Consider the following 1,153,433-nt stretch of genomic DNA (forward strand, 5'->3'; position numbering starts at 1 on the left):
AGCTCTGCTGCCTGTTTAGTACTTGTTAGTTTTATAGAACATAAGCCTGCCTGTTTAATATCTGTTAGCTTTATAGTAATTCAGCCTGCCAACATATCTGGTAATTAGAGATTGTCTGTTTTAGTTGAACGTCCACCTGCCAACTGATTTGTTTATAATAACCAATCATTATTATTTTACTTCCTTCCTTGCCTTTTGTAAATCGATAAATATATCTTTTGATTTGATTTTTAAAACATCTGGTGCCTAATATGCTCTTGACTATACTAATGACAGGATTTTAGCCTGGGTACTGGGTGAAGGTGACAGAAAAATTTACAGTGGTCCCTTCTCCCAAGCCTGGTTCCTCACAACAACATGCTTAAAACTTGGGACAAATACAGAAAAATCTTAGGTCCAAGTACTGTATTTATCCACCTCATGCCTAAAGTAATCCTTAAAATGCATATGTGTATAGAAGATTTTCTACTCAGAATGATATATTATTCGCCTCTACAAATATTAAATGGTTTTATTTTAAAAGTGAAATAACATCTGGTTGAAAATTGGTGCAAGTAACAATAAGGCAGTAAAGGAGGTAAAGGGAAAAAAATACACAAATGCAACTAGCCATAAGTCCCTGTTTCTCTGAGTGCCTTCCCTCGCTAATTCACCCCTTCTGAGTGAGAGAACTTTTCTGTCCCCAGCAGCTTTTCTTGACTTTGCTCCCTGAGAAAAGAACACCTCCCCTTCTGGGTAAAGCCTCTTTCCTCCATTGGGCCAGTTTTACCTCTAAAACTACTGTTATTGAAAAATTTGCACAAATTAAAACCAGGCAATGTTAAATAAGTTTTAGTATACTAGCATTAAATTTGTTTTACTTTAATTTCATCAGTATTTTCTTAAAATATAATACATGTGCTTGGGGGGGGGGCGGTTTAAGGGGTTCAATACTGGACTAGTGAAAGGGACTCAAGGAGTGCTAATGGTCCACAGGCTAGGGGGTGCAATATTTGCCTTGCCCAAGGCACTGGCAACCCACACTACACTACTGGTTCCCTCCATCTAAAGTGACATCTAAAGGATTAATAGTGTTAATATTTATGGCAGCCCATCAGATAATAGCAAAAAGTTGGAAATCTGCAGAATTTTCAACATTATATTTTTGGTACTTTGAGCTATGGCAAATGGCAAGGTGGAAAAACTGACATATCAACTTAGAGTAATCAAAGGTAAAAGCAAAATGTCAGACTTTTTCAAAACATGACGTGATTTTATCCTATATACAAATCAAAGAAGCACTCAACACCTATCCAAGCCCTTCCTCAAATTATGGGGGAAAAATGAAATATGAAGTACATAAAGAATAATTAATAGGGAGAAGAACTCCAGGAGATGAAACGGGAGCTTAAATGACTTGAGCGAGTTTGGTGTGGTATTCAATGAAACTTCAAGAGCATCTTATAAGATGCTTATGAAATCCTATGAGGTGGCAGTCAGCCTCCATCTTGTCTGCTAGCTCACACCCAGCACGACTATTTAGAACAGAGCTTTCCAAACTTTTCATGTTGGTAACACACTTTTTATACATGCATCATGTGGTGACACGGTAATTCAGTTTTACTAGCAAACTCAGTTTAAACTAACTTGTTATAAAAGATACGGACATACATTGTAACAACAAAATATATGGGGACACAACATATATCATGAAACCTTTTCATTTATTTTCATGTATTTTTATTTTATCATAATTATAACCCACCCTCCCCTGACAAATATATGATTTATAAGATAATAACATATATTGTCGAATAACACCAATGATTTCTTTTCATTTTAATGGGATGTATGAGCTTGATGGGGTGAACACTGACATATCAACTTAGAGTAATCAAAGGTAAAAGCAAAATGTCAGACTTTTTCAAAACATGTATTTTGAATATTTGGTGGAATATTAGACAAGGACACTCGCATTTCATCATCAAGCATTTTTAAGCTTCCACGTTTCAGTTTCTTTAAGTTTGCCCTTGTTAAAAAGGAAACTTCACAAATGTATGTAGTAGAAAATTGCAGAAGAATTTTAATGCTTTTAAAGCTATATTTGGATGTCTTTTTAAAATGTCTTTTCAGACAACCAAGAAGGCTGTAAGGATCTGTTCTAAAATGAATTTTGAGCCAGAATTTAAACACTGTGATCCAGGCTTTTGTCTCCACCAAAGACTTCAGAACAGAGAGCAATGTAGGACACACATTTTGGCATACCAAGAATTGTCTAAAGAATGAGGCTTGAATGTCCTCCACTTTCCTAGTATATGCTGAGATCCATATAGGCTTATTAGCCTGAGCAATGAGGATACACTCCCCAGTTTTTTGCTCTTGACCTTTAATTAAAGACTTCTTGTGGGACAAGGAGGCTTTGATACTGTGTGAGTGGGAAAGTTCAGGTGGATTTTAAAAAATTATGCAATGCAACTAACAGTGTCACATACACATCACGGAGATGAGCGGGCAGGGAAGGAGGAGTGAGGCTATCTAGACACCCATTGCAACTTGGTGTGAAATTATAAATTTTAATTATGATTTTTATGCAAGTCATAGAACATTATAGTACCAGTATCTTCAAAAAGAAATCATGCTATTAATAGGCATTATGTATGTTATTTACCAATAAGGATTTAATGAGAACAGTATGGTCGTAATTAGCAAGAATCAAAATACTGTAAAGTTACTGTAAAGTTACTTTGTAGCCAGGAGTGCTGCCTACACTATGGGAGCACCCCAATAAGCAGTGGGATCCCCTAGGATTGACCTGAACCTGAGCCCCTGCAGAAACAGGCCAAGAGAAAGACAGCTCAGCCTGCAAATTGGGTCTCTGTCGAAAGGTCAGAAACAGGCATCCTCCAGGCTAATTCCTGTTTCTCTCCCCACCCCCCTCTCCAGCTATGTTTAATATGATTTCTTCAGGTAAAGTATTTCTTATTTCTTAATCTCTGGCTAGCAACTGCTAGATAGTCTCTTCTGCCTTCACACTTCGTGTTACCTTATGCTAATGTGCCAACCATAGCACAAACCCCTCTTTCTTCCTGCCCCCACCCCCAAAGTTTCGAGGTAAAATTAGCTCCAAATATTAAATCAGTATGGCTCTTCCTAACAACCATTAAGAGCAATTAGCACCTTTTGTCTCAGACGGGGAATCCCCATCAACGGGTCTCCACCCCTCCAAATAGTATATAAACTGAGAGCAAACCACATGACTGTGCATTCTGTGAGTGCCAAATACAGTTTGTACCCCTGCTACTCTATGTAATTGGGCCGCTTGGGCTTGTCAGGTTGGTTATGCATGTCTCCACCTCCATTTTTCTCTACAGAGACTTCTGCACATCTGGACAGGTAATATCACCTCCGTAACAATCCTCACCCCTATAGTATATTATGGTTGTGTTTGTTGATTGCTTATGTGTGATTGTATTCCTACACATTTTTCTGAGTACTTTAAATCCGTCTTCTTTCTGATACTGGACCTCCGCATTATTGGTGACAGAACCCTGCTCCAAAATAGCTCTATTTACATCTACCTCTTGCTAATTCCCCCATAAAAGTGGAATTCCCCCAGCATTTCTGGTAACAATGTGGCAACGTTTATTTTATGTTGAAAAACTGTGTAGAATGTTTGAACACTGGGAGATTTTCTGTGTGAGGGGGAGGGCTTATCATCATCATAATTTTTTCTTTTGAAATTTTGTGCCCCTAAGATTTTTGCACCTGGGGTGACCACCCCTGTGTCACCCCAAGCTACGCCAGCGTATGGGGAGTAAGTGGTCCTTTAGGTATCTTAGCCCCAAGCTGTACAGGCCTTTAAAGGTCCATACCAGTACCATGAATTGAGACTGGAAGCAAACTGGGAGCCAGTACAAATGGAACAGGACTGTAGTGTGTGGTCTTTACAACCCACCCCAGTCAGTATTCTGTTTGCAAGATTCTGTATCAACTGTATCTTCCAGACAGTTTTCAAGGGCAGCCCCATGTAGAGAGCATTGCAGCAATCTAATCTATGTTACTAGGGCATGCACCATAGTGGCAAGATCTTTCATTCCCAGGGACAGATGCAGCGGGCTCACCAGCCAAAGCTGGTGAAAGGTGCTCCTGGCCACCTGATTATCCCACAGGAGACCTGGGTCCAGCAGAACCCCCAAGCTACAAACTTGCTCCTTTGAGGGGGAATGCAAATACTATAGTGGTTACTAGGATCTAGGAGACCTAGCCCAGAACTGAAGTTTGCTGAGTGATGTTAGCCTTATCAAACTCACAGAATTTGTAATGAGGGTGAAATGGTGGAGAGGAGACTGATGTATGCTTCCCGGAGTTCCTTGAAGGAAGGGCAGGATAAAAGCATAGTAGATTAAAAAAATGCCTTTGGCATATGGAATTATTGGATGCAGAAGATCAGAAAGAGGAAATAGCCATTAAAGGATACTCCCCAATTGTCTTTCTTTAACTGGGCAGACATATCTATTTATTGCCACAGTTCCTGGTAAACTGTTGTTGCTTATTATGGCTTTGGGGACTTGGCTTTTAAAATTTTTTGTTAGTGTGAGGTAGACTATAAGAGGCAGGCTATTGGTTCATGTAGTCCAGCATCCTGTTTCTAACAGTGGGCAGTTAGATGCCACAGGGAAGCCCAGAGACACTAGCCCTCATGTACTCACTGCTCCCCAGTAGTTGACAATCACAGGCGTTCTGCCTCTGACCGCGTTGTTCCCATTTGACTGTCCTGGCTAACAACCAGCAACAGACTTGGCCTCCACAACTCCTTTTAAATACACCTAAGCCAATGACTGCATTTCATGGCAGTGAGTTTCAAACATCAGTTGCTGCAGGAGTCATTCTTCAGCATTTGCCTCTATCCCCCAGGATCTCTGGCAGCTAAATCTCTTATTGGGTAGGTGGCTGTATCTTGTCTCTACACATGAAATCTAAGGCTGAGGCTCATTTTGAAAACTGTTTGTAAGACAACTGTGTCATTGTAGCAAATCAGGTTTAGCCTAAAGAGCAAACGAACACCACCTTGGCTTCTAGAACAGTGTAGGGCAAACCACTGTTGCAGAGTGCCCTGTACAACATTGAAGAGATAGAAAACAGCCTTTAGCAGTGTTGTGTTGCTGTCTTAAAAGAATGTCCGTGTTTTCATTTGTGAAATATTGGGAGGCTATGCAAAAGCAATTTGCTGCTGAATTGTATACAGAACAAATATGCTCTTCCAATGGGGTAAGGGGCCTCGAAATCCCACCAACTGGCCCTTATTAGAAAATAAATAGAGATATAGGCTCCCTTAAAACCCAGCCACGTTTCAAGAAACCATTTTTCACATTACAGGAGGAGAAAATGTATTTAAGTTGGGGAAAAAACTTGATTCCTGAAATTCCAAATAAAATAACACAGAATGAGAGAAGAAAAACAGCATCCAAACACTTTTTGGTTCTGCCAGAAGCTGCACCACCCTGCTCACTACTGACTGTGAATTAATTATGCTTGTTACCACCACCACCACCACCACCCCCCCACACACACTGCTGTTTGCTCTGAGAACATCTTGATTAACCATCATTATGTTATTGTACTGAAGAATGAAAGGCTATTGTTCATGGACAACAATGGTATGGCCCTATGCTGCTGCTCAGAGAGATTGTGGCAGAGGCGAAGTGCAATAGGAAAATGCATCTCTATCATCCTTCCAAATGGTGCACTACTTTTTGGGACCAATGTCCACCTAGTAATTCCACAGGAGTCTAATCACAGTGGAGTTTGATAATTCTACAGCTTGTTTCTGCATGGTCTGTGGAGTGCATATGCTGCCATATGTGGTTTGACCTTTCAGAGTCCCACCTACGTGCTTATTACTCCCTGGATATGTCCTGACATACCTCTTATTAATTTTTCCATATTAGCCTCTTCAAACAATTGAGTCTTTTATGTCTGCATTTATAAAACCTTTGTACTTCTATTTTCCTGCCTATAATTTTAGCCTGCATCTATAGCTCCATTTTACATCCAACCGCCCATTAAAGCATACTCATGCTGAAGTCATGCAGTGGTTAGAAGGGTACATTTTAGAACAGAAAGCTCAGCTGTTCATGGAACATAATGCCCAATTTTCCTGGGCTAACATTACATTTCATTAATATATTTGAATTACCAAAAATAAAGTGAGAATTCCTCTCTCCTTGTAGGTTCCTTGGAATTTAATGCTTCAAAACCTGTTTGCACCAATATAATATACCACAGGTGATTGAATAGTAGTATTAAGAAAGGATATATGTTTTTATAAATGCTAACTTTTTTTCTTGATCATGACTAAGAATCTAAAGATTACATCTGTTTTACAAGCTTGGCTAGAAATGCTCTAGCTCCACAAAACACATTGTCAATGTATATCTACAGTATGTCACAGAACTGAGTACACCCCATCACATTTTGTAAATATTTAAGTATATCTTTTCATGTGACAGGGGGCCCCGTGGCACAGAGTGGTAAAGCAGCAGTACTGCAGTACTGTGGTCTGAACTCTCTGCTCACGACCTGAGTTCGATTCTGGCAGAAGCTGGATTCAGGTAGCCAGCCCAAGGTTGACTCAGCCTTCCATCCTTCCGAGGTCGGTAAAATGAATACCCAGCTTGCTGGGGGGAAAGTGTAAAAGACTGGGGAAGGCAATGGCAAACTACCCTGTAAAAAAGTCTGCCGTGAAACTACCCCAGAGTCAGAAATGACATGCTTGCACAGGGGATCTTTCCTTTTCCTTTCATGTGACAACGCTGAAGAAATGACACTTGGCTACAATGTAAAGTAGTGAGTCTGCAGCTTGTTTAACAGTGTAAATGTGCTGTCCCCTCAAAATTACGCAACGCACAGCCATTAATGTCTAAACTGCTGGCAACAAAAGTGAGTACACCCCTAAGTGATAATGTCCAAATGGGAAGTTTCACATTGCGCCTCATGGCAATGAACTCTCTGAGGATCTGAAAAAGTGAATTGTTGCTCTACATAAAGATGGCCTAGGCTATAAGAAGATTGCCAAGACCCTGAAACTGAGCTGCAGCATGGTGGCCAAGACCATACAGTGGTTTAACAGGACAGGTTCCACTCAGAACAGGCCTCGCCATGGTCGACCAAGGAAGTTGAGTGCCCGTGCTCAGCATCATATCCAGAGGTTGGCTTTGGGAAACAGACGTATGAGTGCTGCCAGCATTGCTACAGAGGTTGAAGTGGGGGGGAGGTTCAACCATACACCACTCGCTGCATCAAATTGGTCTGCAGGGCTGTTGTCCCAGAAGGAAGCCTCTTCTAAAGATGATGTGCAAGAAAGCCCGCAAACGGTTTGCTGCAGACAAGCAGACTAAGGACATGGATTTCTGGAACCTGTCCTGTGGTCTGAAGAGACCAAGATAAACTTATTTGGTTCAGATGATGTCAAGCATGAGTGGCGGCAACCAGGTGAGGAGCTCCTGCTGGGCCTGTTTGCCCCGGACTGCCAAACGCCACAAATGCTTTCACTGAGGTTGTTGAGGTGGTCCATCTTCCTGGCGGGGTATCAGTATGACCTTAAGTACCGCCCAGGGAAAGCAACGGGTCATGCTGACGCTCTGAGCCACCTGCCGCTGCCCTCCACAGACCCAGATCCAGCCCCGGCATTCCAGATTATGTTGCTAGAGTCCCTCCTGGGCCGCCCAGTGCATGCCAAGGACATTGCCCGCCACTCCGCTAAGGACAAAACCATCTCCCGGATTCTGGACTGGGTGTGGAGGGGGTGGCCAGAGGGACAGGTGGGCTCGGAATTCTCGGTGTTTGCGCCCCGCCGGGACAAACTGTCTGTTCACAAAGAGTGTCTATTGTGGGGAAGTAGGGTGGTGGTGCCCCCAGTACTGCTGCAGCGAGTCCTAACGGCACTGCATGAAACCCATCCGGGGATTGTACGCATGAAGGTGCTGGCCCACAGCTATGTATGGTGGCCAGGGATTGATGACACCATTGAGTCCTGGGTGGCCCGATGTCAGCCATGCCAGGAGACCCGTCTGGCGCCGCCCCACGCCCCAGCCCAACAATGGGAGTCCACTCGCAACCCCTGGTCCCGCCAGCATCTCGACTTCACAGGGCCTTTCCAGGAGCAGATATTCTTTCTTATTGCAGACTCCTACTCCAAATGGCTGGAGATAGTACTAGTAGGATCCACATCCTCCTGGGCGGCATTAGGGGCACTCCGCAGGGTTTTCGCGACACATGGCCTCCCAGACATGTTGGTATCGGATAATGGGACGGCCTTCACCTCAGCTGAGTTTCAGGATTTCTGTGGCCGAAACTTAATTAAGCACATAAGGTTGGCCCCCTTTCACCCAGCCACCAATGGCCAAGCGGAAAGGATGGTGCGGGCTACGAAGGAAACGCTCCACCACATCATATATGGGAAGTGGGAAGCCCGCCTCACCGAGTGCCTCCTGGCACAACATTTCACCCCCAGTACTGTCACCAGCCACAGCTCAGCTGAGCTTCTCATGGGCCAGCAGCTGACAACCTTGCTTGACCGCATACACCTGGACCGCGCCCCAGACCTACAAGAGGTGCCAGAGGTGGTCCAGGCTCCCCAGGGGTTCGATACAGAGAACTTAGTGTTCGCCAAAAACTTGGGGGGGGGGGGGCAACGTGGATACCAGCACATGTATTCCAGGTATTAGGTGCCATCATGTACAAGGTTACCTCCGAGGGTGGGGTTCACAATGAGGCGACACATTGACCAATTACAGGCACGTGAGGCGCCCAGAGGGGAAGAAGGTGAGAGCTCCGTAACCCTGGCAACAGCACCAGGCACAACGACCCCCGAGCCAGAGGAAGCAGAGAGGCAGGCAGCAACACCCCCGCCAGAACCCACAGATCAGACGGGATCACCATCCGCGCAAGAGACCTCTGGGGAACCGGTCCAGCCGGCTGAGCTCCCCTCGACACCTGGGCCTCCGTCTGTCACGCCTGAAGCAGCAACCATGTCGCCGCCCACCCCAGCACTCAGGCGGTCAACGCGAGAGCACCGCAAGCCTGCATACCTAAAAGACTATGTCCACTAGGGGCTTGCGAACTATGGGAGAAGGGATGTTATGTATGTGGACTCAAGGGAAGACTTTGGAGCCATACAGACTGAGCTTGGGGACTAGAGAACAAAGGACTGCAGGATCCAAATCTCTGCAGCCCTAGACCAATCACAAGCCCCACCAGTTTGAATGACCCAATAACATGCTTGTGCAGGAACTCAGAGACGTATATAAGTTTGGCCCATTGGCCCCAGCCCCAGCCATGTAATGTAGCCTTATACTATGCCACGTCTATTAAAGAGCTTGTTATCACTCAACTGGCGACTCCTCCATGCATAGAACCCTCTATATAATAGTTTCATTACACTTCAGTGAGGGAAGTCATTCAAACTGGTTATATGCACAGGCTATAACCTGGGTGGGGTCCACATTTTTATTTATTCTGTTTAACCCATATACTGCACCTTTTAACCAGATGAAGCTTTTGCAGATTTCAACTGGTCCCACCTATAGTGTCTCAAAAGATAAAGATAGTCCTCTGTGCAAGCACCAGTCATTTCTGACTCTGGGGTGACGTTGCATCATGACAGATTTTTTAATGGGGTGGTTCGTCATTGCCTTCCCCAGTCATCTACACTTTACCCCCAGCAAGCTGGGTACTCATTTTACCAACCTCAGAAGGACGGAAGGCTGAGTCAACCTTGAGCCGGCTACCTGAACCCAGCTTCTGCCAGGATCGAACTTGGGTTGTGAGCAAAGCTTGGACTGCAATACTGCAGCTTACCACTCTGCACCATGGGGCTCATACAGGTATAAAAGTAGGACTCTACAGCTCTACAGATTTCTTCCACTGGAATGCTAGAGAAAAGGTCACTAATGTTGCTGCAGTTCTGGTGGAGTGAGCTGTACCATCCTTTGGAGGTCTCAAGCCTTGCATTTCACATCCTTTCAGACACATGAGTTGAGACCTGTCTGCCTACAATTGTGAGACATGGACAGAAAATCCTTCAGCCTAAACTGTGCCATCCTATTCAAGCAGACACATGGAGCCTTGCAAATGTCTAGTTCAGAAGTGGCCAATGGTAGCTCTCCAGATGTTTTTTGCCTACAACTCCCATCAGCCCCAGCCAGCATGGCCAATGGCTGGGGCTGATGGGAGTTGTAGGCAAAAAAATCATCTGGAGAGCTACCATTGGCCACCCCTGGTCTAGTTTGTGCCAGACTTTTTTTTGGAGGGGAAATTGGTGTAGGACACAAGAATGACAGCATAAACTCTTGGATAACCTAAGGGAAAAATATTTTTGGCACAAAGGAAGGATCCCTCCTGAGGACCACCAGGACCTAGTGAAATATACAGATATACAGAAATATTAAGTGAAATATATAAATATTCCTGGCCAATAAAGCCCAGATTCAGAAATCCTTCTGGCAGAAGTCATCTCCAAAAGAAAAAAAAAAGACATCTTTTGAGAAGAAAACTTCAGATTATTCTGATTATTTGAAAAGATTAACTGGAGGTTTGCGCAAGACCTGTAACACTTTAGAAAGGTTCCCTGTTGGCAACCTCTGCCTAATGGGAAGTGCCAACTGTATGGTTCCTTTGAGGAAAGTCCTAATGTACCCATGACAAGAAACATTCAGGTAGTTTCTTGTGGTCCTAGATAGCAGCCAGTGCTGCCACTTGCCTAATAAATTATCCAGTCTTAGAACTCGATTCCAATCCTTTGCGTAGAAAGGGAACAATGTTTTTGTAATTAGGTTTCAGTGGATCCAGCTTTCTGTCTGCCATGTAAGATCACAGAGGTGACTAGACACAGGTTTTCTGCACTGTACCATGATGTGAGCTATTTAATTTGGAAGGCCTAATCCTTCTAAATCTGCCAGTCCAATCTCTAAAATGTCAGTTGGAGTCAAATAAGGTCTGGGTGGTGAACTGATTCTTATATAAGGAAAACCCATCTGCTTGGCAATTTCCACAGTGGAGATATTGATGTCTTCGTTCCATCTGCCTTGGACAATCTGATCCTTGCAGAATGTTCCCTGACCCTTTCTGCTAATAGCCATAAGGTAAGGAGGTTGGAGAAAATTGACTCCCCTAAGCAGATTTGGTTGTGAAGACTACTAGCATTGTGACTTCTTTGACATATCTTGACTTACTTGTGCTCTCTTTTATTGTGTGTATCCTTCTGACTACATCCTCAGCTCCAGTCCTGTCAACCAGTGTATAAGGTCCACCAACCTTTGTCGGGTTTCTTTCATCCCTTCCAAAAATTTTTAGACCCTAAGTTATTTCCCGCTAACACCCTTCCAACAAGAGCCAAAGACTTACTTTTTAAAAGTGAAAGCTGGGAATTCAGAGAACCTGCTTAAACTATTATTACTGCATGACATTTGCAGTCATTTTTTTTTTAAAAATAAAACCACATATTTAAGAGGGAACAAGAAAGGGGAGTGGTTTAACAATAATTGAAAAGTGGGCTGGAAGTGAGTGGGGCAAAGAAAACCTATACAAACATAATGCACAGGGAAAAAGCCATCTCAAAATTAACTTCTAGAAAAAGATACCTTATATCGCAGATGCATTTCACAGCAGGGCACAATGAACACTTCTTAATTGTAAGCTAAGAAGTGCTACAGAATGTTAACAGCATCTTTGCAGGCTCTGCGATTAGGCATTTTTTTTTCCAAAGTGGTGTTGTGTGTTTTAACACCTATTATGTTTTGGTTATGATCCTCTTGATATTTGGTTTTAATGAGATTGCAATAATTAAAAATGGCCTCACAAATGACTTCTTAATCTGGTGAAGTAAGCAGAGGTTGAAAAACTTCCTGCTGTCATCTCTGAGTGGCAGGAAAAAAATACCAATAAGGAAAAACAAATCACTGCTTGGTTCACACATCATCAGCTGCCTAACAACTTGCAACCAGTTAATTACATAGCCTTAACAGACATGTGTAAGGAAAAGTGATTCAGAACTAAGCTCTTTTAATGAGATGTAGAGGATAAGGATAAAACTCCTTCTAAATTATGTGGCCTCCAACCCTTGAAGTGCTGTTGGAAAAGAGTTGCTTTCTTCCTATGCCACTGGATCCTAGCAATGTATTTAATTGTCATTATTATTACAGTCAGTGACAAGATGCGACTGACGCTAGCAATGTGTGTATTAAATTTTTCAGGCATATGAAAACCAATATGGACTGGGATCGTAGCATATGGCTGAAGCCTTTCCCACAAGCTATTTTCCAACCTGAAATGGCTCCAGGGAACTGTTATTCGCCTACTGTGGAAAACAGCACGCAGCCCATCAATATATCTAAATTTTCCTAATGGGACATTCAGCAGCTCCTCAGGGCAGTTACATATCAGGAAAATAATAGGGGTGGAAGGCTTAAGGCCCCTCTCCCTGTGTTAGAGAAATTTAGTTCATTATTAACTGGTTGGGGTAGAAGTCCAATATTTTCTCCTCATTTTTAGCTCAGCATGAGATAGACTGATGATATTAAGATAACTAGTTTCTTACAGTCATATATTCTCATATTTCATTGTTAATGACCTTTCTTTTAACCCTTATCCCTAATATATTCATTAATCTCATGACCTTTCGGTTTCTAGGATGTGACTATACAATGGAGATATGAGTATCTCATCTAAAGTTTATGTCATCCAAAGTGTTCTGTATGCAAGGGTCAGGAAAAAAAAGTTATGTCTAACACTAGAATTAAGACTCCTCTGAGTTTTTAGAGCCCAAGTTATTTTCCCCTAACACCCTGCATGCCAGTTTCAGTCGGGAATGCCCGGTATGTGTCTGCTTGACAAGTTCTGGGAACAGTGTCTTGCATTGTTAGGACCTCAGTTCTGGCTTGACAAAGGGTGCTGCCTGTCAGGCAATCTAGCTTTTCCTGAAATAAAATGCTTAGCCTAATAGCTGCCATATTGAACTGCTGTTACTAACCATGAGAAAGACCTTGTATATCAAAGTAGAATGCTGTAGATTGTTACCAGTGCTTGATGTGAACCCCTCTCTCCCTAATACTAACAAAAGCAAGAATTCCCCTTTGAAGAGCCTCCAGGGATGAGCCTTTTGGCCATCCCAGGAAGACAAACCGTAGAAATGAGATGAGAGAGGGACTGTGTGAACCGTCACACCTCAGCTCAGCAATGTTTAGAATTGTGGCTTTTGTTAAGAAACCTTTGATGTAGCTCTCTTAAGTATGCGTTGCACTGTTACATGGTATCAGTCCCAATTTCTTCATTCTAATGCATATGGAGTATCAAATAAAGCCTAACTTTGTATCAATTCAAGGTCTGGTTGATTTGAAACCTTATTGCCTGACACTGCCTGATGTTGTCACCCCATACCACTTTCCTCTCAGTGTTAACACTTAGACAACTAATACTACTTCCTCTCCATTTGACTCAGTTGTTTACTTGGGGCTCATTGAAGAATCCTGTGAGAGTTCATAAAACTTTACTGGCCATGTGCTGCTTGCTTCATGTTTGTATTTTAAGCCATCTGGGAAAGGGTGGGAAGGAATTTCTTCAGCGCTCCAGAAGGGTTGGAGGAGGCAAAGGCAGGGGCTGCTGCTCCCCAAAAAGCATCACCCAAGGCTACCTCCTTGCCCCATGACAGAGTGGCCCTCAGGATTCCGTGAAGGACCCAGATCCACACATGGACCTGTTACAAACGAGATTTTTTTTCTTTTAGTGATGCCAGCCTAGCCTCGACAGGTGGGGGGTGTCTGAGATTTCTAACAGGCTAATAGTCAACTCTAAGCTCTTGCTCACTCTGCAAAACAAAACAAAACCTTCTGCACTTAGTTAAAAACAAAATATATCATGTATTTTTAAAAAAGTATAAAAGTACCGTAATTATTTTTAGACCGCCAGCTATAGCTACTTTCTGTAGTTCTAGGAATCCAGATGCCTTTTGTGGAATCCTCTCTTTTGTTAAACACACGCTGCTGCTGCTGCAACCCTGGTGGAAACTAGTTTGCGCCTCGGTGACCAATATTTCATTCAGTTGGAGGCTGTGAAAAGTATGGCATGAGTCACAAATGTCCCTTGTTCCTTTGGAAGCCATTCACTGGCGGCTTCTACTTCGCGCACCCGGCTTTCACGAAGAGGTCCCTCTTGTTTGCTTTTGCTGCAAACAATCCATCCCTCTTGAAATGAGAGGAAAGAAGTTTCCTGCCAAGTTAAGCAAGTGCCCTATCACCGTTTCGTTCTCATACGTTTTCGCCTCGAGGACTGTAAAAAGCAAGCCGATTGGTGACACTGTCTGTATCGGCGCCCACCGGGCTAACGAGAAACTGGGAGGAATAGATGTGCGTGTGCGCGCAGGCGCGCGTTCTCCCCTTTCAGTCCCCAACCTCTTCCTCTTCCGTGAAAAGGGACGAGTGCGCGCACGCTTCTCTCTCGCCCTGCCTAACGTAGAGAAAGACGTCGAGAGCCCCCGCCTTCTCTTTCCCTCCCCTCGGCGTGTGTCATTGCAGAAAAGCGGTGAGTCGAGTCGTCACAGTAGCGGGGGGAGGGGAGGGGAGGGAAAGAAGCTGGAGCTATGACGAAGGCCGGCGAGGGTCAATCGCAGCCGGCCGGTGCGCGGGAGGGTGATGCTGGAAGGGGACTTTTTGTCACGTGGCGGCTTGGCGGGGACCGGAGAAAATGGGAGTTTTGTACAAGACAGAGGGCGTTAGAGTGAAAGTCCAGCCCTTCTATCAGGCGCTTTGTACTGTTTGGTTGGTTTATCTCGTAAAATAATGGTGAGAGGGCATGCAGATAACAAGTTAATGCACGCAAGATCTCACGGTTTACTAATTTTGAGTCCTGCGGCACCTTTGAGACCAAAAAAGTGTATTCAAGGGACGAGCTTTCATGCGTAGGCACGCTTCCTAAGATACTAAATTACAGGTCTGGGTAAAAGTCGTATCTACACGGATCTTCATGAATTCATATGACTTTTACATTGAAATGAAATAAAACCAGTATTATTGTGTAGATCCTGTCTTCGACTATAGGCAGGACTACGAAAATCATGCCTCCACGAATTCGTGGCGCCTCAGCAGTGCAAAAACAGGGTTCCAAAGCACGGATCCTCATGAATTCATATGATTTTTATGGTGAAATGAAATCAAACCACCATCATGTTGTAGATCCTTTCTTAGACTATAGGCAGCACCAGAAAAATCATGCCTCCACAAATTTGTGGCTCCACAGCACTGAAAAAACATGTTTCCAAACCATGGATCCTCATGATTTTTGCTTTGGGCCACTCCCAAGATCACCAGCCAATCACATATCATGTCCATGGGCAGATTTTGCACCACAGAAATCATCGATCCACGGCTTTGTGGCTCCGCCAAGGACCAAAAACATGGTTAGGAAACACAGATCCTCATGGATCCCCATGATTTCTGCTGTGGATCCCCCCAACTCTTTCATCCAATCACATATGTCCACGGGTAGAACTTGCACCACAGAAATCAGATCCATGACTTCTTGCCAGCACCAGAGACCAAAAACTCGGTTTTGAACCACGGATCCTCATGGATCCTCATGATTTTTGCTTTAGATCCCCACAAGCTCATCATCCAATCACATATCATGTCCATGGGGAGAGTTTGCATCGCAGAAATAGTGGATCCACGGCTTCGTTGCAGCGCCAGGGACCAAAAACTTGGTTTTGAACCACGGATCATCATAGATCCCCATGATTTCTGCTTCGGATCCCTCGAAGCTCAGCATCCAATCACATATCATCTCCATGGGCAGAGTTTGCACCACAGAAATCATGGATCCACAGCTTCGTGGCAGCGCCAGAGACCAAAAACTTGGTTTTGAACCACGGATCATCATGGATCCTCATGATTTCTGCTTCGGATCCCTCGAAACTCACCATCCAATCACATATCATCTCCATGGGCAGAGTTTGCACCACAGAAATCATGGATCCATGGCTTCGTGGCAGTGCCAGGGACCAAAAACCTGGTTTCAGATCACGGATCTTAATAGATCTTTATGTTCTTGCTTCGGATCACCCCAAGCTCTCCCTGGAGTCATATATTATGTCAACGCCAGTTTGGTGTAGTGGTTAAGTGTGTGGACTCTTATCTGGGAGAACCGGGTTTGATTCCCCACTCCTCCACTTGCACCTGCTGGAATGGCCTTGGGTCAGCCATAGCTCTGGCAGAGGTTGTCCTTGAAAGGGCAGCTGCTGTGAGAGCCCTCTCCAGCCCCACCCACCTCACAGGGTGTCTGTTGTGGGGGAGGAAGGTAAAGGAGATTGTGAGCCGCTCTGAGACTCTTCGGAGTGGAGGGCAGGATATAAATCCAATATCATCTTCTTCTTCAATGGCCAACAAACCAGGGGCTGTTCATGACCTTCATGATAATGATTACAAAAATTCATGTGGGTAGCTGTATTGGTCTGAAGTAGCAGAACAAAGTTTGAATCTAGTTGCACCTTTAAGACCAGTGAAATTTTATTCAAAGTATAAGCTTTTGTGTGCAAGCACACTTCTTCAGATACAGTGAAACAGAATTTCCTCAATCATTACATATAGAGAGAATGGTTGTGGGTGTTAGGGTTGCCAGGTCCTAAATATCTGGAGACTTTGAGGATGGAGCCAGGAGCAAGGTTGTGATAAGCATGACTGAACTCCAAATGGAGTTCTGGCCATCACATTTAAAGGGACTGCACTCCCTTGAAATGCCTTTTCTTCATTGGGAAATAATTGAGGATGCGGACACCTTTTGGGGGGCTCATAGAATCGGACCCCCTGGTCCAATCTTTTTGAAACTTGGCAGGCTTTTTGAGGAGAGGCACCAGATACTATGCTGAACATTTGGTACCTCTACCTCAAAAACAGCCCCCACCAGAGCCCCAGATTGATTCTCCATTATACCCTATGGGGACCAGTCTCCATATGGTATAATGGAGTGCCCATTGGGAAGCAGACATATGGAACTGAAGCCCCCCAGGCAGCCACCTTTCTAAGATTGCACCAGGGCCAGCCCTAGACTATCTGGCACCCTAGGCAAGGCAAACTTCTGGTGTTAAACCCCATCCCCCCAGTGATAACCAGTTTTCAAAAACAGATGAATTGTGGGAAAGATGAAAAGCACAAAATTTTTGTTATTATTCGTTTATTTATATTCTGCCCATTCCCCCATTGGGGGCTCAGAGCGGAGCACATAATAAATAGTAATAAAATCACAATAACAATAAAATCACAAAAACTTGAAATTGCTCCCTGACCTGGATAGCTCAGGCAAGCCTGATCTTGTCAGATCTCTGAAGCTGAGCAGGGCCAACTCTGGCAAGTATTTGGATGGGAGACCTCCTTGAAATAACAAAGTTAGGAGGGGAGGCTCTATCTAGCCACCTCTTTGAATATCCTCCAGGCTTATGCTGTCAGGTTCTGTGCAGCTCTCATCAAATCAGCCTCTTTGATTTGAATCAAATAAGGACTTTATTGAGAAGATACATATTCACAGCAAGATGTTTCTTGTTTGCACTGACCTCATAGGATGCGACCAGGCACTTATACTCTAGGTATGGCATTTAATGGCATCAGCAACCCAGGCATTCAAAAGTGGCAGTAAAGAGTTTGAATTATTTGTGCTCAGTTCTCCCCCGCACCGCATAGTCACTTAGTGTCCTTTTTTGAAAATAAAACTCCAAACTGTACTTTCTAGCAGCTCAGATAAACACCTGCATTTCACAGCCAAGTGGAAAGGGAGGCTGTGGCTTGCCTGTGAGTCCATTGCATATTCCAGTCCACTCTAAGATTACATGGACTAAATAATGAACAAAGCAAAACAGAGTTAATTGGTAAATGTATTAGAAAAGATAAAATTTGGAAAAAAAATGAAATACATATATCCCGATTTAACATTCACAGTATTAGTAATCAACATTGGCAATTGGCTGACATAAAATCATTGGCAAGAAGCTTTTTCTTGACACATGCAGAGGCAGGCGGGGGTCATGGGTGTGGCGGAATTTATTTTGGGTTTGCCCTCTTTATGATCCTAACCATATTCTTTATGGTCTTAAACATACTCTTTATGAAATTGGCAACAAGAGTCCTAAATTTTTCAGCAATATTAAGCATTCATATTTCTCTATACAGCAATAATTGCTCTCAGCAGCTCTAAGCTGTTGATCTTGGATGCAGTTATAGAATTTGGCCACTGGAGGTCTCGGTCTTTCAGCCTCATGGAGCCTCTATAGAGGGCCAGATGGGATAATTAAGTGAAAGTTCAATCTGCCTCTTCTATGCAGGGCAAGAAACAAGATGGTCGAAGGCAGCCATTTGCAAAGACCCAGAAACTGGGTAAAAGGTTGATGTGAGCTAAGGACGCTCTCGACCATGATTGTTTTTTGTTAGCTCTGGTTGTTGATAGTTGGCCGTGAAAATGTTTACACCTGAGTGACACAAGTAGATGTGTGTATGAGGTCACTAGGGCCTATATAAGCTGTGGATTTTTTTCACTCACACTGCTGATCTGGACCAGAGTGTAGCTAGAGTGTGCCTGTGTCAGATTATGCCACACTAATCAGTGGGGGTCTAAAAATGAGGGGTAGGCTAAGGTCGCAGCAGTGCTGCCCTTTCTGCCAGCCCAGGATCTAGGTGGGCGAAAGGGGCGGCGAGACTGCTCTACTTTGCCGCAAGGCTGCCTCCCTGCCTTGGAGTGAGGCTGCACTGCCTCTTTCATCCGCCCAGGTCCCAGGCAGGAGGGGGCATTGCAGCACCTCTGCATCGCTCCATAGCCCAGTTGCTAGCAGTCTATGGACCAGTACTGGTCCACGGACCAGTGGTTGGAGACCCCTGCCCTAATGGACCAATAAAATGTAGGATGAAATGTTAATCCTAACTGGCTGCGAAACACATTTTTCAGATCCACATGTTCTGCTTTGAGTTTGTAATTGTTCTGTGCCTGCAAAAACAGTAAAGGAGACAGTAATTAGAACATTGTGACCAACAGACTGTCCCAAGCTCTCTAAAGAGAAGTTAGACTGTTTCCAGCCTTCAAGAAATATATCCTGTTGGAAAGTTAGTCTTCTTGACAGAGCAGACAGACATGTCATTCTGAAGTGGCACTTGGAGTAATTTGTTTTTGGGCACAGAATGCATGTCTCTTCCAGCACCTTTCCAAGGTATGTCTGTCCTCACTACAGCTCAGTTACTGCTACTTATTTTGTCTGCAGTCTTAGATACTGGGGAGCTTCTAGTCAGTGGCCTCTTTGATGCAGAAGGTGCCCCAGGATCCTTACAACCAGACAGAGCAAAAAAAAATTAAGCACCCCATCTCTGCAAGGAGAAAATCGCCATTGGTGTCCAGTGGTCTCTCCCTCCTTTGTAATCTCCTGAAGTTCCTCACATTGTCGAGGGATGCAAGAAATACACAAAGCACCACGACCCCACCCCACCCTCCACCGTGCAGCACAAAAACAGCTTTCTGTTTTCCAACCAAGCATGAGGAAAAAACTTCCCCTCCTGCTTCTAGTCCTGTTATCCTAAGTGCCTCCCCTATCACTTGTTTAGCCCAACAGCAAAGCCTCATCCTCTCATGGGGGGGGGGGCAGGCACAGGCCAGGTGGGATGGGTACCAATGCCAATACAAAGCCTAAGTGCCCCTCAACAACACACACTCTCTTTCTCTCACACACACGCACCCAACCGTACCTGTGAGTCACTGTAACTAGGGATCAAGAACTGCCTGTTCCCTGCCTTGGCATTACAAATGGAGGCAGATCCTCCAGATCGAGGTCTCAAAGCACCAGCACTTGAGGATCAGGGAGTGGAGCTGCCACTGCCTGGGGCCAGACAGGTGACAACAAGTGCCCTCTTTCCGTCCCCACTGTCGTCTGGAGACAGTTGGTGGCTGTGCAGCTTTTGGGCTTCTTCTCTTACCTGCCTTTCTATCCTTTCCCATGTCTCTCTTTCCAGATTGTAAAGCCCAGCCGGGCAAGAAGCCAGATCCACTGAAGGAGGAGGAAAATTGCTGTTGCAAAGAGGAGCCAAGGAGGCAGTTGCACCAATCACTGGTGACCATGTGCGCTGCTGGCTCTCTCTGCTGTTGGCGCAGGCGCAGTCCATCACTATTCAGCTTAGGGGGAAGCCAGGGATGGAAGTGGACCAGCGGCAGCGCATCACATGATGTTGTGTGACATCACTGATGTCATGTTTCGCATCACTAGACCGGTGCCCTAGTTTGCCTAGTGGCAGCGTTGGTCCTGGATTGCACAAAAAAGCACGAGAGACAGTTGTGGCACAAGGCTTGATGGGGGCAGTGAGTGATGCATGAGGATTAATTTGAAAGTTGGAACTGATGGGGGTGTTGGGGGGCTGTGATTGGGAAGGCATTGGAGGTAAAGTGGTGGGGCTGGGACCCTGGGGCCTCATCATAGCTATAGGCCAGCTGGGGGGTGTAGTTTCTAGAAAGGGCCAATTAGAGTCATGACAGAGACAGAAACAAAATTGGAAATTACTAGTCCATACATATAGGTATTACTAGTCCATACATATAGGTAGGTGAGCAGTAAATTATCATACAGCGTAATGAACATGTTTAACAGATTCAAGAACAGATTCAAATAAGAACACTAAGCTTCATTTATATGGTAACCATTCGTTTGGGTTCAGTTCTGGGGCAAAAACTGTGAAGGAAATAAATATATGAAAATTGGAGATTAATTGTAGAATGCTGAGAGAATTGTAAAGGTTGCTGATGCTGTATGAAACATAGGAGCATTTGGGAGTGGGGCTATATAGGTTTTAAATAATATCCAACCATGTGGCCAAAACACAGTGACCTTTGTTTGCAAGGGGTAGGTGACAGTCTAAAATACAGATGAGACCTGCTTGATGCCAGGACTTTGTTTTCAGTTCATATTCTGAAGAAAAAGAACTCTGAGCTTCTACTACCTTTGCCATGGAGAGACAGGAGTTAATGCTTTCTTTTCCTCCATCGTCAAATTAAGGAGCTAGTCTACATGTCCAAGGCAGAGAGTACTCAGATGCTCAGAACTGTAGCTGCCAAATATTATGTTTCCCCAGTATTTTCAATGTATTTGAATAGAAGATACTAGTATAATTTTTCAGTATTCAAAATGTTGTTAATAGTAAATAGTTGCATTTCCTATTTATTAATCAGGATTATCACTATTTAAAAACCATCGTCTAATACCTGACTGATTCAGAAAACTAGTAGATGATTTTTCCCAATGGAAATTATAGAGGATTATTAAAAAGAAACTCACAAACCCCTTGTCTGTAAATTAAACAAGTAAGATGATTCTCTACTTGGGATTCAAGTTTTAATTAATTTTTTTTTTTAAAATGTTTCTATCCTATCTCCCCCTCTCCACCATGTGAGGTCCAAAATGTCACTAGTTTGGTTTGTGCAATCATTAACACTTATTAAAATTGCCACATACCCATTAGTGAAACCATGGAACAAAATCACCCTTGTACATTCTCTTTACGTGCCTCTGAATGTATTAATGAAAAAGTTGATTCAAGTTACTCATACATTCTCTTTGAATAATTTCTTCTTCTGTATTTACCGAAGTTAATGTCCACAATTTTAGCAGCTGATCCTAAGCATGTTCTGCAAGAGTGGGGGGAAATTTAATTTTTTGCCACTTAAGGTGTTTAAAGAATGACGGCTTTCCTCCCACTTCTTCAAGGCATGCTTAAAGATATGTAATGTAATAATTATATAATTCTAGTAGCTGCCTAGCCAGTGGTAGGTTACATAATATTTTCTGCTTTATAGTAGACACATCATTTTTGGGCAACTCTTGTTTGTAACCATATTGTAACTGAAACTCATTCCCTCCCCTAGCTTGCTAATTAAATATATTCTGTGGATTCTGTGTCACAGCAATAATAGTACTTCTCTAGCTATTGTAGTGCCAAACCTCAGTGTTAGGAAGTACCTTTCCTTTGGAGGAGTTGCAACCTGAAAGTGTCATAATTGACACCAGAGGAACAGAAGTTGTCTGCGGTCCTAGAGAGTAATTGGGAGAAGAGAGAAATCTTTGCTGGAATGCATCCCAGGGGAACTCTGCTACTAGGGTTGCCAAGTCCAATTTAAGAAATATCTGGGGACTTTGGGGGTGGAGCCAGGAGACTTTGGGGGTGGAGCCAGGAGACACTGGGGCGGAGCCAAGATCAAGGCTGTGACAAGCATCATGAACTCCAAAGGGAGTTCTGGCCATCACATTTAAAGGGACAGCACACCTTTTCAATTCCTTCCTCCTATAGGAAGTAATGAAGGATAGGGGCACCTTCTTTTGGGGCTCATAGAATTGGACCCCCTGGTCCAATCGTTTTGAAACTTGGGGGGTATTTTGGGGAGAGGCACTAGATGCTGTACTGAACATTTGGTGCCTCTACCTCAAAAAACAGCCCCCCCAGAGCCCCAGATACCCCCGGATCAATTCTCCATTATTTTCTATGGGAATACATCTCCATAGGGAATAATAAAGTTCCCAGCAGACATTCCCCTCCCTTCCCCCCCGCTTGCTGATGACCCTGAAGTGGGGGGAGGGCCTCCAAACCAGGGGATCCCCTGCCCCCACCTGGGGATTGGCAACCTTACAGCGGGAGGAGGAGGGCCCAGACCCCCCTCGGGCGACCCCCACCCCCCAGGCAGGGCGAGGAGGGGATACCTTGCTCGCTGGGGATGTCATAGTCTTCCTCCAAGATGAGCTGGTCCCCGATCCGGATGGTGGCGGCGGCAGGACCAGCCATGGCAGCAGCCCACCCACCAGCGGCTCCCCCCTCGCCCCAAGTGGACACAGGGGGCAGGCAAGGAGCCACCCCCACCCACCCTCCCTGGGAGCCACGCTCCCACCCCCCAGGAGGCCAAGCCAGCAGCTGCCGGGTGGCGGGCGAGCGAGCCTCTGCTTGGCGTTGCCCCGGAGACCGAGCAGGAAGGGGAGGCACTTCTGCGCGCAGCCTGGAGCGGCCCTCTCGCTTTTCCTCCCCCCCCTCCCAGGAGGCCGCGCCAGAAGGCGGCGGGCGGGCAGCTAAGGCGTCTGACTTGGGTTGCCCAAGTAGGAAGAGGAGGAGGCGCTTCCCAGCGCAGCCTAGAGAGGCACACTCTCTCTCCCACCCCACCCCTCCCGCCACGCTCCTGGCCCGCCCCCCCACTCCACCTCAGAGGCGGAGTGGGCGATGCCGCTGCGCCGCCGCCACCCCCTCCCCACCCCATCCCAGCTGCTCCTCCGAGATGGGCCCAGCCTGAGCCCATCTTGGAGGAGCAGCCATGGTGAAGCGGAGAAGGGGCGACTCGCCACGCTCCTTCGCGCCGTTTCTTCCCCCGCTTCTGTTTTTTGGGGGAGCGGGGGAAGAGGCTGGAAAACCTGGGGTCCCCCGCTAGAGCGGGAGGATTGGGACCCCTATCTTCTCCCCTGCTCCTAAATACATACATGGGATTTACTTTAAACTAACCTTAGTGGATTTCACTTCTAATTAACTTTCCTTACAATCACACCCTTATTTTTCCTCCTTGTTACTTTGAAGGCTATGGAGAACTGTTGCTAGTTTTCAGGTAGCCTGCTTTTTTGACTAGTTGTGTGGTTGGGCAGCAGTTACTATATGCATTACTCCATAGCCTAGGACTCAAATCTTTAAAATGATTCAACTCTGTGATATGTTTTGAGGTCACACTCCAAAGACTGTCTTGTTTCAGGTGCATGAATATAACAAGCTTGATTTGTGCATGTTTGTTGCTGGTGTATAGAATTGTTTTATTTTTAATGATTGTCTGCAGAGACTTTAATCAAGTCTCTTATGCTGTTACTGTTTTTGAATATTGAAGGCAGAAATGGGGCTGGGGAGACCAGGGTCAAAGGCCAAATTATGGCACAGTCTTCCTTTCTGTTAGCTGCAGTTTTTTCTGTAAGACATGTGTAGCACCTGAATAGCAACGTCTAGCACTGAATGTAGCGGACCAAATGGGCAACAATTACCCAGTTGCTATAAGCAGGACGAAAAGGGTAAGGACAAAGGTTGCTTGCTATATATAGCAAACAGCACTTTTCCTGAGTCAAAAAGCAATGAATATGTTTATTCATAACACAATATAATTAAGCTATATGGTAGCTAATTACTGTATCTATTGGTTGTCTGCAGTATCTTCATTTAAATTGCAATGGAGGAGCAGTCAAATGAGTTGAGTGGATGCTGCAGAGAAGGGACACCCAGGCCCATAGCTACAGTGGGGTCTACAGGGTCCTGGCCCTACCACTTGCCACTCTGATTTCCACTGTACCCAAGGGGGAGAGAGGAAGAAGGACAGGGGTATTGAACAGTCCTGCCTCCCTCCAGTGGCCATGGTGAATGCTCAGGCTGAGGGGGGAAGGATGGGCAGTCTCTCTCTCATCTCCTCCCCCTGACGCTTCCCTCAGGCCTGAGGTTGTGCATGGCCTGCTGTTCCTTCCCCTGCCTGCCATCCAGGCTCTCTCCTTGGGCTACTGGCTGCCAGCCCTGTTCCCAACCACAGGATTGGTACAGTGGGGCTCCCAAGAGGTGAGGTACAATTCTCATGGGGGTGGCAAGGCTGCAGCAGCTTGAACTGAGGTGTGCTGAGCTGGGGCTCATTGTGAGCCACGTTAAAAGACGCCAGCTCAATCCACAGTGGCTTTGCTATTGCTGGAGTGTCCTGCCTGTGGGCTCCCTCCCTACCTCTAGTTGCAACTTGCCTGGACTACCTCCCTGCCTTTCAGTGCTGAGAGTAGGGTTGCCAAGTCCAATTTAAGAAATATCTGGGGACTTTGAGGGTGGAGCCAGGAGACTTTGGGGGTGGAGCCAAGATCAAGGCTGTGACAAGCATAATTGAACTCCAAAGGGAGTTCTGGCCATCACATTTAAAGGGACGGCACACCTTTTCAATGCCTTCCTTCCATAGGAAATAATGAAGGATAGGGGCACCTTCTTTTGGGGCTCATAGAATTGGACCACCTGGTCCAATCATTTTGAAAATTGGGGGGGTATTTTGGGGGGAGGCACTAGATGCTGTATGGAAAATTTGGTGCCTCTACCCCCAAAAAACAGCCCCCCCCAGAGCCCCAGATACCCACGGATCAATTCTCCATGATTTTCTATGGGAATAAATCTCCATAGGGAATAACAGAGTTCCCAGCAGACATTTCCCTCCCCTCCCCCCGCTTTCTGACGACCCTGAAGCGGGGGGAGGGCCTCCATACCGGGGGATCTCCTGCCCCCATCTGGGGATTGGCAACCCTAGCTGAGAGCCTGGCAAGTGCCACTAAACCTGTGCCCCCCCCACCCAAGCAAAAGAAATCCTGGTTATGTGCCTCGCCCAAATTGAATTCCTGACTATGGCCATGGGGACTCCTTACCCGGTAGAAAAATGGAGAGTTGGAGTGACTTTGTGACTTTCTCCAAACTCTAAAAATTTGGAATATCTCTGGAAGTAGAAAGCACTGCAGGGAATGAAAGGCTGGAAAGTTGAAGTTTGTAAAGGCTGTAAAGAAAGCAAGCTGCTCCTGTTTATTGTTTTTGTTAACTTTAACCTGTCTCCTCCCTTATATTGCCATGGGCCTCCATTCCTAAGATTGCTACCTCCTGGCTGTTCCAACACTCGTAAGGGAGCCCAGCCAGGGATCTACAGTATAAACTGTGGATATCTTTTGGAGGGAAGGGTGGTTATTTGTGGTTTTATTTTGTTGGTTTTAAATAGTGATATTTTAATCTTAATTTGTAAGCCACCTTGAGCTGCAAGGAAAGATGTGATATGAAATATTTTAATAAATATAAATTTAAACTTTTTATTTTTCCTTTTTTGATAAGGGAGCCAAGATGGGTGCCCAAAACTTGCTCAAGATCCATGATGACTTTTGGGGAAAAGGGGATCCGTGTGTGGGCTGATTGACAACTCCCTGTTAGCCCCAAACCCTTTATAGGAGTTTGGGATGCTTGAATATCTAGAAAACAGAGCTTAATCTTATTCGTATAAAGGTCCTTTATAAGCTGCTTACCTTTTGCTGTTGGGGTGGTGGAGTCAACGGATGCATTTACTTTTCCCCAGGGAATCCCATTAGTATACCATATTACTGTATTTGCATCACTGGACACCCCTATCTCACGAAGGGAGCGTTGACTCTCCAGAGCTCATACCCTGAAAATCTTCTTGGTCTCTAGGGTGCTTTCGGTCACAAGTCTAGCTGGACGTCTCTAGAAATGTGTAAACACACACCTGTAAACCATGTTCTCTAGTCCTATTTTCATCTTCTACTGTTAAAAGGCAAGGTATAACCAGGGCTTTTAATGCAGAAAAAGCCCAGGAGGAACTCATTTGCATATTAAGTCACATCCCCTGATGTCACCGTTGTTTCACATAGGGCTTTTTAAACAGAAAAAACTCAGCAGGAACTCATTTGCATATTAGGCCACACCTCTGGCACCAAGCCAGCCGGAACTGTGTTCCTGCTCCCAAAAGAGCCCTGGATATAACTATTTTAATAAGTATTCAGTCCTGGCCATGTGACCTGTCGAGAGAGAAACCATTTGTTTCCTGAGATTTGAGTAGAGTTATCCTTATAGCAATAGCAGTCTTTGTTTTGTGTTTTAGTTTTTGGTAAAAACAAAACAAAGCAAAACCTTGGCATCTCTTACCACCAATGCTCCCTCTAAGATGTGGAGTCTTGTCTTGTGAGCAAAAATTTGGTTTCATGAGCTACTGGCATTAAAGTTGTGAGCGAGCAATTTGGCTACTGCATAAATTAGTTTGCTATGGGGCCATCCTTCCTGAGCTAAGACAAAAATGTGTGAGCTGAAGACTAAAAAACTGTGAGCTAGGTCACACTAACTCAGTTGAGAGGGAACACTGCTTACCACTATTTTTGTCAAGACATTATTTCTACTGTAATTGTAATGTTGCTTTCAAATATGAATATATCTCTCCCCACCTTTTTTGTTTTTGCTTGAAGTTTTTCTCATACTTAGGGTTCTTATGGTGGCAGTGTTATAATAAAGTTTTGAAAAATGCTTATGTAAACTTGATTTTATATAATTTGGTATTCAGCAACTCCATATACATTTGGATTCAAAACTATAAACACTGTCATTTTTGGGAAAAAATACTTAAGAGGCTGTAGATGAAAACAAATAGATAAAATGAATCTGTGGCCAGAAGACAAAGCTAAAATATTTCATCTGAAATTAAGGTTGAGTCTGTTCAGTGTTGGTGCTGCTTTTTGAAAGTGTAGTTTTTTTCTAAAAGCTGGCTGTAGTTCTGGAATGACTACATTACATATCAGTGCCATACCAAAGGATTTTTAAAGTGATTTTTAAACTGCGCATTCTAATTTAATTCAAATTGTAATAAAGTGTCAAAGAACAAGGCAACAATGCTTTGAGGTTACGCTGAGATCACTGTGAGGGCATTTGGAGTACACTTCAAAGTACTTCCACATGAGTAGAACAGGTGCCTCAAAGAAAAGGAATAACAATATTTCTTTCTGCTTTGAAACACTAAAAAACCAATTTTCCTCATGCTGCCTTTAGAATGCTAATATTAAGCACAGTAATGTGATGTTCCAGCTAGAAGGACTCTAGTGAGTCATGGACTCTAGGGAGCCTGGGGAGGGACAGTGGCTCCTTGGTAGAGTATCTGCTTGGGATGCAGAAGGCCCCAGGTTCAATCCCTGGCATCTCCAAAAAAGGGTCCAGGCAAATAGGTGTGAAAAACCTCTGCTTGAGACCCTGGAGAGCTGCTGCCAGTCTGAGAAGACAATACTGACTTTGATGGACCAAAGGTCTGATTCAGTATAAGGCAGCTTCATATGTTCATGTTCAATGCCCTTTAGATGTACTGTCATGATCATAGGCCTAATGAGGCCTACAGGCGCCAGGGGAGCTTGTGTTGGAGTTGCTAGTGGGCCTACATCTCCCAGGATCCCTTTTGTCCCTCTGAATGGGTAGCAGAGTATTTAGAAGGAAAACTAGCCCAGAGGCGTGGAACTTGGGAGGAAAGTAATAAAACGCCCAGCTAGAAAGGGAAGTGTTCTCTCTAGAAAAGGCTGCAGGAGAGAAGGTAGCAGGGGAGATCCCTCACCCAAAGGGTGTGATGAGTCTTTGGAATTATAGCAAGGGAACATCTAGTCAGACGCTTTAGGGCTTTTATGTATTTACATGAACTTTTAGTATTTTCTATATTCATTGTGCACTAAATGTTTTTACAACCCACTTATTGTTTTGAGCGCTTACAATAAACCTGTTATTGTTAGACTGCCTGGCCCTCACATCTCTTTGGTCATGGTTAAAAGGTTTTGCTAATAAGCAGGGCTTTTTTTGTAGAAAAAGCCCAGCAGGAACTCATTTGCATATTAGGCCACTCCCCCTGGTGCCAAGCCAGCAGGAACTGTGTTTCTGTGTGTTCCTGCTCAAAAAAAGCCCTTCTAATAAGGATGATACAGGGGTGGTTGGGTGCTCTGGACCCTCCCATACATACCCTCACCAGAATGGTAGCAGCCAATAGAAGGACCCTTCCTGGTCCCCTGCTGTGTTACAAGTACTATTGATACTGAGAACTGAATTTTCAAAGAAAAATCCCCCAGGTCCATAAAAGAGCCACATGTGGGCCATAAGCATTTAAAGCTCTCCTGGAGAATGTGTCTTACTTACCAGCAAGATGCTCCACCCTGTATCTGCGAAAAGTCACCTTAGTGCTGATGATTTTATCTTTAGGACTTAGGTTAATTGTGATCCAAGAAAGCTATATAAGGAAGTTGTCACACTCAGCCTGAATTGCACATTCGACCTTTTTCATGACTTTTGCAACTGCTTTACAACTGCTCCCTCATTCCACTCACTTCCTGCATCCACTACCCTCTCCCCATATCATCTATATATCTCTGGCCAGTTTCTACATACCCTCTGTGCATCTGACAAAGAGAGCTGTGTTTAAAAGCTTGTGCTGCAATAATTGTTAGCCTTAAAGGTGCTACAGGACTCCTTACTATTTGCAGCAACAGACTAACACGGCTAACTCCTCTAGATCTATAACTCTGGATAGTGTTCATAGAGTATAAATTTAGAGAAGAACTAACATTTTTAGAAACAAATATGAAGAATTCAGGAATTATATGTTCCTCGGCATCTTGCAGAATGCTCATTTAGCTATCATGTTGGATTTAGAGTTCATATAAAAGAATAGCTTGTTTGGGTTTGAATGGGTGCTTTGTCCACTTTGCAGTTTTAGTTTTGGCTTTGCACAGTGGTGATGTAACATAACAGAAACCATTTCTACTTTGTTGAGTAAAATAGTGAAGCTATTGCTTTGCACTGTGCAGCACTTGTTTCTACTTGAGAGCCAGAGTTGTGTAATGGTTGGAATGTTGAATCAAAACTTAGGAAGCCAGGTTCAAATCCACACTCAGCCATGAAGCTCTCTGGATGACCTGACCAGTTATTGTCTCCCTCAGCCTAATATACTGGCCAGGGTAGTTATAAGGATAGGAGTGAGCAGAACCCATGTATGCTGTCCTGAGTTTCTTGGAAGATAAAAACATATAGATAGATGACAGTGCCAAGTTTGAAGCAGATGTAATGGTGTGGTTGGTGGTAGTGGGGAACTCTATCAGATGCCACTTTAATAGAAGGCATTCTGAATCTGAACCAATTGATTCTGTGGGGTTTCCTCCCTCATTTTGTTGAGGGTGGAGGAAGGATTGTTAACAATGGAACTTATTTTAAAAGTATGCTATTTTAACTGATGCTTTTGCTCCTTTCTTCTGGGCAAACTGTATGATCTTCAAAAATAATCTTGTGCTACTTGAAGAATGTGTACAATGGTTAGTCTCCGAGCATTTCCCGATTTTGTCCTGCAATCTCCTCTTTCCTTTTTGGTTACTTTTCTCAAAGTAAGATTGATTTGGTTGAGTTTTCTCTAAGAGGTTGTTGTAATCAAGGACATGAAATCTGTAGGGTTGCTTTGGAAATAGCCTCAGAAACTGTTTGTTTTTTTGATTACTAACAAATTTTAAACCTTTGTGTTTTCAATGGAGCCTTATTATTAAAACATATGTCCAGAGCTTGCATGTTAGTTTTATAAGTTATAAAATGCCAAATGGTTACTAGTTATTTATTATCTCTTATGCCAAATGGTTACTAGTTATTTTAAGCAACGTTTGTTAGGAAATTAATAATGTTCGTTTGAATGTTCATTTATTCAATCATGGTCTCTGACATTTGTTCAATCATTTATTCAACATAAGATGAGACTTAGAAGAAGCCAAGCCCCCCACGCTCTCCCCAACACCTGTCTGACAGCAGAATTATTTTCGAATTGCTGGTTTCCTGGTGTGGCTTTGTGGTGAGCTGCTTCCTGTTGAAGACTTATCAACAACCCATTAGAATAGAGCATAAAACAAGCACTTAATTAAGTTCTGAGTGTTTTTCTCTGGTACTAGCTTCCTGCATTCTTCGAAGTGGCTTGGTGGTGGTTAGCCTGTTTCCTGTTGAAGCTTTTCAAAAGCTTGCTAGTATTGCCACTCCCCCCTCCCTGCTAGTTTTCCTATATATCAGTCTCTTAAGCCTGCAAAAGTAAAATGCTTCTTTCTTTTTATATATGCTAACAAGACAACTGTTATAAGTATAGTGATTTATAATATTTAGCATAAATAGTGAGTAGAGTGCACAACAAAGAATTAATCAATCATAAGGGCAAAATTGGTTTCATAAGAGATGTCAAAACTGGAAATTTCAAAGAAGCATCTGCAGATGTTTGTGAGTGGTTATCTGTCACCTTTTAGTGGTTAGTGGTTGTTTGAAATGCAGAATCACAGGGTTAATGAAGTTCACAAATATGGAGTCTGTTGTGCTAACTACCATTATAGCTAAGCATATAGATAAAGAAGTTACAAGTTCTGACAAGAGGAAGTTGCTGGGCGGAGATATTTATAACTTTTACCTTATAGGGCTAAGCCCTCAGCCTAAATCGGCCGGTTAAGGTAGACTGTGAGCTCTGACCAATGGCAAACAGCCACAGGGCAAGAGAGGGATGTGACGTCCGGGAGGTTTTATAAGGCAAGGGGCTTGGCTGATTCAGGTAGAGAGGCGGTCTCATAGCTGGCCTCTCTCCACTTTCTGCAGAAGTGAAAATAAAATGGTTTTCTCTGAACAACATGTCTCTGCCCGTAATTGGTATCTGGAAGAAGGGGCAATGCCCCCCAAAACCGGTTGACAATTTTCTGGTGTCAGAAGTGGGATAAATATAGGCCCCTTTTGGGGTTGGGCCTCTGGTCCATTGGAGAGCAGGGCGAACACTCCTCTCCTGTGATTTTGGAGGGCGCCCCAGCTAAGTTCAGCTGCCAACTCACTGTTTGAGGCGTGGCACTCTGCTCCCCAAGAACCCACAACGAGACGTTCAGTTGAAAACAGCCCACCGGAGGAGTCTGCTGTGTGGAACCGGTGAGTAGAAAATATAATTGGGTAGAAGAAATTAAAATTAGTTTTGGGTATTGAAAGTGTTTGTTGGTGTGAATGGTGTGTGTGAATGGGATGGACAATAAGACGTCAAAGGTGAAAAAGGTACCAAGGTAGGGGGAAATTCCGTTGGGGACGCCCAGATCACTGGAAAGGAATGGCCAGGGTCAGGAATTTCCGGAGACTGCCGATGGAAAGGCTGATCTCCCACTAGGATGGGGTCTCTACAGGGTATGAGACAAAGGAGCAGGAGCCCAGTGGGGGTTCCTGAGAAACTCCGCCAGATGTATGATAGAGATATTGCCTGCATCAGGAGCAGGAGCCCAGCCCTGTAGTGGGCAAGGGGGCACTTTACATTTTGTTATGGGTGTACTTCATAGGGAAGAGAACTGATATTCCCCCCATTTAAAGGCAGTTAGACAAAAAGAAACCTATGAGAAGTATACCCGTAGAGGACAGAATGTCTGTCCACTCTTGGTCCTCTATGCTGTGTCATTTTCACTGCTCCCCCCCCCCTTACCAACCTGGCCAAACTGGGGAAGGTCAGGTGCGAGAGGGTCAGAGGGACCCGTCGCCCCTGGTACTACCTGACCGACCTGGGGAGGGTCAGGTGCGAGAGGGTCAGAGGGACCCGTCGCCCCTGGAAAAAGGAAGGAATGGGGAGAGCAGTGAGGAGGACATAGAGGAGGATTCACAGAAGGTACTTCCCTCCAGCAAATTGGAGAGAGAGGTGAATAGACTAAACACAACACTTAAAAATTGGACCCCCCCCCTTCGCTCTCCTGTGGGCGAGATAGTGGCCGCCTTAAGTGGAGAAAGGCAGAGTCATCGCCTCTCTTACAAAGAGGCGGAGACTGAAAAGAGTTGAAAATTATTTTTTTACAAAAGGAGAGAAAGCCCCGGCAATCATTGAAGCCGGAGGAAAAAAAAAAATATTAAGAATTAAAGGCCCCCTTGGGTAAGTGCCTATGGGAGAAATCTGGAGGGAGAGAGAGATCAATAGAACAGCGGCAGAGGCAGAAGCCGCTTTCCCAGATGCAACACCGGCTGACTGGGATTTACAAACACCCCAGGGAGGGAAGGGTGTGAAACTTTCCCGTAGTTTATGTTGCAGAGGTTTGAGTGGAGAATCATCTTTAGGAATGTAAACACTTAAAGGGTTTTTGAGTATGGTAAGAGAAAGACAAGGGAGAGGTAGAGAAAGATAAGAAAGAAATTAGTGAAGAAAAATCAGAAGTTAAGCAGAAGACTGATAGTGGTGTAGAAACTGCAAGTCAGGAGGAAGAGGGGGTGTGTGTGAAAAGACAGCCCTCTTACAGCTTGCAGTTTGTAAACGGTGGGTGTGAGAGTACATTCAGGAATGCAAATGCTATCTTGGCATAAAAATCTGACTGGAGATAGATTAAAAAAAAAAAAAAGGCTGCAAGAATTATTACTTTATATAGAGGTAATTTTTTATTGACATTAGTGGTTGCTTAAAAGGATTAGACAAAATTTGGGAGGATAATTATACTTATGGCTTGAATTCAGTGCAGAATTTCAGCTGCACTGGGTCTCTGTGTCATTTTATTGATTACATTGGTTTCCACTGTGTAATCTTAAGAAAGATGAACTTAAATATATATATATTAGTAGTTATTGAGTCATGCTTGTGGCATCCTCACTTGAGTTTTTGATTGCACAGGGTCTTGTACAATCAATTTCTGGTTATTGTAATTATGTGCTTTGCTGGATCAAAGCCAAGGTTTGTTGGGTTTAGTTAATAGGTAGATTTCTATTGTGTATTAGAAGCATCTGTTTGACCAGTGTTGGAGAGCAGATGCCCGAATACACCAACTCTCTTGCCATTAAATAATGTTATTAAAAACTAAAGCTGACACTTTTAGTGTCTGAAAGGGGTTTTGATATGAGGAGGTTTAGATATGTGTCAGAGTTTGATATGAAGGGCTTTTGAATGTAGTCATGAGACAGGGGTTACAAAACCCAGGTTTGCAGAGATAAAATGAGAGAAGAGAGAGGGGTGAATCGTGAAGAGGGGAGCAAGGACGGAGTTGAAACAGAAGAATTGGTGAGGCAGGCAAGGTGTTATGAGGATTTGGCATGGAGGGGGTTCAGAGTTGTCTGGTATTTAGCCCCCCCCCTCCCTTAATTGAGCCTGTGTTAACCTTAAGGATGGGCGAGTTAGGTATAGATGTGGAATTTTTGGTGGATTCAGGAGTAAGGAGTGGAGAATGTATAAGGAATGTTGGGGGCAGGGAAATTTGAAACTCTGGAAAATTGTGTGGGAAGGCATTGTAAAATTGTGAAAATAGAAAATTGTGAGGGCTCAGTGCCCATTTTAAAACCCCTTCAAGTTTAATGTAAGGGGAGGGCAGGTGTGTGGAGCTGCGTGGTTCCTTTGAATGTCTAATACAGGCATTTGCCTGTTAGGAGTTAAAGATGTAATGTGCAAATTGGGTCTGTGCAGTCAGGATGGCTGTGCTGAAAGAAGTGCATGAAACATAAAAAAATTGACCCCAAGGTTTGGGCGTGCCCAGACAATTTAGGACTGTTACAGAAGTCCCCCAGTAAAATAAGTGTATATTGTAATTGATTTGAAACTTTTTTTTTGTGTTCCCCTGGCCAGTGAGTGGCCTTATACTGACACTGGCCATTTGACCAGGTTTCAATGGAAAGTACTGCCCCAGGGGTACACAGAATCCCCCACAATTTTGGAGAAAGCATTGGCTTTTGTATTACAAGAATAAAAAAATGTAGATGACTTGTTGATAAGTGGGGTTGTACATGTGTTTGGGGAACTATGGTGTGAAAAAGGTCTGCTAACATCCCAGGGAAAGAACCTTGGCCACCATAATCTAGTTAAGAAGACCCTGCAGACCCTGTAATTGCCTACACAGGTTGCTGTCATACATGTACCAGGGCATCAGAAAAAAAAAAAAGGGGGGGTTGTTCCCCTGGGCATAGGGCTCTCCCCTCCATTTACTTATCAGAAAAAGGAAATGAAAATAGCAAAAAGCAGGGGGGCAGACTTAAAACAGGGAGTGTTAATTCTGCTAGACGGCTGGCAATGCTTGCCAGAAGGATTTGTCAGAGAGGTTTTTAAAGCTTTGTATGAGGAAAAGCATTGGGAAGCATGAATTTTGGTCCAGAATTTTTAGAAAAATTTGTGGGACTATGGGTGTGGTCCCAGGCCAATGCTCTGGTGGCCAGATGTACTCCTTGCCAGCGGGCAAACAAAACATTACTTTTAGAAAATTGAGATGGGTGGGAGACAGTTGGCAGTGCATCCCTTTGAATGTCATTAATTTGCCTCAGGTGGGAAGGGTTAAACACTGCCTGGTCCTCACTGACTAATTGACTGGGTGAGTAGAAGCTTTCCCCACAACCAGAGCAACTTTTAATGTGGTGACTAAAATATTATTGGAACAGATTATCCCACGTGTTGGTCTTTTTTTTAAAAAAATTTTAAATTCTGGTAGTGGCTCTCCATTCTCCCAGAAGGTTCTGCACCAAGTTATGGAGGCTCTGAGAGTAAAATGGAAGCTCCAACCCCCTGGCAACCCCAGAGTTCAGGAAAGACCAAATGTATGAACCAGAGTGTGAAATGTTATCTTTAGTATTATTTGATATCCAGACAAGGCCTCATCAGTTTACTGGCCTTTCACCATTTGAGTGTTTGTATGGCATGGAAGTTTGGGACGTGATCCCTGGAAATCCCAACTTGCACCTTCTTAAGGATGCCTATTTAAGAAAACATTTGCTGGCACCGTTTCTCATTCTCTCTTGCAACAGGGAGGCTGGCGTGACCGTTCAGAGGGCACCACTTGAGACCCCGGTCCATTCCTATCTGCCAGGCCAATGGGCATACATCAAGGCGTGGAAGAGTCCCTGGTTCCGCCAAATCCTTCTAATTATGGAGACAGCAATCCGGACGAAAGAAGCAGGGTGGAACTCAGTACACCAGGGCAAAGCACGCGGTTTCCCCAGAGGCTGAGTGGGAATCAAATCCAGTACCTGGAAAAGACTTAAAAATTACTTTCAAACGGCGAGCAGATAAATAAATGCCCGGACAAGTATTTGTTTTGTAAACCTGTGGGTGGACCGGGTCCTGTGGAAGATCATTGGCAGTTTAAACTTGTGTACTTTCCTACAGAAAAGAAGGGTGAGAAGGAAAGGTGGGAGGTTTGGGTAAATTTAATTGAAATAACGCTGTGGAAAGGAAAGTGGTGTGCACCTTTAGATTTACTTTTTATTGGACAGGCATCCCCAGAACCATTTACTGCAGGATTTAAGGATTTCATAGCTGGTGTTTTATGAATAAGAAACCCTATCTTGAAGAAGTATAAAAAGAAGGTCCAATTTGTAAAAGGGGTCGCTAGAGGAGAAACCACAAGACTGGAAGGAGTGGGAGGCCAGTAAGTGGGACCCAGAGAGAACATTGGACATAGATTCAGAAGTATACTACAAAGAAATGGCCCAATAAGGTTTTTTTATTATTTATTTGATGCCTGTAAAGCAATTAATGCCAAAGGAAATAGATGTGGGGGATGTAAATGGAAGAATGAGAAACTTGGCCTATATTCCTGTTCAGAAATGGAAAAGAATTCTAGATTTTGGGGAAATGGTTGGGAGGTGTGTTTTTCTTAAATGGAAGCAAAGTTTGTTCTTCCTGGGGATACTACTACTGGATATTGATAACACTCCCTTGCATAATACCACTTATCAGAGGGCTAGTAAATTCTGCAGTGCAGGCTGCATTTCCTTCTAGTAAGATGACAGTGAGGTTAATAGACTACCAACCACTAACAGATTACTACCCTAAATATAAAATAATACACACGACCCGAGTGTAGAGGAATGAGGTGTGAATAAATGAAGAGTATATAAAATAAAAGGGGGGATTGTTAGGAAATTAATAATGTTCGTTTGAATGTTCATTTATTCAATCATGGTCTCTGACATTTGTTCAATCATTTATTCAACATAAGATGAGACTTAGAAGAAGCCAAGCCCCCCACGCTCTCCCCAACACCTGTCTGACAGCAGAATTATTTTCGAATTGCTGGTTTCCTGGTGTGGCTTTGTGGTGAGCTGCTTCCTGTTGAAGACTTATCAACAACCCATTAGAATAGAGCATAAAACAAGCACTTAATTAAGTTCTGAGTGTTTTTCTCTGGTACTAGCTTCCTGCATTCTTCGAAGTGGCTTGGTGGTGGTTAGCCTGTTTCCTGTTGAAGCTTTTCAAAAGCTTGCTAGTATTGCCACTCCCCCCTCCCTGCTAGTTTTCCTATATATCAGTCTCTTAAGCCTGCAAAAGTAAAATGCTTCTTTCTTTTTATATATGCTAACAAGACAACTGTTATAAGTATAGTGATTTATAATATTTAGCATAAATAGTGAGTAGAGTGCACAACAAAGAATTAATCAATCATAAGGGCAAAATTGGTTTCATAAGAGATGTCAAAACTGGAAATTTCAAAGAAGCATCTGCAGATGTTTGTGAGTGGTTATCTGTCACCTTTTAGTGGTTAGTGGTTGTTTGAAATGCAGAATCACAGGGTTAATGAAGTTCACAAATATGGAGTCTGTTGTGCTAACTACCATTATAGCTAAGCATATAGATAAAGAAGTTACAAGTTCTGACAAGAGGAAGTTGCTGGGCGGAGATATTTATAACTTTTACCTTATAGGGCTAAGCCCTCAGCCTAAATCGGCCGGTTAAGGTAGACTGTGAGCTCTGACCAATGGCAAACAGCCACAGGGCAAGAGAGGGATGTGACGTCCGGGAGGTTTTATAAGGCAAGGGGCTTGGCTGATTCAGGTAGAGAGGCGGTCTCATAGCTGGCCTCTCTCCACTTTCTGCAGAAGTGAAAATAAAATGGTTTTCTCTGAACAACATGTCTCTGCCCGTAATTGGTATCTGGAAGAAGGGGCAATGCCCCCCAAAACCGGTTGACACGTTTATAGGAACTTTGCTGGCAAAATTTGCTGCAGATGATTCTGCAGACCATGGTTTTACAGTAGGGTTGCCAACTTCCAATTCAAGAAATATCTGGGGACTTCGGGGGTGGAGCCAGGAGACATTAGGGGTGGAGCCAAGATCAAGGCTGTGACAAGCATAATTGAACTCCAAAGGGAGTTCTGGCCATCACATTTAAAGGGACGGCACACCTTTTCAATTTCTTCCTTCCATAGGAAATAATGAAGGATAGGGGCACCTTCTTTTGGGGCTCATAGAATTGGACCCCCTAGTCCAATCTTTTTGAAACTTGGGGGGTGTTTTGGGGAGAGGCACTAGATGCTATACTGAAAATGTGGTGCCTCTACCTCCAAAAACATTCCCCCCAGAGCCCCAGATACCCACAGATCAATTCTCCATGATTTTCTTTGAAAATAAATCTCCATAGGGAATAACAGAGTTCCCAGCAGACATTTCCTTTTCCTCCCCCCGCTTTCTGATGACCCTGAAGTGGGGGGGAGGGCCTCCAAACCGGGGGATCCCCTGCCCCCACCTGGGGATTGGCAACCCTATTTTAGAGGGTTTTGAATGAAAATTAGGCTCACCTCTGTTCTCATATGTAATTTTACTTTCAGTTAGTTATTTAGCACAGATAATAGTTTCCCTTGTTATCTGAACTGTGGTTCATGTTTGCCTTCCAAACCAGTATATGAAGTTATGGTTTGAACTGTATTTCCAATGTTGACATCAAGGTAATCAATAAAAGGGAAATAAAGTCCTCAAAGATAAGGAGAAAGCTGTGGGCTCCTAACCCCTCCTCTCCCTTCCTCCTTATCTTCAAAGTTTTGATTTGGAGTATCATGCAAACTGAACTTCTTCAGTCTACTTCTGGATAAACACGTGCCAGATGATATATAATGAATGAATTTATTAAGGTTGTTAGACTTTCGTGAAGCACTTCCCCGCCACTGGCCAGCTGGCTGGCAAGGGAAAATCCTGCCCCCAACTGGTCCAAAAGGTGATGTGATAATGTCACCTGGAAGTGACATCTTCATGTCACTGATGTGTGGTGGTACTCTAATTTTGGGGCAAAACTCTGTGGTAAAATCAGCTTCAAAGCATAGACTTTTGTTAAAAAACTAGAGTGTCACCCCCTAACTTCGGTGACATGATGACATCACTTCAGGGTGACATTGTAGTGCACAGCAGAAGATCCCATAAAGGATCCACGTTTCCCCCACTGGCTGCAACGTAGGATCTGGCAACCTTAGAATTTATTGAGCTGATCACATAACAAATTTTTATTGTTTGGTACAGATCTTTCATTGCCAGCCTCCTTGGATTAAGAAGATAAGAATATAAGAGAAGCCATGTTGGATCAGGCCAATGACCCATCCAGTTCAACACAGTGGCCAAAAAACCTCAAGTGCCATCAGGAGGTCCACCAGTGGGGCCAGGACACTAGAAGCCCTCCCATTCTGCCCCCTCAGCACCAAGAATACAGAGCATCACTGCCCCAGACAGAGAGTTCCAAAGATAAGCTGTGGCTAATAGCCACTGTTGGACCTCTGCTCCATATGCTTATCCAACCCCCTCTTGAAGCTGTTTATGCTTGTAGCCGCCGCCACCTCCTGTGGCAGTGAATTCCATGTGTTAATCACCCTTTGGGTGAAGAAGTACTTCCTTTTATTAGTTCTAACCCAACTGCTCATTCATTTCATTGAATTTTCACGAGTTCTCGTATTGGGAGAAAGGGAGAAAAGTACTTCTTTCTCTGCCTTCTCTATTCCATGTATAATCTTGTAAACCTCTATTATTTCATCCCCAGTCGACATTTTTCCAAGCTAAGGAGCCCCAAGCGTTTTAACCTTTCTTCATAGGGAATGTGTTCCAACCCCTTAATCATTCTAGTTGCCCTTTTCTGGACTTTTTCCAATGCTATAATATCCTTTTTGAGGTGCGGTGACCAGAACTGCACACAGTACTCCAAATGAGACCGCACCATCGATTTATACAGGGGCATTATGATACTGGCTGATTTGTTTTCAATTCCCTTCCTAATAATTCCTAGCATGGCGTTGGCCTTTTTTATTGCAATCGCACACTGTCTCGGCATTTTCAGTGAGTTATCTACCACGACCTCAAGATCTCTCTCTCTTGGTCAGTCTCTGCCAGTTCACCCCCATCAACTTGTATTTATAGTTAGGATTTTTGGCCCCAATGTGCATTACTTTGCACTTGGCCACGTTGAACCTCATTTGCCACTTTGACACCCGCTCACCCAGCCTTGACACATCCCTTTGGAGTGCCTCACAATCCTCTTTGGTTCTCACCACCCTGAACAATTTAGTGTCATCCACAAACTTAGCCACATCACTGCTTACTCCCAACTCCAAATCTTTAATGAAGAAGTTAAACAGCTTCAGACCCAGTACTGAACCCTGTGGCACCCCACTGCGAAAATTGCCCATTTATACTCATTTTCTGTTTCCTATTAATTAGCCATTTTTTGATCCATAAGAGGACTTGTCCTTTTACAGTTGGTGCAGAATGCTTCAGCCAGGCTACTAATAGGGCTTCCCCATCAGGAGCACATTCAGCCTGTGCTGAGAGCGCTGCACTGGCTGCCTGTTGCATACCGAATCCCTTTCAAGGTCCTGGTATTAACCTTCAAAGCCCTATATGGCCTAGGACATACCTATCTGCAGGACCGCCTTGCCCCACGTATTCCCCAGAGAGCACTGCGATCAAGCTCTCAAAATGTTTTGGCTGTCCCTGGGCTAAAGGAGGCTAGGCTCAACTCCACCAGAGCAAGAGCCTTCTCGGTTGCGGCCCCAATACTTTGGAACACCCTCCCAGAAGCCATCAGGGCCCTGCGGGATTTATCGCAGTTCTGCAGGGCTCGCAAGACTGAACTGTTTCGGATGGCATATAACATCTAATGGGAGAGGGCTCCCACCACATCTGGATCCATCGCACTTTTATTACTAACTGCGAGGATCTGTGTATGTAAGAAAAAAAATATTACATGATCCACCTGAAGTAGCACCATTGACATTTATCTGATTATTTTAATATTGCTTTTGCTTACTGCCTATTTTATGTTGTTAGCTGCCTTGAGTCTGTACAGAATGGGTGGGATATAAATATAACATAAATAAATAAATACCCCATGACTCTCGAGCTTTCTAAGGAGCCTTTGATGAGGAACTTTATCAAAAGCTTTCTGGAAGTCAGGATAAACAACATCTATTGAGTCCCCTTTGTCCACATGTTTGTTCACCCGCTCAAAGAACAGGCTAATGAGACAAGATCTTCCCTTACAGAACCCATGCTGAGTCTTCCTCAGTATTATTAACTTTTAGGTAGTTGTTGATGATCTGTTTTGATTCTTCTTCCTCCAATTCATCCTTTTAGGAAAATTTCCTTGTTTATAAGAATTTACATCTGGCTTCTCCCTTTCAAGTTGTTAGTAAACTATTTGGAGAAATTGATTTATGAAAATTGTTTCTAACATTACAATTGTATAGCTAAAAAAATAAATAAATGGCAGCTGGAAGATAATGTTCAGCTTCATCCCTGAACATTTATTGAAGAACCATTATTATTTCTGCTATTTAAGATTTCTTTCTGTTGAGCAAAGTTCTTTTTTACAAGTGGATGATGAGGATCATTGACAATTTATACTGCATTGCCACATGGTGCCACTTTTCTTGGATTCTGTGATGTTCTGAACAGTTATTTTTACAATTATTTCATTTTTCCCCCCAGATAATGGCGCAGATGCAAGGCTTTGGGAGAAGGTATATTAAAGCTTTTTTGAAAGGATTCTTCGTTGCTGTTCCTGTGACAGTAACTTTTCTCGACAGAGTGGCTTGCATAGCAAGAGTCGAAGGTGTTTCAATGCAGGTAACAAAGCAACTTTCTTCCTTGTTCATTTTCACCTGTGCAAACTCATGCATTACTAATTTTCTTTTTATTATTGTATTAATAATGGGATTTCTATCCCATCCATCCCGCTAAGGCAAGCTCAGGGCAATTTACAAACATGATATAACATCTCATTAAAAACATAAAAAAAAATTTCTCAATTAAACAGTGTGCAATATGTAGTTATTAGAACGACAAGATGGCAGTATTTGCCTAAGTCTGCTCATTAACATTTTGAGGTTCTATTCAGTTCGTTACAACTCATGTGAGCAGCCAAAAGCAGATCTGGGCTGATCTTGCTCTGGATGTTCGCCTCTTTTTGTGGCTTGCCACCCCATCCCCATTCCTTTGCACTTCCCCGCTCTGACCCCCTCACTTGCCCTTGCTTGTTGGGTTGGTCACGTGAGGGCAGCAATAGGTGACATTGCTGAAGTGATGATGTCACTTTCCGGGTGATATCGTCACCTTAGGGATATCCTGCCCACGCATGGAACGCTCCCAAAATCTGTCTGCGAGCACGATGAGGGGACCTGACAACCCTACACATGTGGAGCTAATCTGTGAGATCCAACCTAAAACTTCTGTCATTTAGTAAGAAGGTTCTATCAGTAAGAGAGGTCAACAAATTGTAGCTTTGTGCAGAAATCATTTCGTTTTCTGGAGGAATAATATGTTTGGATTGCATTTGAATCTTTGCTATATAAGCCAAGGCCCACTCGTGCAAATTCCCATTTAAAATCATGTTTACAAAAAACAGATGTCCATTACCATTCTACCTGTTTTGTTATGAAGTACCCTCCAAGATTGTGGTTGCTCTTTGGCTTCTATTATTTTGCTTGTTGAACTACATAACTTTTCATATAAACATCTGACTTAGCTTTGTTTCAAGAGCCCCATGGTACAGAGTGTTAAAGCTGCAGCACTGGAGTCCTAAGCTCTGCTCACAACCTGAGTTCAATCCCCATCAGAAGCTGGGTTTTCAGGTAGCTGGCTCGAGGTTGACTCAGTCTTCCATCCTTCTGAGCTTGCTAAAATGAGTACCCAGCTTGCTGGGGGGAAAGTGTAGATGTCTGGGGAAACCACCCCATAAAAAGTCTGCCATGAAAACGTTGTGAAAGCAACGTCACCACAGAGTCAGAAATGACTGGTGCTTGTACAGGGGACCTTTCCTTTCCTAGCTTTGTTTGCTTTCCTAGTTGGGTTTCTTTGCCATTCTCTGAATCCAAAAATACAAATGATTCAGCAAGGGTGAAGTTTCTTCATTTACAATAACATCCAGCTTTTTACATACTTTGTAGGCTTGTGCACCAAATAATTTCTTTTGGCTTTAAATGTGTTTATTCACGATTACAGCTTTGTATTCTCATTTTATGTATTTGTCAATTGCTGTCAGCAGGGGAAAACATTTCTGGCTGCATCTTTTTTTTTGTTTCCTGCCCAGTTGTAATGGCATTCTCAGGGTTGTACCTATCACCCAAGGGATCATCCCTGCCAAATATCATGCAAATAGGTGAAGCACTGAAGTGTTTATAAGAATAAAAGTTCACAGTGGTCAGAGGCACGGACGTCTTAAATTCACCTTCTAAAGTAAATCCTGCCCCTCCCACATCTTATTTTGCTCTGCTCTGGTTCCAAAAGTATATGTTTTAGCCTGCCTTTTCAAATAATTTTGCTGAGAAAACAGTGTAGCAAGCAAACAGGATCCACTCTGCCTGTATAAAACCAAATCAAAGCCTTCCTTCTAAACCAGTTAATAGTATAAACACCACCAAGAGGGAAGAAAATGGTGTCCAACCCTGGAAGTGATATCATGTTTCAGTGACATTGCAATAATCTCTTCCCAATCTCTATTTTTCTTTTACCATAGAGACTTGAGGAGGTTCCTAGGCTGGAGGAGGTTCCCTGGAAGTGTTGTTACTTCCAGGGTCAAGTGCAGCCGTGCCCTCAAAATCCCCCAAGGGCTGCAGGCACAGGCTTGTCAACAGTTGTGCTTGGTTTTCCAGATGAAAGCTGAAAGCAGTAGCAGTGGCAAATATGTGCAACTTTAATCAATGATGCTTCCTCCGTTTTAAAATTAGGCATAACCACTCATGATGTTTGAATGCATCAAGAATTGCCTTTTGTTTTAAATGTTAGTAGAACTCAATAATAAGGATATATTAAATATCAGGCTGAAAGTGCTTCTGTTTTCTTTCTCATCTTGTTTAGTTTGCAGCAGGAAAATGGAACAAATTCATCTCCATTTCTTTATCTTGCACTCCGGAGAATGAATTATGTTCTATGTGTTTGAAAGCTATACAATGTGGTGGGAAGTGAAGTTTTGTCAGCATGCTTCCTTATACTCATCAATAACACAATTGCATCGGATATATGATTGTTTTGACTTGAAGCTTCCACCATATGATCCACAAGAATTGCCTTTGTAATAGACCTTTTAGACTCCTAGCTGGTTTGCACTTATTATCCTGGTTCATGCTGAGACTGAAATTAAAAGTCTTTTAAAAAAACTAAGACTATGACTTACTCGTCTTCTCTTCTCTTTATTTCTTTCCTTTTTCTTTTTGAACTAAGGCATATAAAGTGCTGCTTTGCAGCAGCTATGAATATTACTGCATTAAAAGAGCAGGAACCTAATTATTTACAGTTGCTTAAAACATTGCACTGGTTTGTTTAATACTGATGTTTTGTACTACAAGGACCCAATTGAAATACGCTTTGTGCTAAATGCCTAGACAAATCAGTATGTTTTCATGTGATGCCTGACATTCAGTAGGCTCAGTACAAGCCAAGTTGCTGAGGAATTTGTCTTCCACATCTGGAACCTCATAACAACAAAGTCCCTTCTATTAATGGTAACCCATCTAACCTCAGAGAATGTGGGAAGACAGAAAATATTCTAAATTAACGCATAGGTACATTCAGGATGCCCGGGTCAAATGGCACTCAATTAGCTACTGAGGAAGAGCAAGAACAAGTGTGAATAATAATATTCTTAATGATGCCGCTGGATTAAAGCCAAAAGGATGTTCAGTTGTTGGTGTGAGTGGATGCAAGAATAAAGTTTTAAGAACATAAGAGCACTACTGGATCAGACCAGTGGTCCATCTGGCCCAACTTTCTGCCTTATGCACTGGCCAGCAAGTTCCTCTGGAGGGCCAAGAACAAGACATAGAGACTGAAGGCTTCCCTTGATATTGTTTCCTGGCACTGGGATTCAGAGGTTTACTGCCTTTGAACATGGAGGTTCACGTTAGTCACCATGGCTAGTAGCCACTGATAGAACTATCCTCCAGGAATCTGCCTAATCCCTTTATAAAGCCATCACAACATCCTCTAGCAATGAATTCCACATTTCAATCACTCATTGTATAAATAAATATTTTCTTATGTCCATTCTGAATCTACTACCCATCAGCTTCATTGGATGATCTCAAATTCTAGAATTTTGGGGAAAAAGTTCTCTTTGTGAACTCTCTTTACCCCATGCATAATTTTTTGAACCTCTATCATGTCTTCCCCTTAGTCATCTCTTTTCTAAACTGAAAAGTTCCAGAATCTTCAACCTTTCCTCATAGGGAGGTGCTTCAACCTCCCAAGTCATGTTGGTTGCCCTTTTCTGTACTTTCTTCAGCTCTGCCATGTCCTTTTTGAGATATGGTGACCAGAGCTGTACACAGTATTCCAAATGAGACCACACCATAGATCTATACGGGGGCAGTTGCCAGAGGACATTGGTTGTTTTGTTTTCAGTCTGTTTCCTAATAATCCCTTCCCTAACATAGAGTTTGCCTTTTTCACTTCTGCAGCACACTGGGTTGACTTTGACTAAACTATCTACTACAAGGGCCCTGTGGGATCTTTCTCAATTCCGCAGGGCCTGCAAGACTGAATTATTTCGACAGGCCTTCAACACCTAAGCCAGGAGAGGACTGCCACCCTACACTGCTGAGGAACTATGATCATTATAGGATCACTGCCAGAAAAAAGGAACATCCTGCCTATCTTGAAATTGAGGAAATGACAGAAAAGATACTCTCCGTATTTACAAAACAATATCAAAATATAATTACAATACTTTCCATTCACAACACAGTATTACAATGTAAATTTCAGTAACAAATTCAGTAACAAATACCATCCAAAGCACACAACTTCACTACTATCCATAAGATGATATGGATGATACAGTCTGACATGCAAAACCGGTCTGTTCTCGTTTCGGATCCTTATGATCCTTCATCTGGGACCATCTTATTAATTTTGAATGCAGTAGTCTGATGGTGCCTTATTTCTTTATTATACACAGTTTTCTGTGAACAAATGTTACATTGTTGTCGTGCCCCTGGCGCCCCCTGGGGTTCCTCAATGTGGCCGTATCCCCTCTGACTGCGACCGCCCCTTTTAGGTCTCTCCCTGATGTCTCTTGGGGGAGAGAGCCGGGTTACTGCACCTAAGGTTCCCTGTCCCCTCCGGCTGTACTTGGGCTCCTATCTCTCTCTGTTGGCAGACCCTCTGCAGCAACAGCCAGCCTCCTCCCTGACCTCTTGGCCCTCGGGCCATTTATCCCTCCTGGAGTTCCCTCCCCTCTTCCCAGGTCTCACCCCCGGTTGGCTCTGCCCCCGTTGATAAGCCTGGACACCGAGGAGAGGCGTTCTGGGGCTTGACCTCTCTGGGGCTGCTCCGCTTGCCACCCTAGAGGTATGTTGGGGCTCGGCTATGGGTGCTGCCCGCATCGCCCTGGGTAGCCCCCCGGTTGCCTGTGGGTGGGGAGGGGGACTAGCAGGAGCAAGGGGGGGCTCCCCGTGGAGTCCCGGCCCGGACTGGCCAGGACAATTGTAAAGCACCGACTGAGCTTCTCTAAACCTTCTCAAGGTTTTATTCTTAACAAGTTTAATTTTTACAAAATTGCAAACTTACCCAGGCTTTCTCTAATTTATTTCATTACTAAAATGCTACTGTTCTTCCTCCATCTTTCAGCCTTTAATTGCGTTCAATTTCCCTTTCACAAGCCCTGGATAAATAAGCCTAATAACACTGCACACTTGTGCTGCCTGCAATTTAAAGACACATTACCTATTTCTTAATGTATTACAATACAGTTACAATTCATTTCATTAACATTTATACAATAAAATAATTGTTATTCAGTTTATTGATTTAAAAATACAATCCCGATAATACATGATTCCCATCTGTCTACATAATATAGAAATTATAAAAAACAAGACAAGTCAAAATCTTGGTTCAGACCCCTAGGTTCCAATGACTGGTATCTATATATCAATTTGGCCTCTTGTTACAATAAGATCTTTTGAACATCTTACCTAGAATAGGGACTAGATTGATATTTGTACATGATGCTGAATCTTAAATCTTCTGCATCATGTGCCATTGTACTAAAATGGCTGACCAATGAGGCATCTTGGACTAAAAGACGAATGTGCGATTTATGTTCCATAATTCGCACCTTTATTGGTCTAATGGAATACCCAAAATACAGTAAATTGCATGGGCATACTACAACATAGCATGTATTTCTTGTTGAACAATTTCCAAAAAAGTTAAAAGAAATAGTGCCTCCTACTGGATGAGAAAACTCCTTACTTTCTAAAGTGTTAGCACAGACAGCACATCCATGACAGCGATAAAAACCTTTGGTAGTATTTTCTGTCTTAATCCTAGATAACCTGTCAGCTCTCACTAGTTGATCCTTTAAGTTAGGAGCTCTTCTATGGGCTAAAAGAGGTCTTTCTGTATGTCCTGGGATGTCAGTTAATAGTTGCCAGTGTTGGAGTTCTATATCTCTAATTGCTGAAGCTCTATTCAAGTATTGCAAGTTTAATACTGTCCTTTTAAAATTTCCTCCATTACTCTTATCCTTAATTAGTTCCTGTCTGTCTGATCTTATAGCTCTCCCTCTGCTCTTTCTCAAAATCTCCTGTGGATAGCCTCTTTGCAGAAATTGATTATCTAGCATATCCATTTCACTGACATAATCTTGTATGGTTGATGAATTTCGTCTCATTCTCAAGTATTGCCCATAAGGTAAATTCTGTCTGAGCGCTCTTGGATGAAATGATTGAAAGCGTAAGTAACTATTTCTCTCTATAGGTTTTTTAAATGTTCTAAAAGCCAAAGTATTACGTGTAGATTTATAAATCACTGTGTCTAGGAAGGGTATTGCCTTTTCATCGCTCTGAGTGAACTTTATATGAGTATGTATCTGGCTTATCCATTCAACAAATGCTGGTAACATATTCTTGTCAGACATCACGATGATCAAATCATCAATAAAACACTTCAATTTAATTATATAAGGGTAGAAAGGGTTCTCCAATTCATTTAAAATGGTGGTCTCTTCTAAATTAATCATAAATTGGTTAGCGATGGACAGAGCCACTGGGCTTCCCATCACTGTACCTTCCCATCACTGTACCTGAAGAAAAAACTGATCTTTATATCTGAAATAATTAGAATCCAAAATCATATCACAAATGTCCATTAGGAAGAATGTAGGTACTGTTGGGTCTGTCTCTTTAATAATACTCTTTCCACTGTCTCCCTGGCTTCTGAATGAGGTATGTTGGTATATAGGGACTCCACGTCCATAGTTATTAAAATGGCTGTTTCTGGAACTGGCATATTCTCAAGTTGTTTAATAAGATCCTTGGTGTCTTTTATATAAGACTCTGCTGTTGGAATAAAGGGCAATAAAAACTGATCAAGATACTTGGCCAGAGGTTCTAATAGAGAACCACAGCCTGATATTATAGGACACCCTGGAGGAGGTCTCTGTCTTTTATGAATCTTAGGGACAGTATAAAATATTGACACCCTAGGATGTTCTTCATAAAAGAATCTATATATAGACTCAGTGATAAAATCATTAGCTAGAGCATCCTGCAGCATAATTTTAATTACCCTTTTAATTTTTTCAGTTGGGTCATTTCCAATAGATTTATAATAGGACTCATTTTCAAGTTGTCTATAATTTTCATCATCATATTCATTGGTATCCATAACCACCAATGCTCCCCCTTTGTCTGACTTTTTAATAACAATGTCTGGGTCTGTTGATAAGTTTTTCAAAATGGAATGTTGTTCAGATGTTAAGTTCTCCTGCACATTCATAAACTTATTTTTCATCTGTTCCACATCTCTCAAAACCATTTGTTCAAACTGCTGGATTTGTTACTGGTGGTAAAAAGGACGATTTGGGTCTTAAAGCATTTCTATCATACATTCTGTCTTCCCCCTCCCCCCCAACGCTCTTAATTTAATCAGTCTGAAAAACTTATATAGGTCTACTCTGGTTTGAAATTTGTCATAGTGCCACATCGGAACGAAATTTAAACCTAAGTTCAAAACCTCAAGTTCTTTCTGTCTCGATTGCTTTGTAGACAAATTTACCACTAGGTTTTCTGAGATGTCCACTTCTGTGGCCGAAAAGAATAATTCTGTTCTCTGTGGGGCAAAATTCCTTGGTTTATTTTGTTGGGGTCTGGCGCCAGCACCTCTGTGAGCGCCTGCGCCGTCCCTCATCTCTCCATCACTATTGTCAATATCAGACCCGGAAATGGATGATTCGTCCCATGTAACTCTCTTCCTATTTCTTAACGTTTTCGAATTCCAAATGTATATTCTAGACTGTGAGTAATCTTTAGCATCTCTATCAAACTTTTTCATTTTTGCCTCTCTGATTTTTAGCTCTAATTCCTTTACTGTATTCTCTAACTCTGCCCATTTAAGGTTGTATTCCTTCAAGTCTATTTCCGTCTTGATCTTCTTCTGGCTAGTCTCTATTTCTACATCTAATTGTTCTATTTCTGTGTTAGTGGTGTCTATAATAAGCAACATAAGGTCTAGTGAACACTTGTTCATAATAGCCATTATGAACTAGGAAAGTTTGAGAGTGCAGGGGGTGTTGGGAAGTAATTTGGTTGATAGCTTCCTGCAGGCCTAAATTCCAGGCCTTAGTCAGCATTATCCCTTCTGCAGCGGGAACTGCGCTGGCCACTGCTCCCTGGTTGTTTGCTTTATAAGGTTTGTAAATGGATGGTGTAAACCTTGTTGTGTTATACCATTCTTAATGTCTTTGGAGTCATGTTTAGAGACACAGTTCTAGAAATTAATTTTTATTCCTTCAAGGGGTGATTGTAGGATGCATTGAACAATACATAATTCATTGACCTTGCTGAAAGTCACCAAGTCTGTGTTTGGTCAGTTTCCTGAATGGGAAACTTTGTTGTCATATGCACAAGTTTCCCTACAGGGGAAAACAGGGTATACAGTGAATATAAAAATAAAGTTAAATATTCTGTTCAGGTCATAACTGATACAATTTGTTGTAGTTTCTGTTCTTCACTGGGCTGCTGTCCTGATCTGTTTAACTTGTAATGTCCGTTAATGACAAATATTTGTAGCTAAAGGGTAGGGTACCTCTTTTGTTAATCTAATATTCGTGATGGGTCTGGAGGCAGCCTTTTATTTCTTTTTAGTTTGTAATCAGAAATGGGTGGTGGAAAGGTGTGTTTTTATTTTTAGCTCTTCATTTTCAGCTGAAGACCACCCTTCCCTTTTGAGTTGAACTGTTTTGTGAGGAACTCTTTAGTGGGGCGCATAGGTAATGGCATTAGATTGAGGGCATTTTAAAAGTTATTGTCAATAAATCTAGAACTTAAACATAATGCTATTATAAATAAACAGTTTGAATGGATCTTAGATACTGAAGTAAGTTTATTTTACCCTTGAGGAAACAGTAATGATATGCTACTGAACTAATAGCAAAGAACCAAAGAATTCCCTGGCAAGTTAGGAGTCTCTACATATTCAGACTCCTGAAGACTAGGTTTGTGGAGAATACAACCTTGTATATGGATTAAAATAAAAGAAGGCAGCAATCTAGGGCTGACAGTCCTCTGGTCCTGGCGGGGATTCCCCTGGTTTTGAGGGCAGCATTGCCACCATGATGACATCACTCAGAAGTGACATCATCACATCAGGAATGTTGTGTGGTGATGCTCTGGTTTGAAGGCAAAACTCTATTGTTTGAAGCTGGTTTTACCATAGCTTTTCTCAAAAACCAGAATGTCACTGACATAATGACATCACTTCTGTGTGATGTCCTAGAACACCCCCCAGATTCCTGTGTGCAGGTGCAATGAGCACATTTAAGCTCACCTGGGGGGACTTATGGATCCAATTGGTTTCAGAATGCTCTACTGGCTTTGTCTGTACATGATGGCAGTTTTCTTGATAAGCTGACTAAGGCCTGGAATTTAGGCCTGCAGGAAGCTATCAACCAAATTTCTTCCCAGCACCCTCTGCACTCTTGAACTTTCCTGGTCCCTGTTATATCGCGTCATGCAAAGAGAGTGGCTACATGACTAGAGTGATGCTGGTGCCAGATCTGTGACAAAGCATTGAGGACACTTTATAGAGCCCATTTGAAGGCCTTTGAAGATTATTATTCTTTCTTTCTCATTCATGTGCGAACAACTAATACAGCCCAACCCAGAATGTATTAAAAGAGACTATGGGTAAAAATGTGAAGGGCCTGGGAGCCCAGATTGTGTTTTTGTCAGTTCTTCCTGTCGAAGACTGGCTTAGGAAGGGAAAGAAGAATACTGCAAATAAATAATTGGCTGCATAGGTGTTGTCATCAGGAAAGGTTTGGTTTTTTGGGCCATGGCTTACACTTTTGCAATGAAGCTCTTCTATCAGGAGATAGAAAAAATGTATTTAGCCTCGCAAATCTAATAAGGAAGGCTTTAAACTAAATCCTTTGGGAGAGCGAGACAAAAATTCAAAGCCCAGTATGATGCCAATAACTTGAGATAAGAACACCAAAGATTTGTGAGGAGTGGCACATATACTAGGTAACATTATTTCACTGGAAAGTATAGTAATGAAAACCTCAGGGAACATAAACAATTGATTCTGATGTCTCTAGACTAACTCACAGAGTATAGGGAACAAGCAGGAGGAACCTGAATTCCTAATATTGTTGTGGGGGTCTGCTACAGACCATCACGCCAGGCAGAAGACTCGAATGAGACACTCCTAGAACAGATCACAAAGTTCTCAAAGAGGCAGGACCCAGTGGTCATGGAAAATGTGAGTTACCTGAGTATCTGTTGGAAATCCAGCTCTGCTGAAAATGAAAGGTCAAATAAATTCCTCACATCTTGCAGACAGCTTCATTTACCAGAAAGTGAAGAGGGAAACAAGGGGATCAGCTATCTTGGATTTGATTCTCTCTTAATAGGGAAGAACTGGTTGACAAGGTGAAAGTAGTGGGAACCCTGGGTATGATTTTGGAATTTTGAGTCTCTCTACACTAAAATCATTGAATCATAAACTCAGAGCTGGTTTCTATGATTCCATGATTCAAGTGCAAGAACATGGTAGACCCATTGTTTGGACAGGAAAGTGAAATTGTAACAGGTGATGAAGAAAGATGCTTAATTCCTACTTTCCCTCAGTCTTCTCTTGTGCGGGAAATGGTGAAAACAATGCATGATGAAAAGGGAGTTATAGCCTAGGGTTAGTATAGCGGTTTTACATAAATGCCTAGTTTCTTCAAATGAAACTAAGTCCCCAGGCTAGATGAACTGCATCCAAAGGTACTAAAAGAATTTGTGGATGTAATTTCTATGCCTCTGTTCATTATTTTTGAGATTTCTTGGAGAACAGATGAGGTGCCAGAAGATTGAAAGTGAGCAAATATTGTCCCCATCTTCAAGAAGGGAAAAAAGGATGATCTGGGTAACTACCAACCCATCAACTTGACATCTATACCTGGAATTTTTTTAAAACAGATCATCAAGTAGTCATTCCTTGAGCAATTAGAAAGTATGTCTGTGTTTACTAAGTGGCAGCATGAGTTTCTCAAGAACAAGTAATGTCAGACTAACATTATCTCTCTTAGTTTAAAAGAAAGCTACTACCTAGCTGAATCAGGGAAATGCTGTAGACATATTTGATTTTGATTTCAGTAAGGCTTTTGATAAGGTTCCACATAGTATTCTTGTTGGCAACTTGGTAAAATGTGGTGTGGATCCTGTTACTGTTTGGTGGATCTGTAGCTGGTTGACAGATTGCACCTGACAAGTGCTTGTGAATGGTTCCTCATCCTATTGGAGAGGAGTGACAAGTGGAGTGCCTCAAGGAACTTTCCTGGGACCTGTTTTGTTCAACATCTTCATAAATGATTTGGGATGAAGGAAAAGATGGAATGCTTAGTAAATGTGCAGATAATACTAAAATGGGAGGGGTACAAATAGAGTAGAAGACAGATACAGGATGATCTTGACAGGCTGCAAAACTTGGCTAAAACAAATAAAATGAATTCTAATGGGGATAAATATGAAGTTCTTCATTTAGGTAGTAAAAATCTAATGCAGCATTATAGGATGGGGGAAACTTGTCTTGGCAGTAGTATGTGTAAAAAGGATCTAGGGTTTTAATAGACTATACATTGAACATGAATCAGTAAATGCAATTTTGGTTGGTATCAACAGAGGTATAGTGTCCAGATCACGTGAAGTGATGGCATCACTTTGTTCTGGCTAGACTTCACTGATATTGTGTTCAGTTTTGGGCACCACAATTTAAGAAGGTATAGACATGCTGGAACCATGTCCATAGGGGAGCAACAACGATGGTGAGGGGTTTGGAGACCGAGTCCTATGAGGCAAGGATGAAGGAGTTGGGTATGTTTAGCCTGGAGAGGAGACGACTGAGAGGTGATATGATCACCATCTTCAAGTATTTGATGGGCAATCATATAGAGGATGGTGCAGAATTTGGATCCAAGTGGGACCTGTGGTCTGTGTAGATAGTTGCTGGGAGGCCAGGTTGGTTCCTAGAAGAATTTGCCACCATTAGTTCAGAGGGGTAAGGTGAGTCAACTACAGGATAGTTAGCTGTTAATTGAACTGTATCTAGATGTTAACTAGACTATATCCTTTATTGGTCCATAGGTGCTGTAAATATTCCAGTGTGCGGCTAATGAGATTGAACTGAGAATTTGATGGCATTTCTATAAATGCAGGAAAGTTAATTTTATTCTGTTCTTCAACTAATTGGAATGCCTTATAGTTAAGCGGTGTGTGTGTATGTGTGTGTAGTTTTACTATAATAAGGATTCCAAGGATGACAAGAGAGAGAGAGATGCCTTGATTTTAATAGCTTTCCTCACAATTATATAGAATACAATAGCTGTTGGTGGTTTATCCAAAAGAAAAACTCCAATTTTTCATTTTAAAATGTGATGCTTATTGAGAAACAGGGTGTTGGGGAAGATATTAAAAATCACTGTGTTCTTGACAAGCATTCAGGCACATGCCTTCCATTCCTGGCAATCTGAGTGATTTTTTTAAAAATGTCAATATAATATATCCCTTTTTTAAATTATGTTTTTCAAAGGCCAAAAGAAATCTGATTTAGCCCTCTGTTTAAATCTGATTTTGAGCAACTATGTAAAAGCATTATAAATTAATCCTTGATTTATAAAAAAAACCCAAAAGCCTAAATAGTAGTTAGATGTGGATGGAATAATAAGTGAAATATCACAATTTACTGAGCAAGACTGGTATCCAGTTATGAATGACTATTTCTACCATAATGCCCAACATAATTCATAACCATATACTTTGCACATAGATTCTGTCTCAATCTATCTAAGTTAAATAGCTGGTCAGAATTCTTGCAAAGCTTGAATTTCAAAAACGAAATGTCTTGGTATCAATCAGAAAACATTCTGGTTTGTTCTTAGATGCTGTCAGTGACTTAAACAGTTCACAGCTGGTGGAAATGAAGCTTCTTTAGTAATGCTCTGGAAATGAGAACTGTCAGCAGGAACAATAACAATTCTTCCCTCTAATTGACAGATGCTCATGTTGATATGCTTCTAGATGTTTCTAGAGATTGTTAAAGCAGTGCCACATTCTGACTCCCAGCCCCAAGTCTCATATAAAATATATGTCTTTATTAACATCTAAATACTAGTTAATTACCCTACATACTACTATGATAAATTTATTTAAATCTCCAAGACCAGTTGATGCTGGTTTATTATATTAAGTCTGCGAAGCACTGGCTGTTGAAACTTTTACTGCATACCCACATTTACAGAAGAGTATTAGAACTTTTTATTAAAAAAGAACCTGTGGTTTTGAAATCCTTCTAAAATAACCTGCAGATGTGCACAGGTTGCAGAGGGAAAAGAAGCTGTGCAGGCATAAACAAAGGTAGAACTGAATAAGGAGAGGGAGGAAAAACAACTGGGAGGGCTGTACAGGAAACTCAGTGACGGGTGGGTTGGGGAGGAAGGAGGAAGTACTTGTTTGAGAAGATTGGAGGAGGGAGGAAAAACTCAGTGATTGGGAAGATTGATGTGTATTTGGAATGGGGGATGGAAAATCATAAGAGAAAGGATGTGGAGGCCAGTGGGAGGGGGCTGGGATTTCTCCTATTGCAGTGGTGGCCAACGGTAGCTCTCCAGATGTTTTTTGCCTACAACTCCCATCACCCCAGCCAGCATGACCAATGGCTGGGGCTGATGGGAGTTGTAGGCAAAAAACATCTGAAGAGCTACCGTTGGCCACCCCTGTTCTGTTGCATATGAACTGTGTATAAGCATGCATGAATAGTTTATCTCCGTCCTAGACCCACACCATTCCGGTTTTCGCCCAGTTCATGGGACGGAGACAGTGCTGGTCGCCCTGGTAGATGATCTTCAATGGCAGCTGGATGGAGGAGGGTCGGCAGTGCTGATGTTGTTGGACCTATTGGTGGCGTTCGACACAGTCGACCATCAGTTGCTGGTCCACTGCCTTGCCAACACAGGGATTCAGGGGTTGGCCTTGCAATGGCTCGCCTCTTTTCTCCTTGGTCAGGGACAAAGGGTAGCGATTGGGGGACAATCGTTCCAGAGACATCCACTTAATTGTGGGGTGCCTCAGGGGGCAGTGCTCTCCCCGATGTTGTTCAATATCTATATGCGCCCCCTTGCCCAGATTGTCCAGAGATTTGGGCTGCTCCTGTGAGGAGCTGGGTCACAGGTTATAAGGACTACCTTGAGCCCTTAGGGGATGGGAGGTACAGGGGCAGATGACAGTGGTCAGCTGGTACATGACCTCAGAAAAAGGGGAGGCCCTGCAATAACCATAAGGGCTGGACTTATGCAGTAGCCAATAGCCAGTTATTTATTTATTTATTTATTATTTATTACGTTAAGCTTATATCCTGCCCTCTCTGCAAGCGGACTCAGGGCGGCTCACAACATCACATCACTTCCATTAAAAACCAATAAAACATAATTACATATTTAAATTATTTAAAACATTTCATGGTGCTGTATTAATACAGTACAGTATAGCGGTTCTGAAAGTTTGATGGTGACCATCGGTACTCTGCATGGTGCTTTATATGATGTCCAGTGGCAGCTCTCTCTCGGTTAAATGTCGAAGGCCTGTCAGAACAATTCGGTCTTACAGGCCCTGCGGAATGTAGACAAATCCCGCAGGGCCCTTATGGCCTCCGGGAGAGCGTTGATTGACGGTTAATTGATGGTCCGTGATTGGGTGCTCATAGCTAGCCAATGAGCAGACTTGGCCTTAGTTACCTGATTGGACTTCCAGGTAACAATGGGCAAGGGGGAGGCTCCAGGATGACCATTAAGGAAAAGAATGGGGAAAATTATTAAGGTGGGGGGTACTTAAGTCTATCAAGCTTATCTAAAAAGGTGACAATAGATGGCCAAATCGCTACCTAGGTAACACCCCGTCTATACAAAGAAACTTGGCTCTGGGTGAAGATGTTCTTCCTCCTCTTCGATCTTCCATTGGCACCAGTCTTTGTTTTGAGTTCCGTAGGACAAAGGCTTAGGCGGTCTAGCAGGATCCACACCTAGATAAGCTTGATGGCTTTATGCATAGGTGACATCTGTTGAGTATGTGAGCCTCCCGCTTCGCTGTGATGGAGTCTGGCACTGCAGGAAGATAGCTCCTGGTGGTGTTAGCCTCCCAAGATGGATTCTATGGTTGAGGTTGGAAATCGCTTGCCTGGACAGTTCCTGGCGGTGCACCTTCCTTCCGCTAAAAGGCTGAGATGGGGATCGCACGGAGCTACTGGAAACCATCTGTTCTCCTGGCTAGCCCTCCTCAAGAGACACAGAGTGCTGCTGCAACGTTGTGGCTTTCAGTACTCATAAGTCCCTTCCAGTTTGGTAGACAAAACCCACGTTTTCTTCTTCTTCTTCATCATCATCATCATCATCATCATCATCATCATCATCATCATCATCATCATCATTTTATTTGTATCCCGCCCTCCCCGCCGAAGCAGGCTCAGGGCGGCTAACAACATTAAATCAATACATTAAATTATACAATGATATTCGAAACAATAACTAATTATCAATTTAATTAAAATTCTAAAATTAATAAAATTAATAAAATTAACATCCTGGTGTTTTCCTGGCAGATTTGTGTGAATTGAGTCTCCAGGCACCGTGGCCACCAAGCGGGTGACTACGATGTTCTGGAAATAGGGGTATTATTCTCACAATTACTGCATTTCCCTTATATAAATGTAATTTGTATTTAGCTAATTTAGTCAGTCCTAAGGGAAATCAACCCAGACTGTTCACTGGAAGGTCAGATGCTGAAGCTGAAGCTCAAATACTTTGGCCACCAAATGAGAAGGGAGCACTCTCTGGAGAAGATCCTGATGCTAGGAAAGACAGAAGGCAAAAGAAGAAGGGACGGCAAAAGATGAGATGGCTGGACAGTGTTACTGATGTAACGAACATGAATTTGGGCAGACTTTGGAGGATGGTGGAAGACAGGAGGGCCTGGCGTGACTTTGTCCAGGGTTGCAAAGAGTTGGACTCGACTGTGCGACTGAACAACAACAACAAAATTTGTTTTAATTAGTGTTGTATGCATTTTATTGTTGTACATTGCCTAGAGCCCAGCATGAGCTGGGATGAGGTGATAAATGAAAATGATGATGATGTTCCTTGTGACCTTAAGCATAAGTGTCATGGATAGTCCAGAAGTATGTATATGCAGCAAAGCAGCTATTCTTGAGCCCTTCTTACCAATAGCTCTCCTAGACGAAGAACAAAACTGTGGTTTTGACATCCTGAGTTTAGGGACTTGGAACTGTTGTAGAACTGCAGGTTAAGAAGTTCAGTTAAAGATAGTGGTGTTGCACGTCTACTCAAATCAGTTTCTCAGTTGGTAGGTCTTCTATCTTATTCATAAACTACTCTTTAATGATAGGGAAGCATAAATCACAATCTAGTAGGAACTGCAGATCAGTAATAATTTCTACACCATACTAATGCATTTTGTCATAATTCACTGTGAGTTGATTTTAATTCTTTATTTTCTCTCCACCTCAGCCTTCTTTGAATCCTGGAGGAAAACAGGTATCTGATGTTGTCCTTTTAAACCACTGGATCATTAGAAATTATGAAGTACAACGTGGAGACATAGTTTCACTGGTGTAAGTGACTTTAAATGAATCACAATATGTATTTTGTTATTTTTTTCATTTATAATGCCATATTGAAACTTGTTTACAGTTATGAATTTGATGGCCAATTTATTTCATAAGTTTAAAAAAGGACAATTATTATGGTTGTATCCTCATTTGACTAAGAAGCCTGTTTGCTCTTCTGTTATTTAATTACTCTGTTACCTGGATTTTAATATAACTTTAGATGTCCGCAAATATATAGCTTCTGCAATTAAACATCATTTCTTTTAAATGAATATTGAACAGCAATAACTTTTTATTATATTTCTGCTTTTTTGTGGCCGAACAGCCTATTTGTTTTAAGACCTAGATGGGATAGGATGGGGAATATCCTCAGGTATTCCAAAGTTTTATCAGTATGTATTAGAAAGCATTTACGATATGTTCGTTTGTTGAATAAGTAATGCAAGTAACAGGCTGTACTGTGGTATTGATAATAATAATTCTATAAATGTTGAATCTATAGTAATAATGTTGGAAATGTCATAACGTATCTTGTGGATTGAATTGCTAGAATTAAGCTTTAGGTGTCTAAGCTATTCCTTGTATAGTGGAAAATGGTTGATCTATTTTGATGTTGTGTCCTTGGATATGAGAAAACCAGAGGGGGGGGGGGAAGGTGTGTCTGGAGATGGTTGGCCAGAGGGGGGGAAAGGTGTGTCTGGAGATGAAAAAACTTTTGGATTATATTGTGGACTGAGTAGCCATAAGGTGGCACTGTTTCTCTGCTTAATCCTTTCCCAGAATCCAAATCATACAAAGCCTTTCTGTCTTAATGAAAAGTAGCAATGGAATGTGGAAACGTGCATAACAGGCACAATGACATTAAGCAAATTGATAGTACATGCTCTGAAAAAAAGTAGAGTTTAAAAAAAAGCTTTATAATTAAAGTGCACATTACATAAAATGCTGCAAGAGTTGACTTTGATTCTCCTTGCAGGAAACTGTCCACATTAGAAAGTTAGTGAAAGTATATTATTGTTGTTAGTGAAAGTATATTATTATGTATGTGAGTTTGAAACTCTGCAAACAGGGTCTTCTTGTTTTTAGTCATAAATGGTGTGTGTGTGTGAGGGAAGTGTTGCTCATAATGATTCTTGGCAATCATTTTTCATCGTTGGTCTGTGTGACACTCATTCTAGTGAGTTCATTACGTACATGGCTGCTGCATGTCAAACAAGCCTCAAACATTTTGGTCCAAAAATTAGATGCAGTGAGTCTGCTTGTAAGAGGTGTTAATTCACAAAGATCCCTTTGCAATGCGCTTGTGGTGAAAAACAATGGTTATATTGTTGAGATGTAGAAAAACAAAGACAGTGAGGTGCAAGCACTATCCAGCAAAATAATCCTTATCCTCTTTTTTCTTGATTGGTTCCTAATGTTCCACATACTGCAACAGAACCTGACATGTTTATAGTAAAAATTGGATCTAGTTTTCTTTGCTGTCTGTATTCATCAATTGAAAATTTACTGCTACTTTGTAGATAGATAGCTGAAAAGTTCCTGTTGCATTTCCCAAACATCTGGTTATTAAGAATAGTTTTCATGCTGCCAGTGGTAGGCTAGCTGAAGCTGAATGACTGTGACATACATCAATCACAGGGTGAAACCATTAAAGTAACATTATGGGGAATATCAAACTGAATGTAAGAGTTCTTGACTGCTTTGTTTTGCATTAAATGTAATTGATTTAATGTCACACATTTAAGGATGGAATGTCTTGCCCCTCCTCTCACCTTTTTTTGTATTTGTTTTTCGATTTATGTATTGTGATGTCTGACTTAATAAACTGCAGCCAGTAACAATCTACAATCTTATACATATATTCAGGAATAATAACTAACACAGACAGATAAAACTTCATATGTATAAAAAAACAAACGAATGCCCCTCTCCCAGCGTCAGGCAGTTACAAATGCAAGATAGTAAACTAAAGTTATTGATGCTTTGAGGGAAAACTACATTTGCTGCCAGAGCATCCATAAATGACAGCCTATTACTAAATTATTGTCTGCAAGTATTGGTGTTAAAAAATGTCTGCATATGACTTTTAAAAATTGAAATACAACAGACTAACTTCAGCTGCTCTTTCCTAGGACTTTAAAATGCATATTTACTGGAGTTGTTCTGGTGGGTTTTGTGGGTTTCCCTTTCTCCCTTCCTCTCTTCATAGCCTTATGTATTGATTTGTTCGTACCTTGGATATAATAAATATTTCAGTAGAAGGAATGTAAAACTGCTGGAGACATTAAACCATAAAGCTTTATTTTCTGGGTCCCATCAGTAGTTGCAATTCGGCTTTTATCTTGTGCAATATTGTTTCTTTGCTTGGATCAATAGGTAGTGTGGCTCAGGGATATGGTTAATGGGCACAGGATACAACCCCTGTTCTGAAGCTAAGTATGGCTGATGGAAGACATCCTGGATTTCCTGCATTTTCATTGCTTTAAATTTTATGGTGAAAGAAATATGGGATATAAATGCAGTAAATAAATATGAAGAGTAATGGCTCTGTTGAATTAGACAGACACTGGAATAATGATTGTTTCATGTTTAAGCAGCCGCCTTCTGATTTTCACTCACCATTTTAAAAACTGATATTATTTTCAACCAACCAAGTAGCTTTGTGTTCTTCCATTGAAGTAGGTCTCTCTTGTTATTCTGCCATCAAAGATCATAGAACAGGATTCAAATCCCTGATTCTTGACATTTTGCAGAGTCTACATATGAACCTTTTCCCCAAAATTTTACAAACTGTTGAAGCAAGCTGCATGTATGTTTTATCAGTTGGATCTGGCCGTGGACTGTAATAAAACTGAATCTGAGTCAGAAGTTTTCTTTGAGACTATATATAATGTATAAAATTGAGGCCATTAATTACACATGGGCAGCAGAAGGGTTTTTAATGGATTAGGCCATAGGCTAGTTTCTTCAGTCTAAAAGTAATGGTTTTTGTCAATGCATATTCTCAACATAAATTACAGAGAAACGGAGTTTCAGATTTTCCAGTGCTGATTACTTCCTACATCTAACCGATTTTTCCTACTAAGTACTCTACTGGGTATTAGTTTTTAAAAAGAACGTAGACTCTTCAACATATGAAAAAAGGAAATATTTTGCCTACTCCTTTTAAGAGGGAATCCATTCCTGATAGGCTTGCCAGGCTGCAGGTCCAGGAGGTGGATCCCCCACTTTTTCAGGCTCCTCCCCACCACCAGCCAGCTGGCCTGTGGGGAGAAGCCCTGCCCCAATAGCCACCATGTGCCTTCAAACCTTGGCAAGTATAGAAGAGGCTTGCAACTGTTTGTGTTTCTCCATATGTGTGTTCCTTTAAAACTCAGCAGGAAAGCTGCAGGGGGGAGGGGCGAGCAGACAGAGCCAAGAAAGTAACAGGAATATAGAACAATTCATTATGAACAATTAAAAAATTTAAAACAGCCACAATTCATTAAAGGGACTAGAATAAAAAGCTAAGTAAGTCTCATCAAACAAAAAAATTAATTATGGAAGGCACTGTAACCCTTGAATCCCCCTCCCACTCACCCTCAAACTCCCACCCACACACCCACTCACTTCTATGCATAGAGCAAATCCAAACACACCAACACATATACCCATACTTTCATCCCGACAGATAACATACTCTAACCCCCCACACACACTCTCATCAATAGATACACCCTCATGTCTGAATAAAAAAACGGATCCAGATCCACTCAGACTCACCCATGCACACTCCCATCCCGACGTAAAACACACAGAAGGCACCAAAAACAAAACCAAATCAAACAAAACCACAAGAAAAAAAACACATTTTAAAAAACAAGATCAACAGTAAGCGCTTTTGAAAGAGTAGAGTGCAGAAAAAGCTCTAAGTTAAAACATAGCAGAGCATACTGGAACGCTGGGAAACATGAAAACTTGTAACGTCTTTAAGCAGCATTCAAGCAAAACTTCAAAAAGTATTTAAAAAACAGTGACCAGAGTCTAAACCTAGTATTAAACCTATGACACTCATTCACCCACCTGCAATGGGGAGTCTTCTGCTGGTGGATTAGCGTTCTGTAGTTCATCTTCTTTGGCAGGAGATAATTCCAGAGAGAGAGAGTTTAGCAAAGCCCTGCCCAACTTTATATCTGAAGCTTTATGAAGGTAGCCATTTCTATAAACCATAATGTTCAACGACAGACTCCACCGAAATCTAATATTCGCCATGTGCAGCTTCGTTACTAATGGCTTCAGCTCCTTTCTTTTTTCTAGGACATCAGGAGAGAGATCTAGAAGGGTTAAAATCTTCTTGCCTTTATAAGTCAGTGCACCATTCAATATCGCCTCCTTCAGAAACAAGTCACGGGTTCTTGGAAAGATGAAATGTACAAGAATGTCTCTTGGTCTCCCTTTTCGTGTTGCCACCGTAGAACCCAAACATTGCACTTTAGAAACAGCCAGTGCTTTCCCCTCCTCAAGCCAGTTTGGTGTAGTGGTTAAGTGTGTGGACTCTCATCTGGGAGAACCGGGTTTGATTCCCCACTTCTCCACTTACAGCTGCTGGAATGGCCTTGGGTTAGCCATAGCTATCGCAGGAATTGTCCTTGAAAGGGCAGCTCCTGTGAGAGCCCTTTCAGCCCCACCCACCTCACAGGGTGTCTGTTGTAGGGGCAGAAGATATAGGAGACTGAGTCTCTGATTCAGAGAGAAGGGCGGGGTATAAATCTGCAGTCGTCGTCTTTAAAGATTTAGCAAGCCAGTTAGTAATAAAAGAAGCCAGATCTCTTGACCCTTCCTCACCCTCCTCAAAACCTCTGAATTTTAGGTTGGAAGCCCGATTACAATTTTCTGGGGGTGTAAGCTGATTATTCAGAGAAGCTTCAGATGCCTTAATTGACAATATCCTTCTGAAGAGATAAGGTAGCTTCGGCTGATTTATCTGCCATTTTAACAGTTATATTAAGCTCCTCCGAGAGCTCTTGTACCCTTGAATAGATCGATTTAAGAAAGTCATCAATGGACTCCTTGAAATAACAATGGATGCCTAATTTAAGGAAGTCCTTCTTACAGAGAGGAGCATTATCATTCTCATCACTGGGGTGACAGGGGTTGGTATTGCCAGCAGCCATGTTGGAAGCCAAGCGGGTAGAGGGGCCACTGACCTGTGTTAAGCTGTCCAACTTAAAAAATGCTGCAACTGACGCGTTTTCTTTTTGGGTGTCTTGGTCCTAAGTGATTTTCTCATTGAAGGACGAAATATCCTCGGAGTCTGAAGACTTAATAAAAGGCGAGTTGGGGGTAATGATCAAGAGACTCTTCAAAGTATGTCCGCCATCTTAGAGCGACGGTCTGCCCCCCCCAGGGAACTATTTTTCTCTGGGGAGATATGACCCTTCATGGCAATAAGGTTGCCAAGTCAAATTCAAGTAATATCTTTGGACTTTGGTGGTGCAGCCAGTAGACTTTGGGGGTAGAGCCAGGAGACATTGGGGTGGAGCCAGAAGCAAGGTTGTGACAAGCATAATTGAACTCCAAAGGGAGTTCTGGCCATCATATTTGAAGGGACCACACACTTTTTAGATGCCTTCCCTTCTTTGGAAATAATGGATAGGGGTACCTTCTTTTGAAACTCATAAAATTGGACCCCCTGGAGGATATTTTGGGGAGAGGCACTGGATGGTCTGCTAAGAATTTGGTGCCTCTATCTCAAAATACAGCCACCCCAGAGCCTCAGATACCTGTGGATCAACTTTCTATTATCCCTTATGGGAATCAGTTTCCATAGAGAATAACGGAGTGCCCAGCAGACATTTCCCTCCCCTCCATGCTTTCTAATGACCCTGAAGTGGGGGAAGGGCCTCCAAACTGGGGGATCCCCTGCCCCCACCTGGGATTGGAACCCTAGCAATAAAGCTACAATGTAATTTCTTGCCTGTTGCTGAGGTTGAATGAAGGAGTAGCTGTTTGGATTTTGTCACTAGTTTGATGCAGTAGGTTTTACCAGTATATAAACAACAGATAGCTGAACACAAGCATTATAAAGTAGTTTGTGTTATACTGAAGAAAAAAGGATGAAAACATCAATGAATTTCATGCCACTTAACTAACCTAGTTAGGCCTGCTGGTTTCTGGACTCAATTCAACATGCTAATTTTTGCCCTTTTAAGGTCCAAAATGCCTACAATCAGAATGTGAAAGACCACGTTATCTCATACAAGTCACTGGTGTCCTGCTGTTTGAAGAATTGTAGATGGCTTGAGGACAGGGTCTTCTCAATTAATGCACCTAGACTGTGAAATTCACTTTTGGCTCAGGTGTCAAGTAAATAACACAGTTTTTCAAGAGGGCATTTGAAGCCAGTGCTAGTTATTTTTGGTTTGGTAAAATGTTGTAGGCTATTGTTGTGTTATGATCTTTGTTATTAAAGTGATTATTGTCATGAATAGAAGGGTATCAATCTCATTCCCTCCCCACTTCCTCCAGGGTGCTCAGGATACTGTACTTGGTTTAATTGTGTTTCATCTTGTAAGATGGTAGGCTGAAAGTGACTGACTCATCATAGTTAATGGTCTTTTCCTTATTTTTAATTTACTTTAAGTATAAGGTCTTTTTTTATGACGATTCTTAAAATGTCAAATTACCTTTTATATTCTTTAGTCCTTTAAGTAAAATGCACCAGAGGAGGTCACGAAAAGGGGGGGGGGGGAGGGAGGTAGAAAATATAATGCAATGTATTGGTATTAAACATTTAATAATAGTTGAATATTATAAAATGTTGCAGAATAATAAAAATTGTTTTAAACAGTGAAAGTGACTGACTCACCATGAAGCTCAGTGGGAATTCAAAGCTTTGTGTTTCTGGTCCTGACTCCTGATCACACTCACTGCACCACTCTAGCACTCCTAAAAGTTCTAAATAATACATTTTCTTTCTTTTTTAAGCCACAGAACAAAAAGTGCCTATAGACGAAGTAAAATACTGGTTTAAAATTAGTTTGATTTTTGGTTTGTTGAGCTACAAGGCCCTGATTTCACAGCAGTTCATTAAAACATACAAAAATAGCTAGGTAAAAATATGGAGGATTTGAGTAATTAATTTCAATTTATTTTTTAAAAAATGCTTTTAATGTTTAGCAGCTGAGCATTTTGAAATGGAAGAAAGTATGCACTAATTTAAATGTTTTTAAAAAGGAATCCTTTCATTGTCAGTATCCTCTAGCACAGAATCATAGAATCATAGAGTTGGAAGGGACCTCCAAGGTCATCTAGTCCAACCCCCTGAACAATACAGGACACTCACAAATACCTCCCCCTAAATTCACAGGATCTTCATTGCTGTCAGATGGCCTTCTGGGCTCTGATTAAAAACCTCCAAGGAAGGAGAGCCTACCACCTCCCGAGAAAGCCTGTTTCACTGAGGAATCACTCTAACTGTCAGGACGTTCTTCCTAATGTTGAGCCAGAAACTCTTTTGATTTAATTTCAACCCATTGGTTCTGGTCCTACCTTCTGGGGCCACAGAAAACAATTCCACACCATCCTCTATATGATAGCCCTTCAAGTACTTGAAAATGGTGATCATATCACCTCTCAGCTGCCTCCTCTCCAGGCTAAATATGCCCAGCTCCTTCAACTTTTCTTCATAGGACTTGGTCTCCAGACCCCACACCATTTCGTCGCTCTCCTCTGGTCCTGTTCCAGCTTGTCTATATCCTTCTTAAAATGTGGTGCCCAAAACTGAACACAGTACTCCAGGTGAGGTCTTACCAGAGCAGAGTAAAGTGATACCATCACTTCATGTGATCTGGATGCTATACTTCAGTTGATACAGCCCAAAATTGCATTTGCCTTTTTAGCCACCGCATCACACTGTTGACTCATGTTCAACATATGATCCACTAAGACCCCTAGATCCTTTTCTCACATACTACTGTGAAGACAAGTGTCCCCCATCCTATAACCACGCATTGGATTTTTCCTACCTAAATGCAGAACTTTACATTTAAAATTCATTTTATTGGTTTTAGCCCAGTTTTCCAGCCTGTCAAGGTCATCCTGTATCCTGTTTCTGTCTTCTAATGTATTTAGTATCATCTGCAAATTTAATAAGCATTCCCTCTATTCCTTCATCCAAATCATTTATGAAGATGTTGAAGAAAACAGGTCCCAGGGCAGATCCTTGAGGCACTCCACTTGTCACTCCTCTCCAAGAGGATGAGAAGCCATTCACATGCACTCTTTGGGTACAATCTGTCAACCAGTTACAGATCCACTTAATGGTAATAGGATCCAAACCACATTTTACCAACTTGTCAACAAGGATAGTATGTGGAACCTTATCAAAAGCCTTACTGCAATCAAGATAAACAATGTCTACAGCATTCCCCTGATCCAGCAAGATAGTCACTTTCTCAAAAAAAAAGAGATCAGGTTAGTCTGACATGACTTGTTCTTGAGAAACCCATACTGGCTCTTAGGGCCATATATTTGACAGAAGTGTCCACAGGACACATCAGGCCCGCTCAGGCTTTTAATATGGCTGGTGGGTAGAATACACCCCCCCCCCGCAATATCCCCCCATTAAAGATTTACTGCTTATTAAATCATGCTTCCTATTGGAGTTGGCAGTGCGATTGGTGGCTCCATGTGACCTTCTCAGCTTTTTCTGGTGGTCTGATCAGCTGTTTCCTCTCTGCTCTGCCTTGGTGTGTTGTGTTTACAAAAGTTCAAAGAGGCATCTCACTGTTCTGAGCTGCATCTGAGTACAGAGAGCCGTTTGCAGGGCTGCCTCTGAGTGCAGAGTGGGTGGGGCTGCCTCGGAGAACTAGAAGCAGAGGGTAGGGCTGCCAAACTTCCCAGCCACCCTCCCAGTTTTTCTCACTGGTAAGTACTGTGTGTGTGTTTTTTTTAATTTTAAAAACTGTATTGCAAAATCCCACCATTTCCCCACTCCAATTTAGGCAGGCACCTTTTAAGGACAGGGGAGAAGTTTGGGACAAGCAACAGTTTGGGACAAGCAAATATAGCATTATGTGAACTCTAGGAACTCCATTTTTGCAGAGGAGCATTAGTTTTAACACACACACCTTGGTTATGTGGGGCTCCAATGAAATAATAGCAGAACAAGTGCTGAAGAGGAGTGGGGAGAAGCTTACAATGCTCAGCCATTTCATGTTTTTTCTCCTGGGCCCTAGGCTCAGACCATTTATATTTTCAGTTTATATTTTTAAGGGCAGGGGGAGGAAAGATTTGGGGCCCACCACAATAAAACACAGAGTTCAACAAACTCAAGGAACTCCAGTTTTGCAGAGAAATATTAGTTTTAACACACAGCCCTTGTAATGTAGGGCTCCAATGGAATAGCTGCTATAATAGCTTTGTATTTGCCTGTGTCCTTTATAAAGTTTGTATCTCCACTACCTGGCATGACATTTTATGATACACATAGCCTGACCCGACAAAGTCCAATTTATATCTGGTCCGTCCCTCATAACAAATGAGTTTGACACCCTGTTCTAGCACTACGGCGGACTGAGCACAAGATCTTGCATTTTGAATACGTTTGTATGGCATCTCAGCTCTAAGGTCACATCCAAGGTCAAGCTAAAAATAGACCATGTTAAGCTTAAAGGGGATCTTAAGCAGTCACAAACAATGCAAACGGGTCTTCTGAGTATACAAGGTGCCATTACTGTTGAGAAAGAGAAAATATATTGCTGGCAAGCAAAGTTCACGCTCCTCTCAATCTGGCTTTCATAGCTGTTGAAACAGCCAAGGCAGTTTATAAGCACAATTAATTTGTTGCTGGAAGAAACCAGTAAATGTGAGTTGAGAATTATGCTTACAATTTATTGTTTTGGTAGATATGGTTTTAGCAGTGTCCACTTGGAAGTTCTAAAGTACACAGAGCACAATAATGAACCTGTTTCTAGGGAGTAGTCCCATTGACCTCTATGGTACTTACTTTTGGTGTATGCATGCTTACGATTGCGTTCTGAGCCACGTGTCTGAAAGAGCTATGCATACTTTAGCCATATATCTATCACTTCTTTCTACATGCATTAAGGAATAAAGTCAGGACAATTTAAAATGAGAAAGCAAGGCATTTCAACATCTGTCTTCATTAGCCTTTAATCTGAGCTGCAGCAAGACATAATAAAGGACATAGATCGTTACTAATAACATTTCATTATTACACATCATAATTAAGGTTAAGAAATGTTTAAATAAGGTCAGGGCGTAGAAGTATAACATTTCAAATTATTATTCCCTCTCATATTAATAGCTCCATGCATAGCTCTTGTAATTTTTGCAAAGCCATGTTTCATGTGTAAAACGAGGGAAGAGTCTTTTCAGCTATTTAAAGGTATGCAGCAGTTTTACTAACCTAGTGCAAAAAAATCAGCTATAGTGTATTTGTGATGTTTTTCTTTCTTTTTGCTGTAATTTAATAATCAGGCATTCTTCTCCCCTCCAACTTCGTGTTTTATTTATGTTTGTATTTATGTACTTACCAGTAGGGTGAGGGACATCAGTTCCACTAGGATGATTGATGATTGTAGTAATTGTGTGTGTAACAAAATGGGCTTTGACAAAAAGTTTTGGCTCTAGTGGCCAGCTCAAAAATTTAGTACCGCTCATTGGGCTTGCCAGTCCCCAGGTCCCCATGAGGGATACCCCAGTTTTGCAGGCTCTTCCCTGCTACTGGCCAGTGGGGGGGAAAGCCCTGCCCCAACAGACATCATGTGCCTTTAAATTGTGACCAGTTTCGCACTATACCTTTAATCTTGGTTTAGCTCCGTCCCTAAGCTGACATTCTACACTAAAAACATAGAATCATAGAGTCATAGAATTGGTTTATCTGATTCTATTATTCTAGCGTAGAATGTCAGTTTGGAGACAGGGCTAAACCAGGATTAAAAGTCTACTGCGAAATTGACATGTGGCAAGCTTAGAAGATGCTTGTAACTGTTTGTGTTTTGGAATGTGTGTGTGCCTTTAATTCTCAGCAGTAGGGAAGCGGGGGTGGGGCAAGAGCCATGAGTGTGTGAAGCTGTGAAAAAGGCAGAGAAAAGAGTCCCTCTGTTTTGCATTCATTTCAGAAGTCATTTCTATAGTAAAATGGATAGGAAAGAGTTAGCTAGAACCTGATTATAGGATGGAGAAAAACTCCACCCCCTAGGCTGCTTTCCTTTCCTGTTCTTGTCTGAAAAAGCTGGTTGAAATATAGCAGATTGTTATATTTGGCAACTCCCATGAGTAAATTGCCCCAGTGAGATCACAAAAGTGTGTACTTGCAAACTCAGTTTATTTTGGCTGCTTTGTGAGTGTGTGTGTGCCATGCTTGGAAATACTTCCAAAGGCTAACAAGGGGACTTATGGGGGTATAACAAATTTCACTTTCATTTAGTGGAAGTGCAGCTGCCGGAGTAGGCAAAAAAAAAAAAGAGGATAAGGAAATGAAGTCTGTATTCAGGGGAACTGCCCTGCTGCATTTTTATTTATTTAGGGAATGGGAAAGTCTCCTGGCTCCACCCCAAAGTCTTCTGGCTCCATCCCCAGAGTCCCCAGATATTTCCTGAGTCGGACCTGGCAACCCTACCTCTCATATTTCACCTTGCAGTGTTATGTATGACCACATCTTCTAATTATTACTATCACAATAAATACTATGTGCTACAAAGAAATTTCTAGGCACTATGGCTACCCAGCACATGGAATTTGTTGAACCCTGTAATAAAATAGAAACCTAAAACAGCAATAAAAAGATAAGTATAAAAACAACATTTGACCATTTTAAAATACTGCCAGATATTTTAGCCAAAGCTAGACACAATTCTTGGAGACATTATACATGCTTGATGGAAACAAGAAGTTTGGAGGTACAGAGTGAGGACTGGATAGCTATAATTCCTTAGTAGTATCATATTTAGGCCTAATTTATGGAGGATCGTGGGTGACTACAATATCATGATCCAAGGCAGGCCTTTTTTTTTTTAGCAGGGACGCACAGGAATGCAGTTCTGGCTGGCTTGATGTCAGGGTGTGTGGCCTGTATGCAAATGAATTCCTGCTGGGCTTTTTCTACAAAAAGAGCCCTGATGCAAGGTAGAATATTCTGTAGTTCTCTTCTGAATCTGCTGCACTAATGTAGTGAATCAATGTTTGATTCACTGGGTCTGTGCAAAACAGTAAACTAATGTCTCACTTTTATTGTTTTTGGAGGTGAGGTATAGTACTGAATTTTGACAAGCTTAATTCCAATGTGCTTGCTTCTGATGTCCTTTTCATATAGGGTTGCCAAGTCTAACTCAGAAAATATCTGGGGACTTTGGGAGTGGAGCCAGGAGACTTTCACATTTCCTAAAATAAATAAGTAAAAATACAGCAGTGCAGTTCCCCTGAATACAGTCTTCATTTCCTCATTCCCAAGCAGCTGCACATTCTGTGTTTGTTCTCTCTCTCTCTCTCTCTCTCTCTCACACACACACACACATCCTTTCTTACAGCTTCATAGATCATTGCGAGCAGCCATGTTGTTCTGCCAGCTCACCCCACCCTCATTCAGCCTGGCTCCTAGATTTAAAGGCACAGATACACTGTCTAAAAAGCAAGCCTTTCCAAGCATCTTCTTAAGCCTTCTGAAGTGGAAAGGCACATGGTGGCTGTTGGGGTGGGGCTCCCCACCACTAGCCATCTGATTGGGGTCAGGAAAGAGCCTGCAAAACCAGAAGATCCCCTGCTGTGGCGTGGGGATTGGCAAACTTATTTTCATAATACATTTGAGTGATATTTTTCATATTTAGTATACATTTATACTCTAACAATATATAGAAAGTTGTGTACATTTTACCTACTTCACTAGATTTTTATTTGATTGAAAACAGGCCTTGTTGCCTCTTGAAATATTTAATTAAAAAAAAATCTACTGCAACATAAGTCAGTTTAGCTTATGCGACTTTGTTGCAGTTTTTTTTTTTCACCTATTAAATTGCACTTCTGGCTATATGGTTTTAAAAATTTCCTGGAAAAAAAATAAAGCATCTTGGGGATTTCTCATTTAACAACTAGTTGTGCTTTGCCTGTTTTTCTTTTCTGCATTTCTCTGTCCCACTTAATAGCTGTGATGTTACCAGCCAGCATCTACTTCTCAAGGATCTCAGGTCACAGTTAGCAAAATGGATGGGTAAATAAAAATGACTCTGCCTATTATGTGATACTAAGATGACTGGGGACCATTTAATGGCTAAGGAAAGAACACTTCAGAGACATGTTTCTAAGCCTTACCTCAGATAGCTGGTCCCCATGGTTTAGAACGTGGAGGCACCAAGAGACGGGCATAGCAAATGACTTGGGTAGATATGTATCAGAGTAGACAGTCCTTTATGTATCCCAGTCCTAGTTCATTTAAAGCTTTAAACATAATGATCAGGCCGGAAGCAAACAGGTAGCTTGTGTAATTCTTTAAGTAGCAGAAATTTATGAACTTAATTAATTTTCATTTGCTCCATTCTAAACCAACTAAAAGATGAAGGAAGTCTATTGAGAAATATTGAGTGAGAAGAACTGAAGGAAGTCTATTGAGATTATCTGCTTCCTAGTTCTGTATCATTTTATGTTCAGGCTGTAGTTCAGAATGAAAGATGCTTAGTTTATTTTTTGTTTGTTTCTTTGTTTATTATATTAAACTTATGAACCCCTCAATCCCTGCTATTGCAGGGCTCTGAGTGATATGCACCATGATAACATTAAAAAGCTAAGAGCAAGTACATAAACATTTCTGTAGCAGTCTAACATCAAGTGATGAATCCAAGTGGGCAGCCGTGTTGGTCTGAAGCAGTAGAACAAAGAAGGCGTAGCCAGGAGGCACTGCCTGCCTCTAGGGGTACCCCACTCGAGCCAAGGGGACCCCAAGCTATACAAAATGGAGTCTGACCAGAAACAGGCCACGAAATACTTCATTCAAAATGGAGTAAAGTGGAGAGCTTATTCTAGTCCCACCTAAAGGCTCCCTCTGTACATGGCCTTCTCCCCTGCTCAAACGGAGTGCATAATAACAATGGGGATTGCTAGTAAGTATTGCTCATGCCCTAATCCTCAACTACTGATTAATCAGCCATCTCCCTGGCTCTTTGCTGCAACTCAACTTCTAATGCCATGGACAAATTCTTTATTCTCTATGCTTGCCTCTCCTCAGGAGTATCTTAGTTAAACTGCCCAAACAATTAACACATATCTTGACCTTTTGTAACCTATTGGGCGGACATTACTAAACCAGGACTATCATCCATTCAGGTGACCAGAGTCAGGTCTCCTCATTGGCTTGAGGTGGGCACCCAATCAGGTATCCAGAAAAGACTAATCACCGCCCACTACAAGCCAGCCCTTTTTCTGGGAGGACCTCTTCTTTTCCAAAAGATTATAACAAGAGAGAAAGCTTCATCTCTCTCTCTCAGTCTGCGCACATGACACCAGATTGGTGCCCCCCCCATTACTCTAAGTAAGGGGTCCCTCAGACATGGCACATGGCAGTACATGTCTATATCTTCTGGTTGTAACTGGACCTCGCCACATCTGGACCAGGCAATATTGCTTGCCCTCCTCAAGACCCCCCAATTCCTCTTTCGATAACCTCTACCCTTCCTAGCTTCTTGATTGCCTGTATTATATATTTGTGTGTGTGAATGTATTCTTTCTACATATTTTAAGTAAACATTATATATTTGCCTGGAGTATTCTTGCCTGAAAACCCAACTTCTGTATTATTGAAGAAAAGATCCTTTGCTCCTAATTCGCTCTACCTAGTCTCCATATTGCTAATTTCCCCATTTTTAAAAGGAGACATAGTCATTTCCCCTAACATAAGAGTCAAGTTGCGCTTTTAAGACCAACAAAGTTTTATTCAGAATGTAAGCGTTCGTGTCTGAATAAAACTTTGTTGGTCTTAAGGGTGCAACTTGACTCCTATCAAGTGATGAAGATAATGATAACAGCATTATTCCTTAATTCCGGACACCATCATTGATGTAGAGGGGTGGGGGAACAGTCTGAAGGAATCAAGAACATGAAGGGTACCAGCCAGAATGGAAACTGTTTAATGAACAAAAGGCAGAAATCTAGTGTTACTATGATAATCTAGACAAAAATTCGTTAACAGGTTGATTGGCACTCTTAGCATGCTTTAAAAAAAAACCTGCATGGGTTTGATCAGTAATATATACAGTGTGGTCCTATCACACAATAATGGACTATCAACAGATGTTAAATGGAAAATTGGTGAAACACCATTTATAGGTCTTTTATAACTGAAACATGATGTTCACATATACTTACTGATACCATATACAAAACTATACTGTCTTGAGAATATAACGTAACAATGTTCTGGTATTCTATTATTTCTAGAACTAGAGAAGCACTTGATAAAGGAAGCGGGAAGAATATGTTTATAGAAAAATGTTTTCGTTTTTTTGCCCATGTACATTCCGATCAAAGTGCATTTTGTAAATTACCGGACAAATACATAGATATTGCTTTTTATTAGACATGTACTATGTATATCATATACAAAACAGGATGGCTTATGGTTTAGTTATTGTTAATATTATCGTTATAGTTGATGTTTGTAAAATTGTGTTTATCATTAATTAATAAAAAATTTAAACTGGGGGGAAAAAAAGATGATCATATACTAACCTTGTATACGGTTTACTGTTTTTTGTTATTACATATACAACGTGGTTTACTATTCTTACATAGTAAGAATACCCAGTAAGTATTACATACTATTACATATCTTTACTATTTTTGCAGCATATTCTTGAGCTGAGAAGGCATTGCAGTAAAAAAAAAATCCGCATTTACCATTGTCACATAGGACCCAGTGTTGATCTCTCATGGTTTTTGTGTTAATTCCTGTGTGGAAGCGGTGCGTTCTTTTGCAATATAAACACTTGTATACAGAAACACACATGTAAAAAAATATTGGAACATCACTTAAGAACGTTATTTTTCTTTCAGTTGCATCATTTAGGTTTTAAATACTTTTGATATGTATAGAGAATGTACATGCTTGGCTTAAGTATGTCCTGTTGAAGGGCTACTAGAAGAAACATCCTGAAATTTCATTTCATAATTACTCATAATATAGCTAAGCTGACCTATGGGAAATGTCTTACAATGTTGAAAGTTATGAGGTCGACTGTAACTGACCGTGATAGTGGTTAAGTCATTTGTAGAAGAATGAATTGGGCAAGCAAATATCTTATACAGCAAACTATCCAGTCAGGGCTTCTCTCATGGCTAAGAGAATAATCCTGTGATTGAAATATTATTTTAACTATATCACTATTCCTTGGAATTTTTGAGAAGTTGTTTAATGTAGAAGACTGCAAAAGCTGTTTTGAGCTCATTATAAGTGCAGAAGATGCCCAGTGTTTTTATATGTTGTTCAAAAGCTCATGATTCATTCTTTAAGTTGATTACTCTGTTAGGTTCCCAGGTTCAGCATCAGCCAAAGTATTAGAGGACTGTTTTGAAGACCATGTAATAAACTTGTTTTTAAAAGTACTGCTCCTGCCACCCCCTCTTAAGTGAGGTAGAGAGAAAGGAGGGTTGGTTTTGCCAGAGATGTGCAGCTGTCTAGCATCAGCATGTGGAGATGCTCTGTATGGGTAGGAAGGGGCTATTTAAATAGCTGTTGGCTTTCCTCGCCTCTCTTTCGATCCAGGCCTCTCAAATATTCTCCCCTTACTTTTTCATCGCGTTAATAGTATTTTTTTTATATCTTCCAGTGTAGTTGAACATTCTGAAAGGAATTATGGGTTTCTGTAGACATGATCAAGCCTTGCTTTCCGCAAAGGAATATTTATCATACAGCTAAATTCTAGAAGCCCTTATACCTTGAGTAAGTTAACAGTGACATTTTGTAATTTAGCCAGCTTAAAATGATTTTAAACCTCATAAGCAATGAACTGTATAATAAAAATCATGGATGTTTGGCATCCATTGCACATTACACTGAAATGTGACAATGAAGTGTAGTTCTATCAGACTTTTTATAGTTTTTGATAAAACACAAAGTCCCCTAGTAAGTCCTCACTATAGCAAACTAATAAAATATTTTTAATAGGGGGTCACCATAATCCAAGATGGCATACAGGTCAGATGAGGTAATTCATCAGGGTTTCATCAACAACCAAGTCAGCTGGAAATTCAGATGCTTGCTGTCATTTAAGTTGAAAATATTAGCAGAATTTTGCAATCTGGTATTGTATGCTGCCCAGCTCTTCATTCATGTAACAGTCTATCAAAGCTGTTACCACTGCTGCTTGGTTCCCTTCAGTGGCATTGCATAAGAGCTGTTGGGGATATAAGGTAGAAGTTTAGAGAGAATACAAATTCATTACAGAAACATCAGAGCTAGCATTTGCATTTTTTATTTGGTGGACTCACAAGGGGCAAAATAAAACTCTCTAAATAATGCAGACTTTCCCCAGTTATACTGTTCTAATTTACATCATTTTGCTAAAAGTGACTGCACCAAAAGCTGTGTACTAGGAAACAGTATTAGAATTTTTTAGATTTTTGATCAGAACTAAAATGTGTCAGTTTTTTTTCCTTGTATATTCTCCGAGATGCTAATACGTTATATTCTAATAGCAAAATCAGGATTATCATTGGATACTTAGATCTGGTGACTGGAACTCTGAACAGGTAAAGCAGGTCTTTCTACAGACCTGAAAAGCTTTGCAGGAAAATTGGGAATATATATTAAAAATAATAAAAGGAAGTGCCTGTAGCTTTAAAAAACCCTGATTCCCTCTGTGATTGTTGCTAGGCAACCACAGTATTCTAAGTAAAAAGCAGAAGGAGAAGGCAGGACCCTTTCCAGGCCTATTTATGCATTTGAGTGAGGGATCCTTGGAGCCAGGCTTTGCTAGGATTGCCAGCTCCAGGTTGGGAAATTCCTAGAGATTTTGTGGTGGAGGCTGAAGAGCGCAGGGTTCGAGGAGGGAAGGGACCTCAGTTGGATATAATGTCACAAAGCCTGCATATAATGCCATCCAAAGCAGTTGTTTTCTCCAGGGAAACAGATCTCTGTTGTCTAGACTAGAGTTCAGTTGCAATTTTGGAGGTTCTCCAGGTCCCCCCTGGGGATTAGCAACCCTAGCACAGCAGAACCCTCTGGGTGACTTGCCACCCCCTGACTGCAACTAAACCTGGCTGCCTCTTCTGTAGGTGTCTGTGGGTTCCCACATGTTTGTTTTTGGCAGATCTCTGCTCTTTTGTGTCTGTTAAATGTTCTAGTGGAAAAGGTATTAAAATGGGCTCCCAGATGTGTTTGAGTGGATTTTAAAGGCATTTTGTTTGTATGAAATGTATTTTAGCCAAGTGGAAATAGATGGTGTAATGATATGCAAAGCAACTCAGCAGCGTTTTCAGTTCACAGGTTTTGCTAATACAGCAACAGTTAACCACCGTGGGAAATTTAAAATTGAAGGGACTCTTCATCTCACGATTTATAAAAGGCCTCCTGGGGTAGTGTTCCAGAAATTTCTTCCAGCAACCATTTGTATTGCAGTGCAATGTTTTGTTGTCAACTTCAGGTGCTATATTTCTGCAGCATATAATTTGTGGAAGCCCTTTGGGTGCTGTGTCTTGTTCTGAAAGTGCCACAGCTGACTTATATATATAAGCTAGTAGTAGTCATCAAAACAAACAGGGTTAATTTAGCTTAATCTATTAGCTTTAGTCATACTCAACATGACATTTTATTTTAAATGTAGCTGTTTCTGAGCAAAAAAAAAAAAATACTGCTGTGCAGTGCCAGAATCATCATACCCTGAGGTGGGGCAGCTGCAAGGGCCCAGGGCTTCTAGCTGGACCCACTGTCAGTGACTCCCTGCACATATACTTGCCTTGTTTCTCATCAGTGCCCCCTTCCCCCATCCACTTATCCACATTCTGCAACCCATTCTCTGAACTCCATGTGCTTCCCAGTTCTGCTGGGAAGATTGTACAGAGGGTGTGTGGTGATGGTGCTTTACGAGTGCCACACTTGTGGCACTCCTAGTCATGCACTTCCTGATGGGAATAGGGATTGTGGGCAGATGTGAGCGCACTCACTTTCTTCCCAGGGCCCTCAAAATCTGAAACCAGCCTTCTACTATGTCACAGCTGAATTCAATCAGTGATACTCATACACATATGAGTACACATACTCATACACATACGAGTACACATACTCATACACATATGAGATTGTCAGCTGACCTCCACTTCAAGAGACCATTTCATCAATTTAAGAAAAGTTACTTGATTGGGACATGACTGTAAATAAGTAGTTCCCCCTATCACATTTGTGAACGCTTGAAGCCATCTCTCTAATGTGTCTATGCCACAGACAAGTGTTGCATGTAAACTGGAGATTACTGATGGTATGCTGTAGTTGATACAATATCCAAGATGTTCCTAGAGGAATTCTAAGCAGTTGGCGTCATTTGAAGGGCGTAACTCTTTTTAAAATTGTACTGTTAGTCCCGTTCCATGATCTCCAACAACTTCCATTTATTCACACACAAACAAACTCTACATGGCCTGGACAACTTGCATGAGTGACTGAAATTGTGATCATGAGCTGTGTGTGTGTCTTTGGCTTAATTGATGAAGCCCTACAAATACTGTGATTTGCTTTGACCCAATGCGTCTTATTACATGCGTCTTATTATTCTCTCCTATTTTATCAAAAAAATTCTCATAAGGTTAGGCTGAAAGTGACTGGTGGAGGTTTCCCAGCAGGCTTCCATGATAGAGTGGAGATTTAATCCTGGATCTCCCAGGTCCTAGTTGGGTATTCTAACACAGCGCTGCCTATGGTATTTGGTTTGGGTTGAAATGATACTAGGGAGGGCAGAGGGAAGCTTTGTCATGAATGAAGTATCATGTTAATTGTCAAGCCAGTATTAGTGCTTCATCTTCTGATATCTATGTTCAGCTGTAGCATCTGTTTCTAAATAATCCCAAACTTACTTATTAAATAAAATTATGGATTGGGTTATACGGTATGAGAGTATTTCTGCTACATGTAGTTTAATGAATAAATGGTCTGTATGGTTGAATGCTGTACCTACTTACCCAGCTCCTCTCAATTATCAAACAAAACCCAAAATCTTTACCTTTTTCATTAATCTATACAAATATTCTACATTTATTATCTGAACATAACCTGACTGTGTTAACTGTTTAATTTATTCAACCTTAGTTACTGTAAATCTGTACAATATGTTGAAACCTTACTTGAATCAACCATTTAATTTGAGGAAAAAGATATCTGTTTATCAGATTAGTTGATTAGGCTTTTTATTTTTGCTAAGGTTTTAGGAACTCCATAATTTTAAAGGTTTGGTATTTAAAGTGTTAACTGTTAAAACTCCACATCATTTATCCAGACAAATGCTGACTATTTTGGGGTTGATGCTTTGGAGAGGGTCTTAAGATCCACTTTAAAATTTTGGTTTGTGCACTGTATATGGTCTAACTGATAGGTGACAAACATGCATCCCGGGAGCTGAATCACGCCTCTGGAGGGCTCCTATCAGGCCCTCGAGCAACTGGCTGTCATCTACTTCCTTCTCCCTCTCTCTTGCTTCCTTCTACATAACAGCTTGCTTTGCAAGGCTTGCTCAATTGCACAGGAGCTACAGAGCAAAACCTCTATTTTCTCCATTGGCTGAGGCTCCTCTCTGGGGGAGGAAGGGGGAAGGCATATCCAGACTTTCTCTATTGCACAGGGGAGCTATTGAGCCAACTCTGTCATTCTTCTATTGACTGAGGCTCCTCCCCCTAGTCCCCTGGGGAAGGAAGAAAAGAGCCAGAGCTTCCTTTGCCCCGTTCCCTCCCTGTATCCCATGGGAGAAATACAAAGAAAGCACCTTTAAGACCAACGAGTGCTAGCATTTTAAGCATGTCGTAAGTTTTTTTTTTAAAAAAAATATTTAATTGTGTTTGTCTGTGTCCTTTATAAAGTTATATCTCTGCTAGCTAATCTTAAATAGATACAGACATGGTCCGGCCCAACATGGCCTGGCTCAACAAGGTCTCATTTGTGTCAGGTCCGGCCCTCATAACAAATGAGTTTGACACCCCTGGTCTAACTGATCAGTCTAAATATATTTAAGACAAAGTTACCTACCAAGTCCTTTGCATTCATGCAGGAAAGTTTTGAGAGCATACTTTGGCACGAACAGTCCGCCTTAATTGGAGATTATGACAATGATTTGTATTCTAGGGGGAGTGCACATGTTGGAAAAAATTAATCAATCACCATCTTTAAAATCTGAGACATAAATGGATAATTCTAAGTGGGGGGGGGGGGAGATACCTTTTTGTATAGGTATCAAAGCTTGGTTTTGCAATAATGTGGCTTGCATGTATATGACATGAAGTAATACATGTTTATGATCCTTGTGAAAAAGGTCCAGTAGGGAATTCTTTTCAGTTTTATGAGCCAAATATATACTGGCATAAATTTTGGTTTGCCTGAAATCACTGAGGCTGTGCTGAATTACTTCAGCTGGTGACCTTCCCCTTAAAGTTCTGAATTCATTCCGCTGTAGCCTTGCCTTTTGTATAATGTGTGGCATCTCACATAACAGTTTAGTGATATAGAGCTTGTCACAAAATCCATCCTCGTAGGGAATAAAACTATGGGTGGTAGCAAATGTGCAACATTAGAACCAAGAGAACTTGATCCAATGAATTGGAAAGGGCAATCTGCGCGTAGTAGCTTCTGTTGTCTTTTCTCAAATTGCATTATCAAAATAATCTGCTTTATTTTGTGCCGTTTAAAAAGGGGAAATGCCCTGATATATTAATGCCAACACTTACAAAAAATTTTGTATCATATGCCTATTTTTGTAAATCAGCTTGTGATCAGTGAGGATTCCTTGGACAAGGAGCTGGCTGTCGCTGGTCCTGAGCCAACAGATAAGCAACAGGAGACTGAGTCACTGACTGATCATCTCACAGCCCACAGCTGTGACTGAGCCAACACCTTGCAGCTCTGAATCCGTAAACAAGCCTTTAGAGGCATGTTATGTATGTGATCGGTAATGTGTCTATTATATGGAGTTTTTGCTTGGCTCATTGGAGCCGGTAGGACTAAGCTTGGCAACTCGGGAACAATGGGCAGTAGGAACCAAATCTCTGCTGCTCTGCTCCAATCCCCCTGCTGGTTTGAATGGTCCAATAGGATGCCAGCACGGGAACCTGGAATGTATATGTAGTTGGCCCTGCTGGCCCAGTGGTTAGTATTTGAGTGCAGCCCCATATGATGCTGTATTGAATAAAGAGCTATGTTCACTACCACCTCGCCTCTTCCATGCGTTGAACCCACTGTATTATAAGGCAGCTTCCAGTTCACCTGGCTCCCATACCCATGCAGTGATGCACTATCAGCAGTAGGGTTGCCAGATCTCAACTGCTCCCCAGTGAGGGGATTTGGGAGGGCATTCTGGGAGGCAGTGGGGCTGTCCTTAATGAGATGATGTCAAGCAGAATGACATCATCATGCCTGGGATGCGGCACCACGTGCCCCCTCACTTTCCCCGACCATTTAAAGGCATTTTCCCTTTCAGTGGTGTGTGCGTGGGGAGGCATTACTATGTGCTCCTGCCCTGCAAGCCCAGAGATTTGATACTGTCTCTTTAAAACTTGCTTCTCTGCTTGAAGCACCCGTGTTGCATTGTATCTATAGGAAGTGTGCGGGGGCAACTTTCATTGAGAGCTACTAGCCCAGCAGGAAGTATGTACCATTGAGCCATGAATGTTACAGAGGCTGTAAAGCTCCAGAGATAAGAAGCATTAAAGTAATATATTGTGAACTTGATACATAGTTTTGAGAGCCTCATTGTAAAGGCTTAAGTAAGTATGGTTTTTGCAGCACACATTTACTTCTAACCATTGCGGTGGTGTTGTATTTTTAGCTGGATAGTGATGCTTCTACCTATGTTTATTTATTTTTATATTCTTAGGTTGTTTATATTTGCAACTCTTGATAAAGATATTTATGAAAACAGGAAGTATAATGATCAAAATTCCATTGAGAACCTACTTTATGCATATTTGGAGAATTTACATTCATACTACTCTTGAGTATTGAACATTCTTTACATACTCCTTGGAAGCCTGGAACTGTATTGTAACTTGGTGGTTTGGTTCTTTGTTAATCTGACCATTGTATTTATTGGCAACAGTGTGCGTGTTATAACATTTTGACTTTTTCTCATAAGTATTACTATTGTTTTGTGTTTCTTTCATGTGTTTGTGTAATTAAGTACATTGTTTTCATTGAACAAGGGAGATATCTGGTGTTCTTTGGTTGCTTTGGTTGTAGAGCCATCTCTCTCTTTCTCTCTCTCCCTCTCCCCTCCCCTCCTCGCTCCCCCCTCTCTTGATTTTGCACACTGGGCTGCAGCAGACTTGCGTAGTTTGAGGGGTGAACTCCTGGAGACATCCCTTTTCTGGTTTAATTGGCTGCAGTGACGCTGCTGATGAGGGGCATGCCAGCCAGCCAGGGTCGACTTCACAAAGCCATTGAGGGGGGCATTTCACTTCACCTGGAGGCCCTATTTCTACTGGATGGAGTTCACTTATCCCATTGGAGAATGGATATCTGGCAGCATGGTATTGAGGATTGCCTACCCATCTTGTTACAGTTGTAGGTGTGTTGGCAAGAGCTGGGGTCCTGCTCTTATGGTGGAATCAGCATGGGGCCGGATCCTTTCTCAGGAAAGCCAGCCTGTGTGCTCAGTTTCCTGAGAATGGGGATGCCCTTGGTATGAGGGTTGAGTGGTGAGCCCAGCCTGGGGTCATGACCAGGGATTTCCCTCATGCTCAGGTGGCAGGAGAGGCCACCTTGGGATGACCACCCTTGTGGGATCCAGAGACAAGTCATCTCAGGGTTTCCAGCAGAGCATTGACTATCAGGCGGATTAGTCAACGAATAGGATCTGGTACCGCATGCTGTGCAAAGCATACTACAGCTGTCATCAGGGCTTTCTTTGTAGAAAAAGACCAGCAGGAACTCATTGGCATATTAGGCCACACCCCCTGACATCACCATTGTTTCACATAGGGCTTTTTGTATAAAAAGCTCAGCAGGACTTCATTTGCATATTAGGCCACACTCCCTGGCACCAAGCCAACTGGAACGGCATTCCTGCTCAAACCCCCCCCCCCCTGTTTGTCACCTGTAAAGTTGTGGCCAATTTTATTCCACATTTTCAGAAGAAACTGTGTGTGAGTGCACATGTGTTATTCCAAACTGGGCTGTAATGGGTTAGTAGTTAGCATTTAGGCATGGTCTGTAATGGGTTAGCAGTTGGGATGGGAGGAACCCCTCACCTTTGGCGCCTGCCTTTCCGCTCAGCACTGGGGCCAAAAGAGGTTAATCTTTAAATTCAGCTTTTGGCCAGTAATATAAACTAAGCAATGTATTAGTTCTTGTAACAGAAATACATGTTCAAATGCCATATTGCTTTTTGATGTTTATGGTGGAAACAAAACTCTGAATGTAAGGAACTTATAGATGTTTTCCAGTTTCTTTCTTTTATGTGAAAGAAATTCATTTTACCAGAAATCATAGACATTGTAGTATTTTAATGTATGTATTTGCTGACAATAGCGTAAAAACTGAAAGGGTATACAGGTTAAATTTAGTTTTAAACTCCAAAATTATTTTAAAATGAAAATTATATTGTAGATAAAATTGGTGTATTTCATGGTATATTTTGTTCTTTACTTTTAAAGAACTATTCCTTGTAGAATAAAGTCCATTTGGGATATCATGTTGTAACAAGCAGTACCATGGTTGGTTTGGATTTTACATCTGGTTGGTAGCAAATAATAATTGTCCAGAAAGCCTAACCAAAAATTGTAGGTTCCTATCTGCACTGTTCATTCATGTTGATTTCGGATGGGGGGCTATTAATTTACTTAATTTATAATCCACTTTTCTCACTGAGAATAATCAGAGCAGTTAAATGCATAGTGCAATAAAATGGGATTAAAATTAGGGAGTAGTACACTAAAATATAGTAATTTGATGAAACAGCTTTACATGCAATAAAATTAAACTAGATGACAAAATGGGAAAAAATACAACTATCAGGGGTGGGAGGAGGGAGGTAGAGGTGGAAAGAAAGCAACTTTAAATGCGTCCTCCAAACTGGCGGTTGGCTTGGCTTAGAGAAGTGATTTTTAAAGAGAGAAATGCCTTCTCCAAGCTGGCCGATGGGGTGGTAGGAGCTTCAAGAGCCACACAATATCTGTGTAAGAGCCACCTGTGGCTCCTGAGCCTCAGTTTGGCCACTCCTGATCTATACAATGAACAAAGCAATGAAAACTATTCAAAATTTCACTGTGGCCCTGTTTCCTTTATAAAAAGGCCATCCTAAACAACAATGTTACACATTTTGTGGAATGGTAAAAGTGTGGGGTCTTCTTGACCTCTCAGGTCAGCCATTCTACTAGATGGTAGCCACAACGGAGAATGCTCAGGTATGGGCAACTGTTGATGTTACCCATTTGCATAATGGCACCTTCAAAAGGCTTTGCAGATGAGTGAAGCTGTCACATCAGACTATACAGGGAGAGGATGTCCTGCAAATAGGCAGGTTCTGGGCCAAAAAGAACTTTGTAGTGATGACCAGTGCTTTGGATTGACCCTGGAATCAGGGCCAGCGCTTGGAGTTCTGCTACCCCAGGCAAGGCCACCCTGCCCCCAACTTCCAACCACGCTGCCCGCACGGTGCACCCTCCCTCTTCCCCATGCACACACAGCCAGGGCTTTGCTGGACTCAAACTTTGTTATTTGGTCTATTCAGTACAGTCTTGAGGTTTTGATTAAACCCTGTTCACCTTCTTGTCTTACCGGGTTACTTTTAAAAGGTGCTACTGGCCTCAAACGTTGTTTTGAAATGCTGTTTGTGATCCCTGCCCTTCTGTCTTTGGTCAGGAGTAAAAGTAACGAGCGTTCCATGTTGGAAAAGAGATTTGGTTGGTTTTAGAATCTTGGTCTTCCTTGGAGTCTATTTGGTAACCAAGGGAGCAACGCAGAATAGGAGAAATAGGCATATGTCACCTGGCTCCTGATTGTAATTAAGCTGCAGCATTCTACCAGCTGGAATTTACAAGCTGACTTCAAGAGCAGACCATTGTAAAACACATCACAGTACTCTAGTCTTGAGGTTATTGTGGCATGGATCCATATGGCTAATTTGGCTAGGTAAACATAGGAAGCCATTTTCCAGTCTAAATAAAATGGTGGGTGGAAGCATTTTTGCAGCTGAATTAACTTGCTTCCCAACAGTAATGCCGGATCTAATGTAATTCCTAGGTGGTTGAACCAGTGAGGGTAAGTTGTATGACTTCAGTTCCATCACATTTTCCATGTGTTTGTGAATTAGTCTATTTTGTATTTCTTGAAAATATTCTAGCAAGTTTCCCCCCATTTCTGTACATTTTCCTTACACACTTGTGCCAATAAAGCACCATCTGAGGCTGATGTATTAGTGAGAGCTTGTTAATTCCATTAAAGCGGGAATATTAATATGCAATATGGGCAATAAATTGTTTTACAGATCAAAGCTTTTAATGAACAGTTGGTGTGTATTGCTTTTCAAAGTCTGCTTTCATTTGTTTAGTTCAGTCATTTTCTCATTTCAAACACAATTATCTATGGACAAGGCTAGTAGAACGTCAATGCAACATGCTATGTGTAGAAAGTATATTATACAATCTGTGTGAACCCCCTCCCGCATAACACCCTCTAGCAGAAGAATTGATAGGAAAAACAACACATGCAATAATGCTCATAAAAATGGTGAAGTTAATGAAGATAACGGAGTGATCTTATCACATAAAAGTATCATGAGTGGATGAGGCAGTGATGGGTGTAAAGGGTGTGCTTTAGTATTAATTTTACAAAAATGGAAATTAATGGGCTTAATTGAAAAAAAAATTACTACAGCAAATTTTGGAGGATTACACCTGGTTGCATCAGCAGACACACAAAATTGGATGTTGTATTTAAATTCTGGCTTTCTATTTGCATGTTTATGGCTGCTACAGCACATTCTTAATCAGTTACACCCTTCTAAATCCATTGAAGTCACTGGTGTAACTGTGCTTAGGAATGCACTGTTGATCACCATATTTTCCATTGACAGGATCATTTGAACTGAACCATGCGGAGTTAGGCTGATAAACATTTTCCTTCTTGTCTTGCCAGCTGCGGAAATAAGAGACTGCTTAAAGATGACAATCTCCCTTTATTGGCATTTGTGCATTGCTTTTAAAATAGTCTGTAGATGTCTTTAAAAATATTTTAATTTTTTGGCTGTAATTTTCATACTTCTAATAAGTAGCAGATGATTTCTCACTGTCATGCTATTGGTGTCCAGGTCAGAAATTCTTCCTAAAGCAGCTGTTTTTGTTATTAATGACACTTGACAGGTGAAGTTCCTTTTCTCCTGTTTTAAGTTGAGTTCGCTTCTCCCAATCATTCATTATATCTTTGGATGCTTCTAGAAGGGTTTTTCTCTGTGCTGTTAAGAAGTAACTTTGCTGACAGATGGGATATCTGGGAGAGAATTTAATGCTGCCACATGTCTTTCAACTGATAACTCATGATAACTCACTCGTTTAATGACTTGGACTTGGGATGGGTATGGAACATGAAAATGGTGGTTCATTTTGTTGCATGGTTCATTGGGTTGCCTGAATCAGCAGCTCATATCATTTCATTTTTTTTTTCAATTTCTAAAACAATTCATGGTTTGTTGGTTCATTCATTTTGGGAAGGTGTAGAACAACCTCTGAGTGGGCTAGAGATGCCAGATTTGTGGTGAACTCTTCAGCAGACTCTCCTCTACTCACTTTCCGAATTTGGTGCAAATTGGATTTCAGGGGGGCTGAGCTATATGCCCCCTCCAAGCAGGTGATCCCAGTAAACTGCTTTCCTAGGAGCTGGAGAAAGAAAGGGAAGCTGCCCTGAAGCTTCTGGTTGGTTTCATCCTCAAGAAGCTTGGAAACTGACTAGATGCTGCAGCTCCACTCTCCCAGGTCTTGCACTTCTGTTCAGTTTCCTGTGAAACTGACTAGAAGCCATAGGGGGCTGGGGAAAGCACAGCTGTGGCATCTAGTCAGTTTCACTGGAAACTGACTAGAAACACAGGCCATTGGGAGAGCAACTGTCATGATAACTCACTGGTTTAATGGTTTGGACTAGGGATGGGCTCAGAATGTGAAAATTGTGATTTGATTCATTTAATGGCTCATTGGGTTGAGTTACCTGAATCCATTATCACATTCCGTGCCCATCCCTAGTCCAGGTCATTAAACCAGTGTGTGCTTCTGGTCTGTTTCCGCTAAAACTGACTAGATGCCACAGCTCTGCTCTCCCCCACCCCCTGCACTTCTAATCAGTTTCCAGTGAAACTGACTAGATGCTGCAGCTCCGTTCTCCTGGCCTCTGCACTTCTAGTCTGTTTAAATTTGAGCAACACAAAGTGCACATGCTAGCACCAGGCTGTCTGGAAAAACAAAGCAAACACAAATCAAATGACATGCCAAGTGGAAAAACCCCCCATTTTATTACGTCTTTGGGTGCACTGAAATCAGCTGAACCCAGGGCTTTTTTTGTAGCAGGAACTCCTTTGCATATTCGGCCACACCTCCCTGATGTAACCAGTCCTTCGAGCTTACAGGGCTCTTAGCATGGGGCTTATTGTAAGCTCTTGGATGATTGGCTACATCATGGGTGTGTGGCCTAATACACAAAGGAGTTCCAATCGGCCATTTTTAGCATGAATCATGATTTGTGGATCGGTTCGGGCCCATCACTAACTTGGACTTGTACAATACTTGGGTATTCTTGTCTCCTCTGTGAGATTTTGCATTTAGTGGTAGTGGCATTAGCAAGCTGCTTTGGGGAGAGTGGATGATGGGAAATCATAACTGTGAAAACTGTTGAAGACAAGATGGTGACAAAATGAAACCTTCACATTTAAAGTTGTGTTTAAAGCTTGCCATTATGGTGCTAACCAGAGCCTCTTAAAATCATACAAGAGAGCCTTACTTGTTATGTTGCTAAGCTGTGACTTTTTCACAGCTTTATTGTAAGCATGATAAAATTTATGGTTGGCATTTACAGTATTAAGTTGACAGAATTAAAGTCACTGTTTATTGATACAGTTCAGTAACTTAATTTAATTAGTTTCCCATAGCACTTGCAGAAGGAATATACAACAGTGTTTTTGTATAAGGCATTTTAAAGGGAAAGTGCTGTTTTTATTTTGAGAGGTATTTTTTTTCCCCTAAAGGACATTTGTTTCTTTAATGAAGTCCTAGAACAAAGTTTGAGTCTAGTGGCACCTTTAAGACCATCAAAGTTTAATTCTGGGTGTGAGCTTTTGTGTGCCTGGACACTGCTTCCTGAACACTGTGAATTAATAGATACAATATAAATTATTGCTGCGATGGTAGCTTGTATCCTACCAGTGCTCAGTAATGTTTGAATCTTTCAGATTTCCCCAAAGGAAGCTGGGCCTCCAAAGAGGACTGGAGCAGGAAAAGATAGTCCTGTAATAATGTTGGCCCCAACCCATATAGGGCTTTGAAGGACAATGTCAGCACTTTGAACTGGTCCCAGAAGCAAATTGGGGAACCATTGTAGATGGAACAAGACTGGAATGATATCGTCCCTACAGTCCACTCCAGTCATTCTGGCTATAGCTTTCTGTGCCAAGTGTAATTTCTTGACAGTGTTCAAGGGCAGCTCCGCATAGAGTGCATTGCGCTAATCTAATCTAGATGTTACCAGGGCATGTACCAAGAAGGGCTGCTACTAGGTTACCAGTCAAAGATGGTAAAAGACACCTTGGTCCCTGCTGCTACCTTTTTATCCAATAGGAGTCCCACATCCAATAGCACCTCCAAGCTACAAACCTAGTCTTAGATAGCAGTTGATAGGGAGCAATAGGAATGGGGAGGGTTTCATGCATTACTAATGTGCTTCCAGGAAGCACCTGGCTGCTCACTGATGAAATGGGATGCGTCACTAGAATAATCTTTTTATCTGATAATCCATAAACATTCCTCTTATGTTCTTCTATAGTTTTAATTTTGAGTTTACTTAGAGGAGTTAGCAAAAACAAATTAGCCATAATCTCAGAAAGGTAGCAGGTGTACGAATGCCAGATACTAAGCAGGGACAAGTACAAGACAATGGGCTATTTATAAAGCACTCCAGTCCTTGTTATTTACTTTCAATGAGGACAATTTAAGCATTTGCCACAGCTCTATTAATAGTCTCTGACAAACTGATTCTCTATGAATTTCAGTTCTTTCATTGGCCTGTTATATATTATTTAAATTTGTAACCTGTTAATTTTAGTTGGCCTCTCCTTTCTTCCTATTAGTGAAGAAGATGGCATAGCATGAAGAAGTGGAATCTTTGTCCAAGAACTTCATATAGGCTGCCAGGTCAAAGATAAACAACTACCTAGGCAGCTCCTGAAAACTTTGGCTTGTCTACCAAGAGGACAAAGTAACTGTAATGCTCTTGGGAAGATTTTTGTTACATTGCATCTGGATTTATATATGCTGCTCCAGCAGCGTTGACAATTCCATGTGGGAAATTTCCAGAATGCTTTTCTTTATACAGCAGGTGCAGATTTTCTTTATACAGCAGGTGCAGATTTTCTTTATACAGCAGGTGCAGATTTTCTCTGTGCATATTTTTTTTTAAAGTTCAGTAAGGAGATCTTAAACATTAATATGGAGAAAAGTTTATTTGACAAAAATCCCTGTAGAGTTTGCCTTTAAATTGGCCCTTAGCCCCACAGAGCTAGGACTTGACAGGAGGAGTCTCCTTGTCCAGATCAGATGGAGAATAGAGAGCTGAGATGGATCTGTTTAAGGAATAGGGGTGGTTTGGGCTGGGGTGATGGTCAAACATATTATGTAGCTAATGTGACATCCTGAGCATGGTGAGTTTGAAGTAATTTTATGTATCGTTCGTTCGTTCGTTCATTCATTCATTCTTCACCTTTCTCCTCAATGGGGACCCAAAGCAGCTCATGTTGATTTCCTCTCCTCCATTTTATCCTTACAACAACCCTCTGAGGCACATGTGACTGGCCCAAGGACACCAAGTAACCTTCCATGACAGAGCACGGCTTCAACCTGGGGTCTTCCAGGAGCTAGTCCAGCACACTAACCAGTATACCGTACTGGCTCTTTGCCTAATGAAGATGCTACCTAATGAAGGACAGAAGAAAAAACTGCAGTACAAAAGAAATTCTGCACACTCTGAAGAATATTATGCAGCTGGTAAGTGAAATATGTTGCTGTGGTATATCCGTAAGAATGGAAGATCTGAAAGTTAGGTAAGACAACTGAAGAAAGAAAGTTTCATGATTTTATGTGGTTACTGTATAACTTTAGGAAGGTTCTGATGTTGACAATGCAAGTGTTCCATTTATTTATTTATTTATTTATTGCCATTTATACCCGCATCTTTCTCCCCAGCGGAGACTCAAAGTTATGTACATTGCCTTCTTTTTTATCATTGCAACCATTTTGTGAGGTAAGTTAGTGTGAGTGTGGTGACTGGCCCAAGGTTACCCAACAAGCTTCCTGGATCACCAATCCTAATTCATTGCTTTAGCCAGTACACTGATGATGGCTATGTGGGAAAGTTAAACTTCTTGACAGAAATTTTCCTTGACATAATGGCCCTGTCAGGAAACACTGGCCTCTTTTAATAGAGGAAGCCTCACTTTGCCTCATTATATAGTACTGAGATGACAAACTGAAGGTCAAGATACAGAGCAGATGAAATGTCAAAATGGCCTAATCAAGAATCTTATATTGGCTGAGTAGTAAGTTCAAACTAAATGAAATAAAAAAATGGTGCCCTGTTGGTCTGAATCCATAAAAGAAAAATGCTAATGGCAATAGAACTGGTCATGTTCTCTGAGGATTCTTATGGGGGGGAAACCCTTTGTATTTGGAAGTTAAACAGAGCTAGGAATCAAGGGGAAATTTGGCTTAAGCAAAGACATGAGCAGGTAGAAAGGGATCTCCCCCCCCCCACTTGGGAATATAAGCAGCCACTTGTTTCTCTCATATGAGGGATCATTTGCATTGTGAGCCAGTCTATGTATTGAATGTGTTTATGGAACCTTGTGTTAATATATATGGACATATATATGGAACTTTATGTGGACTTCGTGTTGAAGTTGGGAGTTAGTTCTGGCCTTCCACGCTCATCATTCCAGACATTGCACAGCTGCTTCAGGAACCCATTCCGGTTGTGCCAACCCCCGCATCTCAGCACTCGACATGAGAACAATACAACCCTGTGCACCTCCAGGGCTATGTATGTAAGGGCTTGTGGACTGAGGGGAGGGATGTTGTGTATGTGGACTTCGTGTTGAAGTTGGGAGTTCGTCCCCACCTGACTCATTGGAACTTTTAGGACTGAGCTTGGGGGACATGGAAAAATGGGAAGCAGGATCCAAAACTCTGCTTCCTCGGACCAATCACTGGCCCCCTGCTGGTTCGAATGACCCAATGACGTTCTAGCATGGGAACTTTGGAGTGTATAGTTGGCCCTGTTAGCCCAGTTCCCCAGTCTTAGCCTTCCTGTCACCATGCTGTAAAGATGTTTTGATCACTGCAACCATAGCCTCTCCATGTATCAAACCCACTATTCAAAAGGAAGATTTATAATGTGCTTTGTGTCCAGATCATAAGCCCTGAGAAGTTTATTTAAAAGGATATAACAGGGCTGAAATCAAAACAGTAGCATATACTTTTTATTGTGAACTTTTTGGGACTCTGTTTGTCCTTCATATGGCAAGGAGCGAACATTCCAACTTCCCTAACATCGGTGTTGTTTGTTAGATGGATTTTTCTGTTTACAGTACTTTATTCAAACTAAATTCTGTACTAAATTATGTGAAATGATGAGTTTTAGTTTTAACAGTTGTTTCGGTATCTGTTGAAATTGCCTTCTGTGCAGTTTTTAGCCATATGTCCCAATAAAGAATGGTACTATCAAAAAGTGAATCATACATCTTTTGTGTGCGACTTTTTGGCATATTTGTTAGACTTCATATTGTGTCAAGCTGTTCTTAATAACAAAAAGAACAGCTCTCTGATACTGACTGATACTTCTAGAGGTTAATTTATGTGGAAATATTAAATATGTAAGTTTTGGAAGGTGCACTTTTGCAAACACACATTAAGCCATAGTTCAGTTTAATGTGGTTATCTGAAACACGTTTTATAGAAACAACAGTCGACCATAAGGACATTTGCAATTAATTCTTGTTTCTCACTTTTATTTTGGATAATAGGTTTGACTAGATTTACATGCAATTGTGGCTACTAGCCATGGTGACTGAGGGGAATCTCCACATTTAGAGTAGGGTTGCCAGATCTGAATCAGGAAATATCTGGGGTCTTCAGGGGTGGAGCCAGGATCAAAGTTGTGATAAGCACGATTGAACTCCAAAGGGAGTTCTGGCCATCACACTTAAAGGGACAACAATTTGTGAGCGAGAACCCCCTATTTTTGTTTAATCATGATCATGATCACTGGTTTGGTTGCCATGGTGCCTGGCATTTCAACTTGCACACATCTGCGCAAACACTTGGGTTTTGGCCTTCCATTTCCTAACAGACTTATATGAATACTATAGGCCTCGTCTTTACAGCAACACTCTCTTTCTGAATGGATGCTAGCCAGAAGAAAAGCAACCTCCCAGCCTCCCTAAGCGTACACAATCCTGGCTGTTGCAGTGGAAGAAGTTGCACCGCCATGAGCTGTCCAGTCAAGCGGTTTTCAGCCCTTTTCGATGGAAGCCATTGCCAAGGCTAACACCACCAGTGACCATCTTTATGCATTTCCAGACTCTATGAGGGAGAAGCAAGAGCCCCATGTATCCAGCGGTTGCCTCAGACGTCTGTATAAGGCCCTTATGCTTATCTTAGGTGTGTATCCCGCCAGACTGCCCAAGCCTTTGTCAAACGGAACGTTCGACAAAAGACAATGCCAGCCAGAAGAGGAAGACCAGTCTTAATCCAGAGCCAGCGCTATTGTGTAAATTGAGTGTCACCTTAGATATTAATTCGGCCCTCTATTGTCCTTTTAGATAAGTTTGTGTAGCTTGTTTTAAACCCCTCAACCCATGCCAAGCCCAGCTGTCACTTTGGAGCCTCTTTTTCTGAGGTCATGTACCACATGTCACAGCATCATGACCCATCTGACCCCGTGTCACAGGTCCTTGGACCTCCCTCCCCCTAAAGGCTGAAGGTAGTCTTTAAAAGCTCCAACCCAACGTCCCCCAGGGGTGCATCTGACAGTACCCCTACCCTGCTGTTTAGATATGCCCCCAATACTTAATCAGTTGAGAGTCCTTTCCCCCATCCCCTTTGGCCCATGGGTTGCACTGGAAAAGATCTAGACTATTCCCTGCTACCAGTCGCCATTGGAGCCTCCCTGGAAGACTATGATAGGTAATTGTATTGCCCTGTTTGTCCATCCTTTGTGTTACCCCTGTATATTTCATGCTGTTTTCTTAGGCCTGTATGTATGTTGAATGATTTTATACCCTTGTATGCTTATCTCTATTTTATAATAAATACCATTGATTATTAGACAACATCTCCTCATTATTGGGTGACTTCCAAAGGAGACATCTTCTGTATACATAGATCCTGATCTCGCTAGAGCCTAGTTGCCCACCAAACTAATTCCCCAGTCCTCTTTTGAGTGCATTTTGGCTTACAAATTTTTGAAAATGCCTTCCCTTCATTAGAAATAATGGAGGATGGGGGCACATTCTTTGGGGGTTCATAGAATTGGACCCCCTGGGACAGTCTTTCTGAAACCTGGGGTTTGTTTTGAGGCGAGGCACCAGATGCTATGCTGAAAATTTGGTGACTCTAGCAAAAAAACAGCCCCCCCCAGTTCCCTGGATACCCATGGATTGATTCTCCATATGGACCAGTCCCCATAGGATATAATGGAGTGCCCAGCTGACATTCAAACCCCCATGCTTTCTGATAGCCCTGAAGCAGGGGGAGGGCCTCCAAACCAGGGAATCCCCTGTCCCCAACTGAGGATTGGCAACTCTAATTCAGAGGCATTAAACCTCTGAATCTCAGAGCCAGGAGACAACATCAGGGGAGAAGATCTTAGCCTCTATTCTCTATTGTTGGCCCCCCCCCCCAGAGAAACTGGTTGGCCACTGTGTGAAACAGGATGCTGGACTAGATGGACAGCTGGTCTAGGCATCCCAATCCTCCTGCCCTGGCGGGAGTCTTCTGGATTTCCAGCTCCTTCCCCCGCCCCCCCCCAAATGGAAGCGGGAGGAGGGGGAAGGGGGGCGATCTGCAAGTCCGGTTGCTTTTGAGCCCATCTACACTGAAGTGGAGAAGAGGCTGCAGCGCAGCGGCGTCGCCCGCTCTGCCTCTGAAGTCAAATGAGATAAGGGGATGGTGGAGGCAAAGGGAAAAGTGAGCCACAGAACTGGACGTCCCACAACGCTCCTTGCTTCCCGCTGCTGTGATCCACCGACGCACCAGCCTCCCGGCCTAATCACCTCCCCGTTCAGAAACAGCATGCAAGCACGCTCCCTGCAGCCCAAACACGCTGAGAGGACTGCCGAGACGGGGAGCGGAGGCTTCAATACAAGCGTTGAAGCCCCGCCCCCTCCAGACGCGGCCGAAAGCGAGCCGAAGAGTCTGCTCTCAACACATACATTGGATCCCTCCTTCTTCCATTGGATTTCTTTGCAGAATACGGCAGGTAGTCTTTGCTTTCCCTCTTGATCTGTCCCTCTCTTATTTTCCAAACCACATGTACACCTTTAGCCCAAAGAGTATCCCTTGTTCCACTTTGGAGCAGTTCTGCTATTTGTTGCTATATTTAATAAGATAACGAATGTGTCTGTGTTTTTGATTTAGTACTTCTAGTATTTGCTTAAGGTTATTTCCCCCTGCACACACACACACACACACACACACACACACACTACCGTACCAACTCTCTGAATAAATTTTGTATCCCTTTTAAAATCAGATCTCTGCCATCCTTTTCCAACTGAAAACTTGCTCCTCACTGTTGCCACTTGAGGTAAAAGATCTTGGTTTTCTTTGCTTTGTACAAACATGCAAAGCTAATTCTCCTTGTTGATCTGAACATAATATTCATGTGTTTGTTGTGTGGGCATGGTAACATTTGCATAGATATAAGTAATAACAACACCATATAATGTGAAGAATAAGGTGGTATGATCAGCCGTGTCTCTGGGCAGTGAGCTACTTAACCAAGGGTAAACACCAGTGAGTATATTTTTTATAATATTAGTGCCATTATTTTCAGCAAATATTGGCTACTTACAAATATCAAAATCTAGTTCAAAAATTAAAATCCATAAAACACAGTGTGTTAAGAATGCCTGTCTTTTTTAACATGCTGTTTTGGGAGGAGGCTTTGCATTATAAGAACATAAGAGAAGCCATGTTGGATCAGGCCAATGGCCCATCCAGTCCAACACTCTGTGTCACTTAGTGGCCAAAAAAAATTGTCCTGTGGCAGTGAATTCCACATGTTAATCACCCTTTGGGTGAAGATGTACCTCCTTTTATCCGTTCTAACCCGACTGCTCAGCAATTTCATTGAATGCCCACGAGTTCTTGTATTGTGAGAAAGGGAGAAAAGGACTTCTTTCTCTACCTTCTCCATCCCATGCATAATCTTGTAAACCTCTATCATGTCACCCCACAGTCGACATTTCTCCAAGATAAAGAGCCCCAAGTGTTTTAACCTTTCTTCATAGGGAAAGTGTTCAAAACCTTTAATCATTCTAGTTGCCCTTTTCTGCACTTTTTCCAATGCTATAATATCCTTTTTGAGGTGCGGTGACCAGAATTGCACACAGTATTCCAAATGAGACTGCACCATTGATTTATACAGGGGCATTATGATACTGGCTGATTTGTTTTCAATTCCCTTCCTAATAATTCCCAGCATGGAATTTGGGCACAAGTAGATTTTTCTTGAAAAGAGGTGGAAATGAAGCTTTGGAGCTCAAATCTGATACTGCTGAGGGAATGATGCTTCATATTGCAGTAAGAGAGAAACGGCAAGCGAGTTTAAACAAATGCTAAGAGTAAAAGACTATTTGACTTTTGCAGTGGTATGATGAAGAGCTACTTCTAGAATATCCATATGACAAATCTTTATTTTGGTTAACAACAAAGCACCATTCTTTAAAACTCAGATTTCATGCTTTTTTTTCTTTTTTCTTTGCACTGGCAAAACACAACATTGTAGGTTCTTTTAGAGTGCAGGAACCTGAGCCACCATCAACACTTGACTGTAGAGTAGGGTTGCCAATCCCCAGGTGGAGGCGGGGGATCCCCCAGTTTGGAGGCCTTCTCCCCACTTCAGGGCCATCAGAAAGCAGGGGAAGGGGAGGGAAATTTCTTCTGAGAACTCTATTATTCCCTAGGGAGAGTTATTCCCATAGAAAATCATGGAGAATTGATCCGTGGGTATCTGGGGCTCTGGGGGGAGGCTGTTTTTTGGGATAGAGGCATCAAATTTTCAGTATAGCATCTAGTGCCTCTCCCCAAAATACACCCCAAGTTTCAAAAAGATTGGACCAGGGGGTCCAATTCTATGAGCCCCAAAAGAAGGTGCCCCTATCCTTCATCATTTCCTATGGAAGGAATTGAAAAGGTGTGCTGTCCCTTTAAATGTGATGGCCAGAACTCCCTTTGGAGTTCAATTATGCTTGTCACAGCCTTGATCTTGGCTCCACCCCAATGTCTCCTGGCTCCACCCCCAAAGTCTCCTGGCTCCACCCCCAAAGTCCCCAGATATTTCTTGAATTGGACTTGGCAACCCTAAGCTGGTCTGATCCAATGGGGCCATTCTTACGTGAATCTCACAAAAATTGAATTAACTTACTTAACTGATGAAATTGTACATTTAAAGAAATATTATCCACCTAGAGATAGGGAAGAGACGCAGGATTGATCTTACCAATTCTTAACAAGCTTTAGGGCAGGGGAGTCAAACATGCAATTTGGGGGCCGAATCAGGCCCTCGGTGGGCTCCTATCAGGCCCCCAAGCAACTGGCTGTCATCTACTTCCTTCTCCCTATATCTTGCTTCCTTCTGTATAACAAGGCTTGCTCAATTGCGCAGGAGCTACAGAGCAAAACCTCTATTTTCTCCATTGGCTGAGGTTCCTTGGGCAAGAAGGGAGGAGGAATAGCTTGCTTTGCCAGACTCTCTCAATTGTACAGCAGAGCTACTGAGCCAAGTCTCTCTTCCTTTTATTGGCTGAGGCTCCCCCCCCCCCCCCAGTTCCCTGGGGAAGGAAAGAAAGAGCCAGAGCTTCCTTTGCCCAGTTCCCTGGATCCCATGGGAGAAATACAAAGAAAGCATCTAAAACCAATGAGTGCTAACTTTTTAAACATATTTTAAGTTTTTTTAAAAAAAATTGTGTTTGTGTCCTTTATAAAGTTTATATCTCTGCTACCTAATCTTAAATAGGTACACACATGGCCTGGCCTGGCATGTCTAGGCACAACCTGACATGGCCCAACCCAACAAGGTCTCATTTATAATAATAACAAGAAAAAGATATTGGATTTATATCCCGCCCTCCACTCCGAAGAGTCTCAGAGCAGCTCACAATCTCCTTTACCTTCCTCCCCTACAACAGACACCCTGTGAGGTGGGTGGGGCTGGAGAGGGCTCTCACAGCAGCTGCCCTTTCAAGGACAACCTCTTCCAGAGCTATGGCTGACCCAAGGCCATGCTAGCAGGTGCAAGTGGAGGAGTGGGGAATCAAACCCGGTTCTCCCAGATAAGAGTCCGCACACTTAACCACTACACCAAACCGGCTCTCCATTTATGTCAGATCCGGCCCTCATAACAAATGAGTTTGGCACCCCTGCTTTAGGGAGCTGGGTATAGTACACATTTAATTGTGAAGAGTTTCAAAATGTAAGAAACGATGGTACTCCATCTCAAATATCAGGGGAAATTGTACATTGGTTTATTTATTTAAAATATTAATATATTATTTTCTGGCAGCATTCAAAAGTACTGCACTGATCTAACACCCATAGCTATTAGTAGTACTAGAAGCACAGAGTTACTGATCTGAAGACTAAGGAAGTGACAAAGACTAAAGAAGCTGAAAGTGAAAATATTCTTGTGCATGACTTCCTAAGGTTGTATTGAAGCTATATTTAAGCTCAGTCTTGATCTTTAATTTGGCTCTTGGTTTTCATACAGGATATTGCATTGCTTCAACTGTAACTATTGTAAGATAAAGTGGTTGGTCTTCAAGATGGGATAGGTACTCTATCTATCATCTGTCTATCTATAATATTATATATTATATATTTATGTGTCTCAGAGGCTTAAATAATCATATTTGCAGAAACAAAAACTCATGTGTTTGCAAGCACAAACCCCCACCCTATCCTGTATTAAATTCTTTTAATCCACTTCAAGAACTATCTATACTAGAATTTTACCAACTTTATTGGGTATCAACATTGTTGCTGGTGTTCGCCGGTATATAGAAAGCTGATATTAGAACGCTGTTAGTTTAACACATCCTGCTTACACAAATAAGTATAACTAGCTAAGAAAAAAAAATTATTTCAAAACTGTCTCAACACCAATTTTATCTAATTTGACTTGAGCCTGTTATAAGCATAAATTAGTATGTTGGTTTAGCAAAATCCTTATTAAAACAAGCATATAAATAATTTATTTATCCTTAGCAAATTACATAAAATACAACTAAATAATTTGTCTATCTCAGTCTAAACCATTTCTCCTAATAACATATTAAAAACAAATCTGCCAAATTACCAAGTCTACCAAATTACACAGCAGTTATGCTGTCTACCTTTTCAACCTTTAATCCTACTCTTACATCATTATAGACAATCTCACTAAATAGGCATACTGTAAATACATCTACTATATAAAGACATCTGGTATCTGCCACTCATTAACATTACTTCTTCAAAATCTCTCTTATTCTTTTAAAATCTAACATCTGTTCATTATTAATGGTTACATGTTTATTTATTCACAAGGGGGAAAAAAAGAAAAAAAGAACCTTGATTCCAGAGTCCTTCCCAGAGATTAAAAACTTTTAAATTCCTTTGATTTCTGCACCCATATTGCATACGAGGCAGCCCATTTATTCATAGTTTGCCTTTTGATATCACATTTCACTTAGTCAGAGTTCCTTGTCCAGCCATTCACCAAAGTAGAGAAAAAAAGATTCAAAGTCCTTTTTCCGAAAGGCTTTCCACATCTTGATTTGTTGATTGGAGTGCAGCTTTTCTCTTCTCAATATGGCCTGCCCCCTCAACAACAGGGGGAAGAATTCATCACCATTTTCCCCTCTCAGCCTAATTTCACTGCACCTTAATTTCCGGTCTAGTTTTGAAACTGCGACACAGGAGACCATCTTACTTTTCTTTTGTTTATTTCGAAAAGTATCACTTTCCCCTTCCGATTTCACAGCCGTCAGTACACTCTCTTGAGCACTCAACCCCTGTAGGTTTACAGTTTCATTAACTGTCAGCATAAAACAATTCATTTGGTCTTTAAGGAGCTCCATAAATGAGATAAGTTAATGTTGAGGTAACAGATTGTAATTTTAACCAGTGTATTCTAGTTAATATTTTTTCTGGAGCTGTATAATTTTTAATTTTTTTTATTATATGTACTATATTTATTAAGCTAGAAGATGTTTGACCACTACTGTATTATTTGTCATATCTCATTATTCATACTAATGCCCTATATTTTATTTTCACATTTATTTTTTAAATATCTTACGTTTCACCTATTTAGGTCCATCGTGATTTTTACAATTTTTATGTGGTTGTTGTTGGCCTGCATTGTGCTGTGTATTTGGTCATGGACTGTAATAAAGCAAACTGAAACTGAGATAAGATCTTTGTGCAGAGAAATGAGATTTGAACAAATATCTTTTCCATGTGACATTTTATTAAGCAGTGCCATTTCTGATATCAAAACTCAGTCTCTTAGATCAGATTATAAATTTGCTTCAAGCTCCTGTTAATCCCTGTTCCACAACAGCTCCAGCTGAAGTTTTAGAAACCATTCTTTCAAATACAGTCAGGTGATAGAGACAAATCTCTTTGCAGTATATCTCCTTTGTGTTCAGATCGTATTGCAACTTCTTAGTAATCTTTTTGATATATATCCAATTATAGTCCGGGTCAATTTTAGTAATTATATTCAATCCAATTTAATTAGTTAAGACTGCTCATGACATTCTGAGGCCTCTTCATTACAAACCCACATAACAATACAACGTTCCAATAATACTAATATCATCAATTATTTGTAAACGGGGACTCCAGTACAAAGCTTAAACAGGCACCGCCTTCTGACATTCATATTACTGATAGCATCCCTTCCCATTGCTTGATACTGCCCTCCTTCAAGTACCAGTAGATTTACTGTTCAGTTAATTAATTACAGCTGTTACAATTATTTTAAAGGTACATAGAAAAATATTCACAAAACAATTTAAAAAGAATAATAATCGTATAAGTAATTTATATTTAAAGTAAATATGTTTGCAATTCACAACAAGAATAATTTATCCATTCATTTACAGTTCACAAAAATACAGACCAGTCTAAACTCTGGTTTAGTCCCATTGGCGCCATAGTTTTTAATGTATGTATCCAGTAACATTCACGTTTTAAATGGTGTTTTTGTATGTCCATTCTTACATAAAGATGTGGATCAAATTTTTCAAGTACAACAAAAGAGAAATCAGTGGGGGAGTGGCCCGCATCAAAAAAATGCTGGCAGAATGGAGCATCAATTTTATGCATCTTTAAACGTGATTTATGTTCACAAATCCTGGCCCTCACAGTTCTTATAGAGGACCCGACATATAGCTTGGAAGAGGCACATTTTTAATGTATATTATTCTTTTACTGCCACAAGATGTCCAGTTTGTTAATTTCTTTCTAAAATAAGAAAGAATAATCTCATCCGTGCGCCAAACTAAATCTCATACTGAGCAGTGCCTGCAAGGGAAGTGACCTGTAAGTCCCGCATCATCCTTTTCACTATAAGTAGCTTCCATACCAAAGATCTCTTCAAGAACTGTTTCAAACAATGACAAACTCACAATTATTTTTGGGCTAATGCATCGAAATCACAGTACCATATGGAGATAACACACAGGGTCTTAAAACGTGTCAGCAAACTGAAAAGAGGAAGAAACTTGTATGGGATGTTACTCACCCTAGAATTCATTCAGCACTTAAATGTGAATTTGCAGAACTGTTAACAGAAGTATGCTACATCACTAAAATCTGCCTCTATAATAGATAACTGGAAAGTGGCCAATCTAATCCAGTATTCCAAAGAGGACCTTAGGGCTCTCTAGGAAACTAAATATATTAATGTAAGGTCTTTCTCTGGTAACTTGGTTGAAAGCATAATTTAAGGATGACAACATTAACCTCATGGGCTGCATTCCTTATTTAAGAAAGATAGAATACCTTCTGACAATCATTCTTTACCAGGCTATAAAGCGTATGCCAACAAATACGTGCACATGTATTTGGATTTCAAAACAACACCTTTAAAACAATTCCTGGAACAAATCCTAAACAGTTATTGAAAGAGGGACTGTGTCAGAGTGGAGAACTCAAATCCACCAAGAATGATCAGTGTGCATTTCTTGACAAAAACATCAGAAGTCATTATTAAATTTGGCGTCATCTTAATCTAATATGACCTCAGAAATCATCTTCATTTAATATGAATGTTAAAGAGACCTGTTAATGGAAAACCTCATAACTGAAACATACAGGGGTACACGTGTTATTATCTGACAATATTGGATATCAGCTTTCTTATGACAGCAGGGAAAAAAGTGAGCATAATGTGTTAAATTTACCAATTATTTACTTTCATGAATGAAAAAAAACAACCAGACCTTGATTAAAATATTTTCTTTTTTCTCCTTCACCAATGCCCAGATATCATGACAGATGTAATTTGATGGAAATTATTGTTGGGTAAACATGTTCAGAATTGAGATGAAAATAGGCTTATTTTGGGCCAAGGCCTGCTCAGGGTTTCGTTCTGAATCACATTAAGTTATAAATATAAGAATCTTTAGTAACTTCTGCAAAGCAGCACTAGGAGGCAACTTTAGGGGAAATGTCCTCCAGAATAACTGATTCAGCACTGTGAGACAGGATAGTGGATTAAATGCATTTCCAGCTTGATCCAACAGGACTCTTCTTATGTCCTTAAAATCTGTAAATCTGGGGAAAGAAGACAGAACGTTTAAGCTGGAAAGCTCAAATTTGACACTGATAGCAGTTCTGATGCCTCAGTTTGATTTTAGAGAGTGAGCATTATTTACTTAGATGTAGTAGTGTATCAGTTTCTTTAAAATAATTAGGCTTTGTGATATATGTTAGGGATGTGCATTTGGTTCAGTTGAAACAAATACACCCCTGAAAAACAGCTAATTCAGCTGTATTAAAGCAGTATAGAGCTGAATTAGATTCTCTGATCTGATTCGGGAGCCGTATACTGCAGCCATGAATTGCCGCCGAAATTCAGCAGCCATTCGGCCCCATTATACCCTATGGGCCTTTGAAATCACTGGCAAAATAGGGTATAATGAAATGCGGCTGGGGGGGGCAGGAGGTTTGAGGTAGAGGCTCCAAATTTTCAGGGAAGCTTCAGGAGATTCTCTCCTACATAACCCCCAAGTCTCAAAAAGATTGGACCAGCGGTTCCCATTTTAGGGGCACCCAAAAAGGCCCATTTCTCCCAATGTTGGAGAAAAAGCAATCAGTCCGTTTTTCCACTGTAATAACAGTGCAAAAACTGATTCTGGGGAGCAGAAGGTTTGAGGGAGAGCCCCCAAATCCGCAGAGGCATCTCCCCCACAGGCAGTGCCATGTCCCCGAGCAGCACCAGTGCTACCATGCTACTGCCATTGGCACAAACAGTACATTAGATCAAACTAGAGACTCTCTCTCACTCAAAAATTGAGGTGCAGGCTCTCTGCAAGGACTGCTGCACAGAACCAGTGCATTGAATGCACTACTGCCATGCAGCAGAGATGGGGCATGAACTTCCTGTATGTCAAGCATCTGTCCACTGAACCACAGCCCCACAGAAGAAATATCTGTGTGGAATCCCTCAACACTCCACTTGTTGCTGGTCACTAAAACTGGGGCACTGAAACTGGGGCCTCTACCTCAAACCCCCTTCCCCGCAACTTCATTATACCCTATTTTGCCATTTATTTCAGTAGCCCATAGGGTATAATGGAGCTGTATATTTGGGAATAGCCGTATATCTCCCGAATCAGATTCGACTCCCGAATCTATTCGTAGATATTTTTTAGTCCCAAATACCCCCAAATCTGAATTTTTCCATTTTTTTTTCTTTTGCACACCCCTAGTATATGTGTGTGTGTGTGTGTGTGGCACCTTTAACACCAACAAAGTGGTGTCTATAGCCCCTTCACAGTGCCTTCTTACTTTTTGATATTTTTTCAGACACTAGCATTTCTGGGGTTACACACACACACATACACAACAATATTTCTCTGACATGAGGCATAAATTTTTTTTGCTAGGGGGTAGGATGGGGTATAAATTGAGATGAAGAGGAGGATATTATTATTGGATTTATATCCCGCCCTATACTCTGAATCTCAGAGTGGTCACAATCTCCTTTACTCCCCCCCACAACAGACACCCTGTGAGGTAGCGGGGGCTAAGAGAGCTATTACAGCAGCTGCCCTTTCAAGGACAAGTCCTATGAAAGCGATTACTGACCCAAGGCCATTCCAGAAGCTGCAAGTCGAGGAGTGGGGAATCAAACCCGGTTCTCCCAGGTAGCAGTCCGTGCACTTAACTACTGCACCAAACTGGCTGTCACCAACTACATGTTGGATTCAGCTTATGCAGCAGTTTATCAGGGAAGCTTTTGAAACCTAAATCATTCAGTTTTCCCTTATACTCAGGTATCAAACTTTCAATTCATTTCATGTATTCAATACATCCTGCCCTACCTACAAAATGGGCTCAGGATGGCTCACATCATAAAACCAACAGCATCAAAACAATAAATACGATCAATGATTAATATAAAAAAAGGCTCATATCAGATAAAATAAGTGTATGTGTAATCTAAATGAAACAGTGTACATGCACATAAAAGCTGATGCCCAGAATAAAACCTGGTTGGTTCTTAAAGGTGCCACTGACCTCAAATTTTGTTCTGCTGTTTCAGACCAACATAGCTACCCTACCTGAATCCATTAGGAAATTTTTAAAGGCCTCTGATCCTCATGTCCACCCACACTCAATCTGACTTTCCCCCAAAATGTAAATTGAAACCAAGCAAGTATGTTGAATCCACCAAAGAGAGCCTGCAGTCTGACTGTTGGTGCATTAAAAGTGGGTGTAGCTAGCCAGCCAGCCAGACACCAAACTTATAAGGATTGATATGTAATTAATCCAGAGAACCCAAAGATACAACTGAAAACTTTTGCAGATCTCAATTACCTTACAATAACAAGCGTCCTTCAACACTCTAGATCGGCTGGATGGATGAAAAAAATAGTCATCTTTCCTAGATCTCAGAGAGGTCTGTATCTCATGTGTGCAGCAAGAGCTATGCCAGGAAAGAAAGTTACCAGATCTCCCCACCCCCTTGACCCAAATCTGCCAATGTATTGATTTACTCAATTGGAGCTTACCAGCACTAGTTAATATGCATATTGACACCTAGCCTTTGGCGGGAGAAGGTTCTCCATCCCTCTATCTAATCCATTTGTGTCTGTTTTAGCTCAATTAACATTTTTAAGAAACTGAGGTTGTAAAGTCATTACACCACTGACTTTGCAGCTCAGAGGGAAAAATCACACATAGACTTTATCACCCCATTCATGCCTTTGAAGCCCCAAGACCTGTGTTGGTTGCCTGGAGGGGGCTCAGTCCCCGCTGGAAAAATCAAGGGGGGGGTGCTTGAGCCCCCATGTAGTTTACGCCTATGAACATGGAGCAAGCATTAAGCCAAACTGTAGTGAGAAGTCCAGAATCATAAATCGGGAAATTCCCTTAATGTTACATCAGAATGATGAGTCTATGGAATCTACTAATCCTTGATAAAATACTAGAAATAAGGTCCATTGTGGATAGAAATACAATGAGGTCTAGAAAGAGGTTGTGTGCGAGTGCCCTTGTCTGGGGGCGGGGTCTGCAGAGGGAAGGGAAAGAGAGAGGGAGGCAAGGCATGTTGTGATGGCAGCTGTTTAGAAGGGAAAGGAAGAAAGTAGGGAAATGTGACATAGATTATCAGAGAAGGTAGGGTAGACTGAGAAAGAAGAGAGGAGGCAAAATAGATGGAGTAGAGTGACAGATAAGGGGAGAAAGAGGGAATATTGTTATTGTGTATTGCAACATCCTTCCTTCTTCCTCTGAACTGCCCCCACACCCTTGGCAATCCACCCCCTCCTCACTGTCTTACCACCCCCCAGCTGTAGGTATTCAGTCCCCCCACCCCAACAGAGTAACTATCTTTCCACCCCTTAACCCTCGGCATTTGGTTCTCCCCATCCTTGCTGTGGTCTCAGCATTTTTCATCCCCACCCTTGCAGTATTCCCACCTTGGACCAACCTTTGATATTCAGTTCTGCTTCCCATCCTAGGTGTCTTGCCACCCCTTTACCTCTTGGCCATTAAGACCCGCTATCCTTATTGCCTTCCCACCCACCCCCAATCTTTGGCATTAACCCCACCTGCTGTCTTCCCACCCATACCACCCTTTGTGTCTTCTAACCCCATCCCCTGTCAACCCTTGCCATTCAAACACCCCCCCCCCCATCCTGGCTGTCTTTCCACCCACCCCAGCCTGTTAAAACACTAGAGACACCATGTAAGTAATTTAAATAAATGCTAAGCAAGCTAAGCAAGCAATTCCCAAGTGTGGTCTCTAATTTTTAGCACTATATTATTGTGGTCACTGGGGAACAAGACATTTAAAGGTAAAGGTAAAGTATGCAATTCGCAAAATTTAACAAAACTGAAATTATACAAAAGCCATTAAATCCAATTAAGCATTTCACCCAGATGGTGTAACTGTCTGAAATTTATGAATAAAGAAGGCTTCCTTCTGTAAAAGGATTTGATGGACATCCTATGCATTATAAGAAGTCCGGCCATCCTTAATGAGGCCAAGATCTTTTCAGTTTTGGCCCTGACCTGGTGGAATGCTCTGCCGGAAGACACCAGGGCCCTGCAAGATCTTTTTCAATTTTGCAGGGCCTGTAAAGCAAAGATGTTCCACCAGGCTTTTGCTTGAGGACAATGACAGATGCTGAGCTAGAGGGATTTCAGAATGTCAAGGATTGGAGGGAGGTGGGAAGATGGCATGGGTGGGTGGGGCATGGATGCCAGGCCTGGGGGGGGGGGAGACAGCCAAGATGATGCTCCCCCAGGGGGAAATGTAGCATACTTCTGTTAACAGTTGTAAGTTCACATTACGGGGACCCTTTGGAGACACCTTTGCCTATTCTCCCAGCCTGGTGGTGAACACAGAGGGAGCCTACTGCAGCTCTGCCTGCCCTGTTAGCTCTCATTTTGCCTGGCCTCTCAGAGAGGAGTGATTTTTAAAAGCTCAAAGGAAAAAAGCTATAGCACTACAGAAGGCTTTTACATATCAGGGGTTCCATAAATAAAAAGACACTTCCATCAAAACTCATGGTTTAATTTTTAGAAGCCATTGGATTTTAGAAATATTGTGTGCAGATTTCACATGGAAGGTATAAAAATCCTTTAGGCCATTGAGAATTTACAAGGAGACTTGTGATTTCATTCATTACGCTCATGATATGTACGGCATTATTAAGAATTGATTGGATTTAAAACTGGTGAGCAGACGCTGTTGCAATAGCGCTTCCCATAGTGCATGGTGAATTACGAGAGTCACTTCTGGTTATACGTTACCCAGGAGGGCTGTTTAATGTGTTCAGTTATACAGATCTGCAAACTTTTAGCTGTGGGCTGATATCCATATTAAACTGTAAATCTGCTGGCAAATTATTTTCTAAGAAAACATCTTAACACAGATCAAATTAAGGGCAGGAATTGATTTCCAAATTTAGAGTTGAGGCAGGCTGATGTGAGATGCATTATATATATGAAAACAGATAAATACATTATAAGCCTAGGTTTGAGATATATCCCTTTCCTACCTCTTGTCTATAAAGATGCATAGACCATATACAGAGAAATCTGAGTGATGGGAAACAAGTTTGGAGGCAAGGCCAGGAGGAAGACCAAATAAAAATGTAATTTTCTCAGCTTGCAGTATATGACTTACTCAGCAACTCTGCTCAGCATCATTTATAAGGGCAGTACAAAACGTCTGTCAATGTAGGAAGAATATGCCAACTTCTAAGGCTTTCTCCCATTATCTTGTGATATTCTTTCTGATTTCTTTCTGATATATTTCTGATATTCAGAAACAAAATTATTTCCATGTGTTCCTTCCTTGGGGGGAAACATATCTGAGAATGGGTCGGTTTTCATTTTGCTCTTACCCATACTCTGGATATCCTGAGAATAAAGATGGAAACCTTCCTTTCACCATTTTAGCCTGATTGGCTAAAGGGGAGGTGGAGGGTCTAGGCCTTGGAATATTTCCAGATAAGAGAAGTGAAGGGTTGAGGTGTGTTGGAGGCAGTCTTGGTTACCTCAATAAACTGGGGATTCTGGAGGAACTTACAGCTATTCCAAATTAGATCACTGTGAATAGAGAACCTTTTAGCAAGAAATACTAATACGGCTTTTAGGGATTTTTTTGTTTGTTTCTCACTAATGCTTTTTCTCCCAGAATCACAACTATGTGTAATTATGCCTAATTCTGCCCTCTCTGTGCTGGCTGTCTTGGAGATGACCTAAAGCTCATCTTCAGTGCTTCAAAGAGAAGCTAATTCACTTGCAAAGATGGAGAAGGGGAGAGAATGGCCAACAAAATAGAGGATTGTTGACCATAGTTTACAAAAGCAGCAAGTCCTGGATTTTTAAAAAAAGTTTGCTTAATAAGTCAGTGAAAATGCCGGAGGAGAGTGTTATGGCTGAGAGTGTTTTGTTTTGTTTTTGTTATAGTTATATAGTTGCTCCCAACTATAGAAGATACCGTGATTGTGTGTGTGTGAAATATTCCCAGAATTTAAAGTTGGAGCAGTGGTCAAAAATATATTTCAAAAGATGAAAGAATGGTCTCTTGTCTGACATCTTAAAGTGCTATGTGACCCTTTTGTGTGAACCCTTGTTTGGCAGATAGTCCAAGATGATTCATGGAACACAAAGGAAACAACACGAGATATATTTTCTTTACTCTCAGTAACTCATATGTTACAGATCTTTTCTGTGGTTTTACTTAAGGATTCTGCTGAAATAATTATCTTGTGTACCATTATACTCTGAGAGCTTAAAGTTTAGTTTAATTTAGTTTATTGGATTTATATCCTGCCCTCCATGCTGAAGGAGACTCGGGGCAGCTCATGGTAAATAGTAGAATGCAATAAAATATTTACATTAAAACATTAAATTAAGACAATTTAAAAATAAGTTGGTGCTAATTTTCAATACAGTTTAAAGAGGATTGTGTACTTTGACTTTTTCCATGTTGTACTATAATGAAATAGTGATAAACTTAAGGTCTTACTAGTGAAGTATATGTTTTTTTTGTTATCCTTTAAAAATACAGATACAACAATAACAAAAAGAAGGCTATGACATCATAAACAACAAACAGTTTTATTATGATGTATTTATGACCTAAATCCTAGAAGGCTGTTCAAATCAAATTTGCACAAGAACCCACTTCATAAAATACCTGAAGTAATTCACTTCAGGCATCCAGACAGGCAAGAAAGCTTCTAATAAATCTATTCCTCTTTTATGATTCAGCAAGGCCATCCCTCTGGAACTTGCTCCAATAATGGATACAATTTAGCTGTCCTGACGGAACAAATATAATCTAAAAATAAAGCTCAAACAAACTAACTCAGACATGTTTAACTCTCTGTCTTGCTTATAGGCTCTAAATATGGCGGCCATAACTGTTGTTCCAAACATACCTCCCCCAAACACATCTAAGCTGCTGTATGTTGTATGTACAATCAGTCCATCTCTTTTCTGTCATGTGCAATATTTAGGGGACAGTCACTTATATTGTTCTCATCAGACAGTATGTTCTAGAAGTGAAGTAGCAATGTAGTATGTGCAAACCCAAAGTTGTTCTTTATTCCAATATATGTGTAGAGATTGCATGTCAAGTATGAACTTGGCCTTTGTGATCTAAGTAGAACATTTCTTGCTTCCCAGAGATCTAAGCAATCAGTGTGACTCAGAGGTCTAGACTAGACTTGAAAATGTGATATTCAGGGCCAGCCATGTGATGGACTGTCAAGGGTTAATGCCTCACAGACTCAGAGAACCTTTGATTGACAGGCTGTTCAAATGGAACTCTGTGGAGAGTGTCAGTTAATAAATGACAACTGGGAATTGACAGTTGAAGAAGAGACAATTTAATATTGACTTACAACTGTGAAGGAGGCAAAAGACGAGGAGTGGGGGGATCATGGGGGACTCCCATTCAAGGCGGAAAAGGGACAGAGCTCCTAGTCTAGAGAAGTAAAAGAGTGAAAGAGATTTCTCTTAAAAGAGGAGAAATCCCTGATCTGTGAATAGAGAAGGATTTTGGGAACTCGATTATGTGGCCCTGCCTTCTAAAACTTGAAAATCAATGAAACTCAGAAACTTATGTTTGTTTGTTTAAGCAGACACTGAAAAGAAAGCCTCTCTCCTCAGAATTTCAAAGACCTTGTTAAAAAACAAAAATATCTACCTGTCAACAAATTTTCTTGAATTTAGTGTGATTACAAAGTTACCTCAGTTATTATTGCTTCATATATCCACCCATGGCTTTTTTTGTAAAAAAAGCCTAGGAAAAGCTTATGTTGGGGTGAGGCCACACCCCCTGATGTCCCTGGAAACCGAGCCCCAGGAAACCATGGCTCAGCTCTGCAGCAGCATGGCTCAGCTCTGCAAGCCCAGCCAGTGAGCTGGGCTCCAAGAAGCTGTCTCCACAGCACAGCTTGCTGCAGCACATGCACATGGCTGCCACCTTCTGCCAGAGCCCAGCGGGAGCTGTGCTCTGGTGTGTTCTGGCTCAAAAAAGCCCTGTATCCAGCCCTTGATTCCACCTGACCTTTCCCTCTCCAAGTTAAATAAAATATTTTGTTTATTTTGAACTTTCAAAAGCCTCCTGTGTGCTATTTCACATACAGAAGTTATGAAGGTGATTTTGTCTCTTCCCTCAGTTCTGTGAGCTGGGCCAGTATTTAAATATATAATAACATGTCTGGATGTTACAGCTCTGTAGACCAACAAAAAAAGAAGAAAATAGATATAGGGGCTGCTCAGCAAAAAAGGTAGAAGCAAAGGGAAAATCCTATGTATGAGGGAGTGAAGAGGGCAAGATCACCATAGACAGCCTACAATCTTATGTTTTGATAACAAGAGAAAAAGAAGAGAAGAGATTGGATTTATACCCCACCCTTCACTACCTGAAGGAGTCCCTGAGTGGCTTACAATCTCCTTCCCCTTCCTACAACAGACGCTCTGTGAGGTAGGTGGAACTGAGAGAGCTCTGACAGAAACTGCTCTTGAGAGGAACAGCTCTGCAAGGTCACATCAGCAGGTGCATGTGGAGGAATGGGAAATCAAACCTGGTTCTCCCAGATAAGAGTCCGTGCACTTAACCACCACACCAATCTGGCTGTCTGACTTCTGCCACTTCATTACTGGCAGGAATGCTTTTGTTGTAAGCATTCAGTGTTTTAACAAAAAGCAGTCATTTTTTACAGCATCTCTAGACTTAGGGGTTTTGGGGGGGGCGGGGGGTTATCACAACTGAAGTTCATCTCTCTTGCCCTGCAAATATCCAGAGTGCGTAACAGCTGTTACATGAAACGTGAATTATTTATTTATTGGATGAAGATGTGCAGTTTCCATTGAAAGTGATGCTGCATTGTGGACTCTCATTGATCCTTATGCTACAGAGGGGATTCTTAAGAATGTGCATGTAAAGTTCTGTGCATATCTATTTAGACTGTAGCCGGGATGAAAAGTTATATGATGTATTTCTCTGAAAACCAATGCACTTTTCTTCTTTTAGGAAAATTTTGCAGTATCTTGGGACAGTCGTGCCGAATAAATGGTCACTCCAGCTAATTGCTTCTTTCGTCATGTTATGAATGCTGTTAGACATGGTGGAATGTTAACCCAGGGGGGAGGAGTGTGGGATAATTGAATGTTAAGCCCTTCCCAATTGGCCATTTCTATCCCTAAAGACCTGTTCCAAGTGAATAAAAGAGTTGTTACAGTTGCCAGTTTTCTAAACATAACTGTGCAGGCACAAATAAGACACAATAAACCTTGCTTTCAAAAAACTCCCCAAAACTGTAAAATTGCGACAAGCTTTAAATTTCTCATCAGGTCAGTATGGCAGCTGTTTGAGCATATATTATCTGGAGGGCTTTCTTCCTCCTGGTTCTTGAATTCTAACTAAGTCAAGAGCTGTTCTCTGTCCTAATATCATTCTTTCATTTTTCGTATAGTGCAGGCAGCCCTTTCAGTGCATGATACTTATCAAGCTGGCGGAAGCAGCTTAAGTATTCTTTTGTTTGCCTTTATAAAGCACTGGAACTCAAAATGAATTCTGAACTTCTGCTGCCTGCTAACAAATACTGTGCATAAGAAACTCATATTATTGTAGGTCACTGAATTCATTTTTAAAATGCCAATTGACATCATTACTTCAGAGACTTGTAAAATTGTAGCCTCATATCAGAACTCTGCAGAAATGTGGAAAATGAGGGAGTTGGAAGGGCTCACAGTGCATCCTGGGAAAGAAGCTTCCATGATGCTTTTCCAAGATGTGAATCTGCCTAAGTGAATTTTGCTGGCTTGTGGGATATTTCCACTGTGGCTTTCTATTTAACATGTAGTAGAAAATTGGCATAATTTCTCCTATCCTTGGCATGGAACTTGATGACTCCAGTTGATGCATAGTTTATTTTTTTGCCTTTGCAGAAATTGATACTGTATCATCAATAATGGCCCCAGCTGCTTAGTTGAAAATGAAAATAGGAAGGCTGAATGTATGAAGAGAAATAACCACAGACAGGCTATCTAGAACTCCAGATTTGTGTTTAAAAAAACTGATCGTGTTTTTAAAAAAAACTGATTAGAAGGAGCTGTAGACACCATTACTATTCATTATATCTTGCTGACATGTTGCAAACATCTAATTTCTGTCAAGTAGTCAAATGTAGCACCTCCTTCCTATCATTAAGCAATAAGATTTGCTTTTCACTTCATTAAAGGGGAGCCCAGTAATATTATTAACATTAAGAATCTGTCAAGTGTCCTATTGCAGCTCTCATTCCAGAGTCCATTTTTAATTGCAAAGCCTAAAACTTCATAATCAACTCCTCATCCTTGTCAAAAGGTTCCTTTCTGTATGGCATTCAGCCACCTCACATGATCCTTGACTGCCGCTTTCTCCTCCAAACTGAAAGATAAACAAGATAGGGGTGGGGTGTTTTCACCTGTCACTGAAAGAACTGAAATGGTTGGCTAAATGTTAATCAACAGGACTAATGCTGTGAACCCCTGTGCAGCCTGACCTACCTTTCTGCTGGTATGGGGTCTACGTAATTTAACACAATGGCTGTTCTCCCCCCACCTCCAAGAGTTCCCATTTTTTCAATGATTGCTGCTGCAAATCCAGGGACATTGACAGAGAGACAGAAGGTCCACGCTGAGGGATAATTTATGGTATTTGCTTGCCTGCCATTTTCCCTTTGGCTTCAGAGTTATAGATACTATAGTAATGTGTGTACTACCAAACAGCCAGCATAAATAATTTGGTAGTGGGGAGGGAGAGGGTGTGGCAGGTGCTAGGAGAAACCCAGGGAAGATGGCACTGTGTATGGGCAGAAAAGTACAGAAATCTACACTTTTCCATCCACACTGGGAGGCAAACCTACTTTGACTCCAGTCTCTGTGGAATGGTCAAACCAAACAGGTTTGGGGAACAATGGAAGAAGCAGAAATCATGGAAGATGAACAACTGGAGGAGAGCATCGTGTGGATGCTTAAAAAAAAAAAGCCTGAGAGCATCATGTGGATGCTTAAAAAAAACCCTGCTCCATTTTAAGAGCCAGGATGGAGAAAATCCTCCATGTTGAAACAGCCACAATAACGAAGTATCAGTTGATGTGGATGAATGAGACTAAACTCCAGGATTTTCCCTGCAATAGCTGTTACAAATGAATAAAAGGAAGTTTCTGAAAACATTTAATTCCACTACTTGTTCATCTTCTCTTTGTGGTAGAGAATCACAATGACAGCTGCTTCACTCAGTTCAGTTTTATTCCATTGAGAGTAGATTTTGTCTAAAGGCGCACAGTGTGGCAGTCCTGACTGCGGCCTATGTACTGGTGTTTTCCTTTGCTTTCACTGTCAATGTCTATTGGGTTTTCTTGGTCATTCTATATTCTCATCACTTTCACCATGCATGCCCATTGAGGTTTCCCCCCACGTTGCATTGTTTTTCCTTCCTTCAGATCTCAGTTATTTGAGAATGGGCTTGTGGCAATCTTTCCCCTTGCTTTGCTTCCAAGCTGAAGGTAATTCAAAAACATGCGCATTCCTTCCGATTTCCTCCTGCCCCTTTTCCTGCCCCCCAAGAGGTCACTCCTCTTCCCCCATTGAGATTCTTCCTCCCACTCCTTATTGGCCAGTTTAACGCTGGGCATGTATATTGAAATAGGAGATTCTTCAGCCTGTATCTACTCTTGAGTAGCCATTTTAGCAAAACATTAGTGAACAAGCTCTACAGCTGTTTACTTTTCCCATCCAACATGCAAACCAAATAAAGGTGTGCTGGGAGGGCAGTGCGGAATGAAATTGACAATACATGTAAAGAGAGACAGATGCTAGGATGGGAAGTCTAGAACTTTTAAATTATTTTTTCCTTTAATGAATTTTTTTTTCTTTCAATGAACAATATTTTTGGGGAGAGCATTTTGGCAGTCTCTGGAAGCAAGCCTGAGATTACAAAGTCACATTGTTCTACATTTTTAAATTTTTAAAATTAAGTGGCATAACTCTAACAAAAGGAGACTTTTGCTAGATTAATGCCACTTGTAAAAAATAATAGATACAAGACGTGCTTCTCCGGCTGCAGTGAACAATGTTATCAGCTACTGTTTCCATTTTTCACAGTTGCTGATAACACAACAGAGAATCCAGTACATCCAGTGCATCTTGGTAAAAAGAAAAGTGAGCTTCGCAGCAGCTGTTCCCACTCCCCACCTTGCCTCCCCTATGGTGCTACTACAGCAAGAAATGGGCTGTTCTGAGTGCCTCACATGGGAGGAAAGGGGTGAAAACTGAGCCCTGCTCCATACTCACAGGAGCTGCTCAGGAGCTCCAGTCCCACAGTGACCCTTTCTCACCCAGCTAGGAACCTGCAGCTTCGAAGGGCTCTGCATTACATCCATACTGCCGCCGTCCTCGCACCAGCTTGGCTAAGTCTGGGGTATGGTTGCCAAGTCCAATTCAAGAAATATCTGGGGACTTTGGGGGTGGAGCCAGGAGACTTTGGGGGTGGAGCCAGGAGACATTAGGGGTAGAGCCAAGATCAAAGCTGTGACAAGCATAATTGAACTCCAAAGGGAGTTCTGGCCATCACATTTAAAGGGACGGCACACCTTTTCAATTCCTTCCTTCCATAGGAAATAATGAAGGATAGGGGCACTTTCTTTTGGGGCTCATAGAATTGGACCCCCTGGTCCAATCCTTTTGAAACTTGGGGGGTATTTTGGGGAAAGGCTCTAGATGCTATACTGAAAATTTGGTGCCTCTACCCCAAAAAACAGCCCCCCCAGAGCCCCAGATACCTGTGGATCAATTCTCCATGATTTTCTATGGGAATAAATCTCCATAGGGAATAACAGAGTTCCCAGAAGACATTTCCCTCCCCTCCCCCCGCTTTCTGATGACCCAGAAACGGGGGGAGGGCCTCCAAACCGGGGGATCCCCTGCCCCCACCTGGGGATTGGCAACCCTAGTCTGGGGGTGCATGGCAGTGATATTATTGTGATGTCATTGGGTGTGCACACATGCTTTGCATGTGCAAAATTGATACGGAGGGGGAGGATAGGCCTTCGGCCTAGGGGCGCAGGCACCCCTAGCCCTGGGCCTGTCCGTCTCTAGCTGAAAATGTATGCCTCTCAAATACATCTTGAGCTTATTTAACCCCCATACTACTCCTAGGACTTCCCATACTATATTTCTGCTCTCTAGGCAATAGCTTACAACTCGGACATACTATTGGATGACAGTTATCTTGCCCTTTCTGCAGTAACACTATCCCTAGGCTGTACTGGCTAGCATCAGTGCTCACTATGAACTTTTGGGAGTAGTCTGGAAGTATGAGGATTAGAGCCTCTGTGAGCCTCTTCTTTAGTGTGTCAAAAGCTCTCTGACACTTAACTGTCTAAGGCACTTTCCTGGCTATCCTTTTTTTGCATAGCCTGGTAAGTGGCACTGCATGATGTGAAATGTTTGGAATAAATCGCCTATAGAATCTACTTTTGCCATGTGTAGTGTGATCTTACCTCTCCCTATTTGATGGCCCAAGTACACAACTGAGCTATTGGCAATTTGACATTTTGAGGGCTTAATAGATAACCCCGCCTCTTGAATTCTCTGCAATACAATTTTAAGGTGGTCTAGGTGTGGCCAGGATGAGCTGGTTATTGCGATGTCATCCTGATAGCTCCCTGCAAAGTCCAATCCCTGCAACACTTTGTCCATTAATCTCTGGAGCACTTTACTAGCTGAATTGATTCCAAAAGGGAACATATTAAAATGGAATTGCCCCATGAAGCAAGAAAAAGATGTTCTGTCCTTAGCTCTTTCTGTTAATGGTAACTACCAAAACCCAGAAGTGAGGTCCAAGGTGGTGTTATATTCAGCATTAGCAATCCTTTCCAGGACCTCCTCTATATTTGGTGCCGGGTATTGATTGATTTTACATAACTGATTTAACTTTCTTTAATCTACACATAGCCGATATTCTGGGGAGGGGGGTGTCTCCCTAGCCGATATTCTGGGGAGGGGGGTGTCTCCCTTGTGCAGCTTCTTTTTAGGGACTATTATAAGATTGCTACTCCATTCAGAAGTTCTGGGTTCTATTACTCCCATCTGCAGCATCTTTTGTATTTCCTGCCTCACTACCCCCTCATTGGCCCTCTAATGGCGTATGGGTTGCATTTGATTGGTGGATGTTCCCCCGTGTCGAAGTCATGAATGATCAGGTCAGTTCTCCCTGCGTGATTCATAAACAGGGCTGCAAAATCCTGCAGCACCTCCCACAATTGCCTTTGCTGTTCCGCTGTCAGGGCCTCGTTAATTGGAATCTCTCTCAGCCCTTCCTTCCTGCCTGCCTCCATCACTAGATCAGGGATATCAAAATCTTCCTCAGGTCAGCTTTCCACTGATAATTGCTGTACCTCACACTTGATAAATTTTTTCAGCCGGTTAATATGAACCAACAGGGTTCCTCTTTCTGGATCCTCTGCTTGATAGTTTCCATTGCCACAACTTTTCAGTATTTTGAATGGCCCAGTACATCTCAGATCTAACTTCCCTACCCCTTCTGATGTTAGCAGCGGAGCCAGATCTCCCTCCTGTAGCTACTTGGCCCTGGTTGATTATCAAAATAGTGTTTCTGCTTTTGTCTAGCTTCTGTTATTGCCTCATGGGCTGTTTGTCTTAAACTCTGCAGAACCCTTTGCAGGTTTTTTAAATAGTCTGCAGCGTGCCGGGGTAGCTCTGGGGCCCAGACCCCTTCCCGATTCCCTTTTAGCAGCTCTAGGACTCCAGGCAGCTTCCTTCCTAATACTAACTCATTCAGAGACTAACCTCCCAGTGAGATATGCACCTTTGCATGATAGGAGGCATGCCCAACCCTTTGACAGATTTCACAACTGGCAACATATCTTTTCACATTCTTATGTATGCCCAGCCAGTAAAAAACTGAACTAATTTTGCCCAGTGCCCTCTTAAACCTGAGATGACCTGTCAGCGGTTGATCATGCCCAACTCTTAGAATTTCCTCTCTAAATTTTTTTGGAACCACAAGCTGTTTTCCAGGTCACAAGTCACATCTTATTTTCTTGGGCATGAACTCTCTATACAATAGTTCATTTATCCAAAGGAATCTAATATCTCCTGGCATATTCAATGTAGTCTCATTCTCCCTTACTGCTTCTCTGCATTCTTTAAGGGACGGGCATTCCTTTACTTCCTGTTTATATATTTCTGAATCTGTACTTACAGGAAAAATTATGTCCCTTTGGCTCAACTGTTCATCTTCCGTCTCCCCCGCCCCTCACCTTCCCTCTCTCCTTTCCTCCCAGTTGTTCTCTAGCAATCTCTTGTAATTACTGGAAGCTGAGACACTATCTGTTTTGCTCTCTATACTTTGTATTGGATATCCATGCATATGAGGAACTGCGGATCCCACCCCTTATGCACCAGAAGAGGGATGGTATCACTCCAATCCCCCACTCCTGCTTTCAGAAATGTGACAGGCAGTTCTTTGGGTCTAGAGTCATGGGATCATATTTCTATTTTGCCATCTGCCTGCAGTCCTAACCTATGGCAAATATCCTCTGCTACACTTGACAAGTCTGCCCCACTATTCCATATTGCCTGAAGATCAATACAATCCCGTAGCCTCACTTGCATAGCCCTTTTTTGAGCACACCAGTGTGCTTGCTCTGGACTGATATAAGAAACTGGTTTCTTTGGTAGGGTAGCTAACTCAATATAATTTTTTCCCCTTCTGGTGAATTATAACTGGCTGCTTTAAATTTCCCCCCCACACACACGCATCGAGAGTAAACAAGAGGAAGGAGCGCTCTCCGCCTACTCTAGTTAAAGCAAGCCATGTATGCACTTCTGAAGATCATGGGAGATTTCGAGGAGAGTGTTGACTCCTTTTAAAAAATGAGGTTTTGGGTACATTTATAATGTAAGCATAACTCTCTGATACCAGAGAGTGGTGGGACTGTTGTAAGTGTCTGGGTATGTTCTCACAAGGTATAATCAGCCCATGGAAGGTGGAGTCTTGTTCTCCTCCAGTCCTTCATTTTAAGGTCTCCAAGGGCTGAGCTATATTATATTATTTGCATAATAACTTAGCTCTAATTTGATTTGAAATATATGATGTAAAGCTAATATAATGAGCTAAGATTAACTAGTGAATGTTATAAGTCTTATTATTTAATCTTTGAGAGAAGAACGAAGGAAGAAAATGAAGATGAAGAAAACATGAAGATATAATGTTTAAGTGATATTAAGTTTGTATAGTGTAAAAGATTTTGTTGGAGTTGTTAATTTTTAAATTCTTCCTTTAATAAAGAAAGAACATGCAAAAAACCCCCCTCAATATAATTAATTTTCATATGTTCCCTTGATTGTTGTGTCTGGCCTTGGGGAACTCTCTGCTTATGCTCTATTTTCTGTATCTGCCCTCCAAAGTCCTGGGGATCCACCTTACCCCCTTTGTCCATCTGTGTCCTTTCAAACAAGTCACCCATTTCTGAGTGATCATGAATGTTCTCTGGCTGTTGTTCCACCTCGGCACTTAAATGGGCTTGGGAACCACTCAAATCCCTTTGTGCCTTCAGTAAACGTCTGCCACCCCTAGCCAGCAATTTGGAACCCTGAGTTTTTATACGTCCTTGTGATCTACAGTGGTGGAAGATCACCCTGGCTGAGATTATATTTCTCAACCCCTTTTCATTCTTGGCTCTAAACTGAGTTTGCTGCCGGTGAGCCACGCTGAACTCCTGTTGTTCTTTTCTGTGGTGCTCAGAGGGAAGTATACATTTTTCTCCTGGCATTCCTTCCGCTTCTTGCCATTTGAGGGCTAGATAGTCCACTGCAGCTATTTCGTCCAAGACTGTTGCCAACTCTTGGGTGCATTGATTTGCTTGAAGAGACTTGTATTGTTGTGGTGTTCATACCCTTGTATCTGAAATGGATTTTTGAAGCTTGAAGAAGCAATAGTTAAACAAGGCATTAGTACATCCTTGTTGCAATGACTGGACTGCTGGCTGCCTTATGAATTATGAATTTATTAAAGTTGGACTAAACATGACATCAGTCTTCATTAATTTTCTCAGGATATCATCAGACTTTTTGGCTAAGAATACAGCATTGGACTGCTCTAAAGTTGGACTTTAATTTTATGGTTGTTTGGTGATGTTCCAATTTGTATAATTTTTTTTGCATTGATTTTGCTTATAGTCTGGTTCACAATATAGTAGTTTTGATAATATTGTTATTTGTGGCATTTGTTTGAGGCTGGTAATCACGGAAACTTTGTGCTTATTTCTTTGCTAACTCTTGGGTGGTGCCAGGCCTTTATGCATGTGGTAATGCCGCATGTTTTGGTAGAATGACTTGATGAACATGCTCCTGGGCTATCCGTTCATAGAATGCGTGCACTTGGGCTGACTCAGTCCAATGTAGGCATTCTCTCTAAAGTCTGCTGATGAAAGTAGTGTAGGCTTCCTTCGGATTTGGGGTTGACTGGCGGAATTTTTGTCGAAGTTGTTCTGTTGAGAGTCCAAACTGCCGAAAAGTTAGCCTTTTAAAATATAGATAATCTTTTAAAATATAGATAATGCTTGCTGAGAGGTGAGTTGTGCAAGTAGCTCTGCAACCTCCCCATGCAAGCATCTACACAAAGCTCCCATGTATTCAGTGTCCGGGAGGTGAAACAGATTTTAGCTGCACTTAATTCATATCTTCATTCTGTGACATGAAAAAATAAGAATTTAGAGATTCTGGACTAGGATATAGCTAATTAAATGGAGTAATTTTTCTCTCTCAGACCTGGGAAACTGAAATATGTATGTAAGTGTGGGTGTGGGTGTGTAAAAAAGGCCAAAACAATCAATAGTTTGAGAAGCTGAGTAAGTCCCACAAAGCCTAATTGGGTCTGTTCATTCCATATCAACTTATTGCTTATTTTTAAGAGAGTCACAGGAATAGCTGTGAGTAGAAGGTATTGATTACTCTCCCACTCCTAACAAATGTTTCATCATGTTGTAGGATAGCACTTCGTGGAAATTTTTATTCAGATATAAAGGGTTAAAAAACCCTCTCTCTCTCTCTCCCTCCCTCCCTCTCTGTCTCTCTTTTTTTTTTTGCAAAAGTTCAAGTTGTAGTCTTGCTATGTGTGGAATACCACGTCATCAGTTTTTCAAGAGCTAAAAGTAGTGTGAGGTCACCCTCTTAAATATGTTTGCAATTTAATTGCAGTGTACATAAACCCGTCTAGAGCTAAACATGACAGCGAAAAAAAATATGCATGTATTTGTAATAATTTTGCTGAAAAGGAAGCAATTTATACACAATTGCTGGGGGACAAGAAACCGGAAGACAGGGAACATGTATTATTCCAATGCAAATTATATCAGTGTATTAGGGCCGACTATATACTCCTGATCTGTTCCAGTGTCCCTGGGAGGAATATTAGACATCAGCTAGACAAATTATTGGCGGATAGGAATAAAAGAACCACTTTATGTGTGGCAAAATTTGCTTCGCGAGCTATGAGTCTCCGGAAGCAATTCCTAAGGGAAATATCCAACTGAATGCCTTGGCCATGGAACCTAACTACTGTTCTGGAGGGAAATTATATCATACTGTGTATGTTTTATTCTGATTATTGTTTTACCTGATTGTATTTTATTAAGTTATTTGCATCTAATTTGACTGGTCTATGACTGTTTTAAACTTGATTTGACTGTTAAGCTTTCATCCAAATTTTAAATGAATTTTATGGATGTTTTTATCCGATTTCTTTGTAATAGTCATAGGCACCCAATTTTATGAATGCTACTGTTGGTTTTATTCTGTTTTGATGCAAAAAGTTTTATGTGATTCGATTGTACAAGCTGGTCACTGACTGTAACAATAAATTTGAATTTGAATTTACACAATTGCTGTGTGATGCCTGAGTCCTAGCTTCAAATTTGGACTCTTTGTTTTTTCAAAAGAAATTGTACATTGCTTATTTATTTTGCAGATGAGCCATGAGTGTTGTAGACTCTAACCAGATTGTTTGTGGCACTTTGAGAATCTCTTTGTTTTCCCTTCATAAAGCAAGAACTTCCATATACATATTAGCAAAAATAGGCAGCTGCATATTCACTTCTTTGCTAATGTTCTGGATATATTCTGGAGTATTGTTTTGCTGATTTTTTTAATACACTTCAGCTTTTAGAAGGTCACTCCCAGGGCTTCTTTTGAGCAGGAATGCACATGGACACAGTTCCAACTTGCTTGGCCAAGGCTCCAGCTCAAAAAAAGGTCTCCGACAGAGAAAAGACACTAGGCAGCCATGTGCTCCCAAACCAAGCACTCCATCCTCCCTGCACTTCCAACGGGCTTGCAAAGAGAGTGAGAGACGCGGAGCCACCAATGAGTGACCCCTCCCCGGAGAAGCTGGGCTTGCTGATGCCTGCTCCACCACACATGGCTCTCTTTCTTTGTGTTTACATTTTTTGGGGTGGGGGGTGGGGACAAGGTCTCTCATTGAGATGTGTGAGAATACACATCCATGAAATGCAGCTGATGGCGCTGTACTGTTCTGTATCAGTATGCGGAAAATAACTACTGAATGGATAACGAAACTTCTGGTGACATCAGGGGTGTGGCCTAATATGCAAATGAATTTCACTCCATTACGCTGCCATCCCTTTTAAAGAACTCAAGTCTGTAAACATGGTAGTCTGAATACATTGGACTGCACCTATGATACAAAAGTGGAAGGGGGGCAGTATTGTAGCCTCATGGATAACAAGTGGCATAGAAATAAGATTTAGGACTTTGTATTGCTGATTCAGAAATATTGATTGTTGCTTATATCCAGTTTTTATATACATACATGAGGTACAGAATTTTAGACCCAGATTCCAGTGCAGAGTTTACAGTAAATCAAGTTCTGTTCACTAAAATGTATGAGCCTCTCTTTGAACACCACTTGTATGGCACTGTGTGATCTCTGTCTGACTTACCTGTAGCCATGTGTGACAGATTATGGAGAGTGGTAGAGTCTGTGAGTAGAGGGTCACATGTACCTTAGCTTGTTTGTTTGGAATGATGTTTTGCACTGTGGCACCAGGACAGCTCTTCAAACATGATTTTTACTAGCTAAAGAGAAGTTATGGATGAGGTCTATCCCTGTTCAGTTCATAATTAGCCTCAGCAAATTCAAGTTTATTCTGAACTGGTTACAAGCCCAGTAACACTATTGGGAATATTATTGCCTGAAAGAATGTCTAAAAGATGCTAAGTATCCACAGAACAGTAAGGATAGCGTGAAAGAACATGAATTAGCAGGTTTAGCATACAACTTGCAAAAAAAAAAAGTGAAAGATCAAAAGCATTATCTAGACTCCACCATATGTCTTTCCTTCTGGGGAACCCCAACCATAAAGCTCCCCCAAAGAGAGTACTAAATGCAACAGCCAGTGTTTATTGAGAGTGACTGAAAAAAAGGAAACATTTATATAAGTTCTAGGGCTCTTTGTGTCTGGGATAGAGTTATGGGGGGAAATTGGCATTTTTCAGGTTCGGGTGTACTAAACCCCCCAGATATTGGCATTCTCTGATATTCCTGAATCCCAGTATCAGTATGATATTGGGATTCAGAAAATAATCAGGATTATTGAATTTATTCAGTTTCGTAATAGGGTATAATGAAGAACAGGGTGGGTGAACTTATGCCACTTTGAGATCACTCACACAAGGCATCACTGGCAAAAGCCATTTAAAGGAAAAGTTCCCTTAAAATTTTCTCTTTAAATGGCTTTTACAAGCCGAGCCACACGCAAGCGAACTTGAAGTGGCGTGAGTTCCCTTTCTGTGCTGGGTAGTCCACCATCAGAAAGGAGGGAAGCAAGATCTTAGATCTTCCCTGCCTTCTTTTCTGCTGGCCTTGGGTAGAGTTTTCTCCACAGGACTGGAGAGTTCTGGGAGAGTTCTGTTGGGCAATCTGGCTGGAACTGGGCAGCCCAGCAGAGCTCCTGCAGAACCTTTGGGGAGAGTTCTCCCTGCAGCACTGGCTCCTTTCCAAGCTCTGCTGAGCAGTCCAGTTTGAACCAGGCTGCCCTTGCTAAGGCTGCAGGGAGAGTTCTTTTCATAGGATCAGCTCCTTTGCAGGCTCTAGTTTAACCCAAGGTTTTCAACCAAGCTGCAGGAGGAGCCAGCCAGTTCCAACTAAGGTGGTGTGGAGTTGTCAGCTCCTTGCCACCCCGGCTGATCCTCTCTTTCAGCTTGGTTCTGCAAACGAAGATCAGCTGGGGTGGCATGGAGCTGACAGCTCCATGCTGCTTCAACTGGGGCTGGCTCGTTTGAATAAAAGCAAAAAAAGTTGGCCTTTCAGGCTGAGTCATACCAGTAACCAAATACTGATTTTGGCTTAATAAATTTATTCTGTTCAGTTTCTACCAAACACCACCACCCCTAGTCTGAGATGCTGCTCTAGCAGTTGCCCAAGATAGAATAAAAAGGTAAGAGAGAGAGAGACTTTTCACTCTGCCAAAACAGCTGGTTGGATGAATGCATTGGAGAGAATTCACTGGCTTGGCTTACAATCTGAGGAGAGATAAACCTCTCTTTCACAGTATTCAAATTGGACTGGAAGGAGGCACTGATAATTGTTAATATCTGTGTAACAGTTGCTGCTTTTGTTCTAATTTCAATATGATTTTTTCAAATATGTCAACTTGGATATCAATTATTTTGTTAGGAGATAATTGGAGGAATGGAAGGAATGGGTTCAGGAGGAATGGGTATGTCAATTTTAGGAATTGAAATTTATGTGAAACTTGACAGATGGCATCTTGTTTGTTCTTTATTTCTCTTTTGGTCTCAAAACAGCTGAATTTATATTCTTTAAGTTGTCACTTGCCCAAGCTTGTTTGCCTGAAGCAGTAGTAAGAAATGACACACCAAATTACAAACAAATCAAGACTTGTAGCATGTGAGGCACTGTTAGATGTGTGACTGGACAAACCTTGGGAGAAATATATATCCTTGGGAGAAATATATATGTGCATCTCTTACTTAACTTCAGAATATTTTATGTTGAACATGGGAGATTACTTTTATCCCTTGGCAACACCCTCATTAAAATGTTTTTCATATCCTGATGTATCATGTTCTGAACTTGGCACACAGCTTTGATTACACTTAAATATGAAACAATTACTTCTGTATTGTCTGTACATTTTGGTTTCTGGTTATTAAATATTTTCAAATTGTGGCAAATAATTTCTTCTTATCTGTATGTAAATAGTACATGGATAAAAATGCCCATTACAATCAGTGGCTCTTCTTGAGAGCCACAGCAGCATAGTTGGTGTCCAGTAAATAACATTAGAAGACTGTGGTCATGAACATAAGAAGAGTCCTGCTGGATCAGACCAGTAGTCCATCTAGTCCAGCATCCCGTCTCACATAGTGGCCAATTATACTGAAATTAGTGGCTGACAATAGGGCATAAAAAGGAACTGGTTGGCCACTGTGTGAGACAGGATGCTGGACTAGATGGACCATTGATCTGATCTAGCAGGGCTTTTCTTATGTTATGAAGGAGGAATCCATGCTGATTCTCTTTCTCATGTGTTGTTTCTCTTAAAACTTGGAGCACTGCAGCCACTGGCATGAAATAGCAGTGCAGAGAGGTGATATGATCACCATCTTCAAGTACTTGAAGTTCTGTCATATAGAAGATGGTGTGGAATTGTTTTCTGTGGCCCTGGAAGGTAGGACCAGAACCAATGGGTTGAAATTAAACCAGAAGAGTTTCCGGCTCAACATTAGGAAGAACATCCTGACCGTTAGAGTGATTCCTCAGTGGGACAGGCTTCCTTGGGAGGTGGTGAGCTCTCCTTCCTAGGAGGTTTTTAAAGAGGCTAGATGGCCATCTGATAGTGAGGAAGATCCTGTGAATTTGGGGTAGGTATTTGTGGCTTTTCTGCATTGTGCGGGGGGGGGGGGGGGTTGGACTAGATGACCCTGGAGGTCCCTTCCAACTTTATGATTCTAGGAGACCACTTTGTTTGGATGTCAGCCAAAGCTTGTTGCTTGTTTAGCAATGGGTGCTTATTCACTTGATGGACAGGCTGTAACCTGTTGTTCTAATTGCCTGGGTCCAGATTAAGCAGTACAGGGACCTGTTGGCTCTACTTTTTCCAGGGGTCTTTTGAGATCCCTGTCCTCCCATGGAACGATCTGCAGCACAGATTTCTACAAGATCTCAGACCCCTGACATTCTCAAGTGGCATAGGAAGGAACCTTGCTTCAATAGCCTCTGGGCCACTAAAGAAGGTTATTTCTGCTGCCCACAGTTTTAAAAAGTCATTATTTAGACCATGATTTAGACAAAGTTAAGTGCTTACAGTACATTAATTTTCATTACAAGACTTGATTGCATGGTTAATTCTTCCATTTTCCATAGGATTTGAAAATGCTTAATTTGAGCTTAAATTTTTCTCTCATTTTATGTAATATTCTGACTATTTCTTTGTTGTAAGATGCATATTATGGCACAACTTTTTGTGCTTCTGATCTTAGCATAGCAGTCTTCCTCAATACAACACAACTAGTTTTATGACTTGCAGCACATTCCTAGGCAAAATTATACTTTTCTAATTCAGTTGAAGCCAGTGGGCTTGAGAGGGTGCAACTATGTTACAGATTGCTCTTTTTTAATTTTTCAAAATACCTACAGCTATCCTTTGTCAGGATTCAGTTTATCATACCATCAACAAAAATGCAATTCTGACTATAACCTCTAGCTGAAAATGTTCAGGTTGTCAGGTACTCAAACAGCCATGGTTATTACCGCTGAAAAATGACTTCTGGCTGTCTCTGACACTAGCTATTTTTTACTCTCACTGGGAAAAAATAGATTCCAAAGAACTGTTATGAATATATTACACAGTAAGTACACCAATCATAATGGTGCACAGTCAGAAAGTCATGCAAAATATGTGTCCGAGCTTCAGTTGAATTCACTGTGTATTTTATTTTTGAAGTTTCACATGTTGCATTACATTTGGGTTTAAACATAGAAGTCTATAGAATATTTTTGTAAAACACAATTTTATTGATAACATATGGTAACAATATCTATTTATATCACTACTATCCCTGCCCCATATGATATTTTCTAATCCCCCCTCCCTCTGTTACTAGACTCCCGCTGAAGTTATATACTTAAAGTTCACTTATAAAGGTGCCTTTAACTATAACAATCCAAATTCATATTCTACCTTTTTCTAATACTCATTATCAAAAAATTGTCCGAAGTCTATAGAATATTTTGAACCTTCCATGCAGCTTTGAGACATTCATGTGGTTCATGTCATGCCGGCAGTAGGTCATGGAGAGGGCAATTAAAGAGACCACTCCACCGACTCAGCTGGTTCACTTGTGAGTCACACTGTGGCAGCAGCACAGCTTGTAAAAACCGTTTAAAGAGAACCCTTTTGCAAGCCGTACCTCATCGTGAACCATAAACCTTGAATCGGTTGATTAAACAGAAAGGTTCATGGTTTGTGGGGACTCACAAACCATGAACCTTCACAAACTTCCATTTTCTTGGTTCATGCCCATCCCTGCTCATTTTACTTCTCATTTTCATTTCATATCTAAAATGCTTTCTGTAATCCTTGTAATACTTTATTTCAAAGTGTACCTTAACATCCTCTGCATTAGCTTAATTTTTATCTGATCTTATTGGTTGTTTCATGTAATAAGACTAATTAGAGTTGTGTTCTGGACAGTCTTAACACTTTTTCCACTTAGGATCATTTTCTTTGTTTTTCTTTTCATGGTTTTTAGGATGATTCAACATCTGATTATTAACTGTAAAAAGTGGGGCATAAGTGAACTAAATAAATAATAAATAAGGCTAAATACTGGGAGAAAGGGAAGGCTGGTGGGTGCAGAGATGGAAGCAAGGAAAGAGGAAGATACAGGGGCTGCTAGGATGAGAGAAAAAAGAAATAGTGTGGGGAGGGGGGTAAGGGTAAAATTAACTGCTTGAGGTTTCCCACCTTGTAATTTATTAGTAATATAATTTTGATGACAACTCTAATATGTAGTAGGATATGTTTCACTGTACCTTGTATGCAGGATCCAGTATATTGCAGTCGTTAGGGTGTTGTACTAGGCCCAATGAAATCCAGGTTTCAGATCCATGCTTTCCATGAAAACTCAGCTGGTGACTTTTGACTAATCATTGTTTCTCAACCTAATCTTTCTGACAGGGCTAATAAGAGAATAACATGGAATAACTGTGTACACTACCTAGAGCTCCCAAAGGAAGGGTAGAGTAAAGACTGAACAAATAAAAATAAGCTGGATCAATTACTCTGGTTAGGGCAGTGAGTGAAAGAGTTATACTTAAGCAGTTCTTTGTACTCTCCTCCCAGGTATGTTCCTTGAAAGTAATGAGTTTTTCATATTTTTATGTTTTCATATCTAAAGCCATTATACAAATTTGACACAGCTCTTGCATTCACTCTCAGTCCCTCTATCAGCATATTGCTGTGGAACTTCTGACCTGAGACACTGGTAGAAGCATCTTCTTTGTCATAGGATGATGTTGGTCAATCCCTGGTTATAGTATAGAAACAGCAATGGATCAGAAAGAGCAGGCTAGGTGACACCACAGCATTTGTCAGACACGAGCTAGCCCGTGAAAACATTTATGTAGATTGGTAAATTCTGACACAATGAAAGAATTGCTGCTTTATTTCATTTTCACCCAAAACAAGTATCTGCAAATGGGTAATGTCAGAGTGGTAAAGCTGCAGTACTGCAGTCCAAACTCTCTGCTCATGACCTGAGTTCGATCCCGGTGGAAGTTGGGTTCAGGTAGCCGGCTCAAGGTTGACTCAGCCTTCCATCCTTCCGGGGTTGGTAAAATGAGTACCCAGCTTGCTGAGAGGAAAGTGTAGATGGCTGGGGAAGGCAATGGCAAACCACCTCATAAAAAGTCTGCCATGAAAACGTTGTGATGCGACATCACCCCAGAGTCAGAAACGACTGGTGCTTGCACAGGGGACTACGTTTTATGGGGTTTTTAAAGGTCAGTGGCTTCCTGTATCTGAGTACTTGCCTCCTCCTGGTGGTATAAACTATCTGATAAGGTACTTATGCTAGTATTTATTTTGATATTTATACTCCCTGTATCTCTCCAATGAAGTTCCAAAGTAGTTTAAAACACTGGGGAGAGGTACTGGATGCTATGCTGCAAATCTGGTGCCTCAACCTCAAAAAACAGCCCCCCCCAGAGCCCCAGATATCCACGGATCAATTCTCCATTATTTCCTATGAGAATAAGTCTCCATAGGGAATAATAGAGTTCCCTTCCCCTGTTTTCTCTCACACACTCACACACACGCTTAACTGTCTCTGGTGCAAGTGGGCAGCCTGTTGGTCTGAAGCAGTAGAACAAAGCAGGAGTCTCTGGTGCCTCCACAACCAGGTCTGGAAAGTACAGGGGCTAGCTATGCTGCTCTTTTACACACACACTCGTCCGAAAGGAAAGCAAAACAAACAGAGGGGCTGCACTCTCACGAGGTCTGCTGTTGCTAACCCTTCCCCATGAAGTACTTCCTGCTCCAATTTAAAGGCACACACATTTTAAAACTGTACCTGTTTGCAGGTCCTGCCCAAGATCTAGCCGGCCAGCTGGCTGGGGAAAGCCTGTAAAACCCGGGAATCCCCCGCTGGGACCTGGGGATTGGGAAGCCTAAGGGGAAGGGAAGGGGCAAAGAGAAGCTGCTGCGATGGGGCTGGGTGGGAGGGGAAGGGAAGGGGCGAGGAGAAGCTGCTGCGATTGGGGCTGGCTGGGAGGGGAAGGGGAAAGGAGATGCTGCTGCAATGGAGCTGACTGGCTAGGGAAGGGGCGAGGAGAAGCTGCTGCGATGGGACTGGGTGGGAAGGGAAGGGAAGGGAAGGGAAGGGGTGAGAAGAAGCTGCTGCTATTGGGGCTGGGTGGGAGGGGAAGGGAAGGGGTGAGGAAAAGCTGCTGTGATTGGGGCTGGCTGGGAGGGGAAGGGAAAAGGGGCGAGGAGAAGCTGCTGTCATCGGGGCTGGGTGGGAAGGGAAGGGCCGCCATCTTCCCCATGCTTTCGGATTTTTGGCGAGTGGGGGAGGAGGCTCCAAATTGGGGGGTCCCCCATCCGGGGCAGGGGATTGTGAAGCCTACTGGTTATCCCGGCTTAAATGATGTCTGCCTAGCCTCCAACAGGACTAGCACTTTCTCAGCCCTGCCTCTGGCCTGGTAGAATCAGCTTCCACTGGAAGTCAGGGCCCTCCGGGACCTTTTATCATTCTGCAGGGCCTGTAAAATGGAGCTGTTCTGCCAGGTCTTTGGGTGAGGTGGCAGACATACACCTCAGATTGGCCTCCCTGTTTCAGTTCCCAATTTACTGAAGTACCACTGATTCCATTTATGTGCCCTTAATAGGTTTCTTTTAACTGCTACTACCTTGAATTTTACTGTTTTAATGTTTTTAATTAATTCATTCACTCAGCGTGATACGCCCAGATTTCAGATGCTACATTGGGAGTGGGGGAACCCTCGAAAAGGGTACTGAGGACAGAGGTGCCAGCTCGGCAACTATCCCTGTCCTTAGGTGTAAAAGCCTGTAATTTATTGTAATGAGTCTTTGACTCTGCTTGCTGGAATCCACGGTGAGCCCATCTGGGGAGGTGGAATAAAAATCCAACAAACAAACAAACAAACAATTAAATCTTAGTACGGCACTGCACGGACTGACTTTCATTCCATAAAATGTATAAAAACTGTGATTGGGATACTGCTTTAGTTTTTAATATTTGCTGGATAATTATTACTGTTTTTTTGCTGTATTGTTTTTAATATTAGTAATTTGTCTCGAGTCCTTGTAAGAAAGGTGGACTGCAAATTAAGTAATAAATATACAAGTGCAGAAATCTGATTTCAGATATGTGCGTAAGCTGAGAACAGACACTGCTTGCCTTTTCTTACATGTGGAGCACTCAACTTCTCATGGGGTAGAGTTGACTTATGTATTTAAAAATCTGAAATGAGGAAGAGGTTTGAAACATAAAACAACATAATGACACCAAGTCTCTCAAGAAAATCTTGACACCTGCTGATGTCTCAGAGGGATGTATAAATAAAGCAGATGAGTTTCTTTAAGTGGCTACAAGCAGCAATAGAGGGATAAACAAAATGTCAACAATGACAGCGATATAAATTGGACATTTACTATTATTGCTATTTTCTACTGGAATTTGTTTACGGTAGATTAATCAGAATGGAATTTGTAGCCTGAAGGGAAAATGAAATTGCATTGTTCATGTCAGTGGAAAGCACTTCTATAGATTTAATTACAGTATTGATTGAAGCTGAGTTATTAAAACACACACACACACACCCCAATTAAAAACACAGCTGTAGAAGAACTTATCATTAACTGTAGGTAATTTTGTAAGAGCAGTACATGTAGATAAAACAGGTTAATTCAGCTGACACTCTATGAAGTTTAAAAACAACCAATCAGCATCTGAGCTGAACGCATTTGAGATTGTAAATGTAGCAATTAAACATGGCTAGAAGCTGCACAAATTAACAGCATTTATAGTCATCTTAATGTGACATGGATGAATTAATTTTAGTCACTTGTGTACAGTTAATTTTGCCTTATTGCTCTTCCTTGAATGCAATGTTTTCTGTACCAATATGGAAGCAAGATTTTTTTAAAAAATCAGAAAACAACCACCTTGAAGCCTGTACTTCCCACTATCAAATTCCAATAACCTGCTATCTGCCAAAAACCCCATTGTTCACTTCAGTCTAATTTCTGTTACTGTTCTTAAAATAATCATGAAAATAATCATACTGATCTAAGTCTGGAAGCCCACAGATGTAGACTGTCCAAAAGGCCTCTTTGGTCAACCTCTGCTGTAGCTCTTTGCCTTGGTTGATCAAAGGTTTTCTGAATTTGTTAATTTTACTATTCTGCTATTGGTTTTTAACTTTGTACCACTTGGCATTCCAAACCCCACCAGCTATATGTGGTTCTGCTTACTGTACCTCATTCCTCGTCTGAAGAAGTGTGCATGCACACGAAAGCTTACATGCTGAATAAAACTAAGTTGGTCTTAAAGGTGCAATTGACTCCTATTTTGTTCTAATACAGGGTAACAAATACTTTAATAATCATTTAATTAGAAAATCTCTTTTAACAATCTGGGATAAAGTAAAGAATGTGACTTATAGTAAGCTACCAAGATGGGTATCTCCAATAGAAGCATTTGCACAGCCACATTTATTGAGATCAAATAAAATAATTAGATATCAGGACCTTCTAACAGAAGAGGGTACATTGAAAGAAAATTCAGAACTAGTAAGACAAAATGTGGTGTTGGACTGGTGGACATCCATCCAGCTAAAATCTAGATTCAACAAAGATAACGGGGTTTTGCTCCTAAAAGTGTTTGTTTGAAAATTATTGTTGGAATCAGATGATAAGATTATTTTAAAAAATGTATAATTATCTATTGCAATTGAAGCTAGAAGATGAGACTGTTAAGGAAACTATGATTAAATGGTCGCAAAACTTAGGTGGTAATATTGACATAGAAAAGTGGTCACAGTTGTGGAAAATAAGTTATAAAATATCAAAATCTGTAACTCTTAAAGAAAATTTGTGCAAGATGTTCCACCGTTGGTATTTGACACTGAGTAGATAAGCTAAAATCTACCCTAAAATCTCTAAAATGTGTTGGAAATGCCAAGAAAAACCAGGTAGTTTCTTCCACCTATGGTGGCTTTGTAAAAGGGCTAGAGGTTTTTTTTGGAAAATACATGAATTACTTCAAAAGACATTGAAAATGATACCATTTGCTCCTGAACTGTTTTTATTAAGTATGGTACAGCAAGTGACTGAAAAAGAGAATCAACATTTAGTGATACATATGACTACTGCTGCCAGAATTCTTTATGCAACACAACGGAAGGAAATGAAGACACCTACAATGGACGAAATAGATACAGCTGAATTAGATGTATTAATGGCTTTAATGGGAAATCTAGACAAGAAGCCTCCCAGAAATGGAACAAGTTATATATAGGCTTCCTCGGGAGGTGGTGGGCTCTCCTTCCTTGGAGGTTTTTAAACGGAGCCATCTGACAGCAATGAAGATCCTGTGAATTTAGGGGGAGGTATTTGTGAGTTTCCTGCATTGTGCAGGGGGTTGGACTAGATGACCCTGGAGATCCCTTCCAACTCTGTGATTCTATGATTGGTTTCAGTTGAACTAAATGAGAACATAATTAAATGTACTGTTGCAATATTGGGATCAAATGATTGAATGTAAGGGAGATAAAAGTGAAAATTCACAGATTAAGTTAACCATGGAATTCGGTCACCTCTTTCCTCTGAATGTATACATGTTTAAGTATGTAATCACATATGGTTTATGAATATTTGTTTAATTTGTTATTTTTGTCCTGTTTGTATTTAAACAACTACCGTATTTTTCGTACCATAAGACGCACTTCCCCCCCCAAAAAAAGTGGGGGGAAAGTGTGTGCATCTTATGGAGCAAAGGTACCGTACGTACCTTCCTCCGGGGGGGGGGGCGATCCGCTGCCTCCGTCCCGGCGCTTCCCCGCGCCTGCCTGCCTGGCTCCAGCTCTGACGCTTACAGCAAGCACCAGGATCGCTCCCTCCACCCTCCGATCCCGGCGCTTGCTTTAAGTATCAGTGCTGAAGCCATGCAAACAGGCAGGGGGAAAGCACGCCGCCCCCTCCACAGCCAGCGCTCACCAAGTGCTGGGTTTGCGGAGGGGGTGGGTGCTTCCTCTGTGCCTGTCTGCCTGGCTTCAGCTGCTGCTTATAGCAAGCGCTGGGATTGGAAGGTGGAGGGAGCGATCCTGGCGCTTGCTGTAAGCATGAGCTGAAGCCAGGCAGGCAACCAAGCCTCCGATCCCAGCGCTTGCTATAAGCAGCAGCTGAAGCCAGGCACAGAGGAAGCACCCGCCCCCTCTGCAAACCCAGCGCTTCGCGAGTGCCGGCTGTGGAGGGGGCGGCGTGCTTTTTCCGTGCCTGCATGCCTGGCTGGGAGACAAGCGTCGAGATAGCAAGTGCTGGGATCGGAGGGTGGAGGGAGCGATCCTGGCGCTTGCTGTAAGCATCAGCTGAAGCCAGGCAGACAGGAATGGAGGAAGCACCAACAATGAGTTCTTCCAACAATGACATTCCTACAAGGACTGGCAGATTCTTTTGGATTGGGGCAGGGGAGTTTCGAGCTCGCACACAAACAGAGTTGCCCCCAAACTCCCAGTCTGCTTCTCAACTTTATCACACTACCAAGGTTTCACAAGAGAAAGGAGAAAGGCTTTACAAGAGAAATGAGATTACAGGAGAAATATTTCCTCTGAGCAGGAAAAAGGGGGCTTGCCAGACATGAGACTACATCAGGGTGGGTTTTTTTGCTCAGATTTCCCAAGGAGGAGAAACAGAATGGCTATTTCCTTGTACCCACCCCCAAAAGCTTTGACTTACTTAGGAGAAGACCCAGAGCCATAGGCCAGATTAAAGCCCTGGATGGTCCAGTTCCACCCCACAAACTGAAAGTCTGACACCCCTGGTTACCCAGGACTTGAAATGGTGACACAGGATAAATGGACTATAAAGCAGTGCTTGAGGTTTGTGGTTATGGTCTTTACAATGCTCTAGAAACCTGCTTTGTAAAAAGAATGTGCAGAGGTTCTGTGGATTATTTTGTATTAATCACTGCTTCATGAATACAGTTGCACTGGAATCACTGTGACACACCTTAAACCTACCAAGCCTATAAAGACTGTTTTAAGAAACTATTTTATTTGGCGTTCCAGTGTATGCATCATATTTCTGTTTGCTATTCCAGAGTCAGTGCAGACACATCTTATAGGTTTACTTTAAGAGCTAGTATTGCCTGATTTAGAAAAACGGAAAATATATTGTAACTGCAAAGCGAGGTTTTTATATTTGGTATGTAAACAACTTCAGAAGTATCTTGATATACTATTAATATATCAAGGAAAGGGTTAACTAATCTTATGAAATAATTTCATGGTAAAACTGCAGTTGTGTGTTCATATATTATGCTTATGTTGATTAATCATAGTTGAAAGATTTGGATATTGTTTTACTTGGAATAAGAAGAAAGCTTAGGGTTGTGAACGTTAGCATGAGATGTTTCTGGAGATTTTGAGATGGTTCCCAAGGAGAGTGGAGTTTGGGGAGGAGAGAAAGCTCAGCATGGATGTGATACCTTAGAGTCCTCTTTCTGATATTGTCATTTTTTTCCAGGGGAACAGATTCTCTATCTTCCTCTCCCTCTCTCCCCAAGAGAACTAGACTGCAAGACTATTAAATATGTTCCTATAGCCAGTGTAAGGAAACTGTCATATCGATATCCATTCTGTTGAAATGAAATGGATGTTAAAGTAGTTGGAACATCATTTCATTTGGTTGTGGCAGGCTAATCATATTCTGTTTTGTTAATAAATCAAATAGGATATCCTGACGGGTAAAGTCATGCATACCTTGAAATGTGATTCGCCTCTGAAGTGTAAAACACTATGTAATGGATATGTGATGTAGCACTGACAAAATGTAGATGTGTCTGTCACTCATTGTGGTTCTTAAAATGAGAACATGATCCTCTAACACAACGCAGAAGGAATTAGTGATTGGTAAGGGTTTACAGTTGCAGTCACTCACCTAGACAGTCTTGCAGAGCTCATATGAATTTACAAGTAGCAAGATTTATTTGGAAGGGTTTGTGGAAGAAAAGAACATTACTTCAATCATACTTGACATGGTGCCATTTGGAAAAACCTCAAGTGTTCTTATATATTTGTATATTCAGTGATGTGATATGTTATCAGGCACACATTCTGTACTATAGTCTAAAATACATATTTTTAAAGAACCACTTTATTTGAAATTAGCCAGATTCTCTTTCTGAAGTTGATGGTTATAGTGATCTGTACAAATATTTCCATCGTAACAGAAACTGTGGAACTTGTATATACAAGAAAGCTGGAGCATAATACAATGTAGAATCAGCTGGGGGAGGGGGAGCTGATGAATATATTGGGTTCTTCAAAGGCTGTTGCTGAGCAAGGTCAAAAGGAGGAGTAAGAGATAGCTGGATTTTTAGACTGATCTATGTTTTGAAATAGTGGAATTAATTCCCTCTGCTACATAATCGCAAAACCAGGTAGTCAGCTCTGATGTGGGCCAATGTGGAAGGTGCTGTTTCCGGTATAACTGCACACTGATTTCCCCCCAGCTGCGTGGATCTTTTCTTTTATGTGGCAGTTTTGAATGTTCCCCATATTAATATATTCATGAAGTAAAACTTGAGAGTTATGGCTTTTTTCTTTCTTTCTGGTGAGCTCATTTAGCATTTGCAGGAAGAGTTGTTTTCTAAACAAGAGGAGCATTCACAAATATTACAACACAATGGGGGGGGGGGGCTGCAAAAACTCATGGAGGAGCCTCATCTCCCCAGCTGATCTTCCTAGCCAAGCTATCTCCATTTCCAGTCCCCTCATCATCCTAGCACCCACAGCTTCACTCTTTTTCATGGCTCCTTACCTTCCTCCTACCTGTCTCATCCTGCCATTTGCCACTTTCCCTCTTTTTGCAGATTTTCCTGGCTCTTTGCAAATTTTCTGTTTTTCCTGCTTTCTTTTGCTCCATTTCCCCTTCCTCTTAGCCACAGCCCTCTTCCTTCTTGCCTGCCCGCCCTCTCATTCTTCGCTACAATTCACTGCCAGGGTTGAACTGAAGCTGTTTTACAGTTGAAGATTTTTCTACAAATCTGGAATTTTTCCAAGTTTGTGGAAAGATCTCCCTCTTCTGTACTTGGTCCTAGTCTGCAGATTTAATTATTATATCCAGGGGCATATTCAGAATTGGATATGAAAACAAGTACATTCTGAAATAGTAAGATCCAGAAATTACTGTATCTACTTGGATAATATGTAGAATGGACCTGGAACAGTAATGCAGCGAGATAAAGTTGACTTCATACTCTAACCAGCTAAATAATTTCTGTGCAATCCTATAGGCAGGGGGTTTTTTTGGTAGAAAAAGCCCAGCAGGAACTCATTAGCATATTAGACCACACCCATATTCGCATATTAGCTCATTAGCAGGCCACATACTCTAGCATATTAGGCCACACCAGCTGGGATAATCAAGTGCAAGTGGAACTGGTGGTAGCTGGCTCTCGCTCCCACCTGCCACCTCTCCCTCCCTCCCTTCGTGCAGAAGCTGCAGGTGCTCCCACCAGACCTTTAAAGTCACCCAGGTACCCCAGCAGCAGGCCTTCAGAAGACAATGCCCACCACTGAGGAAAGGAAAAGAGGAAGGGAAGGAGGGAAATAGATGGGGGAGGGAGAAGGGAGGGAGAAGTGAAAAGAAAGCAACTAACTTTAAATGCATTCTCCAAGCCAGGCAATGGGTTTGGAGAGCCACATAATATATGTGAGATAACCAAGCCACAGTTTGGACACCCCTGGTCTAAAAGGTGCCACTGGACTCAAAATCCATATTAGGCTAACTTCCACAGAAGCCTTTTCACCTACTGACATAACCTCCATCTTATTTGGTGTGAGTTTCTCCTTATTGGCCCTTGTCTAATCAGTGACAGAATCAGATACTTGTTCAGAATGTCCATAACCTCATACTAATATAGATGCAAAAGAGAAACAGATCCGGGTCTTGTCAGCATACAAATGATACATCATTTGTATGCTGATCAGGGGTGTCAAACTCATTTGTTAGGAGGGCCAGATCTGACATAAATGGGACTTTGTGGGGCCGAGCCATGTGTGTCCTAAAATGTAATGCCAGGTAGAGGAGATATAGACTTTATAAAGGACACAGGCAAACACAATTAAAGATATTATTTTTAAACTTAAAATACAAACATGCTTAAAACTCTTGCACAGGGTTTTTTTTTTTTAAGCAGGAATGCACAGGAACTCAGTTCCGGCTGCTTCGCTACAAGGGGGCTAATATGCTAATGAGTTCCTGCTGGGCTTTTTCCACCCAAAAAGCCTCGTGTGAAACAATGGTGATGTCAGGGGGTGTGGCCTAATATACAAATGAGTTCCTGCTGGGCTTTTTCTACGAAAAAAGCCCTGCTCTTGCAATATTTTGTTTAGGAAAGGTAGGAGAATAGTGAGATTTTGCAATGCAATTTTTAAAATAAAACATCAAGAAAAAACACAAGGATCACACAGCAGAAGACTAAAAATATAAAATGCTCTCAGCCTGGGAAAACATGGAATGGCAGCCTTGGAAAACATGGAATAGAAGGGCATTTCAGCCTTCTCCCCCCTCCACTCCCGCCACCCCAGGTCTACTCAGATTAGCCATAGCTCTCCAGTATAATATCCCCCTTTGGCTGTGGGTTCCCAAGTTAGAGTACTCAGTAGGCACTAGTCCTTATGCCCATTAAGAGACAAAGCTGACTCAGAGCATCAATGCTCGATTTGCAAGGACACAATTCCAGGAAGATTTATGCCTCTGCATGTGCTTTAGCTGAAGCCAAAATGTACATTAGGAAACTATAATATAGTGGGTTCGATGCATAGAAGAGATGCGGTTGCAGTGATTATAGCTCTCTTTATTAAGTTGCAGCATGGTGAACTAGAAGAATGGCCAACGGGGCCAACTATATATAGCCCTGGGTTCCCACGCTAGAACGCCATTGGGTCATTTGAACCAGCAAGGGGCCTTTGATTGGACCGAGGCAGCAGGGATTTGAATCTTACTGCCCATTGTTCCTGAGTCCCCAAGCTCTGTCCTCACAACTCCAATGAGCTAGGCAGGAACACTGGTAAATGAAACCTTGGGGCTGCTCAGACGCACAGTATAATCAGTTGTCGCTGCTGTTTCATACTGGATTAAAAGGGGCTGATCAGACAGCAACATCTGCCTCCCGGTATTAACTCGTAGTAGCCCCTCTCCAATCCTTCTCGGAATTGGAGTATTTTGTTACCTGCTTCTTTGTGGTGTTTTTTGAGTTCTCCGGTTTCACCTCGTAGTTTACCCGGCTGGATAGTTCTCTTGAGTCCCAATACACAACAGAAACTTTATTCTGGTCTGGATATTTTTAAAAAAAAAAAAACTGAAGAGAAACTTTGCCTTCCTATTCAGTCATGACCAAACTTCCGCAAATACTCCCTTTACAAGCCTAGGCTCTAGCCTTGCAAACACTGCTGGTGTGTTGTTGGCTTAAATAAAACAACTACTGCTGGAGTCAGTTGGAAATTCTCTCACCAAAATGGAGAAGTAAAAGTAAAGAAAGTAAAGCCTGCCTTCACCTAGTCACTATGCAATAATTTCAAGCTTTCACTAAGTCTTATATACCCCAAATTTTGGGCAGATTCCAATACTATAGGATATGGTAATAGTTTATTCCCTGAAACTGGCAAAGCTGAAGTTGCATTTGGCTGTACTTTCCCAGATTTTTTCACAGCTTTTTCTATGGGAGCTCTTAAATGTGCACAATAATTTTAGTTTATTCTGCAAAATATATAGCTCTGTGTTACTCCTCGATAAGTCTGTGTTCTCCACATTGTTGCATCCTGATTCTGGTTCCTCACATTGTGGCAAATAGCTACAGCACTGAAATCTCACTGGATAATCAATGAAAACCAGATTCAGTCACCTGTGAAGGTGAGCCCGAGGCACTTACCTTTGCAGCCGTAAAGGACAGCAGCTTGCTTTAAAAAAAGAAAAGGCCATCCACAGGGAAAAAGACTGACTGACAGAAAGAGAGAGAGAGAGAGAAGGAGGGAGGGGGAGAGAGTTGGAAACAAATAGTCAAAGAAAAAAGAAATAAAGAGAAAGGAAATAGGAAGGAAGGAAAAGGGAGGGAAGGAGTGAAAGAAAAAAGGGGGAAAGGAAGAAAGAAAGAGAGAAAAAGAAAGAAATGGAAAGGGGATGGGAGCAACTCACCTTTAAAACTGCTGACTCTCAGGAAGCCCGTCGTGCAGCGCAGCTTGGCCCCCTGAGCCCTGCTGGCCAGTGGTATGTCGGGAGGCCACTTGACAAACGTGGCTTGCCCCCTGAGCTCTGCTAGCCAACCGGGAAGCTGCCTGGGCCAAGCCAGAATGCTGGCTTAGGCAGCCAGAACGCTGCCCACGCCAGCCGGAATGGCGTTCCTGTGCATTCCGGCTCAACAAAAGGCCTGTCTGTAGGGAAATGTTGTTATTTACCATATTTGGGTGTGCACTACACACTTTCATTTCCAGAACTAATCGTGCTGTATCTTTGAAGAAAGCAAAATGGAGCAATAATATTAAAATGAAGAAGACTGCAGATTTATACCCCACCCCTCTCTCTGAATCAGAGACTCAGAGAGGCTTACAATCTCCTATATCTTCTCCTCCCATAACAGACACCCTGTTAGCAGTGTTCCGTCTAAACTGAGTTAGCGTGAGCTAGCTCACAGATTTTTACCCTCCAGCTCACAGATTTTTGTCTTGGCTCAGGAAGGATGACCCCAGAAAGCACTAATTTATACAACAGCTCACAACTTTAATGCCAGTAACTCACAAAGTAGAATTTTTGCTCACAAGACTCTGCAGCTTAGAGGGAACATTGCCTGTGAGGTGGGTGGGGTTGAGAGGGCTCTCACAGCAGCTGCCCTTTCAAGGACAACTCCTGCTATAGCTATGCCTAACCCAACAGCTGTAGGTGGAGGAGTGGGGAATCAAACCTGGTTCTCTCAGATAAGAGTCTGCATACTTAACCACTACACCAAACTGGCTCTCCTTATTATACTTATATTAAGTATAATAAACGGATAGAATTATAGATGGTTTGGGAATTTGAGGCAAAGTTCAGCTGTGTATAAATCCATATGTATGAATGTATTTTTGTGTCTATGCAACTATTTATTATAATTATCATGTATTCTACCACAGTGTTATATTTGGTCATTATGAGCAAATGCCTTGGAAACTCCAGAAGCCCACTACTCACACAAGACATAATTAAACAGCTGTTTATTGCAGAGCAGCAGACCACAGAATATGCCTCCAGTGTCCAGACATAAAATGAACCTTTGGAAGTTGAAAACAAGCTCTGGTCTTTGCTTCCTTTTATCTGATGTGAAGCCAAAACATTTTTGTCGGCACTACTATTGTACACCTGAAGTTAATTATATTATCTATGGAATAATGCCAGCCATGCATTGGAAATAATTAAATTCCAGCTTATTTATTACTTATTGTGACCACTTATCAGCTATACAGCTATCTGATTTTTGATGAGGGAAAATAGGAGTTTGAAGAATGGATTAAGAGACAATCCTATGCCAGTTATGAATAGGTTACCATGGAAGCAAACAGTAATATGAGAAGCATAGAGGCATATATAGAAATAATAGCAGAACAATGTATTTGGGACTGTAGTACAGTCAAAGCCTATAAATATCCCAGTTTCTGTACATGAAAAAGAGAAGCAGTTTAGTTTATCATTTGACTCTTAGATTTAATCTTTGGTTCTTAATTCAATTTATGACACCCTGCAGAATGATATCATCATGCTGGGGACATAGTGCTGTGTGTGCACAGCCCTCACTTTCCCCAATCATATGAAGGGACCTCTCCATTAAATGGTGGGGGGGCGTAGACGCCACGTGCTCCTGTTGGGCAAGCCCAGAGATCTGGACTTGCAAGGCAAAAGAGGCAGCTTCTGTCTTGGAAAGGATGAGCACTGTGTACTCCTGCCCTGCAAGCCCAGAGACCCAGGCTTTCAAGGCAAGAGAGGCACTCCCCAGTCGGAAAGAGTGGGCACACTACCGCCCTGCAAGCTCGGAGACCTGGGCTTGCAAGGCAAGAGAGACAGCCCCCTGCTCAGAAAGAGTGACTGCCACATCCATGGCACCCATGGGGCTATGGAGGACTGTTGGGAGCAAGGCTTCCCCCTGCCTGCCAACTGGCTGGTATCAGGGGAAACCCCTCAAACTGAAGGATCCCCCACCCCATGGGGACTGGCATCCCTAGTAATCCACCTTCCTAGAAACAAAACAAATCTTTACCTGTGATATCTGTGCATGCAAGGATGTTTCAGAAACCAAAATGTTCAACTTTGAGTTGCAGTAACCCAAAATGACATGCAAAAATTGTTGATTGCCATTAACAATGGTGGAAAGTGGTGCCAAATCACAGCCAATTTATGGCAATCCAGTATGGTTTTCAAGGCAAGAGATGAAACAGAGGTGGTTTGCCTTTGCCTCCATCTACATAGCAAAACCCAGGATTTCACTGGTTCTCTCCCATTGAAGTACTAACCTATGCTGACTCTGTTTGGCGTCTGAGATCAAGATCAAGCTAGCTTAAGCCACCCAGGTCTGTGGCCATTAGTACCACATGATATTGCAGTTTGTCAAAATGTAATGCATGACTAGTTTATAACTGGGGAGGCGCCACAACTCAGTAACACAGCACATTCATTGCATAAGAACATAAGAACATAAGAGAAGCCATGTTGGATCAGGCCAACGGCCCATCAAGTCCAACACTCTGTGTCACACAGTGGCAAAAATATATATATATATATACACACATACACTGTGGCTAATAGCCACTGATGGACCTGTGCTCCATATTTTTATCTAAACCCCTCTTGAAGGTGGCTATACTTGTGGCTGCCACCACCTCCTGTGGCAGTGAATTCCACATGTTAATCACCCTTTGGGTGAAGAAGTACTTCCTTTTATCCATTTTAACCTTTCTGCTCAGCAATTTCATCGAATGCCCACGAGTTCTTGTATTGTGAGAAAGGGAGAAAAGTACTTCTTTCTCTACTTTCTCCATCCCATGCATTATCTTGTAAACCTCTATCATGTCACCCCACAGTCGACGTTTCTCCAAGCTAAAGAGTCCCAAGCGTTTCAACCTTTCTTCATAGGGAAAGTGCTCCAGCCCTTTAATCATTCTAGTTGCCCTTCTCTGGACTTTCTCCAATGCTATAATATCCTTTTTGAGGTGCGGCGACCAGAACTGCACGCAGTACTCCAAATGAGACCGCACCATTGATTTATACAGGGGCATTATGATACTGGCTGATTTGTTTTCAATTCCCTTCCTAATAATTCCCAGCATGGCGTTGGCCTTTTTTATTGCAGACGCACACTGTCTTGACATTTTCAGTGAGTTATCTACCACGACCCCAAGATCTGTCTCTTGGTCAGTCTCTGCCAGTTCACACCCCATCAACTTGTATTTGTAGCTGGGATTCTTGACCCCAATGTGCATTACTTTGCGCTTGGCCACATTGAACACATCATCTTCCACGTTGACACCCACTCACCCAGCCTCAACAGATTCCTTTGGAGTGCCTCACAATCCTCTCTGGTTCTCACCACCCTGAACAATTTAGTGTTATCTGCAAACTTGGCCACTTCACTGCTTACTCCCAGCTCCAGGTCATTAATGAACAAGTTAAAGAGCATGGGACCCAGTACTGAGCCCTGCGGCACCCCACTGCTTACCGTCCTCCACGGTGAAAACTGCTCATTTATACTCACTCTCTGCTTCCTATTAATTAGCCAGTTTTTGATCCACAAGAGGACCTGTCCTTTTACTCCATGACTTTCGAGCTTACTAAGGAGCCTTTGATGAGGAACTTTATCAAAAGCTTTCTGAAAGTCAAGGTAAACAACATCTATCGGGTCGCCTTTGTCCACATGTTTGTTCACCCCCTCAAAGAAATGTAACAGGGTATGCAGGGTAACCTCAAATTCAGTCACTGGCACCGCCAGTTAAAAAGATCTCACTGGTATCTCTTCACTCTGAGAGCCTATAAGAGTGGCTGCCCATCAGTATTGATAGTACTGAGCAAAACAGGGTAAGGCAGCTTCATATGTTCATATAATGCAAAATTCAATAAAAACTTCATTCTCTCTGGAATGGCATCTGAAAAATTCATAAAGTTAGATATTATATCAATGAATCCAACTGAATGAAATAACATCCCAGACCAGCACTGTAATTCATGTATTTCCTTTAGAAAAAAACAGCAACACCAAAACGATGAACTTCTACAACTTGTATTTGATAAAACACAGCAGAATGTCAAACAACAAGCATGGGCAGCTGGGTATGATTTATCTTCTCTTCCAACAGATCCTCATTTGTGCTGAAGCATTTTAGCCTACATTATTAATGTCTGACAATTTCCTTGTACCTTACAGCCCTAAGGCAGAATGTTTTTGTTTGTATACACTGGGTTTTACCAGCAAATTGTTTTTATTTCTTCACATTATGTCAATAGAGAGGAAAACTGGATGTATGGGCAAAATAACCGAAGCAATATCATCAACCTGTCCAAAGATATATGCAGCAAACATAAAGAATACACAATAATCCTCCTGCGTGCAAAACCAGCTGCTGTGGTCTTAGTATGTGATGATCCCGAGGCTTTTTCCCAACATCTTTGACTGAAAGAGCATTTCCAAAATGCAGATTCTAGCAACAAGTTATCACCTCTTAATGAGAAACCAAAAAGATTTGAACAACTTGACAGAAAAAATTCTGATCTATTATACTTGTACGTAAAATGCCTTGGTACTTATAAACAAATACAAATCATGAAAGAGAAATATCCCCATACATACGTCACAGGAACATAGGTCTGTCTTTTCCCCAAGTGGCTTGTCTATGGATTTTTTTTTTGTCTTTTCAGGGCTTTTTTTGTAGGAATATTAGGCCACACCCCCAATGTCACTGGAAGTGACAGCACCTGTCTAGTAGGTTACTTTCTGCATATTGACACAGAATAGTACAGTGCCTTCAGCTGCATTTCATGGATGTGCGCTCTCACACAACCCAATGAGAGACCTTGTTTCACCCCCCTCCAAACATGGTTGGAGAGAGAGATCCACATGCAGAAAAGCGGGTAGTGGCAGGCCAAGCTTCTTCAGGGAAGGGGCACTCGTGGGCAGCTTCGTGTCTCTCGCTCTCGTCACAAGCCCAGTGGAGGCTGGAGGCAACAGAGAGGACAGAGCACACAGTCTGGGAGCATGTGGCTGCCTAATGCCTTACCTCTGCCGGAGACCTTTTTTTTGAGCCAGAGCCTTGGCCAAGCGAGCCAGAACTGTGTTCCTGTGTGTTCCTTGTCAAAAAATGCCCTGGTCTTTCTCAGCAGAAAAAAAAATTGGTGTGCTTGGAAGGGTTTAAGTTCTCCTTTTCCTTTACTAGTCTTCTTTCAAATGACATCCTCAACTTTATTATCTGACATAATAAAGAGAGCCCTTGTTGTGGAGTGGTACACTAGGATACGAAAGACCAAATTTTGAATCCCACTCTGCCAGGGAAACTTGTTGGGTGAACTTCGACCAGTTATTCTCTGCCAGCTTAACCTACCTCACAGAGTTATTTTTGGTGATGAAAACTGAGGAGAGGAAAAAACCTCTGAAGATTTGGGGATGGAGCCTGGGGAGGAAAGAGACCTCAGTGGAGTACAATGCCATAGAGTCCACCCTCCAAAGCATCCATTTTCTCCAGCGGAACTGATCTCTGTAGTCTGGATGAGAAGTGTAATTCTGGGGGATCCCCAGTCCCACATGGAGGCTGGTATCCCTAGCAGTGGAACAATTAAAATTCATTTGAACAGAAAGTAAGGCAGTGTTTTTATGAAAGATATAGCAAAGAAAGTTGTTAACCTTAATGATTTCCTCTTAGTTATTTGTAACCCTAGAGGTTAGAACAACAGAAACAAAGAGATCTATATCATTTTGTAGAGCCCATGGTAAATAAGTAAATAAAACTGAATTTGAGGCTGAGAAAGGAGGAGAACAATCTGAGACTCCAAGTGATGGAGGGGTATAAATCCAATATCTTCTCTTCTCTTCTCTTCTCTTCTCTTCTCTTCTCTTCTCTTCTCTTCTCTTCTCTTCTCTTCTCTTCTCTTCTCTTCTCTTCTCTTCTCTCTGAATTAGTAAAATATTGTCTTTTAAAATCTCCAATCATTCCAGAAGGGAAGTTTTCTTTTGCTGGTTGTTTAACTGTATTTGTGTTATTTTTTTGGTAAGATGATTTGGGAGAAAGTGTAGATGTGTATATATAAGAAATATGAGCTAACGCCCTTTCTCTGCGTGTATATATATGTGTGTGTGTGTGTGTGGCATGTGCCTAATGCTTCCACTTGAAATCTATTAGTGGAATTTAAATCTTTGTTGAACTATATCCAAACAAACTAGATTTCATCAGCAGTTTTTGGACTGAGCATGCATAAATATCCACAGCTCTGCTATGTTAGGAAATAAGCTTTCAAAAATCATTATACTGAACAGGCAGAGATCAGCTGCATTCTTTGCCAAGATAATGGAGAAAACTGCAAAGACTATGGAATGCTTGCTCTAATAACATGAAGTAGGAAAAAAGGAAAGTGCATGATGAATAATTGCTAATTATGCTGATGATTTTATTGATGACAGCTACATGGAGTGAGTGCTGTGTCATAGCAGGCAGTCATTGTGTGCAGTATCAAAACTGATTTCACACACGTATGCCGATTGTTGCAAAATTATATCTTGAGAATTCTTTATTGTTCTGTAAGTGAGCAATGAAACTACCAGGTGAATGCAGCTAAAAAATGTTTTTGTTTCTGATCTGTATTGTTCGTGATTGTATTATGATATGGATTCTTGTTGGATAAGTAGCACAGTTACCATCTCTGGCTTTGTTATTGTCTGAACTTCCTTCCCTATAATCTCTTCCCTCTCCCCCCCCCCCTCATTTATGCTTAAATGCAAGACAATAAATGCACGAGCTCATTTTATATTTTATGGTGGGCTGGTGCTGTGACTTCTCAGACTTACGAAAGCATGGCAGCTGGAAAAAGTGTGGCAGGGAAAGAGATGAGATTTTTCGGATAACTGGGAGTTTGTGGGTGTTGTACTCATATAGTAATTGTCCAGTTCCTTCAGTGCAGAGATAGAGTCTGGAGCTGTAGCACCTTCTAGGATTCGCATCTTCACAGACCCAGCTTTTCATTCTCCCTCCAGTCTGGAAGGGCAGGCCCTAGACTGTCTGCCACCCTAGGCAAGGCTAACTACTGCTCCTCACCCCCACACTGATAATCAGCTTTCAAAAACAGATGCTCTTCTGTGAGAAGAGAATTTCAGGTAATCAAACCTGCTTTTAGAATGCTTATTCTAATATGAACCCACCTAGAGTTCACGGGTTTATCGGATGCAGCGCTGTTGTGCATGCCTACAGAAGCTAGAGATGTGGAAATGTGATATAGCTCTCCCACTGTGAGGCATGCTTGGCCCTTTCTGGTTTTTTGGTGGTGATGGTGGGGCTAGTAAACATCTCATTTACAGGAAGCATTTGGCCGAGCTGATAGTTGGGGAACTGTGATTAAGCTGGCAGGGGGGTATTTCAATTGTATTTTCATGTTATTTGAACCCAGTTGGTTTTATTGTTTGGCTTTTAGTATGGTTGCATGTGAGGGGATTGCCTTGACTTTGTAAGTAGCTTTGGGGGAACTGCAGAATTATTTGAGGAAATAGCTGTTATTGGATGGGACCCAAAGGAGCTGTTCCACTAGCATAATGATACTTAATGGTAATGGAACAACATTTCTGTTGGAGGAGATGGGGAAAATTTTGACAATTCCTTTATCACACTGCAGATTCAACTTTCCGTGATACACACAGTAATGAGAGCTCCTAGACCTACAAGAACAGCAAGCCTAACTTTGCTTGTCTTTATTAAGCCTATCTTTGCTTGTCTTTGTTTATTAATGTCCTGTGTCTTTGTTTATTAATGTCCTGTGACTTTCAGGAGAATGATGTAAATAATTGAAACAGTAATTCTATGGTACCATAATATCAAAATTTAGCTAAAAGTAACCAGCAATCCCAATCTCTTGCTCCTGGCTCCACCTCCAGTCTCCTGGCTCCACCCCCAATGTCCCCAGATATTTCTCAACTTGGACCTGGCAATCCTGATTGAAAGTGCATTATTTAGTGTGTGTGATTGCAGCCAGAATGAAATAAAAAGACAGAATGACAGAGATATAGAGAAAGAATGAGAAGAACAGAAGGGAGGTAGGAAAAAAAGGGGGGAAAGGAGTGAGAGAAAGAAAAATGAGAAGGAAGACAGAAAGAAAAAGACAAAGACAGACAGAGATTAAGAATGAGAGGAATAAATTAAGTGAGAGTTATGTAAAGGTTTGTGAAAAAGGAATAAAATAAAGGGGAAGGAAGGAAGGGAGACAGAGAAGTGACAGGCAAGCAGGCAGGAAGGTAGGCAGCCATTAGAAGCCCGCCTTTCACTCCCTCCCACTTGCAGGTGGTATTTGGGCTCATTTAATGAAAGGGAGCCCTCATATGGCTTCCTGTCTCTTAAAGCAAGCAGCCCATTGTAGCCTAATTTGAATTGAAAGAGAGAAGACTATTTGCAGGTGGAAAGAGGGCTTGACACAGAGTCAGTTTTTCTGCTGCTGCTGAACTTCCCTCTCCCCCTGTTGTGATGGAACATTCCTTTTCTGTCAGTTGAAGAGATTTAATTGTTTTCTGTCAGAGTTTGCTTCAATGTATATAGTTATTAAACAATGTTCAATGTTACTTAAGCAAGTATGTGCTGCACATGTTATTGGTTCACACTGGATTCAACTATGGACTGTTCTGTAAATAAAGAGGTGGAATATTGTCCAATAAGAAGAATTTTCTGGCATATTTATAAATAGGATATATGTGTGTGTGAGTATACCTCACCTCCCTAACAGTAAGGATGGGGGGGTACTGGGCGAGTGCAATTTTGGTGGGGAGTGTTAGTTGGAGTTGGCAAAATGATGGCAGTGTTGTTTTTTGGGGTGGGAGATGGACTGAGGAGAGGCAGTAGTGATCAGTAAGGCTCCAGGAGAACATCTCAGCAGAGAACTGTCTCCCGCAGAGATCAGAGGCTGACTGGGTGGGTTTTGGCCTGACAGGGCCAGCAGTAGGCGGGTCAAAGAGAGGCTACCCAATGACGGGGGGAATGGTGACAGAGCGCAAGGCCATTCCTGTGCTTGCCACATCTTCCAATAAAAATTGAGGGATGAGCCAATGCATTGGGCTTTTATTATATCTATGATAGAGGAACTATATTGACTATTGAATAACAATCTTTATTGCCTGGTGTTTTCATTTCTTTGCCTTGAACTAGCCTGGCTACTCTTGGAAATAGGGAAAACATGTAGACAGACTGGTGGTCTGGACACAGAGTCACATATCAGTTGCAGAAGAATGAAGTTCTTAATGATTTTGGGTACTACCTCAGTTTTTTCTCGGATGCAAAATTTGTCTACCATTTGAAAGTACCCAACAAGAAAGCATCAAGAAATGAATCACACCAATAAAATCTTTTTCTGGCCTACATATGTAAAAGTCTATTTCTGAGTCCTCTGCAAAATTCTCATTCATTTCACCTTTGTCACAATATCACATAATATGAACATAAAGTTTAAGGAGCCAGAAAGTATTATATAGCAATCATGTTTTATCCCAGTGTAATTGTATTTAATGAACTGCTCTCTACCCATACTTATTTTCTTTTGCTTGATTTACCTGACGGCATGTGCAGAATTGCACACAAAAATGGACACCTGATACCAAATCTGAAAACTACTGTAGAATCTTGAAATCCTTTGTTATCAGCAGCTGCTGCTGTGTTTTCTTTTTTTCTTTAATTAAAAGAATCATATTTTTAAATCTGGGATCTTACTGCACATTCTTAATTTCTGCATATCTGCTTAAATTGCAGATGGATGGCCAAATGGTATTTTCTTGAGTTAGTTGTGTAGTGTATCTTTAGAAAGATGATGAATCAGATTGTAAGTAAAAATATAGAGCTGGTATGTGAAATAGCAGCTCCTGTATTTCTATGTTGCGTGTTCGTCAGACGGTAGGTTATCTAGGGACTATAAATCATGATTTTACCATGTGAGCCAGGTTTCCTGGTTCAGATTTTGACTCTGACCCAGGATACCAAATATGACATGCTTGACAGTCAAACTTACTGTGATTGTCAGACAAGAGCCATTCATCAGATTTATTCACTTCACCAAACAATTCAGGCATCTGTCAAACAGCTTTGCTTTGTTTTTCAAAATTGCACATGCTGAAAATGCTGTCAGTACAAACAGATAAGAACATAAAAAGAGCCTGCTGGATCAGAACAGTGGTCTATCTAGCTCAGCATTCTATTTCACACAGTGGCCAGCCAGTTCCTCTGGAGGGCCAACAACAGAGCGTAGAGTCCAAGACTTTCCTCAATGTTACCTCCTGGCTCTGGGATTCAGATGTTTAGCATTTCTGAACGTGGAAGTTTCCCTCTGTCACCATGGCTAATAGCCACTGATAAACCTATCCTCCATGAACCTGTCTAATCCCCTTTGAAAGGTGTTTATTTCTGTAGCCATCATTTCATCCTCTGGCAGTGAATTCCACATTTTAATCACTCTCTGTGTAAAGAAGTATTTCCTTTTGTTCTTCCTGAATCTCCTGCCCATCAGCTTCGTTGGAAACTCTCAAATTCTAGTATTTTGGGAGAGGGAGAAAAATTTCTGTCAACTCCTTCCATCTGTAATTTTATAAACTTCTATCATATCTTCCTTTGGTCATCTTTTTTCTAAACTGAAAAGTCCCAAACGCTTTAGCCTTCAACCCCCTCCTCCAACCTTCTAATCATCTTGCATTCCCTCTTCTGTACATTTGCTATGGTTTTGTGGTTATTTTTTTTTAGCTATGGTCACCAGAACTGAATACAGTATTCCAAATAAGGCTGCACCGTAGATCTATACAAGGGCATTATATTATTGTGCTTTTTTAGGTTCAAGCCTTTCCTAATGATCCCTAACACAGAGTTTGCCTTTTTCACTGCTGCAGTACACTGGGCTAACAGTTTCATTGAACTATCCACTATAACCCAAGGTCTGTTTCCCTCTCAGTCTCAGCAGCTTCAGACTCATTAGCCTATACTTCAAGTTTGAGATTTTTTTTATCCCAACGTGCATCACTTTACACTTATCAACACTGAACTTCATTTGCCACATTGTTAACCACTCACCCAGTTTGTGGAGATCATCTTGGAGCTCTTCACAGTCAGCCTTGGTTTTCAACATCCTGAATAATTTTAGGTGATGTGCAACTACACTACACTACTCACCGCTAGTTCTAGATCATTGAAGAATAAATAAAATAGTACCTGCCCCAAAACCGAGCCTGGTGAGACCCCACTATTTACTTCCCCCCCATTGTGATAACTGTCCATTTATTCCTACTCTTTGCTTCCTGTCATTTTAACAGTTTTTAATCCTATTTTTAGTCCTATTTTCACATGACTGCTAAGGTTACTCAGGAATCTTTGCTGAGGACCTTGTTAATAGCCTTTTGAAAGTCTTCAGTATATAATGTCTACTGGGTCACCATTGTCTACATGTTTGTTCAGTCTCTCAAAGAACTCCAAAAATTTGGCAAGGCAGGATTCTCCTTCAGTGAAGGAAGTCAAACAAACTTGTTAGGTCATGCCTCCTCTTGCTCCCAGCAGGGCTATGCAGATCTTTGTATGACTGACCTGGAATGAGATCACCTCTCGTTTGGATAGCCCTGCAGTCCCAAGCAGGGCATATCAGCTTAGGTTCTGCACCTTGGTAATGTAGTGAAGTAATTTAGTGAAGTTCAGAAGAAGAATGGAAGAAGAAAAGACCTCCAAGAAGGCTACCTTGGGGGCAGGGGGCTAAGAAGAGGAAGGGTGCAGGGTCTACAGCAAAGCCCCTCCAGCTAAAAGTTCTGGGTGTGGGAGAGGAACTGGAGAGGGACCCAGCACCAGCATCTGCTGCCTAGGACAGGGCAGGACAAGCTGAAGATTCAGACTGCACCCTCATTGACTCATTTCTGCCTGATGCCGCATGGAGGCAGATCTCAATGGCCCATGTAGATCAGGCCACAGCAGAAATCACTCCACAAAATCTGAAAGCTGTGGGGTCAGGGAGTTGCATGCAAGTTGGAGAAGGAGGTGAACATCACAAGCTGAAGGTGAGTGGGGCAATGGTGGAGGCCTGGAGCAGCTCACACCAGGAAAGCACAGACCTTCCTGGGTCCACCAGCAAGCATGGGAAGCCCCAATATGGCAGCTGTGTCATTTTCCTCATGTTGTTTAACCCATCCTCAATGGAATGGTATTTGCAGGCCTGGATATCAGTGCAGATGACCCACTTTCAACTACCCTTTCACCATTGGAGCTCCGTGGCATCCAGCCACCCTGGGCAGGGGATGGCATGGAACTGGTGGAAGGGTAGAAGCAGATGGCCAAGGATCATTCCCAGAGATACTGGGAGCACAGAAGGAATTCCCTATCACCCTCCCAGAGATCTTCCTCATTGGAGGAAGCCCTCCCACAGGTAAAAGGCACCCTAGGAAAAGCAGGCACCACAGACATGCGGAGTGGGTGGCTGATGAAGGGGATGGATTGTCAGGTATCACAGTGGTGGCAGGCAGTGCTTCCTTTAAGTTGAGTTAGCGTAAGCTGGCTCACAGATTTTTAGCCTCCAGCTCACACATTTTTGTCTTAGGAAAGATGATCCCAGAGCACACTAATTTATGCAGTAGTTCACAACTTTAATTCCAGTAGCTCACAAAGTAAAATTTTTGCTCACACGACTCTGTAGCTTAGAGGGAACATTGGTGGCAGGGCGGCATTCAATCCATGCCTTTTGCAAATAAAGGCACTAGTTCCAAAACTAAGGAGACTCAGGCTCTAAATCTGAGGTCGAGGAGTGCCACTCAGCAAGTATTTCTGTAGCACTCAGCTCAGTGAAGGAAGAAAACAAGTGGTCAGGGTAGGACTCCAATACTCAGGACAGTTCATCGTCACTGTTCCAAGCTGAGCACTTTCAGAGGCTGCTAAAGAAAGTTATTTCCATTCTAAATTACCAGAAGGACAGCCGTGAAAAACCAAGATCATCTGCATTGGCCCAGCTTGATGGGAGAGGGTTTAAGAGACCATCTAAGGCAACATCAGTCTGTCCATTCCCAGATAGTTTTTTGATGAACTCTTGAGGGCAGAGTGGGCTGTCTCAAGGTATGGCTCTTCACTAACAAGCATTGACAAGAAATTATATGACTTTCAAGATGCATCTCAAGTAGTGTTTCCTCAAAGCTGAGTTAGTGTGAGCTAACTTACAGCTTTTTAGCCTCTGGCTCACACATTTCTGTCTTAGCTCAAGAAGGATGGCCCCAGAGCAAACTAATTTATGCAGTAGCCAAATCGCTCGCTCACAACTTTAATGGCAGTAGCTCATGATATACAATTTTTGCTCACAAGATTCCACAGCTTAGAGGGAGCATTGCTCTCAAGGTTCTAATGGATGCTCTAGTAGATGCCATCCATTTGGATGTTCTCCTCTCTGAAAATAGGGACAGTGCCCTTAAAGACTTGGTGAATAGGAAAAATGAGATGGCACTCAAGAAATCACACAAGGCATTCTTCCTCATAATCAGGGCTTCAGCAGTCCAATTTCTGCAGAGCTATAGTTATCTGACCCAACAATCTACTTCAGGAAATGAAACCTAATCCCCTCACACTTAAGAGATCGTTTTTAAAGATTAAGAGGTTGGCAAAATTTCCTGCGGATGCATCTCAGGATACCATGCAGCTCTGTGGAGATTTCTTCTGACTACAATGTTTGCTGCCCACCAGGAACTCATTTGCATATTAGACCACACCCCAACATCAAGCCAGCCTTAACTCTGTTCGTGTGCGTTCCTGCTAAAAAAAAAGCCCTGTATATATTATTTTGGAAAATGAAGAGATAATATAAAGAAAATATGGAAAACGGGGAGGGTGTGTGTGTATGTATGTATGTGTGTATATATATATATATATATAAATATATTAGGGGCACCGTCTTTAAAATACAATAAAACTTCTGTTGGATACAACTATTTTCAACATTTTACATTTCCACTTTCATAACTAATTTGTTTTTCAGCTAACATTAATTTCACCATTGCTGCATGTTTTCTCCAACATATTCACCATTACTTATGGCATGTGGGTGATCTAACAAAAATACAAAAGGAAGTCTATTATGTAGAGACGATGGAATAAACATTCAATGGTTGTTATATCATCAATCAACTTCAAAACTAAAGATAATTTCATTGAAGATGGAGCCCTAAGAGATGCGACTAAGTTCAAACAACTGACTATAAAACAAAAGTGCACTTTCTATGATGGATATATGTTACTACTTCAGCTAGAAAAGGAAGACAAATAAGTGAAAAAAAGTATGATTAAATAGATGCAACACCTCAAAGAACAGATATCTGCGCATCAATGGGAACAGGTATGGGGAAAAGATATCCAATTTACAGCCAGTCAGGCATTAAGAGAAAATTGGTTGGCTTAAACCCTGAATTTGCATGATTGCTCAGCTTTCTAATACTTATACCAGCTTTAAATTCAATCTAATTCATATAGTTCTATTTACAATTTGTGTGTATTTTTTAAATTTTCTTCACATTGGCTCAATGAATGTAAGAAGGTGGGGTAAAAATCTTGTTAACAGTAGTAATAATATAATTTCATAGTCATGTCTTGGACTAGAGAAGTCATTATTCAAATGTTCAAATAGCCACAAACTTACTGAATGACCACAGGCTAGTCATATCCTTGGCCTAACTTCCTCACTGGATTGTTGTGATGGTAAAAACAGAAAGAGCTACATATACAACTGTGAATACCTTAGGTTATGTAAAAAACATAATAAAATAACAACAACAACAAAAACCCACCCCATTTTCTTGTGTCACCAGAAGTTCTGTTTTGGTAAATTATAGTATTTTGTGTCCTGTTCTGTAGCTGTAAATCTGAAACTGGGTCCGCTATTTTTTGGAAATATACATAGTTGATAGTGAAAATGCTAGCTTGCCATCTCTACCTCCCCCTCAAAAAACCCTCCCCCAAATTCCAAAGCATGCCAAGAGGGTCCATTGTGATTATTTTTTAAAAAAACCTGTTGATTTTCTGTTTTTAGGATATCACACGTGTGCAAGTAAATGTTTTGCAGAAGTAAGATATCATAAGCAGGTTGGAAGGGATTAAATAATCCATATTGTGGAGGAGACTTTAAAAAACTATGGATAGATAAGAGGAGGGAGTAGTGTGACAGAGTAAAAGCGGAAACGTCCTTCAGGGCCACTCTGGTCAGACCAGCCTCAGCTGTTGTTCTAAGAAGACACTCACAAGACAGCCAGTTCAACAGAGTTGTATTGGGGTTTAGGCATATATCATAGTCACGTCACAGTCCAAGAGTCATTCACTTACAATCAGTCCAGGCAAAGGTACAGGTAAACACAGTCCAAGTAGAATAGTCATGTCACAGTCCTTTACATCAATCCTTCAACAGCATACCACTCTCTATCCGTCCAATCTCCTCCACACCAGATAGACAATGGGCTACTGCTCTTATATCCCCATCAACCAATCACATTGCTTATTGATTAATGGTCTACACATGTTACTCACATGCTTCTACCTTAACACCTGTATCGCAAGAGTTACACAATCATGTTTGCAGCTCCAATAAGCCTTAAAGCTATGGGATACTGTCATAGTGAACAAATTATTAAATATATATATATATATATATATATATATATATATATATATATATATTCTTTAAAAATAACCTTTGGGACTGGCATAATGCCAAACAATACAGTCCTGACACTGCTAAATGCATTTACATTCCAGCTGTGCTGTTACACGCTCCTGTTGTGCAGACAACTTGCTGATCGTAGGTCTGTTTAGGAATGCACTGTTAATTTCTCCTATTAAAAAATAAATCCTAAGCGTGTTTACCAGTAATGTGTAGTACAATGAAATATTTAATAACATAGATACAGAGAGTTCACATTTAGAAGTAGGGCTGCCAGCCTTTCAGGTGGGGGCTGGAGATCTTCTGAAATGACAGCTGATCTCCTGACTACATAAATTATTATTATTTGTTTATTTAAAATGTTTGTTTGAACTTTTCCCAGACAAAATGCCTGTTTAGGAACTGGACTGCATCACAAACCCTACCGATCTCCCTTCCCTCTACTCCCTAAATCCCACTCTCCCGGACTCCACCATCAAATCTCCATGTGTTTCTGAACACAGAGTTGGCAACCCTATTAAGAGGCAAAGTAATAGAAGAAATATGAACAGGTATGTTGTTACAAAATTAAATAGTGAGGAATTTAAAACTTAATCTGTTTAAAAAAGCAGATTCTATATTACAATAATTAAAGGTCAGGACACAACATTGCAAGGAAAACTGGCAGATAAAACAAGATATTTATCCCCCACCCCCCAAAAACAAAACAAAAACCTAAAGCAAAGGGATTTTCACTTTCCAATCGATATCTATCTGTAAGACTCAGGAATTGTGAAAAGCCAATTAGAGCCAGGGAGGGCATGAAGGACATTATCATTGGACTTCATATTCTGCCTGGTTTTACAATAGAATTCCAGGAAGAATAGAATTTCTGCCAGACTTCTCTTTGAGAAAATGTTACCAGTTCTTTCAGTTGTTGTCAAGGTGACAGACGCAGTTACTCTTCCACTTGGGCTGACAACTTGTTGGCTGTTTGTCTAAATGGAGCCCATACTTTTTTCAAACAAGCATATGGGTTTACCACAGATTCCAATTTCCAACTCATGTCAGTTTGCAGAGTAAGGTAGTAGGGGCATGTGTAGGGGAAGATCTTGCCTCACTAACCTGTTACATTTCTTTGAGGGGGTGAACAAACATGTGGACAAAGGAGACCCGATAGATGTTGTTTACCTTGACTTCCAGAAAGCTTTTGATAAAGTTCCTCATCAAAGGCTCCTTAGAAAGCTTGAGAGTCATGGAGTAAAAGGACAGGTCCTCTTGTGGATTAAAAACTGGCTGAGTAATAGGAAGCAGAGAGTGAGTATAAATGGGCAGTCTTCGCAGTGGAGGACGGTAAGCAGTGGGGTGCTGCAGGGCTCGGTACTGGGTCCCATGCTCTTTAACTTGTTCATAAATGATTTAGAGTTGGGAGTGAGCATTGAAGTGGCCAAATTTGCGGATGACACTAAATTGTTCAGGGTGGTGAGAACCAGAGAGGATTGTGAGGAACTCCAAAGGGATCTGTTGAGGCTGGGTGAGTGGGCGTCAACGTGGCAGATGCGGTTCAATGTGGCCAAGTGCAAAGTAATGCACATTGGGGCCAAGAATCCCAGCTACAAATACAAGTTGATGGGGTGTGAACTGGCAGAGACTGACCATGAGAGAGATCTTGGGGTCGTGGTAGATAATTCACTGAAAATGTCAAGACAGTGTGCGTCTGCAATAAAAAAGGCCAACGCCATGCTGGGAATTATTAGGAAGGGAATTGAAAACAAATCAGCCAGTATCATAATGCCCCTGTATAAATTGATGGTGCGGTCTCATTTGGAGTACTGTGTGCAGTTCTGGTCGCCCGACCTCAAAAAGGATATTATAGCATTGGAGAAAGTTCAGAAAAGGGCAACTAAAATGATTAAAGGGCTGGAACACCTTCCCTATGAAGAAAGGTTGAAACGCTTAGGGCTCTTTAGCTTGGAGAAACGTCGACTGAGGGGTGACATGATAGAGGTTTACAAGATAATGCATGGGATGGAGAAAGCAGAGAAAGAAGTACTTTTCTCCGTTTCTCACAATACAAGAACTCGTGGGCATTCGATGAAATTGCTGAGCAGACAGGTTAAAACGGATAAAAGGAAGTACTTCTTCACCCAAAGGGTGATTAACATGTGGAATTCACTGCCACAGGAGGTGGTGGCGGCCACAAGCATGGCCACCTTCAAGAGGGGGTTAGATAAAAATATGGAGCAGAGGTCCATCAGTGGCTATTAGCCACAGTGTGTGTGTGTGTATATATATGGCCGCTGTGTGACACAGAATGTTGGACTGGATGGGCCATTGGCCTGATCTAACATGGCTTCTCTTATGTTCTTATGTTCTTAAATGGGTGGTCAGCAGTCATCATTCACTTCAGCAATCCTACAGTAGAATTAGACACGTTCTCACAACTTGTAGAGCAAGAATGACAATAAAAAAGCATCAATTTACTCTTCAACATTTTCTTATATGTTTTGCCTTAATGAATTTAGATCAAAATATTATTTTGTTTGATCCTTACTCTATTTCCACTTTTACAAGAAAATGTCTGAGGTGGTTCACAGCAGTCAAAGCAACTGCAACACATAGAAAACTGACAACTGTACAGTATCTTTAGATTATGCAATCAAAAGTTTGCCTCAAAATGCCTTTAAAATTCATCTAAAGATCAGATATAATCAGGGCTTTTTTTCCAGGAAGAGGGAAGTGAAGGAGAAACACACAGGGGCCACCCATGAACTTTTAAACATTTTTTTTTAGAATTTTGTTTACACAAAGATATTCCAGAACTCTGTTCCATCACATTCCCCCAGGAAAAAAAGGCCCTGGATATAACTGAAACTCTCTTAGCAGCTTAGCCAAGTTTCATCTACCGTCCAAGGGTGGTTGCACTTCTACTGCCCGCAAGTGAACTTTTCTCTTGTCTCCGGCCTCATTGCTGTCACTTTGTCGGTTCCACAGTAGTAGTAGAAGATATTGGATTTATACCCCGCCCTATACCCTGAATCTCAGAGCGGTCATAATCTCCTTTACCTTAACACCCCCCCTCCAAAAAACTGACACCCTGTGAGGTAGGTGGGGCTCAGAGAGTTCTTGCAGCAGCTGTCCTTTCAAGGACCACTCCAACGAGAGCCATGGCTGACCCAAGGCCATTCCAGCAGGTGCATGCGGAGGAGTGGGGAATCAAACCCGGTTCTCCCAGATAAGAGTCTGCACACTTAACCACTTCACCTAACTGGCTTTCAAGTAGTGCTTAATTCTAGGGTTGTCAGCTTCCAGGTGAGGCCTGGAGATTTCCTGCTTTTACAAATGATCTCCAGTTGGCAGAGATCAGCTACCCTGGAAAAAACAGCTGCATCAAAGGGTGGACTCTGTGGCATTGTACCATGCTGAGTCCTCTCCTCTCCTCTCCCCTCCCCTCCCCAAATCCCACCCTCTTCCAGATCCACACCCAAAGTCTCCAGGTATTTTCCAACACAGATCTGGCAACCCTAATTCTGTCTTGTCACTGGATGGAATCCCTGTCCACATACAATGTACTCAGACTTTTGGCAAACGTTTCTTTTTTGTTAGAATCATAGAGCTGGAAGGGATCTCTAGGGTCATCTAGTCCAGCCCCCTCCACAGTGCAGGAAACTCACAAACACCTCCCCCTAAATTCACAGGAACTTAATTGCTGTCAGATGGCCATCTAGCCTCTGTTTAAAAACCTCCAAGGAAGGAGAGCCCACCACCTCCCGAGGAAGTCTGTTCCACTGAGGAATCGCTCTAATGGTCAGGAAGTTCTTCCTAATGTTGAGCCGGAAACTCTTTTGATTTAATTTCAACCCATTGGTTCTGGTCCTGGGGCCACAGAAAACAATTCCACACCATCCTCTAGATGACAGCGCTTCAAATACTTGAAGTTGGTGATCATATCACCTCTCAGGCACCTCCTCTCCAGGCTAAACATCCCCAGCTCCTTCAACCTTTCCTCGTAGGACTTGGTCTCCAGACCCCTCACCATCTTTATCGCCCTCCTCTGGACCCATTCCAGCTTGTCTATATCCTTCTTAAAATGTGGTGCCCAAAACTGAACATAATACCTTCCACTTTGCCCCCCCAAGCACCAAGAATACAGAGCATCACTGCCCCAGACAGTTCCAGTAATATGCGGTGACTAATAGCCACTGATGGACCTCTGCTCCATATATTTATCCAATCCCCTCTTGAAGCTGGCTAAGCTTGTAGCCGCCACCACCTCCTGTGGCAGTGAATTCCACATGTTAATCACCCTTTGGGTGAAGAAGTACTTCCTTTTATCCGTTCAAACCCGACTGCTCAGCAATTTCATTGAATGCCCACGAGTTCTTGTATTGTGAGAAAGGGAGAAAAGGACTTCTTTCTCTATTTTCTCCATCCCATGCATAATCGTGTAAACTTCTATCATGTCACCCTGCAGTCGACGTTTCTCCAAGCTAAAGAGTCCCAAGCGTTTTAACCTTTCTTCATAGGGAAAGTGTTTTAGTCTAATCATTCTAGTTGCCCTTTTCTGGACTTTTTCCAATGCTATAATATCCTTTTTGAGGACCAGTGACCAGAATTTTACACAGTATTCCAAATGATACCGCACCATCGATTTATATAGGGGCATTATGATACTGGCTGATTTGTTTTCAATTCCCTTCGTAATAATTCCCAGCATGGTGTGGGCCTTATTTTATTGCAATCGCACACTGTCTTGACATTTTCAGTGAGTTATCTACCACAACCCCAAGATCCCTCTCTTGGTCAGTCTCTGCCAGTTCACACCCCATCAACTTGTATTTGTAGCTGGGATTTTTGACTGCAATGTGCATTACTTTGCACTTGGCCACGTTGAACCTCATCTGCCACATTGACGCTTACTCACCCAGCCTCAACAGATCCCTTTGGTTCTCACAATCCTCTCTGGTTCTCACCACCATGAACAATTTAGTGTCATCTGCAAACTTAGCCACTTCACTGCTTACTCCCAACTCCAAATCATTAATGAATAAGTTGAAGAGCATGGGACCCAGTACTGAGCCCTGCGGCACCCCACTGCTTACTGTCTTCCACTGCGAAGATTGCCCATTTATACTCACTCCCTGTTTCCTATTAATTAGCCAGTTTTTGATCCACAAGAGGACTTGTCCATTTGCTCCATGACTCTCGAGCTTACTAAGGAGCCTTTGTTGAGGAACTTTATCAAAAGCTTTCTGGAAGTCATAGTAAACAACATCTATTGGTAATTTGTAATTCAGCGATTTCTCTCTCCGTTCTGTTCTTGAAGTTCCTTTGCAGTAAAACAACTATTTTGAGGTCAGCCACTGAATGCTCATGAAGGTTAAAGTGTTCTCCAACAGGTTTCTCAGTTCTGTAAATTCCTGATGTCAGATTTGTGTCCATTTATCCTTTGGCGTAGGGTTTGTCCTGTTCGCCCTATGTAGAGAACTGAAGGGCATTGTTGGCATTTAATGCCATATATCAGAGGTGGCCAATGGTAGCTCTCCAGATGTTTTTTGCCTACAACTCCCATCAGCCCCATCCAGCATTGCCAATGGCTGGGGCTGATGGGAGTTGTAGGCAAAAAACATCTGAAGAGCTACCGTTGGCCACCCCTGGCATATATAATGTTGGAAGATGAACAAGTGAATGAACCTGAGATGGTATAGTTAATGCTGTTAGGTCCAGTGACTGTGTTGTCTGGGTGTATGTGGCAGCAAAGTTGGCACTTGGGTGTTGGAATGAACCACACAACACTCATGTTGAGGAGAGAATGCTTAGCTTGCAAAGGCAAACTTCTTTTATTATATAGGGTTCAGGTATCTGAAAATATCTCAGCTTAAGACATAGCAACACAAAGATTCTCACAGGAAGCATGTAAAATATTCTGCTTAGTATGCACAAAATCTACAGTAGCTTAGCAAGTTCCCAAAATACCACTGACTCAATGTGATCGATTTGAGAGCGTCTATGTTTCCAGACATTACAGAATCTGGGTAACTGGGTGCGTGACCCTCCCACGCCTTTAGGGGTTACAATAGCAAGCAGACACCATTCCAGCTGCATGGTCCTACACTTGGGTTTACTGCAAGCTCTGGTACCGGTGTTCCTGCTCAGATGCGATGTTGTATTGTTGTGGATGAGGAGTTGTTTGAGATTGGGGGGCTGTCTGTGTGCAAGGAAAGGTTTACCCCCAGCACTTTTGAAAGAACACTTTAACCTTCCTGAACATTCAATGGGTGACCTCAAAGTAGCTGTTTTACTGCAAAGGAACTTCGAGAACAGAATGGAGAAAGAAATTGCTGAATTACAAATTATCATTAAACTTGAAATGAACACCTCCCCAGGACTGAACAGGGACATTACATATGCTAAACCAACTCTCACTGAGTATAGCTGTTCATCCACAGTGTTCCAATGTATTTCTCTTTTAGAACAGTGTATCAGAATAAAGTTTTTTCTTTTGTGTTGACATGCTCAAATGAGGGATGTGGGCTGTTTGTCTCATTACATATACTAACCCATCTTCCACTATTCTTTAATGCACCCTGTTTTTTCTAATGGCATATTATTTCCCTTTTAGAACAGTGTATCAGAATATTTGAGTTTTTTGTTTTTGTTTTATGTTTTTTTTGTATTGACATACTCAAATGGGGGATATTGGCTGTTTGTCTTATTGCATATACCCATCCTCCACTGTATTTTAATGTCTTCCTTTTTTCTAATGGCAAACTATAATGAATGTTATAACCTCTTGAGAAATCATGCCCTCTATTTAAACTAACGAATGTTACCTAGATTTATGGCACTTTGCACCTACAACAGCAGTCTTCTTTTTATCACCCTTCAGTGTTGTTTCAGCCCTGCTTTGTTCTACTTTGTTCTAACACTAACAGACACAGATCCTATTTGTGATTCTTTTAATCTGCTAAAAACATTCCCATGATTCCACATACCAACTCACTGCCTACTTATATTAAAAATTGCTGCTTGCCATTCCTATTTTGTCTGATGAAGTCTGCTTAAGAGCATACGAAAGCTTACATTCTGGATAAAACTTAGTTGGTTTTAAAGGTGCACTTGTCTACTGCTTTGTTTTAAAGCATATGTGTGTGAGTTGAAACTCCAGGCACCCTGGCAACCAAACTGGTGATCACGATGTCCATATATAAGCAAAAATAGGGGGCTCTCGCTCACATCACTACCAGTGGAGGTAGTGATGGCAAGAATCACAGATGGCTTGAAAGGGAAATTGATTCATGGAGAACATGTCCCTCAATGGCTATTGGCCATAGTGAGTAAAGGGAACTGCCATATACAAAGGCAGCAGCATCATGGGAAGCCTGTTTGTTGGTCCTTCAAGGCAACTGGTGTCTGCTGTGTGAAACAATTTGCTGTACCAGATGGACCCCACTGATCCAGCAGAGCTCATTTATATGACAGATAACCATAGGAGTCTTCTCCTGTGACACTGGGGAAGTTTGACTTTTGCATTTACTTTCTTCACAGATGTGTTTGAAGACTGTTTTGCTTTTAGTGCCCTTCAGCTGTCCAAAATGCGGAGAGTACTAAATCCCTATTACTTGCCAACAGTCTCCACTGGTACCTCAAGCAAGAGAATTGTTTGCTAGGTTGTAACAGCAATTGCTTGTCCTATGAAAGGCTTTTCACTCCTTTGCTTCAGATAATACAGTCATCCTGTATAAATCTTTCAAATTACGTAGGGCTGTTCAAATACAAGGGCATGGGATGAAACTGTATTTGAATAGACTGAAGCCAGTGTGGAGCTAATGATTTTAGTGCAGGTTCTGTCAAGTATGAAGGTGACTACTTCATGTTAAATTGTGAACTGTTCCATAACAAAATGAACATATTGCATTGGTTATTGTCCAAAAGTAGACTATCCATGGAATCCTAGGCACAGTTACACCCTTCCAAGAACATTGAAGTCAATAGTTTTACAATCTGTGTAGGATTGCTCCGTATATTGCAGTTACTGTGTTTTCTTGTTGACTTAATGATGAATGTTAGAAATTCATGTTACCATCACATTCAGGCACATAATTACATTATTTTAAATGACAGGACTGTATAAAAGATAGGAAATGATAGTGGTTGTTGAATTGTTTGCAACAGACTCAGATGGAAAGAGATGAGAGCAACATTATGGTCCCTGCCAGGTACTTCAGATCTCCAGCTGATTCTCTGGACAAGGCAATGTTTGTCAGTTTGGCCACCTGAGTAGTAGCCAGCTGGTCAATGACATATGCAAATTGTTTTGGAGGCCTTGCGGTACCTAAGAGACCATTGTCGACAACAAAATATCCAGTCGGCATTGAAATGAATTTAAGTGAAAAAAAATTCTGCTGAAAACTTAATAGTAAGTAAATGTAACATGACATATCTTCTTACAGTTGGACATGGAGTTTTCGCAACCAAACAAATAAACTGGAATGTCAGAACTGTTCATACTTCTACTGCCAATACTGGATTTGCTTCATTTTTCAGTGCTACATGTATAACAAATCAAAGCTAGGGAAATCCTGTTGGTTTGTATGTGTGTGTGTGTGTGTGTGTGCATGTGCACAGTGGAGTTTCTGTTTCAGAATAAGCTCATTTTAATATCTAGTATTAAAAGTAGGCTGACACAAATGGAGAAATTTAGCATCTTTGTTATTAGCACCTGCTGAAGTATTCTGCAGCTTGTTTTGAGATACTGCTGCAGCTGCCACTGTTTTGAAACAATTTTAATACTAATCTAATACTAATTTTAATACTAATCTAATCTAATACTATTTTTTTACAAGTTTTTTACAAGATCGTATCTAACTGATCTAAGAATCTTTTCTGCCCCCACAGAGCACAGATCTGTTTTGCCACATGGCTGCTTCTTGAACAGGCACTGCCTAACAAATTATTCCCTTTTCCCAAGTAACATTTAGAGATCCACATGGATTGTGCCACTATTTTGCAAGTTTCCGTGCCAGAAACATAGTAAGAAGACTTTTGATAGCTTCAGTCCATTGTTGCTTGCTATTTTGATGATAAAAGGAATGCACAATCCATTTGTAATTCGGCCTAATCTAATAATGCATTTGGTTTCAGGTATGAAGAAATTTGTTTCTGATGTTTGTTGTGGTACTTAAGTTTATGTTTATATAAGTATGGAGGGTTTTTTTCTCCTGCAGAATAAGACTCTTGTTAAGGTTGCTGGAGTTTTGATCCAAATGGGAGAGATCCATCTGTGCATGTTATTTTCCATGTTTATACTTGGTTTTATGTGTGTGACTTTACCAACAAGTTGCGGCCAGCTCATGGTAACCCCATATGGGGTTCTCAAGGCAAGAGAGGAGCAGAGGTTATTTTCCATTGCCTTCCTCTACATAGCAACCTCAGTCTTGGTGCTCAACATCCAAACACTAACTATAGCTAACACTGCCTAGCTTCCCAGCTCTGATAAACCTGGGCTATTCAGGTTGCTCTACTTGGTTTTGAGTTGATGTATATTGGGGCATGAAGCATTTTGAATATTTTAGAGCAGCTGATCACAGCTTCCTGCTTCCCCACTTTTTCTCCCCTACCTTTCACATCATCCAACACTGCCTATCTGACTCAAGGATGAATTAAAGAGCTTCTCTTTCCTTCTGTGCTCATTGCAGCTGCTGTCTGAAAGTTAGACAAAGTGGGAATGGGAACTATAGGAACATCATCTAACAATTTCCCTCCAATCCTTGTCAGAAAAAGATTTGCAGCTCTGGGACAATTATAGATGTGGACATTAAGAGATGTAGGGAAGATGGGGGTGACTGTTGTTAACAAGTAGGGATGTGCATTCAACTGTAACCAAGTTCGAAAAATACAGATCAGAATGTATATCACCTAGCCATTCCCAGATAATCCCAAAAGAATTTGGAATTATCTAGGAAGTTATTATCTTGCTGGATTGGGGAATGCTGTAGACATAGTTTATCTTGATTTCTGCAAGTCTTTTGATAAGGTGCCACATACTGTTTTTGTTGACCAATTGGCAAAATGTGGTTTGGATCCTATTACTGTTAGGTGGATTGGTAACTGACTGACATATTGCACCCAAAGAGTGCATGTTAATGGTTTCCCATCCTCTTGAAAAAGATTGACAAGTGGAGTGCCTCAAGGATTTGTCCTGGAACCTGTTTTATTAAATATCTTTATTTATTTCTGGATGGGAGAAAAGTCAGTGGCAGCGGGGCTGCCCTTTCAGGACGCTGGTCCTGACAGACTGTGAGCGAGGCCCCGTGGCATGGTTTTACTCGCCAAGCGAGTGATTGGCAAGGGGGTGGTTTAGATAACTGGAACATGGCGCTAGAGCTGGTTCCAGCATTGAAATCAACATGGGGTGGGGAAGGGAGGGGGAGGAGGAGAAGGTGTGGCAGGGAGGGGAGGAGGTGTGGGGGTGCGGAGCCATGGGGGGGGTGCCAGGCAGTGAGTCTGCCTAGGGCACCATGGGGCATCAGGTCGCCCCTGGTCAGGATACAGGATGATCTTGACAGGCTGGAAAACAGGGCTAAAACAAAATGAATTTTAACAGGGATAAATCTAAATGTAAAGTTCTGCATTTAGGTAGGAAAGTCAAATGCATAATTATAGGATGGGGGGAATTTGTCTCGACAGTTGTATGTGTGCAAAGGACTAGGGGTCTTACTAGACCATACACTGAACATGAGTCAGCAGTATGATGTGGTAGCTAAAAAAGGCAAATTCAATTTTGGGCTGTATCCACAGAAGTATAGTGTCCAGATCATGCAAAGTGATGGTAATACTTTACTCTGCTCTGGTTAGACTTCATCTAGAGTATTGTGTTCAGTCTTGGGCACCAAAATTTAAGAAGGATGTGGACAAGCTGGACAGTGAGGCAATGGAGATGGTGAGGGGTCTAGAGACCATGTCCTATGAGGAAAAGTTGAAGGAGTTGGATATGTTTAGCCTGGACAGGAGACAACTGAGATGTGATATGGTCACCATTTTCTAGTACTTGAAGGGCTATCATATAAAGGATGGTGCAAAGTTGTTTTCTGTTGTCCCAGAAGGTTGGACAAGGAGTTTTCGACTGAACATTAGGAAGAACTTCCTGACAGCATTTCCTCAGTGGAACAGGCTTCCTTGGGAAGTGGCAGGCTCTCCTTCTTTGGGGGTTTTTAAACAGAGGCTAGATGGCCACCTGACAGCAATGCTGATTCTGTAAACTTAGGCAGATCATGAGAAGGAGGGCAGGATAGGTTGCATCAGTACTTAGTGTGTGGCCTTTTCTTACATGCCCAGGGGAATGCTGATTGCCACTTGGTGATCAGGCAACAATTTGCCAGTTTTTCCAGGGATCCTGGAGGATTAAACCCGCCCCCCCCCCCCATCTTCCTGGTGTGGAGCAGGTGTCATTTGGGGTGATAGTGGAGGAAGGTATTTGTGAGTTTCCTGCATTGTGCAGGGGGTTGGACTAGATGACCCTGGAGGTCCATTCCCACTCTATGATTTTAGGAATACCGGATAGCCACAGTTAAAAGGCATTTAAAGGGCAGCAGACCAGCTGTGCAAGGCCAAGGAAGGTTAATGTAGAGAACTTAATGTTAGATAACAGTCAGAATTAGCAGGCAACAACATTCAGATCAACAAGAGGCAGAGAGTCCAGAAAGCAGTTTTTCAAGGATTAGTCCAGGAGTCAGAGTTATCAAGGAGCCATCCAGAAAGTAGCAGCAACTTTACTGTTTAGCAGGGGTGGAGAGAGTGGCAAACAACCAGGCACTAGATGACCAAGGAGGTCCCTTCCAATTTTCTGATTCTATGAACCATTTTTTAAAAAATGAATTGCTTTTATAACTATTTAAATTATAAACTTGAATGTTAGTTAAAATATCAACCCTTCTGGCACATTTAAAAACTGAAATATTTCTAGATATGATTTGCCTAGTATCAAAGATAATCTTTTGCTTGCTGTACTAATTATGCAGGTTATATTATAGTGACTTGAATTAATTCTTCTTGTGAATAAATTTATTTTTATTATCAAAACTGCACAGACACTCCTGTTTGAATTTTACTATATTATTGTCAATCGAACAGTTTGTTGTACCTTATTTCCTTGAGATGGATATGAACAGATGGCAAGGTGAGCATCACAGCAGTATCTAAAATATGATTTATAGTTTGAAGGTCTTATTCCAGCAAAGGACAAAAATGATAGCTATATAAATACGACACAAAATGCAGTTGTGTGCAGGTCTTAGAGCTTTATAAAAGTGTAAAAGAAAAATCTTGTTTTAAACAGCTGTTTGAAGCCTTTCCTCTGAAGTGGAAAGTAGCTGAATTTGCAGAATATTCTCAAAAGCAAAAATATTAAATTTATTGTAAATGGAAAACACTAATTTTGAATTACCAACTATTTACCCAGGTCTATTATTATGTAACAGTTTAATAAGAATAAGTGAAGCCTTCATTGTATATGATCAGGTATTGAAATATTTTTGATACTGAGGAAAAATAACCTTTTAAAAAGTTTTATCAAAAGTTATTGCCATTTTATTTAACACTTTGTTAAACATTTAAAATGCCATTTTAATAAAAGAATGGCAGACAGTGTAGCTGGTGTAACCATTCTGTTTACGAGTGGGCCTGTCATGGACTCTGTGGGTTGTTGCCTAACACTGCCACCACTCTGGATTTATGGTCCCTTGGGAAGGCTCAGAGTACCCTCCCAAGCCCAACCAAAAATGCCCCTTTTAGCTGAGAAACAGGCGTGATGACCAGGCAGAGAACATTAAAAAAGATAAAGGTTTATTAATACAGGGATGGGTATTTAAACAAGGCAAGGTGCTTAATAAATATAACAGTGGATAAAGGAAAATGAAAATAAACCCTAACGTAGCTACCTGTATCCCCCCTAGCCTGTTAGTCGTCAGGGGCCAGAACCCTTTTCCCCAGGCCAACAGCCTGTGACTCACTCTACCTTCTGAGTGAGGGATCCTTCTCTCAGCCACAGACTGTCCTCCCAGCCTGACTCTGTGATAGGGTTGCCAAGTCCAATTCAAGAAATATCTGGGGACTTTGGGGGTGGAGCCAGGAGACTTTGGGGGTGGAGCCAGGAGACATTAGGGGTGGAGCCAAGATCAAGGCTGTGACAAGCAGAATTGAATTCCAAAGGGAGTTCTGGCCATCACATTTAAAGTGACAGCACACCTTTTCAATTCCTTCCTTCCATAGGAAATAATGAAGGATAGGGGCACCTTCTTTTGGGGCTCATAGAATTGGACCCCCTGGTCCAACCTGCTGTTTTTATACCTTACTTCACATTCAAAATGGCAAAAATAGCTATTAAAATAGTTTCTAGCAATCTTGTGACACTCTATAAAGGAAAAGCTCCTCTACTGTGAATGTGAAACAAGAACTCTGAGGGCACAAAATAGGGCACAGACTATTTTCATATAACTCTTCATTTACATATATGTCAAGCTAAAGTTGCTTATTGCCTATTCTAATGTTAACCCCCCCCCCGCCCAAATATTAACCAGCAGCTGGCAGAAAACAAACAGCCCTAATCATGCCAGAAAGAAAACATGTTTCCAAATCTAAAACTTAAAATAGCCCTTGGCCTACTATATACAGAAGGAAATATAGGAAGAGAGGCATAGTTAAATTTTAAAAGGCATTGTAGCTTCCAAACAGATCACTATCGTGTAGCACACAGAAAAAACCATAAGAGCTCTGTGTGTGTGTGTGTGTTGTTGCTCTCTTCACATACCCCCATCTAATTTCATCAAGAGACAGGCATCTGTGTTCATGGCTGACAGTCACAGATCCCAGGGACGACTGATTCCACGCTGAGGTGCCGTGGCGAGGGCGACGACTGCGCCGAGGAAGGCGTGGGGAGCCCGGTGGAGGCGAGGAGGGGAAACTTAGGGAGCGGAGGGCGGCGCAGGGAGAGCCACCGCTGAGGAAGCCAGGGAGGCAGGTCATAGCCCCGGGGACTCTGGAACGTCCTGCGGGCGCCGGAGCCGCCACAGACCGAGGCCAGGCAGCCGCGAGCTGGCCGACCCGCCTTCCCTCAGCCTGTGCCTCAACGGCATGGTGCGCTCTCTCGAACAGAGCCTCAGCCACTGCGCATGCGACAGAAACCTGCGCGTGCCGCTTCACACACACACGCACGCACACCTCTTCCTCAGAACTTCCTTCTGCAGAGTCAGATTCGTTTCTGAATCTGCAGAAGGCGCCGTTTCCCTCCCCTCCCCTCCCCCCGCTGCTGTTTTTGGGGGGAGCGGGGGAAGAGACTGGAAAACCTGGCGTCTCCCGCCAGAGCGGGAGGATTGGGACCCCTACTCTGTGAGAGAAGAGAACACAGTTCCACAATCCACAAAGTTTATGTATCATCCCCTCACACAATCCCTGGACACTGATTGGTTACAGTGGGTGCCAAGCATTGTAGAGATTGTAGGCTGTGTCTGCTTTCTACTCCCACAATGGTCTTTAAACCCAGGCCTCTGTAGGCCTTGTCTCCCAGTCCTGCACAGATCATGACAGGTCCAAGATTACCTCAAGATAAGGAGCTTGTGTGTGTAAAGTGCTATCAAATAACTGAATTAATTACCTCTAAAACATTCTATTATTGACAGTCTTGCTCAGGTCTTGCAAACTGAGAACTGTGACTTCCTTGCTTAAGAGTCAATCCATTGCATGTTGTGTCTTCCTCTTTTCCTGCTGCCTTCAACTTTTCCTAGTATCATTGTCCTGTATTCTCATCATATAACCAAAGTACAATAGCCTCAGTTTAGTCATTTTAGCTTCTAGGGAGAGTTCAAACTTTATCTGATCTAGAACCCATTAATTTGTTTTTGTTTGTTGGTCCATGGTATCCATAAAACTCTCCTCCAACTTACCACAACTGTCGGAAGAGGCTCAAAGGATCCTCTCAGCTCCCCTAAGATTGGATGAGGTAACGGCTGCATTAGAATCACTTCGACATGGTTCAGCCCCGGGGCCAGATGGGTACTCTCCGGTCTGGTATTTCCGATTCAGGGATATCTTAGCTCCTAAGTTGCTGAAGACATATCAAGCAATTTTTGACAAAGGTATGCCTTCAAAAGAATTTAATGCGGCTTGGATTACACTGATTCTTAAACCGGGGAAGCCCGCATATCTCTGTTCAAGCTATCGCCCAATATCCTTGTTAAATGTTGACAACAAGATACTGACGGCTATATTAGCACAACGCCTTCAATCAGTAATAGCTTCGGTGGTGAACAGAGCTCAAGCAGGCTTTATCAGAGGTCGCTCGGGAGCTGATAATGTTCGGTTAATTACTGACTTAATAGCCACTTATAATGAGAAGCCGGAATCTGCGTTTCTAATCTCTATTGATGCTGAGAAGGCATTTGATCGTGTGGACAGAGGGTTCCTGAGGAAGACGATGACATACCTGGGCTTTCCGGAAGAATTCCTTCGGTGGACCCAGTTGATATATCAGAATGCGACCTCGAGAATTAGAGTCAATGGAGAGCAGTCTGGAGTAGTCGATCTGGCATGCGGCACAAGACAGGGGTGTCCGCTTTCCCCACTCCTGTTCAACATCTGCATTGAGCCTCTCGCCCAGGCGGTGCGCCAAAGGACGAACATATATGGTATGAAGCACGGTCTCAGCGAATTTAAAATTCTGTTATATGCAGACGATGCCCTTTTGATGGTGACTGAGCCAGAGTCCTCTTTTCCAGCAATTATTAAGCTTACTGAAGAATTCGGCCAACTTGCAGGCTACAAAGTGAATTGGGGGAAAACTGAGGTACTCCAAGTGGGCGGTAAGAAGATTCCTGAGGCAGTTGGAAGGCGGTTTAGACTTCAGGAGGACTCGATTCAATACTTAGGAATACAAATTCCCAATCGAAGTCAAAACTTAGTGGGGATGAATTTTAGAAAGCTCCTGGAGAAAACACAAGCTGACTTCACCCGATGGAAACCCATCCCATTGTCATTGTGGGGTAAAGTGAATGCCCTTAAGATGGTTACATTCCCCCGCTTCTTTTATGTTCTCCGAGGTCTCCATCAGTATATTCCGCAGAAGTGGTTTAAAAGAGTCAATACTCTAATAACAAACTTCTTGTGGGAAGGGAAAAGGCCACGACTTTCCTTGGCTAGGCTCCAGCTCCCAATTGATCAAGGTGGCTTTGGTATGCCAGACTTAAGTGTATACCATAGGGCCTATATGTTGGCAAGTGTTAGTAAGTGGAGGCAAGATGTAGGGAAGGAATCTCCAGACTGGGTGGCCCTCGAGGCTTCAACAGTGGCCCCTCTTTCTACGCTAGAGGTTTTGGGTTCGAAGCACTACCAAGGGGAAGTATTGCTTCCAGCAATTCAGGCCACCAGGCGATTATGGCAGCTAATAGGGTCCAGGCAAGGCTTTAACGCCTTCTTACATGGATCAATGACTCTTTGGGGAAACCCAGAATTGAGGATCGGAGGGTGCCAAGTGGTTTGGAAGGGTTGGATTGAAAAAGGGATAACAACTCTTGATCATCTACGAGACCCAAACAGAGAAGAATTCTGGACATTTAAGGAGCTTCAAGACAAGTATAATCTTGAATCTAACCAATGGCTACATTATTACCAAATAAAGATGGCGCTGACGCAGCTGCTGGGTCCGGATGCCTTGGCTGCCCCTGATCCACCATCCCTTTTAGCTGTATTAAGGCGGACATGGCAGCAAGATAATCCAGTGCAAGCCCTGTACACGTACTTTCGATATGGGACGCAACAACAACAGTTAATTGAAGAATTACGGGTAAAATGGGCAGATGAACTGAACCTTAGTATTCTACCATTCCAATGGTTCACAATCAACAGGGCGATCCGAAAAGTTTCTAAAGATCAACGCTTGATATTAATTCAGCAAAAAATTCATTTCCGTATTTACTGGACACCTGTTCGACTACACAAATTTAACCTCTTGACTTCACCAGCATGTTGGCGATGCCAGGGAGGTGAAGCGGGGCTAAGCCACATGATTTGGTCATGCCCGGTGCTGCTTGATTTCTGGGGCGATATACTCAGGTGGATAAACCGCGTATTGGGAGGTCAGCACAGATTCACAGCCATGCAAGTTCTTTTAAACTACTTCCCGTCAGCATGGGTGTTGTCTCGCCCACAGCGATATTGGGGATTTCGGGCACTGATGACGGCAAAGAGGATAATCATGCAGATGTGGAGAACGGAATTTTCAGGAACCGTAGCGCAATGGCTGGAGGACATGCTGCGATTGGCGGTGGATGAAAGGCTGGTCTACCGACGAATGATGCAACAACAACAATTCGAGGACATTTGGGCACCGTTTTTGGCGGCTGTCAATAATTTACAGGGTCCGGGATGTGAATTTGAACATAGTTCCCTCTAGGCTGTGGGGGCCAAGGTGGTCCAGAGAGCTATATCAAGTATTAGGCATACAATAGGCAGAGATAGATAAGTATGGGCAACAAGGGTGACGGGTCACAGGGTGCTGGATGAGTGGATAATTGTGAACTACGTAATTTTTTGTTCGTTTAATTGTTAAATATTTATTATTACTATGGATCTGTTACATATACTAATTTCAATAAATGATGAATATATAAGGAAAAAAAAAAACTCTCCTCCAACATGACATTTTGAAAGAATCTACTTTCTTCCTTTCATTTTTCTTCATTGCCCAACTTTCACACCCATCCATAGTAATGGGAAACACTGTGTTATGAATTAACTTGATCTTGGTAGCCACTGACTCATCCTTACACTTGATAATCTTTTCTAGTTTCTTTATGGCTGCCCTTACCCAGTCTCAGTCTCCTTCAGATTTCTTGATTGCAATCTCCCCTTTGGTTGATGATGCAGCTGAGGATAGAAAAGCTTTAACAATTTCAACATATTTTAACTTGAAAAGTTTTTATTCCTTATGATCACATTATTTTCTAAGTACTACCAAATGCAGGAGAAGCTGTAAGAAATCAATTTCTTGATCATTAACCTTGAAGATCTGTAATTCCCCAGATAAGGTTTCCAGTCCCCAGATGGGAGTGGGGGATCCTCCAATTTTATGGGCTGCTGCTTCTCAGTGGCCACCTGGCTGGTGGGGGAAGCCCCACTTCCAACAACCACAATCTTGTGCAATATCTCCAACATGATGATGTAACATTATGCCAAGGATGTGATATGATGATGCTCTGTTTTGGGGCAAAACTCTATGGGCTTGAGCCCAATTTTACCAAAGAGTTTGCCCCCAAACCAGATCATTGTTGCGTGATGTCCCCAGGGTGATCACATCACTTTCACATGGCATTATAATGGTGGGGCATTGTGTGCAGTGACATTGCCCAACCACCCCCCACTCCTGGAAAGCTCCCTCCCACCCCCAACTAGCGCAAGGTAAGGACCTTGCGACCCTATCCCCAGTAGTCATTACTTTTGTCTTCTTGATGTTTAGCTGTAATCCTGTTTGTCACCATTTTCTGCCACTAATGTGACGTCTTCTGTATATGTAAATTTGTTAATGTTCCTTACACCAATTTTCACATCATTTCCCTCTAAATCTAATTCAGTTTTCCTTATAATATGTTCTGCATATAGGCTGAAGAGATAGCAAAAGAAAATACATCCTTCTCTGATACCTTTGCCAATTGGAAACCATTATGTTTCTCTGTATTCTGTCTTAACAGTAGCTCTTGTCCATATTACAGGTTGTGCATCAAAACAATCAGATGTCATGGCTCACACATTTCTTTTAAAACCAGACATATCTTTTCATGATCCACACAGCCAAAAGCTTTGCAGTAATCTGTGAAACACAAACTGATTTTTTTCTGAAATTCTCTCATATGCTCCAGTAACCACTGAAAATTTGCAATATGATCTTGAGTGCCTCTTCTGTTTCTGGAACCAGCTTGAATATCTGGCATTTCTCATTCCATATATGTACCAGGTTTTGTTGCAAGATTATGAGCATTAATTTACTCACGTGAAAAAGGAATGCCATGGTCTGATAGTTGCTGCAGTCTTTGTCATCTTCTTCTTCTTCTTTTTGGAACTGGAATATACACCGAGCATTTCCAGTCTGTGGGCTATTGTTTTGTTTTCCATATTTTGGCATATTATTATTAAGATTTCAATACTTTGTAGCCTGGTGTAGCTCTATTCATATCTAGGCTTCCCAAACCTCCCGCTCTGGCGGGAGACTTCTGGGTTCACAGCCTCATCTCCCGCTCTTCAAAACTCTGGAAGCGGGGGTGGGGGGTGGAGGGGGGGGGAGAACATACCTTTAGGCTTCATGTTGTAGAGCTCCTGAGCCGTTTGCAAAATGTCTGGGCAGGAAGCAAGAAGCAGAAAGGGCTTCTGAGAACGGCCCCTTCCTTTCTTTTGCTTTCGTTTTCACAGGAAGTAGAGTTGTCGGGAGGAAGATCTGGTAAGTGTGTGTGTGTGTGAGAGGGAGGGGGCAGGGGATTCCCTAGTTTGGAGGCCCTTCCCCCCTTTAGAAAGCGTGGGAGGGGGAGGGAAATGTCTACTAGGCACTCTATTATTCCCTATGGAGAACGATTCCCATAGGGAATAATAGGAAATTGATCCGTGGGTATTGGGGGCTCTGGGGGGGCTATTTTTTGAGGTAGAGGCACCAAATTTTTATTATAGCATCTAGTGCCTCTCCCCAAAATACCCCCCAAGTTTCAAAACGATTGGACCAGAGGGTCTAATTGTATGAGCCCCAAAATATGGTGCCCCTATCCTTAATTATTTCTTATGGAAGAAAGGCATTTTAAAAGGTGTGCTGTCTCTTTAAATGTGATGGCAAGAACTCCCTTGGAGTTCAATTATGCTTGTCACGTCCTTGTTCTTGGCTCCACCCCCAATGTCTCCTGGCTCCACCCCCAAAGTCTCCTGGCTCCACCCCCAAAGTCTCCAGATTTTTCTTTAATTGGACTTGGCAACCCTATTCATATCCCATATACTCCTGGTGATTTGTTTCTCCCAGTTGCTCTCCGTACAGATTTCACTTCACTTTCTAAAGCTGTAGGGTCTTCTTAAAAAAAAAATTATTGGAAGGAATCTGTCATCTTTTCATTTCTTATTTATAGTTCTTCAATGTGTTGTTTCCATCTTTAATTTTGTCCTATTCAGTTAACATTTGTGTCTTTCAGCATGTGCAACCATGCTTTAAATGTACCTTTCACGTAGATCTTCTGGAGCAGATCTCTTGTTCTTCCTTTTTTATTATTCTGTTTCTTTGCACTGTTTTTGTAATAGTGCTCTTTGACTCTAACTACCACTCACTGGAATGCTGCATTTAGACTTACAATTCTATTTTTATCATCTTTTGCTTCTTGTCTGTCTTTAGCAATTTTAAGAGATTCATCAGTCATCCATTGAGGCCTTTCATTTCTTTTGGAATGGTCTTTCCACATTGTTCCTTGATAATATATCTGGTTTTAACCCATAGTTCTTCTTATTCACATTCATTTGAACTTAGTATTGCAAATCTGTTGTTTACATGACCTTTAAACTCTTCAGGAATATTTTTATATTGTATTTTGGCATTAAAGTCTTAAGTATTTCTGACCATGGGATTTTACCCAGCATGGTTCTAAGTTAATCAAAGTTTGCCTTTCTGAAGTCCAGTCTATAGATCTGACTACATACAGCTTTCCCCTTCGCTAAGACTGTAAATTCCAAAATCACATGGTCACTACTGCCCAGGGTGCCCACTATTTCCACCTCATCAACCTGTTCTTCCTTGTTGGTGAGAATCAAATCCAAGATAGCAGGATCCCCTTGTTTCCTTCTCCACTTTCTGGAAAAGGAAGTTGTCAGCAAGACATGTCAGAAATTTATTTGGCCCTTCATTTTTAGTGGAGTTGTACTTCCAACAGATGTCTGGGTGGTTGAAATCTCCCATGACCACTGTGTCCCTTCTCTTCGAGAACTTGGCTGTCTGTTATAGGAGTATATCATCCAAGTCTTCTGCCTGGCTTGGTAGTTTATAGCACACTCCCACCATAATGTCACTGTTGTTACTCCTTTTATTTTACCCAGAGATTCTCAACTGAGCTGCCATGCTTGATTCACATATTTCCTCACAAATATATACCTCCTTCACATGTACTGTTATGCTTCCATCCTTTCTTATTTATCTGTCCCTTTTAAATAAGCTGTGTCCCTGAATTAGGGTTGCCAAGTCTCCTGCGGCCTCCGGTAGGGGACAGTTTTTGCACATGTAAAGCACGCACGGCACAGTACTTGGATGGGAGACCACCAAGGAAGGCCAGGGTTGCTACACAGAGTAACCCTGGCAAACCATCACTGTTCATGTCTTCCCTTGAAAACCCTATAGGGTGGTCATCAGTTAGCTGAAACTTGAAAATACTTTCCACCACACTAGGGTTGCCAAGCTCCCTGGCCGGGTGGGGGTTCTCCCACTTGGGAGGTCCCCAACCCACCGGCCCACATTGGGCTGGCAGGGGGATCCTCCCCTGATGTCGACGGTGTGATGCTATCACTAGTAAGTGTTGTCATCGTGCCGGCGATGTCGTGTGCCAGCTGCTCTAGGAGCTTCCGGGAAAACTCTATGGTTTCCCCCAGATGCTCTAGCTATGAGTTTTCCTTCCAAATGGCTGAAGCATCCAGGAAAACCATAGAGTTTTCCTGGAAGCTCCTAGAGTGGCCGGCACACAATGTCACCAGTGTGATGATGTCAAGTGCGAGTGATATCATCGCACTGGTGACATCGGGGGAGGATGGATAGGTTGGGAACCTCCAGGGTGGCAAAACCCCTGTCTGTCCCAGGAACCTGGCAGCCCTACCCTGAATCCTAATATTTCAATTGTGAGTGTCACCCCACCAAGTTTCAGTAAGGCCTATTAGGTCTTAGTTTCCTTCCTCTGTTACAGGGGTGTCAAACTCATTTGTTATGAGAGCCAAATCTGACATAAATGAGACCTTGTCAGGCCAGGCCATGTTGAGCTGGCCCATGTATGTACCTATTCAAGATTAGGTAGCAGAGATATAAACTGTATAAAGGACATAGACAAATACAATTAAAGATTTTTTTAAAAAACCCTTCACACATGCTTAAAAGATTAATACTTGTTGCTCTTAAAAGTGCTTTCTTTGTATCTCTCCCATGAGATCCAGGAAACTGGGCAAAGGAATCTCTGACTCTTTCCTTCCTTCCCCAGGGAACCAGGAGGGGAAAGAAGCCTCAGCCAATAGAAGGAAGGGAGGCTTGGCTCAGTAGCTGTGCTGGGTGATTGAGAGAACCTGGCAAAGCAATCTCCCTCCCCCCTTCCTCCCCAAGGGAGGAACCTCAGCCAATAGAGAAAATAGGGGTTTTGCTTGGTAGCTCCTGTGTGATTGAGCAAGCCTTTCAAAGCAAGTAGTTATGCAGAAGGAAGCAAGAGAGAAGGAGAAGGAAGTAGATGGCAGCCAGTTGCTTGGGGGCCTAATAGGAGCCCCCCCAGGGGCCTGATTTGGCCCCTGGGCTGCATGTTTGACACTCCTCCTTTATTAGGACCTCCAGTTCCTCCTGCCTGTTTTCCATACTGTGTGCATTAGTGTAGAGGCCTTGGAAGCCATGTTTTATGAGTCCTGAGAGTTTTATTTCCATATGTACCTGCAAGTTAATGTTACCTAATGTATGCACCACTCTCTGCAAACCTTTAGCATTCTTATCTTCAGTTATTGGCATCACTCTAGGCTTTGAATTATTGTCTTGCTCCCCCATACAATGTAGTTTATTAGGTTAGCAAAGCTCTTACCGAACACCCTTTTCCCTCCCTTTGTAAGGTGCAAGCAATCTCCCAATAGAAGACCACCATCTCGAAAGCATAAACCATGGTCCAGAATTTCAAATCTTTCCTGATGGCACCATTGACGTAGCCAGTTGTTTATTTGAAGTATTGTCCTAAGCCATGGCCTTCACCAGGAAGAACTGACATAAACATAACCTGCGCTCCCAGCTTCTGACCCAGAGCCACATAGTCTCTGTTAATATGGTTAGGGCTGTGCTGGGCAGTGCCATTTGTTCCTGAGCTTTATCATTTGTTGTATCATTCAGTCTTCCACCTGCCGTTTCGCCCCTTGCCCATCGCTGCAGGACTTGGTGTGTTGTGGGTTGTGGATGTGGATATGCCTTTCAGGCCTGCGCAGAGGAATTTTTAGGTGAAGCACACAGTGTGCGCAGTACTGGCTCCACCCTTTCACCTTGGGGTCATCTGCCATGGCACAGTAAGGCGGGAAGCCGGCAGCGAGTCCTCCAGGTGGTAGGTGTTACATTAACGAGCTCTATCTGCCCGGGTTTGATGTTAGAGTTTTCCTTCTCTTAGCTGGCGAGGTTGGTGGGCCCAGCCTGCCCATCCGGTTATACCGCCGGACATTCGGTCGCACCATGACGTGGCAAACTCTGTGAGAAACGGGGGGGGGGGGAACCAGCGGGAAGGTGTTGCCACGTATGCAGTAATGCAGGAGAGGCCATTGCAGTGACCATCTGCCAGGCATAGCCGGACAGTGACCACGCGGCGTTCACTACACCGGGAAGGAGAGGCTATGTATTGCGCATACACTTTCCCTGGGGGGGGGCGGGATACCCAAGAGGGAGCCCACCCCTCCCCCCCTCCCTCCCTGTTCTGCAGGGAACAGAACAAGGTTCTATATGTGACTTTTGTCGACCTTACCAAAGCTTTCGATACTGTTAGCAGGAAAGGCCTGTGGCAAATCTTGGAACGTTTAGGATGTCCCCCAAGGTTCCTCAGCATGATCATCCAGCTACATGAAGACCAGCGAGGCCAAGTCAGACACTGCAACGACCTCTCGGAGCCCTTCCCAATAGGCACAGGTGTAAAGCAAGGCTGCACTCTCGCGCCAACTCTCTTTACGATCTTCTTTAGCATGATGCTTCAAAGAGCCGCAGTAGATCTAGATGATGACGATGGTGTCTACATCCGCTATCGCACTGATGGCAGCCTGTTCAGCCTGAGGCGACTAAAGGCTCACTCCAAGACAATGGAAAAACTCATCCGAGAGCTACTATTTGCTGATGATGCTGCACTCGTCTCCCACTCGGTATCAGCTCTGCAGCATATGACGTCCTGCTTTGCAGAGGCTGCCAAGCTATTTGGCCTAGAAGTTAGTCTGAAGAAGACAGAAGTTCTCCACCAGCCTGCACCCCAGGAAGATTATCACCCTCCCTGCATCACTGTGGGTGAATCAGTTCTGAAGACAGTCCAGCAGTTCAGCTACCTAGGGTGCATCATCTCCTCAGATGCCAAGATCGACAAGGAGATTGACAACAGGCTGGCAAAGGCAAATCTTGCATTTGGCCGACTGCACAAAAGAGTGTGGAGCAACAAGCATCTGAAAAAAGGCACAAAGATCAATGTTTACAAAGCGGTTGTGATGACAACCCTCATCTACGGCTCCGAATCGTGGGTTTTATACCGTCATCACCTGCGACTCCTTGAGCGCTTCCATCAGCGCTGCCTTCGCACCATCCTCAACATCCACTGGAGTGACTTTGTGACCAACACTGAAGTCCTCAAGAGGGAGGATGTTAGAAGCATCGAAGCACTGCTGTTGAAGATGCAGCTGCGCTGGGCAGGGCATATTTCTAGGATGGAAAACCACCGCCTTCCCAAGATTGCTCTGTATGGCGAACTTTCCACCGGCCATCGAAATAGAGGGGCACCAAAGAAGAGGTACAAGGACTCCTTGAAGAAATCCCTTGGCACCTGTCGCATCAACCATCACCAGTGGTCTGACCTAGCCTCAGATCGCAAAGCATGGAGGCACACCATCCACCAGGCTGTCTCTTGCTTTGAGAACGCACGCATAGCTGGTCTTGAGGACAAAAGGAGATTGAGGAAGAATCGCACTGCTACAGCACCAACCCCAAATCAGACTTTTCCCTGCAGCCACTGTGGCCGGATCTGCCTGTCCCGCATTGGTCTTGTCAGCCACCAGCGAGCCTGCAGCAGACGTGGACTACTGCACCCTTCTTAAATCTTCGTTCGCAAAGTCAAGCCGAGAGATCATTCAGTCAGACTTTGCATTATATGCAGAGCAGGGAAGAACCATGTATGCCTTAGAACAAGTGTGAGATAGAAACCTGAGTAATGGTTTTGTTGTTAGCACACTTTTTAAAAATTAATTGAAATGGACTATGGGAAACTCCCTAAAATAAGTGGAGCTGGGGTGAAATGGTTTTGATATGCTGAGTGTTCTTAGTTTTTGTCTGGATTTCAAAAAGTATCTTGGTATATTGTAAGATCCATTAGTGTAATGCCAATGCTTCTTTAATTTTGCAATTATCTAGGCTTCATTTGTTATGCAGGCTTTCACACTTGTCATCTTCATGGCCTAAGAGATATTGGTGAATACATCAAATAATGTCAACACTTCCTTGAAATATCCTAAGTTTTGCATATATTTTTAAATCTTTATGCAACTGTTCTGGTGGGGAGAATAATTATTGACGCTCTGCATTTTGTCTTTGTAACATAAGCAATACTTCAAACAAATTAGTGTTATTCCGTGAGGGGCAAGGACTAGATTTAATTCCAGTCAACATTCTGGGTCACTTTCCTGCTTTTTTAATTCTGTATTTGTAAATTTCAACCAGCCACTGTTGCAATAATCAAAGGTCTCCAGGGATCAGCTGCCTGGGAGAAAATGGCTTCTTTGAAAGGTGGTCTCTCTCTATGGCAATTGTACCTTGCTGAGGCCCCTCCCTTCCTGAAACCCCAGCTTCTCCTAGATCACCCCCAAAGTCTCCAGGTATTTTCCAACACAGACCTGGCAACCCTCATTTGAACTTGCTGTTACGTTCAATTTACAGAATCCTTATTTATTTACTTACTTTTACTTCATAAAATCATATATTTTTCATTAACAGCTACAAATCAGAAATTGTATATTAGCAATCATATACAATATCACAAAAGTTAAAGTTAATTATCATTATAACATCTTTTAAATAAAATATCATAGATACTGTGTCATTAAACTTTATCAGTAGAAAGAAAACTTAAGTTTTTTTTGTTTGGGAATCTCATTGCTATTAACATATTCAAAAAAGGAATACCACCTTTCCATAAACTCATTCTTTCTTGTTGGAACTTCCGCAGCATAAATTTGAGTAGCTAGTTTGTCTAGTGCTGCAATTTCCCGTACTTTTTCACACCATTGTTGAGTTGTAGGTACTGAGTTTTGTCTCCAGTGCCTTGCTATTACTGTTTTTGCAGCTAATATTTATAGTAACGCTAATTCTTTCTTGAGTTGCGGAAGCTTTAGATCTGCCCAATGGTTTAAAAGGATTGATTCAGGAATATAAGGCAACAAACAATTTAAAATATTATTTGTGATGCGAATAATAGCTTTCTAAAAAAGTCTGGATTTTTAGACAATCCCACCAGCAGTGTTTAAATGTGTCTACCTGGGAACATCCTTTCCAACAATTGGGGTTTTGTTTTGTTTTTGCTAGATACAGTTTTTGTGGTGTCATGTACCACCTGGAGAACATCTTATAGTTTTGTATTTTAATACAGTTTAATATAGTTTTGTGTTTTATACCGTTTAATATAGTTTTGTGTTTTATACAGGGGTGAGGACCATATTGAATTCCATTGATCTAAGTTTAAGGTTTGTCCAGTATCCTTATGCCAAGCTTTCTGTTGGGTTGAAACATCTTCCCATGTCTTTTGGTTAAGAAGCTTGTAAATAATTGTTATAGCTCCTCTTAGTTTCAGTGTTTTCTTTTGTAAGAACTTCTCAAAAGCTGTTAGTGGGCAATGCATTTGAGTTAAAACATTAGAGCTATGGATTGCATAATATATTTGGTGATATACAGTCTAGGGGATCTGGATGGAGTATTTAAATTCAAGTTGAATTCTAGAAAGTATGGAATTGTTGGCAATAATGTCACCCAGCTTTTACAATCCAGTCTTCCTCCAAGCCTGAAAATGATTTATGTCTCTTCCTGGTGGGAACCAATGCTGCTCCAGAAAACTAGCTTCAGGAGATATTCCTGGTGCCAAGACATGCCTATGTTTGTCCCATAAACGTAAGTAAAATTTAAAAAGGGTTGGAAGTTGCTTTAAAGCACCTATCCCTGTGTTTATTCCACAAGGCTTCCTGCAAGAGGTCATCATTCAGGTATGAAGCTTCAATTTTAACCCAGGCTTTTTCCACCTCTGGTTTGGCATATAAAACAATTTGTCTCAGATTACTGCTCTGAAGTATTTTTTTTAAAAAATATCTTTTGGTACTTTGGACAGAGGTACTATAAATGTAACACTAGAAATACAACAGGCATGGCTTTGATAATAAGGATTTTGTTTTTGAATGTTGACCACGTGATTATGTATTTAGAAACACAATTGCTATTGGGCATAACCGGATCTCATCTATATAACTTTTTGATACAGTTATTGTAGTGTATTAAAAGGTTTTGACTAATCCTCTGGTTAATCAAATAAGGATTGTTTGTTCTTTCTTATTGGCGGAAGTTTGAGTAAACACTTTTCATTGCATCCTGTAGAGGAACTGAGCATTTACTGTTCATTTGTTTCTTCAGTTATATAGCATAATCTAAGCAAAAAGGGTTAATGAGCATGCATAATCAGATTTCATGGTAATTGTTTCATAGGCTGATATCTGTTTCCAGTTCTGCTCTATAAATCTGGAGAGGAGAAGATGACACCATACCACTTCATTATATTTTCCATCCTGCTGAGTGATTCCATATTCTGTAAGAATTTTTAGTGACTAACTGGGATTTCTGAATGTGACAAATAGCATATGCATTTGGTCCCTGGAAATCTTGCATCATATTTTGCTGTTATATTTGGATCTGTCTGACAAGGGATGCATTCTGTTGACATGACTAATGATTCTGCTTAGGCAGAGCTATATTTTAGAAGATTGTGGAAATTATGCCTACACTGCAGAGCAGAGCAACAAAATAAACTCTGAATAATATGTATCGGGGGGGGGGTCAAAGGTCCCTGGGCTATAGGGTCTAGTAACCTACCTCCATGTACAAGATTACTACTTGCCTCAGATGAGTTGCTGTTGGCAAAGATTAACTGTATATGCATGGTTTTTCGCAGTGTGAGTATGCTCCTATAGATTGTTTTTAAAACAATGTGGGTAATCTGTTTCCCATGAAAGAGGATGTGGGATATGAATAGGCTCTTATATGGGGTTTTTTTTTGGGGGGGGGGAGAAGTTGGAAGTAGAAAAATTACATAATTCAATATTGCTCTTTCATTATGCACTAAACCCAAAATGTGAGGACATCTACAGTTCTTGGGGTACAGTACGGTGAAGTGATTCCCTGTTTTGGTGTGCTTCTCCTTTTGAGATCTGAAAAGCCCAATTTTGAGTATTTCCTGAAAGAAATTGAATACCTCTTAAAAAGGTAAAGGTAGTCCCCTGTGCAAGCACTGAGTCGTTAATGACCCATGGGGTGACATCACATCATGATGTTTTCATGACTTTTTGTGGGGTGGTTTGCCATTGCCTTCCTCAGTCATCTACACTTTACCCCCAGCAACCTGGGTACTGATTTTACTGACCTCAGAAGGATGGAAGGCTGAGTCAACCTTGGGTTGGCTACCTGAGCCCAGCTTCTGTCGGGATTGAACTCAAGTTGTGAGAAGAGCTTGGACTGCAGTACTGCAGCTTAGCACTCTGTGCCATGGGGCTCCTAGTTTTAATACCTTTTACTCAGGTGAATATTTTTGACTTACAATACTTAAGTGTTGATGCTTTCTTATATCTTGCATCTGGGATTGTTTTCAAGTTGAAAAGAAGCTGCATAAACCACATCTGCCAAACTTACCACGGATAAGTCATTGAAAGAGAGCAGAGTTGCAAGAGTGGATCTGTGCATGGAATTGCTCACTTTGTTGCTTTGTCTAAAGAAGCCCCAGCTTTAATGTTGGCATATTCAGTTCTGAAGCTCATTAGAGCCTAAGGATTGTGCCAATAGGTTCACACTTCCTGATGGTTTAAAATCAGTCAGTACTGAGTAATCAGTTCCGGATGTAACAGCTTGGCTTCCTGGTAGGCAAACTTGCCTTTACATTTATACTTCCTTCTTGTCTTCCACTGAGACTTGTGACTGACTGGAGTTATGCTTTCCTAGTGTCCTCTGTTTTTCACATTGGATCCTGTTTGGTCTAGCTAGCAGCCTTTTGTGACTTTAACCAATTTTGCACTCACCCTACACCGCTCTGACGTTCCTCTTTTCAGCGTGGCGTCCTCCCAATTTCCCATTATCTGCTGTGGGGCTTCAGCCTGCGTCGCCATTTTTGTGTGGCAAAGAGAAACTGTTTTTAAGCGGTTTCTCTTTGCCACACAAAATTGGCAATGCAGGCTGAAGCCCCATGGCAGATAGTGGGAAACTGGAAGGGTGCTGCGCTGAAAGGAGGAACGCCAGAGCAGCATAGGGTGAGTGCAAAATCGGTCTCACTTACTATTCAAAATTGCAAATGCAAATAAACTCAAGTTTCCAATGGTTTAGATGTCATATATGTTAATTTCAGTAAACTGAAGCCAGGCTCCCATGCAGGTTAGTCACAATAGTCTGTGCACTTTACCTTCATCAAGATTAGTTTGGGGTGTGTTCTCCCCAGGCTTGTATTCCACTTCTGCCTCCGTTTCTATTCTTACAGTTCTCCTCTATTAAAAGGGGTTGGCACTTAATAAGGGTGGGGCTTCCCTTGTACTTTAGAAAAATCCTATCTGGTCTAGCCTAAGTTACTCAAAATTCAGACTCGCAGATCTCTGTGGAAAACACAAGCAGTGCAATTGCTGGTCATGTTTAGAACTTGTGCATGCTAACTTCAGTAAGTCAAAGCCAGGCCTCTGGCAGTTCTGATCTCAGAGGACAAATGCTGGGGAGCTGTTCATAGATCAAATAATAATAGCTAGCTCTGTTCTTTCTTCTTTTGCTGAATTCCTAATACTTTGGCAAATTGGTAAAACTACATTTTGAACTTTTCCCATGTTTTGTACTTTGTTTGAATCCTTTGTTTACATTTTTTGACCGTGGAAAATAATTTAGTTTTTGTTTATTTTTTTTATTTATTTAGCAGATTTATAGTCCACCCTTTCCCATATGGGCTCAGGGTGGACTACAGGCATAAAAACAGTTAAAATACAACAATAAATTAATAGTGTACAATTAAACAATACAGCTCAATAAAAAAATAATACAGGTGGGACGGGTGCATTTTGCAGATTAAAACATAGTTAATGGCCTGAATATAATAGTTCAGATGGTAAGTCATTGTGGGGGAAAGACAATAAGAAGGGAGGACGCCTGCTTGCCTCAACCGAAGGCCTGGCGGAACAGCTCCATCTTACAGGCCCTGTGGAATGGTAACAACTCCAGTAGGGCCCAGATCTCCATGGGGAGCTGATTCCACCAGGTTAGGGCCAGGGTTAAAAAAGCCCTTGCCCTGGTCAAGGCAAGTTGGATGTCCTTTGGGCCAGGGATGGCCAAAAGATGTCTATTAGCAGATCACAACAGTCTTCAGGGCTCATATGGGAAGAGGCGGTCCCGCAGGTATGTCAGTCTGAGGCCGCGTAAGACTTTGAATGTCAGTACTAGATCATTATCCTTGCTGCTGCATGCATTCAGAGGGAAATTGGATGAAATAAGTGTATCTGTTCTATTAATGGTTAATATCAGTTATTTTACTTTAATTTTATGCTTTTACTGTCAGTCAGTCAGTTTATTGCGGCTCTAGGCCAATCAACAACAACAACTCATCAATAACAGTACAACACAACACCAAGCCAAAATATAACACAACAATATAAAACTATGTACAACCATTAAAATAGTAATAAAATTATCTGACGTAGGCAACACTTAACTAAGGGCACCTTCTTTCAAATACAAACAGCATTAAGTTTCTTCCTGTCAAGGTCGGCAACATATAGAAACTTAGCAAGATCCAGAGAAAGTTGATCACTCCCATCCCCTAAGAGGAAGTAAATGACTTGGGCCTGATTCAAAGATTTAGCTAGCATTAGATGGTTCCGCAGAAGTCTGTACCTTGCCTCTGTGTGGAAAAGACAGTTCAGAATGAGATGGGGAACCGTATCGACCTCCTCCAGGCCGCACGGACAGATCCTGTCTTCTAACGGGATCTTGTGGAAACGGCCTCTCAGTACTGCTGTGTCAAGAATGTTCAGGCGTGCCAAGGACAGCATCCGCCTGATCTTGATTGGCTGTATCTTTTCAAGATACCTGGCACATTTAAGATCACTTGTAAAAAAGGTTGGGATATACGTCCCCCCAACTTTGGCCAGAGATTGTTTTAACTCCAATTCCAGTAATCGGTCTCTGATAATTACTTTTGCCCCGTTCTTGAACATGAGGGCTAGGGAATCAATATTCAGATCACATTCCTCTAGTTTGGAATTTAATTTCCTCAACCAATTGCTAACAAATGAGTCATAGAAGATTTGATGTACAATGTCATCCGGATTCGCCAGCACCCTTAGAAGGAGACTCAAACCTCTATTCCACATTACTGTGGAGAGGCTTGGAAGCCCCGTTTCCAGCCTATTTGCAATAGATGAGGCATATTTTGGCACCTGAAGGATACATCGTACAAACTTCGATTGAACCATCTCCAATTTAGTTATTTTATTATACAAGAAAATCTCAGCTCCGTACATTAATTGGGGTATATATGCTTTTACTGGGTAGATGGCTGCCAGATTTTTTTTTTTGATGGAGCATGTGTGTATATAGTAAATTAAAGTGGAACAATCTCAAATGTTAAGATTAGGATATTTCTATAAATGAAGGGACAGAGTTGTGCCATTGTGGGGAACGTGGCAGGGATACCACCTATGTAGACAATAGAGCATAGAATGCTTTACTGCCTGATGGGGAAACATTTTTGTCTTTTTATGCCTGTGCAATGTTAATGTTTCAAACCCTTTATAATTTTACCCTTTCAATGAGAAACTGGTCATGAAAAACTGTTTCTTGCTCTTAAGAGATATCTTTCACCTGTTTGCTTGAAAAGTGGTCATTAAAATCAGGTTTGCAAAACTGAATTAAGAAAACAAACACAGCCGTGTATGTGAACATCCTCTTCTCTGCTTTCTGGGAATTAAGTACATTAATGATTTATTTCTATTTCGTTAATTGCCATAACAGCTATTTTAATTTGGGATGCTTGTTAGTAACAGTTCAACAGTCCTCTGAGGGACAATAGATAACCTTTTGTGTCTTTTTGGGGGGATTGGGAAGTGCTATTTGGGGATTTTTGTTATTTTGAAGTAAATGAACCTAAGAGCAGCCTACCAAAAATGCCAGGACAGGGTAGGGATTTAGACAAGAAGCTTTTGCTGTATTTGAATTAGCAGCAATAAAGCTTCTAATTATTCAAGAAATAAAGCACAAATACTTAAAAATACCTAACATGCTGTCTGTGATTCTGTCTCTATCACAGTTTATATATAAGATTTGACAGCCTGTATTAGATAGGATCCAGATGAAATTGGCAGTTTCCACTGATTGTCTTCCCACCGCAGATCTCCCCTTATGTAATTTCCCAGGGGCCCCTAGGCTTGCCAACTTCCATGTGGTACAATATTAATGAGAGAAGTCACATGAAGTCTATATCCAAGAGAAAAAAAAAACTTTGGGTGGTTTCACACAGGAGATTTGCCCTGACCTGGCCCTGTCTCCCATTCAGATTAAAAGTGCATGATCACACAAGCACATCTGTCCTCCGAGCCCCATCCATACTAAACTTTTAATGGCATAACTGTTGCAAATAAAAATGCACAGAATATAAAATTTAGACATTGGAGGTAAAATCAAAATGAAACCGAGATTACAGATGCATTCATACATGGTCAGATTTAAATTTAAGGATGTCAGCCAAAAATTTTGCCACAGCCTCGCTAACCTCCCACTCAGTATTGTTCAATAAATAATAACAGGGTGGCAGAATAGACAAATCTGGGGAGAAAGAAAGCTTGCAAAATAAATCTTTACGGAGGTTATGATAAATGGAACAATCAAGCAATATATGCTGAATTGAGTCGGGAATATTTGCTCCACAGGAACAGAGTTTGTTGCTTAAAGGGACTCGATAATATCTCCCTTGTAGAACTTTGGAGGGAAATGCATTTAGTCTAGCCAACATAAATGCCTTGTGATGACTTGGAATGGTTAAGCCTGATAGATAATGGGGCATTTTGCCACAGAAAGCATAAAGACCTAAGGATGCTGGAGAGCAAATATAAGGGTCTGTTGGACGTAGTTTCATTTCTTCCAACTCCAACAATCTCAATTTAATACATCTTTGAACACTTTAATTGCTGCCGGAACTAATTGGTTGCCCCTTGCAAAGAAAAAATGTTTAATTTGAGCAACCGAGCATTTAGCCAAGTTGAGCATTTAGCCAGCTTAATTTATGATTAAAAGTGATCCCCAAGTATTTAAAAAACTTTTGTTTGCTCAATTGTTGAGTTGCCAATAAACCATCTCTGTGGGTGCCAGCAATCTGAAAAGACAACTACTTTAGATTTGACATAATTGATAGAGCAGAAGCCCAACTGTTCAGAACCTAGAATTTTTTCCTGCAACATCCAGAGACTGAGCTTGACTAATAGATGTTTGGAGTAAAGCTTGCCAATGAGGGAGAGTAGGCTAATCGGCCTGTAATTGGCAGGGTTAGTGTGATCACCTTTTTTGTATAGCGGGACCACTATTGCATTCAACCATGCCAAGGGAATTATGCCAGTTCGATCTACAATTGTAAACAGAGATGCAAAGGGAGAAGCCCACCAGTCTGGGTCTAATTTTAAGATTTCGAAGGAAATGGCATCCAGGCCAGGAGCCTTTTCTAATTTCAGTTGTGTAATTAATTCTTTTATTTCCTCTGGAGGGATAGGAGGCCAGTCAGGTAAATCAGCTAGAGGAAAATGAGATGGTTCAGCACAAGTTAGATCTTGATGGAACAGAACTGAGAAGTGCTGAAACCAAACATAAGAGGAAATGGCAGATACAGATGGGTCATCGGCCCGGAATGCACCTGAGACTATGGACCAGAACTTATTAGAATTTTTTAAGGCCGTAGCATGGTATAGCTCTTCCCATTGAGTTTTAATATAATTGTGCCTCTTTTTTGTGATAAGGTGGTGCAACTGAGTCTTAAGCACAAATTATTGTGCTTACTATAGGAGTATATTGGTGGGTAAAATACTGTAGCACTCATTGTGTGTGAGCCCCGGTGCAGGCCAGTAGCATCATGAAGGAACCACGTCCTGAAAGGGTGCCGCCACTGCTTCCTCCTCCCCACTTCTTGGATGGTAAGGAAGTGGGGAGGAGGGAGCAGCGCCCTTTCAGGACGCAGTTACTTCGCGCTGCTGCTGACCTGCCCCAGGGCTCACACACAGTGAGCACCATGGGGTTTAACCCACCGATCAACCGATCAGCAGGGGTGCCTTTAGATCGCCTGGGAGCGTGGCGCTCAACCACCCTTCCGGGCATTGAAGGAGACCTGGGGTGGGGAAGGGAGAGAGGAGGAAGCTGAGGAATGGGCAAACTAGGTGTTTGCCTAGGGGGAAGGAGGGGAGCCTGAATTCGGCACCCCAGGCAACTGCCTATTTGGTGAGCCAGCCCTGTTGACACCCCTGCATTACTGTTTTTCGACAGCATCTCATTTGTCATAGAAAAATTGCTCCTGATTTGAAAGTTCTTTTTTTAGATATCATAGCTAAAGACCATTGAATATGAGGCTGACATTTCTGTAATTTCCGTGAATTTCTGTAATTTCTGTAAATTCCGTGTTACTGTTAGAAATGTGGAGTAATGAGTACAGCTAAAAATCAAAATTACCTAAAGAATAAGCTTCAGGAGCTTTATGCTTTTGTTTTGTGGCTAAAGATGTTATGACGGCCCTCCTTCAGAGGCAAGATTTTCTCTCTGTTTTTCTTGCTCTTTTGTGACTGAGCCTCCCTACTTATGTTTTCTTCTTTCCTGAAGAATTCCGAATGCCCCACCTTGTCACACTCTTTCCAGTATCCAAACCCCTTCTTTTGAAACACTGGTGCTTTTCTTGAGTTTTTCTTTTAAGATTTCACAAAGCAGTTTCTAACCCACTGGACCAAGGATCTCTGCACTCTTCAGATCTAACTTCCTGTTTAACTGGGTAGGGAAATTCTCCTCTCATTAGAACATTATCTCCTTTATTTGGCCCGAATAGATGGGGCTGTTGAGGACAAAATTTTTAAGTTAAAAAATGGAACAATTTTTGATTATCCAAAAGATGGCAGTTTCTTCCTATGAAAGGAAACAATCAGTAGAGAAGGTGAATTTTCTTTTCAACATTTACAAATCAGTTAACACAATATGGACCAGTTTTTAATTGAGAAATTAGAGAATTTATTGGGCCTTAAAATGCATTTTGAGCCAATATTTAAAGCTAGGTAACCAGATTTTTGTTTCTATAAGATGTTGGCCCAGTTCACTGCAAAGTGCCAAATATGGAATGCATTAAGAGCACCTAGGAGTTGTTTAAAGAAATTGGATTGAATACTTTCAAGGTCATTATTAAACGTCTTTAACCAAACTGGGCCACCATATAATTACTGTGCTAGAATTTTGACATCAAAGATCTTTATTACTGATGAGATATATTGATTAATTTTGGTATAAAAGAATCATTTAAAGATAATTCATTTGGCTGTCGATATGGTTCGAGCTCTATGTATTGTCCAGCTTAGGTTATATTGAAATGTTATTCCTAAGTTTTTTTCCCCTGAGCTATTTCAGTGTAACCTATTGTCCATTTTTGTGGCTTCCATCTTTTTGAAAAAACCAATACTTTGGATTTTGAGTAGTTGATAGTTAATGCATTGTCTTGGCAAAATTTATGGAAGGCATATAAATATCTTAGAAGACCAATTCTAGTATAAGAAAGAATAGTAGTATTATCAGCATTGAATAAGAGATACTGCTTGTAACCCCAGCGGGGGTGGGGGGTGGGAATGGCCATTAACAGGTTCCAGATACAGGACTAAATAATTTAAAATAGGTTTAGGAGGTGGGGAGCAAGGATTCAGGCCATTTGGGTTGGAATGCAGGATCAGCTTTCAACACAAGCAACTGAGGCAATTGCATGGGGTGCTAGTTGTTGGCTGTGGGGCATAAGCAAAGAGCATAGTTTATGCCTTTTATTGCCTCCCTAATCTGTACAGCTAGCAGCCAAGACTGAGGGAGCCCCTGAGTCAGGGGAGAGCTGCTGCCATTTAGAATATGCATGGTGGGGTGGATCCTACCACTATTTTACCACCCCACTGAGCAAACTTTGAAGCTTTCCTCCAGCCCAAGGAGTGCTTCTCTAACTGGTGACTGTTCTGTTGAAGGAAGAGCCACTTAAGTTGGAAGGTTCCCTGGATGATAGTTGAATCCTTGATAGTCTATATCAGGGGTGGCCAACGGTAGCTCTCCAGATGTTTTTTGCCTACAACTCCCATCAGCTCCAGCCAGCATGGCCAATGGCTGGGGCTGATGGGAGTTGTAGGCAAAAAACATCAGGAGAGCTACCGTTGGCCACCCCTGGTCTGTATGAAACAGCTTCATGTTCAAGAAAAATGCTTGCAGTGCCCTATGGAACTTGGCTTGCTCTCAGTGTGTCTGATCCACTGTGATCCTTGTCCCACACTTCCGTTGCTGGCATACCAGCACCTTCACAGTTTACTGTGGCTTTTTCCGCATTGTCCCCCCCCCCCCCCCCCAAAAAAAGCTGGTAGTTCAAAATGGCCCTGAAAAACGATTCCTTCTCTCAGTAGTAATAAGAGAAGGAGCAAAGTATGGACAACAGTGGCTCCTGCCTGCCCATCTTGCTCAAAGTGAGAACTGCAAGTTTGAGGCTGTTGTTCCTGCATATCTTGTTTTGGGCCACCCTAAAGCTAGGATGGTCTGTCAGGGGATTGCCTCCCCCCCCCAGGTCAGCAGCCCACTAGGACATTTCCTGGAAGACTTAATGGCCAATGAACTCCTGCTCCTGCACTTGTGTATATGTCTTTCTCAATTGCTGTGTTCTGTGACACAGTGTTCTGTGGCAAGTCCCCAGATATTTTCTTAGTTGGACCTGGCAACCCTAGTGGAGTAATCTCTCAAGCACTCTTTTAATACAAGACACATGCATGTCTTGTTGTTATAGGGCTACCAAGTCTGGGTTTGGAAGTTCTTGGAGATTTTGCTGCAGAGCCTGGGAAGGGAGGTAACGCAATAGAATCTGCCCTTCAACACTTCCATTTGTTCAAGGTGAAGTTAGTGTTATTATCTGTAATTCTGAGAAACTCTTAAGCCCTACCTGGAGGTTTGTGACCCTAGCTGGTAGAAACGGAAGATTACAGCAGCAAAGCTTTGACAGATTGTAAATATTGTTAATATTATCAGTATAGTTACACAAATTCAAATGCTCTTGAAAATGTGACACTGCTGTGTTTCTGCTAGTTAGGCATAACAAAGAGAGATATAGCATTTTGTGCTTCATAAAGGTGGGCCAGTTATCACTCTTTTCAAAATTAAAATGTTAGTGATTTTGCATGATTTTATAATAGTATAAATATTAGTATTAGTATTAATACTAGTATTAGTATTAGTATAATATTAGTATTAGTATAAAAATATTTTTGGAAGTTGGCATGCAGAAATGTTTTATGGGCCATATGCTGAAATGGAGACATCAGTCCAGTAGTGGGGTTCATCAGAAGTGGAGCTGTAAGTGTTCAAGGGCATATTCTGGTGTACTAGAGCAATCAGATGGCTGGTGAAGCCGTAGATGATAGAGGTAGAAAAGACTGGCAATGTAAAGTTTCTGGGAACTAAGACTATAAAGGAGGGACATTTTCAGAATGAAAAAAAATGTGGGGGATTGTAATATGTTCAATATTTTATTAACTATAAACTTATGTAACATTTTAAAACCACAGTATGCAGCATTTAACTTAGCGTAAACAGTTGTACTATGTCTAACGTATGAAATTTGAAAGGATATATGACTTCATTTTGACCATTTTTACGAAGCAAAATTACAAATATTATAAATATATACAATATTAGAGAAAGTGGAGACAGTTTCAAAATTGCTGCATGGTACACTTCATTCCTCCCCCCCCCTTTTTTCCGCCATGAGATCTAGGAAATAAATAAAAGCTGAAGACACAAATTTTGTAGTAACATAAGAGATCATGTGTGCAGGAACAGCCTCATACAGTTACAACAGGGCCAGCAGGATATTTGGATATTGGAATAAAACTGAAAATGTGGAAATCTTCAAATATATTATCATCAAATAGGTAATAGCATATTAATTATGACCAAAATTAGTTTCTTTAAGGAATAAACATTTTTTTGGTGAATTGTTAACTAATGCTGTAGATTGTATGACATATGCTGCAGACTGTTTAACTTAAGAAAAATCTTTGTACTGGACGTTTTGAGTAAGTAAGACTGTTATGTATGTGGACTCAAGGGAAGACTTTGGGTGTTCCTGCCTGGCTCATTGGAGCCATATGGACTGAGCTTGGGGACTAGAGAACAAAAGGCTGCAGAATCCAAATCTCTGCAGCCCTAGACCAATCACAAGCCCCACCGGTTTGAATGACCCAATAATGTGCTTGCGCAGGAGCCCAGAGATGTATATAAGTTTGGCTCGTTGGCCCCAGCCCCAGTCTGGTAATGTAGCCTTATACTATGCCATGTCTATTAAAGAGCTTGTTATCACTCAACTGGCAACTCCTCCATACATAGAACCCACTATATAATAAAAACCATATCTTGAAAAGCACATTATTCATTTCAAAAGATCTGTTTGGTGTCTTTTTCAGCACTTCCCAAAGTTTCCAATTATCCAGCTAAAAATAATTGTAAGAAAGGGCATGGGGGGTGGGTGGGATGAGGACGCTTTTCCAGAATGTTTCTGATTTTTCCCCACAGGTTTTCATATCCCAGGTAAAAACTGTGGATAACTCACATGGCAGAAACTTTTTTTAAAAAAAAATTAGATTATGAACAAGTTTACAAATTTTTTAAAGTTACATATAATCTCTCTTGACTAATAAGTTGTGGTTGTTTGTGCACTGGAATAACAGTCTTTGGCCACATGTTATCCCAGAGCTCTGAAAGCAGTTTTTGGTTACAGTCGCCAGAATCTTTCCTTGAGGCCGCAAATATCAGGAACTTATATCCTACAGATATCCATTGGGCATCCCTTATACACACACACACACACACACACACTTTATCTAGTGCAGAAGATAAAGTGGTTGAAATAAATTGGATGAAATATACAGCTGTTTAAATGTGAAACTGTAAGATCATATGCTTGCAGAAAATACCATGATTTTTGTTGTAGTTTAAATGGAATACAGTGGCCGGTCATCTAACTAGTGTTTAAGTGGAATAGAAATCTAGCATCTCTTCACCCTAAATTTTGTTCTGCTATGCCATTAAGGTGGAGAAAGTCATCCCACATTTCTTGACAAAACCTTACATTTTTGTTCTGTTTGGTGAAAGACAGAATGATGGAGAGCCAATTGGTGAACTCACACAGACCAATCATCTGTAACAACTAGGTAATAGAATAACAGTGTTGATAAAGCATGCTGGCTATTTTTGTTAGGTGATATTTACCTCAGGAAAGGATTTGTTATAAAAAACTAAGCACTGGAATTTTTTTTTGTCCATATTCAGATATGTGAAATGAATTCCTATAATTGGATTTAGAAGACATTGGATTTATATTCCGCCCTCCACTCAGAGTCTCAGAGTGGCTCACAATCTCCTTTATCTTCCTCCCCCACAACAGACACCCTGTGAGGTAGGTGGGGCTGAGAGGACTCTCACAGCAGCTGCCCTTTCAAGGACAACCTCTGCTAGAGCTATGGCTGACCCAAGGCCATTCCAGCAGGTGCAAGTGGAGGAGTGGGGAATCAAACCTGGTTTTCCCAGATAATAGTTCATGCACTTAACCACTACACCAAACTGGCTCTTTAATAATAAGCTTTTGGATTTATGCTTTGTAATGTGTTTATGAATTCAAAAACATTTTACTAATAAAAAGTCTTCTAAAAACTCTGTTCCTCCCCCCAAAAGAAAAGGCCATTCAAAATTTAGGAGACACATAGGAAGTTAAAAACTTTTCATTAGGATAGGGCTAGCCAGTTTCCAACAATGAGTTGGAAACTGGTTCAAGTTGTTCCTAACGTGTCTTGCTACTATAGCATTTGATAGAAAGGTGTATTCTGGTAATTTATCAAAGAGACAATTATATTTTACTTTGAAATCATCAAGAAGCTTTTGTACCCATTCTTGATTCAGAGGATTTCATTGTCGCTGAAACAATTTTTTTCAAGAATTCTTCCATTTTTCTTCAAAATGGCAAACAAACCCTGATAGTATAGTTTGCTCTCACTTTGCATTAAGAAGAAAATCAAATGATTTAAAACACTTTAGGTTGTGTGTTAATCTGAATCATTCATATTTTAATAGTCTTATGCAGGTTTTTCCCCCCTGGAAAAAGAGGTGCTGGAACTCTTAAGAAGGAAATGAAGAGAAACACTTCCCTGACTTTCCAGGGAACAGTCTGAGTTGATTTCCCTTAGGACTGACTGATTTGATCATCTTGCAGTTCAAGGGACTCTCAAGATTCTCCTCCAGCTCCACAGCTCAAAAGCATCTATTCTTCTGCACTCGGCCTTCCTTATGGTCAAGCTCTCACAGTCATACATTACTACCGGGAATACCATTGCTTTGACTATACAGATTTTTGTTGGCAGGGTGATGTCTACTTTTTATTATACTGCCCAGATTCACCATAGCTGTCCTCCCTAGGAGCAAACATCTTTTAATTTCACAGCTACAGTCACCATCTGCAGTGATCTTGGATCCCAGAAATATGAAGTCTGTCACTACTTCCATGTCTTCCCCTTCTATTTGCCATGGTGTGATGGGGCCGGATGCCATGATCTTAGTTTTTTTTGATGTTGAGTTTCAAGCCTACTTTTGTGCTCTCCTCTTTCACCCTCAACAAGAGGTTCTTTTATTATTCGTCACTTTCTGCCATTAGAGTGGTGTCATCTGCATATCTGAGGTTGTTGATGTTTTTCCCAGCAATCTTAATTCCGGCTTGCACTTCATCCAGGCCAGCATTCCGCATGATGTACTCTGCATAGGACCAGAACCAATGGGCTGAAATTAAATCAAAAGAGTTTCTGGCTCAACATTAGGAAGAACTTCCTGATCGTTGGAGCGATTTGTCAGTGGAACAGGCTTCCTCGAGAAGTGGTGGGTTCTCCTTCCTTTGCTCCTTGGGAGGACAGCTATGGTGAACCTGGGGGTTGGACTAGATGACCCTGAAGGTCCCTTCCAACTCTATGATTCTATGTCGATGTTAAGTCTTGCCATGTCTTGTTTGACTACATCCAACTTACCTTGATTCATAGATCTTACATTCCACATTCCAATGCAGTATTGTTCTTTGCAGCGTCGGACTGCTCTTTCACCATCAGACACATCCACAGCTGAGTGTCCTTTCAGCTTTGGCCCCACCACTTCACTCTTTCTGTGGTTAGTTGGACTTGCCATCCACTCTTCTCCAGTAGCATATTGGGCACCTTCTGACCTGAGGGGCTCATCTTCCAGTGCCATATCTTTTAGCCTTTTGTTACAGCCCATGGGGTTTTCTTGGCAAGGGTATTGGAGTGGGTTGCCATTTCCTTTCCCAGTGGATCACATTTTCTCTGGGTTCTCAGCTATGGCCCGTCCATCTTGGGTGGCCCTGCATGGCATAGCCCACAGCCTCACTGAACCGCGCAAGCTCTCTCGCCATGTCAAGGCAGCAATCCATGAGAGAGCATGAATGGCATACTAATGTATATGTGGAAGGTAGATGAATGGCATACTAATGAGTACTGTACAGTAATCTTAACAGAATTGTATAAAGGAATTCTTGAATGACAGTGTCAGTGCAAATGTTGGCTTCAGAGGAAGGGCTATGAGTGCCCCCAGAAGGATCCCAGGTTCAACCCCCAACTTCTCCAGTTAAGTACCAGCTGATGCCTGAGACCCTGCACAGCTGTGGCTGGTGTGAGTAGGCAGTATAGATTGTGGTAGATCAGTTATCTGATTCAATACAGGGTGTAAAAGCCATTTGTTACAAGGACCGGATCTGACATAAAGGGACTTTGTTGGGCTGAGCCATGCATGCTATAAAATGTAATGCCATGTAGTGGAGATATAAACTTTATAAAGGATACAGACACACAAAATTAAATATAGTTTTAAAAATCAAAATGCAAACATGTTTAAAACCTTTGTGATATTTAATTTAACAGTCTGATAACTGACATCTCCCAAACATTTGCCCTGCTCTTAAAAGATTTCTGCCTAAAATGGAAAGGTAGGGGAATAGTGGGATTTGGTAATGTAATTTTTAAATTAAACATAAAGAAAAAGCACAAGGATCACTAATAGGCCTCCCAATCCCCAGGTCCCAGTGGGGGAGGCCCCGGTTTTCCAGGCTTCCCCCCTCCCCCAGCCAGCTGGCAGACGGAGGAAGCCCCGCCCCCACAGCCATCATGCACCTCCTGAACGATTCCCATAGGGAATGATGGGGAATTGATCCATGGGTATCGGTGGCTCTGGGAGAGCTGTTTTTTTTAGGTAGAGGTGCCAAATTTTCAGTATAGCATCTAGTACCTCTCCCCAAAATACCACCCAAGTTTCAAAAGGATTGGACCAGGGGGTCCAATTCTATGAGCCCCAAAAGAAGGTGCCCTTATCCTTCATTATTTCCTATGGAAGGAGGCATTTTAAAAGGTGTGCTGTCCCTTTAAATGTATTGGCCAGAACTCCCTTGGAGTTCAATTATGCTTGTCACACCCTTGCTCCTGGCTCCACCCCCAATGTCTCCTGGCTCCACCCCCAAAGTCTCCTGGCTCCACATCCAAAGTCCCCAGATATTTCTTGAATTGGACTTGGCAACTCTAATCACTAAAAATACAAAATGCTCTTAGCCTAGGAAAACATGAAATAGCTGGACATTGCAAGCTTCTCTTCTCACCCAAGTCTGCCACATTTGCTATGGGTTTACAGGCTAGAGTACTCACTCAGGCAGCTGTTCTCAGGTTCATTCAACAGAGACGAGCTGGCTCAAAACATCAGCCATTTATTTGCAAGGAGACAGTTCCAGCTAGCATGCAAACACTGGAAAGTGAAACTACTTTATCTCAATTCCATTGAAATACATTGCAATAGAAAGTTGCAATAGAAAATGCAAAAAGGATTTTCCATTAAGATCTCTGGCCCAGATAGACTACTCTTAGATTGGAATGACAGCCCCCAGAGTAGAATGATGGTCTCTGTCAGTAGAAATGGAATGAGGGCCGAGTGGAATCCTACTGCTGCTCTCAGCAGCTGTCATTTTACTCTGCGCCCTGTCATGCCAGTTCCAGAGCACTCTTTTTCTAGAAACAGTCCTAGAGTAGTCTGTCTGGACCTAGAGACCTTAATGGAAAATCCATTCTGTTGTGGGTTTTTTTTGTGGGGGAGAGGTAACTTTGCTAGCCCAGAAGAGCTTCCCGCAGAAGCAGATAAAGACAAGGCAGAGGGAATTGAAATGGAATATTATGGCAATTTGGAATATCCCTAAGGCATATTTCCATCTGTGCTACAACACAACCACTTGAGAGACGCAGAGACGTGCTTATTTAGGGGTACAGGATAAAGGATTCCCAAAGTGACATTGTCCAAGTGAAACTGAGGATTGACTAGGTGGCCTTTGGAAATGCACTAGCTCTCAGCATCAATCCATCATCTAAAGGATTGATCCTAAACCATCTAAACTGTGCTCTACCTTAGTGCTCTTACATGATTTTTAAAAAAAATAAATACTAAGTAGCATCTGTTTCCTATTTCTGATCTTGATCAATGGATAACAGAGGGTGGATAATGCAGGGATTGTGCAGGAAAGAGAAAAGTATATCTGTGCAAATGTAATTTGAAAGGTTGAATCAGGTTTGCGGGACTGATTTTTCTCTCTCACTTAGGCCTCATCTTTATCTGTCCATCTGGCTGGCAGGGGTGGAGGAGAAATAGAGTTGCCATGTTTTACCCAGCTGCTGGTAGGGGATGGAGCTCCTCCTCCCTGGGATTGTTATTATAGAGTTTCTCCCCAAAATGCTAGAGCATCCTCTGTGCGATGTGCCCAGTGCAATGCTGTCGCTTCCAGGTGACATCGCAGTGTGCATGTTGAGCACACTGGTGCCCTTTGGGGACAAGGCTCCCCTGTCGGCCAGTTCCATGGCAGTGGGTTGGAGAAGGCCCCAAAATTGATGAAACCTCCACCCCGAGTGGGGGAATGGGAACCCTAAGGAGAAAAGAGTCAGGAATTCATGTGGTTCTGTTTCTTTTTCCCATAGTCTTTCCTAACGCTTCCTATTTGTTTATTCTTTATAGGAGGTGAATGTTTGTGGTGTATATAAATGCCCAAGAAACTTTATGTGCATGGAAATGTACAGACAAGTGTATGTTGGGCTGAAAAGATCAGGGGTATATCCATCTCATACTACGTAGGACACCAAAAGTTCAGAAGTGAGAGGCTGATCATGTGCCCGTCATAAATCTGTATGTTGTTATATAAATATAGCTGACGCATTGGACAAAAGAATTGTGCTGTAATGTCATAACATCATTTACAAATGAAGCAGAAATGGGATCTTTTACACTCCAAAGTTATTTTATATTGTGGGATCATAGCATTTCTGCTATGTACGATAGTCAAGAATTACTAGCTACTTATTGTTAAACCTTTTTTTTTCTTTTAGCATTTTTTACATTTTCATTTGTTTGATAGTTTCATAGTCTTGTGATGAAGTTGTCATGTCATATTGTGGTGCACCACTGACCCAACTTATATTGAAATCATTTTCTCAATATAATCTAACATTATAATGGTACAAGGGTAATAGACCTACAGAGAAATTGCTTTTCTATTGTTGTTCACTGTGAAAGAATTGGAATTTTCCAATCACAGTGGCATTGTAATACTTCAGGGAGCAGCTCTTGTTTGAAGTTATTTTCCTGTTGCAGTTTTAAAGTTATGGCAGTATAATTTCATAGTGATATCCATATCTCTGCAAGGACAATATTTAGCAATATGGAACATGCTTGCTGTTTCATTACAATTGACCATAGTTCATGCTACAGTAAATAATTAAAACACAAAAACAAATTTCAACTTACATATGTGCAGGGCTTTTTTTGTAGAAAAAGCCCAGCAGGAATTCATTTACATATTAGGCCACACCCCTGCCACCAAACCAGCCGGAACTGCATTTCTGTGCGTTCCTGCTCAGAAAAAGCCCTGCATATGTGTATGTTTTAACAATTATGTAAGGAAATATATTTTTTGTGTTTTAATTATTTACGGTAGAATGAACATGGTCAGTTAATGGAACAGAGCAAGCATGTTTTGTATTGCTGGATATTTTTCTTGTGGAGATATGAATATCACTATCACAATGAAATTATAGTGCCAAAGTTTAAAATTTAGGTTTAAATTGCAAAGAGACTTCTAATTCAAGTATTATTATTATTATTCAATACATCCTCAACACAAGAAGCTTTGGGGATGATGAAAAATTGTTGGGAATCTTTGAAAAGAGTTTCCTTACCACAAAGAAAATATGATTTTTTTTACATGTAGATATATGTTAAACGTCTGTATATTGCACTATCACGTAAACCTAACCTATAAATCTGATCATAAATCCAAAAATTAGTATGTATCAAGTATTGTTAATATTCTTCCAAAGACAAGCAATAATAATTTCCATATGTTGCAGCATGTGTTACAAACCACTTACTTCAAATTGATGTATCTTTGGGCTTAGTTTAAAGCAGGGGTCCTCAAACTACGGCCCGTGGGCCAGATGCGACCCACTGAGGACATTTATGCGGCCCGCCGGGTTATGGCAAAATCAGACCAGAAGTGACGTTCGACCTAAACTCGCGTTAGCAACGCACACTTCCGGCACTGGACTGAGGCGGCGGAGACAGAGTGTGAGGTGATACCAAGGTGAGGTGAGTTCCCAGGCCGGGGTGTGTGGTGTGGGGAAGGGAGAGAAATGCAGAAGACGGAGAACTGACAGCCCGCGGCCTTGTACAGTAACGGCAGTCTGGCCCTCCAACAGTCTGAGGGACAGTGAACTGGCCCCCTATTTAAAAAGTTTGAGGACCCCTGGTTTAAAGTGTTCAAACATCCATATTTGCCCACAAAAATTTGTCTGTCATCCTACCCTTATGCTGACACCTGTGTAAGCCAAATTGCCCCCAATGAGAGGCTGGGGAATTAAGGTGGTGGGCAAGTATGGCTCAGCAGGATACAAGACCTATGTATACAGGAGATGGCCTCCAAACTTCCCTCCGAAGAACGAGGAGAATCTTTGGTAAAATATAAATGGTTTTTATTATAAAATCAGTCAAGCATACAAGGAAATAAATTCATTCAACACTCATACAAACCTAAGAAAAATAGAGATGAAATTGATAGGGGTAACACAAAGGTAAAACACAGACAAGGTGATACTTTACCTATTGTAGTCCTATGGAAGTTCCAATAGCGACGAAAAAGGGAATGGAGAGCAAGACATGGCCCACGTATCTTACTACTGGGGACTCGAAACTGATCGGGTTTTGGAGGTGAATCTATACAGCAGGGTAGGTAGACTGTCAGATGCACACCTGAGGAACTATGGGTCAGACCCTTTAACCCTCAGGGGATTGAGGTTAGATGACCTGTGACACAGGGGTCAGGTGGGCTATGATGCCAGGGCAGGTGGTATGTGACCTCAGAAAAGGGGAGGCTCCATGGTGACATTTGGAAAGTAACAGGGGATAATGGGCTTAGCATAACCTAACAAACTTATCTAATGTGACAGTATAGGGCTAAATTGTTATCTAAGGTGGCACCCAACCTACACAATGAAGTTGGTCTTTAGGTCTGGCTTGGTCTTTGATTCTGACTCATCTTGGCTGGCACAGTCTTTTGTGAGATGTTCCGCTTAGAATGGCTGGCAGGATGCATATGGAGATAAGCTTGATAGCTTTATGGAAATGTCCAGATTGCAGATTGAGTATGTGAGGCTTCCGCTTCATTCTCATGTCTTCCGAAGATGCATGAAGATAATCGCTGATGTTGTTAGCCCTTGTAATGGCTTCCATCGGGAGGGCTGAAAACCACATAGCTGGACAGCTCATCTCTTGTTTTGCAGAGCCGGGAACTTGCACACGATAGCAGGCTGGGAGTCCTTCTTACCGTGTTAGGGCCCATCTGTAGGATTATTGCCTTAAGGACTGAGACCCAAACAACTCACTGGAAGTCTAGGCATCACTGGAAGTCTAGGCATCCTGGCAGCTAGACCAGAAAACATGATGTCCATATAGAATTAACAGGGGACTCTGGCTCACACATGAGGAAAGCAGGTTGTAGAGAAGCTCTTACAAGAACCAAACAGGAGTTTTCTTCTTCCATGTTGTTGTTGGCATTCAGTTTATTATCAAAGTCCCCTTCCCTGCTATTAATTGATTTAATATGTTTCCAGATTCCAGAAACTGTTTTAACAAAGTACACACCATGTGCAGGGATGTGGAAACGTTAAAATGCCAACACATTTTAGGAATAACAGTTTACACATCAGAATGAATGTGATATCACCATAGCATTGCAGTGAGAACACATATAGTAATCTAAAGGCTGGTGTTTACAGTATTGCTGCCACATATCTCCATGGATCCTACATCATATTGCGAGATGTTTACAATGACTCATTGTGAGGATATAGTGGTTTTCTTCATGCAGTAGCCTGAAGACATTTACTCAGTTTGCTAAATGAGAGAAGGCATGGGAACAGCTCTCTGCAAGAAGTGGCTTGAGGTGTCTTCTGTGTGGTGTTTTACACATATTCCTGATCACATGACTATTATCTTAAGAACATATAGTTTGAAATAACTGTGATGAAATCATTATGATGTCCTCTATGTATATATCAAAGGTGGCCAAACTGTGGCTTGGGAGCCACATGTGGCTCTTTCATACATATTATGTGGCTCTTGAAACCCCCCCCCCCCACCACCACCACTCCACATCAGCCAGCTTGGAGAAGGCATTTGCCTCTTTAAATCACTTAGCCAAGCCAAGCCAGCCGGTGGCTTGGAGGATGCATTTGAAGTTAAAGTTGCTTTCATTCTACCTCTCCCTTCTTCCCCATCTATTCCTCCCTCCCTCCCTAACATTTATGTCTTGCAGCTTCAAACATCTGATTTTATTCTATGTGGCTCCTACATTAAGCAAGTTTGGCCATCCCTGGTATATATTGTCATGATAGGGGTAGCTTTAGCAATTGAAAGATCTTAGAGAGGAGGGGCGGCCAAACTTGCTTAATGTAGAATAAATGTCAAATGTTTGAGAGCAGCAAGACATGAACATCAGATGTTTGAGAGCTACAAGACAGGAAGGAGAATCTTTCCCTATATAATTATTGTAGGCTTCGGCTACTGATGAATGTTTGTGGTGATTTCAATATAAGACACAAGTAAATAAGATTGTGAGCTCCTCGGAGTCTGATTCGGTCCCATTCCAAAAGTGATAACAAGTAGCAAACAAGATTGTAAGCTTTCTGGATTCAATTTATTCATCCTTGAACCTGAGGAAGACTTCAAACGGTGTTTTGGGTCAACCTACCATAGTCCATATTTTATAATCAGAATATCAATGTACATCTTGGATGCAATGATTGTAAAATGTATGGAAATTATTTTATTGTATATCCGGTTTTAAAAATTTATGTTTGTTTTAATTGTTGTGAGCCGCCCTGAGCCCTTTAGGAGGGGACGGGATATAAATTTGAAAAAATAAAATAAATATTTGGGATTTGTATGTTGTAATATTAACTTGTACACAAATGACTGGCAATTACTAATTTGTGTGTGTGTGTGTGTGTGTGTGTGTGTGTGGAGTGGTATATTTTTTATTTGTAATATCAGGGAGGAGGAATACGAATGGACACTTTCTCCCCAGACAGAGACCATGCTCATGAGTTGCTGATGGGGGCAACATGTTTGAGCTGCTATCTCTTGCTGCCTGTTCATTCAATGCGTGGACAGGTTGTGAAGGCTAGAAAGCAGAAGCAAAGATAAAGGAACCCAAACCATCATTCATCATGCTTCTAAACTGGTCCTTCTTTTTGAGATTATCAGTACCTCTGTCACTTCTATTGCACCAGCAGTGCTGCAGAATCTGCAACCTGAGGAACTTATTCTGTTGGGACATACCAGTCAGCAACCTGAGATCATCACCTTTCTAGCCCCAAAGCTTTATTTTTTTGCCTTTCTGTGGTTTTGGGGTGTCTTGCCTGAAGAGGAACAGTGATCACCTTTTTTGGTTGCTGTCTGTGCATAGATAAAGCAATTTTTTTAAAAAAACACACAGATAACGCAGATTGAAAAACAACAACAACCCTGCAATTCCACTTTCAACCACTGCTTCCCAGGTTCCCTTTTGATATGCTGCCTTCAGTGTGTTCTGTATTTTTTGTTGAATTTCCTGTTTATGAGTCTCATTGCACTCTGGAATCCAGACAGGAAACCTGGATAAAAAGGTAAGAAAATGTGTTCTTTGTTCTCGCTCCCCCCCCTTCCTCCACAGGGAACGAAGAGGGGGAGGAGCCTCAGCCAATAGAAGGAAGAGGGGTTTGGCTCAGTAGCTCTGCTGCGCTACTGAGCCTGGCAAAGCAAACTCCTCCTTTCCCCCTCCTCCCCAAGGGAGGAGCCTCAGCCAATGGAGGAAACAGAGGCTTTGCAATATAGCTCCTGTGTGATTGAGCAAGCCTGGCAAAGCAAGCTGTGATACAGAAGGAAGCTAGAAAGAGGGAGAAGGAAGCAGACAACAGCCAGTTGCTTGAGGACCTGATAGGAGTCCACCAGGGGTCTAATTCGGCCACTGGGCCACATGTTTGACACCTCTGTAACTGCATAAAATAGACTACATTTTAAAGGGAGATCTGCAATTGTGTGTGCTTGGCTCACCATTACAAACGTCCATAAAATATTTTATCCTTCTGGTAAATACATGAATAATTGCTAAATTGTAAATGATATTGTGAGGCATGCATATTCTGAAGTCCCAAGAAGTTGCTTAATACAGTATCTCATGACACTGCAGTGTGAAATGCTGGTTAATGAAGCATTGCTAATAATAAGACAATATGGTAGATAAGGCTTGATAAATTGCTCTTTCCAGCACCACTGTAGCTCTGCTTCCAAATAACTGCTTTATCCAGTCATTTCTCTAAGTGAGTTTCCAGATTGGAGGATAAATGAAGTGTTATGTCTGTTCTCCCTCTTGTTTTCTTTTATACGTTGAGCTGCGTCCATGAAAGGTAGATTCATTTATTGTTTAGTTGAAATAGAATGACTGCAATCCTACAAACAAATTGGGACTCGGTTAGGTGTGCTTGTCATAAATAATCACCAAGGAGATTGGATTTCTCTCCTTGCCGATGTACTTCAGCTGTACATTAAGCTCACAGCATCTAGAAGGGGCTGAATCATTGCTCACTTGAATGATCACTGAACAACTCACACCTGTCCTTGTTCTGCTGTGCTGTTGCCATCTCTATTTCCCTAAAGCATATTCAGCAGAACTTTTACAGTGAAGAAAACTACAGCTCCATTTTTTTTTAAGTTCCGATTTTAAAAAAAGCTTTCCTCACCTTTTTTCATACAAAGTTCTGCAAAGCACATCTTTTAGAACATAATTCTTCATGATCAGGGGATGGGACGGAGGACATCATGTCATGTATTGGTTCTTGTCATTTCCATAGTAAGGTCAGTACATACCTATAATTTATGTTCTGCCTTAGGTAACTGGGAAATGTGAAAGCATATGTTTTCTTGCTATCAAAAGTACTGTGTCTGCAGTTTCCTTTCTTAGAATACTTGCTTTGCTTTGTATATATGGTTAGATTTTATTTGCAAATATAAACACAGGACCTAGTCTGCATCCACACAGTGAGGATTCTGTTTTCCTGAAATTGCTGCCATGAATGCAGAGACATCTGTGCTGGCAACTGTGTCTACATGGGAATTTTGTGTGTACTTTTTAAGTAGCTATTTTTCCTTCATTTTCCTCCTGCTGTGCTGCCTGAGGGCTTGTTGTGGGCTTTTCAAAAATCAATAATTGCTGTTGTATATATTTTGTATATTGCTATTGGTCTATAGTTACGTTTGCAGGTGATAATAAATTGGGAGGGGTAGCAAATAAAGGATAAGGCAGGGTCAGGATACAGGATGACAAACTGGAAAACTGGGCTAAAAGAAATAAAATGAATTTTAACAGGGATAAATGCAGGGCCTTTTTTGAGCAGGAATGCACAGGAATGCAGTACTGGCTGGCTTGGCATCAGGGGATGTGGCCTAGTATGTAAATGAGTTCCTGTTGGGTTTTTTCTACAAAAAACCCCTGTGCAAAACAATGGTTATGTCAGGGGTGTGGCCTAATATGCAAATGGTTCCTGCTGGGCTTTTTCTACAAAAAAAGCCTTGGATAAATGTAAAATTCTGCATTTACGTAGGGAAAATAAAATGCATAATTATGGGATGGGGGAGACTTGTCTTGGCGGTAGTGTGTGCAAAAAGGATCTTAGGGGTCTTAGTGGATTATACATTGAACATGAATCAGCAGTGTGATGCAATAGCTAAAAGCCAATGAGATTTTGGACTGTATCAACAGAAGTATAGTGTCCAAATCATGTGAAGTGATGGTATTGCTTTACTGAACCCTGGTTAGACCTCACATGTAGTCAGGGCTTTCTTTCTGGGGGAGCACGGTGGAACGGAGTTTTGGAATCTTTGTGGAAACAAAATTCTTTTAAAATGTTTTAAAAGTTCCTGAGGGATACTCATTTGTTTCTCCTTCATTTCCCTCTTGAGAATTCCAGCACCTCTTTTTCCAGGGGTAAGCAAAAGCCCTACTTGTAATATTGTGTTCAGTTTTGGGCACCACCATTTAAAAAGGATATAGACAGGGTTTTTTTTTCTGGAAAAAGAGGTGCTAGATCTCTCAAGAGGGAAATGAAGGAGAAACAAATGAGTGTCCCTCATGAACTTTAAAAACATTTTCAAATAATTTTGTTTCCACAAAGGTTTCAAAACTGTGTTCGACTGCATTCCCCCAGGAAAACAACCCTGGATATAGACAATCTGGAATGTGTCCAGAGGAGGGCAATGAAGATGGTGAGGGGTCTGGAGACCAAGTCCAATGAGGAAAGACTGAAGAAGCTGGATGTGTTTAGCCTGGAGAGTAGATGGCTGAGAGGTGATATGATAACCATCCTCAAGTACTTGAAGGGCTGTCATATAGAAGACTAGCTGGAAACCTATGCTTCACTATGGTATTGAACTACCTTTAATCCAGTTATAATATTGAATTCTGAGTGCTCTCCAGCCCTCACCTGGAGATAGGCAACAGTGGTTCCCCAAGAGGAAATGGTTGGTTTGGAGGTTGGAGTGTATGGCATTGTACTTTCTGAGATCCCATCCCTCCTCAAACCCCACCCTCTCCAGGTTCCACCCCTCAAACCTCCAGGAATTTCCCAACCTGGAGTTGGCAACTCTGTCGTCTTCCCAGCAGCAGTAACAGTGTTATTATACAGATGACAGAAGTTCCCTGAAGACCAAGTTCCCTAAAATCCTTTAAGTGATTTTTACCTCAGAACACAGAGGAGCATAGCTGACCAATCAAAGAGAGGGGGGTACAAGCAGGCAGTAGCCTGCAAGGCACACAGCAAAGCTTTAACCCTTAGGGAAAACACATTTTACGTATTTTCACCCCCTTATGGGTCAAATTTATATTTTAAAAAATCTTCTTGGTGTGTGCTTATATCATGGAAATAACACCCCACATTTTGGGTTTTTAGATCCAGAGATTTGGGCTGCATTTTTATGAGTAAGTCAGGACACTTTTATATATATATATATATATATATATATATATATATATATATATATATATATATATATATATATATATATATATATATATATATATATATATATATATATATATATATATATATGGTGTGTTGTTGTTTTCTGTTGACCCAGAAGGTTGGACTAGAACCAAGGGGTTGAAATTAAATCAAAAGACTTTTTACAGCTAAACATTAGGAAGATCTTCCTGGCAGTTAGTGTGGTACCTCAGTGGAATAGCCTTCCTCTTGAGGTGGTAGGCTCTCCTTCTTTGGAGGTTTTCAAACAAAGGCTAGATCAGGGATGGGGAACAGTGGCTCTCCGGATGTTTTCTGCCTACGGCTTCCATCAGCCCCAGCCAGCATGGCCAATGGCTGAGGCTGATGTGAGTTGTAGGCAAAAAACATCTGCAGAGCCATTGTTCCCCACCCCTGGGCTAGATGGTCATCTGACAGCAATGCTGATTTGGTGAAATTAGGCAGATCATGAGGAGGGCAAGAAGGGTTGCATCAGTGCTTAGTTCTTGTAGCCCTTTCTTACACACTCAGGGGAATGCTGTTCGCCACTTTGTGGTCAGGCAGCTATTATTCTTGTCATGATCCTGGGCCTAGTGAGGCCTGCAGGCCCCAGGGAAGTCTGCCTAGGAGTACTGGGGAAAGCCTACATTTCCCAGGATCCCCTCTGATTGCGTGGCAAGGTTTTGGAGGGAGCCTCAGAGAGGGGTGAGGCCTGGGAGGAGAACATAAAAAGGCCAAGCCCAAGCAGGGTGTGCTCTTTTCCTGAAAGGCTGAGCTGGAGGCAGGCTGTAGCCTAGAGAGCTTGCTGCAAGGAAAAGGTCCCTCACCCAAGGGAAGTGGTGATTTCTGGTTAGTAGAGTAGGGGCTGTATAGTTAAATGCGTTAGGGCATTTGTTTATTTTCCCTTCACCCCTTTTACTGTTTAATGCACCTTGTTTTTTATATTGTACTGACTGATCTTTTAAATAAACCTATTTTTTTCCCTGTTCACTCTGCCTAGTCCTCATGCCTATTATTTGGCCTAAGCTAAAGGAGGCCTGAAGGGCTTGGGAGGGAACTTTGAGCCTTCTCAAAGGGAACCCTTAAGCCAGAGTGGTGCCAGCAATTGGTAATACCCCCCTGAGTCGTGACAGTTCTCCAGGCCAGTTTTGCCAGGGATCCTGGAGGGTTGGGGGGTTTTTTTGTTTTGTTTTTTACCATCTTCTGGGCATCACTGAAGGTGTCACTGTGGAGGGATTTCCTCCATTGTGCAAGGGGTTGAACTGGATTACCCTGGAGATCCCTTCCAACCCTATAATTCTATCTGAGCTATTGCCACAATCTACTTGTTTGTCTGAATTCTCAGCTTTCATTTTTATGTCTTTCATCCTTGTGTTGTGGAAATACAAGGGAAATTCTTAAAAATTAATGAACATAGGAGGTCAGATGAACTAGTAGAGTGTAGCAGTTGATCATTGTAATGCTATAGTGATACAGCAATACAGAATTTTCAAGAGCATGGAAAATGGCATCCAGTGGCCCGGGAAAGAGGTAGAAATGGTCTCTCAGGGTGGGCTGAAACAATTGTGGTGATATGGATGGTGTTACAGATTCCTAACACTGGCCACTATGCCTCTGAAATGGATCCCAGCACTTCCCACCAGTATTAGGAATTGTACCCCAAACCTAGGGACCATGGTCTCCTTCTGCTACCACTTCTTGGAGATATTTATAATTCATATCAGTATTAGACAAATTGATATTGGACAAATAGTAAAACTGGACAGGCATCTCCAAGCAACAAAAAACTTCCATCTCAAAAATATGGTTAATCATATTCACTTTATGTGTGTCGATAGCACTGAATGAACAAGAACTAAATCTGGATTTTTTTCCCCATATATGCTGTCCATCTTAATAGCTTATATTATTGATGGCATTTTTTTGAAATGTAAATATAGAACAATGAGCATGTAATCTGGAGCACTGAGAGAGCTGTCTATTTTAATGTATAAGCACAAACACTTGGAATTTATTCTGTGTCTGTCTATTCTGGATATCAGAAACCAGATCAGATAATCTGTTTGAAGGGTAGCATATACATGATCTCGCTGCATTGTCTTTTCTTTATCTTGAACATATCAAATGAGTACATTGTTGATTCATGGACCATCAAAGCTTTTTCTTGGAAAAAATGCTATCTTCAGTCCTTTTATTCTCCCAGATGACCAGTTTATGAATCACCACATGGAGGCAGTATGAGGCTGCATGGTCTGGGGATAAATAACTCTGGGAAGACACCCATGTCTAAAAATGCTACTGTGTGTCTTTTCAGCTTCAAGTTATCAGTAATAAGAATATGAAATTTTGAGTTTTTGTTTGCTCATTTCAACAAAATAACTTAGTAAGCAATTTCTAAAAACAACTTATGTTTAAAGGTGTTTTTAGCTCTATAAATGTTGCTTAACCTTTTAACAGTAGTGAAAACCCTTTAACAGTACTGAAAACAGGTATGAACTGGGGAGTTCAAGGTTCCAAATCCACCTTCAAACACATTCATATTGGGCTGAGTCCAACCAGCTTTTCAGTTGGTAAAAAAAGTAAGTAGTGGGGAAGAATTGCCTTTGACCCTACCCCCTAATGCGACTTAACATTTACAAAAGCTATGTAGGTCAGACACTGCAGTAACAAGGGGACCAGAGCAGGGTTTAATGAAAAAGCTGGCTGGAACCAACCCATCATTAATATACAAAAGAGAGCTTTCTTGTGGAGAAGTGGCTCTCTTTCTTTTGAAATGTCTCCCAAATAAGGTGGACATTGTCAAACTGCAATGGGCTCCTGTTACGGGAAATACTGGGGGACTTCTCTTTAAATGGGGAAAGTAGCAAGAGGGAGACTTAGGTAGAGCCAATTAGAGCAGAGATCTTGTCCAATTATATGAAGCTCTGGTTTCAAAAGGAAAAACTCCAGGATAAATATATTTCAAAATGTTTCCTATAAAAATATGTAAGGAATACAATCATACACACAAGCAATACAAAACGCACAAGAGCTAGGAAAAATAGAGAGGGTCGATAGGGATTTTTAGGGGTTGTTGAAGAGGGCGATATTACCTGTTCCAGATGTTCAGACATCTGTGTAGCAGGAAAAATGGAGATAAGAGCATGCATGTCCAGTGTAACACACCCAAAGAGACCCAATTACAGAGCGTAACCAGGGCACAAACTGTAGGTGGTGCCTTACAGAATGCATGAGGTAGTGGAATTTGGACTCAGTTTATATAAGGTTTGGAGGGGTGGAGGCCCTCCTAGAGTCATGATGGCTCTTGATGGGCGATGATGTGTCTTTCCTGGGTGCCTGAATAGATTCCCAGTTCAAGATAATAGGGGAAGGTGACTCTTGATGTTTGCCGGGATGGGCCATGATGAACTTAATGGTTGAATTAATTTAGTCTTGATTCTCTGAGGAGGAGTCAGGGTGAATTTGTGCAACATGTCTTGCATTAGTATAGAAGAAAACAAAAAAAAAAAGCTGAATTGTAGCAAGGTAGGCAGGCAGATGGACCATTAAAAGCTAGCCAGGGATTAAGAGGTGACCAATACTTTACTTGTGAACCCTTTTGTTCCATACATTCCGTTGGGAGGGGGGAGAGGAGACAGCCAGGAGGATAACTGAACAAGCCCAGATATATTTCTCTGGCCCTTTTCACAGAGTGGCTTCACTTGGCCTGTTTCTGACAAGCAGCATCCATTTTGATTCCAGGCTGGGGACCCCACTACTCTTGTAGGGTACTCCCATAGAGGCAGGCAGAACCTCCTGGCCACATTCCCATGGACAAGTAAAAGTATAATCTATTTTTAGTGCCCTGGACTGGTGTTATTTTTCAGTGTTTAAATTAATGCTGTGATTTTAAAGCAATATTTTATACATTTATTTAGAATTTCCTAGACATTTGTGTAAATCAGGATTTAAAAATTATGGAGGGGAATTTTAAAGGTTTTTGTATGCCGTTAAAATACAACACGTTGCCCCTCAACATATCTGATTTGAAGAAGGTTTTGCTAGATTCAAGGAAACCATATTCCATGAGGAGTCTGAGAAAGGGCAAGGCAACTGGAGAGAACTGGTATCTCCTGCTTTTTTAGGTAGTCCAGCTGTCTGGAGAAGGATTTTTACAATACTCAAAGAACAGCTTGACAGGCAAAATAGGAAAATCAGATTGTACTGAACTGTTAAAAGGGAAAGCTGGGGTATTACAGAGTCCTTACCTTCTGCACAGCACAAAATATATCCATAGGTTTCTGGTTCCAAGGAAATGTTCTTAGTTTAATTCTATCTGAATGTAAAAAAGAACAATAGAGTTGTTGTTTTTTTAAAGGAAACTGATTTCAGGTAAAGAAGTGTTTTATCCGGAGGGACAAATAGCTATTTACACTGTGATTTTTGGAGTCAGTCTGTGATTTTTGGCTTGTCAGGAATTGACAAGTAGATTTTTAAATTATAATCATAGAAATGATAGCTGAATCTATTACACTGGATCTAATTTCCCCAAAATAAAGAATAAAAATGAGAGAACAAAAGCACAAAAGCTCTTATGCATCTCTGTCATATCAGTTATTTTCTTTCATCTTTGTGACAGTTGTCTCCCTATCTATTTCTTTCCTTGGGTAATGTTTACATCCAAGGGTTTGAACATTGCCAGAGCAGCTGATGGGGACTTAATTCATTTTAATTCTTATTCATTCTCCCGCTTCCCAATGACTGAGTTTTGAATGCTGAGGGGAAGGGGGAAAATAGGCATTTGTCTATAATACACTTAAAAATCCTTAAAATGGTGAAAATGTACTGAAATTTGCTGACCATTCTGTTAATATTGGTGCCAAATTATTGAACTAGATCTTCTGCCTGAATAGACTACAGTGATGGATGGCTTCCCGTCATAAAATAAGTGCATAAAATAAGAACAACTACTATTCATTTTGTTAATATACTATACTTGGAATACATAGAGAATTAATTTGCTAGTGTGAACCTTTAAGGAGGTGTTGAGTGGACAGATCTGTGGTGCAAGCTCAGATTGTAGTTTGTGTTTTTTAACCACATTGTTATTCCACTTGTAGAAATCTTATTTTCCCCACAGAAATCCCTCACAAACGTACATTTCAGGAGTTCTCCAAGAAGAGGAAATCAAACCACTTTGGTTCAGTTTTGTATGTGTGGATAATACCCCAAGTACAGCATATAAACCTTGGCATATACTTTAAAAAAATTAGTGCTGGGATGTGTTTAATGTTGAAAACACATACGCGCACATTTGTGATAACGGATAACTGATTTTATTTTATTGTGATTGCTCTGTTATTTATATTGATGTAATCTTTTCTGATGTACTCCGCCCTGAGCCCCCATGGGAGAATAGGTGGAATATAAATAAACAAATAACAAGAACAACAACAACAACTGCAAGACAGTTCTCAAAGTAGCATTTCCGGTCAACAGGAGATGCAATCCTAGGCAGAGTTACACTCTTCTGCGTCCTTTGAGGTCAATGGGCTTAGAAGGGTATAACTCTGTTCAGGAATTACACTGTTAGTCTGGTTGTATTTTATTGGTTGTGAACCGCCCTGAGCCTGCTTCGGCGGGGAGGGAGGGATATAAATCTAATAAAACTAAATCTAAATCTGTATAGAAATAAAATGTTCCCTTTCCAACTTAGATGAACAAGTGTATAGTATGTCTATAAATGAAATTACTTCCTTGTGATGCTGTGATGTTTATTTAGTGTTGCTTATTCTCTAAACTAAGAAAGCAACTGAAGACGGGAAGGAGAAATTTCCTCTCCTCCCTTTTGGATGTAGTGATATGGTGTTTCTTTATTCATGAGGGGAAAACCTTCCCATTACAATGCAATCATGTTTATTGGGGGGACTGCATGAGAACTTTGGATAGGACGTGCAATGGAAATTTTGGGCCTCCTAGTTCCCAGCCTTTTTTCTGCTTGTGACCCTGGTACAGGAAAGAAATGGCTTCAGCCTCCCCTTTATTATTTTCATATTCTCAAACTGTCCTATGGAGCCCCTATTGGCTCCACTGTGAAAATTGTTCAGTCGCAAAATTACATGTAGCCAAGTAAGCAATGGGATTTGTGCAATGGAGCCAACAGCAGCTCCATGTGTCACTCTGAGGATATGAAGATGTTGCAGGGGGAGGGGCTGAAGCTGCTTCTCCCCATGTGCTGCAGTCATGAGGAGAAGAGGTCTGGCATGAATCTGGGAGGCACAAAATTCCCATCACAGTTCTGGTATTAACAGTGCAATCCTAAAAGAAGTTATTCCAGTCTAAAACAATTAAAATGAATGAGTTTAGGCTGGAGTAACTCTTTAGGATTACACTGTGGTCGTTTCCGCACTCACCTTAATCAGCAGCGACGACCCTCTTCACCGCGCAGGATCTGCGCGGATTTCGCACTAATTGCCGCGGAGCACCCAGAAGAGCCGGAAAGTCCCGGCGCTTTTGCGGCGCAAACAGAAACCGCCAAAAACCAGTTTCTGTTTGCGCCGCAAAAGCGCCGGGACTTTCCGGCTCTTCTGGGTGCTCCGCGGCAATTAGTGCAAAATCTGCGCAGATCCTGCGCGGTGAAGAGGGTCGTCGCTGCTGATTAAGGTGAGTGCGAAAACGACCTGTGAGTCCTTATGTCATCCACCAGGAAGAATGAGGGATTTATGGTATCATTATACAGTTTTGACTTACAAAAATTGAATAGTTCATGCTGAAAGCAAGGAGGATACAATTAATGGTTATCTGAATGTCCATGAATTTGACTAGACTTTATCTTGAGTGGGGGGGCAAGAAAAGGTACGTGAAACCTACAACCAGAAACTGATAACTAAATGTAAAGAACAGCATTGGTCCAGATCATTGTGTCCATATTCTTGTTTACCTGGCACCTGCAGAGCCAAGCTGAATTCAATTTCTTTGCTGATTTTTTTAACCTAATGATGATATCTGTATTTACCAGAGCTACTACTACTGTTGTGGAATTATTTCCAAAATAGCATACTTGCAAGAAAACAAACAAAAACCCTCTGCTTGTTGCAGATGTTTATAGATAGGATAGATTATTTTAAGATGATGCCTTTTGGGTGTTACAGCATGAACTGACTGTATATCATTGAATGCTGCAGATACTCACCAGCTGTATAGATTGATGATAGTGGGAAAGCTGTCTTTAAAAGAAGCTTGTTTGCAGTTACTTCTCAATTAATTAATGGTACAATCCTAACAAGCAGAGTTGCAGTCTTCAAAGTCTGTTAACTTCATTGGGTGACTTGGCTTCAGAATGCACAGTAAGATCCCCAGGAATCTACGTTTCACTGGATCCCAGTTTGAAAACAGTTGCTTTACGTCAGGGGTAGGGAACCTTTTATCTGCCAAGGGCCATATGGACATTTATAACATCATTCGCAGACCGTAAAAAATTATCAACTTAAAAAACAGTGCTCCGCTGAGGAAGAATGATTCAGGCCAGCAAAATTAATGCAAATAATTGTTTTTCTATTTGCAGTCATGTGGGGAGAGCCTAATCTGGCATGCACACACACACACACCCAGCCTGCCGCCCTAGGCAAATACATAGGTCCAGGGCTTTTTTGTAGAAAAAAACCAGCAGGAACTCAGTAGCATATTATACCACATCCCCTAATGTTAGCATATTAGGTCACATACTAATTAGCATATTAGGCCACACCATCTGGGATAATCAAGTGCAAACTGAACTGTGACAGTAACTTTTCGAGGCCCTGCAGCAATTCTGGCCTTTCAGCCAGGCCCCAGGGGGGCTGCCGCACAGTACATCTGGGCCCTGTGATCCCTGCCTGGCCCTGGGGAGGCTGCTGCACAGCACGACTGGGCCCCATGATCCTTGCTGGCCAGCCAGGCCCCAGGGAGGCTGCCACATGGTTTGGTTCGGTCCAGCAATCCCCGAGGGCCACATCAAGGGACCTCGAGGGCCGTATATGGCCCTTGGGACAGAGGTTCCCCACCCCTGCTTTATGTAATATGGAAGGGTGATTGTTAATTTCTGCAGCTGTCCCAAATGGCAAGGCTTTTTAAAATCTTCATCTCATTCAGACCATTAAAAAGAAAACATGTCAGGCAAATGGTCATTAATTGGGATAACAAAGAAGTAGGTCCCATGTTTTTCAAGTGGTTCTGTGGATTGGAAAACAACTGTCTAAGGCATTCTTCATATTTAGTGACACACAAATTACCATGTTATTAGAATGTTCTGTACATTCTATGGATCAGTAATATGCCTTAGTTGCAAGGTATTTGCATAAAAACAGACAACTAGTATTTGATGTTTTTCAAGAAATCGTTGTCCCCATTTGTTTTTTGAGAGTTCTGTTTCTTTTTGAATGAAATTTAAACACAAATTGGTATCCTTGTATTATGGTGATTTCACACTAAATGAATTGCGTTGCAATTCATTGTCTGTCTTCCCCTTGACTGTTCTTTCAAATATGTGCTTGAAAAAGCATTTCATTTTCCTGTTGCTATGGAAACAAGGCACCATATTACACACTGAAGCATATGCCTTCATGTCAAGATGAGAGATGCTGTGTGGAACAGGATGATCCTAAGTGCCCCAGGTTCAGTTGCTGTACAAGCACCGTTCCTTTCAATGAGGCTTTCTATGGGAAGTCCACAAAACTGGACATAAAGATGGGTTGTTTTTAATTGAGAAGAGAGGAAAATGTTCAATAATTGAAGCAAAATCCCTTCACTTATGTTAGCTCCATATATGTGTGTCCAACATGAAGCCCATTCTGATGATTCCTGAGTAGTGTGAAAGTGCCACACTGTCACACACACACACTAAACAATGCACTTTTCAATCCACTTTCAATGCACTTTCCAACTGGATTTTACTGCGTGAACTGGCATAACCCAGTTGGAAAATGCATCGAAAGTGGATTGAAAGTGCATTATTTAGTGTGTGTGACCACAGCCTGTGTCTCCTTCCCTTGACATATGGGTAAAGTATGAGTTCTGAACTAAATTATTACAAGGAAGCATAGAGTTGGCACAACAAACTGTATGTGCTGAAAATGCTTCTTTTTCTGGTAAAATCTTTGTGGGATTCCAAATGTTACCAGTTTGGTGTAGTGGTTAAGTGTGTGGACTCTTATCTGGGAGAACCGGGTTTGATTCCCCACTCCTCCACTTGCAGCTGCTGGAATGGCCTTGGGTCAGCCGTAGCTCTGGCAGAGGTTGTCCTTGAAAGGGCAGCTGCTGTGAGAGCCCTCTCCAGCCCCACGCACCTCACAGGGTGTCTGTTGTGGGGGAGGAAGGTAAGGGAGATTGTGAGCCACTCTGAGACTCTTTGGAGTGGAGGGCGGGATATAAATCCAATATCTTCTTCTTCTTCTTCTTCTTCTACCTTTCAGTTGTTACACATTTTTATGATTTCTTTTGTATGGGCATTGGGGAACTGGAGAAGGTGTGAATGTCTTCATGTTCATCAATGAAACCAATGTTGTGTAGTGTTTAGTGTGTCAGGCTAGGATCTGGAAGACCCAGGTTCAAATATCCACCCTCCCATAGAAGCTTGTTGGGTGTCCTCGGCAAGTCACATGCTCTCAGTCTAACCTACCTCACAGTGTTGTTGTGCAGATAAAATAGAGAAGAGCAGAATTACATAAGCCATTTTTGGTTCTCATTGGGAAGAAAGGCATGGTATAAATAAAGTGAAATAAAATATAAAATAAAAATATTTAATGGGTTCCTATTTTCAGCTCTCTTTTCATGATTATCACTAAAATCCCACTAAAAATGGGAAGCTTTGTTGCTAAGCAAAGCCTGCATAACATACGTGACCAGTGTTTGAGGTCCCAGGAATAAATCATCTCAAAGTGTGCATACTTTCCTCCACCATCTAGGAGACCATTGTTTTGTCATTGCAAATATTTGCCTCACAGGTCCCAAAAAGAGCAAATCAATCTTGACTCAGCAGTATGGAAGCTCATCGGTACAGATGTGAGCACTTCCAAAGATAGGTGGGCATACCTCAGTCTGAAAGGGTAGATGCCTACCTGTGTTGTCACTGGACCCTATCACAGTATCTAAGAACTGCATGTTACATAACTTTTGGAATGTTAGTACAAGTGTATTAATTGAATTTGTCTGATCATAGCAGATTGTATTAGATAGGTGGTACAGTATCTCAACAACTATTTTCCATTTTAACAAGCAAGCATGTTTTAAAAACAGAAAGGGGAGATTTGTATCTTGGTAATGTAATCACAGGACAGATTCCTTTTATTACGGCCCCCCTACTGAATATTTGTAGGAAAATGAGCTTGTGCTGACATTAATGCCATTCTTGAGTTTACTTAGTTGCGTAAAACATTTATGGATGCGGTGCTAAATAGTATTATCAGTGGCACTTTTATGTTGTGTAAATAATTTTCTAATGTTCAGTGATGTACATTCTTTAATGCAATATGGATTTGGGCCTAGATTTCAGAATGAGTCTCCATCCAGTAAAATTCAGATATATGAAAATAGCGTACAGCAATGTTTGGAGCATCTGAGAACATATGCGGAATTAAACATATTAACTGCTTCTAAGATACAGATTTATATCCCATTCTTCTTCAGGTCAGTATATGTGACAATGCATTTAATATATGCAAAAATTTTAAAAAGTGAAATATATAAAGCTGATCTTCTAATTAACTCACTGTACAACAGTCAGAGGAAATACTTGCTTTAACAGCAGGGAAGTAACTGGCCTTTGCTTGTTTGTATATTTCCATGGATTTAATTTTAATCAAATTTTTAACAAGTCATTGATTAAGATTAAAAAAAGGATGCTTGAAGGCAAGCATTCTAATCGGATCAGTCAAAATTGTAACAGATGGCAACTTTAATAAGAGCTCAAACAAAAAGGTCTCATGTTGCTGCTTGGAGGAGTTTCAGTCTCTGGAAGAAGTCCAAGGGGAAGGGCTTTCCAAAAATTAGAAAGCAAAGTGTCCCTAGCTAAAGGCAGCATGTTTCGTGACAATGTCTGACAGGGTGGGCCCTACTGTGTCCAAAACTTGCATAGGTTGCCCACTATTCTCTTTCTGCAACCTTTTGCCATGTCCAGGGATCTGTTGAGAATGGTACAGCTGGCCAAAGTTGGGCAGTTCCTACTATGTCTTTCTAGGCCCAATACTTTATCAGACTTCATAGAGCTCTGCCCAAGTCCGTGGAAACTACACTTGCTGTCTACAAAAGCTTGTTTCCCTCTAAGCTTTGTTTGAAACATACAAAAAGCCAGCAAACCACCCCAGTCATGACCAATACCTCTGAGCCTGGTTCTTAAGAGGTATGTAAAGTCTGTTTTCCATACCTGTATATTAGATCTCCCTCAGTTCTAAATAAAGTTGCCAGGTCCTGTCACCTGTCTGACGAGGAATTTTTGGGGCATTACAGGGGTGGGTGGGGATGTTGCATGATATCTCCAATGTGATAACATCACCCAAAAGTGATGTCATCGCAGTGAGGACGTTGCATGGACACTGGTTTTGGGACAAACTCTATGGTTAAATTGAGCTTAAACCATTGCGTTTGCCCCAAAACCAGAGTGTCCCACCTGCATGACATCCTCAGTGTGATGACATCACTTTCAGGTGACATCATTGCATTGAGGATGTCACATAGCAACTGTTTAGGGGATGGGTTTTTCCTGCTAGGCATCTGGTTTGCAGCAGAGAGAGCCCCCCAAAACTGGGGGATCTCCTGCTGGAACCTGTGGGTTGGCAAACCTAGTTATAAAGAACATATGTTTCTGTAAATCACAATAGTTTATCTTCAGAATAGATGCCCAAGGCAAAAAGGACATAACATGAATATTTTTTTAAAGACGGGACATTGATTTGTACACATGTGTTTGCCACAACTGACATAACACAAAAAAGGTCTCTTGAGAAACATCCCTCAATAATTTAATCTTGAACCTCTGTTCCAGTTTACCTTTTTCACCGTCCCGCCAGTTCAGCAGTCCTTCCCTCAGTTATTTCCTTCAGGATTTTTTGCCTGAGAAAAACCTGATTAATCTTCTCCAGAACATTTCTACTGATGATAATTACCTCTGCAAAGACTTACAGAGAGTTCTAAGCCTGTCACAATCCTCCCTTCCAGGAAAACATTTCCACCATATGATTGTATTGCTAGGGAGTTAAATTTGAGAGTCATCTTTAAGTAACTCAGTTTCCTTTATTCCATTGATTAGTTTCAGAAAAGTATTGGTGTTTAAATTTAACCCAAAAGATCTGATCCTCTGCATTTTCATTTACAATTAAGCCATTTAGTTTCAAAGCAAAATAAACAGCATTTCAGCCATAGAAACACATAATTACTCATGGTGCTCTACAGCTTATTTGACTCATTTTATCTAATTTGAACAATGTGTGCTCATCCTGATTTAAAAAATGCAATACTATTAGGGTTCCCAGGTCCAACTCAGGAAATACCTGGGGACTTTTGGGGAGGAGATAGAAGACTTTCCCATTCCCTAAAAATGAATTAATAAAAATACAGCAATGAAATTTCCCTGAATACAGTCTTCATCTCCTACTCCTTCTCTCTCTCTTATTTTATTCAAATGGTTCCACAGCAGCTGCACTTCCACAAAATGAAAGTGAACTCACAGGGTACATTCACACTACACAATGTGTTTTGCAACTGGATTTTTGCTATTCTTACACAGTAAAAATCCAGTTGCAAAACACATTATTTTGCATAGTGTGAATGCATCTACACACACACACACTCACAAGCAGCCAAAATAAACAGTTTGCATACCCACACTTTTGTGATCTCCCTGGGGCAATGGTATAGCCCAGGGGTGTAAAATATGCAGCCTGGGGGCTGAATCATGTCCCCAGAGGGTTCCTATCAGGCCCCCGAGCAACTGACTGTTGTTTGCTTCCTTCTTCCTCTCTCTTGCTTCCTTCTGCAAAATAGCATGCTTTGCAAAGCTTGCTCAATCGCACAGGAGCTACAGAACAAAATCTCTATTTTTTCCATTGACAGAGGCTCCTCCCTTGGGGAGGAAGGGCAGGAGGGGGAGCTTGCTTTGCCAGGCTCTCTCATTCGCACAGCAGAACTACTGAGTCAAGCCTCTCTTCCTTCTACTGACTGAGTCTCCTCCCGCTCCTGGTCCCCTGGGGAAGGAAGGAAAGAGCCAGAGCTTCTTTTGCTTAGTTCCCTGGATCCCATGGGAGACATACAAAGAAAGCACCTTTAAGACCAATGAGTGCTAATGTTTTAAGAATGTTTTGTTTAAATATTTTTTTTTTAAAAAACCCTTTAATTGTGTTTGTCTGTGTCTTTTCTAAAGTTTATATCTCTGCTACCTGGCATTACATTTTATGACACACATGGCCCGCCCTGACAAGGTCTCATTTATGTCATATCTGGCCCTCATAACAAATGAGTTTGACACCCCTGATATAGACAGCTTTATTCATTGGAATTATTGAAGCACAGTGCTGGTGTTAGGGAAATTGCTGTGGATCTCCTCTTTAGATGGGGGAATTAGCAGAGGAAATTCCTGGCAGAGCTTAGGTGAGATTTTTTTGCCTATTTTCGGAGGTGCAGTTTCAGACAGAAAACTCCAACAGTAAAATAGTTTAAAATAAAAGTTTACTTAGAAAAATGTATATAAAAATACAATCACACAATCACACATAAACGCATAAAAAAACAGGAACTAGGAAAAATAGAGATGAAACATATAGAGACATTTAGGAACATTACAGGGATGTGTGTGATACAACCTGGTCCATGGATCCTTGAAGCAGAAGGCATGAAGGTGGAGAGTGGCCCAAACAGAGTTTGGGGGTGCAAGTCTGTGATAGGGTAAGACAGGACATACTGAACTGACTATGAGCTGGCCTTATATAACCTGATTTGTGCCCTCAGGTAATGAGGTCATGTGGGGTGTGATCAGTAGGTCAGGTGACCTGTGACACTGTGGTGACATCAGAATATGTGACTCCTATGTCACAAAAAAGGGGCGGACAGGGAGCGGCTCCCAGGGGCTTGATAGGATTAGTGGGCCTTGATAGGCTCAACCACTGAAAACTACCTTAAACAAAGAAAAGGAACTGGTCAGTTTAGAGCCATGTTGTTAATTTACTGTAACACCAGAGCAAACACGACGAAGTTGTTCAGCATGATGGGCTTAAAACCTTAGCAACAGTCACTTCCTTGGGCTTCTCCTTTGTGTCCTGCAGTCTTCTCAACAGTTGACAGGAACAATCCTTTGTCATGTGCAGATGTGGTAGTAAAGCCTTTTGTTCAGCTGTAGGCAACTCTATTTACATATGCATTGACCCACCCTGAGTATGTGCTGCTGTAGTTGTAGCTTCATGGCTATTCAAAAACAAGATGGATTCAGAATTCCTCAATCATGGCTTCTAGTTGAGGGCTGCTCTTAGATGCTGTCTTCCTTGAACAGAAGTGCAGTTGCATGGCTTGGCAGCTCCTTAGGGAAGCCTGATCTGAAATCCTTCTATGCAGGAGGAATGCACAGTTACAGCAATGGCATGAACAAGCAGAAGGTCTCTTAACCACTACACCAAACTGGAGAGCCAGTTTGGTGTAGTGGTTAAGTGTGCGGACTCTTATCTGGGAGAACCGGGTTTGATTCCCCACTCCTCCACTTGCACCTGCTAGCATGGCCTTGGGTCAGCCATAGCTCTGGCAGAAGTTGTCCTTGAAAGGGCAGCTGCTGTGAGAGCCCTCTCCAGCCCCACCCACCTCACAGGGTGTCTGTTGTGGGGGAGGAAGGTAAAGGAGATTGTGAGCCGCTCTGAGACTCTTCGGAGTGGAGGGCAGGATATAAATCCAATATCTTCTTCTTCTTCTTAGCTGAGCTGGGGTGCTTGTTGCTTGGCCCCACAGAGTAAAATGTCCATATTGAAGCTGGCACAATTGCCAAATGCTTAGAATCACACAGGATCCACTGCCTATAGACAGTAGGCAAGTGGGTAGTTGTCATTAATGTCCACAGAAGAAGTTTGCCTGTGTTCACACAATATAAGTTCATAACAACAAGAGTCCTGTATCTCTGACACTAGGCCAGAGTAAACATAGTCCATTAAAAGATGGAGGAGAAGGGCTTGGTCCTAACCATCACGCCCCCCTCGAGATCGTGACAATAGCTAATTACATCATGATGCTGTCATTAGTAGCAATATCTGGTGTTGACAGGTGAAGATCTTGATGAACTCAAAGTGAGAGCTAAGGTGTTACATCCTATGAGAATAGTACCAGGGAGCCATTAAACTAACTAATCAAAAATAGAAATTTGAAAAAAAAAACCCGGTCCAATAGGCTCCTGTTTGTCCTTTAAATATTATGAGGATACCATGAACATTTGTGGCTATTATTATAATGCATGCATGTGTGTGAAAGATTGTACAGATCTGGAAAGGTATAACTTTGCAATACCCATGTTTAGTTCAAGACTACTAAAATAAATCTTGAAAAGATTCTTTTTAACTTATTTCCTTAGCAATGAAGCATTACTTACTAGGATACACTTAAAACAAAAAAACCCTTCTCAAAATTCCGAAAACATATAACAATGAGGGAAATATGCAGTAACAATTATAGACAATAATAAATAGAATGTGCAATATGAGACATATGCAAGCAAGTTAGACTATGAAATGAATTAACTCATGTGCCTTTATGGCAAGCAGCTTATTGTAGCATGGATGATCAAGATAAAACATTCATGCATAGTTAAGTATTGCCAGAGATGGGCAGTCCACATTGTTTACCTTAGAAAAACCATTTCCCTGTTCACTTCGCCTCCTAGCTAACAGAGAAATCTGTTCTTATTGCAGCCAAAAGGAATTCTTCCTGCAAACACAACTTGGAATTGGCAACGGTGCTTTCCAGCCTTTATCCACTATGGGCTATGAACAGCTCTAGTGAGTAAGGGGAAAGAGACAGAAAAGAACAAAAACATTCACCTATAACCACTCGAGGGATGATTCTTTACCACAGAAGTGGGCAGCCTGCAGGGACCTTCTTAAAAGCCTCTTTTAAGAAGTTGCAGAGGAGAGGCATAGAGAGGCAAACCTGGCAACAACGTACCAAGCAAGTTGGGCAAAGACCAGCTCAGTTGCTGGCTGCACATGCAGGCTGGGAGGGCTGCAAGCAGGGAGAAAGCCAGGGGGGGAGCCGACCCGGGGCCCCTAAAGGTGTGGGGGCCCATAGCCAGTACTTGGCCTAATTGTTAATCTGGCTCTGCTGAAGCATGTAGCAATCGGCTATATTTCAACCAATTTATGGAGAGAGAGGTCAAGGGGTGGAGTTTATCCCATAGTTAACTCTTTACTATCCCTTTTACTATGCAAATAGATTCTGAAAGGAATGCAAAAGGAACAGAGGGATTGGGCTCTTTGGGTTCCTCTCTCTCTCACACACACACATACTTGGGTATTCCTGCTTGCCCCTCCCCCAGTTTCAGTCTTGGTAAGGCTCACGCACACACACACACCCCTTCCAAAACAAAAGTAGCTGCAAGTTTCTGAAGCAGCCTGAGATCTAAAGGCACATTGTGGCTGTTGGGGTGGTGGGGAGGAGCCTGTAAAACCAGGGGATCCCCCACCCAGATCTGGGAACTGGCAAGCCTTAGTACTAAATCATGACACCGTTTTAGAAAAGTGGTCTTCCACTTAAGGTTATTGTGATACAAAGGCCTTATTGTTTTAAAGCAAAAGTTATATAATGCTGCATCCATCCTACTGGACCAAATCCTCTCTTCATATAGTTTTAAATTAATGTTTGTACTACAGAAACTGCTTTTAAATCATTTTATTGAACTTGATTATTCAAGCTGAGATAATCAAACAATGAGGCATAATGGAATTTTAATTAAGAAAGAAACATGATCAACGGTCAGGTTGCAGGCCTGGTAGGTGGTGTTTGTGGAAAGAAATATACCTGCCTGGGCATATGAGTAAAAAGTATGCATGGGGAGGACAGTAAGTAAGAAATAGCTACTGCAAGCATTTTATAGCCACAGGAGGTGGTGGCGTCCACAAGCATAGCCACCTTCAAGAAGGGGTTAGATAAAAATATGGAGCAGAGGTCCATCAGTGGCTATTAGCCACAGTGTGTGTGTGTATATATATATATATATATATATATATTTGGCCGCTGTGTGACACAGAATGTTGGACTGGATGGGCCATTGGCCTGATCTAACATGGCTTCTCTTATGTTCTTATGTTCTTATATACCCCAGTGCACAATGGGCTCTTCTGAAACAGTTTGGAGGGGGTGGGGTGCTTAGAATCCTTCAAGTTTCCTTGGTAGCCACTAAGTAGCCTGTTGCAAGTTACAGTCAGTAATAAAGGCAGACTGTAAATGAACTAAACAAATAAACTGTTTGCTGGTCCAAGATCATCTGAAAATTATCAAGCACAGCTCCCAGTTTTTCTTAATCCTTGATAATTGAGCCATCAACAAATGATAAATTAATTGACACCATGAGACTTTACCCTGATTTGGGTTCCATGAAGCTAACTTGGATACTACCGGTTGTGTCTCTGGTTGAGTTGTGAGTAAAACAACAACACTGAAACCAGGAAATTGTGAGACAAAGCTGTGTCTGGCAATTGGGAAAAGGGACTTATTTTTCAGTATTGTGCTACTGTCATGACTTCACTTCTGGCTCAAGCCTGAAATGACATCATCAACCCAGGGCAATGTTTTGTGTGAATACTGGTGTCACTGTCTCTTCCTTTGAGAACACACGCATAGCTGGTCTTGAGGACAAAAGGAGATTGAGGAAGAATCGCACTGCTACAGGACCAACCCTAAATCAGACTTTTCCCTGCAGCCGCTGTGGCCGGACCTGCCTGTCCCACATTGGTCTTGTCAGCCACCAGCGAGCCTGCAGCAAACGTGGACTATTGCACCCTTCTTAAATCTTCGTTCGCGAAGCCAAGCCGAGAGAGAGGGTGTCACCCAATACAATGATAAAAACATTGTGTCACACAGTGGCCAAAAAAACCCAGGTGCCATCAGGAGGTCCACCAGTGGAGCCAGGACACTAGAAGCCCTCCCACTGTGTCTCCCCACAAACACCAAGAATACAGAGCATCACTGCCCCTGACAGAGAGTTCCAACAATAGGCTGTAGCTAGCAGCCACTGATGGACCTCTGCTCCATATGCTTATCCAATCACCTCTTGAAGCTGTCTATGCTTGTAGCCGCCACCACCTCCTGTGGCATTGAATTCCACGTGTTAATCACCCTTTGGGTGAAGAAGTACTTCCTTTTATCCGTTCTAACCTGACTGTTCAGCACACCACCAATTGCCCCTCATTTGTCCTAGCATTTTTCCTGCAGTGCCTAGCTGAGTGGCATCAGAAGGAGTGGACAGAGGTTGGCGTTTCCCTAGTACTGATCCATTCCTGGTTTAATGTTTGCTATAAACCATGCTAATGTGTTGTGTGTGAACCAGGCCAGTGTGATCCCACTCCCCCCCTCCCCCGCCTGGGAAGCAATGTGTATTTCTGTGACCATCTGTATACTTGGTAGCTTCCCCTTTCAACTCTTCTAATTTTATAAACTTCCCCTTGGTAGCTTCCCCTTTCAACTCTTCTAATTTTATAAATTTCCCCTTGGTAGCTTCCCCTTTCAACTCTTCTAATTTGATAAACTTAATAGGGTGGTAGGGGTTTTTTTTTAAGCATTCACTGAATATTGAATATCTTCCATTCATTGAATATCTTCCATGTAAACTTTAAAAATAGTATCCCCTTCTTTAGAAGACCTGTGTATATTTTTAGCATTTATGGATAATTATAGAGGTGGATGAAGAATTCACAATGAATAATGTATTCTGTGAATTTAGCTCTCTTTTGTGAATTATTTAGAATCATTAATTTTTTTGGAAATGTATTATTCATAGTATTTTTGCAATTCTAAAAATGTACTGCTAACGAGATTATAAACTCCTATTATTCTGACTTTCAGTTATCTAAATTGCCTGATTTATGTACACACACTCTGACTTCTTCTTTGTAGCTTCCTAGCAATCTGACAAGATAGAAAGAACAGTCCTTTTAGCTAGACTCCGTTGTCTGGATATTATAGTCCATATGTACAAATAAGGCTGCAATATACTTGGAACAAATAAAATATATTTATTGAAGAGTTGCACCTTGCAAATTCAGTATTAGGTCCAGTCACACCTTGTTGGGTTCAGAGTCCACTCTTTGGAGAATTCAAGTAAGGGCAGAGTTGTTAACTTCCCAACTTGAAAAGGAAACACTGCTGGACCCATAGGATTCATATATTAGGGTCATATATTAGTTTGGTGTAGTGGTTAAGTGTGTGGACTCTTATCTGGGAGAACCGGGTTTGATTCCCCACTCCTCCACTTGCACCTGCTGGAATTGTCCTTGAAAGGGCAGCTGCTGTAAGAGCTCTCTTAGCCCCACCCACCTCACAGGGTGTCTGTTGTGGGGGAGGAAGGTAGAGGAGACTGTGAGCCGCTCTGAGACTCTTCGGAGTGGAGGGCGGGATATAAATCCAATATCTTCATCTTCTTCTTCTTCTTAAGACCTACGGTTAATCAACATGTAATATAGAGTTCATGCTGCTAGTCAGTGAAACCTTATTGTACTACCTCATGTAAGAAGCTCTGCTAGCCCTGAAACAGTGGAGTATATATCTGGTCACCTACTTTGTGGAAACACAAACCCATAACATTTAGTACACCCTGGCTACTATTATTGACAACCACATCCATCAAACAAAGTAGACTCATCAGCAACTTGTTCTCAGTTGCTGTATCTTGCTGATCTCAATGGGGGCCAAACTCTATATGAAGTCTTATATGATGATATTAACAATCTGTGCCAGTGCAAGATGACGCATGCCTCCTCAAGTGCTATCATCTACAACACATTCTCCAGTGCCACTTTCCATTTACCCCTGGATTAGGGTAGACAGGGGGGGTTTTGGTAGAAAAAGCCCAGCAGGAACTCATTTGCATATTAGGCCACACCTTCTGACATCACAGATGTTTCACATGTTTCTACAAAAAGCCCAGCATGAACTTATTTGCACATTAGGCCACACACCTGACACCAAGCCAGCCGGAACTGCATTCCTGCTTAAAAACAAACAAACCCTGAGGGTAGGTGTTTGAGTCTCATATTGTGGATCCTTATGTCTCCCTAGGAACTTTTCAGTATACCCTTCTGCATGTGACCATGTGTTTCATAGCATCAAGAACTTATATGAGGTAGCCCTTGTTAAAAGGGCTCTACTTGATTCTAGAGGCAGATCCTGCTATTATTTGCTGATGTCAGATTTCTTGTCAGCAGGGTATGACCTTGTCAGAGTATGCCATAGTTTTTTCTGTATAAAATCTGAAATGTACTCTGTTTTCAGTTTTTACTACTTCCTTGTTTGGCTATGCTTGTGTCTTGTCTGCAGAAAAATTGATGGGTCTTGCAAAAGGTTCCATTAATAATAAGGTTGCTTGTATCATAAAAACATTAAGATGCATTACAAGCAAAATATATTTTTTAAAAAATATATTGTTCTCTGATTTATGAGATCACTGTTTTCACCAATTAAAATTATATATGGTGTTCTGTTTGATCCCCAGAAAGTTGTGTCAAAAGGCATATGCACCCTCCTCTTTTATTGCTCCTTTCATGCTTTCTCATCAGATCCCTAAAAAAGTTGTAAAAGGTAACCTGAGTAATCTATTACCCCACTTTTCTGTCACTCTGCTGCCACCCCATTTTTTATTTATTTATGATTTATATCCCGCCCTTCCCACAAGTGGCTCAGGGCGGCTCCCAACAAATAGTCATACATAAAATTAAACAAGTATTTAAATATATAAACAATTAAAACATTTAAAACAGCTAAAACCTTAAAACCATTAAACATTACAAAAATATGTATAACAGGAATCTGGCAAAGCTACATTTAGTTTCTCATCTCAGCTAGGTGTAGGCTAGCCGGAAGAGGGTTGTCTTACAGGCCCTGTGGAACTGAACAAGGTTCCGCAGGGCCCTCACCTCCTCCGGCAGCTGATTCCACCATGTAGGGGCCATAACAGAGAAGGCCCTGTCCCTAGTGGATTTTAGGTGGGCTTCTTTTGGCCCAGGGATAGCAAGAAGATTTTGGGTTCCCGATCTCAGTACTCTCTGGGGAACGTGTGGGGAGAGACGATCCTTCAGGTAGGCAGGTCCCAGGCCATATAGGGCGTTAAAGGTAATGACCAGCACCTTGCACCGAACTCGGTACATCACTGGAAGCCAGTGCAGAGTCCAAAGACCCGGCCGAATGTGTCCCCATCTTGGGAGGCCCAATAGCAGCCAGGCCGCGGCATTCTGCACCAGCTGCAATTTCCGAGTTCGGCACAGGGGCAGCCCCATGTAGAGGGCATTGCAGTAGTCCAACCTCGAGGTGACCGTAGCATGGATCACTGTTGCTAGGTCGTCGCGATCCAGGAAGGGGGCCAGCTGCCTTGCCTGCCTAAGATGAAAAAACGCGGACTTGGCAGTGGCTGCTATCTGAGCCTCCATCTTTAAGGAAGGCTCCAATAGTACCCCCAGGCTCTTGACCCTGTCCGCGCCATCAGCGGCGCACCGTCAAAAACTGGCAGGGGGATTCCCCCCCCGGTCCCCGACGACCCAAGCAAAGGACCTCTGTCTTCGCAGGATTTAGTCTCAATCCACTCAGTCTGAGCCACTCAGCCACGGCCTGTAATGCCCGATCCAGATTTTCCGGGGCGCAGGCCGGTCGGTCGTCCATAAGCAGATAGAGCTGGGTGTCATCAGCATACTGGTGACACCCCAGCCCATACCTTCGGGCAATCTGGGCAAGGGGTCGCATATAGATGTTGAATAACATCGGGGAGAGAACCGCCCCTTGGGGCACACCACAGTCGAGTGTGCGCCTCCGGGATAGCTCCCCCCCAATCGCGACCCTTTGTCCTCGATATTCAAGGGGACCTTTGTTCCCGACCCCATTGACTCATATGTATCTTAACTCATGTCAGTGCCCCCAGATGCTGTCATTTTTCACACAGTTGGCAGTAATCTGTGCAGATTGTACAGCTGTACAATTGGGTTCTTATATAGGCCCCAGGCATGGGCTAGGAATGATGTGGCCCTGGAGCAAGTCAAGCTGAGTGGCCTTGTGGTGGGAAAAACTGCTCAACACAGTGGGACCAAAATAAACAACAGCTCATCCATCACTCCTTTTTGGGATGTGGCAGTCGTGCAGATAGAAGCAGTTGATGAGCTAATATTGATTATCAATGGAGGGTTGGAGCCAAGTGACTCCTAAGTTACTTGCTGATGCTTGGCTTGCTCCTGTTCACCAGTGGTCCTCTAAGGCAGTAGCCCACCAGGAAATTTCCCTGTCAGCTAAATGGCCAACACACCTCTGATAGGCTTCTGATGATGGTCACTTCTGATTTGATGGGTGGAAATCACTTCTCAACCATCTTTGGTGCTGTCACTTTTAAAATATTCATGGATTTTCATTTGGGCTGTTGGTTTATATTTTATTTTGCCTTTGAAACCTGGATTATTGTTTCTTTATTGGGGATAGCTGTTAGCCAGTAACCAGGACTCTGCCTATGGGGCTACAGCTGCTTGATTTCTCCAAACAGAATTTTGTTTCCAGAGCAGAAGAATGTGCACTGAATAGACATTTATGCTGGTACTATAAATCTACTTTCCTCTTGTTCCTCAGCCCTAACGTACCCCACAGGGTGCCTGTTGTGGGGAGAGGAAGGGAAGGCAATTGTAAGCCACTCTGGGTGGTGAAAAGCAGGTTATAAAGACTCCTCCTTCTCATTATGATTATGATGACTATTATTATTATTATCTGTGTCTTTTCCCTTAAATATTGAAATACCAAACTTAAAATCCAAGGCAAGGTTGGTGGATTAGCTTTGGTGGTTCCATGACCTATGATGACCGACTGAAAACAGCTAGAAAGCAATAAGCTATTGTTATTATAGATAAAATGCAGGGGTTTTATGGTACTTTAAAACTATTGAACAGATCCATAAGACCTTCATGGGTATTTTGTTTTGCATTAGACTTGGTAAATGTAGCTTTTGTATCTGCGGAGAGAAGTCAATTCATATCTGTGATGTTCAAGACTTTGGCTAGGAATCAATTGCAGCAGATTTCTATCTGTCCACTTGCCCTTGCCCTGTCAAGAAAACCCAAATGATAGTATAATCTATCAGGGGAACATTAGTGATAGTTGTCATTGTTCACTTGGCATGAACGGCTGTTTGTAAGTAGCAGCAGCATTCAGAATAAACTTCAAGAATGGGATGTCACTTTACACAGTTTAGGAAAAATGTTGGACTGTTTAGAATTCTGCCTTGGGGTTAAAGCTAAAGTTCTTCCTAATGTTGAGCTGGAAACTCTTTTGACTTAATTTCAACCCATTGGTTCTGGTCCTACCTTCCGGGCCACAGAAAACAATTTCACACCATCCTCTAGATGACAGCCCTTCAAGTACTTGAAGATGGTGAACATATCACCTCTCAGCCGCCTCCTCTCCAGGCTAAACATTCCCAGCTCCTTCAACCTTTCCTCATAGGACTTGGTCTCCAGTCCCCTCACCATCTTCGTCGCCCTCCTCTGGGCCTGTTCCAGCTTGTCTATATCCTTCTTAAAATGTGATGCCCAAAACTGAACACAATACTCCAGGTGAGGTCTTACCAGACCAGAGTGAAGCAATACCATTACATCACATGATCTGGCCATTATACTTCTGTTGATACAGCCCAAAATTGCATTTGCCTTTTTAGCCACCGCATCACACTGTTGACTCATGTTCAGCATATTATCCACTAAGACTCCTAGATCCTTTTCGCACATACTACTACTAAGACAAATCTCCCCCATCCTATAACCATGCATTGGATTTTTGTCTTCTACTGTATTTGCAACCTCTCTCAATTTAGTATAATCTGCAATTGTAATAAGCATTTCCTCTATTCCTTCATCCAAATCATTTACAAATATGTTGAATGAAACAGGTCCCAAGACAGATCCTTGAGGCACTCCACTTGTCACTCCTCCCCAAGAGGATGAGGAACCATTCACAAGCACTCTTCGGGTGCAATCTGTCAACCAGTTACAGATCCACCTAACGATAACAGGATCCAAACCACATTTTACCAACTTGTCAACAAGGATAATATGTGGAACTTTATCAAAAGTCTTACTGAAATCAAGATAAACGATGTCTACAGCATTCCCTTGATCCATCAAAGTAGTCACTTTCTCAAAAAAAGAGATCAGGTTAGTCTGGCATGACTTGTTCTTGAGAAACCCATGCTGGCTCTTAGTAATCACATCCATTCTTTCTAAATGTTCCAGGACCGACTGTTTGATGATTTGTCCTAAAACTTTTCCAGGTATAGACGTCAAGCTGACGGGTCGGTAGTTACCCAGATCGTCTTTTTCCCCCTTCTTGGAGAGAAAGGGCAGCCCACTTCCTCCAAAAAGTGTAAAAGAGGAAAGCCCTCAGTTCTCTTCCCGGGAACTGACCTGATTTGTGGGGAAATCTCTAGGAAAGACCCAGATATAGAATCCCCTGTCCCCTCCAACAAAAGACTCCCACTCACCCAGTAGCCCAGGATGGCTGGGGAACTCTCCTGTGCCCCCCCCCACCTGAAAGGTGAAAGATCTCCTCTGATATGTCTGCTTGCTTGGCAAGGTGTAGGCTGAAGGCACCCTCCCACACACACACACACAATGCTGCCTCTGCCAATGCCCGCTTGTCAAGGCAGGCCTCAGCCTTTTCCTGCTGTGGTGGCCCAATGCACTTGTTTCAGCAGAGGAGCACTCCTCTCCTGAGGGCAAGTGCACCCAGCCAAGGCAAGCCAGGCCAGGCCTGCAATGAAGGCCAGAGATAACCTCCCCACTGCCCTTCCCTCGAGAGCAAGTGCACCCAGCTGAGCCAGGTCTGCAATGGAGACCAGCTATCACACACACACCACTGCTGCCCTTCCCTTGACGGCAAGTGTGCCCAGCCGAGCAAGGCAAGGAAGGCCAGGCCTGCAATGGAGGCCAGAGATAACACACACACACCCCCCCCCCCCGCTGTCCTTTCCTCAAGGGCAAGTTACCCAGCTGAGCAAGGCAAGGAAGGCCAGGCCTGCAATGGAGGCCAGAGAACACTCCCCCCCTTGCTGCCTTTTCCTTGAGGGCAAATGCGCCCAGCCGAGCAAAGCAAGGAAGGCAAGGCTTGCAATGGAGGCCAGAGAACACACACACCCCGCCGCTGCCCTCCCTCAAGGGCAAGTGCGCCCAGCCAAGGAAGGCAAGGCCTGTAATGGAGGCCAGAGAACACACCCCGCTGCTGCCCTTCCCTCGAGGGCAAGTGCGCCCAGCCGAGCAAGGCAAGGATGGCCAGGCCTGCAATAGAGGCCAGAGATTACCCGCTGCCGCCCTTCTCGTGAGGGCAAGTGCGCCCAGCCAAGGAAGGCAAGGCCTGTAATGGAGGCCAGAGAACACATCCCGCTGCTGCCCTTCCCTCGAGGGCAAGTGCGCCCAGCCAAGGAAGGCAAGACCTGTAATGGAGGCCAGAGAACACATCCCGCTGCTGCCCTTCCCTCGAGGGCAAGTGCGCCCAGCCGAGCAAGGCAAGGATGGCCAGGCCTGCAATAGAGGCCAGAGATCACATACACCCTGCCACTGCCGCCCTTCCCTCAAGGGCCAGTATGCCCAGCCAAGCAAAGCAAGGAAGGCTAGGCCTGCAATGAAGGCCAGAGATTACCCGCCGCCGCCCTTCTCGTGAGGGCAAGTGCGCCCAGCTGAGCAAGGCAAGGAAGGCAAGGCCTGCAATGGAGGCCAGAGAACACACACACACCACTGCTACCCTCCCTCAAGGGCAAGTGCGCCCAGCCGAGCAAGGCAAGGCCTGCAATGGAGGCCAGAGAACACACACACACCACTGCTGTCCCTCCCTCAAGGGCAAGTGCGCCCAGACGAGCAAGGCAAGGCCTGCAATGGAGGCCAGAGAACACCCCCCCCACTGCTGCCCCTCCCTCAAGGGCAAGCCGAACAAGGCAAGGAAGGCCTACTGCCATGCATCATTTTTAGCTGGCACTGTGGTTGTTGGGTCATATAGCCTCTACTACAGCTGTTCCACCACTCACCAGGTTGCACATTTGGCCCCTACAATGTGGTTCCTAGCCCATTTTAGGGCATCCTGGCATTTGCTGTGGTTTAGATTTTTTCCATCCCGAGGCCAGTGTTTAAACACCTCTCTTGGTGGAGTTTGTCTGAGAACTTATTGACTGAGATCCCCTTTGGTTTGCCCCGGGCCAACATAATACCTCTGAAGCCTCATTTGTGGGCTTGGGAGCTTATTACAATGATTTATCAGTGTGGGGTAGCTGGCCACCTGAGAACATCCCATTAATTTCCCGGAACTCTGTGGAGTACATTATTCCCTTCTCAGATATTCTATTAAACCATTTTGTTCTGCTCCAGATGGACAACACACTGGTTATGTTCTGTGTGAACAAACAGGGTGGCATGGGGTAACTCATCCCTTCAGGCCATTCATATACCAAGGGTAAGCAAAACAGCCAGCGCTTCTCACAGTTGGTCTCTGAATCCGACCTATTTGATGCCTGTTTTTGCCCTATGGGGTGTCCCTGAAGTGAACTTGTTTGCTACACAGCACAATGTGAAGGTGAGATGTTTCTCTTCCCATCTGGGAAAGTGGCTGGGCTCTCTCAGTGACACTTTTCAGCTCCTTTGGGTGTGGGGCCCTGTTTTATGCCTTCCCCCTGATTTTGTTATTAATTAGAGTCCTGGAAAAGGCCAGACAAAAGTGTTCACAGATGATCTTCTGCCACACCAGATTTCATTTTGGAGTCTCCTTGATCTTTCCCAGGGGCACTGTCTCCCCTACCCAGCATTGGAGGGGTATCCCACCATGATCTAGACCACCTCAAGCTGACTGCTTGGAGGTTTAGGACAGGGACCTACTTTTCTCACAGGAGGTTAATGTGATTTTACAGAATCCATACAAACCGACAATGAGAAAACCCTACAGCTTGAAATGGAAACGCTTTGTGATGGCAACTCTTCAGAATGTATTTGAATATGTTATAAGTTTAAAGAATAAAGTAAAAGAATATAAGTAATATAAGTAAAAGAATAAAGGATTGGTGTTTTCCTCACTAAAGGTACACCTCACAGCAATTTCTTGCTTCCATGCTGGAATTGATGGCAGTTCTATTTTTTCCTCATTACTTAATGAAACAATTTCTCAAGGGTCTCACCAACCATTGCCCCTCTAGGGAACCCATAGTTCTTCAATGGCCTTTATCACTAGTCTTATCGCAATTGATAAACAAACCCTTTGAGTCCTTAGCCATGTGTCCTGAATCATTGCTTTCAATGAAAGTCTGCTTCCTAATAGTGGTCACATCTGCCAGACAGGTTAGCGAATTGGCAGCATTATGAGTGGAGCAACCATTCCTAAAATTTTGGCAGAAAGGGTAGTGCTCCGCCTCAGCCTCAAATTTCAGCCCAAGGTAATTTCAAGGTTTCATTTGTCACAGGAAGTCATTCTGTCTTTTTTCCCTTGCCAAACTCAGAGGCAGAGAGGTGCTTACACTCCTTGGATGTTAGGAGGCACTGTTAAATTATTTGAAATGGACAGCCAGGTTCCATAGGGAGGGCACAGTATTTGTTTGCTTGTCGGGATCACACAAGGACATGGAAGCATCACAGACCCTTTTTGGTGACTAGTATCTACCATTAAACTCTGCTACAAACTGGCTGAGTGTCCTTTCCCTTTAGAGGTTCATGCATGTTCCACTAGGGCTATTCCCTCATCTGCAGTGTTTCGTAGTGGTGTTTCACTGACTTAGATCTGCCAGGCTGCCACATGGTCTTTGACTGACAACTTCATTTGTCATTATGCCTTGGACTTGCAGCCTAGGAGAGAGGACCTACTGGAAATGATTTCCTCAGTCCTTATTTAAATAGCCGAGCATATCCCACCTCCTATCTTTAGCTTGCTAGAATTCCCATGTGGGACTGCACAGAAGACTGGCAATGAAAACAGGGTTGCTCTTACCTGTAAGTGTTGTTCATTGAGTATCTTCTGTGCAGGCACACATACCCTCTCTCCTGCCTTGCTACATGGTTTCTTTGGCAGCGTAAGAGATACTGAGATATGGGGTACTGTAAATCAGGAGTATGTGTGGTGGGTGGAGACAAATCTCTGACTCCAGTGCACAGCACCTCCTGGAGACTCTTAGCTGTAAAAACCTACAGACAGGCAGGCCTGTGCATGTTCAGTCCCCATGTGTGCTTGCACAGAAGATACTCAATGAACCACAGTTACAGATAAGAGCAACCCTGTCTTCCTTGGGCTGCTCTTCTTGCGGATTTTGAGTCTGAGTCCATGGCAGCCCAGGAGGTGTCATGACATGTCTTAAGTCTTAAGATGATAGCTACCATGCACACGGAAATGTCTTTAAATATAATGCATAGGTGCTATACAACACCAGTATATCTACATTATGCTCTAGTTCTTTCTTCCCCTTATTGCTGAAGAAACTACTGATTGCAGACATCATCGTATATGGTGGCTAATTATATACTCAGTGGCTATTAGCCACTGTGTGTGTGTATGTGTGTGTGTGTGTGTGTGTGTGTGTATATATATATATATATATATATATATATATATATATATATATATATATATATATATATATACGCACACACACACATATATATATAAAGAGAAGAGATGTGGAAATGGAAAACATCATGAAACCTTTGTGTTGAATCCAAGCACAAGATGATGTGGGATGGGGTGGTGGCAGAAGTTAATTTTTCATTTACAGTGTCTGAAAGCTTACTCAAAGTTTGTTAAATTCACTGAACAGTGGTTAATGTTATTGTTCTATGTTAATGAAAGTCCTGATAATGTTAGACCTACATCAAAAATTACATTCTTTGTGGGCAGATGCTGTCACTGGTTAATTAGAAATGTCAAGTACTAAGTTTTCATGTTCCATATTTTAAATTTAGATTATTGCTTATTTTGTGTGTGTTTTAGCTAACAGTGCTTTAATGTTTTTTGCTAATTGGTTTGTGTGCATAACTTCATTTGTGAAAAACTATTATTCAAATTGTGTTTCATGAAGTTTGTGTTTACTCTTTGTCTTAGCGGGAAATATTCACAGAGAGACTTACAAAAGATATTCCCATATAAACTCTATGTGTGTATGACCTGTCCATGTGATTTGGGAAGGCAGGGACTCTCAGCTGCAGGCATGGACCTATGCAGGTATGGACCTATGGCATATAAGCTTAGTGTATGTTGAATGCATATAAGAAGAGGCTGTCTTTAGCAGGCAGAATCTTGTTTTCTCCCTGTCTAGGTAATATTAACTTGCAGGTATATATGGAAACTAAACCTTCAGGATGCATAAAACATGGATTCTGATGTCTCTACACTAATGCACAGAGTATGGGAAACAAACAGGAGGAACTGGAAGTCCTAATATAGGAAGGAGACTATGACATAATATGCCTTACTGAAACTTGGTGGGATGACACTCACAACTGGAATATTAGGATTCAGGGGTACAACTTATTTAAAAAGGACAGACAAATGAGAAAGGGCGGAGGCATAGCAGTATATGTGAAGGAGGTATATACTTGTGAGGAAATGTGAATCTGAGCATGACAGCTCAGTTGAGAGTCTCTGGATAAAAATAAAAGGAGTAAGAAATAACTGATATTATGGTGGGGGTCTGCTATAGACCAAAAAGCCAGGCAGAGGACTTGGATGAGATACTCCTACAACAGATTGCAAAGTTCTCAGAGAGAAGGGACACAGTGATCATGGGAGAATTCGATTACCTGGACATCTGTTAGAAGTCCAACTATGCTAAAAATGAAGGGTCAAATAGATTCCTGTCTTGCTGACAACTTCCTTTTCAGAAAGTGAAAAGGGAAACAAGAGGATCTGCTATCTTGGACTTGATTCTCACCAACAAGGAAGAATTGAATGAAGAAGTGGAAATAGTGGGCACGCTGGGCAGTAGTGACCATATGATTTTGGAATTTACAGTCTTAGGGAAGAGAAAAGCTATACGTGGTCAGACTTAAAGTTGGGCTCAGGGCCGACCCTGCCACTAGGCAAACCAGGTGGTTGCCTAGGGCACCGGGAGGTAGGGGGCACCAAATCGGTTTTCTCCCCCCTCCTTCCCTTGGCAAACGCCTAGTTTGCCTCTTCCCTCCCTTCCCTCCTTGGTCAATTTCAGTGCTGGGGAACTGATGCACAAGTGCCGCACTCCCTGGCGAGCCATCTAAAGCCACCCCCCTCCCGGCCGAACACTGATAAAAACTCAAACACTCACTCAAAGTCAGTGCTGCAGGGCCAGCCGGCTGGCTGGCCTCAGTGGGAAGGAAAGGGTGCGCGCCACCACCACCTCCCACTTCCTGGATGGGAAGGAAGTGGGAGGAGGGAGTGGCGGCGTGCGCTCTTTCCTTTCCGCTGTGACCGGCCAGCCAACCAACCCCGCAGTGCTAACTTTGAGTGAATGTTTGAGTCTTTATCAGGTGTTCGCCCGGGGGGGGGGGGTCGGCTTTAGATGGTCCGCCGGAGAGTGCGGCGCTCAAGCGCCAGTTCCCTGGCACTGAAATTGACCAGGAAGGGAAGGAAGAGAGGAGAAGGCATTGCCACGGGGGGGGGGGGGGAGAGCTGGGGGGAGGCGGGGTGTGGTGGCCGCACGAAGGGGGGCACTGTGGAGGGGGGGGGCTGGGAGTTTGCCTAGGGCACCATTTGCCCTCAGGCCATCTCTGGTTGGGCTTCAGATAGACAAACTTCAACAAACTTAGAAGTATGCTGGGTAAAATCCCATGGTCAGAAATACTTAGGAAGAAGGGGGTTCAAGAGGCGTGGGAATTTCTTAAAAGCGAAATACTGAAAGCTCAATTACAGACAATTCCAATGTGAAGAAAAAATGGAACAAGCCTAAAGAAGCTGAGGTAGCTCCATAAACAACTCTCTAAAGACTTGAGAAATAATAAAGTCTCCTTTAGAAATTGGAAGGTGGGCCTTATAACCAAGGATGAATATAAACAAATCTCCAATGCTTGTAGAGAAAAAATTAGGAAAACTAAAGCTCAGTATGAACTTAGACTGGCCAAAGATGTTAAAAACAAAAAAATGGTTCTTTTCTTATGTTCAGAGTAAGAAAAAGAGCAAGGACATGGTAGGTCCATTACAAGGGCAAGAAAGTGAAATTGTAACAGGTAATGAGAGGGCGGAACTGCTCAATTCCTACTTTCCCACAGTCTTCTCTTCTGAGGGAAAAAGTGCTCAACATGGCAAAAACACAACCTATATTGAGAGTATGGAGTTCCAACCTGGGATCAACATAGGGGTAGTACATAAACACCTGATTTCTTTAAATCAAACCAAGTCCTCAGGGCCAGATGAACTGTATCCAAGAGTTCTAAAAAAGCTTGCAGATGTAATTTCTGCGCCTCTGGCTATTATTTTTGAGAATTCTTGGAGAACAGGAGAGGTGCTGGACGATTGGAGGCGGGTGAATGTTGTCCTCATCTTCACAAGGGGGGAAAAGGAGGATCCAGGTAACTACTGACTGTCAGCTTGACATCTATACCTGGAAAAGGTACAAATCATCAGTCAGTCCTGGAACCTTTAGAAACAATGTCTATGATTACTAAGAGCTAGCATGGGTTTCCCAAGAACCAGTCATGTCAGACTAACTTGATCTCTTTTTTTGAGAAAGTGACTACCTTGCTGGATCGGGGGAATGCTGTAGACATAGTTTATCTTTATTTCAGTAAGGCTTCTGATAAGGTTCCACATACTATCCTTGTTGTCAAGTTGGTAAAATGCAGCTTGGATCCTGTTACCGTTAGGTGGATCTGTAACTGGTTGATATATCGCACCCAAAGAGTTCCTCGTCCTCTTGGAGAGGAGTGACAAGTGGAGTGCCTCAAGGATCTGTCTTAGGACCTGTTTCATTCAACATATTTGTAAATGATTTGGATGAAGGAATAGAGGGAATGCTTAATAAAATTGCAGATTATACTAAATTGAGAGAGGTTGCAAATACAGTAGATGACAAAAATCCAATGCATGGTTATAGGATGGGGGAGACTTGTCTTAGTAGTAGTATGTGCGAAAAGGATCTAGGAGTCTTAGTGGATCATACACTGAACATGAGTCAACAGTGTGTTGTGGTGGCTAAAAAGGCAAATGCAATTTTGGGCTGCATCAACAGAAGTATAGTGTCCAGATCACGTGAAGTGATCGTATCGCTTTACTCTGCTCTGGTAAGACCTCACTTGGAGTATTGTGTTCAGTTTTGGGCACCACATTTTAAGAAGGATATAGACAAGCTGGAACGGATCCAGAAGATAGCAATGAAGATGGTGAGGGTTGTGGAGACCAAGTCCTTCAAAGAAAGGTTGAAGCAGCTAGGGATGTTTAGCCTGGCGAGTAGGGGCCTGAGAGGTGATATAACCACCATCTTCAAGTACTTGAAGGGCTGTCATATAGAGGATGGTGTGGAATTGTTTTCTGTGGCCCCAGAAGGTAGGAAATTAAATCAAAAGAGTTTCTGGCTCAACATTAGGAAGAACTTCCTGACTGTTAGAACGGTTCCTCAGTGGAACAGGCTTCCTCAGAAGGTGGTGGGCTCTCCTTCTTTGGAGGTTTTTAAACAGAGGCTAGATGGCCATCTGACAGCAATGAAGATCCTGTGAATTTAGGGGGAGGTGTTTGTGAGTTTCCTTTATTGTGCATGGGGTGGACTAGATGACCCTGGGGGTCCCTTCCAGCTCTATGATTCTATCGACATTGCCTGAGCTCAGACATTGTGCCATGTATCTGGAGAGAAGGCAAACCCTGCTGTAAAAATATAATGATCTGCCCAGTGTTGGCCTTAAATGGTTTACTTGATGAAGGGAAGACCAGAAAGAAGCAGTGCTTATGATTCAGATTATACTTAAATGCATTTGAACCTTCAATGCTCATTATGTGATATGGATTGATTGAATACCAAGGGAAATCATGTAGTCTTCACTGCAAACTAGCACAATCATGCTGTTTTTCAGGAGCAGTTTTATGTATGAGTGGTGCATGTGGTTATAAGTTCAGTTTTTGTGAAGTGTATAATTTATCACTGTGTTGACATGTGTTTGGGTATTTTTTTCTATCATTGTATAAATACTTGTCGTTTACTAATATCTGTAAGAGTTTTGTACAAGAACTTTACATAGTTCTGGTTTTTCATATCTGTATATGAAATATACTAATATGCTAATTTAGAGCCCAGTATACTAATTTAGAGACGTTATCCTGCAGATATTAATTTTGATGTAATTTTGAGATATATATATATATTAAATTGTATTGTTATAGAATCTGTTTATATTTTCATTACAGATTGTTACACATATTCAGTTTTCCCCACCCAACCAATTTGATTTACCTGATACAGATTTATTCTCCTAAAGACACTTTCCTGGGAGTAAGCACCACTGAATACTATGGGAGATACATCTGAGCAGATGTACGGGAGATGTATCTGAGCAGACCTTTTTAGGATTGCCCCCACAATCTCTCAGATAGTGAGGCTATAGCCAGTACAACATTGGTAGCAAGTTCTATTGGTAGTAAATGAATTCATATAATAGAGTGAACTTTTTTCTGATTCAATTAAAAACGTGTGAAGTAGAGAAAACCGATTCCATTATTTTGTTTGATATCTGTTGAATCCAAATATGTACACAGCTACTTCAAGTACTAATATGGATGGTGTAGGTGAGTTCTTAGGTCTATCTATTGTTCATATTTTCTTGGTTCAGGTGGGCAGCTGTGTTGGTCTGAAGCAATAGAACAAAGTTGGAGTCCAGTAGCATTAAGTTCAAGATTAACAAAGTTTTATTGAGAATGTAAGCTTTCATGTGCTAAAAGCACACTTCATCAGACAATAGTATGGGATGGAATTAGCAGTCCTACATATATAGAGAGGAGTGAATTAGTATGCAAAATAGTGAAAATGTTTTTATTGGCAGCTCTCTTTCACAAATACTGGGTGGGGGGCAAACCTTTTCTTATACATAGACACCCCCCCCCCCAATTTCAAACAACTACTCATCTGTGATAATACAATATCTAATTTGAGCATGGAAACTGGTACCAGAGCTTCCAGTAAATCAAAATGGCAATTTTGCTGCCACATACACCCAGAAAACACAATCACTGGACCTAGCAACATTAACTACGCCATCTCAGGCTCATTCACTTGCTCATCTTTCAGCATTATATATATGCTATTAAATGCCAACAGTGCCCTTCAGTTCTCTACATAGGACAAATGGGGCAAAGTTTATGCCAAAAGATAAATGGACACAAATCTGACACCATGAATTACAAAACTGAGAAACCTGTAGGAGAACACTTCAGCCTTTCAGGACATTCAATAGGTGATCTCAAAGTGTTTTATATATACAGGCCAGAATAGAATGAAATGGGAACTTGCTGAATTACAAGTTATTATGAAACTTGGAACAAACACCTCCTCAGGACTGAACATGGATATAGGTTTCTTATCTCATTACATATACTAAATCCATTATCACCAAGTAGATCTATACATCCACTGTGTATTTCTCTTTTAGAATAGTGTATCAGAATAATGTCTGTGATACTATGCAATATAACAGAGTAGAAATCTCTCTGACAGAACTATTCTTAGAAAAGAATGTTGTTAGTTCAACCATACTTGAGAGGCATACATCCACCGTATTCTAATGTATTTTTGTATTAGTATTTGAACAGAGTAGACGCCAGTGTCATTTAAAAAAAATGTTGTTATTATTTCAATTTGCTAAAACATTTTCACCGTTTTGCACACTAATTCACTGCCCATTCTTTACATATTTAGGACTGCTGATTTCATCCCACACTATTGCTTGATGAAGCACACAAAAGCTTACATTCATATTTTCTTGATCACTATTGGGACCTATCTGCTGTGCAGAAATGATCATCGGAGTGTGATGTTAATTACCAAAAAGAGGTAAAAAGAGTTACTAGGGTACCTTGAGTGACTTCCAGGCCTCGAATACCAATCTTGGGTTGGAAAATGTCTGCTTGAATTTATACTCTTACTCAAACAGAAATGCAAGCAAAAGACCATGGTAATAACTATGCCAGACTACTTGGACTACTTGAGCAAATTGCACCAAAAATCAGAAGAGCTGTTGGTGCTTTTCCTTTAAATAACCCTCAACTTTCAAGTTAATTAGACCGAAAGGTCCTGTTCTATGGGTCTCTGAACAAGGTGCTCCCAACCACCCTCCCATGTTTCCTATGGGGGAGGTGATCTCATGCTTTCTCTAGGGCAGAGAATAGCCAAAGGCACAAGAACAAGCCAAGCAAACTCTAGCAAAAAGTCTCTCAAAGCAGACAGAACTAACAAACCAATGTAGAACTAGGGAATTCCTGCAGAAGTGAGGGACAATGTGGCAAGCCTAACACAATAAATGTACAACCTGAGAATCCAAACCAATGTGAAACCATAAAATCCTCCAAGCCAAACAGAATAGGAACTTGTTGCAAGCCCAACAAATTTAAAACCAGAGAATCAACAGCAATGTACAACTCAAAAGTCCAAGGTAATGTCAAAACAGCGCTGACCACAAACTAACTTGTACAAAGAACACAATATGGCCGAGGACCTACCTACCTAAGGGACCGTCTCTCCCCATATGAGCCCCAGAGGGCACTGAGGTCATCTGGGAAAAACCAGCTGAATATCCCTGGGCCAAGGGAGGCCAGACTGAAAGCCACCCGGGACCGGGCCTTCTCTATTACTGCTCCACTACTGTGGAACCAACTCCCTGAGGAGGTGAGGGCCATACGATGTTTAGAGGGATTCCGTAGGGCCTGTAAGACCCACCTTTTCAAGATGGCCTTCAACTAGCGAAAAAATTAGTGAAAAAACTTGTGACAAAACTAGATATGCTGCTAGAAATGCTTTTATTCTTGAAATGTTTTTACTTCTGAAATTTATTGAAACTTGTTTATAACGCCATACTGTTATGTGAATTTTAATACTTTGTAATTGTTTTAACCGTGTTTTATAATTATAACTGATGTAATGTGTGTTTTATGTTGTGAGCCGCCCTGGGCCTGCTCCGGTGGGGAGGGCGGGATAGAAATAAAAAAATATTATTATTATTATTATTATGTTGTGAGACCCACAGAACAAATTTCAAAGGACAGAATCTAAGCCAAATCAATCTAGCAAGCTGAAACCAAATCCTGAAAAGAAGACACTGACAGAGACACACAGCAAAGTTCAACAGGGGAAAAGTCTTTGGAGTCTTAAAATGCTGGCTTCTGACATTCCTGGGTACTCCCAACTATTTATGGGATTTTTCAGGATCCATTTCTCAATATTCTAGATACTGAGATACAGGGATCACCAGTAAATTGTTCTCAGCAAAGCATAATGGGAACATACCAGAAGAGGCAGTGCCAAAGATATGCAGATTATTATTAACAAGTTTTATTTATAAGAACTACAACTTTAATAAGCATTATCCAAAACTGGGGTTGCAGAAATACTTCAGGGGCCACATGTTCCAAATAACAGACAATTACCAAAATTAGTCCAAAGAATATTTTTAAAGTGCATGTACAATTTTGTCCCTGAAGCTAACTGCAGCTAGAATCTGAAGTCCACTTTCCTGCAAGCAAGCCCCACTAAGTAACATGAAATTTACTTCTGAGAAGAGCTGTTTAGAGTTACTCCCTGTGTGAATGGATGAAGCAATGGAGAAGTGGGGGGAGAGGAACTGCAGACAATCTGCTATACCAGTTCAACAATCTGTAGTAATCTGTAATTTCAAGGATGATACTCGTAGGCAGATAAATCACTACAAATTCATTTTGATTTAGTTACTTGCTTTTTAAAAATCTCCTTATCTTAAAAGAAAGTGTTGTTTAAGATAAATATAATGTTCTATACTCTTTTAGAAGAGTATATTATTATTAATCATGCGTAGACTGGCAAAAATTGTGAATACTAGTGAATTGATTCTTTTTTTGTTACCTCTTTGAGCAATGCACAGTTGGAAAATGTTTTGCTTCTGTTTAATGGATTAGTCGGTAAAAGAGATCAAGGAATTTGAAATATGCATATGCTTCTGGGATGCTTTGGCCAAAGTTTGCTGCTTCTTATAAAACAGCAGACATTATTAAGCTGAAATTTTTTTACAGTGATACTCTTAAGGTAAAATATATTGTAGAGCTTCTGATTTCCAACTAGCTAACATTACTTCTGACTGATTTCCATTGATGCAATGAGGTGATTTATGAATGACTAACCTCTTTTCATTTAATTAGTACTTAGTTCAGGTTTAAATATTCTCTTTAGCTATTCATTTAATACACAGGTAAGTAAAAAGGTGCAAGATAGCAAATCGCTATGTAAAACTTAAAAACAATCGCATTATTTATTGACTTGTTGCAGTATAAAACCTATCTTTATATACATTTTTATTTTGAGAATCACTTATCTGGCCTTGTTGCTTGATGCAACATTTGTTTTATTTTGTTTTCCATTAGCTATGCACTGAAATAAGATTCCTAAGCAGTAATAAATCAAAACATGTTAAAATATATCAAAGTTTTCACAAATGATATTGAATGGTTACAACTGTATTTCGTTTAAAAGCCACACAAAAACATTGCTTCTAATTTCTTAAAAGAATAATAGTATATGAGCAACTGTAAAATGTCAGAAGAAATAAAATCAGGTATGTGCAGGGTTTACAGAAAGCCTCAGTGGTTGCTAGTTTTAATTTATTTAATGTTTCATATAACACTTTTCTGCACTTGAAAATGATTTCTTTAATTATTAATCATTAATTATAAAGCATCCCAGGAGTGCTTGGTGGGGTACTCTGACAACTCTAGACATACATAAAACAAATGTATTGATGGATGCAATTACATAAGGATGTGGATTCCAATATACATCCCACTTGAAAATAGTGCAGTACTGTTAGATCACATCCACAGATGGTATTTCCATCGAACATTTGAATTTACATTTGACTTATTTATATCCAGTCTTTCTTTTTTTAAAAAATAATACTTAAACTGCCTAAGAAATATTAACCATACATGCAAGCACCAATGGAAGAGCCTATCTTACTCTCTTGCGCTCTTCTGCAGAATAGCTGGCCTGTATAAATAACTGAGGAGTGGGCTGTGTCTGGTGACAGCTGGCCAGGAAGGGTAATGGGAAGGGTTTTGTTCTCCCCCTCCCCACAGAAGAAGGGGGGGTCTTGGTAGTTGGTGATTTGATCCTTAGGCAAGTAGATAGCTGGGTGGCAAAACCGCGTACTGATCGTATGGTGACTTGCCTGCCTGGTGCGAAGGTAGCGGACATTATGCGTGTAGTAGATAGACTGATAGACAGTGCTGGGAGGAGCTAGTGGTCATGGTGCATGTTGGCATCAATGATGTGGAGAAATGCAGTCGTGAGGTCCTGGAAGGAAAATTTAGGCTGCTGGGCGGGAGACTTAAGGCCAGGACATCCAAGGTAGCCTTCTCAGAAGTGCTACCTGTTCCACATGCAGGGCTGGAGCGACAGGCACAAATTAGAAGTCTCAATGTGTGGATGAGACAATGGTATAGAGAGGAAGGGTTTAACTTTGTTAGGCACTGGGATGCTTTCTGGAACAAGTGGGAGCTGTACAAAAGAGATGTTCTCCACTTGTCCCCAGATAGAACCAAGCTGCTGGAGCTTAAAATCAAAAAGGTGGCAGAGCAGTTTTTAAACTAAATCTTGGGGGAAGGCTGATAGGAGATGAAATGTCTCTGTTTCGGGAGGACTCATCTCATAGAGATGAAGGGTTAGCTGTTACTTTTCTAACGGGTAATGGATCAGAATTGTCCACTGAGATGGTGACAAACAGTATGGAGTGTCTGCCAAAGTCTCGAGGCAGCAGGAGGAAGGTTGTGGGCCTAACTTGCCTGGGAAATTATAGATATTTGTATACAAATGCTAGAAGTGTTTGAAGTAAAATTGGTGAGTTGGAATGTTTAGTGTTGGGGGAAAACAGACATTGTGGGAATTTCAGAAACTTGGTGGAATGAGGAGAATCAGTGGGACACGGTGATTCCTGAATGTAAGTTATATCGAAAGGATAGGGAGGGAAGGCTCTGTACGTCAGAGAGGGTATACAGTCCAGTAAGTCTGAGGTCAAAGAATTAGATTCTCTTCTAGAAATGCTTTGGGTTGAAATAGAGGGCCCAAAAGGAAATTTAACTATGGCAGTTTGTTATCGCCCACCAAATCAAAAGATAGAGGACGATTATAATATGATGGAAGGATTAACGATAGTGGCTAAACATAAAAACTGTGTTGTAATAGGTGATTTAAATTACCCGCAGATTGATTGGGTCAATATGTGTTCAGGTCGAGAGAAAGAGATTGAGTTTCTAGATGCTCTCAATGACTGTGCTATGGAGCAGATGGTCACAGAACCTACCATGGGTGGGGCAATCCTGGATTTGGCCCTAAGTAATGCCCAAGACTTGGTGAGAGATGTAAAAGTGATCGCACCGCTTGGGAGCAGTGACCATAATGTTATTGATTTCACCATTTGTATAAATAGCGAGTTGCCCCAAAAGACCAGCACAACCATGTTTAACTTTAAAAGGGGTAAATTCTCTGAGATAAGGAGGCATGTGAAGAGGAAACTGAAAGGAAACATAAATGCAGTCAAAACCCTTGGGGAAGCTTGGAGGTTATTTGAAACTACAATCCTAGAAGCTCAGATAAAATATATACCACAAGTTAGGAAAGGCACAAACAGGTATAAGAAAAGGCCTGCGTGGTTAACAAACAAAGTAATGGAAGCTGTAAAAGGTAAGAAGGACTCCTTTAAGCGGTGGAAAGCTAGTCCAAGTGAGATTAATAAAAGGGAACACAGGCTGTGGCAAATCAAATGCAAGACTGTGATCAGGCAGGCAAAAAGGGACTATGAGGAGCATATTGCAAAAAACATAAAGACCAACAATAATTTTTTTTCAAATATATTAGAAGCAGGAAACCAGCCAGGGAGGCAGTGGGACCCTTGGATGACCAAGGGGTAAAAGGATTACTGAAGGAGGATAGGGAAATGGCTGAGAAGCTGAATGCATTTTTCCCTCCGTCTTCACTGTGGAAGACGAGAAGTGTTTGCCTGCTCCAGAACTGCTAATTTTGGAAGGGGTGTTATGGGCATATGAAGCTGCCTTATACTGAATCAGACCCTTAGTCCGTCAAAGTCAATATTGTCTACTCAGACTGGCAGCGGCTCTCCAGGGTCTCAAGCTGAGGTTTTTCACACCTATTTGCCTGAACCCTTTTTTGGAAATGCCAGGGATTGAACCTGGGACCTTCTGCTTACCAAGCAGATGCTCTACCACTGAGCCACCATCCCTCCCCAAGGGATGTTTCTGCCCAGGTATTGAAAGACCTGAGTCAGATTGAAGTGACAAGAGAGGAGGGTCCTACAAATGATTGACGAATTAAAAACTAATAAGTCACCAGGTCCGGATGGCATACATCAAAGAGTTCTGAAAGAACTCAAAGTTGAACTTGTGGATCTTGTGGAGACCCGGGAAATTACAGGCCAGTCAGGCTGACTTCAATACCAGGAAAGTTGGTAGAAAGCATTATCAAGGACAGAATGAGTATGCACATTGATGAACACAAGTTATTGAGGAATACTCAGTATGGGTTCTGTAAGGGAAGATCTTGCCTCACTAACCTGTTACAGTTCTTTGAGGGGGTGAACAAACATGTGGATAAAGGGGACCCAATAGATGTTGTTTACCTTGACTTCCAGAAAGCTTTTGATAAAGTTCCTCATTAAAGGCTCCTTAGTACGCTCGAGAGTCATGGAGTAAAAGGACAGGTTCTCTTGTGGATCAAAAACTGGCTAATTACTAGGAAACAGAGAGTGAGTATTAATGGGCAGTCTTCACAGGACGGTAAGCAGTGGGGTGCCGCAGGGCTCAGTACTGGGTCCCATGCTCTTTAACTTGTTCATTAATGATCTGGAGTTGGGAGTAAGCAGTGAAGTGGCCAAATTTGCAGATGACACTAAATTGTTCAGGGTGGTGAGAACGAGAGAGGATTGTGAGGCACTCCAAAGGGATCTGTTGAGGCTGGGTGAGTGGGTGTCAACGTGGCAGATGAGGTTCAATGTGGCCAAGTGCAAAGTAATGCACATTGGGGCCAAGAATCCCAGCTACAAATACAAGTTGATGGGTTGTGAACTGGCAGAGACTGACCAAGAGAGAGATATTGGGGTTGTGGTAGATAACTCACTGAAAATGTCAAGACAGTGTGCGATTGCAATTAAAAAAGGCCAACACCATACTGGGAATTATTAGGAAGGGAATTGAAAACAAATCAGCTAGTATCATAATGCCCCTGTATAAATCGATGGTGCGGTCTCATTTGGAATATTGTGTACAATTCTGGTCACTGCACCTCAAAAAGGATATTATAGCATTGGAAAAAGTGCAGAAAAGGGCAACTAGAATGATTAAAGGTTTGGAACACTTTCCTTATGAAGAAAGGTTAAAACACTTGGGGCCTTTTAGCTTGGAGAAATGTCGACTGCGGGGTGACATGATAGAGGTTTACAACATTACACATGGGATGGAGAAAGTAGAGAAAGAAGTCCTTTTCTTCCTTTCTCACAATACAAGAACTTGTGGGCATTCAATGAATTTGCTGAGCAATCAGGTTAAAACGGATAAAAGGAAGTACTTCTTCACCCAAAGGGTGATTAACATGTGGAATTAACTGCCACAGGAGGTGGTGGTGGCTACAAGCATAATCAGCTTTATGAGGGGATTGGATAAAAACATGGAGCAGAGGTCCATCAGTGGCTTTAAGAGGGGTTTGGATAAAATGTATATATATATATGTGTGTGTGTGTGTGTGTGTGTGTGTTTGTGTTTGTATGTGTGTGTATGTGTGAATGATGTAAGCTGCTTTGGTCCCCCCTCTCACTGTGGAGAAAGACTGTCCTTTTCTTACGTAGAGGCTGCAGGGAAAGGGAAGGCAATGATCAACTGAAGTCAGAGGGGAAAATAAATGGGAGGAGATAGGGTTGCCAACTCCAGGTTAGGAAATCTCTGGAGATTTAAGGAGTGGGGACTGGAGAGGGTCAGGTTTGAGGAGGAGTGGGACCTTGGACAGGTACAATGCCATGTTGTCATGGGGAACTATCCTTGCCAATCTCCAGGTGTGGGCTGGAGATCACTCAGAATTACAACTGCTCTCCAGATGGCAGAGATCAGCTCCTCTAGAGAAGATGGCCACTTTGTAAGGTGGATTCTGTGTCATAACCTGCTGAGGTTGCTTCCCTCCTGCTTTCGTCTTCACTGTGGAGGACTGTCCTTTTCCTAGGTGGAGGCTGCAGGGAGGGAGAAGGGAATGGAAAGCTGAGGTCAGATCAGTTCCCCTACAGAAAACAGCCACCTTGGGGTGCATACTCTATGGTATACCATAACACAACCAAATCACACAAAAAAACCCAAGCTCAAACTGATGCTAAATGCTACAAGGCTGAATATGACAGGAAAAGGCCATGAAAAATCACTGCAAACTAAAAGAATGCTGAGCTTCAGTGCCTATGTGATTTTTATCATGCCCCTCACACCCCTAATTATTCTTCCTTATCTCCATTCTGGGCCTCTTTCAAGGGTTTGAACCACCACAGACACAGGGACACACATACACACACACACGTGCGGGGGTGAGGAAGCCAGCATCGGTTTCAGTTGTGGGGTAGGTGGGAAGACAGCAAAGGGGGGTGGGGTGGAATGAATGTCATGGGGGGGAGTTGGAAGACAGAAAGGGTGCAGATGACTGAATGTTATGGGTGGGGGTAGTTGAAAGGAAGAAGAGGTGGTTGGGGTGGGTGGGTGGTATTAGGATGAGGAGTAGTGGTGGGAAGTTGGGGGTGGGAAGATACCAAGGGGGGGAGTGAATGCCTTGATGGGGGGGGGGGAGACAGCAAGGGTGTGGGGGACACTCACCCAGATCCTCTTTCTAGAGTCTATTGTATGTACCATAGACCTTTATTGGCATTAAAAGAGTCCATTGTATTTTCCTTCACAATCGGCCTTATTCCTAGTACTTAATAAAGCTGCTTGTCATTTTGTTTCTCAAACTGCATCTCAGTTCTTTGCCAAGGTGTTATAAATACTTCAGTTGTGAAGTGTGCTTAAAGATACATGGTTTCACAAGCTATAGGATTCTTCAGACAGGTTTCCATACATTGGTCACTATACACACTGGGAGCCAATAGTCCATCTAATCAAACATCTTTTCCTTCATACTGGCATCCAGATGTATATGTATCTGAAGATCCTGCCTGAGAAACCTATCTTCCATGAATTTCTTTAAATCTCCTTGGAGAACCATCTGGGTGGTAGCCATCTGTACACCCTGTAGCAGTTAATTTTACCAGTTAAGTATGTGTTGTGTAAAGGAGTCCTTGGGATGTGGAATGGTATGATATAAACTCATCTCATCAGATCTCATAAGCTAAGAAAGGTTGGTACTTATGGGAGACTGCCAAGGAAGACTCTGCAGAGGAAGTTAATGGCAAACCACGTTTGCTTTTCACTTGCCTTGAAAGCCCCTTATTGGGGTCACCTAAGTAGGTCATGATTTGACAGCACATACATACATAATGTAGTACTTCCTTTGTCAGTATTGAATGTACTGCCAATCAATTTAATTGCCTCCAAGCAAATGCATTATTTGGTAATACTCTAGACCTTAGTCCTCTTTTTCCTAAATTAAATATCTCCAAACTCTAGTTTTACCAAATAATGAAGAAGATTCAACTCCTTGAGTATTATGTTTGCTCTTTTATATACCTTTCCCATCTTTATAATATACTTTTATGAATAATGCAAACACAATTGTATGGGATGTTTCAAATGCAGCCACACCATAGTACTCTAAAATGACATCAGGGTGTTTTTCATTTACAGTTCTTTTCAGCTGTCACATACCTGTATCTGGCGCTGATTTTTCCCAGTTTGATTTTCATACTTGAAAAGTGTTTCCTGAAACCTCCTTGGTAAATCTGTACAGATTGCCTCATTTAATTATAACCCACTTGTTAAGATGCAACAATTCAGAAACCTCTGTACTTAAATGACATTGAATGTGTTTGTTCTAATTGATGTTCTTTGAATGAACTCATTAGCTATAACATTAAGATCAATTTCCTGAGAGATCTGTTTATGACCATGAAGAAGAGCCATGTGATTGAGTCTTGCCTATTTCATGCTTCATCATAGAAAGGAAGAAACAGGCAGCCTGTACTGTTAATTATGCAGTTATGAAATAGGTTGCATTTATCCAATATCTACTAGTCATCTTGATGCTACATTTTGAACTATTTGTAGTTTCTGAACCATATTAAAAAGCAGCTTTGTGAAACATGGTGTCAAACGTGTGGCCTGGGGGCCAGATCAAGCTCCTGGAGGGCTTCTATCAGGCCCGTGAGCAACTCACTGTCATCTGCTTCCTTCTCACTCTCTTGCTTCCTTCTGCATCACAGCTTGCTTTTCCAGGCTTGCTCAATCACACAGGAGCTACAGAGCAAAGTCTCTATTTTTTTCAGTTGGCTGACCAGCACATGAAGCAACTTATGTCCAAAAGCTCATAATAACCAGCCATTTCATGTTTTCCCCTGAGTCATAGACTCAAAGCACTGACCATGAGATTTCTGTAATGAATGTCAATAAACCAACAGTAGGTTTGCAGCTTACACACCTGAACAGTATACTCAAGATTGCTACAGCACAGACATTATCCCAGATGTTTATGCAATAATTCAGAGCAAGAGGTCTCAGTCAGAAACTGTTAGATAAACAAAATATTGCAAGAGTGCTAAACTTTTACGTATACTTTATTTTTTCAGGGTTTTTTTAAAATCTTTGTTTGTCTGTGTCCTTTATAAAGTTTATATCTCTGCTACCTAGCATTACATTTTATGACACACGTGGCCCGGCCTGACAAGATCTCATTTATGCCAGATCCTCATAACAAATGAGTATGACACCACTGGTGTAAAATATACTGCAGTAATTTAACCTAAAAGTGACCATATTGTGGAGAACTGTGGCCAGAAAAGGCTTTTCAGGAATGGTTGTCGCTGCTGAAAATGGTACATGTTTCAAATGAGATTACAACATCCATTTGCAGTTTTGCACCATGACTAACAGCTTTATACCACCTCAGCCTTACCCAGACTAAAATTCAATTTGTTAGTCTTCCAGGCAGGTCTGTGTCAGTTTTGAAATGAACCAATCTATGAACTGAACTCAGTATCAGCAGCCAGGCCTTCATAAATGTTTGAGTAGATTAAAGCATGTTAAAATTATTTAAACTAAGAATTTAAAATTATTTTTGGAGCATATTGTTAAGGAATTTGAAATAACCTAGTTTGCTTTCTGCTGTGAAACCAGCATAGCAAGAATCCAAGTTTTATTAATATCTGAGTGTATTATATAACCCAATATGGCCACAGATAACCATTGTGACATTATGTGTTCTGTAACGATAATATTGAATGAATCAGACTAGAACAGATTTTAATCTTCTGTTCATTCTGTGATGTTCTAAATTCTCATTCTTCATGTTTCTGTGAAAGGAACTTCTTGCCATTATTAAAACCTCAATATCTGCATTTATATTTGTAATGCTGGAAACACAAAATTGAAACCTTGTATGCTTGTAGGAACAAAAAGTCACTTTTTAATAGAAGAGCTAAATTGCTCCTTCCAAGAGCCAATAAAATGGAAAAGCATTCATTATAATTGTAATAAAAACTTATGAGTCCCATTTTATTAAAACTAATACCCCAAGTTTCTGGTGGGGTTGGATTGCTTATGGGAGAGGCTAGTGACACTTTATTACTATACACTTTATGTATAGTAATGCTGTTTATGTCTGATGTGAGATCCACAGAAATGAGACTGATTATTTTAATACAATTTCTTATGGACTGTTCTGGAGTTTTATTATTATAGTTACCTGTTTAAGTTTAGACTAGAGCAGATTTTTGACCAGGTAGACAAATAGGATGTGTTCTCCCCCCTCAAAAAAAAAATTAACAACTTCAGTGTATAGTAGCAGTTCTCCACCTGTGCTCTGGGGACCCCTGGGATTTTTTTGAAACTTACTAAAGTTCCCCTTATGAAAGAACAAATAACTGCTAAAAAGTTTTCCTGAAAATCAGCTTCCAGTGTGGATCCACACGACCTGAAGTGGTGCATTCTAGATCACAGATATGTTATAGGGAATGTATCTCACCAGTTACAGTCCATCAGCTTGCTTTTGGGTACTTCTCCCCATGCTGTTATCAGGTCTGGAAAGAAAAAGATGAGCTCCTCCCTCTACTTGTCTTTATTATTTTCCTAGTGTCTTCTATGGCAGCACTGGGACTTCAAAGTTGTATCAGACCCCATACATCAATCAGGCCACATCCTGGATTTGATCTTCATGATGGGGATGGTGTCAAACAGGTTGAGGGGTGTTGGGCTATGTCCCCTCAAACCCTGGAGGGGAAAGGAAGGAGCGAACAGAATATAACTTACAATTTGAAACTTTTGCCTTAAGGGTTCTTATAATCTGGGGGGCTTTAAATGGTTACCAGTCTGCAGGACACTGCAGGTTTTACAAAATTATAAATGATTTTATTTACAGAAGGTAAGGGATAAAACATAAAAGGACATAAAACAAATACAAGATTTAACAGTGTACAAAGAAAAACACACAGAAACAAAGACTATTGGCAGCTAGCCAAACTAACTCCCAAACTTAACCTTATAGATCTCCTGGCTGCTTACCCTCAGCTCGTTTGATTCTCCCTGGCCAGACACACTTTTACGGAGTCATACATAGCTCTATCTCATCATCAAGATGAACGAGAAGTCCTTTCTTTGTGTAGCTTCTGACCTGATTATATTCTGGTTGTTGCCATTAACAAGCTTAATTTGGCATCCAATCCCGAATAGGATCTAATTAGGGCTGTCAGATCATTCACTTCTAGATGACCAGTTGTCAAAGCTTAGGTCTAGATCAGGGGTGTCAAACTCATTTGTTATGAGGGCCGGATCTGACATAAATGAGACCTTGTTGGGTTGGGCCAAGCCATGCCAGGCCAGGCCATGTGTGTACCTATTTAAGATTAGGTAACAGAGATATAAATTTTATAAAGAACACAGACAAACATAAATATATATTTTTAAAAACTTAAAACATGCTTAAAATGTTAGCACTCATTGGTCTTAAAGATGCTTTCTTTGTATTTCTCCCATGAGATCCAGGGAACTGGGCAAAGGAAGCTCTGGCTCTTTCCTTCCTTCCCCAGAGGACTGGGGGTGGAGCCTCAGCCAATAGAAGAAAGAGAGGCTTGGCTCAGTAGCTCTGCTGTACAATTGACAGAGCATGGCAAAGCAAGCTATTCCTCCCCCCTTCCTCACCATGGGAGGAGCCTCAGCCAATGGAAAAAATAGAGGTTTTGCTCTGTAGCTCCTGTGCGATTGATCAAGCCTTGCAAAGCAAGCTGTTATGCAGAAGGAAGCAAGATATAGGAGAAGGAAGCAGATGACAGCAAGTTGCTTGGGGGCCTGATAGCAGCCCTCTGAGGGCCTGATTGGCCCCCGAACTGCATGTTTGACATCCCTGGTCTAGATGATCTACTGCATTGTGGTTAATTATACAGGTTAGGCTACTTATCTTTATAACTAACTAGATAAGTGGATTCTGGCAAGACATACTTAAAGGATAAAACCCTTACACTGCTTAGGACATATCTGCAAGGAGACAACCCCAGCAAGCAACAGCTTCAGCTGGCCATACAAATGCTGGAAAGTGAAACTACTTGAGCTTCACTTCATTGAAAGACACTGCAGCACAGACAGTTGCAAGGAAAATGGGGAATGGATTTCCCATTAATGTCTATTATCACTCCCAGAGTAGTTGATCTAGGCTCAGAGGCCTTAATGGAAAATCCACTAACACTTAATTGGCAGCTTTGCAAGCCCAGAAGAGCTTCCTGCTGAAGCAGGCAAAGGCAAGGCAGAAGGAGCTGGGAATGTTGTCAGCAGCCTCAGAGCTTCAAAGGGTGAGGATGGGGGAGGGCTGGTTGCGACCCGTGGGCTGTAAGTTTGTCACCCCTGTCCTAGATCTATGTCCATTATGGCTGTTGAAAACCAGCGGTGATGGCACACGGGTCACCCTGGCAAATATTATAAATCTATCCCTGAGTTCAGGGACATTCCCAGGGGCGTCGTCATCTTCATCATCATCATCATCGTTGTTGTCATCATTGTCATCATCATCATCAATTGTATTTATAAATTGCCCAGTCCCTGTTACTGTTGGGCTCTGGGTGATGTAAAGCATACATAAAACCACAAGACAACAGAGCTAATCAAAACCAGCTTACAGAGCGTTTTAACAATCCGATGGCAGTAAACAGTCCCAGTTCTGACTGCCAGGCTATATTCACAGGTAGGGGGGAAGAAGGCAAAATAGGTGTAATCAGTACAGGAGGGTTTCAGTCAGATGGAAACTGCCGCTGTCCTCAACCAAAAGCCTGTCAGATCATCTCTGCCTTGCAAACCCTGTGGAATTGGAACAAATCCCGCAGGGCCCAGATGGTATTTGGCAGAGTTCCACTAGGTTGGGATCAGACCCAAAAAGACAGCTGGATTTCTTAAAGGAAGCAGCGGTGAGGCCACTCTTAAAGAAACCATCTTGGAATCCTGCTGATTCATCCAACTGCCACCCCGTTTTGAATCTTTCATTCCTGGGCAAAGTAGTTGAGAAAGTGGCAGCTGAACAGCTCCAAACATTTCTGGGATGACACCTGGGTTCTTGATCTCTTCCAATCCAGCTTTTGCTGGATACTGTCCATGGAATGGAAATGGCTTTAGTCACCCTCAGATGACCTCTGTAGACATCTGGATCAAGGCGGGTCAATGCTGCTGTTCTTGCTAGACTTTCCAGGAGCATTTGACATGGTCAATTATGACTTAATGACCCACTGCCTGGCCGACATGGGGTTTCGTGGGACAGCCTTGAAATGGTTTGTTTCATTTTTCCATGGTTGGGAACAGAGGGTGGCACTTCGAGAGAAGGTTTCAGTGCAACACCCTCTTGTGTCATGAGTCCTAGGGAACAGTCCTCTCCCCAACGTTATTTAACATCTATATGCATCCTCTTGCTCAGCTGATATGGAACTTTGAGCTGTATACTGATAACACTCAGCCAAATGCTGCCCTACACGGGGCTACCCTTGAGACTGACCCAGAAACTCCAAGAGGCTCACAATGCAGCTGTGCATGTGCTTACAAGCAATCCATGAAGAGCCCACATACAACTGGTGCTCTACCAGCTGCACTGGCTCCAAATTGAATACCAGATCAGATTCAAGGTTTTGGTTTTAACTTTCAAAATCCTACACAGTGTGAGACCAACATATCTTTGGGGCCATCTATTCTGGTATGCCTTCCAGAGAGCATTGCGGTTTATGAACAACAACCTTCTGGCAGTCCCCAGTCAAAAGAGTATTTGTCTTGCCTTAACCCAGGCAAGAGCCCTCTTGGGTCTGGCCACAGCCTGATGGAATGCTCTTCCAGATGAGATCTGGGCCCTGAAGAACCTGATGCAGTCCTTACAGAGCCTGTAAAACAGAAATGTTCCATCAGGGATATGGTCGAGGCAGCAAAGTTTCCATCTAATTTGGTCTCCCCCAGTCCCCTCCCCCCAATCCTGTCATTCATTGCATTGTGTTCTAGCTCTTTTACAAACACACAGCCTGCACAACTTCTTCTGGATAAATTGTATCAGTGTTTTTATTTTGACTGTGATTATATTAAATTGTTTAAATAATTAATTATGATACTGTTTTTAACCTGTTGTTACCCACCCTGAGCATTGTCATGCAGGGGAGAGTAAACTAGAAGTCTAACAAAATAAATAATGAAATATCAGGATACACTATTTTGTTTGGTGGAACCAGGGAAGGATAAAATGTTCAACACATTTCACTCTCTGCATCTGTTACTAAAAGATGCTGTTGGCATTTGCTAAATCTCCCTGCATTTTCTCTGCTTGGCCCTCACTTAGTATTGGGCAATGTAAAGCCCCCCGGATTAACATGCACACACATACCAATCTGCCTTGGGGTACTCTATTTAGGTACAAAGCTGGCAAATACATGTTTTAAATAAATAGATCACACCCCATAATGCTCTGCAACACACTTTGTTTTCTGAAGGTAGCCCCACAGATGAAACTGTTTTAAAATAAACTGAAATATTTTTTTAAAAAAAATAAGTTTATTTAAGCAACACATAAACTTTCCATAACCTATGTATTATCTTGAACATAGGAAACCCATCTTCAAACTAAGTCAGCATCTCTTGATTCTTCAGGACTCTTTCTGCTGCCTGCATAACATTAATAACATTGTTGACCTTTCGATAATGATGTGTTTTCGTTCATCCATCCAAGAAGTGTTCTTTTCCTTCAAAGACTCTGATTAGATAGACAGGCAGACAGACGGACAGAGAGATGGATGATACAGGGCTTTTTTGAGCAGAAATGCACAGGAACACAGTTCTGTCTGGCTTGGTGTCAAGGGGTGTGGCCTAATATGATAGATTCATGCAGAGTTTTAGAGGTCTTATATTTGCTTTTATATGCATTTCTATCTGTTGGTTTTGGTTTTGAAAAACTTTTAAGAGCCATCAATGCTGGCATTAAATCAAAGCATGTGAAATCTGATGTCTAGTCAAATCACACCTGATGTCAATCAAATCAGCTCTAAAAGTAGCATGTTCTAGTTCAAGAAAGCATAGGAGAAGTGCAGGTGGCGACATGTTGTGTTACATCTGTGCAGAAGGGAAAGCCTTTGCAGTTCTTGCTGATGAAGCCAATATTAACTGGACTTCACACTGATTGTTTTTAGTTCTGTGGCAGTTGTAGCCTTTTTTATAAAACAGTTCTCTGGCTTCCTGAAGTGTCAAACACAATCTTCTGGTGCCCATTAATCATAAGAAGCAGAAAAGACAGATGGGTAGCATTACATAAGAATGTGGATCGAGTAGCATGTGTTGGAATTTACATGTAATTAGGCTACGTAGTGGAATTCTGCATAATATTTAGGGGTACCACAAACTTTGTAGCAAACTCAATTGAGAAGCAAACATACTGTGCTTAATAGCTGTGATCAGCCTGAACTGAACAATCCGATCTGTTTGAATGGCTTTTGAACATCTTTTCAGCTAAACAGTAATTATGTTTGTGAAGTTTCATTTCATTGCCATATGTCAGCTTCTGCACCTGTGCAGTAGGTGAGTGATTCTACCCAGGGTCATGGATGGATAGGTCAGGCAATTAAATGGCTTAGGGTGAGATTCATGTTTCCTATAACTCTCCTAAAATGTGCATGTATGAAATAATGTAACAACACTGATTTAAATCCTAAGATTTCTTTAGAAATTCAGTGTTTCCTTATTTTTCTGGCTGGCTGATTGATTTTCTCACTGTTGATTTATGTGATTGGTTTCTGAGTAGCATGCAGTTATAGCAGGCCTCTGCAGGAGGGGAAAAGTAGGGTTCCCTTTGGGTTGATAACACATGTATGTGAAATACTACCAAATGGTACTGTACTATACTATTTGAATACATGAAAAGTAACCTAGCAAAGAGGTCCAAACTGTTCATTAACAGTCAGGCTGTTGAGTGAAAAATCAGCTGCCCTGATCATTAACTGAACAGGTTATGACCTGAACCAGCGGGTATTTGAGCATTTATATTTGTTTCACTGTTACTGCCTGCAGGGCTGGCACATGGGAGTAGGCCAAGTAGGCAGCTGCCTCAGGTGCCACTTGGCCTAGGGGCACCATGAGGTGCGCCCTCTCCCTGCACCCACTGCCCTCCATCTCCTTGCACCCGCTGCCGTCCATCTTCCCCCGCTGCCATCTGTCTCCCTGCACACACTGCCGTCTATCTTCCCCTGCTGCCATCTGTCTTCCCCTGCTGCCGTCCGTCTCCCTGCCCCCACCTCCCTAGAAATGTGAAGGCCCGGAAAAAAGCTGGAAAAATTCAGAAAAAAATCCAGGTTTTTTTCCCGTTTTTTTTCCTGAAGCCTTTTTTTGTTTTTTTCCCAAAAAATTGGAAAAATTGCGAAAAGGGAAAACATTGTTTATGGAACGTTTTATTTTAACATGATGAATAAAATATTTTAAGACAAAGTGTTCAAATATTTTCCAAATCATTTCTAAAAAATATGTATGGTATCAGATTATTCTGTGCAGAGGACAAACTGGTCTTAGGTCATACCCATTCATTGAATCTTAGTCCTACACTCCCTTCTATACACTTCACCCCTCTTCAATTCTTTTTATGAGAATGAGTTCTTTATTTTTATTTAATACTGTGGAGAGGAAATATAAATAATCGTTACTTCTGGATTTTTAAAAATTGTTTTGTGGAGTTTTTTTGTATGTTCCACATAAACTAGTAAACAGTTCAGAAGTTTGTTGCTCCATTTGTTACAACTACAAATAAATATTATTTTAAAAGTACATTCTGTTTGTAATAATTGGTTGGATACACTATATTTTTAATATGCTAGTTGTGACAATTTAATGCCAAGTAAAATTGTCCATAGTCATATTTTATGTTCCTAAAGTAAGAATGACCTTCAATCTGGAAAAGAAAAAAGAAGTGCTGATGTAGCATTTTTCAATTTTTTCCAAAAATTTGTTTTTTTTCTGGAAAAAAATAGGGAAAAATCTGGGTTTTTTTCTGAGCTTCACAATTTCCAGAAATTTTATATCTTTATGCCTCCCCCCACCTCCCTAAGCCCACCTCCCCATGCCCGAAGATGCTTCCCGTGCTCAGGCTGGCCCGCCCCTGCTTCAAAGGAGCTGGCTTCAAAGGGGAGGGCCAGACTGAGCACTTGTGCTCGAGCGCATAGTCCAATGACCACTTCCGGTGACATCATTGGGCTGCACACGCAAAGCGTGCATGGCAAGAGACTGGGAGGGTGGGGGGACAGGCCTCAGCCTAGGGGCACCAGAACCCCTAGCACTGGGCCTGACTGCCTGTCTAATGCATGTGTGGATTGCTTGCATAAAACCAGGGCTTTTTTTGAGCATGAACACACAGGAACGCAGTTCTGGCTAGCTTGGTGTCAGGGTGTGTGGCCTAATATGCAAATGACTTCCTGCTGGACTTTTTATACCAAAAAAGCCCTGCATAAAACTGCCCCATGTACAGGTTTCTCTGCAAGTGACTTTATCTTACATGCAAAATTATAGTAGATTACTTTTTGAAATATAGGAAATTCATTGGAGACAACAAGAAAGCTTGATGCTTCTGCCTACCAAGCACATTCCAGAAAATCAGGATTTAAAGCACCAGTATATCAGAAGGGGGTAGAAAATGGACATTTAAAATTGAAAGTATGGTTCCATCTCTTTATTTGCTGGTGATAGGGATGCCAGCCTCCAGATGTGACCTGGTGATCTCCTGGAATTACAGCTCTACTCCAGACAACAAAGATCAGGTCCCCTGGTGAAAAATGGATGTTTTGGAGGGTGGACTTTTTGGCATTGTGCCCCACTGAGGTCCTTATTCTCCCCAGGCTCCAGCCCCAAATCTCCAGAAATTTCCCAACCTGGTGCTGGCAACACTACCTCCTGTCCCTTCTGGAGGCCAGGGTGGCGGCTGGCAACGTTATATGGGAAAGTCATCATAATGAGAATTTTTCCTAGCTTCTTTCAGTTGGTGAATATTACTAGGGACTGATGGCTTATTGACCATGGATGGAATAAAAACCATGAGTACAAATAGGCACTTTTACTGTAGGGGACTTCACCTGCAAACTCAATTATATAGGAAATTATTTGCTTATTGGATATTAGTTAAGGTTGCCATGTTTCATCAGTGTTTTCATTACCATTTAGGTTTCTGGGTCATGCAAAATATTGTTGTGTCAAACCCAAAATTCTCTAGTGGAGGGATCCAAAAAAGTTCTGTGTCCAGGAGAGTTAAACTCCAGGAGAGCCAGTTTGGTGTAGTGGTTAAGTGTGCGGACTCTTATCTGGGAGAACCGGGTTTGATTCCCCACTCCTCCGCTTGCACCTGCTGGAATGGCCTTGGGTCAGCCATAGCTCTGGCAGAGGTTGTCCTTGAAAGGGCAGCTGCTGTGAGAGCCCTCTCAGCCCCACCCACCTCACAGGGTGTTTGTTGTGGGGGAGGAAGGTAAAGGACATTGTGAGCCGCTCTGAGACTCTTCGGAGTGGAGGGCGGGATGTAAATCCAATATCTTCTTCATCTTCTTCTTAAATAATGGTAAAATAATGATACTTTCCTCATCCCTCACTACAATTTTAGCCTAGATTCTTCATCAATAATTGACAACTCTTATTAGCTCACTAGTTGCTTCTCCTGCACTGTTTATTGCTAATGTGGAATTATTTAGTATAATATTACGCCATATTATCTTCATTCTTTGTTCTTAAAAAAAGCACCATTTGTGGCTGTGTATTCTCTCTGATCATCACTGTGATTCGCCATTACTGTTTTTATGTTTTTCTTGGATTTGTCACTGACAATCAAGATGCTTACTTCAGTTGTACATTATACCAAGCTATTTGGGTTACATACTTCATTCATATGGAGGGCCCAGTGCCATTTGTTATGGTGACCCAGTGCTAACACTGGAACAGAAGCCATAGATCAGTCACCTTGAGTCAGAATGTTTCAGCAACAGAGCAGAGTATTTTGGGGGGGGGCAGCATGAAGGCAGAGGCAGGGAGAGGTCATATAACACATTACAGTTGGCAAGACAACAGAGAGCTATCAGAGAAGCAGGTGAGGTAAGAGTAGATGCCAGTTGTATTTTACTTCAATTTGCAATAAATTAAGATCATGCAGTTTTTCTGGATATTAATTTTATCCATGATGCATTTATTTGGGAGATATTATGGAAATGTTATTGGCAATATAATTACTTCCTTACATTAGCTTCTTTGCAAAGTCATGGTTGGGAAGGACTGGCCATTTGTCTTACGGGGAGATTCCCTGTTGGCCACCTCCCTAGAGAGCTTCTGGTGACAAGAAACCAAATCCAAGCAATTTTGTCAACACCTAAGTGCTGCTTGGCCTAGATCCTTCATCAACAATTGACAACTCTTATTAGCTCACTAGTTGCTTCTCCTGCACTGTTGCCAGTTTTGGTGAGAAAGCAATGTATGAGCGGACTAACCCAGAAGAGCTGGCTTTTAGCACCATGTGGGGCCACTCAATGAGATTTACTTATTTTCACTTCCCAGTACACTCCTGGGCAAGGGAATCCTTATAGAGAAAAGAGCAACAAGAAGATGGAAATATTTGTTTGACAAACGTTGGGTTTTTGGAGGGGTTTATGGGAGATGAAACAGTATGGGTGGAGTGAGTGAACATTCTATTGGTTCTGTAAGCAGGGGGAAAGAATTAAGAACTAGAATGTTCATAGAGGAAAAATCAAGATGAACTTGCCGGAGCTGATTACCATTGCCTGGCACAGAGTTAATTGACCCCCTAACTATTCTGAGCATGCAGGACCATAAATAGATAAGGGGAAAGTTTAATTGATCTTAATTGCTCTTGATTGTTTCTCAAGGAATAGTAGAGATGCTCTTTTTTGGAGGAAAAGCCAATCTGTATAGCAGCTATTTTATGTATGTGAAACTATAGCTATATTTATGTGGCAGCAGATAAGAGTAAAGAAGGAACAGTTAGTAAGAAACTTTATTGTAGCACAAAAGGTGTTAGTTTCACAGTCTTGGAAGCAATTTAAGGAACTGTGGTTATGAAAGATATGGTTTCCCATGTATTTGAAATAGGGTTGCCAAGTCCCCCGCAGCCTCCGGTAGGGGACTTCTCCCCTATATCTATTGTACCATAGAGTTTCCTCTCCCAAATTGCTAGAGCGTCTGGGAAACCATAGATTTTCCCCAGAAACACCTAGAGCGGCTGGTAGAACAAAGGAACATAGGTTTGCCAGCCTTCAAGTGTGGCATGAAGTTCTCCCAGAATTACAGCTGATCTCCAGACTACAGAAATCAGTCTCCCTAAAGAAGATAGCAGTTTTGGAAGGCAGATTCTATGGTATACCATAGATTTTAAGTGAAATCCTTCCCAGATTTCTCCTTTTACAGGCACCATCTCCAAATGTCTGAAATTCACTTTATAATTTAAAAGTTAGTGTAAATGACAATTAAAACAGCCTAGGTAGCATACATGAAGTGTGAATTATGACAGTGGTGAATTAAGAATCAGAATAGCGTGATTTAGGGTTGCCAGGACCAACCTTTTTCCCATCCCGGGGCGGGGGATCTTTGAATGTGATGATGTCACCCAAAAGTGATGACATCATGCCACTGATGTTGTGTGGCAATGCTCTAGTTTTATGGCAAAACTCTATGATTTGAGTCCAAATTTACTATAGAGTTTTGCCCCAAAACTAGAGCTTTGGTAGTGTGATAACTTCACTTCTGGGTGATGTCATTACACTGCATTTCAGGGCATTTTGGGGCACGGTTTGCATTTATAAATGCAGGGAAACCCCCACCCAGACCAGGGGGCTGGCAACCATAGCACAGCTGGTGACTTTAAGCCTCTTAGTTGGAAGTTCAGGCCAGAAAGAGTGGTATTATATATTTTTTCTTTGGCTATGAAGAGCTATAAAGTGCCTTCCAACTCACGTTTTCCCATCCCTTCCTTTCAGTTGGGGTTCTCTAGCAACATTGTTTGCTAGTCTTCTTTCTTCAGCCTTTACTCTTGAGTATGCCTCTTTTACGACCAATGGGAAAATTACCCACTTGCTGTTCTCCTGTAGTTCTCAATTCTTCTCGACCTTTTACCTTCTCCCACCCTTTCTGCATCTGGGGGATTCAACAAGATTGGACTGCTTTTAAAAGTGCCACAACACATTAGAGGTAAAAGTTCAGCAGACTCTTGCTTTCAGTGTTGGTCGCTCCTCCAGTTTGCTGTTCACTCTAAGACAAACTGACAGTAAGGTTATAAAAGAGAAGGTAGTACTGTACAACGTATACAGCCCTGGAACTAATAATAGGCAAGTGGTCTGAACCTGAAGAGATTCATTCTCTCCTCTGTTTATTCTTTGACCCTGTTCAGACACACGGTATAATCAGATGTCGCTGCTGTTTCCTTCCGAATTTAAAGTGGCTGATCAGACAGCAACATCTGCCTCCCAGTATTAACTCATGGTAGCGCCCCCCCCCCAAATCCTTCTCGGAATAGGATTATTTTGTTACCTGCTCCTTTGCAGTATTTTTTGAGTTCTCTGGTTTCACCTCGTAGTTTTCTCCATCTGGATAGTTCTGCTGCAATACTAACCAACTTCCGGATGTCTGAAGGCTGTCCCAGAGCAAAAAGAGCCTCAGACATCCGGTTTATGGTCGCCTGAATGTGAAGTTCTATAGCTGTGCAAAAAACAGCAGGCTGCCACTTTCACAGTAAAACTTAATCATTTATATGGTTCCTTTTCTTTGCAATGAGATGTAAGCATTTTTTTTACTACTTAGCGATATGTGCATAACTGCATAACCACATAATGCTTTAACCTATGTGCATGTGTGCATAATGCATGCATACACATAGTAAGCACATGCGCATAATGCACACATGTGCATAATAGTGGAGAAAAAAAGAACCGCATGGTGCCATCGTGTGGACAGCAGAAGACCGTTTCACTGCAGAGTGATTCGAATTGCAGTATGGCAGTCTGATGGATAATATCCGGAACAAGGATATTCGGAACAGAACTGGGTCAGTTTAACACGGACTCAACATGCTGTGTGAACAGGGCCTTTGAGTGGTATTCAAGGACATGCACATTTAAAGAAACAGAGTGAGGTTTGGCCCTAGATTTGTGACTTACCATATGTTTTATTCAGGTGTGTGTGTTGCATTTTATATTTTGCATGATTTTAGGGTAAGTGCCCAATAGTGGATATGTGTGGATACTTGTGAATTTCATCAGGCCCAGACTAAAGATCATCCCTCTAAAGATCTATAAAGTTATGTAATGGAAGCCCTTAACCCCACCCTGCTCCAACATTCCACAGCCAGTTAAAGTGTAGGCAGTGCCACAGACCATAGCATGGCACCTTCAGTCCTCCTGATCCCCCTTCACCCCTCCAGAAGAGACACTGCAGTCTTAATGGCAAACAGCATTTTGGCATTCCTTTTGGAGTCTGTTTTGGTTAAGTACCATATTTGGGGATTTTTTAATGAGAATTTTATTTACATGGTGATTGGTCAATTAAAAAATCTAGTAAAATTGAATCCCCAGTATACAACCCCAAATTTTATAGAAAAGGATAGGAATTCAGTGCTTAGGGCCAGGAGATGAGATGCTGAAGAAGTATTTGAAAAAAATGTTCCTTGCTGATCATTTAATTTTTTTCATTGTTTTATACTCCTGGAACATTACACATAAGCATGTTCTCAAGGGTCTGCTTTTGTCAAGACAAATCCCTAATCTGATTGAGTGAGGCAGATCTTGTTTCTTCATGATGATGCTTTGTAGGATCTGTATATACAGTTACCAGTGGAAGCGTGATTTTTGCAGGTCTCTCTCTCTCTCTGCCACTTAAGCCCTGAATGTGAAGTTCTATAGCTGTGCAAAAAACAGCAGGCTGCCACTTTCACAGTAAAACTTAATCATTTATATGGTTCCTTTCCTTCGTGATGAGATGTAAGCTATACGTTGACTGATGTTTCTGAATATAATTTTGTTATAGTGTTGTTGTTTTTTCTCTTCGCTTGCCTGATAGGAATCGAACATATTTTAACACAGTCCTAAAAACGCTTTCCTGGGAGTAAGTCCCACGGAATAAAATAGGACTTACTTCAGTGTAAATTTGCTTTAGATTGCTTCTATAGCAGACATTTATACTTGGGGTACTTTGTTATTTCTTACATAACCTTCAGCTTCAAACAATATTGAATTAAAGAATTCTAGACCACTCTTGGTTTATTTGAACAAAGACAAATAGGGAAGTGGTTTGCCATTGCCTTCCTCTGCAGAGACTTCCTTGGTGGTCCTCCATCTAAGTACTGACCCAGCGTAGCTTCTGAGAGCTTCCTAGACCAGGCTATATTATACCATTACACATCCCCTCCTTTTTATCCCAACAGAAAAGCTGGTTGAATCCACACATTGTGACAACTGTGTGCAGGGGTTTTTTTTCCCGTTTTTTTTTTTTGGGGGGGGAGGCAGGTAGCTTTAATAAAGTGCTTTTGACTTTTCTATTTTTATGGGAAATGTGGGTTAAGCTGATGCACTGCTAACAGCATTTGCTGAGACCTAAAGATTAACAGACAGAACTTTGTTTCAATGGACCTACCTTTCTCACTTTGCATAAGGTATTCCATAAGATCAGAAACCCTTTTCTGATTATAGGGTCACTGAGTTTCCCCATTTTTAGGTTCTCAAAATCCTGGACTGGCACTGAGTTGATTTTTCTGCTTGACGAAATTTAAGAGGGTGGTTTTAAGCTAACCAGAATGAAATTACAACTTGTGATGTCTTGAAAATCCCCCTTCAAAGTTTTCATTTATGAAACTTGTTTAAATTTGCAAAGCTCATGGAACTATGACTAAGAGGCACCTTAACCAAATATTACTGCCCTTCCTTGGGCCATCTATGACTGCAAGCTTATGTAACACCTTGAAGAGAGTGCTTATTATGTTTCACACAGTTTCTTCCACTGCTTCAGATCCTGGCTTTCCTATTAATCAGTGCTATCCCTTTTGCTAGAAGGCACAGAATGTAAGTATTTTAGTGACTCAGACATGTCTGTCACTTCATCCAGCAAAATAACTTTACAATTATCCACATTATATTTCTTCTGCTGCTGAAATAGAAAAAATATGCCAAGACATATGTTTCCTATTGCAACATGCCAGTGACTGTTTTCTGATTTGTTCAAAATCTGAATGAAAGCCATGGTCTGTCTATCAAAGAAACGTTCACTTTAGGCTGCTGTTTATGAGGCAAAACATGTTACCTACAAACTCAACTTGGGTTCAGCCATATAAGTATAAAATGGAGGTGTGATCACAGTTGAAAGTGTCTCAATCAGACAAATGGAAGTTAACCAATATAGTTATTTCTTTATTTACAAAGTTTATATTCCACCTTCCTGCCCTCACAAGGGCTACGAAGGCAGCTAACAATTTAAAACATAGACAATACAATCACATTTTATAACCATTAAAACAAACTCCCTCAGTCAATCAAATATCATGACCATGACCATGTTGTTGTTGTTCTTATTATTATTACTTTTTTTCACCAGCATTAGAGTTTCTCCTGACCATAACTTTTGCTGCCTTAGGTGAAAAAAGGTGTGGGGAAAATGTAGAAACAATGAGAAGAACATTGATGTGGGAACAGTCTGACTCAAGCTTAAGATGAATGACAGTGAACAGCCTGTGGCAGGTCAGATCATTCCACCATTACAAAGATGTGATTCAGGTTCCATTTTCTCACTGCTTCCTAACAGAAGTTTTTCACTGAAAATAGGGAAATGTAATGTCAGATAGAATGTTTCATTTCCTCATTAGAGTAAATAATTTACAAAAGAGCAGGCTAAAGACAGATGAATATTAATAATGTCTGAGTTGGTGTGATGGAAGGAATACGTCTCCCCATGTGCAGACACATTTGTTGATGTTTCCTTTCTACAGATTGCTTTTCTTCATCATTACCCTACATTTTACTTCCTCCCGTTACTTAAAGAAGTATTGCTTGTCATCCTTACAAGTTGGCACTTTAGTACAAAAAACCCCAACAACAACCATAAGGCTTGGCAGATTGCATTTCATCCTATGCTGAAAGAGGATGAACACTTGACATATAAAGAATAAATAGCGCACTGGGTTCAGCGCAGAAGTACAGCTGGATCTAAACCCTGTGAGTAGTAGATAGGGGTACCCTATCATCATCAAGCCGCATTCCAAAGTGACAGCTGCCCCTCCCACACACACAACTTATGCTCTTTAACTCGTTCATGGGACCAGAATTGTACAAACTTGGCCACTTCGTTGCTTACTCCCAACTCCAGATCATTAATGAATGAGTTAAAGAGCATAAGTTGTATCAACACACAACCTGATGCAACCTGCTGTTAAAGGGACATGTTACACATATAAGGCTAGCCATGTTAAGTTTTAAAGCCATCATCTTATCCATTGGGTATGTCTCCTCTCCAAACTATGTCCGCTTAGAACTGTTGCATCTCCACAATTCTCTAAATAATTTCTGTGTTGCAAAACATGCTTTCCCCAAACAATATGAAGCCTGCTACACCAGAAGCATAGGCTAACCCCCCTTTTTCCCCCTTAGGAAACATCTGGCATTCCTTGGGTGGGTGGATCCCTAGTCTCCCCTCAGGGACTGTTGCCTCACTCCCCCATAGGAAAACATACAGCATTCATTTTTGGGTGCGCGGGTGTGTGTGAGAGGGGCAGCTGTCACTTTGGAATGCGGCTTGATGATGCTAGGGTACCCCTGTCTACTACTCCTGTGGTTGGTACAAGGAGTTGAGATGTGATTTGAAAAAGAAGCATAGGAAAGTAATCAGGGATAAATTTGCTTTTAGAACATCAAATTCAGCAAAATACTACTCAAAGGTTAACATACTGTGTCAAAGAAAAAAAATGATTACCACCCCCCCTCCGTTTCCCCAAGGTCATGGCTTATATTTTCTCCAGAGTATAAGATTAGCATATGTTCAACTTTTAGAATTCCAAAAGAGCTGGTAAATAATAGCACCATGTTTACATCTGAAGCAAAATAAAATTCAAACATGATAATTAGCTCTATGGAAGTGTCTGAAGTAGGAAATATGTTCTTATTCTTTAGTGGTGGCAGATAGCATTTTTCTCTTAAGTTAACTAAAGCCTGAAAAAGACACCATACATGGAAAATTTGAGAGAGGTAATACTCAGCAAGTTTCCCATAAAAAGCAACAAGGATATAACAGCTTGTGCCAAGTAGCTCAGAGAGCTGTGTTCCTAGCCACTGGCCAAATATTTAATTTAGCATGAAAACTGTGAAATTGTGTTTCAGAACATAAAATCTATAAGAAAATACAGTGTGATTGTTTGTTCTGACACTGAAAATTGGCAATTTTGTGTAATTTCACACAGCGGTAAGATATTAAGAATTATCCATTGACTTATCAACAAAGCCTGACAGTAAGTGGTGTTCTGTAAATACTTTCTAATCACATGTATATACAAGTTGTCACACAAAACCTAATAAATGATAGCAGTTAATTTCTGTGCAAGCAGTTGGAAAGGCTACAACCTTTAATCTCAAAAGATAATTATTCCAATACCTTTCAGGCATCTCAGAGCTCACTAAGGCGATGTCTAATATTAGTTCACTCCAGGCATTAAGTGATTTGGAATGTTAGAGGCAAACATCCTGAATTTTTATAGGCCAGGGAGCTGTGATTCACATATGGAGCTTTTTTTCCTGTGAAATCTTCTGCAGTTTACTTTAATGGATGAGCTAGTGTGGCTTGTTGGTTGGAAGGTTGGTCATGCATTGGGGAGATATGGGGTTCAGTGCCCACTTTGGCCAACTGGGTAAAGCTAGGGCATTCTACATCAGCCTAAGCTATCTGACAGGATTGTTTTAAGGAAAATGATGGGGCCATCCCATTTCTGTACACCATCAAGAGCTCCTTGAAGGATGGAATAAAATCGTGAGGAATTATTAGACCAACTTGCTGATGAGGAGTTGCCTCCTCATTATAGATGGACATGGAATAACAACAGCAGACAATAGTAGTGGGGACAATCAAAGACCAACTTTATGTATTTCATCAGGAAGATAAGGAACCACAAGGGCAGAATTTACTCCATTCTTAATTACAGTGCAGGCAGCAGATGGGATGCAGTACCTAGAGGGGATCAAATAGGCTGGTTGTTTGTGATGGTGCTTTATGTAGCCTCCTATAATGCCACCTCCTATGTTATGTGTGCACCCTCCCAGGCACACCAACATCCATAGGTGTTCATCTGTGGTCTACCAGCAACCCCCCCCCTCTTTCCCTCACCCTTTGCAGGGGAAGTAATTGAACACCAAGTCCTGGTCAGGCCCATGGTGTGGTGCTCTTCCCCCTTACTTCATATATTACAGCTGGGACAGTACCATAACAACTGAGACAGTACCCCCACAGCTCTTTTGGTGCTTGCAAGGTGCTCAAAGGAGGGGTCTGAGCTCCATGCCACTGGCCCAATCAGGATCAGGTCCTCAAGGCATTTAAAAAACACTTTAAAATGGTTGGAAAAGACAATGACTAGTGTACATAGAAGAAAAGAGAACCCTGAAGGGGACAGCAAGAAGACAAGATGATATAATTTGGTCAGCACCTTCTCTCCTTTTAAATGTCATTCCTTTTCTGTCTCCAGATTGCTATTCTTAGGGCAATTTTCTCTTTCGTCTTGGAAGTTACACTTAGCCTCTCTCTAAGCTAAAGATATAGCTAAGAACCTCTCTCTGTCTCTCCTTTTTACAATCAAGTATGTTAGTTCCTAAATAAACCTTTTTCTGCTCTTTAATCAGGTTGTGCACCATTGCTGTGTTAATTACTTTGCTAATATAAACTGAAGAATACTGTGCATCTAAACATTAAAGAAATATAATGAATCATTATTTTATACACAATTGTTTCCATGAAGTTCTTGAAATTTCTAAGCTTCTAGCATCAAATTACTCCTTTTTCATAAGCAAGCTTTTTACTCACATACATCCAAGTCACAGAAATGGATACAAGCATTCATTACCACACACAAGCAGATACTATGGTAAAGTCCAACAATATTTACTGTGAAAAAAGTCCACAACATTTCTGTGTGCCTTTGATTATCACTGTAATCAATTGTGTGCCACAAGAGACCGCCGATGAGACACCTAGGTCCATTTCTTGTTGCAGAAGTCCATGAATGCATATCCACTCCAATAGCACATCAGCAGTTTAACTGGAACCAGCATATACTGTATGTAATCATCATATCTAACCCATACATACTCCTTATCAAGACCTTCTATAACAGGGGTTGCCAAACTTGCTTAATGTAAGAGCCGCATAGAATAAACATCTGGCATTTGAGAGCCACAAGACATGAATGTCAGATGTTTGAGAGCTGCAAGAAGTGGGAGGGAGGGAGGAAGGAAGGAAGGAAGGAAAATAGATGAAGGGAGGGAGTGGACTGACCCCAGTTCTATTAACTACTGACTATTGATAAACATATGAATAACTGGCAACCCCATTCTCCATGAATGCTGGATCACAAAGCTGTTACTGTACGTCAAAAATATTTTCCTCATTCTTTGCTCACTATCTCTGCTGGTTGCTGTACTTTTCCCATTCATATTTTTTCTAGATCAAGGGTATCAAACATGCAGCCCAGGGGCCAAATCAGGTTCCTGAAGGGTTCCTATCAGCCCCCCAAGCAACTGGCTGTTGTCTGCTTCCTTCTCTTTCTCTCGTGCTTCCTTCTGTATAATAGCTTGCTTTGCAAGGTTTGCTTAATTGCACAGGAGCTACAGAGCAAAACCTCTATTTTCTCCATTGGTTGAGACTGTTCCCTTGGGGAGGAAGGGGGGGGAGAGCTTTCTTTGGCAGGCTCTCAATCGCACAACAGAGCTACTGAGCCAAGTCTCTCTTCCTTCTATTGGCTGAGGCTCCTCTCCCTCCTGGTCCCTTGGGGAAGGAAGGAAAGAGCCAGAACTTCCTTTGCCTAGTTCTCTGGATTACATGGGAGAGACACAAAGAAAGCACCTTTAAGACCAAGTGCTAATGTTTTAAGCATGTTTTGTTTTAAGTTTTTTTAAAAAAACTTTAGTTATGTTTGTGTCCTTTATAGTTTTTATCTTTGCTAGCTGACATTACATTTTATGACACATAGCTCAGCCTGACAAGATCTCATTTATGTTGGATCTCGCCCTCATAACAAATGAGTTTGACACCACTGTTCTAGATGGTTACTAAAAGTGTTAAAACACCAAACAGGGACAGTGAAGTATTTTCTGCATGGAAAGAAGAAAGACTTTCATTTTAAGTATTTTATCCTTTTCTCGTATCAGTTTTTCCAGTGATGTTCAAGGTGATGACCATTATAGCTCTCTCTTGCAGCTATAGAATTTCTGTGGTTGCCCACATGCTTTATTTAAGTTGCAACAGGGTAGATCTCTGCCATCTAATTGGGGATAATTAATTGTAAGAACTGAACAGTGAGCTAGTTGCCATGGGAAATAATGAAATGACAGAAGGCCTAGAACCATACATACCTATTTGAAACCTCTTAAAGGTAAAGGTAATCCTCTGTGCAAGCACCAGTCATTTCCGACTCTGGGGTGGCGTTGCTTTCACAATGTTTTCATGGCAGACCTTCTACGGAACGGTTTGCCATTGCCTTCCCCAGTCATTTACACTTTACCCCCAGCAAGCTGGGTACTCATTTTACCGACCTCAGAAGGATGGAAGAAACCTCTTAGGATTCATTTAAGTCATAAGGTAACTTCATACTGGTGTATTCAGGTGGGCAGCGGCATTGGTCTGAAGAAACAGAACAAAATTGAAGTCCAGTAGACTTTTTTGGTCTTAAAGGTGCTACTGGACTCCAATTTTGTTCAAATTGGTTTAGTATACCTGACCACACCTTTAATATTTGAACCCAGGGAAAAAAGGAGCCTTTAGCTCAATCAGGTTCTTTCAACAATATTTTCTTTACTAGTTTAAATATGGTATAGCTGACCTATACAAAAATTTGGTGAATGCCTACAAAGATGAACTTTTGAACTAAAGAATTTAAGAAAATAATTATTTACTGTAAAATTATCTTATCTACACTGCCCTATGTTAAGAACATAAGAACATAAGAGAAGCCATGTTGGATCAGGCCAACGGCCCATCAAGTCCAACACTCTGTGTCACACAGTGGCAAAAAATGTTATATACACACATACACTGTGGCTAATAGCCACTGATGGACCTGTGCTCCATACACTGTGGCTAATAGCCACTGATGGACCTGTGCTCCATACACTGTGGCTAATAGCCACTGATGGACCTGTGCTCCATATTTTTATCTAAACCCCTCTTGAAGGTGGCTATACTTGTGGCCGCCACCACCTCCTGTGGCAGTGAATTCCACATGTTAATCACCCTTTGGGTGAAGAAGTACTTCCTTTTATCCGTCTTAACCTGTCTGCTCAGCAATTTCATCGAATGCCCACGAGTTCTTGTATTGTGAGAAAGGGAGAAAAGTACTTCTTTCTCTACTTTCTCCATTCCATGCATTATCTTGTAAACCTCTATCATGTCACCCCGCAGTCGACGTTTCTCCAAGCTAAAGAGTCCCAAGTGTTTCAACCTTTCTTCATAGGGAAAGTGCTCCAGCCCTTTAATCATTCTAGTTGCCCTTCTCTGCACCTTCTCTAAAGCTATAATATCCTTTTTGAGGTGCGGCGACCAGAACTGCACACAGTACTCCAAATGAGACCGCACCATCGATTTATACAGGGGCATTATGATACTGGCTGATTTGTTTTCAATTCCCTTCCTAATAATTCCCAGCATGGCATTGGCCTTTTTTATTGCAAACGCACACTGTCTTGACACTTTCAGTGAGTTATCTATCATGACCCCAAGATCTCTCTCTTGATCAGTCTCTGCCAGTTCACACCCCATCAACTTGTATTTGTAGCTGGGATTCTTAGCCCCAATGTGCATTACTTTGCACTTGGCCACATTGAACCGCATCTGCCACGTTGACGCCCACTCACCCAGCCTCAACAGATCCCTTTGGAGTTCCTCACAATCCTCTCTGGTTCTCACCACCCTGAACAATTTAGTGTCATCCGCAAACTTGGCCACTTCACTGCTCACTCCGAACTCTAAATCATTTATGAACAAGTTAAAAAGCATGGGACCCAGTACCGAGCCCTGCGGCACCCCACTGCTTACTGTCCTCCACTGCGAAGACTGCCCATTTATACTCACTCTCTGCTTCCTATTACTCAGCCAGTTTTTGATCCACAAGAGGACCTGTCCTTTTACTCCATGATTCTCAAGCTTTCTAAGGAGCCTTTGATGAGGAACTTTATCAAAAGCTTTCTGGAAGTCAAGGTAAACAACATCTATCGGGTCTCCTTTGTCCACATGTTTGTTCACCCCCTCAAAGAAATGCAACAGGTTAGTGAGGCAAGATCTTCCCTTGCAGAACCCATGCTGAGTCTTCCTCAATAACCCGTGTTCATCAATGTGCCTACTCATTCTGTCCTTGATAATGGTTTCTACCAACTTTCCCGGTATTGAAGTCAGACTGACTGGCCTGTAGTTTCCCGGATCTCCTCTGGAACCTTTTTTAAAGATGGGGGTGACATTTGCTACCTTCCAGTCCTCAGGAATGGAGGCAGATTTCAATGAAAGATTACAGATTTTTGTTAGAAGATCCACAAGTTCAACTTTGAGTTCCTTCAGAACTCTCGGATGTATGCCATCCGGACCCGGTGACTTATTAGTTTTTAATTTGTCTATCAGTTGTAGGACCTCCTCATTTGTCACCTCAATCTGACTCAGGTCTTTCAACACCCCTTCCAAAATTAGTGGTTCTGGGGCGGGCAAAAAGTTCTCGTCTTCTACAGTGAAGACGGAGGCAAAAAATTCATTTAGCTTTTCAGCCATTTCCCTATCCTCCTTCAGTAATCCTTTTACCCCATGGTCATCCAAGGGCCCCACTGCCTCCCTGGCTGGTTTCCTACTTCTAATATATTTGAAGAAAGTTTTATTGTTGGTCTTTATGTTTTTTGCAATATGCTCCTCATAGTCCCTTTTTGCCTGCCTGATCACAGTCTTGCATTTGATTTGCCACAGCCTGTGTTCCCTTTTACTAATCTCACTTGGACTGGTTTTCCACCGCTTAAAGGAGTCCTTCTTACCTTTTACAGCTTCCATTACTTTATTTGTTAACCACGCAGGCCTTTTCTTATGCCTGTTTGTGCCTTTCCTAACTTGTGGTATGTATTTTATCTGAGCTTCTAGGATTATAGTTTTAAATAGCGTCCAAGCTTTCTCAAGGGTTTTGACCATATGTACCTTTCCTTTCAGTTTCTTCCTCACATGCCTCCTCATCTCAGTGTATTTACCCCTTTTAAAGTTAAACGTGGTTGTGGTGGTCTTTTTGGACAACTCCCTATTTATACAAACGGTGAAATCAATAACATTATGGTCACTGCTCCCAAGCGGCGCAATCACTTTTACATCTCTCACCAAGTCTTGGGCATTACTTAGGACCAAATCCAGGATCGCCCCACCCCTGGTAGGTTCTGAGACCATCTGCTCCATAGCACAGTCATTGAGAGCATCAAGAAACTCAATCTCTTTCTCTCGACCAGAACACATATTGACCCAATCAATCTGCGGGTAGTTAAAATCACCTATTACAACACAGTTTTTACGTTTAGCCGCTATCTTTAAGCCTTCCATCATATTATAATCGTCCTCTCTCTTTTGATTTGGTGGGCGATAACAAACTCCCATAGTTAAATTTCCTTTTGGGCCCTCTATTTCAACCCAAAGCATTTCTAAAAGTGAATCTAATTCTCTGATCTCAGCCTTACTGGACCGTATATCCTCTCTGACATACAGAGCCACCCCACCTCCAACCCTTCCCTCCCTATCCTTCCGATATAGCTTATATCCAGGAATCACCGTGTCCCACTGATTCTCCTCATTCCACCAAGTTTCTGAAATTCCCACAATGTCTATGTTTTCTCCCAACACTAAACATTCCAATTCACCAATTTTACTTTGAACACTTCTAGCATTTGCATACAAACATCTATAATTTCCCAGGCGAGCTAGGCCCGCCACCTTCCTCCTGCTGCCTCGAGACTCTGGCAGACAGTCCATATTGTTTGTCACCTTCACAGTGGACAACTCTGGTCCGTTACCCGGTAGAAAAATAGCAGCTAACCCTTCATCTCTTTGAGACGAGTCCTCCCGAACCAGAGACATTTCATCTCCTGTCGGCTTTCCCCCAAGATTTAGTTTAAAAACTGCTCTGCCACCTTTTTGATTTTAAGCGCCAGCAGCCTGGTTCCATCCGGAGACAAGTGGAGACCGTCTCTTTTGTACAGCTCCGGCTTGTTCCAGAAAGCATCCCAGTGCCTAACAAACTTAAACCCTTCCTCCTTACACCATCGTCTCATCCACACATTGAGACTTCTAATTTGTGCCTGTCTCTCCTGCCCTGCACGTGGAACAGGTAGCACTTCCGAGAAGGCTACCTTGGAGGTCCTGGCCTTAAGTCTCCCGCCTAGCAGCCTAAATTTTTCCTCCAGGACCTCACGACTGCATTTCCCCACATCGTTGGTGCCAACATGCACCACGACCACAGGCTCCTCCCCAGCACTGTCTATCAGTCTATCTACTACACGCGTAATGTCCGCTACCTTCGCACCAGGCAGGCAAGTCACCATACGGTCAGTACGCGGTTTCGCCACCCGGCTGTCTACTTGCCTAATGATCGAATCACCAACTACCAATACCCCCCCTCTCCCCCTGCTCAGGGATGGTTCCTTGGCGCGAAAGGATTCCCGCTCACCGACCGAAGAAGAGGTCCCTTCTGAGGGCGCATTCCCCTTATCCTCAGCACGGTGCCCTGTTCCCTCTCGACCCTCACGCTCTCTGGCAGCAACGGGGCTGCTACGTTCAGAGCGGGGCTCATCTAATACGCCCCCGAGAGTCTTCCCCAAGTGCCTAACTGACCGTCTCTGCTTCTCCAGGGCAGTCACCTCGGCCTCAAGGGTACGAACTCGTTCCCTGAGGACCAGGAGCTCCTTGCATCGAGCACACACCCAAGACTTCTGTCCTTTGGGCAGATAGTCATACATGTGACACTCAGTGCAAAACACTGGAAAGCCCCCAACCCCCTGCTGGCATTCTATCTTCATTGTATATATATATATATTAAAATATACAGTCCTCTTTAAATGCTGTTTAAGTGGCTCCCCTTCTGGCGGGTCAACTTACCTAAACTTACCTTATTGGGAACTTACCTTATTTGGAGAACAAAGAAGCCAGGGATCTGGGTTCCTGCTCCTTAGAGAGCCCCTAGGCGAAGAGCCACAGGCCAGAGTTCAGAGGTACAGAAGTATTGTTCAGAGGTACAGAAGTATTGTTTGTAATGTATGCCATCTTCACTGCTGAAAGTTTAACACAAAGTTATTTAATTTGAAATTAATACATTAATTTTGTTAAATACTGGCTTCAATCCTGGTAAAAAATGTATGACCTCTTGTCAGATGCCAAAAATGTGGCAAGGATACAAACAAACAACCCCCCCCCCCAAAAAAAAAAACACACACAGAAACTCTTGAGCCTTGGCTTCTTCAAGTGCACCAAATCCTGTGCAGTTCAGAAAAGAAATTCAACAAATGAAAAATCTAATGCTGTCTTTAGAATTCTTGGAAATTAGAATGTATTGTTCTACATTGCAATGCCTCGGAAGGCATTCCTTTTCAAATACCTTAATTGAACAAACTATGGAACAGCACCAAGACACATTTTGATGCTTAATTCTGATGTTTAATATACAGCATCTACGTAGGAAAACTACCTCCTGGACACTACCTAGGAAATCTACCCAGCAGCATCTACATAGGAAAATTATGGGTCCAACAACTGGGCCAGGCACATTTGCATAGTATAAAACCCTCACGGACTTGTTGTGGGAGCACATCACTTTCTGTTGTATTCCCCTGCCCACATTATTTCTCTTTTCCTTGCACCTGGCAAACCCCCGTATCCTTTCCCTATGCCATCTGCTCCTTCTCAGCCATTCACCAACCTATTTTTATTGGCCTCCCATTTTCAGCTGCATATATTGTTTATTTACTTCATTTATACCCTATCTTTGTTCACAATGTGGTCCAAAGCGTCATTCTCCTCTACTCTTTTTTATCCTCACAACAACCCTGATAAGTTAGGTTGGAAAGTATGTGGCTGCACAACATCACATGGTGATCTTCCATGACAGAGCAGTGATTTAAACCCAAGTTTCCCTTCTGAAGTTCTAATGACTACACCACACTGGCTTTTATAGAATGGCTGTTATTGAACAGTAATAAGCAGCCAGGACTAGTTGCATCATGCAGTATCAAGTCACTGAGTGACTCATTGGTTGCTGGCCTGGACCCAATGAGTCTTCCCTCAGAGGCCAAAACAGCCCTGGAAAGGATCCTGCCCCCCCTTACCTTGCCTGTTACTAAACCAAGTGTAGAATACTGTGGTTGCCTAGCAACAGCTATTGAGAATTTCCAACCAATCAAGTGTTCAATATGATCTAAGATTAGAAATCAAAATAATCAACGAAACATATACATTGGTTATGTGTCTGAATATAGTGAATATAAATATACATTTACTAGAATAAAATTTGTTAAAACCATGTTCTGCTGCCCGATTAAAAATGCTGAGGCACAAAATCTCGCTACCTTAAAGGTAGTTTCACTACAACAATCAGCAAGAAGAAGAGAAGTATAAAATTGATTGGATCTGCCTGAATAATTGGACATAATTGGAATGATATATGTATTCTGAATGTTCTGCTAAAACTGGCAATGCAAGAGGATGTGCTTAATTGTTTCTTCTACTCCAGATTGGCAAGGACAGAAATGTTTTGCATGCATATCTACCTTCAAGGAAGGCAGATGGAAGGACAATAAGTCAGGCCAAGGTAAAAGTTCTGTGTTGTTTGGGAAATTCCAACATGTAAAGTTAGATAGGTAGAGCAAAATTTTGGTTGTGAATCCCTGCTGCTGGAACAGAGTAGGCTTGTGATCTGTCTACTTGAAGGGAGGTATACCATAGTCTCTGTTTGATTACTGCTTTAGCTCCTTGATAAGCTAAGAACAAGAGCAAGAACTGTTATTGCAGATGCAAATTACAATAAATGTTATAAAAAATCCTTTTCCCGAAGTATTGTCATTTGCAATTTTTATATAATTTTTCATTAAATATAATTTTAGTGAGCAGAAGGTCTCAGGTTCAATCCCTGACATCTCCAACTAAAAAGGGTCCAGGCAAGTAGGCGTGAAAAACCTCAGCTTGAGACCCTGGAGAGCTGCTGCCAGTCTGAGTAGACACTACTGACTTTGATGGTCTGATTCAGTATAAGGCAGCTTCATATGTTCATATTCATGTCCCCCCATTCGGCAGGGGGGACCACTAAGGAAAAAAACTTTATACAAAAGAAAGAGTCCATATATGAACTTACATATTTGTAATTGGAAGAGTTGTGAGAACAAACTTCATGGTCCCTCGTTAATCCTTCATGACAAGGCTTCCAGATCAGACCCTTGTTTCAATATCTTCCTCAGATAAGTAACAGAAATATTTCAGAACTCTCATGTACTCCTCAGTTAAATGAACTGTATACATTCTACAAAAAAATCATATAATGACTCTCTATAGCCAAATATATCACATTGTAAAAGTCACATAATCCAAAAGCACTCACGAAATTCTTCAGAACTTCATGTAACCATCAAGGTTCAAGGTGCCACTCACTAAATCAATCCAATCCCATAGTTTCCAGTATAAATTCCTGGCATATTACTTGCCCACCACACTATGCAAGCTGATTGGACAGTAATTGGAAGGATCGGATCCCATCCCATTTTTGTATATCAGGATGCTAACAGTCATGCCTCAGTCACTGGGGATCTGAGTACTTTGGGGATTTGAACAGTAGATGAAAAGAGTTGCTAAGACTGGTGCTCAACAATCAGTATCTGATTTAATCAACTCTGGAGGCATCACATTACTTCCAGAGGCTCTTCCTAACCTTAACTGGACTACAAGCCTCTTAATACTGGCAGCAGTACTGGAGGCCAAGGTGGGAGATTTTTCGGTTAACAGCTGGGGAGGATGTCTGGGTTTTTCTGGGAATGTCATAGGACAGGGGTGGCCAATGGTAGCTCTCCAGATGTTTTTTTGCCTACAACTCCCAGCCCCAGCCAGCATGGCCAATGGCTGGGGCTGATGGGAGTTGTAGGCAAAAAAACATCTGGAGAGCTACCATTGGCCACCCCTGTCTTAGGAGAGTTTCAAATGATCTGACTGGAAACCTCCAGAAACTGTTTCAAAAAGAGAGCATCTTTAAGTTTAGCTGCCTGATTAAGTTAAAACCAGGCTGTTTTTAGTGTGTCTCCAGTTTATCAATATTGACCGGGAGGTCATGTAGCAGCAACCTTAGCTGCTGGTGGTCAGGCAGAAATGAGGCCACAGGCGAAATCAGGAAGAAACAGCCATTTATTTAACGTGTACACGGACCCCAGATCAGATTCATGTCTAAACGAATCTGGGAGCCCTGATTTCAGGAAGGTCTACAGTTTTATTGTCACAGACAATCATTTCCAGTAAACACTTGCACAATTACATGAAAGGACCACCCCATATCCCATACATCATTACAAGCGTCATATTACTAAAGAAACAAGGAGGAGACAGGGAGGGTCTTCCCATACATGGCATTGATGTTGCTAATGCTCTTGCAGCAATATCCTTCATAAAAAAAAACATATTTGCACCTTTGACCTGTTCCCAAGACATTTTCCAAGGTATATTGCTCAATGCTTATTCCAGCCAGTTTCTAGTTCCTCTTTTTGGCAGTTGTGGCAGAGCCAATGGGTGAAGGATTAACTTCCTCTTTTCCTTACTTTTGCAATCAAGAAGGATTATTTTACAGAGACATCTAGCAAGCACTTTCAAAATCTCTTTGACCTTTTGCTTTCTTGCCCTTGTGCCTAATTGAAGGCTTTCAATTTACCTTATTTAATATCTTTTTATTTCAGCCCTGCTTCAGTCATGGTGGAGAGACAACTTTATCTGCAAAAAAAAATCTTACAAAAGCCTCACAGCTGATGGCTGAATTCCTAACATTTTGGGTTCTCTCAGTAGGAAATGTTAAAGATCCAGCTACTCTAAACAATTGTGCTGGGCATGGATACAATGGAGGCTGTAAAAAATTCCTTTTTAGTAGCCTTCACTGCCACTTCATAGAATTTCATAAACATGCTATAAGATGTCCATGCAACTTTGTCATGAATACACTGTCAAACTCGCTGTAGCTGTCTAAGTTCCCCCGAAGTTCCATAGTGTACCAAGGGGACAATTTAGATCACGAATGTAGAGAATGTCAGGGAGCAATTTCATTGATGGCTTCAGAGAAATGGGAGTTCCAGTCCTCTATCAGCATATCCAGTGAATCACCAAAGGACATTGGATTCCACAGAGCATTCTGGAACCCAATTGAGTCCATTAGTCTCTTTGGGCAAGCATAAATCTGCTCGCTGCCTAGACGGGGGAGGCAGAGACACCCAGCTGGGCCTTCAGGACAAAATGGCCTGACTATGGCACTTCATCCTTAACAATTAGATCCATATCAATCCCCACTCCAAAGATCAAATCCAGTGTGTGACCTGCTTGATGTATGGGACCTGAAGAATCTCCTTGACACTAGTACCACAGCTGCATCCAGAGAGGTTCCCAGCATCCTCTGCTGCCATGACCAGGCTTGGAATGGCTCCTTGCATCCTCTGCCACTGCAGGGCCCACTGCGGTGGTCACTACCAGCTGTACAGGGGAGTGTGTTATCTGTACATGCACAGGTAACACTGTTTTATTTGAAAGGATTTAAACTCCCATATGTGTTTTTTATGAGTTCTGATTTTTATGCAAACCTGGGGGACCCGATTTTCCTGCAAACTTGGGGGAACCTCAGGTTTGCAGGCAAATCTATTTGACATCAGTGTGGCACCAATCAATTGGTTTAGATATCTGCAAACAGGAACCTCATGTCACAATTAGAAGAAGAAGATATTGGATTTATATCCTGCCCTATACTCTGAATCTCAGAGTGGTCACAATCTCCTTTACCCCCCCCCCCCACAATGGGCACCCTGTGAGGTAGGTGGGGCTGAGAGAGCTCCTACAGCAGCTGCCCTTTCAAAGACAACTCCTATGAGAGCTATAGCTGACCCAAGGCCATTCCAGCAGCTGCAAGTAGAGGAGTGGGGAATCAAACTCGGTTCTCCCAAATAAGAGTCTGCACACTAAACCACTGCACCAAAAGATAAAAGATTACATATGTGTGTTTTACAGTATATCTGGTACAATTGATCTGCATGTGGAAAACAATATATTTTTAAATTCTGATCATGTTCTTCAGATCATAGTGAAAGCTTTAAATGTATTCCACTAACACTTTCCCTAAGATGAAAATTAGTCAAACCTATAGCTGAAAGCTGAGGTTGTTAGTTCAGGTTGGTTTGATACACTTTTCATTTTAATATCCTGCTGCTGATTCTACAGTTTTTAATAGAGTGCTAGAACATGGAACTTATTTGTCATTTTCCTGCACACATAATTTACATATTACCCTTTTGAGGAGGCAAGAACTTTCCTTAAGTGAAGCCCAATTATCTTCCTGCTTGAACTATTCTGCATGAGGAGAAGCATTCCTGGATTAAAGTTTTTCCAACATAAAGAATGGGGTTCATAATAAGCATGCTCAAAATATTTCTTTATCAGAGCATGAAATTAAAGCTGAGCATAAAAGTTGATTTCACCTCTTGTAGCTTTCCTTTCTTCCCCCAATTTTGGATTCTATTTCATATACATTCTGCATTCTGCACTGACTGGAAGGGTTGCATCAAAGGCACAAACAGGTATAAGAAAAGGCCTGCATGGTTAACAAACAAAGTTACGGAAGCTGTAAAAGGTAAGAAGGATTCCTTCCCTATTTAGAAAGGTTAAAACGCTTGGGGCTCTTTAGCTTGGAGAAACGTCGACTGTGGGGTGACATGATAGAGGTTTACAAGACTATGCATGGGATGGAGAGAGTAGAGAAAGATGATTGATTACCTTAAATTTCTCATTAAATTGCCCTCTCCGCAAGCAGACTCAGGGCGGCTAATGGTTGGTTCAGACATTTATATTTACAATTTAAAACCAATAAAATACAATTTAATGATTACAATTAAAAACATTCTATGGTGCCGCACAACTTCAGTATAGGCAGGCTCTTCTTTCCTGATGGTGATCGTATAGTAGTCATAGCTCTTAGCAATGTGGGGTGGCAGTCCTCTCCCAGCTTAGCTGTTAAAGGCCTTTCGGAACAGTTCAGTTTTGCAGGCCCTGCAGAAGTACCCTGGAAGTACCTTCCAACTCTATGATTCTGTAAATCTTACCTCAGTTTTTCTGTGGCATCTCCTAACAACCAGACACTTCTAGCCTTGACCCTCAACAGAGAATTCACTCAGGCTAAAAAGTATGACATCAAGGAACTAAAATAAAATAACTCAAAAGTCACTGTGTTCTTCATTAGACAAAAACTATCTAAGTCAAAAGTCAATGCTCCAGCTACCACCACAATGGATTTTGATAATACTATACAAATGATACATTACAATATGTACCGTTTTATGGCCAGGAGCTAAAGAACTGCATCTTCATTTCTGCACTGCCAGAAGCAGAACTTCTGGTTCCTTCTTCCTAATCTTCTGGTTCCCTCTTCCTAATCTTACTGTCCTACATTGCCTAACAACAAGAAGAACAACAAGAAGAATGTCTTCAAAACACAAACTCTAGGAGCAGTGGGCTTAGGAGGAACCTCAATGCTGAAGTGATCTCTATAGATCCCACTTTCTGTGTGAGCCTTTTCAAATTTCTATCTGAATTTGTGTTAAGTCTTGCACAGTGAGAATGCATAGAGGAAACTTTTTTCATGACACATTGCCTCTCCTCTCCTTGTGTAATGGAAGACAATTTCCTTTTTGTCATGAGATTTCACATGCACTCTTAGTAATTTGTCTTCAGTGTTCACCCATGAAATACTTGTTCAATTGGTAAGCAATCTAGAAAAAAAGAGATTCACTTTAATTCAAAAATGTTCAAGGTTTTTTTTAGTTTACAGGGGGTTTTTTGTAGTTGTGCAAACACCACAGCCATACACACAAAATTTAATTCACTGTGTGCATGTAAGAACCATTTTTAAGGAAGAAATGCTGGTGAGTGTAAGTGCCCAAATAGTGCCTTATTATCAGTTCATGCGTGTTTTCTTTCAAAGCCAATAATTTCTCTGTGTTTCTGTGTAGCAAATTGTGTTTGGAATTGAACCCCTTTGAAAAGAGAGCTTGAAAACCTACCATTATCTGTCCATTCTGTTGCTTGGCTTGTAGCTTCAGGCTGCTTACTCATGTGAAGGCAAACACATTTTGCATTTAAAAGCACTTTAGTTCCTGCTTGGATAAAGTTTCCCCTGCAACCAGCAAAGTCGGAACAACCTCAGGGCTCTATAAATACATGTGCATTATCCGTTGTTTTGGTATAGAAAGAATAGAATTTCCAGGCCAGTTCAATGAATATTATAAATTAGTACACATACATAAAAAGACTGGTTAAAATTCATTTGGATCTGGGAATTGTAGCCTCCTAGATTACAGGTTACTTGTAATAAGTGTACACTTCAAGCACCCAGATAACACAGAAGGGCTATTGAAGTTCATGATTATGAGTGCCACCTTATGTACAGGTTCCATTTTTTATTGCTCCAGTAAATAAACAGCTTGGATGATACACATAATAACTACCTTAACATCTTTATGGCTGACTTGGAGCAGCGCTTCCTAGACTCCCACCCGCTCATACCTACCTTATACCTTCGTTACATTGACGACATCTTTGTGGTCTGCACACATGGTAAAGAAGCCCTGGATGCATTCCATCAGGCTTTCAATGACTTTCACCCTACCATCAACCTGACAATGAACCAGTCCATGCAAGAAATACATTTTCTGGACACCACTGTAAAACTAAACAATGGACGCATTGACACCACTTTATACCGGAAACCTACTGATGGATAAACATACCTGCATGCCTCCAGCTACCACCCGAAACACACCAAACGATCCACTGTATACAGCCAGGCTCTACGCTACAGCCGCATTTGCTCCAATCCTGCTGACAGAGATTCTCACCTGAGAGATCTACAACAAACCTTTTTGGAAGTAAAGTACCCACCTGATGAAGTCAGGACACAGATCAACAAAGCCAGAATGATAGCCAGAGAAAACCTGTTACAAGAAAGACCCAAAAGAGAAAATAACAGAATACCACTAGTGGTCACACACAACTCCCAACTTAAAACACTTCAAAGTATCATCAACAACTTACAACCTCTTTTGGACAGTGACAGCTCTCTTCAGGATAAACCCTACGCCAAAGGATAAATGGACACAAATCTGACATTAGGAATCACAGAACTGAGAAATCTGTGGGAGAACACTTTAACCTTCCAAAGCATTCAATGGGTGACCTCAAGGTAGCTGTTTTACTGCAAAGGAACTTCAAGAACAGAATGGAGAGAGAAATTGCTGAATTACAAATTATTATGAAACTTGGAACAAACACCTCCCCAGGACTGAACAGGGATATTGGTGTTTTATCCCATTACAGATGCTAAACCCACTCTCACTGAATGATGTTGGGATGTTTCCATTCCTTGGTGTCAAGTTTGATGGATTTGACATAATATGGGCCAAGTCTGGTAAAAACTGCCACAGTCCTGTGTCCCAGATGATGATTTCCTGAGAGGATCCCTATTACACCAGCCTTGCCTACTTTCACACTGTGAATAACACAACTGGACACCTGACTAGAACAGCTTGTTACTTATATCCCCCAGAGGTATGTGGCCTGGCTTTCAGGGTCTCCAGGCCAAACTAGGCCCTAGAAAAGCCCCAGTCCACAACACTGCAGTCCTAACCCTACAACTCTGACCATTAATGATCTGTGTTGGTAATATATTTTCTAGATGTAATGGAAATACATGATCTCAGCATCAGTTTTCCTGAAGTTAGGTGCTTTATTCAAGTAAGCCAGAACCCTTTAACATAGTCCCATAGTGAACTCATAGTAAACAGAACGGTGACTGGCTTTCTGACTCTGGACTGGTCGGACATGGGAGTGGGTTGAGAGTCCATTGTAGCAAGCAGGGAATACATGTCTCAAAGCATTTCCATTCCCATGTCTTCCTGGCTCTTCATAGGATGGGATCTACACAGCTAGACTCCTTTCCCTCCAGCCCTGCCCCTTGCGCTTGGCACCTGCGGTTTAAATCTCCTTCCCTGTCATCACCTGTGCTGGCTGCCCCTGCTTTGCTTTTAAGCTGCTCCTATTTTTGGCTGCCCATGCTTCAAGGGGCCATCACCCCGGGTGCCCTCTGACCCATTACACTAGAGTTCTTTTTGCTACTTCGGAAGTTCAGATTCTTAATTCAGACTTCATGCAAGCATCACAGTTTCTCTGCAACTGACTGCCACATTTTATTTGTATGCTTGCTTGTTTAGGGTTGCACCTTATTTATTTATTTATTTAATTCAATTTGTATCCCACCCTCCCCACCGAGGCAGGCTCAGGGCGGCTCACGTGGTCATGCATATGCATGAATATAAACACACAATACAACATTAAAACAGTAAAAACAATTTAAAACATAGAAATTGACATTTCAGGTGCTATGATCTTAAGTGTGTTGCTTGCTATTCCAGCTAGGTGTTCTCCGTGAAGCATATCGTAGTGGTCCAGATGCTCTATATGGAGCAGAATGCCAAGAGGTGGTCCAGATATTTTTCAGAGACTGTAGTAGCCAGTGGTCTAACTTACAAATGCCTGGTGGAAGAGTGTTGTCTTACAGGCCCTGTGGAACTGGACGAGCTCTCTCAGGGCCCTGGCCTCCTCCGGGAGTTCATTCCACCAGTGTGGGGCTGCTACAGAAAAGGCCTTAGCTCTAGTTGTCATGAGCCTGGCCTCTTTAGGGCTGGGGATTGAAAGCAGGTTTTTTGACCCAGACCGAAGTGCTCTCCAGGGAACATGTGAGGAAAGGCGGTCCCTAAGGATGCAGGTCCCTGGCCATATAGGGCTTTGAAGGTAAGAACCAGCACCTTGAAATGAATCTGGTATGCAATGGGCAACCAGTGCAGTGCTTTCAGCACAGGTTGAATGTGCTCCCATAGGGGGAGACCCGTTAATAACCTGGCTGTAGCATTCTGCACTAGTTGGAGCTTCTGGGTTTGAGTCAAGGGCAGCCCCATGTAGAGGGCATTGCAGTATTCCAACCTTGAGGTGACCTTGGTGTGGATCATTGTTGCCATGTCGTTGCATTAGAGGTAGTGGACCAACTGCCTTACTAGCCAAAGATGATAAAAGGTTGATCTGGCAGTGGCTGCCACCTGGGCCTCCATAGTTAAAGAGAAATTCAGAAGCACCCCTAAGCTTTTGACCTTGAGCACAAGTGTAAGTAGCGCTCCATCAAAGGTTCCTGGACCACCACGACTTAGGTACAGGACCTCCGTCTTCGTCGGATTCAATTTCAGTCAACTCTGCCTGAGCTGCCCTGACACAGCTTGTAATGCCATGGCCAGATCTTCTGGGGAGGAGTTGGACTGGCCACCCATCAGCAGATAGAGCTGGGTGTCATCTACATACTGATGACATCCCAGCCCAAAGCTCTGGGCAATTTGGGCAAGGGGGCACATGTAGATGTTGAACAACATCGGGGAGAGAACTGCCCTTTGTGCCACACCACATACAAGTGGGTGCCTTCGGGATAATGTAGTAATGTAGAATAGTTACTATTTTACACATCATTTGATAAGGAGCATATTAACACTGCTATAAATCTTCTTTCTAAATGTATAAAGTTTGTATTTTAGCACAGTTTTATATATGACCTGACACAAATATTATAGGTGATCTTTATGCAGTAACAATATTTTAAAGTCTTGGGCTGCCTTATATTGCTATAAAATGTATGGCTTATGTGCTGTGTGATAAAATATATAGGAATGATTAATATATATAAATGGTATACACCCATGTGCTTTTAGCATGCTATAATCTCCTCTCCCCTTTCCCCCCCCTAAAAACATTTCTGTATATGTGGACAATGCTGACTGTTTTAAAAGCATCAGGAAATCCCTATAAAGCCAACTTTAACATATAGCTCATAATTCTATAGAAGGTAATTACTTTCCTGTTATTGATAGCTGCATTTGTTTTTAATCACTTGCCATTAGGAGGTTACTGTGTAACCTAAATTTTATTAGTTCAAATGATACCTATGAGACAAGAACCATATATCTTATGGCCTAATGATGCTGTTTGGTAGCTATGTATAAACAATGTATAATTTGGTGGGAGAAATCCTAGATTAGAAAGTTTTTTTTTTAATCCTTGCATCAGCAGATGCTTTAAAAAGCATAAGGAGAGAAGAATGAACTGTATGGATTAGAATTTAGTTTCAGAACCACTCTCTTGCTGTAAATATCATGTATCTGAGAGCTCTGGGCATTCTGTCATAGTTCCATCTTAAAAAGCCACCCTGCATATGCAGTGTGTGCCCTGCACTGGACTGTATTAAAATCCTTGTACCTGGTACCAAGGCCTGAAGTAAATATGTTGTTGACAATGCAAAACACGCACCCACGGGACTGTGTGCTTGAACAGCGTCTTCTTTAAACTGGTCAGCTACCTGAGCAAAGCAGCTATACACACATTGTGAGTATACCACAGACTAGTAGCCTTGATTGCACTAGTGTGCCCATTCAGCATGTGTAGCTGCTTTGCATGGGTAGCTGCAGGAGAGCAAAGTCCCAGGAGTAAGTTCTGTAGCCTCACCAGCATGAGGTTTAAATTGGCCTTCTTTTGCAGGATGAAATTGACTGTATTTGTAGCTGAAAAGAAGTTTAGAATAGAGACATTACTGTATATCAGGCAACAAAATAAAGGGAGGGGGTTATAAAAACTGTGAAATTGGAATAAACAGAATTGGTGGACTGTGTTGTCCCATGCTTCAATTTGACACTCCATCACAATAGTTAGCATGTTGCCACACAGTGCTGACAGGGAAATTCCTTGCATCTCCTTTCAGACACCTCGATTTGGAGTCTCTCTATCTGCTCAACTACATGTCTTCTATTCCTCTTTCCCTTTTCTGTCTATCCAGTCCTGTTGGTGGTGGTGGAGAAATGTGTGTGTGTGTACACCCCCTCCATTGATATATGATAAGATACCACCCCATAAAAAGTCTGCTGTGAAAACGTTGTGATGCAATGTCATCCCAGAGTCTGGAAATGACTGGTGCTTGCACAACCATACATTACCTTTACCTTTTTTTTTTTAATGTTGTTCCCAGAAAGCTACTGTGGCTGCTATTATAATGTTTCTTTATTCTCTAGGTGAAGGACCCTCTAACAGCCAGAGAGTATAACACTTGTAGATTTAGAAGTAACAAAAGGATTTGTACATTATAGGTGTTACAATGTCAGAGTCTGGGAATCTATAAGGCACACACATTATGAAAGTAACTCAAAGGTTTTTATAGGAGCAATAAAGTTTATAGATTTTCCACGTTTCCAGAATTCCATAGCATGATTGATATGTGGGATTCACATCCCTACACTTAATGGTCAGTGAGTAGTCCCTGAAGATTACTAAATGTTGGTTTAAGAGTCATCTTTGTAATGTCATTCTCATTATATGCATCTTATTACACATATTCAGGTGGACAGTGATGTTGGCCTGAAGCAACAAAGTTGGGCACTTTTAAGATCAACAAAATTTCATTCAAGATTTTGTGTGCAAGCACACCTCCTCAGATGCAGTAAAATAGAATTTCCTCAACCATTACATATAGGTGGGGGCAGGGTTAGTTGCCAGGACGGTCTGCTTAGAGTCAAGATGCATTAGTAACTGGGCAATTATAGCTGAAATTGGATTAAAGTGGTTGGTAACATCTGTGAATAGCAGTAAATTAGTACACAAACATAAGAGTTAATGAAGAAGAGCTAGAACATCTTCACTCATAGTCAAGTTTCTTTGTATAGATAGGGTGTTACCTTAGGTAGCAATTTGGCCATCTATTGTCACCTTTTAGATAAGTTTTGATAGCTTTTTAATTACCTCCACCCCAATAATTTCACCCATTCTTTCCCTTAATGGTCATCCTGGAGCCTCCCCCTTTGGCCCATTGTTACCTGGAAGTCCAGTCAGGTAACCAGGGCCAGGTCTGCTCATTGGCCAGGTATGGGCATCCAATCAGGTGCCCCCAATAAACTGGCTATTGGCTACCACATAAGTCCAGCCCTTATGGTCATTGCGGAGCCTCCCCTTTTTCTGAGGTCATATACTAGCTGACCACCTGTCATCCTCCCCTGTACCTCCCATCCCCTAAGGGCTCAAGGTAGTCCTTATAACCTGTGACCCAGCTCCCCACAGGCGTGCATCTAGCAGTACCCCATTCCTGCTGTTTAGATACATCCACGATTCCTGATCAGTTGAGAGTCCCTTCCCCCTAGTCCTCGTTTGTTGCCATTGGAGCCTTCCTTGAAGACTACGATTGGTAATTATCACCCTGTTTGTCCATCCTTATGTTACCTCTATATATTTCTCTCTATTTTTATCAGGACTGTATGTATATTGTATGTATTCATTACCTTGTATGTGTGTTCTATATTTTTCTGTAATAAATTCATTATTGTTTTACTTAATTAGTGTCCTTGGTAAATTTAGCAATAATTTCTGGAAGTGGAATCCTTTATACATAGATTCTAGATCCTTTTTAAGCCAAAGGTGCCCACCTGTCAATTTCCCAACCTCTTTTGAGGGCATTTTGGCTTACATTAGTTGCCAGTAAGGACTAATTGATTAGAGTCAAGATGTATATGTAACTGAGCAATAACTATAGTTAAGATTGCAATAACACATTTATAGCAGAAAATTGGCATACACATAATAAAGGAATTAATAACAGAAGTGAGAACTGAGTTTGAGTTCAGTGGCATCTTTAAGACCAACAAAATTTAATTTCTGGGTATAAGTGTGAACTGGGTGGTTTAGCATGTGTGGCGAGAAAAGCAGCCAATATCTTTGTTAAACCCAGAGGGTTCCAGTGTCCTGAGTGTTGTAATAACTTGTAATTCAGCAATCACCCATTCCAGTCTGTTTCTGAAATTCCTTTGTGATAAAACAGCTACTTTGAGGTGTCCCCCCCCCCCCCCAGGTGCCCTGGGAGGTTGAAATGTTCTCCTACAGGTTTCTCAGTTTTGTGATTCTTGATATCAGATTTGTGTCAATAATTCAGGTAGTAGCAAAATTTTGTTACATTGTAATTTGTAAGAGGAAATATTTGGAAGAGCCTTGATTTCGACTGTACTCTTATGAGTTGTCTTGTTGTCTTCCTTTATTGCTGTTCTGGTCTTTGACTGAAATAAATATTGATTGATTGAAATTTGTGTCTATTTATCCTTTGGGGTAGGGTTTCACCTGTTTGCCCTATGTGGAGAACTGAAGTGCATTGTTGGCATTTAATGACATATACAATGTTAGAAGATGAACAAGTGAATAAACCTGAGATAGTGTAGTTGTTTGGTCCAGTGATAGTGTAATCTGAATGTAACGTTCGAGGAAATCTGTTTCAATGTATCTGAAGGAGTGTGCATCTGCACATTATAAGTCTATTCAGTTCTCACTTATACCCAGAATTGAACTTTGTTATCTTGGAGGTGCCATTGGCTCAAACTTCATTCTCACATCTGTTTGTTAACTCTTGTATTTGAAAGCTAATTTACTGCCATTCACCGATCTTAAAGGTATAGATAGTCCCCTGTGCAAGCACCAGTCATTTCCAACTCTGGAGTGATGTTTTCACAACGTTTTCATTGCAGACTTTTTACAGGATGGTTTTCCGTTGCCTTCCCCAGTCATTTACACTTTACCCCCAGCAAGCTGGGTACTTATTTTACCAGCCTCGGGAGGATGGAAGGCTGAGTCAACCTTGAGCTGGCTATCTGAACCCAGCTTCCACTGGGATCGAACTCAGGTTGTGAACAGAGCTTGGACTGCAGTACTGCAGTTTACCACTCTGTGCCACAGGGCTCTTTAAACCACTTTAATCCAATCTCAGTTGTAATTGCCCAGTTACTAATGCATCTTGACTCTAGGCAGCTCTTCCTGGCAATTAACCCCCTCCCTCTATGTATAAGTTTGGTGTAGTGGTTAAATGCACAGATTCTTATCTGGGAGAACCCGGTTTGATTCCCCACTCCTCCACTTGCAGCTGCTGGAATGGCCTTGGGTCAGCCATAGCTCTGGCAGAGCTGTCCTTGAAAGGGCAGCTTCTGTGAGAGCTCTCTCAGCCCCACCTACCTCACAGGTATTTGTTGTGGGGGTGGAAGGTAAGGGAGATTGTAGACCACTCTGAGACTCTGAGATTTAGGGTGAAGGGCAGGATATAAATCCAGCATAATCTTCTTCTTCTATATGTAATGGTTGAGGAAAGTCTGTTTCACTGTATCTGAGGAAGTGTACTTGCATACGAAAGCTTATACCTTGAATGAAATTTTGTTGGTCTTAAAGGTGCCACTGGACCAAAATTTTATTATGCATATATTACTGATTGAAAGAAAATTATGAGATGTAAGCAATATGCTAAAACAACAAACGCTTTGCTAATCAGGACCAGAAATACTGCTTAAGGTGTTACCAAATAAAAACAGGTCACGTGTGAATCCAATTTTAATTAGAAGTTTAATTGTATTAAGAAAGTGTTTATTAAGTCATTGAAATCAAACTTCATCATAGCCCCTGGACATACTGTATTGGCACTGAGGAAGAAAGCTTTGTTTGAGTTGACTGAGTACAACAGTTTAGTTCTTCATTAATTTCATGGCAAATGTTGCTGACTTGGTGCTCTGTTGCCTTTTACTATATATATCAGTCACCTTGAGTCAGGCCGGATGATCCTATGACTCCTCTAGGGCAGTGACCACTATGACAGGACTAGCACCATTCTAAAATAGCTATGATCTCAAGCAACACCATGAATGTAGAGATTAATACTAACATTGGTCGACTGACAGACATTCTCACAGCATTTCTGGCAACTCTGCTGCCACTACTAATGATAATATTATGTCCCAATTAAGGATCTCTAATCAAGCATGGCAACTGCCAGAATGTCATAGTGATATTATGGAACTCAAGCCATGAAAATAAACATCCAGGCTACCAGGAATTGCTCAGTGCTACCTCCTTTATCAGAGTAAGTTCTCCTGTGACCTAGCAGAAACTATATATTTACTCTCATCTGTATGTGGGATACTGCTTACAGTGTGTCGGTGTAAAGAAGGTTTGCTGTTTTCCTTATTTGAAGGGAGAAAGTGAAATACACTTTGTGATCCATGTGTGTTTTGATTGTCCTGTGCTCTTGTCCCATATCTTGGGGAAAGTTCAGGAGAGGACTTCAGGAGTCCTGTTTTGTAGCATAGTCTTGGTCTCTCTTTCTGACCTGTGTGGCAGCCAAGTCTATTTACATAAAGGCAAGTTTGGGTACTTCAGGTCTTCAGTAATGGTACCTGTAAGGGCTTTGAGAAGTTGTACTATTTGTCTATTCCTCTTTTTTGTTCTTTGTGGCTACTGGATATTAGCACAAAGTGCAAACCACAGTTCATAAGGTCCTCACTTGAGATTTTGTCTGCACATGACTGAGTGGTATAGTCCCATGCAATTTTCCTATATAGATTTGCTGTGTTGTGGTTATGTTGATTGCCTGCATCACTTAGAATACTGTTCTCCATGACAGAGGTGGTGAGGGAGCAGAAAAGTCACCTAGACTCTAGTTTATTTCTATGAGCGTGCATGTATTTATATGTGCAGCCAGGTGATGACTGCTGAAGAACATAATAGAGAATCCCCCACTCATACTTTCACCTAGATTTATTGCTTGTGTCAAAGAATGTTTCACTTGAATTCCTTATCACCAGGTGTGTGTTGGACCTGTGTCATACAGACTCTCTAGTCTGATATATCTTCAGGCTCTGCTGATACAAGGGGATGTGGTGGATCATAATGTAATAGCCATTTCTTATATGTAATCAATAGGGATGTGTCACTGAATTCCCCCCCCCCTTTTTTTTTGCTCCAGAGCAAAACAAAAATGGTATTCCAGTTTCAAAATAATAGGATCCAATTTTTGTTTTGGTAAGTCCAATTTTTTTCAGCTGCATTATTTCCTGTGAGTAATCTTTCTGGGGGAATGGAAGGGCTGTTTTTAAAGTGTATAGTACTGGTCTTGTCCTTTAAATAACTGCTGGATTTCAAGTAAATTGGACCAAGAAGTCCAGTTCCATGGGCCCTAAACAAGGTACCCCAGGCATCTGCCATTGATTTTGTAGGGGGGGTGGGGGAAAGTATTGAAAAGTAAAATCTTAGAATTGCTACCAATGTGCAACCTGAGAATCACCCAAGTCAAACCAAATAGGAATACTGTTGCAACTTGCAACCTTAGCAAATGTGAAATCTGAGAACCTAGCCAATATACAACCCAAGAATCTAAAGCAATGTAAAACCTAAGAATCCACTTTAGACCCATGAAGTGTTCTTCTAGATATGAGCTTTCCCGTGCCTTGCAGTATGTTCTTTTGGGGAGATTTCCCCGAGAGCCTGGGCAGCAAAGAAGGGTGTGTGTGTTTTTTTCAGCTGGGAGGGGTGGGGAGTGGGCTTTTTTTTTTTTTACCAAATGACCCCTGGGCAGAATTGTTGCTGGCTGAAGTCATCTGATGGTGAGGAAGGCTTTTTTTCCCCCTTTGCCCCCCCCTTCTTTCTTTCTTTCCCTGCAAGTGATGCTCTGTCTATATTCTTGGTGCTGGGAGGGGGGGAAGCAACAGTGGGAGGGCTTCTAGTGCCCTGGCTCCACTGGTGGACATTCTGGAAGTGACATCACAGGAAAAGGTGGAGTTTTGGTTCAGTGTGCCCCAGAAGTGACATCACGTGGCACTTGACACCACAGGAAATGACATAATTCCTGTCTCCCGGCTCCACTCCCAAAGTCTCCTGGCTCCACCCCCAAATTTTAGTGGGTCACGAAGGAGAAGTGTAAAAACAACCAGACCACGGGAAAGAAAAGTTTGGGAAATCCTGCCCTAGAGCAAAAGAAAAGGTATTCTATTTTCCAAATACCACTTTGGTACTTGGATCCAGATTTTGTTTTTGTTTTGGTGAGTCCAATATATAGATATGAGTCATATATAGATATAGATGAGTTTGTGCCTAGATGAATGAAACATACCTTCAGTTTTGAGTCAGTGAATATATATTCACATGAGAAGAGAATTCATAATGCAGCATCACAGTTCTGTTCTTTCTCTTGGTTTGTGAACAGCCATTTCAGAATGGTATTCCTTTAAAAAAACAAAACCCAAAACCCTGATGCTGCTAAGGATCTGTGAAGAATATAAATAAAGGAGATATTTCATCCATGTTTAATGTTAATATGAGATATGATTCCCCTCATAAGGGTACTGCTGTTCATTGTGTTTCAGTTTCTGTTAGTAGATAATATTGACTTCAACATGTAATACTTACCTCAGGATGCAGAAGTAGAGGTGGGAGAGGAGAAGCTGTCTTTCCTAATCCACAGGATTGATTTTTATTACTATAAATTATTTTACACAACTTCATAGACAAAAGGTGTGGTAGGATATTGCAGGGCTTGACTTGCTGTGCAAGTGCTGCAGCACCAGATGAGACCAGGTTGTCCAGCTGACACTGCAGTCCTAAACAGAGTTATACCCTCATAATCCCTTTGACTTAAATGAATTTAGAAGGGTGTACATGTTTTTAAACTTGCAGTGACAGCTAAGGGTTTTTTGTTCAAACATCTATTTTATTTCCTAGGAAGATCAAAACCTATGATTAGGTCAGTGGAGGATGACAGTAATTTCAGAAGCTTTTAATTTTACACAGTAAGTTGCCTTGAATTCATTTCCTAATGAATTCAAGGCAACTTACTGTGTAAAATCAAAGTAACAAAATGGGTTGGTTCTTGCCTAGCATTTCTGTGAGCGCAAAGAGGGGAGATTTGCATCAATTCCTCTCGCCCACTCTCTGAAACGCTGCTCCTGAGGAATCCATGGCATATTGTGAGGACTTAAAGATCTCCAACATAAAGCAGGGAATGGCAAAAATGGACCCTTTTGCATCTGTGAGGTGGCATCCAAACCAAAATAAAATCAGTCTTACACAGGAAAACATTAGGATCATCAAGTAGAACAATAAATCTATATTAATGTATTTACTAAGGTAATTATTTTGCCTTCTACTAAATTTACTAATAGTTTAATTACTAAGGTAATTATTTTGCCTTCTACTAAATTTACCAATAGTTTAATTAGATTATTTAGTATTTTATGAAAATAAGCCTGATGGTCAGAAAATCTGAAGCAAAGCTAGAAACACCCTTGAAATGTGTTCCAAGATATATTAATGTGATTGTTAAGGATAAGCCGAGGGATGGTAGGACTTAATGGGGTTCTGTAAGGAAGGGATTTCTTTGAGTAGATACACAATGAGCTCTTCTTCCCCAAGTCAAATCAAATCATACAACAAAGAAGCACCTGCATCACCAAAGCACTGGTGTGGTCTTTTGCATGTCCACCACCTTGTTCCTTCATCCATGTGGATCTCCAACTCCCGACCATGATATAAGGCTTGAGGGGAGTGGGTGTGAGGTCTTAAATTCAGATGTTGTTATGATTGTATCAATAATTTTGTCTGATCTGAAGAACATCTAAAAAAAAAATTGGAACAGGCTTTGCTTTGAAGCCATTTGCAAGGCTGCTTTCTTCTCTAGTGATGTGGGGGTTTAAAATGCATTGACCTACACGCAACTTTCAAAGCTGGCTCCTCTCCAAGCCTCCTGTTTACAGCGACTGCTGGATTCTTTGCTTAGCAACATATTTAATGGGGCCACAGGGAATTTGGACTTCCATCTAAATGAGTTTAGAATGCCAAAGAGGAAGAGCTGGAGTTCAGGTGGAAGAAAAATGAAAAGAAACTCTTAAAATACTGGGTCACCGCAAATAACCAGTTCTTTCCTTCTGCCTCTTCAACATTTTTTTAAACTCCCTTTTGAGTCACTGCTGTAAAGTGATATCATTGATGATTCCATTCCCCCCTCCTCTCCTCTAGAAGTATAAATGATTCTTTGTCAAGGGCAAATTTCTTCCTTTCAACTCAGTTGTTCTGAATGAAAATCCTGCTGAAAAGTGAAAGAAGTGAACTTGTTTCAATGGTAATGAGGCACAAAAGGGAGGGGGGGAATCCTATCTGGTTAAAAGGGAGGGATTTGTGGATGTTTTTGATGGGACTTGGCCCTCTTTTGTGCAAACTTGTATAAGACTGAATAGGATTTAAATTAGTATGCTTCCTCGGAAAACTATTTGGGTTTATTTTTTAATACTGAAAAGGGAATATTAATTAAATAATTCTCACACTTGTGTTATTTTAACATTTTGTCTGGACCTAAAAATATGTCTGTGCCTTGATTATATGAGCTTCCATTATTATTGATCTTATATCTGAGTTTTCCATACATATAATTTGGCAACTGGCATTTCATATCAAATTCAAAGTTAATGAAACTAGAGGACCCTTACTTGGCATTGCAAGTATCCTGCACTTAAACATCAATCCTTCTGACCTAAGATGTCTATCCCAAAGAATAGCATTCTCAAACTTTAACAAACCAGAGACCCCAATTTTGATTCACATGTATCACAGACTCCCTCAGAAAGAATTGCTATTGTCTACACACCAAGAGTCCTCCTAAACTTATCAGAGATACTGTGGTATAACCCTGCCCTCCTTTGCAATGCAGGACTATAGTAGTCATGCTTGTTGGTGACTTTTGCTGTGGCTGTTTTTTTAATGCTTACTAGTAATATGTGATTTCTTACATAGTTTATATGACATTGTGAAGCTATGATGGCCCTGTACACTTCCCTCCCCCAGGCAAGATTTTCCCTCTGTTTTCCTTTCCTTTTACTGATTCAGCTGCCCTAGTAATGTGTTCTCATATTTGCTGAAAAACTCTGGCTGTCCCACCCTGTCACAGTATGATATTTTGGCTGCTGGCTCAGGGAAGGGTCAGGAGCCTGCTTTAACTTAAATAACCTAAATGGCACTTGAGGCATTTTGAGATTTTAAATTAACAATTTTTTTTTAACATAGAGGGAAAAGGTTAGGTGAAATCAGGGACTGAAAATTTCAGAGGTAAAGTCAGTACATGCACAGACTTCAGTTATTATGTTTCAGACCGACAGTTTCTTAAGCCTTTCACAGTTGCTTAAATCTTTATGTTGAGAGGCTTTTGTTCCAGTGTTTTCCCTAAACACTCCAGTACATTTTCTTTCTCTTTTGGTTTCCAGAAGGCTGGTACACTCTTTCCAGTACCCAAATCCCTTCTCTTCAAACACCAGTACTCATCTTGAGTTTTTAACTCTTAAGGTCAATAAAGGCAGTTTCTAACCACACCACACCTGGGATCTCTACTCTCTTAAGAGCGAACCTTGTTTGATTGGGTAGGAAAATTCTCCTCTCACTAGAAGATTGATCCCCTTTTTTTGGACTGAATGGGAGTCTTTGCCTACTTCCCTAACTTCCCTGCCAACTTCCCCCCAGATCTCCAGTTTGTGTTAAAGCTGCTTTCAATCAAGGCTGAATTCCAAAACTTCAGTACTCAACTCTTCTCAGTTAGGCCTGAAATCAGACTGAATTCTCCTCAGCATCCAGTTCAGAAGTTGTTCTCTGCTCATTTGATGCTTACCAATCAGATTTCTTGGAACCAGTGTTCCCTCTAAGCTGTGCTAGCGGGTGCTGGTGCACAAAATTTTAGCTGGCTGCTCAGGGATTTTAGCTTCCAGTTCACAAGCTCTTTCCCGTTCAATAGCAACAACAGAGAATGGGACACCTCCTTCTGGGGCCCATAAAATTGGACCCCCTAGTCCAGTCTTTTTAAAACGTGAGGGGGGGGGGGTTGAAGAAGCACTAGCAGCTCTCCTGCAAATTCGATGCCTCTACTTAAAAAAAAACAGGCCTCTCAGAGCCCCAGATACCCCTGGATTGATTCTCCATTATAGTCTTTCGGGACCATTGACCCTCATAGGCTATAATGAGAAAAATCTATTTTTTGCACCCCTATAATGCTTTTCAGTATGAGTTGTAAGCTGCTTTGAGTCACAGTAAAAGTGGGATATAAATAACTGAACAAATAAGTAGTTTGGGCAGGTTGTTAAAATTTAAGCAACTTCTTGGGGGTTTTTTAGGTTAGGCAGGATTCTGACAATGACCTCTGTTATACTTGACTTGTAAAATGTCCATATTTCACTTAAAAATCTGAGGCCAGGTCTACCAATATAGTGAAATGGAGGTGGGTAATCCTGTTCTCCCCATAGAGGACATTTTCTGCAATGAAATTTGTTTTGATTCTGTTTCTCTTATAATAATAACATTTTTTTATAATGTTTAAATTTTTTATAATGTTTAAATTTTTTATAATGTTTAAATTCTTAAAATATAATTTAAATATAGTTTAAAATAATTAATTTTGAGATTTTACAAGGTTATGGAAATACCTTGTAAGATACCCTTTGGTGTGTGGGGTCCCTCAAGGAGCACTCCTCTCCTCAATGCTGTTTAACATCTCTATGTACCCCCTTGCCCAGCTGGCACAGAGCTTCAGGCTTAGGTGTCATCGTATGCAGATGACACTGAGCTGTATCTGCTGTTGGGTGACCAGTCAGCCATTGTCCCCCAATCTTTGGCTGATGGATTGGAAGCCATGGTGGGCTGGCTAAGAAAGAGTAGGTTAAAGCTTAACCCATCAAAGATGGAGGTTCTGTGACTAGGAGGAGTGGGGGCTGGAGCTAGAGCTCTTGATGGGGCACCACTAACACCAGTGCCATCTGTCAAGAGCTTGGGAATGATGTTGGATGCCTCCCTCTCGATGGAGGCCCAGATTGTGCACATTGCCAAAGTGGAATTTTTTCATCTTCGTCAAGCTTGGTAATTGGCTCCCCTCATGTCTTGCTTTGATCTGGCCACAGTAATCCATGCAATAGTCACCTCCAAACTAGATTACTGTAACTTGCTCTATGCTGGCCTACTCTTGGGTTTGACCCAGAAGCTCCAAAGGGTCCAGAATGTGGTGGCACAGGTCCTGATGGGAACACCATGGACAGCACATATTCAACCTGTGCTGCACCAGCTACACTGGCTTCCATTTGAGTACCAAGTCAGAGTCAAGGTTTTGGTTATGACCTTTTGGAGAGAGCCAGTTTGATGTAGTGGTTAAGTGTGTGGACTCTTATCTGGGAGAACCAGGTTTGATTCCCCACTCCTCCACTTGCACCTGCTAGCATGGCCTTGGGTCAGCCATAGCTCTGGCAGAAGTTGTCCTTGAAAGGGCAGCTGCTGTGAGAGCCCTCTCCAGCCCCACCCACCTCACAGGGTGTCTGTTGTGGGGGAGGAAAGTAAAGGAGATTGTGAGCCACTCTGAGAATCTTCGGAGTGGAGGGTGGGATATAAATCCAATATCTTCTTCTTCTTCTTTAAGGCCTTGAGCAGTCTGAGACCAGTATATCTGCAGGACTGTCTCCTCTGCCATGTCCCTGGAAAAGCATTACGCTCTACTGGTAATAATTTGCTGGTGATCCTCAGCCCTAAAGACATCCAGCTGTCCTTGATGAAAAAGTCCTGGCCCTGACCTGGTGGAACTCTCTGCCAGATGACACCTGGACCCTGTGGAATCTTGTGCAATTCCGCAGGGCCTGTAAGCAGAGATGTTCTGCCAGGCTTTCAACTAAGAACAATGATGGTTGCCAAGCTGGCACCTCATTCCCCTGCCACTCTGTGCTCCCCCACACCATACGATGTCCAGAAGTTTGTAATAGAAGGAAATCACCAGGGCACCATCAGGGTTTGTAAAACATTTTTAGCTTAAATTGTTTTATTGGTTTTAAATCTATTTCTTTATTATATTATTGATGTACATTGTTAGCCAGGATTGGGTGATTAACTAAGTCGAAATCATCATCATCATCATCATCATCATCATAATCTCCTCCTAACTAATTCATGCAGTAGTCAAATATAGACATGCTTACTACTTTAATACTACTAGCTTTTTTCACTCATGTGGCAAATTTACACTGAAAGCCATGTAAGAAGAAAATTTAAAATATGATTTTTATTATAACATTTCATGGAGTGATTTGTTTGACAAAGTAATTTGATTCATATTGTTACTATCAAAAGTAAATTTTGATTATTATTGTATGTAAGTGGTTAAAGAAATACAATTATGTAGCAATAAGCCTTTATATTGACACTTTATGGCATTTGTCACTGTTTTTTAAAGATAAGATGAACATTAGGTAATTGATGGCTCATATTCGTACCGTATTGTTTTCTGTTTATTTTTCTTCATTTTAAAAATAAAGGCTTGAAGAAGCAATCACTACAGAAGCAACTTGTTGGTAAGAATTTGTCAGCATAAATCACTCCATGGCACAGGGGTGTCAAAGATGTGGCCCATTGACTGGATCAGGCCCCTGGGGGTTCCTGTCAGGCCTACAAGCAACCCACTGTTCTGTTAGCCAGATTGCCCTCGAATGAGGTATAGGGGAATTTTAGTTAGGTGGGCAAAGATAGCAGATGTGCAGGGTCAATAACCAATGTATATAGGAGGCAGTCTATCCAGGAACCCGTCTAAATAACAAGGAGATTTTCTGGTAAATTAAAGGGGTTTTTTTAATTAGAAAAATACTGCAAACATACAAGAATAATAAATCACTCAGCAATTTATGGGCTCAGGGTGGCTAACAACAGTTAAAACAACATGGAATTAGATTGTTACAATAAAATCATTAAAACATCTCAAACATATACAGTTCTAATCCCTTGATGGCGTTATCGTTAGTTCTTTATTGATGTTATTGGATGTTGTTTAGCACATTACATTTCTGTTTGGGTTGGGTTAGGATATCAATGCTGTGGGGTAGTGGAGTACTGGTCACCTCCTAATGAAAATTGAAAGCCTGTTTAAACAGTTCCATCTTACAGGCTGTGTGGAATTGTGGCAAGTCCCTCAGGGCCCTGATGTTTTCAGGGAGAGCATTCCAGTGTATAAACAATTTATTGGTAACATATGGTAGCAAATCTGTTTCTTACAACTTAAAAAGAAAAATTTATCTACCCCATATCTTACTTTTCCCCCACCCCTCCCCCCGTTATTTGACCCCCGCCAGTGTTATTTACTTAAAAAAACCCAAATATTAAAGGTACCCTTAACTATTAAGAAAACCAAAAGTTATATTCTTCTTTTAAAACTTAATCATTATCAAAAATTGTCCAATGTCCTTTTATTTTCCACTCTTTTTCTACGTATCTTCTGAATTTCTTCCACTTCATCTTAAAAACTTCCAAATCATAGTCTCTTAATATTCTTGTTAATTTGTCCATTTCACTCCATGTCATAACTTTTATAATCCAATCCCACTTTTCTGGTATTTTTTCTTGCTTCCACAACTGCGCATACAATGTCCTAGTTTTGTTTCTTAATCCAATGAAATGCTGCCCTTCTTTTTTGTGGTGAATTTAGTCCATTAACATTCCAAGACAATAATTTGTAATCCATCATGGTGCAAATTCTTTATTTTCTTCAAAAAATCTATGCAACTCCTGAGCATTTGTAAGTGTGACTCTTTTCCCCTGGAGTTCAAAGCTCAAACCTTCAGGTATAATCCATCTGAACCTCGTGCCATTGTCCCTCAATTTTTCTGTCAGCTTTTTATATGTTCTCCTATCGTTTATCACTTGCCTTGGCAACTCCTTCATGATTCTCACTTTACTGCCTCCCACTATCAGCGCCTTTTCAAAATTTTTATTCATGATCCTTCCCACCATTTCCTTTGTCATATATCTTATTACAACATCTCTTGGTAGACTACTTTCCTTGGCAAAAAGTAAATTCACTCTGTATATATAGTCATACATATTTTTAGTCTCTTCAGGATCTTCATCTAAAAATTCTGCAATTATTTTTATTATATATCCTTTCAAGTCACCATCCTCCACTTCAGGTACTCCTCTCAGACGTATCTGAGTTTCCATCAATTTGCAGTCATGGATTGTCACTTTTTCTTGAATTTTCAACAAGGTGGAATCATATACTTTCATTTTTCCTTCTACTTCCTGCACTTTCTTAGATGTTTCCCCAGTTTCCTTTCTGAGATCTTCCATATCCTTTTTAATCTCTGCAATAATTTCTTCTTTCGATTCATCTATCATCTTCCTTACCCCTCTCATCATTCTGGCTTCCATAGCGTCCAATTGTTCCTGCATCTTCTCCAATGAAAGAGCCCTTGTTCGGGGCTGCTTGGTTTCAGACATTTAAAAACACCAAAATTTTTAACCTCACAGATTTCAAATTTAACAGGTTCAAAAGATTAGGGCTTGCTTTTTATAATAAACTTAGTTTCACCTTCCTCAGAGCTTCCTAGACCAAGATATAAATTTTTAAAACTTTTAAACCCTTCAAAAAACAACGAAATTTTAGATCTCACCGATTTTCATTTTGACTATCAGATTCAAAAGAGTAGGACTTGCCCTTTACGGCAAGCCCGATTTCACTGTCCTCTGAGCTCCCAAAGTCCAGATATTTATTTTTAAAGTTTTTAAATTTTCCAAAATGGCGGCCGCAACTTTTTATTACTTCTTGCAATTTCTTTTCCCTTTTAAAAATTTCCGAGGACCACACAAATAATATGACCAATAGTTCTTATCTTCTTATCCTGTTTTCAGTTGATTCCAACAATTTATACTGTCCCGAATTCTTTTTATAACAATGTTTATAATTTAGCCTCCCAGCAATGGCCGCCGATGTTTCTCAATGGTATATATTCCTAGAGTAGGTTTTCTTTCCACTACTTCCTGTTTTTGTTACCACAAAGTCACAAGGAGATCTCACAATACTTGACTTATTTCCTGTCTTGCTCAGATGTGCTGCAGGTCTGTTCCAGTATGACGATGTTGCTTTTACTTCCAAAACCGCAAGTAGACAAAACAATGAATTCCTTCTCAGTTTTTAGCAGTTTTTAACACTGTCCTTTATATTTATAAAATCCAAATTTCACCTCTTCCTTCCCTCTTCTTCCAAGCTCTCTATATTTTCTTTTCCCACCTTTTAACTTTGTCCCTTTAAGCTATAAATAGCTCCGGAATGAAAAAATAATCTTCTGTACCTTTTCTTCCAATTATCCAAGTTTCCACTGGTCTTTCAAAGCTTTAGATGTTTAGCAATGTCCAAGAAGGTTAGGATCCTGACGAGCTTATGTCAAATAAATGACTCTGGGCACTTCTGCAGACGATGACTATGCAACTTCTCCTGAGACCCCTCAAAGCCTCAAAGAAGTCCCCTCCGGGGCTCCCTTTTAGCTAAGGTAAATCTCCTTAAAGTTTTCAGTGCATGTCTTGGACTATTCTCTAACTGAGAAAAGTAGGCAGTAGGCATTAATTTGCCTTCCACTACCCGGAACAGAAGTTCCAGCCTGCTCCCGTTATGAGAGACAGCTCAGCTCGGCATTTTCCTCCCCTGGAAGTCCCTTCAGGGAGAGCATTCCAGAGGGTAGGGACTGCCACAGAAAAGTGAGTTTCCTGCATTGTGCAGGGGGTTGGACTAGATGACCCTAGAGGTCCCTTCCAACTCTATGATTCTGTGATTCACTGAAAGTTTGTACTGTGCAAGTGTTCATTAGAATAGTTAACAGTGGTTAATTTGTTAGGTCAAGCCCTGACAGAATTTTAATGGATGCAAATATTTGGAAAGGCTTTAATTAGTATTTATTATTTCCTGTAACCAAATATTATAGCTCCTTATTTTTCTCATAACCTTTTCAAAGTTAAATTGCTTGCTTGCTTATTTTTTTGTTTTGTTTGTTTTAGGCAGACCCTTTCTCTTTGCATCAGCAGGTATATGAAGTGGCATCTAACTGCATATTTCAGTCACATCATAGTCCTGAAGAATTTGTAGGGATTTCCCCATGTCACTTTTTCTTTTTACTATTAATGTTCTAGAGCATTTGTATGTTACAGGGTGTCTGAAGAATGAATGAATAGATGTTTATTGTATCAGTATATCACTTTGTTCTACACAGTGGCAAAATTGTTTTACAATTTTCAGATTAAAATGTACGCTGATGTGTGAGACTTGGAAAAGTAGTCATAGGAATCTGGGTTATGTTATTTTAGACTTGAAAGTATGGGCGTTTTCGCACTGACCTTAATCGGCAGCGACGTCCCTCTTCACCGCGCAGGATCTGCGCAGATTTCGCACCAAATGCTGCGGAGCACCCAGAAGAGCCGCAAAGTCCCGCGGCTTTTGCGGCGCAAATGGAAACCGCCAAAAACCAGTTTCCATTTGCGCCGCAAAAGTCGCGGGACTTTGTGGCTCTTCCGGGTGCTCCGCAGCAATTGGTGCGAAATCCGCGCAGATCCTGCGCGGTGAAGAGGGACATCGCTGCCGATTAAGGTCAGTGCGAAAACGCCCTTTGTTTATCTAGATTATTTCATTAAGAAGGTAGCTGTTTTGGTCTGCAGTAGAAGAGTTAGCTTTGAGCTGACTTCTTGCCCCTAAGGATTTCTTCCCTGTTCTAATCAAGGTGATTACATTTTGCACTGCACTTTGCATCCTGACTCCCTTCTTTGAAATACCCTCCCACCTTCTGACTGGATCTCTATTTCTACTTGTATCTGATAAAGGGAACTTTGACAAACCGTATACCCTGAAAATTGTTTGTCTTTAGGGTCTCTTCTAAATTATTTTAATTGATCTGTGAAGGACTGAGGAAGTAGAATGGTTGGATCACATGTCTCCTTGGTCCTTTACAATTCTGCACTGTAATGCGTTCTTGTGGTCACACTTATCTTATTGGAAGGCAGCCTCATGACCAGTGGTGCTGATCTAGTATATATAATGTACAGTGAGAACTTGGGCACTTGAGGGAATATTTAGTTAAGCAATAACTTCAAGAATTCAGTGGGAAACTGGCTACTAAGCCAAAGATACCTTTGCCATCCTAAGCAGTTATATCCTTCAAAGTCCATTGCCTTCAGTAGACTTCGAAAGGGTGTAACTGCTTTGGATTACACTGTGACTATTGTCAGTTGGAATGCTTGCACTCTGACCTTTTCAAGCTAGAAGGGCAAGAAGAAAGTGTGACTGATACAAAAATGCTTTATTTTGTATGAGAAAGGACAAAATAAAGTTCTACTCTTCTTGGAAATAATTAGGCAACAAGTTAGGTAGCCCAAATGGCTAATCAGGAGCTGTGTGGGCAAATTTATTTTACTCTAAAAGAGATGAATGGAAATGGATCTTAAGTAAGACCAAGGTTGACATATCCTCTGCTACCTTAGGAAGTCAGGCAACACCTGTATTTTTATCATGTAAATCAGTGGGTTTTTTTCCCCTGGGGGAACATAGTGGAACGGAATTCTGGAACCTCTTTATGGAAACAAAATTCTCAAAAGAACATTTAAAAGTTCATGAGGGACACCTGTGTGTTTCCCCTTCATTTTCCTCTTTAGAGTTCTGGCACCTCTCTTTCCAGAAAAACAACAACACCCTGGTGTAAATAAATAGCTAGATCCTTGTTGTACCTTGCTATTTGGGTGCTTGTTCTTGCTGTCTTGTGTGATTGCTTGTCAGTGAAAAAAAAAAGATAAAGAGCTGTTGCAGGGACAGGCAACAAAGAGTTTTAGTCTCTTCTGAATCCCCAAAATATTTATCGTATCTTGGGGGAAGGAAGAGCAGTACAGCTGAGTGCAGCATCAGCTGTTAATCTTGCATTTACCAATGACAGGTAGGCACACCCGTCTGTGAGAAGAAGCAGCCAAATAGTCCATAGAAACAAGAACTACTTCATAATTTACATAGAAAGATGAGTCCGCTTGCAGAGAGGGTGGGATAGAAATTTAAAGTAAGTAAGTAAATAAATAAATAAATACTTTTCAGAAAAGAAAGATAATACCTATGAGGTGTTACCTTTCTCAAAGATTTCAGGTTTTCACGGCTGGTAACATCATTAGGGTTTGTAGAATCTTTCGGGCTCAAGTGCCCTGTTCTACTGGAGAAAGTTTTTCTTTCAGACATTTCGTTCTCAGATGCGGAGAACATCCTCAGTGGCGTTGCAGCCGGAGCAGGCGCTCTGACCTTCTTGGCTGCTGTGCATTGCCAAGATTCTACATACATAAAGATTCTACAAACCCTAATGATGTTACCTTTCTATTCTGCAAGGAAACACTACTTCATAGGTCAAACTTGTGTTCATATGGTACTCTTAACATCTGTATTTCATTATCATAATTATTTCACTTTTTTCCTGTCACCCAGAAATTATTATTTGATCTTACTATTACTTCCTTCACAGAGAGAGAGAGAATGAAAAATAGAAATGTGGATGATCTCTTTGGAACTGAGCTCAGAAAATGTCTGTCTGTCTGTCTGTCTGTCTGTCTGTCTGTCTGTCTGTCTGTCTCTATCTATCTATCTATCTATCTATCTATCTATCTATCTATCTATCTATCTATCTATCTATCTATCATCTATCTATCATTTCACTTTATATTCTGTCCTCCCCGCAAGCAAGCTCAGGATGGATCACAGAGTAAGTTCTTAGGCCATTTGGCTCTTCACAATAGATAAATACATAAATCAAACCTAGCTATTTGCAGCCAAATCCACTAACAATATCTTATAATGTAATTTTGATTCCAAGCACTTAGAGATCTCAGAACACCATGGTGTACACAATACTATCATCACAAGCACGACCTTCAGAATTCTTCTTCTTATCCTCACCCTCCTTTCTTTGGCAGGCAGCTGAGAAAAGTAAAAATTGTTGCTATCTCTTTCTATTTCTCTGCTGGAACATATAAGACCTGTTGTGTCTGTGACTCACTGAATTTCAAGTGTTCTGGAAACTAGAATTCCTAGAATGCACCAGTTACTTTGAATAGTGTGCATTATAGGTGGTACCAGCAACATTCTGGAAGCTGTAGTTTCCAGAATTCCTGACATCCTTTACAGTTCCCAGAATGCAGTTCCTAACAGATGGGTCACTGGAAGCAGGAAGAGAAGAAAACCACCAATTACCACTTATCCCCAAACCACCTCTTCCTCTCAACTACCTCCACACATTTGACATGCCACTACTCCCCCCCATCCGTGATATTCACTCACCCCACCCTTGCTGTCTTCCCCCACCCCCAACCCTTGGCTTTCACTCACCCACCTTGCTGTCTTCCCACCTACCCTGCAGCTGAAACAGATGCTGACTTCCCCTGCATGTGTGTGTGTGTGTGTCTCCATGTCTGTGGTGTCTCAAAGCCCTGGAAGAGGCGCAGAATGGAGCTAAAGGAGGAATAGTTATGGGGGTGCAGGGGGGACATGACAGCAGTCACACAAACACTGAAGCACAGCATTCCTTTTGTTTGCAATGCATTTTTGCCACCTTTTCCTGTCATATTCAATCTTGTGGCATTTAGCATCAGTGTGAACTTGTGGCACGACCCAGAGGGGTTTTTTGCCTGGTTTGGATGTGTTATGGCATACCATAGAGTATGTGCCTCAAGGTGGCCATTTTCTGTAGGGGAATTTATTTGATTTCAGCTTTCCATCTCATCCCACCCCCGCAGCCTCTACCTAGGAAAAGTACAGTCTTTCTCCACAGTGGGGACCAAAGCAGGAGGAAAGCAACCTCAGCAGAGTATAATGACACAGAGTCCACCCTGCAAAGCAGCCATTTTCTCCAGGGAAACTGATCTCTGTCACTTTGGTTGCCTAGCAACAGCCTCTGGCTAGCAGCTTCCGCAGTGGCCCAATCCTTGTCTGTCCTGGGCCAACGCTGAAGGGAGGAAGGAGACACAGCAGCCATGGCCTCTGAGGAAATGGTCCCAGTAGGGCCAGGCCTTGCTACCTAGTCGCATTATAATGGTGGCTCCTTGGCTATTTCAGTGGCCTTTGGAGGCTGCGTGTGCTAGCAGGTTGTCTGTGTGGGTCATTGTTGGGGCAGCAGAGGTCTGTTGCCGGTGGCGGCCCAGTCGCCTTTAGTAGAGTGCCAGTAGAGAGGACATGGAGAAGCATCAGAGATGTGTCTGTCTCTGAGGTAAGACTGTTTTGGCAATTTGTTTAACATGCCCAGGCCTGCAGTAGGTAGGGGCAGAGGAGTCAGCCAATGGGAGGCCAGAGACACTGACTGACCTGTGATGGGCCAATGGTTTATGGAGTGCATGGAGAGCCAATGGGAGGGCTTCATTTGGCCACCACCATAGGTGAACTATCTATGATGTTGTTTATGTTGTAGTACTAACGTGATAGCACTAGTATATGGGGTGAGGACAGAGAGAAGCATACCAGCTGATGAATGTGGTTGGAAAAATATCTTTGCTCCCTTCTATGTCATTTTTACTGGTTTGTTCAAATGGCTGATCTATATCCTGACCTGTTAGCAGATATATCAGTAGGGTGGATAGGCATCCCATGGTTACCATCATTTGGACATTTCCACCCTGGCTCCAAACTTCTCTAGCAATTTTTGCTGAGATTCTTTATCCTTTTCTACCTGTGATCTGAGCTGAAAGGTGCCAAACTTTGTCCCCTTGTCCCAGTGTGCAGCATAGACAACTAAGGGTTTGCTTGTTGTTTCTTAACACTGTTTGCTCCCAGCCTATCCTACTATAAGATAAATTATGGTCCCAGCCTACCCTTCATGATTGCATAATACCCAGGGTATTTACCAATTGATCCTACCTATCATGAGCAGCCTGCCCTATTCCTGCCACACCTAGTTATTGCTTAACCAGTCCAAAGAGCAGGCCTGGTCATATCATCTTCATTCTCGCTGGTTCAGTTTACCAGGCAGGGATGGTGATGAAGCAGTGGGTAGGAATAGGGGAATCAGTAAAATATACACTTTATTTAAGTTAAACATTTGTGTGCTGTAATATTTTTTTTCTTAATAGCTTGTAATCATATATAGTATTTTAACTGTGATTTATCTCTCTTAAAATTATTGATAAACTAGGAATAAGGCCCGCTGTGAGGAAAAATACAACACGCTCGAGAAAAAGGCTGTGGGCAAGTGCCCCCCACCCTTACTGTCTTCCCACCCACCCAAGTGAAGGCATTCACTCCCCTCCACCTCAAGGGGAGCTGATCTCTGCCATCTGGAGAGCGGTTGTAATTCTGAGTGATCTCCAGCCCTCACGTGGAGATTTTAAAATAGTGTTCCTCAGGAGGAAATGGCTGGTTTGGAGGGTGTAGCATTGTACCTGCCTGAGATCCCACCCCTTCTCAAACCCCACTGAGGCTCCACCTCTTAAATCTCCAGGAATTTCCTAACCTGGAGTTGGCAACCCTATCTCCTTCCTTTTATCTGCCCCTCTAACTTCAGCTTTCCACTGCCTCCCCCCCTCCCTAGAGCCTCTATCTTGGAAAAGGACAGTCTTTCTCCATAGTGGTAGGCACCAAAGCAGCTTGCATCATTCTCCCCCCTTTGATCTGCACAACAATCCTGTGAAGTAGGTTAGGCTGGAAGTCTGTGACTGGTCCAAAATCACCCAGTCAGCTTCCGCAGCAAGAGCCTGGGTCTGGCAGACCCCGCTCTGAAGCCCTCAAACTCTATTTCAAACTCCATCACAAAATCTACAGGTATTTCCCACCAACCTGGAACTGACAGCCCTAGTCAGAAGTGACCCCAATGAGTTCTCCCTCAGAGGACTTTAGTGATACCTTTCAGATCAACACACTCTCTGATAACATTGTTGGTCTTAAACACAGGACTTCAATCTCTCTTTCTCCCTCCCTCCCTCTCTCTCTCTGTATCTGGTCTGCTGCTATGGGATGCCATTCCCCCCCCCCCCCATCTCTGGCTGTTTCCCTTCCAGAAGAGGAGAGGGAGGAGCCCTCAGCCAATCAAAAGAGGGCTTTCTCTGGCTCTTTTCCTTCTCCTCCCTCCATCAGCCAATCAAAGGAAGGGTTTCTTTCCGTCCTCTGCAAAGCAGTGGCTCAATCCTTGTCTGTCCTGGGGCTGAAGTTGGGGGTGGGGTTTACTCTCCATTGAGACTGAGCTACAGGCAGCTCAATCAATGGGAGAGTAGATGAACCCGTGGCCAGTCTATCTGGAAAATTATATTATAGGGTAGATATGCATCTTTCAGGGGAAATACGAACACATTCTTGTTTTTTGAATGAAGACGCAATGTGTAGTAGCAGAAAGAAAGAGTCTCTTATATATTACCGCATCTAAAGCTACCTACTACTGAGCTTGTATGGGTGCACAAGTAGAATTTTTATTTGAAAAAAACCACATATTTTAAAACTACCGAGTAGTATAGTTAGTTAAGGAAAGACAGGATATATAGTCTAAAATGCAGATATTGCCCTGACCTGGATAGCCCAGGCAAGCCCAGTCTCATCAAATCTTGGAAGCTAAGGAGGGTCAACTCTGGTTAGCACTTGGATGAGAGACCTCCTTGAAATACCAAGTCAGGAGGACAGGGACAGGCTTTATCCAGCCACCTCTGTGAATATCCTCCAGACCCTCAGTCACCAGAGGTCACCATGACTTCCAGGTGCAATCACACACACACATGCACACAAATACAAAAAAATCCATAAAAGATAATTAAAATGCAGATGTTACTATCAGCTCAGTGTGATTCAGTGATTAAAGTGTCAGACTATGACCTGGAGTCTGGGATTCAAATTTCCACTTTGCCATGAACCTTACTGTTATGACCTTGGACCAGTTTTTCAGCTTCAGAGGGTTGCTGTGAAGGAGAGGGGGGAGAATGATGTACACTGCCCAGAGCTACTTGGAGGAAGAGTGAGGGAAATGTATTTAAAAAAAAAATACTTACAGGGAAGTCTGCCTAGATCAATTTCATTGTAATCAGCATGACTTAATTTCAGCACATTTGTTTAGACCTTTGGCAGCTGGCACATTTAGAATGGAAAAATATATATAATATGTTTAAATTGATTAGAATTATGCTGGCTTGGCACATGTGCATGATTAGGTGTGATTGGAGATATAAATACATGAGATCGTTGACATAAATGAAGTGTATTGTAGTATTTTAAAAGATAATTTTCTCTTCCTGAAATAAAAAACCCACCTTTTTTGTCTATTCCTAAATCGGCAATTAATTGATAAGATAATTTTCTCATAGCTATCCCAGTCACCAGGAACACAACAACAAAACCTTTTAAATTCAGAACTATATATGAACATATTTATTATATCAGATAGTATGCACTTACCATTGCAGTAGAGACTGTAAGAAGTAACACCGAGTAAGAAGGAGCCCCAGGTAAAAAGGAACACTGAGAATGTATGCAGAACCACAGAAAGGAGTAAGGTGATGGACTGTGTTGAAAAACAAAGGTCCTATCTTGGTTTGTCAATGGGTACTTTTTTTTTCCAAATCACAAAACCTGTGTTGGAACTTAAACAGAGCTTTGGGTAATGCAAAACAATATTCAGGAGAGTGGCCAACAATAAGTATGCTGAAAGTTAGCTTGTCACACACACATCGCCTTTCTGAATTGAACTAAATAGTCAAATAAACCTCCTGGAACAAATGCATTCATGGTGACAAGGGAATGATAATTCCACTGTAATATTGGACCGCTGATAATGTGAATGAGAGTGACAAGTCCTAATTACCACAGTTCTGTATCATTAATTTTCATAGCAGCATGTACTAACCATTGAATAATCCCTGGAAAATAGCTGGGGATATAATGAGCACACAAAGCTGCCTTATACTTAGTTACACTGTTGGTCTATCAAGGTCGGTGTTGTCTACTGAAACTGGCAGCAGCTTCCTTGGGCCTCAGGAAGAGCTCTTTGGGCTCTTTTTCTAGCAGGAGCTCCTCTGCATATTAGGCCATGACCCCCTGATGTAGCCAATCCTGAGTTTACAGTAGGCCCTGTACTAAGAGCCCTCTAAGCTCTTGGAGGATTGGCTACACCGGGGGGCATGGTCTAATATGCAGAGGAGCTCCTGCTAGTAAAAGAGCCCTAGACTTCATCCTAAACTGGAATGGCCAGGGATTGAACCTGAGGCCTTCTGCATGCAAAGCAAATGCACTTCCATTAAGCCCTAGCCCCTTCACGATATAGCTATGCAGTTACATTTGACAAGATGCGTTTTCATCAATATTACCCACTATTTAATGGAGGATGTGATCAAATACCAAAGGGTGATCCAACTGTATCCTTGTGTAGCCAGCTCTGTGCTTGACCCACAGATTAAAAACTTTGACTTTCTGCATCTAAACAACACCCACTGGAGCCATTATTCTCTAGGCAAAGATTATAGGAACAGCATACAAAATGTTTTTGAAACACATAATGATTTGAATATGTTGGTTCAGTACTTTCCTGTCCAATATATACTAGAAAAAATACATGTCTGATCATTTAATTATATCTATTCTAAGAATGACTCTGGGTGATTACTTAAGGCCAGCTGCCTTTTCCGCACTGATGCGGAATAATTTCTTATGGTTAGGCATGCTTTGGTTGTGGTTATCTAGTGCCATTGATTTAAACTGTGGTTGCTTGTAACAAATTCATTTCTGACCTCTGAGCTATATCAGTAAAGGGGTTTTAAACGTACTTCACCTCAAAAGACAAACATACAAGATACATGAACAAGTTTTTGGTGACCTATAGAGTACGTGCATTATAACAAGTCATATTTCAGCTACTGTGTGTTTGATAAATAGCCTGCCTCTGAAAGCTCTGTCTACGGTACTGAAATCTCCCATGATATATGAGCAAGTCTGTCTGATAAATTCTAATGTCGCCACATATGTGATGGTGATTCATCAGGTTTGTAATGACTGTGCTCAGAGAAACATATTGAATTAATAAAGATCCAGATTTGGGATATTTTAGGATTAGCATTGGAATATTTTCTGGCTTAAAATCTTTTTAAAAATAGCCTGTATTTTTTTTCACAAAACCAGTAAGAAGTGGTACATTTTAAAGATGACAGCAAGATATTCATAAACATTCAAAGGAAAATACCAAAGGGTGATCCAACTGTATTCTGTGTGGAGGGGTCATCTCCTATTACTCTGTCCTTATTATATCATGTATAGTTAATTGCATGTTAAAGTCCCACTGCAGTTTCCCTATTTTTTTCCTTCACATAGTCTTGACAGCTAAAAGCACATAACAGGAGTCTCTTTTCATAGATATTAAACTTCCCTTTGCCAAAATCCACAGATAATGAATTGATAGTATGGTTACATTTATTTCTTAGTTTGTGGCAAAATCTGCCTCCATTGTAGGCATGTGAATTTGGGTTCCAGATTTTAATGCTGGGTTTTGTTCAAGGTTTATTCTTAGTTTTCTGCCTCAAATACAGTTTTGAGAGGTTATGTTTGCATGTATCCAGAGGGTCCTGGAAGCCACACTCTAGTGCTCTTAGTGGAGGTCCTATGAAGAGAAGGGGGAGGAGGAGGAAAAGAAGTAGTACAGTTGGTTTTTATACCCTTCTTTTCTCTGCCTTAAGGAATCCCAAAGCAGCTTACAATCTCCTTTTCATTCTCTCCCCACAGCAGGCACCTTGTGAGGTAAGTGGGGCTGAGAGAGAACTGTGACTGACCCAAGGTCACCCAGCTGGATTCATGTGGAGGAGAGGGGAATCAAGTCCAGTTTTCCAGATTAGAGTCCACTGCACTTAGCCAGTACACCATGCTGAGGAAGCAGGCTGGAACCAAGTATCTGTTAGTCGTTCAGAAAGGACTTCTGCAGACATAGCAGCCAACCTTGGCCTTGCTGATTTAGCAATCTGCAGGAGTTAAAGTGCCAATATCAACATACACTTATAATCTCCAGAATCTGCACAATTTACCTCTGTCACAGATATCAAGCTGCTGCCAGACTACTATCATTATCTTCTCCTTTTACCTACCATTCTTCATTACTCTGACTCCCTTATGAGTGTTTGCCTGCATTTGCCCATGCTTTTTTGACTTTGTGATGGGTTATATTTTAGCTACTTCCACTTAAATAGGACTGATACATTTTCCTTCTCTGTGGATTGTATAAGTGGAGTATGAGAATCAGTGTGGTGTAGTGGTTACAGCAGGGGTGTCAAACTCATTTGTCATGAGGGATGGATCTGACATAAATGAGACCTTTTTGGGCCAGGCCCTGTTGGGTTGGGTTGGGCCGTGTGGGGCCAGGTCATGTCAGGCCATGCAATGTGTGTACCAATTTTTTTAAACATGCTTAAAACATTAGCACTCATTGGTTTTAAAGCTGCTTTCTTTGTTTTTCTCCCATGGATACAGGGAATTGGGCAAAGGAAGCTTTGGTGCCTCAGCCAATAGAAGGAAGAGAGGCTTGGCTCAGTAGCTCTGCTGTGTGATTAAGAAAGCCTGGAAAAACAAGCTCTGCCTCCCTTCCTCCCCCCCCAAGGGAGGAACCTCAACCAATAGAGAACATAGAGATTTTGCTCTGTAGCTCCTGTGCAATTGAGCAAGTCTTGCAAAGCAAGCTGTGATGCAGAAGGAAACAAGAGAGAGGAAGAAGGAAGCAGATCAGCCAGTTGCTTGGGGGCCTGATAGGAGCCCTCCGGGGCCTGATTTGGTCCCCAAGCTGCATGTTTGACACCCTTGATTAGAGTATTGGACTAGGATCTGGGAGAGACCCAGGTTCAATCCCTGTTCTACCATGGGTGACCTTGGGCAGGTTATACACTCTCAGCTTAGTGTATTTCACATGGATATTGTGAGGATAAAAGAGGTAATCAGAATGCTACAAGCTGTTTTGGGTCTGCTGGGGGAAAGGGCAGGGTAAAAATCCTTATATTGTTGCTGTATTGCTACATATCCAACATGTCACATATCAGACACATTTTAGTGAGAAAAAACTGAGAATTGAGTTTCTGGGTTTCAGCACCCTGAGATTGGAGGGTTGGAGGAGCTCGGCTCCAACGACTCCCCCGAATCAGGCAGTAGGAGGAGTGCCACAGTCGTGGCATTCTGAGGGGGGCCCTGGGGAAGGCCTCCTGACAGCAAGGAACTTTACAGGATACAGAAAAAAAATGGCGGTTGTTCCCTGTTTTTCCTGTTTGATCCGGTGCTCTGCTGCCCGATTGCCATGATGGCAGCAAGAGGTGATTGCCCGACTGCTTTTCTGTTTCAATAAGTTTTTGATGCATCATTCTTCTCCCTTAATCACTGGAATTCTACCATGCAAGTAAGTCAGCTTTTTAACAATACTGGCTAATGAATCTTTTAACATAACAACAATTGGAACTGTTCTAAATGAAAGGGGAAGAGGAGGGAAAGTCCCCCCCCTCTCCGCAAAGAAGGCTTCAAAAAGTAAAGAACAAGCTGGAAAACTTCCAGTAATATAAATTGAACTGAGTAAAGATATTTGAACTGATTTGGTTGATAAATAGATAAGCGTTAATGAGATCACCTTTTGGTTACAACATGGTCTGAATAAAAACAGGATATACTTACAAGAGAAATGTCAGTGACACTTAATTAGCACTGAAATGGCTACAATTGTAATGCAGGAGAAAAACTTGCAGCTGAAGGAAACAGATTAACTGGGACTTTGAATTACTTTTCAACTTTGATTAACAGACTGAGTCTTTTCTGTGGGAGAAATGGCAATTCATACTAAAGCGTGTGAAAAAAAAGATATTATGAGTGCCATAACCTTCTTAAAGCAGGAACTAGGTAATTTTGCAGAACTGATGCAACAAAAAATGGAGACTTTTATTTTGAAATACAGCAAAATTGAAAATCTATATGAGCAGAGTAATAAGGAGACCTCAGTGATGTTTGTTAAGCCAAGAAAAAAAGTTAAAGATTTGTTTGGAAAAGTCTGGAAGAAAATCAAAATGGAGACAATGTGCACAGTTACAAAGATGGAACGGAAATCAAGACATTAAAATTTCCACCGGGGGAAGTGCCGAAGCGGGGGCCGTACCACTCTCAGCAAAACAGATGGAGGTGCCAAAGGGAGAAGAGGCAGATTTCAGCAAGATAATAAAATTTTGGAAAGCCTTCAAGAAGAAGAGATTATAAACTAGGTTTCTTTGCTTCGTTTTTTGTCTACATTTAACTGGTTAACATTGAATTAATAAAAGAGATAGATAAGTGATTTTGAAAGTTAGGCTTTCAGAATTTGGACACCTCTCTTCAGTCTGTTATATTCATTTATGGAAGTTAAATAGAATAATGTAATTAAGAGTGGGCCAAGGAGATTGTATGATTTTTTATTTACCTAAAAATAAACAAGTGTGGGAAATGAGGTAGCTATTCCATATTAACTTCTGACTCTTAGAGTAATATGAAAACAGGACATACAGTCTCCAAAATCTTTACAGAATTTTAAATGTTTAAAGTAGACAAAAAGTTAATTTGAGTAAATTTGTAATAAGACAGGCAACATAAATATTTTGCAATTTTAAGGATCTGCTCCTGATATTTCTGACAAAAGAAACTGTTTATAATGAAATAGACAAAGTACTGTGAGTTTTTTTGCTCTTCTCTCTCTGCTAGAACAAGTAAATTAGTATTGATGATAAAGGAACTATATTTACTTTTTATGCTTATGTTAACTGTTAACACTGTTAAACCAATTAGTTAACTTTTATTTCTAATATTGCTAAATTTAACCAGCTAACTCTGTTTCATGGTTAGTTTTTCTAACTTTATCACTTATATGTATTGAAGATGAATAGTTTAGATTTATATTATAAACTGCAGATTAGTTAAAAGTATATAATAATAACATAAGAGAAGCCATGTTGGATCAGGCCAATGGCCCATCCAGTTCAACACTCTGTGTCACACAGTGGCCAAATATACACACACACACGCACCCTGTAGCTAATAGCCACTGATGGACCTCTGCTCCATAATTTTAACTAACCCCCTCTTGAAGCTGGCTATGCTTGTAGCTGCCACCACCTCCTGTGGCAGTGAATTCCACATGTTAATCACTCTTTGGGTGAAGAAGTACTTGCTTCTATCTGTTTTAACCTGACTGCTCAGCAATTTCATTGAATGCCCACGAGTTCTTGTATTGTGAGAAAGGGAGAAAAGTACTTCTTTCTCTACTTTCTCCATCCCATGCATAATCTTGTAAACTTCTATCATGTCGCCCTGCATAAAATAAAAAGACTAGAATTTAATAAAATAATAAAATAAGACGACTAGAATTTAATGGTTATAATGGGTAAAATTTTAAGGCTTGCAGGTAGAAAGAATTTGGCATTTTGTCTTGAGGTAGAAATGTAACAGGTACATATACTGCTTCTCTTTATTTCTCTTTGTTTTTTCCCCATGGTTTCCTATCTTGTACCCCCTTACCTATCTTTTGTTTCTGAAACCCTGCATTTCCTACCCTTTTTATAGTCAAACCTAATAAAAATTTAAACTGTGAGATAAATCTGAGAATCTCATATTAATTTCCAAATCTGAATGGTTATATTTCCACAAAGGTTAATACAAATGTCATAATTCTATACCAAGCCTGTACATGTATGCAAATGCGATATGCTGTGGGCAGCATGCTTATTTTACATGCGGTGTCTGAACATGGGAACAAGCAGAAATATGTTCTTTTCATTTCCTGTTATAAGCCTACTGACTGAGGTTTTCGTCATGAATCTTGAAATGACTTGAATAGAATTGCACATTAACAAGACCAAGAGCTGCTATTTCAGGTTGTGATGAATTCGCTGGAACTCTCCCACTGAATCAAGTGGATTTCAGTTCAACTACCTACTGTAGTCTGGTTTGTTACTTTCAAAGGAGACATTTGGTTGCATGAAGGGCTTTTTTGTAGGAAAAGCCCAGCAGGAACTCATTTGCATTTTAGCCCATACCCCCTGACATCACCATTGTTTTGCACAGGGCTTTTTGGTAGAAAAAACCCAGTAGAAACTCATTTGCATATTAGGCCACACCCCCTGACACCAAGCCAGCCAGAACTGCGTTCCTGTGCGTTTCTGCTTAAAAAAAGCCCTGGTTACGTGGTAGAGCTATTGAAAATGTTTCTTAGGAGCAGTAGTTCCTTCTTTCTCTTTCTTTCTTGTATTTTCTTTTGGGTATTTTTATGTACATGAATGGTTCCTTCTTGAATTGAAATCTCATGGCATAGTTGTAAATTTCATTTGAACATTTCAGTTACAATTATTGCTGGAGTATCAAGAAAGCAGCATGAAACAATTAAGTCAATATACACATTAGATTTTTGTGACCTGGTTTAAAATTTCTTAATGGCCATAGCCACTGGATGGTGATGGTGCTGGAAATTGCTGTCATGTCGTAGCTGGATTATGGTGACCCTGTAGGGTTTTTAAGGCAAGAAATGAACAGAGGTAGTTTGTCATTGTCTTGCTCTACATGGCAGCCCTGGACTTCCTTCATGGTGGCCAACTCTGCTCAGCTTCCAAGTCATCACAGTGGTATCGGGACCACAGAGAGAGAAAACGCTATGGGATTACACAACCAACTCTCCGTGTGTCAAAGCTCAATAAAAATATATTTGAATTGCTATAATAATCCTAATAACACCATAAATCACCATATAACACCATATAACAACATAATAGGAAAAAAATGCAAAAGGAAAGCCATGTCAGTTAAACATCGCAGCTACTGTCCATATAAGGCAAGAATTACCAACGTCGTATTAGTGTCCTTTCAGGTAGTCCAATGGCAGGCTGGTCCAATTACGTTGATATGGAAGGTAATTAACAGCGTCTTGTAGATTGTATACAGATTGGAGGAAGCCTAGAGCAGTGGAAAAGGATTGTTATAATAAATTTTGGCACTACTGGACCAATTGAAATTCTGAGAATAATTTAAATGGTCCCGAGAAGAAGGATTTCCCATCTGAAATGGCTTTCACAATTGGACCGGCCTGCCGTTGGATTACCTGCAAGGACACTAACGTGACTTCGGCAATTCTTGCCTTATATGGACAGTAGCTGTGATGTTTAACTGACATGGCTTACCTTTTGTATTTTTCCTATTATTTTGTTATATGGTGATTTATGGTGTTATTAGGATTATTAGAGCAATTCAAATATATTTTCCTTGAGCTTTGTCACACAGAGAGTTGGTTGTGTAATTCCACAGCTTCCATGTCATGGCAGCCACTGGATAGGTCATGCCAAATCACTACCTATCAGGTTTGCTTTCTACAGTTTAAGACAGGGATAAACCTGATTTTACTCACTAACTCTGCCAGACTAAGCAGAGTAATGCCTGATTCTCCAGGGTCTCAAGCTGAGGTTTTTCATACCTATTTGCCTGGACCCTTTTTTTGGAGATGCCAGGGATTGAACCTGGGATCTTCTGCTTCCCAAGCAGATGCTCTACCACTGAGCCACCGTCCCTCCCCTCACTGTCTCGGTCCTTGCTGCACCTATGTTGCTTTAATTTCTATAGTAAATTAGCCTCCATAGATGTATCTTTAGTTCTGCCTCTCAGGAGCAAAGCCGGATCGGGGGGGGGGGGCAAAGAGGGTGCTTGCCCCAGGCGGCGCCTGGGGAGGGGGTGCCAAATTCAGCACTCCTTGGGGGGGGGGGTGGAACAAGCCAGCAGCTCCACAGATTGGCTACTTTTGCTTACTCAAGCATTACAATACAAAGCTGCCTTGCATTCCCCCATCTGCCCCCTTCCCCCTTTAAAGACCCTGCAGTAAGAGATGGAGTGGGAACTGGCGCCACTTCCTTTAAGTCTCCCTGTTCTCGACGCTGCTCTCCCAAACCTTCCCTCTGACTTCCCCGCCCCCCTTCCCCCAGTGCTCCAACCTCCCTGTTCTTGCCGCGCTGCTGCTCAGGGAGAGGTCTGCAAGATCTCTTCCTTCCCTGCCATCGCCCATCAGCCCCCTTGGCAGCTGCTGTGTCTTATTCCCTGGACTTGGCTGCTCACCACCATAACGACCTGCCTCTCACTCCCCTCTTTTCTTTTTTCTTTCTTCCAAAGTAGTTTTCCCATCTTGCTCCTAGTTCACCTCCCACTGTCTCTTCTCCTACAGATCTGCATTAACCCCCTTCCTTTCCCCCTTTTCTCCCATCACTCTTTAGAACTGTCCTGCTTGGTTCTGGTTTCCACTCCTGGTTAGACTCCTTTACTTTCCTTGGGGCTTTTCCTTTCCTCTCCTCTGTGCAGGACTTGTGCCTTGCAAAAGCTTGCTGGGAGAGGGGGGGCAGCTGTTCCTTTCTCCTTCTCCACTTCCTCCTTCCTCCTGGCACCCTGACCAGTAAGGACGGCCCACTCCCTCTCTCCCCCCCTTCTCTTTCTATCTGTCTGTTTCCTTTCATTTGTTTCTCTTCTTTCCTTCTTTTTACCTTAGAGAAAACTACTTTGCATTGGTTTGAGGTGATGCTTCTGATCCCACCCCCTGCTTTACTTTTGCAAGCACCTTTTCCGCATGGTAAGTTCCATTAATTTTAGTGATGTTTACATTTCCACTAGGTAGCTTTCCTCTGAAGTCCTGCAATGTTGGAAAAGCTCTTCTTATCATGAGGATGGTATGTATAGTTATTTTGCCCCCCCCCCAACCCGTTTGCTGCCCTGTTGCATCAGCTTCCTATGAAAACCACTAACCACCAGCTATATGTAGCTCATTCCACTGTCCTTCATTCCTCATTTGAAGAAGTGTGCATGCACACGAAAGCTTACATTCTGAATAAAATTTTGTTGGTCTTAAAGGTACTATTGGACTTCTACTTTGTTCTATTGCTTCAGACCCATACGGCTGCCCACCTGGTATGCTAGCTTCCTGTGCACTGTGCAGAATCCTTTGCACTTGGGGCAAGGTGGGGTGTGTGTATGGGCTGAATGACTGAGATGCTTGGCTGTATTTCTGCTCATTCCTCAAGTGTATCTGCTTCCTGCACAGCACAGCCCATTCCTTAGGCAAAGAGAAATAAATTTGGGGACAGGGTAAAAGCCGGAACGGGCATAAAACAATGTAGACTGTCACAAAAAAACACTGTGATGCATCACAGACACTCGAGAACAATATTCTAGAACAGAAAAAGCGGAACTCACACGTCCTTATTACCCCTTTCTGGGCCAAAATGCCTCCAGAACACCCTGGAAATGGCCAGAACGGGCATCAAACAACCTGGGCTGCCACAAAAAACACTGGGATGCATCACAGACACTTGAGAACAATATTCTAGAACAGAAAAAGTGGAACTGACACGTCCTTATTACCTTGTTCCGGGCCAAAATGCCTTCGGAACACCCAGAACAGGCCGGAACGGGCATCAAACAACCTGGGCTGCCACAAAAAGCACTGGGATGCATCACAGACACTTGAGAACAGTGTTCTAGAACAGAAAAAGCAGAACTGACACGTCCTTATTAGCACATTTAGGGCCAAAATGCCTCCAAAACAGGGTGGAACAGGCATTAGAGAAATAATAGTACTGTGAAAAACAGTGAGATGTGTTAACTACACTATTTTGGAATACTATTTTGTAAATTCAAACACAAAAATATTGTGTTCCAGGCCAAAATGCTTCTGGAGCACCCCAGATCAGGTAGAAAGATCATTCAACAAATAACAGTACCCCCCCAAAAAACACGCAGTGGGATGCATGATAGGCTCTTTAGAGGAATATTTTGGAAATCCAAATGCAGAAATGTCATGCACATTAATCTGTTCTGGGCTATAATGCCTCCAGAACACAACGGGATGGGCATTTAAGAAATAATAGCACCACTGAAAAAGGTGGGATGGATTACAGGCACTCCAGAACTAAATTTTGGAAAACAAAACACAGAAAGAGTACACTTTTATTAACCCTTCCTGTCTTCAGGTAACTTTCCAACCATCAACAGTCTTTACATTACTGGTTTTGTTCACATTAATTAATCCACAGTGCACTAGGGACATCCCCCCATTGCTTTACTATTTTGATCCACTGCATGGATTAAGGTGGTCCTGCAGAAGTGGTATAATACAGTGGTTGAAAATACCACAGAAGGTTCACTTTTTTGTCATGTTCAGTTAAAGAAGAATCTCTGCAAGCCAGCCTAGAAAACTTGTTATGTTAGAAAACCTGGGACAACCACCACTAGTCTGAATAGATGCGACTGGTTATGTGGAGTAGTGCATAAACTGTTCCAGTTATTCCTTTTAATATGACATCTCTGTTCTATTGTTAGTTGGCTAAATACTGCACCAAGTTTTGTGGAATGCAAACAAACTGGCTGATGTGTGAGTGGGGGACCTGCAAAAACCCTTGGGGAGCCCTTCCACTGCCAGCCGCTGGCTCTGTGCTGTGTAGCCTGCAGCTACTTAACCCACATTAATCTAAGGCCATGATTTAAGCCCCAAACCACACCGGACAGGACCTTGGAGTTAAAAGTATGCCTGGTGCATTTTAAGCCCTGACCCTGTTGCCTGCCACTCCCATCTAGTCCTCTGTTGTTCTCCCCTCCTCTTATCTGACCAACTGTCCTTTCCACAGCATTCTCTTAGGTCATCTCTACCTTTTCATGGGAATCTCCAGGTGCTAGGTGCAACAACTTTTCAGACAATTTTGTGTGATGCCTGAGCAAGTGAAAACATTGATGGTTAGTTTGGATGGGATAGAAAGTGGCATGGTATAACAATGGCAAACCATCTCTGCTTCTCAGTTGTTTGAAATCCCCTTGCTGGCATCTATATGTGGCTGTGCTGTGGCACATGACTCCCATTTTTAATTCTACTTTTCAGCTTTTTCCACAAACCAGGACATCTCTCATATCTGTAGAAACGTATCTCCTAGCTCTACCTAGGGAACTTACAGGAACTATTGTTTGTTTAATGACTTTTCTGGCCTGTTCCAGAGACATTTTGGCCTGGAAAGAGGAAATGAATACACAATATTTCTAGAGGCATTTTAACTTGCAACAGGTTAATAAGTGCACAGTATTTCTGCATTTGGATTTCTAAAATGTTGTTCTGGAGCGCCTTCAATGAATCCCACATTTTTTGGTGGTACGCTTTCTTATTAAATGCCCATTCCAGCCAGTTTGGAGGTGTTCTGGAGTAATTTTGGCCTGGAGCAGGAAAATAACAGAGTGACATTTTTTGCATTTGTATTTCCAAAACATTCTTCCATTGATAGTTTAAAGCCTGTTCTGGGGTGTTCCAGAGACATATTGGCCTGGAACGGGTTAATAAAGACTTGTGATTTCCACCTTTTAATTTCTAAAATATTGTTCTTGACTGTCTGTGATGCATCCCAGTGTTTTTTGTGGCAGCCCAGGTTGTTTGATGCCTGTTCCGGCCTGTTTCGGAGGTCTTTTGGCCCAAAACGGGGTAATAAGGACGTGTCAGTTCCACTTTTTCTGTTCTAGAATATTGTTCTTGAGTGTCTGTGATACATCACAGTGTTTTTTGTGACAGCCCAGGTTGTTTGATGCCCGTTCTGGTCAGTTCCATGGTGTTCCAGAGCCATTTTGGGTCGGAACGGGATAATAAGGACGTATGAGTTCTGTTTTTTCTTTTCTAGAATATTGTTCTTGAGTGTCTGTGATGCATCCCAGTGCTTTTTGTGACAGTCTACATTGTTTTATGCCCGTTCTGGGCTGTTCCAGCTTTTACCCTGTCCCATAAATTTGCTGCACTGACACGTCAAGTAGTCCCTCAGGAGAAGCCTTAAGGTTTCCCCTCCTTCCTCATTCACAGGGGTGGGGTGAAGGGGTGGGGAGCTGGTGAAGGGGTGGGGAGCTGGACTTCCTTTTAGCTTTTGTCTGTGCTTGCCCCTTATTTTCTTCCCCGGCAAACTCTACCCTTCTCTGTGTTCAACCAGCAGACTCAGAAGAGGCAGAAGCAACTTCACTCATGTCCCCCTTGCCAGTGTTTCCACTTGAAACTCTGCTCTGATCTCCTTCTCAAAGTAATGCTGATAGGGGAAAAAAATCAGGTTTTAAAAGCATATTTTTGTGCTTCTTACTAAGTAGCCAACTTATGACACGTGATTTGTCTCTTAAAATTTAGTTTAAGCCTTTGCATTTGTCCCCCCCCCCCTCCATCATTTGTCCAGTGGCCAGCATCGCTGGAGTTGCTTATTTATCTATATCAAAAACACTGATTATATACATATACATAAGAAAAAAATTTAAGGGGTGCCATTTTTTACTCCCCCCCCCTCAAAAATATGTAGATCCGGCCCTGCTCAGGAGGCTACATAACTCAGCGGGTGCTGTGGCCTTCCTGATACAGATAACTCTGTACATGACTTTTGCCTTAAATATGCTTTCCAGGAGTTAGTAATGCTACTGTCAGAGGCTGAATAATAGGGTAGAAGAACTTGCATTCTTGAGAGTTTCCTGCCCCCCAGAGATAGAAATAAGAAGTATTTGGGTCAGTGCATTGGGCCAGTTCTAGTCATTTGTAGTCTGGCTTGTGTACTAACCCCCATGGTGGATTTACGTGCTAAGTGCATCAATAGGTACATTAACAGCTACAGGTCTAAAAGGGTATAAAATGTCTGGTTAAACCTATGTGCAGGGCTGTTGATCAGCGCCAGGGGGAATATGTTCCTTATTTGTAATAGGCAGTGGGTTTTTTTCAAAGAGTGTGTACACTATGAATTTCTGTATCTGCAACTGTCTATTTTACTTAGAATATAGTAAACTGGACTTAATAAAGGATCTTTGTTGTGGCTTTCTTCTCTCTCCAGCAAGGAAGTACCCAGCCAGTCCTACCCCCCAAATTGGAACTTGGGTCTGGGAGCTTGGATGATACCCTTAACCCCCCCTTCCTTGTTTAGTAGTTCCCCGAAAACAACCTTCTAATATCATTGACTTTTAAAGGTGTTGCTCTGCTTAGGATGGCAACGTAAGTTGCAGTAAGCACTGGGCTCCTTAAAAACCCTGCAGAAATGATTATAGTGATACGTACAATGTAATCAGTTTTGAGTGCTTCATAGATTACAAATTAATTGTAAGTCCGGGAGTGTGTGTGTGGACAGACTGTAAGTGTCCTGGTTTTCAGCTTTTAGTAATAAAATGTATTCCTTTCCTTCCTAAACATAGAGGATAGTAGTTTATTGTGTCTTTTATTCCACTAACGCAACCTAAAAACTGAATGTTCTAAGCATTCAGACATGAAATTCCACTGGAAAATACATGCATTTTTTAAATGTATGTGGTAGACATGTGCTAGGCAACACTGAAATGTATGTGTTAGACAGTAGGCTGCAGAAGAATTTCTTTAGAAAAAGTAAAACACTATTTTGGTTGTAATCAAAAATGTATTTTTGCTCATAAAAAAGTTTCACATAGTCACGGTATCTACTCTACAGAATTTCTCCATTTTATTACACCACGGATCAATTCTAGTTTTATCTGGTCACTGCAAAAGAAAAAAAAAAACCTCGTGGCTAGTGTGTGTCGTACAACACGGGAGGAGGATATTACTCAGTTTCACTATTCCTACATTTAATTTAAAAAACAACAAAGACAGAAAAATCTCTCTCCTACTTGCACTGTTGCAACAGTATTAAGTACTTCTTAGATTATAAGAAGTAACACTATAAAGTTCTATAAAACAATTTGGTTGGCACAGTACTCTTTGAAGACAGGTGTTTATGGGTTTTTTTTTAAAAAAATACCACATCAGTAAATTATCCTTATTGATAGCAATCTCCATTAGCTGAGTCCAAGCTTGTGATGCTTGTAGAGGAATAATTTTTTCTCCTTTTTTTGTTGAGCACAACTGTAGTTTTATTCATGTCATTTTAAACCATTAAGCACAGCAACACTGATATTTCATGACATGTTAGCTGGAACTCCTATCACCGTTGCTTTGACTCTGAGCGCTGTGCTTTTTTCTTTGCCAGTATCCCAAAGGCTAATTAAAGGAGGGTAAAGCTCACTGAACGAAAAAGATTGTTTTTTCAGGTAATTCCTTAAATAGCTGTGTCCTGCATCACAGTTCATTTCACGAGAGATGCAGCTGAAGAGAGACACTACACATATGAATCCCAAAAGAGCCCCAAGGCAAACCAGGAATGTGATGATGTTACTTTTCTCATAATTTGTCACTGGCGGGTCTCGTCCTTTTGTGGTGACATTGATGCATTGTCTTGCATTCCGCAATTGGACAGTGGGGATGTCCATGCAAATTGTATATTCCGTTGATGGAGCGAGATGTGTAAAATTATACACCTTTACATGGGATGGGATGCGAGCACTCTGAGAAGGCAGAGAGCGTCCATCTTTTGGAAAAGCAGCCCATCGAATGGCAGATTTCACTATTTTAGAATTTGCTTTCCACGACAGTAGTACAGAATTAGATCGCACATCTTCTGTTTTAATAGACAAAGATTTATGGTTATCCTGGGGAGATGAGCCATCCACATTAATCATAATAGATTTTAAATCTGCACCAACTAAATTAGTTGCAATGCACGTATATAGGCCACTTTCTTGACGTGTTATATCACTGATATCTAGTGTTCCTTCTGAATGTACATAGTATTTGGCAGAAACCGTGTTTGGCAATAGCTTCTGCCCTGATGGAGTTATCCAGTATACCTCAGGTTCTGGTTCTGCTGTTGCTCTGCAGTGTAAGGAAATATAGCTGCCTGTTTCTAAATTCAAATTTGAGGGGAAACTTTCTGGAGCTATCAGTGGAAGGCAGATTTCCATCATTTCCCTGAAATGAATCTTCCTCACATTCTGACCTTGAAACTCAGGAGGATCCACACAAAATAATGACTCTGGCTCCATGAACCTGATGCTAGTTTTATTCATGTTAATCCATCGAATGACACAGTCACATCGGATTGGGTTGCTGTGAATGCTGATTTCCTTGAGATTAGGTAAAGACTCAATAGTACTGCGGTACAGAGCACTTAGTGCATTACTGTTGAGCATGAGTGATTCCAAACGGGGAAGTCGAAAAAATGCATTGGGGTGGATGTATGATAATCTGGGATTATTAGTAGCTTCTATTTTTCTCAAATCTGGCAAATTGTCAACTGCCAGGTTATCTATAGATATAAGATCAGGCATGTTATTAATTCCCAATTCTTTGAGGTGTACCATATTGCTAAAATCCCCTCTTCGTATTCTGTTAATAGGGTTCTTGTTTAGATCCAAGAATTTAAGGTTTGTAGCCTTCTGAAGAGCTGTGTGGGGCACTTTAACTAACCTGTTGTCATAAAAAGAGATGCTTTCTAAATTGTCAAGGCCAACCAAGGCATTATCTGGTATTTCTGTGAGATTTAAGCCTGCTAAAACCAGGCTGCGCAGATTGATAAGGGGCTTAAAGTTCATATCTTCGATTCTGATTATTGGATTTTCTCCAATCATTAAAATCTCAAGATTAGGAATAGCTTCAAACCATTTACTGTTGATCAGTTGCAGACTATTTGAATTGAGATGAAGTCTAAGAAGATTATCTAGGCCCATGAAGGCTCCTGGTGCAATTGAGGAAAGCAGGTTGTGATTAATGTAGAGTTCCTGGAGATTGATTAATCCAGACAGACATTTGTCAGGCAGCTCTGTAAGTTTGTTTTCCTCAAGATACATTGAGAGCAGCTGGGGCATCTTTCTCAGTTCAATATTGGCCACTGAAGCTAAACTGTTCTGAGATAAATCCAAGCCAGTAAGGTTTACTGGGAAATCTGAGGCATATTCAATTTTTTTAATGTTGTTTGCCTGTAGGAGTAGAACCTGTGTGTCAGCAGGCAATCTGGTTGGGAAGGCAGATAGGCCTACATCATTGCAGTCTACTGTCAAAGCTTCCATGTATATAGATCTTGGAGTAAACCATGGCCGTACCTCACACATACATGTCTGAGGGCAGTCTGCTTTTTTATCCACAGTGTTTACTAGTGCAATGGTAGTTAGACCAAATAAAAAGTGAATTATGAGTGGCATGTCCTTCATTTTAGCTCACTATTCCTGAAGAGTAATTGGCCCTTAAGGATTGCACAATTACAGTTTTTTTAAAAAGTTCAGGTAGAGCCAGTCATTTGATAAGACAAATACTTTCATTTTTAAAATAAGATGCATGACGAAGAAGCACAATAATCCCCTTCTTCTTGGAAATAAGTGGCATCCCTGAAATAAGTGGCACTCTCTCTCATTATGAGAGGCATGTTTTGGAAATGATGTTACTCTCTTCATAGGGGTAAATACTGCAATGCATTTGAAAACGAAGTCCATTCGGAATCTTGTTCAAAAGGAAGGAGACTACTTATATGGTAGTTTTGATGTCATATCCCAAGATATCTTCCTCATTTTTATTGTTATGGAAAAGAGACCTGCAATATAAAAATGAGAATAAATTAGTACTTGCAAGTATATAAAACAACAATCCTAATAAGGCAAGGGTGTCACGAGACTCACATTTTGTTCCTAAACATCTGTGTTGCTATTTTTTCCATAGTGCTATAAACATAATTATCAAATGAATGTCAGTACAATAAAAATAAAGCTTGGGATGGGCCTGGTGTTGCCAACCTCCAGGTTGGGACTGGAGTTATCCCAGAATTACAACTGTTCTCCTGACAACAGAGATCAGTGGCCATGGAGGAAATGGAAGCTTTGGAGGGTGGGCGGTATGACATTACATGCCCACTGAGCTCCCTCTCCTCCCCAAACTCCACCATCTGAAAACTCAGCCCCAAAATCTCCAGGAGTTTCCCAACCTGGACCTGGCAACCCTAAAGGAGCATGGATATTTGTTCTTTGAAATTTTAAAATGTTTTACAATCATTTTTGAAAACACTTTTTGAAAATCCTGATGTTTCTCATGCTTCCAAGCCCAGTGAGGGAGTCTGAAATCTGAGGAAGCATAAAGTTTCACCTCCTAATAAATGACAGTATCACCCGGACTTGTTCTGTCTCCTTGTGGTGTTCCAGAGATTTTAATTTTGCTGGGAATCATTTTGCCTAAGCCTAAAGGAACAGCAGATAATTCCAGTAGCTGGTGTTGCTTGAAAATCCCCATTGTGATGTTCTATGGACTAATTCCTACGTATATATAATCTGCATCTGCAAAGTGGATCATGTGGTCAAGGATCCTAACAATTAGATATTGTAATTTAGCATACTCAGAGTGACTTTTAGCTTGTTTGGGCTTTTCCTCCTTTTAAAATATGAATACCCCCCCCCCCCCACCATATCACCACCTGTATTTTTTTTTTTAACAGAAGGCTTGTTGTTTGGGCATAATGGTGTTAAAGAAACAGAAGTTCTGTGCCCCTATTGACATACAAAAGTACTTGTGCAGTTTTGGAGGTGCTGGCCCTCTTCCCATGGCAGAAGCTAACCAACACAGTTTTATAATTTACGTAATAATAATTCATATTGGTTGATCTAGCACTTAATTCTCTGCTCTGAGTGTCTCTCAAGATCTTTCCCTACTCTGCTCCTTTTATTTATTTTATACTGGGAACTGAATAGTGGCTAATAGCCATGGTGAGTAAAGAGGCAGTAGACCTTTGGATACCAATGCCAGAAGACAGCATTGGTGGAAGGCTTCGATGTTTATGCCCTGTTGTTGGCCCTTCAGAGTAACTGGTTGGCCACTGTGTAAGGCAAAACGGACTACTAGTCTGATCCAGCGGGGCTCTTCTTACGTTTTCAGCCTGGAACAATCTGCATACAGAGGAAGTATTAGTTCACTATTCTCCCACTGATGTAGTTAAAATGGTGTAACTGTTTTGGATTCCATTGTAACAGTGCAATCCTATGCAGAGGTACTCCTAAATCCATTATGAAATGAATGAACTTAGGCTGCATAGAATCACACTTTAACTTGGGTTCATTTCAAAGCAATTTACATACCATTGCATAGCAAAATCTACCTGCCTAAAGGATTCAGTCACACCATATGCTACCTTTCTGGTTTTTATTTAACCATCCCTTCTAGCATTAACAAGTCACACTAGTAGCATTGTTTACAAACTGTAAGATAAGCTCAGTGGTTTGCCGACAGTGATGAATATATTTTGAGATATTGTTGGTTATAAGTGGACAGAAACTGCAACATCCTTGGCAAAGGGTGACTTCAAAGATGTAAAGCATATAAAAGTCTCAGCCAACATCTAATTTGGCTCTTTCTCTGCATTTGTTGGCACTGTGTCCTTATCTGTGAAACTGATTTACAACTTTCAGATAACTAGTAACTATTCTGCCAGTGATAAATGTTATCTGAAATGAAAACTACCATTGTCAGAAAGAGTAACATAACATGCTTCTATAAATCATCTATATCGCCTTTGTTTAAAACAGGAGTGCCAAAACACGCAGTTTGGGGGCCGAATCAGGCTCCCAAAGGACTCCTATCAGGCCCCCAAGCAACTGGCTGTCATCTGCTTCCTTCTCCCTATATCTTGGTTCATTCTGTATAACAGCTTGCTTTGCACAGAAGCTACAGAGCAAAGCTGCTATTTTCTCCATTGGCTGAGGGTCCTCCCTTGGGGAGGAAGGGGGGAGGAATAGCTTGCTCTTCCAGGTTCTCTCAATTGCACAGCAGAGCTACTGAGCCAAACCTCTCTTCTTTCTATTGGCTGAGGCTCCACCTCCAGCCCCCTGGGGAAGGAAGGAAAGAGCCAGAGCTTCTTTTGCCCAATTCCCTTGATCCCATGGGAAAAATACAAAGAAAGCATCTTTAAGACCAATGAGTGCTAACGTTTTAAGCATGTTTTAAGTTTTTAAAAATACGTATTTGTGTTTGTGTTCTTTATAAAATTTATATCTCTGCTACCTAATCTTAAATAGGTACACACATGACCTGGCTTGGCCCAACCCGACATAGCCCAGCCCAACAAGGTCTCGTTTATTCAGATCTGGCCCTGATAACAATGAGTTTGACACTCCTGGTTTGAAACATTTTATTTTGAATTATATAGCTATACATTGCGCTCCATTTGAACAAAGCAGGAGTCAAGTTGCACCTTTAAAACCAACCAAGTTTTATTCGGAACGTAAGCTTTCATGTGCTCTCCAAGCACACTTCATCAGACGAGGGGATCAAGTATAGTGGGCTGAAATACATGCAGTTTGTTAATTAAGAGGGCAAACTGACTGTGATCACATGGTAAAACAGTGTGGCTTGGCCATTTGGTCTGGATTATATTAAAAATTAAATTAAATCAAATCTGTATTCCTCATCACCCTACTGTTAGCTATGTGCAAAAGGCTTACATGGCCTCAGTCTTTAAGTATTTCTTGTCCGTCTCTTTGTTCCATAAAAGATTTCAGGGAAGTAACACTAGCATGATTTCTTTGAAGAATTGCAGGTGCAAAGCTGGCACAGTACAGGGACAGACTGAGGTAAAGGTCAAAGTTTATTATTGGATTAGGATTACCTTAGAGTTATAGCTAAACCTTTATTAGTCTCTAGCATGTTTAATTTTTTTTTTTTTAAAAATCACTGATGCATATGGAGTGGAATTCTCAAAATGAATCTGCATCATCTCCCTTTCTTTTTGCTTTAGCCCCTTGTCCTCATCCCCAAAAGCTACTCCTGTGGTTTGTAGGACCCTGGGAATAGCAGGAGATGCGTGGAGTGCTGAAGTGGTGTAATCTGCAGGAACTTCCCTTCCCAGCACAAATATTTGCATCATCTGTGCAAAGACCCTCTTCTCACTTCACTTTGCCCCCAGCACTGCAACCCCGGAAGATATAGGGATCTGCACCAAGGAAGGAGGAAGACAAAGATCATTGTCCTTTTTTAGGATCTAAACATGGAACTCTGGAAGTAGTTATATAAACATCTGCTATTAATGTGTCCTTTTGTATAATTTGAGTCACAAGAATAATACTGTGGAACAAAATTTGAATCCAGTGGCACCTTTAAGACCAACAAAGTTTAATATATGAGCTTCCGTGTGCATTCTTACTTCCTCAGATACAATTAATAATACCTGTTTGGGTGCAACACGGCAGTTAGAAGATGAATCTCCGTGATTTTCTCTCTTCATTAAACAGAAGTTGTCTCTCATGCTTTTAGCAATACAGAACCTTGTTATGGAATTAGCTAACTGTGTTCGGCATGCCTCAAATTAAATTGTTTTTTGGCATGCCTCGGAAGTGACATCATCGTGCTTGGCATATTGTGTGGGGGATGCTCTAGCATTTGGGTTAAAAACTCTATGCCACCAATGATGTCACTTCCAGGTGACATAATTGCATCGCATGTGCTTTGTGCATGTGATGGACGTTCCCTGCTGGGAGCCAAGTAAGACCTGGCAGCCCTAACTGAGTCCCATGCAGGCTCATATGCACAATGTGTGTGGATGGTGCTTTGCTGTTAATGTGCAGGTATACTGTGCCTGTGTGTTTTCATATCAGTGAAGAAAATGCCGCAACTCTCTGCTACCTGACTAAAAGATATCTTAACCTACTGAAAGAAACCAAATTCCACAATCAACTGTGCAGCAGTATTCTCATTCTTTATTAAATGATCTGTAGAAGGGAGAAGTAGACTTGTTTTGACATGCCATTGTGGGCTTTGCTAATGTCAACTGGTTGTATTGATTTTTCATTTGTGTGCCTGTGATTAATTTCTCACCTTGAACAAAAAACAAAAGCAGCCTACAGCACACTTGTGAGAGGTGGCAGCAGTTTTACAGTTCAAAATTTAGCTGTGAACAAGTGGATAGTTTGCTTTTAATATTAGAGAGGGGGAATAAATTTCATCTCTCATAGGTTCAGAATTTCAGAATGAAATAGTGAAAATGCTTCTTTTTTTAAACGAGAGAGACATTTTAGGGACATTTTCTAATGCTCAGTAAGAGTGCAAGTTTACATATACAGTGAACATAGATATTTTAGTGTATCTTTCAACATTAAGGGTTAGCTGTTACTTTTCTACTGCATAATGGATCAGAGTTGTCCACTGAGATGGTGACAAACAGTATGGAGTGTTTGCCAAAGTCTTGAGGCAGCAGGAGGAAGGTTGCGGGCCTAACTTGCCTGGGAAATTATAGATGTTTGTATACAAATGCTAGAAGTGTTCAAAGTAAAATTGGTGAGTTGGAATGTTTAGTGTTGGGGGAAAACATAGACATTGTGGGAATTTCAGAAACTTGATAAAATGAGGAGAATCAGTGGGACACAGTGATTCCTGGATATGTTATATCGGAAGGACAGGAAGGGAAAGGTTGGAGGTGGGGTGGCTCTGTATGTCAGAGAGGGTATACAGTCCAGTAAGACTGAGGTCAAAGAAATGGATTCCCTTCTAGAAATGCTTTGGGTTGCAATAGAGGGCCCAAAAGGAAATTTTACTATGGGAGTTTGTTATCGCCTACCAAATCAAAAGATAGAGGATGATTATAATATGATGGAAGGATTAAAGATAGCAGCTAAACGTAAAAACTGTGTCATAATAGGTGATTTTAACTACCCACAGATTGATTGGGTCGATATGTGTTCAGGTCGAGAGAAAGGGATTGAGTTTCTAGATGCTCTCAATGACTGTGCTGTGGAGCAGATGGTCACAGAACTTACCAGGGGTGGGGCAATCCTGGATTTGGTCCTAAGTAATGCCCAAGAGATGTAAAAGTGATCGCACCACTTGGGAGCAGTGACCATAACATTATTGATTTCACCATTTGTATAAATAAGGAGTTGCCCCAAAAGACCAGCACAACCATGTTTAACTTTAATAGTGGTAAATTCTCTGAGATGAGGAGGCATGTGAAGAGGAAACTGAAAGGAAAGTAAAGTAAATACAGTCAAAACCCTTGGGGAAGCTTGGAGGCTATTTAAAACTACAATCCTAGAAGCTCAGATAAAATATATACCACAAGTTAGGAAAGGCACAAACAGATATAAGAAAAGGCCTGAATGGTTAACAAACAAAGTAATGGAAGATGTAAAAGGTAAGAAGGACTCCTTTAAGCGGTGGAAAGCTAGTCCAAGTGAGATTAATAAAAGGGAACACAGGCTGTGGCAAATCAAATGCAAGACTGTGATCAGGCAGGCAAAAAAGGGACTATGAGGAGCATATTGCAAAAAACATAAAGACCAACAATATTTTTTTTTCAAATATATTAGAAGCAGGAAACCAGCCAGGGAGGCAGTGGGGGCCTTGGATGACCAAGGGGTAAAAGAATTACTGAAGGAGAACAGGGAAATGGCTGAGAAGCTGAATACATTTTTTGCCTTCATCTTCACTGTGGAAGATTAGAAGTGTTTGCCCGCTCCAGGACCACTAATTTTGGAAGGGGTGTTGAAAGACCTGAGTCAAATTGAGGTGGTAAGAGAGGAGGTCCTACAACTGACTGATGAATTAAAAACGAATAAGTCACCAGGTCTGGATGGCATACATCCAAGAGTTCTGAAAGAACTCAAAATTGAACTTGTGGATCTCCTGACAAAAATATGTAATCTTTAATTGAAATCTGCCTCCGTTCCTGAGGACTGGAAGGTAGCAAATGTCACCCCCATCTTTAAAAAGGGTTCCAGAGGAGATCCGGGAAATTACAGGCCAGCCAGTCTGACTTCAATACTGGGAATGTTGGTAGAAACTATTATCAAGGACAGAATGAGCAGGCACATTGATGAATACTCAGCGTGGGTTATTGAGGAATACTCAGCATGGGTTCTGTAAGCGAAGTTCTTGTCTCACTAACCTGTTACAGTTCTTTGAGGGGGGTGAACAAACATGTGGACAAAGGGGACCCAATAGATGTTGTTTACCTTGACTTCCAGAAAGCTTTTGATAAAGTTCCTCATCAAAGGCTCCTTAGAAAGCTCGAGAGTCATGGAGTAAAAGGACAGGTTCTCTTGTGGATCAAAAACTGGTTAATTAATAGGAAACAGAGAATGAGTATAAATGGGCAGTCTTCACAGTGGAGCACGGTAAGCAGTGGGGTGCCGCAGGGCTCAGTTCTGGGTCCCATTCTATTTAACTTGTTCATTAATGATCTGGAGTTGGGAGTAAGCAGTGAAGTGGCCAAGTTTGCAGATGACACTAAATTGTTCAGGGTGGTGAGAACCAGAGAGGATTGTGAGGCACTCCAAAGGGATCTGTTGAGGCTGGGTGAGTGGGCGTCAACGTGGCAGATGAGGTTCAATGTGGCCAAGTGCAAAGTAATGCACATTGGGGCCAAGAATCCCAACTACAAATACAAGTTGATGGGTTGTGAACTGGCAGACAATGACCAAGAGAGAGATATTGGGGTTGTGGTAGATAACTCACTGAAAATGTCAAGACAGTGTGCGATTGCAATAAAAAAGGTCAACGCCATGCTGGGAATTATTAGGAAGGGAATTGAAAACAAATCAGTCAGTATCATAATGCCCCTGTATAAATCAATGGTGTGGTCTCATTTGGAATACTGTGTACAATTCTGGTCACCGCACCTCAAAAAAGATATTATAGCATTGGAAAAAAGTGCAAAAAAAGGGCAATTAGAATGATTAAAGGTTTGGAACACTTTCCCTATTTAGAAAGGTTAAAACGCTTGGGGCTCTTTAGCTTGGAGAAACGTCGACTGCGGGGTGACATGAAAGAGGTTTACAAAATTATGCATGGGATGGATAAAGTAGAGAAAGAAGTCCTTTTCTCCCTTTCTCACAATACAAGAACTTGTGGGCATTCAATGAAATTGCTGAGCAGTCAGGTTAAAACAGATAAAAGGAAGTACATCTTCATTCAAAGGGTGATTAACATGTGGAATTCACTGCAACAGGAGGTGGCGGTGGCTACAAGTATAGCCAGCTTTAAGAGAGGATTGGATAAAAATATGCAGCAGAGGTCCATCAGTGGCTATTAGCCACAGTATATATATGTGTGTGTGTCTGTGTGTGTATACACACACACATATTGGCCACTGTGTGACACAGAGTGTTGGACTGGGTTGGCCATTGGCCTGATCCAACATGGCTTCTATTATGTTCTTATTCCCTGTTTAAACAATTATATGCCTCTGGCAAAGAAGTTACATGGCATCACTACAACTGGCATGCTGGGAAATGATCAAGCTTCTCATTTCCTTGCTGTCTTTTGCTTGAGACAGTTCTAGCTTAATACACAGTTACTGTATTATACTGGAAAGGTGTCCTGACTGCACTGGCTTGGTGAATGAGCATACAAGTGAATGAGCATAAGCCTCTCTGCCACTCACATTCATATGCACATATTCATGTGCACACATATCTTACAGTATTTTGCTTGGACCAATTTGATTTTTGTCATTCTGTAAGGCCTTTTTTCTAGACAACTGCTTGCATCTCCCCCTTCCCCCTTTGGGCTCTATTTCATTGTTCAAACAAATTTAATATATGCAAGAGATAATAAATTCATACCTGAAATCATCTGTCTATGTACCTTTTACCTCTGGGTTCTTTGTATTTTGTTGTCATAACATCATATTCAGTATTCTAAGGCATACTGGTTGTGCAGTCACTGTTCACCCACACTCATGATCCATTGTAGCATTGTAGATAGAGAATTAGATCAAGGTGATCCACTATGGCATTATAGATAGAGAATTAATTCAAGGTCTAGATGTGTGAGTTAGGGTTGCCAGGTCTTACCTACTTCCTGGCAGGGGGTGGGAGGGAACGTTTTGGGAGGGGGGACTGCACAATACAATGTGTCATGCTGGTGCTACCCAGAAGTGATGTCATCACATGGATGATAATGCTCAGGGATGGTCTAGCTTTGGGGGGGAACTCTATGGTAAAATCATTGCTTTTCAGTTTCATATAATATGTTGAGTACATTTTTATCTCATTCTTTTGCTAAGAAGTTCAGGGTGATGAAGTCACCAGAAGCATTTTCTCCTCAACACGTGTGTTGTGTGGTTCATTCCAACAGTTACACAGTAGAAGTACCAATGGGACTATGCCTAAAACTTACAGCATAAATGTATTTTTTGTGTGTAATCACCATTAAAAATAATTTGCTATTGGAATATCTCTTTGTTGAAATGCATCCCCTGTTAACAATGACAGTAACACCGACTGTTTTTGAAACAAATATGTTCTGGATTTTCTAACAATGTGACCCTTTGCAGACTAATTATCTCTCTTGTAGACAATGATTGGTATGCCTTAATTAGGCTTGCGCCTCTTGCTGTCACTGGTGACTCATGTTGTCATTCTCAAGGGACATTTGTATCTCTTATTTGAGCAGGAATGGATAAAACTGAATATTGTTTTTCATCTCTGGAGCTCAGAGTCATTTAGAGTGGACTGAGAAGAAAATGTAAGACACTAACAATCTCCCTCCCTGTTCCACTTCCGTAGACAGAAATGTAGGAGGTTTCCGCCCCCCCCGCCCCCAGTTTATCAGTTTGAATGTAAAATACCCTGCTGATAATGAGGAAAACAGTTCATTTCACATGGGCCCATTTAGAGGTGGTAAGGATTCCCAAAACACAGCTGTATTTACAAAGCTACCTCTCAAAGAAAACTGTTGAAAAAGGCTTTCCATAATTTATGTTATTGCCACCCTTGTGTAAGGATGGAAAAGGATTGCTAACAAAAAGGGAGAAGAGAGTGTGGCTGCTTGTCTAGTCTGAAGAAGAGCAAAACCAGACATTTAGTTAAAATGGTCAAGTATTTTTCTATTCTAGGGAGACAGATGTTTTGTTAAAATATTTACATAATTTTAGGGGGTTTTGATCATGTGATTCCAGTTTACTGCATTATCTCCCCCCCCCCCGAGAACTCAGATGTACAATCCACTCATAAAAGCAAGAAAGACATTTACTTCAGTAAAAACTTTGAAATACTCGTATGTGAGAGATTCAAGAACATCCGATAAATTGTTACATAAGAGAAGCCATGTTAGATCAGGCCAATGGCCCATCCAGTCCAACATTCTGTGTCACACAGCGGCCAAATACACACACACACACACACACACACTCTGTGGCTAATAGCCACTGATGGACCTCTGCTCCATATGTTTATCTAACCCCCTCTTGAAGGTGGCTATGCTTGTGGCTGCCACCACCTCCTGTGGCAGTGAATTCCACATGTTAATCACCCTTTGGGTGAAGAAGTACTTCCTTTTATCCGTTTTAACCTGTCTGCTCAGCAATTTCATTGAATGCCCACGAGTTCTTGTATTGTGAGAAAGGGAGAAAAGTACTTCTTTCTCTACTTTCTCCATCCCATGCATTATCTTGTAAACCTCTATCATGTTAAAGCACTAAAACTGAAGTGGAGGGGACATGTTTGTATGAAGGGAAAACAGATACCCTTAAGTGTTGACACTGACAGATCTGAATTTTTTCATATCCATAGTTAGCACCTAAATATATGGCAAATTAGACTTAAGTAAATTGTCTGGGAGAAAACTAAATTATGGTGGACATGAAAACATGGCAACCTTGAACAATATTTTTTTTTGTTTCAGTCAGTAATGGTTTCTTCATCCCTCCCCCCACTTTGATTCAATTGTCCTCTTAAAGCTGAGCTCTTGAAATAACTGTTCTCATATTCCTAGCATCCTCTTTCCCCCACCAAGCATAGCACCTCTCCTGTATATATTCTTCCCACAAAGGAAGTGCCAGTGTGGAGACCTTCCTCTCTGTCCAAATCTTGGAGTTCATTTCTCAGAATGTTTCTCACTGTCCTGTGAGTAAGGTTCGTTGATTCTGAAAAGACCTTTAGGCTTCCTTTTGTAGTCTCTTTGTAGGGAAATACAATTGATATATGTATTATGTGTACTTCCTTGTGTCAAGCACATCTTTGCAAACAAAAAAATCACCTATATTTGGGGTAACAATAGTATGTGAATCTGCAGAAACAGAGGGACAGCAGGGCCTCAGCCTTTTCACAAGTACTTGTGAAAAGTACTCTAGAAAGTTACCCTATACCAAATAAAATTTAATAATAAATATATAATTTTAATGTCGTTTTTAATTATTGTATTCTGTATAATGTTTTATTGAATGTTGTTAGCCGCCCTGAGCCTGCCTAGGCGGGGAGGGCGGGATACAAATAAAATTTAATAATAAATAATAATAATAATAATATACAATTTTTTTAAAAAAAAATACTGATATCCCTCCTATCAGTATAAATCTTGATGGCTTGTACAGAAAGAGGTGGAAGGTGCTGATGTGGTACTATTGTGGGTTACACCATTTTAGACTAAGATGTGAGGATCATATATTTGATCGTTCTTTCATACAGTACTCTAGAACATCAAAGAGAGGTTAAACAAATCTTGTGTTTTTGACTGAACATTGAAAATGTGCTTCCAAATCTGTCTAGATTGTACCTCTAAAGGGGTACAGTCTAGAATGCTGCTACTCATTCTGTACAAAGTGCAGATCAGCTTTGAAATTGCTGACTTTTGTTTTCCAAAATAACCTTTCTACAAAGCCCCTTCCTGGTGAAGGTGGTTGGTATTCAGGTCCCCAACTAATACACAAATTATAATCCATACTAGAATTGATTTTCGGGTAAAGGCTGCATTTTGCCTGCAAGGTGAAAGTAATTGGATGCATTCATCCCTTTCCCTTGACTTTGCTTGTATTTGAAATAGTTCACCATAACTTAACAGTTACATGTTCTTTTGTCTTTCTTTTTTTGCTCCCTGGACTAGATGCTGCCTGAAGGAAAGCCAAAGGCTTACCTTTTTTTGTATCGAATGTAAGACAGAAAAGCTGCCAGTTTGGGGACCATACAAGGCAAACAATCTGGAAAGTTTGTATAATACAAAAAGCTAATTATATCTGGGGATAAGCTGACCATTATAGAAATTAAACAGTTTACAAGCTGTAGACCCACAAGGACTTGTGGCAGGCATTTTATTTTCCCCTCCCCTTGTGTTTCTTTTTTCCCTGCTGAAAGACCCACAGCCTCTCTCTTTTCCCTGCTTCCTTCCTTCCCTTCCACCCACCAACTAATCCTTTATCTGCTCCCATTTTAAACTATATTTATTATTTATTTACTTCATTTATGCCTGATGATTCTCCATAGTGAGTTACATCATTCTTACTTCATTTTCCTCTCGGTTATATCTTCCAACAATCATGTGAGATCAGTTAGACTGTGTAATTGTCCCAAGGTCACTGCATAAACTTTCATGGCAGACTGGTGATTTGAACCTGGGTCTTCCAGATCCTGGTTTGAAACTGTAATAACCACACTGGCTTTCTTGGAGTGGTTCTGTTAAACAGTAGCAAGTGGCTAAGACTTGGTGACTCACACAAGTCTCATGGTACCAAGTGTGTGTGTATGAGTACATTTGGTTTACCTGAACAAACTACTTAGTATTTTTTTGGGGGGGTGGGGGGTGGATTAGAGTTTCTTTTTGGCTACTGATATAGTTGAGTCTAAATAAAAGCCGATATTATTAGGCTTTTCTTCAAGCATAGCTATGAGAAGGCATGTAAAGATACGGTGGTCTCTTTAAATGCCTTCTGAGTTCATTTGCTGAGTCTCACTGCCACAGTGGTGGCACAGCTTGGAGAAGACGTTTAAGGAGACCATAGCCTCTTTACATGCCTTTCACTCATCAGGTTGCGCTGCTGCACTAGCATCTCCACTATGATTCTCCAATGGTTCCCATAGAATATAATGGAGCTGGGGGGAAAATGGGTTTTCTGAACATTTTCCCAAATCCTAAAAACATTATCAGTACTGAGATTCAGGAATATTGGGAAATATCAATATTTTTCAGGTTCAGTATACTCAAACCTTAAAAATACCAGGGAGGATTAGCAAGTTGTCCACTGGTTGCTATTAGGGATGTGCAAAAAAAAAAAAAAAAAATCAGTAGTACATGGATTCGGAAATATATGGGGGGGGGGGGAATACGGAATCCCATATATTTCTGAATTCCGTAGTCGGAATAGCCGCATATACGGTAGATGCGCGGCTATTTCCGAATATACATCCCCATTATACCCTATGGGCCATTGAAACCAATGGCAAATAGGGTATATTTGAAGCCGCCTGGAGGGGAGGGGGTTTGAAGGAGAGCCCCCAAATTTGCAGGGGACCTGCAGGGGACTCTCCCCTACAAACCCCCCAAGTCCCAAAAAGATTGGGCCAGGGGGTCCAATTCCTGGGGCACCCAAAGCCAAACCTAACTTCACACCAGAGAATCTCTATAGGACCCAAATGCACTATATAAATCTATCTACTCTATGAACCCTGCCACACAAAACACAATCTGCTCAAGGTCTGCTCTGCAGACCTGGCTGCAGCAAACCCAGATGCCAGCTCTCCAGCCCTGCCCCAAATAACATGGGCCGAACCCAATGCACACCCCTAGTTGCTATTAGGCCTGGCTTCAACGAGTCTTCCCTCTAAAGCCCAAACAACTCTGGAAAGGGCCCTGCCCTCCGTACCTGCCTTATATAGACTAAAACAAAAGGTTGAACGCTGCCAATACTATTGGGGTTGTCTAGCAATTCCTACAATGGCCACTGAGTGGGCATTCATTTCTTAAAACTGCAAGTTCTTCTATTATTTTGGGGTTTTTTTAACCCCCTAATGTATTTTTTTAAGATTTCAGATTTTTATGCAAACTTGGTTCTTTTTCTGTAGAAACAACTGTCTTGTGTGTTCATGGATCCAGTCTGTATTTAAGTAGCCCACCCCTCCCTCTCTCCCTCCCTCTTTGGACTAACTTTTCTATCCTCTACCATAAACTGAATTTGTGCTTTTAGTATTACTCTATATTCTATACTGAAAGTGTTCCTTATTCAAAAGCTGGAGATTGATGCAAAGTAAAAGGAAGGTCATAATAAAATGTGTGCTTGTAACTCTGATGCCTTGGTATAAAATTTAGCATTATTTCTATATAGCAACAGTCTTGTAAAATAGCAATATTTATACTGCTAATAGGTCCTAAATATTTTACAGTGTGCTTTAGCCACTTCTGTATTATAGTTTCCCATACCATATTGTTAGGAGTATAAACACTTCCTTATACAGCATCCTCACGTGAATATCACTGGCCTACTAAATCTAAAAACAATTGCTTCTGGAGAAACCTCTCCACAAAATGATAGGGCACCCTAAACAAAATGATAAATATACTGCACTTATCTGGTAGCAACCCAGACAAGTCACTCAAAGGGAAATCTTTTTTAAATGGGCAGGTTCAAATGGGGGGTGAGCAATCTTTCAGGACTCCTGGGCCCAGATCATTTAGGACAGTACAGATCAAAACAACAATGGTATCCCTGATCTGGATAGCCCAGGCAAGGCTGATGCTGTCAGATCTCTGAAGCTAATCTGGCAAATACTTGGATGGGAAATCTCTAAGGAATACCAGGGCCAGGACACAGAGGCAGGAAATAGAAGCCACCTCTCTGAATGTGCAAGCCCCAGTAGGGGTCTTCAGAAGTCAACCATGACTGCCAGGTGTACACAGATGCATGTGCGCGCGCACACACACACCCAGAGCAGTGACTTTCATGTCATAAGGATGCAGCAGACATGATATCTCCACCCATGAATCACTGCTTCTGTGAACAGCAAAAAGTACCCAACTGAGAGTATGCCAGCTTTCAGTGTCGCATTAAGCAAATTTATATCCCATCACTTACTCATTTAAGAAACTTAAAAACCCTATCAATGTTATGGTATAACAGCTATCTTGCAAGATAGTAAGAATACAGAGGGAAAATTTTAAAATACCTTAAAAATCTTGAGTGAATCATAGAACTTCACAAGGAAGACATCACCTGAGCTACCCCAGATAAAGAGGCTTTGGCATTGATGTAGAAGTCCCTGAAATCTAAAAGCCTGAACTTCTCCATTGTCAGTATCAAGACATATGTACATATGAAGCTGACTTATACTAGGTCAGAGCATTGGTCTATGTCGCTCAATATTGTCTGTTTATAAAGATGTTGAACAAAACAGGTCCCAGGACAGATCCCTGAGGCACTCCACTTGTCACTCCTCTCCAAGAGGATAAGCAACCATTCACAAGCACTCTTTGGGTGCGATCTGTTAACCAGTTACAGATCCACCTAACGGTAACAGGATCCAAACCACATTTTACCAACTTGTCAACAAGGACAGTATGTGGAATCTTATCAAAAGCCTTACTGAAATCAAAATAAACAGTGTCTACAGCATTCCCCTGATCCAGCAAGGTAGTCACCTTCTCAAAAAAAGAGATCAGGTTAGTTTGACATGACTTGTTCTTGAGAAACCCATGCTGGCTCTTAGTAATCACATCCATTCTTTCTAAATGTTCCAGGACCGACTGTTTGATGATTTGTTCTAAAACTTTTCCAGGTATAGATGTCAAGCTGACGGGTCAGTAGTTACCCGGATCGTCTTTTTTCCCCTTCTTGAAGATAGGGACAACATTCACTTGCCTCCAGTCTTCTGGCAGCTCTCTTGTTCTTCAAGAATTCTCAAATATAATAGCCAGAGGCTCAGAAATTACATCCGCAAGCTCTTTTAGAACCCTTGGATGCAATTCATCTGGCCCTGAGGACTTAGTTTCATTTAAAGAAACTATATATACTACCCCTATGCTGATCCTGGGTTGGAACTTCATACCCTTCTTATATGTTCTGTTTTTGCCATGTTGAGCATCGTTTCCCTCAGAAGAGAAGACTGAAGAAAAGTAGGAATTGAGTAGTTCCGTCCTCTCTTCATTACCCATTACAATTTCACTTACCCATTACAATTTCACTTTCCTCGCAATGGGCCTAGCATGTCTTTGCTCTTTTTCTTACTCTGAACATAAGAAAAGAACTCCTTTTTGTTGCTTTTAGCATCTTTGGCCAGCCTAAGCTCATACTCAGCTTTAGCTTTCCTATTTTTTTTCTCTACAAGCACTGGTGATTTGTTTAAATTCATTCTTGGTTATAAGGCCCTCCTTCCAATTCCTAAAGGAGTCTTTTTTATTTCTCAAGTCTTTAGAGAGCTGTTTATGGAGCTAACTTGGCTTCTTTAGGCTTTTCCCATTTTTTCTTCTCATAGGAATCGTCACTGATTGCACTTTCAATATTTCGCTTTTAAGAAACTCCCACCCCTCCTGGACCCCCTTCTTCCTAAGTATTTCTGATCATGGGAACACCAAGGAAAGTCCTATCTTTATGGATGTAGCTTGTTTCACCCCACATTTCTGAATGTCTGAACTCTCAATTGTGATCTATAACCATTTGGGAAGTCTGAACTTTCCCATGGCTCAAAGACAGCATCATCAGATGTATGAAATAAGTTTACAATGAAAAACACAACTTATTATGGAGATCTCAAATGAATTCTTAAGCCAACCAGAATGGGTCTGACCCTCACAGCTAGAGGAGGTTGGTAGAAATATTATCTGTTGTTTTTTCTAATTACCCATCTTCTCCTTATAGTTCTCCAAGAACAAACCTGAGATAATCAATAAAGGTCTTTACAACATGTTTTAGAAAAACTGAATGTGTTATACCAACCTTCATGGTCTTAGATAGCTGCTAAGCATAGTCTAGCAAGGAATAAGAACAGTTCAACAGGGTTCAGGTTTATTCAACTTCAAAAAATCCAGTGCCTTTTGGGCCACAGCTGGCTTTTCATGAGAGGAACTATATAGGCAAAGAATGCAGTTTTTGAATAGTATGAAAAGTGGGAAGGGGGGAATCATATTATACTTCCATCATATTTGATAGGAAGGAATATGTCCTTGGAAATTGTATTACACATAACACTAATTTATGCTGTGCAGTGTTCATGATCAACAGACAAGCAAAAAACTATACAGGAGAAAGAATTGGATGTCTGGAAACTAGAAAAAAAATTCATTGACAATATTTAACAGTAAAATGGTGTAGGGTCAACATTAATACGTCACTAGTTATACCCAATATTGGAAAATATAGGTGAGGTCTTAGAGAAGCTCAAAAAGATCAAACAGCATATGAACAAGATCATATAAGTTCACACTTCTTTCTATTTGCAAAGCTTCTTTTGGATTCTTTCTTTAATTTGTGCAGAAGCCAAGAGTCCGAAATGCTGAGAATGTATTACAAGTGCATGCACCATGTATCCCATGAAGCATCCAGTTACTTTGCTTTCCATATCCCTAAAAAAGCTATTGGGGCAATATCCTGTCATTGAAGCACACTTTGTAAATCACATAATATGTTGCAGTCTTAATTTTAAAGGGAAAAGCACACCTTCCATCCTGGGATTCTTGGAATCCCCCTAATGAAGTTCCAAGATATTTTTTTTTCCCCCTGAGGTATGTCCAATAGTTGATCTTCACTGTTGTCTCATAGATGGACATGGTATGTAATTTGTGGGAAGGCTTTTCATATTGACAACTCAGTGATGTTATTTTTTTACTTGCATCCAGTGATGTTCAAGCAGAAACATAGACAGGCTTAGCACAGTGAAGCATGAACAGGATCATGTTCAGGAGCCAGTGCTGTTTTCCCTATATGCTACAATACCCAGAATTTGGTTACCCAAGATCTTGCGCAAGCAGAAACACAAGTGGGAATACAGTGAAGCTTAGTACAGATGTTTCCTTCTGTTTCTTCTTGTGGAAGAACTCTAGTATGATAGGAAGCTTTGGGCTCAATCAAATCTTTTGTTTCCCCTTTTTTTGCACATGAAAATTAAATTCTGCTTGTGCAGCTTTAATGGCTTTCAACTTTGTTGGGATGAGATCACACTTCCATGGACATTTTTTCTGAAAACCATACCACTAAAATAGTTCCACTTTTTCAATGCAATTTGTATTATTTGAGGAATCATTTGTGGCAAGGAAGGTGTGTTTTGAAGACTGTATTTTTTGTCATTATTTATAATTTACATGTACATATTTTCTTTGATGATTAGTTCCAGTGGCTTTAGTAAACACTTCTATCGAATTTGTGCATTGGATAATTACAAACCTACAGTAGGGATGCCAGTCCCCAGGTGGGGGCAAGGGATCCCCTGATTTTTTGGGCTCCCCTGAGATGCTAGCCAGCTGGCCAGTGGGGAGAAGCCCTGCCCCCAACAGTCATCCATGGCCCTGCTTGAAAAGAATGAGCACCATACATGCCTGCCCCACAAACTGCAAATTCACAGCTTGTAGGGCAGGAACATGCAGCATCCATTCTTTTCATGTGGCAGCTAACCACTCCTGCCCTGCAAGTGGTGAATTCACAGCTTTCAGGGAATGTACACACGACACCCACTGTTTTCAGGGGGCTGTGCTCACCTCCCCTGCAAGCAGCAAATTCATGGCTTGCAGGGGAGGTGCACATGGTGACCACTCTTTTCAAGGGGGGGGGGTGGAGACCACTCCTGTCCTGCAAGTGGTGAATTTTGCAGTTTGCAGAGCAGGTGTGCATGTGGCATCCCCTCTTTTCTAGTGATGGCCACTCGTTCCTGTCCTGAAGGAAGTGAGTTCACAGCTTACAGGCCCGGCATGCATGGTACCTGCTTTCCCCCAAAACATTTAAAGGAAAGGTTCCCTTTAAATGGTTGAGGGAAAGCAAGGGGCTGGTGCACAGTGCTGCATGTGATTATATCACTCTCCATTACATCATCATGTTGGGGATGGTCCCTCCCCTCCCAGAATGCTTCCAAATCCCCCCACCGGGGAGAAGTTGAGACCCAGAAACCCTAACCTGTAATGAGATGATAATTAATAATAGAACTGAAAGAGGGTTCTATACTGGTGAATGGATCACAAACCAAATTAGTCACCTAAAAGTTAAAAATATGCTAATAGAAACCGTTGTTTCACTATCTTGGTCAAAGGAATTGCACAGTACTTTCTGTTCTAACTTTCATAAGTGTGTCTGCATAAGAAATTTTAATTAAAAAAGAGCACATCTGTATCATAATTTATTGTAATTCGTGAAAAGCAGCAATAAACTTCACAAAAGCTGTATAAAACGTTTCTTTGGGCCTTGCACAAATTGGTTACTAAGACAAATATTTGATCTATAGTCATTTTTCTTTTATTAAAGCTAGCCTGTTCTTTTATTGCACATTTGTTCATAAAGCATCTGACTAGGTGCTAAACCAATAAGTAAAAAATACATTAGAATGTTCCTGCAGGTTTACAGTTAGAAAATTTTCACTATTATTTTGACATAATAATGTATAGGGTCATTTGAAAAGATTGGTACCCTTTTTAAAAAAGATGGGTGCTCTTTTATGTATTTCAAATTCACTGGGGATCTTATCTAAATTATAATATATGCAAACTTTTTTTCTAGAATGAGGATCCAAAATTGAATATAATCCAGCAATAATTCAAGAGGCATCATAATTCCCAGGGGCAATATTGTGGCAGAGACTTATAATAAAATCCTAAGAAAAGTTACATCCTTCCAAATCTATTGAAGTCAATAAAGTCTCCTATGTATGGTACTGCTAACTTTTTAACTTCTGAAGAAGAAATTTATGCAACATATCTAGCACCTCTCTAATGCTTTAAATAACACTTTTCAGTCTTTGTCCATCATTCATTATATGGACCATTATATGGACTTTGAAATCAGTTTAAACTACTAGTTGCTAGCAGTTTTTTCACTGGTGCTAAACCAAGATTAAACAAACTCTGTTCACTTCTGCAGGAGTATACCGCATACCCTGCAGTTGTGGACAAGTTTACATTGGGACCACACAACGTTGTATCCAGACAAGAATAAAAGAACATGAAAGACACTACGGACTTGGCCAGCCTGAAAAATCAGCAGTGGCTGAACATAGCCTAACTCAAACAGGACACAATATCTTATTCCAACACAGAGTAGCGCTGGACATCACATCCAATTACCATGTTAGATTACACAGGGAGGCCACTGAAATCCATAAACATAAACACAATTTCAACAGGGAGGAAGAGAGTTTAAAAATGAAGAGGGCATGGTTTCCAGTCCTGAAAAACACAAAATGCTCTACAGTTTACAACAGCACTACAGATAAGATTAGAATTTCAATAGCCAATCCATATACAAAAGAACCTCCTCAGGAAAGCTTTTCCATTAGTATGTCACAACCTAGGAAGCTCCTACAAGATAATGACTCAGCCCTACCCCACCTTCCTAAGGAGAGATAAATTACCTGCCTACCATCTTCTCACTTTGACTCAGAGGCCGTTTTCCCACTCACGTTTTACTGGCGCCACGACCATCCTGACGCCGGCGAATCTGCCTGGATTTCACATCAGAAGCTCCGGCGCTCCCAGAAGCGCCGGCGCTTTCCGTCGCTAAGCCAGCGCAAACGGAAATCGCAAAGATGCAGGAAAACGTTTGCGCTGGCTTAGCGACGGAAAGCGCTGGCGCTTCTGGGAGCGCCGGCGCTTCTGTTGCGAAATCCAGGCAGATTCGCCGGCGTCAGGATGGTCGTGGCGCCAGTAAAACGTGAGTGGGAAAACGGCCAGAGAGAACTCCAGTTTTCTGAGTTATACCTTTGAGGATGCCAGTCACAATTGCTGAAGCGTCAGATCTCACAATGCCCAGACCATGGCCATACAGCCTGGAAAATCTACAACTAAACTGTTCAAAATGTTCCAATATTTTAATGTCAATATTTGCTCTCTTTTTTATTTTTTAACAGGTATATAGAAATCTTAGCTGATTTTTTTATAATCAAACCACTCTAGTTTATTTTATTTATTTGAGATGACAGAAGAATTTTTATTTTGAGGGTCATAATCTTCAAAACAATATAAGCCACTGCATATACCCTGTTCTCAGGTGACAATGTTGATTTAAGGTTCTCAATGTTATTCTGCTAATTATGCTTCTCCTTAATGAACTACTGTCTGTGGCACAATCCACACTGGACTGTTTTTAGCTGAGTTTCCTGCTTATTTTCAACTGTTGAATAGTTTTGTATTCATACAAACTTATGCTGCACTTATCCTGGAAGATTCCCTTCTGTACTGGATTTCTTATCTGATGAAGTGTGCTTAGAGAGCACACGAAAGCTTACTTTTTGAATAAAACTAAGTTGGTCTTAAAGGTGCAACTTGACTCCTATTTTGTGCATCTATAGTAAATTAATATATCAAGAAAGATAATGTAGCAGTAGTAATCCAGTATTAAACTTGATTTAGCCTCTTCATACCTTCCTTATAAACTGTATGTTTGTAATGTCCTGTCAACTTTAGTGACCATTAGCAAGAACAACAGTGGAAGTCACTTAAGGGATATTTGACAGGGGAAATTTTATTTCTCTAGCTGTGGAGTCATTCCATGTGCTGAACTGTCAACAGCCACATTTCATTAATGACCTCCAGAATGTTCATAAAAATACTTTGGTAGGTGCTGTGCTTTAATGAAAGGATATAAAACATGCAGGCTTGCTTATAAGCAGAAGGTTCAATTAAGTCTGAATATGGGAGAAAGAAAAAGTTTGTCATTTACATTAATTTAGCTCACTTGTATGGTGGTAAAGTTCTGACTGGTAAATTATGATGACTGAAAGTGTACTTATATGAATGTATAGCTGTATGAGAGCCATTATAATACAGTGTAGTGGTCGTCAATCTTTCCATCTGTTATCCATAGATATCAGCAATGGGGCTCACCTAACTGCAAACCCAGGAAACTGTGACCGATTTTGCACACAGCTTACCCTGCGGTCACGTTCCTGTTCTCTGCGCAGCATCCATCGGATTTCCCACTATCTGCACTGGAGTTACAGGAAGTACCGCAGCTTTTGCATAGCAAACGTAAACTGGGTTTTAGCGGTTTATATTTACTATGCGAAGCTGCGATACTTCCTGTAACTCCGGCGCAGATAATGGGAAATCCAACAGACTCTGCGCAGAGAACAGGAACATGACCGCATGGTAAGCTGTGTGCGAAATTGGTATAAGTTATGTAAAATCAGAGTCACTGTGATGACTTCCTGATGGGGAAAAAAGCATTTCATTGCATTGCAAATTCCTGGACTGAGGGACAGGGGTGGGGTGATGGTAGGAGATAGGGCAAAGGGGGCAACTTTTATGAGGTTTTTTTTCCTGAGCTAAAAAAGAATCCATTACTGAATAGCCTCATCTAACCCACCTGCTATCCTGTCAGTGTGTGAGCAAAGTGAGGCAGGAGGTTTTGTACCCTTACTCTCCACTATGCAGATGTACAGTAAAAATAGATCTATCCAAAAATAGGGAGAAATAGTAGCTCTAAAGAGAGTTGTGATCCAGCAGGTGAAACTCTGTGACCCATTGATGTTGTGGATGGCGGTCAACTTGGACCATGGCAATCTAATTAAAATTCTTTATCAGCCATGAAACTCACTTGGAAATCTTGAGCTTAATATGTTTCTGTTTAACTTACCTCATGGGGCTGTTTTAGGGATAAATCTACCCAGCAGTCTATCCAGGGGCCCTTGGAAGTTGGAGAGGATAGAAATGTAATAAATAGATGGACACCAATTTTGCAGCAATACATAGTATCTGATTTAATCTGGAATAAGTGCTGTCTTGTCTATAACGATTTTGAAAGTTAAATTATTTTGATAACGAAAATGTTTACTTTTGTCTATGAATTGTGTTAAAGCACTATGCTTGATTCACAGATGCATTTCATAATATGCAAGTGCAACATCAAGGTTATGTGTCTGAATAGGCCACCGCTGACTGAATACCAATGACTGAACTACCTCATCACCTCAGTATTTTTTCTGTAGAGTGATTTTTTAAAATTTATATGTTATAGTCTGCCTTTTTCACTTGGACTCAAGGGGATCCCACAGATTGCATTAGTACAATTAACCAATGGGACATTCAGTAAACAGTGCAATAGGATTGGGATTATAAAACCAGCCAGAAGTCTAAAAATAGAATTGAAGCAACATCCATATAATGTTGTTGAATAAATTAGTAAGATCCCATTCTGCAAGGTCCTTTTCAAATTGCTTGCTAAAATTTGTTTACAAATCCAAACACTTGTATCCAGGAAGAATTCCCCTGCTGAAGTCTACCTGCTTCTAATGTTCAAACTCCAATTCCTTTGCAAAGGATTAATTGAAAGAGTTGAAGAGAGTTGCTGGCAGGTGAAACCATTTTGGTAGTTTATATGGGACTCTTTAATCTGATCAAGCTATCAGAAAATAAGCTACTACTTTTACTAGTAGCTCTTGGAAGGGCAAGAAAAAAAGGCAGGACACAGATGTATACTACAGTGCTTCTGGAGATGGCTTCCACTGTGCCAGAGGTACTGATGCATTGAATGGAAGATGTGCTAGCTGCTCTCACAATTCATCAATCCCATTCATCTCAGCAAGTCTTTTGCCTGCACAGCACTTATCTGATTGGACTCATTTAAAGTGCTATTCATTCATTTTATATTGCCAGCACTCTTAATGTTTGGCTGGCTTCAGATCCTAGACATTCTGCTATTTTTCTTCCTTTCAGCAGTAATGTATGTTTTGTGTATAGAATGTTCAATCATTCACAAAAATTCCCTTGTTGAATAACTTCAAGCATATACTAAAATGCTGCTGCTGCTGCTTCTACAGTACCTGCCGCGTCAGAGAAACATCAGCTTAGTTCAATTTAGGCAGAACAAGAGAAGGGTTTCCTGTAGAAGTTTTTATTCTGTGATGAACTTTGGCATAGCATAGGGTTATTTTGGTAATGCTTTCAAAATCTTTGGATAAATATTTGTAGAATCACTGTGCTGTATCTGAATTTCTCTGATAACCAACTCTGGTGATAACAAGATAAAAATCATTAGGTTGGATCATATCTCTCCACTCAGTTAAGTATGGTTCTTCCTTCAGTACAAGGAGTCTTCCGGCAGAGTTCCTCTGAATGAAGAAAGCTCCACACCTAGCTGAACAGAATGGTAGAATCTGGTCCACTGGATTCTTCAAACTATTAGTTTTCTGAATATAATTTACAGTAAAAGCATCAATGCCAACCTGACATCACAGACCTTACTCTTAATAGATACTTTACAGCCCAAACTTTTGTAAATATCAATGTACAGTAATACATATCTGGAAAATGACAAATATAGAATTATTTTCAGACATTCACAGAATTCATCTATATTGTCAGCTTTCACGTGTTCACATGCAAACACATTCAAAAAGTTGTACAGGGGGAGAGATCGAGAATAATTAGCAATTTCATTATTTTAAAATTAATATTGCCTCCAATTTTGCAAAGTATTACAATAGATACAAAAATGATAATATTTGTATTCCCTAAAAATCCCATTAAAATAAGTAACCACCATCTCCTTTTGCAGAGAACACAACCTGAGACCTTTTGCCAGAGGCCATCTACAATACCTAAAGTTGACCCAGGTGATCATGTTCAACTCAATGCCTACACAGGCATCACTGATTCTCCTCTAGGGTTGCCAATCCCCAGGTGGGGGCAGGGGATCCCCCGGTTTGGAGGCCCTCCCCCCGCTTTCATCAGAAAGCGGGGGGAGGGGAGGGATATGTCTGCTGGGAACTCCATTATTCCCTATAGAGACTTATTCCCATAGGAAATAATGAAAAATTGATCCGCAGGTATCTGGGACTCTGGGAGGGCTGTTTTTTGAGGTAGAGGCACCAAATTTTCAATATAGTATCCAGTGCCTCTCCCCAAAATACCCTCCAAATTTCAAAAGGATTGGACCAGGGGGCCCAATTCTATGAGCCCCAAAAGAAGGTACCCCTATCCATTATTTTCTATGGAAGGAAGGTATTTTAAAAGGTGTGCAGTCCCTTTAAATGTGATGACCAGAACTCTCTTTGGAGTTCAATTATGCCTGTCACACCCTTGTTCCTGACTCCGCACCCAATGTCTCCTGGCCCCACCCCCAAAGTCCCCAGATATTTCTTGAATTGGACTTGGCAACCCTATTCTCCTCCCAAAAAACACCCTCCTCCTGGTGTGAAATCTTATATTGTGGTATTGATTTTTCCTGTTAAACAAACATCTGAATATGGGCAATCCAATGCAGATCAAGAATCTGGAGCAGGGGTGGCCAAAGTGTGGCTCAGGTGTGGCTCTCTCACACATATTCTGTGGCTCTCAAGACCCCCACTGCCCCATTGGCCGGCTTGGAGAAGGCATTTCTCTCTTTAAATCACTTCTCCAAGCCAAGCTAGCTGGTGGTTTGGAGAATGCATTTAAAATTAACATTGCTTTCTTTCCACCTCTCCCTCTTTCCTTTCTCCCCATCTATTTTCCTCCCTCCCTTCCTTCATCTGATGTCCATGTCTTGCAGCTCATTTTTTTTTATTGGTCCAGGCCCATTGGCAACCCATTCACATTTATGTCATAATTACTAAAATAATTTTGAGAGAAGTCTTGGTGTAGAAGGGATAGCACATTGAAGTCACAGTGGACCAATAAACATAAATGTGTGTTTTTACATTTACTTAAGACATCTGGAGTGTTGCAAAGGCAGTTTTGGGACACTAGAACTGACAAGTGATAATTGGCAAAGCGGATATTAATCATTAGAATGCTTTTTGTAAAAGCTAGGAAATTAAAGTTCTGGTCTCTGCAGTGTTTGTATTAGCTAGAGTGATTTTTGCATGCTCATAAATTACCAGCTTGTAGAGATATGGCCATATCTAATTACAGGAAAAAATGATTTGTATTTATTTTTAATTATAGTTTTTGCTCAGCTGAGCACTTCATTAATGATATTGCCTGTTCAGTTGATTTTTGTACATGATTGGCAAAACAAATGATATTTCCTAACCTAAAGCTGTCATCTACTGGTGATTATATAAATATACTTAAACTGTTTGACATCTCTAATTCATAAGCCAAAAATGGTTGTGCTTGATCTGCAGCAAATATAGAATGTCTTGTTGTGTTTTCCATGGTTGGGAGAACATTTTCTGAAGTGCCTGCCCAAAAAAACCCACAATTGTCCCAAAACACACAAGTATTTTCCCAGGTGTGGTGCTTGGTCGAGGCTGTCAGGGACCTGTCTAGTAGGGTCTATATCAGGGGTTGCTTAATGTGAGAGCCACATAGAATAAACATCAGATGTTTGAGAGCCACAAGACATGAATGTCAGATGTTTGAGAGTCACAGGACAGGACAGGAAGGAAGGCAAATAGATGGGTGGGGAGGGAAGGAGAGGTAGAAAGAAAGCAACTTTAAATGTATTCTCCAAGTTGCCAGCTGGCTTGGTTTGGGAAAATGATTTAAAGAGAGAAATGCCTTGAATGATGGGCAGTGGGGACTTCAAGAGCCACATGTGGCTCCCAAGCCACAGTTTGGTCACCCCTGGTCTACATCTATGAGGAATTAATAGAGCATGATGAGATCCTTGTCACCTTCTCCTTCGCATTCAAAATTGGAGAGGGGAAGAGAAAAAAAAAATCTATTTTCCTTACTTTGGCAGCAACAGAGCAAGATTGTTTGCAAGGGAGGGATGATTTTCATGAAATTGCTTCAAACTGAATCAGCGTCCTGGTGCAGCTTCCCCAGGAGGCAAGGGCTGGGATTCATCAGGGCAGCTCACAGGCAAGGTTGGAAAGAGTGAAAGTCCAGTCCAAAAGTCAGGCGTTCCAGAGAGTAGGTTTACCAAAATTCAATCTAGCGTCAAGGAGTTCCAGGCATCAAGTCCAAGTTCAGTCAAAGGACAGGGGTTCTAGAAAAACCAGCTGTTAGATCCAGTTCAAGGTTGCAGAGGTCCGGTAACAGCAAGGTTGGTGGTTCAGCAGCAAAGTGTACTTATTGCATCTACAAACTGCTGCTTCACCAGGTTGAATTTATACCCAAGTCTGCGGCCCTGTGGTGCAGAGTGGTAAAGCAGCAGTACTGTGGTCTGAACTCTCTGCTCACGACTTGAGTTAGATTTTGGCGGAAGCTGGATTCAGGTAGCCGGCCCAAGGTTGACTCAGCCTTCCATCCTTCCAAGGTCGGTAAAATGAGTACCCAGCTTGCTGGGGGGAAAGTGTAAAAGACTGGGGAGGGCAATGGCAAACCACCCCGTAAAAAGTCTGCTGTGAAAACGTTGTGAAAGCAGCGTCACCTCAGAGTTGGAAACAACTGGTGCTTGTACAGGGAACTTTTCCTTTCCTTAATGAGCTAAACTTCCAGCCAATTAATTGGCAGCCATCCTGAAACTAATAATTCATTTCTTCATCTGACAGCTGACAATGGGCCATGAGTCTTGCACTTCTACTTTCTTGCAACTCTCTGACAGCATCAGCGATGCAAGGGTGTGGGTGAGCTAGGTGGGCTGGGAGGAGCTTCTGACTTGTTTACTGCTTCAGACCTACAAGGCATTGGCTCAGTTTCAGCTGTAGGCTGTGACTCCAGATCAGCCTGTAAGTGATCTCTTGTTCTCCTTCTGGCTCAGAGCCTGCTGTTTGATTATAGGCTGACGGCTAGCTGCAGGTAGCTCCATCTGAGAAAACTGAGCCCTCACTCAGCACAGACTGACTTATGATAATCAGACCTCCAGTCCATCAAAGTCAGCATTGTCTACTCAGACTGGCATTTGAACCTGTGCTCCACTAGGCTGAATTAATCAGAATGTCCAACTGCCTGGTCTCTGAACATCTGAAGCTGCCATATACTGAATCAGATCATCGGTCTATCAGGGTCAGTATCACCTACTCTGTCTGACAGCAACTCTTCAGAGTCTCAGGCAGAAGCCTTTCATTCATTTAATCGATTTTTAGCCTGCCCTTCCCATAGAACAGGCTCAGGGCAGGTTACATCATAAAAACAATCAACAGTAAAAAAACAGTTTAAAATATATGAAATCTAAAATTACAGAGTAACGATAGGTACTAAAATGGCAAACCACTTACTGTCTGGTCCTGTAAACTGTGGATGCCAGAAACTGAGCCTGAGACCTTCTGCATACCAAGCAGTTTATCACTGATCCATAGACCCTCCTCCAGCTGCAGTTCCTCTGCACCATCCCATTCCATTTTCAAATGTCCTTTGAACCTCATGAATGGCCTTTTGAGGATGTAGCAAGAAAGGGGAAGATGGCTATCCTTTCCACTATCCTTGGTGGATCCACATGGAATCTTCCATATCTTGCTTGGACAGGATCTCATTGCTGATACAACATAATGTAACCCTTGCTTTTTTCTTTAGGATTTTTTGTTCTGTATGTGCAATAATTGCCATATATCACATAGGATATAAAATAAAATCTGATGAAATACAGAACTGAAAGTGAAAGAAACACAGTTCTAAAAACATGGACCAGTTTTCTTTAAAGTCCCTGATGCTATAGTAATTTGTAATCAAATTGGCTAACACTTAACCCAATGATTCTTCCTATGATGTATAGACTTAGGGCTAAATTATTTTAGCATTTGTAGCTGCATTTTCCTATTTCATTTAGATTGACTAGATCATTGGAAATCCTTTAATATTTTTGTTTATTGAGAATGGCATTGTCCAATAACATTTTAATTTTTAACCTTTGAAACCTTTGGCTGAGGGCTACAGATGGAGGAGCTGAAACCATTAATAGTCTGGAATCTCAGTGAGCCCATGCTGCTTCTACAGCATCTGGGAATGGACCCATGTACCTTCTCCTCCGTTCTATACCCAAATTATTCACCACAAGGAAAATCCATGCATAAAGGAAGGCAGTGTTCATGTCCTGGCTATATATGACAAGATTTCAAGCTGTATGTACCACACTTTTCAGATCTGCTACAGTTGTACCCTAGCATCAAGTGTCTATTTGAAACATAAGCCACAATTTCATTGTAGTTATAATGAAAATGTCATCATAAAAAGGCTTGCTTCAACAATGAAAGATATTTTATTCTTAAAAGGATTGTTTAATTTTTTTTTGGCATAAATAAATCTGATGGGGTAGTCTCCTGACCAATTCATACAAAATGAAGTGGCAGGTTAAGAATGTGGACCCAATGGAGCCAAGCATCATTTACCACCAGTGGAAATGTTCTTGCTCCAGCCTTTTACCTTAATTTGCATATGCAGTTCTATTTCTGAAGAAATGCCTTAATGTAAATTGCAAGGTGGGGGAGTGGTGAGCTGTTCATGCCAATCTCAGCACACATTCACTTTCTCTTTCTTATCAGCACATCCTTTTGGGTTAGCAAATTGGTTTATATATAAGTTAGCAACACCACCCCCTTCACTAGCAGCAATTGTAGAGACAAAACACTGGAACATTTGATCAGGAAGGCTCTTTGCTATGAAGAGAACAGTTTAAGTGACAAATCTTTAAGCGGTTTCATTACAGCTATCAAATTATGCCTCACTAGTTTTTAAACAACAAATCTATGCCTGTGACATTTAATCAGAGCAAGAATGGCATTTATAGAAACTCATAATCAGGGCTATTATTTCAGTACCTCACCAATTAAAATGATTTTTGTCCCTTGAAAGCCCATAAATACAAAATCTTTGTTGTTGTTGCATAGAATTTTCATTTATGACTTTAAAACTGATGTCTTTTGTCTTCCAAATATTTATTTGAGATCATTAATTGCAAAATGCCATGTTAAATGCAGGACTGGTTCCAGTCTTTTCAGTGCCTTAGATGAGGCTACCCACTAAAAAAACAACATGTTACAGGCTCAATATGAGAAGCTCCTAGAATTCATACTCTTATATTACTTGTCACATTTCTTTGCCAAAAACAACCAGGCAGAGCCCCCTTTTAATATTTTAACTGCTTTTAACATTTGGACACTGGCAGGAACCCTTCCTCTCATAGCCCAGCTGCCCAATCCCCAAGAAGGGCCGAGCAGAGGAGCAAATAAACATATAACAGTCTGTCAGATGTGGCTCCCATTGTGTTGAAGATAAAAATAAGAGGGGCAAGAAAGAAAAGGACTCCCCCCCACCCCCCAATATGGCTATATCTGAGCATGGATATATGCATCTGAGACTGCTTCAACAAGGGGCATCATCCGAGGCAAGAGGGAGCTGGTGACCCAAGCCCACTCCAGAGTGAAGGAGCCAACAGGGTGGGGAAAAGGGGACAAGCAGGGGAAGAGGCGATGAGCCGCCTTGTCAAGAAGCACAGGGCAGGAGGAGGAGAAAGCCTGCAGTTAGTTAGTTAGTTAGTTTATTTATTTATATTTTGATCTATCTATCTATCTATCTATCTATCTATCTATCTATCTATCTATCTATCTATCTATCTATCTATCTATCTATCTATCTATCTATCTATCTATCTATCTATCTATCTATCTATATCCCGCCCTCCCACCGAAGTGGCTCAGGGCAGCTTACAACATATAAAACTTACATAGGTTTGGCTTAAAAACAATTACATAGCGGCAGTTAAAACAGTAGATTAATAAAACATAAAAACCAGTTAGTCTCCTTTGCAGCCTCCATTCTAGTGGCTTCCTCCCATACCTCCAAACACTGACCGTTTTCGCACATAGCTTACCTCGCAGTCACAATCCTGTTCCCTCCCACCATCTGTGCCGGAGTTACAGGAAGTGCCGCGGCTTTTGCGTAGCAAACGTAAACTGGGTTTTAGCAGTTTACGTTTGCTACGCAGAAGCCGTGGCACTTCCTGTAACTTCGGCGCAGATGATGGGAAATCTGACCGGACGCTGCGGAGGGAACAGGATTGTGACTGTGAGGTAAGCTGTGTGCGAAAACGGTAATTGACAGACTTCACCAGTCGCATTCCTAGTGGCTCCAAAGCAAAGGTTCAGAAGGGGCACTGCTCACCTGCCGAGGACAGGCTGGGCCCAGCCTGGGGGAAGGCAGAGAAGGAAAACCAGCAGCCCAGGTGCAGAGCTGGTCTTGAGGGCAGCAGCTGACAAGGGGCGGGGGAGGCTGGGCTGTGGGAAGGGAAGGGATGGCAGAGTGTCCACACAGTGGGGCTAGAAGGAGGCCAGTTTGTCAAGGTGGCACAGGCAGTAGCCATGTTGGGCAACCCCTGCTTCCACCCATGCCTCAGGTCACCTAATGGGCACGCCGGCCCAGTCTTTACACTGCTGTGAGACTATGGGGGTTAAAGTTGCAGGTTTTAGGTAAGACACAAACCTGCAAACACTTGAGCTGTAAGTATAGCTTTGGTTAATTGAATCAGGCTAGTTCAGGGGAAGGAGGACTTAGAAGCTTGCCCTTCATGTTTCCCTGGCCTGCCTCCCTCTGCCCCACCACTAGCAAAGGAGGGAGTGTCAAGTATTGGCCTGTTGGCTCAGGGTGCATGCCAGCCCATGGTGCCTTAGAACATGCCTGACTGATGGGAGGAGGTGGGTCTGGAGGTCCAAGGCCCTACTGGAGGTCCAAGGCCCAGTCTGGCAGCTCAGAGCATACATGGGCAAGCTGGTGTACTCAGGCCACCAGGGCCAACCTGTTCATGGGCATAGTGGGCTGGCTGGCCTTGGATGCCAAAAACACATTAGGCCAGCCCTGGGCTAGTTCTCTCAGGCTGCTGCTGTACAGTAGTCTGGCATGTTTGTGTGTGTTTATAGATGAGCATTGTTTAGTCACGGCTGAACATTCAGCTCTAAAGCAAATCGTAGAAATACCTGGTGATAATCTTTCTTTCAATTTGCAGGCCTATAATATAATGGGTTCCATGCAATGAAGAGGCGAGGTGGTAGTGAACATAGCTCTTTTATTGCTACAGCATTATATAGGGCTGCACTCAAAGACAAAAGACGGCCAACAGGGCCAACTATAGATACACACAAGGTTCCCATGCTAGGTTTAGGTTTAATTAGATTTATATCCTGCCCTCCCTGCTGAAGCAGGCTCAACATGCTATTGGACCATTCAAACCAGCAGGGGGCCCATGATTGGAGCAGGACAGCAGGGATTTGAATCCTGATGCTCATTGTTCCCGAGTCCCCAAGCTCCATATATTGAACACAATTCAGATCACATATATAACATCCCTTCCCCCCCAAGTTTGCAAGCCTAGCAAACATTGTCCCTTAGGTAAGCTGGCTTGCGATGCTTCCACATGGACCACCTGGGCTCCGGAGTGGACTGAGGAGCAGTCGCAGTTTCTGTGGCGGCAAGCAGAGGGGCTGGCAATGTGGGGCTACCAGCCTGCGGTTCTGGGTTGGCCATGGTTGCTGGCTCTGCCCGGAGGGCTGGGGCCTGGGCCTCTGGCTTTGCCGCATCAGTTGGGGAAGGAGTCAGTGTGGCAGGCTGGTTGTTGGGACTGTAGTCATCGACCTCTTCCACAGGGGCCTCTCGTGACCGCAACTGGTCTATGTGCCACCTTAAAGAAGAAGAAGAATTGCAGATTTATACCCCACCCTTCTCTCTAAATCAGAGACTCAGAGCAGTGTACAATCTTCTTTATCTTCTCCCCCCACAACAGACACCCTGTGAGGTGGGTGGGGTGGGGCTGAGAGGGCTCTCACAGCAGCTGCCCTTTCAAGGACAACCTCTGTCAGAGCTATGGCTGACCCAAGGTCATTCCAGCAGTGGACCCACCCTCCGTAGTCACTTCATACATTACTGACCCAAGAACCTGGTTGACCCTTGCTGGAATCCATGCTATCTCCCTCCCCCCAAGTTCTTAGCCATGACCAAATCCCCTGTATCTAATCTGCAGGGTGCCCTGACTACCTCTGGTACCTACTGGAGGTCCAAGGCCCAGTCTGAGTATAAATGGTTCAGTAAGGTGAACAACCACCAGCCCATTAAGTGCTCTGCTGAGCTGCGGCTGGTGGCAGTGGAGAGGATCACATGCTGGGCCAGTAAGAACTCTGCAAGGTGGGCCTCCCAGTCCCCTTGGATGATGTGGCAGATTCCTTAGTTGTCCACACCATCCTTTCGGCTTGTCCATTGGTGGGCAGGTGGAAGGGGACAGACCTGATATGCCTAATAAGGTTCTGGGTGCAAAAGTCCTGGAATTCCCCCAAAGTGAATGCTGTCCCATTGTCAGATACCTGAGTGTCCAGAAGGCCATGTGTGGCAAAGACCTGGCGGAGGCCACTGATGGCAGCTTGGGAGGAAGTGGAAGTCACTGGCAGCACCTCCAACCATTTCAATTGGGAGTCCACGATTAGAAAGTCTGTTCCTGGAAGGGCCCCGCAAAGTCCATATGTAGGTGGGACCAGGGGTTGCCATCCCCTCCACACCCAATCCAAAACTTGGCAGAACAGTGGGCAATGTCTCTTGCATAAACCGGGGGTATGGGAGGAACTCCAGCAGCAGTATCTGGTGCACAGGGGCAGGATCCAGGTCCTCCAATGGCAGCAGCAGGCAACTCAAGGCATCACTTTCCCCAGGTGGTACTGAAGGGTGTATGGGTACCCTGGAAGGAAGATGGACCAATGCAAGACCTGAGGCGACAGCATCTGGGGCGTTTGGCTGTCTTGGGTGAAAAGGCCTAACAAAGGCTTATGGTCCGTAATGATGGTGAAGGGCCTGCCATAAAGGTAATCATGGAATATTTTTACCCACGATCGCCAGACCCTCATCTATCTGCACATAATTATGCTCTGGTTTCTGCAGCATCCTCGACTAGTAGGCTACCAGGACCTCATGGCCATCCAGCAGCACGTGGGCTAGGACCTCACCCACCCCATAGGGGGAAGCGTCATGAGCCAAAATGACAGGCAGCCACTCATCAAAGTGTACCAGCTGTTCAATGTTAAAATGTCCTTGACTGCCTGAAAAGCGGCAGCCTGATGGCAACCCCAAACCCACAAAGCCCTTTAGTCCAGAAGTATGTGTAGGGGCTCTGCTACTGCCACCTTGTGGGGGACCAAGGTGTGATAAAAGTTCAGGATGCCAAGGGAAGCCTGCAGCTTGGCCTTGTTGGTGGGGACAGGCGCATCACAGATGGCCTTTATTTTGTCCTGTGCCGGGTGGATTCCACTTACATCTACTGTGTAGCCCAAAAAGTCTATGGTGGGGCCCTACAGCATGCATTTCTCCTGCTTTACCTTAAAGCCCGCCTCATCAAATTGCTGGAGCACTGTGTGGAGGCAGGAGGCAAATTCTTCTTCTGTGGCCACAGCGATCAGCGCATCATCAAAGAATGGCTGGACCCCAGGAATGCCTTTTAAAAGAGAGTCCATGAAGTTCTGAAAGATCCCAGGGACCACACTGTCCCCGAACTGAAGGCGCTTGACTCAGAAAGCGCCTTGGTATGTTACAATGGTTTGAGCCTCTGCCATGGCGGCATCCATGGGGAGCTGCTGGTATGCTTGAGCCAAGTCCAGCTTGCTGGAAATTTTGGCACCTACTAAGGAGCCAGGACATGGTTGACCACTAGGACCAGGTATGAGTGATCCTGCAACGCCTTATTAAGTGTGCATTTGTAGTCCGCACAGATGTGGATGCTACCATTGGGCTTCACTGGGGTGAAGATAGGGGTCTCCCATCATGTGTTGGCAGCTGGCTCCAAGACTCCTTGATTCACAAGGTGATCTAGTTCCTCCTTTATTTTAGGTTTCAGGGCGAAAGGTACATGCTGGGCCTTCAGCCGTATGGACTGCACATTGGGGTTAATGTGGGTTCATAAGGACATGGGGGGTCCAGTATACATCCCTAGAGTACCACCAAATACTGATGCAGATACTCTGGAAATCCATACTAGTAGGTGTGTGATGGATCTCCGCCACCTGGATCCCCAAGGGAGCAAACCAAGCCTGGCCTAAAAAACTTTTGTGGTCCCCCTCAGTCACCAACAAGGGAAGGGTCCCCAAGAATTTTCCATATTTTACGTTGATCACACCGGCCCTTAGAATGCCGACCGCCCATTTCTGGAAGTCTGAGACAACGATAGAGGATGATTGCAACTGGGATCCCCCCTTTGGGCACAGTTTCTTAAGGGTCTGGGCCGAGATGATTGTATGGGTGGCCCCTGAGTGGGGTGCCCTCAATGAATACCATCGTTTTAAGTTTATTTGGGGATGGCATGGTAATTTCGCATACCTGCCCAACTGATGCGATGAGGGTGTGGATATCCTCAACGAGGGTGACCTCATGACATCAGCCATTCTTGCACTGGGTTGCAGTCTCTTGGATTGGGCGAGTTGATTTGGAACGGCAGACTCATGCCAGATGTCACTTCTTTTGGCACTGGTGGCAGACAGTGTCCCAGAACTTGTGAGAATGGTGCTCATGTGGCTCCCTGCAGCTGGCACACTACTGGGCAGGTGAAGTCTCGGTCGCACATGGCAGCTGGCGCTTTGAAACCATGTGGTGAAGCTTGAGAACATCATCTCCCCCTGAGTCCTCCAAGTCCAACAATGAGGATGCAGCTTGATGTGCAGAGGCCATTGCTTGCTCCTTTTGTGATTTCTCATACGCTATCGCCTCCTTGATTGCCTTGGTGAGGTCAATGTCATCTTTACCAAGCAGCTTCCGCTGAAACTTCTCGTCCCTCAGGCCAAAGATGAACCGGTCCCTCAGAGCCTCGTCCAACTGGGAAAAATCACAGTGGAGAGACAGCTGGCATAGGACAGCAATATAATCTCCCATGGACTCATTGTTGCTGGCAGTGCTTGGAGAAATCGAAGCGGTGAGCCAGGACCGTTGGCTGCAGGATCATGAAGGCTGAGATGTCATCAAAGGCTGCTGCCTTGAGCATGACAGGCGCCATTAGACCCTGTGTCAACTCCAAGGTGTTCATGTGTCAAGAGCTGAGCAGCAGCGCCTTCTTCTTGGGCCCCTCAACCTCGTGGTATTCTATGTAGTTCTCCAGATGCTCCAGCCAGGTCTCCCATTGCTCAGGGTTGGCAATGTCAAACTCAGGAATCGTTCCTGGCGTAGCAACCATTTTGTCAACATTGGGGGTGTGGGGTGTGGAGCTGGATGCGGACGCAGCGAGGCACGGTGCTGGTTGCTGGGCTCACTCACCAGGATCCCTCCTTTGTCGCCAACATAATATAGTGGGTTCCACGCAATGAAGAGGCGAGGTGGTAGTGAACATAGCTCTTATATTGCTACAGCAATATATAGGTATGCACTCAAAGATTAAAGACTGGGCCAACAGGGCCAGCTATAGATATACATAAGGTTCCCATGCTAGCATGCTATTGCACCATTCAATAGCACCATTCAATAGCAGGAGGCCCATGATTGGAACAGAACAGCAGGGATTTGAATCCTGCTCCCCATTGTTCTTGAGTCCCCAGGCTCCGTCTTCCAGGCTCCAATCAGCCAGGCAAGAACACAATTTTGATCACATATATCACAATGCCAAAGACAAATATTATAGCCTTAAAGTAAAATCCTAGAGCATTTGAACCTGTTCCTCTCTTCCCCATTCCCACAACACATAATGCTGTTATAATGCTGTGTGGTTCTATTTAAATATGAAGTCCTATGGAGTAATGATATAATCAGGTACTGATTATATAATTCTATGGTAGAGCAAAAGGGAAAGAACAGGAAGAACCATAAGACTAGATGATCATATCCTTTTGCGAGCTTTTCTTTACATCTGTTCTCAGGCAAAAGAAGTCATTCAATGTGCTGTATCCTCGGGAAGTATTCAAAAATACTAGCAACAGCAGTGTATCTTACATTGATGCCTGACTGAAACACAAAGATGAGCTGAATTACATATAGTAGTTGCTAAGGAAACAGGTTGATGTGTGTAAGCAAGAGTAAAACGCATGAAAAATGTAACTTGCTGCTGAACACCGTACTGTGGGCTTTAATTTAGTCATCTTATTTCATTTTGGAAGCACCATTGGGTATCTGAAATAATTTCCTTAGAGAGAAAAATGTTGACAACACTCACTGGCTACATCGTATGAGGAGGTGGTACATTGATCACTTATTTTGTGCGGTCTGCATTCATGATTTAATCTCAACCCATATAAGGTTGTGTGCTGTTGTTTGTTTGGCATATGGTGCTATATCAGTAACCTGAATAGACTGAATAGCTGGGATTCAGACGCTATTCAGGTGACATAGACAGCCAGTTTTTAAGGAGGTGGAAGGGTGTTCAGAGAACTCTCCCAGCTGGGGAGGAGGGCCCACTGCTCAGAGGCAGAACATCTCTTTTGCATGCAGATCATCCCACAGATAGCACCTTTGAACATCTCCAGTTAAAATAATCCATTTGATAGACATCTACCTGTGATCCTGGAGAGTGACTGCCAGTATTGCCTACTCTGACAATACTGACCTTAATAGAACAATGGTATGAAGACAGTTTCACATATTCTCCTGGGCTCACACTTCTTTGGATGTGCTCAGAGGTGCCATGCAACTCTTATTTTTGAATATCTGACTATACTTATGGAATGTGCAAGTATTCATAATAGTAAACAGGAAAAAAAAAATTCATTCATAATACTTCCTTTTTTGGGTGCTACTTCAAGCATTTTCTATTTTATGCTCAGGAACGGAACATCATAGATGATAATCTTTCATGTGGATATCTTTTTATGTTAATTATATTGTGTAAGCAGTTGTATTACTTAATGACTAGGCCATAGTTTGAGTAAGCAGAACAGATAAATAAATACTAACTTGATAGAATCTCATTTTGACCTCCTCTGCTTTAGTGAAACATCTCCATTGTTTTTTTTTTTTTTTTTTTTTTTGAGTTTATAATGTTTTTATTAGGTCAACTCAGTCATACAAAACAACAAGAAAGAGATGTCAATCTTCTAAACACGATAAGATTAGACATAACATCCTCCTCCAACTTAGAAAATTACAGACCTAGAAGGATTATCATTATCCTAAAACCACTTCTTTTATACATGATGAGGTATCACTGTGGTATAAAATCTGCAACTTACATATAACCCCAATAACATCTCCATTGTTCAGCTAAAACATTTCATTGAGAAAAAGCTGCTGGGTCATGGGTACATAACAGATGCTATTGTCTCTACTATATACAGAAAGTGTAATTTACTCAAAGAGCAGGGCCAGCATTTACTCAAAAGAAATGAAAGCTATTTTATGTGAATGAATGCCCTTCTTAGCTGATATTTCCAGAAGAAATTTCATAGTTCATGCTGGGAAATGTACTGTCAATTTTAATTATTACAGTTATTAAACAGTAAAGAAGGGTTTATTTCTAAATAATTTGCACTCTATAAAAACTTCTACCCTTTGCATTCTGCCCCTTGTTTAGTAAAATTTATTTTGGAATACAACCATTACAGGTCATACATTTTATGGAAAGAACACAATTTCCATAGCAGTAAAAACTGCTAAATTAACAATATAAGATTCCAAATTGCAGGGCTGGAAAAAAAAATTGTCTACCTTCCCCTTTCTGTTTCCTCCTTACTAACAGCTATAACTGATGCAATTTAACAAAAATTGACAACCTGTCCACATCAGGGCTTGTGCCAGGCTTGTGCCCCCCAACCTCACTTCACCAGCATCCCACTCTGCTGACAGCCCCCACCTTCCTGCCCTGCCTGCAGTGCCCTGCCCTTCCTCCCTCCCACCTGCGGGCAAAGCTACGATGGGGTCCTGTTTGAAGTAAGAACTCAGGAATAAAGAGAAAAAATAGAGCAAGGAGAGCGCCTTAATCTCTCTTAACTGTTACAAAATGTTCAAACAAAAATACAGCCCTGTTGATGGACACCCCTCCCCTGTGCCCCCAAATCTTGCAAAACTTGTCCTCCTTTGCATACCGTGCAGGCAGCCACAGAGAAGGGGAAAGCATAGACCATTCCCGGGACTGAAATGGAGTTCTCATCCCCCATCCTACACTGCAAGAAGCTGTTGTCTTGCTTGCTTTTGAAGTGCTTTCTAACGCAGCTGTGTGAAAGGGGCTGACTTTTCTGCCCCTCTTGACTTACATAATGCCGACTACTCGTAACGGGAGCCTGCATAACAAGGAGGCAAACATGAAAGAACATATTCTCTGCATTTCACTTTTCTTGTCCAATACACAGCTGCACACACATACACACACACACACACACACACACACGGCCAAACTTTCCCCTCCGCTGCTTTAAAATAAATACTCCTCCCACTGCCCAAGAGGGGGAAGTTACAAACAATCAATTCTCTTTCTTGCGACTCTCATCCCCCTTCCCTGCTTGTAAAGTAATTCTTTGGTTTTCTTTAGCATACTGGAAAGGTAGGGAGGGGACAGGGGGAGAGCAAAGTCGCAGGACCACTTGGGACTGGCATGTCACTGGCCAAACCATAGACAGGCAGGGAAAGAGATAGGAATGATTGATACACATGAAAGAAAAGGGAGGGGGATTTTTTTTTAAAAAAAAGGTGCCCCCAGGCTGGTTGTGAGTAGGGCTTGTTCTCCAGCTGCCAGTCAGCTGACCAGCTGCAAACTGTCACCCTCTTTCAAACTGGGCCCCACCCCCAGCCACCTCAAGAACTCCCGCATCCCAGTCATGATTGGTTGGAGGGCTCTTCTGGCCCCACCCTCTCTGCCTGAGTGTCATTGAGGAAGACAGGCAGGCAGGCAGTATAAGTAGCCAAGAGGGGCAGCTGGGTGAATCACAGCTGCTCACTCAGCTCTGGAGTCTGTGCCTGGAAGCCAGGTACAGTCTGCTTGCTCGCTTGCCTTCTTGGTACTCCATGCCACTTCTTTTCTCTGCCTGCCTGGCTTCCCTCTTGCCCACTGGCCCTTTCACAGCATGGCCAACAGGGCAAGAGGAACAGCGTGCCTGCACTTGGCATGGCTGGTGGCGGCAGCAAGGCCAGTGGGTGGGTCAGAAGGGAGCTCCGGCCCTAGTCTCAGAAGCCACTAGTCATGCCCCTCCACAGGAGCCACTGCCAATGCCCCACCCCTGCAAGTCACGCGAGGGGCACCCAGTTTGGTGCCCCTGAAGGCCACCACTTTAGGCAACAGGTCACCTAATGGACATGCTGGCCTTGGTCCACATCTCAGTTTAGACAGTGCTCTGTTGGTTGTTCTAATTTTAAGAGTGCTGGTCTCCTTGAGCACAGATACACACCCCAAATAAACCATACATTGACAAAGGCTGACAAAGAGGAATAGCAGGAGATCATTAAAAATTACAGCTGCTCTGCAGATGGCAGGAATCTGCTCCTCTGGACAAAATTATATCCTGCTAAGGTCATTTCACTGCCACTTTGGTCTTCACTGTGGAGAAAGCTCATACTTTTCCTAGGTAGAGGCTGCAGGGAGTGGGGAGGAGTCAGATCAGTTCCCCTACAGAAAATGGCTGCCATGAGGCGCATACTCTATGGTATACCATAACACAACCAGGCCAGGCCAAAAAACCCAGATTATGCCACAAGCTCACACTAATGCTAAATGCTGCAAGGCTGAACATGACAGGAAAAGGCAGCAACAATGCACTGCAAACAAAAGGAATGCTGAGCTTCAGTATCTGTGTGACCGTTGTCATGCCCCCCCCTGCACCTGCCATAATTATTCTTTTGACTGGAATAATTCAACTAGGCCTGGCTGCTTGCTCCTGTTCAGCAGCAGCACTTCTATGAAAGCCAGTGTGACTTTCCAGCTGCCAGCTCCAGGTTGGGAAATTCCTGGAGATTTGAGGAGTGAAACCTAGAGAGGGTAGAGCTTGAGGAGGGGTGGAACCTCAGACAGGTACAATGCCATAGACTCTACCCTCCAAACCAGCAGTTTCCTCCTGGGGAATCACTGTTGCCAATCTTCAGGTGAGGGCTGGAGATCACTCAGACTTACAGCTGCTCTTGAGATGGCAACGATCAACTTCCCTTGAGGTGTGGGGGGGAGTGAATGTCTTCACTTGTGTGGGTGGGAAGACAGCTAGGGGGGACACTTGCCCAGACCCTCTTTCTAGAGCCCCTTGTATTTTTCTTCACAATGAGCCATATTCCTAGTTATTTTGTAATGCAGACAATTCTTCCCAACTGTCTTGCTTTAGATCCTCTATATTATCATTATAGTGGCAACTGGATGAATCTCCAGTTTGGCAACAGCTCCAGTTGAGAAACCTACTTGGCACATAGTTTCAGTTTAAATTGGCGAGATTCACCAGCAGAAACACCCTTCCTAATGCTCATTGCAGCCTTGGGATATATTAACGTGCAAAGCAGCATCAATTTATTGACTGCTTTAGCAAAAATCACAAATGTTGCAAACAGAGAAGCAAAGGCTGGCATAGAAATGAGCCCTCAATATGAATGCTATTGCAGTATGGAATCCTGTTGTCCTAATATTCCATTAAAAGTATTATCCTGTTGGATGCTATTCAGGGCAACTCCTGTTCATCTCTCCCACCCCTTGTCCACTTGTCATTGAAAAGAAATGTACAGGGTTGCCAGCTCCAGCTTGAGAAATTTCTGGAGATTTGGGGTTTGTGCTTGGGAATGGTAGAGTTTGGAGATGGAAGAGAACTGAGCCTCCAAAGCTGCCATTTTCTTCCAGGGAATTAATCTCTTTAGATTGGAGATCAGCTAATTCTGAAGAATCAGATGCAATTCAGGCGCTGTCTGGAGATTTGTAACCTACATCAATCTTGATATTCAGCTGCTATTTCCATAGTATTATGACAGGAAACTGTGGAAAGAACCTGATGCAGTCATCCCCTCTCCAGTAGAAAGCTGCTTTGTCAAGGCACAAGGATAATCTCTCTGCACTCCTTGCAAACCTTAACACAACCTTTCCATAATCCTAGTCCATAATACAATCTCACAAATCAAGAAAATTTGTTTAAAAATTAGGCATCTGAAATGTCATAACACATACCCATGTTCTCACTGTGCTTTTTCCTTGGCCTTTGTACTGTCCTTTTGAAACATCCGCAGACATGCCTTTTTGCTACTGATTGAGAATTAGTAAGGTCTAGTGCCAAACCTGCTTAACGTGAGAGCCACATAGAATAAACATCAGATGTTTGAGAGCTTCAATACATGAGTGTCAGATGTTTGGGAGCTGCAAGGAAGGAAGGAAGGAAGGAAGGAAGGAAGGAAGGAAGGAAGGAAGGAAGGAAGGAAAATAGAGGGAGGTGGAGGTGGAAATAAAGCAACTGTAAGTTTAAATACATTCTCCAAGCTGCCAGCTGGCTTGGCATGGAGAAGTAATTTAAAGAGACAAACACTTACTCCAAGCTGGCTGATGGAGTGGTGGGAGCTTCGAGAGCCACACAATATGTGTGAAAGAACTGCATGTGGTTCCTAAGCTGCAGTTTGGCCACCCCGGGTCTAGTGCTAGAGTTTTGACCTTCTGGAGCGTCAGGGAAATCAGAAGGTTAGCATGTCCATTCTAACACTATGAGTGGAAAAGCAGCATGGTGAAGTGGTCAGAGTGTCAGTTTGAGATCTGGGAGATCCAGGTTTTGAACCATCACTCTTCCAGGGAAGCTTGCTAGGAGACCTTGAGCTAGTTACTCTTCCTTAGCCTATCTTTCTTCACAGGATTGTTGTGAAAATAAAATGCAGAAGGGAGATCAATGTTGTGTGTGAATCTGGGTCTCAATGAGGGACAAATTCAGGATATAAATAAAACTGAAAATAAAGCAAATAGTAAGGGTAAGTGAAGCCTGAGAAAACTGTTGCTAGGGTATGTTATACTGGATCAGCATGAACACATGTATGAATTATGAATTCTTTGGCCAGTTTTGAAGCAAATGAGTGTATTTTTTATAAACTGAGAGTTTATATGAAGGTAAGGTTACTAAGACATAAAACTGGATATAAAACAGTAATCTTTGTAATTAAAATGTTTCTTTTTCAATACACTGCAATGTTGCTAATATCAAAATCAAGAAGAATGCTATTCAGTCCCTCTTTTAATACATGAAAGATTTAGTAATATAGCCAGTGCGTTGATGGTTTCCCATGTACTTATTATGAAATATGAGTTTAATTCCTCATGATTTTTCCCAGGCCTAGCAAGTTATTAAATATTAAGGAAGATAGCTCTCCTGCACTGAGTCTAATACTTTTAGTAACAGTAGGCTATTCCATTTGCCAACTTCTTGCACAGTTATTTTCTTTCAACTGTAGGCAAACACTTAGTATAGCTGCATCTCATCAACACCCAATTATCCAGAAACAGATTAACTGAAAACCCAGTGGTAGTGAGGCTCCTGAAGAGCATTGCTTCTTGGAATTTTCTTTGTGGTTCTTGACTTTCAGGTGCTCTTTCATCTGAAATCCTGTTGTGTTTAGTGTTTTGTTTTATAAGAAAGGCACTTGCTGACTGAATTGTTTTCCTGGTGAGCTGATTTTATGGAAGGTTAAGGTCAAGGCGAGCCCTTGAGACAGAAAGTGAACAGTGGAACCTTCATGCTTCTGAGTTGATGTCTCTGAATAAAGAATGATGCTCTCCTAAGCCCACTTACAGACTTTTAAAGTCGATGGTGTCATTTCTTCTTCCATCTAAGGCAGGGGTGTCAAACATGCGGTCTGGGGGCCAAATCAGGCCCCTGGAGGGCTTCTATCAGACCCCCAAGCAACTGACTGTCATCTGCTTTCTTCTCCCTCTCTCTTGCTTCTTTCTGAATAACAGCTTGCTTTCCCAGGCTTGCTCAATTGCACAGGAGCTACAGAGCAAAACCTCTATTTTCTCCATTGACTGAGGCTCCTCTTTTGAGGAGGAAAGGCAGGAAGCAGAACTTGCTTTGCCAGGCTTTCTCAATTGCACAACAAAGCTACTGAGCCAAGCCTCTCTTCCTTCCAGTCGCTGAGGCTCCTTCCTGATTTCAAACAATTTTATTAGTAACATATGGTAATAAATTTCAATTTCTTACTTCATTAATAATTACTTTTTTTAATCTATCCCAAATATTACTTTCTACCCACCCTCCCCCCGTTACTTGACCCCTGCCGGTGTTATATGCTTAAAACCTTAATTTTAAAGGAACCCTTAATTAATAAGAAGCAAAATTAATATCCTCCTCCCTCTTGTACTTAGTCATTATCAAAAATTGTCCAATGTCCTTTTATTTTCCACTCTTTTATGTATCTTCTGAACTTTTTCCACTCCATCTTAAATACTTTTAAATCATAGTCTCTTAAGGTCCTTGTTAACTTGCCCATTTCACTCCATGTCATAACTTTTACAATCCAATCCCATTTCTCTGGTATTTTTTTCTTGCTTCCACAACTGCGCATACAATGTCCTAGCAGCTGAGAGCAAGTACCAAATTAAAGTTCTATCTTCTTTTGGAAATTTTTCCATTTGTAATCCCAACAGAAAAGTCTCTGCAACTTTGTCAAATTCATATCCCAAGATCTTAGAAATCTCTTGTTGAATCATCTGCCACTACTTTTTCGCTCTTTCACAAGTCCACCACATATGGTAGAAAGAACCTTCATGATTTTTCCATTTCCAACATCTATCTGGCATCTTATTGTTCATCTTTGCCAACTTTTTAGGAGTCATATACCATCTGTACATCATCTTAAAACAGTTTTCTTTAATACTCTGACATGTTGAGAGTTTCATAGAGTTCTTCCACAAATATTCCCATGTGTCCATCTGTATTTCTTTATTTACATTAATTGCCCACTTAATCATTTGAGATTTCACCACTTCATTTTCCGTAGACCATTTTAAAAGTAACTTATAGATTTTCGAAATCAATTTTTCATTATCTCCCAGCAGAACTTTTTCATTTCTGTTTGTTCTCGTCTTATTCCTTCAGTTTTAACATCGCTTTCCACCAAACTTTTTATTTGTTGCATTTGAAATCAATCATACTTATTATTCAACTCAGCAGTTTTCAATTCTATTTTACTGCTTTGTATTTTTAATAATTGATTATATGACATCCCTTTTTCTTCTCCTGTCTCAGCTGTTATTATTATTACTTCTGCTGGCACTATCCATAGTGGTTTTCTCTCATCGCCATATTTCTTATACTTCATCCAAACATTTAGTAGATTATTTCTTATATAATGGTGAGAAAAAAACCATCCGACTTTTTCTTTACATAGTACATATAAGCGTGCCAGCCAAATTTATTTCCATGACCTTCCAACGTTAAAAGTTTTTTATTCAACAGCGTCACCCAATCTTTTATCCACACTAGACAAACTGCTTCATGATATAATCTTAAATTTGGTAGTTGAAATCCTCCTCTTTCTTTAGCATCTGTTAAAACTTTCATTTTAATCCTTGGTTTTTCCCCAGCCCATACAAATTCTGAAATCTTTCTTTGCCATTTATTAAATTGTTTACTGTCTTTCACAAACAGAATAGTTTGAAACAAATACATTATTTTCGGCAAAATTGCAGCTATTCTACCAAACAGTGACAGATTAAGCTTGCTCCATTTTATCATATCTTCGTCCATTTTATGCCATAACTTTTCATAATTGTTTTTAAACAAATCAATATTCTTTGTTATTTCCACGCCCAAATATTTTACTTTAGGGGTAACTTCACATCCCGTTAATCTCTGCAATTCCTTTTGTTTACTTACTTGCAAATTTTTACACAAAATTTTTGACTTTTCTTTATTAACATAAAGTCCCGCCAATTCTCCAAAATCTTGTATTTTGACTAACAACAAAGGTGTTACTTGCATAGGATTTTCATTATAAACATTATATCATCTGCAAATGCTCTATATTTATAGGAAAATCCTTTAATTCTCGTTCCTTCAATTTCTTCATCATCTTGTATTTGCATCAATAAGATTTCAAGAATCATTATAAACAACAATGGTGAAAGCGGACAACCTTGCCTTGTACCTTTGCTGGTTATCATTTCTTCTGTAAGATCTGCATTTATACATAACCTTGCATGTTGTTCAGTATAAATTGCTTTTATCATTCTTATAAAGTTTTCCCCCAACTTTATTTTCTCCATTACTGCAAACATAAAGTCCCAATTCAAATTATCAAAAGCTTTCTCTGCGTCCGCAAAGAATAATGCAACTTCCTTCTCTGGATGTTTTTCATAGTATTCTACAATATTTACAACAGTTCTAATATTCTCTCTTATTTGCCTTTTAGGGAGAAAACCCACTTGTTCTTCCTTTGTAAAATGTATTAGATATTGTTTAAGCCATTCTGCTAAGATTCTTGTGTATATCTTATAATCATTGTTTAATAATGAGATTGGTCTATAGTTCTTTACATTAGTGACATCTCTATCTTCCTTTGGAATAAACGAAATTACTGCTTCCTTCCATGTATTTGGTATTTTCCCATTTATTCTTATCACATTCATTAATTTTTGAAGTTTTGGTATTAATTCTTCTTTAAACATTTTAAAAAAAAAATTGCCGTAAATCCATCTGGTCCAGGAGCCTTTCCAATTTTCATTGCATTAATCGCTACTTCAATTTCTATTTTTTCAATTGGATCATTCAAAACTTTTTCCATATAATCAGTTAAGGGTGCTATTTTAATCTTCTGCAAATACGCTTCCATCTTTTCCTTCTTTACTTTAACACCTTTAAATAGATTAGCATAGTATTTGAAAAATTCTCTCTTTATTCCTTCTTGATCTACCATCTCTCTTCCATCAGCCACAATTTTATTAATAATTTTACTTTCTCTCTTTTTCTTCAATTGCCAGGCCAAATATTTTCCAGGTTTATTCGCTCCCTCGAAAGATTTGTTTTAATTTTTTCAAATTCCATTCCAATTCTTTATTTAACAGATGTCTCATTTGTGCTTGCAGTATTGTAATCTCCCTTATAATTTTCTTTTTCCCTGGCCTTTTCCTTAATTCACCTTCTTTTTTCTTAATTTCATTTTGAATGTCCAACATCTATTTATCTTTTGCTCTCTTGTCTTTATTATTCAATGTTATTAGTAATCCTCTCATTACTGCCTTGTAGGCATCCCATACCATCTGAAATTCTATATCCTCTCTGTCATTTACTTGGAAGTACGCTTTGGTTTCATTTTCTAGAGATGTCACTATTTTTTTATTTTGTAGTAAATCTTCATTTAATCTCCATCTTCTTGACTTTTTCAACAGTTTTGTAATCCACATTATTGGGTTATGATCAGCTCCTATTTTAGGTAATATCTCTATTTTCTTTGTTATAAGCCTCAAATCTTTAGTACCCCACAACATGTCAATTCTAGGGAAAGAGCTATGTCTAGCTGAAAAAAAAGGTATAGTCCTGTACTTCAGGATTAAACTTCCTCCATATATCTTCCAAACTCTCCTGTTTAACCAATTCAAAAAAAGACATAGCCCCTGGGGAAGGAAGGAAATAGCCAGAGTTTCCTTTGCCCATTTCCCTGAATCCCATGGTAGAAATACAAAGAAAGTACCTTTGAGAGCAATGATTCTAATGTTTTAAGCATGTTTTAAGTTTTTCTTTTTAAAAAAAATCTTTGTGTTTATCTGTGTCCTTTATAAAGTTTATATCTCTGCTATCTAACCTTAAATAGGTACTCACATGGCCCAGCCTGACATGGCCCGGCCCAACAGGGTCTCATTTATATCAGTTCGAGCCCTCATAACAAATTAGTTTAACACCCCTGATCTAAGGGAACATAACTATCCATTTGCTGCATGTATATGGCTAAGTTATTGGAGGCAGTGAGACTTGTAAAACTGCTACTCAGATTCTTAACATAAGTTAGGGATGACAGAATGTTCTACAGGACACACATTTGTTTGGTCAAATACAATTTTTCAGCTTTATAGTCACTTTGTAAATATGGACTAAATTGCATTTTTGGTAATCATGTACTCAGTCACTTTTCTAAGCCTATTAACCAGTGCCAACATTGGGGCTTCCAGCATTCCAGTCAAAGTGCACGCTCTGCTCTGCAGCCCCCACTGAGTCCCTTCCAGGTCCAGAGGGGGTGGGGTGGGGTGCAAGGCACATTTGCTCGCCTCAGAGGTGTTCAGAGCTGCTCTGAACACCTCCAAAGTAAGAAAATGTGCTGTGCTGAACACCCTGCTCAGCTCCCTCCAGGTCTGGAGGGGGTTGGGCAGGGTGCACAGTACATTTTTGGGGGTTGGAGGTCTTCAGAGTTGCTCCAAACACCTCCAAGATGAGAAAACATGTTTCATCCCACCCAAATCTTTGGTGGGGACAACGGTGCAGCGCATTTCCTTGGGTCTGAGGTGTTCAGAGCAGCTCCGAACACCTCTGAGATGAGGAAATGTGCCACACACCCCACCCATCCTCTTCAACTCAGAAGGGACTTGCAGGGTGTGCAGCACAACACATTTTCTCACCTTGGAGGCATTCAGAGCATCTCTGAACACCTATGAGAGGAGTGGGAACATTGCAAGTGGGGACAGGGAGGGGTTGCCTGCCCCCGCCCCCTGCCCTGACATCCAAGTGGCTGCCTACCTGGCCTACTCCCATGTGCCAGCCCTGCTATTAACTTTAGCAGACTTAGAAGGATGCAGGGCTTTTTTTGAGCAGGAACACACAGGAATGGCTGTGCTTGGCGTCAGGGGTGTGCAAATGACTTCCTGCTGCATTTTTTCTAAAAAAAAAAAAAAGCACTGAAAGAATGTAACTTTATATTTTTTACTGGGCCGATCTGGTTGTGTGAACTGGCCCAAATATGGAATTAAATTGTTGACGTCACTTTTATATGTTCATATCATTTGAAAGCTTGCTGTCTTCATCACGGTTGCAGGAATCTATTCACAGTTAGATTCTGAACATGATGCTATGGTATTTTCCCTGATGTGTAGCCACTCTGAGTCTGCCAGTCTTTGCCAGTGCCAGAATCCCATGATAATAATGTCTGTATCCAGGCCCTTTTTTGAGCAGGAATGCACAGGAAAACAGTTCTGGCTGGTTTGGCATTGGGGGTGTGGCCTAATCTACAAAAGAGTTCCTGTGGGCTTTTTCTACAAAAAGTCATGTGTGAAACAATGGTGACATCAGGGGTGTGGTCTGATATGCAAATGAGTTCCTGCTTGGGCTTTTTCTACAAAAAAGCCCTGTCTGTATCACCATTGTATCACAGTATCACCATTGCAAGCTAGATAGGAACAGCTATCTTGAACTGGAGAATGAAGTTTATAAAGAAGCTGACTATGTGAAAATCACCAACTTAACAAAAACAGAGATGATAACCTACATACAATTGGTCTGTACCTGGCACTTTTCTGTAAGAGATTAAGTAGGATTGATCTGTATTATTTATTTTAAAGGCTTCTCTCTTTTTATTAGAGTTGCCAGCCTCCAGGTGGGGCCTGGGGATTTCCTGCTTTTACAACTGATCTCCAGCTGAGAGAGATCAGCTCCCCTGGAAAAAGTGGCTGCTCTGGAGCCATTCTATGGCATTCTGTCCTGCTGAGACTCCTCTCCTCTCCCCTCCCCTCCCCAAACCCCATCCTCTTCTTGATCCACTCCCAAAGTTTCCAGGTATTTTCCAACCCAGACTTGGCAACCATACTTCTTATACTCTCATAGCCCTGCTGACAATATAGGTAGAGCCAGTGGATCAAACGGTCTTTCCTGCTATTTTAGGACAGAATGTTTTTTTTCCTTTTAAATGTCTCAAACTCTCCTTCAAGGAAATAGACTCCACACCACAATCTTCCTAGATAACATATTCCAGTGTTCATTTCATCAGCCACAAAAGGTTGAAGACCTTTTGTGACTCTATATTTGTGTATAAAAAGAGAAGAGAAGAGTTCTGTTTGCTATCATGGCTTGCTTCAGCCTTAGTCATCCATAAGCCCAACTGCTGTTGTGTTTTGGTCTCTAAGCATTATGGAAATCTGCCAACTAGCTCTTCAAAATATGGACAACAGAGGTCTGAAGTGTTCCTTACTTCTAAATGTATTATCACCAATTGAAACTGAGTCAAACCAAACTGAGAAGATTTCCAGAAGAAAAAGTGATGTAAACAACCAGTAAAGGAGAAAAAAGAACGGTCCCTCCTGCAAGTATTGGTCTTTGGCAACTGAAGCTGGTGGTGGGTACCCCAAAACAGCAATTCTGGGACAATGGTATTGAATAGCCTTGCCTACTATTTATTTATTTCACATTTCTATCCCGCCCTTCCCAAAATGGGCTCAGAGTTGGTCACATGAGGAATAAAACAAATTGCATAAATTCTAAAACAACTAGCTAAAACATAAAACCAAACAGATCATTTTGCTGATTAAAAAGTTCAGATAATGATAATTTCAAAACCTGGTCCCTGGCTGAGCAAATCAAGAGAAATGATATTAGTTAAAAACAGTCACTACTCCAAATAGGGCTCACAGATGGGCCAGCATGTGGCAAGGAGGCCATATTGATGTTCAGTGCTACTGAGTTTTAATAGTAATCATGGTTTGTTGTTTATTTTTAGTCTAAATTCCCTGATAATAACCTCCTTCACAGAACTTTCTAAAGCGTTCCTAATGAGAAAGAAGAAACATAGTTAATGAAGGTAGAGGAGATTTTTGAGGAGGATTTCAGTTTAGGAAACCATATTTCAGCTTGGAGGTAGCATAATTTGAAGCAATATTGCTTGGTGTACAAAATCAACCACAGTCTGTGTTAGATGGGAAGGAGGTAAACACTCATATAGATAGTCTTTTGAGGGGAGGGGTAGGCTTATAGCTATGAGCTGTAGTATCATTTAAATGACCCCAAACTTGTTTTGTGGGTGAATCACAGAGATCCTGACCATAGCAGCCTTTTCAGTGTCAGTTCTATAGAAAAGAACAATACATTGTGTTGCAGCTCATGTGGTTAGGTCATTTACACATTACCCTGGCCTTGTGGGAGATACTCGCAGAAAAACAGACCTCATCTAATTTTGTATTATGGTCAGAGGGTTCCCATGAAGAGCAGCCATTTATACAGTTGCAGCAGAGGAAGCTAAAGTGGGGTCATTGTATGAGCTGCAAGTAAGAATTTACTTTATGGTATCATCTGAATTGTTCTTATTGTGAATAATGTGATTATAGTCTTTTAAAGGAAAAAATGACAAAAATACAAAATACTGGAATGTGAGATTTGAACCAAAGGCTGCCCCCCCCCTCAACCTGCTATGTTTGCCTTGCTATATACAGGTATAAATTATGTTTGCCTTTAGGACATGACAGGAAGATGGAATTGTAGATATGGTTTCTAGATATGCATCCTGTATCTGAATTAAAAGAGGAAGGAGGAAAGGCCTCTCTTATGTGTGTCAAAAGATGAACTTTTTGAAAATATATCTGTAAAAATGTTAAGTGCTAGTGGGAAAGTTACTACTTGCTGTGACACATTTGCCTGAGGAAAGGTTTATACGGTATTCTAAAAAGCTGGAGGTGCTTGGGACTAAATCCTGCTTGTTGCCTCTAGTTAGCTTGGTTTTGGAGAAAAGTCAGAGGTTTAAGAAGATCAAGAAAGCTTTATAAAAAAATTTAAAAACTTGTCTAGTTTTATGGAGGAAAGGAACAGGGACTTCTTCAAGTCTACAGATCAAGCTCCCAGAAGATGCTTGCTACAATTATTTTGCTGATTTTTCTACACTCTCTGAAGCAGAATCCCTGTTTTGGCCCTTGAACTCCTGTGCTCAATACTTTCCTCTTTACCCTGTGCCACCTTGCAAACAATTTCCACTGCAGAATGAACAGCCCATGTTTCTTTGCATCTGGGTTCCAATTAATTGGGATGTGCAACTTCTAAGTGTAAATTAAATAAAACTCTTAAATTAGGGCTTTTTTTCTTTCTAAAATGAGAAGTACTAAAAGTTAAGCATGCCAAATCTGTTTATATCTACTGAGCTCTACACTCCTATGGAGAAGAAGCATTCTGCACCTCCTCAACTGCCCTCTACTACTGCTACAAGCATTGCCACCATTTAAATTCTGCATTTTAAAGCAGATTTCAGTGTTTTAATATCCAGTGAGCCTCTAGTCCAAGTGAATAATCAAAGTGAATGCAGATTTAAGTGGGACCTGCCTGTCATTGTGCCATTGTGATAATCCACCTCCTGGACATTCAGGATAGCACAATATTCAACAACATGAGAATCTAGCCTTACACTGCAGACCTTAAAACATGCTTGCTTCAAAATTAGTTTTATTAATTTTATTGAGACTGAGAAACTTTCTGGAGAATCACCATGTAACAGTATGTATGTAGTAATGTAATTTTGATTTGTTGTGATATAAATATTTTATTTTTATTTATCACTATCACTTTTTATTTATCACTATCACTTAACCATTCTGTTTCTGTCAAGTTCTCTCCATCTCTTTTGGTTTTCAGATTTCCCTTCCTTTCATCTTTCAGTTAACCCTGTCTGTAATGCTATGCTACTGTAGGCTATAATGCTCAAGGCAGGAGTAAATTTACAAGTCTTCTCCCCCGCCACCCCCACCCCCACAGGCATAGGTTTACTGTGGCAAAGGCAATCTACACTTGAGAGGCTGGCCAAGGGCCTAGTCTGGTCATACAGTTAGTGTGGTCTTCCTTGGTCCTTCAGTCCCTCACTAGCCAAGTCTTTGTGTAGCTTTATGAATATTCAGATGATATTGCCAAGCCACTTAGTTTCTAATGTGATAAGAATTTCCTTGCGTTCTTTAATCCTGAGATGTCCTTTGCCCTGATAATATTGATGTACAATATATACAGTGCCATGGATCTTGTATATTTGGGCAAGGGGAAGAATCTGTGTTGGCAATGGAAGAATAGCATGTAGATAAGGAAAAATAAAGGGCACTAACAGGATAGTCCTATAGGGCATTACTTTACACAGAAGGTAAAATTGTTATGACAATAGTTATATTGTTTTATTTACGGTTTTACACGTTATCTAAATATTTCTATTAAACAGAAGATACATGTTAGTGACACATATTTTAGACAGAAGCTGGTGTAGGGAAACTCTTTTCTATAGCATTGTTCATCTACTGAATGATAAAAACAGCAAACAGTGTTGTGAATTAAACTGCACTGTCTCGAAGCATAGAGCTGTAGCTGTCTAGTTGTTGAGAAGAAAATCTCTTCCAGATTTAGCTTGACTGACAGATGCTGTTCTAACCAACATGAGTTTCTGATATAAATCCAAATAATCCATATTAACTACTTATCATGAATGGGATGACCTGTAAAGCCTCTTCTATCAATGATTCTGTCAGTACCAAAGTAACAGTGCAATCCTAAGGAGAGTTACTCCAGTCTAAGTGACAAGCACGCTTATTTCTGTAATATAATGGGTTCTTAGACAAAGATCAGGTCACCAGCTCTCTACTACTCCCCCCTTATTTACAACCATTGGGCAAGTAATGAATCCATCTGGCCCAAGGATGTTTATGCTACAGCATGGCTGGTACCACTTTCAAGTCGCCTCTCGCACAGGTTGGCCTCTCCCACATGTTCTTATCTTCTGCTAGAAAAGTATGAGAATGGGAGATGTTTTTAATAGCCTAAATTCTTTAGTAATAAAAGAGATAGTGTGTAGTAACCTTTGAACTCGTGACTCAAGTATGCATCTGTAATGTAACCTTTGAAGATATCCTATATAGCAACTGTGTAACCCTGTATACATCATTACTCCCAAAGCTTGTGTCCTTGGTACAGCTTCTGAGTTTCTAACAATAAAACAGCTTTGATTTAAAACAAAAGATTGCTTATTGAGAAATATCGACACTTGGCATTTTGGGAGTAATCCCACTTGGGGATGTAACCAACTTGGAAACTTTCTACCCAAATGGTGGAGAGAGCTCCAGATAACGCAGAAGCCCCCAAAAACCCAGAATAACCAGTTGGCGAAGATCAAGGACCTGAGACAACCTCGACGCCAGGAGGGCGGCAGGGCAAGGGTCTCCGCTGCACATACAGCGACTGTTTATAACCCCAATGGATTGGGGTCCCAGGAGGTCCACCAGCCTAATGGATGAGGCATCTGCTCGGAGAGAAGCGATCTTGGTGCTGCCCTCCCTACACACACAGATGGGATATGACAGTGACCAGGGCACCTCGGAGGCGAGCGGTGGAGATGGTCGGGAAGAGCGATGCCCCGATCTGATCCCAGATGAGGAGGAGAAGGAAGAACAAAACCCTGACCCGTGGGACTTCCTCCAATGATATTAGAAATGGCAGAGATGTCCAAAGGCTTAAGAGAAGAGATGCGAGCCAACAATGCATTCATCGCCCAGGAGGTGAGGAAGCAACTAGACCGGGCATTGCAGCCACTGGCGCAAAGAGGGGGCAACCACCACAACCCCCCCCCCACTATTGCCGCAGCTGCACCAGCAACCTCAGCCGCTGGTACTGCCACCACTGTGAGATTATGGGCGAGGCCACGAGCTGGATGCTGCCTTCGACGGAGACTCCGAAGAGGTGGAGTACTTTTCAATACAAGCCAATGTTCTACTGGGGGCACACCTTTCCCGATGAATTTAGCAGAGTGTATTACTTAGGTTCGAAACCGAAGGGGGCCGCCAAGAGAAGGTATGTGAACCTGTATGAGACCAGGAGCCCCGAACTAGACACAGTAGCGGCATTCCTGCGGGCCCTACTGAGGCAGTATGAAGATCCTTTGCAAGAAACCTGAGCACTAACCACCCTGAGGGACCTACAGCAGGGGCCCAAAGCCGTGAGAGAGTATGAAGCTGAATTCTGACCCAACGTGGCCAAAGTGTGAGGGTGGAACGAGCAGATGAAGATAGAGCCATTCCAGAGGGGCCTGAATGCCAGCGTACTGAATTGAGCCATCCGCACTACACTGGTAGGGTGGGTGCAACTGGTGGGTGAGGTTGAAACTAATATGAAGAGAGTGGGGCTCCAGCATCAACAGCAGCAAAGGGGTAAGGGGGGACATGAGTCTTGGCTGGGGGCTAAAGCAGAAGGGCGGAAAGCAAGTCAGGCTGGGGAAACAGCTAAACCACCCACCAACAGACGTTGCTCTCAGTGCAGCAACCCCAACCATATGGTGGTCAACTGCCCTGAGTGGCCTCAAGGCCCCCCCTCACCCTGAAGACCAGTACACCCAAGGCGAAAAAAGCAGAGGGACAAGTGAAAGAACCAGCTAAGAGCAGCTCAGCGTCCGCAACCCCACGGGAGGAAGAAATCATCGTTGTTTATGAGCTGGGAGAAGATAGCTGGGAAGATGAGCCGGCGGGAAATGAGGACGACCTGCACTGAGAGGTGCTGAGCAGCAGGTTGTGGAATTAATGGTGCCGCTGAGGGTGAGAATTACTGGGACATTGTTTTTCATACCACTGACGTTACTGAATCCTAGACTTAAACATTTTATACATGCCCAAGCACTACTAGATTCGGAGTGCTCCAGAGACATAATCACACCCAAACCAGTAGAAGCTGTTGGACTCCCTATGAGTTCACTACAACACCCCATACAATTTGAGCAAATGGACGGGACAGTGATGGGGGGGGGGATCCTGTACGGAGCAAACCTAAGGGGTGCCAGTGGGGATAGAAGACCACTGGGATACAGAAATTTTTGTTGTGGCCCCTTTTTCATCATTTGACATTGTCCTAGGAGTGGGATGGTTAGCCAAACATGAACCCAACATAAACTGGGGAGACCAAATCATAAACTTTAGAGATGGTGGATGCGAGCCCCACCAATGGAACGTGGAGTGGGGTCCGGAACTGCCCCCTCTAAATGAAAAACTATGTCTCACTATAGAAGAAGTGAAATCAATTCCCAGTGAGTACAGAGACTTAAAACAAGTGTTCAGTGAAGAAGAAGCTAATGAGCTTCCTCCGCATCGAGCTACGGACTGTGCTATAGAATTGATTCCGGGGCAGAGCCTCCCTCGAGCTAAACTGTACTCCATGGGGTGGACTGAAAAAGCAGAACTTCGCAAGTTCCTAGACAAGAACTTAAAGCAGGGGTTCATCAGACTGGCTATGGCCCCCCATGCTGCCCCCATGTTATTTAGGAAGAAGAAAGACGGAGGGCTCAGACTATGTACGGATTTTAGGGGGATCAATGCGATTTCAACCTCGAATACGTACCCCATACCCCTAATAAAGGATTTATTAAGCACCGTGTCGGAGGGAAAGATTTTCACCAAGCTGGGTCTAAGAGACACTTATTTCCGGGTATGCATAAAAGAGGGGGATGAATGGAAGACGGCGTTTAACACGCCGATGGGGCAATTCGAATCCTTAGTCATGCCATTCAGGCTACAAGGGGCCCCAGGAGTTTTCATGAACTTTATAAATGAGGACTTACGAAAACATTTGTACCGAGGGGTAGTGGTGTACCTGGACGATATATTTATTTATTCAAATGACCTCCCCTCCCATGTGAAATTGGTGAGGGAAGTCTTAGCAACTCTCTACGAAAATAAGCTGTATGCAAAACTATCCAAATGTAAATTCCGTCAGACCGAATTGGATTACTTAGGTTACAGAGTGTCGGGGAGGGGTTTGGCAATGGACCCCACCAAAATACAAGTTGTACTAGATTGGGAACCCCCGAGGACATGTAGACAGCTCCAATTCTTCAACAGATTCGCAAATTTTTATCGTAATTTTATACAGGGGTTCGCACATACCATGTTTGACGGACCTGCTTAAAATGAAAGGGAAAGGTCCAGAGGCCAAGTGGCCAGGAGCAAAATTAAATTGAACAGAAAAATGTCAAGAAGCCTTCAATAAGTTAAAAAGGTTGTTCACCAGCGAACCCATACTGATTCACCCCAATGAATTAAAGCCCTTCGTGGTCCAATGTAACGCCAGCAATGTCACTGTGGGAGCAATTTTCATGCAACCAGATGAGGAGGGGTCCCTAAAACCGTGTGTTTACATCTCTAAAAAATTTTCTCAGGATCAGAGGAATTGGTCAGTGTGGGACAAGGAAGCTTTTGCTGTAACGTTCGCCCTAAAGACATGGCAATCTTGGCTAGAAGGGGCGAGGGTCCTGTTTGAAATATGGACCGACCATAAGAACCTAGAAGCCCTTACTGGTTGTAGGAAATTGACTGAGAAACAGATCTGGCGGGTGGGATTTTTTGTTTGATTTCAAACTGAAGCACATCCCGGGATCTAAGAATTTTCTTGCTGATGCACTATCCTGACTTCCCCAGCACAACAGCCAAAGGGAGGAGGTGATTGATTCACTCATCTCCCCCAGCCAGTTGGGAGGAGTAGTAACTACCCGCTCACAAGCAAAGTGTGAAAAATTAGAAGAGAAGTGGGGGGGGGGAGAAAGACTGATTGGCAAGGTGGAAAAGGAAGGAGATGCAATACCCAAGGGGGTAGAGAAAGGGGAGGGGGGATTCTGGTACAAGGACAGTAAACTTTACGTACTAGAGAGCCTCCAAAAAGAAGTGCTCCAATTGTGTCACGACAGAAGCTATCTGGGCACTCTGGATATGTAAAAACTCCGCATCTAGTGAATAAACAATTTTGGTGGCCATTTATGAAAAAAAGACATCTCTAATTATGTTGCTTTGTGCCTGATATGCTTGATGGCTAAGAGAAGGGGGGGGAAGCCCCCAGTGTTGTTACAACCACTGGAGACAGCAACCAGGCCGTGGTTGGTAGTCTCATTGGATTTTATCGTAGAGCTTCCCCCCTCTCAGGGGAAGACCGTAATTCCTGTAGTAGTGGAGACTTTCTCTAAGCAAGCCCACTTCATTCCGTGCTCTCAAATACCCACAGATAAAAGATTAGCTCAATTATTCTTCCAACATGTGGTTATCGTTCCCAGATAAGCTAATTAGTGACAGAGGCGTACAGTTCGTTGCCAACTTCTGGCGGGAGTTTTGTAAATTAACCCGGATCGAGCAGGGATTGAGCTCTGCGTACCATCCCCAGACTGATGGACAGACGAAAAGTGTAAATGCGCTGCTGGAGCAATACTTAAGATGCTTTGTGAACTATCAGCAGTCCACCTGGGCAGAGCTGCTTCCATTTGCAGAATATGGCTATAATAACAGCATACATAGCTCCACCGAATCATCCCCTTTCCTGGTAATGAATGGGTATGAAGGGAAACCTTTTCACAACTATTGGGGGGAAATACCTGAAATACCATTAACTTTTGAACAATGGTGGGGAAAGTTGGGGAACGCTTGGAACAACATCCAAGAAAATTTGGAATTGGCTAAAGACAACTACAAAAAGCATCACGATAAGAATAATCCACCCGCTTGGGATTTTAAAGTGGGAGATACAGTGTTCCTATCTATCAAGAACTTGCCTCTACCACAAACTTCTAAAAAACTGGCATACAAATTTTTGGGACGTTCCGTATTAAACATGTAATCAATAAAGTGACTGTAGAACTCGAATTACCCAAGCTGTTTAGTAAGATATATCCCATCTTTCATTGCAGTTTACTTTGGAGGGATCCTGGAGCCATGCCTTGGCACCCCCGACCCAAAGCTCCCGAACCTATTCCAGTGGGGGACCAGAATCACCATGAAGTAAAAGAAATCTTAGATGCTAAACTGAAGTGGAGTGTATTGCATTTTCTGATTAGATGGAAACATTTCTCAACAGCCCACGATAAGTGGGTAATTAGCTCAAATGTGACAGCGCCAGCCCTGATTAAACAATTCTATGCTAAATATCCTTCAAAACCCCAGAGAGGGGCTTGGGAGGGGCATTATGTCAAGCGCGCTTATTTCTGTAATATAATGGGTTCTTAGACAAAGAGCAGGTCACCAACTCTCTACTGCTCCCCCCTTATTTACAACCATTGGGCAAATAATAAATCCATCTGGTCCAAGGATGTTTATGCTACAGCCTGGCTGGTATCACTTTCAAGTCGCCTCTCCCACAGGTTCACACAGACAACTCTTATCTTCTGCTAAAGAAGTGAGAGAATGGGAGATGTTTTTAATAGCCTAAATTCCTTAGTAATAAAAGAGATAGTGTGTAGTAACCTTTGAACCCGTGACTCAAGTATGCATCTGTAATGTAACCTTTGAAGATATCCTTTATAGCAACTGTGTAACCCTGTTACTCAGCTTCTGAGTTTCTAACAATAAAACAGCTTTGATTTAAAACAAAAGACTGCTTATTGAGAAATATCGACACTTGACACTAAGCCCATTGAAATTTATGGGCTTAGACTGGAGTAACTATCCTTCGGATTGCACTGTAAGAGCACTTTCCTGGGAGTAAACCCCATTGGATAGATTCGAGTAGAATTCTTAGTAGACCTAGGAACATAAGAGCCCTGCTGGATCAGACCAGTGGTCCACCTAGACCAGCATCCTATTTAATACAGTGACCAACCGCAGGACATAGAGGCAAGGGAATTCATTTGTTACTACTTTAGGGCATGACACTTGAGACAGGGTTAAGTTTCCAAGCCTTCTCCTGGCAATGATATTCAGAGATTCACTGACTTTGAACATGTAGGTTTCTTTAGTCACCATGGCTAGTAGCCACTGGTAGACATATCATACATGATTGTGTCTACTCTCCCTTTCTTTCCTTCTTTCCTTCTTTCCTTCTTTCCTTCCTTCCTTCCTTCCTTCCTTCCTTCCTTCCTTCCTTCCTTCCTTCCTTCCTTCCTTCCTTCCTTCCTTCCTTCCTTCCTGTTAGCCCTTGGAGTTGATGTTTATACCACACTGCCTGCCTATTTGTGGAGTACAAAGAAATTGTTTCAGTTTCCCTTTCTTTGACACTTCCTACACTGTTGTGGCTTTCAGTTCTAAGTGGAGTAGTGAAGCAATTCCCTGTGGATATTTTTGGTAGTTGTTCATATGTAAGTTGCATGCTGTGAGCCTCTAATTTATTCAGCAAGCCATTGCAGAGATTGCCAGGCCTCAAGATACAGCTCTGTGCAAACAGCCATTTCCCTCCCCCCCCTAGTGCAGGTAGCCAGATATCCAGGGAATTCATTCTGTCACAGAACTTAAAATTGATAATTCAACCTTTTTCTTTTAAAATATTTTGTAGATTGTAATATATTTCCTTGCAGTGTCGTTATTCACATGACAAGAACCCTCCTGGAAAGAAGACTCCTGGGATAATGCAGGTGAAAAGTATGTATTTTGAAATTCTTTCTTCCCCTTTTAGCTGTTGCCGAGCTTGATATAAATATTGAAAAGCATTTTCTTCTAATGAAAATCTGTGGAAAGTTAGGAGGTTTAACAGGAACAGGTCCCCCCCCCCCCCCCCAATATCTTTTCTGTGATTGGTGACTATTGCTAATATTGTGAGATACACATGATTTAGGATCTCCACTAGTTTCCTTGGAATAGTTTTGCCTTCCACAACCTCTCTCTAGAATAGGGCTTGTGTGGTGTAGTAGTGGAACAAGGACCTGGTATAGCCAGGTTCAAACCTCTCAACGATGGAAGCCCATCAGGTGACCTTAGACCCATCACAATCTGTCAGCCTAACCTGCTCTCATAAGGTTGTTGTTGTGAGGATTAAGTGGAGGAAAGAAACAATGTGAAAAAAACTGCTTTGGGTTCCCAATCAGGGATAAAAGTAGGATACAATTTTTTAAAAGTAGAGACTTTTTTTTTTTTTTGCAACAAACATATGGGTCAGAAAGTCTGAGATACAGTTCAGCTGTCAGTAGGCCCTTGTAATTATCCATGGGGCTGGCTACTTGTCAACCTGCAACATGGAAAGGAGTCTAGGCTTGAGAAATTCCTGGAGATTTGAGGGTGATTCTTAGGAAGGGGGGAGTTTGGGAGGGGGAAGACCAGCGTCTGCCCCTCCGAACTTCCATTTCCTCCAAGCAAACTGGCCTCTGGAGATCTATTGGAATTCCAAGAGATCTCCAGGTGAGACTTGGAGATTGACAATCCTAGCAAGGGGCTTTACAAAGTCACTGACTTATATGAACTGGTGCCTTTAGCTGGAACTGGAACATACAGCCCACCCCTCCACATGTACCTGCTAATGTAACCTTGGGTCAGCCACAAGTTCTCTCAGAGCTGTTCTTCTCAAGAGCAGTTATGGGAGAACTCTCCTGGCCCCACCTATCTCACAGGGTGTCTGTTGTGGGGAGGGGAAGGGAAAGAAAATTGTAACACTCTGAGGCTCCTTCAGGTAGTGAAGGATGGGGGGGTATAAATCCAATCTCCTCCTCTTAACTGTTACAGTCACTTTTTTCATGCCACTGTAATAATTGTAGTAGTGCTTGTACAAGCTGCCAGCTCCAAGTCATTTTTTATCAGATCACAAACTTATTAGAACAGTCAGTGGAAATTCCATGTAGGCCAGTGAGCTTCTGAGCTGGGCCTTGTTCAGATATTATCCTTTTGACTTGGTGGGACATCCATCTTTTCTGGCTTTTGTGAAAAGTTTAGCTTTCACTATGGAACACTCTGGTTACACTCCCTTACTCATTTAGTTTTAGTGATTTGCCATGGTTCAAACTGTTCCAGACATGATGCATAATATCAGACACTCCTCGTATCCCTGATCTCAACCTGAATCATGTGAGTTGATGAAAAAGACAGAATGGTAGGCTTAGTTGTTGCCTCTAGAAGACAATGATTATATGTTTGAAACTGGGCTGTAATCAAGTAGGAATAGCTGTCTATAGTGAGTATATATATTAGCTGTCTTTACTGCAATAAAACAGTAGGTGCTATTATTATGGCCATGGAGAATAATATATTAGCAGTTTCAATTGGTGAAATCTCCTGTTAAGCCTATGAGCTTGAGAAAGATCAAAACTAAATTACTTGCCTGGTTTGTACTAAGGAAGAGGCTCATGAATAGGATGCCGTTGGTAGAAGGCATAGTATATGAGTGCAGAAGTTGTTGCATTTGGGCATAATGAGTGAAGAATAGCGCCATCCTAAACAGAGTTACACTTTTTAAGTCCATCGAAGTCAACAGGCTTCAGTGGCTGTAACTGTGTTTAGGATAATACAGCTGGCAGATTACATGAGGAGAATGGTACACTGAATGTGTTCATTAGATCGAGGGAGTGATGTCAATACCTTGCTTAGTTTGCACAGACTGGAACACTATTTTCTATCCTAATCAAGATGCACACAGAAAATTCAAGCATGAGGTCATGTTTCCCAAGGAGCATCCTTCCTTCTACTTGGAGTATAAAGGCTTGTCAGTAGAGTTACCAACTTTAAGGTGGGGCCTGGCATTCTCCTGGATAAAAACTGATCTGAAGACTTCAGAGCTTATTTTCTCTGGAGAAAATGGCAGCTTTGCAAGGCAGGCTAAGATTGAAAAATCCCTGGAGATTCAGGGGCAGAGTCTAGAGAGCGTGGGGTTTAAGGAGGGAAAGGAACTCAGCAGAATATGACTGCCATAGTCCAGAGACCAGTTGTAATTTTGGGAGATTTCCGGGCTCCACCTAGGGTTGCCAAGTCCAATTCAAGAAATATCTGGGGACTTTGGGGGTGGAGCCAGGAGACATTAGGGGTGGAGCCAAGATCAAGGCTGTGGCAAGCATAACTGAACTCCAAAGGGCACCTTCTTTTGGGGCTCATAGAATTGGACCCCCTGGTCCAATCTTTTTGAAACTTGGGGGTTATTTTGGGGAGAGGCACTAGATTCTATACTGAAAATTTGGTGCCTCTACCCCAAAAAGCAAACCCCCCCCCCAGAGCCCTAGATACCCGCAGATCAATTCTCCATGATTTTCTATGGGAATAAACTCCATAGGGAATAATAGAGTTCCCAGCAGACATTTCCCTCCCCTCCCCCCGCTTTCTGACGACCCTGAAGCGGGGGGAGGGTCTCCAAACCGGGGGATCCCCTGCCCCCACCTGGGGATTGGCAACTCTAGCTCCACCAGGAGGCTGTTTACCCTAGGGCAGACTCTATGACATTACATTCCTGCTGATTCCCCCCTCCCACAAAAAAACCCCCTCCACCCTTCCTAGGCACTATCCTCAGATGTCCAGGCAGGCCCATAGCCATGGGGGGCCTGTGGGGGCACTGCCACTGACTTCCAGATGTGGCCCCCAACTTCCAGGGGGCCCTCCAGAGTGCAGATTGCTTTTTTTCTTTTGCCATGGCTGAGCAAGCAAAGCATCAGCAGCTGGAGCCAGGAGAGCTGAGCAGTACTCATTGCATTGCAGCAACAAAAGCAGCATGCGGAGAGGAGGGAGGCAAGTGGAGAGATTGGAGATCCCTGACTCCAGGAATTTCTCAAGCTGGAGTTGACAATGTCAAAGATCTTGGCATATATTTCTCGCCACAGTTGAATAATGTCTGATTCTTCACATAAAGTGGTAATTTCATTGTTGGGACAAAAGCTTCAGGACTTATATTTCAATAAGTACTGATGCTCAGACCCGATTTTCCTCCCCAATTATAGTGAGTGTTGTTATGATGAAAGTGTTACAACTTTTCCCAAAGGTTACCTTACTCTGGAAGAATAAGGGTGCATCTCCATAATTTGTAAAACCAGGCCAAAAGTGCACATAGAATTGAGGAATAATATTAATTAATTGCCTAGCATATTCCTCCATCTTGTTAGAGTGTGACGCTCAACTTAACCAAAGGGATTGACAATAAAGGATGCTGGATGGGCAAAGATGCTGGATAGGCTGTATTCTAAACCCAATGGTTTAGAAGGATGTGACTCTGCTTTGGACTACAGTATGAGTTACTCAGGTTCACATAAAGGAGATAAGCCTATGCCTGGTCCGTACTGCTCCAAGCAGTGCATTCTTAGGACTAAAGCATCCTCCACATAAAAAGTTCTCTCTATTTGCATATCAGGGGGGAAAAAGCTGTCTAGTCTTCTATGTGGAAATATTTTGAGGGGATCTGGGAGATCATGTGAGCCCCACCTGCAGCCTGAAGTGGTACAGCCCAGATACTGATCAGTCACCCCAATAAGAAATAAGCCTGCATGGTATTCTCCCAAATGGTTTTAATGTAGCACTGGTTTGGTTTGAAGTTCCTCTTGAGTTTAGCTCTAAAAACTACGCAACAGTATGATGTTGTTATATTACACAGTAACTGAGATTATGTAAAAAGTGGTTTGTTGATCCAAAAGTATTTCAAGGTCTGCTCTAACCTGGAGAAGATGCACAGTATTAGCATCCTTGTAAATTTGTAAAATTTACCAGACCTTATAATAAGCTCTGTTTTTTTCTCATCAGTGGTAAGATAAACAATGATTTCTTGAATGACATAAATTAACACTTTTAATGTTCATATTGCAGTGGAATTTCTCAAGCATGCTTAAACTTTTAATGATTTGATTTAAGTTTCCCTCTGGTGTGGTGATGGGTTTATCTGATACCTGAACAATAAAACTGATTTCAGTTTTCTGTTGCCGATTAAAATATATGGCTAGACAGCTATTGCATGAATGCTATTTGTTACATTTAAAAGCTCTTTTTGTGTAGCGAATGTGTAAAGAATTACATGAATTATTTAGGCTGTGTCATTTTATTTTGTTGTTGCATTTACAGGTTTGCAAACAGTCTACTTCCAGGGTACATTGTATTTCTTTGTGTCTATTTCATTATCAGAATGTTCCATCATATTATGGATGCACATAATTACTCATGAATGTACATTGTAAGCAGTGCAAGGATTTCTTACAAAGCCAGAAACCAGACCTACTTTTGATATTATTTCCATATATGTAATTCCAAAATGGTTTATCCTATTCTGTAAAATTATTTAGCACCAAAGTTACTATTAAATAAGCTCTCCTGTGGAAACTATGTCAAGAAGTTGTGGTAGCCTTTGCAGATGTAGTAGATATTTAATATTGTATGCGGGCAGGTATTTAGTTGAGAGAAAACTGGTAGAATTGTAAGTAATATCACTTTCAAGACTTACATTTGCATTTCATCCATATGTTTTATTTAAAAAGTAGGTGGTTAGGATGGAATGGAATAAGAGCATTTCCTCATTCCACTTCCCCTGCCACCAGTATTTTCTGCTACCATAGCTCAAGAGTGTATCCAGCATCGATAAGAAGTTCATACAAAAATATCTTACAACTACAGGACCCACCATCTTCTTACTCTCTCCAGCAAAGTATTCTATTACGGTTCGCAGCACATTTGTGTTTTTATAAACTTCTTTTAAGAAAGAATGGCAGATCCATAGTAACTTCACATAGCTTGCAATTTTTTAAATCAATTTTGCTACATCAAAAGACTTACGCTGAGTTAGTTCTAACGTCGCTGCAGAACTGACAATTCGTGGGGAAACAGAATTTCTAAGTTGTGGAAAAGTAGTGATTTTTAGAGACCTTAGAGAATATTCTTTTCCTTTTTTTTTTAAAGCCCAACTCAGCTTGGTAACATTTATGGTAAGACCACTTTGGTTGTTGCTTTGGAGACACACAAGTGCCACTGCTTGCTTCTCTCTCTCTCTCTCTCTCTCTTTTTTTACCTGCAATTTCAAAAGCCGTCTGGTAGACCTTCAAAACAGTTGCACATTCCATATGTAATACAATTTATGACAGAGTAGCATATGTGCAGAATGATTAAAGAAAGTTAGGAATGTGATTGTGTAAAAATGAGTCACGGAACTCCTGTGTATGTATCACTATGTGCATTTCCCTCTCCTTTCATGCAAACAATGCACTAAATGCATTACCCCCAAATGCAGTATGATTTATTTCATTACTGCAGCGTAACATATTTGCATGAGCTGAGAGCAGAAACATTCAAGTCTCCTTGGTAGAGCTAAATATAGGCCCAAGAAGGAAGATTTGATTATTGTTTGTGTTACAGCATGATAAATCAGGTTTGGATTTTTTTTTTAATTTTTTTTTTCAAAATGGTTTTATACAGCTTTTGAAGAATGACAAGCAAGCTTGCCAATAGCAAGAGCTAATGTTTCAGTAGCTTTCCTTGTAAAGTCTGAAAAGGAAAAGTAGCCTCAGATCGGATTCATTCCTTTTCCAGAGAGAAAAGCAAAATGCTATGGCATATTGTCAGAGCTGCTTTACTGCCATCATTAAGAAAGGTCAACTGAATTAATTAACTTCTTACCAAACATATTGCTAACTGTCCCGTGTCCTGACACATTTATGGGGAAATGACAGATACAAGAGAACTGATTTGCCTTGGGTGCTTCTTTCCCCCTTGCATTGTACATGACAGAACCAAGATTTAACTTTCAGCGTAGTTGTCCAGGAAAATAACTGCTTTGACAGATGGGAGCAGGTACATATGGAAAGGAAAGAGTGGAAGAAGCCAGATGAGGAAGCTCCAAAAAAGCTGCATTTTGTCTCCACAAACATAGTATACAAGGTCTATTTATCTGGGGGGGGGGGAATAATTTCCACTTATTCAACTGATACCATCTGTTCTCTCTCTCTCTCCCCCTCATTGCGAAGTGATACTTTGTAACCTAATGCATATTAATGAATGACCCCTTTATTTATATGTGTTGTTTCACTTTACTGAATGCATATTAAGGAGTGTAGCGAGGTTTTTGCTTGCATGAAATTGATTATACTCCCCTTCTCATGCATGCACACACAGACACAAACCAAGTCTGTGTCCTTATCTATTTCATCATTTCTTTCCTTTACATCTTACCATATCCCCCTGCCCCACAATTACAAACTGCAGTGCTTGGCAAAATGAGTCTAACTCAAGGCTCCCTCCTCCTTCCCCTTGTTTTAAAGAAGCAAACAGCCCTTTTAAAAACAACAAGGGGTGCACTGTGAAGGATCTGAACCAACAGCACTTAGGGAAATCATACAGTGATCATTTTAATTATTGTAGAAGATTAAAACTCTCCTGGTTAATGCTGTCTTTAAAAAAAAAAACACCATGTGTGTCAATGCCACCTGCATTATCAAGCAGACATTTCTATTGGCCTTCTTGAGTGCCAGGGTGTGTGTGTGTGTGTTTTAGAGAGGGGGGGGAGGGAGCGGGGAAGTCATTTGCCACAATCCTTAAAATGTAGTCTGGCAGAAATTCAATAACTGTTTGTGATATTCTCATTCAGTCTTCGTGCTTGGTGGCTTTTAGGTCCTGACATGACACACAATTGTATTTGCTGTAATCCAACCATTGGAAGGAGGTTTTTAAAAAGGCTGTCCAGCATCTTACCTTATTACTTGCCAAGCCCAGAGAAACTGTGCAGTTGATTTTGCACTGGAAGGCGTTGAGAATCTGCTTATTATAACACACTTTTTTTTTTTGCTTGTTTTACAGCTAGTAAAAGCAGCCGTTTGAGAATCCTGTGGGGAGGGCGAACCTATTAGATTAATGAGGATTTAGTGGAGATGGTGGGTGGTTTGAAGCAGACAGGGGTCCCTTTGTATTTCTCTCTAAAAGAGTAAAATGTGGAGGTGGAGGGAGTCAATTAGAATTTAAACTTAAAATAATGAGAGCAAATGCATCAATAGTAAACTGCACAGCACACAACGATATAAACAAGATACTTACCCTACCAGAAGAGTTGCAGTCTTGAAACAGTCCTGCATGTTTGGATTCTTTACTTCAGGTAACCTCATCTTGATGCTAAGGTGATGAAGCCAAGGAGATGTATGCACAGATACCATACTACACGGTTGTTTCTATATATCCTGTAATGTGAGGAAATCTGTGCTGAGATCCTTTGCTTTTACCAGAGCTCTATTGCTGGCTGTTGAAAGCTCACAATCCACTGGAGCTGGAGAGGGAGGGAGGGAGACAGAGAGAAATGCCTGCTAGCGTTTCTTCTTCTTTCTCCTTGTTTCCATGGTGGTTAGTGGTGCATCCTTCACCCGATCAGTTGTCACACTGACATGGTACTGCCTGCTCAACGGTCATTAATAACTGAACACCCTCCACTCCCCAGAGAGGAGCCAATAGCTTTAGAGTGCCAAGATGTAGCACTCGCAGCTGCTCCAGTCTGGTTGGTTGAGACAACCTGTCTGTTAGATGACATTGCTGCTTAGGGTACAAATAGAATGGAGCAACTCCTTTCTGTACTCCGAGGCATTCTTTCTAGTACATGAAAGAGAAGCAGCATGGTTTGCATCCTCTGTGAAGCTACGCATTATATTTTACGTACCAGAGCAGGGGATCTGTGTTCAAAGCAAGTGAAAACTGGATTGAATCTCTGTACAAGAGAAAACTGGGTAGATCTGCTGCTTGCTATTGAACATCCTAGTTATGCAAGAATGAAGTACATTTGTGAATCTTACTGGCTGTTGGAGCTTTCCTATGTTTGTTTTTTTGTCTTTTAAGTTTTGCTGCATAAGTTGATTGACCAAAAAAATAAATAAATCTGTTTCACATCTGTTTCTGAACACGAATAAGGAAGTTACTGAACAAAAAAAAATCAGTGTAATGCAAATGGTAGCATTGTTTGTTGTCATGCTTCTAAAATACAACAGATAGATCTTTTTTATTTTTCCTAACCCATGGTAATGCATCACTGACCTAGTGTTTTGATGTCTGACTCCAGACGTAAGAAGGAATACTAGCCCCCAGGTGTGACCTGGAGAATTTCTCAGGAGAAAATGGGTGCTTTGGAAGGTGGACTCCATGGCATTGTACCCCACAGAGGTCCCTGTCCTCCCCAGGCTCCATTCCCAAATCTTCAGGAATTTCCCAACCTGGATCTAGCAACCCTACTCCTCCATCCCTTGCTGGTGGCAAGGAGGGATCTAGCAACCCTACATAGGTTTGTTTGCAAAATAATAGTTAATGATATAAAGGTTTTTTTAAAAAAAAATGCACAAAAATATTCTGGAAATTCTGACATTCATTCCTCCCAGTTGTAACCAAACAGATAACATAAACAAATAGAATCATAACCATAAACCAACCTTCTTATTATTTTAATCTGTTAAAAACATTTTCACTATTTTGCATACTAATTAACTGCCCATCCCCTAACTGCTATTTCTAATTCCATTTAATTGTCTGACAGTGTGCTTGCCCAAGAAAACTCACCTTGAATAAAACTTAGGCTGATTCCGCATTAGCCTTTGCTCCGGCTCCGTGTTTTCCCCAGGGCAGATGTTGGCCTGAATTTGCCCTGAATTCATCCCTTACTTTCAAACGCCCTCACTCTTTATGGTGTTCCACGAGATTTTGGTAATGTGCCCTTCACTATCTGGGAAGTAATCTGCCATAACATTTGATCGTTCACAATGTTATTCCCCCCCTCAACTAAAAGCACTTCGTGCTATCATACTTTTTTTGACAATAGTTTCGTTACAACATCACGAAATGAAAATCAATGTTACGCAAACTAATTTTAAGATGTGCTGATGCCACTTTTATCCACCACCGCCCCTCGCATGTTCCTCAAGAGGGAACTTGGCTATGTTTATAGCCCTTTGCTGATGTGCTGGGGACAATACTTTAGATACCACCCCCCCTTTGGGCTCCTTTTTAAATAGTTTTTTCCTGAAAACTGTGTGCTTAGTATTCCAGCAAGTGTGTGCTGAAGTGTATGCTTCGTGCTTTAGACAATAGACCAGGGGGCAGATTAATGGCGGTGGCCTCAGCGCGCATAGAGGGCTCACGAGAACTTAAGATCACATGCTAGAATCCAACACATCTCTTTTCCAAGCCACCCAATAAGCATGTAGCACCACATCCGCTGGCCAATCGGATTCCACCTGTGGTTTTGATCGCGAAATCAGATTCCCCAGGCCTTAGATAAATGACCAATGGCAGGTGGGAAGGAAAACACGTGACTTTGCAAGTATTGCACCTCTGGTGTTACGTCGTAACGCAATAAAAAGGTTACGTTGTAACGTGAACACGCATGCGTGTAAAAAAAGAAGGAACTACATGAATGAGTGAGGAGGGAGGGGAGGGTGGAAACTCCAGGAGCAACAGTACTGCGGAATCAAAACACACAGAACAGATTGGGAATTGTATCCAGGAGAAATCCTCTAGTGTGGAATTGGGAAATCAGGCCCACATGGAACAACCCCGAAGCGAAAGGAAGGCAAACGGTAAATGCGGAATCCACTTTAGTCAGTCTTAAAGGTGCCACTGGAATCCAAGTTTGTTCTATTGCTTCAGACCAACACAGCTGCCCACCCAGTTCTAAACATTGGAAGAACACAAAACCCAGATTCTACAAATACCATGCATTCCTCAGAGTGGACTAAAAGGGACTAGTGAATGAGACAAAAGTTTATGACAGCCAATCCACAGGACTAAAGCACTCATACCTACTGTGGATGACATAATCTGTAGATCCTACTTTATACCTCTGAAGCAATCTGGAAGGAAAGATGATATTTCACATTTTCTATGGAAAAAAATGTGACCAGATGCTTAAAAGACACACAAAAATACTGCACAGTGTTTAGCACTACACTTTAGTACAAAAGAAGTTAGTGGTGTGACTACTAGATTATACTCCTAAAGAAAATTCTATAATTACTTACTAATAAACAGGGTTCTCTAGCAGAGACAAAGGTTGAGAGTACTGTGGCCCATAGAAAAAATGGAGCAGGCCAGTAACCATTTTTTTTTAAAAAAACGTAAAAGCTGGGATTTATAAACAATTTTACATGTTCAAGGGTGCTGTTTTTTCACTGAAGTGAATGATGATCCTCACATGCCTGAACGTTTTAGGTGTGTTTCATGCTGCTTAAAAACACCTGTATAATATCCAGGCAGCATTTATTGTATGACACAAACAAACTTTACGCCTTTACATGCTAGTTTCCTAAGTAATATATAGTATGTGAAGTTTGTACGAAAAAATCTGGGAAACTAATTAGTATATGAAATTCAGATTATGCACTTATTAAGTTACTACATAAATGGTTCATTTTGGTTGATTGCTCTGAACTGTGTAATTGGAGGGATAGATAATTAAACCAATGCAAATACAACTACCATAATAGGAATATGAGTCTAAATGCTAGATTTTAAAGTGCTTGTCTGATTTACAGGTATATGTGCAAATCTTTCAGCAATATTTAAATAATATGCTCTAGTCACAGCAAAGGAATATTTTAACTTCATTTGGATTATTTTCAAGGATGTTTTAAAGATGTTTCAGAATGCTTGCAAGGCAAAACCAGTTTTATAACTTCAGACAATTATGATGATTAAGGTTCATTAGCAGTTCTTCTCCTGCTGATTTCACTACGATGATTTGTAGTTTTAAAATAGCTAGGTATTCTATTAAGCTCAGATTTATATATAGATCAGTGAGTTGGTGTTTATGTTATATTTTACATACTTGAACTTTTGAGGTAGGGGCAAGTAAGATGTACCATGCACTATTTTGTATGTGTGTATATTGCATATGCTCAGGAAACAAGTAAACAAAAAACTGATTTAGGGATCTGTATGAACACATCTCCCTGCAGTTGGCAAAAGTTCTGCTCATGAAATATGGCATATACAGTGAACATGTGAATGGAGGAAGGACAGTGCCCTTGGCTCTGAACGCATTCAGTGGAATTTCTGTACTACATGCATGCAAATTGGAAAAAAAATATGAGATATAATTCATTCAACCAAGCACAATTTTCGTACAAAAGCAAAGTCTGTTTTCTGCTAATATTTGGGTTGGGATTGGTTTCAAAATAAATAGTCCTGCTCTTCATTCCACCTTTTTTATTGTAAGCATTTTGTGGTATAAACAGAGATATGGTATCTCAACGATATATGTAATTGCAAACATGGCCATGATTTGCAGATTTTTCCTTTAAAAAGTCAACACAAAGGTGTGGATTGAAGAGATCTTTCTACAGACTTGAGGGAAACCTAGATTTGCTCAAAGACATTTACCACCACCACCCCAAAACCCCAAACTTTGGCAACAACAAAATGGCTGCAGAGATTGTCATGAGAACTATGTCATCATTTTGGGGTTGTTAGGCATCCCCTGAAGGCCTAAAACATTCCCTGCTTTGAGCCAGCCAGCCTCCCTTTGCAGAGCCTACTGCCCGCATCCAGTAAACTCCTACAGCAGGAAACATGGCCACTTTGAGCGTTTATCCTTCTAGCCACAGCCACATCTGAGCCACCCAGCTGGCTGATGGTGAGGAGAGCTTGAAGCATTCCACTCAGAGACCCCACTAGCTGGCCTTTGGCTGCACGATATGGAATTTCCTCTTTCCTATGAGTCTTTGCACTCTCCGTGTTGCATTTCTAAAACGCATGTATTTTTAAAAGTCGTGAGTGAATGTTGTCAACTACTAAACTGAAAGCATCTCACTGGTCAAGTATCTCATTCCAGAAAGCCCTCCATAAGCTCCCAGTTTTTGCTGCCTAATTGGTGCTACAAAAATGGCAGTATTATATACTATGTGATCAGGGTGTCTCCCCTGTCAGGTAGTATAACATAACTATGTAAGTATGTAGTATGTAGCTGAGAAGAGTATGTAGCTGGGACAATAGTATGTAGCTGGGAAGCCACTTTTAGCTTAGTTGTTACACACTGTGGGCAAAGAACTGGTGTATACAGCACATTTTAACTGGCTGCATTTAGAAATAAACAAATCCCTGTGTCATGGTAGCTAATGTCCTCCGAGCAGGCACACAGATGCAGTTTCTAGGCATTAGTGTTTATACAGCAATTCCAGGACCAGGCATCAAAATTCAGTTCCAAGGTTCAGGAACCGCTACAAATCTGACATGCAGTCCAAGAGCACAAATACAAAGATACAGACCAGGGTCAGAGACATAAAGGACAATCCAGAACAGAGGCAGCAAGGTCAGTAACAATCGGATGAGTTGCTTCCACACAGCCACTCCACCTTTGTTGCTTTTAAGCACCATACTGCTCAGTGGCCTGTATTGTATCATGCACCTGCTAGCTGTCTCAGTTCTGCTCCTGCAAGTGCTTATCTTCGCTGTTGATGCTAGGCCAGTGCTGTACTTTCTCCTTGTCCTCTTCTGTGGTGTTTCCAAGGCCCTGGCGATGGGGGGTAGGGTTGCCAGCAGTGTTCCCTCTAAACTGAGTTAGTGTGAGCTAGCTGTCAGTTTTTTAGCCTCTGGCTCACACATTTTTGTCTTAGCTCATGAAGGATGGTTCCACAGCAAACTAATTTATGCAGTAGTTCACAACTTTAATGCAAGTAGCTCACAAAGTAGAATTTTTGCTCACAAGTTTCCACAGCTTAGAGGGAGCATTGGTTGCCCTGTCCCTTCATCTTGCTGGTGGGTGGATTTGAGAGTCATTCCAGGAGTAGGCAGGGACATCCTCAATGTGCTGGTGTCACCTGAAAATGATAGCATCACGTCAGGGGTGGTGGGGGACCCATCACCCTTCAGACCCTGAGGAGCAACCAGCCCCTTCCAACTACCAGGGTCAACTGGGAGACAGCCCCGTAGCCAGGATTTGAAGAATTGGGGGGCCCTTATTTTTTTCAGGGGGCACATAGTGGCCCCAACCTCCATGGTCTTCTCTCCTACCACCACTGAGGAGGAAAGCTGCCAGCTCACTGTCATACAGCTTCCCCCATCCCCACAGCTGCCCCAAGGTGATCCCTTTTCACCCCTCTTCCAGCAGTTCTGGTGGGGAGCTACTCAGAGGTTTAGATACGTGCTGCACGGTCTGCTGCCCTTACCTGTAGCATGATCCAGCTAGGCAAGCCTGGCAGGACAAAGGGGGTGGGGGGTGGTGGAAGGCACCACCAAGTCGCAACTGACTTCTGGGGCTACAGGACCTCCAATTCGGATTTCTTCCTGTCGGAGGGCGAGCCGAGGCTGCCCAAGCGCAGCTGCCACCCTCGCTTGGATGGCCAGCGAGACCAGGCCAGAAAACCCCTGCAGGCGAACATCATCTCTCCACTGATCACCAGGCCCGGACTGCAGCCGGGACCTCCACTTGTGTGCACCAGCTTACCCTACCCTGCCCTGTCTGCAATGCAGCCATCCGCCCCCTACCCCCGCCACCTCACTTGAGGGCCAGAATGGCCTCTTCTTGCAGGCTCCCTCTAGCCCAATGTCAGCCCAATGTGGAGCTTAACTTTCATTCCTGGGTGCTGAAAGTGCCCCGTTGTTTCAGCTTGCTTGGGGGTGAGAGATTTCTTCCAGCCCCAAAGCAAGCAGAAGCAACAGGGAGCTTAACTTTCAGTCCTGGGCACTGAAAGTGCTCCATTGTTTCTGCTTGCTGAGGGATCAGAGATTTCTTCCAGCCCCTAAGCAAGCAGAAGCAACTCGGAGCTTAACTTTCAGTCCTGGGCGCTGAAAGTGCCCCTTTGTTTCTGCTTACTGAGGGGTCAGAGATTTCTTCCAGCCCCAAAGAAAAAGAAGCAACAGGGAGCTTAACTTTCAGTCCTGAGCTCCAAAAGTGCCCCGTTGTTTATGCTTGCTGAGGGATCAGAGATTTCTTTCAGCCCCTAAACAAGCAGAAGCAACAGGGAGCTTAACTTTCAGTCCTGGGGGCTGAAAGTGGCCCATTGTTTCTGCTTGCTGAGGGGTCAGAGATTTCTTCCAGCCCCTAAGCAAGCAGAAGCAAGATGGAGCTTAACTTTCAGTCCTGGGCTCCGAAAGTGCCCTGTTGTTTCTACTTACTGAGGGGTTAGAGAATTCTTCCAGCCCCTAAGCAAGCAGAAGCAACAGGGAGCTTAACTTTCAGTCCTGGGGGCTGAAAGTGCCCCGTTGTTTCTGCGTGCTGAGGGGTCACTGAAAGTGCCCTGTTGTTTCTACTTACTGAGGGGTTAGAGAATTCTTCCAGCCCCTAAGCAAGCAGAAGCAACAGGGAGCTTAACTTTCAGTCCTGGGGGCTGAAAGTGCCCCGTTGTTTCTGTGTGCTGAGGGGTCACTGAAAGTGCCCTGTTGTTTCTGCGTGCTGAGGGGTCAGAGATTTCTTCCAGCCCCTAAGCAAGCAGAAGCAACAGGGAGCTTAAGTTTCAGTCCTGGGCTCCAAAAATGTCCCATTGTTTCTGCTTGCTGAGGGATCAGAGATTTCTTCTGGCCCCTAAGCAAGCAAAAGCAACTATGTATGACGACAGCAGAATGGAGAAGGATGCAGCCGAGGCACTGGAGGCTGGTTAGGGGACCCAAGTCAGGGGGCCCTGCCTAGCAGTCAGGGGGCTGTTCCCCCACAGGCCCCCTTGTAGCTACGGGCCTGCTGGGAGATGACGACAGCAAACATGCATCCCTCCTTCCTGCCAAGCCAGCTGGTGAGGGAACTCCCAGGGGCTGGCTGGGGCTCAGAGGCAGATGGAGATGTAGCAGCTGCCCCCCTTTCCTTCTCCCTTCTTCCTTGGCTGGAAGTCGACTGCCCCAATGGCAGCACTTCCATGAAGGCAAATGTGCATCCCTCTTCTTCACTTTCCTCCTGCATCTCCAGTCAAAAGGATCTAGTAGCAAGTGATTTGAAAGACCTCTGTTTAGGACTCTGCAAGTTCCAGAGTAGACTGACTTCTTGTAAGGCAATGCATCATGTGTTCACTAGTGTGTTCACAGTATGAATCAAGCTTTGTTTTTCTTTGCCATAGACAGAAAAAAGTTCGGGAAGTTAGTATCACTTCCAGGTTGTTGAACAAAGCAGTAGACAAGTGCACCTTTAAGACCAACTAAGTTTTATCCAGAATGTAAGCTTTCGTATGCTCTAAGCAGACGTCATCAGACAAAATTGGAATGGCAGGCAGCAATTCTTGATATAAGTGGGCAGTGAGTTGGTCTGTAGAATCATGGGAATGTTTTTAGCAGATTAAAAGAATCACATATTGGGATCTGTGTTTGTTAGTGTTAGAACAAAGCAGGGCTGAAACAACATTGGAGGGTGATAAAAAGCAGACTGCTGTCACAGGTATGAAGTGCCATAAATCTAGGTAACATTCTGGCTTTGTTAGTTTGAATAGAGGGCATGGTTTCTCAAAAGGTTATAACATCCATTATAGTTTGCCATTAGAAAAAAAGGAATACCTTAAAATACAGTGGAGGATGGGTTAGTATATGCAATAAGACAAACAGCCAATATCCCCCATTTGAGTATGTCAATACAAAAAAACAAAAAACACAAATAAAAGAACCCCAGTATTCTGATACGCTGTTCTAAAAGAGAAATACATATTAGTTAGCCATTAGAAAAACGGTGCATTAAAATATAGTGGAAGGTGGGTTAGTATATGTAATGAGACAAACAGCCCACATCCCTCATTTGAGCATGTCAACACACACAAAAAAACATTATTCTGATACACTGTTCTAAAAGAGAAATACATTGGAACACAGTGGATGCACAGCTCTACTCAGTGAGAGTTGGTTTAGCATATGTAATGAGATAAAAAACCAATATCCCTGTTCAGTCCTGGGGAGGTGTTTGTTCCAAGTTTCATGATAATTTGTAATTCAGCAATTTCTCTCTCCATTCTGTTCTTGAAGTTCCTTTGGAGTAAAACAGCCACTTTGAGGTCACCCACTGAATGCTCAGGAAGGTTAAAGTGTTCTCAGCTCTGTAATTCCTGATGTCAGATTTGTGTCCATTTATCCTTTGGTGTAGGGTTTGTCCTGTTTGCCCTATGTAGAGAACTGAAGGGCATTGTTGGCATTTAATGGCATAAAGAATGTTGGAAGATGAACAAGTGAATGAGCCTGAGATGGTGTAGTTAATGCTGTTAGGCCCAGTGACTGTGTTGTCCGGGTGTATGTGGCAGCAAAGTTGGCACTTGGGTTTATTTCAAACTCTGGTACCAGTGTTCCTGCTCAGATGAGATGTTGTATTGTTGTGGATGAGGAGTTGTTTGAGATTGGGGGGCTGTCTGTGTGCAGACAGTACTTTTGAAAGAGAGCTGTCACTGTCCAATAGAGGTTGTAAGTTGTTGATGATATGTTGAACTGTTTTCAGTTGAGAATTGTGTGTGACCACTAGTGGCGTTTTGTTATTGTCTCTTCAGGGTCTATCTTGTAACAAGTTTTCTCTGGGTATCATTCTGGTTTTGTTAATCTGTTTCCTGACTTCATCAGGTGGGTACTTTAGTTCCAAAAAGGTTTGTTGTAGATCCCTCAGGTGAGGATATGTCAGTAGGACTGGAGCAAACGTGGCTGTAGCATAGAGCCTGGCTGTATACAATGGATCGTTTGGGATGTTTGGGATGGTAACTGGAGGCATGCTGGTATGTTTGTTGGTCAGTAGGTTTCCTGCATAAGGTAGTGTCTATGCGTCCATCATGCATTTTTACAGTGGTGTCCAGAAAATGTATTTCTTGCATAGACTGGTTCATTGTCAGGTTGATGGTAGGATGAAAGTCATTGAATGCTTGGTGGGATGCATCCAGTACTTCTTTACCATGTGTCCAGACCATAAAGATGTCACCAATATAACACAGGTATAAGGTGGGTATGAGTGGGTGGGAGTCTAGGAAGCGTTGCTCCAATTCAGCCATAAAGATGTTAGCATATTGTAGGGCCATGTGGGTGCCCATGGCTGTACCATTGATCTGTAGAAAAAGTTCATTGCCAAACCTGAAGTAGTTATAGGTGAGAGCAAAATGGCACAGTTTTGTGTCAAAGTCAGCTGTGTTTTTATCAGAGATTATATTCTTTACAGTTTGTAATCCATCTAGGTTGTTGTGCTGGATAATTTTGATTAAGGCAAGATCTATAAAGAGCACCATTCTGGCCAGTTATGATTTAAGCCTCATTTACAGTGGATACCATTCTTCAGGAAACTGAAATTCTGGTAAATCATTTCTGATAGGCAGTTTAAGCCAAACATATGCACTCCTGGCATCATTCAGAATTTTGTGCAGGCTCATCAGAGGATGCACAGATCATATAGTTGTGTCTTCTATAAAAGTATATAGGCATTATAGGCATTATCTTGTACCTTTAAATTACATGACAATCCTAAACACATGTTCTTAATTGGTTATCTGTCTGAAAAGGCATGTGACAGACCATCAAACTCATCATGTTTAGGCATAAAGAAAAAAAGGTATACAATTTGTAAAAGCTGAGTTGCTTAGCAAAGGCTAAGCAATATTGTGTAAATAGAAAAATTACATAATTATGGATGAAGAGACTGACTCAGTGGTTACAGGAACCAATTTTATTAAGTACATCATGTACCAGTGCATTATGAGTGTATAAGCTCTTCATCAGGAACCAAGTATTAATACTAAGATAACACATTTAGAAGTTCACATTACATTATCCACAATCAAATGGTGCCTAAAATCCAAAAGAAATGTAAAAACAAATAGAGAGAAAGCTATATATATAATCATTGCATTCAATCATAATGTAAATGATCCATGATAGGAATGAAAAAACTTGATGCTGGGGTCATTCACCTATCCTACATCTTCCTCTGCTGCGATGCCAGAATGTGGGCACCTGGGTAAATTGGAGTTTGATTCACAAAGTAACAAGCTGTGTTCATGCCCACTGCGCATAAACCTCTAGTTGCCATGCCATCAGAATACAACCAACGTAAAGAGTTAATCTTGCCAACAGAAGAAACTAATAATTTATTTTAAAGAGAACGCTGTGCAATAAGTCATCTCATAAACATGTCATATAGTTTTAAATGTGGTATTATGGCCACAGATGTGGTGAAACCACCATGGCAATCTGGTGTACACAACAGGCCTCCCTCATAGAACTGCTAACATGGATATTTCATTTTAAATAGCCTCCACACCATGTTTGTGAAAAGTAAATTTTAGGCTTTGCTTCATAGTAGCAAAATCAGGCACCTTTTTGAGGGGGGCGTGGCTCCAGCTTCATACATTATGATGATAATAGTGATGAGATGTTGCTTTAGGTCAGGGGTGTAAAACACGTATTTTGGGGGCTGAATCAGGCCCCCAAAGGGCTCCTATCAGGCCCCCGAGCAACTGGCTGTCATCTGCTTCCTTCTCCCTATATCTTACTTCATTCTGTATAACAGCTTGCTTTACAAGGCTTGCTCAATTGCACAGGAGCTACAGAGCAAAGCCTCTGTTTTCTCTGCTGGCTGAGGCTCCTCCCTTGGGGAGGAAGGAGGGAGGAATAGCTTGCTTTGCCAGGCTCTCTCAGTTGCACAGCAGAGCTACTGAACCAAGCCTCTCTTCTTTCTATTAGCTAAGGCTCCTCCTCCCCCCCCCCCCAGTCCCCTGGGGAAGGAAGGAAAGAGCCAGAGCTTCCTTTGCCCAGTTCCCTGGATCCCATGGGAGAAATACAAAGAAAGCATCTTTAAGACCAATGAGTGCTAACATTTAAGCATGTTTTAAGTTTTATATATATATATATATATATATATATATATATATATATATATATATATATATATATATATATATATATATATATATATTTATGTTTGTGTTCTTTATAAAATTTATATCTCTGCTACCTAATCTTAAATAGGTACACACATGACCTGGCCCAACATGGCTCGGCCCAACCCGACATGGCCCAGTCCAACAAAGTCTCGTTTATGTCAGATCTGGCCCTCATAACAAATGAGTTTGACACCTCTGCTTTAGGTGGACCACAGAGAAGATACCAAGCTAAGTCTTCAGAGAAATTGAAAATATTGTTAGTGTTTAACATAGTGTTAAGACTGGGCTGAGCTCAATTTAGAATTCTTGCGGAATAGCCTGCAAAGTCTCCATTAAAATGAAACTGAAGATGGAGGTGCTTTATGACAGCTTGCAGCCAGGATAAATGCTGTCTGGGTAATAAAATAAAACATTTAAAAATGCTAAAGTCCACCTAGTTTCAAAAGTGGAACACAAATCCTCTGGGTCTCACTGAATATAAAAAGCAAAAGCACAGTAAGTTCTTACAGTAGTATTTTTTATAAACAAAGAACAAACATTTTAATTCCCTTGAAAAACATTTTTTTTTAAAGTGTGCTATTTCATGTTGCTACTTTTCAATTTGATTTGAAGATTTATCGTTAGGCGTGGATTGGCATCACACTACTAAGACGAAGTAAAACATGGTTTTGATAGTAATGATAAAAACTTGCAATGGATTATGCTGTAAAAAGGTTACAGATGGAGAAGCTTCGTACATACATTACTGCTTATGTACGGCTCTGTGTCAGAATACCTGTTTTACATCATGGTGACAAGGTTCCCTTCAGGTCCATTACAAATCAGAGCAATGTCTCTTAGAATCATAGAGTTGGAAGGGACCTCTAGGATCATCTAGTCCAACCCCCTGCACAATGCAGGAAACTCACAAACACCTCCCCCTAAATTCACAGAATCTTCATCGCTGTCAGATGGCCATCTAGCCTCTGTTTAAAAATCTCCAAGGAAGGAGAGCCCACCACCTTCTGAGGAAGCCTGTTCCACTGAGGAATCCCTCTAACGGTCAGGAAGTTCTTCCTAATGTTGAGCTGGAAACTCTTTTGATTTAATTTCAACCCATTGGTTCTGGTCCTACCTTCTGGGGCCACAGAATACAATTCCACACCATCCTCTATACGACAGCCCTTCAAGTACTTGGATGGTGATCATATCACCTCTCAGCCGTCTCCTCTCCAGGCTAAACATCCCCAGCTCCTTCAACCTTTCCTCATAGGACTTGGTCTCTAGACCCCTGACCATCTCCGTCGCTCTCCTCTGGACCCGTTCCAGCTTGTCTATATCCTTCTTAAAATGGAAAAGCAAAAAAGTTTGGGCAGATGATACAACAAGAAATATCTAAAATTTTGGGATATGACTTTAAGAAAGTTGCAGAGACTTTTCTGTTGGGATTACAAATGGAAAAATTTTCAAAAAAAGATAGAACTCTAATTTGGTACTTGCTCTCAGCTGCTAGGACACTGTATGCGCAGTTGTGGAAGCAAGAAAAAATATCAGAGAAATGGGACTGGATCGTGAAACTTTTATCGTGGAGTGAGATGGACAAACTAACAAGAACTTTAAGAGACTATGATTTGGAAGTGTTTAAAGGGGAGTGGAAGAAATTTAGAGGATATATAGAGAAAGAGTGGAATGTAAAAAGACATTGGACAATTTTTTTAATAATGAGTATGAGAAAAGGGAGACATTGAACTTTGATTGGTTAAGGGTACTTTTTATAAGTGAACTCAAGTATATAACTTCGGCAGGAGTCTCGTAACGGAGGGAGGGGGGATTAGAAAATATCATATGGGTTAGGGATAGTAATGATATAAACAGACATTGTTACCATATGTTATTAATAAAATTGTTTAAACACTAAAATGTGGTGCCCAAAACTGAACACAATACTCCAGATGAGGTCTTACCGGATCAGAGTAAAGCGATACCATCACTTCTCATGATCTGGACACTATACTTCTGTTGATACAGCCCAAAATTGCATTTGCCTTTTTAGCCACAGCATCACACTGTTGACTCATGTTCAGCGTATGATCCACTAAGACCCCTAGATTTTTTTTTGCACATACTACTAATAAGATAAGTCTCCCCCATTTTATAACCATGCATTGGATTTTTCCTACCTAAATGCAGAATTTTTCCTACCTAAATGCAGAACTTTGGATTTATCCCTGTTAAAATTCATTTTATTGGTTTTAGCCCAGTTTTCCAGCCTGTCGAGGTCATCCTGTATCCTGTTTCTATCTTCTTCTGTGATTGCAACACCTCCCAATTTAGTATCATCTACAAATTTAATAAGTATTCCCTCTATTCCTTCATCCAAATCATTCATAAAGATGTTGAAGAAAACAGGTCCCAGGACAGATCCTTGAAGCACTCCACTTGTTACTCCTCTCCAAGAGGATGAGGAATCATTCACAAGCACTCTTTGGGTGCGATCTGTCAACCAGTTACAGATCCACCTAATGGTAACAGAATCCAGACCACATTTTACCAACTTGTCAACAGCAAGCTCTTTTAGAACCCTTGGATGCAATTCATCTAACCCTGAGGACTTAGTTTCATTTAAAGAAACTAGGTGTTTATGTACTACCCTAGGTTGGAACTGCATTACCCTCCTTATATGTTCTGTTTTTGCCATGCTGAGCACCGTTTCTCTCAGAAGAGAAGACTGAGGAAAAGTAGGAATTGAGCAGTTCTGCCCTCTCTTCATTATCTGTTACAATTTTACTTTCTTGCCCTCGCAATGGGCCTTGCTCTTTTTCTTACTCTGAACATAACTCTTTTTTGTTGTTTTTAGCATCTTTGGCTAGTCTAAGTTCATACTGAGCTTTAGCTTTCCTAACTTTTTCTCTACAAGCACTGGTGATTTGTTTATATTCATCCTTGGTTATAAGGTCCTCTTTCCAATTCCTGAAGGAGTCTTTTTTATTTCTCAAGTCTTTAGAGAGCTGTTTATGGAGTCACTTCAGCTTCTTTAGACTTTTTCCATTTTCCTTCCTCCTAAGTATTTCTGACCATGGGGTTTTACTCAGCATAGTTCTAAGTTTATCAAAGTTTGCCTTTCTGAAGTCCAACCTGTAAGTCTGACTATGTATAGCTTTTCCCTTCCCTAAGACTGTAAATTCCAAAATCACATGGTCACTACTGCCCAGGGTACCCACTATTTCCACTTCTTCAATCAATTCTTCCTTGTTGGTGAGAATCAAATCCTTAGAAGTTTGAAACTAGTATGTGAAGGAGTTGTCTCTTGTGAAGTTTCATGATATTGCTAATACCCCTTGATTTTTTCCATAAATACTTAACTAATAGTATTAGTGATAAGGAAACATTAATATGGTTTTTATTGGCAAAATGGTGGCCTAATTGCTATCAAAACTTGTGTGGCAGCAATCATGAATTCAGGACAATGGAAAATGTAGCTTAGGAAAAGGCATGAATCAGGAAATTCAATTCATGTTCATGATTCATGGCTGAACCATGGATCAAATCAAGCCAATAGGTTTGTTTGCAGAAAGCAAAACAAAAAATGTTGAACAGTGGGGAGGCGCTCCCTGATGTTCAGCAGTTTTGCTTTCTTGTGCAATCTCTTTAAAGGGACTCCACAAGAAAGCCTGTAAAAGTTAAGCAGTCGAGAGGAACTTCTCATTGCTCAGCTGTTTTGGGGGGTTTTGTAGGGAACAGAAAGCTTGCATTTAAAGGGATTTGGAGTCCCCTTAAACCCAGGCTTTCTGCTCTATCCCCATGTCACCATTAACTGCCACGAACTGCTTTAAAAGTTCACAGAAGTTTGTTATGGTAGACCCCTCAAAAATTTTGGTTCATGAACCACAAACAAGGCAACATTTGTGATGAATTTTGCTTTGTAGTTCAGTTCCCTAATGTAGCTACATCCCTAATGTAGAACCAAGTAGGGACATATGAACATATGAAGCTGCCTTATACTGAATCAGACCCTTGGTCCATCAAGTCAGTATTGTCTACTCAGACTGGCAGTGGCTCTCCAGGGTCTCAGCTGAGGTTTTTTCACACCTATTTGCCTGCACCCTTTTTAGTTGGAGATGCCGGGGATTGAACCTTGGACCTTTCGCTTACCAAGTGGATGCTCTGCCACTGAGCCACTGTCCCTCACCCACTGGAAATGTTCCTGATTCCCTGAATCATGCTATGGCAACATTTAGGGTCAAATGAAGATCTTTTAAAAATGCTTCCTAATGCTGAGTGGTGACAAGAAAAAGAAGGTTTGACAAGGTTAGTCACCACTAAAACAACCACCCTTGTGTTGCATCAATGTGTTTACCAGTATTCCCCTTCAGAAATGGCACTCTAGGCACATTTACAGAGTCAAACAGCATTTTGATTTATTTGAACAAATTGGTAGGAAAAGGGAATCAATATTTGCATAGTGTTTGGAATGTGGAATTGGTAGACAGTTAAAAATAATTACAGAACTGCATCATATGGTGATGAAGACATAAGATGTTTTCAGACTTAAAGCTATTTTCTTTCACTGAAAGTATTATAGATGTTACAATGCTTTTTCTTAGATATTAACTGGTTCTTGGTTTCCTTGGAATTTAATATTCGTTCGTTGCACAGAGTTAAGGATATACTCAGCTTTACCCCTTTTTGTTTAAGACTAGGGCTTTCCTACTAGACCCTTTTCTCTGGCAAGATGGTTATTATCTTTCTTTTAAATCAATAAACCTGTACTTTCTCTGGTGGTCCCGGTAGTGGGTCAGTTCTTATTACTGGAAATGTAGCTCCTCCTCTTCCAGGATAGGGCCGGCTCAAACTTGATCCTGGAGGGGGGGGGCTTATCCCCTGGTTTCCCATACATATCAAAGCCTCACCTCCCATCTCCACTATTTAAAACAGGGACGGAAAAAACACTCCTCCACTTCAAAAGGTTTTCCAACATCATACTACCCCTTTGTAGTCAAAGACCTACATTAGGGGAGCTCTAAAAGGAACCCAAAAAAACAGAGAACGCTGCTCTCCGGAAGAAAAAACGTGCAGGGGGAAAAACACAGCATAATGATCTGTCTGAACCTAGATATTTCTTAAGAAAATCATGCATACTTGGAAGCTGTCCCACATCAGAGGGTGGGTAGGACTGACCCACTCCAGGACCACCAAGAAAGAAGCTTCACGGTAAGTGAAACAAAGCTTCCGTTCTCCGGTGGTCGTGGTAGTGGGTCAGTCTTTACTACTGGGACATAACAACGTGGTGCATCCCAGGGTGGGTTTAGCAGCTTCCCCAGGCAGACAGCATGCTATTGAAAGCAACCTCTGTTGAGGCCAGCTTATCTATCCTGTAATGTCTGGTAAAGGAATGAATTAAGTTCCATGTGGCTGCCTTACAAATAACTTCCAGTGAAGGAAAGGAACTACAGGCCGCCAGGGTGGCCACTCCCCTCAAAGGGTGAGCTGTAAAACTTTGGGGAGGATCTAAATCTTCAACTTTATAGGCCTCCCTGATACAGCCCCTCAACCACCAATGTAAGTTTGAAGCTGTGAATGTCTTCCCTAAAGATGCTTTCTTAAAGGAGAGGAGCAAAGCCTCAGTGGATCTGAATGGGTTAGTCCTGTCTGTGTCAACCGATTTTGGGGGCAATGCCCCTTCTTCCCAGATACCAATCACCAGGCAGGAGGCTTTGTTGTTCAGAGAAAACCACTTTATTTTCACTTCTGCAGAAGAGGAGAGGAAGATCAGGTAACAAGGCTGTCTCCCTCTAATTTGTTTTGGCCAAGCCCTTGCCTTTTATAGCATTCCCGACGTCACAGATCCCTATCTCGCTCTGTGGCTGTTTGCCATTGGTCAGAGCTCACAGTCTACCTCGACCGGCCGTCAGGTGAAAGCTTTAGCCATATAAGGTAAAAGTTACAAATATCTCCGCCCAGCAACACTTCCTCTTGTCAGAACTTGTAACTTCTTTATCTATATGCTTAGCTAGAATGGTACTCAGTTAGCACAACCGACTCCATATTGTGAAATTTACTAACCCTGTGATTCTGCATTTCAAACAACCACTAACCACTGAAGGGTGACGGATAACCACTCACAAACATCTGCAGATGCTCTTTGAAGATCCCACTTCTAACACCTCTTATCTATGCAGTAACAGTGCGCATGACTCAACTGAGTATACAGCTCTAAAACCAATTTTACCCTAATGGTTGATTAATTCTTTGTTGTGCACTCTACTCACTATTTATGCTGAATATTATAAACCACTTTACTTATAACAGTTGTCTTGTTAGCATATAAAAGAGAAAGAAGCATTTTACTTTTGCAAGCTTAAGAGGCTAATATATAGAAAAACGGTGAGGGAGGGGGAGTGGGTCCAATACTAGCAAGCTATTGAGAAGCTGCAGTAGGAAATGGCCTAACCACAAACCGCATCAGGAAGCTAGTGCTCAAAAAATAGCTCAACTGTCAGACAGGTGTTGAGGAGAGTGTGGGGGCTCTTTCTAAACCTTCTATTGTCTTGAATAAATGAATATTAATTATTTTTCCTAACATCTGGACAGGACATAGGACCCAAGAACATTCGAACAGTGCCACTCTTTCATCCTGTCAAGTAATTTATTAATTTCATTTATATCCTGCCCTCCCCCACCTTGGCAGGCTCAGGGCGGCTAATGGGTTATAACAGAATGAAGGTAAAATTGCGTGTTCTGATCTGTGAAAAGGGAATAACCATCAGTGCCGGGCGTCACACAACCAATACTCTGTTGATGCGCTTAGAGCTCAAGAGGGTGATCTTTAGTGACGCAACAATGAAGGTTGCACACAGTAGTTGTAAAACCACTATATACAGTTTATTTACACACCATTCACTCTCCACTCCGACAATATGTTCCGCTGCTCTCCAACTTCCTTAACCCACACATACCAAAGTGTCTTTGTACATTTATACATTGAGTAACCAATCAGCATCTTGCTGTGTCATGCTGACTGTGCTTCTGGCTGATGCAACCTCTGGCACACAGCCACCTACTGTCATTTAGATGATCTAGCCTCTAGCATCAGTTTCACTTTCACAGCATGTGTTAGAAACTGTCACTTCTGTCAAATATAAGCGACATACTCCCTCTAAGCTGTAGAGTCCTGTGAGCAAAAACTCCACCCTGCGAGCCACCAACACCAAAGCTACAAGCCACCGTACAAACCAGTCCATTCCGGGGCCACACACCCCAAGCCAAGACGAGCATGTGTGAGTCATAGGCCAGAAACCATGAGCCAGCTCACACCAACTGAGTTAAGAGGGAACATTGAATGCAATGTTATCAACATGAAAAATGCATAATTTCTTGTCTATGGACAAGACCCTCAGCTCCAAAAAACCTCCTAACTGATGTAACGCCCAGTGGAAATTTTGCTTTATACATCAGCTCCTTCAGACTACGGAAGCCATTAGTTCACAGGGCTTCTTACACAGAACCTAGAATACCCCATTCAGCTTCCTAGTGGGGCCTATGTACTGTCCCCTAAAGGAACTTCTTAACCTGTTGGTTGTAAAACCAAGGACTCTGTCTTGGAGCGCTTTTTCCAAAGTTCTCAAGAATCCTTCCTGATTCAGCCTAAAGCCATGAGGATTATTGGCTTTGGCACCTTCCCCTGAAATATCCATGCTTTGACTTTCTAACTGAGTATCATTATTGGATGAAGGGGAATTTGGCAGCTAGAATTTAGTTAGAATGCTGAGTCCTCCATGTTGAGTCTCTGGGCTGCAACTGAAAGTGAAAGCAGTTCCTCAGTCTGAAGCCTTACTCCCTCTAGGACCCAGGGGCTGATTCAGTATAAGGCAGCTCCTAAAATGGCTGCATTTCCCTCCTTTTTTCTCCCTGAAGGTCTGCAGCCTGAGGTGAACAATGGTACCTCATTACCCAGGGGAAAAACAAACCTCCGGCTCCCAACCTCACCAGAAGGAAGGGAGGGAGAACTTTTTCTTAGCCATTTGCCCACCAGGTTCCCTTTACAAGTGAGTAACATTGGGGCCCAGGCAGAAGAAAAGGAAAAATGCTTATCAGTGCCCAGGGCACAACCCTACCTTATTTGCTGGGTTCATCTAGCTTGGACCTCCACTGGTTCTGAATAAATCATCTACACCAGTATTGATGAGGTCTCAGCCTTCTCCAGATTGGGAGGGTCCATTACCATAGGGATTAGGCTCCTCCTCTTCTGGAATAGTGTCAGTTCTTCTTCGATCCATTGGGGGGGGGAGTGGCCTATTGGTGAGATAGGACGTGTTCGGCATGAACGGCTTTGATCTTTTTTTTTTTTTTACTTTGCTTTGGTTTGCTCTGGGCGAGCAACCAGAGAGTGAGACGTGGTGGAGTCTCAGCACTTAGGCGAGTCCCAGCCGCAAGTTCCCTGCCAGCATCTGGGAGCTTTCCAACAAGGGCGTGAGGAGGAGGCTTCTCTCACGGGCTGCCGATTCCAAAGGGCCCCCCTTCCCCCCTCTTCTTCTCCGATGCGTTCGGTGAGAAGTGGCGAAGACCTCCAGTGGCCCCACGCAGCGCCACGGGAGCAACGTGTGCAGAAAGCCAAGGCCTGACGAGCGGGCGTGCACCTCCAGAGGAATCCCAGTAAGAGCTGCGACTGACGGGTGTGTGCTTCATGGGGGGAGGAAGGGGAACTTTCTGAAGAGGAGGAAGCACCCACTATTCGCTCCAGGATCTTTGCCCTGGAGTAATATTCCAAACTCCTACCTAAGGTTCTTCAGGAGATGGGGTTTGAAGCCACTCCAAAGGAGAAAGATGATGCCAAAGTTGGGGGTTTCTCAGACATGAATGCCCCTCCCCTTTCCTTCCTTTAGCATCATCAAGGCAAAGTGGGAACACCCTGCCAAACCTATGACTAATCCGCAAATATTTTCTAAATTTCATGGTCTCATTCCAGAGGCGACTAAACGTCTGAAGCTGCCTACAGTGGATGACCCAGCGAACAGCCTGTTATCCAGTTCAGTGCTACCCATGGACACAGACGTATGCGATAGACATATGGAACAGACCCTGCGCAAGGACTTCGAGGCCTAGGCCTGGTTGGTCCAGGCCACAACGACCTGTTTGCCAGGGCAATGCACTCCTGGGCTTCCAACTGGGCCACAGCTGACAGCAGGGCACTGAAGGAATTCAAAGATGAGCTTAAGAAAATTTCTCTGGCCTCCACATTCGTGGCCAATTCAACTCTGGACGCTGTCCAACTCTCTCTGCTTGAGTGATGTCTTGTAGTATGGCGACCAGACGGAACCTGTGGCTATGTACCTGGGAGGCAGATGCGGCTACGCATGCCAAAGTAGCAGGAGTGCCTTTCAGGGGAGCGAAGCTGTTTGGAGATGAACTGGAATGATTCCTCATCGAAGACAAGGACAAGAAAAAGGTGTTACCATCTAAGAAGAAAGATACTAAACAAAAGAGGCATTTTCAATCTTCAGGACTCAAAAAAGCCCTCTCGTCAGTCGACCTTCAGGTCCTTCCAGGGGAAATGGCAGTCCAGACTTCAAATGCTTCATGGGAAAGTCAGAGCGTAGCATTCTAACAGATTATTGACACCATGTTAGCGTCTAGAAAGGGATCCACTAACAGAATTTACAATACTTGGAAGGTTTTCTTTAAGTGGTGTGCAGAAAAGGGTTGAGATCCAATGAAGATACCAGTCAGAAAACTGCTTCTCTTTTTACAGGAGGGGCTAGATAAGGGTCTTTCTACCAATACAGGTAGCGGCAATTTCTGCCATGCGTGGAGCTAAGAAAGGGGGGTCCCTGGCGGTTCACCCTCATGTCGAGCGTTTCCTAAAAGGAATGGTCCTACTCAATCCACCTGCAGTTCACATATTGAACATAGTGCGGAAAGCTTTGAGTAAGCCCACGTTTGAGCTCCTGGCTACTTGTAGTTTAAAGGATTTGGCCTTAAAAACTCTTTTTCTGGTAGGGATTACCTCGGCACGGAGAGTGTCAGAGCTAAAAGTGTTATCAGTGGACAAGGAGTTGTGCATTTTTCACGCAGATCATGTGGTCTTGCTTCCAGATCCCTCCTTCCTTTCGAAGGTTAATTTGGTTTTCATAGGACCCAGGAGATTGTCCTACCCTTCTTTTGCCCCAATCCACAGAAGGAAAGGGAGAAGGAATGGCATTGCCTAGATGTTAAGAGGTCTTCGAGCTTCTATGTGGACAGAACCAAGGGGTTCAGGAAGTCAGACTCCCTTTTTGTTTCGTTTAGCTCGGCTTCTTTGGGAAAACCGGTCTCTTCCTCCACCATTAGTAGGTGGTTACGTGAAGGTATTGCAACAGCGTACATAGCTCAGGGACTGGTGTTTCCCAGTGGGATTACGTCCCATTCGTTATGCGGGGGTGGCCACATCGGCAGTGTATAGGGGTTTCCTGTCTCTAGAGTCCGTTTGCAGGGCGGCTACTTGGCGGTCCATCCACACCTTCACAAAGCATTATAAGGTGGGTAAGTGGGCCTCAGTGGAAGCAGCGTTTGGCCGCAAGGTGCTGCAGAATGTTCTGGGTTAGGGGAAGCCTGGTATCTCCCTCCCTAAGGGCCTACTGCTGTTGTATGTCCCTATGGTAATGAACCCTCCCACTCCTGGAACCACTGGAGAACGGAAGATTGTAAGAACTTACCGCGAATCTTCCTTCTCAGTTGTTCCAGAGTGGGAGGGCCCAACCTACCCAGAGGTGAGAGTAGCTTCCCTGTTTGATGATTTGCTAATCTGGTTTGGGGGTATTACCATTATTGTCATCGGACAGTTAAGTGGTGCACTGTGATATGTTTTTGCCTCTATGGGTTCCCTTCTTTGATTCAATAAACCTTGAGTTGGACCAAGATATTCAAGGCTGTTGGTGTCTGTTTTGGGAGCTGTGGTTTTTTTCACAGAATTTACAGAACGGGGGAGTTACAGCTTGGTGACGACTGGGGAAGGTCCCAGGGGATAGGCCACTCCCTCCCTGGTGGATCGAATAACCGACCCTATTCCAGAGGAGGAGGAGCCTAATCCCTATGGTAATGGACCGTCCCACTCTGGAACCACTGAGAAGGAAGCTTCAGGGTAAATTCTTACAGTCTTCCATTCTGGGCTAGCACCTTACTCACAGGGTGCAGCCTTGGACCACCATTGGCTCTGAATAAATCATCTACGCTGGGATTGATGAGGTATATTGGAAGCCGCCTGGAGGGGAGGGGGTTTGAGGGAGAGCCCCAAATTTGGAGGGAACCTGCAGGGGACTCTCCCCTACAAAACTGTCAAGTTCCAAAAAGATTGGACCAGGAGGTCCCATTCCAGGGACACCCAAAGAGGGTGCCTCTAGCCCATCATTATACCCTATGGGCCATTGAACTCAATGACAACATAGGCATAATCAAAGGCTGCTGGGGGACAGGGGGTTTGAGGGAGAGCCCCCAAAACTGCAGGGAACCTGCAGGGGTCTCTCCCCTACGAAATCCCCAAGTCCCAAAAAGATTGGTCCAAGGGGTCCCCACCCCACAACAACCAGAGCAGGTTGACATTCAGGCCACAGAAAAATGACCTGTGCCAAAGAACCAAAGCAGCAGACTACGAGAGGCCCAAAACAGCAGAAAAGCACAGACCAAAAATAGAAACCAGAAATGGAAACCAGCTCCCCCAAACCCACCCCACAACAGCCACAGCAGGTAGGCACTCAGGCCACAGGGAAGTGGCTTGTGACAAGGAGCCAGAGCAGCAGACTACCAGAGGCCCAAAAGCAGCAGAAAAGTGCAGACCAGGAACACACAGGTACAGTTCAAGAATAATTTCAACAAACCAGTCAATGTAATAAAATTCTAAACTGATTAAAACAAAGAATCCCAGCCAGACCAGAGCCTCCCAGCAACCCCCTCCAACAAAAAACCAACCAGATACCTCAAAGCAGGAGGAAAACACAAGGTTTTCTAAAAGTTAGAAACAAAAACCTGCTTATAAAAATTCCCCAGTTCCCTTCCCCACAATAAGGGGGAAAAGGAAGGATCTCAGCCAGTCAGATGCTGAAGTCCAGGTCCAGGATCAGGAACACCATCAGGTCACAGAGATCAGAGCAGCAGCGCACTGTGCCAAAGCAGCAGAGGCTCAACACCAGCTCATAGTCTCTCTGTGGCAACAAGAACAGCAATGGAGTGCAGGAGGCAAGAGATGGTGAATAAATACCTTCTCTCTGCCCATAGACAGAACAGAATAGTTTGAAAAGAAATAGTTCTGTTCTCTGATTGGCTTGAGGGGGGAAACATGCAATTCCATTGGAGAATTGCAGTTTCTCCCTTCCCCCTACTTCCCACAACAGAAACAGCCCCGCAGGGTCCTGCAAAGCCATGCATTAGCTATCTGCAAAAATGCATGACTCTGATTGGTCAGAGGCCTACTCCCCCCATCACCCCAGCCAGAGGCGGGAAAAGGCCAGGGAAAGGTGGAAAAGGGAATCGCAGACTGCCTTTTGCCTTTCCCCAGTGTTTTCTATGGAAGGAATAGCCTTGCTGAATATTTCCAAATAATACCGTAATTATTCGGAAATCAGGTATTTGGAAATACAAAATAGGCTCAAAAGCCTATATGGAATACCTATTTCCGAATATTCATCGAAATGCTTCTATTCGGTAAATATTCAGTAAACCCTTTACCAAACTGACAGCCCTACTCTCCAACTTTCACACTCCTCTCTACAGTTAACCACAGTTCTCCAATCAGATCAAGCTGCATGAGCTGTCAATCAATTAACTCACTCTCTTCCAAGCAGTACTGCATATAAGTATGCCTTTGCTTGCTGTCTGTCACAGAAGGCCATAGAAGAAGGGACATGGATGACAAAGATTTGTGGCAGGAGTGGTACAGAGAGGCCTTCAGAATCCATCATATTTCTAACAATATCAGGGGCACAGTTGAGTCAAAACTTAAGGGGAGGGAAGATCTTTACTATAGAATTAAATAAGGTTTACCTAAGCCTTTTCCAAAATAATTCAGATGGGGTGTTCATGTTCTTCACTGTTTCCTCATATATATATATATAACATTTGTTACTCTCAAGCTGGTTACAGATCGATGGTTTAAGTCTCCCTGGCAGGTGAGTGGATCTAAAAAGCACGTCCAAGTGCACACATCTGCCTACTGTCCCTGTCCCATACGCACCTCATTCTGGTCCGGTTGGGAGCTGCCTTAGAAAGGTACCACTTCCAAAGTGGTACTTAATATCTGAGGAGGCTGTGAGGTGCCTCTCTGGCCGTTTGGATGGCTGGGAAGCACCAGGGGAGTGGCAGATGGGTGCATGAGTGCTTTAGATGCTCTTCCAGGGCACCCGCAGCCCATCCCTGTGCTGGGGGTGGGCCACACACTGTCTGTATGCTCCCAGGCTGGCAGTGTGGTCACAGCCTCAGTTTCCCTTTTGGAAATTTAAGGGTCACATCCTCCTTTTGATAATGTAATCTCTAGTTCTTGGTTAGTACTGAATCAATGTAGTTTTTACTTCACATTTGAGGAACAGATGTTCACTCACAATGAGGCTATGAATAAGTTTCTTGATCTACTCTAAATGTATTTATTTATAGAAAATATTTTATCCCAGTATTCTCTTCATTCAAAGATGGTTTACAATACAAGTCAAGCTAGCTAAAAAACTAAAATTGGACTCTTAAAGGGGGAAAAAACCAATGACATTGGCACCAACAGCCAGCTCTTCATTCTCCTGTAGGCAGAATATTCCTCCCAACTTCATGTCCATCATAGGCTCATATAGTAGATAGGTTGCATAGGGCTTTGAAAGCATTGTGAATTGGACACAAAAGCAACCAGTGAAACTGTTCAGGATGAGAGTGATGTGCTCCACCATTCAGAATCTCACCCACAGTTGAGCAGCCATATTTGGTACCAGTTCATTTATTTATTTAAAATAATTTATGCCACCACTTTCGAGAATCAAAACATATTCCAAATCATTTTTAAGGGCAGCCCCAACTAGAGAGGATCCAGCCTTGAAATTAAGGAAGGATGGATTAGCATGATCAGAGCCATGGTAGCCAAGTGCAATTGATCTCCCCTATATCCCACTGATAGATAATGTCTAGGTACTTTCATAATACATTGCTCACACAAAGTCTAGTACACTTAAACCGATTCCTCACTAGCAGTTGCACTGCCCCCAGACTTCTGCTTTCCCTGGCTCAAGCAATCAATTCCCCACCAGTTGCTTCACGGGCTCATTTTGCTCTGCAGCTCCCTCCAATTTCCCTCTCCACTTCCTGGTCTTGTTTTTTTAGAGATCCAGAAGCTGCAAGGGAAATTGGAGGAGCAGTGGATCAAAATGCACCTGCACAGCAAGAATCTGTGTCAGATTATTAGAAATATCGGAACACTGGGCACCTATTTATCTCCTTAAAAACTTTAGTGTATGAATCTGCTTCGTAACAGGCTGAGCAACCTAAGGTACAAACTGAACAAAAAGCTGGGCTTTCAGATTTCAAGCCATCTTGACAAAAGGAAGATCTGTAAAGACAGCCACAAATATCAGTCTGAAAAGAGAACAGGCCATGCATGTTGGAAGAACTTCCTCTTTAACAATCTTAAATGAGGCCATGGGGATTACCAGTGGCAGCCAGGAATTAATCTATAACTAAAGGATGCAGACTGTGTCTGCTAGTTGGTAGTAATGGAGTACCCATTAATTTTTCAAGCACCGGACTTTGATCCTCAAAGTATATTCACAAATTGTAAATACTAGCAGCAGTATGGAATATTGTCATATTATGTAGTTTAGTATTTTGAAATTTCCTCCTTGTTAATAGATTTCATGAATTTAAATCCTCAGTACTAATACTGCACTTACCACTGTATAGTCAGCAATTCCAAGTACAAAGGATTTACTCAATTCATTGCTGTTACTAAATGCTGAAACCTTAATAGTAAAATAAAAAGCTTGAAGGAAAGAATATTGGAAAATAATGAAAGCTATGCTAGAATGCAGTAAAAATACTTAGTAAAATGAAATATGATGGGGGGAGATTTCTCTAGGGATTGATAATGTGTATGAAAGTGTTTTACAGCAAATGGAAGGTACCAGATCTATAGGAGTGCATAATAAAAAGGATTGTAAAGAATACTTTATAGAAACTCAACAAACAAACATTAAAATGTCCTGTTTTCTTCCACATTTATAAAAATAAGAGAAGCTTTTTTAATCTGGTTCTTCTTCCCAAGCAGATACCTTGTTAGGGTTGCTAGGTCTCCTTGTTGCTCCAGTGGGGGGATTCAAGCAGGCGTTCCAGGCAGGAATGTCATATGATGTCCTCAGTGCAATGATGTCACCCAGAAGTGATGTCATCACATCAAGACATCATGTGGGGGACGCTGTGGTTTTTGGGCAAACTCTATAGTGGGGTGGCCAAACTTGCTTAACATAGCTGCCAGCTGGCTTGGCAAAGTTTTTAAAGAGATAAATGCCTTCTCCAAGCCAGCCAGTGGGGCAGTGGAGGCTCCAAGAGCCACACAATATATGTGAAAGAGCCACTTGTGGTTCCTGAGCAACAGTTTAGCCACCCCTGCTCTATAGTAAAATTGGACTTAAATCATAGTGCTTTGCCCCAAAACCAGAGCATCCCTGCACAACATCTCCAATGTGATGACATCATTCATCACATTGGAGACACTGCACAGTGTCATCCCTGTTTAGGAGCATTGTTTCCCCCACCTGCCAGCTGGTCCACAGCAAGAAGAAACCCCCAAAACTGGGAGATCCCCTACCAGGACCTAGGGGCTGGCAACCCTGGATCCTGTATATCAACAACAAGAAGACAGCCTTTATTGGCATATATAAGAATATAAAATAGAGGGTTGGCCAGGTTACATATTAAAGAATACATAAACCATACAGAATAAAATTGGGATTACAAGATAAAAACAAAGTAGCGACATAGTAAAATCTGATACATAGTACTACTTATCAGGACAAGTAACCATGGTTCTATAAAAAACCTTTGCTACTAATTCTGTTATTTCCGGATCAGAATTATCCAGCAAGAAAAGCACCTTAAAATTATCAGAGGTCTCTAAAATTTGGGCCAATATGGGGTATAAAAAATCCCGGTGGTACGCCAAATAGAGAGGACATTGGAGAAGAACATGGGCAACAGTCTCAACACAATCCATTTTACAGAGACAGAACCTACTTGAATAGGGAGTCCCTTGGAATCTGCCAAATAAAATGGCTGACGGAAGGGCATTGAATCTGGCCAAGGAAATGGCTCTGCGCAAATTTGGAGCTAGAAGTTGGTAGAAGTACACAGCTGGAATATTTGAATTTGGAACAATCCCTAAGTTTAGGGGAGAACAGGTTCCGTTGGCAAGACTATAAAGAGTTTGTACTCTGAGCTCAGTAGTCTAGATTTTATTTCTAAAAAAGCCTCAGATTCAGAAAGCAAGAATAAGGAATCTAAAGATAGATTCAGGGAACTTATTTTAGCTTCAATGTAAGATAGCCAGCTAGAATGATCAGATTCAGAAAGTAGCTGGTACAGAAAACTAAGTGGATCAGAGTTGAAGTGGAGTCGTAACAAGAATTTAATAGTGTGAACCCATGCCTTAGTAGGCAACAAATTCAGACTGCACTCCAAACATAAAACAGCGTAAGGAACACACATAGGTACCCCCCTGATCTTTCACAAAAAGGTGGAGTGGACACGTTCAACTGAAGTGTCAACTGCATCAGTCCAGAGAGGTACCCCATACAATAATTGTGCTCGAGTTTTAGCATTAAAGACCTTAAGTGCTGCTAGCATATAATGATTACCTCTATCAGAGAAATAAAAGTGAGATATTGCTGCAGCACTAACTTTAGCTACATTAATAGCCATTCTGCGATGGTGGGTCCAAGTAGTGTTGGATTGAAAATAGACCCCCAAGTATTTGAAGTGCTTAACTTGTTCAAGTTTGTTACCACTAATAGTCCACTTGTATGATTTTCAGGAAAAAGGAAAGACCAGTACCTTTGATTTTTCATAGTTTAGCTCCAGTCTGTTAGTCACACAATATTTGTGACAAAGCTTCAGTAAGCGTTTTAATCAAACATGGGAGGTAGACAAGAGAACAGTATCGTCCGCATATAATAACAAGGGGATGTGAGCAGAACCAAGTCTAGGACTGTGGCCATTAACTAAAGATAAGAAGGGGGCAAGATCATTTTTAAAAAGATTAAACAAATGGGGGGCTAAAATGCACCCCTGCTTAACTGCTTTCCTTGTGTGGATCTTGGGGGAGAGTCTCCCAGATGAACACCTGACTTGACAGGACGTGAAGGTGTGGAATCTTTTAATAAGAAACAATAGCCTCTTAAAGACATCTCCTCAAGCTTTACCTAGAGAAGTTCCCTTGAAACTGAGTTAAAAGCCCCTTTAAGGTCCAAAAAGGCAACATACAATTTAGACCTTTTCCTTTTTGTGTACTTATTGAACAAATGAACGAGGACTAAACAGTGGTCCAACGCTGACTTCCCCTGGAGGAAACCCACCTGTTCTGGTCCCAAAATTTTACTAGATAGCATCCAGGTACAGAGCTTAATTTGCAAAAAAAATTGCATATAGTTTCCCAATAACAGATAAAAGACTAATTGGTCTAAAATTAGAGGGATTGAGATGACAGCCCTTTTTGTAGATGGGAACAATTATTGCATTAGTCCAGGCTGCTGGCATCTGGCCGGTCTTATTTACCACGGTGAAAAGAGCAGCTAGTGGAGGGGCCCACCACTCTGGGTCAGCTTTCAGTACCTCAGGAATTATCACATTTGGGCCAGAAACTTTGCCTAATTTTAGTTCATCTTTAAGAGTTGTTTTCCTCAGGGGTAACGGGAGGCCATTCTGGGAGACCATCCAGGGGGGAATTACCCAGTTGGGTTCCATTAGAGAAATCCTCATGAAATACATCAGAAAAATATTTGAACCATGTATCAGGGAAATAGCTGATATAAAAGGAGAACGGGTAGCACCAGTGATTATGACCCAAAATCCTGTATATCTACAGATATACAATGGATTGAAATGAAATTATTTTATTTTATTTTACTTTCCATTTATATCCTGCCCATTCCAAACGCACTCCAAATTAAAAGAGTTTCTGTCTAAACACTAGGAAGAACTTCCTGACAGAGCATTTCCTTTGTGGAACAGGTTTCCTTGGGAGGTGGTAAGCTCTTGTGTATGTGAAGGCATGCCTGGACATGTTGGGTGTAAACTCCTGCCTGGCTCATTGGAGCTATAGGACTGAGCTTGAGGTAAATCACAATAGACTGAGAGGATCTGCCAAAGAGAATGCATATTCTAATGAAGGATCCAAAAAGAGCACAATCACGGATGAGTTTCTGCTTCTTGGGGGCTGGGTTTTGTCAAGTTCCCAATTCTCCTTCAATAATGATGACTCTCCATGTGTTAGGATAAATATTTATTGTAGGGCAGAATACATTGCTCAGTCAGTATTGAAACTGGTGCATAATGCAACAGGTTGCAATTATATACTCTTGCAGGGGTCATTACAAGATTGCCTTAATTTAGGTTGTGAAGACAGTTCAAACTACAAATCACACACTCACTCACTATGAAACATTCTACAAAACATCCCAGGAGGGGAGCGGTGACCTTGGTACGAAGTAGTTTCCCATCCCACAGGAGGCAGCTTGTTAACTTTCTTCAGCAGTCTAAGCAAACTAAGCAGACATTTCTCAGGTTACATTAAGCAGATACAGATAATAGCTAGGAACTTGACATACTGCCCCCCTTAAGTGGCCCCTCAGAGTTTTGAGGGAAATGTCTTATAAAACTTACGAATCTGATAGGGGGCGATTACTTCGGAAGATGGCACCCATTCATTATGGGAGGGGGGAGATGCAACCATTTAATTAAAAAATGCAGTGTCCCCTTTTTCAATCTAGCATCCAATATTTCTTGTACTTCATGATGGTTTTGGTTGCCTGCTGGAATGGGCTCAGGTGCAGGGGGATGTGGGTGTCACCACGATCCACCAGGGTCTCTCTTCAACAAGCTAGAATGGAAGGATGGATTTTACTAAAGGCTTTAGGCAAGTTCAGTTCAACAGTCACCTTGTTTATAATCCACTTTATTTTGAAAGGACCCAAGTATTTATAATCCAGTTTTTTAGAAGGCTGATTCAGCGGGAGATTCTTTGTTGACAAAAATACCGAGTCCCCAGTTTTGAAGTCCCAGGAGGGAGAGTGGTGTTTATCATAATGATTTTTATAAGTCTCTTTGGTTGCCTCAATTCTCTGTTGTGTTAATTTCCATGACTTGCTCAATTTAGACCACCACTGAGAGAAATCAGAAAAAGGATTTTCATCTCTCCCCCCCCCCCACGGTAACAGCGGGAAGGGTTTCCCATTGTAGCCATTTACAACGAACATTGGTGTAGATTTAGTGGAACTGTGCACACTGTTATTATATCCATACTCTGCAAAAGGTGAACCTGGAGGTCCCTTCCAACTTTATGGTTCTATGATTCTATAAAATATTTTTTGCCTTAGAGAATCAAATCTTTGTATGAGGCATTATTCATGTGACTGGCTAAACAGAATTTTGATTCACTTGTGTATATCTGTGCATTGTAACGAGTGGATTACGCATGTATGATATTCTGATTCCTGTGATTTTGCTGCCCTTTTTTTTTAGGGAGGAGGATCGTGGGAATCAGGCATGGGCATATATGTATGTTTCCAAACATACATTATTTGTTTCATACAAGAAATGGAGGGCCATGCTGCATATAAGCAAGTTCTGTTCAGCTGGCAGTGTGGTTTGGAGAGTCATCATCTATCCCTAGTCTCATCTAACAGGAGAAGAAATATCCATATTTCTACACCCTGAAAAGAAAACTCATACTATAAGCTTGTTCATACTTTGTGTGAATGTGACACCCCAACGCTGTGTTTCTACATACTATCTTCCGTATGGTGATCAAACATAGTATCTTATTTTCATAGTTCTCTCATTCATATTTCAATCAAGGGATTATTATGTTTGCAGTGAGAGAGATAGCTTGAAAGTTCCATGTGGATGTCACTGTAGGCAGTCACATGCAGTAGTCACATCCAGAGGGAAATTCTTGGTTGCATGATTGAATTATTAATGACTGGAAAAACAGCAATTGAGAGGAAGAAATTATTTCACGTTGGAGGCTTAAGAGCAATTAGATTTTACATAGTATTGAACTGTGCTTGTCATATAAAGACGGTACCAAAACTTTTATGTTTTTCAGACCTCTTCCTCAAGCTACACAATAACTGCTTCCAAGATTATATTTTGTTGTATGCATACAATAATCCTGCTTTCTGGACATGTAGCAAAATACACTTCCCTTTCCTGTATATATTAACATTGTAGACAAGTCAATCCAAGAAAATTTTGTCCTTGGGTATCTCTCAATCTTTTCCCTTCCTTTAGGCTAGTGGCTTTCTGGGTGAATGTCAATTAGGAACTGATTTCTGATGGACAGTTTTCTACTCCTTGCTTTCAGCTGTGGAGTCCAAGCTATTGTTATCTGGCATTTCTCCAACGTGTGTTGTCCAGAATGCTTTGCAATCTCATATTCTCTGCAGTGTTACAGATGAAAATAAGGACATGGTTATAATAGCCCTATTCTCATATCAAGCACGTGCCTGGTGTGGCCCTTCCCCTGAAGGCTCTTCACTACCTGTTGTGCACTCTAGATATTTCCTCTGGAAAAATTCACCCAAGAGTTATTCATTCTGAGAAATGAAAATGTAGTTATTCTAAAGTGTGTTTAACTACAATTCAAAATATCCATCAACTGCAGAATGTGAAACAGCACACTGTATGCAATATAGTTCCTTAGGCTTGATCCACCGATGCAGAAGAATGAGACAGGCATTGAAGGTGGCAGAGACCTCAGGTTAGCAGAATGCACTTCAAACTGTGTGTGGAAAATCATTTTTGAAATGCTTCCCAATATTAAATCTCCCAGCACAAGGAAACAAAGAGAAAGGGGTCAGTTTTTTCTCCCTGTTAGCTAATTTTCCATTTCCATGGAGGGGTTGATGCCAAGGAACGTTGGAATCTGCTATCTGTGACCTGGAGTGCTTCATTTTGTTCTCCATTTTGAGCAGGGCTGGCCCTAGACTGTCTAGAACCCTAGGCAAGGCTAACTTCTGCCCCCTCCCCCGCGCACTGATAATGTCACTGAGTCATATGGAGAGCACCCAGTTCATCACTCCCAGAAGGACAGCACCCTAGGCAATCACCTAGTTCGCCTAGTGACAGGACCAGCCCTGATTTTGAGAGTGGGTGAGGCCATGGCTCAGTGACAACATTTCCTTACACGTAGCAAATGCAGCAGCTTTGTGAGCAGTTATGCTGAGAGAGGCTGGTCTAAATGTCAAACCATGAGTGATGGCTGGGTGGGAATTTGAATCCAAATCTCCCAGTTCTTAGTGATTATTAGGCTTCCCAATCCCCAGGTCCCAGCGGGGGATCCTCCGGTTCTACAGGCTTTCCCCCTCCCCCAGCCAGCTGGCCGGCGGGGGAAGCCCCTCCCCCACAGCCATCATGCATCTCCATGAACAATTCCCATAGGGAATGATGGGGAATTGATCTGCGGGTATCGGGAGCTCTAGGGGGGCTGTTTTTTGAGGTAGAGGCGCCAAATTTTCAGTATAGCATCTAGTGCCTCTCCCCAAAATACCCCCCAAGTTTCTAAAGGATTGGACGAGGGGGTCCAATTCTACAAGCCCCAAAAGAAGGTGCCCCTATCTTTCATTATTTTCTATGGAAGGAAGGCATTTTAAAAGGTGTGCTGTCCCTTTAAATGTGATGGCCAGAACTCCCTTGGAGTTCAATTCTGCTTATCGCACCCTTGCTCCTGGCTCCGCCCCCAATGTCTCCTGGCTCCGCCCCCAATGTCTCCTGGCTCCACCCCCAAAGTCCCCAGATATTTCTTGAATTGGACTTGGCAACCCTAGTGATTATAATGGCCCCACCCATGTATTGGTTTCCCATGCAGAGGCTTAATCTCTAAACAGAGACCTTTGGGAGGGATCTGAATCCTGATTAATGACTACTCTAATTCACTAGGCAAAGCTCAGTGTTTTTAATAGTCAAAATACAAAAAAATTGGAAACCAGTGATTGATAAGGCTCAGAAGATAGTATTGCCCCTAGTAAACAGGGACAATATGCAATCTTTGCATTTTTTGAAATGCATACAGCTATTTGAGATTGCTTTAAAAAAAAATCCAAAGACATACACTTTCTTCTTCAACGGGCACTACTATGCAATCATTTCAGGAGTAGGAAGCGTTGTTTGGCCTTTCTTTATTAATATTATATTTACAGCTGCTTTTCAAAAAGTATGTGTGAGCACAGGAAAGAGAAGATTCTGTCATTTGGTTGCTAGCCATTACTATTGTCCCTAGGCAGGCACATGAATAGCCTACTGCAGGGGTGGCCAACGGTAGCTCTCCAGATGTTTTTTGCCTACAACTCCCATCAGCCCCAGCCATTGGCCATGCTGGCTGGTGTTGCACATAGATGGAGTCCCCTTCTTCCCAAACAAAGGATTTCCTAAATGAAAGAGGCGCAGAAGAGCTGATGTGCAGATCTCTTTTATTGTTTTTTCACATTAATGTGGGGAGGAGAGAACAAACCATACACCCCGTTCTCCTCTGTTCTCCTCCGAAATTCTTCCCCATAGTCACAACATCTTATACCTTCCTGTAAACAAAGGCCAACTCACAGATTGACTACACCGGTCTTCGCCTTTGACATTCTGATTACATTCATTGGTCAAATAAGTCTCATATCCCAACTTAGAAGTGAGAGATGAATAGATGTCACCCGGGGGCTGCTAATCTGGACCCTCATGACCCACTTCCCTATACTTCATATCTGCGGTTTCGCCCCCTTCCCTGTTTGACTCCAGTGTAGGCCTCCTGGCCCAATTCCAGGAGGAGTAAGTGCAGAGCTCCTGCTATAGCAGGGAGATTTGACCTTCTCCATCTCAGTATAAATATGAGCACTAAACAATATTTAGAGCACTAAACAATATTTAGAGCACTAAACAATATTTAACAACATCGTATGCAGCGCCAAATATGAATTAATAATACTGATGTAATCCTGGATTTTAGAACTGAAACGGCAAATATATTGTATGTGTACAATGAATTTTTAACAATTGTATTGTATTTTATTTTAACACTACGTATTTTAACTGTTGTTAGCCATCCTGAGCGCACTAGAGGAGGGCGGGACAGAAATATACTAAAATAAATAAATAAATAAGGAATTTTAAATTATCAGAAAGAGGCCTGGATTTTTCTATTTGAACAGAGAAAAAAAAAGTGTGTGATTTTTTTTTTTTTAATGTCCCGACTATGGAATTTTGGTCTTGGTGCAGGTCAGATTAACTGTCAATCAAACATCTAACAACTAGTTTAATTTCAGGATTTATGTCACTTGTGAATCAAATCCTTTTTCTTTGAGTCTTGAAAGTATGATCAGCTTGTGGCACCAGTAAGTTTTAGTCATAATTAATGATTTAGTGTATTACATAGGCAGCTAGCATTATAGGTATTGCTTGTGAGGTGTTTAAACCTGCAGTTAGAATTAAATGACAAATTGCTACAAAGAAGTTCCATAGAAGAGAGGACATCAACAGAATTCTCAGTAATTTGACTTCCTAATCTTTCTAAAATTTGCTGTCCCTAGAGAATTTACTTAGACAAAATGTTGAGATAAGATGGCATATGGCTTGCTGAATTTACCAGATTTGTTCTGTCCTAGAAAGGAAAGTAGGAAGTAAAAATGTGTCCTTTTTTTTCTTTAGGCGACTATGCCAAAATACTTGGAATAGCAATAATACTTAGCTTTGTGATTTTGAGGGGGGGGAAATCAAAACTATGGATGGTTTGCTCACAGATATTACAAAGGGGGGGGGGTCCACAAGTATTATGATACAGAATCAAACCTAGAGACTTTGGGCCAGAATAGGATCAGTGCTAGCCCCACAAGAATCTAAACTTCCAGCACAGAATTCCTGATATCAGTCTTGGTTAAACTACATACAATATTCTGTTCTATTGACTAGGTAAAAGACAGGTGAAAGATGGGAACAAAGTTTATCTCCCTTGAGTTACTCTGAGTGAAATGTTAACCAGACAGGATATGAGTTTATCCTCTCTATTGTTTGATTGCATGAATTGGCATGGTATCCATTAGGGGTATGGACCCCCCCTCCCTATTTTTCAGATTCAGGTACATTGACCCCCAATGGACCTGAGAAGAAGAAAAAACACATACAAGAGGATCAGCTGGAGCGGTGGGAGCTGAGACCTCTATACACTCCAGCCTATCCTGGGCTGGCTCCTCTGCAGCTTGGCTGAAACTGAACTACAAAGAGGAGCCAGCGAGAACTGAGGCTTCTCCCTGCCCAACAGAGCCACCCAGGAACTATACTGTTTCCAATGGAGGAGGAAAAGGGATTAAAAGCAGTGGTTCCCAACCTTTTTGGTACCAGGGACCGTTTTCATGGAAAACAATTTTTCCATGGACCTGTGGAGGGGTGGTGTTGGGATTTTTGCCACCCCAGGCTGCCTCCCATGCCCTGTCCTTGCCCTCCCCCCCATGGGGGTCTTTAAATGAGGGGTAGGCAAAAGTCATTGCCTTGCTGCCCCTTCCACCCACTCGAGACCCGGGTGGATGAATGAGGTGGTGCTTTGGAGCAAGACCATGCTGCCTCTTTCATCTGCCCATGTCCTAGGAGGGCAGAAGGGGTGGTGGGGCTGCTCTGCCTTGCTCCGTGGCACAGTTGCTAACAGGCCATAGATTGGGACCAGTCTGTGGCCCAGGGTTTGGGGACCCCTGATTTAAAGGGATCATGGTCCTTTTAAATGCCTTTTGCCAGTTGCGAGTGCCCTTTAACCATGGCTATCCAGTGGTCTTAAAAAATCCCAAATATATTTGAGATCTTTGGGAGTGGCCATTTTTGGACCACCAAATAACTAGTCATTGACTGAGAAAATACCTGATAAATACTGATAAGGTATCTATCGATGTTGGGGGTTTTTTGGCTCAGTTTATACCAAGCACACACCCATAGTATCTATTATTCTGTATGTTACCTGAGTAGAGCAGAATGTGAGATTGCCCTACAGACACTTTTCATTCATTGTAGGGTTTTCAGTTCCCCCCTGACCACTGGTGGGGGATGGGGGGGTAGGGTTGCCAGACCTAGATTGAGAAAATGTTGGATTTTGAGGGATGGAGCCTGGGGAGGACAGGGACCTGAATGGGGTACAAATGCCATTGAAATGATCTCTGCTTGCTGGAGATGAACTGTGATTCCAGGGGAGCCCCAGGTCCCGCCTGGAGGCTGGGTATCCCTAGTTCAGTGTGGCCTGGAGAGTGTGGTGATCCTGTGTTCCCACAAGACAGACTTTTAATTATGGGGATTAATAGTGTGTCATGGGAACTTGACTGTCTGTAATGTTCAGGTTCTTTAATTGATTTCAAATCAATGTAGTTTGTAAACAGAAAGCAGTTTATTCACTAATTTAAGAACAGAAAACAGTTTTATAACACTAACTTAAAGGTAACAACATGAAATCAAAGTTCCAATACAAAGATACTTCCAAGAAGTCTGGTTGTTGTGGCTGAGGGGCTCCATCTTCACCACACTCATCTGTTCATCAAATAACAGCTTCTTCGGCTATTCTGCAGGGCAGGGCAGAACAGCAACCTACCTAGCTCACTTAGGCTTAATTTAACCCTACCTTTATCAGCTTAATGCTGCCATACACAGGTCTGGAATGCGTAGATCACCACTATCTCCTCGGATTACAATGGTCTTCTGCATGTTCCATTACATTGTCTCATTTGTGATGTCCCCAGCAGAGATGAGATGTTTGTCTATTCTAGCAAAATAAAATGGAAGTCCAATGGCAACCTAAGGCTGGAATAAATCTTGCTAGTCTTTAAGGTACCACTGGGCTTCTGTTTCATTATGAGATAGCAATTTTTGGCACTTAATTCCCTGCTATGATCCAAAATGGAATCTGCCAACACTTTTGGCTTTGTTTAGGGGTTCTGGAAATAACTGAGTTCATGGAACTGTTTCAAACAGGGTTGCCAGGTCCTCTTTTCATCACAGTGGGGGGGATTTGGAGGGCATTCTGGGGATGGGCAGGATGTTGTGTGCAAGGTTCCTGATGCGATAATGTCACCAGGCTTTTTTTTGTAGCAGGAACTCCTTTGCATAATAGGCCACACACCTCTGATGTAGCCAATCCTCCAAGAGCTTACAGGGCTGTTAGTACAGGGCCTACTGTAAGCTGCAGGAGGATTGGCTACATCAGGGATGTGTAGCCTAATAGGCAAAGGAGTTCCTGCTACAAAAAAAAAGCCATGGATGTCACCCAAAAGGGATGTAATTACGTTGCCGATGTTGAACGCAATGCTCTGGTTTTTGGGCAAAACCATGATGATGTTACTGGAAGTAACAGCATTGTGTCAGGAACATCACACTATGATGTCACTGTTTTGGGGTTGTGTTTCCCCCACCAGCCAACTGGCCAATGGTGAGCCAAAGCCCCCTAAAATTGGGGAACCATCACCAGGATCTAGGGACTGGCAACCCTAGTTTCAAATGTTCCACAGAAGAGGGAAGAGAGGAAGTTTTTGTAGTTTACACAAACAGTTTGATCTCAGGAAGAAATGCGGTCTTTGTTCTTCCATCAGGAACAAGTGCATTTAACTGCTGGTGATATGCCAGTCTGCCCACTGGTGGGACCTGTGCAACTCTGAAACAACTAAGATGGCTCTAAATGTGTCTGGGTTGTTACTTGGCATAACTGTGATGTCTATGTAAAATCTTAGGAATTAATTGTTGATCTTAGATGCTAAGGTTTTGCTGAACAATGTTATTAGGTTTTCTTTCCATTATGCTATAGTATATGATAAAATGATATCATTAATATGGTATGCGTAGACAATATTTGTAGCAATTTAGAACAAAGGATTCATGCCAGCAGTGCTGGAAACCTTTTTCATCCATTCTGGCATAAATGTGGAGTGGGAAGGATTTCTTCTAATGGCTAAAACTTGATTTCATTTGTATGCAAGAAATATATTTGTTTATATCTGAAATCTGAATTAGCTTGAGGCAGGTGGCATCCACATATCTATACAAACCAGACTGAGTAATAAATATTTAAAAGAAATTAATGTTTGTAGCAGCAGTACAACTTGCAAATATAAACTTTTAAATGAATGTTTTTAATTTGTTCTTTTTTCTTTCAAAAACCAGAATAGGCAAAGTTGTCTTTTGCATTAGATAACACCATCCATTAGGAAGCAGACAGATTTAGTCTTTATGATACAGCTATATTGCGGCAAACTAAAATGTATCTGTAAGAAAATATTTTTTTTTTTTAGCTGTGGAGAGTTATTTTTAAAATCTTTATTTTGTTTATTTTGCTTCATTTTTACCCCATTTTTCTCCTGAATAGAGTCCAAAGTACATGATTTACCTCTCCTCCATCTTATGCCCACAACAGCCCTGTGAAGTAGGTTAGAGTGTGTATGACAGGCCCAGGGTCACCCAGCAAGTTTCCATGGCAGAGGGGAGTTTTGAACCTGAGTCTTTCAGATCCTAGTCTGACACTCTTAACCATTATTCCACACTGGATCTCTTTAAAAAGTCTTTTGGAACACTGAATGCATGACAATGCCTTATTCTGAATCAGACCACTGATCTATCCAGTATTATCTTCTCTGGTTAAGAATGGCTCTCCAGGGTCTCAGGTTGAGGTCTTTCACATTTCCTATAACTTGATCCTTTTTTGTTGTTGTTGGAGATGCCAAGGTCTGAACCCAGGGACCATCGGCATGCAGACACATGCTCGACCACTGAGCCACAGTTAGGGTTGCCAAGTCCAATTCAAGAAATATCTGGGGACTTTGGGGGTGGAGCCAGGAGACATTGGGGTGGAGCCAGCCACAAGGGCGTGATAAGCATATTTGAACTCCAAAGGAAGTTCTTGCCATCATATTTAAAGGAACTGCATACCTTTTAAATGCCTTCCCTCCTTTGGAAATAATAAAAGATAGGGGCACCTTCTTTTGGGGTCGTAGAATTGGACCCCCTGGTCCAATCATTTTGAAACTTGGAAGGTATTTTGGGAAGAGGCACTGGATGCTATGATACAAATTTGGTGCCTCTATCTCAAAAAACAGCCTCCCAGAGCCCTGATACCCACAGATCAATTATCCATTATTCTATGGGAATCGATCTTCATAGGGAATAATGGAGTGGCCAGCAAACATTTCCCTCCCCCCTTCTGCTTTCTGATGACCCTGAAGTGGGGGAAGAGCCTCCAAATCAGGGGATCCCCTATCCCTACCTGGGGATTGGCAACCCTAAGCTCAGAAGGCAAGTTCACCCAGTAACACTGCTTAGAACAGCAGTCTTAATTCAGCATGCCTACTTCAAAGAGCGCTCCCAAATCAGCATGCACAAGGTTGGGGCAGCTCTCGTCAGCAGGAAACAGAGGCACTGCGATCTTTCTTGCGCCTAGTAGGAAGTAAACTCAGCTGAAACACTGGGATTTGCTTCCAAGTAAATGTGCAAAAAGAAAAAGATTATGAAGAAGTGGGATGACGGAAGCCTGTGGAATGCAAAGCAGCTGCAAATTGATCCCAGCAGGTTCTCTGTGTAAACGCCTGGATTGGGAAGTGAAAGAGGAGCCAGAAAGCCGGGGGGGGGGGCGGCAATCCTACAAGGGCTAGGCAGTATGCAGTTAACTTACCACTCCCCCCCTGCCCCGCTCCAGGAGGCCCTTTTACCTTTGTGTGCGTGACTGCAACCAAAGTTCCCTTCAGAAGATCAGACGAAGGGGGCTTTGAATCTTGAAAGCTGTTTATAACCCTAAAAATCTTGGTGGTCTTTTTAGGTGTTCCTGAACTCGGCTTGGCTCTTCTCGTGCAGAGGAACTGAGCTCTCCACCTTAAGCAACTGCTCACAACGGAATCGCTCCCAGACGCCATACCCCCCACCCCGCTTCAGATTTTTGGAAAGCGGGAGAGAAGGGGGCTAACCTGGGCCCCCCCACCAGGGCGGGAGGTTTGGGAAGCCTAGCCACAGTGGAAGAATGGCTCATTTCTGAAACAGGTTAGCCTGTCCATGTGGCTATCAAGTGTGCGGCCTATCTATCTCAATGGAATAAATGCACTTAAATATTGTGGGTTTGATTTTTCTGGCAGTAAGGCCTCACACAATTAAGATTTCAAAAGAAGGAGTTAAAGATGCACATTCAAGGCAAATCTGATCACTCTTGAAACATTAACACATTTTTTTCTGCTCCGTTATTGCCTTCTATTGTTGGGCTACTAATCATGAAACGACATCACAGAGTTTCTTTACTGTTAATTCTGTAGATGGCATTAACATTGCTGTCTTGCTTTTTTTTTTCTTTTTTGCATAATTGGATAGAATGCTGATAACATAGATTAATACAGATTATAAGCATGTGTAATCGTGTAACTAATGATGATGTTAGGAGCAAAGATTTGTTAATAATCATAGCATCCCCAGGCATGATTGTCAATGCTGAATGGGTTTTATATACATGAATGTGCAAAAGCATTCTGTTGTACTGTTAGGGGATTGCTCAGTCATTTCATAAGTAAGCTCTATGTGGCCAGGGTCCTGCATACTTTAGGGACAGCCTTTCCCTGCATATGCCCCAGCGAGCACTTCGGTCCGGGTCACAACACCTGTTGACAGTTCCCAACATCAGAGAAGCAAAGCTCAAAACAACGAGAGCCAGGGCCTTTTCTGTTGCTGCCCCTAGCTGGTGGAATGAGTTGCCGGTGGAGGTTAGGGCCCTGCGAGAGCTCTTACAGTTCCTCAGGACCTGCAAAACGGCACTCTTCCACCACGCATTTACATGAATGGTAACATCTGCAGCAATGGGACTGGCCCATAAGAACACCACCAATGGCCTACTTCACTGCGCTACGGCGATCCTGAGACCTCTGAGTATAGCTAGCCACCAGAATTTAAATCGCTGCCTGAAATTATGATTGTAGCACATGCACTTGTTTTAAATTGTTTTTATGTTTTATGTTTTTATTGTTGTTTTAGTGTATCGGTCACACTAGTGTGTTTGTGTCGACTCTTGGTTTGTGAGCCGCCCTAAGCCTGCCTTTGGTGGGGAGGGCGGGATATAAATTAAATAAATAAAATAAAATAAACTGGCTTCTATACTTAAATTAAAGGAAACATGGCATATGAACCTGCCATGTATGATCAGACCATTGGTCTGCTATTAAAAAGGTAAAGGTAGTCCCCTGTCAAGCACCAGTCATTTCCGACTCTGGGGTGACGTTGCTTTCACAACATTTTCACAGCAGACTTTTTACGGGGTGGTTTGCCATTGCCTCCCCCAGTCATCTACACTTTCCCCCCAGCAAGCTGGGTACTCACTTTACCAACCTCAGGATGGAAGGCTGAGTCAACCTCGAGCTGGCTACCTGAACCCAGCTTCCTCCAGGATCGAATTCAGGTCGTGTGAGCAGAGCTTAGGACTGCAGTACTGCAGCTTTACCACTCTACATCCCGGGACTCATTTAGCTGCTATTAACACCTACTTAATGGACAAAGACTTCCTACTTGTGATGCAGTGATCTCTGACTCACAAAAGTTTACAGTGGAATAACTTTTGCCTATCTTTAAAGTGCCACTGGGCACATATTTTATTGCCTCATCTGACTGGTAGTGGACTCCAGGGAAGTCTTTCCCAATATTGCTGCCAGGGATGCTTTACGGGAGATGGCGCCGGAACCTTCTACATGCACAGCATGTGCTGTACAACTGAGTAACAGCCTTTCCCACTCTGAGGTAAAAAAATTCTGTTACCCAGTTATGCCTCACAAATGACACTCTCCCTAAAGAAGCAGCAGAGTTAGGGTTACTAACCTTGAACCTCACAATCCTGGGAGCTTTGAGGGATGTGTATGCAGAGTTAGGGGAGAGGGGGATCATTGTGGATGCTGTAATGTCATTTCTGGGTGATCAGCCACTATTATGTGCTACAAATTTGCCTGGTCTTTATGATAAAGACCATAGAAATTAGGGGGTGTTCCCCCATTTTTCTGTTGATTGAGTGTGGGTGATGGAGGGTGGTGGTTGGAGTTTGCCTATCACAAATTAGTAAATAAGAAAACAAAGTAGTGTGTAAGATAACATGTATTTTTCCCTCTAAATTCTTAAAACTGCTTTGTATGCAATATTAGTGTTTTTGCATGGGTGGTACTGGAGTTGCATTTCTATGTCTTGTATCTGTAACTGAATGAAAAACCGGCATTGACTTAAGGAGGGCTGGCCGACAGTTTAACATTAGGAGTTTTGTTTCCTTAAATTGTTGTGTACCTGAAGTGTTCAATAGCCACTGCTGCTGGAATTTGAAAAGTCGTGCCTCCATAAATCCCCTCTTCTGTGCAACTGAACCTTGATTGAAAAATTGGACCTCTTGTAGTAGGTTGTGAATTCATTTTCAGTTTAGCTGTCTTCTGCTTACTGTACCATGTTTGCAGCATTTGGAGTGACATGTCAATAGCACTGTTAATCTGGAGGCCCCTGAAATACTTTCCTCCTGGTTGAAGTCAGAAGCAAAGACTTTGTTCTGAGTCTCTTCACTTAAAGGGCCTTTGACACAGAATGCAGTGGAAAACTCCCCTAATCCCCCCAACTCACATCGAGTGTCTACTCTCAAAAGCGGATGTATTTTTGTAGATGCAGCATGGGATTTGGATAGAATAGAGAGGCCCAATTGACAATTATATTGGTTGTCTTAGATCAGGGGTGGCCAACGGTAGCTCTCCAGATGTTTTTTGCTTACAACTCCCATCAGCCCCAGCCATTGGCCATGCTGGCTGGGGCTGATGGGAGTTGTAGGCAAAAAAAATCTGGAGAGCTACTGTTGGCCACCCCTGTCTTAGATCATTGGCTGGGGGAACAAACAGGTGTTTGGGAGTGCTTCCTTGCTGGCTGGGCTATTCCTGTAAAATGGGGGAAGGAAGATATGGTTGTGGGAGGAGATTTGTTTCACAAAGGGTGATAAGATTAAAAAAAAAGTGCTCAGACCCCTTTTAATCTCCATCCCACCGCGAGGAATAATGGTGTGCAGGTCCAGTTAATTCCCTTCTCTTTGACCTTGATGCTGCGTAAAGCCAAGTCAGTAAGAAACAAGACCACAGTTCTCCAAGAGACTATCCTGGAGGGATGCTTTGACCTGATATGCTTGACTGAGAGCTGGGTGAGGTAGCTCCCCTCACTAGGGTTCCCAAGTCCGACTCAAGAAATATCTGGGGACTTTGGGGTGGAGCCAGGAGCAAGGGGTGTGACAAGCACAATTGAATTCCAAAGGGAGTTCTGGCCATCACATTTAAAGGGAGTATGCTCCTTTTAAGTGCCTTCTCTCCATTTGGAATAATGGATAGGGGCACCTTCTTTTGGGACTCATAGAATTGGATACCCTGGTCCAGTCTTTTTGAAACTTGGGGGCTATTTTGAGGAAAGTCACCAGATTTGGTGCCTCTACCCCACAAAATAGCACCCCCCTTCAAAAGCCCCAGATACTCATGGATCAATTTTCTATTATCTCCTATGGGAATCGGTCTCCATAGGGAATAATGGAGTGCCCAGCAGACATTCCCCCCCCCCCACACTTTCTGATTACTCTGAAGCGGAGGGAGGGCCTCCAAACCGATCTGGGGATTGGCAACCCTACCTCTCACCCAGCTGTTTCCCCCAAGAGACTTGGTCCTCCATCAACATCAAACTGGGGGATGGGGTGGCAGGGGGGCAATCCTCATTCAAGACTGTTTTCTCTTCCAGTGGATCCCTGTGTCAAATATCACTGGTCTTGAATGTGTTGGTCTGTCTTAGGGTGTTCAGGGAAGGGTGGGAGTCCTGCTGGTGTACCAATTACTCAGCACACCAATGGATTCCCTTCTGAGACTATCAGAGATGGCCACTGATGGACCTCTGTTCCATATTTTTATCTAATCCCCTCTTGAAGCTGGCTATGCTTGTAGCCGCCACCACCTCCTGTGGCAGTGAATTCCACATGTTAATCACCCTTTAGGTGAAAAAGTACTTCCTTTTATCCGTTTTAACCTGACTGCTCAGCAATTTCATTGAATGCCCATGAATTCTTGTATTGTGAGAAAGGGAGAAAAGTACTTCTTTCTCTACTTTCTCCATCCCATGCATAATCTTGTAAACCTCTATCATGTCACCCCACAGTTGACGTTTCTCCAAGCTAAAGAGCCCCAAGCGTTTTAACCTTTCTTCGTAGGGAAAGTATTCCAACCCTTTAATCATTCTAGTTGCCCTTTTCTGCACTTTTTCCAATGCTATAATATCCTTTTTGAGGTGCGGTGACCAGAACTGTACACAGAATTCCAAATGACACCACACCATCTATTTATACAGGGGCATTATGATACTGGCTGATTTGTTTTCAATTCCCTTCCTAATAATTCCCAGCATGGTGTTGGCCTTTTTTTTATTGCAATCGCACACTGTCTTGACATTTTCAGTGAGTTATCTACCATGACCCCGGTATTTAAGTCCTTGATAATGGTTTCTATCAACTTTCCCGGTATTGAAGTCAGACTGACTGGCCTGTAATTTCCCGGATCTCCTCTGGAACCCTTTTTAAAGATGGGGGTGACATTTGCTACTTTCCAGTTCTCAGGAACGGAGGCAGATTTCAATGAAAGATTACATATCTGACTCTGACACTTATCAGGAGATCCACAAGTTCAACTTTGAGTTCTTTCTTGGATGTATGCCATCCAGACCTGGTGACTTAGTTTTTAATTCATCAATCAGTTGTAGGACCTCCTCTCTTGTCACCTCAGTCTGACTCAGGTCTTTCAACACCCCTTCCAAAATTAACGGTTCTGGAGCGGACAAACACTTCTCATCTTCCACAGTGAAGATGGAGGCAAAAAATGTATTCAGCTTCTCAGCCATTTCCCTGTCCTCCTTCAGTAATCCTTTTAACTCTTGGTCATCCAAGGGCCCCACTGCTTCCCTGGCTGGTTTCCTGCTTCTAATATATTTGAAGAATTTTTTATTGTTGGTCTTTATGTTTTTTGCAATATTCTCCTCATAGTCCCCTTTTGCCTGCCTGATCACAGTCTTGCATTTGATTTGCCACTGCCTGTGTTCCCTTTTATTAATCTCACTTGGACTAGCTTTCCAACGCTTAAAGGAGTCTTTCTTACCTTTTACAGCTTCCATTACTTTGTTTGAAGTGAGATTTGGTCCTGTAAGAGTGTCTGGAGCAAATTCTTGCTAAAAGGAATACCTTGTGCCATGAGCGTGAAGCTCTGTGTAGGCTCAGAGGCCACATTTCCCCCATGATTATGAGATGAGAGAACTGAAACAGGGACTGTTTTCTCATTTTCATGGGGAGAAGAAGTCTGAAGCTGCACAGCTGTTGCCCTGTTGTATCTCATTCTATCCAGTACTTCTAGAATTTCTAGTCTCTTCTCTGTGGCATTGTAAGATTCTAGGACATTTTGCAGGAGACTGGCAGTTTTCTTCTCTTTAATACTAGCTTCCAACTTTTCCTGGAGTTCCAGATTCTTCTTAGCAAGCTGTTTGATTTCTAGATCTTTTTCCTGTGTAAGGTTTGTGAGTTCCCTTATCTTTTCCTTATTGGTGAAAGCTTCCAAAGCAGTAGCTTTGGGGAAACAACTTCTCTGTCCTGCCAATCCTTCTGCTTTGGGAGCCATGTACCCTAGTGGTCTCATGATATCTGAAAGGGCAGTGAGAAGCACATGTGTGGGCTGCTGATCAAATCGGGTCATGTCTGCTCCTGTGACTTTAAATTGCGCCCAGGCTGCCATTCGGACCTTGTCTCAACTGGGTCGCTGGGCCAAGTGAGGTTGGGGTTGCTTTAAGGCTGGCTGTGTCTGCCTAGGAGCACAAGGCTGCTTATGGAGAGGGGCCCCGGCTTTGGAGCAAGTTGGAGATGGGAAGAAGAGCTGGAACCAAGGCCATTGTTCTGGTCCTTCTGGTTCTGGCTTCTTCCCCCATGCCCATTTTGTGCTTCATTCCAGTGAGCAGAGTGGCTGCCCCTATTATTCCTGTGTTGTGCATGGTGCCTGTTGTGAGTGTGTCACTGCCTGGAAGGGCTCTGGGTATCTCAGGTCTGGCTCCCTGCAGGAATTCTTGAGAGGTGCCTTCGGGGCTTCATTCTCCCTGAATAAATCAGTCTCCCAGGTAATTCTTGCAGTCAGATTGAGCCATGATTCTTTTGCAGGGACCAGATGACATAAAGCCTCTCTGGTCTGCAAATTAAGGCCTGAGTAAAGAGACTTCTTAAAGTCTTTATCATCAAAGCTATAAATCCCTTGAACCTTTCTGTGCAAGGATGGCACTGTTTCCTGGCTACATAGGCTTCAGGGTTCTCTCCCGGGGCTTGCCTTTCTGTGTAATGCAAGTAGTCTGCAGTATACCCTGGCCATAAGAGTGGGACAATCTCTCTCATCCAACCCACTTGGTCTAGTGCTGTCAGGTTTCTGATACTTGCTCTGTATTCTATGGCAGTCGAATCAGTTTCAGAGGCACACAGTCAGAATATCTGTGTTAAATCTGCACTGCTAGTGGTAGGGTATAATATGGCTACTCTGTTCATCCATTTGATCCCTGTTTAAGGGCCCAAGGGTGTCTGCAATGATTTTTAGCTCTTTAAGCTTGCAGGGCACATATTCAGTTATTTCCTGGGTTGTTAATTTGCCCTGTGTTGTCTGGGTATTCACCACCTTTTTGTGGACTGGCGTTAAAGGAACTCCTTCCTCCTTACTCTCTATGGGGGCGGATGGAGGAAGATTGTAGGTTCTTGACTTCCCATCTGGATGAAAAGGGGGTACAGCCTGGGCATCTTTGGGTACTATATCATCCGTGATTAATTCCATCAAGCCCTTGGTGGACAAATGCTTTGGCTTTATGACTGCAATAAGAGCAGTCTGTCCCTCTAATTTAGTTTTAAGTCCCTCTATTTCTGCTTTACATGTGTAGTGTTTAGCCTCATCATAAGCGCTAACCTTGTCAGCTAGGAATCTTGCTAGCCTTTCCATTCTTTCCAACTCCCTTTGCAACTCTTCTATATGCTTCTTGGTCTTATTATGCTGTGCCAACAGCTCCTCATATTTTTGCTGGTAAGTCAAAATGATGGAGTTGAGAACTCTCCATTCCATCGGAATATTTATTTCTGTGGCTCTGAGCTGCTCTAGTTCCTGCATTAAGAGCAGTTTTTGTTCCTCAAAGTCAGCCTCCATATCCTTCTGAGTTATATCTAACCGTGTCTCCCACTCCATGTTCAGGCTTTGTATTTGATAGTGTGCTGACTCTATTTGGGCATCCTTCATGGCTATTTCTTTATCTTTTCCTTCCATCTCAGCAGAGTGCCTGTCCCTCATTGCAGTTATCTCCTTTTCTTTTGCCTCCTTCAGCACAGCCATTTCTCTTTCCTTCTCTTCCCTCAAAACAGTTTTCTCCCTATCTCTTTCTTCCTTTACTGCAGTCACTTCGCTTAATCAGTAGCTAAGGATTAGCTGGCCCTGTTCAAAGATAGCCAGACCTCTCTTAGGTTTGGGACCATCAGGAGGTTTTTATTCCATGAGTGTAATGCTTTTCCAGGGGCACACTTAAAGAGGTGTAATGTAATGTAATGTAATGTAAAATTTTATTTATATCCCGCCCTCCCCCGCCGAAGCAGGCTCAGGGCGGCTAACAGCACTTCAAGTAAACAATACAATAATAAAACATTAAAATTCACATTAAAACAATCAATGATTAAAACAGGTGGTCCTGAAGGTATGTGGTTCCCTGACCCCTATGGGCCTTAAAGGTCAAAACCAGGACCTTAAACTGGATCTGGTGCTCCAGTGAAAGCCAGTGCAGCTCACACAGCACAGGTTGAATGTGTGCCATTTGAGTGATCCTTGTAAGGACCTATGCAGTGGCATTCTGGATCAGTTGGAGCTTCTGGGTCAGGTGCAAGGGTAGGCCCACATAGCAAGACTTACAGTAGTCTATCCTGGAGGTGACCATTGTATGGATTACCATGGCTAGGTCAGGGCAAGTCAGGTAGAAAGCCAGTTGCCTAATCTGACACAGTTGGAAAAAATGCTAGCTTGGTAACTTTTGTGGCCTAGGCCTCCATAGACAAAGTGGCATTGAGTCACACCCAAACTCATGAAGGTCAGTGCCCACGATAAAGGCACAACATCAAGAGTTGGGAGTTGGCAACCCAACCGTGGCTACCCCCATCCAGCCACAGAACCTCCATCTTACTCAGATTCAGTTTCAGCTGATTCTGCTTTAACCACCCAACCATGACTTTCAGACCCTAGACTAAATTTACAGGAATGGCATCCAGCCAGCCACTCACCAACAGAAATAGCTGGGTATCATCAGCATATTGTTGACACCCTATCCTGAAACTCCTCAATAGCTGGGTGAAGGAGCACATATAGATTTTAAATAGCTGGAAGAGAAGTGCTCCTTGGGGGACCCCACATTCCAACAGGTACCTTGGAGGCACTGTCCCTCCCGACACCAACACCTGTCACCGGGGGAAGACCTTCTCAATTGTGGCCTCTATCATGTGGATTGCACTCTTGGATGACACCCATGTCCTGCCAGACTTACTCAGTTACTACATGGCAAGCAAAGCTGAATTGTTTAGGTTGGCTTTGGGATAACTAAGTGTTTCAGCTGTTTTAATAGTTGTATGGTGATAGCCATGTATTTTAATGTTATTATTAAATATGTGCTATTTGTTTTTATGTTGTTGGGTGTTTTTTTAAAAAACTTTATTGGCTTCAGTGTTGTAAGTCACCAAAAGACCCTTTGGCTGAGTGGCAACTAAAATTCAAATAAATAAATCAAGGGTGTCAAACTCATTTGTTATGAGGGCTGAATTTGTCATAAATGAGACCCAGCTGGGCCATGTGAGTCATAAAATGTAATACCAGGTAGCAGAGATATAAGCTTCATAATGGACACAGGCAAACACAAAGATTTTTTTTTTTAAAAAAAACCCTTAAAATAATACATGCTTAAAACATTAGCACTTGTTGGTCTTAAAGGTGGTTTCTTTGCATTTCTCCCATGCAATCCAGGCTCTCTCAGTTGCACAGCAGAGCTACTGAGCCAAGCCTCTCTTCCTTCTATTGGCTGAGTCTACTCCCCCTCCTGGTCACCTGAGGAAAAAAGGAAAGAGCCAGAGCTTCCTTTGAAGCAAGCTACCCCTCCCCCCTTATCCCCAAAGGAGAAGCCTCAGCCAATGGAGAAAATAGAGGCTTTGTTCTGTAGCTCCTGTCTGATAGAACAAGCTTGGTAAAGCAAGCTGTGATGCAAAAGGAAGCAAGAGAAAGGGAAAAGGAAGCAGATGACAGCCAGTTGCTTGGGGGCCTGCTAGGAGCCCTCCAGGGGCCTGATTCGGCCCCCAGGCTGCATGTTTGACACCCCTGAAATAGATAAAGCTGAAATCAGAAGTGAAGCATTGGTAGTCCAACTAGCGTTATGCTGAATTTATAAAGTGGTAATGATACATTGCCTGTAGGTGGGATGTGGAAGCCTCCTTTTACAATGTTTATTCTTGGCAGAAATTACTTGAGATCATGAGGCCCAATGGGGGAAAACAGTTTTTAAAGTTTGTGCGATGAAGACGATTCAGTCCCTCCTATTACCAATGCTACACTTTAAAACTTCCCCCACCCTACTCTGTTGGCATTTGCTACAACTATGTATAAATCTGTGTGTCAGAGTCAGATAATTAGCAAATTCCTGAACCTTTTTTCTCTCTTCTTGGTTTTCCCCATATTTGCTATTTTGAATCTTCTTCAAATGGGATGACAGGCTGACATTGTTAGATCTACTAGTTAGTTGGTCATTATGGTTAAATAATATGAATAGTGAAAAGTGGAAACATGTGCATCCCACACACCTGTTTATAAAAACATTTTGCAGTCATTTTATAAATAAGACTAGTAGATAAATGTGGGTTTAAAATCATGTCAGCTCTACATGTGCTGATTGTAACAACAATCATTCAGTACACATACAAGAAAGACCATGTGTACATTGACAGTACATTAATTCAGTATAATGTGCGTACAGGGGTAAGGATCAGTCTTGAAGTCTCAGGATAGTCAGAGGCAAGCAGCTGTCTTTTAGAGACACCATCCCCTATCTTTTGTACTAAAAAAAATAACACTGGCTCTTTTTAAAGCTGTCTTGAAAAGACATCATTTACGAATTTAGGAACATAATGCTAAGTATAGTAATGCTATGATACTTAAATCCAAAGACTGGAACTATGAACAGAGAAGACAGATAATTCTACAATCCTGAAAAATGTCCTAGGTTTGCAGAAAAAATTGGGGAGAGGATAATGATAATGGAAGGACTCCTAGCTGCACAACAGCAGGCACTCAAAATGAATAATATGTAATCCAAGAGTCAGAAGAAGAAAAAGAAGATATTGGATTTATATCCCGCCCTCCACTCCGAAGAGTCTCAGAGCGGCTCACAATCTCCTTTACCTTCCTCCCCCACAACAGACACCCTGTGAGGTGGGTGGGGCTGGAGAGGGCTCTCACAGCAGCTGCCCTTTCAAGGACAACCTCTGCCAGAGCTATGACTGACCCAAGGTCATGCTAGCAGGTGCAAGTGGAGGAGTGGGGAATCAAACCCGGTTCTCCCAAATAAGAGTCCGCACACTTAACCACTACACCAAACTGGCTCTCCAGTGATCAATGATAACAGCAAATGTAAACTTTGTGAGACAAAGGATGAAACATTGAACCACATGGTCAGTGCCTGCAGTAAAATTGCTCAAACTGACTGTAAAGAATATCGCAATAGAGTTGCATCTATGTTGCACTGGAATTTTTGCAAGAAGTATGGCTTACCATCAGCTAGAAATTCATGGGAGCACGAACCAGTCAATTCTGCAGACCGTCCCAAGTACTGTGTAGCCCAGTGTCTCTGCCACATTCTGAGAGGTGCACTTCATCCGCTTAAAAGAAGGCTGTCTGTCTGAATCAAATGTCTGGGTGGAAATAATCCGCCTCCACAAAAGTATCTATGATCAGTGGCAGCCTTTGCAATCCTTAACCACCCATTCCAGAAAAGTACTGGAGGTTTTAAATGCAGCCCAGGCAACAGAACACCCCATTGGCAACTGTTGCCAAATTTGAAGCCCAGCAGGTGGAAATCCCCCAGGTAAATGGGCAACAAATGGAAGCAGACTGGATGTCACGCTTGGCTAAGAGTTTACCAAGGCCACAGGACCTGATTAAACTAACCACCTGATTAAAAGAAGCAAACTGCAGCAAACATAGCTCAGGGGCAATGACACTATTTACTGAAGCACTTTTGGATAGGACAGGTGATATATTAGGCAAAATTCCCCCAGGGCCTTCTTAGGCACTACACCAAGTGAAGAAACACAGAGGTTGGGAGTGAGGGCATAGCAAAGGGGGGGGGGGGAGACCCGCCACCCTACCAGCTTTGAACTCTTTGGTTATCTTGCAAGCAACCATATCCAGCAGCTCCCAAACAGACTTGAGTTTACCACAAGGTCCCATGAAGGGTATGTGAAATTCCCTGGAAAATCTTTTCCAAAAGTATTGGGCAGCTTCTGTGTTAGGGCATTTTGCAAGTGCTATGGAACAAAGCAATACTTAAACCTTACTGTTTAGCCAAAAAACATGATTCCTAAATTACTATGAATTAACAACACACTTGCATTTTATATAACTGTATTAATTAAATTTTTATAACTCTTAACTATTTATTTATTAAACACAAGCACATATATTAAACAACCTTGTGCTATGGCAGGACAGGGGGGGGGGGGACATGTTATAGGCACAGAAACTTGCTTGACACCAAAGGCCGATATGAGGATGAGGAGTGTAGCTGTTACTGCCCTGATTAAAACCAGCTGCCCAACAGGCAGCTGGTGGTTAACAAAAAGCTGGTGGTAACCCTCGGCGAGAGTGGGTAGGTGGGGAGTCTCTAAATCCAATCATATGTTCACCTGAAGAAGCCTCTCAGGATGAGCACATGATGTGGCTGATATCAATGGGCAGTAACTGTTGCCAGAGCGAAACTTAACCCCATGGACCTGGCTGCCTCTCCCCTTGTTACAACCCCAGTATCATTGTGTCCTACCAATGCAGGTGCTTTAACTGCCTTAGTCCCACTGATAAAAGGATGGAAGATCCCCCAAATCAGACTCTGAAGCAAAGATGAGTCTGCATAGCTGAAATCTAATGGAGTCAGGACACAGGCAAGAGTTTTGAGCTATATTAGATTAAAAAGACTATCCAGCTCACTTCTGGTGTCTGAAAGCACATGTCAACTGTACCCCTCTTTAAATCTCAGTTGGGGTCAAAGATAGAGTGCCTGCAGCTCCAAAAAGAAGATTGCTCACTGTCTCTTTTGATGGATTGGAGCATGTTGTCACACTTTGTGTAGCTCCTAATGTGCTCAAACTCAAGCTGATGAGGCAGAACAGAGGGCAAACTAGCTGTAGTTCAGGGCGTAAATAGCCAAAGGGGGCAAACCGGCCCCACCCTACTCAAGCCATCTCAGCTGATGCTGCCCACCAGCCCCTGTGGCTAGACCCAACCACAGAGCCCGCATGCAGCATGAGGCTGGACTATGTTTTCTCTTCCTCTCCCCCCTCCTGACCTGTAACTGACAGAGATTGGTGAATCAGTGCCATATTTGTCTACTCTTGTGCAGCAATTGGAGTCCGTAGGTAAGAGGATACAGATGTCAAGATGCGGATTTCACATGGCAGAAACTTCTATTGCCCAAAAGCTTTGTAAAATGGCTAGATTGAAGGACCTTGTGGGTCTGTGTTGGCTAAAACTGAACAAGATGACCTCAGTTTGGTACAAAACAGAAATGATTCAAGAGATTTGTGATTATAGAGGATGGTGTGAATTGTTTTCTTTGGCCCCAGAAGGTAGGACCAGAACCAATGAGTTGAAATTAAATCAAAAGAGTTTCTGGCTCAACATTAGAAAGAACTTCCTGACTGTTAGAGCGGTTCCTCAGTGGAACAGGCTTCCTTGGGAGGCGGTGGGCTCTCTTTCCTTGGAGGTTTTTAAACAGAGGCTAGGTGGCCATCTGACAGCAATGAAGATCCTGTGAATTTAGGGGGAGGTATTTGTGAGTTTCTTGCATTGTGCAGGGGGTTGGACTAGATGGCCCTGGAGGTCCCTTCCTACTCTATGATTCTATGATTATGATCTCTTGTGTTTGTTTTTAACAATTAATTAGCAGTCCCACTCGCCTATATCTCCAGGGGACTGAACTGCATCTTTGAGGGGGGTTGAATGAAATCATAGAAGGGACATAGGAAAAAAGACTTAAACACCCTCTTGTGTGATGACCCTTCCACAATCTTCAAAGCAGCCAAGTGGAGCTGCTAATTAGCTTTTATGGAACCACATGAGAGATCCTAATAATGGATTCCTTGTGTCTTATCTAGTTTAAATTTTATCAGCTGGAAATTTCCTTGTTAGCCCAAACCCAGTACCCATGCAGTATAACCTGTTCTGTTGTATACTCTCTATCAACATGAGGATTTTGAGAAGACTTTGGAGGGTAGCTTTGATCATGCTATTTTTCTGCAAAAGTAAGTGATATTGACCACCACCAGTTTTCTATCTACCTACTCTGGTTTGTAGTTGTGTGCAAGGTGGTTTTTTTAAAAAAAGATGTTTTCTGGCAACCTCTTTTTCAGATGTAGCATGTCTAATGAAAATCATTTGAAAGGTATCAAATTGTGGAATCAAAAAGTATTCTTCCTTCCTAATACATCTTCCTCCACATCTTATTGTAGCTTCTAAAAAACTTTAAAATATAGATATAGTAGTTCAGTGGGGCATGTTTGCAGCTGCAGGGCCTAGTAAAGAGAGGTATTATGGAGATCCACAAAAATACCACACCATCTTTTGGAATAAAATCAGGCCACACCAAGGAGCATGGGTGAAGCATGGGGGTGGATCCTAGGAAATCAAGTGACCCGCCTGCCACTCAGTCACAATGTCCCACAGCCTGCCTGCTGAGGGAAAACCAAGAAGTGACAAATATTATTGGTATCACAAAGGCAGGTGCTGCTAAGTGGTACCAGTTTGCCACTTGGGTTAAGCCTGGATACAGCCCCCCAAGCTCAGACCCTAAGCCCCTTAAAGGAGTCCCCACAAGGGAAGATAAAGACATACTCAAGCCTGTCTTCCCCAAAAGGATCCACCCAGATGTGCAAAACCACTAGCTGTAACGGAAAGTAAAAACCCACCAAACCCCTGAAACATGGGGAGGATGGTTGGGGAACCCATGAAAATTGCACTGCCATCTTCACTGGCAGTGTGGCTTAAATCATCCTGAGTGGGCTCTGCATCATTGTTGTTTGGAGTCCACCAAGATTTGAACTGGCCAACTTTACTGGGTCCCACCCAGATGACGTAGGGACAGCCAGTGTGGTAGCCCAAGGTGCCAGTCTTTCCAGCTGTTTATGCCAAGTGGAGGACTTCCTAAAGCCTTCTCCTGCCCATGCAGCAGTCTGACCCTTACAGTTAAATCTTGGCTGCATTTGCAAGAGGTTGGAAAGACTTATTGGGCATGAATGGCTTGCTGCACTATGTTTTCATAATACCTTGGAAATGAGGAGGAAAGAAGCATTTGCTGCTCTCACTTGAGACTGAATGTGAGGGACAATCACTCCCTCAGAATCTGCTACCCAAGGACACTCCTTCATTTCTCCTCATCATAGAGCCATCCCTGTGTAGATATCATGTGTGCACAAATATGTTAAGAACATAAGAGAAGCCATATTGGCTCAGGCCAATGGCCCATCCAGTCCAACACTCTGTTTATACACACACACACACATATATATACACACTGTAGCTAATAGCCACTAATGGACCTCTGCTCCATATTTTTATGTAATCCCCTCTCGAAGCGGTCTATGCTTGTAGCCTCCACCACCTCCTGTGGCAGTGAATTCCACATGTTAATCACCCCTTGGGTGAAGAAGTACTTCCTTTTATCCGTTTTAACTTGACTGCTATGTTCAGACATCGTATATCTTCATATGCCTGGTGAGAACCCTGATTAGACCAGGTTTCTTAGATCTATATACACGAGTCCATAAAATATGTATGCAGTGTCCACACCTTTACACATGTGGTGTATACATATATATACACATTTGTGTTGTTGCAGAAAAAACAAATGTACTGATTGTAGCATCTGCTGGTCCCCGGAGATAGGTTGGATTATGATACTTTTTAGAAGGCATGAGAGCGTTGGGCTGGTGGAGGGAGAGGTTAATCATAAAGACTGATAAAAAATGCAATCTGCCTTTGCAATAAATACCTATATTTTGGCACAGATGCTGTGGAGAAGAATCTGCAGTTTAAATAAAAAGAATGAGAGGAAATATGTAAAGTGCTGGAGGGAACAATTAAAAGTAATGAATGGAAGTTGGTTAGGCTGAAACAGCAGAATATTTTTTTTTTAAAAAAAAATTGAGAATGAGTTGCATTAAACTGTGAAATAATCTCCCCAAGGGAACAGTAAAAGCTACATTCTTTAGGATGTTAAACAAGTCATTGACAAAACACTAGACATTGAACCATAATATACAAATGTGCTAACAAGATCAGCATGATTACCTACACAACACTCTTTTTTCATACTTGTTATAAACGTGTGGTTTTCCCGAAGTAAAATTGGTAGCACTGCTTTAAAGAAAAAATGGTATACTGTACTATAACATAATGTGATGTTTTTCATATAAAACCTAAAAACAAGTTATGACTACCTTGACCTCCTCCCTTCCTCAGATGCAGCATTTCCCCTCCATTTTTCTTTTCCTTTCTGACTGAGCAGCCCCTTCATCTATTTTCTTCTTTCCGAAAGATCTATGGCTGTCCCACCCTGTCACATTATTGTATTTTTATGTTGGTTCAGGCCAGGAACATGAGGGAAGAGACAAGATCACCATCCTAAACTTCTGAAACGGCACACAAGAGAATTTATAACATTCAAATTCTTTTATTCAACATAGAAGTTGAACGGTCAGGTGAAATCAGGGGTAAGATGTCTGAGGTAAATCAGTGAGAACTAACTTAATATTTTGACAAACTACACTTAATATGTTTCCAGCAATTGAGAGTTTTAAATTTTCCACAGTCTTAGAATCTTTTGAGATGTGAGGCTTTTGTTTCAGTATTTCCTAAATATGCAAGTATAATTTCTTGAGTTTAACTAATTCTTCAGGTTTCAGAAGACAGGGATACATTACCAAGTACCCAAATTCCTTCTCTAAATACACCAGGGAGAGATCACTCAGTTTTTAAAGCTATCTCCCTTTCCAACTGGACATGGAATCATTTCTCTAACGAGAAGTTTTATCCCTTTTTCTGACTCCTCTTACTTCTCCTTGCCAACCTTCTCAAAGAATTGGAAGGGACCTCCAGGGTCATCTAGTCCAACCCCCTGCACAATGCAGGAAACTCACAAATACCTCCCCCTAAATTCACAGGGTCTTCATTGCTGTCAGATGGCCATCTAGCCTCTGTTTAAAACCCAGCTCTCCAGCCCTGCCCCAAACAACACGGGGAGAGCTGACCAACCACAACAAGCCTGCTGGTTCTGGGGCTCTCACCCAGGTGCCAGCTTTCCTGCCACAGAACACACAATCTACAGATGCCAGCTCTCCAGCCCTGCCCCAAACAACACGGGGAGAGCTGGCCAACCACAACAAGCCTGCTGGTTCTGGGTCTCTCACCCAGGTGCCAGCTTCCCTGCCACAGAACACACAATCTACTCTATAAAAACAAGAAAGTGACCCAGCACACACAGCCCACACACACCCTCGCCAACCCCCACACCAACCAGAGGTAATTAAAAAAAACCAAAACCAGCAGAATCACAAAAGGCCAAGTGAAAAAAAGTGGCCTTTTCACCAACAAGAAAGCTCAGGCCAAATAAGTCAACAACCCCCCCACCAAAACCTGAACCAGGAAAAGGGGGACAAAAGTGGCCTTTTAAACAATGGAAATTAGGCCAAACAGCACCCCCCCCCCACAAGAACCAGAAGAGAAGAGTAACAGCAGCAACAAATCAAACACTAAACAAATCAAACAGTACTTTTAAAACAGTAAAAAAATTAACTTTTAACAATACAGGAACTTAGGAAATTAGGCCAAACAGCACCCCCTCCCCCCAAGAACCAGAAGAGAAGAGTAACTGCAGCAGCACAACACAGCAGCAACAAATCAACCACTGAATACTTTTAAAATAGTAAAAAACTCAACTTTTAACAATACAGGAACTTTGCCAACCCCCCCCCCCACACACAAAAACCCTTCACCCTAACCCCAAGAAATCCAAGTCGCCCAAATCAGGAGAAGTAAAAGGACACTGCACTTTTAAAAGTCCTCTCACTAAATTAAGATATGGGCAAATTAGCAAACCCCCACCCCAGGCCCCCACCCCCAGCAGAACCTAACCCCAACCCCAAATAGGCTACCCACCCAGTATTCACCCACCCAAATCTGGATAAGTAAAGGGACTCTAGTCCTTTTACCAACAAAAACTAAAACAAGAAGAACCCCAAAACTGTCTTACCTTGTCTTCTCTACTCCAGGGAAGTCTGGTAAGGCTGAGTGAGAGAGCAGCAGGCAGCAGCTGAAGCCAAGGGCCAGCCAGCAGCAGCACAATCTCTCTCACACCAACCAACATACACCAACACAGCAGCAATGGAGGAGTCCAGCCAAGAAGACTCCTTAAAAAGGTTCTCTGGCCCTACAGAGAGCAATTTCAAAAAATAGCACTGCTCTCTGATTGGCCAGAGAACAATGCTTACTTGGATACCCAAGTAAGCAAAAGATCAAAATAACAACAATGTAGCTGATGGCTGGGCCATCAGCTACACAACAGCCCTGCAAAGCATGCATTTGCAATGCATGCTTTGGATTGGCTGCTGGGGCTCCTCTTCCCCCTCCCCCCTCCCTGATCCTAGGGAGGCTATGGGAAAGGCGGGAATAGGCTACTAAAGGCGGAAAAGTAGGCAAGCAGCTCCCCTGAGGCTGCAGAAGCTACTTTCCCGCCTTTTGCATTGACAGCCGTATACTGCTGAATAGTTATTCGGAAGTATACGGCGAGCCGTATTCGGCTGCCGCATAATAGGCTTCAACGGGAATCGGCTACAGTGGTGATTCGGCTGTATATGCGGTTCGGCCGAACCGAATGCACACCCCTAATAAGAAGGTGCATTTTAACCAGAAAACCATGATGTGGAAATCTTTCAGAAAGAAGAGCCTCCTGAACTAAATCTCTCTGTGTGGATAGTTGGATATGGACTTTGCAAGAAAATCTGATATGTGATATTAGAAGGCTAAGTGAGATTCTTTTTTCTTTTTGGGGGCTATAATAAGTTGTCTTGTTTAAAATAATATGGACATAAAAGCTAAAGGACCAAAAAGTTTTTGAAAAGAATTTTATGTAAAAATAGTTAACCTAGATCAACTTTTTAAAAGGCAGACAGCATAATTATTTGGTAAATTGGTAACTTGTCTTTAACAGATAATGATATTAGCTTTTTATGTTTGCTATCAATATGAGTAATCCTACAAGTTAATCTATAATTGTTAAGAAGGTAGACATCATAATTATTTTGTAAATTAGTAGATCTCCTTCTAATATGCTTGTTTGAAGAAATTGTCTATAATAAGTTAGATACATTATTGTGTTCTATTTCTAGCCTATTAAGGATAAAGATATTGGTCTCAGACTGTATTAAGGAGAGAGAAGGTGCATTTTAGTTATAAATCAGAAGATAGATTTCTTTTTAGCAAGAAGGGTCTCTTGAAATGTCTCTATCTTTGTGGGTAGTTGGGTATGGAACTCTCAATAAGAACATGTATGTGACTTTTATTTTTGGGTTATATTGTTTTTTCTAGACCAAAAGGGATATAAGAGTTGGATTAATTGTTAAAAAGGCAGACAGCACAGTTATTTTCTAATCTGGCAGTTTTGCTTTTAATACACCTCCGAGGAGAAATTATTTATATTGAGATAGACAAAATACTATGTTGTATTTTTTTTTAGCTTCTTAAGGATAAATATATGAATTTTATATGTTTATGTTAATCAGAATATTGTTAAACTAACAAACTAGTCTGTTTTTAACATGGTTAAGCTAAATCAGCCAGTTCTGTGTTGAGATTGCTCTGACTTTTTAATATGTATTTGTGTTCAAGAAGAATTGTTTAGACTTGTATTGCAAGTAATAGTTTAGTAAAAATATTCTATAATGAAAGATAAAGATGGTAAAATATATGGAGAACTCTGTACTTGCAGGTAGAATGAATTGGGTATTTTATTTGGACGTAGAATTATAACTGATATTTTTGTACTTTTCTCTTTTTTCCACTTTTCCTATCCTGTATATGCCCTTTCCCCCCTTTTATGTATCTATGCTTATGCTTCTTCTTTTTGTAGTTAAAATTTAAAAAATTATAAAAAGGGAAGGAGATAGGTTGCCAACTCCAGGTTAAGAAATTCCTGGAGATTTAAGGGGTGGGACCTGGAGAGGGTGGGGTTTGAGGAGGGATAGGACCTCAGACAGGTACAATGCCATTTCCTCCTGGGGAACCACTGGAGATCATTCAGATTTATAATTGCTCTCTATATAGCAAGATCAGTTCCCCTTGAGGTGTGGAGGGAGTCAATGACTTCACTGAGGTAGGTAGTAATACAGCAAGAGTGGTGGGCATTCACCCAGAGCCTCCTTCTAGAGCCTGTTGTATTTTCTTCACAACAGGCCTTACTCCTAGTAAAATAATAAATGTAAATAGGATTTCAATGTGTGCTTATAACAGACCTTTTATTGCATTCAAGTGACAAACGTACTATTGTGACTACAGAAATTTGCCTTGAATATTATGTTTTGTTTCAAAATAGTTCTTAGGTTCCTCCTCTTACGTTTTACAGTATTCTTTTCTTTTTTTTTGTGCAACTGGCAACTATTTTTCTACTTCAACAGACCATTCTTTTAATTGTCTGCTGCTTTCATGGTAGACTGCTTTCCTTCGTTTGGCCTGACAGCTCAATTCAGTCTTTGTCTTTTATTCTCTTCTCGTCTGGGAGACTCCCAACTGTGCTATCTTTTATAATACAAGAATAAAGAGGCAAATTGAAGCTGGAAGGCAGCATGACAGCAGGGACAATGCAACTGCCCTATGTTACATATCTGGTCACTCGATTTGGACACAAGTCACACCTAACAATCCATAAGGAGTGATGAACAGTGTTTTCTTGCAGAAGGCAACCCTTGGTTGACTAAAATAGGAGTCAATTGCACCTTTAAGACCAACTTAGTTTTATTCAGAACGTAAGCTTTTGTGTGCATGCATACTTCTTCAGACGAGGAATGAGGTACAGTAAGCAGAGCTACATATAGCTGGTGGGGTTTGGAATGCCAAGCGGTACAAAGTTAAAAACTAATAGCAGAATAGTAAAATTAAAAAATTCAGAAAACCTTTGATCTGGGTTGAATTAGCGTGGGAAACCATAAAACAGTAACATGTCAGAATGTGAGAATGCCTGTTAATTATTCTATTGCTAATAAACCTGGGTCAAAAAGAAAGTATTTTTTCCCCAGAAGTTTCTCGTGTCCAACTAATTTACCTTTTAACATGTAACATAAATATATACATCATTCTAGTTTGCCATTAGGAAAAAAATACATTAAAATATACTGGAAGATGGGTTTAGTATATGTAATGAGATAAACAGCCAATTTCTCTTGTTTGAGTATATCAATACAAAAGCATTATTCTGATACACTGTCCTAAAAGAGAAATACATTGGAATTCTGTGGATATATCGCCCTCCTTGGTGAAAGTGGGTTGAGCATATGTAATGAGATAAAAAACAAAACAACATCTCTGTTCAGTCCTGGGGAGGTGTTTGTTCCAAGTTTCATAATAGTTTGTAATTCAGCAATTCCCCTCTCCATACTGTTCTTGAAGTTCTGAGAGTAGGTTTAGCATCTGTAATGAGATAAAAAAACCAATATCCCTGTTCAGTCCTGGGGAGGTGTTTGTTCCAAGTTTCATAATAATTTGTAATTCAGCAATTTCTCTCTCCATTCTGTTCTTGAAGTTCCTTTGCAGTAAAACAGCTACTTTGAGGTCACCCATTGAATGCTTTGGAAGGTTAAAGTGTTCTCCCACAGATTTCTCAGTTCTGTGATTCCTAATGTCAGATTTGTGTCCCTTTATCCTTTGGCGCAGGGTTTGTCCTTTTTGCCTTATGTAGAGAACTGAAGGGCATTGTTGGCATTTAATGGCAAATATAATGTTGGAAGATGAGCAAGTGAATGAGCCTGAGATGGTGTAGTTAATGCTGTTAGGTCCAGTGATTGTGTTGTCTGGGTATATGTGGCAGCAAAGTTAGCACTTGGGTTTATTGCAAGCTCTGGTACCGGTGTCCATGCTCAGATGAGATATTGTATTGTTGCGGGTGAGGAGTTGTTTGAGATTAGGGGGCTGTCTGTGTGCAAGAAAAGGTTTACCCCCCAGTGCTTTTGAAAGAGAGCTGTCACTGTCCAATAGAGGTTGTAAGTTGTTGATGATACGTTGAACTGCTTTCAGTTGAGAGTTGTGTGTGACCACTAGTGGTGTTCTGTTATAGTGGTGTTCCTTTTTGGGTTTGTCTTGTAACAGGTTTTCCCTGGGTATCATTCTGACTTTGTTAATCTGTTTCCTGGGTATCATTCTGACTTTGTTAATCTGTTTCCTGATTTCATCAGGTGGGTACTTTTGTTCCAAAAAGGTTTGTTGTAGATTCCTCAGGTGAGAATCTCTGTCAGCAGGATTGGAGCAAATGCGGCTGTAGCGTAGAGCCTGGCTGTATACAATGGATCGTTTGGTATGTTGGAATATGGATGGATACTTTAGGAAGCATGACAAGAGAGCTTGTTTCTTGTGAAATGTACAGATAGGATGTACTTGGTCTACAGGATGGGAAACTTCCCTCATTTTTGCTTAAGATTTTTTGCACATCTGTGTACTTCACAAGATATTTTCAAAGCAACATTTTGCATGTAAGCAGTCAGATAGTAAATGACTGGACTAGGATCTGAAGAGTCTTGAATTACACCATGGAAAACTGACCTTTCCTTTCAGCATCTGGCCTTCTCCTCATGTTACATCACAAACTTCTTTTGGAGGTTCATTGGTTTCCACATTTTCTTTTTAAATCATGGACTTCTATTTTCTGGTGTCTGCATTGATTAAAACTGATAAATACCATTTCAGGCTCCTTTTTATTGCCATTCAAAACCTTTAAAAGCAGGGCTTTTTTTCTTGCAGAAACTCCTTTGCATATTAGTTCACACCCCCAGATGTAGCCAATCCTCCTGGAGCTTACAGTAGGCCGTGTACTAAGAGCCCTGTAAGCTCTTGGAGGATTGGCTACATCTGGATTGTGTGGCCTAATATGCAAAGGAGTTCCTGCTACAAAAAAGCCCTGTTTAAAAGTATACAAAATTGCATGCTTATTTATTTAAAATATTTACAGATCCACCTTTCTCAGAATCAGGACCCAAGGAAGATATCAACATTTTAAACCCAACAACAGCACCTATTGAAGTAGGCTTCGATAGGCAGCGACTTTAGGTACTCATGTTCTTAAAGACTCTCACATTCCCTCTCCTAACCTCTACTCCCGCCTGAGGGCCATGTCTTACTCCGAGGGAGGTGGTTTCATAGTTACCTAGGCAGGAACAATAAAAACCCATGCACAAACTCCAGTTTTACACAGGAAGACACAGAAGGGACAAACTCATTGTAATTGCATACAGTTCTTGAAGGAAGAAGTGATCCTTCAGTCATTTGGGTCCCATGTAATGAATGGCTTTAAAAGTAAACACAAGCACCTTGCATCAGACTTGTAAACAAATGGACTTCTAAAACTGTAGTACCATGAGAAAAATGCTTTACTATTGATAACTGCTGGGCTGCTTCATTTTGAACTAATTGTAGTTTCCAGGTTATCTTCAAGGGCAACCCTGTATAAAGCATGTTGCATTAGACAAGCCTACAGTATCTGTGGCCATATCTGCTGAGTGCAGAAGTGAGATAATGTACGTCGAATTAACCTGTTTTTCTAACACATGGGTTGGACCTAATAAAACCAGTCAAAGGTTCGCTGGGATATATCCTAAATGTTGAGTAAGTTGTTGGAATTGTGGGGACCATCCAGGTACATTTTACCATATCTGGTGGTTATGTAAAAAAGCTAAGATATATTGGGTAAAAGTCCATGAAATACTTCAAGGAATATTGAAAGCGGAGATACTGTATAAACCAGAACATTTTCTTTTAAGTATGGTGCAGAAAAATTTAGATAAAGAAAATGTCCTTTTAGCGATACATGTAGTAACAGTGGTAAGGATTTTAGATGCAAAATTTTGGAGATAGGAGAAAATACCAAGTATGGAGGAATTATTGGAAAAAATATTAAATGTAGCAGAATTAGATATTTTGACCGCCCTGTTAAATGGGAAATCGAAGCAAGTGGCAACAGACAAATGAAATAGGCTATACAAATGGATACAGGTTTCTGGAAATCAGAAACTTTTGTGTAAATGAAGGAAATGGGTTCAAATTGAAATGAAATTGAAAACGTAAATGTGATTGTTTTAAAACTGTCTCCGATCTCTGTTTTATGACTTTATAAGTTTTTTGGAATTGGTAAAGATTCTTTTGTAATTAAGGTTTAATTTAATAAGCTATAAAGATGGAAAGCAAAAATAAAATAAAACCAGTCAAAGAAAGAAATGTGCATCCATCAACAGTAGAAAGCACAGTCTTAATTTAGGATCTATTACTGGCATGGCTCACTTGAAAGAGGGAAACCGTGGCCCATCTTATTGAAAAGTGGTTTCTGTTCAGTGCAATGCAACCCTATTCTAAACACGTACTCGGGGTCTCTGTGTGACACTGACCAGCCTACATTTAACAATTGGGTTCGCATTTGCTTAATAAATGATCCTTGTTAGTCTTTTCAGGATATCCCAGGAGTGAGATAATGTACATGCCTCCATCCCCTCCCCTTAAGGGAAAAAAGGTCCCCAAGAGATCACAAAGTTAAGTCTTAAAGATGATTGAGATCTGTAATTGACGGGCTTAGTCATTTGTACTCTTGAGTGGTGGCTTAATAACAAAGAAAGAAATACTTAACTGGGGATCCCATAATGGATGTTACTGTTATACCTTTTGTCCTGGTAAACAAACAAAATGGTAGATGACAACATACCCAATAATTAACTCAAATTTTAATTTTTGCAAGGAAAATCTAGGATACAATAGCAAGTCTCAGTTTGCACGTTGAAATGTAGTGCAATTCGAACAAAATTAGTATGGCTAACACACTGGCATTTTAGTCACATACACTGATGTTAGCAGAAAGTTTTCTATATTCATTCATTCAGTACAGGTTAATGCATTTCAAATGTGTTTATATGGATCTTTGCTTTTAAAATATGCACTTGTAAATCATTCATGCAAAGCATTGCATTCTCTCTTACGCTAACAATCTACATTTCTGCTATGAATTCTGAAGAGATGATCACACCTCTTTCCACAAATACAGCAACTGCTGGCAGTAAAATCACAGATTTGATAGCTATAGCCAGTCTCTTGGATATGATAAAATTTAAGTTGTGTATAATATGGGCCACTTTTGCCTCACTGTGCTAAAGAGAAGGGGAAACAGAATTTGAAAGTAAGTGTGTGATGGAATTATCTTTAAGTATGCGCAAAGAAGTGGAGAGATGTCCTTCGGACTCAAAGGTATCGTGTTTGTCCATGCTAGATCCTCATGTTGTATAACTGCAAATAATAAGCATTTAAAGTGTATGTTTTGAATATTTGAAGTGTTTCATTGGCATTTTATCGATGATCACTACTCTGCCCCTGCAAATCAGGCCATTTTTATCGTTTCATTGCCAGTACTTCATCGCTTGCCTACGAGAAGGTTTTGAGTTCTGAAGCAATGTTTGGACGTTCAGCTCCCTCCCAGAAAGGGAGACGGGGCCAACATAATTGTTCAGGAAGGTCATATCATTTCTGAAAGGGCAACAAGTGCTTCCATTGATCTACATTAGCCTGGACTGAATGTGGTAAACAAAATCTCATAAAAATACTAAATATAAAAAACAAACTATGCAAATAGAACTTTGCCACATTAATTTGTCTATCATTTTTACTATATTATCTATAAAGTCTTAAATACTGCCAGACCTAAAATGTTTCACAGATCACCCTGAAAAAACCACAGGTAGCGATTTCTTCCAGTGTGACCACTTTTCTTTAATTAATTTTCTGACTGGGCTATTTCCCCAGCCTCCATGAAGCTTGAACAAAGTTTCTCAGGATCCTGTAGATAAGAAGCCTGAAGCTTCTGCTCTCCAATATAGGAAGAGAAAGGTGGTGGTGACTGGAGACTCCTTGCTCAGAGGGGTGGAGCCCAAAGTGTGCCGACTGGACTTGTCATCCCAAGAGGTCCGCTGTCTTCCGGGTGCACACATCCAGCATGTGACAGAATGGATTGGAAGACTTATCAAGCCCATAGATTACTATCCTTTCCTGCTGATCCACATGGGAATGAATGATACTGCCTGTTATAGCCCTGAACGTATTAGAAAACACTATGTGGCTCTGGGTCAGAAAGTGAAGGAGCTGGGCATGCAGGTTGTGTTCTCGTCAGTGCTTCCTGTTCAAGGCCGTGGTTTAGGATGAGAAAGAAGAATACTTCAAATAAACGACTGGTTACGTCAATGGTGTCATCAGGAAAGATCTGGATTTCTGGACCATGGCTTACGCTTTCAAGATAGTGGTCTTCTGTTGGGAGATGGTTTGCACCTTACAGCAGTAGGAAAAAGGGTGTTTGGTAACAGCCTTAATAACCAAATAAGGAGGGCTTTAAACTAAATTGTATGGGGGAGCAAGACAATAATTCAAAGCCTCGTATGATGCCATAAACTGGGGATAAGAACATTAAAGATTTGCAGAGAGTGGCGCATACACTAGGTAATGTTAATTTGCAGGTTTGTACAGAAACTAAACTCTCGAGATGCATAAAATGTGAATTCCAATTTCTGTACACTAATGCACAGAGTATGGGAAACAAACAAAAAGAACTGGAAGTCCTAATACAGGAAGGAGGCTATGACATAATAGGCTTTACTGAAACTTGGTGGTATGACATTCACACTGGAATATTAGGATTCAGGGGTAAAACTTATTTAAAAGGGACAGGCAAATGAGAAAGGATGGAGGTGTAGCAATAAATGTGAAGGAGGTATATACTTGTGAGGAAATACGTGAATCCGAGCATGGCAGCTCAGTTGAGAGTCTCTGGGTAAAAATAAGTAAGAAATAACAGTGATATTATTGTGGGGGTCTACTATAGACCACCAAGCCAGGCAGAGAACTTGGATGAGATACTCCTACAACAGATTGCAAAGTTCTCCAAGAAAAGGGACACAGTCATAATGGGAGATTTCAATTACCCGGACATCAGTTGGAAGTCCAACTCTGCTAAAAATGAAAGGTCAAATAGATTTCTGACTTGTCTTGCTGACAACTTCCTTTTCCAGAAAGTGAAGAAGGAAACAAGGGGATATGCTATCTTGGATTTGATTCTCACCAACAAGGAAGAATTGATTGAAGAAGTGGAAATAGTGGGCACCGTAGGCAGTAGTGACCATGTGATTTCGGAATTTACAGTCTTAGGGAAGATAAAAGCTATACATAGTCAGACTTACAGGTTCAACTTCAGAAAGGCAAACTTAGACAAAGTTAGAAGTATGCTGGGTAAAATCCCATGGTCAGAAATACTTAGGAAGAAGGTGGTTGAAGAGGAGTGGTCATTTCTTAAAAGCGAACTACTGAAAGAGCAATCACAGATTATTCCTATGAGAAGAAAAAATGGAGAAAGGGAAGGGAAGGGAAGGAGGGGTGGGGGGAGCAGTGCGGGCCCAGGGGGAGTGTTTGAAGCACTTTGGGGGGTGTGTGCCTGCCTGGGGTGCGATGTGCCCTTGGCTGCCACTGGCGGCGGTGGTTTCTCCCCCACAGCTGTTGGGGGGGGGTCGGCCTGGGAGGACTTCACCACCCCTTCCCCAGCCTTAAAATGGAGAAAATGGGGGAAGAGGTGACGAGGCTGCAGGGGGGGGAGGAGGATAGATCTAGGTGGGCAGCCGTGTTGGTCTGAAGCAGTAGAACAAAGTAGGAGTCAAGTTGCATCTTTAAGAGTTGGTGAGGCTGCACGTGGGGGGGTGGGGAGGAGAGAGGAGGAAAAATGGGGGGAGGAGGAAGCAGTGAGGCTGCGTGGGAAGGGGAGGGAGGAGGAAAATGGGGGAGGAAAACAGGAAGGAGGAGGTGCCGTGAAGGAGGGGAGGCTGAATTGGGTCCCCCCCCACCCTGCTTGCTCTGGGCCGTGGTCGGCGGGCTGGCCCTGGAGCCGGTCCCTGGGGCCAAAAAAAAAGAAGAAGAAAAAGAAGAAGAAAATGGAAAAAGCCTAAAGAAGCCGAGTTGGCTTCATAAACAGCTGTAAAGACTTGAGAAATAAAAGACTCCTTTAGGAATTGGAAAGAGGGCCTTATAACCCAAGGATGAATATAAAGAAATTACCAGTGCTTGTAAAGAAAAAGTTAGGAAAGCTAAAGCTCAGTGTGAGCTTAGGCTGGCCAAAGATGCTAAAAACAACAACAAAAAAAAGGTTTCTTTTCTTGTCCAGAGTAAGAAAAAGAGCAAGGACATGGTAGGCCCATTGCGAGGGCAAGAAAGTGAAATTGTAACAGGTAATGAAGAGAGGACGAAATTGCTCAATTCCTACTTTTCCTCAGTCTTCTCTTCAAAGGGAAACAGTGTTCAACATGGCAAAAACAGAACATATAATGAGGGTATGAAGTTCCAACCTAGGATCAGCATAGGGGTAGTACGTAAACACTTAGTTTCTTTAAATAACACAGTTTCTTTAAATACCTTCAGGGCCAGATGAACTGCATCCAAGGATTCTAAAAGAGCTTGTGGATGTAATTTTTGAGCCTCTGGCTATTTTTGAGAATTCTTGGAGAATAGGAGAGGTGCCTGAAGATTGGAGGCGGGCGAATGTTGTCCCCATCTTCAAGAAGGGGAAAAAAAGACAATCCAAGTAACTACCGACCCATCAGCTTGACGTCTATAGCTGGAAAAGTTTTAGAACGAATCATCAAACAGTCGGTCCTGGAACATTTAGAAAGAATGGATGTGATTACTAAGAGCCAGCATGGTTTTCTCAAGAACAAGTCATGTCAGACTAACCTGATCTCTTTTTTTGAGAAAGTGACTACCTAGCTGGATCAGGGGAATTCTGTAGACATTATTTATCTTGATTTCATTAAGGCTTTTGATAAGTACTTGAAGGGCTGTCATCTAGAGGATGGTGTGGAATTGTTTTCTGTGGCCCAGGAAGGTAGGACCAGAACCTATGGGTTGAAATTAAATCAAAAGAGTTTCCGGCTCCACATTAGGAAGAACTTCCTGCCGGTTAAAGTGATTCCTCAGTGAAACAGGCTTCCTCGGGAGGTGGTGGGCTCTCCTTCCTTGGAGGTTTTTAAACAGAGGCTAGATGGCCATCAGACAGCAAGGAAGATCCTGTGAATTTAGGGCGAGGTGTTTATGAGTTTCCTGCATTGTGCAGGGGATTGGACTAGATGGCCTTGGAGGTCCCTTCCAAACTCTATGATTCTATGACTGAAGCATACTGATTTGCATATAACATAGTTCATAAAAGCTTCATTGATTGCCTGTTTATTTCTGGACTCAATTTAAGGTGCTTTTTAAGAGCCCCATGGTGCAGAATGTTAAAGCTGCAGTACTGCAGTCCTAAGCTCTGCTTACGACCTCAGTTCGATCCCTGGTGGAAGCTGGTCCCAGGTCATAAACGGCTTTAAAGGTCATAACCAGCACCTTGTACCAAACTCGGTATGTTATCGGCAGCCAATGCAGTCCCCGGAGCCCCGGCTGAATGTGCTTCTGTCTAGGGAGCCCTAACAACAGCCGGGCAGCGGCATTCTGCACTAGCTGCAACTTCCGGGTTTGGCACAGGGGCAGCCCCATGTAGAGGGCATTGCAGTAGTCCAGCCTCGAGGTGACCGTTGCATGGATCACTGTTGCCAGATCGCCGTTCTCCAGGAAAGGGGCCAACTGCTTTGCCCGCCTAAGATGAAAAAATGCGGAAATCAAGTGTGACATGGATAATTCAAGTGCAACACACATTCTCTAAATTCTTCCAGTCCTAGTCATGGCTTTTCTTATAAGAATGGCATAGTAGTTTCCTTCTTTCTGTACAGCAAAAGGAGAGATGTATATTGTTCTTTTCCCTCTGTGTTTAGAATTTGGGGGTTCCATTAAGCTGTCAAATGCTGTGGAGTTCCTGCTCTTGTTTTAGAACTAAGTTCTCTTCAGCAGTTGAGAAATCCGGGGCTATAAATCAAACAAGCAAACAAACATCCTTGTGTAAATTCTGTGAGACAACTGAATTCATTGCTGGTTTTGAAAAACAGAATGAAAAAAAAAGAACTTCCCATCACACTTAGCTCCAGACCAGCTGTTTTAAATGGACCAAGTGAATAGAAGGCTGGAGAATTTCTCTTATAAAATTAGAATTATAGATGTATGCTATAAAAGGAAAGTGAAAGGAGACAACCTGGAAAGAGAAAAATTGAACAGAATTGAGGCTATTTATTTAAAATTTTGGTCTTCTTCTAAACAGGTCAGTGTGGCATATATTGTTTCCATTGTCATTTCTTTTCCTCAAAATAGCCTGTTGAGGTAGATTGAGATGGATGACTGGACCAAGATTATCCAGCCACTTTCTTGTCTGAGGAGGAATTTGAACCTTCAGTGGCTCCTGTGATGCATTTCCTAGGTAAGATAGGTCGGGGTGGCCAAACTGTGGCTTAGCAGCCACATGCAAATCTTTCACACATATTGTGTGGCTCCCAGAGGTCAAGGAGGAATTTGATGCAGGCTTACTCTCAAGTAAGTGTGCTTATAATCAGGACTTCAGTCAGCCTCTGATTACTGACCCATAGGTAGGTAATTATTTCTGCTGTGTGTGAAGCGAGGAAGGAGGGGGAAATAGGCAAGCTTGCAAACTCTTCTCCTCCACTACAGAGGTCACCTGAAGACCTGGAGCAGGGAAAGAGAGTGCAAGAACCAAAGGAGCCACTGGAAGGAGGGAGGGAATTAAAGAGGGCAGTGTAGGGTTCCCTTTTAGTTTCATAATAATAATAATAACTTTTTATTTGTATCCAGCCCTCCCCGCAAGCAGGCTCAGGGCGGCTCACAACATGTAAATACAGTGTACAATAAAACCATGTGCAATAATCAATTATAAATTCCAGTTTTAGATTCATATACAATTTCAGTTATAAAATCATCCTTAAAATCATTAAAATTACATTAGACTTAAGATTATGGTGCTATAATTAAGATCTTTCATAAAATCCACTGATTAAAACATAAAACATAGAACATATCCAGCAGGACTTTCTTGGCTCGGTATTAAGTGAAGGCTGTTTTAAAGAGGTGGGTCTTACAGGCCCTGCGGAATTGATCTAAACATCGCAGGGCCCGTACCTCCTCCGGGAGTTGGTTCCACAGTAGGGGGGCCGCTATAGAGAAGGCCCGATTCCGGGTGGACTTCAATCTGGCCTCCCTTGGCCCAGGGATATTCAGCTGGTTCTTTCCAGCTGACCTCAGTGCTCTCTGGGGTTCATACAGGGAGAGACGGTTCCTCAAGTAAACAGGTCCTCGGCCATATAGGGCTTTAAAGGTAATAACCAGCACCTTGTAACGAACTCGGTACGCCACTGGCAGCCAGTGCAGTCCGCGCAGCCCCGGCTGTATGTGCTCCCATCTTGGGAGCCCCAACAACAGCCTAGCCACTGCGTTCTGCACCAGCTGCAGCCGCCGAGTTCGGCACAGGGGCAGCCCCATGTAGAGGGGCTGTAGGAGCACTTGTAGGAGCTGTATTTTACTAAGCTTGGTGTCAAGGCAAACAAAGATGCATAATGATGCAAATGGTGATCGGTGATTTATATGGTACATGTGTGTTTCTTTCTCCCACTGATACCAAAACAATAATTCCCTAACTTTTCCCTGTGCTGGTTTCATGTTATGTTATTCCCAGCTTTTGTTTTTTCAAAAGTCTCCTTCTTGCATGGTCCTGTTGTAAAGTGCAAATATATGTCTTTTATCTTTCTGGCAAAGAAAGTATTAAGAGTTTTAATAAAGACGTGTGTAATATTCATGTATTGTGGCTCTCAAACACCTGACATTTATTCTATGTGGCTCTTATGTTAAGCAAGTTTGGCCACCCCTGAGATAGGTGGACTACTGAATCAAAGACAGAGTTGGCATTTAGGACTCCAGGTAGTACTAAAGGTCTCTTGTACATTGGCTCATCAAGCATGAGCAAAACAAAATGGCAGTGTTTCGTGGAAAATCACTTTAGCTATATGTCCCCTTCAATGATGAAAGATGATCATGCTCATGCAGCAAGCATGCTGCGGGATGATATTGGTGTGACTACTTCACTCGGTTTCAAAAATTAGGAATGGCAATTACAAATTCAAGTACAGTTGCTGAAGCCCTATTTGAATTTGCCTTGCTGATTAATCTTTGCAGCTCTAAAGCTGAGGTGGTGAAATTAGGTAGTCCTAATATGTCCAAATGGTTTGACCAGGACTGCTATTCTTGGGGAAAAAAAATTAAGAGCCTTATTTAAGGAAACTCAATATGGTAGAGATCCACAGAAGCTTTATGACTATTTAGAATATAAGAAATACTTCTTAGGGATAATTGCAAATAAGAAGAAAAAGTATTTTCAACTTAATTGGGACCAACTCCTTTACGCCATAAAATCTAATGGTAATAAATCCTTTTGGAGATTAGTTTCAGACAGCATGAAGCCTAGAGCATTTGCCAACCCTAACATTTCTCCACAAACACGGGTTGACCATTATTCTACGATTTTTGAAGATCAAGTCATCCCCTCTACTGTTATAGACACTTCTGTATTTTCTGATCTTCCTGTTTGGCCTCCTGTTGAACCTGGCAAAATTATTGAGTTAATAGATGGTTTAAAATTTGCCAAAGCACCAGGTCCTGATGGTCTCCCTGCTGAGATTTTTAAAAAAATTGCGGTCTGGTGGTCTGAACCTTTGGCCAACATTTACATTAATTGACCATTACGGAACTGTCCCAGATTCCTTGTTTAACTCCATAATTTTATATAATCTATAAAAAAGGTAATTTAAATCTTCCCGAGAATTTTCGCCCCATTAGTTTATTGTCCATTATGGGCAAACTATATGCAAAACATTTAGAATGTCGTCTGACAGATTGGATACATTCAGAAAACATTATTGGCCTAGAGCAAATAGGTTTTTTTTTTTTTTTTAAATCTACTATTGATCATTGTGTCACATTGGCTTTTCTGGCCGACAAATACATGAATACAAGAAAGGGGAAGCTCCATGTAGCTTTTATAGATCTGAAGAGTGCATTCGACTCTGTGGACAGAAACAAACTATGGAATAAACTAACAGATCTTAATATAGATCCCCGCCTGTTAAATCTATTAAATAATTTTCATACAAATACAACTTGCCAGGTAAAATTCTCATCTATAGGACACCTAACTGAAAAAATACCAGTTTGTAAAGGAGTTAAACAAGGGTGTGTGTTAGCCCCACATCTTTTTAATCTTTTCTTAAATGATAGGCACAGTATCTTAGTTCCATAAATGGGCACCCACTTAAGTTAAATGATCTCTCAGTCCCAATATTATTGTATGTTGATAATACAACTATACTTTCCTGCACAAGAGTTGGCCTGCAGCGATACCTGAAAGCTTTTAACAACTACTGCCAACTTAACTCACTTGCTATAAACTATTCCAAATCTAAGGTTGTGATCTTTTCTAAAAGAACATAAGAACATAAGAGAAGCCATGTTGGATCAGGCCAGCGGCCCATCAAGTCCAACACTCTGTGTCACACAGTGGCAAAAAATGTTATATACACACATACACTGTGGCTAATAGCCACTGATGGACCTGTGCTCCATATTTTTATCTAAACCCATCTTGAAGGTGGCTATACTTGTGGCCGCCACCACCTCCTGTGGCAATGAATTCCACATGTTAATCACCCTGTGGGTGAAGAAGTACTTCCTTTTATCCGTCTTAACCTGTCTGCTCAGCAATTTCATCGAATGCCCACGAGTTCTTGTATTGTGAGAAAGGGAGAAAAGTACTTCTTTCTCTACTTTCTCCATTCCATGCATTATCTTGGTGACCACAAAAGTTGGTGACCACAAAAATGGTATATAGGCAAGCAGGAAATTGAGCAATCCAAATGCTTTAAATATTTGGGCATAACCTTTAATTACAATCTCAAATGGGCAGTTCACCGTGACAGAATAATAAATCTCAAATTAAACAGTTTTATTATAAAAAAGGTAACCAATGTTTGCCTGCTGCAATCAGAGCTTTTAATGCTATCACAAATAGCATTGAAATAACACTATCACAAATTTTGTATGGTATCCCTCTGTGGATTAATTCTCTGAACCAAAAAATAGAAAATATTCAGGCTGCATTTCTGTAACAACTTTTAGGAATCCCTAACTGTGTTCCTTATTTTGTAATCTGTTCAGAAACAGGCCAATCTCTGATTGAAACAAAAGCTTGGACTCTTAACTTTTAAATATTGGTTACGGATATTTTATAGGGCTGAACCAGCTAGCCTGCTCAACTACCTAAAAAGAGACTCTTATAATGCTGCTTGGCAAGATGGAATCATGTTGAAGCTCAAACACATGGGAATTGCAATTGATGATCTATTTTCATCTGATGAATCTTATAATTTTAGATTTATCAAACAGAAAATCTTAGATCTAGAATCTCATAAACAGTGTCCTGTCCGATTTTATATTTGCTCTCCTGCCTCACTTGAACTTGATCAGACAGCCAGGAAAATGACCAAATATTTATCTGAACTAGATAATCCGCAACATCGGAGAGCTTTTATGCTGGCTAGGATGAATGCATTTCCCTCCAATATTCTCTATGGGAGATTTCTTCAAGTCCCCTTTAGTGAGAGACATTGTCTATGCGGGTCAAGCTCGCTGGATTCCATACAGCATATTTTATTGAACTGCCAACAGTATACTAATCCCTGGAAGGTTCTGTTAGATAGTCTTTCCTCACTGTCCTACATTCAAGAAAATAGGATTGATTGCCGTTTCCTACTAAATGACAACAAAATCGATATCACAAAAGCTGTTGCCAAATTCTTGGCTGAAATTGTTAAAAATTATTCTAAGCAGGTTTTATTGTGATCTTAATCTTAGTTTAGCCTTTTATGCTTTGAACAGAAATATCTGATTGTTGTTTGGTTGACATGTCTCTGTGTACTTCTTTTCGTTATGCCAATAAAGGTGTGATTGGACTACTCCACTCAGTTGCTGTGAGAGCAACATACAAAACCACTTTTCTTTTGAACTGGATCCTATGTTCCATGGACACAAGGATCATAGCATCTTCCCCTTAGGGTTGCCATGTCCAGCTCAGGAAATGCCTTGGGATTTTGGGGGTGGAGCCGGGAGACTTTGGAGGTGGAGTCAATAGCAAGGTTGTGACAAGCATGATTGAACTCTGAAGGGAGTTCTGGCCATTACAATTAAAGGGGCCCTGCTTCTTTTAATTGCCTTTCCTCTATTCCAGAAATAATGGAGGATGGGGGCACCCTCTTTTGGGGCTCATAGAATTGGATCCCCTAGTCCAATCTTTTAGACGCTTGGGGGGAGGGGTTGAGGAGAGGCACCAGATGCTATGCTGAAAATTTTGTGCCTTTACCTCAAAAACAGCCCCCCAGAGCTCCCAGATAGATTCTCCATTATACTCTCTGGGAACCAGCCTCCATAGGGTATAATGGAGTGCCCAGCAGACATTCAACTGCTCCCCCTCCACTTTTTGATAACCCTGAAGTGGGGAAGGGCCTCTAAATCAGGGGATTCTCTGCCCCCAACTGAAGATTGAGAAACCACAAAGCACCATGAGAAAATAGTTCAAAAATAGTAAACTACTATGTTTAGAGACTCTTGTCAGTGTGTTCTTTATATACCTTATTTTCTAACAACCAACAATTGATTAAGCTAACCAGTTGAGCTCACAGAGGTTCACTGAGAACCTCACTGCCGATATTAATGTTTGAAAACCTTTACTGATTTCATACTAGGGCTTGTGCCGAGTGGAGAGTTCTTTTGCCCCCGGTGCTTCTCTTCATTTTCACACAAGCTGCTGCAGAGCTGCGAGTTAGCATGCCGCTTTCCCACAGCAAGCAGAAACCACTTGTAAGAGGATCTTGCTTGCAGCGAAAAAGCAGCATACCAACTCGGAGCTCTGCGGCAGCTTGTGCAAAAACCAAGAGAAGCACCAGGAGCAAAAGGGCTCTCCACCCGGAACAAGCCTAGTGTGAAATTGGTCTTCGTGTTGTGAACAAATTTGTGAGCAGTGGTTCCATATAGAAATTGCAACTAGAAAATGTTCTGTTAAAACATGCTGTTTCACCTGGGAAAAATGTCATCGCATTCCTTATGAACTTCAGTAGGAGTGAACTATTAGCAGTCTCTGTGAAGTCTTCTCTTAGATGGTTGGACTTTAGTGTTCTTTGTTATATATTATATCACTGATGAATCTCTGTGAGCTGAACTGGTTATCTTACTCAATTGTCAGAAAATAAGGCTGTGATAGACTCAGGAATTTAGCGTGAGTAGCTGGAGACCAGGCTTGCAGCTATTGGCTGAAAAGTTGCCCTAGCAATGCAGAAGTAACGAAATGAGGTGGTTTAGCAGAAGAACACCTCAGGAGTTTAGTTCTATCTGGGGGTGTCTTCAAGAGAAGTCTTCAGAGAAGGAGTCTGAAGTGAAGACTGTGGGCTTAGGCCGGTCAGTTGTGAAAGCAACTGTACAAGGGGCTGAGAACAGCCAGTGAGGATGAGCTCCTTGTGGGAGACAGAACTATGTGTAGACTCTGTCTGAAAGAGAGAGTCTGAAGCCAGAAGGGGGCAAAAACCAGGCACTTTCTGTGAAGGAAACTCTCTGAGGGAGATCTGCCAGCACTTCAGGCAGTCTCCTGTGTACAAACTAAGATCACACAAAGATATACTAAAGGGAGAACTGGATTCTGGTGGTCAGCAGGGTTACCCAAGACTCAGACCAGAAGACTAGCTATGGGGCTGAGACACACCAGTAGTGAGGGGCTGGAAATAGACCTCATTGGCGCGAGTCCTGGAAGTTAGCTAGTTGTGAGGGAGAATAAACTGACACCAGTCAGGAGTTCTCTATGTGTGTGCAAGGAGTGATTGAAAGTTTGTTATTTTTATGATTTTGGAGTAGCCAAAGCCTAGGGTTAAACAACTGAACTAACAGCATTCTGAGTGCCAAGAAGGCACTGCCTGCCTGTAAAAGAATTCAGTGGAATTCTGAAGCCTGCCTGTTTATTGTTTTGAAAATCTCCTGCCAGTGTTAAATAAGTTATATTTTACCTCAGCCTGATAAATCTCTGTGAATAGTAATTGATTATCTGCCAAACATCTGCCCGCCAATTCTTTGTTATTGACTAGTTCTAATCAACATTATTTTGATCCCTCTCCCTTGCCTTTTTGTTATCTAATAAATATTTTTGTGAATTCTAAAACTGCCTGGTGCCTATTATTTTGGGGTCTGACAGGATTTCTGAGTGTGGGACTGAGGGATGGAGGGAAGGTGACTGGGGGAAAATTTAAAGTGGTTGCCCTCCCAAGCAGACTCTGACCAGATCCCTCACAAAGGCATATAAAGAAGACACTGACAAGAGCTTTTGAACATGGCTGTTTATTAATTTTGAACTGTTTTCACATGGTGCTTTCTTGACCTTACATCATGTTTTTCCTGTGTTGTTATTGTAACCCAACTGGAGACTGGCAGCTGTATCTCCCTTGGAACCATTTATAACCTGGGAAAGCTTGTTCCCGAGGTCAAGGGATTTATGTGTACTAAGTGGTACTGGGGAGAGGGAAGGGGGCAAAAATTGCTTCTTTCTCTTCCATGATTGGAGTTCTGCTCACACAAGAGACAGAAAGCATGATTTATCTTAGTATATACAAGTCTCTTGACCATGAAGGTCAGAATCAGTAATGGTTCTAGGGGCAGGGGATGATAGCAGACTGCAGATAGCTCTTGGGATCCAAGCTCACTACCAAACACATCTCAGAGGACATCACACTAGTGGTCCTGCAGATACAACTCAGTTGCTATCCACTGTGGTAAGCAATGGAAAGCCCTTTTAGATTCCTTATAGAACAAATACATAGGGGGTGCAAAACAGCTGTACTAGTAACAGAGACAATGGAAAAAAAATCACATTTCTGCTCTGGTTTTATATGCAGTTGCCAGTCAGTTGACTTTCAAAGCTCTCCTAAGCCACTAAGGTCCATTCTGCATACACAGCTTCTGATTTTCACTGGAGTTGAGTCGGTTGGGGTTTACTTTGAATGCTGTGCCTGCATTCTGCATCTTTCTCTTTCTCTCCGATTTCTATTGAGAATTGCAGTGTATATATTTTACATACCAATGAGAAAACCTGGGTAGTGTTCTGGGCTTGGTTTCTCCTGTTTGGTTAGTTTCACACTGGGTGTGTCTTTTGAAATAGGAGATTCTTCCAGCTGTTTACTGTGTGGTCGCTACTAGTGTCCCCCTCCCCCCCTTTATCAGTAATCAAGGAGTTTGCTGGAGGGGGAAAAAAACCCCACTGCCAGGCACTGCTTTAAAAATTTAGTGAGAGTCAATGCTGACCCCTTGGCTGGAGATCAATCAATCAATCAATCAACATTTTATTTATATCCTGCCCTCCCCGCTGAAGCAGGCTCAGGGCGGCTAACAACATCAAATACAGTAAATTATACAATAAATATTTAAAAACAATAGCTAGTTTAACAGTTTAATTTAAGATTCTAAAATTACTAAAGATGTCAGTGCTTTGCAGCCTGAGTTCCCCCCATTGTTATTTAGAAATGACAAAAGGGGTAGACGATGGACCAGACTTTAAAAAAAAATGCTGTGTTGCCACAAGGTGGATTCCACAGCATTATTCTCATGTTTGAAATGTTTGTGGTCAGAATCAATTTAAAAGGAAACCTTTTTTTTCCAAATACAAAATAGCTCAGCATCTTAACCAACCAAGCTAACTTACTTTCCTAATCTCCTATTTCAAAAGACATGCATAGTGTGAAACTGACCAATAAGAACAAACCAATTAGTCTTCCAGGGATGAGGAGGGGGAAAGTCCAAGGAAATGTTTCTGCTTTAAAAGGCATGGAAGCTAATTAAGAGGGGGAGGGGAAAATACTGCTCTGAAAAACCACTCTTGGAAACTATGGAGATACAGAGGAGTGACAGCAGAATGCTGGGAAAAGGATGTGGAAGGAATTTCAAAATCCTATGGGGGAGTGAGGTGAGTGCACAAGTGAATATGGAAGCAGGTTTTTAAAACAAGGGAGGTGAGAAGTGAGAGCCATAGTAAACACAAAAGCAGAAAGGGTGTAAGATGGTGCAGTGAATGGTGGGAAGTGGAACAGCTGAGCACAGAAGTGCTATTTGGAATTATCCTGTTCAGTAGAAACTCTTCCAGTAGTAGAAGGTCCCTGGCATATGTTTCTGTGTTAATGCTGAGTTATTCTTTCCTCTTGGTACTCCAGGCCCTCTGAGAAAATGAAACCAAATAATGAGGCAATGGATGAATGTTCTTCAGTTTTGGAACATTTGCTGTATTTCTGAAGTGGGTGTTGCTGTAGTCTGATTTTGATTAATTATCCCTGCTTTTGATTACTTATCCCAACATTAGCTGCCACTTCTGTACCTTTTTTCTAAACAGAGGATGTTTGTTACGTTTATGATGGTGCGGAAGGAAGATAAGAGTGCAAACTAAAACACTTGAGATCTTAACTATGCGTACATGTATGTTATTACACAGCTAAAACCCCAAAATTGAATAATCCAAATAATTCTTATGTCTAAGAGAAGAAAATCCATTAAATGTTGCTTAAGGCACTGAAGAGAAGAAATCAGAGTTTGTTTATGCTGTAAATGTTATTTCACACTTCTGTCAGTTACCTTGCTGTGTAATAAAAGACCCTGAAATTAAAATGACCCTTCTTCACAAAATATAACTGTAGGATTCATTTACTATGAAGCTGCCTTGATTTCGTCTTATTTCTGCTGGAACAGAAAATGAAATCCTACTAATGCATCTGGAGTGGATTTTAAAGCTTTCCAAAGTGCTGTTGTGAAATTAATGGCTTCTGCTTTTGGCCTCAATTACATCTTAAGATCCTTCAGTTCCAACCTCTCCTGTCTACATTTATTATTCCTGTTTTTAATGCTGTTATTTTGTATGGGGGGATTTATTTTATATGTGATAGATGTGAGGCTTTAAAACATTCATTTAAAAGGCAGAAATGTAGAAAACTGAGAGCCATATCCCAAAACAACACCGGAAATTCAAGATAGGATATCTCCATTTGTTAGAAAAACTTTCAAATGGGTGCAGCAGACTCCAAATTTGACTGAGAAGAAGGAAGTACTTTGTCCTCCATTTCCTTCTGTTTTTTCTATTTATTTGCTCCTCCATTAACTCTGTGTGTGTGTGTTGGGGGGGGGGGGGATATGGCTATAAATGCTGTATCTATGACTTTTGAAAAGCACTGGTGCTGACTTAGCAAGTGCCACATTTGCAACCTCGGCTGGGAGTGGGGCCAGAAAGAACGGTGCTGGCTGCTGCCGGCCAGGTGAAACACATGACAAAAAGGCATGGGCTTTTCCTAGCAGTGCTTCCCTAATCACAGCCCATGTCATCTGGGGGTTGGCTGGGGGACATCCACCTCCCTTCCCAAATAAAAGTGCTGCTACTGGGCACTCGGCCTTTTGATTTTCAGATCTCTCCTAGGCTTCGCTTGGTCCTCATAGTTCACACATGCCTAGGGTGGCCAGACCGTCCCGGTCTCCCGGGACTTTCCCGGTTCTGGCCACCAATTCCCGGCTCCCGGGCTGCCTATACCGGGACCATTACAAAGTCCCGGTATAGCCAGCGGGGAGCCGGCGGGCCGCGCGCGCCGGCCGGGAAGGCGGGGAGTGAGGCAGCCAGCGTCCCTGTGCGTGCACACAGCGGTGTGCGCACGCGCAGGGACGCTGGCTGCCTCACTCCCCACCTTCCCCGCCCGCGCGCGGGGTCCGGAGAAGCTGGCGCTGGTCCCTGGAGGCCTCCAGAGGCCAGCGTCGGCAGCGGAGACGCCTCCGCTGGTCCCTGGAGGCCTCCAGAGGCCAACGCCGGCAGCGTGGAGAGGCCTCCGCTGGTCCCTGGAGGCCTCCAGAGGCCAGCGGAAGCTTCGTGGAGAGGCCTCCGCTGGTCCCTGGAGGCCTCCAGAGGCCAGCGGAGGCTCCGTGGAGAGGCCTGCGCTGGTCCCTGGAGGCCTCCAGAGGCCAGCGGAGGCTCCGTGGAGAGACCTGCGCTGGTCCCTGGAGGCCTCCAGAGGCCAGCGGAGGCATCGTGGAGAGGCCTGCGCTGGTCCCTGGAGGCCTCCAGAGGCCAGCGGAGGCTCCGTGGAGAGGCCTCCGCTGGTCCCTGGAAGCCTCCAGAGGCCAGCGCCGGCAGCGTGGAGAGGCCTGCGCTGGTCCCTGGAGGCCTCCAGAGGCCAGCGTCGGCAGCGGAGACGCCTCCGCTGGTCCCTGGAGGCCTCCAGAGGCCAACGCCGGCAGCGTGGAGAGGCCTCCGCTGGTCCCTGGAGGCCTCCAGAGGCCAGCGGAAGCTTCGTGGAGAGGCCTCCGCTGGTCCCTGGAGGCCTCCAGAGGCCAGCGGAGGCTCCGTGGAGAGGCCTGCGCTGGTCCCTGGAGGCCTCCAGAGGCCAGCGGAGGCTCCGTGGAGAGACCTGCGCTGGTCCCTGGAGGCCTCCAGAGGCCAGCGGAGGCATCGTGGAGAGGCCTGCGCTGGTCCCTGGAGGCCTCCAGAGGCCAGCGGAGGCTCCGTGGAGAGGCCTCCGCTGGTCCCTGGAAGCCTCCAGAGGCCAGCGCCGGCAGCGTGGAGAGGCCTGCGCTGGTCCCTGGAGGCCTCCAGAGGCCAGCGGAGGCATCATGGAGAGCCCTGCGCTGGTCCCTGGAGGCCTCCAGAGGCCAGCGGAGGCTCCGTGGAGAGGCCTGCGCTGGTCCCTGGAGGCCTCCAGGGGCCAGCGGAGGCTCCGTGGAGAGGCCTGCGCTGGTCCCTGGAGGCCTCCAGGGGCCAGCGGAGGCTCCGTGGAGAGGCCTGCGCTGGTCCCTGGAGGCCTCCAGAGGCCAGCGGAGGCATCGTGGAGAGGCCTGCGCTGGTCCCTGGAGGCCTCCAGAGGCCAGCGCCGGCCTCTCCGGCCTCCGCAGCCGCCGCCAGCCCCGCCAGCAGCCCGGAGGAGAGGCCGCCACCGCCCTGGATCCAGGTAAGCCAAAAGCGGGGGGGGGGGGGGGGCGGCTGGCCTTCCTTCTTTCCTTCCCTCCCTCCCTCCCTCCCTCCTTCCTTCCTTCCTTCCTTCCTTCCTTCCTTCCTTCCTTCCTTCCTTCCTTCCTTCCTTCCTTCCTTCCTTCCTTCCTTCCTTCCTTCCTTCCTTCCCTCCCTTCCTTCCTTCCTTCCCTCCCTCCTCCCTTCCTTCCTTCCTTCCTTCCCTCCCTCCCTTCCCTTCCCTTCCCTTCCCTCCCTCCCTCCTCCCTTCCTTCCTTTCTTCCTCCCTTCCCTCCCTTCCCTCCCTCCCTCCCTCCCTCCCTCCTCCCTTCCTGACTGAATGGGCCACTGGCCTGATCCAACAGGGCTTCTCTTATGTTCTTATGTGACACAGTGTGTTGGACTGGATGGGCCACTGGCCTGATCCAACAGGGCTTCTCTTATGTTCTTATGTGACACAGTGTGTTGGACTGGATGGGCCACTGTCCTGATCCAACAGGGCTTCTCTTATGTTCTTATGTGACGCAGAGTGTTGGACTGGATGGGCCACTGGCCTGATCCAACAGGGCTTCTCTTATGTTCTTATGTGACACAGTGTGTTGGACTGGATGGGCCACTGGCCTGATCCAACAGGGCTTCTCTTATGTTCTTATGTGACACAGGCCGTTTTCGCACTCACGTTTTACTGGCGCCACGACCCTCCTGACGCCGGCGAATCTGCATGGATTTCGCACCAGAAGCGCCGGCGCACCCAGAAGCGCCGGCTACTTCCGTCGCTAAGCAAGCGCAAACGCAAATCGCAAAGATGCAGGAAAACGTTTGTGCTGGCTTAGCGACGGAAGTAGCCGGCGCTTCTGGGTGCGCCGGCGCTTCTGGTGCGAAATCCATGCAGATTCGCCGGCGTCAGGAGGGTTGTGGCGCCAGTAAAACGTGAGTGCGAAAACACCCACAGTGTGTTGGACTGGATGGGCCACTGGCCTGATCCAACAGGGCTTCTCTTATGTTCTTATGTGACGCAGAGTGTTGGACTGGATGGGCCACTGGCCTGATCCAACAGGGCTTCTCTTATGTTCTTATGTGACAATACTGACTTTGGTGGACCCAAGCACTGATTCAGTGTAAGGGAGCTTTGTGTTTGTGACTGGAGTGGACAATACTGACTTTGGTGGACCCAAGCACTGATTCAGTGTAAGGGAGCTTTGTGTTTGTGACTGGAGTGGACAATACTGACTTTGGTGGACCCAAGCACTGATTCAGTGTAAGGGAGCTTTGTGTTTGTGACTGGAGTAGACAATACTGACTTTGGTGGACCCAAGCACTGATTCAGTGTAAGGGAGCTTTGTGTTTGTGACTGGAGTAGACAATACTGACTTTGGTGGACCCAAGCACTGATTCAGTGTAAGGGAGCTTTGTGTTTGTGTCTTCTGGTGCAATTTTGTTCTCAGATCCTGTATTTACGTCATCAATATATGGGATAAGGCACTTTCTCAACTGTGCTGCATAATGCAGCCTATTTATTTTGTCCTGTTTGCTCTGTTGGCTCTATCTGCGCCACCTTCATCACTTTCGGTGTGTGGATCCCCCAGTGGGGTGGTCTCGCGACTCCCTCCGCCGGCTGTTTCTGATAGCCCTGCGCCCCCTCTTTCATTTGATATGTGTCCCGTGTGGATGCCACCCTCCCGCCGGGAGATGCCGCAAAATGAGCCTCCTTGAGGCTTATGGCGGCAGGGCTCGGGGGAAGCGAGCTAGACTGCTGTTCTTTTGAAGGGTCATAGAGTGTTTCGAGCCCATCCCTGTGGCATCGGTCCCATCGTTGTGGGGCCCAGGGGGCCGGCGCAGCGGCACGCTGAAGCAGCCTGTCGGTCACTTCCGGGTTCCTGTCCTGCATCTCGACCTGTGACAGGCTGCTTCGGCATGCTGCTGCGCCGGCCCCCTGGGTCCCACAATGATGGGACCGATGCCACAGGGACGGGCTCGAAACACTCTATAACCCCTCAAAAGAACAGCAGTCTAGCTCGCTTCCCCCGAGCCCTGCCGCCATAAGCCTCAAGGGGGCTCATTTTGTGGCATCTCCTGGCGGGAGGGTGGCACCCGCATGGGACACATATCAAATGAAAGAGGGGGCGCAGGGCTATCAGAAACAGCCGGCGGAGGGAGTCGCGAGACCACCCCACTGGGGGATCCACACACCGAAAGTGATGAAGGTGGCGCAGATAGAGCCAACAGAGCAAACAGGACAAAATAAATAGGCTGCATTATGCAGCACAGTTGAGAAAGTGCCTTATCCCATATACTGATGAAGTATATACAGGATTTGAGAACAAAATTGTTTCCGGCGGTGATATTTGGGGGATTTTTGGGGACGTCACAGGAAGTGCTGTGAAGTCACTTCCTGTTTCCGGCAGTGGCATTTGGGGGAAATGATGTCATTTGGGGGAAGTGATGTCGCAGGAAGTGATGTCACTTCCCGTTTCCGGCAGGTGACGCAGGGAAATGATGTCACAGGAAGTGGTGTCACTTCCTGTTTCCGGCGGTGGCATGACGTCACCGGAAGTGACGTCACTTCCTGTTTCCGGTGGCGGGAGCGCTCCGCGCGCGCGCGCACCCCTACCTTCCACCCCCCCCCAAGGTGTGCAGCCTCACAGCCCTGCCTTCCCCCACGGCTCCATGCAGCCTCGCCGCCCCACCTCCCCCATGGCTCTGTGCAGCCTCGCTGCCCTGACTCTCCTGTGGCTCTGTGCAGCCTCACCGTCCCCCCACGACTCCGTGCATCCTCGCCTCACCACGGCTCTGTGCAGGCTTGCCCACCCACCCCCGCAGCACTGTGAAGCCTTGCTGCCCCACCTCTCCTGTGGCTCTGTGCAGCCTCACCACCCTGCCTTCCCCCCGTGGCTCCGTGCAGCCTCACAGTCCCCCCACGGCTCCATGCAGCCTCACCTCCCCGCGGCTCTGTTCAGCCTTGCCCCCCAATAGTGCCATGCAGCCTCACCACCCCGCCCCCCTCATGGTGCCTCCTCCCCCCTCATTTTTACAATTTTAAGACTGAGGAAGGGACTGTGAAGTGCCACCTTCCCCGGATCTTTAAAGGCCGATGCCTCCTGCTGATTGGTGGGGAAAACCACAGCAGCAGTGACGGGTGACCCGCTGAAGAAGCGGTGCTGCCCTCGCCTCCTCTCTACTTCCTTCCTGGGCGTGGGAAGGAAGTGGGGAGGAAGCAAAGGGCAGTGCTACTTCTTCAGGGTCGCCCGCCGCTGCTGTGGCAGTTTTTCTGCCAATCAGCTCATTGGCGGGGGGCTTGGCCTTTAAAGAGCCGGGGAAGGCGGTGCATCACAGCCCCTTCCCCGGCCCTAAAATTGTAAAAACGAGAGGGGAGGAGGCACCACAAGGGGGGGCAGGGTGGCGAGGCTGCGTGGCATCACCGGGTGGCCAGGCTACAGCCCAGTTGCTAACAGGTCGTGGGCCAGTACTGGTCCACGACCTGGGGGTTGGGTACCCTTGTTCTACTCCATAAAAGGGACCTCAAGGTGTGGCCCCTCCTCCACATCATGAAGCAGCAATGGCCAAGCACACCACAGCAAAGCACCTCAAGTCCTTGTTAGCCAGTTCTCAAACAGTTTCCTTTAAGGGCACCTCCTGGCCATTCAGCTTGATCAGCAGCTCCAGCTCTGACAATTCAGCTGTACTTCTAGGAATTGCCCTGACCCTGGAGTGGCTGTCTGAACATTTTGAGAAAATGGGGAATCAGGCATCAAGTCCCCCATAGGAGGCTTCATTCTTTTGCAGAGCCTACATCATTTAGATACTCCAGGGAAAACACACTGCTGAGTGTGCCATAAATCTCAAAGTATAGTAGCGAATTTGCATCTTGTGAGTCATCCTCTGATGAAGATTTAGTGCACCTTTCAGTGAGCTATTGGGTTAGGGGTGTCCACATCCCTTGTGGCCAGGAGGCACTGCCTGTCTATATGGAAAGCACCCCAAGTGAGTAGGGGCCGCAGTTCTTGAGCCAAAATGGATGCTGCTAGACAGAAACAGGCCAAGGAAAATACTCTCTGCCAAAGGTCAGAGAAACCATGCTTGAGCTTTGCTCTGATTGCAACACAGGTTCCCTCCTAGTCTGGCCTTTCTCCCCCTCTCAATGGAATTTTGAAATTCATTAAGGGCTCACAGGTAGGTACTGTTCCTATCTCTTAACCCTGGCCACAGATATTAATGGGCCATCTTGCTGACTCCTTTCTGCAATTCAGCTTCCTCTGTGTTTACCTCTCTGGTAATGTCTGCCACCTGGACAAACCCTTTGTCTTCCATACTTAGTTATCTTCAGGGTGTCATAGCTAAATTGATTAACCCATCCAAAGTCGTCTTGAACTATACTGGCACATAACTGAGTCAATCACACCTATTGTCTCCCACCTGGAAATCCATTCAGCACTCAGGAAGAGCCCATCAATGGCCATTAAGGTCACCATAGTTACATCCCTCGAAACCCTATATAAATTGGGTCCAAAGCACATGGTTTTGTTCATTCTGTAACGCGCCATATACAGTGTGTACCCCTGTTACTCTCTGTGATGGGACTTTGGGCATGTCATGCTGGTCGTGCATGCTCTCCTCCCCATTTTCCTTGCTGCATGGACGTCTGCACTACAGGACAAGTAGTATCACCTGCTTCAACCAAAGTCCTACAACTCCCTACTGATCACTTCTATCCTACTTAGGCCTTGATTGCGTGTATTTTATTGCTTGAGTGTGTGAATCTATCTTTATACATAATTTTCTAGTAAACATTTTAAATATATATTTGATCTGGAGTCTTCCTTTATGAAAACCAGACCTTCGTATAATTGGTGAAGATCTCAACTTCTAATTTGCTCTACCTAAGTCTCCCTCTTGTTAATTTCCCCATCTAAAAGAGGAGACATCAAGCAGTTTCAGTAACACCCTAGTCTATCAGCCTGGTCACTACAACACAGGTGGGTGGACACCGGTCCAGGTGCAGTCTGGAGTACTGAGCAACTGAATACTACTAGGGCTTCTGTAGTTTATAGTGACTTTGAAGATTCCCCCTGGCATCCACCTCCCCCCCCACAAAATTTTGGAACAGATTCTTGATGGCTATGGGTGTTTTCGCACTCACGTTTTACTGGCGCCACGACCCTCCTGACGCCGGCGAATCTGCATGGATTTCGCAACAGAAGCGCCGGCGCTCCCAGAAGCGCCGGCGCTTTCCGTCGCTAAGCCAGCGCAAACGTTTTCCTGCATCTTTGCGATTTCCGTTTGCGCTGGCTTAGCGACGGAAGTAGCCGGCGCTTCTGGGAGCGCCGGAGCTTCTGGTGCGAAAGCCATGCAGATTCGCCGGCGTCAGGATGGTCGTGGCGCCAGTAAAACGTGAGTGCGAAAACGGCCTATGTGTTTTTCCTGCTGAGACCAAAAGGAGTAACCAATCACACATTTCTAAATTGATTATCTTGTTATTCAGTTTTTATGGACATAGTGATATCTGCCTATCCTGGCCATGGTTGGCATTTGGTTAACTATGTCTAATGTTTTACGGGTGCAGTCCATGACTGATGAATCTGTAGCCATAGACTCTAGCTGTGGTCAGACAGGAAGTTAAATCCAATGTAGTTGCTGTTTCCCTGTGGATTTGAAATGCAGATTCAGACAGCAACATCTGCCTCCCATCTCCTAGTTGTTGGCATCTGGTACTCATCCGTTTTGGAGCTGGTGTTTCCAGGCACCAGGAAAAGTCCGGTCTTTATGAGTGTTAACGGTTTCACCCCATACTTCCAAATGTCTGGATCCTCCGTCATACATGGGGAGGGAGGCTTCTGGTTTCTGGCTGCCATTTTTTCCTTCTAGGAAGCATTGTGCATTTAACCACCTAGTCACCCCTGGTGATTAAGCAGTTTTGCACATGTACACAAAGACCTGAACAGATGAAGAAGCTGCCCTTTGGCTATTGCATAGCAGATGTCTGGATCCATCAACCACGTGGTGAGTGTGGGATATGAGTGGTATGAGTGATATGAGTGGGGAACCCCCCTGCTCCCTTGGCAGACCACTCATATCCCACACTCACCTTTGTCTGCAATAAATAAAGCTGTGGCTGTTATCCTTTCCACAATATGATTGTTGAGTCTGCATTAGGCTATGGGCCAGCAAAGTATTTTTGATTTTTATGTTTCACCTATCCTTCTGTTTACTTGCATCTTTTATAATCCATCTTTTTTTGTTGACATTTGAGGAGATTACTGAAATAGATTAGCCCTAGAAAAACAGTTAAATGATTTGATCCATTCTTCTTTGATACTGAAATCCCCAGGGCACATGAAATGTGCTCTTTTAAGGGACAGTCATAAGGTCGTTAAAAGTTTCCATATATATGCCTATTTCTGTACAGTTGCTTTTTATATGTACCTGTTTGTACACCCAGAAGCACATGCCATAGGATGCATCCCAGTGGTGTATAATGCCTGTCAATACTGCTGCTACTTACCGCTTTCCACAATAACAGAAAACACTTCTGGATAGTACATCATGGTAAGACTGGGATCACATATACCTCTTATCTGGCTGCACTACCTGTTTTGACAGTTTTACTGAAAATTATATATGTTTTGTTATTCTACCTTCTTTTAGGGGGGGATTCACTCAATTTATACCACTTCAGGTCCTTTCTTTTAACAAAAAGGTGGCCTATAAATGCGTAGGAATAAAGGAAGGATACTTTTTTCATACAAGTACATATGTACAAATTTCATACAAATACATGGCATTTTTCTGCTCTTAATTAGGTGCAGAAGATGCTGCATTTGTCTAGTCATATAGGACAACAACAGATATGTTCACAATGACAGGAAAATGCTTACCCATCAGATCATTTTGAACTGAATAGCTATATTTCCAGGACTATCATTCAAAATGAGAATTACTGTTTTTTATATTACGTTTCATGTTTGCCATATTAATAGTAAAAAATAGCCTGCTTTAGGGGCAAAATGTGTTCAGCATTGCTTGTGGAAATGCCCTTCATATTAAGAGAAGTACATCATGTCCCCACTGCCAACTGATTATCTTAGCAACGTTTCAAACAGAACATAGGAAATGTAGAGTTCCTAATGTCATTAGGTTTTTTTAAAAAATCTGATTTTATCTGGCAGTAACAAGCCCATCCTGTGCTTGTTTGTTCCAAAGTAAATCCTGCTCCAAAATGCTGCTTAGAGGGAGCTGTGTTGGAGAAAATTACTCCCAAATAAGTGTGTATCGGATTGTAGTCCAAGGGCCAAATCAGGTGTCAAGGCTTTCATTTGAAATTTCTTCATCTGGGTGGTATTCTGCACAGAAGATGTGAAATGATTTAATATTTCAGTGGTGCAACATGTGTGCTATACTTCCCAAGTGGGCTTGTTTTGCTGACATGGGACATTTCATATGATCAGTCTAGCCATCTGGTATGTTGCAACTTTCATGCTGTAATGAACTGAGACAGGAAGAGAGCCATTAAAATATCTTCTGCTATGTAAGAATGAGAGCAACTTGGACTGAAGCTGCAGCATTTGACTGTATCTGGGGTATCCTAATCTCAGACTGGTATTTAGTTCAGGAAAAGAGCTTAACATGAGAAATCAGTGTTGGGTAGGAAGAGTGTTTAGCCTTCTCCTAGCACTGTTTTCCTAACTGCTTCGTTCTCATTGCTGTGTTGTTGTTGTTTTAATTTTAAAAATGGGATACCTCTTCATGGATCTCCCGTTGTCTCAGCTAGATTACCCTTGAGTGGGAAAGAAAATATTGTAACACTGTTTTATTTTAAATATATTTTCTGAAGTCGTAAGTCCAACAAGGGATTCTGTTCTAAGTTGTGCTCTGTAAGCTACTTACACAAAGTACCACGACTGATGCAAACCGACTATTCAATAGCAGGATGTTTGAGCAGTGATATCTTGATGCTTGCAAGCCCACAAACCCATTTTAAAGCACCATTGGTGATGGAAGACTGATTTTAGAAAAAGGGAGCTATTTAATCAGACAAGCTTCAGAGAGCAGATTTTTATGTGTGGCCATGTCCTCTCCTGCTCCCCAAATACCACCACCATCCAGAAACCAGAGATTGTTTTTTCTCATAAGATTCCTTCTTCTCAAGAGAATTCAGCCACCATTTCTAGTTGCCTTTTTCTAGGGCAACCAAAATTCCACAGGAGGAAGTGGTTTTGTTGAGTTTAAGAACCTGTGTATGTCATATGTGGCTTTTCATGCTATTTTTAAAGAGGGCTGCAGAGATTGGTGTCCACTGCAGCGGCAACTGTGAGGCAGGCAAGCAGTGGCTAGTACTACTGAAGAAGCAGTAAGACAGAGGATGAGTGGTGGTTAAAGCTGCTGCTACTGCCTCAGGAAATGAAAGATCTTGAGTCACCACTACAGTTCAAAACTACAGCTTCTGAGCTTACTTTTTGCATTTTTTCCAGCAGTTCATACATCCTTTAGTCATAAAACCGAAGCCATGGTGGCAATTTTTGGCATCCTGATCCATTGCAGTCACTGGGACTGTACTACACCAAGTATTGGCTGACACTCTGTCACCACTCCCCCTGTAATTGGGTAGCCTCTCTGTGACCCTCCTACTACAGGTCCTGTCAGGCCAGAACCTTATCAGAAGGCACCTGACCTTTGAGTGAGACAGTTCTTTGCTGAGATGTTCTCCTGGAGCCTTACTGATTACTACTGCCTCTCCTCAGTCCATCTCTCCCCCTGCCCCAACAACGCTGCCACTGGTTTGCCACCCCTAACTAACACTACCTGCCAAAGTTTTACTCTCCCGGTACACCCACCCACCCTGCCCCCTACTGTTCAGGAGGTGAGGTATACGGTATATATTCTATTTATAAATATGCCAGATGGGCCAGTATTCCACCTCTTCATTTACAGCACAGTCTGTGTTTGAATCCAGTGTGAACTAATATCATGTGGCAGACATACTTGCTTAAGTAACATTGAACATCATTTAATAACTATATACACTGAAGAAAACTTTGACAGAAAACAGTTAAATATTGTCAACGGACAGAAAAGGAATGTTCCATCACAACGGGGGGGAAGGGGAAGTTCAGCACCAGAGAAACAGACCCTCTATATTTTATACTCTCTATACTCAAGCCCCCTTTCCACCTGCAAATAGCCTTTACTCTTTCTATTCATATTAGGTTACTGTGGGCTGCTTGCTTTAAGAGGCAGGAAGCCATTTGAAGGCTCCGTTTTGCTCCTCCCCCACCTGCAAGTGAGAGGGGGTGAAAGGCAGGCTTCTAATGACTGCCTACCTTCCTGCCTGCTTGCCTGTCATTTCTCTGTCTCCGTCTTCCTTCCCTTCCCTTTATTTTATTCCTTTCTTCCAAACTTTTACATAACTCTCCATTCATTCCTCTCATTCTTTCTCTGTTTCTCTCACTATCTTTGGCTGTTTCTGCACTTGAAAGGTGAAAGCAGCCGGGTGGGGAGTTAGCTTCTCTGAGCTTGGCTTCCCTCGCAAGGGAGGCCTGACTCGGAGAACACACCCTGCCCGACTGCTCTCACCTTCAAGGTGAAAGCAGCTGGGTAGGGCATCAGCACTGCTTCTCTGAGTGCGACTCAGATGAGAATGTCTCTGCAGTGTGCTCTCAGAGGTGCTCCACACCTCCAAGAGTGCACTGCACAGGCCTGGCTCAGCCAAAGCCCACCCAGCCCTCCTTCTATGCTGCATCACCTGATCTCTCTGCGGGTGGGAATGCGGCAGAAGGGCAGGCATGGGTGGGGGGGCACAGGTAGGTGCCAGCCTGGGGTGCCCAAAGCCCTAGCACTGGGCCTGCCTGCATCTCGGGCAGGCAAAAGAGGCAGTGGTGACATGTGCACCACTCAGAGGCTGCCTTCCTTTGCAAACGAATGCAGTCTTTGAGTGGCAGAGAGGCGCCCTGCCACCCCTTCACCTGCCTGGGTCTTGGGCAGGTGAAAGAGGTGATACACAGCAGCAATGTGCGTACCACTATGAGCGGTAGGGGTCCTTGTCTGCAGCAGCAGGACCCATGCCCGGCACATGGGAGTAGGCATGGTTGGCTCCTCCATTGGAGGCAGCGCCGTCGCCCCAGGCACGGCACTCCTACTCGCCTCTGCCCAGGTCATTCCTCCTCCCCTCGCCCTCAGTGTGGGGTGAGCTCAGCCAGCAGCAGTGCGATTTGCACAGCGTGCCCCACTGCCATAGCTCCACTTCCCTCACTGTGTCTGTGCTTCAGTTCAAACTTCAAGCACAGACGTGGGAGGTGGAGCTACGGCAGGCGGTAGCAGGGTGTGCTGTGCGAGCTGCACCACTGCTGGCTGAGTTTGTAAACTTCCCTCACTGACTGAACTTTTAAGAGCGAAGCAAAACACATGGTGGGTAGCCCGGCTGTGCAGGGAGAGGGCCATGCAAGCCAGCCCTGCCGTGCTCACCTTTGCCTCCCCCTCCTAGAGGTCTTGGAGGGACCGGGGGGGGGGGGCTGTATGTCGCCTTGGCATGGCGCTGGCTGGCTGGGATGGATTGTGAAGGGGCAGTGGAGGTGAAGCCAAGCCAGGGCTAGGTTGCAAAGCCAAAGGAAGCAGGGAGCCACCGAGGAGGAAACAGCAATGCGGCAGAGAGTACGGGAAAGTGGCAGGGGGGGCAGCAAGGTGGAGATAGAGCAGATGACAGTGAGGGGAAGAGAGAAGCATCCAAGCCCCGTGCCCCCACCCCAAATTATTAAGATCTTGGGCCCCTCCACCCAAAATTTTCTGGCTGCAGGGCTGCCTAGGCCTGGCAGCACCCTCAGGGTGACTTAATGTAACCCTGCTGGCATGACTTTACTAGGCCCAGCTGCTTGCTCCTGTTCAGCAGCAGTCCCTCTATGACAGCCAATGTGAATTAGCAGTTGCCAACTCCAGGTTGAGAAATTCCTGGAGATTTGGTGGGTGGGGCCTGGAGAGGGTGAGTTTGAGAAAAGGTGGGACCTCAGACATGTACCATAGCATAGAATCCATTCTCATAATTAGCCATTTCTGCCTGGAGAACCATTGTTGCCAATCTCCAGGTGAGGGAGGGCTGTGTCATTATACCCTGTTGAGGTATCTTGGTTCCTGCTAACCTAACTTACAGGGTTGTGCAGATCAAAGTGGGGAGAGAGGAGAATGATGTAAACTGCTTTGGTCTTCCCCCCCCCCCCACCAGTGTGAAGAAAGATTGTCCTTTTCCTATGTAGAAGCTGCAGGGAGGGGGAAGGCAATAGAAAGCTGAAAGAGGGACAGATAAAAGAAGGAGATACAGTTGCCAACTCCAGGTTAGGAAATTACTGGAGATGTAAGGGGTGGAGTTTGAGGAGGGATGAGAGCTCAGACAGATACAATGTCATTTCCTCCTGTGGAACCACTGTTGTCAGTCTCCAAATGAGGGCTGGAGATCATTCAGAATTACAACTGCTCTCCAGATGACAGACATCAGCTCCCCTTCAGGTTTTGGTGTGCATGCCTTCACTTGGGTGGGTGAAAGACAACAAGGGTGGAGGGGCACTCATCCAAAGCCTCTAAATCCAATATCCAATATCTTCGTCTCTTTCTAGAGCCCGTTGTATTTTTCTTCAGAACGGGCCTTATTTATTTTTTTTGCCATAAATACTGTACTTTTCCAACAAATCTTTAAGAATTTTTTTTCTGTTAGATATTAGGGTGGGTTTTTTGGGTTTTTTTTTTTGCTAATATGAAGTATACTTCGCTTTTGTGTTGTACAAAATAACTGTTGCCTAACAAGTAGCTATAATAAAGTGCCCTTGATGTCTTCACTCAGTTATCATATTGTTTTAGACTGTTAAGGATCATCAATTCTGATTTCACAGCAGGAGGTATCCTCACTGAATGAACAAATGTGTTTCAATAATGATTTGTTCTTTATTACGTTTTCTAAACCACATTTGGGCACTAGCCAAGAAAAACAAAAGCATAACAGTAATTTTTACCACTTGTAGTTTACCACAATTTTAACTACATATAGCAGTTTCTCTTTGGTTACATATTGCATCTTTCTTATGAAGCATGGCTGACAGTTTTCTTCCTTTTGTAGCTTCAAGGTATGTGTTATGCTTAGAGACCCAGTCACGATTACGCACATGGAAAGCCATAGGGAGTGGAGCTTTGGCCAGGCACAAAAGTCCAAGAGAACCAAGAAATGTATTGAACTACACAGCTGTGGGGAAATGACATGGCAGTTTCCAGAATGATTTGAAGTCAGCATCAGTATATCCTAGAATCATAGAGTTGGAAGGGACCTCTAGCGTCATCTAGTCCAACGGTTTAATTTTAACTGTTTTATTGTGTGATTTAACTGTTTTTAGAACATAAGAGAAGCCATGTTGGATCAGACCAATGGTCCATCCAGTCCAACACTCTGTATCACACAGTGGCCAAAATACACACACACACACACTGTGGCTAATAGCCACTGATGGACTTCTGCTCCATATTTTTATCCAATCCTCTCTTGAAGCTAGCTATGCTTATAGCCGCAACCACCTCCTGTGGCAGTGAATTCCACGTGTTAATCACCCTTTGGGTGAAGAAGTACTTCCTTTTATCCATTTTAACCTGATTGATCAGCAATTTCATGGAATGCCCACGAGTTCTTGCATTGTGAGAAAGGGAGAAAAGTACTTCTTTCTCTACTTTCTCCATCCCATGCATAATCTTGTAAACCTCTATCATGTCACCCCGCAGTCAACGTTTCTCCAAGCTAAAGAGCTCCAAGCGTTTTAACCTTTCTTCATAGGGAAAGTGTTCCAACCCTTTAATCATTCTAGCTGCCCTTTTCTGGACTTTTTCCAATGCTATAATATCCTTTTTGAGGTGTGGTGACCAGAATTGCACACAGTATTCCACATGAGACCGCACCATCGATTTATACAGGGGCATTATGATACTGGCTGGTTTGTTTTCAATTCCCTTTCTAATAATTCCCAGCATGGCGTTGGCCTTTTTTATTGCAATCGCACACTGTCTTGACATTTTCAGTGAGTTATCTACCACGACCCCAAGATCTCTCTCTTGGTCAGTCTCTGTCAGTTCACAACCCATCAGCTTGTATTTTTCAGTTCAGTTCAGTTTGCTTTATTACGGTCCATGACCAAATACACAGCACAATGCAGGCCAACAACAACCACATAAAATTTGTAAAAATCAAGATGGACCTAAATAAGTAAAACATAAGATATTTAAAAAATAAATGTATTTGTAGCTGGGGACTTCTGGGTTTTGGTCATGGAGGACTGAGCTGCTTTTCAGCAGATGGGCAGATCAGAACCTCTGTTCTGGGCAGAGAAGGTGACCTTAACACCTGCTGCCTACCCCTTCCAGGTAGGGAGGGGGCCAAGAAATGCATATGAAGTTCTGAGGGGATTTACTTTGGCTGATGAGGAACTTCAGTGGGGTTTCTTTTTGGCTTTGAAGAGTGCCCCAAGAAGGACTGCATTCCATCATCTAGGCCATTAAATTGGGTCTGAGGCCATTAAATTAAATCTCTGAGGCCATTAAATTGGCTTAAATCCACCAAGATACAAAGCTTCTATGAGACTGATTAACATCTGATAACTAAGAGAGCAGTGCAAAGAAGTATATCAGAACTGAAGGTAAAAGATTTATAACTATCACTCTGGGACAAATAAAAAACTAAATAAAACTAAAAGCAAAGGTCTGGAGCAAGAAATGTAATATTATATCTAGGAATATAAAGGAGGGGTTGAAATTGGGACTTTAAAATTGTGAGAAAAAAGTTTAAAAGAAGAAAAACAGATATTGTTTGGAATACCTACGGTTTGAATAGAAAACCCTTCCTAGAGGATTTGCTGAGCTGGTGATTATAATACAGGAAGTGTCGTCACTGAAACAACGTAAGACTTCACAACCATAGAAAACGAGACTTCATGTCAAGAAAGGAAGGAAGGTAAAGGACGGCGCCATTATGAGAAGGGAAAAATAACAAGTCCTCCAGCCCTCTTTAAGACTCAAAACCATAGAGAAGTATCAGTTGCCATTACAAGAAGGTCAAAATTTTAAAAGTTAAAAAGAAATCTGGACATTGAAAAATAGCAGAGCCGGCAGATATCATCATTAAAAGGTAAAATCTATTGGATTATATACTTAGAACTAATGTTTTGGAGAAAAGAGGAAAAACTATTTAAACTGACAGAAAAACTGCAGCAGCCATTTTACGCAATTTTTTTAAAAAAATAATATCTTAGGAGCTTTGGAGAATGGTGATTTGGGGCTCATTTAACAGGGCATGATCTAATCTATAAGACTGGGTGCTTAAAATTTGAATCTGAGAGGTCAAGTTTTGAACCTATTTAAAGCAACAGCCAAGCAGCTATGACAGAGCTGAGACCAGCAGCAAAGCAACAACGTATGAGGGCTGGATCACTTGAAGAAGAGAGAATAGTTAAATTTAAACCAGACAAGACTGATAAAGCAGGATGGCAAGAAGCAATGGATGCTATGGAAGCAAGATTGGCAAATTAGAGAAACAAAAACAGTTAAAAAGAGACATTGAGACAAGTGCAGAAGATGTGAAAAAAGATATTGAAGATCTCAGAAAAGATTCACAAGCAGCTCTGCAGAAAGTGCAGAAAATAGAAGAAAAGGTGAAGGACCTAGATATGAGAATGGACCATGTAGATTCCACTTTGCAAAAATTGCAGGAGAAAGCATTACTAGCTGACTGTAAATTAATGGAGAACCAATTACAGCTAAGAGGAGTCCCTGAGTCTACTACTACTGATCTAAGGACATATATAATTAAAATTATTGCTGAAATTTTAGGAGAAGACTCAGAAGAAACTGACCATTACTATGATTATATTTATAGGGTAAATTCGGAATACACCAAAAAAAATAAATTACTAAGAGATGTGGTGGTAAGATTTGTGACAAGAGACATGGTGGGAAGGACTCTTAGTAAACAATTTAAGAGCCCACTGGAGGTGGATGGCAATAAAGTAAGAATTGTGAGAGAACTGCCAAGGAAAGTCATCAGTGATAGGAGACTCTACAAAAGGTTGACAGAAAAGCTGAGAGAAAAAAAAATAAGATACAGATGGGAACTTCCAGAGGGTTTGAGTTTTAAATTCAAAGGACGGAGATTTATCATCATAACCATCCAGCAAATGACAAACTTTCTGAGTGAGCATAAAGACTTTGGGGAATCAGATCAAGAATAAAAACCATTATGGATTACAAATTAATATCTTGGAATATAAATGGACTTAACTCACCACAAAGAACTTTTCACTAGATTGGGAAATAAAAATATAACATAATTTGTCTACAAGAAGTACACATCAAACAAATGGATTACAAATTTTTATGGAATAAACAACTTGGTGTGGAATTTTTTTCATTGGCTAAGGAGAAAAAAAGGGGGGTAGTTTTTTATATCAAACAAGAGCTGGACCCGAAATTAATTTTAAAATATGATGATGGCAGATATATTGTGGTAGAAGTGACACTGAATTATAAAAGAACTTTGTTGCTAGGAGTATATGCTCCAAAGGGAGCAAAAGACTTTTTAAAAAGATATAATGCAACAATTAGACCAAGTGGTGCACGTTCAAATTATGATAATGGGAGTTTTTAATGGAACAGTGAAAAACACTCTGGACAGAACTGGGAAAAAATAATGAAGGGAAACTGCCAAAATCATTCTTTGAATTGGTAAAACAAGAAAGTTTAGAGGATATATGGAGGGAATTAAACCCCAAAGAACGTGATTATACTTACTTTTCGGCAAGGCACAACTCTTTTTTGAGAATTGATATGATTTGGACCACAAAAGATCTGGGACTTTTAACGAAGAAAATAGAGATACTTCCTAAAATAAGAGCAGACCACAATCCAATATTGTGGCCTGTAAAATCAGGGAAAAAGACTCTAAGGTGGTGGATAAATAAGGATTTGCTACAGAAACAGAAATAGTGGTGTCTCTGGAAAAGGAAACTAAATGCTTCTTCCAAATAAATGAAAAAGAAGATACCCAGTTTCGAAATGTGTGGGATGCATATAAAGCAGTTATGAGGGGCATTTTGATTACATTGAACAACAAGGATAAAAGAGCCAAAAATAAACAAATGACGGACATTCAGAAAGAAATAGGCAAAAAAGAGAAAGAGCTTATATCCAGGAATCACCGTGTTCCACTGATTCTCCTTATTCCACCAAGTTTCTGAAATTCCCACAATGTCTCTGTTTTCCCCCAACACTAAACATTCCAACTCACCAATTTTACTTCGAACACTTCTAGCATTTGTATACAAACATCTATAATTTCCCAGGCAAGTTAGGCCCACAACCTTCCTCCTGCTGCCTCGAGACTTTGGCAGGCAGCCCATACTGTTTGTCACCATCTCAGTGGACAACTCAGTGGACAACAGCTAACCCTTCATCTCTCTCAGATGAGTCCTCCCGAACCAGAGACATTTTATTTCCTGTCGGCTTTCCCCCAAGACTTAGTTTAAAAACTGAGCTGCCACCTTTTTGATTTTAAGCGCCAGCAGCCTGGTTCCATCTGGGGACAAGTGGAGACCGTCTCTTTTGTACAGCTCCTGCTTGTTCCAGAAAGCATCCCAGTGCCTAACAAACTTAAACCCTTCCTCCCTGCACCATCGTCTCATCCACACATTGAGACTTCTAATTTGTGCCTGTCTCTCCAGCCCTGCACATGGAACAGGTAGCACTTCTAAGAAGGCTACCTTGGAGATCCTGGCCTTAAGTCTCCCGCCTAGCAGCCTAAATTTCTCCTCCAGGACCTAACAACTGCATTTCTCCAAATCGTTGGTGCCAACATGCACCATGGCCACTGGCTCCTCCCCAGCACTGTATATCAGCCTACCTACAACACACGTAATTTCCGCTACCTTTGCACCAGACAGGCAAGTCACCATATGGTCAGTACGTGGTTTTGGCACCCAGCTGTCTACTTGCCTAACGATCGAATCACCAACTACCAAGACCCCCGCTCTCTCCCTGGCCAGGGATGGTTCCTTGGCACAAAAGGATACCCGCTCACCAACTGAAGAAGAGGTCCCTACTGAGGGTGCATTCACCTTATCCTTAGCCCGGTGCCCTGTTCCTTCTTGACCCTCATGCTCTCTGGCATCAACAGGGCTGCCACGTTCAGAGTGGGGCTCATCTAATACATCCCCGAGAGTCTTCTCTGAGTGCCTGACTGTCTCTGCTTCTCCTGGTCAGTCACCTCGGCCTCAAGGGTACGAACTCATTCCCTGAGTACCAGGAGCTCCTTGCATCGAGCACACACCCAAGACTTCTGTCCTGTCGGCAGATAGTCATACATGTGATACTCAATGCAAAACACTGGAAAGCCCCCACCCCCCTCCTGGCATTCTACCTTCATGATAGCTTTTTTTTTAGTCCCCTTTTAAATCCTTTTTGTTTATGTGGCTCTCCTTCTTGAGGGTCTACTTACCTTATAGGGAACACAAGGAAATAGGGATCTGGGTTCCTGGTCCTTACAGAGCCCCCAGGCCAAGAGCCCTTTTGCTCTCGCCCTTTGGCTCACGCCTCTGGCAAGGCGCAGCTTAATAATGCAAAGAGGGTGGGGAACACAGCCACTCCTAATCAATCAGCAAGGATCACCTTCAGCCCACTCAAACCAAACAAACAGCAGTTTCGCACCAACCACAAACTCAGAATTTTCAGCAGTTTTATTATGTTGCAATCCACCCTGAGCGCAATTTGGGAAAGGGCGGACTAGAAATTCACAAAAATAAAATAAATAAATAAACCCCCTGCACAATGCAGGAACCTCACAAACACCTCCCCCCTAAATTCACAGGATCTTCATTGCTGTCAGATGGACATCTAGCCTCTGTTTAAAAACCTCCAAGAAAGGAGCACCCACCACCTCCTGAGGAAGCCTGTTCCACTGAGGAATCGCTCTAACCGTCAGGAAGTTCTTCCTAATGTTGAGCCATAAACTCTTTTGATTTAATTTCAACTCATTGGTTCTGGTCCTATCTTCCAGGGTGACGGAAAACAATTCCACACCATCCTCTATATGACATCCCTTCAAGTACTTGAAGATGGTGATCATATCACCTCTCAGCCGTCTTCTTTCTAGGCTAAACATCCCCAGCTCCTTCAGCCTTTCCTCATAGGACTTGGTCTCCAGTCCCCTCACCATCTTCGTCGCCCTCCTCTGGACCCGTTCTAGCTTGTCTATATCCTTCTTAAAATGTAATGCCCAGAACTGAACACAATACTCCAGGTGAGGTCTTACCAGAGCAGAGTAAGTAAAGTGACCCTGCATCACTTTATTGTATGGCTCAGGGGCTGCACATGACCTGTTAACATGTAGTGCAGCTTCCACCAGGACAGGTGGATATCAATTAATCAGTATCCGACAAATCTTAGGCAAGCTGCTGAGAAGCACTGGCACCTGGGACTTTCCCTTTCTTTAAAATGCTATCAAGAAGGCAAGTTTCAAATAGTGAAACTATGTGATGGTTAAGGGGTTAAATAAATTTCCCTACACAAACCCAAGGTAAAGCAAGGCTGTGGTTTATCTCCAGAATAATTCAAGTCCTAAGTGTTGCCAAATCTCCAGTATTCCAGAGTCTGAAATTTATGGGTCAAGGCTTAATGATGTCATGAGGTGGAACCTTTTGATGTTATAGTTTCAAATACAGCCCTTCATTCCAATCAAGATTGATTCTAGAATTTAGCTGTTTGAGTTGTGCACTATGCTTTAGAGTCTGCTTCTTTAAGTAGAACAGATTTTGAGTCCAGTGGGACCTCTGAGACCAGCAAAAGTTTATTCAAGGTTATGAGCTTTTGTGTGCACCTGCACTTCTTCAGATACACGAAAGCTCATGTCTTGAATAACTTTTGTTGGTCTTAAGGGTGCCACTGGACTCAAAATCTGTTCTACTGCTTCAGGCCAACATGGTTGCCCACCTGGATCTGCTTCTTTAAGTCCCATTCTTCCTTGAAGTAATTTGAACTCAGTGGCTTGGGCTGTTTTGGAAAATTGCCAAAGACTAAGCTTGAGTTTTGATTGGTGCTTAGTTAGGTAAGTAGAGTAGAAGTTTTTAGTTCTTTAGAAAGCTCTAGATCCCATCTTAAATACATTAGATGTTTTGGATAGCAGCGTGAAGGCTTAACAACGAAACCCTGAATCTTTCCCTCTGATCCACACTGGGCTCAGGGAGCATGCACAGATTGACATGCTTATTTCAAAGAGGGAAAGAGTAAAGGAGCATCAGCCATGGGCTTCTCCTAAATTCTAGGCTATGGGACACAAAAAGGGACTATGAGGGAGGTTTAACATCTACCTCTGATGGCTGAGGAGTCTGTGTCAGGAAGCAAGCTATCAGCCACCACAGAGCAGCTGCAGAGCAGGGCTATTTAATAATACAGGACATCTTTGTGCTCATATATGGAGGGAAAGATTGCTATCTTTTTAATGACAACTGTATGAAGCTCCCCTTGCTATTCCTCTGTATCTAATCATACCATCCCTCAACTTGTTTTCATTCAAAAATAAACCCACACAAACCTATTAGAAGTTTAGCATGCATATGTCATGTAATGTCTGTTTCCCCCCTAAACATTCAGCAATAAGTTGGGTTGCAATTCAAGATGAGTATTGTTTACCCCATTGCCTTATGTTAGTGTACCAGAAATTCCATTTATGCTGAATCCCATTTGGTTTAGCTATCGGCATTTCTAAAATTAATGTTTGAGTTGCCTCATGACAGGTTGCTGCAGTTTTTAGTTCTTCCAGTTCAGTTGCATCTCTCCTCTCCAGTACTAATATTTATATGTTACATACTATACATCAAGTTGCCTTTGGAATATGTCTATCACATCAAAATAGTTTTCTAAAACAGATCTTTGATTCCATCAAGATTGGCTTTTTTACACTTTTGTATCAATGTAAATGAGTGCATCTGTAATGCAGAAGGGGAGATACAAATGAGGTGAAAGCTGTGGCAAACTAAACACATACATTGGACATTTAAAAAAAAATAAATGTGGTGGTTCATAATGCATTGGTTTCACAGTAACTTGGAGTGCTAAAATCTGGACAGAATTTCAGGGAAGGACAACTTCAGAAAGCACCCATAGTTCTGATCTCTGATCTAAAATATGCGTTCAAAACCAAGGGCATGATGGGACTTCTGGTAACTTCTGGCCCAGATTCCATGGAAAAGTATATTAAAAAAGATAATAGTATGTGAGTTATGGATGAATTTTCCATTCTGCATGATGGCTAATATATGCGGGTTTTTTTATGTTTGAACCAGGAGGGAAGAAAGCTTCTAGACTTATATGATGTGTACTTGTGTCCAGGGATAGAAAGAAATATAAAAGGGGTTGGGCAGAAATGACAAAACAGGCTTTATAATTTGCTGTGCTTTTCCTTGAAACATCAGTAATCTGATTTTTCTTGACATACCATTGCAGTTCACCAGTGTCTGTTGTACATGTAACTAGATCACTGACTACTCTATTAATAATTTGTGCTAAATTCAAGTGGTGACCTGGAAGAAAACTGTTCAGTATCCCTTTACTCTCTTCTGAAGAGATATGAGTCTTCTCAAGATTGCACTTTCGGGCATTTATCCTGTCTTTACAAATTAAGCAATTTGCTTGTTGCTGCAGTTGTTTCATGAGAGAGTAATAATCTTCCCATGAGAATAAGATACTGAAACTGTGCTCTGCTTTCTCTCTCTTGCCTGTATTCATTTTTTCTGCTAGTAAGAAAAGAAAACAACACATTCTTTATTTCTTTTGAAAGAGAGGGAATTGTCATAACAAGCACAGTTGAAAATGCATCTAAAATGACTGGCATAGTCATTCTGCATATAAATACTGAATGGTTCTGGGCCAGTAGAACAACTGATCATTCATTAACTCATCTAGCAAGGTAATTCTATAGAATGGCAGTAAGATATTAAAATATTGTTGGTATGCTAAAAAATGTTCTGTCAAATGTTTTGGTATTTTATCATATAAATCAAGAGATTACAAGGCTCTTCGTACAGGGCCTACTGTAAGCTCCAGGAGGATTAGCTACATCAGGGGTGTGGCCTAATATGCAAAGGAGTTCCTGCTACAAAAAAGCCCTGATAACTTCCATTCCATTTTTTATTAATGCTCACAGACCAATTAGTAATAAGTAGGGATGGGCACAGGCCAGGAAAGACCACTTTGGTCCAGGGCTCATGAACCAGGTGGCCCCAGACCAAACCCTGGACCAACCCCCAACCCCCCCAAAACTTGCCCAAACTGAACTGTTCAGGTGATGTTGAGCCCTGCCTCCAGCACGCTCACATCATCTGAAAGTGACACAAATGTGTCAGCCCCCCCAATATACTCATATCACTTTTGGCCCTGCCCCTGGTGTGCCCACATTACCCAAAAGTGATGTGAGCATGTTGGCACCACGCTTGCATCACTTTTGTATGATTCAGGTGTGCCAGGGGTGGGGCCTAACACGATCTGAACTGAGCAGAAAAGCTTGATGAGTGTTTGGGGGAAGGTGCCTTCCCTGAATTTTGGCTCACAAACTCCAAACTGGGGAAAATCCGGCCCAGACTTTGGCTCAAGTTGTGCCCATCCCTAGTCATAACCAAATAAAAAAGATACAAGATACGTAATTACAAATACAATACTTACATTATGGAACATTATTAATATTAAATATTATATATTCTTATCGTACCCCCAATGAAGATTTTAAAAATATACATTAATGGGGCTAGGTGCAGAAGTGGCAGTTTTTTCTAAAAGTCAATGGTAATCCCTGAGTATGCAGTAAAGTACCCAAGTTATTTTTTTAAATTGAGGTTAACGCGCCCCCCCCCCCAAAAAAAACCCATAGTAGTAGTATGTTAACAAGGAGCCCCATGGCACAGAGTGGTAAGCTGCAGTACTGCAGTCCAAGCTCTGCTTATGACCTGAGTTCGATCCTGGCAGAAGCTGGGTTCAAGTAGCCAGCTCCAAAGTTGACTCAGCCTTCCATCCTTCCGAGTTCGGTAAAATGAGTACCCAGCTTGCTGGGGGTAAAGTGTAGATGACTGAGGAAGGCAATGGCGAGCCATTCCTTAAAAAGTCTGCCAAGAAAAGATCATGATGTGACGTCACCCCATGGGTCGGTAATGACTCGGTGCTTGCATAGACTCGGTGCTTGCAAACCTTTACCTTTTAGTATGTTAACCTGCACATGCATTGTAACTGTTTTAAAAAACCCAGATTTATGAGCAACATCTTATGGGGAGATAGTTGGAATTTTTGGGATTGCTCAATAACCCCATATACAAAGCTTTTAAAAATATATAAAATGGGGTGGGGTGAGAGAAAAAATTGAACATGGGGGAAGTGGCAATGGGACAGAGGGAAGCAGTAACAGGCAGGGTGGAGGAGAAGATAGAGGAGGAGGAGGGTTGATGGTGAGAGAAAACAAGCAGAAGGAATGGGAGAGAAGGGTAGAGGCAGTGGGATTCTGGGGTAGGATTGTGGGGGCAATGGGATTGTGTAGGAGGGTGGAGAGAAAAACACAGTGATGGGGAGCAGAAGCAAGCCAAAAAAGAGAAAGCAGGGATCCACAGGGGGAAGAGCTGGTTTTATCCCACAAGTAATAATGGTTGCATAAATAGAGTAGTAGTATAAATATAGATCATATATTATAATCAAAGGCACTTTGCTAGTTGCATATAGAAAGTTTGTTACATGTGGTATTCAGTGCATTTTTTCATGTGTGATGATAATGCATCTCATTTATGGTGACTGGTGTCAGATTGCCTTTCCTTTGATTTCGGTTATCATGTCTCATCTGCTCCAGAACTAATGTTATTGAACTCTGTGGTAGAAACTCTATGTAATTGATAGACTTTTGTATTATATGTGCTAACTTTTGCATTGCAGTTTTTTGTCCGTCATTAGAATGTTTCAAGTCCCAAAGGACAAGAATGGGAAGACAGAGTGAAGGACTTTCAATATATGGACAGAATGTAAATAAGAACATAAGAGAAGACATGTTGGATCAGGCCAATGGCCCATCCAGTCCAACACTCTGTGTCACACAGTGGCCAAATTTTTTTATATATATACACACACACTGTGGCTAATAGCCACTGATGGACCTCTACTCCATATTTTTATCTAACCCCCTCTTGAAGCTGGCTATGCTTGTAGCTGCTACCACCTCCTGTGGCAGTGAATTCCACATGTTAATCACCCTTTGGGTGAAGAAGTACTTCCTTTTATCCCTTCTAACCCGACCGCACAGTAATTTCATCAAATGCCCATGAGTTCTTGTATTTTGAGAAAGGGAGAAAAGTACTTATTTCTCTACTTTCTCCATCCCATGCATAATCTTGTAAACCTCTATCATGTCACCTCGCAGTCAGCGTTTCTCCAAGCTAAAGAGCCCCAAGCGTTTTAACCTTTCTTCATAGCGAAAGTGTTCCAACCCTTTAATCATTCTAGTTGCCCTTTTCTGGACTTTTTCCAATGCTATAATATCCTCTTTGAGGTGTGGTGACCAGAATTGCACACAATATTCCAAATGAGACCGCACCATCTATTTATACAGGGGCATTATGATACTGGCTGATTTGTTTTCAATTCCCTTCCTAATAATTCCCAGCATGGCGTTGGCCTTTTTTATTGCAATCGCACACTGTCTTGACATTTTCAGTGAGTTATCTACCATGACCCCAAGATCTCTCTCTTGGTCAGTCTCTGCCAGTTCACACCCCATCAACTTGTATTTGTAGCTGGGATTTTTGGCCCCAATGTGCATTACTTTGCACTTGGCCACATTGAACCTCATCTGCCACGTTTGTCTGTAGACAAACAATTATGTATATGGAAAATACCTTAAATGTTACCTTAAATAAATGTTACCTTAAATATCATTTCCCAAGAATTAGTCACCATTTTTAAAGTGAGTATGAGATTTTTTGTACATCAGCAACTTTTCTTCTTTCAGTAATTTATACATTACAGTCAGGAAGATGGATCCACTCTGGAAAAGAACCCTCTTCTACACAAACTTGCTTCTTCTATTGGAGGAACCCAGATGCACCATTTATACAAGGGCCACATGGAACTACAGTTTTCATTTGAAATCTGATGTTCATTGCTGTGTGCAGAAAAATTAATAATCTGAATACCAGTACAACAAATAATATATTTAAAGGAAGATGTCTCTGAAGATGACCCATTGATAAAAAGAGAAGCTGATACATAAAAGTGGAATACCCCTGAATTTATGATGATCTTTCCCAAGAAAGCATTGAGCAACTTCCCTCATCCAACCTCCATTTCCTCTTCCTAACTTCCTACCCACCCTTGAACCGTACCACCCACTGGTACCTCCTTCTCTCACTCATTGCATGTCACAGTGCAGCCCTAGGAAAAATGAAGCTTGTGATTTGCTGCAGTTCCTCTACTGGATAATTAGCTGAGTGCATGCTTCCACTGCTTGATGCCTTGCAATGGCCACTGTGGTAGCCTTTGTGAAGTTCAGTACTTTGAGGCTGCTGACACTTGGGGTTGCTGGGTGCGTATGAGGTGTTCTCATCTGCTACCTCTATACCTGTAGCTCCCATGCTCACTTTCAATTTCCTCCACACTGCACAGTCAGTCTTTTTCCCTCTTTCCTTTGTGCCCAGCTAGTTTGTGGAAGGCCTCTCTATACACAGGGCAACTGGGTTGTGCAGGGTTCCTCTAACCTCTTCCCAAGCTGAGGGAGCTTCTGGCTTCACTTCCTCTGTACTTTTGCACTTAGTCACAAAGAACAGAAGGAATAACTGCATCCAGGAGTGCTTCTAACTGGCAGAACCTAATCTAATAGAAGACACACCCTTTTGTTTCTCTCCACAAGTTGTGGGAGTGGCAGCCCCCCACCCCAGGAAATACAATGGGGGCAACTATACATACCAATACATTTGTATGCAAGGTGAAGAAGATCTCCCCTTTTAAAGCTTGAAAAAAGCTTTTTTAAAAAATATCATTCTGGAGTAAATACAATGGATGTTTTATTTCTGTTTTCAATGGGACAGGGAAGATGGAAAGCCATTGTGATGCAAGATATGAAGGGTGTCATCTTTGCAACCTATTCAGTAGTTGGCAATACCTTTCCACAAGTGGAATGTGGAAAAAATTATAGCTTCTATGTTGACCTTCAAATTACATGAGGAAACTCTTAGCCAAACTGTTTCAGTTGCTTTTACCTGTATCCAGAACTGTTAGAAAAAACACTCAAACTTATTTTTCAAGGTGATGCCTTAAAGATTTTCTTGTCTTAGACTGTTTCTTCTTTCAGATTGTAGACATGTGCCTTTTGTTCCTTCTCGGTTCACACAGGCTTTTCCATGGCAACATACTGAGATATCAGGGGAGGAGAGAACAAAAGAGAGATTCACAGGCTTTAAAAACAAGGAAAAGGTCTAGTGATGAGATAGAACGCACAATTATTAAAAGAGAGGTTGGAAGATTCTCCCCACTTCACAAAATAACAAAGCAGGAATTCAGATACGTACAGAAGAGTGTTGGTCAAGTGGCATATAGGTAATAATTCACCTACATTTGTAAATTATTAGTTCGGTTAGAAATTGTTCGCACGATGCCATGTCTTGTTTCAAATATTATTATGAATCTTTACATTGGGTGAGATTCAAAGTTGCAGTTGACAATTTGCTCCTGTATGCCAATAGGGAGTAAAAGCATCTCTTACCTCCCTGGCCACCTGCTACATCTGTATGACAGTTGACAACTCTGTACTGTCTATGCAGGTGTGTAACCTCTGTAGAGTCATTTCATGAAGTCAGTATCCATACAGCATGTTATCAGTTTACACCATGTGCGGGAGAAAGATCTGGTTCTGCATTGTCTGATCCAGCCCTCTTTATCAAAGGTGAAGAGCTGAATTTTATAGACGTTCTAGGATGTCAGACAGCAATGGCGGTCCCACTGCAGTAGTCAGTACCACAAACCTGTACACAAAATTCATTCAGAAAATATCATTTGTTTGGTAGTACAAAATTGCTGTTCTATGAAATTTATTAAATAAACTAAGAATAAGGCCCGTTGTGGAGAAAAATACCATGGGCTCTAGAAAGAGGCTCTGGGTGAGTGCCCCCCCCACCCAAGCGAAGGCATTCACTCCCCCCACCTCAAGGGGAGCTGATCTCTGTCATCTGGAGAGCAGTTGCAATTCTGAGTGATCTCCAACCCTCACCTGGAGATTATCCAAACAGAAACCGTGAATATACTGAACTAAAGCACTATGTATATTTTTAAATGCCAAAGATATTTGAATCATAGAGTTGGAAGGGACCTCCAGGGTCATCTAGTCCAACTCCCTGCACAATGCAGAGAATTCACAGACACATCCCCCTAAATTCACAGGATCAGCATTGCTGTCAGATGGCCATCTAGTCTCTGTTTAAAAACTTCCAAGGAGGTTAACAAGATTCATATCAAAATTCCTTCTAGAGGAAAATAAAGTGCTTATTCACAGTTTCTGTTTGGATAGCTGTATGAAAATGTTAGCCCAGATCTGTAGAGCAAGCCAGAAATCTGGTATGTACCTTTTAAACAGCCACAGCTGTGAGCAATAAACTCTTGTTCTTAATTAGTAGCAGAGTAGAAAAAAGTGGGGGAACGTTTTTCTCTTGTTGGTAAAGGCTGTCGGCGGGGGAGTAAGAAGAGACAGCAAACTTTATTCCTCGGACATTGGTTGACTGCTTGAATTTACTAAGTTCTACATGCTCCTTTTTTGTTTCTGTTTGTTCCAGGGGCATTGTCCCACAGCCTGACTTGAGAAGAGACTCTGATGCTTATTGAGCATTTCTCCCTTATCAGCATGCTGCTATGGAGTTTCAACAACTTGACTGTTTACTTATAGGACTTACTGTCCATCACAATGAAAGTTGTGCTTTTGTCTTAATCTGATTCTTTTTTTTTGTAATAAATTGTTGGACTTTAATTGAAGACTGAAGTGTGGAACAGCATCACTTGCAAGTGCCTTCCCCCCCCCCCCTGGAATCGGACCCTGGATTAGAAGGGGCGGATTTTTTTTTTGAAGGAGCTACCTCTGTAGTCAAAATAGACTGGACTTGGTTAGCTCGGAATGTTGAGAAGCTTTAGTTGCAGAGGGAAGGGACTCAAGGTGAGACCCTGAACCCACATAATAGTGCACTGTTTATTCCATGAATCTCTCTAGCTTCTCACCTGGAGATTGGCAACAGTAATTTCCCAGGAAGAAATGGCTGTTTTGGAGGGTGGAGTATATGGCATTGTACCTATCTGAGGTTCCACCTCTTCTCAAACCCCACCCTCTCCAGGCTCACCTCAAATCTCCAGAAACTTCCAAGCCTGGATTTGGCAGTCCTATATCTTTCACTTTAACTGCCTCTTTGACTTCACCTTTCTATTGCCTCCCCCCTCCCTGCAGCCTCTACCTAGAAAAAGCACAGCCTTTCTCCACATTGGGAGGGCAAAGAAGCTCTCCTCTCCCCCCTTTGATCTGCACAACAACCCTGTGAGGTAGGTTAGGCTAAAAGTTTGTGACTGGTCTGAAAACACCCAGTCAGCTTCCACAGCAGGAACCTGTATCTGACAGACCCCGCTCTAAAGCCCTACCTCCTATGCTGTCCTCAAACTCCACCACAAAATCTACAGGAATCTCCCACCAACCTAGAACTGGCAGCCTTAGTCATGACTGGCACCAATGAGTTCTCCCTCAAAGGCCTTTAGTGATACCTTTCAAACCAACACCCTCTGTCTGATATCATTGTTGGTATTAAACACAAAACTTCAATCTCTATCTCTATCTTTCCCTCTCTAGTTCTCTCTCTGTATCTGGTCTGCTGCTATGGGGGGTGCGTTCAGACGCTCCTTTAGTTTTGACATAGGCACATTTCCCATTCGGATTTCCTGACCACGTTCAGACTTCCACATCTGTTACTCGGCAGCAACTCGTAGTCATCCCGACTTGCCCTGGATTGATCTCGTCGCAATTTGACCTCAGAGAAAGTCCGGTCCTTCCTGCTTGGTGTGGCATACAATCAGATTATTTCTGTCTGAACGGCTCATCCGCAATGCAGCCGGTTTGCACTTCCCTCAAACTGCGACCATTTCTTGCGCCATTATTAACAGACAAATTCATGCATGTGTATGACCTCATAACCGTTTAGCAGAGTTTTGCATTTTTCCTGTCAATACGGGCTACACGGGAGCAGAATCTTCCTTTTTTACAGGCACTGGAATATAATATCCCCATTATGTGGGATCTCCATATGTCAATGTCAAGTCTCCCTGAAAGTAGTTTGAATGTGTCTGGCTAGGCTTCTCTCCCCCCTCCCCTCGTGAAGATCCCTTCCCACAACAGCTGTTTTTCAACTGCACGTAATGCATTGCAACTACCTCGGGATTTTTTCCCCCAAAACACATGCACTGAAATTGTCATTCTCCAGGAAACGCTCTGGCTTCCTCATGCACTCTCTTCCAAAAGTTTAACTGCATTCTTCAGCTCACCCTGTAATAAAAGAACATCATCCAGATTCAACTCTCTCTCTTTTAAAAAAAGTTATGGAAAGGGTTGCTTTTTTTTCTTGGAAAGTGATCAGTCATCAACAATAACACTAATAACGGGACAGGGGGAAGGGTTGCAGGAGATGTGGAAAGCAAAATAGCCCTCCCTGCCACCCAGGGTCCAAACCCAAGTACTTTCCCCTAGCCATCTATCTACAAATGTCTTGAGTTCTAGAGCAACCATATCGACAAAGAGATTGCAACCCCCCATGGGAGGTGTGTGGTGTGTGTATGTGTGTGCATGTGTTGGGCGGGGAGGGGGGGAGAAAAAGGGAATTCGGGGATGCTGCTTTTAACTGAGGGTGCAATGTGCAGTCCAACTAATGGTTCCTAGGGAAGGAGGCAATCAGGATCTTTTCATCCCCCCACCTCCAAGCGTGTGCATGTGTTTGCTTCTCTCTCCGCTCCACGTTTTGATGGAACTTGTTATTTCAAGCACATGCCCACAGGAAGAAGCGATACAGGTCTGCGATGTCTGATCATTCAAATATGGGACCAGTGCGGAACTACTCTCTTTCGGGAATGGTCGTCTGATTGGAAATGTGCCGATTCAAAATTGGGCAGTTCTAATTGGAGCGTGATGCATCCGCTTTTAGTGTAACATCTGACTGCACCCTGGAACATCATTTTTCCCTTGTCTCTGGCTGTTTCCCTTCCAAAGGATGAGAGGGAGGAGCCCTCAGTCAATCAAGGGAAGGCTTTATCTGGCTCTTTCCCTACTCCTCCCTTCCTCAGCCAATCGAGGGAAAGGTTTCTTTCTGTCCTCTGTGAAGCAGTGGGACAGGAGGCTCAGCCAGTGGGAGAGTAGGGAGAGCCAGAAACTGCCAGAGCCAAGGTTGGTTGCCTTTTACTGGCAGAATCAGCTTGGCTGGCTAGCAACAGCCACTTGGGCAGAAGAAACTAGAGGACTCAACCAGTGGCATGCAAGTACTCTTGACTGATGCTTTGACAGGACAAAGATTGATGAGCACACCCCCAACTAGTGGGAAAGCTCAATTTTGCTGAGATGAAAGAGCTTTTATATCTATAGGAAATGCATTCCATGAAAATCCTTAGAATCATAGAGTTGGAAGGGATCTCTAGGGTCCTCTAGTCCAACCCCCTGCACAATGCAGGAAACTCACAAACACTTCCCCCTAAATTCACAGGACCTTGCTGTCAGATGGCCATCTAGCCGCTGTTTAAAAACCTACAAGGAAGGAGAGCCCACTACCTCTTGAGGAAGCCTGTTCCACTGAGGAATCGCTCTAACAGTCAGGAAGTTCTTCCTAATGTTGAACCGGAAACTCTTTTGATTTAATTTCAACCCATTGGTTCTGGTCGTACCTTCCGGGGCCACAGAAAACAATTCCACACCATCCTCTAGATGACAGCCCTTCAAGTACTTGAAGATGGTGATCATATCACCTCTCAGCTGCCTCCTCTCCAGGCTAAACATTCCCAGCTCCTTCAACCTTTCCTCATAGGACTTGGTCTCCAGACCCCTCACCATCTTTGTCACTGTTCTCTGGACCCGTTCCAGCTTGTCTATATCCTTCTTAAAATGTGGTGCCCAAAACTAAACACTATATTCCAGGTGAGGTCTTACCAGAGCAGAGCAAAGCAATACCATCACATCACGTGATCTGGACACTATACTTCTGTTGATATAGCCCAAAATTGCCTTTTTAGCCACTGCATCACACTGTTGACTCATGTTCAGCGTATGATCCACTAAGACCCCTAGATCCTTTTCGCACATACTACTGCTAAGACAAGTCTCCCCCATCCTATAACCATGCATTGGATTTTTCCTACCTGAATGCAGAACTTTACATTTATCCCTGTCAAAATTCTTTTTATTGATTTTAGCCCAATTTTCCAGCCTGTCAAGGTCATCCTGTATCCTGTTTCTGTCTTCTTCTGTGTTTGCAACCCCTCCCAATTTCATATAATCTGCAAATTTAATAAGCATTCCCTCTATTCCTTCATCCAAATCATTGATAAAGATGTTGAACAAAACAGTTCCCAGGACAGATCCTTGAGGTACTCCACTTGTCACTCCTCTCCAAGAGGATGAGGAACCATTCACAAGCACTCTTTGGGTGTGATCTGTCAATCAGTTACAGATCCACCTAATGGTAACAGGATCCAAACCACATTTTACCAACTTGTCAACAAGGATAGTATGTGGAACTTTATCAAGAGCCTTACTGAAATCAAGATAAACGATGTCTATAGCATTCCCCTGATCTAGCAAGGTAGTCACTTTCTCAAAAAAGAGATCAGGTTAGTTTGACATGACTCGTTCTTAAGAAACCCATGCTGGCTCTTAGTAATCATATCCATTCTTTCTAAATGTTCCAGGACCGACTGTTTGATGATTTGTTCTAAAACTTTTCCAGGTATAGACGTCAAGCTGACGGGTCTGTAGTTACCTGGATCATCTTTTCCCCCCTTCTTGAAGATAGGGACAACATTCGCCCGGCTCCAATTTTCCGGCACCTCTCCTGTTCTCCAAGAATTCTCAAAAATAATAGCCAGAGGCTCAGAAATTATATCCGCAATTTGATGCGATCAAATGAACTGTTTCTAAACGAACCATGAATCAGCCCATTTTGAGCATGAATTGTGATTCATGGCTTGTTTTGTACCATGCCTATTGCCTAGCAATGGTCACTGAGGGAACCAGTTGCTTAAAGCTACATGCACTCCTTTTCCATTTTCAGGGTTTTTAAACTCCTAATGTTTGTGTGTGTGTGTTTTCATTTCACATTTTTCTGCAAACTTGTGGCCCTTTTCAGGTTTGTAGAAAAATCTGTCTTGACTTATCACAGCTCCAGTCACCAGATTTAAGTATCCTCAGATTTGGCTATCTTCACTATTAGTATATAAGGACATTGATTATGCTAGCATAGTGACTTGTGCTCATTGTGTTTGCTCATCTCAGGTTTTTTTTGGTATTCCTCCCTCAAGATGTTTGCCATCATATACTTATTTGTATAAATATGTATAGGATCTCTGGCAAAGGGACAATTAAGGAACTAGCCAGTAGAGCCATGCTGATCAACTAGTATAAGTGGCTGTGGAATGAATTTGTTTTGGAAGGCTGGGCATAGTGATGAAAAGCCAGAAATCCAGGCTTTTGAAATATTCTTTGTGGCACAAAGGAAGTGAAAACTTAACTGGAACAATTGATCGTAGAGCCTAGGGATGCCAACTTTGGGTTGGGAAATTCCTGGAAATCTGGTGGTGGGGACTTGGGAGGGTGGCGTTTGGGAAGCAGAGAGGAGAAACCTCAGCCAGGGTATAAAGCCAGGGAGCCCACCTGCCAAAGCAGCCATTTTCTCCAGGGGAAACTGATCTCCACAATTTGGAAATCAACTGTAATTCTGGGAGATCTCCAGGGACCTCCAAGAGGTTTGCAACCTTAAATGTAGACTGATTTTATTTATTTATACCTCAAATCTATGAATCACTCAATCCCTGAGTGCACAAGGCTCTGAGTGATTTACAACAAAGGTTAAAAACATCAGAACATAACAATATTAAAATCAATAAACTCTTAAAACAATCTTCAGATGATGTCAGTTTGTTCTTAAAATCTATTTTGAACTGTGTTTCTGCCTCACAGGCAGGGTGGAGAAGGCATAATCAAAAAGATGGCAAAGAAGAGAGAAACCATGATGGAGAACAGTTGCGGTCTTTAACCAAAAGCCTGGCAGAACATATTTGCCTTTTAGGTTCTGCAGAATTGTTTTAAGTCCTACAGGGCCTTTATGGTAATTGGCAGAAAGTTCCACTAGTCAGAGCCAAGACCAAAAAATCCCTGACTTTGGTCAAGGACAGCTGGATATCATTGGGACCAGAGATCACCATTAGATTGTTCTCAGCAGAATGCAATGTTCGCCTGGGAACATGGCAGAGGAGGCAGTCCCAAAGATATGTGGGCCCCAGACTGCTTCAAGGCCCCAAGGAATTAAAGGTCAACACTACAACTTTGAACCTGACTTAGTACTCCATTGGGAACCAGTGTAGTTGGCGCGGCACAGGTTGTATATGTGCCATCCATTGCGTTCCCATTAGGAAGAGTGCTGCTGCATTCTGCATTAGTTGGAGATTCTGAGTCAGTCTCAAGGGCAGGCCACCATAGACCACGTTACAGTCATCCAGCCTGGAGGTGACTATTGTATGCGTTACTGTGGCTAGGTCAGGGTGCAACAAGTTTAGTTTGTCCAGAGTTCTACCTATTTATAACACTGAGTCTGAGAAAGATGAAGCATTACCTTTTTGAAAAACCCGTTGCTCCTTTTTCCCTAATAAAAAATTATTTTATAATGATTTTCTTTCCAAGTGTCACTTGTTATATGCATGTTTATTGTAATTGTTTTTAGATTAAACTGAGTTTCACATAATCCTTTTACTGAACTATGAATGCAGTATTTTCAGGTGCTTTCAGTTTTGGAATATCCGAGCTATTTATATGTAAATAGGCAAGCCTGCTGTAATTGGCACACAAATAGTCTTCTTGCAGCCCAATAATCTAATCTAAATTGCACCTTTCCCCCTTAGTTATTCATTCATAATGGCATTTGAGGGCAAACAGTTTGATCCTCCTGTCAACATTACTTTGCTATGCAATAATAGAAAGAGAAGGAACTTTGTTTTAAGGATTAAATGTAACTATTTTTTTTTGTTATTCCTTGCGAATAGGCATGACACCACACCTGAATAAAGAACAAAAAGCCAAAATTAGCTTTTAAAAGCAAAAGGAAGAAATGTAAGTGGCTTGATTGTTGAACACTGAGGTGGAAAATGGGACATAGTTAACAATGGGATTGAATCTAATTAGAAGCAGTGTTTTTGCATGTCTTCACTGTGGAGAGCTAGACAATGTTGTATCACTGAAGGGAGAGATTATATTTTTGTTTCTTAATTCAAACAATATATATATTGTATATATATATATCTACCTATATATATGACTTCTCATTAAACTTTACACTACTTTTGAGGGTCTAAATATAAGTACATACAATTTAATAGACTATTAATGTTAGGTAAAATTCAGATTATTATTTTTTATCCAAATATTGATTTTTAAACAGGTAAAATTGTTGCCCTATAGTTATGGAGTTTGTTTTATGTGAGATCTTTCAAATGATGGAACACAGAATCACAAGAAAATATATAATATGAAGGACAGCTGATGCCAGTTTTGTAGATGGAAAGCTGGTGATACATAAAAACAGATATGTGATGAACTCTGCTTCAGCTGTATAGTTGTGTTGGCCCAGTAGCACCTTAGAGACCAGCAAGATATTCAGGGTATAAGCTTTCAAGAGTCAAAACTCTGTTGAAGGGAGCTTGGATGCTTGAAACTTGGTGGTAAAAAGTGCTGTCAAGTCACAGCTGAGTTATGGTGACCCTGAACGGTTTTCAAGGCAAGATACAAGGTGGTTTGCCATTGCCTGCTCCCACATCATGATACTGGTATTCCTTTAAGTTCTTCCATCTAAATACTGGCAAGGGCTGACCCTGTTTGGCTTTTGAAACAGCCTGGTCTATCCAGGTCACAGCAAGCTTATATCCCAAAAATCTTGTTGGTCTCTACAGTGCTATTGCACCCAGATCTGTCTGGTTCAGCAGAAGCTCAACACTCAGTTCTGCTAGAGAGAGGTGTCCCCCCTCCCATATGTGTCTGGCTTGTTGCTATCATATAAGGTTTCCCCGGAGGGGGGGAACTGATGGGTTCATTAATATGCCTTAGGATGCCTTGATGCCTTTGTGCCTGCTTAAGCCATCGAGCTTGTAATTTGTGCTTCTTGCCATCCCCGAAGATTTATCTGATAAATGGAGGGAGGGAAAACCCAGCATATTCTATATAGAGAAGAATCACCATTGAGTGCCTAGGTGTCTCCTATGGGTACATCAAAGGTTGCATGAAATTCATAAGGCCTGATCATTACTGCAGTGGTCTCCTTGGTCTTTCCTCCACCCTTTATTGGCATATTTGGCCAAGACGAAGACAATTTTAAGATTTATGTGCTGCCGTCCTCTTGTAAAAATTACTATTGGAGTGAAAAGGCCTACCCATTTGAGGAAGAGAGAAAATCTCCTGTGAGTAAACAAACCGGGATGGAAAGTCTAGTTGCTGTGTCCAAGCACCTGAACAGACCTGCTTGCCTGGTTGTGGATGAAGATGAGGTTGTTTGTTTCATGAAACAAACAATTATTTCAAACAACAGTTTAATGTATGACCTATTTCCATCATCCCCATTGTGTCAACCAGGTAAATCTGAGGAACTGAGCCTCTTTGCTGCCCAGACACATTTAATTGCTAGAATACCACAGGAAATTCATGAAAAGCTGGATATGATTACAATTCATATCTCAAGAAGCGGTAAAAGGCAACAGAATGGTAGATTTTAATGTTACTCAACATAGCCTAAAAACTCCAAAACAACCGTCAAATTCAGAAAGTCCTGTCACAATAGTGCAAGAAGACAACTTAGAGACCAAGGAGCTAATACAAACCCCAGAGGAGATCTCTATAGATCTAATGCAACAGCTGAATTCTGAATGCTCTGCTACAGCAAAGCAGGAAGGCAACTTAATGTTAAAGACAAAGGAGGTGACAGAGAACATAAAGGAGATCTTTAATAATTTAATTTAATAATTAAAACCCTATTTTGCTTTAATTATTCCATTTTGTTTGCTAACATTAATTTGCATGGTTCCAATTATGATATCCCAAAGACTGATCACTAGTGTTTAAGGTTGTTGCATGTTTGGCAGCCTAGTGTAGCTGCCAATTTTGAAGGTTGTTTTTTGGGTCGGTTTTTCGGTCCTGGCAGTTTGTAGATGGATAACAGCATCCTACTAAGTGATATATGGTCAATTTTGCATGGTCTGTAAGGGTTTAGTTGATGCTTGGAAGCCTCATTCTATTGTATCCTTGGCCTGAAGCATATTGCCAAGCAGATCAAGTTGAGTACAGATTTGAACTGGCCCATGGTTAAATATAGTTGTCCATTTTTTGTGGCTTCATATTTTATCACTTTATGTTAACTGAATAATGGAATCTATGTATTGTTGTTCCCTTTTAAAGATATTATTAACAATTACATTTATATAATATAGAAATATATATCTAGAAAGATAGTTACATATATATAATTAGAAATATAAATGTGTGTGTGTGTATATATATATATATATATATATATATATAAAATTATTAACATATATATTATATATAACATTTTTATTATTAACGTTTATATTTCTAATGATGTGTGCTTGTTCACTGCCTGGAGTAAGCAACCTGTACTGTGCAGTTTGCCTAAATCATATTTTATGAGAAAGGTGGAGAAGTGTGTATATTACTATTCTAAGGATGGCTGTTTACATTTGTTTCCTTTCCTTAATACTTATGTACCTCTGCTGTGCATCTGGATGCAGAATATTTTAAAAGATGCAAAACATCTCATTTTTTTATTCATTGCCTCTCATGAAATTTTCATGAGTACCAGAAAGTTACTGAATGTTTACGGTGTCTGGACAGTAATGATGAATGAAGAAATAGCCTGGTCTATGAACTATGGTGGTTTTGGGGAGTGGAATTTTTGTATTCTGCTGAACAGTGGTGGCAATTTCCACAACGAAATTTGATAGATAAATTGCATTAGAGCCATTATCTGCAGCCAGAGATGTTTCACAAATGAAAGCACTGTCGTTCGCAGTGGAACAAATGCTTTGGAGCATGGATTTGAAAGAGAAAATGTCTAATGCACACTTTCTAGCCAAGAGTCAAGTTGCTGATGATTCTGCCCATAACTATAATTATGATGACTAGCTAGCATATGATCCTAGAGCAGAAAATCTTGCCCAAAAGAAGGCATGGATTTTTCAAGCCTGTTTTTCAGTGAAATCAGGAATGTGAAGTAGTACATTATGTACTTGGAAGTAGTAACATCTGACCCCATAATAAGAATGAAGAAGCACTTGTCTTCCTTTACTGAAAAATGGGAATGCTATTCCCCTCCCCACCCCCCCCACCCCCGCGGAACATTTCACAGTGGCAAGTTAGGACTGACAGATTCCCTAATCCAAGATTACCATTCTACTTACGAATCAGGAAAAGTGGCTTTCAGCTGTAATTGTCCATTCTGCTACTCTACTCTTGACCATTATAACAAAGGCCTGATCTAAATGCAGCGCTTAGCTAGGCACTTGCTGTGTAACTTCACAATCACACTGAATGCACTCATAGTCTATTAAATAAAGTTGCTTCCTATGCAAAACTGCAATGTGTGCTTAATTAGCAAGCCAGTGTAACACTGCCTGGACCTCTGGCATGCTAATAGTACCCACAAAGTGCTATTATTGAGTAGCAACCCCATTTCAATGAGATGGTGCACAAACACAAAGTCCTGCAGGTGGGTTCTTTTTGCCTCACCAACAACACGTTTGAGTCATGCCACAGCTACAGCTTGAAGTGAGAGAGTGCACTGATAACACTTCAGACTCCAAGGTAGGGAGAGAATATACTTTTTTCAACCCTGAGACATGTTTAAAAATGGAAACTGGCACATTGTGGAGCAAATTTAATGGAGCAGGGCATGGCCACCTCCTTATCAGGTGAAGAGGCTGAAGACTCAAAGGAGGAGGCAGCTGAGCACCTGCAACTGCTGCAAAAGGTGGTAGCTGAGGTACCTCCAGTAGCCCCATTTAATATGCAAGTGAAGCCCCAAGACTGAGTCAGTCCCGTCCTGCTTTGGACTTGGACCCTGAACCTTCCACCTGAGGACTTGCTGCTAAGTCTTTTCCCCACTGACTCCCCCTCAAGCCTCTCAAAGCCCTGAACTACTTCAGCCCCCTTACAGAACTTGCCATCGTAACTGGATCCTGCACCTTTAAGTACCGGTAGCCGAGGGCGGGGGGGTGGAGTGGAGTGAGGGAGCCTGTACTTTTAATCTCCTTGCAAGGGTATCACACAGCATGGGGCCAGGAAGAGCCTTCTACTGGCTGCCAACACTCTGATAAGGGTCTGTATGGGAGGGCCCAGAGCACCCACCCAATCCCTGTATCTTCCCTGCTAGCTAGTACCTTTTAACCGTGACCGAAGAGACGTGAGAACCCAGGGAGTTTAACAAGAAGTTTATTATCCTGAACCGCCTACATGCAGGATCGGGACTGCGGCTTCCAGTGGCACCTTCCACCTGCCGTTTCGCCCCTTGCCTATCGCTGCAGGACTTGATGCGTTGTGAGTTGTGTGTGTGGATATGCCCTTCAGGCCTGCGCAGAGGAATTTTTTAGGTGAAGCGCAGTGTGCGCGGTACTGGCTCCACCCTTTCACCTGGGGGTCATCTGCCATGGCCCAGTAAGCCGGGACGCCGGCAGTGAGTCCTCCAGGTGGTAGGTGTTACATTAACGAGCTCTATCTGCCCGGGTTTGATGTTAGAGTTTTCCTTCTCTTAGGCTGACGAGGTTGGTGGGCCCAGCCTGCCCATCCGGTTATACCGTCGGACACTTCGGTCGCACCATGACGTAGCAAACTCTGTGAAAACGGGGGGGGGGACCAGCGAGAAGGTGTTGCTACGGATGCAGTAATGCAGGAGAGGCCATTGCAGTGACCATCTGCCAGGCATAGCCAGACAGTGACCACGCGGCGTTCACTACACCGGGAGAGGAGAGGCTATGTATTGCGCATGCACTTTCCCTGGGGGGGTAGGATTCCCAGAGGGAGCCCACCCCCCACCACCCCCCTATACTATAGTATTTTTGGATCCACCACCCTGCCTGGATCCCTGCCAACACCCCTGGACCTTAGCAGGACAGAAAGATTCTTGTGTTGATTTTTATTTGCAGGAAGTTTTAAATCACATCCAGGAAGTTTTATTTGCAGGAAGTTTTGTATTTATCACATCCAGGAGACCCACTGAAAACTGAAAGAGTAAGCTTAATACCTCAAAGCATTTGTGGAATTACCACTATGGTAGCAGTAGAACTAAATAAAAATGACATTACAGTGATGTGTGCTGTAGAGAACAATGATGTAAGCTGCTTTTGGTGCCCATTGTGGAGAAGGGTGGGATATAAACAGGGCTTTTTTTTTAGCAGGAATGCACAGGAACACAGTTCCGGCTGGCTTGGCATCAGGGGGTGCAGCCTAGTATGCAAATGAGTTCCTGCTGGTTTTTTTCTACAAAATAGCCCTGAATATAAATGAAGTAAATTAATAAATGAGAGAGAGAGAGATGATTCAGAACAATTGTATGTGTGTGTGTGTGTGTGTATACAGTTTTCTTCCTGGTGGAGGGATTTGGGAGAATTCCAGGAGGGGTATGGCCATCCCCAATGCACAGAGTGATGCCATTGCATCCTGGACACAGTGCACGCATGCCCCCCACTTTCCCCCAAGCATTTAAAGGGAGCTTGTCTTTTGTAGGGCAGGAGCTGGTGGCCCCTACTTGCTGCTTGCAGGACAGGCATGCTCAGCACCTACTTTTTTTTCCTTTTTCCTTGCAGGAGGGGAGGGAGCCCTGTGGTCACTCTTGGGGGTGGAGCTTGGGGGCAGGGCCTTCCCACCAGCCACATGGCCGGCAGCAGTCCGGAGCCTGTGAAATCAGGGGATCTCCTGCCCCCACTTGGGGAATGGCATCCCTTTGAGTCTTGTCTTCTCATAACCTTGGGACTGGCATCCCTATAAGTGAGTATTGTTTTCTTGTGATGTGTCCAAAGTAACACAGCTTCTGTTTAGTCCCTTCTAAGGAGTGTTCAGGCTTGATCTGAACCCACTTCTTAGTCCAGCTTTCTTATTCATACATAGTAACGGAGGCTACTATGGTGTGATCTTGGTTGGCAGAGACAAATCTTTACACTTAAAATTAAAAATATTTTCTAGCTCCTTCATAGCTAGAATCTCAATCTCCTCATATTTTTGTGGCAATCTCCACTGCATTTTTATAGCATATGCAGCCAGTATAACACTTGAGGCTGTAACAATATAGTGAAAAGAATGCAGTCTTGGTGATATGAGCCTGTTCAAAACTTGAAATTTTATGCAGGTTTCATTTTGGCTATCTTTTTTAGTATTCTTTGTCACTATAAATTAGATCCTTATCTAAAATGGTGGAATTGCTTTTCCTTTTACTACAATGGAGTAATAGTATAACATCATCTTTCACTGCTGAAACAAATTGACTTAACAGTTTTTGATGGTGTATCAAAGTCATAAATACAAAACCAGCCTTGATGGTTTCATCCTGTTCCAGTATTTCTATCCTCCCTCCAAATTACAAAAATGAAATATCCGAAGAGCAGCTGTTTAGCAAAAGCAAATCTTCCAGTGCTTTAAAAGCTTTTTAGCAAAAGCAAATCTTCCAGTGCTTTAAAAGCTAAAAAAAAAAAAATGTATATTTTTGTAGGAAAATGCCTTTATCATATGTATAAAATGGAGTGAAAATGCTGGAAATATATACATACACATGGATTGACAGTGGGATGTTTTACAAAGTGAGAGCAAAAGATAAAGGTGTATTTTTCACATTTCAGATTAAAAATTAATGTTGAAATTAAGTTAGATTTAGAAGGTAAATCTACAGCACAGGTACATATTCTAGTCTTAGGGTCAGACAAGATGTGTCAGGTATTAGGGATCTCTGTCAGTCTTTTAAAAGGACTTTATAGCCAAAATAGCTGAGAGGCTGGCCAATCTGTTATCTGATTTCTCCGATGCCTTTAAAAGCATAGTTCCTTCCCCCCTCACAATTTTAATGCCCCACTTCCTGGGGAGGAGGCAGCAGCACGGGCGCTTTTTTAGCGGCTCGCTTGTCCCTCCCACCACTGCGGCCCCAGCACTGATCGCACCACTGCTGCCCCAGCACAGAAGGCTGGCATAGGAGCCGCTGGCCTTCATGTTACTTTACCTGCTTATCAGCTGGTAAGTGGGGGGGAGGGGCGGCCTTTAAAGAGCCCCGGGAATGCAGCACATCACTGCCCATTCTTGGGCATTGAAATTGTGAGGGAAGGGGAGGCAAATAGAGATTTTCCTAGGGAGTAGGGCGGGGACCGATTTTGGTACCCCAGTTCTGCTGGCACCCTAGGCAAACGCCTAGTTTGCCTAGTGGGCAAACTGGCCCTGGATACAACACTTAATGAAAGACCCCTTAATACTGTTGTGTGTCACTGTCTTTTATATGGGGTACGGAGTCCAAGAAATCATCTCATAGGAATGAGGGGTGGCAGATGGAAACTTTTCTTCTTACACTCAGCTCTTTTAGTGTGAATTTAGTTCCAAATTGGAAAGCAAGCCATAATCACACTGAAGCTTAGTGTATATATTCTGATTCTTAGAAGTTTTGTGTTGAGCAAGTCATGAAAATCTACTTGAACAAAGAAAGACAGGTGGATTTCCCCCGAAGATGCATCCCAGCCACAGATCATTTATTTTGATGGGTAAAGGTATGAGCCAAATAGTTTTCAATTAAGTGACTGTTTTCAGGGTATGGAGCGTTTTATTTGGAAATAACCTGTTGAAAAGGTCTCTGGTAACTGGATGGTTTGTTCCATCAGCTGTTTGTGCAATGTGGTCTTGTTGTAGCTATCAGCAAATTGCTTATGCACCTTCAGTAAAGAACTGAAAACTTTGCATCATCTCTATTTCTTTGACTGAAAGCAGAGTTAAAGGTCACAGATGGATACCTGGCTATCAAAAGAAGTTGGCAGATACTTTCACTTCTATCTGTGGAACCAGCAGAGAGATTTAAATGCCTCTGGGGTGATTTGAGTTCAAAGAGGTCACAAACTTACATCTCCAATATACACCTTTATGTAATTATGCTTCAATTGTTCTGAGTTCAATTCAAGCTTTCCTTTGTATTATCTCTAATTTTAGTTCATGAGCTGTGACTGTTTGCTCTTTGGATGATTTAATTTATTTTCCTGTGATCAAGTTCCCAACCAGCCAGTGAACTGTGTCAAAGAATCCTTCTTCCAACCAACATTTCAAATTTTAAAAATAACAGAAATTAAAAAAAAAAAAAAGCTTGTAATGATGGGATCTTGCTAGTGCTTATCCTTTTTTCTCCCTTATCTATTATTATATACTAGGAATAAGGCTCATTGTGGGAATAAATACAGGTTCTAGAAAGAGGCTCTGGTCAAGTGCACTGGTCTTGGGCACTCAAGGTCAATTTGCTGTGGCATCATAGCAGACACTGCAATCATACAGACGCTGAAGCTCTGTGTTTGTTTTGTCTGCAGTGTATTGTTGCCGCCTTTTCTTGTTGCATTCAGCCTTGCAGCGTTAAGTATCAGTGTGTGCTTGTGGCATGATCTGTCCCCCCCCCCCCCTCCTGGCATGGCTGTGTTATGGTATACCAGAGGGTAACTGGAAAAAAAAGCACTAAGAAAAAAATCACAAAGGAAAAGAGCCCAAAGAAAAAACCCATGGACATAAATGTCCACATGGAAAGAAGCCTACATGGAAAAAGCCCATACTGAAAGAAGCCCATATAGAAAAAAAAAACCCATGGAAAAAAGCCCCCATGGAAAAATATGTAAAGCACCATAGATGTTTATAATTGTGGATAACCATTAATAATATTTTGTTATTTTAGGATTAAAATAAGTCATATTTACATGCAACAAAAAGTGACCATTTTGTTATTTTTATATTGTTATTTTAGGATTAAAATATGTCATTCACATGCAACAAGAAGTGACCATTTTGTTATCAATGAACTTTATTAAGAAGGAAAAACAATAATAACAGAAATTAAACTCTACATAGAAATATATATTTAAATACAATTAAATACTTTATTCATTTACAATTTGTCAAACTTTTTAGTGTTAATACATTGTGGTACACCCAGTGACTACGACAAAAGACTATCTAACCCTAATAGTAAAAGTAACAATTATTTAACAACAACAATAATAACTCAGATATAATTCTTCATTGCAAATTAGCCAATCTCTTTAAGCAACTAAGTTTATCTTCCAGCTGCTCATATTGTTGCACAGAAATGGCAACCACGTCATGTAGTGCCTCATATTTCCTCTTTTCTACCTCTAGGCGACCTGCCTGTGCATTAGCCAATGTTAGTTTGTGACAAGCCAGGTCCCTCTGCAGTCCATCGAACAGAGACCACACACTGGGATGACTGAAATGGAACAAGGAATTAAGAGCACTGTGCCCCCACAACAGTTTATCTGGGATCAATAGCTTCATTATTTCAAACATTCTATTATGGGTGTCCATGTTCTTTTTTTGAAGTAAAATGTAAATACATGGTGGATATGAATTACCCACCTTGGCATGCCATGTGTACAGTTGGTAAAACATATTCGGCACTTTATCAAAGGTGCCATCTCCATAGATGGTATCTTGTTTAATTCAAGCATAAGATATCGATAATCTAAAACCAGAATTCTGTCTGGATTTTTCCACACCAGAATCGTGAAGTATCAGTTGCCTATACTTTTCAGGAATGTCAAGATGTATGGTTTTTGGGTTAGGCAAATGACTGCCTGCTCTGTGATAGCTTCTCTTTCTTAAATAGCAGAAGTAGTTAAGGCCTCATAGATCTAAGAAGCTAAGCAGGACTGGTAAGTTTCTGGAAGGAAGAAATCAATATATATAGTTGGAATTAATTTTAAAGAATGATATAATGGAGAAAAATCCACTGGTATCTCGGGCTCTGGTGGGGGGGGCTGTTTTTTGACGAAGATGCCCCAAATTTGCAGCATAGCATCCAGTGCTTCTCCCCAAAATACCCTCCAAGGTTCAAAAGGATTGAACCAGGGGATCCAGTTCTATGAGCCCCCCAAAAAGGTGCCCCTAGACTTCATTATTTCCTATGGAGGGAAAGCATTTAAAAGGAGCATGGTCACTTTAGATGTGATGGCCAGATTGTGCTTGTCACAATATTACTTCTGGCTCCACCCCCAAAGTTCCCAGATATTTCTTAAATTGGACTTGGCAACCCTATTCCCTATTCCATGGCAATTCTATTCCACAATTATAAACATCTATGGTGCTTTACATATTTTTCCATGGGGGCTTTTTCCTGTGAGCATTTATGTCCATGGGGTTTTTTCTTTGGGCTTTTTTCCTAGAACCACCATAGAGTATGCACCTGAAGGTGGCAATTTTCTGTAGGGGAATTGATCTGACTTCAGCTTTCCATCCCCCCGCCTGCAGTATTTCCCTAGGAGAAGTAGTCTTTCTCCACAATGTGAACCAAAGCAGGAAGGAAGCAACCTCAGCAGCATATAATGACACAGAATCCACCCTTCAAAGGAGCCATTTTCTCTAGCGGAACTGATCTCTGCCATCTAGAGAACAGTTGCAATTCTAAGTGATCTCCAACCCTCACCTGGATATTATCAACCACACGGGATAAACACAGTAAAAGATCAGTAAAGAGGAAACACCTGTGTTACAAAATTTCTTACTCACAAGGAGTTAATTATAAATATATTACAACAAAACTTCAATATTTCACTTATCAATTCATTTTTATAATTTTTTTCTATGCTCTTTCACTATTACAGAAGACAATATTATTCAGTTTACATATAGGAATTATTTATAAATGTTTCATTCACTTCATATACACAAAAAGAAACAACGACGAGTCCAACGGATAAAAGGTATATAGCTTGTATATTTGCTTGTAGTAAGAGTTTCTTATTTCATCTGTTAGAATTGCTGTGAATAATGTAGCAATGCAGCTGAGACAAAGTCTCAAAAATCCTCCAGTGTTCGAATAGAGTTGTGAAGAAACTTAGGACTCACAGAAGACTGTGTAGAAGTATAAAAAAATGATGATTTCATGTATTCTAGATAATCACATATTTCATAGTTCACTTCTTCCTGATTGCTATACTTCTATTTTGGAACTATAACATAAATCATAAGAAAATAACCAATATTTGCTCAAAAAAGCACAGAAAGACAGGAGACATTTAAACAAAAGATGGAGGCTTACCCAATGCTTAATGGCTATTCATACACCTAGTCAATTACTCAAGTGGCATTAGCGATTCTCGGTGAAAGAATGCAGAATCACTTGCTTAAAAACAGTTTCAAGCCACAGATGCTTAAACCTTAAAGGCAACTCTCTTAAAACATAAGCTCATAGGAAAGGTGTTAAATCTAAAGCAGAATTCATTTTGTATAGAATTACTGTATTGAATTTTTGAATAAAAGAAGATTCTTTCTGCAAAAGCAGTTTATGCACGTCCTTAACGTCAAACGGATTTTTTTGCTGGAGCTTGCAAATAACGCCGCCCCTGAGTTCCTTAATATCATGGCTACAGTTTAAAATATGACTGACAATAGGTGCCTCCATCACTTTTGATTTTACACGGGAAAGATGTTCCAAGAAACATACCTTCAAGGGTCGTACAGTTGACCCAATATAACACAAGGAGCAAACGCACCATAAATAATAAATTACTCTAGAGGACTCACAATTAGAAAAGTGCCTCAAATGCCATGTACAATTATTTATAGATGCTGCATTGGACTGTAAGGTGAAATCACAAATAGTACATCCCTTTCCACATTTAAAATGCCCAACAGGGAGATACGATCCCAATTCTTGTTTTTTTAAATAGATCTGAGTGCACTAAAACATCTTGTGAATTTCATCCACGTTTCCAACCCATTATTAGGAAATCAAAATTTCCCAATGATGTTTGTGCCATGTGCCAATGTTTTCATAGGATATTTACAAGTTGCTTACCTCTAGGTGTATATGCTAGAATACATACAAAATTATTCTGACTCTGAATTTTTTGTGTAAACAAGTCTCTCCTGGAAACAGACTCAGCTTTAGTTTTAGCATGAAACATAATAATAATAATAATAATAATAATAATAATAATAATAATAATAATAATAATAATAATAATAATTATTATTATTATTATTTTTTATTTCTATCCCGCCCTCCCCGCCGGAGCAGGCTCAGGGCGGCTCACAACATAAAATACACATTACATCAATTATACTTATAAAAACATAGTTAAAACAATTACAAATTATTAAAATTAGCATAACAATAAGGCGTTTGAAGGATAGCCCCGTTTCTCAAAGGCCTGGCTCATTTGTATGCTTTTTTGAAAATCCTGTAAAGAAGCCACCAGCGAGCCACCAGCAAGCCTGCAGCAGACGTGGACTACTGCACCTTTCTTAAATCTTCGTTCGCGAAGTCAAGCCGAGAGAGAGAGAGTAAAGAAGTAGTTTTTCTTTTAAGCCATAAAAACTGACTGTATGGTAAATTCTCTTAATATGCTGTGGATGAAATGATCTAAAATGCAAAAAGGCATCAGAATCAGTTGGTTTCTGAAAAACTTTCACTCCTAGTTTGGAACTACTTTGAAAAAAGACAGTGGTGTCCAAAAAATTAATAGACACAGTGCTGAAGGCATGGATGAATTTTATGGAACTATGTAATGTGTTACACCACTCTACAAAAGGATCAACCATCTCTGGAAGGAAGCAACCTCAGCAGCATATAATGACACAGAATCCACCCTTCAAAGGAGCCATTTTCTCCAGCGGAACTGATCTCTGCCATCTAGAGAACAGTTGCAATTCTGAGTGATCTCCAGCCCTTACCTGGAGATTTAAACAACAACAAAAAACTGTGGAAAATAACGAATAAATAATGAAAATTACTTCAAGATTGTAATTAATAATTAAACACTACAACTTCACATACCATTACATATTATTGCATATTATCAAAAATACAAGGTATAAAGTACAAAGAATAAATATTCAAAAGTGCTTGCAATTAATCATGTCCATATGCAACTGGAGATGCTTGAAGACTATTCACCCAACTCCATGGGACAAATAAAGTGCCAGTGTCAAATGTGTTGCAATTGCAGGCAGTTCTTGTTCTTCAGCAAAGAATTTATGATTTTGAGACGTTCCTTTAAATTTTCATTCTTTAAAGAAGTTTGATATATAGTGGATAATCATTAGCCTCTAACAGTAAAGCCTGTAATACTGTTTCAATTGTCTTCATCTGAGAGACGTATTCCACTTATCTGTAACCAACATAATGCATCATTCTAACATATATTTCAACACTTCATACAACTCATCTAAATCAATTAATTATTAATTACAATTCTGAAGTAATTTTCATTATTTATTCATTATTTTCCACAGTTTTTTGTTGTTGTTTAAGTCACTTCCTGTGGAACTCTAGGCTTTTCTATACTCACCTGGAGATTGGCAACACTGGTTCCCCAGGAGAAAGTGGCTGGTTTGGAGGGTGGAGTCTATAGCATTGTACCTGTCTGAGGTCCCACCCCTCCTTAAACTCCACCCTGTTCAGGCTCCACCCTTCAAATCTCCAGGATTTTCACAACTTGAAATTTCACGGAGCCTTGAACAGTTCCGCATGGCCTGCAAGACCATCCTCTTCAGGATGGCCTTTACCTGATTGAATACTGATGGATTCGCCTTAAGTGATTTCCGCCATCATACTTACATCTAACAGAATAGCACCAGAAATGTTAATTTTAAATTGGAATGTTTTAAGTTGTTTGTTGATTTTAAATTTCTGTATAACCTATTGTATGGATTGATATGTTGTTAGCCGCCCTGAGCCTGCTTCGGCGGGGAGGGCGGGATATAAATAAAATGTTGTTGTTATTATTATTATTACTTGGAGTTGGCAACTCTATCTCCTTCTCAGCCAGCCATTGACCTACCTTTATATACCTCTCTGACTTCAGCTTTCCATCTCCTCCCCCCTCCCTGCAGCCTCTACCTAAGAAAAGCATAGTCTTTCTCCATAGTGGGAATCAAAGCAGCCAACATAATTCTCCTCTCCCTCTTTTGATCTGCAGAACAACCCTGTGAGACAAGTTAGGTTGAAAGTCTGTGACTGGTCCAAACCACCCTGTCAACTTCCGTAGTAAGAACCTGCGTCTGGCAGACCCTGCTCTGAAGCACTAACTGTTATGTCACACTGGCTGCTGCTGAAAAAGAGCAAAACAACACAAAACAGGAAACCACAATGTACAGGCTGTCAAAATGTTAGAAAACACCTTGTGAATAATTTAAATAAATGCACAGCATTATATTCAGCTGAGGTCTCTCCCCTCCCCAAACTCTAACTTCCTTAGACTCCACCACAAAATCTCCAAGAATTTCCCACCAACCTGGAGCTGGCAGCCCTATTCAGGATTGGCCCCTATGAGTTCTTCCTCAAAGGCCAAAATAGGCCTGGAAAGGATTTCTCCCCATCTTTTACTGACAGAATCAACCTTGGAATACTGTGGTTGCTTAACAACAGCCCCTGAGGGAAAATGGAGGACCCAGTGAGACAGGCCAATAAGATGTGAAGGCAGCTTCCCCAGTGGTCCAATCCTCATATGTCCTGAGGCTGGATGGTGGGGACTGAGTGGCACACAACATAGCCAATGGGAGGGTAGGTGAGTCATTGCCAAGATGGATTGCCTTTTATATCAATATGATTTGGATATATTTATTTCTTAGGCCTAAATTCAACCAGTTTTATATGATCATGAAATTTTGTTATTGCAGAGATTATTCAGTTGTTTTTAAATCATCTAAATTTATTCTTAAACAATTTCATAGTACCATGTGAAAAGTAAAACCTCTTGGTAATTCCCACACCCGCCCCCCCATTAATAGAACCAAGTTGGAGTCCAGTAGCAGCTTTAAGACCAACAAAGTTTTATTGAGAATGTAAGCTTTCATGTGCTAAAAGTACACTTCATCAGACATCAGTACGGGATGGAATTAGCAGTCCTACATATATAGAGAGTGGGCAATGAATTAGCATACAAAATAGTGAATTTTTTTTTAGCAGATTAAAAGAATAACAAGTTGGGGTCTGGTAATCATCGGTTTGGGGTTCACTGGGAAGAAAAAACAGCAAAGGCCACTCAGTCAACCCAAACCGATAAATACCAGAAGCTAGAGATGACTGGCACTCTGCGCTGTTCGGGCTTCTATACAAGATGTTTTAAATGGCCAAGTGTTCATTTGAACCCGCCCTGACTGGAGCTAGATGGTGCTTGGGAGGCAAGTGTATAAAATTATATGGCATTTCTGAATGTTTAAAATTATCTCAATCCTGTGTCAAGGCTAGGCAACATTGCCTCCTTGCAAGTCTTAAGGCAACTCTGCATGCCTAGATGTCTTGAAGAGTTGGAAATATTGCCTCAATAGCTGTATTTTGCATGCATTGTGCTAGAACCTTTTAAATTCATGCTGCCTCACTATTCCTGTGGTTTCCAATATTCCCTTCCCAAGCCTGTCACAGGCAGAGTAACCTCCACGTAGGGCCTAGAGACCTCCCAGAATCACAACTATTCTCCAGATGACAGAGATCAGTTCCTTTGGAGAAAATGCTGCTTTTTAGAGTGGACTGTTCAGCATTATATCCCACTGAGATATCTTCCTTCTCCAAATCCTATTATCCTCAGGTTCTACCCACAAATATCCAGGAATTTTCTAACCCAGAGTTGGCAACCCTGTTTACAGGTACAGAACATCCTTTTAAGAATAGGAGAGAATAAGTATTTGAATGTTGATTACCTCTCCCCCCCCCCAATAAATATAATGTTGTTAGCAGTGATTTGTAGTCACGCAGTGCAATTCAAAGGTAGGACTTAATCCCTGGTGAGGGGTGCAATCAGACAGGAGTTTTGCCCCACCATAGCCATCCCCCCATCCTGGCTTAAAGAGGCACATTCACACACACACACACATCTGGCCCCTGCTGCGCAACTGCACCTACCTCATCTGCTGCAACCTCAACTTCACATTTAGTAGCCACCAGGTACTTCCTGATGGTAAACTCCTTGCTGCTCCTCCATGGCTTGTTTCCAGCCATCTGAAAAGCCGGGGCACACCATGCACATGCCAATCACACGTAGAGGTTAGAATGCTTCTCTGGTCCATGTGCCTCTCCTGGCAGCTGGGCAGGCGCTGTCTAATTGCTGTGGTGCACCTCAAAGCTGGAGGACCACCATGACAATTTACAGGTCTGATCACACCCAAGGATTGCAGTCATGGAGTGGTATCCTACCCTTCCTACTTACCCCACAGGAATTCCATGAATCATCTCAGCATTTATATCAGATTTCCCTCCCTTAAACCTCCTTTTTAATGCAAAACAGTTATTCAGACTTATTAACATCTGAATACTGTTAGAACTACAATATGTCCCACAACTGAAACATAGCCTTATGTTAGAGTAGTTTTTTTAAAAAAAGTTTAATACCTTTTTATGCATTCATGTATACCTGCAACAGCATTGTTATTTGCATCAGAAGGTAATTTTCTTGTGTGATATAATAGGTGGAAGGGAGAAAAATAGACTGACATAACTAGAAAACCAAGATCCTGCCCCTTTCTGAACCGTAGTAATGGTTGCTTCTTTGTTTTGTTACCTATGTTCATATTCCCCTTATCGTAGTTCTCATGTTATGTGTGTGGGAACATCTACCCCTCAAAACATGTGTCACAATTTACACTCACAAAAGGACTCTGTTATTTCTCATGGCTTCATTGTTCTCACTCCAATTTGTCAAACTAAACGAGTGAAGTAAGCTGACATTTCAATAACTGTTCAATGGGCCATGGATTTACTGGTCTTTGTTTTCAGCCGGCTTTGATCAAGCCTAGATCTGACAAGCATAAAAACAAATTAAATCCTTCACTGGCAACAGTTATCCATTCCTTTGTGTTCAGCAGGCAAGCATCTCATCATTAGGGTTGCCAAGTTCAATTCAAGAACTATCTGGGGACTTTGGGGGCGAAGCCAGGAGACTTTGGGGGTGGAGCCAGGAACAAGGGTGTGACAAGCATAATTGAACTCCAAGGGAGTTCTGGTCATCACATTTAAAGGGGCAGCACACCTTTTCAAATGCCTTTCTTCCATAGGAAATAATGAAGGATAGGGGCACCTTGTTTTTGTTTTGTTTTTTTGGGGGGGGTTTATAATGGTCCAACAATGGTATTTCTTTTTAAAGAAATGCACCTTAAATACACTTTTTGGGGGGGAAATATATGGTGTAAGAATTCTGTGCTTCATATTGGTAAACCTGATAATTACTGTACTATAGGCTGTAAGACTAGAAGATTGTTCCATTCTGCTTTTGTATCATACAATTCTGTCCCCTGAAAAGTACCGGGTAAAATTAGTATTGATTTTCTTACTTGACAGTTAAACTGGATCACTCCTTCTTCTTGGTTCTTTTATGTTTCCACTTAATGCTGGAGGATTGAAGGCAAACCTCTAGATGGAGTCTGATTGCTACTGAGAAGGCAAGCCTGAGATAGATACACAGGCAAGCTGGTGGTCTTGTGATTGACTTGGTTTTTCTGTATTAAATGAGGTGTTCATTGCCACACTCCTAGTCTTTATGGGACCAGCCTAATTTGCACTTCAGATTGCCTCTTTCTGGTAGGGTTGCCATCCCCAGATGGGGACAGAGGATCCCCCGGTTTGGAGGCCCTCCCCCCACTTCAGGGTCATCAGAAAGCGGGGGGAGGGGAGGGAAATGTCTGCTGGGAACTCTCTTATCCCTATGGAGATTTATTTCCATAGAAAATCATGGAGAATTGATCAGCGGTATCTGGGGCTCGGGGGGGCTGTTTTGGGGGGTAGAGGCACCAATTTTTCAGTATAGCATCTAGTGCCTCTCCCCAAAATACCCCCCAAGTTTCAAAAAGATTGGACCAGGGGGTCCAATTCTATGAGCCCCAAAAGAAGGTGCCCCTATCCTTCATTATTTCCTATGGAAGGAAGGAATTGAAAAGGTGTGCTGTCCCTTAAATGTGATGGCCAGAACTCCCTTTGGAGTTCAATTATGCTTGTCACAGCCTTGATCTTGGCTCCACCACTAATGTCTCCTGGCTCCACCCCCAAAGTCCCCAGATATTTCTTGAATTGGACTTGGCAACCCTACTTTCTGGCCAACTAATGAAAATGCACCCCTATTCTGATCTTCTAATCTAATGCAAAGAATAGAGACATTGGGTTTGGTTGTTGGAGTAGGTAAGGCCTTATCTTGGTCACGTTCATTTCATCACTTCGAATAAGACAACCAAGTTTTCATAACTAGTATGCCTGTATTATGTTAGTTGTTTTCAGATATCGAGCAAATGCTATCCATGATGCTCCCAATATCTGTAGCAGTTGTGTTGACAGATCGGGGCAAAGTTGTATTTTGTATTTGCATACAGCTTCAGTATGCATTTTTCAGGGTTCTAGTTCACTCATGCCAAATACACACATTACCCATGTTTAGACTATAATGTTTATAGGAGCATTGCAGGTAGTAATACATGTGTTTGTCAGGCTCCCAATATGCATGGGTTGTAACGCTGACAAAAGGAGCCCTGTGGCACAGAGTGGTAACCTGCAGTACTGCAGTCCAAGCTCTGCTCATGACCTGAGTTTGATCCCGGCAGAAGCTGAGTTCAGGTAGCCTGCTCAAGGGTGACTCAGCTTTCCATCCTTCTGAGGTCGGTCAAATGAGTACCCAGCTTACTGGGGGTAAAGTGTAGATGACTGGGAAAGGCAATGGCAAACCACACTGTAAAAAGTCTGCCGTGAAAACGTGAAAGCAACGTCACCCCATGGGTTGGTAACAACTCGGTGCTTGCACAAGGGACTACCTTTACTTTAATGTTGGGAAAGAACTATCAAATTCAACAAAGACAATAATTGGATGATGTTAACTTCCAGAAGAATATTTCCATAGGCATACTTGTGTTTAGTATGTATATCTGAGGCTGCATGCTAAGAAGAAAGCCTTTGGCTGTGTCAGGCTGGGGAAAAAACAGAATAATAATCTTTGTTGTTTCTGTGCAGTCCCACACTTGTGGTACTACGCCTATGATGGGCCTGACCTTGGAAGCTTCTACAACTAATCCTCAATGTTTTTAGCTTCTAGAACTAGTCCTCAGTGTTTCTCCTCATTCTTTTTGGGATTACGCTGGAGCCTTGGCTATCACTCTGTTAGGCCCCACAAGAGCTGCACCACTGGCTTTGGCTAATATTTCCAACACTGACCTATCAACATTGACCTATCAACAACTCACTGGGCAAGCTCTTCCTCCTACCCTAATTGGTTTTGAAGAAGGGACACAACCATCATTGGAACTGTCAGATGTCAGTGGTTTGAACTCAGAATCTGAGGATGTCCTCCACACTCCTGTGGAACTGGAGGCTCAACGCCCCAGTAATCTTTCATCATTGGAGGGTTCAAAGGCTTTCTTGAAGTTCCTTCAGAAAATGGCTGTTGCCCTGAAGATTCAACTAGCTTTTGACACACCCATGGTCATGGAATCTTGTTCATGAATTGTCACAAGCTGACATCCAACCAGCAGCTGTTTTACTAAGGCTTCTTGTTCACATTGAAGGAGGGGTGGGAGAAACCACCTTCAGCCCTTCCAGTCTCGAAATAATACAAAACCATGTACAAAGTTCAATTAACAGAAGCTAAGTTTTTTCTCTCCTGTCCACAACCTAACTCTGTTATAGTGCACTCAACCACAAGGTCTAAATAAAATTAACATGTTACTCCTTACTGGGAAGGCCTAGAAAGTTTACTCCTTGACCTCCATGGTATTGAAACTCGAGACTCACCTGTCATATTTTTCTATGTATAACATCGATCTGGCTACTCAGTTAGCTTTGCTTATTCCTTGTCATTGAAACATCAAGACACAGCCACATCACTGGTTCTGGAGATTTGCAAGGTGTAAAAACTACAGAAGTTCACCACACCATCTTTTGCTTCTCTAGATCTTTAGTAAACTCATGGCCCTACACTACATCTCTGCAGCCAGACATAATGACAAAGATTGAAAACCTCCCATTCAGCACAGATGAGTTAATGCATCAGTGGATGAAACCCTGTCTTCTATAGATGACATCAAAAGATGTCATTGAAAGAGGGCAAGAAATTTGTGCATCTCTCAGCTATGCACCTCTAGGCAGTCAACTGAAGGCTCCCCATCACAGGCAGCAGTGTTCTCCCCAGGCATCAGAACCTTAGAAGAAGAGTTCTTTGCCTTCTAAGACACCCTACCAACCAAAAGCCAAAATGCCTTCATCCAAGTAGCCTGCTCAAAATACTAAGCAGTTGCTTTCACTTCCCTGTTTGTCACATGGGAGCCATTCCACTCACCATAACCTCACCACCTGGAATCTATAGCATTGGACATCTGGGTCCTCACCATCATCAGAGTGCGACCTCAAACTGCCCACTTTGTGACAACACCTCCACCCCAGCTGCTTGTGGAGGAAATTAATGCTCTCCTTGCCATGAGTGTAGTTGAACAAATCTCTGACACCATCTACAGTCAGGGTTTCTACTCCAAGTACTTTGTGATTCTGAAGCAAAACAGTGGGGGTGGAAATCCCCTCATGGATCTGAAGGGGCTCAACAAGCACATCAAGAAGATGAAGTTTCACATGCTGAACCTACAATCCATCCTTTCGCTGATCCCTGCAAATGCATGGCTGTCATCTATAGACCTCAAGTTTGCATACTTCCACTTCACCATCAGGCTACAACATCACTGTTTTCTTCATTTTGCTGTTGGCCCTCTCCTTTACCAATACTGAATCCTCCCCTTCAGGTTCTTGATGGCTCTGAGGGCTCTGCGGACACAGGGCATCTCCATCTTCCCCTATATCAATGACTAGCTTCTGGTGGCATCCGCACCTCAACAACTGGACAAAGATATCACCTCCAGTCCCTGACTACTTGAAAATCTTGGCCTCTGTGTGAATAGCCAAAAGTCTTCATTTCATTCTACCCAGTTATTGCAGTTCATTGAGGCACAGATTGACAGGATTCAGGAAAAGGTGTACTTACCACTAGAAAGGGCTTCAACCATTCAGATTTCTGTTCGTGCATTCTCACACATCCCACACAAACTGCTTGATCTATTCAGTGTCTGCTCAGGTTGATGGTTTCAACAACCTTCATAGTGCCACTGGCCAGAATGCATATGAGACCACTCCAAAACTGGTTTGTAAAGCAGTACAACTTGCTGTTGGATCCTCAGTCAACTATTCTCACCATCCCACAGCTATTGATTCCCACAACAGTCAACTATTATCACCATGCCCTTTCGACTGCCAGCTCCAGAGACTGCCATCTACATGGACACCTTGCTTTGGGGTTGGGGAGCCCATATCAATCTCTTCATCTTCAGGGTCAATGGTCTTCAGTCCTGCAACATTATAACATCAACTGTCTGGAACATCTAGGAGTGCAAAGAGCATTGATGTTGTTCTGTCTGCTGCTACAGAGCAGTATGGTATAGGTTGTCATAAACAATGTGGCAACCATGTACTATATAAACAAGCAAATGCTGAGGATTAGCTCTAGAAACTTCTGAGGTCAGGTCCAGTATTGGTGCAATATGCCACATGTGTGTCTGCACAGATGACCACTCAAAGATCACCAGTTACAGGTAAGTAACCTCTTTTTTCCCATTAATTTTCTTCCATTAAGAATCTTCCTTTTGTTCCTATTCACATCTTGGCTGACGATAACAAGTATATTTGAGGAAGGTTGATTGGAAGCAGGATGACAGGAGCTGGGGAAAAAGGCTACTTAGACATCTGGCAGCCCAAAGGGCAGACCACATACAGCAGACTACAGACAGATTCAGGAAGGCTGATGGGCAGGAAACAGTGTGAACTAGATGGAGAAAGACTGTTTAGAAACCCAAAACAATGCAAAGGAGAACTGGTTGGCCTCCTTTGTTTTTATTTGCCTCAGTGGTATATAGTTCATCCATCAGTATCACTTGTAGGCTAGGCCAGGTAATTTGTGGGAAGTTTTTGTAACTTCCGTTCTGGAATGACCTGTAGGTTTGTTTCTCTGACCTTCACCTTCACTCCATACTTGATAAACGAGAATTCAAGTTTGTACTCTGTGGCTCCTGGCAAATCCCTGGCATGAATGGGGTTGTTAGTTTGGTCTCCCTAGTAGCTATCTTAGTGTAGATGTTTTAAAGAAGGACTTGCTCATCCTGGAGCAACCCTATTCAATGTGGAGATCCCCCAATTTGATCGTAATGGCTGCTGCCATGGTGATAGATCAAGATGGTGAGCCATGTTAGTCTGTAGCAGAAGAAAAGAACAAGAGTTCAGTAGCGCCTTAAAAACTATCAAAATTTGTGGCACAGTATGAATTTTCATGAGTCATTGCTCACTACTTCAGATGCAGCTACAATGTGAGTCCATCTGTTCTTGTAACAGGAGAGTAGAGTGATTTCAGATGCCAAATGGCAATAGGAGGTGTGGGACACAGCTTTAGTTGGGAAGGCCACAAGAAGAAGAAGACATTAGATTTATATTCCGCCTTCCACTCAAGAGTCTCAGAGCGGCTCACAATCTCCTTTATCTCCCTCCCCCACAACAGACACCCTGTGAGGTGGGTGGGGCTGAGAGGACTCTCACAGCAGCTGCCCTTTCAAGGACAACCTCTGCCAGAGCTATGGCTGACCTAAGGCCATGCCAGCAGGTGCAAGTGGAGGAGTGGGGAATCAAACCTGTTTCTCCCAGATAAGAGTCTGCACACTTAACCACTACACCAAACTGGCTCTCAGTTTGCTAAACTGGCAAACTGTTTGCTTAAACAATATCCTTAAGGGTTAACACACAGCTAGGCCTGACTGAGAAGAAGAAAAGAGTTACCAACATTCTGGTCTAATCTATAACCTTGCTTTATGCCTTATTGTATCCCTACCGTGTTCCTAGGCTACAACAGAAGTAGGGGACTCTTTTAGCTCCAAACTGGATTTATCTGGTCAAGGAGCATGCAAAATAGAATTTATTTCTGTGACATAGATCCTGTCTGATGGGTTGTCCAATGGCAAAATGTATCAGTAGTGTGTAGCTGGATCTCATGATGAAATCATAATGGATGTTACAACCAATTATTATGTGTATATGATAACATGTGCCAATGTGTCGTCAAGTTTATATAAGATTGTAACCATTTTGAAAGAGTTTAGAGCAGGCTTTGGCTTGACTCTGCTCTCCGGTTAATCTGCTCTCCAATTATTGCAATAAACTTTTTTTTTCCTCCTCCCCACCTGGACTTCAGCTGCATGTCTTTTATTGGCCAAGGACATTCAGATGTGCAGATTGGTACAACACAGGTGAATGACAATAGCAGGCGTGACTGGATTAGGCTGGGGTGGACTTCTAGCAGGAACTCCTTTGCATATTAGGCCACACACCCCTGATGTAGCCAATCCTCCAAGACCTTACAGTAGGCCCTGTACTAAGAGCCCTATGAACTCTTGGAGGATTGGTTACATCAGGGATGTGTGGCCTAATATGCAATGGAGCTCCTGCTAGAATTCCAACTCTGGGATTAGGTATGATATGCAGAGGGAGTGGCAGCTGAGTGGAAATGTTAGAAATTTGTTGAGAAGATTGAAAGAAGCATAAAGTAGAAGGTCTCTGTACATCTCCTCTACCATTGCAAACTATTGCAAGTCCCCACTTGTTACTACATAATCTTCAATAACAGCCTCATAGGTTTGTGGAAAATCTAAAAGCAATGTAGTAATTTACAATGTGACTATAGGAATAAGCATTTCTGCTTTTGACACTGTTATAGAATGTTCAGCATACCGTTTTGCCAAATGTGTGTCCTATGTATAATTTCTGTACATTTTGGAAAATATAATCTTTGCCTCAGCTGTCTATTAACATCAAGAAAAGACGGTAATGAAAAGTTGCTTGCTAGTCATAGATGTTCCCATAAAGTATTAAGTGCAATTTATTTATTGTTGATTAGAGCTTGATCTTTCAAATAAATAATGTTTATAGTCTGTCTAATAACATTAAGAACATTGTAAATTATAAAAAGATTTATGGAATGAACTTATTAATGCTTGTCAATAAGCTCTTGCATAATGAAGTATACTATTAATATAGGAAATTACCCCTCAACTAACCATGTAAAATTATATAGACTTTTTTAAAGAATAACAACACAGGTTTGAATTTGCTGAGAGTCAGGGGTGCAAAACAAAGACTGGAGTTGTTTCTTTTGCCTATTAAAATGTGGATAGGTTTATATAAAATAGGTGAATATTAATTAGAATGAATCAGAATGGAAGCTGGTTGTGTTAAACATCCCAACAGCCATTCTCACTAAGGATGTGCAGCTTGGATTTGGATATCATGAAGCCAAAAAATATTGATTTTCCTGGGTTCCAAATCCCGGTGTGGTATTTTTATACAGGGTTTTATGGGAATGTTATTATGATATCTGTGGGACTGTCTCCTCCATTATGTCCCTGGTAGAGCACTGTGCTCTGCTGGTAACTATTTGCTGGTGATCCCCGGCCGTAAAGAGGCCCAACTGTCCTTGACAAAGGCCAGGGCTTTTTCAGTCCTGGCCCCAGCCTGGTGGAACTCTCTGCCAGATGACACCTGGGCCCTGCAGGACCTTAGGCAATAGGACTAGTAGTTATTCAATGTAGGATCAAGAAGGAATTTTATGGTTACAATAAACAATGTAAGGTATAGGAGTATTATAGAGGCCCCATATGCTATGATCTTATATCATAATCAGGTGCATATAATAGTATTTCAATTATGTGCCTTCCTATTTTGTTCTAGGAGATACAGTCTCAAAAGCAATGAAGAGCCAATGTACCATAAAGGTTTGGGGTGGCTGATGTGCACCACTTCCAGCGTCCTCCTGCGCTGCACAGCTACTAGGGTTCAGTTGAGAGGTTTTGCCATAGGTTTCTTGGAAATGTCATTTGAGATGTGGAAGATACAGCCAATCAAACTGAGTAACTTCCCTGCTGTTTCTTTTTAATGATGTTTTAATTTGGGGATGAGTGTTTTTTCCTGACCCTCCAACACAAATTGACTCAGTCTGAGAGAGAATGCAAGTACAAGCATGTGCTTACTTCACTCACCCTTAAAGTCCATAGCAGGGTAGCTGAAAAGTGGCAACTTTATCGTAAAGAAGACCAAATGGTCAACTCTCCAGGGGAGCAGACATGAGTGATGCAGGTTATGTCACCCATCTAAAAGAAAACATGCTTGCTGTGCATGCTAATTGGAAGATATGATGACCTCACCCACTTCCCTCCCATGCAGAATTTTCCTTCAGTATCTCTCTTTCTTTCTGATTGAGCAGCCCTTTTTATCTAGTTTTTTATTATCTGAAAATCTATGGCTGTCTCAGCCATTGGCAGTATGATATTTTGCAGCTGGCTCAGCCCAGGAACCTCAGGGAAGGAACATGATCATCCCTTTAACTAAAACTACTGAAATGTCACACGAGGCTTTTTAAAGTTCAAAAATAACAAAGTATTTAATTCAATGTAGAGGGGGGAAAGTCAGATGAAATCAGGAGTAAAATGTCTGAGGTAAAGCAATAAGGTAAATCAGTATAGGCACAGACTACACTTTATATGTTTCAAGTAATTGAGATAGATCCAGGTGGGTAGCCATGTTGGTGAGCAATTCAGAGTTTTTAAAGCTTTTCATACAGTCTTAGAATCTTTAAGTTGAGAGGCTCTTGTTTCAGTGTTCCCTAAACATTCCAATATACTTTCTTGAGCTTAACTGTCTCCTTTGGTTTCCAGAAGTGATACACTATTCAGTTCCCATATCCCTTCATTAAACACACCAGAACACTTTCTTGAATTTTACTGACTCTTCAGGTTTCAGAAGGCATTCTCTAAACACACCAGAGCAGGGATCACTCTACTTTTTGAACTATCTCCCTTTTTAACTGGTTAAAGATCACTAGAAGGTCAATTCCTTTTTCTGGCCCAAATGTGATTCTTCACCAATTTACTCAGTCCTCTGGCCAGCTTTCCCTATTCTCCATCCATGTTAAACGGCTTTCAGTCAGGGCTAAACACAGACCCCATCAGCATCCAACTCTTCTCAGTCACGGCTAGACTCAGACTGAGTTATCTTCAGTATTCAGCTCTGAAGTCTTTCTGCTCAGCTAATGCTTTCCAATAGAATATCTTTGAGCAGTCTGTCACTCAAGCTCTCTGGTTCTGTAAGCCATTAACCTTGCATATTTACACAAAGGTTCTGAGTTTTTAAAGTGCAGTCTGTCACAGAGGGCATGCTGCTCTGAGACATAGCAGAGAGGTCTGGCCAGACCAAGTGTGTCATGGCCTACTAGTTCATCAGATTGGTGGACTACAGCTCATAGGGGTCATCAAGGTATTCCCTCACGATTGCAGCCGATGAACCCTATCTCGTGTGCCTCATTGGCCAGTTGGTGTAGTGGTTAGGTATGCAGACTCTTATCTAGGAAAACAGGATTTGAGTCCCCACTCCTTCACATGCACCTGCTGATGTGACCTTGAGTCAGTCACAAGTTCTCACAGAGAATGCTTTGGGCTCTTTAGCTTGGAGAAACGTCAACTGAGGGGTGACATGATAGAGGTTTACAAGATTATGCAATTATGCATGGGATAGAGAAGGTAGAGAAAGAAGTACTTTTCTCCCTTTCTCACAATATGAGAACACGTGGACATTCAATGAAATTGCTGAGCGGTTGGGTTAGAACTGATAAAAGGAAATACTTCTTCACCCAAAGGGTGATTAACGCATGGAATTCACTGCCACAGGAGGTGGTGGCAGCCACAAGCATAGACAGCTTCAAGAGGAGATTGGATAAGCATATGGAGCAGAGGTCCATCAGTGGCTATTTGCCATAGCTTATCATTGGAACTCTCTGCCTGGGGCAGGGCCGGCTCACCCATAAGGCAAACTAGGCAGTTGCCTAGGGTGCCAGCAGGGTGGGGGCAGAAAATTCGACCTCCCCCCTCTCAGCTCCATCTACCTCACAGGGTGTCTGTTGTGGGGAGGGGAAGGGAAAGGCGATTGTAAACCACTCTGAAACTCCTTCAGGTAGTGAAGGGCGGGGTATAAATCCAATCTCTTCTTCTTTATGTTTCCAGAGAGGCTGGCTGTTTGCCTGATGACTTGTATCTCCAGGGGCATCTTGGCAGGGACCATTGGGAGGATGCTGTCCAGAAGGGGGAATAGCAGTGAAGCTGCTTTTGCACCCTCTCCAATGCTTGAAGCAGTGTGGCCCTCTTGGATTGCAAGCATTCCACCTATTGAGAGAGCTCATGTCTGCAGCAAATGAGCTAGTAAGCCCACTCAGTCATGCTGCCCTTGATGTGCAGGTCACACATGGTTGCCAGCATTTAGACCTTCTGCTCGGTGAGAGGTAGAACACAGGACTTGATGCCATCCTGCAGCCTCTGCACCAGCATGCACAGTGCTGGAACAAGGTCTGCACATCCTTCATCTTGGTTCAGAAATCTTCTCTTGAGTGACCATGGGAATGACCAGACCCAAAGTTGCCATGTCAGATGAGACCAATTTGGTGAAGTCTTTAAAAGGTGTAAAAATATTTACTGTCAGGGAGATAGTCAATGATTTCTGGTTGTTAAATTATCTCTCCCCCTGCACTACGTTGATCACTGATAATAAGATGGTCAGAGTGCTGCTCTGCTCCACCAAACAATCAAGCATGGTGTAGGTGAAGTTTCAGTGAGTGCTGACATTGCTGATCAGGCAGTGCTCTGGCATGCTTGTCAGTGCCTGCTTCTCATACAGCTCACACTGCAAGAAATGCGTCTTGATATTCCTGCAGTTCTGGAGAACATGCTGCAAATCAGGAGTCTCAGTATCCTATTCAGGGAATGTTTTCAGAATCCAAACCCATCACATCCTTCACCATGAGGTGGAGAAGGTGGATTGCACAGTAAATGTGCCTCAGGCCCACAGCCTGTGCCACCGTCCTAATGTTTGCACCACTGTCAGTCACTGAGAAGCCCATGAAGCCCTGCCTACCTGCTCCTCTGTCTCTCAAAGGTGGCAGAGATGTTGTTTACTGTATGCAACTCGTTGGCAAGGAGCAAAGTCTTGCAGTAGCTGGCCCAGTGGCCCACCATCTCACACTGGTTTCCCAATTCCCACCCAGTCTGCTATCAGCAATAGGCATGTATGCTGCATCTGAGGTTAAGTCTGGATGTTGGATGTGAAGTGTCCAGTTCTACCCCAAGCATAGAACAGCTGTGCTTTCCAACTGTCATAAAATATAATCAGAGAGTTGGAAGGGACTTCCAGGGTCATGGAGTCCAACCCCCTGCACAATGCAGGAAACTCAAAAATACCTCCCCCCACACACTTCCCCAGTGACTCCTGTTCCATGCCCAGAAACTGGCAAAAAACCTCCAAGACCCCTTGCCAAACTGGCCTGGAGGAAAAATTGCTGACTGACCCCAAAATGGCAATCAGCATTTCTCTGGGTGCATAAGAAAGGGCCACGAGAACTAAGCACTAATACAACCCATTAAATCCATTCCATGATTATATTAAATTCTATAAACGTTTTTATTAGATGATATTTTCCTGCTTTTTGATGATAATAGGATTTTTACACAATTCATAGACTGGTTAAATAGTCTCCATGATTCTATTTTTTGGCTCGTAAAAATTTGGCTCTTAAAAATTGTCCATATGGCACAGTGGATTTGAGAAGAAATGGATGATGGGTATTAAAAGCCAAATAGAAATTTCTATCAGTAGATTTATGAAAAAATGCCCAATTTATTGATATCATTTGGATAAACCACTGTTATCTTAAAAATTAATTTGTTGGAAATCTGCATGTGTATCAAATTTAATAGAATCATGGAGACTATTTAACCAGTCTATGAATTGTGTAAAAATCCTATTGTCATCAAAAAGCAGGAAAATATCATCTAATAAAAACGTTTATAGAATTTAACATTATCATGGAATGGATTTTTATTAGACAAAATATGTTCTTCCTCAAACCTCTGCATAAAAAGGTTGTCCAAACTAGGAGCAGCCAGGCTGCCCATAGCCACCCACATTTTTGTTCATAAAAGGAGTCACTGAACCTAAAATAATTTTTCTCAATTATAAAATCTAATAATTCAGTGAGAAAATATGTTGGAGGTTCTTACTATTCCCAAACATCAAATTGTCTATTGCCACCTCTCTAAGCTCATTATGAGATATGTTTGTGTACGGAGCTCTAATGTACATTGTTACCAAACATGCTTCCTGATCAATCTGTTTCCCTTCAATTTGTATAAAGTAGATGGTATCTTTAATAAAAGAATTAATCGTTCCCACAAATGGTAGCAATAAATATTCTAAATATTGTGCAAGAGGCTCAAATATGGATCCTACACCTGATAGAATTGGTTGGGCTGGGGATGGATTGCCTTTTTTATGAATCTTGGGTAAATCATAAAATATGGGGACTCTGGGATATTCTACCCATAAAAATTTGGCCACTGAATCACTAATGCACTTACTATGATAAGGGCTTTTGTAAAAGTAATTTTGATCATGTTTTGAATATGATTTGTTGGATCGTTATTTAAGGTCTATAATGTTTAGTATTATTTAATAATGTCCCAATCATAAATAGGCCTGTTTGTCTAAAATTACCATTGCACCCCCTTGTCTGCCTCTTTTATGATAATGTTAGGATCTTGAGCTAACTCTGTAATGATATTTCTTTCTTGGGAGTTCATATTATATTTATTAAAACCACCTCTTTTCCCCCAATTCAGGTATCTCTTTAAATACTAATCTCTCAAGACCTGTATAGAAGCATCTGTGACATTAGGTAGAAAAGTAGATATTACTTTTAATTTATCAATAGATCTACATTATTATCATCATCACCATTTAAAAAATAATCAATTGTTTAATGAGACAGAATAAATCCTTCCTAGTACTAAAGGCATCATATTTACTAGTGGGAACAAAATTAAAACCTTTATTAAGTACCTTCAGCTCCATCTCTAATAAAACTCTGGATGACAAATTCACACTAAGTTGGATTTTCCTTGCATCATGTGAAGTACTGTTTGTTCTGATCCCTGCTTCTGAACACCTGATGCTCCCTTTAAATGGGGTTGTGTTGGTAGATTGGATAATGCAGCTTTTCAGTGCAATCCACTTCAGAGATTATGTCCCAGTTGAAATTATAACAGGTAATGCTGTGCATTTTGTAAGTATGGGTTCTTGATGACGGTATGAAAAGGTATATAATTTTTGTTGTTTGGTTTACAGAGTGTCTGCCTGGAACAAAATCTAATCAGATCTGTTCTTTGAAAAAGTATATGGTAAACATGTTTGGAATATGCAAGCATTCACATCAGAGAAGGAAGGAAGATCTATATGGTGAAGAATATATATATTTGTGGACTAAAATTGAATATATTGAACATTTAGGGAGTTGTTACTAATAATGTGGCTCCTTTCTTATGTCCTTTGAAGGAGACAATTTGTATTATTATCTGTATGATACCATCTTTGTGATACAAAATTGTAGTGTACATTAATTTTTCTGTAATAATATAATATTTTGGATTTTATGTACAGTATTGGTACACAGTTCTTTTGGATTACTACTCATCTGGAGATTTGCAACAGTTCCCCAGGAGGAAATGGCTGATTTGGAGGGTGATGTCTATGGCATTGTACCTGTCTGAGGTCCTGCCCCTCCTCAAACCCTACCCTCTCCAGGCACCACCTCTCAAATCTCCAGGAATTTCCCAATCTGGAGTTTGCAACTGCTAAGTCACACTGGCTGTCATAGGAGGGCTGCTGATGAACAGGAGCAAGCAGCCAGACCTAGTTAAGTCATGCCAGTCAGTTGGCATCAAGTCACCGAGAGGGTGCTGCCAGGTCTTGGGTAGTCAATCTCCAAGTGGAACCTGAAGATCTCCTGGGATCACAACTGAACTCCAGACAACAGATCTCTCCTCCCCCCTGGAGAAAATAATTGCTTTGGAGGATGGACTCTATGGCATTATATTCAGCTGAGGCCTCTTCCTTTACTGCCTAGCATCAGCCTCTGGCTAACAGCTTCCCCAGTGGCTCAATTCTCATTGGTTCTGGGACGAGGCTGAGGGAAGAAGGGAAGCGACAGGAAAGAGGTGGCTGCCATGGCCTCTGAGGAAATGCTTCATGAGGCCACAGTAGAGTGGCAGCCCTTTCTGAGGCCAGTTGATGGAGAGGACACACAGAAGCATCAGAGATGTGTCTCTCTCTAAGGTAAGATTGTTTTGGTGGTTTATTCAGTGTTCCAGGGCCTGCAGTAGGTGGGGGAAAGGTGAGTCAGCCAATGGGAACCCAGAGGTGGTGACTGATGCATGATGAGCCAATGGTTTGTTGAGTGTGCCCATCAGCCAATAGGAGTGCTCCATTTGCAACCAATATTAGGGAATTATTATCTATGCTAAAGATGTGTTCAAATGCACAGCTTCTTTCTTTCTTTCTTTCTTTCTTTCTTTCTTTCTTTCTTTCTTTCTTTCTTTCTTTCTTTCTTTCTTTCTTCTTTTTTAGCTCCCCCCCCCTTTTTTTTTTGTTTGGCTACTGACATCTGTGGAAATGTAGGAATATTTCTCTAGGGAGTCTGCTAGCATGCTGAGATAGTTAAAGCTGTATCTGTCCAATTAGAGCTCAATTGAAAATGAGCCGGTGGCTAGTTGATTTAATAGTGGGGGAAACACAGAAACAGAGATTTTATTTCTTAATTTACTATGCAAATGAGAAACACCTTTGAAATAAAAATGCTTCCTTGAAGCAGCATGGCAAAGCTGTGGACTTGTCTGTAATTTGTGCTCAGTGCCTGTAGGAATGATCACTCGACATGTGTATTGAGAGAGGAAAAGTTCTGCTGCTTCTCTCAGCAAGGTTTATTTAATACATGCATAAGTTGCGTCAAAAATGCACCAGCCTACAGCAATGGACAGCGCAGAACAGGAAACGTCTGCCCATATATGGAGGTGGCCTTTACATAGTCAGTTTATCAAGATTAATACTTAGCCAGCAATATTCTAAAGATACATTTGTACGAAAAAGGGGAACAGGAATATTTGGTGTTCTCAGACATGCCGGATGTCTGCTATGCCTGTTACGCCAAATATATCACTCTCCTACACTTCTGCTTTTCACACAGACAATGAAACAGTATTCCAACTATATGTGATCCCCACAAGTGCCAGCTTCATCGCTTGACAAAATCTCAGGATTTTACCTTGCCTTCAGGGTGCTTTGTTTGTTCCAAATGTATTTTGGTTGTAGATTTATTTGTGAGGATGATGTCTGCTCAATATTTTATTGATGATCCCTTCTCCTTTAACAATCATTTGGACAATGTAGTTTTGCATTCCTTGAGATGGAGTTAGAAACCAAGATCATTGCAGCTCCAAGATGCTACAGGAATATTTCATGCATGTGTTGAGATTTTCCTCTTAAAATTTCAGCATGGACTAAAGCATATCCCACTTTTTTTTTCTTGTGAGGTAAATTAATTTGAGGTACAGTAATTTTCTCAGGTAAGCTCCTCTGCAGCCTGCAACTGGTTTCTCCACATACCAAGTCAGCATTCCAAGGTGCTCACTTCTTTGAAGAACTATTAAATAGCAGCTGAAGACTCTCGTGCTCAAGTCTGCTGGTGTCTTGGCCCTTTCTTAATTTGTTACTGAGAAGAGTGTTTGTAAAGCTGAATGTTTGCCTGTTTCTTTCCCCACCCCTGAAATCTAGGCCAATTGCATCTGAGTGCAAAGAAAATCAACAATCAAGTTGATCTAAGAGACAGTCAGTACGTTACTAAAACTTCAGCCTACTCAGGTTGCTGCAGTTGACAAATCTCACTGTATAACTACCAACATGGTCTGTGCAAACTGCATGGGAGAATTTCTTCCATTTGTACTGAGGCATCCTATGGAGGAAAATACTTGTTTTGTTTGAGAATACTTCTCATACACTAGGTGTTTAAGCAGAAGGGGATGTTGGTGTCATGTTGGGTGCCATTACTGTTTTGGAGGTGGTACATATTCTTGTCAGACTTCATCCTTCTATACCTTCTCTAATGTTAGTACCTTTTATCTCAGTACATTTTCTCAAACCACTTCTACCACCTTTCTGCTGAAAGAACGATGGTCTTTTGCCATGGACAGAATAAAAGGAAAAGTGATATGTTTAACATAGTCCATATTTCCTTGTCAACAGAGGCTATGGTCCAAATATTCATGTAATTAGTTTTGTTTGCTGAGTATAATGCATGCATAATGCATGCAGGATAAGAAGGCTAAGGTCCATCTTATCCAGCATCCATGGTTGGCTCTAGAATCCATTTCCCACTAATAGGAAGCACTTCATCAGTGGAATAATACTTTCCTACCTTCACTTCTGCTGCAATCTACTGATCACCTGGCCAGACTTTCCTGTGAAACGACCCTCAAGGGCTATAGTCACACACACTATTTAATGCACTTTCAATGCACAATTCCAATTGGATTTTGCTATTTCATTAAGTAAAATCCAGTTGAAAAGTGCATTGAAAGTAGATTGAAAGTGCATTATTTAGCATGTGCGACTGCAACAGCAAAAGGAAAAATTGGAGACGCTGCAGTTGGTGAGGGAATTGGCATAAGTTGCCTCTGCTTCAATTACTGGAAAATTTAGACTGGATCCAGTCCTCTGTTTCTCACAACTGTCAACAAGTTGCTTCTGGGAGACTCACAAGTAGAGCACAAAGGCCATCATCTTCTGTACCTGTAGTCTTTTCCCACCCCAGTGAATGGAATTCATTGAAACACCCATGGAACTTGTTTTTCTCTGAGAGCAGCATGCCAGAGAGTATAGTAAATCAATTTGAAATTAAAGAGATGCACAAAGCAGTTTGTGAAAGGAAATGCCGATCCATTGTTCAAACTTCTAAGTCTCATTAGAAAACATCTGTCTAAAACATCTCATTGGATTTCATTTTGGGTGGAGAAGGGGATTTTCTGTTTTAACTGTGGTTGCAGGATACATTGCAAAGAAAATTTCATCTTTACCAAATTTGCAATCTGTTGGGCCAGCAAATACAGTGAATCTACTTATTGTGTCCCTGACTTTTCAATGCACAAATGGAACACCTGTGGAATTTATGGAGGTTGCTATTCTTTTGGAACTGTATTTTTGCCCATGCTCTCTGACTTCATTGCCTGCTTAATGTCATTGCTTATGTCTGTAGTTATGTAGATGCTGACAGCTTGGAGAAACGTCGACTGCGGGGTGACATGATAGAGGTTTACAAGATTATGCATGGGATGGGAAAGGTAGAGAAAGAAGTACTTTTCTCCCTTTCTCACAATACAAGAACTCGTGGGCATTCAATGAAATTGCTGAGCAGTTGGGTTAGAACGGATAAAAGGAGGTACTTCTTCACCCAAAGGGTGATTAACATGTGGAATTCACTGCCACAGGAGGTGGTGGCGGCTAGAGGCATAGCCAGCTTCAAGAGGGGGTTAGATAAAAATATGGAGCAGAGGTTCATCAGTGGCTATTAGCCACAGTGTGTATATATATGTATATACATAAAAATTATCGGCCACTGTGTGATACAGAGTGTTGGACTGGATGGGCCGTTGGCCTGATCCAACATGGCTTCTCTTATGTTCTTATAGAAAGCTGTGATATTTCATAGCATTTCCACACCTGATTGGGCACAATAATGTGAGATATGAAAAACGTGTAAGTTGGAAGCTAAGTACCAATAGCTTTTAATTATTTCAGGCCTTTCAGCTGCCCCATGCAGAGTTTTGAAACCCATTAAGCACTTGCTTCATTGTGAGCAATGGAAATAAGATGTCACTAAAGATAACAGCTAGTAACGTTGAATAAAAACGTTCCACATTATGGTAGATTCATTATCTGGTTCTATCCTTTCTGTGTGGTGTTGCGCCATTTGTTCAAGGATAGTGGAGTAAAGTACTAATACTCGTAAGGGTAATCTTGATGGCATGTCTTCCAGTATTGATCATATAGAAATGGGCACAGTTATTTAATAAACTAAGAAATAGGCACATAGAGAGGCACTGACTAATGTTAGTAAAGAAACTATATGAGTATTGTTATGCTTATGTTATTTATTTAGGATTTTTTTATTCAGCCTTTTTCTAACAGGGATCCAAGGTAGCCAACAACACCAGCTGACATACAGATAACCATAAAATCAGACAAAACACAAGGGGCTATCCATAACATAACCATCTCTTCACAATTAAACTGTAACATCAGATAGATAGCTGGAGCCCTAAATCATATCAAATGATCTCTTTAAAAGTTTGGCTTCACAAAGTCTTCTGAAAAGAGGGAGTGAATGTGTCTTACAAAAATGGGCAAATTGTTCCATGAAAGTGGGGCAGCCACCAAAAATTGTATGATATAGTGGGTTCAATGCATGGAGGATAAGTGGTTGCAGTGATCATAGCTCTTTATTGAGTTACAGCATGGTAACTAGTAGCTAAAGCAGACTGATTAACTGGGCCAATGGGGCTAAATATATACTATCTTGGGTTCTCGCGCTCGAATGCCATTGGGTCGTTTGAACAGCAGGGGGCTTCTGATTGGGCCAGAGCATTAGGGGTTTGGATCCTACTGCCCATTGTTCTAGAAGCCCCAAGCTCAGTCCTCAAGGCTCCAATGAGCCAAGCAGGAATGCTGGTAAGGAAATGTAAGCATGAGTTTGCATACACAACATCCCTCCCCCCTGGTCCGCAAGCCCTAACATATGCAGTCTTTGAGATATGCAGGCTTACCATGCTCCCATGTAGACAGCCTGTAGGCGGAGTAGCAGCAGAGGCTCATCCCAAACCTGTGGCTTTAGGCACAGCGAGCGGGAGGGCAGGCGATGCTGGTGTCTCAGCCGGTGTATTTGGATCCTCAGTTTCTGTCAACTTGGCCCGAGGTGTAGGAGCTGGGTCCTCGGATCTGACTGGCTTGGTCAGTTGAGGTGGCGGAACTTCCGGCTGGCTGAATGGGGCTGTAGCTGGTGACCTTGTCCTTCAGAAGAGTGCAGGATCTCAGCTGATCGATGTGGCACCTGAGGGTGACACTGCCTTCTGTATTCACCTCACATGAAACAGTTCCTAGAGCTTTTGCAACCCTGGCCAGGACCCAGGCTGGGCAGCCCGCAGGTCCCCCAAAGCAAATCCACAGGGCACACTGAGCATGTTGGGGAACTCCTGTAAGTCCAGGGCTCTGTCCGGGTGCAACAGGTCAAGGAGGATGGACAGTCACTGGCCCATGAGAAGTTTGGCCAGGCTGCAGTCCATGGTGGGCGGGCCACCCAGTCCCCATGGATGATACGGTGGAGGGATTCTTTGGTGGTCTACACCATCTGTTCTGCCTGGCTGTTCATTGCCGGGTGGAAGGGTGCAGATCTGATGTTCCTAATCAAGTTCCATGCACAAAAGTCCTGAAACTCTCTGGACGTGAAAGTAGTCCTGTTGTCAGAGACAAGGGTGTCCGGCAAGCCATGTGTCACAAAGGCCCTGCAGAGGGTGCTGATGGCTGCCTGAGAGGAGGTAGATGCCACAGGGACTACTTCCAGTCGCTTCAAGTGGGAGTCCACAATAAGAAAGAAGATCTGTCCCTGGAAGGGCCCCACAAAGTCCAAATGCAGCTGGGACCATGGGTTATGGGTGGACTCGCAGTGCTGCACAGGGGCGTGGGGTGGTGCCAGTCTGGTCTCCTGGCAGGGTTGGCACCGGGTGACCCAGAACTTGATCGCATCATCAATCCTGGGCCACCAAACATAACTGCGGGGTGAGCACCTTCCTCTGCACCACCCCCAGATGAGTCTCATGGAGTGCTGTTAATACTCACTGGCACAAGGGTGGGAGTATGACCACACTGCTTCCCCAAAGGAGACACCCTTGTGGACTGAAAGTTCATCCCGACGGAATGTATAAGCTGTAAAATCCAGCCCCACCCGACTTGGGCCATCCCCTCCACACCAGACCAAAAGTCGGAAGAAGATCTGGTACTTGGTCGACAGGTGGGCAATGTCCTTTGTGTGCACAGGGTGGTCTGGGAGGACCTCAAATAGGAGGATCTGGTGAGCCGGAGCAGGATCAGGGTCCCCCAATGGGAGTGGCAGGTGGCTCAGGGCATCCGTGTGACCCATCACCTTCCCTGACTGGTACTGGAGGGTGTACTGGTACCTGGCCAGGAAGATGGACCAACGCAGGACTTGGGGGAAAAGCATTTGGGGCATCTGGCGGTCAGGGATGAATAGGCTGAGTAGAGGTTTGTGTTCCATCAGGATCATTGAAGAGCTGGCCATAGAGGTAATCATGGACATTTTTTACCCCCGTGACCCTCCTTATCTATCTGTGCATAGTTACACTCTGCCAGCTATAGAGTCCTGGAATAATAGACCATTGGGACCTCGCAGCCGTCCGGTAGCAGATGGGCCAAGATGGCACCGAGCCTATAAGATGAGGCGTTGCAAGCTAGGATGACAGGTAGCCACTCATCAAAGTGACCAGTAAGCTGTTAGATGTGAGAAGGTCTTTCACCGCTTGAAAAGTGGTGGCTTGCTGGCGGCCTTAGACCCATGGCACCCTTTTGTCCAGTAGCTGGTGGAGGGGCTCAGCTACTGCATCCTTGTGGGGAAGGAACATGTGATAGAAGTTCAGGAGGCCGAGAAATGGCTGGAGTTCCGCTTTGTTGGTGGGCACAGGGGCATCACAGATAGCTCGAACCTTGTCTTGTGTGAGGTGAACTTCGCTGGCATCCAACGTGTAGTTGATGCGGGTAACCCCTAGAAGGCATTTCTCCCTCTTCGCCTTCAGTCCGGCTGAGTCAAAATGCTGGGGCACTGCACGGAGGCGGGAGGCGAATTCTTTGGCAGTGGCGATCAGCACATCATTGAAAAATGGCTGGACCCTGGGGATACCTTTTAGGAAACAGTCCATTAAGTTCTGGAAGATCCCCAGGGCCACACTTACCCCAAATGGTATGTGCTTGACCCAGAAAGCGCCCCTGTGTGTGATGATGGTTTGCACCTCAGCTGTGACCTTGTCTACTGGGAGCTGTTGGTAGGCCTGGGCCAGGTCCAATTTTCTGAAAATATTGGCCCCCACCAATGAAGCCAAAAGATGGCTGAGGACAGGTAGGCATGGTCCTGCAGCATTTTGTTAATCTTACACTTATAGTCCACGCAGATGTGGACACTGCCATTGGGCTTCATTGGGGTGGTGATGGGGGTCTCCCACCAGGCACTGGAGACTGGCTCCTTGTGCTCTGAGTCGGTCCAGCTCCTCTTTGATATTTGGGTTTAAAGTGAAGGGGACACATCGGGCCTTTATCCTTATGGGCTGTGTGGCAGAATTCAGTTGTAGGGACACAGGAGGCCTGGTGTAGGTTCCCAGAGTGCCATTGAAGACCAAGGGGAACTTCCTGCAAATGTCCACGCCTACATGGGTCTGGTGACTGCCGGTGGATCAAACCATGATTGGCCCAACAAGCTCAAGAGGGATATCACTGAAAAGGTGTCCCCCGAGTCTATCTCCATTTTGCATGGAGTGCCCTCGATGACCACAGTGGTCTTGAGTTTGTCTGGGGAGGGCATGGAAAGCTGGCATACTTGTGAGGATGAAGCATCGAGGGAGTTCAGCTCATCGACTCGGGCAGCATCTTGCCATCAGCTATGTTGTCACTTGGGTGCTTCCCCCAGGGTGGCTCAGGTCATTTTGGACTGGCAGACTGGCAGACCCATGTCGAGTGACCCGTCTTCCTTCATTGGTGGTAGATGGCATCCCTGAATTGGCATGAGCGACGCTCGTGGGGCTCCCCACAGCTGGCGCATACTCAGGATGGCACGGTCTCTGTTGCACATGGTGGCTGGTGTCTCTGGGCTGCATGGTGCAGCTTGAGGGCATTGTCGCCATCAGAGTCTTTTGATGCTGAGGTGGGGAGCTGGTGAGCTCTGGCTTCAGAGCGGTGGCTTTTCTCCTTGCTCACCTTCTCTGCTGTGGTGGCGATCTTGAGGGCCTTCTGGAGCATTGGGTTGTCCATTTTGTCTATTTTCCAGCAGACCCTTTCTTCACGGAGGCTGTGTGTGAAGCGGTTGAGCAGGACCTCTTCAAGTCTCATGAAGTCTCCCTTCACACCAAACTCCCTCAAGGAGGTGAGGTAGTCAGTGGCAGATTCATTCAGCTGCTGGTGCCAATTGTAGAATTGTAGCCCCCAGGTCATCCTGGCCAGCTGCAGGGAGAAGTGGCCAGTCAGCATGGTGACGATTTGTTTGTAGGTATAGGTCTCAACCATGGCTGGTGCGACCAGGCTCTCAGCTAGTCTCAGGGTGGTAATGCCACAGAAACTAAGCTGCAATGCCTTCTTCATCTCCCCGTCTTCTTCCCCGTCTCCAAGCTTTTGGGCCACAGGGTAGTATTTGAGCCTCTTCACCTATGTCTCCCAGAGCTCGGGTTGAATCGGATTGAACTTGGGCAATGATTCTGAAGTGGTAGCCATTCCGGTCAGCGGTGGTGATACAATGCGTGGAGCTGGAACATGAAGGGCAGTGATGTGCGGTCTGGTGGCAATTGCTGAGGCTCGCTCAACAGGACCCTTTCCTCATCACCACTATAATATAGTGGGTTCAATGCATGGAGGGGACATGGTTGTAGTGATCATAGCTCTTCATTGAGTTACAGCATGGTAACTAGTAGCTAAAGAAGACTAACTGTGCCAATGGGGCCAACTATATACAGTACTGGGTTTCCATGCTAGAATGCCATTGGGTCGTTTGAAACAGCAGGGGGCTTCTGATTGGGTCAGGGCAGTAGGGATTTGGATCCTACTGTCCATTGTTCTAGAATCCCCAAGCTCAGTCCTCAAGGCTCCAATGAGTCAGTCAGGAATGCTGGTAAGAAAACGTAAGCATGAGTTCGTATACACAACAAATGGATAGGAGAGAATCACAATCAGACAGAACTATGTGCTATTGTGGCAGGTGTTAATTAAGGATCAAAATAAAATTGGCTATTGATAGGTAAAAGATTGAGATCAAACTGATTAAACCAAGAGAAGCAAATAAGCTTGCTTGCAGGGCACTGTAAAAGGCACTTCAAGTGATGTGAAATATGTCTGTTGTGTTGCGTAAGGCTGGTCTTGCTTGGAAAGTCCCAAAGAAACCCAGGAAATGAGACTGTGGTTAGCTAGCTAGCTAGCAAACTGATGTTATAACATGCAGCTTGATGAAACATGAGTATACATAGTGCACCCCAGGAGGAAGATTCCTGGAGAATCCCAAAGATGCTGTTTACTGAACCAGAAAGCTGCAGTTTAGCTTGTCTTATGATTGCAAATAATGCTGCCATGTAATGCCATATATGGAAATTACCCAAAGGGACCAATTGTGTCCCACCTGTGTCTTGATGTGTTTCCAGTTTAGTTGATTCTGCTGATGTATAACTTTTAAGCAGTATAAATCCTTGTGTATTTCTTTTAATCAGGGTCAGACTCATCCCTCCTGGCATGAGCCATATGGGTCTGATCCATGTGCATGTTATTTCAATTTAAAAAAGCTGTTTTTCTGATCCTGCCTCAGGCCTCATCTGTCACTGAACCAACCATCAATTGACCCCTACTGCAGGGGTCTTTCCTGCTACGCTATGAAACCAATATTGTGAATCTTTCAGAGTTTTTACACAAAATTGTATCTCAAATAGTAAAAATGTTTACTAGGATACCAAATGGTTTCATTGTATTCTACTATTAAGTAAATATTTAGTACACATTAGTAATTATGAGGAAAAATGCTTGGAGACTTTAAAGGGCTCTAAGTACTTTTCTGCAACAGCATCTTGCCAAAAGCTCTGATGAAAACTTTGTGGAATTCAGCAATTCTCCACCCCCATTAAGGGAACTTTAAAAAGTTCTTTGGCAAAAATGTTTTGGGGACTACTGCCTAAGGATCTGTCTACTTTCAATATTTTTAAGCAGATTCAGAATATGGAACCCTGTGTGTCAAAATATTTGCGAATACTGTTGTTTCTCATGAGATCTCCACCAGATGTATGTTCATGAACATGATGAAATTGTTATAAACCGCACATGCTGCTAAAGAGTATATTTCTAGGTAGTCCTAGCTAGTAGGTGTCAAGCCAGACCTGCTAAGGAATTGTGCTTTGCCCCCCCCTTCCCTTTTTTTCTTGTTTGTATGTGTTGTGAGCTGTCTCTCTCCTTGAAAAGGGGGGGGGGAGGTGTCATTGGCTCTCAAAAGTTTATACCCTGAAAATCTTGTTAGTCTCTAAAGCTGCTATTGACGTGAAATCTTAACTCCCCCTTCGTCTAATAATAATAATAAGATTAATTACTTCATTCCTAATTTCCACTGATTTTCTTTGCTGCTATACCCCTGCTGCATCACATCTCATGTTATTCTAGAGATTACATGAATTTAGGAATAACTGTTTGATGAGGCACAGTGGCCTATATCAAAAAAAGAAGTGGAGAATCCTTGTTTTAAAAGAGGAACTCTATTTTTATAATACATCCATTTTTATAATATATGCAGTTTTACTTAGTTATTTAATCAGCAAAACTTGTTGCATAATTAGCGATTAATTATTTTGGGGATACATAGGGGATATCCTTCCTTCCTTCCTATTTTTATTCTGCCCTCCATGCAAGTAGGCTCAGGGCAGGTAACAACAGGGGACACATAATTAGTGATTACCTGTTTAGGGGATACAGAAGAATATGCAATGCTGCCACAACTCCTTGTGGGTTTCCCATTGCACGACTGGGACTGGCCCAGTGGCTACCACTGTGCAGGTCCACCATTTGCAGATTAATGTTTATGGTTAGGCCACTGTTCTATCAAGCTTGATAAAACAGTGGCCTAACCATAAACATTAATCTGCAAATGGTGGACCTGCAAAGACTTCTGGGAATGGGGAATCAGTTTCCCTTCTCCCACTCTTTCCTCTTTCCATTCCATCTCCCCCTTTCCTGCTTCCTTTTCTCCTTCCCATCCACCAGACAATCTACCTTTATTTGTTTTCAGCTTTCCCTCCTTCCCTCCTGCAGCAGACTCCACCTAGGGGGATTATGGCCCAGTTGCATGGTGCCAGCTGCTAGGCCAGGTCCAACTGCACAGTGGTATAATATTGGAGTCTTTTAATCCAGCATGGGATATTTAGGCCTATCACAGATATTTTTTTATTTACATACATTGTATCCACACATTCTTATTCTAAACATATAAAACAAGTCTACAGAATAGTGTAATGTGATTTTTTTTTACTAAAAAGGGGGGGGGGGTGCCACAGAAAAATACTGTTAAAATGAAACACATTCAAATAAAGAGCCTGGAAAATGTAGAACATATTTAATCTAACAATCATCTTGAAATGGCAGGAAAATCAGAGAAAGTTTAAAAGCAATAACTTTCATAACCAATAATCTTCCACACATTTTGTCTGTCATTTACAAGAGAAACAGTCTCAAATTGTAGTATTGCTGCAGGCTGAAAGACCTGTCATTTGAGAACTGTGTAATTTGTGTAGATTGGGTATGTTAAAGCTTAATGAGTCTGTGGTATCAGATTTCCAGTTCCCTGGCATAGGCACAAATAAATAAATATTGCATTAGGCCAGTGTGTCTGCTTAAGGTAATGAAATGTTCCATATAAGAAATCAAACATCATATTGGCTTTATAGACTACCTTAACTTATTAAATAAGCTGGAATGCCTGGAAATGGTTTACTAAATAGTGAAATAGCAAAGGCAGCTGTAACCCTTCATTACAGCAAATGTACAAGCCGGATGCATGCATAGTACTAGTGATGGATGAATTCCCAGGCTGTGGCTCCTTCTTTTTGCCCCTTTCCCTCATTTCTTCTCCCTGTCATTTGGCACTGATTCCAGTAGATCTCAATTTGTCTTCCTTTGTCTGCTTTCCCTTCTGTTGACTAAAATTCAATTTCTGCTTAGAATGCTGGGACATTTAGTTGTTCATGATTTTGAACTGTTGTCATACATTCAATAAAATCTACAAATCCCAATGCTCCAAGCAACTAAACAGTCATCTAGTTAGATTCCAGGTGAGGGAGAGAGAGTGAAGTGTGAGCCTGTGATACTCACGGGGGAATTCTCTCCCCCTCTTTCATCAGGCCCAATGCAACTCAAGAGCTTTCATCAGGCCCAATGCAACTCCTGGGATGTGTTGTTGCCATACTATGTAGAGCAGTGGTCCCCAACCTTTTTGGCACCAGGGACCGGTTTTGTGGAAGACAATTTTTCCATGGACCGGTGGGGGGTGGGGGGGGATGGTTTCAGAATTATACAATTGTGCACTTTATTTTGCTGTGGTGGTTAAGCGTACGGACTCTTATCTGGGAGAACTGGGTTTGATTCCCCACTCCTTCACTTGCAGCTGCTGGAATGGCCTTGGGTCAGCCCTAGCTCTCATAGGAGTTGTCCTTGAAAGGACAGCAGCTGTAAGAGTTCTCTCAGCACCACCCATCTCACAGATATGGGGGAGGAAGATAAAGGAGATTGTGAGCCACTCTGAGATTCAGAGTGGAGGGCAGGATATAAATCCAATGTCGTCTTATTATTATTATTACTACATTGTAATATATAACAAAATAATTATACAACTCACTACCTGGTTGCTAACAGGCCACGGACCAGTACCTGTCCGCGGCCCTGGGGTTGGGGACCCCTGATGTAGAGGAAGTGATGTCATCACACCAGTGAAGCTCTGGTATTTGGGCAAAAATTCAGTGGTAGAAGTTGGTTTTACAATAAAATTTTTGCCCAAATACCAGAGCATCACCCAGAAGTAACTGATGTGATGATATCACTTCCTATGCAATGCAGGCAATGTGAACTGGGCCTTTCTCTTTCTCCTAGTGAGTGCCCCCCATCCCCAGCTGGTTGCCAGGAAGAACCTGGCAACCCTAACATTAGTTCATAATGCTGTTGCTCAGGAAAGAACTGTGTGAGCGTTTTCTCACTCACCTTCAGCCGGCGCGACGCCCCACTTCACCGCGCAGGATCTGCGCGGATTTCGCACTAAACGCCGCAGAGCAGCTGGAAGAGCCGGAAAGTCCCGGCGCTTTTGCAGCGCAAACGGAAACCGCCAAAAAGCAGTTTCCGTTTGCGCGGCAAAAGCGTCGGGACTTTTCGGCTCTTCCGGCTGCTCCGCAGCGTTTAGTGCGAAATCCGCGCAGATCCTGCGCGGTGAAGAGGGGGGTCGCGCCGGCTGAAGGTGAGTGCGAAAACGCTCTATGTCTGTACCCTTCTATCATATGTAAATTCCACCTTCTGTTCTCTTAGTAGTATTAATTATGGTGTAATATGATATGTATACACTAGCTTGGATCCACCCACTTTTCCTCTGGAGCAAAAGATTAGAAAGGGTCATATCTGGGGGGCGGATTGGCCAAACTCTCATCAGCCACAAACTGTCCTCCCCTGACTGCTAACTGCCCTCCCCTGCTAGACAAGAGCAGTGGAGAGCTGCCTTCCTGTTGCCCAGGAAGCCTATTAAAGGAAGTTGGGGAACAGGCTTGGGATCCTTAAAATGCTGGCTCTGGATGTTCCAGGATTATATAGATGCTGATATTCCTGAGAATCTTGAATACTACACCAATACCCAAATATAGCTGAAAATATTGATAAGGTATTTTGGGGATATATATTCAAACCAAAATTTCCAAGCGCACCTCTTCATCTCTGAACCTTCTTTCACACACTTTGATCGGGCTCCTGATCTTTTCCCCACAAGTTGTATTTCTTTAAGACATCAGACTCCGCAGTAAGTCTTACCTTCCATGGGACAACCACGTAGAAACAAGAAGACGACAATGCCAAAAGAAAAAACCTCAGTTGCTGCCTTCTTTAAATCAAACAACTCGACAAAGGTTAGTGGCCCTGCTACCCACTCCGTTTCTAACATGGCCACCGGCAACAACCCCCCCCTTTCCCCTAGTGAGGAGGACGACGATGCCCCTTTATGCAGGAAAGACTTAGACCTTTTTAAATTAGACATTCATAAATATTTTAAAGAGTCTATGGAAGACTTCCTGAAGCCAATTAGATCGAAAGTGCAAAAGCTCTTGGAGGAGCTATCAATAACAACTAAATTGGCAGATCAAACGGCTGAAGCTGTTCTGTCACTTAAACAAGATGTTAAGTCAATAAAGAAATCTGAAGCCCTTCTTGACAACAGGATTGCAATTCTGGAAAATCGCATTTGGGCTTCCAACCTGAAATTTAGGGGTCTCGAGGAGGATGAGGAAGGGTCCACAGGCTTGGCTATGTTTATTATTAAGTGGCTGGCGAAATCTTTAAAAATTGAGGAGGGGAGTGCCCTAATGATATCCAAGGTGTGTATGGGTAGAGCTGTGAACATATATATGTTTGTAGCTCCAGTTACTGTGCAATTAATTAATGATGGAATTAAATGATCTTTAGATAGGGTTTAATGCCCCAATGGTTACAATTAAATTTTTTATATAGTTAAAAGTGTTTTTTTTATTAGCAGTTGTTGCCTATTGTGTAGCGGTAGTAAGTTCATTATCATTACTGGGAGTTAGTTCTTATATAAAGTGTTTTTATTATTCTATTAGATTAATAGCTATTTTTGGAAGTTTTATATGCCTTTATCTCACTAAGTGCTTTAACATGAAATAATGGAGTATTTGGAACTGTTGGTTATTGGATTAGGTAAAATTGTGTTATACTACTTTTATACTGGTAAACTCCCTATTGCTGGACTGTGAGAAGTCTAGTTGGATATGGGAGTCTGATTATATATCATTGTGGGGGGGGGGGATGATTGGAGTGTCAACCTTTTTTCTATTTAAATTTCATACACTGTAGTTTCCCCCACGGGAGTAGGTTGGTTTGGTTTCGCTATAAGGGAGTACTGACTGTATTTCTCCCTTGCCCTCCTAGTGTGAGAAGGCTGGTGAAGCCACTTCCCTAGTTTGGGATGTTTTCTGGTTTTTTTCTGTTTTGTTTTTTGGCCTTCTCTGCCAGCACAAGTTTGCAGTGCTGGTGTAAGCAGGGTGTGTTGAGTGTTTACTACGATTTTATTGTTATTTTTTCTGGTGTATTAGCCTTTGAACTGTTGGTTATGGAATGTCTCACAATCTTAAATTTGCCTCGTGGAATTGTAGGGGTTTTCAAAACCCCATTAAATGTAAACAGATTGCCAACTATTTGGAGAAGGGTAAACTTAACATTGTCTGCCTACAAGAAACGCATGTGAAAGCCTTAGCACAAAATGTCTTTAGATCTCGCTGGTTCTCTCAATCTTTCCAGGCCCCGGGTTCATCCAAAGCTCAGGGAGTAGCAATCCTGATATCTAAATATACTCCTTTCATTTGTCAGCAAACAAAAAAATACCCTAAGGGTAGATTTTTATTTGTCAAAGGTGAATTGGATGGGGTGAGTACAACTGTTGCCTCAATCTATGCTCCTAATAGTGGACAATTAGATTTTCTCAGAGACACATTACAAGAATTGCAAGCCTTCCAGCAAGGTAATGTACTTGTAGGAGGAGACTTAAATTTTGTTGTGGATCCCAAATTGGACAAATCAAATTCTCCCTTAACTTCATCAGGGAAACCACCCCCTCTGACTAAACTGAGCAAAATTCTTCAGTCTAATTGATGTTTGGCATACCTTGTACCCTAATAGTAGAGATTATACTTTTTTCACCTCTGTTCATAACTCCTATTCTAGAATTGATTTTTTATTTGTATCTCCTTTTGTGATCAACTGCATAATGCCAACATTGAAGCAAGAACTATTTCTGACCACTTTCTGGTCATTTGTGATCTGGTTGTTCAGGACTCTGATGGAAAAAGTCCCAACTAGTCTCTCAACAAACTGCTGCTGTCAAATGATGCAATTAGTAAAAACGTAGCAAAACAAATCCAATCTTATTTTTCTTTGAATGCACAATTTGGTGTTTCCCAAGCCTATGTATGGAATGCCTTTAAAGCTGTCATGAGAGGCAATCTCATCTCAATTGCTTCTGCTTGCAATAAAGCCAAAAGAAAATCAACTGAAGACTTAAAGACACATATTACGTTTCTAAATACCAAACACTCAAAGTATGAGGGGGGGGGGGGACCTAAAAAAATTAAATCTGGCTAGGAAACAACTAGAACTGCTTGAGACCTCTTCCATTCAGAAGAATGTTTTGTTTTTTAACAAAGATTTGTGACTAGAACTTCAAAATCAATTAAACTCTTGAAATATCATATTGCTCAGAAAAGAGCTCAGAATATAATTTATGCAATTCGAACCCCTCAGGGAGATATTCATTCCTCTTCTAAAAAGATCTCTGAAACTTTTTTTGATTTTTATAAAATTTTATATAAGTCTGCTAATCCGAACCCTCCATTTATTGAGAAATATCTAAATTCCATTGATTTCAAATCTTTCCTTACTGAAGATCACGCCACTTTTTTAGACAAACCCTTCAACATGACTGAATTAAGTTCAGTTATTTTAAAATAATAATAATAAGGCTACAGGTAGGGATGGCTTTCTGATTGAGTTTTATAAACATTTTAAATCCTCCTTGTTAGCCCCTTTGTTAGACACTTGTAATTCTGTTATGGAAGAGGGTCGACTTCCTCCGGGCTGGTTTGAGTCAAGGACGATAGTAATCCCAAAGCAAGGAAAAGACAAACTTAATCCCACTTCCTCTCGTCCTATTTCAGTTCTTAATCATGATTTTAATTTTTTTCTTCTCTACTTGCAGAATGTTTGAATAAAATTATCACCACTATATACACCCAGATCAGGCAGGCTTTATGGCAGGTCGCACCATCACCGATAATATTCGTAAGTCTCTCAACCTGATCCATGTGGCTAAGTCATCTTCCCCCTTTTTAATTTTATCTTTAGACGCGGAAAAAGCATTTGACAAAGTAGAAGTAAATTACTTTAAAACTTTACTAAGGTATATGAAATATGGTCCACGTTTTTTTAAATCTATGTATGCCATCTACAGTGCTCCCTCTTCACAAATTAGTATTAATCTCTTTAGATCGGATGAGCTACATCTTAATAGAGGTACCCGTCAGGGTTGCCCCCTGTCTCCCCTTTTATTTTCTCTTTCTGTTGAACCCTTTGCTTATGTAATCTGTAATGCCCAGGACATTATAGGCATTTCTGTTAATAATGTAGTTCATAAAACAAGTCTCTTTGCAGACGGTATGGTTTTTTACTTAACCAATCCCCTCAATTCCTTAACAATATTGAAAGAAAAACTTGATGAATTCAGTAAACACTCTGGTTTCTCTGTTATTTTAAACAAGTTGGAAATATATCCGATTAATATACCTCAGGAGCTTAAGGAGACTATTAATTCTACTTTACCTTTCAGGTGAGTAACGAAAACTTGGAGACATCTGGGTATTTCATTTCCTTTAAATTTATCTGATTTGTACCAGGTTAATTATGGCCCAGTAAGTAAATCAATGACTTTGACTTTAGGGGAATGGCCCAAATTGAACTTTTCAATGCTGGAAAAAAATGATCTTCTCAAATCCTTTCTTCTTCCTTGTCTTCTTTTTTTTGTTTCAAAACCTTCCTATCCCTGTGCCATGGAAAGAATTAACGAATTGGCAATCTCAATGGATGGCTTTTTTATGGAACAAGCGGAAACCTAGAATTGCATTGTCACTTCTAGCTAAACCTCATAAACTGGGTGGTCTTGCCATCCCACTGACTGATAAATATTTTGTGGCAGCACAGTTGAGATATATTGTTCTCTATGCCTCTCCCTTTTCTACTACAGCCTGGGTTCAAATTGAAAAGGCTGACTTACCTAATCTGCTTTTACATGAATTCATTTGGAATTCTAAAGCTGACAGAAAGGAGTATGCTATTTCAAACCCATTTCTCAAATTCACATTACAATTGTGGGACCAGTGGAGAAACACGTTATCTCCTGCCTCTTCACCAGTAATGACCTTTTTGGACCAGACTCCCGGTAGGGACAAAGATGGATTCAAAATTTGGAGGGACCATAACATCTTTAAACTCACGGATGTAACAACTAATGGTAAAATAAGTGCCCTTGCTCAATTGGAACATAAATTTAAAATTCCTGTCCCTTGGTTTTAATATACTCAAGTGCATCATGCACTACATCAAATAGTCCCATTAATCATGGTGAATCATCTTTTAATCCCTTGGAGAAATTAATCAGTAAAGGCAGCACCTCAATAAAGGGTGTTATTTCTATTATATATGCTCTTTTAAATCTTCTGTTCTGGTCTCGTTGTTCCAATCAGCAAATTGCATAGCAAAGTGACTGTCATACTAGAATTAATGACGACCAATGGGAACAAATCTGGGTATCATCTTTATTTAAATCTAAGTCTTATTACTTCAGGTTACAGAATTACAAAATTTTTGCAAGGTGTTATGTGACCCCGAATATGCTGTATAAAGGCACAGTTAAGTATAGCCCAAACTGTTGGAAAGGCTGTGTTCAATCTAGAACTTTCATGCACTGCTGGTGGGAGTGTCCTGAAGTCATGGCATTCTGGAAAAAAGTTCTGGGTAAAATAATTGAAATAGTTGGAGTTAATATACCATGTACACCAGAATCTCTGTTGTTAAATTTTTGGCCTAATGCTAATTTCTCTGCACTTCAAAAAGAGTTAATTGCTTTACTTCTACTGGCAGGGAAAATTACTCTAGCCAGCCACTGGAAAGATTCTAAAGTTCCTACTTTAAATTGTTGGTTTAATAAAGTTTGGGATATTCTAATCCAAGATAAACTAGCTACCAGTATTGTACTGCAAGACAATCCCAAGGCTGGTGACTGCTTTATGGAAAAATGGTTTGTCTTTCTGGATTATATAAATAACAAGGAATCATATTTTGGCAAAATTCCAATTAAATACGTGAATATTATGATTTATTAATTATATGTTTTAACATTGTGAGCTATTTTGCATTGTGGCGTGGCACTGTATTTAAATAACTGCTTTTTGTTCTCTGTTATCTTTTTGATGTTTGTTCTGGTGTTCCATATAAAAGTTTTAATAAAATTTAAATTTAATAATAAAAAGAAAGGGTCATATCTGACCAGCAAAAATACTATGCCTGGGATCATTTGACTTGCATAGATAAAAGATGTGTAGCAGGAGCTGTAGTAAGGAAAATAATTAGGTGATATTGAGTGAAAAGGCAGCCTGAATCCAACCATGATCAAACCGGGAAATCCTAGCTGAAATTAAGCCTGAGTAGTACAGGTGTAAATATTAAGCTACAGTTTATACAATACTTTCTGTGGAAATAAGAGGGGAATTTCCTTGGGAGAGGGGAGAAGGCAGCATAAGAGAGTGTTTAGCTTATACCTGAGCTCTAAGCCACAGGTATGAAGAATGAAAGCATTACAGCTGCACCTAGGCTTGCCAATCCCCAGGTTCCAGTGGGGGTTCCCCTGCTTTTGCAGACTCCCTGCCCCCAGTGAGCTGGCCGGTGGGGGGAAGCCCCACCCTTACAGCCACCATGTGCCTTTCCACCTTGGAAAAGTTAGAAGACTTGGGAAGGGCTTGGTTTTTTGAAAGGTGTGTGTGCCTTTAAAACTTTAGAGCTAGGCTGAAAGGGGGCAGGGTGAGCCTGCAGAACAACATGGTTGTTGTGTGGAAGGGAAAGGAAGGCGCCCCCTCCCTCTGTTTGTTTTACAGCCCCTCCAGAACTTGTTTGCACAGTAAAATAGAGAGAACTTCTGTGTTAGTCTAAAGAACTTGGTTGATTGTACAGCATTCAACAACTTCCATGGTAAGTAAACTGCCCCAGTGAGACCACAAAGTGTGTACTTCCAAACCATGTTTATTTTGGCTGCTCTGTTTGTGTGTGTGTGTGTGAGAGAGAGTACAGCCAACTGCTGGGAGAATGAGGAAATGAAGACTGTATTCAGGGGAATTACACTGCTGTATTTTTATTTATTTTAGGGAACGTGAAAGTCTCCTGGCTCCACCTCCAAAGTCTCCTGGCCCCACCCTTAAGGTCCCCAGGTATTTTCTGAGTTAGACTTGGCAACCCTAGCTGCACCCAATAACAGTCTTCCTGCTTCATTATGTTCTTTGCGGTTTATTTATTTCAAGTGAGCCCTACCTACCTAGGGATAAGCTGTCTGGTTTCCTAATTAATATTTTAGGGTTTTGGAAATGACAAACACTAATATATAGCAGTAGCACTTCAGTGTATAAAAGCCCTTGCTTACAAAGATTTATTGATCCCTCACTAAATGTTATGCCTTCCGCAATATCTGTGTTCAATAATGACTCTCAACAAGGTCAAGGGAGTTCAGAGTCATGAGATTTAATCTATATACTAACTAGGTGCTACAAGTATCAAGAGGCTTAGGATAGTTCCTCTTCTTTTTACTTCATAAAAGGTTTTCTTGTCTTCCTTTCCACACCTGTTCAGCTATGGGTAATGCTTGTCTCTTTCTATCTTCTCATTACTATGCTTAACAATTTATTAACCTTCTTCCTAATATGGACTATTGCAAGGGATGGTCTTTGGAATTAAAGACAGAAGATAATTTTGTGAAAACTCATTTAATTTTAAAGGGGATGAGAGTAAATATTTTAGCCTCTGCCAGCTTCCTTTAAGAAAAAGCAGATTCCTGCTGTTTCCAATACTGTTTTAGAGCCACCCCCCCTCTCCAGTTTTTCTTGGCCTTTTCTACCATTCCTCAAAAAAAAAAAAGGGTTGTGATTTTTATGGCCATTTATGTTGTGTATGTAAAGTTCAAAAGATATCTTTTCACTACATTAATCACAGTTTGTCTGAGGAAGGGTAAGGAGAAGAAGGGTAAGGAAAGTAAAGTGTGTGGACTCTTATCTGAGAGAACCAGGTTTGATTCCTTACTCCTCCACTTGCAGCTGCTGGAATGGCCTTGGATCAGCCATAGCTCTTGTCGGAGTTGTCCTTGTAAGGGCAGCTGCTGCAAGAGCTCTCTCAGCCCCACCTACCTCACAGGGTGTTTGTTGTGTGTGTGGGGGTGGAATGTAAAGGAGATTGTGATTGCTCTGAGTCTCTGAGATTCAGAGTATAGGGTGGGATATAAATCCAACATCATCATCATCATTGAAGCAGGGCTGAAATAAAAAGATTAAATAAGGTAAATTAAAAGCCACAGAAAGGCATTCAGGAACCAGCTCTAGTAAGAAGACCTGCGCAGGTGAATATGAGAATGGGGTTTATGTTGAGGTATGAATCTATCTTAACCCAGTATGACAGCTCTGCTTTGACAGATGGTGATCTAGCAGGCATGCTAGGTCACAGTGACCTTATCAGCAGGCTGGTTTGAGCCGGCTGAGAACAGGTGAAGGAGCATGCTGAGTCAGCATGACACTGCACAGCCAGGATTGGCTGACTGAACTATAAGTAAACTGTGTGGGCAACACACGGGTCTCTCTTCGAGGGTTAGCTGTCTGGCGGAGCATTTTGTCTGTGTAATCAACATATTGGACTGCACTAGTGAGCACTTACTGTATACTCTGTAAATACACTACTTTGGCACTAGCTGCAGGTGTCTGGCTGATTTCTTTCCTGGAGCTCTGTGTCGGGCACGTCACGAAGCTCACTCTGCTAACTACCGCACCGACAGTTTAGTAGATAGAACCTCTCCATAAGAGACTGCTTGGCCTCAGCCCGTCTCGGAGGGAAGGAGGGCTTGATCACCCCTCGGCTGCACACTTGTAAAGCTCGCTGAAGAAAGAAGAAGTAGTTCTCCCCGCCAGCGCCCTTGAAGCTGTGCTAACCTAGTACTGGAACTGGGAAGGGGCTTGTCATGAGATTGTGTGTGAATGAGACGTGACATTTGCTGAAGGTGGCAGCTGTTACGAAGCGATGTGTGTTTCCTTGTGTTGAGACCACTCTCTCACCCACTCCATTTTCCCTTTTGTGTCTGAATGTCTCGTCTGTCTGGTTAACCACGGGAGGATCACAATCTAGAGGATGCCCTTAGACTGCATGATTGCAATTCTGACATAGGTTTTAGTGGAGACTATGGTATAGATAGGGCTCCTGAAGTATTTGTAACATTTTGTGAACTAGAGGTTTTTAAAGAGAGGCTAGATGGCCATTTGACAGCAATGGAGAGCCTGTGAATTTGGGGGGAGGTGTTTGTGTGTTCCTGCATTGTGCAGAGGGTTGGATTGGATGACCCTGGAGGTCCCTTCCAACTCTATGAGTCTATGATTCTAGAATGACCTACGTTTGATGTTGTTCAGTCATCTGAGGGTTCATGTGACAAAGGTTATGAGTTACCCTTACCACCCAGACTAGTCCTTGTGTATTGATTCTTAGTATAGTTTGGTTTTAAACCACCCACGTGGTTGCAAGATACACTATTCTTGGACAGGCATCTCAGTCTCAGACCAAAGCAATCTACGCCAAAATACCCCTAGGAAACAGATATTAGGACATAGGGCAGAGTCTCTGTTGCCCCTTGAAGCCGGTCCTTCAAGCCCAACGCAAAGCTCCCAGCCTTTCCCCTTTGATACAGACTTTACCCTCGCCCCTTCATCAGTTAAGAACTCCAAATCTATGGGCTTCCCCAGAGAGAAGGTCTCCAGAAGCAAGCCCCCTGCCTCTGGCCAGCTTGCCACCTCAGAAGAAGTCCCCGTCGGCCATGTGATGCCCCTCCAGCAGATCCAGGCTTCCCAATTCCTGGGCCATGATGGGACAGAAGGAGGAAGGGAATAACGTGCCATGACGGGCTACAATTCATTTTCCTGACTTCAAGAGGGAGGCTCCCATCTGCCTATTAAGCCAATATCGGCGGGCACTACCAGCAGGCATGAAGGAGGCGGCCACAAAACCCATTAATATGTGTGAGGTAGCAGAAGTCCTCCTGAAACCAAATGCCTTTTTGGAGCGCCTATGTGAAGCCCACTGAATCTATTCGCCCACCAACCATGAAATCACAGGTGCTCAGCAGATGGTGAGTAGTGCCTTTGCGGCTCAGTCAGCTCCAGGTATCAGGCAAAGACAGCAGGAGGCTGAGTTGAGCCTGAAGGAGACTAGAGAGGTGCTGTTCAGCCAGTCAGATGGAAGGCTATGGGTGTCAAGCCAAGCAGCTGGCACAAGAAGTGGAAGGCCTGCGAAGGAAGCTGTGGGCTGAAGTGCTTCCCTCAATAGCATTTTCCTGTACCAGTTGCTGCAGGAGATAAGAGAGAATACCCTGACAGAGGTGCAGGTCCAGATGGAGAAGCAGAGGGTCATCGACCTGGAGGTCCCAATGTATGAGGTGTCCGAGCTCCTGGGCGTCTACGAAAAGGCCAAGCAGCTGGCGAAGGGAAAGCTGCTTGCCAGCAAGCAGAAGACCGAGCAGATCCTCAAAGGGAAACTGGCTGCCATCAATAAAGCCTCGTGCCTGAAGGCTGAAGCCGAAATTGTACCAGAGAGAGATGGCCAAGTAAACAATGGAGGCACAGAAGAAGCAGCTGGCCCAGTGCCAGGACGTGGTGTGCACCTACAGGAGCCTCCCTAAGGAAAAGAAAGCCCCAATTGCCAAACCCTTGTGTGAAGTTACAAAGGAGGGTGAGTGAACACGCTTTAAAGTGAGACACTAAGTAACATCAGACCTTAAAGAAGTTAAAAGGCTGTTGTTAAAAGCTCCAGCCCTAGGGCTACCTGATGTCAGCAAGGCTGCCACCCTCCTTATTCCTGAAAGATATGGGACTGCAGTTGGAGTTCTGTACCAGATGGAGTGCGCCAGGCAGAATATGCTGTGGTCACCCTGCAAAGGGAGAGCCAAATGCCCTGACCAGAATACTTGAATTAGCAGCTGGAGCCAGAGCAAGCATCTGCACCAATTCAACATATATATTTTGACCCTCTATGCCTATGAAGCCCTATCTAATGAGAAGGAATTAATTCATACAGCAGAAGAGGTTACCGAATATAACCCCAAGATCCTGAGACTTTTGGAAGGGATTGTGGCTCAGTGGTAGAGCATCTGCTTGGGAAGCAGAAGGTCCCAGGTTCAATCCCTGGCATCTCCAAAAAAGGGTCCAGGCAAGTAGGTGTGAAAAACCTCAGCTTGAGACCCTGGAGAGCCGCTGCCAGTCTGAGAAGACAATACTGACTTTGATGGACGGAGGGTCTGATTCAGTATAAGGCAGCTTCATATGTTCATATGTACTGTACAGCACATCAAAGCCATTCAGCAGCTGCAGAAAACTTGTCTGCCCAGTGCTTCAAGTCAAGCTATCTGAGTGATTTCACCATTATAGCCAGGAAGAAGAAGGAGGGAAAGCCCAGAGAGCATCTACCAATCGTGATCAAGGACAGCTATCTGATAACACGCTTATTTGTCCCCAAAGCTATAGCTTGGCCCTAGTGCAGCAAACTTATAAGAGAACACATTATAGGAGACTCTGCCATAGCAAGGCTACTAGATAGACTGGTGTTGTGGACTGTGTGCTACAGCTGCAACCGGATGTGTGTCCTGTGCCAGAAATAATCCAAGACAGGGCCTAAGTTAGCCCCGGGGTGCAGCATGAAGAAACTGCCCCATTTAAGTTTATGATAGTCGATTTCACTGAGCTGCCCAGGTCACTAAGTACTCACTAGTCTTTGTGTGCTTACTCCAATTGGAATAAGGCCTTTCCCATCGGAACCAAAAAGGCCTCTAAGATATTGGCCCCAGAGGAAGGTGAGAGAGCACACCAGTGCATTGGAAGAATTAAGCTAAAATGTGTCAGAGGACTAGCTTTAAGTAACCTGACACATTGCTCATTGCCTTGATCAAACTAAGATGCTTACCCAGAAAAGGGCTGGAAATTAAGTTCTTTAAGAGATTATTCATGGAAGGCCCTCCTGTGTAACAGGGAGTAAAGGAGACCCGGCCCAAGTAGGTACTCTTGTGTGGTTTCAAGAGATTCAGTTGTTAGGAAGAGCTATGAATGATGTTTCTAAATATGTGTTAGAGACTCTCCCTCTCCATCCTATGCATGAATTCCATCCTGGACTCATCTTAAACGAGCTTCCCCAGGTAGTCTGTTCCTGGACCTAAAACTTACCCGACCACTGACCTCTGGGCCCCACTTACCGGCAACAGTGGGGTTCACAGGGAATTAGACAACCGCTAGCTGCTGTCACGCTAGCTGACGTGCTCAACACTTGGGAGAAAAAGCCATCAAAGGAGTAACTAGCTGATCAAGCTGAAGACCTATAATAAGCCCTAGTCAATGTTTTGTGGGGTTTTTTATTCTTTACTTGTGTTTAGGCAGATACTGGAGCTGGATTCTGCAATTTGGCCACACTTAAGTGAAAGCTAAGAGTTTTGGGAAAACAGAGGATTTTTCTGTGAATATTGCTGTTCTAAATTCGAATCGTTGGGATTGTGGTTAGAGGTTAAGGGGAAAGTATTTTAGCAATCAGGATTTGGAAAGCCCATTGGCTGAGTTAGACCCCCGTGAACCAGAGTGAATGGGAAATGTCATATAAACATTTCGTAAAAAATGATGAGGAATGGGATCATGAAACCCGAATCAATCCTCTAAGTAGGCCTTGGCTAAATACACCTAGGGCCTCGCCAAACACAGACCTTTTGGTTTTAGAAAGTCAGGAACAACTTTGTCCCCATTATTGTGTGCAGGTTTGGGGTTATAGAGCACCTGCCATACCTGTGCTTCTGTTATATAGCCAAAAGTATTCATGATATAGGTACAAGAAGCAAATGGAAACTCTGGTGGGTTTTAAGGCAAGGAGAAGGTTGCCCTGCCCGGACGTGGATAATGTGTGGATGTCCCCTCAATGGAATAACTTGTGCTGGAGGTGTAGAATTAACAAATAGATGTCTGCTGTAGGTGTTGTTGTGTATGTGGCTGGCTGGAGGAGCAATCGGTTGTTTGATATTTGTTATACTACTCTGTGTGGGAGACTGTATAAAAGAGACCATAGATTCCAGATGAGTCTGGTCAGATTTTGACTGGAGTAAAAACGTTGAGAAGCCTGGTGAAGAGAGCTGAGGCAGATGACACAGAGTTTAACTCTGGTGGAAATTTATTCAAGTGGTTAACAAGCTGGGTTCCTAGTTTAGCTGGCTGCGAGAGGGTTTTGTTGTAATCATGGGTTTTAATAGTGCTATGCATCTTGCTATGTTGTTGCATTCATTGCCTTCCTGCATGTATGGAACATCTTGGATCCCTCAGGGCCTTAAAGGAAGAACCGGTGGCCCAAGATCCATGAGGTGATGGTAGCCAATCGGCAAAGGTATATGAAAAGCCAAGCTACGCAGTAAGTACTTATGTGAGCTTGGAAGGGGGGATTGAAGCAGGGCTGAAATAAAAAGATATTAAATAAGGTAAATTGAAAGCCATTAATTAGGCACAAGGACAAGGAAACAAAAAGTCAAAGAGATTTTGAAAGCGCTTGCTAGATGTCTCTGTGAAATAATCCTTCTAGATTGTGAAAGTAAGGAAAGAGGAAGTTACTCCTTCACCCACTGGCTCTGCCGCAGCTGCTTAAAACTAGAAACTGGCTGGAATAAGCATTGAGCAATGTACCTTGGAAAATGTCTTGGGAGCAGGTCAAAGGTGCAAATGTGTTTTTGATGAAGGATATTGCTGCAAGAGTGTTAGCAACATCAGTGCCATGTATGGAAAGACCTCTCTGTCTCCTCCTTGTTCCTTTAGTAATATGACTCTTGTAATGATGTATGGGATATGGGGTGGTCCTTTCCTGTAATTGGGCGATTGTTTACACACATTTTGAAAATGCATGAGTTTTTATGCCAACTTTGTGTGTTTCTGTGAAGTGTTAGTATTTCTGAAGAGATCATTGGCTTCGATGAAGTCTACAGCCAAAATTTGGGTGCCTCTTCCCATTGCAGAGTTTGCTGGGTCTCCAACTGCAGAACTATTTATTTTAGTGGGACCAGGTTTGCTGAGTTTTGTTGCTACAACAGTAAACAATTGATGTGGAAGCCTTTGGACTTGGCTACTATGTTGTGCGATTCACATTGTAACAATTTTAGTTGGTTGGTATTGAGTGACTCTAATATTGTTGTAAATTTCAAGTATTTTGTGCCAAACTGAATAGTTCAATCAAAAGCCTTTATTGGCATATATCAGATTATAAACAAACAAATAAACAATTACAGAAATAATAAAACAGTCATATGCAGCTACACATTGGATAATTAATCTTTAATTACCAGGCTCAAGAATAAAGCAACCCTTTCAGTTATTTCAGATGACAAATTATTCAGAAGACTGCAAACCTTTACAACATCTGAGCATCCTGTCATATTGAACAGAATTAGATCTAGAAACCTAAGGCATATAGTATCATATAGGGGACAATAAAGAAGAATATGGGACAGTTAGTCAACTTGTTTTAAATTACATATACATAGTCGTAATGAAAGTGGGATTTTTTTATATCTACCATAGGTAACTGCTGATGGGATTGTATTGCATCTAGCAAGGGTAAATGCTCCAAGCAATTTTGGAACATGGAGAGTTATAAATAAGAATGCAGATTACCAATAGTTGGGGAAATTCCAAAATTCAGAGGGGAGCAAGATTTGCTCGCAGCACTCAGTTTTTGTAATTCATTATCAAAAATTCTGTGTTTAATTACATAGTATGCATTTGTAAGAGGAAGTATGTAAAGAGAATCCATAGACAAACCTAAGGTGATTATTTTCCTCTCTATGCAGGAGATCCATTTGGACGAGGAGGATTCAGACAGCATTTGATATAAATAACTCCCACAGTTGGCAGAATAGTGCACACGTAGCCAATATTTGATTGATATAAGCCATGCTCTAGTTTCTAACTTATTGAGGCCTGTTTCTAGACAAAGAGTGGCATATGAGACACAACATGGTAGGTCCATGATTTTCCTAGCAAATTTGGACTGAACTCTTTCAATATCAGACTCAAAGGCACTAATCCAAGTTGGAATGCCATACAATAACTGAGGGATTATTTTGGCCTTATAGATTTTTAAAGCCGCTGGAACAAACTGGTTGCCTCTATTAAAGAAAAACTGGGAAATGGCTGATGCAGTAATGGCTACTAAGTTAACTGCAGATTTATGGTGACATGACCAGGACATATTGCAACTAAAATGGAGACCTAGGTATTTAAAATGCCTGACCAGTTCTATTTCTTTCCCATCAAATAGCCATTTGTGGATTTTACAAGACTTAGCAAAAACCAGAATCTTAGATTTTCCGTAATTCAGATGCAGTTTGTTTTCTTGAAAAAAACCTGAGACATCTATTCAACAGTCATCTAAGCCCAACCCTCATATGAGAAAGGAGTACTGTGTCATCCGCGTATAGCAAGATGGGTACGCGCGTAGAGCCCAATTTTCGGGGGTGGCAGTCTACTTCTGTTAGTACAGGAGCCAAATAATTGAGAAATAGATTGAATAAAAAAGGAGCAAGTATGCATCCTTGTTTAACTCCTTTATTGAAGGGAATTTTAGGTGTCAGTTCCCCAGTAGTTGAAGTTTTGATTTGGCAAGTGGTGGAGGAATGTAGAGTTATGATTAGTTTGAGAAGTCTCTTATCAATGCACAGTTGATGGAGTTTATTCCATAGTCGCTCTCTATCTACAGAGTTGAATAGTTGAATTATCAACATACAGTTTTGAGAAACTGTTTCATGGAATGTAGTTGGTTTAATTTTTTGTTGTATTAATTGAGTTATATACAATTTGATTGTTGGATATTGAGGTTATATTGCAATAAATGAATGATAGATAGTTTTTACATAGAAATGCAGAGTACTGGGAGCTTCAAGTGAAGACTCTTTGTTGGAGAGACTCCTTGCAGCTGCATTCAGATTGGCCACCTTTGCTGAGCTAGCCAATCAGGTAATATCCATTTGAATGAAACCCATGCAAATAAGGGTTCTGAGCATCTGTTTCTCTATTGGGTTGTTTATTGCTGGAGGTGTGTTTTGGGTGGAGTTTCTGTGTATACAGTTGTGGCTAGCCACATGTGTTTTCTGTTGGGTTTTCACTAAGAAAAGAGCTATGCTAGAATCACTATTAGGGTTGCAAAGTCCAACTCAAGAAATATCTGGGGACTTTGGAGGTGGAACCAGGAGACTTTGGGGGTGGAGCCAGAAGCAAAGTTGTGACAAGCATGATTGAACTCTGAAGGGAGCTTTCACAATCACATTTAAAGGGACCACACACCTTTTAAATGCTTCCCCTCACTTGGAAATAATGGATAGGGGCGCCTTTTTCTGGGGCTCATAGAATTGAACCCCCGGTCCAAACTTTTTGAAACTAGGGGGGGGTGTTTTGATGAGAGGCACCAGTTGCTATGCTGAAACATTGGTGCCTCTATCTTAAAAAACAGCCCCCTCCCCTGGAGGTCCAGATACCTACAGATCAATTTTCCATTATACCCTATGGGAATTAGTCTCCATAGGGAATAATGGAGTGCCCAGCAGACATTTCCCTCCCCCCCACACTTTCTGAAGTGGGGGGAGGGCCTCCAAACTGGGGGATCCCTTGCTCCTACCTGGGGATTGACAACCCTAATCACTATAGCATCTGACCCATTACATTTCAATAAAGTTCTGTAAATTATTAGTTGATTCAACAAGCCTTTACATAGTAGGGGTTTTTTCAGTATTATACCCACCTGGAGCCTGGCAAATCTACCCTGCTTTCTGCTCAGTCAAGAGGCCTGCAGACAAAGTAGCCAACATAGCTCTCTACATACAACATTTATGCACACTGAAATAAACGCTTATAGGGGATGAGCAGGCTCAAGCATGCTAATCACTGGCTTGTGAATATGGAATCTACATGCATTTAATGCAGTAGTGTTCTCAATCATAGAGAGGGGGCCTATATGCATACACTTTTGATGTGCACAGACTTTATGGTCATGCATAGACAGCAAGCAAGGCCAATGCACTCATGCAGCTTTGATTTCATTGTACATACTGTACCACTTTATTATTATTATTATTAATTTTATTTATATCCCGCCCTCCCCGCCTAGGCAGGCTCAGGGCGGCTAACAAACATTCAATAAAACATGTTATAAATACAGTAATTAAAATACATTAAGTGCATTAAACATATAAACACATTAAAATTATAAAACAGCATAAAATTTTTAAAACAACACTAATCCAGCATCTATAATCTATAATATATCTATTCTATAGTTTAACAGCAGCAGAGGTGTTCCGGGCGCTGTTACATATTTAAATAGTGGCAAGAGTCATTGAAGAATCACTTTATTGGATCCTCCGTTCAGTCATCTTCTATCAGCATTCTAAAAAAGCCTGCCTGAAGAGGATGGTCTTGCAGGCCCTGCGGAACTGGTCTAAGCTCCGCAGGGCCCGCACCTCCTCCGGGAGTTGATTCCACAGGCTGGGGGCTGCCACGGAGAAAGCCCGTGCCCGTGTGGTCTGTAATTTTGCCTCCCTTGGCCCAGGGACAGTCAGCTTGCTCTTCCCTGCTGACCTCAGTGCTCTTTGGGGCTCGTATGGGGAGAGACGGTTCTTCAGGTAGGCAGGTCCTCGACCATATAGGGCTTTAAAGGTAATGACCAGCACTTTGTAGCGAACCCGGTATGCAACTGGCAGCCAGTGCAGTTGACGCAGCCCCGGCTGTATATGCTCCCATTTCGGGAGTCCTAATAGCAGCCTGGCCGCTGCGTTCTGCACTAGCTGCAGCTTCCGGGTTTGATACAAAGGCAGCCCCATGTAGAGGGCATTACAGTAGTCCAATCTTGAGGTGACCGTCGCATGGATCACTGTTGCTAGGTCCCGGCGCTCTAGGAAAGGAGCCAACTGCCTTGCTCGCTTCAGATGAAAAAATGCTGACTTGGCAGTGGCAGCTACCTGGGCCTCCATCGATAATGAAGGCTCCAGTAAAACTCCCAGGCTCTTGACCTGGCGCGCCGCTTTCAATGGCGCGCCATCAAAAACCGGGAGTGGTATTTCCCCTCCCAGAGCACCGCGACCCACGCAAAGGACCTCTGTCTTCGTCGGATTCAGCTTCAGCCCACTCTGCCAAGTTGCCACGGCCTGCAATGCCCGGTCCAAGTTCCCTGGGACGCAGTCAGGTCGGCCGTCCATCAGCAGATAGAGCTGGGTGTCATCTGTGTTGTTAGCCGCCCTGAGCTGTGTTGTTAGCCGCCCTGAGCCTGCTTCGGCGGGGGAGGGCGGGGTACAAATAAAATTTATTATTATTATTTATTATCTGCATACTGATGACAACCCAGCCCAAACCTCCGGACAATCTGGGCAAGGGGGCGCATATAGACGTTAAATAGCATCGGGGAGAGAACCGCTCCCTGGGGTACCCCACAATCTAGTGTGCGCCTCCGGGAGAGCTCGCCCCCAATTGCCACCCTTTGTCCCCGTCCTTTGAGGAAGGAGGAGAGCCATTGTAAGGCCAACCCCCTAACCCCTATGTCGGCGAGTCGGCGGGTCAGTAGCCGATGGTCGACTGTGTCAAACGCAGCCAACAGGTCTAGCAACATCAGCACCGCCACGCCGCCTCGATCCAGTTGCCGTTGGAGGTCATTTGCTAAGGCGACCAGCACTGTCTCCGTCCCATGGCCCAGGCGAAAGCCGGACTGGCAAGGGTCTAGGACAGAAGCATCATCCAGAAACCTCTGCAGTTGCAACGCCACTGCCCTCTCAATAATTTTACCTAAGAACGTTAAATTGGAGACCGGCCGGTAATTTGCCAATTCGGCCAGGTCTGCTGTACATTTTTTCAAGAGGGGGCGGACCAAAGCCTCTTTTAGAGGTGATGGAAAATGCCCCTCTGAGAGGGAACTATTTATTATGTCCCGTAAAGGACATCTAAGCTCCCTCTGGCAAGATTTAATCAGCCAAGAGGGGCAAGGGTCCAAATCACATGTTTATACCTGTATATATGATATTATGCATGTTGAAAGCAAAGCAACACTCTGTCAGATCAGAATGACTGAGATCCAAATTGCTACTCTGCCATGGAAAGGCTGTTACAAAAATAAATTTCTTACTGCTTGCTCTTGAACCTCAGAAATAAGGTAGTCTAAACTCCCAAGGGAGATATATGAGAGCACTTGGAACTATGCCTAAAGAGATTTTGGGGTTTATTGATTGGGGCTCATATTTTGTCTTCCTACAAAATATAATTGGATGTGTTCTAGCATGGACATGCTAACATGAATTAAAAGTAAATTCATGGAAACCCAATGTGCTAATCTTGGAATAGGGCCTTGATTGAATTTGCCCCCCAAGTCGGAATAAAGAGACGGACACAATTGGATTGGTGAAACTATGGGCCACTTTTATTAAAATATATAACATCGGCAAGGGCAACCAAACTGCGGCCAGGTCAGGGCCAGGGGTCTCCTTAGACCGCTCCCCTGCCTTTTTCAGCGGGCGAGAGACCCGGCCCCCCAGCCGGAGCTGTGAGCCACAGCTCCCGCTAGGCAGACCCAGCAGGGAGGCTCGCACTGGAGGGCCCAAACACCAGACGCGAGTCTCAGTGAAAGGCACCCAACCAGTCGAGTCTCCAGGACAGTCTGCATTCACATACCTTGGGCCACACCCAAGGTAGATCCTGACAGACCCCTAACTCCCCAAAAGGGGGAGGCTAACCGGTCCTCCCCAGGCCGCCTGGTGCCATAAAACCCCGTAGAACCTGCCCTAAAAGTGACCAAACTATACCAGTGCACCACCCAAAGCCAATTCCTCAATCCACTGAACTGCTATGCAGGGTAGGCAAAAAACACCCCCAGTCAGAACCCAAATAGCCGGGGAGTGAAAAAATTCCTACCCGGCCCCTCCAAACGGAAGCGACCAGCACAAAGCCTACATAACAGACAGGGCGGGTGGGTGGGCCAACAACGCCGGGAAGACTGTCCCTACAGAGAGCGGGGCTTCAGCAACAGCTCTGAAGCCCCGCCCACTCAAAACGCGCCTGGAAAGGCGCCGAAACTGTCGCTCTCCCTCCGAAGGGAGGCAAAGCGTCCCCTCAGCCACGCTGCAAGCAGCGGGCTTGTGGAGACTTCGTTGCCCCCCAAGTCGGAATAAAGAGACGGACACAATTGGATTGGTGAAACTATGGGCCACTTTTATTAAAATATATAACATCGGCAAGGGCAACCAAACTGCGGCCAGGTCAGGGCCAGGGGTCTCCTTAGACCGCTCCCCTGCCTTTTTCAGCGGGCGAGAGACCCGGCCCCCCAGCCGGAGCTGTGAGCCACAGCTCCCGCTAGGCAGACCCAGCAGGGAGGCTCGCATTGGAGGGCCCAAACACCAGACGCGAGTCTCAGTGAAAGGCACCCAACCAGTCGAGTCTCCAGGACAGTCTGCATTCACATACCTTGGGCCACACCCAAGGTAGATCCTGACAGACCCCTAACTCCCCAAAAGGGGGAGGCTAACCGGTCCTCCCCAGGCCGCCTGGTGCCATAAAACCCCGTAGAACCTGCCACAACTAAGGCCAAGTCTCTACTTAGGGCTTAGCACCCACAGAAAGACCCAAAACAAACAAAAGCCCTTGCCGCAGATCTCTCAGGAAAAGCATGTTACCCTTTTCCGAAAGATGTACCCCATCCCCTCTGTAGAGGTCAGGACATTCCTTAGAAATGTCCGGGTGGGGTAAATAGTGACCCAAGCCACCCTCCAAAACCTTGCGAATTTCCTTATTCGCTCGGTAACGAGCCCTTTCCAACCCCGCTGGATTCCAGGCACAACGCCACTCCAAGCGCGGAATCATGGCCGACCAAACTATAATGGTACCAGGCCATCTGTTCCTTATGTACCTGAAATCGTCCCGGGCCTGCAAGATCAACGCCTTGCCTTTAATTAGCCCGAGATCGTTTCCTCCCAGGTGAATAATCAATACCTGCGGAGGAGGGGCCCCAGACCCATGAAACAAGAGGGGGAGCAAGCCAGGCCACTGAAGCCCCCGGCGCCCCCTCCACTCTATCGTTACAAATTTGCTGAGCCCCAGCTGAGAGCCAACAGCAGTTCTCCGAGCTTGATGTGCCGCCCAGAACACATAACTGTGCCCGCAGATGAGAACTCTGCTCCTCCGGCCAGGAACCACAGCATCTAAAGAGAAGAAACAACAAGTTATACAACCAACCTCAAAAAACTCCCCCGCTACTAACTAAGACCCGTTAGCATAGCATCGGGCGAATATAACCTTTATAGGCCTGAGAACGCCAGCGACCAAGGCGTTGGATGGCCAACGGTGAATACCCCAAGGCCGCCGCTGTAGAAGCTGCCCCAATTCTAAAAGAATGGGTACCAAACTTCATTCCAGATAAACCCAACAGGGTTAAAGCCTTTGATGTCACTGTCCAAAATTGGTGCTTCGTCAGGGGACTACCTCCCGCATGACAAAACAGCAATCCCGCACAGCTCCCCCGCACAGCCAAATAGTCAACCAATGCGGCCACTGGGCAGAGCTCCACGTCTGAACACTGACCCAGCTCCAGCACTGTCCCAGCGCCCACCTGGTCAGTTTTAGATCGCCGAACAGTAAGGACCGCCTTACCCGCCAACAACCTAACATCCTTCAGAAGCAACGCCCTACCGGACACATCACTTCTGGAGCTTGCAACCAACTCGCTAACCCTCAAAGCCCCAAAAAAGGCCACTAGAGAGGCTGCATGGAACAAAACTACTTCAAAAGGAGAAGCACAGACAGTGCTCCAAACCCCTTTTAAGCCCCGAAGGATATCAGGAGACATAGGGGCCCTGGTATCAGGCATAGGCCCAGCCTCCCTGGACCACCCCTCCAGCATCTTTCGGATACGAAAATCTGCTGTCTCCTCCTTGAACCCCAAGGCCTTACTAGCGAAGGCCAATGCAGACATGCGTCCACGAATTGATCGCACAGCCAGTCCCTTACCTCTCAAAGCCACACAGTAATGGAGCAACTGCTCCACCGGGATGGGCCAAACAATGCGATACCCTACCTCAGCCCTAAAGTCCTCAAACAGCCGCACGGCACACTCATAAGACTTCCTGGTGCTGGGTGCAATGGCTAAGCCTATCGCTCTGCAGGCCTCGGCTCTCCAATCAGCCACAGCTCCGGGGGCATTGGCGCCGCATCCAGATCGGCGTCTGGGGCCAGCTGACGAAACCTCTCCATCTGTTTACGAGAGAGAGCGTCAGCCACCCCATTATTCACCCCAGGAACATGCTTGGCCAAAAACAAAATGTTAAGCCGCAAGCATCGCAGAGTGAAGGCCCGCACCAACCTCATAACCCGCGAAGATTTGGATGTAAGGGAATTAATAACATGGACCACCGCCATGTTATCGCACCAAAAATGCACGGTGCAATTCACCATATCCTTCCCCCACAGCCAAACCGCGACTAAAATAGGAAAGAATTCCAAAAACGTAAGGTCCCTGTTTAAACCAGCCTGTACCCACGAGTCAGGCCACTCTTCCATGCACCAATGTCCACGGAAGTATACCCCAAAACCTAGCGACCCAGCAGCATCTGACATGACCTGAAGCTCAGCCTCAAGCCTCATGTCCTCTCTCCAAAAAGAAATCCCATTAAAGGATTCCAAAAATTCCTGCCACATCTGCAGATCCTCCCTCATGCTGCCAGTAACCCTGGTCCTGTGATGAGGAGAGCGAAGGCCCGCCATAGCGTCACAAAACCTCCGCAAAAAAGGCCTACCCGGGGCGACCACTTTGCAAGCAAAGTTAAGGTGCCCCACTAGCTGCTGCAACTCAAGCAACGTAACCTTTTTCCTACACAGAAAGGAGTTAATCCTTTCCTTCAAATCCAGCAGCTTTGGCTCAGGAATCCTAGATGACTGCTCCAACGTGTCTAACTCAATCCCGAGGAAAACAAGGTGTTGGGCAGGGCCCTCCGTTTTTTCCTCTGCCAAGGGCACGCCCAACTCAGCGGCCAACTCAACAAAGCCGGCCAGCAACTGAGCACAGCGACCTGAGCCTGCAGGGCCCACGAAAAGGTAGTCGTCAAGGTAATGAACGACCTCCTGCAAGCCCACTTTTTCGCGCACAGCCCATTCCAAGAATGTGCTGAAGCACTCAAAAGCAGCGCATGAGACAGAGCAGCCCATAGGCAATGCCCTGTCCATGTAGTATTGTCCCGCAAATGAAAAGCCCAGCAGCTCGAAATCATCCGGGTGGACAGGGAGAAGGCGAAATGCCGACTTAATATCGCATTTAGCCATCTCAGCTCCCTGACCACAGCGTCGCACGACGCCCACTGCTTGATCAAAAGAGGTATACCTAACGGAGCAAAGCTCCTCCGGTATGCCATCATTGACCGATGAACCCTTAGGGTAAGAAAGGTGGTGAATTAAACGAAATTCACCAGGTGCTTTCTTTGGTACCACTCCCAACGGGGAAACCCTAAAATTGTCAACTGGAGGACTGGCAAATGGGCCCAAAATCCTGCCCTCAGCCAGCTCCTTAGCGATTTTTTCCTTAACTATATGTTCAAGACCCACAACCGAACTAAGGTTCCTGGACCGAGTTGGCACCCGAGGACCTTGAAAAGGAATCCTAAAACCTAACGTGAAACCATTCAACAGATAACGGCTGTCCTCTCTACGTGGATATCTAAGAAGCCACGCACTAAGAGGCCCCACCCTTATCGGGCTGGGACCCTTTACCAGACTGGAAAGAGCCCCCGCCTGATTTTTTCTGACCCTTACGGGGTCGGACTCTGGGGCAGTTGCTGAAGGAGTGCGGGCCGGCACACAAGGGGCATTCATGCTTAAAATGGCAGTCCTTTCGACTGCAAGCCCCCTGGGACCCAAACTCCCAGCAAAGCAAGCGGGGTTGAACCGCCTGCCCCGCAACGCTGCGGGAAGAGGAGGACGTACCAGGAAGGGAAGCGGGACCTTTAGAAACAAGGTGCCCGCTGTCAGATCGCTCCCCCATATTGGGCCTAGCAGGTGACATCACCTGCAGCCACAACTGCTGGTGGATGCGATCCCATGGGAGTGAAGGGTACAAGGCGGCCCGCATTCTAAAATCCTGGTCATATTGGCACCAGGCGGGGCCACTGAACATCGTGTATGCTTTGTACACGATGTCTAGGTATTGTATCAAGGCAGCAGCCCTCCATGGCTGAGCCCGTGCGATCACTCCCATATATATCAGAAACCCAGGGAGCCAATTGGCCCAGGTCCGATCAACCTTCCTTTTTTTGAGCTTTTCCTTATCTTTGTCGTCCAGCTCTTCCTTGTCCTTTTTCTCCAGCTCTCTATATAAGAGGGTGAATACATCCACATATTCGCCCTTCAAAATTTTTTCCTTCGTGGCGGGCAACAAGTGATCGCCTAAGGGTAAGGCGATCTCGCCAGGAGGCATGGCACTAAATGGCACCGACCCATAAGGAGAAGGGAAACCCCAGCCGCCAGGCCAAGCCCCACCTGGCCCCTGCTGCCCAGCCCCAGGCCAAGGACCCATCATGCCCCACTGACCCTGAGTCCCCATCAAGCTACCTGGCTGATCCAACCCTGCCGCAGAAGCGGCCCCTAGAGGGGAGCCAACCCCACTAGTGCTAGCGGACCCCCAGGCTCCCCATGGCCATACAGGCCCCATGTAAGGCAGCGACCCATCCCCAAACCTACCGGAAGGCCCCGTGGGCAGAAGAGCAGACCCAGCACCACCGGCACCCGAGGATGGGCCCGCACTGACGTCAAGGCCACTCAGCCCCACAGCACCACCAGCAGCCGCTGTTGATCTGCTCTCAAGAAAAGACAAGCGTGTTAGTATGTCGGCCTGGAGTGTTCTCTTGGACACCCGCCCCTTATTGGGCATAAGGGAAGGTGGAAGGCCCGATGCCCGCTCTAGTGCCTGCAGTCTCTGAAAAATAACAGCATTAACGTCATCCTCGCCTTCCTCATCTGAAGATGAGGGTGGCGGTGGACGCTTTGGCAATGACTTGGGAGCCTTGGGGGCAGGCTGCTTCCCCTTGGGCTTGCCCGAACCCTTACGGCCAGACATGCTGTGTTATGCTAAAGGGCCTTCCGCGCAGAAGTACAGCCCTAAAGCAGCGTAGCCTTTAAAACAAATGGGGGCAGCAACAGAATAAAAAAGAAAAGAGCAGAAGTACCACCAGTAGAAAAGAAAAGAAAAAGGGGGGTGGGGTGGAAGGCAAACAGGCCAAGCCGTGACCTTAAAATGGCCGCCAATTCACAGCCTTCTAAAATGGCCGCCACACCACAGCCTTCTAAACTGGACAAAAAGATGGCTGCCGGGGATGATGAAGAAGGAGCTGCTTCAAAATGGCCACCCAGCCTCCAAAGGGAAGCAAACCACCACCCCAATGCAAACACCAATGACAGCCCGCAGACCCTGGCCTGCACACCGCCCCTATAGGCAGCACACGCCACAAAAACCAGGTGGGTTGGGGGGGGGGGGAGATTTTCTGGGAAGGGGGGGGGGGTTAGAGAAGCTCAAGCACTGGGCCTCTAGAAAACTACACCCCCCAGCCACTGGACAGCCAAATCCGCTCCCACGCAAAGATCCCAGCCCCACAGACTGTAAAATTGACGAAAAACTGTCCCACGACGCTCCCAGGAGCTCCGCAGCACCCGCAGCGATCCTAACGCTCCACGAGTCTCCCGGCCTCCAACGAACTCAGAAGGGCTCAGAAGCGAGCAAGCACGCTCCGCACCCTCCAACAACGCCGGGAAGACTGTCCCTACAGAGAGCGGGGCTTCAGCAACAGCTCTGAAGCCCCGCCCACTCAAAACGCGCCTGGAAAGGCGCCGAAACTGTCGCTCTCCCTCCGAAGGGAGGCAAAGCGTCCCCTCAGCCACGCTGCAAGCAGCGGGCTTGTGGAGACTTCGTTCTGTGCATACTTCCTCTGAATATGGTTTAGTGGCATGCCTTGCTCTTCAGATTTGTATGTGGAGCTGGTTAGATTTGCATATGAGTCTTCTTTCCTGCTGACTGCCCTGGTGTTATCTACCATTGCTCATGAAGTAATTTCTTTAAAAAATTGTTTTGAAAATTAATCTTGGTATAAATTATTTTGAGTAGTGCAGTTTGTTAAGCTTTTTGTCTTTGATGTAATTCATTGTATGCCTGATAAGTGCTAACTGTTCACCGTGTTCTCCGTATATCTGCAAAATAAGTAAACATTCCAGGATAACAATAAGGTTAGGTTAAAGCTCAAGGAACTACAAGTTGTTTATAATTGTCTTGCATAATATATTTCTTTCCCAATGAAATGAATATTCACCAAGGAAATGATGGTTTTGAACACAATGTTTTGCTGCTGGATGATGGCCAAGTTATTTTAACTCAAGGGACTGAGTACAAGGAAGTACAAGGAATACACGAAGACAGCATGCATATATTCACTGTGAAATTGACAGTCCAGTACTGAAAGCAGTATCTTCCTGTATTCTCGTTTTAAACAATTTTATTATTCAGCAACATTAATCAATTACTATCCAAAAATAAACATCAGAATATTGCATCACATTTCCCATCTCCCCCCCCCCCTTTTTGTAACTTCCCCGGTGCATTCTACTTAAAATATAGAAAGAATAAAAGGTAATAGTAACCTTTTTAAAAACCTATTTTTTAAAGAAGAACTTATAACTATAATAAGATACAAATAAGAGCAAAATTACTTGCTACTATTATTATCTACCTTAATTAATATCCCATTTATAGTATTATTATACTTAATTCTTAACATTGCCTATCTTAATTGTAATCCATTGGTCCCAAACCTTATAAATGAAAAACATTATATATTTCTATAGTTAACTATAACACTTAGTAGCACTTTACTTTAAAAAAAATTAACCATTATTAAAAATCACCAAGTGTCCTTTCACCTTCCACTGTTTTTCAAAATATTTTTGAAATTTCTCCCATTCCTTGTTAAATTTATCTATGTTGAGTTATTTTAATATTCTAGTAAACTTGTCCATTTCGCTCCAATGCATAATTTTCATAATCCAGTCCCATTTTTCTGGTATTTTGTTTTGCTTCCACAACTGCGCATATAATGTCCGTGCAGCTGAAAGCATGTACCAAAGTAATGTTCTATCTTGTTTTGGAAAATTTTCTATTTGTAATCCCAACAAAAAGATTTCTGGTGTCTTCTTTATATTGTAACCCAAAATCTGTGTAATTTCTTGCTGTATCATTTGCCAAAATTGTATAACCTTTTCACAGGTCCACCACATGTGATAGAAAGATCCTTCATGTTTTTTACATTTCCAACATCAATCAGACATCTGACTGTTCATTTTTGACAGTTTCTTAGGAGTCATACCATCTGTATAACATTTTAAAACAATTTTCTTTGATGTTATTACATGTTGATATTTTCATAGAGTTCTTCCATAGATATTTCCATTGTTCCATCTGAATGTCTTTATTTACGTTAATTGCCCACTTTATCATTTGAGATTTAATCATCCTCTGTAGACCATTTCAATAATAGTTTATATACCTTCAAAATCATTTTTTCATTATCGCCAAACAGCATTCTTTCCAGTTCAATTTGATCTTGTCTTATTCCATCATTTCTAATATCTTGTTCAAGCAGACTTTTAATTTGTTGCAATTGAAACCAATTATATTTATAATCCAGTTCTTCCACTGATTTTAATTCCACCTTGCCACCTTGTATTTTTAGCAATTGTTTGTATGTTATCCTTTTTTCTTCCTGAATATCAGAGTATAATTTTATTACTTCTGTCGGCACAATCCAAAGCGGTTTCCTCTCATCACCATATTTCTTGTATTTCAACCAAGTTTTTAACAAATTACTTCTTATATAATGATGTGAGAAAAAACCATCCAGCTTACTTTTCCCATAGCGCAAATATGCATGCCAACCAAAAATATTTCCATGGCCTTCTAATGTTAATAATTTTTTATTTAATAACATTATCCATTCCTTTATCCACACCAAACAAACTGCATCATGGTATAATTTTAAATCCGGCACTTGAAAACCTCCCCTTTCCTTTGCATCAGTCAAGATGCAAAGGAAATTTAAGTCTTGGTTTCTTGCCAGCCCATATAAATTCTGAAAGTTTCCTCTGCCATTTATTAAATTGTTTATCTTCTTTCACTATTGGAATTGTTTGGAATAAGAACATAATTCTTAGTAATACATTCATCTTAATTGCCAATATTCTACCCAGTATAGACAGGTTCAACCTATTCCATTTAAATAAATCTCCATCAATTTTCCGGCAAAGCTTTTCATAGTTATTCTTATATAAATCAATATTTTTTGTAATGAATCAATATTTTTTGTAGTGATTTCTATTCCTAGATACAAAATTTGTTAAATTTTGTACTTCTGCCTGTTTGCTCTTTGTTATATTTTTACACAGAATTTTTTACTTTTCTTTGTTCACATAAAAGCCTGCCAGTTCACCATATTCCTTAATTTTTTGAAGCAGCAACGGTGTAACTTGAGTCGGGTTTTCATTTATAAACATAACATCATCTGTACTTAGAAGAACAACCTTTCACTTTCAAACCCTCTATCTCCTTATCTTTTTGGACTTGCATAAGCAATATCTCTAAAATCATTATAAATATAAATGGGGATAGAGGGCATCCTTGCCTTGTACCTTTACTAATTAACATTTTCTCTGTCAAATCTGTGTTAATACAAAGTCTTGTTTGTTGGTCAGTATATATTGCTTTTACCATTTGCTCAAAGTTTTCACCCAATCTCAATTTCTCCATTACTGCAAACATAAATTCCCAATGTAGATTGTCAAAAGCTTTCTCTGCATCTGCAAAGAACAAAGCCACTTCTTTTTCTGGATGTTTATCATAGTATTCAATTATATCAATGACTGTTCTGATATTGTCTCTAATCTGCCGTCTGGGAAGAAACCCTGCTTGCTCTTCTTTAATAAAGTTATTCAAATGCTGCTTCAGGCGTTCTGCTAGTATACTAGCATACAGTTTATAATCATTATTAAGTAATGAAATTGGTCTATAATTTTTTACATTTGTGGCATCTCTGTCCTCTTTCGGAATTAATGAGATTACTGCTTCTTTCCAAATATTAGGTAGCTTCCCTTCAACTCTTATAATGTCCATCAATTTCAGAAACTTTGGAAGTAGAGTCTCCTTCAAAACTTTATAATACTTCCACTGCAAAGACCATCATTGTCTTTAAAGATCAGTTTGGTTCTAAGTCCTGCTTCACATAAAAGACCACGCCTTTTTTTCTCCTTGGCCAGTGAAAAAAATTCCAATCCTAATTGCTTATTCCATAAAAATTTGTAATCCAATTGTTTAATATGTACTTCTTGCAAACAAATAATGTTACACTTTTGTTTCTTAATCCAATGAAAAGTTGCCCTTCTTTTTTGTGGTGAGTTAAGTCCATTTACATTCCAAGATAATAATTTGTAATCCATCATGATTTTTTCTGGTTTTAATCTGTACCCCCAAATTCTTTATTTTCCATCAGGAATTTCTCCATATCTTGCACACTTGTAATGGTACATCTCTTTCCTTTGTATTCAAAACCCACACCTTCTGGAAGAATCCACCTATATCTCAATTCACTCTTTCTCAACTGATCTGTCAAATTTTTATATAGTTTCCTGTCACCTAGAACTTTTCTTGGTAATTCTTTCATGATTCTGACTTCACTACCCTCCACCACCAAATTATCATCATATTGTTTACTTAAAATTCTGCCCGCCAAGTCTCTTGTTACACATCTTACTACCACATCCCTTGGTAGTTTATTTTTCCTTGCATACTCTGAATTGTCCCTGTAAATATAGTCATAGAAATAGCCTCATCAGGGTCATCACCAACAAATTCAGCAATAATCCTTATTATGTATATTTTTAAGGCCATTCCATCTTTTTTAGGCACCCCTCTCAAACGTATCTGGTTCTCCATTAATTTGCAATCTTGCAGTTATTGCTTTAACTTCTTTAGTGAGAACTTCTATATCCTTTTTTAATTCCTTCTTACATTCACTTACAGATTCCTTAATCACTTTCACCAGTCTTGCCTCCATGGCATCCATTTGTTCTTTTTTTTCAGATTTTTTAACTTCTTCTAGTGTTTTGGCTCTTGTCTGTATCTGTTTCCATGGCTTTTGAGCTGACATTACTGCCTTCCCATTATAAATATAGGCACCAAAGTTGATGTCACCAAAGTTCTTTAAAAATGTACAGTCTTATAGATCAGGACATGCCCTTTCAGGCAAGCCCAAAATCGCCATCCTCCTAAGCTCCAAAGCCAAGATATTAATTTTTAAAACTTTATACTTTCCAAATAATGGCTGCCGATGTTTCTCTATGATTGTGATTCTAGAGAGGCTTAGGAGGCTTACTTTTTCCCCTTCTCTTAATGGCCACCACTTCCCTTTCTTGCCACGAAGTCTCGTTCTCTATGGTAAAGAAGTCTCGTGATATTTCTGTGATGTCACTTCCTGTGACATCTTGTTGTTCTGCAGTCCTCTTCTAGTTTGGAGGGGGTGACTGACCACAGGTATGCATAACAATTTCAATTTCCCCCTTTTTAGCCATTAATTTTCTTAGTTCCAATTTCCCCCCTCCTCTTTCTTCTTTGTTTTTTGTCTTATATTAGTATCCAGACTTTTATTTTTCTTCCAAATAAATCTTAAATTAGTCCCAGAGCAGTAGATAAAGGTCTTTTACCTTTTAACAATATGATCCTTCAAAAGCACCGTTCAAACTCCCTTAGAAGTTAATTAGTCCCAAAGAAGCTTTGGCTCATGATGAATTTAAGTCGATTTAACGACTCCAGATATCCTTTGTAGATGTTGGAATTTGATTCTTCTCCGGAGACTCTTCAAAGCCAAAAAGAAACCCCACTGGGCTTCCTCGTTAGCCAAAGTAAATCTCCTCAGAATTTAATAAGCATGTCTTAGCCACCTTCTTGCCTAGAAGATGTGGACAGCAGGCATTAAAACACCCTCTCTGCCCAAAACAGAGGGTCTGGTTTGCTCCTCACTGAAAAGCTCATCAATCCTCCATGAAGCCAAAACCGGAAGCCTCTTATCTGCCTGTATTCTTAATCATAAATGTTTTTATAATGGCACAGAACTTTGAAATGTTAGCAACACTATCTGTCTTAATCCAATTATTTACATTTTTAATAAATTGGATTGGGTTTCCTGCACCCAACTCTCATCTCCCTTGTTTAGATGGCAGCTTCTGGGAAGCAGTTTCCCAAGTGCTGTAAGGGTCTGTTTCAAATTGCAGCCTTCCTCTTCTGCTGGTTTTCCCACAGAAAACTGCTCTGGAGGCTTTATTTACTTTGTTGGGAACTGCATGTGCATCCCACAGTGCAGAAGTAGCCACCCATTGGGACAAATATAACCTGTGCCCCTGCTTTGAATTGGGGAGAGTTTGGGGGGTGAGGCTGAAGCTCCTTTCTGACCCTGTGCCACAGTCCTGATTTGAGATGGACCCAAGCAGTGCTTGAAAAATTAGTTTCCAGAAGCTGCCATCTGACTGAGGTGAATGAGAGTTTGTTTGTTTGTTTATTGCTGCTTATATCTTGTTCTACCACAAGCGGGGGTTAAACCTCATTCAAAAACATAACATCTAGACAGGTGTAACTCTATTTAAGATTGCACTACAAGATGCCTTTTTCACATGAGCAAACATTGGCATGAACATCATTAATGCTACACAGTGAAATTGTTCAGTGCTAGTGAAATGGCAAAAGACATTAAGAGATGGCAGTTCTCTATATCAAAGACAAAATAACGAGTGATGCATTTATATATGACAATATGTTTATTTAATTTTCACTCCCAAGAACACTGTTAACATGTTAGTTCCATACATGAAAAAATATTATGACATGTAACTGATATTCATTAAGCATCTTGCGTGCTGGGATAAGATGGTAATATATTTGACTAATGAATCCAAACTGTCATTTAAAAAGCTGCAATAAACTATCAAAATATACATTTAAGAATATGTCATTCATCAATTTTAATCACATTATCTTTCTAAATAACTGTTGAAATGTTTGCACTTTGTTAATAGTGGGGTTTGTTGTGGATGTCATGGATTTAATCACACAAATCTCATTAGAAAATGCCCCTAAAATACAAAATACAACGTGTATGTCCAGATTAATTTACAATTAATTCTTAGTAGCTGTGTGACCACTGTGACTGCTGATAGGGCAATTATCTGATGAAACTATGCTCTACAAACTTGATTTATAAAATAGAAGAGCATACATTATAATTGTCTCATTTATTTTTTCCATGTGTCAAAGGTGGCTTCTCCTGTCCCATTCACATTATGAATGTTACTTCAGAATGACTTTCTGTGTGATAAATCTCTCATTATCCTTATGGAAGGGTTTCATTTTTGGTTGGTCACCAGGATGCAATAAACATCAAATCTCATACTGGTCACATTGCCTTTGAACAAGGTAGGTTAGATCAACCATGCCTAAACAATACAGGAACTGACAGTGCAGTCCTAAATACAGTTACTCTCTTCTAGATCCACTGGTCAATAGGCACAGAAGGGAGTTGCTCTACTTAGGATGGCACTGTTAGGGTTGCCTGAACTCCCAGTGGAAGCAGGAGTCCCCTGCTGCCAGGCCCTGCCCTGCTGCCACTGATCAGTTGGCTGGGAGGGCAACTTACGAGGAGAAAGAAGAAGGCCCAGCCCATTTGACTGGTGTAAGTATCACACCAGCATTGTTTGAGTGACACTCTAGTATTTCAGCAGAAATTCTATAGTAGAAGCCATATATACCATATAGTTTTTGCCCAAATACCAGAGCATCACAAGGATGTTGCAGTGTGACATCATCATTCTGAAGCAGGGCTGAAATAAAAAGATATTAAATAAGGTAAATTGAAAGGTATCAATTAGGCACAAGGGCAAAAAAACAAAAGGTCAAAAAGATTTTAAAAGTTCTTGCTAGATGCCTCTGTGAAATAATCCTTCTAGATTGTAAAAGTAAGGAAAGAAGAAGTTAATCCTTCATCCATTGGCTCTGCTGCAGCTGCCTAAAAGAGGAACTAGAAACTGGCTGGATTAAGCACTAAAATAAGCATTGAGCAAACGTACCTTGGAAAATATCTCGGGAGCAAGTCAAAGGTGCAAATGTGTTTTTGATGAAGGATATTGCTGCAAGAGTGTTAGCAACATCAGTGCCATGTATGGAAAGACCCTCCCTGTCTCCTCCTTGTTCCTTTGGTAATATGACGCTTGTAATGATGTATGGGATATGGAGTGGTCCTTTCCTGTAGTTGTGTGATTGTTTACTGGAAATGATTGTCTATGACTATAAAACTGTAGACCTTCCTGAAATCGGGGCTCCCGGATGTGTTTAGATATGAGTCTGATCTGAGGTCCGTGTACACGTTAAATAAATGGCTGTTTCTTCCTAATTTCGCCTGTGGCCTCGTTTCTGCCTGACTACCAACGGCTAAGGTGACTGCTACAATTCCTTTGTGACACTGGCAAGATGGCCAGGCCTTCTTTCTTTTCCTGGTAAGCCCACCCCCATCTCCTGCCAGTTGCCAAGATGAACTTAAGCAACAATGAGAAACAGTGATAAGGAAGAAAGGAAAAGCAGAAAGCTACCATGTAAACAAAACCTGAACCTCAAATTAAGCAAAAATGCACACTGTATTATCCAAAGTATTCAAAATCATTCAAAAAATCCATCAACAATATTCATCATATCTACTAAATTGTACAATAAGGGAAACTAATTACAATTCATATTTATTTCTTTATTCATATTATATTATGGATCACCCAGTCCCTGCTATTGCAGGGCTCTGGGTAATATACAGTATAGTAAAACATTAAAATACAGAAAACAGAACAGAATATAGAATCCAAACAGATAAGTATTTCACAGTTGTTGTCTTTTAAGTATTTCATAGTTGATCCAAATCAAATTTATTCTCAATGGATATCTTCTGTTCCAAGAAATATATGTAGAAATCTGAAGGAGGAATACATCCACTTATCTCCAGTTAAACTTGGTTTCAGCATAAGCTAATGGGTAAACCAGTATTCCACACCTCTTTTTGCCAGAGCTTTTCCAAGCTATCCAAGTTGAAACATTTGAATGACGAAGAATTATTTCTTAATGGAATGCTGAAAATGCTATATTCTTCCAAACAGTCATAAATTTATCTTTGCATCAGGGATTATGGTGGACCGTATTACTACTGATGTGGTATTATGGTTAGACCACTTTGTTCTGAAGGCCTGGCTATGCACACCTAGCCCTCCTCGTTTAGGCGGCAAGTGCATTTATGTTCACCCATGGGCCTAATGGAACCTGGAAGTTTTCAGGAAGCTCTGTAGGATCCAGCCTGTTGGTGAAAGACTGGCACAGCCACCTTTCAGAAGCCATCAGTGTGGTCATTACTTGATGCCTTCTCCATCCCTGTACCAAATTAGCTCTGTGGTACTCCCTGGAGCTAAGGCGGATGAAGCAGGAGCTGAGACAACTAGAGAGAGGTTAGCGAAGAGCTTGCAACAAAGTGACAAGAGCATCCTATAGGTAATTTATGAGGACCTGTGAGATGGCAGTGAAGGCTGCAATGAAGGAGTTCAATGCAGCCTCTATCGCGTCTGCAAACTTGCACCTGGCTCTATTGCATCTGCAAACTCGCACCCTGCCTCAGGGTGTTCCAAATGCTAGGGGATTGTAAATTGGCTGTGTGGCTTTTGTGAACTATTTTACAGATAAGTCTTGTTGCTCCGCTGTGACCTCCCAGTCACATTTGATACAATATGGGAATTGGAAGACCCTTGCCCATCTTCAGGTCCTTTTTTGGATCATTTCAGCCTGCTCTTCCAGGATGAAGCAGACAAGACCCTGGCAGCTGTGAAGCCTACCACGTGCCCCCTTGATCCTTGCCTGCGGCAATGAGGTGGGGGATCCCCCTGAAGAAGATTGTCAACCGGATGACCTCCGGAGACAAGTGGATTGATGCAGATCGGTGCTGCTGATACTCCTTTATTTGTCAGCGGCATTCAATATGGTTGCCCATGATGTGCTGACCTACTGCCTCACTGATGCAGGGATAAGGAGGCTCACATTACAGACGCCAAAATAGATTTGTACAGTGAAACATGATAAATTGTGACTGTAGCATCAAATCTATTTACCTTTTGTCTTTAAGGCGGTTTTTTTCCCCTATGGCAGCCGAATTTTCTGGTGTCATAGACCTACATAGGCTGTACTGTCCAAACCAGGCTTAGGCATGGTGATAGGGAAGGGCACATATTTATCCACTTGTGTTGGTTCAGTTGTATATCGTGGTACAATGCCTTGCTCTGTATGGCTTACAGTTGGTAGCTGTAATTCTGTCCTGAAAGATACATGGCAACTAAAGAGCTGTCATGTGTTTTTAAAAATGCAATTTATGACTCCAGGTTTAAATAACGGACTTTGCTGTCATTTCTGTGACTATGATGATACAGTAGCACTTGGAGGTCTGAAGTCCTAATGTCATGCTTCATGGTTCCACCTGCCCTTGATTCCAGTTTGTTAATGGCTGTTGTCATCTGCTGCTCCTTGTTGTTCTTTACAACAATTCTAGCCCATTAGAACATAAGAAAAGCCCCTGCTGGGTAAGATCAGTAGTCTCTCTAGTCCAGTATCCTGCATCATACAATGGTCAATCAGTTGCTGGAGGACTTCACTCCATTCCTTTCATCTGTACCTTTCACTTATATATGTATTATGTTTGTAGCTGAAAACTTTTCTTAACCTCAGTAGAATGGAGTTGGTGAACTTCAGCACAGATTGCAAGATTTTCATCCACAGTTTGTTTATTTTTAATTTTTTTTTAAAAAAAACAAAAACAAAAACAAAAACAACCCCACTGGGAAATATTGAAGAAGCCATTGAAGGGATGGCTTCTGTAATAAAATCTGGATCTCCCCCCCCCCCAACATTGTTACCTTAAAACGGAATTTTCCATTTGTTCACAGAATCCATTGGGTGATAGTGCTGTAAAGGTTCTCCCATTTCAGTTACATAAAATTTTCTTGGGAAATCAAAAGGAGTATGCCCAGCTAGAGCTGTGCCTTTAAATCCTTGTAATGTATTCTGAAGTCACCAGTGTGGGATCCAAATAAGAACACCAGTTCTTATTCATAAACTAGTGAGAATGCAGATTCTTGTCCATGAAGTGAAGCTTTTATCAGCCTACTCTTTTTATGAAAAAGCATAACCCAACCATCAGTCATCCCCTAATTTTATGTTTCTCTCCAGCTGGACAGGATTCAAACCAATGACCTGGATAGCATGCTCTAATTACAATAGTACTCTCATATTTATTTCAAGCTATTTTCTCTGAGACTGTTGACCTTCATTCTATGTTCCATCTTTGCCTTCAGCCTGAAACCTGTTAGCTGATTAGTAAATAAAACACTGGGTGGTAGCACATACGATGAACAAGGGGCTGTTGCTTAAATGATTCGTTGTTGCTTTATTAAAACATGGGAATGGCAAAGGTACACAAATTAGCAAAACCCTCTCAGGTATTGAAATGGGGGATTTAATTTTGTTGCAGGTATTCACAGAGTTGCTGTATACATTTAACCAGTGGAATTTCAGGAACAGCTTTGGAGGGATATTGTGATGTACTTTTTTTTCTTTTAATTGGAGACAACACAAAAATGTGCCAGATTAGGTCTTTTAACTTTTCCTTTTTTTATGTATAATTCCCCATCCCTTTTCCATTAAGGAAAAGTGCAGAAGCTAAAAGAAAACATTTATTATTCCAGACAGAGAACACATTTGTCTCAGCTAACCAAACTATGGAGGCAGCAGGTGTTGTCTTACTCTAGCTGTAGTCTCGAAGGGAAAGTGGGAGCAGCGAAAGTGGAGTGATGTGTGACAGTGCCAGATGTAAAGGGAGAGAACTCTTGTCCCGCAGGAATGACTTTGGGGCCAATTTCTGTACTCATTTTAAGGGGTGCTGAGGACCTTGAGATTCCTTAACACAGAAGAGTAAATTCTCATCATAAGCTGACAGAAACGAAGGGAAAGAAAAACTCTCAGGACAAATAGAGAGTGACTCAGGGAAAAAGAGACACCTTAGAGACTGACAATCAGATTTCCCCTCCCCACTGTTACCACTGTGTTTTTACGTTTATGAAAACTCTCTCATGCCAAGCAGTCCATTCTACTGGCAGTGTTTTAAAACTCTCTTGTTCAGCCCCACATCTTAGTGTCGGGATCTTGCTAATTACATTAGTATTTCCAGGGCTTTTTTTGATCAGGAACACACAGGAGGAACCCAGTTCTGACTGGCTTGGCATCAAGGGTGTGTGGCCTAATATGCAGATGAGTTTCTGCTGGGCTTTTTCTACCAAAAAAGCCCTGAGTATTTCTAAGTGTGAATCTTAGTATTTACTTACTTCATTTATAACATACCTTTCCCCCCTGTGGAGACCCACCTAGGTCTCTCACATCCCAGTCCAACACTATGACAATTGCAGGTTGTCTGATGCTCAGGGCAGTGAAGGCATGTGCTTGCATTTGTGAGAATAAGGGCCTCCTGGATTTGCTGAATCTGGCATTAATCATGGGGTGAAAGGGTAGCAAACCAAAAACTCTGGTTTTTGGGGCAGCCAAGCCTGATATGTGTTTATGTGCAAATACTGTGGAAAGGATGGTTGACCTGTTGACTCTCAAATTAACTCAATTAAGAAAGAATTTTATAGATTATTTTGCTGCTGCTTCACCTTTGTCTTTGTTGTTGCTAAAAAAAGTAAAGGTAGTCCCCTGTGCAAGCACCAGTCGTTTTTGACTCTGGGGTGACGTTGCTTTCACGTTTTCATGGCAGACTTTTTACAGGGTGGTATGCCATTGCGTTCCCCAGTCATCTACACTTTCCCCCCAGCAAGCTGGGTATTCATTGTACCGAGCTCAGAAGGATGGAAGGCTGAGTCAACCTGGAGCTGGCTGCCTGAACCAGCTTCTGCTGGGATCGAACTCAGGTAATGAGCAGAGGGCTCTGACCGCAGTACTGCAGCTTTACCACTCTGCGCCACGATGCTCTTGTTGTTGTTGCTACTTTACCATTATTCTGTTTCCCTAAAATTGTGATGATTTTTAAAATCTCTATTGTGATGGGAGAGCAGCTAAAATTTATCATAAATTTGATAATTTGTGTCATAAATTTGTGTCATAAATGTAACGTGAGATATCAACTTTATAAAGGACATAGGTAAACACAATTAAGGATATTATTTTTAAACTTAAAATACAAACATGCTTAAAGCTCCTGCAATATTTTGTTTAAAATGGGAAGTTGGGGAATACTGGAATTTGACAATTCAATTTTGAAAATAAAACATCAAGAAACAGCACAAGGATCACAGCAGAGACTAAAAATATAAAATGCTCTGAGTCTGGGTGTTGTATATTAGAATTATATCTATAAGCTGGAGTTTTTGCCTGGCTCACTGGGGCCTGAAGGACAGAGCTTGGGGGACTCGGGAACAATAGGCAGCAGGATCCAAATCCTGCTGCCCTGCTCCAATCAAGAGCCCCCGACTGGTTTGAATGGTCCAGTCACAGGCAGCGCGGGAACTTTGGGTTTATATATAGAGAGAGGGCCCCGCGGCCCTAGCAGTTAGTCTTTGTAGGCAGCGCTATACCATGCTGTATTCAATAAAACAGCTATGTTCACTACCACCTTGCCTCATTACTGTATAGAACTCATATATTAGAGTGGCAACGAAGGTGGGATCCTGGTAAGTGAGGCCAGCGGCTACAGGCGTTCCGCACCATGCACGCACCACCAGCACTGACAATGGCTGCTATGCCAGGAATGATTCCGGAGTTCAATGTGACCAGCCCAGAGCAATGGGAGACCTGGTTGGATCGACTGGAGAACTTCATCCACTACCACAGAGTTGTGGGGGATAAAAATAGATCGCTATTCCTCAGCTCATGCAGGATGAACACCCAGGAGTTAGCCCAGGGGCTAATGGCGCCCACCCTCCTCAAGGATGCCTCCTACACGGACATCACCGCCGCCCTGAGGACCCATTTCATTGGTCATATGCTTTAAATCACAGTCATCAGTCCTGACCCGTCGCTTCAACTTTTCCGAGCGCAGGCAGTACCCCAACGAGTCTGCCGTTGACTACATTGCGGTCCTCCGCCGGCTGTCACTCCGCTGTTTCACCGATTGGAGGAAAGACTGAGGGATCGGTTTATTTTTAGGCTGTAGGACGAGCCGCTGAGGAGGAAGCTGCTGGGGAAAGATGAGATGGACCTCCCCAAGGCGATTAAAGAGGCTACCGCCTGTGAGAAATTGCGGGGAGAGCGCATGGCGGCAGAGGCTCACCTCCTCGGGCATGGATGACTCAGGGGGAGATGATGCTTTCAAGTTCCACCACAAAGTGCCAGCAGCCACATGCGACCGAAAACGCACCAGCTCGAGAGTGCTCAAGTTGTTGGGAAAACCACGAGTGCCGCTCATGCCGATTCCAGGACACTGTCTGCCACCAGTGCGGGAAGGCGGGTCAACTCACCAGGGTTTGCCACTCGCTCGAAAATGACACCAACCCAAGAGAGCGCCCTCCGTTGGAAGGGCGGAAAAAATGGCCACTACCATGAGGTTGCGGTCGCAGAGGATATCAACGCCATCACTGCGTTGGTTGGACAGGTATGTGACATCCCCATGCCGTCCCCAGATAAACTCAAAACAACAGCGTTTATTGAAGGGGCCCCCTGTCTGATGGAGGTTGACTCAGGGGCCACACACACCATCATCTCCGCCCAGACTCTAAAGAAACTTTGCCCCAGGGGGGGACCTAAGCTATACCCGTCCCCCATGCTCATACGAGACTTCCAGAAAAGGGCGATTGGCATCAAAGGGGCTGGGGTAGTCAAGGTGCAATATGGGAAATTTTTGAGAGACCTCCCCTTGCTGGTGGCGAAAGGGGACCTGAGTAGCCTGTTGGATTGGGCTTGGTTTGCACCCTTGGTTTGCACCCTTGGTTTGAATCCATCATGTCCACACCAGCATGGATTTCCAAGACATCTCTGGGGAGTTCCCGGCAGTTTTCAATGGGACACTAGGAACATGCATGGGTTTCCCCGTGTCGTTACAAATAAACCCCAATGTGCTGCCAGTACGGCTAAAGGCCCGGCAGGTATCCTTTGCCTTGAAACCCAAGGAGGAGCTAGACCGCCTAGTGGCACAAGGGGTCCTGGAGCCAGGCGCCAACGCACGATGGGAAACCCCAATCATCACCCCAGTCAAGCCAAACGGCAGCATCTGCCTCTGTGCAGACTACAAATGCACGATCAATAAAGCACTGCAGGACCATGCCTACCTGGTCCCGGTGGTCAGCCATGTGTTAGCATCCATAGGAGGTGCCAAAATTTTGGGTAAGCTGGATCTGGGCCAAGCGTACCAGCAATTGCCAGTGGACGCTGCCACGGCCAAGGCCCAAACCGTAGTCACACATTGGGGTGCTTTCCGGGTAAAGCGCCTCCAGTTCGGGGTCAGCGCGGCCCCGGGGATTTTTCAGAGCTTAATGGACTCTCTCTTAAAAGGGATTCCCGGGGTACAATCATTCTTTGACGATGTGCTGATGGAATGGAAGAGGAATTCGCCAGCCGCCTCCGCACCGTACTACAGCGTAAAAGGACTAATGTCTATAAAATATCCTGTTGCCACAAGGCACATACAAACTGATTAGAAACAGACACTTCAGTGAATGAAGACTTCTCTTGAATTTGGAGGATGGTTTTGTAAAATGATGCTCAATAATAGCAGCAGATGTTCCAAGCACATTGTCAAGCTTGACTTTTAGGTAGGCTTGCTGAGTAAAGTTGAGGTAGTTTTTTCATTAAAGACATCAGAATTTGAGCTGTTCCCACCTATGAACTATACTTTTATAGCATATAAGATGTTCCTGTGCTACTATGAAAAAGCTGATGAAAACTTGTTTGCACTCAGCTTGGTATATAGCCAATGTTATGCAGGTCAGTGTGGTATTGCTTCATGCTTTAGGTTGGTGAAAGATGGTAAATCTCTGGATAGTTTCAGAATTCCCCAGTACGTCTAGGATCAAAAATGAAACCACCTATGATGATATTATATTACTTATCCTCAGGGTTTTTTAAAAATTAAAATTAAAAAAAACAGTAAATTACAAATGTAAATAGTTTCAAGTTCCTTCACTTTTCCTACAAATCTTTTTTTAAATGGGGGGGGGGGCGCCAGTGGGCAGCTCACCTAGGGTGCCAAAAATTCTAGCAGTAGCCCCTATCTCCTCCTTCGGTCTTTGTTCACAGACCCGGGGAGGAGAGAGCAAGGGCATCCTGGTGGCATTTGCACCATTCTCGAAGCCAAGGCTGGCACAAACACCACTCCCCCACCCTTTTTCCTTCTTGGGTCTGTGTGCTCAGACCCAGGGAGGAGAAAGTGAGGGTATTCCCGTGGTGTTTGGAAACACCACTTCCCTCCCCCCCCCTTCTCCTCCTTGGGTCTATGCACAGACCCAGGGAGGAGAAAGCGAGGGTGTCCCACTGGTGTTTACGCCTTCCTTGAAGCTGAGGATGGTGTAAACTCTGTGTGCACAGACCCAGGGAGGAGAAAGTGACAGCGTCCCAGAGGCGTTCGTGCTGCCTCCCCTTTTTTTCCTTTGGGTCTGTGCACAGACCTGAGAAAGAAAAAGGAGCCTGGGGGGTAGAAGACTGGGGCTGCTTTGTGGGGGTGCCTTGCCTGGTGCGGCAGGTACACCCCCCACCGTTTTTGAGGGGGGCACCATTTTTTAGTTTTGCCCCCCCTCAAAAAATGGGTAGATCTGGCCCTGCACATGACACTGCATCCCCAGCATGATGATGTCATTCTGCATAATATCATGTTGAGAACAGCCCCTCCCCCTTCCAGAATGCCCCCCAAATCCTCTTGCTGGGGAGAACTTGGGACCGGCAACCCCACTTATATGTCATGCTCCACCTCTGAATTCTCAGCTTTCATTTAAGATTAAAGTCTCTAGCCCTGTGTGTTGCAGAAATGTTCAAGCAGTTTTGTACAGATTGCCTGGATGGAATGGGGAGAGGAAGTTTTAAGACAGCTAGAGATTAATCACTCCACCCCTTCTGACCAACTTCATCATTTTCTGTTATGCTCTTGTGGTGCTATGAGAAATTATCATGGTTTTTCCATATTCAGTTTCTCCCTGAAATCAATTTCTGGGTTGTTGCTTTTTGAGGGGGGGGGGGAGAGATTTGGAGTCACTTTCTAATCAATTCTATTCTGATCAGAGAAATTCAAAGAGAGGAAAAGCAGGAAGGGGAATTCTTCAGAATTTCACTCTGTAGATGCTCAAAGACAGGCAATTTGTTTTATATAAAACTACTGCAAGGACTTTAAGTATTAAAAGACTCATCAATTTCTCTACAAAGAGAAATGAAAGAGAAACCTCTCTTAAAAGGGGGAGTAGGAGAATACAAGGAATCAATTGCTATATATGTATATTTTTTAAAAAAACTGAATTTGTGAAAAAAAATTCCAATGCTGTTCTGTTCCATAAGCTTTTCTCTCTGGGGCCTTTTGCCTATTTCTAGTTTGTTTCTGTCCTGTTTAACCTTGAGAGTGACAAGTGAGAATGGCAGAAAATGCAGTGAGATTTACACTAATTTTGCAGTTGCTTTCTCTATGACTAGTGGGAAGTTTGCCTCAGGAGACAATGGGTCCATGGGAGTGGAGTGGATAATTTTTTTTTAATGCCAAGCTTAATAGATAAGCACCTTGTTGTAACTTGCCTTGTGTAAAGGGATCTGAGCATATGCAGAATGTCTTTTACTCACAAATAAATATGGTCAAGTCCACAGACCCCCACCATAAATCTCCTACAATTAGAACTAAAGAACTGAGGAGATATAATGTTCAGGCAGGGTTAAACTCCAGAATTTTTCACAACACAAGGAGTACTCTACTACATAAGACCAAGGGCTGAGGGGGTATAATATCCAAGCAGTTTTAAACCCCATTGCCCCTTGCTATGGAAAAATAGGGTCCTCTGTGCCAGAAATAATCAGTTCTTTTAACAAGGAGCACCACACACATCAGTCTACCTGGTATTAGAGATGTTTTTTTTCTAGGCTGTAAGAAATGATTTGTAGTTAGGTGTAACATGGGAGCATCCCATAGGGAACAGATTAATATCCCCTCTCCAGCTTTTCCAACACAGTTTAGAATCCTACCTGGAAGCCTTATGCGCTGTAATGTCTCCTGAGACAAGACTGTAGATACATTAATTAAACCAACAAAGGATGAGTATGATAATAAGCAAATCAATTTTCCATGCATACCTGATGGTGCACTATATTGCGGATATATGTTTTTTTTTTTAACACTTCTGCCCTTGTATACTTATGATAACGACTCCAGTTGTAACTTGGAGATAGGAGGCAATAATTTGGCAAAAGCTCAACTATATTTAGAACATAGTTAATTTCATGCTCTTTTTATTAAGTCTCATTAATAGCCCATCTCTCTTCAAAGCCATGTTTCATATAAATACCATAGTGGTATGTGAAAGTACTACTATTAATGCAACTATTCCATGCGACATCACCAGGCTCCACCTTCAAGAAGTTTTGGGGTTTAGAATGATGATGATTTGGGAACTCTAGCTCCTTGTGAATATACTCATGTCCCTTCACCAGAACATTTATGGCTTTGGGTTTGTAGACTAAAGGAAAGATTAACAAAGCTGATAATTTAGGATTTGATCAAAAACAAAGCAGCCAACAGCTGAATATTTGGTGTTTCCTAGACAGATATCCAAATGGACATGTTGACTTGTGCATCTATGCTGTTATGCATTAAGTCCATGCACATTACAAAATACCATCCTTTGCACATGAACACATATCAGACCAACACAAAACCAACCTGTTAGTATTGAGAGAATGTGGGAATGCTGAACAATCTTCTTACGAACATTTCATACTTTAGTATGCAGTCCTAAGTGCCACTACTAGGAAATAAATCCCACTGAACTCAGTGGGATTAATTTCTAAAGATAAGTCTCCCAACAGTCTCTAAGCAGAGTGACAGACTTCTAAGTCTACTGAAGTTCATGGGCTTAGAAGGATGTAACCTTCACAATTCACACTGAAGTATGTTCAGGTGTGTGAAAAGTATGTGTTTAAAATATTTATGCATCCACCTTTTCCCTGAGCATCTCAGAATTTTTAAAGGAAAACTATTGAAACAGGGTAATAAACTGATGACAGACTGATAGAATGTCAGGGGACAGCAGAATTGCTAACTGTGGCTTGGAAAATTCCTGGGGATTTGAGGGTGGTGCTTAGGGAGGCTGGAATTTGGGGAGCAAAGGGAGTTCAGTGGTGGTATGATGTCATTTTAGGAACTCTTGCACCTAGACTTTGGTATACCATAAAGTCCATCATCAGAAGCAGCCATTTCTTCTGGGGGAACTAATCTCTGTAGTCTATGTAGTGGTAGCTGTGATATCATTAAGCTTTTCTTTCTCAGTTTGCAAATCAGTCCAGAATCGGGATGGGCACAAACTGGGGGAAATGGTGGCTCATTTCATTTTGTGATTTGTTTGATTTCTGACCCAGTTTGTGATTCATTGGTTCTTTTCGTTTGGGAGGTGTTAAAGTCACTGGGAGTCTTCAGCAGGGTCACCTCCACCTGCCCTCCAAGTTTGGTGAAGATTGGATTTGGAATGTCTGAGTTATAGCCCCCCAAAGTAGGTACCCCCCAGGAAAGCTCAGCTTCAGTTCCCACTGACAACTCTTTGTGCTGCAGAATGGGAGCTTTGTGCTTGGCTTCTGGAGCTGCCAATCAAACTATGGACAACTCCTATGGGTATTTCTAGGGCTCCCACAAGTCCACACCCAGCGTTGCCTAGCAATTGATTGAATCAGCGCCAGGCTGTCTGCGACAATGAACTGCAAAGATGAAACAAACAAAGCATCATGGTCAGAAGCAGTTTGAAATGATCCATTAATCAGCCCAATTCATCCACAAATCACGATTTGTGGTTTGGTTCGTGCCCATGCCTAGTCCAGAGCTCAAGCACAGTTGTCCATGAATTCAGTTTACTTCAAGTATTTTCATGTTAGGCCTGAACTTGTTACAAAAGAAAGTAGGCCAAAGCTCCATGCACATTACAAAATTGGCCTTATCTTGTTTTTCCAGATGTATTTCTTGCTCATTGGCTCATACATTGCTTATTTAGTTAAGAACCAATCAGTTATCTAGATAGTATTACATTACTATGCTAGCTAATAAGCACTCATATTACTTGTCTCTTATTAGTTATGAAGCAGTCATTTCTTTAAATAGATCCAGATGGTAGCCATGTTAGTCCGCAGCAGTAGAAAAGAGCAAGAGTCCAGTAGCACCTTAAAGACTAACAAAATTTGAGGCAGAATATGAACTTTTGTGAGTCACTGCTCACTTCTTCAGATCTGAAGAAGTGAACACTGACTCATGAAACCTCATATGCAGGAAATGCAGCTTGCCACACATTTTGTTAGTCTTTAAGGTGTTAGTAGACTCTTTTCTTTAAATAACATCACATGGTTATGATAGACACAATTTAGAGATAAGAACAGAGTATTTTTCTATAAATATATGCTCCTGTGACAACCAAGTCAAATTTCCCTGGATGGAAGTTTCAGAAGGAGAATAGGTGAGATTACATGGTGGATAATTTGGGATTTTTGATTAATCCGAAAAGTGGTGAGACAAACAGGTGAAACCTGATTTGCTTTAAAAACTATGAATTGCTTAAAAGCAACACTAGGTACTTTAATAATTTTGGCACTTATTTTCACAGTAATTGTAGGATTAACTTTTGCATGCTTGTATTCCATATGTTCAGTTTACTAAGGAAACTAACGGCACAATTCTAAGGGGGGGGGGGCAAAAGTGCTTTGGAAGCAAACTAACCACTACGTCGGCGGAAGTGCGATTTGCGTTCTGTCTGGTTTGCTGGTTATATTCAAAGGACAGAACTCAACCTCATTCTTTTGTATTATTTATTCATTTTATCAGATTTATATCCTACTCCCTCTACTCTGAACTGGACTTGGGGCAACTATGCACCTTATAAAAATAACACAAAGATACAATATATAGTCTTTACAATATAAAACAATTAAAATGTATCCCCATTATAATATATCCACTACGAAGCACGGTAGTATGCATGGATGGTGAAGACATAGCTGAAGCATACCAACTGCCTGGTGGATATTATTTATTTATCAATTATTTATTTGTTATTGAAATTAAATGTAGCTAATCAGCCTTTAGTAAGATAAATGCAAGAGCACTCTGTTGCTGAACATTTTTTTTATGAATACAGAGCCCTTGAAAGTGTTAGTTCAGGTTCTCTGATTGGATGTGTGAGGGAATCTCACATTACATCTGGAGATCAACTATAATTCTAGGAGAACTCCAGGTCCCACCTGGAGACTGCTAACCCTACGGGACAGAGGCATCTTTTACATGATATGCAGAAGGCTTATATGATGTGGATGTGTAAATATGCAAGGCACTTTGATTCTTCTTGATGTTCTTTTCTCTTTGCAATATATCTGTATAATATATTAGTCATATGCACATACCTTTTCAGCTGACAAAAGACTGCCGTCTGCATGTGTACAATAATGATCCAGTTAGCTAGTAAGCAGGTTTTTGCAAGGTTTTTTTTTTAAGCAGGAACAACATTCCAGCTGGTTCAGTGTCAGAGGGTGTGGCCTAATATGCAAATGAGTTCCTGCTGGGCTTTTTCTACAAAAAAAGCCCTGGGTTTTCCAATTATAGTTTGTGCATTTGCCACAACAGACAGAACAATGTCTTGTTCATATGGTGACTTAAAGGACTCATTTGTTGGCTTCATGGCCCCTTTTATATCATCCCTTGAAGCTCAAAGAGGCCATGAAGCTTCTTTCAGTATTTATGATGCTTCTTTCAGTACTGATGATTCATTTGGAAGATATGGGCAAAAACTGCAAGTAGACAAGGAACTAGAATGATGAAGTCAGTATCTCCAAGCACTCCTGCAGCCATAGTATAATCTTTGTGCACGTAAATCAGAACTTTCCATTTTTTATTTGGGAGTAGATAAAAGCATATTACTTGTGGGAGGGATGCAGGAGAAAAGGTCAGCACTATCTAAAGTATGAAAGATCTGTATGAATTTCATCTCTGGTAATTTTCACTCCCACCAATATTTTCTTCTACTGGGAATTTAAAAATTGCTCCTTTAAAAAAATAAAAAAGGGGGAAAGCAACCTTTCCATGGGGTTTGGGGGGAAAGTCGTAATTTTAGTATGCCAAAGGCAATATAGTCGAGTTTCTTAGCTGGGTTACCCTTAGAAAGGCTTTCATGTTTCACAGTTGTGTTGCATATTCTGTCCACATGTTTCACAGTTGCTGTCAGTAATACCCCAGTCAAGAAGGAGATGTTTAGTCATTGTACATTTTACAGTGTTTTGTTTGGGTTGGGGTAGAGCATTAGCATGAGAGCCTTATGCAGTCAGAATATAAATCAGTGCTTCAAGCAGTTGGTCTGTATTAACACTTTGTGTATAGGACTGTCTTCCCCTTTCAAAGTTTTTTTTACTCAAAATGTTTCAGCTTGTAAGATAATCATAGCAAAAAAAAATGAATGTTAATTGTCATTTGCAATATGGCTTTTGTAATCATATTTAAATTAACTGTGATTTTGGAAGACCTTTTGCTGTAAAGAAAGGTTATTATGGGTTGAATTTGTGAGTTTTCTTTTAAAAATAATCTGTATTTATTTTATGGAACATGTTCTTTGATAGTGCTCCAAGGAATTGTCCTCTATTATTGTTATGAGTGTTTTTTTTAAAAAATGTTTGTTTTGTATCCCCCTCCCCAGTTGGGATCAAAAGCGACTTATCACATCATTATCTCTTCCTCCATTTCATCCTTACACCTCTGTGAGAGATGTTTGGAATAAAAAATGGTGATGCGTCCAAGGGTTTCATGGCAGAGTAGAAATTTGTACCCAGCTCTTTCTTAGTCCAACACTCTCACTATTACATCACACTAGTTCTCTGCCACTTGGAAAAATCTTTCAGTGAAGTATTAGTAGGGTCAAATCTCAAGTAGCTTGAGAAAGATAGAAAAACATTTCTGCATTGGCATAGTTCCATTAAATGTCAGAGCTCTTGAACTAATTCTTTCGTGTTTAAACCAATTTATTATACTGCAATATATTGTAATGATACTCATCATCTGTTATTAAAAAGCTAATACAAATACATTACATTTTCTCCCCCCTCCCCCCTTTTCATGACCCACGGCAGTGTATTTTAATTGAATTGCTAAAAAAAAGGTAATTTTATCTGTTAAAGAATATTCATAAAGAAATCTTAAAACAAAAAAAAGAATAGGAAAAAACCCCATACATTATAATTGTAATCCATCTTCATAATAATCCTTTAGTCTTTATCAAAAGAAAAAGAAAGTATGTTCACATAGTCTCGCTTTTTGACTGTAATCCATTTATCATTCCTTTAGAGTTCAACCATTGTCAAAAATCGCCAAATGTCCTTTAATGTCCTCCATTGTTTTTCAACATATTTTTGAAACTTTCCCCACTCATTTTTAAACTTCTCTAGATCATATTCTTTTAAGATTCTTGTAAGCTTGTCCATTTCACTCCAATGCATAATTTTTAAAGTCCAGTCCCACTTTTCTGGTATTTTGTCTTGCTTCCACATCTGCGCATATAACGTCCGTGCAGCTGAAAGCATATACCAAATTATCGTTCTATCTTGTTTCAGTAATATTTCCATTTGTAATCCCAACAGAAAGATGTCTGGTGCCTTCTTGATATTATAACCCAAAATTTTCAAAATCTGTTGCTGAATCATTTGCCAAAATTGTTTTGCCTTTTCTCAAGTCCACCACATATGGTAGAAAGATCCTTCTTGTTTTTTACATTTCCAACATCTATCCGACACCTGATTGTTCATTTTTGCCAGTTTCTTAGGTGTCATATACCACCTATATAACATTTTGAAACAATTGTCTTTAATATTGTAACATGTCAATATCTTCATAGAGTTCTTCCATAAATATTCCCATGACTCCATCTGTATTTCCTTATTTATATTTATTGAAGAAGATATTGGATTTATATCCCGCCCTCCACTCCGAAGAGTCTCAGAGCGGTTCACAATCTCCTTTACCTTCCTCCCCCACAACAGACACTCTGTGAGGTGGGTGGGACTGGAGAGGGCTCTCACAGCAGTTGCCCTTTCAAGGACAACCTCTGCCAGAGATATGGCTGACCCAAGGCCATGCCAGCAGGTGCAAGTGGAGGAGTGGGGAATCAAACCCGGTTCTCCCAGATAAGAGTCCGCACACTTAACCACTACACCAAACTGGCTCTCTATCGCCTATTTTATCATTTGAGATTTAACTACTATTTATCGCCTATTTTATCATTTGAGATTTAACTACTTCATCTTCCGTAGACCATTTCAATAATAGTTTATAAGTTCTTGAAATCAATTTTTCATTTTCAATTCTGTTTGTTCTTGTCTTATTCCATCATTTTTAATGTCTTGTTCAAGCAAACTCTTAATTTGTTGCAATTGGAACCAGTTATATTTATATTGTAGTTCTTCAGCCGATTTTAATTCCACCTTTCCTCGATGTATTTTTAAAAGCTGTTTATATGATAACCACTTCCCTTCTTTAATATCTGAATACAATTTTATTACTTCTGTTGGTACAATCCAAAGCGGTTTCCTCTCATCACCATATCTTTTATATTTTGACCAGGTATTTAACAGATTGCTTCTGATATAGTGATGTGAGAAGAAGCTGTCCGTCTTATTTTCCCCATAGTACACGTAAGCATGCCATCCAAAAACATTTCCATGACCTTCTAATGCTAGTAATTTTCTGTTTAATAACATCATCCATTCCTTGATTCACATCAGACATACTGCATCATGGTACAACTTTAAATCAGGCAGTTGGAAACCTCCCCTTTCTTTTGCATCAGTCAAAATTTTCATTTTTAATTCTTGGTTTTTTTCCATCCCATACAAATACTGAAAGTTTCCTTTGCCATTTATTAGATTGCTTGCTATCTTTCACTATTAAAATTGTTTGGAACAGGAACATAATTCTTGATAAGACATTCATCTTGATTGCGGAAATTCTGCCCAGTGTAGACAAATTCAACTTGTTCCATTTTGTCAAATCTCCATCAATCTTACGCCAAAGCTTCTCATAATTATTTTTGTACAAGTCAATATTTTTTGTTGTGATTTCCACACCTAAATATTTTACTTTGAGGGTAACTTCACACTCTGTTAACCTCTGTAGTTCTTCCTTCTTGCTCTTTGACATACTTTTGCACAATTTTTTCGATTTTTCTTTGTTTATGTAAAAGCCTGCCAATTCTCCATATTCTTGTATCTTGCAAAGCAACAATGGTGTTACATGAGTGGGGTTTTCATTTATAAACATTACATCATCTGCAAACGCTCTGTATTTATAAGAAAAACCTTTCAATTTCAGTCCCTCTATCTCTTTATCTTCTTCAATTTGCAGAAGCAAAACCTCTAAAGTCATTATAAATATCAATGGAGATAGAGGGCAACCTTGTCTTGTTCCTTTACTAATTATCATTTTTTCCGTCAAGTCTGCATTAACGCAGAGCCTTGCTTGTTGTTCAGTATATATCGCCTTCACCATTCTTATAAAATCTTCTCCCAATCTCAATTTCTCCATCACTGCAAACATAAAATCCCAATGCACATTATCGAATGCTTTCTCTGTGTCCCTTCCTTCCACTGCAAAAAATAATGCTATTTCTTTTTCAGAATGTTTCTCATAATATTCAATAATATCTATAGCTGTTCTGATGTTATCTCTAATTTCTGCTAAAATTCTGGCAAATATTTTATAATTATTGTTGAGTAATGAAATTGGTCTATAGTTTTTTACATTCGTAGCGTCTCTGTCTTCTTTCGGTATCAACAAAATTATTGCTTCTTTCCATGTGTTAGGTATTTTCCCATCTATTCTTATAATATTCATCAATTTCTGATGTTTTGGTACTAGCACCTCCGTGAGGTGTGTACTTCTTGTAGGCAGATTATATTACATTTTTGTTTCCCAATCCAATGAAAGGTTGTCCTTTTTTATGGTGAATTTAGTCCATTTACATTCCAAGATATTAATTTGTAATCCATGATTTTTACTTTTAGTCTGTACCCCCAAATTCCTTATATTCATCCAAAAACTTCGTCATTTCTTGAGTGCTTGTAGTTGTAAATCTTTTTCCTTTGTATTCAAAACTTAGATTCTCTGGAAGTATCCATCTATATTTCATTTCATTTTCTCTCAGCTTTTCAGTCAATTTTTTGTACAATCTCCTGTCATTTATGACTTTCCTTGGCAATTCTTTCATAATTCTTACACTACTGCCATCCACCTCCAGTGTATTTTAAATTGTTTACTCAGAATCTTTTCCTCCCTATCTTTTGTCACAAATTTTACTACCACATCTCTTGGTAATTTGTTTTTCTGGCATAGTCTGAGTTAACCCTATAAATATAGTCATAAAAATAACTGGTTTCACCTGAGTCATCACCCAAAAACTCAGCAATGATTTTTATTATATATGTCCTTAAGTCAGTCTCAGCAGATTCAGGCACCCCTCTCAAACATATCTGATTTTCCATTAGTTTACAGTCTTGTAGCAATGCTTTCTCCTGCATTTTTTTATAGTGGAGTCCACTGTATCAATTCTCAAATCTTGGTCTTTCACCTTTTCTTCCACCTCCTGCACTTTCTTTAACGCTGCTTGGGAGTCTTTTCTGAGATCTTCAATTTCTTTTTAAATTTATTTTTAACCGCCTCTGCACTGGATTCAATGTCTTTTTTTTAATTCCTTCTTACTTTCTGCTATTGATTCCTTTATTATTTTTACCAATCTTGCCTCCATAGCTTCTATTGCCTCCTGCCATTTAGCCATTTTTGCTTCATCAAGTGACCTAGCCCTCGTACGAATCTGCTTTTCTCCTGATTTTTGCACAGACATCACTGCTTGCCCATTGCTAAAATTGGCTCCAAAGTTGATCTCACAAATTAGGTTTCCAGTTGCACAGCCTTATAGATTGGAGCATGCCCTTTTAAATGAGCCCAAAATTGCCGTTCCCAGAGGCTCCTAAGTCGAGATATTAATTTTTTAAAGTTTAAATTTCTTCAAAATGGCGTCCGCAGCTTTTCTGCCCCTTTTAAAAAGTTTTTCCTTTTTTCTCCTAGAATGCACCAAAATTGATTCAAAGCATATAATCCAATAGATTTCACCTTTAAATGATGATATCTGCCAGCTACAGTGTTTTTTAAAGTCCTGTTTTCTTTTCATTTTTTTTTAAAGTTTTGACCTTCTTTTAATGGCTGCCGGTAATTCTCTATGATTTATAGTCCTAGAGAGGGCTGGGAGGCTTGTAGTTTTCCCTTCTCTTAATGGCTACTTCCTTCCTTGCTTGCCACAAAGTCTCATTTTCGATGGTTAAGAAGTATCGCATTGTTTCTGTGATGCCATTTCTTGTGACATCTTCACCGTCAACATAGAATCATACAGTTGGAAGGGACCTCCAGGGTCATCTATTTCAACCCCTGCACAATGCAAGAAACTCACAAATACCTCCCCCTAAATTCACACGATCAACATTGCTGTCAGATAGCTATCTAGCCTGTGTTTAAAAACCTCCAAGGAAGGAGAGCCTATCGCCTCCCAAGGAAGCCTTTTGCACCGAGGAACCGCTCTGTCAGGAAGTTCTTCCTAATGTTGAGCTAGAAACTCTTCTGATTTAATTTCAGTTCATTGGTCCTGGTTCTACCTTCTGGGGCCACAGAAAACAATTCTGCACCATCTTCTATATGACAGCCCTACAAGTACTTAAAGATGATGATCACAGGAAGTACTAAGGTACAATCAAACAAAAATGTTAACACCATGATACCTTACTCTACCAAAAAATGTTCTTTATGAAACAGCCACCAAACTGCTGGAAACAATGCAGAGAGGTGCAGTCCTTCAACCACTGAATCTTCTCTAAGGGAATGTTCTTCTAGTCATTCTTCTTTATGTGGATGAATTACCTTGGCTAGGGTTGTAGCAGGGTTGGGGGGTGCTTCTGGAGGGACGGGGATGTCATGTGGCAATGCTCTGCTTTTTGGGCAAAAAAACCACAGTAGTGTCTCAGGGTATTATGCTCTTCTTGTAACACAGACTTGATGATAGAAGAGTTGTGACACAGACTTGATGATAGAAGAGTTTGCTAGGTGACAGCTATGGGAAGGAAGACTGTTCAGTATGGTATGGGGGGGAAGGGAGAGAAGATTATTTCACCTTGTGCCGTTTCCTGACCTCAAACACACATACATACCTATAGTTGCTATTAGCCCTGTTAGTAGAAATATGAAATTAACAAACAGTAACCTGTGTATATATATTCGCCAAAAGGATATACATGCAGCTTGGGAGAAAGGAAGCTGAGATTGGTAAAAAGGAGGAAGAGCCAAGGCCTTTGCTCCCATGGCCCTGGTCCAAACTGAGGCCTCTCATAGTGCTATTTAGTAATAAAACTGTTATTATATCATGGATCATCTAACACCAAGCTGTAATGTACCTGGATTATATGTTTTGCAGGCCTAGAGTAGACTAAATGTGGGCCTGTGATTTACTCAAACATAGATGGTCATGAGTGCTGTGATTCTGCGTAAAGCTTCAGACTTTAATCCTTTGTAAAGCCAATTCATTTTACTTGTAATTTATGCTATTTTATTGTCTGTTGGTATTTTTTTTTCAAGATACATGACAGCAATCTGCTCAGTGTTTTCCCACAGTGCTTCCATAAAAATTAGATGAAGATGCTTAATTCCTTACACAATTGAGCTTTTCGTTTCCTGACCTATCAGCGCATGTCTATTGTGACAGCATTTTTCTGTCCATCACCCTTAATTCATGTTTGTTGATATTCTCTGAATTTTTCCCCTACCTGAGTTCATATATTATTATCTTGCCATAATGAGCACACATTTGCAGATGATTGTTCCTTCAATAAAAGTGTCTTTGTTATATCTATGAAAATAATTTTAAGTATTGCAAAAAAACAACAACCCTACTGTTTGGAAGCCTCAAACTTTAATTGCATATGCTGTTATTAGTAGCCTTTGATTGGAAAATACATGGGTCAGTTACAAAATGTAATTTTACATTGTTCTGTTCTCAAGGTGATAAGCGATACTGACATTTTCATCTTTTAAATGTAATGTATCTCCACTGCGTGTAGCTATTAGTGAAGTTTCCCATTTCAGTGTGACTGAAGTATTCCTTTCAATCGGGCCTCATGGATATTCCATATAGCTTTGGGGGTTCTGAATACAAAGTGTGTTCATAATACTCCCTTTATTTTATAAATCTAAAATCAGAGCACAGGTGGTGGCAAAGAGGCATGCCACTTCTACAGGGCTGCAGATCCCAAGAGAGATACCCTGCTGCCCAAGGCTCCCACTGTCTTCCTTTCCTCAAACTGAATAGTTCTTTCCTACCCAGATAATAGTGAGCCCTGTACAAAGCGATTCACAAAGTTACTTGGATAAAAGATTATGGGCTGTGGTCTATACTGATGTATATAGTTTGCTGTGTTGGATTCTACTATGGAATCCTCTATCATTTAATGTGTCATATCAACTATTTGCTTTGCTTCAGTTCTGTTTTTTTTTTTTTTTTTAAATTCTGGTTGTTCTGCAACCCAAATCTTGTTGCATTGTTTATTGAATGCCCCGTCCTGTTGATTTTATTTTTTGGGGTTTAAAAGTTTTATTGGTTTTCCAAAACAAAAAGGGAAATGGGAAATAGAAGGTTAAAGTTACACTGTTGATTTTCTTGACTTACTCTGTATAATCTGCTGAGTCCCAGTGAGAAAGATGGACTGTGAATAACACAAATAATAAACCAATAAACCAACAAACAAACCAGATTGCAGGTCTACTTCTATTTCCTTTCCAAGCTGCTCACTTAGCTCCTTCCACTGCATTCACACTTTTGCCCCTCCCCTCAGCTTTATAGAGATACCATCATCAAGGTCTAGTGAATCTTTGAACAAGAGAGCCATATGAAACCATTTTCTAGCTGTGAAGAAACATCCACAGTCATTAAATTCTGTTAAATTTATTTTATTGATTTGTCTTGACTCCCATCAGACATCACTTTAGATGAATCCCTATTAATGGACTCCTATTCACTAATCAAGAGCCCCATTTCACAGAGTAGTAAGCTGCAGTACTACAGTCAAACTCTCTGCTCACGACCTGAGTTTGATCGTGGTGGAAGCTGGGTTCAGGTAGCTGACTCAAGGTCGACTTAGCCTTCCATCCTTCTGAAGTCGGTAAATTTTTATTTTTATTATTATTATTAAATTTTATTTGTATCCCGCCCTCCTTGCCTAGGCAGGCTCAGGGCAGCTAACAGCATTCAATAAAACATTATGCAAAATACAATAATTAAAAACTACATTAAAATTATACATAGTTAATACATGTCTTAAATCTAATCCAGCATATATAATCTATAATTTAACAGCAGCAGAGATGTTCCGGGTGCTATTTATCCATTTACATATTTAGATAATGGCAAGAATCACTAAATAGTTACTTTGTTAGATCATCCGTTCGGCCATCCTCTGTCAGCAGTCTAGGAAGGCCTGCCTAAAGAGGATGGTCTTGCAGGCCCTGCGGAATTGGTCTAAGCTCCGCAGGGCCCGCACCTCCTCCGGGAGTTGAATCCACAGGCATGGGGCTGCCACGGAGAAAGCCTGTGCCCGAGTGCACTGTAATTTCGCCTCCCTTGGTCCAGGGACAGTCAGCTTGTTCTTCCCTGCTGACCTCAGTGCTCTTTGGGGCTCGTATGGGGAGAGACGGTCCTTCAGGTAGGCAGGTCCTCGGCCATATAGGGCTTTAAAGGTAATAACCAGCACTTTGTAGCGAATCCGGTATATAACTGGCAGTGCAGTTCGCGCAGCCTTGGCTGTATATGCTCCCATTTCGGGAGTCCTAATAACAGCCTGGCCGCTGCGTTCTGCACTAGCTGCAGCTTCCGGGTTCGACACAAAGGCAGCCCCATGTAGAGGGCATTACAGGAGTCCAATCTTGAGGTGACCGTCACATGGATCACTGTTGCTAGGTCCCGGCGCTCCAGGAAAGGGGCCAACTGCCTTGCCCGCTTCAGATGAAAAAATGCCGACTTGGCAGTGGCAGCTACCTGGGCCTCCATCGATAGTGAAAACTCCAGTAGAACTCCCAGGCTCTTGACCTGGCGCGCCGCTTTCAGCGGCGCCCCATCAAAAACCGGGAGAGGTATTTCCCCTCCCAGAGCAGCGCAGCCCACGCAAAGGACCTCGGTCTTCGTCGGGTTCAGCTTCAGCCCACTCAGCCTAAGCCAGGTTGCCACGGCCTGCAGTGCCCGGTCCAAATTCCCTGGGATGCAGTCAGGCCGGCCATCCATTAGCAGATAGAGCTGGGTGTCATCTGCATATTGATGACAACCCAGCCCAAACCTCCGGGCAATCTGGGCAAGGGGGCGCATGTAGACGTTAAATAACATCGGGGAGAGAACCGCTCCCTGAGGCACCCCACAATCTAGTGTGCGCCTCCGGGAGAGCTCACCCCCGATTGCCACCCTTTGTCCCCGTCCTTTGAGGAAGGAGGAAAGCCATTGTAAGGCCAGCCCCCTAACCCCTATGTTGGCGAGTCGGCGGGTCAGTAGCTGATGGTCGATCGTGTCAAATGCAGCCGACAGGTCTAACAGCATCAGCACCGCCACGCCGCCTCAATCCAGCTGCCGTTGGAGGTCATCCGCCAAGGCGACCAGCACTGTCTCCGTCCCATGGCCCGGGCGAAAGCCGGACTGGCAAAGGTCTAGGATGGAAGCGTCATCCAGAAACCTCTGCAGTTGCAACGCCACTGCCCTCTCAATAATTTTACCTAAAAACGGTAAATTAGAGACCGGTCGGTAATTTGCCAATTTGGCCGGGTCTGCTGTACATTTTTTCAGGAGGGGACAGACCAAATCCTCTTTCAGAGGTGATGGAAAACGCCCCTCTGAGAGGGATCTATTTATTATGTCCCGTAAAGGACATCTAAGCTCCCTCTGGCAAGATTTAATCAGCCAAGAGGGGCAAGGGTCCAAATCACATGTTGTTGGTCGTGCAACAGAGAGAATTCCATCGACTTCCTCCAGGCTGAGTGGGTCGAACCGATCCAACACTAAATGTGAAGACAGGCACGGAGCCTCAAGTTCCTATACTGTTTCAAATGTGGTAGGCAGGTCTTGGCGAAGCAACGTAATTTTATCTGCAAAATGTTTCGCAAAAGCCTCACAGCCTATCTCTAATTCTCTAACATTTGGTTTGCCTTGAGGCAATGTGGTAAGATCTCTAATTATACTAAATAATTGTGCTGGGCGCGAATTTGCAGATGCAATCTTGGGCTGCAAAGTAATGAGTACCCAGCTTGCTGTGGGGGGGGGGGGAGTGTAGATGACTGGGGAAGGCAATGGCAAACCACCCCGTAAAAAGTCTGCCATGAAAATGTCATGATGCGGCATCACCCCAGAGTTGGAAATGACTGGTGCTTGCACAGGGGACTACCTTTACCTTTTTATTCACTAATCAGATCACTGACAGTGCATTAAGTTTGGGAGCTGTAATACAGAAATTTCGTATGATAGTTTTCAAAGGAGTTTGTTAGGCAGTGATGGCTCGAGATGGCTTATCGTTTACCAAAAATGTAATTCTGATTGTGTTTTCTGAGGCAAAGGTTAAAGTGATCAAGCTCTTGGCCCTTTTAGGAAAAGGTTGAGGTGAGGCCAAACAACCTGCTAAAACAGCAAATAATTAATTGAGTCTTGCTGTTAACTGGGAAAAGGTCAAACACACATAACTGTAGTAATTACACAGCCTGCATTCTAAACAGCAAGTCATTTAACTTCAAAGTGATTAGATTGGAAGCCTAGGAACTAATTAAAATGAGATTTTAATTCAGAAGACTTTGCAAGACATTTCCAGTGCTTTCAGATTTTCGGATTGACTAGTTACATTGCTTCACCACCCACCAGTTGGTTTTCTTGTACTGAAGTATTTTAATTAGTGTTTTGGATTTGGTTTTCAGTGTGTCAATAAAATATGGAAACGTATGTCTCCATGTACTTGCATCTATTTCTTTTAATGTTAGATGCATTGTAAAGGCTACACAAGGAACTGAATTCTGTAGCAAGAGTAAACAAAATAATGCTTCTCCATTCTTGATGAAAATGTGGGCAGACTTATTTGATTGTGTCTGTGTATAAGCTTTTTTGTACATATATGTGCCTTCAAAAAAAAAGACTTAAAAACATTGTTCTTTGTCCAAGGCAGTTTCCAAGTAAAAGCCAACAGTAAAACACCATAAGCAGCATAACTAGCATTAAATTTAAAAACAAAAGCAGAAACAGTTGTAAGAGTGAGTATGCATAATCAATCCATTTTGATTACATGGATTAGAGTAGCTATTTATGTAGATATCAAATACCCTGCAATCTGTACTTAAAGCTGTACTGTAATGTTTGTTTAAACCAGGGCTTTCTTTGTGGAAAAAGCCCAGCAGGAACTCATTTGCATATTAGGCCACACCCCCTGATGTCACCATTGTTTCACACAGGGCTTTCTTTGCAGAAAAAGCCCAGCAGGAATCATTTGCATATTAGGCCACACCCCCTGACACCAAGCCAGCCGGAACTGCGTTCCTGCAAAAAAAAAAAGAAAGCCCTGGTTTAAACGCATGTCCCTATAGCATCATTGTTCACTCTGACAGAGGAAGCAAAGTGAAGAAGGGAGAGAAGCATCCTCTTTCAATGTATAACATCAAGGTAAACTCTGGAATAGATCTGCATGACTTTGCTGAACATTATCTCAGAAAAACTGCACTCTGCATACTTGTTCTTATAGCGTTCCCAAGATTCCTTTTGGCAACCACTGGGAGATTGGTGGTGGGGATTTACCTGAGGGGAGCTGGGCCTCTTTGCTGGCATTGTGCAGGGGTGGTGTTGTCATACTGCACTGTCTGGGCTTCACTCTGGTGTTCGGGCAAAAACTTTGGGAGAAAACTGGCTACTGTTATAGAATTTTTGCCTGGGTGCTGCCTGTACATTGCTGGTATGGTGCCTGTGCGGTGCTGGTGATAGGGCCTGGGCCTTTCTTTTTCTCCAGATGTGTCCCCCTACTGGCCAGCAGATTGGTAGCTGGGGGTGGGGCCTGTGATCTGTGGTCTGTGTGTGTGTTTTATCCAGGGCTTTTTTTTAAAAATAGGAATGCACAGGAACACAGTTCCAGCTGGCTTGGCATCAGGGGGCAGGGCCTAATATGCAAATGAGTTCCTGCTGGCTTTTTCTACCATAAAAGCCGTGTGAAACAATGGTAATGTCAGGGGTGTGGTCTAATATGCAAATATGTTCCTGCTGGGCTTTTTCTACAAAAAAAGCCCTGTTCTTATCAGTATAGAAGTTGAATAATGTTCCAGAGATTAATTTTTTTTAACTTCATCTTTAACAGCAGCATGATCACATGAACATGCTCAAAGATTAAAGCAGCCTAATTTAATTTTAAGGATCTACCTCTTTTTCTTACATCACTAAGATTTTTTTGACATTCATAAGTGCTTATGTGCACTTATGTATTCACTGGGTTGGATTATACAATCTCATCTAGTTCCCCTCCTTGTTGCACAGCCCCCATTGTGCAAGTCCCATGATCTTCAACACAGTTCTTTTAGTGGTCAAAAATGAGGTCGTTTTCGCACTCACCTTCCGCCGGCGCGACCCCCCTCTTCACCGCGCAGGATGGGAGCTTCCGGCTTTTCTGGCTGCTCCGCAGCATTTAGTGCGAAATCCGCGCAGATCCTGCGCGGTGAAGAGGGGGGTCGCGCCGGCGGAAGGTGAGTGCGAAAACGACCTGATTGTCTTCTTCTTTTTTTCACCGGTGGAGAGGCTTACTGAATCCAAAACATTGTGTTTGTACCTGCTTTCCAGCCCAATAATTGGCTCCAAATCAGCTTGCATTAATTTAAAAACAGAAACAGAAATCACAATATACTAAAAAAGATGTTAGGAGGAATGTCTTGTGACTTCTTGGTCCAGGATGTTGGAAGGTTTTGTGGCTGCCTACTTTAATCTTTCTGATGACATTTTGGTAGCTGTGATGAGGCATCTTGGGACTGAGTGCCTATCTGCTCCCTCTACTATCTGAGAGTAGTGCGGAGGATTCACATACAATGTACAGCAGTAGAGGAGGGAATGACAAAATGCAAAGAAAAGTGCTTCGGAAAGAACCATTTTGTTGTGCATTTTCTACATTTGTGCAGACAGACCTTCATAAAACTAGATGGCACTTTCTTTGCACAGTTTTACACAGCCATGTAAACAGGGGAGCCTGGATGATCCGATCAAATTTTTAAAAATTGGTTGTTGTTTTTTAAAGCATACACTTTTACCCATGTGTGATGGGAGACATTTTTTGTATTCTCATGTAGAATATAAGCACACCCAAATGGACCCTATGTAAGGTCTCATAACAGGCAACGCTTCTTTATATAACATTGTGTATTAAACTGCTCGTTTTTATGAGCTGGCAAATTCTATATTTATATCATATTTGTACATCATTTTCATTTTTAATTTTTTTTTAATTTTTTTTTTTTTATTGCCCAGTGTTCTAATTAACTCCTACTGCTGATTTTGGTTATTGGACTGATTTTGGTTAATTATGTAATTTTATCTTTGAGCCCCAACACAAGACCCTTATGGCAGTGAAGTGTATAAAAAATTAAATAAACAATAAAGACCTAACAGGAAAGAAACCTTAGCCATGACCATAAAATCAATAGCCATAATCACCAAAGTTAATATGTGAGAAAGAGCAATATATATTTTTGTACAAGATAGCACATGAAACGATTTGAATCTGGTTCCATTTGAACCTCTAGCAAGGAGCTGAAGATTCAGTTGTGTTTATATACAATGATGCTTAGCTGTTTAGGATATGGACCTTTTTATTTTATGTTTTTATACTACATCTTACAAAACCAGGCTTGATGAAGCCTACCTGTGCTACTGAAATATATATATATTGATGCTAATCACTGCTGTCATGTACTGCCTATGGGGATCTTTTGTCCCAGTTTGTGTAAGCAGGGCGAAGTCTTTCTTCAGCTGTCTAAAACTAAGAGCATAAGAGTGGACTCACTTGCTGTATTTTGAAACCCACAAAAAAACCCCTCCACCATGCTGCCATTTACCTTATTGCTGTTTGATAAGAAACAGTTTTGCTAACACCTGAAATGAGAGCAAAGGAGGAAATGCTACTGGCTTATCCATGAAACAATGGGTTTGTTTGTTGGCCCACCAAAGATACAAAATGAAATTGGTTCCAAGAGGAAGCTACATGATAATAAAGTAAGGAGCAATAATTGACTCTGGACCTCTGTTAGGAGAATATGCTTGTTGGGCTTGGTATTTTTTCTTGATTCGTGCCCTGGTTTCAACCATATAGAGCCTTTGCGTCAACAGGTAAAAGGGGAAATGCCAATACAATAGCCATTATAGATCTGGGCACATGATGTACTTGCAACATGTGCTAGACTCCTAATTATATTTAAAACGTCTCCATATTGCTGTTAGAGAAGCTTGGAGAGACTTAGCAAGGTTACAAAACAAGGTTTATAAAACAAAATAAAGAGAATGCAGAGCCCAGTGTTAAGCACCAGAGCCAGATACCACCCAACCGAAGTCCCACATTTGCGACAGAGATTCAATGGAATTTCAGTTTCATTCAAGCAGCTGCACTTTGTGATCTGGGTTGTGCTACATACAGTAAATTAAGAAAGTTGTTTCATTTGTCCAGGCTTTGAGGTTTTGGATGGCACTCCTAATGTCAAATTTTCCTCTGCCTCTGGGTATAAAGAGTGCATTTAGGACTTGACTAGTTCCCATTGTATGATACTGAATTTGGGTATTTCATGGAGGGGAAAAACAGTTAAATGCCACAACATCTCATTACAGAGTGAAATTCATGAATTACTATTGTGACAAAATAGCTTGCCTAATGTTGTTAAATATACCAATTAAAATATTTTTCACTGGAAATGCTGTGTTCGCCAAGCATCAGTGATGCTTCTGCTCATCTAGTTGGCATAATTCCCTTTTCACTTAAATGAATATGTACATTGAGACATGCATAAAAAATGGTGGGGATTTTGCCATATGCTTCAATGAATTAGCATTCATTAAGACTGAAGTCCATTTTGTAATGCATAGCCTAGAGGGAATCCTAAACCAGCTAAACAATTTCAGTTGCTCTTATTGTTTGTCACTAAATACTGTTTGGTAACTCTGTGGAATATTTATTAAGCAGATCAATATATTACCTCTAATATTAACAAAAGAAATGATTATGTATTACTGCTTAAGGCAGGGGTGTCGAACTCATTTGTTATGAGGGCCGGATTTGACATAAATGAGATCTGGGTCTGTGAACCACCCTGAGCCTGCCTTCAGTGGGGAGGGCAGGATATAAATAAAATAAAAATAAAATAAATAAAAATTGGTGGACTTGGTATGTGTATCATAAAATGTAATGCCAGGTAGCAGAAATAAAATATAAAGGTCCCAGACCAACTCAATTAAATATTTTTTTAAAAAAATCCACCTTAAAACATGATTAAAACATAAGCACTCATTGGTCTTAAAGGTGTTTTCTTTGTATCTCTCCCATGGGATCCAGGAAACTGGGCAAAGGAAGCTCCGGCTCTTTCCTTCCTTCCCCAGGGGAGGAAGAGGGGGAGGAACCTCAGCCAAAAGAAGGAAGAAAGGCTTGGCTCATACCTCTCCTGTGAGATTGAGAGAGCCTGGCAAAGCAAGCTTCCTCTTTCCTTCCTCCCCAAGGGAGGAACCTCAGCCAATGGAGAAAATAGAGGCTTTGCTCTGTAGTTCCTGTGCAATTGAAAGCAAGCCTGGCAAAGCAAGCTGTGATGCAGAAGGAAGCAAGAGAGAGGGAGAACGAAGCAGATGACAGCTAGTTGCTCGGGGGCCTGATAGGAGCCTTCCAGGGGCCTGATTCAGCTCCTGGGCTGCATGTTTGACACACCTGGATTAAGGCTTTTCACCCCTTTCTAGGATGCCTGAGGATGTCTGTGAGATATCTGGCTCAATGTCATTTTCCTGAATCAGCATGCTCTAGCTACTTGAATGTGGAACTCTAATAAGCACAACACCTTTTCACTGTCTCAAGTCATTCACTGGTGACCTTTCTTGTCTTTATGTGTGAGAATCAACCTTACTGTTTTTTACATAATCATTTATCTCATGAAGAAAAGCAGACCAAAGCTTCTCTCTGTTACCTGTTATTAGTGACTCATCCAGCTCAACATCTCAGTCACTTTGTTGAACTTGGAAATTATGAAAACATGAAGAAAGTTAAGTTCTTCAGGTCCAACTCAGGAACTATGTGGGGACTTTGGGGGTGGAGCTGGGAAACATTGGGGGTGGAGCCAGGAGACTTTCCCATTCCCTAAAAATAAATGAATAAAAATACAGCAGTGCAATTCCCCTGATTACAGTCTTCATTTCCTGCTCCTTTTGTTTTGCATTCAAATAGTTCCATAGTAGCTGCACTTCCACTAAAATGAAAATGAATTCAGAGAGAGAGAGAGAGAGAGAGAGAGAGAGAGAGAGAGAGAACAGCTAAAATAAACAGTTTGCATGCCCACACATTTGTGATCTCTCTGGAGCAAAGGTATAGAATCATAGAGTTGGAAGGAACCTCCAGGTTCATCTAGTCCAACACCCTGCATAATGCAGGAAACCATCACTTCACAGGATCTAGACATGATATTTCTGTTGATACAGCCCAATACTGAATTTGCCTTTTTAGCTACCGCATCACACTGCTAACTCATGTTCAGTGTGTGGCCCACTAAGACCCCTAGATTGTTTTTGTACATACTACTGCCAAGGCAAGTCTTCCCCATCCTATAATAATGCATTTTGTTTTTTCTACCTAAATGCAGAACTTTATATTTATCCTGGTTAAAATTCATTTTATTTGTTTTAGCCTAGTTTTCCAGTCTGTATCCTGTCTTCTACTGCATTTGCAACTCCTCCCAATTTAGTATCATTTGCAAATTTAATAAGCATTCCTTCTATTCCTTAATCCAAATCATTTATAAAAATGCTGTACAAGACAGGTCCCAGGACAGATCCTTGAGGCACTCCACTTGTTACTCCCAAGAGGATGAGGAACCATTCACAATAGGGTTGCCAAGTCCAATTAAAGAAAAATGTGGGGACTTTGGGGGCAGAGCCAGGAGACTTTGGGGGTGGGGCCAGGAGACATTGGGGGTGGAGCCAGGAACAAGGATGTGACAAGCATAATTGAACTCCAAGGGAGTTCTGGTCATCACATTTAAAGGGGCAGCTCACCTTTTTAAATGCCTTTCTTCCATAGGAAATAATTAAGGATAGGGGCACCGTCTTTTGGAGCTCATAGAATTGGACCCTCTGGTCCAATCGTTTCGAAACTTGGGGGGTATTTTGGGGAGAGGCACTAGATGCTATACTAAAAATCTGGTGCCTCTACCTCAAAAAATAGCCCCCCCAGAGCCCCCAATACCCACGGATCGATTCCCTATTATTCCCTATGGGAATCGTTCTCTATAGGGAATAACAGAGTGCCTGGTAGACATTTCCCTCCCCCCCCACTTTCTAAAGGGGGGGAGAGCCTCCATACCAGGGAATTCCCCCTCCCTGCCCCCACCCTCTCTCTCACACACAAATACTTACTGGGTCTTCTTCCGGAGAACTCTACCTGCTGTGAAAACGAAAGCAAAGAAAGGGAGGGGCCGTTCTCCAAAGCCCTTCCTGTTTCCTGCTTCCTGCCCAGCCTTAAAGGGGCAGACATTTTACAAACTGCTCAGGAGCTAACAGCATGAAGCCTACAGGTATGTTCTCCCCCCCTCCACCCCCCACCCCCCTGCTTCCCAATTTTTGGAGAGTGGGAGATGAAGCTGGGAACCCAGAAGTCTCCCGCCAGAGCGGGAGGTTTGGGAAGCCTAATTCACAAGCACTTTTTGAGTGCAATCTGTCACAGTATAGATAGCTTTACTCACTAGAGTTGCTGAATGTAACAATCTGCTGTATTTCAACCAACTTATGAACAGAGAGGTCTAGGGGTTCTAGTTAACTCTTACTATCCCTTTTACTATGCAAACAATTTCTGAAAGGAATACAAAATGAACAAAGGGATTGGGATTTCTTGTTTCCTCTTTCACACACACCACTGCACACCAAAGATTCAGTGGTTCTGCTCATGAGGTTTAGAATGAATGCAACATCTATTAGACTTTGACTGGAAAAGATGTAGAGAAATTCTTATTGTGTACTTTGAAAAGAGCCGTTTACTAACTTTTTACATTTGGCAGGGAAGAAATAGATAATAGATTAAATTTTTAAAATGCACATTGGTAAAATATCTGTTCAACATGGATGAAAAGTATAAGAGCAGGGCTTTTTTGTAAAAAAAGCCCAGCAGGAACTCATTTGCATATTAGGCCACACCCTCTTACACCACCATTGTTTCACACAGGGCTTATTTTTTTTGCAAGAAGAAGCCCAGTAGGAACTCATTTGCACATTAGGCCACACCCCCTGACACTAAGCCAGCCAGAACTGCGTTCCTCTGCGCCCCTGCTCAAAAAAAGCCCTGTACAAGAGACTAAAGACCCTATCCTATATTAACTGTCACAACTGGAAGCCAGCCTGAATGGATGGGTCTTGTTACACTTCCAAAAGATGCTTGTATTTGGTTTTTGGTGAATCCCCCAGGAAAGAATGCACATCAGATTTTGGAATAGCCACTATGGATGATGCTTAGTACACATGTTGGTACTGAGGTATGAACTGCACTGTTAAAGTAGATTTACTGATTGATTTTGAAGCTCATAATGGAACATAGTCAGGGAGTAGGTGCTCTTTTAGGACTGTTGACCTTTCTAAATTGAACTGTATGATTCCTGATAATGAGCAAATTGTATAAGATCATCTCTCTTTGTTCCCAGCTTATACCTATGAACTCTGGGTGCCCTCTGAAACGGAATTTGCTTTTATGATATAGTCATAATTTAGACTGACTGGTAATGGAACAGAAATGTAATTTCTTTGTTCTTCGGATGGTAAAAATACTAATGTAAACGGGAAACCATAACTGTGTTAGATTCACTGTTGGCTCTGACTAGCCTATCTGGCCATCATCTAGGAGCTCAGTTAGTCTCTCTTTTTATTAGTACAGAAGACTGCATGTGCAGTAGGAAAGTGTATTTGAAGATTTTCTTTAAAACACTTTTGAAAGTGAAAATAAAGCAAGTGCTTCCTTCACTTAACTGGAATCTTTAGTGAGACTTCCAATGGTCAGCTGTAGTTAGAAAGACACAGGCCTCGGATTCAGTGGGAGCTCACAGAAACACAGGTCCTGAACATTTCTGAGAGTTCCACCTCCTTGTCCATTGAATAGTAGGTGCAGCTGCATAACAATTTCGGGATGAGCTCCACCACCTATTTTTCTACAAAATGACTCCTGGAAAAACCTGTAGTAACTTCTCCCAACCTCCTAAGCATAAATTTGTTTTAAGCAGGTGCTGGGAAGAAGGTAGTAAAAAGGATTTAAGTTTCAAACTTGCCGTTCCTGGGAAAAGTAGTTGAGAAAGTGGAAGTGGAGCAGCTGCAGGTTTTCCTGGATGAAACATCCGCCCTGGACCCATTCCAGTCCGGCTTCCACTCGGGCCATGGGACGGAGATGGTACTAGATGCCCTCACAGATGACCTAAGAAGGCACTTGGACCAAGGCGGGTCAGCGCTGCTGATTCTTCTTGACTTATCAGCAGCATTTGACACAGTCAACTACGACCTATTGACCCACTGCCTTGCCATTGCCGGGGTGCGGGGGGTGGCCTTACAATGGTTTTTCTCCTTTCTCCGGGGACAAGGACAAAGGAGGATGCTTGGCGAGCAGACCTCCCTGTGGCACCCACTTATCTGTGGAGTGCCGCAGGGAGCTGTTCTCTCACCTACATTATTGAACATCTATATGTGCCCCCTTGCCCAGATTGCCTGAGATTTTGGACTGGGTTGTCACCAGTATGCTGATGACACCCAGCTCTATCTGTTGATGGATAGCAGACTGTCTTCTGCCCCTGAACAGCTGTTGGAGGCGTTAGAAGCTGTGGCTGGATGGCTACAGCAGAGCTGACTGAAGTTAAATCCAACTAAGACAGAGGCCTGGTACTTGAATTGAGGGGGGGTGGGTTCGTGCATCCAGCTCCCAGCCCTGGGCGGTGTTGCCCTGGTACCAGCCAGCAGGTGAAGAGTCTGGGAGTGATTCTGGACACCTCCCTCTCCATGGAGGTCCAGGTCACAACAGCAGTGCAGTCTGCCTTCTTCCATCTACGGCAGATCAGGCAGCTAGCACCATACCTATCCTCCCAAGATCTGGCTACAGTGATCCATGCAATGGTCACTTCCAGGCTGGACTACTGTAACTCGCTCTACGCTGGCTTGCCCCTGAAACTGATCTGGAAACTGCAGTGGGTGCAGAATGCAGCAGCTTGCCTGCTGACTTCATCAGCTATATGGGTGAGCATACGGCCGGCTCTCCGCAACCTGCACTAGCTGCCTATAGAGTACCGGATCTATTTCCAGGTGTTAGTTTTGACTCTTAAAGCCTTACGCGGCCTGGGACCAACATACCTATGGGACTGTCTCCTTCCATATGCACCCTGGAGGTTGCTTTGTTCGGCCTCCCAGGATCTTCTGATAGTCCCCGGCCCAAGGGATTCCCATCTTGCCTCTACCAAGGCCAGGACTTTTTCGGTCCTTACCCCAATCTGGTGGAATCAGTTCCCTATGGAGATCCAGGCCCTACTTGGCTTGCTGGCCTTTCATAAAGGCTGTGAAACGGAGCTGTTCTGCCAGGTCTTTGGATGAGGCAGCAGGCATCTATCTATCTATTAGATCGGTTGGCCTCCCCCTATGCCCTCACGGCCTGCTGCACCACTGTATTGTGGTACTATACTATCTTGCTTCATATCATCTTGCTGAACTAATCTGTTGCACTTTACTGAATGTTGAAGTTGATTTTATTATGATTTTATTGTGATTTTAATTCAAATTGTTGTACTCTGCTCTGAGCCCCTCAAAAGGGGGAAGGGGCGGAATAGAAATAAACTAATAATAATAATTATTATTAAAAACTGGGAAAGTAAAATATGGTTGAACTACAACAATGTAATGATTAATAGTACTATATTATGCTTTTGAGAATAGTTATCCGGGTTGAATAGTGTCTATTTAGGATTATTAACTGCCAAGGAACTACACCTCTGAAAAGTAGTAGCATGAAGATAATATGTATGCCATATTCGGACATACTTGGTTTAGCTCCTGATCAAGCACCTGCCTATCCACATTTATATTGCCTTGATAGAAATTCTGAATTCTCAGATGCTGGCATTGCTCACACAGATGGAAAATTATCAGATTCTAGAAAGATGAGGAAAAAGAATAGTGTCAGGGAAAATGAATATAAAAATATATATCCAGAAGCCAAATTCTATAAAGAGATTATTTCCAGTACATAGGGCAGGGTATACTGGGCCCTTAATGTTGGGTTGTGCAAGTGATCATGAGTCTTGATGCACTATATGATAACCTGTTCCTTCTTCCTAGTGCACCAAGGGCCATGTGCGGTAGTTGCGGGAAATCAGGCAGAACCACACAGGTAAAGATTGAAGCGGGTTTATTTAGGTGCCAAGAACTCAGTTATTCTCAAGAGCAGAAAAGACTGAGTTACCTGAGAGGGTTACACACAAACTTTTATATCTTGAGCAAGATGCTACTTAGAACGAAAGCATGGGTTATATGACACAATTCATTAGCATATTTCTTTACCACCAGTGTTTCCTATGCAGGTGACTTGGCTTTGTTAACTACTTGCTTTTCGGCACATATTTCCTGTTTTTCTAACTCTTGCATATAAAGCTAATGCCTTTCTCAAAGGAAGCGTAATGAGTCATGGGTACTTCTACTATTTCCTATCTATTTCTTGTGCTCCATGTGGGTGCATCCTACAACATTTGACCTTCTAATGGCATAGCACCTTTCCATTCCTGCTTCACGCACCCCCCCTTCCATACTCCGATGACAGCCTGATAAGGGGAAAGGAGTCTGGCTAATTTGTTTGGAAACAGCGATTTATGAGGTTAAACTTTTTTACAGACCCAGCATTTAGTGGTGGACAGGCAATTACAAAACCACAGAGAATAGGATTGGTGAATAGGATTCCATTTTCTCCTATGCGTAGATCTGTCAGCTTCTGATGTGGCGGGAGCAGAGGACTACAGCTGTTGTCCATGATCCTCAGCAACTTCTGGTGGGCTGGGAACCAGGAGTTGTTTTCTGGAATCGGAGCTTCAGCCGTTCCCAGGGACCGGCTGAGTGCTGCCCAGGTGTCTGTTGCTGGCTTAAGGTGCAACTATTGGACCCAGGCAACAATCCCGGTCATCTTAATAACTGTGGGGGGGACTTAATAACACCACATAAGAACCTTTTACTAGGCAGACGCTACAATCTGATTAATGCTACCTGTAGTGACATAAGCCTCTTCTTTGTTTGATACCTTAACTTGACTGTTAGCGTATGATGGGTGACAGGGATCTGTGTGGCAGAATTTTAGTTAAGGCAGAACAGTGGGATCGAGAGACACACTGGAATGGGGACTATGAGCATCGTTATAACCGCGTTCACCACCCTTGCCCCTCTCATTATGCAGATTCACTTTGATGAACTGATCGCTGCTGCCGTTCCCAGCTGTCTCAGGGATAGCTACAGGAAACAGCAACTGTTGGGGGACTGTTCCAGTTTTGTCTTGGTTTGAATGCTATCCATCTTGTGGATGTGATCATACCCTACACTCTCAGAATTGAAGAAGCTTATCTCAGAGTTCTCTTCCAGTTTGTTAGAGAGCTCATCCAAAGTTTTCTCATGGCTAGGAATAGCTGGCCACACAATGGGTTTGATCCTCCTTTTCCAAAATATTTGGGTCAGAGAAATTAGGATGAGCAGTATAAGGAAGGCCACAGAGGATATTGACATCAGGACATCTATATGTACAGAGTTAATTCATTCTGTGCCAAAAAGAATAATTTACCAGGAGATGTGGGTATAAAATTCATGACAAAAGAAATGGTGGGGAAGATCATAAATAAAATTTTTTGGAAAACATTGACAGTTGAAGGCAGCAGAGTAAGAATCATGAAGGAGCTGCCAAGACAAGTGTTAACTGACAGAAGGACATACAAGAAACTGACAGAAAAATTACGAGACAATGAAATAAGTTATAGGTGGATACTACCAGAAGGTGTGAGTTGAACTTCAAGGGAAAAGGATCACAATCACAAATGCACAACAACTGCGTAGTTTTTATGAAGAACAAAAAGAATTTGAACCATGATGGATTACAAATTATTATCTTGGAATGTAAATGGACTAAATTATTATTATTAAATTCACCATAAAAAAGAAAGGCAACGTTTCATTGGATTAAAAAGCAAAATTGTAATATAATTTGTTTGCAAGAAGTACACATTAAACAAAAGGATTATACATTTTTATGGAATAAACAATTGGGGCTTGAATTTTTTTCACTGGTTGAGCAGAAGAAAAGAGTAGTGATTTTTTTATATCAAACAAGAATTGAACCCAAAATTGATTTTTAAGGACAACGATGGGAGATATGTAGCGGTGGAAATAACAGTAAATGGGAAAAAAACATTGCTATTGGGACTGTACGCACCAAATGGAGCAAAAGATATTTTTTTAAAAGACATTACATAACAATTGGATAATGTGACATATGAACAAATTACGATAATGGGGGACTTTAATGGAACAATTAAGAATGCAATGGATAGATCTGGGGGGAAAAAATAATAAAGAAGGGAAATTGCCAAAGTCCTTTTTTGAATTAGTTAAACAAGAAAATTTGGAAGATATATGGAAGAAGTTTAGCCCTGAAGTGTGGGATTATACCTTTTTTTCAGCAAGACATAATACCTTTTCAAGAATTGACATGTTGTGGGGTACAAAAGACTTAGGTCTTATTACAAAGAAAATAGAGATCTTACCTAAAGTAGGAGCAGATCATAATCCATTATTGTGGTCAACTAAGTCGACCCAAAAGGTGAGAAGATGGAGGCTAAATGAAGATTTACTACAAAATAAAGAAATAGTGGCATCTGTAGAGAAAGAAACTAAAGCTTTCTTCCAAATAAATGATAAGGAGGATATTGAATTTCAAATGGTTTGGGATACATACAAAGCAGTAATGAGAGGGCTATTGATTACACTGAACAATAAAGACAAAAGAGCAAAGGAAAAACAATTGTTGGACATTCAGAATGAAATAAAGAAAAAAGAGGGAGAGCTGAGAGAGAGACCTGGGAAAAAGAAAATTATGAGGGAAATTACAATACTTCAAAAACACAAATGAGACATTTGTTAAATAAAGAAGTGGAATGAAATCTGAAAAGATTGCAGCAGAAATCTTTTGAAGGAGCAAATAAACCTGGAAAATATTTGGCTTGGCAAACTGTAGCTTGGCAAATGAAAAAAAAGAGAGACATCATGCAGCAACACTCTGGCATTTGGAGCAAAACTCTATGTTTACCATAGAATTTTGCCCCAAATGCTAGAGCATTGCCATGCAGTGTCCCCGGCCATGACATCACTTCCTCATGACATTATCACATCGGCAATGCCACACAAGAAGGCTGTTTGGGGGTTGGAGCTTCCCCTGAAAATCAGCAGAACCTCCACTTGTACTGGGGGTATGGCAACCCTAGTAATCAATCTGCCAAATCCATTTTTGAATTCTAATTGAATTGTAATTGCTGATTCAGCAAGTGCCAATTCCTCGATTGATTCAGTGGTAAAACCAAGAGCTGACAGTTTCTTGTGCACAATCCTAAACCAGGATGATTTATAAGAATCCTCCTTTAATAAGGCCAGATAGCTGTTGACAGAGAAAAGTCACTTTATGTGCAGATTAAATGTCTTAGCCTCCTGTCATTATTCTAGGCCTAGTTAGGCCTACAGGCTCCAGGAAAGCCTGTATTGGAGTAGTTACAGAGTAGTTACAGGGCTTACATTTCTCAGGATCCCTTCTGTACCTCTGATGGGGTGGGCAGCAGGTTTGGAGGGAAAACGTGCCCAGTGGAGACCGGAGGGGTGGGAAGGAAATAAAGGAAGGAAATAGAAGGTCTAGAGTTGCCAAGTCCAGTTCAAGAAATATCTGGAGACTTTGGGTGTGGAGCCAGGAGCAAGGATGTGACAAGCATAACTGAACTCCAAAAGGAGTTCTGGCCATCACATTTCAAGGGACGGCACACCTCTTAAATGCCTTCCCTCTATTGCAAATAATGAAGGATAGGGGCACATTCTTTTGGGGCTCATAGAAATGGACACGCTGGTCCGATCCTTTAGAAATTTGGTGGGTATTTTGGGGAGAGGTACTGGATGCTATGCTGAAAACATGATGCCTCAAAAAAGCCCCCCCCCCCGAGCCCCAGATACCTGTGGATCAATTCTCCATTATACCCTATGGGAATCAGTCTCCATAAGGAATAATGGAGTGCCCAGCAGACATCTCCACCCCCACTTTCTGATGACCTTGAAGCAGGGAGGGCCTCCAAACCGGGGGATCCCCTGCCCCCACCTGGGGATTGGCAACCCTGGAAAGGAAGCAGAGTTCTCTCTGTAAAGGCTGGGCTGGAGAGAAGGCTGCAATCATAAGAGTTACCTCATACAAATCGTAGGAATGAATAATTGAAGAAACCTGGTCTCCTTCCCTTGGGATACTTCCCTCCATTTTTAGGACATAACTAGGTAGGGCTACTAACTAATGGCTAGTGCCCAGCAGGTGATCAGGAGGCAGGGACATAGGAGGAACTATCAGGTCAACAGAAATAACATCTTGCCACTTTAGGATGCAGAAACAATGGAAACTCTATGGGCGTTTTCGCACTTACCTTTTACTGGCGCGAACACCCTCCTCACGCCGGCGGATCTGCAGGGATTTCCCACCAGAAGCGCCAGCGCAGCCAAAAGAGCCGGCAGCTTCCGTCGCGGAGCCAGCTCAAACGTTTTCCTGCTTCTTGGCGGTTTCCGTTTGAGCTGGCTCCGCAACGGAAGTTGCCGGCTCTTTTGGCTGCGCCGGCGCTTCTGGTGGGAAATCCCTGCAGATCCGCCGGCGTGAGGAGGGTGTTCGCGCCAGTAAAAGGTAAGTGCGAAAACGCCCTATGGTAAAACCAAATAATTGGCCTAGAAATTATGTCATGCCATCGATGCCATGATGCTTTTGTGTTATTTCCCTGCCATCAGCCTACTGAGTGGCAGCAGGAGTCAGGAGTCAGAATCCTGTAATATACTTTTTCCCCAAGTAAGGTCTGAATTTGAAATCAAATTTCAAAACTTCCTGTCAGACCTGTAGCTACGAGGGGGCCTGTGGAGGAACAGCACCCTGACTTCAGGCTGGGGCCCCCTGAATTGAGCATGACTTGAGGGCTGCTGTGGGGGACTTCCCTGGCTCCCTAGCCACTGCCTCCTCCCTCTCTTCTCCACTATTGCAATGCGTGGGAAGGTGGAGCTGCTGCAGCTTCCTGGGCTATTTAAAGCTCCCCTGTCAATCAGCTGATAGGCAGGTTAAATGGCTCCAGAGGCTGGTGGCTCCTATGTCGACCCTCCAGCGTGATCGCTATCAGTGCAGGGTGCGGGGTGAGGGGACAGCAGCAGTGGGATGGACGAGCCACTGCTGTTACTGCCTTCCTCCCTGCTTCCTTCCTCGATTGCATGAGGAGGAAAGGAGAAAGAGGAGGTGGCAGCAGTGACCGCGGCCACTTTTTCAGCAGCTCGTCCATCCTGCTGCTGCTGCCTCCTCACTGATAGTGATCATGCCAAAGTGCTGGCATAGGAGCTGCCAATCTCCAGAGCCATTGGGGGGGGGGGGGCTTTAAATAGCCCGGGAAGCTGTGGCTGCTCCACCACCCATTCCCGGGCATTGAAATGGTGGAGAAGGGAGGGAGGAGAAGGAGGCTGGGGAGTGCAGCCCTCAAGCCAGCTGCAGCCGGGTGGGAGAGAGCTTGATTGCTCCATCAAATATTCCATGGCCCCCTGACTCCCCAAATCCTGGCAACGGCCCTGCCTCCTGTTATGGTTTTTATTCTGATTTTGATTGCTTAAAATCACTAATGGCTGAGTTTAGTTTACAGTGGCCTCTTTGAATACTCTGACAGAAAAATATTCATGTTATAACTAGCAAAAAAAAAAAATCACTTTCTCAGTGAATGTTCCTTCACTGGATTGGGAAGGATGTTTCTTCAATGTCATTATGATTGTAGTGGAATGGGTCTAAATTAAACCCAGGGTCAGTAGCTACATTACAAAATGTATACACTAATGAGATGGAAGTGCTTCAGTGGGGGAATTCAGAAGAACCTTTAAAATAAAGTATAAAATGAAAAAAGAGTTTTGAAAGGGTACACTTAAAATTTGATGGCTGTTTTTATTAATACAAATGAACTGCACATAAAGTTGGCCTAAAAGTAATTTTGCTAAAAGAATATGATTTCCAGTAAATGAAGTTGGTAAAACCAGTGCCGTCAACTTATTTCTCTTTTCTTGTACTAGTGCCTATAAACATTTTTTAGTGGTGTGTAATACAGAATTGCTGTACTAATAGCTGGATTCCTCTTACTTGGATAAGATTAAGGATGCTACCAGATGGGATTTCTGAGATGTCAGATATTATGTACTATCTCTTTAAGATACTACTCCAGAAGACCTCAGGACAAAAAGGGTTTTGTGCCAGTAGCAGGGAAGCAAGTTCACTTTGCTATCTGCTAATTTGCAGGAAAGCCGACCTGCACAAATTATTCCAAATCTGACCGCTAGAATCATTTGACTAGATGGACAGGAGAAGGCAAAGCTTTTAGTTAAGTGTTGTTGTATATCTGCTCTGACATTTTCAGTATTGTTAAAAATCAAACGATTAAGTTAAAGGCTCTGGCTAGTATCCACCATCTGCTTGAACACCCAGGAGCTGTAAGAATAATTTGATACCACACCAGCTCTCTCCATATTGCTGCTGGGTCAATATTAGATTGCACTGATCCAAGGGTTGCCAGTTCCAGCTTGGGAAATTCTCGGAGATTTGGGGTAGTTCTTGGGGAGCGTGGAGTCTGGGTAGGGGAGATTGCTCAGCAGCATATGATCCTATAGAGTTCACTTTCTGAAGCTGCCAGGGGAACCAATCTGTGAAGTGTGGATTGGGATACCAATCCCCAGGCAGAGGTGGGGAAGGTAGGAGCGTGCGGCACCCACTCTTGCTTTCCAAGGAAGCTGTATCGGAGTAGCTACAGTTTTGGAGGGAAAACTTGGCCAGAGGAGTGGGCCCTGGGAGGAAACAATAAAAAGCCAGCTAGAGAGGGAAGAGTGTTCTCTCTGGAAAGGCTGAGCTGGAGACATTGCATTAACACTCAAAACCACTTATTTCTTTTGAGCACTATCAATAAACTCATTTTTATATTGCCTGGGTCCTCACATCTCTTTGATTACAGTTAAAAGATACTTACTAAGAAGGAAGATACAGGGGTCAGGTGGGTGCTCTGGACCCTCCCAGACAGACTCTTAACCAGAGCGGTGGCAGCCAGTAGAGGCCCTCCTTGGTCCCTGCCAGTGTGACAGGTAGGTTAGGCTGAAAGTCTGTGACTGGTCCAAAATCACCCAGTCAGCGCCCACAGGGTCTGGCACACCCTGATTTAAAGCACTAACTGCTATGCCGCACTGGCTGAACAGTAGCAAGCAGCTAGGCCTAGTTAAGTCATGACAGTTTGGTGTAGTGGTTAAGTGTGTGGATTCTTATCTGGGAGAACTGGGTTTGATTCCCCACTCCTCCACTTGCATGGTAATGAACGGGTTAACAAGAAAATTAACGATGCATAGAGCCTGCGTCAGGTGACCTGAGGGTGGGGGCCAGAGTGCTCGGAACTCTCAGAGGTGATTGACAGATAACGGCTGAGGGCAGTTAGTGTCAGACAGAGTCTGAGGGAGACTGCTGAAGAGAGCAGTTGATCTGAGAAGGAGCCGAGACAGGAGCTGAGGAGAGTCTTTGAGAGAAGCAAAGCTCACTGTTCATTCTATAAAGACAGCCACGGGGCTGTGTGTGACTAAAGGAGAGTCACAGTAAAAGACCTGAGAGGTCACAGACACAGAGACACTTCTCTTAAGAGCTAAAGAGGTGGTTGAGGGAAAGATGTGGGTCTAGAAGGCTGAAGGGCTGGGAGAAGAGACACCAGTCGACTTAAGGGACTTGGCACATTATACCCAAGAGGCCAACCCAGAATAGTGTTGGAGAGTGAAAGCTGTATGATCTGTGAAACCTGAGAGACCTAAGTGAACTTGATATTATAAAGCCTGAACTACGAAGAAATTGTTAACTGCTTGAGATACAATATAGCCCATATATATATTTCCCATTCCTCAGTTGAAGACAGTGTGTGTACGTTAATAAATTTCTGTGGTTTACTTTAAAGTTCTCTGGTGCCAGTATATTGGGAAAGCTATCAAAGCTGCTATGGTCCCCTACAAACTGAGTTTATATCCATCCGAAAACAAAACAAAACCCCCGAAGAGACTAGTAGTGAGAAATCCATATTACTCCCACCCCTTGCGTTTCATAGTCGTGAGGTAAAATTCAAAAGTAAGAACTGAGGTGGAAGAGGGGCTGGGGTAGCCATAAGCCGCATATAGAAGCGATCCAGTGAGACCGCGAGGCGCACTGCTATACACCTACTGGAATGGTCTTGGGTTAGCCATAGCTATTGCATGAGCTGTCCTTGAAAGGGCAGCTGCTGGGAGAGCCCTCTCAGCCACACCCACCTCACAGGGTGTCTGTTGTGGGGGGAGAAGACATAGGAGATTGTAAACCACTCTGAGTCTCTGATTCAGGGAGAAGGGCAGGGTATAAATCTGCAATTCTTCTTCTTCAGTCAGGTGGCATCAAGTCACCATGAGGGTGCTGCCAGGCCTAGGGTAGCCAACCTCGAGGTGGAGCCTGAAGATATCCTAGTATCAGAACTGAAATCCAGATCTCTTTCCCTTGGAGAAAATGACTACTTTAGAGGGTGGACTCTATGGCATTATATTTAGCTGGGGCCTTTCCCCTCCCCAAAGTCTGGCTTCCATAGACTCCACCACAAAATCTTCAGGAATTTCCCAACCTGGAGCTGGCAACCCTAATCAGGATTAGCCCCAATGACTTCTCACTCAAAGGCCAAAATAGGCCTGAAAAGGCTCCCCCCCCCACACACGCCTTTTACTGACTGAACCAAGCTTGGAATACTGTGGTTGCCTCGCAACAGCCGCTGAAGAAAATTTAAGGGCCTGGTGGAACGGGCCAGTAGGAAATGAAGTCAGCTTCCCCAGTGGTCCAGTCCTCATCTGTCCTGCGCTTGCTACAGTAGCATCAAATATTATCTTGTTTCATTTATTCATCTGAGGCTCAATATATTCCAGTCACCATCACACTGTTTACCTCCAAGGCGGCCACACAAAGTTTGTATGGGTCTGGTACCTGGACTGATAAAGTAGGGGAGTCCTTGGATTCAATTTTTTAAAAATTCCTACATTCCATTTGCAGAATTCTGAATTGTGTTGTGGGGTAGCTCTCCAAGCTGAATTGGGACAACCATCACTTGAAGATCAAGCTTGGTTGAAGGCTTTACCCCTTAAAATTAAAATTATACACTCCAGCATCCAAGAGGGCTACCTCAGATTAGTTAGAGAGGACTTTTATGTCTCCCACTAAGATAAACTTGTTGAACAACAGCTACAACTCCTCAATCTTTTCTGGACTCCTTTTATTCAGTTACCAGACAGAAAACCATGAGAACAATTGAGAAATGTCTATTTAAGTATAACAGTATGATCTGTAGTCCTAGACTGTTGTTCTAGTCAATTTGTCGATATTCTTTCACCTGGAGAGTTTCCTGATTACTGCTCATATTTGACTGTTCTTCACAATAGGTATGCCTTATGTTGGTGCAACTTAATGCCCTACCATCTAGGGAGGTATCCTAAGATACCATACTCTGATAGAGTATGCAGCTGTGGTGCAGGTAGTGTAGACACTTTGTAGCACGTGACTGTTGAATGTAATTACTTTTCTGAGCCTAGAAATCTTTCCATTCTTCCTTTGCTCCAAATATAGATCATATGGAGACATTACCTCTTTTATGTGAAAATAATAGCAGATCTGTCAGTTTTTTAGCTAAAAAATGTTATGCATTTGTGGTAGATTTTTTCAGCCATTCAGATGGAGTCTAACTTTTACTATATTTTTGTAATCTGCTTAGAACAAATAAATTAAGAAGCAGTGTGAGATAGAGAAGAATAGATTTTTAAAAACAGATTTCTCCATCAGATGATTTAATTTTCATCTCATTTTGAGTTTATTTTCTAGAATAAATAATTGACTTGAATGTTTATGTATGTGGTTATGTTGACATTTAATAGTACATTCAACTTGAAGTATGTGAATCCATTTGCAATCAACTCTGTATCATCTACAACAGGGCACTAATGAGATAACCACTGAATATTTTGAACATTCAATTTTTAGCAGCAAGATGGTGACTTATCTATCTTTGCAGCACTTGTTTTTCTCCACAACAGCTTGAAATGAGAATGGCAGAACTGGCTTAACAAGAATATGACAGATATCATATTAGGATAAAACAACAGGTTCTCTAATGATTTATGCGGTTTCCAATTCATAGTGGATTTTTCTCTTCATTTTCTCAAGACAATGAGAACATTACAGATTGAGTAACTTTTCTTCTCCTTTTTGCAGGTCTCCAAGAAACCCAGAGCAGAAGATCATTAAACGAGTGATTGCTCTTGAAGGAGACATTATCAAGTAAGTATTGTATGCCATCACCTCTGTCTTTTTGTAATAATACAGCACCTTTTTGGTACAATTTGAGTCAGTATCCAAGACAACGATAACATTCAGAAATACTTAGGAGGAAGGGGGTTCAGGAGGGGTGAGAGTTTCTTAAAAGCAAAATACTGAAAGCACAATCGCAGACGATTCCTATGAGAAGAAAAAATGGAAAAAGCCTAAAGAAGCCGAAATGGCTTCATAAACAGCTCTCTAAAGACTTGAGAAATAAAAGACCCCTTTAGAAATTGGAAGGAGGGCCTTATAACTAAGGATGAATATAAACAAATCACCAGTGCTTGTAGAGAAAAAGGAAAGCTCAGTGTGACCTTAGGCTGGCCAAAGATACTAAAAACAACAAAAAAGGGTTCTTTTATATGTTCAGAGTAAGAAAAAGAGCAAGGACATGGTAGGCCCCTTGCAAGGCAAAGAAAGTGAAATTGTAACAGGTAATGAAGAGAGGGCAGAACTGCTCAATACCTACTTTCCCTCAGTCTTCTCTTCTGAGGGAAATAGTGCTCAACATGGCAAAAACAGAACATATAAGGAGGGTATGAAGTTCCAACCTAGGATCAGCATAGGGGTAGTACATAAACACCTAGTTTCTTTAAATGAAATGAAGTCCTCAGGTCCAGATGAATTGCACCCAAGTGTTCTAAAAGAGCTTGTGGATGTAATTTCTGAGCTTCTGGCTATTATTTTTGAGAATTCCTGGAGAACAGGAGAGGTGCTGGAAGATTGGAGGTGGGCGAATGTTGTCCCCATCTTCAAGAAGGGGAAAAAAGAAGATCCAGGTAACTACTGACCCATCAGCTTGACATCTATACCTGGAAAAGTTTTAGAACAAATCATCAAACAGTCGGTCCTGGAACATTTAGAAAGAATGGATGTGATTACTAAGAGCCAGCATGGTTTTTTCAAGAACAAGTCATGACAGACTAACCTGATCTCTTTTTTTGAGAAAGTGACTACCTTGCTGGATCAGGGGAATGCTGTAGACATCATTTATCTTGATTTCAGTAAGGCTTTTGATAAGGTTCCACATACTATCCTTGTTGACAAGTTGGTAAAATGTGGTTTGGATCCTGTTACCATTAGGTGGATCTGTAACTGGTTGACAGATTGCACCCAAAGAATGCTTATGAATGGTTCCTCATCCTCTTGGAGAGGAGTGACAAGTGGAGTGCCTCAGGGATCTGTCCTGGGAACTGTTTTGTTCAACATCTTTATAAACGATTTGGACGAAGGAATAGAGGGAATGCTTATTAAATTTGCAAATGATACGAAATTGGGAGGGGTTGCAAACACAGAAGAAGACAGTAACAGGGTATAGGATGACCTTGACAGGCTGGAAAACTGCGCTGAAATCAATAAAATGAATTTTAACAGAGATAAATGTAAAGTTCAGCATTTAGGTAGGAAAAATCCAATGCATGGTTATAGGATGGGAGAGACTTGTCTCAGCAGTAGTATGTGCAAAAAGGATCTAGGGGTCTTAGTGGATCATATGCTGAACATGAGTCAACAGTGTGATGTGGTGGCTAAAAAGGAAAATGCAATTTTGGGCTGTATCAACAGAAGTATAGTGTCCAGATCACGTGATGTGATGGTATTGCTTTGCTCTGCTCTGGTAAGACCTCATCTGAAGTATTGTGTTTAGTTTTGGGCACCACATTTTAAGAAGGATATAGATAAGCTGGAACGGGTCCAGAGGAGGGCAACGAAGATGGTGAGGGTCTGGAGACCAAGTCCTATGAGGAAAGGTTGAAGAAGCTGGGGATGTTTAGCCCGGAGCGGAGGCGGCTGAGAGGTGATATGATCACCATCTTCAAGTACTTGAAGGGCTGTCATCTGGAGGGTGGTGTGGAATTGTTTTCTGTGGTGCCAGAAGGTAGGACCTGAACCAATGGGTTGAAATTAAATCAAAAGAGCTTCCGGCTCAACATTAGGAAGAACTTCCTGTCTGTTAGAGCGATTCCTCAGTGGAACAGGCTTCCTTGGGAGGTGGTGGATTCTCCATCCTTGGAGGTTTTTAAACAGAGGCTAGATGGCCATCTGACAGCAATGAAGATTCTGTGAATTTAGGGGGAAGTGTTTGTGAGCGTTTTGCAGGGGGGTGGACTAGAGGTCCCTAGAGGTGGACTAGAGGTCCCTTCCAACTCTATGATTCTATGATTCTTTGCTTTTGGTGCTCTGCATTATAGAGATATCCATGCTATATCCTTTCATAATGAGAGTAGAAGTATGATACAAAGATACTTTTTTATGCAAGTAACTCTTACCTAGTTTTGTAGGCGTGTTGAAGATATTAAAAAAGTAGTGAATGCTTTTTATGAATTCAAATTAATAACTTGTTATTAAACTTTAGCAAAGGGAATTGCATCCAAAATTCCCAGTTTTCTTTTAATCATAGGATATGGATCTGTATAAAGAATAAGTCAGAAACTCCAAGGTGGCATTATACATTGGTATGCTTCGTAAGCATATATTTATTTATTTACGTTATATTTATATCCCTCCTATTCTATGCAGACTCAAGGAGGCTAACAACATAAAATACACAATAAACAATAAGCAATATTAACACAATAAAATAATAAAACAATCAGATAAATTGCAATGGCATTACTTCAGGCATATAATATTTCCTTTCTCAACGCGTACAGATCCTAGGCAGTTAGTACTAAAGTGCAATAGATCCTGATGCGGTGGCAGCCCTCTCCTATTAGATGTTATGTGCCATCCGAAACAGTTCAGTCTTGCAGGCTCTGCAGAACTGCGATAAGTCCCGCAGAGCCCTGCTGGCTTCTGGGAGGGTGTTCCAGAGTATTGGGGCTGCAACCAAGAAGGCTCTTGCTCTGGTGGAATTAAGCCTTGCCTCTTTTAGCCCAGGGACAGACAAAAGATTTTGAGAACTTGATCAAAGTGAGTGCTCTCTGGGGAACATGTGGGGGAAGGCGGTCCCACAGATAGGTAGGACCTTGGCCATATAGGGCTTTGAAGGTTAATACCAGGACCTTGAAACGGATTCGGTATGCAACAGGCAGCCAGTGCAGCTGTCTCAGCACAGGTTGAATGTGCTCCTGCCAGGGAAGCCTCACTAGTAGCCTGGCTGCAGCGTTCTGCACCAGCTGCAGCTTCCGAATCTGAGTCAAGGGCAGCCCCATGTAGAGAGCATTACAGTAATCAATTCTCGAGGTGACCGAGGTGTGGATCACCATTGCTAAGTCGCCACGCTCAAGGTAGGGGACCAATTGCTGTGTTCGCTGAAGGTGGAAAAAAGCGGCTGTGGCAGTGGCTGCTACCTGGGCCTCCATAGTTAAGGAGAACTCCAGGAGCACTCCCAGACTCTTAACCCTTGATGCTGATGTCAGTGGCGCTCCATCGAAGGCTAGTAAAGGGATCACCCTTCCTAGGCTGCTGCAACTTAGAAAGAGAACCTCCGTCTTCGTTGAATTCAGCTTTAGCCAGCACAGCCTTCTTGAAATGACTTAATGCTTAAAGATTTGGAGGCCCTCCCCCTGCTTCAGGGTTACCAGAAAGTTAGGGAGGGCTTTGAATGTCCACTGGGCACTCCATTATATCCTATGGAGACCAATCCCCACAGGGTATAATGGAAAATTTATCTGTGGGTATCTGGGGCACTGGGGTGGCTGTCTTTTGAGGTAGAGGCACCAAATTTTCAGCATAGCATTATTTCCAATGGAGGGAAGACATTTAAAAGGTGTGTGGTCCCTTTAAATGTGATGGCCAGAACTCCTTTTGGAACTCAGTCATGCTTGTCACAACCTTGCTCCTAGCTTTACCCCAAAGTCTCCTGGTTCCACTCCCAAAGTCCCCAGAAATTTCTTGAGTTGGACCTGGGAACCCTATAATGTCACTTTATCTCAAAGTGCATAAATTGGATTTCAGCCGTATTAAGTTTAAAAAAGGAAAGAAAAATATGTAACAATGTAAGTATTATGGCAAACAGCTTTAACACTGTTTGTTAATTCTTCCTCCTCTTTAGATATCTGCATCCAGTGATCAGAAACAGTATATATATCTTCAAGACTCTGCCTAAAAGTAGATGTTAATTTTACATCAAAAGCTATATTCATAAAAATGCAGTATCTTCATGTCATTAAATAAAACTAGTGTAGTTAGCATTTTGTTTGTTAAATGTTGCAAATAAAACGAGTAATTATTTCATCGCTGCATTAACTCTGTAGCAAAAGTGTAGTTGCTTGGTTTATGTATCAAGTATATTAAGATCTTCTGAAAAACCAGTACAAACTCTGATAGCAAATATAAGATAAGGTAATGTCTGAAGCCCTAGATTATGCATTTAAAAGCATGTTCATCAGAAGGCTGAAGTGATGTGATTTACAGTTCTGGAACTTTTAAGAATGGTTTGGAACAGACTGAAAAACTGAGCAGCCTCCCTAAATGACAATTGTGGCTTTTTTTTCTGTTGCAATTTTGCTTCCCATTGAAGGCTTTGGGTAGTGAATAATAATACAATAAGGATTAAGTGCCTGACTCCCAGTCAATTCCCACTGATTTTATTTCAAAAGACCTTAAAACAAATATAAAGTAATTTAAGATAATTTTAGCATTTTGTTATGTTAGTATAGTATAAAGAAGTACAAGATTATCATATAAAACTTATAAAAACAATTGAATGTTATTAACTTCTCCCCTCTGAATTAAAGCTGAAAACTGAACCTATGTAGGTTCCAGCAGTGCTGTATCTAAAAAAAGACAGCAATGACTTAATAATTGGGTTTTGCTCCTCTTTGAATTAATGTCAGTTTTTAAAATGAGAATGCTGTTTGTTAATTCAGTTAGCCATCGTAGTATAAAGGAAAAGAGGCAGATTTCCATTTTCTCAAGATGACCTGCATTAGCAATGCCTTGTTGACATTTATCAAATCATGCAGTTATGACCAGAAATGAAGTTCTTGTGTGCCTACTAAACACTCTTTCATCTGTAGTTCAGATTTTTAAAAAAATACTGCAAAACACAAAAAAACAGGGGCGCTAAATAATAAATTCTGATGAAAACATATTACCAATATAAATCTAGCAAAGTAGCAGCAATATACCATTTCTGCTTCTAAAATCCCTAATATGCATTCACTCAAATTTCTCATGTACATGATCTGTACAATCTTGCTAGTAAGATAAAGAACTCAAGTTGTTGTTAGCTGTGTTTCATCATTTATTATTTCTATAGTGCTTCTGAGTGCTTTAGCACCCAGAGTTTGTACTCACTTTTCAGTTTTTCTGACCCCTATAGTGTTGCAACGCACAGTACAATGAGACTTACATCATGACAAATAAAGCTGTGCACATTCCTGAAGATCTGCCTCATCGACAATTTATTCTTTCTGTGCTTCAGATGATTTGTTCCAAACACTTTGTTGAAATTCTCATATTTTGATCAGAACCATTGAATCTTCCCCCCTTCTTTTGTTCTCTATCCAAAACTGAAGTAAGACATAGAATGGGTTATTTTCCCTCCTTACAATTGCCTTTGTAGTCTTTGAGGTGCATTTCCATGCAAAAAAATACACTGTATATTGAAAATGAAATGGAAAGTAAATAGAACATTGCCCCCCCTCCCTTTTACATATGAGACTCTGGAAGAAGACTGTTAGTCCAGTAATACTGAACTAGATAGACCAATAGTCTGTTGTGGCATAGCACAATTTAATGGTTTTGTAAACATGGGGGGATTCTACATTCATGTTTGAGCCAGATTTTCTGAGGACTGAAGCCGGTTTATAAAAATCCAGATTATTTTTAAAGCATTTACACTTTCTCTCATTTGCTACGGTTCTTGTCTATAGCGGTTGTTTTGACGTGTTTCATCCACAAGGAGGCTGAAGATAATTCCTTATTTGCAGTTCCTTATTCATTCCTTATTTGTTACTTATTCGTGAATTCAACCAAAAACACTGAAGAGGATTTGAAAGCTCTGAACCCCAAAATAAGGTCTGGACCCCCGTATATCATACACCCCCTTGTTCAGGGGACTCTACCCTTCAAGAAGATATGTGCTGCCTCATGGTCCAATGAGCGGTTATTGTTCCAGCCGCTGCAGAGCAAGGTGCCCCCTGGGAGGCAGACACTGGGGCCAGGCTGTACCCCAAAACAACATTTGGACCACCCCAAGTGACACATGCCCACACTCAGGACACTGTCCCCTGCAAGAAGATATGCAATGCTGCCCGGTCCATAAGAACATAAGAGAAGCCATGTTGGATCAGGCCAACGGCCCATCCAGTCCAACACTCTGTGTCACACAGTGGCAAAAAATTTTATATATACACACACACTGTGGCTAATAGCCACTGATGGACCTGTGCTCCATATTTTTATCTAAACCCCTCTTGAAGGTGGCTATACTTGTGGCCGCCACCACCTCCTGTGGCAGTGAATTCCACATGTTAATCACCCTTTGGGTGAAGAAGTACTTCCTTCTATCCGTTTTAACCTGTCTGCTCAGCAATTTCATCAAATGCCCATGAGTTCTTGTATTGTGAGAAAGGGAGAAAAGTACTTCTTTCTCTACTTTCTCCATCCCATTATCTTGTAAACCTCTATCATGTCACCCCGCAGTCGACGTTTCTCCAAGCTAAAGAGTCCCAAGCGTTTCAACCTTTCTTCATAGGGAAAGTGCTCCAGCCCTTTAATCATCCAAACACTGCTTCTGGCACCACAAGCTTCCATTTGGAGTGCCACCAAGAAGCCTGTATTTCAGAGGAGAGTTCAATAAGGAACTATTTTGATTGATTGCCCTCTACACCCCAAAAAAGCAATATGGATCACCACATGCCATACACCCCCATGTTCAGGGAATACCAAAATTAGAATTCCAAATAGGGTTCTCAACTCTGGGGTGGGAAACTCCTGGAGATTTGGGGGTGAAGTCAGGGGAGGGTGGGGTTCAGGAAAGGGCGCAAGGAGGATAAGTAGTTTTATACCTGAGATGCTTCAGCAGGGTATAATGGCATACAGTCCACCCTCCAACAAAAAATGTACTAACAATTATGTGGACAAGAACATCACTAGAAAATACATGTCCTTATGTTTTACCTAGCAATAGCAATTCACAGGCAATTTTTATTACCTTTTATTGGTTTCCCACGCAAATGCTATCCAGGCCAAAAAGTACTCCAGTTTGCTTGTTACACTGTTTTGCCATTTGATCCTAACTTTGTATCAGTTTTCACTCTTAACCCACCAGCTATATGTATTTCCGGGGACAGGGTAAAAGCCGTAACGGGCCGGAACAGCCTGTAACAGGCATAAAATAATGTAGACTGTCACAAAAAACACTGGGATGCATCACAGACACTCGAGAACAATATTCTACAGCAGAAAAAGGGGAACTCACACGTCCTTATTACCCCGTTTCGGGCCAAATGCCTTTGGAACACCATGGAACTGGCTGGAACAGGCATCAAACAACCTGGGCTGCCACAAAGAACACTGGGATGCATCACAGGCCCCCCAGAACAATATTCTAGAACAAATAAACTGGAACTCAAACATCTTTATGAGCCCGTTCCGGGCCAAAAGACTTTTATAAGTGGGAGAGAAAGATGGACTTGGGAGTTTCACAGATTTTCATTCAGCCAATTTGAAAGTTAAAATGGTCAGTTCCTCACAATTTTGCCCTGAAGGCTTTGAATTAACAAAACTTGTTCAACCTCTCTTTCTCAGGTACTTGATTCTGGCATTTTTAAAGTGTTAAACTAAAGATATCACATCAAACTCCCATTACCCTGCAGAGAAAACTAACTCTGCAGGCTGGAACCTTTGCTGGGATTCCAGGAGATCTCCAGCTCTCAGCTGGAGAACTGGCCTTGTCTAATGTTACCTCTCTTTTTCTTTATTTACTTAATACAAAGCCAGGTTTCTCCATTCTAAGAGACATTCAAGTTTAAAAGTTAGATTTTCCTTGGGGGGAGGGGAGGTTCACAGACAAAGGAACCTTGCCTGCCTGTGTGGGAATGCCATTCTCTGAAGTTCCACAGAATTCTGGCTTTCAAGTTCCCCAAATGGGATGAGCTAAGGACCCTTGCTAAAAGCAATACCTTGTGCCATGAGTGTGGAACTCTGTATAGGCTCAGAGACAACTTTTCCTTCATGATTCTGGGGTAACAGAACTGAAACAGGGACTGTTTTCTCATTTTCACTGGGAAAAGAAGTCTGGGGCTGCACAGCTGGGTTTGCCCTTTTTTTTAATACTAGCTTCTAACTTTTCCTGGAGTTCTTGATTTTTCTTAGCAAGCTGTTTGATTTCTAAATCTTTTTCATGGGTAGGATTTGTAAGCTCCCCTATTTTTCCTTTAGGGGGAATATTTTCTCATTTCTCATGTTCCCTTTGCTGTAGCCGTTCCTGCAGTTGCTTAATAACAGCAGAGCTATCTCTTAGGGCTGTGAATAATCCCCAAGATGTGCAGAGGGCAATCAAGCTCACCCCAGGAGGGGACAGACTGCCTAAACCTTTGTCCCACAGAACCCAAAACAATGGTGCCAGCAGAAAAACAGTATCTTCACCTGAAAGCCAATTTGGCTATCCATTGACATGTTTAACAGCTTTTACCCCAGGAGTTTTCCTCTCCATTCTTTCTATTAATGGTTATCCTGGAGCCTCCCCCTTGGCCCATTGTTACCTGGTAGTCCGATCAGATAACATAGGACGTCACATAGGACCGACCAATGAGGATTGCTGTGGAGAACGCCACCTGCTGGTGGTAATGAAGAAAAGCAACAAAAAGAAGCAAAAGATGCCAACTCCGCTTAAACTCCACTTAATAAGTGGTCTGGGAAAATGAGGCGCAACACAGAGCCAGATACGGCTTCACTACTGTTCCAGGATTTCAAGTGTAAATGGTAACCAAAATGCCGGCGCAAGACAGTAGTGAAGCCAGTTTGCAATGTAGATTGTCACATCTGAAAGGGTAGTATTACTGGGTCTTTTGCCCAGTGTAGAATCCCCCATGGTTCCTAATCCCCACTCAACACTGTACCATTATAATGCACAGTTTATTATATTTTAGCTGTATATACTTAGTTTGTATTCGTCAATGATCATATTCAAGCATATGAGAAGATTAAATATATATATATATATATATAATAGCTAAAAGTATGGCACCATTAAGAATACAACAATAATATTTCACAAATAAAATACACCTAGCTGTATATTGGGAATTCATGGAATAATGATAAGAATAAAATGTGCTTGTTCTACCAGTGCTTTTTCTAAATACCAAACAGAAAAGTTATGTGTGCAGATGCTGACACCTAAACTTGCATTGTTAATAAGGTTGCCAACCTCCAAATGGCAGCTAGGGATCTCCCACTGTTACAGTTGATCTCCAGACAACCAAGATCAGTTCCCCTGAAGAAAAATGTCTGCTTTAGAAGGTAGACACTATGGCATTATACCCTGCTGAGGTCCATCCCCTCCCCAAACACCATTCTTCCCAGGCTTCACCCCCAAGTCTCCAGATATTTCCCTACCCAAAGCTGGCAATCCTGATCTCTAATAACTACCCTTCATATTCAGATAGACTGCAGCTTTCGCTCCTGATTTAGTTTGCTAATATAAAGTGCCAACAATAGCTAGTTCTGTAGGAACTGATAAAGGTGGTAATTTTTGCTTCTATTATAATATAATTTCTTAATAGCTATGGTGATAAATTGCAAAACCTTATTAGTTCTATCTTCTTTGTACACCTTTGCTAGTGCAGTCTTTGGAGTGATTCTGTACATCTCCAGTCTATACATCTGGGCACAGGAATGATTTATTGCTACAAGGACTTTGGTGGCCAATGGCTGAAATCTGTCTCTTCTTTTGATTTGACTCAAGTTATATAGTGATGTGTTTCTGGAGTATGGATCATACAGCCTAACTCAGACTTGATCCAGAAAGACCAATAATTTGATTGAGGCAGGGGAGTAAATATGTACTTCACTAGTCATTCATGCTTGTGGCCTTGAAGTGCTTCTGGGTTTGTACCAGTCCTCCTAGCTTCTATATTCGGTGTCCATATGAACACTTTTGTAACCTTGAGACTAGATTGCCATGATGTGCCAGGTTGTGTCCTGCTGCATGGTAAATTACCAAGAGCATTTCAGTGTTTGTGTTTGTTTCTTTACTCAGTTGAAGGTGTTGCTTATCCCTAAAAAGCCCTAAATGAGGGAGGGAGATTCCTCATACTGCCCAGAGCTCCTTAGAAGATCAGAACAATAAATCACTTGGAGATAATGAACCTAGGAGAATGTCGTTACGTCTACATCCCAGGATTTTTTTTTTTTAAAGAACAGATAAGAGTGTCTTCTTGTTTCTATTGTCAATCTGCCCAGTTTTGAATTTAACAGAAATGGAACTAGGGTTTCCGCTAACATGTGAATCCAGGTTTTCACCCCTCTGCTTAATTGCAGGGGTGCTTTCTCTTGGGTGGCCCTTCTGCTCAGCTGGTGCCCGGTTAAGGAGTTGTAATGCTGGAGCCTGCCTGCCTGTGCAAACCAGGGGGTGAGAGGTTTTTAATTATTCTTTTTCTTCATGAACTATTTTATACTTTATATTTAGTATTCCTGGTTATTTGGTTACTTTCTGTATTATTGGACTATATTATTCTGTACCATTAGGCTGTGTTATTCTGTACCATAATGAATTTGTTTGCTTATGACCCACTAGTCCATGAGCACGAATAAAGGAAAGGTGAGGACTGACCTCTGCTTGCTTCTCCAATGCTGCAGCCTCCCACAGCTTGAGTTAGACAAACTGCTACAGCTGCTGTCCAAAGCCTCTCCCCGGCTAACTGCTGGCATGTGCCGTTGAGGTGACAGGCTGTTGAGAGCCCCTATGAAGAAAGGTTGAAACGCTTGGGACTTTTTAGCTTGGAGAAACGTCGACTGCGGGGTGACATGATAGAGGTTTACAAAATAATGCATGGGATGGAGAAAGTAGAGAAAGAAGTAGTTTTCTCCCTTTCTCACAATACAAGAACTCGTGGGCATTCGATGAAATTGCTGAGCAGACAGGTTAAAATGGATAAAAGGAAGTACTTCTTCACCCAAAGGGTGATTAACATGTGGAATCCACTGCCACTTGAGATGCTGGCAGCTACAAGCATGGCCAGCTTCAAGATGGGGTTAGATAAAATATGGAGCAAAGGTCCATCAGTGGCTATTAGCCACAGTGTGTGTGTATATATAATTTTTTTTGCCACTGTGTGACACAGAGTGTTGGACTGGATGGGCCATTGGCCTGATCCAACATGGCTTCTCTTATGTTCTTATGTTCAATCTGCAACATCAGGAGCATGGTTGGCCATGGCACATCTGCAAGGGGGGCAACACAACAATGTCAGCAAGCTGGGATAAACAGTAGGGATGGGCTTGAGCTGGGGGGAAGGCAGAGCCATGCAACGGGGAACTCAAAGCTCACGACTAATCCTAGTAGGCCTTTTGGCTCACAAGACTGTAGATTAGAGGGAACATTGCATGGAACAGAATTCTTGCTAGTTGCTTATTGACTATATTTTAGAATACTGTTTCTTTGTAGAATTGGCAAAGACCAGTTTGAGCATCTGTTCAAAATGGTTTAAAAGACGTCAGATGATGTTGGTGGCAGCAATCATAACAGGAGGAGGATGGAGTTGTAATGTTTATAAGCATAGAATGTTCATTGTAACTAGTTAGTTCTTACAAACATGTTATTTTACAATATATGTTACTTCTCTGAATTTTGGAATAGGCATCCAATCAAATACAAAAATGAAATGAAATACTGAAGTTCCAGATATATTCTAATCAGCATTTCTGGTGAGTAGGTTTTAGTTTTGCATATAGCAAAAAAAAAAAATTACCGCTAAATCTTTCCTTGTACTATAGAAGGGCAAATGATACATGCTGAAACAGATTTTAATGGAAGTTTCTGTAATTGAAAACCAAAGTGCAGTGACCTCCTATTAGAGGCTAATAAGTGATAGGATTTTTCAAAGGATAGAATACACTAGAAAATAAGGCAATCAATGTACAGATTAGACAAAGGTAGATGCTAAAAGAAAAGGTGACCTTCGATGAATTTTAGAGGATAGCTTTAGCATCTGATGGATTTAATCAGAATTTCAGTGCTAACAAAAATGGAGATTGAAATGAACATGCCAGCAAAACACCAGAAATTAAATGCATTTCACAATGAGGTATGGCAAAGGGGTGCATCTTGCACATCTTGCACACCATCTTCCTAATGTAACAAGCATGTGGAAAAGGAAGATTTAGGGTCTGAAGTGATAAAAATCATTCTAGTGTTTCTAAGCCTTACACAGTTGTTAAAACTTTAATTAAACAGGTTTACAAGGATGGGAAGAGAGACTAAGTTCATAAACGAGACAAATATGCTTTGTAAATGAAAAAGAAAGCTAATTAAACCAAGCATAGTGGCATAATATTAATTTTTAAAAGCACTTCTAGCGTATTTGTAGTAAATCTTGCCATGGCTACTGCATATTTCCTAATGAGTAATTCTACAATTTTAAATTCAGCATATTTGCTGCCAAGTATCTTCGCTAGGTAAGAAAATTGAATCCTTTAGGCATTATGCTAATATTTATTTCAGTAATTAACTCTTTCAGCCCTGCTGATAAAAGAAACTATTCAGGGCTTTGGTTCTGAGTAGTGAATTTATGGTCAACCTGCTGTGCCTCTGTGATTTAATATTTGAAGTTTCCTTGTAAAATACATAGCTGAGAAAATTGTGTGAGCATGTGTACGTTTGTACACAGGTAAAGCTGCTGGTTTCATAGTAGTGAAGCAAGGCTGTCTACCAATATAATTTCTTTTAGCCTAAGAGGAAACAAAGAGCAATTTATTCTAGTTATGTATGCTGTGCAAATTTTGTTATAATCAAAACACAAGGAAGGGAGGTAAAACAAGCAGGAAAAAACTCTCCCCCAGATATGAGCAAAGTAATCTATTGTACAACATAATACAAAAGTACACAATCCCTAAAGGTAAGTAGAATAACACCAGCAATAACAAAAATAGTAATATGAATGTAAGTATGAATTTTTAGAATCCAGTAGACAATAAGGATTTTCAAAACTTGATGCCAAAATTTAATTTAATTTAATTTAATTTAATTTAATTTAAAGATTGGGGTAGGGAACCCTTTTTCTGCCAAGGGCCATTTAGAAATTTATAACATCATCTGCGGACCAGCAGGAACTCATTAGCATATTATGCCACAACCCCTAATATTAGCATATTAGGCCACACCATCTGGGACAATCAAGTGGAAGTTGAACTGGCGGCAGCTGGTTTCCACCCTCAACCCCTGCCACCCCTCCCTCCCTCCCTTCATGCAGAAACTGCAGTTGCTCCCGCCAGACCCAAAGCACCCATATACCCCACCAGCTGTCCTTCACAACACCCACCACTCAGGCTACAGAGACAGAGAGAGAGAGAATTAAAAGAAAGTAGAGAAATGAGAGAGAAGAAAAGGAAATGAAGAAATTTGGGGGAGAAATGGGAAAAAGGGAAAATAGAAAAATGAGAAGGGGAAGAAATGGGGGAAAGAAATCAAAATAAAGTAAAATAAAGAATTGGGGGAGAAGAAAGGGAAATAAAGAAAGGGGGAAGAAATAGGAAGAAAGAAATGAGGTCCCCCTTACTTACTTGAACTTCTACAGTGACTCTTTCAGGCCCTGCAGTGATCCGTGAAGTCTGCAGCTCAGTGTGGCTGGGCCCCATGACCCCCTGCAGCTAGCTCGCCCTGGGGAGGTTGCTATGCAGCGTGGGCCGGCCCAGCAACCCCCGCCAGCCAGCTGGGCATGGGGAGGCTGCCCCAGTGCCTGGCCCAGCAATCCCCAATTGCCAGCTGGGCCCAGGGAGGCCAGTGTGCAGTGTGCCTGGCCTGGAAATCACCCCCACCACCAGCTGGACCTGGAGAGGCCAGTTGGGCCCAGAGAGGCTGGCATGCAGCGCACCCAGCCTGGAGATCCCCCCCCACCAGCTGGGTCTGGGGAGGCTGACATGCAGTGTGCCCAGTCTGGAGATCCCTACTGGGCAGCTGGCCCTGGGGAGGCCAGCGCACCCAGTCCAGCCCAGCGATCCCCAATGGCCAGCTGGGCCCGAGAAGGCCGGTGCACAGCATGCCTGGCCCAGAGATCATCCCCCCACCAGCTGGGCTTGGGGAGGCCTGCATGCAGAGTGCCTGGCCCAGCATCCCTGCTGGCCAGTTGGGCCCGGAGAGGCCGTTGTGTAGTGCGCCTGGCCCGGAGATCCCCCCTCCACCTGGGTCCAGAGAGGCTGATGAGCAGCGCTCCCAGTCTGGAGATCCTTGTTGACCAGCTGACCCTGAGGTGGCCAGTGCACAGCACACCCAGCCTGGGGATTTCCCCCCACCAGCTGGGCCCAGGGAGGCTGGTGCCCAGTGCGCTTGGCTGGACATCCCCACCAGCCAGCTGGCCTTGGGGAGGCTGGCGCACAGTGCATCTGGCCTGGAGATCCCCACTGCCAGCTGGGCTCGGGGAGGCCGGCACCCAGCGTGCCTGGCCAGACATCCCCACCAGCCAGCTGGGTCCGTGGAGACCAGCGCAGCACGCCAGGTCTGGAGATCCCCACCAGCCAGCCCCACCGGCCTGGGGAAGACACCATGAACCAGTCCAAGGGGTTTCCCACCCCTGCTTTAATGCTAACCCAACTCCACCTTCATTTTGTTATTTCCCAGGTTTCAAATCATTCAAAATTTCAAGGTGAAGATCAGCTTTGTATTTCTAAAATTAGATTTCTTTGTCTGTTTTTTTAATAAATGGAGATCAAAAGTATTACCATCCTGTTTGGCAAAATACATTTTCTATAACAGAACTTCACACCAAAAATAAAATGACCATTGTTAGAAAGATCAGAATCTAGTAAGTGGTGAAAAGAACCAGTGAATTGTTTGTGAGGCAAAGATAGTATGTAAATTGTTTGTAGCTATGCTGGTTTAAAAGAAATATCCCAAATGCCAAGAACACAATCCATGAATTCTTTCTATTAGTACCAACCCATTAACATATAATAGTACAAGTTTTTGAGTTCTCCAAAACCAGGACTGTTGAGAGCCACCATGGGCCCCTGGATACAATTTCCATCTGGGCCTCCAAACCAAGTATCATAACAAAACAAATCCCCTTATAATATAAAAGCCCAAATGTACTGGTCATGACTCACTGCGTTAGCCATTGGCCGATCAACCGCCACTCAAGTTCCATTGCATTTAATTGGTTGAGTCTTCTCCTCTCTCCCACTTGCTGTTGCCTACCCATTCTCTGTGGCATTCAGAAGAGAAAGTAGGCAGCGGGGGCAGGGAGACAGTGAAGAGATGGGGAATGAAGGTGGTAATGTGACTATTAAACAAGGACTGACCCCTCAGGCCACCTCTTCCCTGTCACTCTCTCCTTCCATTCTCTCCTCATCGCCACCCCAGGACAGATGAGGATTGGGCCATTGTGGAAGCTGCTAGGCAGTGGCTGTTGCTAGGCCACCAAGCTTGTTCTGTCAGTAAATGGAGAGGTCTCAGCTGAATATAATGCCATAGAGACCATCCTCCAAAGAAGTTATTTTCTCCAGGGGGAGAGAGAAATCTGTTGTCTGGAGTTCAGTCATGATACCAGAAGATCTTCTGGCTCCACCTGAAGACTGAGAAAGAACCAACAAACAATACCGTGGTTAAACAAAAATGCCACCCATTCACAAGTATATAATGAATGTTTGTATACTATTTTTAAAATTCACATACTATATTTAAAGTTCACATCAAATCTCATCCAACAATTCACATAGCAATTCACAAACACAATATGAAGGTGCCACAATTTCAAATGTCCAATGTCCATGAAATCTTCCTTACAGTCCAGACTCCACTCTTGAAAGGCAAAAAGTGCTTGTAAAAAAGTGCTTGTAACACTCAAATGTCCATTCTTCCACTAGGTAGAGAAACGTCTTATGCCTCCTCCCACTGAGACACCAGCCTCAGTAATCCTCCGTTTCCAAGATGATCTTTATCAAGGAGGGGTCAATAAGAAACTCACAACTCCTACATGAAATAATATATTTCTGTAGAAAACCTTATTATTATATATTACAATTGATCGTAGAAAAATTACAAAAAAATACAACTCACCAACACTTCTCATTCCTTCACCATTACAAGCACTCATCCTTCGGAGAGAACAATCTCAACTAGGAGAATGCATCATACCCAATTTAAACTTGCAAAACCTACTAATCACAACCACCTCTAAATATATTTAAAGCCATACATATCTAATACATACTTATTAAATGTCGTACTTGCCAAATACATACAAGATAAAGGAGATATGTCCCCATAATCAGGTTGGGGGGAAGTGAATACCTTGGGTGGGTGGATGGGAAGACAGCAAGAATGGGAGGGCACTCATCCAGAGCCTCTTTCTAGAGCTTGTTGTATCCCCGCACGCAGTGGACCTTATTCCTAATGCATTTATAATAATAAAAGGATTGGCATAGCTATCTGTCTGTCTCTTTGTGGCAGGCATAACTCATCAGAAAATAAAACTAGGAATCTGAAAAAGAGAGAGTTTCAGGGCCAAAAATGAAAGGAATCAGAATATCTTGGCCCAGATTATCTCTAAACCCCCTCTCCTTGCTATTTGCAATGGAAACTAAGCTGTTCTAACTTCTGTTCTTTGTTTATTACAACTAAGGCATATTAACATTCTATTATCATGCATAACAAAGCTTGTGTCCAGTGGCACCTTTAAGACCAACAAAGTTTATTCAAGATATAAGATTTCATGTGTAAGCACACTTCTTCAGATACAGTGACACAGAATTTCCTCAGCCATTACATATAGGGGCGGGGAGTTAGTTGCCAGAAAGGGACAATTAGAATCAAGACAGAAACAAAATTGGAGATTACCAGTCCATACATATAGGTAGATGGTGAGCAGTAAATTATCATACAGCATAATGAAGAAGATTTGAAGATCAAACAGGAATAATAAACTTAGTTTATATGGTAACTACTTATTTGAGTTTATTTCTGGGGCAAAAACAGTGAAGGGAATAGATATGTCAAAATTGTATCCTTAATTGTAGAATGCTGAGGTAACTGAGTCCTGCCATCTATCTCCTCTCAAGCATAGGGTGACTTTACAGTATCTTCTTCTTTGAAGGGGGGCAATGGGCTGTATAGATTTATCTCCCCTGAACCCAAACCAGAGAAATACATTCCAATTTCTGCTATTTATTACATTACATCACAATCTGCTATGCTAATCTATTATTCCAAATATAAGATAAAATAAAATGGTTCTTCTGAGGGATTGGTGAGAATAAGGTTAGCATATGTAGTGAGATAAGAAACCAATATCTCTGTTCTGTCGAGGGGATTTCATTGTTCTGAGTGTTGTGATAACTTATAACTCAGCAATTTCCCTTTCTAATGTATTCTTGAAGTTCTTTGCAATAAAACAGCTACTTTGAGGTCACCCATTGAATGTCCTAGAAGGTTGAAGTGTTCCTCTTCAGGTTTCTCAGCCTTGTGGTTATTGATGTCAGATTTGTGTCCATTTCTCCTTTGGTGTAGGGTTTGACCTGTTTGACCTATGTAGAGAAAACTAAGGGCATTGTTGGTATGTATAAAGAGCTTTACACTCACAAGATCAAAACCTTCTGGTGGTCCTGGGCCCAAAAGATATTCGGCTGTCCTCGACCAAAGCCAAGGCATTCTTGGTCATCATCATAGTTTATTACAGTCTTAAGACCAGGATACAGTATAAACATAATATGGAAAAGTAAAAACATAGTATACAAAAATAGAGATCTAAATTTAAGAACTTTTAAAATGCAATTCCCTCAGTCTAAGAATTAATGCACAAAACTCAGCAACTGAATATGTAATCTCTGGATTCTTATCTGATAAGAACCAATGAAGTCTTGCTTTGTTTGTATTAATATAATCAGATATCCTATTGACTAATGGAGTAATAATTCTAAAACGAACCTCCTTATAGTATGGGCAACTGAAAAACATATGCTCTACAGCAGGGCCTTTTTTGTAAAAAATGCCCAGCAGGAACTCATTTTCATATTAGGCCACACCCCCTGACATCACCATTTTTTAGCATAGGGCTTTTTTGCGGAAAAAGCCCATCAGAAGCTCATTTGCATATTAGGCCACACCTTTTGATGCCAAGCCGGCTGGAACTGCAGATAGAAGGGCAGAACATCTAGCTAGAGCAAATGCCCTTCCAAAATTTCTTCTTTCCCCTGAAGTCAGATATGATGCCGGCTCAATAGCGCTTTTGATATTTAACAACACCCCAAGTTTTGATGCACTAGAGATGTCAGACTGTCGCTCTATATCCTCAGCTCTGTGTTTAATTAGCCCTTTAGCTTGTTCAAGTCCATAAGATAAAAGTAGCTGAGGTGAAAAGCCAATTTTGTGAATATGGCTGTAAACTGCCTTGAGCCAACTGAATTGGAAATCATCCTGGAAAATCAGAGGAAATAGGCCTTGTGGGTTAAAATGACCTTTCAGCCACATATAGATTGAAAAAATACAAACTCTAGCTTCAAACCTGAGATTACCAGACTTTAATCGTATCCAAGCATTGGATACGCAGTTTGGAACTTGCAGAACAGCTCTTAGAAATTTGGACTGAACTATTTCTTGTGGGGCAAAGCATGAGGAGGGTGGTCCTAGAAACGTTCCATAGAACAGTTGTGCCAATGATTTGGCCTTATATAACTTCAGAGCTGCAGGAACAAAATATCCGCCATGAGTTAGAAAAAAATTCAGTATGGCATTTGTTGGCCTTTTCCCTGGATCGGCAACATATTTGCTGTACTTAACCCTAGAACCAGAGGCCTGTAAAACTACACCCAAGTATTTAAAATTGTCAGCTTGTTCTATCTGATGTCCATTTATTGCCCAATTCCTGGGTTTTGATCTACTTCCAAAGGCTACAATTTTGTTTTTTTTGATGGCATTCTTGGTCCTGGCTCATGACTGGTGGAACTCTCTACCTGGAGACATCCATGCCATGCGAGACCTTGTACAGTTCCACAGCCATGAAAACCAGAGATGTTCCACCAGGCTTATTGTTGAGGACATCAGTCTCATCTGGCCCATGACCCCACCCATTTGAGGAAGCAACCACATGCAGATCACCTTCCAAGACTTAGGGTTAATGGTTTTACTGTTTTTTTATTGGAAATTGTGATTGTTTGGTTTTTATACAAATTAACATATTGTGATGTTTTAACTAAATTGTATGGTACATATGAGTCTTTCAGGGGAGGGTGGTTTAGAAATAATAATAGTAGTAGTAGTTATTTAATGCCATATACAGTGTTAGAAGAGGAATATGTGAATAATCCTGAGATGGTATAATTGATGTTGTTAGATCCCGTTATATTGTCTGGGTCTATGTGGCAGCAAACGGAAGCACTTACTATGAAGATTCCTTCTTTGTGTGGAATGTTTTTTTTTTTTAGTTTAGTTTATTCGAGATTTATATCCCGCCCTTCCCACGAATGGCTCAGGGCGGCTTCCAACAGTCAGTCAAACATAAAATTTAAACAATTTTAAGTATAAAAACAATTAAATATTTAAACAGTTAAAACCTTAAAAAACCAGTAACATTTCAATTTCCTATAGACAGATGGCTGGCCAGCTTCATCAAGTTGTCATCCTAGCTAGATATAGGCTAGCCGGAAGAGGGTCGTCTTACAGGCCCTGCGGAACTGAGCCAAGTCCCGCAGGGCCCTCACCTCTTCCGGCAGCTGATTCCACCATATGGGGGCCATAACGGAGAAAGCCCTTTCTCTGGTGGCTTTCAAACAGGCTTCTTTTGGCCCGGGGATAGTGAGGAGATTTTGTGTTCCTGACCTCAGTGCTCTCTGGGGAACATATGGGGAGAGACGGTCCTTCAGGTAGGCAGGTCCCAGGCCATATAGGGCTTTAAAGGTAATAACCAGCACCTTGTACCGGACTCGGTATATCACTGGAAGCCAGTGCAGAGTCCGAAGACCTGGCCGAATGTGTCCCCACTTTGGGAATGTTGATATACAGAGATTCCACATCCATGGTGGCTAAAATAGTATTCTCTGGAAGGTTGTTCAAAGATTGTGTTTTCCTCAGAAAGTCTGCAGTGTTGCAAATGTAACTAGGAATGTTGATGGCATAGGGTTCTAGAATGGAGTTCATATATCCAGATACCCCTATGATGATAGCCCCTATGCCTGAGACAATGGGGGCATCCTTGATTGCTGGGTTTGTGTATTTTGAGTAAAAGATAAAAGGTATCTGGTTGAGGTTTCTGTGGTGTATCTGAAAAGATTGGTTCCTGAATGTGCTGGGATAATTCCTTTATAATATTGTTTACTTATATTGTATTCGGGGGCGGGGGGGTCTAAGTCCAGTTGTTTGTAAAAAGCAGCATTTGAGAGTTGTCTTTGAGCCACCTGTATGTAGTCCGATCTATTCATGATGACAACAACCCCGCCTTTGTCTGCCTCTTTAATGATAATATCTGGATTTTTCCCGAGACTGTCTATGGCCTTCCTTTCAGCATGCTTGAGATTATGCTATACATAATGTTATTTGTTGATCACATCACTTTGGACCCTATGGCAAAAGCATTCTATGTAGAGATCCAGTGTGGTATTATGACCATTGGGAGGGGTCCATGTGGAGTCTCTTTTCTTGTAGCATTGTTTGGATGGTATGTGGTGGTAAGTATCTTGTTCCTCAAAATTCTGGCCCTGTTCACACAGCGTGTTGAGTCCGTGTTAAATTGACCCGGTTCTGTTCTTAATATCTTTGTTCCGGATATTATCGATCAGACCGCCGTACTGCAATTCGAATCACTCTGCTGTGAAACCATTTTCTGCCATCCACATGACGGCACCATGCAGTTCTTTTTTTTGTTTCCTCCACCATTAGGCACATAAGAGCATTATGTGCATGTGCACATTTGTACATATGCACACATGCACATAGGTAAAAACATTATGTGGTTATGCAGTTATGCGCATATTGCTAAGCAGTAAAAAAAAAATGGTAACCATAAACCGAATGTCCTTTTGATCTGGGACAGCCTTCAGACATCCAGAAGTTGGTTAATATCGTAGCAGAACTATCCAGACAGAGAAAACTACGAGGTGAAACCGGACAACTCAAAAAACACCACAAAGGAGCAGGTAACAAAATAATCCAGTTTGGAGAAGGATTGGAGGGGGGCGACAACGATTGACTACCGGGAGGCAGATGTTGCTGCCTGATCAGCCACTTTTAATCCAGTAGGAAACAGCAGCGACAACTGATTAAACTGTGCATCTGAACAGGCCCTCTGTTTTACTATATCTGAAGTAGTGTGCTTGCACACTAAAGCTTATACCTTGAATAAAACATTGTTGGGCTTAAAGGTTCCACTTGATTTAAACTCTGTTCTGCTACTTCAGACCAACACGGATATCCGCCTGAATCTATTACCATGCATTTAAAGGAGGGTGGGGGGAAGCATTCTTTTGCTACTTTGATAGATGAAAAAGAATTTTTAACTTCCCCTTTTTTGATAATAATAACAATTGTTTGGTGCTATATTACCACTAGAAGCATTCAAAGTTGTCAATCAGGATGGATAAGAAGGAACAGAGACCAAGACTGAAAAATAATGGGGGAAGGTTTAGAAATGGGGATAGAAGAATGACAGAACATTAACCAAAAAAAGTGAAACAAAGGAGGACAAAAGTGTGGAAAAGAGCTGCAAAAATTAAGGAAGAGGCAACAAAGGTTTTATACATACATACATACATACATACATACATATATGCTGATGGATGGCCACCCGAATTTGGCCCCAGAGGAATTGGGTAGGGCAGGGGTGGCCAACAGTAGCTATCCAGATGTTTTTTGCCTACAACTCCCATCAGCCCTAGCCTTTGGCCCTGCTAGCTGGGGCTGATGGGAACTGTAGGAAAAAAAAAATCTGGAGAGCTACCATTGGCCACCCCTGGGGTAGGGTATTGCAAGCCGTGGCTGGTTGGTTGCAACAGAGCCGGGTGAAACTGTTCTGCTCAAGAGCAGTTCTTGGAGAGCTCTCACAGGGTGTCTGTTGTAGGGAGGGGAAGGTAAAGCAGATTGTAAACTGCTCTGAGACTCCTTTGGGTAGTGAAGAAAAGGAAAATAAAGGTCCCCTGTGCAAGCACCAGTCATTTCTGACTCTGGGGTGACGTTGCTTTCACAACGTTTTCATGGCAGACTTTTTATGGGGTGGTTTGCCATTGCCTTCCCCAGTCATCTACACTTTCCCCCCAGCAAGCCGGGTACTCATTGTACCAAATTTGGAAGGATGGAAGGCTGAGTCAACCTTGAGCCGGCTACCTGAAAACCCAGCTTCCGCCGGGGATCAAACTCAGGTCATGAGCAGACCTTAGGACTGCAGTACAGCAGTTTTTAGCACTCTGCGCCAGGGGTCTCTTTTTGCGTAGTCAAGGGCAGGGTATAAATCCAATCTCCTCCTCCTCCTCAACTCAGAGTGGAAGTTCTGTTCATTTCAAACCTCCAAAGAAAAATGCATTTCTTCACACGAGGGTTTCCCTCAGCCTCTTAGGAGAGATTACAGAAAGGCCCAATCATCAGTCAGAACAATTCCTGTTTACTGTGCTGACTTCCCTGCACTCCTAGTGACTGCAGCGCAGAACTGCGTTATTTAATTATTAATTTTTAAAATTGGTATCTGAAGAAGCGAGCAGTGACTGATGAAAGCGCATACCCTGCCCCATTTTTAAAAAATCTTTAAAGAGATGCTGAATTCTTGCTCTTTTCTGCTGCATCTTTTTTAAAGTAAAGGTGTTACGTGACTGCAGTATGACGCTGGTTTCAGAGGGCCTTGAGCTGACATGAGCCCTGGAATTTTATCCCCTCAGTAATGCCCTTATGAAAGCCCTGCACAAGACTCATCAATCAGAAGTTACAAAATTAAAAATAAGCAAAGCAGATTTCTCAGTGTTTGTCAGAGAGATAATGTAGGATATTCTATCCCAACTCCATAAGATTTGGAGTGATTGGTAAATACCATACATATTTAGCTTCTTTGGGATCAAAAAGGTCAATATTTCTTAAGCAAAGAGGATATTCTGTCTTCTGACAAATAACATTTTTGAATTTAAGTCTCTTCAAATGTCATGAATTAAAAATGGAAACATAAAGTGTTGGTGTTAAAAACACAGGATCATTTCGAACTGGAAAAGGTGCTACAATTTATAGTAATGAACACAGATCATATGTTAAAGAGATTTAAAGATTACATGGCTCAAAAATCATTTTAGAAGGCTTTATTTAAAACCATGTGGGCAGTTTCTACAAAGGACTAGGAATTATGCATATATTACACTCACGATAGGGATGCTGTAAAGACGCACCCCCCCCCCCCCAGTGGGTGAACAGCACACTGCTTTAGAACCACTTAGCTACGCATGATCATTAGGATCACAGATGGTCTTAATGCATTTGCAGAGTTTTGGGTGGTAAGTAGTTCTAAATGTTCTGGCAGTGGCTGAGATACATACCTGGGAAGTTACTTTTGATGGTGTCCTCTGGCATATACCTGAAGTGCACTTTTTCTTATGTGTTTACCTTATTTGAAATATGTATTTTCCCTCTTTTTAATTCTTTGGGAGAATTTTCTGTGTTTTCTAAGTTTCTGGTAATGAATCTACTATGTAGATTGCTTGAGATGTGTAAACATAAGTCCCAAATGTTCATGCTGTTGAATGCTTGTGTTTAAACAGAACTGAATGAAATAGATCTATGGAATAGATGTTGTGAACTATTTCTCTAGTCTGCCTTCTTGTACTGTAAACATTATTTGCCCTTGGATGGCAAATGTTGTTCAGTTAGACAATCAAAGCATGAAAATACAAGAGACCCTGGAATTGTTATAAAGCATGCCAGTTGAGCATGCCAGTTAAACTAGGTGATAGAAATAATGCAGACAGCTAAACAGTTCATTCACTTACACAAAACTTCACTGTCCTGTACATTTTATAGCAATTGACATTAAGTATATGTATAAAGTCCATATTGAGTCCATAAAAATATGTTTTACTGCATTTACCTCAATCCAGAAGCTCTGGTGTGAATACTGGGCCTTCTCCACTCTCCTCAGAGTTAGTAAATACTCTATATGCTCAGTGGGGATATGGATGCTGAACATTTCCACTACGTGTAGAGTTTGTGTGCAAATAAGAATTTGTGGCCATTGATCCCATTCACCAGAAAACTATATGAATGCAAGCCCATAGCCACTGGGGGGGCGGGGGCTGTGTGGCCCTGACTTCTGGGCAGGGCCCCCAACTTGGGGCCCCCAACCAGTGGTCTTTGCTCTTCCCGCTGTGACCTCTGCCTCAGCCTCCTCCTTTCTTGTGATCCAAATTGTGCGGGAGAGGCAGCAGGAGTGGCTGCTGGCCTCCCCCAATGACTTAAAGGCCCTACTGACCAGCTGGTTGGTGGGGACTATAAATTACACAGGGAAGCATGCAGCTGCTTCTGGAGACCCTCCTGTGCAATTTGGATCACTGATGGGGGAGGCCCTCAAGCCTTGGCTGTGGCAGAAAGCAAAGGCCACGGCCTTCCCTCCACTGCGGCTTGAAGGTTTCCCTCCGCCAGTGATCCAAATTGCACTGGAGGACCAGCAGAAGTGGCCATACGCTTCTCCATGTGGTTTAAAGACCCTACCGACGAGCTGGTCAGCAGTGTCTTTAAATGGCATGGGGAGGACAGTGACTGCTTCTGTCAGCCCTCTTGCATGATTTCAATCGGGTGGGTGTGGCCCTCAAGCCTCTGCAGTGGTGGAGAGCAAAGGCCATGGCCTTCTTCTGCACCTCTGCCGTGCCTTGAAGGCCATTCCCTCCAGTAATCCAAATCATATGGAGGGCTGGCAGAAGCAGCTGCTGGCCTCCTCACATCATTTATAGGCCCTGGCAACCAGCTGGTTGGCAGGGCCTTTACATTGTGCAGGGAAGCCAGTGGCTGCTTCTGCCAGCCCTCCCATTTGATTTGAATTGCTGACATGGGCAGCTCTCAGACTGCAGTGGAGGCTGTAGCTGGGAGGGAAGGTTGGGGGGCATAGAGATTTTAGGTGGGAGGGTCCTTTTTAAAAATTCAGGTGTTCCTTGAATTTTTAAAAAGCCCCCCCCCCCAAAAAAAAATCTTAGCTATGCCCCTGTATGAATGGCTCTGTATACCCAGGAGGATTGCATTATTTTCTGTATCTTATTAGTTTCTCTTCCCTGAATTTTAACCTGCATTTTAAACATCATGGGAGAAAGAACTTCAACCATAATTTACAGCATGTCAGTTCAGTGTACTTAAAGAGGCTTGCTGATAGGAGCCATGTCCTTTATTTGTTCAGAATGTATTGTGATTTTCAACCAAGTTCCTAAGATATTACAAAAATTTAAATTACAAAATACAAAATCACCTTAAAAGAGCCAATCAAACCTCAACTAAGTAAAATCTATAAGCAGCAATAAATACTATATATTTTAACAATGAGGACTTGCACAGATAAGTTTTTAGAATCTTCTTTAAAATAATCAGGTCCTAGATCATTCAGATTTCAACTGAAGACATTCATTCAGAGGGAGTTGAGTCCTATATAGCTTGCAGAATACTAATAAATTGGCCTAGTGTTATGTATGTAGAATTATGTCAAGTATCTCGGTATTCCTATTTAGCTCATTGGAGCCGGAAGAACAGAGCTTGGGGAACTAGGAACAATGGGCAGCAGGATCCTGATTCCTGCTGCCCTGCACCAATCATAGGGCCTCGGCCAGTTTGAATGGACCAATAACCTGCTAGCGCGGGAACCCAGAGTTCTATATAGTTAGGGCCCCATTGGCCGGTTGCCCAGTCTTGTTAGTGCAGCCATCTACCATGCTGCTCCTAATAAAAAGCTGTTACCACTGTTATCTCATCTCCTCGATGCTTTGAACCCACTATATTATAGTGGCAACGAGGATGGGATCCTGGTAGGTGATCCAGCAACTTACACTGCACTGCGCATCGCAGCAGCCGCTTCCCACTCCGCGCATTTCACTGCCATCACTGAAAAAGGTTGCCATGCCAGGAACTGAAGATGAGCAATCCTGCAGAATCCAGCACCTCCATGCCTGCAACTGCTCCACCAACACCGGGGCCCGACCTGGCTGCTGCACCAGGGCCTCCCGAGCACATTCCAGAGTTCAATCCCGCTCACCCGGAGCAGTGGGAGAGGTGGGAGAAGAGGCTAAACTTTTACATTCTCTACCACAATATCACGAACGAGCAACAGAAGAAACATCTTTTGGTCAGCATCTGAGGAGAGGACACGCTGGAACTAGCGGAGTGCCTGATCTCGTCCGACAATGCTGCCACCTACAAGGTCATCACTGAGAAGCTTACTGATCATTTCTCGTGCAGGCCAACCCAGATGTCCTGGCGCCTGGAATTCTACAAACAGGTCCAGAAGGCCGGTGAGACCGTCTCCATATTCCTGGCAGAGCTGTGCCACCTCACCCGAGAGTGCACTTTTGTCAGTCTCAAGGAGGCCCTACTCAACCGCTTCATGGCTGGTCTCCGAGATGAGAAACTTCAGGCAAAGCTGACAGTACATGACCCCCACACTGGCAGATGCTCTGAGTGAAGCGGCCGCCTATGAAAAATCACACAAGGAGTGGCACAGAACTGGGGCACACCAGGTCGCCAGCGGATCCAACCAAGAAAAATCCAAAGGGACCGAAGCCTTGAAGATGTACCAGGCCACACCAAATATTCCTCACCCCATGTGACGGAACCAGCTATGTCCCGAGGCTGTGCCAGCTGTGGAGAAACCTACGAACGCTGCATGTGCAAGCTCCGGGACATGGTCTGTCACACGTGTGGGAAGGCAGGTCATCTGGCGCGAGTTTTCCGCTTGAAGTTCATGCACCAAGGTCAGGGAAGTTCATCATGACTGAAAAATGGCTGCCGCCATGAGGTTGCTTCCATGGAGGACATAGAGGCACTCACTACTTCGAGGGATCAGGTATGTCAGCTTCCCATGCCTTCCCCTGATAAGTTTAAACTGACTGTGATCATTAACAGCAAGCCCTGCACCATGGAAGTAGACTCTGAGGTGGGCCAGATGTTCATCTTGGCCCAAACCTTCCAGCAGCTGTGTCCCGGGGGGAGTCCCAATTGCAGCTGGCCCCATTTGTAGTCAGGGATTTCCAAAAGGAAAGGATCTTTGTCCTAGGGGTGGGGGCGGTACCCGTCAAATACGGTCAATTCATAGATAGACTATCCCTTATAGTGGTAGAAGGGGACATATGTAGCCTACTGGGACGATCATGGTTTGAACCACTGAGGATCCAGGTCACAGGGATCCATCAAGCATTCTCCTGGAGGGACTTCCAAGGTGTTTGTGAGGAGTTCCCCGCCGTTTTTGATTGTAAACTGGGCACTTACACCAGACTTCTGGTAACCCTAGACCACAACCCAAATGTGCAACCCATAAGGTCAGATGGGTGCCTTTAGCCCTGAGACCAAAAATTGAAGAAGAATTAGACCGCCTACTGGCTCGGGGTGCTAGAACCAGTAGCCAAAGCGAAATGGGAGACCCTCATAATAACCCTGGTTAAACCTAATGGCAGCGTCTGCATTTGTGTGGATTACAAATGCACAATTAATAAGGTGCTGTAGGAGCACGCATGTCCAGTTCCTGTGGTCAGTCATGTGTCAGCGTCACTTGCGGGAGCTGAAATTCTGAAAGGTATCCTTGGGGTCCAACTGTTCTTTGATGATGTGTTAATCATTGCCACCACTGAGGAAGAGTTCGCCCTTCGCCTCCGGGCTGTGCTTCAGCACTTTGATGGGGCGGGTCTCAAGGTTAAGTGGGAGAAGTGTGTGCTGGGGGTTTCCACCATCAATTTTTTGGGCTACACGGTGGATGCAGATGGAATCCACCTGACAAAGGACAAAATTAGAGCCATTTGTGAGGCTCTGCCCCCAATAAAGCAGAACTACAAGCCTTCCTAGGCTTCCTAAATTTCTACCACGCCTTCCTACCTCACAAGGTGGCAGTAGCAGAGCCCTTATACAGGCTACTGGACAAAAGGGCTCTGTGGGTTTGGGGATGCCCGCAAGCTGCCACCTTCCAGGTGGTTAAAACTTTACTGACTTCACACAGCTTGCTGGTGCACTTGGATGAGCGAGAGGGGGGGGGGTGCCTGCCTTTGGGCCGGCAGGCTCAGGGCTACTCACAAGTAGCCCCATGCCTGCTGCCTACTTGTGAGTAGTGCCTGCCATCTATTTATGTGTAGCACCTGCCACCTACTCATGAGTAGGTGGCACACATGGGGACTCATGGGCGGGTGGAGCTGTGCTGCCTAGGGCACCAGAAGGGCTCAGGCTGGGCCTGCGTGGCATCTGTGGTGATCTTGAGAAAGCATATATGGCTTAACAGCCCATCCTCCTGAAAAGAAAAATAGGATGGAAGACCTGCCTTTTGAGGGAACTTTGGTCTTCTCCACCAAAACAGACAAGCTACTGCACAAGAGCAGACTTTTGGTATCATGCCTAGACTGACTCAGCAGCCATAGCACAGATCTCAGAGGCTTTACCAACAACAACCTCACTTACTATATCCTCCCTAGAGATAGAAGAAGAAGAAGATAGAAGATATTGGATTTATATCCCGCCCTCCACTCCGAAGAGTCTCAGAGTGGCTCACAATCTCCTTTACCTTCCTCCCCCACAACAAGCACCCTGTGAGGTGGGTGGGGCTGGAGAGGGCTCTCACAGCAGCTGCCCTTTCAAAGACAACCTCTACCAGAGCTATGGCTGACCCAAGGCCATGCTAGCAGGTGCAAGTGGAATAGTGGGGAATCAAACCCGGTTCTCCCAGATAAGAGTCCGCACACTTAACCACTACACCAAACTGGCTCTCCGGATCATATTCTCAACTGGATCATATTCTCAACCAACCCTGTGGTCGAAGCACAGCGGGGGATTCAGAAACAGAGCTGAAGTTCAATAACAGTCCTTCAAAGACCTTTCACAAGGCCAGAAACCTGCTTTTTGGCAAAGTCATGTTCCCACTCAGGCACCCAAACTACTACAGATTTCTGGGGGGCTTTTTTCTCTGAGTGGTGCTTAGAAATGTATGGGTTTTGTCAATTGTTAAGGATTAGGGATTGGCACAGACCCGAACCCAAACTAAAATCTGGCCCGGACTTTACTTTGTTCGAGGTTTGAACAGTTCGGTTCGAAAGTCACATGTTTGGACCAGGAAGTCTCCGAACTTTCTGCCTGGTTCGGAACCTCTTGTGCACTCTTGGCAAAGAAACTCTGCCCATGGAGTTTCATACTGAAAAGTGGGTATGAGTGGGATATTTCCAGCCATTGAGGGACCAATAGTGACAGTCTGAAGCTGACAGGCAAGTCTGATTTCCAATGACAGGCATTGATCTGACTTCCTCAGGATGGGGGGGGGGATGTATATAATCACTGGAGGCGCATTCCTGTCCTCTGTTTGCATCTGGTTTTTGTGAGTCTTGTTCTTCTTGCAAGTGAAAGAATATTTTTTGGTGGACTGAGGGGTGGGGAGAATTACTGGGGTGGGTGGAGAAACCTGTTGAATCTCCTGGCCTCTATACAAGCTGCCAGAGTAAAAGAATCATGTCTCTCTTTTTTCTCCTTTCCTTGCATTCAGAGCTACATCCCCCCCCCCCCGTCTTTTTCTTTGCTGTGAGGAGTGGGAAACATGGATAGATTTTTTTTTCATTTAAAACATGTTTTTGATTTGATTTGGGGGTGGACTGTTCACTTTCGCGAGTTCTGAAAACTGCCCTTTTCTCTGCATGCTGGCTGTGGGGTCTCTTTCTGGTCCTCCAAAAAGCACGTTTCTTCCTGCATAGCTTGAGTCTCTGCCTGGGAGGTATCCTCTCCCACTCAGGCACCCAAACTACTACAGGTTTCTGGGGGGCTTGGCTAAGTGCCCTCTTCCTCAGCTGTGGGATACCCTTGCTGCTCCTCCAAAAAAGCATCCTTTCTCCTCTGCCACATATTCCCACACATTCCCTTAGCTAGTCCACCAGTGCCCCCTCCCATAGCTGTGCAGTGAGTCCCAGTTGCCAGGCTTGGTTATCCCTGTCATCTTCCCAGGTAGGATGGAAGGCTTGCCTCCAATCAGTCAACATGTCACCAGGGCTGGGTGACTAGTCCCAAGAAGACACAGCCACCTGCAGCCATGTGGGTGATCCCTGGAGACGTACTCTGGGAGCCTGATGCCTGTAGCTTAACCAGGTCCACACTGTAGTGTCTCAAACTGATGCTGGACAACTCCACCAAAAACAGTTTCCTGGAGGCACCTTGCTTAGTGGTCTGCTACTTGGATCCCCCCAAATCTGATATGCATGTAACATGTGGGCCATGTGGAGGGTCACCCCAGGGAGGAATTGTGTGCGTTGAAGGCCTCTAGCTCACCCAGGTCAGTTTTTGTCACTTATGAACCAGCAGAGGTGACATCCCATTGAAAAGCATTGCATGAATGACCCTTTTTAGGGGTCTGTAACTCAGCCCCTGTGAAGTCCAATGTGGACCAAACTTGGTGGGTACATTGAGGAGAGTGATCTGTAGACAACCTGCCATTTTGGAGCTTCGAAGCTCTGTGGGGGGCTTTTAAAAAACCAGACCAGTTTGCGAACTGGTCCAGGAACTGGTCCGGTTCTGTTCGTGAGCCGAAGCAGCATTTTCTGGTCTGTGCCCATCCCTATTACGGATGGATATTGTCTAGAATTTGATGAGTCTCCTCCCTTGCAAAGGGCCTCTTCCACCATCAATAATCCTTTCTTTCTTTCTTTTTTTGCATTGCAGTCTGAATTAGAAACCCTACTTCTCAAAGGTGCAATTCAATTGGTGACAGACTTTGGTTGCCCTTATGGGTTCCATTTTGGATTCTTTTTAATAGACAAGAAAGAGGGAGGTTCTAGGCTGATTCTATAGACCTTTGGGAGTTGAACCACTTCCCTACTGTTAAGAAGTTTAGAATTATTTATTTGCTGTTATTTTTGCAGTTTTTTATATTAAATTGTTGGTTTGCTGTGCTGGACGTACATGATGCTTATTTCCATGTGTCAATTCATCCATTCAGATCACCAAAGGTACCTATTGTTTAATTACTAGGGGGTGCCTTTTCAATATACTGTTTTACCCCTTGGCCTTGCTACTTCATTCCCTGTCAACCATACACCTTGTTCACTCAATAAGCAGTCCATTGGTCATCATTGGTTCTGTTTATTTAAGGCTTCAGATAGTTCAGACAGGTCGGACCAAGTCCAAGTTATGACTAATATGCATTGGAGCATTAGGAGTATTATATGTTTGCAAAAATGTGATAGCATGCCCCCTTCCCTCTACTTCCCATAGACCCGTTTGCTTTGGGAACAATAGTTGTTCACACTATATTCCCATGGTTACATTCTTGATGAACATTGTTGCAACAGTACTAGTCTACTTTTAGTCTAAACAGCAGGTGCAAGATTTGGGAATGTCAAGAAGCAAGAGAAGCAAGATAAGGCAAGAGTGTAGCATTCATAAGCAGACATCCCTCCAGTTTAACTCTATCATGGCAAGGCACTTCACCCCCCCCCCCACCACCACATGTGTTCACAAAGTGGATTATTGGCTTCTCACTGCCCCAATATGCTTTAAATGAGCAATTGAATCTACCCTTGATACCTGCCAACATTTAGGTCTAGTGGTTAATTGAAGAAATCTAAACTGATCCCTTCCCAAGAAGTGCAATTTATTGATGTTTCACCATATTCTGTTTTAGTTCAAGCTTTTTTACCATCTGATTGAACTTTTCACATTAAAAGGTTAGTTTGACAGTTTGTTAGTAACCATTTCCTACACAGATCACTATAACTCCTCTATAACTCCTACTGTCCCATATGTCCAGCTCAAGATGAGACCACTACAGAAAGGGAAAGGAGATTACAAGACACTCTGAAACTCGGAGTGAAGGGTGGGGTATAAATTTAACGTCCTCCTCCTCTTGCATTTTCAAGCCTTTACCAAGAGACCCAAAGTCTCTCTATACAACAATGGGTGGTCAGACTTCTGTTGTGGTGATTTCAGGACATAAATCTCTTTAGGGATGTCCTTTTTGGACCTATTTATCTGCAAATAATTGCCACCACAGATATGTCCTTAGAGGGCTGGTGTAGTCATTGTGAGAAGTTTTCTGTACAAGACATTTGGCTGTACAGTGAAAGACACTAATTGAAGAAGTAGGATTTCAACATGTCTGCTCTTACCTCAGCTTACAGGTGACCTGTAGTTTGCATCTGTCCAGGATGGTTCAGGTAATAGCTGCACTTGCTAGCAGATGCCCAACATCAGTGCAGAATGATCTCGTGCCAAAATAGCACCTAATGCCACCTTCATCTTCTGTTCTTGCTTGGCTAACCTGCGGCCCCATCCCATTACTCACTATCAAGCCACAAACACTTCCCTTCAAGTCCTCTGAATGCAGATGACATTGTTTTTGTGCTCTGTTCAGTATTTACACACAATTGATCCCATAAAAAATAAATAGTAGTCTAAAAACTCTGCATTTTAAAATAAGAGCAAATATTCTTTGGAAGCATGAAAGATATACAGCCGATCATTTTGATTTGTGCAGTTGTTTATATCAGAATGTGTTTGGAAATGTGTATCTAGGCACAGCTGTTTATCTTGTCTAAACCTTTCTGAAAAAAGTTATCAGCAGGCCCCATAATTACACTCCACTTTAACAAAAGATCTCCTTGTGATAACAGCCTCCAGAAATTGGCATTTGAATTGCTCCAGTTCAGAGAGCATGTGACCAGAATGCATCACATTGTTATCCTACTCTTCATCCAAAAAACTCAGAATGGAGTACACGATTTCCCCCTTCTCCTTCTTATCTTCGCAACAACCCTGTGATGTAGGTTAGGCTGAAAGAGAATCACTGGCTCAGGGTCATCCTGTATGCTTTATGACATCTACATAACAAGCTGTTTGCTACTGAATCACCCACGCAGAAATATTTTACGCTCTTCAGATCAGTGTATATTCTGATTAATGTCTGCAAAAATGAGTCAACGCAGATGTTTCTCCAATATGTAAAATGTACATTTAAGAGTCGGAAGAAAAATTGTGGCAATGTAGCAATAAGTCAAGCAATAAGGATTTATGTGTATCTCTGTATAACAAAATTACACATTTTTCCCAGTGGCCTGCATTATCCAACTGATTGCATGAAAAATACAAAGCCAAGAATGTGAAATGCATCAGTTTATTAAGTACTGTGGTGTCCTCTTACTATTAGTTTTACTAAATGTAATATGCAGCTAGCCACTTTAAACTTTGTGCTGAACTGCTTGGTAAATTAAGTCCTATCTGATAAAATAATGCTAAAGTGATTTATGAGAATGGATTGAAATTGTCTTAATGATGTGTTTTTATAAATTTGAAATTTAATGGAAAACACCACATGACAGAATCTTTTGAATTATGCAAGCCATTTTTAAAATTTGATATACATTTCATTTCTGTTTACTTTATTGTCATAAATAAAGGGGTCCAGATAAGAAAACTGCTCACATATTTCCTTTTTGTAAAAAGGGAACGCAAATAGCAAGAATAATTTTTATATAAAAATCTGATTACTGATGTTATTCAAACATAATTATTAAAACCTTAATTTTTGTTTGTTTGTTTCTATTTGTATCCTGCCCTCCCTGTGAATGGGCTCAGGGCAGCTAACAGCACATTAACATCATAAAATACAATAATCTATTATAAAACAATACTAGTATAAAACATTAAGCGCTGCTGCCCTCTCAATGATTTTACCCCAAAAGGGTAAATTTGATACCGGCCAATAGTGCGCCAATTTAGCCAGATCTAAAGTTGGTTTTTTCAAGAGGGGAGGGACTATCGCCTCTTTAAGAGGCTCTGGAAAAAGCCCATCCAAGAGGGACCTATTTACAATATCCCGTATTGTAAGGATTCTGAAGCTCCATCCGCAAGCTTTAATCAGCCAGGATGGGCAGGGGTCCAAATCGCATGTTGTTGGGCGTGCAGTTGCGAGGATGCTGTCAACTTCCTCCAGGCTGAGTGTTGTAAAACAATCTAGAGCCGATCCCGAAAACAGGCACGGTGCCTCAAGTTCACTTACTGTTTCAATTGTGGCAGGGAGGTCGCGGCGGAGCAACGAGCCTTTATCCGTGAAAAATGTTGCAAAGGCCTCACAGCCGATCTCCAATTCTTTCTCCAAAACTTTCTTTGTGAATTTGATTGCCATCTCATAGGATCTCATATACTCTCTATAAGATGTTCTGGTTGCTTTGTCGTGAGTCCGCTGCCACTGCCTCTCCAGTCGTCTGAGCCTCCGTTTCATCAACCGCAAGTCCGTGTTATACCACAGTGCCATCTTGGAACAGGGGCGCAGAGGGTGCCGAGGAGCGATCTTGTCAATGACCATGGTGAGCCAATTTTGCCATAGCTCAACCATGTCCTTGAGCGAGTCGCAAGGGGGCTAGGGATCCCGCAGTTCCCTCTGGAACCGTATTGGGTCCACTAGGTTCCTTGAGCAAGCTAAAATACGCTCATCGCCCAAACAGGTTTGGAGTGATACATACATACGGATCATAATATATAAAATTAACTTCTTTGGTGCTATATCTTCTGATATGTAATGTATAAGGTAAATAGATAGATGGACAGTGTCCCATAGTTCTTCATGGTATCTCATAGTTTCCAGATATGCTGATGGCCTAGGTTAATGTCTCACAAAAGGGCAATGATTGTAATATAAATATACCTGGCTTCTAGGCGATTGGCAGCACTCTCCCCTTAGTTCTTAAAAGCATGTTGGAACAATGTTGTTTTACAGGCCTTATGGAACTGGACAAGCTCTCGTAAGGCCCTGATGTTATTTGGGTAGTTATGAATGCCCTGTGGTGCAGAGTGCTAAAGCTGCAGTATTGCAGTTCTAAGCTCTGCTCATGACCTGAGTTCGATCCCCGGCAGAAGCTGGGTTTTCAGGTAGACAGCTCAAGGTTGACTCAGCCTTCCATCCTTCCGAGGTCGGTAAAATGAGTACCCAGCTTGCTGGGGGTGAAGTGTAGATGACTGGGGAAGGCAATGGCAAACCACCCCGTAAAAAGTCTGCCATGAAAACATGAAAGCAACGTCACCCCAGAGTCGGAAATGACTGGTGTTTGCACAGGGGACCTTTCCTTTCCTTTTTCCATAATGTTGGTGCTGCCACTGAGAAGACCCTGGCCCTGGTCAAACTTAGTTTAGCCTCCTTTGGCCCAGGGATTGACAAAAGATTTAAGGCCCCTGAACACAGTGCTCTCTGGGGTATATGCAGGGAGAGGTGGTCCCGCAGGTAGGCAGGTTTCAAGCCATATAGGGCTTTAAAGGTTAGTACCAGCACCTTGAATTGGATCCAGTATGCTATTGGCAGCCAGTTCAGCACTTTGAGCACAGGTTGGATGTGCTCATGTACAGAGAGCCCCATCTACAACCTGTCTGCAGCATTAGGTATACAGGTGTGCAAACAGGCATTTTCAGCTTCAAAAACCTGCAAAATAGCTCATGATATACAAATTTATGACATTGTTTGAACCCGATATCATCTGTTCCTACTTTTGTAGTTTGTTCATCGTCCCCTCCCCCCAGAACTGGTATCTGATGTGATTAGTTTAAAGGAAGCATGACAGGAAAGTCTTGGCACTTTGCGTGCTGTTGCAACTAGACTTACCTATAGGAATATGAAGATTGTGGACAAGAGGGTCTGTGGCTCAGTGATAGAACATCTATGGGACATGCAGAAAGTCTCAGTTTCAGTTCCCAGTGTCTTCAGTTGAAACTGATCTGGTAGCTGATGATGTGAAATAATAATAATTATCATTAGCCAGGAGAGCCTAAGATTGTCTGGCAGCCAGATGTTCTAGCTCTTTAAGTGTTATGCACCACTAGGTGGTGAGCTACAGTTGTTTTTAAGGCAAGAGACATTTCAAAAGTGGTTTGCCATTGCCTGCTTCTACACCACAACCCTGGTATTCCTTGGAGGTTGCCCTTCCAAATACTAGCCAAGGCTGGCCCTCCTTAGCTTCTGAGATCTGACGAGATTGGGCTATCTTGGGCTATCCCAGTCAGGGATGATGTGAAAGACCGCTACCTAACACTCTGGAGAGCTGCTGTCAATCCGATTAGACACTATGAACTGTGATGGATCAGTAGTTTGAATCAGTATAGGCAGTTTCAGATGTTCATGAGAAAAAGAGTTCAGCATCAGTTACCTATGGAGAAAACTCAGAATACTTTGGTGAATGTAAGATTGCCACCCAGTGACTGCTAACTGATTGGAGGGGCATGGGGGCACCATCAGCATGATGGCATTACATCATTTCCAAGGAAAACCTGGAAGTGATGTCATCACCGTTTAGGAATCACCAGAAACAAACTGGTAAAATCAGAGAGTTTCTGGTGATTCCTAGGAAACATTATGTCACTCCTGAGTTTCCCTGTAAGTGACATAATGCTATCACATTGACAGTGATTTTTTTAGTTTATTTTTCTCCTGCCAGCCAACAGAATGAGAACAGGCAGTAGGGGTTGCCACCTGGCAACCACAAGTGAATGCTGGGTCAGTCAAAATTCACCATGGGATAGCAGAAAGTTTGATCTACATTGTGTAGATATCAGAAATTTCAAAAGCCCTGGTGTCATGTCCCTGGTGCCCCCCGGGGGTCCCCAATGCCTCCGTCACCCCGGCTGGGCCCTCGGTCCCACTTGTTGCTCCCCCACCTTAGGCCAGAGGTCTCAGAATTGGAAGGAGGCTGGGTTGCACCGGGCTGTGCTTTTGGGCTCCAGGTTCTCCCTCTCTCTGAATTGGCAGTCCTTCATCAGCAGTAGCCTGCTTTCTCCCCGACCTCTCTGGATGGCCTCCTTTTATTCTCCCTGAGGGTTGCCCCCTCCCTCACAGGGCCCGCCCCCCTATGGCCCCACCCCCACTCTTAAGCCCAGATGCTGTGGAGAGGCATCTCTTGGTCATTCCTCCCCCGGGGGCTGCTGGGGTGGGCCTGGGTGTGGCAGCATGAGCTGCTATGGCTCTGGGTGCGGTCCCTCACCATCCCCGGGACCATTTGGCAGCTTGGCTCCCTGCTTCCAGCTGGCCCGGGTGGGGCTGTGCCACTCCCTGTGAGCCCATGGTCTTGTGCAGTGGCTGCCTGGGCCGGCGGGCTCCCGCAGCGGTGCCACTCCACTTCCTGGCCCGCAGGTAGGTTCAGGGCCCTTCTGCTGCTACGCCTGGTGCCATCCCTCTCAGGCTTGTCAGGCACAGCATCGGGGAGCAGGGGGGGCTCGTTAGTTGTGGGGGGAGCCTCCTGCTTGAGTCCCGGCCTGGGCTGGGTGGGACACCTGGATAATTCAATCTTACATATACTGTGTCTGTATTAATGTACAGCAGTTAAACTGATTCTGTGCAGTTCTTATTGCGTATTGTAATAATGCCAAGTTAGATAACAATGAATCCATTTGGATTTGTATTACCTCTGTGTTCATAAAGAGGTCTAAATTGTCTTTGGGTCTTCGCTTCAAGCAGAGCCCTCCAGTGCTTTGGAGAAGGAACCTATTCCCCTCCCCAACAATAGTTACCATAATAAACAGATATAATGAACCAGGTCTTGAGGGGGCAAAAAGGAGTGTGCACTAGAAAACTGTTAGATCAAAATGGGTAGCCACATTATTCTGTCTGTAGCAGTAGAAAAGAGCATTAGTACAGTAGCAAAAGAAGAAGAAAAAGAAAAAGAAGATTATTATATTGGATTTATATCCTGCCCTAAACTCTGAATCTCAGAGCGGTCACAATCTCCTTTACAACAACACAATCTCCCCCCACAACAGACACCTTGTGAGGTAGGTGGGGCTGAGAAAGCTCTTACAGCAGTTGCCCTACGAGAGCTATGGTTGATCCAAGGCCATTCTAGCAGCTGCAAGTGGAAGAGTGGGGAATCAAACTCGGTTCTCCCAAAAGAGTCCTTGCACTTAACCACTACACTACACTACACTACATATCTTGCTCTTTTTTCCTACAGCACTGTTGGTCGTTTTAAACTATTAAGCTTGAGTAGTTTCTTCTTCAAATGCTCTGCTTTTATTGTTACATGCATAATTCTCATTTTGATTTCCAAAACCAAATTTATCCTTTTGTTAATATCATTTTGGGAAAATAAATAATGAGGCTCTGCAATTGAGTACTTTTAAGTAAACTGTGATTAATTGCATGTGTAAATGCATCAACAGGCTTGGCTTTGCAATTAGATAACTAATTATATTGAAAATGACATTGCATGCTCAAATAGATTCTGAGGCTCCATCTCATCTCATTCGTTCTTGCTTAGGTATTTAAGCATGTGGTTGGCCTTTTTGTAGTCTTGTCACCTGCTGAGTGTTAAATGCATGACCAATTAAGCATGCTGTCGCAATTTCCACATGGTGTACAATGTCTTCTGTGCTTCAAAGGAGGACGTTGTTGCTTCAATACATATCTGCCAATCAAATGACATGTATAAACAGGATATAGTGTATATGTTCTTATTGCCGCTATGGCTGGCATTTCTCACAGTCGCTTTACAAGGCTGAGGTATTTAGTTAAAAGCTTTACTACATTTTCATAACTCTAATTAGAAAGCTGATCCTTTGATCAGTTTCCAGAATAATATCCATTTGCTTCCCTTTTGCTTTCTTAAACAGTCACAATTAGAGAAAATTACTGTTCATTGAATGGCTTGTAATCTTTGCAGTAAGCCAGAGAACAGCTCTTCCTGGGACAACACATGAGTAAATGGTTTGGAAATATAGCCTTAATAGTTATTTGTAAAGCAGTTTGATTTAGAATGCCAGCACCCACTTTTGTAAACTGAAAATAAAAAACTAACATTTTAAAATAACAACACTATGCATTTCTATTTTGGGACAGTATTTGGGTAATTAAAAGCAAATCAGTAACTACCATTAGCATTGCACTTTTAAATACTGGAAGAATTTAATATATGTATGAAATTCTTCTAGTATTCAAAAGTGCAATGCTAATGGCGATTACTTATGGTACTTACTGATTTGCTTTTAGTTACCCAAATACTGATTTGCTTTTAGTTACCCAAATACTGTCCCAAAATAGAAATGCATAGTGTATATTACTTGAAATATTACTTGAAGTTTATATATATATATATAAACTTCAAGTAATATTTACCTTATGAAATAAATGAGAATTAATTATACTGAATTATACTGCAAATGGGTGGCTAAGGTTAAGAGAGTATCTTACCTAAAACCAGCTAGTGAATTCATGAGTAACATACTGAGAAACATTAGAGCATGGGGTTTCTAATTTATAATGTACTACTATACTGTGAGTGCTACGTCTGTCACATTGTTGTAAATATTGCCCAGAGATTTTCGTGACAAAACCTTCTCAATGCTTTTCTCCTGACTGTATTAACAAAGCAAATGTAGGAAGATAAAATATAAGAAATAAGTGAATAAAGTATTGAAGTTCTAATAAGAAATGTAAAATATTAATATGCATTCATTTTGTTTCATTAATACTAATTTTCTTTATCACTACAGATTGCAAGATTACATGGTTAGTAGAACAAAGTTTGAGTCCATTGGTAGCTTTGAGACCACCAACAAAGTTGAAATGAGACAGTGAGACCAATTTTGCACTCACTCTACACCGCTCTGACGTTCCTCTTTTCAGCGTGGCATCCTTCCAATTTCCCACTATCTGCCCCGGGGCTTCAGCTTGCGTCACCGTTTTTGCGCTGCAAAGAGAAACTGGTTTTTAGCAGTTTCTCTTTGCCTTACAAAAATGGCAACGCAAGCTGAAGCCTCGGGGCAGATAGTGGGAAATAGGAAGGATGCCGCGCTGAAAAGAGGAACATCAGAGTGCCGTAGGGTGAGTGCGAAATCAGTCTGAGAGTTTAGAAAATTCTGGAGAAGCAGCTTTGTGGAACAACACTAAATTTGGCCCTCATACTGTCCTTCCCTAACTCGTTCATCTCATTTATAAAACAGGAAGTTTGTTCAAAGCCAACCACGCACGGGGACATCTATCAAGTAGGGTTGCCAACGCTGGTTTGGGAAATTCTTGGAGATTTGGGGATATAGATAGGTGCTATTTCCTCTTGGGGAACTATACACTGTATATCAGTAATAATTGTCGGTGATCTTTGGGATGCACCATGAGGCTGGTAATCTTACTAGCAATGTTGCTACATTCTGACTAGGCTTCCCATTGGCCTGCTGGCAGTGTGCAGTGCCCCCAACTTTGATAATCTGAGGAACGGGAGGACAAATAGGGAGAATGATGTCAAAGGTGATATTTAGGATTTTCTTTAACACAGAGATTAGGAAAAATTCTCGGAGATGTCATTTCTCGGTAATACACATCCTCTTGGAATTCCGCCCTCCCCAGACACTACCACAATAATGTCCTTAGATCCAAGTGGGCAGCCGTGTTGGTCTGAAGCGGTAGAACAAAGTAGAAGTCAAGTAGCACCTTTAAGACCAACAAAATTTTATTCAGAATGTAAGCTTTTGTATACATGCATACTTCCTTCAGATGAGGGGATAGGATACGTCTGAAGAAGTACGCATGCATACGAAAGCTTGCATTCTGAATAAAAATTTGTTGGTTTTAAAGGTGCGGCTTGACTACTACTTTGTTTTTTTCAAAATGTCCTGGCATTGCTAGTGTGTTGCAGGGAACCCGAATGCTGACATAGCTCCCTGAAATAGTTTTCATCATTATTTTACAAATGGATATTTTTGGTGGTTTTGTGCGTTGTATTTTTAAAGACATAATGCTTATTTAGAATTTTCAAAAATCATTTGCAGGTAGCTGTGAGCTTGCTAATTCTATTGGTTTTAATGGGGCTCTGACTAACAATAGCTTTTAAAAATATTTTTTTATTGATAACACAGTGTTAGGCACGTTATGCCTAAGCCATTGAAAAACAGAACAAATCAAAACTGCTGTGTAAAATGGCAACAATGTCTGTGGAACACAAAGACAAATGTGAGGGCTTTTACACTTATGACATTTCATCATTATCATTCAGAAACTCGTCTTTTATGCTAGAGTGATTTCGGCTTCACTGTTTTAGATAAACACGCACACACACACTTCGATTTTTCTGCTTTACAATGCTTATTATTCATGTTTGGTTCCCACCCCCACCCCATCACTTTTGTCTCCTGTCTAGTATTTCGGAATGTGAGTCACATTATTAAATGAATGTAAATGTGCTGTGGAAGCTTGCAAGCTCTGCAACAATGGAAGGGGAGAGAAAAAGAAAAGGCCCTTGAATAGAGCCTACTTCTCTTTTGGAGGACTTAGATCTTACATTAACAAGATATTTAGTCACATGCAATATTGTTGCATGTATTTGATGGAGTCTTAACCTTTGCACAGCTGGGTTTATATCATATACATTTGTATACTAGTGGTGAGGAGGAGAAAGAAGGGAGAGAACTTTCTGCTCAGATTTGGAAGTGGGGCATAAGATTAGTGAATCTCCTTACCTACATATGCATTTGGCAGCTTGTAAAAAAGGTACTCATTGTTATTTAGAGTCCTTAGCAAAGGAAACTGCATTAAATCAAGCACTGTAATTCTAAGTGAATAGTGCCACAGAATAGTACTGAAAGCCTTCCTGTGGCTACCGGAGAGCAGTCTCCTGGTCTGGCAGATGTCTTCACCTGGCTGCCTAAAAGCTCTTGTGTTGAATTGATTTGAATTTTCAGGAAAGGAGGAGGAGGATTGCGGCAAGGAGAAAAGGAACACCTGTATATTTCTTTTTCCAAGGGGACTGTATATTAAAAAAAAAAAAAGAAGCTATCATGAAGGTAGAATGCCAGCAGGGGGGTGGGGGCTTTCCAGTGTTTTGCACTGAGTGTCACATGTATGACTATCTGCCCACAGGACAGAAGTCCTGGGTGTGTGCTCGATGCAAGGAGCTCCTGGTCCTCAGGGAACGAGTTCGTACCTTGGAGGCCGAGGTGACTGACCTGGAGAAGCAGAGACAGTCAGTTAGGCACTCGGGAAAGACTCTCAGGGACGTATTAGATGAGCCCCACTCTGAACGTGGCAGTCCCATTGCTGCCAGGGAGCATAAGGGTCGAGAGGGAACAGGGCACCGGGCTGAGGATAAGGTGAATGCGCCCTCAGAAGGGACCTCTTCTTCAGTTGGTTAGCGGGTATCCTTTCACGCCAAGGTACCATCCCTGGCCAGGGAGAGAGGGGGGGGGGTTCTTGGTAGTTGACGATTTGATCCTTAGGCAAGTAGACAGCTGGGTGGCAAAACCGTATACTGACTGTATGGTGACTTGCCTGCCTAGTGCGAAGGTAGCAGGCATTATGCATGTAGTAGATAGGCTGATAGACAGTGCTGGGGAGGAGCCAGTGGTCGTGGTGAATGTTGGCACCAATGATGTGGGGAAATGCAGTCGTGAGGTCCTGGAGGAAAAATTTAAGCTGCTAAGCGGGAGACTTAAGGCCAGGACCTCCAATGTAACCTTCTCAGAAGTGGTACATGTTCCACGTGCAGGACAGAAGAGAAAGGCACAAATTAGAAGTCTCAATGTGTGGATGAGACGATGGTGTAGGGAGGAAGGGTTTAAGTTTGTTGGGCACTGGGATGCTTTCTGGAACAAGCGGGAGCTGTACAAAAGAGATGGTCTCCACTTTTCCCCAGATGGAACCAGCCTGTTGGCACTTAAAATCAAAAAGGTGGCAGAGCAGTTTTTAAACTAAATCTTGGGGGAAAGCCGACAGGAGATGAAATGTCTTTGGTTCGGGAGGACTCATCTCATAGAGATGAAGGGTTAGCTGTTACTTTTCTACCAGGTAATGGATCAGAGTTGTCCACTGAGATGATGACAAACAGTATGGACTGTCTGCCAAAGTCTCAAGGCACAAGAGGAAGGTTGTGAGCCTAGCTTGCCTGGGAAATTATAGATATTTGTATGTAAATGCTAAAAGTGTTCGAAGTAAAATTGGTGAGTTGGAATGTTTAGTGTTGGGAGAAAACAGACATTGTGGGAATTTCAGAAACTTGGAATAAGGAGAATCAGTGGGACATGGTGATTCCTGGATATAAGTTATATTGGAAGGATAGGGAGGGAAGGGTTGGAGATGGGGTGGCTCTGTATGTCAGAGAGGGTATACGGTCCAGTAAGACTAAGGTCAGAGAATTAGATTCCCTTCTAGAAATGCTTTGGGTTGAAATAGAGGGCCCAAAAGGAAATTTAACTATGTGAGTTTGTTATCGCTCACCAAATCAAAAGATAGAGGATGATTATAATATGATGAAAGGATTAAAGATAGTGGCTAAATGTAAAAACTGTGTCATAATAGGTGATTTTAACTACCCGCAGATTGATTGGGTCAATATGTGTTCTGGTCAAGAGAAAGAGATTGAGTTTCTTGATGCTCTCAATGACTGTGCTATGGAGCAGATGGTCTCAGAACCTACCAGGGGTGGGGCGATCCTGGATTTGGTCCTAATTAATGCCCAAGACTTGCTGAGAGATGGAAAAATGATCACACCACTTGGGAGCAGTGACCATAATGTTATTGATTTCACCATTTGTATAAATAGAGAGTTGCCCCCAAAGACCAGCGCAACCACGTTTAACTTTAAAAGGGGTAAATTCTCTGAGATGAGGAGGCATGTGAAGAGGAAACTGAAAGGAAAGGTAAATACAGTCAAAACCCTTGGGGAAGCTTGGAGGCTATTTAAAACTACAATCCTAGAAGCTGAGATAAAATATATACCACAAGTTAGAAAGGCACAGACAGGTATAAGAAAAGGCCTGCATGGTTAACAAGCAAAGTAATGACGCTGTAAAAGGTAAGAAGGACTCCTTTAAGTGGTGGAAAGCTAGTCCAAGTGAGATTAAAAAAAGGGAACACAGGCTGTGGCAAATCAAATGCAAGACTGTGATCAGGCAGGCAAAAAAGGGACTATGATGAGCATATTGCAAAAAACATAAAGACCAACAATAAAAATTTCTTCAAATATATTAGAAGCAGGAAACCAGCCAGGGAGGCAGTGGGGCCCTTGGATGACCAAAGGGTCAAAGGATTACTGAAGGAGGATAGAGAAACGGGTGAGAAGCTGAATGCATTTTTTGCCTCCGTCATCATTGTGGAAGACGAGAAGTGTTTGCCCGCTCCAGAACCACTAATTTTGGAAGGGGTGTTGAAAGACCTGAGTCAAATTGAGGTGACAAGAGAGGAGGTCCTACAACTGATAGACAAATTAAAAACTAATAAGTCACCAGGTCTGGATGGGATACATCCAAGAGTTCTGAAAGAACTCAAAGTTGAACTTGTGGATCTTCTGACAAAAATATGTAATCTTTCACTGAAATCTGCCTCTGTTCCTGAGCACTGGAAGGTAGCAAATGTCAGCCCATCTTTAAAAAGGGTTCCAGAGGAGATCCGGGAAATTACAGGCCAGTCAGTCTGACTTCAATACCGGGAAAGTTGATAAAAATCATTATCAAGGACAGAATGAGTAAGCACATTGATGAACACGGGTTATTGAGGAAGACTCAGCATGGGTTCTTTAAGGGAAGAACTTGCGTCACTAACCTGTTACAGTTCTTTGAGGGGGTGAACAAACATGTGGACAAAGGAGACCCAGTAGATGCTGTTTACCTTGACTTCCAGAAAGCTTTCAATAAAGTTCCTCATCAAAGGCTCCTTAGAAAGCTCGAGAGTCATGGAGTAAAAGGACAGGTCCTCTTGTGGATCAAAAACTGGTTAATTAATAGAAAGCAGAGAGTGAGTACAAATGGGCAGTCTTCGCAGTGGAGTTGGGAGTGAGCAGTGAAGTGGCCAAGTTTGCAGATGACACTAAATTGTTCAGGGTGGTGAGAACTAGAGAGGATTGTTAGGAACTCCAAAGGGATCTGTTGAGGCTGGGTGAGTGGGCGTCAACGTGGCAGATGATGTTCAATGTGGCTAAGTGCAAAGTAATGCACATTGGGGCCAAGAATCCCAGCTACAAATACAAGTCGATGGGGTGTGAACTGGCAGAGACTGACCTAGAGAGAGATCTTGGGGTCGTGGTAGATAACTCACTGAAAATGTCAAGACAGTGTGCCATTGCAATAAGAAAGGCCAACGCCATGCTGGGAATTATTAGGAAGGGAATTGAAAACAAATCAGCCAGTATCATAATACCCCTGTATAAATCGATGGTGCGGTCTCATTTGGAATACTGTGTGCAATTCTGGTCACTGTACCTCAAAAAGGATATTATAGCATTGGAAAAAGTGCATAAAAGGGCAACTAGAATGATTAAAGGATTGGAACACTTTCCCTATTTAGAAAGGTTAAAACGCTTGGGGCTCTTTAGCTTGGAGAAACGTCGACTGCGGGGTGACATGATAGAGGTTTACAAGATAATGCATGGGATGGAGAAAGTAGAGAAACAAGTACTTTTCTCCCTTTCTCACAATACAAGAACTCGTGGGCATTCAATGAAATTGCTTAGCAGTCAGGTTAAAATGGATAAAAGGAAGTACTTCTTCACCCAAAGGGTGATTAACATGTGGAATCCACTGCCACTTGAGGTGCTGGCGGCTACAAGCATGGCCAGCTTCAAGAGGGGGTTAGATAAAAATATGGAGCAGAGGTCCATCAGTGGCTATTAGCCACAGTGTGTATATATGTGTGTGTATGTGTGTGTGTATTTGGCCACTGTGTGACACAGAGTGTTGGACTGGATGGGCCATTGGCCTGATCCAACATGGCTTCTGTTATGTTCTTATGTTCTTACCTTCGACTTGATGGCCATTTTTTAAAAAAGTTCTGCTGTCATTCTGAGTGGGCCCCTGGCATTCTCAACTGTAGTAATTAGTGTGCTTTGACTTATTAAGAAAATCTAATTAAGGCAATTACGAATAAGTTTGGGGAAGTATCATGGATGATCTGCAAGATGGAAAAAATTGAAAATTTTGTGGCTGGGCAAAATTTTTGCTATTGAATACATTGCCAAAATCGACCTTTTTGTTACAAATTTTCCTGAATGATATGGAAAAAAGGTTTTTTTTTAAAGTCAGAAAATGATAAACGAGTTTATATGGAATGGAAGAAAACCAATAACAACAACAACAGCAACCTTTATTGGCATAGCAGCATAGATGTGCACTATTGGCAAGGGAGAATACATATATTACCCCAACATTTGAAACATTCCTCTTCTCTTAGAAGCACAGCGCAGATATTTAGCTACAGTCTCAATAATCTCAGGGTTATGAGAGGACAATAGGAAGATAGACTTACCACCATCAGATTGTCCCTCATGATTTTGAAGAAGAGGATCTAAGGGCATCCACAAATATCACAGTAATTGTACAATGCAGGAGAACATGTTCAGTACTTTCTATATCCCTTGAACCACAACCACAAAACCTGTTGGAATATGGAATTTTCTTAAACCTCCCATATAGCACAGCAGAAGGAAGGACATTAAAGCAAGCTAACATGAAGGCTCTACGAAGGTTGGGGGAAGTCAAGCAGGAAAGATATGTTGCTAAGGTTCCAAAAGTATGGTAATGTTTTTTAGCAGATTAAAAGAGTCACAAGTTGGGGTCTGGTGTTTGTTAGTTTACATTAACTGGGCTGAAATAACATCAATTAAGTTGGAATAGCAGATTGATGTCCATGTACTAAATCCATTACGTATCCTGGGTGTGAAGTGCAATAAATGAGTGTCTGTTGTAATGTGAACTCTAGGTTAAAATGAGGGCATAGATTAAAAATATTACAGCATGAAAAAAGGAGTTCTGGCAGTACCAAATGCTAAAATATACAGCCAAACATTGGTTTGAATCTCAGATTGGATTATAACTCCAAACATGAGGAATATTAAATTGGAAATAGCTGATATAAAAGAAGAAATCCACAATTAATTATGCATTAAAATTAAAATTATTCAAAAACAAGATGGCAGTTATTACTAAGAATAAGGTTTCAATGTAAAAACAGAATAAATCTGCTTGCTTCACCATTGGCATCTCCAATTAATGCTTATTGTGATGGAAGTATCAGGAGAGAAAAACAGATCATATACTTTATGAGTATATGAGAAGACAAGGAAATCAAATCCTGGCAAGAAGTTCAAAATGAAGGAAAGGACATCCAGTGACTGATACATTACCAAATGATATCCAAGTACAAAGAACAATTATGAAAAGAAAAATGTCACTTGAGAAAAAAAAATCCTATGAACAACTAATTACAGGAGACTTAAAATGTTTACTAGGAAAAAATATATAAAATTCTATTGCAATATGAAACAGAAACAGAGCAATTCCTAGACTGTATGATTAAATAGATGAAAAAATTGGGGATAATATATCTATGAGCCAGTACAAAACTTATAGATTTATAGACTAAAGAAATTAAATTTACTTAATCCCAAATATTAAGGGAGAATTTGTATAAAATATTTTAGATGGTATATTATGCTGCAAGAAACTGCAAAAACCAATAAAAAGTACAATGGAAAATGTTGAAAATATTGAAATACAGATGCAACATTTTATCGTAGGTGATGGACATGTAATAAAACAACATGATATTGGATAAAGATCCAAAGAGATTCAAAAGATACTAAACTTTAAGTTTGCAATGGGTCCCAAAACATGCTGTTAAATATTTTATCAAGCAATATATAAGAACACACAGTAAACTATTTAAATATATGGTAATGTTAGCAAGGGTGACATTCACATCTAAATGAAAGGCAGGAAAATGCCCAGAACTGACAGAACGGAAGAACAAATTAATTGAGTATATGACAATGGCAAAACTTAACATCTAAGTTATATAACAGATTAAATCCAGAATTTCAAGAAAAAAATGGATGTATTTTTTTACTATCATAGCTGGAACTAAATTTTTAAGGTGGAGAATGATTCAGAGATAGAGTCAGGCAATACATGTTTGTAATAATGAAATCATCTAGATCAGGGGTGTCAAACTCATGAGGGCCGGATCTGATATAAATGGGACTTTATTGGGCCGAGCCATGTGTGTCATAAATTGTAATTGCCAGGTAGTGGAAATATAAACTTTATAAAGGACACAGACAAACCAATTAAAGGGTTTTTTTAAAACTTAAATACAAACATGCTTAAAAGATCAGCATTCATGCAATATTTTGTTTATTTAACTGTCTTTGATAACTAATACTAGGCTTCTCAATCCCCAGGTCCCAGCGAGAGATCCCCCGGTTTTACAGGCTTCCCCCCTCCCCCAGCCAGCCAGCTGGCTGGGGGGGGGGGAGCCCTGCCCCCACAGCCACCATGTAGCTCTAAAGCTCCGGCAGGTTTAGAAACCCACAAACAGGTCCCATTTTAAAATATGTGTGTGTGTTTCTGTTGTTTGTGTGCCTTTAAGGTTGAGCAGGAAGCACTTCATGGGGAAGGGTCAGCAGCAGCTTCCGTTTGTTTTGCTTTCGTTTTCAGAGCAAGTAACCAGACCCAGTAAGTGTGTGTGTGTGTGTGTGAGAGAGAGAGAGGGAGGATTGCCAATCCCCAGATGGGCAAAACAAGAAAAACACCACACACCAAATGTTGCAATAAAAGTGCAAAAGCACTCTTTTACTCAAACACTTTATCACTGTAATTCTTAAATGTCCTTTAAAGCAAATAAACAGCACTTAGTAGAAACTCAAACTTTAAATGTTGCCTGGTGTGAAAATCTGCTGTCTTCTTATCTTTCTGTTGAGAGACGCAGGTAGCCTGGCTGTTCCTCTTTGAAGAGTAATTCAACAGGTGTAGTAGCAGCGACACGAGTCCTAGGTTCAGGTTCGTGTTTCCTTTACACTTCCTCTGGCCGCTATTTTTACACTCCGGAACCCATGCTTAGGCAACAGCTCACAGTCATATCTTATCAGTATGCATGAACAGAAGAACTGTTTTGAGTAAAAGAGTGCTTTCACACTTATATTGCAACATTTGGTGTGCGGCGTTTTTCTTATTTTGCCTAAACTTCATGCCACAAGTTTCCTTATTTATCCAATCCCAAGGTGGGGGCAGGCGATTCCCTGGTTTGAAGGCCTCCCCCCACTTTAGAAACCTTTAGAAAGCTGGGGTGGGGGTGGGGGTGGAAATGTCTACTGGGCACTCTATCATTCCCTATGGAGAACAATTCCCATAGGGAATAATGGGAAATTGATCCACGGGTGTCTGGGGCTCTGGTGGGTGGGGTGTTCTTTGAGGTAGAGGCACCAAATTTGCAGCATAGCATCTGATGCCTTTCCTCAAAACACCCTCCAAGTTTCAAAAGGATTAGACCGGGGGGGGGGCAATTCTATGAGCCCCCAAAGAAGGTGCCCCTATCCATTATTTCTACAGTTTCAAGTTTTTTATTAAGTTTAAGCAGAGGGGGAGGGGGGGGAAGAGGGAACAATACCAAAGAAAAATAAAATATACACGCTACAGTTATTTCTACTACAGAAAAAGCTATAAGATTCATTATACTTGCAAGCTACCATATCTTAACCAAATATTACCATTAAATTCGACAAACGTTTTATGACCTTTTATGATTTCTTACAGTTCTGTTAAACAAATTATAGATCATATCCATTTGTCCTTAATACCTATAAGAAGAAAGGAGGAAGGAAAAATAACAAGCAGAATAATTAAAAACAAGAAAAAAGGAAAATGTAAAGGAGAAAGTGAGGAAAGATTTTTAGTTTGTCATACAAGCTCATTGATAACTTCTCAGTACAACCATTTGACTTTCTATATTGATGAGAATTCCAAGCAAAATGTGAAAAGCAGATCTCCAACGTTATACAGCATATCTATTCTCTAAGATACCATAAATTGTTAACAGTGAAGCATACACTAAAAAAAGTTATTCAAAAAGTTATTCAAAAACAAAGATGCTTCCAAATTGTGATCTAATTTGTAAATTGATAAGTAATACTTCTAGGTTCACTGAGGATTTAGCTTCTAAAAATTGTAATGTATGGCGCTCGCAACCATTTCGTTATATCGCTCCATCGAAAGAGCGTTAGTCCGCGAGAGCCGCGGAGGCAACTGTGACAGCCAGGTGCCTCCGCGATGGGCACGGAACATCAGCCAATCACAGCGAGTGGCGGGAAATATGGCTGGCCAGCATTGGACTGGCCAGCAGGAAGTATAGTTCCGGAGTTGTATATATGCGGGACCCGGCCCGCGTGTTCTCTCTCTTACCTCGTGTTAGGTACCTTCCAATAAACTATGTTGCCCTACTCGCGTCTCCCAGACTGGTACTTAACAAAAATGAAATATAAAATATCCCTTTAACTATTCAAAATATTTAATTCTCTGTAGTTTGTTATTAGCTGTTGTTTTATCTTTTTAATATTTTCTTCCCAGTGTGCTTTAAGTTTTTTTTTTTAAAAAACCACCCTCTTTATAAAAAATGCTTATAAAATCTTCCCTGTATCTTTGATATCACCATTTCCTAGGTTACAGCCTATTTTTCCATCCAATTCCCTATTTTTAATTTAGTGTCCATACAAACCTACAAATCTCCTGGTTTAGACTTTTATTTACACCATCCAATTGAAAAATTTAAAAAAATAAATGATAAAGCCCTAAAGATCCAAATTTTCATCTCAAAATATTACACCAATTCCACGAAGATATGCCAATGTTATCCAAATAAAAATGCCAGAGGTCACAGTCTTTTCTTTTTTAAAGTTTTCCAAGATTTAATTGTCCTAGAGATTGCCATAGAACTGTGGATTTTTGTTGAATCTGCCGTTTCTCCCCTTAAGTTGCTCTTCAGTGCAACAAGAAGCATTGAAGCCAAAACAAAGTCACGCCCCCTTGTGTTGATCTTGATAGGTTGTAGAATGAATTTCTGCTGTGAAACTGCGTATGTCACCTCCATTTTGAATTCACACAAAACATTTTCAGATACTTGTTTGTTCACTTTCCCCAGCTCATTAGGAAGGTCTTGATAGTCTTCATCTATCTGCTCCTGTATAATTTTAGCCTCATTACATTTAACCAGAAACTTCTGCACCCGATCTGTTATCAACTCCTTTAAGAAATCAATTCCCTGTTTTATAGACGATCTGGTAGCAATAAAGCCTTTTGGATCATCCGTTTTTACTTGCTGTGTCATCTTTCCACAAAATAATTCAGTTCAATAGTGAAAGCTAAATGATACCTCAAAGTCCCAAAGTAACAAATACTTCCAAATCTCCACTTACAAGATATTTTTCTCTTACATTCCAGTTTGACTCAATTCAGTCCCAATAAGTCCTCAAACGCACTTCTCCCTTTTAACATCAGTCAGTCTGTTCAAGTTGTAATATGATATGTTAAACCAAGTCAGCCCAAATCTGTTCGTTCTTTTCTTTTGGAAGCCTCTCTTGTGGGGAGCTATCCATTATTTCTAATGGAGGGAAGGCATTGAAAAGGTGTGCAGTCCCTTTCAATGTGATGGCCAGAACTCCCTTTGGAGTTCAATTGTACTTGTTCCAACCTTGTTCATGGCTCCACCTCCAATGTCTCCTGGCCACATCCCCAAAGTCTCCTGGCTCCACCCCCAAAGTCCCCAGATATTTTGAATTGGACTTGGCAGCCCTAACACCTCTTGCTCTGAATTAATCATGGTATACACCATGTCCTGTGAGCCGCCCTGAGCCTGCCTTTGGCGGGGGAGGGCGGGATATAAAAATAAATTTATTATTATTATTGCATCAAAATCTGGAGATAATGTCTGTGCTGTGGCAATCTTGAGTATGTTGTTCTGGTCCTTTTAGCTGGAGGTGCCAAGGATAGAACTTGGGACTCTGCATGTCAAGCAGAGGCTCTTTTAACCACAACCCCTTTTCCCCAATTCAAGTAGCCCAACAACAACAAAATAGACACACCCAGGGCTTTTTTTTAGTAGGAATGCATAGGAATCCAGTTCTGGCTGGCTTGTTATCAGAGGGTGTGGTCCAAGATGCAAATAAGTTCCTGCTGGGCTTTTTTCTACAAAAAATCCCTATGTGAAACAATGGTGATGCCAGGGGGTGTGGCCTAATACGCAAATGAGTTCCTGCTGGGCTTTCTCTACTAAAAAAGCCCTGGACACACCTACACACATTGTAGCAAGGCAATAGCAGGGAGGAGGCAAGGGGAGGGGGAGCCAGTTACTTTTGTTTTTTTTCTTGATGAGAAGTACAAAAGGATGAACCTCACTAAATGAGAACTCCTGGCTATGGCCCTAATGAACCAAGTCTTTAAACTGCTTAACTTTGGCTAACTGTGCATGTAACTAAAGTGTGTTGACAAATCTGTCCTAAATTAACAGCTACTAGTCTGCATATGCACACACAGATCTTGAATCTGGATTAGTTGATCTGGAATAAATATTCTGAAGCAAAATTACCATTCATTTGAGATTGGGTTCATCGCCTCATAATGCTGATTGTCTCTTTTGTCCCCGAATAAAAATGGCAGAGGAGGGTGGGGAAAAGGGCTCTGCTGTTGGATAGCACTCTCCCACCTCACCTCTTCACCTCAGGCAAAGGGGGTAGGGTGCACTTTTCAGAGAAATGGAGGAAGCAACTGATTTCCAACCTTAGCTGAGAGGGAAGACTATTGTCTCCTGGGGAGGCTTGAAAGTGGTAGAAATGTACCCTTTAGTCTCTGTCTTGCCCCCACCCCAGGCTCCTTTTTTGCTGGCTTGCCAGGCAGGGTTGTAAACCAAAAGGGAGAGGCCAGCAAAGCAAGCAAAAATAAAAGGGCTGGTGCCTCATGGTAAACATACAGATGCACTTCTCTGTGACTTTAGCAGCTAGCTTAACTTGCATGCAGAAAACACATGCTTGCATGCAGAAAACTCAGTGTCTACTAGGGAGGGTGGCAGTTTGCTTCCTCAGGACAAGGTTACAGGATAAGAACTCTCCCCATTCATTCTTGCAGCATTGGCCCCATGCAAAAATCACCTTCCTTTGAAGGAATTTCCAATGACTCAGAAAGCTGGCTGGGTAAACAAGCCCGCAATTGGAGTTCGGACTACCAAGCTCCCACTGGGGTTGAGGGATCCCCCACCTCTGAGGGCCCCAATGTGTCGGCAGGGAGCAGGCCACTCAGGGTATCCCCGCCCCTGTAGAGCCCCATCGGTGTGTGCCACCCCCAGTGTGATGATGTCACCTGGAAGTGATGTCATTGCAACAGGACGCTCTAGGAGAGAAATAGGTAATTTTGAGAATGGATTCTATGCCATGGTACCTGGTTGAGGTCCCACCCTCTCTCAAACTCACCCTCTCCAGGCCCCACCCATCAGATCTCCAGGGATTTCCCAACCTGGAGTTGGCAACTGCTAATTCACATTAGCTGACATAGAGGGACTACTGCTGAACAGAACAAGCAGCTGGATCTAGTTAAGTCATGCCAACTGGGTGACATCTAGTCACCCAGAGGGCGCTGCCAGGCCAAGGGTAGCCAATCCCCACTTGGAGCCTGAAGAACTCCTGTGATCAGAACTGAATTCCAGATAACAGATTTCTCTCCCCAACACGTCCTTGTCGAGGGCGGTAAGTCCTCATTGGGGGCGGAATTCCTTCAGTAGTATGTTCGCTGCCGGCTCTGCTTTCCTCCCGTGGCTCAGATAGCCTTGTTATTATTCTCAGTTTGGGCTGTGGCCATCGCTGCTGCTCTCCATCTGCAGCCTGGACAGCCGCACAATCCACCCCGTGGTTGCCCCAGTCCTCCACAGTGGGGCTAGGTCAGCTTAAAAGGGGTCGTGGGTATCTTTTTTCATAGATATTAGATAGAATAACAGTCCATAAAGTTCATAATGTACCTTCCTGCAGTCCACCACAACAGCAGCACATAATTAGGTCCACCATTAATTAAACAACACAGGGTGTGGCACTCATAGAATTTTCTCGGAGGAGGCCTAGCACCGAGGCTCCGTGCGCGCTGCCATCTTCCTTCGATGGATTTTTTTTTTTAAAAAATCTTTTTCCTCCCATACTTCCTTGCTTTCTGTGTATTACCATTATTGGCTATATCCCTAGATGAACTACTCAAGTTAAACCCTCTTTATAGGTGACTTTACTACTTCTATTTACAAAATATGCAACTGGAAAGCAGCTTCCCAATTACCCGTTTCAGTCTTTGCTAGAAAGAATAAACATGCTTGTGAGAGAAAAGTCACATAAAAGTCACCGTACTGTAATGAATTGTCCTCTAAAGAATCTAAATTGGTTTTGGCTTCATCTCGGCATGGTTGACCAGTTTAGTATTCATGGTATCAGCTGCTCTTTGAAGGTTATTGAGTCTGTTCTAGATTTTATGTGCCTTCAGGGTTAATCTCCTCATATCTTTTGGGTTTGTAGGTATGTTGGCTCTACCAAATGGTGGCTTCAAAGGGAGCAGTATCACACATATCAGATTTACACCAAAATACAACTGATTATTACCATGATGCAGAATATTCAATTGATTTATGTCTTGATATAAATTTGTGTTTATAATATAGTGGGTTCAATGCATGAAAGAGATGCGGTTGCAGTGATAATAGCTCTGTTTATTGATTACAGCATGGTAACCACTGGAATAGAAGACTGGCTAACTGGGCCAATGGGGTCAACTATATACAGTGCTATGTTCCTGCGCTGGAACGCCATTGGGTCATTTGAACCAGCAGGGGGCCTGTGATTGGACCAGGGCAGCAGGGATTTGGATCCTATTGCCCATTGTTTCTTAGTCCCCAAGCTCCATCCTAGAAGCTCCAATGAGTCAGACTGGAACTACTCAGTCCATATAGCATGAAGTCCACATACATAACTCCCCCCACCCCCCCAGTTTGCAAACCTAACGTGCATAGTCTCTGAGATGAGCAGGCTTGCAGTGCTCCCACACTGACCGCCGGGGCCCAGGGATTAGAGTAGCAGCGGCAGATCAAGTTCCATGCACAGAAGTTCTGGAACTCCCCAGAAATGAAAGCAGTCCCGTTGTCCGAGACGAGGGTGTCTAGCAAGCCATATATGGCAATGGCTCTGTGCAAGGCACCAATGGCCACCTGAGAGGAGGTCAATGACACAGGGACTACCTCTAGCCACTTGGAGTGGGAGTCCAATATGAGGAAGAATATCTGTCCTTGGAAGGACTCAGAAAATCCCAAATGAAGGTGGGATCAGGGGTTATGAGTGGACTCTCAGTATTGTGCTGGTGCTTGGGGTGGTGCTGGCCTAGTTTCGTGGCAGAGTTGGCACTGGATGACCCAGGACTCAATTGCATCATCGATTCCCAGCCACCACACATAGCTGCGTGTGAGCGACTTCATCCACACTATTCCCGGATGAGTCTCGTGCAGCATGGGTAGGACTCACTGACGCAAAGCTGGGGGCACCACCACCCTACTACCCCACAGAAGGCACCCCTTGTGGACAGAAAGTTCATCCCAGTGGGATGCATATGCTGTAAAATCTGGGCCCACCCGACTAGTGGGCCACCCCCTCCACACCCAGTCCAAAACCCTGGAGAGGGTGCAATCCTTGGCTGACATCCTGGCAATGTTCTTGGCGTGCACTGAGCGGTCCAGGAGAGTCTTGAACAGGAGGATTTGGTGCGCCAGAGCAGAATCCAAATCCCCTGATGGGAGTGGCAGGTGGCTCAAACCATCGGCATGCCCCATCGCCTTCCCTGGCCAGTATTGTAGAGAGTACTGGTACCTGGCCAGGAAAAAGGACCAAAGCAGGACCTGGGGTGAGAGCATTTGGGGCATCTGGTGGTCTGGGGCAAAAAGGCCTAGTATGGTCCTATATTGGACTGTATAGGAGGTCTGGTCCTATATTGGACTGCTTCAGCGGGCTGTTGATGGAGGATGTGGACAGGATTCTGCTGCAGTGAAGCCTACCATTTGCCCCCTGGATCCCTGTCCATTCTGGCTGGTGAAACACTGCCGGGATAGTATCAGTGACTCTCTGGGTGATATTGTCATCTTGTCCTAGCAGCGACTTGTGACCAGTTAGGATTGTAAAGGGTTAGACATAGAGGTAGTCATGAATTTTTTTTACTATGGCCAGACCCTCTTTATTGATTTGCGCATAGTTATGCTCAGGGGGCTGCAGAGTCCATGAGTAGTAGGCTACTGGGACCCCGTGGCTATCTGGCAGCCAATGGGCCAATACAGCAGTGACCCTGTAGGAAGAGGCGTCACAGGCCAAGATGTCAGGTAGCTGCTCATTGAAGTGCACCAGGAAGCTATTAGAAGTTAAAAGGTCCTTTACTGCCTGAAAAGCGGCAGCTTGCTGGTGGCCCCATACCCAGGGTGCCCTTTTATCCAGTATCTGGTGAAGGGGCTCGGTCACAGCCACCTTGTGGGGGAGAAAGGTGTGATAAAAGTTCAGGAAGCTGAGAAAACCTGGAGCTCTGCCTTGTTGGTGGGAGCTGGGTCGTCGCAGATGGCCCGAACCTTTTCTTGCACTGGGTGGATTCTGCTGGTATCCACCATGTACCCCAAGAACTCAATCCATGGGACCCCCAGAAGGCACTTCTCCCTCTTTACCTTATTTATAGTACATTTGTAGTCAGTGCAGTTGCAGACACTGCCGTTGAGCTTTACTGGGGTCACAATGGGGGTTTCCTACAATGCACTGGAGAACAGCTCTAAGACCCCTTGCGCCACAAGCCAATCCAGCTCCTCTTCAATTTTTGGTTTTAAGGCAAAGGGGAAGCATCGGGCCTTCAGACTTAGAGGCTGCACGGTGGGGTTCAGTTGCAGGGACACGGTGGGGACGGGGTGGTGTACGTTCCCAGTGTGCCCTCGAAGACTGATGGGAACCCCCCACAATTTTTTGGGAAGTCTATGCTTACAGGGGCCTGATGTGTGCCAGATACGCAGCTCCCTAGAGGATTGAACCATGATCACCCCAATACATTGGAGTGTGGCAACGTGCTTGTGACAAAGAGTCAAGAACCTCTTATAGAACATTTATGAAGGTCTATAAGGGGCTCCCTAGAGGATTGAACCATGATCACCCCAATAGATTGGAGTGTGGCAACGTGCTCGTGACAAAGAGTCAAGAACCTCTTATAGAACATTTATGAAGGTCTATAAGGGGCTATGAAGTCTACTAAGAAAGAGTTCTATGTGGCCTTCATAGAGTCTGCAAAGTCACGCCCAGCCCAACTATTTAGAGTAATTCGGTCATTTTGCCATCAGGCAATCAAAATGGTAGAGAATTGGATATTGGCTCTGAGGCCTTTGCGACATATTTTGCAGATAAAATCCTGACTCTTTGCCAGGACCTACACGCCACGATTGTTACAGTATGCAAACTGGAAGACCCTTGGCCATCTTCTGGTCCTATATTGGACTGCTTCAGTGGGCTCTTGCCGGAGGATGTGGACAGGATCCTGGCTGCAGTGAAGCCTACCATTTGCCCCCTGGATCCCTGTCCATTCTGGCTGGTGAAACACTGCCTGAATGGTATCAGTGACTCTCTGGGTGATATTGTCATCTTGCCCCTTTTAACAGGGACCTTCCCAGAGAAATTGAAGGAGACAGTGGTTCATCCACTTTTGAAAAAAACATCATTAGAACCTGAGGTCTTGGCCAACTACCACCCAGTTTAGAATTTACCGTTTCTGGGTAAGGTAGTTGAGAAAGCGGTGGCAGAGCAGTTATAGGTTTTTGCTGGATGAGACATCCGCCTTGGACCCATTCCAGTCCAGCTTTTGCCTGGGCCATGGGGCGGAAACTGTCCTAGTTGCTCTCACAGATGACCTAAGACGGCACCTGGATCAAGACAGGTCAGCACTGCTGATACTTCTCTATCTGTCAGCAGCGTTTGACATGGTCCATTATGACCTTATGACCCACTGTCTCACCATTGCTGGAGTTCGGGGGGTGACCTTACAATGGTTTTCTTCCTTTCTCTGGGGATGGGGACAAAGGGTGGTGGTTGGTGTGTAGACTTCCTTGCGGCATCCACTTCTATGTGGAGTGCTGCAGGGAGCTATTCTCTCGCCAATATTATTTACCATCTATATGAGCCCCTTTTCCCAGATTGCCCAAGGTTTTGGGCTGGGTTGCCACCAGTACGCTGATGACACCCAGTTCTATCTGTTGATTAGTGGCCGGCCAGTCACCGCCCTTGACCAGTTGTCTGAGGAATTTGGAGTTGTGGCTGGGTGGTTACAACAGAGCCGGCTGAAGTTGAATCCAGCTAAGACGGAGGTCCTGTACCTGAGTCAGGGTGGGGTGGGTATGGGCATCCAGCTCCCAGCTTTGGACGGTGCCATATTGGTGCCAGCTCAACAGGTGAAGAGCTTGGGAGTGACCTTGGATGCCTCCCTTTCCATGGAGGCCCAGATCATTATGGTTGCCAGGGCTGCCTTTTGTTATCTTCGACAGAACAGGCAGCTAACACCATATCTATCCCCCCAAGGACCTGGCTACAGTGATCCATGCAATGGTCACTTCCAGAGTGCCGTACAGAAGTTGGGCTATTACTTTAGCCTGAAAGAGCTTAAGTGCAGCAGGTACACAGAGACACCCCTCCCTTAGAATGGAAAAATCTTAATATCACATGCATAGTCCTTTCGGTGCACTTGGCTCTCAGATTACAATGTGCAGCAGTAGATTCAGTCTCCTGAAATGTTACCCCAAAGTAAATGAATTTATTGACCTGCTTGATTTTATTCCCATTTATTGACCATACTTTGTTTTTTTTTGGGGGGGGGGGCTGCTAAATACCATAACTTTGGTCTTATAATTGATGGTAAGATGTTCTTTGTCACAATATGAGGCAAAGCTGCCAAGTGTCCTACATAGTCCCAGCAGTGTCCTTGATAAAAGAAGTGTGTCATTTGCATATAGTAAAATCGATATGTGACACAAGCCAAGTTTTGGAGGATGGCAATCAGAACTTGCCATATGATTAACCACATCACTCAGATACATATTGAATTAGAAAGGGGCTAAAAGACAGCTCTGTTTTACTCCCTTAAAAGTTTAAATAGGTTCTGTAAGAAGTTCCAATGGACCGTATTTCATCCTTACGTTGGAATCATTGTGTAAGGCATGAATAAGAAAAAGCAGCCTTTTGCCTAGGTTAGTACTCCCTAGTTTTTCCCATAGTCGCTGCTTCGATATGGAGTCAAAAGTCACCTTTAAATCAATAAAGGTGGCATTTAGGGAAATTGGATCTCTGGCCAAGTATTTTTCCATTAGATGTTGAAAAATCAAACAGCGCTCTGTGTTTGTTCTTTCTACTCTAAAACCAACTTGTTGTTTTAGTATGATCTCTTCTTGTTTCAGTCAAATTCCAACTTGTCTGATAAAAGCCTTGTGTATAGTCTACTAATAAAATTTAAAAGACTATGATTGCAGTTCTCCAGCATTTAGGAATATGACAGGAATCATCAATATATGTAAACAGTACAGCTAAAAACTGCCCACTACTCCAAATTTTCTTTAAAGCTTCAGGTAGAATACCATCTGATCCTGGAGCCTTCCCATTTTTGAATCTCACAATGTGAGCTTTTCTTTTCTCTGGAGACCATGATGGAAAGGTTTCCAGGGCTTCAGGAATATTATCTTGGATATGGTCCTGTCACACAGCTTTTTCCACTCTGAGCCTGCTTTTGCGGGATAGGGTGGTGTAAATTGCAAATTAAATTACAATTAAATTAAATTAAAAGTTGGAGAGGTACCACTTTTGCCACCTTCTTATCAGTACTGCACACTAAAAATGTATTAGCTTGCCTTCATACCTAAGTATAGCATTTAAAGAATCATTCTGACTTTCAAAATGCCAGCACTCTTTTCTCTTTTTGTACATTTACTAATTAAATGCTGATATATTAGTTAAATGCCAGTCAAAGTTGGTGAGGAGTTTGGGGAGAAAAGCAGACAGTTTCTGTACCTATTGTTCTTAATGTTCAAGCCATCAACAGAAATAGTTCTTCCAAATTGTACAAGATATGGGCACACTGCCCTAAACATATTATTCCTTCATTATTATGATCAACACTGATGTCTGAGTGCTTGATTTGACTAAGTTGTAAACAGGTTATGACCACAATATCTGAAATTCTATACAAACCTTTTCCTGCACCCAATATCTGCTTCAGGAGCCCTTTTCTAGGTTCCCCCACCGAGGTGGCAGTGATCAGGGAAAGTGACTTTTTGATCATTGCACTGTGGCTTTCAAATGCTGTCCTCAAGTTCCCCACAAGCTAGGCTTGCTGGTTATCTGCTGTGGGCAGCCCCCCAGCCCCAGTCCCCTCATTTGATTATTTAAAGAGCAAGAGAAAAAAATGGGATAGGGAGGTGATGTCACATTCTCTGTGGCACTCTGATTCTTCTGAGTGACACTGTATTGTAGGAATCCTGCGATTTTGTTGTCTTTACCATAGAGATTCCTACAATACAGTGTCACTCAGAAGAATCAGATTATTGGTCTTTAGCACAGAGAGAGTGCCACAGAGAATGTGACATCACTTCCCCTGAAATGTGGTAACATTTTGGACCAATTGAAATTTCTAAGATGTGTTCAAAAATAGCACCATACATATCATATCATAGTAACCTTTGACATTCTAAACGCAAGAGGTGGCTACCACAGTTGTTTGTGAGGCGGTGACAAAGTCAATTATTAGGGAAGTTTTGGGTCTGCATCATTTAAAAATCATTTTAGAAAACTTTGATAATGAGTGAGTGAATAGAAGATATTTGTGGGGTTGCTGGAAATCAGTTCATGATTTAGGACTTTTCATGTTTTTCAGCCATGCTAAAACATCCTGTACAAACAAGATTCAATCAATATGCCATGTTGAATTGTTGGCTGGAGGGGTAGTCAGGATCATGTCTGCTGGGTCCTTGCATTTTTCCAGACTACAAATTGCACATACACTGTGTGTGTGTGTGTGTGTGATAGAATCTGCTATTTGGAGTTAATGGACAGGGCCAGCAGATATGAATCAGTTTCCATGGATTCATTCTATGCATCATGTTGTATGACTAAGGCTAATAACCTTGATGTTGATAGTGCTGCAGTTCACTACTTAGGTATATGTGTAAAAATGGCACCTTGTGAGGTTGATGTTTAATTTGTACTCTGGAAGATTAATCTCAAATTTTCTTCAGAAAAGGTAGACAGATTTTTCTATCTAGCTTTAAGTCTGCATATGTAGAGGACAGCTTTTAAAATGTTACATCCCATACCAAATAGAACAAAAAGATATCCCTGTGTCCTCCATACTCATGAGCAATGGACTCATAGAAATCTTAGTTAGAGGCTAATAATTTGTCAACAGATAAGGTGGAAGGAGTCTAATGGTACTTAATTAAGAATTTTGAGAAGATTGATAGAAACAGGAAAATTCGATCAGGGATGGATTGGCAATTATGACCAGTGGGAAAAGTCCACAGTTGTCATAAGTCAGAGAAGATTCTCCTTGCCATCTCTGTGGTGGTCCCATTACAATAGGAGACTTGTCACCTTGTCTGCAGTCGCCCAGCACAAGGGGAAGCCCCATATGTGGCAGCCTTGGCCTGGCTGAGTTACCCACAGGCACCAACCAGTCTCCCTTTGTGAAGAAGGGCAGGGTCCTTTTCCTCAACTGTTGACTTTCTAGTCCATCCTTGGATTTGATTATGAAATGGGAATGCTTAGGGGAAAAGTAGACAGTAATAGTTTTCAGAAATGGTTGGGAAAGTATGACCAAGACATGGCTTGACTGAAATGGTTTCATGAGAAGTCCCAAAGGAGCAGTCTGTTAGAAATAGAAAAAATATATAGTTTCTAGAACTTCTAAAAGCTTCTAATGGTAGTTTAAATAAATGGAATCTTCCTTCTGTTGTGGTAATATGAAGAAGAACAAGGCTAGAGAGATGAACTCATAAGGGTCTAGCAGCTTGGGACCAAGATCAACTTAGAAAGCCTTGCATCCTTCTGCGGGAGAACTCATTGCCTGCAGGGTATGTCTTACCACAGGTAGCAAAACTATAATTTGAACCATTTAGGCAGATTTGCAGTCAGGTTGATATGATCAGAAAGAAACTTGTGAATATTGTCTCAGGCTATTCAGCTTCCTGAACAAGTCAGTTTGCACATTTCATAGTTTGAATTATGAAAAATGCTGACAATGTTTCAAAAACCACATTTCCCTATCCACTGTAATAATTTTGCTGCTAAAAGCCTTGCATAGACTTTAGATAGATGAAAGAATTGACAATGTATATCTGGAAGCATCGGAGAGAGAGAGAGAGAAAGAGAGCCCTTCATAGATTTTTTTGTACTCAAAAAGTATCAGATAAGATTTTAATATTTGGTTGTGAACCCATAATATCAGTTTCTTGCAGAGTATAGTTCATAGGAGCATGGTAAGAAATCTGGATGTTCTGCTTCTTTGGAGAAGTCTTGCCTGATGATGATGGCACCCAGGGGTCATTTTGTAGAAAAATAGGTGGCGGAGCTCATCCAGGAATTGTTATGCAGCTGCACCTACTATTCAATGAACAAGGTAGGTAGGTGGGGGACAGGAGAGAGAACCGTCAGAAAGGTTCAGGAGCTGTGCTCCTGTGAGCTCCTGCTGAATTCAAGGCCTGATGGTACCAAATTAAATGCATTTTATAATGATACTGTGACTCTTTCATTTCTTTGAAGAGTTTATTATTTCCTTCCCTTCCTGAATTAAGCTTTTGCAGTAACACTATTATTTAAGTGATTAAAAACATGTATGCACACATATATAGAAAGTTAAATTCCCTCCTCTTTGTCTTCTAATGGTCCAGTACTACTTCTATGAGAATGATCAAGTTATTCTAGACCCTTAGTAAATCCTCACTGAGGTGTATATATATTTGATAGACAGGAGACATATTGGACAGCCCAAGTTATAACTGGTCTACAAGGGCTTGTTTGTTAGTTCTTTAAATTGCATTTTTCATAGTGGTATGACCCAAATGTTGGGACCTACCTTCCTCAAGAAGACAACTCAGGGTAGATCATGGTGCATTTTAAATCAAGGTATTCAAACAATATTATATTCATACTCCTGCTATCTGTCTATCACTTGAAAGCAAATATTATCCATGTCTCAGCACTTACTACACTTGTTTGCCTTTATTGTTGATACTTCAGATAAATATTGCATGTTTTAATCTGCCACTCAGTGACAGCTACTTTGGAGTTTTAAAGACTACATTGCAGTATTCCCCCCCCCCCTCCCCTCTTATTCTTTTTACTCTCTTATAACATTTTATTATTCCCAGGTTCTGTCCTACTGCTGCTGTTCAGACTATTAATGCCAATAATAATGATGGTGCCTCAGATAATATTTGTTTACTGGAACCAACCAGTTTGCACATTGTTAAAGTAACATCCATGTACGGGTCATTTTGTGGAATCTGGAATTCCAAATTTTGTAAGGAGCAATTTTTGTAGACTGACTTCAGCATGTAGGAGAATAATTATGAGTTCCTCTGTAGACAGAACAGACTGTGCTATATCAGGGTGTAGGTGGGGAATAGGATTTTGAAATACCTCCTAGTGTTTTAAAAAAATCTGATTAGGCTAGCACTGTTTTCCCCATGCTGATTTTTCACATGCAGGGATATGTTTTGCATGGTAAACATTTGGAACTGACATCTGCATCTATATTTTGAAGTAGTACAGACAGGCTCATAATATGGTTGCCAGGTCCCAGTGGGGTTTCCTCCACTTTTGGGGCTCCAATCTGCCCCCGACAAGATGGCTGGCGGGGAAGCCCCACCCCCAAGCATGACCACCAGCTGCTGCTCCTCTCCCTCTCCTCCTCGGATATTTAAAGGGGCCCTTCAGCTGATCTGTGGGGAGCACATGACCCCCCTGATCAGCTGGAGGGATCTTTAGATCTTGCAGGAGAGAGTAAGAGGGGTGGTTGCTGGCTGCCTACTTGAATTCTGTTTGGAGTTCAGGTGTACCCACCTCACTGCATTCTCCCCTTTCCAGTAGGCTCTTTGATGGTGGGGCATGTGAGGAAGCCAGATCATGGAGGGAGGCTCACCTCCCTGATCTGGTGCTTTCTTCCCTTCCCCTCATGCTTTGTGGCTGCAGGGCGTGCAGAGAAGGGAAGCCAGATTGGGGAGGCAGGCTTGCCTCCCCGATCTTGTGCTTTCTCCCCTTCCCAGCATACTCTGTGGTGGCAGGGTGTGTGGAGGAGGGACACCAGACTGGGGAGGCAGGCTTGCCTTCCCAATCCAGTGCTTCCTCCCTGCAAGAAGCGGGGGGACTCCTGCATGATGATGCCACTTCTGTGTGATATCATTGTGTTGGGGATGTTGCCCTCTACAGGAACATTCCGCAAAGTCCTGCACCAGTGAGGAAGGGGGACCTGGCAGCCCTATTCATAACATGCTTCCTGTTCATTTTCAAACTTAGACTTTCCTGCCACCTATTTTCCATTTAGGGACAAGCGGGAATCAGAGATACTCATGGTGAGAATCCCTTCTCCTTCTTCACCACAGCTCTCTCTACAGGGAGCCTGGCTCAGTATCTGTCATCTGCTTCTAGGCCCGCCATGTCTTCTGCCCTCCCCCAAGGCCTACACTGCTGGTGCAGCTCCAGCTCCCTCCATTGCCTTTTCTCTCAGAGAGCCTGGAGCACCTTCCAGCCTCTGCTGCCAGGCCCATCACATCTTCCAACCCTCCTCCCATTGCCAGCATGCATGTTAGCATATGGCCTCTGTTGCTTGGCTTGCCATGGCTGCCGTCAACCCCACCATTGCAGCTGCTGCCAGAGTAGGTAGACTTGTTTTCTGGCATGCATAGGCAACAATAGTGTTGGGGAGACTGAAACCCTCCAATGTATTTTGTTTAAGTTTTCAGATTTTTCTGTGAGCTGGCCAGTGGCCGGGAAGCCCTCCCCAAATCAGAGGATCCCCTGATGGGACTGGGGGGCTGGGTCCCTTTCCAGTATGTATCTCTTTACATTTATTTACATAAATCCCTGTTTGTGGCCCATTTAGAAAGATTCTTTGGAGCTCTCTGTAGTTTGCTGGGATTTTTCATCCCCAATAATTTGGTGTCACCCACTAAATTGTTATCTCACTGTGACTTTGAGTCATTTCTAGATGTTAAATCACACGGATCTATAGGAAATTAACTTCCCTTCATTTAGAGAACTGACAGTTTTTTTCTTTTGTATTAGAGGGCTAGGCCAAAAGCCCTACATTGAAGAAACTTGCACCGAAAAATAATGGAGAGAAGTGTCAGTGAAATACACTGGGAGCTAACTGAGGCCCTTTGGCACTGATAGAGATACAAGAGCTAGAACCAGTCTAGGGTTGTCATGTTCTTTGGCTGAGCAGGCTGGGGATGGGGGTGCGCTTATTGTGAGGGAAGGAAAAAGTAGGTAAGGAAAGTGGAGGAAGATGAAGTAGGAGATAAATGTGATGTGCCTATGTCACTTCTGGGTAATGTAGGGACATTGGGGATATCAGAGATGATGCTCTGGTTATTAGCTTCAAACCATAGAGTTTTGCCCCAAAACCAAAGCATCACCTCCCTTGACATCACCATGCCTATGTCATCTGGAAGTGACATAGATATGTCACATTTACATTTGGTTTTTTTGCCTTTGGGAGGGTAATTTCTCTCAGTTTCTTATAGCCCTGAACTGGGGGTAGATGCTTCAAACTGAGGGATCTCACACCCCCAAATGGGGACTGGTAACCCTGAACAAGTTCCTTGAGAGGAGAATTGAACCCTATGTGAAGCAGGGCTGTAGCCAGGATTTCATGTTTGGTGGGGCCCACAGCAGGATTTGTTGTTGGGGGGGCATTCCATTTGGTGACCCTGGGCTCTCAGCACTGTAAGCTGTCTTGAGTTCCACGAGCTAAGCCCCCTTCACCTGGGCAGTCATAGCAACTCTGCTCCCCCCCACCCCTTTCTTATGTGCCCCTCTTTTAGAGAGACAGAGACCTCTTGACTCTCCCTCCCCCTTCACTCTGCATGCTGTGTTAGGAAAGGGAAGAGAAAAAAGTGAAAAGACCAGCAACAATACTACTACTTGTTCAGAGTGGCAGTAAGCAAAGGGGACAGATTGGGGCCCTCTAATGGAGGGGCCATACAGTTGGATATGCGGGTTGAAAGGATGGGCCTGACCCCACCTGGGCCCCACTGTAGCTACATGCCTGATGTGAAGAGCAAATTGGTCTTGTGTGCTGCTGTTCAGTGCTGGAGATGGTCTATACCTTGATATAGACAGAATATTACCAAATATGTATGAAAAGGGGAGGAGGACTCAACATAATGTTAAAAAGTATGAGATCTAAGCTGTTTCTAGGCGCTATTATAATGAGAAGATATGAATTATTTTCATTGTGTTCCCCCACTCCATGTTAAGTGCAACATTATGGATTGCAATTTTTTCCTATTATTTGTGTTAACTGGTGTGAGAGTCCCTGTATTCTCTCAAGCATGGCTTTGTCACCTAACGTACAGGAGTGTTTGACCATCGGATGTTTTTTGATTATTTCTAATAAAGCTGTACTTCTCCTCCTTCAACAACAGAAAAGTAAGAGCAGGAGTTAATGGAAGGTGCAGCATTAACCATTAGTGCACTTTCCCTGTAAAGCTAAATAGTGGGTTGCTATGGAAATGGGTTCCTGTAGCAGCGCCTCATTTCCTCTGCCAAGTTTATAATGCTGGTTAATCTCAGTAATTACATTTTCACCAACTTGCATTGGGGTGATGGTCTTGATAGTGCCCTTGTGGTAATTGTTTAAGTCATGGAAGAAATCCACTGAGCTTCTGCGAATCTCTTCCCGTTTTATATTAGTCACATAACTGAACCAGTTGCATGAGGCATTATTTATTATTCAGATAAGTCAGTTGTAGTTATGTAGAAAGGTTCCCAGTGACTCAGGTAGTGCACATACAGATTCCATGCTCTACTACAGTAATTAGTCAGGGTCATTTAACATGTATATTTAAGCACAGCTTGCTTAGGTGATGTGCTGAGATTCCATTACATGTCATCTTTGCTGTTTATTTCTCACATCATGAAAGACTGTCAGACAAACCTTTCAGGTCATAGATATAAAAAAAAACCCTGTCAAATGTTGATAGCGCTGGAACAATTTTTACAGCCTAATGGAACATAAATGCTATCCTAGCATGTCAAAGAAAAATTGGCCATCTTCTGTTTAGGCTGATTGCATGCTAATGGTCAAGGATAACAAGTTCATATTTTCCTCAATGGAACAAATAGTTAGGAGGAGTTTCAAATGAGTAATGGGAGTTTGAGACTGGTGAGTGTGTAGAAGGGAAAAGAAAGTAGTTTGGCAGTTGGAATGTAGCCAGGAGGAGAGACAGAATGTTGTGCAGGTACGTTTTTTTCGTAGTTTGAAAATATGGTTTATTCTGCTGGAAGACTTAAAATATATTCTGCTTTGCAGAGTAGCATTGTCTATCTAACTGCCCTAAACAGAGTTACACCCTTCTAAGTCCATTGCAGTCAATGGGTTTATGCAGGTATAACATGGTAAGTCCTAGTTAGGCTTGCCAGTCTGGGCAGGGGAACCCCTGGTTTTTTTAGGCTCCTCCCTGTGGCCGCAGATGGCCAGTGGGGGAAAGCCTCAGCGGGTTTAGGAGAGGCTTGCAACTGTTTGTGTTTCTGAATGTGTATCTGCTTTTAAATCTGGACAAAAGGAAAGCTGCTGGGGGCCGGCACATGCAGACAGAGCCACATTGCTGTCAGTCGCTTTGTTTGTTTGGAGAAAAACTCCACCTCCTCAGCTGTTCTTTCATTTTTCTATTAGTCTAAAGAAGTTGGTTGAAATACAGCAGATGATTATATTCAGCAACATGAGTAAATTGCTCCAGTGAGATCACAAACACGTGTGCTTGCTAACTATGTTTATTTTGGCTTCTTTGTGAGAGACCGTGTGTTCACTTTCATTTAGTGGAAGTGTAGCTGCTGGGGTACGAGGAAATTAAGACTGTATTCAGGGAATCTGCACTGCTGTATTTTTATTTTATTTTTTTAGGGAATGGGAAAGTCTCCTGTCTCTTCCCCCAAAGTCCCCAGGTATTTTCTGAGTTGGATCTGGCAACCCTAGTCCCAGTGTATTCCTGTACTCAGTCTATATATTTACACATAAACATACCACATAAATATTATGGGTTGGGACCCATTGAACCGTTGTGTACACTCCGAGGGGGGGAGGTTTCAGTGAACCCTTTCATGCAGTTCCTGGGGATGCCCCATGCTCCAGGAGCAGCATTTCAGAGAGCTTTTTGGGCTGTGATGGGAGAGGGGGAAGTAACAAATTTGGGCTCTGTAGACAGAGATCATACTGCCTATAGTAAATTTCAACACTATCCCAATTTGCAGTGCTCTCTGTAGGCACCCATAGAAGTTAGACCACCTCTAGAACTGCTGTTCAGAATAGTCATAGTTTGTCTTTATAGTTGTTAAGTCACGGGACTGAATGGACATTAGATGAAATTGTTTCAAAACATTTTGTCTCTTTGTGACAACATGTTTCAAAACATTTTGTCTCTTTTTTCATCCTTTGATTGTACAATATTCTATTCTCCACCTTCCCCTATAGAGCATAATTATAGCTAGGGTTGAGAGTGAGTTATAAAAAAGATTGTGTTGAGTTACCCAGCAGGGACAGTTCCAATTAAACACAACCTACTATATAAATGGAGGAATGTTCTTTTGTTTGACCAAATTTTCACAACAGTAGAGGCATGACATTAAAAGTTTGGTATGAACACTTATCTTGTCCTTGCTGAATGTCAATGGAAGTGCACCATTGATTTTAATAAAAGCAGGATTGGGTCCTTTGTTTGTATTTAAAAAGCTCTTCAAAGAGTGCTTCCAAATCTTCCTTCATGGACAAATGTCAAAAAAGACCACTTGGTTGGTGCAGAAACATTAAACCATAAAATCATGCTGATACTGAAAGAAGTCACCAAGCTTAATGAGCGATCAATTCACTCAATACTGTGAGGTTACTGAATGCAGAGATAGTATTTAGGAGGATAATGCCTTCTTCCCCTTTGTAGATGACTGAACCTGTTTCTTTAAAGATTTCCAGTTTGATGTGCTCTGTCGGGTTTTATTTGTATTAACAAAGTAATAGGAAATCCTGCTATTGAATTTGGTGGGTAGGGGAGAGGGTAAAGACAGCAATATTAATGCTGCCGATTCTTAGAGCAAAGATCAGCTCCATGAGAGTGTTTTTAAAGGCTAAGCTACTCCTTCATGATGCTCAGTATTGGATTGTGCCCAAATGATTGCTTTCAGGAAAATGTGTAAAGGTGGAATGAAGTGACTACTAGTTAGGTCTGAAAAGTATTAGAATCCTCCTAGATTAAGCAGCATTTCTGTCTGTGGAATATTCTGTATTTTTGGAAATTCTCAGGTCGAAAAAGCACAAACTCAAAGAATGTTCAGCAAATATAGGTCTACTTTGACAAGATAAAGGCCAAGAGGGGGAGAAATGACTCCTAAATACTTATAGATGTACATGGGGTGATTTTTGACAGAAAATCATACAAAAGGATTCAGGTTGAGAATTTTGTATAAAGCATTCCATAGGCACTCATATTTGCTTTTCAGCTGCAGCTCCAGGAGATAACCATGTTTAATCTTTGCCAAGCAAGAGTTTGTTTTCTTTCTTTTTAAACTATTGTAGTGAATATTGAAAATGAAATGTTTTTTGGGTCTGTCTTTTTGAAAATAATATATATTCCAGTGCATGGAACTCACTAAAATGTTAAGAAGCACTAAATGTAGTTAAATGCTTTGCCAAAACAACCAAACAACAGCAAGGATGAACCCTGAACAAAATTGGCAAAAGGCAGATTTCATTAGTCTTCCTTTCCACAAGAGTAACAGCAGTTTTTTCCACAGCTGTGTGACAGCTGACTTTCACTACCTGCAGTTTAATTCTTACCCTCATGTAAGTAAAGGGTGCAAGACTAGTGTTGCTGGGAAGGGGACAACATTACAAACATAGTGATTTCTGGCACTGGGAAGCTTCAGCACATAAGCCACTGAAACAAGAACTGAAAAGTGCATGAACTTTCTTTGAGAATAATACAGGGAGACATATGTGTGATAATCCCTCATGAGTTCTGAGCAACCATTAGTGCCAGATTCTGTGAGGCATACCAAATGTTAGCAAATATATTGTGTGGTAAAGTTTTGTGAGTGAGGCTCCAGTTTCTCAGATTCATTGTCAAATGCTTCCTATTTTAGAAATAAATACTTCCCCTCACAGCAAAAAGTCTGAAATTGTTGTCCATATCAGAAGACTCATTTGCTGTGTTCAGATGTTATTTCAGCACATGGAGTGGCAGGGCAGGATGTGCTGTTCCTGATTCACAGACATTAATTTGAAGGCCTAAATAGAGTCTAGAAGTATATTTGGTTAAGAGAGAACTTCCCATGTAGTTAGGACCTCCCTGTAAATGAGGATTCCCCATTGCACAATGCACTTCTTGCAAACAAATGGTTGTATGCATGTTAGTGAGGCAAAGAACCATTTGGCTCAGCTGAAATTGACTAGACTAGACAGTATTTTCACTCAGGAATAAGTGACTGTACTGCTGTGCTTAATTGTTGAAGCCTTTGGTTTCCTTTTCTATGCGGTCCTCATGAAGATTTTGGAAACCTCTGACACTTCAGAATAGGGTGTCAGCTGCTTGGAATCTTCTTGATACATTTGAATATCTGCAACAAGAGATCTTCAGACGATATTGACCTTGTTTGGGACTTGACTGCACTTTGTGGAAATTGTCAATACTATATCAGAGAGTATGTTATATGTATACAATTACTGTTGTGTTGTGTCTATACAGCAAATGGTTGTATGCGTATTAGTGATGCTATGAACTTCAATAACACATGAGGCTAACTTGTGGTAGCAACACCTCCGTGTTCTGTAGTGAAGTTTATATTGAGCATAGTACTGTGTTGTTAGGCACCCACTTGCACAGTAGTCATTTGGCCGTTGCTGTGTGCAGCTGTTTTTCCTCAATCCAAAAATGTAACCATCCCATTTACTAGAGAAGATGTAGTATTGTCCTCATCATGGTCATTTGTGTCATTAAGTTAGCTGACGTCATTAAGTTAGCTGACGTCATTAAGTTAGCTGACGTCCTGACGTTCATTCTATTCGTATACCTGCACAGTTAAATGCATCCTTGAATGATTGGTACAGGATAGTATACATTGCCTATTTTTCTGCACCTGTGCAGCTGCATCTGTTCAAGAAGTGATCTCAAGAACTGAGATTAGCTGGGTTCATAGACATTTAAGGAACTCAAAAATGCCAAAATAGAAACAAGGAAATTTAAATTACATTTGTTTTCCTATTACGTGCTTTTTAATTTGGAAGTGGTGGCAGATGAGTGGCGGGATGGAGCTGCTGTGAGAAAGCTGTCTAATTGTGGGAAGAAAACACTGTAATCATGCCAGCTGGACACATTTGAATTCACTCAGATGCATCTGATGAACAGCTTACTAAACAAATGGCTCACTTCTTGTGACCTGAACTGGTGGGTTTATTAAATGCATGTAGATTCTCTTCAGAACTTTTAAGTCAACATTTGGTGATAGGGTGTAGGTACATTTGTTGCAATCACTTCCTTCTCTATACATTTCAATGATATTTCATTGATTCCTTAAAGCTTGCTGCTGCAAGCCCATTTTATTCCCCAAGGCCTTTAATATGCAACAGTATAAACTGCAGGTATTTTGCAGGGTTCAGTGAGGCTGTGGGCTATGCCATTCAGGGCCATCCAAGATGGAGAGGCCACAGCTGAGAACCCAGACAAAATGCGATCCAGTAGAGAAGGAAATGGCAAACTGCTCTAATATCCTTGGCAGGAAAACCCCATGGACAGTAACAAAAGACTAAAAGATATGGCACTGGATGATGAGCCCCTCAGGTCAGAAGGTGCCCAAGAAAACCCCATGGACAATAACAAAAGGCTAAAAGATATGGCACTGGAAGATGAACCCCTCAGGTCAGAAGGTGCCCAATATGCTACTGGGGAAGAGCGGAGGGCAAGTACAAGTAACCACAGAAAGAGTGAAGCGGCTGGGCCAAAGCCAAAAGGACACTCAGCTGTGGATGTGTCTGATGGTGAAAGGAAAGTCCGATGCTGCAAAGAATGATATGCTGGGAAAGACAGAAGGCAAAAGGAGAAGGGGACGACAAAAGCTGAGTTGTCTGGACAGCGTTACTGATGTAACAAACATTAATTTGAGCAGATTTCAGAGGATGGTGGAAGACAGGAGACCTGGCGTGATTTTGTCCATGGGGTCGCAAAGAGTCAGACTCGATTGTGCGACTGAACAACAACAAAACTTTTGCGGGGAGAGGGAGGCATTAGGGGTTTCTTCTACTGGTTTTAAATGGTAATGTTTTAACTCTGTGACATGTAAACTGCCTTGAGACACAAGGAAAGCTGAAATATATAATGATAAAATAATTAAACATGTATGGCATGGCTACCTTCATTTTAAGAATTAATTTAGGAATGTGACTTTTAACTGGTTTTCCTTGCAGCAAGTTAGCAAACTCTTTTCTTAATATGTTAGGGATTCACCCTTTTGCTCATTCAGGATTCTTATATAGCAACCAGAGCAATGTTGTTAATGGTGGAATGTCTTTCATATTGAAAACCCCCAATATTGACTTTGTTTATCTGGCAAAATTAGCTTCTTCCTTAAACCCTTGAGAACCACATGTGTTCTTTTCTTCTTCTTCTTGTTAACCTGAAATTAAAGTTATCTTCATTTCTAAATAAAATTTTGCACATAAACCTGTAAATAGGATCCAACAGAGCACCCAGGTCATGTGTATTTGTTTGAAAAAGCATGATGGACTGTCAAATGTCTCTGAGAGAATTCCGGTGTCAACAATAATGGGAGTTGCTGGTAAACTGGCAACATCTGGATATTAAAGGCAGCAACCAGGGAAGAAATATCATTTTGCCCCATGCCACTGAGTAGCAAGGGGCAATTCCTATTCCATAATCAGGAGGATAAAATGATCAACCTCAGACAGACAAAATTAACCCTTCAACCAGTAGGGGTAATGAAGGAGCACTGCAACCACACTGGCCATTTCTGTCAAGGAAGCAACTGACCAAAAAATCATGTTCGCCACAGAGAACTCTCACCAAGGATGACTTGCAGTCACCAAGACCTGCAACAGAGTCACGTACAGTGACAGTCTCCTCTTCCTTTCCCCAGGATCAGAGAAATAGAATGCTACCTCTTAAGAATATATTCTTCTTTTTAAACTAAAATTTAAAAACTCTTTTGTAAAGTCACTTCTTTGATGCAAATGTATTGACCTAGGATCTTAATTCTGTATTGATGTTGGAAAGTGCCATCAAGTGACAGTCAATTTATGGCAATCCTTTAGGGTTTTTGAGCAAGAAACAGTCAGAGTTGGTTTGCCACTGCCTTCTTCTGTGTCACAACCCTAGACTTTGTTGTTGGTCTCCCATCCAAATAGTAACCATAATTGACGCTGCTTAGCTTCTGAAGTCTGATGAGATCAGAGTTTCCTGGTGAGATCATGTATTCTATTAATTCACCCTTTTTGTGGCGACTAAGCTTGCCTATGGTTCAGCTAACTTGTGTTTTTCAAGCAACTGCTTCCAAAGTTGAATTGGTGCTTGCCTGAAGGCTTCAGGGCATTTCAGAGGCAGTATTCATGATAATAATCTTTTTTTAAAAATAAATAACTGAATAAGAATTAGAATTTAGTGTTTCTGAGGTCTGCGCTGTATCAGTTGTATGTTTTAGCAGCCATGTGCATTTACATACTTGCAGGGCTTTTTTGTAGCAGGAACTCCTTTGCATATTAGGCCACACACCCTGATGTAGCCAATCCTCCTGGAGCTTATAGTAGACCCTACCTAAGAGCCCTGTAAGCTCCTGAAGGATTGGCTCTATCAGGGGTGTGTGGCCTAATATGCAAAGGAGTTCCTGCAAAAAAAGGCCTGCATACTTGTGTTTGAAGTCTGATAACCAGGGCTTTTTTGAGCAGGAACGCAGTTCCAGCTGGCTTTACATTAGGCTTCCCAACCCTCCCACCCTGGCGGGGGACCCCAGGTTTTCCAGCCTCTTCCCCCGCTCCCCAAAAAAACGGAAGCGGGGGGAGGGGGAGGTACGGAAGGCCATACCATTTGAATCTTTTAGGTTCATGTGATGAAAGAGATGCTCTTTGCTTTCCTTGCTGACGTCGCGCAACTTCCTCCCAGAGCATGGAGCTCCATCCGCCCTGGGCTTCTGGGAAATCACTTCCCCTTCCGCTCAGAGTGGTAGCATCTGAACCTTGTCACGTGCTCTTCCTTGACTGGCCGGTGGTACGTGCACGAAGGGGATCATGGCTAGGCTGCTTAGGGCAGTGTGGCGGCATGGCTTTGGCCTTTCAAGTTGGGATGTGGCGTTGGCGCCGTCGTGCCCTCCTCGGCGCCACTCCACTCCGCTCGGGCCGCAGTCTCCCGCGGCAGCAGCAGGTGAGTGTCCCTGGCTGGCCTGGCGGTAGTCATGCTGGTGGGGCCTTTAGACCACTTTCCACTCCTGACTTGTCATAGAAAAAGGAAAACCAGCAGTAATAGGATTGAGTTTGGGAGGGAGAAGAATGGAAGGAGACCTGCTGATTTTTACCTCTGCAGAATAAAATAGGTCAAAATGCCTAAGATTTATCACCGTTTCCCCCCTCTTCATCTTGTCTGCTGTAGACCAGGGTCCCCCCCCCCCCAATCTTGTTAAGCCTATGGGCATTTCTGAAATTTTGAGAATAGGGAATGCATACCATCACAAAATGGCTGCCAAAGAATACTGAGGTAATCTACTTCAGTTTTAATCTGCAGGATCTGCTTCAGTTCAGTTCCTGTCAGGGCTTTTTTTTTGTAGTAGGAACTTCTTTGCATATTAGGCCATACCCCTTTTATGTAGTCAATCCTCTAAGAGCTTGCAGGGCTCTTTGTACAGGGCCTACTGCAAGCTCTTGGAGGGTTGGCTACATAAAAGGGGTATGGCCTAATATGCAAAGAAGTTCCTACTTCAAAAAAGCCTGTAAAATGGGAGATGTTCTGCTGGGCTTTTGGTTGAAGCAACAGGTGTCTCATTACACTGGCTTCCCCTGCTCCACCCGCCTAACCTGATATGTTCAGGGTCTGTCATGGGAGATTGTCCCCCCTGTGCCTCCAGTTGTTCAATCTTGGGTACATTTGACCAGATCCGTAGGAGCACTATGTGCCTCTGTCAATGGGCCATTTTGGGTTTGATTTTCTGTAAAACTGATTGGTTTTATTGTTTTTACTGTTTTATCTGTGCTTTAATTCTTGTAAACTGCCCTGAGCTTTGCATGCAGGTAAGGGTGGGTTAATAGTCTAACTAATAATAAATAAATAATCACAAAATGTTGGAGCCAAATATCATCCTGTGATGGAAACAGCAGTTTCTGAATGGGTGCTTCTTACAGCCTTAAAAGTAGATCCAGGTGGGCAGCCGCGTTGGTCTGAAACAGTAGAACAAAGCAGGAGTCAAGTTGCACTTTTAAGGCCAACAGACTTTTATTCAGAATGTAAGCTAGGGTTGCCAATCCCTATGTGGGGGCAAGGGATCTCCCGGTTTGGATACCCTCCCCCCGCTTCAAGGTCATCATAAAGCGGGGGAGGGGAGGGAAATGTCTGCTGGGAACTCTGTTATTCCCTATGGAGATTTATTCCCATAGAAAATCATGGAGAATTGATCTGCGGGTATCTGGGGCTCTGGGGGGGCTGTTTTTTGGGGTGGAGGCACCAAATTTTCAGTATAGCATCTAGTGCCTCTCCCCAAAATACCCCCCAAGTCTCAAAAATATTGGACCAGGGGGTCCAATTCTATGAGCCCCAAAAGAAGGCGCCCCATCCTTCATTATTTCCTATGGAAGGAAGGCATTGAAAAGGTGTGCAGTCCCTTTAAATGTGATGGCCAGAACTCCCTTTGGAGTTCCATTATGCTTGTCATAGCCTTGATCTTGGCTCTGCCCCTAATGTCTCCTGGCTCCACCTCCAAAGTCTCCTGGCTCCACCCCCAAAGTCCCCAGATATTTCTTGAATTGGATTTGGCAACCCTACTTTACATCAGGGAGTGTGGTCTAATATACAAATGAGTCCCTTCTAGACCTTTTCTGATTAAAAAGCCCTGTGTGAAACAATGGTGACATCAGAAAGTGTGGCCTAATATACAAATGAGTTCCTGCTAGGCTTTTTCTACAAAAAGCCCTGCTGATAACACTCATGCTTGTTTGTAATTAGTGCTCTTTGATTAAGTAAACATAAATTGATTATTTAGAACAGCACCATCCTAAGCAGAATTAGGGTGTTTTTACACTGGCAGTTTGCGACTCTCTATCACCACATTGGAAACTCACCTTTTACATTACCTAATGTTTTCACAACTGTTTTGCATCGTTGCTGCCCGAAGCATCTATATTTGTTTTGGTGAGATGAGTTTTGGAGCTGCGGCTGCAACGTTTTTCTCCACACTAGTTTTGATGTGGTCTTTTCTCTACAGGTGTTTCAAACTTGTATTGTAGAAGTTTTCATGCATTTTAAAAGACTCCTCCAAAAGCCACCACAAGGTGCAGTAATTTGCATGAGAACTGACAGCACTTGAAATTTTTACATATAATTGCTTGCCTCATCTAGTAATTTAAATTTGTATTGTTTTTGCAGTGTTGACACGATTTCCAAGCAATTGTATACATTTAACTAAGCACTGGTATTCGGGCTGCCCTCTGATCAGAGACACCCCCTCCCCCCCCCCAAATGGAAACGCTTAAATGTAAAAGGAAAATAATTAAAGCGGAACAGTGGCAGGCGATTTGAAGTCTCTAAAACTCTGGATCAAACTGAATGTAAAAACACCCTTAGTCTCCCAGGGCTCTTGAAGTCAGAGGGCATAGAAGGTTGCAACTTTGCTTAAGATGTCACTGTTAATATCTGCCCTTGAATTTACAAGTTGTAAGAACTGAAATTCAATAAATAGTTGGGCACGCACCCAATTGATACAAATCTTGTTTTAATCAACTGTCACCCCAGCAAACTTCATTCACACCCAACTCACTTTTCTATCATGCTTATATTGCACACTCCAATCTTTGAGAGCCAATGCGGTTTTCCTTTGGGGAGAAAGTTTGAGTACAAATGAATAAAATAATATGTTTAGCATAGGGATAGTGATACTGGCCTACCTTATAGGACTGTTATAAAGATTAAAACAATATGTTTAATGTGCTTTGAACACTGAAAGGTCTCTATATAAATGCTGCTAGTTCTTGTTGGAATTCATGCAAGTTCTGAGGTGTAACTATTTTGTCTGACGGACTTAATCATCATAGTGATATATCCACATCAACAAGCAACATCTGGAAATGCCTGTTTGTCATTCCAGAATGATGCCTGTAAGAAGCTGGAATTTGCCTTCTTTCTTTACTGAATATAATGCCAAAAAGTCTTCTATGCTAGTGTTTTTTAACTGGTACCTTAGCCCTCTGTCCTAAAGAGGAGGTTGATGCTGTCTTCTTCAATTTCCACCACAGTATGGTTTATGGAATGGGAGGCAGGAATCTGAATGTGTGTATATTACAGCTATGCCAAATGTTTAGACAGTTGGCTGGAAATTAGAACCAGATGTTGTATATCATGCTGTCTCTGTTCTTTGCTCAGAAGTGTCAGGCTTGACAATACCACTGTTTCATTAATGGCTTTAATTAGAATGGTAAGGAGATTATGGAACTAAGCACCTGTGACATTTGTTATCTCAGAATGTTTACAGATGCCTGTTGCTGAAAATTAACAAAATACTGAAAACAATCATAGAGGTTCTTGTTCTTTTTGGGAGGAGTGTTCAGCTCAGAATAAATGATATTAGATTCCTTGGAATATTTTCATACTGTGTAAATGGTGATTACTTTCACATGAAATGTGGGTAAATATTTAATTTTTAAATTTACCTTTGACCAAGCTACTATAGGAAAAAACTGCAAAATATTTTATGAATAGTTATTTCATTCATTGTTTTTGTATAACATGTCAAAACTGTAATTTTTCCAGAATTTTACTTTCCCAGGTGTTGGCCAAATAAACTAGATTTATCTTGACTTGCACAACAATATTCCCAGGACAAGCCTTATAGTACAATTCCTAAACAGAGTTACATCTTGTAAGTCAATTGAAGTCAATGGGTTTAGGAGAGTTTAACTTTCTTTAGGATTAAACTTTTAATTTACAAATCAAAAACAATCTTCTGTTCAAATCGACCATTTTATTCAGTTCTTCACTTGTTGATACCTATTTGTAGAAGGGTGGTTGAATGCATACCAGTCAATCAAAATATGCTTTTGTATCAGTAGGCAGCAGTAATTCAAACTTTTTAATATGCTATGCATGCTCATGCTTACATACCACAGTGATGGTCCTTGATCACTTTGATGGCTGGGGCTGCAATCTTCCTTCATTAAAATCAATGGGACTTTGCAATTGACTTCAATAGCAACAGGGTTGTACCCTTGGGAGAACAATGACACGGTTTCCTAACACTTAGGAATACAAAATTCTCAACAGGCAATGCCATTTATTTTTGAAGCTGTTTTATAATCTGTCCTTCTTTTCACATTGTTACTGATTTTATATCTTTTCTACTTAAAAAACACTCAAAGGCCTCTAAAATTGCTGAGGTTTATATCCAATATGGAGTGGGTTTATATCCAGTATGGAACATCCTATTTTACATATCCAGTATGGAACACTGGTTTATATCCAGTATGGAACACTCTATTTTTCAGCTCAAGGGTTGTTCGTAGCATTTTTTTTTTTGGGGGGGGGGGAAGAACCCCGGTATTTTGAGATATACTGAACACCAAAAATATTGGAATTTCTGATATTCCTGAATCCCAATACTGGTATAAGTATTCAGATTCAAGAAATATTCAGGAAACCCAATTTTTTCCAGCTCCATTATACTCTATGGGGACCATTTCAAGAGAAACCAGCAGCCCTAGCCAAGGCAGCATAGAACAGTCAGCTCCCACTGCCTCAGCTGATCTTCAGCTGGCTCCTTTTGCAGCTCAGTTTAACCTGAGCTGCAAGAGAGGCCAGCTCTAGCTGAGGCTGAGCAGAGCGGACACCTACCACCATGGCAGTTGATCCTAGACTGGCTCCTTTCAGGTGAGTTCACCTGGAAAGTGTTTAAAGCAGCTGTGAGCCCTTGTAACGACTTCTGAGTCCTCTAGGCTGAGGAATAACACAGCTTAGAGAAGGCATTTAAAGAGACTGCTATCCCTTTAAATGCCCTTTGTCTATCCAGGGGTCCCAAAAATCCTGAATATTTTTGGGATTTTTGGGGCTCAGCCATTTTGGAGAAATGAACAGTATTCAAAATCACTATCCAGCCTAATCAATATCCCAAAAATGCCAATAAGGTATTCCCCAGGTATTTTTTTTCAGGTCATATTAACTGAACATGCAACCCTAGCTGTTTTATAGAAAGTGAGAACAGAACATACAACCTGTATGCTGAGATTCTTTAAATTACAATAATAAAAAAGAACTCTTGTTTTTACACTATTGATCTGTTGCCCTTATGTTTAAACCTAGATAGACAGAATGGAGACAATGTAAGGTCTAATCTAAACCAATCAGGAGCAGTGTTTTGGGGAGGGAAGTGCAATCCTTCAAACACTAAATGAGATACATGAAAACAGAGAATTTTAAATTGTTAGGGTTTTTAGAATCTTTCGAGCTCAAGTGCCGTGTTCTACTGGAGAAAGTTTTCCTTCCAGACGTTTCGTTCTCAGCTGCGGAGAACATCCTCAGTGGCATTGCAGCCGGAGCAGGCGCTCTGACCTTCTTGGCTGCTGTGCATTGAGTGGGCTGTGCATTGAGTGAGTGCCTGCTCCGGCTGCAACGCCACTGAGGATGTTCTCCGCAGCTGAGAACGAAACATCTGGAAGGAAAACTTTCTCCAGTAGAACACGGCACTTGAGCCCGAAAGATTCTACAAACCCTAATGATGTTACCAGCCGTGAAAACCTGAAATCTTTGATAATTTTAAATTGCTGGACAAAATTATTTTAGGGAGATCATGGTGGAGTGGAGGTAATAGTTATTTCTTTCTTGTGGGAGTATCAAGCACAAATTGGTGCAAAATCAGTGATACTATGTTTGAGCCCTGCACTGTAGGTAAAATAGAGTTAGTCAGGCTGATGATACTTGCATGCCATGGCTTGCTGTTTGTTCTGCAGGCATATATCTAGGGTGCCTTTGCTGTGGCATGCCAAAGTTTGGATTAAGTGGATGGACTGCTATTGAAGATGAACTTGGGGGCCCTTCTAGGTCCTATTTATTATGCATTTGGAAAAGTTCTATTCAACAACCCATTGAAATTTGGTGGAGTTTTTTTTAACATAGTTCCATGCATAATAAAAATAGGCCAGAATCCAGAGCAGAATGAGAGGTTCTTAAATTGATTGCAGTAGGATTATCCATGCTTTAATTAATGGAGGACTGTGGTTTATACATACAATTAAGTATCATAGTGATTTTAAAAATGGCAGTGGTTAGCTATCTGGTGGCTGGTGATTATATGAAATTCTTTTATTCCATTCTTGGTTGTGAAGGACAATAGTCAAATCAGCATGCTCAGTCACTAATGTGAAATAATAATGGAGTTATATGATAGTGAGGCCTTCTGAGTTACAAAATCTAGCAAGCAGAACATAGTTCATAAATGTAACTTGTAAGATGTTGTATTGTCAGTATGGTATTAAAGACTCAGACATGAAAGTTTCGACACAATAGAGAAATATGATTTTTGTTATCCTGTACTTTTTTTTTTTGCTAAATCTTCTAGTGCATTAGCCTTTTAAATCAGTTGATTTGAAAACCAAAATTGCTGTTCTTTCTTCTATAGAAAATTACAGTTCTCTTGTTTTCTTTTAAATAGCAATGAAAACTTTGCACTTGTAGAGTCTGTTGAAGCATTCTTCTCACTGAAGGCTTCTTCATATATTTTATGGGAAAAGCTTTTACCCAAGGCACTGCATAAGAGCCCAGCTATAAGTGACACTGAACATGAGTTTGTTTGAGTGCTTGAGATTCCACGTGTTTCCTATCACCCCTGCTGTACATTTGCTGCTGCAGCCATATGTGCAACTATTTCCACATTCCTTGGCTACTGATTTTGCAATTCCACCGTCAAGTGGTTGAAAAAAACAATACCAAGCAAATGTAATCATAACCAGCTGAACACATGGATGTGCCATTTGATGTTCAGGCAGTGAAGCGGACAGCATAGATACATGAAATGCTGCTGAGAAGATGAAGCCTCAGCTTCAGCACTCAAAGGAACATGTGTACAATCTTACTTCTATTTTGGCTCTAAGAATCTGCTTTGGGGAATCAGTCCCTAAGGATGGCCCCATTAAAAGTCTTTGCCAGTTGGAAAATTATACTGCACTGTCTGCCATTTAGTCCGCTGATCTGTCTCTGAGCTTTTTCCCACACAGCTTACTGCAGAGCGAAGTCCCTCCTCACCACGCAGCGTCTGCTCGGATTTCCCATCAACTGCTCTGCGGAAGCAGGAGGTGCCGGGCCTTTTGTGTTACAAATGTAAATCGTTAAAACCCAGTTTACGTTAGCAATGCAAAAGCCGCGGATCTTCCTGCTTCCGCGGAGCAGTTGGTGGGAAATCCGAGCAGACGCTGCGCGGTGAGGAGGGACTTCGCTCCGCGGTAAGCTGTGTGGGAAAAAGCTCTCTGTTTCCCATCCCATCCCCCTGGTGGCCTCACACTGTGTGGGAAAGGTTTGTATTAATCTCAGAGTTTTGGACCAATCTTAGCGTATTGTGCTGATGCCATTATTTCTTGTTCATACTGGAAGTGCTGTTGCAGTGTAGGCATGATGCCAATCAGGTACACCCCCTCACAATCTTCTGCCAGGTGGAAATGCTAGCTATCCAAATGGTAAGTAGGGTTGCCAGCACATGGTTGGCAAATGATGGGTGGCAGAAGCCAAAGAGTTCTGACCAAATGCTAGAGTATTACCAACAACATACTGACATCACTTCCTGCTATGTGGGAAATCATATCTGCATGTCAGAATGCTGGCAGTCCCCCCCCCCCCAATTTAGCCCCATTTTTCTCCCACTGCTTAACTGTGGGGATGGGAAAATGGCTACCCTAGCTTTCTGAGTTTTTCTACTCTGATATGGGTGTGCTAAAGATTAAAGTGTTACCTGATGGACAGGAACAAGTGTGAAAGAAGGGATGACAGACATAAGGTTTGATCCTGGATTACAGCCTGAATTAAAAAAATATTGGCTGATGTTTATTTATATATTTATTTCCCTATACCGCTGTACCACACTGGGTCAGGTTGAAGAATTATACTATTATAGAGAGGAAGACTTACACTATTGTTTGTTTGTTTGTTAAATTTATAACCTGTTCCTTCTCCCCTGAATGGAATTTGGGGCTTCTAAAAGCATATAAAATACACCTGAAAAAAACAATACAGAAGATTCAATATTTAAAATTTAAAAAAATATAAAATGATTAAAAATCTATCCACATTAAAATCTATCCATTATTAAGCAGGGTAGGATGTGTGGATGGTGAAGACATAGCTGAAGCATACCAGCTGCCTAATGGATCACAATCACTCAAAGGCTGCGTGAAAAAGAATAGCTTTGCATGCCGTGCAGAACCCAAGAAGGTCCCACATGGCACGCACCTCTTTGAGCAGTGGGTTCCACAGGACAGGGCCACTACCGAGAAGGCACTCACCCTTGTTAATACAAGGGACCTTCAATAAATGTCAAGACTGGAGAAGACAGAGAGGATCATGCTGGCAGAGGTGGTCCTGAAGGTATGAGGATCCCAGGAAGTTTAGGGCTTTAAGATTCTCTGCTTTCTACTGAAAAATGGCATTCAAATGTAACTAGCATGATCTTTGAGGGTGGACAGGACAGGTTCTCAGAATCACCTGATAACCCCCTTATCATTGGTTAGTCTGTGGCCTTTGGAATGCTTTCTATTAAAGCAAGAAGAAAGGGGATTAAGAACATAAAAGCTCTGCTGGATGAAATGGACCAATAGTCCATTTAATTCTGTCTCACACAGTGGCCAGTGAGTTCCTCTGCAGGGTCAACAACAGGACATAGAGGCTGAGGCCTTCCCCTGATGTTGCCTCCTGGTGCTAGGATTCAGAGGACTAGTACCTCTGAATGTGGAGGTTCCCCTCAGGCACCAATTGAAGCCTTCCCCCCCCCCACCCGGACCATAACTCAGTAGGGGTTTTTTGGGAGTGAAATCAAGCTACCAGTGTGGCCACCATACTGCTCATTATTATCAGGCTATTATTTTGTAGGCAGCGAGTCCTCCAGTCCTTGTATGAGACTTCATGCACCCCTGTGAGACTTGTAGCTAACTTTCTGCCATGTGTATGAGAGGCTCCCCCCATTTACCTTGACTATCAGTCTCAAATTACACCCTCTCCATGCCTGTACCACGGCCTGTCCATTGAAAGAACTGGACTACATCTTTTTGAGGCTTTGTCCTAGGTGGTGTAGATAATATAAGATGGTCACTAGGAGTGGGAAGTGCCTTGTCCTTTTTTTGGCATTATGTAGGAAAACACATCATCTCGGAAGATTAAGGAATGCTGCAGTTTCAGGGAAACATCAATTTGGTTTCCTGGTATAAGCACAACACTAAAAAAAACCCTATATATGATTGTTTAGCATATTTATATTGTGCTCGTCCTCCAATTAAATGGGGTCGACATAAAGAGGCAATTGCTCTGTATCTTCACAATTGTTCCTGTGAGGTATGTGAAACTGAGAAATGGTGACATTTAAGATGGCCAAGGGGAAGGATAATTCAGCAGTACCACAGGAGAATGCTATAAAAACATTATGTATGTGAATGCCAATTGCTTCAGTTCAAGCTGAATACCCTCTGTGTTTACTTGACTCTGGTTCTCACTTACGTATATTACCTGCAATTTGTCATATTTATAACTTAAACACACACACACCATGTGTGTAATATCATCTAGTCCACAGGTCAATTTCGCTTCATTTAGTTTCAAGTGTTGGACCAGTATCATTTATTGGAATAAATTAGGTAATGTGTCTCAAGTAGGATTGCCAGGTGCTGGGTGGAGATTATCTGCTATTACAACTGATCTCCAAGCAACAGAGGTCAATTCATCTGGAGAAAATGGCCCCTTTGGAAGGTGGACTTTATGGCATTGTACCCCATTGAAGTCCTTCCCTTCCTCATACCCCATCCTTCTCAGGCTCCCCCCCTCCAAAAAATAAAAATAAATCACTAGGTATTTCCTAACCCAGAGATGGCAACCCTAGTCTTGCTACTCATTCCCTCCATGAGGCACTGTTGTCTCCAAACTTTGTTGTTTATGGTTTTGACCAGTTGATCTGACACTCGTACTGTCTTGTATCTATCTATTTTCAATGAAACTGATTTTGACCCTTTCTGATGTTGCCAGCCTCCAGGTGGGGCCTGGAGATCCCCTGTTTTTACAACTGATATCCAGCTGGCAGAGATCAGATCAGATCCCCTGGAGAAAAAGGCTGCTTTAAAGAGGGGATTCTATGGCATTGTATCATGCTGAGGCCTCTCGCCTCCCCTCCCCTCCCCAAACCCCACCCTTTCCTGGACTCACCCTCTCCTGGATTCATTATCTTTATTTGATGCTGGCTGAGCTGAAAAGTGAATTTGAACAATAGAAGAATTAGGGACATCCCTTTCCTCATCAAACAGAAATCAAAAAGTGACAGCTGCCCCTCCCCCACAATTTCCTCATTAAACAGCTGCCCCTCCCCCACACCAGCCCCCACCTCCTGATCAGTAAATGAATGCCTGACGTAGTGGGATTGTACTTTTTTGCTGCCCCTTCTAATACATTAATTGTAACCATCCCAGCATTTTCTTACACATTAAATCCTAACATTTACCTAGCCACCTAACAGCATTTTAGATGCCTATTCTAATACATTAATTGTAAACATATAGCATTTTCTTACACATTAAATCCTAACATTTTTCTATCATCTTCAGTGCCTGTTCTCAGAGTGAGACAAAAGTATTTGACCTTAAAAGGTCAAGTGCTGAAATGTATATCTCGCAGACGTGGGAGGATATTCACCCTGTGAGAGAGAGCAAGAATCTTAGCAAATTATTTAATGCTGACACAGTTTAGACCTGGACAAAATAAACAGATGAAATTAGGTTCTCACGCAATAAATTTCCTGTTCTTATGGTCTGTGATTTAAAATAGCTTTTCCATCAAATTTATGTATGGGCTAATTGTGAGAATAGTGTTTGACCCCCAAAAATGGTCCTAAGAGGTCAAGGGGTTTTATGGCTGTGAAGTGCAGAAAAATGTAGACTTAAGAAAAATGCAAAAGCAGGACAGAGATATACAATTTAGGTTATTTTAAATATAAACAAAGATAGGATTTTCTGACATGTATAGAAACACACAGGTTACAGAATGCCCCATTGGTTTTTTTGTGGATATACTCTGACTGTGTCCAATATGTAGATAAAATAAAATTTTAAATAAAAACAAGCAACAGTAAGCAGTGTTTTAAATGATTTTAGTTCTACATGCCCTGTTAAATGTGCATTCACCCCATGTTCCCCAAGTATTGTTGACAACACAAATATTTACTGCCAACTTTGGTGATTTTTGATATGGTTCCACCAAGATCAGGATCTGAGCCTTTAATTGTATTCAAGTAGGCATTCATTTGCTTTTGATGGAACTCTTAACATCAGAAGATCTGGGGCTTAGTTCTGAGCCATGCAGCTCACTTAATATCTTGGCACACAATACAACTTTTTTCCATCGTCAGCATCCTCCACCTGTTAGCACTCCAAGGAGCTGTCTGGGGGGTTACTTGAGCAATGAACAGGGCCCCGGCAGTAGGAGGTTGCCTAGGATTCTATAAGAAAAAGAAGAGCTTATCGTTGCTGCTTTAGGGAGAAGAGGGGGTTGTGGGTCACGGGCAGCCTAGGAACTGATCTCCTTGATGAACCAAGGGTGCAGACAGAGGAGCGAATTCCACATTTTAATCACTCTCTGTGTAAAATAGTATTTCCTTTTGTCCACCCTGAATATGCTATCAGCCTCGTTGTATTGAGTTCTAGTATTTTGAAAGGGGGAAAAAGTTCTGTTTGTCAACTCTCTCCACCCCTTGCATAATTTTATAAACCTCTATCTTGACCCCACACCCTCCCCCTCCCCTAACATAGCCATCGCTTTTCTAAACTGAAAAGTCACTCATCAGCCTTTCCTCATAGAGAAGGTGCTCCCCCCCCCAACCCCCCCCCCCAATCAACTTTGCTGCCCTTCTCTGTACTTTTTCTAGCTCTGCAATGTCCTTTTGGAGATACGGTGACCAGAATTGTACACACTATTCCAAACAAGGCTGCGATATAGATCTATATGGGGGCATTACAATATAGGCTGTTTTATTCTCAATCCCGTTCCCAAGAATACCTACCACAGACTTTGCCTTTTTCACCGCTGCAGCACACAGGGTTGACACTTTCACCAAACTATCCACAACACACTTGGGATTTTCCCCCCTCTCAGTCACAGCAAGTTCTATCCCTATTAGCTTATACGTGAAGTGGGGATTTTTTTTGATCCACTATGCCATCACCTTACACTTACCAGCACCTCACCCCTAGTTCCTAATCATTTATGAATAAATGAAATAGTCTTGCCCCCGTACCAATCCTTATCGGACCCCGTAGCATACTTCCCTACATTGTGAGAATTGTCCACAGATCCCCACTCTTTACTAACAGTCATTGAACCAGTTTTTTAATCAGAAAGAGAACCCATCCTCTTATCCCATGACTGCTAAGTTTACTCAGGAATCTCTGGCGAGTCTTTCTCAATGAACTCTAAAAGGTTGGTGAGGCAGGACTTCCCTTTGCAGAAGCCATGTAGGTGAAGAGTAGGTGGAATTCACTGCCACAGGAGGTGGTGGCGGCCACAAGTATGGCCACCTTCAAGAGGGGTTTAGATAGAAATATGGAGCACGGGTCCATCGGTGGCTATTAGCCACAGTGTATGTGTGTATATAAATTTTTTTGCCACTGTGTGACACAGAGTGTTGGACTTGATGGGCCGTTGGCCTGATCCAACATGGCTTCTCTTATGTTCTTAAGATTAAAAAAACCAAAACAAAAAAACCTGGCACGATTGTGATCTGAGGGTGGAAAAATGTTTTTGTTTCAAACAGTCTTATTAGTAACATATGGCAATAAATTTCAATTTCTTACATCATTAATAATTACTTTTTATCTATCCCATATATTACTTTCTACCCACTCCTCCCCCGTTACTTGACACCCGCCGGTGTTATATACTTAAAATCTTAATATTAAAGGTACCCTTAATTAATAAGAACCAAAATTAATATCCTCCTCCCTCTTGTACTTAGTCATTATCAAAAATTGTCCAATGTCCTTTTATTTTCCACTCTTTTTCTACGTATCTTCTGAACTTTTTCCACTTCATCTTAATTACTTCTAAATCATAGTCTCTTAAGGTTCATGTTAACTTGCCCATTTCACCATGTGTCATAACTTTTACAATCCTACCCCATTTCTCTGGTATTTTTTCTTGCTTCCACAACTACGCATATTATGTCCTAGCAGCTGAAAGCAAGTATCAAATTATAGTTCTATCTTCTTTTGGATTTTTTTTCCATTTGTAATCCCAACAGGAAAGTCTCTGCAACTTTCTTAAATTCATATCCCGAGATCCTAGAAATTTCTTGTTGAATCATCCGCCAATACTTTTTTTGCCCTTTCACAAACCCACCACATACGGTAGAAAGAACCTTCATGTTTTTTTTTTACATTTCCAACACCGGTCTGGCATCTTATTATTCATCTTTGCCAATATCACCCAGTGAGTTGCATTTGAACACGAGTCTCCTAGGTTCTTGTTTAGCACTTAACCCGCTAGAGCCAGCGGAGTATTTTACTTACTTTACTGTAGCCCCCCCTTTTTTGTTTTTGTTTTTTTGCTGAGACTGAAATGTAAGAACAATGTTCTCAACTAGGATAGGCATTAGAGGACCACACTAGGATCCGGAACCATCAAGTTCAAATCCTGACTCTGCCACGCAAGATTGCTGGTGACTTTGAGCCTATCACGCTCTCTTGCCTTAGCCTACCTCACAAGGTTGCTGTTGCGAAGATAAAATGGAAAAGGAGAAAAACAATTGATAAGCTGCTTGGTATCATGATTAGGGAGGGAAGCAGGATGTAAAAACTAAGCACTACACCACAATGGTTTCAATGAAATGTGGAGGCTGGACAGTTGTAAGAGACCGCAGAGGCTACTGTTACACGGCTAACCCTACTGACGTCCAAGCTCTGACAAAATTGGGCTAGTCGGTTATATTCAGGCTTCCCATGAAACATTTACATGCGGATAATTAGAGAAATAAGAGCCCCAGTGGTGCAGAGTGGTAAAGCCGCAGCACAGCGGTTCTAACCTCTGCTAACGACCTGAGTTTCACGGTTAAAACAATTTTATTTGGTAACAAATTATATGTCCTGCATCATTAATAACTTCTTTTAACTATCCCACATATTACTTTCTAGCCATCCCTCCCCCATTACTTGACCCCCGCCGGTGTTATTTACTTAAAATACTAATGTTTAAAGGTACCCTTAACTAATAAAAAATGAAAATTAACATTCTTCTTTTTTTTCTAAGACTTCATCATTATCAAAAATTGTTCAATGTCCTTTTATTTTCCACTCCATCTTAAAAACTTCTAAATCATAACCTCTTAAAATTCTTGTTAACTCGTTCATTTCACACAATGTCATAACTTTTACAATCCAACCCCATTTCTCTGGTATTTTTTCATGCTTCCACAACTACGCATATAATGTCCTAGCGGCTGAAAGCATGCACCAAATTATAGTTCTATTTTCTTTTGGAAATTTTTCCATTTGTAATCCCGACAGAAAAGTCTCTGCGACTTTCTTAAATTCATATCCCAAGATCCTAGAAATTTCTTGTTGAATCATCCGCCAATACTTTTTTGCCCTTTCACAAGTCCACCGCATACGGTAGAAAGAAACTCCATGTTTTTTACATTTCCAACATCTGTCCGGCATCTTATTATTCATCTTTTGCCAATTTCTTAGGAGTCATATACCACCTGTACATCATCTTAAAACAATTTTCTTTAATACTCTGACACGTTGAGAGTTTCATAAAGTTCTTCCACAAATATCCCCAAGTTTCCATATATATTTCTTTATTTACATTAATTGCCCACTTAATCATTTGAGATGTCACTACTTCATTTTAAAAGTAACATATAGATTTTTGAAATTAATTTTTCATTGTCTCCAAGCAGAACTTTTCCCATTTCTGTTTGTTCTCATCTTATTCCTTCAGTTTTAACATCGCTTTCCACCAAACTTTTTATTTGTTGCGTTTGAAACAATCATATTTATTATTCAACTCTTCGGCAGTTTTCAATTCTATTTTACAGCTTTGTATTTTTAGTTTATACGACACCCTTTTTCCCTCTCCCATCTCCGCCGTTATCCTTATTACTTCCGCAGGCACTGAGGATAGAGAAATGTTACGACCGTTCCTTTGTCATAGATTGCTATTTGATCATGTTTTGCGCGCTTCGGTTTTAATACAAAGGCACGCAAATCGGGGCCCTCGGCGGTAGTTTCTAAAGCATCCGCGCAATTCGATGTTTTGATTACGCGTGTCTTAGACGGTCGTTGTATATAATCGAATAAAATATAATACGCGATCGCGATGTATAACGTTAGACAACCTTGTTACTCTGACTTTTGAAAACCCCGAGATAGGCCCCCTTCTGCGAATTCGGCTCAGCGGCCCGCCACCAATAGGGGAGTCGCCGTTGTTCAAACGCGCCAGCGGGTGCGGGGGGGGGGTCGGCGCAGGATTCTCTTTAAATACGGGAAACCCGAGCGCCGTTCTGACGGCTCCGTACCACCATGGAGAAATTTTCTAACATGGAGGGACCCCTAGGCATCAAGCCTCACAAACATTCAAGAAAAGGCAACGGTGATGAGATAGAAGCGGAGAACACCGCCCCGGAGAAGACCCCTCTAGAATCTGTACCCGAAAACATGGAAGAGGAGAGTTTGGAGAACCAGGAAGCAGAAACAGATGCACGGGTAAGTTGTGAGAAAAGAGGAAAGCTGGGAGGATTGCAATGGCGGGTCATGTAGCGTTATGCCCTTTCTTTTTTTTTAAACTAGGCGGCGGAGGGATCAGAGGCTCCGTACCACCATGGCGAATACACCTCTGTCTGTTTTTAATCCCGTGGCCCCCGGAGCACCCGTGAGGAGGAAAACTACAGCGAGGATTCAAAAACCTAGCACCGATTCTGACAAGGAGAATGTACAGCCGGTTCTTGCTAAACGCCTTTTTGCTTCCCCCGAGAAAATGAAAGATGGGGCAGAAACCTGTACATCGAAGCGGAGTAGATGTTTCCAGGATGGTGAGAGTTGTGACTCCGTGAATCCGTCACAACAAGATACATTTAAGGTGGGTAGAACAACATGGGAAAGATGTGTAAAAGGTTGTGTTGTTTCTGTTTAGACTCCTTTTCTCATTTTGTGTGTTTGTGATTTTTTTAGAAAATTTGTCTCGTGGACTTGTCCGGTGTTCAGACGTCGATTCAAACCGTCCTGCAAAAATACGTGGGAGTGTCCGATGAAGACGTTCCACCTGTGGACAAGCAAAAGTCACGTTCTGCGATGTACAAACTGATAACTGCCACCGCTTATTCTGTTCTCAATTATTGCTCCAACGATCTCTCTTATTCTATGTGTGACGGATGCATTTTAGATAGACCCGGACAGAATTCTCATGTATGTTTGACGTGGTCCTCTGCTTTTTACGATGAGAACTTAAGATATGTTTGTCGCAATCTGAATATGAGCCCCGTGTTGTATGTGATCACGGTTATTGCGTGTTTTCTTGATTGTTGTGGTATTAACAAGAATCATGTCATAACGTTGGCCAACCTGGTGGAAGGCGTACGAACATCCCCGACCCCCTGTGAACAATTGAGAACGTTGTTTCAGAAATGCCACCGACCCTATGTGACACTTGTTGAGAAATTTCTGCATAATACATTTCAGAATGGCACATCTGTGAATACCTTTCTTTTCCCCCTTTTGTAAATAAATTTAAAAAACTTTCTGTAATAAATGTACATTTTATACATTCACATGTATAAAAATAAAAATGTATTTAGAAGCCGTTGAGTTTGTGCAAATTTTGATACTAAAAAATATTCGATATTAAAAAAGATCACGCTGCATTTAGGGAGGTCGCTTTTGATCAGTAAGAGGGAGATTGACGCCGATACGCCGATAGACGTATGGTTTTACCAATAACGATGAAAATAACGGCTCTGCACCGAGAAAACTTAAAATAGACCGAGAGCTATTTAAACACAAGTCCTAATACCGACAGCGTGTTTTCACGGGTTCCTTACTTTAAAAAACAACACCGTGCACGCTCTTCCCCACATAATCCTGAACAGCTCTTTAAAAGTTCTTTAAAAGCCGGAGCAAGTCTTTTTCTGTAGCGGTTCCATTCTTATGCCCCGGCTGAAGGAGGGGGCCGTCTCTTCTCTCATCCGATACCACCAACACAGAAAGTCCTTCTCCTGGTTTGTTTTAATAATGTATAATCATGCCAATTTTTGGCTAATGGCTTTTTGTAAAACACTTTGGGCAACAAAGAAACAAAGTATAAAAATACACTGAATAATCGGACACACCCTGTTATTACATATAAGCTTTTTTCCTTTATTTTCACTTTACGGTGAAACACTCCCCTGTAAATATGACCTATTGAACAGGGTAGGAGTGACGGTGTAAAGGCTGCGGATCGCAATTGTGGGAGGATAGGTTTCTTCGGCGTTTGCTTGGGCGGATTAAAATTAGCTGGGGCAGGCGGGGTAAGAAACGGAGGGAGTCTATCTGATTTTATATAGGAAAGCTGGTGTAATATCGTATAAAGATGGCTACGAATCAAAGGGGCCGAGGGTGAGCATAATGGGAAAAGGTGAGAATGGGGGAGGCCGGAATCAGGCTGGGGTACAATAAACATATTACAAAGTAACACACGAGCAACAGCGTTATAGTCCGCCGCTGGATCATGTTAGGGAAAGGGGGGGGGGTATGTTCCGTGTCTATACACGTAGGTAATCCCATCATTCTTTTACCCATGTTCTTTCGGCCGGTACTTCCTCTACATTTCTATGACCGTATCTATTACGGATGCTTAATTTGTCGGCTTCTCGGTTTGTAAGAAACCTACCGATTGGGGGAAAGTAGGTTGTAAAATCGTATCTGTATAGAACCGGCGGTACTGGGGCACGGTTGGAGCAGGCCGACGTATTCATCGGCAGTCATCGAAGAGTCGCTATGCTGAGCGATCTGACAGCCGAGACAAGGCGACTGGTGGATGGCTACTTGCGACGCAACCTGAGTGGTTCGGTGCTGTCTCACAGCCACACGGCCAAGACCCTGCGGAGAGTGGCTGACAAGCTGGAGAGCCGTGAGAAGACATTCTTTCACTCCATTTGCTCCACGGCAATCTTGCCGGAGCCTGGTAGGGCAGACGTCCATTTGAGACGTGTGGCGGTGCAGATGGCATCTGATGGCGGGCTTAACTGGGGTCGAGTAGTGGCGCTGTTTGTGTTCACCGGCACCTTGGCAACAGCTCTGGCTGAGCGGGGGGCCCACGAGGAGATCGGCGGCCTGACAGAGGCATTGGTCATCTATCTGTCTGTGGAGAAGCGCGAGTGGCTGGAGGCGCATGGTGGCTGGGAAGGGTTCTACCGCTACTTCAACAAACACGGTTCTGATTCAATCAGCCGGTGCGATACCAAAAGCAACACTATCATAGCAATCGCCGGATTTGTCCTAGCAGGATTAGCTTTCCTCATGGCCGTGAGATAAAAGTACATTGTGAACTCGAAACTATGAACAAGCGCTATGAAACTATGAACAAGTACCCGTGATGAGTCCGCTCTATATTTTTACAATTTTAATAACGTTGCTTAAATCGGTGTCTAGGCCTGAATGTTTAAATGAAGCACAACCCACCTTGGCAACGTCAAAAAACCAAACAAATGGAAACAAAGATTGTTCAGGTCCTAAGTTTGTATGTTTTGTTAGTTCCATTCTAGAGAACTGAGGCGTTATGCTAAAATACGTTAGATGACCTTGCGGTGCAACCGGCGTAACGATGTGTGTTTGGATTTTTACGGTGGGAATTCTAAGCTTATTTCAGTCGAGCACACCACGTGTTTCATACCGTCATATCTAATAGAAAAGCATTTTATTAAAGCGAGAATATACAAAGCGTAGCTTTTTTTAATTAACAACAATCTGCATCCCGACCCACGTGTCTACAGTTCCCCGCGAATGAGGCGTCTTCCACTTTGGTGTCGAATAGGAGGGAAGGGGGGATTGCCGGGAAATCCTGCAAGGGGGGGGGGCAGGGTAAGAAATACACGGCGTACATCTTTGTCGTGTTGCGATTCACAAGGATTAGACACGTGTGTATGTACAGAAAGTGTAGCAACGATACATCCGCTTTATCAACGTGAGAAAACAAAAACAAGCGTGCTATTTCCCCCACCCTACTGAAAAAATACAGTTCTTACTATCCGCTTCAGGATACGGGTCTTATATACAAACAGACGTGTGTGTTTTCTCATCTACATGTGGTTGGGACATTCTCGATTCTAATCTGTATGTTTTTCCTTCTTTGCAACCTCTTCTTCTTCCTCCATGAGGGAATCAACCTCCTTTGGAGACTCCGGTGTTTGCGCTTCATCAACCGGGGGTTCCCTCGCCTTTTCCGCAGCTTCATCCTTCGTGTCTGCTTCAGAATCTCCAGAGGTATCCTCCATGTCCGCTCCGGAATCACCGGCTGTATCGTGCTCGGCATCTGCTAGGGAATCTTCCTCATCTGAATCTTGAAAGTGTGCTAGACCCCCGCAGTATGGGCAGTGACAGGTGTCCGGCCTCCCTGAGTTGACCGCTGCCACATTCTCTACCTAAAAGTTTGAAGAACAAAAAAAAAAAAATTAGTATCCGGTCTCATGAGCGTGCCCCCCACCCCCAATTCCACACACCTCGGGGGTTTTTTAGGCCTTACATTCGGAAAGAGCGCTTTCAAATAGACCGTTTCCTCCACAATCTCCATATTTTCTTGTGCCTTCCCTCCACGTTCTGACTCCTTGATAGAGACGCCATTCTCAGTGAGCTCTGACTTTTCCCAAGCCTTCTTTGTGGAACTCACCCTCAAAGGGGATTCATTATTCTCCACCTGTGTTGAGTTCTTGAGATTAGAACCACGCTTTCTTAAAGATTTGAGCAACACCAGGGTTAGCATCCCACACATGATCAAATCCTCTAAATCAGCGACTTTGGTCTCTGATCCCTCCGCCGCCTAGTTTAAAAAAAAAGAAAGGGCATAACGCTACATGACCCGCCATTGCAATCCTCCCAGCTTTCCTCTTTTCTCACAACTTACCCGTGCATCTGTTTCTGCTTCCTGGTTCTCCAAACTCTCCTCTTCCATGTTTTCGGGTACAGATTCTAGAGGGGTCTTCTCCGGGGCGGTGTTCTCCGCTTCTATCTCATCACCGTTGCCTTTTCTTGAATGTTTGTGAGGCTTGATGCCTAGGGGTCCCTCCATGTTAGAAAATTTCTCCATGGTGGTACGGAGCCGTCAGAACGGCGCTCGGGTTTCCCGTATTTAAAGAGAATCCTGCGCCGACCCCCCCCCGCACCCGCTGGCGCGTTTGAACAACGGCGACTCCCCTATTGGTGGCGGGCCGCTGAGCCGAATTCGCAGAAGGGGGCCTATCTCGGGGTTTTCAAAAGTCAGAGTAACAAGGTTGTCTAACGTTATACATCGCGATCGCGTATTATATTTTATTCGATTATATACAACGACCGTCTAAGACACGCGTAATCAAAACATCGAATTGCGCGGATGCTTTAGAAACTACCGCCGAGGGCCCCGATTTGCGTGCCTTTGTATTAAAACCGAAGCGCGCAAAACATGATCAAATAGCAATCTATGACAAAGGAACGGTCGTAACATTTCTCTATCCTCAGTGCCTGCGGAAGTAATAAGGATAACGGCGGAGATGGGAGAGGGAAAAAGGGTGTCGTATAAACTAAAAATACAAAGCTGTAAAATAGAATTGAAAACTGCCGAAGAGTTGAATAATAAATATGATTGTTTCAAACGCAACAAATAAAAAGTTTGGTGGAAAGCGATGTTAAAACTGAAGGAATAAGATGAGAACAAACAGAAATGGGAAAAGTTCTGCTTGGAGACAATGAAAAATTAATTTCAAAAATCTATATGTTACTTTTAAAATGAAGTAGTGACATCTCAAATGATTAAGTGGGCAATTAATGTAAATAAAGAAATATATATGGAAACTTGGGGATATTTGTGGAAGAACTTTATGAAACTCTCAACGTGTCAGAGTATTAAAGAAAATTGTTTTAAGATGATGTACAGGTGGTATATGACTCCTAAGAAATTGGCAAAAGATGAATAATAAGATGCCGGACAGATGTTGGAAATGTAAAAAACATGGAGTTTCTTTCTACCGTATGCGGTGGACTTGTGAAAGGGCAAAAAAGTATTGGCGGATGATTCAACAAGAAATTTCTAGGATCTTGGGATATGAATTTAAGAAAGTCGCAGAGACTTTTCTGTCGGGATTACAAATGGAAAAATTTCCAAAAGAAAATAGAACTATAATTTGGTGCATGCTTTCAGCCGCTAGGACATTATATGCGTAGTTGTGGAAGCATGAAAAAATACCAGAGAAATGGGGTTGGATTGTAAAAGTTATGACATTGTGTGAAATGAACGAGTTAACAAGAATTTTAAGAGGTTATGATTTAGAAGTTTTTAAGATGGAGTGGAAAATAAAAGGACATTGAACAATTTTTGATAATGATGAAGTCTTAGAAAAAAAAGAAGAATGTTAATTTTCATTTTTTATTAGTTAAGGGTACCTTTAAACATTAGTATTTTAAGTAAATAACACCGGCGGGGGTCAAGTAATGGGGGAGGGATGGCTAGAAAGTAATATGTGGGATAGTTAAAAGAAGTTATTAATGATGCAGGACATATAATTTGTTACCAAATAAAATTGTTTTAACCGTGAAACTCAGGTCGTTAGCAGAGGTTAGAACCGCTGTGCTGCGGCTTTACCACTCTGCACCACTGGGGCTCTTATTTCTCTAATTATCCGCATGTAAATGTTTCATGGGAAGCCTGAATATAACCGACTAGCCCAATTTTGTCAGAGCTTGGACGTCAGTAGGGTTAGCCGTGTAACAGTAGCCTCTGCGGTCTCTTACAACTGTCCAGCCTCCACATTTCATTGAAACCATTGTGGTGTAGTGCTTAGTTTTTACATCCTGCTTCCCTCCCTAATCATGATACCAAGCAGCTTATCAATTGTTTTTCTCCTTTTCCATTTTATCTTCGCAACAGCAACCTTGTGAGGTAGGCTAAGGCAAGAGAGCGTGATAGGCTCAAAGTCACCAGCAATCTTGCGTGGCAGAGTCAGGATTTGAACTTGATGGTTCCGGATCCTAGTGTGGTCCTCTAATGCCTATCCTAGTTGAGAACATTGTTCTTACATTTCAGTCTCAGCAAAAAAACAAAAACAAAAAAGGGGGGGCTACAGTAAAGTAAGTAAAATACTCCGCTGGCTCTAGCGGGTTAAGTGCTAAACAAGAACCTAGGAGACTCGTGTTCAAATGCAACTCACTGGGTGATATTGGCAAAGATGAATAATAAGATGCCAGACCGGTGTTGGAAATGTAAAAAAAAAACATGAAGGTTCTTTCTACCGTATGTGGTGGGTTTGTGAAAGGGCAAAAAAAGTATTGGCGGATGATTCAACAAGAAATTTCTAGGATCTCGGGATATGAATTTAAGAAAGTTGCAGAGACTTTCCTGTTGGGATTACAAATGGAAAAAAAATCCAAAAGAAGATAGAACTATAATTTGATACTTGCTTTCAGCTGCTAGGACATAATATGCGTAGTTGTGGAAGCAAGAAAAAATACCAGAGAAATGGGGTAGGATTGTAAAAGTTATGACACATGGTGAAATGGGCAAGTTAACATGAACCTTAAGAGACTATGATTTAGAAGTAATTAAGATGAAGTGGAAAAAGTTCAGAAGATACGTAGAAAAAGAGTGGAAAATAAAAGGACATTGGACAATTTTTGATAATGACTAAGTACAAGAGGGAGGAGGATATTAATTTTGGTTCTTATTAATTAAGGGTACCTTTAATATTAAGATTTTAAGTATATAACACCGGCGGGTGTCAAGTAACGGGGGAGGAGTGGGTAGAAAGTAATATATGGGATAGATAAAAAGTAATTATTAATGATGTAAGAAATTGAAATTTATTGCCATATGTTACTAATAAGACTGTTTGAAACAAAAACATTTTTCCACCCTCAGATCACAATCGTGCCAGGTTTTTTTGTTTTGGTTTTTTTAATCTTAAGAACATAAGAGAAGCCATGTTGGATCAGGCCAACGGCCCATCAAGTCCAACACTCTGTGTCACACAGTGGCAAAAAAATTTATATACACACATACACTGTGGCTAATAGCCACCGATGGACCCGTGCTCCATATTTCTATCTAAACCCCTCTTGAAGGTGGCCATACTTGTGGCCGCCACCACCTCCTGTGGCAGTGAATTCCACCTACTCTTCACCTACATGGCTTCTGCAAAGGGAAGTCCTGCCTCACCAACCTTTTAGAGTTCATTGAGAAAGACTCGCCAGAGATTCCTGAGTAAACTTAGCAGTCATGGGATAAGAGGATGGGTTCTCTTTCTGATTAAAAAACTGGTTCAATGACTGTTAGTAAAGAGTGGGGATCTGTGGACAATTCTCACAATGTAGGGAAGTATGCTACGGGGTCCGATAAGGATTGGTACGGGGGCAAGACTATTTCATTTATTCATAAATGATTAGGAACTAGGGGTGAGGTGCTGGTAAGTGTAAGGTGATGGCATAGTGGATCAAAAAAAATCCCCACTTCACGTATAAGCTAATAGGGATAGAACTTGCTGTGACTGAGAGGGGGGAAAATCCCAAGTGTGTTGTGGATAGTTTGGTGAAAGTGTCAACCCTGTGTGCTGCAGCGGTGAAAAAGGCAAAGTCTGTGGTAGGTATTCTTGGGAACGGGATTGAGAATAAAACAGCCTATATTGTAATGCCCCCATATAGATCTATATCGCAGCCTTGTTTGGAATAGTGTGTACAATTCTGGTCACCGTATCTCCAAAAGGACATTGCAGAGCTAGAAAAAGTACAGAGAAGGGCAGCAAAGTTGATTGGGGGGGGGGGTTGGGGGGGGGAGCACCTTCTCTATGAGGAAAGGCTGATGAGTGACTTTTCAGTTTAGAAAAGCGATGGCTATGTTAGGGGAGGGGGAGGGTGTGGGGTCAAGATAGAGGTTTATAAAATTATGCAAGGGGTGGAGAGAGTTGACAAACAGAACTTTTTCCCCCTTTCAAAATACTAGAACTCAATACAACGAGGCTGATAGCATATTCAGGGTGGACAAAAGGAAATACTATTTTACACAGAGAGTGATTAAAATGTGGAATTCGCTCCTCTGTCTGCACCCTTGGTTCATCAAGGAGATCAGTTCCTAGGCTGCCCGTGACCCACAACCCCCTCTTCTCCCTAAAGCAGCAACGATAAGCTCTTCTTTTTCTTATAGAATCCTAGGCAACCTCCTACTGCCGGGGCCCTGTTCATTGCTCAAGTAACCCCCCAGACAGCTCCTTGGAGTGCTAACAGGTGGAGGATGCTGACGATGGAAAAAAGTTGTATTGTGTGCCAAGATATTAAGTGAGCTGCATGGCTCAGAACTAAGCCCCAGATCTTCTGATGTTAAGAGTTCCATCAAAAGCAAATGAATGCCTACTTGAATACAATTAAAGGCTCAGATCCTGATCTTGGTGGAACCATATCAAAAATCACCAAAGTTGGCAGTAAATATTTGTGTTGTCAACAATACTTGGGGAACATGGGGTGAATGCACATTTAACAGGGCATGTAGAACTAAAATCATTTAAAACACTGCTTACTGTTGCTTGTTTTTATTTAAAATTTTATTTTATCTACATATTGGACACAGTCAGAGTATATCCACAAAAAAACCAATGGGGCATTCTGTAACCTGTGTGTTTCTATACATGTCAGAAAATCCTATCTTTGTTTATATTTAAAATAACCTAAATTGTATATCTCTGTCCTGCTTTTGCATTTTTCTTAAGTCTACATTTTTCTGCACTTCACAGCCATAAAACCCCTTGACCTCTTAGGACCATTTTTGGGGGTCAAACACTATTCTCACAATTAGCCCATACATAAATTTGATGGAAAAGCTATTTTAAATCACAGACCATAAGAACAGGAAATTTATTGCGTGAGAACCTAATTTCATCTGTTTATTTTGTCCAGGTCTAAACTGTGTCAGCATTAAATAATTTGCTAAGATTCTTGCTCTCTCTCACAGGGTGAATATCCTCCCACGTCTGCGAGATATACATTTCAGCACTTGACCTTTTAAGGTCAAATACTTTTGTCTCACTCTGAGAACAGGCACTGAAGATGATAGAAAAATGTTAGGATTTAATGTGTAAGAAAATGCTATATGTTTACAATTAATGTATTAGAATAGGCATCTAAAATGCTGTTAGGTGGCTAGGTAAATGTTAGGATTTAATGTGTAAGAAAATGCTGGGATGGTTACAATTAATGTATTAGAAGGGGCAGCAAAAAAGTACAATCCCACTACGTCAGGCATTCATTTACTGATCAGGAGGTGGGGGCTGGTGTGGGGGAGGGGCAGCTGTTTAATGAGGAAATTGTGGGGGAGGGGCAGCTGTCACTTTTTGATTTCTGTTTGATGAGGAAAGGGATGTCCCTAATTCTTCTAACAATCTTCCTTAAATCTAAATGAGTTTTTTTGAGCAGAAATCTCAATAGCAAAATGATGCCAAAATATTAAAAAACAGAAATCAGAATAATTCAGATTTTTTAAAAAATTGTTTCTTGCTGTGATCCAGAAGGGCACCAATAGCCTATGTATGCAGATATCTCAGTTGTTCCTTTAAGCAGCTTGTATGTAAACAGACCTCTGCATACTTATTTGTTTACAACAGTTATATCTGACCTATCTGTCTAGGCAGAGCCACCAAAGCTTCTAAAAATTAAAAGTAACAAACTGTAATATGCATCATAAAACCAATTTAAAACCAGAGCTAAAAACCCTCCCTATAATAATTCTCTAGATGGACTGGTCACAGTTCACCAAATCCCACCCCTGCATTTCATGTGCACCTCAAGTCTTGGCTGGCCAACTTTCTCTCAGGTGGCAGGGGTGTGCAATGCTCCTCTGTTGAACCAGCAGTGCAGGGAATGTTCGCACAGGAGCCACAACATCGTGAGCCAACACCCCAGGGACCTGCTGCTATGGCCATGGCATAATGCATGGCTGGCAAACAGTGGCCCTCAGAGCAGTGGCCCACACCAAGTTTACCCTACAGACACCCACATCAGCTGTGTGGTAAGGCTCAATGGTCACCTGTGTACGACAAGACCTTCTTCCAGCCATCAGGTGAGCAAGCAGCCAGCTGGCTGACCTTGTACCTCTCCTCCGAGCCATCACATGGTGCCCTCACCTTCCCTGCCTTCTTCCTCACTGCCATGACAACATTCATTTCCGCACTGCCTCTCATTATGAATCTGTGTTGAGGGGGAACCTTTCCCCCTTCCTGTTTCTGGGGGTGTTGTTTCTGTTCCCTTACACATTGGATCATAGAATCATAGAGTTGGAAGGGACCTCTAGGGTCATCTAGTCCAACTCCCTGCACAATGCAGGAAACTCACAAACACCTCCCCCTAAATTCATAGGATCTTCATTGCTGTCAGATGGCCATCTAGCCTCTGTTTAAAACCTCCAAGGAAGGAGAGCCCACTACTTCCCAAGGAAGCCTGTTCCACTGAGGAATCGCTCTAATGGTCAGGAAGTTCTTCCTAATGTTGAGCCGAAAACTTCTGATTTAATTTCAACCCATTGGTTCTGGTCCTACATTCCAGGGCCACAGAAAACAATTCCACACCATCCTCTGGATGACAGCCCTTCAAGTACTTGAAGATGGTGATCATATCACCTCTCAGCCGCCTCCTCTCCTAAATATCCCCAGCTCCTTCAATCTTTTTTCTTCGGACTTGGTCTCCAGACCCCTCACCATCTTTATTGCCCTCCTCTTCCTGGTCCAACTCTCTCACCATACCTGATGACATCCAACACATATCAATTATGGACCAGGACTGATGTCTATGAGAGTAGTAGGTATAGTCCCTTGATTTTGAAAATCTTGTTCTCCAAACGTCTAAGTTTAATTCTTCTGCTAACTTCAAAAAATGTATTTAGATTTTGTTGGTGAAGTAACCTTCGTGTCATGACCTTTATCAAAAATTGCATTAAAGTCACCTAATATGCAGTAGTCATCATAATCAAAATCTGTCAATTTTTGCTGTAATTTTTGATAAAAAATTTCTTGGTGGTCATTAGGAGCACAAATATTGGCCAACAGAATTTTGCTCCCTTCTATGTTTAATTCCAAAAACAACATTTATCCTTCATCTGCAGCAAAAAGGAGTTGAGGGTTAAATTTCTCTTTAACATAACATGCCACTCCTCTCTTTTTTTTGTTTAGAGTCTGAGGCCAGAAAGATTGTACCTAGTTTTTTGTTTTGTAGAGGCTGATCTTTTTGAGTTATGTGAGTCTCTTGCAAACAGAATGTATTTGCTTTAAATTTAGTCAGTTAAGCAAAGGTTTTCCTTCTTTTGACTGGGGAGTTCAGACCATTGACATTAAGAGAAAGTATTTTAATTTGATCCTTGGCCATTCTTTTAATTTGTTCTTTAGCCATTATGTTTACTCCTTATCACTACCTTTTTATCCTTAGTTGCTTGTGATTGCGTTTTAAAACCAGTCCATTTCTTGGCTTGCTCCTTTTTATCTTCTGACATATCCGATTGACTGCTCCCTTCCCCTTCCTCTCATTCTTCTTCTTTCTTTTTATCTTTCTTCTCTTTCCTGGTGTACTTTTCTAGAAAGTTTTCTGCTTTGTGGATTGAAGTAATTCTATGTCTTTTCCTTTCATAGGTGAAGATGAGCCTTTCTGGAGTGAGCCAGGTGTAGGCTATTTCACTTGTTCTTAAAAAGGAGGTTAATTGGTACTTTTTTCTTTTTTGTCTCATTGGCCAGGAAATCTCTTTCAAAACTCTTATGTTTTCTCCTTTTATCACTATTGAAGATTCTTTGCTCTGTTTAAGAACCAAATCCCTGACCTTCCTTCTAGCAAATCTGCCATGCACCTCTCTTGGCAACGCCTTTTTCTGTACAAATGCAGAGGAGACATGATAGTTGTGGTCAATCTCATATCTAAATCTTCCTCCTGAAACAGTTCAGTCAAAACCTCAGACATTGTCTTAACAATATCTTCTGATTTATCTTCTGGAACATTTCGAAATCTCAACAAATACGCCTCTCTCTTGATTTCAAGTTGAAGTGTCCTAGCTTCCACCATATTTTGTTTTTTCTCTAAATTTTTCACTTTATTATCTTCAGCATTTTTATGTCCATGGCTTTCATCAACTTATTAGTTTCAGTCGTTTGCTTCTCACATTCTCCTACATCACCTTTTACTTGCTGCATTTGCTCCCCCTAAGGTCAGTTAGATCTGATATAGCATTCATCAATGTCATTTGTAACTCTTTAATTTCTTCTTGTAAGTTTGGGGTGCCCAATTTAGCAGGACCCATTAAGGCATTTGGAGAAGGTATATTACCTTTTTACCCATTATTACAACAATTCCCCAATCAATAAGCATAAAAAGAAAATCTTTACCAAGTTACCTGTCTTATATCTTTAAAACTGTTTTCAATAAATAAGATGTTTACTTTTAGACATAATTGTTATGGGACACCATATACTGTAGTTATCAACAATCTCCACCTTAAGTAAATAAAATGCTCAGTTCAACAGTTCTTACAATTTGGCTGTTAACCCAAACAATCTAATCACAAATATAGCTTAGAATAGAACCTGCTAATATTATTAAAATAAAAAGAAGCTCTAAAGATCTTTAGTAGAAACAACATGTAGGCTCAAAACAAGGATCAGTCTCACCCCAGTTCCTCCTTAAACAAATTCAGATTGGATCCCAAGAAGAATATCCTCAGATAACAAAACAGAGTGGTATTAATTCCAGAAATGCAGAGTTCTATAAGACCAGGGTTCAAGAAAACAAGTAATTTTGCATAGTTTAAAAAACTGCTCCAAAAGTCCAAATTTTTTTTGTCATGTATCCATTTAAAGTAGTCAACACGGTTATAGTCCTAGAGTAAAAGGGGTAAAGCCATAAAATATAATTGTAATCCAAGGCAAGGAAGCCAGTACTTTCAAAAAGGGAGGAGAAATCCCAAGAAATCAAGAGGGATCCAAAGACAAAGTGATGCTCCTGTCAGTAATTAACACAGCCAGCAGGCACACATGTAAATGCCCATCTTTGGCAAAGGAAGAGCCAGGAAAGCCCTAAAAACCCTTTCTTCACCCCTTTTTATAATCCTTTTGCCTCTTGGAAACTGCACAACCAGCAAATACAGTGGAGCTTCTTCACATTATAAACATCAATACCAGTTAGTTTGAAAGCCGAGCAGCTTGGTGAAGAGCGGGCAAGCAAACCCCTCCCTCGTCCCTGTTTTCTGTATCCGTTTCGATTAGCCCCTTAGGAAAAAAGTTTTTCCCCTTCAAATTTTAAATCTAATAAGCAAAGGGGAGAAAAGTGCCTCCAGAGTGTCCCCACATATTCAGGGGTGTCTAGAGGACACATTCTCTCCCTGTACTGCCCTCTGTTCCTGACCATGGAGAAATGAGGTAAGCCATTGAAGGGCCACTCCATTAACTCCCACATTGGCAAGTGGTGGGTCAGAGGATCATAGTCGACCATGTTGAACACTGCCATAAGATCTAATAACAACAGCAGCACTGACCTGCCTTGATCCAACTGTCTGTGGAGATCATCTATCAGGGAAACCAACAGCATCTCTGTCCTGTGGTTGGGGCAGAAGCTGGACTGGAATGGATCCAATGCTGATGTGTTATCCAGGAAGCTCCAGAGCTGCTCAGCTACTACTCTCTCAATTACTGTATCCAGAAATAATTGGCAGGATCAGAAGGACCCAAAGTTGCTGGGTTTTTTTTAAAGAGTGGCACAACCACAGCCTCCTTAAGACCCTCCGGATAGACCCATGTTTCCAAGGATAGGCTGACAATACCAATCAACAAACCCATATCCTCTCATTGTTGCCTTTCACCAACCATGAGGGACACAGGGACACAGATGTAGAAGGCATGTGGTCGGTGTGACAGCACCCAGGATCCTGTCCACATCAGCAGAGGAGAGCAGGTTGAAGGAATCAAAAACTGAATCCAAAGGCAGCCAAGGGGCCTCCAGTTCACTTACTGTATCAATATTGGTGGGTAGGTCATGGCGGAGCAATAATACTTCATTAATGGAAAAGCTTGCAAATGCCTCACAGCTAATAGTCAAATTTCTATTATTTTGGCTCCCCTTCGTTAGAGATGTCACAATTATTTATCACCCTAAATAATTGTGCTGGGCTGAGAAGTATTCCTTCTTTGCAGTCTTCATTGCCATCTCATAGGATTTAATAAATAACCTATAAAATAATATTGCAGTTTTGCTGCAATCCTGCTGCCAAACTCGCTCAAGTCATCTGAGTTCTTGTTTCATCACCCTGAGTTCCACAGCGTACCCAGGGAGATGATTTGCCATGAGGCTGCAGAGGACATTGCCGGGGGTGGGGGGGTGGGGACCTCAATGATGGCTTCAGAGAGATGGAAGTTCCAGTCCCCTATCAGCTCTTCTAATGAGGCACTGGAAGACATCAAATCCTGCAGATAGAATGGTTTTAATCTGAAATATGTGAATCCCTCTGCTCACCAGCTGCAACTAACAGTGAAATGGCCCAAAAATCTTTTTTAAAAAACATTTAAATAGATTTTTAATAAACTTTAATATGTCTGCTTCACCTGCATGTTTTCACAAAGTATGTTCCTTCCCTAACATCTGTCCAAGACACTCTCCTGACCAAAAAATAATTTTAAAAATCACATAATAGTGCTTCCCAATCTTATCTTGATCTGTTGGGTGAGGAGAAGCAAGATGCAACCATATGACTTTTCTATATTATATTCCTTGCTCATTTTGACTGCCCAACTGAGATGTTTGTTGTGCTGGAGACCACAAAATATTGACATGTAATTGCATGGTATCAGCTACTCAGTTGTAAAAATAGCGCGAGTGTATATTATTGATTATAAATGAGTTGTAACATCAAATGCCCAAACACAAAACTACTGAAGATGCTGCGCTTACTTTGATTTTTTTGAGCGAATAATCACGAAAACTAGTGGAGGTCCTCTGCCTGATGCTTATTGATCAAGTTGAGTGGTTGCTACTTCAGCATCCCTGTTTTTAGCATACTCTCTACATTCTAAGGCATTTGCGTTCAGAGTCAAAAAAGTGCTCAAACCACTTCCACCGCAGAGGAAGTGGATCTGTCCCCTCTGTTAGACATTCACCTGCCATGACTTGTTATCAGCAGAATGGGAAAAAAAAAAATAGAAGCTCACTTTCAATTAATTCATGTGGCTTCTTGTTTGTTCTGAAAGGAAAATTAGCAACTTGAGCTATAATAAGAAGTTGGTGGAGATTCTTGCACACCTGCTTATGCTGATTTTACTATTGTCATCCCAATATGTTTCAATACAAGTATGGGAAATGGCACATACAACCTCTAGGGTTTTCAGATTATGAATGTGACTAATTGTACATACTGTTTCTTATTAGTAAAATTACTATCATATAAGATACTTGTAATGATCATTTATTGCTCTATTTTGCTCCTAATTCTGCTGTTAGCTGATCATTATCGTAGTAAACTGGAATTCTGCCAAGCCGATATTACATATTCATTTTGCTCTAACAATAAGATGGCTTGTGGCATGGACTATAGTACACATTGAAGAATAGTATTGCCTTATTTACATGTTCAGTCAAATACATGGATATGGATTGAGGTCATGCTGTTATTTCCACTTTCATTTGGTGCATATGCCACTTCTAAGTGTGCGGTCATTATGTTAATGCAGAGGCCTATGTGTTAGAGCCTGGTACCTGTAGGCCCCATTATCCACCAACCTATATAATACATTTTGTGATGTTCAAATTTGATATTGGGTACTATGCCTGTATGTCCCTATGTAAACACAATGTCTGGTATGTGGATATGTGGTGGGATTGGTGCATTAGTGGGGAGAGCTGCTGTGAATCCAATCCCTTTTCTGTGGGTTTTTTTTTTTTTTTGGCTCTTTCTACAGGGAGCAGCATTGGCCTTTCAGCTAATTTTATAACATTCCACTAAACACAGTGTAACGATACCAGACCTCTTATTGACTTCTTATTTAAGTTAAATGTTACTGTCCTCTTTTCCATCCTATCAGATCCCTGAGTTGGACTACTTACCTAGTCTTCTTGATATTGGCAAGACACAAGGTAACGCAGAGAAGCTTTCTAGGATAGACAGAAGCAATGAGCTAGTGGTTGCTGCCTCCTTATATGTCACTCATATATGAGAAATAATGTTATTGTGAGCACATCCCCATTAGAACCAGTGTTACTAACTCCTCTGATAGAGCTGATTCATTAAGAGCTCCTTTCCAGAAATGTAGCTGTAGTGTTAAAGGATGTAGTACTCCACATGTTTCTCTCTGCTTTTCTCTGCTCTTGGTGCTGGTGGAATTCTATCATCCAAATTAAGTCTCCCCATCCTATCTAGTATGAATGTTACCTTACCATTTATTGTATTTTATTCTGTTGAAATCAACCCAATTAAATTCACAATTGCTTTCATATGCTCTTGTTGACAGAATCTTGGACGACCTCTATTTTCAAGGCAGGCATCAAAGTTTTTTAAATTGGTCAGTGTGATTTCAGCAGAAGTTACAACTTTTGACTGGTACTGGAGCGATGTTTTGGTAGAAAATCAGCAGCCAGGGCATTTGCTTTCACCAAAAAATCTTCCTTGCAGGAAACAAATGAAGCAGGATATTTTGTGTTTCAGAAGGCATTGTGAGGAGAGGGGCTGAAATGCTCAGTGGCTTCAGATGTATATGTTATTTGTACTGAAGTTTCATATAGAGAACCTACATAGTATTTATAAAATGACTAATTTGATTGCCAATGTAAATCTTATTATGAAAAAAATATTTGATTTGATTTGTGAAACCACTGTACACATTTCAACACAACCCATGGACATAGCATATAATATCTATCTATCTATCTATCTATCTATCTATCTATCTATCTATCTATCTATCTATCTATCTATCTTTCTTTCTTTCTTTCTTTCTTTCTTTCTTTCTTTCTTTCTTTCTTTCTTTAAAAAAAACCCCTTATTTCTAATCAGAAGGAAATACTTGGTCTAAACCCCTGGTGCTAGTGTTTTATGGATGATTGACACTTGTATTTCTTTTTTCACCAATAAATTTGCATTACAGAGTAACAGCTCAACAAATAGAACATGATACTTTGTGTTTCAAAAGGTGAAGGATTTTTCTTTAAAAGAGGAACTGATCAGTTCTAGATATCAAAATAGGGACAACTATCTGTGCAGACATCTGTCCCCTGCTTAAATTTCAGTTGGGAGTCAAACCTATTGGCCAGGAGTTAGTCTTGTGCTATAAAAGAAACCATTCAAAATAACATGGTTTGAATGGAAACAACACACGCAATACCAGAAGTTACAGTTCAGAGCTCTGTTGCAACCAATATATCCAGCGTTGGACATGTTGTTGTTGTGCAAGAGGCTGAAGACCTCCAGTCTGTCATTCTTCAACCAGAGCAAGTTAGGGTCTAACTATAATAAATGCTTATTCTGCACCACTCATCAATTGTTGCTGAAGTAGAATATTTGCATCTGATGAAAAATCCATTCAAGTCCACTGCAGGCACTGGCTGCTGACACACACTTAGCTTCTGCTGTAGATTGTACCACAATAGTCTGTTTTCTGCTAGTCCATTCTACGAGTCCATTTCTGTAGAAGAACAAGTATCCACTGGTTGATCTGTAATTGCACGATTCTTCTGCATAGTTGGCATTCATGTATCCAACTAGTCTGGGATTCTCAGACGGTTCAATGATCAGTCTTAAATCCATAGTCTCTTTTAAGTATCTGGCAAGTATCTTTACTGCATTCCAATCATGGTGATTAGGCGAACTTACTTTTCTGCTCAGTATTCCAAAAGCAGCTGTAATATCAGGTATGGCAGTTTTACTCAGGTACAGGAGTTTTCCTATAGCTTCTCTGTACTCTCCAATGTCTTTGAGTGGTTGACCACCCTGAGCTCTCAGGTATGCAGGTTCAAGAGGTATCTTGGATTCTTTATAGTCTCTCATGCCAAGAGATTCTATAAAGTCCATAATCTTTCATCTTTGGGACAGTTGAAAGGTTCCAGCCTTGAGTCTCTCAATCTGTATCCTAGAAAGTGTTTAATATCTCCAAGTCTTTTGACTTTGATCTCTTTGTTTTCAGCAGTGTCTTTAATGTCCTCTTGGTTCTTGCAGCTCACAACCAAATCGTCAACGTAAACCAGAATGTATTGATATTCTCCATCTTTGAGTCTAGTGTACACGCAGGGTTCAGCTTTCCCTTTCTCAAATCCTTGTTGCTGTAATAGTCCAGTTATTTTGTCATATCAGCTTTTCATGGCCTGTTTCAAACCATACAGTCCTTTGTTGAGTTTGAAAACATAGTTCTCTTTGCCAGGGACTTCAGGTATTTCCATATAGATTTCCTTTGATAGCTCACCATTAAGAAATGCTGTCTTAATGTCTAGGTGCTCCACAAGCATATTTCTAGATGCTGCCACACTCAGTAGTGTTTTAAGTGTAGCACTATTGACAACTGGTGCAAAAGTCTCTGAATAATCAGTTCCAAATTCTTGTGCATATCCTTTGCCTACTAGCCTTGCTTTGTACAAGTCCATAGTTCCATCATCTTTGTACTTTGTTTTGTAGACACATTTGCATCCAACAGGCTTTCTTCCTGCAGGTAGCTTTGTAAGAGTCCATACATCTTTTTCATAAATGGATAGTATCTCTTGTTCTATTGCTCGAATCCATTTCTCCTTTTCTTCATTAGGTAGATCACACACTTGTTTCCAGCTCTTGGGTTCCTCTTTAGGTTTCACAGCCTCTATAGATCTCACAGTATCACAGTATCCATATTTCTGTGGTGGTTGCTTTTTTGTGCTCCTTTCTGATTGTTTTAAAATGAGTGGAGGTTTTGTCTCTCCCTGCGGTGCGGTCCCCATTTCCCCTTCTGGTATAGTAAAGTCTTCAGATGGTAGACCTGCCGGTTCACCGGTGGTCACTACAGGTAACCAGGTACACCAATCTTCAAAAGCATGATCAGTAACCTCAGGATCAGATTCAGGTACACAGGATGCTTTAGGCAAATTACTGTCATCCGCAAATACAACATTACAATGTTTGGTCTTATTCAGTTTTGGATCATAGACTCTGTAGCCTTTTCCCACTGAGGGATATCCTACTATGAATCCAATCTCAGTCCTTGCATCAAGCTTCCCTCTATTTTCTCTAGGAACATATGCATAGGCTTTTGCTCCAAAAGTTTAAATATGCTTAAATCCTGGCTTTTTGCCAAACCAAGCCTGGAACGGAGTAATACCTGTTACTTTTGAAGGCATTCTGTTGTGAATATACACTGCTGTATTTACAGCTTCAGCCCAGAAGCCTTTAGGTAATCCAGAATGCATGGGCATTGCTCTGGTCATTTCCTGTAACACACGATTAAGTCTTTCTGCACTTCCATTCTGCTGTGGAATGTATGGAACAGTCACTTTGTGTTCAATCCCTTCTGCTTTCAGAAACTTCTTAAACTCAGTATTGCAATATTCACCACCTCCATCTGTCAGCAAGCTTTGAGGTGCACGCCCAAATCTGTTTTTAACCATGGCAACATATTCTTTAAATTTATCAGGAGTCTCATTTTTTGATTTGAGCATATAGACAGTGCTATATTTTGTCTTTGCCTCTGTGAAGGCTATGAAGAATTTATTTCTCCCAACTGAAGGTTTTATAGGCCCAATAACATCACTGAAAATTGTTTCCAAAAACCTTTCAATATGCACACTGCTTTTTCCAGTGAAGCAAGGTGCAGTTCCCTTTGCTCTCAGAAAAACGTCACATCTTTCCTTGGATTTATCACAATGCACAACATCAAGTCCACAATCCTTTAGCAATTTCTCAACACTCTGCATGCTTCTGTGTACTAACTTTACATGCCAAGCATAAATACATCCCCTATGATTGCACTTTCTGCCTTCAGTCTGGCAAACAGTCTTTTCCACAACATCAACAGCTACTGACCTTTCACTTAAGTCCATAATATAATGGGCTCCCTTTCTTTCATCCAGCTTTCAACTAATTCCAGAATTCTTCTTAATAATTTCACCATCATCTCCTTTAGCAAGATATACAACATAATCATTTCTTATAAGCACTTGGCTTGAAAGTAAATTCTCAGTTGATTCAGGTGCATAAGCCACATTTTTCAGTCTTACTGGCATTAAATCAGTGGTAAGCAATTTCATTTTGATCTCACCCACACCATGAACTTTCAAGGGTTTCTGGTTGGCACCGATCATTTCAGGTCTATGACTCTTATCCGACTCTGAAAACATGTTTTTGTATTGGCAAATATGCATGAACACACCACTATCAATCAAAAATCTTCCTCTTTCACCACTAGAATTCACATTATTAATATGCATTGTGCATTCTCTGCTTCCTCCTTTGAACCATGTGCTTCAAATGGCTATTCCTTTATTTAGCAGCAGCATCACAATATCTCACAATATGGCCCTTTTGCCCATGTCTATGGCAGATTATATCCTTTCTTGCCTTATTTCTATGCTGTGGTTTCAAACAATGCAGACCTAGAATCAGATAATTCAGTGTCCTTTCCCCAGATCTGGAGGCTGCTTCCTCTTTGATAGCATTTAACAGACCTTCCAGACTCAAATATGTTTGCAGTCTCAAGATCATCTTAAGAAGCTTGTAACTATTTGGTAGAGCTTTCAATATAGTTGAGATTAAGTCTCTTTCTGCAATAGCCTCACCAAGCTCCTGTAGTTTGGATTGCATGCACACAAGTTCCCTCAGTCGTTTAGTCACATTCTCCCCTTCTCGCACTTGAAAACCAAATATTTTGCCCTTTAAATCATGAATAGTGCTGTTGGGAGTTCCATTATATTTACGTTTAAGGCATTCAATCATTTGTTTTGCATTTTTAAGGGTATGCAATTTAGGAATTTCATATGGTGCAATAGATTCCAAAATGAGAGCTTTAGCAAAACCATCTAGCCGTTTAAAATTTGATTTTTCTTGCTCATTATCAGGGGGATTTTCAGACAAAGTTTGTTCAGCTCCATAAATTTCAAGTCTTTGCACTAGGAATGAGAACCAGAATGAGAAATTATTCTTATTTAACTTGAGGGTGCTAAATCCTATCTCTGGGGGATTGCTACTCACGGTCCCAAAACTGAGATTTGCAGTGGCTGCTCCTGCAGATGTGGAAACAGAAGATTCAGTGGCTCCTCTCTCTGGGCTTGACATTTTTCACAGCAATCAGGCAGGGCAGGGTTAAAGATTCTTCCTTCCTCATTGGAGAGAAAAGGTGGTGGGGTGTGCACGCGTGGCTGCAGCAAAGCTCTTCCAAGGTCTCTGACATAATCCACAGAAAAAGGGTTAAAAGCTTCAAAAATCTCTCTTTAGCACATCCAAGGTAATTTCTGGAGTCAGTAGCAAGGTTCCCAGGTCAGGACAATCTGGGTTCCAGGCTCATTTAACTCAGAATGCACTCAGGAGGCTTCAAAGGAAAAAAAGATGTGTCATTTTAAAATGAGGCTTGACTGCCCATTGCTTTCCAAACGCTCTGAATGCGATTCAAATGAGCGTTTGGGAGTAACAGAAGTGTTCTGGGAATGGAATGATGACCCCAGGGTGGAATGATGGCTCTGGGAGTTGCAGAGGTGTTTGCGGGCTGCAATGACAGCCCCTAGAGTGGAACAACAACACCTGAGGAGCAAAAATGCCCTGGGACTGGATTGTCAGTCCCCCAAAATTGGAATGACTCCTGAGAGTAGCAGAACTTCTCTGGCACTGGAATGACAGCCCTCAGAGTGGAATGACAACCTCTAGAAGTTGCAGAAGTGTTCTGGGACTGGAATGACACCCAGTGAGAGTAGTAGTTTCCAGGTGCCTACCAGGAATCACACCCTCAACCTCTGTCTATGATGACTGAAGTACATGTACAGGACACATTTGGAATTTTTACCCAAAATGGTGGCATGGCCACAAAATGACTGCTGCAGGAGGCAGAGCCAGCCAGAAAAGAATGATCATGGCATACCTTCAATCACACAGTGAGGAAGAACCTTGAGATATGGTGGCGGCAGCTGCTGAAGGAATTAATTTAAAAATCTGCACAGCTGATTAGAAGCCTTATTGGGCAAAAGTCCTATTTGGCCCCACCTACTTGGTAGGAGCCAGGAAAAGTGTTGGTGAACATTGCGGCACTCACAGGCACCACATTGGGAACACTTTTTCAAGGGGTCTTCTTCTTCCTTCTCCTTCTTTCCCCTTTCTTCTGGGGGCAGTCATTCAACACCAATAACAGTTTTGCTGCTCCCAGGGGTCATTGTTCCAGTTTGGGCAATGGGTATCATTCCAGTTGGGAGGCTGTCATTCCAGTCCAGAACACTTCTGCAACTCTTAGAATCTGTCATTCCACTTGGATGGCTGTCATTCCAGTCCCAGAGCACTAATTATCTGGGGACCATCTTTCCACTCTGGGACCTGTTATTCTAATTCCAGAGCAGTGGCCAGAGATATTAATTGAAAGTCCACTCTGCATTTTCATTGCAACTATTTTGAAGAGAAGAGATTGGATTTATACCCCACCCTTTACTATCCAGAGGAGTCTCAGAGTGGTTTACAATCTCCTTTCCCTTTCCCTTCCCCTCCCCACAATAGATACCCTGTGAGGTAGGTGGGACTGAGAGAGATCTCCCATAACTGCTCTTGAGCAGAACACCTCTGAAAGAGTTATGACTGACCCAAGGTCACTCCAGCAGGTGCATGTGGAGGAGTGGGGAATCAAACCAATCAAACTTAACCACTACACCAAATTGGGTCTACTTTGTGTTGTAATGTATGTCAATGGAGCCTATGCAAGTCAGTTGGCATTTATTAGAGCAAGCCTCTCCCATTGTTTCCAATGGACAATCCTATTCCTTTTAGTACATCCCTCTGGTGGGTACTAGTACATTGCACTAGTTCTGCTGGACTTGCAAAAATGCTGCCCTTCTGTTTCTACTGCAGAGGTTCTCTAGTTTGACCTTAGCCCTGTTGTGTTTGCACTGTCATGGTGGCACTTTTTCTTTTAGGCACATTACATTGGTTCTGCAGGGCTTGTAAAATTTTCCTCCACCTTCACATTCTACTGAGAGATTCTCTGGTTTGACCTTAGTCCATTGGAAAAATGGAGGATGGGGCTGCAACTCTGATCCCATAAATCCAAGCCTCACCAAACTTAGAGGGCAGGTAGATGAGCATCAGTTGGAGATCCCCTGTAAGGTTGGTGACTTGCACGCTGGAGAGGGGGGCTGTTCTACTGTCATGATACTCGGAAACTGAACTGGTTTATTTGGTCCCTACAAGCTTGTGACATGTCATAGTTCACAAATTGGGTATGCCACAAACTATAACAGAACTGTATTTCCCTGGTTTGTTCCCATCCCTAGTTATGGGAGTTAGAATGGTAACTCCGCTTAGAACTCCACTGTTCTCAACATTTTAAATAGATTGTCACATTTGTGTTTGGACAGGAAATTGCCCAGCCTCCTGTTTACCCTTGATATCTAGCTTTCCTATCTCTCTCATCCAGAGTGTTTTAGGAATGTTGAATGCCGTCATCACCAAGGTATGCCTCTGCCAACAGGCAATCAGACACAATCTGCTGCTTTGATGATCAGCATCCAGATTCAAGCAGGCAGTCTGTGGTGATTAAACGGTGCATAGTGATGTGCAAAGGTGTTCTGCGTTTGGGCAAAAATAACTTGGACATATTCCAAACAGATGTGTATCAAAGAAGCATAGAGGCCTTTATAATTTCCCCCTTACATTCCATTTGATAAGTTTCCAGAATAATGAAAGCAGATACTTAATATTAAAATGACTGTTGAGAACATTTTTACAAATTCTTGTATTGTTGCACAAAAGTTTTGTAAATAAGCATTTCTTAGTGATGTCTTAATAATATTAGGGACAAGCCTACTCAGATCAATGAGGCACACTTTAGTCTCCTTTCTAGTAATGGTCATATTTTGGAAACCAGATGATGTTTGTCATGGTTTGCTATGATGTAATAGTTCATTTATATTAGTAGTGTTCAGTTGTGCACTGTGTGAAAATAGCTTTGTCAAACTCTGCTGTGTTTAAATGGCTATCCTCTAGAGTAGGGTTGCCAAGTCCAATTCAAGAAATATCTGGGGACTTCGGGGGTAGAGCCAGGAGATTTTGGGGGTGGAGCCAGGAGACTTTGGGGGTGGAGCCAGGAGATTTTGGGGGTGGAGCCAGGAGACTTTGGGGGTGGAGCCAAGGTTGTGACAAGCATAATTGAACTCCAAAGGGAGTTCTGGCCATCACATTTAAAGGGACCACACACCTTTTAAATGTCTTCCCTCCACTGGAAATAATGAAGGATAGAGGCATCTTCTTTGGGGTTCAGAGAACTGGACACCCTGGTCCAATCCTTTTGAAACTTGGAGGGTATTTTGGGGAGAAGCACCGAATGCTATGCAGAAAATGTGGTGCCTCTACTTCAAAAAACAGCCCCTCCAGAGCCCCAGATACCTGCAGATCAATTCTCCATTATACCCTATGGGAATCGGTCTCCTTAGGGAATAATGGAGTGCCCAGTAGACATTCCCTACCCCCCGCTTTCTGATGACTCTGAAGCAAGGGGGAGGGCCTCCAAACTGAGGGATCCCCTGTCCCCACCTGGGGATTGGAAACCCTACTCTAGAGGCATGTTTACTAGAAGAAGATTGTTTCATCAGTGATTAAATGAAGGACGAGGCCTTCATGAGTATAGCCAAATAGAAAGCAAGACATGTTAACTGGGAAATATATTAGGATATTTACTGATCAAAATATGAACCAGAAATATTCTGTAAATTAATATAACTATACTAACTAATCCAAAATATAAGAATTAAGTACAGTCAACACTATTTTATCATGTCTGGATATATTATTTTGCTGCTTGGCTGTATGGTTTCAAGAATATTAGATGGAGGAAAGAGAGTGAAGAGGAGAGGGAGAGAAAGGAGTAAATGACAAGAAGTTTAAATATCAGCAGAGTAGCACGTAGAGGATGCTGTGATAGGCCTTTTTTTTCTCAAAACACTTTTTGAAAAGCTCACTTGCTTCTGTATGCACAGTTGTGGCTTCTATTTGCTTGACAGTCTGTTATCTGTGGTATACCTATTTGGAACAGAGACAGATGTTTTTCTTGCATGTACAGGGGTACAGGCAGGCAACCCTGCAGAAGGGGAATGATAGAGTTAAATGCAGTACATGCCCTCCTCCACAGCAATAGATGCTGGTATCAGAAAAACAAAGGCAAACATTTTGGTCCTCTCCTAGGACCAACAAGCAGTGCTTGGAGAGACTCTGAGGTTAGAGGAAAATGTTGTAACTGAACAGGTTCCCAAACTAAAGTGGATCACTGTTTGTTTATTCTGTTTATTTCAGGGATTTCTTGGTTGCCTCTTCAAAGTACTGCTAGAGGCAGCTTATAGTTAAAATAATAAAAAAAACAAACCATTAAAACAAGCCCATGGGCATAAACATTATAAAATGTTCCATAAAACAGACTTCAGACCAGAGGCAGACTATTGAACAGCTGGAAAAATATATATTTAAAAAAACCCTTATTAAAGATACATTTTTTCCTGGTAACTAAAAGACAGTAAAGGAGGTACCAAGTGAGCCTCAGGTGGGAGGGCATTTCAAAGGCAAGGTGCCACCACAGAAAATGCTCTGCCTCTACCTGCCTCACCTCTGAAAGTGGGGACACAGGCAACAGGGCCTGAGAGGTCGACCTTAAATGACAAGCTGGGCTAGGGGAGAAGAGAGTCCTTCAGGTACCCTGCCCTCAAGCTGTTTAGTCCTAGAAAAGGTGGCACTTTGAATTGTGTCTGGAAACTGTTGATGTGGATGGAAGTTAGAGAATAAGCATATTGAGTAATACAGCAAAATTTAGTATGCGGACTAGGGGAGTGAAATCCTTGCTCTTTCCCTGCCTTATTTCACTGTGATGCTTGTATTTTTCTCTAACCTAGTTAATTGCTAGTGTTGGAACCAGGGTGAGATAGCAATACTTTAAGCCCAAAGATTAGAGTGCAATGACTGAACCTGTTCTGAAAAAGAAAAAACCCTTCCTGATGTAAGGTTCTGCCCAGAATCTATCACAAGACTTCCTGAGTAGATGCAAAAGTAGCTTTAAATGAAGAATCAGGTAGCAGACACTTGTAGCATGTGCACACAAGACTACTTGTCTCGCCAGACTGACAATGCACAAAAGTTAACGTAAGAACATAAGAACATAAAAGAAGCCATGTTGGATCAAGCCAATGGCCCATCCAGTCCAACACTCTGACTGATTCTGCACTAACCTTGCTCTGCGCCAGGTTTCTGTTTCTCTCCGGAGCAAGCTAGCGATTTCATACCAGTTACTCCACGCCACCATTTTCATTGGGGAAAACATGCGATTTGCCGCACTGCAGTGTAAACCTGTTTTTTCAGGTTTACACTGCGGCACAGCAAATCACGGGTTTTCCCTGTGCAAAATGGCAACAGGGATCAGCTGGTGTGAAATCGCTAGCATGCTCTGGAGAGAAACAGAAGCCTGGAGTGGAGCAAGGTTAGTGTGAAATCACCCTTTGTCACACAGTGGCCAAAAAACCACGTGCCATCAGGAGATCCATCAGTGGGGCCAGGACACTAGAAGCCATCCCACTATTGCCCCCCAAGCACCAAGAACACAGAGCATCATCACCCCAGGCAGAGAGTTCCAACCATATGCTGTGGCTATTAGCCACTGATGGACCTCTGCTCCATATGTTTATCCAATCCCCTCTTGAAACTGGCTATGCTTGTAGCCACTGCCACCTTCTGTGGCAGTGAATTCCATGTGTTAATCTCCCTTTGGGTGAAAAAGTACTTCCTTTTATCTGTTCTAATCTGATTGCTCAGTAATTTCATTGAATGTCCACGAGTTTTTGTATTGTGAGAAAGGGAGAAAAATACTTCTTTGTCTACCTTCTCTAACGGATGCATAATCTTGTAAACATCTATCATGTCACCCCTCAGTCGACATTTTTCCAAGCTAAAGAGCCCCAAGCGTTTTAACCTTTCTTCATAGGGAAAGTGTTCCAATCCTTTAATCATTCTAGTTGCCCTTTTCTGAACTTTTCCCAATCCTATTATACGTTTCTTGAGATGTGGTGACCAGAATTGTACACAGTACTTCAAATGAGACCACATCATCGATTTATACAGGGGCATTATGATACTGGCTGATATGTTTTCAATTCCCTTCCTAATAATCCCCAGCATAGTGTTGACCTTTTTTATTGCAGTTGCACATTGTCTCGACATTGTGAGTTATCTACCATGACCTCAAGATCTCTTTCTTGGACAGTCTCCGCCAGTTCACAACCCATCAACTTGTATTTATAGTTAGGATTTTTAGCCCCAGTGTGCATTACTTTGCACTTGGCCAAGTTGAACTTCATTTACTGCATTGACACCCACTCACCCAGCCTTGACAGAGTGCCCCACAATCCTCTCTGGTTCTTGCCACCCTGAACAATTTAGTGTCATCTGCAAACTTAGCCACTTTACTGTTTACTCCCAACTCCAAATCATTAATGAACAAATTAAAAAGCATTGGACTCAGCACTGAGCCCTGCAGTACCCCACTGATTACCACCCTTCACTGAGAAAATTGCCCATGTATACTCATTCTCTGTTTCCTATTAATTAGCCAATTTAGCCACCTGGAGAGAAGCCTTGGGCTGAAGTATCACCCAAATGCTGATGATACCCAGTTCTACTTTCTTTTCCAGCTGTTAAGAGGAAGCTGTTGATATTTTCAACCACTGCTTGGAGTCAATAATGGGATGGATAACAGTGAACACACTAAAACTTAATCCTGACAGGACAGGTTCTCTGCATTAGCAGAAAGGCATACCAGGGATTTGAGATTTCCCCTGTCTTGGATGGGGATGCACTCCCCTTAAAAAGCCAGGCTCACAGCTTGGGATTGCTACTCAACCCAGCAGTCACCTTAGAAAACCTGGTGGCTTCTTTGATAAAGAGTGCTTTCTTTTGGCTGGTGCTCCAGCTGTTCCCATTCCTGGCTTAGTATGATCTAGGCTGGACTACTGCAATGCACTGTGCTTGGGGCTACCCTTGAAGGCTGTTTGGAAGCTGCAGCTAGCACAGAATGTAGCAGCTAGGCTGCTGCTTGGGGCCAGTTTCCAGGATCACGTGGCCCCAGCATTACAACAATTACTCTGGCTTCCAGTCTACTCCTGAGTCCAATTCAAACTGTTGTTTTTGACCTTCAAAGCCCTATAGGGCTTGAGACAGAGATATCCAAAGTACAATCTTTACCCATACATTTCTCCCTAAGATTACAGAGAGAGGACCTCTTGAATGGCCCATCAACCAAAGAGGCCCTTTCTACTGGCAGCCCCATGGTTATGAAACAACCAGGGTTGGCCTGTCCATTAGGCAGCCCTAGGTGACTGCCTATAATGCGGCTGTGGGGGTGCCAATTTGGGCCCTCCCTCCTCATAGGTGAGTGCAGCTGTGCAGCTCCTGTTCCTCAGAGTGTGCACACCATCCAGCTACTGTCACTCAGCCTCCTGGGTCTGTGTTTCCAGAAGCCTTGCCTCAGGCACCAGATGCCCTGAAACTGGCCCTGGAAACAATCTCCACCTAACCTCCTCACTCTTCTTTATTTTATTTATTTTAGTATATTTCTATTCCACCCATTCCCTGTAGGGCTCAGGGTGGAGCACAACATATAATAAAACAATAAAATACAATAAAAACATTTTATAAACAGACAACTCAGCAGCACTCAGAAAACTTCCAAATCATCACAATATTGCTCAGCCTGGCCATCTCACATCATGACAAGATGTTATCTCATAAAGATGGCAGATATTACTCCATTTTATAACACAGGTGACAATGCCAACAGGGGAGGCCAACCAGATCAAGAAATAGACCACCGCAGCTTCAACTAAAAGTCTGGCAGAACAGCTCTATTTTGCAGCCCCTATGCAAAACTAATAAGCCAGATAGGGCCTGGATCTGGAGCTGATTCCACCAGGTTGGGGCCAGGATTGAAAAAGCCCTGGCCCTAGTTGAGGCAAGGCGGGTGTGTTTTGGGCTGAGGGCAGCCAACAGATGTTGGGAGGCTGAACGTAACGACCTCCCAGGCATATATGGGAAGAGATAGTCCTGCAACTATGTTGGTCCCAGGCCGTGTAAGGCTTTAAATATTAAAACTAAAACCTTGAAGTGGTCCTAGTACTCATTAGGCAGCCAGTGCAGACTGCGGAGCACCGGCTGAATACCCACCCTTAAAGGTGATACAGTCAGCAGGTGAGCTGCCGCATTCTGCATCAGTTGCAATTTCCGGATCAGTCTCAAGGCAAGCCAGCATAAAGCGAGTTACAGTAGTCTAGTCTGGAAGTGACCATTGCATGGATCACTGTAGCTAGGTCCTGAGGGGATAGATGTGGTGCTAGCTGCCTGATCTACCAAAGATAACAAAAGGCAGACCTGGCAACCATGATCTGGGTCTCCATGGAAAGGGATCACTCCCAAGCTTTTCACCTGTTGGACTGGCACCAATGTGGCTCCATCCAAGGCTGGGAGCTGGATGCACATACCCCCCACCCCCCGGCCCAGGTACAGGACCTCCATCTAAGTTGGATTCAGCTTCAGTTGGCTCTGTTATAATCACCCAGCCATGGCTCCCAGTACCTCAGACAGGTGAACAGGGGTGGCGACTGGCCAGCTGCTCATCAACAGATAGAGCTGGGTGGCATCAGCACACTGGTGGGAACCCAAAACCAGCACACTGGTGGGAACCCAAAACCTCAGGCAGTCTGGGCAAGGGTCAGGTGGGGTAAGCTGGTTCAAGGTGACAGTGTCACCTTCCCACACCCAGGTCTCCATCATACATGCCAGGTCCATCTGCTGCTTCTCGAGAAAATCTCACAGAGTAGCCATCTTATTATTGATGGACCTGGCATTAATCAATACCAGTGTTGGAGATGGGATCTTCCTAGCCTCACAACCAACATGCCTCGAGATGGGACATAGGTGGGAAAGGGTCTGAGCCTTTCCATATCTCCGGCCTTTTCCTAGTCTTCACACTCTATGCCCACCGCCATACCTTCCTTGCCCTCAATGACCAATATCCCTGATCCTAACATGGCTCCTCAGCATAGTGCTATCGGGCCAGGCGATGACCCTGCTAGCATTTGCTGGTGGGCCAAAAATGTGGTCCTCCTATATCCCGGCCCACTACCCACCTATACCCACCCCCCACCAACCCCTGACAAATCACAGTCTACCCTCCTCACTCTCCCAACAAATTAAATACACTAGCTAGCAAAACCCACTTTACAATCTATACCTAGAAATCCTAATTTGATCCCATTAATAATATGTACAATAATTAAACTAATTAATCAATTTTATAGCCAAATTTCCCTAAAATATCTATCTTATCAATTAACAAACCACAAAATTCCAATTTAGCCAATTAATAATGATAAATTCTAAAACAATCAATAATCACAATTTGTAGAACTAACGATAATTTACATTAATGGTCGCGATAAAATACATTTCATTAGTACAGATAAAACTAACATCTTACATAGCTTAGCAGCTATTAGGGGGCAGCTATTTATTTAGTGGGCAACTATTATAGCATTTGATTAGTTTTTCTGCTTATTGGCAGTTTTATTTTTTAACTACTGTTTTTATGCATTTTACTGGATTTTATTAATATTTATATTGTAAACTGCCTTGGGTTACTATAAGGTAGAAAAGTGGCTAATAAATATTTAGATTGATAGATGGTAGAGAGGCAGACAGACAGACAGAGATGAGAGGTTATTTCCACTCACTAGTTAGAAAACAGACTTTGAAAATGTTCTTCCTCATATGAATGGTTCATTGCTGTTCAGGGAAGAGGAGAAATGGGTCCTGAAATAGTGCCCATGAGATAGTGGTGGAAAGTGCTATCTAGTCATAGCTGACTTATGGTGACCTCAAAGGGTTTTCAAGGCAAGAAACAAACAGAGGTGGTTTGCCACTGCCTGCATCTGTGTAGCAACCCTGGACTTCCTTGTCAGCAGAGGCGTCACTAGGGTGGGTTGCAACCTGGGGTGTAACTGATTCAAGTCACCCCCCCCCATTGGGCATCACCCCTTTTGGAGGGCTGCGTCACCCCCTCCGCACACAACCCCGCCCACTTCACATGGCCCCTCCCTCATCCACCCTCTGGTCACATGACCAGCCCCCGTAATCCAAGATACCAGTTTTGCAGCATTTAAGTTTCCCCCCACTCACCCACACGCTTTTAGCTGAGCCGGCGGCAGCGCGGCCCCGGTTTCAGAATCCCGGCCAGCCCACACACAGCAGCAGCATTCTAGTCCCAGGGCCAGCCCCTTCCTGTTGGGGGGGGGGTCATGGGTCAGTGCCTGGGGCCAATGAGAATGCTCTGGGGGAGGGTCGATGGCCCCCCTTGGCCCCGCCCTAGTGACGCCGCTGCTTGTCAGTCTTCCATCCCAGTGCTAAAGAGGCTGATTCTGCTTAGCTTCCAAAATCTGATGAGATTATGCTAGCCTGAGATATACAGATCAAGGCAAGATAATAAGTACAAACCCTTACGTTGTACTAATATGATCTGTAAAGAATCAAGAAAAGTCATTAGACGTCTTCGAGGGTTACCTGCACCAAATTAATGAGGAAGACTTTTGGAAGACTCATCTGCTTGAATTTTTAATAATTGGGCTTCCTTGATCTAACTGTACATAAGTGGAGGATAATTTACCACTTTCCTTCATCCCACTCATGGATGAAAGTAGAATAGCTGTATTTTATTTATGTCATTTAAATACTGCCTTTCTTCTATGGAAAGCAGGACAGCATACATAATGCTCCCAGGAGGTCTCTTCTCCTAAAGGGCCAGATTCAGACCTACTTAGCTTCAGCAAGGCTGATGCATCATGTACCTTCAGACCATCATCTGAGGCTGTTGTCAGAGGATTGATGCTTAATAGTAATTAGATTTCAGAATGAATATTAGATATTTAAGCTACATAGTAGAGAGAAAGGAATTATATTAAAGGATAATGATTAAAGTGTTGGAAGATGCAACACACTGTCAGACAATATTTTGTTTGTATTTCAAGTAGGACTTAGAAAAATGTCCTCTAATATTGCACTTGTTATAGTTTTCTTTGTTGCTGAAGACGTGACTCTTTGTTGCAACAGAATCATTTAAATAAATAAATTTAAATAAATAATTTAAATAAATCTACCTGACAGATGTCTCCTCAAGGTACAATGACAGCTGAGGATTTCTGACTTTTTTTCAAGGTCTCATTTATGATACCTGATACCGGTTTCTCTGTTGGCATTCACATCTGGTCCTGAAAATAGAGATTTCTCTTCTTTGGTGGACAGGTGGTTACTATAATAGACAGTGCTAATTTCTACATGTCAGGAGTTAAATTATCCCCTAGCAAAGGATAAACACACTTACATCTGTTAACTTAAATCATTTGAGACATAAAAAAAATGTTAAGCTGGATATAGATATCAATCTTTGGGTTGCAGAGAATTTGCAATGATTTTCTTTAAAGAATCTTCAGAATCATACAGCAATGTAGGTTCATTGATTCTGCAAAGTCCCATTTTATTATGATTATTTTGTAAGTTATCTGCATTACCAAAGGTTATAAATGACCAGATTGGCTTGTCAGCAATCTTTATATAATTAATAAGGGAAGTTGTATAGCATATCACATAAACCGTCATCACTAAAAAAAAAAAAACTTTAATCTGCTCAAGGACTAGCTGCAGGAATGGATGTTCCCTTCTCCTCTCCTTTCTCGCTTCAGATATAATTTTCCCCTTTCTTCCCTAGTCTGTGAACCATGATTTAAAATGTATAGTTTAGATGTATTTATATTGTTCCCTCATAAAATACTGTTTGAGGCGCTTTAGAGGAACCTGGTTGCAGATAACCATAGTTAATGTAATGGTTAGTATTATTGTAAATTATGGCCAAGTGAAGGGGACAGAGAACTTGTTCTGGAGAGCACACAAGTGACCATGAAGCTAGTGCTAGATTTTCATGCCATGGGTTGCAGGGATACAGCAGTGTTCTATAATGTACAAATCCAATCTTCTCCCCTAATTCTAAACCCCTAAGATTGAATCCTATAAGCTTTCCTGCAGATTGAGAAGGAGGAGAAGCCAGGTTTACCTACCAGAAAGGCTATGGTGGATCATGTGAATATAAAGCTACAGGGGGACAGTGACTGCAATGAGGAATGGAACTGTCTAGAACTGAACATAAAACCTAGTAGAATCCAATTTCTGGTTAATAGCTAACCCCTAATTTTTAACTGCTGGTTAATGCCTAATTTGCTAAGAGGGGCTTATTTTGGATTGCACACATGGGCTCTGTTTAGCGATTCATGATCATGAAATATGGTCAAAGAGCTTTTTAATCCATTTTTTCTCTAGAATTCTTCTCTTTCCACATCAGTTTATTCTCACTGGCCTATTTCTTAGTGCATATGTGTAAGTAAGGTACTAACTAAGGTCCCAATTTTATCAAAACCTCTCCAACCTGGTGTGGCATATACTGGCAGGGCTTTTTTTGAGCTGAAGCACTGCTCTGGCATGCTTCTCCAGTTGGCTTAGCCAGGGCTCTGACTCAAGAAAAGATCTCTAGAGGGAAGGCAGCCATGCCCTTCCAGGCCAGCAACACTCAGTGACTGGGCTCTTGGGGCCAAGCCATGCTGCAGTGTGGCTTCCTAGGCCCAGATTGCTGCGGCGGCAGCTTCCTGGGGTCTAGCTGGGCTTTTTCTAGGAAAAAAAGCCCTGGTCATATTGTAACCTTTCTGGTTGTTTGGAGTGCTACTGTAGGGTTGCCAAGTCCAATTCAAGAAATATCTGGGGACTTTGGGGGTGGAGCCAGGAGACATTGGGGGCAGAGCCAGGAGCAAGGGTGTGATAAGCAGAATTGAACTCCAAGGGAGTTCTGGCTATCACATTTAAAGGGACAGCACACCTTTTAAAATGCCTTCCTTCCATAGAAAATAATGAAAGATAGGGGCACCTTCTTTCGGGGCTCGTAGAATTGGACCCCCAGGTCCAATCCTTTTGAAACTTGGGGGGTATTTGGGGAGAGGCACTAGATGCTATACTGAAAATTTGGCACCTCTACCTCAAAAAACAGTCCCCCCAGAGCCCCCGATACTCGCAGATCAATTCCCCATCATTCCCTATGGGAATTGTTCATGGAGGTGCATAATGGCTGTAGGGGAGGGGGGAAGCCTGTAAAACCAAGGGATCCCCCGCTGGGACCTGGGGATTGGGAAGCCTATGCTACTGGTTGATCAGAAAGCTATTGGGTCAGGTTGAGGCCTGCATTTTAAAGGCTCCAGTGGTCACCTAAACCTGGAGGAAACGTGGCATTTCCTGGGTTACTCTCCATTAGTGGTATAAAGTTGGTCTGAACAGTTTAACACACACCATATACACATGTTGTAAATAAAACAATCTTTGTACTCCTCCTTTGGCATTATGGGAAAGGTTATGATAAGGCTGCTGAGTGAGAAAACCATGTGAATGCTTGGAGCTTGCTGGAGAGAGGTTTCTGCTTGCTTCTGTGAGTCTTTTGTCTGGTTTGTTGCTGAGAGAGAAGGGCCTGTTTGCCTGGGGATAGTTGCTGGCCCCACCCTCTATTGCTGCTCTGGCAGAGTCTCTAAGCCTTTAAATTGCAAGGCTCATTCTTGCTAGAGGCTCTTGCCCTGTGGCTCTTAGCCTAGGAGTCTAGCCCGGGGGCGGGGGGAGCTCTTTAGGAAAGTGAGTAGCTCAAGTAGTCTCAAGAGGCAGTTTGGCAGTGGAGTTTTCAGGGAAGTCAAAATAAACAGAACTAATTTTGAAATGGGTTGCAACAGCATGGCTTGTGAGGGAGTTGAGGCAGTAACATATAAAGTCTGTGGGATGTATGTATTCTTACTGATATAACTTATATCCATGAATCACTATGTCCCACTGATTCTCCTAATTGCACCAAGTTTATGAAATTCCCACAATGTCTATGTTCCCCCCAACACTAAACATTCCAACTCACCAATTTTACTTTCGACACTTCTAGCGTTTGTATACAAACATCTATAATTCCCCAGGCAAGTTAGGCCCACAACCTTCCTCCTGGTGCCTCGAGGCTTTGACAGACAGTCCATTCTATTTGTCACCATCTCAGTGGACAACTCTGATCCATTACCCAGTAGAAAAGTAACGGCTAACCCTTCTTCTCTTTGAGATGAGTCCTCCTGAACTGGAGACATTTAACCTCCTGTTGGCTTTCCCCCAAGATTTAGTTTAAAAACTGCTCTGCCACCCTCTTGACCCTCATGCTCCCTGGCAGCAATGGAGTTGCCATGTTCAGAGTGGGGCTCATCTAACACATCCCCAAGAGTCTTCTCCGAGTGCCTAACTGACTGTCTCTGCTTCTCCAAGTCCGTCACCTTGGCCTCAAGGGTATGAACTCATTCCCTGAGGACCAGGAGGTCCTTGCATCGAGCACACACCCAAGACTTCTGTCCTGTGGGCAGATAGTCATACATGTGACATTCAGTACAAAACAATGGAAAGCCCCCACCCCCCGCTGGCATTTTACCTTCATGATAGCTTTTTTAAAATATAGTCTCCTTTTAAATCCTATTTTTTTATGTGGCTCTCCTTCTGGAGGGTCTACTTACCTTATTGGGAACACAAGGAAAATAGGGATCCCTGATCTTTACACAGCCCCCAGGCAAAGAGCCACAGACCAAGAACCCTCTGGCAAGGTGCAGCTTAATAATGCAAAGAGGGTGGGGCTTCAGTCTGCCCCAGGAACACAGCCGCTCCTAATCAATCAGCAACAATTACCTTCAGCCCACTCAAACCAAACAAACAGCAGTTCCCCAGTAACCACAAACTCAGAATTTTCAGCAATCACATAGTCACACAAATTCTGAAATTCTCAGCAACTTCCTAGGCTGTTTAGAAAGCCAAACCTCACTCTTATAGTACTTATCTGCTCTCTCTCTCAGAGCAGATAACAATTTAATTCATAAATTCTCCTCAAAAATTCAGACAGCACAGCTTTTGAACAGCAAACAGAATAAACCTTTATTCACACAAACACAGATGGGGTTGGGATATTTATACAGGACAGTCTTTTGTTTTAGTTCAAGATGCTTCACATTATACTGTATAGCTTATGCAGTTACTTCATTGGTGGCTCTGAGTACACACAAAGTTATTCCACTTCTGCTAATATCTCCTGTTCTTCCTATGACTCTCTTAGGGTGTTTTTGCATTCAGTTTGATCCAGAGTTTTAGAGTCTTCAAATTGCCTGCCACTGTTCCGCTTTAATTATTTTCCATTTACATTGGTGGATTTGCTCTTCTCATTTTGCGTAGCCAAACTTCTATATTTCCTGCTGAAAGCGTTTCAATTTTTTTTAATTTTTTTTTTGGGGGGGGGGGGGCTATGATCAGAGGGCAGACAGAATACCAGTGCTTAATTAAATGTATATGATTGCTTGGAAATCGTGTCAACACTGCAAAAACAATACAAATTTAAATTACAAGATGAGGCAAGCAATGATATGTAAAAATTTCAAGTGCTGTCAGTTCTCATGCAAATTGCTGCACCTTGTGGCTTTTGGAGGAGTCTTTTAAAATGCATGAAAACTTCTGCAATACAAGTTTGAAACGCCTGTAGAGAAATGACCGGATCAAAACTAGTTTCAAGAAAAACATTCCAGCAGCAGTGCCGGAACTCATCTCACCAAAACAAATGTAGATGCTTCAGGCAGCAACGATGCAAAACAGTTGTGAGAATGTTAGGTAATGTAAAGGTGAGTTTCCAATGCAGTGATAGAGACTCACAAACTGTCAGTGTAAAAACACCCTTAGTCTCGTCTTCCAGGTAATCTCTATACACCAGGGGTGGCCAATGGTAGCTCTCCAGATGTTTTTTGCCTACAACTCCCATCAGCCCCAGCCATTGGCTATGCTGGCTGGGGCTGATGGGAGTTGTAGGCAAAAAACATCTGGAGAGCTACCGTTGGCCACCCCTGCTATACACCATGAGAATTACCTCAGTTTTGCCTAACCTATGAGACTATCCTCTTCTCTTCCCAGGCCCTTTGGCAAGCCTTTCCAAACTCCTAGACTTTTCTCAACCAGGTAAAAGCTTTCTCTGAGAAGTGTGTGTGACTGTTTTAACACCAAGGAACTTTCCTGTTTGAGGCTCCTTTTATTTAACTACCCTCTCTCTCTAGAGGTAATCAGCAGAATTCAGTCTCTAACAACAGTTTCCCCTCAAACTGGCTGCTTCTTCACAGATCTGCTCTCTAGGTCTGAATGCTTTGACAAACCCTCTCAACTGTTTCACTGCTCCTTCCCCCCCTCCCAAATTCCTCAGGATTCTGAGCAATCTGATGTCACAGCTCTTAGTCATGTGACCTCACAGCTCTCTTGATTCCTTGCTGCTCAACTAAAAGCCTTGCAGCCCATCACAAGGGCCCTGTGGCATCTTCTGTGATTCTGAAGGACCTGTAAGGTAGACATGTTCTAGGCTTTCAGTTGAGGACAGCAACAGTTCTCTACTGTGGTTGGAGCCCTCTCTTCTTTCCCTCCCCCTAATTTCATATTTTGTGTTTCCCTCTCCCCTGCCCAGAAAGTGCAGGTATTCCAGAATTAGGATAGAAAACTTTCAGGGATGACATCTTGGATATCTTTTAATGTGATCTTCAGTTTTTTATTAACTTTGTTTTACTGAATCTTAACATTCTGTATTTGTTTTATGGCATTATACTTCTTCTGTACATAGCCAAAAGTCCAGTGCAAGCTGGGATAGGTCAATTAATAAAGCAAAATAACAGCAATAATTTAAATTTGGGTTGGCTACCAGTAAATAATGCCATGCACTTGCAGGCCTATAAGTAAACATTGCTTTGGTCTCTTTCACAGATATGCTTGGTGTTGTGGGGAATTTTGGTGTGGTAAGATAGTTCTTAATGAATCTCCAAATCAGTATGCACATATTGTCATGGATAGTGACACTGGACTGCATGGGGGTTTTCCCACCGAAAACATTTTAGTACCTGTTCCTGCCACCCCAAACTGTCATGTCTTAACTTTGGAGAAAATTATTGAGGGCCATAATACTGGAGAGGATACAAATCATGGCCATCCTGAGTTTCTTGGAGAAAGGGTAGCATAAAAATGTATTAGGACTGAGATAAAGTCTGTGGGAACAGACTGCATGAGAATATCCTGTGACTGGGATGGGTTACAAGGCCACAAGTTTCCAATTCCCAATTTAAATTATGTATGTATATGTACTTGGCAGATACTTCTATTTCAATTGTAATCTGATTTTTGAAGCTATACAGTTTAATAATTTCTCCCCCTTGTAATTTCACTTTATTTGGTACATGTTTACTCTACCCTTCCTCCAAGGAGCTCAAGGTTTCAACTAACAATGTACAGTCCCTGCACCACCACTCATCTCAGATTCTAGTTTGGACAAAATTGTCAACAGCTGTTTTGTTAAATTCAAGCTCTTGAAAAGGCTGAGACACCGTGGAATAATCCAGTGATGTTGTCAGAAGTGCCATGGGGTTCTGGAGACCCTTGTCAAATCCCCCATGCCTACTGTAACCTGCTCCAACTGATATCCCTTGTTGGAGGCAAGTAATGAGGAGGTGACATGAGGCTGCTCAGCTCCTCTTCTCTCAACTGTCAATCAGTGTGGCAAATCGTTTGTGGTAGGGTGGAAAAGGGGTATGCTTTTTTTTTCCATTTTTACTCCTTGAGTAAACTGGCTCAGTGGTAAAGCATCTGCTTTGCATCCAAAAAGGAGCTCCCAGGTTCAGTCTCTGGCATCTCTGCGTGGGACCCTGGAGAACTGCTGCCAGTCAGAGCACAGAGTATTAATCTTGATAGAGCAGTGGTCTGATTCAGTATAGAGCAGCTTCATGTGTATACCATCTGAGCCAGGGAGGAATTCAGCAGTTGTGAGGCCAAGTTCACTTTGGAGGTGGGCTTTCTGAGTTGCTGGTGCTCATGAAGCAAGCCAAAGAAGTATATGAAATTCATCAGTATCTCAGCCTATGAAACCACATAGAAAAAGGGGGAAAGTGCCCTAGTTTGAATTAGGGCCTTGTGCCATAGCAGTTTCACTTTAAACATTGCTTGGGGAGACTTTCTGAAGATCTCCCAGGGTTGTATCTTCTCCATGAAACTCAAGCTAGGATGGCTAATACCTATTCAGGTATGGCTAACATTTGCATTGTTGATGATCCACATTTAAAGTGAATCTGTTATCCTCACATTCAGTTTTACAAAGTGTTCTTCCAACCATACCCTCATGCTGGACATCTTCATCCTTGTGGATTTCCTAAGTAATCAAGTAAGGTAAATGGCCCAGGAGATCAACTAAACTCGAGAGAGCAAAACAAAAAAACCTAATTCAGCTCTCAGATCAACCAGACCTTATGAGAATTTAAATTCAAGCTGGCTAGCAGCTCAGGTTTCATTTTCAGTTAGCAGCTTTGCAAGCCAGGTGAGCAGGAGATGCATCTAATATTTTAGTACTCATAAAACAGAATAATATTTCAGTTCAGTCTAATGTCCTGGCAGTAAGATGCATCTGAATTCCTATCATGCATTGGCAATGATGGTGCAATACATTTTTTTTTAAAGTGTCCTCTACCTTAACCCTCTACCTGAAGTATTTGGTGGGTGGGGTGCAAGTCACTTTGGCACGGTCATGTTACATATCCCTGGCATGATTTATGGGGCACCAGAGTTCATGCACAAATTCTGACAGCATAGGCTGTCATTTGAACAGGCCTTTGAAATATGACATGAATGAACACAAATATTACACTATGCATTTTATATTGTTTTATTATAGCAGACGAATAAGCTTGCTGTTTGCACTGAAAGTTTTGACCCTTCCGGTAGGATTTTTTTTCAGAGCTCACTTGAAAAAAAACGTTCCCTGACTAACAAAGCACCACTTAGAGCAGAGAAAAACTTTTTCTCTTGCTCCCCACTTTGTGCCATACCACATGTTATTATGAATGCATGAAGGTCAGTATTGTGTTCCCTGTCTAACAGCAGCTCTCAGGGGTCTCCAAGGAAAGGTCTTTCACATCACCTGATCCATGGAACTGGAGATGTCAAGGATTGAACTTGAACAAGGATGTCAAGGCTTTGTTGCAGAACCACCACATATGATAGAATGTTGAATCTGTGCTCTTGCATTTCCAATATCTGGCATTGTAGCTCTTGTTAGCTTTTGCAATTTCTTTGGGTGTGCTGTACCATCTAAAGAACATTTTATACCAGTTCTCCCTTAGGGTTTCAGGTTCTGCATACAAAGCAATTGTTCTAACAATAAGCCACAGCCCCTTTACAGAAGGATCTGGATCGCTTTTTATTATGAAATATGAAAGGCTGAACTCCATGAATGTAGTCACAACCGATCTTCTTACAACATTTTATGGTTTAGTTCTCCCCAGCTGTATTTTCCCCTTTGCAACGTAATCTGGAATATATCTGACCTTGAACCTACTATAAATGCCATACCACTTCCTCTCAACATGAAATGGTACTTTACTAGTTCAGACACTCTGAAGATTATATTGCTGTTTTCATCTATTTGCACTTATTGATGGAATTTCATGCTTTAAATCACAGCATTTGTTAGCAGGTCAACATTTTAAGGATATATTTTTGAAGGCTTTCACGGCCGGAGTCCATTGGTTGTTGTAGATTTTCCAGGCTGTGTGACTGTGGTCTTGGCATTGTGATACCTGACATTTTGCCAGCAACTGTGACTGGCTTCCTCAGAGGTGTAACCCAGAAAACTGGAGTTCCCTCTGGGTCAAATTGAGAAGAAGTTGGTAGGCATGTAGTTTATAACTACTCAGGCAGGTGGGATAAGGCTGAGTCATTATCTTGTGAGAGCTTCCTGGCTGTGACATGCTAATGGAGGAGCTTACCTGAGGGGGTTCTTCTGTATATGGATTGGCTATTGAAATTCTAATCTTATCTGTAGTGCTGTTGTAAACTGTAGGGCATTTTGTGTTTTTCAGGTCTGAAAGCCATGCCCTATCCATTTTTAAACTTCCTTCCTGTTGAAATTGTGTTTATGTTTCTGGATTTCAATGGCTTCTCTGTGTAATCTAACATGGTAATTGGATGTGTTGTCCAGCGTTACAGAGTCTTGGAATAGGATACTGTGTCCTGTTTGAGTTAGGTTATGTTCAGCCACTGCTGATTTTTAGGTTGGCCAAGTCCGCAGCATCTTTCATGTTCTTTTATTCTTGTCTCAATGCTACATTTTGTGGTCCCGATGTATAGCCAATCCATACACAAAAGAACCCCCTCAGGTAAGCTCCTCCATTAGCATGCCACAGCCCAGGAAGCTCTCACAAGATAATGACTCAACCCTACCCCACCTGCCTGAGTAGATATAAATTACATGCCTACCAACTTCTTCTCAGTTTGACCCAGAGAGAACTCCAATTTTCTGGGTTACACCTCTGAGAATGCCAGTCACAGTTGCTGGTGAAACACCAGGTCTCACAATGCCAAGACCACGGCCACACAGCCCGGAAAATCTACAACAGCCAATTTTAAGGATACTTTGGCATCTGAAAGGAAAGAAAATTCTTCCTTAGAGAAGGAAACCAAACAGTTAATTTATTTTCAGATTATGAAGGCACTACAAGTTGAAGTGAACAAGTTTTGCCTTACTGTAAGTCAAAGAACAATGAATAGTAGAACCATTATTGTTAAATTCAGCAGTGCCTTTGAAGGCTCATATCTTAATACCATGCATTTTTCTTTTATAACTTTTGTTGCTTAATTTTCCCTTTTGTAGCATCAGTGTCTATCATATTTTTTCTCAAATCATTGTTTGTATGACAATGAAACTGGAAGTGGAGTTGAACATTATTGCAGAATGCCTCTGCAAAAAAATTGCTTGATATCACATTCTATGACTGCTTTTGCACAGTTGCTGGTGATTGTTTATTATTTGTGATTTGATGGCACTTTACACGCAGGTATCACAGACTCATTGGTGCCTGTAAGTACCGTAAGTTATGGCCCTCCTGTTGCTGCCAATTGTGACCTCAAGTAACTGATAAATACATTCCAATCCTTCTCTCTTTTCTGGACCTGTGTCTTACTGATACCAGAAAAGCATCTGTGAGAGGGAAAATGAGAGGAGTCTTGTTCAGGTCTGTAGGCCTGGGCTCTGGTTGAAGAGTCATCCATAACACTGGAAGCTGCAGAACAACGTGCATTTAGTTTGAGCATCACTGAACTAGTAAACCTGTGTGTACACTCATAGACTTTACCATTCCATATTGAAGGTAGAAGGCTTTCATGATTGAATACCTTTCCATAGGAAAAAATTTTGGAGTATTCTTACTTCTGGGTAGACCTGCACAGGATTCCCAGAGTCACCTAGGCACCCATCTATACTCTGAAATGATGCAGACCAGACCATATTGGTGAGAACTAGGCCTTACTTAAATGTTGCATATTTTTGTGATGGCTCATGCAAGAACATAGCAATGTCAGTAACTAATGTCTGATTTTTAATTACAGAAGGGGGAGGGGCCAGGAGAATGCCTGCATCTTGCTTTTGTGCTTTCAAGTAAAATTGAAAGCATTCTTCACAATAATAATTAAAGGCAAGCAGCAATCATTAACTAAATGCAAGTTTCCTAAGTCTGCCACTTAGACTAACACACACAAATGATTTATTGATTTTGTTGAAAAGTAATTCAATAACAAAATTACCTTCAAAATGTAAAAGAAAAAATCCAAATTAAATAATAGATGATGCAGTTTGCTGTGACATAAAATTATGGTTCTACCTTGTCACTAAAGTCCTTAGTACACAGTACAAATAAACCTTTATTTTGGATCTCTTAGTCAAGAAGGATTTTTAAAAGGATCTCTTTGCTTAAATCAAATTCTTTTCAGTGTACTTGCATAGGGAAAATGTCAATTCTAGATATAGACAGCTTAATTTACTGGTCATGTTATTAAGACAGAGCAGACAAGTGCAGCATATGGTTCTCTAAGGCATCCAAAGTATCACAGCAGCTGCAAGAGTTTATTGATTTATTTGTATTCTTAATTTTGTCCTAAGGATTTCTAGGAGGCAAAATTGCATTCATTTAAAACATCAGCCTAATTAAAAAAAAATTGACACACAAGTATAACACAGAAAGAGAGATGAAACATTCTCATACCTGATTAACATCACTATCACAAACAAGAACAATGATAAAGCTTTAGAACCATAGGTCAAGGACAACCAGTAAGATCACTGTCAGTGGTAATCCATTGTTGAGGGATTTCATTTCCAAGAACTTTCTTGCACAGTTTATTTTTGGACTTGCAATGTAAGGAATGGCCATTCCATGCTTGGATATGTTAGAGACCAGATACTTTTCATAGTCCAGGCTGCTTTTACAGATTTCTTGTCTAAATCCAAGGTAATTCTTCCTTAGTGTGTATATGTATATGTATATATATAAGACCATCCTAATTAAACTAATTAATCCTATTTATCCGTCCCTGACACAGATGTCCTAAGCTAGCTCAATTTTGTTAGGTCTCAAAAGCTACACAAGGTTAGTCCTGGCTAATACTTGGATGGGAGACTGCTAAGGAAATTCAGGGTTGCCTTGCAGAGGCAGGCAATGGCAAACCAACTCTAAACATCTCTTCCCTTGAAAATTCTACAAGGTCATTATGAATTAATTCTGACTTGATGGCACTTTCCACCCCATATATCCTAGCCATTGATGCAAGATGCTTACCATGTATCCTGTTGTGTGTCACCCAAAGGTGGCGAGAACATTCTCATGGTGAGACAGCCTGCAAAAGGCTGTACTATAGACCCGCAAAAGGACTTGCATGTCACAAGAGACATCTTCTTGTTCCCCCTTCCTGATCTGTGAGTTCTGAAATGTACAAAAATTTACCAAAAAAAAAAAATCTTATAAGCCTGCATGGTGATTGCAGCAGTAGAAGTGAAGACACAAGGGGAATAGTTACAAATAGGGGTGTGCGTTGCGGTCTACATGAATTGAAAATACACCTGCAAAACACATTCTTTGCATTTTGCAGGTATATTTCAGTATCCAAAATGTATCTGGGATTTTTCCGGAGAACTGGGGGGGGGGGGAACCCCACAAAAATCTTAGATATATTTGGGGATTACTGGCAAACCCGAACAACAACTGAGGGGCTGGAGCAGATTTCTCCCACTACTGAACAGTTTGGGGGCTTTCTTCTCCAGTTGCTTTAAACAGGGGGGGTGTTAAAGGGACTGCAGAAGGCACAATGCAAAACAGCTAAGAGGGGCACTCTCTCTACCGGTTGAGCTGGGGCTCTTTTGGGCTGTTCCACCAAACTGCCAAAGAGAGCTCCAGCAGAGCCTGTGAGGAGAGTTCTCCCTGCAGGATCAACTGCTTTGTGGGCTTCGTTGGGCAGCCCAGTTTAAAATGGGCTGCCCAGCAGAGCTCCAGCCTAGTTTGTGAGGAGAGTTCTCCCTGCAGGATTGGCTGCTTGATGGATTCTGTTGGACAGTTTGTTTTAAACCAGACTAGAGTTGCCAGGTCTGACTCAGGAAATATCTAGGGTCTTTGAAGGTGGAGCCTGGACATTCCCATTCCCTAAATAAATACATAAATAAGAATACAGCAGTGCACTTCCCCTGAATACAGTCTTCATTTCCTCATCCTCCCCCCCCCCCCCCTGGCAGCTGCTCTTCCTCTAAATGAAAGTCTCCTTATGATGCTTTGGAAGCATTTCCAAGCATGGCTTTTTATAAGGGACACACACACTCATATAGCCATCAAAAGAAACAGTGTTTGCATGTCCACACTTTTGTGATCTCTCTGGGGCAATTTAATCACGGGAGTTGCTGAATATAACAGTCTGCTGTATTTCAACCAGCTTCTTCAGACAGGAACATGAAAGGAGAGCAGACTTTGGGGTGGAGTTTTCCTCCATTTCATATTCAGGTTCTAGCTAATTCTTTCCTATCCATTTTACTATGGAAGTGGCTTCTGAAGTGAATCCAAAACAGAGGGACTCTGCTCTCTGCCTTTCTCACAGCTTTGCATGCTCATGGCTCTGCTTGCTCATCCTGTCCCCTGGTTTCCTGCTGCTGAGATTTAAAGGCACACAAATGATCCAAAACATAAACAGTAACAAGCATCTTCTAAGCCTGCCAAGGCTTAAATGCATACGGTGGCTGTTGGGGGGCTTTCTCCTGCTGGCCAGCTGGCAGGTGGCAGGGAGGAGTCTGCAAAATAGGAGGATTCCCCTCTGGGACCTGGGGACTAGCAAGGCTAAACCAGGCTGCTCAGCAGAGCCCTAGCCCTGCCTGCAGGGAGAATTCTTCCAACAGGATTCGCTTCTTGGTAGGCTCTTATCATGATACTAGGCCTAACGCAGCCTGTATTAGAGTAGCAACCAGGCCTACATTTCCCAGGATTCCTTCTGTCGCCCTGATTGGGTGGGCAGAAATTTAGAAGGGAAAACTTGCCCAGTGGAGAACAGAGGGGTAGGACCTGAGAGGAAAGAATAAAAAGGCTAGTTAGAGAAGGAGGGGTGTTCTCTCTGGAAAGGATGAGAGAGGCTGCAGCAGGAGAGTTCCCTCATCCAATGTTGGAAGCAGAAGGAGGGAATGTGCATTTAGTTGCATCAGGGCTTTTATTTTATTTGTATCACCTTTACTGTTTTTTCCCTTTTACTATTGTACTAATAATTTTACAATCAACTTGTTTGTTCTTGAGCACTTATAATATACTTATTGTTATACTATCTGGATCTTCATGTCTCTTCAGTTATGGATAGAGGTACTTACTGAGAAGGTGCTCTGCGCAGAGTGGTGGAAACCTGCACAGGCTCACCCTGGTCCCCTGCTTGTGACTGCTCTGTTGGACTGTTCAGTTTAAAACAGGTTGCCCAGCAGAGCCTCAGCTGAGCCTGTGAGGAGAGTTCTCCCCTAGGATTGGTTCCTTTGCAAGCTCTTTTGGGCAGTCCAGTTTAAAGTGGCTGCCCAAATGAGCCCCAGATAATCCACCTCACAGCTGCTTTTCTTGTGTGTGTGTGTGTGTGGCTTTGCCAGTGGTTCCTTCCCCCCAATTCAGATCTATTGGACCTGAAAAAAATTGGGATAGGTCCAACAGACCTGAACAAAAAAAACTGATTTATGGTGTAGTGGTAGTAGTTTCCCTCACAATTCTTCTCACCTATCCTCTTCATTAGCTCCGTGGTATTTTCTTGTTATTAAGAAGCCTATAGAAATCCATAGAATTATCTCCCCGGACATCTGAGACTAGTTTGAATCCAATGGCACCTTAAAGACCAACAAAGTTTAATTCTGAGTATAAGTTTCATCTGCATGCACACTTCATGACATACATTGAAAGTGTGCATGCACACAAAAGTTATACCCAGAATTAAACTTTATTGGTCTTAAAGATGCCACTGCACTCCAATTTTACATCTGTATGCTGTAAAACCACCAATTGCTACAATTTGGATCTACACTGGATGCTTCACAGCAGCAAATGGGAGATCTAGTGAAGTGTTCTGTGTCTGTATACTTCCCAGAGGGCAGTTATTCTGTCAATATTATAAGTAGAGCATATGATTTTTTTTAAAAAAATCAGTTTTTTTTTTTTTATCTTCCTCCCCCTTTTATTATCATCATTAATTTCAATGTTCTTTCTGGCTACAAACATTTCAAATATCATTATTCTCAATACTTTGCAGTTACCTACCTCTGATTTACTGGATTTGGTATTTGCCTTTATTTTTTGATGAGTGAAATTCTGGCACATTTTCAGTTTGTCTATGTTTGTATGGTAGAGAGAGACACAGCCATGAATGTTTATGAGATGCTCCAGGAAGACTGCTAGCCTCAGATGGGCAGGTATGGGGGTACCATTAAAGACCAGAAAATTGTCAGTTCTTCTACCATTTGAATTTCCTGTCAGGAACAAAAATACCTTGTGCCAACTCTGAGATGCATAGGAGGATGACAACCTGTAATATCAAAAGCCATTTTCTTCTCAGAAATATGATGTCCATAATGCATCCCATATCAAGGCAGTCCTAGGGATTTCAACAGTAAAGTTTAGTTTATGTGAAGAATGGGGTGGGGTGTTATAGAATGTATTTACACTTTTAAGAAGACTAACTTGTATATATTGATGTAACTGAATGGTACTTGTATTTTCTGGCAGATACCTTAAACAAGTTAACTCAATACTATAAATTATCTCTACAACATAGAGTGCTTACGTATAACATAACAGATTCATTAATTCAGCATTCCCAGGGTCACATTTTCTTATTTCTCCCATCAGATGTACAATGTGGTGATGAATGACCCACACCATCCAAACTGTTTGCCTGCCTTCATTCACCCATTGGTACTATTTCAGGCAACCCTGCCCATCAGGGCCAGATTTAGATGAAGAGAGGCCCTAGGCTACTCCACTATCCCCCACCCTCATGACTAGAAGAAAATGGAAGAGTGTTATAAACAAAACTGAGTGAAGCCAAGGATGACGACAGGTATTTAAAATTCTGCAATTCACTATTTCTCCTCTAAAGGACATAGGATGTTATTGTTAAACAGGGCTTTTTTTGTAGAAAAGCCCAGCAGGAATTCATTTGCATATTAAGCCCCACCCCCTGATGCCAGGCCAGCTGGAACTGTGTTCCTGTGCGTTCCTGCTAAAAAAAAACAAAACACCTGTTGTTAAATACCATAGTGATTGAAAAAAAAATACATAAATGTTAAAATTAGTATTGAAAAACTTTTGCAATAACTGAACTTGTAAACCTTTTGTGAAATAAGCATTTTTTAGGAAATGAAGTTGTAATGTTATTCTAAAAAACCCCAAACCTTGAGTTTACAAATTATATTGCCTGGGAAGTGTAAATAATATTATCATGATTACCTGACAGTGTGGCACTTTTAGAAACTACTTTATGTTGTCATTAAACAGCCATTTTTAAAATACATATTAAGAAGTAAAATACAACCATCAAATGCAGTAAGACCAAAAATGTTTTTTCTAGCCTTCCTCATAGCAAAATCATCCAAAACTTCATCAAAATTTCTTTGCCAAAGAGTGATTCCACACTCATGTTGATCTGGGACGGGCTTCCATTTTGGGGCAGAGTAAGCTGGCGATTTTGCACCAGTTGCTCCGCGCCGGCATTTTGCGTGGGGCAAACCCGCAATTTGCCCCACCACAGAGTAAGCCTGAAAAAAACAGGTTTACACTGTGGCAGGGCAAATCATGGGTTTGCCCCACACAAAATGCCAGTGCGGAGCAACTGGTGCGAAATCACCAGCTTGCTCTGCCCCAAAACGGAAGCCCGCCCCAGACCAACGTGAGTGCAGAATCACCCTAAGTTTGTCACTTTCAATGTACAGAATGCTCAGTGTGGACAACCTCTCTTGAGACATCGTGGCCCTTAATTCAGTTTTAATTCTTTTGAGTCTTGGAAAAACTCCTCTCTCCTGAGCAGTTAGTGACCATAAAGCTAAGAAATAGCTGCAAGATTGCTACCACATTAGGAAAGGCCATCTGAATTTTTTCCTTATATATAATTTGATAAAAGCCTGTATGAGACAGAGAGTGCTCTTCTGTATGCCTATGGCTTTGTCTCATGTACAGGTGAAAGTGCAAAAGTTCATCAATAAGTTTCAGGTCAATATCTTCTGGGTATGCTTCCATCAACAGTTCAACACCTTGCTGAATTTCTTGCTTAGATACTGTCAGATTAGCAAGAATGGAAAACAATTGTGCAACATCACTGTACACAGTACTTCTTTTTAAATTGGCTTCAAGTGCTTCTAATATAGGAATAAAGGATTTTATCCTAAACTTATATCTTGAAGAAAGTGCATCTCAGGCATAAGGTGCACTTCTGTCATTTCTTTGCAGTTCCTTTACTCTTTGTCTCCTTGTTTTGTAGTTAACATTTGTAGTTAACATTTGGTAAGATGGCTTTTGCTTGTTTCTCAAGCTCATCAAAGTCTTCTTTAATTTTACTTTAAAAATCCAGAAGTGAACTGTATAAACTTACACAATAACAGGTCTGATTTCTGAAGGGCTTTGCTGACCATGTGAAAACGACCTAGTACACGGGTCCAAAAATGAAACATAAACACAAATTCCAGATCTTCCATTTTCTGCAAAAGATTGTTAGCTTGAAGCCTGGTCTCCCCCTTCCCATTAACATCAGAGTACAAATGACTGAGGGCATCAGTGATAGCACTGTGACGTCCCAAAACAGTTTATGTGGCTTTTGCGTGTGCGTCCCACCTAGTGTCTGACAAAAATATAGGCACTTTAGACTGAGGTTGAAAAAACGATTTTAGAACTGCCCATCTCTTTGTGGAGGATGAAAAGAAGGCATAACTTTCATTGATAATGCCAAAACAGTTCACTGCATCAAGGTAGCAATCCACAGCTGAACAGCCCACCTGATTTAAAGAGTGACCGGTGCATGGAATAAATCTTGCAAATTGGTTTTTTTTCAATGATTTTTTGCTGCATACTGTTGTACTTACCAGCCATGTTGGCAGCGTTGTCGTAAGACTGCCTGTGACATTTTTTAAAGTCAGTTTCAAGCTCAGTACTGAAATAGTTGAACACTAAATCAGCCATGCTTTCTTTTGAGTGATCTTTTAGCATAAGGAAAAAAATCTTTAAATTGGTGAACCATGTTCAGGTGATACTTACCTGATAATTAAAGACAACTGATCAGTATGTGAAATATCAGGAGTGGAATCTACTGAAAAGCTGAAATATCCAGCCTTTCTCACATCAGCCAGAATTGCATTCTTAACTTTTTTTTGCCATGAGTTGAATCATTTCCTCACATATAGTTTTTGACAAATAAGAGGGATTGCCTGATCCAAAATGTCCATACCGACTGATATGAGCGAGTAAAAATGGATCAAATTTTGCCACTAGTTCTAAAAGACCAAGACAATTGCTGTTATTTGGAGATCCAAAGTGTTCAATGTCTCCTCTGAATGGTAAGCCTCATTCTACAAGACTGCATATTACAGCAATAATTCTCTCCATGACATGCCGCCAGTACTGCTGTTCTGATTCTATTTGTTCCTCTAGCTTGGAAGTTAACATTTGCCCTTGCTTCCTTGTTAGGTAGGCCAACATGGCATTCCTATGCTTCTCTGAGTTTTCATGAGTTTGGATAAGATGGGGGTTTTGCCAGTCATCAAAACCTTCAGTAGCTAAAGCTGTGGAAGAAGATGCAAGGTTTGGAAAGAGTTTACAAACAAAGTAATAAATTTGGCCTTTTGAGGGAGAATATACAAGCCACCCTCAGCTATATATTTTCCCATTTGCTTTTGTTGAATAAAAAAGAGCTTTTGTGCAAAATCTGGACTGCTTTTTGTACACTCGCTTGGAATTTGAAAATGGTCCACAATGATGCAGAACTTGAGAGGGACTACCCAATAGGATACTTCAATTAATCTTCAACTGGATAAACACATGGATCAGAGGTTCATCAGTGGCTATTGGCACAAGGTATAGGTGGTTGCTGCTGAAGGGTTACAGAATTCAGTTTTCCACTGTGGCAAAACAGGTGCCCACCCTCAGCACTGGGGGACTGAGTAGCCAGTTTGTGGCTCATGAGCCCTGCTTCGCCTTCCCACCTCCTTGGTGGGCTTCTGACACTCTTCAGTAGCTGCCACCACTCACTGACTTCCCTATGCCTTTCTTGAGGGGCAGTGAGACCCCTCTGGCTGACTCCTGGGGTTTGGAGATGAAAACCCCTAACTTTGGGTTTCTCCTGGAGGGTTGGCATCTTAATATTTTGGGCATTTTCCCTTCAAGGACCCTTCTTAAGGCATTGGTAGTGGGCAGAGTGGGGGAGACTCTGTGGTCAGACGGGTTTTAAACAAAGAACAAAGATTTTATTGAATATTTAAGCAACAGGATTTTAAACACAAAAAGACACTTTATATCAAACACAAAACACCAACATTAAAAAGGTTGACAAATTATAAATTAATAAATTTAAAGTATTTAATTTTATTTTAAAATATTTCTATATAGAGTTTGATTTGTTATTATTGTTTTTCCTTCTTAATAAAGTTCATTGATAACAGAATGGTCGGGTTTTTTTTCCTGTATTTTCCCTTCCAACCCTTTACACTCAGGAGCATTGAAGCCCTCTTCATACAGGCCACTTTTGTATAGTAATTAATTAATATAACTAATAACATAGCAAAATTATTATTTTACTATACTTGATAAAATCACCACACAAATTGTTGCATGTGAATATGACGTATTTTAATCCTACAGTAACAACATCAAATATAGCTAATACCTGTTCATTTTCATAACTGGAGATGAATGGTGATCCACAATTATAAATATCTATGGTGCTTTACATTTTTCCATGTGGGCTTCTTTCCGCATGGGCTTTTTCTGTGTGGGCTTTTTTTCTGGATGGGCTTTTTTCCCATGTGAGCTTATTTCCATGTGGGCATTTTTCCATGTGGGCTTTTTTCTTGTGAGCATTTATGACCATGGGTTTTTTTCTGTGAGCTTTTTTTCTTTGAGCTTTTTTCCTGTGGACTTTTTTGGGGTAGGGGTGGAAGGTGCTCTCAAGTCGCAGCTGACTTACAGCAACCCCATAGAGTTTTCAAGACAAGAGACATTCAGAGTGGTTTGCTGTTGCCTGCTATAGCAGCGCCCGCCTCACGGCCTCACTGGACCTCTTTATTTCAGTCTCTTCGGGGTATTTTACTTGTTTATTTGATGGGACCACAGCAGCTTTGTTTGTTCTTCCCACAAAATATAGGCTCTTGAGAACTTTAACATAAACCACAGATTTATTGTAACACAAAGTTCTTAACTTGGGGATATGGGAGATATTTACACAGGCTAATACGTTGTTCAGTTGTTTCAGGCTTTACATTCACTTTATCTTTTCTGTTGGGTTACTCAGTCACACAGTTCACAGTTTCCTATAACTCACTCTCCACCTCTAGCCAAGGTCTGGCCTCTTGGGATTGATGTGTCTAGTCTCACCCCTCGACTGGAGTCTCTCTCTCTCAGCCCTTCTTGGTGTCTCAGACCCACATCCGCTCCCTCATCCACCTCACTAGATCTTCGGAGTTGTCTCTAGGTGTTTGTGACCGTTCAGGTCTTAACTGACTCACACACACACAGCCCTCTTGGCTGGTTTTGTCGAGCTTGCAGTCTCTGGAAGACTTCCCCGTCTCCGCCTCAAGCTCCTTCACAGGATCAGCTGTCCTCTCAGCCCTTCTGGCAGGCTCGAACTGACCCTCTCAGTCTCTGTCAGGTCCCCACTGACAGACTTCTCTGACAGACCTCCACTCTGTCAGACATCAACTGACTGAACCCTGCCTCAGCAGTTTCTCTTTTTCAACTACTTTCTTTCCCTCCCTGAGAGCTCCGAGCACTTTGCCCCCACCCTCAGGTCACCTGACGCAGCCCTGTGCGTCTTCAGTTTATGGCTAACCCATTGCTTTCCGTCACACCTGCCTTTACATAATGAACCTGGACTTCCTTCCTGTTCTCACATCCAAATGCTAACCAGGACTGACTCTATATAGGCTTTTAGATCTGATGGGATTGGGTTAGCCTGAATTGTTGTACAAACTGTGAAATGTTAATGTCAAAAATTATATGTATATAAAGTGCTGTTAAGTCGCAGCCAACTTATGACAACCCCAGAAACAGACTTTCAAGGCAAGTGAGAAGCAGAGGTGGTTTGCCATTGTCTTCCTCTGCAGTCTTCTTCAATGGTCTCTTTTCCAAGTACCGACCTTGTTTAGCTTCTGAAATCTGATGAGATCAGACTGTATCATACCACCTGCCTTCCCAATGTATGACTGAGCTGAAAACAGTATTAATACAGAAAGAAGCAGAATTTAGGCTGTGCAGGCCCTTGGAAGACCTTGTAAATTGCACTGTGTGAATAAAGCGTGCAACATCTTCAGATCAATAAATGCACTCACCTGTCCTGTTAGATTAAGATGTAAGTTGCTGGCCTCGTGGGATTCAGAAGTGTACTACAGCATGGCTTTAAATCTGAAGTGGCTTCACAAAACTGAATAAGAGCTAAAAGCTCTGAGTAATATATATCTGCTTTACTCATGCTAATGACCATTTTTTAAATTTGTACAATGCCTAATGCAACAGACTAAAAACTAGGGAATGGTCTCAGCCCAACTTAGTACATGTTGGGGGAAAAGTGATTTCACATGGTATTTTGTAAAACTGATACGGAAAAGAAAAGGAAAATTGCTTGAAGGCATTAAACATCTTTTCGGTTCCCTCTGAGAATTCTTAATAGAATAAAAACATCTGTTATTGTGTCAGGTATGTTTTGATAGCTGGAACTCGTATAGCTTCAGGGAAGTTCAGCTGTGTTTCACGTTTATGAAGAATGTTTCATGGGTAGAATTGCAAACTTCCACCTGCATAGGTGGAACTATCTTTAATGATAGTTGAAAATTTAAGTTATTTGTCATTTAAAAGTGTAACAAAGATGGAAGGATTTGAATCATTGGCTTCTACAGTCTGGTGTTTCTTTTGGTCCATCATCCAAGGTTGCCATAATTTGCTGATATGTGATATTGTTGAGTTCTAGGATAACTTTTAGGGCATGAACGGAGAACATGTGCTACTGTATGGTCCATTATGCTGTACTTGTTGTTACCAAAAGTTGCAGTAAAGACGAGAGTAGGCTGTCCTGGGGTTTCCTACAAGCCTGAAAGGTACTCCATAAAGGGCACTCCATGTATCTTCTTCATTTTATCCTCATAAGAATAATCCTGTAAAAGGTAGGTTAGGCTGATGGTGTGTAATTGGCTGAAGATCACCCAGCAAGCTTCCATGACAAAGTGCAGATTCAAACCTTGGCCTCCTAAATCATAGTCTGATACTCTAACCATTATATAGCACTGGCTCCCATTCTGTGATCTATTAATCTAATAGAGAAGTTGGCCATACCTGAAGATACTTGAAAATCTGGATATTGGACCAATGAACAGACATGATGGACCTGGGCTGCAAACCTTTCTACAAACCACAGCTGCATTCAGATGGGCATTTTGGACCAACATAGCCCCGCCCCCCACTCCCAGATTAAACAGGTGTGTTTATACATGTACATCTGGGCTCCAAGCCTCAACTGCACATACCTCATCTTCCAACTCTGCTTTTAAAAGACACCGGGTACTTCCCAGTAGCAAATCATTGAAACATTCCATGGTGTGTTACTGGACGGTCTGAATGGCTGGGGTGTGAAATGGATGTGCCTTGCATGTGCAAGAGCGATGCGACTGCTCCTGTGGTTTGTGCACAGCCTATGCCTCTCTTGGCAACTGAGTGTGCGCCATCTCTTCACCATGGCATGCCTTGAGCTGCACTGGCTTTTTTAAGCCAAGAAGGTGCCGTGGTGAGCTGCTCATCTGCTTGCAGCCCAGGTCTTCATCTGCCTGTAGCTTTAAGGAACGTATGCTCTCAGTGGCTATTGCTAAGCAACCACTGCAGGCTTGGTTTCTGTCAGTAAAAGGCAGAGGGGCTATTTTGGCCTGTGAGGGAAGACTGTAGGAACCACTGGCTGACTTAATACCACATGATTTGCATGACTCACCTAGGTGCTCACTAATGTTCAACAGCAGCCACCCTATGAAAGCCAGAGTGGTATAGAGTTTCAGACCAGGTCCTCAAATATCCATTCTGTCCTGGAAACTCAGTGGGTGAACTTGGGTCAGTTACATATTCTCAGATTGTCTCACAGGGAGGACCAAGACAGACCATAAAAAACACCTGGATGCCTCCCAGTGTGTTGATAGCTTCCTTTTCTCTACTTGGGCCAACAGAATAGCTGAGCCTGAGAGGTGGTGCCCAGCCAGCCTGAGGTGAGTGAAGGGAGACAGAGCCTGGCCTGTTGGAGCACCATGCAAGATGGGGGCTATGGCAGCACCTGGCTCAGCCCATCAAAGTAAGGCCCATGCTAGCACCCAGCAAAACCCTTTGCAATGTGAAACAGACAGCAGGACCTGGGCTGAGCACTGCATGCAGCAAGGTAAGGCAAATGGCAGCCCATGTACAAGGTGAGGTAAAGCAGATGGCTGCATCTCACCCAGCTGAGCCCTGTGAAAGGCTGATAGTGGCCTGCCAAGCTGTAAGCAAGCTCCAGGCAAGGTAACAGTGCCTGACCCACCTGAACCCTGAGCAAGGTGAGGCAAGGCAGAGAGCAGTTCCTGACCCAGCCAAGTGAGGCTGAGCTTCATACAAGGCAAGGCAGAGGTGGTGGCTGGCTGGGCCCTGTGCAAGGAAAGGGAAGTGCCAGCTGAGATGAGGGAGGCAGTACCTAGCCTGCACAAGATTAGGGATACCTTTCTGAGACTAGGAAAGCAGCATCTGGCCTTTTGGTTAGGCAGGCTCTCTCTTTTTCCTCCCTTCCATCTTCTCTTTAGGAGGGAGGGTCAGGGTCAGACAGACTGCTTTCTCCTCTCTCCCTCCTTTGAAGTTGGGACCAAGGTGGGCTGGGGGACGTGCCCTCTCCCAGGATTTTTCACTCCCAGTGTTCCCTGCTCACAGGGTTGTTCTGAGGATATAATGGAGGAAAAGAAAACTATATATAAGGTGCTTTGAGTCTCCATTGTGAAGTGTCACCCCAATAGCTTTATTGTAAAAAGTTGCCCTTTGAGTTTATATTGAGGAAATTATCAAAAAGACAGAACTTAGCAGGAGGTAAAAATGAGATCTGCTACATAAGTTTATGAAGATCTTTCCCTTTGAATCCTTTTTTGGAGCCAAGAACCAGGCCAATATAAAAGGATATGAGTTTAATTATAGGAAGAATAGCAAAATATAAATATATACACACAAATTGGAGAGCATACATACAAGGTATTCTGTATAAAAAGGAGTAACAGGTAAGAAAGTATGGGAATGGGGTGGTGGGTGATACTTTATCTATCTTGGGGAGTGGATGAGCCTGTCGTTCAAGGGAAGCAGGTACATGTCAATGACCAGCATTTGCACATAGAAAGGCTTGATATGGATCAGGGGTGTCGGCTTTCTGAGCGCCCAAGCAAGTCACACAGGGTATGTGCCAAACCAGGTATACTTGTACCCCAAGATGTATTCTAAGGGTCTGATAATATGGGTGAGCTGATATGATAATAGTGTGCTGGGATCTGAGTGGGTGGACAAAAAAAATGTTTGATGTTTCCCAGGTGTCAGACAATAGATGGGTTGTTTACTAATAGGTGTAAGAATGGAGCTAGATGGTGGTGGTTGTGTAAAACTGTAAAGTTAATGTTTTTCCTTGATAGCCTGAAATGAAGGGAGGAAATGCAGATGTATAACACATAACTGGCATGAATGAAGTAATTAACTAGAAGGGAGGGACGGTGGCTCAGTGGTAGAGCATCTGCTTGGGAAGCAGAAGGTCCCAGGTTCATTCCTTGGCATCTCCAAAAAAGGGTCCAGGCAAATAGGTGTGAAAAACCTCAGCTTGAGACCCTGGAGAGCCGCTGCCAGTCTGAGAAGACAATACTGACTTTGATGGACCAAAGGTCTGACTCAGTATAAGGCAGTTTCATATGTTCATGGAAACATAACACTGATACCATAATATGATAGGAATGGACTAGGGTTGCCAAGTCCAATTCAAGAAATATCTGGGGACTTTGGGGGTGGAGCCAGGAGACATCGGGGCGGAGCCAGGAACAAGGGTGTGACAAGCATTATTGAACTCCAAGGGAGTTCTGGCCATCACATTTAAAAGGACAGCACACCTTTTTAAATGTCTTCCTTCCATAGTAAACAATGGATAGAGGCACCTACTTTTGGGGCTCATAGAATTGGACCCCCTGGTCCAATCTTTTTGAAACTTGGGGGGTACTTTGGAGAGAGGCACTAGATAGTATACTGAAAATTTGGTGCCTCTACCTCAAAAAACAGCTCCCCCGGAGCCCTCGAAACCTCCAGATCAATTCCCCATTATACCCTATGAGAATCGATCTCCACATAGGGAATAATGAAGTGCTCAGCAGACGTTTCCCTCTTCCCCCCACCACCCCGTTTCTTGCAACTCTGAAGCGAGGTATTGGCCAGTCTACTCACGAGTTGCTGCCAGCTTCTTCAAAGTACACACAGACACACCATCCCAAGAGGAAGCCTTTCAATGGGAGACTGAAGCCTCCGGAGGTGCAAAGGCACATGGTCCTCTGGGGGCGCGGCTTCCCCCCGCGGGCCAGCTGACTGGGGGTGGGAAGGAGCCTGGGAAAGCGGAAGAACCCCCGCTGGGACCTGGGGATTGACAAGCCTAGAATGGACACAGAAAACATATTGCCAGACACAATTCATTTATATCAGAGGAAATGGGCTAGAAGTAGCATGATCCTTTATCTGCACCCTTGGCAGACAATAGGCAGCGTTTCAGCCTTTAGGTGTTGGGACCTTGGCCACAGACAGTGAGTACTCAGCTGCTGTTCAATAGAGAAGAAGAGAGAGGGGAGGAGGGACTGCTTGGAGGAATTTGGTAACAGTGTCAGTCCTGTCACTGAGCCTATATTTCTGTCTTGCAGGCCCAATGGTGCCTCCTAGCCTCCCAGCATGCCACCTCTTATGGTTTTCTGGGGTGCAATGTTGTAGGAGATTTAGGTGTTTCTCTGGGGTGCTGAGGTGTCTCTACTCATGTGGAAAGACACCTCCAGTTGCAGGGCTGTTGCCATAGTTACAGGAGAAAGTAAATAATATAAATATAACTGAAGTAAATAATAAAAAACCTGAAGATCCTACAGATCTGACCAAGTACCGCCCAGTTTCTAATCTTCCATTTCTGGGCAAGGTAATTGAGAAAGCAGTGGCAGAATAGCTGCAGAAATTTCTGGATGAAACTTTGGTGTTGGACACAAACCAATCCATCTTCCTCCCTGACCATGAGACAGAGGTGGTATTGGTCACCCTCACAGATTGTCTCCACAAGGATCTGGATTGAGGTGGGACCAGCACTGCTGATAATGCTTGTTCTCACAGCAGCATTCAACACAGTCAACTACCATCTATTGACTCACCGCCTCACTGATGCTGGGATTCATAGGGTATCCTTGCAGTGTTTCACCTCATTCCTCCACAGTTAGGGACCCACTTGGAAGGGTCAGTGTCTCCAAAGTACCTGCTGGAATGTAGAGTCCTTCAAGGAGCACTTCTCTTCCCAATGTTATTCAACATCTACATGCGCCCCCTCGCCCAGCTAGTATGGAATTTTGCCCTAGGGTGCCATCAATATGTTGATGACAACCAGCTATTTCTGCTGATGGGTTGCCAACCAGATGCCACTCCTGTGAATTTAGCCAAGGGTCTGGAGGCCATGGTTGGGTGGTTAAAGCAGAGTTGGCTGAAACTGAATCGGGTAAAATGGAAGTTCTTTTGCTGGAGGGGTAGCTGTGGTTGGGTTGTCAAATCCCTGCTCTTGATGGTGTGCCCCTGTCAGCAGCTCCAACCATCAAAAGTTTGGGCATGACTCTGGATGCCACCTTGTCTACAGAGGGCCAAGTTGCTAAAGTTGCCAAGCTGACAAAAAAGTCACACGGAAAGGAAGAATGAAGAGAATGCCAACAGACTCTGCATAAAATCAGCTTTTCAAAATGATTATCCAAACACTAGTACTAATGTCTTACAAAAAGTCTCAGCAACATTTTCATCATGTAAATCCAGTTTATTTTATCACAAAGCAATCAGCCTTGGAAAGGTGTGGATTGGTCCAAATTCAAAAGCATACACCCACTATGTCCATTTATTTCCTTTAGCTGCATATATATATTATATTGACAGCAGATTAATCAGTAATGTGACAGGTTCAATTGATTTTACTTTTCCTGTTTCGCTTCCATGCTTTATTTCAGCCCAAAGCTTATCACTTTACAAAACACAGCTCCTTCCTTTTACTATCACTGTGAGATGAGATGAGTGAAGAGATGAGATGAGAGTGAAGTGATAGTAAAAGGAAGGAGCTGTGTTTTTGGGTAAAATAAACTGAATTTACATGATGAAAATGTTGCTGAGACTTTTTGTAAGACATTAGTACTAATGTTTGGATAATCATTTTGAAAAGCTGATTTTACATGAAGTCTGTTGGCATTATCTTCAAAGTTGCCAAGCTGGCATTTTCCCAACTGCTCCAGGTTAGGCAACTGGCTCTCTACCTGTCTCACCTCAACCTAGCCACAGTAATCCATGCAATGGAAATCTCCAGGATAGACTACTGTAGTTTGTTCTACATGGGCCTACTTTTGCGTGTGACCCAGAAGGTCCAGCTGATCCAGAATTAGGCCACGTGGGTCCTCACAGGGTATATCACAGGGTATGGCACACATTCCACCTGCGCTGTGCGAGCTATGCTGGCTCCCAGTGGAGCACCAGATCCGGTTCAAGACTTTGGTTTTGACCTTTAAGGTCCTCAGCAGTTAAAGACCCACATATTTTTGGGATCACTTCTCTCAGTATGCTCTCAGAAAGAGCTTTATGTTCCAGGAATAAGAACCTTCTGGCCCAAGAGAGATCCAGCTGTTCTTGACCATGGCCAGTGCCTTTTAGGGTCTTTTTGGCCCTGGCCTCCTGTCTGGTAGAACTCTCTGCTGTGCCCTATGGAATTTACTACCTTTCCATAGGGCTTGCAAGGCAGAGATGTTCCACCAGGCATTTGCTTGAGGGCAGTGACAAGTCTGGCACTCTCATATCTCCCCCCTCTACATCCAGAAAAGAGGATATAATGTGTAGAAAGAGGATATAATGTGGGAAAGTTGTGATGGGGAAAATGGGTGCCCTTTGCAGTTCCTTGCAGGTTCCCCATTGTGCAACTGGGCAATAATTTTCCTGTGTAGAGGGTGCCATGGGTAGGTAGGGTTGCCAAGTCCAATTCAAGAAATATCTGGGGACTTTGGGGGTGGAGCCAGGAGACTTTGGGGGTGGAGCCAGGAGACATTGGGGCGGAGCCAGGAGCAAGGGTGTGACAAGCATAATTGAACTCCAACAAGGGAGTTCCAGCCATCACATTTAAAGGGACAGCACACCTTTTTAAATGTCTTTCTTCCACAGGAAATAATGAAGGATAGGGGCACCTTCTTTTGGGGCTCATAGAACTGGACCCCCTGGTCCAATTGTTTTGAAACTTGGAGGGTATTTTGGGGAGAGGCACTAGATACTATACTGAAAATTTGGTGCCTCTAACTCAAAAAAATAGCTCCCCCAGAGCCCCCGAAACCTCCAGATCAATTCCCCATTATACCCTATGAGAAATATTCCACATAGGGAATAATGAAGACGTTTCCCTCTCCTCCACACACCCCCCCCCCCCCTTCTTGCAAATCTGATGTAGGGGATTGGCTCTCTACTCACCAGCCAGCTTCTTCACAGCAACAAAGACACAGACACAGAAAGTTGAAGCCTTTCACCACCTCCGGAGGTGCAAAGGCACATGGTCCTTTGGGGAGGTGCAGGAAGCAGCCTGGGAAAGCTCCAGCTGCTGCGATGGAGCTGGGTGGAAAGGGGAGGGGCAAGGAGAAGCTGCTGTGATCTGAGGTGAGAAGGGAAGGGAAGGGAGGAGGAGAAGCATCAGGAATCGGTGAGAAGGGGAGAGGAGAAGCTGCTGGGAGCTAGGCTGCGTGGGAAGGGCCGCCATTCCCCCTGCTTTCTGGATTTTTGCTGAGTGGGGGGAGGAGGCTCCAAATCGTGGGTCCCCCGCCCAGGCGGGGGATTTGGGAAGCCTATGGGTAGGCTAGGGCAGAAAACTGAAGAAGGGGAAAAGATAACAATAGGCTGGCTGGTGGGTATGAAGGAGAGGAGGCAGGAAAGGAGGAGAGGCTTTAAGGGCTGAAAGGGAATGACAAAATAATGAGAGAGGAAGAAATTCACTGTGCAAGTCCTTATGGGTTCCTGTTTGTTTCCTCATAGTGCACAGTGTTCATGCTTTTTTCCTCATAGGATGTACATTGTGTTATGCAAAGATAAACAGTTTGACCACATCTGGAGTAGAAATTCATTAGCCACTAAGACCCTCTTTCAAAAGCCCTTTTAGCCCCACTGTCAGTGTTGATCTCAATGGACTCCTACAAGCTAAGGGAAACTGTTACTATGACCCAGAGGTTTATCTGTTCTATTCCACATCTGTTCTATTCCACATTGTTTGTACATCAAAGCCCCCTGAACTGAAGTTAGTATCTTTTCCACTTCACAGTATGCTGCTTGTAATGAAGAGAATGTTCAGAATAACAGTTCTAGGAAGAAAATGTGTATTTCTTGTGTTGGTACTGGAGAAGATTGTATTCGACTGTGCTACAATAGTCTCAATTTTCTTCATTGCTTTCTGCTTCTAGCTACCCAGGGGAGCATGGGGGGAAACTGTTCTAAAACACTACAAGGTCAATTGCACCCAATATATTTGGTTCACACTGCTAAGAGTAAGTGGACAAGCAAGCATGTGCCCAACTAACTTTAAAGGCTGGGGTAGTGCCTTATAGAGTTAAATAGGAAATTTGTTTAATTCAGGCTTCAGTTACCACAGCAGTGAGATCAGTAGTGCTATTAAGGTGACATTTTGGGGCAGAAGTGAGTAGCCACAGCTCAGCAGGGCCCTCTCAAATGCAGCAAACTGTAACTAGCAGATTGCAGCAGAAATTGCCTGTGCAGTTAGACTCTTAACAAATACATGCTGCCATCATCACCCACCTTATAGATGCCTGGGTACGTATGTTTTGTGTGACCATCTGAGGAGTTGGGAAGCTGATGACAAAACAGAAACCAAAAAACCTCACCAGAGTGTTCTGGACAGCAAGGGCAGCTGAGCTGGATGAAGGGGAGGGGGGGTGAGGACCTAGGTGAGTCAGACTTCTCAGGCACATTGTTTGGTATGATGATTTTCACTTCATCTGCAAAGGTGTCCCCCTACCCTTTTATTAAAGCCCTGGATGTGTAGGAAGTAGGGAAAGAGTTTTGTTTTGTAGCAAGGCAGCATCTACTCATACATGGCTGGAGAAGTTGCAGTCAGTTGTGAAAGAATACTGACTCCATTTCCTCTGCTTCTACAATACTATCAGTTTTATGGTTTGTCTGTGTGAGAATGTGGCCTGGATATTTTAATTCTCTTCACTGGCCTTGTTGGGTTTGCTCCATGCTCACTGTTTCCAGCCCTGTCCTCAGCCTGAAACTTGGCAGCCTGCAGCTGCAGAACACCCTCCCAAAATATGCAAAATCCCTCCTGATTGAGAAGCTCCTCCCAGTTTTACCAAATAATAACAAGAAAGCAGTTCCTATATGGAGCTGGAATAAAGCAAAATTGGGTGCCACTAGGACTGTATTTTCTGTTAAGAGTGGAGAAATGGTAGGCTCACAAATTGCTGCATGGAGCTAGTACTTATTGGTACCCTATTATTTAAATGTGTCTAATACAAAAAGTGAAACAAAGGTGGAGGAAGGAAGAGTTATGGGGAGGAAAAAAAACCTTCCTGCAAGGAAAGTGAAGAACAAAAAAAGGAGATCTTATTAGTTGAACAGTACAGAATATGCACTTTGGTTTTTCAGAGAGGGGGCTTTTCTTAGCTTCAAAAGAGAAACCCTGCAAGTATACAAAGTTGCCCATTAATAATATTGAAGAAAGATGTAGCACATACTCAGAGGCATGCCATGATAATCTGCAGAGGAAACAGCCTGGTAAAGATATTTTGCTGTAGCTATTCAGACTCTTAAGCTGAATTTCCTTCCTCTAAATCTGTCATTACCAGTAGGCTGCCAGTCTCTTTAGCCCCCACTGGTGTTAAATGTGGCACCAACTCACTGGGAGCCGCTCCTTGAAGTGTGGGAGGATTGAGAGGCAGAGGGAGTGTGGCTTGCAGCTTCCTGCTGCCCTCAGGCTGGCAGGGAAGAACCAGTGATGGATTGGCCAGCTGACGAGACTGAATGGACAAGGGGAGCGGTGACTTCTTAAGTCTGTTCCTCAGCTGGTTCACCCTCTCTCCAAATCTTTGGTTTTTCCCCCCATCTCTTTTCTCTTCCCCCCCTTTTTGGGGTGAAACTTGTTTTACAGAACGTTCTTGCATGTTTATCGTATTTACCATCTTCTATGGTTTTCCAGAGTTTCCAGCAATTCCAGTTTTCTCCAGAAGTGACATCATACTGTGCATGATGCTGGTGCCCCTCCATAACCTGCCAGTTGCCAGCCCATATTTGCAGCCATGCTTATGTTTCTCTAGCATCTTTTCAACATGAGGAAGGGATTTTGTCATGTCAGATAGTGTTAGTTTATCTATGAGGCCGTTGGATGACTGTGTATTCAAAATAATCTGTCTACCTCATTTTCGTTCTGTTTTTTCTCCAAGGAACTCCAGGTGGGATACTTAGTTTGCTCCTCCATTCTGCCCTTGCAACTAACCTATAAGACAGCTAAGGGAGAGAAACAATGACTGGGACAGGGTCACTCAGCTATAGGGCAGACTGAGGATTTGGCCTCTCTCATCCTCTCACAGCACGCTGCTGTGAGGAGTTACTCCAGTCATTGACTTCAGTGGGCTTGGCCCAGAGGTAACTTTGCATAGGACTGCAGTCTAAATGAAGTAACACATACAAGGAAGTAATTATGATTTGAAAGAGGGAGAACAAAGGCCTTTAAGTCTATTAAATTCTGAGTTTAACATTACCTAACTGCACCACTGAAGGAATGCTACCAGATATCATCCCTAAGCTTTGGTTCAGGACAGGTTTCAGGATGATGTGATCTCTTCTACCAGCAGCACATTTAGCAGGTTTCCCCTGGAAATATCCTACTTTGCCTTTGAACTTGGGTTGCAGCTAAAGGCTGCTGAATGTACATGAAATACTGGGGCAGAGCTTTTAGGTTGCTTTTGCAAGCTCCTACAAAGAAAGACATCTACAAAGAAAAAATACTTACCTTTCCCATTTAGATGTATGAAATATCTTAAAAAGAGCACCAGGATATTAATCTAGAAAAAATGAGAACTAAAGTGGACATTTTGTATTATCATTAGTATTATTTAGATTCTTACTAATAAATTGATGGTGGATGATGATGAAATATGATCAGCATTTGCTTTGCAGTCAAGATCTTTTTTTAGATGAATAACAGCAAAAATTCCTTTTGTTTTTAGAACCATCGGCTACAAAACGAAGTATGTAAAAGTGCCAAATGGACATATATGGGTTGAAGGGGATCATCATGGACACAGCTTTGACAGCAATGCTTTTGGCCCAGTAAGTTGTATGTATTTATTACAGTATCATATAAATATATCATAAATATAGACTTTCAAGTACTATCAACCTTTTTTGAACTCTCTAGTTAACCATTGATTTTTATAATTGTTTATCTTGATGGTGATATGCGACAAGATATCTAAAAAGGTTTTAAAATGTGTTGTATATAGACCATATGTTGTATAAGATTATTTCTAAAAACAGAGATTATTGCCCATATAAAATATAAAAGAAAGGCCAGTTCAGTAAGAACCCCCTTTCCCACCATAGTATTACATTGATGAGTAAACCTTTTATCTGCTCACTTTGCTCTGTTGTGCCTTTCTGAACTTCAGGAGACAAACACTTCCTTCTTCACTGGCATGTTTGGGGGAACCACTGATTCTTCTGTGTGCAATATTTGATATTTAACCTTTTAACATCATAAACTTCCTATCATTTTGTAATAATTGTTATATTGTAAGTCTTTTATTATTATTATTATTATTACATTTGGGTATTTATTTAGCATCAGCGATATACAAGGAGCCACATAAGATTTAGAAAGTTCCTGGGGTTTGATACTGGACATTAGATGTCTGCTAGAAAGATAAGGAGGTGGCAATGACATATGGGGTTGGGATCATCAAAAAGCAGTGGAGGATAGGATAATCTTCCTTGGTCATCCAAAGAAGACATGGACCAGGAACAGGTCTTCAAGGAAAAGAATGCTCATCCTTTTTGATAGCAGAAGTCCATATGCAAATCTTCACTGGATATAGTGAACAAAGATGGGATGAATATTCTACACAGAGTGCAGCATGATCAAAGACATGAAATGATGGCTGGGAATGCAACAGGATGGGGCGTGTGTGAATTTTTGCAGAGTGGAAAGAAAAAGTATAAGCTGAAATGAGGGAAGAGGAACAGGGCAATCAACATATGCAAGTACATCCCTCAGTTTTTTGTAACCAAATGTGGGACCTAGCTCCATTGACAGAGTGAGTGTTGAGTGATGTGGTACCGGTGATGTTTCACATATACAAACCATCACATAATATTGCAGTCCCTGAGTGAAGTATGTCAGTTTGGCAATAGTTAGGGTAGGAAAAGTTGGGCAAGTTTCTCTGTGTGCCACAGAATGTTGTAGTTGATGCAATGGGAAACAGAAGGGATATAATGAAATGAGTGACCTGATCATAGTAACAAATAAGAAGGCACCAAACCTAAATTATAAAGCCTAAGGACTTATTCCAACACAAGCAAGGGCAAAAGACAGTGGATTTATTAGTTCTAAATGACAGATATTTACACTTACGTACAAATTGTGAACATGTTTTCATTACAAACTGCCCAGTGTTCTCCATAGCTCCCTAGAAGATCACTTTCATTAGTAAGTATTTGTAAGTGGCAATCATGTTGTAAGAGAATCCCAGTAATAAACAAAGGTTGTGCTTAGATTTAAAATAGTCACACAATATTTGATGGGACTAACAGAACAATTTTATGTCTTGCAAATATGCTTTGACCAATGATTAGTCGTTCATAATCAGTTGAGCGGCAAAATGATTCAGCAGCACAATTCTGAAAACAGGCTATCTCTGACAGATGGCACTGTTGCAGAAGCATATGGACTTTTAAAGCATGACACATTACAAGCATGGAAATCACTCGTTCTGAGTACATAGAATACAATAACTGGGTGGTTTCTCATGGTACCAGTTGCAGATGTCTGATTTGTCCTATGTGCAATTTCTGACAAGGATAATGATTGACTACACCTTTCAAAGGTGTAAAGTACTCAAGATGATGTGCATGCAATTTGTTTACAAAGTGATTAGCAGAAATGAATGGCATTACAGGTCAAGCAAGACATGGGAAGACAAGAAATACCTGTAGACATGAATATAGTTATTAAAGTACCATTGGAAATTACATAGAGAGCAGAAGGATGGATTGATCTCACTGGCATTGACCTCAATACAGTCTTGGTAACCTTAGTGCATGTGTGTGCAAGCCCTCATCATTGGGCGAACGTATATTGGAGAGCAAAGTTTCTTCACCAGGAATCCTCTGACATAGATCAAGCTTTGAAAGTGTACAGTCCAGTTACTCGTATATTGCCTACTTCCTTTGTGTTGCGATACCATTTTCTTTTTTAGAAGAAAAGCAAAATGAAAGGATAGCACTGTGGCAAAAAGGAACCCAGTGTCCTACTTTTGTTATTACAAAGGTAACCCAAGAGAGAAGTCTGAATGTTCTCTGAGTCAAAACTCTAATTTTGGTGTATTAATGCATTCCCCCCCTGAAAGAACGACCATTGAAAATTCTATCTTTTGAAGATGGGATTACATTTTAAACCCATCACCTATTGACCGTGACACTATACCTTCAATTTCACCTCAAAGCTTACATAACATAGAGAACGTCAGACATAGTTATTTTTCGTAGATTAATGTAATGAGCTTTATGAGATGTAAACTGAAACTTAAAAAAAAGCAGAATGCGAACAGATGATGAGGAACAACCTTTCTTTTATTTGGATAATTGCAACATAACCTTTGGGGATCATGTGTTAGGACAATAAGACAAGTACGCCTGAATGATGTCAGCCTACCAGATGTAAAATTAATTCAGTTAACAAATCACTAGAGTCATGTATTTCTATCACAGCATAAACATTATTATTAACATCTATATTGAAAGTGTTGTTTTCATGCAATAGTGTCACTTACGATGTATTTACCCACGGGTTTCACCGTATTATGCTTTCTGGATCCATCCCAGGTCCTGTTAAACCAGGTGTGCTCTAGTACTTCAGTGTTTGGAGCATCCAATGATTTTGAAACTTAATTCCAAGTTAATTCTTTGCTTGGGTGCCTGATTCAGATTGGGATCGTAGCTGGCAAGGAAAGAGGGCTTCAGTCTTCACTCTTTTGGCATTGTTCCAGACTGAAATAAGCTGCTATTTACCAGACTATGGAAACTTACATGTAGACTCATCAGTACACTTAGGTTTTTTCAGTGGGGCAAAAAGCAGTTTCCTGGGGCCATTTTAGTTTAGGACAAGAGTCTGGGAGAAGTTTAAGACTATTCACCACAGTACCAATCTGCACTGGGCCCCTGTGTGCTGGAGAACTAACTTTCAAAAATCTGTGGAAGTTCCCAACATAATTCTATGCTTGCAGCCTGCAGCAACACTGCTAGGCTGCAGTAGCAAGGTTTGCCTCCTTGGGAGGGAAGGGAGGATCTATGTTGTAATGGCCAGACCTCCGCTCCCTGCTTCAGTCTCGTTGACAATTGGCCCTCCCACCCGCCCTGATTGTTATGTAAGCGATTGCTGGTTGTCTCATGTTTGGGTGGCCGGGAAGGAATTTTTTGCTCTCCAGCTGATTGGCAGTTGCTGGGGTGCGTTTTTTGCCTACCCTACATAGCAAAACAATGGATTGTGGATTTGGCTATCGGGAGGTGCTGTTAAATAGGTTGGTCACTTTAGTTTGGCAGGTTTTTCTGGATTAGGGTACTATGTGGCTTGGGGAGGACCATGTAGCAGCCTCCTTTTGGGGAATTTGAGGTCTGGCATGATTAACCTTGGGGTTTGATGACCCAGGGTGGGGAGAATGCAGACTGTCCCAGAGGCTCGACTAGAGGGTGCCTTCCATTGTGATGTGCGTCTGGTGGTTGGGCCCTCTGGGGCGTGCCTCCCAGCTGGGCCGGCCTGGCGGAAGCTGCGTCACACAGCTCCGGCTGGGGGCTGGGTCTCTTGCCCGCGAATGGCAGGGGAACGGTCTGTTGAGACCCCTAGCCCTGACCAGGCTGCAGTTTGGGTGCCCTTGCTGTTTTATTATGATGATTAATAAAGTGACCCATTATTTATACCAATGCATTGTGTCCGATTCTTCATTCCGACTTGGGGGGCAAAGAGGGATCCTGCAAATTTTTCAGTGAACCCCTTCAACAGATGAACTTACCTTGATCAGCACTCATGATCAGACTGTGAACTGATCAGGGATATGTTTAGATCTCACTGAGCATCTTAAACAGCTGCTGGAAAAAGTTTGCCGATCTGGGAATCAGCTGGGAGTCAAGTTCCGAACCTGAACTCTCAGTAAAATAGCTACAGAGTGAATTTGCAAAAGGGAGTGAAGAAAGACCTCTTTCCTCTTCCTTTTCTTCAAGGTGAGTAGTGACAGAAGCAATGTTTCTGAGCTCCCCATTGCAAAAGGAAGAAGAGAAAGCTCATTTCTGTCCCTTCCAGTGCAGCCTAAACCAAGTGCTAGGGGTGGGGAGAACACTGGAAATCAACTGGGTTTCTGATCACCATCACCACCCCCAGCTAAATTTGCTGCATTTGTGCAAGTCTGGGAGGCAGCAGATTTGCCAGGATGGGAGATCAGAAGAGCCAGTACTCCAGCTCCTGACTCTCCCCTCCACCCAAAAAATATTTTTAGGGTAATGGAAAAATTTCCCCAGCAGATGATCAGAAGCCAACTCCCAGCTGAGCCCTCATTAGCCAGCTTTGGATGCTTAAGTATTATGTGAATACTTACATTGCTAAAAGCAGGACTTTTTTGAGTAGGAACACACAGGAATGCAGTTCTGGCTGGCTTGGCCAGGTTCCGGCTCAAAAAAAGATCTCCGGCAGCGGGAAGGCACTAGGCAGCCACGCACTCCCAGACCATGTACTCTGTCTTCTCTGCTGTCTCCAGCCTCTAATGGGCATCCAAAGAGAGTGAAAGACACCAAGCTGCCCACAATAACCCCCTCCTGGAAGAAGCTGTGCCTGCTACTGCCTGCTCTGCTGCATGTAGCGCTCTCTCTCTCCAGCTGTGTTTGGAGGGGTGCAAAATAAGATCTCTCACTGGGCTGTGTGAGAACACACATCCATGGAATGCAGCTGATGACACTACTGTTCTGTGTTAATATGCAGAAAGTAACCTACTGAACAGGTAATGTCACTTTTGATGACATCAGGGAATGTGACCTAATATGTACATTCCTGCTGGGCTTTTCTACAAAAAAGCCGTGCAAGAAGCTGAATAGCCCATTAATTAACTGGCTGCCTGATCACCACTGGCAATGGGAAGTGAGCCAGACTTCCCAGCATGGACTAACATGTGGTTAGCCCTAAATTCCAATGTAGAAATTAGCAAATGTACTTTAAAAATCCCTGTCGTTTTATCAATTGGATTATTTTAAGTTTGTAGACCATATTATTTTTAAATAAAATGGAAGTTAGAAGTTCAATTCAAAGTAAATAGCAGCCTTTCAAATAAAGTGAGAACTTTATACCATTGGAAAGTTTATACCATTGGAGGTGTTTGGGTCCTAACAAATGTGGGGGTATGTTATTTAGTTTTTTAAGCCAGACGAATACATCTAACACTTATATTGAAGAGAGGAAGCAATAACAATGCAATAGAAAAATATGATGAATTAGTAACTTTGGTGTCTGAACAATGTAAGTGGGCAGCTCAATATACAGATGTTAATTACTTTGCAGCATGTTGGATTTAATTAAGCAACCTCATTGTAATTTATTATTTAAAGAGCAACTTTGTGCTTTGCAAAGCAATACATGTACTGTAAATGGTGTTACTTTGATATTGCCTGGTTTAATCTAACAAGCCATAGTAGCTATTCATAATGATAGGGCAGGGGGCTGTACTAAACAGCAGCCAATAACCATCAAAGGAACTCATGCCTCTTTCTCTTTCTCTGTCTCATTCTTTTTCTTATTTAAATAAAATTCTACATAGGCTGGTTTTCTTTCAATTAACCAGACTAGGATAGTGTTCTCCTTTTAAATTAACATGCTTGTTATCAAGTTTTTATGAGACAAAAGTGCAGTCTGTTTTAATTAGAATATAATAGAGGTATAATAACTAGGCTTCCCAATCCCCTTGGACTCCCCGCTTTGCAGCCCCCTCCCCTACTCGTCAAAAATCCAGAAGCGGGGGAGAAAATGGCAGCCATTTTGTACCACTCTAGGAATAGTCTCTATGGTACCATAGAGACTATTCCTAGAGTTCAATAGGCAGTGTCCTCCAGGGAGCCACTTGCATTGCTGGTTCCGTGTAGCGTGAGCTAATGTGCAACATTGATGTTCCCTTCTGGCACCACCCCCAATCAGTGCAGTGGTCTTTGGCTGGCTGTGAGGCGTGAGCTTCACAGACTCACCCTGCCCTCGTAGCCCTCATTTGGTGGGTGTTGGCCATCAGGTGATCTGCTGACGGGCCACTGCCTGACCGGAGGATTCAGAATGAGCCCAGACAGCAGCAACTGCAACTGCACCTCCATACTCCATATTAGAGCCAAGCCCAAAGAGGTTCTGCTGTGCTTGCAGACCTCTTCTTTGCTGGGGACAACAGGTAAAGACTTATTTCTCCCCTTCAAGGCTTGGGCTGGCTGGGCTCCCATCCCAAGTGCGGTGTGGGTGTTGTTTTTTTCCATTTCCCGGGCCCATGCAAAAGCAGGAACACATGCCATGTTTTTGGAGCCACCGGCAGGGGTGGGTCGGTGAGGGCTGTGGTCCCTGTGGCTGCTGGGCAGCTTAGAAGCCATGTGCTGGGGGTTGTAAATGTGCTTGGGTGTAGAAGGGGACAGAAGTTGTGGGCTCTTGTGGCAGTGTGCTTCGATGTGGGGTAAAATGCCTATTTGCTTGGATGGTGTGTGCAGAGGGGTTTGAGGGCAGCCGGTAGTGGGGGTTAAAACACCCTTATACTGGGGGGGAGGGCGGTGGGCTCTCGTCCCTGCCCAGCAGTTTACAACCATGTGCTTTCTGGGCTGGTGGGCTTTGCTTTGTCTCCCTATCAGGGCTGGCGGGATGGGTGTGTGTGTGTGGAAAGGCTGATCTCAGGCCCCTAGGTGCAGCCCAGCAACATAGCTTACTTGGTGGAGTGGAGCTGTCATCCATGCTCTCCAGGCATTTTTTTTTAAATTTCCTGACTTCACCTCATGTTAGGGACTGGGGGCGGGATGCATTCACACTACCACCACCGGCCAGCTTACTTGGGGGGGGGGGAGAGTGGAGCCATCTGTGTCCATGCTCTCTGGAAGGGGGTTAAATGCCCAGGCTTTACCTCCCATTTAGAGCTGAGAGAAGGATGCATTCAGGCTACTGCCACCAGTTCAGCTTTTTTTTTGGGGGGGGGGAGAGTGGAGCCATCTGTGTCCATGTTCTTTTGAAGGGTTTAAATGCCCAGGCTTCTCCTCCTGTTCACAGCTGATGCATTCAGGCTACTGCCACCGGTAGTGGAGAGTGGGGGAGTCATCTGTGTCCAAGCTCTCTGGAAGGGGAAGGAGGAGTTAAAATACCCAGACTTCACCTCCCTTTCAGAGGGGGTGGGGGCGGGGAGAGAGAAAGGATGCTCTTTACTGCCGCTGGCTTCTTTACCTCAGCTGGCTTCCTGGAACAGCCCAGACATTTGATTGTGACTTCAGCTCCCATGAAGAGACAGAGGGCGTTTTCGCACTGACCTTAATCGGCAGCGACGTCCCTCTTCACCGTGCAGGATCTGCGCGGATTTCGCACCAATTGCTGTGGAGCACCCAGAAGAGCCGCAAAGTCCCGCAGCTTTTGTGGCGCAAATGGAAACTGGTTTTTGGCGGTTTCCATTTGCGCCGCAAAAGCCGCGGGACTTTGCGGCTCTTCCGGGTGCTCCGCAGCAATTGGTGCGAAATCCGCGCAGATCCTGCGCGGTGAAGAGGGACGTCGCTGCCGATTAAGGCCAGTGCGAAAACGCCCAGAGTGTTTTGCCCAATGCAGTCTTTGCTCCATCTGGACTGGCCAGAGCACCCCAAATGACAAAATTCCATGGTAGCATTCTGCTCAGCCTGAGCAACCAGCCCCCAGCCTAGTCCAGCCACCGTTGCATATCTCTTATGTTCCAGTGCAAGGCAGGATGCTTTGGTGAAAGGCAGAAAAATGAAATGAAGTCTATATGGGAGGGATTCAGGACTTTAACTCCAGTTCCCCCCCTCCTCTATCTTTTTAAACACCTTATAATGTATTCAGTGTAGATGATGCTGGTGTTTGTCATTTTTTCTAAGGGCACATCTACACAGTTGCATGTGCCATTCAGGCTTCTGAGTATAAGTCACAATAATGCACAGTATTCAGCATTTTAGGCTTTTATTTTAAAAACAGATTTATAGCCCCAATGGCTGAGAAAAGGCTGACAGTGTATGTTGAAGTCTCAGTATTCTTAATATTAAAAATGTTAACACCATGACCAGTAGGATGGCTGTTAAATCTCGGGAGAGGGGAGATCGGAGGGATTTCCAGTTATCAAGATCGAGTGCTAAGCACAAATCCTTCCTTTCCCCATGACATACACAGTACAATTCTAAAGAGAGCTACACCCTTTTAAGTCCATTACAGTCAATGAATGTAGAAGGGTATAACTCTGCCAGGAATTGCCCTGCATATTAAGCAAAATAAGTAAATAGACTTAGAGTCATAGAATGGGAAGGAGCCTCCAGGGTCATTTAGTCCTGGCCCCTGAACAATGCAGGAAAATCACAAATACTTCCCCCCTTGCCCTCCTTCTCTTGATCTGCCTAATTCACAGAATCAGCATTGCTTTCAGATGTCCACCGAGCTTCTGTTTAAAAACCTCCAAAGAAGGAGAGCCCACCATCTCCAGAGGATGCCTGTTCCATTTAGCAGAAAACTCCTGATTTAATTAATTTAAAAGGGCAATTGAGATCAGCAGTTGTGGTTGAGTTGCCAGCTTTGAGTTGGGATACACTTGGAGCTTTGCAAGGTGGACTCAGGCAGGCTGCTTTTCAAGAAAGCATCCTGTTTAAAAAACACTTGCAGCTGTGTAACTTTGCTTTCTGGATCCTAGCCGCAAATGTTCAAAATGACAATTTGGGACTCTTTTGCATGAAGGCGCATTTGTGATTTTTGTGGGTTTTGGTGGCGTGTTCAGCCTCAGGTTCTTTTGGCTTTCTGTTGTGTATTCTGCATAGTGTGAAGGACTACCTTGTCTGATGAGCTTTTTCCAGGGCCTAACATGCATACCTTTTTGTTTTTATAAGAATGCATATGGTCTCATTCTGTCAAATTTAAGCACATTGAATCCTGTTGATGTCAATGGAACACTTCAGTGCATGCTTATCTTTCCTACTGAAATCAGTGAAAAGGACTTCACTTTTGGTGGGATACAGTTAGGCCATGCTTTAGGAATGTTTTTGCTACTTTGCCAAGTCATTTGTTCACAATATTCTCCGAGTCGGTAATCCTTGTTTACTGGAGACTCTTGCTATCTGACTGAATTGCTTTCCATTGTTTGTATTCAGCCCTAAGTCTCATTGAGGAAGGTAGATTGGCATCATTTTTTTTTTTCATTTTTAAAGCGCAATGTGATGGCAGTGTGATTTTCAAATTACACTGCATTTTTGTGGTGATGTGGTTTATATGGCCTATTTTGAAGCCATGTATTATGATTGGTGTTTAAGCTGAGTGGAATGAGTCTGCTGGAGTTCACTAATACTACTGTAAATTAAGCTTTGGGGGGGGGGGGGGCAGTATTGTTTTCTGCTTAAACATGAATTGCTAAAAAAAACCCTATCAAAACCAAACCAAAGTACTCTGGTCAGGTTCTTTATTCAGGTGTCAGCTCTGCAGGTGTCTTTCTCTCTATGGAATATAGTTACACATGATTGAATGTAACCATGGTTGATGATTTTTATGATTTATTTAAGTGCTCAGGTCCAAACTAAGCTGTAGTCACTATGTTGCTGAAGTTATTTACATCCCCACCGCACACACACACACACTGTTTGCGGTAGTGGCTATTAGATGAGTAAACTGGGAGCCAAGATGTTACTAACAGCAAAACTACATTCTTCATTTGCTTTTTCAGTGTTTGTTATTTTTTGATATCACAGTATGTGGTCAGTCATATGACAGATTCTCCTGTTTGACATGTGCTATTTGATTGTTTGTTGTTGTAATTGTTAAATGTTTGAAGAACTTTATGTTTCTTAAATTATGACAGTTTCTCTGGTTTTGCTCACTTATTTGACATATTCTGTTTGCTTGTGGTTTTTGTAATGGTTAAATATTTAAATTAAAGCACTTTATGTTTCTTAAAGCTTTTAGTTATTTTTGTACTAGGATGTAAAAGCCTAGAGGTAATGTAAAATGGAGGAAAGGTGGGGGTAGAAAGTGCTATATAACAGTGTGTTTGAATTTTGAATAAAGGATATTGCTTTACAGGATGAGGGGTGTTTGGGGGAGTGCCCAGAAAGTGACATCACATGAGGAGGCGGGTTTTGGGTGCAGTGTGCTGGAAGTGGCATCACAGGAAGTGACCTTTGACCTGGAAGTGACATCACAGGGGGTGACATCACAAAAGTCTCCTGGCTCCACCTCCAAAGTCTCCTGGCTCCACCCCAAAGTCCCCAGATATTTCCTGAGTTGGTCTTGGCAACTCTAATAACACAGCAGTTTGGTGAGATATTTATGGGTTCTTTTATCCATAGTTTTCATGCATCCTTCTGGGACCATTCCAAGTAGAATGCTTTTAGGAGAGGTGTAACTTTTTTGGCAAAATCTGTTGGGTTGTTTTCCCACCGAGCCTCACAAACAAGTGCTTGTTTAACAGGGGTTCATATTGGGGAATTTAAAACATCCAGATTGTAAAGTAATGGCTATACAGTTGCATTGTCTCTTTCCTTTTGAACAGACTCTCAGAAAAAATGGTCTTCCTAAGCTGTGTCTATCTTTGGAACAAACACTGGAGATCTAGCTGGTGACAGTCCTTAAAATTATAAATGGGGGTGTGTGGCTGTGGTTTAAGGTAGAGTATTTGCTTGGTATGCAAAAGGTCCCAGGTTCAATATCTGGCATCTTCAATTAAAAGAACCATTACTATACAAGTTGACCCCATTACTATACAAGTTCTCAGTGACACTGCCATAACACAGGGGTACCAAACATCTTTGAGCCTGTGGGCACTTTTGGAATTCCAGCACACTATGATGGATTAGGCTTGCCAATCCCCAGGTCCAAGCAAGGGTTCTTCCGCTTTCCCAGGCTCCTTCCCGCCCCCAGTCAGCTGGCTGGCGAGGGGAAGCCCCGCCCCCACAGCCACCATGTGACTTTCCACCTCCAGAGGCTTTCAGTCTCCGATTGGAAAGGCTTCCTCTTGGGATGGTGTGTCTGTGTTACTTTGAAGAAGTTGGCAGCAACTCGTGAGTAGAGATGCCAATCCCTTGCTTCAGAATTGCCAGAAATGGGGAGGAAGGGAAGGAAATGTCTGTTGGGCACTTCATTATTCCCTATGTGGATATCGATTCTCATAGGGTATAATGGGGAATTGATGTGGAGGTATTGGGGGATCTGGGGGGGGGGCTATGTTTTGAGGTAGAGGCACCATTTTTTAGTATAGCATTTAGTTCCTCTCCCCAAAATACCCTCCAAGTTTCAAAACGATTGGACCAGGGGGTCCAATTCTATGAGCCCCAAAAGAAGGTGCCCCTATCCATTATTTCCTGTGGAAGGAAGGCATTTAAAAAGGTGTGCTGTCCCTTTAAATGTGATGACTAGAACTCCCTTGGAGTTCAGTTATGCTTGTCACACCCTTGCTCCTGGCTCTGCCCCAATGTCTCCTGGCTCCACCCCCAAAGTCCCCAGATATTTCTTGAATTGGACTTGGCCACCCTATGATGGATACAGCCCCAAAATGACTGCTACAAAATACTTGCTGCAGAAGGTAGGTGAAGCTTACTGTCACACAATGAAGATTCTTGTGCTATGGTGACAGCCAGTCATATCTCCAATAGCTAATCAGAAACCTTACTGGGTTAAAGGCCCACCTGGTTCCACCCACTTTCTAAAAACACTTTGTGGGTGCCAGGAAATGCCAGGAAAAAATGCCATTTTTTCTTCTCTGAACTTTCTCTCCCAAATAATTAGATAAATTGAATCAGATGAACAGTTCTTGTGGACTAGCTCCTTCTCTCAGTCCACTGAGAACACAGGAAGGAATGGAAGATAGGGTGGGTTTTAGAGCTTTAATTTTAGCTTTTTGGTGATTTAGTTTTCTTATAAATAATCAAGATAAATGTTTAAAAGTGAAAACCCTCTCCTTGTGTTCATGAGTTTTCTTTGTAAAATATATTTTTGGTGTACACAGGAGGAAAACAGGGAAGGAGAAAGAAGGGAAACTACTACATTAATTTTGGAGTTGAGGAAAGGAATTGTAGACTCAGTGCTTATGCTTGAAAAGTCTCCTTAGCAGGTTGCTTAGAGACAACTGACTCTTGAATTCTTATGTGTGAGAGGGCAAAGACATTTTACATGTTCTCAGAAACATCGTTCTTTCCATTTATTTCCTCCATCTATCTGTTGAATGCAAAAGGCCCTCAATGGCCAGGGATGAACATACCTGTGGGACTACCTCTCACCATATGTTCCATGATGGGCCTTAAGATCGGCCAATCAATGTTGGCTGATAGTCCTTGGCCCAAAAGATGTTTGTCTGGCTTCGACTAGGGCTAGGGCCTTTTTGGCTCTGGCTCCAACCTGGCCAAATGAGCTCCCCATGGAGATCAAGGCCCTGGGGACTTATCGCAGTTCCATGGGACCTGTAAAACACAGGACTTCTATCAGGCTTTTAGTTGAAGGGAGAGAGAGAGAGAATCTTGAAGTCAAACCTTGGGGCTGTTTTGTCACAAGATAGTTTGAAGGGAATAGAAGAGGCAAGGAGAGCTTATATGTAACAATAATTGGAATGAGAACTGTGAAAAGAACCATGACTTGTGATTGGGGAAGTGAGTGTATTATAGTGTTCCCTGCTTGTAGTTTACTTGTAGGAATCATTGTGTAATTTCTAATGAGGTAGGTGCTTTCAAATCTGCATGGGAGTTATGCCACTCTATAAACCTTGCTTCTTGTTTATTCTAAAGATGTCAAAGAAGAAAAGAGTGTTGTTGTTAATGGGAAAGAAAAAGCTCTCTGTATCTACTCCAAGCTACTTTCCTTATTATTCTTTGGTATTTGTCTTAAGAATTTTGAGCCATGAAGGTGCTGACTACTGTAGGCATAGACTTTCATTGCTGTAAATGGGAATGCTGTCCTCTAAACCAGAGGTGTCAAACTTATTTGTTACGAGGGCCAGATCTGACATAAATTTCAGTTTGTTGGGCCAGGCCATGCATGCCATAAAATGTAGCATGAGGTACTGGAGATATAAACTTTATAAAGATGATTTCAGATGTCAAATGACAATAGCAGGCTTGATATGAGTTAGGTGTGATATACAGAGGGGTCTTGGTCTCAGTTCCATCCAGGAGGATTCAGTCCAGGAGGATGCAAAAATAAATGGACATAAGTCTGACATTAGAACCCAAAACATTCAATCACTAGCCTAAGAGTAGCAGTTCTCTTACAAAGGAATTTCAAAGGGAGATTAGAAAGAGAGACTGCTGAATTGCAGGTGATAATGAAGCTCAAGACAATGCATCCTCCTGGACTAAATTGAGAGCTAGTTTTCCTGTCTCATTACCAATCTGTGATATTATCATTTGGCATCACTCCATTCTCTAAAATATAAGGACCAATCCAAGTGTTCTAATTCTTAATTAGGGTCTTTTTGAAGGAAAATAAATTTAGATAGGAACAGAGAAATCCATTAAATCTATTTATTTATTTAATTTATATCCTGCCCTCCCCACCAAAGGCTGGCTCAGGGCGGGATATTAAAAAACAACTTCTCAGAATAAGTAAAAACCATTACCTTACTGTACATTGTGCTTGTCAGAAGAATCCATCCATCTTCCCTCCCTCCCTCCCTCCCTCTCTCCCAATAATCTGCTTTAAATATTAAATCTGTCTTAAATCTGCCATGGGAGCTCAACATTGTTCATTGCTCTCTCTCTTTCTCTCCCCTCCCCTCCCCTCCCCTTTCATCCCCAAAACAGGAGAAGCAAGCAGAAGGTGTGTGTGTGTGTGTGTGTGTGTGAGAGAGAGAGAGGCAGAGAGAGAAAGAAGCAGAGAGGTGGGAGGCAGAGAGAGGGGGCAGAGAGACAGAGGGAGGGGACTAGAGAGAAAGAGAGAGAGAGAGGCAGGCAAATAGAGAAGGGCAGAGATGTAGAGAGAGGTGGCAGAGAGGCAGAGGGTGCAGAGAGAGAGAAGCAGAGGCAGGCTTGTCTTTTTTTCTTTTCCTCATGAAGCAGCCATAGAGCTCTCCGTGTGCTTGTATGTGTGTGTGTGGGGGGGGAGGCAAAAGGCAAGAGACAGGAAGCAAAGAGCTGGAGGGAAAGCAAGGGAGAAGGGGGGAAGCAAGATACAATGTGGCTGCAGCAACAGTCCTGGAAAGGAAGCAGGAGGATGAAATAGTTGCGGGGGGGGGGGGGGGGGCTGGATTTGAGTTCTGTGCAGGGTAGATGTGGCCCATAGGCTGCATATTTAACATATGCATTATCATGTATATATTGCTTATGGAAGAGGCTATATCTGATGCAAGGACTTCGTTGTTAACAATTTCGCCTGTGTGGCACTGGCAGTGGCATGGTGGCTCTTGTTCTGCTGGGGGACATAGCACAGTTATGTTCCTTCGAATCAAACACCCTCAACACAGTTGACTTGACTGCAGAGATTCTCTATGAGAATCTGACTGCTCCCTGGCTTAGTTTTTCCAATCATAGTGGAAAAGGGCCATTTTTGGGTGCCCTTAGATTTGGACCTCCTGGTCCAATCTTTTTGGAACTTTGGGGTTCTGTGGGGAGAGGCTCCTAAAGCTGCTGTGCAGATTTGGTGCCTCTCCCTCAAAGCCCCTCCACTACAGAGTCACTTTTCTCACAGTGATTACAGTGGGAAAACTGACAGATTGGTTTTCTCCCATCATAGGGAAAAATGGTGGGCTTTGGGTGGCCCTAATATTTGACTCCCTGTTCCAATCTTTTTGAAACTTTGGTGTTCAGTGGGGAAGAGGCTCCTGCAGCTACACTGCAAATTTGGTGCATCTTTCTCAAACCTTCTGCCCCCCCCCCAGCTGCCATTCATTATGCCTATTTTGCCATTGACTTAAATGGCCCATAGGGTATAATGGAGCCTTATATTCTGGAAAAGCCGAATATTTCCCAAATTGGAAGTCAAATCTGATATTTAGGAATATTCAGTCCCTGAATATTTTGACCCCAAATCCGAATTTTACTTTTTTTTTTTTTTTGCATACCCCTAGTAGATTAGACAAAGAGAGTATGGCTGGTCCAAGGTCATCCAATGTCTTTCAATGGCAGAGGGGAAACCTGGGACTCCCATATCTTAGCCTGACATAATAACTCCTATGCCATGATGGCTCATGTTGTCCTGTTCAGAAACTAACCACAAAAGGGGGCAAGACTGTTATCATGCTTGGTGTTAAAAATACCTTGAAACAGTAGTCGGAATGACCAATCATTTAAAGTATAACTTTATGACAGATTGCAAAACTCTAATTTCGTCTGTAAATGTCTATATCTTGTCACTGCTATCACATGTTTCCATGTTCTGGTTTTAAAGTTTTTAATGAATCTTAACTTCAAAATTTCCACTGATATCAACATTCATGGTTTTGGTGTTTGGGACTGCTTTGAATGCGTGCGTACATTGAAGATCTGGGCATTCATGAGGGTTTTTTTTAATTTTCTGGTGTGGAGTTTTAATAAAATAATAAAAAATTCAACATAAAATTTCCCAAACAAGCCATAATACAGAAGAATATTGCTCCGTTTAGTTTAGGGGAAATTGGAAGAATTTATCATATTTGGATCCCACTTTTCCACACCAAGGATCTGTCATGCATCCATAACTTTTTGTATATGGAAACTGATATCAGACTTCCTGGGTCATGGTTTTACAGATTACACATTCATCACATTTTCATTCCGATCTCTATATTCAATTTTGGATTACAATCTCACTTAGAAAATTACTTCACTAAACTTTCACTCAAGCAGCTGAGGCAGTCAGACTTTCCCAAAAATCTGCTGATTAAAGTGTTGTGTATTCTACAGATAGCCATGTTACCTGAGCTGAATTTGGCAATGTAAATAATAGGTAGTTCTAGCTGAAGTATTCATGTAATGCCACCTGAATATTATAAGCTTGCTCACAAAATACTTGGCTTTCTGTTATATACTAGTATGTCTTGTGGTACATCGAATAGTAGAGACCATCTCACCTAGGACTTATTAATTGGTCAGGCAAGTAGTTTAATTCCAGCGAGATGGCCATGTTAGTCTATTGATACAAAACAAAGCAAAAATCAAGTGGCACCTTAAAGACTTACAAGATTTATTTCAGTATGAACTCAGAGCTCATTTCCTTAGATACAAGGAAATAAAGAAAACCATTTTCCTCATTATTAGAACAATTACAAAAGGGGAGGAGAAAAGAGGGAGGAGTTTAGCAAGGAGATATGGTGTCATAAATCAGATATAGTTTTCTGTGTTCTGGAATTGAACCACTTGGATAGTTATAGCAGGTTATGAGAGAAATCAGAGTTTCTAGCCTCTTTCACATGCGGTGAAGATAAATAAAAGTGCAATACAGTAGTTTAAATAACAAACTAATTAAGAAAGAAGGGCCGTTTTCCCACTAGCGTTTGCTCCGGCGTAGCGCCCCATTTACCTCCGGATCTTCTCTTGGATTTCGCACATGTTGCTCCGGCGCTGCGCTTTGCTCCGGCGCTTCAGGGATTTTACGCTGGAGTATGTTTTTCAGCAAGTTGCCGGAGTTTCCAAAAACCTCCGGATCCACTCCGGATCCACTCAGCGGAGTTTCCTGTGCGAAATCCATCCACGCCGGATCGACTGCTTTGGGGGCGTCACCCTCTCCCTTTCCGTCCTCCCACCCCATCCACCCGCTTGGCCAATCATCAGCATTTCGCGGCGCTTCCCCAAAGTGCCGGCACGGCCATTTTTTTTTTTTAAACTTCACAGTTTTGCGTAATAGCGATATTTCGAAATTAACAAATAGAAAAAAAAAACCCTCCTGGAATAGCCTCAATTGGCACTTCAATTGGTTTCGTTAGAATTTTTTTTTATTATTGACTTTAGTTGCGTTATTCCGCTGTTGCGTTATCTCGATAATGCGAAAACGACCATTGCTGGGGGGGGGGGGAATGTAGTGCCGGTGCGGGCCAAAGCGTCCATGTGTGTGTGTTTTAAGAAGGGAATGCCTCCCTCAGCTGTGCCACCAGGATTTCTGGACCTGCACAAAATCGCCATGTATAAAATGGGAAGTTGGAGTCCTGCATTCTTCTCCCTGGCTACATTCCGCTCGGTTAGAAAGTAGACGCGACCGAGCTCCTCACACGCGCCACAGAAGGGGAAGGAGAGAATGGAGCGGGGGGGGGGGAGCTCTGGCAGCAGGAATCAGTCAGGTCCCCGTTGCAAGCGCCAGCCGGGGAGGGGAAAGAGAGTGGAGGAAATTTGGGGGGGGGAATCTAGTGCTTCAGAATTTGGGGGGGGGGAATCTAGTGCTAGGATTCTCCACTGTGAATGCTTCCGTTAATACATAAAGGGCTGTGGAGGATTCTACAGCTGCAGCCAATCCATAAGCAGCAGCAGCACACGTGATGCGGTTTGTCCAAGAAATGAAGGGGAGGCAGCAGCTCGATGTTACGTTAGTACGTTAGTACGTCATTACGCAACCAGACTTGCGCTTAAAAAAAAAATGATTGACAGGGCATCGGACTCAAGCCGATGCCAGTGGGAAAACGATTTGAGCCGGGGCTTCAGGGAAGGCGACTCCGCAAAGAGTCACTAGTGGGAAAACGAGAAAAATGCTCTGGACATAATTGCGCCGCGGAAAAAGGGGAGCAAACGCTAAGTGCGAAAACGGCCAAGCAGTCTGAAGTAGGGGTGTGCATTCAGTATATAGTGAGCCAAATAAATATCCAAAAAAAAAAATCTTATTGGCATTTTTTTGGGTATTTATTTAGCTGAATACAGATCAGAGATCTGTACACGGCTACTGAAATAGTCCCACCCAAATAAAAGCTGATCTTAATCAGCTTTTATTCAGGCACAGCTAGAAGGCTGTTCACTCACTGAATTGTGCAGCAGGACCCTGCAAGTGAACTGAGCAATCATTTAAAGTTTAAATCTCTTCTGAGTTCACTCAGGGACTGCAGCTATGTAACACTAGGGAAACTGCACATACAAGCTTCAAAAGAGCACCTTGTTGTTCCAGATTTGGTGCCATTTTCTTTATATTTCTTTGTCATTTTCTTTAACTAACTAATTTGCACACCTTCAAAAGATGTAGGTGCATCTAGTCAATATTATTATTATTTAGCTAAAAACAAAATACAGATTCCAATGGTGTCTTATTCAAATAATGAAGCCCAGATTTTAAATGCTGGATTGGGGGTGGAGGGGACCCTTGAAAAGGATACAAATGAGAGAGGTGCCAGCTCAGCAACCATCACTGTCCTCAGGCAAAGGCCTGGCAGAACATTTTTGCTTTACAGGCTCCGTGAAACTGTAGAAGATCTCACAGGGCCCTGATGTCTTCCAGCAGAGCGTTCCACCAGGTTGGGGTCAGGATTGAAAAAGTTCTAGCCATTGTGGAAGACAGCCAGACCTCTTTAGGGAAAGGGATCATCAGCAAATTCCTACCAATAGAGTGTAGTACCCTTCCAGGGACATAGCGGAAGAGGTGGTTCCATAGAAACATTGGTCCCAGTCTGCTCAAGGCCTTAAAGGTCATAACAAAACATTGACTCTGACTTGGTACTCAACTGGAAGCAGGGCTCTTTTTCTAACAGGAGCTCCTCTGCATATTAGGCCACGACCCCCTGATGTAGCCAATCCTCCAAGAGCTTAGAGGGCTCTTAGTACAGGGTCTACTGTAATCTCCAAGAGGAATGGCTACATCAGGGGGGCATGGCCTAATATGCAGAGGAGCTCCTGCTAGAAAAAGAGCCCTGACTGGAAGCCAGTTTAGCTGGTGCAGCATAGGTTGGATATGTGCCGTCTGTGCCATTACTGTTCAGACTCGCGTCACTGCATTCTGGACCTGTCAGAGCTTCCAGGTCAGACCCAAGAACAGACCAGTGTGCAGCGAGTTACAGTGGTTCAAGTTCAAGTTTATTTATATCCCGCCCTTCCCACCGAAGTGGCTCAGGGCAGCTCACAACACATAAAAATCTAACATAATTTGAATTTAAAACATCTTACACAGTTAAAACAGTAGAATAATAAAACATATAAAACATATAACGGCGGTCTATCAGAACTACACTTAGCTTCCAATGCCAGTTAATTATAAGCCAGCCGGAAGAGGGCTGTCTTACAGGCCCTGCGGAACTCACCTCTACCGGCAGTTGGTTCCACCAGAAAGGAGCTGTTATGGAGAAGGCCCTGTCCCTGGTGGATTGCAGGCGGGCCTCCTTTGGCCCGGGGATAACATGCAGATTTTGAGATCCCGATCTCAGTACTCTCTGGGGAACATGTGGGGAGATATGGTCCCTAAGGTAGGCAGGTCCTAGGCCATATAGGGCTTTAAAGGTAATAACCAGCACCTTGTACTGAACTCGGTATATTATTGACAGCCAGTGCAGAGTCCGGAGCCCTGGCCGAATGTGCTCCCATCTTGGGAGCCCCAATAACAACCGGGCCACGGCATTCTGCTCTAACTGCAATTTCTGGGTTTGGCACAAGGGCAGTCCCATGTAGAGGCCATTGCAGTAGTCCAACCTCGAGGTGACCATTGCATGGATCACCATTGCTAGGTCATCGCGCTCCAGGAAAGGAGCCAGCTGCCTCACCCACCTAAGATGGAAAAATGCAGATTTAGCAGTGGCTGCTATATGAGCCTCCATCATTAAGGAAGGCTCCAATAGTACCCCCAACCTCCTGACCTTGTGCGCTGCTGTCAATGGTGCACCGTCAAAAACTGGCAGGGGGATTTCCCCTCCCGGACCATGATGACCCAAGCAAAGGACCTCTGGTTTTGCCAGATTTAGCCTCAGCCCGCCCAGCCTGAGCCACCTGGCCATGGCTTGTAACGCCCGGTCCAAGTTTTCTGGGACACAGGCCGGCCGTCCATAAGCAGATAGAGCTGGGTGTCATCAGCGTACTGGTGACAACCCAGCCCATACCTTCAGGCAATCTGGGCAAGGGGGCGCATATAGATGTTAAATAACATCGGGGAGAGAACCGCTCCCTGAGGCACTCCGCAATCAAGCATGCGTCTCCGGGACAGCTCACCCCCAACCGCGACCCTTTGTCCCCGACCCTCAAGGAAAGAGAAAAGCCATTGTAAGGCCAACCTCTGAATCCCCGTGTCGGAGAGGCAGCAGGTCAGTAGCCGATGGTCGACCATATCGAACGCTGCCGACAGGTCCAACAACATCAGCACCGCCGAGCCGCCCTGGTCCAGATGCCGTTGAAGGTCATCTACCAGGGCAACCAACACCATCTCCGTCCCATGGCCCGGGCGAAAGCCGGACTGAAGGGGATCAAGTGGTCTCGCCTGGAGGTGAACATTGCATGGATTACTGTGGCCAGGTCTGAGCAGGACAGGAGGGAGCCAGTTGCCTGACTTGGCAGAGATGAAAAATGTCACCTTAGCAATATGGGTGACCTGGGCTTCCACTGAAAGAAAGGTGTCCAATGTCAGATTCTTGATGGTTGGTGCTGGTATTAATAGTGACCTGTCAAGAACTGGCAATCTACGCTCCAACTACAGTCCAGCTCCCCCTGCCACAGAACCTCCATCTTGATGGGTTCAACTTCATCCTGCTCTTCCTTAGCCATCTCACCATGGCTTCCAAACCCTTGGCCAAAGATGACAGGACTTTAGCTGACCAGTTGCCCAACAGCAAATACAGCTGAGTGACATCTGCATATTGATGACACTCTAGCCCAAAGTTCTGTTCCAGCTGGGCAAGGGGGTACATATAGATGTTGAATAACATCAGGGAGAGGAGTGTTCCTCCTCCAGACCCTTGGCCAAAGATGACAGGACTTTGGCTGACCAGTTGCCCAACAGCAAATACAGCTGAGTGACATCTGCATATTGATGACACTCTAGCCCAAAGTTCTGTTCCAGCTGGGCAAGGGGGTACATATAGATGTTGAATAACATCAGGGAGAGGAGTGTTCCTCCTCCAGACCCTTGGCCAAAGATGACAGGACTTTGGCTGACCAGTTGCCCAACAGCAAATACAGCTGAGTGACATCTGCATATTGATGACACTCTAGCCCAAAGTTCTGTTCCAGCTGGGCAAGGGGGTACATATAGATGTTGAATAACATCAGGGAGAGGAGTGTTCCTCCTCCAGACTGAAAAAGATACTCAGAAGACAATACCTTCTTGCTGTTATGGAGGTGCCTTGGTGTCCAGCTTTTGCCCCATCTGTCAGGGCTTCAATTCAGAAGCATATCTTTGGCAGCTGCCTTATACCCCATCCATCCAGTGCTGGGTGGGGTTTTTTTTTGGGGGGGGGGGGCAGTAGTAATTCAAACCTTGCCACCTCCTCCACATCACTTCTTTTTTAAAAAAAACTTAATTTGTTACATTAATTTTAACAAATGGAACATATGCACTTATTATACAATACAAAACAAGAAAACAAAAAAACCCCTAAAACTGAAAATTCTCCATAACGTATTTCTACAAGAATGCAATACAGCTCAATTTTGTCTCTATATCCAGCCCTGTTTCAGTGATAGATTTGGCAGGTTTACCAGGCTTCTTCATTTCACCAGTAAGGCAGGGCCTTTAGTAGTGGGAGATAGTTTGTAGCCATAAAGGTCTAATCAAAGTGGGAACACATTCTGCACTATAACTAGGATACTAGAAATGCCTTTATGTGCTTCCTAAAGAGAGACAGAAGGTAATTTTAATATTCAGACAGGTTTCTGTGGTAAAATTTGTCCCTTTATGTACCCCGTCAAATTCAGGCAAGCCCAACATTTTGTATTTGGAAACAAATTGCTGGCCAGTATAACCCCTTCAGAATGGGCAAGGCATATTCTTATGCCAGGATCTCTATCCACAGCCTTGCTACTGAGTTAGAAGGCAAACCGCTTAACCATTTGTCCACTCAAGCGGTAGTGGGATGAAAATTGAGAACCTTTAACAAAATACATACTTTTGTGCTAACTCAACAGATTCTAGAATAGAGCTTAAAACATATCTATAGTAGGGAAATACTTCAGAAACATAGTTCACACCAGAGCCATAGCTAGAAATTTTTAAATCAGGAGGCATTTAAATTCTGCCACTCCCAGCAGAATTTCCGTGCGACACTAGTGATGTCATCGTGCAGAGAGGTGGGGGGAGAGAGTGAAGAGTGACACACAAGAGTGCTGCCACGCCACCGCTTTCCCCCTGCACCACCTGGCCACTTTCAAGCCAAAAGCAGCTGCCATGCTCTTTGGAGGCTTCCTTGGAAGCCTCTGAATAGTGCGGTGTTTTAGTGACATCCAGCTGCTTTCAGGTTGAAAGTGGCCAAGTGGGGCCTTCCCATGAAGGTGCTGCTCGGCCGCTTTCAACCCAAAAGTGGCTGGGCGTTGCTAAAACACTGCGCTATTCGGAGGCTTCCAAGGAGGCCTCCAAAGAATGCACTGGCTGCTTCCTGGCTTTGGCACCCATGGGCTTGTGGGTATGCTTCTTATGAGCAACGGGAGCAAGAGGGCCTTCCCATGAAGAGCACGGCGGCCACTTTCAGCTTTAAAGTGGCCAGGTAGTGCTAAAACACTGCACTGTTCGGAGCTTTCTAAGGAAGCCTCCAAAGAGCACAGCAGCCCAGCAGCAGTTAAAGGGAAGGGGCAAGGGGAGTAAGGGGGCACCTGGTGGCGCCCCCAGGCAGGTGGCACCACCTAGGCAGCTGCCTACCCCGCCTACTCCCACACACCGGCCCCGACTGCTGATTGAACGTCCTCAGTGGGTCCAGTCATGAAGGGAGGTGACACAAGGGTGGCTGCAGCCAGACTTCCATACTCAACATGAGCAACACGTGCAAAAGGGAAAGCGGGGGCGGGGGGGGAGTTTTAAAAGGGGTGGGGAAAGCAACAAGCGATGGAAAGGGAGTAGGAAAAAATAAAGGTCTTTCTCACTTTTAGGTCTTTCTCTCCAGTTTGTATCACTAAGAAGATGCGGGGGAGGAAGTGCAGCTTTGTCGTGGTTTCCCTGGCCAACCCAAACGTGGTGCATTCCCTCACCAAGGGCAAGAGCCGAGCCACAGAGATGCTCCAACACTTTGGAGGGACTAGGAGCTGGGCCGTGGATGGAGCTGGCAGAGAAATTGCTGTTTGGGCTGGGGGAAGAGAAGAGGGGAAAGCACAACATGAGGAAGGCTCTTCCCGGCTCTGGCACCCATGGGCTTGTGGGCATGCTCCTTATGAGCAACGGTAGCAAGAGGGGCTTTGGCTTGAAATTGGCAGGCTCCCCTCCCCAGCAAAAAGGCAGCTGCTCTGGCCCTACTGCAAGAGAGCAACAGATTGTTTTCTGAGCAGTTTAAGAGGTGGGACTTTCCTCTTGGCTGGGGCAGGGCTGCTTTGCAAGCAAGAGCGGGAGCTTTGCAACTACAACAGGAAGTGTGTGAGAGGCTTAGGTTTCTTTTACTACGTACATTTTCTGTATCAACTTCTTTAATAAAGAATCTTTACTGGCCACAGGCAGCCCCACTCCAAGTGGGACAGGAGGCTCATAGTGGGGGGTTGGAGGAGAGGTCTTTATTCAGACTGGTGACTCAGGCAGAAGTGGTGGCAGATGGGGGGTACTTGCAAGGCTGTGGGCCTTGGTTGGGGTGGGGGAGTGCAGCTGCTGGCCATGCACAGGCTACTGGTGGGGGTGGGAGACTCTGAGGTTGTTTCTGAGGGCCTGGCTCAATGCGGCCGCCACTGGCAGCGCAAGGCAACATGACATGAGATGTGGAGCCAGGCAATGGCAAAAAAAGTCAGGGGGCAAGTCGAGGGGCCAGGCAGGGCTTGTAAGTCAGGCGGCCTTGCAAATAAGTCAGGAGTCTGTGCCCCATGAGGCTCTCTTGTGTCTACGGGCAAGATTCACACTAACTTGTCTGGTTGGATAGAAAGGAGATTTGCCAAGTAAGCCTGCAGTTGTTTGGCATGATGACTAAGTGAGTGTGATTATTAATCCATTAGGGGCCAATCCATGTTCATTAGGGCTGGACTTTTACCTCTGTGGTCTGAAATTATTCAGAATGAATGAATATTATAGAAACTTGTCCTCTATACCTTCATACCACACCTCCATACCATTCCACAGCACTGACAATCCCATTAGACAAATATAGATTTTCAGAAACATCGACGTGCATCTTGGATTTTATGGTTCAAATGTGTGGATTGGTTTTATTGTATATTGTTTTTAATATTCCATGTGGTTTTTAATTGTTGTTAGCCACCCTGAGCCTGTTAGGGGAGGGCAGGATCTAAATTTGATAAAAAAAAGAGAAAATTTGCCATCATTTCTAATATTTGTTGTGCAGGTTATGATGATAAATTGCTCAGCGTGGGAGAATAAAGGTGTCAAGCATTGTATACTCATTTTATATTAAAGAAGCCAGATCTTAGAATTGCTGCTTTTATATTATAGAATTCAGTTTGTAGAGTTATTACTAACCCAGAATTAAATGTGAGCACATCAAAGTAGCAGCCCCCACCTTTCTGCTTTCGCTTTTACTAACAGATGCAGGAATGTCCTCTTTGAAGATAAGACCACCTGGGACTTGTTCCCAGGCCCAGCCAGGCCTGAACCCAGGATGTGCTAGTCGCAATATAGATAAGGAACCCAGCGTGTGAATTTCACATGTGAATGTAGAATTGTTTATAGAACCTTTGATGTGCCATTTTAAAGCATGTATTCTAGTGCTACAAAGTATCAGTTCCAATCTTCAGCTCGAATGAGCCACATGGATTATCAATAAACTTAACTTTGTTTCAAAATCCAAGGACTGGTTATTTTGAAATCTCATGAAGATAAGAAAAAAATGATTGGGCTAGCTGGAAAAAAAAATCCCTAGCTCTGTAAAGGGAAATATTCTAACCAAGAGATCTTTAGACTGTATGGCTGACACAACTCTGACCTCTTCCTGAAATGGTTTAAAGGTACCCAAGGGAGAAGTAAAACAAAAGAATTGTTTTTTGTTGCTGCTTATGTTTTACAGCCTCAAGATCTAACATTTTCTGAAGGGGAAAATGTAAATCTTGATTGTGCTGTTGTCAAGAGCAGTTTATCCAGTTGTGTTATGGTGAAGGAACATTGGAAATACACTGAAATATAGTTCATTTGAGATTAACAGTTGCTGACTTGTATATATTTAACATAAACCAGCAATACTCAGAGAAGGGTGCATAATTTGATTTAAATTTAGAATGGAGCTAGCTGGGAGCTCACAAAGAATTGCAGACAGGGATAAACAGCAGGGAAATTCCTGCTCCTGTCTTGACTCACAGGACCATGCCAGTTTCCCCATGCTAAATCTGCATACCTAAGGAGTTCTCCTATTATGCTAAAACCTGATCCTAGCAGTGACTGGACCTCTTACTTCCTTCATAATAAGCAGTTTGCTATTCAAAAGAATAGTTTACTGAAGTTTGCTATTCAAAAGAACAAGGGTTCTTCATTTTCCATACCCCCCCCCCCCCAATACCTGCAAACTAAGTTCCTCCTACTTAGTTTGCAGGTATTGTAGGATTACAGATAGTTAACAAGTTTGTGCCTGGCTTAGTTGTTTTAGGTATTTCAGCACATGCTGACCCCAAGCCTGAAACTTTAAATTTTCAGGAACCGATGATTAATTGTGACTCTTTTACAGGTATTTGTTTGTTTGTTTCTTGCTGATAAAACTTCTCAAATACATTCTGATTTAGATGGTGGTTGTAATATAGCTCAGACACTAGAAATATCCAGTACACTATCTGGTCCATTTATGTTTCATTTTGCTCCAGTTACCATGATGAATGTTAACAGAATTCAATGCTTGTACTCTGGATCCTTGTCCATCTGAGTTACTGAAATCATGTAAAGTTCATATCAGTAACTCCCTGATTTGTCCTTCATAACCAGTCATTGATTCAAGGCTCCTTCCCTTGGTCAAGAAACAGATGGTCATTGGTCTGCTACTTTAAAAAGAATATCCCTAGAGAAGAATAAGGTGTCCAATTATTGCCCATTCTCTAATTTGTCCTTTCTGGACGAGATGATAGAGAAAACAGTTAATGAACAACTCCAGGTCTCCTGAATGATTCATCTGTTCTAGATCCCTTTCATTCTGGTTGCAGGCCAGGCTATGGAATGGAGATGACTCTGGTGTCTTTAGTCAGTTATCTCTGCCTTTTTTTTTTGAAAGACAGTGATTTCCATTTAAATGTTGACAAAAACCGTGCCTCTTTTTTTGTTTTTATTAGGTTTATCAATGCCTTTGTTGATCATGTCATCTTTCTTAAGCATTCGGAGGTGGAAGTAAAGATTAAGGAATGTGTTTTGGACTGGTTTAAATTGTTCCTTATGGGGGGGATCAGTTGCTGTGAAAGATGCATTGTCATCAGTAGTAGAGCATGTCCTGTGGGGTTCCACAAGGTACCCATGCTATCCCCCATGCTATTTCATCTCTATGTACAGCCCTTTTAGGAAATCATTAATGGTTTTGGAGTAGGCTGTCATCAATATGCTGTACAACCGGCTCTGTATTTCTTTATCAAAATCACTTGGTGATACTGTAGAGGTTCAGAATTAGTGCCCTGGTGTGGTCTCTTTGTCTACCTACTTGCCTCAGTACTTTACCATCTGTGGTCACAAATATGCAGAATCTCCTGAGATTAGCGCTAACTGTGCTGCAGATGACCATCTAATGGTTAGTATTGATTGTTTTATACAGGTTGTTAATGATATTATGTTTAATTATGTTTCTATTATTGTTTTTATATGTGTTGTTGTAACTTGCCCTGAGCCTACTGTGAAGGGGAGGGCAGGCTAGAAAACAAACAAACAAACAAATCTTAATTTTGACCCACGATGGACTTGACTTAGCTGATCAGGACACACAGATTCATGTTATGGTTACCTGAAGCCTAGATAGACTATTGTAATGAAGTCTACATAGATTTGTTATTAAAGTATTCTCACATATTCCTGTCAGGATAGAATGTTGTATCCTGGTTGCTCTCAGGTGCTAGTTGGATCATGCAGTCATACCTGCTGGGCGGTTACTACAGTCTACCAGTTATCAGGTTCAAATCAAGGTACTGGTTATCAACAAAGCACTTAATACTTTAAATATACTGTTAAAAATCATAACAGAGCACAAAGCCCTTAAAGGCCTTGAACCTGCCTCTCCAGCTGTGCTATACTGCGACAGTTTTGCTCATCAACTAACAGCCCATTCACGTGCATTCTCTGTTGTGGCTTCCATTTTGTGGAATGGTCTGCCTGAGGTGATTAGGAAGGCTCCCACACTTCTATTGTTCTGCGAAACGTGGTAAACAGAAATGTTCAGGAGGGCATTTTATAAAGAGATATGAACTATAGTAGAATAGAACAGTTCAGGAGTGCACCTTTATAATGGAATAGGATTATAATCTACTGAAATGAATATTGTAGGTATCATGGGTTTACTGTATTGTCTTCTACCTTAGTTCTTTGCACTGTTTTCTAATTTCTCTAAGCTTAGTTCTATTGCTTTGTTCATGAAATTGTTTATGTTGCCTTTTTGCATTGTTTATATTCTGTAATCCACTTTGAATCTCAGGCTGCAATCACACACACTAAAAAATGCACATTCAGTCCACTTTCAATGCACTTTCTAACTGGATTTTGCCAGTTCACACAGTAAAATCCAGTTGGAAAGTGCATTGAAAGTATACTATTTAGTGTTTGTGGTCATAGAAAAAGGTGGGCTATTGTCAAGTGCCTTGCAATTTTTCCTATTTGGAGGAAGATTTGCAATAATGCAAATCCTATTTGCAATAATGAGTACTGCTGTTTTGCTCTTTCACTGCACTGCTTATCTGTTGTAACAATTATACAAATTCTTTCCAACTGGTTGAGGGGCTGCTAGGAACTACCAAGGCAATGCCGATAGCCAAGATGCACCTGAAAGGGGATGGGGTGTCTTCAGGGGGAGGGCTAAAGATTTCCTGCTTTTGCTTCCTGCTTGTTTTTAAAGTATAACGGTTTGAGATATCCTATATAAGGGTCCGGGTTTCCCACATAGCTAGTCTTTGCAAGAACCGCCATGCCTGTAAACCGTTGTCAGGGACCAATAAATAACCATTTATAAAGAAGAATTTTTGTGCTCTTTGAACTACAGGGGACTTGACAGCTATAAACAAGCCTTGAATTCAGCAGGAGCTCACAGGAGCACAGTTCCTGAACCTTTCTGATGGCCCCCCTCCTCCTTCCCATTTACCTACCTTGTCCATTGAATAGTAGGTGCAGTTGAATAACAATCCCTGGATGCGCTCCACCACCTATTTTTCTACAAAACAACTTCTGGTTATAAATAAAATAAATAACTATAGTTATTTTGTTATTTATTTATTGTTATTTACTGCCACTCTCATTTTCGGCTTCTCCTCTTTTTGTCTTCATGGAAGCCCCCCAGAGTCTCTCCTGTTGAGCTTCCTTCTCTCTTTGCCACCTACCTTTTCCTGTCTTCGTCCTTCAGCTTTCCTTACTTTCCTTCCCCTTCACCCTCTCCTTTTCCTTCTATCCTGACCAACTACCTTCTTATACTCCCTCCTCCTTTCAACTTCCATTCAGCCATTCCCTTTCCTTGCTTCATTCCTTTCCAGCTTTTAAAATCATTTTCAGTTTCTCTCCGGCATACACTAGCCGAGGTATGGAAGCTGGTTGCTTAGCAGCCTGCAGAATGGACACTGAGATATCGTCATGTAATGTCATGAGATCTTAATAGCATTTTTGTTAAGTTACAGACATTGCTAATATGATTTGGGAGGAGGCCCACTGTTTAGGGTTGCAAGGTTCAACTCAGGAAATAGCTGGGGACTTTGGGAGTGGAGCCAGGAGACTTTCTCATTCCCTAAATGAATAAATGTACAGCAGTGCAGTTCCCCTGAATACAGTCTTCATTTCCTCATCCTCTTTTTTGCCTATCTTGGCAGCTGCACTTCCACGAAATGAAAGAGAAATTTTTCATAACCCCACAAGTCTCCTTGTCAGGTTTTGGAAGCATTTCCAAGCATGGCCTTTTTAATGGACATATATACACACTCAAAAATCAGCCAAAATAAACAGTTTGCAAGCCCACAATTTTGTTTGATCTCACTGGGGTAATTTGCTCACTGCAGCTGCTGGTAACAATCTGCTGTATTTCAACCAGCTTCTTCAAACACAGGAACACAAATGGAGAGCAGCCTAGCGTGCGGAGTTTTCCTCCCTGCATAATCATGTTTTAGCTAACTCATTACTATCCATTTTACAATAGAAAGGACTTCTGAAGTGAATGCAAAACAAAAAGGCCTATGCTGGTATCCCTGCCGTTCACACACTGGCTCTGCCTGCTCACCTTGCCCCCCCTGCAACTTTGCTTGGCTGAGATTTAAAGGCACATACATACACATTTGGGAACACAAACAGTTGCATCTCCTAACCCTGCCAAGATTTAAAGGCACATGGAGGCTGTTGGGGTGGGGCTTCCCCCCAATGACCTATTGGTTGGTGGTGGGGAGGAGCCTGCAAAACCAGGGGATCCCGTGCCTGTACCTGGGGACAAATTAGAAACATTATGAAGTCATCTGAGCATATTAACATTAATTTTCATTTTAACAAAGTCATGACTACAGCAGATTTTTTGGAGGTGGGGGGAATGGTGCTAATGACGTCTATTAGGTAAGGGTAGAGATTTCTGTAATCTTATCTAATTTCCCTGAACCTGAAACCTTAATCATCCATTCATAGTTAACAGTTCCTGCCAAATTATGTTGATTCTTCTCCAAAACCTGTAAGTATCATGTAGAAATTATGTTTATTGTCCACATTTACTAGCCACTTCTAATATACTGCTCCAGTAAATTCACTCTTGGGTGCAGTCAGATGTACCATTAGTGGCAACACAGCTCTGTCACTGACGGATTAAATGTGTTCATCCAGACATCCACATCTGGCAATCGAGTGTCATCCAGGGTCATCCCGGCTTGCTGCGGATCAATGCTGCATTAATTTGACAGCGTAGAAAGTTCAGCCCTTTTTCAAAAAAGCAGCACAAGATCAGCTTTTTCCTGTTTGGACAGCTCACGTGCGATACTGCCCCTTGGAATGTTTACCGTCCCTCCCACTTTTTTTTTTTAAAAAAAAGCCCCAGCAGACATGCACATTGCCAGATCATCCGGGAATCTGAGGTGACTCTTCTGCTTCTCCAATCAACACAGGATTGGAGGGGGTGGAACGTTATCCCACTATTCAGAACAGGAAAAAAATCTTTTTTTTTTTTCAGTGTTGAGGATTTCCAGATATCATTGTCACTGCCAATTTCTAGGAAAGTAATTCCTGGCAGTTCCCTGGTTTGAATCGGCAACATTAATTCCGGAAACTTTCCCCCCTTCCTGCCCGCCTCTGAAGCAACGTTTGATTTCCCACCTCCAAACAGTTGGGCACATGTTCAATGGACCCCCCCTCCCAGAAATCACCATCTGATCACGCATGCTCCAAGAAAAGAGTGTGATAGTATTGGATGTCATGATCGCTCAACAACAGAATGAGTTGCATTCTTGGATGCTCATCTGAACAGTCCTCCATCGAATCAATATTCAGCAGTTCAAATTTGAGCACTATACACCCGCTTTTAATGTGACGTGTGACCTCACCTCTTATTACTCAAGCAGAGGAATACTGTTTCAAAGCAGGAAAGAATGAATATTTGCTTGGCTAATAAATCACTTAGGAGTAAACACAGAAATCTAGAATGTGGTGATGACCACCAAAATGTGCAATATGTTTATTTTTTGAGTGCAGTGCAGGTTGTTGAACTATAAAAGATTGTATGCACTTAGAGTAGAAGGCGAAGAGGACACAATAAGATTTCATGGTCTATCAATATTTCCCAGTCTTGTTGACTTTGTGTTTGCTTCTAGCCAGATGTGATCTCACATAACCTAGAAGGGACTGTTTTTTGAGCAGGAACAATAATGAAGCAGGGGCAGAAGGAGAATCTGCAGGACCAAGTCCTATGAAGAATCTGGAGACCAAGTTCTATGAAGAAAGGTTGAAGGAGCTGGGTATATTTAGCCTGGAGAGGAGATGGCTGAGAGGTGATATGATCACCATCTTCAAGTACTTGAAGGCAGGTTGTCATATTGAGGATGGTATGAAATTTTTTTCTGTGGCCCCAGAAGGTAGGACCAGAACCAATGGGTTGAAATTAAATCAGAAGAGTTTCCGGCTCAGCATTAGGAAGAACTTCCTGACCGTTAGAGTGGTTCCTCAGTGGAACAGGCTTCCTTGGGAGGCGGTGGACTTTCCTTCCTTGGAGGTTTTTAAACAGAGGCTAGATGGCCATCAGACAGCAATGTGAATCCTGTGAATTTAGGGGGAGGTATTTGTGAATTTCTTGCATTGTGCAAGGGGTTGGAGGTCCCTTCCAACTGTGTTATTCTATGATTCTATGACCTTGTTAAACTTTCAGAAACAGATGTTGGTCTGAGAGTGTTCAGAGCTGAGCTATGTTGCTATACTTTATAGCAGAGCCTAATGTATAGTGAAGGCCATATGTATGTGAAACTTCAGAAAATGTAAAGGGATGCTGTGTACAATGGCAAAATTGGATGTCCAAAGTGTAGACACCACACCAACAAGCAGATATAAGTCTTGCCTGGAGATTGGATCATTCCAATTTTTATTGGAAAAATATCTGAACTTCAGTTCCCAATTTCAGATCCTGGTATTCTCCAAGAGGGTTTTTTTAGAGATTTCCTCTCTGATTCTAGAGTCCTGTAGATTACGGATTATGAAAACTCCTGGGATAGTTGATCCTGGCTCACTATCAGAGGAGTCACCATCAGAGTGGTCACCTTGTACCTACCCTGTGCCTTAATGCAAATCAATTATTAAATTTTAAAAAAGTGTGTGTGTGTGCACACGTGCGGGTATATAATTATCTTCCTTTGCTAAAAGTTTAATGCTTTTTAATCCCATCAACCATTTAAACAAACATATGTGGACATCACTTAATCAGTTTTTAGCTCCGTTGGAGTAGGAGTTAATCATAAAGGAGTATTACTAATAATACACATTATTTTCTATTGTAGCCCTTACAAAAAACCCCAAACAAACAGTGATGTCTCATTTCAGATGTCATTGAACCTAGGTTATAGCTCCCACTTGTTTTCTGCTGTGGGATTAGGAAATAGCTTAACATTCTGTCACTTAAATCAGTGTTCTCTGAATTGATAATCAATCCATTGTGATGAATTGTCTTCAACTCAACTTCCTCTCCAGTGAAGAGAAATGTCAGCAAGCATGCTATCAATACTAATGCAGTCAGCACTCTCAATCCACTAGCAAGTAGCAGGGACAAAGTACTTAAGGTCACAAAATCATGTGAGAGTTGTTTTGGGTTATGTGCTGTTTATGACATCAGGCTGGAGATCAAATATTATTAAAGTCTGCAGTGGCCTGCTAACGTAGAGTTAACAGTGTCAACAGAATAAGAATTGGTGTTGAAAGACTGAAGAAGAGGTTTTTAAACAAAAAAAACAGTATCAATATCAGTTTTTTAAGAAAGAAAAAGGTTATTCCAGTTTTGAGATATAGTCTCCCATAAGCAACCATGTATATTTTTAAAGATACAACAGAGCGTCTCAAGATTGGAAGGCAAACATCATTTGAACTGAGACAATGCTCCATTCCAGTTGCCCTCATGCAGGAAGGGAAAGAGATGGGATATCTCATAATGATGCACATAAGTATTTTGAAGCGGAATGTGGTATTTGACAGGCAGTGTAAAAAACACAGGTAACAGATCAAGTAATAAGGAATCAGAGTAGTCTTCAATGATTCGGTGTACATTAAAGGAACCACAGGATCATTGAAGTGTTACAAACTCATAGTCCACTGTAGAAATGGATATCATCAATGCCAGTGAAGGTTAAGATACCAGATCACTTCACAGTTTAACAGTGATCCAAATAGAGAGTTGAACTGAGCCAGGATTGCAATCAGCCAAAAGAGGTAGCGGCAAACAGAACAGGCCACCAGCATTGTGTTGATAACACCTCTATTAGGCCCTTTAGGCACAAACCACAAACCATAGGAGGATACCACTGATCATCCCCCCAGAAAACACTCATGACGATGACAGGCACTGCAAAGCCCCGTATGCCATATTTGCATCATTCTTACTATGCCAGTTCCGGCCACTATAATACCAGTTTTAAAACAAAGCTTGATATTTCATTGCCAGAGGGAAAGATTTAAGATTCTTACATTGCTTACCATATTTTCCTTAAAGAAAAATGACCTTCCCTTAATACCGTCATACACAAAACCAATTTTTTTTTTACTGGACATAAATTTAACTTGTATGTGAATTTAAGATGACCTCCCTCTTTGACACCCCTGGAAAAAATGTATTCTTGCACTAGAGTGAGTACTATATTCAGTGTTTTATGATATAACGCTGTCATTTCTGACAGAGTCACAGCCTGCATTTGAACATCACAAGAACAAGCCAGGAAGTCATCCAGTTTCTGTATTCGCTCTTTCTGTGTGACTGAAAATTGAAGGTTCCTGGTCCTGTCTTCAGTTTGTCATGATATCCAAATCAAGTGAAACAACAAACTGAAGTTTGTACTTTAGACTATCTCCCTCTTTGACGCACACCTTAATGTGATTGATGAGGGGGTTGTGTTTCAGTGAAGCTGAGAGCAATACCGTAAGGAGTTTAGACACTGCCAAGAGACTGAACTCCTAACAGAGTCACTGAAGTAGAGTGGTCACAGCTGTGACACCAGACTAAAATGCATCCACCCCCTTCAGGAATCAAGGGCCACATCAGCAAAAGAGAATGGACAGTTCCAACAGTGATGATGGAGGTGGAGGAATCCTTGAAGGGAAGCTACTGGAAAGCTGCCTTAGTGGAAGCTGACACTGGCAGAGAATTTATCATAGACAATGGCAATGACACTTCAGCTCTGGTTAGCACTGGAGAGAAGGAGGAAATGGTAAACCTGATTACTTCATACCTTGAAAACCCTATGAAGCAATAAAAATGAAAAAGATACACTGCTAGAAGACAGAGCTATCATATAGCATTCAGTAAGCTACTGGGGAAGAGAGCCCCGTGGTGCAGAGTGGTAAAGCTGCAGTACTGCAGTCAAAGTTCTGCTCATGACCTGAGTTTGATCCCAGAGGAAGCTGGGTTCAGGTAGCCAGCTCAAGGTTGACTCAGTCTTCCATCCTTCCGTGGTTGGTAAAATGAGTACCCAGCTTGCTGAGGGGAAAGTGTAGATGACTGGGGAAGGCAATGGCAAACTACCCCATAAAAAAATCTGCCGTGAAAACATCTTGATGCAACACCATCCCAGAGTCAGAAACGGCTGGTGCTTGCACAGGGGACTACCTTTACCTTTTTAAGCTACTGGGGAAGAGCAGAGGACAAGTACATGTAGCATTATTCTTAATGAAGCAACTGGATTAAACATCAGTTATTGATGTGAATGGATGTAAAAGGAAAGTTCAAGGCTGTTCAATACATATAATAGGAACCTGAAAAATAAGAATCAGAGTAAACTTGAAATCATAAAGCAAGAAATAGAAGTTTAAGCATTGCAGTTTTGGGAGTGAGTGAGCTAAAGTGGACTGGATTGGGGCGTTTTCGGTTGGAAAATTATGAAGTGTTTTACTCTGGAGATTACAGACACAGAAGACATGTAGTTGGTCTAATATTGTGGTGAGGTATAGCAGAAGCAATCACAGGTTATAATACAAAATCTGAACAAATAGGATCAATCAGACTTTATTGAAAGCTTATCAGTCAGTCAGACAGACCAAAATTTATTGTATATAGCCATTGGCTGTTACAAAACAAAACAGAACCCGAACAATGAAGCTTCAAATTAACACCTTAAAAGTTCCCCAGAAAGGCCAACCTCAAAAAGTTACAGCATTTGAAATTACTCTTGCTCTTATCTTCTTAACTGCAAGGGCAAAAAGAGAGACTCTATAGGACACATGGGCATCATTGTCAGATAATAGAAATATAATCTTTTCAGTTTCTGAACGTGCTTTTAAGGAGGTTAGTACTCCAGACAGAAATTTAATTGTAGAGTGGACAGGATAGATTATAATGGGGGAGGTCCTCTATCATAGGTGAACCACAAATGCAAAAACATTGTTCTGTTGGGATGTGGGAATATCGACCAATATCTTCTTTTTCATTTATTTGGAAGAAGCATTTAGTTTCCTTTTCCAGAGACACCACTATTTCCTGTTTCTGTAGCAAATCCTCATTTATCTGCCACCTTAGAGTCTTTTCCCCTGATTTTGCAGACCACAATATTGGATTGTGATCTGCTCTTATTTTAGGAAGTATCTCTATTTTCTTTGTTAAACGTCCAAGATCTTTTGAGGTCCAAATCATATCAATTCTCGAAAGAGTTGTACCTCGCCAAAAAGTAAGTATAATCACATTCTTTGGGGTTTAATTACCTCCATATATCCACTAAACTCTCTTGTTTTACCAATTCAAAGAATGATTTTGGTAGCTTCCCTTCGTTATTTCCCCCCCCCCCCCCAGTTCTGTCCAAAGTATTTTTCACTGTTCCATTAAAGTCTCCCATTAACATAATTTGATCATACACCACTTGGTCTAATTGTTGTATTATATCTTTTTTAAAAAAGAGTCTTTTGCTCCATTTGGAGCATATACTCCCAGCAACAAAGTTCTTTTATAATTCAGTGTCACTTCTATCGCAATATATCTGCCATCATCATCTTTAACAATTAATTTCGGGTCTAGTTCTTGTTTGATATAGAAAACTACCCCCCTTTTTTCTCTTTAGCCAATGAAAAAAATTCCACACCCAGTTATTTATTCCATAAAAATTTGTAATCCGTTTGTTTGATGTGTACTTCTTGTAGACAAATTATGTTACATTTTTGTTTCCCAACCCAGTGAAAAGTTGCCCTTCTTTTTTGTGGTGAGTTAAGTCCATTTATATTCCAAGATATTAATTTGTATTCCATAATGTTTTTTATTCTTGATCTGATTCCCCAAAGTCTTTATGCTCACTCAGAAAACTTGTCATTTGCTGAGTGGTTGTGATGGTAAATCTCCATCCTTTGAATTCAAAATTCAAACTCTCTGGAAGTTTCCATCTGTATCTTATTTCTTTTTCTCTCAGTTTTTCTGTAAACTGTTGTGGAGTCTCCTATCACAGATGACTTTCCTTGGCAGTTCTTTCATAATTCTTACTTTACTGCCATCCACTTCCAGTGGGCTCTTAAATTGTTTACTAAGAATCCTTCCCACCATGTCTTTTGTCACAAATCTTACCACCACATCTCTTGGTAATTTATTTTTTTTGGCGTATTCCGAATTTACCCTGTAAATATAATCATAGTAATGATCAGTTTTTTTCTGGGTCTTCTCCTAAAAATTCAGCAATAATTTTAATTATATATGTCCTTAAATCAGTAGTAGTAGACTCTGGCACCCCTCTTAGTCGTAATTGGTTCTCCATTAATTTACAATCGGCTAGTAATGCTTTTTCCTGCAATTTTTGCATAGTAGAATCTACATGGTCCATTCTCATATCTAGGTCTTTCACCTTTTCTTCACCTTTTTGCACTTTCTGCAGAGCTGCTTGTGAGTCTTTTTTCATATCTTCTGCACTTTCATATCTTCTGCACTTGTCTCAATGTCTCTTTTTAACTCTGCTTTTGTTTCCCTAATTATATTTGCCTTTCTTGCTTCCGTAGCATCCATTGCTTCTTGCAATCCTGCTTTATCAGTCTTGTCTGGTTTAAATTTAACCATTCTCTCTTCTTCAAGTGATCTAGCCCTCATACATTGTTGCTTTGCTGCTGATCTCAGCTCCGTCATAACTGCTTAGCTGTTGCTTTAAATAAGTTCAAAAGTTGACATCTCAAATTCAAATTTTAAGCACATAGTCTTATAGATTAGATCATGCCCTGTTAAATAAACCCAAAATCGCCTATTACAAAATCGCCTGGTTACAAATCTTAATTATAAATTTTCAGTACTAACCCATATGGTATTTCAATACCCCCTCCCTCCAATGTTGACTTCCCCGAAGTTATAGATTTAAATTCAATACTAAAGGTACTACTAACTGATCAAAGTTATATATATATATATATATATATATATATATATATATATATATATATATATATATATATATATATATATATATATATATATATATATATATATATATATATATATATATATATATTTCCCCTCATTGATGCTAAAAAATTGTCCAATGTCTTTTTACATTCCACTCTTTCTCCATATATCCTTTAAATTTATTAAATTTTGACCTTCTTTTAATGGCGTCTGATACTTCTCTATGGCTTTGAGCCCTAGAGATGGCTGGAAGACTTGTTATTATTCCCTTCTCATAATGGCGCCGTCCTTTACCTTCCTTCCTTTCTTGACACGAAGTCTCGTTTTCTATGGTTGTGAAGTCTCACGTTGTTTCAATGACGACACTTCTTGTAATATAATCACCAGCTCAGCCGATCTTCAGGGAGGAGCTTTCTTTTCCAACCACAGGTATTCCAAACAATGTCTATTTTTCCTCTTTTAAGCTTGTTTCTCACAATTTCAGCCCCTCCTTTACACTCCTAGATAGCCTGTTGCTTTTCTGGCTCCAGACCTTTGCTTTTAGTTTTAATTAGTCTCTTATTTGCCCCGGAGTGATAGATATAAATCTTTTACCTTCAGTTCATTTATCCTACTTGGCACTGCTCTCTTAGTTCTCAGATGTTAATCAGTCTCATAGAAGGTTTGTATCTTGGTGGATTTAAGCCAGTTTAATGGCCTCATAGATCCTTTGTAGATGATGGAATGCAGTCCTTCTCGGGGGGACTCTTCAAAGCCAAAAAGAAACCCCACTGGAGTTCCTCGTCAGCCAAAGTAAATCCCCTCAGAACTTCACATGCATTTCTTGGCCCCCTCCCTACCTGGAAGGGGTAGGCAATAGGTGTTGATATCACCTTTTCTGCCCAGAACAGAGGTTCTGATCTGCCCATCTGCTGAAGAGCAGCTCAACCTCCATGACCAAAACCGGAAGCCCATAAAGGTCCTCCTTTTCAAAACCATAACATCTTTATTGTTCATAAAAATTGCCGACCTCCCTTAACAGTCTTTGATCCAATGAAGTATGTTAAAACATGGTGGTTTCAAAGGCATTGTTCAACATTAGGCACCAAAAGCAAGAGCTGGGGGGGGGGAAAAAACCCTGAGGAAGTTGGTGACATGTCTAATGTTTAGAAATTGATTTAAAATTGAAGCAAGTCCATAGCAAATGAAAATAATATTGTTTCAAATAATCCCATGTATTTCTCCTTCATTGCCCTCTTGAGAGTTCCAGCACCTTTTTTTTACAGAAAAAAGTCCTGCAAAAGGGAGGGGGCAACCAAGAAATCAAAAGGATTTGATTTCTAGGAAAGGCAGCCATGAAGGAGCGAGAAAGAATTCTTAAGGGTAAGGATATGTCACTGGTGTCCAAGATCAAGATAATTCATGCTATAGTATTCTCCATTTCTGTGTATGGGTGTGAAAATTGGACAGTGAAGAAAGCTCACAGGAAGAAAGTTGATTCCTTTGACATGTGGTGTTGGGGGAAAGTTTTATGGATACCATGGACCACCAAAAAGATGACTAAGTGGGTTCTAGATCAATCAAGCTTGAACTCTCCATAGATGCCAAGATGACCAACCTGCGGTTATTGTATTTTGGTCACATTAAGAGAAAAAAGAGTCACTTGAAAAGACAATAATGCCAGGAAAAGTTGAAGGCAGGAGGAAAAGAAGACCCATCATGAGATGGATTGAATCAATCAAGGAAACCATGGCCTTGCAAGGCCGGAGTGAGGCTGTTAAAAATAGAATGTTTTTGAGGTCATTAATTCATAGGGTCACCATAATTCGGAAGCAACTTGAGAGCACCTGAGAATACATATGCTTTTAACTACACACTAGCATTCTAATAGTTTAATTCTTTTAGAATCTTGCTGTTTTCACACTTTGTTTGATAATGCACTCTCAATGTGCACTATAGCATTTCACACAGGAAAATCCAGTAATGAATGATTGCTATAGTATTTTGAGAGTGCATTATCTAACGATGTGCTAAAGCAGCCTAGGTGGTCTGAAGGCAAAAGAACAAACCAGAATGGGTACCTTCAGGCAGCAAACTTAGAACATGCAGAAACCAGACTTGTGTCCATGGTTCACTCCTCTCTCTTTTCTTGTTTGCCTCCCATGTAAAGCACAAGGAAGGGATTCCCATTCTAAACTAACTCTTCTTAACCTTGCAGTATTAATGTACGTCCATGTGCTAGACATACAGTGCAGTTCTAAGCAGTGTTACTCCTTTAGAAGGGCTTAAAAGGGTCTGATTCTGTTCATGATTGCCCCATCAGTTTCCTCTCCATTCACTGGGATTTTAAACCAGCCTAAGAATCTTAGTCAAGGGAACTCTAGTACCACATAATTCATATTCCTGCCATCATACATCAAGGATAGCCATTAGTGAATTTCTTCTTCACTGTCTGAATGCTGCCAGTTATATTGAGAAGCAATCATTTGGTTGCTTCAGCATGAAAAGGATTTGGGTGTATCTGTGAATAGACATCCCAGACTTCTATGAGGCTGGGTTTTTTCCATAAAGCTAGTTCTAGAAATTGCATGTAGAGAGCCTGATATGCTGCCACTCTTTGGCTTTTAGAATATTGTGTGTGGCTGCATCCAGACTAGCAGCTCCATGCATGTGGGAATCATTGCAAATCCTGCTGTCTCAAAATGGAGCGGACAACCCCGATCAGACACTCCCATGTGAGGTGCCCGCATATCATGCAGGGGATGCATTGGTGCATTCACAGGGCTGTTGTGCACCATCCCCATTGGTTTTTCCTTACATTTTTAGTGGCCATGCACACATGCATTCACATACTCATCCACTCCATGGCAGTGATTTTTTTTTTTTTAAAAGAATACTGGTGAGCACCTAGAGCAGATTGGCGGATTCACACTGCCAATTCACCTTGATTGCACACTCCCATACTCAGATTCCAGCAAACATGGGAGGAGTGCAGCAGAAGACTTTGCTACCACTTCTCAACTGGTAGCTATTTGATGCATCTCAGAGATGTTGCAGAATGAGGTGAGTGAGACAACAGAGCTGGAGGCAGCTGTCCTTGTCTGACCTTGACTTTTTAATCCACCTGGGGGATGTCTATGTCAGCCCAAATCACCCATCTGTGAGTCCTTCATTAGTTGCTGCGATTCTGCCACCAATATTAATTAGTGGGATTATCTATATTCTTTTTTTCTTGTTTTAAACCTGTTTCAGTTCTCTTGGCATGTACTCATGCATCATCCTAGCTCCTTGACTCATATTGCTATCCTAAGCAGTTATTCCTTTTGAAGCCCATTGACATAGAGAGAAGAAGACCACAGATTTATACCCCACCCTTCTCTCTGAATCAGAGTCTCAGAGCAGCTTACAATCTTCTTTATCTCCTTCCCCCACAACAGAAACCCTGTGAGGTGGATGGGGCTGAGAGAGCTCTCCCAGAAGCTTCCCATTCAAGGACAACTCCTACAAGAGCTATGGCTAACCCAAGGCCATTCCAGCAAGTGCATGTGGAGAAGTGGAGAAACCTGGTTCTCCCAGATAAGAGTCCACGCAGTTAACCACTACACCAAACTGGGGTGTACCTCTGCTAAAATACATGTTGCACAAGATCTTATGCAAGTGGAATTGTGCTAAATCTATTTTATGTTTCTACTTGCACATTGTTGGATGCAAGCCAATAGTTCTTCCTAAAATATCAGCTCTTCAACTGCAGTTATGTATCTAAAAGTCACATTGTGTCTCTTACAATCACATCTATATCCACAGTGTGTGAATTAAGCATGCAGCAATTTTAAAAAGTAAAAGTTACTTACTGCTTGCCTCCTGCACCCCCCCCCCCAAAAAAAAAATGCATGCAAAGCTTTAAAAGTTATGTCAGCAGCAAATGGATTGCTTTCAGGATTGTTGAGGTTTATGCAGCTTTAAAATTGTTTTGGTCTTGGCTTTCTAACCTGGGAATTGTCTGAAAAGATAAAGAACCATTCAAATTTCTTCCCCTCCCACACACAACTTACTTGTAACAGATTCAGTGGGGTCAAAAGTACACTGGAATACTTTTTACAATAAACTAGCTATCTAAAGTGCCACAAGACTTTTGGTTCGACCTTCTAGGGCAACTGAAAACAACTCTACACCATTCTCTATATGACAGCCCTTCAAGTACTTGAAGATGGTGATCATAACATCTCTCAGTCGTAGGGTCGCCAGGTCCAATTTAAGAAACATCTGGGGATGTTGGGGGTGGAGCCAGGAGACTTTGGGGGTGAAGCCAGGAGCAAGGTTGTGACAAGCATAACTGAATTGAGAGGGAGTTCTGACCACCACATTTAAAGGGACCACACACCTTTTAAATGCTTTCCCTCTAGAAATAATGAAGGATAGGGGCACCTTGTTTTGGGTCCAACCTTTTTGAAACTTGGAGGGTGTTTTGAGGAGAGGCACCAGATGCTATGCTGAAAGTTTGGTGCCTCTACTTCAAAAATCACCCCCCCCCCAGCCCCAGATACCTTCAGATCAATTCTCCATTATACTCTATGGAATCAGTCTCCATAGGAAATAATGGAGTGCCCAGCAGACATTTCCCTCCCCCCCTCATTTTCTGATGACCCTGAAGCGGGGGGAGGGCCTCCAACCCAGGAGATCTCCTGCCCTCAACAGGAGCCATGGAAATGAAGAGTGCAAACATATGCTTTGAATGAAGGCTTATTGTTCCAGTGTGCATTTTCTTACCAGGGATATTACAGATTCTGGATCAGAGCTCTTGAAAAAGAAATTCTTGAATGAAAATGATCATTCGGCTTCATGGTCCTTCTTCTGGCCCCATTTGGATATATAAGTCCCTTGGCCTAGTTTAGTCCTGAGGTACCTGAAAGAAATACTGGAAGAAGTCTGCAGTGAGTACCTAGGACTTTATATGAAGACCTACTCTTGATGACCTACCTCTGTTGTTCGGAATGGGTGCTGTGGAAGATTGTTGACCCATTGCTACATTGATTGAATTGTTTCTACTATGATATATTGTTGAATATTTTGTATTGACTTTATTATATTTACTGTGGTTTAATTTGTCTCCCACAGTCTCTTTTGTCTTTTCTACCCCAACTGGGAACTGGCAACCCTACTCAGTCGTCTCTTCTACAGGCTAAACATACCCAGTTCCTTCAACCTTTCCTCATAGGACTTATTGTACCCGCTGCATACTTCCACTCATGTCATTTCCCAGGGTCCTCTATCTTTCAGGAACAGAATTTCTTTTTCTTTTGTATTTTATGTGCATACATGTGTGTGTGTGTGTGTGTGTGTCTGCACCTGAAGGTCATGGTGACCTCTGGTGATTGACCCTTACTGGGGACATGGGGGATATTTAGAGAGGTGGCTGAATAAAGCCTGCCCCCACCTCCTGGCTCTGGTATTCCAAGGAGATCTCCAATCAAAATACTTGCTAGAGCTGACCCCATTTAGCTTCCAAGATCTGATGAGACTGGGCTTGCCTGGGCTATCATTGTTCCATTTTCCATAAGTTGGAAATGCTATTCTGTCAGAGGAACTGCATGACTGAACGGAAGGAAGGAATCCTAGCAGGGAAATAAGACTAAACCAAAAGCTATACAATGAAGGAGACAAAAATATTCATCTTGAGAATAGTAGCTATACAAAGTAAATGGCAAGAAATACAATGTGTTGTGAGCCGCCCTGAGCCACTTCGGTGGGAAGGGCGGGATATAAGTCAAAATATAAACAAATAAATAAATAAATTCCCTTTCACATACCTCTTTTCACTGGTTTTGGAACCTTTACTTTTGCATGGCTAATGTAATATAAACAAAGGGTTAGCAAATTCCATGAAGTTGTTTGCACCATAAGCATATTTATTTTTGCAGTGGTTTTGTCAATGGCTATTGTTTCCATCAAGCTATAATAGAACCTGAAATATCAGCCTTTAAATCAGATTTGAGAAGCAGAAACCGGATTTCTTTTAAAACCTATACCTAATTTGTGATGTAATTTAAAGAAGTCTGTTTTCTCTTGATTCATTTATGGACACTGAAGTGATTATTGTATAGACAACTGTTCGGAGGGTTATTATACTGGTTCTTCCTTGTGTTAGCGGCCACTGCCAGGAGCCTTTAATAAATCTGAAAAGAATTAGTTAGTGGAAATAACTTTTTTTATTATGGAACTTTATTGATATGAAAAATGGACACATAATAATGGATGGTGACATTTGTCATTTACCATTGTTTTTGTTTTCGGATATTGTCATCCAGAACACTGTGTGGCCAGTATTTAATGGGGACAATTTTCATGACAGATATTGATTATTTGTAGGATTCTTTTTATGCATTTTTGCACAATTTAGAGGCAATGTATGAGAATTGATATGCACAGTGTCATTAGCATGTATAATGTATGTATAATATTTGTTTGACACACAAATAATATTGAAAAACGTGTATATTTTGCAGAAAAAAGGGGTAAGAAAATTTTAAATACAGCTTTGTGGGTTCAGTTTGCACATGGGTAAAGCAAAAATAGAAATGAGGATCAGCAAGTTTATGAAATTTGATAGGATCCCTAGGGCTGCCAGCTTCCGGGTGGAGCCTGAAGGTCTCTTGCCATTACAATTGATCTCTAAATGACAAAGATTTGTTTTCCTTGAGAAAATAGCATCTTTGGAGGGTGGACTCTATGGCACCGTACCCTGATGAAGCCCCTCCCCAAACCCCACCCTCCCCAGGCTCTATCCCCCAAATCTCCAGGTATTTCCCCACCTAGAGCTGGCAACCCCAGCTACACATCATTGGAATACTATTCTGTAATGACCAATTATGAAATGCTTTGGGCTTTTCTCTAAACATTACCACTACTCCAGATTTGGGATTATTAATAGGACCAAACTTCTTTACTACCTGGTCCAGGTTACAACTTTGTGCAGCTGATAATAATCGCATATATTTGGAAATCAACTGCCATTTCCTTGAGAGGTTCTCAATTAACTTGTAATATAAAACAAGATTCTGTACATGTGTAGTACATTGTTACTTTAAGGGGTTTTTTTTGTCCTCTTCACTGGCAATAACAATATAGTCCTAAGCACTCTTCTAAGTCCACTGAAGCCAGTGAGTTTAGAAGGATTTAATACTGATTAGAAATTGATCGCAATTGTACATTTTACACAGAGCTGACCATATTCTTGGCATTCAGAAAGTCCCATGTTTAGTCCCTGGCATTTCCATTTTAAAAAGGATTTTAGAGATTAGCTGTTGGGAAAAGTTTTTCTTTTTCTAATACGCGCTGCCAATCATTGGAAGAAATGGTGCTGAACTATATCAGAGGCCTCCAACCTGTTGATTGGGTCCTCTAGGTGAGTTCATGAGCCCCAATAAACCCTCCATTGTTTTTTACTGCTTTGTGAAAGATCTGTGACTATTGTGTATATGTAGATCAAGTTCCTCTTTCTACATGTATGCAAGTAAGTCAGCAGTAGAGATAATTCCTTTTTGCCCAGACAGCTTTAGAGACTCTCAGTGCCATTCCAGCAGGTCTACTCAAAATCCTATTCCGATGCCAATGAAGCTTAATTCCAGAAAAGTGTTCTTAGGATTTCATTTTTTGCCTCCTCTTTCTGTCACATGAATGTTACGTATTCACTAGGTCCCATGCTGAAAGATGAGAAGCTAGGCAAAAACTGCTCAAGAGAGAGAAGCAATAGAGTCCCATCATACAGGATTTGTTTTCTGGACTGAAGTGGCAAGTGCCGAACAGTAAAGTTAGCTCGTTACTTTGACTTTTATTGATGGACACACAAATGATTTGGGCGGCAGGGGGAAGACATTGCGCTAGATTTTTAAAAATGTACTTATGTCTAAGTAAAGATAAAGGAGGAATTAAAATTCCCCTCTATATTTTTGTATTGCTATTTTTAAAATAAATTACATTATCACCAGATTTATTTCCATTTTTGTCATGAACATTTTAAGTCTTAAAGCCTATCACTCTAAGATTTCTGTTATATAATATTGGTATTAATGGAGATTATCAAGTGGTTACAATTTACAGATTCTCCCACTCTAGAATTTTATCTGAGTCAAGATCAAATCATTAGCCTGAGTAATCACCAGCAATGGGAGTTAAATCACTTGTAATTGGACTCTCATTCTCTGAACTGTTGGCCAATTCCACACTAGATAGTTAATCCTGGTTCAGTACTGTCCCCAAACTGATTTTCTACGCTAGAATCATAGAATCATAAACTCATAGAGTTGGTTTTTATGATTCCATGATTCAAGTGTAGAATGTCAGTTTGGGGATAGGGCTGAACCAGGATTAAGTGGGGAACTGACTGTAGTTTCATTGCCTTCCAGTGGCAACTGAGTCCCTACTGTTTCCCATTGCACACTGCTGCCTTTTCACATTCAGCATTTTCTGCTTTGCTTAATGGCACCTTGAATTCTTGAAAATCTAGTGCCTCTATGACAAGCAGCAGTTGCTACAACATTAACTGCAGCAAGAGCAGGCCTCAGATTCAGCAGGAGCTCATAGCAGCAAAGCTCCTGAACCTTTCTGAGGGTTCCCCCTCCTCCTCCCCACCTTATCCATTGAATAGTAGGTGCAGCTGCATAATAATCCCTGGATGAGCTCCACCACCCCTGAGGAAGAGCCTATTGAGGCAAAGCTTGACGTGAAAAAAAAGTCACATTTCAGTAATTTTATAAAGGATTTTATGATAGGGCCTTGGTGGGACCTTTGGGACCCAAAATGGTATAATCCAGGACAAATTAGTTGTGTCTGCAACTACAGATAATTGAAAGATCCCAATATAACAAATATTCTTGTATCCTGGGAATCCTCTCTCCTCAAAAAGTTTTCTCTTGTGCAGACTTTCATTTTAAAAGACTCTTCTTGGCCCTCCAGAGAAGACCCCAATCATTTAAATGCATATATTTTAAAATGAAACTCATATGGGACTATAGCTATGAAAGTTTCAGAAAAAAAGAAGAGATGCCAGAGTTTAGAAAAAAAAAGACTTAAATTATGCCTTTAAAATGAAATGGTGCCAGCTTTCTGGGGACTAATTTAAAATCACAGAATAACCAGATTACACAGCATTAATGACAAGGTTTTGTTGTTGTTGTTAGTTCTAAGGGTCTTTATTTGCATGAAGTCTTTTAGACTTTAGATCTAAACAAGAAATAATGCTTTTGTTGGGTTTACAGCTTTTAATGTTTATAGACTTTGCAACATCTTTTTTAGTATCAGTAATGAAATATGAGAAAAATTTATTTCTCAGGTTAATTTTCCTTATGGAGTCATGAAGGTCAGTTAACAGAGAGGTTGGCTGGGAAAATCTTGGAAGGACTAGAAAGGATTAAAGTAATCAAATTTAAAGAACTGGAATACAATTTTTTCACAAAATGGTACAAAACTCCCGCACAAATAGCCAATATATTCCCAGGAATGAGTTCCAAGTGCTGGCATTGCAAACAATTTAAGGGTTGGTTTGCACATATGTGGTGGGAGTGTGAAGAGGTTAAACCCTTTTGGGGGGAAATTATTCAATTTATTAGAAAAGTCTGCAATGTACCATTAACCATTGGCTTTAATATGATGTTGTTAAGCACAATAGGAAGTCCGGCACTAAGTAGACCCACTCAAAACCTTGTCAAGGCAATGATACTAGCGGGGAAGGCGGTCATCTCTTTGGGGTGGAAAGATAAAAGTAAATGGTCAATAGAAATCTGGCACAGCTATTCGTTTGATTACTTTGGTTACTTTTTTGGTTACTTTGGTGTCATTTACTTCTGCATCAGAATTTTGCAGTATTACTGCCATCAGCCACAGTATGTTAGGGGCTTCTTGCCAGCGGGGGAAGCCTCAGTCCCCAACAGCAACATCAGCGCACAACATCCCTGATGCCATGATGTCATGTGGAAGTGACATCATTGTGTCTCCAATGTCATATGGCAACACTCTGCTTTTTGGGCAAAACTCTTATTGTTTGAGTCCAATTTTAACCATAGAGTTAACCAATTTTAACCATAGAGCTGACGCAATTACATCACTTCCTCATGATGTTATCATGTCAGGGATATCCCCGCCCCCCGGAACACCCCCAAATCCTCTTGCTGGTGTGATGATTGTGCCTGGCAACCTTATTTGCAAGTGTGTTTTTAGGGCATTATACCCTGATGAAGTTCCCCCTCCACAAACTCCACCTTCCTCAGGCTCTACCCACAAATCTCCAGGAATTTCCCAAATCAGAGATGGCAATCCTAATGCTAACTGGTACACACTTGCATCTTTAACTAAATTAACTGAGTCTTTAACTAAGTTATTTGGGTTCAGCATATTGAGGGAAGCAGATGCAACATGGCTTGAAAGAAGAAAACTAATGCTTTCTTCCATATCTTCATTTCCAGTGTTTCTGGTCCAACCAAGGAATGGCAGATAAAACACCATAATCAGACTCCTTTTGGTCCTTGGAATCAAATGATCACAGAAAGATAATGCTGTCTGTTAAACATCTCCAAGAGCTGCTGTACTTTGGGTATCTGTCTACCATCCTCACATGGCTGGCTACCAGGCATGGACATGAATTGAACCATGAATTGTGATTCGTGCACAAATCAGACCAATTCATGGTTCCTTCCAAACTGGTTTGTTTAATTGCGTTGCACCCGAACAGGAAAATGAACCTGCTTTTTATTCTTGGAATGCCATTTGGTTTGTTTTTCCAGACAGCTGCTGCTTCTAATCAGTTTCACTCCCCGGAAGCTTGGAGGGGAGTGTAACTGACCAGAAAGGAGGGCAGTTTTCCCCATCCCCCTGCTGCTTCAGTTTTGACCAACCAGAAGCAGCAGGGGGATGGAGAAAGCTGCTCTGCCTTCTGGTCAGTTACACTCCCCTCTGAACTCCCTGGGAGTGAAACTGACTAGAAGCTACAAGGCGGCTTTCCTTTCTTTCCCCAGCTTGACAAACTCTTGGGAGAGCAGTTTACTGGGGCACCTGCTTTGTAGCTCAGCCCCCCAAAATGCAATTCACACCAAACTGCTGAAGAGTTTGCTGCCAGTTTGGCATCTCTAGCCCACCAGGAGGCCGTTCTACACCTTCCCAAACAAAACAAACTAATGAACCACAAAATAGGTCAGGAAACTGGGAAAAATGCAAATCAACATTGATGAATCAGGCAACCCAACAAACCATGAAATGAAATGAACCACTATTTTTGCATTCTGTGTCCATCCCCACCGGCTACACCTCTCTTTCCAGTCTGTTGGCCAGCTGGCCTGTCTGGGGATCCACATACTTAGTATTGACACTGGGAATGTGCATTTGGTTCAGCTGAACTGAATACAACTGCAAGTAACAGCAGATTTGGCTGTATTCAGCGCCGTATACAGCCAGATCAGATTCTTCTATCCGATTTGGCTGCCAAATACAACAGTCCTAAATATGGCTGAATCTATTCGGCAGCTATTCTGCTCCATTATACCCTATGGGCCATTAAAGTCAATGACAAAATCTCATAGGGAATAATCTGGGGGCTGGGGGGAGGAGGTTTGAGGGAGGGGCTCCAAATTTGCAGTGTAGCTGCAGGAGCCTTTCCCACAGAGAACCTCCAAGCTTCATAAAGATTGGACCAGAGTGACTTCATTCGCCTTGGCAGGAGGGAGAGGTGTCAATTCTTTGGGTGCCTGGGGGTTCCATTGCCCTGAGTAATTATTGTAATTCAGCAGTCTCCTGTTCCAGTCTGTTTCTGAACTGATGTTGCAGGTTGCTCAGCTTTGTGAATCTTGATTTCAGATTTGTGTCCTCTCATCTTTTGGTATACTCAGGCCATAAGGGCACTGAGTTCAGCTGCTGGGCAGTAGTTGGTAGGTTGTGCCACAGGGCTGGTCAATTTTAGGTTGGCACAGGGCTCTGCTGCTTAGCACCAGTGCACTTAGTGCACTGTTTCTTTGCTGTGCTCCTTGCAGTAAGCATCCCTTTAGGTTTGTAATTCAGACAGATTCCCAGATTTGAACTAAGGTCTTGTGTGTGGCACTGGCACTGCCATAGTGGCACTTGTTCTGCTGGGCACATAGCACTGTTATCCTACTTGCAAACAAGCACTCTCACCACAGTTGACTTTCCACTGCAGAGATTCTCTAGGACAATCTGACTGCTGCTTGTGTTTGCAAGTTTTCTCCATCATAGGAGACAATTGGGAAAGGGTGAACCACTTTGGGGACCCATAGAATGGAAAACCCTGGTCCAATCTTTTTGCGACTTGGGGATTCTCTGGGGGAGAGACTCATGCCGCTGTACTGAAAATTTGGTACCTCTCCCTCAAACCCCCTTCTCTCCAGTGTACCCCTATAATTGGTTCCCCAGGTCTAATATTTTTGGAACTTGGGGGTTCTGTGGGGGAGAAGCTCCTGCAGCTGCCCTGCAGATTTGATGCCTCCCTCTCAACCCCCCTACTCTCAGCTGCAATTCTTTATACGCTATGTTTTGCCATTGATTTTAATAGCCCATAGGGTATAATGGAGCCGTATATTCGGGAATAGCCAAATATCTCCCAAATCAAATTCAGGCACCAAACCTGAATCTGAATTTAGCTGATTTTTTTTTTCTGTTTACATCTCTATTTGGGATAGCTGAATATCTCCCCAAATTAGATTCAGGCACTGAACCTGATATTCAGGGCTATTCAGCCCCCAGAATATCCCTGAATCTGAATTTAGCTGATTTTTTTTTCTGTGCACAGTCCTAATTGACACTGGATCTTGCAATCCTGGGTTTGTTGTAGTAAAGTACCTGTTTATTAGCTTTGTGGTGATGGAAAGTGCTATCTAGTGGCAGCCAATGTATGTATGTCAGGCTATGCGTGACAAGATCTAGGGCTTTTTCGGTGGCAGCACCAGAGCTCTGGAATGCACTTCCAGAAGCCATACGGGCCCTGCGGGATCTGTCTGCGTTCCGCAGGGCCTGTAAGACCGAGTTGTTCAAGCAGGCCTTCGATGCTTGACGAAGATGGCTGCCACCGGACATCACACAGAACGCCGGTGATCACTGTTTGGAATTCTAATGCCGCTATAATGTAGGGATTCAGCACTTTAAAATGGTTTTAATAATTTTAATTGTAATGTTTTTTAAACTGAAAATGTTAAATTATGGTTTTATATATTGTACTGGTTTAATTGTGTAGATACTGTGAGCCGCCCTGAGTCCGCTTGCGGAGAGGGCGGGATATAAATCAAATGTAATAATAAAATAATAATAATAATAATAATAATAATAATAATAATAATAATAATAATAATAATAATAATAATAATAATAATAATAATAATAATAATAATAATGGTTGTCAAGGAAAGAGATAACCAAAGGTGGGTTGCCATTGCCTGACTCTGCTTCACAACCCTAAACTTTCTTGTTGGCTTCCCAGCAAAGCATTAACCAGAGCCAACCCTGCTTAATTTCCAAGATCTGGTTAGTTGTCCAGGCTAGTATGGGCGGCCCAGGTCAGGTATACAGCTATAGATTACTGTAATTTGAGTGATTTAAACTGTAGCCTGACCCATCTGAAAAACCTGGGTTGGGTAAAAAAAAATACAGATTAAAATGTACCCTCCCATCTTAAAATATAATAATATAATAATTCCTTCTGGTCTAATACCATACTCCTCATACAGCTCAGGATAAAGGTTGTGGCCCACTTTGTATTCTTTTGCAAACAGTACTATAAATCCTTTTAACTTTAATGGGCAAAGTTAATTCTGGTATTCCAATACGAGTTGTGCATGTGTAGAGGCTACCTGTTTTCTGCTCTGGCATGAATGTTGGGAAATGCCCTTATAAACACATAGATTATTTTACTTTTCCTGAAGGGAGCGGGAAGCATCTTTTATGTGTGATATCTTGTAATGTTGCATCTGTGGTAGTTTGTTGAGTTTCAGTAAAGATGTCCTGTTCCCAAAATATAAGAAATAAAAAAGTGTAAAAAACAAACTGAAATGAATAAAAATTTAACTTTGTGAAGTGGTACAGTCACAATAGGTAAAACTGAGCGGTGAACCTGTAAATTAATATTTTTTTTTAAACCAATGAGTAATCATGAAATGCAAGATCAGGCTTCTGGTAATAACTGTTTTTCTTTCCAAAACTGACTGTATAATCTTGAGGGACTCCTTGAATGTAAATAGACCATTCTGTTTACAAAATAGTTGTCTGTCGGCATTACCCAGTACATTGTGACTTATCTGCAAGCAGTGTGTTTCTAATGTTTTTTTTTAAATCTGCCAGCATTCAAAATTGAATATTATAGAGAAGGCTTACATAAAGCTGAAATGTATTGCTGATCATTGTGTGCGATCTATTCTCTGTTGGGGTCTCATTTATTTTGAATGTCTTGATTTAAAGTAAACTGTGTTTGGACTTGTGGTTGCCTTTCTTTCAGCATCTGAGAAATCTCAAATGCATTTGAAAGGACTCCCTCACGTGATAAGTCTCTTGAAAGGCGTTTCATCTGTCAGACAAAGCAGCCATTGTTAGCTCTCAGGAAAAGAAACTATAGGTTTCTGTTTATATGGAAGAATTTGCTTTTGTACAGTACCTTCCATAATTCAAGGTATTTTAAAAGCCCTCAAAATTCTAGTAGGATTCAAAGGTTCTGTTAAAATATGTGAGAAAGAAAGAGCATCGGCCATTAAACAGCATGGTCACAGGAACAGCACACACACACACACAAAAAAAACGGGCAGGAGAACTGAAAGTATTTAGCCAGACTGACGAATGCTAGAAAAAGGCAAGCGGAGGAAATGAATGAATACTACTGGAAACTGGAACCTGCTTACATAATAATTTTCATTGTTCCCCATTTCTACTTTTATAAAGCTTTAAAAGAAGAGCAGTCTAGACCTATTTTCCACAGATCGCAGCTGAGTTGGTAAGCCTGTTTGCTGACTGTACTGCTTCAGGCTGTGTATGAGGAATTCCATGACTGAATTTACATACCCTTCCCCTCCCCCCCAAAAAAACCTTTTCATGGAAAACACAAACAGGGGAGGAGCCTTGTCCTAGTTTTCCTTCACATGCCAATTTTCAAATGTGATAGCATCTGACCCTAACCTTTACTGCCAACACATATTTACTACCTAACCTGCTGTTAATGAGGATTAAAATGACTGGAATGGTGGGGATTTTAATGGGATGCAATGCAAGCCACAAATATTCAGAAGTGCAAAATTAAGTTATATATTTCTGGAATAGTCATAAGTGCTGGGACACTTTGCTTATAACAGAGATATTTGCATGTGGCCTTGTTCTTCTTACCTGACAGTTTTTTCTGAAACACCAAAAACTCACAGAGACATGATATTCAGTCCTTTTTTTTGTAGATAAAGCCCAGTAGGAACTTATTTGCATATTAGGCCACACCTCCTGGTGTCACCATGGTTTTCACACAGGGTTTTATGTAGAAAAAGCCCAGCAGGAACCCATTTGCACATTAGGCCACACCCCCTGACACTAAGCCAGCTGGAACTGCATTCCTGAGCACTCCTGCTCAAAACCCCCCCTGAAATATTAACCAATATGGTGATTGATTATGATAACCTCCATCCACTGAATATCAAACACAGGCACGATCATTGAGGGGGAATGTCACTTTCTGTTTCAAGAACCAAAAAGTGATGGCAAACTGCTCTAGGAAATTTCTAGAGCACCCTAATGTCACTTCTTGCCCTTAAACAGGAAGTGACATCACAACATGCTAAGAATTTCCAAACCTCTATGGTTTTTACCATATATATTTGGAAATGTGTAGACCATCGTGATTGTTTCCTGTTCCAAAACAACATGGGACATCCCAGCATCAATCAGCACCACCCCCAACTGCTTCATTTAATTGAGGGGGGAGAATAGTTGAGCAGTTTCCCACCAGAACTAAGTTAGTGAAGTAAAAGAATTATCTTTCATTATTGCATTTTGAAAGGAAGGGTATTATCTTGGCTTCTCCAGCAGCTGCCAGATGCATGTAGATTCTGCACACACACAAAAAACGTGATTGGCATAATCTGAAAATCTATCGTTCAAAAAACCCCCTCATGTAATACCTATTTTAGGTTCAACCAGAATGGTTGGATTGGTCCTAATAAAAAGTATAATGTGACTTTTTGTGCTTGCTTCATACAAGCCTGACTGCTTGCAGAAAATGCATTTTCAGTTGTGATCCCAACTATACAACTCTGTTGGAAAAAATGTTTAAAATGATTTTGTAATTCATTTAGATTTATATTTGCTATGACTGAAGTGCACAATCATGAATGCAGAGGGTTTTTTTTTTTTTAGAAGTGTGGGTTTTCATATGCCATTACTGTAGAGCTATCAGTAGTGCAAAATTGCTTTCCTGCTAATGCTACATATTGCTGTCATAGTAATTTCATCTTCCCTGCAGCCGCTTATGGTCTTCTCAAAAACTTCATTCCAACTATTCATTCCCTCACCTTCCTAATGCACTGGAACTTCTGTCCGGTTCTTGTTTGGCAAATGACTTTCCATTCTGCCCATTTAAATTTTTACTCAAAGGATTTGTCTGCTGTTCGGTCTTGCAGTAATATTTCTCTAGGCACAACAGGAATAAAAGTGAGAGACTAGGAGAGCAAACAAAAAATCAAACAGTGGGAGAGCTGACCTTTTGCAGCACCTATTATGTATATTTTATGGATGTGGTTCTGTTGTATGTTCAATTTTGTTAGAACTGCACTACTGATACATAATTGATATTGGCCACCCTTGGGGCAGCGACTGAATCATCTTCCATACTTTATAGAGAACATTCTTTGGGCATTTCCTTAGAAAGAAGAAAACATTCTTGACTAAACTTTACAGAAATCTGTTGAAGTTCTGGCCTATACCCCCACCCACCCACTAGACATCTCTTCGGTGGTTAAATAACATGTGAAGCGGACACTCTAGGCATCCACTACCCTCTTGTCTGTTCCCGTTTCTGAGTAAAGGAGAAAAGAAATGTGTTTAGGTACAATGGAACAGTAGTGAATGGAATGAGGGGCAAAGGATTATGGGGGGAAAAGAAAATAGGGAAGGTATAGAATAGAACTCAGGGAACTAACTGTAAATCTTTGTGTGAGTGGAATGGCATATATCCAAACATACAGTTCCTCTGATGAAACAGCATTTCCATTTGTAGACGAGAAGGGCACTGATTCCTTCTTCCCACTGCAGACTCCCACTTTGCTCTCTCAGTTGCTCCTGAAGGTCTTACAATTACCACTAACAAAAATTGGGAATGCGAAGCTCAAGTGGACTTCAGCAGGTGGGTGTAAAAGGCCCATTCTGCAAAGTCTGCATAATACTGGATAAACACCAGTATAATGTGTATTGCAATACAGCAGCAAAAGGTTGCTCAAGAAAGTATCAAGAAACTGGTCATCTAGTTTTTAAGAAGTGCTATATCTTTAATTTTGTGAGGTCTGTGGGATTAGCTTCTTTTTCTCCATCCATTGACTATTCTGTACCAAAAAAAAGTGTGGAGAAATGGCTCTGTATTTCCTACTGTAAGCAGCAACAGAAACATTTTCCTTTACAATAGTTAAAAGTCTGAATGGGTTAACTTAGTGAGTCAGTTTCTAATAACCTGTCCCTGGATATTATGTTAGAATAAAGCAGGCCTCTGGCTCTGTGGAATAGTTTGTTTTATGACTTTGTCAATAGAATTAAGGGAAGCTATGGCCCAGACGTTCAGAGTTAAGTAACAAGAAATCAGATTCCTTTGTGTAAAATTAACACTCGGTGAAGAGAGTGCTGAATGTTCTATCAAATAGAACTCCTAGAATTTTTTTCATGCTACTAGCATAAACACAATATTTTCAAAAACAGACATTAGTGGTGGGGTTTATGTTTGAAATAGAATGCTTTATATAGTTTCCCATTTCTTCTTGATAAAAGGGTAAAGCGAAATACATTAAACTATTAATTTATCTATGTAATTAGGTATTTAAATTATTGATCTGGCGTTTGTTGTTTATCCCCTTGAATTGTATTATGTTTGTTTGTTTAAACCTAACTAAGCCACAATTATAACTTCGTAACAGTAAAATTATAAATAAACCACTGTCTTCTCCTTCCTCCCCAAGAACATTCCTTTTGCTTCTCTTTTCCTTTCTGATCTCAATATCTCCCCCCCCCCCCTGCCCCCAACCTCTTTCTGTCATTTTATTCTATGGTGTCAGAATATATATGGCCCATCTGAACTCTATTGTGACTCATATTATCTTTACTTGTTTTACCTTCATTCATCATTAAGTAATTTCTTCACTACTTTTTTTTTGCCTTCTCTTCATTTTCTGATTTTTTAAAAGTAGATAAACTGTTACGTTTTTGAAGATGAGGAAGAGTTTATAAATCTTTGTGAATTGATGCAACCACACTGTTGTAATTTATCCAGAACTCAGCAAAGTGTGCTGGACACTTTAGAGTCATATAAAGACTCTGATGTTAGTGCTTACCTAAAAGGTCCACAGCTTTATTTAGATCATCACATGAGTAAGTGCAACAAAACAGGGGTATAATAAGCTGGCCTGGTTTTATATTTCTCAGAATTCAATCAGATATATCATACCACACTGAATATCCTATAAGAAAGTAGCTGCTCTTCCATAGATATAGCAGTGTCTCTCTGGAAGCAATTTCTGTGATTGTGGTGGCTTAAAATTGTATGAAAAATTATGGTTATAAGAACTCTATGATTTTTTTCCTTTGGAATAGATGAAGATTCATTCATTTTTCTTCACAGCAGATTGAGATGAGAACTCAAGCTGAATTTGTACCAGAATACAAACTTTTCCACTATTTCCCCCCTCAGCAATGGTCATTTGCTTTTGTGAAAAAAAGGGGGGGGGAGCAATCCAGAGTGAAAAACAAATGCAGATAGATAATTATGCCTTGTTTCCAAAGTAACTGTTTTCCAGAATTGGTTGCTTTCCTTATTTGAGCTCCATTTAAATTGTCTGAGTGTCTATATATAATGTGCAGAAGGCTCTGAAGCTCTCCAGCTGTTCTGTTTACTTTGAATCTTCATGTGGCAAAATGTTGCAAAGCTAACCATCGGCATTGCAGCTGCAAATGGTTTACCATCTATTTGGCTATTGAACAGGAAACAAAATGTTTCCAGCTCATATCTTGAGGCACTTCCTTTTCTATTTTGTACATACACGTATAGTGTACACTGGGGAATTTTACAAGGATAGATATTGCAAAAGATAGAATTTTGCTTAACGCAAGTTGCTCCAGAATTTGGATTATGGCCCCAGTGCTAAGTGGAGGGGACAATGTGGGCACGCAAGACACAAGTTTCTCCCAGCAACCACAAACAACAGTCTAATTACAGTTTCAGTTGAAATAACAGACACACACACCATTTTTCAGAAAGAGTGGAATAAAATTGGCCACAACTTTATTGGTTACAGCTGTAGTATGCCTTGGCACAGCATGGGGTAAGGATCCAGCTCATCGACTGACTCGCCTGCCAGTTGATAATCTGCTGGTAACCTTGGGATGGCAGGTTTTTGGATCCCACTAGGGCAGATGCCTAGAGGTGGCCTCCCCTGCCACCTGAGCATGAGGGTAATCCTCAGACATGCCCCCGGGCTGGGCATAGCAGTTACCCCTCATGCCAAGATCCCTTAGTGGGATTCCCACACTCAGGAAATGGGCACACAGGCTGGCTTCCTGAGAATGGATCCAGCCCCATGCTGATATTGCCAAGTTGTAACAAGAAGAAATCAAGCAGACAAACTCTCATGCAACCCCCTGCTAAAACACTGCCAAGCTGCCTGATGGCCGAAGATGGTGAGCGGGGGTAGCATGGCGCTCCAAGTAGCCATTGGGCACCCCCACCCCCTAAACACCCCGGGCCAGCTGATAGGACCAGCATCAGGTCAGGCGGGCTCCAGATTTCAGTGCTTTACCCTGGCCCAAACCCTCCACCCAGCAATGAGTTGCCATGGCTACCCCTACTCTTGCCCCTCCCCACGCTCTGCAAACAGGACCTGGGTGAATCCAGAACCCAGCTTCTCATCAGTCTCCATTTCCTGCCCTTTTGGTTTTGCTTGATGAAAAACAGGTATGTTACAAATGGAATTTTACCTTTGCCCATGCTATCATGAATTAAACCTTTGGTAAATAAATGCATCCACCATGGCATCCACCATGATAATCATGGTAGAAATCATGGTAGAAATATAAAGGAGCACCTGAATTTGGACTTTGAGAAGAAAGAACTGTTGTACAATAATAAGTTAACGATGTCTAAGGAAGCAATCCTAAGCAGGTCTACATAGAGGTAAGTCCTTTAGTCAGTGCAGCTTACTCACAGGAAAACTGCAGCCACCATTCACATTTTTGCATGTGTTGTGTCACTTCTGATGATTGCACTATTGGTGGGATCAGTTCAGACTTCCTCTCATGGGTTCCCTCTGTTCCAGCTTGGGTATTTTTATTTTTGCACAGGCACTGAAGTGTTTGAACATTTCAACAGCCTCATTTGCTTGGTCTCTGTTCCTTGGAATACACTGGGAAAGTGCAAAATCCTTACATATAGATTTACACAAGAGTAGCCTCAGTGGCAACCCAAACTTTTATCTGTCCATGTCTTTAGCCTTCCATCTCCCTGGGAAAATTCTACATAGTGGACTGGGTTCAAGTTGTGTGGTGCTGGCCTCCAGGCTGGGTTGAATTGTATAGTGGGAAATCATTAAAGATTTGTGGATGGGGACTTCTTGGCTCCATCATCTTGGCTTCAGAGGTGTTTGCAAATTGTCTCCTGTGGCACCTCTGAGTCTGGCTGTTGGAGGGGTGTCATAGAAGTGATGCCCCCATAGGAAAGCCCTGGAGGGGCTTTTTCTTTGGTATGGGACTTTTTTGGGGAGTTAGGGGTACAGCGGCAGCTGCCCTTGTGCTTCCTGTATGTCCTGACGCTCCACAGCCATGAAAAGCTGGCGCACCAGCAGAAAAAGAAGAACACCCGACTGCTTTTTTGCTTTCGCTTTCTTCAGTACGCCTTTGATGTAGCGTCTTTCTACTCCTAATGTGACGATTCTACTTGACAAGTAAGTGACTTTTCAGTTCCACTGGCTGATGGGTCACTTTGCATAACAACGAGAGACTAGCTCAAAAGAAGAGAAATGAGGCCTCGGAAGGTTACGAGCAGTCTTAAGTATCAGTAACTATTTAAATTGGATTGAATACAACTACTAAAATCGACCCGGATTATAATTGGACATATACTAAAGAGATTATTATTAGGCTGCAATATGATCTGAACATAAAGAAAATATATTTTAGAGAGATCTGTCTCTATCGCCTGACTGTATTTGAAAGGATAACATTTGAAATCTCAGCTGGAGCTGTCGTGGAATGTGGATTTAGCAGGAGCTGCTTTATAATTTGTGCTAAGAGACTGAGTTTGCTGTCAGAGAAAAATGGCACTGCCTGGCAAAATGTCTTATTAAAATGATACCTTATCAAATATCAAATCTCTGAAACAGGAGCTTGGCTCATTTATGCAGCTTATTAAAAAGCAAATGAGTTGTTTTTTGCTGAAAGCTAGCGAAATTGCAACCCTACAGGAGTTGAGTGCTAAAGAGATTCTGCTGACATCTGTGGAATGGGAATGGGAAAGTGATATGCTCCGAAACAAACAAAGGAAAACCAAAATGGTCCCCTATGTTGCAGTATTAAAACAAGGCCGGAAATTAAGATCCAGTGAAGTCATGCTGAAAGGGAAAAATGGCATTGAATTCTTCCTCCCACTGTTGAGGGTGCAGGCCACATTGAGAAGAGAAAAGGTACACTCCGATCAGCAAATCAAGATGTGGAAAGCTTTCCGGAAGAAGGATCTTGATTTTTTTTTTCATTTTTGTGGATGGTTGGATATGTAACCCTGATTAAGAAGTGGCTGTGATTTCAAAAGGCAAACAGTGATGTTTGGGTAACATTAAATGGGCTGTCTCTGGTGTAATATGGATGCAGAAATTAAAGGAACTCAAAAGCTTTTAATTTGGGGGAAGAAGGATTCCTGAATTTTGATTTTTCTTTTTTTGTGGGTAAACAATCATGCAACTATTAATAATGAACACATATCTGATTTTAAAAGAATAAGGGAGATCCTAAAGAAGTAAGAGAGTTGGTAAAATTGTAATTAAATATATAGTCAATTTGGATTAATGCTAAAGAGTGCAGTGAAAATGCTCATACTGATGTAAGAGCTGGATTAACTGTTGAAAAGGCAGATGGCACAATTGTTTTGTAATCTGGTAGATTTGTTTCTAACATGCTCCTTTGGAGAAACTATTTAGACTGAGATAGGCAAATTATTAAGTTGTATTTTTTGTAATTTGTTAAATATAAAGATATGATTTTTATGTGCTTGTTTTAATAAGGATTTTTTTTGTGTGTTAAGTTAAATCAGACAAAATTGGCGTTGAGATGGTTTTGATTTTTTTTTAACTTTATATACTTATTTGTGTTTAAGAAGACTTGTTTAGATTCATATTGGTAGTACTAGTTTATTAAAAAAATTGGCAATGAAAGAAAGGAAGGTAAAATATATGGAGATCTTTATACTTGCAGGTAGAATGATCTGAGTATTTTATTGGGAGGTAGAATATAACTGATATATTTGTACTTTTTTCTGTTTCTGTTTTTCCCATTCTGTCAATGCCCCTTTCCCCCTTTTTATGTATTCTTTGCATCACTTTTTTCTTTTGTAGTTTAAATCAATAAAAAATTATAAAATTGAAAAAAAGATTTGTGGATGGCACCTCACTTTCCCCTATATCCCGTTCCTCACGCTATTTACTCTTTTCCCTCGTCCTTGCAAACCCCCATATCCCCACCTTTTAGTACTTTATTTTCATCTTCCCACCCAACAACCAAGCTTTTATCTACCCCTCCCCATCTTCAGCTATATATATTATTTATTTGCTTCATATATATTCCACCAGTTAGCACAATGGGGACCCAAGTCAGATTACATCATTTTCCTTGCCTTCATTTTATCTTCACAGCAGCTAGGTTAGGCTTCATGCCAATCACTGGCTCAAGGTCACCCAGTAAGCACCATGGCAGAAAGGGATTCTCCCAGATCCTAGACCTAGTCTGAAACTAACCTCTACAATACACTGGCTTTCATGGGATAGCTGCCTGAGTAAGTCATGCAATTTGCATGGTATTGAGTCCTTTAGCGGTTGCTCCCAGGCGTGACCCTGATGAGTCCTTCTTCAAAGGCCAAAACAGCCTTGCAAAGGGCCCTACTCCACCCCTCCATCTTTACTGAACCCACGCTGAGACATGGGTGTCTCTAACAAAAGCCACTGACGACATTCATTTCATAAAATTACAAGCATTATTTCTATTATTTGGTTAATCCCTCCTCTTAATTTTTTTAATATTTCATTTTTTTTCTGCAAACCTGGGACTTTGTAGGAAAAGCTGCCTTGTCTGTTTATAACTCCAGTCTCCAGATTTAATTATCCACAGATGGGGCCACATTGAGAATTAGATATAATGATGATATGGTACTATTTTGGAGTAAATTTAATATGGCTTACAAAATTAGGGTTGCCAACAGCCTGGAGAAAATATATCCTGTTATGTTAATAGAGACTTAAAAATTATGCGGAAAATGGAAGTTGGCTTTTCTTAGCATGGAGGTAAATAATATCACTTGTTAAATAGCATCCCTTTAAGCTTCTATTAAAAGGATAGGATTGTTTTTCCAAGATCTTGGAAACCTTGCTCACAATCGAAACACATCTTGCATTATTACATTAAAATTGTGCTTTCTCTATATCTATATTTTTGCTCGAGTATTCTCCATTTTAAAATGACCTTTTTGTGATTAAATCACAATTTGTTGCATATCTTCTCCTTTGCCCATGAGTAGAAATTGATTTTGGAGTGTGTAATTACAAGCAAAGAGACCCAATGTTTATATGTCTCAGTTTCTGGCCCTCATTTTACCTCACTGTGAAGGTTAAATGCTAATGATAGAATCTGAATTTTCATTTTCTTCTGATGCAATCAGAATCCCTTAGAGTAACAGTATTCAACAATGACCACAGTTTAATAAACGTAATAGAAAAATTTTAAAATATATATTATTTAAAAAGATCACAGATTCAGAGGGACTGCATGAAACCATCTTAAATGAAAACATAATTGAAAGAGGGAAACGAACGAGCTTAAGTGTATATAGAAGCTACATCGCAGAGGCATAAAAAATATAGGAAAAGCTAGAGTCCCCTACTATCTACTTTGGACTTGAGCAAGTAGTCTAATTGATATACTTTAGGCCAGAGATTCATTAATGACAGTAGTGTTTTGTTCAGTAAATCCACTTGCAATCAATAGGAACTGTTTGAAGTTAAGACTTTTAGTTTTGCATTAGGACACCAAGCCTGCCGAAAAAAAAAAATAATCTTAATCAGAAGCACGGTTGGATGCAGGACCAGAGCTGTAGCCGCAGTCTTCCTCAGGAGGAGGAACTGCCCAGATTTCCAGGTGGATCATCAGCAACTTCTATAACTCTGAAACCAAACCTACATGCCTCTATGCATTTTGGAATCTATGAATTGTTACTGCCAAAAAAATGGTTACTGCCAAGAAAAACAGTTATTTTTAAAAGTATATGTACTTTCTTATTCTGTATATATTTTATTCCTTTAGTGCATTTATTCTGTCCTTTCTCTAAGGATCTCAGCTTCAGGTACATGGTTCTTTCTTCTTCCATTTTAACCTCACAAAAGTTCTGTGAGATACACTTGGCTGAGAAAGAATATTTGGGTCAAAGTCACTCACTAAGTTTCATAATGAGCAGGGATTTTCACCAAGCTATCTCTACTCATATCCTATTGCGCTGACCAGAACATTACACAGGCTTTTATCCACTTCTTTGAGCAAATAAAAGTCTCCTTTATTTAAGCTCTGTGCCATGTTTACAGTAGTAAAAGAGATTTTTTCAGGACCACTTAGTGCTTCTGAAAAACCATTCTCCTAGAGGCTGGGAGGGTTATGTGGCAGATCTTGGTGGGTCATGAACAGCACTACCACACTGGGATCATTGTCTGCCACCAGTTGTTGTTTTTAATACCCCTTTCCCCCAATTTCCAGTTCTGAAAACAAATTCCCATTTTTAAAAGTCATGCTTGTGGGGAGAAAAGGTCAAGAATTATCATTTGCAAAATTTTAAGCTATTAACATGAGCAACTGTTTTAGTGTTATGTACATAAACATCAAGTAGACAGGTTATTGTGGCCTTTATGGTAAAGGATACATCCTTTTGTTGTTGTTGTTTTTGTGCAAGCCAGTGCAAACTTGAAAGCACCATTTGGTCTCATGCTTTCGTAATTTCTTTTAACTCAGTGCTTTTACACAGCACAACTTATTTGAATGTGTGAGCTTATTTATCCCTTAGAAAAACTGTCAAGCAGTTGTAAGGACTGGTGTCATGCAACTTTCTTAATTACAGTCTTAAGCTTCCTTATGTGCCCAGTGTGAAATAACTGTTTTCAAAAACCTTGGTGGGCTTGATCTCAGCAGAAGTATTCAGAAGTGAATAAAGCTGAATCTTAGTTATGATAGCATTATTTTTGTCAGCACTTTTAAACAAACATGACCAGAGTGAAAAGGGTGTAAAGACAGGACTTTAAACTTCTTGTTCCGTTTTTCTTCATAGATGAGATGAGTGATATAGGACTGCTTAATCAGCCAAAGGAAACAGATATCTTTACCTCACTTTTCTTTGCTGTCCAACCAACCCCACCAAATTATAAAGCTTCTCATGCTTTATAGATTCCTCTACATTTTTCCTTTAACCTTTCCTCCCTCCCTTCCTTTAACTTTTTCTTCCCTTGTTCCAAAAACATGGCAACCAGGGATTCCATTTGTTTGATAGGTATGTTCAGGGATCGTTTTGTAGAAAAATAGGTGGTGAAGTTCATCCGGGGATTGTTATACAGCTGCACATACTATTCAATGGACAAGAAGGTGGAACTCTCAGGAGGAGTTGGAACTCTCAGAAAGGTTCAGGAGCTGTGCTCCTGTGAGCTCCCACTGAATTTGAGGCCTGGGTATGTTGCTTAGCTTCTTTCTGACATGATCCATACATTGTTTGTATTAGATGGAAACAGGGTGAAGACACGTTTGTACCAGGCCAAGAGAATTCAAGGTATGGCCTCAGCATCTGAGCTTGAATTCTGAGACATGTTTTGGCAGCAGCATGGCAGAACAGGTTGCTAATGCATTTGTGGAAAAGCATTTCTCAGTGTTTATTAAGCCTCCCCCCGAATACTCTATGTGGATTGTCTAGCATATAGAATAAAACAGAGGTCCCCAAATGTCTTGAAACTGCAAGCATCTTTGGGATTATTATATGGGTAGTGGTCACAACCACAAAGTAGCTGCCACAGGGGATGAAATCAACTACAAAATGTCAAGGTGTGTTCCCCCCCATCGATGGGCCTGTAGCCTATGTGGGGGCGTTTCAAATGCTGTTCCCACTGTGGGTAAGGTAAGTGGGAAATCTCTCTCTCTCTCTCTCTCTGTGGTTATAGACCTATGACTGTGTACTTTCACATTCTTCAATATTCTAGAAGAAATGCACCCATATGTTGCAGTACAAAAATGAAATTAAAAATTGTCAAAACTTAGCCCTTTTTGTTCTGACATATTTTTAAAGTGGCTGATTTTGTAGGGGATTCTCTTGTTGCTTTAGTATTGTGAAAGTGTGACTGTGCAGTTGTGCAACACGGCAATGAAAAATAGAACCTCCTCCAAAGCTAGGGCTTTGCATGCTGAAATTACTCTCTCCTTCCTCCCCACACAAATGCTTTTAGCACCAAATAATAAACACTTTAAAATATATATATCTGGGGAAATTCAAAACTGAAAAGTCTCCAGGTCCTGATGACATATACCTGAGAGTTCTTAAGGAACTCAGATGTGATTGATCTAACCTGTATATGTAACCTATCACATAATTCAGCTGATGTACCAGAAGACTGGAGAGCAGAAAATGTGATACCAATTTTTAAAAAGGTATCCAGAGGGGAAACAGAAAATCATAGGCCAGTCAGCCTAACATCTGTCCCAGACAAATTAGTAGAAACTGTAATCAAAGATAGAATTGTTAGACACACAAAGGGACAAAGCCTGCTGAGAGAAAATCAGCATGGCTTCTGCAAAGGGAAGTCTTGCCTCAGCTACCTTTTGCAGTTCTTTGAGAAAGTGAACAAGCATGTAGACAATGACTGGATACAGATGGGCAGCTCCGTGCATGCAGGAGGTGTCTCAAACCATGCCACCCCCAAATGGAGTAAACATATCCCGATCAGACACTCCCACGGGAGCCACCCATATATTGCACAGGGGGTGCATTGGTGTGTTCACAAGGTTGTTTCATGCCATGTCCTTTTGTTTTTTTTCTCCTTACATTATTAGTGTCCTTGTGCTTATGCTCTCATGTGCTCCTGTGGCATATGTGCTCATGTGCTCCTGTGCTCCGTGGCAGTGATTTTTTTTTTAAAAAAAGAATACTGGTGAGCACCTAGAGTGGATTGCCAGATTCACACTGCCAATCTGCCTTGCTTGCACGCTCCCGTGGTCAAACCCCAGGAACCGTGGGAGGAGTGTGGCAAAAGACTTTGCTACCACTTCTCAACTGGTAGCTATTTGATGCGTCTCAGAGATACTGGAGAACGGGGTGAGTACGAGGGCAGAACATGTGGCAGCTGTTCATGTCTGACCTTGACTTTTTGATCCACCTGGAGGGAAGTGTGCATGTTGGCTTATATTGACCTTCTGAATCCAGCCAATAATGACCTGGTAGACATTGGACTTTCAAAAGGCTTTTGAGAAGGTATGTCATAAAACTTAGCAGTTATGGGATAAGAGGATGGGTTGTCATGGATTAAAAACTGGTTAAATTATAGGAAGCAAAAAATCAGAATCAACGGAGAGTTCTCACAATGGAGGGAAGTAAAGCAGTGGGGTCCACAAGGATCAGTATTGCGGTCAGTCCTATTCAATTTATTCATCAGTGATCTGGAAGCAGGAATGAATAGCATAGTGGGCAAGTTTACAGATGATAGCAAATTATTCAGGATGGTGAAAATTAAGGTTGACTTTGGAGAGCCCCAAGAAAACCTGCACAAGCTGGGCAAATATGCAACAATGTAGCCAGTGAAGTTCAGTGTTGGTAAGTATAAGGGGATGCACACTGGGACCAAAAGTCAGAGCTTCCAGTACAGGCTAATGGGGTCTGAACTTGCTGAGACTGAGAGGGTAAAAGATCTTGAGGTCTTAGTCGATAGCTCAATGAAAGTGTTGACCCGTTGTGCTGCAGCAGTGAAAAAGGCAAACTCAATGTTAGGGCTTATTAGGAAGGAGATTGAGAATAAAATTGTCAATATTGTAATGGCCCTGTATAGATCTATGGTGCAGCCTCATTCGGAATACTGTGTACAGTTCTGGTCACCATATCTCCAAAAGGACATTGCGGAGCTGGAAAAACTACAGAGGAGGGCAACCAGATGATTAGGAGGCTGGAGCACCTTCCCTATGAGGAAAGGCTGAAGAATCTGAGACTTTTCAGTTAAGAAAAGAGACGTCTAAGGGGCTGGGATATGATAGAGGTTTATAAAACTATGCATAGGGTAGAGAGAGTTGACAAAGGGAACTCCCCCCCCCCTCCCAACTACTAGAATTTAAGGGCATCCAGTGAAACTGATGGGCAGTAGATTCAGGGAAAAAGGAAATACTACTTCACACTGAATATGATTAAAATGTGGAATTTGCCACCAGAGGATGTACAGATGGCCTAAAGAAAAAACAGTTTTAAAGGGGGGTTAGATAGATTCATGGAAGATAGGTCTATCAATGGCTACTAGTCCTGATGACCGAGGGGAACTTCCACATTCAGAAGCGCTAAACCTCTGAATCCCAGATCCAGGAGGCAACATTAGGGGAATGTCTCGGCCTCTTTGCCCTGTTGTTTGCTATCTAGAGAAACTGAGAGGACACTGTGTGAGACAGCATGCTGAACTAGATGGAGAGCTTTCCATTCAAAGCTGATGATTATTTTCTAGCTAGGTTTCTGCTGACATGCTGTTTAGTCCCATTATCCATGATGTAGCGTTAGTCTTTTTGGTGACCGTTGTTTATTCTCATCACCGACAGTTGATGTTTGTATATTCTTATGATTGATATTTGATATGGTGTATTTATTTATTGTCCTATGTATCACTGAAGCCTGACATGATGATGTACTATATTATTATTAATATTGGACAGTGTATTTATTCAGTGAGACATCTATTTTCCTGTTTTATGTTTTAAGCTACATTTCTTATTATCAATCCATCAATTTTATATTATGGCCTCTAGTACCTAGTAGTTTTTGTCTCCTTGTAATAGAATGCCTTGTAATATAAAAACTCTCTTTGTAATGGAAAACCTTCAGATATTGTTTGCTGGGATTATTTGTTGTATGGAGATAATATTCTTCTCTAGGAATAGGCAACTCACTTTTCCCTTTTACTGGTCAGCTAGATAGTCCTCTTTGTCTTTTGATTATGTAATATTTGTGAAAGAGTAGACAGTTGTAGTAAGACATATGACTTGGCTTTTACTGGCTAATCAGATCGGGACTCCATCACCTTCTGTTTTCTTGTGTAAAGATATTACAACTTAATCATAGTCAATTTCTCAATACCATTGCCTCAGTTTATGGCATACCATAAGCACAGCAGTAATGAAAGAGTGTCAATACCCCTAGTTAATTTGTTAGTATGCCCTACCACTCTTTCCATGTTCTTGTGCTTAAACAAAACCACAGAATTCATCCTGATATAAATAAAATTATTTGAATAAATTATTTTTTAATGCATTTGCTATATAGGAGGGAAAAACCCCCCAGCTCAGCTGATCCCAGAAAGTCACAGAGCCATTTACTTTCTGTCCTGGAGTGTGAAATTCAGAAGGTACTGGAGTTGCAGCGCAGCTGATAAAAATACGTACGACAAGTGTCTGCAGAGCATTTAATGCTGGAAATGATAAATTGCCTTTATTTCATAATATCAGCATGATATTTTTTCCCAAGCCCTCTCTGTTAATTCACACAAGTGATATCATTTGGAGAAGTTTTCAAGGGCAAAGGAAGGGCATGATCTAAGGTTACCAGGTTTGTGTTGAAAAATACCTGGAAAGTTTGGGGGTGGATCTGGGAGAGGGTGGAGTTTGGGGCCTCAGCATGGTACGATGCCATAGTATCCACCCTTCAAAGCAGCCAGTTTCTCCAGGGCAGCTGATCTGTAAAGGATCCCCAGGCCCCATCTGGAGGCTGGCAACCCTATGATCCACAGGGTACATCTTCTGCCTAAGTTCCATTTTAAATGAATGGAGCTTTGTCGTAGGTAGCAACATGGTAGGGCTGCCAACTCTGGGTTGGGGAAAAACCTGGAGATTTATGGGTAGAGGCAAGGGAAGTAGGGCTGCCAATCCCCAGGTGGGGGCAGAGGATCCCCCAGTTTGGAGGCCCTCCCTCCACTTCAGGGTCATCAGAAAGCCGGGGGGGGGAGGGAAACGTCTGCTACTCCATTATTCCCTATGGAGACTGATTCCCATAGAGGATAATGGAGAATTGATCCGTGCAGCGGCGTCACTAGGGCGGGGCCAAGGGGGCCATCGGCCCTCCCCCAGAGCATTCTCATTGGCCCCAGGCACTGACCCATGACCCCCCCCCCAACAGGAAGGGGCTGGCCCTGGGACTAGAACGCTGCTGCTGTGTGTGGGCTGGCCGGGATTCTTAAACCGGGGCCGCGCTGCCGCTGGCTCAGCTAAAAGCGTGTGGGTGAGTGGGGGAAACTTAAATGCTGCAAAACTGGTATCTTGGATTACGGGGGCTGGCCATGTGACCAGAGGGTGGATGAGGGAGGGGCCATGTGAAGTGGGTGGGGTTGTGTGCGGAGGGGGTGTCGCAGCCCTCCAAAAGGGGTGATGCCCAATGGGGGGGGGGTGACTTGAATCAGTTACACCCCAGGGTGCAACCCACCCTAGTGACGCCTCTGGATCCGTGGGCTCTAGGGGGAATGGTTTTTTTTTGTGTGTGTGGTAGAGACACTGAATTTGCAGCATAGCATCTAGTACCTTTCCTCAAAACACCCTCAAAGTTTGAAAAGGATTGGACCAGGGGGTCCATTTCTATATACCCCCAAAGAAGGTGCCCCTATCCTTCATTATTTCCAGGGCTAAAAGGTGTGTGGTCCCTTTAAATGTGATGGCCAGAACTCCCTTTGGAGTTCAATTATGCTTGTTACAACCTTTCTCCTGGCTTCACACCCAAAGTCTCCTGGCTCCATCCCCAAAGTCCCCAGATATTTCTTGAATTTGACTTGAGAACCCTAAAGAGAGGGCGGGGTTTGGGGAGGGGAGGGACCTCAGCAGAGGAGAATGCCATATGGTGCATCCTCCAAAGCAGCTATTTTCTGCAGGGGAACTGCTTTCAGTAGTCTGGAGTTCAGTTGTAATTCTAGGCCCTGGCAACCCTACAATGCAAATGCACACTCATGACCTTTCTCTCGATAGAACATCTCGTAGTAACAGCCAAACAACAAATTTAACATGGATTGAACTGGCAGCTATCCAACATTATTCTATTTTAAGATTGAAATAGCAACTGATATTGTTTTATGTTTTAATTTATTATGTATTTCTATATTTTTATATTTGTGGCTTATATCAGTACTGGTTTTTATATGTCTTTTGTGGAATGCAAGTCGCCCTGAGCCTGCTTCGGTGGGAGGGTGGGATATAAGCCAAATAAATGAATACATACATACAATGTGATGTAGATTTAAGTGGATTTGGACACTGTGGTTTCTGAAAAAGCTGAGTTTGTTGCTGCTGTTTTGTATCGCATCTCAGCTGAGATTTTGTTATGTGTTTTCAGGTATTCTCAGTATGAGAATGGTTTGACCGAGTTGTTTTTCACAGAATGTAAACTTAAAACTGCTGAAAGGGAAAAGAAGATACATTCCTTGTCTGATAGGATGGGGGAGAGAAAATGAATTAAGAACTGCAGACAAATTAAAAAATGAAGCAATAGAAAAACTGGGGAACAATATTGTTGTGGTATTGTGGAATATGCATCTATGTTTTTCTTGTTCTCTGAGTCCATTTTTTGTTGCTTCATCATTCATCCATTGTATGGCATATATCTTGTTTTTCTTTGGACCAAGTGTCTCTCAATTGCTCCAAAGCAATATTTTTAGACTGTTGAGTAGTATATTGCACAGTATAAGTGCCAAGAGAGTGCTGTGTATAACAAACAAATGAAAACAGTTTTAGATATTTCTGTAGAGGTTATTCATCGTTTGCTTGACATAAACAGGATCTCAGCCATAGAATTAAAGAACACAAACTCCTGACCTGAAATGATAGGCTTTCATTGACAACTTTCCCATTTCTTCAGGCTTAATGCTGTCTTTTCCTGTTTTCATTTTCTACCTTTCCTGCTTTTAAAAAATGTGTATTGCTTCTTTAGTTGATCTATGGTTGATATGCCAGCAGTAGAACAAATTTCCAGTGGTCCTTAAGAGAGAAGTACAGCCAGCACATTTTCTCCCCCTCAAGAGACTGTGCAACTCCAGTTTTAATGATAGCACTTGTATTCTTTGGCACACACTTTAGATTACTTCCAGCAAGTTACCTGTAGTAGATACTTAAAGCATGATAAAGATAAAATTTAACACTTTCAAGTCACACTGATTTCAGTGAGACAGATTTAGATATGTATAGAACTCAGTGAAATTAATGGGATAACATTTTGGCTGGATTATATTCCTGTTTCTTCTCTGAGTCCATTTATTATTATTTACCTCCTGTTTGCTGGCTTCTCCTGACAGTGCTGGCTCTTCTCCTGAGGTGTCCTCACTGGGCCCTGACTAACCCATAACAGGCAGCCAGTGGAGTGAATTCAGAATGGGAGTAATATTTGTGCTACATCTAGCTCCCAGTAATAGCTGAACTATGGGATTCTGCACCAACTGGAGTTTCTGAATTGATTTTGAGTGCATTACAGTAGTCTAGTCTTGATGTTAGTGTGGCATGGATCCAGGTGGTTAGATCTCAATATTAAATTAAGTGGCCATCTTACAGGCTTGGCTGAGTTGGAAGAAAGCCTTTTTGCAGCTGCATTAACCAGGTGCTCCAGCAATAATGCTGGTTCTAGTGTAATGCCAAGGCTCTTAACTAAGTCAATAAGGGTCAGTTGAATTCCATCCAAAGTGGGAGCACAAAGTCTATCAAAATCTGTTTTTTTTTTTTCAGGGTTCAATTTCAATTTGTTTTCTCCCACCCAGTTTACCACAGCAACCAGGAAGTTATTTAGGATGTCTGCTGCATCACCAGGATATTGGATAAGGATATATAGAACTGAGTGTCATCCACATATTGATTACAACCAACTCCAAAGCTATGATTTGTCCTAAGAATTTTAATTAAAGATTGAAAAGCATGGGAGACAGAATTGCATCCTGTGGAATTCAATAGGTAAGGTTCCACACTGACAGTTCCATAACTGGTTACTAGTAGCAGCCTTTGGATCTGTTCCATGAGGAATGATTTGACCCAATTTAGCACATGTCTCCTGATACCTACTTCTGCCTCCAAGCGATATTGCACCAGTTGCTCTGTGCCGGCATCTTGCACTGGACAAACCCGCGATTTGCCCCGCCACAGTGTAAACCTGAAAAAAAAACAGGTTTACACTGCAGCAGGGCAAATAGCGGGTTTGCCCTGCACAAAATGCTGGCACAGAGCAACTGGTGTGCAATCGGCAATTTGCTCCACCCAGAAATGGAAGCCTGCCCTGGAGAAAGGTGAGTGCGGAATCAGCCCAGATGAGTTATCCAAGAAGACCTTGGAATCGGACCATCTTTCAGTCATTTTGCCCAGAAAAGACATATTAGAGACCACATGATAATTGGCCCCATCTTTTTAGTCTCTCTCAGTTTAACCTATCTTACATAATTATTTTTGTTTGGATAAACTGGAGGAGAGAAGCAGACAGATAACTGCCTCTTGGAGCGGCTGAAGAAAAAGTGCCTTTAGTGATTGATCAATTTATAAAATATACAGGACTTTTTTGTAGCAGGAACTCCTTTGCATATTAGGCCACACTCCCATGATGTAGCCAATCCTCCTGAAGCTTACAGTAGGCCCTGTGCTTAGAGCCCTGTAAGAAGGATTGGCTACATCAGGGGTGTGTGGCTTAATATGCAAAGGAGTTCCTACTACAAAAAATGTCCTGAATATATATTATTTTAGCAGCCAAGGTGGCCAAGGATCCAGACTACAATAGTGGCCTTCACTAATCCCAGGATCTGGCCACTATCCATCACTGAAACAATATCAAAATGATCCATAAATAGACCAGGCAGTGTATTGGTGTGCCTGTGTTACTACTATCATCCAGATCAAGGCATATTCTTGATATTTTATGCACACATACACACACAAACCCTTGAGAAAAGCACCACAGCTAATTGTTTCGTCATAAAGTCTCAGATTTTGTCATCAGAAGGTGCTGAGTTATCTTGAAAACTGGGATGGCTGTGAACTAGCTGATGCTACAATAGCAAACATTGCCACCACCGCTACCACTTTAGTTCTTTCAGTGGTCTCTATAGCATGATCAGTGGCGGACTGGGTCTGAAAATATTGGTTTCCAGGAGACAAAGGGGGCAACTCTGAGGCTATCATCTAATTTTTATAAGGAATAAATAAAATGTGAGAAAATAGTGAGAAAAAAGGTACAATTAAAACTTTTGCGAAAATAAATTTTATTATTTTTTTCATTAAAATAGCAATGCAGCGTAAATTTTAGTTGCATTACAGTAATAATATTGAAACTCCTGTTATATTTTCAAGCTACTAAAAGTGTCATTAACATAACATATTGCCTAATGTTGAAGGGGGCCCACTTCGTCAGGGGCCCACTTGATATCGGGCAAGCTGACACCCTGGCCAGTCCGCCACTGAGCATGATCTATCAGATTCAGTATGAGTTTCTTGGCAGCATTATTCTAGACATCTCCTGGCCTGCTTCGTGGCACCCAGCTCCATGGTAAACTAGGGGACTAGTTTTCACTCCAAGGACAAGAGTGGTTGTTGACAGGCATTATAGCTTATCAAGAGCTTCAAATAGCTTCACATTCCACACTTGCACTGCCACTGGTGAACACATGTTTGGGATCCTAAAATTCCTCAGAACCTCCTCGAATCCAGTAAGATTCATGAGCCTCTGTGGCCAGACCATTTTAATCAGGCACCGTTCCCAGTGGGGTGTAAATTCTTATCAATTTCAACTGTCCCCCCTCCCCGCACCCAATGATATAATTACCATTTTCAGAAAAGAGATGTTGTCACTTATCTTTTTTTATTATGGGTTGAGGCCTAAAAATAACAACTGACACAAGCCTCTCTGGAACTGTGAAATGGCCTGTTAATGTTAGAATATCTGACTGGGGTCTAGAGACCCAGATTCAAATCCCTGTTCTACAACAGAAGCTCACTTGATGACCTTGGGCCAGTCAGTCTCTCTCAATGTAACCTACCTCACAGTGTTATTATTTTTTTTTTTTGATAAAATGGAGGGGAGGTGAATAACATATGCCACTTTGGCTGGTTCCAGACCGGCAGTTTTAAGGTGACCCAGGAATGCCTTGGGAGCTGATCAGAAAAGTGCACCCAAGCACACACATCTGCTGCCCACCCCGGTCCCGTACACACCCCATCCTTTGGCATCCTCAAAGCAGCTCAAAAAGCTACTACTTTTGAAGTGGTAGTAAATTTCTGAGCTGCATGCCAGTCGCCTCTTTGGCATCTGGATGCGGGACCATGCAAGTGAGGTGGATTGGTGGTGTGAACCTGCCAATCTGCTCTAGGTGCTTATCAGTATTCTTTTTTTTTTTTTTTTTTAAATAAATCTACCCAGAGTGCATGTGCACATGAGCACATGAGCACTTATGGTCATGATGATTAAAAATGTATGGAAAAAAAGAAACCCAAACCTTGCCAAGGGAATGCTGTGCTGCAGCCATCTGACTGTGCCAAGGTGCCCCGTGGGTGGAATAGGGGTGCCTTGTGCTGGAGTATGTGGAGGGGGTTTGGACACTTCTTTTTGAGCTGGCTGGTTTCCAAATGCCTTCCATGTGCCCCAAGCTGCAGGTCTGGAACCAGCCTTTGAATCCCTATTGGGGGAAAAAATGAGGTATAAATATCTAATAAAATAAATAAAGCTGTGCTTTATTTATTTAATAAAATAAAGCACAGCTTAGCAGGCTATGTCCAACAATAAAAGGTTTGCCCCCCCCAATAGTATTTGTATTAATGAGCGTGTCTCAAATGCCCTTTTTTCCCTCACCTGGGAGGTCTTTGTAATGCCATAAAAGCTGGGCTCCGTACAATTGAGAATGGAAATGAACATGAAGAGAAGCTTGCAGCTCAGTTTGAAAACATCTGCTGTGCTCAGGGGTCTTATTTAGAAAGCAATCTTGGTCACTGTATGGTAACTCGATGTCATGGAGCTGGCAAACCGTAGCACACAGCAGCCAACGGGGTGGGGTGGGGTGGGGGTGGCATGTATTTAGTGCAGCACACATCATCACAGGCATAAGCAGCAATTATTCTTCCCCCCCCCCCCCACACACACTGGATGTTGGCATTTCAGCATTATGGTGGTATGCCTGATTAAAAAGAAACATGCACGTTAATTCTCAACATGCCCCATGGCAGCTTTTTCATTTCACTTAGAGGTGGGAGCAGGTGGTGTCATTTTGAATTAAATACATCATGTCTCTGTTGGCAGGAAAATAGCTTTCTGTGATGAAATGTCCCTGCAATGAATCTCATTAATTGTTCACCAATTTGCAGTAATTTTATTTATATTTGCATAGTTTAATGCAAGTACAATGAGGGCAGTGTAGATTTGAATTCTACTTAGCACTGAATTTAGCTAAAAGCAATAAGAGATCTGAGTGCCCGCAAAAGAGGGGGAAAGGTACTTCAGTAATGCATAGCCATATCTTCCATCTGATTACTGAAATATTGAATCAGTATTTTCAGTGCCATAGGCTGGCCACTCGAAACAGCCACAATGGGCTGTGTTGATTAATAATGGTTGCTCATTCTGTACTATTAGCATCTGGGCACAATAAAAGTGTGCAAGACCCATTCTTTTGTTTCTGACTGGAATTGAGATTTTGGCAACTGCTGGCATGTTTTAGGTTCATTTGCATCCTGAACCCGCATACTTCTACAAACTGTGGGAGTGAATGGGTACTGTGTGCTAGGGAAAAAAATTAAGGAACAGAAGCACTCATATGGAGTGTGAAAGACTCGGATATATTTCTGTTGTTTATATATAATATGGTAATATCTCCAAGCAAGTTACAATATAAAACTGGTTAAAATATGCAAGCCCCCTTCCAGGACCAGATCTACATGTTTTTTGAGGGGGGACAAAATTAAAAAATGGCACCCCCTTATGGGCCATTATATCTTATGCTCCTATAGAATACAATGCACTCCATACCCAATTTGGCACCCCCCCCCTCCATCGGTGCCTGGGCAAGCACCCCCCTCTGCCCCCCCTAGATCCGGCCCTGCCCCCCTCCATACATTAAAAACCACTTAAATCACAAACTCTAAAGCAAGAACTAGCAGCAGAAACAAAATTTAATGCTGCTCCCCAAAATATTATATGTGGCTGCTACAATTTGTGTTAGTGTAACTGGAAAAATGTAACCACAGTAACTCAAGATGTCTATGTACATTCTGTATGGCATCCTCTTTGACCCGGTGGGCACCTTTGGAATTCCAACACAAGGTGGTGGGCACAACCACAAAATGGCTACTGTGGGAGGTGGGCCACAAAATGGTCACCATGGGAGGTGGAGCCAACCACACACAGAGGAATCCCAAGTGCAGGGGGCAAGAGGAATAAATTTTAGAAGTACACTTGGAAAGAGGAGTCAGAGAAAGAATAAAACTGACACTGTAGTGGCATCTGTTGGTTAAGTGTTATTTTAATCTTCACAGCCAATCATATCTCCAATGGGCAATTAGAGGGCCTACTGAGCAGAAGCCCAACTGGCCCTACACATTTTCCAAAAAAGTATGGCAGATGCCAGAAAAGGTGTTGGCAAACTCCATGGCACTAGGGAGCCCTGCCATATGGGCACCCATATGCTCTATATGAGCGCTGCCTAGCTACAAATCTGGTTGAATATCTGGTGCAAATTTGACTGCCCCCTAAATTCTTCTTAGACAAATTACGTATGCATTAAATGGTCCCAATATACAAAATACTGTACCCAAGGAGGGAACTCAGAGCTAGCCAAAACTATATTTTAAAGGGTACCTCTCTATCTAGTTATTATCTTGGGATCTCATTTAACCTCTTACCACTGTTTGGTAAACAGGAAACGTTATAAATATTTAGAGAATTAGATTTCAGTTTGCTTCTTTTATGTTGTCTTATTGTAATCTCTGCTAACTTCCTGGATCCCTTCCAGTCCGGCTTCTTTTTTTTTAAAAAATTTTTTTAAAGTTTTATTAAGAAGAAATAATACAAATAAAGGAAAAGACAAAGAAATAAAATAAAAATAGACAGAGAATACATAAACAATCATCTCTCACAAACAAGATAGATACAATCAACTGCAAACTAACATCTAACAACTAACATCTACCCAACCATACACACTGGGAGATGGAGAGAGTTAAGCATCAAAAAAGGCAAAGGGGGAAAAACCCCATGGTTACTCCGATCCGACACCTCTGCTTTTAACCCATGGACAGAGATGGTGCTGGTTGCCTTAGTGGATGACCTCTAGAGACATCTGGATTGAGGAGAAGTGGTGCTGCTGATACTCCTTGATTTGTCAGCAGCATTCGATACAGTCAGCAATGATGTCTTGACCCACCACCTTGCCAATGTGGGGATACAGGCGCTCCCATTACAATAACTGGCCTACTTTCTCCATGGTCAGGGACAGAGGGTGGCATTTGGGGAAAAGTTGTCCCAGCAGCATCCATTAGAATGTGGCATGCTGCAGGGAGCAATTGTTTCTCCAATGCTTTTTAACATCTATATGCGCCTCTTCACCCAGTCTCCCATTCTTTGACGGGACTCTACTGGTGCCAAGGTGGGGGTATTTCTTCATGCCTCTTTGACTATGGAGGCCCAGGTTACCACCACAGACAGTTCTGTGGGGTTTTTTCTCTCAGAAGGAGGAGGTGCTCCTGTGAGCTTCCACTGTATCTGAGTCCTGGATGAAGGAACAGAGGGAGTGCTTATTAAATTTGCAGATGATACTAAATTGGGAGGGGTTGCAAATACAGTAGAAGACAGAAATAGGATCCAGGATGATCTTGACAGGATGGAAAACTGGGTTAAAACCAATAAAATTAATTTTAACAGGGATAAATGTAAAGTTCTGCATTTAGGTTAAAAAAGCCCCATGCATGCTTATAAAATAGGGGCGACTTGTCTATGTCCAAAAAGGATCTAGGGGTCTTAGTGAAACATACGCTGAACATGAGTCAACAGTGTGATGTGGTGGCTAAAAAGGCAAATGCAATTTTGGGCTGTATCTACAGAAGTATAGTGTCCAGATCATGTGAAGTGATGGTATCACTTTACTCTGTTCTCGTAAGCTCTCACCTGGAGTATTGTGTTCAGTTTTGGGCACCACATTTTAAGAAGGATATAGACAAGCTAGAACGGGTCTAGAGGAGGGCAACGAAGAAGGTTAGGGGTCTGGAGACCAAGTCCTTTGAAGAAAGGTTGAAGGAGTTGGGCATGTTTAGCCTGGAGAGGAGGCGGCTGAGAGGTGATATGATCACCATCTTCAAGAAAGGCTGTCATACAGAGGCTGGTGCGGAATTGTTTTCTGTGGCCCCAAAAGGTAGGACCAGAACCAACAGATTGAAATTAAATCAAAAGAGTTTCTGGCTCAACATTAGGAAGAACTTCCTGACAGTAAGAGCAGTTCCTCAGTGGAAAAGGCTTCCTCAGGAGGTGGTGGACTCTTCTTCTTTGGAGGTTTTTAAACAGAGGCTGGATGGCCATCTGACGGCAATCCAGATCCTGTGTATTTAGGGTGGGTGGGTGGTATTTTGAATTTCCTGCATTGTGCAGGGGGTTGAACTAGACGACCCTGGAGGTCTCTTCCAATGCTATGATTCTATGAGCCTGCTTCGGTGTGAAAAGTAGGATGTAAATTGAAATAACAACAATAATAATTCACAAAATTAAAGAGTTATTGGCTCTGCTCATATTTTGAGTACTTGTTTATACTTGTGCCATACAGTAATAGTCTGGATTATGGTAGATTGACAGTGGTAGCTTCACATTATCTGTAGGGTTACCAGCACTACATTGGCAAATGCTGGGTGATTTTGAGGGCAGTATCTGGGGGGGTTGAGTTTAGGGGGAGATATGACATCCAAGTAAAGTGCTAGGAGTTTCCTCTAATCTCTTTTGTTATCACCATAAAGATATGGGGAAATTCCTAGGGCAGCTGTTTTCTGGCCATTTTCCTTTCACTTCTCAGTTTCTCAAGGTGGCGGGCTTGGGGTCAAAGGCAGGCAGATGGCAAGCCTAATCATCTGTGGGAGGCCTGTCTTTTTCATTTAGAATTCCATGCCTGTTGTACCACTTCCAAAATCACCTCGTTCAGAGATTCGTTTTTAATGTTCAGTCTTTTTCCCCACCACTAACCAACGACACACGTCTTATAACAAGGACATAATGCTGGTTTATACTAATGTTTATGCACATGAATATCCCCATGAATGAATCATATGCATTTGCTCATGTTCAGTATCTGTATTATGATCATACTTGTTATCTGGAAGGAATTTTTTTTCCAGATCGCATTGGCCAGTTATTTTCTGAGGTTCTTGGAGAAAGAATTACTTTCCTTGTAGCATGGGGCTTATTTCTCTTATGTAACACAGATGGAGCTTTTAGTTATGTAGTGCCTTGATTACAATGCGCTTCCTTTCTCTTTATGCTATTCTTTAGTCTAGATAATATGAGTTGATCTGTGAGTGTCTTATATATGGGTCTCTTTGCTTTGTATGGAGTTCCATCTCCTTTGGGTTCCTTCCAACTTTGATTCTACAGTTGTTTTACTCTGCTTAAAGTATGTACTTTATCAAAATGACTTCTTCTTTTTTAAAAAAAAAGTAAAGTAATTTATTTTTCAAACCAGGCGCAAATGTGATTTGTTCCATAAATACTGGACAAAGTCATGGTAACTAGCAAACTGAGCTGGCATTTATTTTTGAAAGACTAGCTTCACTTATAGCAGGGGTGGCCAACGGTAGCTCTCCAGATGTTTTTTGCCTACAACTCCCATCAGCCCCAGCTGGCATGGCCAATGGCTGGGGCTGATGGGAGTTGTAGGCAAAAACATCTGGAGAGTTACCGTTGGCCACCCCTGATTTATAGCTTTGCAAATATCTATCACGTTTTCATCTCTAGGCATCTGTTGCTTCTCTGACTATCACGTGTACCACAAAAACAAGCTCTCTTTCTGTCTCTCATTTATTTGTAATCTTTTTTCTCACCTTTTAAGTTTCATGTTAAATGCATATCAGTGCTGAATGAAAATAACTGAGCCTCTCACAGTATTTTATTATGTATGTACGATTTTTAATGCAGACATGTACTGTTAACGCTAATGTTATCATGATTACTTGGTTGGTGTTATGTTACAACTCAATATGAGTCATGACTGATTAATTGAATTAACCAGGTACTTCTCATGCAATTAATATTGAATTTTAAAACTACCCATTTCAGTTTTGCTTGACAGCTTAAGCAGTCAGTTAAGCAGCCAGCCAGCTTTTATTAAATGCTCTGCTATATGGATGCGTTTGCAATAACAAATTTATAACAGACACATTCTTCTTCTCCTCCTTCTCCTCCTTCTTCATCATCATCATCACCATCATCATCCAGATCCTCTCTATTGTGTCCTCATTTTAATTTTTATAATAGCTTGGAACCTCGAAACCTGGAAGGTGATTTGAGCCCCTCTGGATTTCTGAGAGGGTCTGACAATGTGGTTTAGCGGTTAGACTGTTAGACTAGGATCTGAAAGACCAAAATTCAATCTGCCTTGGATACTTGCTGGGTGGCCTTGGATCAGTCTAGACAGTCACACAGGGTTGTTGTAAGGATAAAATGAGTGGGAGAGGGGGGAGGAGGATGTAAGCCACTTTGGGTCTTCGTTGGAGAGAAAAGGGGTATAAATAAATAAAATAAAGTATTGCAGTTATGTGTGTCTGTTGTTAAAATGTTTCACCCAAAAGAATGTTTTGATCTCTCCCTCTGGCAGCTGTCCTTGCCTACTGCTGATCTAGATTCTTATTTCACTTCACAAAAATGCATCTTTGAAAAGTGCAGAGCTCTATAGAGAGACTTCCTCTCTCTGTGACTAACAGGATTTCCATTCAGAGTCAATAATCACATCACTTCACAAATCAGAACTATCCTATTAGAAAATAGAGAGCTTATCTTAGTGTGTGACAGATGAGCACACATTGAAGGCTAAGTGACAGCTGCCAGATGAGCCAGTAATTGCACTGCTGAAGAAAGAGTGCTTATTATAAACATGCTAAAAGTGTGTACATAGGCAACAATGTACATAGGATTAGGATTAGCACTGTCACTATGTATAAAAATAATACACTAGATTACTGTAATTTAAAGAAGAAAAAGATAAATATTTGCAAACTCAGAAATTCATTCAGAGTTACCCCTCTGGAATACGATAGGAAGAATGTGCTTAATTTGGCTCTGTCAAACATCTTCTCATAAAAAGTTTTTCTCCCTTTTCTCAAGTGGGATGACTGACTGTATACATTAATATACAGTGTTTTCTGTCTTCACAATTGTTCCCCTCTCCCACAAAGGATCACAGTTGCCAAGTCGCCGCACATATTAATTATTGCATGCCTGAAATGATGCACATTTTCCCCCAAAAGAAAATAACGTTATGTTTATGTTATGTTTATTTGATTCATATTCTGCCCTCCCTGCTGAAGCAGGCTCAGGGCAACTCACAATATATAACAGAACAACAATAAAACAGTTAAATTAAACATTAGATTAAAACAATTTGGTGCTAATTTTCATACAGTTTAAGGATAGCATTCAGTGATCTTATGTATCCATTTAAATCTAATATCTTGGCAGTAGTTGCCATTTCAGTTAAAAGCTAGCTGAAATAGTATCCTCTTGCAGACCTTGCGGAACTGGGCAAGGTCCTACAAGGCTCTGACCTCCTCAGGCAGTTGGTTCCACCAATGAGGGGCGGTGATTGCAAAGGCTCTTTCTCAAGTTGTTTTCAGTCTTGTCTCCCTCGGCCCGGGGATTGAGAGTAAGTTTTGTGTTCCTGACCTAAGTACCTCTGGGGAACATGTGGGGAGAGACAGTCCCTAAGGTAGGAAGGTCCTTGGCCATATAGGGCTTTAAAGGTTAAAAACAGCACCTTGTAGTGAATCCGTATACCACCAGCAGGCAATGCAGCATCTGCAGCCCAGGCTGTATGTGCTCCTGTGTGAAGAGCCCCAATAGCAGCCTGGATGCCGTATTCTGCACCAGCTGCAGTTTCCAGATTCAGGACAAGGGCAGCCCCATGTAGAGGGTATTACAATAGTCCAATCTCAAGGTGACCGTAGCATGGATCACAGTTGCCAAGTTGCCGCACTTGCTGAAGGGAACCAACTGCCTTACCCGCCTAAAATGGTAAAAGGCAGATTTGGCAGTGGCTGCTATCTGAGACTCAATTGTTAGGGAAGGCTCCAGTAGCATCCCCAGGCTTCTGACCTGGGCGCCGTTGTAAGTGGTGCACTGTCAAAAGCAGGTAGGGGAATTTCCCTGCCAGGACCGCCAAAACGCAGGCAAAGGACCTGTGTTTTATTGGATTCGGCTTCAGTTGACTCAGCCTGAGCCATCTCGCCAAGACTTGCAATGCCACGTCCAAATTTTCTGGGACACAGTCAGACCGGCTGTCTATCAGTTGATAGAGCTGGGTGTCATCTGCATACTGTCGGCAACCCAGCCCATACCTCTGGGCAGTCTGGGCAAGGGGGTGCATGTAGATGTTAAACAACATCAGGGAAAGCACCACCCCTTGAGGCACACTGCAATTAAGCGAGTGTCTCTGGGATGACTGTCCCCCAATTGCTACCCTTTGTCCCTGACCTTGAAGGAAAGAGGATAGCCATTGTAAGGCGAACCCCTGAATCCCTGCGTCAGTGAGATGGTGAGTCAGTAGCTAATGGTTGACCACGTCAAATGCAACCAACAGGTCTAACAACATCAGCACCGCCAAACCGCCCCGGTCCAGATGCTGCTGGAGATAATCCACAAGGGCCACCAGTACTGTCTCCATCCCATGACCTGGGCGGAAACCAGACTTATGGGGATCTAGGATGGAAGCGTCCTCCGGAAAACTCTGCAACTGTAGCACTACTGCCGACACTGGCCAGTAGGTTGCCAATTCGGCTGTGTTTAATCAGCTTTGTCCAAATTTAAATGTTTAGTCCCAGAATGATAACAAGGATGTCTTAAATGAAGAGTTTGTGAGAGGGAGAGAGGCCTCCCTGAGATCAAAGGAATGAAGTCTCCTCTCACCTTTCTGTAATATTTGTCATGAACATTGTGTAGTAGGGTTGCCAGGTCCCTCCAGGCAGCTGGCAGGGGGGGGGGGGGGTTGAATTTACTGGGAGCTGGGAGTTTCTTTGCGCATTTCAGTGATGTGCCCATGTGACTTCCAATGTGACCCAGAAGTAACATAGGCACATTGGGGCAATGCTCTGGTTTGGGTTCAAAACTCTATGGTAGTATTAGCTTCTACCATAGAGTTTTTGCCCAAAAACCAGTGCATCACCCTGACATGCCTACATCACTTCTGGGTCATGCTGAATTCACCTAGACATGTTGCTCAAATGTCAGATATTCCTCCCTTGTTTGGTGGATAATTTTCCCCAATTGGCCAACTTATCTACAGTGGAGAGGTGTGTCCTGCCAGCAGGGAATGTCCCCCCACCATGGGGGGTATCCCTATTGTGTAGTAATTAGAGCAGTGGTACATGCCCAGTGGCTCAGGAGCCGCATGTTTCAGGAAAGTGGCCAAGGCTCCTGCCCAGTGGGCTTTGTGGCTGGTGAGTGGTTCCATCTTGAAATAGTTGTTGGCAAAAGAATGAGTATGCTACAAGCTTTTCTGAGTTTCAGACCTTTTGTTAGGAATGGAAGTAAATGTGGCGATCTTGGATAATTGTGACTGTGGCTTGCTTCAAGGCATATAGCAAGTACTATTGCATGAGTACCACTTAGTCTGCAGACTAAGATCTGAGAGACTCATGTTCATATCCCCAGCCTACCATGGAAGCTAGAGGTGTGCATTTTTTTTAAACCAGTGTTTTTCAGTTCAGGTCTATTGAAACAAAACAAAACAAAAATCAGGATTTCTGGAAAAATCCCAGATTCCAATACCAGCATTTTATTTTGATTTTTTTCCAGAACTCCCATCCCCCCCCCCCCCAATGCAATAGACAAGAGAAAAAAAAAACAAGGAAAAAAAGTAGTGGCAAAGCTGCAAAACAACAGCTGACAGGCACAGCAAATTGCTCCTCCATCAGCTGTTTTTCAGGCTTTCCACTGCATTCCCTTTAGATAGGGGGTGTGTCTGTTAAAGGGACTGCCGAAGACAGGCCGACAAACAGCTGACCTGTGAGGAGCAGTTTAAAGGAGGCTGCAAGAGAAACCAGCCCAAAGCTGACCCAGCAGGGAGTGCTCTGCTTCTTGCCAGCTCAGCTGATCTTAGGGGTAGCTTCTCATGCAGGCTCATTTAAACATGGCTACAGGAAAAGCCAGTCCAAAGCTGATCTGGCAATGTGCTCCAGCCTCTCCACTGGTTTTCAGATCTACCCCAAATATATCTGGAATTTTTCTAAGGGCATATTTTTCTGGTTTTTTTTCTGAAAAATCCAGGATATCTTCAGGTTGCTGAAATACATCCAGAAAATAACATATTGGTATTTTTTAAAGTATATTTTTGGCTCTGGTATATCCAAATGTACACTTCTAATAGAAACTTGTACTCATTCTCTCTCTCTCTCAAACTAGCCTTCCTCACAGGGCCGTTGTGAGGAGACAGTGGAGAAAGGTAGAATTTTGTAGGCTACTTTGTGTCTCTGGAAGAAAAACATGATGTAAGTATGTCTAATAAATCAGTCAGTCATAATGACACAGATTGATATCAGACATTATGGAGATAAAAGAAAAGAAGGTACATAGGGATGCCTCAACACCTCTCTATGCTCAGTATTTGTATTGTTTTCTGTATGTTCACAAAGAACATGTTATTCCCATGGTATGTTGTAATTCTGACAACAAGCCTGTGCAATAGGCTAATGTTGTTCATTTTACATTAGAAATGGGGCTGAGGTTGGTTCAAAGTTTACCTCACCCATCAATTTACTGAATAAGGACTTAGGTGATGTCCCAAAGGCTTTCCAAATAACAGTCCATTTTTAATGCAATATTATATGCTAATATCTGATGTGTAGTGAGAGAACATGAAAGAAGAAAATGGAGCTTTTGTAGGAAAAGGATAGCAATAAGGAGGGGGAATCTAGTGAAATCACTTCTCTTCCTTCTTGCACAAGTAGAAAGCTTTGTGGACTCTGTTTCTTCCCTCAGTGAAAGAGAAAGGTGAGGAACAATATCAATTATTTCCCCCTTTTTATTGCAGCCTCCTTCATGCCATGCGACATTTTGCCTGTAAGACGGTCTTAACTGCCAAATAGCACTGGCTGTTTGGAGGACTGTTGGAAGAAGGGAGAGGGCAAAAGATCTGCTTCCATGAATGCCTCATGGTTGTGGTTTTGAACCACTATATTTTGGTCAGATAAATCTCTGTCCCTCTTTTTGCCTTGAGAGACTCATTAAAAACCAACATAAAAGAGTAGACATATGTTTCTCTTCCTGAACTTTCCTTTCCCCAAAGCCTCTGAAAGTCAAATGTGCATGCGTGATCATTAAGTCATCCTAGGATCCCAGAAGGCATAGTCCCAGACTTTAGGTGCAGCTTGCTTGAGCTTCCAAGCTCCTTTCTCTAAGGAGTAGGTCATTTACCTCATCACTTGCTATGTAATCATCATGCAGCTAACATTCCAGGATTGATTGCCATAGGTGGTCTTGTTTGTTCCCCACCATGTTTTGTCATAGGTGGATTCCTTAGAGGCTGCTATCAGTCTTGATGCTTCCTAGCTGCTCTGGGATTCCTTGTTTCTCTTTTTGGCAGTCAACAACCCAGCTTTGTGTCCTCTGTGGTGGTATCAATAGATCTACTGAGCTGCATTTGCTCAAGTAGATCTGTGCCTCCTTTGGACTCTCTGAGCAAGAGCTGACTGATTTCCGTAGAGCAAGGCAAGTATACCCTGCCCCAGTCACTTGGTGATGACATGGGCTCATTGTCCTAGAGACAACATAACGTCCAGATTCAGCCAACATACTTCCGCAGCCTCCACATCACAACATGCATGAACATTAGGCAATACATGTAGTGCGCAACCTGCCATTTCATAGGTTTAAATAGGACAAGATTGATGTTGTTGGTGTGAGTTATCATAAGCTGCTTTATGTCCACACAGGGGAAAATAAATTACCTAAATAAATATAGCAAGATATATTGCAGTTAGCTAGGTTCATTTTGACATTTCATGTTGATAATTATTTTTTTTTCAAATAAAATAGCTTTTGAAACCTGACCTAGGCTGTGGCTAAATTAGTTCTCTCTTGCCTAAACACAAAGTACTCCTTTTCATCCTGCCATATAGAGCTGCCTTGCTCACAGTTGCCCAATGCATTTGAACTGTAGCCATTTTATAGAAAATATAACTTTATATTTGTGAGATTAAACATTGTTAAGGATTTATGAAAAGGAAACTTATTATTTGTTTAGCAACACATCTACACAATTGCAGCATACAGCGGGCAAAAAAGAGTTTTCAGCAGTGTGGGCAGTACTGTGTGCATGTGTGTGTATGTGTGAGCAAATGAGAGAATCAAGATGCTGCAAGTACACCAGGGGTGCGTTCACACGCACCTTTAGCTCTGTCTTACCCACGGTTCCTGTTCAGATTTTATTAGCATGTCTAGACAACCACATCTGTCCCTCAAATGCAACTCGTTAACATCCCAACTTGCCCCGGTTTGATGTCGGTGTTATTAGACATTGGAGAAAGTCCAGTCCTTTTCTGCAGAAACGGCACTTTCGTGTTTTTCCTGTTTGGACACCTCATGAGGGATACTGCCCCTTGGAAAGTTTGGCATCCACCTTCCACCCCTCCCACCTCCGAGGAGACATGCGCACAACCAGATCATCGGGAATCTGAGATGAAGCTTCTGCTTCTCCAATCAACACAGAATCCACATGAGTGGAAGAACAGGAAAAAAAAAAATCTTTTTTCAACGTGGAGGATTTCCAGATATCATTGTCACTGCCCATTTTCAGAAAAGTAGATCCTGGCAGTCCCCTAGTTTGAATCGGCAACATTAATTCCTGGAACTTCCTCCTCCCCTTTGAAGCAATGTTTGATTCCCCACCTCCCAATGTTTGGGTGTATGTTTAATGAAAACCCCACAGCAGGAATCACTGTATGATTGCTCAGCAACTGAATGAGAGTGAGATGACTTTGAATCTGCTTGATTGGTTGTGCGCATGCTCCAAGAAAAGAGTGTGATAGCATTCAATATATGTCTGATCATTCAACAAGAGAATGATGACGGATATTGCATTCTTAGATGCTCATCTGATCAGCCCTGCGTCAAATCAATATTCAGCGATTCAAATTGGAGCGCTGCATGCCCACTTTTAATGTGACGTGTGATCACACCCCAGACACCCTGTTTTCATCTCTTTAATGTTGGAGGGATATATCAGATGCTGGAAGGAATTTATGATTAATAATGCATAATAATGCAAATGTGTCAGCTTTAAATGAATACTTCGAATTGCTTCTCCTAATGCTCTCTGTATTTTTTTAAAATGTGTTTCTTATTCCATTGAGTGCTGCCATCCTCCATTGCTGCTTTTTGAGAGCCTCCAGAGAAGTCCCTGTAGGCTTACAGGGCAGTTGTCTGTTAAGATGAAAGTTCTGCTGTGTGGAGAGGGCGGGGGGGGGGGGGCAGAGTCAGGGTAACTGTCGAATCTGTGACAGATGGGCAGTGCCAGATATACCTTTCATTACTCATGTGTCTATGCTGTGTGGGAATTAATGTAGAGAAGGGGGAACAGATTTACAGAACTTTACAATCTGAGATCAGTCTCTTTTAAGCTGCACCATTTTACGTGCTTTCAGAGTAAAAATAGTTCAACAGTTGTAATAAGAGGGTGCTTGGTATCTTGATTTCAAAACATTATTTAGATTAAATATGCGCTTTATGCTATTACATTTTCTATTCCTATACCAAACATTGGAAACATTTTTTTCCTGGTTGGTGATCATGCATGGAAATCCAAATCTTGTGTTTATGTTTTATAATCTGTTGCCATGGTGATATTAACATACACACAGGGTGGTAGTTTTGTTGCATGCAATCAAACTGGGTAAGAATGTTGATTAAAATGGATACACAAAATCTCTTCATAAAGAATAATGGGAGAGGCAAACATAGGAGATAATTAAGTAGGGCTTGATTTGGATTTTTTTTTTTTAGAGATTAGCTTTATCATATAATTGTCCTTAAAATTTCATGCTTTGAGATTGCATTGTGTTTGTGGTACACATGTGCTAAAAGTCTATATTTCTCTTTAAGAAAAAAAAACCCTTAATCTAACAGACTAATGTTCTAGTCCAGAGACTTTCAGCTTTAGGGAATAAATGGAAAAAATTGTACAAGCCTGCAGTTAAGCTGTAATTAAAGTTTTAGCATTTTAAAAGAAATCTCCATAATAAACATCCCCTGTTGATTGGCTGAGTGGTGGGATTGAGAAGATTTTATTATGATGATTGAGATGAATTTATTATCTATTATGATAGATGATTTTATTATGATTGCACACATACACAACTAAATTTCTATATATATATACCCTGACTCCTGACTAGGGATGGTTACAAACCACAAAATGAACTGAATTTTATTTATTAAAAACTATCTCTTGCTCAGGAAGAACCTAAGCAAGGAACTAGCCTCTCTCTACTGCCAGGTTGGAGGTGAGGGTAGGTAAGCTCTTTTCAAATGCCTTCCTGCTACCACCAAGCAGAGAGAAAGCTCCCACCTCCTTGGGGTATTTTGGGTCCTTGCCACTAAGCCATTCAAGTCCTTGACATCCCAACTCCTTCATACTGCTGATGCCTACATCCCCCCACACATCAAGTGTGGAATGTGCACTTCACAGCAGACTTTGGATGTGCCACCTTGGAGATGTGCACATTGTTGGAGACCAGCTGTTGCCTGGCTGCTGCAGTCAACTGTGGTTGCTGCCAGACTTGCTGCTTTGGGAATGGTGGGATAGAGGTTGAGGTGAAACTGTCAAGGGGGTGGTCTCAGGGCACTGAGCTACACAGCTGCCTCTTGGCCAGGGGATGTCATCCATTGGGCTGTGGAAAAGGGGCCACTACTCTCAGAATGATAAGGGCTGGTGGTGAGGTTAAAGTAGTAATAGGGTTGGCCACCGCCAGGGGGATGCAAGCAGTGGGCCACCTCCCTGGCATGAGGGGAGGAGTCATCTTCACAACGGGGTGGGAAGTTCACCTCCCAGTCCCCAGGGGGAGACAGAGGTAGGTAGTTGACTGGTGCCTCCCTGGCATGGGGGGAAGCTTCTCATGCAAATTTCCAAAGAGCACTTTCCTGGGGGAACATGCTTTGGAGGGGCACTACAGGTATTTTTTCCACAAACGATTCTCCTCACCAGACTTGGGGGTCAGAGGGGCATCCCAGCAAGAAGCGCTATTGACTTGTTGCCACTTCCAGCTTATGCTGGGTTTCAGATTCGGATTCCCAAACCTGAAGCTCCGAGTTGCGCTTTCCTGGGGGTACCTGCTTTGGGGAGCTATAACTGGGACATCCCAAATCCAATCTTTACCAAACAGGTGGAAGAGAGTCAGCTGATGGCTCTCTATGTGTTTGGCAACTCTAACTCACAAGAGGGCTGTTCTACCACCTCCTGAACTCATGACCTGCATGAACCATGAACTGGCTTGGCAAAAAGAAAAATTCATGAAAGTTTGTGGTTTGTGGAATCCAATGAACTATGAACTACCATTTTTCTGGTTTGTTCCCATTCCTACTTCTGACCCATTGAAAGTAGGCATGACTAGCATGTAAACTCAATGGACTTCACCTCTGAGTGACTATCTGCTGATTCATTCATTTCCATTTTTCATTGCATTAATTGCTGCTTCAATTTCTATTTTTTCAATTGGATCATTCAAAACTTTTCGCATATTTTCTGTTAAGGGTTCTATTTTTATCTTTTGTAAATATTCATCCATCTTTTCTTTCTTTGTTTTAACACGTTTAAGCAACTTGGCATAATACTTTAAAAAATCTCTTTTTATTCCCTCTTGGCTAACCACCTCTCTTCCATCTACCACAATTTTATTAATAATTTTATTTTCTCTCTTTTTCTTCAATTGCCAAGCCAAATATTTTCCAGGTTTGTTTGCACCCTCAAAAGATTTCTGCTGCAATATTTTCAGATTCCATTCCAATTCTTTATTTAACAAATGCCTCATTTGTGTTTGTAATATTGTAATTTCCCTTATAATTTTCTTTTTCCCTGGCCTTTTTTTCAACTGCCCTTCTTTTTTCTTTATTTCATTTTGAATGTCCAACATCTGGGGGTTTTTTTTGCCCTCTTATCTTTATTATTCAATGTAATCAATATCCCTCTCATTACTGCTTTATAAGCATCCCAGACAGTCTGAAATTCTATATCCTCTTTATCGTTTATTTGGAAGAAAGCTTTAGTTTCATTTTCTAGATATGTCACTATTTCTTTATTCTGTAGTAAATCTTCATTCAATCTCCATCTTCTCAACTTCTTAGACAATTTTGTAATCCACATTGTTGGGTTATGATCAGCCCCAATTTTAGGTAAAATCTCTATTTTCTTTGTTATAAGGCCTAAGTCTTTAGTGCCCCACAACATGTCAATTCTGGAAAAAGTTTTATGTCTTGCTGAAAAAAAGATATAGTCCCGCACTTCAGGGTTAAATTTCCTCCATATATCCTCCAAATTTTCTTGTTTGACCAATTCAAAAAAAGACTTTGGCAATTTTCCTTTTTTATTATTCCTTTTTTTTTTTTTTGCCCAGACCTATCCAATGTATTCTTAATTGTTCCATTAAAGTCCCCCATTATCAAAACTTGGTCATAAGTCAGTTCATCAAATTGTTGTGTAATGTCTTTTTAAAAAGCATCCTTTGCACCATTTGGTGCATACAGTCCCAGCAACGTTTTTTTTTGCATTTAATATTATTTCTACTGCTACAAATCTTCCATCTTTATCTTTAAACATTAATTTCGGCTCCAATTCTTGTTTAATATAAAAAATCACTCCCCTTTTCTTCTGTTCAGCCAATGAATAAAATTCTAATCCCAATTGTTTATTCCATAAAAAATTGTAATCCTTTTGTTTAATATGCACTTCTTGTCAACAAACTATATTACAATTTTGCTTTTTAATCCAATGAAACGTTGCCCTTCTTTTTTTGTGGTGAATTTAGTCCATTTACATTCCAAGACAATAATTTGTAATCCATCATGGTGCAAATTCTTTATGTTCTTTATAAAATCTACGCAGTTCCTGTGCATTTGTAATTGTGGTTCTTTTCCCCTGAAGTTCAAAGCTCAAACCTTCAGGTATTATCCATCTATACCTCATTTCATTGTCCCGTAATTTTTCTGTCAGTTTTTTATATGTTCTTCTATCATTTATCACTTGCCTTGGCAACTCCTTCATAATTCTTACTCTGCTGCCTCCCACTATCAATGTCTTTTCAAAGTTTTTGTTCATGATCTTTCCCAGCGTTTCTTTTGTCATATGATAACATCTCTTGGTAAATTATTTTTTTTGGCATAGAGTGAGTTCACTCTGTACATATAATCATACATATTATTAGTCTCTTCAGGATCTTCCTCTAAAAATTCTGCAATTATTTTTATTATATATTCTTTCAAATCACCATCTTCCTTTTCAGGTACTCCCCTCAGACATATCTGAGTCTCCACCAATTTGCAGTCATGGCTTGCCACTTTTTCTTGTATTTTCAACAAGGTGGAATCATGTACTTTCATTCTCCCTTCTACCTCCGGCACTTTCTTAGATGTTTCCTCTGTCTCTTTTCTGAGATCTTCAATATCTTTTTTAATCTCTTCTATAATTTCTTTTTTAAATGCAGTTATCATCTTTTTCATGCCTCTCATCATTCTGGCCTCCATTGCCTCTAGTTGATCCTGCATTTTTTCCAATGAGGTAGCCCTTGCATGGGTTTGCTTGCGTTCTGACATTTAAAAACACTAAAAATTTTGATCTCACCAATTTCAGATTTGACTATCAAGTTCAAAAGATTAGAGCTTGCTCTTTACAACAAGCCTAATTCCGTCGTCCTCAGAGCTTCCTAGACTGAGATATTAATTTTTAAAGTTTTTAAATCCTTCAAAATGACGGTCACAACTTTTTGCTTCTCTCTAAAAAAAAAATCTTTTTCTTTTAAAGGCTTCTAAAGTCCATTATAAACAATATGTCCAATAGTATTTACCTTCTTATCATCACTTTAATTATTTCCAACAATTTTTAATGTCCCGAACACTTTAAAAATATTATTTTAATTTTAACCTCCTTGCAATGGCCGCCGATGTTTCTCTATGGTATTATAGTCATAGAGTAGGCTTTTCATCTGCTACTTCCTGCTTTAATTGCCACCAAATCTCGTTTTTACTGGCAGAGAGATCTCATGATACTTGAAATACTTCCTGTGTTGATTGTATATGCTGCAGGTCTGTGAGGATGGTGGTCTTTTTTCAAAACTGCAAGTAGACCAAACAATAAATTCCTTCCCACTTTTTAGCACTGTCATTTAAATGTACAAAGACCAAATTTCACCTCTTCTTCCCTTCTTCTTCCAAGCTTTCTAGATTTCCAGTTCCCACCTTCTGAATTTATTCTGCTTAACTGTAAATAGTCCCAGAATGAAAGATAGTAATCTGTACCTTTTCTGCCAATTATCCAGATCCACACTGGTCTTGTGTAGTTTTAGATGTTTAGTAATGTCCAAGAAGGTTAGGATTCTGTCAAGCTTATGTCAAATAAATGACTCTGAGAACTTCTGCAGATGATGAAAATGCAACTCTTCCCGGAGACCCCTCAAAGGAGCCCCCCCGCCCCCAGGACTCCCTTTTAGCCGAGGTAAATCTCCTCAAAGTTTTCTGTGCATATCTTGGACTAATCTCTAACTGAGAAAAGTAGGCAGTAGGCATTAATTTGCCTTCCACTACCCCGAACAGAAGTTCCAGCCTGCTCCCGTTATGAGAAGCAGCTCAGCTTGGCATTTTCCTCCCCCGGAAGGATTCTTAATAAACTGTCAAATTCTTAATAATCTGAACATGATCTATAAGAGTGGAGAGGGGGAACAATGCTTTGTTATCATTTTGCTCCTGAAGCTTATCAAGTAGCACATTATGCACATTAAAATTCAGATGTTTTGTTTTCCCCTCCTGCATACCATACTCAAAACAGGTTTGCATTTTTTGAATAACAGTAATTACTAAGTAAAAATTTCTACAATTGACTTTTTCCTGTCAGTAGCTGAATAGTACATTAGCCATAATCAGTCATAATAATTATGTGGCATTTATTTGGGATAAGTGGAAATGAAATGTAATAGAGTAACAGGTAATGAAGAAAGTTTCAATTATTATTTTTGAGATGCAATAGTAACATGTAAAAAAGCTTCAGATTTCGTGTTTTATGGTATGAACTTGTAGGTACAGATTTGTTGAGTTGCTTCAGCTCTGTGCAAGGACTAAATAAAACAAACTTTATGGTAAACAATAAGCATAATAAAATATAAACATGTCATCAAAGTATATATCTACTTACTAAAGAGCTGAAATAAAAAAAATATATACCTTGATGATTATTTTCCTCCAGTAGAAGCACTTTTTGGTTATTATTTTCCTCAACATTTATCCATTTTTAGTGTAGATGTTTGTCATGACCAGTGTTGTGGTTCCGGTGAATATCCTGGAAAATGTGAGTGTAGAATAATCTGATGAGGGCAGTAGATAGCCTAAATGGCCTTAGAGATAATTCCTTCAAGATAATCTACTATGCTGAAGCATATGCTCAGCAAACCAAGACCACTGCCTTTGGGAGCAGTATGTTTAATCCTAGCCTGTCAGCAGTTCAGTAATATGCTGATAAGAATATGAGTATGCACAAAGAAAAGCCAAAGTTCTCACTCTAACACTGAACCTTCAGCTCCATTAGTTACACCACAACAGGTTCTTCCAATTCTTTTGTTTGACAAAACAAGTAGTGTTACAATGTAATATATGGCAGTTTATTATTTCTGTAAATTTCTGGCTACTTTATTTCCTTCTACAATTTCAACAAGATAATTGGACGTTTCAGTCGTCACTGGTTATATGGAAAGCTCTATGTTCTTTTTGAGAGATCAATCAATTTTGAGAGTCAGATATGAGCATTGTTGGTTCCAGAACACTGTCATAACTCAGTAAAGCTGTTTTCAACATGTGGATGTTTTTCTAATCAACGCTCACTCTTGTTCAGTTCCTCATCTCTGGAACATTTCACATGTTCATCTCCAAAAGGTATAGGTCAACCAACAGTTGTGGAGCTTGCCTGGAAATGAAAGTAATCGCATGAACAAGCCCTTAGGCATCTCTAGCAGGAACATTCAAACATTAATAATCCCCATTGGTATCCAGCAAATTTATTTTGTCTCTTCATGAATCCAGTTATATTGTTGGCCACTGAATTTGATAACTGTGAATTTGGCTTCCTGTGTGTACTGTCTGACATTGCTGTCAGTGGTTGCTGTGTTAATTCATTTGGGTGACCTCTAGTTATACATTTATCCTATATTTAAATTTCTTTAAATCAGGCATCCCCAACATGACTGTAATCTCACATCATAACAGTATATGGCTCCCATAGAGCTATTTTGTCTTTGCACCCCCCACCCTGTGTCAGAATTCCAGTGGTGCCCACAGACTTGAAAAGGTTGGGGACCCCTGCTTTAAAAGTTTAATAGTACTCTACAATCCTGTGTTCCCCTTTTGTTGCTTGTTCAATGCTGTAAGCCTAATATTTTAGCTACTTCTCTTACCTGAAGATAGTTTCAGAGGGTAGCCATGTTGGTCTACGGTAGAAGAGCTAGATTTGAGTTCAATAGCACTTTAGAGACCAACAAGATTTTTAGGGCATGAGCTTTCAAGAGTCATGGCTCCCTTTGTTAGACCCTTGATGAAGGTATCTGACAAATGGAGCTTTGTCTCTCAAAAGCTTACATACTGAAAACTTTGTTAGTCTCTAACGTACCACTGAACTCAAATTTAGCTCTTCTTATCTGAAATTCACCCCAAATTCTTTACTGTTGGATTTGACTTGTACTTATACATTCTGTGAATCTATATTTAATGGCAAGGTGTAGCTGCTGTTTCATGTAGCAGAAATAGTTGGATTTTTTTGCATGGGGGTTGAAGGGGAGTATTTGGTTGGCATCGATTCATGCATCTGCCTTAATGTAATGGCAACCAGTATATGCTACCAACATTTTAATTGGCTGTAGTAGAATAGCACAAAATGGTCTTGGAGGTCTTGGAGCCAGTTGAGATACTAAGATTATGTCAGGCAACTGTTTAGTCTAGCTGTGCTTCTCAAAATATTGTTCCTTTATTGAAAACCTAAAGGGATGACAATGTTATCCATTATAATAAATTGAGAGGTAGGCCTGCTAATATTCCTTCTTATAATTGCTCTCATATTCTGTATTCAAGTAGGTGAGAAAATATTTCCAATGCATGCCTTTAAACTAGGGTTGTTATTTGCCCAGAGCAGTTGGCACTCTGCAGCTAAGCCCTGGCTTCCTGCCATGAGATATTAGGTAACAGGATAAAAAAATGGTGGCAACCATAAAGAGTAGAGGCAGAGCATCACCACAAGTCCTAAAGGCTTGTCACTCATTTAGAGAAGAGGAAGAAGTAGGTTATACTCCTCTCACATCAGCCCCCACCCTACACATTTCTCTCACCCGTTTGCTGGTGCCTTCCATGAATATAGATCCAGGTGGGTAGCTGTGTAGGTTTGAAGCAACAGAATAAAGTTAGACTTCAGTAGCACCTGTAAGACCAACAGTTATATTCAAGGTATAAGTGTCTCAAAATTTCTACATCATCTTATATGCTAATTTGTTTTTTTCCCCCTCAACCCTATCTATAAGTTTGAATGCTTTTCTCCCATTTCATTGTATCTGAAGAAGTGTGTGTGTACACATGAAAGCTTATACCTTGAATACAACTTTGTTTGTCTTTAAGGTGCTAATTGGACTCTACATTTATTCCATTTGGTAGTGCAGACTGCTATGCCACTGGCAGGTTCTCTACAAAAGCAGCAGTTGCCCTGCAATCAGCTCTTGGGTTGATTCATTGCTGTTGACTGAAGCTGCCATGTGTGCCATGACAGTCCTGGATGGATGGGAAAATAGAGAAGGCCTGGCTGCGCTCCCCAAGAAAGCTGTTGTACTCAATGCTGGTGCAAGGCATTGCAGTGCTCTTCCTAGGAGCCCCTCAAGCTGCAGCAGGTGGCAGCACTGTTCTGGAGCAAGGGGCTGTTACTAAGTCCTGGGTAGAGGTGTGCCCATCATGTGCAGAGAGCAGGAGGAAAATAACATGCTTGGCCTTGGGGCCTTTAGCTCCACTGACTGGCTCAGCAGTCACTGCCTTCCACCCTTCTTGCCTTACTTCATGCTGTTCTGGTCTAGCACCTCATCAGCAGGAAAATGGGCTGTGTGAACTTTCCTGCCTCCAGCAGTGGTAGCAGTGGTGAGGGGGCAAGATGGCAGTGGAGACAGATGAATAGCTGGAGAAAGGGAAAGAAGGCTTTTCAGGGCAAGAAAAGAACTTGCAAGAAAGGGCTGAGCACGGGGGCAGAGGCAGCACTTGGGGAAGAAAGGGAAATCAGTTAGAGAAGGGCTGGAGCTGAGGAGGGGGCATAAACTAGAACTTGCTTTGAGACAAAGCATGGATTAATACTTTTTGCAGCACAGTACACTTCCAGACCTTGACTGGAAAAACTTATTTTCACTCAGGCAGAATTTGGTTCAGTGAAATGCTGAGGAGAGCAAAAGAATGCAGGAACAATGAAGCCTACCTTGGGCTCAGAGAACGCCCTCCTCCAATATGTTAAGATCTTTTTCACTCCAGATTCCACAGCTGTGTAATGAGAAGCAAATTTTATAAACTTTTCAATATCTTTGATTAGGACCATCCCGCTTTTTGCTTTTGTTTTTAAATCTAGCTTTTAAGTAGGAAAATACTTGGTTAAAATGTGACTTTTCAGTTATTCCAGTGACACTGGGAGATGTATGTGGGACATCATAGGGACCTCTTTTAGGAGAAAGGATACACCATTCCTAAAGGGCATCCCACAACTGTTCCCATTTGTGAAACATATGTATGAAACATATGAAAGGGAGCATAAATTTAGTATGGCACAAGGCTCATTGGTTCATGTGCAGCTGGTGGGTATCTGTCTTCTGTGCTACACTGTGTGCACTCTGGGAAAATAAGCTGCTTTAGATCAGTGTCAGAAAGTGTGCTTGCTTTCAGGGACATGTCAGCTTTGAAGTTCACACTTTAACTCAAAATAATACAATAGCAATAAATAATGCATTATTCAACCTCCTCAAAAACATCCACACCAGTGTCTAGAACATAGAAGGGTGATACACATTTAGATTTCAGATTCTGAGCACTGACAACTCTCTTGGTTATCTCCCTTCACTGATGGAGTTGTAAAATGTGTACACAAAATGGTTAAATGCTAAGTGATGCAAAGTGAAGATGTGTTTTGGTTGCATTAATATAAAGATATAGAGCACTCGAGGAAAGGACAAAGGCTTACTGGTAATCTTTGTTTGTGGAAGGTCCCAAGCTGAATATATGGTATCTCCAGTTTAAGCAGGGGTGTTGAACTCATGAGGGCCAGATCTTGTCAGGCTGGGCCATAAGTGTCATAAAATGTAATGTCGGGTAGCGGAGATATAAACTTTATAAAGGACACAGTCAAACACAAAGATTATTTTAAACTTAAAATAAAACATGCCTAAAACTAGGGGTGTGCATTCGGTTCAGCCAAACCGAATAAACCTCCGAATCCCCCCTGGCACCATATACTTCCGAATCCAATTGGAAGCCATTATATAGGAGCCGTATACAGCTCCCCTTATACTTCTGAATAAATATTCAGAAGCATACGGAAGTCCATAGAAAAGGCGGGAAAGGAGCTTCTGCAGCCTCAGGCCAGCTGCTTGCTTTCTTTCCTGCCTTTGGAAGCCTTTTCCCACCTCTCCCATAGCCTCCCTGAGATCAGGGAGGGAGGGGGGAGAGGAGCCCCAGTAGCCAATCCAAAGCATGTATTTGCAAAATGCATTGTAAATGCATGCTTTGCAGGGCTTTTGTATAGCTGATGGCTAGGCTAATCCCCCAGCTATCAGCAACATTGTTGTTCTTTTGTTTACTTGGGTATCCAAGTAAACAGTGTTCTCTGGCCAATCACAGAGCAGTGGTATTTTTTGAAACTGCTCTGTGTAGGGCCAGCGAATCTTTTTAAGGAGTCTGCCTGGCTGGACTCCATTCCATTGCTGCTGTGTTGGTGTTGGTGTGAGAGAAAGATTGTGCTGCGCTGGCCCTTGGCCTCAGTTGCTGCTGCTCTCTCTCAGCCTTTCCTGACCTGCCTGGAGAAGAGAAGACATCTAAGATAAGACAGTCTTGGAGTTCTTGTTTTTATTTTAGTTAGTAAAAGGACTTTTTAAGACTCAGAGTCCCTTTACTTATCCAGATTTGGGTGGGTGGGTATTGGGTAGCTTATTTGGGGTTAGGGGGTTCTGCTGGGGGTGGGGACCTGGGATGGGGCGGTTGCCAATATGCCTATATCTTATTTTAGTGAGAGGACTTTTAAAAGTGCAGTTACTTTTCCTGATTTGGGTGGTTTGGATTTCTAGGGGTTAGGAGGAAGGTTTTTTTGGGGGGGAGGGGTTGGTAAAGTTCCTATTTTGTTAAAGGTCAAGTTTTTTACTGTTTTAAAAGGATTCTGTGTTTGATTTGTTGCTGCTGTGTTGTGCTGCTGTTGTTCCTTTTCTCTTCTGGTTCTGATTCTTGGGGGGGGGGCGTTGTTTGGCCTAATTTTCATTGTTAAAAGGTCACTTTTTAACAATTGAGTTTGTTGGCCTTTTCTCAGTGATTTGGATCTGTTGTTGGTTTTGCATCCTGTTCTTTTGTCCCTTTTCCTGGTTCTGTTTTTTTCCCTTGGGGAGCATTGTTGACTGATTTCGCCTGAGATTTTTTATTCTTAAAAAGGTCACTTCTTTAACAGTTGAATTTCTTGGCCTTTTCTCAGTGATTTGTTTGGATTTATTCTGTTGTTGTTGGTTTTGCATCCTGTCCTGTCGTCCCTTTTCCTGGTTCTGTTTTTTTTTTTTGGGGGGGGGGGTTAAAAGTTAAGTTTCTTTCTGTCACATTTTGGTTTTTTTATTACCTTTGGTTGGTGTGGGGTTGGTGTGTGGGCTATGTGGGGTGGGTCACTTTCATGTTTTTATAGAGTTATTTTTGGAGTCTGAGGGTGCTTTCCATTTGGCTAGGGCCACTAAATAGCTGCTTTACTCTGTACAGCAATGAGATGTATTTTGCCTGCTGCACAACTAGCTTGCAAGCTGGAAGTTAACTTTAGCTGAGGAGGACTTGATATGAGACCAGCTTTTTCTCGTGCCCTGAGTTATAGAAAGGGAGAAGCCAGCCATTCCAAAAGGAAGGCAAAATTTGGTCACATTCCAAAGAGTATCAAGAATCTTTTGAAAACTGTTATTACTTTACACTGGGGGGAATCTTTTCTTAAGAATCTCCAAAGGCCTCAATGCTCTCCCCCCTTTTAAAGTTGCATGCACTCTTGAAAGTAAAGAAGGGGAGCAGATAAATATGCTTATCATGATTGACAAGGGCAGGGAGTGGGAGAGGGAAACCTTGCCCTACTTCTTAGCAATGATTATTGTTGCAGTTTCCTAAGAGCTGTAAGAGTTCTTAAGAGTTGTATTATAGTTGTGCTTTTAGGAAAAAAAAATAATTTTAAAAACAGTACCAAAAAGTAAAGAGATCTGGATCAATAGCAGTGAGGATTAGCCAAGGCTTATTTTATTTGATACCTTGAATCTGTTCCAATGCATTTTGCTTAGTTTTGGATCCTGCACACTCTTCTTTCCTGTACTCATGATGAGGCATGTGTGCTTCTTCCTGTAATCCAGAAACTCACAAGATGTGCCTCTCTGACAGTGAAGGTGGGTCTCTCTTGCCTTCCTCCCTTTAATACTCCTTGTTCCACTATCCATCCCCTCTTCACCTTTGGCTGGGGAGAGATGGAGTTGGGAGCCTTTTGTGAGATCATGCCTGCTATATCTTTATTCTCCCTCCTCTCTTCTTCAGCCTTCAGGAAAGGTACAGGCATTCTCCATATAATTCCCCTCTTTTTGAAGGATTATCTTCAGCACTGACTGAATTTTGCCCAGTCTGAAATCAACACATCATTTCAGTTGGTGTGATCTCCCTTTCTATTCTAACAGATGAAAAAGAAAAGAAACCTAACAGCACAGCTTGCAATTTTTATTAGTGAAAGGGACCAGTAACACTTTCAAGACTAACAAAATTTCTCATGAACTTTATGAGTCACTGCTCACTTCTTCAGATTCAGCTACAATGTGAGTCCATTTGTCCTTATATCTTGAAGAGTAAAGTAATTTCAAACACCAAATGACAATAGCACACATTAGTAATGAGAGAAGAAACCTAGGTCTCAGTTCAGTCCAGGAGGAGAGCCAGTTTGGTGTAGTGATTGTGTGGACTCTTTTCTGGGAGAACTGGGTTTGATTCCCCACTCCTCCACTTGCACCTGCTGGAATGGCCTTGGGTCAGCCATAGCTTTCACAGGAGTTGTCCTTGAAAGGGCAGCTGCTGTAAGAGTTCTCTCAGCCCCACCTACCTCACAGGGTGTCTGTTGTGTGTGGCGGCGGGAAGGTAAAGGAGATTGTGACCACTCTGAGATTCAGTGTATAGGAGGGATATAAATGCAATATCATCATTGACATTTTAAGCTTCATTATTAGTTGCAATTCTGCAGTCTCTCTAATCTCCCTTTGAAATTCCTTTGTAAGAGAACTGCTACTCTTTGGTCAGCAACTGAATGTCCGAGAAGGTTAAATGCTCCCCTACTGGTTTTTAAATGTTGTGGTTTCTAGTCTCAGGCTCATGTCCATTTATTCTTTGCATCCTCCTGGACTGAATTGAGACTTAGGTTTCCTGTCTCATTACTAGTGCTGGTATCTCCACACCTACTACTCCCTCTGTATATCACATCTAAGCCAATCAAGTCTGCTATTGTCATTCACCTGCAATTGCCATTTGGCATCTTTATAAAGTTTGACTCTGGTATTTCATGTTACATTTTTATGGCCCACATGGCGGCTCAACATGGTGACCTTTATGTCAGATTCAGCCCTCATAACAAATGAGTTTGACACCTCTGGTTTAGTAGTTTCATTAATGAAGATTCACCTTGCTGCCTACTATGACATTGTGGATGGGTAATTTTTTCCCCCTACATGTCTAAAAGATTTTTAAAGGATTTAAACACATATCCCCTGTCATCCCCTGTTCCTTAGTGAAGGTTATCATTGGTGTTGACTACCTTGATTCATAAATCATCTGAACCAATGGCTACCTGTAATTTCGTTCTTCTCTCACACAGCACTGCCTTTTTGGTGGGAGTTTGGGGCTCTGTGCTGTAACCCTCCATTCACAAAATTCAGTAACAATAAAGGGGCACTTTGGCTAAGTCTACACTTCTTTTCCAAGATAGTTTCTACCTTTCACCTAACTCAAGACATAGTTCTCCTTATATTTTTTCTAAACCCTGTATAATGATATACATCACACGCACTTAATATGAAGAGAACATTGCTTTTTTTGTTTATACAGATATATGGATTTTGTCTGGTTTTTGAGACTGCAAAGAAAATTATTCAGTCTCCTTTCAGACACACTCTCACTGGGTGGCCTCTGCTATGACTGGCTTATTCTCTCTCAGGGTGGGATGCCCTTTCCTGGTTAAAGCTCACTCAATTAGAGCTCAATTTCCTCAGCTGCTCTTCTATGCAGACTCCCAATTTTAGATACCTGCAAAACTGCTACTTGGTCATTTCTGTCTACCTTCATGAGGCATTACTCCATCATTGTGGACTTAAGGAGAGAGGCATCTGTGGGAAAAGCTGTGTTACAATCTCTTTTTCTCTGATTTGCCCACACTCTCCTCAACAGTAAGTAAGCTGGCTGTTCTCCCATATATGACTGCACAGAAGCCACAAAGATGAAAATAGGATTGTATTTACCTGTAGCTGTTGTTCTTTGAGTGGTCTGTGCAGACATACATCCCTCTGTCCTTCCCCTGCCATCGGCTTCTCTCTTGTTTGCCTAACTTCTTCTCAGTGGCAAAGGGAGGACAGTGGAAGGAGTATTCTCCCCACCTCCATCATGGGCTGGTTTGAGCAATAAAAGCTGGTTCATGCCAGAGGGGTGGGATGTAAGTGCTAAAAATATTTAGATTCTTCATCTTCATGGCTGGCCTGAGCATGTGTAGCTCTATGTGTGTCTGCACAGATGACCACTCAATGAACAATTACAGGTAAGTGCAACCCTGTTTTATTCATTTTGAAGGTGCCATAAGGCTCCTTTTATTTTTTGCTGCAACTAATATGACTACTCAGAGAAGTTCCTGTTGCATGATGGGAAGTTCCTGTCCAATAACATAAGCTGTAAGTGCCTGACACTTCCTGCCATCAATGCACAAAAGCTTCTTTCAAGGCCAGAACTGGCTATCAATAGGTTGGTTTGTGTGAATGTGATTATAACTCAAAGATGCTGGTATTTGGTTAGGGAAGCTCTTTGCCCTTATATAAAAATACAAGCATTAAAATAAATAAATGCAAGATTAAAAATATACAACTTTAAAATATTTAAAATATACAACTTTAAAACTTACAAATTTGAAGTTGTATACAAAATACAACTTTAATTCAGTAATATTGTTTAGTATTGTTTTTAGGCTTTATCCATTCTAAATGGACACCATTCTGTAGCTCTGTAAACAAATGTTATGGATCTGTGACATTTCATTTCTGTTTACGTACTTTTCCTTAACAAGCAAAATACCAACTGACTGCAATTGAAAGGAGAAAAAATAACATTTATTCTATATAGTAATAAAAATAAAATGTGCTTCTTTTTTACAGTGCTTGATACAATGCCTGGCACCACTATTATATGAATTCTCCAGCTTAATAGCTGCTGCTTCTTGCCTACAGCAGAATTGATGTGAAATGCAGAATTCTAACTGTTAGACTTAAAAAAAAAAAGTTAGTGATGTTTATTAAGGAGAAATAATGTTTAGCTCTTCTAGTCTTCAGTAATACTAAGTCTAGATCTAACAATTACATTGAAACATTAATGCAGCAGTCTTCCTTACAGCCGTTAATTTTAGTGAGACTTTTGTGCCTGTAGTTGCATGAGCAGAAATGCCTGAGGATCACAGAATGCAAAATTGCAGCCTAAGGGAAGGGACAGTTTTAAATGAGAAAATGTTTCAAGTAATGAAATTAATGTGCATGGCGATACAAGTCTTGAAATGATTATTGGTTTAAGAAGGGAGGGGAAGCATTTTTTCTTTCTTAGTGCATTATTACTTTTCAGTTAAGAATACAAGTCTTGAATATTAAAATTTTTAAAAATCTAGTTAACTTGTACAGCAACATGAGCCATAGATTCAAAGTGTACTGTGAAGTCCTTGCTTGGGTCCTGTTGCTCCTTCTTTCCCCAACATGTACAACCACAATAAATATGTAGTACCAACAGAATACTTCTTGCAGGCCAAATCTAAACTGGCCTATAGTGTTTACCACAACTTCTTACAGAGTAACTGCTTACTCTGAGTAAGATATTAGTGCTAGAGAGACATTGGTTCACCAGTTTATATGGTTTCAGGGGGATGCTTCCATTTTTAAACTACTTCTCCTTCCCAGAAAGTAGGGTTGCTAGCTCCACTTTGGGAAGTACCTGGAGATTTGGGGGGTGGAACCTGAAGAGTGTGGAATTTGGTGAGGGAAGGGACTTCAATGGGATATAATACCATAGAGTCCACCTTCCAAAGTGGCCATTTTCCCCAAATGAACTGATCTCTATCACCTGGAGATCAGTTGTAATCCCAGAAGGTCTCCAGCCACCACCTATAGGTTGGCAATCCTACCAAAAAACCCAAGGGTGTAACTTGAAATTAGTACCATTTCAAACATGTTCAGCATCACAGGGGATTTTTTTAAAAAATGAGAAAGAGCCCTTGTAATCCATGGCATGAAACATCTATTTTTTCTTTCCCTTTGTATTTCAATATCCAGCAAGTATTCTAAAAGTAAATATATTATATGGGTTTTATTTTTTGATTGTCTATGTCTATAGAATTCCCCCCCTAATCAGTCACAAAGAATAATTTAGTGGAACTTTAAAGACCAACAAGAATTTGTTCCAGCATAAATTTTGTGAATTTGAGTGTGCTTTGCCAGATGTAATGTGGTACATTTCTACATGAAGTATGAAAGAATAATTATGCAGCAGGGACAAAAAGCCAGGAAAAGAAGGAAGAACAGAATGAAATTTAATGTGAAACTCAAGCATAATCAAAATTACATAAATTAACAGTATCAGTAATGGACTATTTCTCTAGTTTTGCTAAGCTAGTTAACAGGTTTTACTAAGTACAACTGTGATAACTGAGGAATTCCAAGTCTTTATTCAGTCCCCGAAGGGAGACTGTTGTGTCAGACGTCTAGAGGAATCCTAAATTAGCAGTTTCAGGCTGGAATCTTCTTTTGAAGGGAGCCACTATTTGCTCATTTGGGCAACTTACCTGAGCAAGTTCCCAGGGTCCATTCCAGGCCTGGAAAGTGGCACAGAGGAAAGTCTGAAGCTTCTTCTCTAGTCCCAATCTGAATTACACTGTGATGATTGCTTTGGAAGCATGGAACTCCCAGCATGTGAGTGACCAAAATCATCATAGCAGTCACAAGGACTTTGCAATGTATGAATCAGTCTGGCTCTCCAAAACTAAAGACCTAGGATATAATGTTTTACTCTTTCTTATTCAAGCTTAAAGTAAAATAAAAATCATCAATATATCTAATAGTCAACTATGGAATCTTGTGATCAAAACTACACAGAAAGAAGGAAGATTTTTCAACAAAATTGAGGACCTCCCCCCCCCCCCGCAAAATTTGCCAAAAAAAATCATAAAAGTTTTTAAAGAAGGGGGCTTATAGTCTTCCCCCCCACCACCAGGAACACATTGTCGTGTGAGGGTACACAGTGTCTGTTTACTAGCTGTAGGAGGAAGGCAACCCCATGCACCCTGATGCAGTGCACCTATGCCCACCCCGGAGGCCAGCCAGCAGATGGAGGAGTGGAAGCTACCACCACTCCAATGATGAGGTGGCAGTGCTGCAGGTATGTGCTGAAGAGAAGAAGTCACTGTTGCTCTCTGCTTCAGGCAGGCTGGCAAGGGAGTTCTGGAGCTGCTGCTGCCTCCTCACACTACTAAGCAATGAGGAGAAAGATAGACAGGTGGATGGATGGATGGGAATCTGGGCAGCCTTGCTGAAGTTATGCAGGGGGTGGGTGAGGAGAAGGGAAGCCTCCACTGCCCTCCTCTGCCACTGGACCCATGGAGGGGGATGGGCAGGTGGGTGGGGAGGGGGCAGCCAAGGGAAATCCCCCCTTTCGATTTTCTGGATAGGAGAGAGTGGAGGGCGCAGTGAGCCATCTGGCAAGTGGTTGGTCCAGGGGAATGGGGGATTCTCCCTCTCCCATGAGTTCCCACTTGTAGTACTTAATTTCTGTAATGATGTGAGATGATCTTGGTGTGTGAAATGGGCAGACAGACTTTTATGGATAGATAATGGGGGAGAGATACTGACCAAAGTTGGGGTTTTACTGACTGATACAAAAATACAAAAAAATAAAAATCTGTACTTACTTGACAGGACAGTCCTTTGCCTGCTTGTAACTAGGGTTTCAGTGACCACCCCTGCCATTTAATCCTAATGTTTTCATTTAGATTTTGTTTTCCTTTGTGTGAATCAAAATCGTGAATCTTTTTTCTCACCATTTTCTGCTTCCATGCACTGATCTCCCCACATAAAATATATACATTGCTCAATTTTAGTGTATTTTATATGCAGATGTTAATTGAACTACGTAAGTATGCAACAGCAAAATGTAAATGAATATGTGAACATTTGCTTATGCCCGCTTGTAATAGTTTAAATTATAATTACACTTTAATTCCTGATATGAATTTGACTCCAGTGATATTAATTTGAAGACAAGGCCTGCAATTCAGGGACTAGAGGTTTTCAAGGAGCTCATTTAATCCTTGGAGCACACAGCTTCCATCCAAAGAAATCCCACACTCAAATACATAGGTGATGTGAACAATTTCTAGGATCAACTTGGGCTGTGCAAATTAAATACAAGTTTCCTGCTGTTCTTACCCTTTAGAAAAAGATGCTTTATCTAGAAACTCTTCACACATTTCTCATTGTGAACTACAGCACATACTCAAGAGTGCAGGCAGCTGCCGAACAGACGTGCCTGAAACTGTCTAGCAGTATTAAAATCACTGTGGTGAAAATGTGAGTATTCAGGGCAACTGCAAATCAGATTAACAACATTTTGCTTCAGCTGTATGTTCAGGCTGGTCCTTTGCTGGCTCTTGTGGCTTCTTTCAAAATTTCTGTGGGATTTGTTTTATTTGCAGGGGTGGGGGAGAGAGATTGCAGGTTTTTGCATGCTTGCTTATTTCCATATATGCTAGTTGCTATGTGATGCTGGACAAGCATGGGTAGGCATAACAGTTTGCAAATGCTTGAATTAGGTTGCTTTTATTCTACAATATCTTAGTTGGTTGGAACACTTATTGGTAGGAACACTGTGGCCCAGTCCTTCAAGTACTTGAAGATGTTGATCATATCACCTCTCAGTCATCTCCTCTTCAGGCTAAACATACCAAGCTCCGTCAGCCTTTCCTTCTTGGATTTGGTCTCCAGACAAATCCAAATCCAGACCATCTTTGTTGCCCTCATCAGGACACATTCCAACTTGTCTATATCTTTCTTAAATAGTGGTGTTCCAAACTGAACACAATATTCTAGGTGAGGTCTAACCAGAGCAGAGTAAAGCAATACTTCATGTGAGCTGGAACTATACTTCTGTCCATAAAGCCTTTTTTGCCCTGCTCCCCCCAACCCGTCGGAATGAAGAGGCTGACACAGTGTTGGATAAAAACCGGGCCGCTTTATTAAACATAACTTGTATGAGCTAGAATGGCTAGAGGTCTAGGCCTAACAGGACAAGCCCTGGGGTCAAACCCAGGACTCCACCTTGTCCTGGGAGGGCGAGCCACTCCGCCCCCAGCACAAGCCCAATATCATCTGGCTGGTGCTGAGCAGCCAGGCCCAAACTCCACCTCCACCTAGGCTGGCATCCAACCCACTGGAAGGATCCACCCCGGTGAGGCTTTGTTGTGATCTGCACTCCCAGCATTGAGCCATAAAGCCCATCTGCAGTTTGTACAGACCACCTGCACCTACTGGTGCAGAGCCATAGGTGCTCCCCTAAAAGACTGCAGCCAATACCTCATCCTGCGACCGCCAATGCCAAGCCTCTGCTTAGGCATTCACACCCACCGGGCGGCCCAGAGCCGACCGCAACCCCCTCCTTAGCTCGTCCAAAAAGGCCAGGTTTCCCAGTTCAGATAAATGAACCCCATCCGACCTATACAGGTTGGTATTCTCGACCCGTATGGACAGATGGGGAAGGAATATGCCCAAGCCCCCTTCCATGGCCTTTCTCAAGGCCCAGTTGGCCTTGCGTCTGGCGCATTCCCCCAGGATACAGGGCAGACTGCCAGACCCTATGTGGCAATATTGCTGACCATACCAAAAGGACCCCTGGCCATCTCCGCTTGATGGCTTGCAGATCCTCCTGTGCTTGCAAGGAAAGGGCCTTCCCCTTCATAAAGCCAAGGTCATTACCACCCAGGTGGATGACCAGGATGTCCGGATGAGGCGCCCTCCTCCCACGGAACAGCAGCAGCATGATACCCAGCCAACGCAGGCCACAGCTACCAAGCCACTCCACTGTCGCCCACTTGCTGAGACCCAGCTGTGTGCCAATTGGCGATCTCCTAGCCTGGTGGGCTGCCCAGAACACCATACTGTGCCCGCAGATGAGGATTTGACACCTCGCACTTCGAGCCACAGCACCTGAAAAACAGAAAAAAAGTCACATCTCGGAAAAAACATGCCAACGGGCAACAAACTGCTAATATACCTCCCGAAACCTTATTTAAAAACCAACAAGCGCACGTATGACCTATAAGCTGATGACCGCCACCGGCCCATCCACTGTATAGCAGGGGGGGTGTAACCCATTGCTGCAGTCATGGACACGGCTCCTATTCGGAATGAATGGGTTCCAAATTTGACACCCCCTAAACCCAGCTCCGCCAGCGCCTTACCTGTCACCGCCCAAAATTGAAACTTTGTAAGGGGGGCCCTCCTTATGATGAAACAAAGGGCCATCACCCTCACCCCTGGGCGATATATATTACACCAGGCCCTTGACTGGGCATAGCTTGGCTGCCGCACATTGGCCGATCACAATGACCGTCCCTTTCTGATGCTGTTCAGTTTTCGACCGCCTGACTGTCAGCTTAATTTGCCCCCCAACAAATTTAACGTCACCAGCATGCAGCGCCCGGTCAGAATTATCTGCCTTTGACCACCAGCTCACTGATCCACAGTGCCCCGAAAAAAGCGACCAAAGAGGTCGAGTGAAAAAGAGAGGCCTCAAAAGAAGAGGAACATACCTCAGGCCAGACCCTATGAAGCCCCTGCACCACCGAAGGGGATATTGATTGCCTGGCATCAGCCCTCGGCCCCCGTTCTCTGGCCCAGCACTCCAGCATCTTCCTAACCCTGAAATCACTAGTGCCCTCAGAAAGGCCCTGTGCTTTACTAACAAAGGCCAGTGCAGCCAATTGACCCCTGATAGATTTTAGCCTTAACCCCCTATTCTTCTGATAAATGCAAAATTGAATAATGTGAGCCACCAGGACCAGCCAGCTGTCCGGAAGCCCAGCCGCCCTCCTAAAAACCCGAAACTGTAACTCTGCCCTTGCATAGGCTTTTCAGGTACAGGGTGCTGAAGCTAGTTGAATTGCCTGACTGGCTTCCGCCTCCCAAGCTGCCAAAGTTCCAGTGGCATTCGTGCTGGTCGCAGGTCCGCTTCCAAAGCAAGCTGGTGAAAACGCTCCATCTGTTGGCGAGATAGAACGTCCGCCACCCCATTGCAAACTCCCGGAACGTGCCGTGCAAGAAATAGGATGTTTAGCCGGAGGCAACACAATGTAAAAGATCGCACCAAGTTAATCACCACAGCTGATTTTGATGACAATGAGTTGATAACATGTGCAACTGCCATGTTATCACACCAGAAATGCACTTTATGGTTGGCCAACTGTTCCCCCCAAAGCCAGACGGCTACCACAATGGGAAAAAACTCCAAAAAGGTTAAGTCCCGACATAACCCACTGTCCAACCATGCCATGGGCCATTGCTCTGTGCACCAATGCCCCCTAAAATATACTCCAAAACCAGTAGCCCCCGCCGCATCCAAAGATATCTGGAGCTCCACTTCTGCCTTCAAGTCTTCACACCAAAATGAAATTCCATTGAAGGAATCCAAAAATTCCTCCCATACCTCCAAATCCATCCGCATGCCTGCAGTCATTCACACTCTGTGGTGAGGAAGCTGCATAGGCATCACATAGGTGCCGCAAGAAGGCTCTCCCCGGAGCTGCAACTTTGCATGCAAAGTTGAGATGCCCTACCAACTGCTGAAGCTCCAACAGTGACACCTTGTGCTGCCATTTAAGAGAAGCTAATCGAAACCTAAGGCCCGCTACTTTGTCAGCTGGCAGCCGTGAGGCTTGCTGCGTGGTATCCAGCTCAATGCCTAAAAAAGTAAGAACTGAGCTGGGTCCCTCTGTTTTCTCGTGGGCCAATGGCACCCCAAGTTCCCGAGCAAGGTCCTCGAATGACCACAATAATCTGGCACATTGTCCGGACCCGACAGGACCCATGAAAAGATAGTCATCCAGGTAGTGAATGGTGTCACTCAACCCCGACCTGCCCAAAGTGCCCATTCCATAAAAGAAGTAAACCTTTCAAAAGCAGCAGAGGACACTGAGCAGCCCATGGGCTATCCATGTAATACTTCCACTCAAAGGCAAAGCCCAGCAATCAAAGTCCTCTCGGTGTACTGGCAGAAGACGAAATGCTGACTTAATGTCGCATTTCACCATTTCGACCCCTACACCGTAACCCTGAACCACTTTGATCGCTTGGTCAAAAGAGGTATACCTGACGGAACACAGAACTTTCAGAATGGAATCGTTCACTGATCCACCCCTAGGGTAAGACAAATGATGTATCAGATGGTATTCCCCCGGCGCTTTCTTAGACACCATTCCTAAGGGGGATACCCGTGACGTTGGTATTGGCGGAGTCTCAAAGGAGCCAATGACCCTCCCTGGTCCAATTCCTGCTGCATGTCCGCACCAACCGCCACACCCTGCAAAGCAGAAAGGCGAGCCAGAACCTCTTTTTCAAAAGTTAACCGGGAACACCGCCCAGATGCCCAGCGATGCCCCTCTCATGTAGGAGCCCCAGCCGCACCCCTCTGCTGCTCCAGTGCATCCAGTTGCCCAATAATGGCCTCCTTGCCCAATAAGTTGGGCCTCCTTGCCCAAGGCCCGAGGGAACTGGGTTGCTGAGCACGCTTCTTTGCAGGCTGCTTCCCCTTGGAAGGGCCCTGACCCTTCTTGGGTGCCATGCCCCCAAGTATCTTACTCCCTAAGAAAGAAACCGCCCCCACAGATGAGACTTAGGACCCCCGACCAGCTCCTCCCAAACAGGGGCACAGCAACCAAAGAAAACGAGGGGGGTGCCCCCTGCACCTGCTTTAGCCTCCTGTAAAAACAATTCCCAGGGGGGTGGAGAAGGGGCAGAAGGCCCAGCACCCCCTCTACTGCTCTTATCTCCGCAACAAAATGGAAAGGGGGGCCCTCCAGCCCAACTCCCTCCCCTAATGCCCCCTGTCCCAGGCCAAACAACCCCCTGCAAACAACCCCCGCTGCCCGGGCTGGGTGCAGGCCGACCGAAGCGTGAATCTCCCTCCACCGTTGCTCTTGAAGCCTTTCGCATTGCGCTGCCGCTCGCACAGCACCTACAGCCGAAGCCGACTCAGCCCCACTCGCACTGCGCCTGCCGCCTGCAAGCGCTCCCCCGCTCCGGCCCTCACCCAGCTGCAGACAAAATGCGGCTCTCCTTTTCGAGAGCCGCAAACGAAATGCGTTGTTCAGGGCGGGGCTTTATAGCCCCGACGCCACGCCCCCTTTCAGCTTCCCCTATGGCCAGGAGCCGACGCCAGCCTTCCCTCCTTCCGGAAGGGCAAATATGGCCTCCAGCCTGTAACTGGCGTTGCCAGTCCAGCTGGGAGGGGGCCGACTAGCTACCACATCACACTGCTGACTCATGTCCAGTGTATAGTCCACTAAGACTCCTAGATCCTTTTCTCACATACTACAGCCAAGACAAGTCTCCCCCATAAAAGTCTCCCACATAAAAGTTGTGGCTTTCCTTCTGCTCTGGCACAGATGTCCAGCCCTCAGACATGTCAATGCACCTTCCCCAAGGTTCCACAGGGCCTCAGAATAGGAAGAGGAAAAGGTTATGCCATCTGGTTCTTCCTCTTCCCTCTTAGCATCAGTGCCATACCAACTGGGACCTTCTGGGTACCATGGCTATCAAGGTGAGTCCAGATGTAGTTCTGCTGGACAGAAGAACTGATATGGGATCCATAAGAAAATGATAATTCATGTTCTAGCGAAAGCAGAAGTAGGAGTCACATTTCAGGTCAAACTGCATATTAAGCTCAAATGCATGTAGTTTTAGCCCAATGACCTTGTTTAAACATCAGTTACAACTTTAAATGATGCTTTTTGTAATGCACATTTAGTTACCTTAAAAGAGAACAAATTAACCAAAGTATGATGCATCTATTAAAATTATATTTAGGGTATTTATTGTGACCCATAACTTCTTTAGCCTTAAGTGGATTTAGTATGGTACAGTTATTCTTTTCATTTTGCTTCCTATACTGATATTTATTTTTAATATCACCCTGGTATGTGCCACAGAAAGACTCTGCTCAACGCCTCTCTGGTGTCAGAGATGAGTTGGATTGAACTCTCCTGCTGACCCAAGTAGTTTCCCGAGCAAAGGATTTTCAAATTACATCTCTAGCTGTGGCAAATGCACTGTTTAGACAAGCTCTGCTTCATTTTATCAGGCTTCCTCAAGGGGGTTTGGCTTTAGGATTTCAGACTCCCTCACCCCCTGTATTGTTATGTAGAATAATGATATTTAATGAGTTGTGTTTGGAAACAGATTTTACTCAAGTCAAGGTCACAGCAATCTCAGACACCTTTCATAACATTGCCATGCTAATCTGCTCAGGAGTGCTACTTTTTAAAAAATGCTGAAATGATAAAGTATGAATTTAACAAATAAATTTACTGAAGAAAATAAGCAACATCCTCGTTGCAGATGAGATATGCTTGGTTTTTGACAGCATTGTGCCTTATTCATAATCAGCATTATCTAACGGAAGCTTTCACACCAACCTTTTTGAACGCAAGGTCTAGTCCTATGTAGACATACGGCAAATATTGTTTGTTGTGATAAAATGGGAGTATTAAAAGCTGACGCTATTAATCTATGGTATTTGCCATGTTACGACATACCCATGTAAGCTACTGCTTGGTTATGTGCAAAGCAACCCATAACTGAAATATTAAATATAATTCTGATGGTAGCAAGACCATCACGAATTCTTCTGAAAATATTCTAAGTTCTTTGTTCCAAGATAGCTATAGACATGAGGCTAACTTTAAAACTGTATGTCATTTCCCCCTTTTATTTAAGTGCGACTGTGTTCACTGAGTGATTCTGATGGGCACATGGACTGTGGTCACATGGAGGCTTGCTTGTTCTTTTTAAGTGTATCCCTGTGTCACCTATGTAACTGATGTAGTAGATAATTTTATGGCTTGTGATAAAGAAATTATGCAACTAATTTTATAGATGATGAATGCCTAACAATTCCCAAAGCAAAACTCTGGAACTTCTTGAATTCCATCTCTCTTTCTTCTTGCTAAGCCTACTAGCCCATGCATAAAGCTGCCAGTTAAGGCAATATCAGTACACAAAGTCTTCATATAAACCAGTGAATTGTGTTCATCTATTTCTATGGCCCTTGCATCTTTCAAGGCTGATGTCTGAATGTGGTAATCCAATCTCAATATGATTGCAGGTGATGCAAGCCGGAAAGACTACTGCTTTAAACGGGATACCTACTCTTTGTGACGTACAGCTTATGCTGAAAGCCTGTTATGACTGTTTATGACAGTGAAAAATGATCCCCTCCCCTGCAACTACATGTATTTAGGAAGCTGGCTCCCTATTTGCATACTCCCGATCTAGCTATGTTAGTCCATGATTCAGGAACCTCAAGGCTAGATTACTGTAGCAGATGTGATGTGGGCTACCCTTGAAGCCAGTTCAGAAAAATACAGCTGGTAGAAAACATGGCAGCCTGTATGTTATTGAAGGCTAGCCAGTTACTTGTATTCTTCTGCTGCTGCTGCTGCTTTATAACCTGCCTTTGTTCCTAATAGTGACCCAAAGCAGCTTACATCATTTTTCTCTCCTCCATTTTATTCTCACAACAACCTTGTGAGGCAGGTTAGAGTGAGAGTATTTGATGCCCAAGGTCACCCAGCAAGCTATAATGTAAAGTGGGGATTTGATCCCAGCTCTCTCAGATCCTAGTTCAGCACTCTAACCACTGCACCACACTGGCTCTGTAACTAGCTGCTGATTAATTTTCAGGTCCAGTTCAAGGTGTTGGTACTTTAAAGTCCTTCATGTCCTGCAGCTGAGATGCTTGAAGGTTCACCTTTTCCTGCATGTTCCCAAGCAATAGCTTTGCTTTCGACATTACTGCCCTCTTTGTCTAAGGTACAATCTGTAGCAGTCCAAGCTCAAGATTTTTCAGTGTTTGCCCATGCTTGTGAAACATTCTCCCAGAAGAGGAACTTCTACTTTCTCGGCTTTTGGGGATGCTGGTGAGAAAAAGAGATTTTGAGGCAACCTGATCCTGGGCAAAGGAAGGCTATCCTGCTAGTGGCAGATGTTTTCTGATTGGGTTGAATGCATTTTATATCTGTTGTTTTAATGTGTGTTGGTTTATCTAATTGTTGCAATACTGTTTTTATGTTGTTAACCATCTTGGGTCTTGAGATGCCCAAGACAAAGGTGGACATATAAATACTTCAAATAAATATTATTTGTCATTGTTTGAAACAAGACACTGAATTCAATGGATTCTTAGACCCAAACTAGCACTCCAGTGACCTGAATCAGATTGGGAATATGGCAGGGGTGGCCAACGGTAGCTCTCCAGATGTTTTTTGCCTACAACTCCCATCAGCCCCAGCCATTGGCCATGCTGACTGGGGCTGATGGGAGTTGTAGGCAAAAAACATCTGGAGAGCTACCGTTGGCCACCCCTGGAATATGGTACAGTGGAAGTACGTGCTTGTCCTGGGTTAAATGGTAGGAATAACTAACTGAAGCTAGAATTACAGAACACAGTGAAAGTTTGTAGTATAGTTTTCTTAGATAGGTCAAACAAGCATAGCATAAAGGCTGTGAAGGAATGGTCCCCTCAGATTCTAGGAGACTGGAAAATCCCCAGAGCTGTCCCAGGTCTCTGCCGAACAACACCTTCCCCTAGTTCCCAGGAGCATCAAATACAGATTTGCAAAAAAAAAAAAAAACACAGTATTTTTTTAGGATTTAGGTATATTGAACCCCAAAACATCGGCATTTTCCGATTTCCTGAATCCCAATATCAGTATGGCATTGGGATTCAGGATTTTTTTTTGGAAAATTCAAAAATGTCCTGGCTCCATTATGTTGAAGAATTGATTTGGGGGCATATGGGGCTGTGCGTGTGTGTGTTTTTAAAATACATTTTTATTAATTTCAACAAGCATTACAAATATTGCCGAGTGATATGCAGTACATACACAATACAAAAATTAACTAAACAGTTGAGAGTGATTTCAGTATTACAAATTCACTTTTTCACTTTGGATCATTTACACATTTCTACATATATTGTTGAATAATATCATTGGATGTAATATTTATGGTTACAAGGCATCTTGTAAATTAAAAAATCAATTTAATTGATATTGCTGAAAATACAGCAATATCAATTAAATTGACTTTTAGCTCAGCAGGAGTTCATTTGCATATTAAGCCACACCCAGCATGCACACCACAGCAGACACGAAGCCATCGGGGAAGCATTTTTAAATGCCTTCCCAATGGCTTCCCTAGTCCTCTCTAAAATGGGGGGGTGGGGTGGCAGGCTGCCATCATTGAAGGGAAGGAAAATTGCCTTCCCTTCAATGAAGGGAGTGTGCTTCCTTTGTGGTGTGACAAAGAGGATTTAAAATTTCAATTCTGTCTCCATCACGCAGCAGAGGTGGCATACTCCCTTCATTGAAGGGAAGGCAATTTGCTTTCCCTTCAATGATGACAGCCTGCCCCCCCCCCCAATTTAGAGGGGGCTGGGGGAGCCATAGGGGAGGCATTTAAAGATGCCTCCCTGATGGTTTCAGCCACCCTCAGTGTGCCCACTCTGGTGCACTCCGGCTGAAAAAAATTCCTTGATTGCAGCTATTAGTGATTGTGAGTCTTCACTTTCACTGAAGCAATCTTTCATTTTCCATCGTTGTGAAGGTTATAAGAATAAAATATCTAAACTGATATAAGTAATGTTTTGTATCTCATAGAAAATTTCCATGGATGATGGATTTACTTTCAACATTTATCTTTCCCGCTACAGATGTTTGACTCTCCTCCTATGTTATTCCTAGGCTCCCCTTTTTCCAGGAGCATTTCTCTTGGAGTATTTCATGGGGTATTTAGGCTGCAACAGGAGGGGGAGGCAGGGAAATTGCATTCTGTGTATGGAAACCCCTCCCATTTATAGAAATCTCCAATGGGTCTAAGCCAGTTTAGATAACCAAAGGTGATAATATTTTTTCTCATTTTAGATTTAAATGGCTTAGAGTGGCTCAAAATGATTATAGGGTGGAAACAGGTTTACCTTAATACCATTTTTGAGATATAGTTGGCAAGTCAATAAATAATACAAATGTCAGTTTGTTTATTAGTCAGGACAACTCATCAGGACTGAAACAGCATAAGCTGTTGCCTGATGACAAATTTTGACATTGCTTGAGGAGTTGGTTATAAATTATTTATGAGTGATTACTTCACATTATTTAGAAATTTCTCTTCTACAGATTTAGATTGTTGGGTGTAGGTTTAAAAATAAAAACCATCTGACTTTCTCCCCTGCTTCATTTAAGGAGGGATTTGTTTTATTTTGACTTGGACTACAGGGATGTTCCTCGGATCAGATACAATCAGTTCATAAAAGGTCAATATCAGGGTATTAACCAATAGAAAGCTACCCATTTCCTGAAGTATTTGGCCTTGCATCTCTCATCTTTTGGGCCATAGATAGATGGAACAATACATCACCATAAACATTAAAATATCTGACTCGGTAATATTTATGCACATAGTTGTTTGCAGGGCTTTTTTTTTTTTTTTTGGAAAAAGAGGTTCTGGAACTCTCAAGAAGGAAATAAAGGAGAAACACATAGAAATCTTTGAAACAATATTATTATGAGCCAGGTCACAAGGTCTATAGAAAACCAAGTCACACAGATCGCTATTTACACAAGAACTCAAATCACCACCCTCGACAAAAAAGAGGCATTGTCAAAACATTTGACCATGCAAGGCGGATATGTGAACCACATTTTCTCAACAATGAACTAAATCATCTAAACCACGCACTTCAAGCAAATGGCTACTCTAAGAATGAAATCAGAAGAGCAAGGATTAAACAAACAACTGAAGAAAAACAGTCTCCCACAAAAAAGGGGGCTTTTGCCATATATCAAAGGAATCACTGATCAGATGAGAAAACTTATGAAGAAACATAACCTACAGTGCCCAGACCCACCAGAAAAATACATCAGATGCTACGATCTGCAAAAGACAGAAGAGATGCCCTCGCTTCTGCAGAAGTATACCACATACCCTGCAGTTGTGGACAAGTTTACATCAGGACCACACAACATAGCATCCAGACAAGAATAAAAGAACATGAAATACACTGCAGACTTGGTCAACCTGAAAAATCAGCAGTGGCTGAACATAGCCTAACTCAAACAGGACACAGTATCTTATTCCAAGATTCTGTCATGCTGGACAACACATCCAATTACCATGTTAGATTACACAGAGAAGTCGTTGAAATCCAGAAATATAAATACAATTTCAGCAGGAAGGAAGAAAGTTTAAAAATGAATAGGGCATGGCTTCCAGTCGTGAAAAACACAAAATGCCCTACAGCTTACAACAGCACTACAGATAAGATTAGAATTTCAATAGCCAATCCATATACAAAAGAACCTCCTTAGGAAAGCTTCTCCATTAGCATGTCACAGGCCAGGAAGCTCTCACAAGATAATGACGCAACCCTACCCCACCTGCTTGAGTAGATATACCGGTAAATTACAGGCCTACCAACTGCTTCTCAATTTGACCCAGAAAAAACTCCAGTTTTCTGGGTTACACCTCTGAGGATGCCAGTCACAGTTGCTGGCAAACATCAGGTCTCACAATGCCAAGACCATGGCCACACAACCCAGAACATCTAAAATAGCCAATGGAGTCCAGCCATGAAAGCCTTCGGCAATGTATTATTTTAATGCACTGTGGACTCACCTCTACTTTAAAGCAGTTTCTAAACTTTAGATGTATCACCAATTTCCTCAGTTCTATTTCAGATCTTGCTTTTGGTGCCTAATGCTGAATGATCACCTTGAAGCAACCATGTTTAAACATACGTTGTTGGATCAAAGCTGCTGCCCCCCCCCCCCCCCAGTGCTCCTCATGAACTTTTAGACATTTTTTGAGAATTTTGTTTCCACTAAAAGGTTTCAGAACTCTGTTCCAGTTTGTTCCCCAGAAAAAGAAACCCTGGTTGTTGGCACTGAAAAGAAAAATAAACAACTTCAGGCAAAGCAAGGTAAGAATATGAGAAAAGTTTTGTTAGATCATACCAGTGACCAGCTAGTCTAACATACTATTTCACACAGTGGCCAACTTAGGAAGGACAACACAGAGGTCAAGCCCTCTGTATATGAAGGCTCTCTTTACTCACCATGGCTAGTAGTAGTTGACAGCCTTCTGCTCCATGAATGTCTAATACCCTCAGGGGCAGCGCTGGGGTTTTTGCCACCCCAGGCCACTGCCCCACCTGTGCCTCCCGTCCCTGCTCCCCATGGGGGTCTTTAAATGGGGGGAAGGTGAGGCTGCTTCTGCTCCCTCCCTTCTAGGTGTAGAAGCAGCAGAAGCAGTTGATCTGCCTCCCCCTCCCATTTAAAGACCCCCGCCGATCAGCTGATCGGCAGGGGTATTTAAATGGTGGGGAGATGAGTCACCGCAGCGCTACCTCTTTCGTTCATCTGGTGCCTGGCAGGTAAAAGAGGCACAGCGATGCCTCTGCCTCACTCTGAGGCTGCCTTTCCTTGGAGGGGAGCCAGCCTCAGAGCAAGGCTGCACCACCTCTTTCATCTGCCTGGGTCCCAGGCAGGCAAAAGAAGTGGCACAGCACCTTACCTCATTCTGAGACTGCTTTTCCTCGCAGGGGAGGCCACCTTGGAACAAGCCTGTGCTACCTGTTTTGTGTGCCTGGGTCTCAGGTGGGCAGAAGGGGTGGTGAGGCACCAAGCGGCGTGTGGGGAATGGGCACCTAGCAGCACCCTGTAGGCCAGGCAGCGGCCCAGGTAGCCACCTGATGGTATATTCCCACACACTGGCTGTGATTCCCATCTTTGTACCTCGTAATATCTATGCCTTACAATACACTGCTCCCTTGTGAGTCTCATGCTGCAGTCTGAACCCTTCTCAGCAGCAAATATGTTAGACTTTCTTCATGAGATAATGTTTAATAATTTATGTGGCCATTTTCAGCAATTCTTCCAGCTCTTAATAGCACTTTTGAACTGCGATGATCAGAACTGTACATGATTTCTAGATGCAGTTGTACTCTAGGTCTACACAAGGACATTAAAATATTTCTCAATTCATATTTTACTCCACCTTTTTCAAGGGACTTAAGACAGCGTACTGCGCTCTCCATCATGTAAGATAGGTTAGGCTAAAAGAGAGTAACAGTTTCAAAGTCACCTCAGTGACCGTTGTAGTTTAGTGAGGATTTGAAGCCGGGTCCTTCTGGTTCTAATTTGATACTCTTAACCATTATGAAAAACTGTCAATGGGGCAGAGACATTTCATTGCTGGGGTTCACTAAGATCTCAGAACTAAGTTTTAAGTTCAGTTATAAAATGTTGAGACTATGACTGATGCTGTAGACTAGGGCTCCCAATGTCCAGGTGGTGGTTGGAGATCTCCTGGGATTACAACTGATCTCCAGGCAACAGAGATCAGTTCACCTGGAGAAAATAACTATTTTGGATGGTGGACTGTGTTGCATTATATCCCACTGAAGTCTCTCCCTTCCCCAATCCCTGCCTTCTTCAAGCTCCACCCCCAAAATCTCCAGATATTTCCCAATCCAGAACTGGCAACCCTACTGTAGACACACATACAGTAACAGGTCCATCATTCAAATAAATTATTAAAACAAAATGTGAAAGAGAAATAAAAGTGGAAAGAGATGAGCCCCATGCTGAACCAAACTCCTGATTATGTTGATGAATGCACTAGAGCAGGGGTGTAAAACATCGGCTCAAGGGCTGGATCAGACCCCCAGAGGGCTCCTATCAGGCCCATGAGCAACTCACTGGGTGTTTTCGCACTCACGTTTTACTGGCGCCACGACCCTCCTGACGCCGGCGAATCTGCATGGATTTCGCACCAGAAGCGCCGGCGCACCCAGAAGCGCCGGCTACTTCCGTCGCTAAGCCAGCGCAAACGTTTTCCTGCATCTTTGCGATTTGCGTTTGCGCTGGCTTAGCGACGGAAGTAGCCGGCGCTTCTGGGTGCGCCGGCGCTTCTGGTGCGAAATCCATGCAGATTCGCCGGCGTCAGGAGGGTCGTGGCGCCAATAAAACGTGAGTGCGAAAACGGCCACTGTCATCTGCTTCCTTCTTTTTCTCTTGCTTCCTTTTGCATCACAGCTTGCTCTGCTGGGCTTGCTCAATTGCAGAGAAGCTACAGAGCAAAACCTCTATTTTCTTCATTGGCTGACCAGCAAAAGCTTGCAACTCCCAGCCATTTCATGTTTCCCCCTGGGTCTTAGGCTCAAACCATGAGATTTCTGTAATGAATGTCAATAAATCAAAAGTAGGTTTGCAACTTACAGATGCATACCTGCACAACAACTAAACTGCTACAGCACAGACATTGTCTCCACATTTTGTTGCAATAATTCAGAGCAAGTTGCGTCAATTATCAGAAGCTGTTAAATAAAAAAAATACTGCAAGGGTGCTAATCTTTTAAGCATGTTTTAAGTTTTCAAAAATCTTTAAATGTGTTTGTCTGTGTCCTTTACAATCAATCAATCAATCTTTGTTGCATTAGCAACAAAATGCCATAGCAACCAGCAACCAGACTCAACAATAAAAAAAATCAATAAAATATTCAGTACAACAATAGAATTATATTAATCATGATAAAAATTAGGCTGAACTATCAGTAAAATTTATCCAGTGAGGAGTAATAAAGCCCCAGGTGAAATTTTTATACCACCAGATTTGCTTAAGACTTTTCAAGACTGGTGTCTGTGTCCTTTATATAGTTTATATATCCGCTACCTGGCATTACAGTTTATGACACACATGGCCTAGCCCAACAAGGTATCATTTATATTAGAGCTGGCCTTCATAATAAATGAGTTTGACACCTCTGTGTTAGAGAGTATGGAGGTCTTCCTACTGTGAGTACTGCTATCCTTTTCTGTTCCCCATTAGCTGAGTGAAGAGTTCACTAATAGGAATCTCTGAGGTCACTAGGCACCATGTGAGATGTTGTTCCCAAGAATCCTGAATGCCGGCTATGCCACTAACATGGCTGGCACGTCCAAGTAGGTCATCTAGTGGTAGGGTAGCTCCTGCAGGCTTACCTCGGACTACATTTCCCAGCAGGGCTGTGTGGTGGTGGTGGCAGCAAAGCCAGAGACAGCACAGAAAAGAGCTGTTAAAGGAACAGGAGCTCCTGCAGGACGCTGGCAGTGTCAACCCAACTGCTTGCAACTGGCGGCACCGGGAGCCAAGCCAACAGCAGTGCAGAAACAGCAGACACACCTCAGCCCAAACAGACGGGGTGAACTGGCCAGATGTTGAGTGGAGCAAGAGGAGCAGCTGACCCCCCCGAGCTGATGCAGTAGGCTGTGTCACTAGATTCCTGGTTCTCCCCCAATCAAGATGCATGGTGGTGGCAGCAGCTGATCCTCCAAATGATGCCAAGTAGGTGCACTTTCATGGCTCACTCACTCCCAGGCCAGGAGGAGAAGAAGACCCACCATTGCTACTACTCAAGGTGCTAAATTCCACCCCCCCCCCCAGTCAGATGCTCCCACTCAGCCGCCACCTCTGCCAGGGGAGGCGACAGCAAGCGAGCAATTTAGAAGGGCTTGTCTAAAGTGAAAATGGTCTGCATGTGCCTGTCAAGAAATGTGGAAATAGCTCTCCATGCCTTTGGTTATCTGAAAGCACCCTCCCTTGAAATGAATAAGACTGAGCCTCCAGGAGGGAAGAGGCATGCCTTGGCGCATGCCCTCGTAGTGCTGCATGGACTTTCTGTGGGCAGCGGTAGAAGGAGTCCCTTCTTGAGGGAGTTGTAGAATGTAAATTCAGATTTGCACTAACCTGTCTTAGCAGTTGTAACAAGACAATTATATTCAAAGTATTATATTTGCAGGGTTTGCTTTAAAGTATATAGTACCTTTTCCTATGGATTCTAGCCTAGGCCTAGTGGTCTGGGGACAAAGAGTCTTTGGTAAGCACCAAAAGGAAGCCTCTTCTCTAGCAAAATTGGGTTATCAAAGTTCTGTTAGTATCCTTTGATAAGGAAAGCTTTCCTCCCTACCTCAGGAAGGACCTCCTAGCCTGAAGGAGCCCTCATGCCCACACAGTAGTGATTGTACTTACTGGCACATTCTCTGGAAACATGCCATCTGCACAATTTTAAAGGAACACCTAACCACAAAGTTCTTTGCAGATGATAGATGCCAGGAAGATGGGAACTTGGGAATAGGGAACAAAGAACTCCCTAAGGAATTACGCCATCCTGAGAGAGACAGGTTTCTTTAAGCCAATGAGATACCACAAATTGCTAGAAGCGAGAACTTTGTAGCCAAGCAACTGAACTTCCTTTGTTTACAGGAAGGTATAAAATGATTATGTTTTGTAAAGGAAGGTCGAAAGAGAACGAAAGAAGGGGGTGTAAAGGGTTGTTTTCCTTCCCACATTAATGTGAAAAAAACAATAAAGAGATCTGCACATCAACTCCTCTGCACCTCTGTTGTTAGGGGAAGTCCTTTGGGAAGAAGGGGACTTTGTCTATGTGCAACAGAGTTGCTGCAGGCATGCAGTGAGAGGTGGAGTAGAGGGAAAATAAGACCATAAAAGACAGCTGCCGCCCTCAGCAGCTGCAGTTGCAGGAGGAAGTGGTAGAAGCAAATGGTTCTCCTGGGCTTCTCTGTGGTGCAAGGCATGCTCAGGCTCCTCTCTCCCCCTGGAACTTCTTTGCTATAATTCAGAACAAAGTTGTCATTCCAGATCTCCAGTCACCACCAGGAGGCTGGCAACCCTAGGAGGCTAGGGATTGAGACCAGGCCTCAATGCATGATGCCGTAGAATCCACCCACCAAAGCTGATTCATGCCTAAAAGATTCTTTCTGACACTTGAAAGAGTGTAAAAAGTGTGCCAAAGTATGAATCCAAGGTATCTGCAGATGCTATTCCCCCCCTCCCCCATGCAGTGTTTTAAAGTCTGTAGGCACTCCAGTCTCTCTTTTGCTATATTGAGTTCTAATCCTGTTCTTCCTTTAAGGTGCTCAGGATGGAGTACATCATCATCATCATCATTATTATTATAAGAAGAAGAAGAATTGCAGATTTATACCCTGCCCTTCTCTCTCTATTAGCCCCCTTTCTTCTTGCTGCCCCATCCCTGCTTCGGCGGGGAGGGCGAGATGCTTCAGCGGGGAGGGCAGGATACAAATCCAATCCAATCAAAAAAATAAATAAATCCCTTAAGACAAATGGGGACTTGTATGAAATCTTACCCCTCCACCACATCCCAAACTCTTTTTGTTAATATAGAAAAGTATGTTTCATCTTTCTCTGGTGCAGGGGGGTGGGTCACAAATAGGTAACCTTGCCTAGGGCTACAAAAACCATAGCACAAGCCCTGGCCACTAAGCATCTAATCCTGCCGAAAATCATATTAAATGTAGTTCTTGATTCCTTGTACCCCTAGTTTATGGCCTCATTAGGAACCTTCCTCCTGGAAAGTTGGTTGAAAAAGCAAAGCAGCATAAATGGAGACCTGACAGGAAACCAAAGAGGCTATATTAATAATCAAATGAGCACAGAGGGGAACCCTTAAACTCATTTTTCTGGCTCTGTCCAAACTGAAACTTGGTAACATTGCTAAGAGTAAGATCAACTTCATTTAGAGTCAGTTCAAATGGCTAATTTTTATTTTTAAAAGATTTTGGTTTAAACATTTTAATCTTTTTGTAGAAAATGAATGGTATTGTTTTACGATAGTTAGAATTGGTTTCATTAGACGATCAATTTCACTTCTGATGAAATATGGTCCTTTATTGGAAATGCCATATTTTAAAATACACTGGAATGTGGATTGATCAGTTTTTGTTTTTGTTTTTTAAATAGAATCCTTGATGTACTTTAAGCCTGGATAAAACTCCCGATACTTTCATTAAGGAACGGGAGAAGAACTTGAACTTTACTCTTCCTAGGGAACATTTGAACTGGTTTCTTTAATTGATGATGTCTGAGATGAGGAACTTGGAAAAAATAAAATAAAACAGTGCCAGTGATACTTAACACCTCACAGGCTGAGTCAAATTTCCCTTAATGTGCAAGATACCATGAGCAATGTGGAAATTAACATCCTGATTTTTAAAACATGTTTTTAGGCTGTCTCTGAAGGATTAAGGTTTTTTGGAAGCAAATCATCTATGTAATTAAGGAAATAACGGGGCCTGTGAATCAGAAGGTGATTTTATTTGGCTGTTTGAAACATGTCATGGTTTATGTTGATTGTGAATTAGTTCTGAATCTGTTTACTGCTGGTAAGGAGAGCACTCTTTCCACTCTGAAAGCTGCTGATCTACCCTTATTGAATAATTGGTGAAGAACATGATCAATTGCTTTCATGGTTTAATTGACATATTTCCAAATGACAATATATTGGCAGACAAATTGTTAAAATATACCATTGTGTACTTCTTATTTATCTAATAAGGATATCTAACAGGATAATATTTATCTTCTTTAATATATTGTATACACACACAAGATTTGGTGGTATTGTAAAACATTTGTAATATTGATAGAGATATATATTTTAACATACAGGTTCATTTGTATTGTTTTGCTTTGCATTTTCTTAAATTTATAATTTTTAAAAATGTCTGGAGTAATTGTTAGATTTCTCTGCACAGCTATAATAGGAACAGGCTCTGGAGGTAGAAGCTGAAATTGAGCGTTATCTGCATTATTTCCAGTGTAATCAAAAATTGGAGACTGATTCAGTGATTGTATCTAATTGTCAGTCTTTGCAAAAGTACATTATGTAACACTCTTTCTGCTCCATAATATGCACACTTTGAACACTGATGCAAGCTACCTTTCAAGCACAAAATTAAGGACTTTCTTGGAAAACTTACACTGTGTAATTGATGGAATGAACCTAAGGTTTGTTCTGTAATTGGGGATGCTGCTGTAATACTAATAAGATGCCAAGTTCTTTTCTATACATAAATGTGTTCTGGGGAAACTTTCATAAATGCCTGTCAGAGCTGAGAAATTCTGTGTTCAAGAAAATCTGTGACCAATAAGAATTTTATGACCATAAACCCTTATTTGTGAAACTTGAATAAAAATTGTATGTTTGCATATACTTTATTGAGAGATTTACAGATATATAAAGAGGGGCGGGGGAGAGAGAGAGATGTGCAATGCCATTATTTCAGAATCTGGAATTATATTAAAACTAAGAATAAGATCCATTGTGAAGAAAAAATACAACAGGCTCTCAAAAGAGGCTCTGAGTTTTCCCACCCACCCAAGTGAAAGCATTCACCCGCCAAAGGGAACTGATCTCTGCCATCTAGAAAGTAGTTGTAATTCTGAGTGATTTTCAGCCCTCCTCAAACTCCAGGCTCTACTCCTCAAATCTCCAGAAATTTCCCAATCTGGAGTTAATCAACTGCTAAGTCATACTGACTGTCATAGGGGGGCTGCTGCTGGACAGGAGCAAGCAGCCTGGCCTAGTTAATTCATGCCAGTCAGGTGGCATCAAGTCACCAGAGGGTGCTGCCAGACCTAGAGTAGTCAACCTCCAGGTGCAACCTGAAGATCTCCTGGGATCACAACTGAACTCCAGACAACAGATCTCTCTCCCTCTGGAGAAAATAACTATTTTGGAGGGTGGACTCTGGCATTATATTAAGGTGAGGGCTCTCACTTTACTGCCTAGCAACAGCCTCTGGCTATCAGCTTCCGCAGAGGGCCAATCCTCCTCTGTCCTGGGGCAAGGCTGAGGGAAGGAGGGAGGGAAGGAGGGACAGGAAAGAGGTGACCATCATGGCTTCTGAGGAAATACTTCATGAGGCCACAGCAGAACAGCAGCCCTTTCTGAGGCCAGTTGATGGAGAGGACACAGAGAAGTGTCTGAGATGTGTCTATCTCTATCTAGTTCTCAGATAAATGTGGGATTTCAGAAATTTGCAGGGTGGGATACGAATATTTGCTAAGAACCTATATAAAGATATTTTCAGAATGTAATTATAGGAACACTAAGTACATGTTTTCTCTGCTAATGGGTCTGTCAGACCCTCATGAAGAAATGTTATTTTGTGTCTTGTTCTTTGTACTTTCTCAAAAAGCAAATATTCTTGCCATTAGTAAAACATGGACTATTTTTGAAGGGAGCAGATAATTCTCTATAAAACAGTTTTGCACTGACAACTGAGTAGCATAATCCATTGTAAAAGCATTTCTAAAAGAAAAATAGTCTAATTTGACCCAGCAGGTTTTCATTTGCATTGGGGGGGGGGGGCAGGACGGGATGAGCTCTTGCTATAGTCAAAGCTCAAAAGTATTTCTATTTCATGTGTTCAATTGTCTTAAACTTTCAAGTGTCTTCTCACATTGCACTGCATTTGTTATGTAACCTCTTCAGAACATAATCTGATTTTAATACTTCTCTATATAGTATGTATGCATGTGGTTTATATGAGGTTTATACATTATTCTTCTGCAGGGCTAAACTTCTGTAAGAATAGGCTTATCAGACTTCCATGTCACACAATGGAAAGTTACCACTGACTTTGGATAGAATATGAAGAATACTACATTAACTTAATTATTCAGACATCATGGTTTGTCAAGTGAATAAGATGAAGCAACAAACTATAACATGTACTCAGGAGATTGACTATAAACCAGCATTAAATCATTGTTTGGATTCTCATTTGTGGGCAAAAGAACAAACTATGGTTTCTCATTTTATCCACTTCGGATGAAATTACAAACTATAGTTTGTTGGACATATGGAAGTGATTGATTTTGAAGATGTGTACAAGGGAGTGGGAAAATAATAGAATCACTTAGTTGAAAGGGGCCTTACCACTAGTTCATACTCTTGCTCAGTGCAGGGACAGCCTGGAGCAGGGGTGTCAAACGTGGCCCAAAAGCCCTGGAGGGCTCCTATCAGGCCTGTGAACAACTCACTGTCATCCACTTCCTTCTCACTTTCTTGATTCCTTCTGCATCCCAGCTTGCTCTGCCAGGCTTGCTCAATTGCACAGAAGGTACGAAGCAAAGCCTCTGTTTTTTTCACTGGCTGACCAGCACATGAAGCAACGTGTACAAAAGCTCACAACGCCCAGCCATTTCATGTTTTCCCCTGGGTCTTAGGCTCAAAGCATTGACCATAAGATTTCTGTAATGAATGTCAATAAATCAAAAGTAGATTTGCAACTTACAAACACATACCTGAACAACACCTGAACAGCATACTCAAGATTGCTACAGCATAGACACTGTCTCCAGATTTTGATGCAATAATTCAGAGCAAGTAGTTACAGTTATCAGAGACTGTAAAATAAACAAAATATTACAAGAGTGCTAATCTTTTAAGCATGTTTTAAGTTTTACAAAAAATATTTAATTGTGTTTGTCTATGTCCTTTATAAATTTTACATATCCACTACCTGGCATTATATTTTATGACATTTACGGCCCAGCCTAACAAGGTCTTATTTATGTCAGATCCATCCCTCATAACAAATGAGTTCAACACCTATCCCCAGCAAGTGTTTGTCCAGCTGCTGCTTAAAGACTGCCAGTGAGGGGGAGCTCACCACCTCCCTAAGTAGCATAACTCTGACTGTAAATTCCACCGCCGATATCCAGCTAGTACCTTCCTGCCCTTAATTTAAACCCATTATTTTAAGTCCTCTCCTCTGATGCCAACAGGAACAGTTCCCTGCTCTAAGTGACAGCACTTCAAATACTTAAAAAGAGCAATCATGCTCCCCTTCAACCTCCTCTTCTCCAGACTGAACATTCTCAAGTTCCTCAGCCTTTCCCCATAGAGCTTGGTCTTCAGGCCCCTGATCATCCTTGTCAATCCCCTCTGCACTCACTCAATTCTGTCCACATCTTTTTTGAAGTCAACGTGGCAGATGCCGTTCAGTGTGGCCAAGTGCAAAGTAATGCACATTGGGGTCAAGAATCCCAGCTACAAATACAAGTTGATGGGGTGTGAACTGGCAGAGACTGACCAAGAGAGAGATCTTGGGGTCGTGGTAGATAACTCACTGAAAATGTCAAGACAGTGTACGTTTGCAATAAAAAAGGCCAATGCCATGCTGGGAATTATTAGGAAGGGCATTGAAAACAAATCAGCCAGTATCATAATGCTCCTGTATAAATCGATGGTGCGGTCTCATTTGGAGTACTGTGTGCAGTTCTGGTCGCCGCACCACAAAAAGGATATTATAGCATTGGAGAAAGTCCAGAAAAGGGCAACTAGAATGATTAAAGGGCTGGAACACTTTCCCTATGAAGAAAGGTTGAAACGCTTGAGGCTCTTTAGCTTGGAGAAACGTTGACTGCGGGGTGACATGATAGAGGTTTACAAGATAATGCATGGGATGGAGAAAGTAGAGAAAGAAGAACTTTTCTCCCTTTCTCACAATACAAGAACTCGTGGGCATTCGATGGAATTGCTGAGCAGACAGGTTAAAACGGATAAAAGGAAGTACTTATTCACCCAAAGGGTGATTAACATGTGGAATTCACTGCCACAGGAGGTGGTGGCGGCCACAAGCATAGCCACCGTCAAGAGGGGGTTAGATAAAAATATGGAACAGAGGTCCATCAGTGGCTATTAGCCACAGTGTGTATATGTGTGTGTTTTATATATATATATATATATATATATATATATATATATATATATATATATATATATATATATATATATATAATTTTTTTTGGCCACTATGTGACACAGAGTGTTGGACTGGATGGGCCATTGGCCTGATCTAACATGGCTTCTCATGTTCTTATCTGGCACAAATCAGGAGTCCTCAGTGTGAGTGGCAAGGAATGAATTACAGTTTATTATTTTTATGATTTGAGAAGGCTATACCATAGTGACTGCAAAGTGTTCCTAGTGCCACTGACTGCCTGTTCAAGTTTTTTATATTTATAAAGCCTGCCTGTTTGGCAATTTAAGACTCTTCTGCTAGGTTGTATTTGTTCAGTCTGACAAATCTCTGGAGTTTAGAGATTGATTATTTTATCAACCACCTGCCTGCCAACTGATTTGTTTTTACTACAACTAATTAATGTTATTTTATCTCTTTTCCTTACCATGAACCAATAAATATTCTTTGTGGTTTTTGAAAACTATCTGGTGCCTATTTTTATACTTCTGTTAGGATTTCTGTTGGTGTAGCTGAGGGACTGGAGGGAAGGTGATGGGAAAAATTCTTAGTGGTCACCCTCCTAAGCTGACCCTGAGTGGTTCCTCACAGTATCATTTAGACACATGGTGAAAATATTTAAACTTAGAGTGCTGATCAGTCTGAAATGAGAGCACAACTCTATTTGCAGTTAAACTTTTTTATCCTTCATGGAAATTTAGCTTTGATCCATGGAAAATTTCTGCTAACAGTAGTGATGGGGAGGGGGGAATGGCTGATTCACACCTTCTGCCAGAGGCCTTCAACTCCCCTCTCATTCATAGATCTTTATTGGCATATTGACAGTCATACACATATAAAAAAATTGTACCATAGAAATTAAGGTCTAAGATTCCATATAGACTGAGTATACTCAGAAACAATACTATCTAAAATTTCCTTTCCATTCTCTATGCCCTAGAAGCAGCATTTCAGGGCCAGTTTTAGCTGTAATGGAAGGAAGGAAATTTGACATCAATTCATCAGATTTACAGAAGAATCCAAACCACAGAAGACATCCAACAACATTCAGCTACAGAATATACATCCAGCAACCAAAATGATCAAGTTTGCATTGTAAGCTAACCAAATTATATTCAAGGAATTCAGCACCTGTTTAATCAAGCTCTAAAATATTGAATTAGGTACAGCCTGCTTCAATGATTAGATTGTGAAGAGGAGAGAGAGAAACTGCTTGCATGAACATGATTCCTGAGAAATTAGATCATGAGAATTAGCTAGAGATTTTTTTAGGGTATGTGTGGTTGGTATCCAGAATGCACAGAATTTTAAGCTTCTTACTTTTATAGTCCTCCATAATAATGAACAGTAAATAACCAAAAGCATCCTAGCATTAATATGCAGAGTTTTAGACTGATTTTTTTTTAAAAAAATAGAACCTTCAATCAATGTCAACTTATGAGACAATTGTCCTCAAGCGCCCATGTAGTTCTTTAGAAACTTATGAGAGCCATCAGGGCCTCCATTCTAAAATCATGCAATACTCAGATTTACAGCATGACCTCCTAATAAAGATGCAAAAAGTTTCTACTTTGGCCCTCAAGGATGTTCTGGGCCAGGGCAGGAACTCCTTTTCATATTAAGCCACACAACCCTGATGTAGCCAATCCCCCAAGACCTTACAGGGCTCTTATTACAAATCCTACTGTAAGCTCTTGGAGGATTGGTTGCATCAGGGGTGTGTGGCTTCATATGCAAAGGAGTTCCTACTACTACTTCTACCAAAAAAAAAACCACCCTGGTCTGGGCAATGAATAGCCATAAGAAATGCCCAGATAGTATCCATACCAGTGACTTTCATTCTGGCCTTTTAAAACTCGGCATTTCATATTCTAGGAGAGATGGTAAGTTTTTTAAACCTAAACTATGGAAATATGGAGAACATCTTTTTTTATAATCTTGTCATAACTGTGTTTTGAACACTAACCTTTTATTTTTAGTTGAACAATCTCACGTAGCAATGGCACAAAGGTAAAAATAGCATTTATTCTATATAGCCAAAGGCCATTTCAAGAAGACAAATGAGCACAAAACATACGCCATAAGTAACGACACTAAAATAATTGAATCTAAAAAAACTCAAAACCTCATTAGAGGTTTTGTATGCAGCTTTGTATGCAGGTTTTGCTCATATTTTCTTAGTTGCCAGAACTAACAATGACACTCTGTATGATATGAGCAGGTCAGCATCAGAGAGAAGAAAGATCACTTTCTCTGATCATCTCTAAAGTTTAATCCCTTCAAAAGTACTGTAAGAAATTTGGTTCAACACTTTGTGTAAAGAGGGCAGGAGAAAAATGTAAAGGGTTAAGTCCTCCCAAACTGGGGCTCCCAAACTGGGGCACAAAAGTGGGAAGTGAATGATTTTCTAGAGACCATCAAGCAAAGGTGGTGACATGGTCTGAAACCAAATAGATGTAAAGGCTATTCTGAGAGTATGATGGATAATGATGAATAAATATGAGGCTTTGATATGGTTCTTTTAAACAGTTTAAACCAGAGGAAAAAATTGGAGCTGGAGATTGACTGTCTGTAACAGCATCATACTTGAACACCCTATTGTTGCTAGCCATAGGAACACCCTAGATATTATCCAAGATGGAGTAATGGTGAAGAATATTGTTGTAACAATCTGCCCAGGAAACATTTTTCTGCATCGTCATGAGACATAGACTTCAGGGTGGCCCACAAACTGAACCCCAAACCAGTCGAAACAGGCCCCACCCAGACTGAGCTGTTCCAACAAGTTTTGTTTCCTTTTTCTTTGGGCCACAGTGGGGGGGCTTTCTCCTGGCCATGGCTCACTGCAGCTGGGAGAAAGGAGGTGGGGATTGCCCAGGAAGGGTTAAATGGCTGGCAGCCATTTAAATGTAACAGCTGAGCAAACAGCCCTGTGACATTCAGCTGTTAGGTTTAAGTGTCTGACAGCCATTTAACCATTTGGCTTCCTGCCGCTTTAAGGGGGGGACAAAACCAAAGGATTAAATGGCTCACAGCCATTTAAATCTAACAGTTGATTGGGTTTGCCACTGAGCTTTTAGACTTAAATCTAACAGCTGAGTGGGTTTGCCATTGAGCTTTTAGATTTAAAAGCTTAGTGGCAAACTCACTCAGCTGTTAGATTTAAATGTGTGGATGAGACAATGGTGTAGGGAGAAAGGGTTCAAGTGTGTTAGGCACTGGGATGCTTTTTGGAACAAGCGGGAGCTGTACAAAAGAGACAGTCTCCACTTGTCCCAAGAAGGAACAAGGCTGCTGGTGCTTCAGATCAAAAAGATGGCAGAGCCATTTTTAAACTGAATCTTGGGGGAAAGCTGACAGGAGATGAAATGTCTCTGGTTCAGGATGACTCATCTCAAAGAGATGACGAGTTAGCTGTTACTTTTCTACCAGGCAATGGATTAGAGTTGTCCACTGAGATGGTGACAAATGGTATGGACTGTGTAATGTACTGGATTCGAACACGAGTAACAGTCAACAGACTTTATTTGCTAGTACATCACAAGACAACATGGCAGGGCTGAGTTCCTGATTATATACATTACCTGCAACAACTCACTTCTCCATCAGGTCCAATCCTGACCCTTTAAACTTCCCGCCATAGATCTTTATAGGCGGTTAGCATCTGTCCCTTACGGTCAGGTGATCTGTGGTTTCCCGCTGCTCACCTCAGCACTCATAGCTGCGCTGTGTTGAAAATTCAGGGACTGAATTGCAAGACACAACACTCCTCCCTCCTTAGTTAAGATACATAGTCTTTTAAGTAAGCTGGTGGCTGTCACTCCCTGTGTGGTTCAACCAGGGCCTCCTTGGTGGTGCACACCATGTGCTCCACTTGGCCATTAGTGGCCGGGTGAAAGGGAGCGGACTGTATGTGTCGGATGAGATACCTGTTCAGGAACTCCTGGAATTCCCAGGAGGTAAAAGTGGTACCGTGATCCATCACTATGGTCTCTGGGATCTCAAGGCACTCTGTAGGGCCCTAACTGTGGCCAAGGTGGAGGTTGCGGCTACGGGGATCACTTCCAGCCACTTTGTATAAGCGTCAACCAGAATGGAGAATATTTGACCCAGCTATGGCTCCACAAAGTCTAGGGGTAGCCGGGACCAAGGCGTGCGATTAGACTCCCAGCGGTGAGTGGGGGTGCTGGGCGGATCAGGCTTGGACTCTTGGTAGGGCTGGCACCTTCTAACCCATCCCTCTATCTCTTCATCCATCCCCGGCCACCAGACATAACTACAAGCCAGGGCCTTCATACACACTATCCCTGGGTGTGTCTCATGCAAGGCTTCAAGCACTTGCTTCTGGAGTGGGAGAGGGGACCACCACCCTGCTGCCCCAGAGGATGCAACCCTTGTGTGCTGAAAGTTTGTCCCAGCAGGATGCAAAGGGCCTAAACTCCGCATCCACTTTGCAAGTGGGCCAACCCCTCCCCAACGAGTCCATTACACATGTGAGAATGCAGTTCCAGCTTGTGAACCAGGCTCCCTCAGTGGCATGAAGGGGCCTGTCAGGTAGAATCTCTATTAGCATCATGTGGTGAGCAGGGGCCAGATCAGGTCTATCGCAGGCAGCAGAAGATGGCTGAGGGCGTTGGCGTGGCCCATCGCTTTGCCAGGGCGGTAGATGAGTGTGTAGGTGCAGGCATTGAGGAACTGGTTCCACCTCAGGATGCACTGGGACAGGATCTGTGGGTTTTGGCGGTCTGGCACAAGGAGGCCCAGCAACGGCTTGTGGTCTGTGGCAATCGTGAAACTCCTACCGTACAGGTAGTCATTGAATTTATGCACCCCCACCATGATTGCCAACGCCTCCTTGTCTATTTGGGCATAGTTATGCTCCGGTGAGTTCAAAGTTCAGGAGTAATACGCCACGGGAACCTCTCTCCCGTCCAGGAGTTGGTGACCATGCCCACTCCATAGGGGGAAGCATCGCAGACCAGGATCACCAGGAGGGACTCATCAAAATGGTGGAACACCTCGTTCAAAACCTAAATGTCCTTGACTGCCTGAAAGATAGCGGCCTGTTTTTCACCCCAGACCCACAGGGCTTTTTTATCAAATGTAGGGGTTCTGCGAGGGCGGCTTTGTGGGGCAAGAATGAATAGTAGAAGTTCAACAGCCCCAAGAAACTTTGGAGTTCCACTTTACTCTTGGGGGCCAGAGCCTACACTATTGCCTTGGTCTTGCCCACTGTGGGGCGGATGCCGGCGGCGTCCACAGTGAACCCCAGGAACTCCACCCTTGGTTCCCCAAGTGAGCACTTCTCCCGCTTTACCTTCAGCCCTGCTGACTGGAAACGACATAGACCTCACATAGGCGTCAACTGAACTATTTGATGTCTGGTGCAGCTATTAAAACATCATTGAAGAATGGTTGCACTCCGGGAATCCCTTTGAGGAGAGAGCTGGTTGTGGAGTGGCCGGGGTGCACCTATTTGAAGGCGGTCACCTGTCAGAGTAATATCTTTGTCTTCGGTTGCCAGCAGCTTATGGTGCAACTTTTCTTCTCTGACCCCCACCGCAAAATGGTCAAACAATATCTCCTCTAGGCCCCCCATGAAGTCATATTGCAGGGCTAATCCTTGGAGCTCCGAGAGATACTCGGCTGCGGACTCGGCCTGTCTCTGCTGCTGAGTGTAGAACGCATGGCTGCATGCGAGATGGGTCGACTGGGGTGCCAAGTGGTCCATCATCGCCTTGATCAGCTCATCATAGGTGGCCGCCATGAGTGTGGTAGGGCTGATGAGCCGCTTCACCAACTGGATGGTCTTGACCCTGCACGAGCTTAGGAGGAGCACCTTCTTCTCTGTGGCTTCCTCCATCTCGTGCAGTTTGATGTAATAGCTTAGGTGGTCCATCCATGACTCCCACAGGTCAGGCCTTGCAGTGTTGAACTCCGGTAGCAGTTGTCTTGGAGCAGCAGCCATGATCCCAGCCACAATGCATTGCAACAGTGCGTGGAGCGCAGCGCTGGAGCTTGGTGCACGGAATTTACATTGTGACAGTGATTGGCTGACTCAACAGGATCCCATCCTCATCACCAGTGTAATGTACTGGGTTCAGACATGAGTAACAGTCAACATACTTTATTTGCTAGTACATCACAAGACAACATGGTGGGACTGGTTCCCCGATTATATACATTACCCAGAACAACTCACTTCTCAGTCAGGTCCAATCCTGACCCTTTAAACTTCCCACCACAGATCTTCATAGGCAGTTAGCATCTGTCCCTTATAATCAGATGACCCGTGGTTTCCTGCTGCTCACCTCAGTGCTCGTAACAACGCTGTGTTGTAAATTCAGGGACTGAATCACAAGGCACAACAGACTGCCTGGCAAAGTCTCAAGGCAGCAGGAGGAAGGTCGCAGGCTTAACTTGCCTAGGAAATTATAGATGTTTATATAAAAATGCTAGAAGTGACCGAGGGAAAATCGGGGAGTTGGAATGCTTATTATAAGGGGTCATTTTGTAGAAAAATAAGTGGTGGAGCTCATCCAGGGATTGTTATGCAGCTGCACGTACTATTCAATGGACAAGGAGGTGGAACTCTCAGAAGAAGGAGGTGGAACTCTCAGAAAAGTTCAGGAACTGAATCTGAGGCCTGCTTAGTATTATGGGAAAATATAGACATTGTGGGTGTTTCAGAAACTTGGTAGAATGAGGAGAATCAGCGGGATACAGTGATTTCTGGATATAAATTATATCAGAAGGATAAGGTGGGAAGGGTTGGAGGTGGGGTGGTTCTGTATGTTGGAGAGGGTATACAGTCTAGTAAGATTGAGATGGTAAGAGAATTAGATTCCCTTTTAGAAATGCTTTAGGTTGAAATAGTGGGCCCAAAAGGAAGTTTAACTCTGAGAGTTTGTAATTGCCCACTGGATCAAAAGATAGAGGATGATTATACAATTATGAAATAATTAAAGATAGTGGCTAAACATACAACTTTGTCATAATAGGTGATTTTAACTACCCACACATTGATTGGGTCAATATGTGTTCTGGTTGGGAGAAAGGAAATGGGTTTTTAGATACTTTCAATGACTGTGCTATGGAGCAAATGGTCACAGAACCTACCGGGGTGGGGTGATCCGGGATTTGGTCCTAAGTAATGCCCAAGGCCTGGTGAGAGTTGTAAAAGTGATTGCACTGCTTGGGAGCAGTGACCATAATGTTGTTGATTTCACCATTTGTATAAATAGGAAGTTGCCCAATGTTACCTGAATTGCCCTAAAATTAGGCTTGGGGAATTAGAAAGTGGGCAATTATGCTTTAGTGAGATCAGAATCTATGTATACAGAAGTTTCTCCTTTGGAACTCACTCAACAACAAGGAAATACTGTTTAATAATCAAGGTGTTTTATTAAGAAATAAAGGCAAGCATACAAGGGTACAAAATCATACAACATACATACAGGCCTAAGAAAACAGCATGAAATACACAGGGGTAAACCCAGGAATGGGCAAACAGGGTGATAATTACCTATCGTAGTCTTCAAGGAAGGCTCCAATGGTGACAAAAAAGGGAGATGGTGAGGGACCCTCAACTGATCAAGTATCAGAGGCGTATCTAAACAGCAGGGTAGGGGTACTGTCAGATGCACCCTTGTTGGGTGTTGGGTCAGAGGTTACAAGGTCTACCTTGAGCCCTTATGGGGTAGGATGTCCAGAGGATTATGTCATGGGGTCAGATGGGACATGATGCAGCATCACATGGTGCATTACCTCAGAAAAAGGGGAGGCTCCAAAGTGACAGTTTGGCCAAGGCATGGGTGGAGGGGATTAAAACAAGCTATACAAACTTATCTAAAAGTGACAATAGAGAGCCAAAGGTGACACCCGATCTACACAATAGCTCTAGCTCTGGGTAAAGCTGGTATTCCTCTTCTTACTCCTCTGGCTGACACCATCCTTTTCTAGAGTTCCGTTTGACAAAAGCTTGGACAGTCCGGCAGCATCCATGCCTAAGATATGCATGATTGCCTTATGCAGATGTCTGTAACAGCTGTTGGATACGTGAGCCTCTTGTCTCTCTGTCATGGAGTCTGGCGGTGCAGGAAAATGGTCATTGGTGATGTTAGCCTTGGAACATGGCTTTCCATGGAAAAGGCTGGAAATCGCTTGACTGGACAGCTCATGGCAGCGCGACTTCTTCCACTGCAACGGCCAAGACTGTGCATCCACAGAGCAGCAGGAAGCTCACCTGTATTTCTGGCTAGCACTCATTCAGCAATGGAGAGTGCTGCTGTAAAGCTGAGTCTTTTAGTATCCACATAAGTCTCTTGGAAAATGGTGGGTGAAACCCACGTCTTACAGCAGATGTGTGTGAGCTGAACTACAGGCACCCTGGCAACCAAACTGGTGATCACAATGTCTGTATATAAGAAAAATACACCAAAAAGACCGACATAGCCACTTTTAATTTTAAAAGGGATAAATTCTCTGAGATGATGAGGCATGTGAAGAGGAAACTGAAAGGAAAAGTAAATAGTAGGGGTCAATTTATTTGATATATTTAGATTCTGTGATTAATACGAAAATGTAATAGATTAAGGAACACAGGCTAGGTGAACCAACTTGGCACAATAGCACCGTGCAGGGGAGACCATGACTGGGCCAGGGATTCCAGTCATTTGGGGAGGTATGGCGGTGGGACTAGGTCTCAGAGTTCAGGAAGAGGCCAGAGATATGGGAAAGATCGGACCTCTTCCCTCCTACTTTCCATCCCAAGGTATGCAGGTTGTGGGGCTCGGAAGATTTATCCGGCTCCAACATCAATGCCAGGTCTATCAACAATAAGACCTACACCGTATGTGATTATTTCATGGAACAACAGATAGGCCTGGCATGTGTGACAGAGACCTGGGTATGGGAGGGCAAGATGGTCACCCTGAATCAGCTTGCCCCACCCAGGTTCTCAGTCCTCCACCAAACGTGGACTACTGGCCGGGTGTGTGTGTGTGCGGTGCACATTCGTGAGTCTTTCTCTTTCAGGGCACTTCCTGCCCCAAACATCATGGGCATTAAATGTGTCAGTCTGATATGGGAAGCCAAGGAGAACTTGGCTATCTGGGTTGTGTTCAGGACACCCAACGTACCCCCAGAGAGCCTGCCTGCCCCGCTGGAGGTGGTATTGACCTGGGCATTGACCTTCCCCAGGCTAGTAGTTCTGGGGGATTTCAATGTCGATGATGCAGCTTCCATGCAAGCCCAGGACCTGGTGTTATCCATGGAGACACTGGGGCTCAGCCAAATTGTTTCGGCTCCCACTCATCAGGCCGGCCATATGGTCTTTGGGGCTGGGATAATACGATTTGGTCTTTGGGGCTGGGTTAACACCGGATCTGATAGCTGTTAATACATTTCCATGGTTAGATCATTCTGCCCTGAAAGTCTAACTGGGCCTGCAGCCCACCTTCTGTTTGGGCGGCGAGCGGATTTATGCTCGCCTGCGGAGCCAACTGGACCCGGAGCGGCTTCAGAAGGCTCTATGGGATCCGATGCCCCCAGGCGGATCGTTAGATGAGCTATTGGAGGACTGGTATTCCCGGCTCTCCACAGCCATCGGCGATATTGTGCCTCGGCGCCCTCTTCACTGCCGCACCAAAGCAGCACCTTGGCATACCTTGGAGCTGCAGAGGATGAAGCGGCAGCTTAGACGGCTAGAGCGAGTGTGGCAGAGATCTTAAGATGAGGAGTCTAGAACTTCTTATAGAACGTTTATGAAGGTCTATGAGAAGGCAGTGAAGTTCACTAAGAGAGATTTCTATGCAGCCTCCATTGCATCTGCGAAATTGTGCCCAGCCCAATTGTTTAGAATGATTCAATCATTGACTACGGCGCCGGTTGGCAATCAAAAGTTTAGGGAATTGGATATCAGTCGTGAGGCCTTTGCGACTTACTTCACAGATAAAATCTCAACTCTCCGCCATAATCTACCAGCAACAATTGACACAGTACGGGAACTGGAAGCCTGTTGTCCGTCTTTGAGTCCCACATTGGACCACTTCAGCTGCCTCTCTCAGGAGGATGTGAACAAGATCCTAGATGCGGTGAAGCCCACCACTTGTCCTCTGGACCCATGTCCATCCTGGCTTGTTAAAGCAGGTGAGGAGGACATTCAGGGGCCCTTAGCTGAGATTGAGGGCCTGTAAGACGGAGCTGTTCCATTGGGCTTATGGCTGAGGCAGACGGGCGTCCTATCATTTAAACAGGCTCCCCTGCACCGACTGCATTGTACTGATTTTTTTGAAACCAAGATAGCCGGGATTTGAACATCTAGGTTGGGACAAGAAAGCTGAATTGATCTGTTAATACCATCTTTGCCACACTACCTAATTGTGAGTTATGACATAATTGTCTTAATTTTAAACTGTTTAAACTGTTTTAATTGTTAATTATTTTAAATTGATTTGATTGTTTTAAATGTGTTGGAAGCCTCCCTGAGCCCACTATGGGAAATCTACGAAAATAAATCTATAAATTTACGAAAATAAATAAATAAAATAAATAAATAGGATTCAAAACCATTGAGGAAGTTTGGAGGCTATATAAAACTACAATCCTAGAAGCTCAGATAAAATATATACCACAATCCAGGAAAGGCACAAATAGGTATTTTAAAAAAGCCTGCACAGTTAACAAACAAAGTATTGGGAGCTGTAAAAGGTAAAAAGGATTCCTTTAAGTACTGGAAAACTAGTCCAAGTGTGGTTAATAAAAGGGACCACAGGCTGTAGCAAATCAAATGCAAGTGATTGTATGAGGAGCATACAGCAAAAAGTATAAAGCATAAAGACCAACAATAACAATTTCAAATACATTAGAAGTAGGAAACCAGTCAGGGTGGCAGTGGGGCCCTGGGATGAAGGGTTACTGAAGGACGATAGGGAAATGGCTGAGAAGCTGAATACATTTTTTTCCTCCATCTTCACTGTGGGAAAAAAGGGTTCCAGAGGAGATCCAGAAAATTAGAGACCAGTCAATCTGACTTCAATACCAGGAAATTTGGTGGAAACCATTATTAAAGAGAGAATCAGTAGGCACATTGATGAAGAAGTTATTGAGGAAGACTCAACATGGGTTCTGTAAGGGAAGATCTTGTCTCACTAACCTGTCAGATTCCCAATTTTCCTTCAATAAAAATGGCTCTCCATATAATAAATAATAATAATAATAATAATAATAATAATAATAATAATAATAATAATAATAATAATAATAATAATAATAATAATAATAATAATAAATTTTTATTTATATCCCACCCTCCCCTCCAAAGCAGGCTCAGGGCGGTTCACAACATGTAAATCTTGGTTTACAATAAAACATCTGTACAATTCAATAAATAATACATTAAATAAAAAATATCATTTAAAACCAACATTTCTATTAAAATTAACATTTCTGGTGCTACATCTCAGATCTTCAGTACTTGGTCTTCACCAATGCCATACTGGTTTACTGAAGTCTTTGAACACAGAAAAATGAAACGTTTTTGTAGTTTTACCATTTCAATGGTTAGATAAGTATTTCCAAAAACAATATTTATGTTGCCATTTAACAGCTAAATATAAGATCAGTAAGAATTATGTTTCTTAGCCTTATGTATGTGGTGCTAGCTACATCATCCACTGGCAAATTTGCCCAGAGAATAAATGCAATCTAGCTGGCACATGCAAAAACCGGATGGATTAAGAAGATAAAATACTTTTGTTTGTAACATAATTTGACTGGAATGAGTTCTGACTGTGGTGTAATATGCAATGTAACATATGTATCACTTGTGGAAAATGAAGTGAAAATTTGTTGATAATAGTTGCTTCACAAGAAAATGGTGAAGTGTTAGCTTTTAATTTTATATGTTGGAGAGGTAAGAGTGATGGGAATTTAATGAAAAACAAATCTAACATTTCTCATATTTTGTTTTATATGCTGAGATGAATTTCAGATTTGTTGCAGAGTACTCTTTTCCAACTGAAGAACAGATCTTTGGACTGTTTATCTGAGGATGGGCTCATACAAGCTGGCTTCCATGATAATGAGTCAGAAATGCACGGGAAGGCTAATGTGCCTCCATATCAAATTGTCTTAATTGCCAATGTGCATAATAGCAGCTAATTATATCACAATACTTGCCTCCTCATGTGCCATGGCTATGGCCCTTTTGCTCTTTAGGGGTTTCCAACTATTGTGAGTCAGAACTGAATCTTCTAAATATCTGACATAACTTAGGTTTTAATTCTCCATAATGAATTTGGGTTTTCTTGAAAAAAGACCTTGGAAATATTTTGTTGCAGTCACTGAATTTAATTAGTTGTGTTTCCCAATAAATGGATGATAGCAAAAATTCTGCAGTGGACTCACAAATTCAGGTTTGTGTTGCACCAGTGCATAAACGAATGTGACTTGGGAACTCTCAGTGCATTCAAGATAGTCATTAAACTATGACAGTTCTAATAAGTCTTGCATGTGGTCTACTAAAAACTCCAGGTTGCTGCCTCAGGTTGCATGCATTAAGGCTGCTTAATGGCTCTTTTAAAGCCTGCTTTGCTAATACCAGCTTGTCAAGACCCAAACCTGGGTTCCCCTGAGCCACTGCCCTTCTCCTGGGTCAACGGTGCTTAGACCTATGGGACCTTGAAACTAAGTACACACAAGAAACCAGAATTTTTCTTAAAAGAATAGGAAAAGGAACAGGAACAGGACAAAAAGGAAACAGCATTAGGCAACACAGTGCACTTGACTAAACTGAATAAAAATAATAAAAGCTGATTTCCTAGCATGTTGATACCTGACAATAGATGGCACAGTCAAAGAGTTTCAGAGTCCAAAACCTGAGGTTTAAGCATTCTTCTACATTCTGACATAGTCCAGAACCCAGTTCAGGAAAAATCGCTGTCAGCTGCCCCCCGCCCCCCGCCCCCTTAATCTCTAATTCCATTATACTTTTTAGTCTTCTGGTGTCAGATGATATCCCAGATCCAATAAGGGTCCGCATTCACAGGAAGTGTCAGAAAGATTGCATCATTGCTCTTGCTTCCCACTCCCAGCTACCAAAGAAATTGCCACATTCTTGACTCTAGCCTTGACAGAGATAAGAGCCTGTGGACATAATGAATTAGTTACAAACACCTGCAAATCTGGATATACTCATCAATATTCACATTAACCCTTGGGAGGAAACAGGGGACTTTGCTTCACACAGCTGGCCAACAATTGACAGCTGCACTTTGAGCAAACAGTGATCCATGGCCAAATAATGTTGGTTGCTTGAGATATTAGGAGGATGCTAAAATGAACTGTTAGATTTCTCATGCATTCAAGATTTAGTGCAAGCCTATGTAACTGTATACAGTATGTTTTTTTCACCATCATCACTCTCCACCATTGGTTCTCTCTATAGCAAGTTGTTTTAGACCAGGGCTTTTTTGTAGCAGGATCTCCTTTGCATATTAGGCCACACACCCCTGATGTAGCCAATCCTCCTGGAGCTTACAGTAGGCCCTGTACTAAGGAGGATAGCCTACATCAGGGGTGTGTGGCCTAATATGCAAAGGAGTTCCTGCTACACCCCCCCCCCCTGTTTTAGACATCTCTCTAAGTGAGATGCTGCCTGGAATAAAATCACCCCCTTAAGAAAAGGTTCATCTCAGTTACCATACAATGCAGTCTCTCAAAGGGTATTATTAGCTCACATCTTTTTATAATATGCCATATGCAATCATCTCTTTGAGCAATTTCTTCTTACATTGCTTTATTCCTCTGTTTTGATTACTGTTTCAGGTCTCTCTTGGACTCTTGCATGCTCGTGCTACTCATATCCTCTGGCCTCCAGAACGCTGGCAGAAATTGCCACCTGAGCTCCCTCCAGAACGCCAGCCTCTTCAGAAGGAGTCAGAATGACCTATAAACATGGTGGGAAATGGATGATCAGTAAATAATCAGCTAATAAAAAGATCTGTTAAAATGTACAAATTTGCAGCAAGCGTTGTATTACTTATAACCACAAACAGAGATTTTTCTTAATCATATTAAACAGAGTGTGACTTGCACTGAAGCAACTGTGTCTTGATTTGAATTATCTTTCCAAGCACTGTAAATTGTTTGAAATCCTGCACTGGTACCTTTATAGATGTAGAATAAGGGCCAATTTTTTTCAGGACACTCAATTTTCAGCAACATGACATATCTTAAAATTAATATTGAGTTGTGAAAATTGAAAGTCAGCTCTATATGTTCATCATTATTGCTGAGATGGAATATGTGTGGTAATGTTTTGAACTGCAGAATAATTGTTTTTATTGAGTGAATGTTATTTCTTCCACAGGACATGTTTCTGTAAAATCATTCATAAAAGAAAATGAAACAAAATGCTGCTTTTATTAAATGTGTTTTCTTTCTTGTGTATTAGTGGTTTGATAATTAAATTGAACATACATTCATGTTGCATTAATGCTTCATATGACTACATCTGATTTATCCAGCTGCTAATGGAATAGATTTTCAACTAAAACATAAGATCCACTACAGCATTCCTATAACAGCACTTTAATCAGTGTAAAGTATAATCATAGCTGATAATAATTACTCCATTTCTTTGAGGGCTCTCTAATTCTATAAATACTTTGCTCCAGTATACAAAATGAAGTTTCCTAATAATGGAAGAGATCTGACAGATTTTCATATGCGGCAGACATGTTTTCTTTTCAATCACACACTGGTTTGTGCTAAGTACTCACAAAGTCATTCTGTGAATATTTCTGTTGAAAAGTAATATTGAGCACTTTGATTCACAAATGGGGAATGTGTTGTTTATGTACAAAAAGGATTATCCAAATCAGAAACACCTGAGGGTGATTTTGACAAAGAGTAGGGATTACACATATTTTAAATAAACAAATGCTTGCCTGCTAGCACAAGTGCTCATTGTCTGCTTTTCAGAATATCAAGTAGTTTGGTAATTTCTTAAGTTTTGCTCCCTGTTCGGATTACTTGAAAAGTCAGCATTGCAGATTCTTGTTCAAAGGCAACAGATGACCTCTAGTTCATATGGATGTAAAAGAGGATTAGATAAATTCATGGGGCATAGATACATGCACCAATGGCTATTAATCCTGTTCAGTGGAACCTCAGTCTACAGAAGGAGTCTATTTCTGAATGTACGAGCAGGAATAGATTGTAGTCCCATGCCTTATTTATAGACTTTCCAGAATTTCTGGTTGCTGCTGTGGGAAACAGATTATGGACTTCATGGACCATTGCTCTGATCTATCAAGGATCTTACATTGTTCGTAAATTGAGAGCCAGTTTGGTGTAGTGGTTGAGTGTGCAGACTCTTATCTGGGAGAACGGGGTTTGATTCACCACTCCTCCACATGCACCTGCTGATGTGACCTTGAGTCAGCCACAAGTTCTCTCGAAGCTGTTCTGCTCAAGAGCAGTTCTGGGAGAACTCTCTCAGCCTCACCTACCTCACAGGGTGTCTGTTGTGGGTAGGGGAAGGAAAAGGAGATTGTAAGCAGCTCTGAGACTCCTTTGAATAGTGAAGGGTGGGGTATAAATCCATTGTTGTTGTTATTATTATTATTAATCTGTCTTGTACATCATCTTGCACAATAAGTCTTTTGCAACCATAGTTGAAATAAAGAGACTTACACAGGTATATTGGTATAAATAAAGGGCAGGTTTATTAAATTTAATTTTAAATTAATGAACTGAAACTCAGCAAGGGCCAAGTATATTCATAAACCAAGGCAAAGGGATATACCCTAGATCCTTTCCTGGCATAAATGGGCAAGCCACCAAAATCCTGGTGCAAGCAAAAGATAGCATGGTCATTGCCAGGCAGCAAGGCATGCCAGTAATCCCATGAAATGCGGCCAGCCACCTCAAGCCACAGAATCTGAGGGGAGACCAAGTCCAAGGGGCTTCATAGGCTATCTGCATTTCCCTCTGAGGCTCCTGACAACAGATGGTTCCTGCACAATATCCCACCCCCCACCCCAATTAAGGGAGGGTCTGCCTGTTGGTGCTCAGCACCCTAACCAAAGCCAGATTCCTGCCACAATAAGGGTCAAGTATACCGGGAATTCAGGCAGAGCAAGGCAACAGAGCTAGAACAGTCAAGAGTCCGGTCCAGAGATCAAATACCGGTTTAGCGACAGACAGAGTTTATGGGTTGTTCAGGAAAGTGGAGTCAAAGCAGTCTGAGGTCACTGATGAGCAAAGGTCAGGCAGGTCTGAAAAGCAGAGTCAGGGGTCCATCTGAAGGTCGCAGGTTGCAAGACAGAGTCTGGAGTTGTGGTTATGAAGTTCACAGGGTTGTGACATGTTGCTTTCACAATCTGCAGTTCTCCTGGTCTGATTTATATAGGCATTCCTTAACAAGCCTGATTTACATCCGTCTGCTCAGAGATGCTCCTGCACATATTCAGAACTGCTATTAGCAAGCAGCTGGTGCCGAGCCAAGAGGCAAGCACTCTGACTGTGTGTCCTTAAGTCTTGCTGGAGCTTCTCTCTTTGCTTTTCAATTAATGGGGGGTGGGGGAGGGATCCTGGTGGGCTACTTTCCTGCAGCTGTGCTTCATCAGCTACTTCAGAGCTAGGCATGGGTGGGTCAAGGTCAGCTGCCAGCAATGAATCTCAAGACTACTATATCTTTACTTCACTAACTTCAGCTGCTTCAGAGCTGGCTGCACGTAGCTACTTGACTCCTGTAGAGCCTTCAGCCACATTGAACTCAGGTTGGTCAAGCTAACCCATGACAGTCAAGCCTCTGCTTAGTCCCTTGTCCCCACACACTGGCTGACTATGCTTCTGAGCCCTTGCCAAAGATCATCCAGGATCCTGTTGCCTAATTCTGAAATATGATCCCCATCGTCCTTATACAAATAGAGAAATTCCGCACCTATACCGAGGTGCAGAACATAAAACCCTAAATCACCCTGTATAGCACTCTGGAGCTCGTGATTAGCCTAGCCCATTCAATGTCATGTGGGTTCAACACACCTGTCAAGACCCCCACAGTTCAATGATCACAAACAGCACCTTTCCATTACTTCCATGGAAGGATAGCAGACCGCACCAGATGTACTCCTGGTCAGTGTGCCATGATATTACTGATGTCCATCTGTGCTTGATGGATCAAGGACTTGCCCTTGACCATCCCAAGGTCATTACCACCTAGGTAAATGACCAAAATGTCTGGCAGAGAACTGTTCTTCCCCCTAAATAACAGGGACATCATGACCCTGACTGACCCAAAGTGCACTGTGGGGTTAGACATCTGTTCACCCCAAACCCATAATGCTACCAGGATGAGAAAGAATTCCAAGAAGGCGAGGTCCCGGCAAATCTTGCCAGAAGCTCAATCTTCAGGCCCTCCCTTGGTACATCAATGACCCCTGAAATGGACTTCAAACCCTATGGAACTAGATGCATCCAGGTTAACCTGCAGCTCTGCTTCCAATTTCAGGTCCTCCCTCCGGACATAAACACCACTGAAGGATTGCAAGAATGTTTCCCAGACCTAGAGATCTTCCCTCATACCTTTGTTGATTCTCAGCCTATGGTGTAGACTATGTAGCCCAGCCATAGCTTAACATAAGTGGGGAAGAAACGTGCATCTAGGCACAATTATCCTGCAAGCAAAATTCAAATGACGTACTAACTGTTGGAGCTCTACCAGCATGGCCTCTCTTTTAGACTTAAAAGAGACTAAGAAGGCTTGAAGCTCCTCTAGCTTCACTTGACATAATTTGGATGTCTGGTGGATGGTATCCAACTCAATACCTAGAAAAGTTAAAACCTGAGATGAACTCTCTGTCTTTTCATGTGCCAAGGGGATCCCCAGCTCCTCTGTTAATTCAATAAAACACTGAAGTAAGTGAACACAATGGCCTGAACCAGCTGATCCAATAAAAGAAAATCATCAAGTTAATGAGCTGTGTCCTCTAGATTGGCTTTACGCCACAAGGCCCATTAAAAAAATCAGCTAAAATGTTCAAAAGCAGTGCAGGACACAGAACATCCCATGGGTAGGGCTTGAACCATAAAAGGCAAATTCTAAAAGCTCAGAATCAACTGGATGGAATGTCAGCAACTGGAAGGCAGACTTAATTGCATATTTATCCATTTCTGACACCTTACCACTCCTGTGGACCACATGCACCACCTGGCCAAATGATATATAGCATACAGAACATGATGTATAGCATACAGAAATGACATTTAGTGTACAAGTCAGGGATGGCATCATCGAAAGAACTGTCTCTAGGGAATGAAAAGTGATGTATCAGACAGCACTGCCCTGCAGCCTTCTTGGGAACCATCCCCAAAGGTGAAACCCTCAAATTAGGCACTGGGCCAATATCCCTGCTCTCTCAGCATTCCTTATCTTTCCCCTAACATGTGTTCCATTCCTAGCACTGACTTGAGATTTTTCGACATAGAGTATTCACAAGGTCTTTGATAAGGTATCCTAAAACCATAAGTAAAACCAGTGAATAGGTATAAAGTATCTAGACAGTTGGGGGTATGACTCCAGCCACTTCCTAAGTTGCTTCAGTGTTAGTGGACTGGGTCCCTTTTCCAATTGTCTGCTGGAGCACCTCCCCACTGGCATGTTGATCATATCCTTTTGGCTTTGCGCTGGAGCACAAAATGAAGGCATGAGACCCCCCCCCCCCAACACACACACAGCGGGCACTCGTGCTTGAATTTACAAGGCTTCTTTGAACAGACTCCCTGTGAGACAAATTCCCAGCATAATAAATGGGGTTGACCACCCAGGCTCCCAGAGGGGTGAGAAATCATAGTCTCAGATTCCCTTTGCACAATGTGACCACTATCAGAGCAATTCCCCGAAGAGGAATTGGCAGGGACCATGAACTGCAGCCATAGCTGCTGATCTCACTGCAAAGATGGGTTAACTGCAACTCTCATTCTGAATTCCTTGTCTTACTGCAGCTAAGCAGCTCTAGAGAATTCCGTATAAGCCCTATAAATGTAACCATGTACTGAAATAGGAGGCATCTCTAAAGGGCTGGGACGTGGCTATAACACCAGAATATTTTTTTTAAAAAATCCAAATGGCTCAAGAATGATATACCCTCCTCTTAAGCTGCTCCTTATCCCTGTCATCTGGCTCATCTTTATCTTTCTTTTCAATGTCTCTAAACAGCAGAGTGAGTATACCCACAAGTTTTCCCTTCAGAATCTTTTCCCCGGTAGCTAATGCTGAATGGTCACTCGGGGCATGCCAACCTTGCTGCAAAGCATGGCACTAAAGGGGATCAAACTGGGAAACCCCAGCTGCCCCATACAGGTAATTGCCTGGGAAAGGAAACATTTTGTGTGAAGTTCCATGGACTAAGAGAGGGAGGTTGCGAAACACCCCAACTACCAGGCTGAGGACTAAAGGATGCCTGAGGTGTGGCTATAGAGGACACCAAAGTTGAAGGCCTGGGGGTACCTGCCTGCCCCCAAGGCCCCCACAAACAAGTCAATACTATTTGTGAAGTAATGCTCTTACCTCCCTTCCTCTGTGGCCGCAGCAGCCACTTCCACTGGCTCTGCCTCTACTGCAGAACTTTGACCACTCACACAAGCCTGGCTCATCTCACCCTGGTCTGATGTTCCCTCTGCTGAGAGGTGGACTGGACTCCTCTAAGGAGTAGAGATGCACTGTAACAGTTTGGTTAAACTGCAAAGAAAGGGCCCTTTTTGTCAATGTTGAGATTTCAATCCTGCCTTAATTACCATGACTTCCCAGGTGCTCTCAAAGGCCGCAATCCTTTCCAGTACCTTTTGAGCTTCATTGTCCTCATCCAAGGAAGAATGCACCACTGAAACCCTCTTAAGGGGTGACTTGGAGGCTGACTCCTTGCCTTTTGAAGGGCTCTTGCCCTTTCCTGACACCATGGCCAAAATGGCTGCCTATACCCAAATGCATGTGGCTCAGCGGGAAGCAGCAGCCATGTGTCAATATAACTGTAGGGGTGGTGTAGCACACTGCTGGGCTTGAGTACCAGGCTGAGGGAGGACCACCCCATCCTGCAACTTTGAAGACCCTCTACCTCCCTCAAGAAAATTGCTAAATAAACAACATTGATGTATCAAACCATATCCATGGATAAGGCAGAAGAACCAATCTCAATTAGCTGGAAGAAGAGAACCTCGTTGAAGGAGTTTGTCTTGCAGGCATTGACCAGACACAGGAAAGCAGGAATATACCTCTACACTAGTAGTAAATAGACCCCCATGCATTATTAATGAAGGGGGGCGTAGCCAGTGACTTCACTTCCGGTGACGTCACCGGAAACTGTGTCAACCCCATGCACTATTAATGAAGGGGTGTGGCCAGTGATGTCACATCTGGTGATGTCACTGGAAACTGCGTCATCAGGGTCATGACTCCAATGACATCACCCAGGTCATGACCCCAGAGTCACGTGACCGGAAACTGCATCAAATGGAGGATGGAAGTGACCTATTTTGGGGGCGCCACCATGATGTAGGCACTCCGCATATTTAATTAAGCACCGCCCACCAGGAGGTGTCCTGTCTAGCCCCACCCCCATGTGACTTAGCCCTGCCAATCACCATCTATGCCCCACCATGACTCACACCACATGGCATAGCCATGCCAATTAGCGTCTACATCCACCTTGCTATGATGTAGCTACCCCGCATATTTAATTAATTAAGCACCTTCTCCAGGAAATGACCTTACTGACTCACTCCATGAGGCATAGCCAGGCCAATCAGCGTCTACGTCCACCCCGCTGTGATGTAGCAACCCTGCATATTAATTGAGCAGGCCGGAAATCACATGTGTAACCCCCTCAGATCAGGCAGCTAGCACCGTATCTATCCCCCCAGAATCTGGCTACAGTGATCCATGCAATGGTCACTTCCAGACTAGACTACTGTAACTTGCTCTATGCTGGCTTATCCTTGAGACTGATCCAGAAACTGCAGTGGGTGCAGAATGCGGCGGCTTGCCTGCTGACTGCACCATCTTTATGGGAGGGTATTCAACCGGCACTCCGCAGTCTGCACTGGCTGCCCATTGAGTACCGGATCCGCTTCAAGGTTTTAGTTCTAATGCTTAAAGCCTTATGTGGCTTGGGACCAACATACCTGCGGAACCGTCTCCTTCCATATATGCCCAGGAGGTTGTTACGTTTGGCCTCCCAACACATTTTCACACATTCCAGTTGAGTTCTACTACCCATCTGTCCTTGTTTTGTAACTGCTTCTCTCAGCATGCAATAGTTTGAATCATGAACAAATAAATGCCTTGTTTTAATAAAATACTACCCTTTGGTGTCCATTTAAGTTGTCTCTATGGAGGCTAATAGTTATTGATTGGTTTGAATTGACAATATCTTTATGAATAGGCAGTTTTGCAAAAATCTGGTGCAAACTTGTCTGGCAGGCATTTGCGGTTGTTCATTATGGACCAAGCAGCCCATATCTGACCAACAGCTTCAGGCATGGAAGTTTGCCTGTCAAACATGTTCATGGCAAAATTCACAGCATCCCTAATTTGCGTTCTTGAATTTACAGTAGGAATGTTGTAGTTTCTTATGACTCTTTGGACTTTGGGGTCTTCCATCTTCTCTAAGATAATTACAATTAGATAATTGGACATTATGAAAAGCATTATTCAACTTCAGTCTTCTATGCAGGTGCACATTGAGATTGCACTTGTGCAAGCCAACCACTGGAGACTCTCTTCCAGCTAATGCCATTGTTTTAACACTCCAAGGGGAGCTCTTCACCTGCAGAGCAAGCTGGAAACCATCTTTCTGCTCAAATGGTCATATGCTCTGCAGAGGAGGGCTCTCTCTTTCCCTCAGTCTTTTCTTTGCTGCCAGGTTGCGAGGACATAATTTTTCTAGTTCTCTCTTAGTTGTGAGTTGTTTATTGCCTTTTCACCTTTTCCCCCTCATGGCCAGCAGCCCTTCATACATTTTCTTACATTACAGAGGACATTGTTTAAAAAATGTACCCAGTGCAGTACAAAAATATCTCAATCCAATGAGCATTTGCTTTGTTGTCATGGAGAGGCCCACAACATTGCCTCATGCAAGATCTGTGTCCAGTTTACTTAGAAAGCCTGCTCTGATCAAGTGGTGTTCTTGAAGGCAAGTTTATAGGGGAAAGTGCTTTCTTCGTCCAACAGCCCAGTAGTTAAATACCTGCCCTGCCCAAGCAAACCCAATCCCTGCCATCTATATCTCTGGCTAAAATGGACTATCGGTCAAGTCTGCCCTTGATCGCATCAACCCCACCGGTTCTGAAGATGGAACGAAAGCACCAAATCCAATTGCCTACCTGTTCAGCTGAATGCTGCATATCATTCTCATAAGAAAGTCCAATCCATAACATCCTCATAAGAAAGTCCAATCCAAAATAAAGCACAACACAAACCACTGTTCCAGCTCTAAGTTGTGCCTGGAAGCAGCTTTGTTTGGTTCTGAATAAAATCCCGCCAGTTCCAACAGAATGGGATGAGATCTCTGCCCCCTGGATGCTATATTTCTCCTTGCCATCCTGCTCACTTTTGAAGACAGAATTAGAACCCAAAGAAGGCAGTCACTGTAGTGAACTAGCCTTCAGAACCAGTCCATTCAGCCCCATGGCAGATGCTTATGCCTTTGCCCCCCCCCCCCCCCGGCAAAACTACCCTTATTGCTTTCCCTTTCCTTGTCTTCATGAGTAGGGTTACTGGCAGTCACAAAGAGAATGTCCAGAACTGAGGCACTCATTGAATTCTCAAACCTGGGATGCACCTTACACCCCTTTTTGGTACATCCCTCCAGTGTCCCTGCACTCTCTAATGGGACACTCTGATTCTGAGGGAGAGGAGGCTGAAGGGGCAGGCTCTCCATCTGGTCCAGACTGTGATCCACCATCGGACTCCTCTGCCAATGATCCAGTGTGAGACTCTGATTCGGCAGCACCCAGTGAAGATCTGAGGCTCTGTGATGAAAAGATGGTGCAGATGGCTAGGTCCTTGGAGACTGCAACCCAAGATCTCACAATAAGATCTTGGTTATGCTTTATTGGGGCTTTGCAGGCACAATCACTTTTCCCATTCATGATGCCATTCATGATGGCATATCTCAAAGTTCTCTGGGAGATGCCAGCTAGCATACCTGCCATCTCTAAGAAGATGGAAAATTTATATAGAGTACAACAAGAAGGGCACACTTCAGCCATCCACCAGTTTCATCTCTCACTGCAGAAGAGATGCAGGTGAAGCAGTGTACTGGTGCACACTCATCCCCAGCAGACATAGAAAGGCAGAAGATGCAATGAGGGAAAAGGTCTATTCCTCCTCTCCGCTTAAATGTATGGCCAATTATGGAGCTATCATGATGGGATACCAATTATTTCTCTGGGACAGGGTATCGGCCTACATAGTACTCCTGCCTGACAATAAGAAGCCTCTGGCTAAACTTCTTCATGCAGAAGCCTTGCATCTGTTGAAACAACAGATCAATAGAGAGACATGCTGCCAACTCCTTTCCTAGGGTCATAGCCTCTGCACTCATGCTTAGATGACATGCCTGGTTATGTTCTACCACTCTTCCCACTTGACACTTGACAAAAAGCCAAGGATCTTCCCTTTGAGTGAACCATTCTATTTGCATCTATAACTGATAAGTTTCTGTCTCAAATAAAAAAAAAAACAGACAGCATTTCCTTTTAACTTTACAGCTGCTTCATCCACTCTGTACAGGTCATAGCACACATGCAGATTTCAGCAACCAGAGTTGCCATACCCCAGGCACTCACAGCAGCAATCTCACTCATCACAGTATCCTGCTCATCAGTCCTTCTCAGAGTCTAGGACCAAACCATAGGCCCAGGCAATTGGGCTAGCACCAGCAGCCACCTCCTAAGGAGGTATTTCAAAAGCCCAAAAGCACATTCTGACTAGAGCCAGATGGGTGTCACTTGTCTGTTGGTTTTATGGACAAGCTAACCGGTTTCAGTTATAAATAACAGAATATTATTGAGGCTGGGTGAGTGGGCGTCAACGTGGCAGATGAGGTTCAATGTGGCCAAGTGCAAAGTGATGCACATTGGGGCCAAAAATCCCAGCTACAAATACAAGTTGATGGGGTGTGAACTGGCAGAGACTGACCAAGAGAGAGATCTTGGGGTCATGGCAGATAACTCACTGAAAATGTCAAGACAGTGTGCGATTCCAATAAAAAAGGCCAACGCCATGCTGGGAATTATTAGGAAGGGAATTGAAAACAAATCAGCCAGTATTATAATGCCCCTGTATAAATCAATGGTGCGGTCTCATTTGGAATACTGTGTACAATTCTGGTTACCGCACCTCAAAAAGGATATTATAGCATTGGAAAAAGTGCAGAAAAGGGCAACTAGAATGATTAAAGGTTTGGAACACTTTCCCTATGAAGAAAGGTTAAAACGCTTGGGGCTCTTTACCTTGGAGAAACGTCAACTGTGGGGTGACATGATAGAGGTTTACAAGATTATGCATGGGACGGAGAGAGTAGAGAAAGAAGTACTTTTCTCCCTTTCTCACAATACAAGGGGCGTTTTCGCACTCACCTTCAGCCGGCGCGACCCCCCTCTTCACCGTGCAGGATCTGCGTGGATTTCACACTAAATGCCGCGGAGCATCCTTTTGCGCCGGAAACTCCCGGCGCAAAAGCCGCTCAAACGTAAACCGCCAAAAAGCAGTTTCCGTTTGCGCGGCTTTTGCGACGGGAGTTTCCGGCTCTTCCGGCTGCTCCGCGGCATTTAGTGCGAAATCTGCGCAGATCCTGCGCGGTGAAGAGGGGGGTCGTGCCTGCTGAACGTGAGTGCGAAAACGCCCAAGAACTTGTGGGCATTTGATGAAATTGCTGAGCAGTCAGGTTAGAACGGATAAAAGGAAGTACTTCTTCACCCAAAGGGCAATTAACATGTGGAATTCACTGCCACAGAAGGTGGTGGTGGCTACAAGCATATCCAGCTTCAAGGGGGGGGGGGGGTTAGATATATGTGTGTGTGTGTGTGTGTGTATTGGACTGGATGGGCCATTGGCTTGATCCAACATGGCTTCTCTTATGTTCTTATTACTTTTTTTCTTTTTCCTTTTTTGTTAGTATTGGTATAAGCTCCTAAAAAGCTCCACCCCTGCTCCTAGGCACTGAACCACAACCACTTGGGCTAGCCAGGAACTGCAAGGGATCTGGACTTTCTATGTATGGTCCTGAAGAGCCTTACTTCTGCTCCCATATGCTGAACCACAGTCACCTAGGCCATCCAGGAGCCCTGAGGGTACTGAACCTGTTACTAGAGGCTTTTAGCTTCCCAGATTCTCTTCTAAGGTTTTCTTCAAGATCTCAGTAACATCAGACACCAAAAGATTGGAAAATACTTCAGTTTTAGTTGACTGCTCAAATTACAAAGAGTTCATGGTAGGCAGGAACTAAGGCACAAGCACTAGCAGATAAAAGAAAGAATAATGCTGAGCCACATCTGACTGAAAGCTATCTTGCTTTGCACTGAGAGCATGCTGACCTTCTCATCAGGTGCAGGTCCATGAGATGGTTCTTGATGGTAGGATTGAAAAAGAAAGTCCATCTCATGCCAGTCAGTCCACATTGTATCCACATTGTAGGATGATCTATGATGCAGCCCCTTCTCAGGTTGATGGAATAGCTGGCTTCTCAGTCCCCTGAGTGAGGCATATTTTTAAATGTCCTTGCCTCAGCCCATGAGCTGATCAGTCAATCAGGACATGCTTAGCTAATTGGCACAAGCAGATTGAAACAAATTAGGGAAACTCTGAAGGATGGTTATCTTAATAGCAAAAAGCCACAGGTGAATGCAGTCAAAACAAGCATATTGCCTGTAGCAGGCTGGGTCAAGGGCCAGCAAAAACTTACAGGCTAAGAAAACAGATAAACTCAAATAACATCAAGGCTTAATGGTGACTATTCCTTACAATTGGTTACAGGCCAGAATTTTGGGATAATCTCCCCTTGCAGGATGCAGCCCAGGCTCTGAATAACACCTTGCCAGATCTAGAGCAGGAACTGGTTTCCTTAAGAGAGAAATGGTCAGTACAGAAGGTTCCAGAAACAGATATTAGCAATGTTTTTTACTCACATGTCTTTTTGTTCCCCAAAAAAGATGGGGGTCACACATCTGCCCTGGATCTGAGAAACCTTAATATTTTTCTAAAAGTTAGGATGTTTAAAATGTTATCCATTGAGTTTAAAAATTAAATTGTTGGTTCTGTGTGTTGGATTTGCAGGATGCTTATTTTCTAATAGCAATTCACCTGTAGCATCTTATATATCTATATTTTAAGCACAACCATCTGTCCTATAGCTTTGCCATTTGATTCAGCCACTGCCTCCCAGGTCTTTTCTAAGTGAATAGCAGTGGTGGTAGAACACCTGAGGTCTAAGGGTTGCTCCATTTATCCATAATTAGATGACTGGCTCATCACAGAACCTTCTTGTGAGAAATTAGGGGGTGAATGGAGATTATTGACTCTAAAAAAAACAAAAAAACCTTTTACTAAGAGTGAGAACAGACCCCAAGGCCACCTTATGGAAGCCATAAATGCAGATAAGGGAGTCAAAAAAGGCTGTATTTTGGGCCCTATTTAATCTGTTTATTAATGATCTGGGGAATTATCAAAATTGTCCAGAGGTGCACACCCCTAAAATTGCTGAGAAACATATCCCCCTTCTCTTATATGGTGATGACACAGTGCTGATCTCAAGGACCCCTGTCGGTCTTAAACGAGCTATGAAAATATTAGCTCAATAGTGTCATTTTAATTATATTAAAATAAATTACCAGAATTCAAGTTTTAGTCTTTGCCAAGAAACCCAGAACATATAATTGGTGAATCAACTCAGTAGACATTGAACAGGTTCTCTGTTTCAAATATTTGGGAGTAGTTTTTCAATCCTCTGGCTCCAGAAAGGTGAATGTGGATCATACCATAATGCAGGGGTGACAACGGTAGCTCTCCAGATGTTTTTTGCCTACAACTCCCATCAGCCCCAGCCATTGGCCATGCTGGCTGGGGCTGATGGGAGTTGTAGGCAAAAAACATCTGGAGAGCTACCGTTGGCCACCCATGCCATAATGAATGCAACTAGAAGCGTGGGGACAACAGAGAAATTTTTCTGGAACTCAGGGGGATGGAATGTAGCTGTGGCAGTTAAGATATTTAAGGCTAAATCTCACCCAACTACTATTTGGCTCCATATAGTAGTTGGGTGAGATTTAGCCTTAAAGATCTTAACTGCCACAGCTTCATTCCATCCCCCTGAGTCCCAGAAAAAAAAATCTCCCTTTAAGTATATATTTATATAAGACACACTGGGAAACCTAAGAGTTCAATCTAAGTTTCTAAGGCATGTTCTTCAGGCCCCACCTGGTGCTTCAAACGCTTTCATACAGGTGAAAACTGGCATGGTCACTTACAGGCCTGCTGTCTTTCTATATTGGTATAAATTAATGACCAAACCTACTGGACTAAAGAGCCTAATGAAGACTCCATGACACCTTACTGGGTTAAAGAAATCAAGCTTAAATTAGCTTATTATGGACTCTAAACAGCTTATGATGCAGTTGGAAGGTAGTTCAGTTAAACCCTTCCTTAAACAAAGAATTCTAGATATTGAAAGACAACATGACTTGTCTCAGATTAAATGGTATCCATCAGGTACAGAAAACCTGAATCAAATAGTTCTGATGCCATACTTGCAGAATTTAGATAAACCTGATTACAGAAGAGCCTTCACACTCATGAGAGCGAATATGCTTCATTTGGCAGTCACAGAAGGCAAATATAAATGATGAAAGGTTATGTATTTGCAGAAATGGGAGGATAGCGACAAGGGAGCACATTCTCTTTGAATGCAAACTTTATCAGAACATTCATTCAGCTTAAATTGTTCATATGTGACCAATTCCCGGGGAGAGATTCTAGTTTTTATTTGGATAAGATTTTAGCAGATAGGAACCAGGAAATTACTACGAAGGTGGCAACATTTGCTGTACAGGCTATAAGACTCCACAAACAACTAACGGATAAAAATACTTAAATGTTTATGAAATATTTTGATTTACTTGTTTTAAAACTAGAAATGGAAACTGAAAATTTTATGTATAATATTTTATACTGTGCCCAAGCTGAATTGTATACCTTGGTTTCTCTAATGCTACTTGTTACTTATTTCTTTTTCTCTCTTTTTTTGGATGGGTCCCTGACCATATTAAACTTGACTAGATTTGACAGAGTTTGTCTATAACCCTGACTTAGAACAGTTTAATTCAGACAGAGAACTGGGAAGACTGGCAGGAGGAATGAGTAGATCGGTAAAGTCTCCCATTCGGTCCAGAAAAAGGGATCAATCTTCTAGTGGGAGAAGAGATTCCTTATCCAGTTAAAAAGGGAAATAGTTCAAAGAGTGGAGTGATCCCTGCTCTGATGTGTTTAGAGACTGCCTTCTGAAACCTGAAGAGTAAGTAAAACTCAAGAAAGTGTACTGGCATCTTTTGTGAAGGAATTTGGGAGCTGGATAGTGTATCCCTATCATCTGGAAACCAAAAGAGTCAGTTAAGCTCAAGAAAGTGTACTGGAGTGTTTAGAGAACACTGTGGGGAAAGCCTCTCATTTTAAAGACTATAAGATTGTGTGCAAAGATTAAGAAACTCTGAGCTGCTTTAAACATATGAGCTATAGTTTATGCCCATACTGATTTACCTCAGAGTTTACCTCAGACATTTTACCTCTGATTTCACCAGGCCTTCCCCCTCTATGTTGAATAAAATATTTTATTTTTGAACTTTAAAAAGCTTCTCATATGCCATTTCAGTAATTTAAGTTAAAGGGGTGATCTTGTCCCTTTCTTCATGTTCCTGGACTGAGCCAGCAGCAAAATATCATACTGTGACATGGTGGGACAGCTATAGATTTTCAGAGAAGAAGAAACTAGATAAAAATGGCTGTTCAGTCCGAAAGGGAGAGGGAAATGGAGGGAAAATTCTGCCTTTGAGGGAGGGAAGTGGGCAAGGTAATTTTTTTTTACCCAAAGTGGTCTCCAGATTCCTTCTGGTACAAGAAGAAGAAGATGATAGAAGATATTGGATTTATATCCTGCCCTCTACTCCAAATTTCAGAGTCTCAGAGCGGCTCACAATCTCCTTTATCTTCTTCCCCCACAACAGACACCCTGTGAGGTGGGTAGGGCTGAGAGGGCTCTCACAGCAGCTGTCCTTTCAAGGACAACCTCTAACAGAGCTGTGGCTGACCCAAGGCCATTTCAGCAGGTGCAAGTGCAGGAGTGGGGAATCAAACCTGGTTCTCTCAGATAAGAGTCCATACACTTAACCACTACACCAAACACTGTTGCCCTGGTTTTCTTTTCATCCCCCATGTCCTTTGCTAGAAGACTCTACACTCTTTAGATGTCAAGAGATCTTTATTATTTTATTTAGATAGGACAAGGTGTTTCCAATAGACCCCACATTTATTTGTGTGTTATGCTAGTTATTCAAAAGGAAAAATGGCCTCAACACAGATCATATCCAGACAGATAATCTTTGCAATTTGACTTGCCTATAAGCATTCCAATTTATTGTGTCTACTGGGAATTTGGGCCCATTCCACACAAATACAGGCAACCTCAGCAGTGTTCCAAAGGGGACTCCCTTGGAAGATATCTGTAGAACAACTATGTGGTCATCATCTGATTTGCTTGTCAAACAATATTCTGTGTACATTAATGCAAGAAGGAAGTTATCAGAGGAAAACTATATGGAACAACGTGAAGGTTTTCAAATTTCAGGCAGAGAGAACTATGTTTTCAAACTCAACCAAGGACTGAATAGCCTGAAACAGGCTGCAAAGAGCTGGTATGACAAAATCACTGGACTATTGCAGAAGCAAGGATTTGAGCAAGGGAAGGCTGAACGCTGCTTGTACACCAGACTTAAAGATGGAGAATATTAATACATTCTGGTTTACGCTGATGATTTGGTTGTGAGTTGCAAGAACAAAGAGGACATCAAAGATATTGTTGACAAGCTGAACAAAGGGGTGAAAGTCAAAAGACAGAGATATTAAGCACTACCTAGGAATACAAATTGATATAAAAGTTAATTTTCCAAAAAATACCTCTAACATTTGTGTTACCCAGAAGACACCTAAATGAACAACAGTTTTTATACCTAGCTTTTCTCTATCTTAAAGGAGTCTCAAAGTAGCTCACAATCTCTTTCTTTTTGTCTCCCACAAGAGTCACCTTTTGAGGTTGATGGGGCTGCAAGAGTTCTAAGAGAATTCTGTGAGAATTGTGACTGACCCAAGGTCACCCATGTGGAGGAGAATGGAATCAAACTTGGTTCTCCAGATTAGAATCTATTGCATCTGACCATTACTGGCTTCTCATCTGCACCATCATCCAGAATGCTATCACTGCTTTCCAAAGTAAATGGTGTGTTGTAATGATACATTAAAACATATTTATTACAACCTGTTCAGTAATATATGTGTCTTGTGTGTATATAAAATGGGTAAACCAGTACATTTACTTTATGATGTCAGGATTGTCAGACACAGTTGCTTTTTAAAGTTTGTTTTCTCTTCAGTAACTCAAAATGAACAAAATCATCTTGTGAGCATTCGTCTCCCTTTCTTGGACTAAACAGTGGAAAGAATGACTCATGTAGGTAGTATAATTCATATACCTTGAGGAGCTGCGCTCTAGGAAATTGCCTACTGGTATTTCCCAAAGATATGTTCTTTTGGCAGCATATTAGACACATTTATTCTTTCCCTGCTACACAATGTGATGCTAATTACCTAAACAGTTGCAATGTTTTGATAACCCTATTAAATATATAAGCACACATAAGAAACATCACCACTTTGGGTTACCGCCTCATTCACAACTACATGTGAACCAGGCCCAAAATGTTTAGAGAAAATATGAAAAAACATATTTTCTAGAAAATAAACATATTACTGTAATGCTATACAAATCTTGAGGACCCCCCAAAAGACATGGTTTGACCCTTGTTTGGTTTGGTTTTAAAGCTAGCTTCCCTGCACTGTCATAAATATTTTAATGGAAGAAATGAACATTTTTAAAAGGACTCATCTTCCTTCCTTCCTTCCTTCCTTCCTTCCTTCCTTCCTTCCTTCCTTCCTTCCTTCCTTCCTTCCTTCCTTCCTTCCTTCCTTCCTTCCTTCCATGATATGCACAGGAGAAGAGGTTGGTTTATCATAAGTATATGAGTGTTAAAGGGTTTACTTTCCTTCTTCCCATGTGACCCAATCCAAAGGGGGATTGCACATTCTTTCAATTTGCCTTTTACAGACTTTGTCAGGTCTTGGTTATACTTTGGAAGATAATAAAAAAATCAAAAACAGTTGTGAGTCTGAAAGAATCAGGCAGTAAGACAATCTGTCAGCACAAGATTTCAATATTTTATGACAGCCATAGAGGGTTTTTCCCCCCTATAACTACCGTTGAAAAATGAAAGCATGACCTTGTGTAATTTAATGAAATGCTTCTTTACATTACATTAATACAGTTGTGTATATAGTTAGTATAGTTTGAAGCATGAAGTAGGAGAAAGTGCAGGTTTTCCTTTCCTGGTGATTTCTGGTGCAATCCTATGCATGGGTGACCAACGGTAGCTCTCCAGACGTTTTTGCCTACAACTCCCATCAGCTCCAACCAGCATGGCCAATGGCTGGGGTTGATGGGAGTTGTAGGCAAAAAACATCTGGAGAGATATCGTTGATCACCCTTGCAGAGAGTAACTCCTGTTTAAGCATGCTGGCTTCAATGGATTTAGACCAGAGTGACACTGCATAGGACTGTACTATCAGCGACACAGCTAGTGATAGAAAATATGTGATTAGAAAGGAAATCTAGTAATAATTTTGGTCATTGCATACTGTGAAGTAAGATCATCAGAGAGCACTAGAGGCCTCTATAGCCCATTCATGAACCATTTGTTAATGTAACACTACAAAAAAGATTTAAAGTTAAATGGTAGTATAACAGGTATATGATTTCTTTTCAGGTGTGTCTTCCATAAAATATCGCATGAATTTTAGCCAAGTTAAGTATAAGTACTTCATTTTAACAATTTTGTTGGGAAGAACTGCATGATATGTGTTTAATTTAAAAAAAAAAATATTTTGCACAGGAAAGCCACCTTAGCTGTAATTTAAACAGGAAAACAAGTATAATGGGAAAAGAGGGGTTACTTAAGAACATAAGAGAAGCCATGTTGGATCAGGCCAGTGGCCCATCCAGTTCAACACTCTGTGTCACACAGTGGCCAAAAAAACCCAGGTGCCATTAGGAGGTCCACCAGTGGGGTCAGGACACTAGAAGCCCTTCCACTGTTGCCCTCCCAGCACCAAGATACAGAGCCAGTCAGGAAGTTCTATCTATACCCTGTGGCTAATAGCTACTGATGGACCTCTGCTTCAGATGTTTATACAATCCCCTCTTGAAGCCATCTATGCTTGAAGCTACCACCACCTCCTGGGGCAGTGAATTCCATCTGTTAATCACACTTTGGGTGAAAAAGTAATTCTGCCATCTCAATGCATTGGGTTGTCAGCTTGGGGCTGGGAAATATCGGAAGATTTTGGGATGCAGCCTGGAGGAGGGAAGAGTTTGGGAAAGAAAGTGACTGCAGCAGGGGATAATGCCCTAGATTCCACCCTCCAAAGCAGCCATTTCCTCCAGGGAAACTAATATTGGTTATCTGGAGATCTCTGGATGCCACCTTGATGGCAACAATCCTAGCAGCGCGGCACTACATTCTATATCTGTCCCTCATCACTGGCCAGTGTGTTCTTACACCTGATTCCAATTTCTGAACACCATTGCAAGCAGGGAGTATTCAAGTAACTTCTCCAGAAAATCCTCTGGAGGTGTTCAGCCAAGACAGTCTCGCCCATTAATGAAGAGCTCAAGGCAGCAACTTGAATGTTGTCACTGACTGGCCCATCTCTGGGTGCATTCACACACACTGAATAATGTGTGAACAGTTCCAGTGTGAAAGCACCCACTGTGTTATCCTTTCGATCACTGCTGTGGTTGGACAGGTACTGGTACAAATTATATGTAAAGATCTTGATCAGCAGCTATAATAGTGGTGACCCAGACCCAGCCACAAGATGGTGACTGCAAGTTGTCATAAAAATATTTAGGCTCAAATGTTTTTGAATGCTTGCATTATTTATAAGTCTTCAGGATCTATTACTATTGGAGTTTACAATGCATAGCAATGTTATCATCCTAAATAATGACTTGTATCCTATTGCTGTATTTTCTCAGCTAAATGTGGTGCTTTCTTTTGCCCTGAGGAGCTTTCTGCTGGTGGCTCTTCATCCAGGGGAAGATCCTTAGTTCTGGAGGAAAGATCTATGTTTAGAAGGCCAATTTTTCCATCCAAAAATCTGATTCTCTAAACCTAAGGCAATTTCTTTCATCCTGTCTAAATGGTAACCATTTTTGCAGGAACGTAAATCCTGAAGGTAAAATTACCAAAATCCTGAAGATAACATCATCCCAACAGGCCTTCTTGAGCAAGTTAAAGGGTTGGTGTTTTTTTTATTCCACATGGTCTTAGATCTACTTGGAGAAAGAAGTAGAACTTCCTGCATTATGTTGGTGCTTTCTTTCTATGTTTTAATTTTTGTTTTTTGTATATGTCATGATTTTAAAAAATTCATTGCTGTTAAACTGAATTTTTAATGTTTGTTAACTATTTTGATGGTTTATGAAGATCTAAAAAAAGGTTATAAATACTTTAAATAGAAATACATACAGTCTTCAGTTGTTCACAATCTGTTCTTTATGAATGAATCATTTTTTTCTTTGGGCACATTAGGCTTTCTATGTTTAGCTAGACAAAGGCTCCCAGGGTGATGCAGTGGCAGATGAGGCTGATATAATCATATGCTGTATTAGCAAATAATTAATGAGAGCAAAGGCTCTGTAATCAAAATGGATTGCGTGGCTTCTGTATTACTTTTCCTTATGGTGCCCATGTCTTTATATAAAAAAAAGTCTGATGCTCTATGATGAAAGATCTCAGTAAGAATTGGTTTGGATCTATTGCATGTAATCCATACAGGGTGCAACCAGACATCACTGGGTATTTTGTTATCATTGTGCTATGGCAATCCATCTCAATAGATTTTCCATTGTAGACATGATAACCACGGAGGTGAAGGATAGCTGAGATGCCAGTGCTAGAGCAATGTCCAGTAGTCACCGGAGATAGTCTTTGTTGGATCTGACTACTCTGCACTGCTAAATCCTCTGGTGGAATAACTTACTCCAACAGAAGGAGTCTTAGTAGAAAGGAGTCTCTGGATCCAGTTTATTTGAAGGGAGTCGTTATAGAGAAACCCAACAAAAAATCGCTTTGCAACTCATGCCACAGATAACATACTAGGAAGCTATCCATCCAGAGGGAAAAAGGCAGATCTGGGTTGGAGAAAATGAGAAAAACAGGTACAGAAAAGGTGATCGCATCAGAGTCATGTTGCTCAAAACCTAACACTCAACCTTGCTGCATCTCTACCGCAGTTCTCCATGCTTTTCTAACCATCCATTTTGTGCATAAGTGTTTGATATATTTCCAAAAAAGTCACTAATAATCCTAGGAACTATGCCATACACCAAGCATACCCAAGATTAGATTGACCAAATTATTGGCTGATCTGTCTTTTTAGAAAAATGTTCATTGTTTACTATTTTTGTTATAGTTTGTTTGGTTTTTTGTTATTTGTTCATTTTCATAATTGCTCCTCCGTCCTTCTATTTACTGTGCTGGGGTTAATGCTAGGCTTGGTGCTCCTTCTGCCAATTTGGTCAAACCAAACAAGGCACCAAAATTAGCCAAATATCTTTCTCATTCTCCACTTCCTCCAGTACCTAGGATACTTTGTCATGCATCTAATAAACACCAGGACTAATTTTCCTTTGTAGGTGGAGCTGCCTTAGATGCACCAGAAGAGTATCCAAGTTGCCAACTCAGTCCCTTGTCTTGTCTAGGTAAGTTGGTACCGGTGGCTCTACCAACAGCATTGGCTAGCACAGTAAAGAGTAGGGAGCGAAAAACTGACTGTCTGCCCTGGGCAGCAGCAGCTTTAATTTAGGTTCCATACATGTAGGAGGCAAGGTTGCAGTGATCATAGCTCTTTATTGAGTTACAGCATAGTAACCAGTAACTAAAGAAGACTACTTAACTGGGCCAATGGGGCCAACTATATGCACTTCAAGGTTCCTGCACTAAGACTCCATTAGATCATTCAAACCAGCAGGGGCCCCATGATTGGAGCAGGGCAGCAGGAATTTCAATCCTACTGACCATTGTTCCTGAGTCCCCAAGCTCGGTCCTACATGCTCCATTGAGCCAGGCCAGGAACACTATCATTATATAACATTAGTCTGTATACACAACATCCCTCCCCCTCTAGACCACACACCTTAGAATACATAGTCCCGGAGGTAGGCAGGCTTGCAGTGCTCTTGTGTGGACTGCCTGAGTGCCAGAGTGGGCGGAATAGCGGTTGCCACTTCAGGCATGGCGAGTGGAGGGGCTGGCAATGCTCGGGTCTTGGCTGGCAGCAGAGTCCTTGGTAGCCTCTGACTCGGCCCTGTGACTGGCAGCCGGGGCCTCCGGTTTGGCCAAATGTTTGTGGAGGTGGCGGAATGACAGGCAGGTTGTCGGGACTGTAGTCATCTACCTTGTCTTCTGGGGCCGCATGGGACCTCAGCTGGTCGAAATGTCGCCTAAGGGTGGACCCATCTCGTAGAGCTGACCCTAGAACCCTAGCAACCCTTGCTGGAATTCAGGCCAGACCTCCCCAAAGTTTCTGGAGTAAACCAGGTCCCCTGTATCAAACCCTTGGGGTGCCCGGAGCGCCTCCAGAAACACTTTTAGGTCCAGGGCTCGGTCCAGGTGCAACTGGTCCAATAGAGAGGACAGCCACTGGCTGATTAAGAGTTCAGCTGGGCTATGGCTGGTGGCAGTGCAGGGGATGGCATGCTGGGCCAAAAGGAATTCAGCAAGGCAGGTCTCCCAGTCCCCATGGCTGATGTGGCAGAGCGATTCCTTAGTCATCCGCACCATCCTTTCTGCCTGGCTGTTCATGGCCAGGTGGAAAGGGGCTGATCTGATGTGTCTGATCAGATTTCAGGCACAAAAGTCTTGGAACTCACCTGACGTGAACGCTGTCCCATTGTCGGAAATGAGGGTGTCCGACAGGCTGTGTGTGTTGAAAACCCAGCGGAGGGCCCTGATGGCAGCTCAGGAGGAAGTAGACATCACAAAGTATTTTTATTTATTTATTTGGTAACTTATATCCCGCCCTTCCCACGAGTGGCTCAGGGCGGCTTACAACAAATAATAAAACAATAAAATCGAAACAAAGTTATTACATTTAAAAACAGACATTTAAAACCTAAAAAAACCTTAAAATATTTAACGTTAGAACTATACAGTATAATCACAGAAATCTGGCAGCTACATTTATCTAATCAGGCATAAGCTAACCGGAAGAGGGTTGTCTTACAGGCCCTGCGGAACTGAGCAAGATCCCGCAGGGCCCTCACCTCTTCCGGTAGCTGGTTCCACCACATAGGGGCCATTGTAGAAAAGGCCCTGTCTCTAGTTGCCTTGAGACGTACTTCCTTAGGCCCGGGGATAGTGAGCAGGTTTTGAGTCCCAGACCTCAGTACTCTCTGGGGAACGTGTGGGGAGAGACGGTCCCTCAGGTAGGCAGGTCCCAGGCCATATAGGGCTTTAAAGGTAATGACCAGCACCTTGTACCGGACTCGGTATATTATTGGAAGCCAGTGCAGAGCCCGAAGGCCTGGCCGAATGTGTCCCCATCTTGGGAGGCCCAATAGCAGCCGGGCCGCAGCATTCTGCACCAGCTGCAATTTCCGGGTCCGGCACAGGGGCAGCCCCATGTAGAGGGCATTGCAGTAATCCAACCTTGAGGTGACCGTAGCATGGATCACTGTTGCTAGGTCGTCGGGGTCCAGGAAGGGGGCCAACTGCCTTGCCCGTCTAAGATGAAAAAACGCGGACTTGGCAGTGGCCGCTATCTGAGCCTCCATCTTTAGGGACGGCTCCAATAGCACACCCAGGCTCTTGACCCTGTCCGCTGGCCTCAGCGGTACACCGTCAAAAGCTGGCAGGGGGATTTCCCCCCCCCGGACCCCGACGGCCCAAACAAAGGACCTCTGTCTTCGCAGGATTCAGTGTCAGTCCACTCAGTCTGTGGACTGAGTAGTCCCTGTGAGTCCACTTGTAGTGAGTCCACTTGGAATGAGAGTCCACAATAAGGAAGAAAGTCTGTTCCTGGAAGGGCCCTTCAAAATCCAGATGCAGGCTGGACCATGGGTTGCAGCACAAAACATGGGAGAGGATCCAGTCCTTTGATGACAGGCGTGCAAAGTCCTTGGCATGCACTAACTGATCCAGGGGGGGGGGGACTTAAAGAGGAGGATCTGGTGGGCCGGGGCAGGATCTGGGTTCCCAGAAGGTAGCAGCAGGTGGCTCAGGGTGTCCACATGGTCCATAGACTTCCTCAGCTGGTACTGGAGGGTGTATTGGTACCCGGCCAGGAAGATGGACCACCTCAAGACCTGGGGTGAGAGCATTTGGGATGTCTGGCAGTCAGGGGCGAATAAGCTGAGCAAGGGTTTATGGTCCATTAGGATGGTGAAGACCGGCCATAGAGGTAATCATGATTTTTTTTTTTACTCCCACCACTATGGCCAGACTCTCTTTGTCATTTTCACATAATTGCGCTCCGGTTTCTGCAAAGTCCTTGAATAGTAAGCCACCGGGACCTCATGGCCATCCAGCAGCAAATGGGCAGGACAGCATCCGCCCTGAAGCGAGAGGCATCACAAGCCAAAACGATGAGCAGCTGCTAATTGAAGTGCACCAGGAAACTAGTAGAGGTTAGGAGGTCCTTTACTGCTTGGAAAGTGGTGGCTTGCTGGTGGCCCCAAACCCAAAGATCCATATTGTCCAGAAGTTGGTGGAGGGGTTCAGCCACAGCTGCCTTGTGGGGCAGGAAAGCATGGTAAAAGTTCAAGAGGCCAAGGAATGCCTGTAGTTCTGCTTTGTTGGTGGGGGGCCAGTGCATCGCAGATGGCCCTGATCTTGTCCTGCGCTGGGTGAATCCCGCTAGCGTCCACTGTGTAACTCAGAAGTCAATTTTTGGGACCCCAGGAGGTACTTTTCCTTCTTCACCTTCAGGCTGGATAAGTCTTAACTGCTGGAACACTGCACGGAGGTGGAGGCAGAAGGCAAACTCTTCCTCGGTGGTGGTGATAATCGGTACATCGTCAAAGAATGGCTGGATCCTGGGGATACTTTTTAAAAGAGAATCCATCAAATTCTGATAGCTCCCCAAACTGGAGGTGCTTGACTTGGAATGCGCCCCTGTGCATCATGATTATTTGGGCCTTGGCCATGGTGGCATCCACTGGAGGCTGCTAGTATGTCTGGGCCAGGTCCAGCTTTCCAAAAATCTTGGGCCCCACTAGTGAAGCAAGCACATTGCGTAGTCCTGCAGCACCTTATTGACTGTGCATTTGTAGTTCATGCAAATGAACTAGAGGTTAGGAGGCCCAAATTCCTTTGGGCTTCACTGGGGTGGCAATAGGGGGGCTCCCATTGTGCATTGGTGACTGGCTCTAAGACCCCTTGCACCACGAGGCAGTCGAGTTCCTCCTTGAACTTAGGCTTAAGGGCAAAGGGAATGCACCAGGCCTTCAGCCTTATGGACTGTACATTGGAATTCAGCTGTAGGGACACAGGAGGGTCTTTGTAAGTCCCCAGGGTCCCATGAAACATGGCTGGGAATTCCCCACAAATGCGCTGGAAATCCATGCTAGTAGGGGCCTGGTGGATGCCAGTTACCCAGATCCCTAAGGGATCAAACCAAGTTCATCCTAATAAGCTATGGAGGGCCCTGTTGAGTTAAACTCTCCATATTTTACTCTGAAGATCCCAGCCCCTTGTATGGTGACCTCCTGTTTCTGGAAGTCCCAAACGATTACCAGGGAGGGGTATAGATGGGGTCCCCCACTAGGGCACAGTTTAAAAGTCTGGGCTGAAATTACTGTGAAGGTAGCCTGCGAGTTAATCTCCATTTTACATGGAGTGCCCTCTATCAGCACAGTAGTCTTTAGTTTTTACAGGGAAGGCACAAATAGTTGGCATACCTGGCCAGCTGATGCCGTGAGGGAGTGCAGCTCCTCGAAGATGGTGGTCTCATGGGATTGGCCATTTTGTCACCAGGTTGCTCCCCCTGGGGTATGGCATGAAGACTTGGATCTGCAAACTCGTGCCAGATGGCCTGTCTTCCCACACTGGTGGCAGACGGCATCCCGGAATTTGAAGGAGTAATGCTCGTGGGGCTCCCCACAGCTGGCATAATCTCAGACAGGCACAGTCTCTGTCGCATGTGGTGGTGAGTGTTTCGGGGCCATGTGGTGAAGTTTGGGAGTATCACCACCCTCTGAGTCCTCAGAAGCGGATGATGTGGTGGCCTGATGCTCGGCAGCTGTGGAACGCTCCCTCCGAGACTTCTAATAAGCCGTCGCCTCCACCTTCTGTAGATCAGTGTCATCTTTTCCCACGAGCTTCTGCTGCAGCTTTTCATCCATCAGACCAAAGATGAAATGGTCCCGCAAAGCCTCTTCCAGCCAAGGAAAGTCACACTGGAGAGTCAGCTTACGTAGGTCAGTGACATAATCCCCTGCAGCTTTGCTGGGCCACTGACTTCACTCAAAAAAATCAAAATGGCAGGCCAAGATAGGGGGTGGTGGTGCAAAGTGGGCAGTGAGCACCATGATGATCTGGTTAATGGTCATGTTCTTGAGCGAGGTGGGCGCTAAGAGCCTCTGGGCCAAGTGGCAATCCCACAGGAGCTGAGCAGCAGTGCCTTCTTCTTGGCCCCTCTGATTTTGTGGAACTTGACATAATACTGCAGTCATTCCAGCCATGTTTAGAAACATCCCACAGCTCTGGGTGGGCCGTGTAGAACTTGGGCAGTGTTCCTGGTGTGGCAGCCATGTTGATGGCGATGCATGGAGCTGGATGTGGAGGCAGATATACGTGCGGTGCCGGTTGCCAGGCTCACTCACCAGGATCCCACTTTGTTGCCACTATAATATAGTGGGTTCCATGCATGGAAGAAGTGAGGTTGCAGTGATCATAGCATGGTAACCAGTAACTAAAGAAGAGATGCTTAACTGGGCCAATGGGGCCAACTAAATGCACTTCAAGGTTCCCGTGCTAAGACTCCATTGGATCATTCAAACCAGCAGGGGGGCCATAGCTGGAGCAGGACAGCAGGGATTTGGATCCTGATGCCCATTGTTCCTGAGTCCCCAAGCTCGATCCTATAGGCTCCAATGAGCCAGGCAGGAACACTATCATTATATAACATTAGTCTGCATACACAACAGTCCCAGCCTCTTCAGACACCACTTGGCATGCCTCCATGAGAGAGAGAGGAAGTCATTTTAAAATTACATGCCTTTCCTTCACTTGTGGAGGTGTGCTATGGGGAAGCACGACTCTGCAATTGAAGAAAGGGCATTTTTAAATGCCACATAAATCTGGTAATCCCAATTCTTTCCTGGATCCCAGTCTCTGGAGTCACTGTCTGGAATCTGAAGTCTAGACTCTTTGGAGTCATGCCACCTTGGCAGTGCTGCCAAGGTGGCATGACTCTGAAGAGTGAAGGGAAGGGAATGCCTTCTCCAAGCTGCGCTGCACAGTGGCCACACAACTTGGCGATATAATATTGGCTTTTATTTGGACCAGTTATATTGATAGCTGAATCAGATTGTCTAATCTGCATTTGGCTGAATAAATACCCCCAAAATACCAATAACATTTTTTTTTGGGGGGGAGGGTATTTATTCATTTTGGTTTATACCAAATGCACACCCCCTAGATGCTTCCCTTTGCAAGGGGGCAGAGACTTTAATGCCATCAAAACCTGATTGTATATACCTCTTTAAAGTGCTATAACAACTTTGCTGGATTTTGTTGTGAGTTTCTATCAGTGTTGTCCTAAGCATGTCTACTCTGATCTTTCAGGAAAAAAGTCCAATCAGCAGAAGCAGAATGCTTTGCGGGGGAAGGGGGGGGGGCTCTGACATTGCAACCTTGACTTTAGTGCCACAAGAGTGCTGTATATATGACACTGTTCTAATGTCCAGTCAAAGATGTGAAATTACTAAACATATGCTGCGGTCTGTAATCTCTTTGCTCTGGGAAATATGAAATGTTTTATGTCACTTAGTTCTCTGAAAAATGTTGGTACGTGGCCAAGGAACTACATAATCAGAATTAAACATTGCCAAATTATTCCCTGGAAGTAACTAACAGAGTCTATACCAATGCCATGGACAATATGGCTGTAATCCAGATTGCCACTGACAAGCATGAGCATTTCATTCCTAACTAGGCTTGATGGAGCAAATGGTTCATTTTCTCCTCCCTGATATGGGAGAGACTTACTTACATCCATGGGGCAAGATTGCTATGTCATAGCCAATCTCTTGCATCAAAATGACAGTTATGAGACTTCATTTCTCAGGACAAAAAAGCTGTTAACCACCTCCCCCCTCCCCCAGCAAATCAATCTAAAAGCTTTAAATAGAAAAAAAAAAAAACTCTGAAACAACCCAACCCAGAGTTCTCTTAAATTGAAGCACTGTGACTGAAGTCAATTCATCCCCATCAAAATGAACGGACAACTTTTTTTTTAAAAAAAATCAATCTTGCTTCTCTGAGTTGTGTGGTTTTGGGGGAGGGGGGGCAGAACTGAGCCAAGGTTTTTCCTTCTGTAATTATTCTGAGGTGTATTCATGCAAAAGAGAGTAGAAAATGCCCACAATAAACCGCTATTTAAAAACAATGTCCTTACTTTCTTACAGACAGCTTCAAGAGGGGATTGAATAAACATATGGAGCAGAAGTCCATCAGTGGCTATTAGCCACAGCATATTGTTAGAACTCTCTGTCTGGGGAAGTGATGCTCTGTATTCTTGGTGCTTGGGGGGGCACAGTGGGAGGGCTTCTAGTGTCCTGGTCCCACTGGTGGACCTCCTGATGGCACTTGAGTTTTTTGGCCACTGTGTGACACAGAGTGTTGGACTGGATGGGCCATTGGCCTGTTCCAACATGGCTTCTCTTATGTTCTTATGTACCTATAAAGTTAATGACTAATCTTTGCCATACTATAGAGGTGTTTTCCATGAACCTACGTAGGAGTGTAATCCCTTTTCACATATTTGGTATAGATGCATTCAGTTTGTATTTACTGTACATATGCAGACTTTGGATTGGACCCAATCAGGTTATTTGCTGACAAAAAAATAAAAGAAAGGAGGCCCTTCAGACCATCCAAAAAAGGTGTGCTGAGGATCATGGGAAGTGCAATAGCCATGTGGGATGGGGGCTGTAGTATGGAGAAGAACTGGGTGAGATTGAATGAAAAAGCTGACTGGATCTACTCATTTTGTGGACAATGACTGAGATGCTCACACCACTCATAAAGTTCATGTATTTCTGCATGATCTGGAGCCGGAGTTTTCAGGGCTCTACTCCTTGGGTACAAAATCAGGATTAACACTCATTCAGACTTTCACATACATGAAGAACCCTAATTATTTGGTGACAGGAGTATCTGTTGATTTGAATGTAACTCATCCAGGGATCAGGATAATTTAATATTTTGTTTAGACAGTTGGCAGACATTTTCATATATATTTTTAAAAGATCCATCAACTGAACTGACAACCCAAAATGGTGGAGGTTTCACTCTTTAGTAGATAATTCCTGTAAATCCTCTTTGAGCATGCACATGGGGAATAAATCTGCTGAGACAAGTTATTTATTACAGTTTTACCAACTTCTGCTGAGACAAGTTATTTATTACAGTTTAACCAACTTCTGGCAAACAGATACTTTCCTAGACTGAGCATCTATGGGATTTGGGGCACTACAGAGATGGAGAGGAAGCCATCCCAGAGAGGGATGATCATGGGCACTTTAAGTTCCTTGGCTTGCTGGAGTATCTTTCTTTTATTAGGGCTTATTAATTATTTTATTAGAGCTTCACTAGTTGGTTATCAGGCAGACAGATCTATTGTATGAAGTTATCCAAAGCTCCAGAGCCCACTTGCTAAAAATAAGGTTTCCATACAAGTGAAAATAACCCAGATTCTGTCAAAGGGAATGAAGAACTTGGCATCCACTCACCATCTGCTGGCTTATTCTTGCAGCCTTTTATCATACTCATAGGAATCATAGAGCTTTCATTTAAACCTCTCAGTGTAAGGAAATGAAACTTCTAGTTTGGAAAATTACCTTCCATTCTTTAATTTATTCTGCATACTTGAGGAAATATTCTGTCTCCCCCTCTCTCTCTCACACACACACACACACCCCACTTTAAAATGATCAGAATGGTAGTTTTTGGGACAGGCTGATCTTTTCCAGGAAACAAATTTCTGCTTTTCAGAGAAATCTTCACATTTGGCTGGGTACGTTCAGCCTTCAAATATTCGCTTCATTGTCTACACTTTCAGGCAACCTGAAAAGGCAAACAGACTGTGTAGGAGTGAACAGGTGTTACAAAAGCCAAATTAAGTGTGTTGTGTTGGAGGATTTTGAAAGCTTTTTAAAAAAGTCGATTAAATGTCTTGCTTTTAAACAATTTCTTAATTGTATCTTTTCAACAGATATTCCCATATCTCAGTACAGGATACAATTTTCAGGTGGTTTAAAACCTAAATGCTTCTCAAATTCTTCTCTGTTTAGTGAAGACAAAACTTTTGATTGCAATATCTGAACCAACTACTACTATATTGTGTAAAATGGATGGGTGCGCTGTTGATAGACTTTCAAGAACCCTGCAATTAAAGTGTTCTGTCCTCCTGTTTTAAGTTTATCCCACCCTTCCTCCATGTAGATTGAGACAGATTACATGGTTTTCCTCTCCTCCATTTTAGCATTACAACAACTCTACAAGCCCTAAATGGCCTGGGACCCTCATATCTTTGGGACTGCCTTTCCTTGCATGATCCTCCCCATCTTCACCAATCTTCACCAATCTTCATCTTGGCATTTATTGAAGGTCCCTAGTCCATTAACTGCCCTGCCTGCCTTGGGTGAGGACCTTCTCAGTAGTGTCCCCTGTCCTGTGGAACCAGCTGTCTTGAGAGGTGTGTGCCTTTCAGGACCTCCATAAGTTCTTCAGGACATGCAAGGCTGCTCTTTTTCATATGGCCTTTGGGTGATTGTGATCCACCAGGCAGCTGGTACATTTCAGCTGAGTCTTCAGCATCTATACATCCTACTCTGCTTGATAGTGCATAGATTTTAATGGAGATAGATTTTAATCATTGTATATTTTGATGATAATTTGTTGTATCTTTGTATTATTTATTGGTGCATTTTATATGTAGTTAGCAACCTTCATTCAGGGGAGAGGGAGCAGGATATAAATCTGATAAATAAATATGGGGCAGATCAGACTAACAGAAGGGCTTAGTGACTCAAGGGAGGGGCTGTGACTCAGCATTAGGACATCTTGGCATGCAGAAGGTCCCAGTTTCAATCCCTGGCATCTCAAGTTGAAAGGATCAGGTTATAGGAGATGTGAAAGACCTCTACCTGAGACCCTGCTGCCAGTCTGAGTAGACAATAATGACTCTGATGGTCCAGTGGTCCAATTCAGTACAAGGCAACTTCACATGTTCAAGTTAATCCATTTGAACTTTATGGCTGAGAGACCGAATTCAAACCTGAGTCTCATTGATTGCAATCTAGCATTCTAACCACTACACTATGTTGGTTCTGTTGTACTATAATGTAATAGGATAATTTTCCATTCAAAACAGCTTGTTCAGATCTTGTAGCAAACTTGACATGATAGTATTTTGTAGAAAAATACATTTACATTTTAAAAAGTGTTCTTTTGGAGGTGGGGTTTCAGTGTGGCGACGGGTAAACATGTTTTTCAACGCTCCGGCTGGGACAACCATCTGGTTTTCGGGGGCTTTTAGGTCTGGGGGCACTGTGGAGCTCCTGTTGAGGGGGTTCTAGAGCAGAGGGGGCTCAAGGTTTACTCGTATCGAGGCTTGCACTGAGGTCTGAGTTGCTGTTTCCCCCCTTAGCCTGGGCTGGATGGACGCCATTAGGTGTTTAAACTGTGAATGCCAGGGAGGAGAGGAGGAGAGTGCGGTTGCTGACAATTTCAAAAAAGAAAAAGGAAAGCTATGATATGAACCCAAATGGTGAGAAGGCTAACAATGGAGTGTTCCTTACTTGGTGGTTTCTTCTGAGCCAGGGTGTTGTGTGGCAGAGTGAGGTTTGGAGTGGAGGGACTACAGAGGATTGAGGTGTGCACGGTAGGCGGTGGAGGTTTTTAGAAAATGCGGAAGTGTGCAGTTGGAAGCAGCAGCAGAGGAGCCAGTGGAGCTGCAAAAGGAAAGAAACAGCAAACCAAAGGACTCTGTGTTGCATATACTTGTATATTGGAATTAATGAGTAATAGAGGATCAAATTATTGATAGAGGTAACTTTCTGACTGGGACTTGAGAGACTTTGGAAAATGATTGTGGAGGTGGCAGATAGACTCTCTTGCAGGTGATATTTCTTAAAGGGACAGCAAGACACACGGGACTGAGAAATTGAAGGAGGTGAGCAAAGTGACTTTGAAAAGCAGTTGGAGATTTTAAAAGACTATAAATATAAAAGAGAATATAAAAGAGACAGAAACTGTACTGAAAAGCAGGAAGAAGAAGAGAAAGAAGAAGGAGAAAGCAAGAAAAATAAAATTAAGAAGAGGAAGAAGTAGGAGAAGGAAGAAGAAAGACTAAGAAGAAGCATCTAAAGTCAATAATTTTTGAGACTGACAAATGGTGTGGTGTGTTTGCTGTTTTTGAATATATGTGGGTCAGTGTTTATGTTGTGTGTATGTGGTCAAAGAGTTATAAAACGAAATGTTTTGAGTGAAAGGTTAAGAGTGCTTTAAATTGGATCGGCATTGAATGATTTGGGCTTAGTGAATAGTGAGAGTGGAAGGCAAAGGTGGAGTGTGAAGTATAAGTTCAGTTAAACAAATAAGTTGTGTGGTGGGAAAAATGATGCAAGAGTGTGTGGGGTTGGAAGTGTGGAGGGTGAAGACTAAGAGGTATGATATAAATTCAGGAGTGTATAGAAATGAGTGGGAACTTGCTGGTATAATTTGGAGAGATTTTTGGCAAAGAGTATATAGTTTTTATCTTGAATTGTAAACTTGTTTTGGTCTTTTTCTTGGAGAGATGGGATGAAATAATAATAAGTAAAGGGGTGCAACAAAAGGTGAGAAAAAGAAAGAAAAGGGGGAGAAAGGGCTGGTGTGCTATATACAGTAAATTGGAAGGGGAACAGAGGCTTTAAACAGGATGGCAAAAGGGTGTTTATGAACAGAACTTCCCCTCCTCTCTCTTGTTTTATTTCTTTATTTTAGTTTTGGACTTCATGGAAGTTAACTAGAGGAAAGGTAACAGGGGCCTGATAATTGAAAGGAAAGTAATTTAATATAGTAGATTCTCAAAGGAAAGAAGGGGAAAAAACTTGTAAGGTTATTCAAAGAAATAAGAGGGAGATTGACAAAATGAGTAAACCAAGCCAATGAGTAAACCAAGCCAACACCAGGAGTTCCAAAGTCAATAGGGACTGTGATAGCGCAAGATGCTATGAAAGAGTTACAAAGCTCTATGCAAGCATATTTCATGATGACACTAAATCAGGTGCAAGCAAACTTGACAGAACAAATTGGTGGACGGAACCATAAATTAGATGGGTTACAAAAGCAATGATCAAAAACAAAAGAAGAGATTCAGAATTTAACACAGTCTGTAAAATCTAGAATCTAAAATGAAGGTAGTGGATGATAGGATGGATGAGATAGAGGAAACCCAAAAAATTGAGGGAGAAAGGCTAGTCAAACTTGAAATGGAACAGGCAGCTTACGTTCTACAGCTGCAAAACATACCAGAAGAAAAGTACGAAGATCTGAGTGTATTAGTAACAGAAGCATTGTCATCCATTCTAGAAAAGGAGGAGGTGGATTTGGGGAAAGAAATTGATTATGCACATCGAGTCAACTCAGCTTATACCAAAAAACACTCTCTCCCAAGAGAGGTACATGTAAGGTTTAATAGGAGGCAAATTAAGGAACAGATCTGGCAGACAGTTAAGGATAAGACATTAAAAATCAAAGAGCAAAATGTAAATGTTCTAAGGAAAATACCATGGCAGGTGAGGGAAAAAAGATTTGATTACAAGCTGTTAGTAACTTTTTTGCAAAAAAATTCAGTCCAATATTGGTGGTTAGTACCAGAAGGTATCCAGTTTTCGTTTGAGGGTAATAGATATAACATCAATTCAGCTTTCAAAATTGAAGATTTTTTAGGAAAACAAAAGAAGAAAGGGTCTAGGAAGAAAGGCAGAGAAGATAGAGAAAACAAAGAGGGACAGGAAGAAGACTGCAGGGAGCAAAGATCGCAATTGGAAGAAGAGCTAACAGATGGGGAGCAAGATTCAGATGAAGATGTGGCATCTGGAAGATCAGTGGTAACAAGAACACAGTGGAAGAAAAGAATTAAAGAAGGTAATAAAGACCCACAGACATGATACAGAGGACTCAGATGAAGATATTATCGGTCAATGTTAATGGATTGAACTCCCCACAAAAAAGGAGAAAACCTTTCCTTCAGTTGGAAAAATTAAAATTGGACCTTATTTGTTTGCAGGACGTACATATTAAAAAAAAAGATGTAAATCTTTTGGAATGTAAAGGATTAGGTAAAAAAATACACAGCATTAGAACAAAGAAAGAAGAAAAAGGGAGTAGTTATATATGTAAATGAGAGATTTAAATCACAATGCATTTATACTTTGGAAGATACGAGGATAGTACTAGTGGAAGTCCAAAGAAGCAATCCAAAGGTATTAGTGGCAAACATATACTCACCCAGTGAAAAGCAGGAGGATTTATATGAAAATTTGCGAAAGATTCTAAAACAATGTATGATGATGTATGCATAATTGGGGACTTTAATGCTGTTTTTGACTGTAAAAAAGATAGGAAAGTGGCGAAGTAAGTAAAGAAAGGTGGGCAACTAACAAAAAAATTCTTGCTATTAGCAGAGGAGTATACGTTGATGGACTCATGGTGAACTCGTAACCCAAAAACAAAGGATATTACTTTTTTCTCGGCTAGACACAAGTCATGGTCGCAAATAGATATGGCTTGGATATCTGCAACAATGATGAGAAATATGAAAAACATAGATATTTTACCCAGAACTTTTGCAGACCACACCAAAATTCCCCACAACAACAAGCATATCTGTGAAAGAAACCAAAGCAATATTTACTTATAGACTTGGCACTATTTACTGGTATGTGCAGGGCACTATTTACTGGTAGCCAACCCAAATATAAATTATTGTTGTTATTTTGCTTTATTAATTGACCTATCCCAGCTTGCACTGGACTTTTGGCGATGCACAGAAGAGGTATAATGCCATAAAACAAATACAAAATGTTAAAATTCAGTATAGCAAAGTTAATAAAAAACTGAAGATCACATTAAAAGATACCCAAGATGTCATCCTTGAAAGTTTTCTATCCTAATTCTGGAATACTTGCACTTTCTGGGCAGGGGAGAGGGAAACACAAAATATAAAATTAAGGGGAGGGAAAGAAGAGAGGATTCCAACCACAGTAGAGAACTGTTGCTGTCCTCAACTGAAAGCCTAGAACATGTCTGCCATACAGGTCCTTCAGAATCACAGAAGATTCCACAGGGCCCTTGTGATGGAAGGTTTTTAGCTGAGCAGCAAGGAATCAAGAGAGCTGTAAGGTCACATGACTAAGAGCTGTCACTTCAGATTGCTCAGAATCCTGAAGAATTTGGGATGGGGGAAGGAGCAGTGAAACAGTTGAGAGGGTTTGTCAGAGCATGCAGACCTAGAGAGCAGATCTGCGAAGAAGCAACCAGTTTGAGGGGGAACTGTTGCTAGAGACTGAATTCTGCTGATTACCTCAGAGAGGGTAGTTAAATAAAAGGAGGCTCAAACAGGAAAGTTCCTTGGTGTTAAAACAGTCACACACACTTCTCAGAGAAAGCTTTTACCTGGTTGAGAAAAGACTAGGAGTTTGGAAAAGCTTGCCAAAGGGCCTGGGAAAATAAGAGGATAGGTTAGGCAAAACTGAGGTAATTCTCATGGTGTATAGCAGGGGTGGCCAACGGTAGCTCTCCAGATGTTTTTTGCCTACAACTCCCATCAGCCCCAGCCAGCATGGCCAATGGCTGGGGCTGATGGGAGTTGTAGGCAAAAAACATCTGGAGAGCTACCGTTGGCCACCCCTGGTGTATAGAGATTACCTGGAAGACCAGACTAAGGGTGTTTTTACACTGACAGTTTGTGACTCTCTATCACCGCATTGGAAACTCACCTTTACATTACCTAACGTTCTCACAATTGTTTTGCATTGTTGCTGCCCAAAGCATCTACATTTGTTTCAGTGAGATGAGTTCTGGCGCTGCTGCTGGAACGTTTTTCTTGAAACTAGTTTTGATCCGGTCATTTCTCTACAGGCGTTTCAAACTTGTATTGCAGAAGTTTTCATGCATTTTAAAAGACTCCTCCAAAAGCCACAAGGTGCAGCAATTTGCATGAGAACTGACAGCACTTGAAATTTTTACATATCATTGCTTGCCTCATCTTGCAATTTAAATTTGTATTGTTTTTGCAGTGTTGACACGATTTCCAAGCAATCATATACAGTTAATTAAGCACTGGTATTCTGTCTGCCCTCTGATCAGGGACCACCACCCCCCCCCCCAAAAAAAAAAAATTGAAATGCTTTCAGCAGGAAATATAGAAGTTTGGCTATGAAAAATGAGCAGAGCAAATCCACCAATGTAAAAGGAAAATAATTAAAGCAGAACAGTGGCAGGCAATTTGAAGAATCTAAAACTCTGGATCAAACTGAATGCAAAAACACCCTAAGAGAGTCATAGGAAGAACAGGAGATGTTAGCAGGAGAAGTGGAATAACTTTGTTTGTACTCAGAGCCACCAATGAAGTAACTACATAAGCTATACCAGTATAATGTGAAACATCTTGAACTAAAACAAAAGACTGTCCTGTGTAAATATCTCAACCCCATCTGTGTTTGTGTGAATAAAGGTTTATTCTGTTTGCTGTTCAAAAGCTGTGCTGCCTGAATTTTTTAGAATTTATGAACTAAATTCTTACCTGCTCTGAGAGAGAGCAGATAAGAAGTGCTATAAGGGTGAGGTTTGGCTTTCTAAACAGCTGGTGAGTTGCTGAGAATTTCTGACTTTGTGTGACTGTGTGATTGCTGAAAATTCTGAGTTTGTGGTTGATGGGGAACTGCTGTTTGTTTGGTTTGAGTGGGCTGAAGGTGATTGTTGCTGATTGATTAGGAGTGGCTGTGTTCCTGGGGCAGACTGAGGCCCCACCCTCTTTGCATTATTAAGCTGCGCCTTGCCAGAGGCATGAGCCGAAGGGCAAGAGCTAAAAGGCTCTTGGACTCTGGCTCTTAGCCTGGAGGCTGTGTAAGGACCAGGAACCCAGATCCCTATTTTTTCTTGTGTTCCCAATAGGGTAAGTAGACCCTCCAGAAGGAAAGCCATATAAACAAACAGGATTTAAAAGGGGACTGTATTTTAAAAAAAGCAATCATGAAGGTAGAATGCCAGCAGGGGGGTGGGGGCTTCCCAGTGTTTTGCACTGAGTTTCACATGTATGACTATCTGCCCACGGGACAGAAGTCTTGGGTGTGTGCTCGATGCAAGGAGAACGAGTTTGTACCCGTGATGCCGAGGTGATTGACCTGGAGAAGCAGACAGTCAGTTAGGCACTCAGAGAAGACTCTCGGGGACGTATTAGATGAGCCCCACTCTGAACGGGGCAGCCCCATTGCTGCCAGGAAGCATGAGGGTCGAGAAGGAACAGGGCACCTTGCTGAGAATAAGGGGAATGCACCCTCAGAAGGGACCTATTCTTCAGTTCGTTAGCGGGTATCCTTTCACGCCAAGGAACCATCCCTGGGCAGGGAGAGAGGGGGGGTCTTGGTAGTTGGTGATTCGATCCTTAGGAAAGTAGACAGCTAGGTGGCAAAACCACATACTGACCGTATGGTGACTTGCCTGCCATGTGCGAAGGTAGCGGACATTACTTGTGTTGTATATAAGCTGATAGACAGAGCTGGGAAGGAGACAGTGGTTGTGGTGCATGTTGGCACCAACGATGTGGGGAAATGCAGTTGTGAGGTCCTGGAGAAAAATTTAGGCTGCTAGGCGGGAAACTTAAGGCCAGGACCTCCAAGGTAGCCTTGTCAGAAGTGCTACCTGTTCCACGTGCAGGGCTGGAGAGACAGGCACAAACTAAAAGTCTCAATGTGTGGATGAGATAATGGCATAGGAAGGAAGGGTTTGTTAAGCACTGGGATGCTTTCTGGAACAAGCTGGAGCTATACAAAAGAGACGGTCTCCACTTGTCCCCAGATGGAACCAAGCTGCTGGTGCTTAAAATCAAAAAGATGGCAGAGCAGTTTTTAAACTACATCTTGGGGGAAAGCCGATAGGAGATGAAATGTCTCTGGTTTGGGAGGACTCATCTCAAAGAGATGAAGGGTTAGCTGTTACGTTTCTACCGGGTAATGGATCAGAGTTGTCCACTGAGATGGTGACAAATAGTATGGAGTGTCTGCCAAAGTCTCGCGGCAGCAGGAGGAAAGTTGCAGGCCTAACTTGCCCGGGAAATTATAGATGTTTGTATACAAATGCTAGAAGTGTTCGAAGTAAAATTGGTGAGTTTGAATGTTTAGTGTTGGGGGAAAACATAGACACTGTGGGAATTTCAGAAACTTGGTGGAATGAGGAGAATCAGTGGGACACAGTGATTTCTGGATATGTTATATCGGAAGGATAGGGAGGGAAGGGTTGGAGGTGGGGTGGCTCTGTATGTCAGAGAGGGTATACAGTCCAGTAAGACTGAGGTCAAAGAATTAGATTCCCATCTAGAAATGCTTTGGGTCGAAATAGAGGGCCCAAAAGGAAATTTAACTATGAGAGTTTGTTATTGCCCACCAAATCAAAAGATAGAGGATGATTATAATATGATGGAAGGATTAAAGATAGCGGCTAAATGTAAAAACTGTTTTGTAATAGGTGATTTTAACTACCCGCAGATTGATTGGGTCAATATGTGTTCTGGTTGAGAGAAAGAGATTGAGTTTCTAGACACTCTCAATGACTGTGCTACAGAGCAGATGGTCACAGAACCTACCAGGGGTGGAGCGATCCTGGATTTGGTCCTAAGTAATGCCCAAGACTTGGTTAGAGATGCAAATGTGATCGCACCACTTGGGAGCAGTGACCATAAAGTTATAGATTTCACCATTTCTATAAATAGGGAGTTGCCCCAAAATACCAGCACAACCACATTTAACTTTAAAAGGGGTAAATTCTCTGAGAGGAGGAGGCATGTGAAGAGGAAACTGAAAGGAAAGGTAAATACAGTCAAAACTCATAGGGAAGCTTGGAGGCTATTTATAACTACAATCCTAGAAGCTCAGATAAAATATATACCACAAGTTAGGAAAAGCACAAACAGGTATAAGAAAAGTCCTGAACGGTTAACAAACAAAGTAATGGAAGCTGTAAAAGGCAAGAAAGGCTCCTTTAAGCGGTGGAAAGCTAGTCCAAGTGAGATTAATAAAAGGGAACACAGGCTGTGGCAAATCAAATGCAAGACTGTGATCAGGCAGGCAAAAAGAGACTATGAGGAGCATATTGCAAAAAACATAAAGACCAACAATAAAAATTTCTTCAAATATATTAGAAACAGGAAACCATCCAGGGAGGCAGTGGGGGCCTTGGATGACCAAGGGGTAAAAGGATTACTGAAGGAGGATAGGGAAATGGATGAGAAGCTGGATGCATTTTTTTGCCTCCGTCTTCACTGTGGAAGATGAGAAGTGTTTGCTCGCTCCAGAACCACTCATTTTGGAAGGGGTGTTGAAAGACCTGAGTCAAATTGAGGTGACAAGAGAGGAGGTCCTACAACTGATTGATGAATTAAAAACTAATAAGTCACCAGGTCCGGATAGCATACATCCAAGAGTTCTGAAAGAACTCAAAGTTGAACTTGTGGATCTCCTGACAACAATATGTCATCTTTCATTGAAATCTGCCTCCATTCCTGAGGAATGGAAGGTAGCAAATGTCACCCCCATCTTTAAAAAGGGTTCCAGAATAGATCTGGGAAATTACAGGCCAGTCAGTCTGACTTCAATACCGGGAAACCATTATCAAGGACAGAATGAATACGCACATTGATGAACACAAATTATTGAGGAATACCCAGCATTGGTTCTGTAAGGGAAGATCTTGCCTCACTAACCTGTTACAGTTCTTTGAGGGGGTGAACAAACATGTGGACAAAGGGGACCCAATAGATGTTGTTTACCTTGACTTCCAGAAAGCTTTTAATAAAGTTCCTCATCAAAGGCTCCTTAGTAAGCTCGGGGATCATGGAGTAAAAGGACAGGTCCTCTTGTGGATCAAAAACTGGCTAATTAATAGGAAACAGAGAGTGAGTATAAATGGGCAGTCTTCGCAGTGGAGGACGGTAAGCAGTGGGGTGCCGCAGGGCTCAGTACTGGGTCCCATGCTCTTTAACTTGTTCATTAATGATCTGGAGTTGGGAGTAAACAGTGAAGTGGCCAAGTTTGTATATGACACTAAATTGTTCAGGGTGGTGAGAACCAGAGAGGATTGTGAAGCACTCCAAAGGGATCTGTTGAGACTGGGTTAGTGGGCGTCAATGTGGCAGATGAGGTTCAATGTGGCCAAGTGCAAAGTAATGCACATTGGGGCCAAGAATCCCAGCTACAAATACAAGTTGATGGGGTGTGAACTGGCAGAGACTGACCAAGAGAGAGATCTTGGGGTCATGGTAGATAGCACACCAAAAATGTCAAGACAGTGTGCGATTGCAATAAAAAAGGCCAATGCCATGCTGGGAATTATTAGGAAGGGAATTGAAAACAAATCAGCCAGTATCATAATGCCCCTGTATAAATCGATGGTGCGGTCTCATTTGGAATAATGTGTACAATTCTGGTCACCGTACCTCAAAAGATATTATAGCACTGGAAAAAGTTCAGAAAAGGGCAACTAGAATGATTAAAGTTTAGGAACACTTTCCCTATGAAGAAAGGTTAAAACTCTTGGGGCTCTTTAGCTTGGAGAAATGTCAACTGTGGGGTGACATACTAGAGGTTTACAAGATTATGCATGGGATAGAGAAGGTAGAGACAGAAGTACTTTTCTCCCTTTCTCACAATACAAGAACTCATGGGCATTCAATGAATTACTGAGCAGTCAGGTTAGAACGGATAAAAGGAAGTACTTCTTCACCCAAAGGATGATTAACATGTGGAATTCACTGCCATAGGAAGTGGTGGCAGCTACAAGCATAGCCAGCTTCAAGAGGGGATTGGATAAAAATATGGAGCAGAGGTCCATCAGTCCATCAGTGTGACACAGAGTGTTGGACCGGATGGACCATTGGCCTGATCCAACATGGCTTCTCTTATGTTCTTACACCCTAACCAGGGCAGGCATGGCTTTAAAAGTGAAAGGTCCAAGCATGGAAACTGCATGGTGTAGTTGTAGAATTGTTAGAGACAATCTTTTGCAAGTTTCAGAGGATAGTTTTGGGCTGCATGGAACAGCTAGATTCAAATCCACTAGCACCTTAGAGACCAATAATATCTGTGGAGTATAAGCTTTTGAAAGACAAAGGTCCCTTTGTCAGATACCTGATGAAAATGTGGCAAGGGAAGCTTTGACTCTCAGAAGCTATCCTAAATATCTTGCTGGTCTCTAAAGTGCTCTTGGATTCAAACATATTTTTTGCAAATTTTTCATTACTGTTCTGCCTATGTGTTTAGCTATATAAATTTTTGTCATATTGTATTTTATAGGGATGATTTTGAGTGAAAGTAGTTCTGTTTTCCATTCATTCATATTGCACATTCATTTCTTGGTTTAGCCCCAGTGAGCCCATACAGGTTTAGTTTATACATTCACTGGCTTGATAGCATTGCTTCACTAAGGTATGGAAGTACTATTTGCAAATTTCTTTGCTGCATCTCTAAGTTGCTTCCTCCTTGTAGTGTTGGTGTATCTTACACAACATCTGCCAGGAGTTTTCTTGAAGGCAGAAAGAGGTGATTGCTGTGAGAGGTGAGATGGCTGTGAAAGGAATTGGCCTTAGGAGCGGTGGTGTGGTGGACACTTTGGCATGTCATGTGAGAGGTTCACTTCCAAACAGGGCCTCAAAAGGTCATGCCTTGATAATTTGAAAGCTCAGTTTCCATACTGGCTTTTATGTAAAACCTCTAGTGAATTTTTAGAGGAAGACTGGGAGGTGCATTTTACCTCAGGGCAATGACTCCCAATAGAAAATTCAGAATGTTGTGGGTGAGGACCCATCAGGCCGCGTATGCAAATGACTTCTGTGTTCCAAATATTTTGGGAGTGGAGGGGGATGAGGTATGGAATATTGTCAGTTTCCTGTAACTCTGACCAGCCAGGCTCCACAGGAAGATTGGCAAGCCCAGTGAGCTTTAGAATGTTGGCAGTTTATGCAAATGTCCTTTTGCTCTAACTGTCTCTGTAAGTGGGGGAAGAGGCAGCAACTTCCAAGCCAGAGTGTATCCTTATGGGGAAACAGATTTCCCTCCTTTTCATCCCCTTAGTGGACAAATGTCTTAAAATTCTTTCTTAGTGGCTGCCATAATCATGAAAGGAATGTTCTCCCCAAATTTCAAGTTTCTGGATCCAGGGGTTTTGGCTGGGTCTTGATTTGTAGGTCAGGAGAGTTGTTTTGTAACTCAGAGCATCCAGGCTCCACAGGAAGATTGACAAGCCTAGTGAGCTTTAGGATGTTGGGGGTAACATCCAATCAGGTGGGTCACGCAAATGACCTTTTGCTCTAACTGTCTCTGCAAGTGGGGGAAGAGGCAGCAGCCTCCAAGCCACATTTTATCCTAATGGGGGAACACATTTTACTCCTTTTTACCCCCTTGGGGGGCAGATTTCTTAAAATCCTTTCTTAGTGGCTGTCTACATCATGAAAGGAATGTTCTCCCCAAATTTAAAGTTTCTAGGTCCAGGGATTTTGGCTGGGGCTTGATTTTAGATCAGGAGACTTATCTTTATATATGTAGATGAAGAGAGAAAAGGTTAAAGCATTTTCTAAAATGCTGCTGGCTTCCATTTTTACAATATATGTAGAGTTCTGGTTATTCCTAAAATGCAGAAAAATTAGCAATGAATTTGTCCAATCTCCTCTGATACAGCTTGAAAGTCTTAGTTTATGACACAAGACTCCCTAGGCTGTAGCTCTAATCTGTTTGAATTTCAGGAACATATGAAGTTGTATAGACTGCCTTTGGCTATGTATAGTATAGGATTACTTCATCTGTGAATAGACTCAGTTATGATCACCACTAATCAAACATGGTGGAAGAAGGCAATGGCAAAGTTATCTCTTGCCTTGAACACCCCATGAATGGAGTCACCATGAGTTGGTTGCAACTTGATGGCACATTCTTCTTCAGTGAAACATAGGCTCACTCTGTTTGCTTGGCATAAATAAGGTTTCCAAGAAGCTGTGTGGGTAACCAGAAAGCCTGCTGGTGACCTAGTCTGGCTTCTAAGTAGGCTTCTGTCCCAGCATTTTCTTCTTAAGAACTTAAGCACTACTCCACTACAATAGTATTAGAGACCATGGGCAAGGGCACTTCTTGTGTCTTGCATTTTGGTCCCTGAATTTCCAACACAGCGTGACTACGTGTGCTGAGGTGAGCCCTGGGAAACTGCAGGTCACCTGACTATAAGGGACTGAGGGTGACCGCCTATGATGATCTGTGGCCGGAACTTTAACTGGGCAGGATTGGACCTGCCAAGGAAGTGGGTTGTTCCAGGTGATAGTATATAGGTGAGGATCTGGCCCCACCATGTTGTCTTTTTAATGTGCTCTCTAATATAGTATGTTTGTGGTTGAACGTCTCCGGACCCAGTACATTACAGCACTATTGAAAGAAAATAACTGGGCAGCAACCTTTGAAGGCAAGATAAAAGGAAATCCAGTGTGGTGTATTGCTAGACTGTGGGACTTGGTTCAAGGAAACCCAAGTTTAAATCCTCACATTGCTATGAAACTTATTCAACAACTTTGGGTCAGTCACACTTTAAACAGTCTCTCAGGTATATTGTGAGGTGAGGTGAAATGGGGTAGAGACCAATGCATTCCACTATGGATTACCTGGGAGAAGGGTGAAATCATTAAAAGGTGATAGTTGGGGATGGTAACAAATGGGTGGTGGTGTTGGGTTACAATTGCACATTTAAACTAATTTGCCATACTTTGGGCTGCTATTCTCTTATATAAGTAATTCAGTGGAAAAATAAAGATACTTGCAATGATGCTACTTATTCCTAAAAAAAAGGTAAAGGTAGTCCCCTGTGCAAGCATTAGTCATTTCCGACTCTGGGGTGAGGTCACATCATGACGTTTTCACAGCAGACTTTTTACAGGGTGGTTTGCCGTTGCCTTCCCCAGTCATCTACACCTTACCCCCAGTAAGCCGGGTACTCATTTTACTGACCTTGGAAGAATGGAAGGCTGAGTCAACCTTGAGCCGGCTACATGAACCCAGCTTCCACTGGGATTGAACTCAGGTCATGATTAGAGAGTTCAGACTGCAACACTGCAGCTTTACCTCTCTGTGCCATGGGGCTGGTTACCATTAATTGTTTCTAATGGTGACCTTCAGAAAGGTAATGTTGTGTGTAGGAGAAAGAGGGCTGCTTGAAGACCCACCATGTTGAGGGACTTCCTCACTGTCATGAATCAGGTTATGAAATTCAGCAGGGATAAATGCAAAGTTCTATAGATTCTACTTATTCCTAGCCCACGTTTTAAATTTTCTCTTGAGCCTCCTTTTCTCTACATCTCTCAAGGTGCATTTACCAGTCCCGATTGGTTAATAATATTTACTGTTTTATTCAACAACTTTTGGGAAGTGGCTATTGATGTTATAAGCAACTTACGAAGTACTAAGTAGTAAAATTTGAAGAAAAGTAATAATAATTTCCTTTGTTTGAGTGATGTTCCCCCAGTATGACTGCATTGCATCCGCTCTTTCAGTTGCGAGAGAATTTGGGCTGTTTATTTTGCTCTCTGTGCTATTGGTTGCTTGATGAGAAATCAGATCAGAGGTTAATGTTCGCCGGTTGTCTTATGTATGAGGGCAGTGATGTCATAGTGTGAGGGGCAGAGGCACAGCTATTAGAAACCTCTCTGTATAAGATTTGCTTTGTAATGCTGATTGGACTTCACTGTGATGAAGAACTGTATGGGTGTTTTCGCACTCACCTTCAGCCGGCGCCGCGACCCTCTTGACGACGGAGGATCTGTGCTGATTTCCCACACGAAGCGCTGGAGCAACCAGAAGAGCCGCCAATTTCCGGCGCGAAGCCCGCTCAAACGTAAATCGCCAAGAAGCAGGAAAACGCTTGAGCGGGCTTCGCGCCGGAAATTGGCGGCTCTTCTGGTTGCTCCAGCGCTTCGTGTGGGAAATCAGCACAGATCCTCCGTCGTCAAGAGGGTCGCGGCGCCGGCTGAAGGTGAGTGCGAAAACACCCTATGTCTCTGTCAGAGCTTTTTTTTTTAGCAGGAACTCCATTGAATATTAGGCCACACACCCCTGATTTAGCCAATCCTCCAAGAGCTTACATGGTTCTTGGTACAGGACCTACTGTAAACTCCAAGAGGATTGGCTATATCAGTGGGGTGTGACCTAATATGCAAAAGAGTTCCTGCTACAAAAAGAACCCTGGTCTCTGTTATGATCTGCAAGATAATGTGCATTACTGTAAGGGTTTCTTAATATAGGATTGCCGCATAAAGTCTACACAAAATTGGTTCTCTATGGCAAGCAGCTACTGTTCCATGCGATAAGTTGTTTCATGTTTATGCCTTGTTATTGTCTAGCTGGTTACCATTAATTGTTTCTAATGGTGACCTTCAGAAGGATAATGTTATGTGTAGGAGAAAGAGGATTGCTTGAAGACCCACCATACTGAGTGACTTACTCCCTTGCTGACGTGATTCAGGTCTGTTATGAAATTCAGCAGGGATAAATGCAAAGTTCTGCAGATTGGCAGAAATAATGAAATGCAGAAGTAGGATATGGGGAATACCTGGCTTGGCAGCAAATGCTTGTGAAAAGATCTTAATATTACTGTTGATCATAAGGTGATCATGGGTCAACAGTGTTATACAGCTGCAAATATAAAGCTAAAGTAATTTTAGGCTAACTAATATAAGCATATTATCCAACTTATGGGAATTAATAGTCTTCTCCTCACACTAGTCAGAACCCATCTGGTGCTGGGTGAAAATTGCATTTTCCAGGATCTAATTTAAAATGAGCAGTAATGAATGCAGTTTCAGCTGGGTACCTGTGTTGGTCTACAGTAGAACAATAAGAAGAAGAGATTGGAGTCTCAGAGTGACTTAAAATCTCCTTTCCCTTCCTTTCCCCACCAGACACCCTGTGAGGTAGGTGGGGCTGAGAGAGCTCTCCCAGAACTGCTCTTGATCAGAACAGCTTTGAGAGAACTTGTAGCTGACCAAGTCACATCAGCAGGTGCATGTGGAGAAGTAGGGAATCAAACCAAGTTCTCCCAGATAACAGTCCACATATCCACTACACCAAACTGGCTCTCTCAATGATCACTAACAACACAACTTTTTTAATGCTCACCCCCAACCCCCGCCAATATCCTAATTAAATAGCATCAATATGCATGTTGGTTAAAAAAAACAAATTAGATGATTTATAAATTCAGGTTTTTCACTGCAGTGTCAATAAATGCTGCTTCCAGAAGGGAGTGCAAAAACATGTCTCTGCTATGGCAGCAGCTACAAGCTGCATGACAGTGGATATGAATGGTGTCCAGATATCCCTTGCTTTCTGATGCCACTGTCCCTCTCCCCATTCCTCCCATTCCAGTCATTGTATAAAAACAGTGGCATAACAGCAATTGTACTGCCATGAAACCTTCCCTTTCACCTCACTTTTCCTTCTCCTGCCATGATGCACTGCAATGCATGGCTTAGCAGAGAAAAAGAAATAAGCCCTTCAAAGGGCTAAAGGGAGGGACAGCACATAACAATGAGCAATCCCAAGCCCTCCCCTTAGTGAAGAGTGGAGACAGAAAGAGTATCCACACAGACCCAGTCTTCGCAGCCTTCTGCAAATCCTCATCCCCTTTAAACCAGAGAAAAGCAGACTTGTTTGCAGGGTTTTTGGCTGAAAGCCCAGGGGAATGGCACAATTCATATTCAGACCGAATGTGATGTCATATGGATGTTGTCCTTTCATCTGGAAGCGTTCTGCCATCCATGCTGGGAGAAATCTCCATATATAAGCAACCTAAGAGAAGGTGCTTGAAATCCCCTTCCGCTGATCAAAAATATAGACTGGGAAGTGAATCTTAGAGAAGAGTGGCTCAGGGAAAGCTTTGCAGAAGAAAAATAGAGAAATTTAAAGGAGGACCATGAAGTAGCCATCCATCCAAGTGACAGTTGTACTCCATTTTACTAGACTGCTAAATGGATTAGTATCATGGTCAGTGTTCCCTCTAAGCTAAGTTAATGTGAGCTAGTTCACAGTTTTTTAGCCTCTGGCTCAAACATTTTTGTCTTAGCTCAGGAAGGACGGCCCCAGAGCAAATCACTCACTCACAACCTTAATGCCAGTAGCTTACAAAGTAGAATTTTTGCTCATGAGACTTCACAGCTTAGAGGGAACATTGATCATGGCGTAAAGTTCCAGCTGGGGAACCTTCCTGTGTTGTGTGCTTTGATCCAGAATGATCCTCTAGGTTGTTTATATAAAACGGCAATAGGCAATTTATTTGAGGTTGCTTCCACAGTGGTGCTCTAGGGCACCTCATCCTCATTAGGTTGTTCTGTCCATTCCTATCTCATCTCACACTCTGTGGCTGCTTGCAGGTCAGCTTCCTGTGTAAATACATTTTCATCTCCATATTGCAGGTCCTTTCACACTTGAAACACTGAGGAGGCAGCTGGTGTACCTTATTTATGTGCTGTTTCTTCAAGTTAATTGGCATTTTCCCTTTGAATCTCTTTTGTTCTGGTATTCTGAGGGGTTCTTTGCTCAATTGGCAAGCTTATTGCAAGCAAGAGACAAGTAAAGGGAAATATGCATGGAGGAAGCAGCTTATGGCGTCAGTAACTTTAGTTACAGGTTGAAAGGTTTAAAATTACAGGTAATGAAGAAATCCATATTTGACATTACTTCTGGCTCAGCTCTTTGAAGAACAACACATTAACTAAATTAACTATATACTGGACAACTGATGAGCAGTGTATGTTTACCATAATATGTCTCCTAAGCATTCACAAGGGTTCAAAAATGCACCTTTTACTCATTTCTACCTGCACAGATGAAAGGCGGCTATATGAATGAAGATAATTAGCTAGCATGGGGAAATGTGCACCGTTACACTCCAATCAAAGTTGATGGGCCTCATCAAAAGCATCACATGTTACAAGGCTTGCCAATCCTCAAAGAGGAATTATGTAACTCCTTTAATTGATGTAGATTGTTGATATTCTGTGTAGAAAGTTCCAGGCTGCAATGAAAATAGGAAAAGACCTGGCTTTTGGCAAGAAGGAAGATGTTTATTTTCAATACACAGAAATTCCCGTTTATATCTTACCAGAGAAATAGCATCACTTAGTAAGTAATTCTATTATACATGCTTAGCAAGTCAATTTTCCACTCTCAGAAAATGTATAATAAATAAAAAAAAGAATGCTTCTGATGTACTTATACTTACGTTCCTTTCAAGTTCCACTTAGAGGAGCTTCTGTCCTCTAGAGAGTTATATAATGATAGAATTTTCTCCAGTTTGAAGAAAGTTTCACATTTGCTAAATCGAAAAAACAACTACAGCTATCATAGCATCTCTTGGAATGTGAGGAATCTTGAAACATATTATTTAATATACAGGATTACCTTGTTGTGGTGTAATTTTTTTATTGAAAAAGCTTGATGGAGAGTGAATGGCTGTGGCTCAATGGCAGAGCATCCACTTTGTATACAAAATGTCCTAAATCAATTCCCAGCATCTTTATTGAAAGGATCTAGTAGAAGGTGATATGAAAGACCTCTGCTTGAGACCCTGGACAGCTGCTGCTAGTCTGAGCAGACAGTACCAACCTTAATAGATCAACCATCTGTCTCAGTATAAGGCAACCAAATATTCATGTGTCTTGCAGAACTGTTTGATGTTTTTGACAATCTGAAAATATTGGCTATGATCTGTAATCATTTGTTCACAAACAGGAGTCTCCTGTGTTTATAAACAGCAAGGGAGAATGTCCAATGTGGTCATGAAGGTCCATCTGCCATATTTTGCAATGGGAGTCTCACATATATTTGTGCCTTTGGCCACAGACATTTATTCTGATCCATCAGTGCAATCTGTGCACATAGCTTTCTAAATTAGAGGCCAACAAAAAGATGTTGTGTAAAGATAAACCTAAATTGCTTCAACAGTTCACTGCAGGTATGAGCAAAGAAAGCTACTGTGGGGAGGACAGTATAGAAGTTTAATTAAATAAATAAGTAATATGGCTGGCCTCACTTCTTACAAACAGACATCTTTCATCAAAGAAGAGAATGTTGTTTTTGCCAGTGTTTCACTATAATGCTCTATGTCCACTTTCACATTCTTTAACTGGAGATCTCTATTTATTTCCTCAGTGAGCAGTGGAAGCTGACAAGAAGCAGTGTGTTGTGGATCTAATCTAGGAATGCTTCAGCTCCTATTGGAAACCATAGGGAATGTAGGAGTACATCTGCTAGATGAAAAAATAGCTGTGTTGTTTTTAAAGAGTGCAGGCCTCCAAGCAAGCTATGATTGTCTTATTGTCCACCATTTCACAGATGAACATAAGTTTACTATTATAATAATTTACACACACCCTTATGCTTTACAGAAGGCTGAACTTTCTGCTGCATGCCATGTTTATTATCTCAGTTCATTGCCTAAGTGGATTTAAAAGTCAGGATAGCATTTATTCTTTGGATTATTAGAAATTTGTAAAATGTACTCTTTGCATTGCACAGAGCATGGGGTCTTATATGCAGGTTTATGGAATACACAGGAAAGATTATCTGCTATGACTCCACTGAGAAATGAATTCTCTAGACAGCCTGCAGCTTGTGGTGATTTCTGACAATTGACAATGCTAGCAACTCACATGAGTAACAATTTAACAGGACATCATAAAGAGGCAAAAATAGCAACAGGGATTTCCCACAGTGTGGGATTGTTCCTAGGAAACAGGGTCAGTTGGAATGTATGGTTTGGGTGCAACTCCACTTTATATGAACATGTTAAGAACACAGGTAACATTTGCCATCATTTTGTATCCTGCCCCTGAGATGATCTGAACAAACAGTTACTAGAACAAAATAGATAGGCTGTCTGAAAAGGGCTTTAGTTTGTGAAATGTGCAAGTGCAAACTGCAGTATGAAGTTATTTTGCAAGGCAAGATTTGCCTGATCCTGTAGCACAAGTGGCTACTGCAAAGACACAGAGCTGCCCAAGCAAGGTGCCTGACTTGAATCTCAACAGAAAATATTGAAGTGATCTGATCCAGGGTTCACTTCCTATGTAATTAAATGAGTCTGATCAAGGCAAGTTTGCTTGGTAATCAGGTTTGTGTTGTAATTCTTTCCTGACTGATTATAAAAACTGTGGTAACCTTTGGAGATAAAATCTTTGAACATAGTTGACATCTGTATTATGCAATGAAAAGCTCAAACTTTCTCTACCTAGCTGGACAACCTCAATCAGTTAGGACAAAGATAATAGAGACCCAGACAGAAAGCAAGTGAGAGACACTGGTTAGAGCATCAGACTAGGACCTAGAAGTCCTGATTTAAATCCTTATTCATTCAGCCATGAAACATTTTTAGTATCCTTTGACTGGTACTCTGTTAGCTTAACTTGCCTCACAGAATGTTGTGAAGATACCAGGGGGGGGGGGGGGCAGAACCATGTATGCTAACCTGAGCTCCTTGGAGGAATTAAGGGATACACACACACACATATATACACCTACTCTAAATAACCTGGCACGCAACTCCCCCAAGGTGAAATTCTCACAGAACTTTATCCTGTCATATCACTCCAGGAGCCACGCTGCCTTGCCAAAGGGTAGACGTGGTGCTATGCCACTTCTGACTTGGCTGGTAAGCAGCCTGGCATGAAATGAAAGGATGCTCTGTTTAAGAGGATTTTTGGTACCCTTCTTGTTTCAATATTTTGTGTCATTAATTAAGGCATTAGCTTTGGTCCCTGTCTGATACACAGAGACGAGCCAAGCAGTGGAAAGAGAGGCTAGCAATAAATCAGTGAATTCGCTCAAAATTATAATATAAGGCAGGCCATATTTTTCATTTCATTTCCAGAACTGCCCCCTCTACTAATTTAAGTGTCATGAAGTTTGATGCCATAAATTCCAACAATAAGAAAAGAATGGACTTACAGCTCATGTATTTCAGGCACTGATGGAAGCAAAATTTTAAAAGGTCACCAACTGAAGTTAAAGATGACACTGAGCTATGTGTTTCATGTACACTGCTGGAATATGAAATATGACTCGACAAGTGAATTTTCAACAGCTAAGAAGAAAGTCTTGGAGGAGTTGTAACTTCAGAGTTGACCAAGGCTATGGGATTAAGAATGGTTCTATATGAAGTATTTAGATTACAATTTATATTAAAATAAAGTAAAACAGAAAGCAACAACCTCAACAATCGTCACATAAGTAATCAATGTCTTGAGAAGGTTAAAGGTACAGGCAGAGGGCACATGGACCTGTTACAGATGTTATTCACAGTGTGAGCTTGCAGAAATACAAAACCATTTTCTTATTTAATGTATACATGTTTTAATAGATTTTGGTTTGCTAAACCCAATTATGGATTATTTTTGTAGGGAGAGAGTAAACTAATCTCTGAGTTTGAATTTAGCCATAGTTGCTCAAAAATCAAACTCATTTGTATCAAGTCAACTCAAACACATCACTTTCCTTTGTGGGTCATGAAGTTCAGTTTGTATGCTACCATGGAGGCTCAGGAGCTTCTTCCATTAAAATCTAGATGAATGAATCCTTTTGGTGTGGTAAATATTCTCTCCATGGTCAGTATAGCCATTTCTGTGGAATCACCCAGCAATATGCATGCAGGTATGAATTAGCCCTTGACCACTGATCATAATATTTTGACACAGGTATACATTTTTGTCATGTTGTATGTGTGTGGTGATGTGGAGTTTCTAGTACTAGACTAGTTTGTAGGAGAAATTGTATGAATTTATTTTATTGAGATATTTATATCCTATACCTCACTATACTCAAAGCAGCTGTCAACAGCAGCTCTCAACTCTCAAGGCAATAAAAATGGAAGACTCAAAAAATGGGATGAAAGTCTAAGATGAGCCCCATTGGATTTATGAGGGGGTTGATATGGATCTTTAGGGATGTATTAAGCAGTTCTTGATTTTCTGGCAAGCAGTCTTTTTAGGGTTCAATTTTAAGACTCCTGTATTTTAATTTCTAACTCTACATGCTCACCATGAAATTACTGGTCAATTAGTTGAAGAAGCTTACTAGCACAGTTTATATATCCACTTCTTGCTCATAAAACTGTAAGTCCAGGCTTGAAGAATACATGGGAAAGGGATATTACCCTATCTAAAAGGAACTCAAGGTGAACCTTTGTGTAATTTAAAGCATTTCTCAATAGTGAGTTATGGATACCTTTTGTAGTGGTTTTAGGCTTCTAATGGCATCATTAGGACCCTTTGCATCTCTTCACTTGTTTGTTTGTTTCAATTTTTATTCCAGCCTTCCTTCAAGTGGATTCAGGGCAGATCACAGCAAGACTATATGACAGGCCCCTTGCCCATCTTTGGATCCAGTTTTGGACCACTTCAGCCTGCTCTCACAGGAGGAGGTTGACAAAACTCTGGTGGCTGTGAAACCAACCACTTCCCCCCTTGACCCCTGCCCATCGTGGCTGATTAAAGCCAGTGGCAATGAGGTTGGGATTCCCCTGCAGGAGATCATCAATGCATCCCTGTTATCAGGGATGTTCCCAGGGACTTTGAAGGAGGCAGTGGTTTGCCCTCTCCTGAAGAAATCATATTTGGACCCTATGGTCCTTACTAACTACTGCCCAGTATTGAATTTACCATTCCTGGGCAAGGTAGTGGAGAAGACGGTGGCAAAACAGCTCCAGATTTTCTTGGAGGAAACTGATATCTTGGAACCCTTCCAGTCTGACTTTTGCCCTGCCCATGTGATGGAGATGGTGCTGGTTGCCTAAGTAGATGATCTTCGGAGGCATCTGAATCGTGGTAGTTTGGTGCTGCTGATACTCTTAGATCTAGTAGCAGCATTCAATACAGTTGACCATGACTCTGTTGGCCCACCACCTCACCGACTCAGGGATTCATGGATTGGCTGACCTCTTTTCTCCATGGTCGGGGAAAGAGGGTGGCTCTCAGGGGAGAATTATCACAGCAGCACTCATTGGAATGTGGAGTGCCACAGGGGGCAATCCTTTCCCTGATGCTATTTAATATCTATATGCAATCCCCTCACCCAGATGGCCTGAATTTATGGACTGGGTTGTCAACAATATGCTGATGACACCCAGCTCTATCTACTTATGGATGGCCACCTGGTCTCTGCCCCTGAAGAACTGGGTGCAAACTGTGGCTGGCTGGTTGCGTTAGAGTTGACTGAAGCCAAATCCATCAAAGACGGAAGTTCTGTGTCTAGGTCGGGGGAGGAGAGGAACGGGGAGTAGGATCAGGCTCCCCACCCTTCAATGGTACTCAACTGGTGCTGTTGACAGAGGTGAAAAGCTTGAGTGTATTCCTGGATGTCTTTTTATCTATGGAGGCCCAGGTTGCCGCCACTGCAAAGGCCACCTTTTTCCATCTGAGATGCAGTTGGTCCCCTACCTTACCTCCCACAATTTAGCCACAATGATTCATACAATGGTCACCTCCTGATTAGACTGGAGGTTACCTCCAGTTTAGATTGAAACTCCAGTGAGTGCAGAATGCAGCAGCTTGGTTGCATCAAGGCCTATCAGGCCCTTTACAGCCAGGGGCCTGCATATCTCTGGGATTGCCTTTCCCCATAGGAGTCCCCCCCCCCGGGTTCTGAGGTCTACACAACATCTTCTTGCAACTGCTGGTCCTAGGGATGCCCAACTGGCTTCAATGAGGACCAGGGCCTTCTTGGTCTGAGCCCCTACCTGGTGAAATGAGCTCCTGTTGGGACTTGTCCAGGTTTTGCAGGGCTTTTAAGACGGAGTGCTTCCACCAGACTTTTAACTGATCCAGTAGGTGTTCTTTGAAAGCCATCACTTCCCCCAGCACCTTACCACCATGGTGTTTGTGTTGTGAGGACAGTTATCTGCCTACATGCTGTTGCATGGTTTTGCTACCTATGTTTGAATTATTGTGTAGTACCTGTTTTTAAGATGTCATTTTAATTCTAAGATGTTGATTTATTGTAAGCCACCTTGAGCCCACTTGTGGAATAGGGCGGGATGTAAACCCAAAAATTAAATTAAATTAAAAATAGAATAGTAATTAAATAATTCAATAGTTAAAACAGTTAAGAACAATATAAGTAAAGACAGGTTGCACTGTTGGTTAAAGTATAGCAAAGCTAGAGCCACTGGGTCTGTAAGACATGTTTTTACTATGACAACTCTTTTTCTTTTTAAAAAAAATTCACCTATATCGCTATGTCATTCAGTTAGCTTTAAGGGGTTCACTTCAGAGATTAGCCATTCTTAGTCCATATGCTGTAAGGCTCCTTGGTTACACATTTGTAGAGGACTGGGATAGAACTCTTTCAAATAAGTAAATAAATGTAGTTGATGTGATTCTTTCCCCCTTCTAAAGTCTCAAGTTCAAGTAACACCCCCAAGTATAATTTAGACACTATAAATATTGGTGTTTTGGTTTGTAGCACTGAGTTGAATCCTAAATGGAACAGATAAACTAAAGGAAAAAGCCAAGTTCTGCAAGGAACAGAGTCCCAAGCATAAGAAACAGATTTGAACCTTGTAAACTATTTTCTAGGGAAAAGCGCACAGAAGTGTAAATAAATTGATATTAAATTACACATGGCATTTTCAAAAAGAAGACAGTTCTCAGTTGAGAAGTGAGTTTAAGTACCATGAAGTTGTAATTGCCATCGATTTTATGTCTTTGAATGCTTGACTAAGGAGTTAGAATTGCATCTGGGCACTGGAAGGCCAGGACTGATTTTTTTTTTTTCAGTATGAGTTTATATTTTAATCTCACTGTTAGCTCTTCAGGCTCCTCATAACACTATCCATCCTTCCTTCTTCTTTTTCCTCTCCCTTGAAAAGTACATAGGAATCTTTTATACTTCTTGTTGCTATTTTTCTCAGGGTTTTTTTTTTGTGTGTGTGTGTGTGTGTGTGCCTTTGCCAGGGCTGTTGAGGGAGAGGGACTAGTGTGTCAAGCATTGTATACTCATTTCATATTCTAGAAGCTGGATTTCAGAATTGTTACTTTTATATTATAGAATCCAGATTTTAGAGTTGTTACTAACCCAGAATTAAAAATGGGCACATCAAAGTAGCAGCCCCCACCTTTCTGCTTTTGCTTTTACTAACAGATGAAGGAATGTCCTCTTTGAAGATAAGAACATAAGAGAAGCCATGTTAGATCAGGCCAATGGCCCATCCAGTCCAACATTCTGTGTCACACAGCGGCCAAATATATATATATATATATATATATATATATATATATATACACACACACACACACACACACACACACACACTGTGGCTAATAGCCACTGATGGACCTCTGCTCCATATTTTTATCTAACCTCCTCTTGAAGGTGGCTATGCTTGTGGTCGCCACCACCTCCTGTGGCAGTGAATTCCACATGTTAATCACTCTTTGGGTGAAGAAGTACTTCCTTTTATCCGTTTTAACCTGTCTGCTCAGCAAATTCATCGAATGCCCATGAGTTCTTGTATTGTGAGAAAGGGAGAAAAGTATTTCTTTCTCTACTTTCTCCTTCCCATGCATAATCTTGTAAACCTCTATCATGTCACCCCGCAGTCGACGTTTCCTCCAAGCTAAAGAGCCCTAAGCGTTTCAACCTTTCTTCATAGGGAAAGTGTTCCAGCCCTTTAATCATTCTAGTTGCCCTTTTCTGCACTTTTTCCAATGCTATAATATCCTTTTTGAGGTGCGGCGACCAGAACTGCACACAGTACTCTAAATGAGACCGCACCATTGATTTATACAGGGGCATTATGATACTGGCTGATTTGTTTTCAATTCCCTTCCTAATAATTCCCAGCATGGCGTTGGCCTTTTTTATTGCAAATGCACACTGTCTTGACATTTTCAGTGAATTATCTGCCATAAGACCTTTGTTTGTGAGTTCATGGTACCTTTTGATGGCCCTGCCTTCCCAAGGATGATCATAAATGAAAATAACATATTGGTCAAACAAATCAGTAAGTTTGAATCTCTTTTCAATAATGTATCTTGATAGTTACCAGAATGATCTGCCTTCAGTATGGATTAGATAGAATGAGAATGTAACATACAATTGGCACCCTCTTATATTTCCTTATCCAAGAACAACAGAAGCCTGTAAAAAGGGGGGGGGGAATGTCCCATTTGGCAACAGTTATTTATTTATAAATTAGATTTTTAGACTGCACTGCTTTATATACACTGTTTCCATAAGGTACAACTCTGTGGAAAGTTCCGCTTAACAGCTGCTTCCACAGCCACACAGACACCAAAATTCTCCTGGCAGATTAGGTGGAAGTATGGAACTCCTGTCTCCCCTGACATCTATTTCTATTTCTTTTTTTTATTTGAGAAGGTCAGTGTCACATTTTGTGAGCAAATGATCAAAACAGAATGCAATGGTGTGCCATAGAAAGTTGGGGATGGAACTAAAATTGGACTTTTAAACAATTACTATAATGGGACTAATTATAAAATCATAACTACACCTGCCTTTAATTGAGGCAAGCTGTAGTGATCCTCTGTAATTAATATTGAGAAATGGGTTAAAGAAAATCTTTCTCGAGCAACCAAAAAGTTTGAGTGCCCTCCAAAATAATTACACTTTGACGTGTTCCCTAGAATGCTTAAAAAGTCTTGGGAATCCTTGAAAGGTGAATTCTATATCTTTTGGTACATTAGAGAAATAATAATTGTGGTTTGATTTATTAAAACCACCCTTTTTGATTCCAGTTGAAGGCCATAGAAATTCAGAGACATAATCATGTTACAGATGGGAATAAATTGTTCAATATATCCTGGTGGGAAGAAAATTGCCTAACATCTTGCAGGGGTCATAATAGTTTCTCTACTGTCAGCAAGAAGCCTATTGTGAGACATAACTGATAATTGAAAATATTGCATTTGTTAAATCTACTCATGTGAAAGTTAAGTAGAATTAAATACATTCAGGTTAACTTATACTACTGATGTAGTGACATCACATACAATATTTCTGTTTAATGGTTCAGTAACTTATATGTACTTCCATATTAATTGGATTTTTATTTCTCTCTTAGATCCAGAAGCATTACATGGAAATGAAGCATACATGGAAAGAGTCTTTTGTTAAACTACCTATTGAATACTTTGCTATCACAAATCCATTCATACCAGCTACATGGTCAATAGTTGACACCGGGCAAATATCTTTGTGGTTCAGACTGCCATGAAAAAGTGGGTGACTAATGATTTATTAATACCTCATGACTGTGTGCGGAAGGGCTTGAAAGAGCATCCAGAACTGTTAAGGAACAAAAGCTCTGTTCAGATATCACCCTTCATTATCCTGATGTGCTATGAGATCACTTGATCTCATTCTGGGCACCTTGAGCCAGAACTTGTTTTTCTCTCTGGCTTGTAAAGGATATGTTAAGACACAAATTTTAGCACTGATAGAAGCTTATCAATATGAAATTAAAATATGTAAAAGAAAGATTATCTATCTACAGCCAGCAGGATTGTGATCACTAAAAAAAAAATCCTGAGGAGTGATCATCTGCAATCTGTGCTGTAGTGATCATCTGCCATTCATATTGTTTCAAGGGGTAACTGTGTTGGTCTGCAGTAGAACAGATAGATTTGAGTGACAAGTCATCCTTTGCTCTTCGGCCAGGCATCCAACAGGTGGTTGAGGTCAGATGCTCTGAGTGAAGATCTGGGCATTGTGGACACTGCTGGAGAATTTGGCCATGAATTCTGTGAAGATGCCCTGCTGATCACAAGAGGCCTTTATATTCAGGCTATAGAAGCAGTGATGATTATGGTAGACCTGTGGCTCCTTCCAGAGGATGATGAAGTAGGTTTCCCAACCCTCCCGCCCTGGCGGGGGACCCCAGGTTTTCCAGCCTCTTCCCCCATTCCCGAAAAAAACGGAAGCGGGGGGAGGGGGAAACGATGCCAAGGAGCGTGGTGAGCCCCCCCTTCTCGGAGCAGACGACGCCGCTGCACTGCTGCCTCTTCTCCATAGCTGCTCCTCCGAGATGGGCTCAGCCTGATGTTAAAATCAGAGAATTCGAAAAGCCATAATTAATGTCCGCTTCGAAAAGCCATAATTAATGTCTGGACAAAAATAAAAAAAGATGATATATACTAAGACACCCAGGTGGATTTCACCAATAGAAGCATCTATAAAACCTCAACTGTGGGAACCTTCTAAAATTTTAACATATCAGGAACTGTTGGATGGCAAAGATAAATTAAGGAAAAAGGAGGAATTGGAACAAATGGGAATAAAAATGGACTGGTGGCTGAATATGCAGATTATGGCTAAGTTTAATAAAGATAAAACAATTGGCTTTACAAAAAAGAATTTTGATTTAGATGGAATATTATTGGCAAAAGAAGATAAAACAATCAAAAAAGTATATAACTATTTGATGCAAATAAAATTAGAAGAGGAAGTGGTTAAAGAAACAATGATTAAATGGTCGCAGAATTTGGGAAAGACCATACAGTTGGAACAATGGTCGCAAGCATGGAAAAATAATTATAAAGTTATCAAACCAGTTAGTTACAGGGAAAACTTTTATAAAATGTTCCATAGGTGGTACATTACACCAGTACTAGTGTCCAAAATGAACAATAGTCTTTCACCTAAGTATTGGAAGTGTGGAATTAAGCCAGGTACATTTTATCACGAATGGTGGACTTGTGTTATTGTTAAAAAATTTTGGGTGAAAGTTTATATATTTTTAAAAGAAACGTTAGGTATGAATTTTCATTTTGAACCAGAGACAATGTTACTATCTATGATAGGAAAGGAGATACCAAAAGAAGACGAACATTTGGTGATCTACACTATCACTGCTGGGATGCTCCGCTGAGCCCTGGGGGGGTGGGGAGGAGCAGCAGGTGGTGGCTGGGCCAGGAGGCGGCAGAGGCTTGGAAGAGGCGCCTTGTGCGGGGCTGCTTTGCCGAGCCTTCGAGCCTGTGGGCCTGGCGACTCCTCGCGCAGTGAAGGGGGCTCCCTCCCTCCCAAGAAACAGCTGGCCATATTTAGGTGGGGGAAGGTGATGGTGACCACTTTGGCAAACTTGGCATACCTCCCAATGTCAAGCATGGTGGTAATTGATTGTTTTAGGGTCCTGCATAAGCTGGTCTGTGCATTGTCATGGAGGATCCGTTCCTCTTAGTTTGTTATTGGAGTTCAATTATGCTTGCCACAGCCTTGATCTTGGCTCTACCCCTAATGTCTCCTGGCTCCACCCCCAAAGTCCCCAGATATTTCTTGAATTGGACTTGGCAACCCTATGATGAAGGCTGTGGGTGCAGGCCATGGCCTCCACGATGCTAGGGGAAGCCACCAAATGCTGCAAACTCTATTCTAGTGGGTGCCAACTCCCCTCTCAATGAGGAAATGTACATGCTCCCAAAGGCGGGTGAACATGGCATCCAGAAAGCTGTGCAGGCAGTGGCTAGCCAAGGAGTGGGAATTTCTGCCCTGCCCCCCGTAAGGATCCAGTGGCCAGGAACATTTGGGAGAGTAGGACCTTCTGCAAGATGGGAATGGCATGGGGAACAGGATGTAGGCCATAACGGGCAGGGCCCAGCTTCTCACATAGGTCCTGGATGGCGGCTTTATGTAGGCAAAAACACAGTCTTGAGAATGTACTTAGCTTTGTCCCTTTGTTTAAGACTAAGGGCTTCCCACTAGACCCTTTTCTTTGGCAAGATCATTATCATCTCCTTTGTAAAATAAATAACTTATAACTATAACTAGTCTTTCAATGCCACCTCTAAACCATGTACCAAATCCTTATCTTCCAATCTGACAGTCTGTTCACACTGGACAGTAAGCTTAAAACTAGAGAACTGTTTCCCTCTCAATATGTGTTTCTTTGTATTTCACACACAGACTCCTTAACCTTTTGGGAACAGTCTTCTACAGAGCCTTTTCTATATTCCAAGCCATTCCACACTGGCTCTGAAACAGATTTTGCTTTATTAGATTCTTTTCACACTAGAGAGTTTCTCAAGCAACCACTGTCTTCTCAATCTACTCTCCAACTCCTTCCAACTCCAACTGCCTGTCATTCTCTTCTTGATAGTTAGTTGCAGCCCCCCAATCAAAGTGAGTTCCACCAGCTGTCAATCATGTCATTCTCTTCCAAGCAGCACTGCCTCTAAGCATGTACATATATGCCTGCTGTCTGTCACAGCAAGCACAGCTCTTCTTCCACCATCACTGTGCCACCCAAACATAGAGCACTGGTAGCAAATGGATGTGACAAACTAGCACAGGTGGCAAAGGGGCCTAGATCCTGCACTTGTTCCCCAGTCCTGGAAATGGACCCTTGAAGCCTTGAACTGCCTTACCCTGATCCTTGGATTGGACCTACAAACTCCAGATTGGTTTGTAGATCTTGCCTCTGTACCCATGGTTGTGCTAATTGTTACTGTATTTGGGTATCCCAGAAACAACAGTGGCGCTCTTGGCCCTAAACACGATACCCTCTGAGTGAGTGAATGGTATGGCCACTCTAACATTGGTGGTAGGGAAGATTGCCACGGGGATGCCCTTGACAGCATGGGTGACCTACAGGATAGCATGGCCACCAGAGAGTGGGAAGTACAGGCACATCTACATTCTTGTCCTTTGTGTCCCCCAGGGGCCCTGTGGCTCTGTCTGCAGAGCAACACCATGGTGTCCCCATGGGGAAGGTTTAAGGTTTATTGGATTTATATACCGCCCTCCCTGCCAAAACAGGCTCAGGGCAGCTCATAACAGTAAAATCAAACAATTCACTCATATTATTTACATCCTAAATTACAATTAAACAATTAAAACAGTTAAGGCAATCTGGTGCTAATATCACTTGGTTTTGTTTAATTTCAGATGGCATTAGTATATTATAGTGTCATTCCATATTACCATATCAGTCATTCCAGATCAATTAAAGGCCAGCTGGAATAGTGTTGTTTTACAGGCCTTGCGGAACTGGGCGAGGTCCCGCAAGGCCCTAACTTCTTCTGGCAGCTGATTCCACCAAGAGGGGGCAGCAATCAAGAAGGCTCTCTCTCTCTAGTTGACTTCAATCTTGCCTCCCTCAGCCCAGGGATCACTAATAGATTTTGTGTCTCAGATCTAAGCACCCTCTGGGGAACATGTGGGGAGAAACGGTCCCTAAGCTAAACAAGTCCTCAGCCATATAGGCTTTAAAGGTGATAACCAGCACTTTGTAGCAAATCCGGTATACTATTGGCAGCCAGTGCAGTTCCCGCAGCCCAGGCTGTATGTGCTCCCATTTGGGGAGCCCCAATAGCAGCCTGGCCACCACATTCTGCACTAGCTGCAGTTTCCAGGTTTGAGGCAGGAGCAGCCCCATGTAGAGGGCATTACAGTACTCCAATATCGAGGTGACTATTGCATGGATCACAGTTGCCAGGTTGCTGTGCTCAAGGAAGAGAACCAATTGCCTCACCCGCCTGAGATGGAAAAAGGCGGATTTGGCAGTGGCTGCTATCTGAGCCTCCCTTGTCAAGGAAGGCTCCAGCAGCACCCACAAGCCCCTGACCCTGGACACTATTGTCAGTGGCACCCCATCAAAAGCTGGTAAGGAAATTTCCCTGCCTGGACCACCAGGAAAAGGACCTCTGTCTTTGTCGGATCCAGCTTCAGTCGACTCAGCCTAAGCCATCCTGCCACAGCTTGCAGCACCAGGTCCAAATTTTCTGGGACACAGCCAGACCGGCCATCCATCAGTAGATAGAGCTGGGTGTCATCAGCATACTGATGGCAACCCAGCCCATACCTCTGGGCAATCTGAGCAAGGGGACACATATAGATGTTAAACAACTTTGGGGAGAGCACCATCCCCTGAGGCACATCACAATTAAGTGAGTGTCTTCAGGACAATTGTCCCCCAATCCCCACCCTTTGTCCCCGACCACTGAACTGCCTTAGTCCAGATGTCACTGGAGGTCACCCACCTGGGTGACCAGTACTGTCTCCATCCCATGATCTGGGCGGAAGCCGGACTTATGGGAATCTAGGATGGAAGCATCCTCCAGAAAACACTATAACTGTAGTGCTACTGCCCTCTCAATAAGTTTTCCCAAAAAGGGTAGGTTTGAGACCGGCCAGTAGTGTGCCAATTCGATCGAGTCCAGTGTGGATTTTTTCAAGAGAGGATAGACCACTGCCTCTTTCAGAGGCATTGGAAAAAGCCTTCAGAGAGGAATCTAGTTACAATATCCTGTATAGAATATCGTAGCTCCATCTGGCAAGCTTTAATCAGCCAGGATGGGCAGGGGTCCAGATCACTCGTTGTTGGGCACACAGTGGAGAGGATTCTGTCAACTTCCTCCAGGATGAGTGTTGTAAAACTATCCAAAACCGGTCCAGAAGACAGGCATGGAGCCTTGAGTTCACACACTGTTTCAAATGTGGCAGGGAGGTCGTGACGGAGCGATGAGATCTTATCTGAGAAAAAAGTCGCAAAAGCCTCGCAGCCAATATCCAATTCTCTAAGATTTGGTCTGCCTTGTGGCAGAGTCATAAGAGTCTGAATTATGCTAGTGCCAGAAGCAATCTTGGCCGCAAAGTAAACTTTCTTTGTGACCTTGATTGCCATCTCATAGAATGTCATAAACTCTCTATAAGATGTTCCAGTTGCTTCGTCTCGAGTCTGCCACCACTGCCTCTCTAGCCATCTGAGCCTTCGTTTCATCTGCTGTAATTCCAGGCTATATCATGGCTCTAGCTTAGACATAGTGGACATAGTGGTCCAATCATGGCATTGCTTCCGCAGTAATCCGGACCACTAAAATTCCCATTGCAAAGATCAGATCCAGCATGTGTCCCGCCCGGTGAGTGGGTGTTGTTACAAATTGGGAGAGTCCCAGTGTCACCATGGATGGCACTAGGTCTACTGCCTGGTTGGAGGTTGTGTCATCAGCATGAACATTGATGTTACCTAGGATCAAAAGCCTTGGGTGATCCAATGCCTAGCCTATTACAACCTCTATCAGGGATGGTAAGGCGCTGGCTGGTGCATTAGGTGAATGGTACACCAGCCATATTGCCAAACCCTCCCCAACATTCCATGCCAGACCAGTACATTCAATGCCATCGATCTCTGGAGATGGGGGAGCCCAGAAGGAGTAAGCCTCCCATATGAATAAGGCCACCCCCGCCTGCTTGTCTGTGATTGGCGAAGGTCTGAGTATCCTGGGGGAGCTACTTGGAAGAGAGCTACAGTCTCTCCATCTTGCACCCAGGTCTCAGTCACGCCAGCCAGGTCCATATCCTGCTCAAGCAGGAAGTCCCGAAGGACTGAGGTCTTATTATTTATGGACCTGGCATTGTATAACACCGATGACGGAGGTGAGTAATTCAGCAGTTGATACCCTCTTCCTGATGACAGGTGGTCAGGACTTCTGACAGGAGCTGGTTTCTTTAAGGGGGTGTGTGCTGCAGGGGAGGAGTGAGGCTCCTGCCCCTTGTCAGTGATAGATGCTTGGCTGGGCCTCCTTGACTCATGGCTCCCATTGGTCCTGCCTGCCCTGTTTATCCTGCTGCCCCCAGCCTAGCAACAATGCTGGGATGGAACACTATGGAGGAAATGACACAGATATCACCACAGCAGCACCCACCAACACTGATGGAGCAATCCCCCCCCCCCATTTGACTGCCACATAATTTTCCCCTTAGGGAGGTTACTGTTAGCATCACCATTGCTCCGTGGTCAACCAACAGCAGCAAAGGCACAACAGAGGATTGTTCTGCCCCATCCCTATAAATTAAAAGAACAAAACTAACCTCTCAAACACAGTTTATCTTCCCTCCCCTTTAATGCTTTGTTGGTGACAGTAGTAGTAGTACATGGCACTGGAAATAACAGTAATGGCAAAATGTCCATAAAGGCAATAGGGAACTAGGTGGGAAGACAGATACTATCTTAGGCAGCTGAGAGAAGAGAGCATGCAGGCAGAAACAGGGAGATCTTCTCTTCCTATACATCCAGTCATCACATATCCAGCTGTCCTGCCACAGTCACCAATATTCAATTAAATTTGGTATGTATGGAGGAGAAGAAAGAAATGGAGTTGTTCTTCGTTCCCCATCTAAGATACACCATTGTAATACTTAACTTTATTTTGAAGCAGAAAATTATGGTATTATTCACTGAAAGTTTGTATTCTTTTTGATTCAGTCATAATTGATCACAGTGTCCTCATAATTTATATCCTGTAATGGGTACTCATGCTCACACCTTTTAAATCTCTGATGTAGCAGCCAGGCAGGGGGTTTCCAGCATATTTCAAAAGGAAGGAATACCTATGGTTGCTCCATTGTCAGCTTGAAACGCAGACGACTGACTTTTATAGACATTAGTCAAATTCCTATGTTCCCATAGTTTTACATTCTCGGAGGTGTATGTGAATTGGAAAGTTCCTGTGTTTATGGAGCTCCAGCTGTACAGCGGAGCTACAAAGTTGTGGCCAGTAGTTCAGCCTCACTGCTAATGAATGGTCAATGCAAGATTTGCATAAAATAATATTTGGAAAAAAAAACCATAAGTGTTGCAGTAATTTTGGTTAACGTAAGAACTACATAAAAATGATCTTTTTCTCCGGTGAGACTTTAAATCATCTTGGTCTGAGTCTCCATGATTCTCTTCAGTTTGACATCTGATTACATTTATAAAGAAACCTGTATTATCTCAAACAGAGCAGAAAACTTTCTGATGTGACTGGGCATTCTTGTATGGAAGGCTTACTGTGCCATTCTAAGACCAACCTTCCTGGGAGTAAGCCCCACTGAATATATTTGAGTAGGATTTTGAGTAGAATTGCTTAAAGTTGAACCAAGAACTGGTTTATCTTTGTATTTTAAAGTATCTATAGTTTGCAATTTGATACCAGAATTCACCATGGGAAGGTTACAACAATGGGATGACATAGAGTGTTATACTTCATTTTTTTTGAAGCTGTGAGGTTGGAAGGAACCATTCTGGAAATAAAGCACAGTGGTGAGCAATTTACCTGTCATAATGCACCCTGAACTGAATGTAAGCTAATGAGAAGCACTGAGAGTAGGAATAATTAAACCTGTCAGCTGTACCCCAAGTGATAGAAGTAAAAGGATATACTTCTGTCCTACATAAAGCAAATGTACTGTAGTTTTTAATGTACTCCCTCCAGATAGATTTGGTCAATTAAACAGGAGAAATGAGCAAGATAATAAAGGTTTCACAAATTCAGCTCTTTCCTGGCTTCACAGAGGGTAATGTATTCTCTCTTGGTGCAATAGATAAATAAGTACTTTAGAATGTATTTTTAATTTTTATTTTTTGCAATTGTGAAGGGAAGATATTTCAGAAAGGGAGATGTGGCTGAAAGTTATTAAGATTATTTATTTATTTCCAGGAATACTTTCTCAGCATTCAAACAAGACAATAAAAGATAATTACAAAACAATACAGTACCAAAAGTATACAGTCACATAAATGTAAAAAACCAGAAATATGACATCAAAAGCTAGTATCAAAGTCCCAATGTGAAAAGCCTCAGTGAAACAACTCACTCCACATTTCTTACTTCTTCTGGGACCTGGTTCCAAAGAACTGGGTGAGATTACATTACAAACAAACCTTCAGTGGTTTTGGCCCTCATTGATTATAACAGTCCAAAAAAGGGAATGACCTGGAATAAGAGCTAACTCAGTATTAACTGATGTGGGTGCAGAGGTAACCCTTCAGTTATTTGATATCCAGGCAAACAAAATACCTTAAAGGTTAAAATAAACAATTTGAACAGGATCTGGAAGTGAATTCATAATTTGTGCTGCTGCTGAAAGAGCAATTAGATATGAGAGTAGAATCCAGTGTCAGTTAGCAACTTAAGTGTAGCTGCTTAAGTTTCCAAAATGATATATAAGGTATAGAGTACCTTAGACTAATGGAGCTTGGGATCTACTGAAACATGGTACAACCTGGTGAAGTTAGAACTGTCCAAAAGAGTTGAAAATGTATGTACAGGATGCTGGAAGGTGTCTTGCTTTAAGTAGCTGCAGACTTGAGGCCACTGCTACCTGGCAGGCACTAGCCCCTATAAATAGCTTCAGTTTGAACCTGGCCATTATGGAATGGACATCTCTGCCAGATAGTGCTTGCTGTTGCAGTGTGCCATGCCGTGACTGCAGCTGCGTGTTTTACTGGATGGCATTTTAACCTCAGATTACAGAGTCCATATAGTTACAAAGCATCATCACTAACATGGCTTCAGAAACCCAGCTCTTAGTTTTGCCAGTGCTGACAGAAAATGACCTTTCGCATAAGGTAATTCATGCAAAAAAGGAGCTGAATTAAAAGGTATGAAGTCATCAGATAAATTACAAATGAGCAGATATTAATGCTGATGAAAACAGTATGTAGAACTTAGTATACTGAAAATATTGTCATGGGATATATTAGCCGGCAGATTCCAGGAAGTAATAGATAAAATAAATGTATTATTGATGTCTTAGTTTAACCAAGACGGGGGGATGGTGATATTCAGAACACTCTGAGGACAGGGGAAAGGGCAGTGAGAATGCGTCAGCCTCTTGTCACCTAGAGAGTAGAAGAAAAGTAGTTATGATTCTAAGATTACTTTTGTAGATAAAATATTAAAAGACATCAGTTCTGGATTATGTTGTTCAAGATGTCATAAATGGAACTTGTGAGTTCAAGTTTATGATGTTTTCCCAACCTTTGTCAAGAGAAGACTGATGGAACAAAATAAAGTGTTTTATATATATATATATATATATAATTACTGTTAAAATTCCAAAAAAATATCCACTGGTTTCATCAACAGGCTTCTTTTATTTATTTATTTATTTATTTATTTAGAATTTATATCCCGCCCTTCCCACGAATGGCTCAGGGCGGCTTCCAATAATGAATCCAACATAAAAATTAAACAATATTTAGGCATGTAAAGGGTTAAACATTTAAAACAGATAAAACCTTAAAATTAATAAATAATCCATATGTATATAAAAGAGATCTGGCAAGTATGTTAGGTTCTCAAGTTAGGTATAGGCTAGCCGGAAGAGGGTCGTCTTACAGGCCCTGCGGAACTGGACAAGGTCCCGCAGGGCCCTCACCTCTTCCGGCAGCTGATTCCACCATGTAGGGGCCATAACAGAGAAAGCCCTTTCTCTGGTGGATTTCAAGCGGGCTTCTTTCGGCCCAGGGACAGTAAGGAGATTTTGTGTTCCCGACCTCAGTACTCTCTGGGGAACATGCGGGGAAAGACGGTCCTTCAGGTAGACAGGTCCCAAGCCATATAGGGCTTTAAAGGTGATAACCAGCACCTTGTACCGGACCCGGTATATCACTGGAAGCCAGTGCAGGGTCCGAAGGCCCGGCTGAATGTGTCCCCACTTTGGGAGACCCAGTAACAGCCGGGCCGCGGCATTCTGCACCAGCTGTAATTTCCGAGTTCGGGACAGGGGCAGCCCCATGTAGAGGGCATTACAGTAGTCCAACCTCGAGGTGACCGTAGCATGGATCACTGTTGCTAGGTCGTCGCGCTCCAGGAAGGGGGCCAACTGCCTTCTTCAGGGGCCAACTGCCTTCTTCAGGGGAATCTGTAATATATAATATGCAATTATATCACTAAGTTCTGATAAATAATGGTTAATAAGTTAAAATTATATAAATAAATAAAGTATTGTGTTAAATATCAAATTACAGGTTGTGCCGTAAAATATGAACCACATACAAAACCACTAGAGTGGGTAGATTTTTTTTTTCCTGCACGATATTTTCTCGCTGATGTGCCCGTATTGTATCTTCCCCTCACTTTCCCACACAATTAAAGTCGGAAATGACTGGTGCTTGCGCAGGGGACTACCTTTACCTTTTTTAAAAAGCTGGAGAAGCAGCTATGAGATATTGAAGCAACCACTAGAGGGAGCAAAAACATGTACAGAAAAAAAATTACACAGGCAATGAAAATAAGATGTGGAAAAGCCCATGGAGAAAGAGCAGTAAAGTACTTAAAGAGGTTTATTTGAATATTCAATCAATCATAATCTTGGAGTTTTGTGGTATAGTTAGAAATAACAGTAGTTCAAACAAAAAAAAAGTTAATATAGATATGTTCTCTAGTTTTAGGCTCCTTGCACAATACAAAGAAGATACAGAGCTCCTGTGCATTTGGCCTTTGCTCTGATTTCAGTGAAAGACAGGTCAGATCCATCTATGGGTCTCTTGTAATGGAGAAGCCTTTATAGGTTGGAGAGTTCCATGGATGTATTTTTCAAAGAATCACTGGAGTTGTGTGATATCTGGGCTGTTATGCAGAAATATGAGTTATTAGGAATAAGGCCTGTTGTGAGGAAAAATACAATGGGGTCTACAAAGAGGCTCTGGGTGAGGGCCCCCCACCTTGATGTCTTCCCACCCACCCAAGTGAAGGCATTCACTCTCCCCCACCTCAAGGGGAGATGATATCTGCCATCTGGAGAGCGGTTGTAATTCTGAATGATCTCCAGCCCTCACCTAGAGATTGGCAACAGTTGTTCCCCAGGAGGAAATGCTGATTTGAAGGGTGGAGACTATGGCATTGCACCTATCTGAGGTTCCACCCCTCCTTAACCCCACCCTCTCAATGCTCTACTCCTCAAATCTCTAGGAATTTCCCAACATGGAGTTGGTCAGTGCTAAGTCACTCTGGCTGTCATAGGATGGTTGATGCTGAATAAGAGAAAACAGCCAGGCCTAGTTAAGCCATACCAGTCAGAAGAATAATTATGGGAGGGTGCAGGGACATGGTGATGGCCACACAGATTCTGAAGCTCAGCATTACTTTTGAGTACAGTGCATTGTTGCCACCTTTTCCTGTCATGTTTAACCTTGTGGTGTTTAGAATCAGCATGAGCTTGTGGTGTAATCTGTTTTATGTTGGCCTGTCCTGGCCGTGTTATGGTATACCACAGAGAATGTGCCTCAAGGTGGCCATTTTTTGTAGGGGGACTGATCTGACTTCAGCTTTCCATCCCCTCCCCCTCCCTTTGCAGCCTCTACCTAGGAAAAGGAAATATCCTCAGCAGGGCATAATGACAGAGTCCACCCTGAAAAGTAGCCATTTTCTCCAGGGGAGCTGATTTTTGCCATCTGGAGAGTAGTTGTAATTCTGAATGATCTCCAGACCTCACTTGGGATAGGCAACAATTGTTCCCCAGGAGGGGATGACTGGAATCTATGGCATTGTACCTGTGTGAGGTTCTGCCCCTCCTCAAACCCACACTCTCCGGGAATTTGCCAACCTAAAGTTGGCAACTGCTAAGTCACACTGGTTACACTAGGCGGGCTGCTGCTGAACAGGAGCAAGCAGACAAGCCTAGTTAAATCAGGTGGCATCAAGTCACTCAGAGGGTGCTGCCTGGCCTTGGGTAGCCAACATCCAGGTGGAGCCTGAAGATCTGAAATCACAAATGAACTCCGAGCAACAGATCTCTCGCCCCCTGGGGAAAATAACTGCTTTGGAGGGTGGACTCTATGTTATTATATTCATCTGAAGCCTCTCCCTTTACTGCCTAGCAACAGCCTCTGGCTAGCAGCTTCTCCAGTGGCCCAATCCTCATCTTTCCTGGGGCAAGGCTGAGAGGTGGAGGGAGGGAGAGAGGAAGTGACAGGAAATATGCAGCCACCATGGTCTCCGAGGAAATGCTTCATGAGGCTGCAGTAGAGTGGCAGCCTTAGCCTTTTCTGAGGCTGGTTGATGGAGAGGGCACAAAAAAGCACTGGAGATGTGTCTATCTCTGAGATAAGACAATTTTGGTGGTTTGTTTAGTGTTCCTGAGCCTGCAGTAGGCAGGGGACAGGGGAGCCAGTCAATGGGAACACAGAGGTGGTGACTGATGCATGATGGGCCAATGATTTATGGAGTGCAGATGTAAACCAATGGGAGAGCTCCATTTGGCCAATACCACTAAGGTTTTATTATTATAAAGGATGTATGTTAGGGTGGCCAGACCGTCCCGGTCACCCGGGAAAGTCCCGGTTCTGGCCCCCAATTCCCGCCTCCTGGGCTGGCTACACCGGGACCATTAGAGGTCCTGGTTTAGCCAGCCAGAGAACCGGTGGGCCGCGCGCGCGGGCGGGGAAGGCGGCGAGTGAGGGAGGGAGTGTCCCCGTGCGTGCACAGGGCGATTGGTGGCGGTATGGCGGGCTCTGCGCATGCGCGGGGACGCTCCCTCCCTCCCTCCCCGCCCTCCCTGCCCACGCGCGGGGCCCTGCGGCAGTGGCGGAGGCCGGGGAGGCGGCGGAGAGGCCGGCGCTGGTCGCTGGAGGCCCTCCACTGTAGGCGGAGGCCGGGGAGGCGGCAGATAGGCCGGTGCTGGTCACTGGAGGGCCTCCAGCGACCAGCGCCGGCCTCTCCGCCGCCTCCCCGGCCTCCGCCACCGCCGCCGGGCCCCGCGCGCGGGCCTCCTCCGCCACCCGCCCTGGAAGAAGGTAAGCAGGGCAGGCAGGGAGGGAGGGGGCCAAAAGCGGGGGGGGGGGTGGCTGGCGGGAGGGGGGCCTTCCTTCCTTCCTTCCTTCCTTCCTTCCTTCCTTCCTTCCTTCCTTTCTTCCTTCCTTCCTTCCCTCCTTCCCTCCCTCCCTCCTCCCTTCCTTCCCTCCTTCCCTCCCTCCTTCCTTCTCTCCCTCCCTCCTTCCCTCCCTCCTTCCTTCCTTCCTTTCTTCCTTCCCTCCTTCCCTCCCTCCTCCCTTCCTTCCTTCCCTCCCTCCTCTCTCCCTCCTTCCTTCCTTTCTTCCTTCCTTCCCTCCTTCCCTCCCTCCCTCCTCCCTTCCTTCCCTCCCTCCCTTTCCCTTCCTTCCTTCCTTCCTTCCTTCCTTCCTTCCTTCCTTCCTTCCTTCCTTCCTTCCTTCCTTCCTTCCTTCCTTCCTTCCTTCCTTCCTTCCGTGGCTCTCAAATATCCGATGTTCATGTCTTGCGGCTCTCAAACATCTGACCTTTATTCTGTGTTTCTCTTTTGTTAAGCAACTCTGGCCACCCCTGGAGTAGACAATACTGACTTTGGTGGACCCAAGCACTGATTCAGTGTAAGGGAGCTTTGTGTTTGTGTCTTCTGGTGCAATTTTGTTCTCAAATCCTGTATTTACTTCATCAGTATATGGGATAAGGCACTTTCTCAACAGTGCTGCATAATGCAGCCTATTTATTTTGTCCTGTTTGCTCTGTTGGCTCTATCTGCGCCACCTTCATCACTTTCGGGGTGTGGATCCCCCAGTGGGGTGGTCTCCCGACTCCCTCCGCCAGCTGTTTCTGATAGCCCTGCGCCCCCTCTTTCATTTGATATGTGCCCCGTGCGGGTGCCACCCTCCCGCCAGGAGATGCCGCAAAATGAGCCCCCTTGAGGCTTATGGCGGCAGGGCTCGGGGGAAGCAAGCTAGACTGCTGTTCTTTTGAGGGGTTATAGAGTGTTTCGAGCCCGTCCCTGTGGCATTGGTCCCATCGTTGTGGGGCCCAGGGGGATTTTTGGGGACGTCACAGGAAGTGCTGTGAAGTCACTTCCTGTTTCCGGCAGTGGTATTTGGGGGAAATGATGTCACAGGAAGTGATGTCACTTCCTGCTTCCGGCAGGTGGCGCGGGGGAAATGATGTCACAGGAAGTGATGTCACTTCCTGCTTCCGGCAGGTGGCGCGGGGGAAATGATGTCATCAGAAGTGATGTCACTTCCTGCTTCCGGCGGTGGCATGACATCGCCGGAAGTGACATCGCCAGAAGTGATGTCACTTCCTGTTTCTGGCAGGTTGCGCAGGGGAAATGATGTCACAGGAAGTGATGTCACTTCCTGCTTCCGGCGGTGGCATGACATCACCGGAAGTGACGTCACTTCCTGTTTCCGGTGGCGCACACGCTCCGCGCGCACACACACACATTCCTTCCCCCCTCAAGGTGTCCCTGGCTGGCCTGCAGAAATTATGGCCACCCTAAGTACAACTGTTTGATTTTGCCGTTAGGGATGATCTAATATCCACCAATTCAATTCAATTCAACAAGCTGCTAATTTTTTTATCAACTGTTCATTGACCCACTTGTGGCTGTTCTGCCATTTGCTTCAACATACTTCTTCCTAATAGTGCAATACATTTTTTTAGCATGTACAACTGCAAACAACCCAACTTTCTCCCTTGCTGTGTTGCTGCTCTTCTTGGCAGGCAGTTATTTAAATGGACAGATAAACTAGTCACAAATAAATATAAACCAGTAATAAATAAATGCTGTGGCTTTTTAAAAATCCTGATATTCAATATTCATCTAAATAGTAATTTCTTAGTGGTGTTAATGGCTACCATTCTGTTTGGATGGACAGCATTTTGTACATATGTAGTTTTTCCCCTAAAAAACCTGATGCAGACTTGTTCAACAGGCATTCATGTTAGTCTGTGCCAAATCAAACCATACACTTTTGATTGCCATAGTTGAACATCGTAACTGTGACAGTTGAACACATTTGGTGCATTCTTATTTGATTTTTTTTTTGCCTTTTCTAAAACTTCAAGCACTATAAATTGTAGTCAACAACTTGGCAAAAGGGGGAAAGAAAATAAACAATAGTACATGCAAAATCAATAACTTTCACAATAGTGATTCTAAACCATTCTATTGATGAAAAGTCCAAACTGAGTCTGAGGTAAAAGGATGGCTTCTTTATGAGCATATATCTCAGTAACAGTAAATTCAAGAATTACATATATTGCAGATCAACCCAGTGCATGATTCTTGTTTTTTGTTATCCTTCCACAAACATTGCAGATGAAGTAGACCACCTTTTGGTAAATTTGATTCTGGCAGAAGCTGGGTTCAGGTAGCGAGCTCAAGATTGACTCAGCCTTCCATCCTTCCAAAGTCAGTAAAATGAGTACCCAGCTTAGGGGGAAAGTGTAGATGACTGGGGAAGGCAATGGCAAACCACCTTGTAAAAGTCTGCCCAAAAAATGTCCTGATGTGATATTACCCCATATGTCAGTAACGAGCCAGTGCTTGCCTTTTTAATTAAGCAAAAGTGGCTTGTCATTTTTCCTTAGTGGTCTCCCATCCAATAACTGACTCTACTTAACTTCTGAGATCTGATGGGTTTGGGCTATACCAGTGTTTCCCATTGGCAGGGTCGTGACCCGGTACCCGACCACGGAAGTCTCACTACCAGGTCACAAGAAAAGCCAAAGCTAGCCCCGCCCCATCTCTGTTGTGCAGAGAAGAGCTGGGCTGCCTCTCCTTCCTTCTCCCCCGCTCCCAGTGTTTGAGACAAAAGCTGGCATCCATTTAGACCCATGAAGTGTTTTTCAAGGCATGAACTTTCATGTGCCTTGCAGTATGTTCTTTTGGGGAGATTTCCCCAGGAGGCCTGGGCGGCAAAGAAGGATGTGTGTTTTTTTTCAGCTGGGAAGGGTAGGTAGTGGACATTCCAGTAGCTGGTTTTTTTTAACCAAACGACCCCTGGGCAGAATTTTTGCTGGCTGGGGTCATCTGATGGTGAGGAAGGGTTTTTTTTGTCTTCCCCCCCCCTTCTTTCTTTCTTTCTTTCTTTCTTTCTTTCTTTCTTTCTTTCTTTCTTTCTTTCTTTCTTTCTTTCTTTCTTTCTTTCTTTCTTTCTTTCTTTCTTTCTTTCTTTCTTTCTTTCTTTCTTTCTTTCTTTCTTTCCCTGCAAGTGATGCTCTGTCTGTATTCTTGGTGCTAGGGGAGGAAAGCAATAATGGGAGGGCTTCTAGTGCCCTGGCCCCACTGGTGGACATTATGGTGCTTTTTGGGCATTGTATGAGGGAATTTTGGACTGGATAGTCCACTGACCTGATCCAACATGTCTCCTCTTATGTTTATGTTCTTTCTTTCCATGTCTTTTCTTTTCTTTTCCTTCCATGTCTTTCTTTCTTTCTTTCTTTCTTTCTTTCTTTCTTTCTTTCTTTCTTTCTTTCTTTCTTTCTTTCTTTCTTTCTTTCTTTCTTTCTTTCTTTCTTTCTTTCTTTCTTTCTTTCTTTCCCTTTCTCTTTCTTTCTTTCCTTCCATTTTTGCTGGATGAAACTTTTCTGTTCACCATACTGTTGTTGCAGACATAGGAGCTCTGCCAATGAAAAGTTGGCATCCCTAGTTGTAGTCAGGTGGCCTTTCTATGAGATTTCTGCATGAGTGAGAGTAAGAAGTGTGAGGCAGAAAGAGATTATTGGAGATTACTGCTGTATATCTCAACAGCACTGGAAGAGATGGTACTATGAATATGGCACCATTTTACTGGTCCTGCTTTTAACAGCTGTCTGACACCAAAATTAAACTCCTCCTGTAGATATTAAAAAGGATGAAAGTAGTTCACTGGCTAAGTATCTGCACAACAGGTTGCTTTTTAAAGGCATGGGAAACACAACCAGTAAAAAGCTGCAAGCCCCTCATAAATATCTTTTTTGGGATAACTGCAGAAAAGCTTGTATGAACTTCATATAACTTGAAATTAATTCATTAATTGCAGTGCAATTCTCTGCTACCTTTCACAGCAATTTCTCAGTGTTTCAACCAAAGAAAAGTATGAAAAACAGCTGTCAAAAGATTTTCTTGAAACCAAGCAAGCTTGGTTGTAGCTTGAGGCAGAGTTCCAGTAGTAGCAGCTGAAGGAATGGCTCCTAAATGTGTCAGCATATTTTGAGGGGGAGCAACTGCCAGAGCCCAGTGTGGGTGGTACATAGTGCTGGCATTCCTGATGGCAATGGCAACAGCACTTCCAACTGCATACACTGGCCAGTGCTGTTGAGGAAGGGATGTGTAGGTAGTGCAGGCAATTGAACATGGGCATTAGGAGTGCTTGCAAGCTGGAGAAGAATACACAAACAGATAGGTGCATGTAGGTGTGGGGGTGAAAAGAGAACCGCCCACTTTCCACCCCTATTTTGGCTCAGCATGAGTTTCAGAGAGATTTTTCTGAAAATGAATTTACTTCCGAAGAAGAGGCAGGTTTGGGGGAGTGCCCTGGAAGTGACATCACAGAAAAAGGTGAAGTTTTGGTTCAGTGTGCCCCAGAAGTGACATCATTTGGTCCTTGACACCACATAATTCCTGACATAATGACATAATTCCTGACATAATGACATAATTCCTGTCTTCAACACCACGAAGGAGAAGTGTAAAAATAACCTGACCACAGGAAAGAAAAGTTTGGGAAACCGTGGGCTATACTATAACATTTCACATCCCCTGGCATGAGTTAGAACATAATAAATTTCCCTTAAAAGCAATATTAAATATCCTTGAATATTTTAAAAGTGAAAATATCAAACAGAAAAAAAGTTAGAAGAATACGAGCATTGTAAGAACTTGGAAAGGCCTTCATAAAACAGATGAGTGGACCATCTTATCCAGGATCTTGTTTCACACAGGGGCTAACTAGCTGCCTTTGAGGGTTAGCAAACAGGTTATAGAGGCCAATGACTCTTCTGATGTTCCTAGCAATGCTATTCAGACATGTACTGTCTCTAAATATGGAGTCATGGCTAGTAACTATTGAGGTATCTATTCCCCATGAAAATGTCAACCCTGCCCCCTTTTTGAGCCATATATGCAAGTAGCTATACCATTAATTCCACAATTTTTGCTGATTTTTTAAAAAAACCACATATATCTTGAATAAGATGTCATTTTGTGTCAGTAAAGAAAACTGCTGTAATTTTCCATGCACAGAAATTGATCTATTTCAGGAATATTCCTATAGAAAAATTATGTGGTTTCGAGTTGAATTTTTTCCTATCCATTTCAGTGTTCAGTCACTTTCATTTGGTTGATCACTGGACTCTTGTATCAGGGTTTTGGTCAAAAAAAGCTATTTTATTAAAAAAGCAAATAGATATTTTTAGCTTGCTAGATGCATTACTAGGAGTAATTTTAATATACACTTTTTCTGAGCAGTGAGTTTCTTAAACAACATCTATTTGCTTTTTGAGAGGATGCTAACAGTGTCATGCAGCACACTCCATTAGCATGGAAATGGATTTTTTCTGTCTATAATTTACTTTTCTGCTACAGTATTGTATTATTGCTGCTGTTATCAAAAATGAACTGGGAAATTCACAGTATACTTCAAAAGTGTGTGGAATTCCAATTGTTTGATATTGTAAAAAATTCTAATACACTTGACAGACTAATGGTAACACATACTGTAGTTATTTAAAAATCTTCAAAACTTGTGAAAGATTTAAAAGATCAATCCACATAAGATGCAACATTGCTAAACGTATGTGCATGCATAATTCATGGATTAATTTGAATAATGCAGACGGGTGCTGAATTAATATTTCCAAAAAAGTTAGCGGGGTGAAAACAACATAAGAATGTGGAAATTCTTAGATTTAGCATTTCCTAGTAGAAAAAAGCTTTGAGAAACATATATAATACTGAAAAACTGGACAGACTGTCTACAACTGCCTTAAACACAGGGGTCGTTTTGTAGAAAAATAGGTGGTGGAGCTCATTAGCATATACCATCCTGCCCCTCATCCCAACCGAAAGCAACCTGAAGCAAGAAAGGAGAATTCCGGGCAAGCGAGGCCTGCTTGGGCTGGCTAGAGATCCAGTCAGCCCAAGCAGGCCTTGCTCACCTGGGGCTCTCCTTGGACACCTCCCCCCCAGTCAAAAGGCCAGCAAGCCACCCACTGCCCAAAATCACATAAGAGGGGGCAAAAGGGTGGTGTGGGCTTCTCTGGGGGTTAATGAGGGCTGCTGGGGGCAGGACCATCTTAACAACATTATGGGCCCTGGGCAAAGCAGTGTACTGGGCCCCTACGACAACTACTCACAGGAATAAAAATGTATTAGTACTGCATCATACATAGATTAGTATGGGGCCCCTATGCTTGTGGGGCCCACAGGCAAGTGCCCATCAGGCCCATGAGTTAAGACAGCCCTGTCTGGGGGTGTGGCAAAGCTCCTGGTGGCTGGCTGGCTGCCTACTCTCCTAATCCAGGGATTGTTATGCAGTTGCACCTACTATTCATTAGAAAAGGTAGGTGGGAAGGAGGAGGGGAGCCATCAGAAAGGTTCAGGAGCTGTGCTCCTGTGAACTCCTGCTGAAATCAAGGCCTGCTTAAACAAATAGAAATAGCTTATTTGCCAATGCTGAAGAATAATCAAATGCAATTTATAATAATTCAAAATAATATTAATGCAAGAAAAGATTTTTAAAAATTACAATTGCAGCCAAATCTGTGGGAACAAAACATTTTTGACTGGTTTACTTGTTAGCCTAGGACTCCTATAGATGTCTAGTGCCTTATGACTCCACACAGCATGTGGAAAGGACCATGTAACAACACACCCCCTCCCTTTCAGGCTGACAGAAGAAGCAACTTTGATCAGACCAAGATGTGACAAGGAAATAAAATGCCAGCCAAAATGGATAGAATGCGAAGTGACATTTTCAGGTACCCTTTGCAAGAAGGTTCATTGGAAAACTAAACATCCTGACTAGCTAAGATACTTTCATATTTCAGCAGCAAAAAGAATAGTCAGTGTTTGTAATAGGAAAACAGAAGTCGATGAAATATGGTGGAAATCAGTAGAAATAAAAATCTAAATGCAGCTTTTCTCCATGCTGGTGAGTGGTAAAGAGATACAGAAACACAAACCTCAATGAAAGCATCAGGTGAGCAGCCATATTAGTCTGAAGCAACAGAATGGAGTCCAGTAGCACCTTTAAGACCAACAAAGTTTTATTCACAATGTAAGCTTATGCTAAAAGTACACTTCATCAGATAACAATGGGATGGAATTTGCATCAAGTTAGATTCTGGCAACCATCACCCAGTCAACCCAGAGAGATGACTGCCAGACTCCGACTTTTTATTCTTTTAATCAGGAGTGGAATTCTAGCAGGAGCTCCTTTGTATGTTAGGCCACACACCCCTGATGTAGCCAATCCTCCAACAGTTTACAAAAAATAGCCTTGTAAACTCTTGGAGGATTGGCTAGATCAGAGGGGTGAGGCCTAATATGCAAAGGAACTCCTGCTAGAATTCCACCCCGCTTTTAATTTGCTAAAACAATTTTCAATATTTTGCATACTAGTTCACTACCCACTCTCTATATATGTAGTACTGAAAATTCCATCCCATACTGTTTTCTGATGAAGTGTGTTCTTAGCACATGAAAGCTTACATTGTGAATAAAACTTTATTGATCTTAAAGATGTGACTGGACTCCAACTTTGTTCTATCACAATGGTAGTAGTACAGATAAGCTGTAGACAGTGACCATAACTGAAAAAACAGAAAAAAAAATGGCTGTGGACTGAGCAGACTGCAGACATAAATGGCTCCAATACAGATTCACCTTGACTGTCTTATGTCTATACAGGAAGTTATTATTATGTCTATAAAAACTATTAGATATGAAATGTACTAATTATAAAATAATTAGGTATAGGAATCAGTGTTAATGATAACATTGCATTCCTTCCTTATATTAAATTTCCAGATCAAGTAACCTTTTATTTTTTTAAATGCTCTGGATTAAGTTACCTGATCATTACTAATTTATTTATTTATTTTATTTGTAGTCCACCTTTATGACTTGGACTTAAGGCAGATATACAGACATTCAAGAACAATAAAATAGGATTAGGGTTTTAGAACCAATCAGAAATTTTTAAAAAACAAAAGTAAGCAAAGCTTAAGTATTAACATGACACATTACTTGATGCTGAAATTGCACAGTAGGATCCTAGTTTCAGCAAGCTAAACATAGCAGTGTAAACCATAGCCCTTTATAATTTGTCCAAGTAACTTCATGAATCATTTACAGCAGTGTCACTCTATTGCCTTCATAGAAAACCCCTCTTGGATAATTCAGTTTTGCATAGTTTGTGGGAAGCCAGGAGTGTGGAAGCCTCCCAGACCTCCTCAAGCAGGCCATTCTACAAGGTGGGGGCCACAACAAAGAAGGTATGTGTAAGGGCAATTGTTGATTTTGTCCATTTGCAGGTTGGAATGTTCAAAGGACCTTGCTCAAGTAAGCAAAGCTGTCGTGATGGTATACAGCGGGGAAGGGTGGTCTCACATATATGAATGTCCAAGGCCAGTACCTTAAATTGAGCCCCAGTAACTGATGAGCAGGCAGATGATATTAAACATATTATGATTAATGAGTATATATCTATATAATTCATATAATGTTAATGATATATGAATTATCCTATCAAAAGGGAACAGACTACTTAAACGTTCTGGTAAAAAAACACAGCAGGTTGTGTTTTCAGCTTAATTTATTCCTCTCTATGCTGTGCTAAGGCTTCTTACTGCTGTAACCATAATGTTGTGGCCAGTTTATTTATTTATTCCAAGCCAGGTTGTGCATGTTTTATTCAATCCTGAGTTATAAAACCTGGGGCAATGGAAATAAGAGTTTGCCCCTCGGTGACCTCCTCTAAACTCTCCCCTTGCCACTGGGGCTGCAAAGAGATCAGATGATCAGTTTATGAGTGATTGCAGCTAACAAACACAGTATGTTTGCTTTCATAGGTATTTGCCTCAACATTTGCAGCATCCCTAGAAACAATATGATCACCCTCAGACTGCCCATTCCACAAGCAAAATCTTAATCCTACACAGATGAACTATATTTTGTCATACAGCATTGAGAAAATCCTCATCCATCAAAGAGAAGAAGTGTGTGTATTTTCATGGTGAACAGTAGCTGTGTAGGTGAAGTTGTTAGCTCCAGCTGCCATTCTGAATTTTGTTCTTATAGGATATGGAAAATTTGGTTCCTACAACCTGTTGATGCCACAAATGCTCTTAAAACTGATGAAGCCTTGGGCAGTGTCTTCACCTCTATATGCTGCAATGCCAAAAATAATTTTTCACCTCAAAACCTATGAGGAACCAAGGTCAGCAAGACATCCAGGTTACATGCTGCCATAAACAATTGTTTAAAGCAATTTCTCTGTGTACATGATTGTGTTTATTATTATTTTTTACTATCCCCTTGCAATTAGTCTACATGGGTATTTTACCTTTTCCATATTTTCAGTCTATTTACCTTGGAGCACATTATCACTTACACAGAAATTAACTTAAAGCAAGAAGAGAAATTTTTTAAAAATCAGTATTTATTGGTTGGCAATGTTGCAGCACTTGTAAAGCAAAGATTGCCTCAATTTCATTTGTCTGGCACTAGCAAAGCTAAGAATTAGTTTATTTCAGTCCCTTTTTGTAGTTTTATTTTTACTGAACTAGAACATGATCATTTACATTCATTGGGTAGAATTGTCCCCCACCATCCTTCTGCTACTAGATGCTGTGACAACTATAAATATGGGTGGAATCTGTATAGCAAATAATTGAATCAAGCAAATTGATCCTCTGGTCCCTTTGCTTGAACCCTGCTGCAGAAATAGCATTATGGCTGGCAGTGACTTGCAGTCTTAATAATGTGTAAATTAGCAGGCTGTAGCCTGCTCAACAAATATACTGTAATTGTAAAATAGAGACGATCTCTTTGTCTAGTTTACCAAATTCCACAGCTGTGTTGGTAACCCAGGCACCAGTATAAATTGGGAAGACCATATAAGTGTATCAGATGAAACCCTTTGAATAATATCCCACCCCCCAAAAGTCTGGCAATTCACTGCTTTCTCAGCAAAGCAATAATGTCCTACCAAAACAGTATATTCACTCAACATTATATATAACCTCACAATAGGTAGATAGGTTCAGTCTGCCTGCCTGTTTTGTAGAGGGCAGAGAAAGGTTTGCCTTTTTCTCCATACCAGGCAAGAATTGTGAGAAAATACAAGCATAGGTCTGTCCAGGCTTTAACAGTCAAGTCACCTGTTCATGTGTGAGAAAAGTGTGTCTATTTAAAAAAAAAAAAAAGATATTGAGACAGCATGTTAAGGGAAATAAGCCCTGCCCTATCTTTTTCCAGTGCTTTTCACATTTTGCCCTAGTTCAGCTGATTTCCATTACTGGAGATATGGAGATAAATGCTGAAAGCACTGGACAGCAGTGAGGCAACACAGGAGAACAGAGTTTAGCTCCTCTTTGCAGTATATTTTCATTTCATTTTGTTTTGTTTTTTTTTAAAAAAGGACTCCTAACTGCATGAAGTTTCCAGGAAATGAGTAAAAGCTCACTCACATGCCCATTCAGGTCTCCCCATGGTCTAAGTGCCAATGATAATTTTAAGTATGTTTTGTGTCTGGACCTGGTCTTACCTCCAACCAGGCCATCCATCTAGACTTCTTTCTGTCCCAACCCTATCTACCATGAACTGAGGCAATGGGCAAGGCCAGAGTGAGTAGAGCTGGATGAAGCGCCTGCAAAGCAGTTTTAAAGGCAACAAGACCTACAGGTTTGAGACGGGGATAGGGTTTGTTGGGGGTAGCAGAATGGCTGTTTCTGCTTCTAAACTGTAACAGGAGAGTGGGAATTCTTGTGAGGAGTCTGAGCTACAAAATGGCTGTGTCTAGGCAACATCTTGAGATGGCTGAGATGGCAGGCCAGGAAGGAAGAGTTTGGGGCTGCTCTTTGTCCAATGAACCAGTGGTAGGCACTAGGGGTGTGCATTCAGTTCGCCACAGAAACCCCCAAGTTTCAAATAGACTGGATCAGGTGTCCAATTCTAGGGGCACCCAAATAGGACCCTTTGCCCCTATGATGAGGAAAAAGCAATCAGTCACTTTCCGCACTGTAATTGGGGACTGGGGAAAAGTGACTTGGGGGGTGGTGTTGAGTGAGAGGCATCAAATTTGCAGGGCTGCTTCTGGTGCCTCTCTCTTACAGAACCCCCAACTTCCAAAAGGATTGGACCAGGGGGTTCAACTCCAGGGGCACCATCTATGATGGGAAAACCTACCCCAGGCAGCAGTCAGATTCTCCTAGATAATCTCTGCAGTCAAGTCAACTGTGCTGAGGGTGCTAGCTTGCAAGGAATATAGTTGCCCAGCAGAACAAGTGCTACTGTGGCAATGGTAGTGCAATGCACAGGACCTTAGTTCAAATTGGAGAATCTCTCAGATTTAAAAATTGGGATGGGAGCTTTCTGTAGGGATTGCAGCACAGAACCAGTGCATTGAATGCACAAGTGCCAAGCAGCAGAGATGGGACATGGACTTTCCACATGAAAACATCCACGTGCATACATCCAGTGGAGAATCCTGTAACACAGCACTGTAAGAAAGAAAATTTTGGAAACTAGGACAGGACACTTTGGTTTTACAAGAAGCTTTTGAGAAGTCAAGGCTGCTCAAGGAAAACCTTAGCTTATGTGGCTATAAGTTGCATGCATATTCTTCTTTTAAAAGCAAGTAACTTGGGAACCTGTCACTGTACTATACTGTTCTAGTTCTTGGTTCTGGCATGACACACACCTGAAGAAAGAAGCATTTCTATCTATGATAACACAGCTGAGAGATCAGTCACTGCAAAAATACTCACGATCCAGGAAACCCCAGGACTTCATAGAGATATCGGCTTCCTATCTCAGTGGATATAATAACTTGCTCAGCTCTTAATTTCCCTCAGAATTCAGATTCTGTTGGTTTTAAAGAGCAACTGCTCTCTTTTTATAAAGTGTCCCTGTTTAGGGGTGGATTAGGGTTTTCTTTTGGGGTGGGGTGGGGGGTTGGTCAAGTCTTTAGAAGTTAAATTTTTGTGCAGGGTTTAAAAGTTTGTTGTAGAAATATTTCAATACTTTCATTCAAGGTATTACTGTATTATTACTGTTATTATTTTGTTGCTGAGTAAGGGGCAGGGTATTTTGTTCACTATTGTTAATTGTTTGTTAAATTTCTGATCACAAGTTGTGTTAGTGGTTGTTTGCAGATTGATGAACCAATGGCAGGCTTGGCACTAGCAGTTCTGGTGCCCCAGGCAAAACCCCACACCCAGCTCCCAAGGACTCTACTCTTGCGTGCAAAGTGTGTGCGGCCTAATGATGTCACCAGAAGTGACATCATTGGGCTGCACGTGCTTCACGCAAATGCTCAGCCCACCCCTCTCCCACTTCAAAGGGAGCCAAAAAGAGATCCCCTCTTTTCTTGCGAAGAAAGAATGAGGCAGCCTCTTTCCCGGCTCCCTTTGAAGTGGGAGAGGGCTGGGCAAGGGGCGCGGCAGGCCGAGCCACACCTTCTTTCTTCAAGAACATGCGGCTCGGCCCGCCCCACCCCAGCCTTGACTGGCCCTCTCTGGCTTCAGAGGGAGCTGAGAAGAGGCCACCTCCTTCTTTCTTCGCAAGAAAGAAGGAGGCAGCCTCTTTCCCAGCTTCCTCTGAAGCTTGAGAGGGCCAGGCAAGACTGCGGCGGGCCGAGCCGAGCCGCATGTTCTCAAAGAAAGAACATGTGGCTTGGCCCACCCTGGCCTTGCCCAGCTCTCTCCTGCTTCAGAGGGAGCAGGACAGGCACCCCCGGGGTCAACATTGAGTGTGGACGGGGAGGGGATCCACCCCCGTGGTAAGGGAGCGTCCCAGGTGGCCGCCTACCTCACTGACTTCCACGTGCTGGCCCCAACCAATGGTGTGACAGTATAAGGCAGTTTCATGTGTATTTCTATAGAAGAAGCCAAATGAGGAGAGGGAAAAGGTACTTTATGCATATGCATTCTCACACTGCTTTCCCAGAACTCTTCCTTTCCCTAAGTGACCAACCCCTGACAGAAAAAAAAATATTACCTGACAAATGAGATATTTTTTTTGACTGTCTCAATCCTCCAAGGATAGTAGCGCCTAGCACATTTCTAGTATTTCCTTTAACCATATTGCTTGTCTGGCTATGGCTACAGTTTGAAAACTACTTTGACAAAGTGAAACTTTGTTATTGCTGACAATGGTTATACAGTGAATGGCTCATTCTTCAGCTCAGAAAGATCTTTGAAAATGTTTTCAGCCTGCAATGTTCATGTGTTCTGACCTAATATCACCCATTTTACCACTTAGAGGTATCTTCAGATTTAAAATTTCCTCTGTCATCTTACCACAAAATGACAGAAATCTTTGGATATAACATGGGCAGGCTCTCATCTATTGATTCCTGATGTTTCTGGTCTTAGTAAGATAAGATTTCTAATATAACTACTGAATGCTACTTTGCTAAAGATTAAACTGCTTTGATGCTGGAGGAAGAAAAGATAAATGTGTTGATGAGTTTAGAAAGGTCTGCTTTGCAGGATTAGGGAGGGGGGACAGCAATCCACAGGGCTTTGTGGATGTCAGCTCTTCAAGTTCTGGCCAATGAAAGATTGAGAAACTGAGGATCAGAGAAAATCTGAATGTCTTCAAAGAAAATGTGAATGTCTTCAAAGCTGTTTACATGTTACTTGGTGCCTTCGTTGTATTTGGCTCTTAAGGGAAAGGTTAGCCTCTGAGTCTCACAAGCAGCTCAAACCACTCTAATGCATTATCCATGATCTTCAGCCCATTCTGGGAAATGATAGTTCTCTTTCGCAGGTGTTGGGTGGCAGGCCTTGGCTCACTTACAGACTGTAAACCCTCAGCCTAAAACAGCTTCTCACCAACAGTGGACCACCAAACAAAGACACAAAATCACTGCAGAAAACCTAAATCCTAACATAGTCCCCACATATACTCAGGCATTACTATTTCAGGACAAGAGAACATTAGCTCTACTATCCTGCCCCCCCCCTGCTGTTTTATTCTTCACAGTATAATGAATGCCTTCTTGTGTAAACAAAGCCCTTTTGCTTTCTATTTTGAATAAACAGGGTAGTCCCTGTACAAAATAATCAATGGCCACACATTGGACATTAAGAATTGCAATATCAAATTGCAGTTTGTAATTTAAGCCACCTTTACCTTGCAAATCTGCTGAGCATGGTTCAAGTGTGCTGAGCTGCAGACAATGCATATGATTCTCTCCCCCCCCCCCCACAAAAAAACACACAGCTTTTTCTATTACTGCTAAACTTTATGTGAGTCTACTCAATATCCATTCTCAATTATATTAGTTGGGTCAATGGGCTTAGAATGATGTAATTCTGCTTAAGATGGCACTGTAAACTACCACTGAGTTCCAAAGGAAAGGAAAGCATTCTTGCAGAGCAACAGAGTAGTACATTGTACAGATTGTTAAAAAGTAAGGGGGGAAAAACATGGTGAGGTCCTGGATTTCTCATGATCCCTTATGAGTGGTAACTCTTCTGTGAAGAGCCTGATGAATGTTTACTAAAAATCTCAGTGGATTGAAGATGGACTACACTCATTGCCTTTTGTGTTTGAACACCTTGGGCTTCTACTTTGGGTAAATCATTTTTGCAGTCTGCAATAGAAAGAGCACAGTGTTATTTCCCACGTACCGTATTATGGTGACAATAAAATACAAAACCATGTGTACACAATGAAGCTAAGTACAAATGTACTTATAAATATACCTTTATAAAGCAGTCTGTTGCACAAGTTGCATTTTTTCATCACATTTATCCTGGGATTGTTGTCATCTGAGTTCACATTATGTTATAATTGTATGGTTTATCCTGGTAAACTACTTCTTAGATCTAAATGGAGATGAGGTGTTGCAGATTACTGGCTATATGAGTCAAGCAAGAACAGTGTTCTAGCCTAGGGTTGCCATGTCCAATTAAAGAAAAATCCAGCATCATAACACAATCAGAACTACACTTAAATAGTCTGTTGTTCATGGGATGGGCAGGATGTACATGTGGAGCTCATATTGCAAAAGAGTGGTGAGAAGAATTTGATTTGGGGAATTTCACGCTTGAAAACTAAGTTAATACCCGAAGGGAGGGGGAATCACAGGAAAGCAGATCTGGAAAATGCTGAGTAATGGGTCAGTAAATTCAGAACTACTCCTCGAGCAGCCAAAAATTGTTTTACAAAAATGGATGATTTAATACAGGGGTGTCAAACATGTGGCCCATGGTCCAGATCAGGCCCCTAGACAGCTCCTATCAGGCCCATGAGCAACTCACTGTTGCCCGCTTCCTTCTCCCTCTTTTGCTTCCTTCTGCATCACAGCTTGCTTTGCCAGACTGGCTCAATCAAGCTACAGAGCAAAGCCTCTATTTTCTCAATTGGCTGACCAGCACATGAAGCAACATATGTTACAAGAGCTCACAATACGCAGCCATTTCATGTTTTCTTCATAGGTCTCAGGCTCTAAGCATTGACCATGAGATTTCTGTAATGCATGTCAGTAGATCAAAAGTAGGTTTGCAACTTACAGATACATACCTGAACAACACCTGAACAGCATACTCAAGATTGCTACAGCACAGACGTCTCCAATCCAGAGCAAGAGGTGTCAGTTATCAGAGATAATCAGAGTTATCTCAGTTATCAGAGATGCAAGAGTGCTAATCCTTTAGGCATGTTTTAAGTTAAAAAAAGTTAAAAAAAATCTTTGTGTTGGTCTGTGTCTTTCTTAAAGTTTCTGTCTTTGCTATCTGGCATTACATTTTATGACACACATAGCCAGCCCAACAAGATCTCATTTATGTCAGATCTGACCCTCATAACAAATGAGTTTGACACCCCTGAATTAAGAACATCGATGGGTTGGTTTTCACATGTGTGGAAATGGTCATGGTGAGGGATGGGGAATAGATTACTACATCATAGTCAAGAGCAGGGGTCATTTTGTAGGGAAAAAGTTGCAGGAGCTAAGTAGCATATCTCATTTGCATATGCCATGGGATCTGTCTGCAGCGGGCAGACCCTGCTGAATTCAAGCATGACAGAAATAATAATAAGAGCATGACTGAAATAATGGTAACTCTTCTCTTTTTAATTTTGTCCAGCACGTAATATGGACAAAGTGAGATATAACCTTTGTTATTGCCAGCTTCAGCAGATGGTTAACAATTTTGAATTAACATGGGCAGCTGTTCTTGGAAACCCTAGATGCTACAAGAGCAGTGCACTATGGTTTATATTAGAAGGTAAACACACATGTTTTTGAAAGAGTCTGTAGGCGAGTAAACAAAATAACAGTGGAAGATAATTTTCGCTTGCTATTCTTGTTCGCTTTTGGAGATGCAGTGGGTGGATAAGTAGCAGTCATGACTCACACTCCGTGCATGATTTTTGTAACCTTGGTGAAAGCTGGTGGTTACAAACCATCTGAATTTTACAATGTGTAATGTTTATGTTTTACTGCACTCTTCACTTTAAAAATGAAGGCAGTTTTATCATTGGCCTCAATAAGTTTTTTATTCAGGTGTCCCACAGAACATATTTTTAAGTCAACAGATATTTTTTTCATGAGCAACCATTATCAGCAAGAGCTTTTCATGCTGTATTATATGGTGCTATTTATTTCATTCATGCAATTAATTATTCCTCAACCAAATATTAAGAGCCCTGTGGCACAGAGTGTTGAGATTTTATAATTTTTATTGATTTTAACTACAAAAGAAAGAAGCATAAGCATAGATACAAAAAAGCAGGGGGGGGGGAAGAAAAATACAAATATATCAGTTTTAAATCTACCTCCAAATAAAATATCCAATTCGTTCTACCTGCAAGTATAGAGTTCTCCATATATTTTACCATCTTTATCTTTCATTATAAAACATTTTTACTAAGCTATTATTTGCAATACAAGTCTAAACAGTTCTTGTTCAACACATATAAGTATAAACAAGTCAGAGTAGTCTCAATACGAAACTGGCTACTTTGGGTTAACCATGTTAAAAACACAGACTAGTTTGTTAGTTTAACCCTATTCTCATTAACATAGATACAAAAAATTCATATCTTTGTCCTTAAGAAGCTAAAAGAAAAATACAACATAGTATTTTGTCTACCTCAATATAAACAGTTTCTCCTGTGAGACATATAAAAGACAAATCTGCCAGTTTACATAACAACTGTGCTGTCTGCCTTTTTAACCATTAGTCCACCTCTTATATCCCTGTTGGGCTAGGAAAACCAACTTATTATGACCCAAAAATAAAAATCACATGCCTGTTCTTATTGAGAGTTCCATACCCAACTACCCACCAAGATAAGAACATTTCAAGAAGCCCTTCTTACTAAAAAGAAATTTATCTCCTGATTTGTAACTAATATGCACTTTCTCTCTCCTTAACACGGTCTGTGACCAATATCTTTATCCTTGACAGATTAGAAATAGAGCACAATAATTTATCTATCTTATTATAGACAATTTCTTCAAACAAACATATTAGAAGGAGATATACTAATTAACAGAATAATTACAATATCTACCTTCTTAACAGTTATAGTTTAACTTGTAGGATAACCCATATCAATAACAAACATAAAAAACTAATGTCATTATCTGTTAAAGACAAATTCACCAATTTATCAAGTACTTATGCTGTCTGCCTTCTTAAAAGTTAATCTAAGTTAACTATTTTTACATAAAATTATTTTCAAAGACGTTTTAGTCCTTTAACTTTTATATCCATATTGTTTTAAACAACTTATTATAGCCCCCCCTCAAAAAAAAAAGGAAAACGAAATCTCACTTAGCCTTCTAATATCACATATAAGATTTTCTTACAAAGTCCATGTCCAGCTATCCACTGAGAAAAATCTAATTCAGGAAGCTCTTCTTTCTGAAAGATTTCCACATCATGATATTCTGGTTAAAATGCATCTTAAAATGCAGTCATCCTTTTCGAAGAAAGTGATAAAAATTCCACAGCCTTTGTTCCTCTCAACCTAACTTGACTCAGTCTCCATTTCTGGTCTTCTTTTTCAACTGCGCCATAGGGTTCCATTTTAATTTTCTTTTGTTTGTTTCCCAACAGGTCGCTCTCCCATTTCAATTCCACAGACATCACCGGGTTCTTTTTAGCACTCTGTTCATGTAGATTTGAGATTTCGCTAGCTTTCAGCACAAAAGCTCCCATTTGCTTCTTAACCAAGTCTGTCAATAAACCAAGATCTTGCCTCAGAGAATTCAAACTGCTTAAAATATCTTTTTTTTATTAAAAATTTCGCTTAGCAAAGCCATTTTTCTCTCTCAGCAAACTCAATTCATTAATCCAGGTTGAAAAGTAGCTCAGAGTCCCAGATAGCCCGTCCTTCCCAGTCTCCTCCAACTGAAGTTTTAGATGTTAGTGTATGAATTTCAAATCAGACAACAAGGAAAAGTCCCTCTAACAAGTATCTCATTTTGTTCAGACCGTATTGCAACCGAATAATAGTGTCTTTAACAAATATCCAATTATGATCTGGGTCGATTTAAGTATCCATATTCAGATTAATTCAAATTGTTTCCAGTACTTAGAGATGTTCTTTAGCTTTTCACAGCCTCATTCACAGGGAAATTAGAGGTATCGACCTCTTTTCCTTCCTTTGAACTGCCAATTCATTGAAATGTAAAAACGACCCATTAGTCATTGGTAATCGAAAGCCGACTTACTTGCATTGTAGAGTTGTCATGCTTGAGATAGAGGGGTGATAGATCAAAAGCTTATTGAAGAGAAGAAAGCAAGTGATCGGGCGTTCACCTCTTGCTGCTGTAATAGTGATCACAACAGGGAGAGCTTCAGGGCATACAGAAAGAACAGGAGCAACTGCCATTGCGCCCCTGTCTTGCTGTAAAAGCCCCATGCTGAAAAGGGATCCCTGCCAGGGGAGCCACAAGCAGGAGAGCTCGCAGATCCGACTAAGAGCAAGGCGACATAGCCCAGAAGTCCCAGAGTGTTAAAGCTGCAGTACTGCAGTCCTAAGCTCTGCTCACCACCTGAGTTCAATCCCCGATGGAAGCTGGGTTTTCAGGAAGCTGGCTCGAGGTTGATTCAGCCTTCCATCCTTCTGAGGTCAGTAAAATGAGTACTCAGCTTGCTCGGGGGAAAGTGTAGATGACTGGGGAAGGCAATGGCAAACCACCCCGTAAAAAATCTGCCGTGAAAATGTGAAAGCAACGTCACCCCAGTGTCGGAAACGACTGGTGCTTGCACAGGAGACCTTTCCTTCCTTTCCCCAACCTAATATTAACATTCTTTGACACATATATTCTCTGATAGGTAAAGTTTTAGATGCCTGTTTCTTTCTTGTACTGAACTGATGGACCTCTTCATGTGGTGGAGGAATGGATTTATATTTCCCCTTATGTACATAAGGTAACATGTGAGGTGAGTGTTCTTTTTTGAGATGGAAGAATTGTTCACATTGGAGTTTAGCATAATACACCCACTTCAACCCTGTTATGTGAATAGGTGTGTCCACCCTGATGTTAAGAGGCTTGCCAGGAAGCCTAAGGATATGAAGTACACCTGTGCTTTCCACTAATGATGCCGAAGGGCAAGAGGAATAAATCTGTAACCAGTTAAGGAAGCACATCTAGTATGTAGCATTGCAGAGGCATAACTGGTTGTTTTCTGGCTCTTAAGAGAGCCACATGCTATCTTCAAGCATTTCTTTTGCTGGATTTTGGGTTATGATAATCCAAGGAGATACATCATCATCAGCTTTGTTTGACATCAGCTTTCCAGTAGAGAAAAGACTTTCCCCAACTGCCTGAGATCTTTTAACTAAAAATGCAATAGACTGTTCCTGAAACATTAATGGAAAACAAGAGCTCTACCATTGTGCTATGGCCTTCCAGAGAAGCTCAAGACAACGAAGAGGGGCTCTATATTGTGTCTCTTCCCAATGCTAGTGTTATACCAGGAAAATCTCTTGATTTTTCCTGGTATAGGGAAGCACTGCAGCATGGGTTTTTCCTACCTGGTCCTTGGTTTCTCATGTTATAAAGCATAAAGGGAAAGAGGAGCCTTGCTATATCTTCCAAAAGGAGGAGGAGATTTTTATACCCCACTGTCCTCTACCTTTAGGAGTTTCAAAGTGGCTTACAATAGCCATCCCTTCCTTTTCCCACAATGGTCACCCTGTGAAGTAGGTGGGGCTGAGAGAGTTCTGAGAGAATTGTGACTGGCTCAAAGTCACCCAGCAAGCTTCATGTGGAGGAATGAGGAAATCCGGTTCTCCAGGTTAGAGTCCACTGCTCTTAACCACTACAACATACTGGTTCTTAAAATAATACAGGAACTGAGTCATTGGGTAGCATCTCTCAGTTCCACCTGCTTTCAGATTCATAATAATATGTATTATTGCACTACATCAACATTATGTTGTTGGTGCAGCTATTACACTTGTGATGATATAGTCCAGGGTGGCCAAACTGTGGCTCAGGAGCCACATGAGGCTCTTTCACACATATTGTGTGGCTCCCAGAGGTCGAGGAGGAACTTAATGCAGGTTTATTCTCAAGTAAGCATGCTTAGCTTGGGACCTCAATTAGCCTCTGAGCACTGACCCATAGATAGGTAACTATTTCTGCCATGTGTGAAGTGGGGAAGGAGAAGAAAATAGGCAAGCTTGCAAGCTCTTCTCCTTCACCACAGAGGTCACCCAGAGACCTAGAGTGGGGAAAGAGAGAACAAGAGCTGAAGGAACCACTAGTAGGGTTGGAATTAAACAGGGCAGTGCAGGATTCCCCCTTAGTTTCATAGCTCTTGTAGGAGCTGTACTTACTAACTTTCATGTCAAGGCAGAGATGCATAATGATGCAAACATTGGTCAGTGATTTATATGGTACGTGTCTGTTTCCTTCTCCCACTGGTGCCAAAAAAATAAACCTTTCTCTATGCTGGTTTTACGGGGACTGTTATTCCCAGCTTTTCTTTTTTAAAAAATCTCCTTTTAGCATGGTTGTGTTGTAAAGTGCATACATATGTATTTTATCTTTCTGTGCAAAGGAAGTATTAAGAGTTTTAGTAAAGATGTGTACTATTCGGCAACTCTCAAATATCTGATATTTATTCTATGTGGCTCTTATGTTAAGCAAGTTTGGCCACCCCTAATATAGCTGGTTTTCACATCCCAAATATACACTTATTTTGTCACAACAAATGTAGAAGGTGAGATCATTTGTGCTTCTGTTAGTGTTGCAATGCTAAAAAAAATAAAAGGTTCTAGAAAAAAATCTCAAAGAAAAAAAGCCCAAAGAAAAAAACCCATGGGCATAAATGATCACAGAAAAAAAGACCCCATGGAAACATGCCCACATGGAAAGGATCTCACACAGAAAAAAGCCCATACTGAAAGAAGCCCACAGGGAATAGGGTTGCCAAGTCCAATTCAAGAAATATCTGGCAACTTCGAAGGTGGAGCCAGGAGACTTGGGAGGTGGAGCCAGGAGCAAGGTTGTGACAAGCGCAATTGAACTCCAAAGAGAGTTCTGGCCATCACACCTTAAGGGACCATGCTCCTTTTAAATGCCTTCCCTCTATAGGAAATAATGAAGGATAGGGGCACCTTCTTTTGAGGCTCATAGAATTGGACCAAAAGTCCAATCCTTTTGAAACATGATGGGTATTTTGGAGAGAGGCACTGAATGCTATGTTGCAAATTGGGTGCATCAACCTCAAAAGACAGCCCCCCCAGGACCCCAGATATCCGTGGATCAATTCTCCATTATACCATTTTTTAATTAATTCCAACTATGTTTATTGATTTCTTCCTTCCAGATACTTGTCAGAGTCAGTCCTGCTTAGCTTCTTAGATCTATGAGGCCTTAACTACTTCTGCTATTAAGAAAGAGAAGTTATCACAGTAATTTCCCATGAAAAGTATAGGCAACTGATACTTCATGATTCCACTGTGGAAAAATACAGACAGAATCCTGGTTTTAGGTGATAGAAATCTTATGCTTGAATCAAATCAAATCAAAAAAATGTAATGGCATAATAGTATTAGGAGATACATTGCAACATACACTTCCAGTGATTAAAATTCCTCCCAATAAAGTACAATTCATATAAAAAGCCTATGTCTGAAAACAACTGCTTCTGCAAAAAATTTAGCTACCGTATTAGTGGTTTCTGTGGAAATATCATTAAGCAAATATCGAAGTGTGTTATATTGGTTTCTAAATAGGTCAGAATATAAGGGTAGAAGTTTATTGCGAGACTCTGTGTGTAATTGGCAATTGAACATAATATGGAAAATTGAGTCAATATCAGTAGTGGGGCAACTGCAGAGTTTTTCCTGTAAGGGAATGTTATGAAATCAACCCAACAACATATTAGAAGGGAAGACATTCAGCCGCGCTAATGTAAAGGCTCTATGATGGTCGAGGTGGCTGAGATTACGAAGGCATTGGGCCATTTGGCAGAACTGAATTGAGAGGTTAAGATGAGCTTGTGAATAAATATGAGGCTGAGATGAACAGAAGTTGTGTAATTCTAAATCAAAAAGTCTTTGTCTGATAGATTGCAAAATTAATCTTTCTTCCATTTGGACTGCACTATTTAAAGCCAATTTGACAGTAAACCTAATAGGCTCACTCCCCCCTTTTGTCCAAGCCTTTCTTCTTAAAGGATCAACCATGGAGGTTGTTATATTAAATATTTACATGCCTCCCTCCCCCAATTCACTCTCATTAATAAGATGGGGAAAACTCTCCTTCTTTCTCACTTCTCTCAATAAAAAATATCCTTCAGCCCATTTTATCTTAATGGGCGATTTCAATGCTCACACAGGTCCAGATAATCATTGCTTATGTTGACAGTTAAACTATGAGGACTCTCAGAGCCCACTCCCCTTTTTTTTCTCTTTCACTCGTAACTCAAAAGACCTAATATTTAACAATACAGGCATTAGGCTGGCAGAATTCTGCGCTACTCATAACTTAATAACTTTGAATGGCATATCCTATTTCCTGACTTCAAAAGAATTCACCTACATTTCATCTCGCGGTTGCAGTTTAGTTGACTATTGCATTTGCTCTCCGCTTACTTTCCCCATTGTTGACAGCTTCTCAATTGGTTCAAGAACTCAAAGTGACCATTTACCCTTGGAACTCTCCTTAATATGCAAATCAAATCCAGGCCTGAATAGCTCTATTATTCCACAGACTAATCCCAATCTTATGTTGAGGAAAATCAAATGGCTTCCTACAGAAGAGGAGAACGTAGCTGCTCTTCTCGACTCCATTACTGCAATTGATTTGGAAATGTCAATAGAGTCTGCAATTTTTCCAAATGATTTTATTCACCTCTATGACCTAATAATCGATGTAATAGGCACTCTAGCTAAGCCGATTTCACCAAAATTTCATAAAAGCCAATCTTGGTTTGATCATGAGTGCAGGCAGACTAAGAGAGTTTTAAGAGCAGCCTACCAAGATACTGCAGTCCTAAACTCTGCTCACGACCTGAGTTTGATCCCCGGCAGAAGCTGGGTTTTCAGATAACCGGCTCGAGGTTGACTCGGCCTTCCATCCTTCTGAGGTCAGTAAAATGAGTACCCAGCTTTCTGGGGGGAAAGTGTAGATGACTGGGGAAGGCAATGGCAAACCACCCCGTAAAAAGTCTGCCGTGAAAACGTTGTGAAACCAACATCATCCCAGTGTTGGAAATGACTGGTGCTTGCACAGGAGACCTTACCTTTCCTTTTCCTCTTAGCCGAAAAATACATGAGAACCGGTTCATAAAAACCTTTACACAGCCTTCATTGATCTGAAAGGGGCATTTGATTGGATTTCAAGACCCTACTCTGGAAAAAGCTGGAATAAATGAAGATAGACCCTCGACTTCTATTTCTGATCAAAAAACTTCATACATCCACCTCTTGCCAAGTTAAATATACTGAAAGAATTAAATAAAGATACCATCTATGGAGATGGCACCTTTGATAAAGTGCCAAATATGTTTTACCAACTGTATACATGGTATGCCAAGGTGGGTATTTCATATTCACCATGTATTTACATTTTCCTTCAAAAAAAGAACATGGACTCCTATAATAGAATGTTTGAAATAATGAAGCTATTGATTCCAGATCTGTCACCTCAAAAGGTTTTAGTGGATTTTGAGAAGGCTTGTATGAATGCAGTAAGGATTGCCTTTCCACATGCTGAGGTCAAAGGGTGTTATTTTCACCTGTGTCAGAGTCTCATTGGGAAAATCAACAGAGTTGGCTTGAAGACTGAATATGAAACTAATATGAACATAAAAATTACACTGAAATCTCTTGCTGCATTAGCCTTTGTCCCATCAACGATGTGAGAACTGTTTTTGATGAGCTTGCTGCCACATTTCCAGATGAAGACAGCTACAATGCAGTGCTCACGTACTTCTTTTTGACATATATTGGGGGTGCAGCATGTAGAGATCCTCAGTTTCCTATAACAATATGGAATCATCATGATGCAACCCTGGAACGTTCACCAAAGACTATACACTGTTGTGAGGGATATCACAATTCTCATAATTCCTTGTTCCATTTCAGTCATCCCAATGTGTGATCTCTATCTGATGGACTGCAGAGGGAGCTGGCTTGTCACAAACTAATGTTGGCTAATGCGTAGGCAGGTCGCCTAGAGGTGAAAAAGAGGAAATATGAGGCACTACATGACATGGTTGCCACTTCTGTGCAGCAATATGAGAAGGTGGAAGACAAACGTAGTTGCTTAAAGAGATTGGCTAATTTGCAATGAAGAATTATATCTGAGTTATTGTTGTTGTTATATAATTGTTGCTTTTACTATTAGGATGAGATAGTCTTTTGTCGTGGTCACTGGGTGTACCACAATGTGTTAACATTAAAAGGTTTGACAAATTGTAAATTAATAAAGTTAAAGTATTTAATTTTATTTAAATAGATTTCTACGTAGAGTTTAATTTCTGTTGTTATTGTTTTTCCTTCTTAATAAAGTTCACTGATAACAAAATGGTCACTTCTTGTTGCATGTGAATATGACATTTAATTTTAAAATAACAACAAAAATATCATTAATGGTTATTCACAATTATAAATATCTGTGGTGCTTTACATATTTTTCCATGGGGGCTTTTTTCTATGTGGGCTTCTTTCAATTTCGGCTTTTCCCCACATGGGCTTCTTTCCATGTGGGTTTATTTCCATGCGGGCATTTTTCCATGTGGATATGTTTCCATGGGGGCTTTTTTCCTGTGAGCAATTATGTCTGTGGGTTTTTTTCTTTGAGCTTTTTTCCTTTGGGATTTTTTCCTTTGTGCTTTTTTCCGATTTCCGAGATAAAAATGGCTTTTTGGTACCAGTTACCTTTTGTTTTTTCTATAAAAAACTACATTCCCCAAGATGAATAAGTTGCCTCTGAAAATGGACTCCTTAAATCAGTTGTAAACATTTGTTCTTTTGGAATGCTTAGCTGGTTGCCGCAGTGGAAAGACTTATGATTCAGGAGATGCATTCTTTTCTTTCGGCAGTTTAGGAAGAACAGTCATAAGCATTGTGGGGGTGTGGGCTGCAAATAACACCTCTAGAAGACATTCTTAATTAATAAAGATCTCCCAGTGTGGTGTTAAATTATTCATCTCACTTTTGTATTTTAAAAGTCATTCCAACTGGGATAATACTAGGAAATATGCTTACAACTAAGTTTGGCACCACAGCTAAAATGCACTGTATAATTGATCGTTTCTTACTATTAAGGAATGTTTTTCAGTTTGCAACTTGGCATTTCACTACTATATGATTAAATCCTGCTCTTCCCCCACGTAAAAAGAAGAAAATACAAAAGTACCAAACATGATAGAAGGAAGGAAGGAAAGAATACAGTAGGAGGGGGGAAAGCACAAAAATATAACTGCTTGTTTCTTTGAAAGCAAACAAATGGTTTGTACCAAAGTTCTAATTTTCCACTCTGGACTTTGAAGTTTGATAGCATTTCATGCAGGGAAAACTTTATTATGGCTTTAGACAACCAGTCAATCTATGTTTGGATAACTCATGCTCTAATTTAATTATTTTTGCCTTGCTGCATGACATTTCTGATGAATTAGGTTTACAAAAATAATCTACAAGTACAATTCTGCCAAGTACAATATCTGTGCTTTGGCAACCACATAGGAGATGGAACATATCCCTCCTTGCAGTGCTTCCTTAATTTTTTTTTAACAGCTACCACTGCTATTTTGCATCTCATTGCACAATCTTCTTATGTTTCTGAACTGAAGGTGCTTTTCAGACAGTACCAAGAATGCATTTGCTCCCATTTTTAAACTTCTCAATGAGGAAGATGTAAAACATATTATCAGGGGTCATTTCTTAGAAAAAGAGGTGCTGGAGCTCATTAGCACAACTCATTTGCATATGCCACACACCCCTGACATCACCAGAAGGTGTACTAAATCATATCAGCTCCGCATCTATCTTAAAACACTTCTTGAATTATAATTGTCATAATAAAACCTTACTCCCATAATACTTTTTAAATTACTTTCTCCTATGCGACCACAGTGGCATGATGAAGATTTCCATCTTAGATGGCTTTATATGTTTTGGTTATTTTCCCATTTTTTGGTGGGAAAAATATTAGAAAGTTTGTCAAATCTTAGAATTCTGCAACCTTTTCACAGGGTGTTTGAACAATGGAGTCTAGAAGCAAGTATGGGGGGGGGGAGTTTAAGAAAGAATAAAATAAAGAAATAAATAATAACAATAAAATTTAGAGGTTCTGGAACTCCGCTCCTGTGAGCTTCTACCCAAAATAAGGCCTGCATATCATTGGAAACAGCCATTCTTCACTTGAATTATAGGGCTTTGGCATCATGTAGCAGTTAGAGACTAGATTGGGATGGAGAGAGCTGGGTTGGAATCTTATCTCTCCCACTCTCACTGGGAGATCTTGGACCAGTTACTCTCCCTCATCCTAATCTATCTCTCAGACTGTTGTAAGGATAAAACAAAGAAGGTAGAATGATGTTGTAAGCCACTTCCATTTCCAAATGGGGAGAAAAGCAAGGTATAATGATCTAAATAAAATAGAATAAATACTACTTTTAATTTAGACGATTTAGTGTTGGTGAATTTTTCCTTTTACTGTAAATAGCTGAAGTTTCCAATCGCATTTGAATGTCATATGTTTTGTAGTGAAACAAGCATAATGCAGAGTGGTACTTCTTTGTACTTACATAGGCCCAGGCTAGCCCAATCTTGTCAGACTTCAGAAACTAAACACCATCAGCCCTAGTTAGTACTTGGATGGGAGATCAGCAAGGAAGTCCACAGTCGCTACATAGAAGCAGGCAATGATGAAGAACTCAGTCAATATCTCTTGCCTTGAAATCTCTATGGGGTTGCCATAAATTGGCTATAACTTGACAAATCTTTCTACCATCATAGGGAATACAATAAGCCCTTTAAGTTTATTTTTTTTCTAATAAAGAAAACATCCATTGTAAAAATGCCCCAAAGGTAAATTAATAGAGGCAATGAAATTATCAGAAACTGACATTTATAAACACTTTGATAGATCATGTGAATACGCCAGAAAATAGCATATAGACTAACTTTTCCCACATGCTAGATTCAACTACTTTTTACTGTTTCTTTCCATTGGGCTCAAGTGGTTCAAAATCAATTCATGGTGATATTTTGATGTCATTAGTAAAATCCTGGGGTACAATCCAATATTACATCAGGAAAGTATGAATGACAGTTAGGGTGCTTGACTAACTCTTCGCTTACCATCTATCTTGATTTCTTTTTCCGCTACCTGATCTACTTGATTTACTACCTTTTTGTTTGTTGTTGTTCAGTCACACAGTCAAGTTCAACTCTTTGCGACCCCATGGACCAAGTCACGCCAGGCCCTCCTGTCTTCCACCATCCTCCGAAGTCTGCTCAAATTCATGTCAGTTACATCAGTAACACTGTCCAGCCATCTCATCTTTTGCCATCCCATTCTTCTTTTGCCTTCTGTCTTTCCCAGCATCAGGATCTTCTCCAGTGAGTGCTCCCTTCTCATTTGGTGGCCAAAGTATTTGAGCTTCAGCTTCAGCATCTGACCTTCCAGGGAACCTTTTTGTAGGGCCTGTAAAATGGAGCTGTTCCACCAGGCCTTCAAGTGAGGCAGCAGACACCCATAGTACATCGAGTCTGGCCTCCCTGTCGCAGCATTCCATCATCTATCAGGCCTATTGGAACATCATTGGTTCCAGTTCTGATTGCACTATGACCTGATTAGTTGTCTTCAACCTGAAATGGAGTAATTTTATTGTTTTGTTTAATTGTTTATTTAATGCTAATTTTATTGCTTATTGTTATTGCTTAAGTTTGTTGCGATCCGCCCTGAGCTCACAGGATAGAGTGGACTAGAAATTAACACAAATAAATAAATAAATAAACAAATCACTCAAAACTTTCTTTTAAACTATGCCTCTGAGTCTGCAGAATCCATTTTACTTAATGTTATTGTGAAGTCCAAAGTTAGGGATGAATCCTTTTTTCTGTACAATTCCTTGGTACATAGGCTATCTATCTATCTATCTATCTATCTATCTATCTATCTATCTATCTATCTATCTATCTATCTATCTATCTATCTATCTATCTATCTATCATCTATCTATCTATCTATCTATCTATCTATCTATCTATCTATCTATCTATCTATCTATCTATCTATCTAACATCTTCCATCTAGTTTTCTACCTACCTACCTTATTTATCAGCTGTCTTTATTGCTGAGAAATAAATGTCCAGTGGCACCTTAATAACTAATATCATTTATTTAAATACAATACACAAAATGGCTACCACTTTTCAAATTTCTTGTTGAGACTCAAGGCAAATTACCGAATTATAAAAACTATGCAATAATGATAGCCACCTTCAAGAGGGGTTTAGATAAAAATATGGAGCACAGGTTCATCAGTGGCTATTAGCCACAGTGTGTGTGTATATATAAAATTTGCCACTGTGTGACACAGAGTGTTGGACTGGATGGGCCGTTGGTTTGATCCAACATGGCTTCTCTTATGTTCTTATGATCTGTAGAATACATACAATAAACAATGAAATAAAACTGGATCACACCGTTAAGCAATAAAAATGCAATAAAATTAGATTATTCCATTTGAGAAGACTGGAATAAAGATAGTATAATATATCCAGGGAACAAAAAGAAAACTGGCCCCAAAACATTTACATAACAATTAAAAACTATTCCCAACATAAAAGTGCCCTATTGAACAATCAGGTTCTACCATTTTTCTGTTCCCTTCATAAAAATACTCTCCTGAATAATTTTGTTATACAGACTGAATTTCACAAGTGTGAAACAATAGAACTGTGGGAGCCTTCCTGATCTCATCAGGTGGGCTTTTACAGATAGTGCAGAGTGTGGGCAGCTGTAGTTTTTACTTTTTTGCACAGTGGCACCTTTATAAGTCATTGCAGCTGTTGGAAGGGGCCATGGGTCTGTGGTAGATCTACTTGGCCTCAAAGAGTCCCAGATTTAATCCCCAGTGTCTCCAGTTAAAAGGATCAGGTGGTGTGAAAGACCTCTTCTTGAGACCTTAGTTAACCAATATCAGTTTGAGTAGACAATTTGATATATTGATGGTCTGATGCAGTATAAAGCAGCTTCATGTTACCATGTGATGGAGCATATTGTGAGAGGCAATCTTTTAGATATGTTGGGCCTTGACTACAAAGGACTTTGTAGCTAATTACTGGTACTTTGACCAGAATTAATCCGTAACCAATTGAGTGACTAAAAAATAGGTGTAATATGCATGCTCTGGCTAGCTCTCAATAGCAATCATGCTTCTTTGTACATAATTCTCATTTATTTAGATTACTAAATTACAGACACAGATAGTTTAATGTATCTTAAACTGTTGACTGTGTTTCTGTCCACCACTATACCTTATTTATTTATTTATTTAATTGGATTTATATCCCGTGCTCCCTGCAGAAGCAGGCTCAGGGAGGCTCACAATACACAGCATATAATAAAACATATACATTAAAAAGCATTAAAAATGGTTTAAGAATAATTTGGTGCTAGTTTCAGTACAGATTAAGATGGTGTTCAATGATCTTAAGCATCCACTAGATCTAATATCTCGGTAATGGAGGTCAGCATCTCAGTTAAATGCTAACTGAAACAGTATCATCTTATGGGCCTTGTGGAACTGGGCAAGGTCCAGCAAGGCTCTGACCTCCTCAGGCAGTTGGTTCCACCAGTGAGGGGTGGCAATTGGGAAGGCTCTTTCTCATGTTGTTTTCAGTCTTGCCTCCCTTGGCCCAGGGATCAATAACAAGTTCTGTGTTCCTGATCTAAGTACCCTCTGGGAAACATGTGGGATAGTTGGTTCCTAAGGTAAGCAGATCCTTGGCCATATAGGGCTTTAAAGATAATAACCAGCACTTTGTAGCTGATCCAGTATAGCACTGGCAGCCAGTGCGGCATCTGCAGCCCAGGCTGTATGTGCTCCTGCATGGAGAGCCCCAATAGCAGCCTGGCTGCCGCATTCTGCAACAGTTGCAGTTTCCAGATTCAGGACAAGGGCAGCCCCATGTAGAGGGCATTGCAGTAGTCCAATCTCGAGGTGACCGTAGCATGGATTATAGTTGCCAACTCACTGCACTCGAGGAAGGGAACCAACTGCCTTACCTGCCTAAGATGGTAAAAGGCGGATTTGGCAGCAGCTGCTATCTGGGCCTCCATTGTTAGGGAAGGCTCCAGTAGCACTCCCAGGCTTCTAACCCTGGGCACCGTTGTAAGTGGCACTCCGTCAAAAGCCGGTAAAGGAATTTCCCTGCCAGGACTGTTGCGACTCAGACAAAGGATCTCTGTCTTCATCGGATTCATCCTTAGTCAACTCAGTCTAAGCCAACCTGCCTCGGCTTGCAACACCAGATTTTCTGGGACACAGCCAGACCAGCCAGCCATCAGTAGGTAGAGCTGGCTGTTATCCGCATAATGATGGCAGCCCAGTCCATAACTCTGGGCAATCTAAGCAGGGGGGCACATGTGAATGTTAAACAACATTTGGGGAAAGCACTGCTCCCTGAGGCACAGCACAATTAAGCGGGTGTCTCTGGGATGACTGTCCCCCAATCACCATCCTTTGTCCCCAATCATGAAGGAACGAGGAAAGCCACTGTAAAGCTAACCCCTGAATACCTGAGTTGGTGAGGTGGTGGGTCAGTAGCTGATGATTGACTGTATCAAATGCAGGTCTAGCAACATTAGCACTGCCGAACCGCTCCAATCCAGATGCCGCTGGAGATCAGCAACCAGTCTCTTGTCTCTGTCCCATGGCCTGGGCAGAAGCCAGACTGATAGGGATCTAGGATGGAAGCATCCTCCTGAAAGCTCTGCAACTGTTGCGCCACTGCCTTCTCGATCATCTTACCCAGAAAGGATAAGTTTGACAATGATCAGTAGTTTGCCAATTCGGCCGGCTCCAATGTTGGTTTTTTCAAAAGAAGGTGGATCACTGCCTCTTTAACAGACAATGAAAAAAGCCCTTCAGAGAGGGATCTATTTACGATATCCCATAAAGGATAGCTCCATCTGGTAAGCTTTAATCAGCCAGGATGGGCAAGGGTCCAGATCACTTTATCAGGCATACAGTGGAGAGAATTCTGTCAACTTCCTCCAATCTGAGTGTTGTAAAATGATCCAAAACTGAACCAAAAGACAGGCACAAAGTCTTGAGTTCACACACTGTTTCAAATGTTGCGGGGAGGTCATGACAGAGCAATGAGATCTTATCTGTGAAAAAAAGTTGCAAAAGCCTCGCAGCCAATATCCAATTTCCTAACATTTGGCCTGCCTTGTGGCAGGGTTGTAGAGACCGAATCAGACTAAACAATTGTGCCGGGCGTGAATTCGTGGACTCAATTTTAGTGGCAAAGTAAGCTTTTTTGGTAGCTTTGACTGCCATCTCATAGGACCTCATAAATTCTCTAGGATGTTCTAGTCACTTCATCCTGAGTACACAGCCACTGCCTCTCTAGCTGTCTGAACCTTTGTTTCATCAGCTGCAATACCAAATTATGACATGGTGCCAGCTTAGAACAAGGGCGCAGAGGGAACCGGGGTGCAATCTCATCAATGGTCATAGAGAGCCGGTCATGCCAGGACTCCACTAGTTCATCTAATGAGTTGCCAGGAGGCCAGGAATCCCATAGAGCCATCTGGAACAGCATTGGGTCCATTTGACTCTGCAGGCAAGCTAAAATACACTCGTCACCTAAACAGGTTCGAGGTGGGACATCCATACAGGCCTTCAGAACATAGTGATCCGACCCATGGCACTGCTCGCACAGTGATTTGGTTCACTAAAACTCCCACTGCAAAGATCATATCCAGCATGTGCCCAGCTTGGTGAGTGGTATGTGGTAATGATAAATAAAACTCTGTAACTAACTCCCTTGACTTCATAACTCTATTATCTTCATCTCTAACCAGTACACTATACTTGCAACTGATACATTTCCTACCCTGTATTTCTTCAATTGTCATTCCACAACTCTTTTTTATGGAAGGGCAGCCAATAAACTTAATAAATAATAATTAATAAAGAGTGGCAGACTCTAAACTGGAAAACCGGCTTTGATTCCCCACTCTTCCGCATGAAGCCAGCTGGGTGATCTTGGGTCAGTCACAGTTCTCTCAGAGCTCTCTCTGTCCCACCTACCTCACAGGGTTTCTGTTGTGGAGAGAGGAAGGGAAAGCAATTGTAAGCCACTCCTTCCAGTAGTGAAAAGTGGGGTAAAAAAACAACTCTTCTTCGACACTTCTTCTATTTCTCTATTAACAGCAGCATGTATTACATTGTGAAACTTTACCAGTATATATTTAATAATGTGTTGGAACAACTTATTAAACGAGTAGTCAAATTGCTTCATAAGTTTAATTTCTCTTAAATCTCCCTTGGGATCTATTTCTTCTTCTCTATAAAGATAATGAGTTCTTCCCTCCCCATTTCAGACCAGCATAAAGCTTAATTAAGCATCAACTACACTTTTAGCAAAGCTAGAGCATAAGTTTGATGATTAAACGGTGAATGTTATAAACAAAGGTGATAATATAATAGGAAATGAGAATATTGTAAAATACATTTTTTGGTGGTTATTAAAATAATACGTCTTCAGATGAAGATCTGAACTGGACTTTATTGGCTTGCATTTTAGGAAAGATTTTGGAGGACTGAGCATTAATGAATATTATGAGCCGCCAAAAGTAATTTCTGCTTACTAATTATAGTAATAAAGAAATATAGCCTAACTGTATGAGAATGTTACAAATGTTAACCTTCTGCATCAGACAGTTGTAGGCAATATCCCAATATGCTTTGCATACATAATTCAGGATTATTTGCAGGCACTGATAATTATCATAAATGATGTTAAGGACATGACCCATTTTAGAATGATAGTATCTCTGATAAATTGGCATGCCTTTCAAAGTACTGAAGAATTATTTAAAAAAGAAAAAAGATGCCCTACATCTGAAAATTACTGTTGTGTAGAAAGAAGGCCAAGACATGTTCACAGCTGTGATTATAGTATGAACTATCTGCCTGAACTAGCTGCCTAAAAGAGAGTCCATGGAGTTTTTAGCACATATGTATTACAGTAACTGTGATATGAAGAGCCCCATAGTGCAGAGTGGTAAAGCTGCAGTACCACAGTCCTAAGTTCTGCTTCATGACCTGAGTTCGATCCCGGAGGAAGCTGGGTTCAGATAGCCAGCTCGAGGTTGACTAAGCCTTCCATCCTTCCGCGTTTGGTAAAATGAGTACCCAGCTTGCTGGGGGGAAAGTGTAGATGACTGGGGAAGGCAATGGCAAACCACCCTGTAAAAAATCTGCCGTGAAAGCAACGTCACCCCAGAGTCGGAAACGACTGGTGCTTGCACAGGGCTGTGCAACTGTGATATACAAAGGGCAGGTTACATTCAGTGTTGCCTTTCTTACATAATCCCCAACCGTAAATATAAAGAAGCTGAATGAATGAGCAGAAGGAGATGCAAAAGTGCTAAAAATAGTAGTAAATGTAGTTTCATTGTTCCTGTCTGTGGCACAGAGGACAAGTTCTTGCTGCCAAAGGACAAGAGAAGAAGAACAAGAGTAGCAGAAATGTTGCATATAAGGGTTTAATTGAATTTTGCAATGTACGTATCTTCTGCCGAAAATTGTTGCCCTTTGTTACATTGTCCATGTTGGTAATATATATTAAAATACATCCCGTTTTTTTACATGGTGTATTTTGTTCACTTCAGCACTGGCAATCAAGGATTTGGTTGGATTGGATCTAGCAATCTGTCAACAGAAGGTGCCAACAAAAGCAGAACTTTCCCTTGTTCCCCACAACCCAGCAGACCTTTCCAGCCTTGGAAAAGTTGATTTGGAGGGTTCTGGGAGTTTGTGTCATTAAAGTTAGGATGTCTCAATCTAGTGAAGCTATGCTGATAGAAGAGGGAAGAGAGAATATTTATTTTATTTTATTTTATTTATTTCCGTAGATTTCTAGGCTGCCCTTTCCCATAGTGGGCTCAGGGCGGCTTCCAACACAATAAAACAATCAAACCAATTTAAAACAATTAAAACAGTTAAACAGTTTAATATTAAGACAATTAAGCCACAGCTCACATTAGGTGAGGCGGCATAGATGGCACAAACAAATTGATAAGTCTTACTTGTCCCAACCTAGGTGTTCAAATCCCAGCTATATTGGTTTCAAGGAATCAGTACAGTGCAATCAGTGCAGGGGGGCCCCGTTTAAATGATAGGACGCCCGTCTGCTTCAGCCATAGGCCCAATGGAATAGCTCCATCTTACAGGCCCTCCAGAATGGTAACAAATCCTGGAGGGCCTGAACCTCCACCGGGAGCTGATTCCACCAGGTTGGGGCCAGGGCCGAAAAAGCCCTGGCCCTGGTCAAGGAAAGCCAGACGTCCTTTGGGCCAGGGATGGTCAGAAGATGTTGGCTGGCTGATCGTAGCATCCTCCGGGGGTCATATAGGGAGAGACGGTCCTGCAGGTATGCCGGTCCCAGGCCGCACAAGGCTTTGAATGTCAATACTAAAACCTTAAAGCGGATTCGGTACTCAATTGGTAGTCAGTGCAAACTGCTCAGCAGCGGCCGACTACTCGCCCGTACAGGCGATTCAGACAGCAATCATGCTGCCGCATTCTGCACCAGCTGGAGCTTCCAGATCAGCCTCAAGGGTAAGCCTGCGTAAAGCAAGTTACAGGAGTTTAGCCTGGAAGTGAATGTTGCATGGATCACTGTAGCTAAGTCCAGAGGGGCCAGATAGGGTTCTAGTTGTTTGGCCTGCTGGAGATGATAAAAGGCAGATCGTGCAACAGCTGTGACCTGGGCCTCCATAGAGAGGGTGGCATCCAGTATCACACCCAAGCTCCTCACCTTTTGGGTTGGCACAAGAGATGCGCCATCCTAAGTGGGAAGCAGGATCCCCGATCTTGCCCCCCCCCCAAAAAAAATCCAAGTACATGACCTCCATTTTAGTTGGATTAAGCTTCAACCAGCTCAGTTGCAGCCAATCGGCCACTGCTTCCAGTGCCCTGGTAAGACGATCTCGGGCAGAGTCTGGGTGTCTCCTTCCCTCTCCTCAGTGCAATCCAGCCACATTTGGTTACCTATGGAACATGATGAAGCTTTGTTAGAAGTTTCTGTGAGAGAGGGAGTAATAAAAAATGCCCTCTCCTTTCTTCTACAAGCAGAAGTTCTAACTGAGAGAGAAGGAGCAGTTTAGGATTCAAGTCAGTGTCAGGACATAATTTGTTTGTTTATTTATATTTTGTCTTCCCTGTTTAACCCTGTGCAATGAATGAACAAGATTGACTGTAAACCAAATAGAGGTTAAAACTAAAATCCACACTGCAAAATTGCAAGAGTTTCAAAGGAAGCGATATGAGATTAACTGTTTGCCAGGAAAAGGTTAATATACTTTCAATTGAAAATCTGCCCTCCCCCCCCCTTCTCTCTCTCTCACACACACACATGACCCTCTGCAAGAGAAGGGTCCTGCTGATCTTATGGAAGGTCTCCACAAGTGCTTTCCAAACTACCTCTGATATAGGAAAGCATGTGGGAAAGCCTAGATATAGACAGAGGCAGAATATATAACACTGGAGAGGAGCACTGAAAGGAAATACTGCTGTGAGGAGGAGTGCAGTTAGTACAGAGTTTGGATTCAGATAGACAGACACAAAATGTAATGTAATGGTTAAGAGTGATGGACTCTCATCTGGAGAAGCAGGTTTGATTTCCCACTCCTTCTTCGCATGATGGCTGCTGGGTGACCTTGGGCCAGCCATTGTTCTTTCAGAACTCCCTCATTCCCACCAACCTCACAAAGTGTCTGTTGTGAGGAAAGAAAGGAATGTGATTGTAAGCTGCTTCGAACAACTTCTTTGCTAGCATACAGGGAGTGCTTCCCAGTTGTGGTAAGGCCGCTCATTCTGGCAGGAGAAGGAAGGACACAAAGGCCAGGGCCTCAGTCTCTGCCAGGTTCTCTTGCATATCCTGGAATGGAGGATCAGGGCTGATAGAAGGCAGCAAAGATCTACATCTGGAGGAAGATGAACCCACCAGAAAGAAGTGACACCTGGGCCTTGGAGAATGAGTCAGCAAAAGGAGGTAGATACAAGGAACATGCTGAGCAAGGATTGGTGTGGAAGCATTGTTGCTTGTTATACCCCTTTGTGAATTGACCCGCTGAATGAATAGAGTGCTACCCGGACTGCTGCCTTGTACTCTGTCCTTGTTAACCTTTGCTTACTTTTACAGCTAGAAACCCCGACCTTGTATCCTGCACCGGTTCCCAAGTCCTGGCCCCCCTTTCCTGGTCCCTGGATGAATTTTTGACTCTCTGACTCTGGTTTGTAGACTGTGCTCTTGTATCCTTTTTTACTTGTTATTGTTGTATTTGTGTTTCCTAGAAACACAAGTAAAAGCACCAGATTTTGCCCTGAATGTGACAATAACCTTTGGCATACTTTTGATAGGAAGAACTGTGTGGTGCATCCTGACCTGAGCTGTTGAAGCAAGGACAGATACACAGATAGTGAGACAGACTTTCGTACAGATTAGTGAAGTTGCTTCAATTTTTCAATGGAAAGAGACAGATAACATTTGCTTCTTATGTTATGAAACTATGTGAGCAATAATAAATAAGCTATTGGTTTTTTAATTGCCATCAGTTTTGAAATCACATTTACATGGCTTCTATAAATGAAATGCCTCAACATTTCTCTGCAGGTGTTAATTTGCATTTTTAAAGTTGTTCTCCAATACTAAAAAAGGCTTAATGTTCTGTCTTTTAAATATATCTTTGCCATTTATTCGTGGCAAGGTAAATAGTATGATGTCTTTCAACTTCTTTTACAATTTCTCTTATGAAGGAACAAGACGCGGTCAAAAATGGCCTGACCTTTAGCAAAACACTCATGGTAACTTGGTGCTTTCCTAAACTGATCCGCTTGCTTGACAACATGAATTTGAAGATTAGCTGTGGAAGTTATATGGCAAGAGACAATGTTGCATCCCTCCTCAAAAGGTTTAATGTTACATTAATTTTCATAATGAACAGAGTGACAGCAAAGAAGAAACACTTGAGCCCCAAGGACATGGCTAACTTGTATATTTTTGTATAGGCATAATATTAAAATGAAATTGGAGTGGACATGGTAAGTAAAATCATGACATGACTTTGTATTCAAATAATTTTTTAAGTCTAGTAGAAGTAGTTTTGTGGGAATCACCTCTACTTCCAATGGCTTCAGGATAATTGTCCCACTACACAAAAACATTATGTATCTTATGGACACTTGACTGTTGGTCTTTATTGTGTCACTAGGAATAAGGCTGGTTGTGAAGAAAAACACAACGGGATCTAGAAAGAGGCTCTGGGTGAGTACCCCTCACCCTTGATGTCTTCTCACCCACCCTGCAGCTGAAACAGATACTGGCTCCCCCCCCCCCAAAAAAAAGTGCACGTGTGTGTGTGTGTGTCCCCATGTCTGTGGTGGATCAAATCCCTGAAAGAGGCCCAGAATGGAGATAAGGAAAAATGATTGTGGAGGGCTGTAGGGGGGCATGACAACAGTCCCACAGATGTTGAAACTCAAAGGCATCATCCTCAGACTGCCCTCTCCCTCCCTCCCTCTCTGGGAAAAACCTGTGAGCCACACCCTAAATTTAATAATTATTAGGACTAATAAAACTTGTAAGCCCTAATTAAATAAAATTTTAAAGTCTGAGAGGAAAGGCTAGGGACTGCAGCTGTAGAGCAGTTCTTCTTTTTGAGTAGCTATCAACAGAACACACAGACCTGATTTATCCCAGTTAGCTTGTGGTTAGTTTCACTGGGGAAACAAAAGGTGTTTTGCAATATCAAGTTATCCTGGGCTGGGGAAATACCTAAGAGGGTCTTAAAGCTATACTAGGACAATGGTTAGACATAATTAGATGTTAAAGGGGCTGGATCCATAAGAGTATAGGTAACCAATTCATTATAAGCATACCGATGTATTCATATATGAGTTGTGTTAATTATGCTAAATTATGCCAATCAGTGCTTGCTAAAGTTGTGATTTCTATGTATGCAATAAAAGAGGAAGTATAGAAGTGTATATGTACAGTTTTGATGCTGCCCTGTGTCAGAGGGGTTCTGCATTTTACTATGTCCCCTCCTGCTAATTGCAATAAAGCTTAAATATCTTTTCTCCACTGACCTGTCCAGTGTGGTTTATTGGCTGAACTCATAGCACTCTTATACAACAAAACCTCTCTTTATCTCTTTTCAAGTAATCCCTTTTCCACCCCATGTGCTGCAAAGTGCAGGAAAAAAAAACTGCAATACACAGGTGTCGTTCTTGGGAAGGTTTTTTTTTTTTTAAAGAAAATAAGCTCCTATGTGTGTGTGTGAGAGAGAAAAAGATCAGTGTGCAAATATGCAGTTATGCATGCATTGCTAACTAGAAAAAAAATTGTGAACATTAAGCAGAAGCCTGAGGCTTCCAAAGCAGCGTTCACACCGGGAAAGCATTCAGACATCTGGAAGTGGCTTGACATTGTGGCAAGAGGGTTCAGACAGCAAAAACTGTAGGGTGAAACTGGACAACTTGGAAATACCACAGTGGATCAGGTCACAAAATAATCCAGCTTGAAGAAGGAATAGAGTGGCAGGAACATGTTGACTCACTAATGGGAGGCAGATGTTGCTGTCTGATTGGGCACTTTAAATCCGGCAGGGAACAGCAATAACAACTGATCAAACCCTACGTCTGAACACAGAATCAGACTGGGTAAACAATAATGTGCTTGATGGACTAGTTGTAGTTTAAAGCATCTTCATACATTCACAGATGATTCAACATAACTCATTGACTTTGGCTAGTGGATTAGGTGATCATATGTTTTATCTTCATCAGCTGGAATTAAAAGTTTTGCACACCTAAAGGGACCTAATTCTACTATATTTGGGAGGATGTTGTAGTTTTCATGACACCCATTTGATGTAAATAAAAATGATCTTTAAACTGAACGAATAGAAGCCAAAATCAAATTGTACAATTGTTTCATTCATTCTAAATTTGTGCTGCTGAAGGACTGACTTAATTTCTATGGGCAAAATAATGAATTTCCAAACCTTTTGATGAGCTCTAGATTTGCTGTTTGGTGATAAATTACCTAATGTAGCATTTTCAACAATCATGAAAAGGTGTAGCATTCAATGAGGCGTCCCCCTTTCCATCATGCTAGACCTAACCTCTTCTTTGATATATATAAACACATTTTTATAAGAGTATATAAAATATCTATCTAAAACCATAGTGTTTAATGCTTTAAAAATCAATATATGTATTCTTTTACTCACTGTATTTATTAGCTTCTTTCAGCAGTATGGATACTTTAAAGGAACTTACTGCTGATTCTACGATCATACTAAGATGGCTGCCACTGGGCAGTTGCTTTCACAGATTTATATCTAGGCACTGTTTTAGAATCAGCAGTAGCTATACCATATATCAAGCACATTTTTTTAAATAAAAATAAACCCAACAGGTTCTCAATAACCCTAATGTGTTCATCTGCCCTCCTCTAAGTGACAGCTGTTCAAATGCTCTCCTTATGTATTTGAAGGACTGTCACTTAGAGGTGGGCAGGGAGCTGTTCCTGTTGGCAGCAGAGGAGAGGACACAGTAATAGGTTTAAATTAAGGGTGGGAAGGTACCAGCTGATAATAGGAAAACTTTTTTACGGCAAGAGTTGTTCAACAGTGGAATCAGGTGAACCCTGGCGGGGAGTTGAACTCCCCTTCACTGGTGGTCTTTAAGCAGCAACTGGACACCCGCTTGTAGGGGATGCTCTTGTTACCAGAATTGCTGGGGTCTCCTCTTTTTGATGGGGGAATTAGCAAGAGGTTGACTTAGGTAGAGCTATTTTGGAGCAGGGTTCTCTCACCAATAATACGGAGGTCCGGTATCAGAAAGAAGACTCCAGATTTAAAATAGTTTAAAATGTTTACTTAGAAAAATATGTAGGACTGCAATCACAGATAAGCAATCAAAATACACACACAATCAAAAGGCTAGGAAAAATAGGGGTGAGGAACAGAGACTTCCAGGGATTGTTATAGAGGTGATATTTACCTATTCATTTGTGTTGAAGTCCATGGAAAAGAGAAGACGGTGACGCGCACTGCCATCATGCCATATCTAAGAGACCTGTTACTTAGAATAATAGGGGTGAGACCTGTCTGTGGACCCACATATTGAATGAGGCTGCGTGGTTTGCTCTCAGTTGTTACACTCCTGGAATATGATAGTTAATTATCATTGATGGGCTTTCCTGGGTATTCTTAATATATTTCAAGTTTAAAATAAAATATGAAAATGTGTTCCTGATGGCTGTCAGGAAGGGCCATCATGTTTTAATGTCTGAGATTAATTTTACCTTGGTACGCTGAGGGAGGAGGCAGGAAGAAGAGGAGGCTTGCACATTAGCATGGGGTAACACAGAAGGTCCCAGGAAGGGGTATTGGAGACAATAGAGGATTAGATGTTGCCAGACACCTTTAGAAATGGAGATACTTACCTGGGAGAACCTATTGCTGGGTGGAGGTGGGAGGGGGGGGGAGGCAGGAGACTGGAATTAGCCTTGAGGACACTATTTTCCAACCCTATGCAGAGACTCTTTAGACAAGCCTGGGCAAGTTTCCAGGCCTAAGCAGAATGTCCTCATTTGGCCTGTTTTGTAGGATCTCTGGTTCAGGTACTGATATGGGGGCCCATTAAGTATTGGGGTGCTTCCATTAAGTTAGGCAGCACCTCTTGGTTACTCTCTAGGCTGATCATGCACAGAGCAGGGGGTTAGACTAGATGGCCTGTATGGCCCCTTCCAACTCTGTGATTCTATTATTCTGGCCGTTCTGGTTCAATAGACTCTTGACAAGAAAGATTTTTTAAAAATTACGCATTTTGGAAAATGTTGAGAGGAATATTATTCCTTCCCTATATTTCTGCTAATGAGTTCTTCCTCTGGGTCATGTTTTATTGACTAAGAGACAGTGGAGGAGGGGTGGCCAATAACTCCCATAATGCTATACAAAAATGTGTGCATGAAATAAATAATAATACAGACTTACACTGACAAAAAACAGACTTAAGAAAAGCCCAGTTTTTATTTATAACTACTTAACATTTAAAAAATTGGCTTAGGAGCAGTGGATAGTAATGATAGGCCTGGGGGGAAGATAGAGCTCCTATCAGACTCTGTGGGAATAGACATAAATGAAAAGCTGCTGGTCCACTGTACTACAGTATTTAAATATATGGACACTAAACTATCACATTGGCTTGAGCTGCTCACAAACATTTGAACTGTCCATGTTAAAATAAGCTAACTGCTTGTGACCAGTAAGTAACCTGTGCATAACTAATTAGCCAAGATCTTTCAGCTCTTGTCTTCACCATCAATTCCACATTTTATGCTGCATTCTTGAAGTTTTGTAGGTGGATCAGAGAAATGAGTCCTAATACACAAAATTTGTTCTAGAACTGTGTTTCCCTGCTATGGTTTATATGACCCAAATACTGACGTGAAAGTAGGTGTTCTTTGTTCCTGTGTAAGGAGTTAGTTAAAATGTCAACTGTGGTATGCTTTTACTAATTCCTGAGTTGTTTTCTGTACACAGGAATGTGTCAGTGGTTACTCTGATTCCAGGTGGGTAGACAGGATACCAACAGACACTACTCTGGTTGCTCATCATGGCCTTGTACAGTAACAGGCAACTGAGACCTGCTTTATAGAACGGACTAGTAGTAAGAACCATTGTGAAGAAAAATACAATGGGTTCTAGAAAGAGGCTCTGGGTGAGTGCCCACCACCCTTGCTGTCTTGCCATCCACCCAAGAGAAGGCATTGACTCCCCACCACCTCAAGGGGAGCTGATGTCTGCCATCTAGAGAGCAATTGTAAATCTGAGTGATCTCCAGTGGTTCCCCAAGAGGAAATAGCATTGTACCTGTCTAAGGTCCTATTCCTCCTCAAACCCCACCCTCTCCAGGCTCCACCCCTTAAATCTCCAGGAATTTCCTAACCTAGAGTTGGCAACCCTATCTCCTTCCCTTTATCTGCCCCTCTGATTTGTTTTCAATTCCCTTCCTAATAATTCCCAGCATGGCGTTGGCCTTTTTTGTTGCAACCGCACACTGTTTTGACATTTTCAGTGAGTTATCTACCACGACCCCAAGATCTCTCTCTTGGTCAGTCTCTGCCAGTTCACACCCATCAACTTGTATTTGTAGCTGGGATTGTTGGCCCCAGTGTGCATTACATTGCACTTGGCCACATTGAACCTCATCTGCCACATTGACGCCCACTCACCCAGCCTCAACAGTGCCTCACAATCCTCTCTGGTTCTCACCACCCTGAACAATTTAGTGACATCTGCAAACCTGGCCACTTCACTGCTTATTCCCAACTCCAAATCATTAATGAACAAGTTAAAGAGCATGGGACCCAGTACTGAGCCCTGTGGCACCCCACTGCTTATCGTCCTCCACTGCGAAGACTGCTCATTTATACTCACTCTCTGCTTCCTATTAATTAGCCAGGTTTTGATCTACAAGAGGACCTGCCCTTTTACTCCATGACTCTCGAGCTTACTAAGGAGCCTTTGATGAGGAACTTTATCAAAAGCTTCCTGGAAGTCAAGGTAAACAACATCTATTGGGTCCCCTTTGTCCACATGTTTGTTCACCCCCTCAAAGAAATGTAACAGGTTAGTGAGGCAAGATCTTCCCTTACAGAACCCATGCTGAGTCTTCCTCCATAACCCGTGTTCATCAATGTGCCTACTCATTCTGTCCTTGATGAAGGTTTCTACCATCTTTCCTGGTATTGAAGTCAGACTGACTGGCCTGTAGTTTCCCGGATCTCCTCTGAACCCTTTCTAAAGATGGGGGTGACATTTGCTACCTTCCAGTCCTCAGGAACGGAGGCAGATTTCAATTAAAGATTACATATTTTTGTCAGGAGATCCAGAAGTTCACCTTTGAGTTCTTTCAGAACTCTTGGATGTATTCCATCCGGATCTGGTGACTTATTCATTTTTAATTCATCAATCAGTTGTAGGACCGCCTCTCTTGTCACCTCAATCTGACTCAGATCTTTCAACACCCCTTCCAAAATTAGCGGTTTTGGAGCGGACAAACACTTCTCTTCTTCCACAGTGAAGACGGAGGCAAAAAATGCATTCAGCTTCTCAGCCATTTCCCTATCCTCCTTCAGTAATCCTTTTACCCCTTGGTCATCCAAGGGCCCCACTGCCTCTCTGGCTGGTTTCCTGCTTCTAATATATTTGAAGAAATTTTTATTGTTGGTCTTTATGTTTTTTGCAATATGCTCCCCATAGTCCCTTTTTGCCTGCCTGATCAGTCTTGCATTTTATTTGCCACAGCCTGTGTTCCCTTTTATTAATCTCACTTGGACTAGCTTTCCACTGCTTAAAGGAATCCTTCTTACCTTTTACAGCTTCCATTACTTTGTTAACCATGCAGACCTTTTCTTATACCTTTTTCTGCCTTTCCTAAATTGTGGTATATATTTTATCTGAGCTTTTATCTGAGAAGAGCTAAGAGATGTGTCTCTCTGTGAGATAAGACTGCTTTTGGCAGGGTGTTCAACATTTCTGGGCCTTCAGGAGGCGGGGACAAGGGAGTCAGTCAATGGTAGGCCAGAGATGGGTGACCAACATGTGATGGGCCAATAGTGCGTTCCCACAGTAACTGCCAGAACTAAGGTTGGTTGTGTTTTACTGACAGAATCAGCTTTGCTGGCTGACAACAGCTGCTGGTGCGGAGATAGGAGCAGACTCAACCAATGGCACACAAGTACTCTTGATGGATAGTTTGATGGGCCAAAGGCTTGTGCTGTACAGTCCCATTGAGCCCCAAAGAATCAGGATGGTCAGAATTGCCACCACACCAGGAGAATTATGTATAATAGATTCCAATAGACTCCAGGACTGGGTAAGCCAATCAGAAAACTGAAACTTTTTATCTGTTGCTAAGACATGTGAGTGGCAGGTGGGGGAGAAGAGAAACAAAACTTTATTGCAGGTCAGTTTGCCTCTGTTCCCAAATGTCAAGAGTTTGGCATTTGCTAATCAAGAAACCAAGACAAGACTCGTATGCATCCCTCAGCCAGATGTAAGCAATTTAGCTTGAAGGTCGCAGCATCTATTGTTTCAATTATCTCTCTGGGAAAGAATGTCTTAGGCATAAAGCCTGAACCTGTACATAAGCAAAGTTCTGCAGAGAACCATTTTTTCCCCCAAGGGTTTTCCCATCACATTCTGATTTCAGTCTCCTGTATGCATGTCCCAGGCATCATGGCCTAGTTGTTCTGTGCCAGAGTAAGGGGATAGTGTGGATGTGGTGATCCTATCCTCTCAAACTCAACACCACTTACAGTAAAGGAGGAGAATTGTACTGCAAAAGGCTGAAGTGTACTCTTTTCTTAGATACTTTGTAGTTGCATGCAGCACTCTGGAATTTCTGGTTGTTATTTGAGTATACAAAAGATGTTATTTGTAAGAACTCTTTTATTAAATAAAAAGCTTTTTTACTAACTGAAGCCTCAGCTGAGTTTAAAAGAAAATCTGCCAATAGAGCAAAAGGGCAAAAAGGATGACATCTGGCATAGCAGACGTTCAAAGACAACTTTGGCATAGAGCCTGCATTAAATACGGGAAGGAAGGAGAAACATATCTTGACACAAAAAGGGAAAGAAAAGCGACACAACCCTGATTTCATATTTCAAACAACTGTAAAGCTGTCAGAGCTACTTAAAAATTGGTGGTATCTTCAAAAGTACTACTAGTCATCCTCCAATTAACCTCAGGGTTGTCTTACTGATTCTGGGGCCTTGAGCAACAGTCAAGAATGTCCCCCTCTCCCAGAAGTGCTTTATTTTGGATAAGAATAAAGAGAATGAGATTGCCCCTGAATTAACCTGCTTTAGCTATCCATGTTTTCTCTCTTAGGTTATCAGATTTTTCACTTGAAACACTTTGCAGCTGATTTCTAAAAAAGACAGGACCAAGAGACAAGTCTGGATATATCTGTCCCAGCCCCTGAGCTGGAAGTCCATCTTTTCTATTCTCGATGGGCTTCTATGTATGTATGCACACTTTTGAAATAAGCTATATTTATATTGCAAAAAGAACTCATCATCAATAGGAAAATTATGAGCCGCCCTGAGCCCGCCTTGGCGGGGGAGGGCGGGATATAAGAATAAATTATTATTATTATTATTATTATTATTATTATTATTATTATTATTATTAAAATTAGATTATTTACAAAGTTTCTTTTTCTCAGTTGTGGTTTGAAAATCATGTTTGCAGCACGTCTTGACTAATGTACCCTCTTATATCAGCATTTTTTGGGGTAGTTTGGGACCTCTGCAGAAAGCTACAGAACTGATTATGTATTTCAGTTTATGGCAATGCCAAAATTTTGCACATTGGAGTGCTTGCAACCTGCAGTGTAGCTGCTAGGCTGCAGAGGCACAGTTTGCCGCCCTGAGAGGAAGAGGAGGACTGCCCGTTTGGGCGCGCTTTCTGGGGGTGGGGCTAAGCCGTCGTATCGGACATCCCTTCGCTCCTTGTGGCTTTGCTTCAGCGATCGGAGCCTGGGCGGGGGGGTGTTTCTGCGCTCCATGCCTCAGGCCCCAACAAAGCATTTGAAAGGGTCAGAGTGGAGGCTGAGAGCGTGCTTAATGCTCCGTGCCTCAGGCTCCTGGGAAAGCGTTTACAAGAGTCAGAGTGGAGGCTGAGAGCATGCTTCATGCCCCGTGCCTCTGGTCCTGGGGCTGGCTTAAATATTCGCAATCAGGGCTTCAGGCCCTGGCAGCACATTGTGGGCGTCAGAACGGAGAGTGGGAGTTTTGCTGCTGCCTGAGTGCGTTTTCGCCAGCGTCAGGACGGATTGGAGGCTGTGGAGTCAATATTTAAAGGCCTAGTATCTGTGGGGGTTTCTTGTTTGGTTGGTGGGGGAGGGAATCACAGTGTGGAGGAGTGGTCCTCTCATTCTCTCCTGGGGAGTGGTCCCCTCATTTTCTTCTGGGGAGGGGTCTTTTTGGCTCCCTGTAGCTTTTGTCTAGTGTGCCATACAATTGCCCCCCTTGCTTAGTCTGCTTGTAGCACAGGAGTGGGGCGACCTTTTTACAACTCTTCTTGTTCTTGATTAGTGGGTGGCCATTTTGTAGCTGGTTGTGTGTAGCCATTTTGTAACCGGTGTGTTCTGCAAAATGTCAGCTAGGAAAGGGACTGGGAAATTCAAGGGGAAGCAGCCAGCTCCAAAATCCCCTGCTAAGAGGCCGCCAGCCCAGATTTGCTTGTCAGAGGATGAAGCGGATGAGCTGGTTAATGCTAACATTGTGCAGAGGCTCAGGGAGTTGGAGGAAGCGTCGGGCATGCCTCCCGCTGAGGGGGTAGGCACTGGAAGGGTTACCAAAAGGGCGGTCCAGGCAAATCTTTTAACCTGACTGTCTATTCTTGAGGGCAGGTCTGATGCGCCCCTTATTGGCAGTACCCTGGGTCTTGGCAGCACAGATGGTGGAACTGGATCGTTGGCTGGAGAGGCTGGTGCAGAGTCATCGATGGTGCCGGCTGGAGTGGTTGGTAAGGCTGGCAACATCTCTCAGGGGTGCGCTGGGTCTGTGTGGCCTTGGGGACCTTGGGGCCAGGTTTCTCCTACTGGGCAGTGCATCACGGTGGGGAGTTCAGGTTTTGGTCCACCCACAGGTGTTGGTGCTTTGTCCAACTGGGCTTGGCCAAGTGGGCAGGTTAGCCGTGTGGAGTGTGGCCGGATGCTGGGCAGCAGGTATGGCGGGCCCCTTTTTGGGAGGTTGGTGTGTCCATTCTCCTTATGGGGTGGTTCCGTTCACCGCCTTTTCTTTTGGGGAGGTGGTGTTGCCCCTGGGTGATCATTTACTGCCGGCAACTAGGGAAAAAAATTTGAAGGGTAAATATGTGGACCTCTTTTCCCTCCTTTTTCAGGAGTTGGAAAAGGACAAAAAAGAATTGGATGAGAAGGAAAAGGAGAAGTTGAAAAAGCATAAAGTAGATCAGACCTGGGCCAACTGGCTTCCTGGGTTTCTCATTTACGCTGGGGTGATTGCACGGGTGCAGCCTTGGAGGGCTGCCGCCCTTTTTCAATACTTGGATATAATCTACAAGGGGTACACGACTTTTAGTGGCCTTGTGTGGATACAGTATGATGAGGAATTTCAGATGAGGGCCGCCTTGTATCCTTCTCTTCAGTAGGACTGTATTCATCAGCAGCTCTGGCTGCAAGTTATGTCCCCAGCGCGGCCAAACTTGGGTGATCGCTCTGATAGTGGTCATTTGGTGACCAAGTCATTTGCTAACTCCTCAGTGTCCTTAGGCTCTCCCCATGGTTCAGCGGGGCAGTCGGTTCAATCCCACCTGCTCTGTTGGGAATTCGGGTCTCAGGGACTGTGTAGCAGGAAGGCTTGCCAGTTCAAGCACGAATGCCCCATGTGTGGTGGGTTCCACTCCTTTAATAAGTGCTCTAGAGTGCAGGGGTGTAAGAATTTAAAGAAGCCTGGTGGGGGTGGAGGATCGTATCAAGCTGGAAAAGGGGCCCAGCCCGATAAGGGTGGGGCCTCTTGAGCATTGGCTGTCGAGGTACCCTCGAAGGGTAGATAGTTTTTATTTGTTGGAAGGTTTTAAAGTTGGTTTTAGGATCACTTTTCAGGGGCCTCGAGTCCCATTTATGTCTGGGAACCTTAAGTCAGTTAAGGGCTTAGAGCAGGTTGTTAGAGACAAAATTGCCAAGGAGTTGGCGGAGGGTAGGATCTTGGGTCCTTTTTCACAAACTCCGGTGTGTAATCTTAGGGTTTCGCCATTGGGTGTGGTGCCGAAAAAGGCACCTGGTGAATTTTGTTTGATTTACCATCTCTCCTTCCCTAGGGGGAAGTCTGTGAATGATGGGATTCCCGAGCACTTATGCTCGGTTAGGTATACCAGCTAGGTATTGCTATGGTGAGACGCTGCGGGATGGGCGCAGAGTTGGCAAAATGCGATATTAAATCTGCATTTCGTCTTCTACCAGTGCATCCCGATGATTTTGAGCTTCTGGGGTTTTCGTTTGAGGGCAGATTTTACATGGATAGAGCATTGCCAATGGGCTGCTCTGTGTCATGTTCTGCTTTCGAGTTTTGCTCTCATAAATGACCTCTGGAGACATCTGGATCAAAGCAGGTTGGTGCTGCTGTTACTCTTGGATTTAACAGCAGTGTTTGACACATTAAATCATGACCTGCTGATCCATTGCCTCGCTGAAGTTGTGGTTTAAAGTGCGTATTTTTTTTAAATCTTTCTCTGCAAAAGAAGTATTAAGAGTTTTTACAAAGACATGCATGCAATATTTGTTCATGTCTTGCAGCTCTCAAACATCTGACATTTATTCTATGTGGCTCTTATGTTAAGCAAGTTTGGCCACCTCTGGGCTATATGGTGCTTTAAAAGAAGGCAAAAGAAAGCAAAACAAGCAAGCAACCCCAAGCAAGATCTGGGACTACAGTGTCTGTGGTTTTTATCACTTTCCCGTTATTTTCTATAAAGCCTAAGAAGAACTTTCCCACTCTTAAAAGCTATTGTTACATGTTGAAAATTAAAGGATTTTGCAGTTGGATAATAACCAGTCAAGATCTGACCCAAATCACACCTATTCTTTAATATAGTTAATGTAACTAATTTGTAGTAATGTCTGATATTAGGTATTGATTGGAAATATTCATATTTCTGTTATTTTGGCAGTTCATTGTTTGGTTTCAGTTCCCTGGATAATCAAGGCTAGAAAATGACTTGGCAGATCCATGCCAGCTCCATGTCAGCTAACCACAACAATTAGCAGCTGTGCCTGCAAAACAGGATCATCCTAATTGCCCTTTCTGTCTACTGTGATTTTTACTTCTTCCAATAACTGTTTCAAACTTGGGGAGTGCTTTCTTTGTAAGCATTAATCCTCATTGTATGAAGTAATTAACTATCTGAGACTATGGCTGCTAGCCATGGATAAACACTGTGGATACTCTATTTACTGACATAAGAAAAAATGGGTGATTTCCCCCCATTTTCTTGTGCCCTCTATGGATAGGTGTCCCCTATGACACTGTTGTTCATTGGCCATGAACCTAAACCTTTCCTTGGGCTTCTGGATTCTGTCCCTGTCCTTGCCCAGGTATTTGTATACAGGAGTGTACCTCCTATCATCAGTGAAATCTTTTGGTATATAGAAACTGCAGAAGACTGGCTGTCATCCATTAATTTAGGATTGTTTCAGTGGTCAGACTCATATACCCTACAAGTGACATAATCATAATGGTTAGTATTTTGGAGTCAGAGCTAGAAAATTGGGTTGGAATCCCTTATTTCAAATTCTACTGAAGCTCACTTACTGGCCTCTCACCTCTCATAGGCTTTTAGTTATTAAAACTATGGAGCCTTCCACCCAAATATGAGTCCTCAAGGGGGTGAATGTTAAAACACTTTTCACACATTAAAAAAAGCATTTTAAAAACAAAATATTTAAAACAATTAAATAAAATATAATATAAACCCATAAAACATACACAGGGAAGAGGGCTAATAAGCATTAGTGAGGGAATGTCAAACAAAATCTTCATTTACTAGTGGAAAACAGCAATGAAGGAAAATAGACTGTTAGTAGGTGGGGGTACCCTTACCTCTTTCTGGGGAAAGAATGAAACCATGGGGGGCAGCTAGGTGACAGTGTCCCAGCCAGGTGGGAGGCCCATTGGCAAAATTTGGAACTTAGGACATACATTTTTACTTTTTGACATATTCATTAAATTTAATAATATAAAAGGCTTTCTTTTTCTACAAGTAAAATTCTAAATATACCCAACACTAGAATATGCCCAATACAAAACTGCTGCAACCAATACTAATTTATTGCATACATCTTAATATATTCCTATCTGAAAATGAAATTAGAAAACACAAATTTTGTAGAGAATAAAAAAGTGTAAGATTTGGACAGAAACACACTCATAGAATGACAATAAGGCTTGCAGCATACTTGGATGTCTAATTCACAGTGCAATCCTAAGGAGAGTTACTCCAGTCTAAGCCCTTTCCCTGTCACTTAACAGTGTACAAGCCATATGTCAAAACATTTTATAAATGCTTTGTGACTCTATAGATAAACATGGCTAAGTCACATATACATTTTAAAAATTTTGCTTGACAAGAATATATTTATTTTCAGTTGTTGTGAAGGATTCTGTAGATGGCCAATTCACAGAGTGATATATTGCTTACAAAATTAAATATAACAAGGGCAGCTAAAACGGATATGGGTAACTGAGTTAACTTGATCCTTACAGTAAGTACGAAAGCATTTCTCAGGAGAGGTTCTGCTGAAGTAGCCCTTCATCTCAGCAAAAGGCAGCGAAACCTATTGCATCTCTGTAAGAGGAAAGAGTGATGACATTTTGGAACTATTAAATAAAAGAAGTGTTAGAGAATTCAAAGATTTTCTGATAAGATAAATGGAAGTAGATAGGGGAGAATTTCCAATTGGCTTTTTTTTAGAATAGCCCAATCTTTTTTGAATAATCGACCTTGTACAGTTAACAAGAATTTTTCCAATGGATCCCTGGAATTTAGGCTCAGATTTAATGCAGAAAGCTTTGACTAAGCCAAGTTCCCAACCAGGAACCAGCTGCTACCTGCAGCAGAGAGAGTAAAGCATTAGATTCACAGAGTAATAATCTGAACTTGTTAACATGATAGCATGCTAATGTTGAAATATGAGGGTGTCCTAGTTGCACCACCAGTGAGGATACACAGGGAGGAAAAGGAAGGATCTAACAGAGGAAAGTTTGCTGGAGCTTATAAAGACGATCCAGTGGGCCATTGATACAGATTTATTTATTTATTTATTTATTTGGGGCTGCATAAAGCAATTTAGGAATGATTATGGCCTTATATAGCTTTAACAAAAGCAGAATGAATCAGCCATCTTTGATGCACAATAATTTCTAAAGAATGATTAATGGCATTCCTTATAACAGAATTTATATTGGAGTTCCAAGATAAATCATAATTAAATATAACACTCAGATATTTAAACTGCAGTTTGCCCCTACAGTAGGGTTGCCAAGTCCAATTCAAGAAATATCTGGGGACTTTGGGGGTGGAGCCAGGAGACTTTGGGGGTGGAGCCAGGAGACATTGGGGGCAGAGCCAGGAGCAAGGGTGTGATAAGCAAAATTGAACTCCAACGGAGTTCTGGCCATCACATTTAAAGGGACAGCACACCTTTTAAAATGCCTTCCTTCCATAGAAAATAATGAAAGATAGGGGCACCTTCTTTTGGGGCTCGTAGAATTGGACCCCCTGGTCCAATCCTTTTGAAACTTGGGGGGTATTTTGGGGAGAGGCACTAGATGCTATACTGAAAATTTGGCACCTCTACCTCAAAAAACAGCTCCCCCAGAGCCCCTGATACCCGCAGATCAATTCCCCATCATTCCCTATGGGAATTGTTCATGGAGGTGCATAATGGCTGTGGGGGTGGGGCTTCCCCCGCCGGCCAGCTGGCTGGGGGAGGGGGGAAGCCTGTAAAACCGGGGGATCCCCCGCTGGGACTGGGGATTGGGAAGCCTACCCTACAGATGGAAGAAAAAGTTGGACACAAAGGGTTGGGTAAACTAAGGGCCACTTTATTTAACAAACCTATTTTAATGGCAAGGGCAACAATTTAACTAGCGGCAGAGGAAGGGCTAGGAGTCAAACACAACCCTTCCCTTGCCATGTAATGGGTGAGCCAGTGTACCCCTGAGGTAGAGCCATCCTCAAATGGCCTGGCACTGACCACCACAGCACATTGGCTCTGCCCTGGAGTTCCAGCCCCCAGCCACACAGCTGAAAGGGAGGATTGATTCAGGCAATGCTGAAGGCTCCCTTCCTCACCCACCTGGCAGCACAGCCCAGGATGTGATTCCACAAGCCCCTAGACCTCAAACAGGATGCTGAATGGTGTTCACAGAGCCATGTAACATTCGTTAAATAGAGTCGTGCCACAAGAAGGACAATCCTCTGCTTAGGCAATTGTGCCTATCTATAGGCCTAACACCTCCTTAAGCCCTTGCCTTAAATCTCCAAGAAAGTGTTATTTCTTTTGTCAGAAAGATGAATGTCATTTCCCCTGTACAAATCTGTACATTCTGAGTGGATCTGTGGGTGAGGTAAATAGTGGCCCAATGCATCCTCCAGGGCTTTTCAAAGCTTCCTATTTGCTTTGCACCAAGTTGTGTCAATACTTCATGGGTCTGAGACACCATGCCAACTAGGCATGGGATCATAGCAGACCATGCCAACAGAGTTTGTGGCCACCAGCTTTGTGTGACTTTAAGGTCATCCTTGATCTGCAGAATGAGAGCCTTCCCTTTTGTAGTGTTTGGCACCCAGGAACGACAAACAACAACACTCAGTTGTTGTTTACAGAACAGCTTTATTTGCAAAGATGAAACACCAGGAAGGAGAGCTAACAACAAAGAGCATGTAGCCAGAAAGTTCTATAACCATCCCACTCTAAACAAGCTAAATACATAACAATGGAATGGAGACCCTCCCACTTAGATACATACATCACACCTTTAACTAAACCAAGGTTGTTACCTCTTAAGTGAATAAGAAGAATGTGAGGTGGAGGACCAACACTCCCCTCAAATAGCAAAGGGAACAGGCCCAGCCACTAGAGGCCCTAATACCCATGCTATTTCAACGTGGCTCACTTGCTGAGACCCAACTGGGAACCAATGGCCATCCTCCTCACATGATGGGCTGCCTAAAATATGTAGCTGTGCCCACAGATGAGGACACATTGCCTCTCAACATGGACCACAGCATTTAAAGAACAACTGTACAACCAAACAAACCAGTAGAACAATTTTTAGTGTAACAAAAGAGGGCACACATAACCCTTGTACTCAGCAGACTGCTATCTCCTTAGCTGCTGAAACTCAGGTTCAGTGTAACCCAGAGCAGCAGCGGTGGATACAACACCTATCCAGAAAGAGTGAGTGCCAAATTTCACTCCTTCTAGCCCAAGCTTGCTAAGTGCTTTGGCTGTCACTGACCAAAATTGGTACTTTGTTAAAGGACTACCATCCACATGATGAAACAACAAACTTCTGCTTGGATCAGGTACTGTGAAAGGGCAGAAACAGGGCATAGCTTGACTGTTGCTCAAGGCCACAGAATCAGTAAGACCACCCTGAGTTTAAGGCTCAACTTAATAACAGTTCCCCACTGGTGCTGGTCAATTTTAGAGCACTGGACATAATGTAAACCACTCCACCAGCCAACCAAACATCCTGGTCAGAGACATCATCCTGGGAATGAGCCACCAGTAAATTCACTTGGAGTGTTAAAAAAAAAAGGCAACCAGAGAGGCTGCATTAAAAAGAGAGTCTTGAAATGCAGAGATGCAAACTTTACTCCAAACGGTCCATAAACCCCAGAGAACCAGAGGAGAAATGTGTTGCCTCAGATCAAGATGAGGGCCCACTTCATGGGCAGGGCTGGCGTGTGGGAGTAGACCAAATAGGTGGCCACCTGGGGCACCACCTGGCCGCGGGGGCGGAGGGCAGGGGTAGGCACCCCCTCCCCGTCCCCGCTTGTGCCGATGGAACTGGCTGGGAAGCAGCCACCCGCATGTTCCTTCCTCCATTCCAATTTAGAATGGAGCAAGAAGCACACGGGTGGCCGCTTCCCAGCCAGCTGAGTCCCTCTGAAGGGGGAGAATGGGCTGGGTGAGGGGCAGGCCAAGCATTCTCGCTGAAGGGTCCAATTTGATTTTCTGAAGACAAATGTCTCTCTTCATCATGTTCATTTATCTCAGCCTCAATTATCATTGAAAAATTACTAGAATGCTAATTCCTTATGCTTTTTTGCTTTATCCAACTGTGATAATTTTGTTTTGAGTGACTCTAGTGTACAGTGGTAGATCCTAGTGGATCTCCATTCTATATCAATTAAATCTGAGGTTATGGACAACCTTGAATGATTGGAACTATTGTCTTTAGTGGAACTGGTTTAAACTTTCCTGCCGAGAGTATATTTCTTATGCCGATGCAATAGAAGAATGATTTAAATCAAGAGGCCTCTTTTGATTAGATCATTAAGATCATTAAGAAAAGAACCTAAAGATAATCAAAAGATCTTGCTCCCTTTTTTGTCAGATACTGACCATCATAGTCCAAAACTTGGTGCCAGACATGTTCCCTTACTGTTATATGCGGACAATACAGTTTCAGAGAGATTTTTCTGAAAATGAATTTACTTCCAAAGAAGAGGCAGGTTTGGGGGAGTGCCCTGGAAGTGACATCACAGAAAAAGGTGGAGTTTTGGTTCAGTGTGCCCCAGAAGCGACAGTGATTGGTCCTTGACACCACAGGAAATGACATAATTCCTGTCTCCAGTTCCAATCTCAAATTTTAGTGGGCCACGAAGGAGAAGTGTAAAAACAACTGGGCCACGGGAAAGAAAAGTTTGGGAAACCCTGGCTTAAGTGTTCCCTAGGCTTCCACCTTGACCTCCAGAAGAGATATCAATTATTGTATGGGAAGATATGTTCTAAGATTTTATTAGATTCCAAAGAGAGATCTATTGTAGATGAGGGAGAATTAGTAAATTTGCCAGTTTCTAAATTGGATAGGGCTTTTTAAGATAAAACATAAGGTTCTGTAGCTATTTTTAATATGCGTATTGTAAAAAATTTAGGTTCCTACTCATTATCTTTAATGTACTAAAATATTTTGAAGAGTTTCTGCTGCCAAAAATGTATAGGAAGGTAATACATTATAATAAGCTGACAAAGTACAATCATTTCACCTAGATGAGTTATTTAGGAAAAATTCCTTGAGATTTAGTACTGTAACTCAAAGAAGAATTTCTTGCTAAAAACATTAACATGTAACCATCAGAAAAGTCAGTTTGTGTTGCCTATGATTTAAGCTTTGGGGCAGATTGTAGTTCTTCCATCATATTTTCAATAGTGCAATTAATAAAAGAATCTGAAGTTTTCTTCCCTTGTTGTAAACCAATATTTAGCTTTTCTTGGTTAATGACTTCACCAATGATTTCATGCACAGGGTTGTCAGAATTTAATATCTCTGTGTTGCACTCCCGGTGCCCAGAGAAGGTGAGAGAGCAGCTCAGGCAAAGACCCCTTTACAGCTATCTGCCAATAATACAATAGCACAGAGGATTTTGGAATTAAATGTGGAATAAAATGGCCACAACTTACAGCTGTAAGAAGTCTTGGCACAGCATGGGTCCACCAGATCCTGGTATTGACTGATATGCCTGCCAGTCAATGTACCCAATCCCCATCCCACCTAGCCCACCTACTATTGTGGAGAGAACCATAGGATGGCAGGTTGCTGGATTCCACAAGAATGATCACCACTGAGGTGTCACCTCTGCCACATGAGCATGAGGGTAATATACTGGCAACCCCCAAGCTGGGCATGCCCCTTGAAGGCCTGGAAGCCCCTATACTGTCCATGCCCCTTGAAAACCTGGCAGTTCCCATACTGGGCATGTCCATGAAAGTCCTCACCCCAATCCCTTCCCATATGTCAGGAAAACAGGCACATAGGCTGATTTTCCTAAAATGGATCCAGCCCCATGTGGATACTGCCTAAAGCTGTGATAGATAAATGCAGCAGAAAACATCGTAAACAAGAACATAAGCTGCGCTTTCCCATAACATAACCCCCCAGTGGAGCTACCCACTAACCCCCCCAACTTTCCCCTCAAGCATTAATACATGTTTAAAAGCTTACTGCTCAAAGAACTTTATAGCTTCTTTCTTAAAGTTCACTTTGTGTCGAATACAGGGGAGCTTTGCATCTTTCCTTCCTCCTGTAAAGGCTAGTGCCCATTCTATATGTTGGTGAGCTCTGAGATACTTGATTAAGGCCACAGTTAGGTTTTTATTAAAATGCTCTGTATTTTAACTATAGCTGGCTTAGAGCTTGAAAGATGATTATAAGAGGGTATGCCTGTCAATCAGATAAGCAGATTTCCACCAGCTAGTTTTATCAGCCACATTGCTGAGGCAAAAAATAAACTGGCAACCACAGCTAAAGGAGCATCCTAGTTAATGGGTTTAAACTCCAAACTGGAGTACTCCCTGACACCCTACTAGCTCCTTTCTAGCAAGTATGGAGCTGGATTCATACGAGAGAAAAAAATCTACAAAGAAGAGTACTGCCACTACAAAACACCCAGCCAGATCAGAACCAGAACTATTCTGATGCAGATAATGTCTGTGATCACACACACTAAATAATGCACTTTCAATCCACTTTCAATGCACTTTCCTACTGGATTTTGCCAGTTCACACAGTAAAATCCAGTTAGAAAGTGCACTGAAAATAGATTGAATGTGCATTATTTAGTGTGTGTGATCACAGCCAATATGTCTTTAGTAGGCTTCACTGAAATCTGTTTCCCATTGAGCAATACATTATCCTGTTGCACCAGTATTTGCCTGATGTTTCTCATGCACTGTCTTGAATAATGTGACCAGGACAATGATGGCTGCACCAGTGGGCAGGAAAGACGAAAACTCTTTTCTGAATGATGTGAGACATTCAGAAGATGTATTTTCCCATTTGCTATATAAACATCTTGCCCAATAGTTAAGTTTTATGAAATAGGAAAATAAATGTTTCAGAAAGGGCTGTTTCAATGACATATTAAACTACTCCAATAGCCTGGAGAAACTGGAAAAGTGAAATTTATCCTCTGTGCAAGTTAATTTAGAAACTTAATGTTAGCTTTTGTGGGGACAATTGTCCAATAGCCAACAATGTCACTATTAATCTTTCATTCCAGAAACAGACTAGAATATATAAAATTGCTGTTCCTTGTATATAAGCTACACAAGCACTTCCTAGTCTTATTTTTAAAATCACCTTAGTGCTCTCTGCCTGTTTTACTCAATTTACAAGACATAATTCCCCAAATGAGCCAAGTGCTTTGTGGCAGCAGTAAAAAAAGAGCATGACGATGTAAGATGAAGCTCTGCTTAGGTTCTCTGTGTGTCTTGTGGCAATATGGTGTGTAACAAAAACCAACAAGCTGACTGGATGCATATTGGTTAGGGAAAGCTCATGGTTGCACTGCATCATGGAAGTTGTAGTTCCCCTTTTTTATGTCCACACCTAAACATTGATTTTAAAACATATACACTACTAAAAGAGTTCCACCTTTGTGCTTGTTGGGTTCTATATTCTTGACATGCAAAATCCATGTTGAAAATTCTAGGAACATTCTTACACCACCTCATGAAAGTCGCAGTTCACATTTCCCAGGTGTCCTCTTGAATCATGGTGGAGTTCAGGTAACTCTGCTTAGGATTGTGCTTTTCATTGGGTATGGTTGACTATTTAGTGGAGGTAAAAAGAGTGAGACATGAAAGCGCCTCTGATCAAACCACACTTTGACTACAAATGGTGAAAAGCACACTTCAAACACTTTGGCCGAGGTCAGACGCACATAAACTGACGAGATGGGCATGAATGAAAGCCAGATGCGTGTTAGATTTTATGGGGTTGTCCAAACATCAGCATCTGGCAATGGTCGTTGGCTCATTCGTGTCCCGAACTGCCACGACTGAGACGCGGACTTTTTTGATAGTACATTAAATCCAGAATAAGAATGCTTCCAATGACTCCCACGCGTACTTTCTATGTTTGAACGCTCCATTGTAGCCGACTCGTCGCAAGTGCACATTTGCTTCCCTGCAAGAGCCCACGCCAAATGATATCAGCAATTGTTGACTCAGCCTTCCAACCTTCCGAAGTCAATAAGATATGTACCCAGCTTGCTGGGGGGGGGGGGGAGTGTAATGACCGGGGAAGGCAATGGCAAACCACCCTGTAAAATATCTGCCATAAAAACTTTGTGAAAGCAGCGTCATGCCAGAGTTGAAAATGACTGATGCTTGCACAGGGGACCTTTCCTAAATGGGGGGGGGGGTGTGTGTCACGGCTGGGGCCGGGTCAGGCAAAGTCCAGAGGCAGTCCGAGGTCTGTAGCCAGTAAGCAGGAGGGTCCGAGGCGCCAAATCCGAATCACTGTAGAAGTATCGCAGGTCTGAGGTCCAGAAGCCGAGGTCAGGGAGTCCAGAAGTCCAAAGCCAAAGTCAGGGAGTCAGGAACCAAAGTCAAGCTGGAGTGGATGCTAGAATGTCAGGGCGATGACTAGTTGCTTCCACAAAGTCTCCTCCCAAAGCCCACAGCTATATAGCCCTCTGCTGGCTGTTGCCTGTTTGGGCTAATTGCTGGCTCAGGGAGGCAGCCAGGATCCTGTTACCACTCAAGCATCCTTGCTCTTAGAAGGGCCAGAATTCTCTCAGAACTCAGGGAGCGTCTTGCTTGTGAGCGTGCCGCCCTCCTCCGATCCCTGAGGTCCTGCCGGAGGCGGTCACGCACACGAGCCACCCGAGAGGGCGAGGCAGGGGGGCTGGGATCTTCTCCAGCAGGAGGCAGGGGCACTGGTGCAGGTGGCAGGGGCACAGTTTCCGCATCAGACTCAACTTCCTCTGAAGGGTCCCCAGCACCCATGACAGGGGGGGAGGCAGATCGCCCACCTTTGCTGTCTCCCTGCCAGGCAGGGAGATGGCAAAGGCAGTTCCTGGGCTTCCCACCCTCCCTTTAAACACCCAGGTGGGGTGTTTAAATGTGAGGAAAAGTCAGATTGGCCACCTTTGCCTTCTCCCCACCAGGCGGAGAGACGGCAAAGAGAGTTCCCGTGCTCCCTCCCATTTAAACACCCTGGCGGGGTGTTCATTTTTTGTGACAGTCTACATTGTTGCCCATTCTATGTTGTTTGATGCCCATTCTGGCCTGTTCCAGCCCATTCTGGCTTTTACCCTGTCCCTTTTACCCTGTTTACTCCTGGGCTTCCCCTCCCTGGTCAGGTGTTTAAATTGGGGGTGTGTGTCAGATCACCCACCTTTTCTGGCACCTTTTAAAAAAAAAAGCCAAGCACAATATCCCAGGGTACTGCGCTTGCGTGAGTGCAGAATGCCATCTCAAAAAATGAGGTCCAGTTGAGACCTCTGATCAACCAATGACGGGACCAACGCTGCTTAGAACCTAAGGATGGAGGGATGTCTGATCAGGAAATTCGTTGTAAAAAAGCTGTGGGGTATAAGAGCGACGAGTTAGGGATGGAATTAATGTGTGACCGCAGCCTTTAAATGTTTTAAATTGCATTGAGCATGTACATTCTCACCACTGTGCTAGACCTGGCCCCATCCCCTTTTTTCATTTGCCAGTCACATAACCAACCTAAAAGAAACTGCAAAATTGCTTACCTTGGTTCTTTTGACCCTACTAGGTTGCAGCTGGTGAGGAAGCTGCATGCCTTCATTTTCTAACATTTTAGCCTTGTTTGTTTAGCAGGCATCAAATGTTCTAACTTGGATTGAAATATTTGAGCATTCTCACACACGGAATGGTAGACTGATCCCATAACTTTTGAGCATGTGCCAACATAATGAATTTGTTGGGTGATTAATGCCTCTGCCTATGCAAATGCAGTACATATATTCAAATGCTATTCTATTTTAAATTATATATGGTCTGTCCAGGTGGCCCTAGGGCTCATACAACCTACAAAAGCTATTAAACTGTGAACATGCAGCAACACTGTCCTCCCCAGTCAGTCACAATGCTGAATATGGCCATGAAGACAGAAAACCACTGCTCATTTTAAATTGTGAACAAATCATCAAAGCGCTCATGATATGCTTGACATGAAGAAAAACATGCATTATGAGCAAGAGAAAAATCGATTTTCAAATGTCTTAGTTATAAAATTATGTTGCTTTCTTTGTTATCTTTATGAAATTAAAGTAATTGTAGGGATAGGCTTAATTGAATTTGAAGGCATAACAGAGCAGTGCTGGTAACGATCAGGAAATGCAGGATCCTTTCAGAAGGAATGTAAAATGGCTAAAATAAAATGGCCACTGAACTGCAGGGAAAAAAAATCATTTTCTTGGGATCTCCTCTTTGTAATCATTGAACAAATTGAAGTGTATATGTTAAACAAATGAACATCAACATGAAATGGAAAAACAGGTAAAATAGAGTTGCTCATAACGTGTGTGAACTGAATATTCACACAGTTCAGCTATTTCCCCCTCCCCCAAGTGATAAGTGATAAAAAGAAACAAAAACTTGAATAGTCAAAAGCTTAATCCTACATATCCACCCCCCAGTCCTGAATAGCGCCTTTTAAAACTGTTGTCACCTCTGTTCCTGGTTACTGCTTCTGCAGTTGAGAAAGAGAACAAAAGAGGGCAATATAAATTAATAGATTTATATATATATTTATATATATATGGAACCATTCACAAACATTGTATATATTTTAAAACCCTACATAAAATAACTCTCTTCAGTTTGAGAGGACAAACTAAACCTTGAACAAAATTAATATCCTTGTACCCAAGTACTGATGTGGCACAGTGGGTACAGAATGAGCTGTTATCTGGTATGTCTTCTGTTCTCATCTCTGTCATGAACTCATTAGACGCCCTAAAGCAAGCCACTTTCTCTCCCTTGCCGTTATGTAATAGGGGGACAATAATGCCAAACACGGCCATTTTAAGTACTACAGTAAGATAATAGGCAACACACTGCAATATTTCACTTCAGAAAATGCCAGCCATTCAATCTTAAATAGTGCCAACAGTGGATACTAGAAGGGGACTAGAAGGGGACTACCATTCTCATGTCAGTGAATCCAGAACCCTTAGAATGCTAATAGGTGGCTTTGATACTGATGAGAAACTAGCTCTCAAGTACAAGCAATAGAGAGAAGTTCCTGAATCAAATGTGGCTAGAAGAAAACGACAATAAAGTGTCTGTCTCAACTAACACCTCCTGGTTTGCTGTCCTCCACCAGCCCTGTACAACTGTCTGAGGTGGATCTGTGGTTATTATCTTCCGTGAGTTCTTCAACTTACAGTCCAAACTATTGCTGACATTGACTGTTTGCTCCTAACACTAGGGACAAAAGACAAACAAGGCATTCTTGAATAGTCAGTGTTGTCTATTCAGTGTTGTCTATTCAATAGTCAATGTGGTCTATTGGCTACCTAGTTCCCCAGTGGGCACACTTTATGAATTAGCATAGGTACTGCCATGTGTGTTACTGGGGGCTCCTAGACTTATCATTTGGGGGGATAAATCACCAGGAGCAGCCCAGGATTTTATTGTCACAATGTTGTGGGCTTCTGTCTAATTATGAGGACCCTAACACTTGAAAGATTGAATTTTTTTTGCATTGAGCTATTGAGGGAGGGCCTGGTTTTGGGATTAAAGATTCAATCTGAAACATGGTTTGACTACAACCTACTTAAAGCCAAGGTGAATGTAGCTCCAACAACCTGCATGAGAGGGTGCCTGGTTAAAATTGTCTGCCCACAGAGGCTCATGAATCCTACTGGATTCTAGAATGTTCTAGGCATTTCAGGATCTCAAACACACGCTCAACAGTGGTGACAGTGGGAGTGTGGAATATGAAGCTCTCTGAGGCTCCTAACAAAGTTTTCCATCTATGACGGCTTCTGTCCCTGGGACATAAACTGGGCCCCTGTTTACCACAGGACTGGTTGACCTGAAAAGGACTGGGAGTCGCTGATAGCTAACTCATACAATATCTGATGGATTACGCTGAAGAGCCCTTTGGAAGATTTATGAAGTAGTGGGGAGGGTGGCAAAGAAATGTTACTACTTAGCTGCTATAGCATCAACTGGTTCACAACTGCCTTGATTGTTTGACATAGCTCAGTCTACTAACTTTAGTTCAGTCTACTATCTTTAGTTGATTATCTCTGTCTGAATGTAGATAAGCTTCTTTGTTGCTCTTACTGGACTTATTTGCAATCTTTGATATAGTAGATCATACTATACAGTAGATCATCAGTGTGGAACCTAACCTGTGGAGTTCCACAGGGTTCAATTCTATCCCGTATACTTTTCAATATCTAAAGCCCTTAGGACAAATAATTCATAATTTTAGGGTTAGTTGTCATCAATATGCAGATGATATCCATCACTATATATCCTTATCCAAGTCAAGTGATACAACAGAGGTCCTAGATCACTGTCTATCTGCTGTGGTAAACTGACTAAGAGTGAACAAATTGAAAGTAAATCCTGAAAGGACAGAGGAAATACTGATTGGAAAGGCAGAACTCTTAGAGGACAATGTGCTCCACACTTTTGATGGAGTTCAGCTGACGGTTGCTGATTTGGTCAAGAGCCTTGGGGTTATAACTGTACTCGGTGTTATTGCAGGAGAACAAGTTAATGCAGCTGTAAAAAAAAGCTTTTGCCCCCACTCAGTGATGGGGCAAAAAAAAAAAAATGCTTTTTGCCCCAAATGATGTCCCCTTAGTTTGATACGGCTAACCTGGACATCTTAGTTTGATACGGCTAACCTGGACATCTAGAACCATGCCACAATAACATTTAGACTAGATGACTGTAATGCACTGTACATTGGTTTCTCCTCAATATCAGTTCAGAAACTTCAGTTGATGCAGAATGCTATGGCTTGGTTATTATGGATAACAAGAAGGGTCATGCATCTTATTCCCATCTACAGTCACTCCACTGGCTGCCCATCAATTAGTGGGCTCAATTTAAGGTATTGGCCATCACATACAAAATCCTTCATGGCCTCAGACACTTACATCTGCAGGAATGCCTCTTCCCCTTTGCACTGCTACAGTGCCAATCTACATATGGGCAAAATCAACAACGGCCCATACACAGGCCTTCTTCATTGTGGCCCCCATCTTGTAGAATGCTCTGCCTGAGGAGGTCAAGACTCTTCTGGCTTTTTGTAAAATGCAATTTTTGCATCATTTAATGTGTCATGTTGTGCATTGCTTCTGTCTTGTTTTTAAATTTCTGACTGGTTCTACATTCCAAATCCTATTATATTGTTTATTGACTATCCTATCCTTTAGATTATATTGATTTACTCTGTTTAATCCACTTTGAGTCCAAGTGAAAAAGACAGACTACTATAAATAATGCAAATAAAAGTAAAAAGAAAATAAATGCTGTAACCACTGCAGTAGATGAAAGAGAGCTGAGCCAGATGTCATGTTTTCTCAACTTTGGGGCATGTGTAGACCAAGGCTACATTCTTTAGGGGGTCTTCCCATCAAAAAGCTAGTTCTAGAAGTTTCCAAATACTGCTTTCTGGCATAAATACAAAACCAATCAATGTAAACTGACAGGAAATGACGGTTACAAGTAAGCCACCTTTTCCGCAGTCAGTTTTATTAGTTCCCTAATGAAACTGATGAAATCTGTGATATGACTGGCAAGTCGGTCTGGACAATCTACAATGCCAGAACTGCAAATTATTTCATCTTTGCTTTAGAAAATATAGGATGGAAAACATAGTAATCATACACACGAGTAAACATTCCTCCCTGAAGCAAATCTTTTATAAATGGCTTCAAGTTTTACTCTGATGGCTATCCTAATCTTTTGGGTGCTGATAAATTTGCAAGGGTGAAACTGATTCAGAATTATTTGCACTGTTGGGCTTACCTGTATGTGTGAACAAGCTTTTCCTTATCCTCAGAAACATCCAAAATAAAGCCATAGATGAAAATGAATACCTGACAAAGTGGACAATTAGCACTCATGGGACATTGTTTCATTCAGTTACAGACCACTTTTCCACTAGAGAAACCAAATGTTTTTTTTGTTAGTGTAAACATCACACATGTTCAGATCAAACATCATCACTAACAATGTCCATGGAGAAAACAAAGTTGGTACAAAGAATCCATTTTTTTTTCCAGTTTGAAATTTTTATTTTTCAAGAAAAAGAGAGGGAAAGGGAAGTGGAAATAGAAAAGTGATAATACATCTATCAAGAAAAATAAAATACATTATGCATATTGCTATATCATTTAAATAAAAGAAAGTTTTATCATATTGTTACACGCTTAACCTCTCATCACAGTAATCATATAGCGTTGTACTGTAAATTCCCACTTAAATTATCAATTTAGCTCGTATTTCAACCATATAAAGTGAAGAATATTAACCACCATTCACCCCAGAGCAGTTTAAGTGTCTAGCCATTCATGTAGCTTTTCCCAGTATTTTCTTGCATCTTCCTTGGATTTCCCAGCAAGAAACAAAGATAAGTAGTCCATCTCTGCTGCTTCCAGTATTTTCCTGATCAATTCCTGCTTCGTAAGCAGTTCTTGAAGTTTCCATTTCTGAGCAAACAAGATCCTAGCTGCTGTGTTAATACGTGCCATTAGATGCCTTGTCTCTTTTGTATAATCACTATGATACATGTTCAGCAAGAACAGTTCTGGTTTAAATTGAATCTGCATCTTCAACATTTTCTGCAGTATTTCATGCAACATCTTCCAGTAATCTTTTGCCTCCTCACAAGTCCACCACATATGGTAAAATGACCCAACCTGTTTTGTACATTTCCAACATTTGTTGGACATATTAGAATACATTTCAGAAATTTAGAAAGGTGTTACATACCATCTATAAAACATCTTATGCAAATTTTCCTTAAAAGATACTGATTTGGTTAATTTAATATTAGATTTCCATAAGGTCTCCCATTCATCTAACATAATACTATGCCCTATATTCTTAGCCCATTGTACCATACAATTTTTCACAATCTCATCCTACATCTTCATCTGTAACAGATAAGAGTATATTTTCGAGATCAGTTTTTCCTGCGGACCCAGGAAAATTTTATCAAATGGGTATTGATCAGCATTGAATCCTATTGTCTTGTCTTGTCTTTAGCATACCTGGACTCTATTTGCATTCTAAGCCACCCACTCATGTTGATGTGCTTACTCTCTAATTCTTCCTTGCTTTTCCATTGGTTATCTTTTTTCAACAATTCCTCATATTTGTAGCATTGATTTGGTTTTGTAAGATTTGGTCATGTAAACGCTTCTACAAGAGACATTCATCTTGGAATTCTTTCATAAATTTTCGGTTTTAGCCATGACCATGTATGATAGAGAGACTTCCGTAGCCAGTGATTTTTGATGTAAGAATGTCCTTCTAATCTTTGATACCACAAATACGTATGCCAGCCCTGGTTAAGTTTATGTCCCTCCAAAGACAACTGTCTTCTATCTTGCAGTAATACCCAATCTCTCAACCAGGTCAGTACTGAAGCTCTATAATACAATTGCCAATCTGGGAGACTCAGACCCACTCTTGTCCTACAGTCTTGCAGCGCTTTTAGTTTAATTCTTGGTTTTTTCTTCCATCAGATATATACAGATACCATCTTGTTCAACTCTTGAAAAAATGCATTAGTTAGGAGTACCGGAATAGTTTGAAACAAAAATAGTAATCTTGGCAATATATTCATTTTTATCAAAGCTATTCTTCCCATTAGTGATATGTTCAAGTTCTGCCATTTTTCCAAATCTCTTTTAATCTCTTTAAGCAATTTGTCATAGTTATCCGCCTTTAGAGTGCTACATTTATTTGAGATATAAATACCCAAATATTTCACTTTCTTCTCATAGGACAATCTGGACGTTTCTTGAAAAGATTGGATTTGTTTTGTTGTCATATTCTTAGCCAGAAATTTTGTTTTGCCATAATTTATCTTTAATTCTGCCCAGTAACCAAACTGATTGATCTTATTTATCAAATGGTCAATTGAGTCAAGTGGTTGTTCTAATATGAAGACCAGATCGTCCGCAAAGCCCTCAGTTTATGTTTTTCCACCCTTAACCGGTGCACCTCTGATATTTGGATCTTCTCTTGTTTGTTTATTCAAAGTCTCCAAGAATAGATTGAACAGAAGTGGCGATAGTGGACAGCCTTGTCTTGTGCCCTTCTGGATAACAATTCATTCTGATAGCTCGCCATTCACCATCACCTTTGCACTTTGAGAGGAATATATCGACTGTATCATTTTCAAAAAGTTCTCATCACACTCTATACCATTCAATTGTTGTATCATAAATTGCCAACAAACATTATCAAAGGCTTTCTCTGCATCTAAGCAGATTAAAGCCAGCTGCTTCTCTGGATGATTCTCATAATATTCCAGTATATTACATATTGTCCTAACATTGCCTTTCAGGTATCTTCTTGGCAAAAATCCTGCTTGATCCCAATGTATAATAGTCAGCAAAATTTTCTTCAGGCATTTTATATTTTTATAAGCCTCATTCAAGAGAGAGATTGATTTAAAATTTTTACATCTGTATCCTCTTTTGGAATTAGAGATATTGTAGCTTCTTGCCATGAAAGTGGCGTTTCAGTTTCCTTTTGGATCATTTCTATAAACTGCTTAAATGGAACCAATTGACAATCTTCAAAAGCTTTATGAAATTCTGCCAGTAAGCCATCTGGGCCAGGTGATTTGCCATTGTTTTGAGAGGATATAGCTTCATAGGCTTCTCTCATTGTTATTGGTTCATTTAAAGTTTTCCACTGATCATCTGTGAGTTTATTAAGATTATTTTGCCTAAGGTAGTCTTCTAGATCTTTCTTTGAAACCTGTTTGTCTTCATATAGCTTTTTGTAAAATTGTTCCACAATTTAAAGTATCACCTGTCTTTGAAATTTCTCTTTATTACTTTCAACCCGCAATACTGTTATTACTCTCTTAGCATTTTCTTTTCTCATTCTATACGCCAACCATCTCCCAGGTTTATTGGCATGTTCAAAATAATTTTGTTTTGCAAAGTTTATTTTTTTTCTACTTCTTCCGCAAATAATAGATTAAGCTGATGTATCTTTTTTATTTTATCCTGAAACTCTTGTTTTGTTGGTTGTAATTTTATGTTCTTATCTGCTTCCTCTGCTTGCATCATTAGCCTTTGGAAGTTCTCAGATCTTTCATTCTTCTTTCTGGCATTGAATCTAATTGCCAACCCCCTAAAATATGCTTTGGTTGTGTCCCGTACCACCTGCATCTTCACCTCCTGTGTTATGTTTTGTTTAAAGAAATATTTCATTTCTTCTTTTGTTTCTTGAAGAAAGTTTTTATCTTTTAGGATTTGAGTGTTTAACCTCCAGATTCTTCTTCTTTGTATTCCCTTAAATTTTATAGTCACTGGGCTATGGTCAGATACCACTCTAGGTTGAATCTCAACCTCTGCTAATTCCTTCATCAGACCGGTGGTCAGCCAACACATATCAATTCTTGACCATGACTGATTACTAGGGCTGTCAATTTGGAAAATGGTTTACCGAATATTTACTGAATAGAGCCATTTCACTAAATATTTGGAAATAGGTATTCTGTATAGGCTTTTGGGCCTATTTTGCATTTCCGAATACCTGATTTCTGAATATTTATGGTACTATTCGGAAATATTCGGTAAAGCTATTACTTCCCTTTAAAACAATAGGCCTTTTCCTGCCTCTGGCTGGGATGAGGGGGAGGTGGGAGGGGGAAAGGAGGCCTCTGACCAATCAGAGGCATGCATTTTTGCAAAGTGCAACTTTGTGGCTTTGCAGGAACCTGCAGGGATGTTTCTGCAGGGGGAAGGGAGAAACTGCAATTCTCCAATGGAATTGCATGTTTTCCCCCTCAAGCCAATCAGATAACAGAACAATTTATTTTCAAACTGTTCTGTTCTGTCCATGGGCAGAGAGACGGTATTAATTTACCATCTCTTGTCCCCTGGACTCCATTGCTTTTCCTGTTGCCATAGAGAGACTGTGAGCTGGTGTTGAGCCTCTGCTGCTTTGGCAAAGTTCTCCGCTGCTCTGTTGTCTGTGGCCTGGTGTGGTGATCCTGATCCTGAACTTCAGCATCTGACTGGGTGAGATCCTTCCTTTTTTTCCTTATTGTGGGGAAGGGGATTGGGGAATTGTTATAAGCAGGTTTTTGTTTCTATCTTTAGAAAACCTTCTGTTTTCCTCCTAGTTAGGTGTCTGGGTGGTTTGGGGTTTTTTTTGGTTCCTTTGCACGGGCCATTTTTCTGTGATCTGAGTGTCTACCTGGACTCTGGTTGTTGTGCTTGTGGGCCTTTGGTAGCCTGGTTTGGTGGTCCCTTGGCAAAGGCCATTTTTCCCTGCCATTTTCCTGTGGCCTCAGTACCTAGCCTACCTGGTCTGGTTGGCATGCTTTGGGCTTTTGGCTGGGTTGGGGGAATCCAAAAAGGAAGTCTGTGGGAAAAGATAGTAGAGATCAAAATCTTCATACTAACCCAGGTTCCTGAATTGTTTGGAGAAAGCAAGCTTATTTACAATGGAGTAACTGGATCAAATGTAGGAGGGAATGGGGAATGTTGGGTTCGCCTCTTGGTTGGTATAATATAGTGACTATGAGTGTGAGCCAGAAAGTACCCAGTTCAATTATCTTCTTGTTGGGTGAACTTACAGTACTATCCTAACTGAAACTGAAATTAAAGTGCTAGAATGAAAGGTGGTTTGGCCTAGGGGTAGGCACAAACGATGAAAATGATGGTTTGTGTTGGTTCATGGTTCATTTGATTTCCCGAACTGGTTCATGGTTCATTTGGTTCATTTGGATTGGGAGGTGTAAAACAGCCCCCTCCCAAATTAGAGATGCCAACCTCACTGGGAATTTTCAGCAGGCTCCCCCCCCAACTTGCCCATCAAGTTCAGTGAAGGTTGGATTTGGAATGTCTGAGTTATCGTTCCCCAAAGCAGGTGCCCCCAGGAAAGCTTCAGCTCTCATGACAACTAATTCTTCTCTATCTTTACAGGAATTTGAATCTCATAAATAAGACAACTAACTCTTCTCCCTTCATGTTGCAAAGTGAAAGCAGGGTGTCTGCTCCCATAGAGCAGAATGGGAACTCAATGATTGGCTCCCAGAGCTGACAATCAAGCTATGGACAACTGCTATGGGTGTTTCTAGGTCTTCCAGAAGTACACTCACAGCATTGCCTAGGAATTGATTGAATCAGCACCAGGCAGTCTTGCAAATGAACTGCAAAACTGAAACAAATTATACACTGTAAAAGGACTGAGTTTTGTCTTTGGATTGGGAGGAACACAATTCCATGAACTGGTTCTAAATGAGGCATGAATCAGCTTGATTTGTGCATGAATCATGATTCCAATTATTAGTTTGTGCCTGTCCCTAGTTTGGCTTACATCTTTGACTTCTTAAACCCAGAATGTAAGGGATAATGCAATAAATATGCGTATATTAAGTAGCCAATTCTGTTAGACAAAACAGGGGCTGGTTTTTCTAAGGAAGAGATTTTTAAAAAGAGATGTGGACTGTTTACTGGAATTGGATCTCATAAATAAGAGAATGTGGAATACACACAAACACGTTTTACTAAATATAACAACAAAAACACAGAAATCTTTTTGTCAAGGATTTTTATGTTTGGGACTAGAGCAGTTTGTTTTTATTTATAGATGCTAAAATTCTATGGTAACACTCCCAACTTGAGTAATTCTGCTTTATATGGGTACTGTATAAAAAGAAGAGGCAATTGTATCCATGTTTAGAATCCCTCATAGAAAACTCCACAGAGAGCTGGATCATAAGCTACATCAATAGATCAAGTCCACCAAATTGTTCTTTACAATATCATCTTCCCCTTTGACCATCTCACCTTGAAATTTATTTATTTATTTATTTGGGATTTATATCCCGCCCTTCCCACAAGTGGCTTCCCACAAATGTCCCTGCTTAGGGTCAAAGTCTTCCAGGGCAGGATGCTGTGCAGCACAGGATGCTTTAGTAAGCAGAGAATGCAGCCAGAATTGTCCTCTCTTCCTCTTTCACGAATGGAGCAAATTCCAAATACATCTGGGCAAGCAGGAGGGAGGGCAATTCCAACTGACCACTTCTTCTTACTGCATTTCTCTGTGTCACATTCTAGAGTGTCCTTCATCTCTCACTTGGTGCTTTAAGGGAAATCAAGATGTTGCAGAGGTAGAGGACATTAGCTATCTTGATAGGTTTCATAGTATACATAGTACACTGTTTCATGTGGGTAGCCATGCTGATCTGCAGTAAAAGAGCAAGATTCAAATCAACTGGCATTTTAAAGACCAGAAAGATTTCCAAGAGTATATGCTTTCAAGGATCAAAGCTCCCTTCATCAGGTAGTAGATCGTATGTGATTTCCCCACCACCAAATTACCAAAAATATTTCTGATGTTTGTTTCATATGCTGTGGAGAATGCCATTGCACATGAATGTATCTGCCTTTACATGAAGACAGAACAAGTCTTTTTACACTGTGTGCTGTATTCTCATAATCTAGAGGCACAGAAGGCCTGCTCTCTAAACAGATACATGGTACAATATTCAAGTACAACAGAACACCTCAGGTTGACAGTGGAATAAAAATGCACCTCTTGCTATTGCTGCTTCTTCATCACCACAGGAAGTAGTAGAAGGAATTTTGTTGCAAGGGAATTTCATTTCTATGGTGATGAGTTTTAGCTCAAGTGCCAGATCTCATACTTCCTCCTTTAATTTGGACTTCTGATTTTTACTCTGCTATTTCTTCCTGGATGACTTCTCGTTTCTTAAAATTGAATTTTGATAAACTGAGCTCCTGCTCTCTCCTGCCCCCATATTCTTCTTCCCCTGCTCTGAGATTAGTCTACCTGTTCCATCACTCTTCAAGCTCAATATTATCAGTGAATCCTCACATAGCCACTCAAGGGCTAAATATTAATTTATTCTTTCAATATATACATTTCTTTCCCTTTTGGTTGCAGCTAAAACTATGGCAAACCTGCTTATTAGCTCTTGCACTTCTTTTGCTTTTCCTTCCTGCCTCATCTTTTGAACTTCCATACCTTCCATTTTTGAACTTATCTCATCTCTGCTGCTTGTCTCTATGAACATGTAACTCCTCTTTTCCTCTTTTCCTCTTTTCCTCTCTTCCCATTTGCTCTTTTCTAATTCTTGGTTCAGTTTAAATGTCTTAATTCTACTCTTGCTTCTTTTATTTATGTAGTTAAGAAATTAGGAATGTTCAATTCAGATTCAAAAGTATTTGGAATTAATGACACAATGCCACTTGAAATATTCTGAATACTTCTAAATCCAATTTTTAAATACTTCTGGATAGCTGGAATAATTATAGATATTCAGTATTCCTATAGGAGTATGTTAGACTGCCTGGGATATAGGGTTGCCAGATCCAACTCAGGAAATATCTGGGGACTTTGGGGTGGCACTGGGAGACTTTGGGGGTGAAGACAGAAGACTTTCCCATCCCATAAATATATATATATATATATATATATATATATATATATATATATATATATATATATATATATATATATATAAACAAGTGTCCTGAGTGACTTATCAATGCCCAGCCCAAACCCCAGGACCTAGAAACCCAAAATTTGGGGATTGCATTCCTTACATAATGTCAGTGCCCACTCTGAAAGGAGTTTTAGAAATTCCACCTCTAAGCTGGTGAAAAGGGGTAAAATGTGGTTTCGCAAAGGGATAAAGCTTTGCTGTTTGCTTAGCAGGCTGCTGCTTGCTTGCACACACCTCTCTCTATGTGTTTTGAGGTGAAAATCAGTTAACGGAGACTGCAGACAGTTGAACAGGTGTCCTGACTGACTCATCAATACCAAGCCCAAAGCCCTGGCCCTAAAAACCCAAAATTCAGGGAGTGCATTCTTTCCATGGTTGGCTGGGAAGTAGATAGGACTGCCAACTCCAGGTTGGGAAACTCCTAGAGAATTAAGGGGTGGATCATGGAGAGGGTGGGCTTTGAGGATGGGTGGAACCTCAGGTACAATGCCATACACTCCACCCACCAAACCAGCTACTTACTCCTGGGGGGGCAGTGTTGCCACTCTTCAGGTGAGATAACTCAGAATTACAACTGCTCTCCAAATGGCAGAGATCAGCTCCCATGGGGAAAATGGCTGCTTTGCAGGGTGGATTCTATGTTATTTCCCTCCTGAGGTCTCTTCCCTCCTACTTTGGTCCACACTGTAGTTTCAGACCTGTCACAGACTTTCAGTCTCACCTACCTCACAGGGTTGTTGTGCAGATCAAAAGGGAGAGAGAAGAATGATATAAGCTACTTTGGTCCACACTGTGGAGAAAGGACATACTTTTCCTAGGTAGAGTCTGCAGAAAGTGGGGAGGAGATGGAAAGCTGAAGTCTGATCAATTCCCTTACAGAAAATGGCTGCCTTGGGTGGGTGGGAAGACACGAAGGCTGGGGGAGTTAATGCCTTCATTTGGTTGAGTGGATGGGAAGACAGAAAGGGTTTGGGGGCAGTTGCCCAGAACCACTTTCTAGAGCCTGTTATATTTCCCTTTGCATTAGGCCTTATTCCTATTCCTATTATACTATACAACCAATTTCAAAAACAAAACACCCTTCCTAAAACACAAAAACAATGTATACCCAAAAGTATTATAACTGGATTAAAGGTAGTTAAATACTGTAGTGAAGCATAGATTTCATACTAGTAAATAGTAAAAATACAGCAGTGCACTTAGGGTTGCCAAGTCTGTGTTGGAAAATACCTGCAGAGTTTGGGGCTGAATCCAGGAAAGGGTGGGGTTTGTGGTGGGGAGAAGCCTCATCATGGTACAATGCCATAGATTCCACCCTTCAAAGCAGCCATTTTCTCCAGGGGTGCTGATCTTTGCCAACTGGAGATTAATTGTAAAAGTGAGAGATCTTCAGGCCCCACCTGGTGGCTGGCAACCCTACAGGAAATAAAAGTGAAATATATTCCCAAAGTAGCCTGAACTGGGCTATCTGGAATGTGAAAGTGAAGCATATTTGGAAAATATGAGGCATGGATTTTACTTGTTCATGATACGTTTTGCCATGATTTTTATAGGTAGGAATGACCTGGGGATCCCCTGGAATTATATCTTATTTCCAGACTACAAAGATCAGTTTTCCCAGAGAAAACTGACATTGTGGAGGGCAGACTCTATGGCATTGTATCCTAATGAGGTCCTGGTCCTCCCATGACTCCAACACTCCCTTCCATCTTCAGCTGGTGGCCTGGGGAGACATGACAACCCTATTTATAGGGATGGGGTGGGACCATTTGATCCTGACAGATACTATGCATACTGAAACAATTTTCCTTCTGAAATTGAATCCAGCGAAGACAGAAGTCCTTTGTCTAGGTCGGGGCGCTCGGGGAGGGGAAGTCTGGGAGTCTTACTGGAGCCTTCATTATCAATGGAGGCCCAGATTGCAGCCACTGCCAAGTCAGCCTTTTTCCATCTAAGACGGGCAAAGCAGTTGGCTCCCTTCCTAGAGCGCCAAGATCTGGCAACAGTGATTCATGCAATGGTCACCTCGAGACTGGATTACTGTAATGCCCTCTACATGGGGCTGCCTTTGTACCGAACCCGGTGCAGAATGCGGCGGCTAGATTGCTGTTGGGGCTTCCCAAGTGGGAGCACATACAGCCTGGGCTGCGCGAGCTGCACTGGCTGCCAGTTGTATACCGGGTTCGTTACAAAGTGCTGGTTATTACCTTTAAAGCCCTATATGGTTGAGGACTTGTCTACCTTAGGGACCGTCTCTCCCCATATGAACCCCAGAGAGCACTGAGGTCAGCCGGGAAAAACTTGTTGACTATTCCCGGACCGAGAGAGGTGAAGTTGCAAAGCACCCGTAACCGGGCCTTCTCCTCTATAGCTCCGAGCCTATGGAATCAACTTCCAGAGGAACTGCGGGCCCTGCGGGACCTTGAACAGTTCCGCAGGGCCTGCAAGACCATCCTCTTCCGATTGGCTTTCGCTGAAGAAGAACGAAACTGTTAAGAAAAACTGCCATCATAAAAGCAAATATAGCACTAGCACTTTTATTAACTAATTTTTAAATTTTTAAAACTTAATCTGAATATTAACTAAACTGTTTAAATGTAATTTTACTTATTCCTGTATAATTAATGTTTGAATTGCTGTTAGCCGCCCTGAGCCTGCTCCGGCGGGGAGGGCGGGATACAAATAAAATTTTGTTGTTGTTGTTGTTGTTGTTCTGTTTCCTTACAAACCCCACATGCTACATTTGATCCTCACTTTACCTCTTAGTTAAGACTTCTTTACTAGAAATAAGATTTATGATTGAGACATTCATGGATTAATTAGATTGTAGAATAATAGGAAATTTGTATATTTAATTTAGGCTTAATAAATTGGTTAGATAGATTTAGACAGAGATGTTATGGTTTGCTTGCCACATCTACTCAGCTCTACTTGGGGTTGACACAGGCACTGAGAATGTGATGGGGGCTGAAAGAAACTCTCAAAAATGGGTTTGCCTTGTTTTGAAGTGGGAAATGGATATTTCCCATTGTGAGGAAAAACCCCCTACTTTTCCTAATATGTGCACATCATGATCACCAACATGGTTGCCAGGGCGCCTGGAGAAGTAAGCTTGCATCCGCCTGGCCAGTGAATGCGAGTGATGCTACCCAGGAACTACATAAGACTCCAGTGTACCTATTAACAAGTATATGAGCGCTTGAGTCAGGCACAGAGTGTCTGCAGCCGCGCTCTAACCTGTCCCCGCCATCACGTGGAACCCGCCATGGCAAGGAGGAGGCTACGCCGCCACGGAGCTGTCCAGGCGAACGGTGTGAAGCGTTAAGCATGGAAACCACTGTGTTTTGCTTACACCACATGTAGCCATCTTCCTGCCTGGTTGGGCTTCATTCCTTCTATGTGGGAACCTCACGTACACACCTTGAGTCATTCCTAGCCCGCAAGCAACCCACTTAGTTTATGAATGGATTAATGGCTCCACTATTAATCCTGATTGCCCAGTGGTTTCCTAAACAACTGTCTTCACCCCGGAGAGTTGAGAAAGAGGAAGAATCTCTCCTGATACCATCAAGCCTTTTTGTCTACACCGGAATACCTAGGTGCATATCTGATTCTCTATTGTCCCTTTCCCAGTTAATCCCATCTCCTCCCAATCACCCAGTCATTCCCACATTGATACCTACGGAGCCGCCCCAGGCCCTGTCGCAACCTGGAAGTTTCCAGGATGCCCAGGATGAAGGTGATGTTCATTGGTTGAAGTACACACCCAATCAGGTGTCGCCATTGACCCACCATTGGTCCCGCCGAAGTCCAGCCTTCTTGGTCATCAGCAGAACCTCCCATTACCACTCCCAGTCACCTCCCATCCCCTCAGGATTAAGGTGACTCTATATAACCTGTGGACTAGCTACCCACAGGTGTGCCTTCTACTCAGTAAACCCCCATTCCCGCTGGGTAGTAACACCCCCGATTCCTGATCAGTTTCGGGACCTTTCCCCCATTTCCTCATTCGTCGCCATCGGAGCCTTCCATTGGAGTCTGCGAGAGGTAGTATTACCCTGTATGTCCATTCCTTTATGTTCCCCTATCGATCTCTCTATTTTTCCTAGACCTGTATGAATGTGTGATTGATTTTGTACCTTGTGTGAACGAACTATTGTTTCAAATAAACCACAATTGATTTTTACTAAATTAGAGTCTCTTATTGAGCATTGACTCTCTGATCGGTTGAGCCTGGTATACAATTGATAACAAAGATTCCGTTGTGGGGCTAGCTGTCTCTCAGTCTAATTCCCCAACTTTATTTTGAGAGCAGTTTCCCTAACAGAAATTGGTGGAGAAAGCTTGGGCATTATCCTGTTTGTGTGAACGCACGCGAGTCGACACGCGTGTCTTCATACAGACAGACGTAAGGTTGCACCGTTCAGAAAGTCTTGCTAGCGAGGCTATTGCGTGAGTGATTGAGTGAATGAGTTCTGTGTGAACGGCTCTAGCGAGCATTTCTATAATTTGTGGGTCGGGCTGCTCCCCTTTCTATCATTCAGCGTTGGACTTCTCAGCCGCCCCGAGGAGGCCAGACACCTCGCAAGAGGACTGAGCCCGATCGAACGCAAGGGGGAAGTCCCGTGAAGTCCGGCCGCCGTCCCGAGGCCTTCTAAACGCGTCTATCGTGGGAGGGAATGTCAGGACAGGCTAGGATTGTTTAAGATCTGGATAGAGCACCCTTCCCTTCTCCTTTTTCTTTTAGAGCTTAGTGCACACACACACGCACACACACTACATACACATACACCTACACACGCACACCCAAGTCCTTACACGAGTCTAGGCCAAGGCTAGTCTAAGGCACCCGACAGTCAAGAAGGCAAGCGGGTCACAGGACCGTTGCAATCTGACTGCTGGGCAACTTTTATTTTGTTTTTGTTTGCCCGGGACGCGATCGTTGGGTCGGCTCGCGGCGCCCTTTTCTGGCTGAGACGCGATCGTTGGGTCGGCTCTTGCCTAAAACTCTGCCCGGTGACGCGATCGTTGGGTCGGCCCGTGGCTCCCTTTTCACCCGAGACGCGATCATTGGGTCGGCTCGTGGATTTTCCCTTTGGCTGAGACGCAATCATAGGATTGGCTCATTGCCTAAAACTCTGCCCGGTGACGCGATCGTTGGGTCGGCCCGTGGCTCCCTTTTCACCCGAGACGCGATCATTGGGTCGGCTCGTGGATTTTCCCTTTGGCTGAGACGCAATCATAGGATTGGCTCGTTGCCTACAACTTTGCCCGGAGACGCGATCGTTGGGTCGGCCCGTGGCTCCCTTTTTCACCTGAGACGCGATCGTTGGGTCGACTCGGTGCCCCGTAACTTTAGCTGAAACACCACCGGAGGTTGGCAGTAGGTGAGATACAAAGAAAACTAAACTGAAATGGAGATTTTCGCCAAAAAGGGGGAACTCCCCAAGTTGGAGAAATGGTTAATAAAGAAAGGGGACAACCCCTGGAACAAGGGAGTCTTTAACCAAGGCTCGGATCCCCTCCAGTCCTTTAGGGATATATTTGAAGAAAATTGCAACAACAAAACAATTAGCACTGGCAAAAGAGACCTTTTTGCCTCGTGGGGTTTGTTTGAAGCCCTGCGGGATAGCTCTGCCTTGAACAAACAGCTCAAGGAGCAGTTAGCCCAGAAAGACCAGCAGATAGAAAGGAAGGAACAAGAATTTGAGGAAACGCTTAAGAAACATGCAGAAGCATTAGAACAAGCATTCCAAAATTATGAGGCAGAGAAGGAACGCCTAGCTGGGGAAAATAATAGCTTGGACCTCGACTGGCAGCAGGCAAGTCGAACCATAGAAGAGGTTAAGATAGAGAAAAATACCCTGGCCTTAATACACCAAGATGCCCTAACGGCTCTAAAGAAAGCCCAATCGCAAATAAAGGCATTGAGCAAAGAGCTGGAGCAAACCAAAAACCGGAATGACAAACTGCAATATGCCGTTGAAATAGCCACAGAAACGGTGAAGAAAACCAAAGAGGCAGCTAATCATGAGGCATGTAAAAAAGAAATTGCCTCATTGCAGCAGAAGTTAGACCGTAAAAATGCTCTTATAGCAACGGTCTCCCCATCCACCTTCTATGCTTTTTCGGATGAGGAAAGTGAGGATGAGGAGGAAATACAACCCTGTGAGGTTGCCCCCGCCCCAGTATGCCCGGTGGTTACCCGGCAAACTACCACTAGACAGGGGAACGGTAAAGAGACGGTGCAGATAATTAAGGAGGTTAAAGATTGGAAAATTGAAAATATTAAAATGGCACACCAAATTCTAGGCCCATATAATAGAGAAACCTCCATCCGATGGATGATGCAAATGTACCGGGAATACCCAAACATAACCATCAGGGAGTTAAATCAAGTCCTGAGGTTGGCTGTAAACGGCCCCCATGTAGAAAAGGTGAGAGAAAAATTGCTAGTCGCTCCCAAAGATGTCATAACCACCTTGGAGTGGATAGCGGAACTATTGAGAATTACTTGGAATGAAGAGAATATTAAATATGTGTATACCCAGACCGTGCAAGGTCCAGATGAAGACCCTATGGTCTATCTATCAAAGAAACAATTTTTAGCCTTAGCTGCAGACGTAGTATTCCCGGAGGAAGAGGGTCAGGAGCCCGACTACGATGACGCTGATTTTATAACAGATGTCATTAAAGGCCTCAACCCAGAAACGCGGCAGGCGCTAGGACCCACACATGCTCCTAACCCCAAATGGAGCACACTTTACGCCAATCTGGAAAATATAAGCAGATATATGGACACGGTTGCGCAAGGGAAAAAGAGTAGTAAGAAAGACCGGGCTAAGGAAGCTGTTAATACAGTTACTTATGCTAACAACGGGCCTCACTCTCAGTATCAGAAGAGGGAAGTTAATCCGGACCCCTATAACCCATCGCAGCCTCCAGCCAATCCTCCAATAGGACAAAATAAGCACGCTCAGGCGCGGAACAATGGGAAACCGGCCAGGCAGAAGCCCGGAGCGGGGGGAGGGAACCCTAATTATCAACCGAGAGCCCCTCCTCCACCCGTGCAGCCCTCGGCCCCTTTTCCTTCTCCCGCAGTGCAACCGCCTCCGGCCCCACAGCCTAACACAATGACGGGCCCTTATGGGGAGGCATATCAAGATTTACAGAATCAGAGTCGAGGGTACAAGCCTCCCTTTAACGGAAAGGCCGAGCGGACTCGTTTTTGGAACTCGCTATCGCCCGTAGAACAGACTCAGCGGAAAGCGCTCTGGAACTTTTTACTCCGTGCAGGGTGCGACATGACCAATATGGATCTAGCACCCACTGCACTTTTGATGGAAAGGCAACAACAAGTGATACAGGGGTGGGGAAATCAGCAGCCGTCTGCTCCCCCACCTCCGCCAACCCAATCTCATTTTGCGGCGCCGCAAGGGTATGCACCGCCCGTAGCTGCAGTAGTTCAACATCCACCCCCTCCAATGCACCCCACTGTTCAACTATATCCGGCTCCGATAGCCGCGGTCCAGCAGCAAACGGTCGTTAACAGTCCGGAATATGAGGAACAGGGTCTGCGCTAGGGGTGCCCGGGGCCCACTAATCTCCCCGAAGGAGTAGTGGCTAGACTTAAGCCAGACACTTGGGGGAGACCAATGGTAAAGGCGGGCATTGGGGCTCCAGGGAACATTAAACCTGCCACTCTACTAGTAGACACAGGAGCATCGATTAGTGTGCTCCATCCAACGCTAGTTACTCAAGGTACACAGACAGATAAAACTCTGGAACTGGCTGGGTATGCGGGAGGAAGCCATCTATCCCACATTTGGAAAAAGATTCCAATCACAATAGGGAGACTCAAAGCCACCATGAGAGCCTGTAATAATGCAGGAGAAGACGATGGGATGATTGGGGCTCCCTTCTTAAAGAAAAACCATTTAACGGTAGATTTAGCCAACGGACTCCTGTGGCACATCCCGGGAGGCCCGGACTTTATTAATGCTATACACCGATGTGCAGCTTTAAAAGCTCCCTTCCCTGTATGTTCAGTAACGGGAGATCTATGGACCCTAAAGTTTCCCGGGGTATGGATTACTGACAAGGCGGAGTGTGGGACTGTGAGAAACGCTTGTGTTCTCATAGAAGGCAAAGATCCTCCTCCCCAGCGTCAGTACAAATACCCCGCGGAAGCGGAAACAGGGATAGGAAAAACAATTGAGGGTCTGTTGAAGTGGGACGTCATCCTCCCAATGCAGTCCATCTGCAATGCCCCCTTGTGGCCGGTCTTAAAGGCAGATGGAGTAACTTGGAGGATGACAGTGGATTTCAGAGCCCTCAATGCAGTGACTCCCCCGGTGGCCCCGGTGGTCGCCAAGTACAACGAGATAGTGGCAGCCATTGCAGCGGGATCTAAATTTTACAGCGTGGTGGACTTGGCCAACGCGTTCCACTCGATCCGCCTGCACGAATCTTGTTGGTATAAATTTGCATTTACCTTCCGCGGCCAACAATACGTGTTCAAGCGGACACCGCAGGGCTTCCATTCTAGCCCAAGCATTTGTCACGCGCATGTTGTACAGATGTGGGACCGACTGCTGCCCGGATCAAAGGATTGCGTGCTCAGTTATGTAGATGACGTGCTGATCCACGCAGAGACAGAGGAGAAGGTCCGGGAGGTCACTGAGGAGGTCCTCAACCTCATCCAGGAAACGGGCTTCAGAGCAAGCAGGGAGAAAGCCCAGCTAGTAAAGACCGAGGTGAAGTACCTCGGCATCACACTAGGAGCAGAAGGAAGAACACCGGACTCACAGAGAGTGGAAGTGATTTCCAAACTCCCTGCCCCCACAGACCCCCACTCACTAAGAGCTTTGTTAGGTACCTTTAACTTTTCCCGGGACTTCATCGAGATGTTCTCCGAGAAAGCCCGACCTCTTTATGAGCTCCTGAAGAAAGATGTGCAGTGGTATTGGGGACCGGAGCAGCAAAAGGCTTTTGCAGAGCTCAAAAATGACCTCGCAAAGGCTCCGGCGCTTGCCCATCCCGACGTTACCCAGCCGTTTTTCATTCAGCTGGCTATCTCGGAGCACAGTCTGGGGGCTACTCTGATCCAGAGACGAGCGGGATCGCAGAGGGTGGTGGCTTACGCCTCCAGGAACCTTACTTCCGTGGAGGAAAAATTCTCCCCCTGCGAGAAGGTCTGCCTCGCTCTGGTTTGGAGTTTAACCCATTGGGAGTTTATAATAGGAGGAGCAAGGGTGGTAGTTCAAACCACTCATTCCCCTCTTAAGTATATTCTCTCCGGGAAAGTTAAAGATGGGCAAGTTTCGAACCAAAGGATCGCCCAATGGACGCTGGCGTTAACTAATAGAGGGGTCGATTTCCAGAAGGAACAAAAGGAACCGCCCTCGCCCTATGGCCTTGTAGTTGAAGGGGAAGAGCATGAGTGTCCGCTGCCAGTGGTACAACATATACCCTGGCCAGTTAATGGAGGAATAACCCTAGCGGAAGCCCGACAACAAGAGCTTGTTTGTTGGTTTTGCGATGGGTCTTCTTTCCATGTAAATGGCTCAGCTCGAACCGGCTACGGCGCCATTAGAGTGCAGGATTCCCTAGTCCTTAAAGGAACCGTCCGCCCTCATTCTAGCCAAGCTGCAGAAGTGGAAGCAGTGCTAGCAATCCTCCAGTTCGAGCCTTTGGATGTTCCCCTAGCCATTTTTACAGATTCTCATTGGACGGTGCAGGCGATCACGGCCTGGCTGCCCATTTGGAAGAAACAGAATTGGCAGAATAGCGAGGGGAAAACAGTCGCGCATTCTCAGAAATGGCTGCAAATAGCGGAGAGAATAGAGGCGCGAACTGACTCCACCTACGTGACTCATGTTAAGGGACATCAGAGACAATATACAGAGGAAGGGATGTGGAACAATAGAGTAGACGCTATTGCCAAAGAAGCTGCATTCGCAGACAGCAATCCTTTCCGCTCACCCCCCACCTTTCCTTTACACCCGGTTACCACCCGGAACCAGAGCAAAGGGAGGGAAATCCTAATGGATCTGGGCGAGCTCCAGACAGACGACCCAGAGATCCTGGAGCTTGCCAAAGCCCAAAAGGATGAAACGGGGAAATATACCATCATTCAGAAAGAGGGCATTTACTGGGCAGTAGATAGTCAGGGGGAGCAACACTGGATTGTACCCCTGCAGGTCAGAGGGGATTTAATCAAGTTTGTGCACGAGCAGGGACACCGCGGTGCAAATCTAACTTTGGAGCGGGTAAAGGAGACGGGCTGGTGGCCGGGCATGCGCCAGGAAGTAGCACAGTGGGTCAATAATTGCCTTGCGTGCGCTATGGTTAATGCCGACACATCAGGACCCAAAGCTCCCATCCAGCACCAAAGAATAGAGGGACCCTGGGCTCGTATACAAATCGATTTTATCGGCCCCCTTCCCCGCACAGCAAGAGGGAATCGATACTGCCTCACGGTGATCGATCCCTTCAGCAAATGGGTGGAGGCCTTCCCGTGTAAATATAATACTGCCGCTACTACTGCTAAAATTTTATTTAACCACCTATGGACGAGGTGGGGAATCCCGAGGGTCATGGACTCGGATTTGGGGTCACACTTCATCGGGGAGGTCACGAAGGAATTATGCAAAGCCTTGGGGGTGGAACAGCGGTTTCACATTGCCGGGCACCCCCAAGCCTCAGGGGCAATTGAGAGGACTAACCGGACTATCAAGGAAGCCCTACGGAAAGTAGTGAAGTCCACAGGCAGGGATTGGGATGAAAAGTTACCCATTATCCTGATGGCACTGAGGGGTACTACTGCAGTTCATGGTCACACACCGCATATGGTCATGACAGGAAGGAAAATGGTGTTGCCAGAAGCCTTCTGGCTCAAAACACAACTTCCATCTGACTGGATGCCGGTGGTTGTGAATGACGCATGGGTGCAATCGCTAGTCACGGAGGTCCACAATATTCACCTGGAGGTAGCTAAACAACTAGGAAAAACACAGCAAGCGATGGATCAGAGATTAGGATGGGTTAAAAACCCTCGAGTGTGGGATCCAGGCCAGCTAGTGCTATATAGGAGATTCTCGCAAAACGAGCACTCCTTGGAAGCCAAATGGTTAGGTCCCGTCCCGATAACACTGAGGATCAGCCCAGCAGTCTACCAAGTAGAAATTCAGAAAAAGAACGGGGAGACCTGGCGAAAGTACTTCCACTGTTCCCAACTCAAGGAATGGAAGGGGACTGCGCCAGCTAACCCTAATCAGATTCAGCAACCTGAAGAGGCGCCGCCGCAGAGAAGAGCTGAAATCCGACAAATCTCTGTCATGCCCTGCCCTGAACCGGTGGATTTTCCCTTAAGTGATACTTTCCTCACCCTTGGTGTAACTTGAACAAGTCCAAGTACAAAGATTCCTGAGACAGACCTGTCCACAGTAATCTAGGGGGGGGGGGGGGTGCAGGAGAAAAGAACTCAGAACACAAACATGTAATGTTACAGCGAGTTTTTTTTTCTTCCCCTCTTCTTTTCTTCTCTCTTGCGAACATTACTCCTTCCCTTTCCCCCTATTCCCCAACCTTGCCTTAGTACTTTGACTCCTTCAAGCTTATAGGAATAGCAAGAAGGGTCTACAGCGCAATCTTATCTTTTATTTTCAGGTACACAATATGGATTACCAGAATGTGAAGGTGAGATTTGTGAGAACAATGATGTATGCAATGTATTTAATGTTGATGCTAATGCAGGAGGAATGTACAGCTGATAGAGCAGTATTGCCCACTATAGTCCCATTCTCTCATTGGAGATGTAAGACAAGCCTATATCCCAAGGAAATCATGCTGTGCAAAGTCATAAAGTCTAATTATGGGGAAAATGACAGCAGACTCCCCAGAAGCAGCTATGACTTTCGCAGCTGTGATGAAGAGTGGGTCAGACCACCTAATATGATTCTGTTATGTGCTGGGACCAGGATGTTAACGCAGGAACTGTACTGTTTTTCTCATGAGGACACCATGAGACCTCTAGTGCCAATGCATTGTGTTTATGTCCCAAAGGGCCCACGGAGATTAACAACAACTCCCACAATAACTTCTAGCGCTACTCCAGCCTCTAAAGGGTTTACTGAGGACATGGGGCCATACTGTGAAATTGCAATCGTGTCGACCGCAGTGTGGAGCGCAAAGAATCCTTTCAAATTTATATTATCAATTGGCTCTAGGATAGAAAAGCCGCTTGCGTTCTCAATACAGACACCTAGTGGAGAGACGCATCACTACCAGCTAACTGCATGGTCGAATAAAAATTGGATTGTTACTGATTCGGAGTTAGGAATACAGGGACCTCCTGACTGGTTTATAGTAATAGACCCTCTATGCCAGCGGGAGTCTGCGATGGGAATGAAATTCACCAAGTTGGGCACCTTCAACACAGAGCTTCCATCGGAGGAAGGGAACTACACCCTCACAATAGGGAATTTTACCCAGCTCCAATTCAACCCTCTCATTCCAGACGCTGAGAGCACATTAAGTGCCAACTCTCACATAATTGGCTCCCATGTGATTAAGCGGGATATTAGGGAACAAGTTTTAATTCGGCCACAGATGGTATTAAAGGAGATCAGAGTCAGCCTGACGGGATTAAACACCATCGAAAAATTGCCACAATGTGCTCCCTACTTGGAACCCAGCAAAAAGGGCTGGGAGGCTTGGCTGCAGTTATGGGTGGGGAACACGCCTCGCAGATTGAAACGATCTGTAGGAGACTGGGTTGCACCAGTTGCTGGAGGAGTAGCGGTCTTAGATTCTATAAATATAGAAACCCTCGCAAATAAATTTGCCTACGCTACCTCCTATATTTCCCAGCTGGGAAAACCCATTAATGACTCTTTCCACACCATCTCTGAAGTCCAGCATTCCATCAGTTCCATTTTAGTAAATTGGGAAAACCAAATTGAAAGAGACTTTGCCTTGCTGCTGAGAGGCACTCAATCACTACAATTAAATATTTCTTTAGCACTGGCATGCACCCAGGCTCAAGCTATGAATTTAGCAGTAACCATGGGCATGATCAGACAAGCCACGGAGGGAAATATCCCCCTGGAAATCAAGCAGTTAATTAAGCCAGAAATTCCCACCCCGCAATTGGAATTGGAAGCCTGGTGGACTCTGGTGAATACATCTTTCTCAGTGGACAGGCAGGAATTGAGACTTCTCATCCTGATGCCCACTGCACAAAGGTTCTTTTATGTACACCCCGTTGTGCCACTAGGGCTGCAAGTGGGACCAACCGAAGTTCTGTATTCCTTGGACTCAGATAAATGGGCCAGGAATGAAAACGGAAGTTGGGAAGCTGTGGGTCTACAGGCATGTGTACACAAAGACAACTTGGGATTTATCTGTGATGAGCAGACTCTACAAACTCACCACCCCTGCGTGAACCCCTTAAGGGACTCCCCTCAAGAATGCAAATACGCGCTTAGGCAAGAGAATGCCTCCGCTTTTGTGTACTTGGGAAGAGGGTGTGCTTGCGTGAGGACGTATTGCGAGTATCTCATTATAAATACTTTCCACATCCAACCCATGCTACCAGATGTAAACAGATGTTTCTGCAACCTATCTTCCATTGTGGGATGCGATATAGAATTCACGGTCCCCATATGGACTAGGGAAGAAATCCTGCTGGCCCCGAGTCTGTTCAAATTCATCCAGCCAGTTTTTCTGGGCATGGGGCTGCGGGCGATTAGATCCCTGCTGTCCCATCCCCTTTTAAAACAGACCTTGCAGGAAATTAAGAGGAGCGGAGACACAGCGTCCATGGTGGTTAAACATGATGGACAGGAAATCTCCGGGCTACTGACACAGATCAAGGACACGGGAAAGCATTCGTTCCTTGACGCGCTCCTTGGCTGGAGCCCTACTGGGTCAGCGATCCTTAACGTAGCCCTGCACCCTATTGTAGTCATTTTGGTCTTCCAGATTATACTCTGCATTGCAATAATTGTCTTGGGGTGCTGGCTGAGAAAGCAGCTCAAGAAGGTGGACGAGCTCCAAACCATGTGGAGATATCGTCCCCTCGTCATAGAAAAGCCCTAAGTACCACCTTGAATCCCTTCCCCACTTGTGCGAGGGGGGGAGGGGGAGGCTCCCTTTCTTCATTCCTTTTCCAAGATCTTTCTTCTACTTGTAAGGGAGGGCTGTATAGCCCAAGGGAGGGGGAGAGGGGAGAAGGGCGACGAAACCGAACCGTGGAGGGAGGACCAACAGTGGCAAGGTGGAGCTTGCAAGGGCTGCCACCCGAGGGTTCAGAAGTATTCATCGGAAGACTCCCAACGGGTGCGTGCCCTGCTTTGCCACTTCAGGCTCCCATCTGAACCGGATCGCGCCAGGCGCGTCAGTTCGACAGGCCCACTGAGACCCCCGGTTTTGCAGCCCCACATGTTTAACAACAGCGGGGACCGGTCGGGTCACAGGCTAAAGCCGTCGGATCATCCCCCTCTGATGCCTCGATTCCACCAAGTAGCTAAAGGGTCACAACGAGTCAAATCAAAGCTCGGCCCAATATATATTTTAAATCCCTACACCCTGTGTATAGGTTTGGAAAACTTCCCCCTCCTTGCTCACCCCTGAACAAGACTTTAAGGGTAAAGACCCCACTGCCCCGTCGCTCCCAGATCACCCTGTATTTGGGGCATTTGCATAAATCTCTTCGGCACATGCTCCAACTTTCGGGATGGGAAACAGAGGACGATGGGAAGTGTAGTCCCCACAGCCCGCTTTTACATTATGCATGTCAGTATCTTTCAGCCCCTCGCTCTGTTCCTATGGGGAGTTCTATCTTTTACCAAGTAAAGGGTGGGCTCGTTGGCCCAGGGGGAAGGGGTGAGAGGAAGCCCAAATTGAGCAGAACAAACTCAGGGCATTCTTGCAAGTGTTGGATCGCTTCTTGATGGTCTAGATAACAGTCCCACCAAGTGATCCATCACTACAAGGCCCAAAGTGACTCTGGGACAGAACCTGTTCTGACCCAGAGAGACTCCCAGCAGTCCAGTGTTTGAGCTCTGTGACTCTTCCGGCGCTCCGTGATCCTGAAGGAACACAGGGAACGGAGAGGGGAAGAAGTTGCAGACGCTCAAAGCATCAGGAACCTGGCGCAGCCTCTGTTCTGACCCATTGGGACGCCTGAGCGTGCAGCCCTTACCCACATAACTGTGGAAGGGACTCAGGCTGTGCATGGGCACCCGAACCGAGGAGCTTAGGAAAGGCCACCTCCCCCGGGCACCCTAGATCCGCCAGCTACCTTTTAGATCAAAAAGGCAACGCGGGCGAAGAACGATCTTGGAGCCAATACACCTAAACTATGGTCCATTCACAAGCCACTATCCCCACAAGGAGCGGACCGAACCCAGGTCCATACATTTGATAAATGTTTTATAATATCCTATTCCCAACATGCCTTAGGCTTAGTTCATCTGCATAAACACACCATGCGCATGCACTAACCCAAAGTGCAGGATTGGAGACATCTGGGACTTAGAGTTCTAACCCCCCCTGGGGTAATGAATTATTGCTATTAAGATTTGTCTATCTTTTACCAGAGAAGGTTGGGCCGCCGAAGCAGCCCGAGGGTTAAAAGAGGGCAGGCACTGACACTTGCCCTCCGGAGCGCGGAGCTCCAGCTAAAAGTTCCGCCCACCTAAGGGTCTCAGGGGGCCAGAACAGACTCTGCACCAGGTGCCATACTTGCAGGGGCACCCTGAGTTTGTAAGGGCGCACACGAGACCAGGCAGAATGCTTGAACTCGGCCCCCACCGGGAACGCCAAACACACCGAAGCACCTTCAAGTCACGGTGACTCTGGCTTTCCCCCACCAGAAAGGAGTGCCCAATAATAGGAATACCGCTGAAATTAAACCTCAGACCTTTTGGGGTGATTTTGAATAAAGGGGGAGCCCCACAATGGCCCCAGGGACCCATTTCAAGGCAAAAGAGTATTTGCATATGTGCCTCCCACTTGGTTTGCTTAACGAACTGAATATCCTCTTTGCCCGACGCCTCTGTGAACCGCCCTGGCTGCCAGTAGAAGGCAGCGCTCAGCGGAAGACATGACGTGTCAGTCTACCCGTTGTCATCTCCCGGGCGGGAGAAGGGACGGAAGATGGGATTTTGGCCGACCAGCCATGTTTATATGTATGTTTGTAAGATGTTATGAATCTATTTTTGACCAAAAGAAGGGTGCCCACCCTTTTCAGGGGGGCTGGGCTCAAAAATTAGAGCAGGCTTTTGGAGAAATTGCGAGGCCGAACCAGGGAGTGTGGAGCTGGAGGGAGCGAGAATCGAGTTAGCCCTTTTACGAGCTATCTCATCAAGCTTTCCCAAGAAGCATCTCCCTGGCGGGAGGCCTCTCCTGGTGGTGTAGGCTCGGAGAAGCCCACCCAAAGGAGTAACCGGCCGCGCTCAAAGCCCTCCTCACCATGGTTTCCATCGCATGGTCAGGTTAGCGTGAGGGGCGGGAAGAAAAAGAAAAACCCCCACACTGCTTTGCTCAGGGTCATTTGCATCTCCCACACCCACCAATAGACCACTGGCACCACATTAAGGGCACGACCCCACAGGAAGTGGGAACCTCCAGGCAACGCAGAACCCTCCCCTGCCAATCCAAACTTTGATTGACAGACAGGGACCCTTAGGTTGAGTGTCAACGGGAACCTAAGTTTTCCTTATGTGTTTGTTTTTGCTTATGTTCTATCTTTTACCAAGTAAAGGGGGAGTCCCCCCCTCCCAGTCAGGGAGGGACTCCAATAGGCCCTAAAAGAGAACCACGCTTAAGCGGGTTCTCCGGAGCCCAAACGGGCTCCCGATTAAAATATGGGAAGCGATCCCTGGGTCTACTTCCCCGAACCTACACACCAGGAGAGGCCTTTCCGTGGCCACGCTCCCCGGTTCGGGTTGTAGACCCATGGGTCCGCACGTCCATCGTATGCCGTTCCCCTATGCCAAACCTACAGGGCATGGGAGCGGACTCACTTTAAGATTGAAGAGAGCAGTCCGGAGCCAAACGAGAAAGGGCTGCAAAAGTATAAGGAACTATGACTGTGTATTAGTATTTTGCCTGGAAAGTTTATTATTGTGCTAGAACTGTATAAACTTGGACAAAAGTCTGTAAAAACCTCTCCCAGAACCCTTTGTCCATGACATTTACATAAATATACAGGAAACTCCTTCTGACAGGGTCTCCCCAGACCATGTGAACGGGCCCCCGACCGGGTCCGAGCAGGATCGGAGGCCTCCGTGTTGGGCATGCTCCATGGGTGACTTGACTTCACTATGGGCAGCCTGGATACAAGGGGGGGGGTGGGATATCCGCCGCAGACTCCTCGGCGCCGCCAGCCTCCTCCCCTCCAGAAGGAGACTACAGACAAGCCAAACGAGAAGGGAAACCTCCCCGTTCCCCAGCGTGGAAGTTATCGAGGGGGGGGAGAAGAAGACCGAAGACCAAAAAAGGTCAGACAGATGAATTATGTATTAGCATAGTGATAGGATTTGTGTTTTATTATATGTATGAAATGTAACCCAGTGATTTTAAATGACTTGCCTTGGGAATCTGCGTATAATATAAAATGCTTATTGCCTGTCTAATCAATTATGGCAGCCTAGCCGGTCTAGACTGCACACATGATTTCTGCTTTTAAGTGACCTTTGATTCGAATACCTTGTATCTGGAGATTCACCATGTGTTTTTTTTTTTTTTTTTTTTTTTTATGGATTTTAATAATGCTATATTTTGCTTTTAAGTAACCTTTTAAATTTAAATACTTTGTATTATGAGATTTTATTACGTGCCTTTATGAATTTTAATACTGTTATATGAACCCTTGGTTCAGATACTGTGTATTGTGAAATTTTACTATGTGTTTTAATAATGCTATATGAAATATTGAATATGTACAATGTATCCCAGAAGGCCTCCCTGTAAGCACGAACGCCAAGGAAGGATCTGATGGCCCATTGGCATTTTTAAATTATGTTTTTGAGTAGTTTTAGATAGTGGCTCCAACCTTTTTGCAGGTAGCCGGTATTCCATAGTAGATTTCCCATGCTTCAAGGGTTTAACGCCCTCTTAACGAAGCCCCGTTTTTCTTTATTTTTATCCGTTGCATATGCGAGACTTCGCCACTAGGCGGTGACGTCAGTCTCGAGGGGGGGAACTGTGAGGAAAAACCCCCTACTTTTCCTAATATGTGCACATCATGATCACCAACATGGTTGCCAGGGCGCCTGGAGAAGTAAGCTTGCATCCGCCTGGCCAGTGAATGCGAGTGATGCTACCCAGGAACTACATAAGACTCCAGTGTACCTATTAACAAGTATATGAGCGCTTGAGTCAGGCACAGAGTGTCTGCAGCCGCGCTCTAACCTGTCCCCGCCATCACGTGGAACCCGCCATGGCAAGGAGGAGGCTACGCCGCCACGGAGCTGTCCAGGCGAACGGTGTGAAGCGTTAAGCATGGAAACCACTGTGTTTTGCTTACACCACATGTAGCCATCTTCCTGCCTGGTTGGGCTTCATTCCTTCTATGTGGGAACCTCACGTACACACCTTGAGTCATTCCTAGCCCGCAAGCAACCCACTTAGTTTATGAATGGATTAATGGCTCCACTATTAATCCTGATTGCCCAGTGGTTTCCTAAACAACTGTCTTCACCCCGGAGAGTTGAGAAAGAGGAAGAATCTCTCCTGATACCATCAAGCCTTTTTGTCTACACCGGAATACCTAGGTGCATATCTGATTCTCTATTGTCCCTTTCCCAGTTAATCCCATCTCCTCCCAATCACCCAGTCATTCCCACATTGATACCTACGGAGCCGCCCCAGGCCCTGTCGCAACCTGGAAGTTTCCAGGATGCCCAGGATGAAGGTGATGTTCATTGGTTGAAGTACACACCCAATCAGGTGTCGCCATTGACCCACCATTGGTCCCGCCGAAGTCCAGCCTTCTTGGTCATCAGCAGAACCTCCCATTACCACTCCCAGTCACCTCCCATCCCCTCAGGATTAAGGTGACTCTATATAACCTGTGGACTAGCTACCCACAGGTGTGCCTTCTACTCAGTAAACCCCCATTCCCGCTGGGTAGTAACACCCCCGATTCCTGATCAGTTTCGGGACCTTTCCCCCATTTCCTCATTCGTCGCCATCGGAGCCTTCCATTGGAGTCTGCGAGAGGTAGTATTACCCTGTATGTCCATTCCTTTATGTTCCCCTATCGATCTCTCTATTTTTCCTAGACCTGTATGAATGTGTGATTGATTTTGTACCTTGTGTGAACGAACTATTGTTTCAAATAAACCACAATTGATTTTTACTAAATTAGAGTCTCTTATTGAGCATTGACTCTCTGAACGGTTGAGCCTGGTATACAATTGATAACAAAGATTCCTTTTTGGGGCTAACTGTCTCTCAATCTAATTCCCCAATCTCATTTTGAGAGCAGTTTCCCTAACACCATTGATATCTGTAGAATTCTAAATGCCATTTTGTAAAAAACAAAACAAACCCAAAACTCTGAGTTTTGATCGCAGACCATCACAATTCTTAATTTGCAGTATGAATTTGGTGATGTGCATACCCTATACTCCACCGCTATACTTCCAGCAGAACAAGAACAAAGCAAGGTCTCAACCCCCAAGGAGTTTACAATCTAAATTTAGACAGTGGAAGAGAGAGGAACAGAAGCGGAAGAAGAAAGATGCCACACTAACTGAAAAGAAGAATGTCCATGGGCAGACTCTGCCTATCAGAACATAAAAAATATCAAAACCACAAATCATCAGATCATTATTTCATTTTTCCTGCAAAAAGTCCATGCAAGGTTTTCACTCTACAATAAATGAGGAACACAGCAAAATTTCTAGGATGGGAGATCAGGAGAATCCAACTCCCAGCTATCTTCTGTGATCAGCTGGGAGATAGTGCTTGATCCCTCCCCCCCCCCCAAAAGCCAGACCCCACTAGATCTCTTAGCAGCTGTGAGTCAGTTTCTGATAGCCACAAGTAGCCTATTTGGGTTGGATATGGTAGCCTATTTGTTGGATATGGTTGCCAACAGGGGACATAAATCAGCATTCAGCATCTTAGAATGACATTTATAAAACAATCATCAGGCTAGAAGCAGTACATGAAAATAGTTCAGGAGGAGGAGAAGGCGAAGAAGAGGAGGATGATGAAGAAGAAGAGTCCTGGGGCCTGTTTTGTTCAACATCTTTGTAAATGATTTGGATGAAGGAAAAGAGGGAATGCTTATAAAATTTGCAGAAGATACTAAATTGGGAGGTGTTGCAAATACAGTAGAAGACAAAGACAGGATGGAAAACAAGCTGGAAAATAGACAAATAACATGAATTTTAATGGGGATAAATGTAAAATTCTGTATTTAGGTAAGAACATTCCGATATATCATTACAGAATGTGTGAGACTTGTCTTGGCAGTAGTATGTGTGAAAAGGATCTAAGGGTCTTAGTGGACCATACACTGAACATGAGTCAACAGTGTGATGTAGTGGCTAAAAAGACAAATGCAATTTTGGGCTGTATCGAGAAGTATAGCATCCAGATCACATGAAGTGATGATATTGCTTTACTCTGCTCTGGTTAGGCCTCACCTAGAGTATTGTGTTCGGTTTTGGGCACCACAATTTAGGAAAGATATAGACAAGCTGGAATTTGTCCAGTGGAGAGCAATGAAGATGGTGAGGGGTCTGAAGACCATCCTATAAGGAAGAGTTGAAGGAGCTAGGTATGTTTAGCCTGGAGAAGAGATGACTGAGAGGTGGTATGATCACCATCTTCAAGTACTTGAAGGGCTGTCATATAGAGCAGAGGTGGCCAACGGTAGCTCTCCAGATGTTTTTTGCCTACAACTTCCATCAGCCCCAGCCATTGGCCATGCTGACTGGGGCTGAAGGAAGTTGTAGGCAAAAAACATCTGGAGAGCTACTGTTGGCCACCCCTGATATAGAGGATGGTGCAGAATTGTTTTCTGTTGCCCTAAAAGGTCAGATCAGAACCAGTGGGTTGAAATTAAATCAAACGAGTTTCTGGCTAAACATTAGGAAGAACTTCATCAATAGCTATTAGCCACAAGGCATAGATGGAATTCTCTGTGTGGGGCAAGTGATGCTCTGTATTCTTGATGCTTGGGGGGGGGCAACAGTGGGAGGGCTCCTAGTGTCCTGGCCCCATTGGTGGACCTCCTGATGGCACTTGGTTTTTTTGGCCACTGTGTGACAGAGTGCTAGACTGGATGGGACATTGGCCTGATCCCACATGGCTTCTCTTATGTTCTTAACTTCCTGACAGTTAAAGCGGTTCCTCAGTGGAACAGGCTTCCTTGGGAGGTGGTGGAGTCTTCTTCCTTGGAGGTTTTTAAGCAGAGGTTTGATGGCCATCTGACAGCAATGCTGATTCTGTGAATCAGGCAGATCATGAGAAGGAGGTCTGTGTGGGGGAGGTACTTGTGAAGTTCCTGCATTGTGCAGGGGGTTGGACTAGATAACCCTGGAGATCCCTTCCAACTCTAAGATTCTATAAGAAGAGTTCATTTTTATACCCTGCCTTTACTACCCAAAGGAGTCTCGGAGCAGTTTAAAATTGCCTTCCCTTTCTCTCCCCACAACAGACAGCCTGAGAGGCAGGTGGAGCTGAGAGAGTTCTGAGAGAACTGTGACTGATCCAAAGTAACTCAGTTGGCTTCATGTGGAGGAGTGGGGAATCAAACCTGGTTCTCCAGATTAGAATCTGCCACTCTTAACCACTACACTTCACTGGCTGGTAAAAGCCTGGGTAAAGAAATGTATTGGCCTGGGGTATAACAGTGCCAGATGAGCCTGAAGGGTGAAAAGGCATTGCAAAGGAGAGATGTCACCACTGAAAAGCCTTGCCTCTGGTTGCCATCCACTGCATTTTTGGAGACTGGGGCCTGCATAGACTAAAATCATAGAATCATAAACTCATACAGTTGGTTTCTATGATTCCATGATTCAAGTGTAGAATGTCAGTTTGGAGACAGGGCTAAGCCAGGATTAAAGAGCCAGTTTGGTGTAGTGGTTAAGTGTGTGGACTCTTACCTGGGAGAACCAGGTTTGATTCCCCACTCCTCCACTTGCACCTGCTGGAATGGCCTTGGGTCAGCCATAGCTCTTACAGAGGTTGTCCTTGAAAGGACAGCTGCTGTGAAAGCCCTCTCAGTCCCACCCACTTCACAGGGTGCCTGTTGTGGGGGGAGAAGATATAGGAGATTGTAAGCTGCTCTGAGTCTCTGATTCAGAGAGAAGGGTGGGGTATAAATCTGAAATTCTTCTTCTACTTCTAGTGCAGATATGGATTTTAATCCCTTTTGTATCAGCCTCAAACTTGTCATTTTGATTGTATGTACCCTTGTGCAAATTGAACCTGTTCTCCATTTCCTTATACCACTTTTATTGTAAATATTATGCACTTTCTGAACATTATGTGTGCATCAATTAATTGGCTTTATAAACTGGTATGTATATTATCTATAAATGATGTGTTCTGTACATACCAGTTGCCCATAAAAGCCAAGTTGCATGTATGCACAAGATGAAAGATGAAAACTTCCAACCCAACAGCACAAACAGAAGACTAAAACTGCTGAGAAAAGCATATACAAATATTTTCAAAATGAACATTTTTAACCTGTAACAGTCTCATTGTTCTTTGCATGATTTATTTTTGTATTGTACTGTTTGTTTGTAAATGCTGTTGACATTGCTTTTGATCTGGGTTTACTTAGGATGGCATGCAAGTTAGAACTTCAATAAAAGTGTAATTATAAATTTAAAAAATGAAAAAAAGAATATGCAAGTGCAAATGCTGCTGTATCAACTGATACCTTGTAATGTATATTGAAACACTCACTTCAGATGCTCTTTATGTGGCAGAGGGAGGGGATATAAATAAATGAAACAGTTGGTTCAGTGAAGTGTACTCTTGCTGGGGCACTATAGCTCACAGTTTCAAAAATGTGAAAAAACATGTTCTGAACAGTGTGAAGTGTAATTTGAGTAACAGCTTATGTTGCATCTGGAATGAAAGAAAATTAATAAAGTCTTTTTCAAAATCAAATTGCTTTAACCTTGATGTAGTGGTAACACCAGTTAATTTCATGGTGGTGTATAAGATGTGGCAGTGATTCCAAACTTTATTGCTGTCATAAAGAGACTTAATTGAATTACTATATAGCAGCAGCAATTGAAACAGTGATACAACTTTTTAAATTTCTCAATTGCATTTTTATCCTGACATATTTTCAAGGAGCTCAGGGCAGTACCTTTGCACATTGTCAGTCTTCATGTTAATAATCAGGTGTTACAGTTGTCCAGCTTGGATCCCAAGCCTTGCTTCTGCTTTTTATGTGTCCTTTTCTGTTGGTCCTCCTTCTTCAATAGGAAGTGTGCTCCTCCAGCATGAGACCTTTCTGCTCACACAAAAGCAGTTTATTTCAGGGGGCTGGAAAGCATCTTGCGTCAGAGGAAGGCACCCTCACAACAAAGTGTGGTACAAGCACAAGCCTTTATATTTACACAAAAATGGCAAAGGATCAAGCACAAGCTTAGTCAAAATGACCACAAAACAGCAAATAATGAACATGTTGTCTTCCTTTGGTATGCTTATTTAGGCTATTACTGGAAAAGGTTGACTGTATTAGCCATGAACGTCCAGTCACGCAAGCTAAGGAAAAGGGACTGCATGTGATTTTTTCAAAGTATCTAAAGCATTGTTCGTTTTTTTCCCTTTATTCTTTTAAAATATGCTGTAAACAGACTAGTGGGTGTGTATAAATTGACCTCAGAACATTGTCTTCTGTGATTATTATTTCACCTACTATCATGAACAATACTTTTTCCAGTCTTCACAAAATTTATATCTATGCTTCCTCATGCAATTGTGTATGAAGAAGGCAATTCAGAGCTATTGATGCATATCTCTTTGAGAAAACAGACATTGCCTGAGAAGCTGAGGAATAGAGGCTCCGATTTGGAAGGGCAATCTACTGCCATTGTGTGTGGCATCAATGTATTTCTCTAGCACGTTCGTTTCTTGTCCTTCCTCCAAAGACTTGGGAATGTTCAGACTGAAAAAGAGGAGATTTAGGGAGGACATGGTTGCTCTCTTTAAGTATTTGAAGGGCTGTCGCTTAAAGGAGGGCAGGGATCTGTTTCTGTTGGTAGCAGAGAAGAGGACTCACAATAATGAATCTAAATTAAGGGCTGGGAAGTACTGGCTGGGTATTAGGAAAAAATTTTTTACAGTATGAGTTGTTCAACTGCTGCAACTGAGGGAGGTGGTGAGTTCCCCCTCACTGGCAGTCTTTAAGCAGTGGCTGGACAAACATTTGTCAGGCATGCTCTAGGCTAGATGGCCTGTATGGCCCTTTCTATCTCTGTGATTCTATGATTCTATGCTAGCTTTTTTCCATCTGAATAAAAAGTCTCAGTAGTAGCTTTCGAAAACTTCTAAAGAAGAAAATTCTTCTTTAGAAGGCTCCTTGTCCTGCTGATAAATTACAACTAGAGGTAGAAGAACCTTCTTAGTGTGTAACAATTTATTTTTTAATTTTTTAAACCACAACTTTCTTCTTGGCTCAAGATGGTATTTGTACAAATGAATAACAAACCAGCCCAGAAGCAAACAAAGATAGGAGATTACTTTACTGCTTGCAAAAATGATTCATATTTCATTCCTATTTCCAATCGTTACTCACCTCTGGCAGGAATGGAAAGTGACGAAGGTGATGCAGGGGAAGAGACAGTGGCTACCTTAATTGCAGAGCCAACGGAGGCGGCTGTGTGCAATTATCCTGAACTCACAGCTCTAACAGTAGCTGATATCTTTCATTCTTTGAAAGAAATTAAGAGCTGCCTTGTGGAATTGTCGCAGGAGGTCCAAAGACTGGCAGTACAGAAAAATTCCAAGGCTAACATAAACACAGGATCATGCTACTTGCAGTGTGGATTCTTCGCATACAGTCTGCAGAGCGGATCAGCTGCGGGGGGTGGGCTTTCCGAAAGGCCAGAGCACACAGGAGTCTCTTCCACCTCTCTTTACAACCACACAAAGTGCGCCTTACGATCCACCCTTACAGAGGCTTCCTACAATCTTGGGGAACAAAACACTTGACTATTAGGCATCTAAGGAATTTGCTTAAAGGCATAAAGCAGCCCTTGGACCTTACCAAGTTGAAAATGTTGAACTCTTCTAAGCATTATCAAAGAATTATGCTTTCATTTGGCAGCTCAACTTTCCCTTCCATGATTTTAGCCCAGAAATCTTATTTACATTCTAAAGGAATTCTTCCTACCAGAGTTTTTGTCAACACCAAAATCACTCCGTGTCAAGTCAGCTGAATTCAATAACGAGTCTTTGGTTGAAACAAAGTAACTAGTTTATTGAAAGCAGAAATTAAGACCATGATAGAGATTGAAGGACTGGGGTACATGGACATTAACCAAGCATTTAAGGTATAGATCAAAGGATTCCTACGGGCGGGGCACTCTATGCAGTATATTTTCGCACAAGGATGTTACTCCCTCATTCCCAAGCCAAGGCCTTGGCGCTTAACACTCCCACAGACACCCAGCTTGAGAAGGCTCCACAATCTTGTTCACATATCAGCATTTCAAAGCAGACTACACAACAAAGGCATAGCTAAGAGGAGGGGGGGGGGAGGAGAGGTAGCTAGCAGCATCGGTGTTCAGTAAGAGCCCAGAATCCCTTGCTTCTGAACCAGAGTTAGACAACATGTTAATAACAATACAGCAGACTTGACACTCCGCTCCTCCCGAATTTATACCAACATTCCCCTCAGACGACATTCCAATAAAACACTTGAAATGTTTCAACAGGACCCATCCTTTTTGGGTGATGAGCCTGAGATGATTACTTTGGATGAGACGTCAGCCAGCCTATTAAATGATGAGGAGCTTCCTCAACTTGACAACACAATGGAGGACGACCTGTTAAGCTCCTTTAGGGGCCTGACTTCGGAGGTGCAACAGTTGATTACTGATAGACTGGAAGATGTTAGAACACGACTGCAATGTTACCACATGGGGCTGATTATAAGGATGATAAGGATTTCATTGGCCCTCTTCCTAGCACTCCATGAGGATACAAATACTGCCTGACTGTAATAGATCCATTTAGCAAATGAGTTGAGACATTTCGCTGCCACAACAACACAGCAGCGACCACGGCCAAAGTTTTGTTTAACAATATCTTTAGCGGATTCGGCATCACGCATGTAATTGACTCAGATTTGGGCTCACATTTTGCTGGGGAAGTTACCAGAGAACTATGTAAGGCTCTGGGAATAAAACAGAGATTTCACATTGCTGCACACCTGCAGTCATCCGGAGCCACAGAGACAACAAATCGCACCTTAAAGGAAGCTCAAGAAAATGGTGCGATCCACTGGGAAGGACTGGGACAAGAAGTTGCCCATCATCCTCATGGCCCTTAGAGAAACAAAGGCCGTACATGGTTTGTTCCCCACATCTGGTTATGATGGGGCGGAAAATGCTACTGCCAGAAGCATTCTGGATAAACACACAAGTCCCTTCTGAACTAGAGCCTGCCTTGGTCATGGATCAATGGGTGTGCACATTGATCAGTGAACTAAGCAAGGTCCACCGTCAAGTAGCCCGCAATCTAGGAGTTGCCCAACAGAGAGTGGATAAGAGATTGGACTGGGTTCAAAATCCACAGCAATGTATCGCAAGCTGTTTCAACAAGAACACTCTCTGGCTGCTAAATGGCAGGGGGCAGTAAAAATCACACAGAGGGTAACCCCTGCCATCTATCAAGTAGCCATCCCTAGAAGGGGATTGGAGCCAAGGCTCAAGTATTTCCATTGTTCCCAGTTGAAGGAGTGGAAAGGGAAGGCACCGGAGGCAATCGCTCCTAGTGATCCTGCTGCTGCTATAGCCATGAGGAGATCTATGCCTTAGATAAATGTAAAACAGATCTCCTTAAGCGCACAAGTGCAGCCCAACCAAGTTTGCCTAGCCGATACTTTCACGACCCTTTCGGAAGACACCCCCACTCTCCCAAGCCAGTCAAGGAGGGAGGATGTCGTCACATAAATAAAAGCTGTGAGAAAACATGTCTGGAAAAACATAATTGTTTCTTTCGCAGGTTGCGTCCCTTTGTTAATTACTACCGTGGATTCCAGCAACATTTTTATCGCATATCTGGTTATCCCTCTTGGTCATCAAATGAACTCAGATACAGTACTCTATGCCCGGGATAGTAACAGATGGGCTAGAGATACCTCTTCTGGTTGCCCTTGAGGTGCCTATTGCAAAGTATTGTTATTAATTTTGTGTGTTTCTGCCTTTCAGCTCCTCATCACATAGCAGTGATGTCCCCCTGCATTACCTCAGTCCATAATGGAATCCTCTTTGGACAAATGCCTACACTTTAATTAGACTAATTAGTAGATGGACCATTTTGAAAACAGGGGAAGAACTTGATAGAAAGTTGATGTCTCTGTATAAATTGTGGCCAGATACCAAGGTGGAAATATAAAAGCAGCATCTCAGGATGTTAGTTGAAGAAGTGACTGAAGCCAAGAAATGACCATAGTTATCAGAGAATCCATTTGAGGGCAATTTAAGGAACAAGGAGCCTGGATCAGCTGAGGTTCAGGAGCTTCATGCTCAGGCCTCAGATTCAGTGGGAGCTCACAGGAGCACAGCTCCTAAACCTTTCTGAGAGTTTCACCTCCTCCTTCTGAGAGTTTCACCTCCTTCTTCTGAGAGTTATACCTCCTTGTCCATTGAATAGTATTGCAGCTGCATAACAATCCCTGGATGAGCTCCACCACCTATTTTTCTGCAAAACAACGCCTGTTCATGCTATTGAAGTGTGTAATACTAACATGGATCTCATTAAAATTTTCACTTTGTCATAATCCCTTTGATTAACAATTCTGCCACCAATGTTTTATGAGGATTAATAATATCTGCCTTATACTTTTTGTTTCATCTATGCAGCCCCTGATTTCCCCCCCCCCCCCACACACACCCATTACATATGTCCTCTATACTAGTTGAATGGATTCAGCTCTCTGGAACATGTTACATTGTTCCTGAAAATGCATCTTTAAAACTGGTATCTTTTGAGACTTCTGGTTTCGGTGACGCGCTGTTAGAAGCGGCTTGGACCGGCGCATCCAGAGCCGCTTCTAAATCCGAAGGTGGAGGGGTCCCCCCCCCAAGGGGAGACTCAACTCTGGGACCCAGGAAGGGTCCTGGAAGGCAAGCAGCTCGAGCGGTCAAACAGGGGTGACAGCGGTGGCGGATGCCCCCTGATCCCAGCTCGCTCCAAGTCTCATTGTCTTGATCGCCATTTTTAAATGGCTCGAGGGTTGACTGCCGGACCTTTCCTTTTCTTCTTTTGAATTAAGCGACTCTGCATCAGTGGGACAAGCTACATCACTACTATAAAGACTGTACGTTTCCTTTCTTTCTACTACTGAATCCTGAGGCATTGTTTTTGACAAGCAGGAAAAGCGAAGAGCTGGAGCTGAAGCAGGATTCAGACAGAGGCAAAGGCAGAGAAGGTTGGGGGGAAACTCTCTCTCTCTTTTGAGGCTTCAAAAAGTTTCTGCCTAACCCGGTGATGCTTATAATCCCTACATGAGAAATATGAATCACACTAATTTCTAAACATAGAAGAGACTTGATGGCTGAATTTAACTGATCTGTTTTAAACTTCTTTCTGGAGAAAGATTTAACTTTGGGAAAGTTGTTTGCAAGCATATATGGATGAGAAGGACAGCTGGCTTGATAAGTAATTTGCAGCTTATGTTGAAGTGCTCTGAACAAATTTATGTGAGCTCCAACTAGACACTTAAATCCTGGTGGGCTTTATATACTGGATTATGAAACATAACCTGATTGTTGGTTGAAGGAAGAATGCCTGTGCAAATTTTCAAAGTGGATTATAATTCTCTGATGGTGGATGTTATGGATATAACCCTTTAATTTTGTTTTTATTTTTATATGGTTTGAATATTTTTGGCTCTTGATTCATTTTTTGACTTTTTCTCTTTTTTATATACCATATTTGGAGTCTTTCTTATTTTTGTTACTATCTTTTTGGGAGCGTCTGGTTCAATTTGTTTTTCTTTTTCTCTTGGGTTGTTTGTTTAATTTTTGATCTCACTTGTGGATTATAAACAGGGCATTCAGCCTTGGATTACAAATTTACACCTTGAAGCAGTCGGATGATCCTGTTGTGACTTGGATTTTAATTGAACTACCATTGGTAGAAGACCTGTTATAGTGAATTGTTTCTGTTTTAGTGATTTGAACTGTTTTGGCTAAGTGGTACTAAAAAGATTTTGTTTACTACTAATCATTTTTTTGGGTCTGGCAAATTGTTGACAGAAGCTAGAAGGCTGTTTCTCTTTTAAAATCATTCTATAATACTGGCATTGTCTGGCAGAGATCTACTATAAACAGGAATATTGAGTTCCAAAACAAATCCCTAAGAGGCAGCATATGGATCTTGTGGCTGTGAGTGAAATTATTTAAATAATTCAGTGAGTGCAATTATTTAAATAATTCAATATTAAATTAACCAGGTCGGTAACTTTTAAAGAAAACCTGTATAAGATGTTTTACAGATGCTACATGACTCCACAGAAGTTGTGTAAGATGTATACTAATATGTCTAACAAATGTTGGAAATGTGCTAAACAGGTGGGTTCTTTTTATCATATGTGGTGGACATGTGAGATGGTGAAGGACTATTGGAAAATGGTTCACGAATTACTACAGAAGATTATGATGACTCAGATTCAATTCAAACCAGAACTATTTTTATTGAACATATTTCCTGAGGACTGTTCCAAAGAGATGAGACATTTGTTGGCGCATTTCAATACAGCAGCCAGGATTCTTTTGGCACAGAGATGGAAATTCCAGGAAATTCCCATGAGAATGGACTTGGTGGGAAAAATTCTGGAAACAGCAGAGCTGGACTTTTTAACCCAGCTGTTGGCTGGGAAATCTAAGGAAGAAGCAAAAAATATTGGTTGAAATTCTATGCCTGGCTAGATACTCAAGACTCTTAAGATTCTCTGGTGTGAATTTATATCTCCTTTTTCCTGTATTATGTATTACAAGATTGCTTTTACTGGAAATGTCAAATTCAATAGAAATTTTAACAAAAAGATTTATAATATAAAATATCAAAATGTTGACGATGCAAAATTAAGAGATAATAATATGTGACAATCTATGTATTTTAAGAAAGTATAGCAGATGCAGACTTGAATTTTTTGAAAGTACTCTCTATGCAGATTAAGACTGATTTGTAATTTTTATTTCTTATCCCTTCTTATCCCCTAATCCTAATTCTTTGAAACTAATAAAAACTTTTAAAATCAAAAACTGGTATCTTTTGTCTGTTGTTTTTCACACTAGTAGTAATCCAAAATCATGCTGAAGCCCCATGAATTCTGCATAAAGTTCATTCATATGATGCTCTCAGTCCTGCCAACAATCCAGAAAGTGCATTAATACTATTAATAAATTAATGGTTTTTTTAAAACCTCCATCTGCAATGAATTATATTGCTAAATGATATTGCTCAGAAATCATCACCTGTATAAATTAAAGCACATTTCTAATCCTGGACTAGATAAGGCACTTATTTTTCTAAAACAGTAAAGGGCTATAAGGGGACAAAGTAATCTAATACAAATGGGCACACTACTAATGATACTGCAGTAAGCTTTGTGTAGCACATTGATAGGACAATATTACAAGGACACAAGAACACACAATTTATCTTTAAGCACAAAACCTCCTGGAAAGAGCATTCTAAATGAAGAAACAACATGGCTCCTATATTTCTTGACACAAACTTAAATAGGAAATACCAAAGGTCTTTTAAATACTGGGGGTTCAATCCAGCCAGATGTAAGGATGTTTACTTTGTATCCATTCCTTTTAAACAGGGATACCATTGAATTTTGTTGCTATTCCAGTGGGCATTCGTTTAAGGTGTCTTGTTTCTGCCTTATTCATAAGGGTAACATTGTACTGAAATTTAAAAAATTATGGCATCACAGATACCTTCATTTGGTAAATGCATGGCTGGAGTCTCTGAGCTAGGGCAGAATAGAAAACAGTTGCTGTGCATTCAAAGCAACTGTGCAGTAAAACAGCCACTCTGAGGTCCCCATTGAGTGTCCTGGAAGGTTCTTACAGGCTTCTCAGTCTTGCGAGACCCCCCAGAGACAGAGGCCCCCCAAGAAATATCTGGGGGTGGCTTGAGCCCCCCTGTAGTTTACACCTATGTGCTCAGATCATAACAGCTTTTCCTGTCTCCAGATATAGTCTTCCTATTTGATACCATGACATATATGATTCTTGTTTGGAGAAGGGAGGTGAGAGAAGGTTTAACTATTACATTCTCAAGGCAAGCTAATCTATTACTTAGGAAGGCAACACTTCCTTTCTCTTCCACACTATTTTCCTCAGTGATCTTAGGTTCCACTGTTTGACAGAAACTATTATATTCCTTAGAGGTTGATTTGCCCAGCTGTTTTGCTTTTCTATATGTTTTAGCTTCATTTTAGCTTCATTTTCTTCTTCCATAGAACGAATTTTATACAGCATCTTTGAATAAGAGATAGAGGTTTTATCTTCATTACTTAAATAATCCCTCAAATGAAGTTGCATGATGAGAACATCCACCAATAAATTGTTTTATCAAGAGCAAATCACTCTTGTCCTGCAGATTCCCTCCCTTCTCTGCTATTTTCCTTCAATAGTGATTCAGTCTGCATAGATATTCTGAGGGCTTTTCTGCGTTCTTTTGCACAGTCTCCAAGAACTGTGTATATAAATCATCTGAAGTTGCAGTACTTCCCAAAGCATTCTCTAGTTCTGCTAAGCAGTCCTGCACTGTGGCACCACTTCCTGCATATAGAGCTACAATCAGAGCAGGAGGCAATAGGCTCTCTAACAATTTGCGCTTCTTCCCAGTGGCAGATATCTCAGAATCTTCTAATAAATGTTGGATTTGCCATTTCCACGTATCAAAATCTTAATTCTCCTACAGGAAAAACATCTTAATCTATAGGAAGTGTGGTTATAACTACTTCCTTCTGTTGCTAATGGTTTTATAACATGCTCCACAACCAACTTATGTAATAATAATAATAATAATAATAAATTTTATTTGTACCCCGCCCTCCCCCGCCGAAGCAGGCTCAGGGCGGCTTCAGGTACTGCTACAGCTACAGTGGGTGAAATCACAGAGGACTCTTTGCTAATAGTTTCCCCCATAACAGAATCTCTACCAAGTGCTCCAGAATCAGGTGCCCCTTCTCCTATCTCCCCTGACTTGGATAGTTTGCTTATACACTTGGTTTTCTTTTGTGGAGTACTATGCTTTAGTGGTGTTACTACCTATTGATTTTCTAATTTACAAGTATTACAGGCTCTTGCCAATAACTGGACAGAGAATTTATCTTCAGACTCACGCAATACCATTCCTACTTTGGCACCAGGCATTCTTTTATATTTACTGACAGTACCATAGTTCCTTAAAGAACATTCCAAATCCACATCAGACACAGTTGGCAATGCTCCACTCGACCTGACAGAGCGATCTGTATCTAAATTGTACATCTTTACAGTTCTATTTTAGTTGAAATAATACTACAATTTGCTTAAGAATAATAAATATATAACTGCTATGATCACAAGGTAGCACTGTTCCTGTTTGGGTGCCAAAATGATTCTGTAGTTTATGGCAAACAGTGTCAAATAATGATGTGTGTGTGTATATATATATATATATAATTTATTAAACAACTGAGGGGAGAAGTTCACATCTATGACAGTGTGATCCCACCTTGTGACACTTGCAGTTTTGAGAAGAGCAACAAAACCAAGTTCAGAAAAAAACATTGTACTGAAACAGCAATTAAATATATACAACAATCATAACAACTCAAGCCTGTTTCATTTGAGAGACTTGGGGTCTCAGTCCTTCTGACCTGTGTTTAACCAGTCTTTCTTGAGGAAGAATGCGCCACATCAAGCTGTGCCTCTTCACTCGGATGCCCTCTCTGTTCTCCACAGGAGCTTATGGTGTCCTTAGAACAAAATATAAATATTCACAGCAAGGAGTGCTTCTGTGGTGGGAGTGCTCCTTCCTGTAGCCTTAGGCCCTTTTAGTCTAAAAGGGAAATATTCTATAACATCCTTTCAAATAAGCTCAGTGGATGGAGAGTGGATGGAGAAGAGAATAGTGGCTTGAGAGATTAGCTGGTGTGACAGGGTCTAAAAAGTAGAGTCTTTTTCAGAGCCAGTGTGGTATGGCTTTGGAAAAAGGAGAGGCTCTGGAGGAGACTATTTCAATAGTTCAAACAGTCTCTGTGTTTAAAACTCAGAAACACAACTTAAGAAGGGGATTAGTTCTCCAGTTATAAGTCTCATATCCAGTGTGAAGAGACTGTCACTCTGGAAGATAATGATTTGGCAAATGGTTTGAAGTGGCATTGAATGGCCCTAAACACGTCAAAAGCCCAGGTTATTTATCTTAAAGAGATGATAATGATTTTGCCAGAGAAAATGATCTAGTAGGAAAGCCTTAGTTTTTAACAAAAAAAGTACATTCTTGAATCTGTGTGACAAATGAATATTAAATTCAAAAGGAAACATCTTATCTTTTATCAAAGATGGAAATTTGGCCATCTCTGCAAATTGCCCCCCCCCCCCCAGTTGGAATAATGAGGCAAATAAAAGCAGTTGGGTTATAAACAGGGTCACTTTGTTAAATTGTATCAACCGGCATGGGGCAAACTGAACCAACAGGACAGGCCAAGGGAAACCCCTGACCCTTCCCTGTCCTGCATTGGCGAGACACCCTGCCCCGTCAGGAGCCATTCACGATGGCTACTGGCAGGCCGGCCTGGCCTGGGTTGCCCTCCCTGTCCATGCCAGCTCAAGCAAAATTAGTCACACAGAGGAAGGCACCGTGTGGCAGGCTATCACCGCAGAGAGTCGTACAGCCTAGCTGCTGTTTCAGCCAGCCACTTTCCCCATAAACAGGGTAAACCAAGGGGTGCTCACCGGTGTTCTTACTAGCCCTAGCCAACTCCAGCCACTGCCAAAGAAAACCTCAGTTTAGGCATTTGCGCCCACCGGGTGGCCCAGAGCAGCCCTAAGCCCCAGCCAGAGATCCTCAAGAAAGGCCCTGTTACCCACAATCTTCAGGTGGACCCCATCAGCCCTATATAGGTCAGCCCGTTCCACCCTTATGGTGGGGTGCGGAAGGTAGATCCCAAGACCTGTCCCCAAGGCCTTCTGGAGAGCCCTGTTGGCCTTATCCTTAGCTCTCTCTAGCCCAGTGGTCCCAGGCCGCCCACCAAACCAAGCGGGGGAGGATGGCCGACCAAATAATCAGGGTCCCAGGCCACTGCTCACGAATGATCCGCAGAACCTCAGTGACCTGTTATGAGAGGGTCTTCCCTCTCATGAGGCCCAAATCATTGCCACCCTGGTGGACCACTAAAATGTGAAGTGGAGGACCATTCCTTCCCTGAAAAAACAGAGGTAGGACAACAAGTGAAGGCCCCGGCACCCCTGCCACTCCACCACTGCTCACTCGCTGAGCCCCAGCTGGGACCCAGTTGGTGTCCTCTGGGCTTGATGGGCCGCCCAGAAGACCATGCTGCGCCTGGTGACAAGTATCCTCCGTCTCTCCTGCCAAGCAATAGCACCTAGGAAACACAATAAAACAGTGTAAACAAGCCCAATGAGGCAACTCGAAAAATTCTCCAGGTTATCCTTCAAGTGACCTTCAAGGGGCATAAGTAGGATCGTTATGCTGAGGATTGCCACCTAACGACCTGCTGTATCGCTGGGCCCAGGTAACTCATAGCTGCAGCTGTGGATGCTGCCCAAATGTGGAAAGAGTGGGTGTCAAATTTGACCCCACCCAGCCTGAGTGCTTCCAGAGCCCTTGTGGTGATCGCCCAAAATTGAAATTTAGTCTGGGTTGCCATCACTACGCTGATGACACTCAGATCTATCTGTTGATTAGTAGCCAGCCAGTCGCCACCCTTGACCAGTTGTCTGAGGCATTGGGAGCCGTGGCTGGGTGGTTACAACAGAGACAGCTGAAGCTGAATCCAGCTAAGATGGAGGTCCTGTACCTGAGTTGGGGTGGGGTGGGTATGGGCATCCAGCTCCCAGCTTTGGATGGTGCCAGTCCAACAGGTGAAGGGCTTGGGAGTGACCTTGGATGCCTCCCTTTCCATGGAGGCTCAGATCACGATGGTTGCCAGGTCTGCCTTTTGTTATCTTTGGCAGATCAGGCAGCTAGCACCATATCTATCGCCCCAGGACCTGGCTACAGTGATCCATGCAATAGTCACTTCCAGACTAGACTACTGTAATTCACTCTATGCTGGCTTACCCTTGAGACTGATCTGGAAATTGCAGCGGGTGCAGAATGTAGTGGCTTGTCTGCTGACTGCACCACCTTTATTGGTGGGCATTCGGCCAGTGCTCCGCAGTCTGCACTGACTGCCCATTGAGTACTGGATCTGCTTCAAGGTTTTAGTTTTAACGTTTAAAGCCTTACGTGGCCTGGGACCAACATACCTGCAGACCGTCTCCTTCCATATATGCCCGGGAGGTTGTTACGTTTGGCCTCCCAACATCTGTTGGCCATCCCTGGCCCAAGAGACGCCTGCCTTGCCTCAACTAGGGTCAGGGTTTTTTCAATCCTGGCCCTGACCTGGTGGAATCAGCTCCCTACAGAAATTCGGGCTCTACCTGGCTTATTAGCCTTCTGTAGGGCCTGTAAAACGGAGCTGTTCTGCCAGGCTTTTAGTTGAGGCTGCGGGCATCTATTCTTGATCTGGTTGGTCTCCTCTGCCCACACTGTCACCTGTGCTATAAAACAGAATAATATCTGCCATCTCTATGGGATATCATGATGTGAGACGGCCAGGCTGGGCAATATGTGATTATGGTTTATTTTCTGAGTGCTGTTGAGTTGTCTGTTTATAAAAATGTTTTTATTGTATTTTATTGTTTTATCATATGTTGTACTCCACCCTGAGCCCTACGGGGAATGAGCGGAATAGAAATATACTAAAATAAACAAACAAACAAATAGATCCAGAGGAGAAACAGGAAATCTCCTTGCCATCCAAAGGACTTTCAGGAGTCTTCTTGTTGGATTTTTATATATGATGATTGCTATACATGACTGTCAGTATAAAGTTGAAGGTCCGATGGCCGAATGACCTTTCTGGGGAAGAATACATCTGGTACTGATTAGTGGCTAGCCAGACTCTCTTGGAATGCCTGTGGTTGTACAAAAATGGCATGTGGTTGTACCAAATATGTGGTAAACAAAGTTAATGGTCCCAAAGCGGCATTTCAGAACATTTTCTCAAGAATATCTTGAGCCAGGCATTTGGGGTTGGTGGACAACAAACCTACTGACCTCGTCATGGAAGGGAGCTTTTGACAATGCCCTTACACGGAGTTTCAATATGTTACAATGTGGAGAATTGTCAAATGGCCTGGGTCTTATAGACTGTATATGGATGCCTGTCTATATCTGTTGGAAGGGGATGAGAGGGAATAAGAAAGAGTGTAGGGGTTTCTATAGCAATTATCCCAATATAGTAGTAAACTGGAGAAAGGAGGGAGTGAAAGAAAGATTGCCAAGAGAGGAAAAACCTGTCAGAAACTCAGGCTGGACACAGAGGAGATATTTTTATTGAATGGATTTGTTAGACTCCCCTCCCTAATAGGCTAAAGAGCTATAGTGGACATCTAATGGTTAGGACAAAGTAGAATGTATACACACCTATATATATCCTCCCTTTTCTATATATATATATATATTCCTGATCTCACACATATGATTATTCACATATGGGTACTATTCCTGGCCTCACATGTGTGTGATTTTATTATGATACAGTGTGACATTATGCTCTATTGTAATATACGTGTATCAAGGTATTGATTAAGAATGGGTGAGATAGGGCTTTCAGACTTTTATGGGAAGAATTTGTCCCAAGTGGGTTTTTGTTCTTTTGACTCTGGAAACAATTATCCCAAATGGGTCTTACCTTTTGCCCTTGTTAGTTGGCAATAACAAGTGGTTTTCTTATGTAACGAAGCTTTTGGCTTCTAGCCAAAAGGTGACGGGGTTTGACTTGTTGGGTTCTAATTGGATAGAAGGAAAGGGGTACTTTCTGGATTCTGATTGGATGGATCAAGGAGGGGGGGAGGTTTCCTGAATTTTGGTTGGACAGAAAGGGAAAAGGTGGATAGTGGGAAAGGTATAATTGGGCTTACCAAGGAGGGCACGGTTGATTAGTTAGTTAGCTAGTTAACAGTAAGTTTAGGAGAAGCCTCTTGAGACGCAAGACCCCTTTACATACTTCTGCATAGACCTGAAGCCAAAGGAGAGGTGAGGATGGGATGTTCTTTGCTATTTTTACAATGGCTTTGCTTCTGCTGAATGTAATAGGCTAAGGGGTGTGAGTATAGGAAAGACTATAACTATGTAACTAAGAAGCCATTCAACCATGGGTCATGTAAAACCTCACACCCATGAGTCCATGTAGTCATGTAATCATGTATTTCTGTTAAAGATGCTGCAGTAACTAAGATTTAAATACATTTCCAATATATTTCAGAACCTCAAGTCTGGTGTTTTTCTCCCTGAGGGGTGTTCTTCCCAGAGTATCTAAATAAAGATCCCCTTTTGTTATATAGGGTTAGAACCCTGCATACTTTATCTGTTAACATTCTCCAGCATCACATGGGGATGGTACTATTTAATTTATTATCAATCAATCAACCTTTAATGGCATATAAAAACAAGTTAAGAAACAATGGGTTAAGAAACAATAGATAGGTTAAGATACTGTATATCAGGGTTAAAACACAGTTACATAGGATCACAGTTAAATGAAACAACAGGACCGTTCCTTGTCTTGACGAATCTTTTTGGCCCAGTACAGAAATGAGGCAGTATTCACAGTTATTTCAGGAGTAACATCCCTCAGAACAAGCTGGACCTTGTCTGGATCAGCCAGACCCATCTTATTTAGAAGAATATGATCCAAAAATCGACAGCGAATACTTACATTAAAAGGGCAGTACAAAAGAATATGTGAAATGGTTTCAATAGATCCGGACTTACACGGACATAGTCTGGCCGGGTAGGGTATATTATGAAATCTACCATATAGAACTGCTGATGGCATAACATCAAATCTTGCCAATGAAAAGGCCCTACGCTGTTGAGGACTTTGCAAAGAATAGAGATAAGAAGCCATATGGCCAACATCAAACGAAAACCCTAGACTCACAGGAGAACAAGTTTTATTAGCGGCACTGTGGAGATTTTGTAATTCAATATCCAGGATTCTGGCTTTAATCATACGAAATGCCTCTATTTGTGAGAGCATAGATAATGACTCTATAGATAAACCAACAGTGCGGATCTTTTTCTTGATAGAGTCTAGCCAATTAGAGTATCTAGATTCTGAAAGCATTTGAGTGATAAGACTGGAAGGATCAGAGTTATAGTGTATTCGCAACCAGTATTTGACAGTTAAAAGCCATGCCCTAGTTTCAAGTGGAACCTGCCCCAATTCTAGGCATAGGGCTGCATAAGGCACACAACATGGCATTCCCAGAAAGTTACGTAGGAATTTGGATTGGATGCGTTCCAAGGAATAATCAAATGCACCAATCCATAATGGGATACCGTATAGTAGTTGTGCACATGTTTTGGCCTTAAAAACTTTCAGAGCAGCCGGCACAAATTGGTTGCCCTTATTGTAGAAGAAACGACAGATAGCCTGGGCACTGGCCTTAGCCATATTGGTTGCAGACCTTCACTATACAGTCCATGATGCATTATATTGGAAATGAATACCTAGATACTTAAAGTGTCTGACCTGCTCTATTCTATTTCCATTAAAATCCCATTAATTCCCACTACATTAAAAATCCCATTAAATCCCACTACACTACTCATTTATTAATTTATTAATAAATGAGTAGTGTAGTGGCCAATTTTGCAGATGACATAAAATTATACAGGATGTTGAAAACCAAGGCTAACTGTGAAGAGCTCCAAGAGGACTTCCATAAACTGGGTGAGTGGGTGACAATGTGGCAAATGTGGTAAGTTCAGTGTTGATAAGTGTAAGGTAGTGCACATTGGAGCAAACAATCCCAGCTAGGGATGGCCACGGACTGGAAAAATTGAGGTCTGTGATGGTTCATGAATTTCACAAACCATGGACTTTTCTGATTTACAAGCTAGTCCATGGTTTTTGAGGTCTGTGACTCAGCCCACTTCCAGGTCACACCACCCCTGCACAACTCCAATGAGCTCAGGGGGCATTTAAATCATAAAACCAAGCCAGAATGCTGATAGCTAATACAGCAATTGCCAGCCTGAAGGTCATTTTCTCCAATAGTTCAGCCTTTCTTTCTCTCTTTGCTTGCACCCAGCTCAGCCAGATCTTGCAGAGCAGTAGTTAGAGTGTTGCAGCAAGATACAAGTGCCTGCTCAGAACACTACTGGTGTAAAGGTTATTATTATTATTATTTTGCCATCAAGTCATAGCTGACATGCTGACTCTGTGGGTTTTTCAAGCCAAGAGATGTTTGGAGGTGGCTTGTCATTGTTTGCTGTCTGGAGGTCCAGCCTTTGGGCTCTCACCTGGCCTTTTTTTTTTTTTACTGGCATGATTGTATAAACAAAGTTATATAAAATAGAATTTTCACTGTATGTCTTTTCTGGTCATTGAAATGGAGTTTTGGCCCAGTGGCTCTTTTAAGAACAAACATTTTCCTGCTGTTTCAGACCAACACGACTGCCCACCTGAATCTATTTTCTGGCCATTATTGTTATTAATTTTATTTCATGATTACTATGGAATATAATTTTCTGGTGTAGAGGAGTGGTCCTGACCTGGACAGCTGCAGCCTAGCCTGATTTTGTAAGATCTCAGAAGTTAAGCAGGGCTGATGCAAAGGGCAGAAGCAGGCAATGACAAACTACCTTCAAACATCTCTTGCCTTAAAATTATCCGCCCTGAGCACCAAGTGGGCTAGCACTACCTTCCACTTCCTTTTATTTTGGTTTAATTAGGATAATTTATAAAAATCTGGAATTGGAGTTTGTACTATTTGCTGCCGCTTCCCTTTTAATTTTTGTCCCGTCCACCCCCCATCCATGTTACTGATGAACAGATGTCTCCTGGTACAGTGTGGATATGTTCTGTAAGTACATACTGTACTGTAGAAAAAAAGCAATACATTGATAAAAGTCACAGTAAAAACATCTTGGTGCAATCATGATGCTACACTGCTTTAGCAATGCACATTGGTGGTGTTGAGGAAAAGACAAATGGCAGGAACTCAAACTTGTGGGGTACACCTCACATGCACAGTACTTCACAGAACATTTAGAAATACTAAACAGGATATTGAAGAATTCCTAATATGTTGATCCCATTCCAGAACTGAAAACAGAATTTGGGAACTCCAAAGTCCAAGGTCAAATAGGATGGGGGATGAAAGCAACACTATCTAATTGCAATGCTATATGGAGCTATTTTGCTCTAAATCAATTGAAATTAATGGAATTATGCTGGAGCAACTCTGCATAGTGTTATACTGTGAAAGTGCTTAAATTTGGCTGGATTTATTTCAGTATTATTTTGACATATCTTGGCTGAATGTTAAATACAGCCAGTCTAAAAATTTCTCTCTTTTTTTCAAGTCAGCTCTCCATTTATGCCTCTCTATAATTTGTGATCTTTTTGCACAGGTCTCATAATTTAATTAATCTGCAGGGGGTTTCCTTGATCACTATGTTATAGTATAAGGAAAGTAATTAGCACCATCCCCCCCTTTCTTGTTTTAATACCATTTTGGGGATTATTTAACATAAAAATGATACATTTTGCACAGGACATTTGGGTTGTATCCTGACAAACACAAGAATAATGTGGGAAGAGTTCTCATTGTTTCCTGCCCCCCTCAGTAGTCTGAGTCCCAAATGCATGGAACTCCATAGGTGGAAGGGGGATTAGAAAATCATTTTGCCCAGTTTACCCTCCTTATTGCAACTTCCCAACAAACAATTTCCATGACTGCAGGGATCATTTTTGCTGAGCTAAAACGTATTTATGTGGGAATGGGAATGCCTATGAAATGGCCAGTATCACCTGCCGACAGTTGGTTGGATACAACCCACTGGGACTTTTCTCTGAATTTTTAAAATGGACATCCATGTCTATTTTATTGTTCCTCTATTAAATTACCATGACTTTCATTTCAGATTTGATGTACTTTTGTGACTGGTTATCTCATCCCCTCTCTTCTTTCCCATACATTTTCTATCCTTTTTTCCCATTGCCTTGATTACTTCCCTTTTGCCCACCAGGTCTTTTTTCAACTTGAATTACTATGTCCAGCATGACTCTGAGTCAAGGTTGATTGCTCAATGAACTACAAAAGGAGTGGACTTTTAACACTTCTAGGAGAAAAACCTCCACTTAATGATTCTAAAATTAGTGTTCCAGTCAATCTCTTAGGTGATAACTGAAATCCCCCCAGATCAATGTTCTTTAGCCCTCTTGTAAGAACATTAATATTACCTTGTGCGTCTCCCAATCCTTCTGAAGTGAAGTAATAGCATATAAATTAGGCAAAAGGGAGAGTGATCAGGAATATTTAATAAGCCAAATCACTATTTTGTGGTCTTATTTATTCCCCTAAATAATATTCAACTTTTTTTAGTTTCGCCATATTAAGTTAATCAACATTCCCTGCCAAATTCCAGGAGTACAGGGTAAGTTAGGCATTTAGATCTTAATAACATAGTATTATCATGACACATGATAATTTGTTTTGCTTTAGGAAAAGCAGTTGTGTGCAAGTGGCACACATATCAGACAATCCTACTGACATTAGTGGTGCTTAGGACTGGTCCCATAGATCTTAAAGGGATTGTCTAATATACATCTATTCAGACTCAGCTAGTGACTCACACAAGAAACTAAACTAAACGTCTACCCAGCATATAAATCTGTGATGCCATAACACTGTTGTTGTGAAGCTGACATTTATTGATTTAATCCTCTTTGATTTTGCTACCTTCAGCTTAAAAAAAGCTATGTATACAAAAATTATAAAATATAATCAAACAGCAAGAATCAAAAGACAATATAATAATCAAGTCAGCTGGAAAAAGACCAGCAATAAAAATCCAGAAAATAATTAAAACCTGTACAGTACAATTAGCAGAAAAAGTACGACATGATTCAAAGATGGGAATAAGGAGCTGAACAGAAAATCAATTAAAATTGTGAGAAAACAAACCTTTCTTTCCTTGCTACCTAAATCTGAGCAAACAAGGTACCAGGAGGGTGTTCTATCATGAGAAGATCCCACAGAAAACTTTGTAACTTACTTCAGAAGGAGAGGATGTGTGGAGAAAGTTTTGTTGGACAGTCTGAACTGATGAACAGGAGGACACAGAAGTGGAGGATCTTTAAAGGACCTTGTTTCCAAGTGAAGAGCTGAGTTGTCCCTGGAAGCAAATTTGTAACCAGTGGATTTTTTCTAGCGTACAGACTAAATTCTTTATATGTATCATATAGCAGTTGCTTTACTGTGCTTTATGCTAGCTGAAAAGAAATGAGTCTGTGTAACATCAATTTAGGTCCCTGATTCATGAAGGCAGACCATTAATTCACTGAGTCAGACCATTGTTTGCTGTGATGGGCAGTGGCTCTCCAGGGTCTCCGGCAGGTGGTAATCTTTCCCTATACCTCCTCTCTTAGACCCTTTCAATGGGCTTGGGAACTGACTCTATGACCTTGTGCATCTGAAGCATCTGTCCTACTACTGAGCCAGTTGAAGCTTCTGGAAGTTATGTTTGTGTAATTTCTCTTACTGAAATATGTACATAATTTGTCTTTGTCACGTTGAAGTAGATTAAGAGCCAAACAGACATGATGCACATAATGGATTTCCATTCATCCTTAAAATAGAAGTTCCAAGTATATATGCCCTCTGTTTAAATTGGAATCATATGGGGTTTGCAAATTAAAATCACACACCTATATTATTATTGGCATTTTCAAGGCAGAAGAGACAGGTCCGTAAAAAACAACAACCCTGTATTTTTCTTTGAAAGGGAATTGGTTTGATTAATGGAACTCTGCATTTAAAAGTTAACCCTTATCTGCTGTGCCTATAGCCCTAATCTAAATTAGGGCTATAAGTACCTACAATACCAGAAAATGTCCATTTTCTGGAATCTGTGACAGTTTATCATGGTAGCAGTGCTCTGTCAATACTTTAGTATAATTGTTTGTTAGTTGAGATGTTTTGAAGGTGCATAATGTGTTCAGATTTTTCCTCTTGGGAACAGCTATTGAAGATATGCCTGCCAGCTGCATTGGCAGAACTTTTCTGCTTAGGAAGAACACTATTCTGACTGGCAGGCTGTCATTTGCCATCTTGTTAGCATTGCAAATATGCAAGACAGTATATTTCTTCAACATCTGCGTAAGCCAGCTTCTAAGAACAGAAAGTGACTTGGCGTACAAGTTTCTCATTTCCCTTTTCATCCTTGCACCACATTCATGTGAACTGAATGATTACCTCTGAAGCCATGAAGAGAAGGACCATTTTAAATGTAATGTTTAGGATGTGAAAGATCATCTAACAAGCAGGAATCTGAAGCATCAGATTACTAAGGGTCAAATATGGTCAAAAGTTTTTAAACAAGCAGTTCAGCTTCTAGCATATGGCTTAATATAAGAACTGAAACTTACATTGCCGTTAAGGTTCAGCTTCTGCCAAATTTTCAAACCAAGATTACATACGTTGGCTTGGAATCATTCACAATGGTAGAACAGAGCAAACTCAAACGTATTCCTGTGATGGTTAATGGAGGGGCTATGCCATTTAGGAACATTTTTGAAGGGCAGTCAGGGTCTGGTCAGTGTGTGTGTGGACAGAATCAAATCAGTCAGTCCTAAGGGAAATCAACCCTAACTGTTCCCTGGAATGTCAGAGGCTGAAGCTGAAGCTCAAATGCTTTGGCCACCAAATGAGAAGGGAGCACTCACTGGAGAAGATCCTGATGCTGGGAAAGACAGAAGGCAAAAGAAGAAGGGGACAGCGAAAGAGTAGATGGCTGGACAGCATTACTGATGTAACTAACATGAATTTAAGCAGACTTCAGAGGATGGTGGAAGACAGGAGGGCCTGGTGTGACTTGGTCCATGGGGTTGCAAAGAGTTGGGCTTGACTGTGCGACTGAACAACAACAACAACAACAAAAAGTAGTGGCCAAATCCAGCTCTCCCATTGGCTGCGGGGTGCCATACACCATTGGCTAGCAAACTGCTACTCAAGGTCTGTTGCATTCCATTGGCTGAGGATTGAGGCACTGCTTCAGAGAGGAGAGAAAGAAAGCTTACCCTCGATTGGCTGATGAAGGAAGGAGTGAAACTGCCACAGAAAGATTTTCCTCAATTGGCACTGCTTCACAGAGGAGATAAAGAAAGCCCTCCCTCCTCCTCTGAGGAACCAAACAGTCAGAGGGACAAAGACAAAAAATGGCATCCCTTGGCAGCAGAACAACAACATTTTATGAGAGAGAGAATATGGAGTCATGTGTTTAAGACTGGGCCACTGGGGAAGCTGCCTTTGCTTTCACCTCAGTGTCTGCTGCTAGCTAACCAAGCTTGGTTTTGTCAGTAAGAGGTGGGGGGAGCAGGCCCTTTCCAGGCCTATTTTGGCCATTGAGGGAGAACTCATTGGGGCCAGTTCTGACTAGGGTTGCCAGCTTCAGGTTGGGAAGTTCCTGGAGATTTTGTGATGGAGTCTACAGAAGTCAGATTATGGGGAATGGAGAGGCCTCAGCTGAATATTATGCCATAGAATCCACCCTCCAAAGCAATTATTTTCTTCAGGGTGAGAGAGATCTGTTTTCTGGAGTTCAGTTGTAATACCATGAGATCTTCAGCCTCCATCTGGAAGTTACCTACTCTAGCCCTGGGAGCACCTCTGGGTGACTTGATGCCACCTGACTGACATGACTTAACTAGGCCTATTGAGTCTAAATATGTAATGAGGATGACCAAATACCTTGCCTATTTGGAGGTGCCATCTTATAGAAGAGCCTTTACTATGGCTTGATGTGTGGTTATTCCTTCAAAGGTGCTAGATGGGAAATAAAGGAAGATTCCATATGAAGGCAGATGTTGTCCTTGCTACATAGCAGAAGTGGAATCAATGACCCATATGTTCTTTCAATGTCCATTCCATCAAGTATATAGGGATAAGTTTATTTCCCCACTTTTAGGCAGAATAATAGTGGATGCAGATAAGGCCTGCCTGAAGAAGCTTTTAACTGATAAATATCTGCTTATCTCCAGACAAATAGCCAAATTCTTCTATTACATGGTAAAATTCCACAATAAGAAACATGATTCTGTATGATTTGTATGACCTGCCTGAATCGTATGGTTTTGATCCCGGTGGAAGCTGGGTTTAGGTAGCCAGCTTAAGGTTGATTCAGCCTTATATCCTTCTGAGGTTGGTAAAATGAGTACCCAGTTTGCTGGGGGAGGAAATGTAGATGACTGGGGAAGGCAATGGCAAACCACCCCGTAAAAAGTCTGCTGTGAAAACATCATGATGTAATGTCACCCCAGAGTCTGAAATGACTGGTGCTTGTACAGGGGACTACCTTTACCTTTTTAGTAAGGATGTATTATGGTTAATTATCTGTGGTCTGTAAATAATGGTCTTTGACTGTAAATAAATTCATTCATTCATTCAACTAGGCCTGGCTGCTTCCTCCTGTTCAGCAGCAGTCTTGCTATGACAGCGAGTGTGACCAGGCAGTCAGCACTTCAGAGTGGGATCTGCCAGACCCAGGTTCCTACTGTGGAAGCTGACTGGGCAATTTCAGACCACCCACATACTTTCAGCCTGTCAGGTAGGTGTGGGGCAGATCAAAAGGTGAATGATGTAAACTGCTTTGGTCTCCACTGTGGATAAAGACTGTCCTTTTCCTAGGTAATTTCCTAGCCATTTCCTCCTCTGAGGCCTGGCGATTACTGAGAATTCAACTGCTCTCCAGATGGCAGAGATCAGTTCCCGCTGGAGAAATTGGTATATTCTGAGTCATTATACTCTGCTGAGGTCACCCCCCCCCCCCTTGACAGCCAGTGTGATGTTGCAGTTGGCAGTTCAGAACAGGTCTCCCAGACCCAAATTCTTGCTGTGGAAGCTGACTGGGTGATTTCAGACCAGTCACATACTTTCAGCCCCTGTCTCACAGCAAGAATTTTGTCTCCACTGTGGAAAACAACTGTACTTTTCCTAGGTTGAGGCTGCAGAGAGGGGGGAAGGAGATGGGAAAACAAACTACCCCATCTTTCTCACCCCACATCCCTTTCTCTACCCCTTTCTCTGATAACCTACCTCACATTTCCCCACTTTCTCCATTTCCCTTCTGAACAGCTGCCTTCTCAACATAATTTGCCTCCCTCTATCTTTCCCTTCCCTACCCATACCCTCCACCAAGGCCATGATGCTCATCCACAGTACCTAGCATCTGTTGTATTTCTCTTCACAACAGGCCCTATTATTTATAATAAATAATAATAAAATGTGCCATTGAATGGTGATCCCATGAAGTTCCACTTCAAGGCAAGAGACAAGCAGAGGTAGTTTGCCATTGTCTTCCTCTGCATAGCAGCCCCAATCTTCCTTGGTGGGTTTCCATTCAAGTACTAATCCTGCTTAACTTCAAGGCTGTGACAAAACTGGGCTAGTCTGGGCTATTAAGAAAAAGAGGAAGAAGAAGACTGCAGATTTATATCCTACCCTTCTATCTGAATCAGAGACTCAAAGTGGCTTACAGTCTCCTATATCTTCTCTCCCCACAACAGACACCCTGTGAGATGGGTGGGGCTGAGAGCGCTCTCACAGCAGCTGCCCTTTCAAGGACATCTCTGCGAGAGCTATAGCTGACCCAAGGCCATTCCAGCAGCTGCAAGTGGAGGAGTGGGGAATCAAACTCGGTTCTCCCAGATAAGAGTCTGCACATTTAACCACTACACCAAAGGCTGCTACAGGATACTTACACACATGCACACTTCACATTAAAATAAGAATATCTTTGAAACTGTGTCTGTCAACATTCTGAATTGACATGAGGTTAGCAGGGACAACATTTTTTTTTTTTTGCATATTTTCTTTTTGGTATGTGTGTGTTTGCACCTGGAAGTTATGTTGACCTCTGGTGACTGACTCCTACTGGGGGCCTGGAGGATATTCAGAAAGGTGGCTGAATGGATCCTGCCCCTGTCCTGTCAACTAGGTATTTCAAGGAAGTCTCCCATCCAAGTACTATCCACAGCTGGCCCTGCTTAGCTTTTGAGATCCGATGAGATTGGGCTTGCCCGTGTCTGTCAACATTCTGAATTCCTATTAGGTTAGTGAGGGCTACATCGTTAACCATATGAAGAAGCAGAGAATATGGGGCATTCCAAATGCCTTTGTTTAGTTTTCTGCCAGTACCCATCTTGCAAACTGCAACCAACCAGATTTTAGTGGATAGCAAGGGACCGGGTTTCATGACTTGGCTCCTGGCATATATATCCTTCTTTTGCAATAGAACTTTTTAGTTATGTTTTAGCCTGGGCTACACATAATCTTCTCACATTATTGCTATTTTGTCTGGAAGGGGTCAATATGAATTTTTTCATCTTTGGTATATGGTACCAGAATCCCAGGGTGTGTCTTAAGGGGGTCATGTGTAGTGAATTCTCCTGATACATGCAGTTACTGAGTTCCCAGCATACATGATCATAGTGCCCGAAAAGAGCTAATATTACACTGGGGGGGAAATCATATCCTTTCATTAATATATTCTGGACACAGTAAATATTGGAAAGATGTCTTGCTACTGTGTTATGTCTTTCCAATAAAAATATAAAAGGTCTTTCCTGACATTAGATTGCTATCAATGGCTACTATTTATTGAACTTATGGTTATGACTAAATTGTGAATCAGATTTTGTAAACACATTGACAAAAGCTTTCAACACCATTCTCTCAAATACATAGGCTAGGAAAAGATGAAAATGAAACAAGAGAATTAGGTGGTGGAAGTGAGATGGATGTGCCTCTCTTGCTTTATCAGAAGGAACTGAGAAGCAATTCAAGAGGTGCTGTAATTGGATTAAAGACTTTCAGTGAATCCCTTTAGGATGTAAACTTATTCAAGAGTGTTTGCAAGGATTTAATTGTTCTCCCGAGTTCAAATCTGTGTTAAACATCTCACCACAACTTTACACTGAACGTGTTGGTATCTTCCCTTGAGAGATTTAAAATATTATATCTTACTTTCGTATGAACAGATGGATAAATTCATGAAACAAGCACCTTTGTTTGTTCTCACTTTCTAATGCATACTTATACTTTGTCTTGTGTCTCACCTGCATTCTTTTTGCAACAAGAAAAAAATAACTTTATAAAATATTTTGTTACAAACTCTGGTTATTTCCTTATTATATGAGCAGATGCCATACCTGTCTGTTCACAGAAAGCATAAGTTATAGTACTTTTACCATTCAAAACACAGGTCATTTTCGCACTCACCTCCAGCTGGCGCGACCCCCCTCTTCACCGCACAGGATCTGCGCGGATTTCGCACTAAATGCCGCGGAGCAGCCTTTTGCGCCGGAAACTCCCGTTGCAAAAGCCGCTCAAACGTAAACCGCCAAAAAGCAGTTCCCGTTTGAGCGGCTTTTGCAAAGGGAGTTTCCGGCGCAAAAGGCTGCTCCGCGGCATTTAGTGCGAAATCCGCGCAGATTCTGCGCGGTGAAGAGGGGGGTCGCGCCGGCTGGAGGTGAGTGTGAAAACGACCACAGAAAACATTTTAAGTACACATGCAGGAGGACACATCTTCATGTATCTTTCACTTCCTTTCAGTACATTAGCAACATTCCATTTATTTGAAAGTAGCTTCTGAAAAAATATTAGAATAATACAGTGTGAACAAATCCCATCCCCTAATTCATCTTGGTCTGAAGTTCACTGTTGGCATCATTCTTTCCTTTATTGCAGGGAAGTCAGCCATTTTATTACTGCTGTTTGGAGGAAAAGTCTTGAGGGTTTTCATCCCTCAGCTGAAGTTTTACAGAAGAAATTGATGCAATTTAATTCAATTATATATAAAATCATCTTTTCTTCACAGATCTGGACTTCAAAAAATTCCTGAGGTTGGCGTTTAGTGATTTGAAGTGATGTAGGCCCTTTAGTGGACTAGGTGCCAGAATTAGTTCAGCACAAGGGAACTTAGATCTTACAATTTCAATATAGACTACCACAGGTGCTTTGATGGCAAATCTGAAGAATGATCAAGAGCCGGTCACCTGGAGAGAAGAATCATCTTTTAATTAAAGCAGGAAATTATTATTTATTGCATTTGATGAATTGCCCTATCCTGGCTAGTACCAAGCTCTGGGCGATGTACAACATTAAAAATACATATATAAGAAATCAGTTACTTTAAAAAAGATTACAAACCCTGACGGCATCTTTAAAGTGCTCTTATTCAGTCATTACATCACATCAGGGACGGGAGAATCCCCCCACGAGGGGGTGGAGAGAAAAAGATGCCAGCACGGCATCCATCACCGTCCTCATGCAAAGGCTTGGTGGAACATCTCTGCCTTACAGGCCCTGCGAAACTGTAAAAGCTCCCGCAGGGCCCTGATGTCTTCTAGCAGAGCATTCCACCAAGTTGGAGCCAGGACTGAAAAAGTCCTGGCATTCGTTGAAGACAGCCAGACCTCTTTCGGGCCAGGGATCACCAGCAGATTCCGACCAGTGGAGCATTACGCCCTTCCAGAGACATAGTGGAGGAGATGGTCCCATAGATACATTGGTCCCAGACCACTCAAGGCTTTAAAGGTCATAACCAAAACCTTGAATCTAACCCGGTACTCAACCGGCAACCAGTGTAGCTGGTGCAGCACAGGTAAAATATATGCCATCTGTGGTGTTCTTGTCAGGACTCGTGCTTCTGCATTCTGGACCTGTTGGTGCTTCTGCATCAGACTCAAGGGTAGGCCAGCATAGAGTGAGTTACAGTAATCTAGTCTGCAGGTGGATTACTGTGGCTAAATCCAAATGAGATAGGAGGGGAGCTAGCTGCCGGGCTTGACAAAGATGAAAAAATGCCACCTTGGCAATATGCATGACCTGGGCCTCCACTGAAAGCGAGGTATCCAGTGTCACACCTAAGCTCTTGACGGTAGGCGCTGGTGTTAGTAGTGCCCCGTTGAGAGTCGGAAGTCTATGCTCCAGCTCCAACACCGTTCCCCCCAACCGCAGAACCTCCGTCTTTGATGCAGCTTCAAGCCTGCTCTTCCTTAGCCAGTCCACCATGGCTTCAAAACCTTCAGCCAGAGATCCAGTTTGGTGTAGTGGTTAAGTGTGCGGACTCTTATCTGGGAGAACCGGGTTTGATTCCCCACTCCTCCACTTGCACCTGCTGGCATGGCCTTGTGTCAGCCATAGCTCTGGCAGAGGTTGTCCTTGAAAGGGCAGCTGCTGTGAGAGCCCTCTCCAGCCCCACCCACCTCACAGGGTGTCTGTTGTAGGGGAGGAAGGTAAAGGAGATTGTGAGCCGCTCTGAGACTCTTTGGAGTGGAGGGCGGGATATAAATCCAATATCTTCTTCTTCATCTTCATCCAACAGCAAATATAGCTAGATGTCATCTGCATATTGATGACATCCCAGCCCAAAGCTCTGTGCCAGCTGGGCAAGGGGGCGCATATAGACACTGAATAACATTGTGGAGAGGAGTGCCTCTTGTGGAGCCCCACACAAGAGGGGATATCTAGTAGACATAGCCTCACCCTGTGCCACCCTCTGTCCCCGACTGTGCAGAAGGGAGGAAAGCCATTGCAAGGCCACCACACGTATTGCCACTTTGGCGAGGCAGTGAGTCAACAATGCATGGTCAACCATGTTGAATGCTGCCATAAGGTCTAACAATAACAACAGCGCCAACCCGCCTCAATCCAGTTGGATGTGGAGGTCATCCATTAGAACAACCAGGACAGTTTCAGTCCCATGGCCAGGGCGGAAACCAGACTGGAATGGGTCTAGCACTGATGTGCCCTCCAGAAAGCCCTGAAGCTGCTTGTCTACCTCTCTCTCAATTACCTTGCTCAGAAATTGCAAGTTTGAAACTGGTTGGTAATTGACTGGATCTAAAGGATCCATTGATGGCTTTTTTAAGAGCAGTAAGACCACTGCTTCCTTGAGGCCCTCTGGAAACACCCCTGTCTCCAAGGGCAGGTTGATGATTTCCTTCATAGGGTCCTGGATCCTCTTGCCTCCAGCCTTAACAAGCCATTAGGAACACAGGTCAAGTAGGCAAGTAGTAGGCCTAACAGCACTTAGGACTCTGTCAACATCGGAAGAGGAAAGCAGATTGAAAGAATCAAAAACTGAACCCAAAGACAGCCAAGGGGCCTCCAGTTCACTTACTGTATCAAGATTGGCAGGCAAGTCATGAGCATTCTGGAACCTGATAGGGTACATTAGTCTCTGTGGGTGAGTGAAAACCAGCTCACTGCCTATATGGGGGGAGGGGAGTGGGAATGTCCAGCTGGGCCTTCAGTACCAAATGGCATGGCACCTCTTCCTTTGAGGTCAGATCCACATTCAACCCCATGCCAAAGATCAAATCCAATGTGTGGCTTGCTTGATGTGTGGGGGTCTGAAACGTTTAAAAGAGTTAGGAAAACCGCACTCCAATTCAATTCTTTTCAACTCATTTAATCATTTAAAATGCTCCTCCCAAAATGGTTAAAAATCTCAGTTTTCATTCTTGGAAATAGTTCTTCATGGGGACAATTTAAAATAAAGAAAACATAAAACATTTGAGCCCAATGCATTTCCCTTCCTTTCAGTTCACACAGAGGTAGCATCTCTTCCAGTTGTAGCTGTAGCAGTTGATGAAAATAAAACAAACGAGTGCTGATGAAATTTCTTTGGTTGAACAAACCATTCTCCTTCCTTGTCATACAAGCAGACATACCCAGCAGGATGGGTATACAGAAGGAAGACTAAGAGAGTGCAGGTGAAATCTGTCTGATTGAACTAAATTCCCCATAGAAGTATGATACTATTCATAGATTAATATACAAATTGCCCAGTATTAACTAGCATAACCACTTCATCACTGGAGTTTATAACCACTCCACTTACAGTCAAATCAAAATTACTTAATTTATGTGGTGACATCTTCACATGGGCAGGCTGCCTTATTTTTGGCATGGTTATTTTTCAGCAATGTCCCTACATAAAGATTGCAAGTCAATGAAACATTTTTCAACTGGCCAGCTGGTACAGATTTTAACTATAGCCAATAAGAAGCTTCCATTTTAATTTCACCACTTTTCAGTTTGGTGTGAGCCACTATTTTATTTTTAACCCCTACAAAGCTGCTTTTCCTTCATTTGCTGTTCTTACAACTGGGAATTAGTTAAGACATTAAAAACTCATGCAGCATTCTCACACTCACATAATAGAACCTTTTTCACTGTGAGTTTTAGCTAAGTTCTGAATTCTAAATATCAGTTCTTGGTGAACATTCAGTGTTAAATGTATTTCCTTCATTCTCTCTTGTCCTAGTTCCAGTGTCAGTCTTTATCAAGGCTGCTAAAAAAAGAACAAAGGGAGTGGACAAAGGCTTTGGTGATAGAAAAGAATTCTAACACCTCATCTGAAGGTTTGCTGCTTTTACCCATCATTAGTCTCTTCACCACCAAAACCCTCAAGTCAATCTTTTGTTGGTCAGTTTCTGTCTCTCATATGTACATATCCTGTTTTCATCTCTTCTGCTTCAATTCTGTTCTCAGCCTGTTTTGCTCTATTGGAACTATTTTCAGCAAGATAGTCAGAAAAAAAAATCAATTTTTAATTCTCTTTGACTCTTATGGGTCATTTTCTGTGTTTGACCCTACATCTCATCCACTTCTTCCTTCCTTTCAATTGCAGATTGTAGGCCTGCTTCATTTCTGCACAGATAACAGTTCATAGTATTTTGTCATATCAAGTGAAATACACATCCCTACTTGGGCGCACACCACCTCTGGCTGAGTCCATGCCAGGGGTTAGGAACTTCAAGGTGAGGTCTGAAGATTTCCTAGAATTGCAACTGTTCTCCTTGCTACAGAGCTCAGTTCCTCTAGAAGAAGTGGCAGCTTCGGAGGTAGGGTTGCCGGCTCAAGCATGGCAAGCAGTGGGAGACTCACCTTGGAGGGGGCCCTCCAAGAGCTACAGCTGACTCTTTTGAGCATGAAGCTTTTTGCTCCTTATTATTGGAACAAGATGTGTTGTATTTCTACATTATAAAGCTTAATTTTAAAAGTATTTAATGTTTGACTCTAATGAAGATTGGAAATGTGAAATTACCTAGAAGACGTGTTAGTCAAGTCATCTGGTGGAATTACGAATGTTTCTGCATATTCCTTTCGAGACAAGTCAATTTGCTGAAATATTGCCTGTCAGCTGTTCATCTTTTACATTCCACAAATGGAGAAAATTGCTTTGGAACAGCCAAGTGCTGGTCAGTTTGGATACTGCTGTTGTATATGTCAGCCTGTTCATGAACTGAGTCTATCAACATTCCACCATGGACTTTTCTTTCCATGTGGTGTGATCTTTATACTTTGTAGGATTATTTATGTATGTAAAATATTCTTTCAGGCTGTAAATATTTTTTGGAAAATATAAAATAACAAGAGGGGATCCACAGCAAAATGTTGCTTAATGTGTTGTGGCTGGGTTCAACTTGTAATTGTAGTGTAGGTTTTGTAGTCACTAAATGCATATACTGCTCATGATGAGGCCCACTCAGTACAGTGCACAGAATGCATACAAAACAGTAATGCTCTTATTTTGTTTCCTTGTTGGTTTGGTATGTTTCTGAATATGTCTCCTCCAGCCAATTCCCCTGTCCCCACCCCCCGTGTTTGTGGCAGCCCTAGTGGTTCTACCTCCTCTCTATTGGTGGTGGTCCTGGTGATGGGTCTTGTGGCAGTGGTGTAAGGAGTGGTGTGGATGGTAATTTGCAGGCTTGTTCATTGGCAGCGGTCCTGTGAGTGGTAGGGATGGAGAGGTAGTGTTTCTGCAGTGTCTGTGTATGATGGTCCCAGTGGTGGTGTGGATGGATCCCTGGGTGTTGCAGCATGTTTGGCTGATGGTGCCAGTAGCAGCACTTGGAGCAGTGGCAGGAATGCTTCGTGGCACAGCAGCTTCCCTTGTGGATGCAGCGGCTGGTCTTGCACCTCACTTGCAGAGTAAGCAGTTTAAATTTGGGGAGGGGATTTAAGTATCCCCATATAATTTTTTAAACATGTTAGATTTTTCTGCACACCTGGGAAGTGCCCCAAGTGTTCCGGAAAATCCTTCCATGTAACCTATCTCTGTAACCTGAGCCTGCTTCGGCGGGGAGGGCGGGATATAAATAAAATGTATTATTATTATTATTATTGTTGTTGTTGTTATTATTATTATCTGCAGAAATAAGTATCTGCACATAGGGGGCATGTTGAGAATTAGATATATTGGTTTGTACTTAGGTAAAATATTCTTTATGGTCGTTAAGATTCTTTAGTAAGATATTAAGTACACTAAATACACAGAGATACAAGATTTGTTTATTTATATTATTTTGAGTGGAATGGTTTTGTCACAGTGGTTTTGTATAGTTTTGGTGATATGGTCATAGCAATTCCTGCATGACCTGGTGTCATTGCATAGGGGCAATATTCAAGCATCCAAGCATTCACCCAAAACTCTATGCTTCAACCACAGAGTTTGGGGTGAACGCCAGAGCACTGCTGACACAATGACATCACTTCTGAGTCATACCTGAAGGGGTCTAATGGAGTTGCCGTAGCATCAATCACTCCCCATTTGCCCCATCATTTTTCACTTACCGCCCAGTTGAGCAATGGTGGGATGAACCAGTGGGGGGTGGGGGGGGGACAGGAGACATGGCCTCCCTATTCAGAGGGTAAACTCTATTGGTATCACATTCCCAATGAGCTCCCTCCCACCCCCAAATTTGTCCTTCTCAGGTACTGCCATAACGTGTCCAGAAATTTCCCAAGCCAGAGTTGACAACACTAAACACCCTAAACAAGGCCCAGGAGGGGATACCAGTCATGTCCTGGGTTGATGATGGCTAGGAGAAGGGCTTTTTTGTAGGAAAAGCCCAGCAGGAACTCATTTGCATATTAGACCACACACCCCTGATGCCAAGCCAGCCAGAACTGCATTCCTATGTTCCTGCTCAAAAAAAGCCCTGGCTAGGAGTGAGTCAAGTCCCTGAAGTGATCAAGATGCCTCCCCTGCCAAATAAGCATTAGGCTTTTTATTTTTTTTAAATTCATATATGATTTTTAAAGAATCCTAAAATATGATGACTGGTGCATTTTATTTGTGAAATATGACCCTTTGTATTCTTAATGATATAATACTTTTAGCTATTATATTATTATGTTTTTATTTTGCTGTATGTTTGAAAATAGTCCTGGACCATAATAAATAAACTGCTACTACTACTGCTGTAACGCAATGTTACCCTCCTTGTTGTAGTACTCCAAGAGAACCAGCCTGCTTCTGTACATTTTGTATCACAATTAGCTCACTGTTGTCTTTAAATGAATGCAAAGTCCTACCAATAGTAAGTTTACACAAACTGTAATGACTGCTGTGCTAGCATTCAAAAAGCAAATCCTTATGGCTATCAAAGGCTGGAAACAGAGCGCTGGACTGCAAGGATCCTTGATCTGATTACGCTTATGTTCTAATTACGTTGCTGGAGCACTACACTGGGTAATCGGTATAGCAGCTTTATGTGAATAATTAAGAGCGGCATGTAAAAAGTTCAGGGGTAACTGCTTTGGGAATATATAAATCATTTTAATCTACCATTATGCATGTATTTTAAAATGGGTAAATGTATTGCAATAAATAGCTGTAATTTTGTTTCTTTTATAAACCTCTTAGCTTGCAGTTAAGCTATTTCTAAGCAAAAGGGTTGCATTGTGCATTTAATCATTAGAGTCACATTTTTCTGATGCTTAGATATTCATTAACAACTTTATAATAAAGAAAATAACATTCCCCTTAAAGACAGTGGTATAAAGCTTTAATTTTCACAGCTAATACGGATGTTTTTCTGCCAATTTTCCATGGCATTTTATTTCTCCCCATCCATTTGGCAAGGAGTCACCATTCAACCGATCCTTCTATATGAACTCCAAAATCTCCCTTTCTTTATACTGCTCTCCATGGCTAGTAATCACAGGAAGGATTATTATTTGAATTAATTCTGCAGAAAATGTCATCCCAACTTTCTGGAAGATTTTCATTGTATGAGGTTCAAAGAAAAACACATGCATTTTTAAAATAAAACTTGAACTATTTTATCCTGTAAAAATAAGGTTATGCCTAAGAGCATTATTTGAAATTCTTTATAAAATAATGCAGGATAATTTGGATCAAGATATGAAGTGGACTGCCCTGACCTGGATAGCTCAGGCAATCCTGATCTCATTAGGTCTCAGAAAGTAAGCAGGGTGAATTCTGGCAAGTACTTGGATGGGAGACTTCCTTGGAGGAGTTGGGAGGAGAGGGGCAGGCTTTATTCATTCACCTCTCTGAATATCCTCCAGGCCTCCAGTAGGAGTTACGCAGAAGAGGTTGCCATGACTTTGAAGTGCACACACACACATTCACATGCGCATACACACATTAAAAATACAACCCCCAGTATGAAATGGAACAATGCAAATGAAGAAATATAGTATGCTGTCAATATCATGGAGGTGAAGAATGATACCATATAATTTTGTTACCAATTGGATATGTCTGAAGGAGATTGTCTGCTAAATAATTGTTTGCCCTCAGTTCGTTAAGACACCACATGTTCTTGAAGCCAGCTTTTTCAAAGGCTGCTATAGAAGGAATAGGTCTTATTTAAAGTGGTCCAGAAAGATTTTGTGAAGGGTTCTAACTTTCTCTAGTTTGACATATCTTATTGGGGGGTTCTGGGTGGGAGGGTGCATCGAATTGGGCTCCCCCCATGCTCATGACAAATGCCTGGTTTGCCTGCCTTTCTCCGCCACTGCTGCACCTTTCCTTCCCTTCCGCCCACCCCGCGTGATCTGAGGGGAGCACCTAGTTTGCCTGCCTGCCTGCCTCTCCCCCCCACCACTGCCCCTTCCTGCGAGTAGCCCCACACCTGCTGCCTACTCGCGAGTAGCCCTGAGCCTGCCATATACTCGTGAGGAGTCCTGTGCCTGTGGGGCTACTCATGAGTAGGTGGCAGGCATGGTGACTTGGGGCAGAGGCGGAGCTGTGCTACCTAGGACGCCAGAAGGGCTAGGGCCAGCCCTGGTTGTTGTACCCTAACAACTGTTAGACTACAACAAACTGCTTACACCTGGGTGAAGCCAGTGCCAATCTTTAGTGGGCTTCTTAATTGGCAAATTCCTTCTAGCTGAAGAAATTACCTTGGGGCCAGGGAAACCACTAATCTGCAGTAACATGGTCATGTGTCTCAGTAATGAGAGGGAAATGCTACAACAGGCCCTGAATCAATCAGATTTCCTTCTATGTTAGTCAGCCTTTTGGCTAGTTTTTTTAGATTGGTGATCCCTTGGCAAGACATCATGTCAGTGGTGGCCCAGCTCAGCTTTGCCTTGAGGAATCCATCTTTATTACTGTCCCATTGTGGGTAGATGCCCTGATTTGTCTCTGAGAAACAGAGTTTTGATGCTGAACCTGACAACTACTTGGATTACACTGGTAACTATTGCTATCATTTTAGCTATGCTGGAAATGTGTAGTCTATTTGTTTTTCCTTCATGGTCATGTCATTTTAGAACTATATTTGCACTTTATATATACACACACACCTGCTGTGGTTCTTTGTCTCCTGTAGCTGCAAAGGCCTTCAGATTTCCACCTACTGAGTTCCATTTGGAAACTCAGATTGCAAACCTACCTTGCAGGGCTGACTTTCTGGAGTAATCCTCTGAGAGGCTCAGAGGCTTGTCTCTTCCCTCTGAAGCTGCTGGGAATAGTCAAGAAAGGACTGGTGGCAGCTACTGTTTAGCCTGGAGAGGGAACTTTGTCTGTCTCTAGGAACATTGTAATTTGTTTTTGTCTTGCCTTTGAAATGAGCCTTTGCTCTTCCCAGGCTTGGGGGAGTAAAACCTTGACAACAACATTTCCCTTTATTGTTTTTAATTTACTATACAGAAAAAAGTATGATGCACCATCAACTTTGGCAGTCACTCTATGTCCATGGTCTAGACCTAACCTAGCTTTCTCTCTGGGCGTTTTCGCACTTACCTTAAGCCGGAGCGATGTCCCTCTTCACCGTGCAGCTTCTGCATGGTTTTCGCACTAATTGCTGCGGAGCACCTGGAAGAGCTGCAAAGTCCCGCGGCTTTTGTGGCGCAAATGTAAACCGCAAATGTAAATGCCCTCTGTCTTTTGCTCTTCACATTAAGACAGAGCTTTTTCACACAGCCTAAGTATTCCGGTATAGCAGCTGGCCAGTTACTGAACAGTAACGGGTTTCTGCTGGCATTTCAGACAGACCCGATTCAGTAACTGGCTGCTACCGGAATACTCTCACCTTTTCACACACTCCCGCGGCTGTCCCGGTAGTGAGGCGTGCCTGAGTCATCACAAACAAAGAGCAGCTTCTTCCACTTTTCAACCCCTCCTCCCGGGTTGAAATCGCTATGGGGTGCTGTGTGAAATGTCCAGTATCTAACCCGGGAGCAGTTTTCGCGCCGTTTTTCGCCCGCCGGCGCGCGCGATCTCCGGCTTTTTTTTTTTTTGGAACGTCAGTTTAGATCGATATAGCGATATATCGCTATATCGACCTGTCAAAACAGCACCACCATAGGGATGGCTAGGCTCCGTTGAGATCCCTATGGTGGTGCTGTTTTGATAGGTCGATATAGCGATATATCGCTATATCGATCTAAACTGACGTTCCAAAAAAAAAAAAAAAAAGCCGGAGATCGCGCGCGCCGGCGGGCGAAAAACGGCGTGAAACCGGCTGGCGCTGGTGGAAGCGAGATAAGAGCGGAACAGTGTGAAATGGCTCGCTTCAATCACGCTTCAATCACGGAACCCTACCAGGGAAAAAAACATGTGTATGAAAACTCCCATCGCTGTCTCGGATTACTGCAAGCGGCACAATACCGACTCCCTTCCGGTTTCCACCGGTAAGTGTGAAAAGGCCCATACACAGTTTAATTATGATGAAGAGTTTCTTTCTTATGATAATTTGCCTTCTGTAAGCTTCCTTTTCTGATTTTCAGCCTTAAAAAAATTAAGACAAAAGCCATGTAATAACTTTTATTAGATATGATCACAATTATTATTTTTTTAAAAGTGTGCAAGCTTTCAAACTACCCAAACCTTTTTAGCAGGCTGTATTTTTTTTAAAAAAGTGGGGAGGGGAGACAAAAAGATGTAGCATTCCATTGTCTTGTATTAGTGATGGATCATTTGCCATGAAAGTGGGTTAATATTTGTAGAGTAAGGCCAGTGAAATCACCAGGCTGTTCATGACATAGTCTGAAAAATGTCTGGAGAAACACACATGTTGACAATCTCAGTTGTTTCATGACATTAGATCTTCTGCACTAGTGATAAGTTGCTTTCAGTAATTCTCCATCTCAAGAGGGTTGGAAAAGAAGGGAAAAGGATGACAAAAATGGAAGTGAAGGGAGGGGGGGAAGATCCAAGTGCCAAGGTGTATTTATAACTAAAGTTGTGCTTTAACCTTTATAAAATGTGTGGCAATTTGTTTTAGAGCCTTCTGGGTATTATATCTAGTAAATAGGTTTTGAAGAAAGAGGAAACTGGGGTGAGAGAAGAGAAATTCTTGTGTATATCTTTCCAAGGAGAGCTAGTATTTCGGTACTTAAGAGTTCAACAATCATTTCTGGTGGTAAAAAACCCATCTTACAGAAGGGCAAAGTACAGCAATTCTGATGACATAGACTGATCTGTCATTGGTCACCATGGTGGTGGTGGGGGAAGTGTCAGTTCTTCCCTCTGCTATTTAGTTAGCATTGATTCCAGGGCTGCTCTTTACTATATCTATAGCTTTAACATAAATTTGCCATGCAAAGTGTCAGAATCACTGAAATGTGTTCCAGTAGCTGATTGATATGCTATAAATTTCATTTTAAATACATTTGTATGTGTATAGACATCCAGGTATATCCTTTCCAATAATTGCAATAGGACAGAATCATGAAGTGGCTCAGCTGCAGTAGAAGGTATTTGGATCTAGAACAGAGGTGTGGTAAGCTGTTGCTGAGTGAGGAGAGCTTGTTTGCCTGGGAGTAATTGCTGGCCCCACTCTCTGCTGTTGCTCTGGCTGTTGAGTCAGAGTTGGGTGGGGGCTTGAGCCTTTAATTTGCAAGGCTCATCCTTGCCAGAGGCAAAAGTGGCTCAGCTGCAGTAGAAGGTGTTTGGATCTAGAACAGAGCTGCTGGTAAGGTGAGTGAGACTTGATTTGCTTTTCTAAAACTGCTGGGGAGAATTACCTAGGGTTGCTCTGGGAGGTAACTGTGTGAGTGCTTGGCGCCTGCTGGAGAGGGGTTTCTGATTGCTTTTGTGTGTCTTTTGTGTAGCTGTTGCTGAGTGAGGAGAGCTTGTTTGCCTGGGGATAATTGCTAGCCCCACTCTCTGCTGTTGCTCTGGTTGTTTAGTCAGAGGTGGGTGGGGGCTTGAGCCTTTAATTTGCAAGGCTCATCCTTGCCAGAGGTGTGAGCCAAAGGGCTCTTGGCCTGGGGGTCTAGCCTGGGGGTTCTGTAGAAAGGTGGGTAGTTACCCACAAGTAGTTTCAAGTGGCAGTTGGTAGTGGGATTTAAAGAGAAGTGAAGATAAAGAAAATTTTGAAATGGATTGCAGCAGTATGGCTGGTGAGGGAGCACAGGCAGTGACATGTAAAGACTGTGGGATGTTTGTATTTCTACCTGAGAGTAGCATGAATTATACTTGCAGCAAATGTAAGTTAGTGGCCCTGCTGGAGGAGAAGATACAGGGACTGGAGGCACGATTGTCCACACTGGAGTGTATAAAGGAAGGTGAGGATTTTCTTGACAAAACACATGAGGTGCTCTTGAAAGGACAAGAGGAGGGAGAGGAAATGGTATCTCAGCAATTAGAAGAGAATCCAACACAGGAGGTAGGTTCCTGGAAAGATGTAACCTGAAGGAGAAAGAAAATCAGAAGATGTTCTGAGCCCCTGCTGCTCAGCAATAGGTTCCAGGATCTCCCCACAGTAACTGATTCTGAACCATTGGAACAAGGGCTACTTCCCCAGCCTCCATGAAGCTTGAAGAAAGTTTCTCAGGATCCTGTGGATAAGAAGCCTGGAGCTTCTGCTCCCCAATGTAGGATGAGGAAGGTGGTGGTGATTGGAGACTCCTTGCTCAGAGGGGTGGAGCCCAAAGTGTGTCAACCGGACTTATCAACCCGAGAGGTCTGCTGTCTGCTGGGTGCATGCATCGAGCACGTGACAGAAAAGATTGGAAGACTTATCAAGCCCACGGATTACTATCCTTTCTTGTTGATCCACGTAGGAATGAACGATACTGCCCGTCATAGCCCTGAACATGTTAGAAAAGACTATGTGGCTTTGGTCAGAAGGTGAAGGAGCTGGGTGCACAGGTTGTATTATTGTCAGTGCTCCTGTTGAAGGCCATGGCTTAGGATGAGAAAGAAGAATACTTCAAATAAATGACTGGTTATGTCATTGCTGTCATCAGGAAAGATTCGAATTTTTGGACCATGGCTTTCGCTTTCAAGATGGTGGTCTCCAACGGGAGATGGTTTACACCTTATGTTGGTAGGAAAAAGAATGTTTGGTAACAGCCTTGCTAACCTAATAAGGAGGGCTTTAAACTAAATTGTATGGGGGAGTGAGACAATAATTCAAAGCCTCGTATGATGCCAGAAACTGGGGATAAGAACATTAAAGATCTGCAAAGAGTAGCGCATACGCTAGGTAATGTGAACTTGCAGGCTTGTACGGAAACTAAACCCTCGGGATGCATAAAACATGGATTCCGATGTCTCTACACTAAAGCACAGAGTATGGGAAACAAACAGGAGGAACTGAAAGTCCTAAGAAAGGAAGGAGACTATGACATAATAGGCCTTACTGAAACTTGGTGGGATGACACTCACAACTGGAATATTAGGATTCAGGGGTACAACTTATTTAAAAGGGACAGACAAATGAGAAAGGGCAGAGGCATAGCAGTATATGTGAAGGAGGTATATACTTGTGAGGAAATATGTGAATCTGAGCGTGGCACCTCAGTTGAGAGTCTCTGGGTAAAAATAAAAGGAGTAAAAAATAACAGTGATATTATTGTGGGGGTCTGCTATAGACCACCAAGTCAGGCAGAGGACTTGGATGAGATACTTCTACAGCAGATTGCAAAGTTCTCCAAGAAAAGGGATACAGTGATCATGAGAGATTTCAATTACTGCGATCTGGCTCCCAAAATCTGCTCACAATCCCCGGGCCAAAGGAGGCCCGGTTGAAGTCAACCAGGGACAGGGCCTTCTCAATAACAGCCCCTTGCTGGTCGAACCAGTTACCGGAAGAGGTCAGGGCCCTGCGGGATATTGGACAATTCCACAGGGCCTGTAAGACAGTCCTCTTCCAGTTGGCCTATAACTGACTGGCATCAAACCACCAAACTATCATAATGTTGAAGGAAGTGTATAGATTGTATGCTGTTGGACTGATGCACTGTTTTTAATGTTTTAATTTTCTAATTATGTATATTCTTATTATATTTAAAATTTGAATTTTATGCTGGAATCCTTGTGTTGTAAGCCGCCCTGAGCCCGCTTCGGTGGGGTAGGTCGGGATATAAATCAAATAAAATAAAATAAATAAAATAAATACTTGGACATCTGTTGGAAGTCCAACTCTGCTAAAAATGAAAATTCAAATAGATTCCTGACTTGTCTTGCTGACAACTTCCTTTTCCAGAAAGTGAAGACGGAAACAAGGCAATCCATTATTTTGGATTTGATTCTCACCAACAAGGAAGAATTGATTGAAAAAGTGGAAATAGTGGGCACCCTGAGCAGTAGTGACCATGTGATTTTGGAATTTACAGTCTTAGGGAAGGAAAAAGCTATACGTAGTCAGACTTATAGATTGGACTTCAGAAAGGCAAACTTCGATAAACTTAGAACTATGCTGAGTAAAATCCCATGGTCAGAAATACTTAGGAGAAAGGGGGTTCAGGAGGGGTGGGAGTTTCTTAAAAGCAAAATACTAAAAGTGCAATCACAGACAATTCCTGTGAGAAGAAAAAATGGAAAAAGCCTAAAGAAGCCGAAGTGGCTCCATAAACAGCTCTCTAAAGACTTGAGATATAAAAAAAGACTCCTATAGGAATTGGAAGGAGGGTCTTATAACCAAGGATGAATTTAAACAAATCACCAGTGCGGGTAGAGAAAAAATTAGGAAAGCTAAAGCTCAGTATGAGCTTAAGCTGGCCAAAGATGCAAAAAACAACAAAAAAGGGGGTTCTTTTCTTATGTTCAGAGTAAGAAAAAGAGCAAGGACATGGTGGGCCCACTGCGAGGGCAAGGAAGTGAAATTGTAACAGGTAATGAAAAGAGAACGAAACTGCTGAATTCCTACTTTTCCTCAGTCTTCTCTTCTGAGGGAAATGGTGCTCAACATGGCAAAAACAGAACATATAAGGAGGGTATGAAGTTCCAACCTAGTATCAGCATAGGGGTAGTATATAAACACCTAGTTTCTTTAAATGAAATGAAGTCCTCAGGGCCAGATGAATTGCATCCAAGGGTTCTAAAAGAGCTTGCGGATGTAATTTCTGAGCCTCTGGCTATTATTTTTGAGAATTCTTGGAGAACAGGAGAGGTGCTGGAAGATTGAAGGCAGGCGGATATTGTCCCTATCTTCAAAAAGGGGAAAAAAGATGATCCGGGTAACTACCGACCCGTCAGCTTGACATCTATAACTGGAAAAATTTTAGAACAAATCATCAAACAGTCGGTCCTGGAACATTTAGAAAGAATGGATGTGATTACTAAGAGCCAGTATGGTATTCTCAAGAACAAGTCATGTCAGACTAACCTGATCTTGCTTTTTGAGGAAAGTGACTACCTTGCTGGATCAGGCGAATGCTGTAGACATCATTTATCAGGATTTCAGTAAGGCTTTTGATAAGGTTCCCCAAACTATCCTTGTTGACAAGTTGGTAAAATGTGTTTGGATCCTGTTATTGTTAGGTGGATCTGTAACTGGTTGACAGATCGCACCCAAAGAGTGCTTGTGAATAGTTCCTCATCCTCTTGGAGAGGAGTGACAAGTGGAGTGCCTCAAGGATCTGTCCTGGGACCTGTTTTATTCAACATCTTTATCAACGATTTGGATGAAGGAATATAGGGAATGCTTATTAAATTTGCAGATGATACTAAATTGGGAGGGGTTGCAAACACAAAAAAAGACAGAAACAGGATACAGGATGACCTTGACAGGCTGGAAAACTGGGCTAAAATCAATAAAATGAATTGTAACGGGGATAAATGTAAAGTTCTGCATTTAGGTAGGAAAAATCCAATGCATGGTTATAGGATGGTGGAGACTTGTTTTAGCAGTAGTATATGCAAAAAGGATCTAGGGGTCTTAGTGGATCATATGCTGAACATGAGTCAACAGTGTGATGCGGTAGCTAAAAAGGCAAATGCAATTTTGGGCTGTATCAACAGAAGTAAGTGTCCAGATCACGTGATGTGCTTTACTCTGCTCTGGTAAGACCACACCTGGAGTATTGTGTTCAGTTTTGGGCACCACATTTTAAGAAGGATATAGACAAGCTAGGATGGGTCCAGAGAAGGGCGACGAAGATGGTGAGGGGTCTGGAGACCAAGTCCTATGAGGAAAGGTTGAAGGAGCTGGCGGGGTTTAGCCTGGAGAGGAGACGGCTGAGAGGTGATATGATCACCATCTTCAAGTACTTGAAGGGCTGTCATCTAGAGGATGGTGTGGAATTGTTTTCCGTCGCCCCGGAAGTTAGGACCAGAACCAATGGGTTGAAATTAATTCAAAAAAGTTTCCGGCTCAATGTTAGGAAGAACTTCCTGACCATTAGAGCAATTCCTCAGTGGAACAGGCTTCCTTGGGAGATGGTGGGCTCTCCTTCCTTGGAGGTTTTTAAACAGAGGCTAGATGGCCATCTGACAGCAATGAAGATCCTGTGAATTTAGGGGGGAGGTGTTTGTGAGTTTCCTGCATTTTGCAGGGGGTTGGACTAGATGACCCTAGAAGTCACTTCCAATTCTATGATCATTCCTTAAATGTCTTTTCTTATGAAACTGTAAGTGGACTGTTAAACCTTTGGCTGAAGGGCACAATAACCCTCAGATCAGCATAATTTAATCATCAATGTAAGCTAATAGAAAGTTAAACTTGAGGTGGAGGACAGTGTAATTTTTCTCCTTTCTATTCATTTCATGCCTATGGATTTTTTTAAAAAGAGTTAATTTTATATATTGAAATGTCATCCTGGGCATAAATGCTTTTATGCATTTTTATAACCTTCTTATTTTGTGGGCTGGAAGCTATTCTTATTTTCTCTTTAGCTGCTTTGTAAATTATTATTTTATTGGCCTGGAAAATAATTTCAGGGATATAAACTCCAGGCATGCTATGCATATATTTGTTCTTATTATGAGTTCATTGGCAAAAGGAAGTACCTCTGTGCTATACAAAGTTAATGGTACAATTGTACTGGGAGATTTTATGTGCATTTGTAGAATTTGTCTAATGAATACTGCAGGAAATTGGCCATGAAAAAGGACAGTAGCACTTTCAGTAATTATGCTTCTTAGGGGTGTGAAGTGTTTATTTTTTTAAAATGTAAATATAGCATTTTTCTTTTAAAAGCTTTGAGCTTTTCCTGACGTGTAAAAGAGATATAAACATATATAAATTAATCAAAGTAACATACTCCTAAAAATCCTCAATAAAATGCAAAACCCCCCTGTAATATTAACTAGTTATAAACTTTTTATTAAAACTATAGCCCTTGGTTTAAAAAAAAAATCCAAGGAGAGAAGGGCATTCCATTGTTGGAAGAGAAGGAATGGTTTCTATTTATTTCCCATCCCACTGTAAATCCCCAGTTTGTTCCACTTCACAGTTCATGTGCTGACCTCCAATTACAAAATTTTGGGGGGCTGGTTCAGGAGGCTGGAGGGGAAATGCAAATACTCCATGACCTCTGCTTCACTTGTGGATCTCTTAAGTTAAAAGCACTTGCCTGCACTCACCTAACCTCTGAAGCCCTGGAAAAGGGCTTCTTCTGAGGATCTCAATAACTGGATAGGTCAAAGGTGTTAAACTCATTTGTTATAAGGGCTGGACCTGACATAAAGGTGCCTTTGTCAGGCCAGGCCATGTCTGCCATAAAACGCAACACCACTGGAGATATAAATTTTATAAAGGACAGCAACTGATAACCTCTGAGTTGGTGTGTTTTTACTACAACACCCCATGGATTAGAGAGGGGGTAAAGAGGAAAACCCGCATAGGTGGACTGGAGACCCAGTGGTGCAGCACTGGGCAGATGCTCCCATGCTGCCTGGAGGAGGGCCAAACCACTTCCCTAGCCAGCTCCTGCTGCCAATGCTTTGAGCCCAGGCTCTAGGGTAAAAATGCTAAGTGACTGGGTGTTGTAAGCTCCCCCTTGGTCCCAAGCCACCATGAAAGTGGACGGTTGAACTAACCCCCTTGCCTGTGGAAGTAGGGGGTGCAGTGGCTCAGGTCCAATGCCACATGCACAGCAGGACCCAAGCAAAGTGAAGCCCAATAAGGTGGAGATGCCCATATGGCAGTGCCTGCCTCCAGCAAAGACCACCAGATGTCCCTCCCCCATTTATTTCCCAATACCTTCTTATCTCTATCCTGCTTGGTAGCAGAATGTATTTAATAGAAAAGAGCAAAAGTCCAGTAGCACCTTAAAGCCTAACAAAATTTGTGGTAGGGCATGAGCTTTTCTGAGTCACTGTTTACTTCTTCAGATAGCAAAATTTATTTAAGAGTAGTACAGTAGCAAAACGTTGTTAGTATTATGAACAGAAGGCACTGGGTTTGCTGGGCACTGTGCATTGCACTGGTTCTGCTGGGCTTTCAACCCCCACCATGCTTGGACAATGATATCTGTGCTTGACATCAGGTGGCATTGCCACTGAGTTCTACTGGACACTGTGATTGTGCTGGTGGTGCTGGGTACTCTGTACATTGCACTGGTTCTGTTGGGCTTGCAAAAATGCCCCTCCCACATATTTAGTTTTTATTGCAGAGATTCTCTGGTTTCACTTTGAGAGCATTGGAGGATGGAGGCACCTTCTTTGAGAGGTAGTGGTTTTTTTTAACATCTAGTCTGGTGAAGTTTATGATCACTATTTTGTGATGCTTTAGCAAATGTTAGTAAGCAGTGTGATGGACTTTTTTCTTTTTCTGCCATCAAGTCACAGTTGACTTAGGGCAATCCTGTAGGTTTTTCAAGGCAAGAGACATTTGGATGTGGTTTGCCTCCACGGCCCTGCTTAGCTCCTGAGATCTAATGAGATCAGGCTATCTTGGATCTATCCAGGTCAGAGCTAGGCTGAGAGTAATATGACTGGCCCAAGGTCACCCAGCAAGCTTTCATGGCATGAATGGAGATTTGAACTTGGATTTCCCATATCCTAGTCTAACACTTTAAGCACTACACCATATCAGCTCTCAGAGCCGGTGCTTGGGAGCAGGTGGGGTAGGCAGCTGCCTAGGGTGCCACCCTGCCTGGGGGCACCACTGGGCACCCCCTCTTTCACCTGATGAGCCGGGCCCGGGGCTTGCGTACGCTCTTTGCAAGGAGCGCGGGATGCAAGTGTCAAAGGTTTCCTCAGCCCCGATCAGGCTTTCTGCAATGCAAGGTTTCCCTACCCCTGATCAGGCTTCCTGAGATTTTGTGTTCTGAACAAGCTTGGAGGGGGGGGGGGGTGCAGCGCATGGGTCAGCCTTGAGCGGCAGAACCCCTAGTGCCAACCTTGCTGGCTCTCATGATGGAATTTGAATTTTTTTAACTGCCATTTATATATATATATATATATATATATATATATATATATATATATATATATATATATATAAAGGTAAAAGTAATTTTTCATTGTCTGTGTTTCTTTTCTGACTACTGAAACAAAGTTTGGGTTCAGTGGCACCTTTAAGACCAGTCTTTGTTTTGAACATATGAAGCTGCCTTATACTGAATCAGACCCTTGGTCCATCAAAGTCAGTATTGTCTACTCAGACTGGCAGCGGCTCTCCAGGGTCTCAAGTTGAGGTTTTTCACACCTATTTGCCTGGACCCTTCTTTGGAGATGCCAGGCATTGAACCTGGGACCTTCTGCTTACCAAGCAGATGCTCTACCACTGAGCCACCGTCCCTCCCCAAGTTTTGCTGCTTCAAACACAGCTATGCACCTGAATCTATTTTCTTCCATTATTGTTTATTTCATTATTACTACTGAAAATAATTTTGTTGTATAGAGGAGAGACCCTGACCTGGATAGCCCCAGCCTAGCCTGCTCTTGTCAGATCACAAGCAGGGCTGATGTAGAGGCAGGCAATGGGAAACCACCTCCAAATGTCTCTTGCATTGAAAGTCCTATAGAGCTGCCATAAGTCAGCTATGACTTGATGGCTAAAAAAAAACATAGAGGAGGGGTGTGTTAAAAATTATCTGCCCTGGCTGCCAAATAGGCTAGGTACACCACTGTTGCAAGCATTGTAAAAAAAAATAATAGTCTCTCTCATTAAAGTAACCATTAGACCTTAGAAGAGAAACATTATTCTTGCACAGCTTTTGAGGTACAAGGTCCACTGTATGCATAAAAGCTTGGCAACATTCCAGCAAGTTATCAGTGTGTGCATAATCCACCTAAACATTTTCAAACAGTAGGAGAGAAGTGAGCTCATCATTACATGAAGTGACTTATGAATATATTGGACTTGAGCTGGGGAGACTCAAGTTGAAAATATCACTTAGGGCATGAACCTCACTGGGTGCCCTTGGGACAGACATTTTCTCTACCAGTCTAACCAGTGTCAAAGGATTATTATGAAGAATAATCATGAATTTTCCCATCTGTGGAGTCCATAAATGAACTGAATGGATGGATGCTATTGATTCAAGCTGTGCTTAAAATCTCTCCCATTGATATTACCGGGACTTTAAAGTGCTTCATTTTGGTTGGCCATGTTTTCCCAGTGACTAATGAGAGTCTCTTACCTTGTTAATCAGTAGTACAAGCCAGAAAACTTTGTTTTGCTCCACTTTGGAAATCTTGTAAAGAGGTGAACACTCTAGGGAGTTAGTGCTATGACAAGGTGCTTTGTTATAATCATTTTGCAGTAGGAGAATGAAACCTGCAAATTTGCTCCAGAGGGGATTGCCTAGCTTGTTTTTAATTTTCACTTTGTCTCAGATAGCCTAAAAATTCACACATCCATGGACCATCACTTAGCTGCTTGCTTTGCACTTTCTCCCCCTCCCCCCCCCATTTTTTTCCTCTGGCGTAATCTAAAAATAAGTTGCACAACAGATAGCTCTGATTCACCCCATTTATTAATCTTGAGAGCCCAAAGTGCACTATTGAGAAGGGGCTACACTAAGGGGTCTGCTAATATAGGGTTCTTGTCTTTCAGCATATCAGAAAGTGTGTGAATGGATTAAATTGGAGATATATTGTGTGGTGCCTTTGAATTCAGTCTCCATTCAGCCTCTCTATTTTGGGAGGGCAAAACTATTTGCCCATGTTTGGAACAGGGTCATATTTAATTATGGAAACTTTGATTTCTATCCAGTTATGGAACATCAGTTTCTTCTTTTCTTTTCTTGATTCTCTTTTTTTGGGTGAGGCATTATGGAGAAAGCATGGAAGTACCAGAAAAAAATGTCTATTTCTGCTTCATTGACTACGCTAAAGCCTTTGATTGTGGCAAGTCCTTAAAGAGATGGGAGCACCAGACCACCTCACATTTTCCCTGAGAAACCTGTATAGGGGTCAAGAAGCAATGTCAGAATGGGATATGGACCAACTGATTGGTTTAGAATAGGAAAAGGAGTTCAACAAGGATGTATATTGTCACCCTGCTTATTTAATTTATATGCAGAGTACATCCTGCAGAATGCAGGCCTGGATGAAGCACAAACCAGAATTAAGATTCCCAGGAAAAACATCAACAACCTCAGATATGCGGATGATACCACTCTAATGGCAGAAAGTGAAGAGGACCTAAAGAACGTCTTGTTGAGGGTGGAAGGGGAGAGCACAAAAGTAGGCTTGAGACTCAAAATAAAGAAAAAACCTAAGATCATGGCATCTGGCCCCATCACTCCTTGGCAAATAGAAGGGGAAGATATGGAATTAGTGACAGACTTCACTGCAGATGGTAACTGCAGCCATGAAATTAAAAGACATTTGCTCCTTGGGAGAACAGCTATGGCAAACCTAGGCAGTAAAATAAAAAGTAGGGACATCACCCTGCCAACAAAAATCTGTATAGTGAAAGTGATGGTATTCCCAGTAGTAATGTATGACTGAAAGTTGGACCATAAGGAAGTCCGAGTGCAGAAGAATAGATGCTTTTGAGCTGTGGTGCTGGAGAAGAACCTTGAGAGTCCCTTGGACTTCAAGAAGGACTTCAGTCCTAAGGAAGGTCAGATGCTGAAGCTGAAGTTCAAATACTTTGGCCACCAGATGAGAAGGGAGCACTCACTGGAGAAGATCCTGATGCTGGGAAAGACAGAAGGCAAAAGAAGAAGAAGATATTGGATTTATATCCCGCCCTCCACTCCGAAGAGTCTCAGAGCGGCTCACAATCTCCTTTACCTTCCTCCCCCACAACAGACACCCTGTGAGGTGGGTGGGGCTGGAGAGGGCTCTCACAGCAGCTGCCCTTTCAAGGACGACCTCTGCCAGAGCTATGGCTGACCCAAGGCCATTCCAGCAGGTGCAAGTGGAGGAGTGGGGAATCAAACCCGGTTCTCCCAGATAAGAGTCCGCACACTTAACCACTACACCAAACTGGCAGAAGATGAGACGGCTGGACAGCATTACTGCTGTAACTAACACAAATTTGAGCAGACTGGAGGATGGTGGAAGACGGGAGGGCTTGGCGGGACTTTGTCCATGGGGTTGCAAAGAGTTGGACTCAACTCTGTGACTGAACAGCAAATTTGACATCAAGCAATTTCTACAATGAGAACATTGTTGCTTCTAAATAGCTAGATTTGCTTGCATGTCTATATGCCATGCAGGCATAAGTATTCTATATTTATATATGTCAGCTGCATTCTAAAGCATTTTTCAGTGCAGCATCTGCATGTGTTTCTGGACAGCTTATCTTTTAACATTCCTGGGGAGGAGCATAAATTAAATGTAAATGACAATGGGGTAGGGTTGATTAAGAACTATTTAAGAGTGATACTGGGAAAGAAACTGAACACAGCAAAACCAATGGCAGTTTTTAGGAATGGTGAATTCTCCAAGGAGTTCGGGTTGGCTTACATGGTTCTCTCCTTCTAACAACCTCGGGAGGTAGATTAGGCTAAGAGAGAGTGGCCTATAATGTACACACAGCTTACTGCAGAGAATCTGAGCAGTCAAGCCATTCAGCTTGGTTTCAGATTCTGTGCCTGCAGTATGCACCATTCTCTTTTTCCTGGTGTATTTATTCTGCAGCCCAGAATAAATACACCAGGCTCTGTACTGCCTTCTCATGAGAAGACAGCCGAACCAGGCTTGTTGTGTGTGAGGGGAGCCAATTGCTCTCGGCAGGTACAGCTTAGTGTTATCTTTTCATGCCACCCATTCAAACTGGGTAGGAGGAGAGGGCAGCATAGCAGGGAGTCATTACTGTTTTTATAAGCAGCATGAGATTAGCAATGGTCTCATTTCACTAGACTCATGCTGCTAAAAAAAATAAAAATAAAATGTATGCAGGAAAATGGCCTAAGAGGGTGGGGGCAAGGCAGAGGAAAAATCCGAGGAAATCCGTATGCTCTTAATTTACCTTTAGCTTGAAAGTGAAGCCAGGGAAAAACCATCACAAAACCACTTTCACAAAACTTGGGGAAATAGCCAATAGAAAGTGAACTGAGTGCTGAAGGGAGGAAACAAAATGCAGAATAAAAAAGAAAACCCAATGATGCATGGTGAAAGTGAGGCAAAACACCTGAGCATAATGGGCCAGTGTCTGGCCAAAAGGCACCCATGTTGACAGAAATTTTAACCAGCCCTTCCTGCAGGCTTTAGCTACATGTTATATTTTATACATGACTCCCCCTTTGCCATTTTCCTGACCCAAAATGGCTGAGGAAGGTGCTGTTTGTTCTCAAAATGTTAATTTCTATGTTGTTGCCAAAAACGTTGAGTGTCAGCTTGTGCTCGACCAAACTCAACAAAGTTGCAGCGAAGTCAGGAGGATGGCAGAATCCTTGGTGCTGTATATTTGCCTTGGTGATTCAAACGTTGGCCTGATCCAACAGCTAATGTAACAATGCTGCAAAATGCCTGCATTCAGTGGATCTCACTGCACTGTGCTAACAAGAGTAAACATTTGTTAGGACAACCAAGATAACTAAAGCCTTTTAATCTAACTGCTTCTACAGAATTTATGCCTCAAATCTCTCTTAGAATAAACTTAGTCTTTATATGTTGAAGGAGTTAGGGAGATAAGAAATTACTGGAAAAGTTTAAGGGTATCAAGATCAATTTTGTCCAAAATGTGAGTATGCATGTTCAGTTGAAAATACATGTGCAAAACAGTGGAAACAAAGCAGTTGCCATGGCAGTGGAAGCCGGTTTGGTGTAGTGATTAAGTGTCCGGACTCTTATCTGGGAGAACCGGGTTTGATTCCCCACTCCTCCACTTGCACCTGCTAGCATGGCCTTGGGTCAGCCATAACTCTGGCAGAGGTTGTCCTTGAAAGGGCAGCTGCTGTGAGAGCCCTCTCCAGCCCCACCCACCTCACAGGGTCTCTGTTGTGGGGGAGGAAGTTAAAGGAGATTCTGAGCCGCTCTGAGACTCTTCGGAGTGGAAGGCGGGATATAAATCCAATATCTTCTTCTTCTTCTGAATGCGATTAATCTGGGGTGGGGGGGGGAAATGATGCTTGCAAATATGTCTGTATCTATCAATGCCAGTATAATTTGACTGCAAGTTCTTATGTCTGTTGAATCCTTGATCAAAGTAGTCTATTTAATTTAGGAGTAAGTTAAAAGTCCCATTGCCTAAGAGAGAGAAATGCTGCAGAACATCAAACTAACCACATAAAATTTAAATCACTGGGTGGGTTTTCTAAGATGTGAATAGATTATATATCCATACATTCTCACTCTCTTGTGCCGTTTTCTTTACTTAAAATGAGACAGTAGTAAAAACCTAAAACTTTAACATACATTGAAATAGATAAAATGCCCATTTCAACATTATAATGTTTTCTTTGATATGCATTTTTCTTAGAAGGCTTTATACCTGAGACACAAATCAGATTGGAAAACCAGCAAGCTCATTTACTAAAGGAAGTAGATGTGAAGCTCTCAAAGGAAGGGACCATGGAGGACTGCTTTCCTGATAGTGCAGCCACAAAGGAAGTGCAAGCCTGACCAGTGACAGGTCTTACTAGACCAAAATGAGGGAACAACTAATATATACTAATCTGATTATCAGAGCTGCCTTGTGGGCATATATGGGTAGAAGTGGTCTATCAGACATGACGGTCCTAGGTCTCAAAGGGCTTTAAAAGATGGCTACCTTGAGAAGAGCAGGGAAGCAAATTGGCAGCCAATGTAATATTCTTAAATGAACAAACATATGAAAGAGCATGTAAAATAGCACTTTAAACCACAAATTTACAGTGCAATCCGGCCCTTCCCTGACCGCGCCGCCGCAGGTGGCTGTGGGCGGGGGCCGCGTTTGCCTCCCCGGATGGAGCGAGGCAACGCTTCCTTCCCATCCGGGGATTTGCGGGGCGGGGGCTGGGGCTTTATAGGCCCAGCCTCGCCCTCCTACACGCACTTCGCTGCGTGTTTTGGGGGAGCAAGGACGTGCTCTCTTGTTGGCCTCCAGTGAGGCCTAGCGCAGCGGAGTCAGGCAGCACCAGGTCGATCAGCTGATCGGCGCGGGTGCGTGCGTCTCGGCCGGGGAGGCAGTCAGCTGTTTTGCGGCTTCCTCCTTTTCGGCTTGACTGCCGAGCTCCGTCGGGCCTCTCCCTCGGCAGAGCCTTCCTACGGGCTACCTTGCTTGCTGGAACGGCAGCGTGCGAGCCTTGCTTTTCGACGCGTTTTTTCTGCTGCTCCAGCTGGTCGCCGGGAGTGGAGAGGCTGCATCGGCGGCGTTTGAGTTTTCTAGCTGCCGGGAGCGGCGGCGCGTGAGCCGCGCCTTGCCTGTCGCTGAGTTTCTGTTTGCCCCAGCTGGTCGTCGCGGAGAGCAGAGGCGGTAACAGCGGCCTTAGAGCCGCGTCGGGCTTCCCTGGTTCCTTGGGAGTTAATCTTATAGCCCCTGTAGGTCTGGGGCTGGCGCCTCCTGGCTCCTTTGAGGTTAGATGGGGGCTTGATTTAGTAGAAGGCAGCCTCATTTTGTAGGGGTTGTTTTCCCTCTTCCCTCCCTGGGCTGGGTTGGCCTGGTTACTTGATTTTGGCCTGGTGGGGCAGCGCCCCCCCCCCCCCCCATTTTTTACTATCATTCACCTGTATGGCCCAGGCCAGCTCAGTCTTGCCAGATCTTTAAAGCTCAGTTGGATCATGTCTGGTTAGTGTTTGGATGGGAGACCAGCAGGGTTGCTATGCAGAGGCAGGCAACAGCAGTCACCTCTGCATGACTTTTGGCTTTTAGCCTGCTTTTTTGGAAATGGCTCCCAATAAAGGGGCAGGGGACTCCCAAGGGCACGCCGCCCACTAAGGCCCAGGGTGTAGGGCCGGCCCCTTCCAGGCCCGGGGTTTAGGAGGAGACCAGCACCAGGCTGGCCATTGTTGAACGTTTGCCCGCTCTGGAGCGTTAACACGGCCTGGACCCTGGCACACCGGGGTTCCCCCGGGTTCGGAAGGCCGCTGTGGCGTCCACAAGGGCTTTTGAGCAAGAGGTCCTCGCCCGTCTTTCTACTTTACAGGACATGGCTGCCCGTACTGGACCGTCGGGTGAGATGACGCATGTCCCTGTTGAACCCACCTCGGATTTTGGAGATGGGTTGGTTCCTGCGGAAGCCCCTGGGCGTCCTGAGGATCGCGGCGCTGCACCCGTCATGCCTCGGTTGGCATACCCGGCAGCGAGGTAAGCTGGGCGGGCCTGGGCTGACTGGCGCTTGGCCTAGGGGTGTGTGGCCCCTCTATCAGACTGCTGCTTCCCTGCCGTCAACTGCGGGTGGTCTAGGCGCTGCTTCGGGGCCCGGGGTTCACGGCGCCAACTTGCAGTTGGGGACCTTATGGGCTGTGCCTGATTCCCCCGTGGGGCGCTACGTCTGCCTCTTCAACGCCCAGTGCCCCGTCTACTGCTCAGGGTTCAGTAGGTCAGGCCACGCTGGGTGGATCTTTGCCATGGGCCCAGTTGTGGGGTGGTCAACGCCTCTCGGTTGGCCCAGCACCTCCAGCTGTTCCGGCGGTTGTCCCTCAGCCTCTTTGGGGTAGGTCCTGTTTCAGGGTCGCCCTTTCGGCGACACGGGCATACCGCTGGGTGATCACTTGAGGTGGCTACCCGTGCAAAGATACTCAGGGGCAAGTATGTGGACGTCTTTGGACTTCTTTACAGGGAACTGGAGATAGAAGGACAAGGATGAATTGGATGAGAGGGACAAGGAAAGGATTAAACAAAGAAAGGTGGAAGGAATTTGGGCTAACTGGTTGCCCGGATTTCTTATCTATGCTGGTGTTATAGCGCGAGCACAGCCTTTACGGGCTGCACCGCTATTCCAGTATTGTGATATTGCCTACAAGGTGTATACAGACTCCTCGGGTGCTGCGTGGCTGCAGCACGACGAGGGGTTCCGGATGAGGGCTTCCCTCAACCCTTCCATGCCAGGGGACCAAATAAATCAGCAGCTTTGGCTGCAGCTCATGCCCCCTGCTAAGCATAATACTAGGGCGGTCTGAGTAGACAATACTGATTCGGTCCAAGCCCCTGAGTGGCCCCAAGAGGCCTGGGGGCGGGGATGGAGCCCATGGTTCTGGTAAAGGGCCCCAGCCTCATCAGAGTGAGAGCCCTCATTGAAATGTTAGTGAGCCACCCTAGAGTAAGTGATAGAGTTTACTTCGGGAAGGTTTTATGGAGCGCGCTAATGGCAGGGTGCGGGGCCCTTTCGATTCCCCTCCTGTCCCTAATTGCGGGTTTCACCTTGGGGTGTGGCTCGGGCCAGTGTGGGCAACTTCTCCATTCCTTCATCCAGTTAGCTGAGGACCTGGGCGTCCCGTTAGCGCACGAAAGTCGGAGAGCCCCTCCTGTGTGTTGACCTTTTTAGGTATTGAGCTGGACTCAATTAAGCAGGCGCCCCGCCTCCCGGCTGGGGAGATTGTGTGCCTCCGTCGAAGCTTGTTGGGTTGTAGGGCAAACGTAAGGTTCCCCCCCTAGAGCCCCAGCAGGTTGTGGGCCACGTCAACTTTGCTTGCAAAGTAGTGGCCCCAGGCGGGCCGTTTTTGCTGCGTCTATGGGACGCCATGTGCTCCTCATGCCTCCCTCATCTGCGGATCAGATTCAGCAGTGGTGCGCGGGAGGACCTTGAGGTGCGGGAGCAGTTTCTTGGACTTTACTGGGGTTTCCTTTTCGGGGGAGGACATGCGGATCGAGGGCGATCCGCAGATCATGTCCGACGCGGTTGGTTCTGTAGCTATTACGGTGGCCGATGGTGTGCTGAGTCTTGGCTCGCCACGTGGTCGGATACGCACCTTTGCGTCATTTAACATTTTTAGGATTTTTCCCCACTTGTGGTTGGGTACGATTGTGGGGCGAGGAATTTGCCAACTATGTCGGTCACTTTTGGTGTGACAACATAGCTGCGGCCAGGCGACTAATACCCTCTCGTCCAAGTTGGTCCCGGTTATGCGCATTGTTCGCTTTTTACTTTGTGTTGTTTGAGGTTGCACGTTTTGTTCTTTGCTAAGCACCAGCCCGGCGTGTGCAACGGGGTCGCAGACGCTCTATCGAGTTGTATGATGGAGCTGTTCCGACTTCCCGCACCTGCGGCCTACCTCTTGCCGGCTCGGAGGCCTACAGATAGGTGGCGGCTGGAGAGTCGAGGCCAATCGGGCCACGATGCCGGCCCTAGCCCCCTCTACCCGTTAGGCTGAAGATCGCTCCGTTGAGCAGTTCACGGCCTTCGGGGAGCAGGTAGGGTTGGCTGACCTTTGGCCAATTCCAGCAGCTCGTCTCATGCTTTTT

At 42.3% G+C, this 1,153,433-nt stretch overlaps 2 protein-coding genes and 1 long non-coding RNA gene across 4 annotated transcripts; 2 read left to right on the forward strand and 1 right to left on the reverse strand.

Moving 5' to 3' along the window:
* Window positions 1-14,365: 14,365 nt before the first annotated feature.
* On the forward strand, window positions 14,366-933,389 carry IMMP2L (inner mitochondrial membrane peptidase subunit 2). Of its 2 annotated transcripts, XM_060244896.1 has the most exons (6): window positions 14,366-14,553; window positions 41,251-41,388; window positions 57,824-57,927; window positions 635,632-635,697; window positions 791,053-791,155; window positions 932,802-933,389. In XM_060244896.1, exons 2-6 carry the CDS (start codon window positions 41,254-41,256, stop codon window positions 932,919-932,921), a joined length of 528 nt encoding a protein of 175 aa, XP_060100879.1. In that variant the 5' UTR covers window positions 14,366-14,553; window positions 41,251-41,253; the 3' UTR covers window positions 932,922-933,389. The 2 variants fall into 2 exon arrangements, with proteins under 2 accessions (XP_060100879.1, XP_060100880.1); XM_060244897.1 differs by lacking the exons at window positions 635,632-635,697; window positions 791,053-791,155; window positions 932,802-933,389 and adding an exon at window positions 91,377-91,445 and having other exon boundaries at window positions 14,432-14,553.
* LRRN3 (leucine rich repeat neuronal 3) lies at window positions 326,803-396,833 on the reverse strand. The gene is made up of 2 exons (XM_060244886.1): window positions 396,423-396,833; window positions 326,803-329,843 (listed from the first exon to the last, which is right to left on the reverse strand). The coding sequence occupies exon 2, from the start codon at window positions 329,464-329,466 to the stop codon at window positions 327,340-327,342; it is 2,127 nt and encodes a 708-aa protein (XP_060100869.1). The 5' UTR covers window positions 329,467-329,843; window positions 396,423-396,833; the 3' UTR covers window positions 326,803-327,339.
* Window positions 933,390-973,606: 40,217 nt separating the features above from the next.
* Window positions 973,607-1,096,879, forward strand: LOC132576093 (uncharacterized). The gene is made up of 2 exons (XR_009555731.1): window positions 973,607-973,758; window positions 1,096,821-1,096,879. It is a non-coding gene; the product is annotated as an uncharacterized LOC132576093 (long non-coding RNA).
* The last annotated feature ends 56,554 nt before the right edge of the window (window positions 1,096,880-1,153,433 follow it).

Source organism: Heteronotia binoei, chromosome 8, assembly GCF_032191835.1.
Source record: "Heteronotia binoei isolate CCM8104 ecotype False Entrance Well chromosome 8, APGP_CSIRO_Hbin_v1, whole genome shotgun sequence".
NCBI classification, from domain to species: Eukaryota; Metazoa; Chordata; class Lepidosauria; order Squamata; family Gekkonidae; genus Heteronotia; species Heteronotia binoei.

Coding starts and splice junctions, on each gene's coding strand:
- IMMP2L (XM_060244896.1), top strand. CDS start 41,254: ATGGCGCAGATGCAAGGCTTTGGGAGAAGGTATATTAAAGCTTTTTTG. Junction 57,928..635,631: donor GGAGACATAGTTTCACTGGT/GTAAGTGACTTT, acceptor TCCTTTTTGCAG/GTCTCCAAGAAACCCAGAGC. Junction 635,698..791,052: donor CTTGAAGGAGACATTATCAA/GTAAGTATTGTA, acceptor TTTTGTTTTTAG/AACCATCGGCTACAAAACGA.
- LRRN3 (XM_060244886.1), bottom strand. CDS start 329,466: ATGAAGGACATGCCACTCATAATTCACTTTTTATTTGGTCTAACTACC.